Source organism: Podarcis muralis, chromosome 3 (assembly GCF_964188315.1).
Source record: "Podarcis muralis chromosome 3, rPodMur119.hap1.1, whole genome shotgun sequence".
In the NCBI taxonomy this organism is placed as follows: Eukaryota; Metazoa; Chordata; class Lepidosauria; order Squamata; family Lacertidae; genus Podarcis; species Podarcis muralis.
In genome coordinates this window covers 18,327,699-19,448,303 of record NC_135657.1, presented here as the reverse complement: position 1 = coordinate 19,448,303, position 1,120,605 = coordinate 18,327,699, and the positions used below count along the sequence as shown (strand labels likewise).

The 1,120,605-nt window shown below is 46.1% G+C and overlaps 18 protein-coding genes, 2 long non-coding RNA genes and 2 pseudogenes across 48 annotated transcripts; 8 read left to right on the top strand and 14 right to left on the bottom strand.

The window, feature by feature from the left end:
* Positions 1-55,148: 55,148 nt before the first annotated feature.
* Positions 55,149-73,344, bottom strand: SLC22A7 (solute carrier family 22 member 7). Its single transcript, XM_028721721.2, has 10 exons — positions 72,958-73,344; positions 69,895-69,998; positions 68,971-69,125; positions 66,163-66,331; positions 61,231-61,354; positions 59,238-59,353; positions 58,914-59,128; positions 57,722-57,830; positions 56,393-56,599; positions 55,149-55,244 (listed from the first exon to the last, which is right to left on the bottom strand). The coding sequence occupies exons 1-10, from the start codon at positions 73,333-73,335 to the stop codon at positions 55,175-55,177; spliced, it is 1,647 nt and encodes a 548-aa protein (XP_028577554.2). The 5' UTR covers positions 73,336-73,344; the 3' UTR covers positions 55,149-55,174.
* Positions 73,345-75,423: 2,079 nt separating this feature from the next.
* LOC114593421 (solute carrier family 22 member 7-like) lies at positions 75,424-90,139 on the bottom strand. Its single transcript, XM_077925519.1, has 10 exons — positions 89,159-90,139; positions 88,516-88,619; positions 84,770-84,924; positions 83,730-83,898; positions 82,962-83,085; positions 81,272-81,378; positions 79,938-80,152; positions 79,115-79,223; positions 78,141-78,347; positions 75,424-75,884 (listed from the first exon to the last, which is right to left on the bottom strand). Exons 1-10 carry the CDS (start codon positions 89,534-89,536, stop codon positions 75,683-75,685), a joined length of 1,770 nt encoding a protein of 589 aa, XP_077781645.1. The 5' UTR covers positions 89,537-90,139; the 3' UTR covers positions 75,424-75,682.
* Positions 90,140-100,255: 10,116 nt separating this feature from the next.
* Positions 100,256-213,923, bottom strand: TTBK1 (tau tubulin kinase 1). Of its 4 annotated transcripts, none has more exons than XM_028724859.2 (15): positions 213,654-213,922; positions 196,368-196,529; positions 176,776-176,923; positions 174,974-175,047; positions 166,567-166,707; positions 164,449-164,553; positions 154,116-154,181; positions 148,821-148,913; positions 148,586-148,711; positions 146,842-146,996; positions 144,936-145,155; positions 141,625-141,800; positions 137,794-138,352; positions 110,520-112,150; positions 100,256-109,326 (listed from the first exon to the last, which is right to left on the bottom strand). In XM_028724859.2, the coding sequence occupies exons 2-15, from the start codon at positions 196,473-196,475 to the stop codon at positions 108,930-108,932; spliced, it is 3,999 nt and encodes a 1,332-aa protein (XP_028580692.2). In that variant the 5' UTR covers positions 196,476-196,529; positions 213,654-213,922; the 3' UTR covers positions 100,256-108,929. The 4 variants fall into 4 exon arrangements, with proteins under 4 accessions (XP_028580692.2, XP_028580693.2, XP_077781644.1 ...); XM_028724860.2 differs by lacking the exon at positions 213,654-213,922 and adding an exon at positions 212,635-213,161; XM_077925518.1 differs by lacking the exon at positions 166,567-166,707 and having other exon boundaries at positions 213,654-213,923.
* A 4,161-nt stretch (positions 213,924-218,084) lies between these two features.
* LOC114594765 (cullin-9-like) lies at positions 218,085-284,700 on the bottom strand. 3 transcript variants are annotated; one of them, XM_028724863.2, is made up of 41 exons: positions 284,541-284,700; positions 269,354-269,962; positions 260,350-260,504; positions 259,474-260,004; positions 254,679-254,817; positions 253,278-253,468; positions 252,374-252,749; positions 251,976-252,168; positions 250,608-250,815; positions 249,645-249,838; positions 247,746-247,954; positions 246,126-246,363; positions 244,875-244,980; positions 243,398-243,625; positions 242,942-243,032; positions 242,685-242,856; positions 242,254-242,359; positions 241,525-241,620; positions 240,691-240,866; positions 240,050-240,183; positions 239,776-239,961; positions 239,398-239,513; positions 238,714-238,896; positions 238,187-238,344; positions 236,583-236,823; positions 236,278-236,452; positions 235,725-235,870; positions 233,223-233,331; positions 231,588-231,784; positions 231,229-231,500; positions 229,013-229,376; positions 227,970-228,110; positions 225,482-225,646; positions 225,211-225,374; positions 224,475-224,568; positions 223,896-223,970; positions 223,405-223,515; positions 222,486-222,603; positions 221,459-221,592; positions 221,243-221,334; positions 218,085-219,739 (listed from the first exon to the last, which is right to left on the bottom strand). In XM_028724863.2, exons 2-41 carry the CDS (start codon positions 269,946-269,948, stop codon positions 219,532-219,534), a joined length of 7,587 nt encoding a protein of 2,528 aa, XP_028580696.2. In that variant the 5' UTR covers positions 269,949-269,962; positions 284,541-284,700; the 3' UTR covers positions 218,085-219,531. The 3 variants fall into 3 exon arrangements, with proteins under 3 accessions (XP_028580696.2, XP_077781642.1, XP_077781643.1); XM_077925516.1 differs by lacking the exon at positions 284,541-284,700 and adding an exon at positions 283,857-284,185; XM_077925517.1 differs by lacking the exon at positions 284,541-284,700 and adding an exon at positions 283,666-283,790.
* A 6,904-nt stretch (positions 284,701-291,604) lies between these two features.
* Positions 291,605-365,566, bottom strand: SRF (serum response factor). 2 transcript variants are annotated; one of them, XM_028724864.2, is made up of 8 exons: positions 364,815-365,566; positions 345,707-345,973; positions 319,256-319,517; positions 318,566-318,748; positions 304,216-304,326; positions 299,697-299,888; positions 298,508-298,584; positions 291,605-296,525 (listed from the first exon to the last, which is right to left on the bottom strand). In XM_028724864.2, exons 1-8 carry the CDS (start codon positions 365,394-365,396, stop codon positions 296,430-296,432), a joined length of 1,770 nt encoding a protein of 589 aa, XP_028580697.2. In that variant the 5' UTR covers positions 365,397-365,566; the 3' UTR covers positions 291,605-296,429. The 2 variants fall into 2 exon arrangements, with proteins under 2 accessions (XP_028580697.2, XP_028580698.2); XM_028724865.2 differs by lacking the exon at positions 318,566-318,748 and having other exon boundaries at positions 364,815-365,558.
* Positions 365,567-365,747: 181 nt separating this feature from the next.
* On the top strand, positions 365,748-367,536 carry LOC144327211 (uncharacterized). Its single transcript, XR_013392126.1, has 2 exons — positions 365,748-366,450; positions 366,571-367,536. It is a non-coding gene; the product is annotated as an uncharacterized LOC144327211 (long non-coding RNA).
* Positions 367,537-383,248: 15,712 nt separating this feature from the next.
* Positions 383,249-485,635, bottom strand: PTK7 (protein tyrosine kinase 7 (inactive)). Its single transcript, XM_028724866.2, has 20 exons — positions 485,418-485,635; positions 414,352-414,645; positions 410,277-410,379; positions 409,451-409,641; positions 407,985-408,135; positions 407,077-407,207; positions 405,312-405,581; positions 404,371-404,504; positions 401,642-401,777; positions 400,807-400,926; positions 400,401-400,550; positions 398,359-398,509; positions 395,871-395,998; positions 394,511-394,714; positions 391,117-391,272; positions 390,253-390,485; positions 388,659-388,739; positions 386,958-387,109; positions 386,674-386,852; positions 383,249-385,707 (listed from the first exon to the last, which is right to left on the bottom strand). The coding sequence occupies exons 1-20, from the start codon at positions 485,461-485,463 to the stop codon at positions 385,547-385,549; spliced, it is 3,171 nt and encodes a 1,056-aa protein (XP_028580699.2). The 5' UTR covers positions 485,464-485,635; the 3' UTR covers positions 383,249-385,546.
* A 5,720-nt stretch (positions 485,636-491,355) lies between these two features.
* LOC114594769 (heme-binding protein 1-like) lies at positions 491,356-504,690 on the bottom strand. Of its 4 annotated transcripts, XM_077925515.1 has the most exons (7): positions 504,564-504,663; positions 501,923-502,114; positions 500,676-500,839; positions 498,488-498,573; positions 493,592-493,733; positions 493,267-493,450; positions 491,356-492,716 (listed from the first exon to the last, which is right to left on the bottom strand). In XM_077925515.1, exons 3-7 carry the CDS (start codon positions 500,821-500,823, stop codon positions 492,542-492,544), a joined length of 735 nt encoding a protein of 244 aa, XP_077781641.1. In that variant the 5' UTR covers positions 500,824-500,839; positions 501,923-502,114; positions 504,564-504,663; the 3' UTR covers positions 491,356-492,541. The 4 variants fall into 4 exon arrangements, with proteins under 4 accessions (XP_077781641.1, XP_028580701.1, XP_077781640.1 ...); XM_028724868.2 differs by lacking the exon at positions 501,923-502,114 and having other exon boundaries at positions 504,564-504,690; XM_077925514.1 differs by lacking the exons at positions 501,923-502,114; positions 504,564-504,663 and having other exon boundaries at positions 500,676-501,054.
* A 2,428-nt stretch (positions 504,691-507,118) lies between these two features.
* On the bottom strand, positions 507,119-575,414 carry KLC4 (kinesin light chain 4). 7 transcript variants are annotated; one of them, XM_028724872.2, is made up of 16 exons: positions 575,267-575,414; positions 548,950-549,223; positions 546,814-547,044; positions 546,428-546,506; positions 545,463-545,688; positions 544,503-544,590; positions 543,993-544,094; positions 543,368-543,541; positions 543,159-543,258; positions 542,501-542,553; positions 535,863-535,930; positions 533,912-534,020; positions 530,832-530,990; positions 510,444-510,568; positions 509,122-509,179; positions 507,119-508,297 (listed from the first exon to the last, which is right to left on the bottom strand). In XM_028724872.2, exons 2-16 carry the CDS (start codon positions 549,202-549,204, stop codon positions 508,208-508,210), a joined length of 1,917 nt encoding a protein of 638 aa, XP_028580705.1. In that variant the 5' UTR covers positions 549,205-549,223; positions 575,267-575,414; the 3' UTR covers positions 507,119-508,207. The 7 variants fall into 7 exon arrangements, with proteins under 7 accessions (XP_028580705.1, XP_028580709.1, XP_028580707.1 ...); XM_028724876.2 differs by having other exon boundaries at positions 530,859-530,990; XM_028724874.2 differs by lacking the exon at positions 575,267-575,414 and adding an exon at positions 558,194-558,325.
* Positions 575,415-578,099: 2,685 nt separating this feature from the next.
* On the top strand, positions 578,100-587,327 carry MRPL2 (mitochondrial ribosomal protein L2). Its single transcript, XM_028724881.2, has 8 exons — positions 578,100-578,237; positions 580,186-580,275; positions 581,340-581,505; positions 583,454-583,595; positions 583,721-583,836; positions 584,874-584,984; positions 585,858-585,931; positions 587,035-587,327. Exons 2-8 carry the CDS (start codon positions 580,207-580,209, stop codon positions 587,245-587,247), a joined length of 891 nt encoding a protein of 296 aa, XP_028580714.2. The 5' UTR covers positions 578,100-578,237; positions 580,186-580,206; the 3' UTR covers positions 587,248-587,327.
* Positions 587,328-589,718: 2,391 nt separating this feature from the next.
* LOC114594773 (cullin-9-like) lies at positions 589,719-623,267 on the top strand. 5 transcript variants are annotated; one of them, XM_028724887.2, is made up of 30 exons: positions 589,719-589,825; positions 593,069-593,653; positions 595,743-595,897; positions 597,357-597,869; positions 598,575-598,710; positions 601,063-601,247; positions 602,498-602,855; positions 603,442-603,643; positions 604,490-604,697; positions 605,110-605,303; positions 606,205-606,413; positions 607,539-607,764; positions 608,547-608,652; positions 608,981-609,208; positions 611,138-611,228; positions 611,326-611,497; positions 613,514-613,619; positions 614,952-615,047; positions 615,138-615,313; positions 615,830-615,963; positions 616,059-616,244; positions 616,507-616,622; positions 617,124-617,306; positions 617,670-617,827; positions 618,256-618,496; positions 618,627-618,801; positions 619,209-619,354; positions 620,138-620,243; positions 620,591-620,787; positions 620,874-623,267. In XM_028724887.2, exons 1-30 carry the CDS (start codon positions 589,732-589,734, stop codon positions 621,156-621,158), a joined length of 5,967 nt encoding a protein of 1,988 aa, XP_028580720.2. In that variant the 5' UTR covers positions 589,719-589,731; the 3' UTR covers positions 621,159-623,267. The 5 variants fall into 5 exon arrangements, with proteins under 5 accessions (XP_028580720.2, XP_077781636.1, XP_077781638.1 ...); XM_077925510.1 differs by having other exon boundaries at positions 589,825-589,921; XM_077925512.1 differs by lacking the exon at positions 589,719-589,825 and adding an exon at positions 589,838-589,896.
* A 1,295-nt stretch (positions 623,268-624,562) lies between these two features.
* LOC114594774 (phosphofurin acidic cluster sorting protein 2-like) lies at positions 624,563-814,248 on the bottom strand. Of its 3 annotated transcripts, none has more exons than XM_028724888.2 (25): positions 813,943-814,248; positions 687,498-687,585; positions 661,012-661,101; positions 659,029-659,154; positions 657,495-657,654; positions 656,599-656,690; positions 655,915-655,995; positions 654,195-654,254; positions 649,276-649,427; positions 645,342-645,435; positions 644,633-644,704; positions 642,826-642,953; positions 642,030-642,162; positions 641,311-641,415; positions 640,014-640,120; positions 638,395-638,549; positions 638,022-638,132; positions 637,229-637,331; positions 636,746-636,817; positions 632,563-632,605; positions 631,318-631,360; positions 629,903-630,044; positions 629,547-629,770; positions 628,570-628,683; positions 624,563-626,758 (listed from the first exon to the last, which is right to left on the bottom strand). In XM_028724888.2, the coding sequence occupies exons 1-25, from the start codon at positions 814,146-814,148 to the stop codon at positions 626,643-626,645; spliced, it is 2,817 nt and encodes a 938-aa protein (XP_028580721.2). In that variant the 5' UTR covers positions 814,149-814,248; the 3' UTR covers positions 624,563-626,642. The 3 variants fall into 3 exon arrangements, with proteins under 3 accessions (XP_028580721.2, XP_028580722.2, XP_028580723.2); XM_028724889.2 differs by lacking the exon at positions 636,746-636,817 and adding an exon at positions 633,292-633,324; XM_028724890.2 differs by lacking the exon at positions 636,746-636,817 and having other exon boundaries at positions 813,943-814,247.
* On the bottom strand, positions 658,316-658,415 carry LOC114595081 (U6 spliceosomal RNA; annotated as a pseudogene).
* LOC144327210 (uncharacterized) lies at positions 693,327-694,405 on the top strand. Its single transcript, XR_013392125.1, has 2 exons — positions 693,327-694,267; positions 694,299-694,405. It is a non-coding gene; the product is annotated as an uncharacterized LOC144327210 (long non-coding RNA).
* A 15,816-nt stretch (positions 814,249-830,064) lies between the features above and the next one.
* On the top strand, positions 830,065-834,430 carry LOC144327209 (uncharacterized). Its single transcript, XM_077925508.1, has one exon. The coding sequence runs from the start codon at positions 831,322-831,324 to the stop codon at positions 832,918-832,920; it is 1,599 nt and encodes a 532-aa protein (XP_077781634.1). The 5' UTR covers positions 830,065-831,321; the 3' UTR covers positions 832,921-834,430.
* A 10,425-nt stretch (positions 834,431-844,855) lies between these two features.
* On the top strand, positions 844,856-863,823 carry LOC114593422 (transmembrane protein 121 pseudogene; annotated as a pseudogene). Its single transcript, XR_013392124.1, has 2 exons — positions 844,856-846,004; positions 861,791-863,823. The product of XR_013392124.1 is annotated as a transmembrane protein 121 pseudogene (transcript).
* Positions 863,824-897,353: 33,530 nt separating this feature from the next.
* Positions 897,354-934,177, bottom strand: RRP36 (ribosomal RNA processing 36). The gene is made up of 8 exons (XM_028724899.2): positions 933,899-934,177; positions 929,565-930,052; positions 910,350-910,488; positions 902,650-902,716; positions 902,108-902,212; positions 901,890-901,964; positions 901,599-901,716; positions 897,354-900,661 (listed from the first exon to the last, which is right to left on the bottom strand). The coding sequence occupies exons 2-8, from the start codon at positions 930,007-930,009 to the stop codon at positions 900,522-900,524; spliced, it is 1,089 nt and encodes a 362-aa protein (XP_028580732.2). The 5' UTR covers positions 930,010-930,052; positions 933,899-934,177; the 3' UTR covers positions 897,354-900,521.
* A 177-nt stretch (positions 934,178-934,354) lies between these two features.
* LOC114594775 (uncharacterized) lies at positions 934,355-967,774 on the bottom strand. Its single transcript, XM_028724891.2, has 9 exons — positions 967,348-967,774; positions 958,260-958,426; positions 948,707-948,870; positions 947,665-947,770; positions 945,382-945,634; positions 944,310-944,419; positions 941,431-941,578; positions 936,501-937,471; positions 934,355-934,811 (listed from the first exon to the last, which is right to left on the bottom strand). Exons 1-9 carry the CDS (start codon positions 967,458-967,460, stop codon positions 934,780-934,782), a joined length of 2,064 nt encoding a protein of 687 aa, XP_028580724.2. The 5' UTR covers positions 967,461-967,774; the 3' UTR covers positions 934,355-934,779.
* A 17,602-nt stretch (positions 967,775-985,376) lies between these two features.
* On the bottom strand, positions 985,377-1,031,675 carry KLHDC3 (kelch domain containing 3). Of its 4 annotated transcripts, XM_028724895.2 has the most exons (12): positions 1,031,145-1,031,283; positions 1,029,418-1,029,519; positions 1,018,745-1,018,998; positions 1,015,701-1,015,877; positions 1,012,091-1,012,206; positions 1,009,589-1,009,660; positions 1,009,177-1,009,390; positions 1,008,516-1,008,602; positions 1,004,849-1,004,957; positions 987,561-987,634; positions 987,242-987,320; positions 985,377-986,387 (listed from the first exon to the last, which is right to left on the bottom strand). In XM_028724895.2, the coding sequence occupies exons 3-12, from the start codon at positions 1,018,896-1,018,898 to the stop codon at positions 986,321-986,323; spliced, it is 1,149 nt and encodes a 382-aa protein (XP_028580728.1). In that variant the 5' UTR covers positions 1,018,899-1,018,998; positions 1,029,418-1,029,519; positions 1,031,145-1,031,283; the 3' UTR covers positions 985,377-986,320. The 4 variants fall into 4 exon arrangements, with proteins under 4 accessions (XP_028580728.1, XP_028580729.1, XP_028580727.1 ...); XM_028724896.2 differs by lacking the exons at positions 1,029,418-1,029,519; positions 1,031,145-1,031,283 and adding an exon at positions 1,031,572-1,031,675; XM_028724894.2 differs by lacking the exon at positions 1,029,418-1,029,519 and having other exon boundaries at positions 1,031,145-1,031,301.
* Positions 1,031,676-1,032,994: 1,319 nt separating this feature from the next.
* MEA1 (male-enhanced antigen 1) lies at positions 1,032,995-1,038,147 on the top strand. 2 transcript variants are annotated; one of them, XM_028724901.2, is made up of 5 exons: positions 1,032,995-1,033,174; positions 1,033,706-1,033,744; positions 1,035,039-1,035,319; positions 1,035,442-1,035,538; positions 1,037,449-1,038,147. In XM_028724901.2, exons 3-5 carry the CDS (start codon positions 1,035,050-1,035,052, stop codon positions 1,037,610-1,037,612), a joined length of 531 nt encoding a protein of 176 aa, XP_028580734.2. In that variant the 5' UTR covers positions 1,032,995-1,033,174; positions 1,033,706-1,033,744; positions 1,035,039-1,035,049; the 3' UTR covers positions 1,037,613-1,038,147. The 2 variants fall into 2 exon arrangements, with proteins under 2 accessions (XP_028580734.2, XP_028580735.2); XM_028724902.2 differs by lacking the exon at positions 1,033,706-1,033,744.
* PPP2R5D (protein phosphatase 2 regulatory subunit B'delta) lies at positions 1,038,028-1,093,039 on the bottom strand. 3 transcript variants are annotated; one of them, XM_028724892.2, is made up of 16 exons: positions 1,092,893-1,093,039; positions 1,088,380-1,088,502; positions 1,073,244-1,073,439; positions 1,068,654-1,068,853; positions 1,067,722-1,067,832; positions 1,064,832-1,064,924; positions 1,063,454-1,063,584; positions 1,062,754-1,062,813; positions 1,061,117-1,061,225; positions 1,059,318-1,059,371; positions 1,055,020-1,055,190; positions 1,053,881-1,054,008; positions 1,052,190-1,052,291; positions 1,048,213-1,048,285; positions 1,045,246-1,045,362; positions 1,038,028-1,042,332 (listed from the first exon to the last, which is right to left on the bottom strand). In XM_028724892.2, exons 1-16 carry the CDS (start codon positions 1,092,917-1,092,919, stop codon positions 1,042,195-1,042,197), a joined length of 1,833 nt encoding a protein of 610 aa, XP_028580725.1. In that variant the 5' UTR covers positions 1,092,920-1,093,039; the 3' UTR covers positions 1,038,028-1,042,194. The 3 variants fall into 3 exon arrangements, with proteins under 3 accessions (XP_028580725.1, XP_077781630.1, XP_077781631.1); XM_077925504.1 differs by lacking the exon at positions 1,092,893-1,093,039 and adding an exon at positions 1,088,636-1,088,656; XM_077925505.1 differs by lacking the exons at positions 1,045,246-1,045,362; positions 1,092,893-1,093,039 and adding an exon at positions 1,088,636-1,088,704.
* Positions 1,093,040-1,102,748: 9,709 nt separating this feature from the next.
* PEX6 (peroxisomal biogenesis factor 6) lies at positions 1,102,749-1,119,956 on the top strand. The gene is made up of 17 exons (XM_028724905.2): positions 1,102,749-1,103,708; positions 1,105,508-1,105,671; positions 1,106,877-1,106,960; positions 1,107,453-1,107,555; positions 1,108,049-1,108,185; positions 1,108,825-1,108,936; positions 1,109,954-1,110,162; positions 1,110,464-1,110,656; positions 1,111,394-1,111,470; positions 1,112,373-1,112,505; positions 1,113,890-1,114,095; positions 1,114,179-1,114,240; positions 1,114,348-1,114,456; positions 1,115,991-1,116,107; positions 1,117,024-1,117,101; positions 1,118,285-1,118,424; positions 1,119,451-1,119,956. The coding sequence occupies exons 1-17, from the start codon at positions 1,102,809-1,102,811 to the stop codon at positions 1,119,582-1,119,584; spliced, it is 2,958 nt and encodes a 985-aa protein (XP_028580738.2). The 5' UTR covers positions 1,102,749-1,102,808; the 3' UTR covers positions 1,119,585-1,119,956.
* The last annotated feature ends 649 nt before the right edge of the window (positions 1,119,957-1,120,605 follow it).

Genomic DNA, 1,120,605 nt, shown 5'->3' with positions numbered 1-1,120,605 from the left:
ACTTTTTCGTAGCGCGGAGGAAGACAAAACGTGCGAGTGACACAACGACCGAGGGGCTCCGCTGATTGGTGGCTTCGTACCTGCAATGCGTCACTCGGGCATGCACAGTCTGAGCTGTGGAGCGAGGCGCCCCCTGCGAAGGAGTCAGACTGTGGGAACTGGGGTTATGGGCGGGAAAGGGCGGGCGCGTCCCTAGGAAGAGGCTGGAGCCGCTCAGAGTCTTGAGGGAAGCCGGTGCTGGCGCTGCTGAGCGCCCGAGCGCCGGGATGCGTGTGTATGTGCGCCTCCTGTATATGGAAAGTTCTTGGGCTGAGAGGGAAAAGCTGGATAAGCCTTCTTGGAGAGAGAGATGTCAGCAGGGCTGTGTGGAAAGAGCCATGGCTGCGAGGGGGGTGCAAACAACCTCCTCGGAATAATAATAATAAAGAATGAAAAAGCAAAAGGCGTTTCCGAGCCGGATCAACTTCTGCAGGGGCGCAAAAGGAGTCGCCTGCTGCAAACCTACAACCCGCCCAGCTCCCTTAAGCACGCTTGCAAGCTCGGTGACCTCCCTTCACCGTGGGGCTTAACATGCATGGGCAATGGGGGCTATAAGAGTGGCAGGGGGACTGGTGCAAGAAAGGACGCAGGGTGGAGACCACCGCGGATAGGAAAGCAAACTTTTAACTTGGGACTGGGGAGGAAACCCGGACAAATCGCTGAGGACTGGAATGCTGGAGCGAGTTTTTAATTTGCCTTGGTTCTTGGAAACAACAGAAAAGGCGCTGATGGGGGGGCGGGAGTTTGCGGGGCGATTCGCCCCCTATGCTACTGCAGATCAGCTTTCCTTCAGAGCGGGGAAGCGCCTTCCTGACACCGGCTGATTCCCAGGATATCGGCTAGATTCCTAGGATATCGGCTGTTTTCCAAGGAGACTCATGTATTCTTTGCATTGCTATTTGAAGCTCGGGGTATGTTGCTGCTGCTGCTGCAATTGCAGTGTGTAGCGGACGTGTGCGATGTGGCGGCTCACGTGCTTTTGAGCAATGCGAAGGGACAGAGGGAGCCAGTTTGATGCAACGGGGGTAGGAAACTAAGCACGACCGCCCAGCGTACAGGGGTGTGTGTAAAGTGGGTGGCAACGCAGCTCTTGGCAGAATCGCGAGGGTTAATATACAGGGACATGGGCTGGGTGGGTGACTCGGCTCTAGACCATCAGGTGCCTTCCCTTAATCGAGAGGTGGCGAGGGGTGTTGTGCAGCAGGGAAGGGAAGGGAACCAGAGTAATATTCTGTTTCTCCTTGCCCTTTCTGCTTAGAGGCAATTCAGTGCACGGTTTCCCAGCCTAACATGATGGTGAAAAGCAGCTGGAAAATCGGTACCGCCGATCCATCTCTTCGGTTTGGGTTTATGGAACCCCAGGAAAGTCAGGGGTGTAGGAATGAAGGGGTTGTGACTTTTTGTAGGAATGCGCAGAGTTTAATGGCGCATGGGCAAGAGTTGAGGCATATATATGGGACGAAGGTTAAACCTGATGTTATCTGCATTCAGGGGAAAATGGCTTTGGAAAGCTGCCTTTTAAAATACCAAGATTCCTTGTGTGTAAGACAGGAGAGGTGTTGGCATGTTTTATTCGAGACACATCAAATTATATTGCTGTCAGGACCCAGGGTGATATATCTGAGTATTATAACCTGGCAGCCTTTAAGGAAACACTAGTGTGTTTTCTAATGTTTATAATTCTTGTAATTCTGCGGCTCTTTAGGCATTATTCTTAGAAATGTGAAGCAAGTAAAAAGAATTAGCCCACAAAAGTTTGTCACGATAAATTGGTCAGTCATTAAGCTGCCATGGGACACTGCTATTCCTCTGGAAACTGAAAAAAAACATTTTTTTAAATGGCAAAAACTTTCCTCTTTGCCCAGGTCTTTGGCCATTAAATTATCTATGGCTTGTTAAAGGTATGGGGCAGTATGTATATAAAAGAAATTAATAATAATAATAATAATAATAATAATAATAATAATAATAATAATAATATAGTGTCCCTTTGGCTGAAAAACTTTGTTTAAGGTATCTGAACGTACTACAAAACCTATTAAAGTCTATTCCAGGGATGGGGAACTCCAGACCTAAAGGTCTGAATGTGGCCCCCAAAGCTTTCTGTCTGGCCCTTGGGACTCTGCCCAAGCCACACCCCTCACTGACCTTGCTCTAGGCCCTCTAGTGATTTCACTTGCCTAGAATGTAACAGCGACAGTCTATTTTGCTTGCCAGGATGGAGAGTGATATGTATCTTTCCACATCCACCAATGATATGTCACCCTTGGAAAGGTTGCCCATGAAGGGATTGTGGGCCTGGGCTGGAAAAAGTTCCTTCACTCCTGGCTTCCCCTATAAAAACTGAATCCATGGCTCTGAATGCAGTACAAATTATGGGTCTAACTGTACACTGTGGACCACAATTAAAGTTGCCCCCTATTCTTAAGGACCAAAATATGAATTTAACTTACAAAGGCATGCTCTAACTTTTTTATGGGAGCAGCCAGGCAGACCATTGGGCTTTAGTGGAAACATGGTGAAGATATCTCACTGATTAGATGCCATGGATACATTTGGCAAACATCTATAGCAGGTAGACATGCAAAATAAATAAGGGGGGCTAAAGGTGTAGAGCAGTGCTTCTCAAACTATCTGATGTGTGGGACCAGCAGTTCCACACACCCCGCAATGTGTCAGGGGCCACATTTGAAAATCACAACCTGGGCTATGGTGTCTCCAGGGACTGGCAGCCACTGGTCTGCGGGCCACTGCTTTGAATAGCACTGGTGTCGATAGTGATATTGTGGAAACATGGTATTATTTCATTTCCCACATGAACAATAACTCACAACATCTGTCACCACCATCAATGCATGGCCCCTTATTGGAAGCAGCCGTTGGGCAGATAAAGGGAAATTATGGATGTGGACTGAATCTGAATTGTACCATATTGTTTGATGCTTTTTTTTCTTTGGTCTAGCAAAGAAAAAGGGGGGGAAACCCACAATTTCTTACATATATATCAAACACCTGAATCCATGACCTATCAAGCAAAGTAAAAAGTATGCTTTTCTACAGAAACAAACACACGTATGGAGTAAAAAAATTGACTTGGCTTCAAGCATTGTCAATACAGTATGAAAGTATGCCAGGTTATTAATGTATCATGCAAATATTGAATTAATACTTGTATTGTCAACTAAGTTCCATGGGTGCTTGCTTTTTCTGTAGCACAGATAAATTATTCTGCCAGTAATTATTAACCTTCCATTCTGGAAAGTTATGGATACTTGACCCTTCAAACAAGCGATCTTGCTTAGTGTCCTTACAACTGTAACTTCACAATCCTCTAAAACTATAAATTCTGTAATCCAAAAGGCAGATAAGCTGAACAGCAGAATAACCTGAAGCATTCCAGTGCTTTGTGCAGTCCACTTGAAAAGCGACAGATAGCATGTCAAAGAAACAATATCAATTGTTATAGTAGCCAGTTAGTATTCAGGCTTGGTTAGTAAGTACGAATCGGAAAACTGGAGACTCAATTTAGATCAGACCACCTTTGTAAAGGGGTCTTTTCATTGTGCTGGGATTTTATGCATTGATAAGAATATTTATAAACCAACTTTGCCATGTTCAGTAATTGCAATAGGTCTGCTCTGAGTCAAAAATAGTAAACTACCACCCATAATGACACTACACCCTAAATCTTCTAATAAGTGCTCCTAGCACCTTCGTATAAACCTTCCTTAAGGGGCACTGAACAACACAACTGCCAAGGGATGAGCACATAATCCCTTAAAGTCATTCTCTGAACTCAACTCCTTCAGTAGGAGTGGAACCACTGTAAAATAGTGCCACCAACTCCCAGCCCACAAAGACAGTTCGCAGATGATACCACAGACAACAGCCTTGAAAACTGCTGTGAGTTGAAGCAAGAACAATAGGATCACACTTCCCTGTCCCGCTCCCGAAGAAGGGAATCAAGGCTACCTCTTGGTTCCCATATTGCGCTGAGCCCAGACGAAATCGGGGCAAGTTTCTTCCATGATGTCAGGATCCACCTGCCTCATTTGAAGATGCATTAATTCCCCCCCCCGGACCCACTTGGGCATCACATTGATTCCAATTTTAGCATTTGATTTTCTGCAAAAAATTAATAAATCTGGATGTGGGGGTGGACCTTCTGATGCCAACGACATTATATAGAAGCATGCACAAACAGCACCAGCAGCACAATGAATGCATGCTTGGAAGCAAAGATGTCTCCCAGTTTGGTGTTTTGTTTTTCAGATCTGTTTCCCCTATGCATAATTAATTGCACAGACTAGTAGTATTATGGGATGTCGGGTTATAGATTGTCAACATGCTGCCCTGCTGTTGAAAGAATTGCACTGGCTGCCAGTTAGCTACTGGGCTAAGTTTAAGGTGCTGGTTTTGGGACCAGGATACCTGAAAGATTGTCACACTCCTATACCCAGTTGATTACCCTGCAGTGAGGGCCTCTGTAAATGCCATCTTATCAGGAAGTGCATTCTGGACAATGTAGGAAACAGGCCTTTCTAATGTTGTGACACCTACACTTTGGAACCCCTTCCCTTTCAATATCAGGCAGGCACCATCTCTGTAGTCTCTTTGGCACCTGCTGAAAACCTTCCTCTTTCAGGAAAGGTTTTAAGCTGAGATCTTTCCCAGTCTGTTTCTGTACTGGAATTTTTTTTTTTTTAATGTTTTATCACTTTCTGTTGGCTGCCCTGGGTTCTTTGGGGAGAAACGTTGGGTTATAAATATAAATAATTTAGTAAATGGTTATCTGGTCCACACCAGCGATCATTTCGGTTACAGAATGTTGGGAGTTGGCCAACGCGTATTAAATAATCTTCAACAAGGTCTCCAAATTAACAAGGTGAAGAACTGAAAGAACTGGTTTCTTGTGTGCTAAACACAGCCTGAACCAAATACGTGGTAAGAGGATTGCCCATAATCCTTTTTTAGACCCCAAGAAATGCAGTCAGGTTTCCTCATGGAATTCCATCTGCACTTGACTTGTTTAAGGGTTAGGATCCAGAACTTTCCCATTGCAGAGTCTCCTTTCTAAGGACTGCACCTTCATCTGGCAAATTTCATTTGCTTTGATGCATTGTGGACTTTGTGAACTTTCAGAATCAATCTGTTGAACAGTACTGACCAGACAACCAAAAAGGGGACTCCTTGATTTTGATCTGGGAACCAAAAGACCGGCCTCCTATTATCAGTTGCCACATTGTGCTTTAGAAGAGGTTTTTGCCCTATTAGAGTTCTGAAGTTAGTTGTAGCCCATGTCTCATGTCTCATACACAGTGGATTGTTTTGGCTGGGCTGAGAAAAAAATACAGACAATTTTCAGATGACAGGTGGATCTTGATGGGTGGAAATTCAGGCAATAACATTCTACACAAATGATGCAATAGTGGAAAGTTCATCACCTCAAAAAACTCACTTAAAGGCTTTTTGAAAATCCAGTATAGGTCATTTAACTTTAAAAAGGTAAAGATAAAGGGACCCCTGACCATTAGGTCCAGTCGTGACCGACTCTGGGGTTGCGGCGCTCATCTCGCTTTATTGGCCGAGGGAGCCGACGTACAGCTTCCGGGTCATGTGGCCAGCATGACTAAGCCGCTTCTGGCAAACCAGAGCAGCGCATGGAAACACCATTTACCTTCCCTCCGGAGTGGTACCTATTTATCTACTTGCACTTTGACGTGCTTTTGAACTGCTAGGTTGGCAGGAGCAGGGACCGAGCAACGGGAGCTCACCCCGTTGCAGGGATTTGAACCACCGACCTTCTGATCAGCAAATCCTAGGCTCTGTGGTTTAACCCACAGCGCCACCTGCATCCCTTTAACTTTAGTTGTATGTATTTACTGTCAGTGTTTCCAGAATTTCGTTTTCTCTTACTCTATTTGAACTGGATGCTTATTTTATCATACTGGACCTAAAAGAGCGCTTAAAGAGATTCAGGACCAATTCTGCTCATGCAGAGAGTTGGGGCAGGGGCATAGTCTGGGATGCTTACGCTTCCTCTGTAGTTGCAGAGTCCCCATATCATTTCTTTCTCCAACTTGTAGACTGCCTTTGCAACACATCAATGTGATTTCAGGGCTGTTTCCAGCAATGCACAAAATACAGTAACCAAAGGGCCACATCCGTCTCTGATCAACCCTCCAAGGGCCACATGCTGGCGGAGGGCAGGGTCGGAGGCAGAAGCAGGCAGAGCGATGCATGCAAATTTCATGGACTGCAAGAAGATCAAACCTATCCATTCTGAAGGAAATCAGCCCTGAGTGCTCACTGGAAGGACAGATCCTGAAGCTGAGGTTCCAGTACTTTGGCCACCTCATGAGAAGAGTCAGACACGACTAAACGACTAAGCAACAACAACAACAACAGTAGCCTAGTTTCTCCATTCATCCAGACAAGCAAGAGGCATTGACCAGAGGCCAAGGACTCATTCCAGCAAGGCAAATCACTCAGGGTGCAAAGATGGGCTAGTGAGAGTGGTGTGGCCTAGGCAGTATTCCAAGGGTCAGATAGAGAGGGCCATATTTGCCCCCCAAACCTGAGGTTCCCCACTCCTAGCATAACAGTTATTAAGAACAACCCGGTTAAGAAAAACAAGTGCTAGTGCAACAGCATGGGAACACTAACACCCAAAAGTGGCTGCTAACATTCTCAAACAAAAGCATCCTGTATGTTTGACAAAGTTCTCCACTTCAGCATCATTCTAAACCAGCCTTCCTCAATCTGGTGTCTTTCAGTTGTTTTGGACTCCAGTTCCCATCAGCCCCAGCCGGCATGGGCATTGATCAGGCATGATGGAAGTCGTAGTCTAGAAGCATTAAGGGAGGCACCGCTGCCCTAAACCTGCGCTGACATCATGCTGAATCACGCCAGAGCCCTCTCTGAGTCTAGAGGTCATGTCAGCTCTTAATATCAAATGCAATACGAGTAAACGACAGAGGGATATAAATTCAGATCCATACTCACAGCCCCATTATCTCTGTGACAAGTGTACGGCCATGCACAGTGCTTCCTGAAGCAGCAGACAGCAGTGGACATTCTCTTCTATCATTCTTACCCATGCTTCAAGAGTTTCGTTATTATTGTGGTTTTGTGACAAATCCGTTCCTTAAAGCCCCAGTGGTTACGGAAAATGAAACAGAATATAGATCTGCAGCGTTTCCTAAAGGCCCAAATCAGCATGCAGATAAACACAGACCTTTGATCAATCTTTTTTCCCCGTGGCATGTTTTGGACTAGCAGATATTCCGTAGCCACCTGACAATCTAAAACTGGCATGGGAGACCCCTTTTTTTTTTTCCTGGGCAGCAGATCTTTATTTCCCCGTATCCCTGTGGGCCAACAGGGGCATGGGATCACCCACTTGTCAGTCATCTGACTTCACGTAATAACACCTGGTGACTGACAGGTGAGCGGTTCCCAATCGCCTGTCAAAGTTGCCCCACAGGGATGAGTGCAGATGATTGCAGAACAGGACTCAACCCACCATGCATCGGTTGAAAGGTGGGCTGTTAAATCTTGTTTTCTGAAGAGTGGAACTGTGCCCTAGAGCTCCCTTGGGGAACTGGCAGAAGGAGCCAAACCAGCAGATTCTAAGCTCATTTTTACCGTGCAGTCAGTGTCCTGCAGGCTGACTCTCTCACAACCCTGTTGCATATGCCAAAATGGTCACATTTATTTGGCGATCACTCGTAGCCGGGTAAGATTGTCTTCCATAAACACGGTTTTAACAATGAGTCCATAAGTGACTGTGGAGGCCAATTCTGGATCCACACGTCCTTCCACAGTGGGGACATAGGTTTCCGGGTGGGAGATGATGACAGTGTGGATTTGCCAAGTGTGCCTTCCTCCTAGCACGTTTCTCCCTTGCGTCCTGAGTTCCAGTGTCTTCTCTTGGGGCTTCCCCAGCTAGTTCCTCCCAGCACTCCTCTGCATCCAGCTAGTCCAGGATATCCTTCTAGGTATTGCCAGGCTTTTACACAGGAACCTAGGAAGTGCCTTTTTCCAATGGTCCATCTAGTTCATTACTGTCTCTACACTGACTGACGGGCTCTGCATAGTTTCAGGAAAGAGTCTCTCCCCAGGCCTGTTTGCAGATCCGGAAACTAAACCTGGGACCTTCTGAATGCAAGGCTCTACCACTCAGCCAGCCTGTAGAGAACGTTTCTAACGGGCCGAAGAACCCTAATTTTGTGCCTTTCACCAGAAGCCTGCAGAAATGAGAAAAAGAGCAGAGCTTAAGGTAGGTTTCTAAAGGGCCAGCCAACCTTGAAGACAGGGCGAAAAGGAAGGCAAAATATTTATCTAGTAGTGCTATACACGCAAACGAGCCGAACAATGTGAAAGAACCCCTCATTTAAAGCGGTATGCATGAACAGCCACTTAATACTTCATTCCAGTTCAGAGCATATGCAAATGAACGTCCCGCAAGGTGGGAGGGATTGCCGCCGTCATTATCTATGCATGAAAGCTGGGGATTGAGGGCCTTCAGCTTTTAAAATAAATGAGTTGCATGCCTAAAAAATGACAAGAGCGCTCTAGAATGACCATCCTCCCAAAAAAGAATAACGCTGTGTTAATCACTTGCAATTAGCCTCTGCAGATGACACACGTCCTTCAGTGAAAGCCCACTGGTCAGAGACTGCTGTGGAGGTCCAATGCCATATGGCAGTTTTATCAGTAGTAATGATACAAATAATAATAATAATAATATTTATTTATATCCCGCCCTCCCCAGCCAAAGCTGGGCTCAGAGCGGCTAACAACACTAAAAAGAACACAATTTACATAAAATCACAATTTACATAAAATCACAATTGAAATACATTCTAAAATCAATTCATTCTAAAATCAATTCAAAATCAATTCAAAATCAATTCAAAATCAAATTAATGGCTTGAGTGCTATGGGGATTACTGAAGGAGGGGGTCAGACTACGCCTTGGCCAAAGGCCTGGTGGAACAGCTCTGTCTTGCAGGCCCTGTGGAAAGATGTCAAGTCCCGCAGGGCCCTTGTCTCTTGTGACAGAGCGTTCCACCAGATCGGGGCCACGGACGAAAAAGCCCTGGCTCTGGTTGAGGCCAGCCTAACCTCCCTGTGGCCCAGGATCTCCAAGATGTTTTTATTTGAAGACTGTAAGGTCCTCCATGGGACATACCAGGAGAGGCGGTCCTGTAGGTACGAGGGTCCTAGGCCGTATAGGGCTTTAAAGGTATGTATGGTATGTGGTCTATCGGACTCTTTCCTACTCTGGTGTGACCACAGAATGGATATTAGAAGTTGTATTTCTTGCTACTTCCTGCAGTATAAAGAATGCCGACACCCATGTCATGCCCCTCCAACCTTTCTCCAATGAAAATCGGGACGTCCTATTCAATAACAGCAACAACAAATTTTATATTTATACCCCACCCATCTGACCAGGTTACCCCAGCCACTCTGGGCGGTTTCCAACGTATATAAAAACATAATGAAACATTAGGCATTAAAAAGCTTCAATATACAGGGCTGCCTTCAGATGTCTTCTAAAGGTTGTATAGTTACTTATCTCCTTGGCTCGGGGATCGCATAACTTTATACCCTCCAACATTTATCCGATGAAAATATGGACGTCTAAATAAAAAAACAGGGCATTCCAGGATCAAATCAGAAACCGGGGCGGCTTTTGTAAATCCAGGACTGTACCTGGAAAATAAGCCTGCCTTGGAGGGTCTGCCATGGGCTCCTTTTGGGGAGTCCACGTCCCTCCCCTACCACTGTACCCCAGGAAATTCAGTTACATCTAGTTGCGCTGACTTTACCATTCTCCTCATTACCATTAGATCATTCTTCACCAACCTGTTGCCCTTCAGCTTTTTTCAGACTACAATTCCCATGAGCCTCAGCCAGCTAGATGGGAGTTGTAGTCCGAAGCAGTTAGAGGGCACCAGGTTGATGTGTAGATAATGCAGGATGTGGCTGCTACACTGGTGAGTGGAGCAGCGTAATGGCGCCATGGGCCACTGGTGCTGAAAGTGCTGTACTGTACTGGCTGACTGAACTTCTGGGCCCAATTCAGGACATTACTCTAAACGGCTTGGGAACCATGTAGCAAAAAGAGTATCTTCCCCAATACCAGCTACCTTGGCCTCTAAGATTGACAAGGGAGGCTCTGTTGGTGGTGCTACCTGGCTGGTGCTGACCCCCCTGACAGTGCCTTCTTAGGGGCAGCTCCCCATTCATAGAATGCCTTCCCTTACGAATATGTCTCGCTCATTTATTAACACTTTAAAGGGTCTTTGAAAACACCCCTGCTTACCCTGGCAATTGATGGCTGAAAGATAACTGTTCTTGACAACCTTGAGATCATTAGCTGTGACGGGCTGTGAATGTTCTTTGACGTTCTTTATGTTTTTAACTGCTTTTAGATGTTTTAAATCTGTTTTTATTGTATTGTTTTACTACTTCGTTGTTGGCTGCCCTGGGCTCTATTGAGAGGAAAGGGGAGGGTGGAAAATTAAGAAATGAAAATGAACTACTAACGGACTGAAAGCAGCGATGCTCCAAAAATTGGCTGAATCTTGCATTGCCTAGGAATCAAATGGTGTGGCCAGGATACACATAATTCTGAGATAATCTGAGGCATTTTGGATGTATAAAACATAATTTATTTTTTTAAAAAAGAAAATGCACGTCAGATCCCTTCTCAAGACATCTGCTACGTTGTCCCTCTTGAGGTCTCCTATGAGGAGCCTGCTGATCTAGAAATACACCTGAGACGTATTACAGCCATGCCATCTGGCAGTTCTGTGTGTTTGCATCAACTGCTATTTCCCAGTACCAAACCAACATTGCATACAGTGCTTGCTTTACATGGAAAGGGCCACAGGTTAGAGGGTAGAGCATCTTCGGATGCAGAAGGTCCCAGGTACAGTCCCTGGCATCTCCAGGTGAAGCTGGGAGAGAACCCTGCCTGAAATCCTGGATACTCACTGCCAGTCAATGTAGACAATACTAAACTAGATGGTCTACTCTACAGTAAGACAGCTACTTATGTTTCTGCCTATGTTGCATTGCCAAATCCTCATACCCATTCCTTCTTTTATTATTGACATGAGCCAACAGTGTGACGCGGCAGCTAAAAAAGCCAATGCAATTCTGGGCTGCATCAATAGGAGTATAGCATCTAGGTCAAGGGAAGTAATAGTGCCACTGTATTCTGCTCTGGTCAGACCTCACCTGGAGTACTGTGTCCAGTTCTGGGCACCACAGTTCAAGAAGGACACTGACAAACTGGAATGTGTCCAGAGGAGGGCAACCAAAATGGTCAAAGGCCTGGAAACGATGCCTTATGAGGAACGGCTAAGGGAGCTGGGCATGTTTAGCCTGGAGAAGAGGAGGTTAAGGGGTGATATGATAGCCATGTTCAAATATATAAAAGGATGTCACATAGAGGAGGGAGAAAGGTTGTTTTCTGCTGCTCCAGAGAAGCGGACACGGAGCAATGGATCCAAACTACAAGAAAGAAGATTCCACCTAAACATTAGGAAGAACTTCCTGACAGTAAGAGCTGTTCGACAGTGGAATTTGCTGCCAAGGAGTGTGGTGGAGTCTCCTTCTTTGGAGGTCTTTAATCAGAGGCTTGACAACCATATGTCAGGAGTGCTCTGATGGTGTTTCCTGCTTGGGTTGGACTTGATGGCCCTTGTGGTCTATTCCAACTCTATGATTCTATGATTTACTGCTTATTCAGTTTATTTCTTCACCATTCAGCTGCATCACAGACAGACAGACAGACAGAGTTGGAAAGGGACCACAGCGGTCATCTAGCTCAACCCCCAGCAGTGCAGGAATCTTCCACCCAACTTGGGACTTGAACCCGTGACCTTGAGATTGAGAGTCTCATCCTCTACCAACTGAACACCTGATTCATCTAAGGAGATGAGCCCGAATAAACAAGGCTTCCACATGTCTGTGGAAGTGCTGGATCATAAATATACTACATACATAAAGCATAGAAAGGAGGCCAGGTCATACTTGTAGACCAGCAGTGTCTACTGTGACTAGCAGGATCTCTCTAGAGTCTAGGCAGCGAGTCCGTCACATCATATGCTGCATAATCTTTTTAATTGGAGTTGACAAGGGCCCAGCCTAGGTCTTTCATGCATGCCCTGCTTGCCCTTGATTTATGTGAACATCCAAATGTGTACTTTCATGGTGCTAGTCATCAAGGTGTGCATCCACATTCTGGTGCTACTGGTTCCATGACTGGCCCTACCATTAAAGGGAGTGAAGTGGTGCTGTGGTCTAAACCACTGAGTCTCTTGGGCTTGCCAATCAGAAGGTCGGTGGTTCGAATCCCCACGACGGGGTCAGCTGGCACCAAAAATCCAACAGGCCACCCTTCCTCCAAGGATAATACATGCTTCAGGTTATGTGGAGGAACAGTGCTTGGCTCAAAGTCACCCAGGGAGCTTTGTGGCTGTGAGGGGAATTGGATCTGTGCCTCCTCAGTCCTGGTCTGACTCTCTAAACAACTATACTACACAGGAGGGGCACTATATAAGCATGTTTGCCAAGTGTGTTCTATAAGCTGGGTGCCACAGCAGAGGAGGCTGTGCCTCTGTGTGGTGGGGGCACCTGCAGAAAACCTCAGCTAATTATCTCATTACTCAGGCAACTTTCCTTGCTGGTCTAAACCACTGAGCCTCTTGGGTTTGCCGATTAGAGGATCAGAGGTTTGAATCCCCTCGACGGGGTGAGCTCCCATTGTTCGGTCCCTGCTCCTGCCAACCTAGCAGTTTGAAAGCACATCAAACTGCAAGGAGATAAATAGGTACCACTGCGACGGGAAGGTAAACTGTTTCCGTGCACTCTGGTTTCCGTCACGGTGTCCCGTTGCACCAGAAGCAGTTTAGTCCTGCTGACCACATGACCCGGAAAGCTGACTGTGGATAAACACCGGCTCCCTCAGCTTGAAAGCGAGATGAGCGCCGCAACCCCATAGTCGCCTTTGACTGGACTTAACCGCCCAGGGGTCCTTTACCTTTACCTTTTTACCGTTAAAGCGAGTGAGGCAGCCGCCTCAAGCGGCTGATTTTGGATTTCACAAAAGGGTAGCAAGTTGTTGTTTCCCTCCACCTCACTTACTGCCATTGTGATTTTCCTGCTAAGGTGTGGGATTTTCTGCCTTAGGTGCCAACATAATTTGGCCTCTTGTGGGTGTCTTCCCAATACAATCATACCTTGGGTTACAAACGCTGCAGGTTGCACGTTTTCGGGTTGCGGACCGCGCCAAACCCAGAAGTACTGGAACGGGTTACTTCTGGGTTTCGGTGCTCGCACATGCGCAGAACCACAAAATGATGTCACACACATGCGCAGAAGCACCGAATCGCATCATGCGCAGACGCGGCACTTCGGGCTGCGAACGCTGCGGGTTGTGAACATGCCTCCCACACGGATCACGTTCGCAACCCGAGGTATGACTGTAAACACTTGTAAAAATTGCAGCTAGTATTGGATTGCGGCAACGGCTTTGCTTGAACTTTACGTACCAGTAAGTGCGTATTTTGAGCCTGAAACCTGAAGGTCCTTCTTTTAAGCCTCTTCACACAAAAGCAGTTCTCCCTCCGCCCCCAAAGCCTGGCTCCTAATGCAATACAGCACTCACAGCCAGATGTCATTATGCATTGCCTCATTTGACCCAACTTACACTGCATCCCAATCCTGCATTTTTACTTGCTCGCATCTTTCCTGCAAAAATCCAGGCCAAGTTTTATTTCCCCCACCGCCAGTGGCAGTACTCCCTTTTTAGCTCACAGGCTCTTGTCCAATTAATTACAGAGTCCCTTTCATCATGGGGAATGTGTGCCTTTAGTCCTATGCATGCATCTTCGGCACTCTTGCATGATTTGTACAGAACCGAAAAAGGTTTTGTTTTGTTTTTTTATTTTTATTTTTAAAATGGAGTCACCTCCAACGTCCTTCAAATATCTGAAGCCCAGAGGGCCAGTGGGATTTTCATTTAGATAGGAAACAACAGATAAAGCTTCTCTTCCAGAGGACAGAGATCATGCATTTTTAAAATGGCATTGCAAATTTGCCAACCGCCTTCCTCTCACTTTGAAATGGGTTCTGAATTTGCCCTTCCTTCAGCTCAGTTTCCTTAAAGGTTCCTCAAGAATGTTGTGCCACAACGGAATTAGAAAGCCTTTGTGAGACAACAGTATTCTAAAGCAGCGTAAAAAGGTAAATGTAAAGGACCCCTGACAATCAAGTCCAGTGACAAACGACTCTGGGGTTGCGGCGCTCATCTCGTTTTACTGGCCGAGGGAGCCGATGTTTGTCCACAGACAGTTTTTCTGAGTCATGTGGCCAGCATGATTAAGCCGCTTCTGGCGAAACCAGAGCAGCGCACGGAAACGCTGTTTACCTTCCCGCTGGAGCGGTATCTATTTATCTACTTGCACTGGTGTGCTTTCGAACTGCTAGGTTGGCAGGAGCTGGGACAGAGCAACAGGAGCTCACCCCGTCGCGGGGATTCGAACCACCAACCTTCCGATCAGCAAGCCCAAGGCTCAGTGGTTTACACCACAGCGCCATCCGCGTCCCTAAAAGCAGCATACCACCCAATTTTTAAAAAGCCTGACAGCTGACCAAATCAAGAGATTCTGAACACAGGGATCAAAACACACCTAAAAATTATAAATAAATAAAAGTCCTTGCCAGTTTCTGGAAACTTGCTAGCAAGCTTGTATGACAGGTCTCCCTTGGCAGGCAGTTCCAGCAAGGAGATTTAGAACAGGCATGGTGTAAATGTGCCCTTATTTTCCTGTTTGCAAGGAAGAATGCTTGGTGGTAAAATCACCGCTCACTATTCAACACAATTTTGTTTAGACCTGCATTGTGTTTGTGCTCTGATTTGCTCCTTTGCTCAATTTTGCTGCTGTTTATTACATTGCTGGTGTTCAGTAGTATTTCATAATTTTATGGTTTACTGCTACTTCTTGTTGCCTCCCCTGGGAGTCCCGTTTGAGATGTGAGATGGAAGGATAGGGTTGTCTCCAACTAAGTTATCCTCTGAGTCAGTGGTTTTTATTATTATTAAAAAAATGTTTAGGGATACTCTTATTTTCCTACTCATATTGAAATACTGCCCCTCAATGAGGCCAAACTTAGATTCCCAAAATGTTTAGGGATATCCTTACCCCTGCTCCCCCCGCACTGAAAAAAGCACTTCTCAGAGTAAATCCATGGAATTTAATGGGCCTAAGTTACCAAAAGTCATTAATTTCAGTAGGACTACTTTGAGCAATAATAATAATAATAATAATAATAATAATAATAATAATAATAATAATAATAATTTATTTATTTATACCCCACCCATCTGGCTGGGCTTCCCCAGCCACTCTGGGCAGCTTCCAACCAAATATTAAAATACAGTATTACATCAAACATTAAAAGCTTCCCTAAACAGGGCTGCCTTCAGGTGTCTTCTGAAAGTCTGGTAGTTGTTGTTCTCTTTGATATCTGGTGGGAGGGCGTTCCACAGTGCGGGTGCCACTACCAAGAAAGCCCTCTGCCTGGTTCCCTGTAAGTTGGCTTCTTGCAGTGAGGGAACCGTCAGAAGGCCCTCGGCGCTGGACCTCAGTGTCCAGGTAGAACGATGGGGGTGGAGAAGCTCCTTCAGATATACTGGACCGAGGCCATTTAGGGCTTTAAAGGTCAGCATCAACACTTTGAATTGTGCTGGGAAACGTACTGGGACTAATATTGGATGCAGCCCATGTGTGGTGTGCCTCGAAAACTCTAAAAAGTACTTTAAAGTAGTCGACATACAGTAATAATGCCGTTTCCAGAATTTTGACCTCTGGTGGCTTTTCTAAGGTAAAGAATCGGGTGAAAACAAATGTCATTTCTTGCTCACGAGTTTTCCTAGATGTGAAAGCAAGGAGGGCCTCTGGAATCACTTATGCAAAAAATGACACGGGGGGGGGGGGGAGACGTAATCTCTTATTAATTATGCATGGCTGCACATTCTCTTGATTGTAGAAATTATCAGCAGAATATCTAATGCAATGTAAGATTTATCCGCAGAAGAGTTGATTAAATGTGAAATTGATTAAAAATTCAGACATCTTATATATATATATATATATATATATATATATATATATATATATATATATTTGCTTTCGTAGATTTTCACGGGTATAGGTATGCAGGTTTTGGTGTCCTCGGGTGTCTTCCCGTGTAAAAGTTGGGGTGTCTAGGCGACGTTTCGACGAGGTCTCACTCGTCATCTTCATCAGCTGGAAGGTTTCCTCCCCGTAGAGGTGAGATATTTGCTTTCGTAGATTTTCACGGGTATAGGTATGCAGGTTTTGGTGTCCTCGGGTGTCTTCCCGTGTAAAAGTTGGGGTGTCTAGGCGACGTTTCGACGAGGTCTCAAGATGACGAGTGAGACCTCGTCGAAACGTCGCCTAGACACCCCAACTTTTACACGGGAAGACACCCGAGGACACCAAAACCTGCATACCTATACCCGTGAAAATCTACGAAAGCAAATATCTCACCTCTACGGGGAGGAAACCTTCCAGCTGATGAAGATGACGAGTGAGACCTCGTCGAAACGTCGCCTAGACACCCCAACTTTTACACGGGAAGACACCCGAGGACACCAAAACCTGCATATATATATATATATATATATATATATATATATATATATATATAAACTTGTGCACATTTGTACTTCACAGGGTAAGGGGAAAGTCAGTTGTTCCAGTTCTGGGTTCTGAATTATGTGGTTGCAAAATGTTAGGGGTTCAAGTGTGTTAGATTTTAAAGCTCCAATCCAGGTATGTACACTTACCTGGGACTAAGTCCCATTGAACTTGATGGGAATTACTTCTGAGATGACTTGTAGAGCCCGGTGCTTTAGTGATTGGTCCAGGACCAGGACCTGGGTGACCAGGGTTCAAAATCTAACTCAGTTATCAAGCTCAGTGGGCCAGTCACTGCCACTCAGCTTAACCTACCTCCCTGGGGTGTCGTAAGAATAAATGGGGAGTTGGAGAGTCATATATACCACCTTGAAATCCTTAGATGAAAGGTGGGATATAAATGTAATACTGACACACAAAATGTTTTCAATTGCACTGTAGAGGCATTTTCGGGGGTGGGGGCTAAGCTGGTTCAATTGCACTCTTTGATTTTATACCCTTTTGTATATAATTTTTATTAAATTTTCTGTTTTACAATTTAAAATACTCACTTTTACATCCTTAAAAACACTGTTGAATTTATCTTAATGCTGCCAACATTTTCAGCTATACACAATTATTTCCCATATATTCAATAAACGTTTTCCAGTCTTCTCTATGTTCTTCTTGTTCTCTTATTCTATATGTTAAATCTGCAAGCTGGGCATATTCTGTAAGCTTAAGTTGCCATTCTTGTTTGGTTGGGACCTCGCTCATTTTCCATTTTTTGGCTAACAAAACACGGTGCACAGTAGTAGCATACATAAATAACCTTTTTGACACCTGGGAACTTCAGTCTGAATTGTTGTTGTTGTTGTTGTTTAGTCGTTTAGTCGTGTCCGACTCTTCGTGACCCCATGGACCAGAGCACGCCAGGCACTCCTGTCTTCCACCGCCTCCCGCAGTTTGGTCAGGCTGATGTTTGTAGCTTCGAGAACACTATCCAACCATCTCATCCTCTGTCGTCCCCTTCTCCTTGTGCCCTCCATCTTTCCCAACATCAGGGTCTTTTCCAGGGAGTCTTCTCTTCTCATGAGGTGGCCAAAGTATTGGAGCCTCAACTTCACGATCTGTCCTTCCAGTGAGCACTCAGGTCTGATTTCCTTAAGAATGGATGTGTTTGATCTTCTTGCAGTCCATGGGACTCTCAAGAGTCTCCTCCAGCACCATAATTCAAAAGCATCAATTCTTCGGCGATCAGCCTTCTTTATGGTCCAGCTCTCACTTCCATACATCACTACTGGGAAAACCATGGCTTTAACTATACGGACCTTTGTTGGTAAGGTGATGTCTCTGCTTTTTAAGATGTTGTCTAGATTTGCCATCGCCTTTCTCCCAAGGAGCAGGCGTCTTTTAATTTCGTGACTGCTGTCACCATCTGCAGTGATCATGGAGCCCAAGAAAATAAAATCTCTCACTGCCTCCATTTCTTCCCCTTCTATTTGCCAGGAGGTGATGGGACCAGTGGCCATGATCTTCGTTTTTTTGATGTTGAGCTTCAGACCATATTTTGCGCTCTCCTCTTTCACCCTCATTAAAAGGTTCTTTAATTCCTCCTCACTTTCTGCCATCAAGGTGGTGTCATCTGCATATCTGAGGTTGTTGATATTTCTTCCGGCGATCTTAATTCCGGCCTTGGATTCATCCAGCCCAGCCTTTCGCATGATGAATTCTGCATATAAGTTAAATAAGCAGGGGGACAATATACAGCCTTGTCGTACTCCTTTCCCAATTTTGAACCAATCAGTTGTTCCATATCCAGTTCTAACTGTAGCTTCTTGTCCCACATAGAGATTTCTCAGGAGACAGATGAGGTGATCAGGCACTCCCATTTCTTTAAGAACTTGCCATAGTTTGCTGTGGTCGACACAGTCAAAGGCTTTTGCATAGTCAATGAAGCAGAAGTAGATGTCTTTCTGGAACTCTCTAGCTTTCTCCATAATCCAGCGCATGTTTGCAATTTGGTCTCTGGTTCCTCTGCCTCTTCTAAATCCAGCTTGCACTTCTGGGAGTTCTCGGTCCACATACTGCTTAAGCCTGCCTTGTAGAATTTTAAGCATAACCTTGCTAGCGTGTGAAATGAGTGCAATTGTGCGGTAGTTGGAGCATTCTTTGGCACTTCCCTTCTTTGGGATTGGGATGTAGACTGATCTTCTCCAATCCTCTGGCCACTGCTGAGTTTTCCAAATTTGCTGGCATATTGAGTGTAGCACCTTAACAGCATCATCTTTTAAAATTTTAAATAATTCAGCTGGAATATCATCACTTCCACTGGCCTTGTTATTAGCGATGCTTTCTAAGGCCCATTTGACTTCACTTTCCAGGATGTCTGGCTCAAGGTCAGCAACCACACTACCTGGGGGATACGAGACATCAATTTCTTTCTGGTATAGTTCCTCTGTGTATTCTTGCCACCTCTTCTTGATGTCTTCTGCTTCTGTTAGGTCCTTTCCACTTTTGTCTTTTATTATGGAAATCTTTGTACAAAATGTTCCTTTCATATCTCCAATTTTCTTGAACAGATCTCTGGTTCTTCCCATTCTATTGTTTTCCTCTATTTCTTTGCATTGCTCGTTTAAGAAGGCCTTCTTGTCTCTCCTTGCTATTTTTTGGAAATCTGCATTCAATTTCCTGTATCTTTCACTATCTCCCTCACATTTTGCTTGCCTTCTCTCCCCCGCTATTTGTAAGGCCTCGTTGGACAGCCACTTTGCTTTCTTGCATTTCCTTTTCATTGGGATGGTTTTAGTTGCTGCCTCTTGTATAATGTTACGAGCCTCCATCCATAGTTCTTCAGGCACTCTGTCCACCAAATCTAAATCCTTAAACCTGTTCCTCACTTCCACTGTGTATTCATAAGGGATTTGACTTAGATTGTATCTTACCGGCCCAGTGGTTTTTCCTACTTTCTTCAGTTTAAGCTTGAATTTTGCTATAAGAAGCTGATGATCTGAGCCACAGTCAGCTCCAGGTCTTGTTTTTGCTGACTGTATAGAGCTTCTCCATCTTTGGCTGCAGAGAATATAATCAATCTGATTTCGGTGCTGCCCATCTGGTGATGTCCATGTGTAGAGTCGTCTCTTGTGTTGTTGGAAAAGCGTGTTTGTGATGACCAGCTTGTTCTCTTGACAGAACTCTATTAGCCTTTGCCCTGCTTCGTTTTGATCTCCAAGGCCAAACTTGCCAGTTGTTCCTTTTATCTCTTGACTCCCTACTTTAGCATTCCAATCCCCTATTATGAGCAGAACATCCTTCTTTGGTGTCACTTCTATAATGTCTTGTAAGTCTTCATAGAATTGGTCAATTTCAGTTTCTTCAGCACCAGTAGTTGGTGCATAAACTTGGATTACTGTGATGTTAAAAGGTCTGCCTTGGATTCGTATTGAGATCATTCTATCATTTTTGAGATTGCATCCCAGTACAGCTTTTGCCACTCTTTTGTTGACTATGAGGGCCACTCCATTTCTTTTACGGGTTTCTTGTCCACAGTAGTAGATATGATAGTCATCCGAACTGAATTCGCCCATTCCCGTCCATTTTAGTTCACTGATGCCCAAGATGTCAATATTTATTCTTGCCATCTCATTTTTGACCACATCCAACTTACCCAGGTTCATGGTTCTTACATTCCAGGTTCCTATGCAATATTTTTCTTTACAGCATTGGACTTTCCTTTCGCTTCCATGCATATCCGCAACTGAGCGTCCTTTCGGCTTTGGCCCAGCCGCTTCATCAGCTCTGGATCTACTTGTACTTGTCCTCCGCTCTTCCCCAGTAGCATGTTGGACACCTTCCGACCTGAGGGGCTCATCTTCCAGCGTCATAACTTTTATATGCCTGTTGTCTTTGTCCATGGAGTTTTCTTGGCAGGGATACTGGAGTGGCTTGCCAGTTCCTGCTCCAGGTGGATCACGTTTGGTCAAAACTCTCCACTATGACCTGTCCATCTTGGGTGGCCCTGCACGGCATAGCTCATAGCTTCTCTGAGTTATTCAAGCCCCTTCGCCACGGCAAGGCAGTGATCCATGAAGGGGCAGTCTGAATTATCCCCAACAAAAAGGACTCTGTTTACAGATAGGTAGCCGTGTTGGTCTGCCATAGTCAAAAAAAAAAAAAAAAAAAAAAATTCCTTCCAGTAGCACCTTAAAGACCAACTAAGTTAGTTCTTGGTATGAGCTTTCGTGTGCATGCACACTTCTTCAGATACACTGAAACAGAAGTTGCCAGATCCTTCTATATAGTGAGAAGGTGGGGAGGGGTATTACTCAGAAGGGTGGTGGGAATGGGTGATTGGCAGATAGCTGTGATGAGCCTGTTGACGACTCTTAACGACTGCAATAGGTCTTACAGGAAAAAGCAAGGGGTGAGAAGGTGAAAAATGGCTTTGTCATGTATAATGAGATAAGAATCCAATGTCTTTGTTCAGACCAGGTCTCTCCATGGTTTTAAGTTTGGTAATGAGTTGCAATTCAGCAGCTTCTCTTTCCAGTCTATTTCTGAAATTCCTTTGTAGTAAAACAGCTACTTTGAGATCTTGTATAGAATGTCCTGGGAGATTGAAGTGTTCTCCTACTGGTTTCTCTGTCTTGTGATTCTTGATGTCAGATTTATGTCCGTTTATTCTTAAAAGGACTCTGTGTTTTTTGGGGAAAGTACTTTTAAACTTTTTTTCCCAATTCATTATGAATCATTTCCCAATACTCTTTTACCCTTTCACATGTCCATACTCTTTGATTTTATACTTAAAATGGTTCCCTGTATTTATGTGTTGATGAGTCCAGTCTAGGAAAGCAGAAGGCTGAAGATGTGGAGGTTGAATCTCCATTTCCCTCTGCCGAATATCTGATCTGCAAAATGGTAATCTTTTGAAAGGACTCCTGGCTTTGTTTCCATCCTCTGCCAGGCAACTACAGCCTCCAATCAGTGTGAGCTATTTCCATCAAGGAGATGCTCTGACCTAGAGCGGTGGAATAACTGGCCCTGAACTTTGCAGAGAGATATTTCTTGGGCTTCCTTTTTGGCCACAAGCAAGAAGAATGACAGAGATGTGGCGGGAAGTCTCCTGTGCAGCGGACCCACAGATTACAGCAGCCCACACCTTCAAGTTCAGCTTCCACAGAGAAATCTGTATTTCGGAGTGACATTATGAAACTCTGCCATCACTGATGAACATCAATTTTGCAATGGCAACGATGGCTTGCCCCAAGACAGGACGAGCTGAGTTCAAGGAGGACCATTTAAAGGGACCAATTTAAAGATGCCTGATATTAAAGTCTTTGTTTAGATACTCCCATGTGGCTAGCAATTATTTTCTTTACTAAAGCGTGTTGTAATTTTTATTCTTTCCCCAACAAACTACATCACTGGTAGGCTAGATACAAAAGGTTGGACATGGCACCATGGATAGAATGAGGTTCTGGTGACACTGTAGGTCATATAGTCCCATCTGAGATCCTAAACCCTGCTTAAGAAAGTCAGGGTGGGGGAGAAATTTGGTTCTGTTTGCATTTAAAGGCAGACTCGCTTAGTTTGCTCTCCCCGAACCAAAAAGCAACCATCCTTTGAAATGCATTGTTCCCTGAATTTTGTCATGCAGTTCTCCAGCCAAGCAATGGTTTTTTTAAAAAATTGCACATGCTACTATAAAGAGCGCATAAAAATGCCTATATTCACGAAACCAACATACAAAAACGCATTATATTAGGGAAAAGTTCCTTTGTAAAAATGTGCACATCATGCAAAGATATGCAGAAAGCCTCCAAAGTTTCTTCTTGCAAAAGGAAGGAAGTGTAAAAAGGCTTCACTGACCTAGGAATGGCCAAATCTGTCAACTGCTGTTTCCTGGGCCCTAGCTCAGAGTGTTGTTAGCATATTCAATAATCCAGCCTGGTCAAAGTTGCCTCAATCTCCATTATCAAAATAATAATAGTCGGGTGTGGATGTTCTTGATTGTTCAATACCTTCCAAGATTTCTCCGATGAAAACAGGGATGTCGTTGTTGTTGTTGTTGTTGTTGTTGTTGTTGTTGTTGTTGTTATATTTATACCCCGCCCATCTGACTGGATTGCCCCAGCCACTCTGGGCAGCTTCCAACACATATACACATAATAAAACATGAAGCATTTAAAAACTTCCCTATACAGGGCTGCCTTCAGGTGCCTTCTAAAAGTTGTATATTGACTTATCTCCTTGGCTCGGGGTTCGCATAACTCCATACCCTCCAACATTTCTCCGATGAAAATCGGGATAAAGTGGGACATTCCAGGATCAAATCAGAAACCAGGACAGCTTCTGTAAATCCAGGCCTGTCCCTGGAAAACAGGGACACTTGGAGGGTCTGTTGTTCTGCAGCCTTCCCCCCAGATCCTTCAAACGGACCTTGTGGACCACAGCCTGAGATTTTCTGCCTTTGCAGAAGATCATTAGCCAAAGCCTCAAGAGTGGTTTTGGTGTAGTTCCAGTGCTGAAAGCAAGGGGAACACTATAACCAGGATAAAGTGGGTTAATAATCTGGGTATGTGTGTTAATGTACAACATGAATATGGACTAATGTTTGCCGTGCTGCTTCTTAGTAAGCTGGGCCAAGAGCTTTTCAGGAACTCTGTGATTCTGTAACGCAGCCTTTGCGAATCTGGGGTGCTCTAGCCAATTTGGGCAACAACTCGGTGCTCTGGAGGGGGGAAGCTGATGCAATTTGCAGTCCTGGGGACCTCAGGCTGGCAAAGGCTGCTGCCCTGACCACCTCTGCTCTTCCCTGCTTAACAACACAGAGGCAGACCACTCGAGCTCTTCTCACTGAGGCAGGATTTGCTGCGTAATTTCAGCTCGCAGACACTTTCACCGATGCTTTAATTAAGGACGGCGGTGCCATTCAAGCCCACGGACGCGTTTCTGCTCTGAGAGATTTGGAGCACCCAAACGACAGCTGAGGGGGGGTGTGCTTGCAGTTGACAGTGCTGCTGCCAGTTCAGAGGAGATCACTAAAAATAATGGCCTGACCACCTTCTGAAAGATAGATCTGTAGGATCACCTATATACAGTGGTACCTCGGGTTAAGTACTTAAATCGTTCCAGAGGTCCGTTCTTAACCTGAAACTGTTCTTAACCTGAAGCACCACTTTAGCTAATGGGGCTTCCTGCTGCCACCGCACTGCCAGAGCAAGATTTCTGTTCTCACCCTGAAGCAAAGTTCTTAACCTGAAACACTATTTCCGGGTTAGCGGAGTCTGTAACCTGAAGCGTATGTAACCTGAAGCATATGTAACCCGAGGTACCACTGTATGTATATATATGTACGTACACACACATAAATATACTTGTGTGTTTGTGCATGTGTGTAAGAGAGAGAGATTTGTTGCTCCAAAGACTAAGATCTCAGAGTTGGCAGAGGGCAGTGAGGGGGGGAGCACTGCTGCTGCTGCTGCTGCTGCTTCTGCAGTGTATTTAAGCCTAATTGCTGGACAGGAAAGACAAGCAGATCTGAGAGGTGGATTAGGAGAGCATTCTGATGAGGGTGATGTCTTCACTAACTCGGTGGTGCAATGCAGTAAGCTGGGTGGGAAAAAGACACTCTTTCTGGATTTAAGCTGCAAAGAACGAGGGCTGTCAGAAATAGCTGCGTGCCAATGCCGAGAGAACGAGGGCTGGCAGAGGAAACTTTGCCCGGTAGAAATAGCTTTTCTTACCCCCGCCAACCCCCTCCACCCGCAGGGTAATGCTTGCTGTTGCGGTTTGATCGATCATTGCTGTTCATTGTGACGACGTTTCAGTTTCCTTTTACATCCCATGCAAAGCAGGTTTTTCAAATCAAACGGACATGGGGGGGGGTGAGAGCCCACCAGGTTTATTTTCTGTTCAGCATACCACTGCAGAGAATAATATTCCCTTTTACTGAGGTCTTCTCTTCTTCCTCTTCTTCTTATTCTTCTATGACTGGCAGCACCGTGGCAGATCCCATTTCAAGCCTTCGGGAGGCGAGGTGTTTTTGTTTTGCTTAATGCAATATATATCCCAAGGTGTGGATTATTCAATGGCTCTGGAGCTTCACTTCTGACTGCATGACATCATTCCGAATACTAATGAGAAACGGTGGTTTCTCCCCAAACAAAGCATTCTTTGTCCGTGCCCTAATTCTTTGCTTGCTTATAAATGCCTTTCTCCACACACACCCTCCACCACCACCACCCCAGTGGAGAAGACAACTATTTTTTCTTTTTCATTTAGTAGAATTCCCCTTCCCCCTCTACATCAGAAGGAAGGGGGGGGGCGAATGCCCAGTAATAGTACACTTTTTTTTAATGTTCCGTGTTCTGCATAAACATTCACTCACCTTCACTGGTGCACTACAGAGCTGTGGCTCTGTCGAAGGTGCCTTGCAGAGAAACCAAGGTTAGAAGCACAAAGGTCATGCTTCGGACTCGGTGGCAGAGCCAAAAAGTAGACGTCGGGTTTTCAACCTTTTCGTCGTTTGCCTGGTTGCAGAGTAGAGAACATAGGAGACAACTCCTAGGGGCCGGGGAGGCTTCGCACCCCCCCCCAATAAAATATGTGAGGGAGCCCCCCCCCAATGGATTGGCATTGCCATTCAAATGTTATGCATGTACCGCATCGTGCGATTGATTATTCACGGAGGGGTTTACCTGCTCTCCTCCAATATTTTATGCAAGTTGGCACCCCCATTGGTGGGCAAGTGGCTGAGCCCCCCCCCCAGTACTGAGGGGGCTGACATCCCTCACCACCTCCAGCCACCCCCCACACACCTCAGTAGCTGGACAGGGGTTGGGACGAAGCAAGGGCGAAGATCGCCCTCCATGTGTCCCGCCCCTGCCCTCAATGTGGGAGGCAAGATGGCGCCCCTGACTTGGACAGCTCAGCCCTTCAGACAGAGGAAAGATTGCCTGTTTAATAAGCGGCCTGCCCTCTGTAAGCACCCTACCTGTACCCACGGTACCTACTGAGAGCCAGTGTGGTGTAGTGGTTAAGAGCGGTGGACTCGTAATCTGGTGAACCGGGTTCGCTTCCCCACTCCTCCACATGCAGCTGCTGGGTGACCTTGGGCCAGTCACACTTCTCTGAAGTCTCTCAGCCCCACTCACCTCACAGAGTGTTTGTTGTGGGGGAGGAAGGGAAAGGAGAATGTTAGCTGCTTTGAGACTCCTTCAGCTAGTGTTAAAGCGGGATATCAAATCCAAACTCTTTTACTGGACATGGGGGGCATGTGGTGACATTTCGTTTGGGGAAGTCCAAATGTCGAGCCAACTCAGCCGACCCGAATTCTACCAGCCTTGACTGGTGATGCTGAAAAATCGGGCTGCGACTGATTGAAGGTCATCCTGACAAGGAAGAGGACAGCTGTTCATAGAGCACATCATTAATATCGCTCATAGGCTTTTTGGAACGTTGCCCTGCTTAGGGAAACCGGAGAGACCTGCAGAAGGATCAAGGGCAAAACCTAGAGGACAAACAAGTGTTGCAGAAGAAGCCTCTTGAAACTTGGCCCTCAGTTTTGAGCATTGTTCTGTTAACACGGGCTGTCCTTTAACCACAGGGAAAGCACATCTTGCTCAGGTACACTGCAGTCCTCTTGCTTTGTCGGAAATGGTATAGATAACTGCATTAAGAGAGAGAGTGTGTGTGTGTGTTGAATCCACAAGTAGCTCCTTAGGATGGAGCAAAAGGTTTGTTGCGCCATGGCAACGCACCACATCTCCTGGCTGGGAGTTTTAGTCCAAAAGGCATCTGGAGGGCACAAGGTTGGCAAAGCCTGTCTGACCAGGTTCCTGTGAAGATCACAATTATATAACGCAAGTGGGGTACGTTGAACACTCGAAAGCACAATACTAATGCTAAGGATTGCTATACAGTGGTACCTTGGGTTAAGTACTTAATTCATTCCGGAGGTCCATTCTTAACCTGAAACTGTTCTTAACCTGAAGCACCACTTTAGCTAATGGGGCCTCCCGCTGCTGCCGCACCGCCAGAGCACGATTTCTGTTCTCATCCTGAAGCAAAGTTCTTAACCCGAGGTACTATTTCTGGGCTAGCGGTGTCTATAACCTGAAGCGTATGTAACCCTAAGCGTATGTAACCCGAGGTACCACTGTACTACTTTTAAGAAATCTTGTCAGGTGTAAAGGTAAAGGGACTCCTGAACATTAGGTCCAGTTGTGGCCGACTCTGGGGTTGCGGCGCTCATTTCGCTTTATTGGCCAAGGGAGCCGGCATACAGCTTCCAGGTCATGTTGCCAGCATGACTAAGCCGCTTCTGGTGAACCAAAGCAGCGCACGGAAATGCCGTTTACCTACCCGCGGTACCTATTTACCTACTTGCACCTTGACGTGCTTTCGAACTGCTAGGTTGGTAGGAGCCGGGACCGAGCAACAGGAGCTCACCCCGTCGCAGGGATTCGAACCGCCGAGCTTCTGATCGCCAAGTCCTAGGCTCTGTGGTTTAACCCACAGCACCACCCGCGTCCCCTTGTCAGGTGCAGGTCAGCAATAAAGCAGTAAATCAACCGAGGAGAGTGAAGTTAACTATTTACTTAAGGAAACAAACCACAACTCAGGCCTAGTGGTCTCAGCAATTCTTTCCAGGAGATCTTCTTGTTAAGTTGTGGGCGAACATAGCAGACGACACAGCGAGTTCTTTATTTGTAAGCTCCAGAGCAGTTCTTTATTTGTAAGCTGGACAGAACTGAACAGCAAACAGCTCAGCCGGCCTGCTTTTATAGGCAGCCGGCTGTCAACAATGTAGCAACAACAACCCAGGGTTTCCCGCCTAAAATAACTGACGTGGACCTGAGTGAAAACTACATGCACAATACTCCTGGTGGCCAGGGTGAGAACTTCAATACATAACCCTTCTGCCAATGAAGCTTTCCTCCACTCTCTAGAGAGCCAGTGTGGTGTAGTGGTTAAGAGCAGTAGACTCCTAATCTGGTGAACCGGGTTCGCGTCTCCGCTCCTCCACTTGCAGCTGCTGGGTGACCTTGGGCTAGTCACACTTCTCTGAAGTCTCTCAGCCCCACTCACCTCACAGAGTGTTTGTTGTGGGGGAGGAAGGGAAAGGAGAATGCTAGCCGCTTTGAGACTCCTTCAGCTAGTGTTAAAGCGGGATATCAAATCCAAACTCTTCTTCTAAGGCTCCTCCCTGGTTCCTTCATCTGCTTGCCTCTTGTTGCTCCACGCTCCTCATTCCTCTTTGTGTTCTGGGAGAAGTAGGAGGGAGAATAGCAGGAGGTGGAGATTCCCTGTCTTCTTTGGCAGTCTGCGTACAAACATCCTCTTGACTCCCCTCCTCTCTACCCTCTTCCCGCTCAATAAACCCTGTTGCCTTTTCAGCTTCTGACACTTCCTCTTGCCAGTCTGCTCCCTCTTCCCCTCTGACCAATCGTCAATGTCCCACCACCCACTTCCTGGCTCTGAGTCTTCTTCCTTGGGGGTTCCCCCCCCCCAGCTCTCACCTCCCACCACTCTTCTGCATCCAGCCAGTCCGTGACACCACGTTGCAAGAAAAGTCTCGCCACTTGGTACATAATGAGGACAAATCATCATAGGTGTGCAATAAAAACGACATCTGGGAGAGAGCTCAGCAGGCCTATATTAAATTCCAGAGCAGATGGAGTCAGAATGGCTTCCCATTACCGTGCAGAACCTCGTATTCCTTTCAATGTGTTGCAGAATGCACTGCGTGCATTCGTGTTTGTGTCAATTTTATATTTGAAAACTCAAAGTGAGTGAAGAAATATGGAATATGCAGAAATGGCAAAACTTACCGGAAGAATAAGAAATCAAGATAACAAACTTTTTATATATATAAAAGAACGGAAATGGTTTATTGAATATTTATAGATAAATTGTAAACAGATAAGAACATTGGCAGGATTTATTGTAATAACCTGCAGTTTCATAAGAGTATATGTTTAAAGAAGATGAATAAATGAGCAAATTAAGTTAATTTGGATATGCAGAAGATATTAAAAAACAAATTTAAGGAATCGCGGAAAGAAGGGGAAGGGAGTCATACCTTGAAATGTCGATTGTAAAATTAGTGAAATGTATAAACTTGAAAATTATAAATAAAAAATTTAAAGTGAGTGAAGAAAAAATAAAAATGTGGAGCTTTACCAAGAGGAGTGAATAATAATAATAATAATAATAATAATAATAATAATAATATAGTTTAAACCCCAGCCATTGGGCTGGGTTGCCCCAAATACTCTAGGCTGCTTCCAATGTATATAACAACATCATAAAACATCAAACATTAAAAACCTCCCAATACAGGGCTTCCTTTAGATGTCTTCTAAAAGTTGCATAGTTGTTTACTTCGTTGACATCTGATGGGAGGGCGTTCCACAGGGCGGGTGCCACTACCAAGAAGGCCCTCTGCCTGGTTCCCTGTGACCTCACTTCTTGCAGGGAGGGAACCACCAGAAGTCCCTCGGAGCTGGACCTCAGTGTCCGGGCTGAACGATGGGGGTGGAGACGCTCCTTCAGGTATACAGGGCTGAGGCAAGAGCTCAAGGATAACTTAGGAAAAGTAGGATGACTTTGAAGAATGAGGGGATAAAAAAAATGCTTGCTGCCATCAGCCTGCCTCCAAAGGAGCTGTAACTTGGAGGCAGAGCACATATATTTGGGGAAACAGATGGCCCGCAGTTCGATCCCTGACATTTTAGCAGGACTGAGAACTCTGCCTGTGAGACCCTGGGGAGTCCCTGTCAGTCGCAGCAGACAATACTGGCTGAGGTGAGTGGACCAACTAGGTAAATGGCAGCCTTGCATGTTCAACTAGCTGGCCTTAATGAATATTGATGATGACTATGCAATTATTTATTCCTTCAGTAAATTACAAGGGAAGAGGAGGAAAACAAACAAAAGCACATCCAGGCAAGTATCGGAGAAGCAAGGTTCAGGGCGCCCTTTCAGCAAAAGAAAGGAGAAAATTAGCCAGCAAAACAAAATGCAGAAAGGGCGCCCTGAACAATAATTATAAGCATAATTATTGAACGGCAAGATCCATTATGGAAGGACAATGGTTAAAATGTGCACCTATGCGTACTTATGTCAAGAGGAGACATAAGAGGAGAGGATAATTATCTTCAAATATCACAAGGGCTCCCACATGGAAGATGGAGCAAGCTTGTTTTCTCCTGCTCTGGAGGGTAGGACTCAAACCAATGGAGTCAAGTTACAAGAAAGGAGATTCTGACTAAACAACAACACCCCCAGATGAAGATTCAGCATCTCTTTGAATGCCAGTCGCACACAGCATGAGTAGAGCTTAAGGGATGGCCTTGAAGCTCTGAGCAGACCTTGCTGGGAAATCTAAAATATCTGGACCTGGTCAGGAGATTCTGGCACTTACTGGAGACAAGACAAAGTATGCAAGTTGCATTTAAACACATGCACACAACCTCTGCTAATGATCACAGCATAACATTATCCTACGGTAATAGACAAGAGGCCAGCCACCTATTACAGATGTGCAAGAATCCTGTACAAATTGTCACGTGCTGAAAAGCTGTCACTCAGAAAACGAAAGGTATTGTAATGACAAAAGAAGCAGGCGTGATTTGTACTTGACGCAAATTTCACATCCGATCTGTTCAGCAGCATTTTACCGTTGTTGTTGGCACCTGTCAGTCTTGGGAGGAGTGTGCCTTGGGGAAGGAAGTCAAATCATGGGAGAGTTGCAGACTTAGAAACACATTAGGAAGGGGGATGTTCTGTGGTTTCCTAATAGCTGCATTGATTAAGCTGGCAGGTCACCTGGTCAGATTCTTCCCCACTATGGTGACATGTGCTGTATTTCTGAGATAGGTCATAAGACTCTTATGGTACAGCATAAGGCTCTTCCTCTCAGGGTTATGGGTCCAGGCCCACATCTGGAAAACGTTTCCCGCATTGCAGAAAGTTGGGCTAGATGACCCTTGTGCTCCCTTCTGATGCTTCAGTTCTATGCAGAGACATCACTTTGCCAACAAAGGCCTGTATAGCTAAAGCTATGGTTTTCCCAGTAGTGATGTATGGAAGTGAGAGCTGGACCATAAAGAAGGCTGATCGCCGAAGAATTGATGCTTTTGAATTACAGTGGTACCTCGCGTTACATACTGTCAGGGGTTCAGGGAGAGAGGCACAGATGAGGGAGGAGACTGAGAGCGAGGGGGAAGAATCCCGGAATGAGGAGGAGGAGGATGACAATGACTTGAGGGTTTCCATGAGTCTTTCAAGTGAATCGGAGGATTCCCAAAAGGGGGCGCCCCTGGTCAGGCCAAGGGGAGCCACAGGGGGGACTCGTCAGGAGCAGGGGAGCAGCAGGGAAATCCCGAGTGGGAGTGGGAGATCGGGGCCGGCTTCCCCGCCGGAACGGAGTGAAGAGGGTGGAGTTCCCAGTGTGACAGACGAAGCAGAGCAGGAAGCAGAGAGGGGAAGGAGATCGGGGCAAGACGTCCTGCCGGAAGGGGCGGAGAGTAGTACAGAGAGTAGTGTAGCTGTCAAGAGGAAGGTCAGAGGTAGCGAACGCGCGCCAAGTTCAAATGTGGAGGCGCGCGGAAATGCGGAGAGCCCGGAGGAGGAGCCTGGTCCGAAAGCACGGAGGAGGGGGGAGCAGGCGTCTGGGGACTCAGCGTCAGGGGAAAGCAGGAGGGAAGGAACCCAGGGGGGCAGAAAGACCCTGCGGAAAAGGAAGGACAGGAAGAGGTGGACCAGCAGAAGCCTCTTAAACTGGTGTGGAGGCGGGACTGATTCAGAGGGGACTTCAGCGGTCTAAGCGTAACAGACGTTGGGCTGCGCGCCTCGGCTGTGGAACAAACAATGTACTTCAATAAAGACTTTTGTAAATAAAGTGGACTTGGCGTTGGTCTCTTGTGAGCTGGGACCTGAGGCGGCCCTGACACATACGTTTCAGGTTACATACGCTTCAGGTTACAGACTCCGCTAACCCAGAAATAGTACCTTGGGTTAAGAACTTTGCTTCAGGATGAGAACAGAAATCGTGCTCCGGTGGTGTGGCGGCAGCAGGAGGCCCCATTAGCTAAAGTGGTGCTTCAGGTTAAGAACAGACTTCTGGAATTAATTAAGTACTTAACCCGAGGTACCACTGTATAGTGCTGGAGGAGACTCTTGAAGTTCCCATGGACTGCAAGAAGATAAAACCTTTCCATTCTGAAGGAAATCAGCCCTGAGTGCTCACTGAAAGGACAGATCCTGAAGCTGAGGCTCCAAATTTTGGCCACCTCATGAGAAGAGAAGACTCCCTGGGAAAGACCCTGATGTTGGGAAAGATGGAGGGCACAAGGAGAAGGGGACGACAGAGGACGAGATGGTTGGACAGTGTTCTCGAAGCTACAAACATGAGTCTGACCAAACTGCGGGAGGCGGTGGAAGACAGGAGTGCCTGGCGTGCTCTGGTCCAGGGGGTCACGAAGAGTCAGACATGACTAAACGACTAAACAACAACAACAATCTATGCATATATAAACTGGCATATGTAAAGTATGCCAATCATTTACCCTATCTTTTTTATGATGCTTCGAATGATGATGCTATGTGCATCAAAGTCCCTGCCAGCATCCAGCAGCTGCACACCATCCATTCTTCACACCGCGAAGAAGCCTCCTGTGAATTCTCCAAGCAGTTTTTGTTTGTATGTTTGTTTGTTTGTTTGTTTTCCAGCCATCACCCTAAGTCTAAAACAACTTGCAATAACAAAAGCAAGGTGGGTCCTACACACACACACACACACACACACACACACTTCAAGGGTCAAATGCCAGGCCACAGAGGTGTGTCTAATGCATTATTCTCTGCAAGCTTTGCAGTGACTGTGCCAGCTGCACCTCTGTGGAGAGGGAGTGTCACAGCTTGGGGGCCGCCACAGAGAAGGCCCTCTGCTCAGCCAGCACCCCTTTGTGAGGGCTCCCTCTGCCAACCCCAGCATCCAGAGGGTCGGTAGGGATGGAGATAGAATCACAGAATTGCAGACTTGGAAGGAACCATGCGGGTCACGTAGTCCAACCCCTTGCGATGTAGGAATCTTTCGCCCAATGTGAAACTCGAACCCATGACCCTGAGATTAAGAGTCTCATGCTCTACCAAGTGCTAATTTTGTATATTATTTTCACCGATGGATGCATTTTATTTATTTTAACCTAGTATAACCATTGTTGCGTACTTTGCTTATCATTATTATATTTGGAGAAGTGAACATTTCATAGGATGTCTGTTTCGTGTGTTGTTTTGGAAGGTGTGAAATTGGGGGGGGGGTGCCTTTAAATGAGAACGGAATCAAATCCCCGCCCCCATCCTTAGTTTCTTGGACTCCCAGGCCACTTTTCTTTGTGTTCTGCCTCCTAGAGAGAAAGCGGCCATTCTCTATGCTGGACCATGGTACATTGTAAAAGAATAGAGAGCACCCTCCTCTGGCTATATTCTTACAAACAATATTTCCTCAGTTGTGAATTGTGAAGTCCTTGCATATTGCAAGGATGAGGTTCCCACTTTGTATCCTGGGCACGACACTTGTATCTCCAAATCTCTCCCTGATTCGTTAATTATAAGGCTGCCACAATTTCCTTCGCCTTCACTTACCAGCAAATTGGGGGGGTTGAATCCAGACTTAGTCATGCTTGGAGCAGATCTGTGGGAGTGAGTCCCATCGATTTCAGTGGGCCTTCTCCAAGTATGGATCAAATCTGGATCAAAGCCCCTGATTCCACAGTGGGGACATAGGTTTCCGGGCGGGAGTTGATTACGGTGTGGATTTGCCAAGCGTGCCTTCCTCTTAGCGCATTTCTCCCTTGTGTCCTGAGTTCGAGTGTCTTCAACACTGTTCTCCAACTGGAGCGCTCGCAGGCCAGTGTTTCCCAGTTGTCAGTGTTTATACTACATTTTTTAAGATTTGCCTTGAGACAGTCTTTAAACCTCTTTTGTTGACCACCAGCATTACGCTTTCCATTTTTAAGTTTGGAATAGAATAGTTGTTTTGGAAGACGATAATCAGGCATCCGCACAACATGACTAGCCTGTAGCCTGTAATTTCACAAAGTGGCTGGGGCAACTGAGCCAGAAGGGCGGGGTATAAATATTATTATTATTATTATTATTATTATTATTATTATTATTATTATTATTATTATTCACTTTGTGATTCTTAGTTCTAGGATTATGAGAGAGCCTGAAAAATGTCTGCCTATCTACTTTCTCCAACCGATGCCTAAACCTAATTCGACCCTAAACGTTACCCATTCTGCTGAAATTTAGTCTAGTGCCCTGGCTGTTGTTTCCTCCCCTTCTCGTCACATGTATGTGGCCCTAGGATGCTTGAGGGCAAGAAGAGGGCAAGGAGATGAAGGGAAAGCACAGCAGCATATCATTGACGGAAGGCCATGAGTTTCATGTGACAGACCGTGCCAAAATGAATTTGGAGAGGAAGCAAGGCAAGAAGGAGTGTGGCATTATGTCTATTCACGCTCTCTAAATTAATGGGCATGAAGGCAAATGAAAGACCCACTTTATCAGCTTGAACAACAGCCAGCATTGGCTATTCTACAAAGATTATTTGTGCTAATCATCTTATCTATTTTGGAAAGTGTTTTGTATGGTCTCTAGGCATTTGGATAACAAAACAAAATCAGCTGTACTTGGATATACTTCGACGCCATTTTGATTCAAGATGGTGGACTGAATCTTTCACAACCGCACTCATTGTTAGTCACTGATTTCAAAATTGCACTGATTTTTTATGGATTCACTGAAATGCCAGTGAAATTACGCACATTGGCATCACTCCTGAGATAAGTGAACCTTAGCAATTTCACAAAAGCGAAGTTTCATCCTATCTTCCTAACTCTAGATGTCCTCTGCATTCCCCACAAAACTTCTCTGGAGAGTAGAGGTAGTCAAATGTCAGTTTCTCTCTCTCAGTTTCTCATCTGAAATTCAATTCTCCACATTTCTTCATCAGTTTGCGAATTTTTTAAGTTCCCATGAAAACTTATCAGCATTATATTTCACATTTCTCTAATGTACGCATTCTGGAGCACAATATTTGGCTGGAGAACTGCATCACAAATTTCAGAGAACTGTGAAATTCAAAGGACAGCTGACCTGAGTGCAACAGGACTCAAAGAATCATAGGAGAGGAGAATTGAAAGGGGACGCCCACGGTCATCTAGTCCAACCCCCTGCAATGAATGAATCTCAACTATAGCATCCATGACAGGTGGCCATCTAGCCACTCCTTAAAAACCTCCAAGGAAGGAGCATCTACAGTGGTACCTCGAGTTAAGAACTTAATTCATTCTGGAGGGCCGTTCTTAACCTGAAACTGTTCTTAACCTGAGGTACCACGTTAGCTAATGGGGCCTCCCGCTGCTGCCACACAATTTCTGTTCTCATCCTGAGGTAAAGTTCTTAACCCGAGGTACTATTTCTGGGTTAGTGGAGTCTGTAACCTGAAGGGTCTGTAACCTGAAGTGTCTGTAACCCGAGGTACCACTGTACCACCTTCCAAGGGAGTCCATTACACTATTGAACAGCTTTCCCCAGTTGTGAGGCCTAGCAGTTTATATTCAGAGGTGAACTGACTCCAACAGTGCTGGACACTGCCATCATCAACAAAGAGTTCTTTCTATGCAGAAATGAAAGATGGCCTTTTTGTCCTTTGCGCACGGGCAAAGGAACGACCTCTCTCCTGGTGTAATTATCTGTGCTGCCATTGAAAGCTGATTGTGGGATGTTGCTAAACTGCAGTGAAGGGGTCTGGTGTTCAAGCTTCATCTGTGGACACTTCTGTGCGCCATTTGTCCTTGGGATTTGCTAGCATTTTCTGTCACCCAGGAGAGACCTTGAAACCACTGGGCCCAGTGAATCATTCCTCCACACCCAACAGAAGAAGTTAAAGAAGAATGACATCGAGGGATGTCTTGTCCTTCCGAGTGCCTCTTTAGGCTCCTACTTTTGTCTGAATTTGTGGAACAGCAAATTAGCTGTCACCAAGTTGCTAAATTTAAAGTGTTTGCTTCAGCTCCGAGGGTTGTTCTCTGCCCCTGCGTTCGTTTCGCTTTGTAATCCAGCCTTTTTAATCACATTGTGTGATAAGATGAAAATTACAGGCAGCCACTCAGGACCCGCTGAGAGCTCTGACTCACCCTAAAATTATTACAGCTTTAGGACCTGCCTTTGCTGCTGGCCTTAATCCTCCTTCTTAATTTTCTTATTGTTGCTTATATGGGTAATAATAATAAAATGGGCATCATTATAGCGGTAGGACTCTGCCACTATAGTTAAGGCTGAGTAGTCCATTTTTTAGTTTAACTACTCTTGTGTGTGTGTGTGTTTTTTTAAGAGACATGATTTCAGGACTTTTGTGATGATTAGGCAGGAAATGCAATGACTGGTTATGCATCCCCATTGAGTAAGTCCCATTGAGTTCAGTGGGGCCACTTTAGATAAACGTGTACAAACTGAGACTGCAGCCCTGGAAACTAGGGATGAGGGCCTGTGGCCCTCCCTATGCTCCTGGACTACAGCTCCCATCATTCCTGACCATTGGCCATGTTGGCTGGGAATTATGGAAGTTGGAGTCCAGCAACATCTGGAGCTTCACACAGGTTACCAACTCCTGCTTGAACACACTTATTGGAGATAAGTCTCACTGCATACAGTGGAACTGTGAGTTGTGCAAAAGAAGAGAAACCCTAAAGCCCCATTATCTAAACCCCAGGTTGGGTTGCCCAAGGACATGGTCTACAGAGAAGCTGGCTTCAGGCGCCAGGCCCCTTGGCAGACCAACTCTGCATTACAAAGATGTTTGCAGATGTGTCATGAAGGTTGGCGACATCAACCCCATCAAGTCCTGTATCCACAGCAGTTACCAGAGGAGAAATGATTTCTGGGAGGAGTGCAGAGAGAAGAAGTGCCATCGTGCATCCGCAGCAGCAGAACCAGACACCTTCATCTGCCCCAGCTGCAACAAAACATGTCTCTTCCATGTTAGAGTAAAGGTGCCCTGTGGTATAGGGCCAAAAACAACAACAGAGGTTCCCCAATTAAAGGGAACAAAGAGACAGAAAAATACAAGCTGAGGCCAGCGAGTAAAGGTAAAGGGACCCCTGACCATTAGGTCCAGTCACGGGCGACTCTGGGGTTGCGGCGCTCATCTCGCTTTATTGGCCGAGGGAGCCGGCGTACAGCTTCTGGGTCATGTGGCCAGCATGACTAAGCCACTTCTGGCGAACCAGAGCAGCGCACAAAAACACCGTTTACCTTCCCGCCGGAGCGGTACCTATTTATCTACTTGCACTTTGACGTGCTTTCGAACTGCTAGGTTGGCAGGAGCTGGGAGCAAGCAACAGGAGCTCACCCCGTCACGGGGATTTGAACCGCCGACCTTCCAATCAGCAAGTCCTAGGCTCTGTGGTTTAACCCACAGCGCCACCCATGCAAATGCCATCATGTAAACAACGATCCAGTTCCCCAAACACTACAGCACATGTAGGCAATAAAGCAACTCTCCAAGCAATACAGGATGAGATCTCCTGTACTGAACCTCATTCCATACTCCTTCAGACATCAATTGGCAAATATGCATGGATGGCTGCTGTTAACCCCTTATTGCCTTGTGTGTGTGTGTATGTTTTCCTTTCTAAATTATTTGTATTGTCTGGAGAATTGCTTTAGTATCTAAATGTGCTGCATTGTTTGGTGAGCGAGGCTGTTGTTTACACAGCGGCCTTTGCTTTTAATGACTCCTTGGCCTCAGCTGTCCTTTTTTCCTTTTTGTATATGTTTAGATCAATGTCACTTTTAATTAGGTTCCCGTGGTTTGCTTGCTCTGTGGTACAGAACATGCTTTGCACGCACAACGTCTCAGGCTCAAACTCTGGTATCCCCAGGTATGGCTGAGATCCCCAAGAGCTGCTGCCAGCCAGGGATGGACTAAATGGACAGGTAAGCCTGCATTCCATTGGGAGGAAGAGCAGGCTACAAATGTACATACAGTCGTGCCTTGGAAGTTGAACGGAATCTGTTCCAGAAGTCCATTCGACTTCCAAAACGTTCAAAAACCAAAACACGGCTCCTGCAGCCAATCAGAAGCCCCGTCGGACGTTCGGGTTCCAAAAATAGGTCGCAAACCGGAACAGTCACTTCTGGGTATGTGACGTTCGGGAGCCAAAACGTTTGACTCACAAGGCGTTCGAAAACCAAGGTGCGACTGCAATAGATGAAAAATGACAAACCGCACCTAATAAAAATGAGTGGCTTATCATCCACTTGGAAAACGGTCTGTTCAAATGAAAGGCACACCTCATCCTTTCTGTGTAGTCCTCTCCCCTCATTGCTGAGGGTCTTGAGCAAAGATGTACACACATATTGTTTTTCAGGATCCTGGCCCTCTCCATCCAGCCCCTTAAGATACCCTTTGGGTGAACGAGAGAGTAAGTAAATGCGGGGAAAGCAGCTAATTTTTTTATTATTTTTTATTAGTCTCCATTTCTTCCAAATACATAGACGGACTCATTTGCAGGGCCTCAGCTGCCAGCCATGATCTATCCATCTCTGTAGATGACTAGCCAGCCAGATAATGAGATCCTCTCTGCTGAAATGAACTCTCGGCTATTCAATTTGTCCGGCTTTTGACTCATGAATTCTGTGCTGCTAGTTTCAGAGACAGCAACAAAGCACCACCGGGGCTGATTTGCTAATGAGCAAAATTATTTTATTACTATATATAGGTGGGGGTGGGAGGGGAAGGGAGAGAGAGAAAGAGAAAAAAATATAAAGAGAGAGATTTGTGCACCACTATGCTTGTTTCAATATAAAATATTGAGGGAAGTTTCGATGAAAATTTTTCTCTGGAGTCATTTGGGGTTGATACCTTTCTCCCTTTAGACACCCCTCTTTTCCCAGGGATGAGGAATCTGCATACCTTCCAAGTGCTCTGGAAAAAAGGGACACCCCGTTTTTCTGCACAAGATATCGGCGGCCATTTTGAGTCCCATGCTCTCGCACAATCTCATTGTGCTGTCACCCCCCCCAAAAAAAAAGCATGGGGGGGGGAGCAAGGCATGGGTCACATGACTCACCCAGGAGTCACTTATCCTGATTTTGTGCGGGGGGGGGGGGAATTGGACGGTATGAATCCGTATCCCTTCCAATGTCCTGGTCCATCTAGTTCAGTACAGTGGTACCTCGGGTTACATAGGCTTCAGGTTACATACGCTTCAGGTTACAGACTCCGCTAACCCAGAAATAGTAGCTCGGGTTAAGAACTTTGCTTCAGGATGAGAACAGAAATTGTGCTCCAGCGGCGCGGCCCCATTAGCTAAAGTGGTACCTCAGGTTAAGAACAGTTTCAGGTTAAGAACGGTCCTCCGGAATGAATTAAGTTCTTAACCCGAGGTACCACTGTATAGCATACCCTCCAAGTGTCCTGATTTTCCAGGGACAGCCCTGGAATTAAAAAAAGCCATCCTGGGCTTCTGATTTGATCCCGGAATGCCCGTATTTCCTCTGCCAGTGCCGCCACTACCAAGTTTGGGGAGGAGAATGAGCCGGCGCTTGTCCCAAGCGATGGCGGCTACAGCTGTAGCAGCTCTGAGGGAGCACCCTATTGCCTCTCTGTAGCCTCGCCATGGCCGCCGCTGCTGACCTCCTCCCTTGGGCAGGCTGTTAGAGAGCTGGCGAGGAGGAGGAGAGACTGTGGCTTCTGAGTCCCAGTCCTGAGTTTTGCGCTAGCTCTGAGGGGCAGGCAGAGGGCAGAACCGCCTTGGGCAGCAAGAAAGGAGAGTTTTTATTTTTAAAAAATGCTTTGTGCACCCGCATCTAATATTCCCCTTTCTAAATTTTATTTACGGGTGTGTATTTTCCTTTTTGCAAACCCAAAGAAGACGAAGACAAAGACGAAGAAGAAGAAGAAGAAGAAGAAGAAGAAGAAGAAGAAGAAGAAGAAGAAGAAGAAGAAGAAGAAATAATATCAGGATGAATGGGTGTGCTGTGCCCCTTGGTGTTGTGGGGGTGGCACTCACCCTTCTTCTGACAGGAAATGCTCTGCGGCAGGGGTCCAAAAATGGGGGTGCTATGTATTGAAGTTTTCACCCTAGTCACCTAGTATTGTGTATATAGTTTTCACTCAGGTCCAAGTAAGTTAATTTAGGCGGGAAAACCTGGGGTGGTGTTGTTACAATGTTGACAGCCGGCTGCCTATAAAAGCAGGCAGGCTGAGCAGTTCAGTTCAGTTCAGTTCAGTTCCAGCTTCCTTATAAAGAACTGCTTGGAGAAATCTCTGTGTCGTCTACTGTGTCCACACACTGCTTAATGGGGGGGGGTGAGGAAGGTCAGTTGCGGGGAATGAAAAATGTCCCTATTTTCATCTGAGGGATATTGGAGGGTATGGTACAGTTACCCTGGCTGGCGGAGGCCCTCCACAATTTCAGACAGTGTCTCCTGCCAACCTAGCAGTTCGAAAGCACGTCAAAGTGCAAGTAGATAAATAGGTACCGCTCCGGCGGGAAGGTAAACGGTGTTTCCGTGCGCTGCTCTGGTTCGCCAGAAGCGGCTTAGTCATGCTGGCCACATGACCCGGAAGCTGTATGCCGGCTCCCTCGGCCAGTAAAGCGAGATGAGTGCCGCAACCCCAGAGTCGGCCACGACTGGACCTAACGATCAGGGGTCCCTTTACCTTCTTTCATCTGCACCCCAGGAACTGAACCTGGGGTCTTTCACAAGTGAAGCAGATGCTGTCCCATTGACCTACGGCCCTTCCCCTAAGTTCTGTCCCCCTTCTGCTCTTCACTTACAGCAACACACCTGGCCGTTCTCTGTCTCCTTCTTGTGGAAAACTTGCCTTCCCTTCCATTTCTCCTTCACGGAACACCTTTCTCCGGTTCCATTTCCAGGTAATTTATCTACATCAGCAGCCCTCGCAAGCAGAAACTTCTGCTCAACGGGTCTCCCTTGGTGGATTGGGGCACACATTATTAGCTACAAAGTTCGCTGGCTAATTCCCTCTAGCATCCTCAAAAAGAAAACAAACGCTGCGCAACTCCTAATTAAGATGCTCGCCAGCAAATTGGGTGTTTTGAGCTGAGCGCATAAAAAGAAAACAGGCCCGGAACTCCGCAAGCTGCTCCTTCTCCGTGCGTAGCCATTTGCAGCCTGCCTTCAGGCTTCCTTTTGAGGTATCGCCGTGTTAAAAATATTCTCCCTGAAGGTATCATCCTCGCCACAGTGCCGCAGATGTCACTGACTTAGCACTTTCCGGAGTATCTATTAAAAGTAATGCCATTAATTACTCAACGTCGTCGCGGCAATGCTTTCCAGAGGTTGCAAATGGCTTCTTATTTGCAGCTCAGTGTTCACACCGCCTGCTGGGCAAAAAAGGATGGGGACGCACCAAGGCTTTCCAGCAGCTATTTAGTGAAACTTTGCAGTAGAAAGCAGCCTGAAGTTTGGCAGTCCTGAGCACGGGAGGTGTGTGTGTGTGAATTGCAGGGCAAGTCCTCTACTGACACATGGATATGCCTTCATCTTTAAGGCAGATTTTTAACCCCGTTCCAACTCTACAATTCTATGATTCTAAGTAGGACATGAATGCAAATTTTACATTTAAAGGGCTATTACAGTGGTACCTTGGTTCTCAGACTTAATCCGTTCCAGAACTCCGTTCCAAAACCAAAGCGTTCCAAAACCAAGGTGCGCTTTCCCATAGAAAGGAATGCACAACAAATTAATCCATTCCAGACTTTTAAAAACAACCACTAAAACAGCAATTTAGCATGAATTTTACTATCTGACGAGACCACTGATCCATAGAATGTAAGCAATAATCAATGTACTGTACTATAAAATAAATAAGACAGTATTGTAGATGATAAAAATTAAAATTATTTTCCCCCCTTACCTGCACTGATGATAGTCATTGTTTGGGTGGGGGGCTTTTATCCATTTCCACAGTCACACAATCAATCAATCAATCAGTAGCTGAACTGGGTTCCACACAGTCACAAAAACAAATTAACCAAAAGAGCCTAAAAAACAAAAACGCAAAATAAATAGCAAAGACAAAAGCGCCAAACTTAGTCCTTTCTGGAAGTCCGTTCGACTTCCGAAATGTTTGAAAACCAAGGCACAGCTTCTGATTGGTGCAGGTGCCACGGAAACAATAGCCGACAGCTGCATCAGATGTTCGTCTTCCGAAAAATGTTCGAAAACCAGAACACATACTTCTGGGTTTTTGGCATTTGAGAACCAAGGCGTTTGAGAACCAAGGTACCACTGTACTATAGTCCTCAGCCAAATCCTCAACCTCCCTCACGAGGAAATTGTACTGTTTGATGCTTTGAGAGTATAATGCTGCAACCTGCAGGATATGAAGCAATAATATTGTCTGAAAGGAGTGCCTCTTTTGCAGAGCCTTAGGTAGGTGATCTTGCGCCTCTGGCAGAACCGTCCAGATTGCGCCCCCTAGCCACGGACAAATTAGCTCTTCTTTCTGCCTCTCCTCCAACCCCCCCCCCTTCTACCCATTCAATTCACCTATTTAAAACCATTTATTATGTGGCAATAATCAATATTTATATTTATGGACATATTTTTAGCCGATTTTGTGCCCCCCCCCCACCTGCGCCCCTAGTGGGGGCCCACCTTACCATCCCCTACTACAGCCCTGGAAGCTTCCCCCTCCCCCCTGAACCCAGAGAAATTGGGATCTTTTGCTGTTTTCAATGGCAAAAGAAAACAGCAAAAGATCCCAGTTTCTCTGGGTTCAGGGGGGAAAGCTTCCAGGTGGGTCCTATTCTGTGCACTTTGAAACATCTGCTTAAGAAAAGAGAGAATCACATTTCTACACCAGTAAGGAAGTTGGCTCGATTTGCATAATATATGCAAGTCACAGATTCCACTTTCTATTGCTAGAATAGACAGTGGAATCTGTGACTTGCATATAGTGTGCAAATCGAGCCAATTCCCACTATACACCTTATTTTGCATAATTTGTTCTGTGCTTTGAATTCTGCAGCCAAGGACATCACCCATGGCTGTTCAACACTCCCGCAGAAATGCAGCACAAGCACAAAACAATTGGTCTCCGTTTCAAATTGTTGATATTTGTATTCTTTGTCATTTTCAGGACATCACACCAAGCAGCCCCGAAAAGGTGACTCATCATCACCGGCGTTAAAAATAAAGTTTTCCATTTTTCAAAAGATCTGCAAGAAGGACATTTGCATCAGCCGTGGAAATAAGGCAAGAGAGGTATACATTTAATATTAGCAAGGTTATGGCGATCTTTGATTTCTGCAATATTTAATCAATCCAGCTTTCGGTTTAATCAACTGAAAATCTTTGGAGCGACTGAAAAAGCTACTGCAATTTATCGGGTGACTGATATTTTTTTAAAAAAACAACAACAAACAAAGACCGGAAGTGTGTCTATTAGGTTTAATAGGAATGGAAATCAAAATGGGAGACCCAAATCTGTTCATGTATGCTACAGTTTTCCCAAAGATGGAAAACACAAGACATAACAACCATTCAGGAGTGGCAGGTGAAATCGACAGAATACGCAGAACTTGCCAAATTGTCAGGGAGGATCTGGGACCAGGAAGACCAAAGATACCAAAATAATTGGAGTAAATTTATTGAATACTTAAAGGAGAATTGTAAAGAAGTCAAGACACTAGCAGGATTGACATAATACCTTCAATGTATAATAGTCCTATTGTGAGAATGAAGTGCGCGATAGAAAGGGGTTAAATATACCAATTGCAGGGAGGGAGGCAGAGTCAAAGGGAATGTATGGCATTAATATGGTTTGTTGGAAAAGAATATGTAAGGAAAACAATAAAAAATTACTTGAAAAAACAACAACAACAACCTGAAGATGGTGCCATCTTCAAAAAGGTACTCTCCCATCTCTCTTGTATAGGGGAGAAGCAGAAACAACAAAATGGTGCCATTCAGAACATTCCTGTTCAGGAAGCAAGTCAGCAATGCCCCTGCCCAATTCTTTTATCTGCTCCATTCCTCCTGCAACTGCCAGCAGAGACGGATTTAGGTGAGCACAACAGGCTCACCTGCACTGGGCACCAAACAGAGAGTGCCCTGCAGGGGGCGCCACAGCAATGACTTAGAATGGAAGGTGAGAGGCAGAGAGGGTGCCAAATTCTGACGTCGCACAGGGCACTGCTGAAATTTGAAAGCCCAAAGTCCACCACTGTTGCTGGACAGCATTGCATACTGACAATGCTTAGTCCTCACCAACCTGTTTTAGTACAGTGGTACCTCGGGTTAAGAACTTACCGTATTTTTCGCTCTATAAGATGCACCAGACCACAAGACGCACCTAGTTTTTGGAGGAAGAAAACAAGAAAAAAAAAATATTCTGAATCTCAGAAGCCAGAACAGCAAGAGGGATCACTGCGCAGTGAAAGCAGCAATCCCTCTTGCTGTTCTGGCTTCTGTGATAGCTGCACAGCCTGCATTCGCTCCATAAGACACACACACATTCCCCCTTACTTTTTAGGAGGGGAAAAGTGAGTCTTATAGAGCAAAAAAATATGGTAATTTGTTCCAGAGGTCCTTTCTTAACCTGAAACTGTTCTTAACCTGAAGCACCACTTTAGCTAATGGGGCCTTCCACTGCCGCCATGCCGCCGTGCTGTTCTCATCCTGAAGCAAAGTTCTTAACCTGAGGTATTATTTCTGGGTTAGCGGAATCTGTAACCTGAAGCGTATGTAACCTGAAGCGTATGTAACCCAAGGTACCACTGTACTTGCCTTTCCTTCAGGGCTTTCCTCCTATGGTTTTTGTTTGAAGTCAGGCAGAGTCTTTCTGCAAGCCTTGGGTCTCCCACTCCCTCTTGCCCACAGATGTGCAGTTTGTCACGGCTAAAAAATTGGCCGCAGTTTCTTTAATGCTAAAAGAACTAAGTCAGCATGAGTCAGCGGCCTACAATGACTCATGCAACCTTTCACCAAATTGTACCTGTATATATAGAGTGGTCAATGTTAGTGTTGGGTGTGGGTTGGATGGTAGAAAGCTGGTTGCGTTTGGTGTGTGTAAAAGCTGTTGGTTGTGGTTGGAGAAGAAGACTTTTAAGAATAAAAGCAGCATTCTGCAAAGTACTCTTTCTTCAGGACTCTGTGCCAACTAGGGTCTGAGGAGGCGGCAAAGGAGGTCAGAACCTTTTTCTTTTACACCGACACAGTTTTGGCTAAACATGGATCATCACTGAGAACGAGTTTGTTCTTAATATACAGGATGCCTCTTCCAACATGCTGCTGTCTGATATCCCTCCAAGCACAGATTCTGGCATCTGTCTGTCTCAGGAGACAACAGAGGAGTGAGCCTTCAGGGGGTGAAGTCAAACCGTTTGAGAGTTATCCAGTCAAGTTAGCAAAAATGTCCAAAACTAAAGAAAGCAAGTGTTGGAAATGCAAAATAACAGAAGGGACATTTTTCCATATGTGGTGGGATTGTAAAATTATAAAGAAATATTGGGAAACGATCTATAATGAAATGAAGAAGGTGTTCAAAATAACTTGTTAAAAAACCACAAGCTTTTCTACTAGGCATTACAGGAGTGGACTGACCAAAATCACAAAATAATTTATTTATGTACGCAACTACGGCTGCAAGGACATTACTAGCACAACATTGGAAAGAAGAAGGTGTCCCAACTAAATAAGATTGGCAAGTTAAATTAATGGAATATGCAGAAATGGCAAAACTGAAATTAAGAGGCAGAGATGACAATGAACTTAAGGAAGAATGGAAGATGTTTATTGCATATATACAGAAGCATTGTAAAGAGGTTAATACATTAGCAGGGTTTTAAAAGTACTTGTAATTTTACAATGAATGGATAATAGGTGATTTAAATATGTTACAAATTTAAAAATGGACATGCAGTATATTGATAAATAATGTAACCTGGGAAGGGATTAGAGGGAAGTCCATTTGTTTTGTTTTTGTTTTGTTGTTGTTTTGTATTTTTTTTTAATTTTTGTTATTTTTGGAAAATCAATAAAATGTTATTAAGAAACAAATAAACTGTTGGAGAGTTACAGCGCCTGCTGTGGCACTAGAGGCTACTACAGGAGAAACATGTTTTGTTGCACTTGAGGCAGATGAAGGTGTCCGGTTTTGCTGCTGCAGATGCACCATGGCATTTCTTCTCTCTGCTCTCCTCCTCTGGTCACTGCTGTGGATGCACGACCTGATTGTCTGTCTCCAGGCCCTGCAGTCATCTGCAAGGAGTTGTCCCCCCCCCCCCCCGCGGGGTTGATGTTGCCAGCCTTCGTGTCACGTTTGCAGACAGCTTTGTAATGCAGAGTTAGTCTGCCAACGGGCCTGGTGCCTGAAGCCAGCACATCCAAAGCACACACATGCCTCAAACATTGGGGGGGGGGGGGAATTCTTGCAGCTTCAGAGCAACTGCTTTCACTCGTATGCAAATGTAAATCAATGAGTTGTGTTCCTATGCAGACTTACCTGGAGGTAAGTCCTAGCGAATACAACAGGTCTTGATTTTGAGCAAACGTTTGTAGGACTTCACTGTAAAATTCCCTATGCATGGCAAAGCAGCAGCAGAAGACAGAGGAACAGACAGAAGGAGGGGACCCCTGGATCTTGGTAAACCACAGAGCCTAGGGCTTGCCGATCAGAAGGTCGGCGGTTCGAATCCCTGTGACGGGGTGAGCTTCCATTGTTCGGTCCCTGCTCCTGCCAACCTAGCAGTTCGAAAGCACGTCAAAGTGCAAGTAGATAAATAGGTACCGCTCCGGTGGGAAGGTAAACGGCGTTTCCATGCACTGCTCTGGTTTCACCAGAAGCGGCTTAGTCATGCTGGCCACACGACCTGGAAAAACTGTCTGCGGACATACGTCAGCTCCCTCAGCCTTTAAGGTGAGATGAGCACCACAACTCCAGAGTCATTTGTGACTGGATTTAACTGTCAAGGGTCCTTTACCTTTATATGTCTCACTACCCCTCTTTGATTCTTTGAGTGCTTCTTTATACAACTCCCGTTTAAAACAAATCTGCAGCTATCCAAGTGCATTTCAGATCCTCCAGGCTAGTCAAGCAAATAACAAATCAGATTTATTTGTTTTTTTAAGGGAACAATCCAAGCCATTTATTAATCTAAAGAATCATCTGAGTTGGAGGTTTTTAGATTTGTTTTCCAGATTTGGCTCCGATGGTGTTTGCTTGGCACACAGACCATGATCCTTGCCATTTGCTGACGGTCCTCATTATTATTTACTGTTTGTTATTGCTGCAGCATCTAAAGGCTACGAACAGCCATTTATCTGTGATATAACCAGGTGTCAGCTTAAATGTGAGCGTGTATCTGGAGGAGCAGAAACATTTATTGTTGCCTATAAATAAAATTTACTGCATGATTCTCACTGTAGATGAGGACACAATCTTCTTCTTCTTCTGAATATAGCAGGCCAACATCCTTCACTAACTTCCATGCACCATAATAATAAAAATAGGCACCAGAATGAAGCCCACCTGCCTCTTAATATGATACATGATGCATGAAACCACCTACTATCAAATCAGACAATTGGTCACACCCACACAATATATTTCAGGAACCAAAGGATCCTGGGAATTGTAGTTTGTTAAGGGTGCTGGGGGTTGCAGCCATGTCAGAGGGTAAACTACATATCCCAGGATCCTTTGGGGGAAATTCATGTGAGCTTCAAATATGACTTGTATCCAAGCGGCCCATTAATGTCTACTGTGGACACTTATAATTCAGAGACACTTCCTTCCTTGGCTGTCTGGGAACTGCATGTGTTGGAAGGGTGGTGAATACTAGTGATAGGGCAGAACCAGAGGGCCAGCCCATGACATTTTGCTGCTGAAGCAGAGCAACAAAGGACATCTCCTTCCAAGCCAAGGTGGTCAAGGACAGGCAAGAAAACCACATTAGCACCTCCCTCCTTCCCTGGGAGCAGAGGCACAATTACTGTAAGTTACCGTATTTTTCGCCCTATAGGACACACTTTTCCCCCTCCAAAAATGAAGGGGAAATGTGTGTGCGTCCTATGGGGCGAATGCATGCTTTCGCTGAAGCCTGGAGAGCAAGAGGGGTCGGTGCTCACCGACCCCTCTCGCTCTCCAGGCATCAGGAAGCTATCCGCAAGCCTTGGGAGCCCGTGGGAGTTCTTGCCGGGCTCCCAAGGCTTGCGGACAGCAGCCTGCAGCCCGAAACCCAGGGAGCGCACCCCGGGCTTCGGGCAGATATCCCCAAGCCTAGGGAGCCCAGCAATAGTTCCCGCCGGGCTTCCAAGGCTTGCGGATAGCAGCTTGTTCTGGGGGCTGGGGTCGGGGAAAACTCGGGCTTCCCCCGCCCCAGCCCCACACCTGGGGGGGATTTTCTTTATCCCCCCCCCCAAAAAAAACTAAGTGCGCCCTATGGGCTGGTGTGCCCTATAGGGCGAAAAATACAGTAAATAGTGGCAAATAAGACAACCCTTTCTTGACAAGTGCTTCTCTGCCTAATGGTAGGGCCGGTCTGAAAAGGATAAAAGAGATTGTTTTAGATCAGGGCTGGAGAACTTCAGGCCCAATGCCTCTCTGTGTGGTCTTCAGTAATCTCCCCAGGCCTCGCCCCTCGCTGGTCCTGCTTTGAACGCCGAGTGTTCTTGCTTTTCTGAAAAGTGACCTCGAACTTATATTTTATTCTGTGAACCGCCTTGAGATAGAACCCAGGTTCCCTGAGGGTCATCTAGCCCAAACCCCTGTGGTGAAAAATATAAATTTAAATAAATAAATAACTCTTGTCATGTGCCCTGTTTACCTGGAAGGACGATAGAAAAGGGTGTGTTTTGTGTGTAGAAACAAGCCTACTGTAAAAAAAAAAAAAGGTAAAATTTGCATTTGTTGGTATGCCCATTTTTGCCTCTGGCTCCACCCATTCCTGGCATGTGGCCCTCAGAAGCTTTGCCCGGAAGGAAATGTGGCCCCTAGGCTGGAAAAAAGTTCCCTGCTCCTGTTTCAAACAGTGTCCCGATAGACACTTAGGCAAATAGGCAAATATGTACCATAATCTGGGATGTTGCAGTCCCTGTTTGTACCATTGATGCTGCTGGTCCCTGATGGACAAAGGCAAGACCAGCCTGGTCCCTGAGCACCCTGGGATGCTGCCCCGGTGTTATGTACTAAGCTTGGATCCTAGAACAGTAGGCAGGTAGGATCCTAGAATGCAACAACCTGATTGGCCTGCAGGAGCAGCCCAATCAAGCCCCAGGGGGCAGTGAATCAGCCTATTAGGCTGGTAGGATCCTATAATGCAACCGCCGATTGGCCTACAGGAGTAGCCCAATCAGGGAAGCAGAATCAGCCAATCACACAGGACCCATTGTGTAAATAATGTATATAAAGCCAGAGGTTTTGGGGGGGGGGGGGAATGGATTCACTGTTTTTAGGAGCTGCGATAAAGAGCATGAAATCGCTACACGACTCAAGAGTATATTTCACCCGAAATCTCAACTGCAATGCAAGTGGGAGGAGAAAGCTCCAAAATGACATTGTCGTCCTACGTCTACGGAACAGTAACCTGAGCTGACAAAAACACAAGGGCGGCAAAAACCAATTCCATTGCACTCGCTTTGCATTAGGCCTGGGAAAGAGCTGGAGATTCGAGGAGGAATCCCAAGAGGAGGAGAAGGAAGAGGCAGATGGGAGGAGATGGAGGAATAGCACAAGGCGGCCATCAGCTGCAGGAAGGCGCTGTGTGCATTTAAAGGCTCCAGGCTTTTCCCCTCTTCTTGTTTTCGGAAAAAGTGCCTTCATGTTGTATGCCTGGAGTGCATGGATAATCAGTTAATGGATATTGCACTGGGAAAATCTCCCTGTATTAAAGGATTATGAGGCTGGTGTGTGACCACTGCAACATTATCCTCGGGGGGGGGGGGCTCCTACAGCATCTCTCTCCTGCTTAATGGCATTCATACTTCACAAATGGACTTCATTTTCCATAAAATATATCATGCTCTCCAACTTTAATAGATACAACTCCAGTTTTTTCTCTCTCTCTGTCTCCCAGTTGCTCTTGGGGGGGGGGGGGCTTAATACCAGATCTAAGCTATCACAAAGTATGTATAATTAGTCATGGCTTGTCTGCTGAGACAGGATCAGTAGGTGCTACCATGGGGAGGGGAAGGAGATGCACCTTCAGTGCGGCACAGAGTTCGCTTCAAAAATAAATGAATGAATGAAATGGTTCGTTCAAATGTAGGTGGCTGCTTCCCTCTGCTGTACAGCGTCGGTAAAGCTCAGAATCAAAACAGGATCTGCACAATTGCAAGGTTTGCTTTGCACTTCCAAGCAAATGCATAGCCACGGGGCTACGCTTTCCACATAGATCAGAGCCAGATTTAGGGAGGTGTGGGCTGTTCCCCCACACGGGGCATCGAGCCGAGGGGGCGCAAGATGATGATGATGATAACTATATTTATATGAATCCCTACTGAGAAGATCTAGAGGACGCGGATGGCGCTGTGGGTTAAACCACAGAGCCTAGGTCTTGTTGATCAGAAGGTCGGCGGTTTGAATCCCCGCAACGGGGTGAGCTCCTGTTGCTCGGTCCCTGCTCCTGCCAACCTAGCAGTTCAAAAGCAAGTCAAAGTGCAAGTAGATAAATAGGTACTGCTCCGGCGGGAAGGTAAACGGCATTTCCGTGCGCTGCTCTGGTTCTCCAGAAGCGGCTTAGTCATGCTGGCCACATGACCCAGAAGCTGTACGCCGGCTCCCTTGGCCAATAAAGCGAGATGAGCGCCGCAACCCCAGTCAGACACGACTGGACCTAATGGTCAGGGGTCCCTTTACCATTTATATTTTTACTGAGAAGTTCTATCAAAATACAACTATACCAAAAGGAATTACTGTGAAAATAAGATTTGGTGGGGTGGGGCATAAATTTTGTCCTTTCTTAGGGCGCCATATTGCCAAAGTCCTCCCCTGTGTACATGCACAGATAATTGCCACTAGCTTAATATTACCAGGCATGATAGATGCATTGTGAAAGCACACAAACTAAAATGTTCAATTCATGGAAAGCCACAGTATTGTAGCGGACTATCGACATACAGCTCTCCAGCATGCATCTTTATGGTCCAGTGCAGCAAGAGCAGCTTAACTCAAATTTTATAGCTCCTAAGTGCCTTTATTTGCAAGGAAGTCACCACACATCACCTCTGATCATCCATTATATTTGCCTATGTGTGTGTGGCCTCGTCTTTAGAGAGGAACAATGTTTTGGGGAAGGCACACAGACATTTCCATATGCCCATCCATATTCTTTGGTTCCACACAGACCATGCTTCCTTCCTTCACATTTAAGGAGGTGTGTGCAGTTTTGCTAGTAATGGAACAGATTTCCTGAGAATTAATCTCACTGGTATCAGTGAGTCAGATGTATCTCCAAGCATGCTTAAGATGTATCATTGGTTAATCCTCCCCACATCACACACACTTATCTTCTCTTAAAGTGCCACACGGTATCATACCACAAGCGATCAAAGTGATAATAGATGTCAGGGAACTGGAGTCGGGAGCAGGTCAGCAATAAAACACCCGGTGTCAATGAAGCCAACTCTTTATTCCAAGAAACCAAAACAGCACAGGCCTAGCAAGCACAGCAACTCTTCCCAGTTGCTCTAAGGAGGCAGTTGTGAGGACTGAAGGTCCCTGCCTTCCCCCTGCTCTCTATGATTCCTTCCCCAGCAACCTGAGGCTTCTTCATCTTGTCTGTCTTTGGTCTGCCCTCTTCATTCCTCTTTATGTTCTGGAAGACCAGTGGGAAGGAGATCTGGTCACAGCAGGAAAGGAAGATACCAGCTTCTTCACTGTCCTGCCTCCCCGCTCTCCAGCCTCTCCGCTCCAGCCTCTGAGTCCGGACTGCTCTCTGTCTCAGCCTCTTCCTGCTCACTAAACACTGTTGCCTCTTAGCTTCTGACATCTCCTCCTCCCAGTCTGCTCCCTCTTCTCCCTCTGGCTCATCCCACCACCAACCCCCTGGCTCTGAGACTTCTTTCCCTGGGGGTTCCCTTGGGGGGTTCCCCTGCTGGCGCTTTCCACCACTCCTCTGCGTCCAGCAGTATTATTATTACTTTTATATCCCACTTTTCCTTCAAGGACTTCAAGGTAACGCACAGAAGTCTCCCTCTCTGCATTTTATCCTCACAACATACTGTGAGGTAGGTTAGGTTCAGTTTCAGAGGCAGGGCTAAAACACACATTCCCTTAGTACAGATATTTCTGAGTTGCCTGTCACTTTCTTAAATAGTACACAAACCAAAATACAGCCACGCCTCTCTGAATTTTGCAATGCAACTCTCCAGGCAAGTATACAAAATGTGCATATATATACCGGTATACACACACACACACACACACACACACACACACACACACACACACACGGATGGTGTGAATAAATATACACATGTTGTTGAAAATAGTGTACCAAGTGCATTGTGTCAGAGGAAGGGATTTTTTTGTTTTTTGTTTTGCAAAAGTGCATATATTGGACAAAACTGCATGCAAAAATATGCTAAAATGCTGATGCACTTCCTGAATTTTCATGTTCCACAAGCTGATGTGGAAATGTGGAGAGCTGAACTTAAAATTAGAAATATGAGAACATGTTCACCCACTGCTACTCCAAAGTAAGTGTGTAAAAAGGTTGCAGCCCAAGTCCCCACGTTTGGGACACTCAAGGCAATTGCTCTGTTGCCCGTCATTTTATTCCCTCCTCCTCCAAAATATTACTTTCTGCAAAGCATTTGGACATTCTATGAAGAAGCATTTCCCCTTCTGATGAAAGAGGAAGAAATGGTCTGGGATGCACCACCTTTCTTCCCACATTAGAAAAAGGTTGGTTTTGTAATAATCGCCCCTTGGCATTCGTTCTCAGTTTAATTTAAAGGAAAGGAGATGGAAATGGAACTCAGGGGCGGGTAGAAACTCCTGGATGAATGGCTTCCCTTAAGTAATCTGTGCTATTACATTAACTTTTCATTGAATGATATATGGTCCAAGGCTAATTGTATTAATTCACAGCAAGGCATTGCAGCAGAACGAAGGCCCTCTGTGCTGCATAAACAGAGCAGAGAGGGCCTGTTACAGATCAATATAATCCTAAAATATTGATTTGCTCTCCTTTTCTCAGAGCGGTGTCCTTGAGAGGAGGTAGGGGAGGTCAAGGCGCTTTCTGCAAGGTCATTTCCCTTTAAGGAGAGAGGGAAATGAGAACACAGGGCAAACTCTGAATATTTCAGTTTGAGGCTTCAGGATAATTTAATTTTAAAAAATTCAAGACTGGAAAGAAACTCAAAAATCGTGCTGTACAATTGAATTAAAAAAACAACAACCCTACTAAATCATAACAATGTTCCAGTCAGTCAACCATATTCCCCTCTCTGCTCTCATTTTGAAAAGATATCTAGCCATATTCTGAATATTAAAAATAATTGTTTTGATACAATGCTATACTATACTATACTATACTATACTATACTATACTATACTATACTATACTATACTGAAACATTTAAATGTTTCTTTGATTGTCCTTGAATCTTCCTGCCACACTTGCCATCCTCTTCTGCCACACTGGTGTGGAGCATCAAATCCTTTTGAGAACCACTGCTGTACACAATGAGCAAGAAATGTTAAATCTAAAGCTGAGAAGTCATTTCCCCCTAAGAAAACGTCCAAGGTTTTTCCATTTCTCAACCCTCCTAGCAAAGAAGGTCACTTTGCAGTTTTTCTGAATAGTTCACATTCACACCCACACACACCCTGGAACAAGGTTAGGTTCAGGATGCAATTTTCAATTGCTGCCGAAAACACAACAGCAAACCCTGAAGAAATAAGAAGGAAGCCACAGATGCTACTAATGGTGAGCCCCAGTGGTGAAAGCGTCCCCCTTTCCTCTGCCTGCTGACAGGGTGGGGAATTTTGAGAGGCTGCTAGCATGTAGCTCTGGTAAAATCATGGAAGTAGTTACCCAGTTTGGGAAATAGCTTGAGGTAAAAGGTAAAGGACTCCTGGACGGTTAAGTCCAGTCAAAGGTGACTGGGATTGCGGCGCTCATCTCGCTTTCAGGCCGAGAGAGCTGGCGTTTGTCCACAGGCAGGTTTCCAGATCATGTGGCCAGCATGACTCAACCGCTTCTGGCACAACGGACACTGCGACAAAGCCAGACCGCACAGAAACACCGTTTACCTTCCCACCTCAGCGATACCTATTTATCTACTTGCACTGGTATGCTTTCTAACTGCTAGGTTGGCAGGAGCTGGGACAGAGCAACGGGAGCTCACCCTGTTGTGGGGATTTGAACCGCCAACCTTCTGATCAGTAAGCCCAAGAGGCTCAGACAGGTGACTGGATCTAGAGTATATCCTGGCATATGGCTAGATTGTGGTGTTTTGGGGTTTGGGGGGATGACATGAACCACCCTGAGATCTATGGATGAAGGGTGGTATACAAATTTAATAAATAATCGCCTGGTGAGATCCAAGCTATACTGAAGCCCACATCTTTGCAACAACTTACCCCTTTCTTTCAGGCCAAAGCCACAGCAGATGCTGACCTCTCATTCTTGGCAGGCTGGTTAGGAAGGGCAGGATTACTTGCAAAATATGTGCATTTGAGCCACATTTCTATACAGTGGTACCTCGGGTTACAGACACTTCGGGTTACAGACTCCACTAACCCGGAAGTAGTACCTCAGGTTAATAACTTTACCTCAGGATGAGAACAGAAATCGTGTGGCGGCAGCAGGAGGCCCCATTAGCTAAAGTGGTGCCTCAGGTTAAGAACAGTTTCAGGTTAAGAACGGACCTCCAGAACGAATTAAGTTCTTAACCCAAGGTACCACTGTACTGTTCAGGTGAGGCTTCTGTTGTGTTTCCAGTCATGATGTTTGATGTGTGTGGCAATTAAGAAAGAAGAGAACTGACCTGGGAGGGGGTGGTTGCTTCCTGCCTTTGGTGCCCTTTGCTGTTCAAGGAAATTTTGGGCTATGCCCTTTTTGTTGTGCAAATGGCAAAACCAGCAATGGTCTGTTAGGGAATGTCCTCCTGAGCCCTGCTTGTAACTGCCAGCACTCTAGTCGAGCCACGAATGAATTAAACAGCCGAGAGCAAGACCTGGAAATCCGCCACTCACCTCCACGCTGAGGAACAACACCAAAGCGGATTGCACCCTTCAGTTTTATTGCATTCGAAAATCTAAGCCTGCACACCATGTTGCCCTTGATAATCTCTTCTGCAATCCCCAAGTCCCCCATTGCTAGCTGCATCAACCCCTCAGCAGGTCACTTCTGTAACGACTGCAGAGGCACGATTTCAGACACCTTCCCACACAGGTGTTTCTCCCTTTCTGAGCTACAGGGAAACAAAAAAGAAAAAGATCGGTGCTGTTTGCTGAGAAGTGGAGGCTGGAGCATTAGCACAAATGCAGCAGGGTCTCCCACCAGTTAGTTTCCACAAACCCTCCAAGTGTCCCTATTTCCCAGGGAGGGACAGTCCTGGGTTTACAGAAGCCGTCCTGGTTTCTGATGCGATCTCAGAATGTCTTGTTTTTCCTTAGGATGCCTCTATTTTCATCAGGGAAATGTTGGAGGGTATAGAGTTATGCGATCCCCAAGCCAAGGAGATAAGTAAATATACAACCTTTAGAAGACATCTGAAGGCATAGAGAGGTTTTTAAATGGGTAATGTTTTATTATGTTTTTATATGTGTTGGAAGTCGCTCAGAGTGGCTGGGGAACCTGGTCAGATGGGAGGGGTATAAATAATAAAATTATTGTTATTACAGTGGTACCTCGGTTTTCAAATGCTTCTGTAGTCAAACGTTTCGGAACTCCAATGCCGAAAACCCGGAAGTTAATGCCTCGGTTTTTTAACGTGCCTCAGAAGTTGAACAGGAAACGTGGCTTCTGTTTTGAGTTTTCCATATTAAGGCTTCCGTTTTCAGTTTTTGAACGTTTCGGAACACGAACGGACTTCCAGAATGAAATACGTTTAAAAATCCAGGTACCACTGTATTATTATTGAATAGGTAAAGGTAAAGGTACCCCTGCCCGTACGGGCCAGTCGTGTCCGACTCTAGGGTTGTGCGCCCATCTCACTTAAGAGGCCGGGGTGCCAGCGCTGTCCGGAGACACTTCCGAGTCATGTGGCCAGCGTGACGAAGCTGCTCTGGTGAGCCAGAGCCGCACACGGAAACGCCGTTTACCTTCCCGCTATAAAGCAGTACCTATTTATCTACTTGCACTTAGGGGTGCTTTCGAACTGCTAGGTGGGCAGGAGCTGGGACCGAAAGACGGGAGCTCACTCCGCCGCAGGGATTCGAACCGCCGACCATGCGATCAGCAAGTCCTAGGCACTGAGGTTTTACTCACAGCGCCACCCGCTGTGGGTAAAACCAATAGGGTGTCCCTATTTTCATCAGAGAAATGCTGGAGAGTGTATTTTCAGCCAGTCCCTCACCACCACCACTTCCTGCCTCTCTGCCTCTCCCCGGCTCTCACCTTCGCTTTTCAACATCCTCTACAGTCTCCGGCAGCTCCGTGTTTAACGTCTCAGGGAGGAAGAAGGCTGCTGAGCCGCAGAGCACGGCCATGATGCAGTAGATCACTTGGGGCAGAAGCTTCCATAGGCTGTCCAGCATGAAGACGAGAGGAGCCACCGAGCCACCCAGGCGTGCCATGAAGGCGCAGTACCCTTGCCCATTCTGCCTGGAAGCAAAGCGGAGAGGTATTCCATAAGGCTTGAGTCCTGCAAAGAGAGGCTGGGCATGGGATGTCTTGGGCGGACGATTCCATTCTCAGCTTATCGGTCGGGAAAGTGGTAGCTGGGATGTCTAAGGACAACTGGAGGAGACCTTTGGCAAAATGGTGCCCAGGGCTCCTTGGGAGGCTGCTGGCTCTTCTTGGAGCTGGAGCCCAGAATGGGAATCCAGGTGGGTCGGAAAGGGGAACGCATGTTATGGTGGATCTCTCCCCTGCCCCCAGAACCCAACCTGGTTCTCCCATGCATTCGTTTGCTTGGTTGTATGTCTCTTTGGGTTGCTCTGGGCAAGAGAAAGCAGCTAACAAATTCCATTACAAATAATAATAATATTAATAATAAGGGCTGAGGTGACTTGTAAATGCCTAAACCTTGCTAGCTTAGTGCCCTATTGAAAATAGAACTGCTGATATCATAATGGCATAATACCGTATTGGCCCAAATATAAGCTGCACCTGCAAATAAGCCACACCTTTAAAATTTGGCGGCTTGGGGGAGGCTTGGGAGCCCGGGGCTTCGGGGGGTGGGGGGAGCCGCGCCACTTTGCCAGGAGCGTAAGGTCACAAATATAAGCCACACTTTAACTTTTCACAGTTGGAATTTGGGGGGAAAGTATGGCTTATATTCAGACCGATATGGTACCTGTTTAATTTTAATTTTTAATTTTCTTAGTTTTCCAAATTTTAACAAATAAAACCAAATTATTTAAATGTTTTATATATATATATATAATTTGGTTTCCCGCTCCTGTTGCAAAAATCTGTCCAATTCTTCCTGATGTGGCTGCTTCATAACAGCATAATACAAATCTATGGTCTGACCACACTTGGAATATTGTGTAACACTCTGGTCCTTTCAACTCACTCACCGCACTGGCTAGCCCCGAATAAATCAATTGGACATTGCAGCTATAAATTTTGGTAAATCGTTTGAGAAAAGCCAATGATTGGACTGTATTTATTTGGGGTTTGCACCACCTGAAAGATGGAGGGGCATGCATAAGAAGGTCACGGCCATGCACAGGCTTCCAGCGGAGTTATTTGTGAGCTCAGACGGGAGCTCCTCCTTACCTGAGGACAGTGGGGTAGAGTTCCGAGGAATACAAGAAGACGGTGGTGAAAGCAGCTTCAGAGAATCCTTTGCCTATGATGGCAACCACAGAACGCAAAATCCCCAGTGCTGGGAGGAGAAGCAGTTGGAAAAGGTGAAAGGAGCTACTACAAAGAAAACATTTGCATGTACAACAGGAAAAATCAGTGCTAACAATCCTGAGCATGTTGCCATGCCGTCGCAAGCACCTCCCGCAACGTTGTAATGGATCCTGAAAAGCCGCTGCTTTGTTGATGTCCCTGATGGCACAGCTGCGCTAGCAACTCTCACCTGGCCTCAATACCCATCATCTGGTCAGGAGGATGCAAGGGCTGAATTCAGTACTCCTACTGTCACGGGTGGCACTGTGGTCTAAACCACAGAGTCTAGGGCTTGCTGATCAGAAGGTCAGTGGTTCGAATCCCCGCGACACGGTGAGCTCCCATTGTTTGCTCCCAGCTTTTACCCACCTAGCAGTTGGGTCAAAGTGCAAATAAATAAATAGGTATCACTCCAGCGGGAAGGTAAGCGGCATTTCCATGCACTGCTCTGGTTCGCCAGAAGCAGCTTAGTCATGCTGGCCGCATGACATGGAAGCTGTACGCCGTCTCCCTTGGCCAGTAAAGCGAGATGAGCGCTGCAACCCCAGAGTCGCTCATGACTGGACCTAATGGTCCCTTTACCTTTACCCTCGAGAAAGATGCCAAAGCTGGCCGTGCCATCCATGAGCTAGGAGTGGCAAATGAAAGCCAATCCAGTACAGATTGTCCCATGGACAGCTCGGAGGGGTGAGGGTTGGAGTTTCATCCCGTAACGCACCCTTTTTGCATGCTCAGAATTTGATTTAGTGAAGCGATCTGGTTGCAACGTAGAGACTTCATTTGCTAGGCTTTCCCACCGCTTCCCCATGTAACTGCAAACACAACTTGGCCACCTGGCAATGGCAGGATAGCAACTCGGGGCCAGCCCTATCGGTAGGCAGAGTGAGGCAGCTGCCTAGGTGTCCTGAGAAGCAAGGGGGGCAGCTTCCTAGCCATTCTTTCTGAGTCCCCTCAGAAGGACAGGGAAGCTGTGGCATGGTCATTTGCATCCATTTTCTTGGCTTGAAGAACGTTTTAAAAGGAAAACAACAACAACAACAAGAGGGAATAAGAATAAAGCAAAGCTACTTACACCTTGGGACGGCAATGTTGACTCCTATGCACAACCCGGCTAGGATGAGGGACCAGGCCTGGCTCGGCTTCCGTCCAAATCGATTCACCACGAGGTACACGATGAGTTTGGCAGGGATCTCAATGGCCCCAAAGACAAACTGCGTCATGTACATGCTCAGGCCAAAGCCACTGATGTTCAAGCTCATGCCGTAGTAGGAAAAGGCCACCCCAAACCTGAAGGGCAGGCAGATAAAGAGGTGGGCAGAGGAACCCCAGACTCAGGCCCAGAGAGGACATTAACCCACGGGTGAGGTGAGGAGGAAGCGAGAAAGAGGTGTCTCACCACACGGCCCCCATGCAAAAGGAGATTTTCCTCAGCATCGGTGTTCGGAAGATGCTCACGTAAGAATAATTCCCTCCTAGCTTCTGCTCTACCACAGCTGCTGTCTTGCTCAGCATCTGAAGAAGGGAAGCTGAGGTCAGTTCAGGAGTGGAGGGCTTCCTCGTGGTAGACCATTTGGTCCACTGTCTCCCATCCTGGCTCCACCAGGCTGTTAGGCTTGAAAAAAAGCTTTCCATTGTCACCAATGGGGTTCCCCCCAAGCAGTGGGGGCTTTCTGGGGCTGTTGTAGCACATGGGGTGCCCCATAACACCCTCAGAAAAACCACCCCTTGTGTCAATTAGGCATGAAGAAATCTTCCACTGACACGATTTTTAAAAAAAACCAGAATTCATTATTGGCTTGCATGAGCAGCAGCAGACAACTCAGTGGGTAATTGTCTCTCATTCTCCCTCCACTAGTAAACCCTCTTGCAACAGGAGAAAGTGAAAACAGAAACAAAACTGGGTCAGAAAGCCCCCCCCCCCATATATATATATGAATATGAGAGAGCATGCAAATGTCAGATATTATTCATATTCTTCAGGTCTTTGGCTCGAACCATTTCTGTAGCAGGATTTTCAATTTTTAAACAGGTTTTAATTGCTCGGGGTTTGTTTTATTTATAATGGTTTACCCCCATCTTTCTACCCACAAAGGCACCTTCCCACAAGGCAGCTCATAATATGTACATCCTTAAAAACCAACGGAGTCTGCATTGATAGGATAAGGTACGAATGTAAGAAAACGTCATTCAGTCTTGTAGGATAAAAATTTACAAATGGATCCTAATGCATCAAAAAAGGGAGGGAGGAGGCACCCTGAGAAGGAGGGTGAAGGTGAAAATGTTGGGTGCAAAGCAAGGCTGAACAACTTTGTAGCAACCCTACGATATCTGGTTTTCAACATCGCGATAAATCGCTAGCTAAACATTATGATATACTGATATTATCATGATGGCTGAAATAAGGATGGTGCTATGCAGAGGCCTGGGCTGGCTTCACGGTTTTTCCTGCATCGTGATTTTCGCATAGTGCACTCACGCACATACATCATGATTTGCGATATCCGAAAAACAGACACTGGGCAGGCAGCCCTCACCGCTGTTCCATGTTGCAGTCTGTGGCATTTTCCATGGTAGTAGCACTTGGTGGTACAGTGGTACCTCGGGTTACAGACGCTTCAGGTTACAGACTCCACTAACCCAGAAATAGTACCTCAGGTTAAGAACTTTGCTTCAGGATGAGAACAGAAATTGCGCGGCGGCAGCGGGAGGCCCCATTAGCTAAATTGGTACCTCAGGTTAAGAACAGTTTCAGGTTAAGAACGGACCTCCAAAACAAATTAAGGTCTTAACCCGAGATACCACTGTATGGGTGGGTGGGTGTTTTCCAATCATGTCTCTTCATTATTAGTTCCTAATGACCCTAAGGTAAAGGTAAAGGGACCCCTGACCATTTGGTCCAGTCGTGACCGGCTCTGGGGTTGCAGCGCTCATGTCACTTTATTGGCCGAGGGAGCCGGTGTACAGTTTCCAGGTCATGTGGCCAGCATGACTAAGCTGCTTCTGGCGAACCAGAGCAGTGCACGGAAACGCCGTTTACCTTCCCGCCAGAGCAGTACCTATTTATCTACTTGCACTTTGATGTGCTTTCGAACTGCTAGGTTGGCAGGAGCAGGGACTGAGCAACGGGAGCTCAACCCGTTGCGGGGATTCGAACCGCCGACCTTCTGATCAGCAAGTCCTAGGCCCTGTGGTTTAACCCACAGCGCCACCCACATCCCCCTAATGCCCCTACTCAGTATTATTTTTCTAGAAAAGGGGGTTCTGGAACTCTTCCTAAACACCTCCCTTGTTCTCTTAGAATGGCAATGGCACCCACCTGAGAGCGGCCGGGACTGAGTTCCGGTGAGTTCCGGATGAAAAAATAAAATAAAAGCCCTGCCCCATCTCACCTCAAGGTTTATCTTGGCAGCAAACTCTTTTCGTCCATTCATTTTGGCACAAGCCTGCAAATGCTTGCGAGCTTCCTTCAGCTTCCCTTTGGCCAGCAACCACCTGGCAGATTCTGGGAGCCACCTGTTAAAAGAGAAAATAATCAGGTTGTCTGATACATTGCTCACATCCTCCAGCTTATTTTGAAAAGGCCACGTCGCGCAATACATTGGAAGCAGTATAATTCCACTTTAAACGGTCACGGCTTCCCCCAAAGAATCCTGGGAACGATAGATTGTTAAGTGTGTTGAGAGTTGTTAGGAGACCAATATTTCCCTTCACAGAGCTACAGTTCCCAGAGTTCCTTGGGAAAGGGGTAAAGGTAAAGGGTAAAGGGACCCCTGACCATTAGGTCCAGTTGTGGCCGACTCTGGGGTTGCAGCGCTCATCTCGCTTTATTGGCCGAGGGAGCTGGCGTACAGCTTCCGGGTCATGTGGCCAGGATGACTAAGCCGCTTCTGGCGAACCAGAACAGCGCACGGAAACGCCGTTTACCTTCCCGCCGGAGTGGTACCTATTTATCTACTTGCACTTTGACATGCCTTCGAACTGCTAGGTTGGCAGGAGCAGGGACCGAGCAACAGGAGCTCATTTGGGAAAGGGGATCAGTTGTTAAACCACTATGCGAATTGTAGCTCTGTGAAGGGAGTAAGGTTCTGCTTAGGGTTAGCCGATTTATTAGTCTTATTATTATTACCACTGATTTATTAGAATCCTAGAATAGTAGAGTTGGAAGGGACCCCAAGCCATCTAGCCTGCAGTGCAGAAATCTCAGCTAAAGCATCCATGACAGATGACCACCTCACCTCTGCTTAAAAACCTCCAAGGAAGGAAGCTCAGAGGGAGCTGTTCCATTAACCGTCTTCTGCCAACTGCCATCTCAAGGTAATTTACACATAATTAAAATGCTTAAGAACACACAAAAAATCAAATACATTTAAAAGCAAGTCTAAAACCTTAACAAGTGGACACACGTGGAAAAGACCCGTTTATCCAGCTGGGGAAGCCTGTCAGAACAAAAAAAAAATCTTCAATTGCTTCTGGAAAGTGCAGGTAATGGGCACCTGTGGTATCTTGACAGGAATGCTATTCCACAGGGATCTGCTGGGTTTATCAGGCATAAGGTGGTCTCTCAAGTAACATTTTCCTCAGCTGCATAGGGCCTTATACGTTAGTACCAACACCTTGAACGTGAGGCCTAGGGCACCTCCGTTAGTCCAAGATTATAACTTCCTAAGGGCATGTAAGACAGATTTGTTCCACCTGGCCTTTGGCTTGGAATCAACTTGATCCCCTCCCCCTCTTTCCTTTCTCCTTCTGTGATGGAACTCCTATTTGGGGACTTCCTTGGCTTTTTTCTGGCCCACGTAGGACCAGTCTGGATAGTTGGCCTTGGTGAAGATTTGACGTTTTCATCCCCAAAAAGTTTTTTATTTGAGTTTCTACTGAAATGAGGCTGCATTTTAATGTTGTATTTTAATCTTGTTTTTAAGGTAAAGGTAAAGGTACCCCTGCCCGTACGGGCCAGTCTTGACAGACTCTAGGGTTGTGCGCCCATCTCACTCTATAGGCCAGGGGCCAGCGCTGTCCGGAGACACTTCCGGGTCACGTGGCCAGCGTGACATCGCTGCTCTGGCGAGCCAGAGCCGCACACGGAAACGCCGTTTACCTTCCCGCTAGTAAGCGGTCCCTATTTATCTACTTGCACCCGAAGGTGCTTTCAAACTGCTAGGTTGGCAGGCGCTGGGACCGAACGACAGGAGCGCACCCCGCCACGGGGATTCGAACCGCCGACCTTTCGATCGGCAAGTCCTAGGCGCTGAGGCTTTAACCCACAGCGCCACCCGCGTCCCCCAATCTTGTTTTTAAATTGTATTATAATCAATTTATAACTGATGTAAGCCGCCCTGAGCCCAGTATTGGCTGGGGAGGGCGGGGTATCAATAAAAATTATTATTATTATTATTATTATTATTATTATTATTATTATTATTATTAAGGATGCTTTTCACTAAAAAAAAAAAGAGGGGGGAGTAAGCCACACACTTCGGCATATAATGTGTGGTTTGCACTTGAAAGCTCCCAGAATCTTGTGCGTCCAAAACATGTAAGCAGCATGAGGAGGTATGATAATTGTTAGTTTCTCAGTTCTAGGAGTGGGGAGGTGGGATTCTGAAACAGACCATCTCACTGCCTGTCACCCAGGTTCTAGCTCAGCCTGAACATTCAGCTCTTGGCGAAGGATCAACTTGGTGAACTATTACTTATACAAGATGCCAATGCGTGTGGATTCAGCATTTGGCTCCAGGTGTCTGATGGTTCATTTCATTTATATCAAACGTGCTGGACACAGATTAACATAGATTGACACCCTTCTATTAATGTGTACTGGATGCAAAGTGCACGAGTCAAAGAGGCGAGACCCCTTGATGTCCTCTTAGGCACTGGCTGCATGAATACCAAACATTTAAAACAAATTACTGCCCCAAAGTATCCTGGGGACCATAGTTCACCCTTAACAGAGCTGCAATCCCAAACACCTTAGCAAACTACAGTTAACAGAATCCTTTGCAGGGGTGCTATAAAATGTATGTTGTGCATGCATCCACTGTTACCTTACGTAATTCTGGTGGGAAAGTTAATTAAAAATCATGAGCATTAACACGCTATCCAGTTCTTCACAAATGAGATGGTTAAACTTGTCTCTTCTGCTTTCTGCTTTTGCCAATCCCAAGTTCAGTTCACGTCATTTCTGTATAAAATCCACACACTGTACACAAAAATCACATATTTCCTTAGGCATGTCTTCTAATATATTCACATTTTCTACCCAGTTTTGCATAACACACATTTTGACAAGCGATTTCCCCCCAAAGATAATTATGATTTTGTGTGTACACACTTTCCCCTAGTATAAGTATATGTGCACTTTTGGGGTGCGTGTGAAGAATTGGATGTCGCCTTGTACGCCTCCTTCCGGCAACTCCTGCAGCCCAGGCTGGTGCCAAACAGATTGCTCTGCTTTCCTTTGGACCACACCAGCGAGGCCAAGAGGGGAGTTTTGTTGTCTGGGCAGCCCAGGACCTCTATACACACTGCCCAGGCTTGCGCCCCAAAGAGGTCACTTCAGTGCTGCTAACGCAGCCGTTTGACTTCAAAAGGCACACTCCATTTTGTCTCAAGGCAGACAGATGCCAACAACAACAGGTTGAGTTGTTAATAGGAAACCAGGCTTTCCTGGTTTGCTGAAGCTTCTTACGCCAAAGGAGGAATAAAGTGGGAGTAGTCAGGCAACACACACCAGCCAATGCCTCATTCCTGATAAACCATGAATGATGTTCAGTTAGATGACCCCTTGAGGCCTCTCCCAGTTCCCCAATTCCATGATCCTATTGCTATCCAGATGGCTTATCCAAACTGACCATTCCTCCACTCTTTCCAGGCATGCAGCGGCAGAGGAAGCCGCTCAGGCGCCTGGGGCGGTGTGCCCAGGGGTAGGGCAAGCCGCCCATAGGGGCGGGATGCACCGCAGGGCCCCCGGAGTCTGCCTGCCTCCTCCCACTCAGCCGCCCTACAGCTGGGGGGGAGGCAGTGGGCGGACCGTTTGGGCAGCGCAGAGCCTGCATGCGCCCAAGCCACCGTGTCTTTCCCAGGAGAGACACATGGCTTGGATGCGCTGCAAGCCCCGCAGTGAGTGCTGCTGGGCATTTTGTCACCCTCCTCAGTGGTGACATCCAGGGCGACCCACACCCACCGCACCCCCCTTCCTCCACCCCTACAGGCATGGTCCACAATACAGTGGACACTCAGGTTGCAAATGTGATCAGTGCGGGATGCACGTTCGCAACCCATAGTGTTTGCAACCTGCAGCTGCGCGTCTGCGCATGTGTGGGTTGCGATTTGGAGCTTCTGCGCATGCGCAAAGTGTGAGTTAGTGCTTCTGTGGATGCGCGGTTGCTGAAACCCGGAAGTAACCCATTCTGGTACTTCCGGGTTTCAGCAGTCCGTAACCTGAAAAAACGCAACCTGAAGCATCTGTAACCTGAGGTGTGACTGTATAAATCTCCATGTCTGAGCTCCTTTGTTTTTGCTTTCCTCTGGAGCTTTCTCCACTAAAACCCTCTCTTTAAAGCTCATTCGGAGCAAACGTCAATCTGCAGAAAAGCCAAATTGGTGTTTGCTCTGCTTCAGCTTTAGAACGTGGGTTTTTGTGGGGAATGCTTGGGACAAAAAAAAGGGGGCGACCTGTTTGGGCAAGGAGCATTAAAGCACAGATCTCTGCCTGGAAAGAGAATAGCGAAAGGCAGGTCTGGATAAGGCCAGCCTGTAGAGCAACAAAAGTGGGACAAAAAATAACCCAGAGCACTTATGGTATGAAAAGTTACAGGAGATCAGCCATAAGCTATGGGACAGGCTTCTTCAACCTCGGCTCTCCAGATGTATTGAGACTACAATTCCCATCATCCCTGACCACTGGTCCTGCTAGCTAGGGATCATGGGAGTTGTAGGCCAAAAACATCTGGAGGGCCGAGGTTGAGGAAGCCTGCTATGGGATATGCACTGAATGGAATGGATGCTGTGGGCCTGCCCCAAGACTTTTGCAGGCTCAAATAGTACTGAGCACAAATCATAATGAATGCACAATAATAATAAAAAGATGTCTGGAGGAGCCCACAAGCCCAGAGCAGGTTGCAAATTAAAACAAACTCATATAAATCATACAAGTGCTAAAAGCAAAGCAGAAAGTTGCAACCAGCCAACTGAACAAAGCATCTATAGTAGCCCTGAAGTCAACCGGTGTGCCTAGCTAGGTTGCCAGCTGGTTCTGTGAAGAAGATGCCCTTGAGGAAAGGCAGGACCACAAGCCATCATGCAGGGTTAGTTTCACCCACCACACAGAGACCAGGCCCACTGCACATGGCAAAGTAGCAGCAAAGAGCAGCCAACGCCAGTCTCGCACCAGGTAAGCGATCAGAGCGAGAAGCATATTCCCCAGGCTCCAGAAGATGCTGGTTATGATCCCAGAAACGGTGCGGTGCTGAATGTCTACCCATTCCATGCCTGGAACATAGAAATGGAGTTTAGCACACAAACAGACACACACAAACACACTTGATTGTGAGAGCCCAAACAGAACAGACCCATTGTTTGCAAGCCTTCATCTAACCATCACCCATGTTTGGAGTCAAGCTGCAATGCTCAGTAAAAGAGGCCCAGTCAGCTGCAGTGTCTTTGCTTTCTGGTGGAGACTGGCTTTTGCACCGCTTCTAAGCTAGCCTCTTTTTAAGGACTTGAACCTTGTGGTGCACATAGCAGCTGCAAGGACAGCTCTGCTGGTGCCCGCTACATGTGCAGTGTCGATCTGTAATACAAGGGAGAGCTGAATACAATATAGACCAAATGGGACAGAGGTGCCTAATTTGCAAAGTGCCCCCCACTTACAAGTATGACTGGCTCCAGTACTCTTTCCATTTCAGCCCCATTTATCTCTCCAGGCGTTTTGTGATTTTAAGGTTGGTGACTGTTTATTTTGGACAAAAGAAATACATTTTCACAATGGTTCAATTTTACATTTTCAGGAAGTGAGATGTCTCTATGAAGGGAACAATTAGGTAGAGATAGATGATAGATAGCTAGATAGATGATAGATAGATAGATAGATAGATAGATAGATAGATAGATAGATGATAGATATAGACAGATAGATGACAGATAGATGATAGATAGATGATAGATAGATGATATAGATAGATGATAGATAGAGATGATAGATAGATGATAGATGATAGATAGATTAGATAGATAGATAGATAGATAGATAGATAGATGATAGATAGATAGATGATAGATAGATAGATGATAGATAGATGATAGATATAGACAGATAGATGAGAGATAGATGATAGATAGATGATAGATAGATGATATAGATGATAGATAGATAGATAGATAGATAGATGATAGATAGATGATAGATAGATAGAGATAGATAGATGATAGATGATAGATGATAGATAGATAGATAGATGATAGATAGATGATAGATGATAGATAGATTAGATAGATAGATAGATAGATAGATAGATAGATAGATATGATAGATGATAGATAGATGATAGATAGATAGATAGATAGATGATAGATAGATAGATAGATAGATAGATAGATAGATAGATAGATAGATAGATGATAGATAGATAGATAGATAGATATAGATAGATGATAGATAGATATAGGTGCAGATCTACTATGAAACTAATGAAGCTTAAGTTTCAGGGCCCATAATCCTGGAGGGGCACCAGACATGACTTTAGTCCACATCGCTTAACAAATTTGGGTCTAGTAGACCCAATTTGAGTTGTGCAACTGAACTGATTGATTGTTATATACATTTCAACAAGTTTGAGAGTCAGTAGCACAGATGTTGTAACAGTTGTAAAGGTGTGGCGATCTGTTATGCAACAACCATATCGGAGAAGATACCTGTGGATACCCAGACCTCGTTGGTTGTTAAGGGGACCCCATAACAGTTCAAGTTTCAAAAATGTAGGTCCACCACTCACTCACTCACTCTGCATATACACTGAGGTCCACCAACTGGAAGCAGGCAGAATATAGTGGCTGAGGGGGCAGACACAGGATCAAGGAATACGTTTCCTCTGGCCCAGAATGTTGTTTTCATTGGCAGTAGAACTGAGTCCTTTTACCCCGACCTCACAACTGGCAGAGGCAGATTTAGGGGAGTGCAACTGGTTTGGTAGCACTGGGCGCAGAACCTTGGGGGTTCTGCAGGGGGCGCTGCAAGTAAACTGGAAGGTGAGGAGTGGGCCCCCCGGATTTTGGCATCACACAAGGCACCGCTGAAATTTGAGACCCCAAAGTCCACCACAGTGCTACCCCACCTCAGCCAAGCTTAGGGTCAGGCAGGACCTGAGTCTTAATGTGTCTCCTGAAACTACATATGGTGATTCAGCATGTCCTTGTTCAACTTATTTTTTCAAAGGTGGTTCAATATATGTGCTGTTGCACCACAGGGAAAGGGGAGAGGGTATCAAAGTCCTCTCCCTTGCCTCCTTTGTTCAGGCCCCTACTTTTCCAGATCATGAGGACTGCAACCTTTTTTGCTTTTGCTTTTTGCTACAGAAAAAGTAGAGATTCCTAACACACCCAGTTCTGTGCTAGAAGCCAGAATTACAAGCTTACAAGGTGAAATCATGGGCGTTTGGGATATACCGTATTTTTCACTCCATAAGACTCACCTGACCATGATGCACCTAGTTTTTAGAGGAGGAAAGGGAAAAAGCCCCAGTTTTTTGAGGATCAGATCAAAGTTGTTGAGCTTACATTGCAGGGGGGCGGGATCCTGTTTTTATGGGGTTCAACTCACAGTTCTGCAGCTTCTTTAGGAATATGATAATCTAACCAGCCAGTCACATGTGGCTGGGGAAAGAAACAGCCTCCATCTGCAGAACATTCAACAATGGAGGCCTGGGCAAGGGGGCTGGGCCGGAAAGGGAGCCAGTGATCGACCACACATTTGCTCCATAAGACGCACAGACATTTCCCCTTACTTTTTAGGGGGGGGGGAGTGTGTCTTATGGAGCGAAAAATACGGTACTTGATTCCTGCACATATCTTCCACAAAGGTTCCCAGCTCTACGGCTACAGCTTCTCAGCCTTGAAACTCTTGTTGTGCTTACCCAGAGGCACGACGATGAGAGAGAGGCCACAGATAGACATTCCTGTCAGGGTCCTCATGACCGCCAGCATACTGTATGTAACAGACGCAGAACTCACCATCCCACAAATCAGGGTGCACATGTAAGACACCAGGAGCATGGTCTTCCGGCCGAACCTGCCACAACACCACAGAGAAAAAATGTTAACTACACGGCAAAGGAGACCGTTGCGAGCTCGGGTTCCTGCCATGTGCCACAAGAGTACTTGGCTTGCTTTCCTGATAGCCTGTAGAGTCATTGCTACTCAGTGTGGAAAATACAGAGGAGCTGTTGTTCTTATTTTGTATCATTTAAGGTTCTAGAATTCCCTTCCTTTGCAAAGGAGCCCAGGGCAACAAACGACAAAGCGATACAAATTACTAAATAAAATAAAAAACGTATTTGAAACGTTTAAAGACAAGAAGATCTTCATCATTTGAAGGGATAACTCATCTAGTAGAGCATCAGACTATTGATCTCAGGGTCGTGGGTTTGAGCCCCATATTGGGCAAAAGATTCCTGCATTGCAAGGGGTTGGACTAGATGACCCCCGTGGTCCCCTCCAACTCTACACTTCTATGATTTAATAATTGAGTGGTTTGGTTGAGAATAAAGACTCCTTCCTAAATTCCTAGTATGCCAACCCTGCCCTATCTCACTTATGGGAAGTTCTGTAGACCAGAACTTCCCTCACCTGATGCTATCCAGATGTTTGATGGACTACAAGTCCCATCATCCCTGGCTATTGGTCATGCTGGCTGGGACTGATGGGATTTGAAGTCCAAATATCTGGAAGGCATCCTGTTAGGGAAGACTGCCATAAAGTGTGGCAATCAAATTGGGCAGATAAAGGTGTTTGTTATGTGAACAAAAGGTTTCAATAAGGAAGAAGCGTGAGAAAATTACCTGTCTGACAGGTAGCCAAAGATCAGCGCTCCAAGCATGACGCCAATGAAGAAGAAGGTTGCTGTTGCGTGGTTCAGCTCCTTTTGCTCACAGACCAGGTCCCACTGGAACAAAGGACCCAGAGAAGCATTTAGAATACCTTGTAGGCAGCTTGACTCAGGGTTGCCACCATTTTCCCCCAGGAGGACTCCTGTGTGCCTTAAATACACAGGCAAGGATTTTGGAACATAAACACAGGGTTGATTTCAAATAGATCTGCTTTATTAATCAAAACTGCAGCAATTCCCCTAACTACATTAGGTACAGTATGGAAGAGCGATATTGAATTGCCTATACCAGGTGTGTGGAATCTTTGGCCCTCCAGGTGTGGCTGAACTACAACTCCCATCAACCCCTGCAAGCCAGGCCAATGGGATGGGATGTGGGGAAAACAGCCTATTAAATCTATGTGCTGTATAGGGACGTTTTTAATGTTTGATGTTTTAATGTGTTTTTATATTCTGTTGGAAGCTGCCAAGAGTACTAAGATAATGGCTTATTATTATTATTATTATTATTATTATTATTATTATTATTATTATTATTATTTAGTAGCAATCAGGGGAAACTCTTTTACCTCTTTAGATTTTGAGTTCAGACACATATAGCTTCCCACTGAGGCTTTTGAATGATGCATTCTGAACACCGCAATAAAGGTGCAGGTTCAATCTATCAAGCTGATTCAAATCAGGACTTTCCCAATTAAATAATATCTACCAAATAAGCTAGAGCTATGACTACCCAGGTGTCAACTGCATGTACTTCATTCTTAAATATAAATTCAATTTTGAACATTTTAAATATGTGAGTACCTTTCTTTAGGGATGCTTTTGAATGGCAGCTAAAGGTTACATAATATAGGCTACAACCAGGCTACTTCCCTGGAAGTAAGCACTAATGAACTCAATGGGACTTACTCCACGAGTAAGGGCCCAGTTGGCCAGGATTACATCATTGAGAACGTTCCTTTGTTTTCTTTGTTATTCTTTCCCTCAAACTTCCTAATGAACTGCCAGGATTAACTGCCAGGATAGAAATATATAATAAAAAATAATAAAAATTGTCCAGCTTATGTGCGTCTCTTAGTTGGTCTCTAAGGTGCTATTGGACAATTTTTATATATTTTGACTGCATCAGACCAACACGGCTACCTACCTGACTCTAGATGCCAAGATAGAAGTTTGTCATCTAATGATCAAACATTAACGCTCAAACAGCTTCAAGGGTCAGCTGAGGTGTTCCGGGGTGACATAGCACCAAGTTAATGTGCTGAGAAATGTGGATGTCGGTAATTCCCACTGCCCCACCACCACTCCCAGGGGCACAGGCGGTGGCGTGGCAACCGCCTCCTGCTCCTCAGGCCCTCAGGCCGCTGGGCAGCACCAGCAGCGGGCTGTCGTTGTCAGGCAGGAGGAGGCACCCCGGACCCTCGCAAGCGAGCACTGGGTTCTGGCGGTCTGGCCAGCCGCACTGCGTCCACATCGGCGGCATCTTCTGTGGGCAGCGGCTCCCGGGGCTACGAGGTGGTCCGCGAGTTGGGCCCCGAGTTCTAAATTCTAGGAAAGGGAGGGGGCGGCGGAGGGATCTTTGCCCCACGGCGCCAGATATGCTTAAGACGGCCCTGCAAGTGTGGCAGGAAGATTCAAGGACAATCAGTACAGTGGTACCTCTGGATGCGAACGGGATCCGTTCCGGAGCTGCGTTCACATCCTGAGTAGAATGTAATATGCGACTGTGCATCTGCACGTGCGTGGGTCACGTTTTGCTGCTTCCGCGCATGCGCGTGACGTCATTTTGAGCGTCTGTGCATGCGCGAGTGGCAAAACCCAGAAGTAACGCGCTCCGTTACTTCGCCGCGGAACGTAATTTGAAAATGCTCAAGCTGAAGCACATTTAACCCGAGGTATGACTGTATTATATTTTGGGAAACAGCCACATACTGCGTTATTTTTTACTTTTTGGATGCCCCACAATCATATTATAAAGTAGGTAAAGGTAAAGGTAAAGGTACCCCTGCCCGTACGGGCCAGTCTTGCCAGACTCTAGGGTTGTGCACCCATCTCACTTAAGAGGCCAGGGGCCAGCGCTGTCCGGAGACACTTCCGGGTCACGTGGCCAGCGTGACATCGCTGCTCTGGCAAGCCAGAGCCGCACACGGAAACGCCGTTTACCTTCCCGCCAGTAAGCGGTCCCTATTTATCTACTTGCACCCCAGGGGTGCTTTCGAGCTGCTAGGTTGGCAGGCGCTGGGACTGAGCAGCGGGAGCGCACCCCGCCGTGGGGATTCGAACCGCCAACCTTTCGATCGGCAAGCCCTAGGTGCTGAGGCTTTTACCCACAGCGCCACCCACGTCCCATATTATAAAGTAGTTGTGTTCTATGTTACAAAAGAAGCACTGCTGCAAGTTTCCTTTCATATTCCAATGTATTTCTTATCAATAAATAAAACTGCTGTGGCGCGACCAAATTTTTATTCTGAAAGTGTGACCCGGGGGGAAGTCTGAGAACCACTGCTTTAGTGAGTGAGGAGGACTTGTTCTTATTGATATTTTACTGGATGAGCATTTTTGTATTGATCACAGTGTTACATTTCCCCGTGGTTTTAAATTGCTTTTATTTGTTAGGATTTAGTCACTTTGATTTCTTTTATTATGTATAAAGCAACTGATAAAGGAAATAAATAATGATCATGGTGATAAATAGAAAACAAATAATCCCCTCAGAAACATACGCTCACTGCCCAGAGCACTCTCAAAGTGGCAGAGAAAGGGAGAGTAACAACTGTAATGTATTTATTTATTGCATTTATTTATTGCATTTTTCTCCGGAGAGCTCAAGGTGGTCTTCATGGTTCTTCTGTCCCTCACAAGAACCCTATGAAGTAGATTAGACTGAGACCAGGCAATAATGAGCCTTATGCCCAAGTACATATTTCTCTGTCCTCAATTCCAAAAGAGCCCATTCTTTTGCACTTGTTTGCACTTTCAGAAGGTCCCCAAACGTACACGAAGATGCTAGGCTTACCTGGGTAGCTATGGTGGAAGTGAACTGGGACCGGTTATAAACCCACCCATTCTGGCAGCTCTGTACAGATGTGGCATTGGTCGACTTTTGGGAGGAGTTGAGCAGGAGGTGGAACTGAGGCTCCGAGAACATCTCACAGGAGCTGAAGGCTTCTTCTGAATCCCTTGGGATGCTGATGAGCAGCACCTCTGCCTCAGTGAGGTTGGCAAAGCGGTCCTGATGCAGGATGGCGCAGCGATGAGCCGGGGTGGCTGCCAGGAAGTTGTGCAGGAGGAAATGCAGAGGGAGGAAGAGCCTCGGGAGGCAGAGCAGGAGCAAAGTGAGGATCTGGAATTTGCCAAAGCCCCCAGCCTCGCACAAGAGGTCTTCGAAATTCATCTTTGCCAAGGCCCTCGCTTGCTCGTAGGGGTCAAGGTGCCGCAGGAGGGATCCCCTACAACTCTTCTGCTCCACAAGAGCAGGAAGCCATGACTTTTCATGCCGTCGTCCGTGTGGACTTTGAGATGTCGATCGTGCATCTGGCCCTCACCGGTAGGGGCTGAGCCAAGAGACCTTTCGCTTGAGCTAAAGGACCTTTCGCTTTCTCTGTCCCAGGGAAATGGCGAGGGCAGTGCCATGGGGCAGGAGAATGTTTAACGCAACAACTTTTAGCAGTTGACGAGTAACCGTTAGTGCTGCTGCAAGGAAGCAGGCTAGAAATTAAATATATTATGGTTATCCACCACTTCTTGCCCCCAAAGTTAAACTTTAGTCAATGCATATCAGCAACTGTTCAGGCCAGAATCACAGCCCACAGACCTTCTCCTGCCAATAAAGCTTTTCTTCTGGAAGATTGCACCTAAAATGATTAGTTTCTGCCCCAAATGACCTAACCTGGGCATGCAGGCAAGGTCAAAAAAGCCTAGATGGGGACTAATATGCTCCATAGGTTTTATTGCCCTGCCCCATGGATTATGACTTAATTTTGCTTGGGGTTGTCTTCCGGGGCAAGGGGGAATATGCAGCCTTGAAACAAGCGACAAGCCCAGTCTGCAGGCTGAAGCCCCCCAAAATTGCACAGCCATTTTACAGAACTAGTTGCAGATGGCTGCTCCGACTGCTGCAGAAATAAAGGGCTGTTTTGCCCCCGAACCTATACTCCTGCTTCAGATCCTTGCCCAAGTGCAAGGTTGCCAACTTCCCAGCTGACCACTGCACCTGTGCTTCTAGCAGCATCTTGCAGAAGATGGTGATAGCATTTATATCCATACCAGAGATTTCTGTAGATAAAAAGGCTGCAGAATGCATAGGGAAAGGCTGGGTTAATTCTTTTCCTGGTGATTTGGAAATTCTGCATGTGTGTTTTTCAAGCACTTTCCCTCCAGGGTTGCTGGAGCTGACTTCTGTGACTGTGTCTCGGGCTGCAGGAATTAGCAGGTGAGAATGTTTGGTCTTTATTGCCATGAAAAGCTTTTCTAGCTGAACAATAAATCAGTGTTAAGTATACTGGAGCAGGCCAGGCTGTTTGGCTTTCTACTAGGTGGCTAGCAACAGCTCTGGTCAGCTGGCACCAAAAATCCAACAGGCCACCCTTCCTCCAAGGATAATACATGCTTCAGGTTACGTGGAGGGACAGTGCTTGGTTCAAAGTCACCCAGGGAGCTTTGTGGCTGTGAGGGGAATTAGATCTGTGTCTCCTCAGTCCTGGTCTGACTCTCTAAACAACGATACTACACAGGAGGGGCACTATATAAGCATGTTTGACAAGTGTGTTCTATAAGCTGGGTGCCACAGCAGAGGAGGCTGTGCCTCTGTGTGGTGGGGGCACCTGCAGAAAACCTCAGCTAATGATCTCATTACTCAGGCAGCTTTCCTTGCCGGGCTGGCACTGTGGTATAAACCACTGAGCCTCTTGGGCTTGCCAATCAGAAGATCGGTGGTTCGAATCCCCACGATGGGGTGAGCTCCCATTGCTCGGTCCCAGCTCCTGCCAACCTAGCAGTTCGAAAGCACGCCAAAAAGTGCAAGTAGATAAATAGGTACCGCTCCGGCGGGAAGGTAAAAAGCATTTCCATGTGCTGCTCTGGTTTTGGTGTTCCGTTGCACCAGAAGCGGCTTAGTCATGCTGGCCTCATGACCCGGAAAAAACTGTCTGCGGACAAACACTGCCTCCCTTGGCCTTTAAAGCGAGATGAGCGCCGCAACCCCAGAGTCATCTGCGACTGGACTTAACTGTCAGGGGTCCTTTACCTTTACCTTTTTTTTAGGCTAAGACTAGCACTTTTAATTGCGATAAATGGAAAGTGAACTTCTTTCAATATGATTTTTTAAAAATAGCACTAACACATAATATTTACATCTATCTGGACCACGAAAAACAGCCAAAGCTCCCAAAAGAGGTAAACCTACAAATCTCGTAAGTTATGGCAGAGTCGCAACAACCAAGCATAGTGAAAAGGGCAGCAAATGAGGAGGAAGACTTGGGAGTCAGTGCTTCTAAATTTATTGGGGCTTTTACCCTCTTCCTGTTCACAAACACACACACAATCACACCTGTCTAGCAGGCACAATATATCCCAAACGCTTTATTTCATCACACATGTCGGCAAATAGGGTAAGTGTATCAGATTCGGCCCTCTCTGAAAGCTGAAAACAAACTAAAATGCCATACGGTGGCATTTAACTTCACGACAGTGTTATCCTCTTATTGGCTTTCAGCTCCAATTAGCACCCAGTTCCCATTATATCAGACTTTTTCCGAGCATCCAGCAGCGTCCATTCCGTTGGCCAGCAACGTCTGATTACAGTGTTGTTTCCCGTTGCACTCAATGCTGGCTTCCTGTTGCTGAGAGAGGGGAGCATCTGTGCCAGTTTGACTCATCAGCCCAAGAGGGATTGCTCCATCCATGCCTTGTCCGTGTACTTGGGTTCCCAATGCCTTTTTGTTTCTGAAGACAAGCGAGAGAGATGATGGAATAAAGCTCTGCTCTGGTCCCTGAGGTCTGAAGGCACTAAGATCTCACAAGTACGCCTCTGTCTCTTTAGCCTCCCGCACAGATTTGTCGTGCTTGCTCACTTATGGCAGAGGGGATACCTGAATATTCGACATCAAATGTGAATTAGGTATTCTGATTAGGAAATAACTTATGGACGTATTAATGGCTAGGGGCTGCTGCCCCTGCTAACTGCCTGCCAAGCTCTTTCCTCCCACCTCCCTTTGCACCTCAACAACTCCATCACCTGTCCCCACATGGCTATCCAGAGGCTATATATTTTTCACTAATGAGGCTCTGCAGTCATGAAGACCCTCTCTCTGGTCACCCCCTGTCTTGCCTTGGATGAAGGCGCGCCTGGCAGAGAGACTCTCAAAATGACCTTAATACAGGTTAGTAGAAGGACAAGCATTCTTCAAGATACCAGGTTTGGTTCCAGAGTGGGGGGGAGTTTTTAATGGTGAGCACCAGTACTTTGAATTGCGTTCAGAAATGTACTTGGGCTGCATGAATACCATGCATTTAAAGAACAGTCCCCCTGCCCCCCCCCCCAAGAATCCCGGGAGATGTATTCAGGTAGGTAGCCGTGTTGGTCTGACGCAGTCGAAATACAGTGGTACCTTGGGTTAAGTCCTTAATTCGTTCCAGAGGTCCATTCTTAACCTGAAACTTTTCTTAACCTGAAGCACCACTTTAGCTAATGGGGCCTCCTGTTGCTGCCGCGCCGCTGGAGCACGATTTCTGTTCTCACCCTGAAGCAAAGTTCTGGACTCACAGCTGTCCATGGAGGCGCAGGTTAACTCTGTGTCCAGGGCAGCTGTCTACCAGCTCCACCTGGTACGCAGGCTAAGACCCTACCTGCCCGCGAACTGTCTCGCCAGAGTGGTGCATGCTCTAGTTATCTCACGCTTGGACTACTGCAACGTGCTCTACGTGGGGCTACCTTTGAAGGTGACCCGGAAACTGCAATTAATCCAGAATGCGGCAGCTAGACTGGTGACTGGGAGTGGCCGCCGGGACCACATAACACCGGTTCTGAGAGATCTGCATTGGCTCCCAGTACGTTTCCGAGCACGATTCAAAGTGTTGGTGCTGACCTTTAAAGCCCTAAACGGCCTCGGTCCTGTATACCTGAAGGAGCGTCTCCACCCCCATCGTTCAGCCCGGACACTGAGGTCCAGCGCCGAGGGCCTTCTGGCGGTTCCCTCATTGCGAGAAGTGAGGCTACAGGGAACCAGACAGAGGGCCTTCTCGGTAGTGGCGCCCGCCCTGTGGAACGCCCTCCCATCAGATGTCAAAGAGATAAATAATTACCTGACATTCAGAAGACATCTTAAGGCAGCCCTGTTCAGGGAAGTTTTTAATATGTAACGCTGTACTGTTTTTAACACTGATTGGGAGCCGCCCAGAGTGGCTGGGGAAACTCAGCCAGATGGGCGGGGTATAAATAATAAATTATTATTATTATTAACCAGAGGTACTATTTCTGGGTTAGCGGAGTCTGTAACCTGAAGCGTATGTAACCCGAGGTACCACTGTATATAAAAAAAAAAGTCCACTAGCACCTTAGAGACCAACTAAGTTTGTTCTTGGTATAAGCTTTCGTGTGCTTGCACAGTTCTTCAGATACGGGAGCTGGGATACTGGGAGCTGTAGTTTATCTTGCACACAGCTCTAATTTACAGGACTATAAACTACAGTTCCCAGGATTTTTTGAGCAAGGAAATGCGCTTTAAGTATACGGCATAGATGCAGCCTAGATCTACACCAGATGGCCTGATCACTGAGCTTTGCTTGCACAAAGCTTCATTGGAGGTTATAGTCCAATCTATGTTGAGTATTTGTTCTGATTTGTTTGTCTGCAACAATGAGCATCCACCCCGACTTGCTTCTACTGTGTTTATATGTCTTCCCATTAATCTTTCTTTCATCCCACCTTTTCCAGTGCGCTACTTTCCAAATCGCAAAAAGGCCACTGCTGTTGTTTTGAAGTTAACTTGTTGTGCTAAAATGGCAAAGGACTTTAATCCAGTGTCATGGTGCAAGTCTAAATATTTGACATGCACCGGAATCCCTCCCTCAAAATATTGACAGTCTGGAGGAACCAGTTGGAGGGGGGGGAGGGAGAAACCAGCTGATATCTGATTGCTTCCCTTTTCAGCGTGGAAAGCTTTATTCAAGTGATGTGCCTTGTGTGTCAACGTCACTCACCTGCCATCTTCCACATCTTCGATTGTCTCTGGCAACTGGATGTTGGTTGTCTCTGTTAGCAGAAAGGCCACCGTCCCAGACACCAGTGCCACCACACTGAATATCAAGGGAGGAAGGTATCTCCAGGTGTCATCTAGCAGCATGATGAGAGGAGCTATGGAGCTGGCCAACCGTGCTATGAATGAACAGCAGCCAACACCACTCTGCCTGCAAAGGTAATGCAAAACAATTTCGATTGGAGATAAATCCATCAAACTGTTACACGCCATCCCAATCTCTGAGCAGTGAGAGGTTCAAGGGGTTCCAGGCACTTTCCCAGAGTTTGGTTTCCTTGGAATGATGGTCAGTGGAGACTGTGATGTCTTTAGGAGAGCCAGTGTGGTGTAGTGGTTAAGAGCGGTAGTCACGTAATCTGGGTAACCGGGTTCGCGTCTCCGCTCCTCCACATGCAGCTGCTGGGTGACCTTGGGCCAGTCACACTTCTTTGAAGTCTCTCAGCCCCACTCACCTCACAGAGTGTTTGTTGTGGGGGAGGAAGGGAAAGGAGATTGTTAGCCGCTTTGAGACTCCTGAAGGGGAGTGAAAGGCGGGATATCAAATCCAAACTCTTCTTCTTCTTCTTCTATATGGCTTTATTTGCACATATGTACAACCTGAGCCTAAGATGGAGGGGCTGACAGCATTCACACCCCAACAGATCTTGCTTCTCCTTTGGTAACAGCCTTGGATTCCAGCACAAATCTAGCATGGGTCTGTGTTTCGTTCTTTTGAAATTCAACACAACGTAATTAATGTTTGAATGGTGTAAAAATGCAACACTGACTTGAATGGTTATAGTATTAGAAATGCAGGAATGGGAGAGATAGAAAATGAACCATGGAAAGAGAAGAAGGGAAGTCACTGGATATCAATAAGCTTGTAAAAAGCAACAACAACCACCCCCAGTGGGTCTGATTGGAGCCCAAGCCACTTACCTGACCACCGTTGGGAAAAGTTCAGCTGTGTAGAGGAAGACGGTGGTGAAAGAGGCTTCGGAGAAACCCTTGCCCAAGATGGCCACTGCCGATCGGAGATGCCCATGCTCTGAGGGAGGAAGAAACAGGAGGCATGAAGATTTAAGGGCATACTGGAAATGTAGGTTTATGCAACACTCTGATGCTCTGGCAACAGATCCACCTTTAAGTAAATAAAAGACTTTTCGTAGCTAGGGAAATGTACCAAAAGGTGTAGGATAAGGGTAAATGGATGGGAAGATTAATAATAATAATAATAATAATAATAATAATAATAATAATAATAATAATAATAATAATAATAATAATTTATTATTTGTATCCTGCCCATCTGGCTGGGTTTCCCCAGCCACTCTGGGCGGCTCCCAATCGAATATCAAAAACACGATACAGCATTAAACATTAAAAACTTCCCTAAACAGGGCTGCCTTCAGATGTCTTTTAAAAGTAGGATAGTTGCTTATTTCCTTGACATTTGGTGGGAGGGCGTTCCACAGGGCGGGTGCCACTACCAAGAAGGCCCTCTGCCTGGTTCCCTGTATCCTCACTTCTCGCAGTGAGGGAACCGCCAGAAGGCCCTCGGCGCTGGATCTCAGTGTTAAACCGGGATGAATGTGCAAAAAAAAGAGTACAACCTCTGCATAGTCTTTGTGCAAAGAAATCAAGGATGGCTCCTCAACGTCTTCTGGAGGAGCCCCGGGAGGCAAGTGATGCTGCTGCAGCTCACATAATGACTAGGAGGATGCTCAGTGATGCTGCAGAACCGGCCAGATGAGCCTCTCACCTGCAGGGATGGCTGCATTCAGAGCAATCATGCCTCCCGTTCCAATCAGAGTCCATGCCTGACAATGCCTGCGGCCGATGCGGTCCAAGACAACATACACACTGACTTTGGCAGGGATCTCAATGGCCCCAAAGATAAAATGTGTCACGTACGGATCCAAGCTGAAACCGCTGATGTTTAGACTGATGCCGTAATAGGTGAACGCCACACCAAACCTGCAAGGAAAACAGAGACGACTTAGGTTCAGCAGCTAGGAATATCAGGATCAGCCCTTGCAAGCCAAAGTTGACAGGTGGATGGGCAATCGCGGGATGCCTTTACGGCCTCCCGTGATTGATGGGTGTCCTGCCCACCAGTCCAAATCTTGCTCAGTTTGAGTGTGTGAATGAACTCCCTGCAGGACTCAGCAGGGTCACTCTCCCTCGCATCAGTCAATGTGTGAGAGCAGAGGAGAGGGAGAGACCCTGATTAGTGCTGGGCTCAGGTACACAGAGTTCCGTTGTGCATCTGTCCATTGCTAAGCAGGACTGCTCTCACTACACATGATGTGTAGAGAGAGCTATCCTATCTAGTGCTGGGTTATTGCTTTGGGCAATGCCCCAAACACCAAAACAAATAAGTCGAGTGCAGCAGTTCGGAGCCCAATTTCCCCTAATTTATCAGATTTATGCGACTTTATGGGGAGGGGAAGGGCTGGAATTGATGTTGTTTGAGGGTAATACTACCTGGGCTACGCAAATGAAATGGAATTGCAAACAGTGGAAAATGCACGCAATAAACTCCAGTCCAAAACTTGTTAGTTTCTCCAGGCTCACTGCTCAGGTGTGTGTGTGTGTGTGTGTTTGTGTTTGTGTTTGTGTTTGTGTGTGCAGGGGAAAGACCAGTTCCATTGGGGCTGTAAAGTTCCAGAGGGTCAGGATTGCACACAGCCACCAACTATGTCAACAGTCATTTGGAATTACTCATTCCCAGTTGAGGTAGCGTTACAAAGTGAGATGGCATCTGAAGGAACCGTGCTCCATTTGTGGTGGGAGTTTCATAAATCACCGCAAACTAGCATTTGGAAAATATAGGTTGACACCGGAGAAAGCACAGCAATACGATGGCTTGCATTCCTCCTTTGATGTAAAATATTGCACACTCGCCCAAGGAAGACAATAAACATCTAATCTGACTTAAAAAAACAAACCAACATAGGAAAGCCTGTCTAAAGATAATGTTACTCTGTAGCTTAATTCCCACCACAATTAACTGCAACGCCTTCCAAGAAAGAAAACTGGCTCCATCTCTTTCAAAGTCGGGAAATAAGCGCAGTCATCTGTTTATGTTCATACCATACGACAACAGAACACAAGGTGGTCTTCCTCAACTTAGGAGTCTTCACCAGGTGCCAGTAGAAATAGGTCCTTGACTCCTCCATGGTCAGTGTCCTCCGCAGGACCTACATTCACCGCAAAGGAAGAGGGAAAATGGCCCCTCAGTGCTGTTTTGCAAAGGCTAGATCCCATCATGACCTCAGAGAGGGACTCATTCTCCTAGGATGGAGGCAGGGGGTTGGACTAGACCCTTTGGGTCCCTTCCAACTCTACAATTCTATGATTCTATGATGATGTAGCCAAGATGATACCATCTGTGCACATGAGGGAGATTGTCAGTATGCTTCAGAGAACCCCCAAAGCCTACAGAAGCATGAAAAATACATTTTGAGGGAGGGATCCCAAACTGAGCCATATTACGGAGTTTTGAGCATTTGGTGGGTACAGAAGGCTGGCTGTGGGAGCTTAGGAAGACTCCTTACACTGAGTCAGGTCATTGGTCCACCTAGGTGGTGGAAGGGTCAAGTTGTTGTTGGTTGAACCTGTTTATATGATTTTGTAATTTGGTGTGTCGCTTTTCACTCTTTGTTTTTATGACTTGGTTCCCAGCTCTAGGACTGGAAACACTCAATGAAGAGCGGACTATAAATACAGTGGTACCTCGGGTTAAGTACTTAATTCGTTCTGGAGGTCCATACTCAACCTGAAACTGTTCTTAACCTGAAGCACCACTTTAGCTAATGGGGCCTCCCGCTGCCGCTGCGCCGCCACTGTGCGATTTCTGTTCTCATCCTGAAGCAAAGTTCTTAACCTGAAGCACTATTTCTGGGTTAGCGGAGTCTGTAACATGAAGCGTATGTAACCCGAGGTATGACTGTACTGTGTATAAATATATACGAATTGATTAGTATCGCCTACACAAGCAGCCTTCAGCTCTCCAGGGTCTCAGCCCGACCTGGAGAGGTTGGGGATTGAACCTGGAGCCTTGTTGCATGGTAGGCAAGTGCTCTACCACTGAGCCACCTGCTAGAGGGCAAGCGTGGAAGGCAGGAAGGAGCGTCTCCACCCCCATCATTCAGCCTGGACACTGAGGTCCAGCACCGAGGGCCTTCTAGTGGTTCCCTCATTGCGAGGTGAGGCTACAGGGAACCAGGCAGAGAGCCTTCTCGGTAGTGGCGCCTGCCCTGTGGAACGCCCTCCCAGCAGATGTCAAGGAAATAAGCAGCTCTCTTATTTTTAAAAGACATCTGAAGGCAGCACTGCTTAGGGAAGTTTTTAATATTTAATGGTGTATTGTTTTTAACACTCGATTGGGAATCCCCCAGAGTGGCTGGGGAAACTCAGCCAGATGGGCGGGGTATAAATAATAAATTGTTGTTATTATTATAAATATATACAAATTGATTAGTATCATCTACACAAGCAGGCTTCAGCTCTCCAGGGTCTCAGCCCTACCTGGAGAGGTCGGGGATTGAACCGGGAGCCTTGTTGCTTGGTAGGCAAGTGCTCTACCACTGAGCCACCTATGGGAGGGCAAGCATGGAAGACAGGAAAAGAGAGATAATGGAGTACTAGATTGGCTGGCTTGTTGGAACCCTGAGCAGGAACCCTCCACACCACATCATTTTGTTGCGGGTCTTACTCGTTGTGGTTGTTTTCTAGAGGTCCATCACTGCACCTGAGGTGCTGCAAGAACCCTTGCACTCACGTCTGGGGTTATCTTGGAGTCAAACTCTTTCTTGCCATTGACTTTGGCACATCTGGAAAGATAGCCATGCGCTGCCTCCACCTCCTTCTTTGTCAAGAGCCACCGGGCAGATTCTGGGAGCCACCTGGCAAGGGACAAGCAAGGCATTTTGTAGATCAAGTGGGGTTGCTGCATCTGGGATTGCTGCAGATGAGGAAAACATCATCTCTATGCACACACTCCTGCCCCTGTGAGCTCCTGCGGGCAGTCAAGGCAAGATAGGGTGAGTGGCATTGACACTTTGATTCTCAAAGTTACCGGGAAGAAGAGGTAAAGAGTACAAGAAAGAAGAACCTAGGGAAGTTGGAGAAAGGGCACAGCTGACAAGATGTGGTTGGGTGTGAAGGAAACCTTTCGAAGTCCTTGGTGAATATTAGGGTTTGGAGGATGAAGTATAGGTGGGTTCCCATGAGGCAAGATGCAGTGTTAACAGCAAGAACCTTAATTGAACTACATAACTGAGAAACAGGGGCAAAGCAACTGCTTATATACATTCCTGAAAGCCTGGGCCACTCCCACTCCCAACGTGATTGGCTGCCTAAACTTCCAAGCTGCGAATCACGACTAAGAGTTCAAGGGCCAATGCCAGGGGCCCAAATCCTGAATGTTCTGTGACTGGACATCCTGTATCGAATCAGAACACAGGAGCTCTGAATCCTTAGTCCAGACTCAAGCTCAGGCAAACACAGACCACTGGATACATAACAGAGGAGTTCCACAGTCACTCACCACCAAATGACGATGCTGAGGAGGCAGGGAGAGGTGACAGCCAACAGGAGCCAACGCCACGTCCGAATCAGGTAGGCCACAAGCGCCAAAAGCATGTACCCAAGAGACCAGGAAATGCCGCTGATAGTGCCGCAGAAGGTGCGATGCTTGACGTCAGTCCATTCTACAGCTGGAAGTTAATATACAGCAGCAGCTCTCAACGTTTGGACTCAGTTCATATTCAACACAATCACAGTCAACCCCATAAACTCTAGCTGCAATGACTCAGCAGCCGAAGCTGCAATCCCTGCTCAACATTAGGACGGGGCAAGAGGGGCAAAGCCACCCTACTCCCTCTCTATGATCAAAGACCTTTCCATATTAATCCGTGGAGGGATAGTCCCTTTTTGCCACCCACGGGATGCTATCCTGATCAGATGAAAAAGAAGAAGAGTTTGGATTTCATATCCCACTTTATCACTACCCAAAGGAGTCTCAAAGCGGCTAACAATCTCCTTTCCTTTCCTCCCCCACAACAAACACTCTGTGAGGTGAGTGAGGCTGAGAGACTTCAGAGAAGTGTGACTGGCCCAAGGTCACCCAGCAGCTGCATGTGGAGGAGCGGAGACGCGAACCCAGTTCACCAGATTACGAGTCCACAGCTCCTAACCACTACACCACACTGGCTCTCCACTGCAACAGATTGCAGAGGGTGGGGACAGAAGTTTGCTGCAGCTAGTAATCTTCACAAAAGCAAGACAGCCATAAAGCGACCATTCTACGAGTGGTTTGACCATTGATCCCTCTTCCGAGGGAACTCTAGCTCTGTGAGGGGAACAGGGCTTTCCTAGCAACTCTCAGCAAAAGCTACATATCCCAGGATTCTGTAGGAGAAGCTACAGCTGTTTCAAATGCCGTGGTACTTGCTTTAAACGTAAGGTTTAGATGGGGCCAGAGAGAAAGAGGGTGCCCACGATCACTATTCCAATCTGCAGTGCCAACATGCGGAGGCATCCGGCCTGAAATGGAAAGAAATCACCTCTCATCTCGGAACCTCTCACCTAATATCAAGGAGATGATGGACACGCCTGTGAGTCCCATCCCACAGAGCGACCGCATGATGATGAACATCAGGTAAGTCTCTGAAAACGCAGCCAGGGCCCCGAAGAGCATCGTGGAAAGGAAAGACAGCAGAAGCATCCTCCTCCGGCCAAACCTAGGAAGCCAAAAGTAAACCAGCAGCACCTGTTTTCGTTCCAGTCAGAATGCCAGAAGAATTGCCTTGCCAGGTAAGGCCGCAGCCTGCACATCTCTCCAATGTCATGCACAGCATCTAAGCTTGCCTTCGCCTAGCACAGGGGTTGACAGCCTTCCTAGGCCCATGGATACCTTTGCGTTTCTGGGGAAGTGGCACGAGTGCTTCCCCTTCTTGCTTACCTCCCCTTCTTGAAATGAGCTCACCCCCCACCCAGAAAGACAGGGGGAGAAATGACCAGGGCCATCATTTGCTAGAGGGATTTCCTTATATGTGTTGAGAACATAAGGGGCAAAAGAAGCCAATGCTTCCTTGCTGTCTTTTGAACATTAATATCTCACCCGCTCCATCCTTCTCAATACAAGCTAACAGTGACTTCTTGTGGCTAAATGAGTGCATCGCAAGTCATCCGAAATGGCAGTTTCCATATGACACAGTATTTGTGTGTGTGTGTGTGTGTGTGTGTGTGTGTGTGTGTGGAGAGAGAGAGAGACTTCATTAAAATCACTCCAATATATGATTACAGTTGCGAGATTGTTATATGCACAAAGATGGAAAGCTACAGCCCGACCTACTATAAAGGAATGGCTGATAAAACTATTGGACTTGCCAGAGATGGCAAAGTTGACGTGTCCAGTTAGAGAAAAATCAATACTGACATTTGTTCAAGACTGGAAACTTCTTATGGACTTTTTGCATGAAAGAGAAAATGAACTTGTAATATTTGGATTTGAAGATTGAAAAAATACTGGTTTATAGAAGATAGAATGGTTGGGTGTTAATGAGTTAATACTATGTTTTGCTGCAGGACACAGAACCGGAAGTCTTTTCATCTTTCTTTATTCTTTTCTCTCTTTTTCCTTTCTTCGCTTTTCCTTTCTTCCTTTATTTCTTTTTAAATTTGTAATATATATTTTTTTGCTGCCTCTGTTCTTTTTTAGACTATGTATATTTCAGAATATTATATGTGTATTTCAGAATATTATAGAAATATGGGTATTAATTTTTGTATATATTTGGACAAGTGAAGAAAGAAAGAAAGAAAGAAAGAAAGAAAGAAAGAAAGAAAGAAAGAAAGAAAGAAAGAAAGAAAGAAATGGTTTATCTCACAAAGAACCAGGAAGATTTCCCCCAGTTTGCCGTAGCTGGTAAACTTTGTTTAAAAAGTCATAATAAATAACAAGATGAAATACAAAAAAATAATAATTGAAAGATGATCCAAAAAGAACTCCCTTAAGAGAATCAAGTCTTTTTGTCTTAAGACAGTCTTCAAAAGAATCTCCCTGCCCCCCATTTTTTAAAAAATAACTCCAGTAGCACCTTAAAGACCAACTAAGTATAAGCTTTCTAGGTATGAGCTTTCGTGTGTATACACACTTCTTCAGATACTCTGAAGCAGAGGCCGCTACAACATATTCCTAGAGTGGCTTCAGAACCAATCCCTCTCCCCAGGGACTCTGGGAATTATATCTCTGTGAGGGGAAGAGGGATCCTAACAACCCTCTCGGCACCCTTAACAAACTACATTTCCCAGGATTCTTTGGGGGAAGAGCGGGAACAACTATTGCTGGAAGACAAATGTACAATGTCATGCATGCCGCAGTTTTTGTTACCTTTTTCATGTTGGTCCCGCTGCTGTTTCTTGATAGAGAGGATTTGAGCTTTTCAAAACAGTACAAAAAAACCTACAAAACCCATAGATAAAGATGATGGCGAGAGGAGGGTGCCTCAATGCCTCCTTTGTACATGATTACATAAGAAGAGTCTTGTCTGAGGTCTATCTTGCCCACTCCTGTTGCCCACAGGGCTCATCCCACAAACAGGCTCTGAGCACAGGAGTCTTCTCAGATCGTTTCTACACTTTAATCCTGGCTGCAGGATCAAATGATCATGGCTAGCAGCCATTAACACCACTTTCAATTCTCTGAAGAAATAGGAGATGGTACTAGGGCTTTTTCCTCAGCCAGAACTCACTAGAATTCAGTTCCGGCACCTCTCAAGTGGGCGCCATTGGCATTATAAGAGAACGAGGGAGGCGTTCATGGAGAGTTCCTGCACCTCTGGAAAAAATAGCATTATTAATGGCCTCTAGTCAGCTTTAGCTCTTTTATTCAGTGCACGCTGCGCACTGAACTGCAGCAACAATCAATGTGCATTGATTTTTAGCACAGTAATATATATATATCTCCAACATGCATTGATTTCTACTTCCTGTCCGCCCCCTCCTGTCTCCCTTTAATACGATGGTCAAGACCTAATCAAGGGGTTCTAAGGCTCCATCCAGCACCAGTGAAAGTGTGCAAATGAGTTTTCCAGAGTTCCACTCCTGGTCTGACTCCACAGATTATGCTGGAAGATCATAGTCTTCTTTCTTCATGGAGCAAGGGCAGAGGCATTCTCATTAATATTTTTTTTCAAAATGGCACTTTGCTTTCTCAGAGTCGGTCCTTCTTGGTGGAAAGTTGGACCGGAGTCATACCTTGGTCCAGCAATTGTGGTAGTATCTGGAGCCAGCCTGGGTAGGGACATCCCCTGACCCACTGAGAGAGCTCATTAACATAGCCCTGGGCACAAACTTCAAAAAAACCGAAAGGAGAGATCTGGCTTAACTCCGTGAGGTGAGACAACCAGGGGAAACCTTTCTTTTGGAGGAGCGAACCTGAGTTGTTAGCATGTTTGTAATGGAAGAAATGGGATTAAGTGAAAGAAAGATCAATTTTGAGTGGGATTGGCGTAGGAAATGAATTAGGAGGGGGAAGAAACTGAGTGGGAAATAGATCTGCAAAGAGACAGTATTTTATTTAGATGTATGGCAGAGGTGTTCAGGGGCTGATTGCATCAAAAGAAGTGGAGATCTGAACAGCACTCAGGGGCACCATGATGTCTTCCCCGCCATACATCCCAGTGCCCACCAAGTTTTCTTCCAATTGAGGTGGGTTTAGGATTATTCCCGTGGAGGGTTGATAGGAAAAGGTTGTCTGTTTCGGGGGGTGGGGTGAGGAGGGAAGGAGTTATCCAAGGTTGTACAGTTTGAAAATTCATATACGTCTTTGTAATTAAAGATTTATCTACCTAAGACTTGGCAGTGAGACAGGTGAGGCAGAGATGGGCAAAAAGTGGGTCAGAGATGTACTGGCAGCTCTCAGAGCACTTGCAGCAGATCAGCAAATATCCTCATTTGTTTAAGAATAGCAACAATAAATAATCTCCACACACCCCTGGGCAAAAACCCCACACATCTAAGTTAGGCTCCAAGTTGAAGAAAGCTTTGAGTGAAAACCAGAAGTTGATTTTTGTGTGGGAAAGGACTGTGGTCCTTCAGGGCTGATACTGAAAACAAAATATTGGGTTGAGCATGTGCCCAGAGGCAACATATTCCTCGATTCCAATAATTATGCTGCTTTTTACCCTGACCCACCCCAACAAACCACCTGGCTGTTGTTGGTGGACTTCGAGATAATAATAATAATAATAATAAAGAACCACAGTAGATCCCACACGCCAGAAGCCTGTCTGCCCATGCACCAAAGACCAAAAGTAAACTCTACTCACCTGTCAGACAAGTAGCCAAAAAGTACAGACCCCAAAGTAACACCAATGAAGAAGAAGGTAGCAATTGCCTGGTTCATGCCTTTCTTCTCACACACCAGATCCCACTGGAAGGAAGTATCATGGATTGTAATTAAGGGGACCCAGATTCAAAACAGGAATAGCTGGGCAGAAGAGGGGATTTCAGCTGGAGTAGTTTGCATGAGAAGCCAACCAAGCCCAAAGAGTGCTCTCTAATGGTTCCTCATAAACAACTTGGATGATAAACAACTTGGATGACAAAACAAATTGGGGGGGGGGTGTTCATCCAATTTGCAGATGGCACCAAACTGGGAGGGGTGGTTAATGCTGCAGAGGGCAGAATCAGGATTCAAGATGACTTTAACAGATTGGAGAACAGGGCCCAAGCTAACAAAATGTCAGGTTTTACTAGCTGCACAAATTTAAAATGGAGGACACCTGGCTGACATGTGAAAAGGGGGTCTTAGTAAACCACAAGCTTAACACAAGTCAACAGTGTGATGCAGCAGCAGCAAAAAAAAAAAAAAAAAAAAAAAGCTAATGCTATTCCAGGCTGCATCACAGGGGCTCGTCCTCTTTCTCACCCGGATCCTTTCATTGCAATAGAAGTACATCAAAAGCTTACCTCAGTGGCCGTGGTTGATGCATATTGTGAGGAATCGTAGACCCAGCCATGCTGGCAGCTCAGGATTGATGAGGCGTTGTCCAGCTCCCAGGAAGAATTTGCCAGCAACTGAAACTGTGGCCTAGAAAACATCTTGCAGGGGCTCAGTGTCCCGTCAGGCTCTCTTGGGAGGCCAATGGAGAAGACCTCATCCTGGCTGAGATTGGAAGTGCCAGCAAAGGCTGGAAGCGCACAGTGGTGAGATGGAGAGGCAGAGATGAAATTGTGGAGCAGGAAGTGCATGGGGATCATCAGTCTGGGAATGCAAAGCATCAAGAAGACCAGGATCTGGTATCTCCCAAAGCCATCCACCTCCCGGAGGACATCCTCAAACATCATCGTGCTAGGGAGGGAGGTTTGGTACAGAGCAAACGCCTGTGCACTGTACAAACAGACCGAGCGACTGGGGAGAAGCTCCAGCCATTTAGCAATTAAGTACCTTAGCGAAGCAAGTTTAACATGGCAGTTTCACAGAAAAACAAGTGGCCTTACAAGACCGAACCCTATCAAGTCATGTGGTTCAGGAGAGACAATCCCTTAATGGCGAGCTCACAAGAGCGGTATTGTATTCTTTTCAGCTTCTTGGAGGAAAATATAGAGCCCAAGGCAGACAGAAGCAAGAAATCTAACCTCTTGAACTGATAAGCAGCTCTTGAAATAACTGGATCCAGCCTAGATTCCTGGTTGTGGAGTTAATGTAGTACCAGTAAGAACTATTATAAGTGCTTACGCACCAACACTGGATGCCGATGAAGAGGTTAAAGAAAATTTTTACTCTCAGCTGGATACCGTCCTATCAGAGACAAAAGAGGTTTAAAGACTTTCTCAAGGCAAATCTTTAAAAAAATGTAGTATAAACACCAACAACTGGGAAACACTGGCCTGCAAGCACTCCAATTGGAGAACAGCCTTTACCAAAGGTTACATGGGCTTTGAAGACACTTGAACTCAGGACGCAAGGGAGAAATGTGCTAAGAGGAAGGCACGCTTGGCAAATCCACAGCATGATCAACTCCCGCCTGAAAACCAATGTCGTGTGGATCCAGAATTGGCCTCCACAGTCACTTACAGACTCATTGTTAAAATCGTGTTTATGGAAGACAATCTTACTTGGCTGTGAGTGATCGCCCAAGAAGAAACAGTAAGAGAGCAAAAGTGTTCAGATGGCATGGGCATGGGCAGCTGTTGTTGTTGTTGTTGTTGTTACTAGTTCGTAAAGGTAAAGGTACCCCTGACGGTTACATCCAGTCACAGACGATTCTGGGGTTGTGGCGCTCATAGAATCATAGAGTTGGAATAGACCACAAGGGCCATCGAGTCCAACCCCCTGCCAAGCAGGAAACACCATCAGAGCACTTCTGACATATGGTTGTCAAGCCTCTGCTTAAAGACCTCCAAAGAAGGAGACTCCACCACACTCCTTGGCAGCAAATTCCACTGTCGAACAGCTCTTACTGTCAGGAAGTTCTTCCTAATGTTTAGGTGGAATCTTCTTTCTTGTAGTTTGGATCCATTGCTCCGTGTCCGCTTCTCTGGAGCAGCAGAAAACAACCTTTCTCCCTCCTCTATGTGACATCCTTTTATATATTTGAACATGGCTATCATATCACCCCTTAACCTCCTCTTCTCCAGGCTAAACATGCCCAGCTCCCTTAGCCGTTCCTCATAAGGCATCGTTTCCAGGCCTTTGACCATTTTGGTTGCCCTCCTCTGGACACGTTCCAGTTTGTCAGTGTCCTTCTTGAACTGTGGTGCCCAGAACTGGACACAGTACTCCAGGTGAGGTCTGACCAGAGCAGAATACAGTGGCACTATTACTTCCCTTGATCTAGATGCTATACTCCTATTGATGCAGCCCAGAATTGCATTGGCTTTTTTAGCTGCCGCGTCACACTGTCATCTCGCTCTATAGGCCGAGGGAGCCAGCGTTTGTCCACAGACAGCTTCTGGATCATGTGGATTAAGCAGTCTATATGTGTGTGTTTTTCCTAATTAAATAAAAGCCAGCCTTCTCTCAGAGACAAACATTGTTAATGTGAAAGAAGGAACTGCAACAAAGTGTTGTTGAGTCATTCCCTGTTTCTTTTCCCCAACCAGAGTTCCACCCACTCCATCATATCCCTGCAGTTTTCCTCCTCGCCTCCCAATAGTCAGTCAGCACCCCATGTTCTCACTGGTATTTCCACCCACTTTTAAAAATAAAAAACCCCATGGGCATACCTCAGAGTCTGCCAGGTTTCCTTGCTTGTGCCCTAGTGGGTTTTGCTACATAAGGACATGTATGGAAAGTTTGAAGCTGGCATTAGTATATACTAGAACGGATGAAGCATCGTTAGCCTATTTAAAATACCGGTACTGTACAGGAAAAAGCAGGGAATGAACTCTAGTCTCTTCATATAGAGAGACCCTTCTGCATCTCATCACCCAGAATTGATTCATGCTTGCCATCAGGGACCAGGAGAGTGGCTGTTTGCAAACCTTTTTTTATTATTTTTAATTCATTTCTTGTACCCCAGCCACTCTGGGCAGCTTCCAACGAAATATAAAGAAGCACAACGAAATCTCAATCATTAAAAGCTTCCCGAAACAGGTCAGCCATATTTAGGTGTCTACCTTATTTAAAGCATTCTTCTCTTTAGAATCTGGTGAATGTATTAGAAACGTAAACTATGTTATAAATCAGCCTGGAGAATAGATGATCATACGTCCATATCATTGGGAGTTATCCTTCCACCAACAGGCTAAAACTTTCTTATTCAGAAAACTAAGGCATAGTCAAAGCTGAGCACTGGACTATTGCCAGGGCAAACGGTAATACTGGTTCGAAATGTGTTTCAATGTATTTTAACTATTTGTTAATTTATTAACAAAGTTATTAACAAATACTTAATTTATTAATTTATTAATTTATCAATTAATTTATTACTATTTGTTATTTAACTGGTTTGTTTTATTATTCTGAATTTTATAACAAAGTTGTAAGCCACCTTGGACCCGAGTTTGGGAGAAAAGCAGGATATAAATGCATTTAATAATAATAACTTTCAAGTTACCTTCGGTGTCGAAAATGGGACTGCCTGTAGGGATGGTGGGGGAATCCAGTTTGATTCATATTTAATGGATGGTATTGTTCAGAGTAGACCCATCAAAATGAAGGAACATGACAAAGTTAGGTCCATTGATTTCAATGGGGTCTACTCTGAGTAAAGCTTACCTGAATACCACCCAATCGGAATCTCTCTATTTCACACCTTCCGAAACAACACACTAACCCAAATGTCTCACCATCCATCAAAACTCACTTGAGGGGTCTTGAGGGGTTGTAGACCCCACAAGGAAGATATACAGCCCAACAGCTCAATGAGTTGTTGTAACTTAGCCCCCTCTACAGTGACTGCTTTGAGATTTTCTACAATCAAGCAATATATAAATTTTATGGGGGGAAATAAGTATATAAGTGGCACAGGTGGCAGATTTTCTATCCTGAGGGAAGCGTCTTGAGACTAACGTTCCAGTGACTTTGAACCCAGGACTAGCAGTTCAGATCTTTTGAGGAGTGACGAATCAAAGCAAATCACACTTGAGGCAATTTGTTCCTCCAAAAAGTCTGCACTAGTGAATGCTGAAGGTCCAGCTGTTCACTAGTGCCAGAACTTCCCCTCTTCAAGTGCCTCAGAACCTCACCCATATTAGCTATTTCAAACTGAAACTGGACCACCTAAATCTCAGGCACATACTTCTGACAGGTGAAGAACCAGCTATTCATTCAACTGGGCCTGTCACACATCGGTAATGGTACGCCCTCCTGAATTAAATCTCGCCATGTGACCTGCAGATAATTTCGTTGAAGTTCCCCCCCCCCCCAGCAACATTTCTTGCAGCGTTTCCCCCGACTTGGAGTCCAGAATTGGCGGAAATGTGAAATTTCACATCAGTGCCACGAGCATGGCTAACTCGAGCATGATGGGCGCATGACTCCCGCATGTGCTACTAGAAGCAGCAGCAGTTGGCAAGTCTAGTGTGTGGCTTTGATGCATTCCTGGAATGAAACAATTCAGTCAATCGGATTTTCTCACTGAGACATCATTTTCCCATTGGTTATTTGTTCAGGGCTAGTGATAAATGACCTTCAAACCAACCTCTGGGCTGTAGCCAGTGCTTTCTTTTCTTTTCTTTCTTTCAGCCGGAGCACAGTTCCTGCACCTCTGAGGTGGGTGCCATTGCAGGCCACTCCTCCTCCTGCCTGCTTCTTGGCTTTATGTACTTCTGAGAAGCCCAAAACGAACATTTCAAGTCAAAACGGAAGCTGGCCAGCCTGTGCAAGTCTACATATTTATTTATTAGATCTATGACTCCACCTAGCTGCTCTTAGCCTTGATTGGTCAAGCTATGGGGCGGGGCCCATTTGTACTTCCTTTTATTCAAACCCTCTCCCATGTAGCCGCGGTGGGCTTTAAGCCTTCCAGCCAGGCCTCTACCTGTGATGGCCAGGGATTCGGACTCGGATGCTGAACCTGAGGGATCCCAGCCTGCACAGGACTCCCCGCCTCCAGAACCAGCTGAGCCGGGGCTGGGGCATGAGCCTGAAGGGTCCTCACCTGTGCTGGATCCTCAGGTGCAGGCACCAGCTGAGTCTGCTCTGGCTCCTGAAGTGATGGAGGACCCATTGCCTGCAGGTGGTCCACTCTCAGCCCCGTCAGGAGAAGCTGAGGTTGCCTCTGGGTCCGGTAACCCTCCAGCCTCTCCTGAGCTATAGAGGCTCAGGGCAGAGAGGTGGAGGGAACTAAGTTCCCGCAGGAGGAGTGCTCGCCTCCAGGCCAGGAGAGGCGAGTCACTGGAGGATCGGGGCCGCCCTATGCCTCGGGGCAGATAAAAGCTGGCCAGCCCCACTCCCAGGTTGTGGGAGCAACATTCTTGGTTGCTAGTTCCTGCCTGAACCATGTCCTGCTTTCCTGCCTGAACTCCTGACCCGCCCTGGCTCCCTGCTTGCATGCCTGTTCCTGACTTCACCTGACTCCCTGCCCTGCACCCAGCTTCAGCTACTACAGACTGCCTCCACGTTGCACTTCTGACCACTGACCAGACTTGGACCTCGACCGGACTTGGACCTCGCGTGGTTAAGAGCAATAGGCTCATAATCTGGGGAACCGGGTTCATGTCTCCGCTCCTCCACATGCAGCTGCTGGGTGACCTTGGGCCAGTCACACTTCTCTGAAGTCTCTCAGCCCCACTCACCTCACAGAGTGTTTGTTGTGGGGGAGGAAGAGAAAGGAGAATGTTAGCCGCTTTGAGACTCCCTAGGGTAGTGATAAAGCGGGATATCAAATCCAAACTCCTCAAACTCCTCCTCCTCCTCTCAGGTAGCCCATGGGACCAGCACACTACCGTTGCACACATGTGCATTTGTGCAAGGGCCCTTCTGAGATGTCCTAGCCATCTGCCTGAATCTTAGAGATCTGACACCTTCATTTTACACCTGTATAGTGCTGCAACCCCACAGTCGCCTTTGACTGGACTTAACCATCCAGGGGTCCTTTACCTTTATTTACACTTGTAAAATGAAGGTGTCAGATGCATCTTTATGGGGAGGGCATTCTTAGGACCACTTAGGAGATACCCTCTCCCAGGCCAGAACCCCCTGAGCTTCTGAGGGTGGAGAAGGTCTGTAGGGAAGGAGGCGGTCTTTCAAGTATTTGGGGCGTGAGTCATTTAGGCACCTTCAGCTGGGCCTGGAAACGAACTGTTAACCTGAGAGTAAATTCCATTGGACTACATTGGACTTGCTTCTGAGTGGATAGCTCAGTTGGCTAGAGCATGGTGCCGATAACGCCAAGGTTGCAGGTTTGATCCCCATATGGGACAGCTGCATATTCTTGCATTGCAGGGGCTGGACTAGATGATCCTCAGGGTCCCTTCCAATTCTACATTCTATGATTGCACTGCAAGGGATTAATAGTTGTTGCAAGGCTCTGGAAGAAATTTCTTTGATAGGTGCGGAAATGTAGCCTCCCTTTTACACTCACTTAAGCAATGCAAATGCATCTTATTATATTTTGGAAGTGCAATGATATAGTTCAGGGTTTTCTTTTCAGCTAGATGCTTTTGGTTTTAGACATATTTGGGCACTGTGTTGGGTTTTTAGAATATTTTTATGCCGCGTCAGTTCCCTTGAACATTGGATACAGTGGGCTATAAAGATCCATGCATAATTTTCTTCCTCTTTCTGAAGCCCGACTAGAGAACATGAGGAATGTGTGGCTGGTGGTGGTAGCAAGAGTCCAGATGGCTGGTAGCAAGAACCCCAGCCATGACGCCATCTTTCCACACTCCCATTCCGCTGCAGCAGTTCATTGGCTGCTGGTCACCATGAGGGTGTAGCCTCTTGGGCGAAACGATGCCCTGCCAGGTATCTTCTGCTGGACAGGAGATGCAAGAACGTTGGAGGACCTTTTTCAGCACTGACTGCAGACTGTGTTGGGTGGGGCCAGAGGCAAAGGTGGGCAGGGCAATGAATGCAAACATCACCTTTGTACATACAGTAGGCTAGCTTCTATTACACCCACACAACCTTCTCTATCCTATATCCAGGCATGATCAGAGTACCAGTATATCTGAAGGAGCGTCTCCACCCCATCGTTCTACCCGGACACCGAGGTCCAGCGCCGAGGGCCTTCTGGCAGTTCCCTCACTGCGAGAAGCCAAGTTACAGGGAACCAGGCAGAGGGCCTTCTCGGTAGTGGCACCCGCCCTGTGGACATCCCACCAGATGTCAAAGAGAACAACAACTACCAGACTTTTAGAAGACATCTGAAGGCAGTCCTGTTTAGGGAAGCTTCTAATGTTTGATGCATTGCTGTATTTTAATATTTTGTTGGAAGCTGCCCAGAGTGGCTGGGGAAGCCCAGCCAGATGGGCAGGGTATAAATAATATGTTGTTGTTGTTGTTCAGCCAGACAAACACACTCAAGGCCAGAGAGAGGTTAGGGGTTGTTCCCTGGGGATGCAGTCCCTCCCTCCCAGAGATACAAGATGGCTGCTCTCAGCAGCAAATAACACATTCGCCATCATGTCTACTTTGGCCCCAAAGAGTCAAGAGTTTGCCCATCATACCCACCCCCTCCAATTAGAGCCAGTGATTGGGTTTGTCCATGTTTTCAGCTGCTGTATCTTCCTTGTCCTCTGAAGAGAGCAGAACAGCTGGTCTCCCATCCAGACAACTCTGTGAAGGTAGGTCTCATTGTTATCTCCTGGGCCTTCAACCCTCTGAGCCCTACAACCCTTTACCAGAACTGATGCCCAAATGTGCTTTGTTCTGATAGACAGCACAAGGGATCGCACTGACCCCACTTCCAGCACTTCTGTGGTGCAACCTTGAGAAAGTACCGGAAGTGACTCCCGTCTGCCATTTTGACGGCCTTCGCTTGTTGGCTGTTCATTAAGCAAACAGGGAAATACACATCAGCAAAAAGGTAGGCGAGCTTTTTAATGGCACGACCCAGAGTTCCCTTGGAAGAACAAAGCCACTAGGACTGCCGGTTCTCATACAAACAAGACATCCCCTCGTATTTGTTTGTTTGTTTTATTTTAAAGTCATCATCTGGAGTTATGAAAATGCCAGGTGGATCTGTACACAGATTATAGCTTCTCTGTGATTGCATGCCAGGCTTTGGTGGCTGAGAAATGTGCCATGCAGTTTAAATCAGGTTTTTGTTTTTATTTCCTTGTTTGCAATTGTACATTCTAGTTGCAATGTGTAAAACATTCTAGAGCTGCTTTCCTAAAAGAATGTGAAGGAGATATGCCGAGAGGGGCTTTTTCGTTTTGTTTTGTTTTACTTTGGAGCCTGGCCATGTTTTAAGTACATGATACCAGACGACGGAAGTCCTGTATCCAGACCAGAAGAGCCTGCTTGGTGGAGTGGGAGACGGTCTTAACACACAGCTGCTCCTTGACAGGACTCTGGCCGTTTAGAAAGCAAGCCTGAGCATCCATTACCAATGCAAAGATACCTGCATTACAGTTGCAGTTTCAGTCCAAAGAAATAGCCACACAAGTTACATTGCACAGCACAGTGCCCTTTACATGTTACATACATATCACATCCTGCTCTTGCATCTTTCGGAAGGGATGATTCATGCCATCTTTCGCCTCTTGGCTGACAATTCAAGGTGGAGCGTCTTGCAGCTGCTCAAGAGCTGAGCCTGGCCTGTGTGGATTGGCAAAGGTGCACCCATGCTCCAATTGAACATCTAATTTTCAAAAAGCACAGAATCTCCCAGGAAGCACTTTATGGTCCCTGTCGATCCCTCCCCTCCCCTCCCACCTCCCCCCCTGTTTGCACGAAATCTGCCACCTAGATCAGCAAGTTCTTCCCAGCCCTGGCGACTGAGGGGAGTGTGATCTCTCGGACGAAGGTTTTGTGTCTCGAAGTGCATAGTAGAATCACAAACACAGCAACGTTAGTGCAAGTGCGGGAATGAGTTTGCTTCGCATTAGTTGATCAAAAAAACCCCTTTCCTCATATTTACAGCTTCCTCTGCGCATTATATAAGAACAATCTTTCGATACGTTTCCAGGGCCCAGCTTAGAAGTTACAGTAAATGGTGGCTCCACTCCCAGCTCTGCCGCCATAATTTCCTGGTCAACCTTCCCACGGGTCATGATGACATCACACCATTCTGTTGCCCCTCCCACCCACCACGCTATTGGTGGGAGGGAGACATGATGTCACAATGCACACAGGGGCGGGGGCAGGGGACGAGATGAGGTTATACATTAGTGTGAAATCAACTTTGACCTCCCCAGATTGCCATCCTGCTCAGCCTGAATCATCTGCCTTGTAAACACCCCAAGTTCACAGCCTGCCAACGGAGGAGGATAAAATCGGAGGGGGAGCAATATACTGCCTGAAACAATGTTAGACCATTTGCATTTAAATTCATATTCAGTCCTACGCTACTTTTTCCTGCCAAAAGGGAAGAGCTCTGGAATCAGTGGCGTAGCGTGGGTTGTCAGCACCCGGGGCAAGGCAAGTAATTTGCGCCCCCTAACCCGTGGATTTTAGTAGGGGCAGAGAGCTGCGAGTGCGCGTGCGCCGCCCCCCCAGATGTTGCGCCCAGTGCGGCCGCCCCCCCCTGCACCCCCCACACTACGCCACTGTATGGAAGTGCCAAAATCTTGCACAGATCCAGAACCTCATAGGCAGATGAGAGTCTGAGACAAAAGTAGACAGAGCAGCAGATACATTTTTTTTTTTACCTTTATATGGAAGGCTAGTTTTTGCACACCCCTATTTCCCCCATCCACATTTGCAAGAGGCATGATCAGAGTTCAGGGGCACATTCCAGCTAGGCAAAAATACTCAAGAAAGGTGTATGTAGCAGGGCCACCGAGGGCCGAGTCTTGGAGAGAAAGGGAATGGCTGGAGAATGTGTGGCATGGGGAAGGTCTCAGGATCCAGAGAGGCCCAGAGGGCCACGTTTGACCCCAGGTTCACCCACCAGGTAGCCAACATTGTGCTGGGACTGCAACCCCACCTGCCCCAGCCAGCATGGCCAATGGTGAGGAATTATGGGAGTTGGAAGTCCAGCAACTTTGCAGAGGCACCATGTTGGCTACCCCTAGTTCAAGTAGAGACACCACACGGACTCGCTTAGAAACATTGGAAGCACAGAGTCTGACCCCTGCTCCATCTCATTCAGGATAGTCTACCCTGACCAGCAGCAGCTCTCTAGGGTTTCATACTGGGAGTCTCTCCCAGTCCTACCTGGCGATGCTAGGGATTGAACCTGAGACCTTCTGCATGCAAAGCAGATGTTCTGCTACTGGGCTAGAGCCCAAGGGGTGGAGAGACAAATGGGTAGATAGCACAGTTGTCTTGCCTCCACAAACCAGCAAGAAGACCCTTGACAGCTTCCAGCAGAGGGTGTTGGTTTTGTCACTCCACGTTTCCCGCTCCTTCTCACAGATTCATCCTCATGCGCCTTCTTAATCTGTTTTGCTCAATCTAATCTTGCAACAAAGCTTGGTGTCTTCCCATCCCGTCCCATTTTCAATAATTTGCTCTGGTTGCTTCTGGAACTTGTTTCTCACTTCCTCTTAGAGGCTAAGTTACGTGTGACACAGACATCCTGGTGTGGTGTGTTTTTTATATATATAAATGAAAGAGGTGGGGGGGAGCTACACATTTGATTGCACCCACAGTGCTGGTGGAGGAGATGCTTAACACTTTCCTGGTGCGCTGTTTTTTTGCAAGCAAAGTCCCCACAAGTTGTTTCCTAACCCAAAGGGAGAGAAACCTAGGTCCCCGTGAAGTTTTAATGGCAGAAACGGCCCACAGGGGAAAAGCTGTGCCCCACCGTCAGGTCTGCAATCAAATTCCAAGCCTGGAATTTTTTGTTGGTTTTCGAAAGGACAAGGGGCAGGAAATCCAGCACAGATCTCCTGGCATCATGTGCAGGTTGGCCCTTAAAAGCTCTGTTTTCTTTTTAAAACTCTGTATAGCAGTTCCTTCCAGCTTATGCTGTTCAGAACCACATCATACACTTAGAAGCACATCCAATGCACTTTTAAAGCACACGGCTTCACCCAAAGAATTATGGGAATTGTAGTATGTTAAGGGTTCTGGGACGCGGGACGCGGGTGGCGCTGTGGGTTAAAGCCTCAGCGCCTAGGACTTGCCGATCGAAAGGTCGGCGGTTTGAATCCCCGTGGCGGGGTGCGCTCCCGTCATTCGGTCCCAGCGCCTGCCAACCTAGCAGTTCGAAAGCACCTTCGGGTGCAAGTAGATAAATAGGGACCGCTTACTAGCGGGAAGGTAAACGGCGTTCCGTGTGCTGCGCTGGCCCGCCAGATGCAGCTTGTCACGCTGGCCACGTGACCCGGAAGTGTCTCCGGACAGCGCTGGCTCCCGGCCTATAGAGTGAGATGAGCGCACAACCCTAGAGTCTGTCAAGACTGGCCCGTACGGGCAGGGGTACCTTTACCTTTACCTAAGGGTTCTGGGACTCTGTAGCTGTGCCAGAGGGAGACCACAATTCCCAGAATATTTTTTTGGGTGGGTGGGTGGGTGGGAAATAGAGTCATGTGCTTCAAATGTATGGTGTGCATCAGTTAGTAATCATTTGCCATCCCTTCTTTGGCTTCTTTCCCACTTCCTTATGTTTTCCTACCCTATGAAGTCCATTCATTTTAAATGGTGAACCCCGTCGTCATTTTGGATGCTTTACAAATTAGAGATGATGATGACAAACACTGGGCAGAGTTATATGGATACCACCAAAGAGACTGCTACACTCCTGGTGCTGCTGAGATGGCACTAGGACAGGGAGGTTGCCTATGCAAAGCAGCCTTTGCCAACCTGGTGCCCTCCAGGAGTTTTGGACTACATTTCCCATCAGCAGCGTTTCCTGGGGCTGGTGGAAATTGTAGTCCAAGGCTTCCGGAGGACACTCTCGAAAACAGAATTCCACCCCTCTCAAATGAGAGGGAAGCCCCCAGATTTGTATGTCTCAAAACGAAATCTGTGCCAAAGGATTTCCTGCCAACTCCCAGCCCTGCTGGCAATCTGTGCAAGCGTTCCCCACTCCCCAAAGCTATCCCTCCTATATACTAGAATACACTCACTTCTTCCCTCTAATTGGTCGTGACTGCGGTGAAGATATGCATCAAGAGAAGGTAGGTGCCCCCTCCCTCCCCCCGGTCACTCGGATGTGCTAGGTAAACAGCATGTAGGAAAAATGGGACGGTGGGGGAGATGTAGTTCTATAAAGGGTGCTGCAGCGGCAATCTTGCCTCTGTGCCTCCACTGCTCCTGGGTCCTTGGGGCAGGGCCTTTTTAGTGGTGGCCTCATACTTGCAGAATTCCCTCTCTAGGGAATTCTGATTGGCCCACTCTCTTCTGACCTTTGAGTGTCCCCAAAGGACTTTCCTTTTTCGCTGAGCTTTTTTCTAGACCTTACTGCTGAGCCCCTTTATGTTGTTGATCTGATTTTGCTTCCATTGTGTTTGTTCAGTTGTTTCATTTTTAACGCTTTAATGAAACGCCACCTTGTGAGTGAGGACTCCCTCCCCCAATAGGGGGTGGTCATATATTCATTAAACCAGCAAACAAATGAACAAAAAACAATGTATAAGAGAGCACTGCTAACTTGTGAGGAGAGCAGTGTTGAGTCAATAGCAGGCACATTTAGTAAACCAACCCTAATAAATATTCCGGTTTCCTTTCTGGTATGACTCTGTATACCATTTGCTAGAAATCGCAAGAAAGGAGTGTGCTGCTGTCACACTCAGGTCCTACTTGCGAGCCTTGCCTAGGCCCCAGGTTGGCCACTGTGAGAACAGGATCACAGCAGGTCTCTCGATATGTTTTTATATTAGCTGTTTATCATAAGAGTAATAGAGTATAGCATCAGGAAGGGGGCCAGAAATGCAGGTCAATTATGTTCAACATAAAACACATATTGCTGCCCCTAACTTGTGCCGTTGCACCAGAAGCGCAGAACCTATAGCAAGACTGAGTGTGCTTTCTGCCACGATGCTCAAAGAACCATTTATCCGATTGACCAGGCTACGAGATTGACACAAGCTATGAGACTGGGCAAAAAGACTTGTATCGGGTGTGTTCACCAGTTAAAGTCAAAATGCCCAAAAGGCGATGGGGGCCATGTAATAAGAAAGTCTTGGGGAGGACACAAAATGAGTGGGCTTCATGATAGGGGGGGATAATGAAGCACATGCATCAAAACAGTCTCTACTCCTAGGAAGAAGAATGACCGACGTCCTCTTTTGAACCTGCGTTTAGGCTTGCTTTTAATCAAACATGAATATACATAGTATGCAGTCGCTGACTAGCATCCAAGAGACGACATATTTGCCACGGCATTTTGGAGAGCTTTCATAGAGAAGCTATTTAGAACCCTGGAACAAATCCTATTAGACCAGGGACAATCCACAGCTTCCTCTGCCGTAACAGATGACTATCAGTGCTACTCCCTTTGGCTTCCTTCTCAAGAAAACAAACTGTGTCTCCATTTCCAAATTTGGCTCAATGAGGGCCCTGTTCTTTAATGCATGTTCATTCAGGGCGTACTGATGCACAACCCCAAGGAAAAGCAGCTAAACCCCTTGTACCAATAATCCCTTAACCCTTCGTGGTATTGATAGGGTCCTCTCTTTTTTGCTACGGTAGGCATGGATGGCGTGTACCCATTTCTTTACCCAATACTGATGCTCTTTGGATGGCAGACGAAAGCTGTCTTGCTTTCCAACCTTGCTAAATATATACATACTGATATTTGAAATATTGCATTTCAGAGTGAAGAGCGGTACAACAATAGGCCTGCTCATCTCATATTGCCTGATAAAATTACATGGGACCACGCTCTTGTACAAAAGAAGACAGAGATTATCAGATTATCAGCCTTGTGGGAAGGAGAGACAGAGGAGTCTCACTGGAGTTGGAAAAGGAGCAAAAGTTGCGTGCGGATTGCCCACATACACATGCCTCCTTGCCACCCAAACCTGGAAGCCAAAAGTGCTGTTTTGGTTCCAGCCAGGCCCTTCAAAATGATGCCAATTTCAACTCTGACCCTTGACACAAAAGCAGAAAAGGGAAACGAAGTAAAGTGAGGGGCGGGTGGGGTGGAAATTGCATTGCCAAGCTAGTGGGGGGGGGGCTGAGAAATACCAGTAATGGCATACTCCCTTTGGGGGCTAAGAAAAATAAATGCAGAGTTTGATGTGAAGCAGCGGGTGTGAAGAGGAATGCCATAAAACAGGCTGGAAAAGAATTTGAATCATGAGATAACCTTTGGCTGACGACAGTTACATTTTGTGGGATAGTCAAAGGTCTCTAAAGTGCTTTGCAAATCTCAACAAAGGAATAAAATATTGTGATGAATTTTCACCATTTGTTGAGAGCCAAAGGAACTCCTGTTCTAAGGGCTGCTTCATATATAATGCTACAGGCAATCTTTCCCAGTCCCAAACAGATGACCAAATAAGATTCCCAGTTTATGCAGAAGCATCCCATATAATCCCAGGGCAACAGAGCAGTCTAGACATCTTTGGATTCAAATTGGTGCCGCTCAACTGATACGGTCCTGATGGTTTAAGGCAGGGTTACGTGTTCTACAATCCTGCACAAACACACCAAAAATCCAGAGAATCTGGTATTGGGCACCAAATGTAGCATCCTATGGTTTTTGAAAAGCTTCTGGTCCAAGCATGTGAGCAACGTCTAATATGATCTTCAAAGCCAGAGAGCTCTGAAAGATTTGCAGTGGTCAAGAGGTGGGGCTTCAGTGCCTTAACCATTCCTAGGGTTAATAGAGGCAGAATGATGTGCGCAAAATAAGCCAAAACTTGCAAACGTGCTTAAGTTGCATAATTTATACAGGTCGCAGAATTCGGCTTTTATTGGCAGCTTAGAAGACACTCAGCCCTGCTCAGTGTAGATGCAGAAGAGATAGATGCACTCATTTCATCACAAGGGTATGTGTATAATCAAAGGAAACTTGCCGCATGGATGAAATTCCAAGGATTTGTTCTACAAGTTAGTGGGATCTTCAGAATCAAAAGACTGAACGGACCTATGCAGACACTGGCATGCAGTGAGTTAGGCATCTTGGATGCCTTGCAAGGCTTCTGACTTGCATTTACAGGCTGAGGCTTAAGCTGCAGGCTATGTGAAGTTCTGCAAACCCGTGCCGTTGGTTCCCAGCTATCACGCCTGGCTATTGCAGAGAAATAGACCACTGTGTGCATTTCAAGTATCCACACATCCATGCCTCCATGCCTATCCCTCTTGGTCTCCACATTCCTTTCTTCACCCTATTTCCCTTTGACCACGAGGGACATAGCCAGGTTATTTCTCCATCTAGCCTAGCACTGTGACTGGCAGTGGGCCTCCAGGGTCTCAGGGATAGGTCTTTGCTATCTCCTGCTACCTGATCTTCTCGACTACAGATGCCAAGGGTTTAAGCTGGGGCATTCTGCATGCAAGATATGTACTGTACCACTGGTCTCCAGTGTGTGGGACACTCCTGTCAGCCCACAGCTCTGCCCTGACACTGGCCCAGAGCTTGCCCTCATGTCAGACGTGAGAGCAGTAATGATGGCACAGTCTCTGGGGTGCCCTTTGGAACTTGCCTCGGTCTGAAGACCCCAGAGCATCAGATGTTGTGTGAAAACAGGTCAAAAAGTCAAGAAAAACACCGTTCAAGAGCAGACTCTCCTAAGCAATGGAAGGGGAAAGAGGAAAGGTGGAAAACGACGAGTCAGCTGATGGTAGTCCAGAAAAGCCGATGGACAAAATGAATCAGGAGGACACATATGCTGGGGAAGACATGAACTTGACATGAGCCAACAGTGTGACGCGGCAGCTAAAAAAGCCAATGCAATTCTGGGCCTCATCAATAGGAGTATAGCATCTAGATCAAGGGAAGTAATAGTGCCACTGTATTCTGCTCTGGTCAGACCTCACCTGGAGTACTGTGTCCAGTTCTGGGCACCACAGTTCAAGAAGGACACTGACAAACTGGAACGTGTCCAGAGGAGGGCAACCAAAATGGTCAAAGGCCTGGAAACGATGCCTTATGAGGAACGGCTAAGGGAGCTGGGCATGTTTAGCCTGGAGAAGAGGAGGTTAAGGGGTGATATGATAGCCATGTTCAAATATATAAAAGGATGTCACATAGAGGAGGGAGAAAGGCTGTTTTCTGCTGCTCCAGAGAAGCGGACACGGAGCAATGGATCCAAACTACAAGAAAGAAGATTCCACCTAAACATTAGGAAGAACTTCCTGACAGTAAGAGCTGTTCGACAGTGGAATTTGCTGCCAAGGAGTGTGGTGGAGTCTCCTTCTTTGGAGGTCTTTAAGCAGAGGCTTGACAACCATATGTCAGGAGTGCTCTGATGGTGTTTCCTGCTTGGCAGGGGGTTGGACTCGATGGCCCTTGTGGTCTCTTCCAACTCTATGATTCTATGATTCTATTCTATGATTCTAAGAGCAGGATCAAGTGGAAATAGGACAGAAACTTCAGGGAGCTCATCAAGGGAGAAACTTGCCCCAATGGAAATGCATGATGTGGTTTGCTTGAGGGAGGAGAGAGGAGGATGTGAAGTCTGGACAAGGACAGAACAAAGCACAAGGCAGGGCTGAGAAAAAAGGTGTCAGAAAAACGCGGGCAGGGGCTATTGTTTTGATTTTGGTTTAATTCTTTACTTGTGTTTTATCTTGTATTTCATTCTGTGAATCGTCCTGGGATCTCTTGATGAAGGGTGGTATATAAATTCAGTGAATAAATAATAAACAAACAAACAAACAAACAAAGGGCATCCAACTCAGAATAGAGAGCCATGATGAACGACCTGCCCCAAATGAATGGCACAGAGACTCAAATCCCTCCGTTCCGGGTTATTGTTCAAAAACAATGCACACTGCAGGTCTCACTGGGCTTGACCTACTAAAGGGCAGCAAAATGAACCAGGTTATTTCAGGAGGATTTAGAAGGAATTGATGTCCGAATGCTGTGACAATACTGTGTGTGTGTGTGTGTGTGTGTGTGTGTGTGTGTGTGTGTGTGTGTGCTTGCCACAACATGGCGGTGGTGGTTGTGGGACACCATTTGGCGCTCTCCAGTAGGCAGCAAGAAGTCTTGGGCTGGCATTGACAACAAAACAATTCTAAAATGACAGAACCTGCGCTTAGTTTGATTCTCTCCCCCCCCCCCCTTCTTCTGTATTTCTTTCTGAATGCTCAGTCCTGGGAAGAAGGAAGCCTTTGCAAGAAGGGGTCCACTGCAGACCAGTTCGCTCGGCTGTTTCAAACACAGCGGCTACATGGAACAGCCACCATTAATTCAATGTCACTTGATGGTACCTGCAGCTCTGTAGTGAATTCTCTGGGACATACTGAGCCTTCAGCTCCTGACCTCTTGGCAGTTGGCATGTGCTCCAAAAGGGATATATAGGGAACCGCTGTCTCAACCTACCTCCACAGAACTGCCTGCCATGCCAAAATAGCTATCCACGTGGGAGAAGGAGTTGCCCTTCTCACAGCGATGGGAGGATGGTCAACATGGGATGAGGAGGGCAGGGAGAGTGCATGCTTTAAAGATAGGTGCTTATTTTTGCCAGTGTTGAAACAGAAAACTTCAAAATTGTACCTGAAAGATGCATGGGAAGCTACTGATACTGGAGAACCTGTAACAGGAAGGAAGGAGGGGATCTCATGCACACTAGAGAGTCCTGAAACCACAGAATGGGTAGTGGTAGTAGTGGGGACTGCATGAAAACATGGGAGATAAACCCCGGGAAAATGTGGCTTTTGCTCTCAAAACCCCTCTGCATCCCCAGTACTCCAAGATACATGCCGCAACTCTCCAAGCTGCGCAAGCCCAATCGGGGCTGTTGGGTTACCTTTGCTAAGACCACATCTATAGTCCCAAATACGTTTGTCTTTATGGCTCCCGTCCTTTCCCTAGAATTCAGATGCAGACCTGAGGCCTCTCCCAGGACCACAAATCCCATGGTTCTTTGAATGACAGTCATAGCATCAGACTGTTGCATGCCCTTGGTTTCCCTCTGCTGGACAAACTGGCAAAGGGATGACAGCGCTTTTATCTGTGAACAAATTCCATCTCCTTAATAAGGTATATACTTTTTTAAAAAAGACAGCCACCAACCCTCCAGTGGCGTGTTGACATGCATGGGCAATCTTGACAAAATAGCTGCCAAAGATTTGCCTCTGACCACTGAGTCCCCGATCCCTACTGGGTAAAGGAACAACGGGGACACATCTCCCAGATAAAGTATAGCACCAGGAATCTTCTTCTCCCGAAGTCAGCTTACGAAATTTAGCTCAGCAAGCATCTGCCCAAATAGGTAAGTGAGCAGGCCAGGCTCCCTTTGCTCTTCATACACCCTTGCCTATTAGTTGCAGAGGTAAAGGATAACTGGGACCTAACACCCGATTAATTCCTCAGCTCAGGCCTTCCATTTCATGCAGTCTGAAGGCCAGGGATGAAGAACCTGTGGCCCTCCATATGTTGTTGGGACTCCAGCTCCCATCAGCCTCAGCCAGCATGGCCAGTGGTTGGGGATGAGTCGAGTTGGAGTTCAGCAACATCTGGAGGGCCTCTGGTTTCCCACCTCATCCCAAAGCTGTTGCCACATGGCTAGGCTCCTTTCGCTTTCTCAAGGTTTTTTGGGCAAATTGCAGGATGTTATTGGCTGGTTGTTTTGTGCTCCTGTCCTACATCCCCAAAAGCTGGGCCCTTAGAGGCAAGCTGCTATAGAGAATGCCCCTTCCCTAACCCCACTGGCAAACGAAATCATCTCCCACGTGGGAGAGCAAGGTGAGAAGGATGCTGCGAAACTGACCTCCCCAAACGATACTGTTTGTCAAGATACTGTTTTGTCAGCAAGCACCAACCCCGAAAACCAGCTGTCACACGGACCAAGCAGTAGGTACTGTAGTTAAGGTCTCACAGCTGTGCTTCAGAAGCAAGCAGATACCGCCAGTATCGGGCATTTGGGGATAAGAAGCCTATTTCAAAAATAAATAAATCTGTGGCCGCCTGCATGTCCAGCACGGAGACAAAGTCCCAGAGCAAGAGGCAGTGACCGATTCATAGATTCCTTGCGTTTGAATTCGGAGGAAACCCTGCGCGCTGGAACCATGCGATGGCCACAGATCATACTTCAGGGCTAAGAGGTTGTTTTGTCTTTACCATTTCTGCCAAGAAAGAGACCAGCTAATGGGTCTCTGGGAAGCCTTTGCCCACAATACAACCTCCCGGTGGACAGGAAACTTACAGGTGCATCGCTTGAACAAATCAGGACTAAGGTCCCTCCCCTTCACAAGACACTGGAGCAGCTGCATGCTTGTAGGGGGGGAGGAGCTACCCCTGCCTTAACATGCTCATCGTTTCGCCAGCAACGAGCTCCTCAGGCCGGCCAACAGAGAGGCCCTATATATGCCGGAAGCAACACGCAGCCCCTCTCCTTCTGGCTAGCAGTTACAGTCATACATTCCCCTTGCTCGACACTGCAGGCAAGGCAGCCACCGAGGAGTCTGGTTGTGACTTTTGTTCCATCAGTGCTCGGGGTCAAAATACTACGGGAGAGTGGACAGGCAGCACGGCCGGAGCTGCCCCGAAGACGGCCCGGGGGTGGCAGGGTGGGGTGGCGAAGGGCAGGGCAGTAGGGCGGTGAGGGAGGCAAGGGCATTGGGTTGACCTGACCATTTAGAAGTTCACACCAAGACTCTTCTTCCAGGTGAGGCGCAGCCCTTTCAGCTCTCCTCTGATTTTGGCCGGTGCGTTATAAAAAAAAGCCGCCTCCCCCTACCCAAGTGTCAGGGCTCCGCGAAGGAGACGGTGGTATTGCTAACCAAGAAAGGGGGGTGTGGGAGGAAAAGACGGCGTGAGAGGAAGGAGAGTCAGGCACAGGGGCAGGCTGCCTGAGTCGCTGCTTGGTGGCTGGGCAATAGCAAGCAAGCATGAGCTGGCCGGGGAGGCCCCAGCCAGGTTAAAGAGCTGGATTGAGACAGCATGAGCTTGAGGGTTAAGTGAAGCACTGAAGTCGAGCTAGCTGCTATATGCTTGTATTTCCGACACGGTGTAAGGCTGTGCTGCGGCGTCTTGAGTGTATAGCATACGCAGAGGTTTCTCCAGCCTGGCGAGATGGTAGGTCGGTTGGTCAAAAATGGTTTGGCAGCAGCAGATCATTATCTAGCAGTAGCCTTGCCTTCCTGGGATACTTGCCTTCCTTTGGTTGCTGGAATTTGAGTTTGGGCTTTCCCTCTCGGTCCTTTCCGGGTTGCACTGGGGGACGCCGGGGCGTCTCCCAGCAGCCCACCTGCCTGAGCTCTGGAGGGAGCCCTGGAAGAAGGTTGCACCCACGGAGGGAACGTGGTACCTGACCTATGTTGGCGGGAGGGCGATGAGCTTTCTTTTCTGGACAGTGATTGGCTCTTGGGGGAAGCACTGAGGTTTCGCGGGGGGAGGCTGGGACTCCAAGGTGGGGGGCGGGGGGTTTTCCTCGGACTGCTCCGCAAGGGAGGTACGGTGGGAGTCGGCGTTGCTTTCGCCCGGGAGTCGCCGGATGGTCTTTGCCCCTGAAGCCTGCAGGAGGAGAGCAAAGGGAAAGAGGAGGTGGGGAGAAAACAAAGAGAATTTAATGGCAAAGCTAACGCTACTGGCTACATCAAACTTGTGGCAGGAGAGGGGCAGCCAGGCAGTCCACATACACAGTCACACAGCTATATAAAAAGCCCTGATTCATATATTTTGCCAGGGTTAGTACTACAGGAGACGAAGCCTGTCCCCCTACCTGTCAGGGACTGGCTGGATGAGGAGGAATGGTGGCAGGCACCAGCTGAGGAACCCTCCCTCCAAGACAAACCCCAGAGGAGGAAGGCTCAGAGCCCAGGGATTGGTGGTGGGACACCAAGGAGAGGTCAGAGGGAGAGGATTGTAAGGAAGGCCTGGATGCTGAAGGGGCAACAGGGTTTAGTGAGCAGGAAGAGCCTGTGACAGGGAGCAGTTCAGACTCCGAGGCTGAAGCAGAAGAGGGGGATTAGAGATAGCTGAAGAATCCAGGGAGCCTTTAACCTCACTTCTTGCAGTGAGGGAACCACCAGAAGGCCCTTGGAGCCAGATCTCAGTGTCCAGGCTGAAGTCTTACTGAGGGAAGAAGGTTGAAGGTCAGGGGATGCTGTGGGAGGGGGGGTGGAGTTACTGTGTAAGTGGGATGGGGGGAAATCCAGCAGGTGAAGCGATATCTTAGCATCATAATACAAATGGTCTTAAAGAGAAGAGACAAATCACAGTCCTGTGGGTGGACAAAAGGAAGAGCTGAGGAGCTGATTAGAGAAGTTAAGGTAAAAGGTAAAGGGACCCCTGCCTGTACGGGCCAGTCTTGACAGCCTCTAGGGTTGTGCGCCCATCTCACTTAAGAGGCCAGGGGCCAGCGCTGTCCAGAGACACTTCCGGGTCACATGGCCAGCGTGACAAAGCTGCATCTGGCAAGCCAGCGCAGCACACGGAAACGCCGTTTACCTTCCCGCCAGAGCGGTCCCTATTTATCTACTTGCACCCGGGGGTGCTTTCAAACTGCTAGGTTGGCAGGCGCTGGGACCAAGCAACGGGAGCGCACCCCGCCGCGGGGATTCGAACCGCCGACCTTTCGATCGGCAAGCCCTAGGCGCTGAGGCTTTTACCCACAGCGCCCCCCGCGTCCCTATTAGAGAAGTTAGCTGACTGAAATAGTGAGCACTTGGCTTCAGAAGGAACTAGGGTCTCTCATACAGACTCACCTGTTGGTCACAGCTTTGTCACCTGGGCTGCTACTCAGTGCTGGCGGCAGAAGAGTTGAGGGGCTCCCGGATTTCAGTTCTATCACAGGCGGCTTTGCAGGCACAATGGGGCGAGGGATTCTGCTCTTTGTGCTCAAGCCTCTCTCTTCCATCTTAACCAGGGAATATTTCTCCTGACTCCCCGTCTTCCTCGGGGTGAAATCGTCTGAGTCGTGGGTGTCCTCCTCGGAGCCAGTGGCCGAGAGTGTTTCTGAAGCTCGCCGCCTCTCGTCGCTGGAGGACGCAGAGGATGACGCACCTGAAGCTAACCTGAGCAGACGGTTCTGCCTCCTCTCCATCACCAGGCGAGCCAAATCCTGCTGCTTCAGCCTCTTGTACAGCCGCTCTTTGCCAGAGTGCGAGGCCGAAAGGTCTGAGCCAGTGTCCTCTTCGGACAGCAAAACGGGGATCCGGCTTCTGTACCTGACGCTGAGGGGCTTTCTGGGGCTCTCTTTCGGAACATCTGGAGGGAGTTCCATTTTCTTAAAGGATTCCATTGCAAGAGTGTTATTTTCAAGGCCAGGCTCTTCTGTATCCATCTTATCAGCTTCTTCTAAATCTGATTCAGGGGCAAACTTGCCTTTATGTTCCAGGTCATCCTCTTCCATTTTACTAACACCATTGAGGAGCACAGCCTGCTCCCCTACAATTTCAGAGGTGGTTTCGATGTGATTCACCGAGAGAGCACAGCTTTCCATCTCTCCCCCTTCCAGAGCCGAGTTCACGCTCCCGTTTTCTACAAGTGCCTGATTTTCCCCCATCTCTTCCTCGATGATGATCTCTTCATACTGCCCTGGAGTAGGGTATTCCTCATGCCTCATCAGCTGACCACCAGAAGACATGATGTTCAGATGGGTCTTTTCTGCGATGTGAACAAACGTGCGCTCAACTTTGGTGAAAGGGGACGAGGTGGTGGCCACAGTAACAGGAGGCTTTGGTTCTGACTTCAGGATGGAGGACAAGGTCCCTGGTTCCGATACATCAAGCTGGCTTCCCATTGGCTGCGGTTTCTCACTCTGTGGAGTCAATGCAGCGAGAGTGCCGAGATCGGCATCAGGAGCCAAGTCTGCGTTCACGGGAGACTTCTTGATGTCACCGGGCGAAAAGAGAACCAATGTTTTGGAGCCTTCTTCAAGTTCCAAGTCTCCTTCTGCTGCTGAGGCTCGGCCCTTGGACTCCTTTTGGTCATCAGCCAAGAGGGTGGATGGGGCACCTTCCTGACTGTGCTCAGTACTTTTCTGGCTCACGTCACTGCTTGAGTCGCTGTGCAGATCAAGCTCTTCTCCTAAGTCACCCGCTTCGTCATCATCTTCTTCTTCTTCTTCCTCCTCCTCCTCCTCCTCTTCTTCTTCTTCCTCCTCTTCCTCCTCCTCCTCCTTCTCATATCTGTCATTTGCCATTTCTAGATGGGCCGCCGGTGGTTTGCAAGGGGCAGTTAAGACAACATTTGAGAAATCCACCTTCTTTATATGCTGGAGAATTCTGGACCTTTCCCTGTTTTCTGACACATCCCTTTTAAAGTCTTGATAAGGCAAACTTAAAGGCACCACCTTGGGGAGACCATTCATTTCAAAAGGCTTCAGTGTGAACACCTGGAGCAAGACAAGGAAGAAGGAGAAAACAGTTATCCCGAGAACACTAAATGGAAAATGTATTTGGGGCATCCGCACCAAACATTCAAAGTAGATTTAAAGCACACGGCTTCCACCAAACAATCTTGTGGTTCACACCCAGCAGAGCTACAATTCCCAGTGCCCACATCAAGCGACAGTTCCCAGAATTATTTTGGGGAAAGTCATGTGCTTTAAATGTATTATGGACTCAGACCATGTCTGATTCATGAAAAATTGGTTAGAACTGGAGAAGGCTCGAGACAGAACCTAAAAATACTAAAAGTTGCCTTTGAGGATAGTTTCTGGACAAAGACATTACATTACCGCATGGTATTAAACTCGGTCCTTAGGGCCCGAGAGTGTCTTCTGGGATGTCTGATCAACAGTTCGTGGAATTCCCCCTTCATTCTTTTTCAGTGCTTCATCATTAATATCCAGGCATGATACTAGTAGGAAAGGAAAGGAAGGAAAGGCCACTGCTTCCCACTCATCTCAGGTCACTGCTGCTAAAGACAAGCAAGAGGCAGGGCCTCCCCTACACCTCCTGCTAGTGTGATGTCTGATGAACACTCCAGACAGGTAACAATGCAAAAGCTCATTATACAGTTAATGCATCAGGTAGTCTCACCAAGCAATCAAACTGGAGGAGGTACAACATCATCACCAGCAATATCACTTTGAAAGAATAAGATATAAAAGAGTAAACTGGAACACATCCGATGGCTCACAGCCATTCACAATAGCATGGAAAGAGTGTTGCTATAAACATATGTGTGTGTGTGTGTGTGTGTGTGTGTGTGTGCGTGCGTGTGTGTGTGTACCTAGATCTTGATATATCTGATCCATATACCTGACGGAGTGTCTCCACCCATATCACTCAGCATGACCCTGAGGTCCAGCTCCAAGGGCCTTCTGGCAGTTCCCACATTGTGAGAAGTGAAGTTACAGGTAACCAGGCAGAGGGCCTTCTCAGTAGGTGTTCCTGTGGGACACCCTCCCATCAGATGTCAAGGAGACAATAAACTTTATGACTTTTAGAAGAAATCTGAAGGCAACCCTGTATAGGAAAGTGTTTAATGTTTGATGTTTTATTATGTTGTTATATCCGTTAGTTGCCACCCACAGTGGTTGGGGCAACCCAGTCAGATGGGCGGGGGGGAAATAATATTTTTTTTGTTAGTATTATTATTATATCTACAGTGGTACCTTGGTTCTCAAATGGCTTGGCTCCTGAATAAATCAGCTCCCAAATGCCGCAAACCTGGAAGTAAGTGTTCCGGTTTGCGAACTTTTTTTAGAAGCTGAATGTCCGATGCGGCTTCCGCGGCTTCCGATTGAGTGCAGGAAGCTTCTGCAGCCAATTGGAAGCCGCGCCTTGGTTTTTGAACAGTTCCAGGAGTCGAACGAACCCCGGAACGGATAAAGTTCGATAACCAAGGTACCACTGTATAGAACTTGATATGCTTAATTAGGCAGTGCACTGCCCTTCGGGAGAGGAAGACAGGAAGGAGCAGGGACTAATCCCATTTTTTCCTTTGAAAACATTAAAAAAAGATTAAATAATAATAGATCCACAGTTGGGCCACCTTACTCGCAAAAAAAAAAAGTTTTGGAAGGGCCATTGTCAAATATTTTCCAGGGGCGCCTGAGATTCTCTAACAATTTGGAAGGAGCCTGGGATTTATTCATTTATAATTATCAGAAAATTCTTAGGGTGGTGTTGATGCTGGATTTCCTAGCCATACTGCACGGCCCACCTGCGCCTGAGATTCCGTCAAGGATGTGGAGTGCAGGGAGAGTGAAATGCCTTTGTGCGCTGTTACCATGGAGTCCCACAAAAAGAGATGGGGAATAGAAATAAGAAAGCAGGGGCGGGATGAGACCAAAAAAAAGGGGGGGGGAGATGGTGTTGCAGAGGAGCGGGTGCCGTGAGAACAAGAGGGGGCATTAGTGGAGATAAGACTCCAGGAGCTGAAGGTTCAACCCGGGTGTGGAAGCTGTGGCTGAGGCACTCGCTGTCTTCTTGTTCCACCAGGACTGCTGGCCAGAAGAAAGAAGGACAAGAAATTCCAGGTGGTGTATCTACATGACAGATCATAATCCACCTGTCCCAGGAAATTACTAATACAGTCATACCTCGGGTTGAAGTAGCTTCAGGTTGAGCGTTTTCAGGTTGCGCTCCGCAGCGACCCGGAAGTAACAGAATGCATTACTTCCGGGTTTCGTAACTTGCGCATGCGCAGATGCTCAAAATGATGTCGCGTGCATGCGCAGAAGCGGCGAATCGCAACCTGCACACATACAGACGTGGGTTGCGTTCGCTTCGGGATGCGAACGGGGCTCCGGAACGGATCCCATTCGCATCCAGAGGTACCACTGTACTAGACGCTTAGGTCTATGCCATGGGTGTCTACTTTGCACTGCTTCTAAATTTACCTGCTGTTATTTATTTATTTTGTGGTCCCCACCCTGCTCTCAGCTCTCACCTGCGGCTCCTAAAAGCTGTCAGTGTGCGACAGCCGCCACATCGCAGAAACGGCTTCAACAGGCCAGCTAAACCAGGTGAAGGTAAACTGATGGAGCTTAAAACTTTGGCGAGTTAGGGACTTCCCTGCATGCAAAGACAGGCTCTGGAGGACTGAGCGGACGACACCAACAGCGGGCCCAACAGTCAAGAAGGACACCACGTTCTTTTCTAGGCCCTTGTGTCCCTCCTAATGGCTCACAGAGGCAGCAGCTGTGCCAAGAAGATGGAAAACTACCATGGATTAACCAGGCAGCAGCGAGCAAGAGGAGTTTTAAAAGTGTGGGGAGTGGGTGAGGTTGTCTTACCATGACACCTCCTTCTCAGAGAAAGCCAGAGGATAGTTTTTCATTTCGGGATTAGCAACCCCAGTGGGAGAAAGGGGTTAAAACCAGGGGAAGAGACATTCCTAGACTTCCTAGAACAGTGTTTCCCAAAGTGGGCAATATCGCCCCCTTGGGGGGGGGGGAAGCTGGAATGATCCAGGGGGGCAGTAGTAGCCTGGGGTGCAATGGGGGGGGGCGTTGAGTAAAAATAAGGGGGCGGTGGAAGTATAAAGAAAGAGAAGGAAATTTTGAAAAACCTTCATATTTAATCTGTTGTGTAATGACGCTTACTACCAGTTTGGGCGCCATTGCAGGACAGAAATGCCTCCCCAGGATTCAGCGTTTGTGCTGGAAGCAAAGGGTTTTCCAGGGCTTGGGTGAACCTTTTTTGACTTCACCCAGGAAATGGGTCGCAGCTTGCCTATTTGGCCAATGGCAGGCAAGCTGTGGCACCAGCCCTGCCCCTGGGGTCGATCGGACTGAGCCGGCAGGTAGATTTCGGGGGAGGGGGGGCTGAGTAATTATTATTTTTAGGGGGAGCAGTAAGTTTGGGAATCTCTGTCCTAGACTGTACACAGCACAGCAGCCAAAACCTTTAAACCCAGCATGACAACAGCTGTAACGAGCAGAACAGAGCTCTGTCGCTGGTGGTTCAGAGGCTAGGTGTTAAGTTGTGGGTGAACATATCAGACGACACAGTGATTCTTCAAACAGCTCTTGTTTATTCACAGACCAGAACAGAACTGAACTGAACTGAAGGGTTCAGCCAGCCTGCTTATATAGAGCTCCACTAGAACGCAACAGTAACCATTTTCTGGAACTATCCAATCACTGAACGTCACTTTCGATCCCTTATTTGCATATGTGGACCTGAACTATCTACAGTATCCCCCTGCTGGCCGAGGGTGAGAACTTCAGTACATAACACTAGGAGTGCCTTTTATCAGCTGCAAATGGTTTGACAGCTACGGCCATTCGTGGGCCGACAAAGCCTTGCCATGGTAGTTCATGAATTGGTTACTCCAAGACTGAGTTACTGCAATGTGCTCTGGGTGGGGCTTCCCTTGCGCTTGATCCGGAAGCTGCAGTTAGTGCAGAATGCTGCCGCATGATTGCTGACAGGAGCGAGGCCTTGCCAGCATATAACATCTGTGCTGAGAGAACTGCGCTGGTTGCTCATTTGCCACTAGGCCAAGTTCAAGGTGTGAAAATTACTGTCTAAAGCCCTTAACTGCATTCAATCGCTTTGATCGGCAGAATTGGTGGTACTACAGGTGCCACATACCTGTTCCACATTTGTAAGAACATAATCAAATTGTGTGGCAGCACCTACACTTTGGAACTCCCTGCCTATTGATACCAAGCAGGTGTCTTCAGTGTGTGCTTTTTGGTGCCTGCTAAAAAACATTTGAGTTTACACAAACTTACCCAGATGCTGATTGGGTTGTTGTTTATTGGGTTGTTTTTTTGTTTTTATCACGCATTTTGTGTTTTTATACTGTGATTTCTATGTTGTACCCCGAGACCTGTGGGTATAGGTGGTATACAAATTAATAATAATAAATAGAAAGGGGATGTGAATTGTAACCTGTTTCAGTATTCTAACTTTTTCTATGTTTTTAAACGATGCTTGTGATTTTTTTCCTTGATAATTTCCTTGTTTTATCTTTTCGTACAATGCTTTGAAGCCCTCCCCCGCCATACAATCAAGCGGTGTGTAAATTTTATGAAATAAATAATGTAGTTAAACTATGAAAGTCGCTCCCACAGGGCCAGTGATGCCCACCAACCTAGATGTCCCGAAAAGAGTATCAGACAAATTCATTGACAGCTACTAGCAACGATGGTTATGTTCTGCTTCCACAGTTAGAGGCAGTCATGTTTCTGAACACCAGTTGCTGCAAACTTTAGGAAGGGGAGAGATGGCCTTGTGCTCGAATCCGGCTTGTGGGTTTCCCACAGGCACCTGGTTGGCCACTGTGAGAACAGGTTGCTGGACTAGATGGGCCACTGGCCTGATCCAGCAGGGTCTTCTTATGTCCTTAACCGCAAGACCACTGACTTCACTTTTTAAAGCCTTTCTTCTAGCAAGAAGACCCAAATGTGGCCTGACAGTCCTCTCTATCCAGCCTTCGGGGATTTCTCCCAGCCGTGTTTAAGCCTGGACCTGCTTTGCCCTAAAATAGCTTAGGTGCTTTTACCTGGCGGGAGCTGTAAGAATGACTCTTTTGCAGCTGGGATGTACCGTATTTTTCGCTCCATAAGACGCACCTGACCATAAGACGTGCCTAGTTTTTAGACGGGGAATGCAAGGAAAAATCTTTCTTTAAAGGGAGCACTGAGCAGAGCCTGTATGCATCCCAGGCTCTGCTCAGCGGTCCCTTTCACGAGCCATGTGGAGCGTGTGTGCGGCGCTTGCAGGCTTTTCCCTGAGGAGGGAACAGGGCAGCCCGTTACTGACAGGCTGCCCTTCTCCTTCCTCGGGGAAAAGCCCCCAAGAGCCACACACACACTCCACGCGGCTCTTTAAAGGGAGCGCTGAGCAGAGCCTCCCGCCTGCATTCGCTCCATAAGACACACATTTCCCCTTACTTTTTAGGAGAGAAAAAGTGTGTCTTATAGAGCGAAAAATACGGTGCATTGTAACAAAGTTAAGAGTCACATCCATTGCTCTTCCCACTTTTTCCAGTGGCGGATCTTGGGGTCTCAAATTTCAGTCTGATGCCCAAAATCTGCCGCTGCCCTGCCTCTTGTGTTCCATTCTAAATCACAGCACCCCCGAGGCTCCGCCCCAAGTGCGACCAAAACAGTTGCGCTCCTCTAAATCCGCCTCTGCTTTTGCCTCTGGGTCCACCCACCATTAGTATGCAGAAAGGTTGCTCACAAGGGAATGAAACCCCTAGGATGAAAAAGGTGCTCCACCAGTTATCTAGAGTCAGATTAAGCTGCTTATATGGGGTCAGCTGTTTTGCTGATCGAGCCCAGAATTGTCTATTTTGAGTTGCAGCAGCTGTCCAGAGTCTCAGATAGATGAAACCATGAGCATGGGGATTGATTAGTGGAACTGCTGAAGGAATGACCAGCCAAGAGAGAGCAGTGTCTCCTGCACCTGGGGCGTTCCTCTTGCACTCATGGGAGTACGTTTGTCCAGCAAGGATGATCTCTCGCCCCGCCCCACCCCACCTCAAATAGCACAGCGCTTGTTATTTGTCTAGCCCTATGAGTCAAACCCTTTTATTCCTCTGGCCAATTTTTTAAGCCACTCCAGAACACCGGATTATACTTTGTGAGCCGATAGTTCCAAGGAAGTTGGTGTGGGTGCAGATGAGTGTCTTGGGAGAAACTATACCCTATGGTGTCAACTTTCCCATATGAGTTGTGCCCTCAGCTGTAGTGAGTGACATCACCAGTCAACCTGAGGCAGCAGGCACACTAAATCTTGCTACCACCCTTGGTCTCAACAGGCTGGCATGCTCAGAGCTTGCTGTAATCTTCTCCACACTGCAGTAGGGGCTACCACTGGAGCTCTCCTGTCTGAACACACAGGGAGAATAAATTTCCAGCCACTGCACAGAACTCTCCTCGGTTCCTAGAACAGGAATGGGGAAGCTGTTTTCTTCTCCATCTGTGCTATGAGGAAGATCAAGTTGTTGACTACATCCCAGCTGGGGTGGGGAGATGAACCATTTTCCATGCTCCTCCCTGTCCAATGGATCACTAGGGAGGTCTGGAAGGGAAAGGAAAGGGTGGGATGTGTGTGTGTGTGATAGAATCACAATATAGAGTCCAGAGGAACTCCAGAGAAACTCTACTCTGCTGTCCAGACAGCAGGACTCATCAAGCATAGCAAGGGATTTCCTACCCGCAGTTGAAGTCAGAGGTTAACTCTGTCTTCCCTCAAGAGGAGGGGATATCCCAGAAGTGAAATACTTTGCCCTGGTTACGTATTGGGGGGGGGGGGAGTGCACATATACTGGCACTGCCCAATGGCAGAGTTCTTGAATATGGATCTGAAAGTTGCATAAGAACAACAAAAGTATTTTTTTCCCCCAGTGAAGGTCAAACTCAAAGAAAAACAACCATCACAAAGTTCTGCCTTTGATTCTTTAATAAGGTTTTGGTAGTATACAAGCTTTTTTCCGATTGTCTGGATACATGGATTTAAAAAAGGCACAAAATCCATTGCACAGCTTCGGTTTAGTTTTTTGTTTCTTTTCCTTTTTTTAGATGAAGTTGCTTGTTAACTGTGATTTCAAGTGTAGGATCTTACAGTACTCTGCAGCATTTACAGCGTGTTCTACATACCAGTAATTCAGTGCATGCTTTTATACATGAGACAGAATTAAAATTCTCTCTCGCCTTTAGCCTCTCTATATACACAAATAATACAGTGCTTTTATTGTGAAAAAAGCTTCAATATTTTTTTATTCTTCTTGCATGCTTGGTGCGCCCGGGAGAATAGTGCAAGCATATTATACAATGTTATTGCAGTACAAAAGGGTGAAGGGTGGGGTGGGGATTTGGGAGTGTTACCTTAGGATCTTGCGGGGAATACACGCAAAGAATAAAAAGGCTCAGGGAAAACAAAACTTTTGAGCCCCTTCAGGCAGCTTGGTCCTTCCAGGCTAATTCCTGCTCTCCCTCAATTCAAGGTAAAACATGCCACTCTCCCAGGGAGAAGGGCCTCCATGCCTTCCTCAGCTGACGCCATGGCAAGGGCTCCTGCTTAATATATGTATGTCCTTCTGCAGTGACTCCAAGACAATCTGGTACCTGAGGTTTTCAAGGGGCTTTCTAAACATTAAGAATCAGCTGCCCGTGCAAAAAAACAAAACAAAATAAAATGCTCAAGATATCCAAACTAACGTTTTGGAAAAACAATTCAGGATGCACCTGTGCTCTAAGACAAGAGGCAAAGGTAACGCAGTTGGCTGTAGGATCACACACTCTCTTTTCAGAGTGATTTTCCCCATTCTGACTTAATTCTGTTTAGGGTATACACTGACATAAACTCCCGTGCTGGGGGTTTTCCTCTAAGGACGAAGAGCACGATCCCACAGCCTGTTGCTGATCTCTCAAATGTTGCTCAAGAGATCAGCTCCTTTGCGTGTCTGGCCCTTTAAAGTGATGAAGAGTGCAATTCTACGCGCACTGACTTGGGAGTGAGCCAAAGTGAATTTAACGGCACTCACATCTGACTAAACTTGGGTGTCCATGTTGCCTAAACAGAACAGAAACAAAATAAATCCGACTCTGCATCCTTTTATTAAAATCTCACTACCAACTGAAGAGTAGCAGCAAGCCTGCAGTTTTAGGAGATAAGGCGAAGGAAGGATATGCTGGTCCCTGAGGATTTTTATTATTAATTATTATAACTGCGCATCTGGAAGCTGGAAGGCCTGAGAAACAGAAAACAAGCATCTGAAACTGGAAGAGGCCTTAGCCCTGAGAAATGCAGCTGGCAAACCAACAATTAAGAATCCAGCTTTCTCTGGAATAGATTTGTTTTTAAGTCAGGGCCTTAGCATATCCTGGAAGCAGCATAATCCTTTGCCAGCAGAATAGGATGTTTAGAGGGGACTTGGAGACTTGGGTTTTGAAGCTCCTGGGAACCATGGACCTTGTATGATTCCTGCCTTTTGAAATATGAAAGGCACAGTGTCTTCCAGAAGAAACTGCACAGTGGAGCGACAGTAATTCCCTTCCCACAACCTCAGCAGTCTACACTTTAGTGCTACAGCAGATGCATGACTTTCTAATACTTTGCTATCAGATGCTAGTTAACCCTTCACTGGCTCTTGTAGGCCGAGGGCAGGTGCCTCCCTGTCCTGGTTCAGCACTGCATGTGCTGCAAAATCAAGAAAGCAGGATGTGAACCCACCAGAAGGCACCTACTTTCCCATTACTCCCTGCTGAAGACACCCACTGCTCTGCAGATTACACAAGCCCATGCTGGCTATCCATGGCTATCCCTTTCACATTATATAGGCCAATGAAGCACTAGCAAAGGCTACAATGTGGATTGCATGGATCAGAAGTGCTGAAACTAAGCCCAGCTGGGTTTGCCCTTATTGGATCATTTGTTGCTCTATTTTATTGGTGGGGAGGACAGTAAAGCAGATATGGAAGGGAGAAAATTTCACTAACAATTGTTCTTGTCTTTCCCTAACAAATAAGAGGGCACAGAAAAATCATCTGGGAAATATTAATTTCTCCCTGGTGCATTGAGAATGCTGAAGGTGACCTTGACCTTGCCTTTCTCAGGAAGGACCAAAGGGAAGGGGCAAGTAAGTGTCCCATGAGCATCCTTCTTATTCCATTGGTAACATGCGAGCAGCTTTTGCAATGTGGGTACATTTCACGTTGGCAGATCACCTGTCTGCACTTGCAATGATGTGTTGATAAGGAAGCTCTGTGATTTCTTATAAAGAAAGATATAATTAAGCCAGGTGCACTGAGGTGACAGGACCCAACAGAAAAACACATCACGTCATAAAAAATGGGGAAAAAATTCCGAAGCGCAAGTTTGTATCCGAATGTTAAGTTGCATGCAAGGTGAATGCAAAATGGAGGTCAACTTTCAACCCCCAGGTTACATGGTTTAGCAGCTTGTTTTAAAAAAAGTACATTCAATAGAAGATCATTTTCTCAATGGTTTGAGTAGTACAAAGAAGGACTTTCAATACATCAAATGGAGAATTAGAAACATTTCCTATAAATGTCATCTTTGTGCTGTTTCGTGGAACTGCTGATGCAGATCTAAATGTTATAGTGACCCAGAAAGTGATTAAATGGTAAGAGTCTAACAAGGTAAGAGTCTAACAAGGAAAGGAGCTAGAACAATTGACCGATTGCTTACCTTACTAGGCAACATTACACAAAACACACACCCTACCAGATTCATACTGTTGTGGGGAAAGACAACACCCAATAAATCACAATTCACAGTGCCACGCAGCTTCAACCAAGCGCTCTTGTACAGAAAGATAGCTGAAAGGGCATAGGGTGCGAGTGGTGCAAGATAATGCAGGGACAAAACTATGATGGCCTAAGTCTTCCAAAGTCTAGTCCATTTGACCCGATGCTAAATCAGATGAGAAGCTGCACTGCAACCTCAACAGCTCAGAGGACCAGGCTTGAGGGTTCCAACCCCAGTGGAAGTATACAATTTGTGCCCTTCTTCCAGCACTGGAATATGATGGTAGCATCAACAGCTGCACAGGTGCTTAACCCCTGGCACACAGGGGCAGAGCCAGCAGACAGCACTCTACATTGCCTGCTAAGAAAATGTGAACATCCCAGCAGCCCCTTCGTCATTAGCACAGCTCTAGGGTTGGGTGACGGGGGTGGATTTTGTTGGTGGTGTGTCTTTTCTAGTAAGGAGAAGTGGGACAGAGGGATGGTGATTGTGATCTAGGGACTACACATATGGTACCACTTTGCTGCTTCAGGAAAACTGCCAAAGTGATTTTTCATCTATCTGACTGAACTACTTTCTTTGCAACACTAAATTCAAAAACGGGGCTTGCATACTAAGACACTGCCTTCCCAGCACCCAAAAAGCTTGCCACATACCATTGTAAGACATATCAGGATGACAACTGCTGTTTGTGGGCCTTGGACACAGTGCATCCGCGTCCAGTCAAAAAAACAGAAGATCCAGTAGTTAAAACAACAATAACAATGGGGCAAATATGAGAAAGGGGAACGCACTATTTGGTTTTTAATATGGCCTTCATTTCCATAACCTGCCAGTGTCCACCTGTAGCTCACATCATAAAGAAGGAGCTGGTTAAACAGAAGGCAGCCAATTTGGAGAGGAAGAGGAAAGGGAAACCACCCATGTTCTCAAGCAGAGGAAAACTGCACCAGAGCACTCCTGTTGCATAACCACAAAGATCAGGAGAGAAACCATGGTGGGCAATATATGGACTGAGGCACAAAAACATGTCACTTCAAGCAGCAGGCTGGGGTGCCAGGTTTATTCGTAGGTATATGTGCTAATCTGCTGCTTGAAATGATGAAAAGCTGGGACACTTACTTGCCAGTAAAACCTCCCTGTGTGTAAAAACACAAGTCAGCCCAATGGCAGGTTGGCAAGCCTATTCACAAGTAACATTACTCATGGGTTGGTGAGGAAGCCTGACTTAGAATAGGGGACATTGCTCAGTGTGTTATCTACCCAAAAACTGGGATGGTGGGGTTGCGGGGGATGCAGAAAACTTACTACATTGGTGAAGTACGAATTTTGCTGCAACAAAACACGGAAGCATCACACATCACACATGCATCGCACACCTGGCCCCCTTCACCTTGGGGCAACCTGGTGTCTCTGTTCACAACCAACCCATATGAATGAATATTAGCAATTCTGTCCTCTCCCCCTGAAACCACCTTATTCAAATATTATTCACACACTAATGTGCTGAACAAGCAATAATGGCACATGGAGGAAGCACCATCAAAACTCACGAGAGAGGAATGAAGTAGCACAGACTGTGGTGCCTACTTCAGACACCTGCACAAAAAGATACATCATTGGGAAGCTCAGACTATTTCATGTCAAAGGAGCAAAAATGAAAGATATTTCACAGAATCTTTGATACTGGATTCACAGTAATGGATCTATGGTGTAGTTTAACACACACATAAAACAGAGATCCCGACCTTCTTTGGATATTAATGAACCCTGGATGCTTTTTCTCTCTCGTCCAGCCGGAATAGCATCCCCAGGTCCTGCATACACTCCAATTGCATTCTTCTTTCTTACATCTTCTCTAGAGCATCAAATTCACTCTCATTACACAGCTTATCACAAACTGGAATATAGCAGCATTGGGACTGTTGAATCAAATTGTCCTTTCCTTCCATTAGAGGTGGAGGAATTTCAACAGCAGAACAAGGATTTTATTATTATTATTATGGAGTAGCTATGTTAAATATATAAATAAATAAATACTATGCATATATATACAAGTGTGTACATGTTTTTGTAAAGCACTTCAGAACATTTGGGATGAAAGATGCCATAAAAAGCTAATATTTCATCATATATACATCATATGGAGGAACTGCCTGCCTGTTGCCTTGCAAGCCACTCCCAAACCATAGGCTGAGTTGCTGCAGAGTCATGGAATGTTCACAAACATTCCAATTTGTAAGAGGAAAGTGCCATTCAAAGTATGCTGACTATCAGAGCCACTGCTCTGAAGGAAACCAAAGGTTTGCCTGGGAATAGAAACTAAGGGAATGCCAGCAAGAAACTGGATTTGTGTGCTACTGAGAGGAAGGGGATGAAGAGGCAAACAGGGCTGATAAACTGAGTGCAAAGGCCGCTAGAAATAGGCTAGTTGGAGGATGGGGCAGCAATAATGAAACATATGGTATTGAGAAGCAGATGGAAGAAAGGGCAGAGACTGCAGGAAAATGAGGTAAAATAGTGTGCTAGGTGGAAAACCTTGTAAAAGGCCTACTGGCAAATGGAACTGTTGTTATAGGGAAGACAACAGAGGGGCAAGGGACTAAATAAGGAGCTGAGGGACAAGAAAACCAAGAAGGTAGTGGTGGTAATTTATTGTATCAAGTCAAAACAGAGCTGAGGTCTCCCTCTCATATGAAACTTTCACGCAAAACATAACTCAAATTTTATGAGCAACTCCTGTGTTTATTGCTCTTTGCAGTTTTTGAGAAATAAACAATCCAATAGTGCCCACTGATCTGTGTGGATGAAAAGATTTTGGTCTTTATGAAGCACAGAGCAAAAACAATCCAAAAAGCTTTGCCCTGTATATTCTCATAATCTAGAGACCTTTGAAACAAAACTGAACACTCACCAAGTCTCTGGTCCTCAACACATTACTCTGTTGGTGAGACATTGCTGGTGCAAAGCCCATTAATTGCAAATCAAGTTTGTGTCAGTGAGGTATTTTGAACTTCAAGCTGCTTGGCAGGAAGAAGCTATTATTTTGCAGCTCAGGCTCTGATGCAATGGATGCTGTATAAGCAAAACTGTGATCACTAGAGCTGGGTTTCTCCTGCAGGATCAGCCTGAAGAGAAAATGTTGTACTAAAAATATGAGTACAGGAAGCTTTCCATTAACTAGCTTCCTCAAAACATAAATTTCATTGCCACTGTAAAGAATGCTATTTCTGATGAGAGATTAGGAGAATTGGAACATGACTCTGTGTTTACTTAGAAGCAAGTTTAATGCGTTTTATTGTAAAGGTAATGTGCATAGGACTGCAGGCTTAGAAAAGCAAGGTCTATAATTTCCATGTGTGCACACGCACAAACATATCAAGTTGAAAATGAACCCCCGGAATCAAAGGGATACTAAATTCTCAAAACTGGAGGATCAAAACCTCTTATTATTCTGTTCCATAGGCTCTTATCTAATCCCTTAGAATGGCAAGAAATACTTCAAAAAATAAAACTAAGTAGAAATGGCATGGCTAAAAACACACACAAACATACATAATGATATTTTGAAAGCAGAGAGAACTGTTGTGCGGAATTAAGATAAAATCTGGAGGAAACCAAAGAAAATTCTGCTGGCGAGAAAGTAAAATTAACAGAAGAATTTATCTCAAGTTAAGACCAGTACTTGGCTATGCATATAAATGATACTGAGGCAGCCTTAAGTTTAGACTTTCTTCTCTTAGAAAACGGAGTGTTTGAGAATGTGAGTGTGTCTGATATATGTACTGCTCTGAATTTCTTATCATTTCCTAAGTTTTTGTTGTTCGGTTTTTTTCCATTCTAAAATCTGAGAGAGGTATGTAGTTTGGAATTTGTCTGGTAGCCCAGAAATGCTCCTGTACATCTGAAAGATTCAGCAGTTTTCTCCTGGGACTCCCCCCCCCCCCCTTAAAAACACACACACTATAAATAATCAACTTGAAAACAGTCCCATTATTTTTGTTTAGTCTGACATCACCACTTATGGCGAGCACCACTGCAGAAAATGGCAGGAAGGAATGCTGCTGGGAAGACTGCAGCCAAGTCTCTAGCTGAAAGGGTATACCATTATCAAGTTCTAAATGGTTAAAAGGGGCTGTGCAGGAAGTGTGTCAAAAAGCACAAATCTTTCTGCTTTGAAAAGAAAACTCACATATTGATAAGCTTGCTATCAATCGCAATAAATGCTTTTAGAATGCACCACTCATTTGCAGCTGAATTATCACTATACTGAAGAGCAGACCTTTGAACCTAGCTGAAAATCTCGTATCTGCTCCCCCCTTCACCTGGCCTTTGCTTAAAATCATGACCCTGGTTGGCTTGCATTTGAGTTACTTTGACAAAAGCACTTAGTCCATTCCCTCAGGGCCAAGGAACATGAAAGGCTCCTGTGCGGCAATTAAAACCCAGGCAGGCTATAGAGGCAATCTATTGAGCCCCCTGTTGTTGTTTTTTTACTCTAGATGAGAGTTCCATCACACTGGACAGTTTTGCAGAATCTGCTCTTTTGATGAGTAGGAGAGCACAGCAAAAAGCACAGCAATAAACAAATGTTTTTTAAAAAAATAATGTTTAAGCCAGTTGGGATTTGGAGGCCCAATTCCAGTGTGTTGACCATTCCAAGCTGGCATCTCTGTGGGGCAAGCCTTAATTATCTTTAAAACACCCCCATAATAATAAAAAAAAACCATGCTATTAAGCCCCAAGAAGCTCTATAGCACAAAACCAACTACTACACCAGAACCTTCAGTATTCTGGTTCTTCAACCTTGGACCAAGTTTCTTTAAGTCTTATGTTTTGTTCTTCGGTGAATCTGCTCTAAGCACCTCAGCATCACTCAGCTCCTACACTGTTCAAGAGACCTGGATCTAGCTGGTTCATGGTATCCCAGTTTAGGTCAGGATGATATCCAGTTAATGCTAAACAAAACTTTCGCTTAGGACAAAGGGAGATTTTATCAAGTCTAACTGTGCACATCAAAGAGGTTCACACCTTGCAGTGGGGTAGGCAGGGTGGTTGGAGGCTAACTGACAATTTTAAGTCACATTTGAGATTTAAAGACACCTCTTCTCTGGCTCTGAATAATCTAACCTAACCAGCTAAAAGCAAGGGGTGGCTCTCGCAACCAAAATCTTGCTTTTTCATACTGCCCGAATAGATTTTGGCTGATGAGACTTTGTCTTCTCCACCAAGAGAAGCTGGATGATTGAAATAAAAATGAGTATTTTTGTCACTTTTCAAGTTAAAAACAATTAGAATTGGTTTAAGTTGGTCAGTTCCTTCTTATACACTAGCTTGAAATCTGTTTCTCCTCAGAAATGCACAAAGCCAGGCCAGAGGCAAGAAGCTAGCCTCCTTGTTTCTGAAGCCAGGAAGCCTTTATAGCAATCAATAGATGGGTTAAGATAAAAATTGTTGCTATACTGTCATGCCTGGCAGATAGAGTTGGAAAAGAATAAGTGCAGGCGGATCTACGCAGAGTTAAGTGACAAAAATAGTCACAGAGTGAAGACAAAACCACAGGGGTGCAAGGGCTGCAGTCTGTATGCCTCTCACAAGCTGCAATAAAAGTACTGTGATTTTGGCTGTCAGGGTGATTTGCAAATATGTCAGTGTACATCCCTCTCAGCTCCTGAGCTCTTGACCCAAACTTCTCATGCGTGTTCACCTGAATCAAGGGCTGAGTGAAATCTGAGGGGAAGCACAAATCACAGATCAAGAATTTGGTACAGATTTTATCTGACTGGGAAGACAGCTCTCTCTGATACCTGCAGTGCCCCTCCCCTGTCTCCTGTCTGTTTGCTGAGACAGCCCTACGCTCGTCACCCCACTGCTGGAGGCCACCGCCACAGAGCCCTGATACTGTAAACCTCTTAATGCGTTACATGTCCATACTATTTGTATTCTCATCTTGAGTCGTGACGCAGCCTCGGGCCCAGCAAGCTGGAGAATGAGAGAGGTGGGTGTTCTGAGTCTCTGTGTTTTGTTTCTCTCGCAGGGGACTTGGAAGTTTACAGTACCTTTGAGGCCAAAGTTGTCTGGGATTCAGTATTGCATTAAATGGTGACACACTGGGCAGGTGGGCTCTATTATTGCATTACAAAGGCTGCTGCTTCCCCCGGTACAGGCTATGTTTTGTGTGTGAAGCGGGCCCACACCTGCTGGAGCTGGGATCTGGAAATGCGGAGGACAGAAGGCATGAGTCTGTGGTTTCCTGCTGTGAGGGGCATGTGCCTGCGGTGGGGCATGCGCACGGGGCTGCTCTCCGCCGAACGGCTGCGCTGTATGAAAGTGCCGCCAAGGTGAGGGTACTGTTCTGTCTCCAGGGTTGAGGAGGAGAAAACGGAGGACGCCAGTCTTCTGAGGGGGCTGTACCTCGGGAGGGAGTGCTGAGAATGCCTGTCCTCCTCCAACTGCAAAAGACCAAGAAGAGTGGAGGAAAAGGTGTCAGGCAAAGACTTGACTCGCCCCTGGCTTGTGCTGCGCATGCTGTAGAAATCTTCACTGGCGGGCAGCAAACCCTCTGGCTTTGCAGGGCTTTAATTACAGCCTCGGGGTTCACCCTTACTAGGCTAACACCACATTGTTACTTGGAGAGGCCTTTTACGTGCAAGCCACCAGTCCTGATTTAAAGCTTTTAATGGGCTACATCTTCAAAACATCATACGATGTCGGGGCAGGAGTTACAGTTATGCCCTACCTTTAAACCTTCACAGAAGGGGAGCAGGCCTGAACTTCCATTAAGGTTAGGAAATGAAACCTCCCTTCCTCACCTTTCTGTCACTCCCTCTCTCAACGTTCCCTCCCGCCAACTCAGAGATTGGTTAATTGGCAGTTTGGATACGTTTTAGTGTATTGCACTTGTTACAGCATGGAGTGATCTAATTAAGCATTTTTAAATGAAGTGTTAATGAAGGGTAATACAGACATCTTGCAACAGCGAAATGCAGTCTTTCAACCTATCAAATAGGCTGCTTCAAGGTTTTCCTAATTCATCTTGATTGGCAACTCCACACCTACATGCTGTGAGCTTCACAGCAGTGGGCACAGCAAGAGCTAAAGGGGCCCCTGTCTAGCATGCATACACAACAAACCTGCTGCAAGTTTTACTGGTGCCTTGGAAGGTCAAGAAAAGGGAGTTGGGTGTCACCCCTGAAGGGACCTGCCCACCATACCTTTCTTTCCTCACTTATTAGGCAATTTATTCCTCCTCTTCACTCTCCTTTACGCAAATGCTCACACAAACATACATATATTGTAGAAATCCCCAACTTACTCATTTCCCTTCCCTATCTCCTACCCACAGATGGGCCAAGTAGATCAATATGAGGACAAACTGAACATTCAGGAAAAACACAACATACAATAATGTTGTGCTACTGCATTGCTTGAAATCAGCAATTGTGAATTAGCTATTTGTGATAACCCTCGTCTTCAATTCCATCAATGGGAAGGAAAGAAACTTGCAAACTGCATAGTGCATAGGCAATTAGATGGGTTTTCTGCAGTGTGCTGTGCTCAAAGACTCATCCCCTTGCTTTGGCCAATGAATCAAGTGCTCTTCTTCTCCCATCTGCTCACAGCCACACAGCTGTACAGAATTCACAAGACTGAATTTGTTTTGGGAGGAAGATTAGCCAGATCTAACTGCTTTCTGGAGGAACGGTTGGCCCAGTTTTCCCTTTAAAAAATCTCTCCAAAGACTTTGCGGCCTCCCTTCAGGAATCTTGTACTAGTGCCCTGCTATTCCTAGAGTAGATTTTTGCTATAAGCCAACTTAAATTCAATACCTTCCACCCTCAATAAACAAATAACTGTTGCTCCTCTTTACTTTATCATTACAAGCCACCCCTTACTCTTCTTTTCCACAAGGCAAATGTCCCTACTGTCTGCAACATTTGTCACCAAAAACTTTATACAATCTTTATACAAACTTTATACATTGAGGTGGTCAATGACTAAATTGACTATGATTAAGCATCATACCTTCCTCAAAACTTTGCCCCAAAATATTAATCCTCACTGCATCACTAAATAGTCTCTGTTTTATTGAATGGTGTCTACCCATATAGATTGCTTTGCTCAGAACACCTGTGGTTTCAAACAAAAAAATGCATCACATCAAAAAGTTACAAGAAATTTGAATCTTGAGCAGTAAGAGACCCCCTTGCAGGGGGAACAAGTGATGCCTTTTAAGTGCAAGAGTCTTGTCATACTGACTAATATTAATATTCTCAGAGAGGCCACAACTTGACTACGTTGCTTTGGAAAGAATATTGAGCAACATACAGTATAGGTTCAAGAGAACATTGTCCATTCTTTTCATATTTTCCCAATATGGCTGTTCTGTTATTTACTTTGGAATGCCACATTTCTGAGACTTGGAGAGGAGAGAAAGAAAGAGAGGTGAAGTCCTGGCAAGATGAACACAAAGACATCTTGGTCTCACAGGAGAAGCCGCTTCAAAGGGAATGACTTCTCAACTTAGACGGCTGAAACAATGTCAGAATGAGCTTGTGGTGTGTTTAAAATCTGGAGGGGGTGTGGGCTATGATGGAGAGGACTGGGGTGCAATTGTGGCTAAAGGAAGTGGTCAAAATAGTTAGCGGGCACAAAACAAGGTGCCCAAGGAAACCACCAGTAGAGAAGACAAGGGGATGAGGAAAAATGGAGCCAAGGAAAAAAGAGGGCATTGGGGTAAAAAATGTACATAGGGCCTATGGGGCATAAGAACATCTTGCTGGATGGCCAATCTAGTCCAGCATTCTGTTCTCACAGGTGCCTTTAGGAAATCAGCAAAGCAGAACTTGAGCACAAGAGCCTCTCCCCTTCTGTAGTTTCCAGCAACTGGTATTTGGAAGTATTGCTGCCTCCATCTGTGGAGGTAGAGCACAGCCATCAAGGCTAGTAGCCATTGATAGCCCACTACTCTATGAATTTACAAGAAGGGCTGTGTTTGCACTAATAATAGAAATGAACTGGCCCAAGAAGAGAGATCTGGAGAGTTGAGGAATGTGGGCCAGCAGCAAGGGGAACACAGTGCTACTTGCCTGGAACTGAAACATTCGGCACTTTCAGACTGTTGCTTTTTCCTGGTGGGATTCAGTCACATACCAGTGAATTCGGGTTGCACAATTATAGCTGACTGGGAGGTTTTGCGCATCAAACCAGCTTTCTCCAAAACACTGGTTTTTTTGTGGTAAGGAAGATAAACTGGAAAGTGTAGGACCACACTTGCTTTGATGCAATGTCACCTAACCTCCCAACAAACAAATCATAATGAACGCTCATTAAAGAGTCAACTTTGTCTAACTCATTGCAAAGGAATCAGGACAAATGCTCAACAAATAGATCATTGGGAATTGCTCACTGGCAGGGTTGGCACACTTTTTTAAAAAGAGCTGCACAGAAAGGAAATCCTGCCAGTCGTAGCTGAAGCCGTCCCTGTAGCATTGTGACTTGGCAACCCTCGGCAGGCAACAAGGACTTAGAGGCAGGGCTGGATTTCACATATTGTCCTGAACTAACACAGGCAGCTAATTTGTTGGCTCTGGCGTCTAGTAAATAATTGCATCAGCTGCCTTCAAACCATTGGGTGCCACTAATCTTCATGTTGCAACAGCCAGGCAGGATGGCAAGTCACAGAAAAGGAGTTCTGTAGACTGCAAGCTGACTAAGGAGACCTCATATTATATTTCACTATGAAAGATAGGAAGATTGTAGCCTTCCAAGATCTTATTATGAGATGGTCCCTCCCTAACCTAACTGCCACCACAGGGGCTTTTGAGGGACCATATTGTCCTGAGGTGAGAGGATAAGCAATTATAACTTGTTCTTTCTTTCCCATTTATTGTAATTTTTAGAAACTGGTGCTTATTGTTGTAACTATACTGTAATTTGTGAGGCCTGCCTGAAAAAAAAATAACATAAATTTGCAGAAACTGATTGAACCCATGCTTCTATTCATATTTACTTTCTTCCCCTCCCCCCACCACACCCATTTTCAGGAAGAAAAATATATGCTTCCCCAGTACTTTCCTTTGATGTGACAAAAAGTTCACGAATATGTTATATAGCCTACGTATCTTTAAAAAGTTTCAATAAAAATACTCTGGATGGGGGGAAGCACAATATAAATGCCTTAAATAAATTAAGTTCAGACTGCCTTTTGATTTTTGAACATTTGGTACTTATAACCCTAAACAGGACAAACATCCTCAGGCCAATAACTCAATAGAGAAGTTGTACACTGTTCATCACTAAAAGACTAATAATCAGACACTGACTTTTCCTACATTTTGACCTGATTTTTATCATGACTGAATTTTAGTAGAGATTGGGAATTATAGGAAAGCTGTACCCTAAACACAGCAGAACTCATTTTGAATCAGCATGCTTAGGATCTTGTTGTTGGCACCCATCTGACTTGAGAGACAATGGAGTGCACCTCCAAGGGTGAAGCCAAACCACTGCATTAGCAGCACCAAAGTGACCTCCCCAGGGTGCAACCCTGGGCAGTGTGTATGGAGATCCTGGGCTGCCCAGACAACAAGACCCTCTTCTTGGTCTCGCTGATGTGGTCCAAAGAAAAGTAGAACAATACGTCTGGCACCAGCTTGGCTGCAGGAGTTGCTAGAAGGAGGCGTACAAGACGCCATCCAACCATCTGATGTGATGGGTTTATCCCTTAGCCTTTTCTTCTCCTGAAGATATCCCACAAGCTTGTATTGCTGCTTGTTTATGCTATAAACAAGATTAATTCTGAAATTTTAAGAGAGGCAGACTTATGCGGGTGTCTATATGGATGCACAGCTAGCTATAAACATACTGCATAGTGCCAACATCTTACACAGGCAATTAACTGTGTGATTAAAATGGTCTACAATAAATAAAAAGTACTAGAGGGCACTTGGAAGTCCTGTAGACCACTAGCAAACATCCATCTCCGTAAGACAATGGCATGGTTTGCAGGTAATACAAAGCCATGCATGGTTTGTTTAACTTAGCATTGATTTTGTTTACACATCCAAAGCCACCCCAGCCAACTAATCAGAGTATGAAACCATGGTTCTAAGTTGGCTTAAGAATCTCAGCTTGCTTCAAGCGTGGCTTCTTGTTATATCCGTATGCCAGCTTAATTCTGATTTGTGTTGGCACCTGCCCCCAGTCAGTTGCCCAGCTACAGAGCATGAAGGAAGAACAGTTAGAAAATGAAACCAACTTTAGGTTAAAAAAAAGCTGTTGTTAATTTGCTCATCTGTGAAACTAAACCTGGCTTGTTCAAAAACCGTGGTTAAAACATACCATGTCTTAGCTTTACATGTGAAAGCCAGTGGGTTTGCAACGATTCTTTGGATGAAAGCATGGATGAAACATCCCCCCCTGATCTATTGCAAAAGTTTGAACACTGATAGAGAGATTCAAACTTATCCAGCATCTGAATACCCCCATGGATTATACCAAGGTAAATCCAGATAAAGGGCAGCCAGTCACCCAAACATCTAAAAATGTGCTGAAACCTGGATTTGCCACATCACACTGCCATCATGGGATTATGTGGGTACTTCATGAAGACAGAGGTGCCTCTAACTCCACCATAACTTTCTGGTACTGCTGCTGCGGGCCTGCAATTATTTATTTGTGGAGTTCTCTTCTCCCTTTGCAGTAAACATCTCCTGAAGGGTGTTCACTGTTCATTGCCTCTGGTCTCATCTTGCAGTAGTATCTGGATCCAAGTCCTGCACTGAGCCAAGAGAGACTATATCTGGCAGAAGCAGGAATATTCATCAACTGACTACACATGGGTAGAATGAAGTTTAATCTGGTGTACACTCCTAAGGATCAAAGCTTTCATGACCTCCTACAGTAACTCAGGCTTCAAAGGCCAGGTAAAAGAGGTGTGTCTTCAGCATATGACAAAAGTAATACAGTGAAGGTGCCAGATCCAGTTCCGTGGGGAGGGAATTCCACAGTTTAGGGAATTGTGTCCTCACCTCCAGGCCACCACACCCAAGGGTGGCGATGCAACTAACAAGAGGGCCTCCTCTGCTGATCTTAACACCCAAGGCACTCTGTAGGAAAGGAGCTCTCTTTCAGATATTTGGGACCGAAGTCATTTAGGGATTTGGGCACTAATTTAAGCACCCTGCCTTGTGCCTACAAGTGAACTGGCAATCAGTACAGCTGCTTTAGATCAGGAGTTAATTCTAAATGGGAACCCAAGCCAATAATCTGACTGCTGCACTTTGGACCAGTTGAAATTGCCAGTGTGTCTTTAAGAGCACCCCACAAAGAGTGTGCTACAATAATCCAATCTGGAAGTTACCGGAACATAGAGTACAGTGCCCAAGTCATTTCTGTCCCAAAGGGGTCACAGCTGGAAATAGGCAGTCCTAGCCACTTCAGTGCCAAGGTTGGATCCAGGAGTATCTACAAGTTGCAGAACTGCAACCCCATCCAGAACAGGCCACCTCCCCACCTTTTCAACATGACTCAGAACCCTGTTAACACCTCTGTCTTACCAGGATTCAGCTTCAATTTATTGGCCTACATCAAATCCATTACTGCTTCCAAACACTGGTCTAACACTTGAACCGCATCATCTGATTCAGAGGGAATGGAGAAGATGGAGCTATGCATCATCTGCACGTTGATGGCACCTTTCTCCAAATCTCCTGAAGACATCTCACAGCAGCTTCAAAAGGTATTAAATAGCATGGGGGGGGGGGGGGCAAGATGTAACCCTGCAGGATGCCACAGAACTCCCATGGTGCCATAGCTACTTTCTCAAAATGGCTCCACTGTAATGCAGTGTTTCCCAACCCCAGTCTGGAGAGCTCTCTACAAGGATATCATGGCCAAAGATTTTAAAAGCCATAGGGAGGTCAAGGAGAATGAGCAGAGTGACATTCACCCCAATTGTCTCCCAACAAATGTAACCAAGCAGGGCAACCAAAGCAGTTTCAGTGCCATGACGAGACCTGGAACCGGACTGAAATGTGACCAAAAAATCAGTTTCCTTCAAGCTTGCCTGAAACTAGGCTGTCGTCATCTTCTCGAACACCTTGCCCCCAAAGGGGATATTTGCCACAAAAAAGACATTATTTTTTTAAAAAAGTTCTTATATTCCTTACCAAAGCTGAATATTTCCCTCTCATGGTCTCTCCCCCTTAAAATCCTACCTTTTTAAAAGTCATTTAAAAGGTACTTGCAAATTGGTGACATTAATAATAATACTAGGAAGATGCAAGGGAAAAATAGGGAATGTTTGGCTGCCACAAAATCAGTATTTCAGCATTTTTCAAAGAATAATTGAAACCACTGAAAAGGGAAATCTGGCCAGTAGCTTAAAAGCATTGTGTTCTTGTGATCCAGTGGCTGGAACTAGCAAACAAGTCTTCATTGTATTTGTTAATTAAAAGATCTGTAGACCACTCTTTAACAAAATTGATCCCTGGGCAGTTTAATTAATTAAAGGGACAGAATTGACTTTAAAAAGCAACATAGGAATGCCTCATGACATATTTAGAGACACTATTTTCTCACAGAGGATAAGCCTTTGCTCATCATCTATATGACGGGATTAAAGGATTTTAGGAACTCACAAGAATCCTATGTAACCGGTCTAGTTCATGTTATTGGTATCAAATTACAGAGGAACATCTCTCAAAATCACAAGCCTGAAGCAGCTAGAACTTTCTTTAGTGAGATCTACAGTGAGCAAGATTCAAGTCTCAAAATGCCTGTGTGTGTGTGTGTGTGTGTGTGTGTGTGTGTGTGTACACCCAGGATAGTCAAAATGTTGCACAAATAGCATCTTCTCAACTTTAGTCCTGCCTATTATTGGCTTCCTTTGTCCTGCACCATAATGAAGATTCAAGTGCAGGATTTCTTTCCTTTGGACACTTTCAGAATACAAGCAGCCTTTTCTTTTCTCCGTTCAACCACTGCCCCAATATCCACACATTTGTTCCCCTCAAGATCTATGTATTAAGAGTTATTTGTGTAACTTCACAACACATTAATTCAATTATTAATGTTTAGAGCTCTAGTTTTGTTTTTTGTTTTTTTTACACAGCTATGAACTTAAGCAATGAGTTAGAAAACATAGATTATTCAACCAAATGCAGAAATGGCTTGATTCATGGAACAACCTAGCTATTGGATAAATAATATTTTAAGGAAACAGCTAGAAAGGTGTAATTGGGAACAAAGGAAACACAAGCAGGTATATTTGGGAGCCTGGTGAAGAAGTATGGCATTTTAGTTCATTTCAGCAGGATAACTGGGAGTCATTTACCATGTTCGTCTCTCTGGTGTCTACTAGATAACATTTTCCCTATAACGCTTAGCATTTATATAGCACTTTAGAGTGCTAAAAGTGCTTTGCGTACATTATTTTAGTAATAACTCATTTTCTTTAGCTTACCCAAAGGTGCTATAGGAAGTTCCTTTAACTTTCTATCACTTTATGGCATAAACATTCTGAATGGCAGTAATATTTGGGGGAAACTCCAGCACTGAAAGAAAACTGAATTGCTATTTCTCCCCCACATTTAACCTAACAAAAGTTATTATGATAACCTACTATGTTTCTTCCCCTGATGAACCTGGACATGGATCATGAATAGAAGAAGACACAGTTGCTGGACATGGGCACTGACCTAGCTGAGGAAGGGACAGCCAGGAAGGACTGGCATGGTCCAGTAACACTAGATGCCCAATCTCTGGGGAGGAAACAGCTAGAGGAGAAACCAAGCCTCCAGACTCACAGCCAGCAACCTTCCCCACACCCAAGCTGCCAGCAAGAGGCTGCTGAAGATCTGCCCCAGGGATCATGTTTACAGAGCCCCACTTACCATTTGTTTTCAACTATAGTACTACCTGCCCAGAAAAGCATTAAAGTGCACCCTCCAATTCTAATACCATGAAATGATGGAACGAATTCCCACCCATATATCTTAGCCACTTAGCTGAAACTGTTTTCAGTGAGCTCTGCTGTGGCCCAGCAAAATCCTTACAAATCTGCCTCATCCTACAGCCGAGCTGAACAAGCTGTGTCCATGGGCTAAGAGCATCCCGCAGCTTCACTCAATGTGGCCTCCAACATACAGCACCCTCTGTACTCTCATACCCCCCCCCCAGCACTTCTCATATCTTCACCCTGTCCCTGTTCAAGCTGCCACCAAGAGGTGGAAGTGAAAAGACACAGGTAAGCAGTCAGTATGGAGCACATGTGAGCTTGGACCACCAACCACAGAGTGCAGTTACTAGAGTAGTGTTGCTTCCTCTGGAATGACACTCTAGGCACTACACACTGTGGTTTGGACTTCAAACTCACATGTGCACATGTCTGCCTGCCTACCTATGTCTCTTCTCTTCACAGCACAGAAAGGAATGGAAACACAGAACGAGGAGCACAGGGGTGGAAGTGGGGGATTTCAGAGGGGCAGAAAGGGCATACAGGAACCTAATGGGAAATCCACTGAACATCTATGTTTTGACACTTTTTTGCATCGAGGAGGGTTCATGTCATCCCACTTTCAACGGTGGTCTTAACTGATGATGATGATAATTTATTACGGTCGGAGACCAGCGTAATGGCCTTAATTAAATATTCTTGATGCTGGTGCCATAATAATACTTATATTGAAAACATACCTCTGGAATCTGGTAGAGCAGAGTAAGAATCAGACTTGCATTCTCTGTGACAGATTGGGGGTGGGGACGTTTTCCTAGAGGCAACAACTTTATACAATCGAAATGGGAACTAAAGCAAAAAAAGGATGAACGGTGCTTATTTTGAATGTCTTACCTGTCTCTCAGGACCAGTAGGCTCAGATTCTCGTCTCCGCTGTCGGATAGCTGGTGCTGAATATAAGGGGGACTGTGTGGGGCTTCCTGGTTGCTGTTCATGTTTGCTGTCAGAGACTGATTGACAATGCCCTTCATGTCTGTGGGAACTGTCCTCCTCAGCCACAGGCTGCATACCCCGGGTTCTCCCATCATGAATTTTCGGCCTCACTGCCAATTCTGCCCCCAGTCGCCTTCTCTCGTCACCCTCTTCAATAGGCCTCAGCTCCTCGGGCTCTTCATCTGTTGTTCCAGATGTGCTTGGTTCAGCACCAGGGTGGAAGTCCTTCAGTTCTGTTTCCTTATCAATTATAACCCACTCTTTGCTGTCAAAGTCCTCCTCCTCAGCCAGGGGTACCGATCGGAAAGCATTGCTGAGGGCTTCATGCTCCACAGAAGCAGACACATCCATCCTGCCACTTGCTTGCCTGTCTACCTGTCCGGTGTCAATGGACAGCATCTGTGCTGGCTGGGAAGAGCATACAAGCCGTGAAGGAGAACAGGGCAAATCCACTCGTGACCTGAAAATAAGACAAAAAGCCTAAGGGGCAGCAATAATAATAATAATAGTAATAATAATAATAATAATAATAATAATAATAATACCCCACCCATCTGGGCAGCTTACAGTACAAATAAAAACATAGTAAAACGTCAAACATTAAAAACTTCCCAATTCAGGGCTGCCTTCAGGTGTCTTCTAAAAGTTGTGTAGTTCTTTATCTCCTTGACATCTGATAGGAGGGCGTTCCACAGGGAGGGTGTCACTGCCCAGAAGGCCCTCTGCCTGGTTCCCTGTAACTTCACTTCTCGCAGTGAGGGAACCACCTGAAGGCCCTCAGAGGAGGACCTCAGTTCCAGGCTGAGCGATGGAGGTAGAGACCTCCTTCAGGTATTGTGGGCTGAGGCCGTTTAGGGCTTTAAAGCACCAACACTCTGAATTCCGCTAGAATTCAGCTCAAGATTTAAGACTAAAGGTTTACTGAAGTGTAATATTGATACGCACAAGTTCTTGTGCAATAAAGACACTATATAATTTTTAATAGCAAATCATCTGAATGCACCTTTCACGAATCACATGGCAAGATCTGCTATTTACCAAGTATTCAAGGTCTCCTAAAAACTGAAGTCCCATTGCTTTGCATATTTCCACATGTTCCTCTCCTTCCGAAATATCTGCAGAATGCTCCGCGCAAAATCTTCACTCCTGGGTCTTGTTACAGACCTGGGAGGATTTTAGCTGCTAGTACCCAAATACAACTGCCCCTGTCCTGCTACAGATACTCCCCAGTAAAGGGGCATCACACTACTAGCTGAATGCAGGACTGAAATTGAACAAGAGGCTCACCTGAGCTTAGTTCCAGAAACTACATGTTGTCCCAGATCACGGTCCTGAATTTTTAAAAAAGTGAGTGGTTCATTCTGAACATACATAAACGGAAGTTTAAGGTATGTGAACATATTGCTTCCCATCCCTACAAACAGCTTTGCACAACAAGGCAGCTACTTGCTTTTCTTGCCCATGTTTTCATATAATCGCCTAAAAGCAGAACTTTCAGACAACCAAAAGAAACCTTGTGTGATGTTTGAACATTGATTGTGTAAGTGTATATCTAAAGACAATGGATAAAACGAGCACCCTTAGATGTACAGCTGGATAAGTGTTTAATGGCTATCGTATTTGTATTTATTTAAAAACCAATAAAGATTGTTTTAAAATTTAATAATCTTGTGTTAATCTCATGAACTACTTTTTCATTCTGTTAAAACCTATCATTGAAAGTTCTCAAACTTCACTCAGAACCAATTGTATTAATATTTTGAAAGTGAAAAAAGTAAGTGCAAAATGATGACTTCGTCGAGTTCATAACCTTTTTATAAATCTACAATCTGGATTTGAGTTATCCCTGCTGTGACTGCATACCGTGCAGTAAATATTATGCTGTATTTTATCAGTAATTATCAAGCCTTTCCAGGAGAAAGAGTTGCCCAAAACAGATCCACCAACAGGGGAAATAGATGGCACGCTAGTGATAAAACTAAAAGTAACCCCAGAGCCTAAATAAAATAATGGAAAATTCCCCTATCCTCTTATTAACTGATTGTAACCATATTACATGTCCTCTTGGTTTCTAGAATCCTCATCCGAACTGGATTTCTAGACCTCTCTGATATTGGGAAAGCTCTCATTACTCTTAAGGCAGAACATATTTAAACACCAATAATATGGTTATTTTTCTTGAATAAAAATGAATTGTGCTGCCCTTTTCCATTAGTATCTGAATACAGCAGAGTGTTCCTGAGATGTTGTGCCATCATAAGTCACCTTCACCATAAAACAGCAGAATAATCTTTAGCATGCAATAAACAATTCTATTAGGAAAGTATTACAGCGGATACTACCCACAATGGGTAAGCTCTGTAAATCCAAGCATTCATTCATTTTGGATGAAAGGGATCCAAAATGGTGCTTGGAAATGGGAACTCATTGTCTTTCACAAACAAACTTTCCGTTATTTTAAATAAAACCCTATTAAGCTTAAACTGTAAAGACTTCAGACATCTCCTAAAACCTCAGTTTTCTACCCAGGCCTATCTGGATCCTTGAAAGTTTTATCCTGTTCAGTTGCTGACTTGATGTTTTAAATGATAGGTTTTTAATGATGTTCTGTGTAATAAAGACACTATATAATGTGTAACAGCAAATCTCCAGAGAGGTTTTTGGCGCCAACTTTTGCACTGGAAGAAAAGCATCTGGTGACTGTGTTTTTCTGCTAGTGCTTTTCAGGACTAGCAACAAAAGGCTAGGATTTATTTCTTGTGAAAGGAAAGGATTCTTCCAGTTTCTCTCACATAGAAATAAACATTATTTCACACAGAGAAGAAACTTTCTAGAACCCTCTTGAACTAATCAGGAATAGGAAAGATCTCTACACATCAGATCAATACTTTCTGTACTAAGAAATAAAAATGACATTTAATGTACTGTATTTTTCGCTCTATAGGACGCACTTTTCCCCCTTCAAAAATGAAGGGGAAATGTGTGTGCGTCCTATGGAGCGAAGAAGCCATAGCCCCGCGACCCTCTCCCAGCTGGCAGGAGCTGCTATAGCCGCGCATCACCTCTCCAACCGGGAGAGCGCGCGTGGAGCTAAAGAAGCCCTCCGCGGCCCTCTCCCGGCTGGAGAGGTGACGCGCGGCTGTGGCAGGAGCCTCTATAGCCGCGCGTCACCTCTCCAGCCGGACAGCGCGCGGGGGGCTAATGAAGCCGTAGCCCCGCGACCCTCTCCCAGCTGGAGAGGTGATGGGCGACTATGGCAGCAGCCTCTCCGCTGCGCGCCTTTCCGCTTCTCCCCAACCTGCTCTTTGGGGCTGGTGGTGGGCTTCCCCCCGCCAGCCCCAAGGAGCAGGTCGAAAGGAACCTGTAGCCTGGAGAGGAGAGGGGTCGGTGCGCACCGACCCCTCTCCAGGCTTCCAAGGTAGCCGCCTGAAGGCAACTTGTTTTAGAGGGGGAAACAAAAGGGGGAAATTCTCCCCCTCTCTGCGCAACGCCTCCTGCCGCTTTGCTGAAGGGGCGCTGGGCAGAGAGGGGGAGATTTTTTTTTTCTTGTTTTCCCCCCTCTAAAACAAGGTGTGTCCTATTGTCCGGTGTGTCCTATGGTGTGAAAAATACAGTACTTATTTGTATTTTACTTGTATTTTGATTTTATAAATTTCTGTAAAAAATGTTCAGTGGTATATAAATTTTCTAAATAAGTAAATAATAAAAAGTCCATGTGGACAATAAACAAACCTTCGCTCGTGCTGATCTCCTTTCCCATCAGCAGTGGAGAGGCGCTCAGACTCAGGGCTGTTCACACGACGGTATCTCAGAGAACGCCCTTGAGTAGTAGGGGAATCTGGTGCAGCTCGCACTGGGGAGCTTGGGCACACACCACTTTTCTGATCTTCTTCTGCCAAACATTGTGTCTGCAAAAGATAGCAAACCCCCAAAACAACATTACAGATCCAGCTAAGGCACTGTAGTGAACGTGATGCCAATCTCAGAAGCATCATTTGGAAGACTCAGGGCAATACAATCATGTTTATACTGTCTTGACTGCCCCTTTTTTTATGAAGAGTAGTCACAATTCAAAGGAATTATGAAGCTGACACTGAGCACCAAGGCAGAATTGGAAGTTTATGATGGATTCTTCCTAACTTTAGCCCTGTTCAAATATTCACAAAATATTCATGGTGGTGGAACAGGAACATGACAATCCCCAGCACCCTCTTTGTGCACAATGCAGAGAATGACTAGATTAGAGGGCACATGCTCTCACATGTCTCAGAGCTGGTTCATATGTTATTTTCCTTAGGTTCCTCTTGCATTGTCTATTCAAGTAAACGGCATAAGAGAAGGCAGTCATGAAGGATTGCAGCAGTTACTTCCACTTTCCAATGCAGGCTGCTCAGAGGTAATAACTGTGATCTACCAGGAGTATCTCCTTTGACATTATGATCCCCGTGTGAGTACATACAGCAAAATTAAGTGGCAACTTTAGTTCAGCATTTTGTTGATGGTATCTCTTCTGTGGGCCGCCATCTTTTGATTTACAGGAAGAAAAGCAGCACCCAGAAAGCTGGATTCCAAGTAGGTAGAGCAGTATTCGTAATTAGAGCTTTATTAGATAAAATACCAGTGTCTCTCAAGCTCCTGTATCATTGATTTTTACCAAAACCCAACGCACTTCACTCATTAATTTCAAATCTTTTCACAGCTGCAAAACTCATGAAGGCAATAAATAGATAAATGAAAGGAATCTGAGTGAAACTGGAAGGCTAATGGACAGGGAGGACAATGTAAATAAATATTTGTTGTAACATGGTGTCCTTAATCATGGTTGAAAGCATAGGTATAAATCTGGCCTATGTACCTATTTTTGATATGGAAATGTCTCAAAGAAATGCCAAGAAATATGATGTTTACATGTCAGGCAAGAAGAACCACTTCCTTTGGATGAATCTACAAATTCAAAATGTGGTGCTCTGCTTCTTGCAAAAAGCCTTTAAAAGGCCTCTACAATACAACAATTCTATCATTCACTTTTCTTTTCTTTTTAAATAGTAAATTTTATTAGTATTTTCCACACAACAAAAAAACCCCAAAAATAACAATACACAAAACACAAAAACAAGCATATAAAAAACAAATTCAAATCTTACAATTTAATAATATGAACACTAAAAAGGAAAACAAACATTGACTTCCACCAATCCCACAGCACCTCCTTTACCTCTCATTGTATCTTCATGTTTTCCTTATCATCTCTATCCTAACATCTAGATATATATCACTCTTTCTTATCCTTTCACTTCACAAGGTTATTCCAGACTCAGCCAGATTTCTGTCCTCGAACCTTGGCTTTTAAGGTATTCATTTAGGCACTCCCATTCTTTTTTCACTTCACTTTTTTGTTTTTGCCTTATATCTGTCAATTTGGCTAATTCTAAATATTCTGAAAGCTTACATAACCATTCTCCCCTAGTGGGTAACTGATTCCTTTTCCAATACTTAGCCACCAGGATTCTTGCTGCAGACATCGCGTATAAGAAAAATGTAGTTTTGTCTTTTGGAATATCGTCATTTAAAATTCCTAAAAGGAATGCCTCTGGCCTTTTACTATATGATATTCTTAGTATTTTCTTTATTTCTTCGTTGATCATGCTCCAAAATTTCCCAATTTCGGGGCATGTCCACCACATATAGTAGAAGGTTCCTTTTTGTTTCTTACATCTCCAGCACTTATTATTATAGGTTTTATTCATTTTTGCCAGCCTTTTTGGTGCCAGGTACCACCTATGATGCATTTTCATATAGTTCTCTCTTATTAGGTAACATGCCGTGAAATTTATATTTTTTTGTCCATAGTCTTTCCCATTCATTATATTCAATTGAGTGGCCCAGATCTTGTTCCTATTTTTTAATTGTGTCACCTTTTCCCCCTTTTCTATTTTCCCATTTTGTAACAATTTATATATTTTTGAGAGAGTCTGTTGGTTGTTGTATAAGATTTCCTTCTTCCATACCGAGATTTATTTATTAAACCCCTTAAGTTTATTATCCTTCTCAAATATTGTTTTTAATTGGAAATATTCTAACCAATTCACCCCCCTCTCTTTTAATTCTTCAAACTTCTTTACTGTCAGGCAATCCTTTATCTCTTCTACGAGTTCCCTATATGTTAGCCAACTGTCTTTCATATTATTTCTATGCATGGCTGATGACTCTATAGGTGACAGCCACCAGGGAGTTTTGGCTGTTACTATTGTTTTCTTTCTTTCCCAAACTTCAAATAGAGCCTTTCTCACCAAATGATTAGTAAAGCCTCTATGTGCTTTTATTTTATCATGACCCAGGTAGCCATGCCACCCAAAAACTTTGTCCCAGCCCTCCAGGTCTAGGATGTCTGTAACATCCGATCTTTCAGCCACGTCATGCATGCGGCCTCAAAATACAGCTTGAGGTCTGGGACCGCAAACCCGCCCCTTTCTCTAGGCTCCATCAATACTTTGAACCTTATTCTTGGCTTCTTACTCTGCCAAATAAAATTGGAAATATCCCTTTGCCAGCCTTTAAAACATTTTGTCCCAATAATTATTGGGATCGTCTGGAAAAGAAAGAGCATTTTTGGGAGAATTGACATTTTTATCAAGGATATCCTACCCCATAAAAACAACTTCAATTTTTCTCCATTTATTTAAATATCCTTCTATTTCCTTCCAGATCTTCACATAATTATCTTTGTACAAATTGGTATTTTTATTTGTAATCCAGATCCCCAAATACTTAGCTTTCGTGGTGATTTTAAGGCCTGTTACCCTTTCCAATTTTTCCTCTTCCTTTATCCCCATATTTTTCGTTAATAATTTAGATTTTTCTTTATTTAACTTGAAGCCCGATACTCCTCCGTACTCAGTCAGTTTCTGTAAGGCTCTTTTATCATTCTCTTTTCATTTGCAATGCTATATTTGTGACTGTGAATAACGTGAAGTTCTCAGTTCTTAACAGAAACCAGCAGGAAAAAGAAACAGTGCCCATTCAAAAGGATCAAAGGACTTTACTTTGCTGATGCTGATCCTGAGCTTGTTGCGGTTCACGTCCGTCTCTTCCCAAACCTCTCCTTCATTGAAGGCAGTGTTTGGAGCCTGGCCTAAGCTTTCCACTGGCCGGCCAGGCAAGATTGGGGGAGCATTTTCCTGGTCGCTCAGGTGCTCGCCTTGCAAAACATCCTCCGTGTTCTCACGAAGTAAATCTCCAGGAACTGGAGTAACATTAACCACACTAAAGGGGAGACAAGCAACAGCATCAGCTGAAAAGGTCCTGATAGCGCAGTCAGCTTTCTGTTTTTTATTATTATTATTATCACCATCACCATCACTTTGATTTATATACTGTCCTTTATCAAAAGATCTCAGAATACAACATTAAAAACATATTTTAAAGGTAAAGGTAAAGGTACCCCTGCCCGTACGGGCCAGTCTTGACAGACTCTAGGGTTGTGCGCCCATCTCACTCTATAGGCCGGGAGCCAGCGCTGTCCGCAGACACTTCCGGGTCACGTGGCCAGCGTGACAAGCTGCATCTGGCGAGCCAGCGCAGCACACGGAACACCGTTTACCTTCCCGCTAGTAAGCGGTCCCTATTTATCTACTTGCACCTGGGGGTGCTTTCGAACTGCTAGGTTGGCAGGCGCTGGGACCAAGCGTCAGGAGCACACCCCGCCGCAGGGATTCGAACCGCCGACCTTTCGATCGGCAAGCCCTAGGCGCTGAGGCTTTAACCCACAGCGCCACCCGCGTCCCAAAAACATATTTTACAGAGCATAATAAAAACATAAAACAAAGCATTAGTAATAAATATAATAATAATCATAAATAATCATAATAACAGCCCCCCCCTTTAACAGGCCATAGATTATTTAATGGATGAAGGCCTGGGTAAAGAGGAATGTTTTTGCCTGGTGCCTAAAGTCATGTAATGATGATGCCAGGTGAGCATCTCTGGGGAGAGCATTTCACAGATGAGGAGCGACCACAAAAAAGGCCCGTTCTCATGTTGGCACCCGCCAAACCTCTCGGGGAGGGGGAACATAGAGAAGGGCTTGGATGTCAAGCACAGGGTCCAGGTCAGTTCGTATGGGGAGCAGTGATCCTTAAGGTATTGAGGTCCTAAGCCTTGTAATGTCACACAAGCTCCCAAATTGTGTAGGCCTGAATGTGCCTTCTACAGCCCATTTGAAAAAGTGCTTTCTTCTTACAGAAGGGCATGAACAGTGCTGAAGAATGGAGGTGGCAAGAGCCCAAGGTTTGGCCTGGAAGGCAGGTGGGGTTTTCCCTAGCTAGGCTTTCTCCATCTGCCTTCTTTTACTGGCTTCAGAAACAGTATACAGTGGTACCTCGGGTTAAGAACTTAATTAGTTCTGGAGGTCCATTCTTAACCTGAAGCAAAGTTCTTAACCTGAGGTACTATTTCTGGGTTAGCGGAGTCTGTAACCTGAAGTGTCTGTAACCTGAAGCATCTGTAACCCGAGGTACCACTGTAGTACTGAGGCAGTGCCACAAAGACCCCACCAGAGAGCAACCACTATCCTGGATGAGGTACTATCACACTGAGCATGTTGCAACAGTCTACCTTTATGGGATACAGCAACCTAGGCAGAACATGATGTCACCAAATGCCACAGGAGTGCATGTACTCGAAATCTCCTCATCTAGTGGCTATATTGTGATGTGGGAGGAGACAGTCCAAGATCACACTGTTTAAATGAATGGATTACATGATATTCACGTACATTCATGACATTATCAGAACTGTAACCAAAATCTATCTTCTGGGAATTCTTGCCATTGTAAAACGAACAGTATATAGGATATATATTAAAAAATAATGTCCCTGAAGAATGACTGATTCCTCTTGTAAGATTCTGCAAATATTGACAACACCAAGGGCTGTGAATGTGTCACTCACCCAAACATAGCTGCTGTCTGCCTTGTGTTCTGCTGAGGTGGAGTAGAGGTGCTTGTAGATAATAAAATATCCGTACCGGCTTTTTCCCAGTCAAAGGCCTCGTTCTCAGTAATACCTCTTTCTTTCATGCTGTTTTCAAACACGGTCATGATGAGCTAGAAGAAAAGCAAATTATAATAAGGTTCATATGTTCATCCACAGTCAGAAAGAACAGGGACATAGAAAGCAACCTTATACTAGACTTTTTCTTCAACTAGTCCAGTACTGTCTACTCTGACGGGCAGCAGAAATCTAGGGGTTCGGATCCTTTTACCTGACGTTGTCAGGGACTGAACTTGAGATGGAGCATTCTGTACGTAGAACAGGTGTTCTACCACTGAGCTATGGCCTCTCCTCAAATAATCTTTTAAAAGAATTTCCCTATGCGTTTTCCGATTTTCATCTGGTGTAGAACAATATATAACAACTGTCAGGGGTAACCGTCTTATGTAACTTTCACCAAATACTGTCAACCCTGGTTAAAGCAAGCCATCTCAGGGCACGTCTGAGAGGAAACATCTCCTGCTTAAAGGTTCTGCATTTGTACTACTGTGAGCCAAGCAGACAATGCAGCTTGCACCGACATCCCTAAGATTCTTATCTTAAGCTTGGATTGCAGGGTGCTCTGAATGGAGAAAATCAACAAGAGAGGAAGGGAGGCGTGCTCCCAGTCACAAAGAATCCCCAAGTGACAACAACAGCAAAGCCTAATTGCATACTTGGTAAGTATACAATTGGGCATAATCTGTGGTAAGTATACAATTGGGCATAATCTGTGGTATTATTTGCTGCTTATAATAAAATCTACAACAACTTGCAAATGTCCCATGTGTTCTGTTATCTAGCTGCTGCACAGTCGCTGCACAATGGGAGGTCAGTCCACTAATCCATATAATAGTGCCTTAGTCATGAGTATGAAAAATAATCTTAGAGTAATTTCAGAATCTGATTTCAGATCACAGGGACCAGCTATAGCAGGGAACTCAATCCATTTCAGCATTTGAATATCCTGGGAGAAAGCCCTTTAAGCCATTGGCTAATGTGCGCAAGCATTTTCTTTTCTATACATCATAGACGGGGGTGGATGGGACATTTGGCCCTCCAGATGTCGCTGAACTACAGCTCCAATCAGTCCCAGAAAGCACGGGGCAATGGTTACAATGCTGAGCTATAGTTGATCAACTTCTGGAGGGCCAAAAGTTCCCCACACCTATGATAGATAGTGAAAAACAGTCTAGATATATCGGTGTAAGAATTCATTTGTTACCATCAAAGGTGTTGCACACACAACTCATAAAATATACCGTAAGTCATTCTATTAATCCATTTGTACATTCCTCAAATCATGTTTTAGCAAACGAACTGGATTTGAATCATCCTAATTAGCTGTTTGTGGGGATGGCTGGATACCATCTTGAAAAGTATTATCGTAGGACTTAATACTCCTTTGAAACAAAACAAATGGATATAATCTACAGTTTCGGAATAACTGCAATCTTGGGAAGGGACAAATATGCTGCTTCCATTTTGATCATATTTTGAAGGCATGGGAAATTGTCAATGGACAATTAGGGATCTCCAAAGCATTCCAACTAGCTCTTCCCACACAAACAACATTCCCAACACATTTGGGAAATACCATTTTATTGGTTTAAATATGAAAAGGACACACCTCTCTGTTATTATAGGTCTCAGAGGTTTTTACCTGATAATCTGGTTTAGTAAAGTAATCCAGATTTGCAATGTGATCCAGAAAAAGGTGGAACTCGGAAGGCATATGTTTTAGCAGCATTCGATGTTCGTATTTCTCTTTAATCATACCAACTTGCTCCTGCAAAGAAAAAATACCATCACACAACATTACACTACATGAAACTTCAGGCAGATAAAATGACCAAGAAAATGGAGGGCCTTATTCAGTCACTGACTGAGTTCTCTACCTTATCTTTTATCTTGCGCCACGGAAGCTGACCAACTGCAAACTCCACCAGCATGTAAAAAAGGGACCACAGGTCATCATGTCGACCCATCTCCTGGAGAAAAATGAAAGTACAAAAATCAAGCTGCTGATAGTGTCTTCAACAGAGCAGGTGACTGCTGCCCTATGATCCAGTTGATGACAAATCCACTGAACATACAATTAAGAGCAGGCTCACAGAATGTAATGAAAATGATGTATAGGTGGTATTTAACACCGGTGAAACTGGCCAAAATGTATAGGATGAGGAACAAACTATGTTGGAAGTGTGGAGAGAAAGACTGAGATTTTTATCATACAGTATGTGGTGGGAATGTGATAAAGTAAAAGTATTTTGGGAATTGGTCTACAATGAACTAAAAAAGATCTTTAGATATACCTTCCCAAAAAAACCTGAGGCTTTTTTGCTGGGTTTGATGGGAGAAGAAATTTTAACTATAGACCAAAGACTATTTATGTATGCCAGAACAGGAACAAGAACTTTATTAGCCCAAAGATGGAAATTGCAGGAACTACCAATGATTGAGGCGTGGCAGACAAAGATTATGGACTTTGCGGAACTGGCCAAGCTGACAGGCAGGATCCGGAACCAAGACGACCAAAAGTTTCAAAGAGATTGGAGTAAATTTATTGGGTATATGAATAATTATTGTAAAAATGTGAAGACACTAGTGGGATTGATAAAAATTCTGCAACAAAGAAACTGTAACTCTCAAAACTTTATAGACCATTGAGACAGAGTTGATCATAAGGATATAAAGGTCTGAAGTAGAGGATATAAAGTACAACACAAAGATTTGAAAATTAAAAACCGGTTGAAGGGATGGAGGGAAGTCACGAGCTCAGTAGAGCAAAGAATTTATTTGTTTTGTTATTGGTATGCTGAAATATTGTGTTAAAAAAGAAATTAATAAAAAATAATATTAAAAAAAAGAGCAGGCTCTCACAAGGTTAAAGATCTAGAGAACCTTCTGTCTCTGAGGAACTTTTTCTACATTGCGTTGTCTGTTGAGGAATTCCTGTATATCAATCATGGAACCTCTTTACAAGAGGCTTCAGCAAAATTTGAATTACAGAGGCCCAAAGAGGTTGAGGCCAAAGAGGGTTGTTGTTGTTTTTTTTGAAGGCCACATGATATGACTAAAATTGGGAAGAGTTGAAGGGTGAGATTTATGGATTTCATTAAGTCCTCTCTACCTATTTCCACATTGCCTTGTAGTTTAGCATGTGGTCTACCTGCAGGCTGGACCCAATCGTTTGCCCTAAAAGACACCAAAAGCTGTATGCTACAGGAAAGGATTAGTAGATGACAAACTGTCAGAAATTGTGGAGGTGGATTGACCAGTAAAATATTTTTCTAGGTATGCATCTCCCATGTGCTCTAATATTTTTGACACTTACTATGTATTAGCATGCCATTAGCATGCTAGGTGCATGCCTTAGCATGATCCTAGCATGCTAATGTCACATGCAAAGAGGCCAACAACCATGGTAAGTGTTTTTAAACATGGTGTGTATGGAATGCTTACAATGGGGGTGGGAATACCAGGTCCTGTACCCAAATCTGTCCCTCCGTCCTCTCTATCTGGCCCAGGGGGCTTTCCCCCAGGCCACACCTCTTGCGTCACACACAGATGGCTCAGAAATGTCCTAAAACTCCAATAATGACTTTTATAGAACAGAGTATATGAGTGTGTAGAAACTAGCCTACAATACAAAGTTAACTTTTACATTTATTGAACTGCCCACTATTGTCTGTGGTCTAATCCATCACTGGCATGTGGCCCCTAGAAGGCTGCATAGAAAGGACTGAAGCCCTCAGGCTGAATAAGTCCATTCACCCCTGGACCATAGCAGCCGTCATTTCAAAAATAAACTAAAAGCAATTTAATCTTGTTCAATGACAAATTTTGGAAGTCTTTGGCCACAGAGAAAAGATCTTGCAAGGTTGGATGCAGTCTATGGGCTAACTATCCCTTCTGAGCAGCAATCACTATGAAGGTGAACTCTATACTATCTTTAGTGCCGTACTGTATATTACCCTGTGAACCTTAGAGTTAAAAGGCATTTTAGAAATATAATGCAGACTAAAGCACCACTAATAATAACAATGTTCTGTATTTCTGAATCTCTCTTCCCCTGTTCCACAAACAGGTGATGTCACAATGTCAGAACTACTTCTTATAACATAGATTCAGACACATTGCTTGAAACAATTGTCTTCCTTCAGGATTTTCCACTTCATAGATGAAGGATGACTTCCTCTCCTCATGCCCATCAAAAGATAAAGTATAAATTGGGGGCATTGCAGAGCAACTAAGATATTATTGCTCTGAGCAAAAGGGAAGATGAAATTGCTGAGCAGAGATGTGAACATCATTTCACTCTGTGCAGAAGTACGGTCTTTAGTACGAAATATCATCTCTTTTACATCTTTCAGTGGGTAGCTTATTGAGTGCAAATGTAGCACAGTGACTAAAAGCTTGCTACAGCCATGAATGCACTAGGTGACCCCAGGGCAAGCTATTCTATCTCAGTCTGCATTCTCCCCTTCTGCAATGTGGGGATAATCTGAAATACCCCAAACATTCAAAAAGCACTATAAAATGTTGACAATTCTTGGCAGAGCTTAACAAACTAGATAATGCTATTGTAGATAGAACCTGAGAGTAAGAAGGATTTTCTTTCAGACAAAGAGTCATTAAAAAATTAGGAAGTGTGAAATGGATGGCTCGGGCAAACAATTTTGGGTGGTATGAAAAAGCAGCATTTTTATAGTATTGTATACTACTGTTTTTTTTACTGCTAGGGGGAGGTGCCGGTGATTTTTTCTGCCACAAGTGCTAAACTAACTTGGCTGGCCTTGGGTACCATGCACCTTGATTTGGGGGGAGGGCAGGGTTGTTGTTGTTTAGTCGTTGAGTCGTGTCCGACTCTTCGTGACCCCATGGACCAGAGCATGCCAGGCACTCCTGTCTTCCACTGCCTCCCACAGTTTGGTCAAACTCATGCTGGTAGCTTCGATAACACTATCCAACCATCTTGTCCTGTGTCGTCCCCTTCTTCTTGTGCCCTCAATCTTTACCAACATTAGGGTCTTTTCCAGGGAGTCTTCTCTTCTTATGAGGTGGCCAAAGTATTGGCGCCTCAGCTTCACAATCTGTCCTTCCAGTGAGCACTCAGGGCTGATTTCCTTCAGAATGGATGCGTGTGATCTTCTTGCAGTCCATGGGACTCTCAAGAGTCTCCTCCAACACCATAATTCAAAAGCATCAATTCCCTGTGGGCAGGGTACCATTTGCTATTCTGTCTCAGCTACAACAGCTAACAAATGATACTGACCTGGTATTTAACTATATTCCACAGAGGAATCAGCAATACTACTACTATTTCAAACGATGTATGATAAATCTATGCACAGCCATAAGACAGTGATCGCTAATAGCTCAGATGACTTTTAAATACTGATCACAGCGAAGCACTGTTTTATCATTATAACACCCGGCAAGGATAGCTATAACTGCTACTATGTTCCAAACATCCGAGAACCAAGTGCTGGGAACAAATGCCAGGGGAAAGCTGAGGCCCTCCTGCCCTTCCTGTGAGCATCTAGAGAGGCATCTAGCTGGCTACTGATGAAAACAGAGTTCTGGCTTAGATGGACTTTTGGTGTGATCTAGCAGGCCAGTGTTTATACTAGGAAATCACAAGCAGGCAATTTGCATGGACAAGAGCAGAGGTTTCATAAGGGTATACTTTCTTGGAATTTCAACATTAGACACTGTATTTTGCCCACCAAGTCTGAAAAACAGTTTGTGGTGCCCCTACATAAGACCATGCTATATTCATAAAACCCTTTGCTTGTGTGTACTCAGTCCAAAAAGGTTTATCCATTAATAATAATAATAATAATAATAATAATAATAATAATAAAATTTATTATTTATACCCTGCATATCTGGCTGGGTTTCCCCAGCCACTCTGGGCAGCTTACAACAAAATATTAAAATGCATTAGTCTGTCAAATATTAAAGCTTCTCTAAACAGGACTGCCTTCAGATGCCTTCTAAAAGTCTGATAGTTGTTGTTCTCTTGGATATCTGGTGGGAGGGCGTTCTACAGGGCGGGTGCCACTACCAAGAAGGCCCTCTGCCTGGTTCCCTGTAACTTGGCTTCTCACAGTGAGGGAATTGCCAGAAGGTCCTCAGAACTGGACCTCAGTGTCCGGGCAGAACAATGGGGATGGAGACGCTCCTTCAGGTATACTGGACCGAGGCCGTTTAGGGCTTTAAAGGTCAGCACCAACACTGAATTGTGCTCGGAAACGTACTGGGAGCCAATGTAGGTCTTTCAAGACCGGTGTTATGTGGTCTCGGCAGCCACTCCCAGTTACCAGTCTAGCTGCCGCATTCTGGATTAGTTGTAGTTTCTGGGTCACTTTCAAAGGTAGCCCCACATAGAGCACATTGCAGTAGTCCTAGTGAGAGATAACCAAGGCATGCACCACTCTGGCGAGACAGTCTGCAGGCAGATAGGGTCTCAGCCTGCGTACCAGATGGAGCTGGTAAACAGCTGCCCTGGACACAGAATTGACCTGCGCCTCCATGGACAGCTGCGAGTCCAAAATGACTCCCAGGCTGCGCACCTGGTCCTTCAGGGGCACAGTTACCCCATTCAGGACCAGGGAGTCCTCCACACCTGCCTGTCTCCTGTCCCCCAAAAACAGTACTTCTGTCTTGTCAGGATTCAACCTCAATCTGTTAGCCACCATCCATCCTCCAACTGCCTCCAGACACTCACACAGGACCTTCACCGCCTTCACTGGCTCTGATTTGAAAGAGAGGTAGAGCTGGGTATCATCCGCATATTGATGAACACCCAGCCTAAACCCCCTGATGATCTCTCTCAGCAGCAGCATGTAGATGTTGAAATGTATGGGGGAGAGGACAGAACCCTGAGGCACCCCACAAGTGAGAGCCCAAGGGTCTGAACACTCATCCCCCCACCACCACTTTCTGAACACGGCCCAGAAGGAAGGAGCGGAACTACTGTATAACAGTGCCCCCAGCTCCCAGCCCCTCTAGGCAGTCCAGAAGGATGTTATGGTTGATGGTATCAACAGCCGCTGAGATATAGCACACATAGTAGTGCTAGGAGTTTGCAGACACCTTGTCTTCCAAAATGGCTCCAGCTTTTGCACTACCTGGCAGAATACTGAACAGGGCATTCTCCCACCTCCCCAAAAGGAAATACTCACTCTGTTTTTATGAGCGTTCACTGAAGCATAGCGGACCGTTCCCCGGAAACCAGCAACATTACGAGGCTAATGGGAAAGATAATGAAAAATTAAACTTAAACATCAAACTTAAGAATTAGCAGAGCTGTTAATGTTTTATTTATCACTCAGGGCCATAAACCACTTTAATTACATTTGTTAACTTGAACTGATGCCCTAGGTAGGCATTTTGGTTAGGCATTAAAAGTTGCTCCTTGAATAAACCCCTCAGGAACAGTTAAAACATGACAGTGGAAAAGCCACTTGTACTTCACAGTGCTTACAAGAGATCTAATTACAGTTTGTTTGTTTGTTTGTTTGTTTGTTTGTTTGTTTGTTTGAAAAAAAATTCTGCTAAGGATAAGCCCTCCTTAAAAGAGAATACTTCCACCTTGAGTGGACAGAGCCCAGCTTCATCTCTGTAGAAAACCAAAAACCAACGGTTTGAAGTCAATTAAACTTCAGAGCAAGTGAGAAGTCCAAAATGGTTTCTGTGATCCTTTAAGTGACTACAGAAAATGATCATGACAGCCTCATCTTCCCTTTAAAAAAACCCATTATTATAGTTGCATAACACAGGATGCTTCTGTCAACTGTTCCAATTAATTACCTTAATTCACACTGGCTTGGTTCACACATAACAATAAGCCATGGTTTAGTAAACTATTACTTATTAAACAATGGTTTGTTTCATCATCAACTGTACCCAGCAGATCTGAAGCAATGGCTTGTTGGCTTATTTAAATAATACTAAACCTTGGTTTATTCTAACTGTGGCTTGGCATAATGTGCAAACAAGACATCCTTATTGAGTTATAAAAATATTTATATATCGCCATGTCATAAAAATATATCAAACCATATAAAAGTTTAAAATATACATCTATTAACCGATTGTGGAAGGATGCATTCTTCATTACCTGATTGGCCTGGCAGAATAGAAAAGTTTTAAGCAGGCATTTAAAAAGTTGGCACAGAACCATGGTTCTTAACCACGGTTTGTTTGGCCATCTCACCCCATACCCTCAACTAAAAATAAAACATGAGGCAAGAGCAACTATAAAACATGGTAAAGCTATGGAGAAAAAAGCCTTGGTTTGTTTGATCATCTGTGGGATAATTCATAGTTAACTTACAGTTTGTTAAACAAACCTTGGCTTATAGTTACATTTGAACCAGGTCATTGTCAGGATCCTGCTGGTTGCCCATAAGCACTGGTTCCCCACTGCATTGACTCATATCCCAGCTGTTATAAACTCCATTGTAATTCCTCACCAAACTAGGAGATTAGGGGTTCTGAATAGCCTATTTGAAATAGTAACCTTCCCCTTCCCACCATTAAGCACTATCACAAAAAGTCTTTTCTAGATAAATAAATTTCATAATTCAGGCTCAACTACTAAGCAAACTAAGCAAAAAAGGAAGTATTTTGTCCCCATTGGGGTTGAGAACAAAGAAGCATGTGCTAAGGAAAGAACAAGACAGATATTTTGTCATAACAGTTGAACCATCCCTTGCTGTTATGGTTAGGATTCCACCACTAAAAAAGCTTGGATTTCATGCTGTCTGCTTCAGAATGAAGTAATCTTAATGGCTATAAACAGGAATTGTCATATTCTGTTCTCCCATAAGTAGGAAGAGTCAAGTACAACAATGGGGGAGGCTGCCGTTAAGTTCCAAGTAATCCCCGTCCAGGACAGTCCTGAGCCACTGCAATCTCAGAAAGACCCAGCACTTCAGCCCTATTGAGGTGTTCTCATCCCATATGTAATTCAGAAAAATGGGGGTGACAGTTCTGCCACCACCCTCTCACCCTCTGTGAGCTGAAAGGAAGCAGGGAGGCTTTTCTGCCATAGTAGGTTCCTCGTGCAAGTTAGAACCCGTGTTTGTTCCAGGATTCTGAATATTTTCAGGGAGCCTACAAGAACAGAACAGGCTCCCTGCTGCATGTGTTTGGTGGTTAACTTATGGAGGGTGACAAAGACAGCAATGGTGGTGGTGGAGTTAGCACATGTGGCCCACACAGAGACATACAATTCTCATTGTATGGGAGATCAGAACACCTGAATAGGACTTTTTTTGAACTCAGAATGCAGAAGACTCTTGGCCTGTACATCAAGAGTTGAGACATGTCCCAGTCCTGAAAAGCAAAAGAGTATATACCATCAAAAGCCAAAGCAAAAACAAAAGGAGAACTCAGAACTCTAATAATAATTAAAAGAAGCAAGCACAAAATAAAGGGGGGTGGGGGGAAACCAAGAAGCATCATGATGGCTCACTCACAACTCATGGCTGAGATGGTTACAAGCAGCGGATGGGAAGCCAACGCATCAAACACAGTCTCAAAAAAGGAGCCCAAAAGAACTGTAAAACAAAGAGAAACCCAAAGAAAACCATGACAATAAAAATGCAAAATGGAGAGAAATAAAAACAGAAATGAATCTGAAATCAGGTCAACAATTTCACCATTATTATTATTATTATTATTATTATTATTATTATTAAATTATTATTATTTCCCTTCTCTTGCAGCACATGCCTTGGCTTCACTGCTTAAATTATCTAAAGCTGGTCACTTTGCAGATACTTTATGCTGGGTGGTACACAGGGGCTTAGACTTTGGAGCTTGATCTTTGTGAGGTAGTACAGAACCTTCTGTCTTCAGGCAGAAAGAGCTGCAGTAAAAGCCACATAATCTCCCCGACTCACATGCTCATTGACACTTTCTCAGCCTGAATTTATTGGCATCATTTCTTATTTCTGCCCTGTTGATTTTCGCCATTGTGTCTTGACTGTTACTGCCTATGTCTCTGTCTGAATTGGGTATGGCTAAGTCTGTATTCTCAGGGACCACTCTATTCCACCCCCTTAACAGCCCCTATTTATCTAGAACAGCCCTTATTTCCTGCTACCTGTCCCTGTCAACTCACCATCCCAATCTGTATTTGGGGAAGACTGGAGGCGCCTTTTAAAATAGAATTAAGAGTGCATTACTAGAGTTGCCATTCTTTAGAATTCAACACCCACACAGCCACACACCCCACAGTATCTAAAAGGCAAAGACAGCAGCAATAGCTCAAGGGAGGTCACAATGGAATCCTTACTGGCAGTGTGAGTTTTCCAGCTTTGCAACTTACAAGGCGGATGTATAGATGAGCGAATTACACAGTGGTTTAGCCATCAGAATTGTTCTTCCCTCCCCCATGCTTTAAGGCAGGTGCCCATACCTATCTTATTTCTACATGTGCTCACAGGCACATTAACCCATTTGGCCTTTATTTTGTAAAAACCTGATCTGGGAAATTGGGGGGTGGGGTGGGGACTTGGTGACATAAAGGATTCAGACAATCATGCCATACTTAGTCAAGTATGCTGCAAATTCACAGAACTATTGTTCCCAGAGTTTAAACCTGGCTATTAGAAACTAAGTTTGAACTGGCTACAGTGATGCCAGAGCCATTTCAAAAGCAGCCTCACCACTTTATAAATTTATCATTCTTCATCCAGAAGGTTTGAAGAGGAAGCACCATTCTGATTTTCAAATAATGTGATCAGTGGATTCTCTCTCAATTGCAGAAATATAAAATGCCAATTTACCACTTCCCCTTTATCTCCTAAAAAAAACTCTCAAGATAGCAAATGTTGTTGACTATGCTTGAGTTGTATCTATTCCGTCTTAAATGCAATTATCTCTACTGAGAGACTTAACATTTGTACCATTTTGTTTTAAACATAATATCTTAGGACCAGTTAACTAACACATCTGCTTCAGAAACCAGTGCAGGGTGGGCTAAAGTAAATGAACACATACAGAGTTCTAATATAGAGAGTAAGGACAGCTTTCTAAAATATACAATAGTGTGTGTGAAATAGGATGGTGCCCTTGATGTGATAATTAGCAGTATTACAAGTACATAAAAGTGTCCCTGTTTTCATCTGTGAAGCATCAACACTATGCTGTTCCTCAGGGAACTGAAAATATATTTCCCACAACAACTGACTTTCACACAAGTGGTCAAGTACCATAATAAAGTTGGTGACATTTTGCAGTTCGGTTTTCATCACTTCATGAGCTCAAGCGTAATGGGGTCATAACAAAATAAATCTGAGAGAAAGGTGTAAACACAGCGTGTAGCATCTATCTTAAACTCTTGAAACCTTTTGTTTCCATTTGTATCACAGTATGGGCAACTTCTCTGCCACATCTTTATTAGCCTTTGGTCAGGCTGCCGGCATCAGAAACAATGCACTAGCACTGGCCATTCTGGTTGCAGACAATGAGCATTTAAGCATGGAAATCACAATGTGTTGCCATTTATATTCCTGAGTTATTCATGCAATATTGTTAATAGTATGCAACAATGCACTGACGTCTAACCTAAGTCACTCAGCTATGCTCCAATCAGATGAAGCACTCACAAGGCTATTTTATTAAAACAGTTCTGCTCCAATATATATTTCAAAATGTAGCAATAGTTGCACCGAGATTAGAAAATGCCTGTATCAGCAACTACATTTTTAAGTATTTGCACTGATGTGCCAATTTTAGATGGAACCTGGTCATGTAACAATTAAAAACATAATCTTCTTTAATTAGGGTTTTGGTTTCTGCTGCTTTCAACTTTCAAACCTGATCAAGCATTCTCTTTCCTAATATTCTGCCTCAGCCATACAGATACACACGGACACAAAACTGCACTTACAAATACATACAATATCCCCAGTCAAGCATTGCAAACTACTGCAGTGCGGTCTGAATCACGAGGAGACAGAGCTCTAATCAATGGTCTAGGGCTGACTCAGCAGAAGCAGCAGCATGCAAAACACAGCAGCGCATTGCCAATTCATGCAAACAGGAGAAGCTTGCCATGACAAAAATGCTGCTTTCCCCTTGCCATTCCATGAAAGATAAAGCAGCAGAGATGTATTCAGCAGAGAGCTTCAAGGGGGTGGGAGAGTTGTGCTAATAATAGAAGTGCGGGTCAGTTTTCAAACAGAGAACCAGGGTTTGCATTGTGAGAAAAGCATTATGAATTAAAGGCTACTGAACTGCTGGCAACAGTAAAACTAATTCCTATACTCAGGCATCTGGTTGACAACATGAATTCAGAATGAAAGCCTAGTCCTAGTATGGTAGAGCACGTTGCTAAACTTATGCATGATGACAAATATTTAGAAGCATTTTCACATCACTACTTAACATGGTAAACTTTGTTTGAATGGATAACATCTGTAAAACAGATAAAATAGGCAGATTTTGCTGAACCACAATTTCATGCTACCCTAAATATAAGCAGAATAACATTACAGCAAACCAATACATTACAACTATAAGAGGGCTGTTTCTTTTGAATTAATTCTTTGTGTTTATCTGGAATTGCAGCCCTGAACCCATTGCTACAGAACCAGAAACCTCATTGTCCATTTTCTTCAAAGGAAAAAAAGTAGAATAGTTGGGAGGCGGTCCATTAAAGGCAACTGAAAGAACCATTATTACAGATAAATAAGCCTTTTTATTTACTCATGCTCTAATCTAGTTGAAGGGCAAGCCATAAAATATTGCAAAAATTGCCCTCCCTAAAGTTTCAGCTCTTCTGATTTATACCTCAATCATGGAATTTGCTGCCAAGGAGTGTGGTGGAGTCTCCTTCTTTGGAGGTCTTTAAGCAGAGGCTTGACAACCATATGTCAGGAGTGCTCTGATGGTGTTTCCTGCTTGGCAGGGGGTTGGACTCGATGGCCCTTGTGGTCTCTTCCAACTCTATGATTCTATGATTCTATGTAAAGGAAGCATGGCTTTACAGGCTACATGACTGGCATTTAAAACCTGCAACTTGTTTAAGTACCCTCTGTCTTAAGTAATTGGTTATGGACAATGAACAATGTGACTATTACAGTAAGGGGGGGGGGAAGTAGTCATATCTCGGGTTGAAGTAGCTTCGGGTTAAGCATTTTTGGGTTGCGCTCCACAGCGACCCAGAAGTAACAGAGTGTGTTACTTCTGGGTTTCGCCGCTCACGCATGCGCAGACGCTCAAAATGACGTCACGCGCATGCGTGGAAGTGGCAAATCGCCACCCCCGCGTGCACAGACGCGGGGTGCATTCGCTTCAGGATGCGAACGGGGCTCCAGAACGGATCCCGTTCACATCCAGAGGTGCCACTGTATTTGATCCCCTGCTAAATTTGCCCATTTGCCCTCTGACAAAGAAATGACCAGTCCATAATTTTAATGGTAGGTTTACTGTAGCTGTGAGAGACAGAATAACGACAGGAAAAACCCCAGAAACCCAGAAGACAAAAGTCCGAGATTGATGTGCATTATAATGAGTGAAATAAGTATTTGATCCCTTTGCAAAAGATGACTTAGTACTTGGTGGCAAAACCCTTGTTGGCAATTACAGATGTCAGACGTTTCTTGTAGGTGGCCACCAGGTTTACACACATCTCAGGAGGTATTTTGCCCCACTCCTCTTTGCAGAGCCTCTCCAAGTCAGTAAGATTTGGAGGCTGATGTGTAGCTACTTGAACCTTCAGCTCCCTCCACAGATTTTCGATGGGATTAAGGTCTGGAGACTGGCTAGGCCACTCCAGGACCTTATGAACTGGTCATTTCTTCGTCAGAGGGAAAACGGGCAAATTTAGCAGGGGATCAAATACTTTCCCCCCTCACTGTAACTACTTAAAAGGAGAAGAAACACTGTGGCATTTTGCTAACTGCAACCTTCATCAAATGTGCAAAGTAGACTCCAATGGTGGCATGCAAGTGGGCTGAGGCACACTTGGCGGACAAACCATTAGCAAATTACATTACAAATATATAGCAATGCCCTGCACAGAAGCTGGACTTCCATTATACTTTCCTTTCAAACCCACAATCTACCTGTCCACTTTCCAGCAGGACAACTAAGAAGGCAAATGAGAGCTTGACCATTATTTGGATTAGTCAGGGTGGGGCTCACCCATTCAGCAGCCAACTATTCAAACTGATGCTATAGAAGAAAGAGTACTAACTGGGTGTTCTGCTCTGCACTCTGGTATCTACCAAGTAGGATGACATGCTTTGTGTCAGAGGAGCACTGACTACCTGGGAATCTGTTGATGCAGCCTAGAATAGCAGTGACTGAAAGCAGAGCGCCCGGCGCTTCGGGGACACATCCGCAGCCTAGGCAGCCCTGCGGGAGGTCCCGCATGGATGTCTAGGCTGCGGATAGCAGCCTGCTTCCCGGAGCGTCGGATGCCCTGAAAGCAGAGCGCCCGGCGCTTCGGGAACACCTCCACAGCCTAAGCAGCCCTGTGGGAGTTCCCCGCAGGGCTCCCCACGCTGCGGATAGCAGCCTGCCGCCCGGCGGGCAGGCGGGGCGCCCTGAAGCAGAGCGCCCAGCGCGCCGGACAGACATCCGCAGCGTGGGGAGCCCTGCAGGAGTTCCCCGCAGGGCTCCCCACGTTGCGGATAGCAGCCTGCCGCCCGGCGGGCGGGGCGCCCTGAAGCAGAGCGCCCCTCACGCCGGGCAGACATCGGCCAGCCCCACAAGCTCAGGGGACAGCAGGGAGGCGCAGCGCCGCTATCCTGCTGTTCCTCCACCTGGTTCGGTTTCCCCGACCTGCTTTTGGGGGGGAAATAAAGGGGGGGATTTCCTTTATTTCCCCCCAAAAAAACTAGGTGCGTCCTATGGGACGGAGCATCCTATGGGACGAAAAATACGGTACCTAGGTCTTCTTTTCCCCCCTTTTGAAGAAGGGGCAACATTTGCCTGCCTCTCGTCTGCAGGGACCTTACCTATTCTTCAGGAATTCTCAAAGATTACAGACAAAGACTCACAAGCTCCTTTAGTACCCTTGGGTGCAGCTCATCAGGCCCTGGAGATTTGAATCCACTCTAAGTACCTAGGTGTACCCTAAACCACCATTTTTCCTATCTTGTGCTGCAGCTCCCTCCTTGCATCACTTATTATGTTATCACCAGGTTGGGCACTGCTTCTCTTTTGGGTAAAGAGAGATAGAAAGCAAGCAAGCGTTGAGCAGTTCCACCTTCTCTCTGTCACCCAATAGCATTTCTCCATTAAGAAGGACTTGTTTGTCCTTCCTCCTGCTTCAAACACAGCCAAAGAAACCTTTATTATTAATTTTAACCTCTTTTTCAAGCCTGAACTCATTCTGAGCTTTGCCTGCCTGACCTTCTTCCTGTTGGATACTCTTGTATACTCTTCCTTCGTGATTTCCCTTTTTTCCCATTTCTTACATGTGCCCTTCTTAAATCTCAGCTCATCTGTAAGCTCCTTATGCAGCAATCAGAAGTTGGGAAGCTTGCATAAATCTATGGCTGATAGCAGCTGAGTCATGAAATGAAGATGTCAGGTTTTTAAAAAGGACAAGGGCGGAGGAGAACAGGAATTAGACTGCTTGAGTCCTTAAGGCCTTATAGGATCCAGGAGGAGAGTGCTGGGTGGGTGGAAGATTCATGAAATGCCGTTTAAAAAAAATAACCCTTTAACCCTGTATTGCATAGTGGGAGAAGGATGAGAAAGAAACAAGTTCTGTGCAAGCAAGCCTCAAAATAGCTCTATGAAGCTTCTTTTCCAGGCTACTTAGAGCACAGAAGAGCAGCACTCCTGGTTAGGTGTTGGGGATGCGCTGCAACATTTGTTGCAGGCTGCACTTATTTGCCTTATTATAATCCACATTTCATACATGGCATCCTTTTATTAATACCTTAGTATTATGAACTATGATGCAATCAATGGATATCAGTCTCCATACTTTATTTTAATATTTATTCATTTACCCACTGATCTGCTGGCAATGTTAATCTCTCTGAGGTAATCAGAGAGCATGCAGACACAAGACAGCCTAGAGTCAGAAACAAAACATCTTAAACACCGGGAAAACTGTAGACCACATGGAGTGAGATAGGAGAGTGCTGCTTCTTACATGCTTCTGATAGACTTCAAATTATCTCTAGCAGAGGATCAGCTTACGATTACGATTACGATATCTTTATTGTCATTGTCCCTTGCGGAACAATGAAATTGAAAAACTACATAAAACTACATAAAAACTACATAAAACTACATAAAAACTACATAAAAACTACATAAAAACTACATAAAACATTTAAAAACCCCTAAAAACTCTAAAACCCCATTTTAAAATACACTATACTACAGAGACCCCTTATGCTGCGTTTAGAACCAGAATTGCATTAGCGTAGAAACTGTTTCTCAGACGGCTAGTCCTGGCCTTTATAACCCTATACCTTCTTCCAGAAGGCAGAAGCTGAAAGAGATCATTTCCGGGGTGCGTACTATCATGTGCTATCTCTGCCGCCTTCTTATGGCACCTGGCAGCATACATTTGATCTAAGGTGGGAAGAGTGCACCCAATTATTCTCTCTGCAGTCTTTACAACCCTGGATAGCATTGTTTTTTCCCTGGCCGTGCAGCTCCCAAACCACACACACAGACCATAAGTTAGTACGCTCTCCACAGTGCAATGGTAAAATGCCATCAACAGGTCCTTTGAGAGATTGTTTTTCCAGAGGATTCTCAGAAAATATAACCTCTGCTGTGCTCTCTTCACCAGGTTTTATTGAGAAAAACATTGCCCTACTCCCAACTCTGAACATACAGAGCTCCTTCATGTTCACAAAAGGCCCCTGCAAGGAAGCACCTTGCAGGCAAGAAACATCATTATGTGCCTCAGAGCACCAGTGACAGAGGATGCTGATTCGCCTCTACATACCTGCTGATAATGCTGAAACCATAAAGAAGGAAGGTGGGAAAGGCCACAGGATGAAAACAGTTTGTTTGTTTGTTTGTTTGTTTGTTTGTTTGTTTGTTTGTTTTAAAAGAGAACACCTCAAAATGATGGAGATAATCAGTTCCAAAATAACACCCCCCAACTTTCCAACTTCCCACACCAGACATGTTTAAAAAATGGGAGCTTCAGGAAAAGTAAACTAATGAAACAATGTGAACTTCTTAAAACAACACTTCTCCTTCCTTTGGTTTTGAGCCAAGACACTGAGCAACAGGCACATGTATACCTTACAGCGAAGGGTGGGTAATAAATGAAAATAATAATAATAATAATAATAATAATAATAATAATAATAATAATAATAGAAAAACCATGTTTTCAAAAGAAATACAGTCTCTCTGTTACAACAGGGAGAACCTGATAAGTTCAGTTTCTATCCCATCAAGTGTACCTGCCCAACCAGCATCAACAGTATTGTGAGAATGAATTAACATAATCAGGATTTGTTTGAAATATTTATAATTCCCCATAGAAATGAAAAAAAAAGCATCACTTACAGGCCGGACTTCACCGTTGGTATTGGTATACTGTCGAGCCAGACCAAAATCTAACATATAACATTTTCTGTAGGTTGAGGGGAGGCGTCCCATGGCAAAGTTGGACTAGAGAAAAACAGAAGGATAAGAAGAGTTGGGGAAGATATGCATTTTTCACATGTAATAAGAGAGATCATACCAGTTATTAATATAATTGTGCTTAAAGTTATCAGCCACTTGATACAAGGGCATTTGCAGCTACTAATCAACCCTGTTTTCTAGCTTAAGATTGCTTCAATAATTGCAGCTCATCCAAAATGCTGTAGCTTCCCCTGGCTTACATCCTCTGAAAACCAGTTTCATTTTCATCTTACCTTTAGACAGTGTTTGCAGTAATCCATATGCTCAGCACGAAAAAATACTTCTAATTGTTAAACACTTGCCTAGTAAAGTTTTTCCTTTATCAAAACGAAGAAAAAATAACACAACATGACCTAAATTGCTTTGAAGATGAAGCCAAGATGGACCAAGGCCTCCCACTCAACCCACATGAATTGAAATTTACTTAGCACACTCAGTCGGAATTCCCCGGGCTGTGCAGCGCCATGATTGTGTTGCTGTGGCAATTGTGTTGGCATGGCAATTGTGGCGGTGGGTGCTCAACAACTTTAGGTGGGTTTTCAGCAAGTTCCACCACCAATTGTTGCTGCCTTCTGGACCTCTCATGGAGGAGGTACATGAAGAAGGGCCCTCAGATGATTGCAGGACTCAGGTTGGTTCATATGGGGAAAGGAGGTCATTGAGGTATTGCAGTCCTGCGCCATTTAAGGCTTTATAGGTCAAAACCAGACCTTTCTTAGTATTATTATTACAACTACTACTATATTACTATTGTCCTGTATTAAATTTGTATACTGCCCTTCATACAAAGCTCCCAGGGTGGTTCACAACAGAAAAATATAAAATGAGAAAACAAAATACAGAATAAAACAAAAACATAAACAAACCAATGACACCCCCCCCCCAACACATTTAAAAAGCCATAGGTTGTTAATCAGCCAAATAGCTGGTTGAAGAGAAATATTTTTGCCTGGCGTCTAAAGATATGTGATGAGCGTACCAGGCAAACCTGCCTGGGGAAAGCATTCCACAAATGGGAAGCTACCATAGAAAAGGCCTGTTATTGTGTTGCTACCCTCCAGACCTCTCATGGAGGAGGTACACAAATAAGGGCCTCAGAGGATGATCACATGGTACAGGTTGGTTCATATGGGGAGAGACTGTCCTTGGGATATCATGGTCCTGAGCCATTTTAGGGCTTTATAGGTCAAAACTACTTGGCAGCCAGTACAGTTGGGCCAAGTTCAGTGTAATATGCTCAAACCATCTTGCCATGGTGAGCAAGCTGGCTGCCAAATTCTGTACCAGCTGAAGTTTCCAGACCACCTTCAGTTTCTTTTTAAAATAGGAGGGATACAAGTTTTAAATATAAATTTAAATAAATGCCAACTGCTTTGAGACAGGGTAATGTATCGCTAGGACTGGATCAACGTGGTCTCAGTGTAGAACTGACACTTGGGTTTTATCTCTGCTATCTGGGAAACCCTCTGGCATACTGATACATTAAACCCACAACAGTTTACCCCCAGTTTAAAAGAATCCTAAGAACCATAGTTTAGGGAGGGAATTATCTGCAAGAGAGTCCTGGACAGCCTCATACAATTACTGTTCCTGGTATTCTTTGGGAAGAAATAATTCTTAAACCAATTAATGAAATCTGTAATGAAACTCCTAACCTTCTCACATTGCATCTTTCTGTACACTATTTGCAAAGTGCAAATTATCAAAGTCTATTAAGCTGGCCATGCATGTGACTGAGGCATGGACCTTGCTATTCACAAGTTATACGCACTGGATGGCTGCCAACCTGCCCAAATCAAGCCTCATATCGTAAAAGGAAGGAATCAAACACCCCTGAGGAACAGCACTGTATCAACTGGATGGCTGCCATTTTTTTTCTCAATTACAGGGATAACTATGCTCACTTAATAGTAAAGTTCTTAGATAAAATAACAGCATCAACAACAGGAAATGCAAACTCTGTAAGTAGGGAAAACAAGGTCATCACAAGCTACTCACAGGCTTGATGTCTCGGTGCAAAAATCCCACTGAATGAATGGCTTCTATAGATTCTAGAATCTGTTTGCCTAATCGGAGGGTTGTGCTCAGTGTAAAAGTTCCCCGCGGCTGGCTTCTTCTGAGGTCTGCAAGATTCCGGCCCTGAAAGAGGTGTATACTGGTTTTATAGCACTAATTTTCCAGCATCAGTTACAACACAGTAGCTTAATACAATCCACGGCAAAAATGGGGGGGAAATATCCTCTCTGTTCAGGCTTGGCATTTTTTAGTAGCCCAGATTATTGTGCATTCCGTCTGGAAAAGTGGACTCCACAACTAGGCATGCTGTGATCAGATTCGCTGCTGCTTTTTCTCTCTATCAAAGCTCAATGGAAACTTGGTGTGGGGAGGAATTGGATCAGGATGGTGGAATTGGGTGGACACTCCCTCTACTTCTGCACTACCTCCACTGTTTTCTTGATTGAAATCACACTTTAAAATCTGCTGTTTGCTCATGGGAGTGAGAATATATAGATAGATGCCTTTTTTAAAAATGCAAGAGATCTTGTCCCTAGCTCTCTCACATCAAACATCTGTCTAAGTTTGGCTTTAGGAAAGTTCCCCAAAATGCTTTGCCAAGGGCACATGAAAACCAAGGCTAGCAAATAAAGGGAGCTTGAAAATGGGATTAGACTAATTAGTGGAGGATAAGGTCATCAATGGCTACTTGTCAGGGCGGCTACATATAACGCTGAATATCACAGACAGAATTCCTCCAAATACCACTTGCCAGGGAACATGAACTAGAGAGTGATGCTGCACTCATGCCTTGTTTGTGGGCTTCCCAAGAGCTTCTTGCTGGCCATTGTGCAAACAGAATGCTGGACTAGATGGGATTCAGCAGGGCTCTTCTTTCTTTTAAATACCATATTTTTTGCTCTATAAGACTCACTTTTTCCCTCCTAAAAAGTAAGGGGAAATGTGTGTGCGTCTTATGGAGCGAATGCAGGCTGCGCAGCTATCCCAGAAGCCAGAATAGCAAGAGGGATTGCTGCTTTCACTGCGCAGCGATCCCTCTTGCTGTTCTGGCTTCTGAGATTCAGAATATATTTTTTTCTTGTTTTCCCCCTCCAAAAACTAGATGCGTCTTGTGGTCTGGTGCGTCTTATAGAGCAAAAAATACTGTCTTTTATTTGATTTTACTTAGCTAATAGTAACAAATTAAACTGAGTGTGCAGCACTATTTCCAGATAATCAGAGAAAAGCTTTGTTACCTCAAACTGAGCAACAGTCCTACCACCGCACAATGAAGTCCAACCCAAAACATCTCTCCAGAGGAGCCCAGGTGTTGGTTGGTTGAGTCAATCAATCAATCATGTTCTTTATGTGGAGCATAAGTAATAAAGCAATGCCAGCTTCAACAAAAACTATCTTTGCCTATCATTAAATTTCACTGTGCTTCAACCTATTTTGATAGGTTTTCCATTACAGCAAGCAACCATATTTGTTGGTACTACTTCACCTGTTCTTCCCCACTTTTTAGCAATTGTTAATGTGGCTGCAAGAAACAAGATGACCAAGAGACCCTTATGCAAAACATATTGCCCTGTTCCTTTCCAAGATGGGTAAGGGAGAGTGTGTTGGATTGGGTTGATGTATTTGACCAGTTCTTAATCCCATTTTGTGCAAAACTAGTTCCCAACCCCTTTTTAATTGCAGCACAAGTCCCCCACATATGAAAGACATTGCCCGTCACCCTACATTCTGACCAACACATGGGCTGCAGGAGTTCAAGATCCTGTTCAGGATGTGGGGAATCAGGTACCAGGTATCTGGTGGAATGGAACTCCACAACCCAGCTTTCAAAGTCTCTTGATTTGACTCTACCCTAACTCTCTTTGCCCCCACTTCTTCTATCTCCTTTCTGAATACTGTCACATCTGGATTTATGGGCAACTTTCCCCCCTTCCATTCATCTTTAATCAGTACCATATTTGTGCTGTCAGTTACCCTTTCCTTAGTCATGGAGATTCTAACAAGCACGTATTTGACTCATATTTTCCCATGATGGGTCTCTCCCCATCACTGTCTTTCATGCTCAAATATGGACAGAATCTAACCATCGAAAATGATTCTGTTTGCCAGCAGGAAAGTTTTCCATCCAGAAATCTCCTTACTTAGCTATTACTTTTCATCTACATAACCATGCACCACCTAGTCACTAACTGATCACATGTTTCAAGCTGGAATCTTAAATTGGAAAAAACGCAACACACTTTTTTTCCAGAAGTCATAACATTAAACAAATAAGGCAATTCATAATGAATCTTCCAAACACACAGAATCTGGCAACAGTGATTTCTCCTCACTTGAACTCTCCATAAAAATGTCTGGATGCACTCTACAATCAAAACTAATCCCAGAAACAGAATCATCTTTCCGATTTGATACTCATACTTGGAACAGACTCAGTTGTAAAAGCTCTTCTTAAAATTTCAATGCTTAGCATAAGATGTCTGACTGTAAAGAGATACTCTGCATCTATATTCATGCTTAAATTTACTGATACTCATTCCTCATAAAGCCTCAGCAGGCAGAAAAACGGTTGAGAATCTTTCTGCAAACATACATACAACCTGGGGAAAAAGTATTTCCCATATGAGGAAAAGTTACAATTGCCCGGGGGGGGGGGGGGGCTTTTTAGTTTAGAAGAAAAGATAAGAAAGGTATGACAGAAGTGTATAAAATTATGGATGGTGCAGATAAAATTAACAGGTCTTTCTCCATCTTCCTTCATACTAGAACCCGGGGTCATCTTATAAAGCTGAAGAACAGACAAAAAAAAGTGCCGCTTCAACGGGGCAGTTACATTATGCAATTCAGTGGGAATGTCCTCCAACTTAAACAGGTTTAAAAGGGGATTAGACAAATCCATGGAGGATAAAGTTCTGAATAACTACTAGTCATGCTGACAGTCTACTTCTGCTTGAATCAAGGGTACAATGCCTCTGAATCTCAGTCACAAGGGAGCATCAGTGCTATTGTGCTGTTGAGCTCTTATCCTGCTAGTGGTTTACCCGCTGTACTTAATTGTTTGCCTGAGATGTTGTGAGCTACTTTGGGCACAATTTTGTGGAAAGGTGGCATACAAATAAACAGATGATGGTGATGATGAAATAAGCTACTAGCTCAGATAGGCTATTGATTTGATCCAGTTGTGTTCTTCGTATATTCTTCTTTGCTCTCTATGAATTAATTTAAATTTTTTGTCTTAAAGACTTATCTTTTTAAATTAAATAGTGTCACCACTAGCTTGAACACCTCTGCACTAGTTCACACACGTAGGTACTTTACTAAATCACTTAACTACTGAAAACTTCATAAATCCATGAACTGTATCTATTGAAGAGCACTTGAGTTTGAAAGGATATGAAACTTTGGTCTGGCTGCAGAAGAAGACTGAATATTATCTGACCGTATATCTTGATATCTGAATGGTAAGGCCCATTCCATCTGGCTCACAAGGATCCAGCAGCAGTTGCTGAAGAAAACGGTTGGAGATCCATCTGAGAGAGTCGTTTACGACCTGATTCCCTGGTTCTCTGCCTGACCCATTACCCCTTGCCTGCAAGAGTTTCAGTCTTATTTAAGGGTTGCTGCTGTTGCCTGACTGTTACAAAGGCAATTCAATTTTTTCCATAGCTGAAATAAGTTGGGATATACTCTGCAAGTTCCCAAAAGACAATCGTGTGAAATTAGAATATCAATATGCTATTTTCACATCATCCTGGAAATGGGCTAGCTACCTATTAATGTAAACCTGTAATGGAACAGAGTTACATTTACAGAAAGAATGAATCATACCATCTCCTTAATAACTCCTTTCCTGCTCTACTTGAGTAACTCTTATGATTCTTGTAATCATAAACCAACATTCCTCTCATTCTTTTGCAGTTTACTAGCCTTGTGAAGCTTGTAATTTTTGTATATATCTCCATCTCACTGCATTGTTCAGCAGGGTCTGTTAGGGGTAATTTGAAAAGGCTTGGAGCATTATTTACCATGCTGAAGGATTGGTGGAGACCTGTATTGTCATACTGAATAGGGAAAAGCAAATAAACTCTAAAAAAAACCCATACATGTGCTCAGGAATTTCTTGCACTGAAAAGCAATAGGATGGTGTCAGAGCTGCCTCCAGGTCCCAGCTCACAGAGGACCAACGCTAGCCGGTAGTAATGTACAAAAGTCTTTATTGAAGTACAGTTTCCATTTTCAAGCCGCAGCGCGCAGCTCTACGTCTTAGAAGCTAGACCGGCGAAGCTCCATCTGAGTCTCCACCCCCTGTACACCAGTTTAAGACTCTAACCTTACTCCACCTCTTCCGTCTCTCCTTTCTCCTCTGGGTCCTTCTGCCCCCCGGGGTCCCCTCCTTTCTGGACTCTTCTGACGCTGACGCTGACCCCCCTGACTCCTCTCCCTCCTTTCGGCGGGCTTTAGGACCTGGCTCCCTATCCGGGCTACCAACTGCGCCGCCCTCCTGTACATTTGAACTTGGCGCGCGCGCCCAGCCTCCAACTTTCCTCTTGACCGTTTCCTCGCTCTCCGATGGAGGCGTGGCCAATCCTGACTCATCTCCTCCCGCTGGCGGTGAGCCGCCTGATCCCGATACCTGGGACTCCTCCCCCCTACTGCGCTCTGGTGGGGAAGCTGGTCCTGATTTCCAACTGCTGCTCTCTGAGTCCCCTCTGGCCCCTTCTCCCTGGGGTGTCCCCCTAGGCACCCCCCTTGCTCTGACCATGGGAGCCCCTTTCTGTGAATCTTCCGATTCGCTGGAAAGACTCAGAGACCTCGGGCCGCTGTCATCGCTAACATTTCCTTCGGATTCCTCCCCCTCGCTCTCTATTTCCTCCCTTTCCTGTGCCTCTGCTCCTGAGCCCCTGACAGATGGTTTTATCAGTGCTCTCATAATTATTATTATTATTATGGATATCTCCAAACTGGGTGAATGGGCACTAAAGGGCCCCTTTAAACATCCCTTTTATTGTGCATTTATGATGATTTGTGCTCACGAAGGCAGCGATCATACATGATCCCTTTTTCCATACTATCTGCACCAGGAAATGTTTTGAGGTAGTCATACTGCTCCATTACCAATCAGTTTATATCTTGCAATTCCTGCTAAAATCCTGTAACTTTTCAAACCGCAAACGTTCTGGAGTTCTTAGTCCTACTGTTGTTATGCTATAGCCCCACAACACAACAATAATATGGTAGTACTGGGGTGGCATCACAGAACAACTAATCAAGCAGAGTAAATCCACTACCTGAATCTTCATTGGATGATTCCAATATGAAGATTCAGGATAGACAAAATTAAGTACTTCTTCACACAGTGGCTTAGTGAAACTATTTAAATTGGTCGCACAATTTGTAGTGGTGGCCAACAACTTGGAAGGCTTTGAATGATTAGAAACATTTGTGGAGAATAAGGCTATCAACTACTAGCTGCAATATCTATGCGCTGTTAGTTATGTCTATTTGATTGGTCTGTTTGATTGGTTGTGCAAGAAGCAAACAACAGTAAGCTTAAATTCTTGTGAAGCTGAACTGAATGCACTGTCTTATTCACTTGTGGATTATGAATGGTTGTTACAATTGTGTAAAGACATGAGAATTCCTGTAAAGTGTCCAATCCAGGTTTATCAGGACAACAAAGCATGTTTGGCTTTGCTGACTTCTGAAGGTTGTAAGCAAAGTACGAAGCACTTGCAATTGAAGCTGCAACATGCATGGGAATGTGTTCAGAAAGGACTCGTAACGGTGTCCTACATGCCAGGTAATGAAATTCCTGCTGATTTATTGTCCAAGGTTGTTCCGAAGGATCAACACTGTACCTATGTACAGAAACTGGGTTTGTACTGAGATTGTACTGACACACTGCCCAGTGGTGTTCACAGAAAGGGGGAGGATGTTAGTTTCTGTTTTGCCACTGTGCAGCTGCTTACAGTCACAGGACTCTGTTTACATTCCAGAGCCATTCCAGGCTGTTGGAAGTCTCATGGGAGACGGGAGACGGATGTGACGTTAGTGGTTTCCTGTTCCTTTGTTTCTTTGTTTCAGTTGCTCTCTGTCTTTCACAGAGAGAGGATGTATATTTCTTTGCTGTCTGCGTAGTAAGAAATAAAGCATAGCGATGTAGCCATAAATCTCATCACTTCCCTGTGCTGGAAACTCTGCTGAACGGGAATGTGCCCGAGGCCTCATCAAAGGCTCAGGTCATTAATTATCATCGGAGGCGATTCCGAAGGACTCGGCCAGAGGAAAATGAGCTTTATCAGCTTGGCCGAGCAGAGATCCCGACATGTACTACATTCACTGCTGGAATCACAAGTGCTAGGAATCAATAGTGTGCAGAGCACTGTGGCACTCAGGTCCAGTTTGTAGGCTTCCTACAGGCATCTGGTTGGCCACTGTGAGAACAGGATGCTGGGCTAGATGGACCTTTGGCCTGATCCAGCAGTGCTCTTCTTATGCTCTTAAAGCATCAGCTCCCATTAGAAACAGCCATGGCCCAGACCAACCAGACCATGAGTTAGCCAACTGAGGCAACCATCTCAGACAAAAGAATCTGCGTGTCCTTTAAAAATCAGGATGTTTTCAGTAATTCTTCACTCTCCCATTCTCTCCCACTCCTTAACCAGGGGTAAAATGCCATTTGGATTTCCTGCCTCAGGCGCCAATGTATCTTAGGCCAGCCGTGGCCATGATGTTGTGAGAGCCCTGTGTTCAGTTCTGGCTGATACTTCAGCTCAGAAGGGATTTGGAGGAGAGCAACAATTAAGCTAAAATGTGTAGAAATAAAGCCATTTGAGTAAAAGATAATAGAAGTGAAAAAGGAATGAAGATGTCACCAGTCAGATCTAAAAATAAAGTCTTTTTTACTCAGGAGTTCTTATTACAAAAACCCAGCAGAGCTTTTCATCATATTAAGAGATGGCCTCAGGCTTCATCCCATCTTTCTCAAAAACACCTTCCTCACATCACAGAAAATTTAAAACCAGTCTCTGAAACATGCTATTAACTTGCTAAAGCACTGTAATCAAAAGAAGATTAAGGGAGCAGAATCAAAATTCCAAAATGAGCCAGCATTCGTACATCGTCACATTTCATATACCACTGAAACTCTCATTTTCAAGTCACAACCACAAAACATCTTTAGAAGTGCAACATAAAACCTTTGCTCTGTCACAAAGGTTTTATGGTATGTTGTATTATTTATTTATGTGGGGTGGGAGGGGGAAGAGTGCAGTCCTCACTCCATCCCTAATTCAAAAAACAAACGGATGCAAATAACGGTAGAAAGCTATTACAGTGGTACCTCGGGTTAAGTACTTAATTCGTTCCGGAGGTCCGTTCTTAACCTGAAACTGTTCTGAACCTGAAGCACCACTTTAGCTAATGGGGCCTCCTGCTGCCGATGCGCCACTAGAGAACGATTTCTGTTCTCATCCTGAAGCAACGTTCTTAACCCGAGGTACTATTTCTCGGTTAGCGGAGTCTCTAACCTGAAGCGTATGTAACCTAAAGCGTATGTAATCCGAGGTACCACTGTATCTGTGGTTGCTCCTGAACCCATAACCCACCTGGCACATATAAAAGACCAGGAAAGGGACCCAACTCTTCCTTTTGCACCAAAATGTGATTCATTTTCATCACTACAAAGGCCCTCCCAAAGTGAGTGCAAGTGTGCACTTCCCCCAAATTTTAGAGGACTTTGGGGATGGGGTGGGGTTTACTTACAATCAAGTGTAAGAGACAAGTGTAAGAGTCCTGCCACTTCAGACTATCAGCAGATATCAGTGTGATTTTTTTTTAAAAAAACCAATCCCTCCTCTCCCTCATGTCCTCTGGGGAGGCACTTGGAAGCAGTATGAGAGACTGAACACTTCTCAGTGTCTCCAAGACTGGGACAAAGTGAAATGCTGACTCCTCCCCCAAGTATGTCAGAGTAGGGAGATATTTCTCTCTCTTACCCAGCACAAAATAACTGCCCCCTCTGAATTCCCTGGAATGTGCTCTAGAAAACGGAGAGATTTCTCACTTTGTGCTTTTCCTAATGACCACATTTGTCCACAAAATACCTAGTCAACAGTGTGGTGACCTACTAACTACATCTGTGGAACACTGGGGTAACAGAATACAGTCATACCTCGGGATAAATATGCTTCAGGTTTAGTGTGTTCGGGTTGCGCTGCTCGCGCAATCGCAGATGGTCAAAATGACGTCATGTGCATGCATGGAAGCAGCGAAATGTGACCTGCGCATGCACAGATGCACTGTCGCGTCCTACGTTATGTTCAGGATGCAAACAGGGCTCCGGAACGGATCCCGTTCACATCCCGAGGTACCACTGTACCAAACAACTCACCTGAAGCTGCATGACAACATAGTTGAACTTTTCATTCCTTCCGCAGCCAATAAATCTGCAAACGTGATCTTTCCCTGCAAAGAGTAAAGACAGTAAATTTGTACCAGTGTATTTACATGAGTAAAAACAAGGAGTACAAGATATTTCTATAAGCAAGTCATACTTACATAAAATTTTGCTCATGCCCTATTTACAGTCGACTGTACATTCCAAGTCCAGTAAAACTAAGACTGTACTACTATATAGACTTAGTTGGCAATAAGTCCCCATAAACATAGTGGAACATATTTCTGAGAAGTATGGGCTGCATGTAGAAATGTTGTGTATTGCTTATCTAATTTAATGCAAACACTCAAGAATCACATTTCCTCCACTTGTTAAAAGTAACTGCTATGAAATGCACTGTAAAAAAGAAACAGTTGTGGTCGTGGGGGGGGGGGTGCCCCAATAATAACATTAAAAACTAACCATATAGGAGTAAATCCCCTTTAAAATGAATTATAACTAAGAACTCATTTTTAACTTGCACTTTTAAACTTGCTTTATATGTTTGAAAAAATTATTTCAAACATGCAGCTGCATCACCAAATAATTTACATCCCAACATGTTGAAGGGGTAAATGAGGAACTATACCAGATCACCCACTGAAACTGGCTAGCTGTAAGGTCAGGGCAGAGAAAAAAAGATATATCAAGTTCCCCTATGCACAACACCTGACTAACTCACGAAATTCATTAGCACACCCCGTAATGATAGCCAGTGTCTTTGATAGCTTTAAAAAAAAGGTTTAGCCAAATCCATTGCCTATTAATGGCTATTACCATCACCACAAAATTGAGCATCCATATTTGGAAGTTTAATCTTGCATGGGTGTTTATCTCAGAGAACTAGATGCTAAGGACACACACAAGGAACGGCTATCTTCATTATGCCCTGCTTGCAAGCTTCTTTTCTGGTTGCTCTCAGAAGCAAAATGTTGGATCATTGTCTAACCCAGCAGAACAATCTGTATATCTGTGAGACTTGAAACACTCTTTCTATGAGGGCTGCAGCAACAGGAAATATTTAAAAAGAAATCCCAATCCACACAGTAAAAGAAATATGAGCTACTCAGAAAGTTCAGTTCTCCTCTCAGATCATTAGAGCTGTCCTTGGTGCTATCAGCTGCTCCTCTACTTCTGTGAATATTCCTAGCACAGTAACGCTGGTTATATTTTACATAGTGGCAAAGTTCACTGCCCAAGTCTTTAGGACTGTCAGAGTAGCCTTTAATTCTTGTGCTACTGCCACTTTGCACTAATTCTATAGCATGTAAGGTACACTTAGGACTCTGAAATGGCAACATCATGTTCTGGTTGACACCAAGTCTGCTGCTGCAACCTAAGACGGCAGATTAAACAGGAAGTATGTACAATTCTTTTGGAGGGTAGGGAAGGAGATATTTACACTTAAACTGGTTTAAATGGTCAACCCCTCTCCCCAGGAAACCCAGGGGAATGTAGTTCTAAGGCTGAAGCTAGGAATCTTGAAACAGAGGATTCTTAGTATTCTCACCAAACTACAACTTAGAGAATTCTTATTTGGGACAGTGGGGAGTCATGACAGCTCAAGTGGCATTAAACTGGTGAAAGGTGGAAATGACTTTAAAGAGAAACACAAAGTGCTATGCACTAATATTATGTGTTTAGGGGTTCTTGGGTGGTGGTGGCTGTTTTGCCAGTAAGCACAACAAAAGAATGGAGAAAGTGGACAGGATATGAAAACACAAGCTCTAGAAACTTACATTTCCAGAACAACTTACCTTGTAGCTTTTTTAAGACAGCCACCTCCATCTTGAGAACTTGCTTTGGCTGCTGCGCTGACTCCACCTTCAGGGCCACATTCTCACGGGTCAAAAGATCCATTGCCTCATAAATCTCTCCAAAGCCACCACCACCAATCTTCTTCAGCTAAACGGGAGGAGAAACATTATCATGCTTGGCAGAGTGGGTTTTCCCCTGACTAAGAAGAATAAAATTTGATTTGGTCATAATACTGAAAGCCAAACCACACAACTAAATGACTTCACAAATGCAAGAAAGCAGCCAAAATGGTTCTGCTCTGAAAAATAAAGCGAGGTAAAAATAGGACGCAACATATATATTCCTACCCAACAGATATCTGAATCATGTCCTTGTTTGAGCAAGGTGAAAGTTACCTTAGTTCATGGGATAGACAGCCTGGTTTTGTTTGACAAGGAGAGGCTGAGCAACATCTCTCTTATTGTTGCAATGCATCTCATAAATTTGAATCAGAATGTATTTGCAAACTTCCCAAAAGCAAACGTGGGCTGACTTTGCCATATCAAAAATGCATGAAGGTAAATTCTGAACTGCCCTGAGACTTGCGGATACAGGGTGGTATATAAATTCTATTATTATTAGTAGTAGTAGTAGTAGTAGTAGTAGTAGTAGTAGTATGCACTGGCTCCAAAATATGGTTTATTTCCTACTTTTCCCCACTTGCTACAAGATGATCAGCGCGCCCCAAGGTTCTGGGTGCCGGCAAGGTCTCCGCTAGCCGTGGGAGAGCTGCGTCTCCCACGGCTAGCAGATAGCTTCCTGAAGCCTGGAGAGTGAGAGGGGTCAGTGTGCACTGACCCCCCTCGCTCTCCAGGCTTCAGCGAAAGCCTGCATTTGCCCCATAGGACACACACACATTTCCCCTTCATTTTTGGATGGGAAAAAGTGCGTCCTATAGGGCGAAAAATACGGTATATGCAACGTGAGGAAAGCTGAGCTATGGAACTCCTTGCCGCAAGGAAAATGTCATGGCAAACAATTTAGCAATATCCAAGCATAGGTTAGCTATCAGTAGAAAGTGCCAGTAATTGTCAGCTTGTTACACCAAACCCTTCCTCTCCAGCTATTTTGTGGCCTACATTGGCCTCTGTAATTTTAGCCATCTCAAGTGGGTCCTGGGAGTAAAATGTTTGGAAACTACTGCTCTAGATGGCTATACCTTCCAACTAATCACACGCTTTTTACAAGGAACTGACAAATTAATATAGAGCAGAATTACAAATGTGGGACTGCACTGATTTCTAACAAAGAGATATAACATTCTTGGAAATAAGATTTGGAGCTTCTACAAATATGCAATGGCATGATACTGTGTGCAATATGATTACAGTGGTCCCTCGCAAGACGAAATTAATCCGTTCCGCGAGTCTCTTCGTCTTGCAGTTTTTTCGTCTTGTGAAGCACGGCCATTAGTGGCTTAGCGGCTATTAGCGGCTTAGCGGCTATTAACGGCTTAGCGGCTTTAAGAAAAAGGAAACAAACTCACAAGAACTCGCAAGACGTTTCGTCTTGCGAAGCAAGCCCATAGGGAAATTCGTCTTGTGGAATGACTCAAAAAACGGAAAACCCTTTCGTCTAGCGAGTTTTTCGTCTTGCGAGGCATTCATCTTGCGGGGCACCACTGTAATATTATAGAACACTGCTTGATGACTGAGAACAAGTATTCTGACCGCTAGTATCCAACCTCAGTTCAACATCCTGATGCTGAACCACACAACCCATATTCTCAAAGTACCTTAAGAAATGCATGCCCTGCACACCTTTGCTCCTAATTAGATGAGGCAAGGCGGTCCTGATTAATATTCCAGCTCTGTTACTAAAACATAATGCAGGATTTCTCAGCAGCCGTTCCCAGCTCTATAGGGTTGATGAGGATAAGTCCGATGAGCCCAACACTGCCAGTCTTCAGAAGTGTTATAAACCAGCCTTTGCCAGTTAAATGGCCCCACAGAGTTTTTGGACCTCAACTCCCAACAATCCCAGCCAACACAGCTGGGCACCCAGCTGGTGAAGGCTGCTGTAAACCAATCCTTTTCTCAAAGGTCTGTTATGAACATTCTTATGAACACATTTACTTTTTCTCCATGCTTTTCAGACAAGGTCTGCTCTTTAAAGCTCTGTGTGCAAGAGCTCCTTTTTTTTCTTTTCCTCTGAAGCTTTCCCAGTGAAAACCTGATCTTTAGAGCTGAATCAGAGCAAATAGCAATCAGCAACCAGAATAGCAATTTGTTACACTTCAGCTTTAAAGAGTGAGTTTTCATGGGGGAAACTCCGAGGGGGGGAAAAGAGCAATTGGGCACGGAACTTGATAGAGCAGACCTTGCCTGGAAAGAGTAGGGCAAAAGTTGGATAAGAGTGGATAAGCCCTGAAACAGCTTCTGGAAACATTTATCTGGTGGATTTCATGTATGGGCTTTTGAAGCATCCATGGGTTGTTTTAATGTTGCATTTTACTGTTCTGCCATTTATTATATGCCATTCTGAGCTCTTGGGTAGCTGTGGTAAAAATAATTAAAATACCGAAATACTCCCAACAGTTCGTAGATCCTTGCATCATTGCATCATCTGAGCTGAATGCAAGTTAATCCTAGTTCAGGACAGAATGTTTCTCTATTGCTAGCTTAGTCTGACAATCCTTAAGAAAGGGCACTGCAAAGAAAATTGTTCATGGCATGATTGCACAATTTTTCTCTTAGGGAATGAGCGGAATTCAGGAGGCTGAATTATATCACAGCAACCAATCCTAAGGTGTGTTTTTTCTGGACCTCAGGTGCCTGTGGGCACCACAGCACCCTCAGACACCCCCTTGGCACCAACACACACCCATTCAATTAAACAAAACAAAACAAAACAAAACAAAAAAGGTTATTTGGCAAGGGGGTTGTCTGTTGTGGCGGGTGGAAGGTGTTGCCTGCTTTCTTTCTTTTGTTGGTGGATTTTTATTTTTATTTTCCTTTTGTTTAGGGATGTGATGCTTTGCCTGCTGGCGAATCTATTATAGTTTTGTGGGGGGTTTTACTGTGAAATGGATATGTTGTGATGCCCATTTCCAAATATGCTCCCCAGGACTAAAAAGGCTGGGGAAACATGCTCTGGTCTGTTTTTTAATTTTTATTTAAAATAGGAACAATCTTGAGTTCATAATCAGAAATGGTTTAATGAGTTAAAACAAGAGCCACAAACCTTTTCAGATCAGCGGCGATGGGGTATGGCAGAACACAAAATTAGAGAGAGTACAGTTATTGCTGCTTCACCCACTCCCCTTCAGTTGTCAAAAAATACATGATAGCCACCAACCCACAGCCCATGGGCACCAGATAGCAATTACTTTCAGCCACAAGCTCATATGACAATTGAACTCTTCACTATAGACTTTCAAACTGGAACTGGATAACAATAGCACCAATTAACAAGCCATTATTTCACACCAATTAATGTATGATATGAAAATGCCCCCTCTTCCCTATTACAGCAATATAGGAGAACCAAATAGCTTTTGAAAACAAATAAGCATGCCTTTAACTCCCAACCACACAGATTAAAAATTGTCCTCAATAATTAAAATTGGTTTTTACTTGATCAATGAATACAGCCAAGCACTTTTAAGCCCAGCCGATTTCAATAGGAAAATTTAACCCTTGCTCAGCTCTCTTCTCACAAAAGTCAATGGGGCTTGGATATGTTCGCTTTTGACTGGATCCTACCAAAAAAAGGGAAAGATAGCACTTGGGGCTACAATCCTGTGCACCTTTACCTGAGAGTAGGTTCCACTGAATAAAGTGGGACTTAATTCTGAGTAAACGTAAATAGGACTGGACTCTAATCTTGGTCTGTCAAACCAAGTATTTCATTCTCTGTTTTTCTTATATATCCCATGATTTCTCTTCTGTATAGTATCCCTGAATTATTCTTCCATATAATATTATTTTTATCCTGTTTCATTTAAAACTAGTTCATATAAAAAATGGAGATTTTCATAAAGGAGCTGTCCACCACCTCAAACTAGAAGTGCATTTCATACAACAACCACCTGAAAGTGTGGTGTCAAATCCCAGTGAAGAGATGGATAACACAGGGGCCACTTTCCTATACGCAGGTCAATTGCAATTCAGGATAAAGTGCTGAGCTCAACTCTTTTCAGTAAGGTAAAAATGAAATATACACCTTGTCTCCCCGACAGCCTTACACTGGTTATTGCCGCCTCAAAATAAAATATGTGCCTACTTCTGCAGCACCCTCAAGCTCTTTTCAACACGCACAAAAGGGGATGGGGGTATAAATAACAGAAGGACACAGAGGAAAGGTGTTTTATGGGCAGTGGCTGAACCCACCTGAAACTCTGCTTTGCTCTGTAAAATCTTTTAGGGAAAAGCAAGGTCTACTTTGAGGCTCTTTGTATGATTCAGTTTTCTACTGGGGTGGGCTGGGGGGTCTTCTTCCAATTACAATCACTTCTTATTACCAGGATAATCTTGACATCAACCGATTGAGAGGATATCATAAACTCATAAATTTGAACAAATGTATTTATGGAAACAAGCACCTATCTTAACACTGTGGAACTGATCAAAGACCCTGCTCAGTAGTTACGTTTTACCAGGGGGAAACTTTGAGAAGTGATCATGGCGGGGGTGGGAGGGGAGCAAAGCTAACTACTCAGTATGACCTGCTAGCAGCTTCTCTCTCCAGACTCTTCCTTTCTCCATTGGGTTGGAAACTATGTGGCCAAAGTGCTTAGACCTTGGGTGAGTAATCCACAGGCCTAACTTTACGCAAGTGTGGGGAGCCAAGAGGGAGAAAAGGATCTTCCCCACTCTCAGCATGCAGTCTCTGACAGATTAGCACCAAGGAAATGTGACACACCACAGAAAAAGTTCCCCAATCCTGGGCTACTCGTTACCTGTGGGCTGCCAATTGCAACCCCTGATATTAACTGGATTAAGACCCTGATGTTGGGAAAGATTGAGGGCACAAGAAGAAGGGGATGACAGAGGATGAGATGGTTGGACAGTGTTCTTGAAGCTACCAGCATGAGTTTGACCAAACTGCAGAAGGCAGTGGAAGACAGGAGTGCCTGGCGTGCTCTGGTCCATGGGGTCACGAAGAGTCGGACACGACTAAACGACTAAACAACAACAAGTGGCTACGGTACATTTTATCTAAGGGAGTTGTTTGTTTTGAAGTCCAAAGGAGTTCAAAGACAAACTCTACAAGCTTATAATTAAAAGCCAGAAATTCAAAACTATTCTTCTTATTCTCTTCTGTCCATAGTTTAGGAAACTTAAATAAAGCTATCCACTATGAATGAGCCACACTGAACAGTTTGAAAGGCAATGGTTTGCATTCACCACTGGGCAGCTAAGCATCAAAGATGACTTGGAATCCTTGTATGCTCATTGCACATCACAATGTACTACATTGCCTTCTTAATCCACGCTATGTAGGTATATTCATCAACTCCTAAAAGTTAGGAACATTTTTATTTGAAGTTGAACATAAGGTGGGCTGCAAAGAAGAAAGGAAATAACTGGAGCACACTTAAAAGTGCTGTCCTGATTATTTCCTTTGAAGTTGAGTAACCTGACATGATAGGTCACCCATCCACCTGTCAAAGCAGCCCATGGTGGGAGGTAGGGGCACTTGGGAACCAGCCAAATCCTATTTCCCCCATTCCTGTCTGGTTAAGCAGAGAGGAGAGTCAGGGGAAGCAGTAATTTTGCCATAGAGGTCCCACCCCATTAGCTGGCCCAGAAATGGCAAATGTGTGTGTGGGGGGGGGGAGATTCCCAGTACTGTATTGTGGCACAAAACAATTATCATGTCCTATAGCAAGACCCTTATGACTAATAACCTGCTCAATGTAAAGGCTTCCTTGTAACTGAAGCCAAGGGGCTTTGAAAGAGGCCCTGCTAGAAAGCCACATATAATGAGGTGGGGAAAGGAGAGGAACAAGGCTCTTTGGTGACTTCCAACTGCCAGGAATCTCAGATTATGCCTGAGTAGAAGTAAGCACCTTTTTACTAACACTCTCCCTTCACCCCACACCCTTCCACACCCTGCTCCTATAGCACTGGCAGGTTTCCATTCACAATCCTCCATTAGCTATCCTAGACTTCCTTGAGACTGCCTTTTGGCTCATGAACAGTGTTTTGCTTAACCTTATTTCACCTTTTATCTAGGGCTCCATCACAAAGCATCTGTTAGTGTAACTTCATGAATACCAAAGCCAGTGTACTATGAACTGCTGACAACCTTGTTCAGCAAGGGCAAATATAAATAAAAGGAGTGTGGATCTGAATGGTGTCTATCACAGTGAATCTGGCTGGCAAAAAGAAGTGACCAAGCAGACTTGAAGAACTATTGATCACTGAACCACCTCCCCCCACAACAAAAATCTGCACAACTCTGTGGCAGGATTTCTGCCAAGTATTCTGTCTTGTAAAGCAATTTATACTGACCAAATACTTAACCAGTTCCATGGCTGGGAAGATATGCAAGGATAGAGGTTTCCACAGGGTGTGTCAACTCTAAATTGTGGAAGAAAAGCCTTTCAGCCAACTCTAATCAAACCAGCATAGCCAACATTGTACTTAATTACAAGACATGACACAAACCATTTAGACAATTGAAGACTACAATCAGTGGTGGTGTCACTTTGCAGTCTCAGAGATAGATGTATGGTGTTTTATAGGCCAGAACAATGCCCCACTAAAGCATTGTCTCTGTTTCCTGAGCCGGAAGTCTTCTGAATTACAAAAATAGTGACACAAATGACAAATGTTGTAAGCTACCTGCAGCTTGCTGATATAACCACTGAGGCTCAAACTTCACATTACAAGGAATTCATAGCTGCCACCAACAGAAGCAGCCTAGCAGATCGTTAATCACAATTATTATTTGTGGATTTACAAACTGCATTTCAACTCGCCTGAATCCTGAAACTGGAGAACTATACAGGAAAATGTCATATATTCCTACTGCCTCCTTCAAGGAGGAAGGCACCAACCCCTCCACGCAAAGATGGGTTTACTCCCTGGACTCACCCAGCCAACTCCTCTTGGCTAGTTCAAATTAACTATGTTTGGCAGGTGTCAAAGGAGCATGCTGTGGGCCAAACCACTACAATCATCTTGTCCATGTCCTCAAGCTTCATCAACTGAAACCAATCCCACGAGATGTTCTGTCAAACACTTCACTTGGCTCTGCAATAATAGTAGCATTCAACTAAAGATAGAGATAGATGATTTTATCCTCAGAATACCTGGGAAACTTGTCACAACAGGCCTCTAAGTTGTCCCAAAACTCTATTCCCAAGGACAACCACACAGAATAGCTCTGCTGGCAGGCTACTCCAGATGGAGGTGGCAAAGTAAGTCTTCTTTGTCACCTTTACCATATTGCAATAGGCATAGCTATTGTGTCCAATCAGTTTCAAATTGAGTCTTACACCACTTGTGCTCTAGACTTCGTCCAACTTGTTTTATAGCTTGGAGCTCCCTGAAAAACTGAGGAGCTCTCCAGACAGTGTCAGAAAGAGCACTTGGAAGCAATCATGTTGACAGCCCAGCACATCTCACCATTCCATAGCAAGAACAATGCCTTGACAGGATTGCTCTGGCTTCTGGAAAATCCTTCAAAGCTTTCAGGAATCCCTTGACATTTTTAAGTCACCAGGGGTGGATTATCCTAATAGGTTCCACCACGGAGGGTTCATCAGACCTTTGTGATGAACAAGGTCATCTTGTGTGCCATACATAGAAAGGCTGCCATCATAAAACTCAAGGCTGGGAGCTGTGTAACATAGTAGCTACAAGACTTGCAGTCTCGGGTTCAAATGTTGCCTTTGCCTTGAACTCATTGGGTAGCCTTCAGGAAGCCACTAACAACACACCATCTGCAACACAGGGACAATCTTGCTGGCCTACCTTGCAGAATTGTTCTAATAATTATTGAGATATGTGAATGTAAATGAAGCACTGTGAATATTCTACTGCACTATAAAAATTCCAGATAGTATGAATATTAAAATCTCTCTTAGGATGCAGGGAGGTGCTGCAAAGCAATTCAAAGCATATATTAACACTCCCTCACTGCAAGACAAAAACATGTGAGATATCACAAGACTAAGCAATGGAGAGGACAACGTGTCTGGACATGGTCTCTGCTTCCAAAGAAACAGCATTTAGTTTAGTGGTACCACTTATGTCAGCAGTGAGGTAATCCCAGCTGAGGTGGTTAATGCTGATGTGAACGCACCATGTCTGTTGACAAAGTACCAAGACTGCTATTGGCACAATATGGAGAAACTGCTAGCAACATGTTCATCCTCATATTTGCACTGGATGATCTAGCTGGGTATCAGGACATCAGTTCAAACTACATGATAGCAAATGTTCCACAGTGCATTTCATGTCTTACTCTTGTTGACTAGGAAAATTCCCAGTCGGATGGCATATAGCCCAATGCCATACAAGTTCACTCAAAAATAATTCCCATTGAATTCAATGGCAGTTACTTCCACAATTACTCCATTGTATTTCTGCTCTAATCTTTGAGGCAAGAAAAACTGTTCTTCCTGTGCTCTGAATTACATCTTTACATTACATATTTATCTCTCTCTTTTTTGAGCTAAAAGATCCACAAGGCAGCTAACAACGTTTTAAAATGAAGCACATATTAAAAACAAAGCATATACACAAATCAACCAAGAATCAGATATCAAATCAATTAAGCAGCAGTAAACAGAAATCAAAGACTAGCAGAAAGAAAGAAAGAAAAACCCCAGTAGAACAGCCAGAGAAGGAAACCCACTCAAGAGAGCTCTAAATGTCACCCTCCATGAACAATGTAGCTTTCACTCTGCAATGAAAACAAAGAGAGGGAGCAGAATGAACTCTCTCCAGGAGGCAGTTTCAAAGGCATGGTAGAAAAGGCCCAATCCCTAAACACCTCCTCTAAAACACTTCAAAAACAGCAAGGGGGGATTTCTGGGGAAGATCTTAATGTCTGGGTCTGTTCATAGGAAGTATAATGTTTTACAAAAATAGCTCACAGCACATTACTGGTGCAGGATTCACTCTGGAAATCTTGAATGTCTTGGAAACACTGGGCTTGGCCAGAACCCATCATCCAAGGTATTCATAGCTTCCTACATTCCTACTGATCATAGCTCCCATTATCCTTGAACACTGGCCATACTGGTGAAGACTGGTTGGAGCTGTAGTCAAACAATATCTGAAGGGCCACAGATTACCCCACTGATATATAAAAGACCATATGTCACGAGTTCCAAAAATCTCAACTTTCATTTTTTAAAAGTATATAACATGAAAGTGTAGGGACCGACTCTAATAACATCTCAAAACAAAGGAAGGCATTGAAAAGCCAGGGATCAGGCTTCCGTAGTTTTTATGACTCTTCACCCTTCTGCTCTAGCTAACTGAAATTACACAAAATGTATGCAAGGTTACATAATCTGACTCTTCATTTCAACAGAATTTGATGCAGAACTACACTACACTTTGGTATAGCATACTTTTGACTGTATGCTCTGAAGAGAAGTTTTAAAGAAATTATATGCTAGAATGAGTAGCAGAAATGCAAACCATGCCCAGGCAATCATGGGGTAGTCCAGTTAACTGGTATTGGCACGGAGGCAGGGGGATACAATGGAAAAAGAAAAGCCTAGTCAATCTCAGTATAGCAGACCACGTAAAACAATTGCATTCTCAGCCACAATGGCAGAACTGCAGTAGAATTAAACAAGTGCAGCAAGGCCTGAGTTCAATTTCAAAACAATGTCAATTTCAAGCAAGCAAGGTGGCGTAGATGTTTAGTACGCATCTTAATGACCACAGTTTTAATTTTAAAAACAAATGATGGATTGCTTTGCTTTCTAAAAATAGGCTCAAGCACAACTATGATATAAAAAGATCAATGAAAACACTGCAAAACATTAAGTGGATGAAAATTCAGGGAATATTGCCATAGAACCATCATGCAGAGAAATCAATGAAAGCAGAAAAGAGGACAGCAGAAAAAGCTGACAGGATAAACTTCAGGATCCCTGCATGGTATATAAGGTAGCTAAAAGTTATAGCTTCAGCAAACCCATGGAAGGTGGCATCAGGTGGCCCCTTAACTAAGTATCAATTTCAAAATAAGACACGTGTCACATGATGCTGGGATGCAATGTATGATTCCTAATCATTACACAGATTATTTTTTTCAGTTGCCACCAACATATTTAGAGAGGAATTGGGGCACCTGCTCTGAATTTTGAACCAGCAATAGGTGGCATACACCAAGCTGAAACAGGATGAGCTCACCTCCAGTATTTCTTCTGGGTGTTAGGAGTACAAGTCTGCTTCACACATTACATTTTCTGTGTGTACACCTACAAGAATAAAACTTTATACATACACGCAACAAGTAAACCAGGCTAACCTGTGACCCTCCCAATGACATTAGACTATACCTCCCATCATCCCTGGCAGTTGACACTGGCAGCTGGGGCTGATAGGGGTTGAAGTCCAACATCTGGAGGACCAGAGGTAAGCCACATTTGATGGGAACTGTGAATATAACGCAGAGACATTTGAAAGCACATGTCTGAAGCAGGTCTATCTGCCACAGAACTGGGATTGATCGCTGGTCGCTGCGGTGTGTAAAAACCCAGCTTTGTGGCTGTGTGATGTGTGACCTAAGAAAGGCTGTGAAGGGCTGCTGTACATCTTGTTTACAGGGGATATGATAGACAATTAGAGAAGCGCATCTAAGATCAAACAAGGGATTGTCAAATCTGAAAGTTAGTAAATAATCATGTTTTCTAATATTTTATAATGGAATAATCTGAATTTGTGGCAGCACAAGAACCACTTGCTGGGGGGGGGGGAGGCTACTAGACTTGAAGTCTGAAAGTATTTTCTAGAGGGGAAATTAAATACATCAGAACAAAGTATTTTCTAATAATTGCTGAGGGTGTTCTCGCTTTAAATTCAGTAGCAAAAATGTTTTGTCTTTATTTTAAAAAAACAGTAAGGTGTGCTATTCTCCATCCTTCTTTTTTGAAATTACTAGTCTCTACTGTCAGCAATCTGAACATCAAATGCTTAGAAAGTGACTAGAAATTGAACTGTCACCCTGTTAAATGAGAAGAACTAACATCTCCATTTATCAAAAGTACTGACAGCATGCAATATCTAGGGGAAAGCGTGATAGATATATTAAACTGATATAAAAATTGTGACTGTATAAGGAATGGTCCCAGTATAAGGAAAGTATAAGGAATGGTCCCAGCCAGAGCCCATTATTATGAAAATGGCACAATCAGCAAAGTGTTTGGGGCCATGTCTGCAAAACTACTGATTTGGGGTCCAAGCATCCTGTTTAAGTGCTTCTGGTAACGCATGAAACTATTTAACCCATGCTAGTCTCTGCAAGGCCATGTTGCTAAATATTTGTGTGGTCCACATGGCTCGCTTCCAACAGTAAATATGGAAAATTATCAAAGAAAAATGTACTGATGAGGAAAAATGACATGACTTCTCAAGTGAAGTTCCTGTTCTTCTGGAAAAGCATCGCAGCACTTATGCAGCAAGGTGCTATGTGGAAAATCTCTTAGAAACTACAGCTGTTCACAAATCAATTCTCAAATTTTTCCACCCTATCCATCTGCAGAGAAATTGAGAAGTGTTTGACAGTGGAATGGTCTCCCTCAGGAGGTTGTGGATTCTCCTTCTTGGAGGTTTTTAAGCAGAGGTTAGATGGCCAATTGTCATAGATGCTTTAGCTGAGATTCCTACATTGCAGGTGGTTGGACTAGATGACCCTTGGGGTCCCTTCGAATTCTACGATTCTATGATTTCACCAAATTTATCCAGCCGTTTTTCAGGGATTAGGCTCACCATTAGCAGCTGCAAATACTCTGTGTGCTGCTTGTGGCTGGAGTTTCTGTCTTGCAAGTAGCAGCAACAGCAATTATATTAGCAGCCTGGCCACATTTTTTTTCTCCGCAATGCCTTGAACCTAGGACCATTCTAGTTTGGGGGTATGTGTGGCAGTCACCACCAAAAATGGTCTCTCTTAGCCTAACCTATCTCAAATGGCTAGTGTGAGGATAAAAGAGTGGCAGGGGGAGGTCATAAGCATTGCCCTGAGATTCTTGGAAGGCAGGAAAAAATGGAGCCAGGAAAGATTCCTTATGCAGTCTTCGTGCTACAATCCCAGAGGAAGGAGGAAATAAGGATCCCAAAAGGGAATGAGTGAGGTGCTCTCCATTGACTTACCACAGTAGTGAATGAGTGTGTGCATATAGCAAAGTATGAAGTACCATTGTAAGTTTTAGCAGTGCTATTATCAGCTTTAAACATTTCACCAAAAAACCCTGTGGACTTCCTTCTCAGAAGAATGGTGGGAGCACTGCTTAATTTCTGGGGGACAGAGAAAGAAGCAAGGGCTCAGGTCTGTGTGTAAGTTCTACTCCTTCATGCCAAGTGGGTAGCGAAAGGCTGCTTTTACTGTATATTAATTCATAGCCATTTATTTAAAGTATGGGCATGGCCCCAGTTGGAAGGTGGTGGTTCTAGATTGGCATGCTTAGTGAAGGAGGGCTGGGCCTATTTAATGTATGCTGCTTTGAGTTACATTGTAAGGAACGCGACTAACAAATATAATCAATCAATCAATCAATCCCTGTGAGAATTGTTCTCTACTTAAACCCAGTGCAGTGTCCAGTGTAATTCAGTTTATTAACAAAAATGTTTGGCAAATATAGCTATAAACAACAGTACTAATTTAAAACTCTTTTAGTCTTTAATTCTTTATTGTGCGGTGTGCTTAACATATCCCATTTGGGCACACACTATTCTTTTATTCCCCAACTGTACATCATTAGGGTACTTCTGAAATATTTTTGGTGACATCCTTCCTTCCCTCAGGCTATCCTTCTCTTCTGGACTATCAATCATCAGTTCAAGCAAAAGCACCTGCTCAGCAACCATCTGGTACAGTTGCTGCTGCTTCATTTTAATTATTTCTTCCTGGCTGCCCTAGGGATTCATACGTTGAACATAAATGGGCCTGCCTCAGAACACATTTGTCCAAAAGTGAAGCTGGGTGACTTCAGGCAAACTTCTTATTATTGTCATGTTAACTAATGTCATCTGGAGTTCAGCTGAAACAGCCATTAACAAGGCCCAAATTGCAGATATTGTGTGCAGATATGTGAACCTATAGACGGATAACTCCTAAAAATGTGGAAGCAATGCTCACTAACCTTTCCCCTGCCTGCTATTGTTAGGAAACAAACTGCCAACCACTGCCTTTCTCCTTAAGAGCAAACCAATTCATATTGTCCCCTCCAGAAGTATACTTTTCATCTTTCAAAATGCCATCTTGTTACAGTTACATTAGTTTGGGATCAACACCCCCTGCTCCCAAGTCATCTGCAGGAATTCTACAACATTCCTGCAGATTTGGGCTTTCCACTCATTTGATGACCTTAACTAGAATAACTGGGCAAATAAACAAGTTGTTTGGAACAGCAGTAATTGTTAGGTGACCTGGAACTCCCTCACAGAGCAGTACATGTATAATGTCATATATCCCTCCCACTTCAATACACTGATCAAAACTCATCTTCATTGTGAAGCCTTTGGCAAGTGCCTGGAGCATTGCAAGCTTCAAAGGACATTGGAAACCTGATCTCTTCTGATGGCTGCAGTGCTCTGTCTACCTTCCCATTCAGGTACTGCTCAAAATGTTAATTCCCAATGGGTTTCCTCTCGCCCTTTTCATCAGGAAAGTCAAGGGAAGCCCAGTTCAAGGCAACTGGATCACCTTGTAACTAAAGATCGCAAAAGGCTTCCAATTTGTGGTCAGGACAATTTAAAAAGGGCTAATCTAAGTTTACTGCTGAGCAGAAATCGCACTCAGGTGGGAGAGAGAAAGAGAGTGAGGAATACGGATATCCTTTCCTCTATCCTAAATGCCATCAACTCCTTGGTAATTGTGTAATCAGTTTTCATAAAAATGACCATTCCCAAATTCAGACCTTTGGTGTGATCTAGCAGGAATGTTATTATGTTCTTAAGGGAGCTATATGAGCTGGCTCTAAAGCCAAACACATCTCCTTGACACTGAATTAAACAACAATTAAGACATAACACCAGTCTTCTTTTCACTGGCTTAAAGTCACAGTTTGGGTCGAAATCAGGAGTATCAACTTACTCATTGATTTTTTATCAACTACTCACACTGAACAGGGATTTGATCAGGGAGAGATGGAGATAAGACTTAAACAGAAATAAGTGTGAAGCAGCAGCAAAAAAAGCTAATACTATTCTAGGCTGCATCAACTGAAGTATAGTGTCCAGATCAAAGGAAGTAATAGTACCGCTCTATTCTGCCTTGGTCAGACCACACCTGCAATGCTGTGTCCAATTCTGGGCACTACAATTTAGAAAGGATGCTGACAAGCTGGAATGTGTGCAGAGGAGGGCAGCTAAGACGATCAAGAGTCTAGAGGCCAAGCCTTATGAGGAATGATTGAAGGAGCTGGGTATGTTTAAACTGGGAAAGAGGAGACTGAGAGGAGATATGATAGCCATCTTCAAATATCTCAAGGGCTGTCACATGGAAGACGGAGCAAGCTTGTTTTCTCCTGCTCTGGAGGGTAGGACTTGAACCAGTGGCTTCAAGTTACAAGAAAGGAGATTCCGACTAAACATCAGGAAAAGCATTCTGACAGTACGAGCTGTTCAGCAGTGGAACAGACTTCCTCAGAAGGTTGAGGACTCTCCTTCCTTGGAGGTTTTAAAGCAGAGGTTGGGTGGCCATCTGTCATGGATGCTTTAGCTGAGACTCCTGCATTGCAGGGGGTTGGACTAGATGACCTTTGGGGAATCCCTTCCAACTCTATGATTCTACGTTCCATTTCAAAAGATATTGGCAGCCAGGGTGGCATGTCCCATTTTGCTATTTGAGGAGAAACGGGAAATGCAGCCTTCCTCCTGCTGCTGCCACCATACCTGTTCCTGTCGTCACCCAATCTACAGCCACCACATACCTTGCGACATCTGCCGCAGGTGGAGAAGCAACATCACCATTGGTACACTGTACTGTAATACGATGCTTATCTTAATTTCCCTCCAGAAAAAAATATTAATTGCTAAAAAAAATACATAAAATTATTCATCATTATACACTTATCTATCCAGCTATACAAATGCTGGACTGGGATTAGTGTTAAGAGAAAATGATTTTATTTATGAAATACAATCTTACATCAGTAGGCTGGAGTTGAAAAAAACTGCTTCGGGACATTCAGAACCATCCATGGCTGAACATCTCCAGAGCAAAATCAGATCAGATTCACTGGCCAGACTGAATATGAAAAACACACCTACTGTACACTGGCACACTAAAACCAGGTTTGGACAGAGTATGTGGGGAAATAGGAGTCTAGCAAGCTGAAATGAGTCAATTCTGAAATCCTCATTTTTTTCTAGTTTGTGGCTGCCTAATAAACCACAACTTCTCTCACTTCAAACAAAATCCACAAACGGGAGAGGGAAGGGTGGCTTAAGTTTGTACTGCAGGTACCCAAAGAGCCTCATTCATACCTATTCTGCTAGAATTTTTGCTGTAATGGGCAAACAAGGAAATTAAACAAGGGTATATTAAAGCAATTTGAAGAATTACTCCTTAACATAAACTGGTATATGGCACTTTCACGTGTAACCAAAGAAATAGAAATCTATCACACTGACACAGAGTAAATACAAAACATACAGTGAAATCTAGGGATCCCTTTGACACAACCAATCAGCTGCACTTTGCAATAAATATCCCTGTAATTAAGCTAAAACCAACACCCCAAGCCCAATTCATGTTTGCATACAAGCTCAAAAGATTTTAATGGAAAAGCACAGTATTTTAACTTAACTCAGAACTATGCAGATTATATAGATTTTTTGAAGGACAAGTCCCCTGAGACAACATGATAAGGGAAAGGGAAGAGAAAGAGAGATCAGGATGTGCAAAGATTGATAAAACCTTCATTTAAGAATTTTTCATTTAAGCATTTTGAAAAGCTAGCATCCTTTTGAGTGCAAGAAACAGCAAGAATCTTAATTTTGGCATATTCAGCCTTTACCTACAAAAATAATATGCTTAATTCAGTGTGCCACTGAACAGTTGAATACAACAGAAGCTGATATTGCTGGCAGCGGGCCAGACACTTCAGAACCCAGCAAGCATGAAAGCCACATTAGCAGTTGACCTCCTCAGCTGCAGTTCACGTATTCTGAAGGAACACAAACAGTGTGGAAGGAAAGCAAAAAACAGCTCCCAATTACCCTGTTGCAGACAAATCCAAAAAAGTGCAAAATACCTGCACCTCACTGAGATGCTGCACATTTATTAGCTGAGAGAGCAGAGGCTTGCTGCATTAGTTGCTAGACAGAAATAGGACAAGAAGCAGTGCACCAAGCAGAAACCTGGCAGCAACATTACATTTGGGACATGGTGAAGTCACTACCCGCACCATCTATCACTCTGTCAGCTCTCCTGTAAGATTTGGTGAAAAGCATAATGAATGAATGAATGGTAAGGTGGTGTTGCTTCCTGTCTCAAAGGTAACAGCTAGCTCTATTTTCTCAAGATAAACCAGTTGCAAACATGCTCTCTTATGGTGTTGACTGGGAGAAAAGGGCCTGACAGCTCACAAAATGGGTGGTACAGCAAATCTCTTAACTGGATGAATATTAAGTGAATGGATGAATGCAGCCCTAACGGATATGAATGGCAAAGGGATGAGGGGAGGGCAAACAAGGAATCACCCATTCCTTCTTCCTTGAAGGCAGTTCATGTCATTTCTTTCTGCTGTTGCTGTTTGCAGCCCTGTACCTCACACAGCATCCAGTCTAGCAGTTTGAACTTGTCTTAGCAGTATCTGGAAAGGGCCTCCTTACATGAGTTAAACCACAGAGCCTAGGGCTTGCCAATCAGAAGGTTGGCGGTTCGAATCCCCGTGACGGGGTGAGCTCCCATTGCTCGGTCCCTGCTCCTGCCAACCTAGCAGTTCAAAAGCACATCAAAATGCAAGTAGATAAATAGGTACCACTCCAGCGGGAAGGTAAACACCCTTTCTATGTGCTGCTCTGGTTCACCAGAAGCGGCTTAGTCATGCTGGCCACATGACCCGGAAGCTGTACGCCGGTTCCCTCAGCCAATAAAGTGATATGAGCGCCGCAACCCCAGAGTCGGCCACGACTGGACCTAATGGTCAGGGGTCCCTTTACCTTTACCTCACACAGCATCCAGTCTAGCAGTTTGAACTTGTCTTAGCAGTATCCAGAAAGGGCCTCCTTACATGAAGCAATTCAGAGGAAAAAGACAACCCACTTCACAGCCATAGTAACAAGACACTTTTCCTCAGAGTCCAATTTCCCCTAACAATCAGAAGGGCAGACACAGGGAAATTCAGCTTGGACACACAGACCTAAGGTAGTCACCCACTGTTCCACAAGGAACATTAGGAAGGCCCTGGATGCAAAAGCTTATAAAGAAGTGCCAATTTGAATAATTACATCATCATCAAATTAGAGAAAGTAATAACTGCTGTTATTCCATACTGTACTAATAACAAACTCAATTTCCCAAGTGCCAATTGTTATGTAGCTAAAATGGCATTCCAACACAAGAGGGAATGTCAACAGGCTGAGGACAGCTCCAAGGTTTACAGAACTACGAAAAAACTTTGAGTGGGGGGCAGAACCAAGCAAGGAAGACTTGGAATCATCCCAAAGAAGATCAAGCATATTCAGTGGCTACAACATGATAGCTGGGGTGGGGTGGGGGAACGGATTGGAAAACTGAGGGTGGGGGAGTGGAATGGAGTATCCTGGGAAAGGGCCTAGCTGGCATCCTGAACAGGAGTACTCTGCACTGCAACATTTTATTGCAGGACCCGCTTGTAAAATAAGTAAAACAAACAATACATTTTAAAAACTTTGACAGCACTTACGATTATCCAGCTGCTATTATACTAATTATGGCCCCACAGGTAGAGATTAAATAGAAAGGAGCTATCGGGTTGCTGAGCAGCCACCTAGAATCAATCTCTGCATGGGCACTCTCTCTTCGTTTCTCATTCTGATGGCATTATTAAAGAAGTACATACCGTATTGGCCTGAATATAAGCCGCACCCGCAAATATGCCACACTTTAAAAAAATTGGTGGCTTAGGGGAGGCTTGGGAGCAGTGGGCAGACTGGACGCTGTTGCCCCGTGCTGCTTCCTGGGGGTGGGGTGGGGGGCTGTGCTGCTTTGTTGGTGGCGTAAGGTCACAAATATAAGCCACACTTTAACTTTTCATGATCAGAATTTGGGGAAAAGGACAGCTTATATTCGGGCCAATACAGTATAATCGGTCTGAGGAAACATGATGGTAGAAAATGGAATTCACTGTTTCTTAAGATATGCCAGGTCTAGGCAATTATTATTATTTATTCTACTACCACTATTATATATACTACCACTACTACTGTTTATTCAACTTATATACTGCCCTTTGGCAAAAGATCCCAGGGCGGTGTACAACATTAAGAACACATTTTACAGAGCATCAATAATGAAAATGTAATAAAAAGCATAATGACATATAGCATAATAATGAAATAATCATAATGATCCCAGCCAGCCAGCTTTAACAGGCCATAGATTATTTAATGACTAAAGGCCTGGATAAAGAGAAATGTTTATATGTTAAAAATCAATACTGTGAAATCTGCCTAAAAGACAACAGGGAACAAGTACTGGAGGCTGGAGCAGTGATGCAATACTCTCCAGTTGACCTGCCTCCCACACCTCTCTCAGCACAAGAGAAGTCACCATGTTCTTCATCAGCTGCAGCTTCCTTAAATCAGGCATGCAGAACCTTCTGCCTTCTGGAGGTTGTTGGACTGCAAGTCCCATCAGCCCCAGCCATCATGGCCAATGATCAGGGATGTGGGGAGTTGTAGTCCCAACATCATTTGAAGAGGGCCTGGTGAATTCATTACAATGAGCCACTGGTGAATGGTAAGTTCATTACAATTTAGATCTTTCTTTCTTTCTTTCTTTCTTTCTTTCTTTCTTTCTTTCTTTCTTATAAAACCCTCCACTAAAACCAAGTACAGTCATCCCTCATGTTATGTTTGCTTCATGTTACGTTTTTTCAGGTTGCGTCCAGCGGCGACCCGGAAGTACCTGAAAGAGTTACTTCTGGGTTTCACTGCTTGCGCATGCGCAGTAGCGCTAAACCGCGCCACGCACCTGTGCAGATACGGCGCTTCAGGTTGTGGGCTTTTCATGTTGCAAACGGGCTTCCGTAACGGATCCCGTTCGCAACCAGAGGTACCACTGTATTCACAAGCTCCTAGAGGCATCAGAGCAGCTAATCAAAAAGAGCAGGATTCAGATAACTGGAAGAGACCCATGTAAAAGGGTAGTTTGAGAAGAAGACATTCCATCATGGCTAGAAGAGATGCAGAGAGAGGGAAATACTCACCACTTTCCAACGGTCCTTCACCACGTAGTTGGCCGGCAGAATGTCGACCTGCTCCCCTCCCCCACTCATGTTTGGTTCGTCCTTGATAGCAGCTGCTAGGCACTGCATTTGCCAGCCAGAGAATATTTTAGTAGCAGCTCCCAATTTAAACGAGCCATTTATCTGAGGAAGAAAAGGGAAAACACATACACACGAAAGGGGAGAGAGGAGAAACATAACAGAATTAATGCAGGTCAACACAGGTAGATCGTGCTGGTGAAACAACCCCCGTTTAGACCCAGTGAGAGGAAGTAGCACTAGGAAAGGTGGCAAACTCACCTCGGGGTCAGAGCGCAGCTTGCAATAAGCCTTGCTGGCGCAAGCAATTGCCCTCTTTACAAAATCCTCAGCGGTCTTCATGCACAAAATTAGCAGAAGCGACCATGCTGTGAGTCAGCAGCACAAACTTAAAAGTGGTGAGTAGTGAAAAGTTACTGGCTTACACCATGCAGGGTGCTTTGGGGGAGAGGGTGGGGAATTGAAAGCCAGCAACTCAAAGACAGGCCGAAGCCAACTTCTTGGATATTGTCTGAGTACCACAACGGTGACAGCAACACCGTAAGAGCTAAATCTGTTCCAAGAACATAAATGATCTCACTGAACTAAACAGATGACTTTCTCTTGAAACAGCCGCCTTTAGCACTCAGCTGACCAAGGACTGCCAGGTACCGCACACAGCAAGATCCAAGGTGTGCTCTTTAGAGTGTGAGCTTTAAGAACGGCTACCTCCATAAGACAGCCAAGCAGAGAAAAGAATATGTTCAGAACTGCTTCAGCCCTCGGTATATCAGTCTTCTTTTGACTAAGAGGCCCTATCAACAGTTATGTAAAATACAGAAGATTTCAACCCTGGTCCTCACCATGCTTATTAATTTGGATGGGTCTCGCTTCAAAGAATGCAAACTTAGGGTTCGTCCTTGTTTCTGTTGCCTTTCCTGTTGTTGGCTATGGACAGTTTGTACTCGTTTATCCTTGTCTATTCCCCGCAACTGGGCTTGATCACGTGTAACACATATTTCAAGGTTTTATTTGCTATGCTATACTGTACATGATTTTTAAACTGCTCTTTTAAAACACTGGCTGGGGGCCAATAAACTGAAACTTATACCTGATAAAATGAAAGCACTGTGCATGGTTGCTTCCTCAGACCCGGAAGGGGAGATTCAACCTGCTTTGATCAGGGTTGCACTCCCCTTGAAAGATCTGGTTCACACCTTGATCCAACTCTGTTGCTTGAAAAGTGCGAGCTTTCAGCTTCGGGCGTTTCTACCAGCTTAAGCTGGTATGTCAGTTGGAATCCTCTTCTGGACAGGAAAAGTCTGGCAGCATTTATCAATAAATGGTAACGTTTGTGTAGACTACTTTAATGTGTTGTATGTGGGGCTTCCCTTGAAGACAGTTCAGAAGCTGCAATTAGTTCAAAAAATAGCAGCCGGGATTTTGACTAGAACTTGCTGGGAACATCTTCCACCAGTTCTAATAAATATACACTCAAGGAGCCAGTTTGTATCTTTAAAGAGCTTCACAGCTTGGAAACCCAATTCTTAAGGGTCAGTTGCATATCAACTGTCCAAGCACCAACACCTTCCACTTTGAGGCCCTTCTCAGAATGGCTCCACATCAGAAATTAAGCAGGCAGTGCCTTCTCATCTATGGTACCTCAACTGTGGAACTCACTCCTCATGGAGGTTTATCTGGCACCCACTTTATTGTTTTTTAGGCATCAGGCTAATCCATGTTAATACTTGCAGGCATTTTAATGGGTTACATTTTGAAATAGCATTTGGAGGATGCTATATTTTAATGCACAGTTTTAACTGTTATTTTAATTTATGTATTGGTTTATTGTATTTTTTATTATTCTTTTGTTTTAAATTACATACCTGTCCAATTCGTCTGTGATAAATATTATGAAGGGTGGTATACACTTTTCACGCAGCACTCTTGACATGTGCGCATATACGTATACCTACATATATACATATATATATATATGCTTTCGTAGATTTTCACGGGTACAGGAATGCAGGTTTTGGTGTCCTCGGGTGTCTTCCCGTGTAAAAGTTGGGGTGTCTAGGCGACGTTTCGACGAGGTCTCACTCGTCATCTTCAGGCTGGTGCTTTCGGCTTCTTGTTACTGGAACAGAGCAGGATCTCAGTGTTTGAGTTCCTATAAATACTGTTGAGGAGGTGTGGTGTATAGCCTCCAATGTTCTGGGCCGAGAGGAAGTTCCCAGGCTAGTGTGCCTTTTCTTCTTTTGTTCCTTAATTGCTTGAGGGATATCTTGAGTGATTTCTTGAGTGATATCCTGAGTACCACTTAGGTGGGTCATTAGGTGTGGATTAGTTGCTAAAGCCTTTGTGTCTTGACCTCTTGAACTTTGTGAAGAGTTTTTCTGAGAAGATGGCTGTACTGCATTTAGTTGTGCTCTGGCTTGGCTTCGTGTATAGGGGCGAGCTGTGGTTTTGTGGCCTGTGCCAGCCAGATCTGTGTAGGGATTGCAGGGGGGTGCAGCATCCGGAGGTGCCACCATGGTTTGGCTACTGGATGGTGTCTGTAATTTATCTGTGGAGAGGGTCTGGGTTTGGGTATGGTGTGGTTGATTGGTGATGGCGTTCTGTGTGCCTCTGGATCTGGTGTCAGTTTTTGTGGGGAGGGCTAATTTCCAGATGTCTGGCAAGCGGGATGTGTCGTCACGCTTGTTCATGTTGTGAGGGTGTTTCTCTATCTCGATGGCTTCCATGATTATTCTCTTGTGGTGATGTTCCATGTTAGAGAGCAATTTGGAATCTGCAAAATTAATTTCGTGTCCTGTTTCTTTCATGTGTTGGAAAAGAGAGGAAGTTTTTTCTTCTTTTTTGACGGCATTCTTGTGTTCTGCGATACGTGCATTTATTCGTCTGTTTGTTTGTCCAATGTACGTGGCTGGGCAGACTTTGCAGGGTATTTCATAGACCCCTTGGTTTTCCAACTGGATTTTATCCTTGGGGTTCCTGAGGATATTGGCTATCTTTTGGTTGGCGCAAAAGGCTGTTTTGATATTGTGTTTATGGAGGATTTTGCTAATTTTGTCTGTAGTGCCCTTGATATAAGGAAGGAGGGCCATGCCATTGTTTTCTTCTGTGTCTTGGTTTTTGGGGGGTGTTTCTTTTTGGATTAGCTTCGTAACCCTGTTTTGCTGGTATCCATTGGCAATTAACACATTTGAGAGATTCTGTAACTCAGTTGTCAAGTGGTCTTTGTCAGCCAGGCGTTTGGTTCTGGAGATGAGAGTCTTGGCTACGGAGCCAAGACTCTCATCTCCAGAACCAAACGCCTGGCTGACAAAGACCACTTGACAACTGAGTTACAGAATCTCTCAAATGTGTTAATTGCCAATGGATACCAGCAAAACAGGGTTACGAAGCTAATCCAAAAAGAAACACCCCCCAAAAACCAAGACACAGAAGAAAACAATGGCATGGCCCTCCTTCCTTATATCAAGGGCACTACAGACAAAATTAGCAAAATCCTCCATAAACACAATATCAAAACAGCCTTTTGCGCCAACCAAAAGATAGCCAATATCCTCAGGAACCCCAAGGATAAAATCCAGTTGGAAAACCAAGGGGTCTATGAAATACCCTGCAAAGTCTGCCCAGCCACGTACATTGGACAAACAAACAGACGAATAAATGCACGTATCGCAGAACACAAGAATGCCGTCAAAAAAGAAGAAAAAACTTCCTCTCTTTTCCAACACATGAAAGAAACAGGACACGAAATTAATTTTGCAGATTCCAAATTGCTCTCTAACATGGAACATCACCACAAGAGAATAATCATGGAAGCCATCGAGATAGAGAAACACCCTCACAACATGAACAAGCGTGACGACACATCCCGCTTGCCAGACATCTGGAAATTAGCCCTCCCCACAAAAACTGACACCAGATCCAGAGGCACACAGAACGCCATCACCAATCAACCACACCATACCCAAACCCAGACCCTCTCCACAGATAAATTACAGACACCATCCAGTAGCCAAACCATGGTGGCACCTCCGGATGCTGCACCCCCCTGCAATCCCTACACAGATCTGGCTGGCACAGGCCACAAAACCACAGCTCGCCCCTATACACGAAGCCAAGCCAGAGCACAACTAAATGCAGTACAGCCATCTTCTCAGAAAAACTCTTCACAAAGTTCAAGAGGTCAAGACACAAAGGCTTTAGCAACTAATCCACACCTAATGACCCACCTAAGTGGTACTCAGGATATCACTCAAGAAATCACTCAAGATATCCCTCAAGCAATTAAGGAACAAAAGAAGAAAAGGCACACTAGCCTGGGAACTTCCTCTCGGCCCAGAACATTGGAGGCTATACACCACACCTCCTCAACAGTATTTATAGGAACTCAAACACTGAGATCCTGCTCTGTTCCAGTAACAAGAAGCCGAAAGCACCAGCCTGAAGATGACGAGTGAGACCTCGTCGAAACGTCGCCTAGACACCCCAACTTTTACACGGGAAGACACCCGAGGACACCAAAACCTGCATATATATATATATATATATATATATATACATATACATATACGCAGGTTTTGGTGTCCTCGGGTGTCTTCCCGTGTAAAAGTTGGGGTGTCTAGGCGACGTTTCGACGAGGTCTCACTCGTCATCTTCAGGCTGGTGCTTTCGGCTTCTTGTTACTGGAACAGAGCCAGTACATATACATATACATATACACACACACACACACACACACACATACATATATATGTGTGTGTGTATACGCACACACAGACACATATGCCCAAACAGCTTCTAAGCAGTTTACAGCTATAAATCAATGATGAAATACATTACACTACTTATATAAAATAACACAATCTCCCTACAAAACGTTATGTAAGCAAACTAACCCTCAAGAAGTGAAGGTTCCTCATTACAAAAACATTTTCTGAATCCTCAAGGGAGCTAGTGAGCAATTAGAGAGAAATTATTTTTTATTTTTCTGTAAGTAGAGCACAGCAGCTCTGTGCTCCATTTAAGTCTTTCTAAAGCCTTCAAAAATTCTACTTCTCTAGTATTGGTTCTTTGATAATTTTCTAAATTGGATGGGAAGAAAGACATTAATCCTGAAAAAGCAATCCAACTAGCCCTACAACTGGGCAGCTTCCCACACAGATTTTCCTTGGAAAGCATGGAGATTTGTGCAGCAGTTGTAATAGGTAGAGGTCAGATTCCATTAATAAAGCTGGCTTTATTAAAGTGAGACCTGGCCATAGGTATTCATGTTTTAGTAACCTCCATTTCAGACTACTGTAACATGCTTGACGTGGGTCTAATTTAAAAAGAGTTCAGAAAATTAGCTGGTGTAAAATTATAGCTAGGCCAAACGTCTGGAGTGCCAAAAGTTTAGCCCAAGTTTTGGAGGGTTCTTGGGTTTTTTTTGGGGGGGGGGGTAAAAGTACTTCTCCCTTTTTGTATTTTATGAGTGAGTGTTAATAAAACTTAATGGAGTACTTTAGCTCTAGCTAGTGGTCACCATAGTTCCCCCACAGATTGGGAGTGGGGTGGGCAGAGGAAATAGTGGTTGCCAGTCGACTGCAGCAAGGGAACTACAGTAAATTCCCCCATTAGAGTCACATGCTCCACCTTCAACGATAAGCAGAAATCCCCCACTGCAGAAATTTTTGGCCTATAAAAGGAGGCATTTTGCTGCCATCAGACTGTTGGCAGAGTTATGGTTCAGATCATATTACTCTGGTTCTGTTAATCTACACTGGCTGTCTATTTGGTTCAATGGCCACTAGGCACATAGATTTCTCGAGTAGTGGCACCAATTCTATGGAATATACAAACACACAAATAAAAAGTAAAAACAACATAAAGAATTAAAATAACGGTTCATCAGCTGTTACAATGCTTTTCTTAACAGTCTGCATAAGCTTAGCAGTACCGAAAAGTTTTCAGCAAACATTTAAAGGTCAATAAAGAAGATGCTTGCTGGATCTCTATCAAAGGACAACTCCACAGGGCTGGGCCAATAACTCTAAAGGGTTCGGCTTTGTGTTGATGTCAATAAGCCTCAACAACTAAGGGGACAACCAGTGACATTCCTAAAGGTGATCATTCCTGTAGCATCACTCCTGCAGATGATGTGGGCTAGAAGAGTTCAGGTGGTCCCTAAAGGACCCTGAACTTAAGTTGTTGAGGTTTTAAGTTGTTTATTATAAACTTATTTTATGTGTATATATGCATATCTTACTTTTACTCCAATTTATTCATTATTAAGTATATTGACAGTTATGTTTGATTTTAAAATAATAACTTTTAAAAATGAAATAAACTGTCCCTTTTCTTTGGATCATTCAAACTCGAGAAACAACATCATACAGGAAGCTATTTAGCAAACTTTGAACAGTATCTCACATCTTTTAGGACAGCCTTCCCTAACCCAGCTCCAGGTATTTTGGAGTACAATTCTTCCAAGACCCAAGCTAGCACAGCCAATAATCAAGGATGATGGGAGTTGTGGTCCAAAACAACTGGAGGGCACAGGGATATGGGACTGTCAGTAAAAGTTCCTGGGGACTTATTGAGTCCTCTGGAGTCTACAGCACAGCTTCTGCCAATCTAACTGAATTTCACACAATTTAATCATTTTCAGGGCAGGAAGCCAATGCCCTTCAAGGTAAAGATGCTGACTTGCCAGCAGCTGCTACTATATGGCACAGCATAACAAGAACTCTGCTAGATCAGATCAATGCCCCATCTAGTCCAGCATGCTGTTCTCACAGTGACCAACCAGATGCCTGTGGGGAACACGCAAACAGGACCTGAAAAAAACAGCACTCTGCTTGCCTGTGGTTCCTAGGAACTGGTATTCAGCGGCATACTGTCTCTGACAGCATCAGCCATTGCTCAGTTTATTTTCTATTTGTAACACATAATGACAAATATTGACGCCAGTATAGTCCAAGTGTGAAGTCAAGATAAACCCCACGTTCTTTATAATTTCCCCCCTCCTTGTTCTCCTTCCCTATACTGCTTTTTCTGCATTCTTGTAAATATCCCAGCTATGTCAAAGGCTTGGGTGTTTATTCGCCTAACTTACCATTTCAAGAATTCCAGCACCTGTCTGACATTTCAAGTGCTAAGCTTGCAAAATATTCTCTCTTCATTCAATTTCATTCAGGGAATTAAGCAAGCAAACATTGGCAAGAGAACTTGAATAATGGGTCCCCTTTTGCTGCCTCCTTGTCACCCTTACTAAATACCAGTTGCCTGGGAGATACTCTAGCAGCGATACACATTTTGTGTGTGTAGTGTGCACTAAGAACTGGACTTCTGCTTCTTTTGCTGGTGTGCCTTTCTGAACTGAAATAATGCCTAAAATAATTTATCTACAAAGCATCAACTCATAGATTATATCCAGCCAGATGTAGACAAGAGCACTTAAGTGTTAGTGTGGAATACCTTGCTTTGAAGTTAGCCTTGCAAGAAAGCTCATGCAATTGCTATCTATCAATAGCAGTTGCCTCTTTCTGAACAAAGTTGAAAAACCATACATAATAGAAGTAATTAGCTTTAAAATAAGCAACTGGCTAGAACAGGCAGCAGGGAAGAAGCTGGGGTTCTAAAAAGCCTCTAGGAGAGAATTGTTTTCAGAACAGTACTGAAATCAGCTGATTTATCCCTACATGGGAGACAGCTAAACAAATGCAGGTTACAACCCTGTATTAAACAATTAGCAGGGTTCTCTCAAGGAACAGTAGAATGGAGATCCAGTTTTGGAACATTATAGATCATAATGCAATTAAGAAGGGTCTTTTATTTTCCCTATTATAGCTTTAGCAATTTTGGAACGTCTGTTAGAATAAAAAGCTTTAAATACGGAATCTGTGGTGTTCAACATGCCTTTCCTATGTTAAATCTCTCACTTTGAGTCTGCTGCAGCATTTGCCCAAACACAGCCAAAATATAAAAAATAATATCCAAAATCTCTTCAGAATGCTCTATTGCCTCCAATCAGCAGAACAAAGCTATGGAAGTCTGGCTCTCACCATCTTACTAAAGGTCCTGGAAAACACTTAAGTGTTTTATGCACAATTCTGAAGAACTGCAATATCCCAGTTTATTTCAGGATACATCCTCACCTCAGGAAGCCTAAGAATTAGAACAATCAATGTTTATTCAAATTGTTGGAAATCATGACCACCCCACAGATTCATCACCAGTATTTGCCCACCCAAAATAAATAACTTACTTTTACTTAAACTGGTTTATGTGAGCCAAGGAAAGGTTGTTAAGGAGCTATGGGGGTGGGGGAGGGGAACATACCTGATCCAGCTATCTGGAGAGTAGGATGAGAATTCCCAACAATATGAGTTGATTTTAAAAGAGTATTGGTCCCTTCACAAAGCAAGAAGAGTAGAAAGAGCAGAAAATTGTATACAGATTTTAAGCCAAGATTCTTGCTTTTGTGCATTTCCAAAATGCAGAGAGATGCTTTCTTTTCTTGGAAGGAGTACAAAGAGAAATGGCAATAGAGGGAACAACTGTATAAAGTAACGACCCGAGTAGTGTTTTTGCAAATGAGGAATATTTTATTATTACACGTATATCCTGACACTACGCTATACAAAATTTTAGTAGTCCTCTGCCACACAAATCTTACTCAAGTCCCCTGCATAGTAGGTTAGGCCAAGAATATGACTACATCAGGGTCACCCACTAAGCCTTATGGCCAAGCAGAGATTTGAGGCTAGGTCTCCTGAGTGCAAGATCCACCACACTGGATCTCAGTGGCAAGGTTTAGTGTGAACATGCAAGCACGTGGGTTCCCAGAGAGATCATGGCCACTTTGCTCCTCTCTAGTTTTGCTGCTGTATCATGCTGAGTAAAGTCATAGTTTGCCTTAGCATGGCATCTGAACCTAGCTCATGGTTCAACTCTCTCCAGACTAATGATCAGCTTGTTGCTTGTCCAAGGAGCTAAACCATAAGCCCAGATGACATGCTAAGCCAAACCAAACCACAGTTTAGCTCAGAGTGATGCAACAGCAAAACAATGAGAGGAGTGAAACCGCAAACCCTTCTTCCAGAACCTGCATGCATTCACCATAAGCCATGACTTTTGATATGTGGACCGGGTCAGAATATTACAGGCAAAGCACATTTAGAAATTCCCATTCTCAACCTATACTATTTTTTTCTGTACAAAAGCAATTAGCAGACTTGTGCGGTATTTTTAAAAAGCCTCAAAGACAAAAGTAATGAGCATGATGCAAGAGTAAAGCAGACAGCAAAACATTTAATAATGACATGGTGTTTTAAAAGTTGTCAGGTTCTGCAGAAACCACAGATTGATTAATTTTATGTCACTGAAGCAGAGGAACAGCAGCAAGCTAAGAATGAGTCCTTATTTCTATTTTTATCTTCAAATATTTATTTTCATGTGGCAAGATCCTGGGTTAGGTGACAGCTAGAGTCCCCACCTCTGCTGTGGCCTCCTCTCCTCTGGAATGTCTGCTTCTCATCGGACTGCCCAGGAAAGAATCCCCCTTAGAAATTCTTTACTGATACTTCACAGGATCTGGAAAAATCAAATGTAAGGATGACACATCTAAGGAATATTCAGTCCCTAGTAAGCTGGAAATTTGCATGCCATTCAGTTCAGACTAACCACCACCATTGACTGTGAGATGCGAAATATCTTTTTCTTTTTTTCTTTTTTGCTATCTTTTCCATCTCAGTATATTCCTTTGGTGCGTGGATGAATTCCAGGTCTATCTCAGAAACACTGTCTAGTTGGGGCTTTTTACATGCTTGCTACCCCCCAGGTTGTACTCATCTACCAGACATTTATAGGATGCAGTCTGGGATGATTTCAGCTGCAGTTCCCCCAAAACTCATTTGACTGTCTGTTCTATTGTCAGGACACAGGGCTACTACCTGTTCAAAATTTTAATGGATTGCTTGTATTTTGAGAGCTCTGCCCACATATTTGGAAGCTGAGTTGCCCATATAATCAAAAGAAGCAAAAACTCAAAGGGCAACCTAAATGTTATCTAGTAAAGTCCTTGCACATGGTACTGCCTTAAAGCAGGCATCATTCAACATTTATCTGGTGTATCTTTGTCTATTGGGTTGTTGATCGATCTCCCTCTGCTTGCTCTGCATACCAAACCAGAACACCTTTAGTTAGACACCGCATTAGGAGACAAAAGTAGTATAGCGATTGCACCATGGAAATGCCAGCTGAAACTAAATAAACCAGTACTAACAAGGAATGAATGACCTAGTATTCATGAACTGCAGCAGATTCAAATGACCACTTTTAGAGCTTATTTTCAATCTGTGCCTAGAGCTGTCAATCTGTGGATTATTTTTTTTAAATGCCTGCTGGAGGGGGAGGTCCATAGACAGACCAGGACAAGTTCAGTGGTCGGGAATAGAGCCTGGAGGGTTTTGGTGGGTAAGATCAGGATGTGGGAGACAGTTGAAAACAATTCTCCTCTGCTTCAAAATATCAAGTTCATATGATTGGTACAAAGAGCCAGGCGTTGAGGCCAGAAGCATAAAAAGATGTAACAGTTTAGCAGTGCACCTTCCAAACAGATAAATTTCTGGGCTGTGTTAAAAATACTGTAACCACAGGAAGAAACTACTATGATATATTATTTCCACTCTTTATCTGTAAAGTAAGGAGGAATTCTCATCCAACACAGGACATTCATTTGTAGATAACCTGGTTAATGTTTTAAACACACTCTTTTTTATTTAGCATGAAAATCAATGGTGATTTTTTTAATGTAAAAGAAGAAAATTCCACAAAGCACTGCTGCTGCAGATTTAGGGCCAGTCCAGTTCAACTAACCTGTAGTGAAAGCCAGGATAAGGACTCCTACTAGCGCAACAGGGTTTTCTCCCCCTCTGCTAACCTGTGCGTCCCCCAAACTTACTCTGGAGAGTCAGAAGAACCCCCAGAACAGGACATAGGCGAGATTATTCCATCAAGCAAGTAGAAATGTTTGTGCTGACAGAACAATCTTCTAAAATCTATGCTGAATTCTACCCTGTCATGAGTCCCTGGAGGGAATAGTCAGACACGGAGGGGGAATAGGAGGACCTCAGAGAATTGGAGCTGAAGGACCCTGGAGAACTTCATAGTGGAAGGAGGAAAGTAGAACCGGGACCTCAAGAAGTGTCTGATCCCAGAAAGGGACCTAGAAGCTTAGGGAATCTGGAACCAGGGTAGGGACCAAGCAAGTTGTTAGAAAAACGTAATACTCCTATGACATTGCACACTGCAACTTTAACACATCCTCTTGTCAGTGAGGAGCCTCCCACTTCTAAGGAGACAACTGAGAGTACGTTTTGGTGCTTCCATCAACATGGAGTCACCAGAGCAAACAAATCTCATGGAGCCTAACTCACTCAAGAGGGTTCATTTGCTTGCCCAGTCTTGGACCCCAGCCACTTGCCACACAAATAGCTGTGCCTACCCCACACTTCAAAAGGAAGGTGCTTGTTGAAGCAACATCTTAGCTTGCATTCAGGCATGTATCTGAACCTCTTATGAACCGGCTGAACCTTGTAACCTGTAGTGTGCCTATCTGATTGAGCATTAAAGCCTTTGGCAAAACAAGAGCTGAGAGTTAGAGTGCTTTGTCTGGCAGTGAGGACCAGGACAAACCCTCAGAAGACAACAGCAAAAGTTTAACTAAAAAAGTGAAAATTTTAACAAACTGAGCTAAATTGGGTGGTGGAAAAGTAAACACTTTTCTCTCCCCTAACAATAATGCAGATTTCAAGCCTTGCATCTCAGGAAATAAAGAGAGAGCCAAGAATTTATAATAGGAACAAATTGGACTTCTTCAAAATCCTGCCTTATAGGAAGTTCAAAGAAGACCAACCAGGTGGCCTGTTTGCCTGCTCAGCCAGGTGCTATCCCTTGATGGGGAACTTCAAGAAACCTCCTCTCCCTTCTTACGGTTCTTTATCTTTTAACCAGACTTTGACCAAACAACCCTTCAAACAGAGAAGCAACTGAAATTACAGGACTGTCATCTTTAAAATAGGACTTATATTCACATTAATTGGGTACCATTTTTCATTCCCGCCCCCCCTGAAATAACAAAAACAGTGCTTTTGGGAAGATAGGAATAGTAGCGCAAGGAATTTTCTTATGGTTCAATATAAGATTATCTAACTATTTTTAACATACTTGATTGCAATAGTGCTGTGGATCACCTGACTTTAAAGCAGTGCAAAATATTTGAGTATAAGAGTACAACAAAAACGCTGACACTTTTGGCATATTAGGAACCACCAACATTTTCACTTTTTGGAATTAATTATCTTCACCTCCAAATAAAAAATAAAATTAAAAATTTCCTTACCCATGTGCAGAAAAAAAAGGTTTTACTTACACCTCAAAAAAAGTATAAAACTTCCTGAAATATCTCAGTCTTCAACGCTAGAAGGTCTGATGCATAACTCCCACCTAGTACATGCGATGAAATTATACACATCCCTGAAAAGAGTATATCTCTATTCTGGTTTCCCAAGTGAATACTATTTAAAAATATAAAAAAGGCATTTAAAAGCTTTGGACAAGTGACTCACCGAAAAGCCGCCATCAATCAGCAGCATCAGAAATACAGGAAGAAGTGCAAGCACACTGACTGCAGTGGCCACAAAATGTATGAGCACTTAAAATAGCATTTTAAAAGTATTTCACAACTACTGTCTACGAATAGCCACATCTGGCATATCGGCTGCAACTGGCGGGGGGGGGAGCACTCTTAGTCACTGAGAATACCTCTCCCTCAAGTGATCATGATGGATCCAAGAGTACTCCCAAGCTATTCATCTGCACCTTCAGGTAGAGTGCAACCTGTTAATCTCCTGAATTTGGAAACCACTCACACACAGAGCTTGTGTTACTAGGATTCAGCTTCAATTTACTGGCCCTCATGTAGCCCTTACCAACTCCAGACATTAGTCCAGGATTTGCGCACTTTCTCCTAAGTCAAATGTTACAGAAAAGTAGAGTCAAGTGTCATCAGCATACTGGTGACACCTAGGTCCAAATCTGCTAATGACCACTCCCACTGGCTTCAAATAGATGTTAAAAAGCACTGGGAACAATATAGTATCCGAAGTGACGTCACAGTATGTCTTCCCTGCAGACTGATCACTAGGGTAATCACTCAGCAAAACTAAAGTCTAATCTACTTCCACATCCTGTTATCGCAGTAGTCAATCAATTGTCTATGAGAAGCTTGCAAGCAGAACACGAGCACAACAGCAATCTCTCCACTAGAGAGTCTCAGCAACTGGTATTCAAAGACATACTTCCTCCAACAGTGGAGATAGAAGATGGCCTTATCCTGCATGAAGTTGTCTAATCCTCTTTTAAAGCTATCCAACTGATGGCAATCAGATCTTGTGAGAGCTAATTCTGCTGTTTAACCATGTGCTGTCTGAAGAAGTACTTCCTTATGCCTATCCTAAATCTTCCGGCATTCAGCTTACTGGGGTGGTCTGGGTTCTAGCACAATCAGAGAGAGAAACATTTCTCTAGCCTTTACACCATGTATATCTGAAGGAGCGTCTCCACCCCCATCGTTCTACCCGGACACTGAGGTCCAGCACCGAGGGCCTTCTGGCGGTTCCCTCACTGCGAGAAGCCAAGTTACAGGGAACCAGGCAGAGGGCCTTCTCGGTAGTGGCGCCTTCCCTGTGGAACACCCTCCCACCAGATGTCAAAGTGAACAACAACTACCAGGCTTTTAGAAGACATCTGAAGGCAGCCCTGTTTTGGGAAGCTTTTAATGTTTGATGTATTATAGTATTTTAATATTCTTTTGGAAGCCGCCCAGAGTGGGTGGGGAAGCCCAGCCAGATGGGCAGGGTATAAATAATAAATTAGTAGTAGTAGTAGTAGTAGTAGTAGTAGTAGTAGTAGTATAATCTTATGCACCTCTGTCATAGTCCCTCTAAATGTGGTTACCTTTCCTCATAGGAGAACTGGTCCACCCTCTTGATTGCCCCTTTTTCAAGCTCTACAATATTCTTTTGATGGGTGGTGACCAGAATTGTACAAAATATTCAAAGTATGGATGCACCAGAGTTGTAGAATGGTACTATGATATTGGTAGCTTTATTTTCAATTCCTTTCCTGATTTTTCAAACATGGAATTCATGCTTTTCACAGCTGCTGCCCACCGGCTCAACATTCTTAGTGAGATATCCACCACGACCCCCAAGGTCTACTTCCCAGTCAATGCCAGTTCAGACCTCTTCAGCATATGTGAAATTAGGATGTTTTGCCCCAATGTGCATCACTTTACACTTGCTTACATTGAATCACATTTTAATGTTAAGTCACCCAGATTGAAGAGATCCTTTCTGAACTCCTTGCAAGTCCTCTTCTTTTTAACCACTCTGAACAATTTGGTATCATCAGCAAACTTGGCTATCTCACTGCTCACCCAATCTTTTATGAAACAGTACCAATCCTTGGGGATTACCACTTCTTACATCCCTTCATTTATCCCTACTCTCTGCTTCATATTCCTAAACCAGTGCCTGCTAAGCTTGTTCAAGAGTCGTTGGCAAAGTGCTTTATCAAAAGCTTTTGAAAGTCCAAGTACACAAAGTTGACTGGTCACCTCTATAAGCTTATTGACACTCTCAAAGAACTTTAAAAGGGTAATTGAGACAGAACTTGTCCTTGCAGACGTTATGCTGGTTCTGCTTCAGTAAGACTTGTTCTTCTATACGCTTGGTAATTCTTTTGTTAATAATGCTTTCCAGTAGTTTTCCCAAAACAGGCATTAGGCTAGCTGGCCTACAATCCATTTTTTAAAACTGTTGTTACAGTAGCCATTTTTCAGTCCTTAGATATATAGGCTGCTCTTAGGAACAAGTTACATATTTTTATTAGAAGATCAGCAATTTCACATTTGAGTTCTTTAATAACTCTCAGGTCCAGACCTGGTGATTTGTGATACCCAAAATAAGAATTCAAATGCCCCAATGTCTTAAGACTGTCAGTGGCTAGAAGTGATCAGAATGGCAAGAAAATACAGTATCCTAGGTTGCTAAAATTTCCTTGATCAATCAGGTCTGACATTAAAAAATACAGGGCTAGATGGACCATGGGTATGACAAGTGATATTCTTAGTCACCAGATAACTAGGTTATGTCATGAGATATCTGGATCCAACAACAAAGGCCAACATTTAACCCAGAATGTCTAGTGGGAAAGTATGAACTTCAAAGCTCAGGAAGTGGCTACAATATGTACTGATATAATCTCATTTGGCATACCATGTGGTGTCCTATTTGGAAGATGTGACAAATGAGAAAGCATTGAAATGAGAGCTATAAGAATAACAACCTTAGAAAGCTTGCCATTATATAACAAACTAGATTATCATATGAAAGAAGTGAGGCATTTGATCTACTGGAGGACAAGAAGTGTAATGGTTTAAAGTACAAAACTGATCCAGAATGGGGGGGGGGGACCTTAATATTTTCAAGAGCAAGAGCTCAATCCAAAAGGATGAAGAAGCTGTTAATTCTCCATCCTTAAGATTTTGTTCCCCAAAAAAACAAATGTTTGTTTTCTTCATGACTATTGCAAGTTTGACATGCAATAGTAAGAATAACCAAAAATATTATAACTTGGGAAAATTCATTCCCCATGCTATTCTTATTGCCTAGTGTTACAGGCTACACACCTTCTCCCACTTAGTCTTCAAAGCACTGTCACCCCAGCCAACTACCTGGTCACCTGAGATTACTGCCTGACTTTCACAGAGCTTTTGTGCTGTTAGCATACCATAGGGAATCTTAATTCAAACTGAGCTTCTCCATTCTGCTCAAGCTCAGCCAATTTTGTCACCTTCTCTCAAACCAGTCTGTGCATCTTTTGCCATACCCTTTCTTTCTTACGTTTGGACTTTTCTGCCCTTGCATTGCCATTTAACACTCCCACCTCCATTTTCACCATCAAACCTCAACCTTTTATCAAGCCCTGCCTGCCTAATGTAACCCTCCAAACTATTTTTTCATAAAATTTATATGCTTCACTGTAAAAAAAAAAAGTTAGCAAAAAGATAGAACAAGAAAATCAAGAAAAAAATCACAACAATACTTTAAAACATACAAAAAATTACAACACTAAAACAGATTAAAATTCTCATCAACTTTCAAATCACCTGGGTAGGCTTAGAGAGCAGTTCATTCCTGTTCACAGGTCTTCTTGCACAAGTCAAAGGTTACCAACTCACGACCCTCTTTAACATGCGCCTCTTTACCTCAGTCATAGTGCAGTTGGTTTTTTGAACTCAATGCTAATCATGCCTGGGAAACCCAAGAGTATGTCTTCCTGAAGTAAATGGGCCTTACTTCCAAGTATGTAGGCTCAGCACTGCGCCCTCAAGACTTAATGGTCTTATGGGGGTACACGCACCCTGTTTGACAGTTATGCGTGTCTGAGGATTTCAAGTCAGTCCTCCTGAGGTGGGCCTGGGCTTTGGCCTCGCAAGTCCTGCCCTGACGGCCCCGCCACCCGCTGTAGTGGAACATGTACCCTGCTCCCATGGGCCCACAGGAAACCGAAGCTCGCCGTGGCCAGCTCCCTCCACGCCCATATTAACCAGCATCTCAAAAAAATGAAAATGAAATGCCCAACTGCTGTCCCCAAGGACAGTCCCTCAGCCCAGTGCAGCCGCTCCCACGAGGAAGCTCGACGCCAACCCCCAACCCCGCCTCACACTCCGCCCCGCCCCCGCGCGCCTCGCAAGGTAGGCGCGCGAGGCCCTCGAAGCCCCGCCCCCTCCTCACCCCTCCGCCTGCACTGCAGCTCGTTCAAACTCGGCCGCCCGTTGCCCTGCCCAACGCCCACAGGGGTGGGCTCCTCCTGATCGCCACTGGCCGGACGCCCCGTCAATCCCCACTGGCCCCCTTCACCTCGAGGGCATCCTGGGAGCTCGAAAGGCGGTGTGTGTGTCCCCCTCTCTCTCCCCCCTCAGAGGAAGAACTACAACTCCCACAATGCACCGCCGGGCCACACTTGAGCTTGTGAGGGGGTTCGGGCTGGGCCGTGTCACCCCCCCCCCACAAACACACTAGGACACCCCACCTTCTCCCCCCCCCCCCCGCAAACTGGTCCGGTTATAGGGCGGAGCGGGGGCGCCCTCCCTCGCCTCAGCCCGCCCCTCCCTCGCGCGCTCACCTGGTCCCTGCCGCAGCCGTTGGTGAGGGCGGCGCATCCCCCCCTCCCCGCCCGCTGCTCTCCGTCAGTCAGTCAGTGCGGCAGCGCCGTCTGCGCGCGGCTCCCTGCCCTGCGCGGGACCGCCTGAGGCTGCTCCTGTTCCTGTGGGAGGGGGTCGCCCGGGGAGCATCGTCGTCCCCCCTCCCGCACCGGCCTCGGGATGGGTCCGCGGCGGCGGCGGCGCTGGTGGCGGGGATTCGCCCACAATGCACCGCGCGCCTCAGCATCAGCATCAGCCTGACATCAGCTCCAGCCTCCGCAGCGCCGCCCCGCCCCGCCCTGCCGGCTTGCACCGGGACTTCAGGTGCTGGCGGCGGAGGGGAGAGGGGGCATGCCGCCGCCACCCCACCCACCCACCCACCCCTCCGCCTTGCTGTCCTGGCCGCCGCCACAGATGATGAGGCTGCAAGCTCCCTCTGCCAGCCTTAGTGCAGAAGGCCGGCCATGCCTCAGCCTTGTTCTCCTTGCAGCGGGAGTCTCCTCCCTGCGCTTCCAAGTTCTCCTAGAGATAATGCTGCAATAGCCCGGTGGCGCTGACATGGGGTGGCGTGACACCGCCGGGCACCTCGCAGCACTTCGCCAGCCTGACCCTAGACGTTTTGCTGCTGGAGGAAGCTTCGGAGCACACGAGTCCTGTGCTGTCTGCTCATTGAAGGGTGGTATATACAATTAATTAATTAATTAAGCAAACAACGTAGATCATCATAGGAAATGGAAAAGTTATTCCATTTTGGCTTGAATGCTGAGGAAGATAAGGTGATCCCTGGTTCCCCAGGCATGTCCGTAGCTGAAAGTGAAATTTCTGTTGTGCAGTACTGTACCGTTAGAATCAAAAACTGTAGAGCTGGAACGGACTATGAGGGTCATCTAGTCCAACTCCCTGCAACGCAGGAATCTTTTGCCCAACGTGGGGCTCGAACCCACAACCCTGATTGAGCTATTTGGTGCTGCACGTATGTCATGTATGTGATATTTAGATTGCCTTTTTGCTAAATGCAGTCAAAGCAATGTGGAAAAACATTAAAATGTACTATGAAATAGCAGCAATAAATACTGGAAAAGCAGAACAAATTAAAAGCATTTGAAAAGTACAGGAAACTAGTTTTATGGTTTGTGCCTGCATGTAAATAATGAAGGGCATGATGGACCTCCCTGGGAAGTTGATTCCAAAGCTGCATTGCCACTATGGAGAATGACCTAATTTGGGTTCTTCAAGGGATTTCACTTCTATAGGGAGTGCACTGCACTCTGACAAATCTTAAAGCGAGGTTCATAGGGAGGGGACCATGGAAGGGAGGGAGCTATGTTACTGTGTATTAATAAAAATGAATCATATTCATCTCCCACCCTGGGACCCGTGAGAAACTGCCATATCAGGAAAAATAAGTTTTGTTTCCTGTAGAGGAAACAAAGTCCTAAATTATATGAAGAAAGCAAAGTGCCCCTGAGCATGTACTAATGAGAAATATGTTCCAGAACTATGAGGTACGACATATGGCTTTACAAACTTCTCAATATTGTTTTACAACTAATGTAGCAGGGTACATTTTCTCTTGGCTTATGCTAATTAGAAAGTGCTAACTGCAATAATAATAATAATAATTGCAAATGACGTATTGTGGCTGTCCTGTTTGCTCTCTTCACTTATTTCACAAACCCCAAGACATTTCTTATCATCCTCCCCTTTTCTACTTGCCTTGGTCTGCTTGCTAACTTGAGGCTTCCCTTTGCTCTTCTCTCCATCCACTCAAGTTGGAACTCAATTAGATTACTACATAATACCAGCAGGTGCTGCAACTCTCCCAACAATTTGACTTCACCCCTCCCCCGAGACAGACGGATGCCAACAATTTAAAAATGCTGAAACCAGCAAAATAGCATAGTATCTATGCTGGCTGTTAGAAACAATTTTAAGCTCCGAGAGGTAGTAGGAGCCTTTGGACTTTGCCGATCACCCTTCCCCAACACTTCATAATATCATGCCTCACCAAACAGCACCCTTAGCATGAAAATGAGAGATGATCCTTACCTCCTGAAACCAGTGCAGGTGTGAAACACTTATGAGCTTGTCTACTCTTCCACTTGTCCCATGCCAGGAAAGCACGGACCCAAGCAGTGCTTGCATTTGACCAACTGCTTTCCCTGGAAAACCCACTCTTTAGGGTTAAATCGGAACAAACAGCAAACAGCAGAAAACCCAATTCCAGTTTGCTCCAATTCAGCACTAAACTGTGGGTTTTCCCAGCTGAAAACAGCAGGGCAAACAGAAGCGTGGATAAGCCCTTAGAGAAAGATGTATTCTCCCTTCAGAGCCTCTCCCCACATCCCTTGCAGAGCACATAATCAAAATTCTGTGTGTGTAGCCATCCCTTCACTCATCTGAAATTTACAAGTATGTTCAGTTTATAAACTAATTCGAAGATGCATTGTCTCCTTTTGTTGAGATAGAGATGACGTACGAGTTAAATGTTCCAAGTGGTTCAATTTTCATTTCATAGCAACTCTCAATTGGAAATTTGGTTATCCAATATAATCATGAATCCCAAATCTGTAACTTAAAAGGGTCGGAAGCAACTGAAACAGGGACCTCTTCAAAAACCTGTCAGGTGGACTAGCAAAAAGGAGCAGAACTACTATGTTGCTCTTTTGCTCCAATCTGTATAGTGCTCTCCAGCAACTCTCCACTGTCTTCTATTTTGTTCAAGCCTTTCCAGATTAGTTTCGACCACAAAGTAACTATGCTTGAATTATGTTTCAAACTTGGCTGCTATCTTAGAATCATAGAATCATAGAGTTGGAATAGACCACAAGGGCCATCGAGTCCAACCCCCTGCCAAGCAGGAAACACCATCAGAGCACTCCTGACATATGGTTGTCAAGCCTCTGCTTAAAGACCTCCAAAGAAGGAGACTCCACCACACTCCTTGGCAGCAAATTCCACTGTCAAACAGCTCTTACTGTCACGAAGTTCTTCCTAATGTTTAGGTGGAATCTTCTTTCTTGTAGTTTGGATCCATTGCTCCGTGTCCACTTCTCTGGAGCAGCAGAAAACAACCTTTCTCCCTCCTCTATATGACATATTCTCAGGATGGGATCTATCAGTCAGTCACTTCTGTTGCTGTAATTAGGGAATATGTGCAAAATTGCACCAACTGCTTGCAAGGTCTGTGTCTCAAGTCTCTCTTGCCGCCACCCCCGCCCCCGCCATGTCTGATTTTTGTTCAGGGTTAGGATGCCAGTTGTGGTGGGCCTTTTGAAACAGTCCAAAGCCATGGGCCTCCGGCATGACTCATCCACTCTTCATTTCTCCAAAGAATGTGTGTATGTGCATTGGCAGGTAGAAAGCCAAGGCTGCATTCAGGAGCAAAGAAATAGAGCAGTAGTGAATTGTGGCGGTGGTGGATCTCTCTCCAAACTTGGATTTCTCTGCACATTTTGATCTCTCTTAACCTCTAAGACCAGGTTACTGTACTTAGTACAGTGGTACCTTGGGTTACATACGCTTCAGGTTACATATGCTTCAGGTTACAGACCTCGCTAACCCAGAAATAGTACCTCGGGTTAAGAAGTTTGCTTCAGGATGAGAACAGAAATCGTGCTCCAGCGACGCAGAGGCAGCAGGAGGCGCCATTAGCTAAAGTGGTGCTTCAGGTTAAGAACAGTTTCAGGTTAAGAACGGACCTCTGGAATGAATTAAGTACTTAACCCAAGGTACCACTGTAGTAATAGTTTATGATGCACCAGCACCTCTTAACTTTGTGTATATAGTGTATCTGGGTCATCTTGTGATCTTGAGGCAATAAAATACTTTACACGGGAGTGTGGGCAAGGGCCAACTCTGGAAAGGCAGACAATTGGAAAAGGAGAAGACTATGATGCTCTGCTGGACACTTCTACTGGTCACATTGGTATAGGTGTGATATCAAAACACTATCAACGTCACACTTTGATACTCATCCCTCTGCAGCCCAGTATTTATTGGTATTCCTTTATATTCACCCTATACATATAACTTTTCTGGTTTATTTTGAAAGCTTGTTTCTCCCATCATTCATACTTCAAATCCACATAGAGCTAAATTTCATAGAGGCAGATATTTGTACCCCTGCATTGCTTTGCCATGGACAGGCCCTTAGGAACTGAACATTAGTACACCAGTCACAGAGACAGGGGAATAGATAGGGTGATGAGTGAGGCTGGTGCCAAGGTTAATTAATTCTGGAACTATGGGGCACGGAAAAGCAAGAAGCAAACACTGCATTAAAAAAACCAAAAACCTTGTACTAAAAAACCCACTCACGTGACTGAGACTACTGCACAAATGTTATGCACAGCTTTTGTAGTTACATGGCTGAGACTAATTGACAAATGTTTGGAGTTTTGATTTAAACAAAAACAAAAACACCCTTGATGTTACCAATAAGACATAGGGATTCTCCTGCAGCAGCACTGCATTTCTCCTAGCCTCTATTTTAGCTATAAGCAACAGGAATTGGGAAAGTGTGGGAAGCAGGATAGAGAACCACACTAAAAAGATGGTAATAAAAGAAAAAAACTGTTTATTACATAAACAGGTGGTGTATAATCTTGTTGTTTCAGGATTCTTTTTGATTTTCAAGAAAAGATAAAGCATAATAATCTGAACAATTTCAGCTTCTTCATATATATATATGTGTGTATATATATATATTTATTATATATATATGAACCCTCTGAACCTCTACATCCTGCAGAATTCCTATCTGAAGGAAGAGAAGACGATTCCAATGACAAAGGAACAAAACAAAAAAAAAAAAACCCCACAGAAAACTGACCTCTCAACGAAAGAGGTACACTCAAAACCATGTCCATTCAAGAGTGCTGGCAACCCACAAAACTACCTGTCAGACTCAGAGCAGGGCACTTGAGATCTACTTCAAAAAAATTCTTTAACTATTTCACCAGCTCTCATCTTCAAACACACCCAATGACCTAAATTACCTTCTCTCTAGTTAGAACATTCCTCCCTGGTCACTCAATCCAGCAGAGAGCTTTTCGCTGCAAAGGAGTGAAAAACTCCGCCCCTAGTTTTTAGACGTGTGCTAGAACAGAAATGAGAATCGCCTTGGCAGACAGAGGCCCTTAAGAAATATTTTGTGCGTCCATGTGTGGTGGGTGCACATTCCACGTCTTTACCCCACAGGGAACATCACTACTGAGAACCAAAAGCCACCGGGCTAAAAAGCTGGCACTCAAGGCTGTGTCACTACGATTCCTGGGCCATTCGCCATTGTCAGGCTAGATTATGAAATCAAGTAGGTTTTGCCAAGGCTGGATTCCTGGGTGATAGCAGCAGGTGTGGAAATAAGATATAGGAAGTACAGGCAAGAGTGGTGTGTAACTTTTCACACGGACATAAATGGCATGTGGTGTGCCCTGAATCTCTCAAGGTTGAAGCCTGTAATGGGACGTGATAATGGCTGGACCTGTTGCTAGATTGGTACTTGGTTTCATTCCCCAAGGAAGAGCATGGAAAAAAAGCTCACAGATGACAAAGAACACACCCTCCCCGCCACCGCTTGTGCCAAGAGCTGATGAAGTTCCTATGTAACTGGGCACAGCAGCCCTGCATGTTGTACCAAGAGAGTCACAACCAGCCGTCTCAAAGAGGAAAGCACCCTTTTGTTGTAAACTACCATCCAAACTCCCGCCTGACCGAAATCTAGTTCTCCTTGCTGTCCTTGGACTATGACAGATGCAGAGCAGAGAGTGCAGCCGGGACGAGGCTGTCTGAGTGACAGGCAATGTTTTACTCCAGGATTCTCTGGTGTGAATTTGGGGTGCCAGGAGGCCAACTCTACTAATAAGCGTCGTCAAAAAAGAAAGAATCCCTCTCCAGATTCTCCGATTCATCATCGTAAGAAATATTGTCATCATCGAGATCTTCGTCATCATACTCCTCCTGCCACTCGGGGACGTATTCTTCATCTTCATCCTCCTCGTCATCCTCTTCCTCTTTGCCACCATCATCTGTGTCGGCTGAATCGGATGCCTCATTGAAAACAAGCCTAGGCAGAAACAAACCCTTGTAGTCAGTGCACCTTGCACATTTTTAGCCAACAACCACGAGAAACGCTATAAACACAACAAAAGATTGGCTAAGACCGAACAGAACTCATCTACTGTTAGGAGTTTCAGGGAAACGTGATTGGACTTCTGAACATCTGGCAATCCTGGGTTTGGACTGCTACCACCGTTCCAGCAAGAACTGGGTAAATTGTGTATTTATATCACTGTAAATGCTGCTTCTGCTTTGTTTTTATCTGCACCTTGTATTCTTTGTTCACAACTGCATTTCTTGGTTTTAATTTACATTCTTGTACCCCACCCTGGTATCGTACTTTGAAGGAGCGTGGGTTTAAAGTATTGTAATTTTTTAAAAATACATACAATATTACAACTGCTAATACCTCAGAGGATGGCATATTCAGAGCCTTAACTTGCTCACAAGAGCCCCTCACCTGGTCCATCAGGCCACAGGTTAAGAGTAGCCCAAATGACCTGTCTAGCTCACTGTGCAAAAAGAAAATTAAAGTGTGCAGGGAGAAAAGGGCGCTTCCAAGAAGGAGAGCAGCTCAGTGTCTGGGTTGCTGGATGGTGACGTGTTAAATTGTTCAGTCTGCTGTATGCTCAGATTAGGCAGTAACTCTAGATATGTTGTACCTCACTAAGAATGCAAAACTCACATTTTGTCTACAATATATAACCTGTTATTAGAATGGGAAACAAAAGACGAGCTAGTTAAAGCTTCAGTGACACACTGGGCAATAAATACAGGACACAACATAGATTTTAACCTCTGGGAGAAACTATGGAAAAGCGACTTGAAATTGACAGCATGTGATTCTTTGAAAGAGAATTATTTGAAAATGATCCAAAGATGGTATCTAACTCCGAGCAGGCTTGCTAAGAATTACAAGACAGAATCAGATAAGTGCTGGAAGTGTAAAGAGGTGGAGGGAATGTTCTTTCATATGTGGTGGACATGTAAAAAGGTAAAAGAGTATTGGGAAATGATTTATAATGAACTCGGGGGGATGTTTAAAATTACCTTCTCCCCAAAACCAGAGTCCTTTCTGCTGGGGATAACTCAGACTAAAATCCCCAGGTGTCAGAAAAGGTGATTTATGTATGTAACAACAGCGGCCTGTGTTATTTTCACCCAAAAAATGGAAGGTGAGGTCCCAACTAAAGAAGATGGGCAACTTAAGTTGAAAATGCTGACAGCATTAAGATGAATTCAACAGACTAAATAATTTTTGATGGATGTAATAGTGGAAAACCGATTGGAACAGTTACTGTAAAATATGCAGGGATGTAAGATATGCAAAATGAACCATGGAAGGAGAAGAAGGGAAGTCACCGGATATGTTAAAGTATGTAAAATGTTTATCTGAAATTGTAAAACAGAAAATTTAATAAAATTGAGAGAGGGGGAGAGAGAGGGAAAGGGAGAGAATGCAAAGCCCACCATCTAGTACTACTGCCCATGTCACCCCTGCAAAACTCACTCTTTATAAGTAGGCGTAGCATTAGGCACATTGGATAACTTCATCTCCCTCTGTTCAGAGCCTTGTCGGGTTTGGAATCCCACACGGAAGTCCTGTCAGGATATAATGAAAGGTCAGAAAATGTCACTGGCAGCCGAAACAAACTGCACCACAGCATTTTCCATTCTGCTACACTGCTGGACAGAACACATTCCTAGTCAAGTTAATGGTTGTTACCTGTGTGGCATGCTGCAGAATTGCTAGGAGTCGTTCTTGGATCCTGCGCACCAGCTCTAGACCTGTATTAAAATGCTCGGCTTTCAGCAGCCGAATTGAAGAGGCAAGATCCTGGCACTGCAGCAACATCTCTTCTGAAATACAAGGATCAAAACAACGTGAGCCTTCGGGCTGCAGGCTGAGTAGTAGCAACTGAAAGGGTAGACCTGACTCAGCTAATCCATCCTACAAAGTTGCAGGCAGCTAGAGAAGTTTCATTCGGCCTCACTTGAATTTCAGATCAGAAGAGGAATGGTGAAAATATAGGTGGAGATTCCTTTTTGTTCCAGTTTTTCTGGTTTGGATACTGAGCACTTATCCATATGCGTACAGAAAGGAACTCAAACTGTGTTGGTTTTTTAACAGTATTTGTCCACTCCTCTCATATTGTGCCTGTTATAGGGTAAAACTAGAGGGGGGTTTAGTGGGGAAAGGGACTGATGAAGGAATGGGGCAGGAGTCACTATGCCTACAACCTAGCCCCACATCCAGACAAGGATATGACACACCTACTTGAATACAGTGCACTGGGGCACAAGGCCACAGCTGGCACCTCTGAACACAGAGGAAAGGAGGAAGAGACACATATTGTTCTGGCCCCAAGCACTTCTTTTAACTACTTTTCATTGATACATTACTTAATTAATGCTTATCAGACTGATGGGGGTGTGTGAATTAAATACAGAGCAAAAGTCTGGGCAAGCCCAAGTGTCATGACAGAACTAACAGCGTGGACTGTGTGTTATTGCAAGAGAATTATAGCTTTGATTTTATTTTTTAAAATTACATAAGCTTTTAGTCATATTTAGAAGAATCATAGAGTGAAAGTAAGGCATCTGGATGAGAGCTACCCAGGTGGTTGCAAATGAGGAAATGCTCTCTTGCCTTTCCTGATAATCTAGCCTCCAATCTAGCATTCTTTGAACCTGCATTTAAAGCCTATAGCAGCCATCATCTTGCGAACACAGTCCTATTCACTTCTACTCACCCAAAAGGATTTGCAGAGCATTGGTGTGCAGCTCCAGGTTCTCTGATTGTTGCTCCATGATGTCAATCTTTTCAGTGTCCTGGTTATAGTAGCTGTACACACAGGAGTAAGCCAGCACCTGAGAGAGAGCACAAAACACCACATTTACATACATATTACAGGCAGCTGGTTTTCTCCCTCCACTTTCCAGGCACAGCTTCCTAATGGAGAGCCGCTTTTCCTGCTCTGTGCTATTTCTGGCATAGTTATGGCTGAAATGGAGCCTCCATTTCTGGGCACATGTCTAGAACAGCATAGGCAACTCAGAAGAGAAAACAATCTGGAGCTAGCAAGATCGTAAATCAAAGCAAGAACTAAACCTTTATCTGCACAAGGACCTTTGTTGTAAGCCAGGACAGATTCCAAGAGCCTCTGGGAGACATCTGAAATACGCCTTCTGCACTGTAAGAATCAGTGCAGCTATAGTGTTAGCATATTAAATACTGCATGGCTTCAAGAAGAAAATATTTGTCTCAAATGGACGCACAGACCATCATTTTTACTAGCCTTGCTGGCCAAGCCGAAAACTAGACTCACCAGATGCCACCAGAATTTCCCAAAGGAAGAGTGGGGATAGCATGCGGTGTTGGGCTGCCAGCACCTTTGGACAGCAGCCCTTATTTCCACCTACCACCCTGAATAATAAATCTTCTAAGACTCTGCTGCGCTCAGGCACTCGCCTCTCCTATTCCTCCAAAATACAGTCCTTCCATTGATCTGAATGTTGTGGATCCTCTTAGGGGTTGTATTTTCTTAATGAGTTTAAACTGTATTGCAGAAAGAGGACGAAGGAACTGCAGCAGAAGAAAGTCAGAAAGAAGAGCGGCAGACATGCATCCATGTGCGTCCCTCCTCCTCTTTCTCAGATTAATGCACTTACTTTCCGCGCTTGTTCCAGCATTTTGCAGGTGTCAACGACAAACGTCAAGGACCGAATCTGTGGCACATCACTGACAGTGGAAACCCTATTTCGCAAGTTCATGGCAAATTCCTGCAATGAAAAGGAAGAGTCTCAGCAATCCTGTCTATTCAGGAAGAACCCCTCTTATCTGCAGACATGAGCCCAGTCTTCCTCTCAAGGCACTGATTTACAACCAAACTATTACGGCCACCAATCCTATTTCTTCAGAGGAAGCAATCTTTTGGACTAGAGATGTTAGATTTGGCAAGCTGGCCAAGTGTTACTATTCCAGACAGGCAGACACAAATTCTGTGTGACAGAAGCCCAAGTGGTTTTCATGGCCAATTTCTACCACTAATACTAGAACCAGCTGCCTATGAAGTATTTTTGGATGGTAAAACTTGATGAAGAGCAGACACCGGGGCTGGATTATGTTCCTTGTCCCCGAAGTACAGGGGAGCGATCCTCACCCTTGCTTGATGATGGAAAGTACACCTCTCATTATAGTCTTGGAAACGCTTTTCCTGTCGAGCTGCTTTGCTCACCTGAGGGAGGGAAGCAGGAAATAAGTTACCTGGAGTTATTATTATTTATTACATTTCTAAATTACCCTTCATCAAGAGGATCACAGGGCTGTTTACAATATAACACAAATACACAACGTAGTAACAAAACAAGACCCCTCAACAGTTTAAAAGGCAGGTTGTTTGATTAGCCAAAGGCCTGGGAGGAATATTTCTGCCTGACACCTAAATAATTGTAATGAAGGCGCCAGGTGAGCCTCCCTGTGGGGAGCCTTCCACAAACAGGGAGCCACCAATGAAAAGTCCCATTCTCGTGTTGCCGCCCTCCGGACTTCTCATGGAGGAGGCACACAAAGAAGGGCCTCACATGATGATCACAGGGTCCGGGTCGGTTTGAAAGGAGACAAGGCGGTTCTTAATGTTGGATTTTAAATTGTTGTAACCTTACGGTGAAGGGCAAGTGATGAATTTAAACAAATAAATAACACAGCACCAGACACAAAGTATGCCCTGTACTAAACTCACCATAGCGGAACAATTGTAATAGTCCTTGTGGGTTGGTTTCCAAGGTTTCAGGCAGCGCCAGCAAAATCCATGGTTACATTTGGCACAAGTCATACTGCGTAGAACAGAAATAATTCTGGTTAGTTCAAGCATAAGGAGTGGCCAGAAAATTAATTCCTGATGGCCAGATCAGGCCTTCTTCTTGGCCTGCCTTCCCTTCCGTGGCTGCACTGGGATTGCTGTGCGGGGGTAAGTAAGCTTGGCTGTGAATCCTGGAAGACCTACTTCCAGCCTTGCAGACCTTTCCCACATGGCCTGGGAGGGCAGGCCCATGACTGACTCCAGCTACAAAAGTTGAGGCTGCTTAACAGACTCTTGGACTGGGTTATTGTTTAGGGCATTTTGGTGTGTGCGGGGTTGCTACTTTTCTGTATCTTTATTTCATTTATACCTTCCCCATACGATTTATGTGGAAATTGTTCTGTTTGGTTGTGTATTTTTTGATGTTTTATTTATTCTTTGTGACTATTTTTGTTCTCGCAATTATGTGGGGGGTTTTTTCATGTTAAAACCACGCTCAAGGCAGCTTACAGCTATGGAAAGGTACCATACAAATAAAAGTATGCATGTTATATACAACTAAGGCGGCATCAGACAAGAAGCCAAAGAAAATTTGGGGACACCTCCCATGCAATCCAAGTTTGTATCATTCTTCTGCCTTCTAACTAAATAAGCTGATAAACAAAAAGGCACTCACTGCAGACAGCCCTCATTTTTCTCTATTTGAGCTTGGCAGCTTGGGCAGCGCTTGGAGATGAGTTTGGCTAGGTGCTTGCTTTGGGCTTCCACGGTCATTCCTTCATAAAACCCACCGTCATCCATCCACTGGGACATATGGCTGCAGCTGGCGGGATAGTGAGCCTGCAAGGAATTACAGAGCCCGAGCTGACTTGGGAGGACAAAAAACCCAGAATAAAAGTCCTGTGAGGAGACAGGTTCACCTCCTCCATGGTTCATCTCAGCCTTACCTCTGGGAAATTGCAGTTGAAGCAGGAGATCCAAGAGCACTTTGAGCAGGCTTCTCCACAGCCAAGACCTTCCTTGCAGAGGATCTGATCGCAACCTTGGGGGTTGGTACACCAGGTCAGGTTCGAGCAGCATTCAACATAACCCCTCAGGAGTGCTTTCTCATACTGCAGAAAAGAAACACACAAGTGGCAGTTCTGGAGATCTTGTGCAATTATCAGTTAAAAAAAGGTAAAGGGACCCCTGACTATTAGGTCCAGTCGTGGACGACTCTGGGGTTGCGGCACTCATCTCGCTTTATTGGCCGAGGGAGCCGGCGTACAGCTTCCGGGTCATGTGGCCAGCATGACTAAGCCACTTCTGGCGAGCCAGAGCAGCACACAGAAATGCCGTTTACCTTCCCGCCGGAGCGGTGCCTATTTATCTACTTGCACTTTGATGGGCTTTCGAACTGCTAGGTTGGCAGGAGCAGGGACCAAGCAAAGGGAGCTCACCCCGTCAAAGGGATTCAAACTGCCGACCTTCTAATCAGCAAGTCCTAGGCTCTGTGGTTTAACCCACAGCGCCACGGTGATTAATCTTGTGCCAGATTTAGAGCAACTTTCTGGGAGGGACTATGAACTGCTGACCAAAAAAATACAAAGTGATCTTCAACAATAGTTTTTCCTCAGACTTTCAAAGGATAAGGGATAATCGCCACCTTTAAAAAGAATGTGTTACCTAGGTTTCTCAGTTTAATCATAATAGTCCAATTGCTATAGGAGGCGTTAGTGTCATGGCAAAAGTATTAATTAATATTAGGCAGAACAATAAGCCGCCCAGAATATCTACTATGGTCTTACAGAAAGGCTAACTCTTCTGAATTTTACAATGTACTATTATGCTTCTTAGCTAAACACTGTAGGAAGCTTGGTCGTCTTCTGAAGAAGATAAACTTTGGTTAAAAACTGAGCAGAAGTTTATGCAGTTAAAGTAATTGACATTATCCTAATGTGATCACAGGCTTCAACTTGTTATTAAAGAGCAGGAAGGTGTCACTCTTAGGATTTCTTGAACTGTATCTCCAGTTTCAACAAAAATATTCTATACCCCGAAGGACAGCTGAGGTGAAGGCCACCAAAGAACACTATTTTTTTACTTCCTTCAGAAGATTGCTTCTGTCTAGCATAATTCGAAGATTTTAGTTTGAGATGTGTATTGGCCAATAAATCCTGAAGATACAAGATGTTCTATCAACCTGCGTTAATCAGGTATATGAGTACAAAAACTTAAATGTGATCTCCTTAACTTATCATAGGATTATGTGTATTCTAAAACTCCATGATCACATAATGCAAGTCCAAAAATAGATTCTGGACTGGGTATGCTGAAAATCTCAGCTTTAGTGTTTTTTTCAAAATGTTTCAAGCACTTAAAGGGCTTGAGAGTGCGGAGGGCTCCACAATGCCTAGTGACCTAGCAGAACTGTGCTCAGCACAATATCCAGTGATCAGGAGGTAGGGTTTCCAAGCATCCCTCCTGATGAGCACAATCAGAATAATACAGTACAAGCAAATATGGCAATCTGCAGAATTTGTTTTTTAAAAAATCAGATTCAAGTATTCTTAGAGCACACACACACAAAATTAATGATGCAGAAGTCGGATGCAACCCTATTCATGAACCTGAAGGAAGTGAAACACAACTTATCCCAGTTCCCTACTAAAGTGGAACCAGGCATTCACTAAGTCAGTCCATGAGTCCTGTAAAATAGAACCTCGAGTTGCGGACGTAATCTGTCCCGGAGGCACGTCCGCAACTTGAAGCATTCGCATCCAGAAGTGCTGTGTCTGCGCACGTGCGCAGCACAATTTAGCACTTCTGCGCATGTGTGAGCGGCGAACCCAGAAATAACCCATTCTGGCACTTCCAGGTTGCCGTGGGACGCAACTTGAAAAGACGTAACCTGAAGCGGACGCAACATGAGGTATGACTGTACACAGGATCTAACAAACAGGTGCCTGCAGGGCAGACAGCTCAAAACGTCTCAAGCAAATGAGATACAGTGGTACCTTGGGTTACATACGCTTCAGGTTACATACGCTTCAGTTTACAGACTCCACTAACCCAGAAATAGTACCTCGGGTTAAGAACTTTGCTTCAGGATGAGGACAGAAATTGTGCTCTGGAGGCACGGCGGCAGCAGGAGGCCCCATAGGCTAAAGTGGTGCTTCAGGTTAAGAACGGACCTCTGGAACGAATTAAGTACTTAACCTGAGGTACCACTGTATTCTACAAGATGGACAACAGAGAAATCTTAGCAAGCAATGTGCTGAATAATGGGAGAGTTAGCATACCTGGAATTAAATGGATTAACGGCTTGACCTATTACTCAGATCCCAGGCTATAGGACACAACAGGTGTTCTCTCATAAGGAAAAGATGAAGCTCTCGCCTAGTGTGTAGAAGGTTTCGATAGACTGAGTTTGTGCGTCAGAACCCCTGTGCCTACCTTGGCAATGACCTCCTTGGAGGAAATAATAGAGCGGATAAAGGCAGTAGTCGGCTGCGCAGGGCAGTCAGAGATGGGACATGTACAATTCAGAATCAGGTTCTGTTCAATCCGAGTTGTCAAGTATTCATTCCAGCAGGACTAATTGAAGAAGAAAAAATGAGAGGGAAGAAAACATGGGATCTAGAGATCTGCAGTGTTAACAACACAGGCAGCAGTGCCCCAAGTCGCCCACAAGGGGGAGTGTTTTGGAAATTTACACCACAACCGAAAGGAATACAGTGGTGCCATGGTTCTCAAACGCCTTGGTTCTCAAACGCCGAAAACCCGGAATTAAGTGTTCCGGTTTCTGAATGTTTTTCGGAAGCCGAACATCCGATGCGGCTGTTGGCTATTTTTTCTGGGGCACCTGCACCAATCAGAAGCTGTGCCTTTGTTTTCGAACATTTCGGAAGTCAAACAGACTTCTGGAATGGATTAAGTTTGGTGCTTTTGTTTTTGCTATTTAGTTTCTGTTTTTGTGGCTTTTTCAGTTAATTTGTTTTTGTGACTGTATGGAACCCAGTTCAGCTACTGATTGATTGAATGACTGGGTGACTGTGGAAATGAATAAAAGCCCCCCATTCAAATGATGACTATCATCAGTGCAGGTAAGAGAAAAACATATTTCAATTTTTATCATCTACAATACTATTATTTATTTTATAGTGCAGTACATTGATTATTGCTTTCATTCTATGGATCAATGGTCTCGTCAGATAGCAAAATTCATGTTAAATCACTGTTTTAGGGGTTGTTTTTAAAAGCCTGGAGTGGATTAATCTGTTTTGCATTATTTTCTATGGGAAAGCGTGCCTTGGTTTTGGAACGGACCTCCGGAATGGATTAAGTTTGAGAACCAAGGTACCTCTGTAATGGGACAAGGATGGGACACCCAATGTCAAAAAGCAACAATATTCTATCGGGGAGCTGAATTAAGACAAGAATGGCAAGAGTGAAAGCAGATACCTGCCGTCAGGACAGTAAGGGAAGCCGAACCTCACCTTGCAGCAGTAGTGCATGCAGCAGAGAACAGGTGGGTTGTCATCTTGACTCAGCAGATTCACGCAGACTGGACAGTGAGTGACAGGGCTCGAGGGCTCCTGGGGGTTTCGCACTTGCATCCCTGAGGAGAACAGGAGCACCTCTGGATCCTCTGTGTAGCGCTGAATCAGAACATCCACGTTCCATTTACAGTGTATAAGCAGGTGCTGGGCTACATCTGCCGTCACGCTCAGGGTATCTGAGACCCTCTGCACCGTCTGGTTCATCAGCACCTCAACTTCGTCTTGGCTCATGGTGCGCCCCATGGGTAGCAGAACTGTCTCCATAAGAACCTGTTCTGTGCCGAGGCCAAAGGCATCCAACCTGAAGGCAAGAATAGCCTTATCACAACAAGTAGTACGACTCATAGGGACGCAGGTGGCACTGTGGGTTAAACCACAGAGTCTAGGACTTGCCGATCAGAAGGTCGGCAGTTCGAATCCCCGCGACGGGGTGAGCTTCTGTTGCTCGGTCCCTGCTCCTGCCCACCTAGCAGTTCGAAAGCACCTCAAAGTGCAAGTAGATAAATAGGTACCGCTCCAGCGGGAAGGTAAACGGCATTTCCGTGCGCTGCTCTGGTTCGCCAGAAGTGGCTTAGTCATGCTGGCCACATGACCCGGAAGCTGTACGCCAGCTCCCTCGGCCAATAAAGCGAGATGAGCGCCGCAACCCCAGAGTCGGCCACAACTGGACCTAATGGTCAGGGGTCCCCTTACCTTTACCTTTAGTACGACTCATGCAACACATTGGCGACACAATAATTACCAAAATAATTACACATTCTTTATCAATCTTCTGAGACAAATACAAAACCTTATGCAAAGCCACAGAGACCTGCAAACTACCCAACCTAAGATGAACTTATAATGTCTGATTTCAATAGATTTTTCAAATGCTTAACTCAGTCTTTTGTTTTCTTTATCTTTTTAGGTAAGTTCATGAAGATACCAACAAACAACAAGTAGGCAGGCAGGCTCCTACATCCCTGCTATGTGACATGTTAAAACGAAACATCTGGAGAGAGGGAATTAACACCAACAAAGGAGGAATGGCAGATGAAATTGTTGGGAATATGTCAAATCAGCAAATTTAACTAATGAAGTAAGAGATCGGGAAGATCCGAGTATTTAAGGAAGAGTGGGAAATGTTTGCAGAGTATGTGTAGGGAAGTTTTTAAGGTTTGATGTTTTATCGTGTTTTTAAATATTCTGTTGGGAGATGCCCAGAGTGGCTTGGGAAGCCCAGCCAGATGGGTGGGGTATAAATAATAAATTATTATTATATTATTCAGTGCTTTTTTCCTGGGGGGACACAGGAGTACGCATACCCCTAAACATTTTGTGAATCTCTGTACTTTTGACCATTTACTGTATTTATTTCCCTCGATATGAACTGTAAAATGGTGATTTTCTTGAGTCAAAATGAGAGTACCCCTAAACATTTTTTAAAGAAAAAAAGCACTGATATTATTATGAAGAATAATGTTAAACAGGTTAAAACGTTAGCAGGGTTGGAGTAAATCCAACAGTTTAAAGTATATAAAGATATGATGAGGAGGGAGAAGAACAAAACTTATGGAGAAATCAGAATATGCAGTCATATAATGGGTAACTATATAGAACCACAAAAGGATGGGGAAGGGAAGTCGATGATCATGACTGTATCAGTAAATTGAATGGAATATGGAAAATGAATTGGCTCCCAGTACGTTTTCGAGCACAATTCAAAGTGTTGGTGCTGACCTTTAAAGCCCTAAACGGCCTCGGTCCAGTATACCTGAAGGACCGTCTCCACCCCCATCGTTCAGCCCGGACACTGAGATCCAGCACCGAGGGCCTTCTGGCGGTTCCATCATTGTGAGAAATGAGGTTACAGGGAACCAGACAGAGGGCCTTCTCGGTAGTGGCGCCCGTCCTGTGGAACGCCCTCCCTTCAGATGTGAAGGGAATAAGCAGCTATCTTATCTTTAAAAGACATCTGAAGGCAGCCTTGTTTAGGGAAGTTTTTAATATTTAATGCTATATTGTTTTTAACACTCAATTGGAAGCCGCCCAGAGTGGCTGGGGAAACACAGCCAGATGGGCGGGGTATAAATAATAAAAAACTATTATTATTATTATTATTATTATTATTGAAAAAAGTATTAATTTAAAAACAAAACTAAAAAGCACGTTACCTGAAAGGCAATTTGTTGCCAAGGTCTGTCCCAGAAGAAGCCTTGGCCTTTTGGCAATCGGTGCTCTGGAAGATGAGCTGAGCTTGGCCCCGGTGAGGTGTGGTGGGCTCAGCACAGATGTACTCCAGCAGCTGCGGGTTCTCTTCCTGGCGCAGGATGTAGCCCTGGCTCAGCAAGTGCAGGATGCAGGACAGGACATCCGTGCTACTGCAGCAGAAACTCAAGAACTTCAGAGCTGAGCCAGACTCCCATTTCTGGCAGGCATCGATCACCTGGGAGAGGCAAGAGGAATGAGTTAGTCCCTGCGCTTCACCTACCAGTCGGACTGCGCTGCAAGGCCCCGTCCCTGCGTTCCATACCTTGAACACCAGGTTGTCAATGTGTATCTCTTTCTCTTCTTTCAAGATCTGGATAAGGAGGCAGCAGATGATGTTCCTCTTCCTCTCCAGAGCGCTGCCCTCGTTCTCTTCCACATTCAAGTAGGTCTGCTTGGGCAACAGCCACAGGCGCTGGCCGGACATTTGACTCAGCGTCCCTTCGTTCAGCCTCAAGACATCTATATAATAATAATAATAATTTATTATTTATACCCCGCCTATCTGGCTGGGTTTCCCCAGCCACTCTGGGCGGCTTCCAACAAAATATTAAAGGTACAATAAAAGAATAGGGGGCTTCAATTCACGGCACAGGTTTCCCCTCTTGCAATACCTAACCGGAAGAGCTCTCTTTGAGTACAAGTTATAGATTAAGTTAGGAGGTGAGCAATGTCACATCTGAGATCTTTCAAGAACTCCTGGAGATTATGTTAAAGGTAAAGGTAAAGGTACCCCTGCCTGTACGGGCCAGTCTTGACAGACTCTAGGGTTGTGCGCTCATCTCACTCTATAGGCCGGGAGCCAGCGCTGTCCGCAGACACTTCCGGGTCACATGGCCAGCGTGACAAGCTGCATCTGGCGAGCCAGCGCAGCACACGGAACGCCGTTTACCTTCCCGCTAGTAAGCGGTCCCTATTTATCTACTTGCACCCGGGGGTGCTTTCGAACTGCTAGGTTGGCAGGCGCTGGGACCGAGCAGCGGGAGCGCACCCCGCCATGGGGATTCGAACCGCCGACCATGCGATCGGCAAGTCCTAGGCGCTGAGGTTTTACCCACAGCGCCACCCGCGTCCCCTCACAATAAAAAGAATAGGGGGCTTCAATTCACGGCACAGGTTTCTCCTCTTGCGATGCCTAACCGGAAGAGCTCTCCTCATCTGCACCATCCGACATGGCAAACTTAAGTGCTGCATGGCAGGAGGCGGAAGTCAAAATCCCACCCACACTGCTAGGCTAGCTTCCCAAGGGAATCAAGGTCCTTTCCTTCCAGGGTGGATTTGATTTAAATCAAATCAATTTAAAGCATGATTTAAATCACGATTTAAATCTCTTTTTTTACAGAAAGACTCATTCTTGCTGGTATAATCTTAATGTTTACAACCAGAGGAAGGTTTCATTTTTGCAAGAATAAATTTTCAGAGTAGTTTTTACAGTTATATCAAAATTTACTGATTTAGTTATACCGTTAGAAATACACTGACAGATAATTATGAGATTATTGTGAGGTTTAGTAAGTTAACTGTTTATATTTGGACTTTTCTGCGGTACTTTATTGGAAGGAGAAAAATAATCATTTCCTTAATAACAATTTAAACAATTTATTTAACTAAAACAATAACATTGCAGCATACGTATCCATGTTTGTTAACTGATGTGGTTAAATGATTTAAAAAACAACACCACCTTAGATTGAGTTTTAGCACACATGAAAAACTTAAAACAAATCCTTATTTCCTGATGAATAGCCTTTGGACTACAATGCAACTTAAATAGAAAACAATCTTTAGAAATATTTTTCCTTCAAAGGCATTTTACTTTTAAAATCCGATTTAAATAAAAAATTTTATTTTTAAAATTTTTATCCACCCTGTTTCCTCCTCCTCTGAAGCCCATACTTACTCTGACTCTGGGTCAGGATCCCATTCTCATTTGTTAGAGGTTTCAGTGCATGATGCAGGAGGACGGGGGAAAGATCCGTGGCTTGTAACAGTGTGTCCACCGAAACCTCCTGGGAAAATTAAGGGGGGGGGGTGTATGGAAATGAAGGTGAGTACACAGAGGAAAATGGACAAGCAAAGAAATACTGGGGCATCTAGACTTTTGGCCCCAGAGTTCTTGCAAGGAATACTGCAAATGCAATAAAAGAAAAACCACTTTTTAGGGTGGAACCCTTATGTCTGTGGAGAAGCTTCCAAGGCCCACATGCTAATGAAGGTGGGTCTAGAGGCAAAAGTAGGCAGAACAATCAGTGTACATTTTACCTTTGAACAGTAAGCTACTTTCTACACATTATAGTTCTGGGAAATGATATACAGTGGTACCTTGGTTCTCAAACGCTTTGGTTCTCAAACTCTGAAAACCTGGAAGTGTTCCAGTTTTCGAACGTTTTTCGGAAGCCAAACATCCAATGCAGCTGTCGGCTATAGTTTCTGAGGCACTTGCACCATCAGAAGCTGCGCCTTGGTTTTTGAACATTTCAGGAGTCAAACGGATTAAGTTTGGCGCTTTTGCTATTTATTTTGCGTTTTTGTTTTTGAGGCTTTTTCGGTTAATTTTTGTTTGTGACTGTGTGAAACCCAGTTCAGCTACTGATTGATTGACTGTGTGACAGCGGAAATGGATAAAAGCCTCCCATCCAAACAACGACTATCATCAGTGCAGGTAAGAAAAAGAATTAATTTTAATTTTTATCATCTACATGTCTTATTTATTTTATAGTACAGTACATTGATTATTGCTTTCATTTTATGGATCAATGTTCTCATTAGATACTAAAATTCATGTTAAATTGCTGTTTTAGGGGTTGTTTTTAAACGTCTGGAACGGATTAATTCATTTTGCATTACTTTCCATGGGAATGCGTGCCTTGGTTTTGGAACACTTTGGTTTTGGAATGGACTTCCAGAACAGATTAAGTTTGAGAACTAAGGTACCACTGTACAATGAACTGGGGGAAAATGTTGAAAATATAATTTCCTAAGAAACCAGAAGCTTATATTTTAGGTATTATAGGACCAGAGATTCCAAAGGATCAGACGAAACTATTTATGTACACAACCACGGCTGTGCGTATTCTGCTAGCCCAAAAATGGAAAGATGGTACAACGCCGATCAAAGATGAGTGGCAGGCAAAATTGATGAACTATGCTGAGATGGCAAAACTTTTGGGAAGAATTAGAAACCAGGAAGAGGAGGTCTTTAAATAAAGAATGGGGAAAGTTTGTAACTTATTTGAAAAGCTATTGTAAACAATTACATACACTGGTAGGATTGACAGAAAACTTGTAGTAAAAATTTGAACTATGGATTGACAAAGGATTTATAAAAATGGAGTAATGAAAGAAATGCAGAGAGGAAAATTATTACATTAAGAACCACAACGAGGTGGGGTGAGTCGAAAGGGATTATATGCTTATACATTTAATTCACTTGTTTATGTAAAATAGAAAATGCAAAAATGAAACTTATATGTAAAAGAAGAAGAATGGATTCCAGCCACGCACAAAAACATTTGGGACCACTGAGGGGAGTGTGGCCTCGGGAAACGTTCTGAGGAGTAGACAGCTGTATTTGGCCCCTGGGTTTCAGGGTCCCCTGCCTTAGGCCATCATGCTGGTCTGTTTGCGGAGCTCCCAGGGAAGAAGAAGAAGAAGAGCTCACAGGCAAAGAGATGCCCAGTACACTGAAGGAAGACTCAGCCCAGGTTGCCCCATGATTGCAGCACCATTGCAAAGCATAGAGTAATGTTTCCAAGCCAAAAAATGGCAGTGCTGAGACTCTGGGGTGAAGGATTCTTGGCTGTCTGTCTCAGAATATGTAACCTTAAGCTCTCACCAATTCTGTAGATCTTAATATTTTCACTGAATTCGGGCAACAACTGCCTGCAGCCGCTGCAGTCACCTACAGCCTCTATCAGATAAGCTATCTGGCTGAACACAGGCTGGTGAACACCCTCCACCTTGGTAGCTCAGTCGGTAGAGACACTTAATCTCAGGGTCGTGGGTTTGAGTCCCATGCTGGGCAAAAGATTCCTGCATTGCAGGGGGTTGGACTAGATGACCCTTGAGGTTCTTCCAGCTCTACAATTCTATAATCTAGTGCCATTGATCTAATTCCACCCCAAACTTCCTACCATCCCCACTCTAGTCATGCACAAAAGATCCTGGCTCTATGACAAAAGGTAGGTTAAATGGATCTGCAGAGTAAGCTCCCGAAAGAGCACATCCAGCATTTGCTTAACAGGGGCTGGGTCCCAGGGAGGATCCTTAGGATCTGCGAGGATCAGTTCCCATCCTGCAGGACTTTCAACTCTGCTATGCAAAATTCAGAGGGTGACTGCTTCTAAGCCACAGAAGATGCCCTGCTAATGGCAAGCAAGTGGGGATGAAGGGAGTCTCAGACCTGGGCGGTGTTGAAGCAGAGGAGGATGTACATCTGCAGGGTGGAGACGTGCAGGAGGCAGCCCTGGTACTCCAGCTCCGCGTGGCCCAGCCACGTCCACTGCAAACGCCGCGGCTTGGTGTGCTCCAGCCCAAAGCGGCTCTGACCTGGGAAGACAAGGGCAAAGGTCAGGGAGAAATACAGCGGCAAGACGGGCAACACTCTCTCTGCCTCTCTGCTATCACAATACTGGGGTTGGAGAAGCATGAACAAAACACAAATCTTGTGGGGGTTTTTAAATTGTCTCATCCCACGTTCCATATATTAGCCAGATTTCTCAAAGATTATGAACCCCTTAACGCTGCCTCTCTGAAAGGATGGTTTAAAGACTCACAGCTCCCCGTGAAGGTTTGTATAATTTCTTTATAGAAAGTTTGATGGTTCTCATTTCCAAGTTCAGAGTCTTGGGTAAAAGTGGGGTCCACCTGCCCCCCAAAACTCAGCCTGAGAGAGGCAGGGATGCCTGCAAGGAAGGAGCTGCTCGCGTTGGGGTCAAGAACAGCCTGGCACTCACTCTGGGTGTAGAAGTCAGCAAACTTGCTCAGGTGCTGACTGAGGGATTCTGGGAAGAACCTGGCAGGATCCTCCAGGTAGCAGAACAAGGAGATGGTCCAGCAGCGTGGAGACAGCGCCAGCACCTTCACCTCGGCCTCTTCCTCCCGAGAGAACAGCTGCTGCGCCTCCACCATCTGGGGAAATACAGGAGGTTTGTGGCGGACAGTGGGGGCTCCCCAGGCAGTGTCAGCGGAGGAAGAAAAGGCCTTGGGGGCAGAGGACCTCCTGCATGGTCCAGAGGGCTGGGGCTCCTTCGCCTCTCACCTCTCCTTCCTCCATCTCCTCCTCCGCCTCCCAGTTCCCGTCCTGGTCGAGTTCCAGCAGGTGCTTGTCAAGCTGCTCCAGCTGGAAGAGGTGGAACTGCTGCTGCTGCTCCTCCAGCTCACTCAGGTTCTTCAGCATCTGCTGGGGGAAGCGGTTGGGGAAGCAGAGCCCAATGTGCTCCACCACCGCACACTCCAGCCACGTCTTGCCCTGCGACAGGAGCCGGTCTCCCAGGTAGTACCTGCGCAAGCAGAGAGGGCAGACCCATCAGCCCAGACCCCCCTCGCCCCTCCTGCAGGGCAGGCCAGCCCCACGTACAAGAGACCCACAGAAGGAAGGAACCTAGCAGCTGAACTGGCGCTCTCCATTCCTTCTTCCCTACGGAAGTGCCAGGAACAGGCTGCACCACTTCCTGCCCAACGCCTGTGCCGTCTCCCAGAACAACGTGATAAGCAGCTCCTTGGGAATATGGGAAGCTGCCTTGGACTGAGCCAGGTCCCTTGGTCCCTCCACTGACTGGCAGTGGCTCCAGGGCTTCAGGGAGGAATACAGTGGTGCCCCGCAAGACGAACGCCTCGCAAGACGGAAAACCCGCTAGACGAAAGGGTTTTCCGTTTTGGAGACGCTTCGCAAAACGAATTTCCCTATGGGCTTCCTTCGCAAGACGAAAGCCCAGAGGGAAATCTCCGGGACAGCGGGGAAGCGCAGCGCGTCTTCCCCACTGTCCTCGGACCTCCTCCGAAGCCTGGCGGGGGCCGGAGAGACCTCCTCCCGCCGCCAGGCTTCGGAAGGCTGCTCCGAAGCCTGGCGGGGGGGGCGGAGAGGTTTTTTAAAAACCCCGGGACAGCGGAGGACTTCTCCGCTGTCCGGGGCGATTTAAAAATGCTGGCGGGCGGCAGCGAAGGCTTCGCTGCTGCCTGCCAGCATTTTAAAATCGCCCCGGACAGCAGAGAAGTCCCCCGCTGTCCCGAGGTTTTTTAAAATGCTGGCATCTTCCCCTTTCCTCCCGGACCCCTTTTGAAGCAAGGGGCGGCAACGCGGAGAAGCGATCTTCTCCCCTCCGCCCCTTGCTTCAAAAGAGGGGACAGAGGGGAAGGCGCGCGTCTTCCCCTTTCTCCCCAGACCCCTTTTGAAGAAAGGGGCGGCAACGCGGAGAAGCGATCTTCTCCCCTCCGCCCCTTGCTTCAAAAGAGGGGACAGAGGGGAAGGCGTGCCTTCCCCTCTGTCCCCGGAGATTGCGGGGCAGGCAACGGGGAGAAGCAATCTTCTCCCCGCTGCCCCTTGCTTTAAAACAGGTCCGGGGACAGAGGGGAAGGCACGCGGCGCTTCCCCTCTGTCCCCGACGGTCTCCTTAGGAACGCATTGATTGATTTTCAATGCATTCCTATGGGAAACCGTGCTTCGCAAGACGAAAAACTCGCAAGACGACAAAACTTGCGGAACGAATTAATTTCGTCTTGCGAGGCACCACTGTATCTCCCTCCTTCCTGGAGACTGAACCCAAGACCTTCTGCATTTACGGCAGCTGCTCCCCCCCCCCCCCAGCTCTGGCCCTCCCCTCCCCACTACGATTCCGCCTATCTGCCCCATGAAGGCCTCCTCACCGGTAGAAGTGCTCGAAGGTGTTGGCCAACTCCAGGCCTGCCAGGAAGAGGACGGGCTCCAGGCTCTGCTGCAGGCGCCGCAAAGTCTCCACGTTGCCAGAGTCCGCCCAGCTCTCCTGGATCCACCGGTCAATGTAGCGGGCAAACTGCTCACTCACCTGTTGGCCACAGAGCAAGAGGCGCCAGTTGAAGCCGGGAGAAGCAGCAGGTGGAGCTTCCATGAAGGGAGAGGGGGGCGAGGGGGGCGGAGGGGATTCCTCCCGCCAAAGCAGCAGCAACACCTCCAGGGAAGGGGATGGACAAGTCATCTGGGGAAGATCCCAGAAGGGGAGGCTGGCTGCTCTCTGATCAGGCCAGGGGAGCCAAGCAGGCTCTGAGATGAGGCCACGTTTGACGTCCCTGGAAGTGCAAGGGGCAAGGCCAGGCTGCCTGCAGAGCCGGGGGGGGGGGGTGTCAGAGGGATAGTTCTTGCAAATGAGCTCCCCCGTGACTAGGCCGTGCCCCCCCACCCTTCCGCCCTTACTCACGTGCATGGCTGTCAGGAAGGAGAGCTGCAGCAGACCCCCAGAGAAGCCGTGGCACAGGGCCAGCATGAAGGACATCTGCTGCCCAAAGAGCTCCTCCATGGCGGTGCGGAGGCGCAGGTAGGTGTTGCAGTAGCGCTCCACAAAGTCCGGGGCCTGCCAGGAGGACTCCAGGAACAGCTTCACCTGGGCAGAGGGACGGCAGGAGCACAACAGGGTCAGAACAACCCACACACCCTTCTCTGGCTCCCTGGGGCCTGCCTGGAAGTCTTCCTGCTGGCAGGGATGCCTGTCCTGGGTAGCGCTAAACACCCTTTATCTCATCTTTTGATTGGCTGTCAGTCGTCAGGGAAGTCTGGGCATGTGACTAGAACTGGGGCAGAAGTGTCAAAATAAGAACGAGGCTCCCACCTAATTTAGCAGCACCACGTAGAGCTTGGAGCCAGGAAACCCCCTTTCCTGGGAGAGTCTGGTCCACACCCCGTCCTGTCCTGCAGCCTCAGCTCTCCCCAAGGCTGCCTTCCCAGTAACTCCTGAATAGGCAGGGAAGCAGCTGCATGCAGACATAGATATACAGAGATGTAGACGTGCCCAGCAAGACATCTGTTTGCAGCAATGGAGAGTCACTAAGCCGCATCTCCCCCTGCTTGGCGCCCCCATTCACGCCTGGTCCTCTGCGCCCCATACCTGCTGCTGGACCACCCCTTTCCAGCACTGGGTGATGCCAGTGGTGCTGCTGGGCTTCTTCACGGCTGCCTTGACAGTCCCAGAGCTCGACTCTTTGTTCTTCCCGTTCTTCCCGTCTGCAAAGTGGGGGATGTGCGGCGTTATTCATGGGGACCGGAGCACCCAGGCACCCACTTCTGACTATACAGGACCTTGCGGGCTCTCCTCCCTCCCCAGTTCTTCCACCAACGCCACCCCCCTTGCAGCCCCGGACGCGACAGACACTCTTGCTCCTGCCAGAGGCTCCCCTGCGGTGACCTTCCCACCTTCAATTGGGAAAGGGGACCTGCCCCTCCTGGGCTGCCCATCTGCCCAAGCAGGGAGTGGGGAGACACTCACTGGATTTCACGGGGGGCTTGAGCTCCTCGGGCTCAGGGCTGCTGGAGTCCACGTGCACCAGCAGGTGGCTCAGGCGCCGGACGCGAGAGTTGAAGATGGCCGCCCGGCTTTTGGCGCTCCGGGAAGCCTCCAGGTTCTCCAGGTATTGGCTCAGGAGCCAGGAAAGGGGGCTGATGCCGCTGGGATCTGGAGGGCAGGAAAGAGTCAACACGGAGGGCTGCTGGGAGGGAGGGTGTGGCTCCTGAGGACTTGTGCCAGGAAGGAGATGCCATACCTGGAGTGGTGATGCTCTGCACCAAAGGGCTGATCAGAGCCTCCCAGCAGGTCTTGCCCAGGGCCTGGGCAGCTTCGTCGTCGGGAAGGAAGCGGTCGGCAAAGACCTGCTCGTGGCGCAAGGCACTGTTCAACCTGAAAGGGCAAAGGGGTGGAGGGTCAGCTGCTGACTTGGGCGACGCTTGGAGGCCTTTGGAGGTCAGGGACAAATGGGCTGAGAAGCAATGCCTGCACAGGGTGCGGGACAAAGCAGGGCAGGAGCTTGAACAACGTGAAACCTAGCCAGATGGGTGGGGTATAAATAATAAAATTATTATTATTATTATTATTATTATTATTACTGAGATGAAAGTGGGGAAGAGCAGGGTGGATATCTTCCGACAGGGTTTCCCAAACTTGGGTCTCCAGCTGTTTTTGGACTACAACTCCCATCATCCCTAGCTAGCAGGACGTATGATCAGGGCCGATGGGAATTGTAGTCCATCAACAGTTGGAGACCCAAGTTTGGGAAACCCTGTCTTGGGCTAAGCGTGGGAAGGGCTGGGAATGTGGACCCCCTCCCAGCGCAAGAGGGAGACCCCTCCCTGCCCCGCAGGACACCCCTGCCCCTCCCCACCTGCGGCCCCAGGGAAAGGGCAAGACCTGTTGAAGAGCTGCAGCAGCTGCATCCGGTCTTCCGAGATTTCCTGGCACCAGGTGTGCGCCTTGGTGGTGTAGAAGAGGTACGTGCGCCGGCACAGCTGCTCCTTGAAGATGGGCCAGAAGGTGGGCTTGGGGCCCAGCACCTCGATGCCACGCACACGAGTGTCAATGCCCCCCTGAGAACGACATGGACTTCTCCAATAAGGCAATGTGTATAAAGAAGCAACTCGCTGTTTCCATATGATCAAAATTTGCCCCACCCACACTCATGAACATATTTCTCCAAGTTATGGTATAATAATAAGAGAGCCATATTCCACCCATTTAACACAGAAGAGTACTGTGTTTTACACTATTTTATGTAGTAGCTGCTCTTTGTCTTTTGAAAGATAGCCATGCTCTTCTGCATATGAGATGATCTGTAAAGGAGCTGCAAAATGTTTGTGCGAACGAAAAAAGTTCCCAAAAACCGTGCAGCATCCATGAAAAACTATCAGAATGTGACCAAGCTACAAAGTGTTAAGCTGTTTATTTGTCACTTGTCGTCTCACAATCTATACCCTCTGCACTCGCATTAACAACATTCCACAATGTCATTACGGCAACGACAAATCTATTCCTCCTTGAGAAGCGCTGCATTTTCTCAGGTACGGATCGCAATCCTTCCAAGGCTTGGAAAATGCAATACTCCAGAAACACCAATGCTATTTTGAGAGAAGGTGTGTGGATGGGCGAGCTTGGGAATTCAAAATAAATGCCCTATTAATGTGCGGAAACTAATTGTGCAGGATGTCTTCTATCAAAGCTCCTCTCCGTTCCACTGTACATCCCTACCTGCTGACAACGCTTGATTTTGATTTGTATGATGGGCCAGAAGCGGGCCATGTTCTCCAGAAGAACCACCCTGCTGGCTGATGGCAGGACATTCAGCTGTAAGGAAAAGAGCCAGAGTCTCACCTTGAGCTAGAAGTGCTAATGCAGTTAACAATCCACCCCCCTGCCCCTGTGCACACCCTTCTTCTCTGTGTTCCCCCCGTTGATGTAAAGAACCAGAGCCCTTCTCACTACAACTATAGAGAATGTAAAACCAAACAATTCACACCACAGCAAAGGTACATAGGCAGCTTTTAGGGAAATCAGGAAGCTGCTCCATAGGACAGAAATGGGAAGAGAAATTTAAAGAGACTATCCTCTCAATAGATATTAAGTCTTCTGCGATGGAGAAAACCTCATTCATTTTTCTGCATTATCAACAAGGCAAGCTAAATCTTTCCCTGCTCATTGATGTAATTTCTAATATACCCTTAAAAATAGCTGGGGATGGGAAGAAGGGTAGAATAGCCACTAGGAAATAAGGAAAGGCAGGTAGGCAAGAGGCAGGTCCGGTAGAAATAGGAAATCTCCAATAGGTAATCACTCCAGTGTCAGGCAATTCAACACAGATACATGCTCTATGTCAAATATTGATAATTTGGGCCCAGATTGCAGCAATATGGTGAGCCCTTCTGACCTGAAGTTCATGGCCAGAGCAGTACAGATTTACAGAAAGATTGCAGCACTCACAGTAATGAGCTCGGTAGTGATATTGGAAGAGTTCTCTCCTCCCATGACCACGATCCGGGCTGGCATGTAGCTGGAGTCCTCACTGGCCACTAACAGAGTCATCTGCCTACACCAGGAGAGAAAAGAAACAAGCGTGCAAGCTAAACCCCGGGCGGAATCCCAGCACCCTCCACAAAGCTGGTGGGGTCATCTACCCTGAAAGCCAAAAGCGTTTCACAATATACCTGGCATGAAAAATATCCAGAGTTTTCACCTCTGTTCTCCGAGAATTGCTCGTAAAGAAAACCAAGCAGCCAGGTGAGCTTCTCCCTAAAACCTTAGAGGTGCCAACTGCACCAACGCAGTCAAGCCCACCCTTACTTTGCTGCCTAGCAAATCCCCCAACCCAACCTGTGCAAAGAGATTCCTCAGTGAACCCCACCAGGACCCACCTGACCACCACTCCACGATGCATGTAAACATTGATGTAGTGGGAGCCAGTGCTGCCATTGGATTCCCAGTATGTCTTTGGGTTCCTATCCGTCAGCTTGCTGGCTCGGTGGGGGTTTGAGGAGACTTCCACCCTCTCCCAACACTTGTCTTCCTTCACTTCCACATTGGAACCTAGACCAAAAAGCAAAGTTGAATTGGATCAGGCATCACACCGATGCAGCCGCCGCTTGCTTCCTTGCCCAAATGAGTCGCTCACCCTGGCAAAGGTTGCGCAGGAACACGTCAAAGAAAGGGATGTTGATAGGCTGGTGGCTCCTCCTGTGCTCCTCTATCTGACCCAGAACCATCTGTCAGAGCAAGGGGGGCAGAGGAACAAACAGAGGCATTCTTAGTAGAGCTCAAGGCATGATCAGAACCAAGTATCTGGCTTTTGATCCCTTCAATTTCAGTAGCCCAAAATGCTGAAGAGAGCCTTGAAATTCACCAAGCATCTTTTTAGGGGAGCTCCACCATTTGCAGCAAGTCAAATGTATTATGGGGGATGAAGAAGAGAACAGAGCCCCAGAGCTTCAGAAGAGGACCACTAATCTCAGGCTGACCTCCTCTGGTTTACCAGACATAACTGGCCAGGTTGCTGACACCCCATGCCCTCCCTCCAGTTACCTGGCCAGCCACCCCAAGCCTCATTACCCCACCCTGGTCTCAGAGTCACCTGGATGCAGCCAGCCAGGATGCTGGTGGTCATCTTCTTGTAAAGGCTGGCATATTTCTCACAGTCGGTCACCAGGTCACGCAGCTCCGTCACTAGCAGCAGATTGGAGTTGTACCTGTCCATCGCTTTGGTGAGCGCCTCCTTTGTGCCCACGCGACTCATCACCACGGCACAGTCTTTGTTTGTGGTGGCCAGGCGATGCAGGAAGCGAATGAACTCCTGCACAACCTACAGACGAGAAGACAGCAATGGCAAGATGGTGGAGCACAGGGCTGGGTTCTGCAACCAGCTTCTTCAAGAACATTCTGGACAGCTCTGAAGAAGCCACAGCCATCCTCTGCATCTCCATTCCCTTATTTAAGCTGCCTCCTGATATATTCCCCAGGTGGGCTAAGGCTTCTTCTCCAAATGTCCCCCTTTGGGAAAACGCTGTCAGACCAGAAGTCAACGGACAGCTTCAAATGCATCTACATGCTTGTGGCTTTCTGGCTCCGCTGAACTCTGGCACAGCTTCAATTCTGTAAACTCTGGCTTTCAGTTTAGTGAAGGAAGATGGTGCCGCAGTTAGTCCTATTCAATCTATGGACAAACTTTGATCTGTGTGCAAGACCACACAGAAGCACACGAAGACTCACCTGGAGCATTGTTTCCTGCTTCTGGAAGGGAGGTGTGAGGTGATTACAAGAATGGATTCTAAGTTCTATAGAAAAGGGATGGAGAGCTTGTAGCCTCCGGATGTTGCTGGACTCCCATCAGCCCCAAGCCAGCATGACTGGAGTTGTAGTCCTTGGGAGGTCACAGGTTCCTCATTCCTGCTCTAGGACCTTCCTCGTGGGGGTTTCCTTGTATTTTTGTTCAACAGGCATGTCTGGTCTTTTGGGTTAGCCCCACCAAATCAGCTACTCGCTTTCATTTAACTAAGTTTTTATATTCCTTGAATTTGCCATGGCAAGTTGACAGTCTAGCAGCCTTACTTACACACAAACTCAGATAGGTTTCAAGCCACAAAACAGATATTTATTATTTTAAGTCCATTCTGACCACACATGCCTAGCAAAGAAAGGCAAAGGAAGCCCAGCTTTTTGTAAAGCTCCCCCATATGGTTGCTTAAAGTGACCTGGAGAGCAACTGTTTAAAAGGATGGACTGAAATAATGATTGACAATTGATGTGCAACTGGATTGGTTTATTTATCCGTATGCACATTTGCCAGTCCCAGAACACCCATCCCTGGTGACTCAGTTGCCCCGGCTGCAGAGTTGAAGCCATGAGTTTTGCCAACACACTTCTAAGTTTGAAATGTGAGGTTCTAGCAGGACAAAAACAATGCTTTTCGTCGACTAAATTTGGTTAGGGATTTGCAACTCGGTATGCAATACAGATGCTCAATATTATTCTTCATCTTGGACGATCTTCAAATGACTTCCACCGCACCAGCCCCTCTTTCTTTCAAGCCATATACCAATTGAGTCCCTCACCTCCCGGTCATTGCTGTTGGCACTCAGAGAGGACAGGCAGGGCTCAATGCACTCATGCCAGGGCAGTGCATCCTCTTGGGTACTGTCCAAAAACTTATTCAAAATCCTGCAACAAACAGAAAACAGTTAAGAGGGAAAACAGCAAGTTCTGCCTTGACTTGGACCCAAGTGCAACAGGGCTGCCCCTGCAGCTCAAGAGTCCATTCTAATAATGTCTCTCTTTCTAAAGCAGGACAAGTCTTCTTTTCCCTTTGCTTTTAAGATGTGTGGAAACCTTATAGAACGGAGACTCCTCTACAAGTCAAGCTCACTACAACTCCTTCAAGAAATGCCACCCCCGTCATAGCACATGATTGCCTTGAGAACTCCCCAAAACTGTTTGGTAACAGCCACAGCAACCCACCAAGCTTTCTCCCTCATGATTCTGATCATAAAAGCCACCTCTCAACACCAGTATCCTCTGCTTAGTTCCTTCACATGCGGTCTGAAGGACTACAGCTTCCCTACATTGTCTCTGCTGGAGAACCTCCCCGTTTGCGGAGTCCTAAATCCCCGGATTCCAAGTTTTAAGAAGTTCTACAGGTTTCCACATCTAACAGAAGATGAAAATCTATAAATGTAGGCTGCTTAGCCAACAACTCCCCAAGTCTGACAACCTCCCATGCCCTATGCCAAGTTTAAGACGCTGCAGAAAACACCAGACAATCACATTGTTTGTTGGTCTGTTCCCAGAAAGGTAAGATGCCCCAATTTAGGTAACCACTACTCAAGGGACAGGGACGCGGGTGGCGTTGTGGTCTAAACCACAGAGCCTAGGACTTGCCGATCAGAAGGTCAGCGGTTCAAATCCCCGTAACAGGGTGAGCTCCCGTTGCTCAGTCCCTGCTCCTGCCAACCTAGCAGTTCGAAAGCACGTCAAAGTGCAAGTAGATAAATAGGTACTGCTCCGGTGGGAAGGTAAACGGTGTTTCCGTGTGCAGCTCTGGTTCGCCAGAAGCAGCTGTACGCCGGCTCCCTCGGCCAATAAAGCGAGATGAGCACCACAACCCTAGAGTCGGCCACAACTGGACCTAATGGTCAGGGGTCCCTTTACCTTTACTCAAGGGACATTGGTCTCCCTGCATCCAATTTGCCTTAACACTCTTCTGAACCATCCCTCTCCACGCTATGACAATGACATGCACGAGTCCCCCCACCATTTTTGCAGCCTCTGACCCAGGCACAGCCGCGCTACCATCTTTTCCAGCTCACCTCAGCATGCCCATCTGCACAGTCTTCTCAGCTCCCAGCTGTTCAAGGGTTTTCATCAACATCAAGAAGTGCTCACGGTCTGGCAAAAGCTCGGTTCCATTGCCCTCGGGGCAGACACCCTCATCACAAAGGCAGCGTTCCAGGGCTAGCACCACCTCCTTGGAGAAGTTGGTCTCCTGGAGGTTTTTCAGCAGGGTGGGGACATCCATGTCCTTCAGCTCAAAGGAGGTCTCAGACTCTGGGGAGGGAGAAAAGGAGAGATGAGGATAGGATCCCTGTGAGTTAAAATGGCACTCTCCCGAAATGAGTCGTGGAAGAATCTTAGTTGGTGATCGTGCCTTGTTGAGTACGATTAGAAAAGCCACATGAGGAATTGCTGGAGCCAAGGTGGTTTTAAGCCTCACGTCTTTCACTCTCCTAGAGGGAGAAAAGAGTATCACACTCTCTGCAAGCATTTCAGCTTGCTGGATGGAGTGATCCCTCCTCCCACGCCATACACTGGTCTTGCAGTCCTCCCCCAAGCCAACTTGGGGCACAGGGAGGGGCGGGAAGCCCAGTTGAGCAAGCAAAAATCCTTCTGAAGAGCTTTCACTGATGGGGCTCATTAGGTGAATCCCGTCCAGTGGTATCAGCAGCGGGGGGGGCGGGCGCAGAGTGATAACTGCACTACTATTATGAACCCCGCCCATTAGAGGGAGGCAGATCTTATTCAGAATTACTTGAACCAGTTTCATCTTTCGATAAGGTGTCCGTCCGTCCCCAAAAATGAGTCTATATATAAACAACTTCCCTGGCTCCAAAAAAGAAATATGAGATACTGGCACTGTGTGTTGGTTGAAAACGAAACAAGAATTAATCACAGCATTGGTTTTGCTTTCAGCTGCAGGTTGAGATGAAGTAAAAATGTTGGCTTTGATTATGAATCTACCTGCGCAGCCAATCACTGATGAATTGATCACTTTCTGTAATTTTTGGTTTGGGATTACTGAAAGGTATTAAATTTTAGTCATACACAGAGGAGACACATGGAAATTAGCAACCCAAGTCCACTGATTTCAATAGTTCTGCTCTGATTATGACCAACTTTAGATATTGGCCTATATGCATTTGTTGTTTACCCTGTCTATGGGTCCCCTTCTCAGCAGAAGCCCTGTGCTTGCAATATGGTGTTTCCCCCTCATTCCTTCCACTGTGCAGCCCCTGAATTGGCTCGGGATGTGTGTGAGATCCCCCAGAACAGCACATGAGGCATGAGAGACGGTGGATTGTTCCGTCTGGCAAGCTGAAATAGCATGATTGTCTCAACGTGACATTGAATTCTTCCCTGTCTACTCCCTCAGACACTTCATAGTGACGATCAGTTGAAGAGAGAAAAAAACTAATTACAACTTTGAGCCAAGCTTGTCTAATATTGTATTGACATTCATATATTGTTACTAACAAATTTTATGAAACAACACATTTTTAGAAATGGATTCTTCCCCGTGGAAAAATAAAGCACTGGGAAGATTTCTGTCCCAACATTCAGTGAAACTAAACCTTCTGCACTTGTGCACTTCGATACTTAAACTGCAGAGGGGGACTAAGGATCAGAAACTGCAGGTCTAGTGCCATGCGTACCTGCATTCTCCTGGCTCAGCGGCAACTTATGTTCAGCCAGACTCTTCAGCACTATCCGAGCCAGGATCTCGTTGGAGCTCTGGCCAGCTCGGCAGCAGCTCTGCAGGATGGCGTGGAGGTCAGAGTTTCCTAGCTGCTCCGCCAGCCCCTTGTGATGGTTGATCAGCATGTTCAGCACCAAGAGTCCATTCTGCACTGCTGATGAAGCTCTGGGGAAAGGAGAAACAAGCAGAGGGTGACTGCCTGACCCAACTGGCATTACCTTACAAGACTATATAAACAGGACTGTACAAGAGCAGCAACGATCGGCTCCAGAGAAGCTAGGAATTCAGACAACAGCAAATAAGGCGTCTGTCAGACTGGTTGATCGACATCCAATGTCCTTTTAAATGTGTTGTGCGAGGGGAGGTTATTGGTTTGTTTTTCTTATTTTTTCTATATATTTTGTGGCTTTTATACTGTGAACCACCATGAGATCTGTTGATGAAGGGCAGCGGTGGAGCAAGCCAATCGGGCGCCTAGGGCGGTGTGCGTGCTCTGCGCCCCGGGGTGGGGCCAGCTGCCTGCAGGGCTGGGCCAGCCAGGGCAGGATGCTCCACGGGGCCTCCAAGAAGTCTGCTTGCCTCCTCCCACTCAGCCGACCTACAGCTGAGGAGGAGGAGGCAGGCGGACCATTTGAGGCAGCGTGGAGCCTGCGGGCACACTGCAGGCCCCGCGGTGAGTGCCGCCCGGCAATTTGTCACCCCCCTCATTTTGTCACCTGGGGCGGCTCGCTCCCACCGTACCCCCTTCCTCCGCCCCTGATGAAGGGTGGTATACAAATAAATTAATAATAATAATAATAATAATAATTGTCAGTGGACTGCCATCGGAACAGGGGAGGGAGGCAGGGGACCACTGGCATACAGAGAGCCACCGAAACTCCTGAGGAGCAGTTCCTCTTCCAGCGGTGGGAGAAGCAGCACCTCCATTGGAGAAGAGAGGGAAGGGGCCAGCCAAGCGAGGAAAGGGCTCGAGGATGTTGCGGAGAGCCCCAGCGCCTCACCTAGCCAGGCTGGCCAGGAGGGACAAACGCCACTTCCATCGCCCAGCTTGCGCAGATGGGTGAAACGAAAGGAGGGGAGGAGGAGGCTTGGGGTGCCGAAGTTCTTATGTTGGGGGAGAAGCCGGAAGGGGCCACTCCCGGATTCTGCAAGTGACTGAGACAGACATGAACTTGGTAGATCTGCACTGAAATAAATAAATAAATGAAGCCTGTAAAAGCCAGGTCAGAGTCCTGCCTGGTTACTCATGAGCAACCACCACCAGCATCTGACAATAATAATAAGCTGAGTGCAAGATGGAGGAAAGGACATTGAGATATGTCCTGATTTTCCCGGACATTTCAGTGATTTGCGCCCAGACACTGTTACCGATGGCTGAATCCTGGCGATGTCCAGGAAATTCCAGACGTATGTCAACCATATATTAAGAACATGGCATTCTAATCCAACTCCTCCAAAAGAATTCCTTCACTCCCAAAGCTCTATAGCAGAGTTTCCAGCTGTTTTTGGACAACAGCTTCCATCATCCCTAGCTAGCAGGACTGGTGGTCAGGGATGATGGGAACTGTAATCCAAAAGCAGCTGGAGACCCAAGTTTGGGAAACTCTGCTCTATAGAAACAAGGGCAGCAACCTCAGCCAGCCTCACCTCCTGCCATCTTACGTAACAGCCAACCAAGGTGAGGGTGGCTCTGATTGGCTCATCTGCTGCTGGTCTCCCTGCCTTCTGCCCCACCAGCTGTTACTGATCAAGGGGACTCTGAATATTATCTCCACACACTGGGCTATCCTTAGCCTCAATTAAGTTTAACCGGTTAACCTATCAGTATCTTGCCAAGGATCCCCTTTCAGCTTACCCAGGTGTGCCCAACATCTTCTCAATAGCTGTACAGATGACACAGAGCAAGTTATCCGAATCCTTCCCGGAAGCAGAACCAATGCTAGCAAAGATCTCCCGCATCATCTGGGCATCTGAGTGGTTCAGAGGGTTAGCCTTCCCACCGCTGCCCAGAAGCTCACAATTCCCAGCACCCACCAGGACTTTCAGGGCCTAGAAGGGCATAAAGTAGGAACGGAATCAAGACTGCAAATGTTAAAAGCCCTTCCCAACAATAGCAACCCCCACCCTTTCCATTGTAATTCGGTTTTTTGAATAGTGGCCAATTCTCATAAGTGCAACGACTCCTGAACAATTCTAGAAAACCTTCCTTGGCATTTTCTTGTCACTGGTCAATATGCTTCCCTGACCCATTTGCCACATGCTAGGGGACAGGCTTTTCATTCTTCCTGGCCCTCCTGTTCACACATGTTACACTTTCTACAAACAGATGAAACTGACCTATGCAGTCACCAAATATGATGGAGTACATGTAAACTTCTAGGCAAAAGTGGTATCTGTGTAAAAATCCACCTTTTCTGAAGCAGGTGCGCTATCCATGCAATTTATTATGCGCCATTAACTCCCAAAAGCACATTAGTTATCCTATTATCAATTATTATCAGGTATCCACTATTCAGAGTCCATCGCTCTGAACATGAGGAAGAGGCTAATACATTTTTCAAGTGTCTGACAGTACCTTAAAAAGGCAAACGAAAAACAAAACAACTATAGCATAAGCTCTCATGTTAGCCTTCTAAGGTGCCACAAAGCTGCTGGCTGCTTTTGCTGCAATAGACTAACACTATTGCTGCACTGGAAATATGTTGTTTTTTAAAATCCGTCATGCCAATCCCTCATTCCATTTGCTTATAGGATAAGATGCCCACTTCCCCCAATTCCATACCCCATCAGGCAACCGCCCCCCCCCCATTCCACTTACTGCTAAGCCAGCCTGCTGGACCAAGGCTGATGCGGGATATTCCTGCATGCAGCCCAACACGGCACGCACGCCGCCTTCCGTGGCAAAGAGAACTCTCCAATCGTACTTTGCCATGAATACATAAAGCAGGCGCAGTGCCATCACCACCAGCAGCTTCTCCTTCACTTGGTTGCTCAGCAGCTCCACCAGCATCTTCACCATTTTCTCTCTGAGGACAACAAGAAGGCCCCTGTTATACCCTACAGGTGTCTGGTCACTCACAGCTGGGCCAGCGTACGCTCTGACACGAGTCTCTCCTGAGGAGAAGCTGGAGTCCAGGGAAAGAGCTGTCCCAAATTCAGAAGAACGCACATGTAAAAAACTAAGCTTGCTTTGGAACAGGACACCCAATTCATTTTGCACTTTATTCGGATTTATAAGCCGCATTATCTAAGGCCTGGGATAACTAAAACATGCTCTTGTTGTTTTTTCTTCTTTAAAGAACATACATCATGTGAAACCATGGTTTAGTGTTACGCATGTGTCAGGCTCCCACCCCTCTCCCTGCCTTCCTGATTTCTTGGTGTGCAACAAACCATTGCTTGGTATTATATCGAAGATAGGCAAAGTGTTGTATACTCAAAATGCAGTGTCCCCGTCCCCCCATTGTTAGCCCCAAAATGGAAAACGAGCGAGGTCCCAACCGAAGAATGGCAACTTAAGCTGACAGAGTATGCACATCTTTCAGACTTAACATGTAGAATAAGAGAACAAGAAGAACATACGTTTAAAGGAGATTGGAAAACATTTATTGAATATGTGGGAAATTAATTGTGTACCGCTGAAAACGCTGGCAGCATTAAGATAAATTCAGCAGTGCAAATATGTTTTGACGGATGCAATAATGGAATACTGAATGATATAGTTTTTATAAAATATGCACGGATTTATGATATGTAAAATGAACCATGGAAAGAGAAGGGAAATCAATGATGTCTTAAGGAGGTAAAATGAGTATTTTAAATTGTAAAACAGAGAATTTAATAAAAATATATTTAAAAAACAAAATGCAGTGGGCTCAGATGGAATAGCACACTGGTTTGCTATAAACCATGAAGTCGAGAAAGAATCAGTGTACATGAAAGGAGAAGAGAAGGGATGGAGGATGTGTGTACCCAAGGATCACCCATTTAACATGTGAATCAGCCCCAAGGAGCAATAATCCATAATTTACTTATTAAAAGAAAAAGAAAAAAAGACCGATTTTACCGAAGATCATTCAGCTAACATCCTGTTCGTATTTCCCCCCTGAGGCATCTTCTCCTGCAAAGCAGTGGAACTGAAAGTGGCCCTCTTACTGCTATTGCCTCGGGTGGGAAGGGGACTGACCTGACTGAAGGGCCACTGTCCACTTTGATGACTTGTCTCTCTTGACCAGGTTCATCCTCCAAGATCTTAGTGATGAATCTGAGTCCAGCCATCTGCAGCGCAACCTCAGAACTAGATTTCTGGATTATATCCACAACATCTGTTAGCTTCTCCAGTGAGTTCCTCTTCCCTGTCACCTTGAGGCTGCAGAAAGCTGACCAGGATCAAAACACCGATCAGTACAAGCCGCCACTCAGTTTCAAACACTCTAGAAACACCATGACCCCCCTTTACTTTCCATTCTAGCTTCCCTCAGCCCACAACCAGTCTCTCTGGGATTAAAAAAAAACCCAAAACTACCCCCCTCAGTTACTTCACCCCAAATGAACGAAGGTGGGGATGCTGTCTGGCACACTTACTCTTGGCCTTTTCATCCAATGTGTCCGGAAATGAAAGGCCTTCCACTTTGAGGAGCTCGTTAATCAGCTGTGTGTCAGTCTTCTCTGCCGCTGATGGAGCTGGAGAAGGCACTTCAGCCGAGAGCGACTCCTTCTTTGGCATTTTGGACGCCATGCCTTCAGAAAGGCCGCCACAATCCAGGGGCGTAACATCCGCGTTTTGGCAGTTCTGCTCTGTCCCTCCTTTGCTGAAGGAATACTTGAGATAGATGTGAGAGCTATGCAGGTCACTGCAGGTACACCCCTGGCAGTACTTGCTCAGGAGCTGCAGCACCTTCTTAGCCAACTCTACCGACACCGACAGCTGGATCAGGCCCTCTTCATCTAGCTCCGACACCTTGAAATAAAAAGAGACAGTTACAAGTACCGTGGACACTTGGGTTGCGAACGTGATCCATGCGGGATGCACGTTCACAACCCGCAGCGTCCACAACCCGCAGAGGCATGTCTGCGTACGCATGGGTTGCGATTCGGCACTTCTGTGCATGTGCAAAGCACGATTTAGCGCTTCTGTGCATGCACGACCACCGAAACCTGGAAATAACCCATTCTGGGTTTCAGCGGTACGTAACATGAAAAAACACAACCTGAAGCATCTGTAAGCCAAGGTATGACTGTATGTTGACTCCCATGTAAATACTGTGCTTCTCAAGTCCAGTCACAGCCACTGGAAGCAGAAGGTCCAGGGGCCACCCCTCCAAGAGACCCAGCCGCAGAAGAACTGCGAGGACATAGCTTGCGGGCTGACAGGCCACACTTCTGATACAATTATCTGGTAAGTGGGAAGGGGACGTTCCAGTGTCCTCCTCCCAGGAGCATTGCATGCTTCTCCTCTTTCTTCTCATGCCTGATTCATTCTGCTTACCACCTCTTCGTGATTTTGCTGGATGAACTGGACCACTTCCTGCTGCTCCTGCTGTTCTAGCTTCTTAATGAAGAAGAGGAGCTCCCACCATTCAGCCCGGCTCAGTGTGCCAGAGTTCTCATTCATCCGATCCGTCAGGTATGGTAGAGAGTACAGTCCTCCGAGTGGCTTGCAGTAGAAGGTCTTAGTAACTGCATGCAGAGAAAGAAAGCAAACTCTCCTAGGCCCTCTCCTGATATACATGAAAACTCAGGTCCAAGTTAAACAAGCGGCTTGGCTACTGCTTGTGCCCACAGCTCCATCCAATGTTGTTCCCAAGGCAGGGAATAAGGTACCACAGTGGATGAAGAGAGTTGATGGTGAAAAGGGCAATAGCAGATGTAAAGCTCAAGAGAGGAAAGGGAGGTTTAAGTATATGGCGAGTCTACATGCAACGTGGATCACACAATAAAAGGATTTCTGTGCTGCATCGCTTCAGACCACGCAAGAGGGGTCACATATATGAATGCTTCTTTCTTTCTTCTCCATATGCATAAAAACCTAGCGTGACAGAATACACGGTAGCCTAGAAACAGGTGTGCACGTTTTCTGTATGCAAGAAGTGTCAATGATACATTGGTGGACCAGCTTTATGAAATGATCTGTTGTTTCCATTGACCAGGCCACAGTTACATAAAGAAAGGTGGAGAAGTAATAGACTGGAGATTTTCATCCAATCTTATCAGGTATAGCAGCCAGTGTCACTATTTAGTTTTATACAAATGTGCAAGCAGGAATTGTCATAAGGTACCACCCAGATGCCAAGCTTGGTTAAATGTTATAGCTCTGTCCAACAATTCTTACCTCGGTGGCTAATGGACTACCTATTGTGACACAGCTGAGGAAACCTGACTTTAAGGTTACCCATGCTAATGTCACCTTTAAAACGTGCAACAAGGAATGGTTGATTGGGTTCTTACCGTGAAAAGTGGGGGACGGGGGGACGGGACAGGAGGCAAGGAGGGGGGAAAAGTCTTAGAGAGACAGGGAGAGAATTGGAGACAGCAGGGGAAGAAAAAGAACAACCTGAAGGAAAAACCTCACAAATGGCTACAGGACAGGGCAGAGGAGAGACAAGGGATGTCTGCTAAGCTAGACAGGAAAACAAAACTGTAGCACTCCTGGAAGAGGAGGAGGAGATATGTAAATTTAGTCAAGAAAATATTCTGAATTATTCCATAATAAATCATTTTTGCAGCCAGACATAAGAAAGCAAAGCATGCAACACAATTCTTCTTCTTTAGTGATCATTACTAAAAGGAATATATCTAAAAAGTAGAAAGAAAACAAAACAAGGAATAAAGGTGACACCCATAATAATGCATATATGTTTACAAATGCATACAGTGCGTCTAATCTCACCTGTGTGTAGCTGCAGGTTCTCTGTTATACTGGAGACCTTTTCTTGGGCAGCCTCCTCTTCAGGCTGCTCCCCGGAGCCTGTAATCTCTATCATATGCCAGTGCACCCAGTAGGTGCGGCCCGTGGACTGCCACAAAACCTGTGAGGATGAACAGAACTTCAGGGTTAGAACTAACTTCCGGCCCAAATCTTCTGTGCTGCGTAATGGGAGCTCTGAGATGCAGAACAAAAAAGCTGGCAAAAGGTGCATACATTATGCAGCAAGTTTAAAGATGTAGGGAACAGGGGGTAGTTATTATTTCGCAGTAATCTCAATGATCAACACAATCCTTGATCATGTTATAGGAATCAAGTTGTGACCCGTTTTTTTGCATCGCATATAATTTCGTTTGGCAGAATTGGACCGTTCTAGGGCTGGCACACCAGTTAACTGGCTGGTCAAATATTGTCAACTGGCCAGACAATTCTCTGCAGTCAAATGTTCCAAGAATTTCATTGTTTAGGTGGTAGAACACCTTCCTTATTTAATTAAGCTCTTGTCTGTTGAGCTAGGGCAGGAGTGAGGGTTGCTTCCCCCTAGTCCTGCAGAAAACCTAGTACAGTAGTGGAGCTAAGCTTAACAGAATCTGCAAGGCAGATCAAAGGCCCACCAAGTTCAGCATTCTATTTCCCACAGAGACCTCCAAAAAGAGTACATTGAGGGCATGGAGGCTGAAAGGGAGATTCAAGAGCAGGCTCCTTAACCTTGTGCTTGAGCTACATGGTTCAAAACTAATACCAATTCCCTCTCCCGACACCCTCCTTGACCATTAAAGTCCAGGAAAGAGAGGATGGGGAGAAGAAGTGACTCAAACATAAAGAGGGGAGCAAAGTGCAAGTAGATAAATAGGTACTGCTCCGGCGGGAAGGTAAACGGCATTTCCGTGTGCTGCTCTGGTTCGCCAGAAGCGGCTTAGTCATGCTGGCCACATGACCTGGAAGCTGTATGCCGGCTCCCTCGGCCAATAAAGCGAGATGAGCGCCACAACCCCAGAGTCGGCCACGACTGGACCTAATGGTCAGGGGTCGCTTTACCTTTACCCCTTGAAGAATTATTTGCAGAATAATACTGCAGAAATATATTGGGGAGGAGAGGAGACAACTATCACAACTGGACTGAAGACACAAACATATGAAGAAAAAATATAGCCTGAACACAGAACAACACTATGTTAAGTCTTAGAAGCACCAAGCACAGTATAGTGATTAAGATCAATAGAAGAGATGGATGAGCTGAAGACCAAAGCTCAACAAGCTTGCCTTAGATCCAACCACAGAAGCCCCCCCCCCCTTTTTTTTGCAAAAGTCTTGGGCAACTGCCAGCTACAGCCAACTCCTTCTTCATTCAAGTTGTGACCTTAGCATCTTACAAATACCAGGCCTCTCAGCTGCCACAGCCTAAATTGCCTAGATGCTTCGCCCATGATTTTCTGCTAAAAGCGGTGACTTGTTTTGCATATCATCTGGCAAACTTTCTCACCAGACATGTTGAGTTAATACGGAATGTATCATCTTGCTTCTGTAGCAAAATAATGAGCAACATAACTGAAGGAACATCATGCGGACAATTCAGTCCTCTGCTGTATCCTCGCGCCCACATACAGTATTCTGCACACGGAATTCCCTGGCCAACACCCCTTCCACTCCCCAACCTCCTTTTCCCTATTATGCACATGCATCCAGTCAGAAACGCTTTTAGCTCAGTTGGTAGAGCATGATATTCTTAATATTGGGGACTTTATTCTTATGAATATACCAGCAACATTTCAGATTTGACATCAGCCTGGATGCGGCCGTTGTGTGGGTGTATTATCTAATAAAATAACACAAAACTTCAAAATCAGAAAGTATCCAGTGTTTGGGTGAAGGACAGAGTATCCTTGGTTATACCTAAATGTAGACTATTACACAAGTAAACAGCTCTATAATTTTTATTCCAATCACCATCAAAACAACTGTGCAAGAGGTATCGGCATTGTTCCAGTGTTAGAGGCTGGGTTGCAGATATCTGAGGCCTGAATCTGCCATATATACTAGATTCAGGCCTCAAATATCAGCAGCACTGCCTCGTTCCTTACAGAGCCTCTTGGGTGCCCCCTAAGCTGTGGGACACCCTCTCGACCTACATTATACAGCTTCTGGAGGATGCTGATAATGTACCTCTTTGCCATGGCTTTTGACACTTAAGGTGTATATTTTTAGGACCAACCTTCTTTTCATGAGGGACGCAGGTGGCGCTGTGGTCTAAACCACAGAGCCTAGGGCTTGCCAATCAGAAGGTCGGCGGTTCGAATCCCCGCAACAGGGTGAGCTCCCGTTGTTCGGTTCCTGCTCCTGCCAACCTAGCAGTTCGAAAGCACGTCAAAGTGCAAGTAGATAAATAGGTACCGCTCCGGCGGGAAGGTAAACACCATTTCCTTTCGCTGCTCTGGTTTTGCCTGAAGCGACTTAGCCATGCTGGCCACATGACCCAGAAAAACTGTCTGCGGACAAATGTCGGCTCCCTCAGTCAGTAAAGTGAGATGAGCGCCACAACCCTAGAGTTGTCCGTGACTGGACTTAACTGTCAGGGGTCCTTTACCTTTATGAATATAAATTGCTTTGAACTGTTTTTATTGTTGTGTTTTAATGCTGCGGCAGACCCTGGGACCTTGGCGTGAATATTGGTAATAAATAAATGGAAGAAGAAGAAGAAGAAGAAGAAGAAGAAGAAGAAGAAGAAGAAGAAGAAGAAGAAGAAGAAGAAGTTGTGACAAACATAGGTTCCTTATAGGGAAAACATCCTCAACAAGAGCAAAACTCAGTTCTAAATCTTTCCCACTACTCTAGATGATCTTAAGAGTGGAGGGTGTAATTTCAGCTCTCATTCTCCCTCTGGATACTCAACACTGAGGCAATATCTACAATTTTTGTGTCTGTGCATAAACTCTTTAATGAATACTTGTTCAAACTATCCAATATTATTGCAACATCATTATTTTCTGGCCTTGGCAAAGTTCACGCTGCAAAGCAAACTGCTACTGAAAAAATTATTTCCTTGGCTCCGTGCTCCAGCTTACCTCCACCATATCCCTATAATGTAAACATATTTTCAATTTCTAGAAGGCAGTTACAGAATAAATCTCTTTCCATCTATTCATCACTTGCTACATTTTAAACAAGAACCTTCACATTTCTTTTATACTGCGCTATGAGCAAAAAAGCTCTTCCCTGGCTGTTTTTCAACTCCTTTAATAATAAAACTTAGGAAAAGTTAAGACAGCTAACGGGTACATTTAACTCACTGGATATCAGACTGAACAACAGTTTCTTATACTACTCCCCTTGCTGTCATTTGTACCCAACTCTGGAAGATTTATAATTGTTTATTCCTGTGGTCAGTGCTAGGAATTTCATGCACCCTCACTAATTAAGTGTAAAGTACATGATATTCAGATATCTTCATCAGGTGATTTCATGGTTACTAAGGCTCTTAAGTATGTAATACATAACCCTTTACCTAGCCTAAGCTTTTCTTTTCTCTCTCTCTCTCTCTTTCCCCTTCTCTCTCTCTCTTTTAAAGTGGTCTCAGGGCTGGAAAAATCCCCAGTGCTACTCATACTAGGTTTCTGAAATTTTGATCCAACCCTCTGAAGCTCAGGTGTTTAAATCTGAGACGATGAAGCATACTGAAACTGGCTTCATGAATATGATTTAGTATTTCAGTCTTGCAGGGTAAGTGGCTTCAACCCTACACTATGCGTATTCCAGCCATAAACTGGAATTTAAACCAGTATACATTAACCAGACAAGAAATCATTCCTAAAGGCCATCTGAGGACATAGGCTAGACTGAACAAACAATGAGGACAATAAGAAGCTATACTACTGAAATCAGGGAAAGGGTGACCAATATTTAACTATAACTTCAGAGATACATAGCCAGGCACATGAAAAGGGTAATTTGGCCAGACACACAAACAATAAAATACAATCTGACTTGTAAAGGTAAAGGTACCCCTGCCCGTACGGGCCAGTCTTGCCAGACTCTAGGGTTGTGCGCTCAGCTCACTCTATAGGCCGGGAGCCAGCGCTGTCCGCAGACACTTCCGGGTCATGTGGCCAGCGTGATAAGCTGCATCTGGCGAGCCAGCGCAGCACACGGAACGCCGTTTACCTTCCCGCTGGTAAGCGGTCCCTATTTATCTACTTGCACCCGGGGGTGCTTTCGAACTGCTAGGTGGGCAGGCGCTGGGACTGAACGACGGGAGTGCATCCCGCCGCGGGGATTCGAACCGCCGACCATGCAATCGGCAAGTCCTAGGCACTGAGGTTTTACCCACAGCGCCACCCGCGTCCCTGCAATCTGACTTGTACAAACCGGCAAAAATCGGATACAGAATAAGCATAGCAGAATAGCAGTTAACAAGCAGAGCAACAAACCCCACGAATCAACATTACAACTTTAATCATGGGAAGGGCATATTTCACACAGGTAGGGGGCTGCAAAACAGTTGGCCTGAAGTTTCTGACCTGCAGCCATCCTGCCATGAAGAGAAAATGAACATAAAACAAGGTACTAAGGTAGTACACCCCCCCCCCCAATTCCATGATTAAACCTATGAAAGATGCAGCAGTTCTAAATGCCACTTAACCAGTCCACCAAAAGGAACAACCCCTGAATCCTGTGAGGAACAACACTGCATGTTCCACCCCTCCACCCCCCAATTCTTTCCCCTGCTCTGCTCCATCCTTCCTTCTTTCTCCAAACCACATACCTGTACAGGGGGCATCCCACTATTGCTTTGGCGAAATTCGCCCTCGTCTCCGATATTGATCTCCTCGTAGTCTTCCAGCATGCGCACGGTCATCCCCGGCTTCAGGTTCTCCTGCACATACTCTACATAGCTGCTACGGTTGGAGAAATCTGACAAAGTCAAAAACCCCTGCCCTTGCTTTTTCCGTGGCGACGGCTTTGGGGTGACCAGAGGGACCTGGACAGCAGTACAAGTGGAACCCTTGGGCTGGAAGATGGAGCGGACGACTCGAGGCTGTGTCTCCCTGAGGGAAAGCTCCCTTTCCTGGCTGCGGTCCCAACCCATGACCCGCACCAGCTCCGAAATGAGGTTCGCCATGGCCATGCTGAAGTCAAACTCCCGTTGCACCCGACTCTTTTCCCCAAAGTTTGCGCTGGGGGCTGCGCAGTCTTGGCGTTCCCCTCCCAGTTCTGTGGTGCTGTTAAGCTTGTCCATGAGGGAGGTGACACACAAATAGCGCTTCACCAGAGAAAACAGCAGCTTCCCTGGAATCTGAAAGAGATGCAATGTATCAGGCCAACAGCTAGAAAATTATGCTCTCCCCTAGCTCGCTGTTGAGCTAGACCCTCAATCATCCTGTATTATATCTCCATTTCCAATTAATTTTCTGCCCCTGTGAGTTCCGGCTTTCTCCAAACCCACTGCCCTCCACCTCCACACTAGGTAAGTCCCTGTATTATCCCAGCCAACTAACATCCTTGATCTCGGTCTTTGGGTCATGCCACTCTTATCTCATCTGCTTCTCAGACATGCACTCAAATCCTTGCATTCTCAACCATCTGTCTTCACAAGGGAACCCTTCCTGACCATATCAGAATCAGCCAGATCAGCAGGTACCTGAGGGAGATGGATGCCTTCAAAGGACATGCAGTGCTCTTCGGAAGATGTCGTCTCTGCAAACAGCTCCAAGAGAGTATAGCGGCTGTCAAAATCCATATGCTGCTCAATGCCATCCTGCTGGCTCAGGGACAAGAGAACATACGCTCGGCTTCCTGAAACCAAAACAGACATACTCAGTGCTGCTCCTCATATTCTGCCAGTGAGAGGAGATCTTCGCAAAACAGTGGTGCTTCTCCAGCACTATACATCTGTTCTGGATTATCACATTTAATGCGGCTCCGAGATGTACACTAGAAATGTATCTTGACCCACAGGTAAGTCAAACACACAGGTAACAAATGCATAAATGTGGTAGGTGAAAAGGCTTTTCAAGGCAGACAAGTTCTACTTTAGCAGAATGAGCGTTTTTCCATTAGATGCAGCCGTTCAAGACAGCTGGCATTCCCAGTCCCTCTCAAAATCACAAAATGTAAAAACAAAACATGGTTAAGACTACTGCCTCTCTTCTGGTTACTGAACCTCTCAAATACACTACAGTACTCTCATGTCTTCAACCTTTATTTTCATCACCATGGGAGCCTAAACTTAGTTTTTCCCTATAAATTAAAGTTGGAATAGTAAGAAGGAGCCAGCTGATCACTTCAGATAGTCTCACTAATTCCTCCCACCCTTATCCCATAGGCTTCAATGAAAGTTAATGCTAATGTTCTCTGTCTTAACCAGAATCTGAATACAGAATTTGAAGCTGGTTTATACATTCCGGTTAGCACTGGCTATTATTAGGAAGAACAGGAAAAGAGCTTGGGAATGTACATTAGAGAAATTATTATCCTGTTTCCCGCTGGAAGTTTTGCAGTAAGCTCCTAAAGCCAAAATTGTATATAGTCAGAACACATTGGGTGCAATAGCAGATGGGATTGCCAAAGTCTCTCCCCCCCAAACATCTGTCCCCCCCCCTTTTTTACCCCTGGGAAGGTAAACTGTGTTTCCATGCACTGCTCTGGTTTGCCAGAAGCGGCTTAGTCATGCTGGCCACACGACCCGGAAGCTGTACGCCGGCTCCCTCAGCCAGTAAAGCGAGATGAGAGCCGCAAGTTGCCCGCAACCCCAGAGTCGTCCGCGACTGGACCTAACGGTCGGGGTCCCTTTACCTTTACACATTAGTGACAAGTAACTACCACATCAGTGACAAGTAACTACCACTAGACTCACTCAAACTTTGCTTATTAACGATATGACAAGAAGCCAGAGCATTCTTCCTCCTCCTTTTCCCACTCTGATCCTACATTTTTCACTACAAATTCAGCTCTTGCCTAGACTCTTGTCTTCGGAGATGACAACAAAATTGAAAATTAGTGGAAACTCTGAGTGTTCAAAAGTCCAGGGTATGATAACTAAGAAGCATAGGACATTTTAGGAAGTTCAGTCACACAGTTTCTGAAGACAGCATGTCCTCAGAGATTAAGGGGAAATGTTTATGGTTAAGAAAGTGGGGGTCTGAGGAACAAGAACAATAAACTCCATCTAATGCAATGTCTCATTTTATACCGAGAATGTTTTTGCAAAATTGTATAATACAAAATGCAGACAACATAAAACACAGCTTAAGGGCTTTTCTTTACATTATCTTCCTGGGAATCCAGAAAGGGCCTCAGTTGCTCTCAAATATAATGGGCACTATTTCTTGGTTATTTGTTTTGTTTTTGTCTAGTATGCAGTTTGTCTGGTATGGCAGGTTTACCACAATACATATCTATCAGAATGAGTTTGTGTGATGTGGTGGCAGGAATAAGAAACTGTCTCCAAAATGTTTGCCATTGCATATACAAGGATGAAAGCCAGAAGGTTATTTTAAAAAGAGAGACAGAGGAAGTCTGGAAATGCTCTGAGTGGTACTTAGATATGTAGCCGGGTTGTGAGAAGCTCAACACGTAGGAGCAGAAGCAAAGATCAAAAAGGCCTGTGCAGTTTAAGGAATTGTATTCCTGGGCTTTTTGTTACACAGTCAGGGGCAGGCATTAGTCAGTGGTAGGAGTAAGCATTCAGGTTGCATGATGGCACCTGGTAAGTTATTACTGGGTAAAGTAACATTTGGTTTTCATCTAGCTTTGTAGGCAGTGTAAGTCCTTTCCAACTAATATATAAAATTTAGAAATATTGGCTTTAGCATTCTTTCAACCACTCTTGTTTAAGGTTCTTACCATAAATAACCCTGCCCACTTCCTAATCTTTGTGTTTTAAAAAGTTTACATTAAGCAGCTGTGAGATTCTGGCTTAATGCATCATGAGCTTAAGTGCAAGATTAATCTCTGTGTAGGAAAAACATGCATTCTGGAACATTATGAAGGGCAGTGCTAATGTCTTTTCCACCAAAGGATCACAGATTAAGCATCTGATATCCTATCAGTAAAACCATAATTTCCAAGAACTGCCCCACATTACATTTTTCAGTGCAAATTTAATCTCAGTACATAGGAAAAGGAAGCGTAGTAAGTGGGGGTCAAGAGTTTTAGAACTGAGTTCTGTTCTCTAACAGCAAGTTGGTCATCTCTCTGTGCCTCCATTTCTTCCTGTTGTTAAAAAAGATTATACTTGCTAATACAACAGAGATGTATAATCAACAACAACCATTCTTGCTAATGGTCTGCCAGAATTTAGTTTCTCCCTTCTTTTCACTACACAGACAAGGATGAATTGGAAAATGAGCATGTTTTGAATTTCTTTTACTCTCTCTCTTAATTACTCAAGCCAACAAATATTCAATGGAAGTTTAAGATTTGGGGTGGTAGGACTCACTGTCTCCAGGTTTCTGAAATAGCTGAAAAGCAAATTCAGGCAAAGCTTGTAATGTGAACTGAGCATAAGAGAACAACTCCAAAAAACGGATGACTAATTGTCAACGCCTGTTCCTGAGAAGCATGAAAGAAACGAAACATTCACAAAGGCTCCAAATAAATAATTATCACAATTTGTGTCATAAGGGAAGCAGGAGAACCCTAAAACCAATTTAGTTATTACATACAAGGTCAGCTTTATCCTGACACACTACAACTTACTTTGCAGAAGCTTGAAAAGAAAGCTGCCAAGTTTGTCTCTAGCCCTTCTAACTTAATTACCGAAACACACTGGGAATCACAGCCAAACTTTGCAAGTCTAGATAGAGCCACATCATGTAGCAGCACCAACTCAATTGCAGATACAGCCAGGTTGCTGTGTTCAGAAAGTTTAAACTGGTGTAATCCATGCCTATTTAACATTTACATGGGGCAGAGGATACATGATTAGCATGCACAAGGTACCAGGCACACACTCTGATGGCTCAAGAAGCAAAACTGCGTTAAGACCTCTGCTTGAGGCTCTAGGCAGCAGCTAGTTGACTCTACTGAACGTTGTCTTCTGGTCTGTCTCAATATAAAACAGCTTCTTATATGCTTCCATGCAACTTTTTATTATTTGCTACCTTTATAGGGCCCCTTCATGGATCACTGCCTTGCCGTGGCGAAGGGGCTTGAAGAACTCAGAGAAGCTATGAACTACGCCGAGCAGGGCACACAAGATGAACAAGTCATAGTGGAGAGTTTTGACCAAACGTGATCCACCTGGAGGAGGAACCGGCAAGCCACTCCAGTATCCTTGCCAAGAAAACTCCATGGACAAAGACAACAGGCATATAAAAGTTATGACGCTGGAAGATGAGCCCCTCAGGTCGGAAGGCGTCCAACATGCTACTGGGGAAGAGCGGAGGGCAAGTACAAGTAGATCCAGAGCTGATGAAGCGGCTGGGCCAAAGCCGAAAGGACGCTCAGTTGCGGATATGCCTGGAAGCGAAAGGAAAGTCCAATGCTGTAAAGAAAAATATTGCATAGGAACCTGGAATGTAAGAACCATGAACCTGGGTAAGTTGGAGGTGGTCAAAAATGAGATGGCAAGAATAAATATTGACATCCTGGGCATCAGTGAACTAAAATGGACGGGAATGGGCGAATTCAGTTCGGATGACCATCACATCTACTACTGTGGGCAAGAAACCCGTAAAAGAAATGGAGTGGCCCTCATAGTCAACAAAAGAGTGGCGAAAGCTGTACTGGGATGCAATCTCAAAAATGATAGAATGATCTCGATACGAATCCAAGGCAGACCTTTTAACATCACAGTAATCCAAGTTTATGCCCCAACTACTGGTGCTGAAGAAACTGAAATTGACCAGTTCTATGAAGACTTACAACACCTTATAGAAGTGACACCAAAGAAGGATGTTCTTCTCATTATAGGGGACTGGAATGCTAAAGTAGGGAATCAAGAGATAAAAGGAACAACTGGCAAGTTTGGCCTTGGAGATCAAAACGAAGCAGGGCAAAGGCTAATAGAGTTCTGTCAAGAGAACAAGCTGGTCATCACAAACACGCTTTTCCAACAACACAAGAGACGACTCTACACATGGACATCACCAGATGGGCAGCATCGAAATCAGATTGATTATATTCTCTGCAGCCAAAGATGGAGAAGCTCTATACAGTCAGCAAAAACAAGACCTGGAGCTGACTGTGGCTCAGATCACCAGCTTCTTATAGCAAAATTCAAGCTTAAACTGAAGAAAGTAGGAAAAACCACTGGGCCGGTAAGATACAATCTAAGTCAAATCCCTTATGAATACACAGTGGAAGTGACGAACAGGTTTAAGGATTTAGATTTGGTGGACAGAGTGCCTGAAGAACTATGGATGGAGGCTCGTAACATTGTACAGGAGGCAGCAACGAAAACCATCCCAACGAAAAGGAAATGCAAGAAAGCAAAGTGGCTGTCCAACGAGGCCTTACAAATAGCGGAGGAGAGAAGGCAAGCAAAATGTGAGGGAGATAGTGAAAGATACAGGAAATTGAATGCAGATTTCCAAAGAACAGCAAGGAGAGACAAGAAGGCCTTCTTAAATGAGCAATGCAAACAAATAGAAGAAAACAACAGAATGGGAAGAACCAGAGATCTGTTCAAGAAAATTGGAGATATGAAAGGAACATTTCGTACAAAGATTACCATAATAAAAGACAAAAGTGGTAAGGACCTAACAGAAGCAGAAGACATCAAGAAGAGGTGGCAAGAATACACAGAGGAACTATACCAGAAAGAAATGGATGCCTCGTACACCCCAGGTAGTATGGTTGCTGACCTTGAGCCAGACATCCTGGAAAGTGAAGTCAAATGGGCCTTAGAAAGCACTGCAAATAACAAGGCCAGTGGAAGTGATGGTATTCCAGCTGAACTATTTAAAATTTTAAAAGATGATGCTGTTAAGGTACTACACTCAATATGCCAGCAAATTTGGAAAACTCAGCAGTGGCCAGAAGATTGGAGAAGATCAGTTTACATCCCAATCCCAAAGAAGGGCAGTGCCAAAGAATGCTCCAACTACCGCACAATTGCACTCATTTCACACGCTAGCAAGGTTATGCTTAAAATTCTACAAGGAAGGCTCAAGCAGTATGTGGATCGAGAACTCCCAGAAGTGCAAGCTGGATTTAGAAGAGGCAGAGGAACCAGAGACCAAATTGCAAACATGCGCTGGATTATGGAGAAAGCTAGAGAGTTCCAGAAAGACATCTACTTCTGCTTCATTGACTATGCAAAAGCCTTTGACTGTGTTGACCACAGCAAACTATGGCAAGTTCTTAAAGAAATGGGAGTGCCTGATCACCTCATCTGTCTCCTGAGAAATCTCTATGTGGGACAAGAAGCTACAGTTAGAACTGGATATGGAACAACTGATTGGTTCAAAATTGGGAAAGGAGTACGACAAGGCTGTATTTTGTCTCCCTGCTTATTTAATTTATATGCAGAATACATCATGCGAAAGGCTGGGCTGGATGAATCCCAAGCTGGAATTAAGATTGCCGGAAGAAATATCAACAACCTCAGATATGCAGATGACACAACCTTGATGGCAGAAAGTGAGGAGGAATTAAAGAACCTTTTAATGAGGGTGAAAGAGGAGAGCGCAAAATATGGTCTGAAGCTCAACATCAAAAAAACGAAGATCATGGCCACTGGTCCCATCACCTCCTGGCAAATAGAAGGGGAAGAAATGGAGGCAGTGAGAGATTTTACTTTCTTGGGCTCCATGATCACTGCAGATGGTGACAGCAGCCACGAAATTAAAAGACGCCTGCTTCTTGGGAGAAGGGCAATGACAGGCCTAGACAGCATCTTGAGAAGTAGAGATGTCACCTTGCCAACAAAGGTCCGTATAGTTAAAGCCATGGTCTTCCCAGTAGTGATGTATGGCAGTGAGAGCTGGACCATAAAGAAGGCTGATCGCCGAAGAATTGATGCTTTTGAATTATGGTGCTGGAGAAGACTCTTGAGAGTCCCATGGACGGCAAGAAGATCAAATGCATCCATTCTTAAGGAAATCAGACCTGAGTGCTCACTGGAAGGACAGATCGTGAAGCTGAGGCTCCAGTACTTTGGCCACCTCATGAGAAGAGAAGACTCCCTGGAGAAGACACTGATGCTGGGAAAGATGGAGGGCACAAGGAGAAGGGGGCGACAGAGGACGAGATGGTTGGATAGTGTTTTCGAGGTTACCAGCATGAGTTTGACCAAACTGCGGGAGGTAGTGGAGGACAGAGGTGCCTGGCGTGCTCTGGTCCATGGGGTCACGAAGAGTCGGACACGACTAAACGACTAAACAACAACAAACCTTTATAGGGGTCAGCCTGTATTTGCTGGGGCGGAGAATTCAAATGGAAAACTAAAGTTCTGAGATGGAAAACTGAAGTTGTTATTTTTCTAATGCCACACAGCAAGTCCAAGGCTGAGGTGGAATTTTAACTCCAATCTCCTGGATCAAAGTCTAACTCTCTCTTCACCTGCCCATGGCCACTCTCAGAAACTCAGCTGAAGTCAACAGCATTCACCTGGTTTGTTAATCAAAGAAACAAGAGGAAGGCCTGCATTTTAATGTTATTTATTCTTCTTCTCTAGAGAAGACTGCTATTTTGTGCTTGTTCTCAATTACTGTCCTAATGGGTTTTTCAATGTCTCATTACTCCAGTTAACTGATACAAACTATTTAACGCAATGCAGCTTGGTTGCTCAGTTTGGCTATGCTTTGAAGTCCCTAAGTCAGGACTTCAGAGCACCTTGCACGGAGCTTTTTGCCTTTGTTTTCGGAGCAGTTTTAATGCAAACTGGACCAGGAAGGGGTTTTGCATTGAAAACCCCTCTGAAACAAGAGACCTGCTTTGATACAGCTGCTATAAAAAAGTTTTACTGTTGTTGTTTTTTCAATCTTCCAGCTCCTTGCTGCCTGCAGCCTGCTTTGAAGTCCCAGCTTTGGAGCTCGACAGCACCAAATCAGCTGATGTCACTGTGGTGTCAGGAGATTGACCGGTGGGTAGGCCCATCCACTTGTTAAATTTTTAGCACACAAGGTCAATCCCAATGTGGATTTGGCCCATGGAGGCAAAAAGATTCCCCATTCCTGCTGTGTAACATGCTTACTATCCATCATTAAGATCAGGATACTGGATAAAGATTTTAATCATTTTACAACTATAAAAATCCACATCACAGAATTGTAGAGTTGGGAGGTAACCAACCCTTTGCAATGCAGGAACCACAAATGACCTGACAAATGACCACGAAAAAGAGGTTGTTGTTTTTTTTAAAAAAATCCCCACACCCTGAGGCTGAGACCCAGCATCAGAAAGCATTTCCTGGTCTAAACGCAGGGGCAATCCTCCATGGGGTGAATTTTTAAATGTTTGCACATGAACTTGAACTGTCTCCCAAAGAAGACACCGAACTTTTGTTTGCTTGAAGTGGGACCAAACTTGACTAACTTCAGTCCAGTGAGCTGAATTAAAAATAAGAATATTAATTATAATGATGTTTCACTTCATGGGTAAGAGAAATATCCCCATGACTCACAATGAAGTCTGTATCCAAAGCTGCCATTCCACACTTAAGATTTCCACCTGTACAATGGAATTTCCCCTTCTCTCCTCTGCAGCCCATCCCATGCCCCCTCCTCATGTGGATTTTGAGGGCACGGGGAGAGCAGAGGAAGGGGAAGTCCTGTTGTGTGAGCGGACCTCCATTTAAACAGCTAATGGATACAGTCCTGTCTAGTCTAGTAAGAAACATTACAGTAGCAGGGAACTACAGACTGAATACTTAAAACATCAAGGTTAAAAGTATCCTAGAAATAATTAAAAATCAAGATAGCCAAGGTCTCAAGGCAAGCTATATCCCTTTTCCTTTCCTCTAGAGAACTCCAAGGAAAAAGATAAACCATGCTTAGTGTGAGAATGTGACAGATGAACATTGCTGCAGCAATGAGGAAAGACTCAGGGGAAACCTATTTGTCTAAATTCAAGAAATACAGGATAACCCTATTAAAACCCACAGAGAAAAGTCTGAGAGGTCTGACTAAACGTAGTTCCAGCAAGGGAGCTGTAATTATTCACTTAGCCCTGGAATCATCATCAAATATAAAATGAAAGTTTCTTTAGAAGTTCTTAAGAACTTGGTTCTCCCAAGACAACTAGAAAACCACACTTTATCTGTCTTGCAATCTAACACCATGAGGAACACAGAAAGCCTCGGCAATTTAAAATGCTACGTAAAAGAACAGTGATTGCAGTGTCTCTGGAGCAGGTTCAGACTTACCAAACTTTGACTGTGCTTGGAATCAAAACTCTACTCAGCCCTAATGAACAAGACCACATTTTCAGATGCAAGGTTGCTTCTTCTTATCTGAATAACAATACCACCATCAAATGCAAGAGGCAGAAGCCTTGAGCAGATTCAGCCACCCAATCCCACCAGGTACTCCATCCACATGAATCATTATCATTTTCCAGTTTCTCAAAGCATTCTAGGGACTATCAACAGAGAATTCCTGCATTGCAGGGGGCTGGACTAGATGTCCCTTGAGGTCCCTTCCAACTCTAAAATTCTAAGCCTGGAGGTCACCCTAGGATTTCAGACCGGGAAATCTCACCTGCATCATGGGAAGCCAGGGCCCTCAGCATCTTCCCAGCACTTCGGCGAATCTGCTTCTCCTCATTACACAGCATCTTCATCAGCAGATCCAGAGCACCTGTCTCTTTGAAGACACCCGTCAACGAGCCAATACTGGCATAGGCACTGAGCACATGGATGGTGTTTAGGATGGAGGACTCTGGGCCTGTAGTCCTGGCCATTTGCCGAGCAGCCCGCTGCACCAGGTTCCTGACATCAGCCTTCATCTCAAGCAGCGAGGCCTCATCCAGAGTGACGTCAGATGGGTATGTGCTAGGTGCTTTTTCCTCCTTTACCCGCTGCCCCTCAGGTTTCCTCTTGCCCAGCAGAGTGGGGCAGTTGGCATAAACCTCCTCTGCCGACATCCACATCAGAATATTCTCCGTTTTGCTCTCGGAGGAAGCAGCATTGGCGCTGTTTCCTAGGCTGTCATCCAAGCTAAGGATGCTCCAGCGAATCAAGTATTCGGTGTGGCCATCGTGGCCACGGCGCTGCCGGATTAGCTCCTCGGGATAGGCCTGCAGTTTGGGCCCAAGATGCACCAGCAGATTTCCATTTCTCCTCTCGCCCACCATGATGGAAGATATATCTGTGAACAGCGAAGGGAAGAGGTTAGGCTCCCGAGAGATAGCCAGGCTAGGTGCCCCATAGTGCCATAACTAGAGGCACCAAATGGTTTTAAGTAAAAAAGTTGGTCTGGTGCAAAATGCATAACATCAAATATGACTCCTTGTACCTGTGGGGACCCCGTCATAAACTCCATGCCAGACAGACTTCTCAGTGTCATTGACTTCTCCCATACAAGTGAATGACACTTAATACACATTTAGAAACATTGTGCTCCAAGCCAAGGGTTCCTATCCTTGTTCACTGAAAAGCTAACATGACCCTGAAGGACTCCTGATGTATCATGCATTATTACATTGCAAGCATGCAGGCAGCGAACATGGTTTTCATTCAGTGTTCAAAACTAGTCAGGTGCCAGGTGCGTTTTGTGACTGGTGCAGGTCCAATTGTGACCACACGGAGATTTCTGGGTGCTAGGTTGGTGACTGGGAAAAGCAAAATATCACTTAGAGAAGGACCTGGACTATTTTATTTGAAGCTTGAATTCTGGATTGTTTTATCGGATGTTGTAATGTGTTGTAAACCACTTTGAGATTTGTTCTCTTCTAATAGGAGGGAACTATATGCTGTGGGACGCGGGTGGCACTGTGGGCAAAAGCCTCAGCGCCTAGGGCTTGCCTCAGCGCCTAGGGCTTGCCGATCGAAAGGTCGGCAGTTCGAATCCCCGCGGCGGGGTGCGCTCCCGTTGTTCGGTCCCAGCACCTGCCAACCTAGCAGTTCGAAAGCACTCCCAGGTGCAAGTAGATAAATAGGGACCGCTTTCTAGCGGGAAGGTAAACGCCGTTTCTGTGTGCGGCTCTGGCTCGCCAGAGCAGCGATGTCACGCTGGCCATGTGACCCGGAAGTGTCTCCGGACAGCGCTGGCCCCCGGCCTCTTGAGTGAGATGGGCGCACAACCCTAGAGTCTGTCAAGACTGGCCCGTACGGGCAGGGGTACCTTTACCTTTACCTTTATATGCTGTGAATCAGGCAGCCAAGGACTATACTATAGATGCTTCACTTTTATTAAGAGCCTCCGCTGCTAGAATTAACAAGAAAACACTCTTCTCCACAAGAAAACACATTTGCTAATAAACATGGGCCACCTAAAATTCAGTGAGAGTTGCTGTGGTTTTTAAAGTAAAACCAGGAAACTCGTTTATAGAAACAAAAGATGAGCAGATGTCAGATCTAAAAAGAGGAGATCTGAGCAATCTTCACACTAGGAAAATCTTCTCTCCAGTCCATGAAAAACAGCATCCCTGTTCTTTATCTGACAGGATCAAGGTGAACTATTTATTTATTTATAAAATTTGTATACTGCCCACCTAAAGACCACAGGGTGGTTGGTTCACAACATAAAATCATGCACAATACTTTATTTCTTAAAATGTATAAGCTGCTTGACTTAAAGAACACCTCAATGCAGTTTATAAAAAGATAAAACAATAAAACCGATTTCTGAAGAGCTTCATTCTCCTTGCCCAAGCTCTTGTGCCTCCCCTGCTCTCCCTCACCAAAGCCCCCACCATGCAGCAATTAGAAACTTCCAATCCTGGTTTATAGTTTCATCCAGAGGTGGATCCTCTTCTGTATGTGGGCACACATTGCGATCTCTTAAGAAGAAATGGGAGGCAGCCCTCTCTGAAATTCCATCTTATACTTTTGTTGCGCAGAGCAAAAGGAAAAGCACAAACCACTCTCCCCCCAAAGTCTCTTCTTTCTCACAGTTCAAATAAAACTGAGCAGAACTAGAGCTTTGCAAAGGTCAGAAAAATGTGTGTGTTCCTTTCTCTAATCCTCTTAGATGGAGGAGGAGAAAAATCATATCTACACTTCAGTGTTAAACAATCATTCCTTCCCCTTGGGGAACCATAGATGGGGGAGTTTTCTAGCAGAATTCTTAGTTCTCTCAAAAACTACAATTTCCAGAACTCATTGTGGGAAGTCATGACAATAGATCGCCTTCACTCATCCTTCCTAAAGCCACACATTGCAAGCAGAGGCAGGACAAGAAAAAAGCATTATTACTTTTTACAGCATGTTCAAGTCATCTGTGATCTGTTACCCACTGATGGGAGACGGGACAGTCTAGCTCCTACTGGTAAGAACAGAGACTTAGTCATGCATGCCTTACATGCAACTTCTCCTCCTTGTGAGCCATGCTTTGCAATCTGTCAGCTGTACTGCATACTCAAGTGCTGACAGCAATGGAAGAGAGACAGACTTTGCACAGTGAAAAGAAATCAGCGGTCCTGCAACTAGGAACAAAAAGAGAAAGCAGCTGCACAGTTTAAAAGTAACTGTCTTCCAAGCACAATGACAACTTTCATTCTGGGCTAGACATTATTGCTACCAGCACCCCCAGCCCTGGATCCTCCAATATCCAACAACTAAAGAGCAAACCTGCCTCCTTCAATAATGCCTTCAATGATTCCACTTTCCATCATGCACTGCATATTTCCTTCTGGTGTTTGTATTTCTCTCTCTCTCTCTCACTTAACATGACCTTGCGGACGTCGTCCGACCAGTATTTTCTTACATCTGCTAAGCTAACACCAATTAATAATACTTCTGTGCTGGAGGCTTGGCAGACTTCTTGTCATCTGGAACAGCCTGGCTCCAAGACTGCGCTTCCATCACTCAGCATTCCACCCATGCCGCATCATCAGTGGGTTCCACTCAGTGCCAACCTCTTACTGAAACCAGCATGGAACTTATTCCTGGACTAAAAGTAATACTGTACCAAACGTCTTCTAGCCAAATTTAAACAACTGATCAGAATACATTGCTCTATGGGGCAACTCTGCTGGACTTTGCCAGGTTTGGAAAGGAGACCTTGGGATTCAAACTGACCAGCACCAGCCCCCACTAAAAACAATCTCTGCCTGCCTTCAAGAGATGCCCCTTCACTGGTAATGGTCTTCAGCACAGCTCTCCAAGATAAACAAGACTTCATCCCCTTTATGATGGAAACGCTGTGGGAATTACAGTCCTTTCCTTTCTTGCATGGTGGCCTGAAATACAGCGCAAAAAATACAGGAAAATGTTTTTTATACTATCTCTCTCAGGAATTGAAGCCCGGCTCATCCTTAGCTGTGTTATCACTGGAAAGTGACACAAACCTAGTTTGTGGACCTAGTGGTGTTCTTGTTGACAGCAGTGCAACGGATGCACTCATTCCAAACAGAATTATTTTACTTCTGAATTTGCTCACACTCTATTTCCAAGCAAGTCTGCCAGGGCTCACATTTCAAAACATTTTTTTAAAATCCTCAATTTCACAGGACTGCAAATTAGTCTATCAACACATTTAAAGCAGCAGAACTTCCCTAAATCCATGTGTCACAAGAACATTAGTTTTCTCCCATCAGTTTCAAGAAACCAGTAGGTACAACAAACCGCTTGCATCAACCAAATCATCACACAATGAGAAACACTCACATGTGCTTTATGAGCCTGCCTCCTGTCATGTGAACTTTGGTGCTAAGGTTGTAAGATTAGACAGTTTCAAATGCAAAGGACAAGCTGGAAGCTGCGGCGCTAAGGTGACATGTTTTGAAATATCCCTGCACTAACTGGTAACATGACCAAAAAAAAAAGAAACTGACTTTGAATATGAACTGGAAAGAAGAAGAAAAGCCCAATATTTGCTTCTAAGAGTTAATGAACCATGACTTTCTTACATTTCATTTTTTATTTCTTATTTTATTTAAACTAGATAAAGGGAGGAAATATTACATCTCTGCAATACAGACTATAAGACAAAGTCTCTCACCATAGAGGGGCTAGAAAACAATAAACATTCAAATGCGAAATTTATCAGTCCAGAGATGTATAAACAATATGAATGTACTTACAGGGGTTTAAGAGGGGACATAATAACCAGATATAATACTAACCAAAACCTTTGGGAAAACCTCCGTGACGGTTGACAATGTTTCTAATTATTGTCATTTTATACATTTAAATCTTTGGGTTTTTTAATGTGCTGGTTTTGAAACAAACCACACAGATGGGACGTATAGAAACTGAAGCAAATACCATGTAGCTAAAATCATTGGGTAAAATCCTACTGTGTCCATCCACCAGCAAAATGGGCACCAATGGCAAAAACAACTCTCCCTCACCCCTTCACCTGCCCCTAAAATCTGCTCCCAAATGCTGAAGGACCCTCTGAAGAAGATTGGGGTGAGAGGAAATATGTTCACAAGACTCTGGCTATTGTCCAATGACAATAGTTTAAATGGGAAGTACAATACTGCCATTTGATTGTTTGTGGAAGCGTTTGGCTTTGTCATTATAAAAAGATAGTATGTATTTTCAAATTTGGTAACATTTGAAATTATATTTCCTTCTTGTGAGGTGTAGAACATTTTTTAATTGTTTTATACCCCACCCAAGATAACATTTAACACTTTTCCTCCCATAGATTAACCTATCTTTTTCTTAATCTTGATTTTCCAGCTCCTGTAAATGATTCTAACCATAAAAATGAAGTGTTCTGTTAGGAATCTGAGATAAGACACATATACAATGGAAGTGTGGATTTAGATCATGCTCACAGTAAAAGTCGCTATATCTTTTACTGCTGCATAAGTAACAGACACAGCAAACAGTGCTGGAGAAAGTTATACACAGAACAGGAAGTTTTAGCCTGCAGGTTTTTCAGCTACAGATATATATAGATACAGAACATCTCTGTTGCTCTAATTCCAAGGCTTCAACCGCAGTAGAATAGGCCCACACCTTACGCAGGGGTCATGTTCTGGGGATTGCTCCTAAAGCCAAAATCACATAGTCAAAACACACTGGGTTCATTGATGGGTGGGGCTGCCAAAGTCCTTTGTGCCCCCTTTCCGCCCTCTTTTTTTAAAAAAATGGCCAAATATGTAAATGCGCACAAGTTAAATGTGTGTAAGTTGCGGGCTTACTGTACTAAGGCCAACTAAAACTAGCTGACATACATTAATCACCGTGATATAGCTACAGCTCAGAGCCATTACCACAGCAACTGGCTCATTTGGCCTTGCACCTGTGATAACCTCGCCCATCAGGTGATTTATAATCAAGCTATTCCAACATTTTCTTCTTTCCATTACTTTGTATCTTGCCGACATAGGCTTGCGCATCCATTTGCAATGTCCCATAAATGTTACAACGGAAGAAGTCTTTCCCTCTGCTTTTATTTCCGTTCAGACCATTACTTAATAATCAACGGAAAAAGGTAAAAGGCGGATCTACACGGATCCTCGTGAATTCATATGATTTTTTCATTCAAATTAAATAAAACCACCATGATACTGTAGACCATGTCTTACTCTGTAGAAAGCATCAAAAAAATCACGCATCCACTGTTTCGGGGGGGTGCAGGGGCGCAAAAACATGGTTAAAAAACACGGATCCTCATGGATCCTCATGATTTTTGCACTAGATCAGCCCAAACTCACTTTCAAATTACAAATAATGTCCAGGGGCACAACACCCACCACAGAAATCACGCATCCACGGCTTCCTGGCGAAACCGTGGCCCAAAAACGTGGTTTTCAAGAACGGATCTTCATGGATCCACACGCTTTCTGCATCGGGCCAACCCAAACTCACCGTCAAATCACATATCATAGTAAGGGGCACAGCCTACAACACAAAAAACTCGGATCCACACCTGCCTGGCCACGCCCTGGCCCAAAAACGTGGTTCCGAAGCACGGATCCTCATGAATCCTTATGATTTTTGCACTAGATCAGCCCAAACTCACCGTCAAATCACACATCATGTCCAGGGGCACAGCTTACACCACAAAAAACTCGGATCCACGGCTTCCTGGCCATTCCATGGCCCAAAAACGTGGTTCCAAAGCACGGATCCTCATGGATCCTCACGCTTTTTGCATTGGGCCAACCCAAACTCACCGTCAAATCACACATCATTCCCAGGGGCACAGCCTGCACCACAAAAAACTCGGATCCACGGCTTCCTGGCCACTTCATGGCCCAAAAACGTGGTTCCGAAGCACGGATCCTCATGGATCCTCACGCTTTTTGCATTGGGCCAACCCAAACTCACCGTCAAATCACACATCATGTCCAGGGGCACAGCTTACACCACAAAAAACTCGGATCCACGGCTTCCTGGCCACTTCATGGCCCAAAAACGTGGTTCCGAAGCACGGATCCTCATGGATCCTCACGCTTTTTGCATTGGGCCACCCCAAACACACTGTCAAATCACACATCATAGCCAGGAGCACAGCTTACACCACAAAAAACTCGGATCCACGGCTTCCTGGCCACTCCATGGCCCAAAAACATGGTTTTGAAACACGGATCCTCACGGATCCTCACGCTTTTTGCATTGGGCCAACCCAAATTCACTGTCAAATCACACATCATGTCCAGGGGCACAGCCTGCACCACAGAAAACTCAGATCCACGGTCATCTGGCAACGGCATGGCCCAAAAACGTGGTTTTGAAGGTCGGATCCGCACGGATCCTAACGCTTTTTGCATTGGGCCAACCCAAACTCACTGTCAAATCACTCATCATGTCCAGGGGCACAGCTTACACCACAAAAAACTCGGATCCACGGCTTCCTGGCCACTCCATGGCCCAGAAACGTGGTTTTGAAGTACGGATCCTCATGGATCCTCACGCTTTTTGCATTGGGCCACCCCAGATTCACTGTCAAATCACACATCATGTCCAGGGGCACAGCCTACACAACAAAAAACTCGGATCCACGGTTATCTGGCAACGCCATGGACCAAAAACGTGGTTTCGAAGCACGGATCCTCATGGATCCTCATTATTTTTGCACTAGATCAGCCCAAAGTCACCATCAGATCAAACATCATGGCCAGGGGCACAGCATCCACCACAAAAATCACGTATCCACGGCTTCCTGGCCATACCGTGGCCCAAAAACGTGGTTTTGAACGTCGGATCCTCACGGATCCTAACGCTTTTTGCATTGGGCCACCCCAAATTCACTGTCAAATCACACATCATGTCCAGGGGCACAGCACCCACCACAAAAATCATGGATCCATGGCTTCCTGGCCATACCATGGCCCAAAAACGTGGTTTTGAAGGTCGGATCTGCACGGATCCTAACGCTTTTTGCATTAGGGTACCCCAAATTCACTGTCATATCAAACATCATGTCCAGGAGCACAACCTGCACCACAGAAAACTCAGATCCACGGTTATCTGGCAACGGCATGGCCCAAAGACGTGGTTTTGAAGCACGGATCCTCATGGATCCTCACGCTTTTTGCATTGGGCCACCCCAAATTCACTGTCATATCACACATCATGTCCAGGGGCACAGCCTACACAACAAAAAACTCGGATCCACGGTTATCTGGCAACGCCATGGACCAAAAACGTGGTTTCGAAGCACGGATCCTCATGGATCCTCATTATTTTTGCACTAGATCAGCCCAAAGTCACCATCAGATCAAACATCATGGCCAGGGGCACAGCATCCACCACAAAAATCACGTATCCACGGCTTCCTGGCCATACCGTGGCCCAAAAACGTGGTTTTGAAGGTCGGATCCTCACGGATCCTAACGCTTTTTGCATTAGGGCACCCCAAATTCACTGTCATATCAAACATCATGTCCAGGGGCACAGTCTGCACCACAGAAAACTCAGATCCACGGTTATCTGGCAACGGCATGGCCCAAAGACGTGGTTTTGAAGCACGGATCCTCATGGATCCTCACGCTTTTCGCATTGGGCCAACCCAAACTCACCGTCAGATCACACGTCATAGCCAGGGGCACAGCCTGCACCACAAAAATCACGGATCCACGGCTTCCTGGTCATACCATGGCCCAAAAACGTGGTTTTGAAGAATGGATCCTCATGGATCCTCATGATTTTTGTATTGGGCCAACCCAAACTCACTGTCAAATCACACAACATGTCCAGGGGCACAGCCTGCACCACAGAAAACTGAGATCCGTGGCTTCCTGGCAACACCATGGACCAAAAACGTGGTTTTGAAGCACGGATCCTCATGGATCCTCACGCTTTTTGCACTAGATCAGCCCGAATTCACCGTCAAATCACACATCATGGCCAGGGGCACAGCCTGCACCACAAAAAACTGAGATCCGTGGCTTCCTGGCAACACCATGGACCAAAAACGTGGTTTTGAAGCACGGATCCTCATGGATCCTCACGCTTTTTGCACTAGATCAGCCCGAATTCACCGTCAAATCACACATCATGGCCAGGGGCACAGCCTGCACCACAAAAAACTGAGATCCATGGCTTCCCGGCCACACCATGGCCCAAAAACGTGGTTTTGAAGCACGGATCCTAACGGATCCTCACGGATCCTCACACTTTTTGCATTGGGCCACCCCAAACCCACTGTCAAATCACACATCATGTCCAGGGGCACAGCCTGCACCACAGAAAACTCAGATCCACGGCTTCCTGGCCACTCCATGGCCCAGAAACGTGGTTTTGAAGCACGGATCCTCATGGATCCTCACGCTTTTTACATTGGGCCAACCAAAACTCACTGTCAAATCACACATCATGTCCTGGGGCACAGCCTGCACCACAAAAAAACTCGGATCCACAGCTTCCTGGCCACTCCATGGCTCAAAAACATGGTTTTGAAGGACGGATCCTCATGGATCATCACACTTTTTGCGTTGGGGAACCCCAAATTCACCCTTTATTCACATATCTTGTACATAACCACAGATCTGACCACAAACATCATGGATCTACTGCTTCATGGCCCTGGCCAGATGCTACCCTGGATATATTGGCCAATTTTTAGGTGGGTGTGCTAGGATGGAGGAAACGGAGTCGGCTGAATCTCTATCCTTTAAGGATGGGCGTCCAATGGCTGGGCCAGAATAATTTCAGTTTGGTTTGCCAGCTACCAGCTCTTCATGGGGCGCAATAGTCACCTGTAGCTGCCATCAGGAGTCCTGGTGTGATCCTGGATGCTTCTGTCTCTATGGAGGCATTGGTCACAAATGTAGCCAAACTGGAATTTTTGAATCTATGTCAGGTTAGGCAATTGGCACTGTACCTGTCCCTTTCCAACCTAGCCATGGTGATCCATGCAGTAGTCACCTGCATACAATGGTACCTTGCAAGACGAATGCCTCGCAAGACGGAAAACCCGGAAGACGAAAGGGTTTTTCTTTTTTTGAGCTGCTTCGCAAGACGATTTTCCCTATGGGCTTGCTTCGCAAGACGGAAACGTCTTGCAAGTTTGTTTCCTTTTTCTTAACACCGTTAATACAGTTGCGACTTGACTTCGAGGAGCAACTCATAGCACGCGGTGTGGTAGCCTTTTTTGAGGTTTTTGAAGACTTTGGTGATTTTTGAAGCTTTCCCAAAACTTTTCCGACACCGTGCTTCGCAAGACGAAAAAAATCGCAAGACGACAAAACTCGCGGAACGAATTAATTTCGTCTTGCGAGGCACCACTGTACTAGACTACTTTAACTTGCTGTACACCTGAGCTGCGGAGTGCAGGGTATAAATGTGATAGAGAGAGAGAGAGAGAGTGAGAGAGAGAGAGAGAGATGCAGGGCTACCCTTGAGACTGCTCCAGAAACTCCAAATGGTCTAAAATGCAGGTGCATGAGTTCTTACTTGGACTTTGTGGAGAGCCCACATTCAGTTGGTTGTTCATCAGCTGGATTGGCTCCAGGTGGAGTATCAAATCAGGTTCAATGTTTTGGTGCTAATCTTTAAAGCCCTAAACAGTCTGTGACCTTTCTTATCTGTGGGAATTATCTTCCAATACACCCCCATGAGTGTGACGCTCATCTAACAGCAACCTACTGGTGGTCCCTGGCCCAAAACATATCCAGCTGTCCTCAACCAGAGCCAGAGCCATTTTGGTGGAACACTTTGTCTAATGAGACCAGGGCTCAGTGCAATCTATCTCAGTTCTCTCACTTGTCATGGTGAGTGGGCTTGCACATTCCTATGACCCTTGTGAGCGAAGCCGTTGGGAATCTCGTACTCCCAGCAGGGTCACCCAAGGTGGTAAGGTCAAAGAAAATTAAATATGCTCAGAGTCCTGTAGTGATTTCATGCTCTGTATTGCAGCTTGTAAAACAGTGACTGAATTTCCCCCCAAACCTCAGGCTTTTATATACATTATTTACACAATGAGTCCCGTCTGACTGGCTGATTCTGCTTCCCTCCTGGAGCCTGATTGGTCTTTTCCTGCAAGCCAATCAGTTCTTGCATTCTAGGATCCTACTTGCCTATTGTTCTAGGATCCAAGCTTAGTACATAACAGGGAAGGAGCTAGACAAAGAATGATCCAAGAAGTCCTCAATGGCAGAACAGGCGGGTGATAACAAACAGTGTGTTACAACGGCTGTGAAGGCAGATGAAGGCTGCAGCAGATAGGATCCACCAGTTCGTCGTGACTACTCATGCCATCAGAACAGAGCCCTACTGCGAAGACTGTGCGTTGGTCAGTGTGCACTGATCTACACACATAAAACAAATTCACGCACAGGCATCTTCCAAAAACCCAACCCAACCCCCCCAAACCCTCCCCCCATGGCGATCACTAAATGGCTACGGGGGCAGGAATGTGAAGCCCCTAGTCATGAACCGACACATGGGCGTTCAGTCGTTCTGACTCAAGGAATGAGGCAGTTGAGCAGCTCAGCAGCTGTATCCATGACTGAGCAGCCCTTTTTAGGATCCACTATGCTCACCCTGAAAAGGGGAAGGGGCTGGAAACAGTGCCCTAAACATAGTATGCCTCCCTTTTTCCCTGACTGGATTACCACGCCCAGGTGGAATCTCTTTTCCCATAGTTTGAATCCATTATTCTGCATCCTAGTCTCTAGAACAGCAAAAACAAGCTTGCTCCCTCTTCAACATGACATCCCTTCAAATATTTAAACATGGCTATCATGTCACTCCTTAATCTTCTCTTCTCTAGATTAAACAAATCCAGCTCCCTAAGTCTCTCCTCATAGGGCTTGGATTCCAGACCTTTTACATTTTGGTCACTGTCAGGGAACTGACATCAGAGACACGGGAGAAGGAGAGGGTCTCAGATTCTGCAGGTGAAGGTCCCAGCACAAGTGGGAGACTCAGCTTGGTGGAAGGGGAAGGAAATACGCGTGACACCAAGAGTCCAGGAGAGCAATGGGAAGAGGAGGTGGAAGGGCTCCGGGATTCTTCCCTGGAAGTCAGTGAAGAGAGCCCAGGCACTCCGCTACCCACGCCCACCCTGCGCAGGAGACTCCCGCGCAATGAGAGGCGGAGACGATTAGGTGTCAAACAGCTTTTATGCTGGCAGAGGTTTAAGAAACGCCCACAGACAGATTCTGCCAGTGACTGAGGCAGTCAAGCGGAGATGGGCTGTGCAGTCCGAAGGGTTTAACCAGGCAACCAAGCACCCAAACAGGGTCGGCTTACGCACAAGTAACTCCAAACCACTACACCTGCCCATCTGGCTGGGTTTCCCCAGCCACTCTGGGTGGCTTCCAAAAAAAATATGAAATAAAAATACATTAAAAAGTCACACATTAAAAACGTCCCTAAACAGGGCTGCCGTCAGATGTCTTCTAAATGTCAGATCTCTTTGACATCTAATGGGAGGACATTCCACAGGGCGGGTGCCACTACCAAGAAGGCCCTCTGCCTGGTTCCTTGTCGCTTTGCTTCTCACAGTGAGGGAACCACCAAAAGGCCCTTGGTGCTGGACATCAGTGTCCGGGCAGAACAATGGGCGTGGAGATGCTCCAAAAAGCATGAGGATCCATGAGGATCCGTTCTTCAAAACCATGTTTTTGGGCTATGGAGTTGCCAGGAAGCCGTGGATCCGAGTTTTTTGTGGTGCAGGGTGTGCCCCTGGCCATGATGTGTGATTTGACGATGAGTTTGGCCTGGCCCAATGCGAAAAGCGTAAGGATCCATGAGGATCCGTGCTTCAAAACCACGTTTTTGGGCCATGGCGTTGCCAGGAAGCAGTGGATCTGAGTTTTCTGTGGTGCAGGCAGTGCCCCTCGACATGATGTGTGATTTGACAGTGAGTTTGGGTTGGCCCAATGCAAAAAGCGTGAGGATCCATGAGGATCCGTGCTTCAAAACCACGTTTTTGGGCCTTGGAGTGGCCAGGAAGCCGTGGATCTGAGTTTTTTGTGGTGCAGGCTGTGCCCCTGGACATGATGTTTGATCTGATGATGACTTTCGGCTGATCTTGTGCAAAAATCATGAGGATCCATTAGGATCTGTGCTTCGGAACCACGTTTTTGGGCCACAGTATGGCAAGGCAGGAGTGGATCCGAGTTTTCTGTGGTGTAGGCTGTGCCCCTGGCTATGATGTGTGATTTGACAGTGAGTTTGGGGTGGCCCAATGCAAAAAGTGTGAGGATCCATGAGGATCCGTTCTTGAAAACCACGTTTTTGGGCCATGGTGTGGCCAAGAAGCCGTGGATCCGTGATTTCTGTGGTGGATGCTGTGCCCCTGGACATGATGTGTAATTTGACAGTGAGTTTGGGCTGATCTAGTGCAAAAATCATGAGGATTCATGAGGATCCGTGTTTTTTAACCATGTTTTTGCGCCATTGCGGCACCACGAAACAGTGGATGCGTGATTTTTTTGGTTCCTCCTACAGACTAAGATGTGGTCTACAGTAGCATGGTGTTTTTATTTTGTTTCAATATAAAAATCATATGAATTCATGAGGATCCGTGCCTCGGATCCATGTTTTTGTGGTGCTGTAGCGCGGCAAAGTGTTGGATCCACGTTTTTTATAGTCCAGTTTGTAGGCGTGCCTTCTAGGTGTGATTTGACACTGCATTTGTTGGAATTAATTTTAAAAAAGTGGAGGATCCATGAGGATCCGTCTAGATCCGCCTTTTATGCAGACCCATAATCAACTTTTAATCAAATAGAGTAACTTAATCTTGGAGTAACAGTCTTTGAGAAAGTTCTAGCCAGCACGAACATGGAAAATTATTTTGCTTGTCTAGCACCAAGTGTATTTCAAATTAACACTGGAATCCTGAGGGATGAATTCTAGGTGTTACTTCATCAGATGTATGAGTCAGAACCTATTCTCTGGCACCTAAGGAATATACTCTTAGTAATACATCTGATGAAGCAGACTCTTGCCTATGAAAATTCATGCAACAATGACCTGTTACTCCATAAAGTGCAGTGCTGGGAGAGATTCTGTTGCAGCACCGTTGCATCGGCTTAAATCGAGGCAATTTTAAAGCAGTAATGTAAATTGCTGTAAAAATACTGATTTAAAGTTTCCCACTCAGCATTTCCTATCACAGTCCACACTGATAGCATGTTATGACATTTAAATCACATTCATGCACAATAAGCAAAGCCTTTATACTATCTAAAAACATTTTATCTGTCACACCGTACACATCAAAGGATACTAAGGCAATTTATCTGTGGGTGAAACACCCCAAACTATCCAGCACATAATGGAAAGAAGAGATTCTCCATATGACGAAAAACCACACACCCATTTGGTCAAGAATAAGTCAGAAATGCTACTAATGAGCCACTCATTAACAAGAGCCATAATGCTTGCTCTCAGAAGTCAAGCACTTTCCTCCTTTTGGGCGGAAGAAGCCTCAAACTCATTTCAGGAGAGGTCCCCCGAACCAAGTTCTATGTGAGAAAAGTACAATTTGCTCACTGAAACGTCACTTCGACCCACATTTCCCAGCCGTACAGGCCCTTCGGACTGGAAGTCGGGACGTTTTAATTGCACTCGGATTTCTTCTTGGAGCAGCAGTTCGCGAGCCGGCGCGTGAGATACAGATGCGTGTGTGTGTGTGTGTGTGTGTGTGTGTGTGAAATACGTTATTGGGATCGGTTCCCTCCTACCTATACATGGGGCGGTCCGATTTCAATCAATGCATCCGACGGAGGAGGGTCGTCCTGTTGTTTCTCTCCTCCCCCCGACCCCCTTTCATATAAGGTACAGTGGTACCTCAGGTTACGTACTTAATTCGTTCCGGAGGTCCGTTCTTAACCTGAAACTGTTCTTAACCTGAAGCACCACTTTAGCTAATGGGGCCTCCCGCTGCCGCCGCGCGATTTCTGTTCTCATCCTGAAGCAAAGTTCTTAACCTGAAGAACTATTTCTGGGTTAGCGGAGTCTGTAACCTGAAGTGTATGTAACCTGAGGTACCACTGTACAGGCTTTGTCGCCCGTTTAATCCACACGGCCGCTCTTGAGCTTTCGGACACGCGCTCCCTTTCGGCCGCCTCCATTCAGAGGAATCCCCGCAAGTTCCCCTCACGAGTCGCTCGACTGAAGCCCCTGTGGGCAAGCCGGGCTCCCTCCCCACCAGGGAGGCGGCGGTGCGGAAGCGAAAGAGAAAGGAGCACAAAGAAACGGAGCGGCGGGATGAAGCTCCCCGCCCAGAAGGGCCGAGGGGCGACACAACGTGGTGCTGGGGAAGCGCCCCGGCTCGCCTGACGCTGAGGGCCCCTAAGCCGAGACCACCCCAGAATGGGCCTGCTGAGGGGAATGAGCCCCGTCCGGCGCCCAGGGAGTCCCGTTACCTGCCCAGCCAAGCACCGAGGGCGACGCCGCCACCGCCGCCGCCGCTCCTCCTCCTCCTCCGCCGCCGCCTCCTCGCCCGGCCACTCCAGCAGCTCCACAAGTTCCGGGTCACCAGGGCGCATGCGCCGGAAGTCGCGCGTGCGTAAGCCCTTTCCCTTCAGCTTTAACGCCGCCGCCGGCTCCTCTAGTCTACGGGGCCCTGCGAGGGACAGTTCGGACGCCGCGAAGTCGCGCGCCGCTGTGTATGTTTTGTCGCTATATGGAGTGCCGAGTGAATGGCAGCTGCAAGCAAAAAAGCGTTCTAAGTGTGTTTTTAAAGTGCAATGTACAACGTGGCACTAGGTGGCGATGGCGAGCCTTATGGAAAATTCAGTGTCTCTGTGTGTCTTTTAAAAAAACGCTTTAATAATAAGTATTTTCAGAACTTTTTAAATATGTCTGTAGATTCCACCTGAGCCGTCACTGCTTAGCTGGCGAGCCCGCCTGCAGCTGAGCCCATTCTCACTCCTTTAGTTATTTAATCTAGCATTTGCACCTGCCGGATAACAAGCCCCATTGAGTACACCGGTACTTGCTGCTGAACAAATGTGCATTATCAAAACAAAACAAATTCCTTCCAGTAGCACCTTAAAGACCAACTAAGTTAGTTCTTGGTATGAGCTTTCGTGTGCATGCACACTTCTTCAGATACACATAATGTGCATTATATTACTATTGTTGTTGTTGTTGTTGTTATTTAAATGTGTTTAGTCTCTTTATCTTGCGCAGGGCAGCCCAAATCGACTTGCAGCCAAAGAAACAAACAAACAAACAAACAGCACCCACACAGAGCACACAAATAGATACATAAAAACCAAGGGGGGGGGGGAAGAAATTCATTAAAAAATAAATTGGTCGGATGCCAATCCTGGATGGGTTGCACATCTCCTGAACATAGCTGTCAACTTTTCCCTTTTCTTGTGAGGAATCCTATTCGGAATAAGGGAATTTCCCCTTTAAGAAAGGGAAACGTTGACAGCTATGCTCCTGAAGGAGCAGATTCGCAGTCTGGAGGTGCTATTGGATCCAACTCTCCCTGGAGGCTCAGGCGGTCTCAGGAGCTACGTGTGTCTTTTATCAGCTGCGGATGGTTAACAGCTGCAGCCATTTCCAGACCAGGAAAGCCACAGCAGGTCATGCGTTTTACTTTTGTGTGTTTTTATTAAATTTCTATACCGCCCTTCATCTGTAAATCTCAGGGTGGCGCACAGCACAAAAATACAAGATTAAAAACACAAAATGTATGTAATAAATCCAAAGAGATTTTTCTGCCCTTAAGATACAGAGTCTGCGTGCAACTCCTCAGCAAGCTGGTGGTCTGTGTTGACCCACCAGTGAGAGATCTCCCAAGCCCTTTTCTCCCTAGCTCTACATAGACTGCTTGTATTTAATAACATAAAATGAAGCTATTGGATCAGCCCAATGGCCCATCTAGTTTCAGCATCTTGCTCTCACAGTGGCTGACCCAATGCCTGTGGGAAGCCTGCAAACTGGAGATGAGCACAGCAGCACTCTGCCTACCTGTGCCTCCTAGCAACGGGTATTAGCTCTATATTGATTAGAATGGAAGTCACTATCAGGTTCATGCAAGCTTTATTTGCTCAACTTTAAGTGCTTTCATTAGATTGTGTAGACCAACTTGGCCAGAACAAGGCTAAAGCGCAAACTCGGTTCATTTAATTTTGTTGGGATTTCAAATGACATGAAGGATTGTGTATTTGCCACCTGTGCTAATCATTAGCGTCTTTATTCTAAGCATTTACAGAGTATCCTTTCCCTATGACTACAAACAACTTTTTGATTGATTGATATTTGGAGAGTGAAGAACCCTCTGGAGAGAGAGGGAACTTTTTTCTCTGAAGGAAAAATGACATGGACAAGGATCGACCAAATCTGGGTAACTAGTAGCATGGCTCCAAAGATAAAAAAAGCAGAAATCTGCCCAAAGACTTGCTCCGACCATAATGCTGTGAAGATGGAGATGAAATTAACAACAACTGGAACCTTCAGATGGAGGATGAACGACGCCCTATTCAGAGATGAAGAGATTTATAAGAAGGCCCAAAAAACTTTGAAAGACTATTTTGAGATAAATTTTAGAACAGATGTGCAGAAAAGAATAATATGGGACGCAAGTAAGGCCGTGATGCGAGGTTTCCTGATACAACAAAACTCTATAAAGAGGAAAAAGCAGAATGAGAGGAAAGAAAAACTTTTGGAAAAGATAAAAGAAGGTGAGAAGAAATTGAGGTCTAAACCAAAGTCTCATGAGATTTTGAGAGAAATAAAGTATTACCAGACGCAATATATGGAACTGATGAATCAAGAGATAGAATGGAAAATAAAGCAAATGAGACAAAGAACATTTGAATCGGCAGATAAATGTGGGAAACTTCTGTCATGGCAACTGAAAAAGAGACAAAAACTGAACACTGTGACAAGTTTGGAAATGGATGGAAAAATTATTCATAAACCAAATGAGATAAGCAACTGTTTCCAAAGCTTTTTTAGGAAATTATATACACAGGGGCCAATTGATGAGTGGGAAATAGAAGAATTTATTAAGAAGTATGGATTACCAAAGATCTCAGATCAAAGCAAAATGATTCTGAATGAGAAAATATCAGAGCAAGAAATAGAGGGCGCCATTCAGAATATGCAGTTGGGAAAATCTCCAGGACCAGATGGCCTAACGGCTAGATACTATAAGGCATTGAAGGAATGGATAATACAACCACTGAAGGAGGTCTGCAATGAAATTTTGGAAGGGAAAAAGGCACCTGAATCGTGGAAAGAAGCTTTCATCTCACTTATACCGAAAACAGAGACTGAAAAGAACCAGGTTAAAAACTACCGCCCTATATCATTACTTAATGTGGATTACAAAATTTTTGCAGACATTTTAGCAAAAAGATTAAAAAGGGTACTGATTGAGGAGATTCATAAGGACCAAACAGGCTTTCTCCCAGGGAGACATATGTCAGACAATGTCAGGAACATTATAGACATTTTGGAACTGCTGGAAGTGAACATTAACAGAAAGGCGGTGCTGATCTTTGTGGACGCGGAGAAAGCCTTTGATAACATTTGTTGGACCTTTATGAAGAAGAATCTCCAAGGTATGGGGGTAGGCCAAGGTTTTGAAAACGGTATAGGTGCTATATATTCTAAGCAAAAAGCAAAGTTGATTGTGAACAATGTGGTTACGGAAGAAATACCTATAGAAAAAGGTACACGACAAGGGTGCCCAATATCTCCCTTGCTTTTTATAACAGTCCTGGAGGTCTTGTTAAACATGATTAGAGGGGACCAATTGGTTAAAGGGATTCAGGTCGGAGCCAGAAATTACAAACTAAGGGCATTCGCAGATGACCTTGTATTGACTTTACAACAGCCAGATACTAGTACTAAAAGAGTATTAGAACTAATTGAGATATTTGGTCAAGTAGCAGGATTCAAATTGAATAAGCAAAAAACTAAAGTGTTGGAGAAAAACCTAACATTGGCAGAAAAAGAGAAGTTTCAAAGTGAAACAGGTTTAGTAATAACAAAAAAGGTGAAGTACCTGGGAGTGAATCTGACTTCTAAAAATGTGAATTTGTTTAAAGACAACTATGACAAATGTTGGACAGAGGTGAAAAAAGATCTAGAAATATGGTCGAGGTTGAAACTTTCCTTGTTAGGCCGAATTGCTGTTATTAAGATGAATGTATTGCCTAGAATGTTGTTTTTATTCCAGACACTCCAGATCCTGGATAAAATGGACTGTTTCAAGAAGTGGCAAAAAGACATATCAAAATTTGTCTGGCAGGGCAAAAAGCCCAGAATAAACTTTAAGATTTTAACTGATGCAAAAGATAGAGGGGGGTTTGCCCTGCCGGACCTGAGACTTTACTATGAATCGGCAGCGTTCTGCTGGTTGAAACAATGGCTGCTTCTTGAGAACACAGACATTCTGGATCTGGAAGGGTACGATAACAGATTTGGCTGGCATGCTTATATATGGTATGACAAGGTAAAAATGCATAAAGGTTTTAAAAACCATATTGTTAGGAAAGCACTATACAATGTTTGGATAAGATATAAAGATTTACTGGAAAGTAAAACTCCCAGGTGGCTATCACCAATGGAGGCTAAAGAGACAAAAAAACTTAATATGGAGTCTAAATGGCCAAAATATTGTGAAATTTTAGAGCAAGATGGTGAAAGGGTCAAATTACAGAGTTATGATAAATTAAGGTCTAAAGTACGAGATTGGTTGCACTACCTTCAGATAAATGAGGTATTTAAACAAGACAGGAAAATAGGTTTTCAGAAGGAGAGGTCGAAATTAGAAACAGAACTGTTAGAACCCAATACTAAGAACTTGTCAAGAATGTATAATTTGCTGCTGAAATGGAATACACAAGATGAAACAGTAAAATCGGTTATGATCAAATGGGCACAAGATATAGGTCATGACATTATGTTTGATGACTGGGAAAGGTTATGGAACACTGGTGTGAGATTTACGGCTTGTAATGCTTTAAGAGAAAACATAATGAAAATGATCTATAGATGGTATATGACCCCAGTCAAACTTGCAAAAATTTACCATTTGCCCAATAATAAATGTTGGAAATGTAATGAGACTGAGGGTACTTTCTATCACCTTTGGTGGACCTGCCCGAAGATTAAAGCCTACTGGGAAATGATCTATAATGAAATTAAAAAGGTCCTTAAATGGACATTTTCCAAAAAACCAGAGGCTTTTCTCCTGGGCATGGTGGGCCAATTGGTGCCAAGGAAGGACAGAACGTTCTTTATGTATGCTACCACAGCAGCAAGAATCCTTCTGGCAAAGTATTGGAAGACGCAGCAGCTACCTACTCTGGAAGAATGGCAAGCGAAGGTGATTGACTACATGGGAATGGCAGAGATGACCGGCAGAATCCGAGACCAGGGGAGTGAGACAGTGGAAGAAGACTGGAAGAAATTTAAAATATATCTTAAAAACTGTTGTAATATTGAGGAGTGCTGAGATGCTATGGTGTTAAGAAACGGAGAATTGCAGCTGTATATCATAAATTTAAGGGAATTACAATGAAGATGAATTAATTAATTAAATGGAGGGTTGCTGATACAAGGGAAAAATAAGGATGCAGAAAAAGGGAGGTATGGGGAAGTCCGGGAAACAAGGTGAAGGAAAATGAGTTTATGAAACTATACATGTTTATTTGTGTGTATGTTTTGTTTTGTTTTGTTTTGTTGTTTGTGTATAATACATGTTTGGAAAATTAATAAAAATTATTTAAAAAAAAACAAACAACTTTTTGAATATATAAAGGTAAAGGGACCCCTGACCATTAGGTCCAGTTGTGACCGACTCTGGGGTTGCGACGCTCATTTCGCTTTATTGGCCAAGGGAGCTGGCATACAGCTTCCGCGTCATGTGGCCAGCATGACTAAGCCGTTTCTTAAGCTCTAAACATGGGCACTTGAATCCTGCTTTTTAAAATAATAATAAAAAGCAAATATTATAGAAAAAAAGCAGGGGAAACACATTATTTCTTCTGGCTTTATATCCTCCTGTTTTGACAAAAAAAACCTCAAAGGATTAAACTTTGCCATTTTACTGTCTATAAACTACTTTGGCACAGACAAGCTACATACAGTTGGTGACTACCCTACATACTGTCGTCGTCCCCCAAGATGGAGCCTGTATACCACCTGAGGCCATGATTTTGTGAAAGTGTGACGCAAAGACAACAAACAGAACCTGCCAAAGCGATTTCCCCAACCTAGCTCATTGTTAACCAACCCTGAGAGGATTTTCTTGGAAAGAAGCCCGCTTTAACTCCAGGGACTTACCTACATGCAAAGACTTGGGCTTCACTACAGTGGCAGGGAATTAGTTGCCCTCCAGTGTTGCTGGATAGTAACCTTAAATTTCTAGCATTTGCAAAGTCTAGCAATAAATACCATCAAGCCTATCCAGACACAAGGCTCAAGTTACATTTATTTTAAAAGTCTTCCTGAATTTATCCTTCTCTTTAGATGATGGCTTGTGCCTATTTAATTGCTTTGTGCAGTTTAGTTAGGTTTTATTATGACATTGAATCTGTTGTTTTTGTTGTTTAGTCGTTTAGTCATGTCCGACTCTTCGTGACCCTATGGACCAGAGCATGCCAGGCACTCCTGTCCTCCACTGCCTCCCGCAGTTTGGTCAGACTCATGTTTGTAGCTTCAAGAACACTGTCCAACCATCTCGTCCTCTGTTGTCCCCTTCTCCTTGTGCCCTCCATCTTTCCCAACATCAGGGTCTTTTCCAGGGAGTCTTGTCTTCTCATGAGGTGGCCAAAGTATTGGAGCCTCAGCTTCAGGATCTGTCCCTCCAGTGAGCACTCAGGGCTGATTTCCTTAAGAATGGATAGGTTGGATCTTCTTGCAGACCATGGGACTCTCAAGTACACCACTTCAAAATTTATTTATTTTACTGTGCAAGCAGCTCATACATTTTTTAAAGAAATGAAAAAGGGCAGGCCCTAGAATCTGTGAGCAAGAGCAAACTTCAGTTCATTAGGGATGAGGAGAGCCCGTGGGGAAAACATGCTGAGAAGGGCAAAACACCACCCCTCCACCCAATTATAATAATTTTATTATTTTATTATTTGTACCCCAGCCACTCTCGGCAAATTACCTGACAAACACTCCCACCTCCCTGTTTGCATCACAACAAGAGACACAATTTTGGGGACCTGAATTTGCTAGTGATAACATGCAGTTTGGCTCTTCTTCAGAGAATCAAATTCCCTCTCCCCACTTCACCCTGCAATAAATTATGACGGACAAGACCCCTTCATATATATCTCCACCAGTTCCAAGATGCATATGATCTCTGTCCAATGCAGAAAGGGCTAGGAGTGTTGCTGGTGATGTTGGGGGCTCTCTTCATTTTTGGCTTGTGAATATCCCAGAACTTTGTGAGCATCCCCCATTTTGTTTCCCGTTTCTGAATCCCTGAGGCAACACTGAGGACACAAAGTCTGTGCACAAAATGATACATTTATTGAAAGAGTATTTTTTTTTAATACAAAAGAAAGCTCTGTACATAGTACTGCGATTACAGTCACATCCTTCCAGAAACACAACCCTGGAAATTAACCCCACACGCACAGCCACTCACGCACACACACGCATACGCGCACACACACAAAACCCCAAAACAATCTGTAAAGTGTGAACTAGAAAGGTCACCACACAATAAATGCCATTTCATCCCTGATAAGTGTTCTTACAAGTCAACACTTTAAATTACATGCAACATTAGCGTTTAACCTGCAGGTGCTTTTCGTAGCCAACAAAACTTCCTAAAATAGGGGTGGGGGTGGGGAACTGACTACAGATTAAATGGAACAAGATCCTCAGCACTTGAAATCGGGCAGGGGTGGGATGGGGGTTTCTGGAAGAATTTTTGTTGGGGGGGTGGGAACCTACATCCAATCAGTTTGGTTTCTGATCCTATTTAGCAGGCATCTTTTGAGTCAGCAACATTAGAGAAAAACGGCTTTGCCGATGTTCCTCTACCCAAACATATCCATAATCATTCACCACAAACTCCCTCTTGATACAAATATATTCTTCATACATACCCCCTTTACTCTTACCAATTCCTAAGTGTGGGGGTTTTTTGGGGGGTCACCTGTGGCTGGACTCCCAATTCTCATCACCTCCAGCCAGCATGGCCAATTGTCAAGCATGATAGGAGTTGTAGTCTAGCAACTACTACAGGACCAGAGATTTCCCACCCCACCCATTAGTGGGAGAGTACAATTAACAATTTACCAACATCCCACCATGTGCAACTGCCTGGAGGCCAGTAATTTGTTATTATTGGCCATGTTAAGCACCCTTTACCACTCCCCCTCTTACTCTCAACTCCTGACCAAATACAAAAGGCTAGTAAAATTCTCATCACTTGGCAGGTCTACACAGGCCACCAGCTTGCCAAGGAGTTACATGCAGATAAAAAAATGAGCTATTTTTACCCATTACATCAGATTCCCTTGAACTCCCTGCGCTTCACCAGAATGGCTGGACCAAATTCTCATAAGGAGCTCTTAATTACTGGAAGTGGGTTACTTTTTCCCCCTGAATGCATTTGTGGCATCCATGTCTTTTAAGGATAAAATATTTTAACCATGGAAGGAGTGTTCTACTCAGAGCTTAATAGAAGAATGTAGTGCATGTCTCTAGGGCGAGGCTGGAAGTTGGAAGCACACCAGGACATTGGAATTCAAGGGTCAGTCTTGCCCAGGGCAAGAGAACCAAAGGATGGTTTCCTGGACTCATGACACCCCAAAGTGGAAAATGGGAGACTTAAAAGAATAAGGTACCTTGGGCTCCTCTTTAGGACCTCATCTTCCAGTACAGAAACATGGTTTCCCCTCCAGTTACTAGAGTCCATTAAATGCACATTGGCTGAAGGCTAATCAACACATGCACCAAAAACAAACAAGTATTGTATCTTAAAAGACTGGACTCAAGCCCACTCAGGTTGGCAGGTGCATAGAAGAGAAAAATCAAGGTGCTAGCTGAATGGCAGTAAGATGCAAAAATTGAACTCAATGATACTTAAGATGTTAACTAGATGTGCTAGATAGGCAAATCTTTAACCTTTTTTACCGGGGAAATAATGAAGTCATCTCACCAATGACCAACAATCTGGTACTATAAAAGGTTAAAGAGGTGCTCGCTTAATATAGTACCGTATTTTTTGCTCTATAAGACTCACTTTTTCCCTCCTAAAAAGTAAGGGGAAATGTGTGTGCGTCTTATGGAGCGAATGCAGGCTGCGCAGCTATCACAGAAGCCAGAACAGCAAGAGGGATCGCTGCTTTCACTGTGCAGCGATCCCTCTTGCTGTTCTGGCTTCTGAGATTCAGAATATTTTTTTTCTTGTTTTCCTCCTCCAAAAACTAGGTGCGTCTTGTGGTCTGGTGCGTCTTATAGAGCGAAAAATACGGTAATTAATATCTAGCTGTCACTTACAATTTTCACTTTTATAAAGCCAACTAAATTTTGGTTTCGCACACCTGACAAAATGGGCCTGAGTCCAAGAAACCTTGTGCTGTAGTAAATCTGTTGGTCTCTTGCAGCAAAAACAATCAAGAGTCTTGTGGCACCCTCAAAGACTGACTTGAAGAGAGGTGGTAGAACAAACTCTATTCCTTACGCTGCAGTAGGGGGGATACAATTTTTGAATGCTTTCTGACATTTACAATACTAGCACACCAGGGAAGAAATTGTGCTAATTCTGTGTTTTGAGTGGAGACTTTGTTTCTTAAGGGAGTATTGAGAAATGTGAGGCAACCCCTTGCAGCCAGATGTTACACAGTCCATTTTACCAAAAGACATAAGCGGGTGTGAGTGAGCTGAGCTTAATTTCCACAGCATGGTCAACTCCATTATTATTATTATTATTATTATTATTAATAATAATAAAATTTGTATACCGCCCTTCATCTGTAGATTTCAAAGGAAGCAAAGTTGGGAAAGGGGAAAATAAACCTTAAAAAGAAAGTCTCCCTTCCTCCACTGTCAGGACCTTCCCATCAAGCTTGACCCAAGTGCTTGAGGCAGGAGACCAGCTTAAACGCTAATGTTCATGGAAGAAATTTCATAAAGGTGACAATACAAATTTAAAAGGCCCCTTTCCTCCTCCCCACCCCATGGCCCTTTCTCCCCCACCCACCCGCTCCCCAAGTACAAACCCCATGAAAACTGTACAGGAGCCAGACTTTAATTCCTTTGAGAATTACATAAATACTGAGTTTAACATTTAGAAAAATAAAGTCCTTTCCCGCCCCCCCGAAGGCTTCTTTTGTCTTTTTTAGTTTAAAAAAAAGGTTACAGCAGCTGCTTCCTTTCTCTAAAAGTCTGCAGCCTCCTTGCTCCAAGGTAGGCCTGTGTGTGTGTGTGTGTGTGTGTGTGTGTGTGGAAGGGGGATGAATAATTCCTTTCCTGCGCCACTTCCGGATTGGTTAAAAGGAAGTGCATGATTGTGTGGCAAGAAAACTATCCAATGGCAGACTGCTTTCCCCAATGGGATAGCTTCATCACATGCACACCCCTCCCATTGGTAGCACAATGCCCTTCCTGGTCTCCCTTGCGGCTATTCCCTTTTTGTTTTTTTGCATTTGCTGACCCCGAACCACGGATCTACACGATAAGGAATTTTCTAAAGCACAAAGACCTGGTGGCGGCTGTCACCTTACTCATCCGGCGCTGCCTTTCTCCTGCAGGGGAGGTGCGTTCCCACCACTCTTGAGTCCTACCCAGTCCCAACTGAGGACGGCAGACTCGGAAGCAGCAGATGCAGAAGCGCTTTCAAGGGGACGAATCATCTTGTTTTCGGGGCTACCTGGCCAGGGTTGGGGTGGGAGGTCTCAAATTGTGGGCACAACAGTCTTGGGAAGGCCTGTGGAGTTCAAACTTACAAAAATATAGCTTTCCCTCTGCTTCTGACACTGTTCCTTTACACCCTTCTCCCCGATTACTTAGAAAAAGGACGGCGGCTCATCTCATCGACCTTCTCAAGAGGAGCAGCCTCTGCAAAAACAAACAAAGCTCGCCCGAGAGGATGCATCCGTCGCAACGATGGGGCTTAAGGGTTGCTGGGTAGGACCCAAGGAAGTGGGCAGGGCGGTGTTTAAAAGTGCCCTGTCTGGCAGTGAAATGTGTCCACTGCCCGCTCACACACCCCCGGGGCACGTACTCCTAAAGCTGGTGGGTTCTCACCAACCAAACACGAGCTTCAAGGGAAGGAAGGGTTCCAGGGTTGCCGCCAATGTGCTCTTGCCTCTCCTCATCCACCCACAACAGAGCCTAAGGAGAAGGAGGGCACTGGCGGGAGCGACCCCTCTTTGCAAGCCAAGCGTAAGAGGCAAGGGTCGCTGTGCAGAGGCCAGGCCACAACGCATCACTGATTTGCTTGAAGGCACATTGCTGCAAGCCAGCTGGACAACCTGAACCTGGGGTGATGGGGGTGGGGGGTGAGGGGGAGAGAGAGAGAGAGATGACCCTTTGCTCCAGCATAGGTTAAAAGTGAAAATAAAATGACAGCAGAAACAAGAGACTCTCTTTTGGATGACGATGGCTTCAGGCCCTTCTGCGTTCCAGCTTATCTCCCTGCCACAGTCTTGGCTGCTCAGGCTGGAGACTGTGAGCTGAGGAAGTTCGTGGACATGCTGCGGAGAGGGGGAGAAGGAACTCCCGCTCTGGTGATGACGACAGAAGGAGGGTTGTTTTTTCCCTATATATTATATACACATGGCAGAGTAAAGTTCCCCCACCCATGAGAGACACGTTTCTTTGGCTGGAGTGAGGAGGGGAAAAACAAAACCAAACAAACACACACACACACACACACAAATAAAAGCACTGTATATGCAGCGTCCAAAGGTAACAAAGCAAACCGCCCGCCCCCGCCCTCCCCTTACAGCCCAGGCTCAGCTCCCTGCCGCTGGCCTCAACAGCCACTTTAATATGTGTTTTGAGTGTGTGTGTGTGTGTGTGTGTGTGTGTGTGTGTGTATTTGTGCGTGTGTGTGTCGGTGTGAAGTGTTGAGAGAAAAGGAAAGAAAACGTGAAAAAGGCAACAATAAATAAGTGACAGAGTCCATAGAAAAATAGGGACCGCAGAGATCCTGGTGCAGTTTTGGGGAGCGCCGCAGGTCCTCAAGCCACGCACAGGCCTCAAAAACTGGAGGCAGCCACTGCAGATTTGGGTGCCAGGGACACACCTTCTCCTCTGTCTCTCTCCTTCCGCCCCCCAGGTTCCCCCTCCCGCCCCCCGCCCTCCAGAGTTGCTCAGTCACTCTTGGAGCTATGCGACGTGTCCAAGTTGACCACTTGTAGCTCTGTCAAGTTGGTGCTGCTGCTGGACTGCTGCCCGATTACCGCCATCTGCGGAGACAAGAGAACGAAGGAGAACTGTTAGGCAAAGGAGTGCTTGCCTTCAAACAGCACATGCTTATTTTACTTATCTCGATCCTACATTTATATACCACCCCTCCCTCTCCCAAGGAATCCAAGGCAGTTAAAAAAAAATATTAATACTAAAAACGATTAAGTCATATAAAATACAGTGGTGCCTCGCAAGACGAAATTAATTCGTTCCGCGAGTTTTGTCGTCTTGCGATTTTTTTCGTCTTGCGAAGCATGGTGTCGGGAAAGTTTTGGAAAAGCTTCAAAAATCACCAAAAACCTCAAAAAAGGCTACCACACCGCGTTCTATGAGTTGCTCCTCGAAGTCAAGTCGCAACTGTATTAACGGTGTTAAGAAAAAGGAAACAAACTTGCAAGATGTTTCCGTCTTGCGAAGCAAGCCCATAGGGAAAATCGTCTTGCGAAGCAGCTCAAAAAACAAAAAACCCTTTCGTCTTGCGGGTTTTCCGTCTTGCGAGGCATTCGTCTTGCGAGGTACCACTGTACAAAGTTGGTTGCAGGCTGTGATTGTGAATTTGTCTTAAGAGTGTAAGAATGAGGCGTGCCTTCATCTAGAAAAGAAGATTTGGAGCGCAGGTTTCAGAAGACCGGGATACACTGGCTTAGGAAATGCATTTGTGTGATGGCCTCAACTGTTACAGGAAAGACTGGTTGTCTGATGCAATCACATGAAACACACCATTTGCTTCTAATTTCACATGGTTCTCTCAATATTTCACCATATGGAGGTACACATATTAAAGTGGTCAGAGAGGAATATACTTGGATTTGTTTTACTTAAAGGTGGTGTTTTCTTGTATGAACAGGATTCAGAGCTGGTTCAGACTATCAAATCTCAAAGCCCCTTCTCTTTAGCGTGGGCTGAAATTACACCAGAAAGCGTCTAACTAACCATAGTTTCCTGTTCTGTCCAAACCAGGAAACAATGGTAACCAGCTGCAGAACAAGTCAGGATATTAGACCATTTTGAAATTGGTTTAAGATCCTGATTTCTTCCAATGCTAGTAACCATAGTTTCACAGTTTGGATGAAACGAAAAGCTAAGTTAATTAGGGATTTCCTAATTTAATCATAGCTTGATGACAAAGGATAAGCGAAAGGACTACAAAGCTTGTGTGTGTCTCAGGATAATAGTAAGTCAAGATACGATCCCGCAAATATGATGCACTCATCAAAACATGAAGAAAAAACAATCAATATGATCAAGGGGATGAAACAACTACCCTATGGGGAAAAGTTACATAATTTGGGGCTTTTTACTTTTAGGAAAAAAGGCAAGTAATGAGGGATATGACAGATGATGTATGCTGAGAAAAATGTAGGAAGATAAGCTTATATCCCACTCCCAGAATATTATAACTCAGGGCCATGCAATGAAGCTTAATGTTGGAAGATTGAGGACAGAGAAAAGAAAGAACTTACACAGCACATAGTTTAACTGTGGTTTGTAGCTGCCAAACACTCCAAGAGCAGTAAGCCTAGAACAAACCTTGGTTTTCTCTTTCTTTATTTGGAGTGAGATAAATCACAAACCCAGGCCTGACTGTAACACTTAGCTCCTGGCAGTGTAGCAGCAGGAGTGGGGAGTGAAGCAGCTGTGATTGTCTAATTGTTGTGTTAGCACGCTTGCCTTTTCACACTAAGCCATAGTTTGGCTTAGTGTTATGTGCGAACCGGGCCATTGTCTGCTTCCATCCCTAGGAGTCTTGAAGCTTGAATGAAACAACAGGGAAATGCAACAAAATGGGATCGCTGAAATTCAGTACACAAGGCAGACCTGGTAGCTGTGTATCTTGCTATATGTTCAACAGGGTGCAAAGAAAATTACAGCCAGCCTTACAGCACAATCCCATTTCCTCAGAAGTTCAATCCCTTAAGGTTCAGTAGGACTGCAGTCCCAGTCTGGGGGAAGTTTAAGTCTACTTAAATGGGGAACCTACCTGGTGAAGCTGGACAGCTGAGACTGGGATTTGAACTGTTCCTGATGGTGCTGTCAGGAACACCTGAGGGACTCCACCTGCCAAAGAAAAAAATCACAAGTGTGCCATTAGCCGCTATCCAAAACTAACAGCGCCAACAGCACCACCTTCAAATGATCCAGAACAATTCAGGTGTAATCATAGTGGCATAAACGAAAATAAAGCTAGAAACAAAACGAGCCATTTCAAAGAGTGCAAGCAATGTTCTGTTGAACAAAAGCTGTCCTAAACATGCTTTATAAAAGCAGTGATCACCAAATCTCCTGCTGAAATGCAGGATGGAGGCTCACCGAAATAGAAATGTGTTTATATTTCGATAAAGCTTAAAGTATTAAAATATATAAAGCAGCTCCACTGGTCTGTTGTTGGCAACCCTACTTACTAACAAGCAGCTCTGACAAGTCTCCAGCAGAGGTCTTTCTTACAAACTGGTACCTGAGTTCCCTACAGATAACTACAAATCAGGGACCTTCTGCAAAACATGCACTCTGCCACTGAGCTATGCATCAAAGACATGCAGCTGCTCCTTTTCACCCTTCTCAAATCTTCCTCTCTGGAATTATCCTCATATCTCTTTCCAAACCCAAGTGTAACTTACCCTGAGCAGGTGTAACTTAAATAATCACACATTCTTTCCTGCATATTCCCTTGACTCCACTTTCTTCCCCTTCCTCTGGTTCAAATTTTAGATTGTAAGCTCCTCAGGGCAGAGTGCTGTGCTCTTCTACTCGGTAAAACACCATGCACGTTACTGGTGCTATCTATCTATCTATCTATCTATCTATCTATCTATCTATCTATTCTGCCATGTGTTAGGTTCCTCAGAACATAATAATCTATGTTCTGAGGAACCCAACACATGGCAGACTGAAGATCGTTCACTCTTTCAGAAACACCATTGTGCATCAGGGAAGATGGATTTCATCATGAGCTGAGCAAGACACAACAGCTCAGCCCCACACCCTTCAGACGATTTTGGGGAGAGCTGTCGTTCTAACCTAATCGCGTACACCAAGCAACACCTGCTCCTGTACTAGATTGACGCATTTTATTTCGAGAATATTCCGCAAGCTGCTTTGAGAGCCCTTTGAAGCTACAGAAGTGCGATATGAGGATTCTACGTAAAGGAAAAGCCCGCCTCCAGTCTTACCCTGATCCTGGACCTGGCCGTGTGAAACCTGCATTGCAGATGGTGCCTGGGAGAAGGCATTGAGAACTGCAAGGCCACCATCTGTCAGGCCTGACGTAGGCGCGTACATCACTGCGTGAGGACTGGGGTACATCATATGGCCGCCTACAGTGGTTGGCACGGACGAAGTCATGATCGTAGCTGGCAGGGTCACTGGCAAAAGAAAGGAGGGGCAAGGCACAATTGTTCATGTTCGGAATAACGGCGGCCAGAATTTTAGTAACAAGAAATTGGAATAACACAACAATACCCAACACGGAAGATTGGCAAATCCTAATGGTAGAATACCTGCAGCTAGCGAAAGCGACAGGAAGAGTAAGAGGCCAATCAAAACAAAAAGTCTATAAGGATTGGGGAATCGAATATTTAGAAAACTATGGAATAAAAGGAAACATCTTGGCAGAATTAGACTGATCCCTGAATTGTATAAATATAAGTTCGTAGGGAGGTAATAAGAAATAATCTAAGAGATATGTAAATGTGTGGTATAAAGTAATGGACAAAGTACAGTGAGATTAATTGGAAGCCATGTATAAATTTCTTCTCTGTAAGTTTTTTAATTGTGTTCAGTATCAGGAGTATATATGATGACAATTATATTAATCTTTTTGTACCTTATAGTGTGGTGGTTTGTTTGATTTTTCTGTTATTTGTTTCTTTGATTGTATGTTTGTTTACTTGTATGTATGTCTGTTTTCTCATAAATGTATTTATTTTAAATTAATAAAGATATATTTTTTAAAAATAAAAAATAGATGGCACCACACCCACAATGCCTCAGTCCCCCATGCTGCATCAGATTCAGTCCGTTATCTTGCTTGTTTTTAAGATGCAGAACCAGTGAGGATTTTTGCATGTAGCCATCAAGCAATTGCTTGAAAACCTCACAGTGGTATTCCTGGGTCCATCACCAGCTCATTGCATACATTTGCTTTACACAGGATTATGCTGACATAGGAAGCGCAATTCTTTCAGGGCTTCCCAACATCTGCCAGAAAACAGATGTCATGGCTGGCATGTGGGGGGACAGGGGTTATGCACATGAGTACATGTCAGCGCCAAGACAACCGGAATACACCGGTGAGAATAAAATGAACTTCTCTGCACATGCAAGTCTCCTTCTCTTCGAGCTGGCTGCTGGAAAATCCAGCCAGCTCTCAAATTTTGCAAAAACAATAATAACCACACTTTGTTAAAGGTAAAGGTAAAGGGACCCCTGACCATTAGGTCCAGTCGTGACCGACTCTGGGGTTGCGGAGCTCATCTCGCTTTATTGGCCAAAGGAGCCGGCGTACAGCTTCCAGGTCATGTGGCCAGCACAACTAAGCCGCTTCTGGCGAACCAGAGCAGCACACGGAAACGCCGTTTACCTTCCCGCCGGAGCGGTACCTATTTATCTACTTGCACTTTGATGTGCTTTTGAACTGCTAGGTTGGCAGGAGCAGGGACCGAGCAATGGGAGCTCACCCCGTCGTGGGGATTCGAACCGCCGACCTTCTGATCGGCAAGTCCTAGGCTCTGTGGTTTAACCCACAGCGCCACCCGCATCCCTATTTATTATGCTTTGTTAGGGGTATGTTGAAGTTTACACCTAAAGACAAACAAGGAATGTGTGAGACACACATAGAGATGTGATGGCCTTGAAAACACGTGGAAAGATTGGAGGGAGCTGTCCCCTCTCATTTTTCAAGGGTCCTCCACCCCACCTTTTTTTTATCTCCTTTTTTGGGAGGGAGGGCTCCAATTTTTCTGGTTTGTTTTCATATCTTCATGTGACATGCAGGGGTCCTCATCAGGAAATTGAGACTGCTTGCAACTCTCTGTAGACAGTACTGTCAGTGGCAAACCCCACTTTGCTACCAGGCAATGTACAAAATAGCCCTGAAAAAGGAATTGGGCTGGTTTGGAAATAGCCGCGATAGAACTCCTTTGAATAGAAAGTTGGTGTGTGTGTGTACAGTCGTACCTTGTTTTGCGACCGGGATCCGTTCCGGAGCCCTGGACGCTAGATGAAAAGGACCCAGGACAAAGTGCAGGTGCTTCTGCGCATGCGCGAAGCGCGATTTAGAGCTTCTGCGCATACAGCAAACCCGGAAGTGACCCATTCCATGACGTTTGACAAAATGGACGCTCGACGAGCCAGACTCAAAATGAGGCACCACTGTGTGTGTGTGTGTATACAGTGGTACCTCTGGTTGCGAACGGGATATGTTCCGGAGCCCCGTTCACATCATGAGCAGAACGCAACCCGCATCTGCGCGTCGTGCTTCTGCTCATGATATAACAAGAGGTATGACACTGTGTGTGTGTGTGTGTGTGTGTGTGTGTGTGTGTGTGTACACACACACACACATACATATATACCGGTGTGTGTGTGTGTGTGTGTGTGTGTGTGTGTGTGTGTGTATATATATATATATATATGCAGGTTTTGGTGTCCTCGGGTGTCTTCCCGTGTAAAAGTTGGGGTGTCTAGGCGACGTTTCGACGAGGTCTCACTCGTCATCTTCAGGCTGGTGCTTTCGGCTTCTTGTTACTGGAACAGAGCAGGATCTCAGTGTTTGAGTTCCTATAAATACTGTTGAAGGTGTGGTGTATAGCCTCTAATGTTCTACGAAAGCAAATATATATATATATATATATATATATATATATATATATATATGCATGCATATATGCAAGCAAACACCCACTAGATGGCACTAAAGTAACACTATATTAGAACAAATACTTTCCTCTAAGTTTCTCAGGCATTCTCCTACCCAGCCTATCAGCACTGACTAGACAAGGGTCTGCTGAACTCGAAGGAGACAGTGACCTTGTAAGCAATGATATACTTTTGCGCAGAGCAGTGCTTGGGACAAGAATGATCTTTAAAAGAAGCTCCGATTGCAGGGAGCTGCGCAAGCAAAGGGGGGAGGGGAGCTCAGGTGCCTCTGTAACAGCACTCAATAAGCCCAGGCAGGGCACACAGACTGCAAATCTACACAACCGCAAGTCAGAACCAGCAGGTTCAATTGAAAGGATGTAGGTGTGGGTGAAAGGAAAGCCTTGCAAGGCCTAGAACAAGCATGGGGCAGATTTATCCTGCCACCTCATTTCATCCAGGCCACATGGGTAGCTGGAAGACTCCATGTTTGGGTAACAGACTTTGCTAGGTGTGGGGAGAGAGAGAAAACCATTAGGGTCACAGTCAAAACAAAAAAAATTCCTTCCAGTAGCACCTTAAAGACCAACTAAGTTAGTTCTTGGTATGAGCTTTCGTGTGCATGCACACTTCTTCAGATACACATGTGTGTATCTGAAGAAGTGTGCATGCACACGAAAGCTCATACCAAGAACTAACTTAGTTGGTCTTTAAGGTGCTACTGGAAGGAATTTTTTTTGTTTTGACTATGGCAGACCAACACGGCTACCCATCTGTAATTAGGGTCACAGTTCTTCAAGCTTGGGTCCTCCTTGCGCATTGCTTGACTACAACCCCCAGCATCCCCTGCCAGCTCAGCTGCCGGTCATGGATGATGGGAGTTGTAGTCCAATGACATTCAGGGAAGCAAGGCTGAAGAAAGCCGCTTTGGGCATCAACCCCTTCCCTGCTCAGCCTCTGCCCTGGATAAAAAGGTAAAGGTAAAGGTACCCCTGACCATTAGGTCCAGTCGTAACCGACTCTGGGGTTGCGGAGCTCATCTCACTCTGTGGGCCGAGGGAGCTGGTGTTTGTCCGCAGACAGCTTCCAGGTCATGTGGCCAGCATGACTAAGCCGCTTCTGGTGAACCAGAGCAGCGCACGGAAACGCCGTTTACCCTCCCGCCGGAGCGGTACCTATTTATCTACTTGCACTTTGACGTGCTTTCGAACTGCTAGGTTGGCAGGAGCTGGGACCAAGCAACAGGAGCTCACCCCGTCGCAGGGATTCGAACCGCCGACCTTCTGATCAGCAAGTCCTAGTCTCTGTGGTTTAACCCACAGCGCCACCCGCGTCCCCTATAAAAAAAGGTAGGGTTGCCATATTTTGAAGAGCAAAAAGGGGGACACATTTGCCGACTTCTGCTTCTAACTATAGATCACAACGACGACTCTCATTTTACATACCCATGAAAAAGAGGACATGTCCTGGGAAAAGAGGACATATGGCAACCCTAAAAGGCCTAGGTCTAGGTCTAGGTTGGGCGGGGCGGGGGTCCTTAGGCAGTGGAGCCCAATAGCACGTGCTCTCCCCCACTGGTCTCTCCTGATTGGCTGGGCACCGTGGCTGGGAGGTGTTTCAAACAACAGCAATCCACTGATAGGAGAGACAGAGGTCAGCTGACTGGTGACCACAGGAGCCAGCAACCAAGGGATGGAAGCCCAAGGGTACTAAGGCAGGACGGCCACACGTTGTTGTGGTTGTCTTCCGTGAGTCAATGGTCCTGGTAGAAATGGAAGTTCCCCATTCCCTACCCAGAGTTATGTGGCAGCAAGAGATTTGGTGGCTGCTTACCTGTCCCGCTGGAAGAGGTCTGGGTGAGGTCAGTACTGCTGTCAGTTGTGGGAGACGTCTGCTGATGCACCTGGATGGCTTGCACGGGAACCTGCTGAGCCACAGCTCCACCTAGGAAGCAAGACGGGGACCGTTTAACTCCTAAACTCGACTTAGCGCCATTCAGCCCATCGACAAAGTTCACCTTTCCAGAGCTAACAAGGCAACATATAAATTACAGCAACTTCTTTTTAAACTGCTTGGTTTTGTGCTCCATCGTTGTTGTTGTTTTTTGAAAGGGTGCTGGTTTTGACCTTTAAAGCCCTATGCAGCCTAGGACCCACGTACCTATGGGACCACCTCTCCTGGTATGCCCTGCAGAGGACCTAAGGTCCACAAATGACAACATTTTGGAGGTCCCAGGTCGCAAGGTGGGTAGATTGGTCTCAACTAGGGCCAGGGCCTTTTCAGTACTGGCCCCGACTTGGTGGAACGCTCTGTCACAAGAGACTAGGGCCCTGAGGGACTTGACATCTTTCCACAGGGCCTGCAAGACAGAGCTGTTCTGCCTGGCCTTTGGTTTGGACTCAGTCTGACCCTTATGTTTTCCCTCCCCTTATGGTCTTGATCTATCAGCTACTTTTAAAATGAGGCTGCATTTTAAATTGCATTTTAAATTGGTTTTCCCCCTTTTCCCCCTCCCCCCTTATGTTTTTACTGTGATTTTATTGGTGCTAGCCGTCCTGAGCCCGGCTCTGGCTGGGGAGGGTGGGGTATAAATAAAATTTATTATTTTTATTATTATTTTTACTACTACTACTACTACTACTATCCATTTTACTCAACTTGGTACAAATTTATTTATTATGTGGCAATGGAAAAGCATGGTTAAAGGCTACCAGCAAGCTGCAGGGATCTACAGAATGATATTTTTGTTCTACAGATGAAGTGGTTTGACTTATCAAAGCAAATGCTTTTAAGTTTTTTTCTTTATGTAGGCTCCTGTGTGGGGAGAGGATATGTCTATTGTTATTCTGAAAATGGAGAATAAAATGGGTGCTAATGTGTTGTTGTTGTTGTTTTTAAGAAAGGCTATCCAATTAACAGAGCCACTGGCCCAAAATTCATAAAATCATAAGAGTTGGAAGGGACCCCAAGGGTCATCTAGTCCAACCCCCTTGCAATGCAGGAATCTCAACTAAAGCATCCATGACAGATGACCATCCAACCTCTGCTTAAAAACCTCCAAGGAAGGAGAGTCTACCACCTCTCATGGGAGTCCGTTCCACTGCTGAACAGTTCCTACTGTCAGAAAGTTTTTTCCAAATATTTAGTTAGAATCTCCTTTCTTGTAACTTGAAGGCAATGCCTTGAGTCCTACCCTCCAGAGCAAGAGAAAACAAGCATGCTCCCTGTTCCATATGAAAGGAATTGCAAAAAAGTTCACTCCATCCTAGGTAAATTAAGATTTCAGAAAGCTCTGTAAATTTCTGTCTTTTAATATTTAATAAAACACACGCATATACAAAACTGGTCCTAAAATTTTAGTGTAAAACAAACAAGAAATATAGAGAGGTATAATAATAATAATAATAATAATAATAATAATAATAATAATAATAATGTGTCTGATTCTATTCCCACTGCAAAAAAAGATGCCTAGACATTGTGGTGACTGTAACCTAGGTTTAACGTGCCATTTGGCAATTAATAATAATAATTTTATTATCTGTACCCCACCCATCTGACAGGGTTGCCCCAGCCACTCTGGGCAGCTTCCAACAAATATGAAAGCATAATAAAGCATCAAGCACTAAAAACTTCCCTTTACAGGGCTGCCTTCAGATGTCGTCTAAAGTCGTATAGTTATTTATCTCCTTGACATCTGATGGGAGGGTGCCACTACCGAGAAGGCCCACTTTCCTGGTTCCCTGTAACTTCACTTCTCGTAGTGAGAGAACTGCCAGAAGGCTCTCGGAGCTGGACCTCAGTGTCAGGGCCTTATATATTAACTTATACATCTGAGTTTCTAACCCTGTTCGAAAGTAAATGAGCAAGGCGAGAAGTTCCTAAGCGAACTGCAGCTACAAAGATGCGCCGACAACTAACACACCCTCCCACAAGGGATTTCAAGATGAGGCCGTGCTTGCTCACTCATGAAACTCTCTCGCCCTACAGGTCTGCTGCCGACAGACACACACACTGTGCTCTGGGTAAGCGCGTCTGATCACACCTGGATGCCTGGTTCTCAGCAACAAGACTGCGTCCTGCCCCTTTGTTTCCAGCTCTCCTCCACACCTGGGTACCAGACTTCCAGCCCCATCCCGCCATCTGCTCCTTCTGGCCAAACCATGCCAAATTCTGATGGGGCTGAGGGACCCATGATACAGCTGGGAAAGTCACTGCGAGACAGGTGTGAAGACATCCATGAACACTTTGTTCCGTAGCAACCGATTTCAAAAGCTACACTATGTTTGGCCATGGAGGTTCCATTGAACTACCGTATTTTTCGCTCTATAAGACGCACCGTTTCCCCTTCAAAAATTAAGGGGAAATGTGCGTGCGTCTTATGGAGCGAATGCAGGCTCCTTGGCTTCAGCGATAGCAACGCAAAGTCTCCGAAGCGCAGAGGGAGAGCTCCCCCCGCGCTCCAGAGGCTTTACGTTGCTTTGGCTGAAGCCGCCTGAAGACTCCGGAGCGCAGCGCAAACTCCCGCTGCGCTCTGGGGGCTTCAGGCAGCTATCCACAAGCCTTCAGAGCGCAGCAGGAGTTCCCGCTGTGCTCCAAAGGCTTGCGGATAGCTGCCTGAAGCCCCCAGAGCGCAGCAGGAGAGCTGCGCAGCGCCCCTTCAGTGAAGCGGGAGAAGAAATGGAAGGGGCTCCGTTTCTCCTGCCGCTTCGCTGAAGGGGCGCTGAGCAGAGAGGGGGAGAATTTTTTTCCCTGTTCTCCCCCTCCTATGGTCCGGTGCATCCTATAGAGCGAAAAATACGGTATGTTGGTTGAGAGCCACAAATTTGCTGAAGCCCCTTTAAAAACCGCTCGAGCAACTGGCCATTAGTATACATTATGGCTCTGAAGTTCATTTTACATTGTCAGGACGCAGGACTGTGTGTATTTTGCACAAATGTTTTTTTGGGGGGAGGGGAAATATTCTCCCCCCCCCTCCACACCACATACACACAGAATCTTGCAACCTGCATACATTCATGCAGTTTAATAATATTTGGATATGCATGTGCATTCTGCACAATTTATTATTCTGCTGTTGTAGGGGAAAAGATAGCAATCTCCAGGGTTGATTCAAAATCCTGTTCAACTGCAGCCCTAGTCCTTCCCCAGTTCCTCCCCCCATCCCCCATTTCATCAAGGCTGATGCATTTCCAGCCCTCTTCTTGCAACCTTGAGTGCTAAAATATTTAAGATGAAAAGCTGAAATTCCCAGGACAGTGAATACTTATTTTCTGCGCCTGCATGCCATGACTGCAGCAGAAAGGAATACAAACAGCCCTGCTGGGAAACCTATTATATGCAATTCCTTTGCTCAGAACAAGAACATAAAAAGAGGTGTCGGAACTGAATATTTTTAACTTAAGATTTCAATTCTAAGCATTTTAAATTTAAGAACTAGCGCCAGGATCAAGATAGCTCATTGAGGGACATATACTTTTTTAACAATTTATGCCAACTTAATGATGCCATGGGGACGCGGGTGGTGCTGTGGATTAAACCACAGAGCCTAGGACTTGCCGATCAGAAGGTCGGCGGTTCGAATCCCCGCGACAGGGTGAGCTCCCGTTGTTGTCCCAGCTCCTGCCAACCTAGCAGTTCAAAAGCACGTGAAAGTGCAAGTAGATAAATAGGTACCGCTCCGGTGGGCTGCTTTGGTTCGCCAGAAGCGGCTTAGTCATGCTGGCCACATGACCTGGAAGCTGTACGCCGGCTCCCTCGGCCAATAAAGCGAGATGAGCACCGCAACCCCAGAATCGGCCACGACTGGACCTAATGGTCAGGGGTCCCTTTACCTTTAATGATGCCATGACCTACAGCAATTAGTCACAGGAGAAGTCCAGACTGGCACACGCCAAGGCATTGGACACCCCCCCCCACACACACACACTTTCCTTCTGAAGAGAAGGGTGGACCAGTGATTCACACATTTGGGGTCCCAAGCAATGGGACTAGGCAAGCAAGCAGCGCACTCCTGAGAGTAAGCTGGGTCTGTTAGACCCTGAGCATCTGGCAGCAGCTCCTTGGAGACAAAGGTGAGCTCTACCCAGCCGGTCCAGGCCCACGTGCCTCCCTGGTTGCTGCAGAAACAGCAGTATCAGGAGGCGGGGAAGGGGATATTCAGAAACAACTACTCATCCCTCTCATGCATCAAAGCTCAGCACTTCCATCCCATTCCTCTTCACCCTACCAAGAATCTTCCATGGGGCTCATGACACACAGGCCGCATGCAATAAACACGAAGCAGTTAGGATAGCTCAGTTTGCAGAGCATGGGACTCTGAACCTCAGGGTCTTGGGTTCGAGCCCCACACGGGGCAAAAAGATTCCTGCATTGCAGAGAGTTGGATCAGTGTTTCCCAACCTTGGGCCTACAGCTGTTTTTGAACTACAATTCCCATCACCTCTGACCACTGGTCTTGCTAGCTAGGGATGATGGGAGTTGTAGTCCAAAAACAGCTGGAGGGCCAAGGTTGGGAAACACTGGACTAGATGACCCCCTGCGATCCCTTTTCAACTCTGTGATTCTATTATTTCTATGAAGAAAGCACTCAGATCATCTTTGCCCTGGATTAAAGCAACACCTTGTGTTGTATTGGGGGGGGGGGGGTCACATACAAAGAACTGTCATCCTGTTTGTGCAAGGACTTCCGCTGCAGCCCCTCTCCCCACCATGTGCCCTCCGAATCTGTTCTGGGGGCTCCCCTACCCCTCTGCAGTGGATCTGTAGGGGTCGCAGGGAGGAGAGAAGGAGGAGGGAAAGTTTGACAGCACAAACAGAAGTCCTTGTGCAAGCGGGACTACTTCCTAGGTCAGGGAGGCAGGAATGTCTGAAAAGACAGACACACAAGCAATCCATGTTGAACAGTGAGAGGGGGCACAGAGCAGGTTTCTACTCATACAATGATCTGCTGCGTTCCAGCTTGTCTTATTTCCCCATCGGCACTCCCACCCCACGCGGTATACAGGATGTTTATATCTTAAGAAATATTTATGCATACTGCCCTAACCAAGAAGATTCTGCTGATCTACACAGCAACTTGAAACTCTTGTGCACACAAACAGAGCAGCGGGAGGCCAAGGGGAAAAGGCGACCGGTCCAAAATTTATAGAAAAAGCATTCAGCTGGCTATTGTCATTTCAGCATGACCTGTGTGGACATTTGCTCTTTTCAACCGGGCACATTGGGCAGGACATACAGGTCTATGTCTTCCACCGTTCAGCTTTGAGGACTTCATGATGCCTCCACGTGTGTGTGTGTGTGTGTGTGTGTGTGTGTTTTCAACCTATTTTAAGCCAAGTCTTCCATCCAGCTCCAGTCTTCCTATGCCAGCACTACCCAATCGGCAAGTAGCCTCCAGAGACAGCAGTACTGCTTTCAACGGAAAGGTGAAAGGTAGTAAACTGTTCTATCTGATCCTCTCTCCCATTTCTTTATTTTATTTTTTTAAAAAAACAGAAAATCTTAAGGAGGCTTCCTACGAGATGTCAGAGCACACAAAAGGAGCGTTTATAGGACCGCATATCACCAAAAGAGCTGGAAGTCGGGGGTGAGCAATCTTTTCGAGGTTGGGGGCTGCATTTCGCTAGGGAGAGGGGGGAACGCGGCATGGATGCAGTGTGTCCACTGTGACTGTTGGGGCAAAGCAAAAAGTGGACAGGGCACCCCTTCTTTCTCCCACCGTTCATTCATTCTCTCTCTCTTCTTGCTTGGGAGAAGGGTAAAATGAAGGCTGCAACATGCCTGCCACAAGTTGCCCGCCAGAGCTGCAAGAGGTTGTTTCCCCGCCCACACTATTCTGTATAGAAATAAGGACTTGCTTTTGCACTGGCACTTGGCTTCAAAGTCGCAGGCTGACTTCATACTCAACGGTCCACGGCCTGAACCGAAAGGAGACTGGGGGGGTGGGGTGGCGGGGAGAAACATGCAAAGGGTTTTGTCAAGCACAGAGCAACTTCACAGGAAACGATTACACAACCAAGAATCAGACGGCAGTTCCATGGAAGGTGTTGCAATGCAAACTGGAGTTCCCACGGGCCAAAGAGAAAGCAAGTTTCCAAGCGGTGTGACCTCACCCCAGCCGACTGCATAAATCGCATCAGCAAGAGCCAAATTTCATACGCCATTATTCTGCCCAATCGCCAGGTTCTTCCCTTGTGGTCTTCTCCAGATTAGCCTAATCCGATTAATTACACCACTTTGAAGATATAACCGGCTCGGCGGTGTTCTCCTTTTCCCAGTTCAATCTATTACAGCGGCTAAGTTATCGGTCCCCAGGGCGCACTACTGCGAGCGAGCAAAACGCTCTGCGCCTCCAACCACAACTGCAACCTCGTTTCACGGCAGAAACAAGCCGACCCCTTTCCACACGACAGCTCCAACCACATAGGAAAGCAGGCCGTGCTGCCATGTGGTGGGCCGAGCATCGACACATATTTTCTGCAAACGCAGTAGCAGTTGGCCCAGTGTGTCTGTGGAGGCTACAGACTGCATACCCTCCAAGTGTGTCCCTATTTTCCAGGGACAGTGCTGGAAAATCAGTGCTTCTGATTTGATCCTGGAATGTCTCTTATTTCCCCCACAAGTGATGCCACAGCCAAGCTCAAGGAGGCCAGCGCTTGTCCTGAAAAGGGGCAGCAGTGGCAAGGGAGCACCCGTTGCCTCTCCTCCCTTGGGCAGCTTGTAGTGGCTGCTGGAGAGGGGGCAAGGAGGAGGCGATGCCGCCACAGAGGCCCCCTCTTGCCTGACACATTGGGTCTGAGGTGCAGACAGAGCGCAGGGCAGGAAAAAAGGAGCCTTGCTAAAAAAAAATAAAAATGGTTTGTGCATCTGCTTCTAACGTTGCCCCTTTCTAAAATTTATTTATTGATTGGTAGGTTTACAAAAAGAAAAGTATACATCCATAAACCTACCAAAGAATAAAATAAAACCTTTCATTATACCCATACATTCAACGACTTCCCTCCTTCCCCTTCCAACGTTCTTTCAATTATCCCACAATTCCTGCATATTCTTGCGTATCCATCTGAATTAGCCCCGCCCCCCATTTTTACATGCCATTTAAATATGTTGCACTGTTGAATTTACCTTAGTACTTGCCGGCGTTTTCAATTATTCCCCACATTCTCAACACAAAATTTCAACCCCTCTTTAAAGACCTGTTCTTCTTGCTTTCTTATTCTACTTGCTAGACCTGCTAACTCTGCATATTCTACCATCTTAAATTGCCAGCCCTCCTTACCAGGGACCTCACTCACCCTCCATTTGGGGGCTAACAAAATCCAAGCCGCTGTTGTCACATACATTACTAAGTTTTTTTCCTGAGGGATTAAGGGGTTTTCTCAGGACTGTGGAGAGCATTTGTGCTGTGTCTCATTGGTACAGTGGTGGCAGCACTCGCCCTTCCTCTTGATAGGACTGAGTTTTCCAAATGTTGTGTCGCGACATGTTAAGTGTGCCGGCTGCAGTGTGTAGGTGCGTCACGCAAACGCTCCTCATGCTCCGCCGGGGGCTGGGAAAGGGTGGCTTTAACCTCCGGTTTGCTAGTCAAACTGAATTATCATGTTGCGAAATGATGCATATCTAAAAAGTGTGTCACCAACATGAAAGTTTGGAAAGCTCGGGGGTGGGGTGGGTTAAGGAGGCCTCCTAGATGCTGCAGCAGTACAGCTCCCATCATTTTCAACTTCTGAGCTGAAAAGCAGGGCCAAAATTGTAAACTCTCCTCCGTTCAGTCAGCCTGAACACAGTATAAGCCCTGAGACACTTTTTCTGAAGAGCAGGACTCTGTCTGCAGTCATTTCCAAGCCAAAATCAGAGGCAGGAACCTGTCATCTTGATGTTTAGGCAGCTACAGAAGCCTTTTTTGTGTAAGAAAGTTTGATCTGGTGATTTGATGGAATATTAATCATACAGCAACAGAAACAGTGTTATTGTTTTCATATTTTATCTCGTTTTGTCTTATGGCACACCACTTCAATAGCTTCTTGGCTGTGGCAAGGTTTACAAATCTGTAACAACCGCCACAGCAAAAATACCTCTGCTGGTTTAGGGACAAGGTGAATCGGGGTCGCCTAACATCTCTCAGGCAGTTCTCAGAGTGGGTTAACAATCAACGTGACTTTGCAAGGAACTCTGGAAATGGTAGCTCTATGAGGAGAACAGAGGTTTCCTGAGAAACCCTTAAACTGCATTTCCCAGGATTCTTTGGGGGAAGCCATGACTGTTTAAAGTGATGCAGTACTGGTTTAACTATATACAATGCAGACAAGGCCCGGCCTGCCTTATTCCCTGTTCTTATTCCCTGTTCGGCTTTGCTTGTGCCCAGAGGCCTCCACTTGTGCTAATGCTAAACAGGAGTGCCCTCTAAAGGCAGCCGAAGATACTTTTGCTTTTCCCTCAGCAGATATAGATTTCCCCTCTCCGCTGGCTAAGCACTCTCTTCAAATGGCAGAAGACAAGCCCGACTGCAGGCTTCCCAGGTTCCTGGCTGGCTCCTGGCGAATCTCCTTCCCTTGTCCCACAGATATAGTAAGATAAATAAATACATCTGAGAAAGGCAAGATAGAAGCAAATACAAATCAGGGACAAGCTGGGATTCCAAATTAAGCAACAGGGCACCCCAACTCTTACAGGCAAAAGCTAACCTGTGATGCATTGCAACAGGGGGACGATCATGCGCTGCCCTGGAATACCTGAAGCTGCCTTATGTTCACTGACGTATTCAATAAACACACGAGATGTAACCGGCTGTGTTCATAGATAATTAAGGTATACTATTCATTGTATCAAATTGTAAATTTCAACAGAAGTGACTCATAAAGTTCAACAAACGAACAAAGCAGAAGACCCAGTGGATCAGATCATTTTCTAGTGAGTTCATGCGTAAGGTCCATCCGTGTAATGGTTTCTATTCCACCTGTCTGTTCATAAGGTCCAAGCAATCCACATGAAAGGTTGTTACAGTTCCACAAAATCCTTTCACAGAGTCTAGACAAGGATTTCCGGAGAATATTGGCCTTGTTTCGCCGTCCTGGGCTTCACCAGTAGTTAAAGCACTAAGTAATGCAAATAAATATGTTCACTGACAGTCTTTGGCTGATTAATATCCTACTGCCTTTTAAATGCATCTGTGGGAAGGGGGTGTTACTGTTTTGTTGTTTTGGTTTAATTATTTACTTGCATTTTCTTCTGTAGGACCACCCTGACATCTTTTGATGAATGGCGGCATATACATTTAACAAATGATAATAATTTTAATAATTTTAATAATTTTAATAATAATAATAATAATAATAATAATAATAATAATAACAACAACAACAGCTCAGTATTGTCCACACAGGCAGGCAGCAGCTCTCCTGGGTTTCAAACATTACCAGCCCTACCCAGAGATGCTGGGGATTGAACCCAGGACCTTCTGGGTTCTGCATGCAAAGCAGATGCTCTTCTCACTGAGCTACGGACCTTCCTCTATAACGGGCCTCTAATGGTGGGACTACTGAGACCACCAGTCAAACCAGTGGCACCAGTCAATGGTGGCAGACACCAACCACAAATCAGCATTTTCACACCCAAGACGCAGCAAAAGGAAAGGAAGGAAACCTACCCCATCCTTCCAGCCTCCCAGTTCTCATGCTTGGTAAGAACGTTAGAAAAGCCCTCGCTGGATGAAACCAAAGGTCTATCCGGTCCAGCATTCTGTTCTCTCGGTGGCCAGCCACATAAGCATGATATGAATGCAATAGCCCTCTCCCGCTCATAGAAGGGACCCCGTGGGTCATCTAGTCCAACCCACTGCAATGCAGGAATGTTCTCAGCAACTGTCTTTGACAGCCATCGTGACTCGCTGATCCTCCATGAGTATGCACAGCCAAGAACTATATCCCACCTCCCCAAATCACTAGCAGTGCATGCGTGTTATTGTTAGGGTTCATTCCTCCTCAAAAAGGCACACAGAGAAGGAAATCAATTAGTGCCCAACCATTACTTTCATGGGACGTGGGTGGCGCTGTTGGTTAAACCACAGAGCCTAGGACTTGCCAATCAGAAGGTCGGCGGTTCGAATCCCCGCGACGGGGTGAGCTCCCGTTGCTCGGTCCCTGCTCCTGCCCACCTAGCCGTTCGAAAGCACGTCAAAGTGCAAGTAGATAAATAGGTACCGCTCCGGCGGGAAGGTAAATGGCGTTTCCGTGTGCTGCTCTGGTTCGCCAGAAGCGGCTTAGTCATGCTGGCCACATGACCCGGAAGCTGTACGCCGGCTCCCTTGGCCAGTAAAGCGAGATGAGCGCCGCAACCCCAGAGTCGGTCACGACTGGACCTAATGGTCAGGGGTCCCTTTACCTTTATTACTTTCATGCATTTTAAAACAGCCATACAGATTGAAAACACCCACATAACAAAAAACAGGGCTTTTTTTTGCAGAAGGAACTCGCAGGAACTCATTTCCAGCACCTCTCAGGTGTGTGCCATTATTAAAGAACAACAGAGGTGATCATGGTGAGCTCCAGCACCTATATTTCTAGAAAAATAGCACTGACAAGGACCTTTCTCTACTAACAGGGAGGACAGCAGATATGCACAACAGCTCAGGAAATAATTCTTCCACCTGCCTGCAGTTGCAGTCAGGGCTGTTGTGGGTTCCTGGGATGTTCCAGAAAAATGAGGTCCCTGGATCCTCATTCTAAATATCACCAAAGATTTCTAAATGTTTCCTAAAATCCCAGCTGCTTTAGTGAGCACACACACACACACACAACACAGAGGGTTTTATCCAAGGTGATGATTAGTGACAGGTTCCATCAGCTCAAAGATGTCTGCTTGTGCAACAGAACTTTCCCCACCTCTCAGCCCCACAACACCCACCCACCCCCCGCCCTAAATATGCTGTTGGCTTCAAGCTGCAAGAAACAGATTCCAACTAAACATCAGGAAGAACTTTCTGACAGTAAGAGCTATTCAGCAGTGGAATGGTCTCCCTCAGGAAGTTATGGACTCTCCTTCCTTGGAGGTTTTTAAACAGAGGTTGGATGGCCATCTGTCATGGATGCTTTAGTTGAGATTCCTGCATTGCTGGGGGTTGGACTAGATGATCCCTGAGGTCCTTTTCCAATTCTATGATTCTGGGGATTCATCCAAACCTCTAGCGTGTAATACAAATTTTAAGGTATTATATGTATAATAAATGTTTATAAATGTACTAAGCAAACACGTACATAAATATATAAACCACATGTCTGAAACCCATAGGAAAAGTCCTAAGGCCATTTTTACTATTTCAGTCACCTCAAATATTTCTCTACAACAGGGGTTTAGCAACCTTTTTCAGCCGTGAGCTGGTCCACCGTCCCTCAGACCGTGTGGTGGGCCGGACTATGCCCCACAAATAACCCAGAGATGCATTTTAAATAAAAGGACACATTCTACTCATGTAAAAACACCAGGCAGGCCCCACAAATAACCCAGAGATGCATTTTAAATAAAAGGACACATTCTACTCATGTAAAAACACCAGGCAGGCCCCACAAATAACCCAGAGATGCATTTTAAATAAAAGGACACATTCTACTCATGTAAAAACACCAGGCAGGCCCCACAAATAACCCAGAGATGCATTTTAAATAAAAGGACACATTCTACTCATGTAAAAACACCAGGCAGGCCCCACAAATAACCCAGAGATGCATTTTAAATAAAAGGACACATTCTACAGGTTGTACAATGACAATAATGGTATTATTATTATTATTATTACTCATGTAAAAACACGCTGATTCCCGGACCGTCCGTGGGCTGGGTTGAGAAGGTGATTGAGCTGTATCCGGCCCCCGGGCCTTAGGTTGCCTATCCCTGCTCTACAAGGTTGAAGGAAATGCAGAAACCTCCCTATTGTCTCTGTACTCACAAATCCTGCCTTAAGGACGCATTTAAGGTGTGAATAGCGTGAGCCTGTGACCTGGCTCAGGAATTAAGTATTATCATTACAAAAGGATGGCCAGACTCCCCAGGTAATCCAGTCAAGTGAACATTAACAGGTAACCTGGCAGACAGGATAAAAACAATGCACTCAGATTTCTGTTGTAGACCACCTTTTCTGTGATGTAGGTATGATGTATCTGGGGTGTGGTCTTGGACTCCAGGGTGGGCAATTTAAAATGTCTATATAAGAGTGGGCACACCTTTGTTCTGGGTCCTCCTCCTCTCTCCTGCATGTGGAGGAGCACCCTGTTGCAACAGTTAATAAAGATCAGGCTTACTAGCTGCTTTGCTTCTCAATATTCTCTGGCTGGCCTCTGTTATTTTCTCCTACCAATGGAGAACCTACAAAGGACTCTATAAAGGCTCTTGTGTACCCCATAAGGGAATAAGGGCAGATTTTGTTTACAACAAGCGCAATTTGGGAAGGGTGCTGGCTGCTCATGGTGGGGTGGGGAGGAGTTCTGTTGCGGAAGCAGGAATCCTTGCACTGATGGAACACTTTAGTTGGAATCATCCCAAGCAAGCCTTATGAGGAGCGTTTGAAGGAGCTGGGAATGTTTAGCCTGGAAAAGAGGAGACTGAGAGGAGATATGATAGCCATCTTCAGATCTCAATACACTGCTCAGTATACTGTTCATGCAAAGTGATCTGAAAGATCCTTTTAATATGTCCTTAAAGCTTCCCCCACCACATATATGCGTACTCCTCACCACTAACCCAGCAAACGTTGCTTGAGGAAAGTTGGATGTTCTGCAGCAGAATTCCAGCATATGATTTTAGGCTTTTAAGGAACCCAAGCCCTTTGTAAGGATAAGACAAGAGCTGGCCAGCCCGAGAGCATTACAACAGTTTTACTGCTAATGGCTTGTTGCATCAAGACTGAAGTGCTGTTTATTATTCCTACAGCTGCACCGGCCTCAAGGACGTCCAAATGAGTTCCAGCACGATTCCAGCAAGGCGGCCTCCCGGCTCCCCGTCTTCCCCCAGACAATTTTGCAGGATCCAAACTTCCAGTGAAGATGCTACTTTCCATCACAGCAACTGCCACAGGTCCTCTTCCCCGCTAAGTATTCACCATTTTCCATTTCACCAATCACAGCCAAGGTCAGCGGGGCCAGAAGCCCCTCCCTCCACTGGAATTGTCTACCTCCTCCCGTGTTGCCACGGAGACATCTCTCCCCTTGCCCCACCCTGCCACTAATCAACTGCATAATGAAACAGTGCAAAGAAGAGTCTGTGCCACCACAGCAGAGGCAGCGAGCTCTACACGCCCCTAAAAGTGGAAACTTTGACAACAGAGAAACGTACCAAGAGATAACCATGCTTCAGGAGGCAGGAGATTTCATACATCAGGTGGGGGACCAACACGTCGGGCAAGCACACATGCTCCCCCATCATCAGCTTTGCTTTCCTGATAATCATACTAGCGGAAGTAGAGTGCCCACATTCAAACAGGGAAGGCACAGCTAGCAAGGTGCCCCTGATCTTTGCTGGACTACAGCTCCCATCATCCCTGATTATTGGCCACGCCGGCTGGGACTGATGGGATTTGTAGTCCAAATAAACGTCCAAAGGAGGACGCGATGGGTACCTTTGAAACAGGGCCTCCTACACACAACCTGACTTTTGTGTCCAAACAGTTTGAATTAATTAGCTTTGAGAACATTGGAGCCTTGAGAACATTGGCTCAGAAGGCAATCAATAAACTGTAATAAAAATAACAACAGCAACCAAAGAAGCTGAATGCTGGGAGGTTTGGGACAGATAAAGGAAGCACTTCCCGTGTCAAATAGCTCCAGTTCTAGAATTGCCTGCCATAAGAGATGGCTGCCAACTTGGACGGCTTTTAAAGGGGATTAGCAAATTCATGGTGGGTAAGACTATCAATGGCGCCCAGTCACGGTAGCTGTGTGCTACCCCACCAAGATCAGAGGTACCACGCCTCTGAATACCACCAGCCACTAGGGGGGAACAGCTGCATCAAGGAGGCCGTCGCCTTCACAATCCTGCTTTCGGGTGGGCTTTCTGCTGGCATATGGACTAGACGAGCCTTCAGCCTGCTCCCGCTGGACCTATATGTTTTGAGGCGCGGGAGGAGAGGCTTCCCTGAAAGCGTGCACCCTCCACCCACCTCCCACCAGCAAGGGGAGAAGTGAGCGCTGCTGACCTGTCAGGGACACAAACTGCCCTCCGGCGGAGGCTGGAAATCGGAAGACTGTCTGCTGTGCCTGCTGCACCTGTCCAGGTGTGGCTGCAGCGGCCGCCTGGCCCTGCTGGCTGCAGAGGGCAAGGGAGTGCGGCTGCAACTGAGTGAGAGGAATGGTAGGGGTCCCGGGAGGGAGTGGAGCACCTGCCGGAAGGAGGGAGAAAAAAATAAAGCCTTCTTTAAAAAAAAAACAGGGGCCGGCTCGCTTTTTAAAATTTTAATTTAAATTTTTAGCTTAGGCTGAGTTTCCTCCCGGTTATTATTATCTGTTATCACAGGCCCTTGCTGGGAGGAAGAGGAGGGAAGGCTCCACATCCCAGCTCCGAACCCTACAATTCTCACAACCAGGTGTGCCACACAAAAAAGAGGAACAGTCATGGCAGAGGTCCTTGAGAAGCTCTCCTCTTCCCCACAGGAGCCACGGGGTGGCGAATTTGCAGCCACGGAATTTCACAGGCTTCCAGGCTTCACCTCGCAGCTAGGCCTCAAAGCCACACTCTCCCTTCTGAACCAATCACATTCTAGAGAGCACAGCGCCAGCATTCCTATTCCAGCCTCTCCGGAGCAAAAGAGGGAGGTTGAGGCTAAAAACCGGAGGGTTCCACAGGGAAAAAGCAGGAAAGTGCCTCAGTCGGCAAGAGGGAAACTGACCTGACATGAGGGTGAAGCCGGTGGGTATCTGCATTAGCCCTCCGGAGGCCACTGCACTGGTTCCCGTGGTTTTCAGCACCGTCCCGTTGGCACTGGTTACTGTGTTGGGGCTGACACTGGCAGAGACTGGCGATAGGTAGTTGGTGATGGGGAACGAGGGGCCGCTGCTGACCTGCATGGAGGTGGAGGTGGTGGGCGCCGTCTGGATGGTCGACGTCGTCCCTGGCAGGTTGGTGACGGTGAATGCAGGCTTCAGCGAGTCCTGCAAGAGAAGGGCAACTCACGTTCAGAACAGGCGCAACGCCAGGAAAATCAGAATTGCCGCAACCAACCTCCGTGTGAACCCTGCTGCTCCAGCCATACAAACTGCCCAGTGCCGAACGTGGCAGAGAACAGTCCCCGGGGCTGAATGTTTTCGTCGAAACATTCAGCTCTGTTCTAATTTACGTGGAGCCACCTTTGGGCTGCTGGAAGGAAGGAGGGAAGGATGCGGGGTGTTTGTTTTGATCTGCGACACGAGCCAGAAATCTGCAGCCAAGGAAGAGGCCAGTTGAGTATTTCTGCTAAGCGATGAATCTCTCTCTCTCTCTCTCTCTCTCTCTCTCTCTCTCTCTCTCTCTCTCTCTCTGACACACAAACACACAAATGCACACACACCCCAGCACAAAGCCCAAAAATTGGATCCACTGAGACAGAAATGTCCAGTGGACATCAAACTGAGATCAAACTTCTCATTTTTCTACCCAAGCCCTCCTCTCTGCATAAGCCTGATCATTGTGTTATCAGCCATCCTGTTGAAAAGGCCTTTCTTTATCTTTTTTTAAACAAAAATTAATTCATTTTTCTTTTTCATTCATTGCATACATCTCAAATTCTTAACATTACTATATATTCCTCCCTCCCTCCCCTGCAAGACTTCCCCCAACTTGCGCTTCTAGTTTGTTTCTATTTTCACCCACTTTGCTATCTCTCAACAGAAAAAGTTATTAATAACATAACATCAAACCTAAAAACAAAAAAATAAAAGCGAATACACCATCCTATTTCACTATCTTCTAAACATTTTTTGATGCTGATACAGTGGTACCTCAGGTTAAGTACTTAATTCGTTCCAGAGGTCCCTACTTAACCTGAAACTGTTCTTACCTGAAGCACCACTTTAGCTAATGGGGCCTCCTGCTGCTGCTGCCACGCCGCCGGAGCCCGATTTCTGTTCTCACCCCGAAGCAAAGTTCTTAACCTGAAGCACTATTTCTGGGTTAGCGGAGTCTGTAACCTGAAGCGTATGTAACCCGAGCTACCACTGTAATGTGAATGTTTATTTAAATGGCCTTTCTTTATCTTTGACACACAGCTATTCCTTTGCTCCCCACATTCAACCTGCAGCCACTGTCATGCCGCTTCTCCCATCACAGCACTGCAAAAAAGCAGCCCTCCTTCTCCTTCCCCTTGACAAAAGGTTTGGTCCATGCCCTGGCCATCTCTCGTTGAGACTACTGCAGCCCTTCTCCACGCTGGTCTGCCGTCCTCTCACCTTGGTCCTGTTGCATCAGTCTAGCGCTCATCTGCTGCCAAAGTCCCTCACAGTTCCGATTACATGCTTCTCCCTCTTCAACCTCCAACAGTATCCGCTTCCAGCCCAAGTTTGTCAGCCCTCTACAGAGTTGACTCCTCTTTACAATTTCTGATACCCCACTGCCTCTGAATTTCGCTCCTCCAGCCTCTTAACACCTGAGAGGACTCTAGTCCTTCTGCCCTGCCGCCCCAGATGCTTGAAATTGCCTCCCAGAACAGCCAGCACACCACCTTTCTTACTCCCCTCAAATCTTGGAAGCATAAGCACATGCAAGAGAAACCTTTGTTTTCCTGTTTGCCATTGGCTGCACTTCCGTTCTTTTCCTGTTGTGTCCCAATCCGTGTTAAGCTCCCCACCCACCTGCAATTGTAAGCTCCTCACGGCAGGGAGACAGACACGTCTGATGGTGATACATATTTATCTACCGCTAGGAGCCGGGCCTTTCCTGTCAAAGCGCCAGCCCTATGGGAACACAGCCAGGCTCAAAACACAACTTGGTTCCGGGCACTAGGCCAAATCCTGGTTCTTACATAGGAACGTAGGAAAAGTGAGTCAGACGACTGGTCCATCGAGCTCAGGACTGACTGGCACTTGCTCTCTAGAGTTCCAGACGGGAGAAGTTCCCAGTCCGTAGATGCTAAAGGATTGTACCTGGGACCTTCTGTAAACAAAACAGGTGCTCTACCGCTATTTTAAAGTGGAGCTGAACTTGTGGAGGCTCACCCATGTTAATGCTCGACTCTGGTTTTTGTGGAAGAAAACTATCAGTGGTACAATGAGAGCTGTCTCTCAGGGCTGAAGTCCTGGACCTCGTAGAATAAGGAAACCCCAAATAGCCACCCAGAAGGTAACACACAATGGAAAAAGCAGCAAACAGGCTCAGTGTCAGTGCCTGGGCTGCTACCTCAGAGCATCCTCTCTTTCCTTTTATTTTTAAGAACATACAGTGGTACCTCGGGTTAAGTACTTAATTCGTTCCAGAGGTCTGTTCTTAACCCGAAACTGTTCTTAACTTGAAGCACCACTTTAGCTAATGGGGCCTCCCGCTGCCGCCGCGCCAACGGAGCATGATTTCTGTTCTCATCCTGAAGCAAAGTTCTTAACCCGAGGTAATATTTCTGGGTTAGCGGAGTCTGTAACCTGAAGCGTATGTAACCTGAAGCATATGTAACCCGAGATACCACTGTATTATATTGGGGGGGCAGCCAGCCAACGGGTATTTACATAGCTGCAGATGCTCATTGCCTGATTTTCCATCTTTCAAAGCATGTTGCCGTCTTATGCCACAAAATGGTCTCCTACTCCCAAGAAAACATGCTTAGCTGAAGTAAAATTATTTGACTCCCGTATCAGCGGAATAGCAGCAGCGCGTAGGGAGAATCACTGCATCTCACTGTTCCACGTCTTGAGCAAACGGCAAACATTTGGTGATACGTGAGATCTTACTACTCCCTGGGAGACTCTAGCCATTGAGAACCTTAGCCTTCTTGCATCCACATTCTGGCTTGGATTCTTGGTCATGCTAAAATGTGACAGAATGCTGGGAACTGGGTTTGTTTGTTTTTAATTTAAAAGAGAGAGAGAAATACGTATATAAAGTTCTTGACCTTTAAAGACTGCTTAACTGGAATGGTGGAAACTAACCCTTGGGAGTGATCTGCTCTTGGTCCCTGCAGGTCAGCCTGGGAAAGGGTTAATGGGTTTTGTGTGATGTCTGTGCTCTGCCCACCCCATGCAGATTGGCGGGTCTGGAGCTCCCATGTGCTCCTCCAGGCTCCTGACCTGACACTCTGCCAAAATCAAGGAATTCACAGCTCGACTAACATCTAAAAAAGGAAAGGCAGCCCATTTTGGACAGAGGCAGCCAATCCAGATCACCCTTCCCTGCTGCATGGAGGGAGTGTGGAGGAGAGGGGGGGGGGAGGAAGGGGAGAGAAGAGGTGGGGAGGGCTGCCCAGCAGACGCCAGCCCCCAATTCCTTTCCAGTCCTGGCACCGAGATCTGTGTAGATGGAATTAGGATGAGCATGTGATAATGGTACATAGCCCGGCAAATTAACTTTCCATTATCTCAGCTGCAACCTCCTTTCCACTAGAGAAGGGGGAGAGCTGTTACTCACCCCCCACCCCCCAAAAATGCCACCCACCACAAGAGGGAGGGCAATTGCCTGCCACGGGGGAAAGGGCAGGAGCAGGTCGCTATTCTGCACAAACACACTTAACGCTGTGCTTATTTGGGGGGGGGGGGTGAAGTGGGGGCTACATGAACAAGTGGCCTAAATTTCTCATAGATCAAGTCTACAAAAACTAGGGGGGAGCAGCAACCCCGCGGCATCAGTTCTCTGAATAACTATGGTTTCATTTACAATATTTTTATGCCCACCCTTCCTTCAAGAGCTTGGGGCTCTGTACAATGGGTACCCCCCCCTTTTTATCTTCACAACAACCCTGAGAGGTAGGCTATGCCCGGAAGAGCCACTGGCCCAAGCTTACCAAGTGTGCTTCAACACCGAGAAAGGATTTTAAAAAAAATCATTTTTATTAAATTTTCCACTTTAACAATCCAATCAAATCACATTAAATATTCCAGATTATGCATATACGTATCAAATAATCCGAATATTCTGACAAATTATAATTTTTTAAATAGGCCTTCCCATGCTTCCAGGTTTGGAGGGATTTGAATTCAGTTTTCCCTGGTCTTAGTCCAACACTCTGAACCACTAGCTTTTAAATCCATTGGCTGGGAAGCCAATGGGTCTCTGAGTCACCGGCCAATCATGCAAAGACTGGCCTCTCATATGGGTTTGGCAGATGACACCATGGCCGACTTGCTATGTGCTGCAGCAGTGGGGCACCTATGGTTCCCCAGATGCTGTGGGACTCAAGCTCCCACCAGCCCCAGCCACTGTGGCCAATGGTCAAGAGATGACACGAGGTTGTAGCCCTAACAAGATCTGGAGGGCCACAGGCGATGCAGGCAGACACCATCTCCAACCAACAGGATAGGGAAGCTTACAAACATGGCGGTTATGGTCTGAGGGTACATGAAGCTACCACTTTGCTAAAGCTAAGCAGGTCTGGATCTGGTCTGTGCCTGGATGGGAGACCACATGGGAACCACATGGGTTTCCTAGACAGAAGAAAGATGGGATATGAATGTATGTCTGTCCTCTGTCACTCACTTTCAAGAACAGATATTGCTAACAAATGAGTGTAAGTGGCATAGTAACTAACTAACGAACTTTATTTATTTTCTATAGGCTTATTTGCAAGGCTGGAAGAGGCTTTATTTTAATGCTTGTCCATGGGTATGTTTACATGATGTCTGGAGCATCCTCTTGACAACCTAGTATGTGCAAAGTTGCTATAACCCATCACAGCAGGTCGCTGGCCTCACCAGTTCAGGCAAATCTGCATCCTTCCCCATCCACCCCTCCTGGCAAAACATAGGAATATTGGAAACTTCCTTACACAGAGTCAGGCCAGTTGTCCACCTAGCTCAATATTGTCTGAGTTCCTGGAAAGCAGCTGCCAGTCAGTGTAGACAAGAACGTCTCCCAGCCCTACTGGAGATGCTGGGAGATTAATCAAGGGACCTTCTGTCTCTGATGCTCTGCCCCTGAGTTACAGAGGTAATAAGATAACCATCCATGGTGCATAATGACTAAAGGGCTACTGGACACATTACACAGTTAAGAGCGGGTGCTGAATTCATTTCTTCCCCCAGGGTGGATGACGGGTGTTAGGGCCAGCACAGTGGTACTGTACTGTACTGACAACTCCTGGACCCCACAGTTGTGGCCACAGAAAGAATGTACCTCAGGTTACAGACACTTCAGGTTACAGACTCCACTAACCCAGAAATAGTACCTCGGGTTAAGAACTTTGCTTCAGGACGAGAACAGAAATCGCACGGCGGCACCAGGAGGCCCCATTAACTAAAGTGGTGCTTCAGGTTAAGAACAGTTTCAGGTTAAGAACGGACCTCCAGAACGAATTAAGTACTTAACCCGAGGTACTACTGTACAACTGTTTGCAGAGCATTTCCATGGCAAACATGGAAAAGAAAACATGTACACACACACAATTGTCAGGTGTTTGAAGCAAGACTTTCGTGAGACTCTTAATGGCATGGTGTGCTTCCTTTGCACGCTGAAGGTTGCATGGGCAGGCCACATCATAGAATTAAGATGCTCTCCCACACAGACCTCAAGCTGTAATCACAGACAGTGATTTGGGGAGAGAGCTAAACCATGGACTTGGTTCTGTGCACCCAGCACTACCGCAGAATGGCTGGGGAAGAGCAGGAGAGCTGCAATCTCCTCTCTGAAAGATTGCACGGTTGCTTGTCCACGCTAAGCTTAGCATTTTGGTGCAAATGAGGACATTGTTTCTGCTTTACCCAAAAGGGCCTTTAACTAATTAACTCGTTTGTGCAAAATACATCAGATGTCTTACCTCTGTGGTGTGGTGGTTTAGAGCATCAGACTAGGACCTGGGAGACAAGGGTTTGAATCCCTACTCGGCCGTGAAGCTCACTGGGTGACCAGTCACTGCCTCTCGGCTTACTATAGGGTCGTTCCAGGGATTAAATGAAAGGGGGGGCAACCCTGTATATCACCCAGAGGTCCTTTGAGAAAAGGTGGCATAAAAATGCAATGCATAAGCACTGTATTCAAAGTCAGTTGGCTACGATGGCGTTTGGTTGAAAACCTGCTTTTGTGCAAGCTCCTCTCACTTTTTTACTTTAACCTTTCTGGATGAGGCAGGCAGGCTGGGACACTGGGGAGAAGTGATGTGGGGGGAGGGAGAAAACAGCTGTGAGCATGTTCAAATGGAACCTTATTGTGGACTCGCTGCCGCTCATGCAAGGAAGTTTTGAGAAGTGCCCGCATGTTGTTATGCTCAAAATTCAGTCACGTATTATTTCCCCATTTAATTCAGATCTACCTTTTCCATGGAACTCAAAACAAACAAACACGCACATAGAAAATCTGGGTTAAGCTGGGTGTGTGCAAGTGTGGAAGTGACTGCAAAAAAGGGTGACTGGACAGAACATAAGAAGATCCTGCTGGATCAGGCCAGTCACCCATCTTGCCCAACATCCTGTTCTCACCAGATGAATATGAAGAAGAAGAAGAAGAAGAAGAAGAAGAAGAAGAAGAAGAAGAAGAAGAAGAAGAAGAGGAGGAGGAGGAGTTTGGACTTGATATCCCACCTTTCACTACCCTTTAAGGAGTCTCAAAGCGGCTAACATTCTCCTTTCCCTTCCTCCCCCCCAACAAACACTCTGTGAGGTGAGTGGGGCTGAGAGACTTCAGAGAAGTGCAACTGGCCCAAGGTCACCCAGCAGCTGCATGTGGAGGAGCGGAGATGCGAACCCGGTTCACCAGATTACGAGTCCACCGCTCTTAACCACTACACCACACTGTGGAAAACCCACAAAAAGGGCAAGTGCGCAACAGCATTCTCCTCTCTTGTGGTTTCTAGCAACCGGTAGCCAGAAGCATTTCTGCTTCCAGCTGTGGAGGCAAGAGCACAGCGGCCATCATGGCTATAATCTATCCGACAGCCTTTTCCAGGAAGCTGTCCAAAAGATTTTTGATCTGGAGGCTCTGAGTGGGCAAGTGCTCTGTATTTCCCCCCTTCTCACCCCATGTATATTTCTACTCATCTCTTGTCGTTTCTTCTCCCATTCTCCTTTCACACTTAAACAGCAGCTTCTTTTCCCCAAACCCCTTTTAAAGGCATCCAAAGTTGGTGGGTCATCACTACATCTTGTGGGAAGGAATGTCACATACTCTGTGAAGGAGTTATCTTCTTTTACCTGTCCAGGTTTGTTGGATGGCCCCAGGTTCTGGTACAGTCATACCTCGGGTTACAGCCGCTTCAGGTTGTGTCTTTTCAGGTTGTGGACCGCCGAAACCCGGAAGTACCAGAACGGGTTACTTCCAGGTTTCGGCAGTTGTGCATGCGCAGAAGCGCTAAATTGCGCTTTGTGCATGCACAGAAGTGGGTTGCGAACGCTGCGGGTTGCGAACGTGCATCCCGCACGGATTACATTTGCAACCCAAGCATCCACTGTACTATAAGAGAGAGAAAAAAATCTCTTTCTCCATTTTTTCTGCACCAAACACCTCTATCATGTCCCTTCACCCTTTCCCCACCCCCAGTGTCCATTTTGTATTGTTTTGGTTTTAAATGAACCGACAGTATTTAACTGCGGGGTTTCCTCCCCACTCACCCCCAGGGTTTTCTTTGTACATAGCCTTGAGACAACTGTGTAAAAGAAGGCAATTAGTAAATTAACAATCATAATAAAAAAATTAAATGGATGGAGAACTCTACGCTGCCTTAAAAACAATGGAGAAAAAGAAAGATATAAATGTAGTGAATAAACAAAAATGAGCCCATTTTATGCAGAGAGGTTTAATAGAGAAACATCATCGTTTTATAAAATGCACATCAAAAATGCCAAATACAAGTACAAGCTGCATGAACGCTGCAACTTCTCTATATGAAGCTGCAGGTTATAATGTGGGACACAGGAAAACCGCCTTACAACAACAGATCCAAGGTTTCCCAAATGCGGCTCTCCAGCTGTTTCTGGACTACAGTTCCCATCACCCCTGACCACTGGTCCTGCTAGCTAGGGATGATGGGAATTGTAGTCCAAAACAGCTGGTGGACCAAGTTTGGGAAAGCCTGAATTACGATTGTGGAAGCATCCTGGAGGGATTGGTCTGAGTGGGAGGACTGAGATGAGAATGTGGAACTGAGTCGGGACACTCACTTGCCTGCAAAACGAGGAACCACGTGGAAAGCTAAGGATGTTGGGGGAACAGGACTGGCAGTAAAACAGACCTGCCAATCAAGTATAACTAAGGGATGCTTTAAGCATCGCAACCCTTGAAGCTGGTGAGGAGCGCTTACCCATGTAACTGCTGTGAAACTTTTAAATGGCTCTTACAGCACACATTGACTCTCAGGGGCACATTGGGGCCTCAACAGAGTTTAGATGGCGCATGCATATATGAACCAGGGCATGAGAGTTAAGAGACTTCAAAAGTTGCACCAGCAACGCGGAGCACCAGGCGCTTCCTGGCACCCTCCGCAGGGCAGCTGCATTAGATCAGATACCATTTGATGCAGCTTTAGAGGGTGCCGCTGTGACTGGGTTAGCCCCAGAGAGAAAGAAAAAACCACCCACATGTCTCAGCATGAAGTTCCACTGCTGATGCCCCCGCGATTGAGTGAGAGGACATCAAAGGAAGAGGTGCAAACAAAATGCTCAAGAGGGAAGCTAGGGGTGGGAGAGCACCCTTGTCTGAAACCCCTGGAGAGGTGCTGCCAGCCAGTGCAGGCAATACTGAACTGCATGGACAAACAGCCTGACTCCTCTGACTCCTAAAGCACGCTTACTAACCAGCGGCTGTTTTAACGCCCTCTGCTTGTGAACATTTCCTTCCGAACCATTCGGCAGTCCGCACAAGCGTGCCATGCACCTTTAGGGAAAAGATTTGGTAGTTCCCAACATGCCAAAACGTGACAACAGGTTGCACAGGTTGAGAAAAGGGGAGAATTGGATAAGGCAGGATAGCAGCGAGGCGGCAGGCTGGCACAAGACCGCGCCCCGCAGCCTTAGGGGAATCGGCCCCTCTCTCACACCTGCCACGGGACATTCCAGCCCCTTGCTCCAACGGAGCGGCCCCACAGCTGTTCCGTTTGTCAGGGGACGAGTGCCACGTGAAGAGACCCAGACAACTACTAGCAGCCTCGCGTGCTTAGGAGGGGGGTCAGCGGGGCAGGCAAAGGCATAGCAACCGAGGACACCACCTCACAACACCACAGGACAACGCAAAAGAGGCCTAGCCCTCCCTGAGAAGGAGCCACCTCACAGCCTCAGCGCTATTACTGCACATGAGGATAGCGCCGTTGGGATGTGGAGGTCCAGGGCTGAGACTTATAGAACACCTCGTAAGTAATGGTAAGTAATGTCTCACCCTGAAACCCCGCAGGATGAAGACCCAGCTTCTCGTTGGCTGTGCCAATTAGATATGTTCAAGTCACTACCAAGCCCTAATCAGTTAAAGGCCTCTGACCGGAAAGGGCCCTTAATACTGCCTGTGCAGCACAGAAGCACAACACCACAAACCGCTGGGCGAATTAAGGGGTTCCGGGTACAGTAGGAACCAGGCCAGGACATTGTTCATAAACACCCCTAAATGCCTGACATAATAGTCCAACCACCTCTGGTTGGCCCTAAGTTCCTTACTAGGGCTGGACTATACAGTGGTACCTCAGGTTACAGACGCTTCAGGTTACAGACTCTGCTAACCCAGAAATATTACCTCGGGTTAAGAACTTTGCTTCAGGATGAGAACAGAAATCGCATGGCGGCAGCGGGAGGCCCCATTAGCTAAAGTGGTACCTCAGGTTAAGAACAGTTTCAGGTTAAGAACGGACATCCAGAACGAATTAAGTTCTTAACCTAAGGTACCACTGTACAGTCTATCAATATATCATCCAAAACCCGTTTCTGGTCCATATTGTGAGATTGGTTTCATACATTTTGACCTGGCAATATATTGCAAATCATGAGGGGTGTGTGTGTGTGTGTGTGTGTGTGTGTGTGTGTGTGTGTGATGCAAAAATCACAATGTGGGGGAAACCATGACGCCAGCCAATGCCTCCACATAGCTCCATCCTTATTTCAGACATTGCGATATATCAGTCTATCGCAATGTTTAGCTGGTGATATATCATGATGTTGAAAACCAGGTATCAGCCAGCCCTATTCTCTACCTCTGAACTAAGTTGTTCGGGAACATGTCTGTCCTAGTATTGGGGAACAAAACTAAGTCTGCACAGTTTAACAGACACACTAAATTCCCTTACACGCTGAGAGTAAATAAATGTTAAAGGTCCTCAGAGGTACACCGCTTCTGATCATCACCATCCCTTCCATGTCCGATGTTCAGGCTGTGAGTGCTGACACTTGTGTAGCCAAAATAGCACCATTCACACCCAAGATGGAGTCATCAGCTGGCTTGAGGAAATCCCAAGGTTTTCATTAATACAAAGAAGCATTTAGACGAAACTATTAGTTATTAAATTTGTTGCTTTATCTTGCCCAGGGCAACCCAAAGCGACTTACAACCGAAAGACCACTGAGTGCCAGTCGCTAGGAGGCAACAGAGGGAAGTGGGTCTGTATTTAAGGCTGGAGTGAGATACATGTTGTTGGAATTCAACTCCCCTCAGTCCCCACCAAGAGAGGGCCAAGAGGCAGGGACAAGGGGAGTTATAGTCTAGCAACATAGCCACAGGTTCCCCACTTCTAATCTAAGGTCCAGTCTAGACTTGCAATAGGAATAGGCAATAGCATGGCCTCTATCACTTCGGACCCCAGGGGGTGGACGCCACTTTTAAACCCTTTGCCATGTAGAAAGTTCCCTGCCAAAAGAAAACTAGAAAACAGCACAGAATGGAGAAAGTCAGCCCTCTCTCTTGACCAGCCTTTCTTGGATCCTGAGAGAGACTGGTACTAAAACGCCCATCATCCATGGCCATTGGCTAAACTGGCTGAGGATGATGGGAGCTGAAGTCCAACACAACATCTGGAGGGGCCACAAGTTTAGGCACTCTGCATCTAGCCTCTGAAGTTCCCCCAACCGCAGGTAAAGAGGGCTCCACACATGCCTTGGCCTTACTTAACTTGTGTAAGGAGGGCAAGAAAACAAAAAAGAGACTAAAATGAATGTTGTTCCTAGCAGACCGTCTGCAAGTATCTAGCAGGCACCCGCAGCTTCTGCAGCATCAGCTGCCAAGTCAGGCTGGGGAGAAATTTGCACTTGGGAGATCTTTCAGCAGAGTTCCAAGTTTGCAGTCCAACCCCAAATTCAAACCTAAGGCTGCTGCTCCTTAACCGTTACTAGACAGACCTCAAAGACTTTGCAAGGCGTGTGCTGAACACTCCAACGGAGACCATTTGCAGGAGCCTCTGTAATTGACAAATCCAGCTGGTTTAAGCTTCCGCTGTTTAGCACCCTGCTGTTCTTTGGATGCAGTTCTCAGCTCCTTTAAACACCACCACTGTTATTTCATTTCATTTATTCCTTTATTACAGGCATAGGCAAACTTGGCCCTCCAGATGTTTTGGGACTACAACTCCCATCATCCCTAGCTAACAGGACCAGTGGCCAGGGATGATTGGTGCTGTAGTCCCAAAACATCTGGAGGGCCAAGTTTGCCTATACCCGCTTTATTACATTCTACCTTACACTTCCACCCAGCAGCTCAGGGTGACACACTTGCGAGGTTCTCTCGTTTTGTTGTCACAGCACCTCTGTTAGGTAGGACAGGCTGAGAAAATTGAAAATGGACATTCTAAGGTCACCCCATGTAAGCTTTTTTTTATAGCTACATAGGGATCTGAAGCTGGTTCCGCCTGATTTGGGGCTCACACTTAATCCACCATATTTTATTTAACCATGCTGCACCCGTTTAAGCTTGCATGTAACAGATATACTAATCCCACCAACCCCCACAAGTACAGTTCAGAATGGGCCTTTCCCAGTCTTAGATCCCTAGATGTTGTTGGGACTACAATCCCCATCATCCTCAGCCAGCAAGCCCAATGGTCAGATATGACGAGACTTTCAGTCTAACATCATTTGGGGACCCAAGGATATGGTAGACTAGTTTATAGCTTCTGGAACTAAACAGGCGATGCTAAATCATTTGTTCATCCAGAAGAACATGCTGGAGGAGTGGGGAATAAAAAGGGTCTATTTAATTTAAGAGCAGGAGATGCGAGTGAGCGAGAGGCACTTGGGATGCTAATGGAAATGAGCCAGGCTTGCTGAACGAGACCTGAAGAGCTTAGGAGAAACTGTACTCACAGTTCTTGCTGGGGGATAACGCAGGGTTAGAACAAAGGTTTCAGACTTGCTATACAAGATCATCAATTACCAGGGATTTAAACACCGTGCACAGGCAATGTGAATTCTGTGCCATGCCTGATAAATCATGCAAACCAAGCAGCTTTGCATGATCTCTCACACCGTCAATATTTTTTTCTGGTTTTGCCAACAACAGGAGGGGGCAAGAACAGCAAAGATCCACCCCAATTCACTGAAAATCTTATACAGCCACCTTTCTAGTTTTTCAAACACATCCACAGAAATTGCTAACATGATTAAGAAAGTATTATCTTTGTAGTCACAGGGACTAGAAATTTTTTTAAAAATAAAATGGATTTCTCCGCACTAACCATTCTGCCCCTGTCATAAGAGCAGCCAGCTTTCCAGCTCTTCTAAGCAGATTAAGTCAAACCCTGGGATAGTTCAATTGATAGACGCTTAACCTCAGAGTTGTGTGTTCAAGTCCAACATTGAGGAAAAAGATTCCTGCATTGCAGGGGGTTGGAATAGATGACCCTTGGGTATCCCTTCCAACTCTACAATTATATACAAATAAATGCTACAATTCTATGATTCTAAGTGCTGAGCGGTATTACCCTGTAGGGCAGCCTTTGTCAGCCTTGGGTCCCCAAGATATTGCTGGACTACAACTCCCATCATCCCGAATCACTGGACCGGCTAGGTAGGGATGATGGGAGTTGTAGTCCAACAACACCTGGGACTACGTATCTGGGATCAAAGGCGGAGGAAGTAATACTTCTGAATGTCAGTCGCTGGGAACCACGGGGCGAAGAGAATGCTGTTGGAGTTCGGGTCCTGTTTGCCACAGGCATCTGGCTGGCCGCTGTGAGAACAGGATGCTGGGCTAAGATGGACCACTGGCCAAATCAGCAGGCTATTCTGATGCTCTTATCATATTGCCTAAAACTCTGAAGAGCCCCAGCCAGTGTGAATCATAGACCAAGGTGTCAAAAGTTGGGGAAGGCAACCTATCCACTTCTCCAAACTTTGCAGTGCAGTTCTCCCGTTTTCTTTAAAAGGGAAACCAGGAACCAAAACTTATTTTACTGAATTTTGAGGGAACTCCGATAGCAGTGGCCACAAACTGATTCTAATACAGTGGTACCTCAGGTTAAGAACTTAATTCGTTCTAGAGGTCCATTCTTAACCTGAAACTGTTCTTAACCTGAAGCACCACTTTAGCTAATGGGGCCTCCTGCTGCCGCCGTGCCGCCGGAGCCCGATTTCTGTTCTCATCCTGAATCAAAGTTCTTAACCCGAGGTACTATTTCTGGGTTAGCGGAGTCTGTAACCTGAAGCATCTGTAACCCAAGGTACCACTGCAGTTGGGTTTTGTTGCTGTGCAGCCAGCTGGCTATCCCCCATCACTGTTTGTTTTCAAGAAGGAGAGAAATCCAATGGAATAGGATTTAACAGGCCTTCCCTCTCTGATACCCTATATCAGATATCCCCAACCTTCGGCCCTCCAGATGTTTTGCACTACAATTCCCATTCATCCCTGAGCACTGGTCCTGTTAGCTAGGGATCATGGGAGTTGTTGGCCAAAACATATGGAGGACCGCAGGTTGGGGTGCCTGCCCTATATCTTAAGATTGCTCCTCTAAGCAAACAGCAATTTTGAATAAGGAAATTAGGAAGCATCACACATGATGCTTGCACATGGATCTTCTCTGCACATGCTGAAGAGCATGCATATATATATTCTCCCCACCACCACCACCAAAAAGAGAGACAAAAGATTCAGTGATCTGCTCACAGCTTTCATCAAACTTCCTACACAGAAGCAGGGATGTTGCTAGGTATTTCACAGACACATGGCACAAATTTGCATGGGCTAATTCATATGCGCATTTCGATCTCTGAGCTTGTGAGGACTGTGAGGGGTCAGAGGTCTCCCACACGCAGCACCGTGCTTTGCGTGGCCAGCGAGCCAGGCAAACTAAAATGAAAATAAAATCCAGTTTAAGCAGAAAACACGGGGGGAAAGGGCAAGGATCTGGTGGAGCCCCCCTGGACCACCCCCAAAAGAACGGCACCACAAAGAAGCAACTTCTGTATTAAGAAAATGGTAGCATCCCTTACATCGGGGAGGAAAATGTGAACAGAACTCATAGCAGCAGGATTCTTTGTGGATGACTGACTGGGGGGGAAAGTAACATTAATTCCTCTCCTGCTCTCAGCAGGAAAGCTAAAGCTGTTAGCATTTCATAAGAAGTGAAATGGGGCTGGTGTGGGTGTAATCATCTGAGCATCTGCTGCCATAGAATCAGAAACTGGGACTGGGGTTTCTAGGGCTGAGGGGTTTTCTTCTCTCAAATGAGTACATTTCAGTAGCCTGTGACTCGCCCTCTGACCACATCTACCAGAACCCAGTTCCAGCACTCCTGCTGCTGACACTGTCGCAGCCTGGACAACTGCAGGATAAACAGCCAAGGCTGGCCAGGATTTAGTAGAAGTCTGGAAGGCCTTCATTCTGCTGTGCAACAAACCCTACCATCCCCTTTTACCATAAAGCCTGGTGGCATATACAGTTGTCTGACGCTGTATTGTTTTTAATATTTGGTTGGAAGCCACCCAGAGTGGCTGGGGAAACCCAGCCAGATGGGCAGGGTATAAATAATAATTATATTATTATAGTATCAAGGCAGAAAGCTTCTGCTTTATAAACACACCAGGATTCTAGTCCTCATTACAGTGGTACCTCTGGATGCGAACGGGACCCATTCCGGAGCCCCGTTCGCATCCTGAGCAGAACGCAGCCTGCGTCTGCGCATGTCACGATTCACCGCTTCTACACATGCACGTGACGTCATTTTGAGTGTCTGCGCACGCGCGAGTGGCAAAACCTGAAGTAACGTGTTCCGTTACTTCCAGGTCGCCGCGGAGCCAGTGGCGTAGCATGGGGGGTGCAGGGGGGGCCGGCCGCACCGGGCGCAACATCTGGGGTTAGGGCAAATCCATGTGTTAGGGGGCGCAAATCCACGGGTTAGGGGGCGCAAATTACTTGCCTTGCCCCGGGTGTTGACAACCCACGCTACGCCGCTGCGCGGAGCGCAACCCAAAAACGCTCAACCTGAAGCAACTTCAACCTGAGGTATGACTGTATTGTGGAGATTTTTTTCCCCAAAGGATATGAAGCATATCGTAAGAACTCATGACTAGAAAATGATCTCTGGGAGCCTTTTTCAGGATCTGAGCTCCTTGTAACCCCTTTTCCAACTACAATGTTCCTCAAGTTCCAGCCTTACTCCTCCAGTCTGCTAATGTTTAACTCATATTCCAAAGACTCCCACATTGCCTGCACATCAACACTCCAAGCTTAGTTTTCCCTGCTCCTCCTGCCCTCCTTAGCTATCTTCCTACCTCCATCGCCATAGGCAACATTTCTCTGAATTGCTGGGATTTCACAAGTGGGGAGAATGATGTTTCCCTCAGGCCCTGCTCGTGGGCCACCCAGAATGGGCCTGATCCAGCAGGGTTCATCCTAGGTTCTTTGTCAACAAATTTCACATTTCTGCAAAAATCCAAGTTTGATATTTCGGAAAGCAATAAGGAAAAATCATGACGATAGTTGAGCACTCGGTTATTACCCAGACCTCAGAAGGATGCACACCGTCTGACTTCAGATGCATGATACAAAAAAAAGCTTTTATTTATTGTGGAATCTGAAAAATGGACACAACATTTTAAATGTACAAAGAGGCAAAGCTGCTCGTGAGGATTCTGAAGCTGTTTGGCAGCCATTTACTAATTGTATGATAAACGAATTCAACTGAAAAAGTCCACCCTGCAGAATTACTTATTTATGTGGAACTAACTGTAACACACACACACCCCATTTTAATTTTAAATATATTTTAGATTTTTTGACGGATTATGATTCATATGTTCTTATATATTGGGGCAGATAAATTGAGCTAAACGAGCCTCTTCTGCGGTGGTTCCCCGTTTGTGGAATGATCTCCCCAGGGGGACTAGCCTGGCACCTTCGTTATTAAATATTTTGCTCTATGTGCTATTGGAAAACTTATAATAATGAAGGCTGCAGTGGTCTGTTCCTTCTCTGTCCCTAGTACAGTGGTACCTCGGGTTACAGATGCTTCAGGTTACAGATGCTTCAGGTTACAGACTCTGCTAACCCAGAAATATTACCTCGGGTTAAGAACTTTGCTTCAGGATAAGAACAGAAATCGGGCTCCGGCGGCACGGCGGCAGCAGGAGGCCCCATTAGCTAAAGTGGTGCTTCAGGTTAAGAACAGTTTCAGGTTAATAATGGGCCTCCGGAACGAATTAAGTTCTTAACCCGATGTACCACTGTACAGAAATGCAGCAGGCCACCACAAGGAGAGCAGAGCTTCCCAAAACTCCTCCGTCGCAGGCTGGTAAACATCTGTGCAGGCTAGTAACTTTTGTAGGCTTATTTGCAAGGCTGATGTAAGTACATGATTGCTACAGTAGATCTGAGCAGTATATCTTTGGGAACTTTCTGGATAGTTTCCCACTTTCTCCCACCATTACCCATACTTTCACTGGTATGGTGTGAATGCTTAGTTATAAGGATTTCAGAGATTGTAAAGGTCCTCTTACCATTTCCTACCCATGGCTCTCTCCAGAATATATCTCAAACCCTCCGTTTCATTTGACCTAGGATGAGGTTGCAGCTAGAGCATAAGCATCCTTTGCACACTTCGTTTTAAATCTAGAGCCTAGATTTAAAACAATGTATGCAGTAATACACAGCAGGTGCTTATAACCCCAGCCTCAGGTCAAACAGAACTGGGGTTTCAAGCTCAACCCCCTCTTCAATTTCCACTTTTCTTTTTCTCCACCTTCCAGCAGACGCTGCCCGTTGCCAAGCTGCTGTCTCCAGTTGCTATGTTATTTTGTGTGCCAGAATGTGAGTGGCAAAAAATGTTTCCATGGCAAGTTGTGCACCATCACCCAATAGGTGGATTTTGGGAAGGAGGCAGAACCCAGGTGAGCTGGTTGAATGGATGCAGTGAGATAAAGTAAGATATACTGGAACACGGGTATCGCTCACAGTTTCAAGCTATTATGTCCTGGAGTATGTCGCGGGTGGCGCTGTGGATTAAACCACAGAGCCTAGGACTTGCCGATCAGAAGGTTGGTGGTTTGAATCCCCGCAACGGGGTGAGCTCCCATTGCTCAGTCCCTGCTCCTACCAACCTAGCAGTTCGAAAGCACGTCAAAGTGCAAGTAGATAAATAGGTACCGCTCTGGCGGGAAGGTAAACGGCGTTTCCGTGCACTGCTCTAGTTCACCAGAAGCGGCTTAGTCATGCTGGCCACACGACCTGAAAGCTGTACGCCGGCTCCCTCGGCCAATAAAGCGAGATGAGCGCCGCAACCCCAGAGTTGGCCGCGACTGGACCTAATGGTCAGGGGTCCCTTTACGTTTGCCTATGTTTCCCGACAACACAAAAAGGGGACATCTAACATGCATCTATAGACAAGTGGACACAGAAAATATGCAAATAGCTAGCGATTCGCCTTCCTGAGTAAACCTTCCAACCTTATTTCTGTTTACTTGTTCCTTGGCAGGCCCATCATCTATTTTAGGGGTGAAGGACCTCGGGAGCATCATCTTAAAGGTGGCCCTCCATGGGGAATATAGGGACTGAAGTCCCAAAAAAGATGATGAAGCTGTTTATGTATGTAACAGGATAGGATTCTTTATGCACAAAAATGGAAAGAAGAAGTTCCCACCAAAGAAGACTGGATACTTAAAGTGAAAGACTATGTGGAATCAGCAAAGCTAACAGCTAAAATAAGAGAACCTAATGATGCTTGTATTTTGTCGAAGAATGCAAGGCTTTCTTGGACTATTTAAAGAAATATGATAGCAAGAGGAATTTTTGCAAGCGGGATTTGAACTATGAGCAACAGAATGAGAGATTATTGTATGATGGTTATGGTATAAGAGAGTGAAGGTAGGATGCAGCAAGGAAGGGAAATAAAAAAATACCATGGAAAATGGGATGGGGAGTTGACAAAACGAAAGGGAAAATATATATCATGTATTGGAAAGTGCATGTGATTTTTTTGAAAATTTAATTAAATACAAATGGGGGGGGCAACAGATGTGGCCCTCCAGACCTCTCTATCTGACCCTTGGAACTCTCCCCAGCCACATCTCCCACTAACCCTGCAATGCACCCTCCTTGTGGCCACACTGGAAGGTTAAGCAGAAAGGAATGTGGCTCTCTTGGGATGAGGAAGTGCCCACTCTGATCTGTCTGGTTCTCCTTCGAACCCACAACAGCAACAAAAGGGCTGCAGCGCAGCGACAGAGCACACGTGAGGTTGCCAGTTCAAATCCCACCACCTCAAGTTAAAAGCTCCACTGGTAACAGGAAAGAGCACAGACGAACTCTGTTCCAAAAACTAAAAACCCATTCAGTCCGAAGACTTGTAGCCGGTCAACAGCCACACACACACACAAACAAGCTCTCCAAAGAGCACAAGTACAGGAATTGGCTCCTTATGTAACGGGCAGAGAAGGAATAAAAGCTTCCTCAAATCCCTCTTCCTTTCTCCAAAAGGTCAAGAGCAGCAATAAGGCACATAGTTCTAGCCTCTGCAGTCAGTCTTCTAAAACGCGGGTGGGAAAGTGAGGGTGTGGGTACATTATTTTCTGCATGTATAAGTTTTAGTGGGGTTTCCCCCCACCCTCCAATTGTAAAGGCAAAGATTATGACCTAATCTGAAATACACCTCCACTGCTGACCTGTGCTAATTGGAAAACCCCAATGCCCCCAAGCACAAATCTAGGAACTGGGGATATCTCCATCTCTCAGGTGGCAACTCGCGGATGGCAGGATGCCTCCAAGTACCAGTTGCTGGGGACAGTGAGCCCTCATGCCCTACATGTGAGCTTCCCATAGGCATTGAAGGTAACCAACGTGAGAACAACATGGTGGACTGATCAGCTTTTGTTCTGACCAGCAAGTTTCCATCTAACGTCCTTATGATCCCCATAAAACAAACACACCACAAGCCAGCTTGGTGAAGGGCAAAGGTGTCTCTCTAGGTTAGGGTTTCCCAAACTTGGGTCTCCAGCTGTTTTTGAACTACAACTCCCATCATCTGTAGCTAGCAGGAACAGAGATCAGGGATGATGGGAATCGTAGTCAAACAACAACAACAAAAACAAAAACACACACAGTTGGAGACCCAAGTTTAGGAAACCCCGCTCTATGGCAACACTAGGGAAGCCGTTCAAGCAATGCTGGTTTTCACAAGAGGAGTATTTTGCTTCATACAGTTGCCCGCTGCGCTCTCTATTGCGCCGGGGGTCGGATTTGTGACCCGAGGAAGCTATTACAGAAGCTTCATTTCCTGTATCTTCCAAAATATGCAAAAAGGAAATAAATGAGAGCCAGGGATTTTCTCAAGGTTGGAAATGGACTACAGCTCAGTGGGAGAGAGCACATGCTTTTTCACGCAGAGGGCCGCAGGTTCAAAACCCGGCATCTCCAGTTCAAAACCCGGCATCTCCAGTTAAAAGGGTTGGACGGGAGGTGATGGGAAAGACCTCCGCTCCAATCTGTGGAGAGCTTCTGCCAATTGAGAACATGCAACAGTTACCCGAGGGATAGCTCAGTCGGTAGAGAATGAAACTCTTAATCTCAGGGTCATGGGTTCGAGCCTCACACTGGGCAAAAGAGTCCTGCATTGCAGGGGGTTGGACTAGATGACCCTCGGGATCCCTACCAACTCTACAATTCTGTGAAATGGAACAATGGCACCTGCAGTGAAGAAGATCAGAAGGCAGCAGATGACGGGAAAGGCCTCTGCCAGAGACCTTGCAGGGTAGCTGCTGACCAGAGCAATCAAAGATGCGGAAGAGATAAAACCGTCTGACCTGGCCTAGGCAGTCTCCTATGTGGCAGGACATCTGCCTTGCATGCAGAAGGTTCAAACCCTGGCACCTCCAGAGAGGGATGGGAAAGGCCTGCCTGAAACCCTGGAGAGCCATTGACAATGCTGAGCTAGCTGCACCGACAGCCTGACTCAGTAGTAGAAGGCAGCTAGCTCCCTATGTGGTGGAAGGGGCTTCCAAAATCCTGGTGGCAAAGAGGGAGAGAGCCAGCAAATCTGTGGCTGAATCCTAGCTTCAACTCATCAGGTAGACTCAAGCAAACACTCTCTTCTCAGCCTGAACCTTTTCATCTGCACTTGGGGGTGGGGTGGGGACAGCAACAATGCCACTGACATTACAGGATTGTTGTGAGGTTCAGAGGACTGTTGACTTGGTCAGACCACACCTGGAGCCCTGTGTCCAGGAGGATACTGACATGCTGGAACAAGCGCAGAGGAAGGCTGCCAAGCTTTATGAGGAACGGTTGAGAGAGTTGGGAATGTTCGGCAGCAAGAATACTATTGGCACAAAAATGGAAGCAAGAAGAATTACCGACGAAAGAAAAATGGTGGATGAAATTGATGGACTATGCAGAATTGGATAAATTAACTGGAAGGATTCGAAACCTGCGGGACCAGAGATTCTTAGAAGACTGGAATAAATACACGAACTATTTGAAAAGTAATAGTAATGAACAGATTACGCTAGTAGGACTGCAAGAAGTTTTGTAAAGAGAACTATTTGAAATATTGCAAGAAAGACTATGAGGAGAACTATTAGTTGATGATAATTAAAAGTAATAGATATATTAAGAAATGCAGAATAAGTGATAAAGAACAGAAAATCACCAGAGGTGTTGATGGAAGTCTAAAACAATGTATAAGATAAGAAGTTAAGTTATGTGATTGTTGGAAATGAGATGTTAAAAAAACTAATAAATATATATCGAGAGAGAAAGAGAGTTGGGAATGTTTAGCATGGGAAAGAGGAAACATGAAGAGATACGATAGCTATCTTCAAATATCTAAAGGGCTGTCAAATGGAAGATGGAGCAAACATGTTTTCTCCTTCGCAGCGTAGGACTCGAACCAGTGGCTTCAAGTTACAAGAAAGGAGATTCCGACTAAACATCAGGAAGAACTTTCAGACAGTAAGAGCTGTTTGACTGTGGAACAGTCTCCCTCGGGAGTTGTGGACTCTCCATCATTGGAGGTTTTTAAGCCGAGATTCGATCTGTCGTGGATGCTTTAGTTGAGATTCCTGCACTGTGGGGGGTTGGACTAAAAGACCCTGACGTCCCTTTTCCAATTCTACAACTCTGTACAGTGGTGCCTCGCAAGACGAAATTAATTCGTTCCGCAATTCTCTTCGTCTTGCGGTTTTTTCGTCTTGCGATGCACGGTTTCCCATAGGAATGCATTGAAAATCAATTAATGCGTTCCTAGGGAAACCACCTTCAGACCAGGTCCGGGGACAGTCTGTCCCCGGACCTCTTCTGAAGGCTGGGGGGGGGGGGGGGACAAGGGCTTTTCTTCCCACCCCCAGCATTTTAAAAAACCCTGGGACAGCGGAGGACTTCTCCGCTGTGCGGGGCTATCTTAAAATGCTGGCGAGCGGCATTTTAAAATCGCTCCGGACAGCGGAGGACTTCTCCGCTGTCCGGGGCGATTTAAAAGCCCCTGGGAAGGCAGGCAGGGGGGACAAAGACTTTCGCCCCCTGCCCGCCTTCAGAAGGTGTTCCCGCCCCCCGCCCCACTTCGGAACAGCTTTCCGAAGTGGGGCGGATGGGGCAGGTGTCCCGCCCCCCCCGCCCCACTTCGGAACAGTTTTCCGAAGTGGGGCGGCGGGGCCAGGTGTTCCCGCCCCCCCTCCCCACTTCGGAACAGCTTTCCGAAGTGGGGCGGCGGGGCCAGGTGTCCCCGCCCCCCCGCCCCACTTCGGAACAGCTTTCCGAAGTGGGGCGGCGGGGCCAGGTGTCCCCGCCCCCCCGCCCCACTTCGGAACAGCTTTCCGAAGTGGGGCGGCGGGGCCGGGTGTTCCCGCCCCACTTCGGAACAGCTTTCCGAAGTGGGGCGGCGGGGCCGGGTGTTCCCGCCCCCCCCCCACTTCGGAACAGTTTTCCGAAGTGGGGCGGCGGGGCCAGGTGTTCCCGCCCCCCCTCCCCACTTCGGAACAGCTTTCCGAAGTGGGGCGGCGGGGCCAGGTGTCCCCGCCCCCCCCCGCCCCACTTCGGAACAGCTTTCCGAAGTGGGGCGGCGGGGCCGGGTGTTCCCGCCCCACTTCGGAACAGCTTTCCGAAGTGGGGCGGCGGGGCCGGGTGTTCCCGCCCCACTTCGGAACAGCTTTCCGAAGTGGGGCGGCGGGGCCGGGTGTTACCGCCCCCCCCCCACTTCGGAACAGCTTTCCGAAGTGGGGCGGCGGGGGCGGGTGTCCCCGCCTGCCCGCCCCACTTCGGAACAGCTTTCCGAAGTGGGGCGGCGGGGGCAGGTGTTCCCCCGAGCGCTTCTAAAGGCGGGCGGCTGGGAGGGAATCCCTTGGCCCCCCGCTGGACTTCCCGAAGCTCTTTTGAAGTCCGGCGGGGGTCCAAGGGATTCCTTCCCAGCCGCCCACGTTTAAAAGCACTCCGGGGAAAGCAGCGCACTTCGCTGCTTTGCCCGGAATGCTTTTAAATGCGGGCGGCTGGGGGGGAATCCCTTGGCCCCCCGCTGGACTTCCCGAAGCTCTTTTGAAGTCCCGCGGGGGTCCAAGGGATTCCTTCCCAGCGGATCTCTCTGCCAGCAGCGGCAGCTCTGCCGCTGCTGGCGGAGACTTGCCGGCATCCCGAAGCCTGTGCGCAGCGCGCCCAGGCTTCGCGGATCTCTCTGCCAGCAGCGGCAGCTCTGCCGCTGCTGGCGGAGACTTGCCGGCATCCCGAAGCCTGTGCGCAGCGCGCCCAGGCTTCGCGGATCTCTCTGCCAGCAGCGGCAGCTCTGCCGCTGCTGGCGGAGACTTGCCGGCATCCCGAAGCCTGTGCGCAGCGCGCCCAGGCTTCGCGGATCTCTCTGCCAGCAGCGGCAGCTCTGCCGCTGCTGGCGGAGACTTGCCGGCATCCCGAAGCCTGTGCGCAGCGCGCCCAGGCTTCGCGGATCTCTCTGCCAGCAGCGGCAGCTCTGCCGCTGCTGGCGGAGACTTGCCGGCATCCCGAAGCCTGTGCGCAGCGCGCCCAGGCTTCGCGGATCTCTCTGCCAGCAGCGGCAGCTCTGCCGCTGCTGGCGGAGACTTGCCGGCATCCCGAAGCCTGTGCGCAGCGCGCCCAGGCTTCGCGGATCTCTCTGCCAGCAGCGGCAGCTCTGCGGCTGCTGGCGGAGACTTGCCGGCATCCCGAAGCCTGTGCGCAGCGCGCCCAGGCTTCGCGGATCTCTCTGCCAGCAGCGGCAGCTCTGCCGCTGCTGGCGGAGACTTGCCGGCATGCCGAAGCCTGTGCGCAGCGCGCCCAGGCTTCGCGGATCTCTCTGCCAGCAGCGGCAGCTCTGCCGCTGCTGGCGGAGACTTGCCGGCATGCCGAAGCCTGCGCGCAGCGCGCCCAGGCTTCGCGGATCTCTCCTGCCTTCAAAAGCCGTCCGGGATAGCAGGAAGCGCTTCCCTGCTATCCCGGACTGCTTTTAAAATGCTGGCCCTGGGGAGCAAAGCCTTTTGGCCCCCGCCAGCCTTCCTGGACCTCTTCTGAAGGCCGGAGGGGGGGGGAAAGGCTTTGCTCCCCACCGCTAGCATTTAAAAGAGGTCCCCGGAGATTTCCCTATGGGCTTTCGTCTTGCGAAGCAAGCCCATAGGGGAATTCGTCTTGCGAGGCAAATCGCGGACGAAAAAACCTTTCGTCTAGCGAGTTTTTTGTCTTGCGAGGCATTCGTCTTGCGGGGCACTACTGTATTTTGTGAGATGCATGTATGTGCATGAAGAACTCTGGTGCCTCGAGAAGGTGCTATATAAAAGCAGAGTAAAGTCATACAGATAGCAAGCCCAAGACCTTTTAAGCTTCCTGGGAGAAGGGGAGCAATTGTCCCACGTTATCAGGGCTGTCGGCTCCCTTTACTGATACGATAGCTGCTGAGAAGCGAGCTGTGAGTTAAGCCAGCAGAGGAGCTGGTTGGAGACAGAGAGAGGGAGAGGGAGAGAAGGAATAGTCTGTTCAGCCAAGTGCTTCAATTCCCCGTGTCCTCCCTGCCCCCTTCCAAAACAGCACCAAAGCAAGAGACAGCTGCAGCTTATAAGGAATGTGAGGGGCCCAGCCAGGGACTCCGGGGAAGGAAACCGGGCCTTATATGGCCACGGAGGCAGAATCAAATTTTTATCAATGAGCGCGAGCAGAGAGACGCCCAAGGAGAGATAACCGAAAAGCAGGACTCCTTGGCGAGGGGCACGGGGTGGCCGGGGGGGGGAGGGAGGCAAGCAGCACCTGTCGCTCTGCACCCCCTCAACCCACCCCACGGTCCCATCCAGGACCGTGCTGCCGAGGGCAAGGCGAGGCTCAGCCCTGCTTCCACTTCGGCAGAGCTCCAGCAGAGTTGACAGGGCACAACTACTCAAGTCCCAGGGAAGGAGGGAGGAGGAGGAGGTAAGGGAGAGACAACTGAACGCTAGGAGTCACACTATATAGGAATCTTTACAGCCAAAAGGAGGCTCGGGTCCATAGACTTGTCCCCTGCCAACACCACAGATCACCGAAGCCAGAATAATAATACTACTAATAATAATAATACGGAGGGGTCTGATTCTCTTAAGTCTTATTCCATAGGAGTAGCTCCCCTATAGGGGGAGGCGCTGCAGAGTTTGGGACTCTTTAGTTTAGAGAAAAGGCAAGTAAAGAGGTGTCACGGTGGAAGCTTATGAAATTATGCATGGCATGGTGGCAGAGGATACAGGAATAGTTTTCTCCCTCTCTTGCAACAAGGGGACTGGTGGGCATCTATCGAAGCTGAACGTTGCAAGGTTTTAAAAAGTACTTCTTTGTGCAGCAAGTGGTTGAACTATGGAACTCACTCCCACAGGAAGCAGGGATGCCCACCAACTTGGATGGCCTAATAATAATAATAATTTATTTCTATGATGCCTATCTGACTGAGTTGCGCCAGCTACTCCTGGAGGCTCCCAACAGAGTATTAAAAACACGATAAAACATAAAACATAAAAAACTTCCCTAACCAGGGCTGCCTTCGGATGTTTTCTAAAAGTCAGATAGTCGTTTATTTCCTTGACCTCTGACAGGAGAGCGTTCCACAGGGAGGGTGCTGAGAAGGCCCTCTGCCTGGTTCCCTATAGCTTCACTACTTGCAATGAGGGAACTGCTAGAAGGCCCCCAGAGCTGGACCTCAGTTTCCGGGATGGACAAGGTGGGTGGAGATGCTCCTTCAGGTCAAAGAGGACCGGACCAATTCATGGAGGATAAAGGCTATCTGCTGCTACTAGCGACAATGGCCGCGCACTGCCTCTGAAGTCAGCAGCAAAATGCCTCTGAATGCCAGGTACTGGGAATTGCAGATTGTTGCTGGTGCCCATGTCCTGCTTTTGCAGGCTTCCCACTGGCACCTGGGCGGCCAGAAGAGGATGCTGAACTGGATGGGCCACTGGCCTGATCTAGCAGGTTCTCAAATCATTCACACATGCAGGGGTGAGTGGCTCTTTCCATGTGGGAGGCTTGAACCTCTGCCGGACGGGCAGAGTCTCTTGCTACTTGAGTCGGCACCCCATGTGATTCGGAACCCTGGAAGATCCAAGGTTCTAAAAGGAGCATGGAGGCCAATTGATGAGAACATCAGGCTTCCTTCCTGCAGATGCTAGGTCACCCTCAACACAAGTTCATCTCCACTCTTCCTCTCCCACACATGCACAATAGACCCACCCAACAAGCCTGAAATCTGCCCACCTGTGCTCTGTAGTCCTCCCAGGTAAACCTTCTCCAAGGTAGAAGGCAAGGTTGCAAGTACAAGGTTCTTCCCGCCCCAGAGACCTGTAGGAATAATTCCCCCCTCCTCCAAGCCCTCCACAGCACGAAAAAGGGTGGGTGTCTATACCTTTGTTTCTCCACTGCTATCTGACTCGGACACCTGATAAGTGAGGTCCGTCTCCTCAAAGCCCGTAGCGCTCATGCGCTGATCAGTGGTTGGGTCTGACCGAGGAGGAGAGTCAGGAGAGTTCAAGCATGTCTGGATCAGCGCTTTCCCCGTCTCGCTGGTGATCATGGGCTGCAGCTTCCGCGTGGCGAACGTGTAGACGTGGCCCGTCTCGCTGGCTACGAGCAGCAACACCTGAGTGCCCGTTAAGGTGGAGAGTTCGTAGGCCTGCGGGGTAGAGAGGAAAAGGAGAGGGTCAAGAACGAGGCGTGGACCTTCACAAGGCCCTGGTTCCCACAGAGAGGGAGCCCAACCTCTCGCGAGAGGATGTCGCTTGGTTTTAGCGGTATTCACAAATAGGGAAAGGCCAGCTTTATACATGTGGTATATTATCGGAGTCCACCTTCTAGAAGATTTGCCAAATGCCCACATCGAGATCCAACGCAGTTCTGCACAAGTTGCTACCTTCGCAATGCTTCTCTAGCCATGATGGTTCTGCTCTCCAGCTATAGTCAAGAGCATGGGTAGGCAAACTAAGGCCCGGGGGCAGGATCTGGTCCAATCGCCTTCTAAATCCGGCCCATGGATGGTCCGGGAATCAGCATGAGTAGGATGTGTCCTTTTATTTAAAATGCATCTCTGGGTTATTTGTGGGGCATATGTTCATCCCCCCCCCCCAAAAAAATATAGTCCGGCCCCCCACAAGGTCTGAGGGATAGTGGACCGGACCGCTGCAGAAAAAGTTTGCTGTCCCCTGGTTAAGAGGAAGCAATGCTTCTGAATACCGGCTGCTGGAAACCACACAAGGGGAGAGGGCTCTTGCGCCTCAAATCCTGCTTGCTGGTTTCCCCACTGTGAGAACAGGGTTCTGGACCAGATGGGCCCCTGGCCCGATCCAACAGGGATCCTTTTCTCATGTTCTTGCTCTTTGGAACAGTTTTCCAAAATGTTTCCAGGGGACGCATGTACTAAACACCTTTCACCCCAGTAGCAAAAGGGGTAAAGAGACTGGCTTGCTTTGTGAGCACCTACCCTCTGCCATCATCAAGAAGACACCAAGACAGCATTATCTGTGGGCATCCTTCCTTCACGTCCAATCAAAGCCCTGGGTGTAGATGTGTTAGTATTTTTGCTGCCTGTCAATGACCAAGGCTGTGCGTACTCCGCAACTGCATTAAGAGAAGGTTCGCAGCACAGTGTTAGAGCACCTGCTTTGCATGCAGAAGATCCCAGTTTCAAATCCCTGGAATCTCCAGGTGGGGCTGGGACAGATGCTTTTGTGGAAATCTGGAGCGCTGACTTCCAGAGACAATAAATGGATCAATATTCTGACTCCATAGAAGGAAGCTTGCTACACTTGAGCGCAGAACCTTGCTCTGGGTTCCAGCGAATTTTCATTTAAAACAAAATATAATTGTAGAGCTGAAAGGGACCCTAAGGATTCTCTAGTCTAGTCCAACCCCCCACAATTCTCCCCACATGGGGATTGAACCTGAAACCTTGGCACTGTTGGCACCACATCCTAACCAGCTGAGCTATCCAGAAGTTGGGTTGAGGAGTTATGCTTGAAAGGGACTGGAAACAGAAAATCGAGCATTGTTCGAAGCCAGACATGACCATAAACAACTTCTAGCAACTATCGGCTGCTGCAAAATGTGATGCTGGACTAAAACAGCTCAGGAATGGTCAAACCATAGGACTTTGGAGGGAAGACGTCCACTTTGCTTTTCACTAGAAGAATCCTGAAGCTCACTAACCAGACCCAAATGCAAAACAGCAGCCTGGAGACACAGCCCGGTGCAAACTGGGGGTGTTTTGAGCCAAATACCTAACGAAAGAGCCCTGCTGAATCAGGCCTAAGTAGTCTAGCATCCTCCCCCCTGACCCCTTTCTAGTCTTCTTTCTCAGCTACAAAGCCTGAAATACGAAGACAGCATCAAATTCACTCTGTAACAAGGGAGGGAGGGGGACAAGAAAGCTTAAAAATAGAGAGCACATCCTGTCAAAAGTCAAGAGTGATGACTGCCCCATCTGATAGAAAGGTTATAGAGGAGAAGGTGAGTGAGGAGTCAGTCCTATGACACCAAACGACAACGATAATGTCCAGGGCTCCTGCAGCAGGACTCTACAGCCAAAACCGAAAGCTTTCCATTTTACCAAGGGCACATCCACACCATACGTTTAAAGCAGTGTGATACCACTTTAAACCGTCATGGCTTCCCCCAAAGTATCCTGGGAGATGTAGTTTGTTAAGGGTGCCAAGAGTTGCTGGGAGACCCGCATTCCCCTCCAAGAGCTACAATTCCGAGATTTTCCTGTGAAGGAGGATTGGCTGTTAAAACCACTAGGGCAACTGTAGCTCTGTGAGGGGAATGGGGTTCTCCTCACGACTCTCAGCACCCTTAACCACCGACAGCTCCCAGAATCCTTTGGGAGAAGAAGCCCTGACTGTTTAAAACAACATCATACGTATGGTGCGAATGCGGCCAAGGGAAGCACAAACTCATTCCCCCCCCCCCACTTGCAACGAGCCAGGCGCCTTTTATCAGGCGTCTGCTAAATGTGTCGCTCTTCTTTATCTGCGGCACTCATTGCTCTTCCCGCCAGCACCACGCCGGCTTCACAAACATGGCAAATTGGGGCCGAGCTAGCTCCTCCAAGGCCTAGCCGGCTGGCCTGCCTCCCTCATTAATAAGTCCTTCAAAACACAAAGGCCAGCTCTCTTACCAAGAACAACTTGGGGGGTGAGAGTGGGAGCCTACTTTGGCAAACAGCCACCCAGCAAGCACGGCAAACATGGGAATGTTGGAAGCCAGCTTCAAATTAGAAGGTCGGGCTACTTTTCCATCTAGCCTACTCTGACTGGCAGCGGCTCTCCCAAGGTCTCAGGCAGAGGCCTTTCCCATCACCCGAAATCTGAACCAGAGTCCAAGTCCAACAAACTCTCCACTTGAAACTCTTGCACCTCTCGTGCTACAACAGCAACAAGAATGTTAATCGCTAGAAACCGGAAGGGGGATAGGACACCAACAAAGGAAGAATGGCAAACTAAATTGTACCAGTATTTGGAATTAGCAAGCAATGCAGAGGCAATTAGGAACCAACCAAACCAAAAATTCCAAACGGAGTGGGAATGTGTAAAAGATTATCAGGGAAAACATTGTTCTCAAATAAAATCCCTGATACGTTCCGAGTAAATTTTGCAAAGTAAAGATCAGATAGGTAAGATATATCAGGTATGTCCAACAGGTCGATTGCGATCTACAGGTAGATCCCTGGGAGGTTTTGGTAGAATCCCAAAGGGATCCCTGGGTCCCTTTCCACTGGTAAATTAGAATCTGGCCCGGCCCCCCTCGCCCTGCCTCCATTGTCACATGATCTGCAGAACGGAAGCCCGGGAGTTTACTGAGTGAGGCTGTTAGTAGTTTCCGCAGCGATCTGTTGGTGAGTGGCTGTTCCCCTTTCTCCCTAAAAGAAGCTGAACAACTTTGACCAGACCCCCTAAAAAAAGGGCAGTTTTTAATTCTGGGAGTAGATCGCAGTCTCTTGGGAGTTGGCCACCCCTGAGATATATTATGTATTAGAAAGGCAATAAGGAAAAACAACATAGTTGAAAAGCGAAAGACAACAGAAGCTGAGGTGGTGGGAAGTCACTTGTGTAGAAATATTGTTATTGTTTGATTTTTTTTATATGTGTACAATATATGTTAAAGAGTGAACGGAATATGTAGACGAATAACCAATTTAAAACTCCATAAAAAGCAATTTTTAAAAAGAAGCAGCTTTTGCACCTCTCCAACCAGAAGACTAAACAAGCAACTACTCTACTGGCTTGTCCATCACTTCGTTTTATGTTTTCTGTATACCTCCTTCCAAGAAACCTCTTTTCAGAGTTTTGATTCAAGTCCCACTTTTGCCATAATATGTGGTCTCGAGTGAGGCACTCCGAACCAGCCCTGCCACTTCACCTGAACTCTTTGAGTTCTGAAGAGGGTGAATGAGAACCATAAACGCCTTTTTTTGCAAATTAAAATGGCAGTACCAAAGATTTGTTAACGTTTTGCAACTGCACTCTATCTTTTTGTAATAAAATGTTAAGCAAAATAGTTCATTTAAATATACCTGATTGTAGCTGAGATGCACTATTTCTTCAGACAAGGCAAAATTAAGTATGCTCAAATTCCAAGGTAGAAGCTTCTCATGCCTCTGCTGCTTATATAGGAACACGGTGCAAGTCAAATCTGATACAATCAACAGGAGTTGCTTACCGCCTTCTGTAGGTGGGTCAACTGCACTCAAGAGCACTTTCTTCTTCCTCTTAAACACAGCCACATCACTAACCAAGCAAGCCGGCAGCTAGAAACCTGGAGGCAGCTTGCTCAAGCATGGCAATTACATTTGGATAGCAGGAGTGGGGAGAACCAATCTTTAAACTGGGGATAATTCAACCAGAGATTCAGGGGGGCAACATTAAATATGCAAGTAGAGAGGTACTGTATAAGGATCATGAAGAACACTTTCCCCCAAACTATTTATGTCAGCCATAGTCAACCCGGATGTTGATGTTGTTGGACTTCCAACCTCCATCAGCTCCAGCCAGCATGGCTAAAGGATTATGGGAACTGTAGTCCAAAACATGTGAAGGACATCAAGCTGATTCGAGTGAAGAGATAGGCCTATGAGCACACACTTTGCTCATTTTCACACACAAGTTTTTCCAAGTTGTTACCTTCTCTGAATAGTCCCATTTATTAATCCTGAAGATGCCCTTCTTTACCCTGGGCCGTTCAACAATTAAGGCATTTTTGCAGGACCCACCTCTTCTGCTTTGGTTAATCTAAACTCTGCTGCTTTTGCTTGGAATTGTATTACTTGTTTCTGTAATTGCACATAAAATGTTTACTTATTTTTGATTGCATTGCTGTTTACAAACAAGCAAACCCGTTAGCGGACAGTTTGAAAATCTAAGGGAATTTCTACATCAAGAACTTCAGATGGATTTGTTCAAACTTTACAACTGTTGTTTGTGCCTCGTTTCTTGTTTCTACAGTGGCTAAATATGTCTCATCCAAAGTTATGGGAGAATTCAATAGTAACTTTGTGGAAGAGCCTATTCCCGACACCCCTAGTTTAAAATGCTCAGGTACCAGGTGCCGGCAAAGCCCTCTGTCGCTGCCAGTCAGAGTAGACAATACTGAGCTAGCTGGAACAATGGCCTGGTTCAGCAAAATGCACTTCCATATGTTCAATGATGTTATATTGCGCCATAATCCAGTATACATTTTAAATATAATGAAGGCATTGTGGTATTATAAACACTGTATTTTCGTAGACTGCCTAGTGGGTTTCTTACCATCAAGCAGTACACAAATTCTGATTAAAAAGGAAGAGTGAAGGGCAGTTAACTGCAGCATTTGTTGACTGGGGCCAAACACTCTGGGTGTGCAGAAGCACAAATGAAGGGTGTGGGCTTGGGGAGTTTCAAGGCCCAGACAAAGAGGCCCAGAGGGGTGCCTTTGGACCTGGACCCAAGGTTCCCCATCACTAATCGGCTGAGAGCCATAATCATAGGGTGATATTCAACTAAGAGAAGACCCACTAAAATTAATGGACCTAACTTAGTCATGTTCATTAGTTTCAGTTGCTCCAGGCATAGCTTAATACAGGCTTCCTTAGCCTTGGCCCTCCAGATGTTTTTGGCCTACAACTCCCATGATCCCTAGCTAGCAGGACCAGTGGTCAGGGATGATGGGAATTGTAGTCTCAAAACATCTGCAGGGCCGAGGTTGAGGAAACCTGGTTTAATACCACCCAAAGCATATAGCAGTGCCTCTTGCCTGACAGTCCCAGTTTTGAAGCTCTGATGTTAAGAAAGCCCAAACAAAGCATGGGCAAAGCCTTCCTTGTTTTTAATCTTATGTACAATGCTTTGCCAAAATCAGGTGCCTTGTCCTTTTTTACTGAATATGGTATAAGTTCCTCTGCTATGCTAACTCAATTGAACAGCCCACTACACCACCTGTACAACAGACAAGCATGTGGAGAGGTTTTACTGAGAACTAAATTGACCCACCTTCTTCTCATATCTGACAACTGAATGAGGCATTGTATTTTCAGCAGTTTCTTGGGTTTTTTTACCCCTCCTCTGTATCTGTGTTTTATTTTTCTACTTTCACATTCCTTTTTCTTTGCCATATCCATTATTTTTACTGTATTCTGTATGTGTTTATGTCAATAAAGTTTGATTTTTTAATGAAAAAATAGGTGTCTTTTTCGTAGGCACATGATAACAACATTCTCAGCTTATCAGAATACAGACTGTAACTAACAAATACCTTATTTACAATTTCCTAACAAGTTAAGATAATGGGAGGATTTCCAAGGCAGGTAACTGCTCAAGGGAACCGGCGCATAGTTACGAGTTTAGACTCCTGGAAACACAGACTGGTACTAGATTGTGATCGCTTGTGAGCAAACATGTTCTAGTTATTAAAAGGTTCTTATTTGTTACTTCCTTCCTCTAGGAAACAAACTGAACGAGTGGCAAGCCTGACTGAAATAAGCAAAGACCCACAGAGAAGCAAGTTCAATTAAAATGAAGGGTCTCACAAAGGGCACAGTTAGCAAAACTTTAAATTCAATCAGGCTAAAACCCAACAATTTAACACAAGAATCTCCATGTGGTGGGATTTAAATCCAAACACCTTGGTTTAATTGTGTGTGTGTGTGTGTGTGTGTGTGTGTGTGTGTGTGTGTGTAAAACATTTTGCTATATTATAAGGGGGGGGGGTCAACTATACATAAATTTCTGCTTTTGCCAATTATCCTGGTACTGCAGACAAAGTATATTTGCATCAAAGTACCTGCAGCATCTTTTCTGACCTTTCCAGGCAGCCAAAGCCACACTCAGTAAAACTCCAAAGACCCAAGCATCTTTCAAATGTGCTGCAAGGCCTTGTTCGTTAAGTGGGCTTTCATAATGATCAATGTCAATCTGGAGGAGATGGGGAGTTGTAACATTTTTAAGGGTTTTCTTTCGACTTCAGTTCCCTTTTCTTCAACTGGGCATTCAGTTCCAATCCCACAGCCCACTCTGGAGAACGGGAATTCCCTTGCAGCCCATACTATCGCAGAGTTTGAACTGAACTAGGCCCCAGGAGCCCAGCTGTCACAACAGAGGCTTTTGCAGGGAGACTCTGGCGGCTGAGGAGCAGGACCCTCCCCAATTCCTCCCCAACTCCCAAACCAGATAGCAATCGGGACCACACAACTTATCCCTCAGATAATTTCTTCCTCCATCCAAATCCCTTCCCCTGCCAGTTCCAGTAACCTAGCATACACAGGAGTAAACTAAAAAGTCAGCCTAGGTTTTTTAGGGTGGGCAGATGCCAAAAAGGACAGGCAGAAAAGGAAATTTCATGACACAGCTTTTAAAAGGACAAGAACTCTGACCTGATACTTTAATTGATTTTAAGAACTCTGTCCATTTCTGCATCCAGCGACTATTATGCACATATTTTAACATTTCCTCTCATTGCACCTAATTCTTTTTCCTAATATTTTCTAAAGCTTGCACTGTTTATACCAGCCTTCCCCAACCTAGTGCCTCTAGATATTGCTGGACTATAATTCCCATCACTCCACTGGCTAGGGCTGATGGGAATTGCAGTTCCATATCTTAAGGGAGCTGGGGAGAGCTGTTTTACACATTCCCCTGGCCTCTGCCTTTCTTACATGCTTCTACAGGCCCCTAGCCCAGGATCTGGCTTCTAATCCGCAGGCCTAACACTGTAGGAGCGCCACTCCTCCAGAGGTTTGGGATTCTTTTTTCCCTAAATCTACTGTATTGCCATGTTTATAAATATCGTGCGCACACCCCGGTCCCAGTCTCAACATTCTGCGTACTTGGCACTGGAGAGTTCTCCTTCAGGAAGGCTCTCAGAAAACAATCAACCCAGCACATTGGCACAAGGTGTGGCACCAGTGTGGCCCTCCAAAAACACTGTTCCCGAAAACAAGACCTCCCATGAATTCTTGCTACCCAGGGTAAAGCAGAAAGATGTGTCATCTTGCTCAGCTACGGATTTGGCTTATCCAGACAGAACACAACCAGCCTCTCTCTCTCTCTCTCTCTCTCTCTCTCTCTCTCTCTCTCTGTGTGTGTGTGTGTGTGTGTGTGTACACACACACATAGTTTTCGGGAAAATTCACCTTCTACAAAAGAAGGAGGCTCTAGCCTAGAAGCCACAGTCTTATCTTGCAACCCCCACCCCTAAAAATGTCAGAGGACTGCTTCTGATTACACAGCAGGGAGGGAAAGGTACTTCGCACATGCTCAGAAGCATGGTCAGCTTTCCTTCACTTGTGAAAGAAGTTCCAATTAGTATCCAATTAGACAACGGTTTTCTACCTGCTGCATATGCCAGTCTCCTCCATACAGTCTGCACTGGTTAGCTTGTGATTCGCTACCTTATCAAACCCACTCAATGCCAGCTACCTGCACTAGGGGGCAAGAAATCTCACTTCGGAGAACCCTTAAGAAAGGCAAACCACGCTCTGTCTTCTGTTATCGTGCTTGGGCAGTTTGCAAGCAAGAGTCAAAGCTCACTGCTTTTTTCCCCTCCCATCACCACCAAAATCAGACACAGCACCAAACCGGACCCAACCATAATCTCCTATGAGGACCACAACAGCTTTGCTCTCCATCCAAGTCACTTGCTTCAGGGGGCTTTGTTCATCCCTGGGCCAACACAATGACAGGAGGAGGAACTTACTCAGGGGAAACGGCACTGCAATTGACAGCTGAGCACAGGCCATCAGTCAGCAAGAGGAAGCGGAGTCAGTAGAGCTTTCGGAACGTCAGCCAAAGTCATCACCAAGCAATATGCCACAGCCTGACCTCTCTTAGATACCACGCCGACCTCCCGGGCGGACTTGCCTCCTCGCAGGTGCCCTTTACCCCCACCACCACTGACAAGGTCAGAGAGCAGAAAAGCAGCAGATCGGGGAGTTAATTGTCAAATCCCGCAGCTAAGGCTCTCCTCCGGCCATTGCACAGCTTGGGTCTGACAACAGGAGGAGAGCAATGCTGGAAGAGGAAAAAGGTCCAGCCAGTCTCATTAGAGCTCAGTTGGTCACAGTGCGGTGCTGACAGCACCAAAGTTGCGGGTTCGATCCCCAGAAGGAACAGTGGCATATTCCTGTATTGCAGGGGCTTAGACTAGATCAGCCTTTCTCAACCTGTGGGTCCCCAGATGTTGTTGAGCTACAACTCCCATCACCCCTAGCTAGCAAGGCCAGAGCTCAGGGATGATGGAAGTTGTAGTCCAACAACATCTGGGGACCCACAGGATGAGAACCGCTGGACTAGATGATCCTCAGGGTCCCATTCAACTCTATGATTCTCTGATTCTTAGTCCAGGAAGCTGTAGGCAGGTAGGTGCCTTGTGGAGTCTCAAGGAAAACAGCCCTTCCCAGCAAGTTGTGTTCACAAGTACGGCAATGAGGTTCTTTTTGTCTCTCATGCCTACCATTAGCTGTTCACAGAGCTATCCTTTATCAACGATCCCCTGAGTGGTGGGGAACATAAAGGTAAAGGGACCCCAGATGATTAGGTCCAGTCGTGACCAACTCATGTGGCCAGCATGACTAAGCAACTTCTGGCGAAGCAGAGCAGCGCATGGAAACGCCGTTTACCTTTCCGCCGGAGTGGTACCTATTGATCTACTTGCACTTTGACGTGCTTTTGAACTGCTAGGTTGGCAGGAGCAGAGACCAAGCAACAGGAGCTCACCCGGTCACGGGGATTCGAAATGCCGACCTTCTGATCGGCAAGTCCTAGGCTCTGTGGTTTAACCCACAGCGCCACCCGCATCCCTTTTGGTGGGGAACATGCAGCCCTCCAAATGCTATTGGGACTCCAAACTCCTGCCAGTCCCAAGCAGCGTGGCCAATGGTGGGAGTTACTGTGCGTTGTTCTGGTCGCCTCGCCTCAGGATATCGAAAAGGGACCAAAATGATCCAAGGGGGTGTGGAGCGACTCTGATTTAAAGAAAGATTCAGAGTTTGGGATGCTTTTAGTTCAGAGAAAGAGGCGGCATGGCAGAAGTTTTTAAAACTATGCACAGCACAGAGGTAGAGGAGACTTTCTCCCTCTCTTAACACTAGAACTTCTGGACCTTCTGCTGGAAGATTCCGGATGGACGAAATGAAGTATTTATTTGCACAGGAGAGAGGGAAGCTATGGAATTTGCTCCCACGGAGGGAGCGATGGTCACCAACTTGGATGGCTTTTAAAGAGGATTAGACAAGTTCATGAAGGACAAAGGCAATCCATGGTTACTCGCCATGATGGCTATGATCTGCCTCCATGGTTGGAAGCAGTAATGCTTCTGAATATCAGTTACTAGAAACCACAGGAGGCAAGAGTGTTCTTGTGCTCTGTCCTGCTTGTGGGTTTCCTAGAGGCCACGAGGAGAAGAGGATGCAGGAGCGTCTTATTTGGTCCAGCCAAATATGAAATGGGTCAAAGTTCCCCACCCCCATTCTAATTAACTTACAGCGGCCCTTGCCTACATGGTGCCCTCCAGATGTCTTGGACTGCATCTCCCATCAGCCTTGGCCAGCGCACATATGCTAGCTGGGAATGATAGGAGTTATAGTTCAAAACATCTGGAGGGCAGCAGGTTGGCAAGGGTTGGCCTCCAGCAGTAAATGCAGACCAACGCACATCCATGCATCCCACCAAATTCAAGGCTGTATTTGCTCACGTCTCTCTTGCTCCAGAGCACCAAGGCTAAAATGCAAGAACAGTTTGTCTCCTAAAGAGCAAAACAAACTGGGTGTTCAAGAGAGAATGCAACACTGGGAAATGCAGGTTCTTTGTTTTTTGCCCAAAGAACAGAGTAAATCACATATTCTGTCCAGCAAAGGGTAACTGCAGCTAACACTTTGCTTAAGTGGCAACTTCGGGAAGTATACATATAACACCACTTGACCCCCAACTGAACCATTTCAGCAGCCTCAAGATCTCTATGAGGATTTTACCAAAATTCAACTACCCTATCAAAGAATAAAATGGGACAAGGAGCATTGAAATGCGTCAGAAGACTGGCTTTCAAACCTGCATCCCGGTGACAAACGCATAACAATGCAAAATATATACTAAGAAGTCCCCAAGCATGGGGAAAGCAAGATGTGCTCAGCAGTTGAAGCCTCTAATTTCATTATCATTGTCACCGCTTCTCTGCAAACAGCTTAATAGACAAAGCGCTGGAGACAACGAATGCCTTGAGCTACAGAAAACCAGCAGAGTTAGCTGCAGATCCTGGCAGAATAATTCCATAAAGAAAAGGGGGAGGGCGAGTGCCTTAAATGCTTTTGCGCACTGCTTGCTGAACTGACCTCTACAGCAGCAACACTCCAGGTGACAGAAAGCCACAACCAGAGCAGGGACAAGCCAAGGAATGCCTGGAGGACAGCAGGTTAGTATCAGGCGAGATCTACCTGGCTGCACAACTAGGCTACTTCACACTGAGCAGCCACTCCAAGTTCTCCTGAAATGATGGCCCAAGGTGTTGTAAACAAAATCCCATATAGTCACTTCTAAGAGGTTTATTTTTTTTAAGAGCAAAGTGCACATGTGTGCATGCACATTCACAATCCCGCAAACTCAATGCAACTCCGTTGTCTAAACAAAAGGCAGTTGCTTGGTGCATATTCTGCAATGCACAGAAGCAACCCTGCAGCAGCCAAGATGGGCAAGAAGAGTCCTTGGGAATCTGAAATTTTAAGACGCTGATTTATGTTCTGCCCTAACCGTCTAGGGGTTATGGCTATGCCTGGGCCCAGGCCCTCAGAGCATTACTTGCGAGTGACGTTTCAGTTGCAGCAAGGCAATGCTCTTATAAATAGACAAAATAAACAAACATAGAACAACAAACAAAGTTAAGTAATGATGCTGACAAGGATGCAGGTTCTGCTCATCTCTCTCACTTGTCAAAGCCCCCTTTGGCCATCCCTTTGAAACGTCAGGCTTTGTTGGGAAACAAGTCCTGAAAGAGAGATCAGCAGAATCCAGTTGCCATGTTTTTCACCCCACCCCCTCTGCTGTTCCTGGGCACACAGCAGATCTAGGAGTTTGAATCAAGCCCCTGGTGGGGAGGACTACAGCTCAGGGCCTTGCCTTTGCATGCGGGTCACAGGTTCGATCCCTGATTTCTCCAGATAGGACTCAGGGGGTCCCGTTTGAAAGAGGTGCTGCCGGCCAGTGCAGGCGATGCAGAGGTAGACGAAACCATGATCTGACTCTAGGCAGACCTTCACACACAGAGCTGGATTGCAGCTTCCCGACTCCCCTTGAATTCTTGTTTGGCCAGACTGCTGGCAAAGTACTGCAGAGAGCGGCAGAGTGCTTCAGTCCGCTCCATGGCCATGGCCACAACCAGAGAGCAGGACAGCTGAGGGAGGGAACAGAGCCTTTCTTCAACTTTGTCCCAATGGCAAACAGCTGCTCCAGGCTTCATTTCACAGCAGCGACTCAGGGGGAAGGCAAGACCAGCTGTTGGAGAGCTTCTCAAATGGCAGCGGCGTGTGCAGAGGGCCCGCAACCACACAACACATTTGGCCCAAGGGTGCTGGCCTAAATTCTGCCATTTACTCGGGAGAGGAGAGCAGAGGAGATGATGAAAGCCAGTGGCTGGAGGGCCATGTGTTAGATGAGAAAGAACAAACCGAAGCTCGGTGCAGACAAGATGTGGCGTGCGGCATTTGGGACATTCTGCTGCCCATCTTGGAAGAGTCAGGTCTACAGCTTTCAGGGGTGGTCAGATCCAAAGCTCAGGGGATTCTGTGCTACAAAGCTGGTTTCACTGGCTTCAAAATGGATGCAACAGATGCACCCCCTTTCTTGGAAAGAAAACACCATGCCACAATTAGCCCTACGTCAGTAACATCCAGATTCAGACTACTACAGGGATGAGGAACTTGTGGATATCATTGACTCCAATTCCCTGGTCAGAAACCAGGGATAGAACTGGAAGTCCACCTCTGGACTACCTTCATGTGCTACAATGAAGCTGCCTCCAACGATTGTTCCAAAACTTTCACGGGAGCTGAACACAGCAGTCAGATTATAAACAAGGATTCACTGGTCTGGTTCAGACATATTTCAATTTAATAAGCCAAGGTATTCATGTGCCTGAAGCCAGTGATCCCTTCCACTGTACGTGACTCAGATTTTCCAAGTTAGTCCATCATATTGGGAAACTACAATTACCAGGTTCAGAACAAACCAAGATCCTAAACCAACTACAAACCATGGGTCAAGATTCTGGTTTGCTGCAATTGAGGAAGCTCTGGAGTCGAGCTGCAGAGCACCTGCCTGGCGTGCAGAAGGTCACAGGTTCAACCATCAGCATCTCCAGGTAGAGCCGAGGGTGTTACCTGCCTGAAACCCTGGAGAGTCAGGGTATAGACAATACCGAGCTAGATGGACCATTGGTGTGACTCCATGTATAAGGTCGCTTCCTCTGTTCCTGTAACTGTAGTTTCCCAGCTCAGGTATAATTAATTCACCTGGCAAGCCTTCAATCACGGCGAGTGGAGAAGGAACGGGGGCGGCAGGTGCTGGCAGAAAGCTCAAGCGTAACTCAAGTTAAGTCAAGGAATACCTGAACTGAATCATGGTAATGAACCCACATTAAAAGATCTATGTACTGGCTTTGGCCTGTAACAACATGGGGTCAGAGTATCTGAATGACCAACTGTTCCTGGCGACTTAGGTCTTCACACAAGACACTCCTGGGATTAAACCTTGTCTGTGATGCTGCCCCATTTCTTGAACACCCCCCACCGACATGTTTACGCAGCATCTCCGCTGTTAGCATTTAGGAACCCAGCAAAATCTGTTTAAATCTTAGCTTTTTAAAAAGAAGATAAAATGGTTTGCTAGTTTTATCTTACTGGTGTTCTACTTTTTGTGTGTGATTTTTTTTGCCATTTAAAATTAATTTTAGTACTGTTTTGAGTTGCAAGCTGCCTTGGAAAACACAGAGTGGTATTCAACTATGTTTTACTCTGAGTACACTCACTGAAAATTCATGGGCATGGCTTAGCTAGGGCCATTAATTTTAACAGGTCTACTCTGAGAAAAACAGCTGAATACCACCCATGTGGTGGGAAAGTAGAGGCAGAAATGCTTTAGGCATTACTCTGTCAATCATAGTAGCTGAATGGAGCCCTCTAGGTTCAGATTATCAATGGGGGGCAGGGGGGGGGCTGCTGCTAGGGTGTGCCTGGATGACCACTGGTGGAGGAGGTGGGACAGGTTGCTGGATGAGATTAAGTCTTGATCTGATGCAGCATGAGTCTTATGCTCAGAAACTACAATTATACGAGAGAGAGAGAGAGAGAGAGAGAGAGAGAGAGAGAGAGAGAGAGAGAAGAGAAAGGAGCTGTAGCAATCGCTTACAGATTTCAGGCAAAAAGATACCACTCCCTTTTGGGGATTTGTCACTGTTTCCTAATCATTGCTCATCAGGAGACATTCACCATTAAGTTGGGGCATAGAAGCCAAGCTGCAAAACACACCAGTTTCCAAACTTATCAACTTCCAAACAACTTTAAGGATGATGGCTTCAAGATGCTTCAGAAAATCTGTGAGCCACCTTCCTGGGCTACAGTTTGCTAACGTAAAGTTATTGCTGGAGCATAGCTTCCAATGGCCATGCTGACTGGGGCTGGTAGGAGCTGGAGGTGAACATCTGGAAAGCCACAAGTTCCACATCCGTGGTTTAAAATAAGAGATGGTAGAGTTTACTTTTCACTCTTTCCACTGAACCAACTCCTCTACCAAGCCCAATGGTCAGGGTTTATGGGAGTTTTAGCCAAACAGCATTGTTCCACCCCCCTTAAAAGGCAGGGAAGGGAACAATTGTCATTCTCTTTGAGCAACTGCTTGAGTGGTTTAGGAAGAGTTGCACTTGCACATGATGTTTCTATGGGTGTGTACCCTTTGCCTTTAAAAAAAATTATATTTTGCAGCTCAGGTAAAGATGTCTAATACTTGGGACGGGGCTCTAGGAGTGGGAACACGTTCAAAACACTTAAAACACATGCAGAATGTTGGGACTTTCCTATATATACTGTGGAGTTGTTGATCAAAAATAAAGCAAGCTGCGATTTTATTTTATGCAGTTATATCTGGGCTTTTCTTCCACAATGAAACCTGAGGTGGTCACCATGGAGCTCCCATCCAGACCTGCATAGCTTCTGGAAGGGGGCTGAATGATGCGTTCTCAAACCACGCCTTCATCTGTAATCCTAAATAAATTAGTGGATTCTAGAAACTCTCAGTAGAGAGCAAATGGCACACTGCCCCACTACCCTGAATCAGCCTCTACCTGCCTGCCCTTTTACTACCAGTCCAGTGGATGCTGCTGCATGTGAGCTAGCCCACAAGTCTATCCTCAGCCAACCCCCACCTCAGCCTCAGCAACCCCCTTTTCCCCTTGACATCTGGTGGGAGGGTGCCACTACCAAGAAGGCCCTCTGCCTGGTTCCCTGTAACTTCACTTCTTGCAGTGAAGGAACCACCAGAAGACCCTCGGAGGTGGACCTCAGTGTCCAGGCTGAACAATGCAGGTGGGGACGCTCATTCAGGTATACAGGGCCGAGGCTGTTTAGGACTTTAAAGGTCAGCACCAACACTTTGGATTGTGCTGGGAGCCAATGTAGATCTGGTGTTATATGGTCCCAGCGGCCACTCCCAGTCACCAGTCTGGCGGCCATAGGGGAGGAGAACAGGGGCAAATGTAGAATGACTTGGCTGCATCCCTGACTCTAGCTCCACCTACTGCTGGCCTTCCTGTCATACCCTATGAGGTTCAAATGGCACAGCAACCACTGTGAACAGTGCATACATGAGCCCTTGGTGCACGCTGCATCCTTTTCTTCGGCCTGCCCAGCAAGTTTGTAGCAAACAAGCCTATGACTCACCTGAGGAAAATAAGCATCTCCCCAGGCAAAAAAGTTATAGCACCATAAGCCAATACAGTCATACCTCGGGTTACAGACACTTCAGGTTGTGTTTTTTCAGGTTACGGACTGCCGAAACCTGGAAGTACCGGAACGGGTTACTTCCAGGTTTCGGCGGCAGCGCATGTGCAGAAGCGCAGAACTGCAACCCCTGCGGGTTGCGAATGTGCATCCCGCACGGATCATGCTCGCAACCCAAGCGTCCACTGTATATGTAAGGACATAGCTAAAATGGGGTAAATTAATGATTTCTGTGTGTTGACAAAGATGGAGGAACAGAAGGAGTGAGAGAATATTAACTGGTATGGAAAGTTCTGCACCACTGTGTTTTTAAAAGTCTGGTATTGACACCTCAAGCATCGTAATACCTCCCTGAAAAAGAGCGGGCGATGTTGATGGTTTTAACACAACCAAGAGTCTCAGGGTTACCTTAAAGACCAGTAACTGAATTGTGACATAAGCTTATGGCACAATACAGCTGCCAAAGCTTCATACAGGCCACAATTTGGACTGCTACAGGTTGTCTGGACTGCTTAAATCCTAGTCCGGCAACCAAGATTTGAAGAGCTCAGCTAGATCTGTCCAAAGGCCCATGGCTAGTCCAGCATCCTGTTTCTCACAGCAGCCGGCCGGACGCCTGTGGGGAAGCCTGCAAGCAAGACATTGGCGCAACAGCACTCTCCCCACCTGTGATTCTCAGCAAATGGTATTCAAAGGCATGTTGCTTCTGACAATGGAGGCAAAACACAAGGCAGTGTGGCTAGTTGCGTTAACTTCCATGAGCTTGTCTAAATCTCTTTTAAAGCCATCCAAGTTGGTGTCCATCACTACACCCTTGTGGGAGAGAATTTCATAGTTCAACTTTCTTTTGCTCGCCCATTCAGTTTTAACTGAGTGGCCCCAGGATCTAGTATTGCAAGATGCATGCATACTTTTATAAAACTCTATGGCCCTATCCTTATCTGCCTCTTCCTAAACCAAAGTTGTTTGCGATTGCTCTTGCAGCATCCTATACAAATTCAGATAAAACACTGCAGTGAACGGGGAGAACTGTGCCATCCTCAAGGGAACAAGAAGAAAATGATTCTGCTAACCTAAAACCCAGATTTAAAAGCAAAGGGAATAATTCAACATCGGGCTGTTCCAGTCCCATCTGCGCAACCATTTCAGCTTACCAGATGGCATGATCCCTCTCTGCTACCCCACACATTGTCCTGGAGATTATTCCGACCCCAAACCCAGCCAATTTCAGGGACACATAGGGGCAGGGATAGCCCCACTGCACAAACGGGAGTCCCTGTGTAGGGCTTCTGTTGACAGGGTTTGTTAGATGAATCTTAACCATAGTAGCTAACAAATCATTTTTTAAGCTTGAGATGTAGCTCAGTAGGTAGAGTATGAGACTCAATTTTAGGGTCTACATGACCCTCAAGGTCCCCTCCAACAGCATTAAAAGTTATTAGAATCATAAATAACTTTTAATGCTGTTCCTAAACAGGAAGAAAGTTTAAAAAACACACATTAAGGGGCAAGCCTGTCTCAAGAAGGAGCCCTAACATTTAAAAGTAAAGGTACCCCTGCCCGTACGGGCCAGTCGTGTCTGACTCTAGGGTTGTGCGCCCATCTCACTTAAGAGGCCGGGGGCCAGCGCTGTCCGGAGACACTTCCGGGTCACGTGGCCAGCGTGACGAAGCTGCTCTGGCGAGCCAGCACCAGCGCAGCACACGGAAACACCGTTTACCTTCCCGCTATAAAGCGGTACCTATTTATCTACTTGCACTTAGGGGTGCTTTCGAACTGCTAGGTGGGCAGGAGCTGGGACCGAAAGACGGGAGCTCACCCCACCACGGGGATTTGAACCGCCAACCATGCGATCGGCAAGCCCTAGGCGCTGAGGACTTACCCACAGCGCCACCCGCGTCCCTAAATCAAGCTTTAAATCAGGGATGGAGAACCGATAGTCTCTGACCCCTGACAATGGGCTGGGATCGATGGAAATCAAAGTCCATCCTCATCTGGAAGACCACAAGTTCCTTATCCCTGAGTCAAGCCTGATTCACCCACAGCACAAACCTATGTGGGTCTACTTGGCTGTATGTCTCTCTGTAGTTAATGGGGGCTTACTCTCTAGTAACCATGTTTAGGATTGCAGACTCAGTTCCCAACAGAGGCTCAACTCTGTACACAGTGGGGAGCGATCCCTATTTAATTCTATAGGACTTTCTTCTGAGTAGACAAGCACAGGATGGCACTGTGATTCTTGCCCTCAAAACTAGAGGGATCAGCAGAGGAATCCCACCAGGGGACTGGCTGGAGTTTTGTTTAGTTCCAGGCTCTGGGTCAGCCTGTCAGTTGCACCCACTGCTACTTTACAGGGAAGCAAACACCCAGCACACCCAAACTAACACGTGCATGTTGAAAGCCCAGCCCCACTGAACTCAATGGGGCTTCTTCTGCACGAGGTAAGTAAGGGACAGGGGTCTCCAAGTTTACCTACTGATTTGCAGGCTCGTGAGGGGGGTGGGGAATCCCCTGTTGCAAAACACAGGCGCACCTTTCTCCCCCGAGGATGCTGCAACGGATTTGCCCCGACCTCTCACCCGAACGCAACCCGGGCTGGGAAAACATCCCAGGTGACCCCTCCGCTGCATTCCCCCCTTTCCGCGATGCATTTCGAAGTGAAGGGCTCGCGCAACGACCGGGGGGGCGGCGGGAGGCCTTCCTGGAGCTGAATCCGGGCCAGAGCGGGGCGTGCCTTTCCGGTGCCGGGGCTGGCTGGCTAGGCCCATGGCTGGCTCCCCTTCCGGTGTCAATTGCCCAAGACCCAGCCAGCCCGGAGCTGCTCTCTCCAAAGCCGACGGTTGCATTGACTCGGGGCGCTCCGACGGAGCACGTGCAGCTGAGACAACGGTGCTTCCGAGCATGTCAAGAGCTCCATCCCCTTTCTACAGGCAGAGGAGCAGCACAGGACCCCTATTATCCAGAAATAACCCCCCTTACACGCGATCTGCCCTCCCCCCCCCGCCCCGGTTACCTTCTTCATGATGCCCGTCTTCCTCTTGCTGAACGTGGTGTATCTCCGCAGCTTGTTGTCGATGAATTCCATCTTGATCTTGACGCGGCCGCGGGTCTTCTTGCCCGGCTTGGCGCCGCTGACGGCGCCGCTCGCCCCGCCGTAGCCCCCCGCCGCTGCAGCCGCCGCAGCCGCCGCCACGGCCGCCGCCTCGGGCCCCCCCACCACCACCCCGAGCTCCATGTCGCCCAAAGTCCGCTTCACGCCGCGCCGGTCGCCCACCAGCTCCTCCTCCTCGCCAGACTCCGAGTTGCCTTCGCTGTCGCTCGCCGCCGCCGCCACGGCCGCCCCTAAGTCCCGGTCGCGCTCGAAGCGACCCGCGGCTGCCCCAGGGCCGCTCGGAGGGCCCGTCCCGTTGCCCGGGCCGCCGCGCACTCCCGCAGAAGCCGCCGCCGCCGAAGAAGAAGAAGCAGCGCCGCCGCCGCCGCCGTTCGCCCCGCGGGACAGCCCCGCGCCCGGCCGGCCCGAGGACGTCCTCGCCATGCCCATGACCGAGCTCCGGGGCAGGGCGGCAGCGCCGTTCCCGGCCCCGCTGGGTAACATGGTGCCGCCGCCGCCGCCTCCCCTCAGCGCCAGTGTGGGACGGACGGGTCGGGTCAGGCCGGCGCTGCCATGGGCCCCGGAGCCGGCAGGCTGGGCCCGGCCCCCTCCGCGCTCTCGCTCTGCCCTGCCGCCGCCGCCGCCTTCGCCCGCCTCGCGAGCCTCTCGCTCACGCTCCACGCAGGACCCGCGCCGGCCCGGGGAGCCCCCTCGCTCCCTCCGCCTCCTCCTCCTTCCTCGCCGCCACCGCCTCCTCCTCCTCCTGCCGCGCTGCCTTTCCCCCCATATAAAGCGATACAATGTTGCCTTTTATGGCGAGGGCGCTCCTTATATGGTGCGAGCCGGCGCTTTGCATCTATTGGCCGACCCCTCAGCGGCGGCCGCGCGCCGTTGGCTGGCGGGGGCCGGGCTCGCCTCGCCGTTGGACGGGGCGGGAGAGGGCTCGTTTGCATACATTCCAAAAGAGCTGCGTTCGCCGAGACGTCACTCGGAGGCGCAGCTCTTAAAGGGAAAGCTGGGCGGCGCTACTCCCGAGCAAAGAGGAGGCGGGGCAGCAGCAGCAGCAGCCGCTGCCTGGGAGGGAGGGAGGCGAGGAAGGAGAGCGTGGATTGAGCAAGAGAGACAAGGAGCCGGGGGCGGACGGGAGGCAATATCCCCGGGGGCTCAGCAGCTGAGAGACTGCTGTATCAAGGGGGGGGGGAGGAGAAGCCCTGCGTGTTTACTCGCGAGTAAGCCCACCGAGTTTCATGTTCTTTTTTTTACTCACAAGTAGGTCTTGGAGGCTAGATCGGCACGTGCACCGACGGGCGGGGATGTGCCATGACATATAGTATGTATATGAAATGAAATGATCGCAAATCTCTTTTCTTTCTTTCTTTCTTTCTTTCTTTCCCCTCTACCTAAGGAGATCCAACTAAGTGAGGGGGCGCATGGGACTGAGAAGCAGCTCCTCGCCAAGGGCTCAGTCGGAGCCACCAAATTTCGGCTGTCAAATTTGTCCAGATACACCTTCCCTCTCCCCCCCCCCGCGCCGTTTCTCGCTCCTCCTGGATTTGAGGTAGAACGTGCCTGCCGCTGGAGGCTCATCAGATGGTTTGAGGGTAGCCCTCTAGTTCACACTCCCAATATATGGGGTTGGACTGGAGAAACTCCAGACAGGGGTGGGATGGGTTAGCAGGCCTGCTGCTCACCACACAAAAATTTCCCTGGGAAGAGTGGGATTGTTGCATCGGATCATTTATGTCCAAGCTACTCTTCACACCGCCTTCCGAAGTTTCTCTCCAAATGAGAAGTATTCAAAGTTGAGAATCTCTGCACTGCCAAGCGGCAGAAGACGAGAGAAAAGTTTGGAACAGCGAAAGCAAGAAGCAGTGGCCAACAACAGCATCTAGCCCTTATTACAAACAAAACAAAACAAGAGTATCATACAGTGGTTTATGATATAATATCAGCAAGAGAAAGCAAGGTTTAAAGAATAGGCACAGGAGTGGATCCCATATAGATGCAGAGCTGAGTTTGCTTCCTGGCTGCAGCTAAAAATGGAGATAATTAGTGACTGGAGGCCTATCAGTCCTACATACTTAAGGAATCACTGTTCAAGTGAGTTCTGTCCCTGGGGATTAGAGTTGTGCAAGGATGTTAATCATCCCAGTGTTCTTAGGTAAAGAAGAATGGTTAAGCTTCCTACCTTTGCAATATAGGCATGTCCCCCCTCTTTACTCTCCATCAAACTTAGAGTCTTTTTAGAGTTGACACCTTGCAACTTTGGGCAGTCTAGCCATTCACCACAGGAAAAAATGTGGAGGACTTAAAGAGGCTTATTCTGATGATAAGGCTACTTAATAGCTACTCTTACAATATTAATCACAGGGTAGGAAGCATACTCCCAAATGCAGCATTATTTATAATCTCAGCAAAGATAGTCTGTTCAACCCACTGTATTATCTAAATAGATAATGCTCAGAAATATTTGATTTATACCCTGGTGCTTTTGCTTTGAATTGCTTTATCTACTTTTATAATTGCATACAAAGCGTTTTACTTTTTCAATTGTATGATTAAATTGCTGTAACTCACCCTGGAACCTTAGGGAGAAATGACGAATAATAAATCATATAAATAAAAGACGTATCAATTCACATTATCTACGATGCATCGTTCATACTAATTTTTTGGGATTTCATTTCTTAGAAATAACTGAGAGTGAATACATAGAAAGATATAAATAATACACCAGTCATCGATATAACTTGTCTTATGATGTGTCTTTTATTTAAGAATATAAATCACTATAAGCTTCTTTTTTGGGAAAATTTTAGGAGATTATGTGGCCTAGTTGTTGACTGGTATTTAAATGGCTTATAACACTAAGCCATGGTTTGTTTTAACCACTGTTTGTTCCACAAATCACAAGTCATCCTGCAAAAGGGCATACAAATCGTGGTTCGTTACTCCAAAGCTTGGTTTGTTTTTCAGCTACTCTTGCCTTTGCCGCTGCAACTTACCATCACTTCTACTAACTCTGGGGGCATTAACCTTTTAAGGCTATGGTTACCAGACATCCCCGTTTCCTGGGGACAGTCCCCGGATTTACAAATCTGTCCCCGGACAAAATCCATCCCTGGAACGTCCCTGGATTTCATTTAATGTCCCCGGATTTGTATTTTAAGTGTTGTAGATTTATTAGTAGGGAATGTTGCGTGATTGCTTTAACGGCACAAGACACATCATATGGAGACTCCCAGTGAGGCAAAATTAAAATTGAAATACTTTATTGTCACTTGTATACAGTGAGATTACACGATCACCCCCCCCCCCCCTCAGCTCTCTTAAGTCTTAATTCCCCTTGTTTACTGGTGCACACCCACCAAACCCGAAAGTCAGTTGCCCTGTTGTTATCTTTTCATTCAGCAGCCTAACAGCCCATGGATAGAAGCTGTTCTTTACCCTGTTGGTGCGACTAATCATGCTTCTTTATCTTTTGCCTGAAGGCAGGAGATCAAGAAAGTGCCGGCCAGGCCGTGAATCATCCCTGAGAATTTTCCTCACTCTCCTGAGGCAACGTTCTTCCGCTATTTCATCCAGTGGATTCATGAGACAGCCCATAATATCTTGTGCTGTATTCCCCACCCTCTGTAGGCACTTCCTATCAGATGATGTCAAACCAGTGTACCACACCGTGATGCAGTATGAAAGGACACTTTCTATTGTTGACCGGTAGAAGGAGATCATAAGATGTTGATTGACATTGTTCTTCCGCAAGACTCTGAGGAGATGGAGTCTCTGTTGGGCTTTCTTAACCACCTGGGTTGTATTTATTTTCCAAGTAAAGTCTTCAGTGAGATAAACTCCTAGGAATTCAAAGGAAGAGACTCTCTTCACACAGCCCTCCCTGATGTACAGCGGGGCTAGTTCTCCTCTCTTCCTCCGAAAGTCCAACACCATCTCCTTTGTCTTGCTGATATGAAGGTGCAAGTTGTTCCATAGGCACCATGTAGATATTTTTTGGACCTCCCCTCTATACGCTGATTCGTATCCACCTGTTATTAAACCCATTATGGTGGTGTCATCTGCAGACTTAATAATTGCAATAGACAGGTCAGATGATACACAATCGTATGTATACAATGAATACAGGTAAGGACTTAGCACACATCCCTGTGGTGTGCCAGTGCTGATTTTTAAGGAATTAGATGTTACACGTCCAATCCTCACTGTTTGTGTCCGATCTATCAGAAAGTCTTTAATCTAGTCACAGATGGTAGGGAAAAATGGCGGGCACCACAGCAGCGAGCAGCTCATGAAGCCAGCCAGAGCCAACTGCACTACCAGGCTGGCTCCGGGCTATTGAGACTGCCGCTGCCACTGACGAGGGGGAACCGGGGACGCCTGGCGTGTCAACTGGGGGAACTGCTGACCCTCCTCCCGCGACCCAAATCGAGACGGGAGCAGGAGAACCCGGCTGACTGCCCAGCGGTGCTCCGGGGCCAGGAAAACCCCAGAGCCGACGCAGGAAGAAGGAGGAGAGCAGCTGCTGCCGCTGAGAAGAAGAGGTAGGGGAGCCCCGGGAGGGCAAGGACACATGGCTGAGCCCAGGCCCAACCCGGGCCTACTCCACAACGGCTAGCACTCCAAGAGAGCAGGCCGGGGCCCAGAGGAAGGCCACGCGACGGAGGAGACCACAGAAAAGAAGTTATTCTTATTTTTTAAAAAACAACATTTTTTTGTGCAACATTTCAGAGTGTTGGTGCTGACCTTTAAAACCCTAATGGGCCTCAGCTTAGTATACCTGAAGGAGCGTCTCCACCCCCGTCACTCAGCCTGGACGCTGAGGTCCACCTCCAAGGGTCTTCTGGTTCCCTCACTGCAATAAGCGAAGTTACAAGGAAGGAACCAGGCGGAGGGCCTTCTCGGTAGTGGCACCCACCCTGTGGAACACCCTCCCTTCAGATGTCAAGGAAATAAACAAATATCTGTCTTTTAGAAGACATCTGAAGGCATCCTTGTTTAGAAAAGGTTTTAAGGATTGATGTTTTTATTATGGTTTTAGTTATGTTGTAAGCCGCCCAGAGTGGCTGGGGAAACCCAGCCAGATGGGCGGGGTATAAATAAAGTTGTTGTTGTTGTTGTTGTTGTTGTTGTTGTCGTCGTCGTCATCACCATCACCACCAAGGGGGGGGGGTTCTGCCAAGGACATCCCTGCTTATATGTTTCATCTTATTTTTATTTTTTTAAAATCCTCTCATGTGTCTCAAGGTGATTTACAACCATACAAAACAATTAAAATAATAAGGGTAGGCTTTAAAAAATGGAAATAAAAACCTAAGGCACAGATCTAAAATATCCCCCCACACAAACACATCCAGCTGGAAAAAATTGTTGAAACAAGCTGGTCTCCATCCTCGCCACACAACTGCCAATGGCATGTGTGGGAGGCAGAGTGAACAAATGAATAGGCTTCTGGAAAAGGCAGAATTTATAGAATTATAGTCATCAAAGTTCAACAGACAATATAATGTTTCTGGTCAGAGCACAGAATATGAGTAGCTGGTTGGCAGGTGCAAAAATAAAATAAAATTGAGCATACCTGTGGGAAATGCAGTTCTAATTTGAAGATCTGTTAAATTCACTTAAAAATTTAAAAAGTTCCAGTCTATTAGGCCTTTGGGGAGGGAAGCAGCAAGTACAGCAGTAAACGACAACTGTGGTGTTATTTATCTTGTTCTGGAAAAAGGAGCCTCCTTCCCTTGGCTCTGGAAGCAGCGAGCTCAGACTTTGATTTACTGGCTTATCTGGCCTACGACCCAATCTATGCTTGCAAGCCTGAATTTTACAACACTTGCAGCTATTTGGGGTTGGGTTGTAGACATGAGATTCTGCACACACTTTCTACAGGGCGGGACCGCGGAAAAGGTAATTAACAGAATTATCAAATGTACGGGGGGTGGGGTGGAAGGAAGTAGTAACATCAGCTTTTAACACTGCAAAATATTAAATATACTTCCCCTGAAAACTAGGTGGGTTTTTTCAGAGGATTGGTTCTGCATTTGCCTTGGGGCTTTTCTGAGAGTTCGTTACTGGGGCGTAAAAGTCAGGGCCATTGGCTCATGGCACCCAAAATATTGCATTCAGAGGTTGAATACCTCATCATAGGATGTATTGTATCTTGTGAGAGGGGTTTGATGTGGCTAAAAATCAGCATTTGTAACTGTGGCTTTGGGATTTTAGCCCAGCTACCCCTGTTCCGTGGAACAGCATTCCAGTCAAGATATGACAGGCGCCGACTATCTGAACTTCCCGAGAAAACATCAAAGACATTTATGGTTTGACAAGCATTCCCAGCAGGATGAGTAGGTCTCTCCAATGGATGTCTACAGTGCTTTTTTCCTTTAAAAAAATGTTTAGGGGTACTCTCATTTTGACTCAAGAAAACCACCATTTTATAGTTCGAATTGGGAAAAATAAATAAAAGTACAAAATCCACGAAATGTTTAGGGGTATGTGTACCCCTGCGTCCCCCCCAGAAAAAAAGCACTGGGTATCTACTCTCTGCTGCCCTTAAATTTATCTGCTGCAAATTTCCATGCTGTTTTTAACTGGGTTTTGGGAGGGTTTGGTCTTTTTAGCAGTTTTTGTATTTTGTACATTGCCTTCAGACGTGTTTGTAGAAGGCAATGCTTAAAGAAAGAAAGTATAATTTAGAACCGTTGGAGTTTTTAGTGGGGTTGGAATAACACCTTGTAGTTTAATGGTGAATTTTGGATATAATGGAGAGGTAAAAGATTTGGATTATTATAAAAGATGCGGGAGGAAATGGTTAACAATAGGACCCACAAAGGGGAGGAGGGGAATCCAGGAGATTCCATGGAATCTTGTCTTTATATTGTATGTTGGATTTGTGATTGTAGAATTGTAATTTTAAAAAATAAAAAAATTATTTTTTAAAAAAATAAAGTAAATTTGGGACCATTACTTGTTACATGACAGTGACCACTTATGCATAACCAAATAAATGCATCACCCCCAAAAAGTTTGATTTGCACAAAATTTGCATGGAGCGATTTATAGATCAGTGGGTGCAATACATCACCATCATAGGGAAGGCTGTGATCAGGTAATCTGTGAGCCTACTTTGGCTGCTGCCCAGGTGCTACCTGTTGTTGGGAAAAAGGAGCAGGTTCGTAGCTTGGGGGTACACCTGGATCCTTTGCTGTCGCTCGAGGCTCAGGTGGCCTCAGTGGCCCAGAGTGACTTCCAACAGCTTCGGCTGGTGGCCCAGCTATGCCCCTATCTGGACAGGGGTAGCCTAACTACTGTTGCTCTGGTAACCTCAAGGTTAGATTACTGCAATGTGTTATACGTAGGGCTGCCTCTGAGGACGGTTCAGAAACTTCAGCTAGTGCAGAATTCAGCAACCAGGTTCCTCACCAGAACAATACGGTTTGAGCATATTACACCGATCCTGGTCCAGCTGCACTGGCGACCAGTTAGTTTCCTGGTCCAGTTCCAAGTGCTGGTTTTGACCTGTAAAGCCTTAAACGGCTCACGACCACAATACCTCAAGGACCGCCTCTTTCCATATGAACCTACCCGGACCCAGAGATCATCTTCTGAGGCCCTTCTTTGTGTGCCCCCTCCTTGAGAGGTCCAGAGGGTGGCACCATGAGAACGGGCCTTCTCTGCAGTGGCTCCCCATCTGTGGAATGCTCTCCCCAGGGAAGTTCGCCTGGTGCCTTCATTATACACCTTTAGTCTCCAGGCAAAAACGTTCCTTTTTAGCCAGGCCTTTGATTGATTTGACTGACATCCTTTGCCCTTTTAAAATGTGGGGTTTGGGGAGTGGGGTTGGATTACTGGGTTGTTTTTATTTTGATTATTTATTTTGTGGTTTTATATTTTGATTTTTTTCTGTGAACCACCCTGAGACCTCCGGGTATAGGGCAGTATATAAATTCAATAAATCATAATAACGTCAAGGTCTCTCCTGCTCCTCCTTCTTAGTGAGCTTTGGCCCAGTATACCTGAAGGAGCGTCTCCACCCCCATCGTTCTACCCAGACACTGAAGTCCAGCGCCGAGGGCCTTCTGGCGGTTCCCTCACTGCGAGAAGCCAAGTTACAGGGAACCAGGCAGAGGGCCTTCTCGGTAGTGGCGCCTGCCCTGTGGAACGCCCTCCCACCAGATGTTTAAAGAGAAAAACACCTACCTGACATTTAGATGACATCTGAAGGCAGCCCTGTTCAGGGAAGTTTTTAATGTGTGACATTTTGATGTATTTTTAATCTTTGTTGGAAACTGCCCAGAGTGGCTGGGGAAACCCAGCCAGATAGGCGGGGTACAAATAATATTTATTATTATTATTATTATTATTATTATTATTATTATTATTATTATTATTCTTTAACCTGGACTTAAGCCGTGCTGACACTAGGGGGCTTAGAACATGGTGAGGTCACCCCCACCCCACCTCCGCTGCACTTTGAGCCACATTTACATGGTCTTGTTCAAATAAGGGAGGGACACAGATCTGTCTTCACCCAATGCACATCACTTGTTTGGTTCCCCCACTCCTACAACTGCCACCCAAACTCCTTTTCATGCAGCAAGTTACCTGTGCCTGCATGCATCCTTGTACCTTTTGCCCTGCATCTGGTTCTGCAGGTGAGAAAAAAACACATCAAGCAGCCACATTTGTCAATAAACCACAGGACCAATATGGACTGTGGCTAACAGGTGGAGGTGGCTTCAGACACCAGTGGAGGGGGGAATGCAATGGAAACAGAGTAGGTGGCAACGTGAACATCTCTGTAGACTAAACAGTCCTTCAAGTAGAGGACTACCTCCTGAAGAACAGGGCAAATGGCTAATCTTTGTTACATGCAACTGGTTGCACGCAAACCGAGATGATTCAGGGTCATAAAATCATTAAAGGTTTATTTGTGGTACATGTCTACTTTTTGTCATTGCCAAGAATGCGTCGCTACATGGAAGCATTCACAGGTCTCTTCGGAAATAGGCACATGGTAACTCCTGTCTAAACCACAGAGCCTAGGGCTGGCTGATCAGAAGGTCGGCGGTTCGAGTCCCCGCGACGGGGTGAGCTCCCGTTGCTCAGTCCCTGCTCCTGCCAACCTAGCTGTTCGAAAGCACGTCAAAGTGCAAGGAGATAAATAGGTACCGTTCCAGTGGGAAGGTAAAAAGTGTTTCTGTGTGCTGCTCTGGTTTGCCAGAAGCGACTTAGTCATGCTGGCCACATGACCTGGAAGCTGTCTGTGGACAAACGCCAGCTCCCTTGTCCAGTAAAGCAAGATGAGCACACAACCCCAGTCGTCCGCGACTGGACCTAACGGTCAGGGGTCCCTTTACCTTTAACTCCTGCATTGGTCATCATCTCTTTTTTTTAACATGGTTATTACTTTGTAAGAACACAACAGTTTCAAACACTGAATCAGGAATTGCCTGATTTCCCAGGCTGATAGAAGCAAACTCAAATCTGGGAGATGTATGGTGCTTCCAGTCTGTTGCGGTTTTCAGGTAGGAGTCAATCACATACCGGCAAAATCAGGTCGCAAAATTACCGTTGATTTGGCACCCTTGTACAGCAAACCAGCTACTCCCCTAAAATCAGGTTGGGGTGTGTTTTTTTGCGATAAGGAAAGTGGCAGGAAAATGCACTGGGAAGTGTGGGATAACAATGGATTGGCGCCACATTGTATAACTTCCCCGCAAACACATTAGAATGAATGCTCAGTAAAATAGCCGGCATCATCTACAAACTTTGAGCAAACAAATCAGGAGATATGCTTTATAAAAGGTCACATGAAAGTGACTGTCTATTCATACGTATATGTGACACCTCTGCTGATGAAAGACTGGAAGAATTGTAAGGGGGGGGGGAGGAACTGTAAGGAAGTAGGACTGGGTGAATATCAATTACGCAACATTTTTGGACTGTGACTTGGCTGACAATTGCTGTAAGTGGTTAAAAGGACTTTATAAGAAACTTTATATAGAAACTGGAGAAATATTTAGATCACTAGGAGGACGTTAGAAAGAGTCATATTGCACTGTCTGAGTGACTAAAAGTTAAAGGATGGACTTGGGAGGGAAAGTTCTATTCAGCAGAGGGTAAAAACCTGTCCTATTTTTCTAGAAAAAAAGGTGCCGGAATTTACCATGAACACTCTTTCTCCTATAATGGCTCACCTGAGAGGTGCCGGAACTGAGTTCCTGTGAGTTCCGCCTGGAAAAAAGAGGTCCTGGTAAAAACTATTTTAGAGTGCATACATTAAACAGTTTGAATAATTGTGGTTGCAGATAATTGTCAGATAGGGAGGCGGGAGTTTCTTTTTTCTGTTCTTTTAGATTATATGCTATAAATGTGATAAAGGTTTTTTCCCCCAGTTACAGTGGTACTTCGGGTTAAGTACTTAATTCGTTCCGGAGGTCCGTTCTTAACCTGAAGCACCACTTTAGCTAATGGGGCCTCCCGCTGCTGCCGCGCCGCCGGAGCACGATTTCTGTTCTCATCCCGAAGCAAAGTTTTTAACCCGAGGTACTATTTCTGGGTTAGTGGAGTCTGTAACCTGAAGCGTATGTAACCCGAGGTACCACTGTATTTCCTTTTTCTTTATTGCTATTCTTTTTGGATATATTGCTTTTTATTAGCTTCTTATAAATGTGTTTGGATTTTACTGCTTAATATGTTAAAAACCTTCAATAAACACACACACTCACACATATATGCAACACCTCAACGAAAACACCTGCACTGGTTTCCCATAAGATACCCTGATGTTTTATGATATGTCAGCATAGAAATATTTATGTAAGTACGTAAATTACATATAATGTTGTCAGAAAAACTGGTTGTTGGCACTTTAAGCCATGTATTCAACCATCTAAAGGCACTGCCAAAGCAAAGTAAGGTGGTACCTGGTGCGGAAAATTTCTTGTCAACCTGCCCCCCCGCCCCCTTTTTTTTCCCTTTAATTGTCTGCAAAAATGGTTTGACTTTATTTCATATTTTTTGAGGGGAGCCAAGAGTTCTGGAGCTTTTTTGGGGAAGCCAAAGTTGTTGAGCATTTTTTGGGGAGATCATGTGCCTTGCGGCGAGGTGTCTGCTGCCCTATGGCTGAGGGCCTAACCAACAGCGTCTCTCACAGACGTTGAGTGCCACACAGTGTTTTGTCACCCCCCTCGGAGGCGACACCAGGGGCGGGCCACAGCCACCTTGCTCCGCCCCTGTGTAAAGAGAACACAGCATCACAGGAGAGGTTCCGTTCTACGGCCAACCGGAGCCAATTCATTTCCCTAAAAGTTGGCCTGGCCTTGAAATGGCCCCCTAGCCTGGAATCGCAGCCTTTTCCAGTTCACAAGTGAATTTTGTGCATGAATCTCATGAGTTTTCAAGATCCGGTTCCCACAGCAACTGTCAAGAGCGCCACAGAATCTGTCACTATGCAGGAGACTAAATTTATTTCGCAATATTGTTTCCTGCTGCCTTCTGTGGCTCTGCTGCCATGGAAATGCGGGCAGGACAGGCCTCTGCCGGAAGAGATGTCCTTGGCAAGGAACAATGAAAGTGTGGATCTCGCTTCTCTCCTCCAGAAGGCTAACCTGCAAACAGGAGGGCTGGGCATTCAAGCACGGAGAGCCAGTGTGGTGTGGAGAGCCAGTGTGGTGTAGTGGTTAAGAGCGGTAGTCTCGTAATCTGGGGAACCGGGTTCGCGTCTCCGCTCCTCCACATGCAACTGCTGGGTGACCTTGGGCCAGTCACACTTCTTTGAAGTCTCTCAGCCCCACTCACCTCACAGAGTGTTTGTTGTGGGGGAGGAAGGGAAAGGAGATTGTTAGCCGCTTTGAGACTCCTTAAAGGGAGTGAAAGGCGGGATATCAAATCCAAACTCTTCTTCTTCACAATGGATCTGTTTTTGATTTTCCACAGAATCAGAATGAGTGGCACCTTTCAACCGGGTGACTTCAAAGCAGTCTCCGAAGTTCTAGAGTCTCCTCCCTGGACCAGTTTAGAACTTACCTGCATCTTTGGAAAAGCCACTTGGAGCAGCTTCTATAGGCCCCTCTAGGCAACCCTGTTTCTTGAGTATTCATCCTGATTTGCTTTCACAACATTTACGCTGGGGTTAGATCATATCTGGTTTTTATTGAGCATCTGATCTGGGCAGTTGTACAATAAAGAGCATTTGCTCTTGATTTGCTTGAAGGGTGTTACAGTGGTACCTTGGTTCTCAAACTCAATCTGTTCCAGAAGTCCGTTCCAAAACCAAAGCGTTCCAAATTCAAGGCACGCTTTCCCATAGAAAGTAACGCAAAACAAATTAATCAGTTCCAGACTTTTAAAAGCAACCCTTAAAACAGCAATTTAACATGGATTTTTACCATCTGATGAGACCATTTATCCAAAATATGAAAGCAATAATCAATGTAAAGGTCTGACCGTTAGATCCAGTCTCGGACGACTCTGGGGTTGCGGCGCTCATCTCACTTTATTGGCCGAGGGAGCCAGCGTACAGCTTCTGGGTCATGTGGCCAGCATGACTAAGACGCTTCTGGCGAACCAGAGCAACACACAGAAATGCTGTTTACCTTCCTGCCGGAGCGGTACCTATTTATCTACTTGCACTTTGATGTGCTTTCGAACTGCTAGGTTGACAGGAGCAGGGACCAAACAATGGGAGCTCACCCCGTCGTGGGGATTTGAACCGCTGACCTTTTGATCGGCAAGCCCTAGGCTCTGTGGTTTAGACCACAGTGCCACCAGCGTCCCAATAATAATCATCAATGTAGCGTACTATAAAATAAATAAGACAGTACTGTAGATGATAAAAAATAAAATTAATTTTTTTTTCTTACGTGCACTGATGATAGTTGTTGTTTGGATGAGGGGCTTTTATCCATTTCCAGTCACATAACCAACCAACCAACCAACCAACCAACCAACCAACCAACCAGTAGCTGAACTGGGTTCCACACGGTCACAAAAACAAATTAACTGAAAAAGCCTCAAAAACAAAACCAAAAATAATTAGCAAAAACAAAAGCGCCAAACTTAATCCGTTCCGGAAGTCCATTTGACTTCCGAAATGTTTGAAAACCAAGGCGCAGCTTCTGATTGGTGCAGGTGCCCTGGAAACAATAGCTGACAGCCGCATTAGACGTTCGGCTTCCAAAAAACATTTGAAAACCAGAACAGTTCCTGGTTTTCAGCGTTTGAGAACCAAGGTACCACAGTAATACATCTTCCCATTAGTTAACCCAACCATGCACCATGTTATACACCTTTATTTTGTCTCTCGCCCCCGATATAGACACCTCACGGGGGAGCTGCTCCAACCCCAACTTAGTTGCCCGTTTCTGCAACTTCCTCAGCTCTAGCGTACCTTTTTTGAAGTGTGGCAATCAGAACTGTACATGCACAATTCCAAGTGTGGTCGCACCATAGATCTGCATAACTGCACTACGTTGTTTGCAGTTTTTCATTCCTTTCCTAAGGACGCCTAACACTGAATTTGCCTTTTGCACAGCTGCTGCACACTTAAGTCAACTTCTTCATCAAGCTATATCCACGGAAAACCCCAAGGTCTCACTCTTGATCAGTCTCTGCAAGCCCAGATTCCAGAAGCGTGAGTGAGAAACTGGATTTATTTACATTTCTGCTCCACATCACACTTGCATACACTGAACTCCATTTGCAGTTTTAATGCCCATTCATTTAGTTTGGACATACAGTAGTACCTCAGGTTAAGTACTTAATTTGTTCCGGAGGTCCGTTCTTAACCTGAAACTGTTCTTAGCCTGAAGCACCACTTTAGCTAACGGGGCCTCCTGCTGCTGCCGCGCCGCTGGAGCACGATTTCTGTTCTCATCCTGAAGCAAAGTTCTTAACCCGACGTACTATTTCTGGGTTAGCCGAGTCTGTAACCTGAAGCATATGTAACCCGAGGTACCACTGTACTTCTTTGGAACTCCTCACAAGGGTTGCCATGTGCCCTCTTTTTCCAGGACATGTCCTCTTTTTCAGGGGTACAATTTCTGTCTGGGTTGATTTTTTTTTAATTTGCCAAAATGTCTCTGGCTATACTTTCTGGATGAGACATAGACATAACTGGTGGTCGTAGACTTGCTTCCCTCTTCTCTTCTCTTCTCCTGGCGCCCTCAGCAATATATTACAGCTTCTATAGCCTACATATAGTACAAGTATTTAATTTGGTGTCAGCCACAAACCTTGCCAATACCAATCCTTCAGGGGGACAACCCCCCCTCTCTTCTTACACTCCTCCATGCTGGAGAGTCACTGACAACACTAGGAACTTCCTAGTGCACTCCCCTCCCCAAGAGTTGGCACCAAAACAAAGCGGCCGCAGAGACCACATAACACCGGTCTTGAAATACCTACATTGGCTCCCAGTACGTTTCTGAGAACAATTCAAAGTGCTGGTGCTGACCTTTAAAGCCCTAAACAGCCTCGGTCCAGTATACCTGAAGGAGCGTCTCCACCCCCATCATTCAGCCCAGACAGGGAGGTCCAGCGCCGAGGGCCTTCGGGCAGTTCCCTCACTGCAAGAAGCAAAGTTACAGGGAACCAGGTCGTGGTACCCGCCCAGTGGAATGCCCTCCCATCAGATGTCCAGGAAATAAACAACTATCCAACTTTTAGAAGACATCTGAAGGCAGCCCTGTTTAGGGAAGTTTTTAATGTCTGATGTTTTATTGTATTCTTAATATTTTGTTGGAAGCCGCCCAGAGTGGCTGGTGAAACCCAGCCAGATGGACAGGGTATAAATAATAAATGATGATGATGCAACTCTTGTGTATTTGCACCATTCCAAAAAAGATCTATACCTTTAGATAGGGCTCCTTGTGTCTCATACGCACATGAGAAAAATCACATCCCTGGTAGATCCCATATCTAGCACATTTTTCCTTTAAGACATTTTGATTGACATTTTGATCATACTGGCTAAAGGTAGTGGTGGGGCTGGCTGTTTTCTCCTGTTGTTGTTTCTCAAAGTATTTTTAAAATACCGTATTTTTTGCTCTATAAGATTCACTTTTTCCCTCCTAAAAAGTAAGGGGAAATGTGTGTGTGTCTTACGGAGCGAATGCAGGCTGCGCAGCTATCCCAGAAGCCAGAACAGCGAGAGGGATTGTTGCTTTCACTGCACAGCGATCCCTCTTGCTGTTCTGGCTTCTGAGATTCAGAATATTTTTTTTCTTGTTTTCCTCCTCCAAAAACTAGGTGCGTCTTGTGGTCTGGTGTGTCTTATAGAGCGAAAAATACGGTACCTTGCAGAGCAAAAGGAAGACAGCCTTCCCAAGCCAGTTTACATAACAATAAAACTAATAAAACTAATAATAATGATGATATCAGATATGACGCCATAATATAAAACAGTCCTTAAAAACACACACCACTCAAAAGTCCAGCCAATCTATAAAAAATGTCATTTAAATAGCAGTAAAATAGCCACTAATAATCTGAAACTAGCTCAAATTTTCCCAACTAAAAGGCATTTCGGCTAAAAGAAGATTGGAAACAAACAGGTCTCCAAAGCTCACCGTAAAGCCAGAGCAGATTAAGAAAACGACGTATCCTTCTCAAGAAATCACACAGATGGGGAGATCAGCAAATTGTAATACCTTATACAACTGGACCTTCAGACTATCACAGCTTTGGGGTGGGATTCAACGGAATATCTGCAAAATCGGGTTGTGCAACTGACTGAGAGGTCTTGTGCAACAACAACCCCCCCCCCGCAAAAAATCAGACTTTTGGGGGAAAGGAAAGGGATGTCAGATAGAAAGTGACAGTTAACGCTTGCTTTGATAAAGTGTCACCTAGCCTCTCTGTAAACAGGTCTGAACATTACCTAGTTTGCCTGCAAAGAAATCAAGATAAATTCTCAATTATAAGCTGTCCTAGATAACTTCCCTAGACTAGGTGTTCTCCTACAACACAGTACCCTCCAGTGGTGATTGGAGGAATGGCACCCAAAAGGTAAGACTCTCAGTGAAAATAGTTATCTCTGGGCTTGCTTATATGAATCAGAGGTCAAATAAAGCTACGTAGAAAATAACTGAAATGCAGCATTTTAAAAAAGAAAAGAAAAGAAATTTTCTGGGTTTTCTCTTCTCCCAGCGCAACACTGCAAATTGAAGAAAAATCGCCTGGAAGAAGGTAAAACTATTAAGCGCAGCATCCTAAGAACCTCAGCAGTTTCTTACTTGTTTTTTAAAAGTTTCTGCCCTCATGGGGCTCCTCCAGACAACTTGTTAATTTAGGTCATCCTGATTTGCTTATAATACAAACTTACGGTATTATAGTTGCTTTTATTGTATACTTATTCATACCCTTTCCCCCCTGACAGAACTCAGGACGGCTTACAGATAAAAACAAGAGCTGCTAAAAACATAGAAAAAAATAATTAAAAAGCAATTAAACACTGAAAGAATTAAATCTATCTATCTATCTACAGTGGTACCTCGGGTTAAGAACTTAATTCGTTCCGGAGGTCCGTTCTTAACCTGAAACTGTTCTTAACCTGAAGCACCACTTTAGCTAATGGGGTCTCCTGCTGCTGCCGTGCGATTTGTTCTTATCCTGAACCCGAGGTACTATTTCTGGGTTAGCCTGGGTAACCTGAGGTACCACTGTATCATTATCTCTCTATTAAAACCATATAAACAATTACATGCTTGTTACATTATATGCTTGTGGGGTGGTTGAAAGGTCTTCCCACTAGTCATTCATCCATCCAAAATATTTTGATGCATTTTTCCTAACAACTTTCCAAACCTCAAAAATTCAGCGTTGTCGTTGTTTTGTGTTCTTGCTGCAAGAGGGCAAAGGCTGGGGACTTCATCGGCCATTTCTGCCGGCACTAGGTGATTGACATCCATCAAAGTCCCTTGCACAGCCCCTTCCAAATGCCTGGGCAATCAGTCCTGTGCTCAGTTTTTCCCTAAATATAGCAGGGCCTTCTCTGCTGGCGTCTTTTGAGTCTCTGGATTTCCCTTCTTAAGTTAGCTCCATCTGTGCTTCCTCTCTCCCCATGGATTTCAGAAGAAAGTTAAGGCTTTTGTTGCCGTTGTCAGAAATCTGGGATTAGAGGAATTAAACTGAAGCTGCTATGAGGAATTTGTAACGACATATTTTTAAAAGGGTTTAAAATTGGTGCTGTGTGTACTTTTAGCCCAAACGTTACCAGAACAGGAATAACATCGGAGTTCTCTTGGAGTGGATTGAATAAATCTTGTCATGCACCCATCAAAGTCCGCTGCCTGAGGTAAAGTGTGTGGCTGCTCGAGACACGGTCTTCTTGGTAGCTGCACCTCGTTATATGTGAAAGACAGTCTGGTGTGGCAATTTGGCTAGGACTGGGAAGATCCAGGTTCAAATCCCGTGCCCCCAGCCATGAAGCTCACTGGGCGACCTTGGGACAGCCACTGTCTTTCAGTGACGTCATGCACGCCACACTGTGAGGAGCCAGGGGACAGAGACCACCCCCCCCCCCAATATTGAGGGGGCCAGCCACTTCAAAAAATACATTGGGGGTGGCAAAACTGCCTCAGCCTTGGCCCCTAGGAGCTGGTGTGCCTGCTAGCTTTGTATGTGGTTTTTAAAAGAAAGAAAAAAATCTATACAATACCAATGATGATTTATTATTACCGTATTTTTCGCTCTATAAGACGCACCAGACCACAAGACGCACCTAGTTTTGGGAGGAGGAAAACAAGAAAAAAAATATCCTGAATCTCAGAAGCCAGAACAGCAAGAGGGATCGCTGCGCAGTGAAAACAGCAATCCCTCTTGCTGTTCTGGCTTCTGGGATAGCTGCGCAGCCTGCATTCGCTCCATAAGACATGCACACATTTCCCCTTACTTTTTAGGAGGGAAAAAGTGAGTCTTATAGAGCAAAATATACGGTAATTAAATTTGTATACCACCCTTCAAACGCAGATCTCACGGTGGTTTACAACATAAGGAACGAGATATTTCCATGGTACTATTATCTTCATGGGTCCATGCTAACTATTGACAGAAAAGGGTAGAGCTGATTTATTCAGACGACGCGGATCCCAAACATGGAACCACGCAGCTGAATGGAAGTTTCTAGAGCAATAATGGTAGCCTCAATTGATTATGTAGGTTAGTCTGTGTTTTGGGGAGAGGTGGAGATAAGAGGGGAGAGGTGGTTCTGCCTTGCGGGAGAGGATTTGATAAAACTTTTTACGGCTCGCCCAACCACATCTAGAGGGGAAAGGCACTTTGCATATGCACAATCTGTACTAATGCGTTCAGTTCTTCATTCGAAAATGTCCAGGGAATGAAATGAATTGCTCTAAAAATATGCTTTATTGGTAACATGCTTTGACGTTAGACGAGAGAAAAGAACTTCATTTCTGATTCCTGAATTTTAAAACTAATCTCTTTGTGTACTGTCGTCAAGAGAAGGCTGCGCAGTGATATATATCTCTTAGAAGCTGCGAAAGGCAACGTTCTCCCTCCTGATCGTCTGCAGATAAACCTGAGCGAATAGAACAGTAAGGGATCCCGAGGGCCATCTAGTCCAACCCCTTGCAATCGCTGCTAAAGAATCCCCAACAAATGGCAATCCAACCAGTTTAAAAACCTCTAAGGAGAACCCACCGCCTCCCGAGGGAGTCTGTCCCACTATCTAACCGTTCTTACCGTCAGAAAGTTCTTCTTGATGTTCCGTCAGAATCTCTTTTCTTCCATCTTGGAAGAGTCAGACCAAATTGGCCACCTGGCTTAGTATTGCCTACCGGAAGCTGTTCTCTAAGGTTTCAGGTAAGTGACTCTCCCAGGCCTCCCTGCATATGCCAGAGATCAACCCTAGGGCCTTTCGCACGCAAAGGAAATGCTCTAGCACTGAATTATGGCCCTTGCCTGATAGAGACAACACTTTAATTTCCACTAACAAACAGATTTGGCAACTAAAGGTATGTTGCAGATGCGGAGAACGGTGCTGTTTGCGTCTTGCCAAATACACACTGATTCCTGGTCACTTTGTGCAAGCTGAGAGTTTCCACCCAACCAGATTTCCTTGGAGCCTCAAATAAAATATAACTTTATTCTTGACAGCAGGATCCACCTAGGGCGGGGGGGGGGGGGGAGGAAGCAGAGAAAAGCAATACAGGACTGGTCTTTTGGGTTTTTTTTAAAAAGTGAGGGACTCTTTATTGAGAGCAGCATATTATTTGTTTTTAAAAAAGAACACCTGTTGGCTGTTCTACCCCTCCGCTTAAGCAAACTGAAACTTAAAAAAAATGACTCTAGGCTGCAATTCCAGTAATAATATATATAAAAAAATTACTAAGGCTGAGAGGTGTCAACTTTTAAAAAAAAAACAACGTAAGAAAGAAAGGAAAACAAACATTGCCCCAAATAATCATATAAAAAGGCGGCATTGGATAGTCAGGAAAGCTAGTGAGAAATCTCCTTCATATGCCAGGCACTTAAGTGTTCTTTGCTCTGTTTTTTTGGATACGCAGGGAGGTGCCAGAAGGCCTGACAAGATGGACGACACGAGGAGAAGAGAGGTGGAAGGACTGCTTAATAAATATACAGGTTCCTCGCCGGAAGTAAGAAAAGAACTGCGTGTGACGGGCAATGAAGGGGGGGTCCTCCTTTCCAGTGTGGGTGGGACACCAGATTCTGTGCAAGGGGGAAGGGGGTAACCTCCCAAGAAAATGGCGGGGATAATATGGCCACACAAAAAGGCTGCTAGACCCTGTTCAGATAAGGCGTACAGCCCAGGGAGTGGAGCTGGGGTTGGTTGCCTTCCAAAGCCTCCTAGGTCAGCTCAACTGATATGGCAGAAGGTTGGGGAAGGAGGTGTTCGAAAATGACCGGTGCACAGGGTTGGGAGTTCCTGCTGCTGAAGCCATTGCACTGAGAAATATAAATCAAGGCAGCAAGAAATGCCAAACCCAGAAGGTGGACCTGGGCAGGCGCTGGGACACGGTTTTGCTGTAAATACAAAAGCCGACAGCCTCCCCCTGGGCGTTGCTCAGGGCTTACTTTAGACTTCTTCCCAGTGCTCCCCCACAAAAAAACCCCTGGTGGGCTGCACAGCAGCACAGAAAAAGCCCCCAGCATGCTGCACGCTACCCCCCCCCCCCAATGTTAAGACACTTTCTAGCTCCTGGAAGGAACCTGGCTGTGCTTTTCACTAAAAGGATTCCCCAAAGGGGTTTTGTTCAAGGGGAGGGAGAAAAGGATAGATGTCCCGAGACAGAGGAATCACCACAGAGACTCTCTTTTTTGTGACTGGCCCGCGGTAGCTCCCAGATTCCCCTTCATCTCTGGGACGTCGCTGTTTCCAACTAGCCCTGCGGATTATCGGAGGTAGAACCCGGAGGAGCGCAGTCTGGTTGGGCGCAAGGGAACAGGGGTGGGTGGGCCTTGTAGGAAAAAAGAGGCCTCGAGGTCTTCGGGACCGCTGTGTCTGTGACCCTCCGCGTGGGGGCTGCGTGTAAAAATCCCGTGGTCCCTTTGGGTTTCAACTCTTAGGTCCCGGTTTGAGGAGTCTGTAACAGTCAAAATGCCAAAAGCCAGGCTGCCGCTGTGTCCCAACCCCGGCTAGAGGAGGGCGGGCAGCACCTCCCTGCTCAGGCCTTGCTTTCGGACGGGCTCTCTCCCAGCATGTTGGCGATCTCGCTGAAAGACGGGCGGTCCTTCGGGCTGGGAGCCCAGCAGCGCTGCATCACCTTGTAGAGCTTAGAGGGGCAGCCCTCTGGGTGGGGAAGCTTCATCTTCCCAGACTGTAAACCTAAAGAGAGAAAAAGAGGAGGCTGAGGACACAGGGGACGGCTGGCCCAGCTCTTAGCAACGAGCACACACTACTGGAACTCAGCACTGAGACTCTTGTAAAGGTTACAGTAATTTCACAGAACTACAGAGTGGTGCGTACACTGGTTATCTCCCGCTTGGACCACCGCAATGCTCTCTACGTGGGGCTACCCGGAAACTACAATTAATCCAGAATGCGGCAGCCAGACTGGTGACTGGGAGCGAACGCCAAGACCACTTAACACCGGTCCTAAAAGGCCTACATTGACTCCCAGTACGTTTCTGAGCACAATTCAAAGTGTTGGTGCTGACCTTTAAAGCCTTAAACAGCCTCGGCCCAGTATACCTGAAGGAGCGTCTCCATCCCCATCATTCTGCCCGGACACTGAGGTCCAGCGCCAAAGGCCTTCTGGCAGTTCCCCTCACTGTGAGAAGTGAGGTCACAGGGAACCAGGCAGAGGGCCTTCTCGGTAGTGGCGCCCGCCCTGTGTAACACCCTCCCTTCAGGTCTCCAGGAAATAAACAACTGCAATGGTACCTCGGGTTAAGAACTTAATTCGTTCTGGAGGTCCGTTCTTAACCTGAAACTGTTCTTAACCTGAGGTACCACTTTAGCTAATGGGGCCTCCCGTTGCTGCCACGTGATTTCTGTTCTTATCCTGTAGCAAAGTTCTTAACCCGAGGTACTATTTCTGGGTTAGAGGAGTCTGAAGCATCTGTAACCTGAGGTACCACTGTATCTGACTTTTAGAAGACACCTGAAGGCAGCCCTGTTTAGGGAAGCTTTTAATGTCTGATGTTTTATCGTGTTTTTAATATTCTGTTGAGAGCCGCCCAGAGTGACTGGGGAAACCCAGCCAGATGGGCGGGCTATAGATGATGATGATGATGATGATGATGATGATGATTAAGCCCGGGGAATAGGCACCAGTGGGGACGTACGTACCTGACAGCACCTCTTCATCCGCCAGCTTGGAATGGGGCATATCCCCCAGGGTGAATATTTCCCACATGACGACCCCAAAGGACCAGACGTCAGACTTGGTGGAGAACTCGTCCTCCAAGACGGCTTCAGGCGGCATCCAGCGGAGAGGGATCCTGGCTTGGTGGTAGTGATAGTACTCGCTGCTCGTAAGGAAGCAAAAGGACAGGTCAGTTCTCTGGCCCCTAAAAAACCCCAGGTGTGCCGCGTTCAGACCGGCCAAGCGAGGTGCAGCAGTCTCTCTTTACCTGCTGTAAACATCCTTGCTGAGGCTCAGGCTGGACACCTTCACCTGCCTTTGTGCGCTGACAAGGCAGTTCCGAGCTGCCAGGTCTTTGTGCACGAATCTGCTGTTGGACATGTGCTCCATCCCCAGGGCCACCTGGCAGCAGAAGGACACCTGTTTGGGAAAAGACCAGCGCCGTAAAAATGTAATCAAGTCACCTGGAATGCTTTATGCCAGAGGTTTTCAACCTTTTTGGGCCCACGGCACCCTTGACCAACTGCAGTGGTACCTCGGGTTAAGAACTTAATTCATTCTGGAGGCCCGTTCTTAACCTGAAACTGTTCTTAATCTGAAGCACCACTTTAGCTAATGGGGCCTCCCGCTGCTGCCGCGCGATTTCTGTTCTCATCCTGAAGCAAAGTTCTTAACCCGAGGTACTATTTCTGGGTTAGTGGAGTCTGTAACCTGAAGTGTCTGTAACCCAAGGTACCACTGTACATTCTTTCTGTGGCCACAACTGTGGGGTTCAGGAGTTGTCCAGTTCTGCCGCCCCTTGCCTGCAGCCTCTCCCCCTTTTTCGAACCCCCTCCCTCGGGGAGTGTTCCCTCAGCCTCCTCTCCTCTTCGCTCTCCTTGGGAGTCCTCTGGGCAGCCGCAGCTGCTGCCCCTGGTCTCTGAGCTGCCAGAGAGAGGGGTGCCTCCTCACACTGCCCCACATAGAGGCCTGGGGAGCACCCCCTGGCCAGCCCCAGAGGCATCATTCGCCTGTGGAGCTTGTAGCCAGGGCTGCTGCAACGAACAGCTGTGCAAGCCTTTGGGAGGAAGAGAGGTGAGAGGGCATCAGAGAAGGGAGGGAAGGAAGGAGTGGCAGAGGCCAGCGGTGCATATGGCACCCCTGGCCATCATTCAAGGCACCCCAGGGTGCCACAGCACACAAGTTGAAAGCCACTGCTTTATTTGGCACAAAAATGGAAGCAAGAAGAATTACCAACGAAAGAAGAATGGCAAATGAAATTAATGGACTATGCAGAATTAGATAAATTAACAGGAAGGATTCGAAACCTGCGGGACCAGAGATTCTTAGAAGACTGGAGTAAATATTTGAACAATTTGAAAAGCAATTGTAATAAGCAGATTACGCTAGTAGGACTGCAAGGAGTTCTGTAAGGAGGATTATATGAAATATTGCAAGGAAGATTATGAAGAGAATTATTAGTTTAATGATAATTAAAAGTATTAGAGAAATTCAGAAATGCAGAATAAGTGATAAAGAAGGGAAAATCTTCAGAGGCTGTTGACAGAAGTCTAAAACATTGTATAAGAAAAGAAGTTATGTTAAATGACTGTTGGAAATGATATGTTAAAAAATTAATAAAAATGTATATTAACAAAACACTGCTTTATGTGTTTTCTCATTGTACTGTAATGCTCTTATCTGTTTTTTTTTATAATGGTAGATTCTATTGTTGTAACCCACCCTGGGACCTTGCAGTGAAGGGCAATTGAGTAATTTCATTAATAAAATACACCTGGATTGGAAGGGGGATTTAAGGTTGTAGCCTATATGTCATGTCAAGCATTCAGACCAATACCACTGAATTATATCACAGTTGGCCCCCTGGAAACAGGCTGCGCCTTGTTCCCTCCTCCCTTGGCTGTTGGCTTATTCACATGCTGAAGCATAAAACTGCCTAAGGGAAATTGGTGCAAAGTTCCCACTTCACCTTCTGCTTGGTGCTGATGGGCTGCGGCTTGAGCTTCTCATCTTTAGTCCTGGAAATCCGGAGGAACTGCTTCAGATCTCCCTGCCAGGAAAGAAAAGGAAGTTGCTGTTTTCAGAACTGCACGCACAAAGCACCGAAAGGCAGGAAGGACAATGACAGGGATGGCCTCATCTGCCCAGGCAAAAGTGGCGGCGTCTTCTCTGATGCTACCAGGAGAGCACAAAACCAACAGTGTGTGTGAGTGAGAGAGATTCCTTCCGTGTGGCTGCAACTATCTCTGCTTCGCATGCAGGCCCCAGGTGTCAGCACCTGGCATCTCAAGGTAGGGCAGGAGCAGTCCTTTGCCAAAAAACCCAGAGAGATGATGCCAGTCCATGGAGATAGTGCTAAGATAAGATGGATCAATGGTCTGGGCTCGGGATAAAATAGTGTCCCATGTTTCTACATTCATATATAATCTGGAATACCCCCTACGAACCCAAATATTATCTTCCATTAACATCATGGTATTCCTCCTCCTCCTCATCTCATTTGCTTTGCAATCATTTATCTCACTGCTATCTTCTTCTGCTTCAGGAAACTTTTAGAAGTGGGTGAATGATTATATATACATTCCCTTCACTTACAAAGTAATATTGCCCTGTATAGAATCCAGATTCCCTTGTCACTCCATCCATTTCGGAGACTGAAATCTATGCAGTCACCTCCAATGCAAGCGGCTGGCGTTTCTACATAAGCTGCTGGCGTTTGCCCCCAAACTAGAAAGCAGTTAAGAGCCACCAAATGTTCATCTGCCTCTCAAAGAGTTGTCTAACAAGCAGGCATGTCCCGCTTTATCCAAGACCTTCAATTGTCAGCGGTACCCTAGGAGCATCCCACTGTTTTCATTGTGGCAATTCCCCTAGTCAATGGGCCTTTTAGCATCAGTCAAAGTATAATCTATTTATTTCAATTATAAAGGTAAAGGGACCCCTGACCATTAGGTCCAGTCGTGGTCGACTCTGGGGTTGCGGCGCTCATCCCGCTTTATTGGCCAAGGGAGCCAGCGTACAACTTCTGGGTCATGTGGCCAGCATGACTAAGCCGCTTCTGGCGAACCAGAGCAGCGCACGGAAACGCCGTTTACCTTCCCGCCGGAGCGGTACCTATTTATCTACTTGCGCTTTGACGTGCTTTCGAACTGCTAGGTTGGCAGGAGCAGGGATCGAGCAATGGGAGCTCACCCCGCCGCGGGGATTCGAACCGCCGACCTTCTGATCGGCAAGTCCTAGGCTCTGTAGTTTAACCCACAGCGCCACCCGCGTCCCTGAATTTTCAATTATACCACAAAGGAAATCAAGGCGTTTTACGTGGTTCACCTCCTGCAAGGCAGGTCGGACTTAAAAGAGACTGTGATTGGCTCCACATCACCCAACCAGCTTCGTGGCTGAACGGGCATTTGAACCCTGGTCTCCTAAGGCCTTATAACCACCACACCATGCTGGGCCTCAGTAAAACGCCTTTTGTAGGAGAGAGATGTTGGCCCGATTTGAAGGCCAGACTGCCTGCCAAAAAGGCCGTACAGAGATTTGACAGTCCCAGAGGGGCTTCTTACCAGATCCACATATTCCAGAACCATATAGTGAGGCTCAGCTTCCCGGCAAAGGCCCAGCAACCGCACCACATTGCTGTGGTTCAGCTTGCCAAACATCTCAAACTCTCGCCTGAAGTCCAGCTGCAGCTGCTCATCCCTCGTTTGAAGGCTCTTGACCAAAACAAGCACTTCGGTTTCGTTGTCCTCGATGCCTTTGGCCTTGGCCAGGAAGACTTCTCCAAACTCACCCTTCCCTGGAAGAAGAGGACAACCTTTGCTGCTGTTCTCGTGGCAAGCGGGGAGATAAACCAACACAATGTACCGCACAAGACCTCCGTATGTCCTGCACGGAATACCGTTGACCTGTTTATCCATGGTCCCAAATAGCTACATGATACTTTACACCTATAGCGTGCGGTGCTAGTTAAGTGACGGAAAGCAAATGTCGGGTGGTCAAACTCTAGGGGGAAAAGGTTGAGGTCACCAGCAAGCAAATGCAAAGCAGGATTGTTTGTCGGAATCTGCGTTCGACAGAGTGACTCTTCCGGAATCGCCCTCCGACGATAATTAATGACCTGAGCCTCTGATAAGGCTCCAGGCACATCCCCCATTCAGCAGAGTTTCCAGCACAGGGAAGAGATGAGAAGTTTGGGCTACATTGCTAGATTTTATTACTAAGCTACGCAGACAGAAAAGAAATACATCCTCTCTCTGTGAAAGCAGAGAGAAACTGATCAACAAAGGAACAGGAAACCAGTAACGTCACATCCATCTCCTGTCTGACTTCCAACAGCCTGGAATGTGTGGAATGCAAAACAGAGTCTTGTGACTCCACACACTGCACAGAGGCAAACAGAAACTAACATTGTTGCTATGCAGCATTACCTAAGGTAGTGATTGTCTGCAAGTTAGTGCGGGGAAAGTGCATCTTGTCGCTGGCGCTGTGCCTCTTGCTGACCGCGGAGCCGCTGCCAAGATTGGTCAGGGCCACTTCTTCCTGAATCTCAGCGGTGGTCTGGCCATTCTGCAGCAGAGTGCCCCCTGGAAAGAGAAACGGGTTTGTCAAAAAGGACTGCTTTTAAGAATTGGAACGCTTGCTGGGGATCGCAAACTCCGTGCTAACGAGCCTCCGGAAACAAAAGCATTGATTGCAAAGTGCATGCAAGGTGCATTTCAGGGGAGCCCAGTTCCCAGCAAACCATAAAAGGAGGCCAGTCGCTGTTCTGCTGTGCGACTGCTAATTGCAACCGAAGAGTTCTGAGCAGCTGAAACACTGTGGGGTGAATGCAGGGGGGAATGAGAAGGCAAAAACTTCTCCATGGATTCCCAAGGGCAGGGGTGAGGAACCTTCAGCCCACAAGCCAAATCTGGCACTGGCTTGGGTCCCTATTTAGCCCTTAAAGCACCCCCAACCTGTCCCACACCTGATGTCATAGGTGACATCAGATGTAAGGCAGCAGGGATGTAGCTGTGCAACCGAGTTCCCCATGGGGAAACTCAAGTCATGCAGCTGATCCCCACAGAAAGCAGCTTTGCCAAGCATAGGGCTGGCAAACTGTGTTTCCCAAGCACCCGACAATCACATGGCTGCCAGGCATCTAAAGTGCTGACCTTTAAAGCCCTAAACAGCCTCGGCCCAGTATACCTGAAGGAGCGTCTCCACCCCCATCATTCAGCCCGGACACTGAGGTCCAGCGCCGAAGGCCTTCTGGCGGTTCCCTCCCTGTGAGAAGTGAGGTTACACGGAAGCAGAGGGCCTTCTTGGTAGTGGCACCCGCCCTGTGGAACGCCCTCCCATCAGATGTCAAGGAAATAAATAACTATCTGACTTTAGAAGACATCTGAAGGCAGCCCTGTTTAGGGAAGTTTTTAATGTTTGATGTTTTTACTGTTATTATTGATAGTCTGTTAGGAGCTGCCCAGAGTGCCTGGGGAAACCTAGCCAGATGGGCAGAGTATTTTTATTTTTATGATTATGATTATTATGATTATTGAAGCACTGTGCAAGGGACTTGGGCAGGTGTGTTGCTCCACTCACCTATCAGACGCATTCCACAAGACAGATCATTATCTGAGTCATACACCCCCCCAAAAAAACTTTGTTTTTGGAGCAAGGACCCAACGCAACCACCCTTCTAGAATTTGGGGTCTATTTCAAGGCAGAACAGTCCATTTTCCCTACAAAGCAGCTTGCCTTGGTCGCTAGAGGGCGATGCTGCCACAGAATTCAGAGGAGCCTGCTAAGTGCACAGAACTGGCTGCCTTTCAGCTCCTGCAATTTGATTAGCCCCTCTTGCTGTTTGGCCTATCGCTCGAGGCTCCTGCTGGATACCCCTCATGGTTATTTCATAACCCTCCAGTAGTCGAGATCAGAACTCATCACAGCCCCTCAGCAGTCAAAGCAGCAGGCAGGTCCCGCTGTCGGCAGTGACGGATTAATAAGAGTATTCTGGGCAGCTCCTGCATTCTCAAGAGGAGCCCGGCAGATGAAGTTTGCCTTGCACAGAAAGGTAAACATCTCAAAAGGCAGGAGACAGCAATTTAGAAAGAGGCAGGCATTCCCCTCCCTGCACAGCTACATTATTTCCTGCAGGTTATTATCAGCGTTGGGAGGGAAAGTTACAAAACCCCACTAAAATTGGCACCAAAGTAATTTAAAATCATGCGCTCTCTAAATAAAGCAAATTTATAGAAGTTCCTTCCAATCTTTTAAAAGTGTTTTGCTAAGTTTCTTTCCACAAAAGTGACAGAATACCATCTGCAAACCTGGTCACCTTCTCCCTGCCCATCCCTGTCTCCAAATAACTTATTAACAAGGTAAGAAGCACACATCAAGCTCCCCTCCATTGTGGGACTGTCAGTTTATTCCTGTTCTTTGTTTCTTTAGTAAGTTATTCATCCCTAAGAGACCCTGCCCTTTTATCCCGTAAGTTTACTTAGGAGCCTTCAGTGAGGAGCATTTTGAAAGCCCGAATGTGCGACCAGATCACCTCTACCCACACGCTTGTTGACACTCTCAAAGAACTCTGAACCAGCTTTGCAGGACCCAATACTTCTTCAGCAAGACTTCTATATTCTGTATCATTCCACCTTTAATACCACTTTCTCCCAATATATGGTACCAGGGACAGATGCTAAATTGACTGCCTGTAATTTCCCAGATCCCCATTAAAAAACAAACCCAACAACAAATAGTGTTACCTACTTTCCAGGCAGATTTTGAGTACAAGTTACAGATTAAGTTAGGAGGTGAGCAATGCCACATCTGAGATCTTTCAAGAACTCCTGGAGATTATGTTAGTCTTTGGCTATAATCCCTAGACTGGCCTTCCCAGTCCTCTGTCCTCCAGGTGTTTTGCACTAAAACTCCCATAATCTCCAACTGCTGGCTGGCGCTGGCTGGGAATTGTGGTGGCCAACATCCTTCGGACCATCCCAAGTGAGGGAAGGTTCTGTCACAGTGTGATACCAGCTCCACCTGGTACGCAGGCTGAGACCCTACCTGCCCGCGGACTGTCTCACCAGAGTGGTGCATGCTCTAGTTATCTCCCGCTTGGACTACTGCAATGCGCTCTACGTGGGGCCACCTTTGAAGGTGACTCGGAAACTGCAATTAATGCAGAATGTGGCAGCTAGACTGGTGACTGGGAGTGGCCGCTGGGACCACATAACACCGGTCCTGAGAGATCTGCATTGGCTCCAGTACGTTTCCAAGCACAATTCAAAGAGTTGGTGTTGACCTTTAAAGCCCTAAACGGCCTCGACCCAGTATACCTGAAGGAGCATCTCCACCCTCATCATTCAATCCGGACACTGAGGTCCAGCTCCGAGGGCCTTCTGGTGGTTCCCTCATTGCGAGAAGTGAGGTTACAGGGAACCAGACAGAGGGCCTTCTCGGCAGTGGCGCCTGCCCTGTGGAACGCCCTCCCATCCAGATGTCAAGGAAATAAGCAGCTATCTTATTTTTAAAAGACATCTGAAGGCAGCCCTGTTTAGGGAAGTTTTTAATATTTAATGCTGTATTGTTTTTAACACTTGATTGGGAGCCGCCCAGAGTGGCTGGGGAAACTCAGCCAGATGGGCGGGGTATAAATAATAAATTATTATTATATATCAACTTGGACAGTTCTTTGGGCTACCTTCCTGAAAAGGAACCATTGCAGGCCCAAGCATCTGTCCACAATGAAGGCGAATAATTCATTCATCTTCTGAACCAGGAAGCCTAAGCTGAACGCAGGTTTCCCCATTCCTGGCCGGGATTCAAGTTCCAACATCTTACCGTTCAAGCACTCCATCTCTGGCTCCTCCCCCTCCGGCTGCTTCTTCAGCCTGTTCGCCTTCCTCCTCTTCTTGCAGTAAAACATGAGGCCCAGGACAATGATGATGTACGCCACCGCAGCTCCAACCGACAGCCCGATGGTCTGGATCATCTTGTAGGGAGTGTGGCTGCTTGGTGCACCCTCCCTTTCTGTCACCGGTTTGTCTGGAAGCAAGAAGGAGGGCATGACATGAAACAGAGGCCTGCGATGCTGCTTCCACATCACAGCGGCCACATCTGGTCACCACATGCCACAGTACATACCGCAACCAAGCATGCTCTTGGCTTTTCTTTGCAATGTACAGAATTAGCCCGACAACCTTACTCAGGACAGCTGTGCCAGCATGTGCTGCCTCTTGAGCAGGGTGAACGGTTCTTTTCAGATGTTGTTAGAACCAGTCTGCGTAGGGTATTTTGTGTCCAACGGTGGCTACCACCTAGTGATGCTGTTAAGTGTCATAGTATGCAGACAGGAGAATATTCTGCCCTTCTCCTCCTTTTCAACCACAAGTATGAAGAATATGTCTTGCCAAAAAACAGAGTCACTTTTTTGCACCCCAAACACATTTGCCTGACCACTCTGAAATGGACACTTATTTCATAAAATGTGTATGTTGCTTGTCTGTAAAAAAAACCCTCAGAGCAAGTTGCAAAGAGAATAAAACAATAACATGAATTTTTTAAAAAGCTTCTAAAACATTCAATAAAAACTGAAATCATTGGCTTAGGAATTTATATAAGTTAAGTGATGTTTAACATGTACAATTTTGAACTGAAAAGATATAAGGATGTTAATGAACTAAGTTAGGCTTATAAGAATTAGGATTTGGAAAGCCGTTGTAAGGATATGCATGGAAATTCAACCAAGGGGAAGCGAGGGAGTCACTTAAAAATGTTAATAACAATGTTCAATAAGGTTAAGATTTATGTTTGTTTGTGTGTTTTGTTTGTTTATAATTTTGTGAAAATTAATAAAACAAAACAAAAATAACTGAAATCAATGAAATTTTTTAAAAACCATATTACTGCCAGTCAATCAATCAATCAATCAATCAATCAATCAAGATCCTTTATTAGGCATAGACATTTAAAGCCTATGTCAACATTCCACACACATATATAAATGGGTAGGCTTGCCTAAAGAAAGATGTTTTCAGCAGCCGCAGAGAAGATTACAGTGAAAGGATCTTCCCAAGGTCGACAGGCACTACAAGATTGATTTCTTACAAAAGTGCAATGAGTAGTATGTGGCGCGCCTTTAACAGTGCCAGTTCTGCAGAGTGCAGTGGCTGAGCGGGCATATTATGTGAACATCCCTTACCCACGACATGGAGGAAAGCTTCGTGGTGCTTGATGTTGCAGCTGTTTCCGGCGATGCACGTGTACTTGCCGGAATCCTCACTGGTGACGTCATAGATTACCAGAGAGTTGTTAGACATAATTTGGACCCTGCAAAAGGAAGCGGACGAGAAGGGGGGGGGCAGTAAGTAGAACCGCCCTACGTAGCTCCAGAGCACGGTTCTGTGCAAACAGAATACACCTGCACCACAGAATGGCATCTTTGGGGAAGCAGCTCTAGTGAACCCAAAGCCAACCACCTACTACAGTGGTACCTCGGGTTAAGTACTTAATTCGTTCCGGCAGTCCGTACTTAACCTGAAACTGTTCTTAACCTGAAGCACCACTTTAGCTAATGGGGCCTCGTGCTGCCGCCGCACCACTGGAGCACGATTTCTGTTCTCATCCTGAAGCAAAGTTCTTAACCTGAGGTACTATTTCTGGGTTAGCGGAGTCTGTAATCTGAAGCGTATGTAACCCGAGGTATCACTGTACTAACATTACTACGTGTTCTTGTTGTTGTTATAGTAGCAATAATAATAATAATAATAATAATAATAATAATAATAATAATAATACAGTCGTACCTTGATTTTTGAACAGCTTAGTTCTTGAATGTTTTGGCTCCCGAATGCCGCAAAACGGGAAGTGACTGTTCCGGTTTGCGAACTATTTTTGGAAGCCGAACATCCAACTAGGCTTCTGTGGCTTCTGATTGGCTGCAGGAAACTTCTGCAGCCAATCAGAAGCCGTGCTTTGGTTTCTGAACGTTTTGGAAGTCAAACGGACTTCCGGAACAGATTCCGTTCGACTTCCAAGGTACGACTGTTATTTGGTTTATATACTGCCCTTTTCCCGAAGATCCCAGGGCAGTCATAACATCAAAAACATAATTGACATAGAATAATAATAATAATAATAATATCAGAGAAGAAAATCATAATGACAGTCCACTCATACTGCAAAGGCCTGGGTAAAGAAGAATGTTCTTACCAGGCGCCTAAAGACATACAATCATAGGATTGTAGAGTTGGAAGGGAACCCCAAGGGTGATCGAGTTCATCCGCCTGCAATACAAGAATCTTTTGCCCAACACGGGGCTCGAACCCACAACCCCGAGATTAAGAGTCCTGTGCTCTACCAACTGAGCTATCCCAGGCGTTGCCCACCCAAGGAGGCTGCAAAAAAGAGCCAGTGGAGGGGTATCACTGGTTGGATGGGGGGAATGTAGCCTGGGGAGTGACAAGGGCCAAATTTGAGCCCGGGGTTTCCAACAGATCAAGTCCACTGGTGCCCCCTGACCTTCACCTCCTGCCCTACAAAGCTTTAAGCCAAAGCCTTTCCTCACTCTGCTACCAGCGATCCTTTTGAGCAGGAGTGTGCTTCCACTCTGGGTGCTTCCACCTACCTTCCACTGCAACAGTGCTGTACTGCTTTGAGGCACGCTCTTGTTAAGCGTCTGCCTGGCTTTTTAATCAACCCTAAACGCTGGTTCTTGCCGCATGCCCTTCAGAGCAAAAGGGATGATCCCTTAATTGCCTGCCTATTGTGTTCGCTTCGGCTGTGCGGGAACCGGAGAGAGCTGCGCCATGGGCTAGGGAGTGCCATGCTCTTCCCACGCACATATATACCAAAGGAGAAGGTTGTGGAGAAGTGCAGCCAGAGGACTCAAGAGGCCTGGAGGTGACCCCTGTCTTGCAGAAGAGAGCCTCCCTCTCCGTAAAAACACAGCAGGCAAGAGACTTGGTGAAGCGTCAAGACACAGGCTTCTAATGCGGTTTAGTACGGCAACACGGTTGGGTCAACTAAGCTGCAGCTACTGCAAAAATGCTTCTTTTTACCTGCAGAACTTGAAATTCAAGTCGACAAGGCCCTGCTATAAAGCAACGGGTGAATGCAAGAGGCTCGTTGCAGGAGGCGACGGAGGAACAAGTTAAGGGCTGCATACAACTAAATCATACTCTGCAGCCAGGGTGGTGCAGCGGTTAAGAGGCCTGGACCAGGACCTGGGAGACCAGAGTTCAAATCCCCACTCGGGCATGAAGTTTGCTGGGTGATCCTGGGCCAGTCCCTTAATTCTCAAGCCTAACCCATCTCGCAGGGTTGTTGCTGTTGTGAGGATATAATGGGGGGACGTATGGTCACCACCTAGAGCTTCTTGGGATAAAGCCAGGATATAAAGAAAGAGCAGACTCGGTGAAATCAACAGACACGAATAACTTGGACATCCATTGGGTTGAATCCAACGCTAAGCACCAGGACTCCCCTGCATTCTCCTCTCCCCATGTGCCCCCCAAAAGAAAAGCCTCTGCAGCAGATCTTGGGGCACTTCAGAAGGGAGAAGTTCCTTCATCCAAGTGGAAGTCTGTTGTGTGAGCAGGACAGAAGCACTGGGGGTGCAACTTAGTGGGTGAAAGGAGGCCTTTCCCCAATAGGGGTATTGAGAACTTTTTGGAGGGACAGACCATTACCTGGGCCCGAATTTGTCGACTTCCAGAATCCTGTCCTTCCCTTTCCACTGGATTTGTGGCGCCGGGTCGCCTTCCGCTTGGCACTGGAACATGGCTGTGTGTCCCGGGTAGACGGTTGTGTCTTGTGGCTTCAGCTTAAAGCTTATGAAAACTAAAAATAAGGAAGAAACTTCACATTGTTTGGCAGCTGTTTTTCATATCATTGTACGAGTTTTGGTACATTAGGGTTCACCACTTTTTTCTTTCCCAGAAGAAAAGGCAGGACTGAAAGGTGCAGGTGCAGACATTACGTTTGGGAGCATGTTGGAAATCGATATGGATGGCAACCATCAATTCTGAGAGCCACTCTCCCCAGAAGTCTCAGTATCCCACTGACGACTAAGCCACTTATTTAAACGTCTATATACTGCTTTCCCAGTTGTTGAAAAAGGCTGTGCTATTTGGGGGGGGGGGGGGTTTGCGCACGTGTGCGCTATGATTCGCGATATATTGCCAGGTCAAAAATTATGAAACCAACATCATGATATGGACTTCAAACCAGTTTGGGATGATATATTACCCAGCCCTTCTACAGTGGCAAAAATCACCCAGCCCTACTACAGTGGTCCAAAAATGGAAAGAAGTTCCGACGAAAGAACGGCTACAAAAACATATGGAATACGCAGAAATGGCGAAACTTACCAGGAAAAAAAAAAATCAAGACAACTTTTTATAAAAAGCTATACAACCTTTTCCAAAACTTTTCATAAAGAATGGAATTCGTTTATTGAATATTCACAAAGAAACTGTAAACAGATAAGAACATTGGCTCCCGAATGCCTTGGGAGTCAAATGTTCTGGATCCCGAAAACTAAAAGTGATTGTTCTGGTTTTTGAACTTTCTTTTGGAAGCCGAATGTCCGACAGGGCTACTGCAGCTTCCAACTGACTGGAAGCTCCTGCAGCCAATCAGAAGCCACGCTTTGGTTTCTGAACATTTCGGAAGTCAAACGGACTTCCGGAATGGATTCTGTTCGGCTTCCGAGGTACAACTGTACTGTAATAACCTGCAGTTTTATAAGAGTATACATTTAAAGTAGATGGAATAAATGATTAAATTAAGTTAATATGGAATATGGAGAAAATATAAAAAAATAAATTTAAGGAACCGCAAAAAGAGGGGGTAGGAAGTCAAGTTTTGCAATGTTAAAATGGTAGCAAAATTATTGAAATGTATAAAATTGAAAATCATTAAAAAAAAAACCTGTGACACCACCCAATACCTCCACATAGTTCCATCCATATTTCTGATATTACGATTTATCAGTACATCGCAATATCTAGCTGGTGATATATCAAAATGTTGAAAACCAAATACAGTGGTACCTAAGGTTAAGTACTTAATTCGTTCTGGAGGTCCGTTCTTAACCTGAAACTGTTCTTAACCTGAAGCACCACTTTAGCTAATGGGGCCTCCTGCTGCCGCTGAGCCGCCGGAACATGATTTCTGTTCTCATCCTGAAGCAAAGTTCTTAACCTGAAGCACTATTTCTGGGTTAGCGGAGTCTGTAACCTGAAGCGTATATAACCTGAAGCATATGTAACCTGAGGTACCACTGTATTGCCCAGCCTTAGTCTGTGTCTGTCTGTCTGTCTGTCTGTCTGTCTGTCTCTCTCTCTCTCTCTCTCACACACACACACACACAAAACAGCATTACAAGGCTCACAGAAGCACAGAATTGTAGAGTTGGAAGGGACCGCAAGGGTCCTCTATTCCAACCCCTGCAATGAAGGAATCTTTACCCCAATGTGGGGCTCGAACCCACAACCCCGAGATCAAGAGTTTGATGCTCTACTGACTGAGCTATCAGGTGGGCAGTGTGTCTAGAGCCATGAACAGGAGCCCACCTCTTTGGTGGTGTTGACCCAAATGTCAACATTTTACCAAGAGTGACTACTGACCACCCCACAGGCCTCCTCAGAAAATCAGGCTGGCGGATCTCGGACTTCTTAAGTCGCCAAGCACTGCTTAAAAAGACAATCCTCTTCTACCCAATGCTTACCTGCCACTGTGAGCTGGACGGTCGCTCTGATCTCTCCCTGAGGGCCGTTGGAAGCAATGCAAGTATACTTTCCGGCGTCGCTCCTCGTCACTTTACGAAAGCTCATGTTTCCAGCATTCTGACTGACCCGGGCTGGCAGGCTGCTCCCGTCTGGGTAAAGGAGTAGAGAGATCATTCAGGAGCAGATCGCAAGTAGCCGACTAGGACCTACCATGTCCTGGCAAAGGATTAGCTTTGCGGAGATGGGAAACTATTGTCAACAAAGGACAATGAATATTTTAGAAACCCAATGCAAAGCTCCTGCGCTTCTCCGCAAAGCAAAAGGCGAACACTCAGAGACATTTTTTTTTGCAGTAAGGCCTGTCGATACAAAGCCCATTGCACATTCTGAACATTTCCTCCTCACCGCTTTTAATCCACTGGATTGCAGGCTTTTCCCGGCCTGTGGCTGAGCAGGAGACGGTGACCTCTTTATCAAACTCGACACACTGCTGAGGCTGAGGGGTAGGGGTGAACTTCAGCTTCTCTGAAATTAAAATGCCCGGGTAAGAAGACGTGAGCACAGTAATCAAACACAAAACAATGAGTCCTTAGGTCTCCTTACAAGACAGTTTAGCGCTTGTGGGTGGCACAGACTCAGGCAAGGCCAAGCGCGGCCCTGAAAAGGCTCTGATTCTCAAGGCATCGTCAGGAGCAGGAGACGCACGCTGACCGATTGATTCATAGTCAGAAGGGATTCCCAGGGGTCATTTAGCAATGAAGGAATCCACCTGATTCAAAACACCCACCCACCCCACTCACACACGAAAACAAAGATCACCACAGCCAATCACAAACAAACAACCACACCCTAAGCCAACCCCAACCTCTCTCACCACCAAAGGAACACAAGTGAACAGCAGAGAACCGGCACGAGCGACGCTGACACCAAACCCTACATACATTAAGCATAATAGAAACATTGCCACCCGACCCCACCCCCACCTATCTCCCCCCCCTCCACCCCCTTTTTTTTCTTCCCCTAATGTCTCAACAAATGAAACGGATTTGTAAAAATGTTACATGGGAAAAATACGAGAGACATTACACATACATCTGTAAAACAAGAAAATCCTTAATAAAAAGAGGGGGGAAAGCAATGAAGGAATCCCAGCTGAATTGTGAGCACATGCGTTTGTTTCGTGTAGCGCATGCATACAGAAAACGAGAAGAGTTCCCCCCCCCCAACAGGAGTCACATACCCAGGACGTGCACCCGAGCCTGCTCCTCAATGCTCCCGGCTGGTGTGCTGCTCACACACTTGAACACTGTCCCGTCGTACACTTCCACGTTGTTAATCCGCAGCGTCCCATTCTCGGCAATTTCAAAGCGGGAATCCTGCCGGATGTGAAGAAATGTATGATGAGCGCAAAGGCCTTTTAAGGTCCCCAAGCCAAAAGAAACAATTCCAGGGGGTGGTTTTTGTGCAGGCTACTTCTTCCGTTTCCACTGCCGGAGACTACACCTGGACCTTTATTTTTTACCCTTATGCCTTTTCAGAGCCCCAAAGGTTCACTTTGATCGGCAGAATTGGCGCTTTTACAGGCGCAACATAATACTGCACCGCATCTGTAAGAACTGGATTGTTTAGTGTGGCAGCATCAACACTTTGGAACTACCTGCCTATTGATATCAGGCAAGCGCCTTCCCTGCATTCTTTTTGATGCCTGCTAATGACATTCAATAATAAATTATTGGGAAGTTCTAAATGTCTCATTTTTCCTTTTTTTTAACACATTCTGTTGCAAACCACCCAGAGTGGCTGGGGCAACGCAGTCAGATGGGTAGGGTACAAGTCATAAACTATTACAAATTATTGTTCTTATTCAGACAAGCCTACCCAGACATTTAGAAAGTGTGTATGAGTTTTAATTTGTTTTAGTTGTTTTAACTTTCCGTACGTTTGAAATCACGGCTGTAAATTGCTCTGTGATAATTTCACCATTTTATGTTTTCTGTAAGCTGTTTTTAACGGTACCCCCAACTACAATCAAGCAATAAATAAATTGATGATATAAATAAATCATCAGCAAGTTAGGGCATCCCTGATTTGCCTCGGAAAAGAATAGCAAAGAACCACAAAATAAAAATTGGAAGAGGTCCCCCCCCCAATTTTTTAAAAATTCTGTTTCTTAAAAGGTGTAACTAGGAAAGTGAAAAGTCTGTTTCGTAGGCAGCAGAACTGGCTCTGGCACCAGCCCCAAAGCCCCACGGCAGAATTCAAAAGAACCTCAAGTGCCCCCTTTTTCTACCTGGCACAGTCAAGTCTCCACCACCGACGAGGTTCTAGCTGGCTCTTGTCTGCAACAGCCAGAACAGGGCCCTGTTTCTAGAAGCATCTCGCAGGGGAAAGGGGGGACTGAAAAAGGATACTGCAAATGAAAGCCTCTTTAGTTCTGTGTCAGATGCTTGAGCCCATCTCCCTTTTGTTGTATTTTTTTTTTTATGAAAAGGATTTAATTGCATAATAGGATTAAGCCAGTTGGAACCTGATATACATACATACGCACATATATAGACAGCCACGGGACACAGTCAGCTGTTGAACTGCAAGACCACACAACGAGGATTTAAATGAGCATGTGTGTGTGAGAGAGAGAGAGACAGAGAGAGGGGGAGGAGGGAGAGAGGGAGAAGGAAAATGGTGGCTCTGACCGGAGGCCACATGGCCGTGTTTAATTGGGTTGGTTCGCTGTGCTGTAATAGGTGGGGGGGCCCTCTCTTGAGGGCACCAATGCGCCCCTTCTTGAAACACACACTGTATTCAGTACGCAGGCATGTATAAAGGTAAAGGGTAAAGGGGCCCCTGACCCTAAGGTCCAGTCGTGGCTGACTATGGGGTTACGGCACTCATCTCGCTTTATTGGCCGAGGGAGCCGGCGTACAGCTTCCGAGTCATGTGGCCAGCATGACTAAGCCGCTTCTGGAGAACCAGAGCAGCACACGGAAACGCCGTTTACCTTCCTGCCGGAGTGGTACCTATTTATATACTTGCACTTTGACGTGCTTTCGAACTGCTAGGTGGGCAGGAGCTGGGACCGAGCAACGGGAGCTCACCCCGTCGCGCTGACCTTCTGATCAGCAAGCCCTAGGCTCTGTGGTTTATCCCACAGCACCACCCGCATCCCCACCGGCATGTATACTCACATACAAACATCCCTAGACACAGGCATAGTATCTCTGACACCCAGCTGCTGGGAATCACAGGTGGGCAGAGTGCTGTTGTGCTCATGTCTGTTTTCAGGCTTCCTGCATGAAGCTGGTCAGCCAGAAAGCTGCACTAGATTATTATTATTATTTATTGAATTTATATACTGCCCTGTACCCAGTGGTCTCCGATGGGGCCACTTGGATAGGGCCACTTGCATGATTCATCAGGTTCGTCTTCTGCAGCACAATTGAGAATCCTCTACTCCTGTCCCCGAAACAGTAAAAGAGAACTGGGTAGGGGCAGGGAGAGGATGCACTGCTTAAACTTGTAGGGATGTGGGTGGCACTGTGGTCTAAACCACTGAGCCTCTTCGGCTTGCTGATCAGAAGGTTGGTGGTTCGAATCCCCGTGACCGGGTGAGCTCCTGTTGCTCTGTCAACCTAGCAGTTCAAAAGCATGCCAGTGCAAGTAGATAAATAGGTACCGCTGTGGAGGAAAGGTAAACAGCATTTCCGTGCACTCTGGCTTCCATCACAGTGTTCTGTTGCAGCAGAAGCAGTTTAGTCATGCTGGCCACATGACCATGAAAGCTGTCTGCAGACAAACGCCGGCTCCCTTGGCCTGAAAAGCAAGATGAGCGCCGCAACCCCATAGTCGCCTTTGGACTCAACTGTCCAGGGGTACTTTACCTTTTACTGCTTAAACTGTAATCAAAGAGCAATAAAGGAGACACAGCCGCAAAATTGAGGAGCCAGTTCCACAAAGCCCCTCCGTGCTCACCTCTGAAATGGGGATGGCATTGCGAAACCAGCTGACTGTGGGCTTCAGAGACGCTTTGCTGAGACAGTGGAGGTATCCTGGCTTGCCCTCTTCTAGCTGGCTGTCCTTGGGCTTCTCCACCCATTTTGGCATAGCTGGAGGCAGGAGAGAAAAGCAGACACTCGTCATAGCTGACTCCAGAGCAGGAAAAATGGTAAGATCATCCCATGCCATCTTAAGCACAAGAGGCAGAATAACTTGCCCAAGAGTTGTGGCAGTAATTCAATGACCGTGGCAAGGAAGCCATCGTTGACCTGCTGAAAGGATCTAGGGAAGAGATGGGAAACCTTTTCCAACCAGAGGGCCACATGCCCTCATGGGCAACCTTCTAGGGGCCGCACATCAGTGGTGGGAGGGGGCCTGAGGTAAAAGTGGGTGAGGCGACGGATTATTACTTGCACCTGGGTACACCAAAAGCCTGAGGTTTCCACACACACCAGCAGCACATACACCTCTCCGTACATCATGGTCCCTTCCAACTCTATGATTCTATGAATTCATAGAACTCTATGATTCGATCACAGTTCAAGGGCAGTTTCCAGCCAGGAAAAAGAACTCTGGGGAGGGAGCAGAGCAGAGCCATTGAGGGAAAGAGCCTGGAGCTGGGACTGGGAAGAGTGCTGAGGGCCGTATAGAGAGGACTGGAGGGCCATATTCAGTCCCCAGACCTGAGCTTCCCCACCGTTGATCGTGTGAAAACCACAGTTCAGGCCTGAACTCCAGTGCAGGGCCAATCCAGTCCCAAGAACCAAGGAGTAGCTGGTTTTTGTCCACCAAACTCTCAACCCAGAACCAGAACTGGACCCTCCCTTTCCTTTCCTCCCAATCCCACACCACCCATGACTCTCTCCCACACAGTGCTCCTTCCGCGCTCTCAGTATCTGCAAAAGGAGTCTGCTTACTAGCTACTGTGATGGTCAGGTTCTGCTTCTTCTCTCCAGCCTTGTTCACCGCATGACAGGTGTACACTCCAGAGTCCTTTTCTACAACGCTAGTGAAGACGAGGTCCTCGGCTTCTTGGCGCACCCTGCCAGTCGCAGGGAGCGGGGCGCCGTTTCTCTCCCACCAGATACGTGGTTCTGGGACTCCCCGAGGCGCTATGCAGGACACCCGCTGCTCTTTGTTGGCGATGAACGTCTTTGGGCCAAACAGGTAGGTGAAATCTTCAATTTCTGAGGAGAAATGCAGGTGCTGAACTTAGAAGGCAGCAGTGTCAGATTGGGGAGAGCTGGGGGTGGACCATACCACCCACAAATACGTATCCTCATATTTGGGAGTAGTAGTAGTAGTAGTAGTAATAATAATAATAATAATAATGTTTTATTAATTTCAAAAAAATGGAAGATACAAAAACAGAATCCCAACTTACCCCCCGCCTCCAGGATGGATCAATCTAGTTAAGTTTGCTCAAGTCCAATCCGTGATTTTGGCGGTTACCGTTCTTCAGGGTTATCAGCCAAGTTTTTTATAAAAGGATGCCGTATTTCCACAAAAATCATCTACATCATTTGTGTAATTCAGTTCATGTAATCTCTGTGTTAATTTTTCTTTTACGGCAACTGACCATATTCTTATTCGCTATTACAGTCGTACCTTGGAAGTCGAACAGCCTAGTTCTCAAACGTCGCAAACCCGGAAGCGACTGTTCCAGTTTTCAACTGTTCTTTTGGATGCCAAAACGTCCGACGGGGCTTCCGATTGGCTGCAGGAGCTTCCTGCAGCCAATCAGAAGCCGTGCTTCGGTTTTTCGAACATTTTGGAAGTCAAACAGACTTCTGGAACGGATTCCGTTCGACTTCCAAGGCACGACTGTAGTTGTATTTTTCAGGAAGGTGAACTCAAAGGGACTTGCAAAAAAGTGAACCGTATAGAGAAGTGTATAAATGATTGTATGGAAGGTCTAAAATGCTCCAATGTATGTAATAAAGAGCAGATTCAACCGAACCTTGTCCCACTGACAGATAAGGAAGTGATTAGAGGTGAGGGGGAAATCAGTGTTATATTGCCGCATGTGGACCACTCAGGTCTTGGGGAAAGGGGTACAGGAGGCCAAGTTCAGTCAGCTCTGCCCTACCCAGAACTATGTCAAGGACCAGACCCTTCAGACCAAAGCCTTGGAAGCTAGGGGAATATCCTAATAACCCCTAAAAATAGTGTGGTTCCTGGTATCAACCATATTGGACCCTGCTATCAGCAGGGGAAGCCCCACTGCTGTTGCCACTGTCAGGTTGTTGCCTGGTTAGCGCTGACCCACAATAGGGTCTTCTTGGCGAGGCAGTTCTCCATGGGTGGAATTCCCTCATTGTTCCCCCCAACACCATTTTATTAAAAGTGCAATAGAGAAAGAAAGAAAGAAAGAAAGAAAGAAAGAAAGAAAGAAAGAAATTACTATTAAATCTCAGGCAGCATTTGACAAATGAAAGACTCTGTCTCCCTGGCAACACTGAAATTAATAGCAGTGGAATTCTTATGGGCCTGTCTTCAAATGTTTTTAATTATTTTAAGAGGCTTTCAACTGTTTTAAATGTGCTTTTATTTTATTTGTAATTGCATTTTGTTTTAACACCGTGTTTTGTTTTGTTTTTGCTACCCAGCCCTCTTTTGGGCAAACAGAAATGTAACAATGAATTCAGTAAGCAAGAAATCTTTTGGAGGTGCTCGTCATACCTGCCAGCTGCAGTGTTGCCTCCAAAACAACAGCCTTCCCCCTCTGTCCGCGACCAACACATTTATAGACTCCTGCACTGCGTGGTTTCACCTGAGGTATCAGCAAAGAGCCGTTGGAGAACAGCACTGTCCTTTGGGAACAGGGAGAGAAGACGACTGGCGTCAATGACATTTTAGCAGAAGAGGTGCTTACAGGCAAAGGCAGGCTTGCCTCTGTGCAAAAACACGCCTCCTATTTTTAGATAAATATTTTATACTGAAATTTCCATCATGACAGACATTATAAGTCAAAACCACAAGGCTACCAAAGCAGAAAAGGGCACAGAATGAATACAGGATCATGAATGTTTCATCATAAAAAAGCATACAGTGGTACCTCGGGTTAAGTACTTAATTCGTTCCGGAGGTCCGTTCTTAACCTGAAACTGTTCTTAACCTGAAGCACCACTTTAGCTAATGGGGCCTCCTGCTGCTGCCGCACCGCCGGAGCACGATTTCTGTTCTCATCCTGAAGCAAAGTTCTTAACCCGAGGTACTATTTCTGGGTTAGCGGAGTCTGTAACCTGAAGCGTATGTAACCTGAAACGTATGGAACCTGAGGTACCACTGTATAAGACATAATAATTATTGTGAATGGGAAGGATCGGTGCATCTTTAGACCTAGCCATAGCTGACCATATTTTCAGGTGGGCTTTCTGTAAGTTGCAGTTGTGTCTTGAATAAAAGGATACCAACGAAAAATAAAGCAGCCCTGTGTGCTTAAGCCTAATTACTGTATGAAGGGATTGATACCATAGAGTAAGCCATCCTGCCAGGATTTAGCTATGTCCACTTCCCTTACGCTGGGAGGAAATGGGAAATATATATTTCACATGAGCAGCGCCCACCAGAATGTTTTCTGTCCTTACCTGGACTTATTGGAAACAGGGGTGTCGTCTTCGAATAGCCATTCCTGGGTGGGAGGTGGCACAGCTTGGAACTTGCAGTGGAACATGGCCTCCTCATTCCTATTGACAATCTGGTTCTCAGGAACAATCACGGGGCGGGGAAAGCTTTCATCTGGCATGAGGAAAAGGGGAACATGAGAAAGTGATGGTTTATCGCATAAGACCCTAGGCCTAGGACCCTTGTACCTACGGGACCGCCTCTCCCGGTATGCCCCACGGAGAGCCTCAAGGTCCATAAATAGCAACACCCTAGTGGTCCCGGGCCCTAAGGAACTTAGATTAGCTTCAACCAGAGCCAGGTCCTTTTCAACATTGGCTCCGGCCTGGTGGAACGCTCTGTCTCATGAGACCAGGGCCCTGCAGGATCTGATTTCTTTCCACAGGGCCTGTAAGACAGAGTTGTTCCGCCTGGCCTTTGGCTTGGAATCAGTTTGATTCCCTCCCCCTCTTTCTTTTTCCTTTTTCCTCCTGTGATGAGGCTGCATTTTAATATTTTAATGTTTCAATATTTTAATGTTGTATTTTAATCTTGTTTTTAAGTTGTATTCATTCAACTTGTTTTTATTATTGCTTGTTAGCCGCCCTGAGCCCGGCCTTGGCTGGAGAGGGCGGGGTATAAATTATTATTATTATTATTATTATTATTATTATTATTATTATTATTATTATCTGTATCTGGTCCACAATGGCCCATCAGATGCCTTGAGGAAGCCCAGGAAATAAGCACAGCACTTCTTGATCCCCAGCAACTAGTACCCAAAGACATATTGCCTCTGACCCCGAAATAATATATAGCCACCATGACTAGCGGCCACCGACAGCCTTGTGCTTCACTATTACACCTTGTGGCAGTGAACTGCCCGGTGTCAGGGGTGGGTGCCAGGAGCATTAACAACTCACACGGTAATCCGAAGTGTTTGTAACCTGAGGTATTTGTAACCCGAGGTACCACTGTAGTTTCCTTCCTTTGGTAATCCTCACAGAACTCTAGCCCAATGGTTGCCATTAATTTGATTTTGAATTGATTTTAGAATGAATTGATTTTAGAATGCTGTGTTACTTTTATTGTTAGCCACTCTGAGCCCGACTTCCGCTAGGGAGGGCAGGATGTAAATTATTATTATTATTATTATTATTATTATTATTAATAATAATAATAATAATAATAATAAAAATAAAAAGGGAAAGAGGCTCAAGAGAATGAGGATGGGGGCTTTTATATCTGCAGGCACACCGCTGCCTAGAACGCAACATCCAAGCAGGTCCACCACCGTGATGCAAGATTCTTCTCTAGAGCTGTCTGCAGAGGCTCCTGTGGTTATCTCTTGGATGCAGTCCTTGGGCAACTACATCCCTGGGCTTACCCTGTGTCCAACAAAAGGCCATCACTCGAGACCTTTCCCACAATGAGAAAAACACCCACTTGCCTATGATGTTGAGAGTGAAGTTGTTGCTGCTGCACACCGAGGCCATGGCGTTCCGAGCACAGCAGAAATAGACCCCGTTGTCATCCGGGCTGGCGCTCTTGAGGGTCAACGTCCGTTCCTTGTTGCTGACGGAATAGTTGGTTCGGTCGTCTTCAATCTGGGTCCCATCCCGGAACCACTGGCTCGTCGGGCTGGGAAGACACAGGCAATTTGATTACAGCCAACAGGGAAATCATCAAAACTCTCTGAATCATTTTCAAATTCCCACAGCATATTCAGGCATCAGCAAGAGGGATGAAAATCTACCTTCTCTCTGAATTCAGATGTGTTCTATTAAACTCTTCTTAGCACTTAAAAGTTTCTTGAAGAACGAACCAGACTGAAATACCCGTGAATATATGAGAGGATAATATCTGGGATACAGCAATGTCTGAGCACCTCAGACATTGCAGGAGGGCACTTAAAGGCATAACGAATAGAGATACTTTCCAATAAACAAAGGCCCCTTTCTTTAACTATGTTAATGACCCAAATCAGGACCTTGTTATCCCAACCGCTCAATATTCTCAATGGAGAGGCTACGTTTAAGTAATATATTTGAATGTTGAATGTGTACATGCATGTCTAGAGACCATGGATAAAACAAACACCATTGCAAGTACTGCTGGATAAGTGTTTGATATCTAGTGCATTTGTTTAAAAACCAATTAACAAATTCTTTAAAGAAAAGTTTAATGGAGGAAGGAGTTTCCAAGGGCGTCTTTTCTGGGGTGGGAATGCAGGAGAGGTAGCCGGCAGAAGATCATTCACACTGGCGACTCCTTACCGAGGGTGCCCGTCGATATGGCATCGCAACGTTACTGGAGCAGAACTCTGTATATCTTCCACTCTGGCCGGGTTCTTCAAAACAACTCCCCCTGTTTCGATCCCTGATGAAAAGAGGGCGGGGAGAGAAAACAAAACAAAGGTCACTTTCAGGCCTCTGTGCTTTGGAAATGGAAGCATCCGTATACCTGACACCAGGTGTCAAAGGGTCACTACAGGAATGCAAGACGGCTTCCACCTTTGCATGATGGCACTTACTCTGCCCTGGGGAAAACCCCCACTGAGATGTATATTGGCAATGCAAACCATTTATCAGTCCTGCCTATACAGTAAATATGCTTCGGGTTGAGCATTTTCGAATTGCACTCCATGGCGACCCGGAAGTAACGGAATGCGTTATTTCTGGGTTTCGCCACTCACGCATGCGCAGACGCTCAAAATGCCGTCACGTGCATGCACGGAAGCGACGATTTGCGACCCACATACACGCAGGTTGAGTTTGCTTCAGGATGCGAATGGGGCTCCGGAACAGATCCTGTTAGCATCCAGAAGTACCGCTGTATATTATTATTATTATTATTATTATTATTATTATTATTATCACCATCATCACCATCATCACTATCATCACTATCACCACCACCACATCAGGTACTTTTATATTAACACATAAACTTTAGGAAGCCTTAGAGTGGCAGCCTCAGGTGAAAAAACTAGTAAGATACAGCCTCTGTTCAATTTGTGCTTGGAGATAGCTATACAAAAAGTAGCGAGCTCTCATGGTGCAGCCAGCTCTGCACCTGCTCGAGCCCTGGGGTACTGAGAACAGGAGGCCAGGTAATAACTAGCAGAAGAAGTGTTGTGGCACCTATGGTTTGAGACTCAACAAAAACGGCAGGTGGAAAATTTCAGTTTCCATATGGAAGGCTTCTATTCTATGTGGCTGGCAAATTCCCCCAGTCAAAGAATTAGGTACGTATGGGTCAAAAGGAGGGGTGGGGGCCCTGCAGCTCTCCAGGTGTTCCTGGACTACAACTCCCATGAGTTCTGGCTACTGGCCTTGCTGGCTGGGGCTAGTGGGCGTTGGAGTCCCAACCAACACCTGGAGAGACACAGGTTCCCTACCTCTAGTCCAGGGGTCTGCAACCTTTAAGACAAAAAGAGCCACTTGGACCCGTTTCCGAAGGAAAAAAAAACTGGGAGCTGCAAAACCATTGCGACATTTAAAACAAATATATCTCCGGAGCCGCGATCTGACAGCGGGAAGGTGACGTCGGGACGGTGCGTGACTAACACACACACCGCCCCCATGCGACATCACAGCCAGTACAGCGCCCGCCACAGTGGGGAGTGTCGGGGCGCACAATGCGCCTCCTCCCCTCGCTAGTATCCGCCCTGGAGCCGCGGCAAAGGTGTAAAAGAGCCACATGCGGCTCTGGAGCCGCGGGTTGCAGACCCCTGCTCTAGTCAAAAGTGATTGATATTTCAAGGAGCAGCCCTGCCACAGTGGAAGATGGAGCGAAGTCTAGGCTCTCTTGTCAAATGCCTGTATTTACAAATGCTTCAGTCATATGTAGTACTTGTTGTTTTGGTGCCTCACAAAAGTCCTGGGACGTTTCCAAAGCAGCGCCTGAAATTTGCCAGGCGCATTTTTCACCTGTCCATCAGTGAAGACGCCCAGGTTGCCAGGATGACACCTGAAGTCTCCACCATCTGGAGATGCATGCCTGGGGACCCTTGGATTTGACTGTTTTCACCCACTGGCAACGGATCCTGCAGAATTCTATCCTTTATATTTTATCTGCACAGTCAGAATGAATTTCAGGAACCAAAAAATCATATTGAAAAATACGACTTTCGAGCCGTCTGGCTCAAAAAATGGCAAGGAGGTATTTCAATTTGTTGACTGTAACCCTGGTCTAATGAGCCATTTGTTGCCTGGCTTATATATCTTGAGTTTCTAATGCTGTTCCAAAGTTAGACCTGCGATACGTCCGGATTTTCCTGGAAATTAACAGGATTTCAAAAGTGCAGTTGACATCCGGGGGGGAGGAGGCGTTTCTGAAAGGCGGCGCTTTGTCCTGGCTCAACAACTGGCTCAGCAACTTTCAGGGTGTCCTGGTTTTTTACTTTTTGAAATATGGCAACCCTATCCAGAGTGGTCTTTCTACAATTACATTGCAGCAGGTGAGAGCTATTGTATATGTTATCTGATCACACTGAAGAGCACAGCTGGGCCACTAATGAGGATGTCACATTCCTGCGGCTCTGCGGGCAGAATTCATGGCAGGATGGAGAGAGAGAGAGAGAGAGAGAGAGAGAGAGAGAGAGAGAGAGGCAAACATTGAAATGTGCCAGGCAGAGGATTTACACCTGAGGTGCTAAACCTGAACCGGCAGGCTAAACCAGACATTCTCTCCATTGCTTACATCTGTCTCCTTGCAAATCCCTCCTGACTCCTTTTGCGTTGGCCTCACTATGAACCAAGAATGACATTTGTAGTAGGCTTCAGTACAGCCTGGCTCTAAGAGCTGACTCAGCCTAGGTGATGGCCAATGGGACTAAGCTACTGTAAGAGTAGCAGTAAAGAGTTGCAGTAAAGCTCTGCAACTGCTTTCTGGAACAATCACTTGCCTCAGGGAAAAATATGCAGCTGCAGCTCACAGGAAGGTTATGCATTTAATCTTCATCCCACCTTTTTGCAGTGGGGCTGATGGCAGAACATGCACAGGGTTGAGAGGCAGCCTCTGATCAGAGACAGACCTGCTTGGCTCCAGGCTTCGGGCCAAGATAGTAGCTGCACACTTTCCTTGCAGTTTTTTGCCTACCGGGAGGGGAGAACAGCAGTGTCTCCAAAGCCCCTTTTCTTTGCTGCCTGCTGAGCGCATTATTGTACCGGCGTGATTGAGAGAATACATATGTGTGCGCAAGGAAAGAGAGTCTGAGCGTACCCAGCGTGCCTGCGATCTGGGTGAAAGGAACAGCAGGTGCGTGTTTTAAGGTACACATTTGTATGTGTCGCAAAATTGGCTATTTTAAGGTCCTGGCTTTTTGAGTAACAGTTCACACAAAAGTGGACATTCCTGATAACCTAACAACGATGTGGAACCCAGGGTAAAAAAAAATAAAAGCGTCTTACGACGTTATGTCAAATTGTTGTGCAGGCTCTCTCTAGAAAGTAGCCTGAGGTGTTTTTCTAGGTCGTTCAGCCACCAACTCTTATTCTCTATTATACTACAGTGGTACCTCGGGTTAAGTACTTAATTCGTTCCGGAGGTCCGTTCTTAACCTGAAACTGTTCTTAATCTGAAGCACCACTTTAGCTAATGGGGCCTCCTGCTGCTGCCGCACGATTTCTGTTCTCATCCTGAAGCAAAGTTCTTAACCTGAGGTAATATTAACCCGAGGTACCACTGTATTTGTTTTTCTACTCTTCAGCCCAAAGGTTCCTAATGTGGTACATAACAATACAGTCGTACCTTGGTTCTCGAACACACTCTGTACCGGAAGTCAGTTCGACTTCCGAAAACGTTCGAAAACCAAGGCGCGGCTTCCGATTGGCTGCAGGAGCTTCCTGCACTCAATTGGAAGCTGCAGAAATTGCGTTGGACGTTCAGCTTCCAAAAAACGTTCACAAACTAGAACACTCACTTTCTGGTTTGCGGCATTCGGGAGCCAAAACGTTTGACTTGCAAGGCATTTGGCTTCCAAGGTACGACTGTATATTGAAATATACAAATCCATACCAACCTCACAAAACCAACTTCTTGTCTGTGTATATAGTTTAGACTAGATATAAAGTTGGTGTGTATGAAAAACCTTTGGAGGGGGGCGGGTTTGGTTCCCACTGTTGATTTTTTTAAAAAAGTGATTGTATATTTGTATACAAGTAGTTTGGAGGCTACTCTTTTAGTTTGTTGCCATAATTATTTTTTAACACTTTTGGGAAGGCTTCTCTCTGAAAGGTAGCACATACATATTCCAAATACAATCAATCGTTCGTGCCAGTTTGGATTCAATAATGCTGGTGCCGAAACCAACCAACCAAGCCCAGTTTGTAACCAATGTGTGCTTACACTTTATGTTAAAAGATGCATTTGTGGTCCGAGCTTCTTCTCCAGTCACTACGTTCCTGGCCACACACTGGAAGTTCCCGCCATCTTGATGCCGGTCGACAGATGTGAACTGAAGGCTGCTCCCTTCCTTGAAGCGGCGCTCGGTGTCCTGGACGGGGACGCCATTCTGCAGCCACTCAAACTCTGTGTCTCTTGGGTCCTCCACTTCGCAGCGCAAAATGGCGCTGCGGCCATGGAAAGCATCCTGGGAGTACGGCTCCTTCGTGAAGGATATCTTAGCTTGAGTCCCAACAGCTGGGGAAAAAACAAAGGAGGAAGAAGATAAGACCTCAAGCCGTGGAAGTTTTTTTGGGAGGAGATAGAGGAAAACGATATGCATCCCTAAATTATAGTAAGTCTAACGTATTCGGCTGCGTTGGAAGAATCCCAGCAGCCATTGAAAAAGATCAACTAAATTTCTAATTCTTGGGATTGTGGAGATCATTAAAAATTCCACTGACACTTATTATAATTCTATAATAAGTAGTAGAAGAAGAAGAGTTTGGATTTGATATCCCGCTTTATCATTACCCGAAGGAATCTCCAAGCGGCTAACTATCTCCTTTCCCTTCCTCCCCCACAACAAACACTCTGTGAGGTGAGTGGGGCTGAGAGACTTCAAAGAAGTGTGACTAGCCCAAGATCACCCAGCAGCTGCATGTGGAGGAGCGGGGAATCGAACCCAGTTCACCAGATTACGAGTCCACCACTCTTAAACACTACACCACACTGGCTCTCTAAGATGTATCCGGGGCAAGAGTGTGCTGTTGCCACAGGCAGAAGACCAGAACCCTCAAAAAGTCTGATGCACACCCAACACGCTGTTCTCAAGTTTGAGTTGTGAAGCTCTTTCGAAAATGGCAGACTCTAGTCTACTGCTATGGCCTGACTGTAAGCTGCATGAGTCTTTTCCTCCCGATGACACAAACGCAAACTCCTAGCGGCTTTCCACTAGTAAGTTACCAAAAAGTTTTTAGACCTTCAAAATATGGTGGAAGAGCATGCTTCTAGCCCTGAAATAATGCTGCTTCCCACATGATTAGGTAATATACTCTCCAACGATGGCATTTACACAAGGAAAGTGGTCTTGCAAGAAAGAGCCCATCTAGAACATGTAAACAGAGCTGGAGCTTCAAGAAAGGACGAGCGTCAACATTAAACTCCTCTCCAATCCATGCCACCTAGCTGTCTCGGTGTGGAGCACATTGCTGTAATGTGAAACCCACACAAAGGCATTCTATCCTAACTTGTAAATTCAGAATGGAATAATTTTATGTGGAAAGAAGAGTTTTATTGTTAAATATATACCTTAACAAGGCCCTGAAGTGCTTATGAGATGGGCACCACCTGGACACCAAAACTGAGATTTGCCAGACCTAACAGCAGGAGCTTTATTGCCTTAAGCTATAAAGACTAAGGCGCCATAGCTGGACTGTAAATGACTCTTACGTTTTACGGATCACAAAATCAGAGTAGGGCCTCCCAGAATCCTCAGTTCACACATGCGGGAAATGTTTACAAGGATCCGAAAGCTTGTTCAGATGACCCTGAGCAGTGAACCACAACTCCATTTTCCCAAGATTATTTCAAAATTAATAACATGGGTTTTTCAGAAAATTTCAAACTGGATTCTACCCCCCACCCACCCCCCGGACATACTAAATTAACTGGGATCAAATTCAGCAGGTTTGAATATGTGCTTTTGGTTTTAATTTACCGTGCTCACACACCCAAACACACACACACTGTTCAAAAAAGAAGAAAGTCTTTGTGTGCATGCGCACACACATTTTTGAAATAAATATTTTAAATGCATGCTTCCTAGGGATAATCACCTAGGGGGAAGAAATAAGTTAATTACAACTTAGAAACTGCCCAGTTTAACTGGTATAATAGCTAATCCTTGGGTGAGCAATTAGCATTACAAAAAAGAAAAAAGAAGGGGGGGGGGAGTATTTTCAGAAATGGAAAATATTCTGTGTTTACTCCCAGCAAGGTATTATCTGATGGAGGTAAGGAGAGGCCTTGCTGTCAACCTTACCAAATTTGTGTCCCAAAGATCAAAAGCAGAAAGCAAAGCAGCTACAGCTTAAAATTAGGGTTGTACGAATGCTTCTCAAGGCTTCGAAATTCAAAAGGCTATATTTGATGAGGTCCAAGAAAAAGGAGGGGCATCGCTATAGGAAGCAGGAGGAGATGGTAGCATTTGCCATTTTTTAATGTTTGTGTGAATATCCCAAGCGTTCCCTGTTGCTTGAGCAGCACATGAAAGGATTCTGCCTCCTATAAGATTGCACAAAAGTATTTTTTTTAAAAAAAAGGTTTGAAAGATGACCAAAATCATGGTGGGTATGGGAAAATGTTGTTTCACTGTTCACTACTGATGTCACAGGTCTAAGAAGACATCATAGCAAACGGAGGTCCAATGCTGAGGGCCTTCTGGCGGTTCCTTCACTGCGAGAAGCCAAGTTACAGGGAACCAGGCAGAGGGCCTTCTCGGTAGTGGCACCTGCCCTGTGGAACGCCCTCCCACCAGATGTCGAAGAGAACCACCACCACCAGACTTTTAGAAGACATCTGAAGGCAGCCCTGTTTAGGGAAGCTTTTGGTGTTTGATGAATTACTGTATTTTAATATTTTGTTGGAAGCCGCCCAGATGGGCGGGATATAAATAAAAATTATAATTATAATTATCGTCGTCGTCATCATCATCATCATCGAAGCAATATTGGTAGTGATGGAGAGACACATTTTCCCAGCAACAACATTTTGAGTGTTTGTGGGGAAAATGCTACTCCATGACTGTGTCTGTGCTAACTTAAGGGAAAGGTGTGTGATTTATTTATTTTTTTAATCCTTCTGCAAGAAACTGAAAATGGCAGGGTAGGGAATTGTTAGCCTCCGTTGCATTAAAGTGTGTTTCAGCCATCCTTTGAACTTGGAAAAAATGGATCAAGAGGCTAGACCTGTGGGTTGTAAAAGGAAGGAGGGAAAAAATGGCTAAGAAGTGCCATTCTACAGCTGCCTGAAATATCCCCCAGTAACCCTTGCCTGGTCTTGAAGCTGCTAGCTCTGCAAATTCCAAAGCTTTGCTCCAACTGGGGTTCATCATTTTGCGGCTACCTGGAATGGTCTAACCTGAAGCTCACGTGTTTCAAAATTTTCAAAGGAGGGTCGCAGAAGCGAGGGAAGGGGCGACATTTCCACACATAAATGTCCTTTGAAGAAAGCTTACTGAAAGCCGGTGCTTTGATCTGGCCAATAAACAGATATAAAACGGGAATGGGCATAGCCCATGGGCTCTTTCCTTCAGATGCTGCAGTAAAAATCTGTACTGGAAGCCTGTAGGGGAGTTCCACCTAGCAGATGTTTCCAAGGCAAATAAAAGCTGAAGGCTTTCTTTGTACCCTTCCGCAGATAGGCAAGATGCAGGTCACAAGCCCTGAACAGGCACCCAGGCAGGTAAACGGACACATCTCCGCTTTCAGGACAAATCTAAGGCACACAATCTACCTAGGTTTGTTGTCCTGGGAATTTTGTTTTAAGTGATCAGGCGCTTTACTTTTTACGTAGGACAGGTGGGTGGGCCTCCAGATGTTGTTGGACCTCTGGGGACATGCTCAGGAACAATGGGAATTGTAGTCCACCAACATCTGGAGAATCATCTATTTGCTGCATGAAGAAGTGGTTTCTATTATCTATTATCCTGAATCTTCCAACACTCAGCTTCATTATACCTGTATACCTGAAGGAGCGTCTCCACCCCCATCGTTCAGCCCGGACACTGAGATCCAGCGCCGAGGGCCTTCTGGCGGTTCCCCCATTGCGAGAATCATAGAATCATAGAGTTGGAATAGACCACAAGGGACATCGAGTCCAACCCCCTGCCAAACAGGAAACACCATCAGAGCACTCCTGACATATGGTTGTCAAGCCTCTGCTTAAAGACCTCCAAAGAAGGAGACTCCACCACACTCTTTGGCAGCAAATTCCACTGTTGAACAGCTCTTACTGTCAGGAAGTTCTTCCTAATGTTTAGGTGGAATCTTCTTTCTTGTAGTTTGGATCCATTGCTCCGTGTCCGCTTCTCTGGAGCAGCAGAAAACAACCTTTCTCCCTCCTCTATATGACATCCTTTTATATATTTGAACATGGCTATCATATCACCCAGGGACGCGGGTGGCGCTGCGGGTAAAAGCCTCAGCGCCTAGGGCTTGCCGATCGAAAGGCCGGCGGTTCGAATCCCCGAGGCGGGGTGCGCTCCCGTTGCTCGGTCCCAGCGCCTGCCAACCTAGCAGTTCGAAAGCACCCCCGGGTGCAAGTAGATAAATAGGGACCGCTTACTGGTGGGAAGGTAAACGGCGTTTCCGTGTGTGCGGCTCTGGCTCGCCAGAGCAGCGATGTCACGCTGGCCACGTGACCCGGAAATGTCTCCGGACAGCGCTGGCCCTCGGCCTCTTGAGTGAGATGGGCGCACAACCCTAGAGTCTGTCAAGACTGGCCCGTACGGGCAGGGGTACCTTTACCTTTACCTTTATCATATCACCCCTTAACCTCCTCTTCTCCAGGCTAAACATGCCCAGCTCCCTTAGCCGTTCCTCATAAGGCATCATTTCCAGGCCTTTGACCATTTTGGTTGCCCTCCTCTGGACACGTTCCAGTTTGTCAGTGTCCTTCTTGAACTGTGGTGCCCAGAACTGGACACAGTACTCCAGGTGAGGTCTGACCAGAGCAGAATACAGTGGCACTATAGAAGTGAGGCTACAGGGAACCAGGCACAGGGCCTTCTTGGTAGTGGCACCCGCCCTGTGGAACGGCCTCCCACCAGATGTCAAAGAGAAAAACAACTACCACACTTTTAGAAGACATCTGAAGGCAGCCCTGTTCAGGGAAGTTTTTAATATTTAATGCTGTATTGTTCTTAACACTTAATTGGAAGCCGCCCAGAGTGGCTGGGGTAACTCAGCCCGATGGGCGGGGTATGTATGTATAGATAGATAGATAGATAGATAGATAGATAGATAGATAGATAGATGATAGATAGATAGATAGATAGATAGATAGATAGATAGTGTTCTGGGGGAATGGTGACTTTTCTCTACCTGCTTTCTCTATTCATTGCATAATTTTATAAACTTCTATCGTGTCACCTCTTACATGTCCTTCCTCTAAGTTTGTTTCCCAAACTTGGGTCTCCAGCTGTTTTTTAGACTGCAGTTTTGTAGTCCAAAAAAAACCACCTGGAGACCCAAGTTTGGGAAACCCTCCTCTAAGCTAAAAGGTCCCAAAGTTGATGTGACAATGAGTAACTTGCATGCAGCCTCAATCTCCCCTCTTCCCAGAGCAGGCCAGGCCTGACTTCCGAGACCTGCCAGCAATGCGAATTGAGGCTTCACATCCATGAGCAACAGTTCATCATTTCAATCTTTTCCTGTGTGTCCCTATTCTGAGAGCGTCCGCAAACATGTTAACTTGAGTTATGCAGAAACTCAGCATCAGATTTCTGAGTTTACACCCCTATGCCCTACCGAGATGCAAGAACTAACTTGATAATTGCTTTTATAATCATACTAGCGCTAATACCTACAGTCAGTGAGTTTGCGTGACGGTAGCACCAGCGGAATTAAATTTAACCAGTTGTTACTTGGTGATGCAAATGGGGTCTTAGTCAGCAGAACAGCCCGAGGTGCTGTGAGCGGCCTATGTTGTGTTGTGCTCGCTCTCCCTCTCTCTCTCCAGGAAGGAAGGAAGGAGAGTTTCAGCAGCATCAATGAGTAACTGCAGCTGGAATGGAGCAATGGAAAAGGATCAATGAATGGCAGGAAGCAGAGGTTGAATGGTTCCTACCTCACCCAACAACCAACTGGGACTTCTGGGTCACGCCGCTGACAGAGAGCAAGTTGGGTCACGTGGCCGGTCCTGAGGACACATGCCCACTGACAACACCACGGTGGGAATTGGTCCGCCGTGAGTGAACCTAGCAGCAGAATCAGGCTAGCTTCCTACCTAGGAGATTTCACAATTAGCGCTCTGAAGCCAGCGCCTACAAATAGCTGCACATTTTTGCGCTCCTCAGGTTACAAGCTGGCCATAGAGAGGCAAACAAAGAGTAATTCAACAGTTGCTGCTCTCCATCTGATGCCGTCCCCAGGAATGAGCTCTCCCGTGGAACAAGGCCAAGGCTGCTTGGTATTTCAGGGTCAGTCTGATACGAGACAGATGCTAAGAGGCTTATGCATATATTTTTTTTAAAAGTGTCATTTTTACTGAGGAAAACTGCAAACAAAATGCTGCCATCGTTCTGCAGCTTTCTTTATTTATTTACTTGTAATGTTCATCGCCCACTCTTCATAGCCAAAGCAATCCCAGGGCGTGTGATTATATTTGCAACCAATGCAAAATATATATTAAGCCAAAAGCAGCCAAATGAAAAAACAACCCCCAGGACTTACAACAATTCAGCAAAGAGGCTTCATAGATCGCTAGCAGATCCGTTTATGAACACCAAGGATCTGAAGTTCTAAAGGATTTCACATGGGGCCTTCTGCCACTGAACTACGAAGCTTTCACAGCAATCATCCACTCAAAATCATATTGTATATATGTGTGTGGCAGTTGCGTACAGTCATACCTCATGTTACGTTTGCTTCAGGTTGAGCGTTTTCAGGTTGCGTCCCACGGTAACCCAGAAGTACCAGAAAGGGTTACTTCTGGGTTTCGCCACTCACGCATGCGCAGACATGGGTTGCGTTCTGCTCATGTTGCGAACGGGCCTCCGGAACGGATCCCGTTCGCAACCAGAGGTACCACCGTACTTTGATGCTGATGTGAAAAATATACCCCTTGTGAAAAACATACCCCTTTTTGACTCAGCCATGGTTGAATGTCATCACCTTGTACTGAAATGACGCCACTACTTGGACAATTAATTTACTTGAGAAATTCCACCGATGACTGCAACCTTGTCATTAGCTTCTCTGGTCTTCATATTCCTTTGCATGCTGGTTATATATGACCAAATTCCCTTCAACAATACCCCTGCTGTTATCAGAGCTGCTACTCTGCAATTAAAATATTTGTTCTGTTCTGTTAAGACTTCTGTGCTTATTCCCCCTTTCCCCACAGACCACATAATAAATGTCCAGGTAATAAAGACTATTATAGGTCCAGTCATTCTGTGACGTAACCCATATTCCTGCAAACTGCACTGCAGGTTTCCCCATCGTCCCAACGCACAGTTTTATATCTCTAGTTATCCAGCAACAGATGTTAGTATAATCATGGCTCCCCTCTACATGAACTGAATTCAGGAGCCTCTAAGTTTTGTTTATATCTCCCAAGACACAGGGTCAGTATATTCCCCAGTACAGATGAAAAATGGAAGCAAAAATTGCATTATTTTAGTCAGTGTCACCAGGTGTAAGCTCTTCTAGGTTTGTTTATTATTTCTCCCATGACTTACACTTAGCTTTTTAAATTCTGAGGTGTCTGTTCACACACACACACACACACACAGAGAGAGAGAGAGAGCGAGAGAGAGAGAGAGAGAGAGAGAGCGAGGGGGGAGTGTTTTAAGTCCCAATGCATTCCAACAGAAGGCTTTCAAAGATGTTTAATTTCCACAACTGCTGGGTCTTGGGGAAGGGCCAGAGTTCAGCAGAACAGCCACTACCTTGCATACAAAAGGCCAATCCCTCTCATTTCCAGGTAGGGCTGCCTGACTAAAACCTGGGACAGCCACTACCCATGAGTGTAGACACACTGAGACAGCTGAACCAATGGTTCCTTAAGTTCAAGTGATCTTAAGGTAAGCAGCTGTCAGGGACGGGTAGGCAAAGAGGAGTGGTGGGAGGCACCAGCTGGGGAACCCCCAAGGGAAATCCTAGAGGAAGAAGGCTCAGAGCCAGGGGATGGGTGGTGGGACACCGAGGAGAGGTCAGAGGGAGAGGATTAGGAGGAAGGCCTGGTTGCTGAAGGGGCAACAGGGTTTAGTGAGCGGGAGGAACCTGTGACAGGGAGAAGTTCAAACACCGAGGCTGAAGCAGAGGAGGGGGACTGAGAGACTGCTGAAGAACTAGGGGAGTCTCCCTCTCCTGCTGCAACAAGTTCCCCTCCCTGCTGGTCTCAAAGAACATGCAGGATAAGGAGGAGGGCAGAACAGAGGCCAGAGGTGGGCAAGTGCAGTTTGAGACTGCTTGGGAAACATCAAGGAGAGGAGGGGCCTTAGAAAGGGTTGAAGGCAGGGACCTTCAGTCCCGGTAACTGCTCCATAGGGGCAAGACCAGGGCTCAGCAAACCTTTTAAGCAGGAGGCCAGTCCACTGTCCCTCAGACCTTGTGGGGGGCAGACTACATTTTTTTTGGGGGGGGGGGATGAACAAATTCCTATGCCCCACAAATAACCTAGAGATGCATTTTAAATAAAAGGACACATTCTACTCATGTAAAAACACACTGATTCCCGGACCGTCCGCGGGCCGGATTTAGAAGGCGACTGAGCCGGATCCGGCCCCTGGGCCTTAGTTTGCCTACCCATGGGCAAGATCAGGGGTCAGCAAACTTTTTCTGCATGGGACCAGTCCACTGTCCCTCAGACCTTGTGGTCTGACTATATTTTGAAAAATATATATGAACGAATTCCTATGCCCCACAAATAACCCAGAGATGCATTTTAAATAAAAGCACACATTCTACTCATGTAAAAAACACCGGGCAGACCCCACAAATAACACAGAAATGCATTTTAAATAAAAGGACACATTCTACTCATGTAAAAACACACTGATTCCTGGACTGTCTGCGGGCCGGATTTAGAAGGCGATTGGGCCGGATCCGGCCCCCCCGGCCTTAATTTGCCTACCCATGCGCAAGACCTTCTGGGATGTGTTGCTGAGTTGTATATCATTGGATAGTTACCTTCACTGACAAGGGAACCCTGCGTCTTTCATGCTGACCTGAGTCTGACTCCAGCTCCGACAGCAGCTTATCGAAAGCAAGGCTTACACTCCCATGTGGTAAAGGGCTTGGTGAAACCTAAATGGTATTTCGATAACTGCACATCACCGCAAGGGCACACATTAGGCCAGATCCCCAAGGCCACAACTGAAACCAGTTGTGACCAGCTCCCCTTTTCATCCCTCACTTTGTCTTTTTCCCACTCTCTTCCATTCCATCTGCCTTATACTTTCCAACACAACACCCCCCCGCCGCCTACAGACACCCGCAAGAGCGTCTAACCTTGGTGCTGGGATCTTTGCAACAACATCCACAGGCGCATTACAATTTAGATGGCGAAAAGAAATCGACAAATCTGGCATGTGACGCCCAAATAGCCAGGTGCCAGGCAGATACTCATCAGGTGTTCTGTATCTCTGCATTGCTGCTAATGCTTCCTTTACAATGCTGGTCACACTTTCATTTTTGAAACACTAGGGAACCTGAGTTCAGCTGCAGTGAGCTAACATGTACCAGTCTCAGAGTGCTCTTGCCATTAATTCATCAGGAAAGGACGCAGGCATACGCCATAGGTCACTTCCCAAGCTAACCTGATCAGCTCTACAGTCAGAAGAAAACGTATGTTCAGAAGTGAACATATGCAGAAATCCAGAAAAAACAAAACTGGATGGTACTTGTTGAAATTTGGTCACATAAACATTCACTCAATTTAGCTGAACCGTTAGATGTGTTGAAAGGAGGTTCACCTTGTTTTCAAGCCAAGCCTAATGAAAGCTGCATATAATAATAATCTCTAGTCTCTCCTTAAAGAGAGCAGTTTAAAATATCTCAAAAGGTCTGGATGATAGGTACCGCTGCGGCGGGAAGGTAAACGGAGTTTCTGTGCGCTCTGGTTTCCGCCACGGTGTTCCGTTGCGGTTTAGTCATGCTGGCCACATGACCCAGAAAGCTGTCTGTGGACAAACGCCGGCTCCCTCAGCCTGAAAGCGAGATGAGCGCTGCAACCCCATAGTCGCCTTGGACTGGACTTAACCGTCCAGGGGTCCTTTACCTTTTACAAGGGACACAGGGGAACTTACTTCCAAGTACATGCATAGGATTTCACTGATACCTTTTTCTTTAATAGGGAGGAAAGGAAGAGAGGCACCCAGGGATAGGTGTTTAGTGGGCATCAAATCTGGGCAGCCAGAAGACCCTGTAGCCCTAGTCCTTGCCAGAAGAAGGATTTCCCAGCATCAATCCAAGTCACTGTTGTGGGAGAACTGGAGCAAGACAAGATGACCCATGCATTTTATGGGAACCTCCGGCAAGGAATAATCTTAATACAAGCTCTCCAGACAATGAACAAGCCAAGCCGCATGCCAGCCCCCGCCCTTTCACCTTCCACTCCCCACCCTCAAATCCCAGATTGCTAGTCAGCGTTCCTTGAGATTAATCCCCGCCCCCATCTAAAGACAGGTCTAATTCTCGCATCCTGGTGAGAGAGGAATGCCAGAGGCCGTTTCCACCATCAGCTGCCGCACACCCATAATAATGACTTACAAGGATGCCCTGTTTATCCATCAATTCACGGCAGCTGCTGCCTACACAACAAAGGCCGACTAAGTATCTCAAGGCTACACGGCAAAGGGAAACACATGTTCCTATATTAAGATGCATAAGTGAAATTAGCAATGCTGCATATCAATTTCACTGCAAATTTCAACACACCAAATGTTTGCCATCTAATACACTAAGACAGATTAAAAATAAAGGGCGATAAACATGATAGGGGTACTACATGTGTTTCTTCATGCGCTCCCAAGATACTGTCAATAAAGCACATTGACTCTACTATTTAACCATGCAGGCATCTTATTATCAGTTTTCTCTCATATGTAGCTTACATTAAAATAGCTTAGCATATGCTTCCCATGTATATTTCATATCTCTTTTAATCAAGACTTCTGTGTTATATTTTATTACTTTTTAACCACGAAGGCATCCCAACAGATTAGTTTGTGCCTTCTCTTGTATGCAACACACATTACATTAAAATAGCTTAGCATATGCTTTCCATGTATATTTCACCTCTCTTTTAATCAACGCTTGTATATTATATGTTATTATTTCTATTTAACCATGCAGGTCTCTTGTTTGTGTCTTCTCTCATATGTGACGTGCGCATTACATTAAAATAGCTTAGCATACATTTCATCCTCTCTTTCAATCAACACTTGTACATTCTTCTATTAGACACTATCATGGAAGGGGCATATCGAGGCTGCGAAAGTCAAAGCGCAGAAAGCTTGTGGGACACGAATGAAATTCTATTTTACGGTGGGTGGCCATTTACTAGAACCCGTGTTGAAAATCTTTGCTAGTAAAGTGGTTTCCCAGATGCTCCATGGAGTAGCAATATGGGGCACGGATCCAAATGCTAACATTCTTCTATTATAAATGTGTGTGTTTTATCTGTCTGTCTGTCTATCTATCATCTATCTATCTGCTGGATTTTCTGGGCAAGACTCCATTCGCATAAAAGATAAATTTAAAAGTGTTGTGGGTACTTTTCACATTCAACATCTACAAAGGAGAGAAACTGTCCAAGATATTCTGCAATTTCAAAACGAGATAAGAGAGCACAAGTTAAAATTAGTTTCAACTTTAAAATCACGGAAAGGGCTGGGAAAGAATAAGGTCTGAAAGCAAGATGTGCACAGCTCTCGCTTGACTTTTTCTCATCAGCAAATCGCCATGGGAACATATTTTCAAGCTCAACTTCACAATAACTGTTCTTTTTAAATCAACCTTAGTGATGTTTATTAGCAACACAGAAAGTTCACTGGGAGCCAGAAATAATGCTCACCAATACTATACTATCTCAAGTTTCGTTTGAGAACACTGCGATTCCTCTCAGGCTCATCAGCAATGAGAAGATAAGCAAAGGCAGATAAGTCTCTAAAAGACAGCTTGTCCGTTTCTACCAAACTTCCTTCTGCCATGTGCAGCTTTGCAGAATAGAGTGCTGAGCTATTATCTCATTTCCAGGAACAACAAGACCCATCAGGCCCTGGCCATAAAACTGAGCTTCATCCAAGAACATGGCTCTGAATCTTCTGCAGATGCACACAGCCCTCTTGCTAAAGAAGATAAAAGCCCTGTGGCATCAGTCCTAAGGGCCACCAAGTTCAGCATCTTGTTCTTCAAGAGACCAACCAGATGCAAGCAAGACCTGACCATAAGGACCTCTTTCCCTGCTTGTGGTTCGCAGCAGCTGGCATTCAACTTCACAGAAAGAGTTTGCCAAAGGAAGTTTGAAAGCCATTGATCTACAGCAAAGGAAAGAGAAAACAAATTCCGTAATGCTTTGCAGGGAAGCGTATGAGTTGCAGAGGCAGCACCTCAAGCGGTAACTTCCAAGGAGATCTGCAAGGACAGAAGGTTCCCATGACAAACACACAAGACCATCAGCGAGCCACACAGGGAATATCGCTTAAATATCCTTTTTTAGGCTTCACAGAACATTTTCTGGCGACGTTGTCGGCTGGAGCAGCAGAAGAGGGGCGGTGAGGCAGACTTCTAAAGGCCGCAGCCTTTGCACAGCCCTTTCTCTGCTTGTTGGAAGCAAGGGAAAGGCGGTTGCGAGCGCTCATTTCCTGCCCTGCGACAAATTACACCAAGTTCAGCAAGACAGAACGCCGCTTGTGTTCACCCTGCTTACATAAGCAGTGAAGTGTGCAACCTTCTAAAATAAGCAGTTTTCTTCCTCGCCCCATCTCTGAACGAAACCATTGCCCCTTGTATGCCGTTCCTTGGGGCAGGGGGCGGTTTGCTCAGTCCCGTCACCTCAAGAGAAATCCATCTAATGCATGGATATCACACATACGAGAGAGATTGGTACAGAGAGCTGACCAGGCACTAACCCTGAAACTGCATGGCAACAAGAATAAATCGGGGGGGGGGGGGTGTTAAACGCACCACTCCAGCATTTTGTGAGATTGCAGACTTGGATTTAGATCGCAGGTTAGGAAAAAGACGAGGGAACTCGAGCTGTGTTCATATCTTTTTTTAAAATATTTTATTAAGGGTTTTCTTGTTTTACAGAAGTAAGTGTAATGCCTCGTATTTTTTTCCCATGTAACATTTTTACAAATCCGTTTCATTTGTTGAGGCATTAGGGGGAGAAGAAAAAAGAAAAGAGGGGGTGGAGGGAGGGAAGATGGATGGAGGTGGGGTTGGGTGACGATGTTTCTATCATGCTTAATGTATGTAGAGTTTGGTGTCAGCGTTGCTTGTGTTGTTCACTTGTGTTCCTTTGGTGGTGAGAGAGGTTGGGGTTGGCCTAGGGTGTGATTGTTTGTTTGTGATTGGCTGTGGTGATCTTTGTTTTTGTGTGTGAGTGAGGTGGGTGGGTGTTTTGGATCAGGTTAGCCATATTGATTTGTATGCTGTTGGTGGATTATTGTCATTGTCTTGTTGGGCTGTGTATGTGATAAAGGGGAGCCATACCGGGGTGAAGCTGTTCAGGTTGCGTCCTGCGGCGACCCGGAAGTACCGGAAAGCATTACTTCTGGGTTTCGCCGCCCGCGCATGTGCGCAAAATGACGTCATGCACATGCACAGAAGTGGCAGATCGCGACCTGCGCATATGCAGATGTGGATTGCATTCTGCTCATGTTGCAAACGAGCCTCCAAACAAGAAGTACCACTGTAACTCACAAGGTGTCAGTGAAATTAACTAAGACCTTTGGGTATATGAATTCAGTAAATAAACAAAAGTAATAACAACTCTTTATTCACACAAACTGAACAGCCCAGGACTAGTGATTACGGCAACTCTTCCTGGCAGGTCTTGCCCCAAGGAGGCAGTCGTGAGGACAGCTCTCCAAGTCTCCCCTGGTTCCTTCCCAAGCAATCTGAGGCTGCTCCTTCATATTGCCTGTCTTTGCTCCGCCCTGTTCATTCCTCTCCATGTTCTGGGGACCAGGGGACAGGGGAGCTGGTTGAGCAGGAGACCCCCTGGCTTCTTCAGCAGCCTGCCAGATCTCTGCCTCTCGGCTCCCTTCCTCCCCAGCCTCCATTTCTGCCTCTGGTTCTGGACTGTCCTCTTCTTCCTGCTCACTAAACCCCTGTTGTCTCTTCAGCTTCCAACACCTCCCCCCACAATCTGCTCCCTCTTCTCCCTCTGACCACTCACCGCAATCCTACCACCAATCCATTGGTTATGGGCCTTCTTCCTTTGGGGATTCCCTTGGGGGGGTTCCCCAGCTGGCGCCTCCCACCATTCATCTACATCCAGCCAGTCCAATGACATCTACATTACTTAGAGGCTAACAGGGGCCATTCTTGGTGCATGTTTTGTGAAAGGCATTGCGTTCGGAGATTTATCTGTCTATTTTCTTAAAGTTTACATACTGTTTGTTGAAAACAAACAAACCCCAGTGTGGTTTACTTATCTGTGGAAACATCCATTTAAAACGTTCCAAAAGTAATTTTGAAAAGTGGTAAGTTAAAAAACAGATTAAAAATACATGTTAACATTCCACGTAACTGGATAGTCTTGCCTTAAAACACACACACACACACACACACACACACACAAATATATATATATATATATATATGAAAGCAAATACATATATATATATACATATATATATATGGCAACAGTGAAGGTACCTGCCTGATGTCAACAGTCAGGAAGTTCCAAAGTGTGGGCACTACCACACTTAAATATCAATTTCTCCCCAGTTAGAAATTTCTTACGAATTTATAAGAATCTCGAATCTCACTAGTTCAGCTTGCAAAACTGACCTGGGAAATTAAGAGTGTGGCTGAAAGTCTTACAATTAATAATAATAATAATAATAATAATAATTACTATTGCTTGAATTTATTTACCACCCTATACCCCGGAGACTCAGGGTGGTTCATTAAATAAAATCAAGATATAAAGCCACAAAATACCCAATAAAAATAACAACCCAATAGCCCCCCCCAAAAAAAACCCCACATTTTAAAAGGGCATGGGATGTAAATCAGATCAACCAAAGGCCTGGTTAAAAAGGAACACTTTTGCCTGCCGCCTAAAGGTGTGTGATGAAGGCACCAGGCAAACTTCCCTGGGGAGAGCATTCCAACAGATGGGGAGCCACTGCAGAGAAGGCCCGTTCTCGTGTTGCCACCCTCTGGACCTCTTGAGGAGGGGACACACAAAGAAGGGCCTCAGAAGATGATCTCAGATCTTACATTTGTGTGTTTCTAAACTACAGGGCAAACTTGAAAGCTGTTCTGGTTTCAGCCGAAAGGATCACACATACAAAACGGTGATTTGCATTGATTAGAGGAGTGAATAGGAAGTCCAGCTCCATTGTACTTTGTGACCAAAAATAGAGGCCAGCCGCTACAGTGCCGTCAGCAGCAACTGCTAAAGAAGGCCTACTTGAAGTGTGAGACGGTCTGCATTTTATTCTTTCTCCCAAGCACAGCTGGCACGGAGACTCGGCACTTCAGTTTTGGCACGGACGTTCCTATACAAACCCATTAAAACTAAAAAGCAAACCGTAATAAATAAATAAACAGTTGTGATTTGAGTGCTTTTGCCCTAAGAAGTACTTAAAATAAATTGAATAAAATAACTTTGAAGTTTTCCACAGCGGCTGCGCATCGTGATTACCTTAGTAGTCAAATAACCGTGTGCAAAAAATATCATTTCGCCTTCATGTCCTCTCTCTCTTCCTTTTGAAGAACACTGGTTTTACTGGAGTGCAAAGCTTTCTGATTGTTCCAGTAGGCAACTTTTTAATTAAGGCGAGTAGGTGAGGTGAGGTGCGTTTGCGAGGGAAGGGGGAATTAACAAGCTGCATTTGTTTACAGAGTGGCAAAACTAAGATTGGAAAGCCTAGCGCTCTCCCCGCAAATGCGGAAAGCTACACACCCAACTTCAGAACATGTTGAAAACAGCATGTGTATCTCTACTGAAGGTAAGGAGATTGCGGAAGGAATTCAACACAGCGCTAAGGAGATCGTTGCTTATGGTTTGTTTGGCGGGAAACAAATCACAAACCTGGATTCAGAGACAGTGCTAAGCCAAACCATGCCTTGATTCTTGGCGGTGCGGCAGGGGCAAAGCAAAGCACCTACAACTTTAGCCCCATGCACCAGTAGAAGAAGAAAAAGAAGAAGAGGGGGATTTGATATCCCGCTTTATCACTACCCTAGGGAGTCTCAAAGCAGCTAACATTCTCCTTTCCCTTCCTCCCCCACAACAAACACTCTGTGAGGTGAGTGAGTCTGAGAGACTTCAGGGAAGTGTGACTGGTCCAAGGTCACCCAGCAGCTGCGTGTGGAGGAGCGGGGAAGCGAACCCGGTTCACCAGATTACGAGTCTGTCGCTCTTAACCACTACACCACGCTGGCTCTCAGCCCATTCACCTCCAAACCATAGGGTAGTTTAACTATGGTTTAAAGTGATGTGCAAACTAGGCCACTGAAACTTGTTAATTAAAACAAGGTAAAATATGTTGTTATGAATGCATTGTTTAAAAGAGAAGCCGCAAACGTGTCACTATATGAACTGCCATAATGATAAAACTGATCCAGGCTTAGTAATCACATACAGCAGGGGTAGGCAACCTAAGGCCCAGGGGTCAGATGCGGCCCAATCGCCTTCTCAATACGGCCCGCGGACGGTCTGGGAATCAGCATGTTTTTCATGAGTAGAATGTGTCCTTTTATTTAAAATGCACCTCTGGGTTATTTGTGGGGCATATGGTCTGAGGGACAGTGGACCGGCCCCCTGCTGAAAAAGGTTGCTGACCCCTGATATACAGTGTTCGAAACTCCCATTGTTCTAGGCACATTTTGCAACAGGGGATTTCATTAACACGGGCAGGTTCTGAGCTCTGGGTGCAGTACTGCATCTAAATTTTCAGATTAAAACTGCAGAGTGGAAGGAAAGGAGGACCCTTTTCTGCCTTCCTACTTCCAATTACTCTCTGAAGACTAGAGAAGAGACCCTCTTAAGAAGATTAGGGAGGTAGGCAGAGGACGGACTAGACCATGTGGAAAATGAACATAATATTTTAGCTGCAGTTCATTCATTTTCAGCTTTGCATTCTTGTTATTAAAAAAGCACACCTAGACATTCCGTTGTTGCGCCCATAACCTAGGTTTAATGTGCCATTTAACTGCAGCTTTCATATCTCAGTTTCAGGTCACATATTATTGCCACATACATAATCCAATCAACGTCAAATGCATTTCGACTTAACTAATCTCTTCCAATGGTTTCTGTCATATTCAAATGAGCCTAGGTTCATGGGGACAGAATATTAAACATTGTATGTGGATTTGAAGTACCACATTATTATTATTATTTTCTATCCTGCAGTGATTTAATTAGTTGATTTCATAAGAACTGGGAGTTGGGAAAGCCACAACCTGGTTGAACCACGAGATTTCCCAGAGAATCTGTTCTGCTGAAAATAAAAACACAGTTGAGCAGCGTACATATTAAAAGTTTAGCTGCAAATGGCTCCCCCAAAACACCCCAGGGCAGCAATTGTCTGGTCTGAAGACTTACTCTGGGCACAGAAGCATGGCTGTCTTTTGGTTAAGGGACACACCAAACCAATTTACAAAATATGCTGGGGTTCATTTGCTTCATTTGAATCTGTGTTTAATCTAACAAGATCAAAAGCGGCCTCTTCACAAGGATGAAAATTACATCTGCCGACTGCTTCTATGCATTCTATGCGAGGACACGAACCACAAAGTATTCCCAATTTTCAGCATTATAGCAATTTTGGGTTGCTAGCAATAACAAGTCAAAACGAACCACGTACCAGGATTCTGCAATATTCACTTTAAGATGGAAGTATTTAAAATTGTGAATAATTTCAGCATTCAGTTCTCAGGGCTAGAGCAAAATGCAACTTTAGTTCTAATTCGTGAAAGGCTTAGCTTTTAGCAAATTTACAGTTGGGATTTTCAAAACTTAAGGTTATGAAAAATAAATATATAAACCTCAAGAAGCGTGCAAATCCAGCATTTTTGTCCCACTCTGGCAGCATGAAGAACCCCGGTGTGGGACTGCAGCCAGGGTGACAAGGGCATTCCACAGCCATGACTATGCACTGAACAAAGCCAATTTAAACAAACACTTCGACTCCTAGCCAGCTCCCTGCTAGAGCAACCTACTCCAGTGTATTCTGGCCCCTACATGTGCAAGCCTCTGTTCTAGGGGCTGCTCCACTTCAACAGAGCGCCTGCTGCAAAGGCCATGGGAATCTCTGCAATGTGTTGGTTGTTTCTTTCTTTTTGTCTCAGAATTGTTAACTTCAAAACTGGGCCGATCAAGCGTTGATCTTTCAGCATTTAAACTGCTAGCTCTGGGTTGTTTTTTTACCTGCCTTGTGGTTTATCAGGCCTAAGGACATTCATGCATTAGATTCCCCCCCCCCCTCAAAGCTAATTTCCCCAACTCCAAGGTAGAACGAAAGAAGAGATTCTCAAAGAGGTCGAAGATGCCTCTCGCTTTCTGGAAACCAGAGCGTAAGCTGCGGTGTATGTGTGTGTGTGTTACATTTCCCTACACAAACCTTCCTGGCCACTAAGGGTTTTTTGGGAGGGGCAGGCAGGGCGGTAAATAAAAACCCTTTTATTCAGGAAACCCCCTTGTAATCTAGACAGAGGACATACTATTGAGTGCACTCACTTTTACTGTTCCAGTTGCGTTATTCTAAATTGAATTTCTGTACCATCTGACTTACTCAAAATCTGGGGTCCCCAACTGTGATGCGTGAACTTCACTAATGGGGATGCCTGCATTAAACATCCATATTTATTTTTAGTTACATTTTATTGCTTCTTTTATTTCTCATAGTACCGTGTGACCATTTTAATTCAATCCCAGTTCTAGCCAGTTATGTTCAGCCTGCTGCCTTCCATGTACTCCCATCCCTATTCACAGATGGTGTAGGGACGTGGGTGGTGCTGTGGTCTTAAACCACCGAGCCTCTTGGGCTTGCCGCTCAGAAGGTCAGCGGTTTGAATCCCCACAATAGAGTGAGCTCCCGTTGCTCTGTCCCAGCTCCTGCCAAACTAGCAGTTCAAAAGCACGCCAGTGCAAGTAGATAAATAGGTACCGCTCAGGCAGGAAGGTAAATGGCGTTTCCGTGCGCTCTGGTTTCCTTCACAGTGTCCTGTTGCGCCAAAAGCAGTTTAGTCCTGCTAGCCACATGACCCTTGGCCTGAAAGCGAGATGAGTGCCACAACCCCATATCACCTTTGACTGGACTTAACCGTCCAGGGGTCCTTTACCTCATAGGTGCTGCAGGAAACCTGGATGTCAAAACTGCCAGCTTTCCACCATGCTTAATCAAAACTTCCTCAAGCCTCCCAGATGATGTCCACTCCATTCTTATACCACCCATTCTAATAGCCCCCCCTTTCTTAAAGAGAGTATGTCCAGCTGCTATCTCTGATATTTTGAATTGCTATGAGTTCGCATTGAATTTTATTGATTGTTTGATTAATTTGTTTGGATTTTTGTTTTGTTACTTGACTAATAATAATAATAATTTTATTATTTATACCCCACCCATCTGGCTGGGTTTTCCCCAGCCACTCTGAGCGGCTTACAGCGCATAATTCTAAAAGTCAGGTTGTTGTGTACCACTTAACTATAATACTCTCTTGGTGCCTCAAAAACATACAATGCAAAAAATAAAAATTAGTTAAAATTATAAAAAGGAAACATCAATTAAAATGCCTGCTGGAAGGCGGGGGAGGGGAGTCTTCAGTAGCGGCTGACCTCAACTGAAAAGGAGTTCCATAAAATTGGTTCCACAATACTAAATACACAGCTAACAGCATTAACCGCAACTAGAACAGTACCAAATATTTTAATTAGTTTCAGACTCTCACAACATCCTCTGCAAGTTATTGCGGGCAAGAGACAAAGAGAGGGAAGAATGAAGATGAAATACAAGAAAAAAAGCACTTGTGGAACATTAAAAACTAACCCATTTAATATGGTGCCATTTAATATCCCTGAGGATAACAACTTAATGTATCTGATGATGCAAACCGCTGTTCACAAAATCTTATTCCATAATAAAGCTGGGCTCCTCGTTGTTTATGCTGTAACAGACTAACATAGCTACCCCTCTGGAAAATGAAATACAGTACAAAGACACTTAATTAATATCAAGCATATAGGCTGGTCTAGTGAGCCAAGGAACTCAGCGGTATTCGTTCTCAGGTGTGTGACTTTTCCAGAGTGACTCAACTAGTGACCCTTAGTTTGAATAAGAGTCACAGTTTGCTTTACATGTTCTGGACTATTCTGTGATCAGAACATTACAGGTACTTCCAACTTAAACACATTGAAAATGATGCCTAAATATCAACCTGTAAGTCAGTCTGTCTCTCTCCTTAGTTGAGTGTAGATTACTAAGGTTAACAGAGTTTATCCATTTGGTTGACAGAACACCATCTTCTGTGATATTAGCAAACCCCTGAACTGTTGCGGCAAAGTCTTCTCGTGGCAGGAAGGCCAAGGTGGTAGAGCTCAAATTGGGCTGTGACCAAATAGCTCACATCTTGAAGCAATTGGGGGGGGGGGGGGGAGAGAGAGAATTGTCTCGGCAACTTCCTTGCAGACATAGCTGGAGAATGCAGCCTTGACCACAAAAGACAGTCCACCTAAACACCCCCGCTGTCTTCACAGCGACCTCTCTTATCTATAACGTTTCTTACGAGGAGGCAGCCCAGAATGATGCAGTGCTGAGCGAAAGAATCCACTGGTATATGAAATATTAGCGCTGAACTAATACTATACTGGTATTAGTGTGGGAACTTCATCTACCGGGGTTCCAAGCTGTCTCTGGAGTAGGACTGGCAGGGAATGAAAGACTTTTGAAAAAGCACTTCACAGCTTCAGAATTAAACACTTCAGGAATGGAATTTGTAACTCCAAAAACCACACATTTGCATCTATGCCCTCTATCTTGAAGGCTCCGGAATGCACAAATTATGACTAAACATATACTAATATTTCTATTAGCATTGGGGGGGGGGGGAGATGAAAATGTTGCTTATCCGTGGCCAGCGAGAAGCTTGCCAAATAAAGCAGATTAATTCCAGATGTTGCTTAGGCTTGGGACACATGTCCGTGGGTGGTGAACCAGTGGTGGAGACAGGCCTAGAGGCAGGCAGAACAGAGGGAAGACTTCTCTTCCAGGTGTATTGCTGTTAACGCAAACACGATGTCACCGCTGCAAGGAAGCTGCAATTCGCCTCGCTCATTTCTGAGACTGAACAGGGCCACTTGCATAACTTGAACCTCTGTGTTTTCACCATGCAATGCACTCTAGGAACGATAAACAGGCCAGTTTTGGGTGGCCGACAAGGAAGAGGAAGGAAAGCCGCACTTAAGAATTGTACAGTGGTACCTCGGGTTACAGACGTTTCAGGTTACAGACTCCGCTAACCCAGAAATAGTACCTTGGGTTAAGAACTTTGCTTCAAGATGAGAACAGAAATCGTGCGGCGGCAGCGGGAGGCCCCATTAGCTAAAGCGGTACCTCAGGTTAAGAACAGTTTCAGGTTAAGAACGGACCTCCAGAACGAATTAAGTTCTTAACCCGAGGTACCACTGTACTGGAGAATACTAATTCCTTTCACCAAGAATTGGTTCTGCAAAAGAAGAAACAATTTGTTCTTCTTGATTTAAAAAGAATTGCACAGGAGAGAAATAATGTCAGTTGCGGCTTATTCTTCCCTCACTGCAGCTGTGTACCTGAAGGAGCATCTACATCCCCATTGCTCAGCTTGGACACTGGGGTCCAGTTTTGAAGGACTTCTGGTGGTTCCCTCACTACAAGAAGTGAAGTTACAGGGAACCAGGCAAAGGGACTTCTCGGTAGTGGCGCCCTCCCTGTGGAATGCCCTCCCGTCGGATGTCAAGGAGATAAACAACTTCACAACTTGCTGTAGACATCTAAAGGCCGCCCTGCCTCCAGAAGTTTTTAATATCTGGTGTTTCATTGTTAAATTCTGGTAGAAGCTGCCCAGAGTAACTGGGGCAACCCAGCCAGATGGGCAGGGTACAAATTATAACCATCATCATCATCATTGTAGATGTGGTTCTCTAGGCCTCAGAACTCTCCTCAAGCCACGCCCCCCCCAAAGGCCACAACCTTTGCTAACCTGTTTTGCTCTCCAAATGTTTCCGCCTGCCCAGAAAGCATCATTGAACACTGATAATGCCACTTGCTTGCTTGCCTGGACAGAGGATAGAGAGGTGCCTGTGAGTTGTGTGTAGAAACCAGCCTACTGCAGAAAGTAAAATGTGCATTTGCAATCCTGTCATATAGGCAGGGTACAAATATTCAGCTTATTATTACCTTCTTTTGCCTCTGGCCACACCTGCCACTGGCATCTTCCCTTGGAAATCCCATGAGGTAATATGGCCCTTTGGTCAAAATAGGCTCCTCATCCCATCTTTGGCTTACAGGTACTTTGCTGGAAAGCGAGCGGAATTGGGCGATTTTAAAGCACTGACTTCACATCTCATGTAAAGCAAATAAAAATTACAGGCAATCTTACAGAAAGGCTGCCAAAATCTTATTTACAACCCTGATAAAACAACAACAAATACAGGATATTATTCAGTTGTTGTTTTCCAAACTGTTTAGTGCATTGTTATTTTATTTTAACTTCTTGAATGTCTTAAACCACGGGTGCCCAATTTTTTTCCAAAGAGGGCAGATTTGATGAAGTGAACAAGCGTGAGGGACAACCAAAATTGTTGACCTTTTTTAAGGATTGAAGTTGTTGGGCTTTTTTTTTAGAATTTTACCACAGGGGTCAGATTAAACTGACTGGCAGACTGGATTAGGCCCTGAAACGGACTTTGAGCACGCCTGTCTTAAACTATTGTTGCTACTTTTCTTAGTGATAATTTTATTGTTTTATCTTGTTTGTAAACTGCTTTGAGGTTTTTTGTTTTGGGGTTTTTTTACAATCAAGTGGTGTATAAATTTTTTGAAATAGAAATAAACAAACATGCAAAGCCGTCTGCTTTCTCAATAGGCTCTGGTTGCGCAATGTGTACCTTTTAAAAAGCTTTCTATCCAAGTTTTGGGTTTCATGGGATTGGGAGAAAGAAGAAGGCTTCCGCTTGTTAGTGGACACTATTGTAGTAAGCAGAGTTGTAGTAAGAAGTAAGCGAGACCAGTGAACGTAAGAGCAAAAAGGATTTCCCAAGAATTAGAAGTCTCATACACCATATCAAATGCTCAATGTCCAATATCAACACATGTACGTATACTATAGCTTTAATGAAGCATAGGTACCAACAATTCACCCAAATCATCGACGACTCCCAACCAGTCTTTTTATCCGCAAGGATTAATCATATACAAATATGTGTCATCGCGATAATAAAGCAACTGTTAATCACACTAATAATATCCCCAGGTGTGCCCTTGTAAGGAGACACAATAGACCCAAGAATGTTTTTGTTCATGGAGTATTACTCTAGTAATCCATTCAAGTTCAAAACAGAAAGAATAAGTCACCTGGCAAACTTTCAAATAAGAATATCGCCCAAGAGGCAATGAAAAAAAAATCTGAAAACCATTTTTTATACCACAAATATTCCTGGCTTCTTGTTGTTTCGTCCCACTTTGTTGTGCTGTAGTGCAAGAATGCCCCTTCAGATTTCAACAGTGTGATAACATTGGGGAAACATCAAAGAACTGGAATGATGTATGGAAGACCCAGTATAAATCCACCACTATCACACTACAGTTTTATCAATGATATGTTGCAGAATACACTCGTGGAAAAAACCCAAAGTTAATATGCTTTCATTACACAATGCATTTTATTTTTTTACATCAACACTGTAATTGCATTTTCAAGAGCTAGTCGCATTAGTCTTTTTTTGCAGCAAAAACCACCGAAGAATATTGTGGTGCCTTACTAATAATATAGTAATAATTACATTACGTATCTCTAACGTCATTCTATATATATATATATATATATATTTAATCTTTAAGCTGCCACAGGACTCTCTGCAACAGTTAAATTGTTCCGAAACTTTCCAAAGATGTTGCGAAACGATTTGTAGTCATCCCCCAAATCTCTGAAACTTACAAGAAATTCAGAGTTTGTTTGACTCAGCACTGAATGCTTGCCAGCTGTAATTTAGCAATGTAGACTATTGTGCTCCTGGAGGAAGTGCACAACTCCTGAACTGGGAAGTCTGTAAGGGAGAGACCTGGCCCGGGAGGGTGTAATTATCCAGCTCTCCCCAGAACCTACACAAAAAGAGCATTATAACTCTCTCTCTCTTTCTCTTTTTTTTAAAGCCTCTGCTTTTGCTTTTATTAGTGCATGGGGAAACTGCCCAAAGCGTGCAAGCATTTGGTCAGTTTTCAGACTGAAGTGGAATGCAATTCAGCCAATGCTTCAAGTCTTTCCTCTGCCTGATCTCATCGCGAACCCCACTCTTATTCAGAAGGAAGTTTAAAGGTTGGTTCTCGGCTCCCCAGAGGCAGTGCATGATCTGGAGCCGTTTCAATTGTTGGTGCATCATTCCAAAATGAAGAAATTGTGGTGTGACGTGCTAGGAAGTGGGTACTGCTGCACTGTAGAACAGAGCAGCGCAGAATGAGTACAATTCCTTCCCCAATCCTAAAATTCATGGGATTTCTCATCTTAAAGAAATCTGCAGAACTGATATCACTAACTCATTGATGAAGTGGCCTAGAGGTAAGCTAGAATTCGCACTTCACACTGCTGGTACAGTTTCCCTAATTATAAAATTTTAGACCTCCAAGGGAGGAGAGTTCACAACCTCCAGAGGGAGACTGTTCCACTGTCACGAAAATTCTTGCTGATGTTTAGTCGGATTCTCCTTTCTTGTAACTTGAATCCACTGGTTTGGGTCCTACCCTACAAAGCAGGAGAAAACAAGCTTGCTCCCTTTCCTATGTGACAGCCCTTTAGATATCTGAATATGGCTATCATATCTCCTTTCAGTCTCCTTTTTTCCACGCTAAACATACCCAGCTCCATCAGCTGCTCCTGAGAAGGCTTGGTTTCCAGACCTTTTATCATCTTGGTCGCCCTCCTCTGCACACGTTCTACCTTGTCAACATCCTTCTTAAAATGTGGCACCCAGAACTGGACACGGTATTCCAGGTGTGGTCTGACCAAGGCAGAATAGAGTGGTACAGAATAGAGTGGTTTTGGGGGGGGAAATGGTTGGATGTCACAATGGGCTGGTAGGTATCAGCGTGATGCTTTCAAAATTGTAAGTAAAATACCGGAATGAGGAGGCTTGGAACAACCAAAACTCACACTATTTTATTTATTGTGTTGTATTTACGTCCCACAGTCTTTCCATCATGGAAATCAAAGTGGTGGAATAGGTTGTAGGGACCTTCTGCTTGGAACAGCATTGCTCCTATTTGCAAGTATCTCTAGCTTATTTTTTTTTAAAATATTTTTATTCATTTTACAATACAAAAGTATAAAAACACATAACAAAAATTTTCACAAATACATTTTTTCTGGGCTTCCCTCAGCTCATCTGCAAATCCTCCGTTTTAATCCTTCTTCCGCATTTCTTAATTTAATATTGCCTTTTATTAAAAAACCTCCTCCCTCTTATTCCCTTTTTTACAGTATTTCTAATATTTTTTCACAGAGCCTCTTGCAAACCTACAAACGTTATTTGTTCATCGCATATACTTTTCAAATAATCTACAAATTTACTCCAGTCTTCAATGAATCTGTGGTCTCGTAGGCTTCGGATCCTTCCTGTTAATTTGTCAAGTTCTGCGTATTCCATTAACTTCATTCTCCATTCTTCCATCGACGGTAGTTCTTCTTGTTTCCATTTTTGGGCTATCTCTAGCTTAATCTGACAGGTTTTGCTTGTTTGCAACCAAACGTAATGCTAACAGGTCATTCGAGTGTACAAAGACGAAAACGTCACCTCTCCTAACCGGAAAGGAGAGCTTTGGTCTCAATTTTAATAATGAGTAAAAACGAAATAAAATGAACTGTCACTTAAAATATTTATTTTAGCAAAGAGGCAAGAAAACTGTGTTGCCACTACAACGCCTTGCCTTCCAGAGAAATCAGATCTAACAGAACCAAAAAGCCCAAAAGAAGAATTTCAGTATTATGCGTTTCTTACAGTGAATGGTGGCTCATTTAAAGCATTTTCAGAATGAAATAGAGATCACAGTACACCTGGAAAAACGAGGAAAGCCAAGGAAATACTATGCCTTTCTGCAGTGTTCCTGCTGCCCCCAAACAGCAGCTTCAATAGTCTTAGTGCTCCATTACCTCAGATGTACTTATGCTGGAAATGCTTATGTCATTCCCTAGAAAGGAGTATTGGGTAATAACCTTCCATTTTAATAATTTGGTCAATTCATTTATAGACATTTGGGAATAAGCTCTAGGCTGGAGTTAACATTAATGGTTCCTTGCTAGGAAAATACAGGCCAGCCAAGCAGAGGTTTCACCGCTTGCCACAAACAACTGGAAACTAAGAATGGCTCATGATTGAAAATAGAGCCAGAAATATCTCCCAAAACATTTGCACATAAAGTGATTTCATATGCTCCAGTTAACCATACAGCAATTAATTACAGTGGCATCCCGTCACAGCGAAGTAGCCAAAGTCTAGCTATGAAAATCATTTATTTTGCCACCCCAGGAGTGCCTGTTAACTTCATCCTGTCCATCGCCATTTGAGGTGGGGCTTTAAATGTTCAATACAGAGAGGGCAAGCAATGTGAACGATAGATCCTCAGGATGTTGGATGCAGATACATTGCACACCATTCCATATGGTGGAGACATGTTCTCTGTGCAACAAAACTCAAGCTTTAATGGAAAGCTTCACGCAAGGACACAGATCGGCCTATCGAAATCACTCTATTTTATAGCTGCAGCACCTATTGATTTCAGTTGTTAGGCAAACAATCCCTGAAGACATATCCTGTTAAGTGTTAAAACCTTTCCCAAACCAGGACTGAAACCCACTCCAGGTGCAGCAAATGCAATCCCCGCTCGAAGAAGAAGAAGGAGAAGAAGAAGAAGAAGAAGAAGAAGAAGAAGAAGAAGAGGAGGAGGAGGAGTTTGGATTTGATATCCCGCTTTATCACTACGCGAAGGAGTCTCAAAACGGCTAACATTCTCCTTTCCCTTCCTCCCCCACAACAAACACTCTGTGAGGTGAGTGGGGCTGAGAGACTTCAGAGAAGTGTGACTAGCCCAAGGTCACCCAGCAGCTGCATGTGGAGGAGCGGAGACGCGAACCCGGTTCCCCAGATTACGAGACTACCGCTCTTAACCACTACACCACACTGGCTCTCGTGGTGGAACTGCTGAGAGCACACTCTAAGGCTGCCAATTGTTCCTTTGCAGCTGCTGTTTGGCTTGCCCTCTACCTGACACGATATGATGGCAGGTGGGCTTGGCTGGGGTGGGGTGGGGGAATGGCCTTGGGGGGCTAGGGTTCCCCCATCTCTAGATTAAAGTGTTGGCCCCCACAAACACATAGACACCCACACCCACACCCTGAAACACTTTTCTTTCCCTTGCAAGTGGAACTGCAATGTTTCTCCCACATCCTGATTTAAATCTGGCAAGGCATGCTTTGAGGACCAGATCTGGACCATCTGGAAGCTGAATGTGGGGAGGCTCATGACAAGAAAAATAAAACACTTCTTCCCACAGCACTTGGTTAAACGATGAAATTTGCTCCCGTAAGATGTACTGATCCGACACCAACCCTGGATAGCTTTAAAATAGGATTGGACCAATCGATAGAGGACAAGGCCACTGGTATGCCCTGCAGAGGAACTTAAGGTCCACAAATGACAACACTTTGGAGGTCTCAAGTCACAAGGTGGTTAGATTGGTCTCAACTAGGGCCAGGGCCTTTTCAGTACTGGCCCCGACGTGGTGGAACGCTCTGTCACAAGAGACTAGGGCCCTGAGGGACTTGACATCTTTGCACAGGGCCTGCAAGACAGAGCTGTTCTGCCTGGCCTTTGGTTTGGACTCAGTCTGACCCTTATGTTTTCCCTCCCCTTACGGTTTTGATCCATGGGCTACTTTTAAAATGAGGCTGCATTTTAAATTGCATTTTAACTTGTATTTTAAATTATTGCTCCCCCCCCCCTTATGTTTTTATTGTAAATTTACTGGTGTTAGCCGCCCTGAGCCCGGCTCTGGCCGGGGAGGGCGGGGTATAAATAATTTTTTATTTTTTTATTATTATTTATTATTAGTCATGGTGATTATGTTCTACCTTCACTGTCAGAGGCATACACAGAATACCAGCTTGCTGGGATCACAAGTGGGGAGAGTGCTTTTGGACTCGGGTCCCGCTTGCGGGCTTCTCATAAGCATCTGATTAGTCACTGTGAGAACAAGATGCTGGATTCCATGTTAGAAACTCACTTAAGCTAGGCGCCAAACGGCTCCTTAAATCAAGGTTACAGTCGTCAAAACAGAATGTCTAGTCGCCATTTTTTGAACGCTGGACGGACTGTGATTGATTCTCGGTTAAACACCTGGGTAGCTTTTCTTCAATGGTCACACGGACCATTCATGACGCAGGAATATTCGTGACGTAGGAATATTCTTCACGACTGTGAGCAGGGCAGTGGGGTGGGGTGAGTGAAGGCAAGCTACAACAATTAACTATAAGATGGTTCACTGCTCCTGCTCAGGCTGCACAGAAAAAGGCATTTTGGTTCCTGAAATTCATTCTGATTGTGCAGATCAAATATAACTGGATCGAATTCTACAGGATGTGGTATTAAGTGTGTGAAAACAGTCAAGATCCAATGACCCCCCAGGCATTCAACCTTCAGATGATGGGAGATGTCAGGAACCATCCTGGTACCCAGACATCTTCACTTTATAAAGGTAAAGGTACCCCTGCCCGTACGGGCCAGTCTTGCCAGACTCTAGGGTTGTGCGCTCATCTCACTCTATAGGCCGGGAGCCAGTGCTGTCCGCAGACACTTTCCGGGTCACGTGGCCAGCGTGACATCGCTGCTCTGGCAAGCCAGCGCAGCACACGGAACACCGTTTACCTTCCCGCTAGTAAGCAGTCCCTATTTATCTACTTGCACCCGAAGGTGCTTTCGAACTGCTAGGTTGGCAGGCGCTGGGACCGAACGACAGGAGCGCACCCCGCCGCAGGGATTCGAACTGCCAACCTTTCGATCGGCAAGTCCTAGGCTTTAACCCACAGCGCCACCTGCGTCCCTTCACTTTATAGCCAGGTGTAAAACGTGCCTTGTGCCTGGCAAATTTCAAACGCTGGATGGATTAGACAGGCCTTTGCTCTGATGTAGCACATATTCTTAGGAGTCACAAGTTGACCATTCACCTCACTCTAAAACCCTACCATTCTTTGCCTTTTGTTTTTATTTAGCATTTTTGTATATGGAAAAACAGTAGCAGTTAAGTCCTCAGCCACTCACAAAGCTTTCTATTTTGCCAAAAGACACTGCAGCAAAAATTAAGTTCCTGAACACGGCGTAGCTGTTGCTTGCAATTTGTGTCATAAGGGCTCTTTCTTTCCAGGAAAGAAAGCAGCCATTGGAAGCAGCAAGTTCTTATGATTTACTAAGGAAGGCCCCGGTTTACCAGTTTCCAGAAAACACAGCTCTGTTTAGGTTTTCCAACATCCATATGCAGCTAAATACAAGTAAGTTGCTTTCAGAGCCTGGTGAGAACAATGTGTTTTTGGGTGCCTCTTAATAGCACGTTAATGCCCTTTGTTTCTAAGATCTCAGTTGTGATATAGTTTACATCTCAAAGATGGCTTGGTGGGCTTCGGAAAAGAATTTCCAGATGTTGAATTTGATTAGAGCAGGTCAGCTGTATATACAGAAAACCTTCCCTGTGTTTAAAGTATTTCCATATGCCTGGATGTTTAGAACATTTTATTGAAAGCTTAAATAGTTCTTGGGGGCTTTGTAAACTAGAGCCCCTCACACAGACTGTGTACTTGGGAAGAAAACACATTAAGCTTTGATTCCTTCTGCTGCTGTTGGAATAGTGGCTGAAATTTGTGTCTGATGGAATCAGGGTAATTTATATATATAAAAAAGTGAGTGATTACAATGCAATGGTGTGTATTGTTAGATTTAGCATCTGGGATTCATACCGTCTACTCATCTAAGGTTGTACCAGGTTGATGTCCCTTTTAAAGCCAAATTACAAATTGCTTAAACTGCATTAGTTACAGAAGACCAGCACAGTAGGCAAACTTTCCGCCGTATGACTTGGCCTAACTCAGACCATCAGAGTTCATCCTTTGCACCCACCTGTAAACTATTTACGGTAAGTCAACAGTTTAAAACATCAGTAAAACTGCAGTCGGTAGATGACTGGGCATCAGATCCGCCAACCCGGGGTGCTACTTGGGATCCTTCTACTCCTCCCTCCCTCCCTCCCTTAATCCCTTCTGCTTCCCTTGGTTCTGGGTTCGAAACAGTTCAATCAGCAGCAGCCCAAAATGTCCTGCGTGGCTAATCCTCTGTGATATCAGGGCAGCGACAGCTGTTGTTGTTGTTGTATACCACCCTATACCCACAGGTCTCAGGGCGGTTACAACATAAAAACACAAAAAACTTAATAAAATTTCAAACAGAAAATCCTCTGTGATATCAGGGCAGTTCATCCAACACAATGACAGAAACCTTACCACCACCAAATCTCCTGAGGCATTACAAAATAGATTTAATTTGATAATTATTCATTGCTCGGAGGTTGTGGGTTTTTGTTTTTCATTTTATTAAATTGGTAAGTGTTCGAACAAATGGCTGAAAGGGGAACCCCGATTCCCATTGACAGAAGAGTGCTGGGTTTGACGCAGCCATCCGGGAGGGCGTTTGCTTCTGTTAATTTCGTTCACACAGGCTTCACAAAGGGAGAGAACCAGGCTTTGGGCCAGATATGCAAGAACTGTTCAATTAAGCTGCTGTATATCCTGCCACATTCATGCCCTCGCATTATTGTCCTGCTGCCGCCCTCGCAAGCAGCGAAACGGCAAAATCTTGCCTAGTGAACGAGGTTGCCAAACCTCTGCTCTTTGTCAGCTGGCTGGAGAGCAGGAAAAAAAAGCCGGGCTGAGGGAGGGGAGGCAGAGGCTAGTGCCAGCACAAATCACCTATTCATGGTCAATCAAGCCATGTGTTTCTTGGCTCTGCTCAGGAGAGCATTATGAACTTGCTTCTATTAATTCTAATTTTCAGTGTGGTGCATCTTGGAGCAGCACATGGCTGCGAGGCTTATTTCCCCATATGATTAAGAATATAAAACTTTATGTAGTTCTGCTACTCAAACCTGCATAACCGCATGTGTTTTGAAAAGAGAAAAAGGATTTCGAAACGCCGCTTAAAGAGTATGCCAGAAGGCTTTCTATACCTATGTAAGCTCTTTCCTGCCGTACAAATGAGATTAGCATTTGATTGCCTAGCAGAGTAACAGCTCAGCCACTTGTGATGTAGACCTGTTCTAATACTTGTAGGGCGGACGTAACCTAACATACAATCCTATGTACGTTTATGTTGTTACTATGTCAGAAACTGCCTGTTATGGTACAGAAACAACAACACCAAAAACATAGCACACATGTGACGTGTAGTTTGGAGTCAACTGTTTTGAGCAATCCGCTTGTACACTTGGTTGCACATTTACCAACTCATCCTGACTCAAGCCAGAAAGCCTGAACTCCCCCAAATGAGCATTTATTGGCACCAGTAATCTCACATTATGGGACGCGGGTGGCGCTGTGGGTAAAAGCCTCAGTGCCTAGGGCTTGCCGATCGAAAGGTCGGCGGTTCGAATCCCTGCGGCGGGGTGCGCTCCCGTTGTTCGGTCCCAGCGCCTGCCAACCTAGCAGTTCGAAAGCACCTCCGGGTGCAAGTAGATAAATAGGGACCGCTTACTAGCGGGAAGGTAAACGGCGTTTCCGTGTGCTGCGCTGGTGCAGGCTCGCCAGATGCAGCTTTGTCACGCTGGCCACGTGACCCGGAAGTGTCTGCGGACAGCGCTGGCCCCCAGCCTCTTAAGTGAGATGGGCGCACAACCCCAGAGTCTGTCAAGACTGGCCTGTACGGGCAGGGGTACCTTTACCTTTTACCTTAATCTCACATTGGCACCAGTAATCTCACATTAAGGAGGAGAGAAGACTGTAGTCACTTTGCTCCTCTCCGGTCATTCTGTTGCTGGGTTGCACCATGGGCGTGGCTTCCTGTGCCATCTAAACCCAGCCTTATGGTTTTCCTATCCTGGAGAAACCTTGGCTATACCTTGTGGTTTGTCTGGAGAGTGCTAAACTGAGAGCCCAGGTTTGGACAACACCCTAAGCCTTCCTTTCGCCTGAGGATCAATTAGGTCTTTTCTCAAGATGTGCCAGGATCAAGAACATTTTCTTATCTGTGCAGGTCCACAAAAGACAGGTGGAAAGAGAGCAACACCTACCATATTAAACAACAGCACACCACGGGGCCACCTGTTAATTTTCTGTTTACTGTGTACTTCCTCACCAGCATTATAAATTCGCCAGGCACATTTTGCACCTGTATATCAACCTCTTGCAACCAAGTGAAGATGCCCAGGTTGTCAGGATGACACCTGAAGTCTCCACCATCTGGAGGTGCATGCCTGGGGATCCTTGGAACTTGAGTGTTTTCACACACGAACAAAACATCCTTTAGAGTTCTGTCTTTGATTCTCCTTTAGAATTCCAGCTGTGATTCTTTACCTGCACAATCAGAATGAATTTCAGGAACAAACATTGAAAAATACAACTTTAGAGCCATCAGGCCCCAAAATGGCAACTGGACATTCAATTTTAGCGACTGTAACCCTGGTTGAAGGAGCCATTTGGCACCTAGGTTATATATCTGAACTGAATCCATCTGATTCATACGACACCAGGTGTGGGACAGGGAAAACCATGGCTGCCATGGAATCAGTGGGAGCCCAGGAACCTACTCCTGATTGTTCCTTTGCAATGGGGAGCTTGCATTTGGCATTGTTGAAACACGCTGCTGAATGCAAGCCCTGCTGGGATTGGTTCCACTCAGGAGCTCTTAATCAAGAGTTCCCAAGTGGAGTCAGTCTCTGCCAAATCAATTTAATTAAAGCAGCACCAAATGGAAGTACCACTGCCTAGGAAGATTCAGGAGCACACAGCTTACAGTGCAATCTTAATTGCTCCTTTGCAAGTGGGCTTCCATTCAGCACTATTCAAATTCAGTCCTGCTGCTTTTCAGATCCACCTGACATGATGGCAGGTGATTGACAGATGAACATATGCACCCACCTGGCAGAAGATGGACACTTTTTTGATCTGGCCTGCAGGACTCAAGCGGTTTCCCATCCCTGCTTTACCGTTACATCCCTTATTTTGGAATTTGTATGCAACATGACGCCTGAGACTAGGCAGTCTACTAATGTGCAGTACTTGTTGCCAGATAGCATAAAACTAATCCCCTAACCGGGTGGCGCTGTGGGTAAAAGCCTCAGTGCCTAGGGCTTGCCGATCGAAAGGTCGGCGGTTCGAATCCCCGCGGCGGGGTGCGCTCCCGTTGTTCGGTCCCAGCGCCTGCCAACCTAGCAGTTCGAAAGCACTCCCGGGTGCAAGTAGATAAATAGGGACCGCTTACTAGCGGGAAGGTAAACGGCGTTTCTGTGTGCGGCTCTGGCTTGCCAGAGCAGCGATGTCACGCTGGCCACGTGACCCGGAAGTGTCTCCGGACAGCGCTGGCCCCCGGCCTCTTGAGTGAGATGGGCGCACAACCCTAGAGTCTGTCAAGACTGGCCCGTACGGGCAGGGGTACCTTTACCTTTACCTTTAATCCCCTAACCAAGTTGCTATAGGGCTGTTGTTGTTGTTGTTGTTGTTTTAATGTAAGTTTGGAGCACAAAGTAATATAAATAAATAAAAAATAATTTTTTATTTATGCCCTGCCCTCCCCGGCCAGGGCCGGGCTCAGGGCGGCTAACACCAAATATGAATTAAAATAAAACGTAATAGAAAACAACAACAAATTAATTAATTAAAATACGGCTTAAAATACAGCCTCGTTTTAGTAGTAGCCCATAAATCAAGACCATAAAGGGAGGAAACATCAGATATTCACCCGAGCCAGCTATCCACGCTGGTCCTACATGGGCCAGCAAAAAAGCCAAGGGAAAACTTATATACCAAATCCCATATAAGGCGTCAGAGTGAGTCTAAGGTGGAACAGCTCCGTCTTGTAGGCCCTGTGGAAAGATGTAAAATCCCGCAGGGCCCTAGTCTCTTGTGACAGAGAGTTCCACCACCTCGGGGCCAGTGCTGAAAAAGCCCTGGCCCTAGTTGAAACCAATCTAACCTCCTTGAGGTTTGGGACCTCCAAAGTGTTGTTATTTATGGACCTCAAGGTCCTCTGCGAGGCATACCAGGAGAGGCCCCTGAAAACAAAGAGGGTTAGACATACTTCAGAGCAGATCTGAAATCTCTTCAATAATAAAATGAGGAAATAACAGCAGTATTTGGAAACATATGCAATGGGGGAAATGCAGTGCACTCTTAATAACTGAGGTCATCGGGATTTAAGTGTATTTAACTATGCAGTGGATTGTAGCCAGTGTTGGATAATACATATACAAAAATTAAGGCTATGACAATATGAAAGATTTTTGAGAAGCTTACATCTATTCCCTCAAGCCTTTAGTCTTTCAACACACTTGCAGATCACAGGGAAATTTAAGAATCTGCAATCCCCCCCCCCATTAATCATAATGAAAAAAATGGTATACTTTCAACTCCATTTCAATTTTTGGGGTGAAATGCAATTTGCCTTATTCCCGCTATATATCGTATACACATATCTGGCATTCAGAATCATTTCCCAGCTTTACTTAATACACAATTTAAAACTGGGGCAAGCCTAGCCTCAAATTCCAAAGGTAGCTCCTCCTTTTCCATACTCTTAAAGAAAGGAGTCTAAGGGAATGCTGCTATGGAGAACTCAATTCCATTTCAAATGCTTTTCACGGTTCACATTGTACTTTGCATTGCGTAAGGGGCATGCTAAGAAAGATATTAGCCATCTGGAATTTCTAATCAGCCACTACAGGTTTTTCTTAAAGGCAGCATATAAAGGGATTACAGTGTAAATTGATCACTTGAGAAAGTGTTGAAGCAACCGTCACAATAGCATACATGAGAATAAACTGGCCAAGGGAACATTCCTACAAGAATTTCCTCAATACCATGCCCAGCGTGTGAGCTCCGTTGTATGTTCCTCCATCACAATGCGCAGGCTGTAAGTGTGGCTCAGCTTCCAACTGCAGCATAGTTTAGAATTTTTCTTTTTAAAAAAATAAATGCACAGAGCTGCAAAGTGAAAACGGAGTTTCAAATGCTTCAGAGAAAAAACTTCACTCTTTTCCCACTTCAATTGCTTTCAAGGCACCTTGGAAACCTTGTTCCCTTTCATGCTGCCTAAAAATCTCAAGAGGAACCCACTTCAAACCAAACAATTTCTGTCTCTTGCAACTTCTTGTTTTAACTAGAGACAAGCTGAGCCAAAAGGAGACCGTGCTTTTATCACAAGGAATAGTTCTTCAAAAAGGCACAAAATATTCTTCGCCGGGGGGGGGGGGGGGCTATAGTTTTCCCCCTCCTAATATCTCCTGATAAAAAGCCTCTTAAAACACAAGGAGAACACAAACTAATTTTGTTTCCCACTATTCAAATCTGCTGATTTAATCATGTCCCAAATACTCTTTCTGGCTTTGTTATTCCCTCATTTTACCACTTTTCTAAGCATAATTTTCTAGTAACCTACTTCCAGCAGATACAAAAGAAATATGAAGACAACAAATTCACTTAGATGTAACCAAATTTCCTAGAAAGTGCCTAGTGTCCAAGGGTTGAGAAGCTAACCAGTAAACTTAATCCTAGCTATGGAGGCTAATAAATGCAACTGCTTTTGCATCATCAGGGCACCCACTTATTTCCAAGCGAGTTGCAAAGTCAGAGATCTCCTGTAGTTAATTCCTCCAAACTGATGGAATTCACTTGACCATGTTGACTACTGCCCTTCTCCTGCAGCACATCAGTGTTATAAGAATTTTAAGGTCATATATTAAAAAATTAAATGTTCATAACCGTATATATAAACCACATATCTGAGGCCCGACAGATTAGGTCCTGAACAAATTGACCTCAAATATTTCTCTGCAAGGTCGAAGTGGGAAACCTCCCCATTGTCTCTTTCCTCACAAATCCTGTCTTAAGGGCACATTCAAGATATGAACAGGCTGTGAGCCTGTGACCTAGATTCAGGAATTAAGTAGTTATAATAACAAAAGAGTGGCCAAAACCCAGATATTGCAATCAGGTAACTTGCCAGACAGGAGATAAAACACACACTCAGATTTCTGTTGTAGACCGCCTTTTCTGTGATGTAGGTATGATGTATCTGGAGGGTGGTCTTGGACTCCAGAGCGGGCAATTTAAAATGTCTATATAAGGGCGGGCAAACCTTTGTTCTGGGTCCTCCTCCTCTCTCCTGCATGTGGGGGAGCACCCTGTTGCAACAGTTAATAAAGATCAGGCTTACTAGCTGCTTTGCTTCTCAGTATTCTCTGGCTGGCGTCTGTTATTTTCTCTTACCGACAGAGAACCTACAAAAGGACTCTATATGGGCTCTTGGGTACCCCATAAGGGAAAAGGAGCAGGTTTTTTTACTTCTATCATCAGCAATATTGACATCTACGCTTGCGAAGTTTCAGGGTTGATGTGCACAACCACTTCTTCACATATATTCCCCACCTGTACCCAACATGTTTTTTGTCTATATGTTTACAGCAGTCAAAGAAACCTGGTTGAAAGCAAAACTACTTCTCCTCTTTCTCAATAACAACTGTCAATAGCAACTTCCCAGGTAAAGCAAAGCTCTGGAAAGGACTGAGTGCAGTAACAGTTTATGTTCAGTGTCCTTTGCACTGAAATTTCTCTTTACTTCTGCTCTCTGCTGAACTAGGAGCCCACGTGTTTTGCTTAAGGCACAGGATAGATCCTGACAGCAGCAGCCCTTTGTATTTTAAAAATGGGGAGCAATCAGTGCTTGTCTCAGAATTCTAGGTGCGCAACTTGCTCAGCCTACAATCTCCATCCTTATTGTTACAACAAGCAACCTAATTTTTGTACTTTTTAAGAAGTTTTCCTCATTAGCTCACCTCATTAGCCCAGCTTCTGACTTTATGTACGATCTTGCCTGATGAAAAGTTCTGAAGAACTTGAAAACTTGCCATTAATTTCTGACATTTGGGTTGGTCCCAATAACGATATTGCCCATTTTGGAGGATGCTCCCCCCCCCCCCCGTGGCTGCCTTTGGCTGCTGAGTGAATCTATTTTACCACAACTTTCATTATTCCTGAGGCAGAATGTCTGCCCAAGGAACTGGGGGCAGAACGGTGTTACCCAAAAATACATCTAGGCTACATTTTAAGCCCCAACAGCTGACTGCACACCTTGATCATGGGACCCTGGGAACTAACAGAGTTCCACCTCGCTCTATCAAGCCCTTCAAACTGAACCACGTCTCTTAGCAAAAAGTCCCTGCTAGACTGAACTGCTGATCTCCTTCACATTAGCTGCAGCCTCGGGAACCAGAACGCTTGCCTGTCAGAAAAACCCGACTTGCATCCAGCCCACCAGCTCAAAAATTCGGGAACCTGGTGTTTCGACCGTGGCATCAGAAGGGACATTTCTGAACCACCCCAGGAAGTTTTACAGGAAACCCCTGTCAAAAAAACACCAGATGATCTACAGGAAATCTCCAGCTGTGCTGTGCAGGATTTGCAGTGATTAAACATGCCTGAAGGGAAGGGGCGAGCATTTAAAACTGGAAAAGAATTGCAGAAGATTCCTTAAATTTATGCACCATTTTTACCCAGGCAAAAAAAAGCTGCCGTTTTTTCTTCTTAACTCGACAAAGTTCAATGAGAGGAAAAAGTTTACTCCTAAGCCTGGGGAGGGGGAAGCCAGTTAGAGGGTCTGATTCATTCAAGGTACGTTTTTGCACTGGGAGAGGTTGTCAAAGTAGACTGACACAACCACAGTTTTGCAGCAGCAACATCCCAATCTATTATTTAACGTCTTCCTCTTACCATAAGCTGTTTTACTGAAGACAGCAGGAGGATTACAGCCAATGCAATAAAACTGTGCCCGGCTACCTCCAAAACATGAAATTCCTGGGGGTATGGAAACATTATTTCCTATAAAGACAGCAGCAATTAAGGCAACACACAGCGGTGGAATCAAAATGTTCCTCTGTGCTGCCCAACATTCTGGCTAGTCCAGCAGATGAGCAGACTAGAAAGAAAGAAAGAAAGAAAGAAAGAAAGAAAGAAAGAAAGAAAGAAAGAAAGAAAGAAAGAAAGTAAAAAGGTGCACATGGAAACTATGGAGTCTCCTGCCAGGGCCCGTGTTAAACATTTGATCGCTAACAAACCTGGATATGATGAAGTTGGCACCTACCCAGAACGCTGAATTCACACCGTTCATGTGCATGAAATCGCAGAGGTTTATCATCTGCTTGGCAGATAAAGGTCCCGTTTGGATTCTCCATTTCTGTGTTTGGGAGAATACAATATGGTTCTGGCAGATCTACAGGCAGATTTGAACTCAGGCCAGCCAAGTCTGAGGCTACAGTTATCCGAGGAAACTTTGTGTTGCTGAAAATGAGGCCCTGGCTTTCCTAAGGGGGCCTCCTATTTGGGGGACTCCTACGCATGTTGTTTTTCTCTTGTGCTAAATTAAAAGTGCAACTGCATTTATCTGCACAACAGTGTTAAGAAGCCCAGATATATAAACTTAATCACCAAATGGCACCTTAAAGCTGGGCTACAGTTGCCACAACGGAACAGCCCATGAACCACTCAGATTTCCATGTGTTTGTGCAGAACCAGCGCCAGTCTTAAAATGTGCCTGGCATCTGGGGGATTTTGAATACTGTTGCATGATAACTATTCAATTCAGTTCAGTTCTCTGGCTATTATTTCCCCCTTTATTACATGTATATACAGGCAATGTCCAAATGACACATGACTGCGCACTTCACGGCAACCTGGAAGTGGCCGGAAAACAGGGGAGAGCGGGCTTATGTGCAATCTGCCATTGCGCATTATAACCCAGAACATAGCCCACGTGCAAATTGGGGGTTTACCTGTACCACCTTTTCCTCTCAGGAGCTAGAAGTGGCGCAAATGATTATTTCCTCCTCATTTTATCTTCACAAGAACCCTGGGAGTTTGGATTTGATATCCCGCTTTATCACTACCCTTTAAGGAGTCTCAAAGCGGCTAACATTCTCCTTTCCCTTCCTCCCCCACAACAAACACTCTGTGAGGTGAGTGGGGCTGAGAGACTTCAGAGAAGTGTGACTGGCCCAAGGTCACCCAGCAGCTGCATGTGGAGGAGCGGAGACGCGAACCCGGTTCCCCAGATTACAAGTCTACCGCTCTTAACCACTACACCACACTGACTCTCTAGGAGGTAGGGCTAGGCTGAGAGACAGTGACCAGCCCAAGAAAGATTCACAGCTGAGTTGGGATTTGAAACCTGGTCTTCCAAGTCATCTGCTCTTGCTATTGTTGGCTTCCACGCGTCCCAGGAGACAAATGGAGGGGTGGCACCTTTGGGGGTGAAGTCAAACTTGTTGGGTCTTCTCTACAGCCTGCTGTGGCTGTAGAGACCGATAGCGGAGAGACATGTTTTCTTGCAGCTGGAGGAGATGAAGGCATCCGGTTGTGCCGCTGCAGATGCCAGCATTCCTCCTCTGGTCACTGCTGCAGCGACACGACCTGACTGCCTTCTCCGGGCACCGCAGTTGTCTGCTAGGTATACGGCAAGGTCTTTGTAATGCAGATTTGGTCTGCTCTAAAAGAGCCAGAAACACGTCCATATTCACTTTAAGTAGATTCTTAATAGTTCTAAAAACATTGCACAGGAGTGGTTGGCCTGGCATTACAGATCGGGGACATTTGTCTGAACACTTCTCTCCCCCCCCCCCCCCATGTTTAAATGCACTGGTCAGGATTAACCCAATAGAAGTATTGTTTTCAAAGGTGCTCCCTTCTTCTGTTCTCAGATTTCCCCCCAATTTTAGAACCTGCAGTTTTCCCAAACAATATTTGCTGCACTGGCAAACGGAATTGGACGTTAAGGAATGTGAAGTAGTGTTGTCCCCCCGCCCCCATAAATCACATTCCTCCCTCTCATCTTGCATTCCTTTCTTTCCTCATCTTGGAAGCTCAATGAATAGACAACTGAAAATACAGTTGGACGGTGCTAGCAGAGGCCACTATCATGTGAGAAAATCCCACTTCATGTTTGTGCTCAGCAGACAGCTGTACAAGGAGCAGGAGACAGACGCACTAGAAAGAGTCCATTTAGACCGCTTTATCAGTAAACACAAAGCCAGTTCTATCAAGATGAGTGCAATACTTCAGGAATGAACTACACCATGCCCATACACTCAAGAAGCGTTTCCTTTGAAGTGCAGAGATAAAAAATCCCCCCCTCAAAGAACGCCAGAACATCCAAGGAAACGTCATTCAAGCATCCATGAATTTTGTTCTGTTTCTATCTTCTCACCCTTCCAAGGAGCTCAGAGAGGGCTCTAGGATCACAACGGACCTGCAAGGAAGGTCAGCCTGAAAGGTAGCGACTTGCCCAAGGGCATCCGATTAAGATTCAGCGCTAAGGGCAGTTTCACTGTTTATGCAGCAACAGCATTTGCCACACGGCAAGCACATTGAGTGCAAACAAGTAGACTTTTAAGTAGCTGAATACACGATCGCTGGTGCCCAATCCAGTGCATATGTCAAAATTTTAAGGTAATATTGTAAGTACATTCAACATCAGAAAGGTTAAATACATCAGGAAATGATGGGAAGTCCACTTTATTTTATATTAGTAAGAAGATAAGACAAAAGAGACGGTATAAGTTTGAACTAATTTATTTCTGTACATTTATATATGATTACTTATACAAGATTGTTTTCTTTTTGATTGTTTATGTTATCTATGTTATCTATGAATTTTAATAAAGTATAAAAAAGAGGGGGGAAAGGAATAAATAGGATATATTTAACTAAGTTAGAAAAGAAATAAAATACACTACACAATCGGCCAAAGCACTGAAAATTACCATAATAATCAGAACCACCCTGTGGAACAGGGACGCGGGTGGCGCTGTGGGTTAAACCACAAAGCCTAGGACTTGCCGATCAGAAGGTTGGCGGTTCGAATCCCCGCGACAGGGTGAGCTCCCGTTGCTCGGTCCCTGCTCCTGCCAACCTAGCAGTTCGAAAGCACCTCAAAGTGCAAGTAGGTAAATAGGTACCGCTCCGGTGGGAAGGTAAACAGCGTTTCCGTGTGCTGCTCTGGTTCGCCAGAAGCGGCTTAGTCATGCTGGCCACATGACCCGGAAGCTGTATGCCGGCTCCCTCGGCCAATAAAGCGAGATGAGCGCCGCAACCCCAGAGTCGGTCACGACTGGACCTAATGGTCAGGGGTCCCTTTACCTTTACCCTGTGGAGCAGCTAATCACTATTAAAACGGATCACCTTAAAAAACAACTTCAGAAAAGTGTGAACTAGTGGGATTTTTATTTACGGTCGCAAACAAATAAAAACTCACAAAAGTGTTTTTTAAAAATATCAAATCTAAAGAAGCACCAGATGACCAAACCAGGAATCTCATGATACCCATCATACACACAATTTTAAAAACAGATATTTATTCCTGCTGCTACACAATTCCTGAGCTATTTCCCTCTTAAAGAAACTTATAGACAGATGATACACAAATCCAAACTGTACTAAACTAACTAAATTGGTTTAGAAATGCTTAATTGAAACAGGATGGTTTATGTGCTCAGAACAGGAAGTCATGATCTCATGACTTGTGTTCTTAGCAAGAAATTAAAAAAAAGGAATCGAGAAGTTACAAATCTTAAAGATTAGCATGGCAAAATGTTGTGTTGGTTGGGCCAAGTTACAGCTCTGTCTTCCAGAAGCTTTAAACTTTAAAAAAAGTTTTCAAAAGCAGCAGAGGGAGTCAGACTTTAAACCTAGTCCTGAAATATAAACACCAGTTCTATTTTCCACAGTTCCACAGTTCCAAAGTTTTGTCCTTTGTCCTTCATTCCACCATTTTGTCTCTTCACAAAATCTCAGAATTATAGAGTTGGAAAGGACCAATCCGATCATCTAGTCAAATCCCCTGCAATGAAGGAAGCTTTTTGCCCAACAAGGGGATTTAACCTACCACCCTAAGATTGATAGTCTCATGCTCTACCCAGTTATCAATCACTGGCTACCTACCCCTCCCCCAAATGCCAGGTGTTAAGGAACCAAATAAAAGTCAGTATTTGTAGTCTATCTGTAGGACAGAAAATATATTCCTTCCTAAACAGGTTGGGGTTTGCATGGGTCCATTTGTACAACCCTGCCAATCATTTACAGAGCACTTCCAATATCTGGCATGCTTTGAAATATTGATTACTTTGATGTATCCAGCTGTCTTACAAAGCAGATCCATCAATGTTCTCCGTCACCAGAGAGCTTTCTTTGAATCTATTCCACATTAAAACAAACAAACACCAAATCCCCACAGCGTTCCTGTAAAATACATCCTTAGCTTGCCTCAGAGCCAAGATTTCAAGCATTGTCCGGAAAGACTTGAACTTTTAATGCAACCACCCTGTTGATGGGATACAGAGGAGTCTTCTACCCAGCAAACTTTCGTAGCAAAACTGAATGCTTCAATATCAAGGGCAATCTAAATATTAAAACAGCCGTGTTTTTGCAAGGAGCCAAATAAAAACAAACCCTTGAGGGAAAGGAAGGCCTGCTCCTCCAAATCCATCTTCCCCAAATAGCAACAATTAGGTAAATTTGGGTGCCAGACGATGGCTTGGCTTATCAACTATTTATGAGAATGCAGCAAGCAGAGAGGGAGCACAACTGTGGATGTGCCCTGTATTATATAAATGTGCATCCAAAGCCACAGAAATGGTGACCCAACTCCAGACGAGCTGCCCGGTTTGCCCACATTCATGGATTATTCATCGTCCTAGTCTATGCCTAAATATTGTTTTCATTTCCTCCCCGCTAAAAATGGCTAAAAGCCATTTGCACACTGGAAAAGAGCAATCTAAGCGCTTCATTGATTTTTCAAAAAAAAAAGTGCTTTATAAACTGGGGGAGGTATAATGTGTGCGGTAACAACTGACAGGAGCAAACTATGAGAGGAGCCAGTTAAAATGGAGTTGCAGCTTCTTCTCCTATTAACATTCCTTGCCAATGGCTGCTCCCCTCTTTTATGCATCATCAACTCATTTGGTCAGAGAATCTGGAAGAGTTTCTGTAGGACAGTTCTCCACGCTATCCTGCTGTGTCAGTGAGTTGAGGAACCGTCTTCTCTTGGGAAGGGGGGAATCTCAGCAAAAACAGGGATGTACACAACAACCTTAATTAACAAACTATTTGCATTCGCTGCTCTTTTCTTGCTCTGTTTCCTGACCCTTGCTACATCATTCAAGAGGCGAATCTTGAGGCTGCCGGCTTTTATCTGGATCAGTGCCTAAGTGTAAAAGTTAGCAGTGGTTAAGTCCCATAGAAAGAAAGGGACTTGCCTCACCAATCTTCCATTCTCACTGCATAACTAACACTCCTCAATGAAGCCTCTGATTCTTCCTGCTCTGTGCAGTGGTACCTTGGTTTAAGTACAAGCTTAGTTTGTGAACAACATGGATTAAGAACGCTGCAAACCCGGAAGTAGGTGTTTTGGTTTGTGAACTTTGCCTTGGAATAAGAACACTTTTCGCTTCCTGTTGAGTGTGTTCCATTTGTAAAGTGAGTCCCCTGCTGCTATGGGAAAGCACGCCTTGGTTTAAGAACGCTTTGGTTTGAGGACGGACTTCCAGAATGGATTAAGTTCGTAAACCAAGGTACCACTGTGTTGTCAACTGGTGTCACGGTCTGGTTCGTGGGTGATCGAAGTCCCGGCAGGGGACGTCGGGTCCGGGGACAAGATGGCGGGATGGGAGCAGGAACTGGAGTCCAGAAGCCAGCAGTCAGAAAGCCAAGAGCCTGAGGGTCAGAGAGCTGGGGGTTAAGAAGCCAAGGGGTCACAAAGTCAGGGGTCTGAGGATCAAGAAGCAAGGCAGGGAATGTGTTGCTGTGGCAAAGAGCCAAAGGGAAAATGCTGACCTTATATCCCTTCCCAGCTCTTGCCACCAGGTGCTGTGAGTTACCAATCGGCCTCACCTGTGTGGCCACACCTTGCCTCTTCAGAACAAACTTAGGAAGGCCCCAGTCCTATTGGTCACTGGGCCTGGCTCCTGCACGCACACCTGACAACTGGCCTTGATGTTCCAAGTCTTGCAGTGGAACACAGACTGACCAAGTGCTTGTTTTAAAATGCTGTTCTTCACTGTGCTGAGGGGCAGGTGGGGCTCGTCAACCTGGGAAGGTAGCCCATCTAGGAGAAGGAAAAGTTCCACTGTGCTGCAGGATATCCTCAGGAGAAGAAAACGCTAAGGAGTACATCCAAAGTGGAGTCCCTAAGATGTTTGAAAGGCACCTTGTACGCCTCCTTCCGGCAACTCCTGCAGCCAAGCTGATGCCAAACGTATTGCTCTGCTTTCCTTTGGACCACATCAGTGAGGCTTGAAGAGAGGGTATTGTTGTCTGTGCAGCCCAGGACCTCCATACACACTGCCCAGGCTTGTGCCCCAGGGAGGTCACTTGCGTGCTGCTAAAGCAGCGGTTTGACATCACCCTGGAGGTGCACTCCATTGTCTCTTGAGACAGAAGGATGCCAACAACGTCACTGTGCTTTTTCAAAACGTTTGGAGGAAGGGAGAGCATGCAAGGAGAGCGGAAGACAGCTATATATTTTGCATGCTTTATTAGTTTAAGTATGGAAGTGAGAGCTGGACCATAAAGAAGGCTGATCACCGAAGAATTGATGCTTTTGAATTATGGTACTGGAGGAGACTCTTGAGAGAGTCCCATGGACTGCAAGAAGATCAAACCTATCCATTCTTAAGGAAGGACACTGGAAGGACAGATCATGAAGCTGAGGCTCCAGTACTTTGGCCACCTCATGAGAAGAGAAGACTCCCTGGAAAAGACCCTGATGTTGGGAAAGATGGAGGGCACAAGGAGAAGGAGACGACAGAGGACGAGATGGTTGGACAGTGTACTCAAAGCTACCAGCATGAGTCTGACCAAACTGCGGGAGGCAGTGGAGGACAGAAGTGCCTGGCGTGCTCTGGTCCATGGGGTCACGAAGAGTCAGACACGACTAAACGACTAAACAACAACAACAAATTAGTTTAACATATGCTCTACACACACTGACCCAGTTCACATATAACACTAAACCAAACCATGGCTTCACACGAACTTGTGGGCTCCCAGTGATCAGATCACACCCACTTTGCTCCTCTTCTGGTCTTATTGCATTATGTGGCTGAGTGTGTATCAACGAAACACACCGTGGTTTGTTATTGGTTTCTAGCTTGTGGTTTGCTTGGCATATTCCACACACGTCCTGTGAAACCAGAGAGCTCTAATTCTCCGAGAGGGCAGAAAGATCACACAACACAAAACCAGTGGCCAAGTATGCTAACACGTAAGAAGCTATGTTGCACCTGGAACCTTTCACCTTATGCGGTCCCACCAAATACTGTCAACACACACGCACCAGGACAAGACTCTCTGTGGACCTTCCAGTGACTGAAGATCATCCCTCCATTCATTCAATAAAGTACCTGTCCATCTTGGATAGCAACTGTTCAGATATTTTTGGCAAAGTGTGTGTGAGTGTGAGTGTGTAAACATAGCTCAGCACTCACAATCAGTGCTCTGAATAGTACCATCTGCTGGCCTTGGAGCAAAGAAAAAGGCTTAACTTTTGGAGAGCAATGTTTTCATGTTTGGACGGCAAATTGGTAATTTCCAGAATAAGAAATTATTCCCAAATCGCTAATCCAGATGCAATTTTCAGACAAAACAGGTAACCCTTTCTGCAACACTGCAGAGACTCCTGGGATGTCCTTTAAGGCTGAGAGGGTGTCTGCCAAGCAGTGTTGGAACCTCCCATTGTTCTAGGTGCATTTTGCGACAGGGAATTTCATTAGCGCGAGCAGTTTCTGAGCTCTGGGCGCAGTACACAGTACTGCGCCTAAAATTTCAGATTAAAACTGTGGAGTGGAAGAAAAGGCAGAGCTTTTTCTGCCTCCCCACGTCCTGTTACTGACCAGAGGTCAGCAAACTTTATCAGCAGTGGGCCAGTCCACTGTCCCTCAGACCTTGTGGGGGGCCAGACTATGTTTCGAAGGGGGGGAAATGAACGAATTCCTATGCCCCACAAATACCCCAGAGATGCATTTTAAACAAAAGCACACATTCTACTCATATAAAAACACCAGGCAGGCACCACAAATAACCCAGAGATGCATTTTAAATAAAAGGACACATTCTACTCATGTAAAAACACACTGATTTCTGGACCGTCCGTGGGCCGGATTCAGAAGGCAACTGGGCCGGATCCAGCCCCGGGGCCTTAGTTTGCCTACCCATCTCTGAAGACTGGAGAAGAGACCCTCTTAAGAATATTAGGTGGGTGGGCAGGGGAAGGACTGGACCATGTGAAAAATGAACATAATTATTTTAGCTGCAGTTCATTCATTTTCAGCTTTGCATTCTTGCTATTAAAAAAGCGTGCCTAGGCATTCAGTTGTTGCGCCCATAACCTAGGTTTTAAGGTGCCATTTAGATCTTAGATTTCATATCTGAGTTTCTAACACTGCTGCCAAGTGAGAAAGATTCCTGCATCGCCCAGCCTCTCCATTATTGCTTGCTGTCCCAAGTTGGACAGGGAACAGCACATAACGCCCATGCTAAGTGGCTTCCCCTCCAGCACAATGTGAGGCACACCAGAGAGTTCTACAATACAGAGGCCACTGGGGCACTCTCTTACTTTTCACTTGGGTAGTTCTTCAACCTTGGGGGCTTGGGCACCAAAGCCAAAACAAACCATGGTGACAATCCTAGCAAAGAGGTGAGGTGTGTGGACCCAGAGGTGGTTAGATTAAGCAGAGAGCATTCAAGCTGCTATACCCTGGTGGAAGAATTTGGTGCAACAGCCAAAACATCTACGCTGAACTTGCAACGAATACTTTCTCAAGAGGCATATTGTTGCTGGAGAAGCCACACAGAGGACTCTGATTTAATTTTCGCTTGTGAATGTATGCTTCATTATCTCCCAGTTCAATTCCCAAATTTTGCTAAGAGGCATGGGACTATTTCATCAGCAGTTTTACAGAAACCGGTATTTCTTCCAACATTTAGATTCACTGAAATTTGTGCTACAGTGGAAGTTCAGCAGCATTTTATTTACGTGTCATGCAGATCGCAGATGCAATTACCAGCCTTCTGAAAACAGGGCTTGGGTCTTTATGTATAATTACTTTGAAGAAAGTCACTTTCCCCAAGCCTTTGGATTGGTGTGGGCTGTAATTTCATGTGCAATGCATTCAAAAGAAACGAGACCTATGCTTACATAGGTGGCGTTAAACATTTTGGTTGTGCTTTTTTTAAAGAAAATTCTATGTTTTGTGCTAGAAGCTACTGGCACACCTTTTTGAGGATAACTTAGTTCAATAGGTTTATTAAAGCAAAATATTAAAACTGCAACGAAACTGGAATGTTTGCAAAGACCACCACTGAAAGGGCTGAGAGGAATCTCAAACTCACCCAACGTTTGAAATGAAAGACAAAGAAGAGTGCAGAAAGAGCAGATTAAAAAGGTGTATCAGGCCCCAAATACAGTGGTACCTCGGGTTAAATACTTACTTCATTCCAGAGGTCCGTTCTTAACCTGAAACTGTTCTTAACCTGAAGCACCACTTTAGCTAATGGGGCCTCCTGCTGCCGCTGTGCCACCAGAGCACAATTTCTGTTCTCATCCTGAATCAAAGTTCTTAACCCGAGGTACTATTTCTGGGTTAGCGGCGTATGTAACCTGAAGCGTATGTAACCCGAGGTACCACTGTACATAATATGAGAACAAGGTTGCAGGATTTCTGATCCTGGTACCTATGGTCATTAAGCTCTAGTCACTAACTGTATGTAACTGACTAGCTCCACTCTAGTTTCCATTTCACGGCTGCGCTGCTAAGGTGTAATACTGAGAGCCCACTTTTGAGATGGACAAAAGACATTTTACCACATCAGACACTGAAGCTATGGGATAGCTCAGCCAGTAGAGCATGTGACTCTGAATCTCAGGGGCATGGGCTCAAGTCCCCCACTGGGCAAAAGATTCCTGCATTGAAGGGTGTTCACTTTCCAACTCTACAATTTTATGATCTATGAGCTACAAGTGTAATCTTCTATTTGTTCCACAACCACAATCCTCATTCAAGAATGGAGGGTTATTATAAATTCAAGATACATCTCTCTTGATTTACACGGTTTGCATTCTGATTTTACTAAAACTAAAGGTGTAGTTTTATCTGCCTTTATTGTGTAGACCAGAAATTCTGTCGTCCACACCTGCATATCCAAAGCAACCTAGAAAATGCCTATGGGGTAAACAGACTATTAATGGTATCCATACATCAAATATACATTTCTCTTTAACCTGTTTTCTCTTCTGCTGATCCCAAACATCAGATTCCATGCAATTCAAGTTTTCAGTGATATGACATTATGCTTATGTCTGAACAGAAATTAAATGGCTGCAGAGTCTGCTCTTATTTTTGTGCTTACCATTTAAAGGGACCTTAAATATTTATTATTTAAGCGTCTCATTAATCTGGGAGACGGTGTACTCTTAAAGCAGCAACCTGGGAAACAACTTGTTAAATATAGTTTTGAGTAAAACAGTTGACAGAGATAGCCCAGCACTAGGTGACAAAATTGTGGTGGCAAGTACACTTTAACAAGAAGTCTTTTTTTAAAAAAAAGGAAAAGGAAATTAAGTTCCCATGCAGAATTGCTTATTTAAAATTAATTAATTAAGTTTTCCTTAAAAATCTCTTAGAAATTTGCTGCTCATCGTGCATGAGAAAGTACTTAACACGTATGTGAGTGTGTGTGTGTGTGTGTGTGTGTGTGTATGAGCTCTCAAATCAGTACAATATATTCATTTGTTTTTAAAAGACCATTACCAACATGTCTGGTATTAAAACTCAATTATTTTCCACACAAGGGAAATCACTGTTCAGGAATACTTTTGCGTTCTTGTACATTTCCACTGAATAAGTTCTTAAGAGGCACAGTGACTAAAAGGCATTAATTTGAACCCCAGAATAACTTTTAAATTAAAGTGCATATGCTTCTTAATGCAAGATAATGAATTTGTTAACAAAAAACACACATCTGCGAAAACTGGTTTGGAGGAATAAACGTGTACAAAATCTATCCCCATTACCAATACTTTTCTAACAAAAGAACTCTACAAAAATTATTTCAATATAATCTGTCCTTATATCGGTCAGTTTAATCCTTAACTGGACTTTGGGCTACTGAATCATCAACAAGCAAAATATACCAGGAGCAACTAGGAGTTGTGTTCAAGATTTTTAATTCCAATGAAATGAGGAATGCAGTGGTAAATGTATCAGGTAACACACATTCAGAGAAAATTTTTATATAGTGGGTCCTTGACTCAAGGACCACTCAATTCATCCACATTTGGAATATCAGCAAAAACAATTACACTAAGCATAAAATAAAGCCAACTAGGAGTAATGAAAGCTACTTCCATTTTTAAAAACACATCCAGAGAGTTTTTACAGGGCAATCCTATACATGACTCTTCAGAAACAAGTACCATTGAGTTTGAGAAGTGTGTATGGAATTGCACTCCGAATAATAGCTTCATTTTTATTGTTCTTTAACAATGATTTCCATTTAATATAAAATTATCTGAGGCTATAACTCCTGCAAGGGACGCGGGTGGCGCTGTGGGTTAAACCACAGAGCCTAGGGCAGGGGTTTGCAACCCACGGCTCCGGAGCCGCATGTGGCTCTTTTACACCTTTGCTGCGGCTCCGGGGCGGATACTAGCGAGGGGAGGAGGCGCATTGTGTGCCCCGACACTCCCCACTGTGGCGGGCGCTGTACTGGCTGTGACGTCCCATGGGGGCGGTGCGTGCGTTAGTCACGCACCGTCCCGACGTCACCTTCCCGGTTTTGCGGCTCCCAGATTTTTTTTCTTCGGAAACGGGTCCAAGTGGCTCTTTTTGTCTTAAAGGTTGCAGACCCCTGGCCTAGGGCTTGCCGATCAGAAGGTCAGCGGTTCGAATCCCCGCGATGGGGTGAGCTCCCGTTGCTCGGTCCCAGCTCCTGCCAACCTAGCAGTTCGAAAGCACGTCAAAGTGCAAGTAGATAAATAGGTACCGCTCTGGCGGGAAGGTAAACGGCGTTTCCGTGTGCTGCTCTGGTTCGCCAGAAGCTGCTTAGTCATGCTGGCCACACGACCCGGAAGCTGTACGCCGGCTCCCTCGGCCAATAAAGCGAGATGAGCGCCGCAACCCCAGAGTCGGCCACGACTGGACCTAATGGCCAGGGGTCCCTTTACTTTTACCTACAACTCCTGTTAATTCTTGAAGGGTCTCACAAATCCCAATACCTTATGTAGTTTCCTCTCAATATAGTTGGGCATTTATTATGTATATTGATAACTGCTGAACATGGGCTGGACCACAATATGGAGCTAACTTCGTGGCAACAGTGGCTGAGAAATACACATAAGCCTAGCGGGGTCACCAATTTGGTATTTTCTGGATACCGTTGGAATACAGCTCCCCTCAGCCTTAGACAACAAGGCCAACTGACAGAAATTATAGCCATTGTAGTCCAACAACACCTGAGGGCTCCATGTTGGCTACATCTACTCTAGTCAGACTACTCATTTCTCTTTTAAATTCATTGCCCTCAGAAAACTATGGAGCTGACCGAAGACCAAGTGGGATAGGAAGTATAATAAATCTAATAAATAAATGGCAGGATTAGGGGGTCATAATCATGTTGAGAGGACAACCAGGGCTGAGTTACAATTGGGAGTTGACAAAAACCGAACACACAAACCAGGGAGCAGGAAGAGAGAAGGGGGACTGGGCCCAGATAATATGGTTTTGTTTTTTGTTTGTACATGTTGTTTACCAAGTCTTTCATATAATCCAAATGCAGTCTAGCACAGAAGCCCGGAAAATACCTGCAAAGAGGCATTCATTTTGAATGAGAGCTAAAAACTTCCAAGTACTGCTGCCTGTGGATGTGAAATTAAGACTCACGGGCAGCTTTCTTCCTTGGTCAGCAATAGATTCTGCCCCTCCGAGGAAAGTAATGTTTGCTAAGGAGGTCAAAACCACCACTTTTCTTTAATGCCAGGAACCTGGAAGCCGTAACAGCTCTGCTGACTTGCCATCTTTCCAACAGCGATTGTCCCACAAGGATCCCGTCGGCACAGACCCTGCACAGCTTGTTCTGCAAGGAACACACCTTCCCCGGGCTTCTTCCAAAGGAGTCAGACTGCAGTTTAAGCAGATAGCCAAGCCAAATATCTTGACACATGCACAAGGTCAAAGGCTGTGTATCTCAGGCTTTGGAAAGTTCAACAAGACAGCCAGACATTCTCCTCAATTAAACTTTAACCAACAACAAAAAAATCAACATGAAAGGTCTGGAGAGTTTTAAAATAAACAAACAAAGGTCACACATTCCTGTCCTGAAAATGATTAAAATGTATGTGTTCAAAATATACTTATGCAAACGATGGCTTACAGCTTAGCCTTGCATCACTTAGCTGCAATGTTTTGTGCTTTAGGACAAGAACGGAAAGAGATCAAGAAAGCAGGGAGAGGTATGAATCAGAGGGTAAGAACATAGAAAAGCCTACTGGATCTGGCCAGTGGTCCATTAAGTCCACCATCCTCTTCTTAAGGGAGGACTGTGGAAAGAAAACCTGGAAACAGGACCTATGCACAAGAGCACCCCTCCCCTACTGCTGCTAAGGGTGAGGTCCTACAAATGAAGCAGACCCAGAGGGGTGTGGGGATCCAAGCAAATGGAGAGACAGAGAAAGGCTTGTGCTTCTGCTTATTCCACACACACACTGCTTCAGACAATTGTCCCTCCCAGTCTTCAGGCTGAAGGAGAGTGGCTGGGAGGAGACATTCCACAAGACAACAAATGGTCCCCGTTTGAAAAGCAATAAACAGCTGCTAAGAGAGGAGGGTTGGGTGGTAGACAGAAGCTATGGAACAAAGGAGAGAGAGAGAGAGAGAGAGAGAGAGAGAGAGAGAGAGAGAGAGAGCGCCTGCTATTTTCTCCTCCAGGCAAGAAAGACAGGAAGAAGATCAGGAGAAGATCCACCAGGAGAAGATCATGGAACCTGATAAATGTCTGGAATGCTAAGTTGGAAGTCATTTTTCAGTACGCTGGCAGCGCTTGTGCTGCAAACAAAGTGCCCTGACTCATATCTGTTTAATATTGCCAGTGAATAGCTCTACTCAGGAACCAATGGTCTTGGTGTAGCACTCTGGTCTTGCTTCTGGGGCTCTTCTCCTAGGGATGTATTGTTTGGCCATGATGAGAAGAGGATACTGGTCAAGATGGGTCACTGGCCTGGTCCTGCAGGCTGATGCCCTCCTATATCCTGCCAATGTTGCACTGAGGCTTCCCAATGCTCTGGGATGCATGGTCATCAACACTAAAGTAGGAGAAACTGAGTGTTTTGCTGCTGTGGTGGCTGCTATATAGAGATAATTGAATGCATCGTGCTGCATATTTTGGGCTCGCAGGTTCCTTACATCACAGAAAGTGATGCACCGAATACAAAACGCAGCAACTCCGATGGGCTCACTCCAACGTATTAGCCTTCTTACTAGGCTAAGGCTTTTTAATTGGATTTGTGCTCTTGATAGTAGCTTATGGGCTGAACTACTTAGATTTTAGCTGGATCTGTTCCGCATAAAGGGAAGAAAACGTCTCAAGTGTCTCTCCATCTCAAACACAAACTTCTATCTGCAAACTAGAAGCGAAGGAACAATCACAACACATGAAGCCAAGGAGCAAAGCTAGAGCAATCTTCATGTGCCCAGTAACTTATTAACTATGCCAACCAAATTTTTACAAAAGCCATGTAAGCTTTTGTGTTCTCCATAATTCTTCATCAGGCAAGGTGGAGAATGCAGGCTGAATACAGTCCCTTCCAGGTGCTGCAAATACCCTGAAATTCTACAAGCCTTGAATTCTGGGATGAAGTAGCAATGGACTTATTCAGCCTGTGATTTCCATTTTGGAACAGTCTTCATGCCGACCTCACGACCACAGCAGCCTAATTTTCGCATTTTGTTTCCTTGTGCAACATTTTGCATAATGAACAGGACTCTTCATCCTGCGAAACGTTACACAAAGCAGGGGATGTGGGGAAGGAGGATAAATTAAAAATCAAAAAGGGGGGAATAGGCTGCTGTGGTTGTGAGGTCAGCTTGTAGACTCAGAGACTTGAAAGCTTACCACACTTCTGTGATATTTTGGTTGGTCCTAATAAAGGCATTACTCAGCTGTGAATTTTGAAATTCTCTTACAGAGCAACAGTTGCTTTTTTTAAAAATTAATTATGGTTTACCATGAACTATGAATGGGACCATTGTTTAATTGAAAAGAGAGAGAGAGAGAAAGCACTGAAAACCATCAATATCTAAGGCATGGTGAAATTTAATGCATCTAGCTATTTCCCAGATACGGGGGGGGGGGGATGTCAACTGTGAAACTGCCCAGTTTGAATGGCAGGGCAGCCATTCATTATTTTACTAATTAAACGACACATTTTTGGAAATAGAATTTTCCATGGAAAAACAAAGTCCGCTTTCTACTATAGCTTGAGTGAGAAAATTCCATCTCTCACAGTAAGTGACCTGGCTTCATCACTTCTGAAACATCTTATATTTTGTATTAGAAACTAAGATATATAAGATAGGCACCAAATGGCTCCCTAAACAAGGGTTACAACCACCAAAACGGAATGCCTGGTTGCTATTTTGGGGCCAGACGGATCTAAAGTCGTATCTTTCAGTACGACTTTTTTGGTTCCTGAAATTCATTCTGATTGTGCAGATAAAAAATAACAGATAGATACGTTGCTAGTGTGTGAAAGCAGTCAAGATCCAAGGATCCCCAGGCATGCATCTCCAGATGATGGAGACATCAGGCGTCATCGTGGTGTTTGGGCATCTTCACTTGGTCACAAAGAGGCCGACAGCCAGGTGCAAAATGTGCCTGGCGAATTTCGAACGCTGCTTATAACATTAGTGAAAGAAGGCATGGGGAACCTGTGACTCTCCATTAGTTCTTGGGATTACACCTCCCTTAACCCCAACCACTGCATCCCACTCTTGGATGGAGTGGGATGGAATGAAGGAATACATGAAAAAATATGGTTCCGGAACTGGAATATTAATAATGTGTAAAATGTGCAGGGGTAAGCAAGGAAATAATAAAAGAATCAATTGAATAATTATTAAACTACAACAACACAACAAGATGGAAGAAATAAAAAAAATATTGAGACCACACATGGGTGAAGGGGAGTGGGGGGTATAGGGGGATTTATAAAAACTTCTAATATAATATTTCTAGTTGCGTTGCATTTATATACAGTGGTACCTCGCAAGACGAATGCCTCGCAAGACGAAAAACTCGGAAGACGAAAGGGTTTTTGTTTTTTTGAGTTGCTTCGCAAGACGATTTTCTCTAAGGGCTTGCTTTGCAAGACGAAAACGTCTTGCAAGTTTGTTTCCTTTTTCTTAAAACCGTTAATACAGTTGCGACTTGACTTCGATGAGCAACTCATAGCACACGGTGTGGTAGCCTTTTTTGAGGTTTTTGAAGACTTTGGTGATTTTTGAAGCTTTTCCAAAACTTTTCCGAAACCGTGCTTCGCAAGACGAAAAAACTCGCGGAACGAATTAATTTCGTCTTGCAAGGCACCACTGTATAGCAAAGGGAAGTCTATAGCAATTAGGTACATTTTAATCTAGTCAACTATGTAATAGGCTTATGTTACAAAACGAATATGGATTTTGAATCTGATGTTTGTAATTCTTTTTCGGTTTTGGAATAAAGTTTTTTAAAAAAAAAACCCAACCACTGGCAATGCAGGTTGCGGCAGACGCAAGCTGTTTTTGAACAATAACAGGAAAGCCAAAGGTTCCCCATCTAGGAGTTAAACGATTCTAGCCGTACGTCCCCTACACACGAAGACAAAATGGAATTTCTCTCAAAATACCTCCGACGGCATCCGCTTCCACAGAGAGCCCTGTGTAACAGAACCTGTCCACAACTATACGGACACACACATATTCATAATTAATTAAAGTTTTAAAACTCCAGTTTCATAGCCAATGTGAAATAGTCTGCATTCCAGTACCAAGAACTAGCTTTCAAGCATCCAGGGATGTGAATAAGTTTACTTACCAGCTATTGAGTCGCCTGTTTACTTATGCCACCCTATACCTGATAAGCCTGGGCTTTGATCTTGGGAATCTGAGCGGCAAGTCAGCAGAGAAGCAGGAAACTCACCCAAGTCCCTTAGTTACCTAAGGATATGCTCCTTTCATGTCACTTTAAAGAAAAGGTGCTGGTGGTTCAAGTTATAGGAAGTTCTAGTGTTCCTGTCCATCCATCCCCCCCAAAAAGCAACAAGTGTTCTTGCTGCATATATTCTCACATTTCTGTAACAGAAAGGACTAATTTGTTGTAAAAGAAATTAAAAGAAAAGGCGTTGTTTTCAAATGCATACTCTGAGAAAAAGCTTCTGCCCGGACACTGAGGTCCAGCTCCGAGGGCCTTCTGGCAGTTCCCTCGCTGCAAGAAGCCAAGTTACAGGGAACCAGGCAGAGGGCCTTCTCAGTAGTGGCGCCCGCCCTGTGGAACGCCCTCCCACCACATGTCAGAGAGAAAAACAACTACCAGACTTTTAGAAGACATCTGAAGGCAGCCCTGTTCAGGGAAGTTTTTAATATGTGACATTTTAGTGTATTTTTCATCTTTGTTGGAAGCCGCCCAGAGTGGCTGGGGAAACCCAGCCAGATGGGCAGGGTACAAATAATAAATTATTATTATTATTACTACTTTGGAAAGTGTGATAAAACAGAACTGCACCCCAGCCCAAAGGAGCATTTACTGAGTTATAGGAGCCTATACAATATGGAATATGGAAAATGTACAGAATTACCAACTGCAACAAAAATATTTCGTGGACAACACAGACACAGGTGGCTTAATAGTTTACTACCAGATTCACTACTCGCAATTTACTACCAGATAATTTACTTAAAAGTAAGCCCTATCTAAATGGATGGGATTTACTTCTATGTAGCCTGATCTAGAATGTGCAAATTTAATAAATGGAACGGGTTACTTCTGGATTTTGCCGCTTGCGCATGCGCAGACACTCAAAATGACATCACGCACATGCGCAGAAGTGGTGAATCGCGACCCGCACGTGCAGACGCGGGTTGCATTCTGCTCATGTTGTGAACGGGGCTCCGGAATGGATCCCGTTTGCAACCAGAGGCACCACTGAACTTTCCTTATTTGAAGTAAGCTACAGCAATGCATATGCAAGAAGGACAGTGGTACCTCTGGTTGCGAACAGGATCCGTTCCGTAGGCCCGTTCGCAACCTGAAAGGAATGCAACCCACGTCTGCGCGTGTCGCGATTTGCCGCTTCTGCGTATGCGCGTGATGTCATTTTGCGCGTCTGCACATGCATGAGCGGTGAAACCCAGAAGTAATCCTTTCCGGTACTTCCAGGTCGCCGCGGGATGCAACCTGAAAACGCTCAACCTGATGCAAACGTAACATGAGGTATGACTGTACTGAAAAATGGACAGAGTGTGTCTGGTTTATGATGCAATCCTTCTTATACTCAAAAGTAGCCCCAATGAGTTCACTGGGATTACTTCAAGCAGACATTGGATTGCAGCCTTAATTCTCTTTGGCACTTTAAAAGTTTAAGTTCTTTTGATTGTTCACTACATAAACTTGTAGAAATGACTTGTACAGGGCCAATGCCGCTGAAATGCAACCCTTAGCAATATTTGTATAAATGTTTAATGCTCATTTGCATACCAGAAGAGACTGGCGGCAATAAAAAGTGTTTCCAGAACAGAGGGTCACCTCTATACTTAAAAACTGCAGACTTTGCATTCAGCCGTGCCCAGGGCCAAAATAAATACCAGGCACTAAGCACATCCAGCATACTATGTTGATGCTGCCTAGGAATCTGAGATATTTACATGACCCCTTCATGTAAACCGAAAGCATTTCTGTAGCCCTATCAACCTAGGAAGCTGCCCTATAAAGGAAAACCAAGACCAAACATGGCCTACTCCAATTGACAACCATCTCAGATAGGTCTCATGCGAACAGCAAACTTGCTCGGGGCCAAAGCAAAATAACAAGTTGTGGTTTTTTTTCAACGTGCAATTTTTATTTTCCTTGCAGCGGGAAGCATGAATCTGTACAGGATCATGGCTCCTATGTTATTCTTCAAGTTAGCTGCTGCATATGATAACTGAACTTCAGCGGTAAAGGGTCTTGCTTACACCTGCTGACTTGAGATCCATTGATTCCCCCACCCCATAGGCTATATGGGTTTCAACCGTTTATTCCAGCTAGTATTTATTGCAAGTTGTTTCTTGGCTGATCGGAAGGTGCAGACTTTTCTGAATGCATTATCTCTGCACCTGTCACTACTAATATATCATTTATGCAGCACCAAAAGCATACTTAGCTGCTGCTATAAAGGACGCAGTGGTGTGTGGTGAATTTTGTTTTGTAGGGGAACAGATAGGGCCAGAGGTAAATGAATATGAGAAAAGCAAAAATGTAACTTAAGAGAAGGATCTGAAATATTTTCCTTGAAGCTTGCATTTGTTTTATTATGGATTGTTTCGTCTGATGTTTGAATGGTGTTGTAAACTGATTTGGGATTGGTTCTTTAAAATATAAAGCAGAAATGAAATAAAATTATTATTTTTATTATTAATACATTTTCATTGGGGGGGAATAGTGCCTAGACATTCTGTTGTGGTGACCATAACCTAGGTTTAAGGTGCCATTTGTCAATTACCTTATACAGTCGTACCTGTCAGGAGCGTAGCCTACACTCAAGTAGGAATTACATACATCAAAACAGACAACAATCCCATGACTGCAATCAATGAGCAGGAATTCTAACAGTACCTTGGTTGCCAAACGTCTTGGAACTTGTACGTTTCGGTTTCCAAACAATCAAAAGCCAGAAGTGAGTGTTCTGGTTTTCGAACGATTTTCGGAAGCCGAACGTCTTGCGCAGCTTCCGACTGGCTGTAGGACGCTCCTGCAGCCAACTGGAAGCCGTGCCTTGGTTTTCGAATGGTTCCGTTCAACTCCTGGAACGCATTCTGTTCGAGAACCAAGGTACGACGGCGCATCTGAATCTCTTAACTCTGCTAGGCACGAGTGTTCACGAATACAAGGAAGGTGTCTTCAAGAAGCAACCTACGCTACGAAGTACACTGCAAACTACTCTCCTCGCTGGAAAGGAACACAGAGCCTGTTCCTCTACATTTCAACCCTGTCTTGAGCAGCAGTGACTCTTGGGAGTAGTCCAACTCCCCTGAAGGGAACCTGCTGTTCTCACATCAGTTCACCGTCTTGTCGGCCAAGAGACTCCAGAGATGTGCACCTGCCAAACAATGTTATTGCAATTGATTTGGTGCTTTCAGCACTTCAGAAAGGGCTACCTTATTGCGTTTTAGGAAGCAGGTGGCATATGCTAACACAATGGCCTTGAGATGTTCTATTAATCGAGGGCTAAATACAACTGGGGCACGAAAGGGAGCAAGGCTTGGTCCTGTCACAAGCCATATCCTTGGAGTCTGTCTCTTTGATTTCGATGCACAACTTGCAGCCGCCAGACCGATTTCTTGGCTTGTGAATTCTTCCAGCCTCGCTGCACAGGAAAAGTGCTCCAAGTACGACTTGTCAGGATGACAGAAATGGAATGATTGCCTCTCAAAAATGAGAGGCGCTGTGATGGTAGAACGTCGTTTCACTTGGCCTAGGAATACAGAATTCTTGGCTCTTACATGTCCAAGGACTGACGTTCTGCAACCCCATGGCAAACTCCATCTAAAACCAGCTGCTCTAAGCCATGGCATGGCTTTTACACTTTGCTTAATACGCCTGAAGTCCTAGCATTCTTAGCTGTCAAATCTCGGGAAGTAGGACAAGCACGATGTAGGTAGTCCACGAACATTTCTGCCTTTGCTTCAAAGAGAGATAAGCTAAGCCAAGGAGCAGCGAGGTTGCAAAGGTTAGTAACTCTTCCCAAAATCATCATCATCATTTGTGATAGAGTAGGAGAAGCTTTGTGGCCACCTTGCAAGAGCTGAATCACAGACTCTCCCTATTTATCATGAACTACTCATCACTAATTGATGCTACCAACATTTGGGACATACTAGATTGATGTGTGACTGGAAGAGAATTGGTGCAATTATCCATTGCAAGCTAAGGCCTTCTCCCATTTGCACTTTTCCACCTGAAATTGTGTTGCTGTGGTTGTTTTAAAAAAATCTCCTGGTTCAGATTACTTTTGAACACCTAAAAGACAAAAATGACAAACAGCTTCAATGAAAAGTGTGTGTGTGTGTGTGTGAAAGCAGTAGGTCAGCTTCATGTTTTTCCACCACCTGCCATTCCGCATGTGAAGTCCCTCACAGCCTCTGCAAGCTATCTTATCTGCATGTCTTCCTCTCCTTCAACTGTAGTCTACTAGCAGTCACACTCCATCAAACTACAACAAACAGAAGGTGGGGGGAGGGGGCTCGGTTATCAGCCCTGCTGATAGACCTACTCCATTTGGATCCTCCCCGTCAAACTATTTCCATTCAAGCTGGGAATTGTGAGAACCACCAGGTAACTGAGCTTGTTTTCCTCATCCCTCCTCACCCCCTTTTCCTTTTGTGTTGTGCCTTTTAGGTTACAAAACAAGCACGAAAACAAAAGGACTTCTCCCCATGAATCAGTAATCTAGCACTAGAGACAGGCTATCGCCTCTCCGATCGAAATGCTCAAGGAGATATTGAGAAGGCAAATGAAACTGAGGAATCAACTGGAAAAGGAGGCATTGTAGTAACGGAATGTTTCAATGAACTCCGACGATGCCTCTTGCTCGGTCTAGATACAGGACAGAGAAGGGTGTGTGACTGTGTGCAGAAAAAAGCCCAGTGTAGTATTCGTTGCCCCGCCCACTTTTGCCTCCGGCCCTGCTATTGCCATGTGGCCCTTGGAAAGTTGCCCAGAATGGGAATGCGGCTTTTGGGCTGACCTAGGAATTAAAACAAGGAGTTCCTGGGCAGATTCCTAGGGTAGATTAAGGTTGTTCCTTAGAAGGGAATGTCATCCCCTGGGATTCAGTTTACCCAAGAACTACCCTAACCAGATTTCAGCAATTACTGAGTCAGAAGGATTAGTGAATGACTAGCGGGGTGGAAAGCATCATTGTTTAGCCAGGAGAGAAGGATCTGGCTATCTACCTGGAAAGAGTAACTTAAACCACAAACCTGAGGTGCGGAAGTTATGTATTAACAAGGTTATTGTCCATCCTGTTCAATGGGAATCAAGTGAAACTAACTGATCCAACCCAACAGCTTTCTGCCTAGAGTAATATAATCTATTGGGGGAGGGGGTCAAAAGGGGGGGGGTGCATATAAAAAGAATTTTAATTTATGACATAAAGCCTTCTTGCAAATAGCCTGCATGGAGAACTTTGAGGTGTCAAGGAGATAAAGAACTGCACCACTTTTAGAAGACGTCTGAAGGCAGCCCTGTATCGGGAAGTTTTTAGTGTTTGACATCTTGTTAGGCTTTTATATGTGTTGGAAGCCACCCAGAATAACTTACACCCAGATGGGCGGGTGTACTAGTAGCACAGTGGAACCTCGGGTTACATACGCTTCAGGTTACAGACTTCGCTAACCCAAAAATATTACCTTGGGTTAAGAACTTTGCTTCAGGATGAGAACAGAAATCGTGCTCCGGCGGCGGAGAAGCAGCGGGAGGCCCCATTAGCTATAGTGGTACCTCAAGTTAAGAACAGTTTCAGGTTAAGAATGGACCTCCGGAACGAATTAAGTACTTAATCTGAGGTAGCACTGTAGTAGCAGTAGTAATAACAATAATAATAATGATTATGGTGATGATGTTTTAAGTCATATTCTCTGCTCATTTAAGTGAGCAAAGAGTGACTGCAGGGGGAACAACACGTTGTTCCTTTTAGGTAAATCTTATTTTCTCAAGACTCCGCTTAGACCTACTGACAATCACTCTGCTAATTAGCAGAAACAAAAGGTGCATTTGTGCAAACTGCTTCTTAACTAGCCTGGTCCCTCCCCCCCCCCCCCTCAGATAACAAGCAGTGCCCAAACCCAGCTTTTTAAAATGCGGAAAGGAACAGAGCTGCAGCTCTGAATTATCGGTTCTTAGGGCACAAAAGGCCCTTCCCACAGACACATCCAGCATTGCTAAAGTGCAGCCTTGTGGTATAAACAGAGCTGAAAGCGACAAACATTTCATTAAGCCGAGCGGACGAGAATGCACATTCCAGTCAAGACGCTTTGCGAAAACAGGAGAGCTTTCAAAAGTGTTCATTAGGGTGCCAAAGAAAACACAGCACTCTGCAAGAGTGTGTGGGGAAAGAGCCATTTGTGAATACCGGCAACCTACAAGCCGCCTGAAATCAGGGTGGAAGCCTTGCCCTGCCCAATAACTACTGGCAGGTATGACAGACTCCCATTGCCCCACGGCCAAAAAGAGTCTGGGGGGCTGGGGGAGAAGAAACTGGGACTGTTAGCAAGAGGCAAAGAGAAGTTCCTACCCTCTGGCATCTAACAATAGAGGCACGCAACCTTACTTATGTAATCTGGCGTAAAAGCACCGCCCTCCTATGGGTTAAGTGCCCACAAGGTAACTACTCTCAAAATGCACTTAAGAGTCATGTTTCCAGCATTCCTTTCCCTCCTGTGGTTACGCAGAGAGTAACAGGATGAATGAGAGGGCCAGAGGGAAAGCATGAGAATGGGCTGCAGTGAGGTAAGACTGCAAGGAGGCAAAACCTGGAAGGGGGGGGGGGAGCAGCAGCAGTCTGGCAAAACTGTTCTCTTTTCTTTTTAAGATCCCAGTCCAGTCGGCAGCTTGTTGATCCTAGAACCCTAAAACCGTAAAGTGGGAAGGGATCCCAAGGCTCATCTAGTGCAGGGATGTCCAACAGGTTGATCCGTCGATCGCAGGCTCCTTTTCCTTGCCCCGTCCTCCATTCGTGCATGATCGCTAGAACGGAAGATGCAGTTTTCACTGTGAGTCTGTTTTCTTCTTCTTAATAATAATAATTTATTATTTGTACCCCACCCATCTGGCTGGGTTTCCCCAGCCACTCTGGGTGGCTTCCACAGAGACCAAAAATACACTAAAATGTCACACATTAAAAACTTCCCTGAACAGGGCTGCCTTAAGATGTCTTCTGAATGTCAGGTAGTTGTTTATCGCTTCGACATCTGATGGGAGGGCGTTCCACAGGGCAGGCGCCACTACCGAGAAGGCCCTCTGCCTGCTTCCCTGTAGCTTTGCTTCTCGCAATGAGGGAACCGCCAAAAGGCCCTCGGTGCTGGACCTCAGCGTCCGGGCAGAACAATGGGGGTGGAGACGCTCCTTAGTGATCTTTTGGTAAGCGACTTTCCTCCTTTCCTTCCCATTTTTAGAACCCCCCCCCCCCAAAAAAAAAAACCCTGGACCTTTCCTCTCTAAATAAAAGCTCAACAACTTTGACCCGAACCCCTCAAAAAAAGGGGTAGATCACTGCCAGTTTTTTATTTGCAGTCTCTTGGGAGTTGGACGTCCCTGATCTAGTACAATGCAGGAATCCTGCCCACAGCCGTCCCTGGGTGGGCTTGAACCGCCAACCTTCTAATTAACAGCCAGACGCATGGACTCGTCGTGCCACTAGGGGCAACAGCTGTGAAATTAGAAAGGCATTCTATAGAGAATTCTGCTGAGTAGCCCACACTTTGTGGTGTCTGGAAAGCATTCCCCGAAATGGCAAAAAGTGATTGGTTTAGAGCCCACTGTGTATATTGCAGCAGCCATTCTGCTAACAGGAGCCCCCAATCTTTGAGAAGAGTCAAATCCAAGGGGTAGTAGCTTGGGCCAGCAGAATCCTTGCAGGGTATGCATCTATCATATACTGTCTTGCACTGTCAAGCTTGCACAGGAATGCCAACACTTCCCCTTCAGGCATAGCAAATCCTGCAAAATCACACCCCATGGTCATTGGCTTTAATGGACGCTGAAAAACCAGCTGACAAAAATGCCCAATGAAAATACATTGTTAGCAACCAAGTGCCACACATTTCCCGAATAGACTCCATGTATACACATCCCCTAGCAGCCAAGGCTGTGTATGCACACACCCCAGTTCTCATACCCATAGCAGCACCAGTCAGCCTTTTAGATGGAGAGATTAAGTTCCGCTTCTTCTTTCCTGTCCCAGACAAGCAAGTGGCTCAAGCCGTCCGGTTGTGCTTTCCCAAAATATTCAAAGCTTAGATTTTGATTAGCATTCCATGCAAGGGGAATTTTTGTTTGTGGCTCAGCCACTAAAAACATGGCTTTATATACTTTTAATGACTAAAGATGGTGCACTGATTATGCAACCTGAGGGCATATAAAAAAAATAAGAGCTTGCTGGGTCAGGCCAGTAGCCTATCTAGTCCACATTCCCATTCTTATAATAGCCAGCCAGATAACTAGCAGAACCTGAGGACAACAGCACACTCCCTCCCCACTTGTGATTCCCACCCATTGGCATTTAGAGGTATACAGCATCTGACAATGGAGGCAAAACATATTAAATGTGACTAGTAGCCACCAAAAACGTATCTGCCTTATCTTCTCCTAAAGCCATCTGAGTTGGTAGGCGTATATACGGACTCTTGTTTTCCAGTGCAAAGGGAAAAAAGGAAAACCAGGAGACCATTAGGAGAGTTCTCTGCACAACCACAGGCCCAAAAGTAAGTAGCTGAAAGGGTTTTTGTTTTTTAAGAACATCTGGTTTATTAAAATCGACCTTTCTGCTTTTGCCTCCATTTATTTAACTGGGGTGCTAACTTTCAAGGCCAATGGTACTTTGATCACTCGAGCAGGCAGAATGTGGAGCGAAGTGGGAGTGGAGGCAAAAGTGAAGGGGGTGCCTGGATTGTAGCAGAAACAGAGATAGCAGTAAAACAGGAACAAAACAGCAATGGGACCCAAAATTTGCTTTTTACACTTTTGCAGATAAAAAATAACAAGGGTGGTAATGTCCATTCAACAATATTGGCGCATAAAAAACCATGCATGCATTTTCTGGAGAAGTATTCCTCCTCCCCACCCTTTGCAATTTACAGAACGAGAGTGGCTTTAAAGTAAGGAACTATGCAGAATCTAACATCGGGGAGGAGCACTTCCTAATAGCTTTGATTCCCTGCTCCCAGGCTTCATGTCCTTCTGTACCCAAGAAAGCAAGCTAAACGGAATGAGAACTACTTGGATGAGACCTGGAGAAACGGGTTATCATCTGCTTTGAATCAAAATTGTTTCGCTGATGCCCCGCTGCCAATGCAGTCTAAACCAATACAGCGGTACCCCAGGTTAAGAACTTAATTCATTCCGGAAGTCCATTCTTAACCTGAAACTGTTCTTAACCTGAAGCACCACTTTAGCTAATGGGGCCTCCTGCTGCCGCCGCACCGTTGGAGCACAATTTCTGTTCTCATCCTGAAGCAAAGTTCTTAACCCGAGGTAATATTTCTGGGTTAGCGGAGTCTGTAACCTGAAGTGTATGTAACCTGAAGTGTATGTAACCCGAGGTACCACTGTACATCCATTCACATGTAACTCTAGGGGTAGTAAACATGGACCCCTCCAAATATCGTGGACCACAACTCCCATTATATCTGACTAACCTATGAAGGATGATGAATGCCCTGCTTCCATGCCTGAAGGCAGTTTATGCTTCTGAATACCAGTTTCAGGAAACCACAGGAGGGAAGAGTGCTCTTGTGCTCAGGCCCTGCTTGGGCAGGCATGGCCAAACTTGGCCCTCCAGCTGTTTTGGGACTACAATTCCCATCATCCCTGACCACTGGTCCTATTAGCTAGGGATGGTGGGAGTTGTAGTCCCAAAACAGCTGGAGGGCTAAGTTTGGCCATGCCTGTGCTTGGAGGTTTCTCACAGGGTTGGCCACTGTGAGAACAGGATGCTACACTAAGATGGGCTATTGGTTGTTCCTAGCTTCAATGGCCATGCTGGCTGGAGCTGATGGGATTTGTAGTCCAAAACGTCTGAAGGGCACCACAATGGCTGTTGGGTCCCTGGACATAACTCCCTTGCATGTTTCACTTTAAATACTTTGGGGTTTTGTTTTTGTTTTAAGAAGCAGAGCAGGATCTGAGGACACTTTGAGACATCCCACACCTCCTCCTCCATCAGCAAGCCACACAAAGAACTGCAAGGAAGGGTTTGTCGTCAAGATAGTGTGAAAAGGGGGAGGATTAGATCTCTCATTCAGCTCAAAGTATGACCTTTATCAGAGACATCTGCAGGGCTACTCCTAATATAGTTGCTTCTTTGAGAGGGCAGAGCATTCAAAACTCACACTTGCTGAATGCCTCACAGGTGGGCAAACAATAGCTTTATTTGCTTGTAATAAGATCCACACTCAGCCATGCTCAGGGGCAATCGATACCCGAGAGCTGTACTAGCTCTTTGAACTTCATGAAGGAGACAAATTTTTAACATCTTGTACATTATTCTTGTATGGACTCCTTTTCATGGGCCATATTTGCTACCTACGGATTGTAAGCATCATGTACGTGGCATCTAGCACACTGTACACAGCAGATTTTAAAACAATTCACTTGCTGAAAAGGTGAGGATATTGCCTGGGTATGAGCTTGCATTTTTCTGGACCGCAGATCCCATTTCTGTGAAAAGCACTGGAAGTGGAAGCTAAAATGTTTGGTCTGGCATTAACGCATGAATCAGCAGTGAAGGCTGTGCTTGGACACCTTTTCTGTTCTTTACAGTAACACAGAAAGCATGGGGGGGGGGGGACTGGGACCTAAAAGAGGTGAAAAATCCACAAAGTTATGTATTGTAGCCCAAGGTTTGTTAATTACTACATAACAAAGTTCAAATGAAACATGGGAATTTTTCCAGACTTCATACCTAGGTGAACAAAGCAATGCTAGGCAAGGAATGCGGTATTCTGCTACTGACTAGGCACACAAGCCAGGCCTCAGCTCTGCATCCCCCTGCAGATGTTACCTCCGGTGTTAAGGGTAGCATAAGGGCTGCTTTTACAACTTAACAGCTACCTTACTTCAAAGGGTTCTTCCATTCCATCCAGCAAACCCACATTGCTGCCCTGTAATTTCAACTAATCACACCAGCTTCATTTTCATGCATTTCCACCCTCCTTTCATGGGTTATTCTTGTACTTGTGCCTACTTGCCCTTGGCATCTATTTTGAGGAACGGCTTAATATTTAAGCACTTCAGAAATGTAATGCGTTCAGCCGCACGGTGCATTTTCGGCATCTACTGGAAATAATGTAAATATCAAGTCCTAAAGCGGCAACCCAGACGCAGTCGGCGGCTGTTAACATTTTCCCGTTTAAAGGTTTAGAAAGATGGAGCACACCCGTCAGGGAAGTTAGGGAGTGCTGCAGGCGTCCTGTATTTTACAAGAAATAACTGGGCTTTTGTGATCCGTTTCAGATGTATTGTACTTGCATTCAACTAGATTAGGGTTTCCCATACTTAGGTCTCCAGTTGTTTTTGGACTACAACTCCCATCATCCCTAGTTAGCAGGACCAGCGGTCAGGGATGATGGGAACTGTAGTCCAACAACAGCTGGAGACCCATGTTTGGGAAACCCTGAACTAGATGCTCTCCTCTGCTATATATGGAGAAAATAGATGGACACTTTTCTAGCCTATCAGGCCCTTGGGCTGGATTCAGACGAATATTCAGACATTCATGTGACTGAACTCAGAAGAAGGTCACATTTGTTTTCAAGAAAGTTTACTCCAGGTAGGTGTGCATAGCCTGCAGCCTAAGTTGGATGATCTCGGGTCCTCCTGGAATCCATGATACAAGCTGGTTATCCCTCATAGAATCCCTCATAGAATCGTAAGAGTTGGAAGGGACCACAAGGGTCATCTAGCCCAACCCCCTACAACATGGGGGTTCAAAACTCTTAATGATTGGGAATTGTTGATATTTGGGTTGTAACCAACTTCTGCCTGCCACAATAGGACTTCCTTTCCCCCATTTGCTCCAGAGAGGCAAATGATAATAATAAGACTGGGGATGCAGAGAGAGGAGAGGGAAGTCATTGTGCTATCGGGATACCTCTGCTGGATGCAACCCTTAGGAATTCAAGAGCCCTCTGCCATCAGAAATATAAGAATCCCAAAAAGTGTGATGAATGAGACTATGAATAGGAAATCAAAGTTCTCAACATTTCTGCCTACAGGTTCTTCCCACCCAATATTCCAAGTGCAACTTCAGTGCTCCAGAAAATCTTCAATGTGGGGTTCCGCAGGGCTGAATCCTACCCCCTACGTTGTTTAACATTTATATGAAACAACTGGGTGGGACTATCGGGAGGTTTGGAGTATGTTGTCAAGAGTATGCTGATGACACTCAGCTCTATTTCTCCTTTACATCTACAGGTGAGGCAGTCGAAGTGCTGGACCAGTGTCTTGCCTCGGTTAACAGACTGGACGAGAGCCAACAAATTGAAGCTCAATCCAGATACGACTGAGGCACTGTTAGTGGGTGGTTCCCTAGACCAGATGGGTGGGAGATTGCCTGCTCTTGATGGGGTTACACTTCCTCTGAAGGAGCAGGTTCGTAGCTTGGGGGTACTCCTGGATCCTTTGCTGTCGCGTGAAGCTCAGGTGGCCTCAGTGGCCCAGAGTGGCTTCCATCAGCTTTGGCTGGTGGCCCAGCTATGCCCCTATCTGGACAGGAATAGCCTAACTACTGTTGCCTATGCTCTGTTAACCTCAAGGTTAGATTACTGCAATGTGTTATACGTAGGGCTGCCTCTGAAGACAGTTCAGAAACTTCAGCTAGTGCAGAATTCAGCAGCCAGGTTGCTCACTGGAGCAAGGCGGTCTGAGCATATTACACCGATCCTGGTCCAGCTGCACTGGTTACCAATTAGTTTCCAGGTCCAATTCAAAGTGCTGGTTTTGACCTATAAATCCTTAAACAGCTCATGACCGTAATACATCAAGGACCGCCTCTTTCCATATGAACATACATGGACCCTGAGATCATCTCCGGAGGTCCGGAGGGTGGCACCACGAGAACGGGCCTTCTTTGCAGTGGCTCCCCGTCTGTGGAATGCTTTCCCCAGGGAAATTCGCCTGGTACCTTCATTATACACCTTTGGGCGCAAGGCAAAATTTTTCCTTTTTAACCAGATTTGATTGACATCCTGTGCCCTTTTAAAATGTGGGGGTTTGGGGGGGCGGACATTGGATTGTTGTTTTTATTTTGATTGTGTATTTCGTGTTTTTATTTTGTGAACCGCCCTGAAACCTCTGGGTATAAGGTGGTATATAAATTCAATAAATAATAAATAATGATCTAAGAAAGAGGGCAATTCTTCCTCAATTCCAAAATAGCCTACAGATGACCTTGCAGTAGAGCGGTTTTTGGGGATGCACAGAGGGGGAAGGGTAGAAACTGGAAGTCCCGTTGTGCAAGCATATTTCCATTGTGCCAGAAGGCTGACATAAGTAGGTGCCACTTTGTATATATAGATATATTGAGATTAATTTTAAATTCAGAATGAGATTTTCCACCATTTTAGGTACAATATCCTGAAACTTGAATATTGCACATGCACAAGATATGGAACTTCTAACACAACAGCCAGCATGGTATTTTGCATCATAAGAGTACTCTGGGAACCATCTATGAAAAGCATTAATTGAACAATACTGATAAAAAAGCTGGAAAATACTTTGCACTGTGAAAATTCTACATTTTTTACCACCTCAAATGTACCAACTTCATGCAACTCTCCCTTGTGTGGCAGCACAACATATGAGAAAGCATTTCTATCGTTCTTTGGAAGGAAAATGTGACTGATAAAAACAGTAATAGGTTATCTTGTCTTATTTTGCACGCACTATACCAACTAATTCATCATCACGTGAAGCAGAAAGGTAGGGCTCCATTAGATTATCCTCTCCAAGATCTAAATTGCTGCAAGAACTTTCTCTGACTTGTAATATCAAAGAACTGCAACGGGACGTTGCCTCTGCAGTTGCACAACATGCCAAATATTGATTCAACATACCTTTCTGCTTGTGCAAGTTATATACGGGTTCAATCCCTAACATAGAGAGACTTCACCCATAATCAGGTTCATGACCTGATGTCAACACTAGGAAGCAGTCATTGAATTTATCAGCCAAGTATGTGGGAGAGGCAAGTGCTTCTCTAATAAAAATTGTCCTGAAGAGTTTGTTGACGACTGAATTAAAGTAATCAATTCTCTGCTGTAACGAGGTTCAACAGCTAGGTCTGCAAAGCAGTTACTGGAACTTTTAATATTCAAGGGCATTTGTTCTTGCAAGCATAGTAACATGAAAACTTCTGTGTTGTCTCCATTAGTCTGAGAAGCAGACAGTCGATAAATTCAGGATGCATTCCCCAAATCTGCAGTGCCACCCAAATCCAACAGATTCATTCTGAAGTTTGAGCCCTACAGCTTTTGTCCTGGCGATCAGGCTGAAGCTTATCAGAATGGCCCCAGTAGTTTCAAACTCTCATTAATGGAGGCGGCTGCAAACCAGAGTTCTGCAAAGCTCCGGGATCCTGCGGACGTCTTACCGAGGTTTAAAGCAGTCCAACAAAGGGCGCAACCTCCTGCAATTCCCCCTCGTTGTGACCAATCTGTGAAGAAACTAAACCAACTATCTTCCTACAAATGCCCTTCCTTGCGCTCATGAAGAAGCCAAACAACTTAGGTCGCAGACGGGACAGGAATGTAATTTTAAGCTCCTCTGAAGACGCCAACTAGCGCCTGCTTCCCAAAAAGAAGAACCATTGGGGAGGAAATAAAAAGTATTGGCGTGTGTTCCACTCGTTACTCCAGCCAGCCAAAGCTCTCCCAACCCCTCTCTCCCCGCTCCTTGGAGCAGTTTTCAAACCAGCACGTTAGAGGCAGCCAGGAGGAGGGAGGAGGAGGAGGAGAGACGTTGCCTGGCTCCCTGCTCGGGCAAGATCCCGCTGTTCAGTCTGAATGGCACCGAGCAATTGCTGGGCTCGCGTCTAATGAGGGAGGGAAGGAGGGGGAAACGCGCCCTGTTGCGGCGGGTGCAAAACCAAGGAGACGGGCCGAGGGATGGGAAGCGCTTTGGGGGGACCAAGAGGGGCTTTGAATGGCTGAAGAGCGAGAGAGAGAAAGCGCGCGGCCGCTTCGCAGCTCCCCTTCCGACGCCTCACGGGCGGACACAAAGAAGCCCCGCGCGGAAAGGCAGGCGCCCGCTCGCCCTCCCTTCCACACACACCCGCGAGCGGCACGGCGCGCACTTTCTGGCACGCGTTCTTCGGGGAAGACGCGCGGCTCGCCTCTCCACACAAACACACACGCACACCAGTGTCCAAGGCAATGCGTAAAAGCGCAAAATGGGAAGGAAGGAAGGAGCCCCGCGCGGGGTAGCCGGGCGATGCATCCTCCCGGCCTCCGAGGCGGGCGGAGAAGGGCTCCCTCCCTCTCTCTCTCCCCACACCCTACCCCACCCACTCACCGAGAAGCAGGAGGAGCCGGAGCCCCCGCGCCATCTCCCCAGCCATCTCGCGCTCGCCTCGGCGTCCCCCTTCTGCTGCGCCCCGCTGGCCACCTCCGGCCCTCGCTCGCTCGCTCTCACTCCATGCCGCTCGCAGGAAAAGAGCAGCTCAGGCTGCGGCGGGACTCTCTTCGCCCAGGCCGGCCCAGCCGCCCAACCCAGCCCCGCTCCGCCCCTCGCACACCCGGGACAAGGAGGAGCTTCCGGCCCCGGGAGGAGCAATGCCGCTCCCTGCAAGGCAGGCCGGAACCCACCGACCCTCCCACCCCACCGCGCTCCCCTCCCAACGTTACCTGCCCGGCTGCCCAGCGACCCCTGCCGGGCTTGGAGGCGCTTTTCTCGGGCAGGGAGGCCCGAGGCGCGCGCTCACCTCTCGGCGCTCCGAAGGTGTCTCAGGTTCTCTCGCGCCGACTTTGAGAAGCAGCTCCCTGCCCCGTGTTTGTCTTTCCCCATTCCAGATACCTGGAAGCCACAAAGAGGAGGTGTTCGTGGGTGACTTGGTGCCTTGGTCAACACAGAACTGGTTTTTGGACACCAACGTGATAAATACAGGGTTTGACGATGGGTCCCAAATCTTTCCTGTGGCTGATCTTCAAACTACAGTGGTACCTCGGGTTACATAGGCTTCAGGTTACATACGCTTCAGGTTACAGACTCTGCTAACCCAGAAATAGTGCTTCAGGTTAAGAACTTTGCTTCAGGATAAGAACAGAAATCGTGCTCTGGCGGCAGCAGGAGGCCCCATTAGCTAAAGTGGTGCTTCAGGTTAAGAACAGTTTCAGGTTAAGAACGGACCTCCGGAACGAATGAAGTACTTAACCCGAGGTACCACTGTATTATTATTAAATTTGTAGACCGCCCTTCACATATAAAAGCTTCCGGGGCGCCAATTCTGTCTCCTCTTTTCCCGCTAAAGATACCCAGCTCCTTCAAACGTTCCTCATAAGGCTTTGCTTGGGCAGATTCCAACTAAAGTGTTTAATCAATGCAAAGATTTCTGCTTCCACAACAGAACTCCCCCCCCCCCCATGAACAGCCAGCACCCTACCCAAATTGCGCTAGAGGGTTCGGTGAATCCCCAGAATCACAGAATTGTAGCGTTGGAAGGGACCCTAAGGGTCATCTAGTCCAACCCCCTGCAATGCAGGAATCTCAGTGTGGCTGATTCTCAGTGGCTAGATTCTGCCTCTGCTTGGCTCAGTTTGGCTCTGCATAGCAGTTGGTGGGAATCACAAGTGGTGATAGGGCTGCTGTTCTGCTCAGGTCTTGGTTTTGGGCTTCCCAAAGGCATCTTGTGTGAGAACAGGATGCTGAAATAGATGTGCCAATGGCCCAAGGCAGCAGGCTCATCTTATGTTTTAAGGTTCTTATACTCATCCCAACTTTTCACCCCCAAGAGATGAGCAACACAATTCTTCCAAGGAATAATTCTCCCAAGGAAACAGACCAAGGAACCTCCAGTGTACTGTATATTTGAAGCAGTCTGGTTAAGACCTTGAAAAGCGCAGAGTCTGGCTACAGTCTGTAAGCAGGGATGAATGAAAGTAGCTTCTTTGGAGGAGGAAACCACAAGCCCTTGGGGAAGTAATAAATAAGTTGGTTCCTCTCAGTCTTCCTGACAAGTTGCTTACCAGATGTCTTGACTCAAACCATGACAATAGTCTCTCTGGTCAATGGGCTTTTTATTTTAGGCAATCAAGGGTTCCTAAGTAAGTAAAACTGGGAAGTTCAAAATTGGTTAAGTTGGTTATCTGCTGCTGGAGAACTTCTCAACCACTTGGAAAGTTTTTGCATATGCTCTTGAAAATCTCAGGTTTCACAGTATATATATTTTTGGTCTATGTATATATTTCCCCCCTGCTTATTACCTGTGAGTATCTATAAATGGCTTCTACATCCTACCCTCACACTTAAATTATTGTTGCATTCATATCACACCTGTATGGGTGGATTTTAGCCTGCGAGGAACATGACATTGCAGTCTCCTGGCCTGAGGATACTTTACAGGGGTCTGCTAAAACCATTAAAGAAACTAGTCTCCAGGCTCTGAGAAGTTTTCCTCTCTCTGATCACTGGCAGAGAAGATCAAAGGGCTGAGTCCTATTCCATTTCTTTATTGTCTCAAGCTGGGAACAGCAGGGCGGGTGACAACCCTATTTCCTTTCCAGGCTAGCAACTAGGGATGAGGCTGTAAAGATTATAACCTTTGTTCATGTTCTCACAAGATGCTTACTGTGTGGTAAATGGCCTTTGTTACCTCAGGGAGTTTTGCATGCTGTTCAATTGCAGGATAAAGAGCCATTTACTCCCAAGAATTTGCAAACTGTGGCATTTCTTCTCTTTCTCTTATAAAGTACATATGAAAATACTTTGGAGTTTAAGGAATGCTATCCTCACTGAAGGCTACCCATAATACCAGGATAAAGCTGTTCATTTGAACACTCCCACCTGGTAGCTATCATTGCTATTCACTTCTGAATATTAAGGAGAAAATGTGTGAGCTAATACTTTGATTGAATTATAAGCCTCTATGTAGAATGTGTTTGTGTGTGCATGATTAATTTTACTCCCAAATAAACTAGCAGGTAGTTATGTTTACCCTTTCTTACCCAAGCTGAAGGGAAATATATAAAATATCTTAAATGATAGTTTTGAACACACATACACACACACATCACAATTGGGTTGCTTGTAAAATAGTACAAAAGCAGCCAGACTTGTTTTAGCACAGGTGAGTTCTGCACTCCTTAGGCGTCATCGGATTCTTTGGACCAGTGGGCACATTTTGAACTATGAGGCTTGCGGGCGCCAGTCACAAAATGGCTGCCATGGCACATAGCATAATATAAGCTGGCTGCTGGGAGGGGGCGTGGCATAACACGCAATTAGACCATATAGTCATTGAGCCTGGAGCTGGAGAAGACAAGCTTGCCCAATTTGCATGTGGCAGCACTTTAGATAGTTGAATATGGCTACAACTCCTGTCACCACTAGCCATATTGGACTCCAACAGCCACCTGCAGAGTCCGGGGTTAGCCACCCTGCCCTAGACAAAGAACACAAAGAAGCTTGTTTGCAAAGGTGGTGGCTTTGGCAAATAATTCACTTTGCAAGTCTGTGTCTAGCCTTCATATTCTTACATGATGCTGTTTTTCAGGCAGAAACAGACAGTAGGTGCCTCTTCCTTCGGTTGTGATGTTATCTCATACTGAAGGGGGGGGCCATTCCTAAGGTGGAATTAGGGTAAATACCTCACAACTTGAATTCCTGACTCCTTTGTCCTTCCAGGACCAGAACACAGCAATTTAGAATCTCACACTAATACGTTGCCAACCCAGGAAATTCCTGTTAAGCCCCTTCACGTCATAAAGAATGCTGGCTTTAAAAGGTATCCCTAATACAAACCAATAAACCTTAAAAGATGACTACTTTGTGGACTGAGATAGCAGGGTTGCTGGGTTTGTTTGTTTTTCTTGGGCGTTTTTCTAGCTGCACATCAGAGAGCATTTTCATAAGAAGACAGAAGGTTGTGAGGTTCCCTTGGCAGTAGGGGGAACACAGAAATCATTATGTGTATCAGTATTTCCACAGAACAAAGGGGCGCTTTTTAATGTCAGAAATATTAATTTAATGGAAGGGGTGCCCAAACCAAGCGGGGAAATTCAATTGAACGAGGGTAGGGGAATAATGGATTTCTCTTGGATATGTATTAATGTACTAAGGTGGTTAGGAGGAGAGAAGTATTTTAATGGCTATGAATATCTCCACCACCTGCTCTCCTAGCTTTCTTAATATGGATTGTAAGGGAAAGTGAACCAACTTGAGCATAATGCATTACAGTGGGATTCTATGAAGCCCCATTGAATTCAGCAGGGGGTACTACCAACTAGGTAAGACAGCAGACAAAAGGAGGAGAAATGTTTGTGGCCTGGAGTTGGAGAGATGGAAGTTCATATATTAATTCAATATAATCAGTGATATATTTGGACTACTGCAGACTTTTAAGTCAGGCTTCCACCAGCACTGCAGGATAACTTTATTTTAAATGTTTTGATCCTGCACTGCCACTTGCCAGATAGCCATTTGGGGAGAAGTGGTGCTGCCATTCATTTCATTTTCTAGGCTACTAAAGTATTGGTTTATTCCACTGAGTTGTATGGAATATAACTGCGTAGTCTGTGGCCTCACCTGTAGCCTCAGCTACAAACCAACACGAGACCAAAGCAAGGCCCTACATCTTTTTGGCCTAATTTTTCTAGGATAGGTGCAGCATTTCCATTCTTCTGGGGTTTCTCCCAGCCTGCAGGATTTCACAGTAACGACTGCCAAAGACCTCAAAGTCTCAGGCCCCTAGGATGCAGGCAGGACTCTTTATATTCTACAAATCTACGCAAAATATAGAAGTTGGCACTCAATACAAAATTCAGCATCCCAAGAAGCTTAGTTTTTGCTTCGTATTGGGTTGAACAAGTTTCTAGTCTTGGCTGCAAAAATACGACACGGGAAGGTGCAATGCAGTGCCTCACAAGTCAGAGGGGGGATTCAGCTTAGCTCTCAAGAGAATTTTCATTACCTTGAAACTTCCCAGAACCAGCAAATTATGCAAAATAGATGCACATTTGCTTTATCTGCATAACAAACAGATTACAGAATTCACCTTTTCTTGACACAGAACTTTGATGTTTTGTGTTTGCTTTAAATAAAACAAGCCCTATGGCTACACCATCCAGGCCCATTGGTTTTAAAATGTGGAATTAATCCATACAATTCTTGTTCAATTCTTAAAACCAGATTGCCTTATTGCTTCTGTCAGGTGCCTGGACTACTGATCTCCTGTAAAGTTTTATCTTCATATATCAAGATGACAAATACATTTAATGCCTCTGCCTTTGCTGCATCATGTGTTCCTAGGCTTATAACAATTCAGTATGTGTCTCACAATGTCTTTGGTAGCTGTCGTTTCTAATGTGTTTAAAATACCTTGCTTTTTACTATTTGTGCACGTCTTTGTGTTACTGTTAGATCTTTGATTCATCATCATTTCAACAAAAGCCTACTGTTAGACAAGAGCAGCCTCTGGAGGAAATGAAATTATGTTAAAAAAACTGACTTACCACTGCAAAAAAGTGGCTTAATCTTCATGTTTTCAAACTTCTAAAACAATTATTTAAAAGGTGCGATCGTTGTCAATGTTAAGAAGAAGCAATCAAACACCAACCTACAAAATCTGCTTCTTCCACACAAAGGCAACAACATGATACTTCACAAATTACTCCTGAGTATTACCACTGCTGCACAGTATTGAAGTTAGCTCTGCTAAGGTGATAGCCATGGATAGCCATTCACTCTTTTTTCTTCTTCTTCTCCTCAACCCAATTAACTTAAAAGGTTACGCTTCCAATGTCAAGGTTATGGCTTCCAAATTATAAGGCAATGCACACCCTTCACTACTGAAAAAAGAAAAAATGCATTTACAGATGCGCAGCTGAGTGGGAATTTATATTGGTAAGTGGCTATTATATACTGGCCACAGAACATAACTAACAGAAGAATGTCATCGTATCCAATTTTCCTTGAAGAGGGAAAGACTTCCAATTTCTCATGGTCAGATCTGATCTCTAATGCAGATGTATTCCCCATTCTGAGTTGTGGAGAGGCACGGTGGTTATTTAGTGCCTTCCCTGATCACAGCAGTTAAAGAAGACAGCATGGTGATAGCCTGCTCCTTTGTATCAAAATGACCTACCTGATTCTGAGCAAGCAGCTGTCTTGCATGTCACCTGGATACTCTCTGGGTGTCAGGGTTTTGTGTTGTTTCTGGATCTTCCATCTGAATGGTGACCCCCCACCGGTTACTGGAGTCGAATGCCACAAAAGTCAGTAAAATGAGATACACAGAGAGGGTTGGGCTAGATTTTATTTCAGGTTTGCTTTGTGCTACCAGCCTTCTTTGGGAGAGCACAGCAGCATTCATGAGTGTGATACCAACCAGTCAATGCACAACGCAACACACAGCGACAAAAATGCTGTCAGCAACAACTTAACACGTACTCTGTGGCCTGCTCAGCTCGCACCAAGCCTGCCTGATCGAGAAACTGGCTCATAGGCAGGAGGTAGCCAGTGGGTGGCATTTATCTCTCTATGTGCTCTTGGGAAAACAGGAGGACTTATAGGCCAGAGATCTCTGCTTCTCAGATCTCCCTTTGAGCCTTAGCCCTTTGGCGGGGATTTCCCATTTGCTCCTGGACAGGTGTTCACATTATTCCAGTCAAGGAAGTCTACAGCTACCTCATCCCAAACTGTGGGAACGGCTCTTCTGCTGTTGGATAACAAAGCTGACTAGCAGCTTCTCGTGCGCATGGCTAAAAGGGATACTCCGAGGCATCAGAAGTGAAATCCTCCTTCTACAAGTAACTTAGTCATAACCTGTGCCCCAGTACACCAGCATTTGCCAGTTACGGGCACGGCTGTAGGCAGTGGTGTTCCGGCCTGCTCTCGCTAGATTAGTTTCAGGATTGATACCTAACCCTTGGAATGTGAGCTGTGGGTTGCACAACCGCTACAATCCCTGATACAATCCCCGAGGAGGGGGAAGGGCCATGGCTCTGTGGTAGCGCAACTGCTTTGCATTCAGAAGGTCCCAGGTTCAATCCCGGGCATCTCCAGGTGGGACCGGGAATGTTTCCCTACCTGAACACCTGAGAAGCCACTGCCGGTCAGCGATGACAATACTGAACTAGATGGACCAATGATCTGACTCAGCGTAAGGCAGCTTCCTGTGCTCCTAATGCGCCTTCATCCAAATGTGGCACGGCTGCACTCAGGGCCCACTGAAGCAGACACCCCTTGTTCCTTCCAACGCCAGCTCCATCGACAGCACCACAGCACCCCCTGCAGGAGTAGGGTGGAAACCGTCTCTGGGAGATCTGTACTAGTATCTCCTTGGTTCGCGCAGGGGGGGGAAGGAGCACTTCATCTATTCTACAGTGAGTCAGGATGTGCATTCCTCTCCTTCAAAACTGCCATCTAAACCGGATCCAGTCACAGAGGGTGGATTGTAATCTTGTCAGGGATTCAAGGTGCTCTCAGTCTGCTCGCCGGATAAACCAGATCTCATTGCGGCGGTTAGGGACGCCAGGGTTCTGGTACGCAGCCACCAAGTAGGTTTCGCGGAGCACATTGTCTGTGGAGCCCAGCAACTCCCAGAGAAGGTGAATCTCCCGCAGGATTGTTTCTTCTGTGGTGGTCCCATAAAACACCCTTTACACAAGGTGAACAACAAAACAATTGCCCATAAAGATCTAGTGCTGTGACTGTTTCTCTGCTCACCCGTCCCTCTATCCTTCACTACGTCTTGGAGGGTGGGGGAATTGGAGAGAGCCAGCTTTCTTTCCCGTCTCCATAACAGGATCTCACTTAGCCACTTTCTTCCCTGCCATGCATTCCCTTTCTCCCAGCTAGGATAAGAAAAAACAAAAAAAAATTCCTTCCAGTAGCACCTTAAAGACCAACTAAGTTAGTTCTTGGTATGAGCTTTCGTGTGCATGCACACTTGAGTGTATCTGAAGAAGTGTGCATGCACACGAAAGCTCATACCAAGAACTAACTTAGTTGGTCTTTAAGGTGCTACTGGAAGGAATTTTTTTTGTTTTGACTATGGCAGACCAACACGGCTACCCATCTGCAACTAGGATAAGAAAGCTTCCTTCCTTCCTTCCTTCCTTCCTTCCTTCCTTCCTTCCTTCCTTCCTTCCTTCCGAGACCTGTGGCACATAAAACATATTCCTAGCATGCATGAGTCAGGGCCCACCTGGCGATAACCCGAAGTGGTGCTCTCTCTTGTATCTGGATGTCGGGGTCCAAGGGGAGAGGGGGGTTAGGTTGAAATTCTTCCGGGAGGTAATAGGCAGTGATGACTTCTTGAAGCAATTCCGTGCCCTCCTTGTTCAGGTGGATCTCGTTGATCACTGGCACTGTCATCCCCAACTGGCGACCTAGATAAAAACACACGTAAAGACACCAGAGAGTGAAAGAGGAGGATCTGCAGAAACCCAGCTCTGGCCTTTCCAGTTCCAGCGGGTCTAGCTGCTGCAGGCTTCCATGTCCCTGCCATGATGACACTTGCTTCCACATACCTAGGGAGTTCTCCTTGCAGATGTACCGTATTAGTTTCATGAAACCCATAGAGATGCTTTGCTCATATTTGGGTTCTCCTCTGGTAATGCATGCCCATTTCCCAGCTGGGTACAGTCGTTCCTCGTAGGCTATCTCCTCACACTGAACCAAGAAGGAAAAAGAATTAGTGAGAGCTAGGCATTCAAACAACACAGGATGGGAATTACGTACTGAAAAAGCGTTGGCACTGGAGGGAAGGGAAGAGTAACTCACACTCCGTCCTGTGCAAATGAAGTGTTGCGTCTCCACTGCCAAATATTAACTAAATTTATATTCCACTTTTCCTCCGGAAAGCTCAAGGCAGCAGACATTGTTCGCTCCACTTTCTGTTTAGCCTAACAACCACCCTGTGAGGTAGGTTAGGCCCAAAGTGAGGTTGTTGGCAGAGTGAGACTTTGAACCAGGTCTCCCCAGCTTCAGTTCAGTATTCTACACCACTCTGGTTCTTTGCATGGAATAACCAAACAGAAAGGCTGATAGCATAGGCCAGAGACATCTCAATATTGTTAGGCAAAAACTGGCAGTTACAAAGAGAATAGAGATTTCTCCTTTGTGACAGGTTGTAACATCTTCCAAGTTGTTTTTTTAAAAAAGAATCAGCTGCATTAAAGCACACTCAACACGGCATAAGGTATTAGGATGCTTTTCACTAGGGTAATCATTATTGCTTCTCTAAACCACTACAGATAATTGGGAAATTCTTCAAAATATATTTGCCAGGATAATAAACGGATTATAACAATGTCCTATCTACAGAATATACTTTAATAAAAGGCGTCACTGTTTTAGCTAATTGTTCCTGAATTACTAAAAGCATTAACCTGGAGCTCCACAGCATTGAAAAGTTGCTTAAATAGTTATTTCGTCAGTTATCACTAGGGTAGGTTTATTATCCCGGCTGTTACACTAAGACGCAAAGCTCATCCTTTTCTCTTATGAACATTGTAAAAACAGAGCTCGTAGCCACAAGTATAACCCTGCCCTAAAGGGTGCAATCTACCCAGGCAAGCTAAACAAAAATTACTAATGACACAGAAATGAATGATTAATTATTAATGTAAGGGGTTTTTTTAAAAGCAGGAGCCGGTAAGTCTGTATGTTTATATTATAGGAGTCAAGTTAGCTAGCTCAACGGAAAGTGAGACGGGAGGAAACTCATCAATGCAGGTGGGAAAGAAAGAAAACAACAAGTGTACATCCAACTCCTTTCGGTGCAGAAAAAATATAGAAAGCAACACAATGCCTTCAGCAGTCCCAGGAACTATCCTGCACATCTTTGGAGCAACAGCTGTATAGACACAATGCAATGTTTCAGAAGACAAAATATCCAACTTTTCTAAGGCATGCATGCAGTTTTGGGTTGGAACAGGACAGAGGGGGGATGAAGTGACTCTTCCATAAAGCATTTGCATGGAATTATTATTGCTAACGAGAAATGAAGAAGAAAACTACAAAGAAAACCCTTCAGAGACTTTACTTCATGAAGTAATTGCAGAGACAGTAGCACAATTTAACATAGCAGTAGTATAATTGCATTAAAGCTGATAAATACCACTTTTATTGCCCTTACTTATGGCCATATAAACTCAGTTCAGATGTAATGACAAACCACGATTTGATGCTGGTTTGGGATCTTGGAATGAGGCAAATGTTGGTCTGTGAAATGACAGTTTTTTGCATTTGGATGAAAACAGGAAACTATGGTTTGACACAAATCAGAAGCTTCTGCTTTTAACCTCACCTTGCGTATGAAGGAATGAGAGAACCAAGAGAGAACACCTACTCATTCTCATAATAATTATTATTGGTTTGTTATTACATCTGAATTGAGTCAAAAGGAATACTGGAAAATATATTTGAAGGATCTAGGTTACTTGAGGGAGCTCGAGGCCACATTCCCACCTCTGAGTGCCTGAAAGTCAAGCTGCACTTCAGGAAATGGATGCAGTTTTCTCACTAAAACTGAAAGCTGACCTTGCTTTCTGACTCCATACAAATACAGGTCCAAGGAATCAAACAAAAGACAAGGAAGTGCTTGTAGATTGACAAATATAGACTTACTGCTCCTTCAACAACCAAGGGAAAACAGAAACTACTTTAAAGTAATTTTCGCTCACATGATATTAAAAATAACAGAAGACCAGGTGGACTGAATTCAATATAGACATCTGTATTGAAGAATCCCACGGTTGTGCATGCTTTTGATCCTGTTAGTACTGATATGCAGAGGATGAGCTAACGTTATGACAACAGGAAGATAATACTAGCGAGATGCCCATCACTGCAATTGGCAGTGGTGGGTGAACAAAAAAGAGGGAGTGTTTGGGAAGGGCACTGTGTGAGGGGTAGGCCAGGAGCGGCTAACCTTTCTCAGCTTGAGAAACTCTCTCTGATGGCCACATGCCAGCGCACAGGCACACACGCTTGCAACTCAGCAGAAGAGTAACTTACACAGGCAGGCTGATGCACACACATTCAGGCAGAAGCATATACTCAGCAGAAAGGTGGGCAGGTAATTAAGTACCCATTTCCAAGGAACTTGCCCAAAGGCAGCAACCACCACCATGACCATGGGCATTTTCTTCACCCATTTCTTCCTTGCAGCGGAGAAGTTATCTGCTATGGTGCTTCTTGCACCTTCGTGCCAATGCCCAACAAAAAGCTATGTCTCCAACAATAATGTCGCGATTTTGGGGTTGGGAGAAGTAAGCTGTATGCGAGATCCTTCTGAGCCCTGGATCCAGCAAGTGTTCAAATATAAACCCTGTGTTGAGGTTATAGTCTGGTGACTGGCTGTTAAGGGAAACAAAGGAAAGGGGCTCTGTGCGAGATGGCAAGAGGGTGAGGCCCCTCCAGCAGCTCCTTACCAGGACAAAGCTAGAGTTTGGAGTTGAGAGTGAAGTGATGCCACCCAAAAAGAAAAAAAAGAGAGAGTGAAGTGATGCAACCTAGAGGGAAAGCAGCCAGCTGGAGAGACGAGCCAGAGCAATGCTTGAGAGCATGTTTGATTTCTGTTTGGATCCAAGGGGAGAAACAAGAGCCTTTTACAGTGTTAATGCTGTGAACTGTGCTATCATAGGCTCAGGCTGTATATAAGAGTAAATAAACCATGTATCATAAAAACACCAAAGTCTCCGCTGTGCCTCATTTGAAAAGGAGGCATGAACCCTGGGTAAGCACCTGGAACCCTGGGAACTTGGCGCACTAATTTTCTAGAGCCGGCAAAGTGCTCTGTTTGCATTCTGTTGTTCTGTGCTTTGGCTGCACTTGAGAATGATAGTTAGAGATCTGTATCTCTTCATCAGACACTGGCTGTGTACACGCTATAAAGCGCATTCAAAACGTATAATTTCCCCTGTAGTTTAACCTAGTTTTTACAATTCCCAGCCACCCTTAAGAAACTACGGTGCCAAGAATTGTTTGAGGGAAAGAATGTGATTTGAATGTGCTTCAAAGGTGTAGTGTACAAACAGCCATTGGTGCAAAACTACAGGAAGCTTCTGTTGACCTACTTATGCTAATCACTGTGCCATCACCAGCTGTGATGCGTTCAGCAGAAATCAAGTTATTGTTCCTCTTTGCAGCCTGCCAAGGACATCGCAGGCAGTTTTCAACTAGCACTATTAATAGTGCACCTGGATGCTGAAACATGCAGTCAGGAAGGGATGTTTTTGGGGTGTTTTTACAAGCCCTGGTTCACAGGAAATTACCAAAAAGTATCTGAAGACACTTGGGGAAGCACAACAAAGGCAAACAACAACTGAAACTTTTTAAAAGGCGGGGGGTAATTTTGGGTGGTGGTGGTTTAAGTCACCACTGATTTGCTGCCAAAGTGTCAGGAGGTCCCAGTGAGCCATCCCAAATTCTGTGGTAGCCACCACTGCTATACAGTATGACTGCATCTTACACCCATTTAACCTGCATGATTTCAACCATATGCGGTTGAAGACAGGCCTGCTTGGGGTTATCCAGCTCATAAAAAGCTTTTAAACTCTCTGCCTTGCTTGGGAGGAAAGGCCTGGTCAGAGCACCAGCTCTGGGATGCTTGCTTGAGATGTTGTGGGGCCAGCTGAGTGGCCGTGAGAACTCGCACGAGCATCCCTAGTCTCCCAGAGCCCATGCCTTGAGTGAGACTTGCCCAGCAAACACAGCAAAGAGCTTAAAAACTCTTTCCGTAGTGGGTCCACTTGGGTTACCCAGCGTGAAGAGCTTGTAAGGTCTCTGCCTTGCTTTCTGGGCAAGGCCAGCTCAGCATATGGCTCTGGGAATACAGGGCATTCTTTCTCATTCCCCATAACCCACTAGCCATGGGAGCAGGGTTGGTTCCAAGGGATGGGTATATGTGGTTTCTGTTTATACACAGATCCTTTAGAAGCAACCCACCTGCGTAAGATTTGATTGTACCATATGCACTTACTTATGAACAAATCAACTGAACTCAATGAGGCCTGCTACTGAGTAGAGAAGTATAGAATTCCAGGAGGGCAGATTTTGTACAAGTTTAAGGATGGCAAAAACTTGCATTGGAGTGCTGGGAGAGTCACAGATAATAATAATAATAATAATAATAATAATAATAATAATAATAATAATAATAATAATAATAATATATTTATTATTTATACCCCGTCCACCTGGCTGGGCTTCCCCAGCCACTCTGGGCGGCTTCCAAAAAATATTATAATACTGTAATACACCAAACAGATGCTATTCTGAAGAATGTTGGAGGGGAGAGGGACATGTTACATGACTTATATGCTCTTTTCTCCACAATATACCACAAAGCTATGTCAGCCAGGTATATACACATACATTATTTTATTTACAAACAAGTTTGTATATGTGAGAGTGCTCACCTTCTCATGCTGTGACAAAGTAGCGTAGGGCACAGGCTCTCGAGTCTGGTTATGGCGCGCCATTTGCATTATTGGACCTGCCATCTCTAGCAAAACAGAGTCAAGTAGTGGGGGATTCACTTTAAGACTGAAAAATATCTTTAGAAGTTAAAAAAAAAAATCTGTAGAAACCTACACTTTTAAAACAAGCAACTCTCATTAGTACCTATAAGGTACACTATAGATCTAAACACATAAAAAGGAGACATAACAGCATGGAGAGCCACCAGTAATCTAGCTCCCTACTTTCTAGCCAAGGAGGCCTCTCCCTTCTCCAGCTGCCACTACAGGACTATTCAAGAACCATATTCTCCTACAGGGAGGAGAGAGAGGTTGATTTTTTTTAAAAAAACCATCTGCTTCTTGCAGCTTGTCTTGGTTGTTGTATTATATAGTTTCGACTGATGCTGGTTGTTTTAACTTGTGGTATCCAATGCACTTGTTCTGTTCACACAAGGTTTTTTGTTTGTGCAACGGAACTCCTGCCCTTCTTCTCCCCGCACCTTCCTCAAATCATCTCCAGAAGGATGGAGGAAATCCCAGAACAGATTTAGGGAGCATGTGTGGAGAAAATCGGGTCTGAAGGGCCCTCCAACCAGTGGCGGAGGAAGGGGGTGCGATAGGTGCAGGCCGCCCCGGGTGTCATCACTGAGGGGGGTGACAAAATGCCGGGCAACACTCACCGCAGCGCCTGCAGCGCACCTGATCCACACATCTCTCCTGGGAGAGAAGCAATGGCTTGGGTGCGCACAGGCTGCACCCTGCCCAAACGGTCCACCAGCTGCCTCCCCCCCAGCTGTAGGGCGGCTGAGTGGGAGGAGGCAGGCAGACTCCAGAGGCCCCACGGTGCACCCCACCCCTGGGTGCACCGCCCAGACGCCCAAGCAGCTTCCTCTGCCACTGCCTCCAACCCTCAGGGTGTTGGGGGTGGGGGTCTGCAAGGGAGAGGAGAGGAAAACACTATTGCACGAGTGGAAGTTTGTTGCACTAGTAGAACAACAGCACTGGAGACAACCCACAATTTCTGGGGAGAGCCCATGTACACATACAATCTTTTAAGGACAAGGAGAACCCTAGCTTTTTAGCTTAGCGGGGAAACTGGATTTGCACAATGCTGAGTGGCTGGCCCTTGTGTCAATCATGGAGCCATCTGTTGCTACTCCTTCCTAGAGTCAGGCTGTGCACAGCACTGATTGGTTCACTTGTCTGTGTCACAAAGCACCCTCCCGGCCTCTGCTGCAGCACATTTCAAAATTTAAATAAATTCTTTTAAAAGCCTTTTTTAAAAGCACCAAACAAAGCATTAGAGCAGATAAGCATGACAGCTGTTTGGGACCTGCCCACACCACTTTACTGTGTGCTTGCAATTGTTGGGGTTCCCATTTAAATTGCATAGCCCATTAAAACACTACCAATCTCAATGCTTTTCCTCTGTAAATTTGGGTTTACCTGATATGGGGATAATCCATTAAAATTGGGAGAAATTGGGCTCCAAATCACCTCACTTAGGGATGCAGGCTATTTGTTCTGCTCTTTTGGGGTGGGTGGATCAGTCATCACCTTCTGCTATTCACCTTTTCAAGGCTTTCATTTTTTTCCAGCTGTGCTCCTATTTTTCTGGCATGCTCCTGAGTGCGCGAACAAAAACCAAAAAACTGCAAAAGTGTGTGATGAGACTATATAATTGCCTGGCTTTTGCTCACTTCCTTGATTTTTTTTTTAAGGTGCACTCACAACTATCTGCAAGTATGCTCTTACTTGTCAAAACAAAAGCAATAAATTAGAAGTCGGGAACAAACAGAAAAGGGAATGCCTACTAGTATGAACAGGATAGGCTGAAAGGGCTCCTTACATACAAATTCAAATACATGTGGCTATGAACTAATCAGGTCTAATTCAAATGACGGGGGGGGGGGGAGTGGTTTAACAGCTAAATAAAGCTCAAATGTGGACAAGCCCTTGGTGTGTGTGCATGCATGCTAGAAAACAAAAAATGAAATGTGGGAACAGTTTTGAGCTAGAGGCTGTGCATGTGAAGGCAGACGTTCAAAGGCAAGTAGAAGCAGACCTCACATTGCAGATTAAAAATCTACTTCCTCCTCTCTTTGGAGGTGCAGCCTAAAATTGCGACTGGAATGCAAATTCATACCTTGGGGGAGAGACACTTGGTGAGTGCTGGCTACTGTCTCCCAATGAGAAAACAGCCTGTTCTGTTCCTCCCCATCCATTGGTTCATCCTCTTCATCAGGGACCTCATCATCCAGTTCATTCAGTTCTTCAAGTGTAATACGAGCCATAGTAACACTGTAGCTCCTGCAGAAAATGCAACAGAAAATTTTATATCTTGAGCAGTTTGAGTAATGATACCACTGCATCTACAGGGGAAGTGCTATTGGCACAGGATACCATTTTCCTGAGTGCTGTTAAGACATTTCCCTTCGCCACAAAGGTTTGGGGCAACATAAAGGTAAAGGTACCCCTGACCATTAGGTCCAGTCGTGGCCGACTCTGGGGTTGCGGTGCTCATCTCGCTTTATTGGCCGAAGAAGCCGGCATACAGCTTCTGGGTCATGTGGCCAGCATGACTAAGCCACTTCTGGCGAACCAGAGCAGCACACGGAAACGCCATTTACCTTCCCGCCACAGCGGTACCTATTTATCTACTTGCACTTTGACATGCTTTCAAACTGCTAGCTTGGCGGGAGCTGGGACCGAGCAACGGGAGCTCACCCCGTCACGGGGATTTGAACCGCCAACCTTCTGATCGGCAAGTCCTAGGCTCTGTGGTTTAACCCACAGCGCCACCCGCAGGCAACATAGGGTTGTATTAAATGAAGTTGTCCTGCCCATCTTTCCACTGACATGCAAATTTATTTATTGGACAGGTTTAAAAAAACAAAACAAAATGGGAGCAGTGTGGGGCAAGGGGAGGGAAGTCACAAAAATATGATTTCCCATGTGTGGCCAGTTTTCAGACATACTGATTTCGGAAGTGTTCACATGCATGTAAGTTACATATGAACTTAAGCTGTCTACTCAGGAGTAATTACCATTAATTCCATGAGAATTACTCAGATATTATCAAATTGCAGCCTTTCATTCTCTTATTGAATAGAAAAAGTATTTAAGATTCAATGACCAAAGAAGCCCCCAATATTCAATATGTGAATAACTTATTTATATACGGCTATCATTCATCTATGTAGATGGTTTATCTTTGAAATACCTTAAATTTCTTTCTGTGATAAATAATAATACTAATTTTATTATTTATACCCCAGCCACTCTAGACAGCTCCCAACAAAATATTAAAAACACAACAAAACATCAACCATTACGAACTTCCCTGGAGAGGGTTGCCTTCAGATGTCTTCTAAAAGTTGTGTAGTTCCTTACTTCACATCTGATGGGAGAGTGTTCCACAGGGAGGGCGCCACTTCCGAGAAGGCCCTCTGCCTAGTTCCCTGTAACTTCACTTCTTGCAGTGAGGGAACTGCCAGAAGATCCTCAGTGCTGGACCTCTGTGTCCGGGCTGAATGATGGGGGTGGAGATGCTCCTTCAGGTATACAGGCCAAGGCTGTTTATGGCTTCACATGGAGCAATCATATCCATGTTTAGTTTGGAATGTTCTGCTGACTGCTGTTCATACTCCCAGGTAAGCAAAGGATTTCAACCTTAATGATCCTTAATTTCTTTACATATAAACATGCAAGCAGCTTCCTAAAGTAGTATTTCATGGGTCTACTCAAGGAACAAGGCATTAATATGTATACAGTGCATAAAAATTTCCCATCATTCCATGTCTATTTTACTTGTATGTAGTAAACAATGATAAAAATTTTGAAACTGCTTGGCTAGACTATTATTGCATTCAGCCATTGCTACTAGTTAATTTATGAAATGGAAAATGAGGTAAAAAAATAATTAGCCGTTTTGGTTTCAAGCCAGTTTCCTAGTGGAGTTTGTATGTACAGTATGTGCTACAGACATACATAAATGAAATATATTTATATTTTCCTTGAATAACTCATCTCATAAACAGTAGATGTTATCTGTCATTCACATTGGGTTGCATCAGAACAAGGTTATTTGCACTTAGGTACCATTAAAAAATAAATGTTAAAAGTTAGACATCACTTAAATTCTCATTACTTCAATAGGACTCAAATACAACTACTCTGGCTCCAACCCGTTGTTAGGAATTCTTTAGCATTTATAACTGTACACTTCTCCAAATTATTTTGAAACTTCTACAGCTAATGCCACCTCATCATAAACCATATTTTAAAAACAAATTGTTACTGTGTCATCACAGATTTATTATTATTTTGTGATCACAGTATCCTAACCACACCCAGTCAAAGCAAGGATCCTTGAGGAACCTCCCTTTAGAATTTACTACAGTATTATACCTATTTATTTTAATTCAAATTCTGACCAAGAAAAGGTTATCCTTTTTCTGCTTTGACCCTTAGGATAAGGTTTTCTCCACTTTACTCTGAGCTCCTAATTGGTTAGGTATAGCTTCATTGGAAAAGTTATCTTGCCTTAATGGTCTGTATAAAACAGTAAGTCAAGATCCACCTTCTGCCCACTCCTGTCTTGAGAGTCAGACAACAGTGCACCATTGAAAGAAATGGGGCAGAGTCACAGTATAGGAAGGTTTTAGGCAGAAATACAACTGACACCATATTTTCCCTGCTTTCCATCATCTTCATCATCGATAGGAAGACTCAGGAGATGCAACTTTCATTTGCAATCTAGCAATGCAGTGATGGGGAAAACACCTGTTGAATTTCCATCAAAAGGGCAGACTGTTCTGTCAAGACAGGGGGAATGGATGGGTGCAGGGTCACAAAGCCTGAGGTGCAAGTAGGTGGGTTGTACTGATTGGAATATGGAGCATAAAAAGATGATGGGGGTTGGGAAGACATGCAAGAGAGCTTCTCTTGGGCAACAGCTGGAGTCTATGCAGGTGTATATGTTGGGGACACAGTGTTTTCTTTTCTTTTAAAATATTTTTAAAATTCATATTACGTTGAGACACTATGCAGCAAAAGCCATTATACATCTAATATCCTTGCTTTGCATGCAAAAAAAACAACACAATCCCAAATAAAATAAGGAAAAAATAAAACCAACAAGGAAATGACCTACAAACAGGAGGGACAGAGTAACAAAAGCACTATAATACCATGAATGAATGAAAGGAAAAGCACTGTCATTTACTTTGGTGTTCCAGAAACACATAAAAGGCCGACCTCTCAATCAATTTGTTTCCTTAGAATCATAAAATTGCATAGTTGGAAGGGACAAGCGTCATCTAGTCCAACCCCTTTATTTAGTAGTGCATTTCTCTCCTTTTTGTAGTGTGTTTTCTAGCAGTTTTTAAAAACCCTCTCTGTGTTATTGCATTGCTGATTACCTTTCTTATTATCATTCTATTTTTTTATATCCCGCCTTCCCCCCCCCCCCGACTCAAGGCAGCTTACAGATAGAATCAGCTAAAAAAGAAAAGCAGGGGGAAGAAACTAAAAAGCAACCCCTCACTAAAAAGCAATTGAATACTAATAACAACGCCACGGTACACTCGCATTCGCAATTTCCTTCACTCCGTGCACCCGTGTTTCGAAGACGGGAGCGTCTGAACAATTTAAGTAAGCCAGCGAAGGAGTGAATAATAATAATATAGGAACGAAGGCATGAGGCGAAAGAAGCCGCTACTGAGGGGCTCCAGGTGAGACCCGGGGGCGGGGGCTGCTCTCCCTCGAGTCACAGGTAACAGGAGCCCAGGCGGGCCTCCCAGGTAACGGTGAGGGGACGAAGGGCGGAGGCAACCGCCACCCTCAGGGACAGCAGCCAGACGGTGGGAGGGGGAGAACCTCACCCTCAAACTCCGCCCCCGCCCGAACCGCCAATCCCCTTCTGGGGAAGAAGCGCGCGCAGCTTCCAAGCCAGGAATAGAGGAGGGGGTCTCGGGCCCACTCCCCTATTGGGTTGGGTAAAGGGAGAAGGAAAAGGGGGCGAAGCCCTTACCTGTCACTTCCTGCGTTCTCCGGCCGACCCCGGAAGCGATTCCTGCCCGCCGAATGAAAAAGAGGCGGGAGGCCGAGCGCGAGCCGAGAACGCTGTGTGGGGCGGGGGTAGGAGGAAGGGAAGGGCAATGGGGCGGGGCTTCGGGTGACGTCACCGAGTCGGCTTTCCCACCAACTCCTCCTCCTTCTCCTCCCAACCGCACAACTTCCAAGGGGAAAGGTCTTAGGAAATCCAACCGGGATTTCCGGTTTCCCTTTGCAGCGGGTGGAAGGCGGGGCAATGTTCGTGCGGGGCAAAGGCGGAGGAATCATAGAATGGTTAGGAGAGGGGACCCCCAAAGGTCCTCTAGTCCAACCCCTTGCAAGAAGCAGCGGAACGGTTGTTTAAATGATGCGTGTGTTTTTTTAATTTGTTTTTTAAGTCAGGTGCGGGAACGTGGGGAAGCCGAGTCGAACCATTGGCCCGTGGGCATTTCAGTCTTGTCGAAAGGCGCGGACGCGGTTAGGGGCTCGACAAGGCTTTCAAGCGACGATTCCTCCCAGCCCCGCCTGGAGATGCAGGGATCGAAGCCGAGACCTTCTGCACGCAGCACAAGTGCTTTACTAGTGAACCACGCAGGGTTCCCAGGTGTATTTGCAGTTATTTGAAGTAAGCGCCGCATCCGTCTCGGAAAGCGGCACAAATGACACCAGTCAATGGAGGATGTTTCCCACGTGCAACTGACACGCGTCCCGTCCGGCTCCTGTGTTCGTTTTCCAGTGCTCCGCGACGAGTAGCACATTAGGTTGAGATACAGCGAGAACGGCATTGCCTACTGATTTTCTACCTGTTGTCCACACCTTGAAAGCCGCAGTGCTGCATTTAGGTGCGCCCTCCTTTTGCCCTACCTACTATGAAAGCACATTTCTCCATGAAAAAATAATCATGATGTGGTATCTACTTCCACAACTTTTGGTTACAAGATAAATGCAGGCATTCGGTGGGTACCATTACAGAGCTACAGCAGTTGGGAAGGCTACACCTGTACATTGTCTACCATACGGGAAAGCCCCTTTTAAAGGCTAAAAGAAACATAGAATTGTGGAGTTGGGAGGAGTTCCAAGAACCATTTAGTCCAACCCTCGTTGTTGTTTTTTGGTGGAGTGGGGGGAGTGCAGAATCATTTATCACTCAGCAGGACTACACCTCAATGCATGAAGAGTGTGTTTTGCGATTGTCTTAGGCTCAGCCTTTTGTGCCTCCAGTTCAAAAGAGTGCTTGTGCAGTTATGGAATGCTTTCTCCAACCTTGCCATTGGTTCCACCAAGTCATTTTTGTTTTCCTAGGCATTAAGGCAATACCAGTTATTTCATATTGTGCTGATAGGTCTGTTTCCAATATGTTTTAAGTCATATCATTGTACCTTTTGGTCGACTTCTTTAAGTAGAGAGTAATGCATAAATTTTATAAGCATAAATCTACTGCATGCTACTGGTGGGTCAGAACCTTGCCCCCCCCCCCAACCCCATGGACCAAGTTGAGCCAAGTTGCCCACCTGCCAATCATTTTATATTACCATAGCATCAGGTGATCCGTTTTTGCTTGCGTGGTTTGAAATTAAACTGTGTGAGTTCAATTGTCTGCTGGCGCTTCAAAGCGCCATGTATGGCATTATGCAAGCACCAATACTAGGCTGATTTATTTATTTTTTTAACATTTATGTACACCCCTTAATTAAAAGACCACAGTGCTTTCAAAGAGGCATGTATGGCTCTGTATAAGCATCAACTATAAGCTGCATTGGGATGCGGGTGGCGCTGTAGGTTAAACCACAGAGCCTAGGGCTTGCCGATCAGAAGGCTGGCAGTTCGAATCCCCGCAACGGGGTGAGCTCCCGTTGCTCGGTCCCAGCTCCTGCCAACCTAGCAGTTCGAAAGCACGTCAAAGTGCAAGTAGATAAATAGGTACCACTCTGGTGGGAAGGTATACGGCGTTTCCGTGCGCTGCTATGGTTCGCCAGAAGCGGCTTAGTCATGCTGGCCACATGACCTGGAAGTTGTATGCCAGCTTCCTCACTCAGTAAAGCGAGATGAGCGCTGCAACCCCCGAGTCGGCCACGACTGGACCTAATGGTCAGGGGTCCCTTTACCTTTACCTATAAGCTGCATTAGATTCCATACAAGCCCTGGGCTTTGCAGGTGCGGCTGATCAGTAGTGCCTCCAAACCCCCTTTTGAGCTAGCCATGTCTTCACTTGTCCCATACCTGACATCAGATGTCAGGCAGGTGGGTGTGACTTGCTTCAAAATGGCTTTGCAGGCCTGGTTTCCCCATCCATCCTAGAGAGTTGCTGCCAGCCCTGTGCCAAGATGAACTAAAGGGGCGAGGTGATGCTCGTTTAACACCCCACCCCGCCCCTGGTAACATTTCTGTCCCTGTACAACAATGCATGCTCATTTCTGAGAGACAGCTGCTCTCTCCCTAGTTTCATTGCCACTGTCGTCACGCGTGGCAGATGTAAAACCCAAGGCGGAAGTGTTTCGACAGCAAGATCTGCTCTGGAGACGCTTGGCAAAATGGCTTCTGTGATCGTTTTTAATTATTAAATTAAAACAACAACAATCGGAAGTAAATCACGGGTAGTAACACAGGGCTAGTGGCAGGTTCTCCCTGCGGTTATTTTCATTGCTCTGCACTACAGTGGCTCATGCTAAGGCAGACACAGGCGATGCCAGAGGCTAGAGTGGGAACAAGACTTGTGGAGTGTATACATACTGAATCTCTGTGAAGTCGATGCCTGTCTCTTTGTGTCCTTTTAAGTAAGCGGGCCGAGTGTGTGTATGGACTAGATGGATGGGTGGGTGGGTGATAGAGAGAGAGAGAGAGAGGAGGTGATTCCAGCCCTGCCCACTGCTGTCATGAGGCCCACAAGAGACCTGAATAAATGCAGCCCTCGAGGGAGCAAAGAGGTTTCCCACCTCTGCTTTGGTTAGGCAAAGTTAATCCCCCACAAAATTGGCTAACTAGCCATCGTATTTCCATGTCCCTTCCTGTCTGCTGCTGCAGTACAATCCCCAGACACAAGAATACTCATTTGGCAAGAGCCTAGCCCTAGAAGGCTGCCGGCGGGTGGGTGATGTGGGGAGATACATTGTGCAAAAATAGATGGTACTGGGGACTATCGGGGTCAGGCACCGAAGGAATGAGCAAGCCAGCTTGAGAGCATGGACGAGAGAGCTTCTCTCAGCAATGCTATCTGGTGGAAAGGATGCACACTAAGGAAGAGGCTGAGACTCTGTGCCCAAAGTTCAGCAAGGCAGCGGGTCAAGGAAGAGATACTGGAACTCGATTCTGTGCAATCGGTAAAACACAGCTTGCAAACGTGGGGGTGGATGCATTCACCAAAGCTGCTATTCCACAGCTGGTGAAGGAGGGAGCTCCCCTTTCCGGTCTGGCAATGGTCCCTTGTGGGTTAGTGTCCAATGACAGGACACGCTTCTCTTCCACTGTAGTGATATCAACACGAGAGGCAATAATGAGGATTCTAACATGTGAGGACGTTACAGATGAAGTATCCAAAACAGCAATCAGCTTGAGATGGAAGTATCGGTATGGTGAAGCAGTCAACATTTGAGACGGGGTGCGGCAATCAATAACGTGGTAGGTTCAGTTAGAGGTGACCAAGGAGGTGTGAGAAGGGAGATCCACACTGCTTGCACTGAGGCCTCTGCTCTCAGCCCGAAGACCCTGGGAATCCTAAAAAAAATAATAAACCCAGATTCACTTACATATTCCAATCTTGTATTCATTACGACCAAGAGCTTGTGTTAAAGCATGAAAAGTAACCAGCAAGTGTTCAGATTTCTCTCAATACAGCACGGCATGTTAGCCCTGAGAGATGCAATCTGCACCACTTCTGTTGCCGAAGTGATAATTAAGGCACCCCACAGTGATGATTCAGAAGTTAAGAGGGGAAAATCCTTGCCTCACACTTGATTTCCAGCTTACCCAGGGGAACTTCTCAAATGCTACAGCAGCAAATATTTCAGACACATGCACGCTTCCAGATCTGTGACCTGGCTTGCATGTAATGCTAAGCCAAACCATGGCTTGACATGAACATGTGAGCGTGTCGACTCCCAGAGAGAAGAATGCTCCCACTTTGCTCCTCCTCCAGTCTTGCTGCTGTGAGGACAAAGCATGAGCTCAGGTTCGGATGATGCACTAAACCAAGCCATGGTCTACTTCTCAGCAGCAGCATGGCCAAAAGAGCAAAGTGGCCTAGATCTGCTCCATGGGAGCTTGCATGACTGATGAGCCGAAGTTTGGAATAGAATTAGGTGCGAACTGAACCACTATGTTTCTTCCTGCACTTAATCCAGACTATATCCCTTCCAGTGGTGATACCCAATACCCACGGGGAACTTACAAATTCTGACAGGTTATACTTTTCACCTTAGCTGATCTAACTCTCTTTCCCTGCACCTGAATATATTTTTTTGTCCATTTGCAGTGACAGAAGGAGTGAAAATAACCTGCAGCTAATGCTGTTTTGGGAACATAGCAAATGGTACTCTCACCTGGAAGGAATCCTCACTGGATTTATTCAGGTAGTTCAGTGATGCTGCCCGTTTCATGCTAAAAAGAAAGAAAGAAAAAGATGTTTCCATAGCACTGGCTCCAGGCATGCTCTTTTCATTGATCTGGGAATATTTTGGGCAAGAAAGCTTGACTAAACTTTTTCCACTCTATGTCAGAGAATATCACTTTGCCACATATCAAATTAGATATCAGTGTCCTCAACATGCTGATGATACCCAGTTCTTTGTAACAACTGACTCAGGAGATGCTGTGCAAGCCCTAGCCCAGTGCCTGGACTCAGCAGTGGGCTGGATGAGTGCCAAAAACTGAGTCTGAACTCTTCCAAGGTGGAGGCACTATGGGTGAGCGGTTCCTGAGTCTGCTAAACTGGAAAGGCTCCTACTTTGGGTGGGGTCAGTCAACTCTGGAAAAGCTAGGTTTGGAGTTTGGGGGGGCACTCCTGGATCAATCTCTATCAATAAAGGCTCAAAGTGACCTCCGTAGCTAGAGGTGCCCTTTACCAACTTCCTTTCTCAGGTGAAAGGAAGTTTGGAGAAGATACTTTTCTCATGCGACATAAAGTGTCTTTCATCAAGGGTAATGCAAGGTGGTAAAGGTAAAGGGACCCCTGACCATTAGGTCCTGTCGTGACCGACTCTGGGGTTGCAGCGCTCATATCACTTTATTGGCCGAGGGAGCCGGCGTACAGCTTCCGGGTCATGCGGCCAGCATGACTAAGCCGATTCTGGCAAACCAGAGCAGCGTAAAGAAACGCCGTTTACCTTCCCACCGGAGCAGTACCTATTTATCTACTTGCACTTTGACGTGCTTTCAAACTGCTAGGTTGGCGGGAGCTGGGACCGAGCAACGGGAGCTCACCCTGTCACAGGGATTTGAACCGCCAACCTTTTGATCGGCAAGTCCTAGGCTCTGTGGCTTAACCCACAGTGCCACCCACGTCCCATGTAAGGTGGTACAGACAATAAAAATGACTGGAGGTGGTTCAGATGAACATTTCCAAGCCTGGGACAAAGTCTCAGCCTTGCATGCTCCCTCCTCATGCACAGTGATTCTCCTTCTCCTCTCCTGAGGCAATCCACAGTTTACCATTCAATCCTAACCAGCAAACTATGGTACAGCCTTTTTTTTTTTTAAAGGTCTTTAAGAAAGCAGGGTGCAGGTCTAGAGATGGCAGCTAGCTAGATACAACAGCCACAGCAAGTTTATCTTACCGCGGATTTTTGTTTCCTGCTCTGAGAGCCTTTTACAAAAAAAGGCACAGTACAAATGCTTTAAGCAAACAAATATGCAAGCCTCTTACTTGGTGTTCCTTGGCTCCAGCGGGCCATTCCCCTGCAGTTTCTTGACCAGCATTTCACTGCTTCTCCTGATCACATCCCGAATCTTCCCTAGAGAACCGCTGCGTCGAAGGGCACCAGTGCCATCCTGGACAGGAAGACAACAAATGGCAATCATTGGTGAGATGGTGTGTGAACAGTGACTCATCCAGAGAGCAGAAGGAAACGGCTCCATGCGATTTGGAGTCAGAACCTAAAGGCAACCTGTTAGTACAGAGGTAGAGGATCTCTCCCTTTTACTGTCTGGCAACAATAACTGCCAGTATCAAATGGGCTGGTGGCCTACACCAAAACAAGCCTATGTAAATGCACATCAGATTTGGAGGTATTATATACAGTGGAACCTTGGTTCTTAAAGGGCTTAGTTGACAAACAAATCGGCTCTGGAATGCTGAAAACCCGGAAGTAAGTGTTCCGGTTTTCGAACATTTTTCAGAAGTCGAACGTCCAACGTGGCTTCTGCTTGAGCGTAGGAAGCTCCTGCAGCCAATCGGAAGCCGCGCCTTGTTTTTCGAACGGTTTCGGGAGTCGAACAGACTTCCAGAACAGATTAAGTTCGAGAACCAAGGTACATTGTAAAGCAGAGGTAAAGCACTCTAATTCCATTCAGCTCCAGCCAGCACAGACCATAGTCAGGGTTGACAGGAGTAACAGGGCCACACATTTCCCATCTCTGATTTGAAGAAAAGTGTGGTAGAGGTTTTCTGGGACTGTACCAACTTCAGGTTGCAATTGGGGGCTGCACATGTGAACACTTCCCCGTGAAAGGGGAGAAAACTAGTAAAAGATTTGGCCTGTTCTTTCCCTTCACATCCTATTCTATGTTTCCATCCGCTGGGGGATAAATTGATTTCCCCACCAGCAGCCTGTACAGCACAGTCCAAAAAAAGCTGGGTGTGTAAAACTGAACTTCACTTGCATACTGAAGAATACACTCTTTTTAAGAGAGTTCCTTCTTCTCAACAGACAAACGCATCATTTGCACACAACAGAGGCTGGCATATGCTCTCGCTGCCATGAATCCACGCCTAGATAAACACAAACAATGGGCATGGCCCACATATAGGCCTGGGAACAAACGGAAAAGCAGTGTGTGTCTTGTGCGTGAGTGAGACACATTTATTGAAGTTATGGCTGAGTTGCAAAAATTAACATGGGCATTGTTTGCCGTGACCACCCAGCTATCGCAGCATCACTAAGTCCTCACAGCCATGCATATCCTGTTGTAAATAAAATATGCCCTTTTCCCTTATGGGGTATCCAAGAGCCCATATAGAGTCCTTACATAGGTTCCCTATTGGTAGGAGAAAATAACAGAGGCCAACCAGAGAATATTGAGAAGCAAAGCAGCTAGTAAGCTTGATCTTTATTGATCTGTTGCAACAGGGTACTCCCTCACACGCAGGAGAGGAGGAGGACCCAGAAAGATGGTGTGCAGGACCTTATAAAGACTTTTGAAATTCCCATTCTCTAGATCAAGACCACCCCCAGAAACATTATGCATACATCACAGAAGGGGTGTAACCTAAGACCACCCCTCAGATACATCCCACCTACATCACAGGAATTTACCGTATTTTTTGCACCATAACACTCACTTTTTTCCTCCTAGAAAGTAAGGGGAAATGTCTGTGCGTGTTATGGAGGAAATGCCTACGGATGGCATGCCTACGGATTTTCCTCCTCTAAAAACTATGTGCGTGTTATGGTCGGGTGCGTGTTATAGAGTGAAAAATACGGTAAATGTTGTTTTTCTCCTGTCACAGTTTATCTCCTGTCTGGCAAGTTACTTGATTGGATTTCCCGGGGAGCCTGGCCATTCTTTTGTAGTGGTAAAATACTTATTTCCTGGGCCAGGTCACAGGCTCACACCTTATTCAAACAGACATATCCTTGAGACAGGATTTGTGAGGAAAGAGACAATGGGGAGGCTTTTCCAGTTTAACCTTGCAGAGAAAGGATTTGGTCAGTTTAGGAATCAAAATGGTTCCAGGTTGGTCTTCCTGTGTTGATCTATGTATGTGCAGTTATGAACATTACCATATATCTAAGACCATAAAATTCCTATCACAATCCGCTGTGTGAGCAAGAAATTACGCCCACCGCTGCTCTCAATTTCTCTCATGCAAAACAGATTCAGTGATGGGAACGGTCACCAAAATAAATGTTACCTAGAAGGCCTTATTCTGGAATGGTATGTTACTTAAAACAGAATTGTTGTTACGGCTGTTATGATTTACTACCTGCCCTTCAGCCTAACCCGTCCCGGGGCAGGTTACAATTAAAACACAACATTACTATTAAAACACAGTATTACATACACACACAATCACCATATAGACCACATCTCTAATGTGAGCACTTTGTGCCAGGAACGATGGTTACTCAGAACATCCACACATGTAGAAAAAGGAGCACACACATACACAGAGAGAGGATTTCAAAGACATTGGAGTATAGTAAAGTTTAGATTGTCACATGCTCAGAAGCTACAGTCCTCCTATGCAGCTAGAACTACGAAGCCACACTCTTGAAGACGTTGTCATGCAGGAAATAGGTGTGCGTTGCACCCTGAAGGAAGACTATCAGAAGAGGCATGCTGGAGCACACTAACGGTCTATCTAGTCTGTTTTCCATAAAGGCTAGCCAAATGTTTCCGCGAGGCAGGACACTGTGATTTATTACCATGGGGGGGGGGGGGAGGGCAAGAGACTGCTGCCTGCCATTTTCCTTTTACCCTATGGGCAATCAGCACTGTCAGAAATCACACCACCAAGTCATACTTGCTGCATGCAAAGATCCAGGCAAACATCTCTACATTTTCACTCCTGTGTGAGTCAAGTTTACTTTTCTCTTCGGTGAAAGTTTGTGACTCACTGGAATCCAAACTTCAAACCAGATACCCTGGTTCAGCAAGAAGCTGCAGGATATGAATAGCCTTGATCTAGATCACTGGTGTAGCCATGTGGCTGGAAGATTCAAGGACGAAGAAACATTTGAACTTTTCAGTCTAGTATAGTGTAGTACAGTATAGTATCCTTTTATTTATTTGCTTGGTTTGCAGAATACGGATAGACATCTTTTCAAAGTCAAGCACTGCTAGTTGTTTCTGTTTGTATTACTTATCAGTAAAAAAAATAAAATGGTGTGGCACAAGCAATTTTTTAATTCTGAATGTGTACCCCCGATAAAAAAGTTTGAGAACCACAGATCTAGATCTATTAGTCATGGATATATATATATATTTCCAAAGGTCTCCTGCCTCTTAATAGTCCCTATTCCGAACCTAGTTTCTCTATCCCAAATTAACCCTTGTACCAGTCCTGATTTTCATGTGTTTGTGTCCTTGATTTGCCTGCATATAGTGGTAACTAGAAAATATGTCCATTGTTTGCCAGCTGCCTTGCATGAAAGCAGAATTAATTAGATCTCTTAATGAAGGAGGTTGGGGAGGGGCCAGCATTCTAACCTCATTTTAATGCAAGAGCCTAAATATCAAGCTTGCTTGATGGGGGAGGGAGGGAAGAATTGTAGTTCTTCCCCGCTACCCCCCCCCCCCCAAGCTCACAATCCGCAGCTCTGGGAACAAAGCCTATGGGAAATGGTACTAAGAGCTTTCTATGTTTAGCCTAGAGGAGAGACAGTTAAGGAGTGACATGATAGCTGTCTCCAAACATCTGAAGATAGGTCATGCAGAAGATGGAGCAGGCTTGTTCTCCGTTGCCCAGAGGGCAGGACTGTAACTGGAGGTGAAAAGTGGATTTCAGCTGAACAGCAGGTGAAAATTCCTAATGGCCTTTTCAACTCCATGACTCCATGACCACCGTCTGCTTCCTCAGTGGTGGCAATGCTGCCACCTGAAATGGGCGACTTGGGAGCCGTTTACACTTTTCACCAGGTCCCTGACAGCACCGCACAAGGGGGCAGTGGGAAATTACAAAGATAGCTCTGAGCCGCCTGGCGCACAATCTTCCCAGTGATGGGCACCTGTCAGGGCTCGAGGAGAGGTAATTCAAGGAGAGTTCTTGTGTAGGAAGTGGCTGTTACACAATATGGTCAAACCACTGTATTGTTGCAACTTAGGGCCCCGACGTAGGGACGCGGGTGGCGCTGTGGCTTAAACCACAGAGCCTAGGACTTGCCGATCAGAAGGTCGGTGGTTCAAATCCCCGCGACGGAGTGAGCTCCCGTTGCTCGGTCCCTGCTCCTGCCAACCTAGCAGTTCAAAAGCATGTCAAAGTGCAAGTAGATAAATAGATACCGCTCCGGCGGGAAGGTAAATGGCATTTCCGTGCGCTGCTCTGGTTCGCCGGAAGCGGCTTAGTCATGCTGGCCACATGACCCGGAAGCTGTACGCCGGTTCCCTCGGCCAATAAAGCGAGATGAGTGCCGCAACCCCAGAGTCGGTCACGACTGGACCTAATGGTCAGGGGTCCCTTTACCTTTACCTTTACCTAGGGCCCCGACGTAATTTAAGAATACTGACCCAAGATGTGCAGAAATAGTTTGCGGTTGCCCTAAGACAGAGGTTGCCAACACAGTGCCCACGAGCGGCAGGACATCATGTGGCATCTGCAAAAGGCCCCAGTAAATATCCCCGCAAAAATCCACAATGCACTGTTCCTGCTCAGTTCTTGTTTGGACTGCTTCGTCTCCTACAATGAATGTGCCCCCTTAAACATGCCTATGTTACAAGATTGGACATCAACCCTCCCTTCCGTTCTAAACACAGGAGAAGTGCAAAAAACGTCTGTTATCAAGTATTGACTGATGCAAGTGCTTTTTTCCCATTGATGGTGAGGGGGAAGATGCCTGCAAAATTTGGTGTACCTGTCTCGGCTCTTCACGTGTGGCAGCCATTTTGTGTTATGCCGCAACCACCATTTTGTGTCTTATCACAAACGCACCTGCATGGCAGCCATTTTGCGGAATCTCATTTTTGTTAGGTGTTTTTATTTTTGCATTTTTATGCCGTGAACCGTCCTGAGATCTTCGGATGAAGGGAAGTATACAAATTTAACAAACAGAATAAAAAGAAACTGGTTCTCGCAGCACTTTCTCAAATTACCAAACATGTCCAATTGCCCCAAAAGTTTGGCAACCCCCGGCCTAAGTTCTGCTGCAGGTATGGCATGGAAGAGATGCATGAAGATGCCCTAGCTCAGGGATGGGAATCTTCAGATGCTTCTGAACACCATCCTTGGCCATGCTGGCTGGGACTGATGGGAGTTGACTCAAACAGCATTTTGAGGGCCACACATTTTACAACCCTGCTGTAGGTTATAGGGAAGTTCTACAGCAGAGTTTATGCCACAGAATGTTTTTTTCCTGGCTATGGACACCTGCTAGGCTGCACTGCAGATTCTCTGGAAGGCTGGATCTTTCGTTGAGGTCTTTGCCAACTATGTAACTTAAGTGTTGTGGGGACATCAACACCTATAAATGCCAAAGAATGTGTTTGTGGGCTGGGTCAGGACTTGATACCACTCATGGGAACTTTTTTGTGAGTAGTAACACACATACACAGCAGGCTATACAGTGGTACCTCGCAAGACGAACGCCTCGCAAGACGGAAAACCCGCTAGACGAAAGGGTTTTCCGTCGCGGAGGCGCTTCGCAAAACGAATTTCCCTATGGGCTTGCTTCGCAAGACGACAGCCCATAGGGAAATCTCCGGGACAGCGGGGAAGCGCAGCGCGTCTTCCCCGCTGTCCTCGGACCTCCTCCGAAGGCTGGCGGCGGGGCGGGGACTGCTCCTGCCGCCGCCGGGCTTCGGAACGATGCCCCGATGCCGGTCGGCAGGCGGGAACGCCTCCCACTGCCGCCCGCCATCAGGACCATGCCCCGATACCGGGCGGCGGGGACGGGGCGGGGCATGGTCACCGCCGCCGGCGTTTAAAAGCACTCTGGGGAAAGCAGTGAAACGCGCTGCTTTCCCCGAGCATCGGGAAGTCCGGCGGGGGTCCTTGGGATTCCCTCCCAGCCCCCGCCTTTAAAAGCACTCTGGGGAAAGCAGCGAAGCGCGCTGCTTTCCCCGAGCATCGGGAAGTCCGGCGGGGGTCCTTGGGATTCCCTCCCAGCCCCCACCTTTAAAAGCACTCCGGGGAAAGCAGCAAAGCGCGGCGCGCTTTGTTGCTTTCCCCGGAGTGCTTTTAAACGCGGGCGGCTGGGAGGGAATCCCTTGGACCCTCGCCGGACTTCAAAAGAGCTGCGGGAAGTCCGGGGGGGGTCCAAGGGATTCCCTCCCAGCCCCCACCTTTAAAAGCACTCCGGGGAAAGCAGCAAAGCGCGGCGCTTTGTTGCTTTCCCCGGAGTGCTTTTAAACGCGGGCGGCTGGGAGGGAATCCCTTGGACCCTCGCCGGACTTCAAAAGAGCTGCGGGAAGTCCGGCGGGGGTCCAAGGGATTCCCTCACTGCCGCCCACCTTTAGAAGCGCTCGGGGAAAGCAGCGCGCTTCGCTGCTTTCCCCAGAGTCCTTTTAAACGCGGGCGGCTGGGAGGGAATCCCTTGGACCCTCGCCGGACTTCAAAAGAGCTGCGGGAAGTCCGGGGGGTCCAAGGGATTCCCTCCCAGCCCCCGCCTTTAAAAGCACTCCGGGGAAAGCAGCAAAGCGCGGCACGCTTTGTTGCTTTCCCCGGAGTGCTTTTAAACGCGGGCGGCTGGGAGGGAATCCCTTGGACCCTCGCCGGACTTCAAAAGAGCTGCGGGAAGTCCGGGGGGGGGGTCCAAGGGATTCCCTCCCAGCCCCCACCTTTAAAAGCACTCCGGGGAAAGCAGCAAAGCGCGGCGCTTTGTTGCTTTCCCCGGAGTGCTTTTAAACGCGGGCGGCTGGGAGGGAATCCCTTGGACCCTCGCCGGACTTCAAAAGAGCTGCGGGAAGTCCGGCGGGGGTCCAAGGGATTCCCTCACTGCCGCCCACCTTTAGAAGCGCTCGGGGAAAGCAGCGCGCTTCGCTGCTTTCCCCAGAGTCCTTTTAAACGCGGGCGGCTGGGAGGGAATCCCTTGGACCCTCGCCGGACTTCAAAAGAGCTGCGGGAAGTCCGGGGGGGGGGTCCAAGGGATTCCCTCCCAGCCCCCGCCTTTAAAAGCACTCCGGGGAAAGCAGCAAAGCGCGGCACGCTTTGTTGCTTTCCCCGGAGTGCTTTTAAACGCGGGCGGCTGGGAGGGAATCCCTTGGACCCTCGCCGGACTTCAAAAGAGCTGCGGGAAGTCCGGCGGGGGTCCAAGGGATTCCCTCACTGCCGCCCACCTTTAGAAGCGCTCGGGGAAAGCAGCGCGCTTCGCTGCTTTCCCCAGAGTCCTTTTAAACGCAGGCGGCAGTGAGGGAATCCCTTGGACCCCCGCCGGACTTCCCGCAGCTCTTTTGAAGTCCTGTGGGGGGGAGAAGGGCTTTTCTTCCTACCGCCAGCCTTCAGAACAGCCTTCTGAAGGCTGGCGGTGGGAAGAAAAGCCCTTGTCCCCCCCACCCAGCCTTCAGAAGAGGTCGGGGGACAGACTGTCCCCAGACCTGGTCTGAAGGCGGTTTCCCTAGGAACGCATTAATTGATTTTCAATGCATTCCTATGGGAAACCGTGCTTCGCAAGACGAAAAACTCGCAAGAAGAAAAAACTCTTGGAACGAATTAATTTCGTCTTGCGAGGCACCACTGTAGTTGGGATAGATGTTGGAAAGTCTGGAAACAAATGGGAGTAGGTGCTGGAGTTGTGAAAAATCAGGTGTCTTGGTCAGATCCTTACCTTCAGAAGGCCGTGATCTACCAACCCCCCATTCCTCACTCATGTACTTTTCAACTAAATAGATCTGTTTGGAGTCCAGTTTATAGGACTAACTCTCTGTGGAATATTCCCACAGATTTGGGCACTCCCACTGGCTTTATTGACCACAGCCATTCACCCAGTAACTCCCAGGCTCCCCCTCCAATTGTTTCAGAAGGGGAAGACCCCTGCTATAGAGAGGGCAAAGGAAGCTCAGGAAAGATGCAACCAGTTTCTTGACCGGCAATGCCACAGCAAACAAATCTTTCTTTTCATTGTCATTGTAGCTGTACAAAAGAGGGTGAATGGGCCCCATGATTGTACAAGATGAGGTTTTGTTTTTTTCTCTAAGTATGCTCCATGACCATTACTTGTAAATTCCTGGAGTTTTATAACATTTCATGTGGGGCTCAGTTTTGTCCTAATTATTTGGAATTGGTTTCAGTCTTCTGCAGCTGTGTTTGGCCTTGTGAATACCCATGTATATACATCAGATGCTGGGGGAAACCAGGAGAAGCAAAATGATACATAGGCTGGCACAGCTGACATTTCATTAAGGAAGGGGGCTGGAGGGTCTTGACGCCAGTTTTACCCTGCTCAAGGGAACTCTAGCACAATTCTCATGTGACATAGGAAGCATGGACCGTTCATCGGCACATATAAGGATTTACACACAAGAGCTGATCTTTTCCAGCTTTGTAGCCCAAGAGATGTCAGGTGTTTGTTTGTTTTTGCTCACAAGAGTTCCATCTGGCTTTTACATGCAAACCTCTTAAGTACTCGGATTAGAAGCACATAATTTCATTAAATCCTTCCGCAATGTTTGAGCTAGCTGCCATTGTAGCTCACGTTGGCATGTTGATTTTTGTCTCTGCTTTACTGAACTAACAGTTGTATGCCTCTCAACTCAGAAGTGAGATCCACTGGGTTCAAGTGGCTTATACCCAGGTAGCACGCACAGGAACTCTACTGAAAGCTGCAATCCTATGTTCACTTACTTAGGAGCAAGTCCCATTGAAGTCAATGGCATTTTACTTCTGAGTAGAAGTAGGATTACACTGTGAGGCTACGGAAAAATTCATAGAATCATAGAGTTGGAATAGACCACAAGGGCCATCGAGTCCAACCCCCTGCCAAGCAGGAAACACCATCAGAGCACTCCTGACATATGGTTGTCAAACCTCTGCTTAAAGACCTCCAAAGACGGAGACTCCACCACACTCCTTGGCAGCAAATTCCACTGTCGAACAGCTCTTACTGTCAGGAAGTTCTTCCTAAGGTTTAGGTGGAATCTTCTTTCTTGTAGTTTGGATCCATTGCTCCGTGTCCGCTTCTCTGGAGCAGCAGAAAACAGCCTTTCTCCCTCCTCTATGTGACATCCTTTTATATATTTGAACATGGCTATCATATCACCCCTTAACCTCCTCTTCTCCAGGCTAAACATGCCCAGCTCCCTTAGCCGTTCCTCATAAGGCATCGTTATGCCTTATGAGGCATAACAATGCCTTATGAGGAACGGCTAAGGGATTGGCCAGTTTTATTATATATTATTTGTATCCACGTAGCAGGTGGCTTCAAAAGATGATTAGACAAATTCATGGAGGATAAATCTATCAATGGCTACTAGACGCAACAGCTATGATCTGCCTCCACAGCTGGAGGCAGTAATCCTTTTGAATACCCATTGCTGGGGGGAAAGAGGGAGAGAGAGTGCCCTTGTGCTTATTCCTGCTTGTAGGTTTCCCACAGGAATCTGACTAGCTGCTGAGAAACCAGGATGCTAGGCTAGATGGGCCATTGGCCTGAATCAAAAGGATGCTCCAGATTTCCTCCTAGGTACCATATGGGTTAAACCACAGAGCCTAGGACTTGCCGATCAGAAGGTTGGCGGTTCGAATCCCCGTGACGGAGTGAGCTTCCGTTGCTCGGTCCCTGCTCCTGCCAACCTAGCAGTTCAAAAGCACGTCAAAGTGCAAGTAGATAAATAGGTACCGCTCCGCCGGGAAGGTATACGGCGTTTCCGTATGCTGCTCTGGTTCGCCAGAAGCGGCTTAGTCATGCTGGCCACATGACCCGGAAGCTGTACGCCAGCTCCCTCGGCCAATAAAGCGAGATGTGCGCCGCAACCCCAAAGTCGGCCACGACTGGACCTAATGGTCAGGGGTCCCTTTACCTTTACCATATGGGTCACCTTATGAGTTGAGCTAAGGGGACCATTTCCATGGGATGACAAGCCAGCCACATGTTGGCATCAAACAGGAATATGTATTAAGCAGAGAATAGAGAATTTGGATTCATCTGTAAAGGGACAGAATTGAAAGCAGCACAGGAACTTCAGAGCTTCCCACAACCGCAGGTATGTTTAAGCAAAGGTCACACAGGGATCATCCACACTTACCTTTTGCCTCACATTTTCTAGGCCCAGGCCCACACTATAAAGCTCATGGTCAGAGTCCATTTTTTTGTTTTTGCCCTGGCACTTTTACCATGAAAACCCGCTCTTTATCGCCAAAATGGAACAAACGGCAATTCAGGTTTTCCGTGGATTGTTGTTTGCTCCGATTCAGTGGTAAAGAGCATGCATTCGCAGGGAAAGCACCAGGGCAAAACACATACATATAGACACACACATGGAGACGGTGTTTTAAAACACAGACCTGTGCCTAGAAACACAGCACAAAAGGAAGTCTGGGTGAGCCCAAAATCTCAGTGCTGTTCTAACATAATATAACTGCATTCCTAAAGAATTGTTAACTGCAACTTACTTGCCTTAGACTTAATTAAAAACAAAAACAAACCCGAGCTCTTCTTATGCCCTTATGATGCCAGCTGCTTTTAAAGGTCAACATTATCAGCCTCTGGTTAACTGGAATGCCAGATATAAACATAGTAAATAAAATCAAGAATGCTTGTTCTTTAGGCAGTGGCAGTGGGGGCTGCACACCCCCAAGATTTTCCCACCATTTCACCTAACAAAATGCAAAAAATTCTACATCCTACCCCCAAATTTAATGTTTTTGATAGGATATCTCACATATGATGCTTCTCCCATCAATACAACTCCATGGTAGGAAAAACTTTCCTGGTTGAATCCTACCATCAACCTAGGTAAAGGTAAAGGTACCCCTGCCCGTACGGGCCAGTCGTGTCCGACTCTGGGGTTGTGCGCCCATCTCACTCAAGAGGCCGGGGGCCAGCGCTGTCCGAGGACACTTCCGGGTCACGTGGCCAGCATGACGAAGCTGCTCTGGCGAGCCAGCGCAGCACACGGAAACGCCGTTTAACTTCCCGCTAGTAAGCGGTTCCTATTTATCTACTTGCACCCAGGGGTGCTTTCGAACTGCTAGGTTGGCAGGTGCTGGGACCGAACGACGGGAGCGCACCCCGCCGCAGGGATTCAAACTGACGATCGGCAAGTCCTAGGCGCTGAGGTTTTACCCACAGCGCCACCCGCGTCCCTACCATCAACCTAAGGTCAAGCAAATATATAATCTTACTTCTTTACCCTTTACCCAGTAAAACAAGAAATGTTTTACTGATGAGCTGATCCAACCTTGTATTCTCATTATGAACATTATTAAAAATGCAACTAATATATCCCAGTGCTCCTAAGGGAGGAAGACTCATTCTTTTTCCCCTTGGTGGGCGAAGCGTTTGGGTAGCTGAAAACATTTGAGCAGTTTTGCTTTGTTTTATACTCCCCAAATATTTTTACTTTCTTGCAGTGCTGGTGTACAGTTATGCCTGGGAAGCTACAAGGACAGGCTGGGTAAGCTTGGAGGCAGAGAGAGAGAGACAAGATAATGTTGGAAAGTGGGAATGAATTCAGGTCCACTGCTGAACTGCACGCATGCTGCTGTCCTGCAGCAACGATTCATATTTTATTATTCCTATAAATGCCTGATGCAGCATTTTCCCTTAGAGGTGTAGATTCTCAGACCCACTGAACCTCAGACTGTATGGGTAAGCAATAATCCTGAACAAAAAACACACAACAGGTCTTCTTAAAGCTTCTGTTTCCCCCTTCTGTTTGACAGAGTGACTTTATACACGGTGGCTACTGCACAGGGAATAGCAAATCCTTTCCCCTTACTTGCTCCATAATAATAGTCAGTCAGTCAGTCAGTCAGTCACACACACACACACACACACGCTTCATTCATACTTTACACACGTACCTAAGGCCAGTTTGCTGCCTGCTTTCCACAACAGAGCATTTGCAGCATGTAGAAGCCTATAAAGATTTGCCCTCGGAGGAAAGAGACAGCAATTCTCTTAAAAGAGTAAGAAGAGCGGCGGCATGGTGAAAAGAGTCACGGAGAAGAAGGGGATCAGGTCCTTCTGCCTTTAATTGGAGGTAAATCAGTTCACAACATTAAAGGAAAGCACCAAGTATGCGCCAAAGGCAGAAAGTAGAACACACTTTTAGCACCCCCGGCTAGTGCTATTTTATTTTTATTTTTTGAAAAGGCTTGTGGACAGCCCCAGTGCAAGGCAAAATGCAGAGCTGGGCAGAGAGCTGATGGAGGCTCCGTCGCTCTAAGGGGAGGCCCTGGAAGCAGCTTCCCAGGACTGGGCTCCAGAGGCATCTTCACAGCATCCTGGGACAGACTTCACCTCCCCACTCGGTGCAGGGCAGAACCACAACCAGGTGTAAAAGAAGCATCAATAGGTTCTTAGCAACTGCCTCTGGATGGGTTGGTTACACCTCTCCCTACCGGCTCCCTTTATGGGGAGGCAAGAGCTGCCATGCCCCAGACGTGCATTAAGCTGCCTTTTCAGAAGCAGACAGGCAAAAAAGCAAAAAAGTTCCGCTGTGGCTGCAAAGGACTTCCCAAACGGAGCCCCAAGAGGCATTTAGGCCCAAGAGCCTTCAAACTGTCCTGCCACACAGTTCCAGCCGAGAGCATCCTTTCCAGGGCAGGCACTCCCTTGACCTGCATCCTGCCTCCAGCAGCTCCAGAAATAACAGAACAGGGCAATAATGGCATACTCTTAGGATTCAGTTCCAGCACTCTATGGTTATGGGCTGCTGGAGCAAAAAGGGTGCATACGTCTTGCCTAACACCTAGCCCTAATTCTAATTTATAAACGTTATCTAGTCGCCGTCTTCTTTTAAAGCCAGCTATACTCACGAGAACACCAAATCACATCAAAAACAGCCACAAAAGCTATGCATGGGTAGGAGAGCTGAAGGAAAAAAATTCCCTCACACCTGCATGCCTTGGAGGAGGATCAAAGCGCCTGACTCCCCTTCAGAAACATAAAGGAGTTATACGTCCAGCACCAGTACTAGTGGTGAATTAACTGTCTCCCTTAGAAACCAGAGCCCAGAAAATTCCAGCGCCCAGATTTCCCTTCAGGCATCGCTAGACCCTCTGCACCAGGGGTGGAGAACTTCAGCCTGTGGGCCAAATACGGCCTGCCAGGCTCTCCCACTTGGCCAATCGGCTTCCCCCTCAAGTTCTACTCCCCGCCTCCTCCACAGCCCCATTTCCACTGCTTCTCAGATGCTTGCTGCGGATTGGTTGAGCAGCACAAGGGGGAGGGAGATCACGGGGAAGTTAGGTTTCAATCAACCACCTCCCCGCAACCCTCCTCTGTGTGAAACAGCTGAGAAGCGGGGGAACCAGGCCCACCGAGCTGGCAACGTAAAAGGGAGCTTGCTCTTTTCCTGCAACACTCGCCGGCTTGGCTTCTTCACTGTGCGCTGAGAAAGGGGGTCCTATTCTCAGCGAAGAAGCGCAGCAGGATGAAGATACAGCAACGTCCTCCTGCGTTGTCAACTCAGCCCTGCCTGTTTGACTACAAGAGGGCAGGCAGGGGAAGTGGGTGGATGGAGGGAGGAGAAGGGAAACAGAACCAGGATAGTGTCTGGAAGTGAGTGAATACGCTAAGTGTGTGGAAATGCGTGGAAATGCATGAATGCTCTGTGTGTGTGTGTGTGTGTGTGTGTGTGTGTGTGTGTGTGTGTGTGTGTCCTTGCTCTGTCCAATTTGGATTTGGCCCTGACCAATACTGGCCATGATGTAAAATGGGTCAAAAAATAAATGCTCTGCATGCAAGTGGACTTCTCTCCAACACTTCCCCAGACTTTACTTTCTACTCAACAAATCCCTTCCGGTATTCTCTCCAACAACGTGCCCTTTTTCACAGTCTACATTTAAATCCACCTCATTAAAAAAGAAAAAATAAATTCCGGCAACAAACTGCAAGTCCCGCCATACGCTCCAGTTCCCAAGGGAACTTTTTCTCCCTCTCCTCCTCCTTACCCTCAGCTCCCTACAAAGCTACACCCTCGTGCATTCAATGGCATGGCTGCCACCAAGGCTGAAATCTTACGTACCTGGGAATAAGTGCCAATGAGCACAGTAAGATGCGTTTCCATATAAACATGTAGGACTGCACGTCTCTCCCACACTTCCATTGTACACTTCCATGCCCCAACCAGAAATTCCCTTCCCCATCCCATAAAATATTCCCCAATGCCCCATTGCAATGGGACGACCTACTGTCACCTTAAAACTGAGGCCTTCTATTTCTGCCTGCCTCTGCTCCTCGCTGTCTTGCATGCAAGAGCCTTAGATCTCGGCCTTCTTATACAAGGATGTGTAAGTTCCAACCCTCTCTCCCACTTGCCTAGCCAGGCTTCTAAAATAAGTAGCAGCTACAATTGCTACGAACACACCCATTTGGTGTGGGTTTCAGGGTGGATTTTGTGTGTGTGTTTGTTTGTGTGTGACATTTGGCTGGGACCTTGCGATCTCCAGTGTTAAACCACAGCAAGGTTAAAACTTTTACATTCATGACAATAAATAAAAGAGATGCAAATATGCAGTCCCGTTTCGCCACCCCCGCCGCACAACAAGAGGAGCAGCAACGAAGCAGAGGCAGTTGAGTCACCCTTGTCTGCGATTATCCCTCCTGTTGCGAAAAAAAGGAACTGTGTGAGGAAATGTTCCTGGGTTCAGAGTCCTAGAGAGGCTGTTTCTTCTGAAATGCAGGCGTCTTGTAGTGCTAGACTGGCAGGGGAAGTCCAGACCAAAAGTCTAATCAGGGGGGCCAGTACTGGATAGGCCATGAAAACGCTATCCATGACGGTTGCAGCCCCTCTAGCCTACCCTCCTCCAATGTCTCCATGCCATACAGGAGACGGGCTATGCCCAGCTCATTTAAAACAAGGTCCTCTTTAGGAAGTCACATCTCACGCTTCTGCCTCTCACACTTTTGCCCTGGCATGTCCGCCAGTATTTTTATTTTCAATACAATGTGCCCCATTTCTCTTTCTTTACCCTGCAAGAATAGGCTAAGAGGATCCATCAGCAAGGAGAATGGACACAAGCCTGAAGCTTCTTCCATCTCCATCTGGACAGGCCCAATCCCTATGAGAAGGTGGCTGCAAGGCCTTTACCTGCGGCATACAAATGCCATTTAGGCATCCTGGACATGACCAGATGAACAGGAAAGGAAAACAGAGCACGGAACAAGGATGGGGGTTATTGGACTACAACTCCCATCATCCCTAACCCCTGGCCATGAAGGCTGGGGAACCCAACAACACCAGGAGGGCCACACACTCCTCATCCCTGGCAAAGAGTACAATTCGCCCATCTCCCTAACTTTCCCTGCCATCCGAAGCTAGGGGTGAGAAACAGACATATCCCAATGTCTACCCATCTGCTCTGGCTTCAAGGGGAGGGGGAAGGAGGCAGAGAGAAGGGCAAGGCGGGGTGGGAAGAGAGCTAAAATGGGAAGCAGAAAAATCTGAGTTATGCTAGAAGGAGAGGGATGGTGGGAGACGATGGAAGGAAGCCAGGAGGCGGAGTAGGGCAGAGAGATGGGCAGCAAGGACCTCTTCAGACTGCAGAAGACCTTCGTCGAGGGCCCCCGTTAAGACACAGGAAAGAGAACGGAGGAAGGTCACAAGGAGTTCTGCCAAAGTCCTGCACTGGCGGAGGGGAAGGGGTGGGGCAAAATGGCGGATTCGTGGAGCTTCTTCCTGCTCTCTCTTGCCGGTTGACATGGTAGCGGTAGAACCAGGGTGCAGCCAGCTGGACGTTCCTCTGCGGGTGCTGTTCCACTCCTCGGTGCCTGCCGGGTTGGGGTTGGGGACTGCCATGGAGTCCTTGCCAAGGAGAGCAGGAACGGTGGAAGGAGGGGAGGGGTGGCTTGGAGGAAGAAAGCCAGAAGGGGCGGCACACAAACATCCGGGCGATTGTGGTGAAGGGGTAGGATGGGGTTTGTGTGTGTGGTGGTGGGGAGGAAGGAGTCTCAGGAGGCATTTAAGCCTAGTGCACAGAGAGGAGAAAGACAAAATTTTACAAGGCCATAGTGAGGATGCACAACAACCCCAAACGAAAAGGAGGGAAGGGAGATACAAGCCAATGGTACAAGCATGGGGAGCAAACGACTGCAGGTCGGTGGGGTGGGGAGAAAATCACACAGCTGCCCTTTATAATCCTCACAGAACTCTAGCCCAGTGGTTGCCATTAATTTGATTTGAACTGATTTTATAATGAATTGATTTCAGAATGCTGTATTATTTTACTGTTGTTAGCCGCTCTGAACCCGGCTTTGGCTGGGGAGGGCGGGATATAAATAAAATTTTATTTTTATTTTTATTATTGGTGGGTGAGGGGCAAGGAATTTCCTCGGGCAACATGCGATTGGCTAAAGGGTGCTTCGAAATATTCACGGCATAGGGCTTTGCTTAGTCATGGGACCTCGGGGCAGTAACCAGACCCTTTGCCAATCCTGCCATCCTCTGAATGTTTTGGACAACAACACCCATCAGCCAGGGGCTGATCAGTATTGTAGTCCAAAACATTCAGAGGACGCCAGGGTTGGAGAAGACTGCCTAGTGCAAGGAAGAAACACTAGATTGCAGCTGCATAAATGAAGTCTCCCTCAGTTATTCTAACATCTCTTGCTATTACTAGTCTAATATGGAGGGGTGGGAGGGTTTAGAGGGGAAAGGAAAGGAGGGGGAGTGGCAAATATGAAAGGACATATTCTGTTTCTCAAAGAAAATGCTGCTCCTTTGCTCCTTTCCAGAATCCATCTCCTTGACCCCGTGAGCTAAATGGATCGGGTTCCATTTAACATAATGCTAAGTGGATCATCCTGAGAATTCTGGGAAGCAGTCTACATGCTCGGCTCATGAGAGATGGTGGGCAGGCTAGCAAGGCCTCACATTTGGCCAACATAAACAGAGCGCATAATTTCAGTGAGAACGTTTTAGGAGGCAACTGGTGGCAGTGGGAACCCTGTCTTCCAGAATCCAGAATCCAAGGAAGCTCAGTTCTCACCAGAATACAGTTTGAACTGAAAAGAAGAATGGCAGTAGCAGGGCTTAGTGCCTTATCTCAGTCAGTTGTTTTTAAGATTCTAGGGAATTTGGGCAGCTGCAAGTTTCAGCCCTTTTCTGGAGTGGCTCCTTAGGCTCTCCATCGATAGCTCTGCCTCCATTCAGCTGGAGAAGGAAGTTCTATCTGATCCATGTCACTGTCAACCCTTTAAGGCTCAAGCAAGCTGATCCACCATCTTGAACATCTAAAGCAGGGTCTCCCAAACTTGGGTCTCCAGTTGTTTTCGGACTGCAGTTCCCATCATCCCTGAACACAGGTCCTGCTAGGGGTGATGGAAGTTGTAGTCTAAGAACAGCTGGAGACCCATGTTTGGAAAACCCCGATCTAATGAAACATGCAATGAGAGAGGGAAGGGTTTGTAGCATAAGGGTGTGGCCTCTGCAGCAAGAAGAGCATTCAAGAATATAGAAATACTACTGCAATGCAGGCTCACACCACAGAGGAAACCAGCACCTGAATTACCGGCTCTTCCTCAGGGATGAAGCCCACCCTAAGCCCTGGAGATAGCTATATAAAAGATGGGGAGGGGGACAGGCAGTCCTTTTCCCCAGGAGGTGGAATAGACCGGAACAGCCTTCCTCAAGCTGATGCCCTCCAGAAGTTGGTGGACTGCAGTCCCTGTCATCCCCAACGTTTAGCCACGCAGGCTGAGGCTGATGCGAGTTGGGAGTCTGACAACTTCTGGGGGGCACCAGGTTGGGGAAGCCAGCCTCAGAACAAAGGGTAGCCCCAGTCATAGCTTGCAAGGGACACTAGCCTAAGAATGAAGACAAACGCAACATTTGAAGAGCGGAAGGAAGTGGTTTGAAAGCGCCCTTTCCAGACTAAATACAAAACGTACCACTGAAAAACTGGCGCCCAAGTTGTGGAGGAACTGGTCCTCGTGACTTTCTATTTATTTATTTATTTAATTTATATACCACCTTCATCTTCTAATGTTCTCAGAAATCATCCACCCACCTCTCCCTACAATTCCTGGAAAGGTTTTGGAACTCTTTTTCAAAATATTGGTTTGTGGATTTTCTGGTTAAATGAATAATAAATGTATATGGCAGGGTGGGTGGGGAGAGAGGAAGATGAGAACTTTTGCTAATTCTTCCTTCAACTTGCAACTCCCTATATTTCCTGAAAATCTGCGATGGAATCTCCGGACCAAAATGGTGCTGGAGGATACAGGGCTAAGGGGGAATTGGCAAACAATTAACCCCCCCCACCCAGTCCAGTGGAAGCCTCCACCGGATTGCAAGACCGGATTGCATTTGATGAGGTGGTAGGCTCTCCCTTTGAATGACGTCTGAGAAGAGGGGAAGGCTGATCAGGTGATTGTTCAGCTAGCTAGACTGTACGTCCACAATGCAAGCTGCAAATCACAAAGCTAGAATCGCATGGTGGGCGGAGGGGAAGGGGGCCTGTGACTGCTCTTAAAATACCACGTCAGTCTTCATTCCAAGAGGGAAGTGTCATCCTCTGAAAAAGTAAAGAACGAGGACTTAAGCCTTTTAGGATTAGGGAGTTCTATACACTCCTTTCCCCCAAGTTTCTATGGGGTCCTCGCATTCTCTTACAGTTTTTGTTCATGTACTGCCTTTTAGGTACAATCCACAATCAAGATTGCAAGACACCTTGGCGCTGATTGGCTGTCATGGCAATGTGCCTGCGATAGATGGGGGATGGAGAGGCGCATGCAAGCAAGCGAGCAGCTGCAGAGAGGATGGAGAGTTAGTGAGCAATGGAAAGAGTGCAAGTTAAATGTAACCAAAGCATTAAAACAATGGGTCGGTAAGTCCCTCCTCATCCTTTATCTAGTTCAAAGTCCTTGCTGCTAGCTGTATCTTATGGAGAACCCCAAAGGAACAAACATGCTTAAAGGCTGCATTGAGGCAAGCTACGCATCCTCACACACCTTCCCCAACTCGGAGTGGGTACGAAACACACTTCTCCCCAAGCCGAGGAGAGACAACAGGTCTAAGAACCAGTCTTCGAGACCCAAAACCAAAACCAGGCAGAGTAAAGATGCTTTTCGTGAAGGCTCATATTCTTCCACCAAATCTCACTTGTTACATGGACATAGTAATGTTGCCACTAGCTGAAATCTCTTAGGATCCTGCTACTCGCCAGAGACGATGTCCCACCAGTCCACCCAGCCCCAAGCACTCTGTTAGGAAACAGGCTGCATATAGGAAGAAGCTAAATCCTCTCATTGATAAAAGACCAATCCAGGGGTCAACAAAGGAGGAGGAGGGCAGAGAAGGAGGTTACCTGCTCTAACTCATACAGTGGTACCTCAGGTTACATACGCTTCAGGTTACATACTCCGCTAACCCAGAAATAGTGCTTCAGGTTAAGAACTTTGCTTCAGGATAAGAACAGAAATCGGGCTCCGGCGGCGCGGCGGCAGCAGGAGGCCCCATTAGCTAAAGTGGTGCTTCAGGTTAAGAACAGTTTCAGGTTAAGTACAGACCTCCGGAACGAATTAAGTACTTAACCAGAGGTACCACTGTACTCGCCTATAGAAAATGCAGTTGTGGTGTGTTTGTGGCCTCTTGAAACTTTGAGGTAGATATGCCTTTGAGTCTTCACACATTCATTCCAGTGCCTCTTGGCATGTCCTTCAGATGCTGAACACACACACACACACACACACACACACACACACACACACACAAAACACACATACGTATACACACATACACACCCTACCCCATAAACATCCATTTTCCTGGATGGTGGCAGCCCTAGAACCCTAACCGAAACAAAGCCCTTTACGCTCTTCGCTCCGAGAGCGAAGTTATCTCCTAGGAAGCGAAACAACCTTCTTTCCCTCCCCGTCCCTTGTCCCTGCAACAGATCAGGGGAGAGCAGCACCGTAGGATGTTAGTAGAGGAGATCAAAGCACCTACGATCAGTGGCTTCTGCTCTTTCTTCCGCCCACCCCCCCACCTAAAAAAACTGGGGGACGGGAGATACTAAGTTCCGAGTCGAGTGGGGAGAACTAAGATGGGAAGAGCTCCCTTCCTGAGTCTGGCTACCCGGCAATTAAGAGGAGCGGGCAGGGAGCATGCAAGAGGATGGATGGAGGTGGGCATGCCACGACAGGCCATCAGCTCCCCGAGACGGCAGGGGCAGCAATTGGCGGACAAAAAATAAACAACAGCTCTGGGTAGAGTTTGCTGCCCTCTGCCTCTCTCGGCTGGGCTAGGCGGGTCTTGATGGTGGACTTGTACTTACCCCGTTCCATTCCACGCCCATACTCACTTCCTCGCTACCATCTGTGGCGCTCTCATACTTGACGCTGCCCCCCAGGCTGTCTCGGCTCCTCCGCCTCTCGGAGCCGTCGCCCTCTTTCAGAATCTCTACCACCCTGGTCTGGTTAATGGGGTCAATGCCCTGCAAGGGGACAAGCACAAAACAAAGAGACAAGGAGGGTTGGGGGTGGGCAAGGGAAGCGCAGAGCCCCTCAAACGTTTCCTAGAGATGTACAACACTTCCTTGCTTCCTGGCCGTTAACACGCCAAAAGGTCATGTGTGTTAATTTTTTTTCTGGTGGCATTTTTGGGTGGAGACAGGAAGGTGTTCAGGAAGGGGAAAGACTATAGAGCTGCCCTTTCGCTTCCTGGATCCCACCATTATACGCATGCCAAGTTCTGCACCAAGACACTGGCCACATTTGCAGAATCAGATCTTAGCTTCCTAAGCCAAAATATGCCCCTTTATTCCCACTTCGCTCCTCCCTTCGCGTGAGTGAGCAACCCAACTTTTCAGCTAACATCTGAACTAGGAAGCGATGGTTAATGGCTTCAACACAAGTTGGGGTATTAATTTAACTTTAATTATGGCTTCATATTCTGGCTTGTTTGGAAGCCACTAATCATGAGTGGTCTTCAACTAAACTATCCTGTCAGTGCAAGGATTACTGCTACCACTGCAGGATGCTACCACTGCAGGATTCTTCTCTCCTCTGCATCTTCTCCTTCTGGTGCACCATGCATCCCACCCACAATCTGCTCCAGAGTACTGGGGGAACCCCTAGAACAGATTGAGGGCATTTAAAGAGATGCAGGGGAAGGAGATGGGTAAAGTTCTATTGCACAAGCAGAAATCCTTGCAGCTTTTGAGCTATCTACTTAGTGCTATGCTGAATACAACCCCATCTCCCACCTCAGTTTAGATGTACAGTCATACCACGGGTTACAGACGCTTCAGGTTGCTTTTTTTTGGGTTACGGACGCGCCAAAACCTGGATGTACCGGAATGGGTTACTTCCAGGTTTCAGCAGTCACGCATGCACAGAAGCGCTAAATCGTTCTTTGCGCATGCGCAGAAGCGCCAAATCGCAACCCATGCGTGCGCAGACACGGCACTGTGGGTTGCGAACGTGCCTCCCGCACGGATCATATTTGCAACCCGAGCATCCATTGTACTGGGAAGCTATAGCTGACTAAGGTTTCCTAGCTTGCTCGTTGGTTTGTGTGAAGGGAGGGGAAGAGGAGGAACAGAGGAGGAGCAAAGGTGACTTCATGCGCCTTCTGTATATCTTGACTTTCTAGGAACATACAAAAACAGTCCTCCTGGATCAGACCAAAGCTCACGAGATCGCCTACATGGCGCTTGCAGGCACCCATGTGCCGCACAGGGTTTCTCGGGTGCCCTCAAAGTCTGCTCCCCAGTCCTTCCACTCGTTGAAATTCTACTGCAGCTAATAGAATATGTACCCACGACTGTTGCTCTGGTTTGCATATGTGCCTGGGGGCCCAAAATGTTAGGTGACCCTGAAGTCCAATCCTATCTCCTATACCAAACAGATATCCCTGGAAAACCCACAAGCAGGAGAAGAGGGAAACAGCTTTCTTCTACTGTTTCCCCCAGGAAGCTAAGCTGAGATTTGGTTTTGTGAACATGGCTGTTGCACGGCTTGTATGGATTACATACACATTTTTAATATATGCATATATTTGCCCAACACACATCTTCCCCCCCCCCAACTTTTGTTATTCGGGGGTGGGGCACGGAGCAATGGGACAGTAACAAAACCCTCTTCCTCCATCACTACATAAACTTCACCAGACATTGCCCACACTTCCATAGCCATAACGCAAGCATAGGCTAACTTTGGCCCTCCAGATGCTTGGGCCTACAATTCCCATCATCCCTAGCTAACAGGACCAATGGTCAGGGATAATGGGAATTGTTGTCCCAAACATCTGGAGGGCTGGAGTTTGCCTATGCCTGCCATAACGGCTAAAAAACTTGCCTTAAAAAAAAATGAAGCCCAATGTTCTCCAGATGCTGAATTCCACAGTCATCTAAATGATCCAGTTGTGAAATACACTGAGCTCAGCTCAGCTCCTGGGAACCAAAGGACTAGGACATCAGGATGAGACCATCAAGAACATCCAAAGTAAACCGGGGTAAAAATAAACATACATACAAGGAGTGTTCCTGAAACTCTTCCATTTCATGCCTTCGAGCAACTATATGGCCTGGGCACAATTCTATATAAATTCATTGCAGTCCAACCAGCTGGACAGATCTACAATAATGATCTAAAGCTCATTTTCTGATTAAGCAGAACTTTTCCAAAGGAGTCATCTTGACAGGCAATCAATGCATTTATGCAATCAAATCTTGGACTGAGATATGAATGAGCTCTGTGCACCCGCACACAGCTGTTCTACTCCTTCGTCAAGTCAGGATGCCACAGTTAGCTTCCCATTACGTCCAAACTGGGAACTATGGCTAATGGCTTCCCAACAAGCCAACGTTGTAAAGCCATGAACCGTAGCTTCGTGTTCTGGCTTGGTTTTGGAAGCCATTGATCATAGTTTCCTGTACAGACATAAAGGGAAATTATGGATAATTACAATTACCCGATTTGCTTTCCTGTAAGGAAGCAAAGCAGCTGCTTACAATTGCATGAAGATCATTCATACTGCGGCTTAATAAGACAAGATTTTATTGCCTGAACCCAGAGAATGTCAAGTAAATTATTTCAGCCAGATTCTATAGCCTGCTGCGATTTCTTTTGCTGATGAAGTGGAAGGATCCTGAAAAATAAACATATCGAGCTGCAACTTTCTAGCAAAAGCCACACTGACAAACAACTGGCCACACCATATCAATCAACACCAGCAGGGAACTTTATAAGGCCATTTTACATATTTGAATGCAGCCAGTGGTTTAGGCTCCACCGTATAAGCCTTAAATTGCCTGGCAAATCTAAAAATCAGATGAAACACTCAACTTTTGCTTTCTTCTCCCTAGAGTTCCCCTTACACAAGAAGTTGTTCGTGGGGTGGTGTTGGCCTTACCTGTCTCCGGGATCGCACTGCACACTCTTCCAGCGTTTCCGCAGCCTCCAGCTTGCCCTGACGCCTGTACAGTGCGCCCAGGTTCCGCAGAGTGGTGTTCACTGTGGGGCTAAGGTGAAAGTGAAACACTGAAGCCAGCAGTCCTAGCTTACCATGGCAATACCTTGAACACTGAGCCGCCCTTTTCTACACACCTCCCCACTTCCCATGACACTGAGATTGCTTAGCTGAATGGTTTCTACCCAGCAATTACGCAGAAAAATGCTGCACAAGGAAAGAGGTACTTGCCCCTTGCTAAAAAGGTAAAGGTAAAGGTACCCCTGCCCGTACGGGCCAGTCTTGACAGACTCTGGGGTTGTGCGCCCATCTCACTCAAGAGGCCGGGGGCCAGCGCTGTCCGGAGACACTTCCAGGTCACGTGGCCAGCGTGACAAGCTGCATCTGGCGAGCCAGAGCCGCACACGGAAACGCCGTTTACCTTCCCGCCAGTAAGCGGTCCCTATTTATCTACTTGCGCCCGGGGGTGCTTTTGAACTGCTAGGTTGGCAGGCACTGGGACCGAGCAACGGGAGCGCACCCCGCCGCGGGGATTCGAACCGCCGACCTTTCGATCGGCAAGCCCTAGGCGCTGAGGCTTTTACCCACAGCGCCACCCGCGTCCCCTTTGCCCCTTGCTATTAGGCCCTAAATGGGCATATTCATGTTAGTAGCAGAAGTTGAAAGCTAAAAATAAATAAAATGGGTGGGATCCGAAACTACAGGAGGCTTTTGGATCCAGTGGATACTTCTGCTAAAGGAAAAGAAGTGACTTTTGCTGATTTGCTCTTTCTGCTGTATCCCCCACCCCAATGCGACTTTCCATCCTGTTCTGAAGGGTCCCCCAAACTCTCTGGAGCCAATTTTCAAGGAAGGAGGTGCTCTGAAGGCGGGGGGGGGGGGGGAGAGAACTGGAAAATAATAACCTCCCATTAGTAAAGCCACCCACTGGATCAAAAACTGTTACAGGAGCACTTGGGCAACAATTCCATTCAACCCTTTGAGTCGCAGAAGGAAAGGGGGGTTTTCACTGGTGGTACCAGTGTTGTGGAAAACTCTTCCCGATAAAATATTAAGCCCCATTAGTATTGTCGTACCACCGGCTCCTCTCTAAACAAGGGATCTGCTGTTTCAACTGCTGTTTTATTGTTGTATTGTTTTAATGGACCTGTACATTTTCATTGGGGATTAATACACACCGTATTTTTCGCTCTATAGGACGCACCGGACCATAGGATGCACCAGACCATAGGAGGGGGAGAACAGGGGGGGGGAATTTCTTGTTCTCCCCCTCTAAAATAAGGTGCGTTCTGTGCGTTCAAGGTGCGTTCACCCGAAGCCTCCGGAGGCTTTGGGTTCCTTTCGACCTGCTCTTTGGGGCTGGTGGTGGGGGGAAGCACTGCTTTCCCCCACCGCCAGCCTCAAAACCAGGTCGGGGAGCAGCGCAGAGGCGCCGCCGTCTTCCCGCTGTCCCCCGAGCTTGTGGGGCTGGTGGTGGGGGGAAGCGTTGCAGCCTTCCCGCCACCTTCGTACAGCCTTCGTAGCCTCCGCTGCCCTGCGGAGGCTTTGCGCAGCTAACCCCAAGCTAGAACAGCGAGATGGAGCACTGTGCAGTGCTCCTTCTCCCTGTTCTGGCTTTGGGCTTAGCCACGCAGCCTGCACTCGCTCTATAAGACGCGCACACATTTCCCCTTAAATTTTTTTTGGGGGGGAAGTGCGTCCTATAGAGCGAAAAATACAGTAGTATTTAACATTTCAATGAAATTGTTCTATTGTGCTCTTCAGTTATGTGTGTTTATTTATCTATAATTAAGCTTAATACTTTTAAATCACTTAGAAGCCACCTTGGCAAGTAAGTGACATATTAACTAATAACTGAAATAACAGTGATAAAGAAATCCTGAAAGCAACTTACCTGCTGACCTTGCATGCCTTGTACCAGCCACCATACTCTGCATATGCAATGTTTTCTCTGTGCTTGCTCTGGAAAGAGGAATTGGGGAATGAGGAGGAGAGAGAAAAGAGAAGACTTTGTTAGAATAGTCAAAGCATCAGTGCACAAAAGACCATGGCTGGTTTGTTTGCCTCTGGTTGCTTGCCTAGCAGGGATAAAAAGATATAAGCTTGTTTGGTCCCAGTTACCTTGCCGCAGTCACGAAATTAAAAGACACCTGCTTCTTGGGAGAAAAGCAATGACAAACCTAGACAGCATCTTAAAAAGCAGAGACGTCACCTTGCCAACAAAGGTCCGTATAGTTAAAGACATGGTTTTCCCAGGAGTGATGTATGGAAGTGAGAGCTGGACCATCAAGAAGGCTGATCGCCAAAGAATTGATGCTTTTGAATTATGGTGCTGGAGGAGACTCTTGAGAGTCCCATGGACTGCAAGAAGATCAAACCGATCCATTCTAAAGGAAATCAGCCCTGAGTGCTCACTGGAAGGACAGATCCTTGAAGCTGAGGCTCCAATACTTTGGCCACATGAGAAGAGAAGACTCCCTGGAAAAGACCCTGATGTTGGGAAAGATGGAGGGCACAAGGAGAAGGGGACAACAGAGGACGAGATGGTTGGACAGTGTTCTCAAAGCTACCAGCATGAGTTTGACCAAACTGTGGGAGGCAAAGGAAGACAGGAGTGCCTGGCATGCTCTGGTCCATGGGGTCACGAAGAGTCAGACACGACTAAACGACTAAACAACAACAACCTTGCCGCCATGTCGGCTCCAATATTGGTATGCTTTGAGACTACATACATATAGACCACGACCATTTAGAACAGGTGTGAAGAACCTTTGGCCTGCCTGGACTACAACTCTCATCAGCCCCAGCAACGCTGCCCAGTGGCCAGGGATGATGGGAATTGTTGTTCAGCAACATTTTGAAGGGCCAAAGGTTCTGCACTTCTGGATTTAGAATGACCCCACTGTCCCCTAAAAACCGGAGAATGAGGTAACAGATTCTGGGAAGACTCAAGTATGTGATTAAGGCAACTCGGCAAAGATACCAAAGGCAGCTTTGATCATTAAAAAAACAATTAGTGAGCTTGCTGGTCTATTACAGGCTTAAGCTAAGTAGCACAGGTCTTGCTACATTTTTTAAAAAAGGGGAGATGGCTGCCCCCAACTTATGCATAGAAAAACATATTGTTAAGCAAATATCTGTTTCAGCCAAAAGAGATGAAATGGTGACGCAATGCCTGGGACTTTGGAGTTCCCAGGTCTGCAAACAAGGACACAAGCCTAAGTACATAAAGATGCAGTCACAGTAAAAGGTAGTGTAAGAGGAGATCTTGTAAGAGCTTAATAAAAGTTAATTCCTTTAACAAGCGACTAAAATCCTTATTAAGCAGAAGAGCCAGTCTCACATTTCTCTTCAAATACCTGAAGGGGGCAAAGACTTGTTATCTGCTGCCCCAGAAGGCAGGGCTAGCTAGATCGATGGGCTGAAAGTTACAGGAGGGGGAGATTCGGATTCGACATTAAGAGACGCTTCTTGAAGGTAAGTACAGTTCCAATTACGTGTGTGTGTGTGCCCTCTCCCTTTCAGATGGATATTCCAGTTTCTGAATTTCCTGGAGTAAGGGATTCGGCTAGGCCAGGCCTGAACGACTGTCTCTAACTAACAGTTCCTCAAAGCGTAGCTTGAATGTGTGGCCAGAAACTGAAAGCCACTTTGTCTGGTCCGCTCCCTCTCCCAGGAACAAAATTCCTGTCTTCTAACAACTTCCCACCGGAACTGTGCCCAACCGTTTTATTTATTTTTTAACCACTTTTCTGGGGGAGTCAGCCAAGGAACAGTAGGCCGATTCAGGCATTAGGTTCCCTAGGCTTAGAAAAACTTCCTGTTGTTTAAAAAAAGAAGAAGTTATTTTTAAATCACTTTGGAGGAGGATTTGTTCCCCCAGAAAATTCCCTGGCAGGCCTGCTATCTGGGGGATTCCTAGACGGTCATGCCTCAGGCTAATGCCGACAAGGGTTTAAGCGCTGAATTTGTGGGGGGAAGTAGGTTAATGCATGCCAGGGCTCGATTCCAGCAAGGCTGGGTGATCCTGCTTCGAGCACGGTGTTACCCGGCCAAAGCGAGAGGACTTGGTAGTCCTCAGTAGGGCTATTCAAAATGTGGGCTCTTCATTACGGAGACAAACAGGATGCCCAGAACAGGGTTTTAATTGTGCTGCGTTTCACCCAAGTCTAAAAATCACAATTAGGTTGCTATGGGGAGCTGCATTACTGCCATAGCAAAGGGTGAGGACTCTGCTTCTGACCACCTGAAGAAGGTACTCAATTCAGACCTTTTGGCCCTCCAATGACGTTCTGAAGATGGCAGTCTGGGGTAGCAGGAGACCATCAATGGCTATTAACCTCTAACACAAGGTTTTCCATATAAACTGTGCTGGATCTCTCAGGCACCTCTGATCTACTGCAATCACAGTAGCTCCGATGGACACCAGAGCCCCACATAGCTGCATCGTTCTGTACAAAGAACTGGCAGACTTAGCAGCCAAGAACGGTCCATTAGGGCATTTTGTAGGTAAGGATCGCAAGAGGCATTGTCACAGGTTGTGGGGTCAGGGGTCGGAGGAAGCAGTTTGGCTGAAAACCTCTGCCCAGCAAGAAGAGTTCCAAACCTATAAGCTTACCCATACAAAGCTGAGAGTCACCCCCATCCATTTAACGGAGCTTACAGTACAGCCTAAGTGTCTTAATTTGCATTGAAAACCTTTGAGATGGCACAGAGATATCTCTTTGTAAAAAGCACCATCTTTCTGCCCCATAGAATTCTGTTCCCTTTCGGAACAGGAAGCTTTTGTTTTAAAGGGCAATATGAATTTAGTTGTTCCTACCCAGGGGCTGCCCCACAAATGGGAAATCTGTGACCCTCCAATATTGTTGGACTACAATTCCCATCATCCTTGACCACTGGCCATGGCGCCTTAGATGGATGAGAGCAGGCGTTCAATAACATCTTGATGGCCAGAGTTTCCCACCCCACCTTAGCCTGTTCCTTAGGGGCGTTCCCTTAGTAGTACAATGAAGATGGTCTATCTATTCCCACCTCCCAGGGTCAGTATGTACAACATGCACTGCGAAAAGGTGCCCCAAGTCCATCCACAGGAAGATGGCCATGGCTGCCGTTCTATGCACATTCACTCGGGAGCAAATCCCACTGTGTTCGAGGAAGCCTGCTTTGAGAAAATATTTATGTATGGATGAAGATATGTTACGTGGATAAAAATATGACAAAAGAAAAGTGGGGAAAAAAGGAATGCTCTAGCAAGATGGGTTTAATGCTTTTTAATAGCATGGCAAAGAAACCGAGAATGCCAGTAGGAGATGACATCATGGAGAATGGAAACCGAGTACATTACTGAAGAGGAGCTGCTTAGTCCAACAACAACATATGATCTCACTCCTCTGCATTGGTTGCAAAAATCCTCTGTTTTGCCATTCTGGAAAGCTCCAGTTCACTTCTGCATTCAAAGAAAAGCTCATTTAGCTTAGCTGCTAAGATAAAAGTTCTTAGCTGGGAAGTCCCCAGGTCACTGACTGTCCCCAAGTCAGCCACTGACTTACTCTTGACTGTCCCGTCTCAATCTGCTTCTCTCCCCCCCCCCCCGCCCCCCGCCTGCTTTGGGGATATTGTGTTGACCTACCCAGAAAGGTTGGTGATTACTGTGATGGCATGTATAACTTTAAACATATATGGGCTGGGAGACACTTCTGAAATACACAGTATTATTCAGAAAGTTTTCCCTAGAAAGCAACATGATTGTTGGTACCTGTTTAGATATACGGATGTTTTAAAGAGCCATAGCTCTGTGGCAGAAGATCTGCTTTGCATGCAGAAGGTCTCAAGTCCAATCCCCAACATCTCTAAGTAAGGCTGCGAGTGTCCCCTGTATGCAACCCTGCAGGACCAAGGGTCTGATTCTGTATAAGGCAGCTTCCTATGTTCCCACAAACTACAGAACCTTTAGACATCTCCCTTTGCTGTCCGTTTCAGCAAAGCCTGACCCACTTGGTGTCTTCCAATTCTCACTCTTTTTAAGAAGCAATGAGTTTGCTACTTACAGACCTCTAATTGTAATGCCGAGTACTGCAATGTGCGGAGAGGTGTGCTTGCAAACACACAGGGCCACATGGCGGGCACGTACCAGGAAGTCTCTATCAGTCACAGTTCACATGGGTGTCCACAATCAGCTTTATTGTATTTACACTTTTCATTCCTACTTGGGGACAGACCCCAGCTCAGTGACAAGAGCATATCCTTTGCCTGCAGAAGGCTCCACATTCACTGCTGGAACCTCTAGTAAAAAGGATCAAGTAGCAGGTGATGGGAAAGACCTCAGGGATGGAGCACTTGATTCACCTGCAGAAGGCCCAGGTTTCAATTGCTGACATCTCCAGTTACAGATAGGTAGCCGTGTTGGTCTGTGTGTATCTGAAGAAGTGTGCATGCACACGAAAGCTCATACCAAGAACTAACTTAGTTGGTCTTTAAGGTGCTACTGGAAGGAATTTTTTTTGACATCTCCAGGTCGGGCTTGGAAGATTCCCTGTCTGAATCCCTGGAGAGACAATACAGAGCTAGATGCACCCAATGTCTGACCCAGAATAAGGCAGCATCCTATGATCCTATGAGATGGTGGAGAGCCATTGCCCATCAGACTAGAAAACAGATGAACCAATAGGAAGCTCCCTAGTCACAAGAATGCTTCAAGTGTGAACTGGGCCTTAGTGACTAGCTTAACTAGATGCTTTAAGGAACTGGGAAGGGAAATGGTCTGAGCCTTATTGCTCCACCTTTTCCCAGCTGCTTCCAGCTCAATGTGCTGGAGTGAAACTCTGCTAGAGGAGGCCAAAGTAGTGAAAGGGCAGTCCACTGAAGGAAGACCATGCAGGAAAGAGTCAGGTGGGATTGGAGTACCACGGCTCCAGGTTAGGGAACAAAACTTGCCCCGCTCATTTGCTTCCTGTCTGGAACTGAAGAATGCATGAAATATTTAAATCATGTTCACAAGTACTCTACAGGGAGGTGTTGCATCGCAGTGTTTTTTCAAGCATCTGATGAGAAACAGAGAAGGTTGGTAGAAACAAAATTACATTGGATTAAAAGGATCGGCAGACAGATGGCTGATAGGGCAATGAAGAGGACCTAAATCAGTTTCCTTAGCTTCTTGATAAAGATCCTGGTTGGCAGAAGAGGGAGTTTTGCCTCAAGAACTATGTATGAAGTCTCTCATTTAACCAGCTGACTCATTTGGGCCCATGATCCAGGTGAAATCCAATTAAAAGACGTCCAGCTGGTTTTTTTCCAGAGGAAAATTTGTTTCATGTGGCTCTTTATTTCAGCCATTTCCTGACATGAGATCATATCATAGCAGGCTCAGATTTTGTTAGCCAACAATATTCAAGGCAGCACATAAACACACAGTTTTCTGACTTGACTCCGAGATCATCCAGCAAAGATTCTTCAGCGAAGAAAGGCTGGCCCGGAACCTGAGAAACAAGCACCCATCTCACTCATTCTAAACCATCTATTCCACAGGAGGGCATTCGGCAAGCCTGGTAGCGATAAGAGTGCCAATGCCCTACTTATTTTTTGTTGTGACATGGCCCATGTTCAAGGGAAACAGCCTGAGACATTAAAGCAGGCACCAGCCATCAGGTCAGGTTTGTAAAAATGGGAGAGAAATTGAGAAAAGGAAAACCAGGTGGGTTCTGCTCAACTGAATTCCAGCATGGAAAGTGTGCTGGAGCTTTAATATTCCTGCTTGTGAAGTTCTGTGCTGTGTTCAGCACCTTAGCCCAGAATGTTTCAGAAGCATGTGAAGTCTTTGCAATTTATCTGTTTCCAAAGGAGCCGTGAGCCATTGCTCACTGCACCATGGGCTGGAACATGTCTCCTAAGTATCTTGGGCTTGCTGTAGCTCTAATAGGCAGGGGTTTCCCCACACATCCTGGTTTCTAAGACTGGGAAATCTAAAACAGAAGGTGATGGTGCAGAAGACTATAGCGTCTTCCTATTACCCTTCTCTTAAGCCTCGGGGCTGAAGGAGCAACTTTTTCCTGATCAGTCAACTGAGCTTTCCAAATGACCGAATTCTGAGGCTTGAGATTTATTTTTCTAAAAACATTCTGGTTCTGCAGTCTGTGGCCCAGAAACCTGCTGAACTCCCTTCATCTTCCACTCTCCAGTTCGTCCTAAGGAGTGCACTATAACAAAGAGAAAACATGCAAGGCACAGGAAAAACAGGGCAATCAATTTCAACTCCTGCCCCAGAAAGTTTCTATGCAGTCTGAGTAGCAACCCCTTGTTCCTACTGCCCCCCATGACACACTAACACTCTACAACCCAACAAAACACTGCTGCACTAAGAGCCCTCCTCTGCATAGTCAGCGGGTTTGGCACCATCAGAGATCCACTCTAAGGCAAAGAGAGGATGCTGCCATTTCTGGAGCTCTTCCCAGTGCAGGACAGGTGAACAAGAAAAACTCAGGTGTGCGCTGTGTGCCTGCTCTCACCCACCAGAATAAATGTTCTCGCACTCACCTTGCTCATCTCCTCTCTTTCTTCCGCATGCATCCATATCGGCTTGTGCTCGTCTGCAGGATAAAATACAAAATGGGTTAAAACAAAGCAAAACAAAGCAAAACACCCTGTTGGTATTTCAAAACGAATGCTATTTTTTCCCATGGTACAGTCGAGAAAGGAAGAAGCTTAAACTTTTGGATCAGTTTGCTTATTTTCTTTGGAGGAAATGGTTTTTGTCAGCCAGGCCATGAAAATAAATAGGTAATGCAAGAGTACTGTTGGAGAAGGGGATATGCACCTACGATCTAGCCTACACCAGTGTTGTTGGGGGGGGGGGGAGCACAAGGGCGGCTGCCCTGGGCACAAACTTGTTAGGGGCGCAAAACTTCAATACAGCTGTGCACTTCCGGCGCTGGGCTCCTTTGAAAATGGTTTCTCACTATGAACCAGGAAGTGACCTCTTCCAAACAACGGAATGACTCTTTTCTTATCTCCGCGGCTGCGATTTCCTGGATGACACGGACGCCGTTTGGCAGTTGAATGCACATGCATACTCCTTCCCTCCCACAGTTTGGTCCTGGGCACAGGCAACCCACGATACCCCACTGGCCTGCACACCCCCACCAAGCTGCTCCTATAAATCCCGGCCGCCCTCCTCGCTCTTTGTTGTCCGTACCATCCACAGAGCCAAATTCCTTCACATGGGCCCGGGTGAGGATCTCCTTGTAGAGGACCTCTGCTTCCTTATATTTGCCTTGTTTCAGGTAACAGGAGGCCTGGGACAGAGGACAGGAATGACAATCTTAAAAATCCAGCACAGGCAGCCACCGATCGTCTATGCGTGATACCCACCCCCACCCCTTTTTCACCACCCAGTGGACTCACCAAATTGTTCTTTGTTTTGGCCACATTTGGGTCGTCGGGCCCCAGGCGCGACTCGTAGATCTCCAGCGCCCGGCAGTAGTAATATTCTACCTCTTCATACTTCCCCTGATTCTGGCATAGCAAAGCCAAGTTATTTAACTGTTTGGCCACATCCGGATGATCTTTGCCTAGAACCTGAAAAGGAGGCAAACAAACAGAAAAAGCTAGTTAGGAAGAAAAGAAGCAAATCTGGGAATATGGCAGGATCCTTTTACTTTTTTGGGGGGGAGTGGCCCATGGAAAGTCATTTGGAGCTTCAGCTCTGGCAGAAATAGCTCCTTCTGCTTCGTATCTGACACCTGCCTCTCCCTAGGCATTGTTCTGGATCCACGCATTGCATGCAGAAGGTGCCAGTTTCAATCCCTGGCATCTCCAGGTAGGGCAGGGAAAGATGCCTGCATGAAACTCTGGAGAGCTGCTGCCGGCCAGTGCAGACAATACTACGCTAGACAGACCATTCTAGACTGACTCAGGAAACTTCTTATCTAACACACATGCTCCCCTTTCATGGGTAGCATTGGAAAGGGTTGCAAAAGGGTTGTCTTGACACCCTGGCCCTTTCTTCTCCAGAGGGGAGGGAATTTACCTTTTCCCGGATTTCCAATGCTCGCTTGCATAATGGTTCTGCCTCCTTGTATTTCCCCCTTTTGCCGTAGAGAACAGCCAAGTTATTCAGGGTTGCTGCAACCTGTAGAGAAACATAAGCATACCTAACATTAGAGCCAAGAAAGAAAGAAAGAAAGAAAGAAAGGGAAAGAAAGAAAGAAAGAAAGACCTATCAAGCAAGATTCCTTTAAGCACCACTACTTTGCAACCATCCATGGCAAAGATGGTCCAAGATTTTTACAGCAGAATGGCCTACTTCAGGGACTAACTCGCTCACCTTACCTGTCTGAACTCCTTGTTCAGCTTTTGCAGCAAAAAGAACCCCCCCTTTGAGTCATCTAGCCCTGACTTTGTCACCAAACCCTTCCGAAGGGTCAGCCGACCATGTAACGTGACACTCCTGCAAGTCCCTTTGGTCACATGACTGGCTTACAGCTCCCCACTGCCCAGAACTTCCTTCTCATCAAAGTCCAGGGAAATGGCTACTTACTGCAGGGTGGTCCTTGCCAAGCGTCTTTTCCCTGATGGACAGTGCATCGTTCAGAAGGTGAGCTGCCTCCTTGTATTTGTTCTGATCCCTGCAGCACAAAGTGAGGCACATATTGAGCAATACTGGAGGGACAGAGATTGTATCACACAAGACCCAGGGAGGTCCTTCCTCCTTCGACACACAACTTTCCACAGTTAAATTCAAAGCACTGAGTTTCACTGTCCCAGACAACTGTTCCGTAGTCACACAAGAGGAAAACCCAAGAAAGCCCTGTTCCTTCCAAAGTGAGTGAGTGTCTGCCGGAGTTGATAAGGTTCATTACTGAGTTATTCGAAGCTCGAAAGATCGCTCTCCTTCCCAGGCTGAGAGAAAAATGGTGGAAACAGGATATTTATTGGGACAGTGCGATTGTTGCAGCTGCTGTTAAAGTTGCAAAACAATGAAGCACGGGGTGGTGCAATGGAGAACTTCTGAAACAACAATGGGATACTAGCTTTGTCCAAGGCATGATGGAGAACAGAAACAACAGGGAAAAGATAGACATAACATTTTACAAGGACAGGAAGAAACATCACAGACAGAATAATTGCCATACACAGGAAGGTCAAGGATATAGTTTGAATGCTTCACCTGTAAGTTTATAAATCATTTAATGTGTCAATACAAATGGAAGTCGTTAAAATGGCAGTTGTTGTATAAGGGACTGTTATTTTGACTGGTGTGTAATTGAAATTAGTAAGATTTTGGAATGCAGAAATAAAGTAAATCATCAAACCATCAATCCTAGCATGTGGGGGCCCACCTAAATTATATAATTTGGCATCTGAATGATTGGTATTAATAATTGTATTATAATTTGGCATTGTTATAATGAGGCTATTATTGGATTATTGTAATTGAAAACTAATAAAAATTATTATTAAAAAAAGTGAGTGTCCGCCATTCCCCTCCTCCTCTCACCTGTATACTAAGGCCAAGATGTTGAGCATAGTGGCCACGTCAGGGTGGTCGTGGCCCGAAGTCTTCTCCAAGTCCTCCAGTGCCTGCTTGCAGAGGGGAACAGCCACTTCGTAGCGTCCCTGGGAAGCGTACTGGATCACCAGGTTGTGGAGTGTGCGCAGGCGTGCTGGGATCTCGTAGCCGCCTTGCTGGGCGGCTGCCGCTGCACTACTGTGCGGATGAGGCACTGCAAACATAAGAGCGCATTAATCGAGGATAGAGGAGGCAGCTCGCAATGCCATGGGGGCTATGGCCCGTTCCTACTGGCTAGCACTCCGTCTCAAACCAGACACAACAGCCGCTGGAAGATAGGTCCAAAAAGGCAGCTTTATGACTCTTCCTTTCATCCGTCCTCTGCACACAGTTACCCCAGTTACCGCTTTGATCTGCAGAACCAGCACTTTGATAAGTGCCACATGATGCTTGTTCTGCACTTGCAAGGAATTATACACCCAGGAACTCCCCGCCCATTGATATTAGACAGGCACCTTTGCCATACTGTCTGCAAAAAACCTCTTCGCTTAGGCAGCAGTTCTCATCCTGTGGATCCCCAGATGTTGTTGGACTACAACTCCCATCATCCCTGAGCTCTGGCCTTGCTAGCTAGGGGTGATGGGAGTTGTAGTTCAACAACATCTGGGGACCCACAGGTTGAGACAGGCTGGCTTAGGGCAAGCATACCCAGACACATGGAATTTTGACATGTGTTTTAACATGTGATTTTATTCTATTATGCGTATTTTTTAAAAAAACAAACAAACTGCTGACTTTACTTGCATTTTGAAAGCTTGTTTTTAAAGACCTTATCTTAATGTAAATTTTATATCGTCTTATGCAAACTGCTTAATGGTTTTGATGAGGAAGTGGTATGCAAATCCTGCTGGTTAAATAAATGAATAATAAAATAAGGAAGGAATGCAACCTACACCCTTGGCCCTGGTCCTCTTCCTCATTTGGAAACAGGTCATCCAAGGAATCTTTTGTGGAATCGCCTTCTTTCTCCTCCTGAAACATTGATGAGGGGGGGGGGAGAAACAAAGAAAAAGGGGGAAAGGAGAGCATGAGTGCTTAATATTTCGCTTAAGTAGAACCAAGCCCATTCAAAGGTTCTCTTCCCCAACAAGAGAAGACCAACCCAGTTACTGTAGCTGGGGTGAGCTGTGTCTATCTCATCCACCCAGACAAACTCAAATTGCTAGATGCTCTATCAGGACCTCTTGGAAAGACCATCACTACTAGACTTTCAAGCAGAAAGAGCTCCATGTCAAGACACAGGCATCTTCCCCCACTCCAAAATGTTCTGGGTGCTCACCGATGGGGACACATCCTCATCGTATTTCTTCAGCTGGTTCATGAACTCCAGGTGCTTCTTCTCCTCCTCGAGCTGCGCCACCGTTTGCTCGCTGCGCTGCAGCTTCTGCTGGGTGTTTGCCAACTCGTCCCGCAGCCACTGGTTCTCCTGGCACAGGCGGCGCACCTGGGCCCGCAGCTTCTGCTTCTCGGATTCCACTGCGTTCAGGTGGTTTGACAAAGCCATCATCACCTGGCCCAAGGGAAGCAAGAAGAGACGAGTTCGCTGCTGCCTAACGCAGAGGTGGGAAAACCTTTCTCGACCCTGAAGGGCTGGGCTTCCTTCGGGGTAACCTTGGGGTGGTGGGGGCAGGGGGCACATTAACAGTGGTAGGCGGAGCCACAGGCAAAAGTGGGTGGAGCAATGAATGTAAATGTTACTTTTGTACAGCATGCTGGTTTCTAAACACACCCACCAACACATATCCCCCTCTCTTGCTTGGCTGGGAGGGAAGAGAGTCATTATCAGAGCTCAGGGACATATTCTAGCCAGGCAAAAACATATGGCCATGAGCAGTTCAGAGGACCAGCTAAAGAGGCCTGCGCATGTAGGCCCCTCACAGGCCTGAGTCTCCACACCCCTGGCCTAAACGCAAGAATAGTGCCCCTTGCGAGGTCCATCTTCAATGGCAGTTTCCATGTTGCTCTAGCCAAAAACCTCTTAGCTGGCCTAAGGTTCCCCGTCTCAGTAAAAAGAGAAAACTACTACAGGAGATTCCAAGGTCTGCAGGAAGTATAAGTCAGATGACCACGTAGCCCAAGTCCTTGCCTCAGACTAAAATATGCAATGCTTGGGTTCAACAAGTTGGGATGATCATCTGACATGGAAGCTTTGAGGTTCCTGCATACAAGGATTGGACTAGTTCTATGATTCGATGAAGTTGTGGTCTTGGGGGGGGGGAATATGGCCCCTTAAGGAGTGCCATAAGGGCCCCACAGCTGCCTCCATAAGTCACCTCTGGGCTGCCAAGGAAAAGCAAGGCTGCGGTTAATGAGTAAGAGGAATGGGAGTGGGGGAGACACAAAGTTGGAACCATATTCAAGACAACCACACCAGGCAGGCCACACCAGCTGCTTGCCCAGCTGTATTCTGGAGTCTTCCAAGATAACACAGAGGGTTGTGGAACAGGGGAGGACTTGAAGTCCAGCAAAATGTGGAGGGCCTGATCACCTCTTTGGGTCCCTTATTTGTCAAGGAGGAAGGGATGGGCAGTGCAGCTGGACAGAGGGCCCAGGACAGAGGAACAACAATTCCTAATCTCCATTTCCCGTCATTCATGCAGATTAGCTGAGTACCAGATTTGCATCTCCAAGGGCTGTGCTAAAACTGTTATGATTTTGCATCTATAGAAGCTGATCCTTTGACTTTCATGTGCTGGTGCACATACATGTTTAATGAATGAGTAATAAAAATCTGAATAAATGTATACTCGGCTTATTTTGCAAAAGTTACCACTTTTGCTAAATCATGGGGAGGGGAAAGGATCAACTTTAAGGCACCTGAGCAAGGAGCAGAAATCCAGCCAAACACACACACCTGCCCTGCAAAGTCAAGATTTCAGCAACTTCATCAGAATTTTACACAAAGTTTCAAGCCTATCCTGACAACCAGAAGGCTAGAAACTTGCATTTTTTTAAAAAGAAAAGCTACAAAAGCTTATAGATGTTGAATTCTACGCCCAAAGCTGCAATTATCCTGTATAAGAGTGGCAGAGTCCTGCCTACACCCAAACATGTTTGGCAAGCGTGATTTCACAGAGCCAGCCAAGGCAATATACAGTACTTGACAACCTTTTTAAACAATGATTTCCCATACAGTCGTACCTTGGAAGTTGAACGGAATCCATTCTGGAAGTCCGTTCGACTTCCAAAACATTTGGAAACCAAAGTGCAGCTTCCGATTGGCTGCAGGAAGCTTCCAAAAGCTTCGGCTTCCAAAAATAGTTCTCAAACCAGAACAGTCACTTCCAGGTTTGCGGCATTCGGGAACCAAAACATTCGAGAACTAAGCTGTTTGAAAACCAAGGTACGACTGTATTTCACTTACTTTGACGGACTCATATGCCACTCCAAGACACCCCAATGGGCTGCCCCTTACCTGAGCCTCTCCAAGTCCCAGCTCAATCATCTCCACTGACTTGCGCAGCAGGTTGGCCTTCTCGTGCACTAGGTTGGCTTCCTCGTCCTTCTTCAGACACTTGATGGTCTCTAGCAGGCTGTGCAAGATCGAGTTGTGCTCATTCTTCAGGGCTTCCAGCCCCTGCATCACTAGTTTGGTGTTGGAGATGATCTCCTCTTGGCTGAGCTTGTCCATCTTCTCCTCTCTGGGATATACCATCGTGGACATAGTCATGCGCAGCTACGATCCCCACCTACGGAAGGAAAGGGCAAGGTTGCTCACTTGGACAGGTCAGGTCCTGAAACGTTTAAAGCAACAGCTGCACACAGCTGATCCCATAGAGAGAGAGGACTTATTCTCACTTAGCCTTATCACCTGGAGAGAGAGAGACAGACAGACAGAGAAGGCAATTCCCACAACACCTCGCGGCTCTGTGTCCTTGCATAAAGAGGAACACAGCATGTCATTGGTAGGCGCAACTTGGGTAAGGTTGATGGCGACGTCAAAGCTGCTACCGCCCCCACACCCTTGGGAATAAAGAAAGCTGATTTAGCTGCCATTTAAGAGCACGGGAGGAAGAGCAGAGAGCACACCTCCAGCCCCAGAGGTCACATAAATCCAGCACGGAACGGGATGAAACAGGGACACATAGATTACAGTATGGCCACCGAAAGACAATGAGAAATTAAGTTGCTATTTCTTTCTCCTCACAACAGAAAGCCTCAATGGCTCAGGAAATACAAGTGTATCTTGCAGAGAACTAGGAGGACAAAATGTTTTGACGGTCTGGTTCCGGACTCAACTCTATGGAGGAAAATGACGGGGATTCGCACTCTCAGAACTGAGGAGGGTTCTGGAGTAAGTGGGGGGGAAAGGAAGAGAAGGTGCTGTACAATTGCTGAGCTCCTCCAAGCACGTTGACAAGTCAAGCCTTCCTAATTTCCGATCTGAGACTCTGGGAAGAGGCTCTGTCTCCCACCCACAACCCTTCATTTGCATTTCCATGGCTGAGTTTTCCCAAACGGCACTGTACAAACGCTAGCCATTGCTGAACGTCCGAGGATTAGGGTTTGTGGGGCTTGGCAGAGAGGCGAGAAGAAAGAAGGAGCCGCCAATGCGTTCTTGAAACCTGCAGAGGGGCTGAAACGAACGAGCCGGAAACACAACAGCTTTGACAGTGAGAAAGCTGGCAGCCCTCACTAACGCGTACATACACATTTGCCATCCGGCAGTGCAAAGCTAAGCAAAAGTTTGCCTAGGAAAATAAGGAAGAGAGAGATGCAGATTATACAGAGGCAACATTCCTCCCCAGCCATACGGACACTTTCCCTGTTTTGTGTTGTTGAAAAGAAGACGCCAAGATCCGGTTCCTGCTCCTTTGCAGAGCAGTTACCTGGGCTCAAATCCTGACTCAAAAAGATGTGCAGCAGCAATCCGATCTGCTCCACCTACTGAGCCAGCCAGCCGGCTGGCCGGCAGGTCTCCTTACTCCACGGACCCAGAGGCTTCCACAGGAAGGGTGCTTACCTCATCAGAGCAGCTGTTGCCGGTGGCAGCGCTTGCTGCAGAGACAAGAGACTGGGAACCTGGGCTTGTGTGACCCTCCTTGGCAGGAGGCCAGGCTCTTACGCTACCCAGACAAGGCGGAGTAAGGGGGGGAGAGGAGAGAGGGAGGAGGCTATCTGCAGATCTGCCTTTGTTCTCAGTCTGGTCCCACCTCTCTCTCTCTCTGGGTGTGGGTGTTCTCTCCCCGGGATCTTTGCTAGGCAACTGTCCCGCCTCCCTGCGTTTGCCCAGAAAGTCCCACTAAGAGAAACCACCCAGCGCCAGGGCAATGGGTGTCTCTCTCCCAGCACAGCTGCCCTTGATCCCTGCTCCCAAGGTGGGAAAAGGTCTGTCCCTCAAACCTAGGTCTCCTTGCAGCCGTACAGAAAGAACAAAGAAGGAAGGGAAGGGGGGAAAGGAAGGAGTGGCGAGAGCCCTAGTTTGCTTTTCCAAGTCAGAAAGGGGGACTGAGAGCGAGGGAAGGATGCTCAGGTTGCTACAGGGGGAGAAAAGCAGGGCAGGTTCCACCAGCAGGGTGTGTAGTTTTTGCTGGAAGGGGAAAGGGCAAAGAAGAGAAAACCTTTTTGTGTTTTGGTGGGGAGTCTAAGCACCTGGCATATTTTTGTAAACCACTTTGAGATTTTGGTTTTGGTTTTTATTTATTTAAATGACCAATGTTCTATTTTTAATAATAATAATAATAATAATAATAATAATAATAATAATAATAATTTATTTATACCCCGCCCTCCCCGGCCAGATCCGGGCTCAGGGCGGCTAATGCCAATAAAATAAAATAACAGTAAAAACATAATGGGGAAAGGAGAGGGAGGAAAAAAACCAAATTTAAAATACAAGCTAAAATGCAATTTAAATAAAATAAATAAAAGGGGAAGAATGCAGTTTTCACACCTTAGTTGTAACAGGTGGGTGTGGATGTTGTTGGCATTTCGGTGCTATTTAAGCGGTAAGTTGTGTGGAGCATATCATAAACAGCTAATAAAAACAACTGTAAAGAGTACATTATCCTCAAGGCCTGCCCCAAATAAGAAGCCCCCCCCCCTTCCGAATTCAGAGCTACTGCACCTTCAGCTCCACACATTTAAGCTTAATATAGTCCCCTAAAAAAAAAAAAGATTTTTAATTTCAAGTAATAAAGCATACCCATGCAAGGAAAAGAGAGCTTAGTAGTTGTACTGAAAAGAAAGAAAAACAGCAGTTGAGGGTTGTAGTTTTAGACTTTCCAAGAAAGGCAATCAAATGAAAGTGTCTTTCCAGAAGGTTCCATGAGTAGATAGAGGGTGAAAACTATGTGTGATTGTCTTAACAAAGTCAATAAAGGGCTACTAAGTTGTACAGTATAAGAAGTGTGAGTCTCTCCCCCCCCCCAACTCTTATTATTATTCCTTTTGTGAAATGGTTAATATGTTCATAAGCAAGATGTCCCATGCTTGGGAAACCCAGGCTTCAAAAATATTTGCATTTAAAGTTTTCCCATTTTTTGCAATCACTAATCTAGCATAGTCCCTTACTTTTAGGATACTGAGAAGCTATTGGAGCGAGGAAAGCTTTCTAAACACAGTTCGCAATCCTGTCAGCACAAAGCATTTTTGTTTAGCACAATCTAGTCACATGAATGTTTAAAGAGGCAAACTCTGCAGCTTAACTGAGTTGTGCTTTATTACATAAAAGGTAAAGGTAAAGGGACCCCTGACCATTAGGTCCAGTCGTGACCGACTCTGGGGTTGCAGCGCTCATCTCACTTTATTGGCCGAGGGAGCTGGTGTGCAGCTTCCGGGTCATGTGGCCAGCATGACTAAGCTGCTTCTGGCGAACCAGAGCAGTGCACGGAAACACCGTTTACCTTCCCACCGGAGCGGTACCTATTTATCTACTTGCACTTTGACGTGCTTTTGAACTGCTAGGTTGGCAGGAGCAGGGACCGAGCAACGGGAGCTCACCCCGTCGCAGGGATTCGAACCGCCGACCTTCTGATCGGCAAGCCCTAGGCTCCGTGGTTTAACCCACAGCGCCACCCAGTGCTTTATTACATAGATCATAGAAATTATAGTATTATAGAGTCCAACCCCCTGCAATGCTGAAATCTTTTGCGCAACGTGGGCTCAAACCCACAACCCTGAAATTAAGAGTCCCATGCTCTACAGAGCTATCTCACATCTGCAAACGTCTAGAACTTTTCCACATGTCCAAGACAAAGAGAGGGGCTCCCCAGCATACTTAACTATGAATATATCTAGGCAAAAGTGCATGTGTATGTGTACTTTAAACTTGTACTTCGTCTCCATAAACAGAGCCAAAAGGGATCACAAAATAATTCACAAAACTAACAGGTAAAACAAAAATGCGTAACCAAAGAGAAGAAAAAAATACAACTAGAGTAAATTGAAATACCATCGGGTAATCACACAGAATGCCTGTCTATGTTAAAAGACATCTAACTTTCCTTCGAAAAAACTGGAAGGCCTGGCCTGGGCAGGCTATTTTAGGGAGGATGTTCCAGAATTGTTGGGGCCACCACCAAGGAGGCTCGGCTGTGTGCCTTTGCTATTTCCACCTCTTGCACAGATGGGATAGATGAGTAGACAGGAGCAGGAAGGTGTGCAAGAGAAGACAGACAGCATTAAGAGAAGGAAATACAAAAGAAAAAGTACAAATGCTACAGGACTCTACAGAAGAACGTGTAATGGAAAGAGAAGATTCCATCCTCGCCCTCTTACTGCAACAGACTAGGCCCTCTTCATATGTCACACTAAATAATAGTTAAAATTAAACTATGGTTTAAAGCGACCAAGAGACACGCTGGTGCATACTGCTCAAAAGTTACTGCATTGTTCCTCCCCTGGCGAGGAAACAAACTAAGAGTGTTGGTTCACATGTAATGCAAAGTCAGCCTCTGGTTTGTTTCCTCCCCAGGCACGATAAATGGTTAGCAGGGGGAGGAGAGACTGGGAACTGCTAAGCAGTGTACCCTAGCGCACTGTTGGTCACGTTAAGTCATAGTTTAATTTTAACAATGTTTTAATACAATGCCTAAACCAAGCATGGTGCTGGAGGAGACTCCTGAGAGTCCCATGGACTGCAAGAAGAGCAAACCTCTCCATTCTGAAGGAAATCAGCCCTGAGTGCTCACTGGAAGGACAGATCGTGAAGCTGAGGCTCCAATACTTTGGCCACCTCATGAGAAGAGAAGACTCCCTGGAAAAGACCCTGATGTTGGGAAAGATGGAGGGCACAAGGAGAAGGGGACAACAGAGGACGAGATGGTTGGACAGTGTTCTCGAAGCTACCAGCATGAGTTTGACCAAACTGCGGGAGGCAGTGGAAGACAGGAGTGCCTGGCATGCTCTGGTCCATGGGGTCACGAAGAGTCAGACACGACTAAACAACAACAACAACAACAGATATGTCTTTGACCTGATCCAGCACGTTTTTAAACCAATTGGTCCTTTATCTTCTCCTTCAGGTTCCTGCATTCCACAGAAGTTACTGTATTTTTCCATGTACAGTGTTACCTCAGGTTACATACACTTGAGGTTACAGACTCTGCTAACCCAGAAATGGTACCTCGGGTTAAGAACTTTGCTTCAGGATGAGAACAGAAATCGTACTCTTGCTGCAGCAGCAGCAGGAGGCCCCATTAGCAGTGTCTGCCCGGACACTGAGGTCCAGCGCCGAGGGCCTTCTGGCAGTTTCCTCACTGAGAGAAGCCAAGTTACAGGGAACCAGGCAGAGGGCCTTCTTGGTAGTGGCACCCGCCCTGTGGGACGCCCTTCCACCAGATGTCAAAGAGAAAAATAACTATCAAACTTTTAGAAGATATCTGAAGGCAGCCCTGTTTAGGGAAGCTTTTAATGTTTAATATGTTATTGTATTTTAGTGTTTTGTTGGAAGCCGCCCAGAGTGGCTGGGGAAAAGCAGACAGATGGGCGGGGTATAAATAATTTTTTATTATTATTATTATTATTATTATTATTATTATTATTATTATTATTATTATTGTTATTATGTGGTGCTTCAAGTTAAGAACAGTTTCAGGTTAAGAACAGACCTCCGGAACAAAATAAGTACTTAACCTGAGGTACCACTGTATAAGACGCCCCCTATTTGGGGGGACTCAAAATTGAGAAAAAGCACTATGCACTATCTGTGTGTAAGATGACCCCTTATTTTAAACTTCAAAAATTTAGGAAAAAATATAGTCTTATACACGGGAAAATACGGTATTTTTCTTGAGTCTGGGGTACAGCAGCGAGGTCATTCCCACAGCACTGAATAAGCGATAAGTGGCACAGGACTAAAACACAGACACTATATGCAGCTTTGTTATCCATGAAAACCTTTCAATGAAAATATTTTTTTAAAGTGGCACAGAACTACCTAAACACCCTTTAATTGGATCCCTGGATCCAACTGAACTCACTTTGGTTACCAACTTTGTATCAAAAACACTCGCCCACAGGGAGAACAAACCAGGAAATTTGACGCTTCTATAACAACTTCTGTTTTCTTCTCATCTTGGTTGTTTGCCAAAGTTACAAAAATAAATACTTTGGGGGTGGGGAGTACCAGAATAGCAGGCAGATGGTCACCCTCCCCTATCCAAATGGGCTTGTCGCAGCAATACTGTGGCCATTTAGTCATGCCTACTAAATCCTCACGCATCTCCGGTTTGAATAAGCTCATCAATACTTACTTCTAGCAAAGACAACAGATGAGTTCCTACAAAGCTCTGAGCCCTGAGGCTACCAAAGCTGGGATTTGACTCATCATAGCTGTAAGGTGTGGGATGGGAAAGGTTTGCCCAAAGCAGCTATAGCAGTTCTTCTAAACTAGACACTCCATAAAACTCCTGGGTTCTCTGATCTCTGTGCTTCCAGATATAAATTGGCTGGGAAGGCAAGTCAAGGTAATTATGGGGGAAATGGTAAGTTGTACACTGGGAATCTAGTGACCTACTCAAAGTTCTTCAATGAATCTTTCTTTCTTTTACTATATGGAAGGGAGAAGCATTTCACGTAGACAAGCTAAGAGGCAGAGGGTGTGTGTTTGAAGTTGGAGGGGGGGGGAACCCACCATGATATCCCATGAACAAAACACTTCTAAGATCAGCACCACAGTCTTAAACGTACAACTGCCTCCAACTCATTTGCCTGGCTCACAAAATAGGGGGGCAGGAATTGCTAAAAGGGGGCAGCAAAGATATCTCAGGACTCCCCCCTGAATTTTCCACTTTGGTGAAACCAACAACTGCTAAAACTCTGTCCTGTAGGAGATTGTGTCTTACAAGGCTGAGCACCCAACCAGGGAGGCTTCCTGTTGCTTCTCTGCATGATTCACTGCTCTGGATATAAAAATCGCTCTGAAAATGCTTTTTTAAAAGTGTTTTAAAAAATACATTAGGGGACGCAGGTGGCACTTTGGTTTAAACAACAGAGCCTAGGGCTTGCTGATCAGAAGGCTGGCGGTTCGAATCCCCGCAACAGGGTGAGCTCCTGTTGTTCGGTCCCAGCATCTGCCCCCCTAGCAGTTCGAAAGCACGTCAAAGTGCAAGTAGATAAAAAGGTACCACTCTGGCGGGAAGGTAAACAGCATTTCCATGAACTGCTCTGGTTCGCCAGAAGCGGCTTAGTCATGTTGGCCACATGACCCAGAAGATGTCTGCAGACAAATGCCGGCTCCCTCGGCCTATAGAGCGAGATGAGACAAATGCCGGCTCCCTCGGCCTATAGAGCGAGATGAGCACGCAACCCCTGAGTCATCCGTGACTGGACCTAACGGTCAAGGGTACCTTTACCTTTAAAAGTACATTAAATTTTCTATAAGGCTCACCATCGCCATCTAGTGTCACATTGTTTATTGCACTTAAAACACACTTAAAACATTTTATTTGCAGCTGCAGAGCTGAGTCCTGATATAATGCTTATGACACATTTCCTAATGCACCAGGAGAGCAGTCCATTGGGAACAGGCAACATGAAACATTCCTAATTCACAACCTGTCCAGAAATCAACCCACACAATCAGGCTGGTCATAACAGGGAAAACCCACGAGCCCTTGACCACAAGTGGCTTGGAAATAGTTCATTCAGCAGCCATTTCCCTCACTAGAAGATGGGAGTCTTTCACCTTTCCCCAGAACTACAGCTTACAACAGGGATGGGGAACTTGTGACCCTCCAGATGTTGCAGAATTGCAACTCCCACTATCCTAGGCCACTTGTCATGCTGGCTGGGGCTGATGGGAACAGGAGTTCAACAACATCTGAAGGGCCAATGGCTCCGCACCTCTGCTTTTGAGAGCTAGAATTCCTGCACTGCGGTGGGTTGAGCTAGATGAGCTTAATGGTCCCTTCCAACTCTATCATTCAAGATTCAAGTATAGATGGTGGGGGGATAGGGGAAAATATTAGATTGTGCCCACATTTCTTTAAACAGCTACTGTTTCTAAGACAGGGTCAGCAAACTTTTTCAGCTGGGGGCCGGACTAATTTTTTTTTGGGTGGGGGGAATGAACGAATTCCTATGCCCCACAAATAACCCAGAGATGCATTTTAAATAAAAGGGCACATTCGCTGATTCCCGGACTGTCTGCAAGACGGATTTAGAAGGCGATTGGGCTGGATCCGGCCCCCGGGCCTTAGTTTGCCCACCCATGTTCTAAGACCTATGGATTTCAACTTTGTACCAGGAATATGGTTAACTTCTGCAAAATCCACACGTGCTCCTCCATTCTTGTCTCTGATACATTAGGATCTTGCTTACTAAGGGATGAGACAATAAATATGTCAGCCTTCTAGGTACAGCTGCTATAAAATAGTAGTTATCAAGGCACTTTTCATGTGCAACATGCTTTGCCATTTTTATGTATGCCCATCTCACAATTCTGCAGGGGAGCTCGCTATTACTCCCATTTTATGTATGGGGAAGTGAGGCTGAGAAACAGCGACTCGCCCAAGGCCATGCAAAGTCTGAAGAAGATTGGCATCTGAACCCAGGAGCTTCCAGACTGAAATCAGACCCACCATCTATTGCAGCACACTGGACTTCAGGCTCTGTAAGATGACTAGCGTGCACTAATCCTGTACCTTACTCTGTATTCCCAGAGGCTGATGCAGAAGTGCCGAGTCCCACTGCACCAGATAATCGAGTTTTATCTTCCAAGAAGATGCAGCAAGTTTAACCAAGGCGGCAGCAATAAACAGACAAATACTTTAAGAGAGGAGGGAGAATGGCCTTGGTTGATGTGCCTCCCTAGCGCACCGCGAAATCCCCAACACTGGTAGGCCACATCTATAATTCACACTGAAAACCAGGCTTTGCCTTCCACCTATTAGCTCAGAGTTGTTGCTCTGCAGGAGCTTCACGCCAGCTGCTGCCCTCTGCTTTGTCTTGCGATGCAGCCAGCAACCCCACCCTGCTGCTGAAATAATTCAGAGTTCCCTTTAATCCAATCCATCCCGACACAACCCATGGGTCCTTGTTAAACACGGACTCCAGCTTCCTGCTCTACCAATCAGTCTCGTCCAGAGGGGCTCCATCTGAATACAAATAAACAAAACGAGCTTGCCGATTTGCCAGTAAGAACGGACAGCACTCCGATCTTTGTCCTTCAGCTCCCGAAAGTGGAACCCCCACCCAAACCCAACAGAGCAACTTACACTGCGAAGAAGCCGGTTTCCACAGAAGCCTCCTCGGGCCAAGTGATGCTACAGAAACTGCACGGCGTTAGTTATTAGCAGATCACACGGAGAGAGACGGCAGCATTTGATGCTCTGAGTTCCCTCTCCACCAGAGGCAGAGTTACTATGCAGTTTGGTGGTGACCCACCCACTGCAGCAGCAGCAGCAGAAGATACAGCCAGACTGCCGAGAGAGCAAATGCTCTCCTGCAAGCACAGAAAGATTCACATTCGAGGCATTGGTCCATAGGAAGTGACGGAAATACAAAGGAACACAATCAGCACCCTTGCAGGCTGCCCATCCTGCAGCCAAAGCAAGCAAGCTCTTCAATACGCCCCACCCTGACTTCTTCTCAGCAACCAGTAAGCTGCAGGCTTACTGTACAGTGGTACCTCGGGTTACAGATGCTTCGGGTTACAGATGCTTCAGGTTACAGACGCTTCAGGTTACAGACTCCGCCAACCCAGAAATAGTACCTCGGGTTAAGAACTTTGCTTCAGGATGAGAACAGAAATCGCGCAGCAGCGGCACGGCAGCAGTGGGAGGCCCCATTAGCTAAAGTGATACCTCAGGTTAAGAACTTTACCTCAGGATGAGAACAGAAATCACGCGGCAGCGGGAGGCCCCATTAGCTAAAGTGGTACCTCAGGTTAAGAACAGTTTCAGGTTAAGAATGGACCTCCAGAACGAATTAAGTTCTTAACCTGAGGTACCACTGTATTGCCATTATGTTGGGCTACTGTTCAGAGCTCCTTGGAGGAACGATGGGATTCTGAGCATGGTGTGAGAGCACATGATGCAGCCACCCTGCTGAAGCTAAAGCAGTTCTTCCTACTAAGGGTTCAGGATCACAGCCTTACTAAACTAAGCAGTCAGACTATCCCAATTCTGAACACATTTTCCTGGAAGTAAGCGCTGCTAATTTCAATGCAACTTACAGATGGAAGGGTCATAGCTGTACCTAACTACTCCATACCTGCAGCAAAACAAACCTACAAACAAGAGCGGCTTCTGCTAAGTATCTAAAACATAATGGGTGGCCTTCCTAATATCCAGGGAACAGCTTGTCTTCATTTGAACCTTCCTGCACATATTGGTCTTCAAAAAACATAGGTCCAGATTTAGAAAATTATGGGCCACCAAGGTTAACAAAAAGAAATAAGGCCTGTTATAGAGACCGCACCCCTGACTTGGAAGCATTTGTCCAGGATAATCCGTTAAAGGCTCATTCTTGATGGCCTTTGGTGGAAGACTAGATCAAGATTTGAGGAAATTCTCTCTAGTTCTACTAATGATAAAGGTAAAGGGGCCCCTGACCATTAGGTCCAGTCATGGACGACTCTGGGGTTTTGGCGCTCATCTCGTTTTATTGGCCGAGGGAGCCGGCGTACAGCTTCCAGGTCATGTGGCCAGCATGACTAAGCTGCTTCTGGAGAACCAGAGCAGCGCACGGAAACGCCGTTTACCTTCCCGCCGCAGTGGTACCTATTTATCTACTTGCACTTTGACGTGCTTTCAAACTGCTAGGTTGGCAGGAGCAGGGACCGAGCAATGGGAGCTCACCCCGTCGCAGGGATTTGAACTGCCGACCTTCTAATCGGCAAGCCCTAGGCTCTGTGGTTTAACCCACAGCGCCACCCACGTCCCTACTGATATTATAGCCATATATATATTTAAGACACTGTTAGGTGCCCTGCGGTAGGGTTGGGGAGAATCCTTGCACCCTGTTTTAGAATTATACTAAATTATACTATATTTATCATCCCTGACTACTAGCCATACTGGCATGAGTAAATGGGAGTTGTGATCCAACTACATCTGGAAGACACCACGTTGGCTACTCCTACTTTACTCAGTAATGCCCCTAGACCTCTCACTGCCCATCCTCCTGTCTCTACATTGCTACTGCCCTCGTATTAAACAAATTGAGACCTTTTCCCTTACCCCATTTCTCCCTCCTTTGGGGAAGGGCTGTAGCTTAGTGAGTGAGTGAGTTCTCTGCATGCAGAAAGTCTTGGGTTCAATCCCCAGCCTCCCCAGGTAGGGCTGGGAAGGGCTTCTGTCTGAAACCCTGGAGAGCTGCTGGCAGTCAGTGTAGACAGTTCTGAGCTAGATGGGTAAAGGTAAAGGTGAGCTAGATAGACCAATGGTATGACTCAATATAAAGGAAGCTTCCTATTGTTATAAGGAAAAAACTGCTTCTTTTCCCTTATGGGGTATCCAAGAGGCCCTACAGAGTCCTTAAGTAGGTTCCCTATCGGAAGGAGAAAATAACAGAGGTCAACCAGAGAATACTGAGAAGCAAAGCAGCTTAATAAGTCTGATCTTTATTAAACTGTTGCAGCAGGGTCCCCCACTCACCCCATGCAGTGAGGGAGGAGAGGAACCCCAAACAATGGTGTGCAAGCCCTTATATAGACTTTTGAAATTGCCCATCCTGTAGCTCAAGACCACCCCCCCAAAGCATCATACAGTGGCACCTCAGGTTGCATACACTTCAGGTTACATACTCCGCTAACCCAGAAATAGTGCTTCAGGTTAAGAACTTTGCTTCAGGATGAGAACAGAAATCGTGCTCCGGCGGCACGGCAGCAGCAGGAGGCCCCATTAGCTAAAGTGGTGCTTCAGGTTAAGAACGGACCTCTGGAACAAATTAAGTACTTAACCTGAGGTACCACCGTACAAACATCACAGAAGGAGGTATCTCCAAGAGAAATACATGACAGGGGGCAGTCTACCACAGAAATCCTCTTTGTCAGGATACCTGACAGTGGTCACTGATTACTCCACCTAGGCAGCCTGCCCAGTCCTTTTGAGATGCTAAATACTTAGTTCCTGAATCCAGGTCACGGGCTCACCCTATTCATACACAAATATGCCCTTAAGACAGAATTTGAGCAAAGAGGCAATGGGGAGGCTTTCCCATTTTCTTCCTCACTGAAGAGAATATTTGAGGTCAATGGAAGAGTCAAAATGGTTTCAGGATTGCTCTCCTGTACTATTTCAGACATGTGGTTTATATACTTATGCCCATGTTTGCCTTGTAAATTTATGGACATAAGATTTATATACAGTGGTACCTCGCAAGACGAATGCCTCGCAAGACAAAAAACTCGCTAGACGAAAGGGTTTTTTGTTTTTTGAGCTGCTTCGCAAGACGGTTTTCCCTATGGGCTTGCTTCGCAAGACGGAAACGTCTTGCAAGTTTGTTTCCTTTTTCTTAACACCGTTAATACAGTTGCGACTTGACTTCGAGGAGCAACTCACAGAACACGGTGTGGTAGCCTTTTTTGAGGTTTTTAAAGACTTTGGTGATTTTTGAAGCTTTTCCAAAACTTTCCCGACACCATGCTTCGCAAGACGAAAAAAATCGCAAGACGACAAAACTCGCGGAACGAATTAATTTCGTCTTGCGAGGCACCACTGTATATGAGACCTTAGAATTCCTATCACACTATGTTCCTAAATTATGAGTCAAAATAGAAAAGTATACCGTGAAACACCAGACCCATCTTTTAATGGCATGTCAAGACACACAACCCTTGTCAACTGCTACCCTCCAACATGCCAGTCTTCAAAGGGAAGACAGGCATGCCAGCCTCCCTAATATATATTTACCCCATTTGAGTTAACAGGAAAGCCAAAATGTTAAAACAGGTACTGGGGCTGGGCTGGGCTTTGCCCCAAGTGCAAGATAAGCACTTACCATAAAACTCAAGTACAAGGCAGCCTTGTCTCTTGCTTTATATCAAGAGAGAAGAAAAACAAGGCTTTTCACTCCACGGCTAGGTAAATATTAACTCTGCTCTCCCATTCCAAGGTGGTTTAATTATAGCCGCACCCAACGGAGATCTGTGGTCGCTTACAGCCATTGGGACTCTGTAAAGCCGCACGGAAGACGTCAAGGGATATTAAATGTTAAACAGGGCGGCTTGCTGAGTGAAATGAAAATCGGCATGCAGGAGGAAAGAGCGAATAGAGGAAGCACTTCATACAGCTTGAACAGAACTATACTTGTCTAATAACAACGTAAGGAGAGCCCGGCGGATCAGGCCCATGGCCTATCTTGTCCAGCATCCTGTTCTCACCCCCCCCCTTCCCTTTCCCCTATGAAAATAATACAGTAGTTTCATTTTAATTATTGTATATACCCTGGCTCCTACTTTTCAGTCAACATTCACTCAAGAGGCTTCTAACAACTAAGGCCTATCACATGACCCCAGGGGGAAGGGAGACTGGGAGAAAGAGGAGAAAGATGGAGCGTGTTTGGGACAAATCTCACTTCAGGTTTCTTTGTTTCCTGCATTGAGTGTGTCCCACTTGCCTTGCCATGCCTTGTTTGATTTGTTTATTCATCCATTTTAAAATATCCTGGACACTCAAAATCAGGAGTTTGATGACTGCAGAGAGAAGGAGAGTGTTCTGCTCCCTCACCCCAACACACACTTTACTGGTTTTGGGTGTCATGCTAAACCAGAGTTTAGTGTGACAAGAATGAACCAATTAACCTTGGGCTTCTGCACAACGTCTTGGGCTCTAGGCATCCTGCCCCATTAAGAAAAGGCCGTCTGGAGCTACTGCTCATAACATGAACTTGGCTTAGTACCCACAATTGTCCAGGGGCAAAGTTTTATTTAAAAGAGATTTTTCTCTCTCCAAATATCTCATTCCTTTCTGAACTTTTAAAACACTCTAAAGTCAAGTATTACATTTCTTTCAGAGCATAAACAAGTGGCAAAAGGCTAATACTATCACAGTATGATCATTTCAGCGCCATTCCTCCCAAAGCCTCACCTGGATCTACCAATTTACTCTCTTGATAACAGCTAAAAGCTGGTACTGTTTCCTATAAGGTAAAGGTAAAGGGACCCCTGACCATTAGGTCCAATCGTGGACAACTCTGGGGTTGCAGCGCTCGCTTTATTGGCCGAGGGAGCCAGCGTACAGCTTCCGGGTCATGTGGCCAGCATGACTAAGCCGCTTCTGCCGAACCAGAGCAGTGCACGGAAACGCTGTTTACCTTCCCACCGCAGCGGTACCCATTTACCTACTTGCACTTTGACGTGCTTTCAAACTGCTAGTTGGCAGGAGCAGGGACCGAGCAATGGGAGCTCACCCTGTCGCGGGGATTCGAACCGCCAACCTTCTGATCGGCAAGTCCTAGGCTCCATGGTTTAACCCACAGCGCCACCCGCATCCCTACTGTTTCCTATTGCACACAGCTATTTCCCCCCACAGTGATTTATTCCCATGGTCAGTGTTTGCACACTTCATACACAATTCTATCCAAACAGCAAATGTGGGGAAGGGGAGAAAAAAGGGGCTTAAGGCTGAAACTGGAGTCCAACAACATCTGGAGGGCCACAGGCTCCTCATTCTTGCAGTACAGTGTCCATCCGTGAGACTCAAAAGACCAGTTGAGTGGTATTTACTCCATTAATGTGACAGCGTCCACACCCTGGGGAATGACTTCTAACTAGCTGGCTGAACCAGCTGTAATGGGTGTAAACTGCCAGTGAGTTGGGGACTTCTCCTACATGTCAAGACAAGACTCCAGCAGATTGACTGGATGAGACCAATACGGGTCCAACAGTCAAGAAGGAGGTTTCTGCACGTGCTGTAGAGGGAAGTGAGAGGCAGAAGGGGCTCATCAAGATGGGAAGGTAGCCCATCTAGGAGAAGGAAAACTCTGATCCTAAACCTCCACTATCTTGCAGGATATATTCAAGAGAAGAAAAGGCTAAGGAGTAAATGCCTACACAAATCTGGAGTGGAGTCCCTAAGACCATGGGTAGGCAAACTAAGGCCTGGGGACCAGATCCCGCCCAATAGCCTTCTAAATCCGGCCTGCAAACGGTCCGGGAATCAGCGTGTTTTCACATGAGTAGAATGTGTGCTTTTATTTAAAATGCATCTCTGGGTTATTTGTGGGGCAAAGGAATTTGTTCATTTTTTTCACCCAAAATATAGTCTGGCTCCCCACAAGGTCTGAGGGACAGTGGACTGGCCCCCTGCTGAAAAAGTTTGCTGACCCCTGTGGCTAAGAGGGTTGGATGGCGCCTTGCATGACTTCTTTGAGCAACTCCTGCAACCAAGCTGATGCCAAATGTATTGCTCTGCTTTCCTTTGGACCATATCATTTTGCAGGAGGGACTTTGTCCCAGATTTATCTTGTGAACAGACCTGATGAAGGGTGGTATATAGATCTCATAAAATAATAATAATCAGTGAGGCCAAGTGGGGAGTCTTGATGTTTATGCAGCCCAGGACCTCCATTCACACTGTCCAGACTTGCACCCCAGAGAGGTCACTTCGGTGCTGCTAACACAGCATTTTGACTTCACCCCCAGAGTTGACCTCCATTGTTTCTCAAGACAGATGCCAACAACATTTACTCTTTGAACAAGAGACACATCCAGGTTTAAAATCCTTGGCTTCTCATACCCATGGTTGTTTCAAGACAATCTCATATGAACTCTGGTCTTAGGATGCAAGCAATCTACTTAGGCCACTTCACAAATACTGATTTCTCCCCCCTTCCCACTATGAAGTACTGCTCCTATGTCAACAGATAGCACCAGCAAAAATCCGTCTGCTTCCACTCTCAAGATCCCTCTTGACACAGTCTATGAGGAGAGTTCGAAACAGGGGCAGCTGTGTTCAGACCAATGCTGTGAATCCCCCAGAGGTACAAAGGGCTAATTTGTTGTTAGTGTCTGAGTTGAACATTTTCCACACATCAATACCCATGCTGACAGTGCAGATCTCACAGGCCCAGATGCAGATAATATGCCTCCACTCCATACAGAATAACAGTGGTACTGTTTTACATCAAACCTCTCCATTCTTAAGGAAATCAGCCCTGAGTGCTCACTGGAAGGACAGATCGTGAATACTTTGGCCACCTCATGAGAAGAGAAGACTCCCTGGAAAAGATTGAGGGCACAAGGAGAAGGGGACGACAGAGGACGAGATGGTTGGACAGTGTTTTCGAAGCTACCAGCATGAGTTTGACCAATCTGCGGGAGGCAGTGGAAGACAGGAGTGCCTGGCGTGCTCTGGTCCATGGGGTCACGAAGAGTCGGACATGACTAAACGACTAAACAACAACAACTGTTTTAGGTAGGAATTGGCATGAACATGCTACTATCACAGAGTAAACCTACATCAAATTAGAGTGGTACCTCAGGTTACATACGCTTCAGGTTACATACGCTTCAGGATACAGACTCCGCTAACCCAGACATAGTGCTTCAGGTTAAGAACTTTGCTTCAGGATGAGAACAGAAATTGTGCTCCGGCGGCGCAGCTGCAGCAGGAGGCCCCATTAGCTAAAGTGGTGCTTCAGGTTAAGAACAGTTGCAGGTTAAGAACAGACCTTTGGAACAAATTAAGTACTTAACCCGAGGTACCACTGTATACCTGGTAAAACATTCAAGTCTGTTTACAGCAAAGCAATCTATACAACTGATACACACTCACACATCCAAAAAACCCCCACACCAGGCACATGTCCTTTAACAGTGGTATTCTTCTGGTGTAATTTTATTTAAGCAAGCACAAATACACAGACAGAGCCGAAAGGGAAGGATATACCAGAGGATTCTTGCATGACAATCTGCAGGAGTCTGCAGCAATTTGAAATAGCCAGCAATACATGAAGTGGGGGCAGCTTTTCAGCTGCAATGAGGACAACCCTACTGTGGCATGCCCCCATTCAGTTGCCTACCGCGCGCTAGTTAAGGTAACAGGATATTGCTGTACAAGATGCAGAGATCCACAGTTTTAAAAGGCAAAGCACAGCAGCTGGATTGGCAAGCAACACAAAGGAACAACAAACAAGGAAGAACCAAGAGATATAATTAATTGGAAGAGCAGCAGCCCAGGTCTAATACACGCTTGCAGCAGCTAGCGAAATGTTATGGAAGGCAGTACACAATAGTCACCATGGAGCAGCATCTTTTCTGGTGGCCGCCTATGGAAGGCAGAGCAACAACATGCTGCTTGTCTATGGCCAGCAGCGCCCTGTGATTATGTCAGTGGCCATGTTGGGTGCTGCTGGCCAGCAAAACAAACAAAGCAGCAACAGGATGATCGGTGCATTTCTTCCTCCACACACACATTTTTTAAAAAAAGTCCCTCAGCCAGCTGCTGCCACAAAACTGGCAGGCAGGAAAGCAATAGGTGAGCTCTGTGATTTCCCCACCCCACCCCTATGCACACATTATTTTTAAACTAGCTGTTTGCCTACTGCTCCATGTGGCTGGCCAGCAGCAAAATAAAACAAATTAAGATTGTAGGAGGCAGTGAGAGATTTTACTTTCTTGGGCTCCATGATCACTGCAGATGGTGACAGCAGCCACGAAATTAAAAGACGCCTGCTTCTTGGGAGAAAAGCAATAACAAACCTAGACAGCATCTTAAAAAGCAGAGACATTCCCTTGCCAACAAAGGTCCGTATAGGAAAAGCTATGGTTTCCCCAGTAGTGATGTATGGAAGTCAGAGCTGGACCATAAAGAAGGCTGATCGCTGAAGAATTGATGTTTTTGAATTATGGTGTTGGAGGAGACTCTTGAGAGTCCCAGGGACTGCAAGAAGATCAAACCTATCCATTCTGAAGGAAATCAGCCCTGAGTGGTCACTGGAAGGACACATCCTGAAGCTGAGGCTCCAATACTTTGGGCACCTCATGAAAAGAGAAGACTCCCTGGAAAAGACCCTGATGTTGGGAAAGATGGAGGGCACAAGGAGAAGGGAATGACCGAGGACGAGATGGTTGGACAGTGTTCTCGAAGCTACCAGCATGAGTTTGACCAAACTGCGGGAGGCAGTGGAAGACAGGAGTGCCTGGCGTGCTCTGGTCCATGGGGTCACGAAGAGTCGGACACGACTAAACGACTAAACAACAACTTCACACAATGCACACTTTCCAAAAACTACTCCATAGCTAGAGCAGCTGCCTATTGTTGCTCCATGAGACCAGTGGGAAGGTAAAGCAAAGAGGACGCAAATGGCCTCAGCGCTTCTCTCTCCCTGCCTTTCAATAAGCCCTTCCATGGGCAGTAAAGCAAAAAGAAGACAAATGGGTACAACCATACTTAGTTTCCCCCTTTTCAAAAAGTCCAAGGGCTGATGGGAGTTGTAGTTCATCTGGAGAGCACCGGGCTGGCAAAGGGTGAGCTAGTGTCCATGGAAAGATTTTTCTCTGTAGAGTGTTACCGTACTTTATTTTGTTCTCTCCCCTTTCTAAGATCACTTCTCCTTCGGTCTCCTTTTGTACCTCGCCTAGCAACTGCCCAAGCCTCCTTAGGAAGGTCGGCTTTTGCAAACATGAATTTACAGCAGTCTGATTGCTTTGTACTTGTGCAACCATTTAAGCAGCAGACTAGAGAGTGCTTCCAATGATGAAGCTGCCACTATATATGAAAGCACTTTCCCAAACTCCCCACAGCTGAATCATCCCTTTTCCCCACTGAATTAAATGTTAGCACTCCACTCTTCCAGCCAACAGGGCTCATGTTTGGCGTGTGGAAGACTTGAAATTGGGTACTGTTGCCTAGCACATCTGTAAGGATTTCTAAAATTGGAAATATAAAACGCAATCCTGTGTCTGCATACAGAAGTAAGCCTCACTGAGTTACTCCCAGGTAACCGCATACAGAACTGCAGCTTATGGAACTGTCTCTCCTTCCTCAACTTCGGGAAGAACTAGAGATTCTAGTTTTTATCACTTTTTAATTATTATTTAATTATTATTAATTATTATGTGGGAATATTAATAATAATTGAGGCTCCAATACTTTGGCCACATCATGAGAAGAGAAGACTCCCTGGAAAAAACCCTGATGCTGGGAAAGATGGAGGGCACAAGGAGAAGGGGACGACAGAGGACAAGATGGTTGGATGGTGTTCTCGAAGGTACCAGCATGAGTCTGACCAAACTGTGGGAGGCAGTGGAAGACAGAAGTGCCTGGGGTGCTCTGGTCCATGGGGACACGAAGAGTCAGACACGACTAAACAACAACAGCAACATTCTTTTGGGAGCTGCCCAGAGTGGCTGGGGAAACCCAGCCAAATGGGCAGGGTACAAATAATAAATTATAATTATATTATTATTATTATTGTACAACTTCAGCACCACTAATCTCTGCATTCTCCGCACTCCGAAAGACAGCGTTTTCCTGAACCTTCATTCAGCACCAAACTACTTGCACTTTAATCCTCTTAATTACCGTATTTTTCGCTCTATAACACGCACCTGACCATAACACGCACATCGTTTTTAAGAGGAGGAAAACAAGGGGAAAAACATTCTGAATGAAACAGTGGATGTATCATTTTTGTGCTTCATGCTGTGGCCACAGACATGTGATCTGATGGTGAATTTGGGGTGACCCAATGCAAAGATCCTGAGAATCCCTGTGGATCCATGCTTTGTAACCACATTTTTGCACCATTGCAGCCCCAGGCAACAGTGGGTGCATGCTTTTTTTGGTGCAGGCTGTAGCCATGGACATGCTATGTGATCTGATGGTGAATTTGGGGTGACCCAATGCAAAGATCCTGAGGATCCATGTGGATCCATGCTTTGTAACCACGTTTTTGCACCATTGCAGCCCCAGGCAACAGTGGGTGCGTGATTTTTTGGGTGCAGGCTGTAGCCATGGACATGCTATGTGATCTGATGGTGAATTTGGGGTGACCCAATGCAAAGATCCTGAGAATCCCTGTGGATCCATGCTTTGTAACCACATTTTTGCACCATTGCAGCCCCAGGCAACAGTGGGTGCGTGCTTTTTTTGGTGCAGGCTGTAGCCATGGACATGCTATGTGATCTGATGGTGAATTTGGGGTGACCCAATGCAAAGATCCTGAGGATCCATGTGGATCCATGCTTTTTAACCACGTTTTGCACCATTGCAGCCCCAGGCAACAGTGGGTGCGTGATTTTTTTGGTGCAGGCTGTAGCCATGGACATGCTGTGATCTGATGGTGAATTTGGGGTGACCCAATGCAAAGATCCTGAGGATCCATGTGGATCCATGCTTTTTAACCACGTTTTGTACCATTGCAGCCCCAGGCAACAATGGGTGCGTGATTTTGGGGGGGCAGGCTGTAGCCATGGACATGCTATGTGATCTGATGGTGAATTTGGGGTGACCCAGTGCAAAGATCCTGAGGATCCATGTTGATCTATGCTTTGTAACCACATTTTAAGTGGGGAGCGAAGGAAAAAGAAAGAAGGGACATGAGAGGGGTGTGCAGAGAAGCAGCTGGCTAAGAATGCTGGAGAGGGATTTAACGGGTGGGAGGAAAGAAAGGCAAAAGTTCCCCCCCAAGCCAGCCATCTCTCTCTCTCTCTCTCTCTCTCTCTCTCTCTCTCTCCCCCCCTCTCCCTCCCCCTCTCCCTCCCTCCCCCCTCTCTCTCCCTCCCCCCCTCTCTCTCCCTCTCCCTCCCCCCCTCTCCCTCTCCCTCCCCCACTCTCTCTCCCTCTCCCCCAGCAGCACCGGAGCACAGAGAGGAATTAGAAAGAACGACACTCTGCTTGCCTGGAGGGGAGGGGCTTTCCCTGCTCTTTGTTCTGTTTCAGCAATCACAGCAACGAAACAGAGGAGGGTGGGCAGTAAGACCCTGAGGCAGAATGCAGGAAAGCAGTCACGGAGAAGGGAAACCTGAAACTCTTTTCAGGTTTCCCTTCTCCGTGACTCGCGATTTGACTTTTGCTTGATTTTTTGGCTCCAGGGACCACACATTCGCTCTATAACACGCACAGACATTTCCCCTTCCTTTTTAGGAGAAAAAATCTGCGTGTTATAGAGGGAAAAATACGGTACATGCCATTGTACCTGGTATGTGCTCAAGACAATTTAGCCATGGATAATCTTAGTATATAGCCCTATCATTGCTTCTTAATATAGGAAGATTAAGACCCGGACAAATTAATTGCTCTCAAACAAGACAGGATAGTTTATTCAGGGGGAAAGATTCTGAGGCAATGACCAGTCATCTAGTCAGAGAAAGGAGAGGGTTATTTCTGAAGGTCATTTCTGAAGGAGGGAACACAAGCAAGTTACTCTAGGGCTGGAGATCTAAAAGGAAAATGGGCTCCATGTCATAGTCAAGGGCTGTGGAGGGATTGTACTCAAGCCAAGGGAAGACCAGCTTGGCCCCATCTATTTTTTAGAAAAGGAACAACTGCAAAGTGCTTTCCAGTTATGACAGGGTGGAAGGCAGGAAAGGCAACAGCTGGTGGAGCCAGAGACACTGAAGGGTACAAAACTAGAATCCATTGGCTGTGCCCATCTTCCTCTTGCTAAGATCAACAAAAGCAACATTGACACTAAGGGAGAAGCTGGTTGCCTGTGCTACCCCTGGACTGCTTAGAACAGTGATGGCCAAACTTGGTCCTCCAGCTGTTTTGGGACTACCACTCCCATCATTCCTAGCTAACAGGACCAATGGTCAGGGATGATGGGAAATGTAGTCCCCAAACAGCTGGAGGGTCAAGTTTGGCCATCACTGGCTTAGAAGAAAGAAGTCAGCCAAGTTGGGACTGACTGAAGGCAGACTGAAATTGGCATGCTAGCCTCCACTGGGGCTTGCTTTCCCTTCCTTGCAAGAAAGGGCATCCAGCTCCCACTGCCAGTTGTCCCTGGGACTACAGAACCGGGGGTAAAGGACACTCTGGTCCCATCCAGCAGCCAAGGAACAAGCAAAAACACCAGCAAGGGGGAGATCAGCTGGGCCTGAACCAAATACAAATACCCATACATAGCTTACGACTTCATTCTGGCCTTGAAGAACTAATCTCTACCATTTTCTTACACTCCTCTTTTCTTGTGCATCTTGTTTCTTTCAGTTAGTGAGTCTGGTGAGGGCCTGTTTCTTATGCCTTTGTGAGCTGCTTTGGGGACAATTATCTGAAGAGCAAGAATGGGAAGAATGTAAGGAATAACCTAACCCTTCCCAATGGGATATTCAGTGTGATGAGCACTGGTTAATTTTGCTTTTACTGTAAATCAGAGGTTACTTATAGACATACTTTTAACTACTAGTAGATGGCAGTTAGAAACACAGGAGTATTCCTTGTCTGAGGTTGGAGTTTAAAAGTTTGTCCTGTGTCAGGCAAGGTTGAAGGCTGCTGTCCAATTGATTAAAACAAGCCTATATTGAACATGTCTTGATTCGTTGTCCAAACCATTTAGCGTTACTGTCCAAGAAAAGTTAGTTGAGAATGTTTTCGAATAGATCACATGAAAGTAGAAATTCAAACTGACAGCGGATCTATGATTAAGTCATAGCCAGTGTCATTTCACTGTGCTCAAAGTGCTTCTTTTTTTAAAAAAATAATTTTTTATTAATTTTCAACACAAATATACAATCTTATACAATCTTATCCAAATTTTCACAAATTTAACTCTGTTTAGACTTCCTTCAGCTTCTCTGACAATCATCCGTATTTACCTCTCAATTACGCATTTCTTCTGTTTTTTTATTGCCATTAGTCTTCCCTCCCACTATCTATTTCTTTTTGACAATGTATCTCAACTTTCACAGTGCTTCTTTAAACCCCACTAGCGTTGTTTGCACATCACATATACTTTCCAGATAATCAACAAATTTTCCCCAGTCCTCGATGAACTTTTGGTCTCGAAGATATCTAATTTTCCCAGTTAGTTTGTCCAATTCTGCATAGTCTGTCAATTTCATTCTCCATGTGCTCAAAGTGCTTCATGTTCTTTCTTTCTTTTTTTTACACAGGGTGTTCTGAACACACAAATTCTCCAACCTACTGTTTTAATCTGAGATAAAAGAATAGAACTATCCTAAATAGGATAGTTTGGTATGTGTGCTGGAAGAACTGCATCAAGGTAAGTATTTCAATCACTATAACAATAATATTTTTAGATGTGTACAAGGTGTCTAAGAATTGTCTAGCAACTTCTGCTACATTAAACCTTTGTCTGAGAAACACGAACATACAATTCATAATGTATTGCTAACATGTGCTTATGAAGTTTACTCCAAGACAGATCATTGACCCAGCTAGACAACTACCATCCATGCTAAGGCTGCCATCCTAAGCCATTCTTAGGTCTAACTTCAGGCTAAACACACATAGCATTGTGCTGCTCTGCTACTGATCCTCTCTCCAAAAACTACAAACCAAGGAATACAGGCAACCACCTTGCTATCTTTCCTATTGCTAAGTGAAATGTGAAATGTTTTCCCTGTGTGCTTTTGCAATACCAGGTTTCTGGGTTTTTTTAAATTAAACACACACACACAGAAAAAGACATGATACCAAAATAATAAATACACTTTAAAAAGGAGGGGGAAATGCATACGCCAGCAGTGCAAAGGCTTAACAAGACCTGATGTCCATGTTATAACATCTGTCAGTAACAAAGGCAAAAAGAGGCCAACAAACTGCAAAATATCCAGATGTTAATATACCACCCCATAAGTGAACAAAAGTGTTAAGGGTTTTTTTTTTGTATTAGGGCAAAATGTCATGTCTTTTGAAGCCATTCACCAACTGTTAAATGGCTTCAGATGAACATCATTTAGGGACAATTCATATTCTGCAATACTAGAGCTTGTTTAAAATTGGGCTCCTTCATCTATATCTGTACTCCCTGAAGCAACCTTTTAAAAATATTGTTAAGTTACCAAAGCACAAACAAGACATTGATTTTGCCATCAAATGGTACATTTATCAGTTAATCAGTAAATATAACCAACAAGCACTATCCTTTCAGAAAATAAGTTCAGCCTGCCAAACGGTTCTCCCCGTCTTTCCTAGCCAAGTATCATCTTCAGATTAGAAGTTTATAACAACAGAGGCAGTGCTTTTTTTTCTAGGGGGACGTAGGGGAACACATACCCCTAAACATTTTGTGACTCTTTGTACTTTTGTCCATTTACTGTATTTATTTTTCCCGGTTTGAACTATAAAATAGTGATTTTCTTGAGTCAAAATGAGAGTATGCCTAAACATTATTTTTACAAAAAAAAGCACTGAATAGAGGCACCAACACAAAACACTTAATCTTTAGGAGAAGCATGAGCCAGGTTATCAACTGGCCACAGTGTGAGACTCTTAATTCATGTGGCCCTTTGGCAAAACTGATCGTGATTCATGTTCAATATATCTATCTGCAGAAACTCAAAATACACTACAAAGCTGTGGTAGATGGATGTTCCCAGTGCAGATCCAGTGCACCTAATAATTTAGAGAAAAGACTCATTCGAGTAAAGCAATGCCAACTTTTTCACTCAGACACGCAACACATGTAACTAGGTACATCTAACTCTGCCTAGAATTGCAGCAGTAACTCAGGTCACATTTTGCTTCAGCCGTAAAATTCAGGGAGCTGTAGTTTGTTGAGGGTGCCGGGAACTGCAGCTCTGCGAGGGGTAAACAAGTTTCCAGGATTGTTTGGGGAAAGCCATATGCTATAAATGTGCTTGGATGTATGTTGCGGGTGTGACCTCAGTCCTTTGCAAAAGAAATGCCTGAAGTCGCATCAAATAATCCATTAAATTCCCTGTTGCAGCAGGCCACAGCCGAACGGTGAGATAGCATCATGATTATAAATAGCAGGTCAGTGCCACATACACAGCAGACCTTGAAACTAAGAACAAGCATGCCAGCTCCTCCCAGAGTTTCCCAGAGCTGGTTTCAGAGTTCAAAACAGCATCAGACATCTGAATGATTAACAAGAGGATGACAGGAACCCAGAAGCCTATTTAGGTGGGAGTTGAGGAAAAAGCACAAGGCAACAGAGAGCCCAGACAGCCCTAAATTCTTTGTAAAAACGGGACAGGAATTGGAAAGTGGTAGGACCATTACAGAATGTTGCATCAGAGGACTTTTAACCACATCCCAGCTAAGCAAAACATGCCACATGTATTAAATAGTTCTCTGGCATTAAAAAAGAAGGAAGGAAAATGGGTAAGGAAGACTCTTGTGAGAATGAAACATCCTTGCTCCACGGTTCCTAAAGAAAGGCAGAACTCGGTAGCGGCTGCTCCCAAATCAAGAATCTCAAACCCATCATCAGTTAAGGCAGCTGCCACTCTTAATTGCATAATCCTAAACATGTTTATGGGAAGTAAGACCTTCTGACTTTAGTGTGACGTACGACTGCAGCCAAGTAAGTCAGATTTTATGCAAACAAATCCACGCTGATAGGGGCAGCTTTGAATCAGAGGAGGAGATAACACCACAACGGAGAATAAACGTCCGCAATATAAGAAATAAGCCTTGTAAGGCATCACTGTGGCTCCCAAAGCAAACATGGTATCTGCCCCAGCAGCTGCATTGAACCAATTTTCCTGGTCAGGTTAGGAAGCAACTTGTGATCAGTGAAGACTAAGCCCAAATAGGAGACTGAGATAGAAGGAAAAGCTTTTTCCTCTGGCAGCCTACACAACACAACTGCTGTCAGTAAAGGAGTGGCAGGAATCCTGGGCATCTGCCCTTCTATTAGCCTGGAGCAGAGTCTTTTGCTTTGCCAGCGCAGCAGAGAGCCACAGCCCTACAGAAGCCAAAAACAAACAAACGCAACAACCCTTTGCAAGTGAGTCAGGCATGAGCCATTGGCAAAGAGGGGAAGAGAGAACCCGGCAGACACAGCTTGGAAATCGGGGCTGAAGCAGTGACAGGGCTCGATCCCAGCAACCGTGTTGCGCGGCCGGCACTCAACCTTGGAACACAGGGACAGACAGCAGTGCTCCTGAGCATGTGCAGAGTTTGATCGCCTTGTCCCTAAGGCTGGTGGGTAGGGGAGAAGGTGAAAGCGGGGGCTCCCAGATCAGAGACTGTTGATTCCAGGCAGTCTCTCCTCTTGGCATTTCCCTCCCCCTTGCAAGCAGTCGCTGGCCCACCCGCCAGCAGGCAGACCACCCCTCTGAGGCCTACCCCCCAGGGTGGTCCTGCCACAACAAAAACACTCTTGCCAGAGATTGGAGGGGGGCATATCCATTATGGAAACCAATCGCCGTATTCCGAAAAGGCAGAAAGAAAGGCAACCAAAGCTCCTACCTGCTGCTTTTTCAGGGACAGCCTCGTAGGATGGATGGCTAGCCACGCATGCGCAAATGGCTCGCGCTATCACTTCCTCGCCGCCGGTGTCGCCCCCCTCCCCCTCCAACGAGGCGGCGCCGGCGGCCGTTCCCGACTGGAAGGAAAAACAAACCTCCTTCTAAGCTCCTCCCAATCCTGCCGCGGCCCCTTTAAATCCAACATGGCGCAGGACGCGCTTAGGGAGATCCTCCCTATCTCTACGGGCGCGGGGAGGGGGCAGGGCGTTTTCGGTCAGGTGACCGCGACGAACTTAACCCGTCAAGCCTCGCCCGTTGAGTTTCCTTCGCAGAAACGAGGGAAAGGAGTCCTGCCCCGTGTCTTCCATTCAGACGTTCGCTTCGTTGCTTTGCCCCTTATTTCCAAGGCCTTTCCAAATCCCTTCACTTTTTATTTTTTATTAAGTTTTTTATTTATGCTTTTCAAATTTATACATTTCCTTAGATTCACAATCAATATTTCAAAATTTGACTTCCTTCCCCTCTTTTCTGCAGTTCCTAAAATTTATTTTTAATAACTTCTGCATATCCAAATTCATTTAACTTGCTCATTTATTTATCTACTGTAAATATATACTCTTATAAAACTGCAGGCTATTACATTAGTCCTGCCAATGTTTTTATCTGTTTACAATTTATCTGTAAATATTCAATAAACCATTTCCATTCTTTTATAAAAAAATAATTGTTATCTTGATTTCTTATTCTTGCGGTAAGTTTCACCATTTCTGCAAATTCCATAAGTTTTTGTATCCATTCTTCCTTTCCTGGGACTTTTGCTTCTTTCCACTTTGGGGCAAGTAACATTCTTGCTGCTTTAGTAACATACATAAATAAATTTCTATACAATTTAGGTAGTTCTGTCCCCATAATTACCATAATTTCTTTTAAGAAATGAAAAATGTTATTTATTTATTTATAATATTATTATGATTTATAATGATTTATTTTCAAGAATGCAAAGCAAGGATGAAAGGAAAATGAAATAAACCACCACAGCAAGAGGAGCTGGTGAATAAGCAATAAGCGTTCTCACAGTTTTCCAAAATTATCTCCCCTGAATGAAAACGGCGCTCTACCCCTTCACTATATTGATAATCATATAGTTTTATTATTTTAATAGTATTTTTTTAAATGACAATAACGTACTACTCTTGCACGTATATACTGTGTTTCCTCTAAGAAGCTTGAGGAGGTGTGTGTGGTTCTTTCCCTCTTAGCTTACCCTCACAACAGCCAGGTGAGGTAGGCCAGGCAGAGAGAGAGAGAGAGAGAGAGAATGGATATACAGTACTCTAATGGAGATGCAAAAAATTGGATCACTATAAAAGATGCAGAGGGAAAGGACTAACAATAAGACCCACAAAGGGGAGGAGGGAAGTCCAGGAGATTCTTTGGAATCTTGTTTTTATATAGTATGTTGTTGTGTGAATGTAAATTTTAATATGGAAAATCAAATAAATTTAGAAAAGAGAGAGAGTGTGTGCTTCATGGCTGTGGGGTGGCAGTGGGGCTTGAACCTGGGCCTCCTTAGCCCTAACCTGGCATGCTAACAACTACACCACGCAGTCTCTACAGGATCAGCCCTCAATACCTTGCCAATCACCCTGAAAAGCTGCTTCTTGGGCTTGTCAGTTTCATCCCAAGCCTCCAAATCTTTTTGAGGTAGCAGCATTCATCAAGTGAATGCTTTCCTTGCACAGAGCTGGGTAAAAGTTTCGCCTGCCGAGTTTCTGCCTGCCTGTCCAGCAGCTGTCCAGCAGGAGCTCAGCTGCCTGTGCAACTTTGGCAATCCAAGTCTCCTACATGAAAAATGAAGCAAGAGACATTATTCAGAGCCTAGCCAAAGCAATGACAAACCTAGACAGCATCTTAAAAAGCAGAGACATCACCTTGCCAACAAAGGTCCGTATAGTTAAAGCTATGGTTTTCCCAGTAGTGATGTATGGAAGTGAGAGCTGGACCATAAAGAAGGCTGATTGCCGAAGAATTGATGCTTTTGAATTATGGTGCTGGAGGAGACTCTTGAGAGTCCCATGGACTGCAAGAAGATCAAACTGATCCATTCTTAAGGAAATCAGCCCTGAGTGCTCACTGGAAGGACAGATCCTGAAGCTGAGGCTCCAATACTTTGGCCACCTCATGAGAAGACTCCCTGGAAAAGACCCTGATGTTGGGAAAGATGGAGGGCACAAGGAGAAGGGGATGACAGAGGACGAGATGGTTGGACAGTGTTCTCGAAGCTACCAGCATGAGTTTGACCAAACTGCGGGAGGCAGTGGAAGACAGTAGTGCCTGGCGTGCTCTGGTCCATGGGGTCACAAAGAGTCGGACACGACTAAATGACTAAACAACAACAACAACAGCTTTTCATTGGGTTTCTAGAGCGGTTGAGGTGTTACCTTTATTTACATTGGTACCTCGGGTTAAGTACTTAATTCGTTCCAGAGGTCCATTCTTAACCTGAAACTTTAGCTAATGGGGCCTCCTGCTGCCGCCGCGCCGCCGGAGCACGATTTCTGTTCTCATCCTGAAGCAAAGTTCTTAACCTGAAGCACTATTTCTGGGTTAGCGGAGCATGTAACCTGAAGCGTATGTAACCTGAGGTACCACTGTACTATTATTATTATTATTTGCAAAATAATATGTGTGAAACAAGGATTTCTGAGTCCTGTCCGCAGCAGTATTAAAGCAGTACCAAAGTGGCCCTCCAGATGTTGTTGGACTACAACTCCCAACCTCCTTCACGCGGAACCTGCAGCCCAACCAGCACCCTGGGGGACCCCGTTCTCCCCCATCCCTTTTATGGACTCTCGACCCCTCTTACGTCAAAGCAAAACTGGAGCTCCGCCCAGGAGTGGCGCGCGCATGCTCCGTGGGCTCCGGAAGGCAGAATGGAGGCACAGGACTAGTGGCGTGGGACCTAATTCCGGGTGAGTGGAGGCGGCCTCAATGTCTCCTCATTCCCGGTGTCGCATTGAGCATGGCCATAATGCCTGCCTGAAAAACATTTCCGTTCCGGGGTTGGATATTGTTTCCTGGAAAGCCTTGTTAGTTAGACCCCTGCAGCTGCCGGAGACGTTTCTCTGCAAAAGCCCTCCTCCAGCTGCAATATACCGTGCAGGGTTTTCTTGGAAGTAAGGGCTGCTGAAACCAGACTCCGATCCTGGGTTCGGATCGGAGTCCAGTGGTGCAACCTCTATACGTACCTACTCGGAGGTAGGACCCGTTAAACTCAACGGGTCTTACGACCAGACAAGTGGGCGGAGAGGACTGCCGCCTAGGTGCGTTTCTTGCAGTTAAGGCTGCTGTCCTGTGCCCTTGAACTTCGTGAAATTTACATCTGTGTAAGCTGGGTGTCATGTTGCACAAGAGACTGCAGTTGCTGCAAATATTCTGCCCTGCAACAACCCTTCATTCTAACCCCTTGGGTGTGGGTGGGGTATTACTTGTGGTATTCACATAAATTTTACTCAGAGTACTCCCACTTAAACTAGTGGACCTAACTTAGCATGCTCATTAACTTCAGTGGGAGGGATGGCTCAGTCAGTAGAGCAGGAGACTCTTTAATATCTAGACTCTGAGAAAAAACTTGGCTGAATTGCTACCCTGCGCACCTCAGAAAAGCTGTTTGAGGTTTTTTCCTTTAATTATCAGGCACAACAATTAGAGGGGAATAATAAAGCGGGTGACGCTGTGGTCTAAGCCACTGAGCCTAGGGCTTGCCGATTGGAAGGTTGGTGGTTCGAATCCCCACGAGGGGGTGAGCTCCCGTTGCTCGGTCCCTGCTCCTGCCAACCTAGCAGTTTGAAAGCATGTCAAAGTGCAAGTAGATAAATAGGTACCGCCCCGGCGGGAAGGTAAATGGTGTTTCCGTGCGCTGCTCTGGTTTCGCCAGAAACGGCTTAGTCATGCTGGCCACATGACCCGGAAAAACTGTCTGCGGACAAAGTCAGCTCCCTCGGCTGGTAAAGCAAGATGAGCGCCGCAACCCCAGAGTCGTTCGCCACTGGACTTAACTGTCAGGGGTCCTTTACCTTTAATAAAGACTTGTGATGGTCCCCTCTCCCCCAGATGAGGCAATCATTGCTCCTGCTCCTGAGCTGTCCTAGAATCTGTTTGCTAACAGTGTTACTCAGAAGTAACCATTGAGTTCAGTGAGGGTTACTCAAGTGGGTGTAGGATTGCAGCCTAAGAATGGGAATGCAAGCACTGTTCCCATCGCCACCGATAAATTTTCTTGTGATTCACAGCATACTCTGCATGTGGATTTCATCCTGTTTTATACATTGAGGTGCTTTCCTTAGAGAGACACCTCACAAGTTGTCTTACAACTCCAGGATAATGTTTTGGAATAAGATGGTTCCAAGATTCTCCCCAGTTCCAGTTATCTATGTTTTGGTGGCATAATGTGTAGAGCAAGCATAGGGAACCTGTGGCCTCTAGACATTGGACTACAACTCCCATCATCCCTGCTGGCTGGGGAGATAGAATTGGGAGTTCAACACCATCTGAATGGCCACAGGTTCCCCATCCTTGGAGTAGTGTCAATTAGTACCTGGGAAAGCTGGGTTTAGATCCTGAATCACTAGGTGACCTTGGGCCAATCACCACCTCTCCCCGTAACATCTCTTATGGGCTTGTGAGAATCAAATGGAACAAACCCCATGTATGTCACTGTAAGCTTCTTGGAGAATGGTTTGGATTTAATTTTTTTTATGGAACAAATAAAATCATAAATGGTTGTTTTCAGCTTTCCCCCTGGAAGTAGTGGCACTTATCCCAGCAAAGCTTTTTGTCTGTTTTGTGCTAATGGTTTTTATTGCTTACATCACTTCACACGTATCAGTAAACTAATAATCTGTTCTTCCCCATCTTCAGCAGGAACAGGTGTTACTGATAATGGCTGTATCTAGCTTGATTCGGAGCTTTGGGTCCCTGCTGTTGTCCTCAAGCCCTCGTCTCTCCCAGGTACAGCACCCACGTTGATCAGTTTCTTACCTTTTTCCACTGTGGGTTTATTATTGCATGCACTGTGTATATAGAATGTCCTCTCTCTGGATAGAATTTTGCTGTGGACCTTGCAGCGCAATTAAACTTGCTTATTTTCCTGACACCAAGGCCTTAAATTGTTTGGAATTCCCAGGGCTCAGCCTAGAAACCAATTCCGTTTTAGTTGTTGCTGTTTGTTTTAGGATTTGACCAAATGACGCATGCAGATATAATAAGGAAAAATTCTTATGAGCATTTGTTTTCTGCTCTCTTGAGTAATAACAACCAACACCCCTCTCCCCCAAAAAATCTGAAAGTAGGGAGAACAGTGTTTGGCTTGGAGGTTGTGACATCTAATACAGGATTCAGTCCCAGCCCCTTCCACTGTAGACTGTTAAGCACCACAAACTTTTCAAGTGTTTTTGACCCTGTGTTTTGCAACAACTGCTGCGTTTTTAACGCATTGCAGTGGAATAATTTTTTCAGATCTTTTACATTGTAATGCATTATATTACTATGATTTTTAAAAAGGGTCTGATGTGGTATAAGGCAGTTCCTTCTGTTCCTAATTAAATTAAGGCTTGCTTTCAGAACCAAAAAATAAATAAAAATTCAGATCTTTGCTGATAAGATTGTCACTGCATTTTAAGGCCGCATTTCCAAAGCACAATAGACAGTGAAGGATTGCAAGATTATGGCCTAGGTTACCAACCTGTTTTAAGACCATGGGCACATTCAGACAGAAAATGGACACAGAACAAGCTTTAAAAGCGCATAGAGCTAAAAGTGGGGGTGGGGGGGGGAGTGCGACTCTTCCAGCTTCCTCCTTCAGCTCTATGTACTTTACAAAGGAGGAAAAGATAGTCATTCTCATCACCTCATGAGCAAGGGGGGCAGTGATAGTGGAGGACAAAGATGTTTTCTGGGTGCTAATGGAAGACTATGCTGCAGACTTCTGCCATAGATCTAATTCAAACACACCCTGAACATAGGAATTAGGGTAGAAAATTCAGTTCATGATGCTTGATTTCCGCCTTTCCTAGATACCTGTGCCTCCCAAGCCTACCTGCCTTGCTGGCCTTGTCCATGCATATCGTGAAATCAGCACCTCTGCTGTTCTATCTACCTCCGATCCACTGTGGAAATGCAGGATCAAGTATACCACAAAGCCCATCGGCATGAAAAAGACAGGAGGGCGAGACCACACAGGTATGTCTGCAGCCCCTCACAGCTGGATTGCGCTCAAGTGAGCAAAGGCAACCTCCTCTGTCAGGAGAGACCAAGTAGGGAAAAAAGCCAAGTCTTCTGATGCCATTCTCCTATGGCAAGGGAATTTCTTTTTAAAAAACAACACAGTTTTTATTTTAAATCTTTAGACTACATTAAGGCAGGTGTGGGCAACCTTTCTTCTGTTGAGGGCCATATTCTCTTGAGGACAACTTGTTAGGGGCCAAATATTGGCAGCAAGATGGGAATGTGCTAACTAAGGCTTTGTGAAGGAGGTAGGAGGGCTCTAGGACCTTGCCAGAGCCCTGACGCCTCTTCCCAAAACCAGGCGCATCATTGGGAAGGCAGTGGAAGTCCAACAATGACTCTGAGAATGAGTTGCTGGATTAGATGGGCTATTGGCCTGATCCAGCAGGTTCTTTTTATGTTCTTGGGACTACTTTTTAACTGAAGGTGCTGAGGATCAAGCCTTGGAACTTCTAGACACAAAGCTTGGGCACTGCCACTGAACTGTGACCCACCTCAAAGAAAATGGTGGATGCCAAGCTCCAGTTAGGAGGAGATGCGTTCTTCCGATCATTATACTTAGCATTTGTATTGTGCGTTTCGACTGTTCAAAGGACTTCACATAAAGTAATTCTTACAACCCCCCAGTAGGCCAGTGTAGCATTATCCAGGGTAGTTATCTCCATGTTACACATGGGCGACTGGAACTGGAACAAAGGGGACAATAGTTTTCTTAAAGCCACTGATTGAACTCATGGGTGAGGTGAGAATTTCCAGATCATAGCTGTACCAGGGCTCTCTAATATTTTTATTTTGGGGATTCATTGACTCAAATACGAAATGCTCGAGTCAACTATCAAAATATTAATGAAGCAACTTTACAATTAGGACTCTTAGCTAAACATATTGTATTGTTCCCAATTAAATATGAATAACAATCTGGGCATCTTTTGGTTTCTGTTTCTAATCCTCAAGTTAATTCCTGCTTCCCCCTGCCCCACCAAGTGTGTATCAACCACCATGAAGACTGGAAGCTTGCTTTTTGAAACCGGGAAGCATTTAGTCCTGTTTCAGGTTTTACCTTTAAAAGGTAAAGGTACCCCTGCCCGTACGGGCCAGTCGTGTCCAACTCTAGGGTTGTGCGCTCATCTCGCTCAAGAGGCCGGGAGCCAGCGCTGTCCGAAGACACTTCCAGGTCACGTGGCCAGCGTGACAAAGCTGCTCTGGCGAGCCAGCACCAGTGCCGCACACGGAAACGCTGTTTACCTTCCCGCTATAAAGCAGTCCCTATTTATCTACTTGCACTTAGGGGTGCTTTCGAACTGCTAGGTGGGCAGGAGCTGGGACCGAACAACGGGAGCTCACCCCGCCGTGGGGATTCGAACCGCCAACCTTGCGATCAGCAAGTCCTAGGCACTGAGGTTTTACCCACAGCGCCACCCGCGTCCTGTTTTACCTTTAGGTAAAGGTAAAGGTACCCCTGCCCGTATGGGCCAGTCTTGCCAGACTCTAGGGTTGTGCGCTCATCTCACTCTATAGGCCGGGAGCCAGTGCTGTCCGCAGACACTTCCGGGTCACGTGGCCAGCGTGACATCGCTGCTCTGGCAGGCCAGCGCAGCACACGGAACACCGTTTACCTTCCCGCTAGTAAGCGGTCCCTATTTATCTACTTGCACCCGAAGGTGCTTTCGAACTGCTAGGTTGGCAGGTGCTGGGACCGAACGACAGGAGCGCACCCCGCCGCAGGGATTCGAACCGCCGACCTTTCGATCGGCAAGTCCTAGGCGCTGAGGCTTTAACCCACAGCTAATTTCTGACCGCTTTCATAGAAGTAGGGTGGTGGTTGGGAAGCTTGGTCCAGTATTTTTATCTATTAATTTGACTGCAATGTGTGATGCTGAATGAGCTCCGTGTCCGTCACAAGGTCGTATCCGGGTGCATAGAATTGGAGGCGGGCATAAGCAGCGCTACCGCATGATTGATTTCCGAAGGCTGAACTATGAAGCTGGACAGGAGCCTGGTTTCTTTGAGGAGAAAGTGGTTCAGGTGCGGTACGACCCATGCAGGTGAGTAGCAGACACATGGTCTGAAGACTGTGGTGGTTTTTTCCCCTTTTTGATACTTGGGAATGAGGCTGACAGCTTAGGCTGACCATGCCCTCTTGGTATCTCTTTGTTATTGCCCACGGCAGATCTGCAGACATAGCTCTCGTGGCTGGAGGGAAGAGGAGACGGTGGATCATTGCGACAGAAAACATGCAGGCTGGTGACATCCTCAAAACTTCAGGACAAATTGGCAGGATGGCAGGTAAATCTGGAGGACGGTGTCCTGTTCTGGGTGCCACATTTTATTAAGGACATTGACCAGCTGGGTAACGCAGGTGGCGAGGGCTCTGAAAAAACCAAGGCCCACGAATAGTTCTTAGGCCCACAAATAGTTCTTAAGGGCTGACTAGGTATAGCCTGGAGAAGAGAAGCTTTCAGAGGAGAGAGGGTAGCTCTCTTCAAGTATTTGAAGGGCTGTCTTGCAGAAGACGGGAGCAGGCTCAATCTCTGTTGTTGCAGAGCATAGGGCTGGAACGAATGTGTGGAAATTGCAGGGTAGCAGATTTCCTAACAGCAAGAACAGTTTTGACAGTGGAACATGAAGTGGCTCCGTCTGCACCATACATTTAAAGCAGTATCATGACTCTTTAAAGGGTTACCGCTTCCCCCAAAGAATCCTGGGAACTGTAGTTTGTTGAGGGTGCCTAAAGTTATTAGGACACCCACCTTTTCCTCCCCGCACAATATCAATAACTGCATTGATTTTTAACACTATTTTTATTGCTGCTTTTATTTCTTATAGTTGAATTTGATGTAATGCAAACAGTAATGCACTAAAATGCAATAAGAGATGGAAACAGCAATGATACAGTTAAAACACATACAGCATCTATGCATAGCACATCACAATTGCTACAGTGGATGTCAAAAGCATTTAAGTGGTCCACCAAGACCACCAGCAACTTTCAAGTGATCCATGGGGGGGGGGGGAAAATATTGAGGAACCACTACTTAAATGTACAGTGAAGCATTAGCACCCGAAGCTCTGTTCTCACTCCCACCCTTACATTGGATGGCCCTGTGTCCATAACAGGGCCTTTTCAGTGGTGGCACCAACATTGTGCATGACATTCCTTGTGCTTGTCCATCTGCTGAAGGAGGACAGACTGAGGCCGCACACTGGACTCACCCCTCGAGTTCTGTATGCTGCTTGGGCCTTAGTTCTGCTTGGAGTTGTTGTGCCTTGGCTGTTTTCGGTGTGAATATGGTGGTGGGATTTATTTATTTATTGTCTTTCAGTGTCGGCTAACGAAGGGGATGCCTATCCAGTTGGAGCTCTGCCAGTAGGGACCCTGATCAACAATTTAGAGAGCCATCCCGGGAAAGGAGCCCAGTATATTCGAGCAGCAGGTCAGCACCAGATCAAGGCCAGAAACAACTTTGAGGGAGGTGGTCGAGTCAAGACAGTTGCCTCCTTTTCCTTCCTTCCTTTTCAACTAAAGGAGAAGGTTAAATCTGTTGGAACAAATGGAGTCTGTGTCCCAAAATAATCTTACCCTGCCTCCTTCCACACACACTCCCTCTTTTTTGGAGAAGCTTCCCCTTTTTATTCTTATTTAAGGATTTATAAACTGCTTCACAACAAAATGTTTCTAATGCGGTGCACAACACCAAGTATGTACCCCCCCCCCAACATATATAGTAAATCTTTGGGGGAAGTCTCCATTCATTCAGTGTTGTGGGCCCCAGCCTGTGGTACTACCTCCCGACTGAACCTTTCTGAACTTCAGGCACACAACAGAAAAGACTTTCTTATTCCAGTAGGCATTCTAAGCTTTATGATCAGGCATCCCCAAACTCTGCCCTCCTGCTGTTTTTTTGGGACTACAATTCCCATCATCCCTGACCACTGGTCCTGTTAGCTAGGGATGATGGGAGTTGTAGTCCCAAAACAGCTGGAGGGCCGAGTTTGGGGATGCCTGCTTTATGATGAACTTCTTACTGTTTTATTCTCTGTATGTTGTTGTTGTTGTTGTTGTTGTTGTTGTTGTTGTTGTTGTTGTTGTTGTTGTTGTATACTGCTTAGAAATGCTAATAATATATAAATGCCTTGAATTAAAAAAAAAAAAAGTGACCCACACTGCTTTGTGGGAGATCAGGATCTGGCCAGCAGTTTGTAAAGAAGCTTATGGGGAATTCGCTTCCTTGCTGCTTCCAGTAAATGTGAGCTGGGCTGAGTCAAAGCAGACTGAAGCCCTGCTGATGCCTTGTTCTTGCTTCCAGGGACCTGTGGCGTGATACTAAGGAAGGTGAACGAAACGGTCATCATCCAGTTGCCTTCCAAGAGGCAAATGCAGGTAAACAATTTGGGTATATATGCCGCCACATGGCAGATGGCATCTGCTCGCTGAGCCATCCATATGGCAGCCTTCTTCAGCCTGGTGCCCACCAGGTGTTTTGGACTACAGTTCCTATCAGATCCAGCTGGCGTTGCCAGTGGTCAAAAGGGAGTTGTAGTCCAAGAAAATACGGAGGCCACCAGGTTGTATTGTTTGGGCCTTCTGTGCTGAACCAAGTTGTCAATAATAATAATAATAATATTTTTTTATTTATACCCCACTCTTCCCAGTTCGGAAAACCGGGCTCAGGGCGGCTAGCAACAAATTTAAAACACTTAAACACTTAAAACAAAAAACAGCATAAAATACAGTATAAAACAATAAATTCAGAATTCAAAAATCAATTTAGGGGGGAAATCCATCCAATAAACATTAGATGATCACCAGGGCTAGCTGGCTAAATTAGTCCTATTTGGGCCAGTGAGGAGACCAGGGGAGAATTAGCTGTGGGATCCCAGAGCGGGTAATCTTCATAAAAAGGGGAAGGGGAGGGAAGGAAGGAAGGGGAATAAAGATCAGGCTAAGTTCAAATTGAAAGCCAGGTGGAATAGCTCTGTCTTACAGGCCCTGAGGAAGGATGTTAAATCCAGAAAGATCCAGCAACATGTAAAAATCAAGGGTATAATGACGCGTGAAGCTTCTAACGTTATCATTGCTCAGTCTACATTTTCCCACATAGGGGAAGCAGGCATATGAGGCTGAGCACAGAGTCATAGAATCATAGAATTGGAAGAGACCACAAGGGCCATCGGGTCCAACCCACTGCCAAGCAGGAAACACCATCAGAGCACTCCTGACATATGGTTGTCAAGCCTCTGCTTAAAGACCTCCAAAGGAGGAGACTCCACCACACTCCTTGGCAGCAAATTCCACTGTCAAACAGCTCTTACTGTCAGGAAGTTCTTCCTAATGTTTAGGTGGAATCCAGAAAGATCCAGCAACATGTAAAAATCAAGGGTATAATGAGTCTTGCAGGTTTTGTACGAGTTAGGCAATGTGTCTACTGAGATTCTTCACCCCTGGTTTATATTCCTGCTCTATAACCTTTCCCACTCTTACAGGTGATGGAGACCTGCATGGCAACAGTGGGCCGAGTTTCCAACGTTGACCACAACAAGCGGATCATTGGGAAGGCTGGTCGGAACCGGTGGTTAGGGAAGCGGCCCAAGAGTGGGCTGTGGCATCGCAAAGGGGGATGGGCGGGGCGCAAGATCAGGCCCCTCCCACCCATGAAGAGCTATGTCAATATCCCATCAGCGTCTGCAAATGTTTGATGCCTGTCAGTGATTCTGTAGGATTCTGTCAATAAAGGCTATCCTCTCTGACATGTAAACTCAGCTAAGGTTGCAGAGTACATCCCTTGTTGTTGTTGTTGTTGTTGTTGTTGCTGTTGTTTGTTAATTTATTTACCGCTTATATGTCAAAATGGCCTCTAGGCAGTTATTATTATTTATCAGATTTATATACACAAGATGTCAGGGCAGTTCACAAGATGATGATGATAATAATAATAATTTATTTATACCCCACCCATCTGGCTGGGTTTCCCCAGCTGCTCTGGACGGCTTCCAACAGAATATTAAAATACAAAACCTATCAAACATTAAAAGCTTCCCTAAACAAGGCTGCCTTCAGATGTCTTCTAAAAGTCTGGTAGTTATTTTTCTCTTTGACATCTGGTGGGAGGGCGTTCCACAGGGCGGGTGTCACTACCTAGAAGGCCCTCTGCCTGGTTCCCTGTAACTTGGCTTCTCGCAGCGAGGGAACCGCCAGAAGGCCCTCGGCACTGGACCTCAGTGTCCAGGCAGAACGATGGGGGTGGAGACGCTCCTTCGGGTATACTGGACCAAGGCTGTTTAGGGCTTTAAAGGCCAGCAGCAACACTTTGAACTGTGCTTGGAAACGTACTGGGAGCCAGTGTAAGTCTTTCAAGACCGGTGTTATATGGTCTTGGCGGCTGCTCCCAGTCACCAGTCTAGCTGCCGCATTCTGGATTAGTTGTAGTTTCCGGGTCACCTTCAAAGGTAGTCCCACATAGAGCACATTGCAGTAGTCCAAGTGAGAGATAACCAGAGCATGCACCACTCTGGATACACAGTCTGCGGGCAGGTAGGGTCTCAGCCTGCGTACCAGATGGAGCTGATAAATAGCTGCCCTGGACATAGAATTGACCTGTGCCTCCATGGACAGCTGTGAGTCCACAATGACTCACAGGCTGCGTACCTGGTCCTTCAGGGGCACAGTTACCCCATTCAGGTCCAGGGAGTCCTCCACACCCGCCCGCCTCCTGTCCCCCCAAAACAGTACTTCTGTCTTGTCAGGATTCAACCTCAATCTAACAACATGTTTTGGGGGTTTTTGTACCCTGCCCATTTGACTGGGTTCCCCCAGCCACTCTGGGGCAACCCAGCATATATAAAAACACAATAAAACGTTTAAAACTTTAAGAGGATCTGAATCCTTTAAACATTAAAACATAAAAAACGAGATAAAGCACCAATAAATAGTTAAAACGAAAACAACATAATAACACCCACTCACGTACATTTAAAAGGCTATAGAAAGTTAGGCAACCCGAGGCCTGGTTGAAGAGGAACATTTTTGCCTGGCGCCTAAGGATCTATAATAAAGATGCGAGATGAACCTTCCTAGGGAGAGCGTTCCACGAACAGGGAGCCACTCCAGAAAAGGCCCGCTCTCCTGTTGCCACTTTCCGGACTTCACATGGAGGAGTCACACAAAGAAGGGCCTCAGATGATGTTTTATATAGGAAGAGGTGGTGCTTGAGGTATTGTGGTCCTGAGCCGTTTATGTTGTTAAGTCATTTAGTCATGTCTGCCTCTTCGTGACCCCATGGACCAGAGCATGCCAGGCACTCCTGTCTTCCACTGCCTCCCGCAGTTTGGTCAAACTCATGCTGGTAGCTTCGAGAACACTGTCCAACCATCTCGTCCTCTGTCATCCCCTTCCCCTTGTGCCCTCCATCTTTCCCAACATCAGGGTCTTTTCCAGGGGGTCTTCTCTTCTCATGAGGTGGCCAAAGTATTGGAGCCTCAGCTTCACGATCAGTCCTTCCAGTGAGCACTCAGGGCTGATTTCCTTCAGAATGGAGGCAACCCTAATACGGTTGACACACCTCAGGTGAGGCATGATGATGACATCTTTTACTAAGGTAAAATATTTTTATTGCCCATCCCAGGGATGGGGACCCACTGAAGATACATGTGTGTTCACAAGCATCCACATGTTTGCACACTCATACAAAAATAATTATTTATCCAACTGATTTATAAACCCAGATGCTTTAGAAAGCTCGTGTGGGTTTCAATTCTGTTTTAAGTCCATTGTATTGCGGGGCTTTTGACCAAACTGCAGGAGGCAGTGGAAGACAGGAGTGCCTGGCATGCTCTGGTCCATGGGGTCACGAAGAGGCGGACACGACTAAACGACTAAACAAAACAAAATTGCAGGGCTTTAAACTTCCTGGGTTTTTAAAAAAAATAATATGGTGGTATTGTTTTTTTTAAAGTAATATTATTGTTTTCTTTTTCGGCCAACCAGCTTTTGAGAAGTTCGCCTCCCTCTTGCAATTAGGAGGCATATAAATTTAATGAAGCAAACAATTAAAGAATATAAGCAAAAGGGGGGAAATGCATAAATAATACGCTTTAATCCAACAAAGCCAAAAAACAACAACAACAAAGCAATAAAGGAAGGGAGGAATAAAAAGAGATATTTTGTTCCATCTGTTCTTTGCAATGAGACGCTCCGCGAAAGTAACAAGTTTGCCTCGCGACGGCAGCCGTAGCGCGTCAGTGGGAAGGCGGGACACGCGCAGGAAAGGCGGAAGAGGTGAGGCAGCTGCTAGGCTGGATAAAATAAGGGAGGCTGCCGACAAGGCTCGCCCGCCCGAAGGGTTGCGGGTAGTTGTTGCTGCTGTTGTTTTGCGTATGTGTGTTCATGTTGTGAGGGCTTTTTTTTTTTGGGGGGGGGGGGAGGGTTGCCAGTGAGGTTGGCCTATAATCTCGAGGCTTCCGGCAGGATCGAACCGGCAGCTGTCGAGCGTCCGAGGCTCGCGCGCCTCCTGCGTTCCATGGGGACCCCGCCCCCTGCCGTCGCTTCAGGAGACCCCGTGGGAACGGGGCAGCTTTGGCGACAGGTGGCCGAGCCCGATCTGCAGCTGCAGCGCAGCGCAGCATTATCACATATATATGATTGTTGTTGTTGTTTAGTCCTGTCCGACTCTTCATGACCCCATGGACCAGAGCACGCCAGGCACTTCTGTCTTCCACTGCCTCCCGCAGTTTGGTCAAACTCATGCTGGTAGCTTCGAGAACACTGTCCAACCATCCCGTCCTCTGTCCTCCCCTTCTCCTTGTGCCCTCCATCTTTCCCAACATCAGGGTCTTTTCCAGGGAGTCTTCTCTTCTCATGAGGTGGCCAAAGTATTGGAGTCTCAGCTTCAGGATCTGTCCTTCCAGTGAGCACTCAGGGCTGATTTCCTTCAGAATGGATAGGTTTGATCTTCTTGCAGTCCATGGGACTCTCAAGAGTCTCCTCCAGCACCATAATTCAAAAGCATCAATTCTTCGGCAGTCAGCCTTCTTTATGGTCCAGCTCTCACTTCCATACTTCACTACCGGGAAAACCATAACTATATGGACCTTTGTTGGCAAGGTGATATCTGTGCTTTTTAAGATGCTTTCTAGATTTGGTATATGATAACGTGTGTGTGTGTGTAGTGCAGTTTCATTTTATCATTTACCTTATCAGTATTTTGTTTATTTATTAAATCTATAGATACACACATAGTCCGAACCCCGCCGTAAGCTGTGCAGCCGGCCCAAAAATAAATGTAAATATCAAAAGGAGCCCAATTCATTGGATACAACATTTGTGGGACTGTGCGCAGGCTCAAGCCATGATAGATTTGGACGTCTTTATGGTGCTGCCCTTTCTCTCTCTGCGGCAAACACAGCTGCTCCTCTGGATGGTATCCTAACAGTACTTTTTGAGTGCTTTTTAACTGGAAGCTGATCTCAACTGAAAAATGTTTGGGTAGGATATGCTAGATGGGATAGATTGGCAAGATCCCACACTGGCATGTGTGAGCTAGCACATTTGCGCAGCCCTACGGCAGCCGTGGTTTTCAAACATATTTTGGGGGGAGGGTGTCCCTGGTATTCCTCAAGAAGGACGTCTTTAACAGGTTTGGTAAAGGATGCCCATCCCACAGACCTTGAACTGTGATATGAAGCTGCAAAGAGGATTCTTCTTTAATAAAGAAAGATGTGGTCTTCATAACTCCTTAAATAAAAATGTAGTTTAGGTGCATAATCTTTCATAGACTACAGTATTCCAGTTAGTGTTAAGATGCTGAAATGAATAGAACAAAAAAATTAAGGCAGTTTTTAACCTTAGCTAGCTGTTGTGCATCATTTATAATTGCAACCATTATTTGCCTGCGTCTTGCATAGATCCAAACTAACCTGTCTTCAAAACAGACAAAAACTGCTTGTAGCATTAATGAATCATTAAAATAACACCTCCGAAAGCAACAGTAGTATGGAACCTTTTATCTTGACCTATACACCACAAAATTGTGTGCAGGCTTTCAGGTTCATTAGATTTCTTTTTCAGGCCGGATGTTAATTAAGAGAGAATATTAAAAGATGCTGCCTAACAAGATGACAGAAGCCCCATGTGTGGTTTGTAATAGTCTTCCGATGGAGTGTAGAAGTTGTAGACCGAATTAGATTAGCTTGTGCTATATCTCCACCTGTACAACAAGATCACTGAAATGAAATAGTAACAGGCAGTCTCCCTTTGAAAATATATAAGCGAGCAAGTTATTCACATCTGTCTCTAGGACAAATACTTGTCCAAGATAGGTTGCTTATAAGTGAGGAAGTAGATATAAGAGTAGAAGCACGGAATAATTTGAGGGAGAACACATGCTTAAATTCCAGTGTAGCATTAGGTCACACCTCATTAGATTACAACAGCTTTCACTTTTGTGCTGTGTTGACAGTGAATCACTTTTTGCCCAGCTTCATCTATGGTCATGATGTCTGTACTGAACTAAAGTTTCTCTATAGAGAAGTATACTTCAGTTGGATTTCCATTAGGAGACAATAAAGTTCTATAGGTCTTCTTGAAACCCGTTGACTTGTCCATATTCCAGAATGCTATCTTTAGAAACAAATAATTAGTGCAAACTTTTATAGACGCCTAAGTTAGACTTGGAGCATGTTCACTGTCAGGCTTCCTGACATTCACAAAATATGTTGACCCTGGTTCTTTGAAGGGGCAGCCCAAGTTGGCATGAGTGGATATAAGAACATAAAAATAGCCCAATTGGATCAGGCGAGTGACTCATCTCATCCATCATTTTGTTCTCACAATGGCCAACCAGAGGCCTCTGGGAAGCCCAAAGCAGGATCTTGGCACAACAGCACTCTCCCCATGTGTGATTGTCAGCAACTAGCATTCAGAAGCGTACTGTGTCTGACAGTGTAGTAGAACCTACTACTAGTAGTTATCATTGATACTTATATCCTCCATAAATTTGTCTTAATTCTCTTTTTCACCCATCCCAGTTGGTACCCATTTCTCCCTTTGGCCACAGTGAATTCCATAGTTTGAATATTATTATTATTATTATTATTATTATTTGTACCCCACCATTGCTGGCTGGAGCCGGGCTCAGATAACATCATATAAATAGCACAGTATACATAAAAACAGGCATCAATTAATTAAAATACATCTTAAAATTAACTCAGACAAAATATGCACTGTGTGAAGAAGTTCTTTTCTTTTGTCTGTCTTGAATCTTCCCATGTTCAGCTTCATTGCATGGTCCAGAGTTTTAGTATTCTGAGATCCAGTAGGAAGGGAGGTAACTCCAACAAGGATCTCAGCTACTTGCCGAGTTTGAGGAATGTGTCATCTTCCTGGGGTAGTATTTTCTAATGGCACACTGAACATGCCGTAGTTGTGTCTCAAAGCAATGTCCCTGTATTTTGGGCTATCTCACTCAACGTTTCTATAGTGTTTCCAGAGGACGTGACCTGCTTCTCTCTGTACTGGCAGGTGCTTTCCCTGTCATGGTGATTGAGAGGCAAAATGGGAATGTGTTAGTGCATCTCGGACCCAAGATTCAGAGCTATCCTGAGGAGTTAATCCGGCAGCGCCGTGGTCACAATGGGCACGTTGAATACCTGATTCGCTGGAACCTGGAAAATGGTACAGGAAGTAGGCCTGGCACCTGTTCAGCAGAGAGCAGCATGGAGAATTTCCTGATGTGGATGTCGGCAGATGATGCCTATGCCAACTGCCCAACACTCTTAGGCAAGAGGACACCCAAGGAAGAGAGTTCACGCAGAATATTCCCTCCCGATGTCACGTTGGATGAACCATCTCTTTCGGAGATGAAGGCCGATGTCCGGAACTTAGTGCAGCGGGCTGCTTGGCAAATGGCCAGCCCCACAGTCCCTCAGTCCTCCATCCTGAACACCATTCAAGTGCTCAGTGCTTATGCCAGTATTGGCTCATTGATGGGGGTCTTCAAGGAAACGGGTGCCCTCAGTCTGCTGATGAAGATGCTGTGTAACGAGGAGGAGCAGATCCGTCGCAGCGCAGGCAAGATCCTGAGGGCTCTGGCTTCTCACGATGCAGGTGAGACTCAGAAGATTTGTTCTTTCTTAGGGACTAACTCCAGCTATGATGCAATTCCTGTCTTAAGGACCACACTAGCCCTTTGTATTTAATACGCAGGGTTTTTAAAAATGCAAGTAGCATCAGGTGGTATGTGTGTACTGATAATTATCAAGATTGCAGCATGCATGAGCAGATATTTAATCCTTTCCTCCTGTGCAGCAGTCCTGAAGGAAAGTCCTCCTCTCAAGTTGGTGTTTGCAGACTCTTATTGGTGTCAAGGGTGGGATGGGGGAAAGGTTTCTCCTAATGGAAATACTAATTTTAGAGGAGGGATATTCCTCAGTCCTTATAAGGGACGCAGGTGGCGCTGTGGGTTAAACCACAGAGCCTAGGACTTGCCGATCAGAAGGTCGGTGGTTCGAATCCCCACAATGGCGTGAGCTCCCGTTGCTCGGTCCCAGCTCCTGCCAACCTAGCAGTTCGAAAGCATGTCAAAGTGCAAGTAGATAAATAGGTACCACTCCAGCGGGAAGGTAAACGGCATTTCCGTGAGCTGCTCTGGTTCGCCAGAAGCGGCTTAGTCGTGCTGGCCACATGACCCGGAAGCTGTACGCCGGCTCCCTCGGCCAATAAAGTGAGATGAGCGCTGCAACCCCAGAGTCGGTCACGACTGGACCTAATGGTCAGGGGTCCCTTTACCTTTACCTTTATTCCTCAGTCCACAGAAGGACTGTAAGGTAAAGGTAAAGGTACCCCTGCCTGTACGGGCCAGTCTTGACAGACTCTAGGGTTGTGCGCCCATCTCACTCTAGAGGCCGGGGGCCAGCGCTGTCCGGAGACACTTCCGGGTCACGTGGCCAGCGTGACAAGCTGCATCTGGCGAGCCAGAGCCGCACACGGAAACGCCGTTTACCTTCCCGCTTGTAAGCGGTCCCTATTTATCTACTTGCACCCGGGGGTGCTTTCGAACTGCTAGGTTGGCAGGCGCTGGGACCGAGCAACAGGAGCGCACCCCGCCGCGGGGATTCGAACCGCCGACCTTTCGATCGGCAAGCCCTAGGCGCTGAGGCTTTTACCCACAGCGCCACCCGCGTCCCACTGTAAGTTGCATTAAATGACAGTGCCTAGCCAATGCTATCCTCATCCCCCTACTGATGTAAACAGACACTATCCCACCCCCCTTAATATCCTATGAAAATTATTTCTTGTTCGGCCTTGGTTAATACTTCTAATAAATGGTTGAATTACCAAAAAATTATAGGGTGACTGTCAGTTATGATTCCCAAAGCCATATTAGGGCACTGGCTTTATTTTAAATGATGAGGAGTCTGTTTGCATTTGATGAATGCACCTCACTGTAGCAAAAAGGGACACCCCAGACATTTTCTTGCCTGGATCCTAGTATGCACATTTCTGCCTCGAGCATGAAGAGCTGCCCTGTGTGGGCAGAAGCATTTTGCCAGTCCCACTACGCCATACTTTGGCTTAGGGTAAGCTGTGAACCAGGCCATTAACTGCTTCCTTGTAGCTTTTTGACTTACTTTTTGGCAAGAATTAATCCCCTGAGCCTCATTCTGTAAGCTGCTACCTGGAATTGCCTCATTTTATGTGTTCTATTGGGACGCAGGTGGCGCTGTGGGTTAAACCACAGAGCCTAGGACTTGCTGAACAGAAGGTCGGCGGTTCGAATCCCAGTGATGGGGTGAGCTCCTGTTGCTCGGTCCCAGCTCCTGCCAACCTAGCAGTTCGAAAGCACGTCAAAGTGCAAGTAGATAAATAGGTACCACTCCGGCGGGAAGGTAAATGGCATTTCCATGCACTGCTCTGGTTTGCCAGAAGCGGCTTAGTCATGCTGGCCACATGACCCAGAAGCTGTATGCCGGCTCCCTCGGCCAATAAAGCGAGATGAGTGCCGCAACCCCAGAGTCGGCCACGACTGGACCTAATGGTCAGGGGTCCCTTTACCTTTACCTTTATGTGTTCTATTGCGTATGTCTCTGTGAAAGAACCGGCTCCCATCTTACTGTGGAGATGGGAGTTCTGTGAGCAAGAAGATGCTTTAGTACATATGCAAAGGAAGCGCCATATTAGTTATCTCTGGTTTCAGGAAGCCGAGCCTATGTCCTCTTGTCCCTGAGCCGGCAGGATGGCATTGAACAACACATGGACTTCGACAGCCGCTACACCCTCCTCGAGCTGTTTGCAGAAACAACATCCTCAGAAGAGCACTGCATGTCCTTTGAGGGGATCCCCCTTCCACAGGTATTAACTGACCTAGATGGGGCTGCTACCAGTTCAGGTCTGGAGGTATATTCAAGGAGTGTGTGGGCAAGATAATTGTGAAGTGACTTGGAGAGAGGTCCAGCGCCGAGGGCCTTCTGGCAGTTCCCTCGCTGCGAGAAGCCAAGTTACAGGGAACCAGGCAGAGGGCCTTCTCGGTAGTGGTACCTGCCCTGTGGAATGCCCTCCCACCAGATGTCAAAGAGAAAAATAACTACCAAACTTTTAGAAGACATCTGAAGGCAGCCCTGTTTAGGGAAGCTTTTATTGTTTAATAGGTTATTGTATTTTAGTGTTCTATTGGAAGCCGCCCAGAGTGGCTGGGGAAACCCAACCAGTTGGGCGGGGTATAAATTATTATTATTATTACAGTGGTACCTCGCAAGACGAACGCCTCGCAAGACGGAAAACCCGCTAGACGAAAGGGTTTTCCGTTTTGGAGGCGCTTCGCAAAACGAATTTCCCTATGGGCTTGCTTCGCAAGACGACATCCCATAGGGAAATCTCCGGGACAGCGGGGAAGCGAAGCGCGTCTTCCCCGCTGTCCTCGGACCTCCTCCGAAGCCTGGCGGCGGGGCGGGGACACCTCCTCTCGCCGTCGCCAGGCTTCGGAACGATGCCCCAATGCCGGGCGGCGGGGCGGGAACGCCTCCCCCCGCCTCCGGCATCGGAACGAAGTCCTGGACCTCTTCTGAAGGCAGGCGGGGGCAAAAGTCTTTGTCCCCCCTGCCTGCCTTCCCAGGGGCTTTTAAATCGCCCCGGACAGCGGAGAAGTCCTCCGCTGTCCCAGGCGATTTTAAAATGCCGCCCGCCAGCATTTTAAGATCGCCCCGGACAGCGGAGACGTCCTCCGCTGTCCCGGGGTTTTTTAAAATGCTGGGGGTGGGAAGAAAGGCCCTTGTCCCCCCCCCCAGCCTTCAGAAGAGGTCGGGGGACAGACTGTCCCTGGACCTGGTCTGAAGGCGGTTTCCCTAGGAACGCATTAATTGATTTTCAATGCATTCCTATGGGAAACCGTGCATCGCAAGACGAAAAACTCGCAAGACGAAGAGACTTGCGGAACGAATTAATTTCGTCTTGCGAGGCACCACTGTATTAGTTTATTTATTGAAGGCAGGGGGACAAGTGCACGGATATCCCCCCATTACTTTATTTATATCCTCTCTATTTGCACGTTCAAGGTGCCTCACAAAATCAGCCTTGCAAAAAGCATCACCAACCCTGAATATGTTTTGGACTGAAGTTCCGAGCCGTCACAGCCAGTGGTCAGGGCTGATGAGAGTTAAAAGTCCAAAATAGTATGGGAAAGGCTGATTTAAATTGAGGCACTTTAAATAATGGTCTCAATCAGCAAGGAAGAAAAGGCCGCTTTAAATAATGGATGTGAATCAAGTTTACATGGCTATTTCTTCATAGTTTTTCATTTTCTACCCTGCTCCAGATTCCAGGGAAGCTGCTGTTTTCTCTGGTGAAGCGCTACCTATGTGCCACCTCCCTCGTGGACAAACGCCATAGCGCCACAGACCCGGGAGGGGAGCATGCAGCCTCTGAGCCCTTCAGTGCGTGCTCCGGGGACAGCAAAAGGCTGCAGCGTGAGTTTGACTTCAGCATGGCCATGTCCAGCCTTGTTTCAGAGCTGGTGCAGGCCATGGGCTGGGATCGCGGCTGGCAGCTCCGGACTCTCAGCAGGAAGCCGCCCTGGGCAGCTCAGTCTATCTTCCAGTCCCAGGCTCCCAGTGGCGCCACCGTCCCGCCAGCCACTCAGGTCCCCCAGAAGGAGACCAGCACTTTCAAACTGCGCTCAGCCTTCCCCAGTCGCAACAGCTATGTGGAGTACGTGCAGGAGAAGCTGGTGCGGGGCATGCGCGTGCGCATGTTGGAAGACTATGAGAAAGTCTGTGCGGGAGACGAAGGCGAGTTCCTCCAGAGCAATGACGGCACGCCACCCATCCAGGTATTGCTGAGTTTGGGGGCAAAGCTGGGAGAGGGGAACATCCTGGCTTCTGGGACCCAGCCTTTCTCAACCTGTGGGTCCCCATCACCCCTAGCTAGCAAGGCCAGAGCTCAGGGATGATGGGAGTTGTAGTCCAACAACATCTGGGGACCCACAGGTTGAGAACCACTGCCGTAAGCTATGGAATTTTGATGTTTGGGGGTCTTGTTGGGTTTCTGAAGCTATTCTGGCCTTGGTGGCATAAGCAGCAGAATCACCACTGTGTCAAGAGGAGGGTTTTGGTCTGACTGATGAGCCTCTCTGTTGTTCAACACTGAGGTCCAGCTCTGAGGGTCTTCTGGCAGTTCCCTCATTGTGAGATGTGAGGTTACAGGGAACCAGGCAGAGGGCCTTCTTGGTGGTGGTGGTGCCCACCCTGTGGAACGCCCTCCCGTCAGATGTCAAGGAAATAAGCTGACTATTTCAGAAGACATCTGAAAACAGACCTGTATCAGGAAGTTTTTAATGTGTGATGTTTCACTGTGGTTTTAAAATTTGTTGTAAGCCGCCCAGAGTGGCTTGGGCAACCCTTTCAGATGGGTGGCATATAAATAATAAATCATTATGGCTGCTGAATAGTATAAGGGGCAAGGTCAAATGTCCTTGCTTGCAAGACAAGCAGGCTGAGTCTTCTTCTTTTTTATGTTGGCCCCTGTTTGTTTCCAGGTTTACTGGGAGTCTCTGGGCCGCACATACTGGGTGCATTGGCACATGGTTGAGATCATTGCTTCCTCGGGGCATGCAGATGAGAAAGCCCAAGAAAAGTTAACCAGCCTTACAGCTTCTCTGAGACGGGACACAGGTAAGGCAGTACTGGGATGTTATAATAAATAATAGAAATATTTTTTTTTTGTTTATATCCCGGTTCAAAAACCAGGCTCAGGGCGGCTAACAACAAATTTTAAAGACTTGGTTGTAAAAGCAGCATAAAATACAGTATAAAAACATGAATAACAATAAAATTCAAAGTTCAGAAATCAATTTAGGGGAAATCCATCTAATAAGCATAATTAGATAATCACCAGGGCTAGCTGGCTGAATTAGTCCTACTTGGGCCAGGGAAGAGACCAGGGGAGAATTAGCTGCGGGGTCTCAGAGCGGGTAATCTTCATAAAAGGGGAGAGGGAGGGAAGAGAAGGGAAATAAAAGATCAGGCTGAATTCAAATTAAAGGCCAGGTGGAATAGCTCTGTCTTACAGGCCTGACGGAAGGAGGTTAAATCCTGCAGGGCCCTAGTCTCATGGGACAGAGCATTCCACCAGGTCAGAGCCATCACTGAAAAGGCCCTGGCCCTGGTGGAGGCCCTGGTCTGACTTCCTTAGGGCTCGGGACCTGTAAACTATGGTTATTCATGGACCTTAAGGTCCTCTGTGGGGCATATCAGGAGAGGTGGTCCCGTAAATAAGAGGGCCCTAAGCCTCAAAGGGCTTATTGTTCACCTGATCATTCATGGTTCTAATCTCTGTCTTTGAGCTGTGTTCTTGCTGCTTACACTTTCTCTGTAGGCTGGCTTCAGTCTGTTCTTTCTCTGCCTCGCTTGAGTCCTGAATAGGTGAAATGGACTGTTGAAAGGATATTCCTCTCTCCCCTTCTCCATTATCAAAGCTCAGCAATAAGAGCACATGCTTTGCTATGAGGAACTGGCTGTATGCTGAGAAACGAGGTTGGAGGCTGACTTAGGAGAAGGGATCAGCGATCTAGCTTAGCCTGCAACAACCAGGAGGCGAGAGGCAAAGGCAGGAGACGCTGCAGGATTGGAGAGCGAAGAATTGGTGCTGGAGGAAGGAGAGAGAGGTCCGGCTGGTATAGAGTCAAGGGCTTCCACACCTCCTCCTGCTGCCCCCACCTCTCCTGCTCCACTGTCTCCCTGGACCAGGAGAGGGATGAAATGGGAGGAGCAGAGGCAGGTTACACCCGGGGCGTAGTCTCTGCTTCTTTGTGTGCAGCTCGGGTGGGGAAGATACATAAATGGAGGTTGAGGGGTGGTGCCTCTCTGTCATGGCAACTGCCTCATCGGCTGCACGTCTAGGAGCAGCTGAGAGGCGTTGGACTGATGGACATGCCTTTTCCTAACTTGTAGGTGTACTTTTGGCAATGAAGAGTTAAATCCTCCCTCTCGGCATTCCTTGCCTGACAGCACCGGCTCCAGGTTCAATCCCTGGCATTTCCAGTTAAAAGGGTCGGCTAGTAGGCGATCATCATCATTTTATTTGTATGCTGCCTATCCATAGTTAAAAACAATGCTCAAGGCGGCTTATAACATGGCAAGATTTACATAATTGCAAAAGTCATAAACAATAAATAAACCACATAAAAAAAAAAAGAAGAACCAAATGGAAAACAATTTCCACATAAATCAAAATCTAAAACTAAGAATACAGCATTAATATCACAGTTTAAAATGATATAGGTAAAAAATAACAGAAATTAAAAAAACAAAGGCAAAAGCTTCCCACCGGCCTTCTTGGATTTTCCCATTCCTCGGCCATCCTGGAGCAGCTCTGTCAGTCAGGAGTCAGGAATGCTGAGGAAGATGAACCAACAGCCTGGCTTGTTACAAAGCAGCTTCCCATGTTCCTTCCTGCGTATGACATCAGAGATTATTTCGCTGGCTTTGAATTCATTGAAGCCTTGGACTCAAAGCTCATCTCACCCCTGAGCTCAGTGCATGGCCTCAGGACAGTCGCTAGGCCTAAGCCTGTACTATGGAGATGAAAATACTGGCTTAGCTTGCACAAACATTTATTTTATTACGTTAATTTATTAAATCTATACCCCGCCCTTGCTCTCAAAGGAGCCCAAAGACTGCACTTGAAGGGTCATTATATAACAATAAATTCAGTTGGTTTCCCATTTTTGCGTTACATTTCCTTTCCTTCCCCTTTGACCTGTCCATTAGCAGAGCCATCCTATATCTGCTTACCTGGGAGTAAGCCCTATTTAACTCAGCAGGACCTACTTCTGTGTAGACGAATCTGTAGGAGTGTGTTATAGTGTTAGAGGTTAAAGTTGCTTTGTGGGGGGAAATGGCTGCTTCTTCCACCTGGACCAGTTTGCTCTGCAAGGGGATTTTTGCTTTGAGGACAGCATTTAAAACGACGCTCTCTTGAGAAGCCATAAAACACCCCTCTGTTATTTTGTGCTCACCTGCAAGCTAACCAGGCAACGTACCGTAAACCGCTTCGGGGCCTGTACTTGGCGCCATACCTGACGGATCATATGAAGGAGAAGTCTGAGACTCTGAGCCGGGCTGAATGGTGGGAGCTCCTCTTCTTCGTTAAGAAGCTGGAACAGCAGGAGCAGCAGGAAGTGGTCCAGCTCATCCAGCAGAACGAGAAGGTTAAGAGCTGGGAAGAACCAGTAGTGGGAGATTCATTTAAGGTAGGAATGAGCCGGTGCCTCTCTTGTTTCTGTTGGTACTCCCTGTTCCAGAATGAGAAGGTTCGGAGTCTGGAGATGTAAGATGTCAGAAGGAACAATGTATCATGTATGGTGGGGATGTGAGAAAATCAAAAAGTTCTGGGGTGGTATTCATGAAGAATTAAAAAAGATGTTTAAAACAACATTTGATTAATAATAATAATAATAATAATAATAATAATAATAATAATAATAAATTATTTATACCCCACCCTTCCCGGTTCAAAAAACCAGGCTCAGGGCAGCTAACAACAAATTTTAAACACTTAATTGTAAAAGCAACATAAAATACAGTACAAAAACATGAATAATAATAAAATTCAAAGTACAGAAATCAGTTTAGGGGAAATCCATCTAATAAGCATTAGATAATCCCCAGGGCTAGCTGGCTGAATTGGTCCTACTTGGGCCAGCGAGGAGGCCAGGGGAGAATTAGCTGTGGGCTCTCAGAGCGGGTGATCTTCATAAAAGGGGAGGGGGAGGGAAGAGAAGGGAAATAAAAGATCATGCTGAATTCAAATTAAAGGCCAGGCGGAATAGCTCATTCTTACAGGCCCGACAGAAGGAGGTTAAGTCCTGAAGGGCCCTAGTCTCCTGGGACAGAGCATTCCACCAGGTCGGAGCCATCACTGAAAAGGTCCTGGCACTGGTGGCGGATAGTCTGACTTCCTTAGGGCCTAGGACCCCTAAACTATGGTTATTCATGGACCTTAAGGTCCTCTGTGGGGCATACCAGGAGAGGCGGTCCCATAAATACGAGGGCCCTAAGCCACAAAGGGCTTTAAGGTCAAAACCAGCACCTTGAACCTGAGCCTATACTCCACTGGGAGCCAGTGCAACTGGTAAAGCACTGGGTGAATATGCTCCCATTGCAGGGACCCCGTCAGGAGCCTCGCTGCAGCATTCTGCACCTGCTGGAGTTTGTGGGACACTTTCAAGGGCAGCCCCACGTAGAGCGAATTACAGTAGTCAAGCCTGGAGGTGCCCGTCGGATTGCTGTGGTCAGATCGGGGCAGGAAAGGAACAGCATTTCTTCTAGGTGTAGTGACAAAAGACATCCTCAATAATAATAAAAAGAGTTCTTATACATGACAGCTGCCGCCAGGATTCTAGTTGCAAAAAACTGGAAGGGGTCTCTGTACATCAAATCTTTCTCTCTGTATTTCAAGCTGCCAGAGCTAGACGAAGAAGGCCTGATCCCGCTGTCTGTCTCCATAGAGCTAGCTCAGAAAGTGCTGCAGTTCCTGAGCAGGCGCTGCCAGGGCAATGCCCAACGTGACCTGCGCAGCTCCCACGTCTATCTCAAGTATTCCTCCAGCGAAGGAGGGACAGAGCAGGATGGACAAAAAGTGGACCTGGCCCCTGCGAAGTGTGGCAGCCTTTCCAAAGCCATGGGGTCCAGAAAGACAGAGGAGGACTCGCTTCCAGCTCCATCCGCGGAAGAGAAAACAGACACCCAGCTGGTTCATGAGCTCCTCAGAGTGGAAGGACTTTCTTACCCAGACACGCTGGATGAGAAAACCAAAGGTAAGTAACTGGCAGACACTGGGACTTAATTTTGCGTTCAAGAGACTTCGCCTTGGACTAAACTAGATGTAACATCAGGAGCCACCAAAAACGAGAGAATTGTATCAAGTCCCCCTCGCCCTCTATAACGTTTGTGTAGCTGAGCTTGTCCCATCACAACATTTTGTATTTCCCCCATTCATTGGCTGAGGAGGGCAGAAAAGCGGAACATAGCAGCACAAGGGAATTTTTTTATCGGGCTTCTGGAGAGAGGCCTACTTTTTCCCGCAGCAGCAACCTTGTGTTTCTTGTCAGGTCTAGCTCGGTCTTTCTTATGTGTGTGTCTGTGAACCAGTGGGGAGGCGGTGTGCAAGACTCATTTGCCCAACGTGGGGCTTGAACCCTCAACCCCGAGAACACGATCAAGTTTCTGGTTTGATAATAGCCTGGGTAGCTTCTTGTCGGGGAAAAAGGAATGCCAGGGAAAGCCTCTAGGGACAAAAAGGTTTTGTGTGCTGTGGGTGCCAAGGAGGAGGAGCAAGCAGGTGCGAGGATGCTGAGATGAAACTGACTGAAGGACCGTTGTGCTGATAGATCTGTTGATCAGCTTTCTGCAGTGTGAAGCTGGTCGGGAAGAAGAGCACCATCGAGCAGCTCTCCGATGCCTTGGAGATGATCCAGAAGCCCAGCTGTGACGCTGAGCAGCAGATGGCTGGTCTCAGATTCGCCATCAGCATCTTGGAGGAGGAGCTTGAGCGGGAGAGGCAAGAGAGACATGTCGTCAGGATGGAGTGTGAGCTCTCCAGAAGGTCAGTTCTTGTCTCCTCATTCTTTCTTCTTTAATGTCCACTGCTTACCACAGGCTCTGAGCATAGGAAGGAAGCTGATTCAGGACATTCTTCCATCTAGCTCAGTAACACCAGGGTCGAGGCCCGTTTTTGATGGTCCTCAGTACCATTTGACACCCCACCCCAGCAGGGTTAGAAACTCAGATATATAGGCCCTACCGGAGAAGAATGGCAAACCAAGCTGATGGATTATGCCAAGATGGCAAAACAGACTGGAAAACTCAAAAACCAAAAGGACAAAATCTTTATGGAAGAATTGGAAAAATTTATAAATTACTTAGGAGACCATTCGAAATAAATTAAAAAATTGTCCAGTAGCACCTTAGAGACCAACTAAGTTTGTTCTGGGTACAAGCTTTCGTGTGCATGCACACTTCTTCAGATACACATTTTTTATTTATTTCGACTGCGTCAGACCAACACAGCTACCTACCTGAATTTAGGAGACCATTGTAAGCAGATGGAAACAAAGGCAGGATTTTCTCATGTGTAGTGTAAACATTACCGTGGATAATATGGTTTGATATAAATTCCTCCTGAAATAATGACGGAGATAGGAACACCTCACTAGGAGGGGGATTCCGCAACTGGGGAACCACCACTGAAAAGGCCCTGTCATGGGTCAGTACCACCTGGACAGCACCTCTCCCTCCCAGAGTTGGCATCACCAATTTATTGACAAGTTATTTTCTGTTCAGTAGCAAGAAGTATTTGCCTTGCCTGGTTCTGTGTGCTTGGGGCCTGGTCTCCAGCCGTCTGTTGAGGGGCCAGGCTCCTGCGGTGACTTGCCCCTTCTGCTGCCCACAGGGAGAAAACGGGGAGGCTGCTGGTGGAGCTGCTGAGTCATCGAGTGGAGGAGAAGCTGGTGATGGTGTTGGCACTACAGATGCTGTGCCGGTTCATGGCCAAGTATGACTGGCGGGTCCTCTTTGCCCTCGGAGGGGGGCTGCGCTCCGTGCTACAGTGCATGCAGAAGCACTCCACGTCTGCATCGGTGCAGCAGGCTGGCTTAGCGGTACGTTTCCTGTCGTATGCTGTATGGTTTGGGTGCAATGTAATTTCACGAATGTGCACTGCAGTGGTTTCCAGTTGCTGGTCTGCAGCACGTGCCCTTCGATTGCCCAGTACATTCCGTTTCTGGGCACCATGCAGATCATGTGACTCAGGTGGGAGTGCAGCCCAGAAGTTGTGTGTCCCATTTTGCGCTGGGACATGTTTTGGAGGGTATCATGGCACCATTCACATAACACAACCAACCACAGAGATATTAACGGTTTCAAAAATGTGTGTGTGTGGGGGGGAGGAAATCCATGACTTTTTGAAAAATGAGATCGCTAATTGGAAACCACTGGTCTACTGAATTTACAGTTCGCCATTCCTCTCTCTGCTTTATTCCTTGCCATTCAGCCGCTGTCTTTGTCCCCCAGGCATTGAAGATACTGTTGGGAGCTGGGAACTGTGAGCTACCAGGAGGCTGTGAGAAGCACTACCCTCTGAAACCCTCAGATGCCCGGGCAATACAAGAGCTCTTCACCGGCGTTGGTCCTGCTTCCAGCAAAGTCCCTGGCAATTTGCTCTGCGCCATCCCTGCTGCGATCGAGAAGATGCTGAACACACCTGGGTGAGGTTCAAGGGGAAACTGGGCGAGGCAAAGGAGCGTTCGTATCTGACGCTTTCAAATTATAAGGAGGAGGGAAATTTATAGAAGGATAATGAGAAACGGAAGAGAGAGGAGATATAATTTTAAAACTTCAGTAAAAATTGTATGAATACCATACTTTTCCGTGTATAAGACTAGATTGTTTTCTTTTAAAATTATGCTAAAATGGGGGTCGTCTTATACATGGATAGTGCATAGGGTGGACGTTTGATTGGTTGCTGCCTTGGCTGTCATCGGCTATTGAGTGTGTTATTGGTTGCTGCCTCAATGGCTGTTGTTGATTGGCTGACACTGCGGCAATTGAGGGGGTGATTGACAGCTTCTGCCAGTGAGGGGACAGATGAGAGGCGGATTTTTGGACGCAAGCGGGTGATTTTCGGCAATCCCCCCTAAAACAAGCTAAACAACCCTGGGCAATCCTCTGCAAAAAAGCCATCTCCCCCCATTTTCTTAAATTTGAGTCTCCCAAAATAGGGGGCTTCTTATACATGGGGGCGTCTTATACATGGAAAAGTATGGTATTTATCTTTACTCTGAGGCTAAGAAGAGCCCAGACCAAGGGGATCTTTCGTTTCTATTGAGATTTTGGAGGGAAGGTTCACTTCATCTTCCTTGAATATGAGGCTCCTAGCTTTCCGGGGCTGGAAAATCCTGTATGAGCCTGAGTTCTATTCTGCCTCATGGAATTATAGACTTGAAAGGGACCTTTTGAAGGTAATTTAGCCCAATCCTCTGCTGATGCAGCAAACCCACTATGACACCCCCTCTGTGCAGCCTCTGCTGAAGACCCTCTAAAGAAGGAGAGACCCCACTTCCTTCCCCCAGCCTCTCAATGCAGGTTCCCTTTGCCGTCTTCCCCCAGGGCCTCGGCAGCAGTTCGGAATGGGTTTCTGGTGCTCAACCGATTGATCGACTACCACAAGGGCCTGGCGGAGCAGCTGGAAAACGGTGACCTCCACGCAGTCCTGCAGAGCTGCTGCCAAGCCGGCCAGAGCTCCAACGAGACGCTGGCTCGGATAGTGCTCAGCCGCTTGGCTGGACGTAAGCTGCCCCTGAGCCAGGAGAACGCAGGTATGACGTGGCTGAGGCTTGCAGGGTGGATCTTGGCTGGAGGGTGAACGCTCTCCATTAGCAGCAGTATCTCTGTGTTCTCCTTCCTTGTGGGCCTGAAGACATTTGGGCCAAGAGGGCGCTGCCTCTCCTCTCTGTGGCACAGGACATTTCTTCCTTCTGGCTTTGTCACGTACAGATGCTACCACGCTGCCTTAAGTTTTCATTTTTCAGTAATGTTATTTGTGGCTTAGGGCCCTCGTATTTACGGGACCACCTCTCCTGGTATGCCCCGCAGAGGACCTTAAGGTCCATGAATAATCATAGTTTAGAAGTCCCAGGCGCTAAGGAAGTCAGGTTATCCTCCACCAGGGCCAGGGCAGTCCTACTAACGTAATCTGTTTATTACAATTGCTTTTCAGGTAGTTCAAATATTTACTCCAGTCTTCTAAGAATCTCTGGTCCCGCAGGTTTCAAATCCTTCCTGTTAATTTATCTAATTCTGCATAGTCCACCCCAGACACATACTTGAAGGTGTATTATGCGATAAACCAGCATCGCTTGTGCCCTGGAGGCGGGAGTTCTTTTAAACAAATTAAAAAGTAAAAATGGGTTGTATCCAAAGTAGTGCTGTGTGAGCATTTCGTCAGCACAAGGATTTCTGTTTGCACAAGAGAACATTCCCCTCTTCTTCCCCATGAAGCCTGCCCCCTATCTGTGTTAGGGGTTCCCACAACCCTCTGGGGCAGATTTGGAGAGGGTGCACTGGGTGGAAATCCTTGCACTGACAGGATGTTGAATTACCACCCTTTGGTTCCAGGAGTTAATAAGCTTTCTGAAAAGATAAAAACAAAACAACTTCAGGGCAAGGGAGTGGCGCCCTCCCTGTGGAACACCACCTCCAGATGTCAAGGAGATAAAGAATTACACAACTTTTAGAAGACATCTGAAGGCAGCCCTGTATCAGGAGGTTTTTAACGCTTGGTGTTTTTATTATGGTTTTAGTTATGCTGTAAGCTGCCCAGAATGGCTGGGAAAACCCAGCCAGATGGGCAGGGTATGAATAAAATTGTTATTGTTGTTGTTATTCAAGAGCAAAGTTCTAAGCTCTGCCCTTCAAAATGTCTTCTCTCCCCAACCAACCAGTCTCTGCAGCCTCCTTTGACCTGAAGGATATCGATGTTCCCAAACTGCTGAGCAGTCTGCACACCAGCAGTGTTTGCAAGGAGATGGTGATGGCCCTGGAGGGCTGCATTTGTGGCCAGGGTGCCTTCCCCATGGGAAACAGCTGTGAGCTTCTGGCAGACGTGCTTCTGCTCAAAGACTTGGTGCCACTGGGATCTGAGAGGGACGTACTGCTGGGAACATTAAGGTATGGCTCATGTAGTTCGATGCCGGCTTGCCATGTTGGCCCAAGAGAGTTGTGCTCACCCCAAAGGCTGGGAGCCCATCATACCTCTCTCGCCTTGTAAATGGGGCAGAGTCGGAGCTTTGCAAAAGCAAACGCAGACTTGGGGGAAATGGATGAGAAGTGTACCAGTCCTTCGCAACCATTTGGAAACAAACAAACAACAAAAGCCCAGCCAATCAGTATGTTTAGTCGAGCTCTCCAATCATTTTGTGACTTTTATAGGCACTGGACATTATTTTAATTTAATGTTTTAATGTTGTATTTTAATCTTGTTTTTAAATTGTATTCATTCAACTTGTTTTTATTATTGCTTGTTAGCCACCCTGAGCCCGGCCTTGGCTGGGGAGGGCGGGGTATAAATAAATTTTATTATTATTATTATTATTATTATTATTATTATTATTATTATTATTTCAATGGGGAATGCAGACACCAGGATAAATCAACAAAGCACGTTAACTGCTTTAAAAACCCGACACTTTCTCAGCCAGGGGGAAATGTGCCGCGATGCCAAGCTGTGCATATGAAGGAGACTAATAATATAAAGGAAACCAGAAGCATGAAAGAAAGTAGATAATGCTTTTGGGTGGTTGCAAGGCAGTTTGCTGTTGCATCGCAAGATTATTGTTGGCAGGGTCTTGCGTTGTAGTCTGGAGCGATCACTTCGGAGCAGCTCAGTTGTTGCTTTTAACGTGTCTCTTTTCAGAACTTTCCCTCCTCCTCTTCTTTCTTCTTTTCTCCAGGCTTTTGAACAAGTTCCTGGACAGTTCCTGGGAAGACTCAGTGCCCTGGCATAAGTGCATTGAGTCTTGCTTGTCTTCCATGAGTGCTCACTTAAATGATCAAGAGGTAGGGAGGAAGAATCGGTGGGGAGGGAGGTGGAAGGAAGAACTACCCGGGATCTTGGAGCATGTTCTGTGATCCAGTCTCATACGTTGCAGACGTTCAATTTGTTGGACGGATGACGATTATTTAAACGGAACTTTCCCACTAAAAGTAAAAAGTCCACTTAGTGCCTTCTTTTCCTAAGCTTTTTTGTGAACGGTGATTTTTTAAAAGAAAAAAGTGATCTCAGCATTTTTATGCAAACTGCTTACTTGTGGTTGTGTTTACTTTTTTTTAAAAAATACTGTTATAAATTCCTGATGTGCTTTTATATTCTCCCCTTTGCCTGCAGGTTGTCCAGGAGTCCATTGATTTCCTTCATCACTTGGCAACCCTGGACAGAGACTGTGCTGTTTCCATGTGCTGCCTGCGTACCAAGGAAGCCTTGGCCAAAGTCGTGGAGAAGCATGGCTCCGGTCTCCCACGGGTGACGGAACTGGGGGACCTCGTGAGCAAGTGCGAGAAGTACGCCGGCCTGTATAAGAAGATGACCGCCAGCATCCTGGCTGGCTGCATCCAGGTAAATCCCGGTACCTTTTGTGGGGGAATCTAGCTTGGGAGTGCAGGCCAGGTAGAACAGAGTCGCTTGCAGATTCGGTGCTGCGTTGAGCATTGGCTGCAACTGCCTGGAGGAAAACCATGCAAATGAACTGGGGAAAGAGGAAGAAATGTCATGGCAGCTTTGCCTTGCTTATGGCCATTGCTGTCCTGGTCTTCTTCGGGAGGGAAGGGCAGGATAAAAATTCCATAAGGAAGGAAGGAGTCATCCTCCCCAAACAGCTTCTGAGTCCCAGGCTTCTTCCAGCTCGGTAGAGCATGAGACTCTCGATCTCGGGGTTGTGGGTTTGAGCCCCATGTTGGGCAAAAGATTCCTGCATTGCATGTGATTGGACTAGATAATGCTTGTGGTACCTTCCTAGTCTACAATTCTATGTTTCTATTAATAATAATAATAATAATAATAATAATAATAATAATAATTTAATTTAATTTAATTTATGAATCACTTCCTACGACCATCCTGTTGGAAAACGCCCTGGGGTGCCCCTACAGCCCCCTGTAACGTTATCATATGAGAGTCCAGGAGGTGAAATAGTTAAACAAATTACCCAATCAGAACCCAGGGGGTGGAGTCAGAGGGACTATAAAACCAGCTCTGGGAGGGGCGAAAGTAGAGTTTGTTCGGAGTTGGGTGGTTGGTTGGAGGAGGAGTGAATTGGGATAGAGTCTGAGGGTAGGTTGAGTTAGTGTAGCGAAATAAGCTGAGTCAGGAACAGTTAGGGGCTAGGCAGACAAGTAAATATCTGAGAGGTGGTTTAGTGAGTGAGAGCAGGTAGCGGAAGTTATAGGTCTGGATAGGCACCCCATGATTGTAATGGATTGATACCGTTTATGAAACCACATGCTTGTTAAACTGCAATAAATAAACAGAGGTTTGTGTTCCAATTTAACTCTGACTGGACTCAGTATTGTACCAGGTAGGGCCTGGGTGGTGGCAGCGAGAAATAAAGTGGTGGCACAGGGATCAATAGACGGTGAAACGTCCGGGGACCCTGTGTGATCGCCACACCCCCAAACTCTGAGCGTCCTCCGGTATGCGCAGCCCTGGAAAAGGCATCTCCCTTTTTCTCCAGTGCGCTTCAGCAACATATATCAAATGATATCTGCACACTAATCTTCTGGCATAACAGCAAGAAGCGTGAGACATTGTAGAGCTAATCTATGTATTTATTTACACACTATGTACAGACATAGGATTCATGGCGTCCTTTCTCTCCAGCTCTGAGAGAAGTAACAGACAGAAGTAAAAGCAAAAGTACCAATAGTACATACAGCGGAAGAGATAAGACTGTCTTCCGTTCCCATGCTCTTCCCAGACAGGCATGTGATTCACACCAATCTCACCTGCAGCATCGCAGGCGTGAAATACTAACACATCCAACCTCTGCTTAAAAGCCCTCAAGGAAAGAGAGTCCACCACCTCTCATGGGAATCTGTTCCACTGCCGAACAGCGCTTCCTGTCGGAAAGGTCTTCCTGATCCTTAGTCGGAATCTCCTTTCTTGTGACTTGAAGCCACTGGTTGGAATCCTACCCTCCGAAGCAGGAGAAAACAAGCTTGCTCCATCTTCCATGTGACAGCCCTTGAGATATTTGAAGATGGCTATCATATCTCCTGTCACTTTTCCAGGTTTAAACATACCCAGCTCCTTCGACCATTCTTCATAAGGCTTGGTTTCCAAACCCTTTGTTATCTTGGTCACCTTCCTCTGCACACTTTTCAGCTTCTCAATATCTTTCTTATTCTGGTCCTAAGCTGCATAGGGAGTTGTGCACCAGTACCTGCACACCTTGAGCTTCCATAAAGCTAGTTCTGCCTTCTTATTGTCCTTTAATACATTGGTGTCTCTTCTCCTCTTTATCCTTTCTCCCCGCTCCCAAATGCACAGGTGGTTCTGGGTCAAATAGAAGAACACAGGCAGACTCACCAGCCCATCAACATCCCATTCTTTGATGTGTTCTTGCACAGTCTTTGCCAAGGTGAGTGTCCTTTTAGCCTTCAGAGCTGTCGATGTCTCATTCCTTTTACGGCTCTGGCCGTTTGTACCAAGCCCAGGGTCATTTCTTCTTTGCTCAGGCTGCAGCACGGAGGTCAAAGACGACAAGTGTTGGGAGAGGGTGGAAGTCTCCTCCAACCCTCAGCAAGCCAGCAAGCTGACGGATGGGAACCCCAAGACCTACTGGGAGTCTAATGGCAACAGCACCTCCCACCATATCAACATCTATATGCATCGTGGGGTCATAATCCGGTGAGTATACAAAAGCAGGGATAGTTGTAATAGTTGAGGGTGGAAAGAAGAAGAAGAAGAAGAAGAAGAAGAAGAAGAAGAAGAAGAAGAAGAAGAAGAAGAAGAAGAAGAAGAAGAAGAAGTAGTTATTATTTATACCCCACCCATCTGGCTGCGTTTTCCCCAGCCACTCTGGGTGGCTCCCTACAGAATATTAATGTTAACAACAACAACAACAACAAATAAAGCGATCAAACATTAAAAACTTCCCTAAGGTTAGCACTAACACTTTGAATTGTGCTCGGAAACGTACTGGGAGCCAATGTAGGTCTTTCAGGACCGGTGTTATATGGTCTCGGCGGCTGCTCCCAGTCACCAGTCTAGCTGCCGCATTCTGGATTAATTGCTGTTTCCGGGTCACCTTCAAAGGTAGCCCCATGCAGAGCGCATTGCAGTAGTCTAAGGGGTGGCATTTCTGCCAGTTTGCTCAAAGAAGTCTGTATAAGAAAAATAATAATAATCCCCATTGGAAATGTCCAGCTGGATTTTCTCATTTATTCTGTGGGTGTTTTGTAAGACACTCAGTAATAGGTCGGTAAAAGGGCTGCCTCTTCCCATATAAACCACCCCAGACTCTGCTTTCATCATCTGAGGACCTTCTTCATGTGAAGTCTGAAGGGCGGCAACACGAGAACAGGCCTTTTCTGCAGTGGCTCTTTGTGGAAGGCTCTCCCCAGGGGGATTCGCCTGGCCCCTTCCTTACATACCTTTAGACGCCAGGCAGAAACATTTCTCTTCAAACCAGGCCTTTGGCTGATTAATATTTCTTGGCCTTTTAAATGTGTGTAGTGCATTTCCGATCACAATTCAAAGTGTTGGTGCTGACCTTTAAAGCCCTAAACGGCCTCGGTCCTGTATACCTGAAGGAGCGTCTCCACCCCCATCATTCTGCCTGGACACTGAGATCCAGCACTGAGGGCCTTCTGGCGGTTCCCTTGCTGCGAGAAGTGAGGTTACAGGGAACCAGGCAGAGGGCCTTCTCGGTAGTGGCGCCTGCCCTGTGGAACACCCTCCCAGCAGATGTCAAGGCAATAAACAACTATTTTACTTTTAAAAGACAACAACAAAAGAAGGCAGCCCTGTTTAGGGAAGTTTTTAATGTCTGATGCTGTATTGTTTTTAATATTCGGTTGGAAGCCGCCCCAAGTGGCTGGGGAAACCCAGCCAGATTGGCGGGGTATAAATAATAAATAGTTGTTGTTGTTGTTGTTGTTCTAACTGTTTATTTGTTGCTTTAACCCTGTATCTTGCGAACTCCCCTGAGATCTTGTGATCTCTTGCAGCGTATCAATCTAATAAACAAAAACCAAAATATGTCTGTCATAATTTTATGTTTAATTCTTGGCTTTCCTCCCTGCCAGATGAATTTAGAAATATCCTTCTTCCACTCCTTGAAGCAGCCTGCATTATTTACAGTTGGTATTGATTGGAATAAAAACAGCATCCTGGGCAATAGATTTATTTTGATAGCTGAGATTCTGCCAAGCAGGGAGAGCTTCATTCTCTCCCAAATCACCAGCTCGTTTATTAATCTCTTGCCACAGTTTAACATAGTCATTTTCAAATGAGTTGAGATTTCTTGCTGTGAGCCAGAGGCAGCATTAAGATAAACTCAAGAGTGTAAATAAGTTTTGATGGAAGTAACAATGGAATACTGAATGGTTTAGTTTATATAAGAATATGCAGGGATTTATGCTGTGCAAAATGGAAAGAGAAGAAGGGAAGTCATTGATATTTTAAGGTTGTCTAAATGAATATTCTAAATGGTAAAACAGAAAAATTTAGTACAGATAAATAAAATAAGATGGCTGGATGCCAGGCACAGAGAGCCAAGTTTCTTGTTGAGCCAGGAATGTGTGAATATGTTGGTTCTCGTGGATCGAGGCAGACGTGCTCTCCTGCCTTCTTTGAAAAGGTCCCAGGCCCTCAATAGGGAGCTGGTTTTTGCTTTGAAACCCCTGATCTCTTCCTGCACAGGCAGATGTCTCTGTTGGTGACCAGCGAGGATTCCAGCTACATGCCAGCTCGTATTATGGTCATGGGAGGGGAGAGCGCAGCCAGTGTCAGCATCAAGCTCAATACGGTCAGTTCTTCAGCCTGAAAGGTGTTTCCGTGGCTAGAGACTCGAGAGCATCAAGCTCTTCCCTGTGCCACAGTAGGGTTCCTGTCTCTGAGACACACACCACACGAGACAAGGTTTTGCCTTTGTTTTTTGTCCCCCCCCCCAAAAAAAAAATTATTCATTTTATAACACAACAACACAAACAGAAAAACAAACAATACAAACAAATTCTTGTCTTATCCTTATTTTTTCTAAACATTGTTAGGTGAGTTTCCCCAAGTCCCCCCTATCTGATTTTCATTTTACCTCATCTTTAGCAGTTTACATATATCATAATTTCTAACCATTTTTTTAATCACACTTACTTTTACCATAAAAATCTTCACATTTTATCCCTTACAAGTAATACTATTTTAAAACGCACCATCTTCTACTTCTAACCCTACAGCCTATATCCACTTCCAAAGCTATTCTAAGATTTAAACATTAACATATTTTTTTCAAATACTCTTTAAACTTCTCCCAATCTTCTTCCACCGTCTCTTCTCTCTGGTCAAGGTTTTGCCTTTGTTGGCACAGCTTCAAGGGGAAAGGACTGTAGGCTAAGTAGTGGAGAATGCGTGCCTTGGCTTCAGAAGGCTAGTCTCTGGTTCAAAGGAGGAGTCATCAGGCGATAGGAAAAACCTTTGACTGAGAGCTGCTGCCAGTCGGAGTGGACCAGGCGCTGGGGACATTTACTCCTCCAGGGGTTGCTGAACAGCAGCTCCCATCAGCCCCAGCAAGCATCCCTCCAGTTATCATGGATGGTGGAAGTTGTGCTTCAAAGCAGCATCTCGAGGACGTTTAAAATTTCATTTCATTTCATTTTTAATTAGCATTCTACCTTTCTGTATCACAAGCTGCAGAAACAAGAAACATGCAACGAAGACCACGCCCCTTAAAACAATCTGACCACAAAAAAAGTCATGATAAGAAACACACAGCTTTAGAACTTACACAATAAAATTCAACACCAGCAAATAATAATTAAAACAGAAATTCACTCTTGATAGTTGCAATAAATAATTCCTGAACCATCATCAATAAAAGTAACAGCATAAAATTGCACAATACATTAAAAAAAACAGATAAAAAGATCAAATTGAGAATCAAAGACACGCAACTTACAGAATTATTGTGTTAAGTACGCCCACACAAACACATGCAGAGGCAATTGACACCAACAAGCCTGTGGGAGGGAAGAAGAGAGCAGGGGAATTAGGCAAAGACAACATTAAAGGCCTCCCTACTCCTTTTCTGAGGCATCTTCAGAATGACAAATCTAAGCCGCATCTTCTCCTTTTCTGCCCAAAGGTGACTGTCCCGCCATCGGCCAGCAGAGTGATCCTTCTGGAGAACATGAACTGCTTCTGGCCCATCATACAGATCAAGATCAAGCGCTGCCAGCAGGTAGGTCTGAGCACCTTTTGCCGTGTTTTCGTGGGCCCTCCCCACGGGTGCTGCCTTTGATTTCACTGGAAAGATTTGTGTCATTCTCAGGGGGGCATTGACACTCGCGTGCGTGGCATCGAGGTGCTGGGTCCCAAGCCCACCTTCTGGCCCATCTTCAAGGAGCAGCTGTGCCGGCGCACATACCTCTTCTACACCACCAAGGCGCACACCTGGTGCCAGGAAATCTCGGAAGACCGGATGCAGCTGCTGCAGCTCTTCAACAGGTCTTGCCCTTTCCCTGGGGCCGCAGGTGGGGAGGGGCAGGGGTGTCCTGCGGGGCAGGGAGGGGTCTCCCTCTTGCGCTGGGAGGGGGTCCACATTCCCAGCCCTTCCCACACTTACCCCAAGACAGGGTTTCCCAAACTTGGGTCTCCAACTGTTGATGGACTACAATTCCCATCGGCCCTGATCATACGTCCTGCTAGCTAGGGATGATGGGAATTGTAGTCCAAAAACAGCTGGAGACCCAAGTTTGGGAAACCCTGTCGGAAGATATCCATCCTGCTCTTCCCCACTTTCATCTCAGTAATAATAATAATAATAATAATAATAATAATAATAATAATTTTATTATTTATACCCCACGCATCTGGCTAGGTTTCATGTTGTTCAAGCTCCCGCCCTGCTTTGTCCCGCACCCTGTGCAGGCATTGCTTCTCAGCCCATTTGTCCCTGACCTCCAAAGGCCTCCAAGCGTCGCCCAAGTCAGCAGCTGACCCTCCACCCCTTTGCCCTTTCAGGTTGAACAGTGCCTTGCGCCACGAGCAGGTCTTTGCCGACCGCTTCCTTCCCGACGACGAAGCTGCCCAGGCCCTGGGCAAGACCTGCTGGGAGGCTCTGATCAGCCCTTTGGTGCAGAGCATCACCACTCCAGGTATGGCATCTCCTTCCTGGCACAAGTCCTCAGGAGCCACACCCTCCCTCCCCTCTCCCAGCAGCCCTCCGTCTTGACTCTTTCCTGCCCTGCAGATCCCAGCGGCATCAGCCCCCTTTCCTGGCTCCTGAGCCAATACCTGGAGAACCTGGAGGCTTCCCGGAGCGCCAAAAGCCGGGCGGCCATCTTCAACTCTCGCGTCCGGCGCCTGAGCCACCTGCTGGTGCACGTGGACTCCAGCAGCCCTGAGCCTGAGGAGCTCAAGCCCCCCGTGAAATCCAGTGAGTGTCTCCCCACTCCCTGCTTGGGCAGATGGGCAGCCCAGGAGGGGCAGGTCCCCTTTCCGAATTGAAGGTAGGAAGGTCACCGCAGGGGAGCCTCTGGCAGGAGCAAGAGTGTCTGTCGTGTCTGGGGCTGCAAGGGGGGTGGCGCTGGTGGAAGAACTGGGGAGGGAGGAGAGCCCTCAAGGTCCTGTATAGTCAGAAGTGGGTGCCTGGGTGCTCCGGTCCCCGTGAATAACGCCGCACAACCCCCACTTTGCAGACGGGAAGAACGGGAAGAACAAAGAGTCGAGCTCTGGGACTGTCAAGGCAGCCGTGAAGAAGCCCAGCAGCACCACTGGCATCACCCAGTGCTGGAAAGGGGTGGTCCAGCAGCAGGTATGGGGCGCAGAGGACCAGGCGCGAATGGGGGCGCCAAGCAGGGGGAGATGCGGCTTAGCGACTCTCCATTGCTGCAAACAGATGCCTTGCTGGCCACGTCTATATCTCTGTATATCTATGTCTGCATGCAGCTGCTTCCCTGCCTATTCAGGAGTTACTGGGAAGGCAGCCTTGGGGAGAGCTGCGGCTGCAGGACAGGTCGGGGTGTGGACCAGACTCTCCCAGGAAAGGGGGTTTCCTGGCTCCAAGCTCTACGTGCTGCTGCTAAATTAGGTGGGAGCCTCGTTCTGATTTTGAAACTTCTGCCCCAGTTCCAGTCACATGCCCAGACTTTCCTGACGACTGATAGCCAATCAAAAGATGAGATAAAGGGTGTTTAGCGCTACCCAGGACAGGCATCCCTGCCAGCAGGAAGACTTCCAGGCAGGCCCCAGGGAGCCAGAGAAGGGTGTGTGGGTTGTTCTGACCCTGTTGTGCTCCTGCCGTCCCTCTGCCCAGGTGAAGCTGTTCCTGGAGTCCTCCTGGCAGGCCCCGGACTTTGTGGAGCGCTACTGCAACACCTACCTGCGCCTCCGCACCGCCATGGAGGAGCTCTTTGGGCAGCAGATGTCCTTCATGCTGGCCCTGTGCCACGGCTTCTCTGGGGGTCTGCTGCAGCTCTCCTTCCTGACAGCCATGCACGTGAGTAAGGGCGGAAGGGTGGGGGGCACAGCCTAGTCACGGGGGAGCTCCTTTGCAAGAACTGTCCCTCTGACACCCCCCTGGCTCTGCAGGCAGCCTGGCCTTGCCCCTTGCAGTTCCAGGGACGTCAAACGTGGCCTCATCTCAGAGCCTGCTTGGCTCCCCTGGCCTGATCAGAGAGCAGCCAGCCTCCCCTTCTGGGATCTTCCCCAGATGCCTTGTCCATCCCCTTCCCTGGAGGTGTTGCTGCTGCTTTGGCGGGAGGAATCCCCTCCGCCCCCCTCGCCCCCCTCTCCCTTCATGGAAGCTCCACCTGCTGCTTCTCCCGGCTTCAACTGGTGCCTCTTGCTCTGTGGCCAACAGGTGAGTGAGCAGTTTGCCCGCTACATCGACCGGTGGATCCAGGAGAGCTGGGCGGACTCTGGCAACGTGGAGACTTTGCGGCGCCTGCAGCAGAGCCTGGAGCCCGTCCTCTTCCTGGCAGGCCTGGAGTTGGCCAACACCTTCGAGCACTTCTACCGGTGAGGAGGCCTTTGTGGGGCAGATAGGCGGAATCGTAGTGGGGAGGGGAGGGCCAGAGCTGGGGGGAGGGGAGCAGCTGCTGTACAGGCAGAAGGTCTTGGGTTCAGTCTCCAGGAAGGAGGGAGATATTCCTGCCTGAAGCCCTGGAGCCACTGCCAGTCAGTGGAGGGTCCAAGGGACCTGGCTCAGTCCAAGGCAGCTTCCCATATTCCCAAGGAGCTGCTTATCACATCGTTCTGGGAGACGGCACAGGCGTTGGGCAGGAAGTGGGGCAGCCTGTTCCTGGCACTTCCGTAGGGAAGAAGGAATGGAGAGCGCCGGTTCAGCTGCTGGGTTCCTTCCTTCCTTCTGTGGGTCTCTTGTACGTGGGGCTGGCCTGCCCTGACTGGAGTGCCCAGTGTTTGGTCTGACCTCTCTGCTTGCGCAGGTGCTACCTGGGAGACCGGCTCCTGTCGCAGGGCAAGACGTGGCTGGAGTGTGCGGTGGTGGAGCACATTGGGCTCTGCTTCCCCAACCGCTTCCCCCAGCAGATGCTGAAGAACCTGAGTGAGCTGGAGGAGCAGCAGCAGCAGTTCCACCTCTTCCAGCTGGAGCAGCTTGACAAGCACCTGCTGGAACTTGACCAGGATGGGAACTGGGAGGCGGAGGAGGAGATGGAGGAAGGAGAGGTGAGGGACAAAGGAGCCCCAGCCCTCTGGACCACGCAGGAGGTCCTCTGCCCCCAAGGCCTTTTCCTCCTCCGCTGACACTGCCTGGGGAGCCCCCACTGTCCGCCACAAACCTCCTGTATTCCCCCAGATGGTGGAGGCGCAGCAGCTGTTCTCTCGGGAGGAAGAGGCCGAGGTGAAGGTGCTGGCGCTGTCTCCGCGCTGCTGGACCATCTCCTCGTTCTGCTACCTGGAGGATCCTGCCCGGTTCTTCCCAGAATCCCTCAGTCAGCACCTGAGCAAGTTTGCTGACTTCTACACCCAGAGTGAGTGCCAGGCTGTTCTTGACCCCAACGCGAGCAGCTCCTTCCCTGCAGGCCTCCCTGCCTCCCTCAGGCTGAGTTTTGGGGGGCAGGTGGACCCCACTTTTACCCAGGACTCTGAACTTGGAAATGAGAACCATCAAACTATCTATAAAGAAATTATACAAACCTTCACGGGGAGCTGTGAGTCTTTAACCCATCCTTTCAGAGAGGCAGCGTTAAGAGGTTCATAATCTTTGAGAAATCTGGCTAATATATGGAACGTGGGATGAGACAATTAAAAAACCCCCACAAGATTTGTGTTTTGTTCATGCTTCTCCAACCCCAGTATTGTGATAGCAGAGAGGCAGAGAGAGTGTTGCCCGTCTTGCCGCTGTATTTCTCCCTGACCTTTGCCCTTGTCTTCCCAGGTCAGAGCCGCTTTGGGCTGGAGCACACCAAGCCGCGGCGTTTGCAGTGGACGTGGCTGGGCCACGCGGAGCTGGAGTACCAGGGCTGCCTCCTGCACGTCTCCACCCTGCAGATGTACATCCTCCTCTGCTTCAACACCGCCCAGGTCTGAGACTCCCTTCATCCCCACTTGCTTGCCATCAGCAGGGCACCTTCCGTGACTCATAGGATGGCCAGTGTTTGCGTAAAACATGGGTTGCCAATGTGATGCCTGCTAGCACAGGTGTGCTCAAGAGAGGCCTTCCTCTGCTCCTCCACTCACTGAAGTTTAGTTTGAGAGAAGCAATCTGTTGTCACCAACATCACTGGTTTAGGGGTGTGCTTGGTTGCAAGGGTGTGTGTGTGTTGCCCATGACACATCCTCCAGTTTGCAGATCCACCCACAGGTCCTGAAATGTTGGCGACCCTGCCTTGAAACAGCCCCACTGCCTGAATTTTGCACAGTAGAGATTGAAAGCCCTACCTGATCCCCAGGCTTGGCTTAGCACCAAGCACAGTTCCTGTTTAACTAACTCCAGATGTGCTCTGTTGGACAATGCTTAGCTTGCCTTCTATCTGCTTCAGAAGTTGCAAACCTTCTCATGGTTACCCCCACATCCTGTGATTGCTGCTGTGGCATAAACTAGCAGTTAGCAGTTCAGCGACTCCTGCTGTGTTGATTTGAGCATGCACCCTACAAATTTCCTATTTCCTGCGAGTGGCTGGGGCAACGCAGCCAAATAAGCAGGGTATAAATAATAAAATTATTGTTATTTTATATTTGCAAATCCCCTCCCAATTCTTGAAGGAGGCACTAACTCAACCTGCTTCCATCACCATGACAGGTGTTCAAGAATTCCTCTGAGGCTGTCTTTGCTTACCTCCGTTTTCTTTTCCCTTTTGGCCCTAGGAGGTTTCTGTGGAAAGGCTCTTTCAAGCCACAGGTCTCTCCCCTGAGCTCCTCGATTGTGCGCTGAAACCTCTGACGACGAATGGGATCTTGACCCAGAGCCAGGGTAAATATGGAGATGGGATCTTGAGTTTTCCCAGTGAGGTGGGTGGGATCCTGACTTCCAGCTACTTCCATGGAGCACTTGCTTTGCCCAAATCCTTTCGAAAACTACAGCCAAGGAGAGTTTCCCAAGCTAGGCCTCAAAAAGAGCCGGCTATGCTGGAAATCTGAGAAGTTCTGCCAGTCTGAAGTCCTTACGTCAGGGGTAGACAACTTAGTGCCTTCTAGGTGTTCTGCACTACAGTTCTCACCAGCCCCTGCCAGCCTGGCTAAGGGATGACAGGAGTTGTAGTTCCCAACAGCTGGAAGGTGCAATCTTGGCTATGCCTACCCTATGTCTTTTGGCTCCAGGTATCTTGAGGCTGAGTGAGGGGACACTGGCCCAAGCGCCCAGCCAGCGCCTGTGGCTGTTGCCCAAGCAGACCTACTTCGATGTGGAAGAGAACAAGGGCAGGGCTCTGGAGAAGAAGAGGAACACCACCTGCTGCCTCCTTCTCGAGATCCTGAAAGAGGAGAGAGAGCTGCACATCGACAGCCTGGTGTTCAGGGTACGAAATGCAGGGGTCTGGCCTTGCAGCGCAGTCCAGCTGGTAGCCAATACCAGAGACTAACCCACTTTTTCTGCCTCTCCCAGGTGATAGATGCCTGCCAGAAACGGAAGCCGGGCTCAGTCCCAAAGTTCTCCCGCTTCTGCTGCAGCAGCGCTGACGTCCTGTCCTGCGTGCTCCACCTGCTAAACCAGGGCTCCATCCAGCGCCGGGAAGACCACCCACATCTCTTGCAGTGCGTCTCCACGGAGCCCCCCGCCCTGCCGGCACCAAGGAACCAGCCTCAAGTAGTCTTCCAGACCGTTGAGATAAAAAAAGCACCCACTGCACCCTGCCCAGAAAAGAGACAGGCGTTCTCTACATTTAGGTAGAACTGGCTGCTAGCCTGCCAACACAGCTGCCCAGAATGCTGCCTTCCTGTGTTTTCAAGGCAACGGCGAGGAGGGCGACGGGTGTTTTTGCTCCACGGCGGACTCTGACTCCTCCTAATAGATTGCAAGCTGCCTTTTCAGCAACGAGCAAAGTGAGCTTCAGTAACGTTATGGGCTGCGGTGGGCAGAGCTGGCTCCCTCCTGCAAGGAGAAAGTAGAAAAGTTGCCGCAAGCAGCTGCTTCCAGAAGGTGGATGTTTTTTATTTGAGCCAAGGGGCTGCCACTGCCTGGCTGCCGGCCTGCCGTAAGCCTCCCGGGCTAGCAGCCGGCCTGTTATTCGGTGCAATAGGATGCAACAAAGACTGGTTGGTAAGCAACCACAGCCTTTCCTGAATGTCCAGAATCGCTTGGGGTTGTATAACCCAGGCAACTCGGGAAGCATCTTCTCCAGATTGTATACTTGCCTTATTTCTCCCAGTGTCAAACTGCCATGCCAACACAGCCTGATGGAAGGATTGCTTCCTTCCCCCTCGCTGGGAATGTGATCTTTTGATTAATGTCTCTGGCCTTAGGGAGCATCGCCCATCCTTGCATGTTCGTTTGGCTGCTGGACAAAGCTAGCACCTCACTGAGCTGATACTCAGGCCACTTTTGGTCCATTTTTCTTTTTTGTAATCCTCAAATCCAGGGCTAGCCAACATGGTGTCCTCTAGATGATGGGACTACCCACTCCTGACAGCTGCAGCCAAGATAGCAAGTGGTCCAGGATCTTCAGGAGTTGTAGTCCATCGTCATCTAAAGTGCCTCCTGTTGGCTACATGTGCTCTGATTTCTTTAAGACACCCTTTCAGTCCATAAGACAGGACATCCGGCCTAGCCTTTGTGTAGGAATCTAGTGCTGGTGTATTTATTTTTATTTATTTTTTATTTTTAGTGTATTTTGTGTTCTCGTTTTATATTTTTGTGTTGTGAACTGCCCTGGGATCTTTGGACGAAGGGTGGTATGCAAATGTAATAAATAATCACAAAAATGATTGAGCCGCTCGCATTCTAGCCTAACAGTGAGTGCCACTGGGCAGAGGCTGAAGAGTGAACGGCCAGCACCTTTCCCTTTGCAATGGATGAGTCAGCCTTTGATGGGTGCTGAAGCCCTTGCCCATGGCCAGATCTGGCCTGGGGTGGTCACTGCGAACCACGGTGCAGTAAATTAGCTGCTAGGGCCAGCTGTTTAATTTTAAAACGAGACCTAGAAGTTTGTACTCTCAGATGTAGCTTGTGAGCAAGTTCGTTTACATAACAAGTACACACAATTTGTGTAGTAGCTATAATGTCCACATCCCCAGTAGGTAATATGTGTATTTGTAGAGGTCTATAGGGACCTATAGCTGTCACTGAAGGAAGGGATGGTTGGAGACACCCAGTTTTTATACATTACACATTGATATGGCTTGTGGGGATGGGCCATGTGGCCTTTGACCTTCTGTTAAGACTCCAGCCTTCCTCAGCTCCAGCCAGCATGACCAGGGGTCAGAAATAAACAGGATCTGTCATCTTCCCAAAATCAGGTGCGTGAGGTGCTGGGCTTTGGGAACGCGACATGATGGCCAGGACAGGGTTCCAGAGTCCTCACACCTCCTCCCCAAAGTCTAGTTAGCACTTTCCCAGCTTTGGCAAGGAGGTGGGAGGACTCTAGGATCCGGCCAGAGCTTCATGCCTCCATCCCAAAGCGCAGTACCTTGCTTACCTAATTTTTGGGAAGCCAGTGTGAGGACTGGGGGCTCATATTTTCACCTTGCTCCCCCCACTGCTCTCCCACACATCAGGGCAGTGTGCAGCCCACAGTTTCTGTGTCAAAGTACTCTTGGCGGCCCACTTGTTATGAAAAATTGGACTGCCCTGTTGGAGGGTCAAAAATGAGGCGTAAGACATCTCACTCACTGGTACTTCTGCATATTGTTTTACCTCCCATGATTTCTGTTGCCTCGTTCAATGCAATGGCCAGCTGCTTTGTCATTTCATTCCTTTCTGAAGAAGTCCAAAACCTGCAATCCCATTAACTGCTGAAGTCCAAATAATAATAGTAACAATAAAACAAATTGGTTAAGAATCCATGGCCTGGTTTCCTTGCACTATCATGGGTCCAGCGGTATAACGTTAGCATGAACCAAGTTACTGTCTTTATTGCAAGCAACTGAATTCAGGCGGTGTGTTGTTTGGTAGAAATGTGATCGGGTGCCTGGGTTAATGGACTTCAGCTTGCAACAAGGGAGGAAGGCGGTGGCACTCAGCACCTGAAAGGCAGTCTGAGCCTGGCCATCTCATAGGTGGCCACACCGTAGCTGTCTTGCCTTCATGCAGCTGGACTCCTTAACCAGTTAAGCACAAGCAACTTTGCACAAGTGTTTCAGCCATCTTTACACACCCATTCTCTCCACCCACCCTTTTTAAAAAAAATACCCTCCCATTGCCAAAGATTTCAGCAGATTACTACAGGATGTGGAACAAAGAAGTACCGGTTCTTTAGACAAGGGAAAACTAACTATCACAAAAGGCTTTATACTCTCAGGCCTGAACTTCTTTGGAAAGCAAATTTTCAACTGTTTAGGGACGGGTGGAACTGTGGAAGCCAATGCAGAGGCTTCTGGAGCTGGCTTGCACCCACACTGCGCCTTTTCTCCCCAAGATCAGCATGCTGGTAGACAGTGTCTAACTGTGCATGCTGGGGTCAGGTTTAACAGGAGGCAGGAGGGGCTGCCAATAGTAAAAGATGGACATTTATCCAAAGACTTAGAGTGCCTCTCCTCTCGGAAGTATGCATGTGTGGCATGCTTTTGTTTCTAACCTGGTAACAGATAAGTCTGAGATGCCGGAAAGTGGTTTTCATTGCTGGCCCGCTACCTTTGACACCGAAAGATCAATCCGTTATGAAGATCTGAACAGGGAAACATTTGGAGATATGGGTGACAAAGTGCACGATGGTTGGAACCCAGATAGCTTTTAAATAAGAGAGACAAGTAGGAAGAGTCTAGGAACAAGTCACCAACTTCTGACGTGCTGCAGAAGCTAGCCATAATTTCTGCTGCATAACATTCACACATCAGGGATCCCTGTTTAGACCCTGCATTTGAGAGCTAAAAAGCTGCCCTGGCCTCATGCAAGGAGCTTGCAGTAGCCTGGTGCCTTTGCATTAACTTTTTCTCAAAACCGGCAAGCTCTACAACCGCTTTTGAAGCCCCCCTCGCGGTTTGCCACATGCATGGCAGTGGGAGAAGCCAGTGTTTTCAAAAACTGCAAGCCCAGGTTCCCCTTTTGCTCACAGAATTAGTCGCCATAGTTCTTTGACCTTTTACAAAACAAGCCAAAAATCCCAAGCCGACTCACAAATTGACCCGAAGCCTCGTCAGTCACAATGGTACCAGCATTAATTTATTAAAATTAATCCAGAAAGCAACCTTACATTAAGTTTAACAAAAATAGAATCTTGTAAAAAATGGGGTTAACCCACCATCCCTGCTCTCCTAACCTCGAGCAGCTGCGTCCGACGAGCAGGCGCAATACCACAGTTTAGGTCTCTTGAGTTCGGTAGGATACACTTTCAAGGCAGGGGAAGGTTGGTTTGGCAGTTCTAGTGACACAAGGAGCTCCAGGAAGGCAGGGAGGCCTGGGCCTTGGAGTCCACTTGGTTTTTGAGAAAAGGAGAGAGAAGGGAAGGGGTTGGGGGGGGGGCGCTGGCGGATCTCGTCAGGGAAGAGGAGGGCAAAGAGGCACAAATAGCTGCCACGGGAAGGCTAGGCTCAGGACACCTTTGCTGCAGTTACTGGCTCTCTCGTTCTGGTGCTCGTGTTGGATTTTAGGATGTGTTCGTGTAGATATCTGTGTCTGTGTGTCAGTCATTTTTAAAAGGAACTTGTTCCTCCTTGTACATCCTGTTCTGGAAGAGACCTGCCTCGCGAAGCTGCAACTCGGCCCGGCTTGCGGAGCTCAGGAGAGCGCTGCAGTGAGTGCAGTGGCCATCAATGGAGTGCACGGCACGTAAGCTGGCGCTCCATTGCAAGACAGCGCCTTGGCCAGAAAGCCTTCCCGGGGGCACAGGCCGCAGGGGCCTCTGGCCTGCCCTCCCTCAGCTGTGCGAGCAATGGCTCCCCCTCTTGCTTCACCTACCTAGCAGGGCCCAGCAATCAAAGCACACACTGTTTCACCACAGCTGCAGTACATCCCGCAAGAAGAGGGCCTTGCCCTGCCGCAACTCTCTTTTTCTCTCACCCTGCTTTCTCTGTACTTCCCCCCGCCCCCCACAAATAAAAGCCGGAACAGATCGGTTGGTGATGAAGCCCCTCGGCTTCCCCCTCCAGCCCCATACAAGCTGTGCTGCTTTAGCAAGGCCCTTTCCCCCTTCCTATTCCATTGGAATGGCACTCATTTGAGTTTCTCCCGCCTTTTGCCCTGGAGGTCGGCTTACTGTGCTTTAAAGTGGCAAAGAACCAGCCCTTCTAGGATTCAGTCCCTTTGCTCTGCTGCACCAGAGCAATCCCGCCATCTGTGGATCTGTATCGGGTCCCAGAGGCAAGCGCTGCCCTGGGCTCGGGCACTCCTGTGCCACCTCCCCCCTGACAAATGGGGGGAAGCAAACAATAGCATAGCAACTCCAGTTTTTTGTCTTGCAAACGTCTTGAACTACACAAAGCAGCTTGTACCCGGACCAGCTGCCTGCTGCAGAAATGCGTTGCTCCTGCCTTTCCTTTTTGCCATCCCTGTACCACTTGCTTTCTATACTCCCGCCTGGGCATCTCATCAGGGCATGAGAAGCTGAGCAGTGCCAGGCCCACTCCAAGCAGGAGGGGCCAAGTATTTTTTAGGAGAGACGGGGAAAGCTACTTGGTGTTAAAAGATGGCAAGGTACCCAAGATCCCAGGAGCCCTCTGTGCACTGGGGGCGGGCACTGCAGAGTGGCACTTGTGGGCAGAGGTCCAGCTTGCCCAGAATGCAATGGGGTGAGCCTGGCTGAGCAAACCCCCTTTCTTGCCCGTGGCAAGGCCTGGGAGGGAACAGAGCCCCAGCTGGTTGGGGAGCTGTGCAAGTCCCCCCCTGGCCTCTTTCATTCCTGGAACAAGGAAGACTGGCCCAACGGCCAAGTCTTCAAGTGTTCAGGCTGAGAAAGCTCTGTGAATGCGTGCAGGTGTGTGTGTGCCTTCCTTCCGTTTCCTAGGACCAAGTTCACGTTAAAAACTAAAACAAAAACAAAAAAAAAAACCTCATGGGTGAGACGTAAAGCAAATCGGGATGCTCCTTGCACAGAACAAATGGAGCCAAAGAGAGCCCTGGCCGGATCAGGGCTCCAGCCCTGGGCCATCAGGCAGTCCAGTCCAGTCCACTCAGTCATCTTCGGCAGAAGCAAGGAGCTGGATTGTCCCTCCTCTGTTCAGCACGGCAGAACCCAAGTCCTCCCCCAGGCTGTTGCCTCGGGCTGCTTCCTTTCCTTTATCCTCACGCGCTCTTTGTGTAGCCGAAGATGCCGATGGGGAAATGCTTGACGTGTGTCGGCCACTGCGCGGCCAGCTGGAAAAACTTCACATCGTTCCACTCGATGCCGTCAATACAAACTGCAGGAGAAGCAAAAGAGAGGAAGAGCATTCAGGCCGGGAGCAGTGAAGGTGTGGAAGCAAGCGTTCAGAAGAGAAGTTGAACTGGGGCTTCCAGGGAAGAGCGAGAGATGAAGAAGAAGAAGAAGAAGAAGAAGAAGAAAAAGAAGAAGAAGAAGAAGAAGAAGAAGAGGAGGAGGAGGAGGAGGAGGAGTTTGGATTTGATATCCCGCTTTATCACTACCCGAAGTAGTCTCAAAGGGGCTAGCATTCTCCTTTCCCTTCCTCCCCCACAACAAACACTCTGTGAGGTGAGTGGGGCTGAGAGACTTCAGAAAAGTGTGACTGGCCCAAGGTCACCCAGCAGCTGCATGTGGAGGAGCGGGGAAGCGAACCCGGTTCACCAGATTACGAGCCCACTGCTGCTAACCACTATATCACACTGGCTCTTGTATGCTGGTGGTGAAGGAGGAAATGCCATTCAAGTTAAGCCCAGAGGTTGCTAACTTAGGGCTTGCAGACACCACGGTGTATAACAGACTGGTGGAGAATTCAGGCAATAATCCTGAATTGTGCCCGCATTCTCCACTAACCTTCTTCTAAGAACTTTCACCCTGGTGCCCCTGGAGGTCTTTTTCTGTGCCCCCAGGATGATCCATTAAGCCCCAGATTCCCACCTTCTACTTAAAAAGAGAGTAAGAAGTGTTTTTAGGATGTGCAATAGGAAGCCAAATGCACACACCATTCTGCCTATTGTTCGTGAGAAATTTGCTTGCTCTTTCAACGTTGTACTTGTGCCTCCCTGCTGCCCTTGGAAAAGTCTTGCACATGTCTAGGTGTGTGAGAGAGGAAGAGATGCACATGTGGTCTGCATGTGAGAGAGACGGAGCATATGCATGTGTGGTCTGAAAAGTAGAGGTATGTGTGTGAGAGAGACGCAAAGAAGTATGAGCGAATGTGTGGTCTGTGAGAGAGAGGGAGAAATGAGTGAGTGTGGACTGTTGGTGTGGTGAGGATGAGTGTGGTATGACCTTCTTGGTAGTGGCGCCCTCCCTGTGGAACGCCCTCCCCTCAGATGTCAAGGTGATGAGCAGCTATATAACTTTTAGAAGACATCTGAAGGCAGTACTGTATAGGGAAGCTTTTTAATGTGTTTTTAAGTACAGTGGTACTTCGGTTTGTGAACATAACCCGTTCCGGAAGTCCGTTCTTAAACCAAAACTGTTCTTAAACTGAGGCACGCTTTGCCTAATGAGACCTCCTGCCACCGGTGCCCTTCCACCATTCGGATTCCGTTCTTAGACTGAAGTAAAGTTCGCAAACCAGGACACTGCTTCTGGTTTTGTGGAGTTCGTAAATAGGGCTGTTCTTAAACCGAGATACCACTGTACGTTGGAAGCCACCAAGAGTGAACCCAGTCAGATGAGAGGGGTACAAATAATAAATTATTACTATTATTAGCCACCTAGTAGATTTTCCCTGGTACTGGGGGAATACTCCCCTTTGATTAAAACATCAACAGCATCTGTGTGTGAAACCATTATTGTGTGATCTCCACAATCAGTACCAGGTTGGTAGGTGAGGGCTGGAAGTAACAATGACTGCACTCTCTTCTCTCTCTCGTTCTGTCATATGCCACACACCTCACAGCAGCCATTTTGTGACTGGTGCCCACAGCACTTCCTCAACATTCAAAATGTGCCTGCTGGTCCAAATAAGTTTGCAAACACCCTGTTGTAGAGCGCTGGTGGAGCCACAAGGCGAACCGAGCTCTGGTTAGGGCTATTCAGAAAAGGACAACAACTCAGCCGCCATAGAAAAGGCCCACTCACCACGGAGCATGGTGTTTTGGTGCTTGGCTGTGCAGATCAGGCGTGTGATCCCCTCAATTACTTGACTCTTCGGTTCCAAGTCCTTCTCTTTGTTTTTCTTAGTCAGGAACATGACTACCAAAAGATAACCATTCGAGATTCAACAGATGTCCACACAGTGAAATCCAACGTTGAGCAAGCACTGGAGGAGTTTCATGCCCCTTTCCACAGCGCATGCAAAGAGTCTGCCCATGAGGACTAGATGCACAGTTCCCAAACTTTTCCCCCTGCCCCACAGACCACTTGAAAATTGCTGAGGGTTTTGCCAGCCCACTCACCAATTTTTTGGCCTGAGGCGGCAGTTATGATGCGTTATGATTCTCAATTGTGTTTTCACTGCTTCTTTTCTTTCTTACACATTGCATTTCATTGTATTACATTTTGAATTCCGTGAAATTTGAACTGTTAATAAAATGAAGTGCAATGTAAGAAGTAAGAAAAGCAATTACACACAATGCAATTAAAATGTAATACAGTGGTACCTTGGGTTAAGAACTTAATTCGTTCTGGAGGTCCGTTCTTAACCTGAAACTGTTCTTAACCTGAGGTACCACTTTAACTAATGGGGCCTCCTGCTGCTGCCCCGCTGCTGCCGCACGATTTCTGTTCTCATTCTGAAGCAAAGTTCTTAACCCGAGGTACTATTTCTGGGTTAGTGGAGTCTGTAACCTGAAGCGTCTGTAACCCGAGGTACCACTGTATGCATTGTGTGGAACATTCTGTTTCCCGTCTTCAACCACAAATCTATTGGCACGTCTTGGCCCACCCAAATAGGATCGCTGGTAATTCAGGGACCACTGTTTGGACTAGAAGGAAACTGTTTGGGCCAGTATGAAACTAATCAATGTCAATAGTAAAATAATAGCAACAAATAAACCAGCAGGCTGATCTGGTGTAGGCAGACAACAAAGAACTGTGATGCTTCTGGGGAAGATTACCTTTCTTATTCTTCTCCTTAGTGACCACAGTCATGGCCATGGTGTTGGGGGCGGTCAGCTCCCCAGGGCCAGGGATGCGGCTGACCTGCAGGGAGCGGAAATTGCTCTTCAGGGTGTTTTTGATGCCCGTCTCCCGCTTCTCGGCCTCTTTCCTCTTCTCTGGACCCTGCGCTGTCCAGTAATCGACTTGCAGGCCCATCACCTCCACGCCAGGACTCAGGTTGCTGGGAGGAAGAAACAGAAGCTGCAACCAAAATGAACCCTGAGCCAAGCCAGGCGAACAGCATGGCACAGCTCAGGCCGGACTGTACCACTCCAGGTTCTGAGGGGGACAGAGGTGGAAGCGCACCACTTACCCAGCTCCCGAGAGCCCGCTGCTGACCGATGGGGAGGGCGGAGGGGTACCCACCACCTCCTTGGTATAGGGGACGCTTCCGCCAGATGGAGATGACGAGCTGAGCAGCGAAGTGGTGCAGATGGTCACATCGTCAGAATCAACTGAGGAAAGGGGGGAAATGGCCATATTATACCAGGGAGATGGTGGCTGATTTCAGTACCCTGGTGGCATTTAAACATCCATCCAATTCAGGGTGCTTCCAGATGACCTGTTTCTTGAGGACAAAGTTTGGGGGAAGCTTAGACGATTGTCTTAGATGTTTACTACGGCATCGATCCAGTATATCTGAAGGAGCGTCTCGACCCCCATCATTCTACCCGGACACTGAGGTCCAACACCAAGGGCCTTCTGGCGGTTCCCTCGCTGAGAGAAGCCAAGTTACAGGGAACCAGGCAGAGGGCCTTCTTGGTAGTGGCACCTGCCCTGTGGAACGCCCTCCCACCAGATGTCAAAGAGATAAACAACTACCAGACTTTTAGAAGACATCTGAAGGCAGCCCTGTTTAGGGAAGCTTTTAATGTTTGATGCATTACTGTATTTTAATATTTTGTTGGAAGCCGCCCAGAGTGGCTGGGTATAAATAATAAACTTTATTATTATTATTATTATTATTATTATTATTATTATTATTATTATTATTATTTGTTCTGCTTTGTCTGCAGGAAGGTTAGGTGATGTTGCATCAATCAAATGCCGCTCCACCCTTCCCAGTGCCTTCCCCCATCATTCGTCTTCTTGCAAAAAAGTCTCGATTCTGCAGGGATGTGTTTCTATTGCACAATAACAACCTTACAGCCTGCACAATCTTAATTTTCTGATCTGTGACTGAATCCCGCCTGGAAATAGTGACACCTGGAAGCGCCCTCATTCATTGTGTGTTTTACATCTTTTATATAATCTGCTCTCCCAAAGCTGGGATTTACAGCCTTGCACCAAAAACACCTTGGGGAGCTTACTGTTGCTAGACACAGCTTAGCCTAGTCAATAATAATAATAATAATAATAATAATAATAATAATAATAATAATTGTACCCTGCCCATCTGACTGGGTTGCCCCATCCACTCTGGGCAGCTTCCAACAGATAGAAGACAATAAAACACCAAACATTAAAAGATCCAGTTATTACATAAGACCATAAGAGCCAATGGTCTATCTAGTCTAGCATCCTGTTCTCACAGTGGCCACCCAGATGCCCATGGGGCACCCATAAGCGATATATGACCACAAGAGTCCTCTCCCCTCCTGCAGTTTCCAGAGCCCACCAGCAAACTGGAGGAGGATCATCCTTGCAAGATGCAGGCAAGGTGGGAGACCAGAGCCAGGCTGTCTTGGCCATAGCCTCCGGGCGCCTGGCTCAGTGCCTTTTTCTCACCTGAGGTGTTGAAGGACTGCTCCACAAGGCCCACCTTCACCACCTGCCAAGGAACAAGGAGAAAAGCCTCAGTCAGTACCCAAAGACTTGCTGAGAGCCAACTTTCCACGCCAAGGAGCAGCTAACACAGCCTTTGTCATGCTGGCAGGGGATGATGGGAGTTGTAGTCCCAAATGTCTGGGAGGTGCCAGATTGGCAAAGGCTGAACCAACACCTCACATGACAGTGACTGTGGCCTCCTGCCAAACTACCTCGGACAGAAGATCACCAGGTTGATGGACCATATGGAATTGATAGAAAGGACTGACAGAATCCGAGACCAGGGAGAAGAGACGGTGAAAGAAGATTGGGAAAAAGTTTAAAATTTATTTAGAGAAATATTGTAAAATTAATGAGTGTTAGAAAAATGTTGGAATGAAATTACATGGCTTTAGTAGAAACGTTATAAGGAGTTAAGTTCAAATAAGTTTTAGGGTTTTAATGGTAAGATAAGGTTAAAATAAATCAAGACAATTAAATGACAGAAAACAGTGAAAGATGGAAAGAATTTGCTGAAATAATTAATAACTACAATACAAAAAAGGGAGGTGTGAGGAGGTCGATGAAACAAGTTAATGAAAGACAAAGATATGGAAATATTGGATGTGTTTTTAATTGTTTTTGCTTTTGTTTTTGTTTTGATGTATTGTGTCTTTTGGTTTTTTTTATGTATTGTAATGTATTGATTTGTATTGTTTACTTTTTCTCTGTTTTTACTTCTTTCTGTAATCTTTAAACTTTGAATAAATATTATTTAAAAAAACAACAAAAAAAAAACTACCTCCTTCCTTGCAGACCACCTTGGGAAAGGTGAAAGGAAGAAGAAGAAGAAGAAGAAGAGGAGGAGGAGGAGGAGGAGGAGGAGGAGTTTGGATTTGATATCCCGCCTTTCACTCCCTTTAAGGAGTCTCAAAGCGGCTAACATTCTCCTTTCCCTTCCTCCCCCACAACAAACACTCTGTGAGGTGAGTGGGGCTGAGAGACTTCAGAGAAGTGTGACTAGCCCAAGGTCACCCAGCAGCTGCATGTGGAGGAGCGGGGAATCGAACCCGGTTCACCAGATTACGAGTCCACCGCTCCTAACCACTACACCACACTGGCTCTCCTAACATTAACTTGCAAGACAAGTTATATGGGTGCTGCCAAGAAGAAGGGCAATGGCTTTTCTGAGTGCTCTAGCGGCCCCCCAACAACAACAGCACTCACCCCGACAAACGGCACAAACTTCTGGCAGGAATCCTCGTCAGGGCTGTGAAATGGAGCAGAGGCAATTAAAAGCTGCAACCCCGCCCCCCCTCCTGGAAAGAATCCTTGGCCTGGAAAGGCAACTGTGGAGAAGGGGGTAGCTCATGCAGCCAGCAGGACCTCCCATCATCCTTTGCTCACCATCCTCCTGAGCTGGAGAGGGACAGGCCCCCCGCCCCACCCCGAGGTGATGCTTCATCCAGACTATTTTGTCCCTGTCCTTGTTGACGTGTCTCGTCAGTGCACAGCCTCCCCCCGCCCGCCCCCCCAGCCAGCAAAGAGTTATAAACAAGCAGCCGTTCTGAGAGAGCCAAAGCGATGTTGTCTCATCTTTGGGATGGGACGGGGGGCGAGGGAAGCAAGACAGACTCCTCTGCCTTACGCAGCAAAGCAACCCCACCCCCGGCCACCCCAAATGCTGAGCACAGGACCACACGGCATAGGGAAGGTTGCAGGAGGGAAGGAGGAAGACGAGGAGCACAGGGACAGATGCGCTTAAGAGGCTCAGGAGGAGGGGGTGGCTTTCCTTCCCTCCCCAACATGCAACCAGGAACAGGCAGCAGCCCTTGTCTCACACAAGACGGGGGTCGGGAGAAAGGAGTCAGGAGGCAACTCTGTTCCTGGACAAAGAGGAGACGGACAGACACCGGGGAAGAAGGGCAACACTGCAGCAAGCCACAGTTCCAATACCTGATATAAAAATCAAAATAGAGGCTTCTTTTCCTTGAATGCCAAAACAAACAAGAAACAAAAAAGACCAAGAAGAGGGAGAGGCGTAAAGAACTGCTGGAACGTAAGCGGTCACTAAGATGACGGGCGCCGGGAGGTGACACAGACACACACACAGAAGTGGTGTCCGTCTGAATGGCGGCTTTGGGGAGGAGAGGGGTCCAGAACTCTTGAGCAGCAGGGGGAGAAGCTTCTTCTGGCTGAATCTAAGCAGCCAGGTTCTGAGCTTGTGAACCGAGTCAGAAGTAGGGGAAGGGGGATGTCTCCCTGAAGACACACCTGTTCACCCTGGCCTTGGGACACCTGCGATGCTTGTGTTTTGGTTGCCCAGCCTATGTATAGGATCATAGAACTGCAGAGTGCGAAGGGACCTAGTCCGACCCCCTGCAAAGCAGGAATCTCCACCAGATCAGACATGGCGGGTGATGGAGACAAAGGAATGCAACCGTTGGGCTAGAAAATGGCCCCCACCCCCTGGGTTTATGGCTTGCCCTTCGCTGGTATCAGTACAGATAAGGGGTGGCCTATACAACTGCGCAACAGGAAACAAACCCAATAGTAAACAAACAGCTATCCCTGTGATTGCCATCTGTTTCGATTGTTTTTAATGCTCCACTTGGCAGCCACACTGAGGCCTGCTGGTGATTAAATGAATTTAACCATAATCATCATAAAAATGTAGGCATTGTCATTTGGCTCCAGATCTTTTTTCGGGAGGGGGGACTGGGACATCACCTCTTTACCCTGGCTTTTCAGGTGCATGCTCTTAGGACCCACCTTTCTGTATGATTGTAAGTTGTTTTGAAGTGTTTTTCACATGTTTTAATACTGCTAACCCACCCTAGGATCGTAGGATGGAGGGTGGGTAATTTCATGATCATCATCACCACCCTCTCCCCCCCCCCCATTAAAGACCCACAGCCTTCTGACCCCAGCCCATTTGCCTGCGCCCTCATCTCTCTGGGTCCAAACTGCACAGTGACCCCCAAAGAAGAGGGAGGCTCTTGCTTAGTTAGAGGGAAGGGTGGGGTGGGTCTCCTGCAGAAGGGCCAAAAAGAGAAAAGAGGTGGTGGAGGGAAGACAGCTACATAAAGAGAAAGGAAGGCAAAACTTGTTTGGCCAGCCCAAAACATCTGCAGAGCATCAGACTGGGAAAGACTGTCCTCTTACCTGCCAGCGAACCATCTTTATTTACAGAATCATTCCATTTCATCCAGTAGCCTAAACTGGATTGGGATGGTTCTGTAAAACCTGGCACTGGTGAATTGGACTACTGCCTGGGCACCAGACTGGCAGAGGCTGCTGTCAGTACACATAATGTCTTACAGCACTAGAGGGGTTCTGCCTCTCTTCCATCCTTGGCCCCTTGCTGAGGCACAGGCAGATACTGAGCTGGGGCCACTCCTGGCGCCAGGCCTGGCAGGCACTGTTGGGTTTTGTTGGGAGCTGCCCAGAGAGGCTGGGGCAACCCAGCCAGATGGGCGGCATATAAATAACAAAATTATTATTATTATTATTATTATTATTATTATTATTATTATTATTATTATTGGGTTTGTTTGGGTTTATTATGACACAGTCTTACTCAGATGCCCTGGCAGACCTGCACTCTCCCATGTAGATGACAACAGCATGCCCAGAGTCCTCTCCACCTGATCTTGGGATTTAGCAGGCTGATGCTGGAGCTGATGCCACAGTTTTCACACTTTTGAAGAGCATTTTCCACATCTAACACACATGGCTTCTGGAACACCCCAACCCCTGCCACCCAAATTAATTGCCCTAAAGCTGCTACACTTTGCAGTGGGTTCCAGAATAAGTACTCTGCTCGATGCCAGCATTGCCCAACCTTGGATCCCCAGATGTTGCTGGACTCTGATTCCCATCAGCTCCAGCCAGCATGGCCAACAGTCAGGGATGATGGGAGTTGGAGTCTAACTACAGGCTGGGGAAGGTGGATCTACCCTCTAACTGGGACCCTGGCTGAGGCTGATGGCATTTGAAGTCCTACAACGATGGAGGTTACCAGCTTGGCGAAGGACTGAAAACTACATGTAGGCTAGTTGCCAGTGGAATAGTAAACCATCTATTTCAGAGGTAAGGAACCTGCGGCCTTTCTGATGTTGCTGGACCACAACTCACATTGCCTGGGACTGATGGGAATATGACACAGCTGCAAGGCCATTGGGCCCAGAGCTTTCAGGTCACCATGGATGAACTCTTCTTAAGTCGACCACTGCAGACTCTTCCCCGCCCTGCCCCAACACAAAGCAACCTCTCTCCCCAGCCTTGGTTTTCCGACAGCGGCATTGAGTTGCACAACCACAAGCTTGCGCTAACTATGTGAAGCGCCTGGGCACATTGTGCGGCAGCCCGTGGCAAGCTAGCTGCACACATGCGCTGCTGTGACGCATCGTTACACCTCCGGCATCCGCCGCTGCAGATGTCTGAAAAGGAACGTCAAAAGCCAAACCCTGCACAAAGCGAAGCTCTGCAGTCTGCACACAAAATACTGTGCCAAATTCTGCACGTGGTGGTCGCTGCAGTTGGCCACCCTTGCTGTAGGGCCTGTTCTGATGCCAAGAATGTGATCGCATTGAGGAAGCAGACCAAACAACTAATGAAGCGTAATGAAGTGAAAATGGTCCAGTACAAATCTACCACTAATGCACTATTATTGCATCAATGACATGTTGCCCACGCCTACAAAAAAACCCAGCTCCATGAGCTTCATTGCCCATATTTTGCCAAGTCCAAGGTCTAACTTAAAGGTAAAGGTAAAGGGGGCCCTGGCCATTAGGTCCAGTCGTGGCTGACTCTGGGGTTGTGGCGCTCATCTCGCTTTATTGGCCGAGGGAGCCGGCGGCCAGCATGACTAAGCCGCTTCTGGCGAACCAGAAAAGCACACGGAAACGCCGTTTACCTTCCCACCGGAGCGGTACCTATTTATCTCCTTGCACTTTGACGTGCTTTCAAACTGCTAGGTTGGCAGGAGCTGGGAAAGAGCAACGGGAGCTCATCCCATCGCGGGGATTTGAACCGCCAACCTTCTGATCGGCAAGTCCTAGGCTCTGTGGTTTAACCCACAGCGCCACCCGCATCCAAGGTCTAACTTAGTGGCAAGTAAAACTACTGTAAGTGGCGAGTTGGAGGTGGAGATGCAGTGCTCAGAAGCCAATGCCCATTTTGCTTCCACTTGAAGGCAATGCTCCAAGACTCTGAAATGAGTTTGAAGGACACCCCACCACCACCCCTGGTTTGAAGGATATGAGGTTCCCCTGTGCCCAAAACTCACAGGCTTCCATGCCTGGCTGGGGCATGGTGACACCCATCCCAGGACATGTCCCGGCCCAAAGCAGAGCCCCTAACCCTGCAGAAGCTCCCGCGGGGAGTGCAGCAAGCCAGCCGTACGTACTGTGTGCCAGTCCCCGATGGCTGTAGGGGCAAGCAGAGAACAGCAGGGCTTGAAGTACCCCACACACCTGAACTGCGGGGGGAGGAAGCACAGAAACAGAACTTGCAATTCCCCAAAACCACTGACCGGGCCTGCCTTTCTCCTGGCACCTGGGAGAAGGTGTTCTTCTCTGCCCCATGACAGAAGAGCTGCCTGTTCCTTCTGCTCTCAACCCTACTGGGCTTCAGGAGCAGGTTCAGAGACACTGGAGCTATCCAGGAGCCAGGGAAAAGCTGACAACAAAGAGTGGGACTCTCTACATAGCTTCTGCACCACTGCCCAACCCAGCACACTATCCCTTGGGAATCCAGGGAAGCAGTCATGGCCCATGATAGGACCCCATGTGGTGTAGAAGGTGGGTCTAAGTAGCTCCTTCATTTGCCCATAGTGTGTGTGTGTGTGTGTGTGTGTGTGTGTGTGTATGAAAGGAAGATGGCCTCTTACCTCTTCTGCTTGTAGGTCAACATGGCCTCGGAAATGGGCAACTGGTGGGACACATTGGCGCCAGTGATGAACTGGACGACCCGACCAGGGACATCCACTGTGTCTGGAAGGAGGCGAGTGGAAGAGTTAGACGAGGCAGAACATCCTTAAGGAACAAGCCCCCTGCCCCATCCCACCCGGTCCCACCCTGCTCCTCCCCAGCTGGAGACAGGCCTGCTTTGTCCTATATTGAAAGATTTTTGGCAGAAGGTAACTGAAACTATCAACAGAACTGTACGAAACAACCTGACATTTACAGAGCAAAACATCCTCTTGAATTATATACCCAGCACATGGAACCTTACAAAAGGTGGACTCGCCGTGCCCTTACCACAGCAATAGGACTGAAAAATAAAAATGCGGCTCCCTTCTACGATTGGATTGAAGAAATATACAAACTCGCAACATATGAACAACTTGCATATAAACGCAGACTTGCCATGGACAAATTCCATGATATTTGGAATCCATTCTTACAAATACTGTTATAAGTTAAGATCTGGTGAAGTACAAGAACAACTTTGTAAAATATGCAGTTTTGGGTTTCCCCCCTTTATTTCCCCTTCTACACGGGTTCTATTTCTCTTTCTCTCTCTGTTATCTACGTCTCACATATAATTATGTACTTTTTGGATTTTCAATAAAGATGTTGCCTTTAAAAAGTCCTGCTTGGGGAAACCCAGCCAGATGGGCAGGGTACAAATAATAAATTATTATTATTATTATTATTATTATTATTATTATTATTACTTACCTGAACTAGGGGGCTCGAGTCTGCTAAACAGCTCTCTCCAGGCTGCATCCAGGAACAAGGTGCTGTACCTGTTGTCCACAGAGCCAAGGTACTTGGCCACGGGGTGAGAGCCTGCCAACGACACAGAGGAAAAGGAAGCATTTTAATAAATAAATAAATACCTACGACGCTGGAGAAGGCAAGTAGAGCAAAGCTTGCACCGCCTTAGGAAGGGCAAAATCCTGTTTCGCCTGGTTTGCCTCCACTATTTCCAGCCCATCTTTTTCTTTTTCCAGTTGGAGAGGCCGAAGGGATGTTCCCATATCAACCAGGGCAGAAATCCTAGCAGGGAAGACACAGGGGCCTTCCAGGACAGCCATGGCAAAGCTCTTACCCAACGGCACCACGAGGAAACGGAGATAGTTGAGCCAGTCCGGGGTCTTGCCGGCTAGCTGCTCCACAAAGAAGCGCAGGACGATGCTCAGGTAGCTCTGGTCCCCTGCGACGGCCACTTTCACTGGGGGAGGCATGTGGGAATTACAGTTACAGCTGCCGGAGGAAGAGAGAGGCTGAGAGATTCACAAAGAAGCAGCCCCCCCGGAAAGAGCACAGCCAAACTACTGACCCCACCCCCTGGCGCCTCACTACTCCACTGCCATCACAAAGCCTAGAATCTACCAGCCTTTGGACAAAACCAGGAGCAGTTCCATGCGAGTGGGAAGGAGGGGGGAGAGAGAAAGAGAAGAAAGGGGGGGTGGCAGAAAGAGGAAGAAAGAGGAAGGGAGGGAGAAGGGGTGGCCGAGAGACAAACACTGGTGCCCTGCCCAGTCTTGTCTCGGTCTCTGCTCACTACCTGGAATGAATGACTAACATCCTGACCTAATAGCTGCAGAAAACATCAGCACACTAATCCTTGTATTTACCAGAAAAGCTTATATTATTGCAGGAACCAGACTCCACACAGACACCGACATCTCTTTCAAGGTGCATTTCTTATCCAGAAACTACAGAGATAAAGATGCAGTCTTCCCAAAACCAAGGCTTCATCCTCTTTACTTCAAACCAGTACACACACAGTTCAAAGGACTTCTGAACTACGTTACTCAGGAAACTCCCTCTCCACAAACTATAAACTCCATATTTTCAATGACTGGCCAGCTCACAGCTTCAAGGGGACCCCCTCTTTGCTCCTCAAGGACCTCAAGGATCAATCCTACAGTTTGCTGGACCACGGTGAGTGAAGCTGTCCCCTTGCCAAGCACAGGGGTCTGAAGAGAAGAGCTTAGCACTTGCAGAAGGCTCAAGTCTCTGTTCTGTGCCTTTGAGTTCCGTTTTCTTCAAGATCAGGTTTTTCTGCACTTACTTTCCAGGCTTTGGGGGGTCATCAGACCCTCTCTTTACAGATTTCAAGGTGTGGGTGTCTAATGCTTGCTGCCCACACATGGATGCTCGGGTTGCGAACGTGATCCGTGCAGGAATCACTTTCGCAACCCACAGCACCGTGTGCGCACACGTGCAGGTTGCGAACCGGCGCTTCTGCACATGCACAAAGAGCGATTTAGCGCTTGTGCGCATGCGCAACCGCCGAAACCCAAAAGTAACCCGTTCCGGTACTTCCAGGTTTTGGCGTGTCCGTAACCTGAAAAAACGCAACCTGAAGCGTCTGTAACCCGAGGTATGACTGTATTCTTGTTTTATTTCCGTGTAGCAAACCAATTTTTCCCTACATCCTGGCATGACACGTTCTTTCTAAGGGTTAAAGGCACACAGGCATTTTTCATGAACGCAGGTACTAACTCAACACAGAAGATTCCAATCCTCCTAGAGACCTGCATGTTGAGTTCATGCGTGTGGTGCGCAAGCCTGAGGGTTCAGGCGCACACCACTTAGCAACTTGGGTGGCTGCAACCCCTGCATACATGAACCCCCAAAGTCCTTTCTTCGGGGTCCACCTGAAAAACCAACATGGGGCCCTCAGACCCTGGTTTGTTGCTGCCCGCCGGCAATACTCACTATCTCTGGATGCGAGAGACGATGGTGTTGAAAGCGGCCTGCACATCCGCCATGGAGCAGGTGGAGACAATGGGCTGCTTGTGCTCTTGCAGCTGGTCGCACAGATACTGCCGAGAGGAAACCAGAAATAGGAGGCAGGAATGGGATGAAGAAGAAATGCAAACACTTTGCAAAAATAACTTGCTGGGGAGGTACCAGAGCCCTTCCCCGAATCCAGGAGTCGCCAACATGGTGCCCTCTAGAATGTTGAATTTCAAGCTATTGCCCCCAGTCGGCATGGCCAATGGTCAGGGATGATGGGATTTTTCAGTCCAGCAAGATCTAGAGGAGCCACAGGTTGGTTTCATTTATTTGTTGGCTTGATTTGAGAATCATTAGCATTTCTAAGGTTCCCCATTCTGGCTTTAGACCCAGGTTACTTGAAGGAGTATCTGTGCTCATATGAACCTGCCTGAGCCTGGAGAGGCTTTTACCCACACTTTAAAAATCCGCTCTGGAAACAAACATGTAGCCACTGAAGCTTCCTGGTTGGCAGTGCTTCCAGCTGAGGGTTTTTAATTTTGTAAGAGGGTGGTTCAAATATTGCAAATGGGTCATTGGCAACAGTTGTGTTTTTTAATTATTTAACAGTGGGGTTTTCTTGGAAAATTAAATTTGAGAAGGGATAGGGAGCTGACATCTTGATGCCAATTATACTGCAGGGATGCAGCATTTTTATTATTATTTTTTGCATGCATGAGGAGTGTTCATCCCACAATAAATACCCATCTGGAAGCACTCAAGAGAGCTCAGGGCCTCTGCTCCAGATCACTTGGGCTTGGGGTGTTTCTCCCAGCTTGTTCATGTGAACTAAGCCTCTTCTTTACTCTCAAGCTGGGGAGTTTCCTTGAGCCGGAGCCTACAGCAGCATTTGCAAAGCTCTGGCTCAATGTCCAAATAATAATAATAGAGGGTGACATTTTATGGGGGAGCTGAAAACCCACTGAAAAGGGCTGTGGCTCAGGGGTAGAACACCTGCCTTTGCCTAGAAGAGGGTCCTGGTTCAATCCCTGGTATCTCCAGGTAGGGCTGGGAGAACCCCCTGCCTGGAACCCCAAAGAGCTGCTTCCAGCATGCATATTACTGGACTCCGACTCCCATCATTCCTGACCACTGGCCCTGCTGACTGGGGCTAATGGGAGATGGAGTCCAACAAGCACCCAAAGGGCATCCAGCTGGGAAAGGCTGGCTTTAGAGGCATGCAAGATGCAGGAAGATGGTACCAAGGCTTCCCTGCCCATCCCCAGGGCTCCCTTACCTGGCCTTGCCACTCGGCTATGTTCACCAGGATGATGCTCTCGGGCAGCTGCTCATCCGAGACCAGGATCTGGTTGAGCTGGTCATACACAGACTTTCGGGGCACCTGCAATAGCACAACAGAGGAGCATTCACAGACTGGCACGAACCCACAGCCACCCTTGGGCTGGCTATGCAAAGACCTAGAGGATGGCAAAGGCAGGTAAGACCTCGTGGCCCCAGCGGTGGCTGGTTTCCATTGGGACTGGTAGGGCCGAAGCCGAGGAGACTACCAGCAGGTGGCGCCACAGCCAATGATAAACAGAATCACTTCCTAACTGGTTGTTAAGGAGGATGGGATAGTTTCCCTTTCCCCCTGGACCAACCTTCACTGCTTGGCCCATTTCTGATGCCAGGAGCTGCCAATTCTTTTCATCTCAGAGCTCCACCAACCCACCCCATCATTATTATTATTATTATTATTATTATTATTATTATTATTATTATTATATTTTTTAATCGACATTTCCCCACAATACAGTAAAATTGCAGTTACAAAAGATACATAAAACGGAAGACGAAAAGAAAGGGACAACAGAAAGAAAGGGAGGAAAGAAAAAGGATGGAAGGAAAGAAAACCCCTCAACCCACCGCTTCCAAGCGATTGACTGACCTCCCTCCCGGGGGGGGGGGGAACCCTTCCTCCCCCTACAAGCCCCTCCCCCCACCCGACTGCCTGACCTGGGTGCCCTGCCGTGAGTCTGGGGAGCTCTCGCTGTCCAGGCTGCTGGTCCGATCGCCCTGGCCCTTGGAGTTCTGCCTGTCCTTGACGGACATGCTGCGTGGCCGCCACAACTGCTTGTTCTCAGCTTTGCTGAAAGGCAAAAGTCTGGTTTGTCAAAGTGATACGGAGGAAGCTGGACCTGGCGGGTGGCAAAAAGAGAAGCCTGCCAGGCGACTGAGCGGCTGCCACTAGCTGCAGCGGGAAAGTCAGCGGCGGAAGTGACAAGCCCAGGCTCAGAGAGACCCCACTGGGTCCCAGACATTTCCGGGGTGTGTGTGACTTTCACATGGATTCAGAGAGCAGGGAAGAGCCACCATGCCTCCAAAGATCACCTCTCCCCGCTTTCAGTATCTACATGCCAAACCTAGGACTGGAAGGATCTCCAGGGGAGACATTCTTGGTGGGTGCCTGTCAAATCAACTAAGTTACAATTCATTGCATTTTAGCTCTTTCCAGCTGCTTCCACACAAGGTGTTTTAACTCAGAATTGCCATGCTTTGTTCATTCACTTTTTCCCGAGTATCCAGACTGTGCCATTATCAAGCCGCTACTCTTGTAGTGTCCCCTCCACCAGGCCCTGCTCCTCTTCCATGCCCATTCAGAGCACTGCGACCACAGCCGGTTTGCGGTCGCCTGAGCACTTCAGTCACGCCGCCTGGATTTGCCAGCATGCGACAGAATCCCACCCGCAAAACAGCGACAGGCTAGCAGCCGCTGTTCCGCCACCAGCCACAAGAGAGAGGACTTCTTTACCTGGGAGAAACAGTGGCTGGGAACTCTGGCTTGCTGCTGCTGCTAAGCTGGGTCAGCCTGTCCACGCTGCTCTCCTTCAGGACTGTCTCGCCAGGTCCTCCTGGGCAGGATTCATCAGCCTCCAGCTCCTGAGGGGATGCACAGAAAGTCTTTCTTCTTTCACTCTTTGGTAACATCAAACAGCTAGTATACCAAGCCAGCCGCTTCCCCTGCCTGACTGACAGGAGAAAGCCAGCTTCTCTTCCCCTGGGCAGGTATCCTTGGGCAAAATGTGCAGAGCCAGCCCTGGAAAAGAGCTCTGTTCCCACCCTCTGCCCCCCAAGTCGCAGATCAGCTTCAGCTAGAAACTGGATATTTGGTGTCCCTGCCACTCGGCCGGCAGAGATACGGCAAGCATCCTTGCTTCTGACTTCCAAGAGCAACTTGAAAACCCTCTTATGCCTGCGCAGCTGTACAAGCTTTCGTGATCAGCTGCTCATGTTAACGATTATTTTGTATTGCTTTTATGTTGCTTTATGTTTCAGCATCCCTGTGAGAATTTTTGTAAACCTCACTTTTTCTATGTGTTTCACGTTTCATCTTTATGACTGCTGTTGTAATAAATAATCCTTCATAAAAATTATTGCACTATTCTTCATTAAATTACACTGGGGAACAATTTTTTTTTTCATTTTCTGTGGCATGAGATTTTTCAACTGTTCTTATATGTTCTTTCAATGCTGATTTCAAATCTGAAATCAATTTTTGTGTACATGCTATAGTTATCTTTCAATTACCGACTTTTGCCGATACAGTGGTACCTCAGGTTAAGAACTTAATTTGTTCCAGAGGTCCGTTCTTAACCTGAAACTGTTCTTAACCTGAAGCGCCACTTTAGCTAATGGGGCCTCCTGCTGCTGCCGCGCCGCCGGAGCACAATTTCTGTTCTCATCCTGAAGCAAAGTTCTTAACCCGAAGTACTATTTCTGGGTTGGCGGAGTCTGTAACCTGAAGCGTCTGTAACCTGAAGCATATGTAACCCAAGGTACCACTGTATGTCATATTTACACTGGGGATACGTGGACACTGACACGTTGATCTACCCTAACCACATGGTAATTATTGTTTTGCAAACTTAATTTTTATTTTTATAGTTTTGTAACCTAAATATTTGTGTTTTTCAGATCGGACCGTGGCTTCTTCAAGTAGACAAAAATGTGTAAACAAGCCTCATGCCTTTTGTTATGGATGTGGCTGCTACGCACTTCCTTGTCAAAGACGCAATATAACAGCATTTGTGAGGCGTGCCTGTAAAAGCTATTTTGAAATTCCCCTGGGCGACCAAGACAAGAAATGGGCTCTGCATATTGTTTGTCACAATTGTGAGGAAATGCTTAGAGACTTGACAAAAGGAAAACGGAAGAGTATGCCTTTTGGGGTTCCCATGGTTTGGCAAGAACCAAAGGATCACACAAGTGACTGCTATTTTTTGTTTCCCAGTGGTATCTACAAGCCGTTGTTATTCAGGTACTTGGTAAAGCCTTTCTGTTGTCCAGGCAGGAAGCTGACCATTTTGAGATCCACACAGATGATCCAGTTGTGCTCCTCACCAGGTTCACTTCCTTCATCTTCATTCAGAAGAGACAAACCCCTTAAAAACTGGAATTGGGAGTTCCTCAGAGTGCGGGATAGGTCTAATTGCTGAAGGAATACTGGGATAGGTCACAGAATGTCTATATTTCTTGCCAATACCCTTCAAAATAGCATAACAAAACGAGCAAAGCCTTGCCCGGAGAGGGCTGGTAATCACTCATCACGCTGGACTCACCATAGCCGCTGTTTCCATGACACCCTCGTCTTGGGCGCGAGGGACACCCACTTTCCGCTTCTCTGCTTCTCCCTGGGCGAACGGGGACAGGCGAGGAGGCAGTGGGGAGAGGAGTGAGAATAAAAGTTGGAATAAGTTAGTAGATAGGACCTCTGATTCAAGCATCTCCAAGAAGAGAGCGGAAGCAGGTCGGTGCTGAGCACAGGGAAAACAAAACCCTTCCAAAACACACTTTGCTTGGTTTAGGCGCCCCAGGAGAGAAGCAACATGGCGGCGGAGGTCAGGGGGCAGGGAAGCCCAATCCCCAGCACTGCAGGGACCAGGGTGCCCCCAGCGGCTGAGCCAGTAAGTCCAGTTAACCCACCTCTCCTATACTGTGAAAAGAAGCAGCTTATCCAGGAAAAGACAGGGGGTGGGGTGGGGGAAAGGAGGAAGAAATGTAACAGGGATTGCTCTCGACAGCAGGCCGGTTCTGGAACAGTGGCGGGGGGAGCCTGAGGCTTTCCAGATGTTGTTGGACTACAACTCCCATTACCCGTGCAAGCTGGGGCTGATGGGAGCTGGAGTCCGGTAAATATCAGGTGGGCCACAGGTTCCCCACTGCTGTTCTGCGGGGGGCAGGCCCAGGCAGGCAGGCTGCTAGCAGGGGGAAAGAGGAGGAGGAGGAGGAAGATGAGGAGGAGGAGGAGGAGGAGGAGGAGTAACTCACAGGGCTGCCCGACTCTCGCTCCTGCCCCTTTTGGCCGTGCAGACTGCTGATCTCAGTCTGGGAACCAGAGTGAGAGACGCCCTCAAAGAAGCGCCTGCAGGAGAAACAGACGGACAGACAGACGGACAGACAGACAGACAGAGAGACAGACGGACAGACAGAGAGAAAGAGAAATGAGGGAGAAGTGAAGTCACCATCACCCGCCCCGCCCCCTGGGCTCAAACCCCTCCCCAGCCTCTGCCCCCAGGAAGCACCGCAAGCAAAAAAACCCGTCACCAGAGCCCTGGCCTGGCCTGACATGGACACACAAAGACAGTTGCGGGGGGTGGGTGGAGGGAGGTGGTGGGGCCCGTTGAGCAGCGTGAAAGCAAGTCTTCACCTTCGAGGCAGAGAAAGGACACCGCAAGAGCAGAGCACACCCGTTTCCAGGCAGAAAAAGTCATGTCCTCCCCGTTCCACTAAACTGGGAAGCTGCTATAGGCCAGTTCAGGCCACTGGTCCATCTACTGGCTACACCCAGGGGTGGGGAACTTCAGGCCCTCAGGCTTCTTCATCTGGCCCAGGCCACACACCCTCTGCAACACCACCACCTTTCGCTTCACCATCCTTGCTTTGTGCTCTCGAGTGGTTTTTGCCAGGCTGGAATTTGCCCAAAATTTACATTTGCACGTGGCATGCAGCTCTTGAAAAGTTGCCCAGAAGGCAACGCCTCCGTCGGGTTGCAAAAGATATGCTAACCCTGGTCTGCCTTGACTTGCAGAGGTTCTCTGGAGTTTCAGGCAGGAGTCTCTCCCAGCCTACCCTTGGAGATACCAGGGAATGAACCTGGGACCTTCTGCATTCAAAGCACGTGTCCTGCCAATGAGCCACAGCACTTTGCTGAGCAAGAAACTGCAGACATTGCAATATGATGAGGTTGCTAAGAAGCCCCAGAGAGAGAGGCAAAGGCAAGTGGTTCAAGCTCTGGCCTGGATTTTAACCCACGCTGCAAGTTCTATACCAAGGGCCTGCCTGAGTGCTGTACAGACCTCTGCTGGGGTGTCAGCAGAGGGGATGGGAATGACTTAGGCTGTGTCTGACTTCAGACGCCTGACACAGCTTCAACAGCTCCCCCTACCTTGTCAGGCTGTTCCTGGTGCATCAGAGCTGCAGCTCTAGACAGTACAGACAAACGTAATGACTGAGAACCTCAAATGTAGGTGAAGATGCTGGGAGAGTTACAAGTGCCTCCAGCTGAGCAGCCAAAAAGCTTTTGTTAAACAGGAAGAGAGTGGTTTCCCTTGCTCTTCTCTGGTCACCAGTGAGCTGCAAAGCATTTAGCAAGCACATGTAGCAACCAAGTAGGCTTGTAACCTTTGCAAGGACAACCATCATATGTCCCAAGGTGACCTCTGTGCCTAATGTGCTCCTCTGACTTTTCACTGGCCATGCATCAAGGTCACTATGTAAGAGGCCACTCCTAGCAGCCACTCCCTCACTACGGAGTTTCCGCGTTCTGGGAGGTTGCATAAAGCCACATTCTCATCCTTTGCAATGAGCAGGACCTTTTCCTGCTGGGTCTGATGTCTGGAGATCAGCAGGGATAGCAATATTTCAGAAGTCAAACACCTCACCTAATCCAGCATCCTGTTTCACAGAGAAACAAGTTAAGTATAACTGGTTTAATTCACAATGAAATGGGAATGCCTGTGTGCACTGGTGGAAGGGTTTAACTGGAAGATTCCTCTGAAGCTAAATTCAGAGCAAAAAGGCTCTCTGTGCTGCCTTGATGGGCTGATAATTAACTGTTATTGTTCTCAGGCTGGAGTTTTAACCTTAGATCACATGAGAGGTACTGAATTGCAAATTCGCCATTTTGGAAGGGTGTTGGCTGAAGTCTTTGTTCCCAGACTCTGTAGGGATGTAAAAGACTCCCAAGGAGCTGCGTACCCTAAGGAAGGATGCAGTCTGGAATACAGGCTGTGAGGAGATACAGACCCCTGTTTCCTTCCTCACTGCTTTTATATCTTTTTCGGTGGTATGAAGTAAGAGGAACCCCCTTTTTGCGCCGCTCAGTGCTTTCGGCTGGAGACCTCCTCTCCAGTTTTTTTCGGGGGGTTAGCGTCACCTTCACGCCCCCTCCCTCTCGTTTTTCCACAATGGGTGTGCTCCACTGAAGCAGAGCACTTTCCCCGACCTGCTCCTCAAGTGCACCACGCCGGAAGTCGTTTTTGAATAATATCTAATGGGTCTGGGCAATGCTTCAGTTCCAAAAGGAGTCAGTTTTTATGCATCCAGCTGCTTCAAGCTGTGCAACATTAATATCTGCAATAAGGCCAACCAGACACTTCCTAGAAGCTTTACAAGCGCCCCCCCCCCAACCCTGCAACTGACTACATAATTGGAGGTACCAATTTGCAATTAGGATCAACCACTGGGTTAACGTATCCTTTGTGAATTTGTCCCATCCCCATCCCTTGAAAACCATCAAAGCCAGTGGTGAGGAACCAACGGCTCCCCCAGATGTTGCTGGACTCAATCAGCTTTCAATCAGCATGGCCCACAATTGAGGATGCTGAGAGCTGGACTCCTGAAACATCTGGCAGGCCATGGGTTCGCCATCCCTGTCCTCAACTGGTGCCCATCACCACATTTTGCAACTACAGAGGCCAGTAGTCTTGAAGCCACTGCCAAATCCATTACCTTTACTGAAACCTACCATCCCCGTTCTTCAAACCCATGTACACTTTTCAAAACCTCTGTCCCAGCGTTGGGGACCCTGTGGCTCTCCAGATGTAGTAAAATTGCTACTCCCGTCATGTTTGACCGCTGGCCATGCTGCCTGGGGCAACTGGGAATCAGGAGTCCAGGCACAGGCTCCCCAGTCCTGCTTTATCATCTCCATCTCCCAAGAGTGTTTTTTTTCTGAACCCCAAAGTTCCAGAAGTTTTGATCTTTATCTGCCAGGGGAGCTGCTCCTGCCCTGATCATTTGGTTGTGCTTTTCTGCACCCTTTCCTCAGCTCTATGATGAGAAAGGGGATCTGCAGGATCGTAAGAGAATATGAAATACCAATATGTATGTTCTGTCTTTCCACATTGCTCCATCCTTGCCCCAGAAGAACAAGCCATTTAAACACAGCTGCTAAGTGAGGTGGCCGGGCCTATCTCCTCTACCAGGCTCTGAGATGCAATTGTTTCCCCCCCCCCCATCTCCCGCCCTGCCCCTCTTCCAAGCGCACACGCGAAAGGGCTGCTTCTGAAGCAGGGATGGACGTGATGGTAAGCCCTCCCCTCCCTCGGGCAGTGCAGCCTCTCGGAGGAGGGGCTCTCCTGCTCCATCAATCCACGCCGGTCTCTGGTGGGGCTTACGCAGGGCTCTCTATCAGCCTGTCAAATCCAAGGTCAGCCTCAAGTTATCAGCATCTATCACCCAGCTACTTTATAGTCCCAAACCTCCCTCTTTCCCCCTCAGAAAATGAATCAAAAGTGCAGGAGCTGTGCCTCATAAGTCACACCCTGCCGCTGGGACACCGTCAAGGAGCCTGGCTTCACGGTGGGAAAGGAAACCAAGGCTGCGAACATTTAAAGTGTATTTAAAGCACATTCTAACCTGCCCAAATGGCCTGTTTTTTACACCGTGAGCTGCCCTGAGATCTCTGGGTGAAGGGTGGCGTTACGCATTTAATCAAGAAATAGATAATAAATGCCCTGCACAGAGTGACAATCCATAGCAACTCCTAAGAGTTCCCAGGATTCCTGAAGTGTTTTAAATGCAGGGTGTGCATGCAGCTGAACCGTCTTGTTTTTCCGGCACGGCGTCTGCCTGGGGGATTGCGTCTCCTTTGGGGAAGGAGGAAATGGCCTCCAGGGCACAGGGGAAGACCTTGCAACCCTACAAGTCGCCCGTTGGTACGAGGCCTGAGCTTCTTGCCTCACCTCCTGTCGGCTCTTACCTCAGGGTGGGCTTTGGAGTGCTGTGGACGCTTTCGTTATCCTCTATCTCGGGGCCGCTGTCACTGTTGTTGCATTCCTCGAGGCTGTCGTAGAGCAGACCCAGGTCCTCTTCCACCTCCTGCGTCTGATCCACTGGGTCAGAATCCAGAACCTGCAGAACCCAAAACACACAGTGGGGTGTGGGTATACTCTCACGTTCACCACAAGACCATTTTGAAAATGAATTTCACCACTTGTAACCCCGTCTTTCCAAGACCAAAAATTAAAAAATGAAGTCACCAAGTGTTGTAATCCATTCAGAAAAGGTTGAAAATTACAGATTTTCTAGCATACTCTATTTATTATATTTGTAGCATGAAATATAGGAAAGTTTCTTATTTCTTTTTTTTAAAAAAACCCTGCATGTGACAAATTTTAAGGCACATGGAATCCTTTTTTGTGTTACACAGCTAGGCAGGGAGGCAAAATACGCCCCAACTACTGGAGGGGGGGGCACCTCTTAGCTGGAGCTATTTCCAAGACATATTCTTCATTAAATTGTCCCTACAGATTCTCGAACTGGTCTTTACATCTGGATGTGACACTTCTCTGTGCAACTGATCTGCCCCGTTATGCTATGGTAGTTCTGTTGTTTTTGCATTTGTAACCTGTGTTATGCGCTATGCAACAAAATTTAAAAGCCAACAGTGACATTTAAAAATATTAAAGCACTCTGATATCACTTTAACAGTCAGGGATTCCCCAAAGGAATATTGAGAATTGTTGTTTGTCAAGGGTGCTGACCCCATAGAACTACAGTTCCCAGCACCCTTAAAAAAAACAGTTGTTGGAATTTAGGGGGGAGAGACCTGACTGCTAAAGCGGTATAAAAGTGCGTCAAATGTGTGGTGTGGATGTGACTGTTGCTTTCCTCAATCTCTTTTATCGGGGTGTGTGGAACCTTAGGTCTCAGGCATGAATGAAGTGCTCTAGGCCTCTCTATCTGGCGCTTGGGGTCACATTTCCTTCATAGGACCTCCCCCCCTCCAATAAACCCTGGCCCTTCCCCACAGTCTCATCAGGAGGTTTTTGCCTAACTGGGAATGTGTCTTTGAACTCAGAGGATGCCTCCTTGCTTGCCTGGCAGGAAGAGGAAGAGATGTGGGTCTTGTGGGTGTGGATGTGAAAACCTCTGATTTCTGAGTGGATGGAATATGTGGCCTATTGTGCCAAGGTTAGAGCCATCGCCTGTATTCTGCCAATGACTCTGTCTGGCCACACTCACTGCTGGCCCCCAAAAGCTTCCTTATAAGTTTGCGTGGCCCTTGGAGTGAAAGCCGCTCCCCACCAGGGGCGTAGGAAGGGGGTGCGGGGTGTGTGGGGCACCCCGGGTGTCATCCTGAAGGGGGGTGACATTCAGCATGGCCCCCCTACCCGTGACGACTCCAAGCCTGGTGAGCAGCAAAGCTGCGGCTCTCCTCCTTCCTTGCTGTAGGGGAGGATGGTGGCGCTGCATCAAGATCCGCCCCCGAGGAGGATTGTGTAGTCGCACCAATCGGCCCTGTGGGTGGATTGCCCCGCCCCCGTGGGCAGATTGCCCCACCCCCAGGTGCAAGGCAATGTGTGCCGCTCTGGGTGCTGGAGACCCAGTTCTGCCCCTGCTCCCCACCAGTCTGACACCAACAAAGGGGTGCTGGGGATTCATCTTCCATCCTCTAATTTGAAAGGCACACTTGCCCAACTCATGAAAGTAATCCTCTTTATAGGTCTTCTGGGCTGTGGCAATTTATATTTGTTATAAGCTGTCTTATCCACGTTTGTTTTCTGTTATTTGCTTTTCCATTCGCAATGCATATACTTGTGCTTCAATAAAAAAAAAGTCTTTTCAAAAAAATCCAATTACCAGATTCTGTGCCAGGCATCAGATTCCACACGAAATTATCCACACTGGGAGTTTTGAGAAGACAAACAGCTCTGTGTATAGCTACAGAAACAATTGATTCTCCAAGTCACTTCCACACCGCCCCCCCTTTGAACAAGCTTTTTTACTCCCCAGGCAGCTTTATTTTTTTTTTTACTCCCTTCTGAAACACCTTTATTTACCTTTCTAAGGCAGAAGTGCATCATGTAAAACACACACACACAACAAAAACACAACAACAACACCAGTTGGTCATTGTTAAGACTATTTAACTTTAAAAGTGAGTTTGCTTTCTTCTTCCACCCTCCCTGCTCCTTTTCCCTTTAGTGCTGTGTCTTTTTTAGATGGTCAGCCTGCTAGTCAGGAGTGTCTCATTTCAAATGATTTATTGTAAGCTGCTCTGGGAGACTTTTTGGGCTGAAGAGCAGGGTGCAAATATCCTGGATGAAACAAATAAATAGTTCAAGCTCGAACCAGGCCACAGGGGGGAAATTAAGAGAAGTAGAAAGCACATGCCTGCAGCATCATGGTCTGCCCAGGTTTCTAAAGCCAGTGGAGTTTGGAGTGCACTCTGCAACACCAGGCAAAAATCAAACAATAATCTATTGAATTTCCGGGGACGGGGGGGGGGGGGGAATCCCCTTTTGCTCCCCTGCAGTATCAAAATGCACACACTCTGACCACAGAAAGAGCTTTTTTCAGCTGTTTGGTACCAGACAACATCACCCACCAATCTCCCCTTTCTCTCTAGTTGTGGCCATAGCAAATACTTCTCATCAATCTCATGCAATCAAACGGATGAAACGTGGTGAGGGTGTGTGTGTGCTGCGCCCCCTCTGCCCGTCCGAACATTATCTGCTCAGACCTGCTTGGAAACCCTTAATGATGACATTTTGGTGACCTGAAGCCAGCCGATTAACCAAGGCCGAAAGGATAAATAAATAATACTGTAAAGGGGCAATATATCTGCAGGATTTTTAATTTCATCCCCCCCCCACCCGCCCCTTTTGTTCATAGAAGATGGCATTAAAACAGCATGTTAATGGCATTTGAGGATATTACTAATGATGAAAGCTGTGAATGCTAAGTAAGGACGGATTGAAATGGTTTTTGTTTTGTTTTTTGTTTAAGGGGATCTAGCAAGGTTGAGGGGGGGGGGGAGCAAGCATTTGGATGCTGCCAGAGTGGGAGGAGGAAGCAGAGTTAACCTACTTCTCATGCACCAAGCATGGGGGTTCTGATCTTCCTTGCCCTAGTGTAAATCCCATCTGTACTTCAGCTATGAATATACAAAGTGGATTTATACTGGGTTAATGGCCCACCTAGTCCAGGATTATCTCCTGCAGCCTTTGCCAACCTGAACTCCCAGATGTTCTCAACTACAACTCCCAGTGCTGGCTGGGGCTGGCGGGAGTTGCCATCCAAAACATTGGGAGGGCACCAGGTTGCCAAAGGCCGGTCTGCTGTGCAATGCAGAGGTCCTTCCAGAAGAAGCCACCCCAAACTTGGCTGCCAGAGATTCTTTTCTACTGCTGGCGCTGGAAGACTGCACCTTCTGTACTCAAAGCATGCGATCTGCCGTCAGGCTGCGGAGAAGGGAAGAAGGCCATTCTCTCGCCTCTGCAAGAAACCAGCTGCCCTTGGTATACCTGAAGGAACGTCTCCACCTTCATCGTTCAGCCCCGGACACTGAGGTCAAGTGCCAAGGACCTTCTGGCGGTCCCCTCACTGTGAGAAGTGAGGTTATAGGGAACCAGGAAGAGGGCCTTCTTGGTGGTGGCACCTTCCCTGTGGAACGCCCTCCCATGAGATGTCAAGGAAATAAACAACTATCTGACTTTTAGAAGACATCTGAAGGCAGCCCTGTTTAGGGAATTTTTTTTAATGTTTGATGTTTTATCGTGTTTTTAATATTCTGTTGGAAGCTGCCCAGAATGGCTGGGGGAACCCAGCCAGATGGGCAGAGTATAAATAACAAATTATTATTATTATTCTTCACCCTCCACAGTCTCCTGGCAGTGGCCATTCATCTGTCTGCAGCAAGGGTTAAATTAGGCGAACAGGGTAGTCTGTGTCAGGTCTGCTGGGAGACCACCCCATGCAGTTCCTCCTTTCCCATTCCAGCCATAGGCGTTGTCCTTCCCCCAACTTAACGCACTATCGACTCACCGGGAAATAATTAAAAAATCCAATTCAAACTTGGAAACGGAGGGAGAGAGGGAGAGCCCGAGTGTCTTCGTGGCTCACAAGGAGACCCTCCCCGGAGCCTGAAGAAAGACGTCAGTGAGGGCAGGGGAATCTCCGAAGATACCGGAGGTGCAGCGGGACTTTGTTTACTCTGTTCAGCCTCCCCGCTTAACAGCTGATGCGTGTGGTGGCGCAGAAGCAGCCGCCTTCCCGTGCATCGTCCCAGCCAGTCCCGGAGGACCAATTCTAGTTGTGGCTATTTGGGGATGCAGTGTTTTTGGCAGGGGTTGAAGAGAGAGCGGCAGAGAGGGCGTTTAAAGGGTGTTTTATAGAGGATGCTCCCCACACGATTTCACTTATGTGCGCAGGGCCCCCGGAATGTGTAAGGGGGGGGGGAATGTCTGCAGTTCTCCACACCTACTTACAGGCATGAAGTCAACCGTAGACAATGAAGCTGTCTAATACCGAGTCAGACAATGGGACCATCTAGCTGAGCAGCACCTGCACTGGTCGGCAGCTGCTCTCCCAGGTTTCAGACAGGGAGTCTTTGCCAGGGTCATCTCCTCCCTGGAGATGATGGGGACCTTCTGCGCTCTAAGCAAATGTTCCACCCCTGAGCTAGCTAAGCCTTCCTCAGCAGGGTCCTGCTCACAGGGTGCCAGCTGCCCAAGAGACAGGTGTTGTGTTGCTCCTGCAAACAGGAACCTATGTCGGGGGGGGGGGGGCAAACAGGAACCTATGTGGGGGGGAGGAGAGGAAAGGAAGAGGAGGGCAGAAGAGAGAAAGCCGGCTGGCCACACGCCTGACAGGGACAGACTCACAGCTTCTTACCTCGTCCGTCACTTTAAACCTCTTCAGCAAGGCAACAAATTTCTGCTTGAAGTTTGGTTGCTAAAATGAGAAGGAAGTTGGGGATGGGGGTAAACATTTCAATCACAGTGCTAGAGGCTTCTCACTTCCCACCTACCCTGGCTACAGAAACATGCCTCGCTGGTTTTTAAAAAGTTTTCCTGAAGGCAAAACCCACTAGCCAAAATAATAATGATAGGGATGAAAACCCTAAGCAGGCCCAGCTCCAGGTATTGTTGGGCAGGCTGCCCCCTCGGCACCAACCACCCCCTGCCCAGTACAGTGGTACCTCGGGTTAAGTACTTAATTCGTTCCGGAGGTCCGTTCTTAACCTGAAACTGTTCTTAACCTGAAGCACCACTTTAGCTAATGGGGCCTCCTGCTGCTGCGCCGCCGGAGCACAATTTCTGTTCTCATCCTGAAGCAAAGTTCTTAACCTGAAGCACTATTTCTTGGTTAGCGGAGTCTGTAAGCTGAAGCGTATGTAACCTGAAGCGTATGCAACCCGAGGTACCACTGTACTTATCACCGCCACCTCCACTCAGGGCTCTTGCCATGGGTGCTGACAGCACCCCAATCCCCACAGCAGCTTATGGGCCAGTTCTCTTGCACTGCCTATTATCAACACTACCTTTCCTCCAGCCTCCCATTGGAAGCCAGGGACACTGGAAGTTGTTTTATACTGAGTCAGACCACTGGGTCCATCTAGGTCAGTTTTGTCTGCACTGAGCAGTAGCATCGACTCTCCAGATTTCGGACAGGGGTCTCTCTGCACCTTACCTGGAGATGCCAGGGATTAAACATAGCACCTTCTGCATGAAAAGAAGATGCTCTACCGCTGAACTACGGCCAACGACAAGAACACAACGTACAACTGCTTAATAAATCATCTGAGCACTGAACAGAACGTGGGAGCAGCCATGGTCTTTGCTCAGAGGACTTGGAATCTGCGAGGCCAGAATACAGGCTTTGGGTGGGAAAATGTCAAGACCCATTACTGCCCCAGCCCTGACAGAGCTGCCACTCCGCTGACAAGCAGCCCTTTCAGCCACATCTAAAAGCAAATCAATGTGGCAGCTGACTCGTGTGCCCCTAAGTGCTGCGCGTAAGCAGGCGCACGAGAAGCCTGCCATGTAGACGGCCATTTGGATGGAGGGATGTGGAGGTCAGGAATCAACAGTGGATGGGGGTTTGCATGCATGGATGGCTTGAAGGTGCCGGGTTGCTGAAAAGCAGCTGCCACACAAAGGCATGTGCTAAGAGCATGGGTGGGGAATCTGTGGCCTTCCAGATATTGTGGGACTCCATCTCCCATTCAGCCCCAGCCAGCATGGCCAACGCTTAGGGATGATGGGAACTGTAGTCCAACAATAACCAGAGGGCATCAGCGGAGAAGACTGTTATATGGGATCAATGAGTTACGCAGCTTGTCTATTACGCAGATTAAGCACATTTGTTTATTTTGCACAATTTACTCGGCTCCTGCTAATTTGGGGGGAAATAACCGGAGATGAACTTCATACCAACAAGTTCAACTTCTGGTCAACCAGACTCTAGCCTGAGCGCTATCCTCTATGGCGCCATGTGCTGGGGAGGATCGGAGAGCCTCCCGCATCTAGTCTGTTGTGCTGGGAATAAAATAAAATAAAAACTCCGACCCCCACAAACTCCCCTTTGGAAAAGCAAGGAAGGTTGTCTTTACTCTGGTCATCGATGTGGTTCTGATCATTTTCCGCCTGGCTTTCTTCGGCTTCCTCACTTCATCCTCTTCATCATATAAATCCTGAGAAGCGAGAGATGGCAGCACAGAATCAGAAGAATGTGAAGTTCCACCCCTCTCCACGTGGCCCTCAGAGATGCACCAGGCAGCTCCCCTCACTGGCCTTATTTTGCACTGGGCAGAATGTGTCCCTGAACTTGATAAAGACTCTGGCTGGTCTGAATGGAGGACAGAGAGGGGTGAGAGTAGAAACTAGCCTGCTGTAGAAAGGCGAATTTGTTGCCCATACCTGCCACGTGGCCCTTGAAAAGTTGCCCAGAAGGGACTGTGGCCCTCAGGATGGAAATACCATTTTCAGGCTGAGCAAGACCACTGTACGTAACTGATGGCAATACGGGTGAGCTGCTAAAACAGCAGCATAACTTGGAAGGCAACATGGGGAGAACAGCAGAAGTCAATGTGCTGCCTTCGTTGCTGGGACTCCAACTCCCATCAGCCCCAACCAGCACAGCCAATGGTTAGGGATGGTGGGAGTTCTAGTCCAGCAACACCTGAGAGGCACCACATTGGCTACCGCTGTCATAGAGGGAAGGTGAGACCCGAATAGACAGACAGACAGACAGACAGACAGACAGACAGACAGCAGGTTGGTTGGTCGGTAGCTACCTGGCCTTGCACGGCATCATCGCTGGCTTCCTGCTCAGAGGAAAAGCTGTCATCCTCTTCTTCAGAGTAGTTGTCAATATCTGGAGAGCGATCTGGAAAGGGAAAAGGCAGAGACCATGGCCAAACTGCACTGAGCCAGCAAGGGGAAAGGAAGGGAGTCTGGGGGAAAGAGGAAAACATGGAACGGAGCCACTGAGTTTGCCATTAAGGCCTAGGAATCTGTCACTGATGGCAGGGAGCCACTGTAAGGATTCTGGAAGAGGTGTGGCACAAGCAGAGTGAAAGAATAGAGGGCATGTTTAGGAAACAAAGCTATTCTGGATGGATGTAGGAAAAGACGTATCACAGGACAGAAAGTCAGTGAAGGCACAGATGAGAGTTGGATGAAAATCTGACCAAAACAGTTTTTAGGTACTAGGCTCAGAGAAGCTTTAGGTTTAAGGAATACATTACTATGTTTGCGATAACTTTTAACAAAAACAAACAAACCCTGAAGCTTTTCTTTTAGGGAGAGTTAGCTAATGGAATTAATGGATTATGCCAAAATGGCAAGATTAATGGGTGTAATAAGAAACCAAGAAGAAGAAATTATTAAAGATTGGGGAAATTTTGTGGTATATTTGAAAAACTCATGTATACAAATAAGCTCATTAGCAGGACTAACGTAAAACTAGCAGTTAGATTATTATGAGAAACTAAAAAATAACTTAAAAGATAGAGTAATGTGGAAAATGCAGCATGAAAATTAAAATTTAAAAGAAACCACAAAAGTGGGGTGGGGGGAGTCAAATACATGCGATTTGTGTTTTTGTCATTTGCATGTCTGTAAATTTCTTTTGAAAAACCGAAAAATAAAATTTATAAATAAAATAAAATAAAAATAAATAACACATTACCAGCTTTGATTTTGGGGCCAGAGGGGACGTTTCCATCCTCGTGATCAATGGGCTGGCTAGAGAGAGAGTAGATGCTGATTTCGGCCACTCGGATGCTCACATCCTTGATGTTGCTGTGGAGGCCCAGGAGCTGCCCTCCATCTGTCGGGTGCTGCATGACCTGAATAAGGGATCAATGATACTCAGCACACAGGAGGAAGCCTCTGGAGCAGGCCAGTGACCTGCCGTAGGGAGGCAGAATAACATGTATTTGGGCTCCGTGTAGAGAAATGTGTTATACATTGGGCTGCCTTTGAAGATGGCATGGAAACTGCAGTTGATGCAGAATTCAACAAGCAGAATGTTGATCACAGCAGGACTGTCTGAACAAAGAACACCACTTTTGGCATGACTGTGCTGGATACGAATTAGTTTCCAATTAGTTTCCAGCCTTAATTCAAAATGCTAGTTTCCGCCTATAACGCCTTATGCAGATTAGAAACTCAGGGCCTTAAAAGATATCACTTCTCCCCACAGGAACTAGCCTGGACCCTGGACCTGGTCGGTACAGCATGAGACTCTTAATCTTAATGGGTTTGAGCCCCATGTTGGACAAAATATTCCTGAACTACATTGGGTCGGACTAGAAGAATCCTGTGGTCCTTTCCAACTCTACAATTTATGATCATTATCTTGAGACCCTCCTTAGTATGGTCCCTCCATGCTCAGAAGTTGGTGACACGAGATTGGGCCTTTCTAGTGGTGGCCCTTAGATGTGGAATGCTCTCCTCAGGAAGGCACACCCAGCACACCCCACCCATCCCATTTTTTTATTTTTTTAAAAAAATATGGAACGCTTCACGAATTTGCGTGTCATCCTTGCACAGGGGCCATGCTAATCTTCTCTGTATATTTTAGTATATGTGCTGCCGAAGCGAGCACCCCACCCATCCCATTTATATTTATATTTATATTTATATTTAGGCGCCAGGCAAAGACTTTTCACTTTACCCAGGCTTTCAACTCTTATTTTGAAGGGTGAAACTGTGCCCTCTTTTAGTGGGGTGGGACCTGTAAGCTCTACCTTTTTTCTATACAGCTGTGCTTTTAGGGTTTTTTATTGGAAATTCCTAATTGACTTTAAGGTAACTCGCTTTGGTTCCCTCCGTGAAAACAGCGACTGGCAAATTCAATGAATAACATCAGCATAAGCAAGCAAGCAACTCCCACCATCCCTTGCCATTGACTTTGTTTGCTGGGGCTGATGAGAACTGCGGCACAGCAACATCTGGGCCTTCATGTGGAAGAGGAGCTCCATATACAGGACCTACCTAGAGGAGGGGCTGCAATTCTACTCCCTTGCACAGGAGGAGGCTTCTGGGACAGACCAGTCCCCTCCCACGTACAAGAAAGCACAACCTGCAAAGATCTTGAGAAGGTGCCCTGGAGCCTCTCCTGCCTCCCATCAGCTCTGGCACCACCAAGAGCCCATTGCTCAGAGATGGTTAAAGGCATGGGACGCCCACATAACTGCCCACCTTGCTGCTTCCCTTACCTCAGCCATGTTGATGATGCCCACTGCCAGGGTCTTGTAGCCCAAAATAGTGCGGTTCTTGTACCTCTTTCTGCGCTGGAGCATGATTTGGAGCTTGTTGCCATCACGTTTCAGGAAGTGTGGGTACTGCAGGGAGAGGAGGAGACAGATTCAGATAATATGCTGTTTTTGAGATGTCAGTTCGGTGTAGTGGTTAGGGCAGAGGTCGACAACCTAAGGCCCATGGGCCGGTTCTGGCCCATGAGCTTCCTGGAACCGGCCCACGGCCGTTTCGTGGATCGGTGTGGGGATTCCATGTTCTCTCCCCCCCCCCCCGCAGCACCATTTTTTTCTCACCGTGGGGACCGACTTCCGGGTCGGAAGAGCGCTGATATAGTGTGCGCGCATGTGTACACGCTATTTCTGGCGCACTTCTGGAACGGAGGAGTGCCCGTGCGCACACGCTATTTCCAGCACTCTTCTGACCCGGAAGAGTGCCAGAAATAGCTTGAGTGCACCCACTGGTGTGCACGCTCCGGCCTACTAAGAGGTCTACTGGGGAGTGGACTGGACCAGCCTCAAAAAATGTGGCCAACCCCTGGATTAGGGTGAAGAAGAAGATGATGAATTACACTTATTAGCCACTTTTTCTTCCATTTGCAAGAAGTAAATGCAAAGCGACTTATGGTATAATAGAAAAAAAATTAAACCAACATAAAACGAAAACAAAACAAAAGCTAAAACATTAACACACGCAGAAGAGGGTCTAACACATCCCACCCACTGAAGAGATCACATCATCTAAAACTCTTCAAGCGAAAGGTCATAAGCCCGGCTGAAAAGAAACGTTTTTTGGCCTGGCACCTAAAAGTAGTCAGTTATGGTACCAGGCATGCCTTCCTATGGAGAGCATTCCATAAGTAGGCTAGTGCTAGGGTTCAAATTCCCCACTAAGCCATGCAGCTCATCGGATGGCCTTGGTCTGGTCACAGTCTCTCAGCCACCCTCACCGAGTTGTTACAAGGATAAAATATAAAAAGGAAGATCCACATACACCATCTTGAGCTCCCTGAAGGGCAGGTGGGATATAAATGTAGTAGGAGTAGGAGTAGTAAGTAAATAATAAATAAGAACCCAGCAGAGAACTCAAAAAGAAACAAGCTTGATCTCTCAAATGCTCTCCATGTTTTCTTCCATGCATCTCCTCAACACTGGGGAAACCCAGTCAGATGGACGGGGTATAAATAAAATATTATTATTGTTATTATTATTATTATTATTATTGTTATTATTATACCATGGCTAGCAGTTCACTCAGCCTAGCCCATCCTTGCCCATTCTGGTGTCGCTCCAGATGCTCACTAGATCTTATCTCCCATTATCCCTGACTCTAGGAAGAAGAGGAGTTTGGATTTGATATCCCGCTTTATCACTACCCTAAGGAGTCTCAAAGCGGCTAACAATCTCCTTTCCCCTCTTCCCCCACAACAAACACTCTGTGAGGTGAGTGAGGCTGAGAGACTTCAGAGAAGTGTGACTAGCCAAGGTCACCCAGCAGCTGCATGTGGAGGAGCGGAGACGCGAACCTGGTTCACCAGATTACGAGTCCACCGCTCTTAACCACTACACCACACTGGCTCCCATACTCTAGGCCATGCTGGGGGACAACAGGTTGGGGCAGGCAGACTCTCATGAATGGCTGATATGAAAGGAGCCTTTGGCTGCCATCCTAAACACATTTGCTAGGAAGCAAGCCCCACTGAACACAGCAGAACTGACTTCCGGGGGGTAAACATGTCCAGGGCTGCTGTCAGAATAGTAATCATACCCTACGCGTGCAAGAGAAAGCCTCTTCAACAGAATCTCAAGGAAACTCCTAAAGCTCTTTCCTGTCTGTTCCCAAATGCACGGTCCGTTCAGAAAGCCAGAGATGCAGGGAAAAGATTTTAATCATCCTGCCCTTGGGACGGTTCTCTGCTATCTGGTGAGCAAAGTTCAAATTACCTGCAACGAAAATGTCAGTTCCAGGTCAGTCTCCATCAGGCCTCCAGGGGGCAGAACATATTCATTGGATCTCAGGACTCTCTTTGAACCCTGCAACAAGACCCGGATTGAAGTGTTAAGAGTCAATTATCGCATCACAACCTCAGCTGGCCTGTGTAAGGGAGGAGAAACACAACGCCAAGAATTTGATGACACAAGGTGAAGCAACAGAGCAGTCTGTATTAAGCAGAAGAAGAGTTCCAGAGATCTGAGCCTTCAAGAAAAGGAAATGGGGAATGTCGGGGCAAGGGGTGGCGCCATGTCACTGAAAAGCAACTAGGTACAAGTGCTTTAAGAAGACTTTCTCCTAATAAATGAACACAGCAAGCAAAATTCACTGTGAATGAGTTCACACAGGATGACCCAGGGAGCCACAGAAGGGTTGCGTTGAGCTTTACCTATATATTTCAATATATCTTGCATTTATGTCATGCTTTTTAAAAATAACAAATACATATATACAAGCAAATTAGGGACGCCGGTGGCGCTGTGGGTTAAACCACAGAGCCTAGGACTTGCCGATCAGAAGGTCGGCAGTTCGAATCCCCGCAACAGGGTGAGCTCCCATTGCTCGGTCCCTGCTCCTGCCAACCTAGCAGTTCGAAAGCACGTCAAAGTGCAAGTAAATAAATAGGTACCGCTCTGGCGGGAAGGTAAACAGCGTTATCGTGTGCTGCTCTGCTTCTCCAGAAGCAGCTTAGTCATGCTGGCCACATGACCCAGAAGCTGTCTGTGGACAAACGCCGGCTCCCTCGGCTTCCAGAGCGAGATGAGTGCACAACCCCAGAGTCGGTCACGACTGGACCTAATGGTCAGGGGTCCCTTTACCTTTTATATACAAGCAAAGACAGGCAAGTCTTTTTCACCACCCAATTCTCCCACAGCACACCACCTGACAAGTCCTTCCATTCAGCCGACCACAAATTGTGGTAGACCAGGGCATGGTCAACTAGCCCTTCTTGCAACCAATTATTTCAACACACTCCTGGTAGTCTTACTGAGTTTTAAACGAGGCACGTTGAAAGGTTTGTCAGCTGTTTGGCTTGTGAGGAAGGGGGGGAATGTCAAGAGTTGTAGGAAATGAAGAGAGCTCCCACACTTTAATGTCACAAGTATTCTTTTGGATTTTGGATGCAACGACATCGGTTGGCCAGCCTTTCTCAAGCTGGTGCCCTCCATAAGTTTTGGCCTATAACACCCATCAGTCCTGGCTGATGATGGGAGTTTTAATCCAAAACATACGAAGAGTGCTAGGTTGAGGAAGACTGCTGTAAGCAATATGATGGCTGAATGCATGAAGTCCAAAACTGCAAAGGACTCATTACTCTGGGGTTTCATCTTTGCTACTGTGTTTGAACAAGTGCAAAAGGTCACTCTGACGGGCAGCAGTTCTCCAGGTAGAGTCCTTTCCTAACTCTATTACCCAAGATCCTTTCAGCTGAAGGTGAGCCTTGGGATCTACTGCACAGAGGATCATGTGCTCTGCTATGAATGGACAGAAAAGCAGAGCGTGGTGCTGTCAGAATAATTCTTATGCTCATAGGTAAAGGTAAAGGTAAAGGGACCCCTGACCATTAGGTCCAGTCGTGACCGACTCTGGGGTTGCGGCGCTCATCTCACTTTACTGGCCGAGGGAGCTGGTGTACAGCTTCTGGGTCATGTGGCCAGCATGACTAAGCCGCTTCTGACGAACCAGAGCAGCGCACGGAAACGCCGTTTACCTTCCCGCCGCAGTGGTACCTATTTATCTACTTGCACTTTGAGGTGCTTTCGAACTTCTAGGTTGGCAGGAGCAGGGACCGAGCAACGGGAGCTCACCCTGTCGCTGGGATTCGAACCGCCAACTTTCTGATCGGCAAGCCCTAGGCTCTGTGGTTTAACCCACAGCGCCACCTGCGCCCCGATTTTATGCTCGTACCTATGCTTAAAAACAAACTTTCCCAGGTGTTTAAGGTTGAAGTATGCCTCCAGTTCTCATCCGGAAAAAGCAAGCACAACTTATCAAGCCCCAGCTTGGCATTCCTGAACCGAGGCTGCCCCAACTGCAGAGTCGCTTAGATCCTCCACCTCAGCAGCCAAGCCACTGCTAAGAAAGCACTTGCCTATTTCCCTGCTCAAATGAGCCGGGGGGATTTTCTCCATGCTGCAGGGAGGGTCGCTCCACTGCCAGTGAGAAGTTCAGAGAAAGAGCAGAGCAGAGCCAAATTATCCACCCACCTCGCCTTATTAAGCCGCGCGGAATTAACTTGGCTCGGGGGCAAACATTACACAGATCTGTCTGAGTGGAGAGATTCCACTTCCAGCAGGATTAACCTGGCTCACCTTGGGAGGGGAAAAGGAAACGGATTAGCCGGCGGAGAGTTGCGGCAGCTCTCCCACTTTGCCCACCAGGACTCCCAAGGCGTTATGCTGGTAATGCCCTTTTAATTAGTTTTAAAATAATATTAATCCACCAAGCATTATCGAAGAAGGCATTCTGGTGCCTTAGGAGCTCAAAGGCACTCAATGTGCGAGGGAAAAAAGTAGCCTTTGCTGGATACTATAATCCTCTGGGGTTAAGTCTACAAGGTGAGCCACAATAAGGAAGACAAGGGGGCAGGCGGCCAGTTGGAACTGGTGGGGCGCAAGGCAGGAGGTCAACAGTAGGTGGAGCTAATGCCACACACGCAGAGTCAACAGGGTCTGGTTTTGACAACCATCCGCCTCCCTGCTGAGTTTTACAAAAGCTACACCGATTAAGGAGAGGAAGGAAGCTGGCAAGTGGTGTCATCCACTGGACTGGTTATAAGCAAGATGACCGACTGGGGTGGAGGTGCCCAAAGGTAGACTGAGGCTGGGGAAGAGCCCCACTCACCCTTATGAACCACCTCAGCTTGGTGTATGCTGTAGGCCAAAGCCCTAGGCATCACAAACAAAAGGATTTACTTCCGAGTAGCCCTGCTTAACATTGCACTGCTCGCTCTAGGATTCTTTGGACAGGGGTGAGGAACCTGTGTCTCTCCATCAATGCATTCATTCGAAACTGTGCTTTGCAGGGTTCATCGTCCTTCATCTGGGTCTGTCTGGTGGAACCCTACATCAGGGATGGGGAACCTGTGGTCCTCCAGACATTGCTTGATTACAGCTCCCACTGTCCCTGACCACTGAGCACTGTCTAGCGCAGGAAGGAGGGGAGCTCAACATCTAGAGGGCCTCTGGTTTGACAAGAGCAGGGGCTAATCTGAGAAAAGCCTCCCACAAACATTTTGGTGTGGTTCCCTAGACCAGATGGGTAGGAGATGGGCTTGATGCTCTTGATGGGGCTACACTTCCTCTGAAGGAGCAGGTTCGTAGCTTGGGGGTACTCCTGGATTCTTTGCTGTCACGCGAGGCTCAGGTGGCCTCAGTGGCCCGGAGTGGCTTCCATCAGCTTCGGGTGGTGGCCCAGCTACGCCCCTATCTGGACAGGGATAGCCTAACTACTGTTGTCTATGTTCTGGTAACCTCAAGGTTAGATTACTGCAATGCGTTATACGTAGGGCTGCCTCTGAAGACGGTTCAGAAACTTCAGATAGTGCAGAATTCAGCCACCAGGTTGCTCAGGGATTTTTGGGGGGGTTGGTTATTGGGTTATTTTTATTCTGATTATGTATTTTGTGGTTTTATATTTTGATTTTATTTTGTGAACTGCCCTGAGACCTCCGGGTATAGGGTGGTATATAAATTCAAACAACAACAACAACAACAACTTAAGAAACTGGATGGTTCATGCAGGAGAAAATGGTTGTTCATCTAATTTGGTGCCAAGACATAGAGCGCTTTATAGGTCAAAATAAGCCTAATAAATTATGTCTGGAAACAAACTGGCAGCCAGTAAAGAAACAAGAGATGTCTCATGTATAATGCACTGCAGTAACCAGAGCTGGACATTAGCAGGGCATCAGTAACAGTCACAAGGCTCTCTCTTTGTAGGAAATGTCACAACTGGTTCACAGACTTAAGCAGGTGAAAGGTGCTTTGTGCCACACGGATAGAATCATAGAATTGGAAGGTACCCTGGGGGTCATCTAGTCCAACCCTCTGCAATGCAGAAATCTCAACTAAAGCATCCATGACAGATTGCCATCCAACCTTTGCTTAGAAACCTCCAAGGAAGGAGAGTCCGCAACCTCACAAGGGAGACCATTCCACTGTCGAACGGCTCTTACTGTTAGAAAGTTTTTCCTGATGTTTAGTTGGAATCTCGTTTCTTGTCAAGGATCATTCAGGCCACCAAATTAAGGCCCCAATCTAACAGTACTCAACAGTGACAAATGTGATCCTTAAGGGGAACTGCAACCCCATCCAAAACAGATTGAACACCACCCTATTAATCTAGTGAGGCAGTTACTGCTAGTGCCACCATTTTGTATAGATTTAATTAGCTGTTATTCAGCCTATTACCAATTCCAGAGGTGTTCAGCACTTGAAACAGGGCAGGGGTGAGGAACCTTTGTCCCTCAGATGTTGCTGAACCACAATTTCCTTCAGGTCTAGCAAGCTTGGTGAACTGTCAGGGATTATAGGAGTTGTAGTTCAGTCACATCTGGGGGGCGGCAAAGGTTTCCCACACCTGAAACAGTCACACACAGTATTTCTACTTCTACCATTTTGCTCTGAAACAAACTCCCAGGCCTAAATAATGCCCTACTCTCTTTAAAGGCCAATTGTCCCTGGCTTCTCCAAACTCTCAGAAAGTTGACATAATTTGCCTTGTCAAAGGGCACGACCCTGAGCAGGTCAGAATTTATGGTAAAACCATGGACCAAATGCCTCTGGTAGATGCTCTGCATAATCCAGATGAAAGACGAGCCAGAAGGAATGGACGAGATATAACTCCTGACACTCACAACAGGGCTAATTTGAGATGGACTTGAATGAACCTAAAACAGGCATAGCATGTGACCAATGTCAAAAATAGTTGCTTGGGTGGGGGATAAAATCATTGGAGAGAAGTGTTTTGGGAGGAAGGAAGCTCCACAAGAAGGAAGATATTATTTGCTGCTTCAGGGCCTCCCCTGCTGTGCTCTCACATGACTTGTAAATAAAAGCAAATGTGGCCCATTGGCTGAAGTGTAAATTAAGGCCTAGAAGGGGAGCGTTCAAAGCCCAACCCAATTAATAACTTGCTGGGAGGCCTCAAGGAAGCCGCCACATTTCCGTGCCAATTCTCCATTTGCATAAAGGGAACGATAACCTACTTCAAAGGTTGCTTTGAGACAGAATTAAACAAGGTAGTGAATGCTACAGATTGACTTAGTCCTTCCTCATACGGTGTGGATATCAAGTTTCAAATTCTGCCTTCAGGAATAGCATTTCATGCAGTACACTTCTGGGTGTGGCTATGTGCAGCGCCACTTCTGAGTGGTATTTACTTCCATGATTCCGTCTCAACTGGCAATAATAATGACATAATTACTGGTGTCAAGAGAAGGAGCGTAAGCCTGGCTGCCTTGTGAGATCATTGTCAAACACTTTCCAGTGTTCCCCAAAATATACTTGGTTGGGAACAGGGAGAGGGTCTGTTCAGCAACTGTGCCCAGAACATTGATTTTTTTTTTCCTGAGGCAAATTCATCTCATCCCATCTCTAACAGTCTTCCATAAGACAATCAAAGCCTTCCTTTTTCAGGAAAGTTTTTGGGCTGTAAATGGTTATTCTCTTTCTGAACTGGTGTAATTACTGTGGTTACATTATTATTGGTGGTTGTGGTATCTTTCATCTACCCTTGCTGTTTAGTTCTAAGACACTGCTGACACAACTTGTATTTTCTACCTCAGCTACTAGACTGCTGACCGTGGTCCTGAATCAGCACCTTGGTCCTTATTCACAGGTCTGGCCTTGTCTTGCCATCTGTTCCAGAACCCCAGGACAACTGATCTCCTCAGTTGGGCCATCACCTTCTCTTGGTGGTGGATATCACCATGGATCAGGAGACATAAGTGCAAGGTCCCTCCAGCTAAAAGCAACTACACACATTCGTGTGCATATGGCTGAAAACACAATGGTTGGGTTCCAAAGCATATGTGTGATACAGGTAGACACAGCAGGCAACTTCTTACTGATTGCTGCTCTCTCCAGCATTTACACAGAAACTTCCACTTATCCAACAGATGAAATAGCTCTTGGTAGTATTCACTACATGGCCCACCCTGATACTGTCCACAGGCTACAGAGTGCAAGATCCTGATCTAGTCCAGCCTTCCCTGACATGTGTCCTCCAAAAGTTTTGGACGAAAGCTTTCATCTGCCCCAGCCAGTGCTGGCTGAGGCTGATGGGAACTGAAGTCTAAAACATCTGGAAGGCACCAAGTTGAGGAACGCTGCTCTAGAATCCCCAGGGCTTAACTTCTCTTTCTCAAAAAGGCAGAGAGATCGCTCTCTTCTAGCACTGCTCTATTGTTGATAGATTTGTTAGACAAACCCCTTCTTTTCATTCAGTTTGGTTTCAAGGGAAGTGGGGAGTGACTGTAAGCCTGGAGGTAACAGGAAAAAAGGGAGAACGGAGAAAACGGAACCAAGAGTCAAAATGCACCAGGCACTACTGGTTCAGCACTGCAAGTCACTGTGTAGGGAACAGGTGGAAGAAGCCACCAACCCAGCTGGTTACTTGCAAGCAGCCTGACCAGCACTCACCTTGCACAGGCTGCAGATGGGGAAAAATGGGAATGGTGAGATGTTGCAAGCTTTCAAGATGGGTCCTTCCCAATGCCCTGAGCTCCCACATGCCTGCGTCCTTCTTCATAGCTAGTCCAGGGGTGGCACCGCTTGCTGGGTTCCTCCTCCTTAGCCTCAGTGGGGCAAAACTACAACTAGTCGGCTCTCTCAACTAGCTCTGGCTCCACCTACTGTTGGCCCCTCCTGCTTTCCATCCTACTACCCACAATGGCCACCAGCTACCACTGGAGAAGGGGCATGGGAGCAGCCTGGAGAAAAGAGAGGTTGCCTGCTAAAGGAAGGGAAGGCAGGAGAAGAAGGCAATCTGGAGGAGATAAGAACTAGTGGGGGTAAGGAAGTTGGGATATCTCCTTCCCAATTTAAACAAAGTTAGAAGCATAGCAGAAAGCAAGTATGGAGTGACTGAATGGTACATTAACTGCTTCATCCTCTTAGCAGATCTTACCTGCAGGCAGTTGTTAAAAATGAAGCAGGAAAACTGTTAAAAATTATTTTGCCTCCTTTGGTTTGTGTTGACTGCACTCTACATTCGGGGCGGTGGGGGGTGGGGGGAGAAATGAACATTAATTTAAGTGAAGTGCCCCATTATGCTGTGGTTGGAATAAGCCTCTAATGTTCCTGTCACAGATCTAGGGGTCCTTGGTAAGTAACTACTTCTATTTTTACCGTGGCACCCCCAGGGAGGAGCACTAATTCGGTCTCGGAAGGCAATTAGTCACCCTAGCTGTTGCAATGGTGCCAATCACACCACAGCAAACCAGCTGCCACCATGTGACGTATTATTTATTCCCTTAGTGAAAGTTTGAGGAGGGGGAAAGCACAACTGAAAGAACCTCTATGGAGATATTTATGCCTTCATTCTTCAACTTCTAAACTTCTGGCTTTTCACTTCATCTCGGCTTCGCTCCTGAAAATCTGTCTATGCCACTTATTCCAAAATCCATAGATCAAAACACCAGAGGCACAAACCTGCCGTATTGAAACTCTGAGTAGGGTTGGGCCAGAGCAGATCAGGTACAATACTGTTAAAAAAAAAAAAAACCTAAGTAGAAAAAACACTATTTTATGGACTATAAAATGAAGGATTGAAATGCTATAATTCTAATATTCTTCCTCAGCTGCTACTGCAGGACAGTTACATGGGCACATGCTTCAAGATTGAATTTCCAGCTGGAAATGCAAACAAAAGGAGGGGACCTTTTACCATCAGTGGTGGGAGTGTCATAAGGTTAAAAACTTCTGGGAGGATATATACAATGAGTTAAAAAAGTTACTAGGTTACACCTTTGTTAAAAAACCAGAAGCCTTCCTACTTAATATTATGGGGAAAGACATTAGGAAAAAAGATCATAAAATCTTCCAGTATGCGGTTACCGCAGCCAGAATCGTGATTGCACAGAGATGGAAACAGGAGGCAGTTCCAACGACAGCAGAATGGAGGGCAAAATTAACAGAATATGCCGAGTTAGACAAACTAACAGGGAAAATAAGATATTTAAAAGACCAATTGTTTATTGAAGACTGGGGAAAGTTCGTGGGTTATCTGGAAAATAAATGTTCTGTAAACACAACATTAGTGGGTTTTAAAGAGGCTTTGTGAATGATCAATAAGTATTGTTAAATGAAAATAGTGTACAAAGGAGGTACGAATGGCAATATAAAAATGGAATGTGTTACAAAGACTTAAACGCGAATGAATGTCAACACCGCTGAAGGAAGTTCAAAATGTATAAGAAATGACAAACTTCGAATATACTGTATATATAACTGAATTTAATAAAGTTTTTTAAAATGCAAAAAAAAAAAAAAGATTGAATTTCCAGCAGTAAAGCACTTTAGAAGGGAAAAACTTACTCCAATTCCAGTATAGAGGCATCACTTTACAGCCCAGGAGTCAATCTGGAAATCAGAACTGAAGACTTATTCAGATGGACTATGAGATGTATTTTTTTTAATTTCTATTTTACTGTTGAGGTCACATTCCTTGGGGGAAATATATTGGAGGTGGCATGAGGGAGGTGGGCAGAGCCCCCCCCCATGTGTGTCTGCTTTCCCCTCTTCCTCCATCCCCATCCATTTTGGGTCCCATCCTGCTTCCCCCCTTCAATTAACACAGGTCAGAATGTATCCATTGGGTGCTGACCTGCCACCTTCCCCAGACAGGACTGACGTGCCTTGTTATATGCTGCTTCCGTCTAAGACTTGCTAAGAGTTCTGTATCCACCCAGTTTCCACAGGAATGAGATATACCGCTTTACTGCCTGTACCCTGATCTGCAATCAAACATTCTCTAATAAAACCATTGCTTTCTCCTGCTTCCCACCCTCCTTTTCCCTCTCCATTCAGACCCCCCACAGCTCACTGCAAGACTTATTTCTACCCAAGCTCACTGTGTGGTACAGTTGGTTTTCAACTTATGCAAATTTAACCTGCAAACGTTCAGCTTCACGCACATGGCAGACATTTTAAAAGGGGTGGAAAGGGCGCAGGGATTTGGTGAAAATGACTTTGCCAATCCCACGCACTGTCGGGGACTGGCTGGATGAGGAAGAGTGGAGGGCATTGAGTGCCCAAGAGCCCCCCAGGGAGGACAGGGAAAAAGACGACCCTGGATCGTGGTGATGGGGCACCGGGGAGCAGCCTGGGGAAGGGACAAGTTGGGCTAGGGGGGTGTCAGAAGGAGGAGGCCCTTGCAGGACAGGGCCAGAGGCTGAGAGTCGCAGTGTGAGCACAGACTCAGGTAGAGAGGAGTCAGAGGTTGCCCTTGCTACCCAGAGTCAGTCCTGCCGGCTCTCCTCTCCCTCTGATACCCAGCTCCCAGCGTTGCTGAGCAAGGAGCCAGGCAGACCCAGAGGAAGAGCCCTGTCTGCTAGGGAGGGATCCAGAGTTAGAGGTCAGAGGGGAAGGGAAGGGCCAGGGGTCAGTTTCAGTAACATCTCCAGCTGGATTAAGATGAACCAGAGGAACTCTGCTGTGTTGTCACTTCCTGTGAATAAAAGCTAACTGCATTTCGCTCCTCACATTCTTTCCTGTCACCGTAGGTGACTTGTGCTCGCCTGACAGCTCCTTGACACCAATGGGTTTTTACTATACAGTCGTACCTTAGATCCCAAATGCCCTGGAACTTGGACGCTTTGGCTCCCGAACGCCACAAACCCGGAAGTGATTGCTCCGGTTTGTGAATGTTCTTTTGGAACCTGATCCAAAGGTCAGGGTTTCAGTGGCTTCTGATCAGATGCAGGAGCTTCCTGAAGCCAATCAGAAGCCGCAATTTGGTTTCCGACCGTTTTGGAAGTCGAATGGATTCTGTTCGACTTCCAAGGTATGACTGTAAGCGACTTTGGCCTTAGGCGCAATCCCCAAATGTAACCCCCATGTAAGTTGTGGGCTTGCTGAAGTTTTGTCATATGCAACCTGCAGTCCACAAGTTAGACACACCCAGGCTAAATTAAGATAACTCTTTTGTAACTATCAGAACCATCTGTTCTGCAGAATTGCATCCAGCCATTTGACCTGCTCCTCCAGTTGACCTCTTGAGAATTCATCCTCATTTGCTTGCCAGGGAGGTTACATGCCAATGAACATTCATTCTGATTTGCTTGGGTGAGGGTTATACATCTTCCTGTTAATCAGACGTTTATCCCTGTCACTCTCCTAATTGCAAAAAGTCAGGGGTTTTATAGGGGGGAGGGAGTGGATTTGTTGTGCCAGAGTGCTCTAATCCACTTTAATTGCTCAAATATAAATTTCCGGTATGCGAATGAATCCTGTCCTACACAATAATGGCAATCTGGAGGGGACTAGAGAGATCACTTGCTGGGAGTGAGACTGTCTGTCAGAATGAACACTTCACTTCAATGGGGAGGCAGAAACAGCTTGTCCCGGGAAGCCATTTGATGTAAAGTGTAGATCTAAGAGTTGAAGGTGGAACCACCATGGCTGCGTTGATGCACCCCTAACGGTAATGCATTTTTGAAAAAGACTCTTTAAAGAACAAAGGGAACGCTGGAGAACCACCTTCCCGACAGGAATCGAAAGTATCTGGGATGTTTTCAGAAGCTCTTGACTACCAGAAAGAAAACTAACTGGCATTCTTTGAAGATCTTTGAAGTGCAGTTATCTACCATCCTGTTCTCCAATTTATGGAGCCCTCTCGATTCACAGTTAAATATGTCTTTACATAACTTACTTAACCCACATTAATATAACTCTGGATACAAATACTTCTCCCATCAACAGAGACACAAGGACATCTAGAGCAGTGTTTCCCAACCACTGTTCCGCGGCACACTAGTGTGCCGCGAGATGTTGCCTGGTGTGCCGTGGGGAAAATTCGAAAGATTTTTTTTTTTTTGTAAAAGTCAAATTAGGTCCTAATCTATCCCTCGAGCGCCTCTTGTCCGTTATTGTGACGCATGAAGCGTGTTCCCACCCACTCCCCGCCCTCCCTTGCTTCTCTCTCTCTCTCTGTGGCGTTCTCCGCCGCTTCCTGCTGGGCATGCGCAGCTCGCCTCGCGCTTCCATTCCGGCCCCTCCTTCCCCCGACTACCCCGCCGCTCCGTTCCTTTCTCTTTCTCGCGTGTCAGAGAGCGGCGGCGCGAGCGCGGCGGTTCCCTCAGGGCTGACGGAGGGCTCGAGGAGGAGGCAGGATGTGGAGGCGGAGAAAGCGGCGGCGGCCACCCCCCCACCTCCGGCTCGAGGCCCGCGTAGAAAGCTGAGGGGGAGAGATAGATAGAGGTGGGCGGCGGCGGTGGCGACCACGACCAACCGCCACAGTAGTTGTAGCGGTGGCGACGGCGAGCAGGGACTCCCGCTCTCTCTCCTTCATGTCTCTCTCTCTCTCTCTCCCCCGGGCCCGTCCGTTGAGTCTCCCGCGCGCCTTGGCTACAAGATGAGCATCAAGATCCCGCCGGGTCTGACTGAGCTGCTGCAGGGCTACACGGTGGAGGTGCTGCGGCACCGGCCGCCAGACCTGCTGGCCTTCGCCGCCGAGTACTTCGCCAAGCCGCGCTCTCCTTCCTGCCTCGCTTTGCTGCCTCCTCCCCCCCACCCCCAAAGCTTGGAGGTTCCCCGGCGCCGACCCGCAGGTTTGACCCCCTTCTCACACCTGTTCGCGCTCCTTGCACGGAATGGGGTGGATGGGGAGGAACAGGGCTCGCCGCTGCCTCCGCTCGCCCTCCCCCCCTCCGCCGGCGGTCCCGCGATTCTTGGCTTTTTGGCGGTTGGCACAGAAGGAAGGCAAGGGGGAGGGGGGAAAATTGAATCTTACACTTTCGTGCGTCCCTCCCGGCGTGACGCTGCACGCTGACGTCACGGGGCTGTAATGGTGGTGTGCCTCGAGATTTTTTTCATAAAACAAGTGTGCCTTTGCCCAAAAAAGGTTGGGAAACACTGATCTAGAGAACAAGAACCAGTATCTCAAACAGTAGGGATGTGTGGACCTGTCGGTTTCTTCTTTTACCAACCTTAAATTCCATTCTCCACATTTCTGCAGCAACTTGCATTTATAATATTATATTATATTATATTATATTATATTATATTATATTATATTATATTATTCATGAAATTTGCCAGCATTTTACTGGGACATTCTACTAACAAGCAGATTTTTGTATGTAATTTCCCCTACTATACACATTTCTTCCTATAATGCATTTGTATGTTATTTCCACTAATATATGGATTTTTATGCACACTTTACCATAGCGATGTTTGTGTATACTTCAATTGCCTGGAAAACTGCATTGCAAAATTCGGAAAACAGCAAATTTTGAAGGAAGGCATGCATATCATTTTGGAAGGCATGGATTTGGCAGGTTCACCTTTAAATGTGAACTAAATGGAATTTCTCCCTCATCCCTATCAACCATAGAATCTTAAGAGTTGGAAGGGACCCCAAGGGTCATCTAGTCCAACCCCCTGCAATGCAGGAATCTCAGCTAAAGCATGCAGGACAGATGGCCATCCAACTTCTGCTTAAAAACCTCCAAGGAAGGAGAGTCTGCAACCTCCTGAGGAAGTCTGTTCCACTGCTGAACAGCTTGTATTGTCAGAATTCTTTTCCTGATGTTTCGTTGGAATCTCCTTTCTTGCAACTTGAAGCCAAACATGCTCCCTCCTCCATATGACAGCCCTTAAAATATTTGAAGATGGCTATCACAGCTCCTCTCTGTCTCCTCTTTCCCAGGCTAAACGATTCTCATAAGGCTTAGTTTCCAGACCCTTGATAATCTTGGTTGTCCTCCTCTGCACACGTTCCAGCTTGTCAACATCCTTCTTAAATTGTGGTGCCCAGAATTGGACACAGTATTCCAAGTGTGGTCTGACTAAGGCTGAATAGAGTGCTACTATTACTTCCCTTGATCTATACTTCTGTTGATGCAGCCTAGAATAGCATTAGCTTTTTTTGCTGCTGCATCACACTGTTGACTCATGTTAAGCTTCTGGTCCACCAAGACCCCTAGATCCTTTTCACACTGCTAGTAAGCCAGGTGTTCCCCATCCTGTATTTGTGCATCTGGTTCTTCTTGCCTAAGTGCAGAACCTTACATTTGTCCCTATTGAAATTCATTTTGTTAGCTTGCTCCCAGTTTTCTAATACGTTAAGATCCTTTTGAATTCCGATTCTGCCTTCTGTGACATTAGTTACCCCTCCCAGTTTGGTGTCATCTGCAAATGACAGTGGCTGCCAAAATTTATAGTAATACAGAGCTGTGGCCCTCCAGAGGTTGCTGCTCGACTTCGGTCAGTCCCAGCAATGACAACCAATGTTCAGGGATAACGGAAACTGTAGTTCAGCAAAACCACAATAGGATCCACCAAAATGTTTCTGCTTATGTTGAGAATGAAATTTTCTTAGCCTGTTGCAGGGGCCCTGCTCCAAACATAGCTGGAAGCCCAAACACCTGATTTCAAAGCTCCTAAGATCCACAGGTCATGAGCCAAGATAAAGAACTATCGTAGAATTGTAGGGAACATGAGGGTCATCTAGTCCAACCTCTTGCAATGCAGGAATCCTTTGCTCAATGTGGGGTTCGACCCATGACCCCGAGATTAAGAGTCTCATGCTCTACCTACTGAGCTATGGGTCATTTCCAGTGCTGTGGTAGATACAGGCTGACCTGAAAGGAAGAGGTGTCGGTGGTGAAGCTATGGAATGCCTCCTTCGTTTGGGCTGAAGTGCACATCCATTTACCGAATATATGAATCTCTTTTCATAAATTGGCCCAAAATTTGGGAACTAAATGTTTCTGCATTGTTTCAATTACATGACATGGTCATCTCAGCTTTCTCAAAAGCGACTTTGGTAGCACTGAATGGCTTGTTGTGTTAATTTCTTGCCCTTATTTTTATTCCCTCTCTGTTCTTTGGGTGTTATTATCCCACCCTCTTAACAGCTGGTTGTGACACCTAAATAATCACCCACAAATTGAGTTAACAAGTTGTTTTTGTTCCTCTGCCTCTGTAATTATTCATGCCGGGAAGCATTTTGTGCTGTGGAAATCAAATGCAAATAGGAAATGAGCCTGGACTGGCCTCAGCTTCTGCCTCCCTGTATTTCTATCTCCTCCCTGACAGGAAGCAGGAGAGGAACACAGCAGCTCTCCAAACTCCAGTTTTACTCATTAGGTCCGTATAGTTAAAGCTATAGTTTTCCCAGTAGTGATGTATGGAGAGCTGGACCATAAAGAAGGCTGATCGCCGAAGAATTGATGCTTTTGAATTATGGTGCTGGAGGAGACTCTTGAGAGTCCCATGGACTGCAAGAAGATCAAACCGATCCATTCTGAAGGAAATCAGCCCTGAGTGCTCACGGGAAGGACAGATCGTGAAGCTGAGGCTCCAATACTTTGGCCACCTCATGAGAAGAGAAGACTCCCTGGAAAAGACCCTGATGTTGGGAAAGATGGAGGGCACAAGGAGAAGGGAACGACAGAGGACGAGATGGTTGGATAGTGTTCTCGAAGCTACCAACATGAGTCTGATCAAACTGCGGGAGGCAGTGGAAGACAGGAGTGCCTGGCGTGCTCTGGTCCATGGGGTCACAAAGAGTCGGACACGACTAAACGACTAAACAACAACAACCCCAGCGCCACCAGGAGGTTCCCTACACTCTCCTGAACTCTTACAACAGGAATTGGAAAGTATTTTCAGTTCAAGGGCCACTTTCCATTCTGGGCAATCTTTTGAGGGCTGTGTGCTAGTGATGGGCAACTGACAACCAATGTCGATTTCATTTTCGTACAGTGGACTGGTTTCTACACACACTAACACCCCCTTTTCTCTACATCCGGCAAGCAAGAGGCACCATCAATGACACATTCAAGGCAGGCAAAAACACTCAGGAGTGCAAAGCATGGTCAGCGGGGTGTGTGGCCTGGGGAGAGTTTTGAGGGCCACATAGAGCGCTTGGAGGGCCACATGTAGCCTCACAGCTTGAAATTAAGGCAAGAGTCTTAATAGCACAAGGATGGAAGAATGAGGAAATCCCGACAAAAGAACAGAGGCAAGAGAAATTGATGCATTATACGGAATTAGCAAAATTGACACACAAATGGCGAGACAAGGACAACTATGACTTTAAAGAAGAATGGGAACTCTTTACAAACTACTTAAAAAAACAACAAAATGAATTGGACTCCTTGGCAGGTTTTGAATAAATATACACAAATTTACTGACTGTCAACATAATAGACAGATAATTTAAGGATCTTTACAATTTTATATTATGCAGAGAATAACATGTGCTGAAAAATCAGAGAGAGGAGCTGAGGGAAGTCTTGGGGGGGAGGGAGGGTTTTTCCTGGGGGGGAGGGAGGGGGAAAAATTGGGGTGTGTGTGTGAAGATGATATGCTTTGATAATTTGTTATGTTGAAATTCTTAATAAAAATTATTTTTTAAAAAGAAAGAAATTCCCCATCCCTGTCTTCCGAGCATCAAGAGAGCAGAATGCTTCTGCTCCAACCCAGAGCCAGAGATTGAGAACCTGTGGCCATTCAGATGCTGTTGGGCTCAGCCTCGGTCAGTATGGTCAATGGTCAGGCGTGATGGGAAGCCCCATCCAATAATATCTGGAAGGCCACAGGTTTCCCATTCCTGCCATAGGCCGTGACTACTTCAGACTCCTTGCTGTTTCATCCTTCCACTCAGCTCCCACCAATTCTCAAAGTGGGATGGGGGATAAGGAAGTGGGGTGGCTCCATTTCAAACTAGGCGCAATTCAGCCCATGGTCCATCCACCATCCTCATCACAATGCCATCGTCATCTTCTACCCTTGACCAGGACAGAGCTGTTGGTGGAACTGGGAGAGACAGCTGTCAGGCACTCCTATAAAAGGTCCGCCTTTCCGCAAAGGCTGGAGGATGAGGAAACTGTTGATCCAAGGGCTTGCTAGGGTGGGGCAAATCTTGTGTGTTTTCCCCCAGCCTACCTCTCCACATTTCTGCATCAGTTTGTAGATTTCAATTAGCCAGCATTTTTGCCACTTGGAGAGCCTTTTTTGGCTGAACCAATTGGAGCACAAATGCTCCAAATAAACAGTGTTCAGCCGAACACACTTACAACCCCCTTCATGCTCAACATGAGATGGTTAGGATGGAGCAGGCAGGCACATGCTTGCCACTGCCCAGTTTAAACCCTCCTGTGTTACTCTGAATGCCCGAACAGGGAGTGCAGCAAAAGAGAAGCTGTGGGATTGCAGGGTGGGATTAGGCCTAGAGACACCCAGATTTAAAGATCCCCATCTAGCCTTTACCTCAGCCATAAAGCTCACAGAGTGACCTGGGATCAGTTGCCACCTTCGCAGAGTTATTGTGGGAATAAAATACCGGTAGGTGGTGGTGAGGAGAAGCGCATACCCCACACCCTCAGCTCCTTTCGGAAAGGGCAAATGATGAGTCACATCAGTTGAGGCCTCTGCTTGCCAGTCTCTCCATGGCATCCCTGCCACCAACCTAGGTACCAGAATATTTTGAACACAAACAGCCCCCTCCCTGACTCTGTGACCATCCCCTGAGGCCGTTCTTCGTGTGCCTCCTCCACGAGAGGTCTGGAGGGCAGCAACATGAGAACGGGGCCTTTTCTGCAGTGGCTCCATTTGTGAAATGCTCCCCCCAGGGAGGTTCACCTGGCGCCTTCATTATACATCTTCAAGCGCCAGGCGAAAACGTTCCTCTTTAACCAGGTCTTTGTCTGATTAATATTCCCTGGCCTTTTAAATGTAGTTGTGGGAGGGGGTTTATTGTTTTGTTTTAACTATATTGTGCTTTTGTTTCGTATTTTTATCTTGTGAACGGCCCTGAGATCTTCGGATGAAGGGCGGGATATAAATTTACCGTATTTTTTGCTCTATAACACGCACCTGACCATAACACGCACGTAGTTTTTAGAGGAGGAAAACAAGGAAAAAAATATTCTAAACGAAACAGTGGATGTATGATTTTTGTGGTTCATGCTGTGGCCACAGACATGTGATCTGACAGTGAGTTTAGAGTAGTCCAATGCAAAAATCCTGAGGATCCATGTGGATCCATGCTTTGTAACTGCGTTTTTGCACCACTGCGGCCCCAGGCAACACTGGGTGTGTGATTTTTTTGGTACAAGATGTAGCCATGGACATGCTATGTGATCTGATGGTGAATTTGGGGTGACCCAGTGCAAAAATTCTGATGATCCATTTGGATCCATGCTTTGTAACCACATTTTAAGTGGGGAGGGAAGGAAAAGCACTCAAGGGACAAGGAGCATGCGTGGGGTGGGTGGAGAAAGATGCTGCTAATAATAATGAAGAGGGGTATAAGGGGAGAAGGCTCCTCTCCTCTCCCGCTTTGCTCCTTTAAAGCAAGCAGGCTCTCTGTCCCTCTCTCCTCCCCACTCAGCGGCTCTTCTCCCGCTTTGCTGTTTCAAAGCGAGCCACGGAGGAGGGAAGGAAGGGGAACCATGGATCCTCTGCTCACAACTGCAGCAGATCCCCCCGCCATCCGTAGGCATTCCCTCCATAACACGCACAGACATTTCCCCTTACTTTCTAGGAGGAAAAAAGTGAGTGTTATGATGCAAAAAATACGGTAATTAATAAAAAATAAAATAAAGAGGTATGGACATTTGTGCCATATTGCAGGATTTTCAGGATGGCAGCCACGCAAACCCCAGCCATCATTGCACTGCAGGCCACAGCAACATGATTAAGCCGGCATGGGGGGGGGGATTGCTGTCAACCAGATGCCCCCATTTGTATTGCTAACAGACTCCCTTCTCTCAGGACTGGACACTTCCAGCCTAGCCAGTGTTTTGAATGGCAAAAGGCCTCCACAATGCATTCTCAAAGCCATTTCCATTCTGCGGCTGTGTGTCCCAGATACTAAAAAGTCTTGAGAAATGTTCCCCCATGGGGCATATGTTTTCTTGTTTTCTGAACATGTTTCTGGTTGGTTTCAAAGAAATCCCTCCAGTCATTTGAGACACAAGCACAAACAAAACGGTATGGGAAAGGGGAAAAAACCATTCCTCTTTACTGCATTAAAAAGCCGCTGCAATCCAGGGTGCAAAAGCGATGCAAGTAAACTCTAATAAGAGCCATACGATTTGCAAGTCCTGAAAAATTAGATGCGAACTATGAAAGAGGAGTGTAATGAGGTCTGCAGAGTTGCTTAAGAAATCCATTAATTTTTAATGGAATAAAAACCCAAGCCATGATAAGTCTTCATGTTCACGCTGGCATCTCTCCCATCTGCTCTAACAATGGCATTTGCTGTCACAGGCGTCTGACGGTGGCAGCATTCAAACTTTACAATGGAAAAATACTACACTGATGGCAAGAGTAGAGTACATAGTTAGTATCACAGCTGCTGCAGACATTAGCTAAATTGTTTTAAAACATTAGAATTTAAGCCGGCAGATAAACGGCCTTCTTAGCACTCAGTTCAGATATAGTCCCACATTCAGCGCCTCTGACTCTCAGAACCTATTTTTGCCACCCACTCCCATTTTCAGCACGAACAAAGCCCTGACACACTCGGTTCTTGTTATCGCCGGAAAATTCTGAGTACAGTGGTACCTCAGGTTACATACGCTTCAGGTTACATACACTTCAGGTTACAGACTCCGCTAACCCAGAAATAGTACCTTGGGTTAAGAACTTTGCTTCAGGATGAGAACAGAAATCGTGCTCCAGCGGCGTGGCAGCAGCGGGAGGCCCCATTAGCTAAAGTGGTGCTTCAGGTTAAGAACAGTTTCTGGTTAAGAACAGACCTCCGGAACGAATTAAGTACTTAACCCGAGGTACCACTGTAGAGTCGTACCTCTGGATGCGAACGGGATCCGTTCCGGAGCCCCGCTCGCATCCTGAGCAGAACGCAACCCACGCCTGCGGGTTGCGATTCGCTGCTTCTGCGCATGCGCGTGACGTCATTTTGAGCGTCTGCGCATGCTTGAGCGGCAAAACCTGGAAGTAACCCGTTCTGTTACTTCTGGGTCGCCACGGAACGCAACCTGAAAACGCTCAAAGTGAAGCTACTTTAACCTGAGGTATGACTGTATACAGACGTGCAGAAAAACCACACCTCCAGGGGCTACAACCGGAACCCGCATAACCACCTCAAGCATTTTCTCATTCTGTTACTAAGAACCTGCAGCCTGTGGATCCTACAGATGCAACCGCAGAAGGGAACAGCAGGCACAGGAAGAAAGTCTCACCCTTCTTTTGGAGTAGTCCAAATCTGGAACAGTTCATACTGGGCCTGTTGTCAACATCCACGTATCCCACCCACCCCAACAGAAGACACAGCTTGGTGGTTGGATTTCCTATCATCACCATTTAAATTTCCCACAGTGCAAAGACTCCAACATCTCCAGCTAGGACTGGGAGAGACCCTTGCCTTGAGAGCTGATGTCAGTCAACGCAGACCAGGGTTGGCAACACGATGCCCTCCATTTGGGACTACAGCTGCCAGCATCCCTGGCTATTCACCACGCTGACTGCAGCTGATGGGATTTGAAGACCAAAACATCTGGAGGCCACAAGGCATGCTGGCTACCCTGGTGTAGACAATATTAAACTAAGGGGACCAAGGGGCTGACTTAGTAGAAGCCAATATCTCATGGGTCTATGGCATACATAGGGCAGGGCATTATGACTGTGGGGTAAAGAAACCAGGGGTGTGGGCAGCCCACCTCAACACTTCAGCCAGCCTCAGAAATCCTCCAGGATTTCACTCACCTTTCAGCCAGGGGTTGGCCCTTTAAGGATTCACATGTGGGTATAATAAGTGTGTGTCTGTGGTTTCTCTTTTGGGCCCCCAAAAGGTTGACAAACTCTGACGGACACCAATACAAACCTGTCAGGTTGTTAAAATCTGCCTTGGACGCCATGCTTGCGTGCCCGCCTGTCAGACTGATTTGGCTGGCGGGTGCAAGAGACAGGGCCTTTTCTGTGCTGTCCCCTAGGGGGTATAATTGTCTCCCCGTGGAGGTGCTTATGGCCTCAATGTTGCTTGTGTGCTTTGGACCGTTTTTGCTTAAAGGTTGCTCTCTTAGAATTGTTTGTTTGTTTTGCTTTATAGATTTATATACCACATATAAAGAGTCGTATATAAGCTGTTGGTGGTTTACACTGATATAAACTGTTTTAACTGACTTGGCTTAAGGATTGTTAATATCGTTGCCATTGCATGTTATATTCTTTGCTGAGGTGCAAATCGGAGCCTTGAGAAGAGAACATACTAAGGCTGCCATATTTCAAAAATCCGGACACAAGCGTTTTGCGAAAAGAAAGAAAAATTGACAATTTTTAAAGCTATATTTAAGGAAAATCAGCAAAAGACACAGCTGCCATGGGCTGCCATGTCCAGATTTCCCCTGACATTTTACCAATTTCTGCCTGGACACTGCTTCTGACTACTTCTGCGCATGCACGCACGGCAAAACCCAGTAAAATACTTCCGGGTTTGCCGTGCATGCATCCTGAAGTTTACGTAACCAGAGGACTGTCTCGCCAGAGTGGTGCATGCTCTATCTCCCGCTTGGACTACTGCAATGTGCTCTACATGGGGCTACCTTTGAAGGTGACCTGGAAACTACAACTAATTCAGAATGCGGCAGCTAGACCAGTGACTGGGGAAGGCCGCCAAGACCACATAACACCGTCTTAAAAGACCTACATTGGCTCCCAGTACGTTTCCGAGTACAATTCAAAGTGTTGGTATTGATCTTTAAAGCCCTAAACGGCCTTGGCCCAGTATACCTGAAGGTGCGTCTCCATCCCCATCATTCTACCCGGACGCTGAGGTCCAGAGCCGAAGGCCTTCTGGCGGTTCCCTCATTGCGAGAAGCAAAGCTACAGGGAACCAGGCAAAGGGCCTTCTCGGTAGTGGCGCCCGCCCTGTGGAACGCCCTCCCATCAGATGTCAAAGGGGTAAACAACTACCTGACACTCAGAAGACATCTGAAGGCAGCCCTGTTCAGGGAAATTTTTAATGTGTGACATTTTAGTGTATTTTTGGTCTTTGTTGGAAGCTGCCTAGAGTGGCTGGGGAAACCAGATGGGTGGGGTACAAATAAATTATTATTATTATTATTATTATTATTATTATTATTATTATTATTATTATTATTATTACAGCATGCACCACTCTGGTGAGACAGTCTGCGGGCAGGTAGGGTCTCAGCCTGCGTACCAGGTGGAGCTGGTAGACAGCTGCCCCGGACACAGAATTGACCTGTGCCTCCATGTACATCTGTGAATCCAAAATGACTCCCAGGCTGTGCACCTGGTCCTTTAGGGGAACAGTTATCCCATTCAGGACAGGGAGTCCTCCACCCCCGCCCCCCTGCCCCCCCAAACAGTACTTCTGCCTTGTCAGGATTCAACCTCAATCTGTTAGCCACCATCCATCCTCCAACCACCTCCAAACTACAGCTCCCAATGCTGGTCAGGGTTGCTGGGAGTTGTAGGTCAACAACATCTGGAGGGCCACAAGTTCCCAAGTTCTGCCCTAGAGAATGGTCTAATTTAGCCTGTATGATAAAAACAAACAAACCTTGTAGTTGGTAAAGAAAGCTAAAAACTCTGAAACTGCCAAGCCTGATGATTCTTTGCAGCCAGCGGCCACCCAATTTTCTGCAGAAAAATAAAGCACTAGAAAATTTTCTGCCTCATATCACGGCTGAATTTGACTTAATAAACATGGTTGTTCCTACAAACCTCCACCACAACCTGCCATATTAGAGTTTCGCTAGTTTTCTTTGAGGCTGGGCCTTATGCACAACACATATATTTCTAAGCATGGCTATGAAACATCTCCATCCAATGCGGGGCGTGTGGATGTCACATGGCCAGCTGTTCTCTGCGCACCATGCCTCCCTGTGGCTCCCATTCGGACATGCCATTCGGACAACCCTCGATATGCATGTGAAGACCAGGCCCCGGGGCGACTTTAAAACACACACCAGCTTCGGCTACTAATCCCGGATTTAAATCCTAATGACTGCAGTGCACAGAAACGCCTGGGCAGGACGCAAAGCTCTCGCCGGCCCTTCGCCCCAGCCTGCTGTCGGGAGCATCAGCGGCTTTACGAAACAGCTGACAAGAGCACAAGAAGGGTACAGCCAGGAAGCTGGGAGAGGGAGGGGGTGGCGAGGCCTTTATTTCCATCAAAGGAATTTATGCACCCATCTTGCTCTGCTCCGCTTGCTGCAGAATGAGGGAGAAGGTCAGCGGATCAGGGAGCTGACATTCGGCCGGCACCTTCGCTGCTCTAGATGCCCACTGGAAACTTTTCCGTTTCAGAAAGCCTATTGAGTTAGCTAACATTTGTTTCCAACATTTTATTGATTTTATTGTGATTTTAATTACGGTTTTATGTATATTTGGTGTACAGTGGACGCACGGGTTGTGAATGTGATCCGTGCGGGATGCATGTTCGCAACCTGCAGCGGTGTGTCTGTGCACACGCGGGTTGCAATTCGGAGTGTCTGCGCATGTGCAGAGGACGATTTAGCGCTTCTGTGCATGCGCGATCGCCGAAACCTGGAAGTAACCCGTTCCAGTACTTCCGGGTTTCAGCAGTCTGCAACCCAAAAACCACAACCTGAAGCGTCTGTAACCCATGGTATGACTGTATACACACACATAAACATGCACTTATACATTGCTTAGAGAATTTATTTTCTGAGCAAGTGGTTTACAAAATAAATACGTAAGCAAGCAATTAAATAACCCTTGACTAGAGAAGGAGGACAGAGTCTTGCTGCGTACTGAGGTAAAGATCCAAATATGTCTGCTCAGCAATACAGAATCATAGGACCATAGAGTTGGCAGGGACCATAAGGATCATCTAGTTCCAATCTTTTGTGCCCAACATGGGGCTTGAACCCATAACCATGAGATTATCAACCTCATGCTCTAATGACTGAGTTCTCCCACTTTCTTCTTTCAATACAACCATCCTTCTCTTGACGCATTCACTAGAAAGGGAACAGTTGAAGTCTGGGAAGACTTGGGGACAGGGGTCGGGAGATAATGCCTTTTAGAACAAACCACAAGTTCTCTTCAACTTGAAAGGATTTGACAACAGGCGTGCAAGAAAGGGAGGGAGCTGCAGCTCAGTGGGTGACACTGGGGTGGAGTGGGGAGGATTGTGTGGAAGGAGATACAATGTCCTGAGAACCTGGGGAGCTCCTGCCAGTCAGAGCTGACAACACTAGGCTCAATGGACAATGAGTGGTTCCGGTATAAGGCAGATTTTCCAAAAAGCTCTTCTGTGGCAGGGGCGGGCAGATTTCAGGCTTGCAGGATCTACTCTTGTGTTTTTCTAAAACCTGGAGATCCAACAACTGGGGCCTGGTACAAAAGCCAAACATTTTAAATTTAAATAGCAGGATGCTGCTCGCACAGGGCTGAGCTCACTGGGCTTCTGCAGAAAAAGGGAGCAACCATGCCTGGTTAGCTCGTTTCCTTCATTTCAGCAGTCTACGTTGAAGGGGATGGGAGCGATTATTTCGTTGGGAACATTAAAGAGATCTTTGCTGATCTTTTGCACAATGCCCAGAAATCTAGCAGTAGACCGAGACCCACCTTCTGCCCACCCACCTACCCACCCAGCTCTAAAGGGCTGTTTCCCCCAAAACGGCTATTGCAATAACTATCTACTACCTGAGCACAAATTATTATTAGAGAGATCCAGCAGATTTCCCCCTCCTTCCTACGAACAATGCATGCATTTTAGATGGGGAGGGCAAAGGAGAGATCTGTTAATGACAGCACCATCACATGCCCTGATTGTCCTCAACTTTAGCCAAACAGTGCCCAATATAGTCTTCTAAAAACAAGAGCTAAGGAGCTGTCAGAGAAGGAGAAGGGGCCACTCTGCCGCCCCCTGTACCCCAAGCACCGCTAGAAATTCTAGCCACAAATTTCGCTTTGTCACCAAGCGCGCACTCGACAGGGAGCTTTAGACAACTGTGGCTCCCTGGATTTTGCCTATATCAGCTGTCCCTTAGTGCCCTTCAGATGCTGTTGGGGTGACAACTCCCCTCACTATTGGCTACGCCGGCTGGGTCCGATGAGAGTTGTCATCCAGCAACACCTAAAGGGTAGTTGGCTGGGGAAGGCTGGTCTGTTATGACATGTGTCTGCTTAAATACATGTTGGCTCATTCAAACATTTCAGTTTTAAGCACATATGCAAGTACATGTCTCAAAACTATAAGATGCAGAGCAGGCTCATCTTTTTACTTCCGGCGCCCCATTTAGCAAAGTTCTTATTCAATACCTTCTGCAGAATGATGATGATTACTGTATTTTAATATTGTGTTGGAAGCTGGCCAGAGTGGCTGGGGAAACCCAGCCAGATGGGCGGGGTATAAATAATAAATGATGATGATGATGATGATGATGATGTATTACTTATACCCCCACCCATCTGACTGCACCTAACTATGGAACTCCTTGCCTATTGACATGAGGCAGGCGCTGAACTTTTTCTGCCGCCTGCACAAAGCACTTTCGTTTAGGAAAGCCTACAGAGGCATGTACAAGTTACAGGCCCTTTATTTCTTTTTAGCTACTGTTAATTTAAATCATTCCTGAACATTTTCAAATACCTGTGTTAATTGTTTCTACTGATAATTTTAACATGTTTCTTAAAAATTCAAAAGTTTTCTTACAATCATAGAATCATAGAGTTGGAAGAGACCACAAGGGCCATCGAGTCCAACCCCCTGCCAAGCAGGAAACACCATCAGAGCACTCCTGACATATGGTTGTCAAGCAGTACATAAAATTTGTTAAATAAAGACTTGAACAAAAATTCTCCTCCTCCTCCTCCTTTCTATCCCATTGTGTGTTAAGTGTTTGAAGGCTACGAAATAGCTGCTGCATTCTAGCGCTGCGGGGTAGCTCCCCTTTCAGCGCGGTGCAGAGACTGTACCCATATATCCTTGTAATGCAAGTCATATATTTCTTTACTCCTAGAAGGTTATGAGCCCCAAAGGACAAGAACAGCACATTCAAAATCCCCAGGTGGAAGGGATCCAAGAAAAGCAGAAAACACAGAAGGCTGAAGCGCCCCTGACAGCATTTCCAAAGTTCAAAATGCAAGGCCTCCCATGCGATAGGCAAATATTTCATTAAAAACGGCAGTTTGTCTCATTTACGAGATGGCTTCTTCGCTCTACGAGGCGGTCCCTTGGTCCAGCATTTGAGGCAGGCCCAAGATAGGGAGATTTGTGCTCTGCGGGTGCCTACCCCGGAGCAACGAGGCCACAATCCCAGCGATTCCTAGCAAGACGGCCTGATGGGGATCGGTTTCCTGGTGTAGAACTCTACTCTGAGTTTTGAGACAGAAATGGGTCGCATGAATCTGCATAATTCTGTTGGCGCGCTTAATTCCATTCATCTGATTGTTCAATTTATGTATTTTTGGCAAATCTTTGTTTGATGGATGCTAGGAAAAGAAAGCTGTGGGGTTTTTTTTCCCCCAGCTGAGGGGTCTGGAAATCAACAAGATACAGCCATACCAGGGAGGACAGACCACAAACCCAGATCCAAACAGACCCTAGGCTTCCATTTAACTCCTAGAACATAGGGAGCTGGGGGAAAGATGGAAAACCTGTCGATCCAGCTGTTCCCAGACTCTAACCCCAATCATCCCTTACCATTGACCATGCTGGCTGGCACAAATGGGAGTTGAAGTCTCACAACAGCTGGAAGGCCGCAGGCTCCCTATCCTTGACTTAGAGGGTGCAAAAGGCTGCCCCCACTTTCTGAGTTTCCATGTCCGAGATAATAGCCCTCCCCCCTCCCTCGCCTTAAGGTGAACGAGATGAGCTATTTTCTCGAAATAAAAAGAATGAAGCAACAGCAGAGCAATTTAGGGAAGTCCACAAGCTCGTAAACAAAGTTTTGCACAAAGGAGGATGCTTTGCCCTTCTGGGCCCTTCCTAAACAATCTCGCCATTCTATAGCAACCTGCCGGCTCCAACACATTTATCACACTCGCTGTTTCCTAGAAGTCAAAGGCCAATGTACAGAGACATGGAGGGTGGTGCCCTTCCTCCATCTCTATTTTTAAAAAAAGTCTTGCAGAAAACAAGCAACAAGTAGCCCCCATGTAAAGGCCAGGGGCTAGATGTCTGGCACAATGGATAGAAGCAACAGCTTGAAGATGGAGAGGAGGTAGGAGCGAGATGGCAAAGAGAGGCACCTGTCGCATAACCAGAGATACCTGAGGACACGAGACCAGCGGCTTACCTGGATCTTCACAGCAATGAGCACAGAGCTGAGCTCCTTGTCCAGTTCCCTCAGCACGGTCAGCTTCTTCAGGCGGAGACTGCACAGCCTGTAAGACAGAGAGAATGGGACACATTCAGGCACCACCATCCCAGGGCCCCTGCCGCATGGTACGAGGCGCTTTGGAGACAGCCTGGAAGGTCGGCAGGCCACTGCTGCTCCCGCAGCTGCCTGCCCGGTGGAGGAAGAGGGCGAAGCCGTGCGCCGCCACGGAGAAAGCGGATCGGAAAAAGAGGAAAGGAGGGAAATTAACAGAGCCAAAGCAGGATTAAGGGGGATTATGCGCCGACAGGAAGTTGCAGGGCATGTGGAGCAGAGATCCCTGCACAGCAGGAGCCACGGCCAGCTCTTCGCTCAGACATCTCAGCTAACCCTGCCGTTGCTTGGATAGAAACGACCCGGTTCAAAGCAACCCTGCCCTCAACTTCACATAACCAAAAATAAAATAAAATAAATTCACACTGCTTATTTACAAGTCGCATTTTAAGCACGTGATGCAAAAAAGCAACTGCTCTTTACGATGGATTATCAGTGCTCCAATCCGACGCTAGAGACACAGGAGCTGAGTGATAAGCTGGCAGCCCAAGCTGGCAAGCAAGTCCACGAATCTCTTAGATTGTTTGTCCAATCATGCTGGCTCCCCCAAGTTTCGTCCTGCCTCGGATTTGCAAGCATCCCTTGGCCCAATTCTCCCTGATCCACCTGCACTGTGTGAATTGGGGAGAGTAGAGGGAAATGCCAACCCCCCTCCTGCGCATCATGATTTATTTTTAAAACGAATAAACAAAAATACATGTACATCAGATTGTAGGCATTCAAGATGAGGGGAAGAAAGAAAACCAATACAGGTTGCAGAAATGAAGACTGGGTGCATTAAGTATAAAATATGACCCATCATCTCTCTCTGGTTTTTCAGAACATAAGAGGAGCTGTGCTGGATCAGGCCAACAGACCATCTAGTCTAGCATCCTGTTCTCATGGTGGCCAACCAGATGCCCGTAGGAAAAGCACATGCACAACAACACTCTCCCCTCCTGCGCTTTTCCACGGGGTCTACTAGCTGTAGCCCACCAGAGAAAGAAAACTGCTCCTAATACCATCAGGAAGAGAAGATCCAGATTATCTACGAATTCCACATACTTGCTTAATGTGCCAGGACCAGTTTCATTATACCGGCAGTTTCGTAATATTGAGATGGCACTAGGAGCAGCTGCAGTGGAAAGGGGAGTATACCAGGATCGATACAGCACACAGCACCTGGGCAGCACTAAACATCACCATTGTAAAAAGCAGATGGAAGAATTCCACTGCCCGCATCTGCACCACCAGCATCCCTTTTGCTGGCATCAGTACGGGGACAGGAGTGGTCCAGATGTAGCAGTGCATTAACTCCAGATGGGTAGATTTAAGTGACATGGGGCAACTGTCCTATGCAATGCACCTCGAAAGTTGAGGTAGAGCCATGTGTGAATTTTGGTACTGCACAGCTAGGGTGGAAAATAACACCTGTCACCATAATATTCAGCATCTTCAACTATTATTATTATTATTATTATTATTATTATTATTATTATTATTATTATTTCTAGCCCTTTAATCTGCAGAGTTCTCAAGAACTGTAGTAGTCCAAGAGTCCTTCAGCAACAGAAAGCAAAGACCAATTTCTGGATCATTTTTCCCACCAACCCAGTAGAGAACCAAGACTATATACCCAAGAGTCATTTTACTTGGCAGGCATCTGTAGAAATTCTGGCCTCTCTCAATTTAATATAATTGGTTACTTTCTCCACAAACGCACACACAAACACACAACATCCCACATCTTAACCGTGTTTTTAACATCTGGCACTTTAGAGTCCTTCCAAAGTCGTGCCAAAAAATATTTCGGCAGCTGCTATTAGATACTGAACCTTCTTTTTAAAAACAAACAAGCATATGCTCGAAGATTTCCCGATAGCCATAGCCAATAATACTCATCAAGGCAGGTTTGTAAACATGTGAGCCTCAGATTCCAGAGGGGTGTGTGAGTCAGATTTCCGCAGTCTGTGGCAGGAGAAGGGAACCTCTTTTCTATCTGAGGATGCATGCTGGCCAGAGACTGTAGTGGGTGGGATCACTCTATTCTCTCTCTTTCTCTTTCTCTTTCCACCCTCCACTTTCCTTGCTACTGAGTGGGGTGCCAAAGAAAAGACAAACCCCCCTTGCCAGAGGTCTGAATTGATCAGACCTTTTATAGTTCTTCAAGAGTGTCAATTAGCACATCACCTTGCCAACAAAGGTCCATATAGTTAAAGCTCTGGTTTTCCCAGTAATGATGTATGGAAGTGAGAGCTGGACCATAAAGAAGGCTGATCGCCGAAAAATTGATGCTTTTGAATTATGGTGCTGGAGGAGACTCTGGAGAGTCCCATGGACTGCAAGAAGAACAAACCTATCTATTCTTAAGGAAATCAGCTCTGAGCACTCACTGGAAGGTCAGATCCTGAAGCTGAGGCTTCAGTACTTTGGCCACCTCATGAGAAGAGAAGACTCCCTTGTTGGGGAAGATGGAGGGCACAAGGAGAAGGGGACAACAGAGGACGAGATGGTTGGACAGTGTTCTCAAAGCTGCCAACATGAGTTTGACCAAACTGCAGGAGGCAGTGGAAGACAGGAGCGCCTGGCATGCTCTGGTCCATGGGGTCATGAAGAGTCGGACATGACTAAACGACTAAACAACAACATGGAGTGATCTGCCAGACACGACATACTTGGATTTTCGGGGGGGGGGGGGGACTTTGATAAAGTCCAGTTCAAGGTGGGGATGATAAGGGACACAATGTGGGGTAGGTGCATAAGGGGATGCTGGGAGCAGGCTGGCATGGACCCCCATGTCTACCATTCATGGATACAGCACTCACATTTAGGCACACTAATGAAGACATTGGAGGAGGTCTGCAAGTATGTACAAAATACATCATCACAAAAGTCAGGTCTCCTTTGCATAGAGTTTAGCTCACCTTGGCAAATAATTTCTAATTCCTGATGCTGGGGTAAAAATAAACCGTCTTTCTGGGGTTGGTTGACACTGGCAAGTTTATCAGCTTTCCACTATCAACTGGGGCTGGCAGAAAGGTGGAGAGAGGAAGATGTACGAAGCAAGTGAAAGGAGAATGCAAAACTTCATTGAATAAGAGGAAATTGCTTTCCAAAACTACGTGAAGCAAGACTGCACACAATGATGTGCCCGTTAGGAGAAATGAACACCAAAATGCTGCTGAATTTTCATGAGGACTTGTTTTTTTAAACACTTACAAACTGATGTGGAAATGTGGGAAACGGAACTTAGGATTTGAAAAGGGAGAAACTGAGAGAACGCCAAGTTGACCGATTCGCCCATCCCTACATTTCACACACTGGTCAGATTTGGGTGGTCATCTGTCAGCTTAATGATGAATGACATTTGTGCTCTTTACATGCTAACACTTTGCTCCTCCATTCACAACAGTCAGCTGTTAACCATTTCCCAGCCTGGACAAAACGGGAAACTATAATTAATGGAAGGCTTCCTGGCTTGCATGCTGGCTGGTTTGTGCAATTGGAAAACTGTAGCAGTCTCTCTCTCTCTCTCTCTCTCTCTCTCTCTCTCTCTCTCTCTCTCTCTCTGTGTGTGTGTGTGTGTGTGTGTTTGGTGGGGGGTCTTGCCTCCTTCTTATCTCAGCTTATTAACTTTAGATATCTGCAGCTGCCATGGTATATTCTGAACTAGGGATAACCTGCTATAGACAATTGTGGTTTGCAAGAAGACCATTAAACTGAAAAACAAATGCCCTCTTGGCTTTTAAGTCAATGGAAGAGAAGCTATTGTAGAATAAATGAAAGAAAACACTCAGAAGGTAGAGCTGAGCATCCTGCTATGTATACTATTGGGGGCAGCGGATAATGAATCTTGATATTGGAAATGGAGTGTCACAAGTATGGATCTACTTTGACCTGTGACCTACGCATGTCTGGGGGCTTGGCCCTGTTTCACCAAATTGGGGATCATCCTAAGTGGGTGGCGTTCACCATGAGCACCCACTTCTTTGCTTGTCTTTATTGTTCTACTTCGGGGGTGGGGGACCTCAGGCCTGGGGGCCAAATGTGGCCCCCAAAACCTCTCTACCTGGCCCTTTGGACTTTCCCCATGGCCACCCCCACTCCCCAAGGCACAGCTCCTCTCTCCAAGTCACAGTCTCCAAGTCTCTCTCATTCAATGCCTTTTTGTGGCTAGAATGAATTTTTGATCTATAATAATGGCTTTTGTTTGCCTGGATATAGAGGACTGTGTGTAAGAAACCTCTAACGTTTACAAGGCTAGAATGCAGTCCGCTGCACTGAGATTTAAGAGCCATATTTGTTGCTCCACCCACTTTTGTCTCCAGCCCTGTCCACCACTGATACTCTGCCCCCAAAAGATGAAAACGGTTCGCCACCCCTGCTCTCTATAAACTTGAAAGCATTGAAGGTCATTTAAACCCCATCTACTCACAAGCAAGGAACCTCCCTCCCGCTGCAGCCCACTCCCAAACATGATCACATGGGAAGAAGTCTTGCTCGGTTCCAGGAGAGCAAACGCAGGACTGCAGGTAGATTCAGCTTCTGCAATCGCAGGGATTAAAAGGGCTTGAATAAGAAAGCAAAATCATTTTAAGATGAAAACATGGAGTCTCTCCATTCACTCCCAGCGTCGCTGAAGATGACAGACTGTCATAAAGAGAATGCCTGAAATCTCAAATGAGTTGAGTAAGCCATTAAGTAGAGATCTAGTGTGCATTCTTAGCCCACATCTATTAGAAAGCTTAGCGTTAAACTCACATATCCAAGAATCCATATGAAAAATTGTGTGTGTTTAGATGGCATATAATCATCAATGGAAAAGAAGCCATACTGGCTGACATCTCCTTCTCCCTCCCTCCCCTGTGGGGGGATTTTCTAGTGCCTTTTACAGACTAAGGCCTTATCTGCATTATACATTTAAAGCAGTATCAAACCACTTTAAGTAGTCATTGCTTCCCCAAAGAATCCTGGGAACTGTAGTTGATTAAGGGGGCTTGGGAGTTGTTAGGAGACCCCTATTCCCCCTGTACAGCAACAATTCCCAGAGTTCCCTGGGAAGGACAGATTGTTAAACCACTGCCCCCGGGGGAGCCATGCTTCCATCATTTTCTGGTCCGATAGGTTTTCTCTTTTAGACATGGCAGTTGCTTTGCATTATGCCACGCCCCCCACTGCAGCCATTTTGTGACTGGCACCCACAGCACGGCCAAAAAGTTCCAAATGTGCTCCTTGGCCCCAAAGGACTAACCAGTTCTGGTGTATTGTATCTGTTCCTGGAGAGCTGTGTGATGGAGCCAGAGCAGAATGGCAACTACAGCAGATGTAAGGCACCAAAAGCTTTTTTCTACAACAACCACACTTTTACAGCTCCCTAAGCCTTCGCCCTCCAGTTAAGAAGTCTATATTTACAATGGGGTTTTCATCAGTCCTATAGATACTTTTAAGGGTTTACGATATGCACTCCCTTTATGGTTCTTTAGTCAGTCCGCAAACAACGACAAGCCCCTCCACACAAGCCAATTAGGAGAATGCATCTTTTGGGACACTCTAGCAAAATGCTTTACGCCAATCCTCTTATTGCTACTGAGCACTAGCTTTCGCTGATCTTCAGCTCACTATAATAAACCAGCCCTGAGACTAGCCACAGGCCCCTAAAGGGAAAGTCTGGGTCCCAAGAGGGCACCGGTATTCACAGATCTCTAAACATTCCGTTATCACTTTGTGGGTGGATATTGGACTTTTTGTCAGACCGCCCCCAGAGGGTTCGGTTGGGCCCTTATACCTCTAGTATGCTTAAGACTAACACAGGAACACCACAGGGATGCGTACTCAGTCCGCTCCTTTATATTCTCTACACGTACGATTGTGTCGCTGCTCACCCTAGTAATAGGGTTGTCAAATTTGCAGATGACACAACCGTGATTGGGCTCATCTCTGAAAGGGAGGGTGAAACGGACTATAGAGATGAGGTGGAGCGGCTGACAGAGTGGTCCAGAGCTAACAACTTGCTCATAAATACAAGGAAGACAAAGGAGCTTGTGGTGGACTTCAGGAGACAGAAGAGCAATGTCCAGCCACTTTTGATTGATGGGGTCTGTGTGGAGAGGGTAACAACGTTCAGATTTTTGGGCATTGAATTACAAGAGGATCTGTCCTGGAGTGTCAACACAAGGGGGCTTTTGAAGAAGGCGCAGCAGAGACTGTACTTTTTGAGAATTCTAAGGAAAAACCATCTTCCGCAGAATCTGCTGCTTGCCTTCTATCACTGTGCCATTGAGAGCGTGCTCACTTATGGCTTATGTGTGTGGTACGGAAGCTGTACTACCCAGGACAGGATGGGGTTGTGCAGAGTTCTTAAGGCAGCAGAGAGCATTGTTGGCTGCCCACTCTCCACCTTAGAGCAGATTTATGCCACAAGGTGCCATAGGAAGGCACTGGACATAGTAAAAGATCCATCGCATCCTGGTCACTGTCTCTTCGAGCTCCTGCCGTCGGGACGGAGATACAGGGCGATGAAGACAAGAACAAGCCGTCTTAAGAACAGCTTCTTCTCCAGAGCGATCTCGGCCCTGAATGGGAAGCCTGGACTTTGAAAGTCATCTAATCTTCCTTGCTGTATTATACTGTATTGTTTTAATTAGTGTTTTTATAGTGTTTTTATAGTGTTTTATAGTGTTTTTATAGTGTTTTGATTTTGTGTGGAGTGCCCTACCTGGGTGGATGGAGCAGCCAAGTAATTTCGTTGTCCCCGAGAGGGGGCAATGACAATAAAGATATTATTATTATTATTATTATTATTATTATTATTATTATTATTATTATTATTATTATTATTATTATTATACGCAGTTATATACGCACATACTAATTCCCAAACCTCCACCAGCTCCTTCCCCTGCCGCATCAGGATCTATAGGGAAAGACGGGAGGAGCCCAGAGGAGTTGTCCTCTTGCTGGTTGCAGCTACGGAGGGAATGATCCAACAGTCAACAACTGCTCTCTTCTTTCCTCTTTTCTGGGGATCTGCTCCAACAGGACACTTTTCGCAAAGGAGCTGCTTTTCAGAACGGTGCCAAGGTTCAGACCCTTCTGACCCCTATTGCCACCTTCATCTAAAAAGCCACGTTCCTTAATTCTGGATGAACGGAGGTGGGTCGCACTGGCGGAGGAAGAGGGGTGTGTGGGGAGCACACCGCCCCCGGCACCACAATCCCGGTGGGGTGCCATCGCGGCTGCCCCCCTGCCCGCTGGGTGCCACGCCCCCAGTATACGCACCTCGCCCCTGCAGGCAGCGTGCCATGGCCCCGGGACGCATGCCCGCCACACCCCCGCTTGCTCTCCGCCCCCGGTGCTGGAGCATGAAGCTCCGCCACTGGTGGGTTGCTCTTTTATGGCAAAGGAAATGCACTCTTGACCATAGGCTCCTCCAGACAGCCTCTTTATTGAGCATTCACTTCGATTTATTCATGGCACAGTTACACAGCGATGAAGCATTCGTCCTGATTTGCTTGTGGGTGTTTACACATTTTTCTGTCCATCGTCCATTCATTCCATGCTCTACAATGCATTTCTTTTTTAAAGCATGCTTTGGTCCCATATTGAAGCAGGATCTACAGGCTTTGCGCCTGCAACAATATCACTGTGTAAGCCTGAATTTCCTGATAAGCGCTCAAATCCCTCCCACAAAATACAGACAGTCTGGAGGTGTCCCAAGTTCCAACATAAAGGTAAAGGTAAAGGTAAAGGGACCCCTGACCATTAGGTCCAGTCGTGCCGACTCTGGGGTTGCGGCCCTCATCTCGCTTTATTGGCCGAGGGAGCCGGCATACAGCTTCCGGGTCATGTGGCCAGCATGACTAAGCCACTTCTGGCGAACCACAGCAGCGCACGGAAACGCCGTTTACCTTCCCTCCGGAGCTGTACCTATTTATCTACTTGCACTTTGACATGCTTTCGAACTGCTAGGTTGGCAGGAGCAGGGACCGAGCAACGGGAGCTCACCCCGTCGCGGGGATTCGAACCGCCGACCTTCTGATTGGCAAGTCCTAGGCTCTGTGGTTTAACCCACAGCGCCACCTGCGTCCAAGTTCCAACATACTCCCTTACTATTTCCCATGCTCCAGGATCAAGCCAAGGCTAGGAGAGGGTAAACAAACAAGTGGAGATGGTGTGGAGGAAGAGTGGAAGGAGCATCCGAGAATGACAGCGAGGCCCTTGCAGGGGTGTGGGTCTCAAGAGGCATCCAATCGAGCGAATCCCTGATCCTGGTTCTAGTCAAATGCTTTGGTGGAAGATTATGAGTGGTACCCAATGTTAGTTATAACCAGAGCAGATCCGTCAAAATCACTGGACTTAAGTAATTCGAAAACACCCATTGAAACTGGACTTAACTAAAGGTCTGTCAATTTCAATTTGTCAAGTCTTGGTATGATTCTTTTTTGGGGTGGCTAACCTCTGGCCCTCCAGATGTTGATGGTCTACAGCGCCCATCATCCCTAACAACTGGCAATACCAGCTGGAGCTAATGAGAATCCAACAGCATTTGGTAAACTTAAGACAAATATTATTTATTTATAGAATTTATATACGGCCCTATACCCGGAGGTCTCAGGGCAGCTCACAGAACAAAATCAAAATATAAAACCACAATATAGAGAACAAAAATAAAAACAACAAATATTATCCAACAAAATATTTGCCAGGACAAGGGTGTGGAAAGAGAAACTACCTACCTCACCCAAATAGACTTGTTACTGAGGCAAAAAATATCATGCACTATCCCTCATATGTTTTGATTTTCAGTTCAGTTTCCAACATAATGAGACCCCCCCCCCCGTTTGTTGCTTCTAAGGAGATTTCATCAAGTTTTTTACTCCTTTGATACCCCATCCATTTGTTCTCGTACCCGTGAGCAACTATAACACAAATTTATCTTTAAAAAAAAATCCTGATTAAAATGCAGTAAAATATAGGCCAACTTCTGTTAATGCTTCCATTTATCCTAATCTATCCAAGTCATTTAAATCAAGATTTTAAAAATGTTGGCTCGTTGTATTCATATCATAAGCAGCCAGCAGCATTTTGCTTTCATACATAAAATTATCAGGGGAAACACATTTTAATTTTAATGGCAAGCTTTATAAAATGCAGCTCGGTGCCTTACGTGCAGCACTACTTTTTCTAAAATAACTGTTTCTTAAAATCATAATTTTCATATTTGATTTTTAATAGGGCAATCAACACTGAGTTAATCATCAAACCTGTTACCAGGAGTGTTCTTTGACAAATCCCTATCCATTGGAAAAAGTAATATATACAGACATAAAAACCAAAACTTATAGCACAATCCTATGCATGTCGAGCAGCCCTTCCAGACGTGCTTTTTGTTGTGCATTCATGATGATTTGCAATCATAATGCTATCGGGGCAGTTACACACATTGAGCTTTCAATCCTACTTGTACCTGCAGAATGTTTGGGTGGGCAGACAACTTCATTTCCACGATCAGTATGTGCCCTACAGCCTCCTGCTTACATCCTGCAACTTTTAACACTACAAATGTTCCAGGGTTTGTTTGTCACCCCCGCTGTTGCTGCACTATAGCACAAGAGTGCCCCAACATCCTTGCATTGCAGCAGTAATGCAATGATGTTGGGGAAGCACTGCAGAATAAATCCACCACTAACACACTGTTATTCCGTCAATGGCATGTTGTAGAATACATGTGCAAGAAAACATCTGTCCGGGGGTGGGGCGTTAATGTCAGCACAGGTTCGTTCTACCACATTCTTGTAATTTGGCAGTCGTGTGAAAAAGGCCCTGAAAGCACAGCGGGAACGGGCTGTGAATCAACAGCCCCTTAAGAACATTCTTTAAAAGCCAGCAGCCCTTACTTACAAATTGCTCACACACCTCCCAACTTCCCAGCAATCTATCCTAGACTGTGTGCCCACCATACATTTAAAGCACGTGACTTCCCCCAAAGAATCCTGGGAAGGATAGTTTGTTAACGGTGCTGATAACTGTAGCTCTGGTGAGGTATAAACTACAGTTCCCAGGATTCTTTGTGGGGAACTGTGTCCTTCAAATATATGGTGTGTATGCGGCCCTGTACTGTGACATAAACAATTGCCAAAATTCCAAGAGAGTTAACTCTGGCATTTAAGCAAATCTGCAACAATTTCTTCCTTTCAATAATTTATTGTGCTTCCAAGAGCCAGGTTTTTAAATCAGCAGACTGCCTGAGGAGGGAATTGTAGTAATGGAAGAGGGAAAATAAGAGATGAGATGAGCCTCAAAGCTCCTTTCTGAAAGTTCTGTTCAGCTCATCCCTAGCTTCTAAGAATCCACTAAGAAACCACCAGGCACAGACCATATTAAGCATTTTTAATTCTCTTTATAGCTATAAGTGCCTAGCAATGTTTTTTTAAAAGAATAGCAAAAGCTGGGGTTCTTAAAATGCAGAATTTGATACCAAAGGCTGGCTTTGGTACAGCAGTCTTGGGGATAAGTAAAACAAAGAAGGTTCTAACTAGAGATGGGGAGAATTGTGTTTAGGTATCAGCCCAAAGGCTGAAAGTGGGCAACAGTACATCAAGCCTATAAAATAGTTCTTTTATAGCTTTTACAGTCAATTAAAATGCATCTAAAACCTGCACACCACACAAATGGCAGCTCAAATAAAACGATTTTACGACACATTGAAATAACGCAAAGTTGTGCTGCGCAGGCGCTGCTAACAGAAAACTCCGAGGTAATAGGATGTATCATAATGGGACATCTAGGAGACAACAGTGGGACCAGCCTTCCTAAGCCAAACACATAAAGCTTTACAGCAGGGATGAGGGAGATGCGGCCCTGCAGATGCTGTGGGACTCCAAATCCCATCAGTCACTGTCAGTATGGCCAACGTTGAAGGATGCTAAGATGTAGCCCATCAACACCTGGAGAGTCATAGGTTCCCCATCCCTGGGTTTTTACTGGGTTGCAAGCCAACATATTGATTTGCAACCAGAAAAAGAAGCCAGTGCAGACATGGGAGCAGGAATACCATGTGCTCCTGCTGATCCGCCCCCATCAGGAGGCACGTTCGTATGCTCAATACATGCTCAAGCTTCCAGATATAATAGTGAGAGCCCCGTGAAATGCACATCGCACTACCTTTAGCTTTGAGGCTATGAATGCAAAACAGGCGTGATGACCTGGGACTCTGGCTCAGACTCGGAACCAGAGGAGTCTCAGTCTGCACCGGATCCTTTGCCTCAGGCATCATCTGTACCAAGTCTGGGGCCTGATCCTGAACGGTCCCAGTCTGCACAGGTTCCCCAGCAACAAACACCAGCTGGGCCGAGTCAGGGGCCTGAGCCTGCCCTGGCTCCAGATGCGGGGATTACCTCATTGCCTTCAGCTGCGCCATCACTTACAGCTGCTCCACTACCGGTTTGGTCAGGGGAGGCTGAGGCGGCCCCTGGGTCTAGTAACCCACCGATGTCTCCCGAGCTGCAGAGACTCAGGTCTGAGAGAAGGAGAGACCTGAGTACTCGCAGGAGGAGTGCTCGCCTTCGGGCAAAACAGGGAGGTGAGTCGCCAGGGGATCAGGACCGGCCGTTACCCCGACAAAAATAAAAGGTTGTCAGACCTCGCCCCAGGTTGTGGGAGCAACATTGATGTATGCCAGATCCTGCCTGAGATCCTGTACCTGTCCTTGCCTGGTTTCCTGCCTCGTGTCCTGCCTTGGCCCTGTCGGACTGACTCCTAGCGGAACCTTCGGATTCTGGACCGGACCTGGACCACGGTTCTCGGGTTACCCCAGGGGCAAGCACAGCAAGTTACACATATGCACTTTTCTAAGAGGCAAAGAAGTTACTTGTGGATGAGGAGCAGAAATAAATTGGGTGCGGTGCTCATTTGCACCACTTTGCAAGGATACAAAATATGCACCTTCTCACACTTTGGGCTATCTAGTCCACCCCACTGAAAGCATGCATGGTGAATAGAGACCAGCACTCCAATCTAGACCTGTTTCTGCCCCAAAAAATGAGATTTGTGTTCAGAAGCTGCTTCCGCACACCAATATTCATAGAGCTCCGCTAGACATTGTGACCAATGGTGTGGGTGGGCATTTAACAATGTCTGATTTTTATTATCAAAAGAGCAAGAGTGGGAGAGATCAAGATCACGATTGTACCATGTGAGGAGCGGGGTTATAGCCTTGGCCATCATGATACAGAGTCAAGGAAAAATCCCACCTCCCATAGAACTGCGATTCACTGCAAGAAGGAAGCTTCCATTGGAGAGCCACTGGAAGCTTCCTTTCTGAAGCTGGGGGGAGATTTTCATCAGGACCACCAATTGCGGAGGGGAGGGTTAAGTCCCTCACTGCACTGTGTTGACTTGATCCATACGCCTCCCACAAAAACTAAGCTCGTTAAAATACATACACATATTGAATGTATCATCGAGTTTGGTCCTTAACTGGACCCCAACAAGAAAATGGAAGGATAGGGTGATAAGCATTGAAGGAAAGCAGGGAGGATTTATGCTTTCTTTGGACCTCTCTTCCTACCTGCACTAATTTTTGCGCCCCCCCCCCCCCGGCCCACACATAAAAGTTAAAAAGCAATGTTTAAAGTCAAAAGAATAGCATATTCAACCTTCTTTTGATTTCAAATACAGCTTTTCAGCATGGACTCCCTATTGGCTTACGTCTTCTTTTCATCAGTGACAAAAAGGGGGTGGGAGATTCGTTTCTCTGTTAATTCCTTCAATCTTGCTGTTAATAAGTCTTGTTCAGGGATGCTTGGGGGGAAGAAGAAAGTTCAAAGCCAACAAAGGATAAGGGAAGAAGAAACGCAGAGTCTTGGAGGCAGAGAGGCTCTGCTCTTGGTGGAAAGGGGGCGGGGGGAGATTTCCCCTCAAAAGGAGTCAGAGCAAAATACACAAAAAACGATTCTCTGCATCCCCCTTCCCCAGTTTATTATTAGATCAACATTTTTTAACCATGTCCCATTCTTTGCCATGTTTTCCTCTATGCTTGTGCGTGTTGTTATTGCATTCATTCTATGTTTATTATATAAAATGCCTCAAAGTGGCTTAAAGCTATAAAAGCACATATACTACAATATCTAAAATACACCATACATCAAAAAGATATGAAGTCATCATGGACGAAACGTGCTCATCCTGCAACAGCATAAAAGGGACAAGTTCTACCCTGTCCTTCTACAAGATGAGCACCAAGACAAGCTAGGGTATCATGACAACACAATATGACCCCAGTTGTGAGCCATATTCCTGAGTGAACAGCAACATCTTCACTTGGTGCCTAAAAGTTCATATAGATAGATAGATAGATAGATAGATAGATAGATAGAGACACAAACAGACATATACTTGCTGGTGTGGTGCAGCACTACAGAGTTGGCCTCCCAGTATTAGCATTGCGGTCGTTTACCAGCATGTGGGGCAGGAGGGCAGCAGGGACATTGCGCCAGTGTGGGAGCGCTGTGTTAGAATTCCTGCTCCAAGATTGCAGTCATGGAATTTTTGTCTTTCACATGACGGTGTATGTTTTGACTCCACAGAGTGGGATGTGACAGAGACAGGATGTTTGTGTTACTGTGTTCTGTGACATGGGACTATTGTCCTTTGTTCTTTTTTCTCTTTGCTGTCTGATGCTAGAAAGAGAGGGAGCCATGTTGCAGTGCTCCGTGTGCGTTTATATGTAAATAAAGTAGATTAGCCAAAATGCTGAGTTGCTGAGGTCTGTTACGCAAGCTGCGAAGCCTCTGTGGATCCCTGAGTGTGCCGATGTCTGTTGGCATCGGTTGCTGTGATGTTCGGGCTGAAGAAAGCTTATGAAACCCCAGAAAGATCGACCAGGAGGGAGAGAACATGCCAATTGGGCATGTGTCTCTGCCAGGGTCCTACTCGAGTGTAAGCTGAACTCCTGACACGCTGATGAGAGTGTCAGATCGGGGAGACAACGCTGCCATGCTCTGCCCTGCCCCCACACCATCTCAGCAAGTGAATCTGGTGTCCCAGCACCAACCCACTAGCTACTCCTTTCTAGGTGTGTAATTCACACTCACACCTGATAACCAAGGACGACACTTCAAGCATCTGACAAAGTAGACTCTAGCCCACAGAATTTGGGATGAAGCAGTTTGTTTCCTGTCTACGTCAATTGTGGGTGCATTCATTCAAAGATCCACTTTGTCGTGTTTGTGTACTAACCTGTGAACATTTTTTTTTAAAATGTGCCTAAGAATTTGCATTTATTTATCTCAAAGTACTCATTCCCCCTATTTGTCTTAATGCGTGATTTCTTTTCCTTACATATTTTGATAGTTTGGTTTTTTCCTGAGCCAAGCACTGTATTGCGAACTGCAGAAAAGGGCAAAATCTGGCAAGTTATCAGGCTCTCATTCATGTGTTAGTCTGGGAATTCGGTGTGAATGGGGTTGGTTTGCTTCCAAATGCGGATGAGAAAAAATGCTTTTCTATCCCTACAATACAGTGGTGCCTCGCAAGACGAAATTAATTCGTTCCGCGAGTTTTGTCGTCTTGCGATTTTTTTCGTCTTGCGAAGCACGGTTTCGGGAAAGTTTTGGAAAAGCTTCAAAAATCACCAAAGTCTTTAAAAACCTCAAAAAAGGCTACCACACCACGTTCTTTGAGTTGCTCCTCGAAGTCAAGTCGCAACTGTATTAACGGTGTTAAGAAAAAGGAAACAAACTTGTAAAACGTTTCCGTCTTGCGAAGCAAGCCCATAGGGAAAATCGTCTTGCGAAGCAACTCAAAAAACAAAAAACCCTTTCGTCTAGCGAGTTTTTTGTCTTGCGAGGCATTCGTCTTGCGAGGTACCACTGTAAAGCTTATGTCATAATGCATGTGCTGGTCTTCAAAGGTGTCCCTAGGCTCTGGTTTTATCCAAGCAAGATAAGCCACATGCCACACTTCTCGTAACACCAATCTTTCTGATGGCCCGGGCAAGCCTGCTCCACCTGCCAATCACTCTAGCCAATCCCTCTAACCCTTTCCACGGCTTCTGCCACCTAGGCCGGGCTTCGCAAAGAGTTCATTTTTGGTCTGATGAACAGGATAATCCACACCTCTAGCCTGCAATGTCCTCAAGGTGGCAGCAGTTTACTGGCTTCGGCCACTCTTTAGGTAAGGAACAGCGGAAAGAAATGACTGCCTAGACCACTCAGGAATGTGAAAATCTCTGAAAACAGGAGGACATATTCTCTCTCTCTCCCCACCCTAAAAAAAGGGGTTATTGGTAACAAGCTGAGCACACAGATCTGTCCAAGCAGCATTTGTGCAGCTACCACAAAGCCGTAGAATAGGAGAAATTCATCCGATTCTACCAAATCGCTTCTTCCACAGCAAAGGCAGATGCTGGAAATAGTCCGACACAGACAGAGGAAACACTGGCGAAGGCTGAGCTAAGCTGGCATCAGTTCACTGTTCTGCTCACAGCGATCCTGCTGCTCTCTCTCTCTCTCTCTCTCTCTCTCTCTCATTGCCATGCTCATTACGGTGTCCCTGCAGGATGCCTGCTTCCTGCAATTGGAGCTAACAGCAATCCACTGCCAGACTTACTTCCCTGGGGCTAAGAGAGGACTGGAAGCTGCTCCTAAGCCCTGAAGCAGCGGTAGGTTTCTTGGAGGAGAGAGAGGACGAACAAAATCTGGGGTGGTGGACGGTGGGGCTTGCACAGCAGTTATATCATCGTCCATGCCAGTCCGTTTGGCAATTGCAAGCTCGATCCCGTAAAGTGAATGTCACCCATTCCTCGCTGCTAAGCTTGAATCCCCCCCTCCATGGAAATAACCTAAAGGCCCAAAAGAAGCACAAGACAGAGACGGGCTGAGCCTCCCAGCATCCCTCTGAGCTCAGCTGAAGCAGCCACAGCTTCGCTTGCAAGCCGAGCAAGCCCTTCCTCTCGGATGCCAGTCCCTCTGCCTCACAAGCATCTCTGAGCAAGACTTACCCCCGGCAACACTGAAGGAATGGCAGGCAGCGGGAGGGGGCTTCGGCAAACACGTCAAATGTCAGCACTGAATTAAGCACTGCCAAAAAAGAAAATGAGCCAATGTGCTGTTGATAAAGTACCACAACACTTTGAAAAACAGGTTTTTTTTAACCCCTTCCCCTTTATTACTGGGGGGGGGGGGGTCAGCCATGATCAGTGTTACCTGTCTGAGCAAATGTGTTTCTTCTTCTCTGGCAACGTAGTTTGCCCAAACCAGTAAACTGTGGTTTGCCCCAATGAGAAAAGGGGGGGGGGGAATAGTTACATGTGGGAAAGTGGATGCGCCCAGAGTCATTCTCATCTGTTAACAGAAATTTGGAGGAAGTGGGTTTGTTGCCCAAGATCTTCCATATATGTGTGTGTGTGTACACACACACACACACACACACACACACACACACACACACACCTTTATTGAACATATTTCACAAATTTATACAACAATCTACTATGTTATAGTTTGTATCCCATCCCATACTAGAAAAAAGAAAATTTAAAAATACAAAAAAGTAAAACATAAAAGGACCTAAAATAGCCTTCCAATTGTTCTCAAAGAAACTAGATCATACTTGTTATATCTTACATAGTATCATGTTATCATATTAATTCCTGAAATAATATAAAAGAAACAAAACAGGACAAAGATTGAATAGAAACATTTGTTTTAAATTATCTATACACTGCAAGACTCATTCAAGATCTGCTAGGGGTTTTTTGCTATTACAGTAATTCTTCAGGTATTCCTTAAATATAATCCATTCTTGGTTTACTTTTTGTGTTGAGTATCCTCTTACCCTCCCTGTCATTTTTGCCATTTGCAGATATTCTAGCAGTTTAGCTTGTAATTTAACTTTCCCAAGATCTCTGTGCACCCCAAATTTGCCGGTACAGTGTATGACTGAATAGCGGAAGTCTGGAAGCATCCCTTATTTCCTTTATATTTTTCCAGCCTTTTTAAGGTGTTGTCCCCACCCTTTCTATGCTGTTTCAGAGCAACTAGAAGGAAAATTTTATTTTGCATAATTAAAAACTAAAATCCTAGCTGCATGTCTCTCTCTCCCCGCCTGCTCCTCCAGCTGATAGTAACAAAGAACCTCAAAGGGTTCCCAGGAAAGCCATTTGAAAACCGTGATGTTAAGTAATCAGAGTTAAGACTGACAATCATAATCCTGATTTAGTTTGACACATTTGGAATATGGTGTCACCTGATTAGCAAGATAAAAGGTTTCAAGTCAAAGATAGCCTGCCCATGAGAGGATTATTATATCTCAAGTTATCTAACCCAAGTTAAAAATATAAACCAAAATTGGTGCGGAAATGCAGAACAGAGCCATGGAACGCTTAAGCCGCCCAACTCAGAATGTTTTTTATTTTAAAAAACTGTGATGCGGGGACTCTCAAATCAGGTCCTTTTTCCTCACTGAAGGCACTCAAAGGGCTCTTCTAGCCGAGAGTCAAAAGTGGTGCTTTACAAGGACATTAGCATTTTGATAAGTAATGTAGACAAAGCACACTTGGGTATTTGGACATTATTAGTTACTTTATAGCCTGGATTTCTTACAGCATGAACAATAGCCAGTTAATAATTCATGTCAATGTGCAACGTGCAGTCTATAAAAGCATCTTCAATATAATCTTATCTTAGAATAGAGGATCAGCAACCAGCAGCCTACAGGATGAATCCTGCCCCCTGAGGAGTACTGCCTCTCTCGTCAAAGTGCAAACTCTCTATCCCATTCTCCTTCTTGGCCATATGCCCTGCTTTATAGGGGACAGTTCCTCTAGCCAAAGCCAAGTCTGAGCCAAGCCTAGTTTAAACCTAAGAAGGAAGAACCTCAAATACTTAGAAAGAACCTGTACATTGGACTGAGCAAGGCCAGTGCCTTCCCCACTATAGTGAAATGCCCCATATTTCTACTTAATTTTTAGTAACTGTTTCTACATTTGTATCTATACACATAAAATAGCACATGCAACTTTTAAGCAAATTGCAAATCCTCTTTTTGGGTGCTGCATAAGTTGAGCATCCCCCCCGCCCCTGCCAAATGTAGGTATGGTCCAAGGTGTCAATTTTTATTTCCATTATAAAGTTCAGTCCTCCACACTTCTGCATTGGTCTGTGAATTCAGACTTTGTGAAAATTCATAGCATTTTGTTGCGGATTTCTCCTCCTATAAACAACTACCTGACATTTAGAAGACATCAGGGAAGTTTTTAATGTGTGACATTTTGATGTATTTTTAATCTTTGTTGGAAGCCGCCCAGAGTGACTGGGGAAACCCAGTCAGATTGGTGGGGTACAAATAATAAATTATTATTAGTATTAGTATTATTATATGCACATTTATGCAATGCAATTTGCCCTGGAATAATGTGTCTTCATACGTTCGCTTTTAAGCGCACTTTACTCTAGTACATTCCTTGGCTGGAGAACCGGCGATGCAAAATTTGAAGTGAGAATTTCAAAGGGTGGCTGGGTTTTGGTTCGGCTTCAAACTGAATCGAATGTCTCCCACTTCCCTACCCCATGCCACTGGAAATGCTCCAAGAGATTGGACCAAGTGAGAGATAAGGTAAAGTAAAGGGACCCCTGACCATTAGGTTCAGTCGTGGCCGACTCTGGGGTTGCGGCGCTCATCTTGCTTTACTGGCCGAGGGAGCCAGAGTACAGCTTCCAGGTCATGTGGCCAGGATGACTAAGCCGCTTCTGGCGAACCAGAGCAGCACACGGAAACGCCGTTTATCTTCCCGCCGGAGCGGTACCTATTTATCTACTTGCACTTTGATGTGCTTTCGAACTGCTAGGTTGGCAGGAGCAGGGATGATGGGAGTTGTAGTCTAACAACACACAGAGAGAAAGAAGAAACAGAATCAAGAGAGAAAAGTGGGTGACCACCATCTTTGGCTCTGGAACTGGGCAGATTACATCCCACACCTAAGAGAAGGCAGCTTTCCACACCCCTAGTCTAGATGAATTAACCTTCCTCCCACCCCCCACAACAGGCACCCTCCATGAGTTTTGTTTAATGCTTATTAAAACTAACTAGGCTATTGGCTATTGGCTATCACCACCTCATGTGGCGGTGAATTCCATAATTACATGTTTTGTGAAGAATTCTTTTGTCTGCCACGAACTTAGTGTCAATCAATTTTACTGGGAGACCTCTAGTTCCAGAGTTACAAGAAAGAAAAACGGGGGGGGGGGGGAGAGAGAGAGAAAGGACAAAAGACCTCTCTATCAACTAACACGACACAGTGCATAATGCTATAAATGTCTTCCACGTGCCCTACTTAAATCTTTTTTGGGGGAGTAAGTAAATGATGCATCCTGCTGTTTTAAGTAAAACAGCTTGCAAAACACACACAAAAATCTTTTACGACAGCTATCCATATGTTGGAGGGAAGACTATGAGCATAAAGTAGCTATTTGATGAGAGACTGACTTTTGTAGCAAAGCCTAGTAGTGGAGGATCAGAGGCATTTATTTTTTTTAAAAAAGAATTTATATCCCACCCATCCTGCCGAACAAGCTCAGGGGACAGCAAACATATCAGTGATGCAATTCAATTAAACATAAATAAAAACACTCAGGATAAGATGTAGGCTGTACTAGGTAATCCCAGCATTTCCTGGGACATTTTTAGAACAAAGCAGCTCCGCTGGATCAGGCCAATGGCCCATCTAGTCCAGCACCCTGCTATCACAGTAGCCAACCAGATCACAGAATCACAGAACTGTAGAGTTGGAAGGGACATCTAGTCCGACCCTCTGCAATGCAGGAATATGCAGCTGTCCCAAACGAGGATCGAACCTGCAACCTTGGCATTATTAACACCACGTGGTATCCAGCAACTGGCATTCAGAAGCATTGCTGCCTCCAAAGCCACTTCCGCTCTGCAGAGGAGGTGGGGTTGCGGGCTTCACGAGCCCAGCCTCTGCGCGATTGGGGGAATTTCCGGCCGCATCACCCCCTGGCCAGCCAATCGGCTGGCTCTGGGGGCGTGGCCTGCCCTATTTAAGGCAGGTGAAGCCGGGGATTTCTCTCTTTTGCCACTTACCAGCTGTTCCTGTTTCCCACCCTCCCACCCTATAAGGGTTTTCATTCCTTGACCTTGCTATGGACCTTGGTTGGTCGCTGCTGAGGGGCCTGGTAGGAATTTTTCCACTTGGCAATATGGCACCAGCCACTTGGTTTTCGCCTACCTCATAGCAAATTGTCACAACTTTCTTGGTATTGGCGGTTAGGCACTGGTATTGTTCTGTAGTTGGAAGAGGGAAGGAAGCGCCATCACCTGCCCTGCATATTGTAGGGTAGTCCGATAAAGGATTCCGGGGGGCGTGGCCCTGTCCGAAGCCTATGGAGGTGAGGGCCTAAGGCACCCCCTGAGCAGTGACCCTGGGGGAGTTCCTAGTTGATGTGCATCAGCAGGACTCCCCCTACTGGTGGTTAACCCTTTTCGGACCTCAAGCGGACGGGCTGAAGCCGGATATAGTCAGTTAGGACCAATGCCTAAGCCAATATCGCTCATCACCTGTAACCAATAAAGTTGTGGCCTTATTTAGCCCATTAACCTTAATAATAATAATAATAATAATAATAATAATAATAATAATAATAATTTATTATTTATACCCCGCCCATTATTAGAACAATAATTGTGTCATGTGTCTTTATTTCCACTGGGGAGGGGGGACTCGCCACGCAACAGTGGAGGCAGAACATAGCCATCATGGCTAGTAGCCATTGTCAACCTTACTCTCCTCTTTCTTTCTTTCTTTCTTTCTTTCTTTCTTTCTTTCTTTCTAGGAGCTGCTGGAGGAAAGTCAAATATTTTATGATCTGTGCACCCTTAAGGAATACCTGTATGGAACAGACCTGAGATAATCCTTTCGTTTGGTCAATTATACTTTGAAAAGGATGCTCTCATTTGCTTCTCAAACTGATGGTGGGAAAAGCTTCCTTTGGTGAAGTCTGAAGGACACTGGTTTCAAAAGTAGATCAACTAAGGTCATCCATCACCTAACCGACTATAGCAGACCAAGGTGGCTTCTAGGCCTTCTTTCAGCTGTGATATGCAGCAAGTTAGGAAGTTTCATTCTTATGCACTTGAGAGTGAAGGTCAAATTTGCACGCTGTGAAATTCAAACATGGAAAACGGTTCTGTGTAGGACTTGACATGCTGCTCAATAGGGTCAATCAACGCACATTTTCAAAACATCCCCCAACCGCCTGAACTGAGCGCACACATTGTAAAACTATCTGCACGATTTGCCGCACCTGAGGGTCAAAAGGCAGGTTGCCTGTTAATTCCTACCACAGAAGTGTTTTATGGAGAGCAATTTTTAAAAGTGTGCAGAATCCCTAGCGGGTTCATCAAGTGGGCTGCCTGACAAGCTTTGGAAATTAGGATATACTAAACTGCATGACTGGCCTTTCTCGGTTTTTGTGCAATCAAATAATAATTGTACCGTTTGTGCCGCCTGTACAGTATCATTTGTAACGTTTAATAAATACGATACATTCATACACCTCTAATTACCGGAGAGCTGAGGGAAGAAATGAGATGTAGCCACCTTGAAAATAAATCCAATACTTGGTCAGCTCCAAGTTAATAAGAGCGCTTGGTATTTAAATAAAAAGATTAAAAGCTGTGGAATAAACAACGGAGAGGGTGACTAATAAAGTTCTTTAAAACACCATTAATACAGCTTTATATTTTCGCCTCGTTAGTTCCTCTTGCACAAGGAAAGGTTAGAACAAAAACCCTCTGCTACTGACATGTGTGCCACATTACCAGTTTGCTAGTAGGGAAAGGAAAAAATTCCAGCGCAATCCTAACCATGCCTACTCAGAAGCAAGACTGCCGCCATAGTATTTGAAGTCAAGCAAAGTCTCACAGTAAGATATTTAAGGATTTCAGCCTGAGATCATGTTTTCCTTTTCCTGGAGCAGCTAAGTCATATCCCCCACCACCACCCGCAACTCATACTGGACTTCATTTGCATCCGAGCCAAAAAATCCCTGCACACATATGGCTCTTAAAAATAATGCCAGATGGTGATCTTGGAGAAATACATGAGTAAGAATGGAATCCTGGCATTCGGATGCCCCTAAAGCTTACTTGCTCCCCAAAGAGAGCTCTGGAAGCACCAGAGTCTAGAAAGATTGACACTCGTTCTCAGAAACATGTTTCTAAAAGCGCTCAACCTAGTGAAACGGATAGCGTCTTCGGTTCAAGTCTCCGTTTCACCAAGGACCAAAATACAGTGGTGCCTCGCAAGACGAAATTAATCCGTTCCGCGAGTCTCTTCGTCTTGCGGTTTTTTCGTCTTGCAAAGCACGGCTATTAGCGGCTTAGCGGCTATTAATGGCTTAGCAGCTTGGCGGCTATTAACGGCTTAGCGGATTTAAGAAAAAGGAAACAAACTCGCAAGAACTTGCAAAACGTTTCGTCTTGCGAAGCAAGCCCATAGGGAAATTCGTCTTGCGGAACGACTCAAAAAACGGAAAACCCTTTCGTCTAGCGAGTTTTTCATCTTGCGAGGCATTCATCTTGCGGGGCACCACTGTAGTGACTCGGGGTTAGCCCCGTATTTTGCTAAGCAGGGGTGTCAAAGTGTCAAACACAGCCAGATAAAAATGGGTGGTGGGTGCCAAAAAGCCCAAGGTGGAAGCGAGGTCTTTAATTCCCCCACCTGCCCATCCCACCCCCACAAGTGGGTGAAAGGTTTGTTGACCAGATATGACCAGCTTGGGAGATTTACAGTGGTACTTCGGGTTACATACGCTTCAGGTTACATACACTTCAGGTTACAGACTCCGCTCACCCAGAAATAGTGCTTCAGGTTAAGAACTTTGCTTCAGGATGAGAACAGAAATTGTGCTCCGGCGGCGCAGCAGCAGCGGGAGGCCCCATTAGCTAAAGTGGTGCTTCAGGTTAAGAATAGTTTCAGGTTAAGAACGGACCTCTGGAACGAATTAAGTACTTAACCCGAGGTACCACTGTTGTTTAAATATACCAGCAGAAGGACCAGTGGCTGCATTTCTGTTCATGATAGGTGCAAGCATAATCCACAGATTATGTCAAAGGAAAATCAAAAGCAATTTATGCTTAAATGAATCTTGGAGAAGGAAAGAAATCTAAGAAGCAGCACATGCAGAGGGGGAGAGGAAAAAAAGATGCAATGATTATAGGGGAAAATAAAGTATAAAACAATTTGATTTTCCTTTGATATTATCTGAAGATTATGCTTATACCTTTCGTAAATTGAAACGCGTTTGCTGGTTTTTCTGCTGATGAATTTTAAATGAAGTCTCCAAACTGGTCAAATGTGGTCACAACTCCCTCGCACACTGGGGGAACTTAAAGACCTCGCTTTCACAAGGAATTTAAAAAGTATGCTTCGTACCCAAGAAAATTATTCCATACATATTGCCACAGTACCTTCCTATGCTTCCTTAGGATAAAACTTGCGTTTTGTCTTGTATTTTATTCTGCGAACTGCCTTGAGATCCTTTGATGAAGGAAAGTATATAAATTTAATAAATAATAAATAAATAAGATCCATAGCTCAGTGACAGAATATATGCTTTGTATGCATAAGATCCCAGCTTCAATCCCTAGCAAGTCCAGATATTATTAATATTATTATCATTATCATATTTTTTTTATACCCCACCTTTTTCCCTAACGGGACTCAAGGCTGCTTACAGATTAAAAACAAGACCCACTAAAAGCAGGGGGGGAAGCATCATTAAAAAGCAATTAAACATTGACAAAATTAAAACTATATACATTTATAATATCTATTAAAACCATACAAATAATAACAATAAAAACAGCATGACACCAGCCCCCTCATTTAAAGCAGTTTCCCAAAACCTGTTGAAACAACAAAATCTTCATCTGCTGGTGGAAGGACAGCAAGAGGGAGCCAATCTAGCTTCTTTGGAAAGTAAGTTCTAAAGTCTGGGAGCTACCACCAAGAAGGCTCTCTCCCACTTCCCTACCAAGCATGCCTGTGAGGATGGTGGGACCGAGAGGAAGGCCTTTCCCGAAGATCTCAAAACCCAGGCAGGTTCATATGAGGAAACACAGTCTTTCAGATAGTTTGCACCTAAGCAGTGTACAGCTAGGTCATAACCTGCACTTTGATTTGTGTCCAGAAACAGACAGGTAGCTGGTTGGGCTGTTGTTGCAGAGATGGCTGGGAGAAACCACTGCCAGAAATCTTGGGGAGCCTCTGCCAGTCAGTGCAGACAGTACTGAGCTAAATGCACTAATGGTCTTATCCAGTACAGTGGTGCCTTAGGTTACATACGCTTCAGGTTACATACGCTTCAGGTTATAGACTCCGCTAACCCAGAAATAGTACCTCAAGTTAAGAACTTTGCTTCAGGATGAGAACAGAAATCGTGCTCCAGCGGTGCGGCAGCAACGGGAGGCCCCATTAGCTAAAGTGGTGCTTCAGGTTAAGAACAGTTTCAGGTTAAGAACAGACCCCCGGAACGAATTAAGTACTTAACCCAAGGTACCACTGTATATGGCATATTCCTATGCATGTGTACTCAGAGGTCAGTCCAAATGAAGTCAGTGGAAAGTACCGTATTTTTTGCTCTATAAGACTCACTTTTTCCCTCCTAAAAAGTAAGGGGAAATGTGTGTCCATCTTATGGAGCGAATGCAGGCTGCACAGCTATCCCAGAAGCCAGAACAGCAAGAGGGATTGCTGCTTTCGCTGCGTAGTGATCCCTCTTGCTGTTCTGGCTTCTGAGATTCAGAATTTTTTTTTTCTTGTTTTCCTCCTCCAAAAACTAGGTGCGTCTTGTGGTCTGGTGCGTCTTATAGAGCAAAAAATACGGTAACTTGCAGGCAAGTGTGTACAGAATAGCTGCCTTGACTTACCAATGTTTAGGAAAATCATTGCACAAATACTAATAAGCAGTGGTGTTGTTTACATAGTGCCATGTCTGTGAGACATCACTTTCAAGGAACAAGTCTGACAGGTTCCTATCTCAAGGGGTTTACAATCTACGAAGATATACACAAGGGAAACAGGAAGGGGAGGTAACGCAGAGGCAGGAGCAAACAGGAAAGCAATATGAAATTATGTTAGCTATAAGTTATTGCCACTGGAGCAGCCTTCTAGACTTGTGCCCTCTAGAAGTTGTTGTACTTCAACACCCATCAGGCCAGGCCAACATGGCCAATGGTCAGGAATAAAGGGAGTTGTAGTCCAAAACACCTAGAGCAGGTGGAGATGACTGGCACAATCTGAGACCAGGGAGAAGAGTCGGTGAAAGAAGATTGGAGGAAATTTAAAATCTATTTACAGAAATATTGCAAAATGTATGAATGCTGATGACATTGAAATGAAATGAAGGGGTTTTAGTAACAAGATAGATAAAAATGAGAAATTATAAATTTGGAATATAATATAAGTAAGGATAAAGTAATAGGATATGAATTTGCTGAACCAACTGTTAAAAAGGGATACAAAAAAGGGAGGCGTGAGGAAGTCGGGAAAATAAGTTATCAAAGATAAGAAATTAGAAAAGAGTGATTTGTGTTTTACCTTGTTGGTGTGTGTGTGTGTTTTTTTTCTTTCCCCTTGTTAGGTTGAATGCTTGTATTTTTGTATTGTGACGTTTTATATCCCCTCTATGTTTATATTGTTTTTGTGAATGTTTTTCCCCCCCAATTGTTAAACTTAATAAAATATTATTTAAAAAAACAAAACAAAACACCTAGGGCAGGGTTTCCAGATGTTTTGGGACTAAAACTCCCATCATCCCTAGTTAGCAGGACCAGTGGTCAGGGATGATGGGAATTGTAGTCCAAAACAGTTGGAGACCCAAGTTTGGGAAACCCTGATCTAGAGGGTACCATTCTGGGGAAGCCTGGACTATAGGACTGTTCCAAATACTTCCTGGAAAATACAAGTTTTGAGGAAGGATTTGAAGAAAGAGAGGTGGTCACAAAGAGGCGTTTCGGGAATATGGGGCAGGAAACACAAAGTAATTTCAGGGAGACAGAGTTATTTGGATAGCTAAGGGATGAGCCAAGATCACAAGAAATGATGTGTTAAAAGGGGAGAGGTACAGAGGGCAAAGCCATGAAGGGTTTTGAAAGTCAGGATCACAAGCTTGTGCAGGATCCCAGAGCAGATAGAAAGAAGAAGAAGAAGGAGAAGAAGAAGGGGAGGAGTTTGGATTTGATATCCCGCTTTATCACTACCCGAAGGAGTCTCAAAGCGGCTAACATTCTCCTTTCCCTTCCTCCCCCACAACAAACACTCTGTGAGGTGAGTGGGGCTGAGAGACTTCAGAGAAGTGTGACTAGCCCTAGGTCACCCAGCAGCTGCATGTGGAGGAGCGGAGACGCGAACCCGGTTCCCCAGATTACCAATCTACTGCTCTTAACCACTACACCACACTGGCTACAGTAGGAATTTAAGAAAGGGCATCACATGGTCAGAGGAACAAGAGAAGTGAAGTATTTTGGCAGCAGAATGATGGAGAGGAATACAGGAAGAATATAGGATGCTGCCTTACGCTGAAGCAGACTGTTGGTCCATATAGCTCAGTATGGCAGCAGCTCTCCAAGATTTCAGGTAGGGAGTCTCTGCTAGCCCTACCTGAAGATGCCAGGGATGGAACCTGGAACCTTCTACATGCAAAACATGCGCTGAGCTATGGTGCATTCTCACTAATCTTAACTACAACCTTATGAGGCAGGCAAATATCCATGAATTACTGATTGTGGGAGGGGACCAAGGCTGAGAGGAGAGCTGTGATGGTTTTGCCTCTGAGCAGCCAGAGCATTTATGACTGATGTGCCATTTGAATCAGGAACATTCAGGCATGCACCTCATCCTCAACACCACTATGCTCCATCAACTCTGCCAATCTTGTTTTATTCTTCATCTTCTTTTGTTAAGTAGCATTTCTTCTCATTTCAAATACCCAGGGAATGCTGTGCAATTCCCATAAAACGTGCCACTATGTGCGTGGCTGTTTTTCTGTTTTCACATGGGCACCCAACACAATTATGTTGTCTGGGCCAATCAAAGCCAATGGAGAAACGTAGTTCTATTAGCTGCACAGAGCTGACTTCATCTTATCTGGATTAGCACTACAGCTACTATTTTCTACCTTCATTCTCTCCTTCCACTCTCTTCATTGTTATTTTACTATTACAAATCCATACTCGATAGCATAATTCTGCTAGGCTTTATATCTTTTAAGAAAAGAATCCTAGATATAATCTTAATTGTGGGAAATGGTTTTAAGTCTTACTAAAGCAGATAGCTCTGCCATCCCTTTTAAAGGAAAGTTTACAAACTGTATAAATTCCAAGTCTGCACATGCATTGCATTTTAGCTTGAGCTGCTGTATTATAAGCTAAATGTAACATTTATTTCTGGTGCCCAGTGGAGAGATGGCACTGCCCAACCTTTCCTAGCCATGGTTCAGAAATCAGGGTGGTAAGACTCTGCATCTTCACCAGGCTTAGTAGCTGGAACCGCACATCAAATTGATGCTGGCAAATAACAGAGACAAAAAAAAATTGCATCCTCTCTTTACAGGGAAGGAACAGCAATCTGCATAAAAATAGCAGAACTTTTATCAATGAGGAAAGGTATATTAGTGCAGTGGAATGGCAGGGGTCAGCAAATTTTTTCAGCAGGGGGCCGGTCCAGTGTCCCTCAGACCTTGTGGGGGGCCAGACCATATTTTGAAGAAAAAAATGAACGAATTCCTATGCCCCACAAATAACCCAGAGATGCATTTTAAATAAAAGCACACATTCTACTCATGTAAAAACATGCTGATTCCCAAAATGTCTGCGGGCCGGATTTAGAAGGCGATTGGGCGGGATCCGGCCCCCGGGCCTTAGTTTGCCTACCCATGGGCTAGAACATTATATTACACTAGTATAATGTGGAGCCCTCCAGCTGTTGCAGACTACATTTCCCACCATCCTTTACTGTGTGCCACGATGGCTTGGGCTAGGGGGGGTTGTAGTCCGTAACATCTGATGGGCTCCAGCTTGCCTACGTCTCCATTAGAGTGACAGACAAGAGCCTGGTCACATTCACTTTAAACCACAGTTAAGCTTAACTATGGTTTAAAGGAGAATGTATCACTTGCTGGTGCATGGGGGCTAAAATCATGGCTACTTGGCTCCTCCCCTGCTTCTGGGATAGACAGACAGGACAGACAGACAGACAGACAGACAGACAGACAGACAGACAGACAGACAGAACCTACGGGTACCTACTGAGAAGATCCATAAAAAAGCAATTCCAAATGGAATTATTGTGAAAAAAGGAAATGGGGAGGGGGATTTTGACCTTACTCGGGGCATCATTTCCCCAAACTCTGCCCCTGATGGGGAGATGGAGGAGACAGGTAATTTTCTGAAGCAACAGATAGGCAATGAAAGTGAGCAAGTGAGTTAAAACCTTAGCAAATCCAGTCCCTCAAGCTTGTAAGCCTAAGTGCAGGAGGATGTGTACTTTATACATGCCGTATAACTCAGCCTCTCTGCGTTCCCTTGGAGGAGAGGCTTTAAATTTTAAGAGCAGGGGAAACAGCCCTGCAAACAATCCCACGCAGCTTACTGAAATAGGTCCCACCCTCATCCCGTCATCCTGTAAGATCGCATTTGGCCATCAATTGCATCATATTCCCAATTTAAAACTATAAAGCCCCTTTATAAGTTGCTGGAATAAAAACTGACAGCCTCAATTGTCATCTTCATTCATAAGGCCTCCCTCGGGTGTCTCTTAAAATCCAGGAGCACTGTTTTTGCTTCTCAGTTTGATAATCTATGCATTTCCTGTTTCATTCTAGTTTTCCCTGAATACTTATTTTTATCTGCAGTTAAGTCCTGGAGTCAGAAGCCCAGAGTTAATTCTGTACTGCATTTAGCGAGGCTCCATGGCAGGCCTTCTCTTTACTGTCAGCAAAGCATACACCTGGGAAGAAATTTGCTTCCTTTACTGCAGGGGCAGATGAACTTCAGGCTTGTGAGATCTGCTTTGGCTGTGTACATACATTTAACGCACAGGACTTCCCCCAAAGAAACCTGGGAACTACAGTTTGCTAAGGGTGCTCAGACGTGGGTGGCGCTGTGGGTTAAACCACAGAGCCTAGGACTTGCCGATCAGAAGGTTGGCGGTTCAAATCCCCGTGACGGAGTGAGCTCCCGTTGCTCGGTCCCTGGTCCTGCCAACCTAGCAGTTCTAAAGCACGTCAAAGTGGAAGTAGATAAATAGGTACCGCTCCCCATATTCCTTCATCTCAGCAGAACGATTTATATGGGGAGTAGGGTTTTGTTGTTGTTTCTATCATTAAGCAATTGGGAGTCAGAATCCTTGCTGAAATTACTCAGAGATCTACCAGAAGATGCCAATCTACCTTCTGCCCAAGTGAGAATAGTTGCACTCAGGTCTAACTTGTGGGTTTCCCGTGGATATCTGGTTGATCACTGTAGAATGCTGCAATTAACTCTCAGCCAGGTCCAGCAGCGCTTGTTCATATGCTCACTCCTTATGTTTTATTTCATAGACCAAGAACTGGAATGTTGATGATCTTGGGGGAGAAAAGAAAGGCTGAATGAAAGCTCTCCCCTTCTCTCCTAGAACAGCGGTTCCCAAACCTTGTTTCCACTGACAGCTTGAAAATTGCTGAGAGTCTTGGAAGACCACTTAACGATTTTTTGTGCCTTTGGTAGCAATTGTAATGCGCTGTGCTACATACTGCAGTGTTTCCCAACCACTGTTCCGCGGCACACTAGTGTGCCGCGAGATGTTGCCTGGTGTGCCGTGGGGAAAATTCGAAAGATTTTTTTTTTTTTGTAAAAGTCAAATTAGGTCCTAATGTATCCCTCGAGCGCCTCTTGTCCATTATTGTGACGCATGAAGCGTGTTCCCGCCCACTCCCCGCCCTCCCTTGCTTCTCTCTCTCTCTCTGTGGCGCTCTCCGCCGCTTCCTGCTGGGCATGCGCAGCTCGCCTCGTGCTTCCATTCCGGCCCCTCCTTCCCCCGACTACCCCGCCGCTCCGTTCCTTTCTCTTTCTCGCGTGTCAGAGAGCGGCGGCGCGAGCGCGGCGGTTCCCTCAGGGCTGACGGAGGGCTCGAGGAGGAGGAGGCAGGACGTGGAGGCGGAGAAAGCGGCGGCGGCCACCCCCCACCTCCGGCTCGAGGCCCGCGTAGAAAGCTGAGGGGGAGAGATAGATAGATAGAGGTGGGCGGCGGCGGCGACCACGACCAACCGCCACAGTAGTTGTAGCGGTGGCGACGGCGAGCAGGGACTCCCGCTCTCTCTCCGTCGTGTCTCTCTCTCTCTCTCTCTCCCGGGCCCGTCCGTTGAGTCTCCCGCGCGCCTCGGCTACAAGATGAGCATCGAGATCCCGCCGGGTCTGACTGAGCTGCTGCAGGGCTACACGGTGGAGGTGCTGCGGCACCGGCTGCCGGACCTGCTGGCCTTCGCTGCCGAGTACTTCGCCAAGCCGCGCTCTCCTTCCTGCCTCGCTTTGCTTCCTCCTCCCCCCCACCCCCAAAGCTTGGAGGTTCCCCGGCGCCGACCCGCAGGTTTGACCCCCTTCTCACACCTGTTCGCGCTCCTTGCACGGAATGGGGCGGATGGGGAGGAACGGGGCTCGCCGCTGCCTCTGCTCGCCCTCCCCCCCTCCGCCGGCGGTCCCGCGATTCTTGGCTTTTTGGCGGTTGGCACAGAAGGAAGGCAAGGGGGAGGGAAAAAAATTGAATCTTACACTTTCGTGCGTCCCTCCTGGCGTGACGCTGCGCGCTGACGTCACGGGGCTGTAATGGTGGTGTGCCTCGAGATTTTTTTCATGAAACAAGTGTGCCTTTGCCCAAAAAAGGTTGGGAAACACTGACATACTGTATGATTTTAAATAGTGTTCTTACACCACGGTCCAACTGACGGAAGCTCGTGGCCTGCAGATCTCTGTCTGGGAACCCCCATTCCAGAGAACCCCAGCTATGTCATCTGCTTTTCCTAGAAAAGGTCATTGGTTCAATCCCCTGACTCTCCAGGCACATCTGGGAAAGACTCTCTGCTGGAAAACCTGGAGAGCCCCTGGAAAACCTGGAGGCAACCCTGAGTTAGATGGCACAGCAGCCTGACTCAATATAAAGCAGATTTCTAAGTTCCTAGAAGGGCTGCTAATCAACCAGCATCCCTAGAGAGGCAAAGCTTGTCACATTCTCCAGCCATGACTGAGACCGGCCAGCATCCTAAGCAGCTGTTCCAATTCCACACTCATTCATCACCCGACACCCATTGTTTTGTCACAGGTTCACGCCTGCAGACACGGGAGGAAAAACCCAGCCTTAACTGCCTTGTTCCTTCCACCGATCTAATCCTTCAGGACCTAAATTCCAAGCCTTTAGGTCTGTTCAACACTGCTCTAGTCAGGTAGAAGACCTGCTGAGCCCTGCGGGCTTGAGCAAAGGAGCCGGAGACGAATCTTCATTATTGACAGTGATTCATAGCGATATAAATCACTTAGGCAGACTATGGCCAGAGGGTTACTATAAGAAGAGCAATCTGGGGGCGGGAGAGAGAAGGGGCAGAGGAGATAGAAGAGAACAGTGTGTGTGTGTGTGTGTGTGTGTGTGTGTGTGTGTGTCCACACACACACACACACACACACACAGCCCTACGCCAGAAGCAGAGAAAAAAGATGTAATTTTTGTAATTTAGCTCAGGAAAAAGCTGGTTGGGAAACATCATGTGCTGCAACTGGCTGAGTTTGCATGTAACAATATGCCAGACTTTCCAGTTGATAGCTTATCATGGCTTAGTGTGAATGATCAGCATGCTGGTGTGCACTGCTTGATCGTTCTCAGCTATCTGCCTGGACAGCTCAGTTGGTTACAGTGTGGTACTAATATTGCCAAAATTCCAGGTTTGATCCCCGTATGGGACAGGACAGCTGCATATTCCTGTATTGCAGGGGGTTCGACTAGACGATCCTAGACCCCTTCCAACTCTACGATTCTATGATCATTCCCACTTTGCTCCTCCCTGGAAAATGTGGATTAAAGTAGCACATTTGTTTTTTAATGTGGGACAGCACTCAAAAATGGCACCCAAACCGGCAATACGAATGGTACAGTTCTCTCTTAGCAATTTAGGATTGTACCATCTCATCCATCCCACATACACCAACGTCACAATAGTACCTCTTCTTCACCTGCATCAAGGGAATGAAAAGCGCAGAGCACCCCTCCTTTCCCTGCACAGAGGCTTCTAGAATTTAGCAAAACCCTCCACTTTTAACTGAACTCTCCCTCCCACTCCTTACTGCTTTTACTTTTATAATGCGTGATTCAGCCCAATTCTTCCTGACTCCCAGGGAAGTCTGTTTCCACCAAGAGAACAGAATACTGTAAGATGACTACACTGGTAGCAATTGACACCTTTAATGTGGTTTAATGAGCATCTTTCAATGGAGACAATGTCAAAATAGACCCTGTAATGTTAGATGTCTTATCCAGTGAGATTTGTCTATACTTATTGCCACAAGCAGATTCTGGCCACAAGACAGAGAAGCAATTATTAGTCCAGGATGCAGCCTTGAGGTCCTTGTCAAGCAAGGATTCCTTCAGCTAAGAAGTCTTGCAGGGCAATGCTACTAGAATTGGAAAAGCAGTTATTGGTGCCCCTTTGGTGAATCTATGTTGCTGAAGAGAACTGTGTTAGTTGCAGTTATTACTGTCATTAGCTTTATGGCTGTTCTGGGATATTAATTGGCCTGTAGGTGTGTTTTATGTTCATTAAATTTTCTGGATGTATTTTAAATGGTTAATTATTGAGTAACAGCAATTATTAAACTGATAATTTGTAGTGCTGTAAATGGTATTATTTTAATTATGGGATTATGGGCATTGTATTATTGTCTTTGGACTGTTCTGTTATAGACCGTTTTGAGCATAAATCCGTAGAATATGTGGTACACAAATAAACCAGTAACAGTAACAAATGCGCTGCATTATATGCCAGCAATTATTGTGTTGGCTTATTTAACAAAATTTACCCTGCTTTTCAAGAAAATAATTCTGGTTTACAAAATAGGCAGCGCCATAAAATAAATCAGTCCAACAGAATTTTAAAGCCATTTAAAACATCCATTTCATTTCAAAACACTGCTGAAATGCCAACATACATTAACAACCCAGCACATTTTGGATCTTGCCAAAAGCAGGATGGCTGTGTTGGACTACAATTACCATCATCCCTGACAATTGGCTGTTGACTGGGGCTGATGGGAGCTGGGAATCTAAGCAACACTTGCAATGCCCCTCCTATAAGCCCATTCCTTTTTCAAGTTTTGGGGTGTGTGTGTATGCATGTTTTAAAGTTAATACAGCTTTTATAAAACTCTTAGAGAAGCCAACCATTGAGACCTAGTTGTATTTTTAAAACACAAGGACAGAAAGGTGTGGATGGCAGCTGGAGAAACAGAAACTACCGTATAAGACTCACTTTTTCCCTCCTAAAAAGTAAGGGGAAATGTGTGTGCGTCTTATGGAGCGAATGCAGGCTGCACAGCTATCCCAGAAGCCAGAACAGCAAGAGGGATTGCTGCTTTCACTGTGCAGCAATCCCTCTTGCTGTTCTGGCTTCTGAGATTCAGATTTTCCCCCTTGTTTTCCTCCTCCAAAAACTAGGTGCGTCTTGTGGTCTGGTGCGTCTTATAGAGCGAAAAATACGGTAGATGCCCACATCTCCAATTCACATCCACACCATAATTAAAATCACTCTTATACCACTTTAGACCCGTGGAGAATCCTGGGGACTGTAGTTTGTTAAGGGTGCTAGAAATTGCACTTATGGTAGATCAACACCTCTAACAAACTACAGTTCCCAGGATTCACTGGGGGGGGGGGGAGAGATGACTGTTAAAATGGTGTAAGAGCGCTTTAAATGTATGGCATAGACTTGACTTCCATTTCTTCAGTTCACAAGTGCACAGATGACATGGGGAAGAAACCCAACGGACTTGACAGCGGTAAACCGTGATGACCTGGAATTCTTTGCAACCGGAAGAGAGGAGGTTGCTGTCTTGTTTGTCAAATTAACAACAGCAGCAAAAAATCAATAGGGCCAACCTTGTGACAACACACAGGTTGTGCCTCAAAAGTAGGCTTCCAAACACAATCCTCCAAGGGGCAGAGGCACCAGCAAGTCTGCAAAGGTGGTACAGCTGCAGCAACCGCAAGAAATGCACGCTTGCCGCTGAAGCCTGCGCGCCAAAGAGTCCACGGGGAGAAGCTGAATTATTTATTGCAGAGGTCTTACAGCTTCACTTGTCAGAAGCGCTTCATGTCACCGAGGTCTGTCCCTTCCGTTCAGGAAGCGTCTCTGGCAGCCTAGACGAGATGAGGCAGCTCTCTCCGGGGAGAGAAAGAGGCCTATAGAGCAAGAGCCCGTTCAGAAATTGAAGATGGCACCCTCCCTGCTGGGAGCTTCTTCCAGGTGAAGTGCTGCAGATTATCGCTGCCTGAGCAGCCTTCCTGGCCAGGCCTGATGAGCAAATTGAGTTGACTCAGCCTTTATCAGGCATAATGGAACCATTTCGCATCAAGCGTCAGCGTAACGCGAACGCACAAAAGCCCATAACACTGGCAGGCCTTTCCAGTGGTAAAGTTTTACACGTAACGTTGCTATTTCTGCACTTATCTTGTTAGGCACCTAAGCACTCAAGGGCAAAATCACCTGCGATCATTTCCTTTCTCTCAACATCTCCCAACGCACAAGCACACAAACATGGAAAGATCCAAGGCATCAAATGCCAATATAATGCCACTGTGGCTGTGGGCGGATTTAATTAGGAGAACAAGCCATTCCCATCCTCTGCAAATCTTGAGGTCAGTTCTCAGGTAAGTACAAGAAACACCTTGAATCTCAATTTGCTAGGAATTGGGATTCTGTTGGACTACAACTCCCATCATCCCTGATCATTGGCTACGGTAAGCAGGGCTAATAGGAGTTGGAATCTAACAACATATGGAAGGCCACAGGTTCCCCATTTTTGTACCAGGGTAACAGTAAATGGGTGGCACTGTGGGTTAAACCACAGAGCCTAGGGCTCACCGATCAGAAGGTCGCAACAGGGTGAGCTCCCGTTGCTCGGTCCCTGCTCCTGCCAACCTAGCAGTTCGAAAGCACGTCAAAGTGCAAGTAGATAAATTCCAGCTCCGGCGGGAAGGGAAACGGCGTTTCCGTGCGCTGCTCTGGTTCGCCAGAAGCGGCTTAATCATGCTGGCCACATGACCCGGAAGCTGTACAATGGCTCCCTCGGCCAATAAAGCGAGATGAGCACCACAACCCCAGAGTCGGTCACGACTGGACCTAACGGTCAGGGGTCCCTTTACCTTTACCTAACGGTAAATAGACAAATGCTAATGTCTCTCTAGCTTTGACCAGCAACTGATGGAACTTGGAAATAGGAAAGGGTTGGGGTGGAGATGAACCAAAAACCCAGATGAACCAAGGAAAAGGCAGGCCTCAAGTTGATACTTAAATATAGTGATTTATTATATTAACATTGCCCTCTTCGCTGAAATGTGCTGTGCAAAGAACCTGCATGTGTATGGTATACCAGTGAGAACAACAACTCACTAAAGAACAAACTTTCAAAAAGGTTTTAACCAGCATAAAGATGCATAAAGAGTCTTTGCCCCTGAGATCTACTGTGCAAAACCCCATTTCAACCAATTTTTGCACAGCACATTACTACTTTTAAGGATGAGTAGCTCTTGAGGAACTCCATCTACAAATTCTACAAAACCGTCAGCAGCCGAGTTTTTGGCACCCTTTGCACCGATGCATAAAGAGCTACTAGAGTAAATGAGTGGGAAAAGATCTACACAAAACCCTCTCATTTCAGTCCAATCTCAGCGGGTACTTTATAGCCAAGATGGCTGTGCAGACATCCATCTTAGTGATCGGGAGAAAGGGAGCAGAATAATGCCATCAGCGCACACAGTGCTATTACAGAGGAACAAATGTAGCAAATTGCTTGAGAGTGCCTCATAATGCAGATGGGTCAATGCGAGGGGCTTGTGGTGGTTATGTGGACTAGGCAGTCGCTAGCTGCTAGCACAACTCAGCTAATGTTGTGCAGAGCAGCACCAAACAGAGGAATGCTTGAAGAGGGATCGTTCCATCTCACGTTCGACCTCTCGTAAGTGAAAAACAGCGATGGCAGAGAAGACATTATCAGTCTTGGGAAATCCATAAAGCTTGGCTTAAGATCAAATGAGGGTCAATTAAAGACATTGTGGATTATTTATAGTGCCTTATTTGAATTAATCTTGGTCTTTTTCCAAGGCAGTGCAGCCCATTGAGACAAAGCTGTTCATTTATGCTTCCATGCACTGATGGCACACCTACACAGGCTATTTGGGGGTATTCAATGTGCAGGGAGAGCCAGGTCTCAGTCCGTGCTAACTCCTTGTCTGAATGACTGATGTTAAGTGGGAAGAAGAGACATAAGGCAGTAGAATCAGCAGAGCATACATAATACTTTCCATAAAAATACAGTGTCAGTGTGAGATTCTCATGTGCTACAGCATTGCTTGAGAACCCATGACCCACCAGGTGGCATTAGACTCCAATTCTCATCAGTACAAGCCAGTGGTCAAGAATGATGGGAACTGTAGTCCAATACACCCCTGCACTAGAAGGGCAATCTCTTCGGCTCCAATATTTACCCCAGGACAGACCCCTGAAAACATACCATTCCAGGGGTCCCATTGGCAAAATGGCACCTTTGAAGTCTTCCCCTGGTGCTCACAAAGCCTCCAACGGGGTCCACACACACTACCCTTGGTGGTGAAGTGGTGAGAGTGGTTACCCTTTTCTCAGGGCTGAATAAGGGAAGTAGAAGAGCAGACCTCTTTTCCAACTCCTCTTTTAGCTCTGTGTATTTTACAAGGCTCAGATTAATTCTACTGGCTCCAACTTTTACCCAGATCCCCTGGAAACGTGAAGTTGTAGGTGTACACTTTCTGTCTCTTGATGTGGCATTTGGCATCTGGGGAAGGGAGAAATGACCAGAAGGGATGGTGCCCATGGCACTCAATCAAAACTCCCAAAGTGCCCACAGGGTTAAAAAGGCAGATTACCCCTGCACTGAGACAGGTATTTGCTGCAGGTAACTACAGACCTGGTTTAAGGTAGCTGGGGAGGGAGGGAGGGAGGGAGGGAGGGAGGGAGGGAGGGAGGGAGTGTTTCCTAAAAGCAACACTCTTGTTTTCACAAAACCAGAAAGTCTTCTGCACAGTATTCAAAATCCAGCCGTAAAACAAATGAGTTACATTAGGCGTTAAGCCTCCAAGCACGTTCATCTGCCAGGGACTAGATACGCATCCAATAATCTAAAAACACATTGGTTTCCCTGATTTCTTGATTTGGACTTCCTGCTTAATTGCATTTTAATTGACATGCTGTTTTTATGGGCTTGTTGCATTGCACATTTTTAATTGTGGATGTTTAATGCTTTTGATGAAATTTGTTTTATTGTGTATTTTAAATATGTGTGTTTTTGTTTATTTGCAAACCACATGGAAGCCATCTTGGCAATGCAGCCAGTACATAATTAACATAGTATAAATAGTAATCATAGTAATCCTAATTATAATAGAATAGTAATACTATCCTCCACACAGCTATGGTATTAATTTTAGTTTGCACGTTTGCTGCACTTACTGGCTAATGGTGTTACAGTGGAAAGCCAAACCACAGAATAGCAGACTCCTGGGAGTTCAAGAGTGGCTTCTCCTCCTCCTCCTCCTCCTCCTCCTCCTCCTCCTCCTCCTCTTTTTGACATTGGGCATAATGTTTGGGGATGGTGTGGTAACATGCTAGTAGTATTGGGGACCCATGGAAAGGCTTGTTCCTCCTCTCTTGTTCCATCAACAGTAGTGGAAAGTAATGCTATCACTCTATTCTGCCTTAGTCAGACCACACTTGGAATACTGGGCACCACAATTTAAGAAGGATATTGACAAGCTGGAACGTGTGCAGAGGAGGGCAACCAAAATTATCAAGGGTCTGGAAACTAAGCCTTATGAGGAACAGTTGAAGGAGCTGGGTAGGTTTAGCCTGGAAAAGAGGAGACTGAGAGGAGATATGATAGCCATCTTCAAATATCTTAAGGGCTGTCACATGGAGGGAGCATGCTTGTTTTCTCCTGCTCTGGAGGGTAGGACTCAAAACAATGGCTTCAAGTTGCAAGAAAGGAGATTCTGACTAAACATCCGGAAAAACTTTCTGACAGTAAGAGCTGTTCAACGGTGGAACAGTAGTTGGTCAAGGGAGCCGTGGTCTCAAAATGGTTGAAAACCTCTGCATTAAGGAGATCCTGTCACTAAGGAGAGAGGACAATTTTGGCCCTCTGAAGCCTATGCTGCCCATTGCCAAAATACACACACCAGCCAAAATGATGCTGCAAGGTCTGTCTCTCTCTCTCAATCTTTCTCTCTCTCTCTCTCTCTCAAGAAAAAAGAATTAAAAATGCGCAAAGTTAAGGGTTGCAAAATCACGTCCTCAAAACTCAAGCTGTCTGAATCTCAGGAAAGCTCAGAATGTAGGGCTGGCAGGACGTCAGCTGGATCAGAAGGAAGACAAACGCATACAAAAAATACGAGTGTGCTTTTTGGACCACAGCTTGTTTGTCCAGCCCATGAATGAAGAGGAGAAACTACAAAACAAAATGACAAATGCTAAATGACTTTTTTTTTTTAAGTCTCCCAATTCCAGACAGCACGTGGTTTTTCAGTCATATTAAGCTTGAAGAGGCTGGACCAAGTCCTTTCACGTTTACGGCAAAACAATTCCAGAAGCGGTGCAAAATGTCCACCAGCTACGTATATGGTAATCAGCACATTAATTACCAAAGACTAAAATATGCAGGTTAGATGAAGCCTTCAGGCTCGCTATATATCTCCCATTCGGCCCTCGGCGTTCAGCAAGTTCCACAACCACATTTAGCAGAGGGAGGAGAGGAGGACATTCCACTGTGGCTTGGCAACGATGGGGAGATTTTTGTTTTTATTTTGTTGTTTTTTTGCTACTTGGATCCTGAAAGCCAAGAAGCCACTAATCAGAAAACTAGCTAAAGGCTTGCTAAGTTCTGGCAGGCTGGGAGTATACCAGTGCCACCTTCCCCAGCTTCTCTCCCCTCACTCCCCATCTTTTCATCCATCAGCGATGCTGTTGCCTCAGACAGAGCAAGAGGCAAGTCTTTTTGTTCCAATAGCAGTTGGTGGCTCTCTTTCCTCTGACCAATGGGTGGGGTCCAGAGTCTCATTTCCCAAGGCAGATGGCAGTTGGAGCCATGCATTCTCCCCTGCGAGGAAGAAGAAAGTGTGTTCCCTGCAGCTGCATCTTCTTTAGCCGATGGATGGAGCCAGGTTGGTCTTCCTGGGATGCTCCTTCTGGGAGGCAAGGGAGACATACCACCAATCACCCTTGGTCTCCTGGCCTATGGAGAGGCCACCGTGCACTGCCCATTCAGCTCTGCAGCCCCAGGACAACGCCAGCTTATTCCTGAGGGCAGCACTTTGCTCTTCCTCATAGGAATGAATGAATAAAAGTCACTCACTTTAAGGCGAGGGGAGGCAAAAGCTGTATGCATGGATACTACCAGAGTGAAGAGTCAGATTTGTCATGGTAATTTATAGAGTACTAGCTATGGGATGCTCTCCCTTGAGAAGCTCATTTGTCTTCCCCGGCTACTTTCAGAAAACTGGAAAACACACTTTTCCTGCCAAACATTTAGAAAGGGACCTTTCACTGTTAATTTAGCTGTTTTTATTAGTTTTGCACTTGCTGACATCCTTTTAATTAGACCCGATGGTGTTTGCGTTGTTGTTGTCATTACGTACACCACCTTGTGAATCTATGTTGAAAGATCGGTTTGCAAATGCAATGAATAAATTCTGGGAAACTGAAGAGTCAGGGCTACATTTTGCAAGGTTCCTGACAGCAGGGAAGATTATTTTGCGAGGATTAAACAGTGTCAATAATAATAATTTTTAAAAAGACACAATCCATAACCGAGCAAGTATTAGAAATCACCCCAGAACTGGCTCTACTAAACATCTTCCAAGCCAATAATGCCCACTTACAACACAAAGAACTCATAACCCACCTACTCTCAGCAGCCAGAAACATCATAACCAGACACTGGAGAGACCTGTGAGAAGTAAGCATGGACCAATGGTACCAAATAGTATGGGAAACAGCCTTATTAGAAAAATTGACCAATAAACTGAAACTGACATGGCAGTGGCGTAGCGTGGGGGGTGCAGGGGGGGCCTCCAGAGTCGCCGAAGAGCCTCGGGCGCAGGCTGTAGCAGAGCCACATGTCTCGCGGAACCGATGAGCTGGCAGCGGCTCTCAGCGCTCGCCGCGGTCCCCGCACATCAGGGCCGCGGAGGGCGCGCCAGGCAGCCCCTCCTCACAGCCCCGCCGCCGCCGCTGCTGCTGCTGCAGCTGCTGGGCCATGTTGCATTTTCCTCGCCTCTCTGCCCTCCTCCTCCTCCGGGCAAGCGGTGTCGTTTGGGCGGCAGCGCCAGCGGCAACTCGCCTCAGATCACCTGACACGGACCTGCCGCCGCCGCCGTGGCTACCTTACCGTAAATACCCCGGCCCAGACAGCAGCAAGAAGAAGCTGGCAGCGGCGGCAGGTTAGGGGTTAGGGGGCGCAAATTACTTGCCTTGCCCCAGGTTAGGGGGCGCAAATTAGTTGCCTTGCCCCGGGTGCTGACAACCCACGCTACGCCGCTGTGACATGGGGACAAATAGAAGAAGACGACTTCACCCCAGTATAGCTCCCCTTTATCACATACACAGCCCAACAAGGCAACGACAAGAATGCACCAACAGCATGCAAATCAATATGGCCAACCTGATTCAAAAACACGCACTCACACATGAAAACAAAATTCACCACAGCCAATCACAAACGAACAATCACACCCTAGGCCAACCCCAACCTCTCTCACCACCAAATGAACACAAGCGAATAGCAGAGAGAACCTGCATAAGCGACGCCGATACAAAACCCCACACATATATTAATTAAAATAGAAACATCGCCACGCGACCCCACCCCATTCACCATGGCCCCCCCATCTCTTCCCCCATTTTCTTCCTAATGTAAAAGTAATGTCTCAGCAAGTGAAACTGACCTGTAGAAAATGTAACTTGAAAAAAAGAGACATTACACATACTTTTGTAAACCAAGTACTGTAATCTTTAATAAAAAATACGTAAAAAAGAGAGAGAGAGAGACAATCCGATGGAACCCACCGTTATTCAGCCTCTCTTCACGCAAACACAATTTCTGACTGTCGGTAGCTACCGTGACTACAACCAAGAAACTGGTTCTGTTTCTTGTAATGTGTAGGAGCTTAAGACGAAAGACCTTTCTTCCCTCAGCCCCATTTGTAAGCAGGGCACAGGCAGTTTTAGATCCGATATGGAAACCACAGAAATGGTTAAGTAATCTCAAAAAAGCACGCCTCTGAAAGGATGGGGTTATTCTCCAGAAAACCATTCATGGCAGATGTATCGTGGCACAAAAATTGCAAGATTAAAAGCAAATCAATATAAACTAGTTTTCAAACTGCATACGGTGTTGGTGGAGAAAAGCTTGCGTTCAAATCAATTGCAAATCCAATTTTAGTTAAAACCAGCGAAGTCGCCCAATTAGACTCATTCCAAACAGGCGAAATCTTTAAGGAGCTCCTTACAACTCTGGAGGGCTTGCAATTCTTTTAGAAAAAAATATTCGAGCCAAGCACGCAGTCTACGTTTGATTCTAGATGCCAGTATCCCTACTAGAAGAAGGTTGCTGTGAGATGTTGACAGCACTGTAGAAGGTCATACAAGTATAAGGTCAGCTCTGATCATCCTTTTCATTGCACATTCTTGATTCTTTGTGCTCATGATGCTATCAGGGCAGTGGTCGATACTGTTCTGCACTAGCAAAAGTTTTGGAGTGGGCATACTACTTCATTCCCCACCAGGGCACATCCTGTTACTTCCTGCTGAAATCCGGTAACTTTTTGTGCCTCAAATATTCAAGGGTTCATTTTGGTCCCACTTTGGTAGCGCTATACCCCCTCCGGACAGCAATAATGTGATAAGTGTGAGGGAAGCATTGCAGAACAACTGATAAAGCAGACTCAACCCACCCCTGACACACTGTCATTGTGTTAATAACATGTTGCAGAACACATCAGTCCGGACGGGCCGAAAAAGAAGAAAAGGAAGTTGAGATGAGAAGGTGGGGAGGGAGGGAATCACAGAAATGTAGAGTTGGAAGGGACCATGAAGACCATCTAATGCAACCCCTTGCAGTGCAGGAATCTTTCACCCAATGTGTAGCTTGAACCCATGATTCTGAACTTAAGAGTGCCTACAAAAGAGAGTAACCTGACAGCATTTTTATCACCATCCCCAAGGATTCACCCAGACCAGGCATGTCCAAAGTTCACTTCAGGGGCCTAAGCTCAACAACTTCAATCCTAAAAAAAGGTCAACAACTTTGGTCGGCCTTCACGCAGGTTCACTTCATCAAATTTGGCCCTCTTTGAAAAAAGTTTGGGCACCCCTGACCTAGACCTAGGAAATCAGGGTGTCACCAAAACAGCTGGAGAAGCAGAAAGTAGCGAAGAGAGCCAGTGTGGTGTAGAGGTTTGAGTGTTGGGCTGGGTTTGGGATAAAATCCTCACTCAGCCATGAAGCTCACTGAACAGCACAGTTACAGATAGGTAGCCGTGTTGGTCTGCCATAGTCAAAACAAAACAAAATAAATTTTTCCTTCCAGTAGCACCTTAAAGACCAACTAAGTTAGTTCTTCGTATGAGCTTTCGTGTGCTTGCACACTTCTTCAGATACGGTCAGGGACTGGGAGGCTGTGGCCTTCTCACGTTGCTGGACTACAACCCTCGTCAACCCTGGAGAGCCTTTGCCAGTCGGCATAGACCGGCCTTCCACAAACTGTTGTCCTCTCAATGTTTGGGACTGAAGCACAGCAAAACACAAAACGATGAATTGGGTACCACAACTCCCATCTACCTGAGGCAGCCCAGCCAGTGGTCAGGAACTGTGGTCTAGCAACTTCTGCAGCCACATATTCCTCATCCCTGACATTGGTGAACATGGGAACTTATCTTATACAGGACCAGTACTATCTACTACACTAGTCTTCCTCAACATGGAAGATGTTCTAGACCAGTGTTTCCCAACCTTTTTTGGGCAAAGGCACACTTGTTTCATGAAAAAAATCTCGAGGCACACCACCATTACAGCCCCGTGACGTCAGCGCGCAGCGTCACGCCGGGAGGGACGCACGAAAGTGTAAGTTTCAATTTTTCCCCCTCCCCCTTGCCTTCCTTCTGTGCCAACCGCCAAAAAGCCAAGAAAAAAGCCAAGACTTTAGGGCAGCAGGTCGACACGGAAGAAGCTCCTACCTAAGGACAGGTGCGACGGCCGTGTCCTCTTCTGCCACACTTGGCAGCCCTGCCTCACGGTCGTGACTCCCACCCTGATTTCTCCCCGCAGGTCGAGCGGCACAGGCAGCCCAATGTGTCCAGCCCAGACACAAGCCCCGCTTCCCCACTCTAGATCCTGAATGCGACCAAGTGCTCTGGACTCCCAAGCAGGGTGGGAAAGAGGACTCGCATCTGGTAGCCTCCGGGCTCCTCGCCTGCTCGAGGGATGGCATTGCAGGCAAGCTGCCGGCCGTCGCCATCGCCGCCCCCTCATGCGAGTGGACCTGCCCGGAGTGGTGGGCCGGGGGAGGCTCGCACTCTGTGGGGATGTGGCCCGCACGCGCGGCCCCGCTTCCTCCTGCCCAGGGCTGAGCTCCTTACCCGCGATCTCGGTCTCGCACACGCGGATCCCACTTATTCTGAAGCTCGCGCCACTAGCCGGGGCTCTCACACCGTGCCAGGGCGAGGCGGCGCGGCCCACTGACGTCATCGCAGTCGCCGCCGCCCTCGACTTCCCTGTTCCCTCCCCTCCCTCGGGTCGCCGTGGTTACCGAGGACTGCAAGCTGCTCGGGCGAGCGTGGGGCATTAAGTGGGAGAAGGAAAATTAAAATTAAAACTCGCCTGAAGGCCGCCTCTCCGGATATCTTTCGAATTTTTTAATTTTTCCCGCGGCACACCAGGCAACGTCTCGCGGCACACTAGTGTGCCGCGGAACACCGGTTGGGAAACACTGTTCTAGACCACAACTTGAACCAACTCTGAGCATTGGTCATGCTGAGGCCAAGGAAGTTTTTTCCACACTTCGGAAAAACTGAAGGGCTGGGTTATTATTTTTCAAATCTAGGCTTCATCAACAGAAGTATAGTGCCCAGATCAAGGGAAGTAGTAGTACCACCACTCTATTCTGCCTCGGTCAGAAGCCACATGGAGGACTGTATCCAGTTCTGAGCACCACAGTTTAAGGAGAATAGTGACAAGCTGGAACGTGCGCAGAGAAGGGAGACCAAGATGATAAAGGCTCTGGAAACCAAGCCTTATGAGGAACAGTGGAGGAAGTTGGGTATGCTTAGCCTCAAGTAGAGAAGACTGGGGACGTGGGTGGCATTGTGGGTTAAACCACAGAGCCTAGGACTTGCCAATCAGAAGGTCGGCAGTTCAAATCCCCACGACAGGGTGAGCTCCTGTTGCTCGGTCCCTGCTCCTGCCAACCTAGCAGTTCAAAAGCACATCAAAGTGCAAATAGATAAATAGGTACCGCTCTGGCGGGAAGGTAAACGGTGTTTCCGTGTGCTGCTCTGGTTCACCAGAAGCGGCTTTGTCATGCTGGCCACATGACCCGGAAGCTGTACGTCGGCTCCCTCAGCCAATAAAGTGAGATGAGGGCTGCAACCCCAGAGTCGGCCAGGGGTCCCTTTACCTTTAGAGAAGACTGAGAAGTGATATGATAGCTATCTACAAATTTTTAAAGGGCTGTTACGTGGATAATGGAGCTTGTTTTCTGCTGCTTCAGAGGATAGGACCTGAACCAATGGAGTCAAATTACAAAAAAAAGAAGATTCCAGCTAAATATTAGGGAGAAATTTCCGAAGGTTGGAGCTGTTCAACGGTGGAACAGACTCCCCTGTAAGGTGGGGGACCTTTCATTGGAGGTTTTAAAGCAGAGGTTGGATGGCCATTAGTGAGGGCGTCTTTAGCTGTGATTCTTGCATTGCAAAGGATTGGACCTGATGACTCTGTGTCCCTTCCAGCTCTACAATTCTATGATTCGAAGCAGTAGGCCCCACGTCCCACTATTTCCGAACAGAACTCTGATATCAGACAGAGGTTGCATTCTTCACTAGATACTACACAACGAATTCTTTACAAGCAACTGTGCATTCTGGGTGTGAGCACAATGCTAGCTATTCATCAGGAATGATAATCTTTTTCATCAAATCACTCTCAGTCCTACTCTGACCCTCTCGGCTACGGTTTCATTATAGACTTCAGCTATAGCGCAAAAAAGAAATTCACTTTTAAACCTTTCCTATTTAATCTCCGCTCCTGCAATCTTTCTCCACAGCGGGGACCTGTCTCACTAGCAGGGCAAAACCAACCTTTACCTGACCTCATAAAGCCTGCAATTCCAACCCTCAGCCACCCCCCTGCCACAAGGCGATGATCTGGGAGTTTCTGCCACATAGTTAAAGTGAAATTTATCTTTGAAGGAAAACCATGGTTTAAGCTTATCTGACATTTCAGGAGGGGGAAACAGACTTAATCCAATAGCACGCCAGAGCTTGCATTAGAATTTGAGAGAACGATAAAGAAGATTAATGCCTCAAGGCACAAGGGACTGGGGGGCACACACAAACACACACACACACACACAGAGAGAGAGAGAGAGAGAGAGAGAGAGAGAGAGAGAGAGAGACTGACTATTGGTGATATCCAGTGTTGATCACTTTCATTTATTCCAATGGGCCTGCTCCAAATATAACTACTTCACTCTTTGGCATGGGCGTGAAAGTTGTTAACATCCAGGTGTGTAGGGGTGCAAACTTGAATAAAATATGGGGGGGCAGGTCAGTTGAGAGACTTCGGGGCTTGCTCAGCTGGAGGAGGGGGAGGCTGAACAGTTCAGCAAAACCCCAATGTTCCTCTCGCTCACACGTGAGTCTGAGAGGCACTGGGGCTCGCTCATTGTGTAGGGCTGGGTTATAAATTCCAGGCATCGTGATATATCAGCACATCACGGTATTTAGTTGCTGATATATCATGCTGTTGAGAACCAGGTATCACCCAGCCCTACACATGATGCGGTGCATGCACACCATTTGAATGGCAATGTCCATCAATGGGGGGGGGGACTGCCCCCTGCAAATATTTTATTGGAGGGGCTGAAGACCCCTTGGCCCCTAGGAGTCGGCTCCTATGCAGGTGAGGCTGGACTCCCAGCTCCCACCAGCCCCAGCCATGTTGAGAATTTCCATTCCACCTTAAGGAGCAGACATGGGATTGTTACATGTCACATGTCTGTTTACATTCCAGCACAGTATGCTGGGAACTTCCGTTTGTGTATAGCTTTTGCTTTTCTCTGTCTTTCTGAGAAGACAGAGAGAGAGAGACGACATGTTTCTTTGTCCTGATTTATGATTAATAAATCCGTAGTTGTGGTATGCTTCCACAAGCCTCACGCCTATTCTGTGTGTGCAGTTTGCTCTGCTGATATAGTGTGCCCTGGCTTTGAAGCCTGGGTCGCTGATTTATGTCGGAGCAGAGGCTGATGGGTCTTCACAGCGGGACGGCTGGAAGGAGACAACCCAGCTGGGGCTAGCCAGCTGGCCTTTTGACCCTCTGCATGCCGACAAGCCACTACAGTATAGCCAACAATCAGGGATGATGGGAGTTGTCCAGCAACATCTTGGAGTGTGCCATTGCACTCTGGGGAGGGTACCGCTGTGCTCTCAGGAGAGGACCACTGTGGTCTGGTCCTTCTCTCAGGCTTACAGTAGACATCTGGTTGTGAGAGCAGGGTGCTAGATGAGATGGGCCCCTGGCCTGATCCAGCAGACCCTTCTTATGGAGGGCAAAATGTTCCACATCCCTGGGTCATATTCTGAATATACCTACTGAAATTAATGGACTTGAGTTACTTAAGTCCACTGGCTTCAATGGGTCTATTTCAAGTTCAGCTTAGCCGGATGCAACCCACTTCTTCCCAGTAAGCATCCAACAAAATCTAGCGTCACCAATTTGCGCACTAAAGTGTAACCTTCTCTCTCTCTCTCTTGAGATATTATAGTGATTTTTAAAAAATGTCTATTTCTCCATCCTCCCACATATAAATGTTTAAGGTACATGTGGAAGTAGGGGAGAGTGAGAGAGAAGAGACAATGATGGCATTTGAACACAATGCTAAATCATGGTTAAACGCTCCATGAGCGAGCTTTACCTCCTCCCAGGCTCACACATTCTTCCCTTCCTCTTGCCACCTCCTGCACAGAGGAGGAGTTTTAGTTATTTGAAGTATTTCTTGACCGCCCTTCATAACAAGAAATCCAGAAAAGTAAAACCAACTCGCACAGCACTGTAACCTACTCGGCACCACTTTAGGACACTTTTATTTGCCTTTTAAAATATACTTTTTATTATGTCTCAGATTTTATGAAGTTCCGATTGTTAAACAAACCCTATTGTTTTAATATCAATCGACACCTCCTGGGATCTAGGTTTCGGATGGCAACACAGTTTAGAAATGCTCACAACCGATGTATGAATTCAATTTGCCAAAAAATAAAAATGAAAACAAATAAACATAACAAAATACGGCAAGGCAAGAGGCAAATAAAACACTGAAAAACCTAGAGGAGCGGAACCCGATAGTAGAAAGATGCAGTCTGATGTAGCTAAATCCAACAGGCCATTTTCCTGCATGAGAGAGAAAGACGTACCTATCTATGTATGTACACAGAACTCGCATTTCAAAGTGCCTACAACCTTTAGAAGAATGGAAGCTGCAGCCGGCAAGGCGGCTTGTTTGTATTTGGGTTGGCCAGAATGTGCACGCGTACATCTATACAAACTCAATTTGCTCCCAAATTGAAAATGAAAATTAATGGCCCTTCGTTTTAATGTGAACACTGTGGTCTCTCGGTGCTTTTGCTTACTCAATTGTAAAACTGATTTAAACACAAAAGGTGTTATAGGCCAGTTCTGCGCAGCGTGGAGGCAAGTTGTTAAAACCTTCTCTGGCACAGGTAGTGGAATTAAAACGGGAGCTATTTCACAAAAGCAAAGCCCCGTGGGTTTGAATAGCTTCCGAAATCAATCCGATGTGTGCTAGAACACAAACGCTCTGGCTGGAGTTCAAACAAGACTAATGGAACCGTGAGGCGTGGAGATTGGCTACCTCTCCTGAACAGGGAAGGAAAGCGGTGTAGAGGAGGAAGTACAGGTGTAAAGGACTCCAAGGACTGTCTAGAACAGGGGTCAGCAAGGTTTACCTTGCCTGGGCCGGTTCACTCCAGTGGAGATCCCCCCATGGGCCTGGATCGTGTGTGTGTGATTTCTGGCGTCTGCATCTGCGCAGATGCGATTTCTGGCGCCATGGAAGTAGGTCCCCGTGCCGTGCCAGTTTAGCACGGTGCGCGGGGACTCGCCAAGCGGGCGGTTTGGTTCGGTTTGGGGGCAGCTCATGGGCCGGTTAAACGACCTCCGTGGCCGCTTGTGGCCCAGGGGCCTTAGGTTGCCTAGAAGCTGGGACATACAGACCGGTGGGAATATGTTTCCTAACTATGGCTGCATCTTCAAGATCACTTAATCTACGGAACCGCCTCTCCTGGTATGCCCCTCAGAGGACCTTTAAAGTCCATGAATATTCATAGTTTAGAGGTCCCGGGCCCTAAGGAAGTCAGACTACCCTCCACCAGGGCCTTTTCAGTGATGGCTCCAACCTGGTGGAATGCTCTGTCCCATGAGACTAGGGCCCTTCAGGATTTAACCTCCTTCCATCGGGCCTGTAAGACAGAGCTATTCCACCTGGCCTTTAATTTGAATTCAGCCTTCTCTTCCCTCCCCCTCCCCTTTTATGAAGATCACCCACTCTGAGACCCCACAGCTAATTCTCCCCTGACCTCCTCGCTGGCCCAAGTTGGACCAATTCAGCCAGCTAGCCCTGGGGATTATCTAATTTATTTTTGAATTTTATTGTTATTCATGTTTTTATACTGTATTTTATGCTGCTTTTATAATTAAGTGTTTTAAATTTGTTGTTAGCCGCCCTGAGCCTGGTTTTCGAACCGGGAAGGGCAGGGTATAAATAAAAATTTATTATTATTTATTATTAATGCAGGCTAATGACCCCATAATCCCCCTTCAACTGGCTTTCTTCAAGCTCATTCCCTTCAGCTGCTTTGGACACCAACTCCCATCAGCCCCATTCAGCATGGCCAATGGTCAGGATTTATGGGAGTTGCCCTCCAGTTGTTGCTGGACTACATCAGCTCGGGGAAGCATTAAGCCAATCTCTCTTACAGTCAGGGTACCAAACTGTGAAAGGACTGGCAAAAGAGGGGGCGTGTTTATTCATTACAGTGCAGACATGGGCAAAGTGAAAAGCATCTTCTACCTCTGTCACGGACTGTTTGGACACAGAAGAGTGGTGGGAGGAACCAGCTGGGGAACCACGAAGGGAAGAAGGCTCAGAGCCCAGGGAGTGGTAGTGAGACGACAATGAGTAGTCAAAGGGAGAAGAGGGAGAAGACTGGGAGGAGGAAGAGTCAGAAGCTGAACAGGTAACAGGACTTAGTGAGCTGGGAGAGACTGTGACAGAGAGTAGTCCAGATTCAGAGGCAGAAGCTGAAGCAGGAGAGTGGGAGGAGGGAAGCCAAGAGGCAGAGATGAGTCAGGCTGGTGAAAAATCATGGATGCTTCCCCTTCCTGTTGAAACAAGCTCCCCTCTCTCCCCGACTCCCAGAACCAGAAGATGGGTGAAATGGGCAGAGGAGAAGTTGGCTGCACTCAGGCATAGTCTCCAGTGGATCGGAAAAAGCCCTGGAGTGGAGAGGACTTAGAGTAGGCATAGGCAAACTAGGCCCTCCAGATGTTTTTTGGCCTACAACTCCCATGATCCCTAGCTAACAGGACCAGTGGTCAGGGATGATAGGAATTGTAGTCCCAAAACATCTGGAGGGCCGAGTTTGCCTATGCCTGACTTAGAGGGATGTGGAGAGGCGGGGACTTTTGGTCTCTGCAACTGATGCATGGGTAAGACCTACCAGAGATGAGCGGCTGTGCTCTTTAGGCCTGATACTCAGCCAAGCGAAGATCATGTTTTTGCTAATAAAGAGTTAACTCCAACTTCAAATGGTGTGATTTACTGCTGACTTGCTCTTTGACAACATCTGGGGAAGGGCCCTGGTTCTCTAGTGAAGCATTTTTTTCACAGGAATTCTCAGGTTCAGTCCCCATTATTTGAGGGAGCACAGCTGAGGAAGACATCTGCATTTGACCTCAGAGAGCTGCTGCGGGTTAGAGTTGACAATACTGGGTTAGATGGGCCAATGGTCTAAGCATAAGGCAGCTCCGCATGCTTATATGTGCATCCACGATCAAGAGGGGAGAACAGGGGAAGGTGGAAACTACAGATGAACTAACCCAGCTGACCCAGATGGGCTCTGGCATAAAGGATCTTGTATATACTTGTAGAATAAAACCGGCTAAGAATCACTAATATGGGGAGCAAAAACAAAGCACCCTTGGTTTTAAATCTGCCACAGGCATCTGCTGTTTTTCACAGAGGGAAATGTCCTGTGCTCTTGCCTCTTGTAGCTGTGTATTCATTTTGAGGTAAGACTATTCCAACACAATGTCCCTGCATATTTCTTCCTCCATCCTTCCTCTCCCAATTTCTGAGCTTAAAAGTCATTCAATTAGTGCCAGAAACAGACACACAGGCTTGTTCTTGCCTTGCCTCAAAACAGCGTCCGCTATTGTCCCCAACAGTTTGGTGACAGCCTGCGCCAGGATCTCCCTCCCCCTGCTCAGCTGCCCTAACCCCATTCAGGATGGCTGCAGCTCCTTTCACTGGGGGCCTGAAAAGCATTGCAGACATATTGCCAGCAAACCAAGAAATGGGTCCCAGTTTCAGAGGAGGAGGCAGCAAGCATATGCACACTCACACCAGAGTTTCCCTATGAACAGAAGCTGGGAGTCACAACCCAGACAGATGCAATGGTGCGGTGATGTGTAGCCCTTTGCCACCAATCTGCCGAATTTACATTCAAAGCAGCTGTAACTTCCACAAACAAATGGACAGTGGATTTGCCGGGGGTGCCCTAACCTTCATCAAATCCCCTCTCTTTCTCCACCGCCACCCTCTGCATGCCAGCTTTGCTGACAGGAAGATGCAGTTCCCCGACCTACTTTACCCAGAGGAAGCTATAGCACCTGAATTCCAACAAGCTTCTCTATATTCCTGAGAACAAGAGCTTAACATGAGTCAGACTGGGTTGGGCAGCGGTACAACTAGTGTTGCTGCCATTCCAAAACGCTGCTACCTTACAAGCGATGCTCGGCGTACGCGTCAAGAATACCAAAACTCCAATTCTGGTACTCACAGCAGTGGAAGAGATGATTCATTATTGATTCAAAGAATTCCGATGGGTATCGACCGCCATGTAGAACCGGTGATTTCAACCAACCTGGATCTCAACTAAGTATACATAAAAAAGCACACCACTTTCCATTCGAAACTTTCCTCACCAGGCGGGAATTGCATTTGAAGTTTATGAGCGCAAGTTTATCGTTTCCAAGGCTGTGCTGCAAGAAGTTCAAACACGCCAGGCACCAAATACCTGTTACTTGTTTTATTTATTATTTGCTTCAAATTATCCCCATATGTCTCCCCGTTACCTAATTTTGGGGATCGGAGAGCTGACAAGAGTAAAGATGTGAATCACGTATCATCATTAGTATAATTAAAACAGCCAGCAATTGTTAAGGCCCCTCTCTAGTGCTGATTTAACTGCAGCAGGGCTTAAGTCCTGGAGTGTGTTTGTGCATAAATGAGTATGGGGGTTGGGGGGGGGAAGAAGGGGGTATTATGAGTATGCAAATACCTGGACAATCCCACCAGACTGCATTTGGAGGTCACAGTGGCCTCCAAATCCCAGCCCCTGATTTGTGCTGCCCAACTTGATAAACGTAAGACAACTCAACATCAGGTTTTAGAGAAGCCAGCTCGCCAAGCTTAAATGGGAGGTTGTTTTATTGCGGCAGAAGAGAGATTTCTTTGCATCTCGTTATGGAAAGAGAGGGGAGTGGGGAAGAAAAGAGCAACACTGGAAGAGTAGAAAAAGCTTCTAAGCTACATACACATTGCTGGTCTGGCTTGATTTGGACAGCTTTAAAAGCCTTGTTTATTCAAGCTGCAAAGCAACACTGCATAGCTTTGAAACTCAGGGGTATCCATTAAAGAGAATGGACAGCCTTGCTTAGTAACCAACGCAGAGCTCCTTTATAAATTGCTTTTACCAGCACTAATATTAATCTCCATGCCAGCAAGAGAAGCATTTACCTTGTAGTATCTAAACAGTGGAATGGATGTTATTTGCTCCCGGAACATACATTTGGTGAGCCATGCGTCTGAAGCAGGGGTAGGATTCTGAGCAAACCCATCCTGTGTGGGCCACTTTTACACATGGGCAGTGTTTGAAATTCCCATTGTTCTAGGTGCATTTTGTGACAGGGAATTTCATTTAGCACAAGCAGCTTCTGAACTCTGGCCTCAGTACATAGTACTGTGCCTAAGATTTCAGATTAAAACTGCAGAGTGGAAGGAAAGGAGGACCCTTTTCTGCTTCCCCACTTCCAGCTACTCTCTGAAGACTGGAGAAGATACCCTCTTAAGAATATTAGGGGGGTGGGCAAGGGAAGGACTAGACCATGTGAAAAATGGACATAATATTTTAGCTGCAGTTCATTCATTTTAAAAAAGTGCGCCTAGACATTCCTTTGTTGTGCCCATAACCCACCGGTAGGTTTAAGGTGCCATTTAGCTCCTAGCTTTCATATCTCAGTTTCTAACACTGCATGTGGGTGGAACTGCCCACCTGTCAATCACCTGACATTCCCATTCCAAGTGACCCAAAGGAAAGAATAGGCCGTATGCTTCTGATTCTTTCCTCCCCCTCCCCCCCTTTGCAGCTGGGCACAAGCTGGGCTACAAATGAAGGTCCATGCCAAAATAGGGTTTGCAGGCACCATTGCTCAGTCCTCAGCAGAGGCTGAATTTGAAATTCCCAACAGCGTGTAAAAGTTTACCTTGTGCCTAGAAGCCAACAACAAAGGAATCGCCAAGGAACGCTTTGAGGAACGGAATTCTAGAGGAGGGGTGCAACAGCAGAGAAGGTCCCAACTTTAAACTACACCTTCCTCAATACAAGGAGAGGAACCCTGAAAAACGCCTTCAGATAAGACATGAGTGAGTGAGAAAGCTCATACAGAAGGAAGCGGTCCTTCAGCAGTGGCGTAGCGTGGGTTGTCAGCACCCGGGGCAAGGCAAGTAATTTGCGCCCCCTAACCCGTGGATTTGCGCCCCCTAACCGGTGGATTTGCCCTAACCCCAGATGTTGCGCCCGGTGCGGCCGGCCCCCCCTGCACCCCCCATGCTACGCCACTGCCTTCAGATAGTCTGAGCCCATGCCATTTTAAGAGGTTTCGCATGCCGAAATGCCCACTGCTACTAGGAAGTCAGAATCTCTGTGGACTTTTTGTCATTTGGCTTTGTGTGCATCTCCAGGATTCTTCTCCAATGAGCACACACCACACAAACCCACATGCCTGGAACTAGTTATGTTTCGCAGATTAATTTTTGAACAACAAAACTGCTGATGAGCAGAATTCAGCACCCAGGCATCTGGGACAATATGTTTGCAGTCTCCAGTTACCTTCAAGTGGGCGCTTTGCCCATTTTTAAGCCAAGACCGCCAAGCGACCACTTAATTTATCCGAGTGCAAAATGCACCAACACGGCATGCATATCTGAAAAGGAAATGGGGCAAAGTCCATTCCCAAAGGCATTTTAAATAATGCAGTTCGTGTTTACAATAGTCTAGGGTGATGTTGCAGTACACAGCCAAGCTGAAATATTTCAAAACTCTTGAGGCATGGATGGATCAAGTGGCAAGGTAGCACTGGAGTGAGTTTTCTGTCCTTTGGGGGAAGTTTGTCGGGGGATGAAGAGGATGTATAATCAGAATGCTTTGACAGGCCACACAAGCATCTCACATCCAGACTTAAACAAAATTTTCATGCGCAGCACATAGAACACATTGTTAGCACTTAAAGAGATGTTAAATAGTAGGAAAAGAAGACTCTCTAGAGTGATCTGAAAAGCAGCATGAGAACAGCAAAACGGGAGAGCTGTCAATTATTTCCTAATTTTAAATGAAAAACAGAAGATTGTGAGGAACACGGATGGCTAAAAGCAGTCCTTTACCAACTCTGATCACAAATACCCAATCTAACCCATAGCCAGGAGCCATCTTATTTGGCTGGAGACAGGAGATGGCAATCCTAACTATTCAGGCTCACTTACTAAATCACAACATTGTTAACATAGGGGGGTGGGGTAGCACTGATACTGTGGCTACAGTTTTAAACCTTGGGGACAATCATCTCTGTGCATCAACTCAATGCAGTTTAAATCTTGCTCTGCTTAATGTGAAACTCCACGAGGAAACAGGTGGCAGTCAAGACTGAGATGGAGCAAGCCAAAAGCCCTAATCTCCGGGACAAATCTCAGACAAACAAGGGTTGTGATATGCAGCAATGGAGATGCCATCAGGAAGCTGAAAGAGGGACGCTTTTGTTTAGAATTGCATTTGATGCCAGAAAAGCTACAGAGCTAGAAGCCTGTTCCTTGGCTTCTTTGGAAACTTACAGTGCCCAGACCCAAATAGCCAGGCAAGCAGGCAGGCCAAAGTATCTGAAATTTAAGATCAGGGTCATCAGCACTGAAGAGTTTCATGAGCTGGATGCTCTGGTGTCCCTTTGAGTGGACTCATAACACAGTGCGAGGTTCTGCTGGACAGGGAAGCAAACTGCTTTTGTGGAAGTATTCTATCTCATCAAAGGCTGAAATTACCTGGCTGCTACTCAGTGTCAAAGAGGCAGGTGCTGGAGAAAATACCTGAGATCAGAGGGTGGGGAAAACTCCCACAAGTGATTTGCTGGGTATTTTCAGGACCCACGAAACTCCAGATTATGTGCTTTACCTGCCTGAAAACACAAGATCCCCATAATCCAAAACTGGATTAGTGCCTGGTGCCAAATGAGGGGTGGCTAATGGCTCCTTACTGTGCTAGGAAGCATTGATTCACAGTGACGGGGGCTGGGGAAATCCTAGCTGTTAAAACTGCGGGAGAACGGATTTAGCAGGTACAGATTCCAAGGCATCAATGAGAGGAGAGTGAAAGTGCACAGGTTGGTGAGGCTATTTCACCAGCTGATCCCCATCAGACAGGCAGTGAACTGTGAGAGGAAACCTGTTTTAATATAAGCCTATGGGATTTGCTGACCTTTTAACTCCCTTCCTTGCAGGGGACAGCTAACACAAACGTTCCCAGCATTTTAATTACAGGAAGGCACTGACAAAAGGTTCAAAGTTAATTCCTTCTGACAGGTAAGTAACAGTTCAGCTTCACGGGGCTTTCCTGACAGGTATTTGTCTTTTCTGTATTTCTGCAATAGTCAGAACGCTGATCTAGATAGATTTCCAACATGTGATGGTAACAGTCAGCTGTCTGGGGGGGAAATAAATGTATGGCAGGAGTAGCTCTGTCAGCCTGGACACCTGTGAGCAGTTCTGCTCCTGGATCAGATCAGGTAGACAGGTGTTTCCAGAGAACGGCTGCTCTTTGCTGAGGCCAAGACACCCCCAACTGCCAATACCATATCTTCTTATTGCAGTCAGTCTTCCTCATGGTGACTGAAAAGCACCAGAATTTGTGGAAGTGGCTTCGGGTGTTCTAAAGAATCTGAAAGTTTAAGGTAGCCGATACGGTGTTAAGCCCAGAACAATTTGTGCTTTGTGTTTAAAAGTAACTCAGTAGGTTCCCCACCACTACCGGTTTGACATATTATTGTAAAAATGTCTGCTTAGGCCATGAGTGGGGAACCTTTGGCCCTCCAGATGTTGTTGAAGTGCAAGTCCCTTCAGTCTCAGCCAGCACAGCCAACAATCAGGATTATGGGACTTGTAGTCCAGCAATAATTGGAGGACCAAAAGGTTCCCTGTCCCTTGTTTCAAGAGGTGTGAAATTACGAGGAATGACAAAATCACCATCATCATGCTGTTCCAACCACTTTAGGCTTAATGGAGAAGAAAAAATAGCCACAACAATTTGATACAGTGGTTTTAATTTATGGCTATTTTTTAAAATCTATTTTTATAATGGTCATGCCTCACAGGTTGTCTATCCCTGTTCTAGAAGAGCATGGGTGCACCTTGTCCCTAGCACATGTGCTTAAGAGCCAGGGGACCAAGGTCCACTGGAAGCTGCACTCCCTGCCATGCAGGAAGAGCACTGTGGCAGAAGAAAGACCAGCCAGGCCCCATCCACCGGCCCTTCTTCCCAGAGAGAACTATTGCCTCCAACCACCAAATACCCAGGACTACGGAACCAAAGGGAAGCATGCCCTGACCCCATCCATCAGTGAGTGGGATGGGTGTGTGTGTGTTTTGATTCCTGTATTGTTACAAACTGTTGTAAATCACCTTGAGAATCGGTTGATTGAAAAGTGGAGTATAATCGTTAAGAATAAACGAGGTAGCCTGCCATTTCAAACACTGCCACTAATGAAGGATATTTCAGGCTGCTGAAAGCATATTGCAGGACAATTATGTTCTTCTTTGCCCAAAAGACAATTGCAGATTAAGTCAATATAGCTAGTGGAGCAGAGCCTTCAGCAAAATATAATTTGGATGAGGACATTGATCCTTTGTAGGAGGAACAGGGGAGTAGCAAGTTATGTCCCTGCTTTCGTCTGTGTGACGTTGGAAGGTGTGCAAGAGACACCTTGCGGATCTCTCTCTCATACACATGCACACACTATAGACACCTACAGGTGGTCCCTCTTTTGCAAGAGGGATTTGTTCACATACTGGAACATTAGGTTTGCACAATGAAAGTGGATTAAAGCACTCCATTGCAACTAATCTACTTTTTGAAAAAATGTGGTTTTTACAGTTAGGAGAGCAAATGGGAAAACACATGAAAAAGTGCATTGCAACAATCGATTGATAGGAAGGCGTACAACCTCCCCACAAACAACTCAGAGGGAATGGTCATTAATGAACAGGCATTGGACAAACTTTGTATAAGCTCTGCGCAAGCGAATTGGGATGTATATTCAATAAACGGGTCATCTGGTGGAGCCTCATGTCCCTCCCAAGGTGCACCTCTTTCCTTGGATATCAATGGGGTACAACTGCCATGTTGTCTCCTCTCCAACCACCAACCATCTCAGCCCTGTATCAAGCTTAAAGGCTTGGCTGGCAGCCTTCAAGAGAGAAAGTAGGAGGGACAGGGGAGAGGTGTGCCTACTGAATAGGGAGGGAGCACCTCAACAATGCCCAAGCCAATTGGACCATCACAAGATCAGACTGTGAAAGGAAATGTGCATTTGTGGGTCCAGATGGGGACTGGGGGGGGGGTGGGAGAGAGAATGAGACACAGACTTGCTAATATGGATATTGCTCAAGGAAGAAAGAAGTGCACCAAATTTGCCTCTGTCTCCCAGCTTACACTGAAGGGCCTATAAAATTGATGATTCAGCATCCGTGTTGCTCTGCTCTCCAGATGTTTGAACACATGAGTCAACTCCTTGAGCATCACAAAAGGCTTTTAGATCATCTTAATTAAGCTGCATCTCCAGGTACAAGGACACATTGGGTGTTTTCTTGCCTATGAGGACAACCAGATTCAGCTTTCATCCAAAACAAAAACACATAGAAAGGAGAGGCTGCTTGCGCGATAGTTCTTCTCTGCAATGACTCCCCCTCTTCATTCGCTTTTTATGGATAATCCATCTTGCTGACAAATAGTTGTGTTCCAACATTCTTTGTATCGCCCTTTCATATTTTTATTCCCCAGAAAGTGATTTGTGATTTCGTTTATTTTTTACAATATAACACAGTTAAAGTCCCAGCTTGTCCAGTGTTGGACAGGCAATGTACTAGACTAGTACAGATGAAGGCAGAAGGCAGATTGGGGTCTCCTGGTAGATCGCTGGCTGATTTGCAGAAGACTGGCAAGAGTTTCTGACTCCAAATTGTTCCAACAATAGCAATAGCACAATGACTTTCTGCGCTTAAATCAGGCTGTTGAATGAAGAAAGATAACCAGGAGTGGACTTTTGGGTGAAAGGGCCGTGATTTTGGTTCAGTTCTGCTACTGAAAGCTAATTCTTAGGCTCAGAAGGTGCTCACGCCCTCCAGTTCTAACTGTATGTCTTTTGTACCCAGCTCTGGTTGGTAGATTTTGGAGTTCCAATCAAAAGTAGATTCCACAAGCCTGAAGCCTGCCTGCTCCTGGTATAAGGACTTTTAGGGGCTACTGTGTTTTTAATTAAAGTTTCTTCCTTGCAGCTTCTGCCCTTTTTATCACTTCCTGTGAGGAATTGCCCTTTAGCCAATTGCTGTTCACCACAGGAAAGGGGAGACTTTAATTAATGGTCTCCTTTATCTCTCTCCCCCCGCCCTTTCTGTCTTTTAGGACTATTTTGCTATAAAAGAAAAATAAATAATGAAACCATTATTCCACTGCAGGGAACAGAACTTGACTAATTAGGAGACAATTCATCACTAATTTGCCAGCTACAATGAACATGCATTTAAGAAAAAGAGGCAGAGGCTGAAAGGAGGACATTTAATCAACACTGCAAGGGACCACTGCTGAATGAGACTAACTTGTGAGCTTACATTATAGAAGGGTCTAGAGCAGGGGTTGGCAAGGTTTACCTTGCCTGGGCCAGTTCACTTCAGCGGAGATCCCTCCGTGGGCCGGATCATGCATGCGCCTGAACGCATGCACCAGCGATTTCTGGCGTCTGCACAGATGCAATTTCCGGTGCCACAGAAGTGAGTCCCCGTGCCACACCAGTTTAGCGCAGCGTGCGGGGACTCACTGAGTGGGCGGCTTGGTTCAGGGGTGGCTTGTGGGCCAGTTAAACGACCCCCGTGGGCCGCTTGTGGCCCATGGGCCTTAGGTTGCCTACCCCTGGTCTACAGCACAGAGTCCATTGCCCTCCATCTCCTCTGGTGCACACAAACACAGGTCAGAGAGACAGCATGGAAGAAAGGGGGAAAAATTGATGGCTGGGTGGATGGGACAGAGGGCAGATTGTTATGTGTGGGAAGAGGGCGGTGTTAGAAATTAGTCAGGCGCAAGGCACGTTTTGCAACTGGGGCAGGATCAATTGCAACCACGTGGAGATCTCTGGATGCCAGGTTAGTGACTGACATCTCTATCTGATTGGACCCTTCTGTTTTCTTAAGCAGGTAAGCAGAAGAGCTTATTTATTGCATTTAATCCCACTTTTTTCCTCCAAGGAGCACACGGTTCACCCCTGTCCTCAGTTAATACCACAACTCTGTGAGGTAGGTTAACAGGCTGTGACTGGCTCAAGGTCACCCAGTGAGCATCATGACTGAGTAGAGATTTGAGTCCTGATCTCTCAGCTCCTAGTGCGACACTCTAACCACTACACCACTCTGGCTTCCTAGAGTACTTCTGCTATGGGGCCACTCTAGGAATTGAGTAGGTAAATAAATCTGGGAAAAGGAAAATGTCACTTAGAGAAGGATCTGAAATATTTTCCCTGAAGCTTGAATTTGTTTTATTCTGTATTGCTTTAATGTGTTGTAAACCACTTTGAGATTTTTTCATTAAAATATAAAGCAGTACAGAAATGAATTATTATTATTATTATTATTATTATTATTATTATTATTATTATTATTATTATTATTAAACCCCATGGGGGGAGGGGAAATAGTGCCTACACATTTTGTTGTGGCAACCACAACCTAGGTTCAATGTGCCATTTAACATAGGGTTTCCCAAACTTGGGTCTCCAGCTGTTTTTGGACTACAATTCCCATCATCCCTCACCACTAGTCCTGGTAGCTAGGGAATTCTAATCCAACAACAGTTGGAGACTCAGGTTTGGGAAACTCTGATTTAGCACGTTATATATCATATATATATATATATATATATATATATATATGGGACACGGGTGGCGCTGTGGGTTAAACCACAGAGCCTAGGGCTTGCCGATCAGAAGGTTGGCGGTTCGAATCCCCGTGGCGGGGTGAGCTCCCGTTGCTCGGTCCCTGCTCCTGCCAACCTATCAGTTCGAAAGCACAAAGTGCAAGTAGATAAATAGCTACCACTCCAGCGGGAAGGTAAACGGCTGCTCTGGTTCGCCAGAAGCGGCTAGTCATGCTGGCCACATGACCTGGAAGCTGTACGCCAGCTCCCTCGGCCAATAAAGCGAGATGAGCGGCGCAACCCCAGAGTCGGTCACGACTGGACCTAATGGTCAGGGGTCCCTTTACCTTTACCTTTATATCTAACATTGGAAGAGAGAAAGAATTAACGGATGATGGGTGAAGGGGGAGAGAGACACCTTTTTTGCTTCGGCCTCACCCACAGCCAGACGTATGGGGGCCCCACCATGTTCCCTGGACCCTGATAAGGTTGCCCACTCCCGCCATGAGCGGCAAGGGTGCTGATAGCTAAAATCTTAAGTGCCGGGTGGAATCACCGCTTTCATTAGGTTTCAAAACCGGCTGCAGAAAAGCAATGCCTCAGCAGTGCTAAAGGTCCCCAATGTGGAAGTCACCAGAGAGAACAGGCTGAATCCTGTTGTCCATCTGCTTCACGGGTGCTTCTTGAGATCCTTCTGTTCTACCAGATTTCCAGACAAAAGGAACTTTGCATTGCAACTGTTTGGAACTTAAAAATAAAAAAACCCCACCACCACAACACACGTTTCTCCTCTTTCTTTGGTTTAATCCTTGCCAAACCGAGCCAGCGAACTGATTGTCTCTCAGCTCAATGCTTCTCCTGAAGAATAAAAAGCTACGTACCACCTGAAGAGCCTCCAGTCCGTTGAAAGTGGAGCAGCCGGTCTCCTTGGCAACGCAGGGACTCACAACAAACAGCCCCACTTTCCAACAAACACAAGAGCATCTTACAGATTGTGCCAGCTTCAAAGCCACTGCACAGGCTCCCTTTTCTTTCTGAAAAAAGGACAATAGATGCCCCGACAGTACTTAGATTCCACTGGAAACCGTCAAACTCCTAGCCAAATGTCAAGGCTTCTGAATGCGAGAGACCAACTTAAAAATCACGAAACCCAAGCCAACCTAGGGAAGGAAACAAAGACCTTGACACACTCTGAACAAAATCTGGGACACTCCTTGGCTTCCCACACCCAACAAACAAATCTTTAAAACTCAATCATGCTCTCACTCTCACTCTTCCTTACAGGCTATTAGAGGGGGGAAATCTTATTTCCATTGTTATATGTGCCTGGAGGTGGCACTTAAAAGCATTAATGTACACAAGATAAAACATAGAACCGAATTAAAAAATGCAGCAGAGAATTTACACAAGCAATGAAGGAGGAGGGGGGAAAGCTAGGAAGCAGAAGGGGGGGGGGGAATTATCCAAAAAACTACCAGGGTAATTTCCTTCCCCGTAAGACGTTATCATGGTAGATGAGCATCTTCTCTAGTTAGTGGGAAATTGCTATTAAGCCCAGCCATTATGGAAACGAGAACTGAATGTAATGAAATGGCCACCCAGTTCAATCCACTGCGGGGAGGTAGGCGGAGGGGGCAAGATGCTCCAAAAACCAATTATACACATCACAAACTCAAAAGGTGCTCCAGATCGCACTGCTTCAAGCAGAGCACAGGTGTGCACAAAGTAAAGTTCCAGCTTGCGCCCCAGAGATTCCCTTTAATTAAGTCTGGGGCTAAACTGGGAGAAGAGGCAGCTGCAGAAGCTTGTTCTACCCTTTTCCTCCATGGTCCCCTTCATGTGTTTTCCCCATTACCTCCCCATATGTAGCATGTTGGGAAAGGGGCAGGTAAAGAAGAATCCGGAGGGGGAGAAGGCACAGAGGCTTTGTCCCCGAGTTTAGCAGCAGATTTAAAGGGAGAAGCGGAATTGCTCAGATTGCAGACTGGCAGCCCTGCCACAAGGGCTGTTATACATTAAGAAGTTCCAACTTCCTCAAAGAAGTTGGCCAACTTGCAAGCTGAACTATGTACTGCCTAGACACGGTCTCCCATAAACTATAGAATTGTTAAGTAAGCACATATATCTATATATATAAGTAAGTACATATTAGGTAAAGGTACCCTTGACCATTAGGTCCAGTTGCGGACGACTCTGGGGTTGCACGCTCATCTCGCTCTATAAGCTGAGGGAGCCGGCGTTTGTCCGCAGACAGTTCTGGGTCATGTGGCCAGCAGGACTAAACTGCTTCTGGTGAACCAGAGCACGCACGGAAACGCCCTTTACCTTTCTGTCTATTTATCTACTTTCATTTTGGCGTGCTTTCGAACTGCTAGGTGGGCAGGAGCTGGGACCGAATAACAGGAGCTCACCCCATCGCAGGGATTCGAACTGCCGGCCTTCTGATCGGCAAGCCCTAGGCTCTGTGGTTTAGACCACAGCGCCACCCGCATCCCAAGTACATATTAATCATATCAATTCCTGCATTGCAGGGGGTTGAACTAGATGACTCTTGGGGTCCCTTCCAACTCTACAATTCTATGATTCTATATCTATATCTATTTTTTTATTTTATAATATATATAGGAAATACCTTACAAAAGGGAGAAAACAAGCTTATTGTTAAAACCTGTTAAAAACAGCAATTTAAAACATTCCAAAAAAAGCAAAATCAGCAATACTGTAAAATAAAAGTTCTAAGTGGGGCGAAATGCTGCCAACACATTGCCCCACAGTTGAAAGAATTGCACTGGCTGCCAATTAGGTACCAGGTTAAGCTCAATGTGTGCTGGTTGTGGTGTGTAAAGCCTCATACAACGTGGGACAAGGATACTTGAAAGATAGTCTCGTCCCTTACATGCCCAATCCAACATTATGCACTGCAGGTGAGGGTCTCCTGACACCATCTTATCAGGAGCACCATTCTGAACAACGAGGGAATCAGGTCTTTATCGTGTTGTGGCATCTTCCCTTTGAAATTCCCTCTCCATAAACATTAGGTAAGAGCGAACTCCGTTGCCTTTTTGGCTCATACCAATGACCTTCCTCTTTAACTAGTCTTTAAAGTTATTTCCCAGTCGTCATCTGCATTTGGAATCGTTTTAAATATTTTTTTTATTTATGATTTTCAATTTTATACATTTCAATAATTTTACAATCATTTTAACATTTTGAAACTTGGCTTTCTTCCCCCTCTTTCTGAGGTTCCTTAAACTTTTTATTTTATTTTCTGCTTATTCCAAATTAACTTAACTTAATCACTTATTTATCTACTTTAAATGCATACTCTTATAAAAACTGCAGGTTATTACAATAATCCTGCCAATGTTCTTATCTGTTTATTCAACAAACCATTCCCATTCTATTATCAAAATTTTGTTATCTTGATTTATTATTTTTCCGGTAAGTTTCTGCATCATTTTTAAGATGCTTCATCGCTTGCAGTTTGCCACCCTGGGCTCCTTTGGAGAGGAAGGGCGGGATATAAATTTGAGAAATAAATAAATTACAGAACGGATAGCGGTGAAAGCAACGAAGCAGAGCTGTAGGGCATGCAACTGTAGCTAAAGTCACTAACCTGTGGGAGGGAAAACTAAAAATTATACCAGGGCGGGGAGAGAGGTTCCAGCCTAATTTACAGAATGAAATAAAACCTTTCATTGCCTGCCATTGTATAATCTGTTTAAGATTCAAAGTCTCGCCCACCCAAACCAGGCCCGTATTTTCACCAGAGTTTCCCATTCCAGCAGTGTTGCAACGTCTCTATAGCCCTTACAAAGACATCAGCAATCAGCCCCAAATAAATTTGAATTTTAAACCCTTGAAAGTGCCAGGCTGACTTTCGTTGACATATTTTGCATCTGCAACACATATTTCCTCTTGCTACTGTCTTCACAATCACCCTAGAAAGATGGCTAGTCGCCATCTTGCAGCCTGCTTTACCTCAGGAGGCTTCACTGCTGGACAGAGATTTGAGCTAGGCCCAAGTCCACCCCTCTCCACTTTAGCCACACTGGTTCTCACATCTTTATCTGCGGGAACTTAAGACACAAGGCATCCTTTAGAAACCTGACGCGTACAGTTGCAGGTATTGATCAAAATGCCCATGGAGCATTTATAAATATCACCAAGCCCTTGGCATAAGTGACAGGGTGTAGCGAAGAGCTCTGTAATCAAACCCGACACTGCCTGAATATCTATTTCTTACAGGGTGGTGTTTTTTTATATATAATCTGCCAACTTTCAATGTCATTGAATGTGTTTCTGTTCTTGCATTATCAGGAAGGCACTAGCAAAACCGCTCCCAATCTGCCTTCTCTGTGTCATCCATCACGTTAAACGCCAGTGTCTTCCCACATTAGCTTCTTCACTAATGTGAACTATTCCATTCCTGTCAGCCTCTTCGCAACACACTTATTTGGGCCTTCAAAAACCCCACAACCCTCCAATTCGGTAGTTGGGAGTCAAGGCAGTCGGAGGAGACCAAAGAAGGGCAAAGAAAGTGATTCATAGCGGTGTTTAACTTGTGTTATTTGTTTCCAGCCTTTTCGCACGACGGCCAAATATCACATTTCTTCTGAGACTGAAGCCTAGTAATGAGGTACATTAAGTGGTCTACAAAGATGTCCACATCTTTTCCCTGAACTGTTTAGTCTGGAATGAACGATAAGCAATTGAACGTTTCTCTCACAGGTCCATCACTTTACATTTATCCATACTAAGTGAATGTTATCCTTTGCCTTGCAGTCCATTCACACAGCACAATAAGCACCTTTCAGCATTTTCACCCCTCCTTTAGATTCCAAATAGTTGTTTTAGTCAGTTCCTCCCAGTCCCACCATCAGGGATGTAGAGGTAAATCCTGTAATGTAGGTGCTCTTCATTACAGCCTTCAACAGCCAGGACATTTCTAAGATTATATATATGCCCTTTTGACCAATGCAGACATTTTGGCTTCAGTACTAAGGCCATGTTGAAACAACACATTTAAAGCCCTTTGAACAGCCATGGCCACCACCCCCACACTAACACACCCCAAAAATGTGGGAGCTATAGTTTGTTAAGGGCGCTGAGGGTTGTTACTAGATCCCTATTCACTTTCTTGAACTATGGTTCCCAGAGTGGTTTAACAACCAATGCCTCTTAACAGGGAACTCTGGGAATTGTAGATCTGGGAGGAGTTGCAGCAGTCTCATGAAATGAGCAGCCCTCCCAAACTGTACCAGTTGGGGCTGATGGGAGTTATAGCCCCATCATCTGGAGGGCACCAAGTTGGAGAAGGCTATGGGGGGGGGGGGGAGAGAGACAGACAGACAGACAGACAGAGGGAGACAGGGAGAAGTTACCTGTATCATGGGCACAGACAAAGGGCTTGAAGCTTATAGAGCATGTGTTCTTTCTACAGTTGGCAGTACAAGAAGCTAGACTGAAAACGACAACATAGCTATTACACATTCCCACAAGATTGCCTTAAGATCACTAAATCAGTTCTCAGCTACAGGGCTCAATATCCTCAAAGCTGCCACCTTTTTAGGCCTGCTTTCTCGCCTTGAAAATAATGCTTCCATTGCTAATGAATGTGGGGATAAGTTTGCAAGCATGCAGATAACGTAGATGCAAGCAAAAAGCTTTCCCCAGCAGCCTGGGGAGTGAAGATCCAGGGCTCGGCTCAGTCCCTTTCCTACATCTCCTACTCTTTCGTCTCCTCAACCCGCAAAGCCATGCCACATACTGTTCCTTCCTTCCTCCCTCTCTTACAAAAGCTTCCAAGTTCCTTCAAAACCTGGCTCTAGGCATCAAGAGTAAGCTGTGAAAAATTAAGCAAATATGTGCGAATGTGATATTGCATACCATATTCCTAACAGTAAAACCCTAGGTTTTCTTGGCATCAAGTGTATATATTACACACAGACATGAGGCACACAGCCCAAGCTATTTTTTTTTCAATGGAAAAGAACGATGAGATATTTTAAACACACCCTTCTAGTCCCTATGGACTGGAAACAGCATCTTACTGGTCATGTAGTAGCTGGCCATGAACTCCACCCTGTTCTTCATGTATGTCAAAGAAGGGCCATGCCAGAGGTTTGCACAGGTTTAGCATTCCTTTCTGACCCCACTCCCAGCAACTCATTTTTTTCTTCCGCTCCAATTCATTCAGATTGAGCTATGCTATGGGAAAACACGATTGCCGCCAAGATATTAATACATCAGCATGTCACAGGAGAGTCTAAAAAGAGGCAGACACACAGCGATGAAATCCAATCCAGATGACCCACACAAAATTAAAACTCAAACCAAATGGAAACAACAGCAGAAGGACCTCCAGTCACCCAGCCTTAGAAGATCTTTCGAATAAAATTAAGCCTAGCGCCAAAACAAAGGAAGAGTGGGTGTCTGTAAAAGGGCTATTCAGTGGCTGACTTCTGATTCTGCAGAAGTCAGAATCAGAATTCAAAATGACCTTAACAGATTGGAGAACTGGGCCCAGCCTATCAAAATGAATTTCAACAGGGACAAACGTAAAGCTTTGCATTTAGGAAGGAACCAAATGCACAAATATAAGATGTGGGACACCTGGCTTACTAGCCGTACATGTGAAAAGGATCTTGGGGTCTTGGTGGACCACAAGCTTGACATAAGTCAACTGTGTGATGCAGCGGCAAAAAAAGCTAACACTATTCTAGGCTGCATCAACAGAAGTATAGTGTCCAGATGAAGGGAAATAACAGTACCACGGTATTCTGCCTTGGTCAGACCACACCTGGAATACTGCGTCCAATTCTGGGCACCACAATTTAAGAAGGATGTTGACAAGCTGTGTGCAGAGGTGGGCAACCAAAATGATCAAGGGTCTGGAAACCAAGCCTTACGAGGAACGGTTGAAGGAGCTGGGTCTTTTTTAGCCTGGAAAAGACGAGACCGAGAGGAGGTATGATAGCCATCTTCAAGTATCTCAAGGGCTGTCAAATGGAAGAGGGAAAAAGCTTGTTTTCTCTTGCCCTGGCTTCAAGTTACAAGAAAGGAGATTCCAACTAAGGAGATTCCAACATCAGGAAAAACTTTCTGGCAGTAAGAACTGTTCAACAGTGGGATGGTTTCCCTCAGGAGGTGGTGGACTCTTCTTCCTTAGAAGTTTTTAAGCAGAGGTTGAGTGGTCATCTGTCATGGATGTTTTAGTTGAGATTCCTACACTGCAGGGAGTTGGACTAGATGACCCTTGTGACCCCTTCCAACCCTACAACTCTGTATGATTTTATCATTCTATGAAAGTGGGGGCACCTGGAAAAGGGCCAAGGACAGGGATAGGGAATGTGTGGAGTTGAACAACGTGTCGAGGGCCCCAGATTCCCAAGTCCTGGTTACAGGAATGGAAGAAGAGCCTGCTGGATCAGGCCAGCAGCCCAACGTACTCCAACATCCTGTTCTCAGAGTGGCCAAGCAGATGAGCACAGGAGCAATCTCCCCTCCTGCAGTTTCCAGTGCTGTAATGGATCTAGGATGATAACCTCAGTAAACAGCTCAGCTCATATGGGAGGAGAAGGTCTTTCTGATACAAAGCCCTAAATTGCCTACCATCAGGTTAAGTCAACACTAGCGCTTGGAACTGTGCCCAGAAGCAGAGATAACTGCTAAACAAACCAGACTGGATTTAGAATTCAGCCATGGGGGCAGGGGCTTCCTAGCAGCAGAATCAGGCCATATCCTAAATGAGAACAGCCACTGCCATACCCAATTCTAGACAGATCAGCTTTGCTTTCAGCCTTTTTGATGGTGCTTCATAAACAAGGTTGCCACATACAGATCCCGAAGGAGCTCCTGGACCTTTATTGCCAACAGAAAATATCACCAAATGTAGCGCGCTCTCTCTCTCTCTCTCTCTCTCTCTCTCTCTCTTTCTCTCTCTCTCTCTCTGTGTGTGTGTGTGTGTGTGTGTGTGCGCGCGCGTGTGTGTGGACAAACATCAGCTTCCTCGGCCAGTAAAGCAAGATGAGGGGTCCTTTACCTTTATCTTTTTAGACACATGTACTCCACCTTGAGTTTCTTGGAAGAAGGGCAAGATATAAAACATTCTAAAAAGAAGGAAGTCACATCCTTGATATTTCTTTGGCCCTATTAACCATTTCAAAGAAACCACCACACAGATACAGTTCCATTAAATCAGAGAGACTGGGTGGAAACAGCACTCTTCCCCAACGCAACACTGGAGCACAACTTCCCTTTTCTACGCATGGCACAATTTCTCCGTGGAACCCTGCCAAGGCTTTAGAAAAAACAAATATCACCACTGCAAGCCTTTTGACATCTGTCACCGCTTCTCCTTTCGCACTGGAAACATATGCTCCTGCCAGAGCCTGGGTAAAAAGCTGATGCCTCAGTAGTTATTTCTAGTTGACAACACGCGCCGTCAAAGCAATCGCTCACAGTCTCTGGAGTTCAGTGTGGCCCCCTGCAAACCAGCATGGCCTCTCCGTCAGGGTGGAGCTCCTATTCTGACAGTTCCATCGCAGGGTTCTCTCTCTGTGACACCTCCCCTTTTGGGGCTTGGCTTTGCATTTAACATTAGAGGCAGGTTAGCGTTCCTGCTTCAAGAAACCAGCTTGTGGAGGGATTCAGGAAAAATATACCCCCTGCCAAAAAAAGAAAAAGAAAAGAAACCAACAGCCCACCACCACAGACAGAAGAGGGGATGAATGCCAGCGGAGAGCATTTATTCTACCTAACTTGTCCCTCCAGTATAGGGAGCCCAGGCAGATGACCCAGCTGTGCCAATTCAGGCAGAAGATGGCTTAATAGGAACCTAGATTCCTGGGTAAGGAGATCTCTTAAGTCACCTAGCCCAGCTCTTTGCCAACGGGGAAAACAAGAACAGCAAAACAAAAATACTCAATATGCTTCTGTACTCTGAACAGCGCAGTGGCTCAGCCTCCAGGCTGTGTGTGTGTGTGAGTGAGAGAGAGTAGTAGTCGCCTGCAGAATAAAAAGAAAATAACTCCAAATGGATCTAACAATTACAGCACTACAAGTGGACTTGGGGTAATTGGGGGGGGCAGGGATATTATTCGCCAAAGCAGTGGAGCTCTTCTTGCCGTTTTTGTACAGCCTTAGCTGCAAAGACACAAAAAGTGCAGTGTATCCACAACTCTGACCCTTGGCACCCTTCTGAAGTCCAACAATCTTCTGTGAAGGATGCACAGCAGACTGCAGGAAAGGCCCTTCCCCACAGGCAGTGGTTGTTAGGTTTGAGATCAGCAGCAGCGACAAGGAGCTGGACAAGCCAGTCGCAGCTCCCTGAACAGCAAAGCTGGGTGCAGGATTGACAGGTGAGATCCAAATGATCTGGAGCAGATAGGGGAGAAGGCACAAATGTAAGGTGTGACTCCAGTGTGGTGTAGTGGTTAAAAGCGACAAGACTCGTAATCTGGTGAACCGGGTTCGCGTCTCTGCTCCTCCACATGCAGCTGCTGGGTGACCTTGGGCTAGTCATACTTCTTTGAAGTCTCTCAGCCCCACACACCTCACAGAGTGTTTGTTGTGGGGGAGGAAGGGAAAAGGAGATTGTTAGCTGCTTTGAGACTCCTGAAGGGGAGTGAAAGGCGGGATATCAAATCCAAACTCTTCTTCTTCTTCTTCCATTTGGAAGCCTGTTCTGGCCTCCTCGCCTCAAAAATAATACTGTCGAGTTGGAAAAGATTCAGGAAAGGGCAACCAAAATGACTGAGGGGACAGGGGGACTCCAAAAAAGGCTGCAGTGCTTGGATTATTTTAGTTTAGAGAAGAGGCAACACGATCAAAGTTTATAAAAATTGTACATGGCATGGAGAAACTGGATAGAGAAAAGTTTCTCTCTCTCCCTCTCTCTCAGAACTTATGGACCTCCAATGAAGCTGAATTCGAGAGAGATTAAAGAAAGTGCTTCATTATACCAGCACGCAGTTCAATTACAGAACTCACTCCCACAGGAGGCTGGGATGACCACCAATTTAGGTGGCTTTAGAAGAGGATTAGACAGATTCCTGGTGAAGGAGGCTCTCAATGGCTATTAGCCGTAATGGCTATAATCTGCCTCCACAGCTGGAGGCCGCAATACTTCTGAACACCAGCTGCTGGAGACCACAGGAAGGCTGAGTGCTCTTGTGCTCCATTCCAGCTTGAAAGGTCTCCACAGGCATCTGGTTGGCAGTGGAGAGACCAAGATGCTGGACTTAGATGGGCCATTGGCCTGAGCAAGATAAGACTGGATAGAATTATGAACATTATTTGGACTGATTTGTGTTGGTTTCTGCTTTCCTTCACTGTGCAGCGAAAGGGCTTGTCACGAGACAGGTGTTTACATTCCACAGTCTGTACTGTTGGAGTTTCTCATGGGAAAGGGAGACTGGATGTGACGTACACTGGTTTCCTGTTTTTCACTGTGTGATTCTCTCCAAGCTGTCGAGGAGAGAGGATGCATTATCTGCTCCGGCAGAGGCAAGATGTCTTTCTGTAATATACCAGCTTTGAACTGTAAATAAAGCAATATAGAGTATGTAGTACGTACTCCTCATCCTTCCGCTGGGCACGGAACTCTGCTTTACACCAACACGTGGTTATGGGCCCAGAAGTCGAATCGGAGTGCCGGCAAAGGATCGGAATGCAGAGGGACAGATCGGATCGGAATCTGCTCTGCGCGTAAACATGATTGATGAGGTATGTGCTACTGCTCCGGGCAGCCTGCCAGCTTCTAGTTAATGGCTTTATGGCTGGACTTTGATCTTTTAAAGCCGTTTTGCCGGGAATACGCAAAAGGCTCCCAGGCTCAAGTTACTATGCTGGGGAAATCGAAAGTAACTTTTAAGTGCGCCTTTGGAATAAGGCAGCTGCAGCAGTGACGCAGCAAGATTTAAAGCAGCATATATAACGCTGAAGGCTAATGCCAGAGTCATGATGGCCCTTCAGGATGCTTGTAGGATTCCTAAGCTCAACAAGAAAAATTATGCGGACTGGGTTTTGTATGCAGAGGCAGTTCTGCGGAAAGAGGGTTTGTTTGAGGTGATTACAGAAACCCCCCCAGCTCCAGTTACAGATGCATGGAAAGCTAAGGATTCCAAAGCACGGGGAACACTTACATTGATAGTATCCCCAGAAGAGCTCTGTCTATTGCGTGATAAGACCTCAGCCAGAGAGATTTGGGACTCTTTGAGAGAGGCTCACTTAAGGACAGAAGCTGGATCTACTATGTTTTACTTCAACAAGCTGCATAATATGGCTCTTGCAGAAGGTGGAGATGTGCGTTTACATCTGATGGAGATGCAAAATCTGAGACATGAGCTGCAACAGAGAGGACTCAACTTTCCAGAGGCTGTGTATTCTTTCATGATACTACAATCTTTGGGTTCAGGTTGGGAGTCTGTTGCAACCCAGATTGCTGTGCAGCCAACAGCTCAGCTGACAGTGGACTTTGTTACTGCCGTGGTTTTAAATGAAGCAGATCGCCGGGGTGCTAGCTGCATGGGCAAGGGGGAGTCTTCACAGACGTCATCCCATAGTGCAGTGGAACCACCAGATGGCGCCAAAGCTTTGAAGGCAGTGAAATGCTACTCATGTGGACGTCTAGGCCATATGAAGAGGGAATGCAGATATCCCAAGGCCAAGACAGAGCAGCGCAGCGAAAGCTCATCGCGTGGAAAAGGCCGAGGCAAAGGCAAAGGTCCGGTGTCCAGGACAACGCAGCACAAAGCTATGGTTTCACGCTTCACTCCAAAGGTTGCAGAGGTCCAGAAGACGTCTAGATCTTTCTTCGTTGTTGATTCGGCGGCGACCCACCACATGTGCAACGATAAGAGACTGTTTGTGTCTTTTACACCGCAGGAAGGTGCGATTCACCAGGCGGATGACCACACTATTCCCAGTAAAGGCTACGGAACTGTTGTTCTTCACAGTTTGGACTTATCGATACAGAATGTCCTATACGTGCCAGACGCCAAACATAATCTTCTCAGCGTTGGACAGCTGAATGAGCGGAACATTGACGTGTCCTTCAAGAACAAGAAGTGCATCATCACAAAGAAAAATGACTATGAATTGCATGCTGAATATGTTGATCGTTTGTTTGTTTTGTATTATGATGATGTTGTGCAGGATGACACTTGTTGTATTGCAGGTTCTAACAAAAGTTTGCATGCAGGATGTATTCATGATTTTCATCGAAAATTTGGTCATTTGCATTTTGAGGCAGTATCTAAAATGCCTGCCTTGGTTGAAGGTATGACTATTAAACCCTGCAGGTACCACATGAAGTGCAAAGCATGCGCAGCAAACAAGGTGAAAATGGCTGCGAAAGGTAAGGTGTCTAGTAGGCAAGCTACGGAACCATACCAGATTGTTCATGCTGATTTGGTTGGACCACTATCGCCCTCTTTGGGTGGAAATAGGTACTTCATGGTTCTCATTGACGCATTTTCGAGGTATATTTTTGTGTACAATCTCAAGCAGAAATCAGAGGCTTTTCCTAGGTTCAAGGAATTCTGTGCTTGGTTGGAAAATGTGCATGGTAAGAAGATAAAGACTCTTTTCACTGATCGCGGGGGAGAATTCACTTCTCAGCAGTTTGAAGCTTTTCTGACTGAGAAAGGAATTCAACACGATTTGTCTAGTCCTCGCTCGCCATGGCAGAATGGACTTGCGGAACGGGCAAATCAAACATTGCTTCAAGGGTTAAAAACCTTGCTGCATGATGCCAATCTTCCAGAGAGTTATTGGGCCGAATCTCTCTCGTGTTTTGTTTACAGTTACAATCGCAGGTTATCTTCAGCGATTGGTTGTACCCCCTATGAGAAGATGTTTGGCAAGAAGCCATACATCAAACACATGAAAATTTTTGGTTCTGACATGTGGATTCACTCACCACAAAACTCCAAGTTAGACAAGCGTGGATTGCATGGTATCTTTCTAGGTTATCAGAAAGGGTCTTACAGAATAATGATGACTGACTCTAAGACAATTAAGCTCACGAGAAGTGTTGAGTACAATGCAAAGTGGGGGGAGAATGTGGGAATTTTCCAATGACGGTGATGAGACTGAGGATAGTCAAAAGCAACCACAACAACCCACTGATGATGGTTCTGAGTCTGAATCTGAAACTGAATCGGGTGATTCAGAGGATTTCAAGAGTGCGAAAGCCTCTATGCGACCCTCTGAAAGCTCTGATCAAGAATTGGAAGAACCATTGTTCACAATAGGTCGTTTTTCTCCTAAGAAGGAAGAGGAGAGTGTTGAAGACTTAAGGCTAATTCGTAGGTCACAGAGAGCCACAAAAGGCAAACCTCCAAAGAGATTTGCTGATGAATTTGCTACGATAGCAGTAACAGCTGTTAAAAGCTCCAAGAAGGTATTTGAACCTTCAAGTTTCCAAGAAATCCAGGGTTTGGATTCAAAGGAAGCTGAGCCATGGTTAAATGCCATGAAGGCTGAGCTTGATTCCTTGGAAAGGAACAAAACATGGGAGCTAGTTCCAGTAGTTCCAGGAATGAAACTGCTTGGAAGCAAATGGGTCTTCAAAGCGAAGACTGATCAAAATGGCAAGATAGTCAGACACAAAGCCAGATTGGTAGCCAGAGGTTTTGCACAGGTACCAGGTGAAGACTATCACGAGATCTACTCACCCACAGTGAGGTATGAAAGCATTAGGCTTATGCTCAAGCTAGCTGCAGAGGAAAATCTACACATTAGTCACCATGATATTAATACAGCTTTTCTGTACGGATCTCTGGATGAATCACTTTATATGCTTCCACCTGATGGCGTACAGGTAAAACAGGGATTTGTTTGTGCTCTGAAGAAATCCCTTTATGGTCTTAAACAAAGTGCACGGTGTTGGCACACAAAACTCACTGAAGTATTGTTTTCTCTAGGTTTTCAGCAAGGGAAAGCTGATCCATGTGTATTTGTCAAAGAAGAGGGGCAAAAGAAACTGTACTGTTTGTTTTATGTTGATGATTTATTATTCTTTTGGAAAGATGTCGCAATGTACAATAACGCCCTAGCTCAACTGAAAGAGCACTTTGACATGAAAGATCTTGGTGAGGTAAACAACTACCTATCTCTGGAAATAGAGAGAGATCAAGATGGTAACATTCTAGTACACCAGTCACGGAAAATTGCTGATGTGTTAAGCAAACTAAACCTGATGGATGCTAACCCTGTAGACACACCGATGACAACAGGTTATCAGGTAGATGACACTGAAGAAGCATTTTCTGACACTACACTGTACAGAAGTGTGCTAGGCAAGCTAAACTTCATTGCCAGATGTTCAAGACCAGACATTGCTGTTAGCTGTAATTTGCTAAGCAGACAAGTCAACAATCCTAGTGTCAAGGATTGGAAAGCTCTGAAACGCATAGCGCGGTATTTGAAAGGCACTATGCATTACAGACTGAGATTTAACAATCAGAAGTCTGGTGGTCTTGAGATATTTGCAGATGCAAGTTTTGGAAGTGACACTGCAGACAGGAAAAGTACGTCTGGAGTTTGCTACATGTACAATCAGGGTCTGTTTGATTGGTCATGCAAGAAGCAAACAACAGTTAGCTTAAGTACTTGTGAAGCAGAACTGAATGCACTGTCTTATTCACTTAAGGATTGTGAATGGTTGATACAATTATGCAAAGATATGAAAATTCCTGTCAAATGTCCAATCCAGGTTTACCAGGACAACAAAGCATGTTTGGCTTTGCTGAAGTCTGAAGGTTGTAAGCAAAGCACGAAGCACTTGCAATTAAAGTTGCAGCATGCTAGGGAATGTATTCAGAAGGGACTCGTAACGGTGTCCTATATGCCAGGTAATGAAATTCCTGCTGATGTATTGTCCAAGATTGTATCAAGGGATCAACACTGTACCTATGTGCAGAAGTTGGGTTTGTACTGACATTGTACGAACACGCTGCCCAGTGATGTTCACAGAAAGGGGGAGGATGTTGGTTTCTGCTTTCCTTCACTGTGCAGCGAAAGGGCTTGTCACGAGACAGGTGTTTACATTCCACAGTCTGTACTGTTGGAGTTTCTCACGGGAAAGGGAGACTGGATGTGACGTACACTGGTTTCCTGTTTTTCACTGTGTGATTCTCTCCAAGCTGTCGAGGAGAGAGGATGCATTATCTGCTCCGGCAGAGGCAAGATGTCTTTCTGTAATATACCAGCTTTGAACTGTAAATAAAGCAATATAGAGTATGTAGTACGTACTCCTCATCCTTCCGCTGGGCACGGAACTCTGCTTTACACCAACAATTTGTGGATATTAACGCAGTAGCAAGAAGATGATCGGAATCCCCTTTCGGAACTTGAAATATGGGTCCCCTCAACAAAAATTTAAAATTCGGTTTTGTAATTCGGAATTTATGTGATGTGATTTGATTTGATTTGATTTGATTGGTCGGTTAATAAAAATTATTTTAAGAAATAATAATAGATGGGCCATTGGCCTGATCCAGCAGGTTCCTATGAAGGGAGGGGGAGAGGAAGTGCCGCTGAGCAGGCAGACGCCCTCTTGCAAGTGGGACAACTTTGCTTGTCTGAGTTCATAAATCTCTTCCCTGCCACACAACACACGGGACACCTGGGTCATCTCAAAAAGTACAGAGGGTAGGGCTGTGTGCCCTCGAAGGAAGAGGGCGGCTGCAGAAAAAGAGATGGTAAGTGGGATGAATGAGCACAGCCCCACAAAGGTCTCTCAGGGGTGGGCAGGGGGTTGTGGACAGGCAATTCCCCCTCCCGGTTCTGTCTCTCAGCAAGTGTCTTATCCAAAGTTGATTTCAGAAAGCATGAAGGAAGATTCATTGCTGCTTTCTCCATATTTGTCAGTTCCGTCTAGTTGCCCTAGTTACCAGATCCATGGTATCTAAGGCAACCGGGCTTCATAGGACAAGGACGACACAATAATAAGCTTTAAAATACATGTAACAATTTCATGCCGGGCAGAATAATGGTCAAGTGGGAATATTTGTACATGTCCTGAGTCGCTCCGGAGCAATGACGGAATATTGTATTGCATACCCACACAATTACAGCTCGGAAGGAAGCAGAGGACACTGTGCAAGGCAGCAGAGAGTCTGTCCCAACCTCTGTGGTCTGATTTTTCAGGCCACAGCACCAGCAGCAAGCCCAACTCACAGAACCTTAAACTTAGCAGTTAGTTTTGCCAAGGAGTCAACAGGCTCCCAGGGATGGGAGGGAAGCTGCTCCCCAGAAGGAACCTGAGGTCTTACAGTTTCCTATGAATCTTTTTATTTAGTACATCCACATCCCACATTTCCTTCAAACAGCTCAAGGTGGCACTCATGCCTCTCTCCCTCTCCATTTTATCCTCACAACAAACCTGTGAGGTTGGGTCAGGCTGAGAGACTGTGGCTGACCCGTCAACCCAAGGTCACCCAGGGAGCTTCACAGCTGAGTGGGGATCTGAACCCTGGTCTCCTAGGTTCTGGTATGGCGCTCTAACCACTACGCCACAATATTTTCTTCCAAGCAAAAGAGGACTCATTGCGTCAGCTGTGACCGAGACGCCTCCAAACTCACATGGGAAACTACTGGTCCATCTAGCTCAATAATGTCTACACTGACTGCCAGAGGCTTTCCAGTATTCCAGGCAAATGTTTCTCCCAGTCCTACCTGGGAGATATTGGGGAAGGAACCTGGGATGTTCCGCATGCCAGGCAAATGCCCCATCCCTGAGTTACAGCCATGCATTCTAGAAAAATCAACTGCTGGCACAGCTTTCTGCCTCTGCTTAGCAGAAGAACACACCATCCCTTGCGACCTGCTCTTCCCTGTGAAAGGATCCCCAAAGTAGCTTAACGTAATGCAAACACAATAGCAAAGAGCAAACAATATAGAACATTATCTGAGAGTGACAATGCTATCATAAACCTACAGGCTTTCCATTCAGTGTTTAAGAAAGAGGCTCCAGCTCGGCTGAAAATAAATACTAAATTCATAAACAGTATATCAATTAAGAAGCGGGTAGTAAAACAACCTGTGTTTCAGCCAAAGGAAGGCACACTCTTAGCCCCATTGCCAGCAGGCAACATACTTAAAAGCATCCGAATGTATTGCCGCAGGTTCTGTATGCAAAGGACCTTGGCATCCGATTCTCAACATCTCTAGTTGGAGAGGTGATTGTGTTCCGCTGTTGGAGAAGAACAGCGACATGGGCAGGAAATGCTTAAATAGCCACTGCAAGTCAGGGTTGACAGTTGGGCTGTTTTAAAGTCGGGCTGCATATTCTGAACTTGTCTCCTAGATAAGTAGCATCAGCACCTGAAAACTAACAGGCAGCCTACCTGAAACAAAAGACAAGCAATGGCTGTCCTCTCAATACCACCTCCACCTAAATATGCTGTGGATTTGTGTAGCCCCTTGCGGGGGAGAGGATTCCCCTTGTTTCCTACTAGCAATTCCAATCAGTGATTCTCCCCAGGTCTGAGCCCTCACTCCACGCTACCTGAAATATTTGGGGGTGAGGGGAAGAGAAGACAGCAAAGATTATCTCCAAAGGAGATAATTGCCCTCCAAGAAAACCGCATGCCAGCTACCATGGCAATTCAGCATTTCTAAATTCACATGAGAATAGAATAGAAACTCGTAGCTCTGGTGTATATGCACATATATCCTCGAAACGAATCAATTAAGTACTCCTCCTAAGTAGAAAAAAACCTGCTTTACCTGCAAGGGAAGGAAACGGCAAAAAACTCTCATTTTTAAAAAGCAGCAAGTACAGCAAAGCTACCAGCCAAAAAGCCAACCACACTAACACACTACTCCACACACAGGGCATGTTTGGACAGAATGCTAAACCACAGTTTAGAGCTACAGGGACAAACCATAGGCTCATGCACTCCCCCCTCTGCATTCACCTCCACCACAATCACAAACAGAAGTACAGAAGCATTCGCTTATTTCAACTAACCACACCTTGTCATTTTATCTGAATCGGGAATTGGACTCGTTTATAAACTATGGTTTGTTTGTTTATTTACAGGATTAATTTGCCCGCCCTTCACCACAATGTCCCAGGGCAGGCTACCACAAAGAGAAAATACAATTTCAAAACAGGTAAAAATTGCTACAATTTTAAAACACATAAAACCATCCCAAAATGGAGTGGAGCAAAATAAATTCAGCAAAGGAGGCGAACAAGCAAGAAACCACAGCCTGATTTTGGGTTGTTTGCACAAATCATAGATTAGGCAAACCACAGCTTGCCCCTGTTCAGACAAACTAAGATTAGTTGAAAATAAAAGATGCTTCAAAACTCCTCCTTGTGTGGTAACACCAGAGACAAATTGGGAAGGGGGGAAATATATAGCTCCAGACTCATTTACGGAACACTACATCATGGTTTACAGCTTCCGTCCGAAAATGACTACAGAGTAATGTCGTGGCTCTGTGTAAAGAGCCAAACTAGAAGCATGACAGCTTGTAGTCCATTAACTTGTGCAACTATACTCCATCACTGACCCCTCCTGAGAAAATCAGGATACTAAAAAAAGAAGTAAGCTAGGTAGTTCCATTAAGGCACTCTGTTCCAATTCAGCATCTGATACCCCAGGTCCAGTGCTACTCTCATTCTGAAAGCTTCCAAAACAGGAACACAGCTAGTATTTTAAATTAAGAGAGGAAAAGAAAGAAAATAATTTAAAGCATGCAGGGGTGGTCAGGGGATCACACAAGGTGAGTTGTTCTTTATCAACATCTAAAAAATTTAAAAGGTACGCATTTTGGCAAAAGTAAAAGCAAGCCACTTGTTTCTTGTTTTAAGCTACCTTCAAAAGCTAAAAAGTTCAATCGGTTCCTTAGTTTTAAGGTCCGTAACAGGAACAGGGAAGACCTCACGCAGTGCTACTGTCACAAAGCAAAAACTTCACAGAACACCATTCAAAGGACTCCCACTGAAATGCAGCTTTCTATTGAAGGCATGACATAATTTTCTATAATATTTTTCTACGTGTAGTATCTCAGAGTAAACTGAAAAGTAGGAAATGAACATCATACAAAGTATTTTATGTATTATCTTGACCGTTTCTCGTTTAATGAACTGTTCTCGTCCTATTTTGTTGTGATTTGCCGATAAGCTAATCGTGTCCATGAAGCTCAATGGGTCTACTCTGAGTAAAACTATCATGCATATTCTTGAACTTTGTTCTTTTTTTTTTTAAGGTACATTTTGAATCACTATACTTTCCCACAACTCTACTTCTGCACATACAATTTAAAAATGAAATGATGGTTCCTTGGGCTGTCATAATCTGGGAGCTTTAATACCATGGGGACACTATGACAGCTGTTTATTTAGACCCCACTTTTCCTCCAAGGAGCTCAAGGTAGCACACATGGTCCCTCCCCGACCTCACGTCATCCTCACAACAACCTTCTCACGTAGGTTAGGCTGAGAGATAGCGACAGGCCCAAGGTCACCCAGGGACCTTCACGGCCGCGTGATTTGAACCCTGGTCTCCCCTCTCTTGAGGAAGAGCCCAAGCTCAGTGGCAGAGCATCTGCCTTGCATACAAAAGGTCCCAGGTTCAATCCCTGGCCTCTCCAGGTGGGGCTGGACCACTGGTCTTCAACTGATGGATGAGTGGGGACCCACTAGTGAGTCATAGCCTGATCCAAAGTGGGTTGCAACAGAAGCGCTACCACCATGCAAATACCTAGAATCATAGAATCATAGAGTTGGAATAGACCACAAGGGCCATCGAGTCCAACCCCCTGCCAAGCAGGAAACACCATCAGAGCACTCCTGACATATGGTTGTCAAACCTCTGCTTAAAGACCTCCAAAGACGGAGACTCCACCACACTCCTTGGCAGCAAATTCCACTGTCGAACAGCTCTTACTGTCAGGAAGTTCTTCCTAATGTTTAGGTGGAATCTTCTTTCTTGTAGTTTGGATCCATTGCTCCGTGTCCGCTTCTCTGGAGCAGCAGAAAACAACCTTTCTCCCTCCTCTATATGACATCCTTTTATATATTTGAACATGGCTATCATATCACCCCTTAACCTCCTCTTCTCCAGGCTAAACATGCCCAGCTCCCTTAACCGTTCCTCATAAGCCATCGTTTCCAGGCCTTTGACCATTTTGGTTGCCCTCCTCTGGACACGTTCCAGTTTGTCAGTGTCCTTCTTGAACTGTGGTGCCCAGAACTGGACACAGTACTCCAGGTGAGGTATGACCAGAGCAGAATACAGTGGCACTATTACTTCCCTTGATCTAGATGCAAAAAGAAAAAGGAAACGGGTCTCCAAATGCATGTTTGGGTTAAAAGTGGGTCCTGAGTCTGAAATGGTTTCCAGAAGACACCTGGTGTAGACAATACTGAACTAGAAGGACTCACGTGGTATAAGGAAACGAAGAATGTTTGACATTGGAGTTGCGACAGTATGGGGAAATCTCACATTTGTTTCAAGACCACATGTCATTCTACTCACCCCGTTTTTACATACTACCTTTTTTCTGGAGCAGTATGATTTCAGGGTCTAGAATCAAAGTGACCCGACAAGATAAAGGGATTTAATTACAGATAACAGAGTTACTTTCTCGTGCGGAAATTACAGTGCTGAATGAGACTTCAGCTTTATCAATATTTACAAATTAGGTCATACTTTATCACACAGGCTGAGAGAACACAGTGTGCCCAAATCTTTAACTCATTTTGAATAACTTATTCACACTGAAAAGCCAAAGGATGATTAAGAAAATTAAGATACTAGTGTCTTTCGATGGAGTCGCTTTTTAATGCATTAATGGAATCTCAGTCCTTCTTAATAGATACTTGGAAAAAATTTGGGGAGAGTTTTGCAAGGGTAGCCAATGAGGTGCCCTAATAGTTGGTGTGCTCCAAAGCGATCATGGCGAAAAGATCAAATCTGGAAATATTCAATCCAAGGATGTGCTGATTGGGGAGGATGTGAGTTAGCGAAGGCCAGATTAATCTAAGACTTTCAAAGGAGGGAGCAGTAGTGAGGAAACTTCTTGAAGGCAATATTGCCTTCCTTTCTTGCCTATATTTGGAGTGGCCCAACTCTGAAAGCAGTGCCTATTAGAAAAGAGAGAGATGCTTGGCTGAGCATCATCCTATACATGACAGATGCTGCACAACATTTCATGGATTCCCTCTGTCCTGTCCCATCCTCATTTTTAAAAAAGGGATCACAGAGGAGAATTCTACAGCCTCAATAAATGAGATCAGAATGTATCTTAGTTACCGTATTTTTCGCTCCATAAGACACACTTTTTTCCTCTTAAAATCTCAGGGGAAATGTCTGTGTGTCTTATGGAGCGAATGTGTGGTCCCTGGGGCTGGGGGGGGTGACCCGGGCTTCCCCCGCCAGCCCCGACCTGCTCTTTGGGGCTGGTGGGGGGGGAAAGCCGGGCTTCCCCAACCGCCAGCCCCACAAGCTCGGGGAGCAGCGGGAAGGCTGCTCCTTTCGCTGAAGCCTTTCCTTTCGCCTCTTCTTTCACTGGAGTCAGGAGAGTCCTGCTCTCCTGACTTCAGTGAAAGGAACCCGAAGCCTCCGGAAGGCAGCAGAAACTCCCGCTGCACTCCGGAGGCTTTGGGTTGCCTTCACTGAAGGTGAAGGCAATGTGGGAGAGGGAGAGGTGTGTATCACCCCTTCAGTGAAGCGGGAGGAGAAATGGAAGGGGCTCCGTTTCTCCTGCCGCTTCGCTGAAGGAGCGCTGCGCAAAGAGGGGGAGAATCTTTTTTTCTAGTTCTCCCCCTCTAAAACAAGGTGCGTCCTAGGGTCGGGTGCGTCCTATAGAGCGAAAAATACGGTATGTAATGGGGAAATGTGATAGTTCAGTGGTAGAGCATCTGATCTGCATACAGAAGGTCCCCAGTTCAATCCCAGGCATCTCCAGGTGTGACTGGGAGAGACCTGAGCCTTACAGCTGCTGCCATATCAGTGCAGACAACACTGAGCTATATAAACCAATAGTCTGATTCCATATAAGGCAGCTTCCTATGTTCCCATTGCATAAACATTTTTTGGTATTTCAGGAAACTTTTCATTATTATTATTATTATTATTATTATTATTATTATTATTTTGCAGTTCTGATAAAAAGTGCTGGTTGAAACCTGCCAGCGCCTCAGCAGGAACCTTTGATGCAACCTCTGCATCAGAGAGGAGAGAGACCTGTCAGCGCAATCAAATCTGATTTTGCAGGACTTTCTAAGATCCTGGGTATGTTCAGTGTTTGCTGAATACAGAGACGGACTCCATTGATGCTCTGCTTAATAAGCAAGTGTTTTCCTCGTGTTCTCTTTTATGAGTAGAGAACGCTCAGCTTGCAGAAAGATAAATCCATCCGTTGCATATCCATGGAGCTGCCTCCTTTCCCAGAGGAGTACTTTGCACATGGAATTTTGGGTCATGTTGGGGACCAAACAGAGAGTGGCAGTGTTTGCAGTAAACCGGAAAATCTAGTTTAGCAAGGAAAAACAATATGCTGTGTGATCACTCCCACATCGTTGCTCCCTTGTGGAAGCAGCATAAAACCAATAAGGAAGCCATGGTTTCCTGTTATGTCAGAACCAAGAACTATGGTTTGCTGGTCCCTAACAAGTTCCAATTAGCAAGCCAAAAACAAACCATGACTTAAAGTTGACTAAAGATCATGACTTGTTAGGGAGCAAGAAATCACGATCCCCAATATGGATGGAATGAGAAGTCAAAGCTTCCTGGCTTGTTTAACCATTTATACCAAGGGAGTAGCAAAGCATATGCAATTGGGTAGCATGCAGTAGCATGTGACTCATTCATACTAAATCACACTAAGGTCTACTTTTAAAGGCCTTATAAAGGGAAGGGAGGGAAAGATTTTCAGAATCACACAGCAGTAAAATGTCCAATCAAGGGCAGCATTCTAAATTGGTTAACTGTGGTGGTAACTTGTCTCAGAAATATTTATTTGTTGCAGGATTTGGTGCAGATGAGTAATAATTATATTGCAATATGATCAATTAAAATAGCAATCAGTGCACTCTCTCCTCCCCTTCCGTACCCGACTTTAATACAAGATTTCCAGTCTGCTCTGACACATAAAGCAGGAAACTGAAGTTTGAGTGCTCCTTACACATTACAACGGTTTGCCATCCTAATTTGCAAAGCTGATTTCAACCAAGGTTTGTTGAACTGAGAATGTGATCTCTGAACCAGTTTGGTGAAGCGCTTCAAGAATTATTTAACCCAAAGACTGGAAAACTGCATTTTGCTTCTAGTTAAATCAGGGGCACAGTTCTGGTGTTTCAGCGATCAATAAGAACTATAATCTTAAAACCAGCCATCCTTGGGACGATACCCAACTTTCCCCTACTGAGTACAGCTTGTGGATCTTAGATTAGTCTTTTCATTCAACTACAACTTTTCTCTTTCACCACTGTTTTTAAAACAGCCTTGAAAAATTTGAGCCCAATCATCCTGACTTCTGAATTCAGGATTTGCACACGTTTGTTCCCATAAAACTCCGAGCCAAGCCCTAAAGTCTGCATCAAAAATAGATAAAAGGAATCAAGCTACTCTTTGGTTTGCATAATTTGACATTTCTGGGGTGGAAAAGGGGAAGGGAAGAGAGAGAAATGAACGGGGATTAGGCATTCAAGCCTCACACCACTCCTTACCTAGTTAGTACTTCTCTGGTTTATGACTTTCAAGTGACACCGATCATGCATTCCCGACAGCTTCATTATCCTCATTATTCTAAAGGTGGCCAGTTCTACACCTGATAATATACCTGATGGAGATCCTATGGATACATGGAATGTACTCAGCCCAGACCATTTTGAAGCCCTGGGGCCACATTCCCTTCTGGGCAACTTTCTGGGGGCCACAGGCCAGTAAGGTGCAAGGGGCACAAACAAGACTGGGTGGGACAGAATATGCAAATGTTACCTTTGTGCAATAGGCTATACACAACTCAAATACCCCTTTCCACCCTCTATTCAGGCAAGCAAGAGTTCTTGTCACAGTTCAAGGACACATTCCCTCCAGGCAAGAACACTAAAGGAGGGTGATGAAGCAGAGTTGCCTGGGGGAAGGAGGTGTGGCCTGGGGAGAGTGCCAAGGGCCAAATAGAGAGGCTTGGAGGGCCATCCCCTGGCCTAGAAAAAGCTGTCACACCTGGTGACTTCCAATCCATACAGAAACCGCCAGAGTTTCAGTGCTCAATTCCCCTAAATGCAATTTGCACTCTTTGAATGTACGTCCAGCTGGTATTCCCAGACAGCAGTGGATCCCATACATCGACCTGGTTCACGACCCATTGCCTTACAGACACAACCGCACAGCAGGACAAAGGAAGCTGAAGATCCCCAAGTGAGAAAGGAGTGGGAAAACTACCCTCCCAAAATGCTGACTTCCATCCAACTTACCCACATAGCAAGCTCTCTGAAGATGCCCAGAGTGGCTGAGGAAACCCAGTCAGATGGGCAGGGTACAAATAAAATAATAATTTTATCTACTGTACAAGTAGTGGCAGTGCAAGGCAGACTCTAGAATGTATTTCCTCAGTAGGGCTGGGCTGAGGCCACAGGGTTGTTTGGGATCAGACCTGGGTGCAAATCTCTGCTCACTCACAGGCTCCCTGAAAATCTCTTTGTACACTAGGGAGGTGTATACGTGTACAAAAAACACATTAAGTGTTCACCTTCATTGTTTGTCATGAAAAGTACATACATGACAAACACCTATTCGAAAACACATCTATTAGACAGGTAAGGTCTCCAGAGAGCCAGAACTGGCTGTAGGTTCCCTGCTGAGTACGCACTTAGTGGCGGAGTTTAATTGCTGTTTAATATCTGAATCATCCCGGAGGGGCCTTGACCAAATCACTCCCTCTCCTACCCCCACTACTGATCTGTAATTTAGCAATACTAATAGGAAACTTCCAGTACTGGAGAGAAAAGAATCTTAGAAAAGTAAAGGCAACATGAGCCTACAACAGGAAGTTTTGCTAATGAATGAGACGGAATCTCTGGCCTATGGGCCAAATCTAGCCTGCCACAGGTAAGGTCTCCAGAGAGCCAGTGTGGTGTAGTGGTTAAGAGCGGTAGTCTCCTAATCTGGGGAACCGGGTTCGCGTCTCCGCTCCTCCACTTGCAGCTGCTGGGTGACCTTGGGCCAGTCACGCTTCTTTGAAGTCTCTCAGCCCCACTCACCTCACAGAGTGTTTGTTGTGGGGGAGGAAGGGAAAGGAGATTGTTAGCCGCTTTGAGACTCCTTAAAGGGAGTGAAAGGCAGGATATCAAATCCAAACTCTTCTTCTTCTTCTTCTTCTTCTTCTTCTTCTTCTTCTTCTTCTTCTTCTTCTTCTGCCTAAGCCACGCCCCCATTCAACTCCTCCCCCTTCTCATATCGACCCCATCTCGGGTCATCACAGCAGCTGTGGTCACTTGTGAGTGGTTGAAATGATGGGGTGATCTGGGGCCGCAAAGGGACGGGGCCAAACTGGTGATTCAGGAACAGATTGCTCTCTTTTTGCACTGCCAGCTAAGCGCTCGGCCTTGCTGTGCACCAAGAAAGGGTTTCTCATTTTCAGAAAGACAAGCTGAGAAGGGGGAACGTCTTTCTTTCTAGGCAAGAGTGTGCAGGATGGTGCACTTTGGTCCCACCCACCGCCAGCATGCAGCCTCCAACCAGTTTCCACAAAGAGAATGTGGCCGTCACATCACTGCACATCCATGGAAATACCAGCTTCTCCTAAACAGCCTATTTTATCACCAACAAACACAATTTGACTGAGACCGAGCTACTCTTGTTGCTCCTAGGGTTTCCCACAATGCGAATTTCGTGCTGAAGGAAAGAGGGAAAGGAAAAACAAACCGCACTTATCACTTGCAGGCAAGCAAGAAGTTATACGCAGTGCCACATTTGGAAAGGATTATTAATCCAGCTGCTTCTGCTCTGGGGGAGAAAATAAGTTATGCCAAATAACAGAACTACCCATGCTGCTTTTCCAGTCCTGCACTGGGCTTTAGTGTGTTAGGAAGAGCAGTGTGTGTGTGTGTGCGTACACATGTGGTGTTTGTGTGTAAGCATCTGACTTTTGTGAGGCTGCAATGTAACCTACTGATCAACGGCAGACCCTCCAAGTGCCCCTATTTTCCAGGAACAGTCCCGGATTCACAGAAGCAGTCCTGGTTTCTGATTTGATTCCAGAATGTCCCACTTTTCCTTAGGACATCCCTATTTTCATCAGGGAAATGTTGAAAGGTATGGTAGGATGTCCTTATTTTCATTGGAGAGTATGGAGTTATGAGACTGCTGAGCCAAGGAGATAAGTAACTATACAACCTTTAGAAGACATCTGAAGGCAGCCCTGTATAGGGAAGTTTTTCAAATGTTTATTGTTTTATTATGTTTTTATATATGTTGGAAGCTGCCTAGAGTGGCTGGGGCAACCCAGTCAGATGGGAGGGGTATAGCAACTACAGTGGTACCTCGGGTTAAGTACCGTATTTTTCGCACCATAGGACGCACTTTTTCCCTCCTAAAAAGCAAGGGAAAATGTGTGTGCGTCCTATGGAGCGAATGCAGGCTTTCGCTGAAGCCTGGAGAGTGAGAGGGGTCGGTGCGCACGGACCCCTCTCGCTCTCCAGGCTTCAGGAAGCTATCCGCTAGCCGTGGGAGACCCAGTTAGCGGAGACCTTGCCGGCACCCAGAAGCTTGGGGCGCGCTGAGCTCTGCACGCCCCAAGCTTCGGGATTAGCACTCCGCTAGCCGTGTCTAGGCTGCGGATAGCAGCCTGCTTCCCCGAGCGTCGGGCACCCTGAAAGCAGAGCGCCCGGCGCTTCGGGAACACACCCGCAGCGTGGAGAGCCTTGCAGGAGTTCCCCGCAAGGCTCCCCACGCTGCGGATAGCAGCCTGCTTCCCGGAGCGTCGGGCGCCCTGAAAGCAGAGCGCCCGCGCTTCGGGAACACACCCGCAGCGTGGAGAGCCTTGCAGGAGTTCCCCGCAAGGCTCCCCACGCTGCGGATAGCAGCCTGCTTCCCGGAGCGTCGGGCGCCCTGAAAGCAGAGCGCCCGCGCTTCGGGAACACACCCGCAGCGTGGAGAGCCTTGCAGGAGTTCCCCGCAAGGCTCCCCACGCTGCGGATAGCAGCCTGCTTCCCGGAGCGTCGGGCACCCTGAAAGCAGAGCGCCCGCGCTTCGGGAACACACCCGCAGCGTGGAGAGCCTTGCAGGAGTTCCCCGCAAGGCTCCCCACGCTGCGGATAGCAGCCTGCTTCCCGGAGCGTCGGGCGCCCTGAAAGCAGAGCGCCCGCGCTTCGGGAACACACCCGCAGCGTGGAGAGCCTTGCAGGAGTTCCCCGCAAGGCTCCCCACGCTGCGGATAGCAGCCTGCTTCCCGGAGCGTCGGGCGCCCTGAAAGCAGAGCGCCCGTGCTTCGGGAACACACCCGCAGCGTGGAGAGCCTTGCAGGAGTTCCCCGCAAGGCTCCCCACGCTGCGGATAGCAGCCTGCTTCCCGGAGCGTCGGGCGCCCTGAAAGCAGAGCGCCCGCGCTTCGGGAACACACCCGCAGCGTGGAGAGCCTTGCAGGAGTTCCCCGCAAGGCTCCCCACGCTGCGGATAGCAGCCTGCTTCCCGGAGCGTCGGGCGCCCTGAAAGCAGAGCGCCCGCGCTTCGGGAACACACCCACAGCGTGGAGCGCCTTGCAGGAGTTCCCTGCAAGGCTCCCCACGCTGCGGATAGCAGCCTGCCGCCCGGCGCAAGGGGCGCCCTGAAGCAGAGCGCCCCTCGCACCAGGCATACATCCGCAGCGTGGAGAGCCCTGCAGCAGTTCCCCGCAAGGCTCCCCAAGCTGCGGACAGCAGCCTGCTTCCCGGAGCGTCGGGCGCCCTGAAATCAGAGCGCCCGGCGCTTCGGGAACACATCCGCTACGTGGAGAGCCGTGCAGGAGTTCCCCGCAAGGCTCCCCACACTGCGGATAGCAGCCTGCCGCCAGGCGCGAGGGGCGCCCTGAAGTAGAGCGCCCCTCGCGCCAGGCATACATCCGCAGCGTGGGGAGCCCTGCAGCAGTTCCCCGCAAGGCTCCCCAAGCTGCGGATAGCAGCCTGCCGCCCGGCGGGTGGGGTGCCCTGAAGCAGAGCGCCCCACGCCCTAGGCAGACATCAGCCAGCCCCACAAGCTCGGGGGACAGCAGGGAGGCGCAGCGCCACTATCCCGCTGTTCCTCGACCTGGTTCGGTTTCCCTGACCTGCTTTTGGGGGGGAAATAAAGGGAAATTTTTTTTCCTTTATTTCTCCCCCAAAAAACTAGGTGCGTCCTATGGTCCGGTGCGTCCAATCGTGCGAAAAATACGGTACTTATTTCGTTCTAGAGGTCCGTTCTTAACCTGAAGCACTACTTTAGCTAATGGGGCCTCCTTCTGCTGCTGCGCTGCCGGAGCACGATTTCTGTTCTCATCCTGAAGCAAAGTTCTTAACCTGAAGCACTATTTCTGGGTTAGCGGAGTCTGTAACCTGAAGCGTCTGTAACCTGAAGCGTCTGTAAACCGAAGTACCACTGTAATTATCATCATCATCATCATCGAATAGGATGTCCCTATTTTCATCAGAGAAATGTTTGAGGTAAAGGTCACAAATGTTTGAGGTAAAGGTCCACCCACTTTTGCTTCTGGACCCACCCACCACAGTCCAAAGTTTGCACAGAAGATGCAAACAGAAAAGGGCCTCTGAACATGAAGTCAAGTGCTCAGACATGTTTCTTGCAGAAGGCAATCCTCAGGGTGTGAATGCCAATCACACATTTTGAGAAAGAAAGTAGGACACCAGGATCAGAAGTTATGAGGAGGGAAGAGCTTGGGTGTTTAATTTTTCAAATCATTTTATTCATCCCACTGTATCAGGAAGAGGAGAAGCCCCACCTCTCTCCCTCACACACAGAGAGAAAAGTGCTGATAGTCTGCTACTACTAGCTAAGCAAATGCAAGCTTCATTGTCATTCCAATCACTCCTCCCAGCCTCTCCCAAATTCTGACCAATCCATCCACAGGCCTTGCCAGAACTGTAGGAGAGATCTGAAAATGCTACGCCAAGGTGCCCTTGCTCAGCCAGCCAATCTTCCCAATTTGCATTACAAGTCCAGGGCTTCCCTTGCAGTCACCTTACAGGCCAGAGGGCTCAAAATAGCACGTATTCAAGGTTCACAAGCAATTCAGGGCCATTCTGTTCAAAGCAGCACATGGTGGCAGAGTCTATTTGGACATCAGGAAAGACTTCCAAGGATACAGCATGCCTAAGGAGGACACCGCAAGGATTTGGAAGCTAAGAACTGCCCTGCAAAATGTCACTGATGCCTGAAGCTAAGGTTACACTGGGCAAGGATCTGCAAGCTGTAGGACCTAATTTTAGGGTTCTGCTATTGCGCTCATGTTGTGCTTGTAGGCTTCCCAGAGGCATCTGGTTGGGCACTGTGGAAACAGGATGCGGGACTAGACAGAGCTTTGGGTCTGATCTCCTTATGTTCTGAAGTTTGGGAATCTATCCTCAGCCAACGTTTTTGATATACACAGGTCTGCCCTTGTGCATGAGAACACTTTTTTTAAAAAGGTAGAAAGAGCCTTGAATATTTTCCATTGTACAAGTGCAATATTATGTTTGCTCTGCACTTGCAAGTAATCGATTCTTCAGCATGGCAGCACCTGCTCTCTACAAGCCTAACAATATTATGCAGGAGCTTTTGCTGTAGTTTGCAGTGCCTGCTTTAAAAAAAACCCTTTGTTTAGGCAAGCCTGCCCAGGCATGTATGCTAGGTTTTGAAATGGTTTTAAAGTTTGGTTTTATCAGCATTTTCAAATGGCTCTTTTATATTGTTTCATGCAAACCACTTAAGGTTTTTGTTAAGTGGTATATCAATCTTGTTAAACAAAAATTACCAAGCAGTAGTAATCTTGCAAGGCTGCAGCTTGCCTACTGCACAGAGAAAGGAAGTTTCAGAAATGACTCGCACCAAGTCAAATTGTTCAAACAGGCTCTCTGCAACAAGCTTGTGTCTCCACCATAACTGGATTTTAAAATAACACTTTGTGCATGCTTTCTTATTTACTTTGTGTTAGTTGCTGTTTCTTAGCACCTGCCTGAGCTGCCTTTCACACACAAGCATGATTTCAGGAAAGCTGATTTTCCGCAACACAACCACATGCAGCCGGGAATGGCATGTCAACGTAGCAACCACATGGGTCTTTTTCCTACGAGAAACAGTTGGAAGACCTGGGCAGGCTGTCGTCAAAACTTTGAAAGGCTGTCAGACAGAAAACAGAGCAGACTTACTCCTGTTGTCCCAGTTGCCAAGACTGAAACTGGAAGGTAGGAATTGCAGGAGAGCAGCCTCTGGCTAAACATGAGGAATTCTCTCCCAGGGACAGTGTGCTGGTCACGAACTTGGATAACTTTGCAATTTTAGGCGAACGTGTGGTGTAGTGGTTAAGAGCGGTGGACTTGTAATCTGGTGAACCAGGTTCGATTCCCCGCTCCTCCACACGCAGCTGCTGGGTGACCTTGGGTCAATCACACTTCTCTGAAGTCTCTCAGCCTCACTCACTTCACAGAGTGTTTGTTGGGGCTGAGTGTTGGGGGTGAGTGGGGCTGAGAGACTTCAAAGAAGTGTGACTGGGCCAAGGTCACCCAGCAGCTGCATGTGGAGGAGCGGAGACGCGAACCCGTGGTCCCCCAGATTACGAGATGAAGGGTATGGTTTTCATTAAAAATAAAACTGGATTTATTTTGTTTCTGTTCATGAATAGCATGGTTTAAAAGGAAATATGAATACAACACTTACAAATCTACAGGCAGATCCCTTAAAAAAACCAGAAGCCTTGACTGCTTTTCTCTGTGAAAAGAACGAACTTCAGAAAAAAACAGGGCTGTCAGCTTTGGGGTTCAAAAGTGCTGACAATGTGGACAGGGGGCAGAGACTGGTCACAACTACAGTGGTGCCTCGCAAGACGAAATTAATTCGTTCCGCGAGTTTTGTCGTCTTGCGATTTTTTTCGTCTTGCGAAGCACGGTGTCGGAAAAGTTTTGGAAAAGCTTCAAAAATCACCAAAGTCTTCAAAAACCTCAAAAAATGCTACCACACCGCGTGCTATGAGTTGCTCCTCGAAGTCAAGTCGCAACTGTATTAACGGTTTTAAGAAAAAGGAAACAAACTTGCAAGACGTTTCCGTCTTGCGAAGCAAGCCCATAGGGAAAATCGTCTTGCGAAGCAACTCAAAAAACCAAAAACCCTTTCGTCTTTCGAAGTTTACCGTCTTGCGAGGCATTCGTCTTGCGAGGTACCACTGTATTAAAAGGCTGCCTCCACCACCAGATTATCATGGCACTCTTCCACCCACCCCCCACTTGCCCCAGGATACAGAGCCTGTGGGGAGAAGCTATAGAGGAGCCACACGTATATGCCCCTGCGGCAGGGGCGCAGGTAGTGCTGTGGTCTAAACCACTGATCCTCTTGGCCTTCCGATCAGCAATTCGAATCCACGTGACAGGGTGAGTTCCCGTTGCTCTGTCCCAGCTTCTGCCAACCTAGAAGTTCTAAAGCACACCAGTGCAAGTAGATAAATAGGTGGCAGGAAGGTAAACGGCATTTCTGTGCACTCCTGTACTCATTACAGTCCTCCATGCACCAGTAGCGGTTTAGTCCTCCTGGCCTCATGATCCAGAAAGCTATCTGTGGACAAATGCCAGCTCCCTCGGTCTGAAAAGCGAAATGAGCTCCGTATCCCGCGGTCACATTTGACTGGACTTAACCGTCCAGGGGTCCTTTACCTTTACCATAGCCCCCGTGGCCTCACACGCAGCAGTGTACAGCATGGAGCATTGGAACAGACACCAACAACTTGGCACCCTAATATGCACGATGGGCCAGATGCACAGTTGAAGCATGTGCACTCTGTGGTGATAATGAGGCTGGCTTTTATTCAGACAAATGCCATCAATCAGGCCAAATTTCTGGCTTTTACAAGGGGGGTGGGGAGAGAACCTGGCAACTGGCCCTAGAGATTTAATAAATTAGCTGAGGCAGTTTCTTTTCAGTCAGTTAGCAAACCCAAGGGGATCTGACTTTTGATATCAAACGCTATATATTACACAAGCAAGTGAAACCTGTAATAAAATATGCCGTGGAGTGTTCCTATTCTGCCATGTCTTCTTCCTTGATATTCCATTTTTATGCTTGCTGCTGCCGCCAGCATCTCACTGGGCTGTTTGGGAGAGACCTCCCAAGGTTTGTTTGTTTGTTTCTTGGTGCAGTGACACAGCTCACCACATGGCACAATGGTCAGCAGGAAGCGCATTTCCTCCCCAGACATTTTTAGAGATTTCCATCCGGACATGCCTTCCAATTGCAGTATTCCGGATATGTCCGGGAAATTCCGGACATATGGCAACCCTAACAAACCCAAGCTAAACTGTGGCTTGGTTCAAAGACGGTCTCAACTGAATCAGGGTGTGGACCAGACTAAGCGAAATGTTCCATCACCAGGAGAATAGTTGTTGAACACAGATGAAATTGTCCCATTCAGTGTAGACGGCATAAACATAAATCCATATAGGGGGCCATGGAGTCATGCATGCCATCCCAGGATACAATGCCCCCATCCCTACCTGCTTAGTCCTTTCCTAGGATGACTAGATGAATATGGCACCAGCCTGCGTTTCCTTGAAGGTGAGTAAAAGCATCCATCCAATTTTGAATGCCATTTTGTCAAGCATTCTTGGTCAGGCAGCATATTCCACACACAATGCAGGCAGCTAGCCCCTTTTGTCTGCTCAACAGAGAAAGGTCAAGAATGGGAAAGATGGCTGCCCAGTACCCTGCCTCCTACCTAGGGTTAAATTCTCCTGTTCAAGCATAAACAGGAGGGAGCTAATGTCTGGAAGTAAACAGGGCTAATGTCTGGAATGCATAAAACCTAAGCAGACAAGATTTCCATCCATTTTCAGACATACACACGCCGAACAAATTAAATTTGCATGATTTGCAAGCCTCTACTTTTGAATGAATTGTTTCAGTGCAGTGTTGCAGGATGCAACTTCAGAAAGCCCAAACCGTCAAAATTAATATATACGTCAGATGCATCCCCCGGGTGCAGGTCTGGGACAGCAAACTGATGAAAGGGTTGAGGCAGAGATCCCCACCCACACTCCCACTTGACAAGGAAGCTTATCCCGGAGAGTGAGAGTGGGGGGAGACACTTGTCAACATTAACACGATTCCCTGCCAGAGGTAGGCAGCTTTTTCGACTTCTCTGGCTCGCACTAAATTAACTCCCTTGAGTAACTGCTTTCAAACCCCTCTTCCCATCTGTGCTCTCCAGGAAGCGATCGATCGCATATTTGTCAACTCCTCATAGGGCACCGCTGCCCACCCCTCTCCGGTCTTCCCATTTCTCACCCCTTTCTGGTTCTGTGAAAAGAGACAATTAAGATTTGAGGAAATCAAGGGCTTGGTTCCCTGCCCCACCTTGCAGGAGCCAGATAGGCACATTCTGGAAGTTCAGAAAATCTTGCAAAAGATCAGAATGAGAAAAGGATAATTAAAAAAACAAGGCCAAGAAGCAGCACAAGGCAGAAAACCACCTGGCAGGGATTAGTGCACCTTCCCCAGGCCCCTGTGGATCTCACAGCAGACATTTGCATTCAAGGGCTGGCTTTTCACCTCCTTGAAACCGGCCCCTTATCACCACTTTGGCATGCTCCTCACAACAAAGATAAGCACTTTATTCTAACGCTATATGCTGGGGAAGCTTGCAAACCTCTCACTTATTTCCAACTTCGTGACCCTCCAAGCACTAAGAGGACCCACTGGGTGACCTTCACCTTTTGTCTGCGAGAAAAAGCCTCCCAGGGCCTCCGGTACACAGCCATATGCCTCCAAGGCTAATGATTTTTCTCCAGAGGTTCTGGCTGCTGTGTGTGCGTAACACACCGGCATGGTAATTATCTCAGGTCCCACTGGTGGAAGCAGCTAGCGACTGAGCGCACAATTACGAACATCAAGGGATGTGGATGAGCGAAGAGATTCGGGGTCTGGGAGCCTCGTGCACCAAATGGGCTGTTTCACCTCCCTGTAGGTAGCAAAAGCCATCAGCTCTACACAAAACTAAAATAAAATGTAAGCCTACGAAAATTCAATCAGAGTACAGAACTGGTGACTGCACAGAATAACTATAGCCAATAGAACAGCTTTGGGCAGTTCAGAAGACAAGGGGCTCCGCGAAATAACATGTTTCTTCAGCGTTCTTCTTGATTTGCTTGAAAACAACTTACGCAGAGATTAGATTATGTCTGGTCTTTACAGAGCATTCGTTCTGATTTTGTTTACAAGGCAGTTATACAACAACGAGCACTCATTCTGGTTCTCTCCATTAATCACTCATTCATTCCACACTTCCCAGTTCATTTCTCCATAACTTTCTAAACTGCGAAAAGTCTGCTGTGGCTTTTTAATGGGATTTCTTGACCTACAGTGTCAGAGCACTTTAATCCACTTTGACTGCACAAACCTAAAGTTCTGGATCCCTCCCACAAAATGCTGGCAGGCCGGAGGCACGGAAGGACTCAACCCTTAACCATTTGCAACTGGCATTTCTCAAAACTACCAGACCTTTGGTGAACACACGGGATGACACTGCCAAACAGGAATAAGCAGGAATAAGCAGAACAGATCTGTAAGAGAATATACCACTTGTTATCACCTACAGTTCCCAGCTAAAAACACTCCAATCTATTATGAATGACTTACAACAGAATCGAACAACAATTCTATTCCCCTTTGGTCTTGAGTTATAACCCTGTCCTTGCTTCCACACACACCCCTAACCCAAATGTGAACTTAGATACTGAACTTTGATTGAGCAGACTTGGCCATTAACAAACTAGGTGGCTAGGAACAGACCTATCAATTTCTCATTGAAAAAGGGAGAATACTGGCTACATCACAAGGTTCTTGAAAAGGAGGCATTAGCATCTGCGGCATCAACTGTAATTTATTCACACCATTATATTGCCATGAAATTCGGCACTGAGCCAACATGGGAAACATATATACCAAAAGAAAGGTCCACATTTCATCCAGCATGAAAGATGCTCAGGATGGCCCTGGAGCAGCTTCACAAATCTCAGGAAAAGGTGCAGTAAAGATCACAGACTTACTACAAAAGCAAGTCCAACATCAGCAGAGATGCATAAGCCTCAGACACAGGTTAAAGATCTAGTATTTCCAGAAGGCAAAAGAAGACGACAAGACTCCGAACCTGAAGGGCTGTACCCAACGCAGTTGTTCAACTTGCGCGACAGACTCCCTCTGGTGAAACAGAGCTTTCGCCTCCTCTCCTATGCAGCCTCCTGCACACCCTCAAAAACTGTTCCAGAGGATTTGGGGACCCTCTAAAACAGCTTTTGGGGCTCACCAGAGAGGAGAGGAACTGGAAGCCCCGCCACACAAGTGAACCTCCATGAACACAGCACTGGTTGCCACCCAAGGTCTTTACATACCCAATCGTTTCAGGTCATACAATTGTAGAGTTGGAAAGGACCCCAAGGGCCACTGAGTCCGCCCCCCTGCAATGCAGGAATCTCAGCTAAAGCATCCAACTTCTGCTTAAGTACCTCCAAGGAAGGAGCATCCACAACCTCCCAAGGGAGACCCAAGGTCGCCAATATGCACACAGTATTAATTACTGGGACGCGGGTGGCGCTGTGGGTTAAATCATAGAGCCTAGGGCTTGCCAATCAGAAGGTCAGCGGTTCGAATCCCCACGATGGGGTGAGCTCCCGTTGCTCGGTCCCTGCTCCTGCCAACCTAGCAGTTCGAAAGCACGTCAAAGTGCAAGTAGATAAAAAGGTACCGCTCTGGCGGGAAGGTAAACGGCATTTCCTTGCGCTGCTCTGGTTCGCCAGAAGCGGCTTAGTCATGCTGGCCAGATGACCCGGAAGCTGTACGCCGGCTCCCTCGGCCAAAAAAGCGAGATGAGCGGCGCAACCCCAGTGTCAGTCACGACTGGACCTAATGGTCAGGGTTCCCTTTACCTTTACCAATTACTATCAAGGGGAAATTCACTTTTACAAAATTGGGGCTGGGGGAAAACAGGCACCAGAAAATAGAAGGAAAAGAAAAAGGGTGAGTCTCATGCTGGCGCCAAAAGAAACTTAAGAAGAGGCCTGCAGGATCAGGCCAAAGGCCCACCTAGCCCAGAATCCTGCTGTCTCAGTGGCCAAGCCCAAAAGCAGGACTTGAGCACAACAGCCACTCTCTCCAGTTTTATTCTGACAGAATGTAAGTCACATGGATGCTAGGATCAAGCACTCCAAAGTTTCATTTAAAATCTTCCTTGGAGGCAAAGGTAAGAGGCACAGGTCAAATCTGTGTCCAGGGCAGCTGTTTACCAGCTCCATCTGGTACGTAGGCTGAGACCCTATCTGCCTGCAGACTGTCTCACCAGAGTGGTACATGCTCTGGTTATCTCCCGCTTGGACTACTGCAATGCACTCTACGTGGGGCTACCTTTGAAGGTGACTCGGAAACTACAACTAATCCAGAATGCGGCAGCTAGACTGGTGACTGGGGGCGGCCGCCGAGACCATATAACACCGGTCTTGAAGGACCTACATTGGCTCCCAGTACGTTTCCGAGCACAATTCAAAGTGTTGGTGCTGACCTTTAAAGCCCTAAACGGCCTCAGTCCAGTATACCTGAAGGAGCGTCTCCACCCCCCATCATTCTGCCCGGATGCTGAGGTCCAGCGCCGAGGGCCTTCTGGCGGTTCCCTCATTGCGAGAAGCAAAGCTACAGGGAACCAGGCAGAGGGCCTTCTCGGTAGTGGCGCCCGCCCTGTGGAACGCCCTTCCAGCAGATGTCAAAGCGATAAACAACTACCTGACATTCAGAAGACATCTTAAGGCAGCCCTGTTCAGGGAAGTTTTTAACGTGTGATATTTTACTGTATTTGTGGTTTTTATGGAAGCCGCCCAGAGTGGCTGGGGAGGCCCAGCCAGATGGGCGGGGTATAAATAATAAATTATTATTATTATTATTATTATTATTATTATTATTATTATTATTATTATTATTAGTGCTCCTGAAAAAAGGTGTTAAATCCAACTGCTTTGGGCTCTTCATTTCTGTTTTGCTGCAATAATCTTCTCCTTCACAGCCTATGGAATATTCTTCCCCCATCACAGCCTATCCCCCCACCCAATCATCTTCCAGTTTTACAAGGGCGCAGCTCCAAGAAATATTCAGCTCCTACTTGTAGTTTCAAAATGGCTTTGTTCTGAATCTTATCACCCCACATGCTTTACCTTTAGAGGGGTTAATTGCCCCTCAATCTGCTTTACATGAAAAGGGAGATTGAGCAAAATAATTGACTTGGCAGTGATTTGTGTGACTCAACAAACAAGTTGCCCTTTCGCTGGTACAGACCACTGCATTGAAGGGCTCGAAATGTGTTTTGTCAGCTGGGAAGTGCAGGCCTACTGTGCTGTGGCAGGAGATGCAAAGTGACTCAGCTATTGTTTCCACCTGCAACAGGGAGATGTGCTAATGAGCTAACATGAAAACAGCACAAGTGTTTGCAACTGTAAGGTACCACTTAACAGCTCTCTCCAAAGCGAAGGACAAAGGACTTGAAGGTTGCCAACTGGTGCTCAAGCAACCTGTGTTCTTTCACAAAATGCTCTCCCAAAAACTAAAGGGGGGGGGGGGAGGAAGCATTCAAACGAAAAGATGTTAAAATTCTTAGGGCAGAACAGTCAACATGTCCTCATTTATTTTTGTGTTAATTTTTAAAAAAAATCAGAATACAAAAAGGAGCATCGCTCTCAGAAAAGTTATGGAAAATAATGTCATCATGTCCTACGTTATGGTGTATGCTAAATAATTTCAACTACTACAACTATTGGGACGCGGGTGGCGCTGTGGGTAAAACCTCAGTGCCTAAAGCTTGCCGATCGCATGGTCGGCAGTTCGAATCCCCGCGGCGGGGTGAGTTTTAGGGCAGCAGCTGAAGAAGGAACAAAAAGGGTTTTCTTGTGTGAGTTTCTTGTGGCTGTTTAGCTGCTCTCTCTGGGCAAAGGTCAGAGGGGGCAGGGCTTCTGTTGAGAGGACCACTGTAGTCACCCCCAACGACACGTTCTCAAGATGGAGGGTGAGGGAACAGCTGCAGTCGCCTGTGGTTCCTGCGCAATGTTTGCCATCTTGCCAAAGGTTGCAGGCAGCTTTACCTGCAGCAATTGCATGTTGATTGCCCTCTTAAAAGACAAAGTCCAGCAACTGGAGGAACGTGTAGCTACGCTCCAAAGAATTAGAGACCTGGAACTCTTCTTGGAAGCAACAGAGCACACCGTCTCCACCAAGGAAGAGACAGGGGACTCCCCTGAGAAGGTGGCTAGTTCACCAACACAGGAGCCAGATATATGGAGAAACGTGACTCAAAGAAGTAGGAGGCCCAGGGATCGCTCTGATTGTTTAGAAATACGCAATCGCTTTGAGGTCCTTTCCCCTACCATGGAAGACGAAGAGCAGACTCCATTTGAGGATCTCTCCCTCATTACAGTCGATCAGGTATATGAAGACGAGCAGCAAAGGCAGTCCTCAGGGAATGTCCAGGCGACCTTGGAACGGACAGCTCACAGAAGAACCCCGACCAGACCTAAGAGGAGGCGTGTGGTGGTGATAGGGGATTCCCTACTGAGGGGAACAGAAGCAGTGATCTGTGGGCCTGACAAGATGTCTCGGGAAGTGTGCTGTCTCCCCGGGGCTAAGATCCAAGATGTAACTGAACGACTGCAAGGAATCATAAAACCCACTGACAAATACCCCTTCCTCTTGGTTCATGTGGGAACCAATGACACTGCAAGCAATAGCCTCCAGAAGATCAAAAGAGATTACGAGGCTCTGGGCAGGAAATTGAAGCAATTAAATGCACAAATTGTCATCTCATCTGTCCTCCCAGTTGAACGACGTGGCCCAGGGAGAGAGGGAAAAATAGTGGAAGTGAACAACTGGCTTCGCAAATGGTGCAAACAGGAACGGTTTGGATTCTTAGATCACGGACTACAGTTTCTTGAAGATGGACTTCTGGCAAGCGATGGGCTGCACCTCACAACGGTTGGGAGGAATGTTTTTGCAAAAAATCTCAGAAACCTCATCAGGAGGGCTTTAAACTGACTAATGTGGGGGAGGGAGACAGTGCTCCTGAAGGTAGGAGTCTATCAATTGATGAAGATGATCATCCAAATGTCATAGACCGAATGGAGCAAAGAGCATGCAGACCTAGTGGTGGGAGGAAAAAATCCTTAAATAAGAGACACGGGGGAATGATTAATGGACTTCAATGTCTGTACACTAATGCGCAAAGCATGGGAAATAAACAAGATGAGCTTGAGCTCCTGGTACAGCAAACTAAATATGACATAATAGGAATCACTGAAACCTGGTGGGATAAATCCCACGATTGGAATGTAATAATGGAGGGATACAATCTATTTCAAAGAAACAGACCAGACAAGAAAGGAGGAGGAGTGGCGTTATATGTCAGGGATGTGTATACCTGTGAAGAGATCCAAGATTTAGAACCTCAAAGCCAAAGTGAGAGCATTTGGGTGAAAATTAAGGGAGAGAAGAATAACAGTGACCTCATTGTGGGAGTTTACTATAGATCCCCAAGCCAAACGGAGGACATAGATGATGCCTTCCTGGAACAGATGGCCAAGCATGCAAAAGGAAGGGAGATAGTAGTAATGGGGGACTTCAATTACCCGGATATTTGTTGGATGTCAAACTCAGCCAAGAGCATAAGGTCAAACAGATTCCTCACTGCCCTTGCAGACAACTTCATTGTCCAGAAAGTGGGAGAAGCAACAAGAGGAACAGCCATTTTAGATCTGGTCCTAACCAATGTTGATGACCTGGTTAGTGGGGTAGAAGTGGAAGGATCATTAGGCGCGAGTGATCATGCTCTTCTGAAGTTTACTATACAGCGGAAAGGAGCAGCCAAGCATACTAGGACTCAATTTCTCGACTTTAAGAAAGCCGACTTCATAAAGCTTAGGGAAGTGCTGGGTGAGATCCCATGGACAGTAATACTAAAAGGAAAGGGAGTTCAAGATGGCTGGGAGTTTGTTAAGAGGGAGATAGTAAAAGCACAACTTCAGGCAATACCAATGAGACGGAAACATGGAAGGTGCCTAAAGAAGCCAGGGTGGCTATCTAAAGAACTTTTAACTGAGTTAAGATTAAAAAAGGATGTGTACAAAAAATGGAAAAGGGGGGAAACCACCAAAGAGGAATTCAAACAAATAGCCAGCACGTGTAGACACAAAGTCAGAAAAGCTAAAGCACAAAATGAACTCAGGCTTGCTAGAGAGGTTAAAAGCAACAAAAAAGGCTTTTATGGGTATGTTCGTAGCAAAAGGAAGAACAAAGAAACCGTGGGGTCACTCAGAGGAGAAGATGGTGAAATGCAAACAGGGGACACAGAAAGGGCTGAACTCCTCAATGCTTTCTTTGCCTCAGTCTTCTCCGATAAAGAAAACAATGCCCGACCTGAAGAATTTGGAGCAAATGATTCAGCAGAGGAAACACAACCCAGAATAACTAAGGAGATAGTACAAGAATACTTGGCTAGTCTAGATGTATTCAAGTCTCCAGGGCCAGATGAACTGCATCCAAGAGTATTAAAAGAACTGGCAGATGTGATTTCAGAACCACTGGCAGTCATCTTTGAGAATTCCTGGAGAACAGGCGAAGTCCCCGCAGACTGGAGGAGGGCAAATGTTGTCCCTATTTTCAAAAAGGGGAAAAGAGAGGACCCAAATAATTACCGCCCAGTCAGTCTGACATCAATACCAGGGAAGATTCTGGAGCAGATCATTAAGCAAACAGTCTGTGAGCACCTAGAAAGGAATGCTGTGATCACCAATAGTCAGCATGGATTTCTGAAAAATAAGTCATGTCAGACTAACCTGATCTCGTTTTTTGACAGAATTACAAGCCTGGTAGATGAAGGGAACACAGTGGATGTAGTCTACCTTGATTTCAGCAAGGCATTTGACAAGGTGCCCCATGATATTCTTGTAAAGAAGCTGGTAAAATGCGGTCTTGACTATGCTACCACTCAGTGGATTTGTAACTGGCTGACTGACCGAACCCAAAGGGTGCTCATCAATGGTTCCTCTTCATCCTGGAGAAGAGTGACTAGTGGGGTGCCACAGGGTTCTGTCTTGGGCCCGGTCTTATTCAACATCTTTATCAACGACTTGGATGATGGACTCAAGGGCATCCTGATCAAATTTGCAGATGACACCAAACTGGGAGGGGTGACTAACACCCCAGAGGACAGGATCACACTTCAAAACGACCTTGACAGATTAGAGAACTGGGCCAAAACAAACAAGATGAATTTTAACAGGGAGAAATGTAAAGTATTGCACTTGGGCAAAAAAAGTGAGAGGCACAAATACAAGATGGGGGACACCTGGCTTGAGAGCAGTACATGTGAAAAGGATCTAGGAGTCTTGGTTGACCACAAACTTGACATGAGCCAACAATGTGACGCGGCAGCTAAAAAAGCCAATGCAATTCTGGGCCTCATCAATAGGAGTATAGCATCTAGATCAAGGGAAGTAATAGTGCCACTGTATTCTGCTCTGGTCAGACCTCACCTGGAGTACTGTGTCCAGTTCTGGGCACCACAGTTCAAGAAGGACACTGACAAACTCGAACGTGTCCAGAGGAGGGCAACCAAAATGGTCAAAGGCCTGGAAACGATGCCTTATGAGGAACGGCTAAGGGAGCTGGGCATGTTTAGCCTGGAGAAGAGGAGGTTACGGGGTGATATGATAGCCATGTACAAATATATAAAAGGATGTCACATAGAGGAGGGAGAAAGGCTGTTTTCTGCTGCTCCAGAGAAGCGGACACGGAGCAATGGATCCAAACTACAAGAAAGAACATTCCACCTAAACATTAGGAAGAACTTCCTGACAGTAAGAGCTGTTCGACAGTGGAATTTGCTGCCAAGGAGTGTGGTGGAGTCTCCTTCTTTGGAGGTCTTTAAGCAGAGGCTTGACAACCATATGTCAGGAGTGCTCTGATGGTGTTTCCTGCTTGGCAGGGGGTTGGACTCGATGGCCCCTGTGGTCTCTTCCAACTCTATGATTCTATGATTCTATGATTCTATGATTCTATGAGCTCCCGTCTTTCGGTCCCAGCTCCTGCCCACCTAGCAGTTCGAAAGCACCCTTAAGTGCAAGTAGATAAATAGGTACCGCTTTATAGCAGGAAGGTAAACGGCGTTTCCATGTGCTGCGCTGGTGCTGGCTCACCAGTGCAGCTTCGTCACGCTGGCCACGTGACCCAGAAGTGTCTCCGGACAGCGCTGGCTCCCGGCCTCTTAAGTGAGATGGGTGCACAACCCTAGAGTCGGACACGACTGGCCCGTACGGGCAGAGGTACCTTTACCTTTACCTTTACCTTTACTACAACAAATAATTCCCCATATGTGGTGGACATGTAAGGTAGTAAAAGAATTATGGGAGATGATATATAATGAAATGAAAAAAAATGTTTAAAATAACCTTTTCTTTTTTAAAAAAGCAGCTTTTCTGATCCGAAATTCCAACGGATCAGAAAAGACTTTTTATGTATACAAACACTGCTGCTCGGATGTTATTAGCCCAGAGATGGAAAGAAGATCAAGTCTCTACCAGAGAAGAATAGCAGATTAAGTTGATGGACTGTGCCAAACTGGCAAAAATGACCGGAAGAATCAGAAACCAAGAAGACCAAAATTTCAATAAGGAATGGGGAAAATAAATAATTTACCTTAATACCCATTGTAAACAATTAAAATTATTAGGAGAATTGGAACAACACTTGTAGTTTAATGCTGAATTTTGGGTATAATGGAGATTTAAAATGGACTAATAGATAAGATGCAGGCGGAAAAGGTCAATATAAGGACCCACAAAGGGGAGGAGGGAAGTTCAGGAGATTCTTCAGAATTCTCTTTTTGTGTTGATTGTTTGATAATTGTAAATTGTTAAAACCTGAAAAACTATCTATCTATCTAATCTATCTATCTATCTATCTTATTTTAAAAACACAAATATTTCCCCATCACATTTAAGAGTTTTACTGACTTATCTGCAGAACTGGACACAGGAGCATAATTAAGCAACTGGTATCCAGTTCTCAAAGCACCTTACATTGCCTTCTCTAAATAGACCAAGCCAGGGGTATGCAACATGATACCCTCTAGATGCTGTAGACTACTACTCCCATCAGCCCCAGCCAGGATGGTCAACAGTCAGGAGTTATGGGAGTTGTAGTCAAAAACACCTGCAACTGCATTTTGGTTGCTTCAGCCCGTGCCTATGACTTGGACTGGAATCATGGAAGATCTGTGTAGAGCTTAATCTAGGGCTGCACCACTGATTTGCCACAGAGGCACCTGAGCTTTCTGCTAGGCAAACATTCAACAGGAGCATCTTTCTTCACAGACAGGGAACAAGGCACATGCCCAATTTTTCTGCAGCAACATTTTTAAGAGGCCACCAGGGGCCCACACCCAGCAAAATTAACTAAAGGAAAAAGAAGCTTATAATAGAAAGTGTTATGCAAACATGAGGTATAGCTAACAGCTTCATCTATAATTAAGGTAATCAACCAAGCTGACTGTTTTTTTGCAATCAGAAGCTTGTTAGAAATCAATCTTTGGTACAACTGATTTAACACACAAATCTTCCTTTCAACTGCCAGGATGCCAGACTCTGAAAAGGTGCTTCTCAATTTCTAGTTTTAGACAAGCCTCTGACAGCTTTGCCTATACTTGTATGCAAATACCGGCAGCTGAAAATCAGCTAGCACAGTGAGAGCAAACATCTTTTACTCAAAGAGTGGTCTGAGTTGGAAGGGACCCTGATGATCAACCCCCCTGCAGTGCAGGAGTATGTAACTGTCCCTTATGGGGATTGAACCTACGACCTTGGCGTTATCAGCACCACACTCTAACCAACTGAGCTATCCAGCAAACTGAAGACATTGTGCTGATGGAACTAACAACATAGAGCTACAGTGAATTTCCTCCCTAATGAAGCATAATAAGAGTGGCCCCATCTAAGGATTTAGACAGCTATGGAACACAGATGCCTAATAAATGAATAACAATGTGCAAATGAACCTTAAAGTAAGGATGGGGAGCCACAGGAAGAGAGGGTGATCTTGTGCTCAGGTTCTGCTTCTAGGATTTCCACAGGCAGCTGTGGTTGGCCACTATGAGAATTGGGCGCTGGCACAGATGGGCCATTGGCCTGTGTCAGGAACTGGAGTGAGGTGTAGGTCAGCAATAAAAAAAAATGGTGCCCATGAAGGTAACTCTATATTCAAAGAAACCAAAACAGTGTAGACCTACTGATCATAGCAACTCTTCCCAGTAGGACTTGCCTCAATGAAGCAGTTGTGAGGCCTTAAAGTTCCCACCTTCCCACAGCTCTTTAAGTCTCCTCCTTTCGCAGTTCCTTCCCAAGCAATCTGAGACTCTGACACCATGCCTGTTTTTGCTCCATCCTCTTCATACCTCTTCTGGTTCTGGGAGACCAGAGGGGAGGGGAGTTGGTCACAGCTTGTCATCTCTGCCTCTTGGCCCTCCTCCTCTCCAGCCTCCGCTTCTGCCTCTGATTCTGGACTGCTATCTGCCCCAGCTTCTTCCTGCTCACTAAACCCTGTTGCCTCTTCATCTTCTGACACCTCCTCCTTCCAGTCCGCTCCCTCTTCTCCCTCTGACCACACATCATCATCCCACCACCTATCCCCGGGCACTGAGCCTTCTTCCCATGGGGGTTTCCTTGGGGGCTCCCCACCTGGTGCCTCCCCTCCCTTCACTCCAGCCAGTCCATGACGACCTGACCCAGCAAGCTCTCCTTATATTCTTAGTGATAACCAACAACTTGGAAGGCTTTAAAAGAAGACTAGACAAACTCATGGAGGATAAGGCTATCAATGTCTATTAGCCACAAGGGCTATGTGGTGCTTCCACAGTGTGCCCTGAATACTGGATACAGGTGGGAAGAGTTGCTTTTGTGCTTAGGCTCCGCTTGTAGTCTTGTCATGGAGATCCGGTTGGCCATGGTGAAAAAAAGCGCTGGACTAAATGGGTGTTTGGCCTGATTCAGCAGTCAAGCTCTTATGTTCTTATGACTAATGGCCATGGTGAGGATGGGAGCTATAGCCCCAAATATCAGGCAGGGGGAGCACTGGTTTTGGGGGGGGGGGAACTGCTACAGAGTAAGCTGCCAGGCTGCAAGCCCAAAAGGTGCCCCACTGTATTTGAAGCTGAGAAAGATAAGGGAACTGCAGGAAAGTCAGGAGCGAAACTATCGTGGAAAACAGATGTGATTACAGAGTAAAATATAGTCAAGACGGTTTTACAGAACACAGCGCAATCCAGTAATCATTTCGGAGACACCTTTTAGCCCAATTTATACTCCATCAGAAACGAAGACAACCAAAAAAAAAAATCTATTACCAAAAAGGCAATTGATTCTATGAAGAACGATGACCTCACCTCAGCACTGCCAGTCTGGAGTTACAAGCCAGAGTAATAGTTTCAAAATGGCCCATAAAAATCACACTCTGGAAATCAATCAACACTCCCAGATAGCGTTCTGGGCCACCTGGCTCAAGACCGATGTTCTGATAAAAATCTAGAGCGACAGTTTTGTTAGAATAAAGAGCCACAAGAGGCGAGAAATCATTCGAGTATCTTATTTGGCACACAGGTTATGTGCTTCATCCAACTGAACTAAACCTCTTTTTCCGGGAACACCTGTTAGGTTTGTCACCTTCCTTGAAAAAGCTCCCTCAAGCTGCTGAGCTACAAGGCCCCATCTGCACAATACATTAAAGGCAGTATCATACCACTTGAAATAGCCATGACTTCTCCTGAAGAATCCTGGGAACTGGAGTCTGCTAAGGGTGCTGAGCATATTTGTTAGGAGACCCCTATTCTCCTCAAAGAACTACACTTCCCAGAGTTCCCTGGAAAGAGGGATTAACTGTTCATTGGTTGGCATATCTGTCTGTCTCAACAGACAATGGAGGGGTGCACAAAACCACTCAGATAACTGCAGCTCTGTGGCAGGAAAGGTGTCTCTCAGCCCCCTTAACAAACTGCACTTCCCAGGATTTTGGGATGGAAAGCCAGGAAAGCTTAAAATGGTATGATACCATAGTGCAGATGGGGTCACAAGAAAGATGGCAGGTGAAGATTCTGCCACCCCACTAAGCCCCATGCCAGGAAAAGCTTCGCCTGCTAAACCTGAGTGTTATGTCACGTTGCCGCTACAAGGTGCAGCTGGAAAAAAGATGGCAACCCCCGGCCATTCGCGCTGCAAAAACATAATGCTTCGATGAGCAATTTGTTAATATCAGGCTGGTGCCTTTTGACAAAGTAATGGGGGAGGGACATATTGCCAACAAAGGGGAAATGGCTGCACAAGGCCCGGCAAACATATGTTGATGAAGAAAATTCACTTCTGCAAATCTTTTAAAGGAAATAACAAACTAGTGAAGGCCGCATACAACATACTATTAGAATGGGAGACGAAAGATGAAGAGGTAAAATCAGTTATGATTAAATGGGCACAAGATGTAGGTCACAACATTTTGATGGAAGATTGGGTTAAATTATGGAAAACTGACTTAAAATTTACAGATTGTTCCCTATTGAAGGAGAATTACATGAAGATGATGTACAGATGGTACACAACACCAGTGCAGTTAGGGAAAATGTACAAAACTAGTTCAAATATATGTTGGAAGTGTAAGGAAAAGGAGGGAACATTTTATCATATGTGGTGGGATTGTAAGGTAATTAAAAAATTTTGGGAAATGATATACACCGAATTGAAGAAAATGTTCCATTTAACATTTGTTTAAAAACCAGAGGCATTCTTGTTGAGGATTGTAGGGAAAGACCTGCCAAAAAAGTTGAAAAACATCTTCATGTATGCAACAACGGCCACGAGAGTTCTGGTAGCACAAGAATGGAAGACTGAAGAAACCCCAACTAAAGAATCATGGCAAGAAAAATTGATGGACTATGCAGAACTGGCAAAATTGACATATAAGCTACAGGACAAGGATAACTGTGACTTTAAGGATGAATGGGAACCTTTTACAAAGTATTTGAAGATGCAACAAAGCAAACTGGACTCCTTGGCAGGTTTTGAATAAACATTCACAATTTTTTTTACTGATAATAATCAGCTAAACAGTTTGAGGATCTGTACAACTTTGTAACATGCAGAAAACAGCATTATTAGAAAAACCAAAGACTGGAACTGAGGGAAGTCGGGGTGGGGGGTGGGGTTCTGTGTGGGAGGGGGAGGGAGGAAAATGGGGGGGGGGGAATAAGGATGATATGTTTTTGGATAATATGCCTTGTTATAATTTTGAATTAAAAAAAATTTAAAAAAGGAAATAAACAGAACAGGAGCTTTATTGCTTAACAGAACAGTGATCCTTGTGTCCTGGAATACTGTTTAGACTGACAACATAATCTTATACAGGTGCATGCCCACTCAGAAGTTAAGTCCCACCAAGTTCAATGTGGTTTTCACCCAGGTATTTGGGTCTATTGCATTGTACGGGACTGCAGCCTTTATGAAGACATTCAGCTGGAAGTATTGTCAAATGGTGTTAACTCTCTTTTTTGGAAATGAGTGTGTGTTCATTCATTGTTTTGAAACTTTGTGATTTAATTATCTGCTACTTTAAAATGTCAGCCCCACACACCCACGCGCATACAGAGCCAGGCACTCCCAAGCCTCTGAAACAGAAGCAGAAACTGAGTTAAATTCAAATTAATTCCATAGCAGCAAACTCTTCAAAATCATGCACCTAGTATATGCCAGCAAATGCCACTTCAATTCTCTATCTGGCATATGCAATGAAAGAGCTTTGCTTCTAAGAAGAGGGTGAGTATCCAGACCCCTCTTTATTAGAATTTACTAGTAAGGCAACCAAATACAGGTCGTAGCCAAATCCCTCTTTATTCAATGACACTTTGTTCCAAGTTAGGTGTGCCTAGTCCCACTGAGGTAAGCATGTATAGCAGGTGTGGGGGAACTTAAGATCCTCTAACTCCCATTAGCCCAAGCCAATATAGCCAATGGTCAGAGATGAGGGCATCTGTGGTCTAGATAGACAGCCACAGGTTAGCCATCCCTGCTGAACAAGATGGTGTTAGAAGCCCAATCCCTATGGTCCTCTGTCAATACAACTTCCAGCTTTGCACAACAGAATAATGCGCATTTAAGCCAATGCACATTTAAGTCATCTAAGTTAAGCGGCAACATAGCTACATCCCTACTTCGAAAACCTATAATTAAAAGATGCTTCTGGTCAGCCGCTCTAATTCCATTCTAATATCGTAAAACCTCAGCAACATATATAGCAGCTTTGTATTTGACAACTCAGCCTGGTTGCCATAGGCAATTGGGAGCTTCATGAAGACGAGTGTGTGCAATACCATGCAAGCAAGTGAGCAGGCTAATGGAACGGGGACAGATTGCGCTCTCCGCCTCCTTCGCCAGCCCTCTAGATTTCCAAGCTAGCCATGAATGAAGGCCCCATTAATATTTGGAGTGGTGGAAACTCCTGGAAGACTAGTAACCTTTGTAGGCTTCATTACTGGGCTGACTTGCATTTTGCTCAAACGTCCAAAAGAGCCTTCAGAAAAGAAGAAACTGAAGAGGGATCATGATACAAACCATTTGTCTCTGCAATCGTTCTGGATCAGTGTTTAAGGGCCAGAGAGCACTATCAGTTCAACCTCTGATTTGTTCCTAGCTGTGAATGGGAGATTGAAAAGTGCTGAAGGGGAGCCAGAAAACCCTTGGCAAGGTCAGGCAGGGGCTCTCAAGCCACCTCTCCTCTTTGCATCTTGAAAGCGAGAGATGGTCTCATCTCTGACAACAGACCTCTGCAAATTGGCTTGGCAGAGATCATTGCCCCTGGCAAGGCAGGATGCCCAGAAACAATTGCAAGGAACTTGGAGGGAAGGAGGGTGTCCCATTAGAATGCGCTGAGAATTGGAACAGGTTTTGACCTATAAAGCCTTAAACGGCTCAGGATCGCAAGACCTCAAGGACCGCCTCTTTCCATAGGCACCTATCCAGAGCCTGACATCATCTTCTGAGGTCCTTCTTTGTGTGCCTGCTCCTTGAGAGATCTGGAGGGTGGCAACACAAGAACAGGCCTTCTCTGCAGTGGCTCCCCGTCTGTGAAATGCTCTCCCCAAGGAAGTTCGCCTGGCGCCTTCATTATACACCTTTAGGCACCAGGCAAAAACATTCCTTTTTTAACCAGGCCTTTGGTTGATCCGATTTACATCCTATGCCCTTTTAAAATGTGGGGTTTTTTTGCGGGGTGGGGCTATTGGGTTGTTGTTTTTATGTTGGTTATGAACTTTGTGGTTTTATATTTTGATTTTATTCTGTGAACCGTCCTGAGACCTCTGGGTATAGGGCGGGATATAAATTAAATTAAACTAAATAAATAAAGCAGTACAAGAGATTGGTGTGGCTTCAGTCCGCTCCAGAGTTCAGCAAGATGGGGGGGACCCCCCCCACTTCATTTCTCTCCCACCCCCCAGTTCTCTGACACAGGGAGAGGAAGGAGCAGTCAGAATGTGTGGACCCCAGTGTGGTGGTGGACTTAACATTTTGACCATCAAGAGCTGCAGGGCAGGCAGGGAATCAACAGGTGCATCTCCCCCTGACATTAGATTCCAGTGAGATTCCAGTGAGCCAGTGTGGTGTAGTGGTTAAGAGCAGTAGTCTCGTAATCTGGGGAACCGGGTTCGCGTCTCCTCTCCTCCACATGCAGCTGCTGGGTGACCTTGGGCTAGTCACGCTTCTCTGAAGTCTCTCAGCCCCACTCACCTCACAGAGTGTTTGTTGTGGGGGAGGAAGGGAAAAGGAGAATGTTAGCCGCTTTGAGGCTCCTGAAGGGGAGTGAAAGGTGGGATATCAAATCCAAATTCTTCTTCTTCTTCTTCTAGATTCAGTGATAATGCAGTCACACCTGTAGAGTTTCTGCCTAAAGATACAGTGCATCTGCCAAGAAGAGCGGTAGCAATGCCATGCAATGTTCAACAGTTCCATGGATGAGTGCAGTGTCCTAAATGATTCAAGGCAAGTAATATAGTTGCCAGCTGACTTGAAAATAAAGCCAGCCTGGTCTGCTCCTGTACCTTTAATGACTTCTAGATCTTCAGAAATCAGCAGACGACGTTTTTGCAGCACATATATTGCTATCTATTGCATTTGTCAGTAATTCTATACAAAAGAAAAAGCCCAAAGCAACGAGACAAACATTGCCAGGCAATGGTGTTTAAGAGTGGCTTGAAGCACAGAAATAAAAGCATAGCTACAATGGCCGATTGAAAATCTGGCAACCCACAGTCAGCAAGGAAAGGTGGCCTCACAGATTCTTTGGCTGTGCAGCCAAGACACCAATTCCAGGAATTATTTGAATCAAGATTTCAGAGTTCTGCGTCAAGCTTCAAGAAACCTCCCCTACCAGACACTGAAAGCTGCAGAGATACAAGGTGCAAATGTTTTAAAACAAATATTCACAATTTTTCATCAAATTAATTAAAAACAGTATTGTAAGAGGGGCCTGGTGCCCTCCAAGTGTTGCTGGACTCCAATTCCCATCAGCCCCAGCCAGCATGGCCCACATTCAGGGATGATGGAAGTCATAGTTCAGTAACACCCAGAGAGCCACAGATCCCCCCAGCCCTGTTGTAAGGTCTAGGGAAGGTACCAGAAGTGGTTTTTAGCAAGGGATCATAATGGAGAGAACCGACAAAGAAAGCCAAACAGCAAGCTGAGATGAAGCGGCAGCTTGGGGAAAAGAGTCAATCTAGGAATGAAGTGTTAACCTCCAGAGTTCAGGCTAAACAAGAATAGTCAGGAGTCAGCAAGTAGCCTAGGATACAGCCCATTATATGTTGAGAACCCAAGTACAGCAGGCATCCAGCTAGAAAAGGTTGGCTGGTGTGGAGTCTAAGATCACCACCTTGCAACGGGTTAAAGGTAGGGCGATTAAGCCTTGCATTCTGCATTCATCTGTGGCTAGCCAGGCACTCAGCAATGAGAGCAGCCCAGGGATAGCCAAGCTGGTGCCCTCCAAATGATGCCAGCCTAAAACTTTCATCATCCCTGACTATTAGCCCAATTAGCTGGGGCTGATGTAGTCCCAACAACTTCCGGGGGACATTGGCTTCCTCTACAGTAGAGTGTGTCCCTATGGTCCTCATCCCAAGCACCTGGTAATAAATGGTACTATATACAAAGGTCCCTTCTTAGCTAGCACGGCTCATAATCTGGATCCCATTACCTCCACCGCCAGCATCATTTTGATTGCCTCATCTAAAAGGTGGTGTCTTATAAAGCCATGAGCCATGGCACATCAAAGGGCACATCCATATTCACCGATCGAGAGCTACTGAAGGTACACAATTGAGAGCCCAGAATTTAAGTGGCAGTTCGAGCTCAACGGTTCCAGTTTGATGTAGCTACTAGGAACAGCAGCTCACTCTGCCCTCTTGCCTTTATATCCAAGATTCCAGTAGCTGATTTCCAATTTAAGCAGCCAAGGTGCTTTGCAACATATCAGTATTGAAGCTCTTCCAAGAAATAGTGTTTTCTCGCACTGCACTCACTCTTCCACCTCCCGGAATCCCCCAACTCCGAGAGCTTAATTTTGCAGCCATTAATTAAGGCTGTCATGTACTTTTATGGGAGGCGTTATAGCAACTCTGTAATTAAAGATGGAGAAAATGAATCCTCTTTCTTTCTTTCAAAAAACTAGCACAAACTTTCAGCAATTTTCAAAGTTTTTGTGAAGGGGTTACTACCCAAGTTTATTGCACACGGCGCAAATTAGATTACCCATCAATTTCACCAATTGCTTTTACGATCTCAATTTCATTTTTGAATTCAGAGCTGTAGATTTGTTATTTCTCACCTCTCCAGGCAGTTAACTCCATAAAACATTAAAACAGCAGAAGGGGGAGGTTTCATTGCCAACATGCCACAGAATGCCCACTAGCACAGCTGCTCTTGGGCACTCGAGCATCGCAGCATTTCTTGAAAAGCTCAGTCCCCAAACAAGATGCACCAACCACACATTATGCTCCATAGAGTGGCAAAGCACATGCAACATTGATCGCGCCTCCTTATTCTCTGGCAATACATGGGCAGAGGTACCATCTCAAGGTTCAGAGTAATGATGCCCTGAGATCCCCTAAGGCACTGCATGCCACAGTTGGAGAACCGTGGAGGCATCATAAGATCGCAAGAGGCCTGCTGACCCAGCTGCCAACCAGAAGCACACAGCAGGGCACAACTTATTTATTTATCTTTAATTCTATTTATCTTTAAGCTCACTGGAAGGACAGATCCTGAAGCTGAGGCTCCAATACTTTGGCCACCTCATGAGAAGAGAAGACTCCCTGGAAAAGACCCTGATGTTGGGAAAGATGGAGGGCACAAGGAGAAGGGGACGACAGAGGACGAGATGGTTGGACAGTGTTCTTGAAGCTACCAGCATGAGTTTGACCAAATTATGGGAGGCAGTGGAAGACAGGAGTGCCTGGCGTGCGCTGGTCCATGGGGTCATGAAGAGTCAGACACGACTAAACAACTAAACAACAACAATTCTGCAGTGGCCGGTGTGCAGCACTGGGTGACATCACAGATCTCCATCATACCACTTTTCCTCCAGGAGGGCAAGAGGAGAGCTAGTTAATGCCAAACAGATCTGGACAAGGTCGTTCTGTATCCAACAGAGATTCCAGCCTTCCTTTTGATTTCTGTCAGATCCATCCAGCACCAGCATTTTCAGACTCTCCCACAACCGTGTCACGCAGGGGATCCAATGGCCACTTCTAATTGGACTTGACTTTGGGAAGCAACCTGCTGAGACGCACAGATGTAGCCACAGACAGGGGTCGATAGCCCTTCCTCCCAGGCACAGCTTGCTCACTTTCCCTGCCTCTTCTGTTGCAGTTCTGTAATCATTTCTAGAAGCCTCGAGACACCAAGCATTGCCTACCATTTTTCACACTTTTCATATTTAGCCTGCTTCAAATTACATCTGTCCAAACCCAGTATTTGGGGCATACATCAGCCAGATAGCCTCTCATTAATGTTCCTCTCCCTCTTCTACAAATTAGATTTGGGCAGCAAATTAAAAAGCTAGACTTACTTGGCAGCTTTAATATTAAGGCTGAAGTTAAAGAATTTCTCTAGTGCAATTGGATTTCGAGCATGCATCTAGCCTGCAATCCTAAATCCACTTAGCCTCTCGGCTTTTGAGATGTGGAGCAGGAGCTCTTTTTTAAGAATGAGGGCGACACTGCCATCTGGGGAAACCTTCCACGGGCCACATGACAGTGGTAGTCAAAGCCAGAGGCAAAAAGCAGGTAAAGCAACGAATGGTGTAGCCTACTTTATACAGACAACCCTTTCTAGCCTCCATCTGGTCAAGCGAGAGCTCAGACACCTTCCAGCTAGGCAAAAAAAAAAAAAACACAAGGAGGGTATGATTCATAGAATTGTAGAGTTGGAAGGGACCATGAGGGTCATCTAGTCCAACCCCCTGCAATGCAGGAATCTCAACTGAAGCACCCACAACAGGTGGCCAACCAACCTCTGCTTAAAAACCTCCAAGGAAGGAGAGCCCACCCAATTCTGAGGGAGACGGTTCCACAGAAAGTTTTCTGTATGCTTAGTTGGAATTTCCTTTCTTGTGTACCTTGAAGCCATTGGTTCAAGACCTACCCTCCAGAGCCGGAGAAAACAAGCTTGCTCCATCTTCCATGTGACAGGCTTTGAGATATTTGAAGGTAGTTATCATATCTCCTCTCAGTCTCATCTTTTCCAGGCAAAATATACCCAGCTCCATCAAACATTCCTCATAAGGCTTGGTTTCCAGATCCTTGACCATCCTGGTTGCCCTCCTCTGCACATGAAGTAGGCTTGGTGAGGGATGTGGCCTGGGGAGAATTCTGAGAGAGTAATAGAGAGGCCTAGAGGGCCAAGTTGGGCCTAAGGCAGCAAGCTTGGTTCTTTACCATAAGCCTTCACCCTGGTAGGAACAGGAAAGGGTGGGGAGCCTTCCCTAACCACTCAGCCTCAAAAAGGGCAGGGAGCTTTTCTCCCTGTGCCAAGCCAGTCCTCTGAGGGTGGAGAAACCATTCCCTATTCACCTCACATGGCTGCCTGGAGGCAAGGGCCCCTCTCCAACTGGAGGCATGGCAGAACGAGTAATTCTTCTTGGCTAGAGCTGTGAGGGCTTAGATTTCCGTGGCTGGGATATGTGATTAATACACAAGCCAGAGAGACACATCCCTGGAGTGGATGATCTAACTGACCTTTTCCAAATCGGGTGCCTCCCAGTTCTTCAGGGCCTTTGGTGAGTGTTTGCAAAATGGGAGTCGTGGAGTGCACTGTGCGAGGCAGTCGAATCCTGCCTTTCCAGCAGCTGCATCAGACCAAGCTCATTCAAAGCTCAAGACCCAAACAATGACAAGGTGTAATGAATTTCGTCAAACAAGGATAAGCGTAAAAAGCATCCTAAGGACTGCTTGATCTCTAACTCCCAGCCTGATCACAGAGATCATCCACAGGAGCACCGCCAGTTGTCCCCTGTGTTACAGAGGCCTGACTGGCCTCATCTAGGCATCAACATTTAGTGCTGCCAGTCCCATGCTGTGGTCCACCCTTCCAGGGGAGATTCGTCAGGAATGCTCCCTTACTAAGTTTCAGGGGGGTTCTTTTTTTATGCCCATAGGCCTAGCCAGCAAAGTTCACATTCAAAAAGGGTCTTCCCCTTCCCCGGGGAAATGCTGTCTTCTTAAGGACAAGGGGTTCAACATGTAAACATCTCAGTGCCGCACAAGGTTACTGTGGTCCTGCAGGCAGAAAGGAGGCGGAAAATGATTATGCAAGCACAGAGGGATATGGAAATATTGCAAGCACAGCCACCTTGCAAAACCCTAGATTCAATCACCACACATGTAGTAACAGCAACAACAACTTTCTTATTTATACCCCTGGGTTGCATTACGGCAACGTCACCACATAAATTAAGACTCACAGAAGCTTGAGGCATTCACTCTTAACTGGCATGGGCAGTCAACATGGTCTGGAATTTTTTCTAAGAAGTATGGTGCAAGTGACTTAGAACAGAAACAGAAGTCAAGAGTCAAGCTCTCTCCAGGAATTATCGCCCCAAGAGGGAACACCGATAGAGGGGGGATGCAGTTTTACTTCTGCCCCCTTCACATGTTCATAGTATGAGTCCTGTTTTTCCAGGGTTCCAGCTAAGAAGCAGAGCCTCCATGGATGCACAAGGCTCCCCGCTGAAGAGGTTCACTGTACGCATGTAGAGGGACTGGAGGAGTCACGTGGGGCCAGGGTTAAACATGTGCCCCCACTGCCCTGCTCTAATACCTGTGTTCCCTCTTCAGGCAATAATGCCCAAGGAGGACTTCAGAAACCTGATCTTCCAAACATTCTAGAACTGCAAGTGGTTAGAGCTTCAGCGACTCTGTAGCAAGGAAACTTGCTGACACGTATTTCAGTATCTTATTTTTCTGGATGCATCCTTCCAATAACAGCTCCTCTATATTGGTTGGCTTCACGCAGCATGACATGCCAAACTACGGCTTAGCACAAACATGCAAGTGTGCAGCTCCAGGAAAAGGGATCGCAGCCCTTTGCTCCACGCTGCCTGATTTTCTGCTGTACTGAGTTATGGTAAGCCATGGTGTGGCTTAACGTGTCATCTGAACCCAAGCTTATGGTTTAGCTGTCCCGGACAAACCACAACCCATAAACCACAGGACAATCCCTGGCTACAGCTAAACCACAAGCCTGGTTTTCGATGGCACATTAAGGCAAACCATTGCTTAGCTCAGTGAAGCAGGATGACCATGGAGGAGCCGAGCACGCACAATCTCCTCTCCTGCACATTCACACAAAGCCATGGACTGGCTTGGGGTGGTCTGCAAACCAGGCCGTTGCTGCACAAATTTTAGGATCATCCATAAAATATCAGGGTTGGTGCTTGTTTGGGGCTAAGTGGTGCTTTTATACCAGCTGTCCAAAAATTACTTCTAGTCCTATTAATGTTTTGGTCAAAAGACAACATGCACGCAAGCGACTAATGCTATGACGAAAGGGGGTCAAAAGAGTTTGACAGCACAATCCCAACAAATGTGCCACAAGCTTGTTTTACTCAGAAGTAAGCCCCACTGAGTTCAATCAGACTTATTCTCAAATTAAGTGTGTGTAGGACTTAAGCCTTCATCTCCAGGATTTCTGCAAACGACTTAGGAGCAGACACTGGCACCCTTCCCATACGCATCCTGCACAATGAGAGGCATTGCCCAGGGTGCAAGCCCGAGCCGTTAGAGAGAAACAGCATGCATATGCAAGTGGATGAATCACATTGAGCAACATGTGTGAGTCCAGCAAACAATCAAACTATTTCTCAGTGATCCTATTTGTCATTGATGGTGGTAGGAGCATTTCCCTCTCAACTGGATACGGATCAGCTGTGCTATGATGTCAAATTACTGGGAAGTGAGAAAGAGACCACAGTAAGCCAAAAGGCGAAAACCTTTCTAGCATTACAGTACTGTTTGTCCTAGAAATGACTTGGGGTGAGCTGCAGGGTTGTGATCAAAACTATACTGTCAGAAACAGCCCAATGCATCTTTGGAATTTCTGTTCTATCTGGCTGCTCCTGCTTCTGGCAGGGGCCCTCCTATTTAAATCCCCTATACCTTTTTCTGCAATAAATCTGCACCTGGCTTCAAGCACACCATATTCCAGATTGCACAGGTCCATTTCAAAACTCTGGGGATTAAACAGAAGAGGTTGCTTCATTTCTTTGAAGAACAATTTACATAAGTTTAGGGACGCGGGTGGCGCTGTGGGTAAAAGCCTCAGCGCCTAGGGCTTGCCGATCAAAAGGTCGGCGGTTCGAATCCCCGCGGTGGGGTGCGCTCCCGTTGCTCGGTCCCAGCGCCTGCCAACCTAGCAGTTCGAAAGCACCCCTGGGGTGCAAGTAGATAAATAGGGACCGCTTACTGGCGGGAAGGTAAACGGCGTTTCCGTGTGCTGCGCTGGCTCGCCAGATGCAGCTTGTCACGCTGGCCACGTGACCCGGAAGTGTCTCCGGACAGCGCTGGCCCCCGGCCTCTTAAGTGAGATGGGCGCACAACCCTAGAGTCGGACACGACTGGCCCGTACGGGCAGGGGTACCTTTACCTTTACATAAGTTTAGATCTTGCAGCCATCCACCCCCCACCCGCCTGTTTCTGAATAAAAGGTTCTTAATGCCTTTAACAAGAATAAAGAGCTCAATGAGAGAATAGAATCAAGTTAATGTAATCCCCCTCATATCTTAAATGGGATAACTTTATCCTCAACATTCCCTCCCACCCAAATACATTGTTAAAAGGTCCCACGGGTTTAACTTCTACTTCTTCAAACATCTCAGCTGGCTTCCACTTACGGTCATGTTACTTTCCTTCAGGTTTCTGTCCTTCACCTCTCTATTTTCTTTTTAAGGAATTTATTGCTTATAACGCAACTACCCAAGGGCAAATCAGAATGGTGGTTTAGAGAGACCATACTGAGTTGGACTTGGGACAGCTGCACTGCAGGCAATGCATTGCTCAAAAAACCAGGCTGAAGGAACGCAGAATGATTTGGGGTGGCTGCACAATGTGGTACCCAGTGTGGTGCCCATGGGCACCAAGGCACCAGATGCCCACGGGAAACACACAGGCAAGAACCTGAGCGCTACAGCACTCTCCCTTCCTCTGGTTTCCAGGAACTGGTATTCAGAAACATTACTGCTCAGACCATGAAGGCAGAGCATAGCCATCACTGCTAGTAGCCCCAAGCAGCTTCTCCCCTGTAAATTTTATAGCCATCCAAGCTGGTGGCCATCAATGCCTCTTGTGGGAGCAAGTGCCATAGTTTAACTATGTGCTGTGTGAAAAAGGACTTCCTTTTATCCGCCCTGAATCTTCCAACATTCAGCTTCATAATAAGATGCCCCCATGAATTCTAGTGTTATGAGAGAGGGAGAAAAACTCTTTTCTGCCCACTTTCTCCTTCCATAATTTCATAAACTTCTATCATGTCACCTTGTACTATTTCACTAAACTGGAAGGTCCCAAATGCTGCAATCTTTCTTCATACAGGAGTTGTTCCATCTTCTTGATCAGTTTGGTGGCCCTTTTGTGAACCTTTCTAAACCACCAAAGGACTGTTTTTGTTTTTATTTAAAGGGTTTTGCTGCTCCTTAACCCACAGTGCAAACCTGAACATTTGGTATGTGCTTGAATCCCTCCCACAAAATACTGACCGTCTGGAGGGCACCTGAATCACCATCAGTTCATCCTAGCTATATAATGCCCATGGTAAACAGGAAGACCATATTCTTACCCTAAATAATAGTTACTCTTCATATTTGCTTTCTGCAATGCTAGAAACCCTATCCCACGCAGTCTGACAATCTGTCATCAGTTAACTAGATCACAATAGATTCATAAAGGTTCCCCCATCTCAGAATACCTTTTTTTTTGCTTCAAGTGACACTCCAATCACTTTGATCCTCAACTGACTTGTTACTTGGAGAAAATGTGCTTAAATTTAAGATCCAATTTAATTATTGTATAAAATTAATGTGAGTTTGCCTGTATCAGCTTCATTGTCTGTATCCTTGACAAGATGACAAGCACAAGGGTGGGATTCTAATCTACATGAGCAACCACAAGGCAATGGTAACTCCTCCAGATTTCATTAATGATGGTCATAAGAGTCCATGTGACATTAGATGTGGATAGTATTAAAATAGATAGAATAGCCCTAGATCGCCTGGCTTCAATCATATAGCAGTTCACAGGATCTTGAAAAGTCATTCAACTCAGCATCTGTTCCTATTGAGAAGTCAGTGTTGTAGCAAGTCCTTCAGTTTTACCAAAATAAGTTGAGCTTGAGCACCACCAAAAATAGTGTAGATGGACAACAGTTTGGTTGGTTTTCATCTTCTGCTGCCTTAAACAGGCCTCTCATTATCAGGGAATCTGAGGTCCTTCAGATGCCCCTCAGCTCCAGTCAAGCAGCATTCTTCCCATCTGAAATTAGCAACTGGTGTTCTGCCTCTGACAGTGGAGGTAGAACCTGACGCCATCATGGCTAGTAGCCACCGATAACCTTGTCCTCCATGAAAGATCTTTTAAAGCCACCCAAGTAGGTAGCCATCACTAACTCTTGGGGGAGGAAATTCCATGGGACCTGAGAACCGTGGAGTCAGCCAAAAGCCATCTGTTTCCTAGGCTTCAGGATGGAGCCACTCCTTAGAGATCTACAACAGGGGTGGCTAACCTGTGACTCTCCAAGTTGAAGCTGCTGAACTACAACTGCCATTACCCTTGGCTAGAGCTGATGGGAGTTTTAGTTCTGAAACATCCTGGAGTGTTGCAAGTTAGCCACCCCTGCACTACAAACAGTGCTGAGCCTGCTGGCCATATCCCCTTCTTCCATCCCACCCAACCCTTTGAAGCCTTCAGGTGAACCTGACCTCCTGAAGGATATATCAGGTCCCTAGTCCAATCCTCAATGAAAAAAAATCCCATTCTTCAGTTTGCACATGGTACTTGGAACACAGAAGTCCAGGAAGCATGACAGAGTTCCATGGTGGGGCTCAGCAATACAGGAATTCCAACAACGCCCCCTCCTCCCCACTTTGATCCAGGGTCAAGAATGTTCTCTCAACAAAGAGGGCTTTCCTTCTCAAAATGGAGGGCAGCCCACATAATAATCAAGTGCCACCTCAAAGCCACCCCCTGCCCCTATTACGTAGGCCAGAAGAAAATACTAAGCAAAGAAAATGGGAGTATTTTTCTTCTTCAAATATGCCTGCTTTTGAAGGATCAGAGCAACCTAGGCAGCTCTCCTTCCTGTTGCTAAGAGAGACAGGTGTTTAGGTACTGCAGCAACCTTCATAACCAGAAGATTCTCTCACTGCTGACAGGCTCTGCAATCTGCAATGTAATATAGTATGGACAGCCATAGTTCCCCACCCCCCAAAAAATAAAGCATGGCACAGTATCTCCTTCCACATTCAGCTAAAGGTGTAAACAAGACGCCCCAATTAAAAGGGTCCAGGCATTCTGACATCTATTGTTCTGCAAAGGAATACTAGAATATTTTCAACATCAGAATCTGTTCTATTTCCCACTAAAGCACTCTTTGCCAACCAGGCACCCTTTAGATGTTCTGAACTCCCACTCCCATCAGCTGCAGCCCACACAGCCGTAGCTGAGGCTGATGGAGGTTGTAGTCCGAAACATCTGGAGGGTGCCAGATGGGTAAAAGCTGTGCTAAACTTTCTTTACCCCAACTCCAGGTTCTCATATGTGGGGGACTTCAAAGCAGCTAGTCCAATCAGATTCTGTCCTCACATAACCCCCAGCTGGTTCTCCTCTTCATTAATGTCACCTTCCCATGATTTTTGTTAGACCACAAAGATATTTCCTGCCCACATTCATCTCAAGAGGATTTCTGGCCGGATAAGAGAAGTATATGAGAATCAATGCCCTTCCAATGTAGATCTCTCCTATTTTGAGATCCCCTGCACTTGTTTCAAACAAGGATCTAAGAATAAAACTGCTGGAGAGGGGGACAGATGGGCTGAAGTGAAGAAAGGAAGGGGGGCTATGTGTGTGCATGCTTGCATAGAATCAGAGTTGTAAGATATCTCAAAGGTCCTCTAGTCTGACCATCTTCAGATGGGGGAAATTCACCACTACAGCATACCTGAGAGGGAAGGACATTCAGCCTCTTCTTGAAAGAGAGTAGACCACCTTCAGAGGCAACTTGCTCCACAGCTCACCTGAGTCTAAATATTTCTTTTTCTTTTCATCTGAACCCATTGATTCAGATCCTACCTGCTGGAGTGACAGAAATTAAATTTGTTCCATCATCTGTGAGACAGTGCTTCACATTTTTGAAGATGGTTATTATCATCATCTCTCTAATTGCCTCTTTTCCAGACTAAATATGCCCAACTCATTCAACCTTTCATCACAGGACTTGGTTCACCCAGACACTTTGTCAGACTTCTCTGGACACGTTCCAGTTCTTAGATATCCTTAAATTGTAGTGCCTCCAGGTGAGATCTAACATAAGCAGAACAGAGTGGTATCATTACTTATTGTGATCTGGACACTATGCAGCTGTTGACACAACCTTGAATGGCATTAGCCTTTCTAGATGCCACATCACACTGCTCACATTTGCTGAGCTTGTAGTTTACTAAAACCCCTACGTCCTTTTCACATGTACTGCTGTCAAGCCAGATGTCATCCACTCTGTATTTAAGCATTCAATTCCTCCCACCTAAACACAGAACTTGACATTTATCCTGGTTGAGAAATTTGTTAGTTCTATAACAATAATAATTTTATTATTTATACCCCTCCATCTGGCTGGGTTTCACCAGCCACTCTAGGCGGCTTACAGCATATCTAAAAACTCCATCCTGTCAAGATCTTGGGTACTATTTTTGTATTCAAAGGCATTAGCTATACTACCCAGCTAGCTTGGTGTCACCTGCCAAGTTGATTAGTGATCCCACCACTCCTTCATCCTTCATAAAAGACATTAAACAACACTGGGCCCAGGACAGAACCCCACAGCTCCCTCACATGCCATTTTTCTCCAGATTGACAAGTGTCCATCAACAAGCTGCAAACCAATCTAACAGGAGAACCTCCCAGACCACATTCTACCAGCTTGCCAAGAAGTATATCATGGGGGACCTTTGTTGAAAGCCTTGTTTGTCTGTTTCAGCAATACATGGATCCTTGGGTGCGCCTCACCCGGCAATTTAACACAGCTGAGTCCAACAGATGCCTTTTGTCTCTGCTTTAGGACTGGAGAAAGAGAGAGAGATTGTGCTTTCTCTGAAAAGTGACACTTCCTACTCTTCCATGGTATTCTTTTCCTCCTGTTCCTAAGCAACCTGAAGTGTTCCAATATATCAGTATCTCAAACATCACAGCTTGTGCTCATTCCAAGCACCAGCATGGCACCTGTGAAAATAAAAATTAGAGATTTGACCACAGAAAATTGGCCAGAAATAGCCCCACAATGCAAGTGCCAAAGATCCCCATGCCAACTAACATAAAAGGAAACTGTTCCTGCATGGGGTTCTGAGCCACTTTCTGTTTTGTCAGTCAACAACAAAGGACACATCTAGAAAAGGTTAGGAACTTGGACACGAACCTGGCAGTAAAGAATGCCCTCAATCTTCTCATCAACAGACCAGTTCCTATTCCTATCACAACTAAAGAACATCTTAACACAGAGCAGAGGGCACCAAAACTTAGCTCCCTCTGCCTAAGTTCATCATCACATATTCATCTGCAAGGACAATTCTGAACCTGTAGAGCAGAAGCAAGAGCTGTTAGCAAATGCTGCTAATGGGAACAGCCATCTCCACCAACTACAGCATAATTTGCCATGATTCTCCCCAGCATAAAGCAACCATGTTCACTCTTAAAAATCTGGGGACGTTCAGATGTGCACCTTCCAGATCTGTTAATACAAGTGTATAGACATATACACATCAAGGCTGAGCAATAATGCACAAGATTCAAGTACTCTTCAGATATTGCATGCATGCATTTATGAAAGGCAACCAACAACCCTTCATGAATCTCCTGCAAAACTTGAGCCAAGTTTGTTTTCATAAACAGCATCATAGTTTTACAAGATGCCTGGAAAGCAGGTGTGGTAAACCTCTGGCTCTCCAGATGTTGCTGAATTACAACTCCCATCATCCCTGACCATTGACCATGCTCATCTGAGATTGTGAGAGCTGTGGTCCAAAATTTATGGAGGGCACCAGCTTGGGACAGGCTGCTTTGCAGCCCTGCGTACAGCAAAAGAGGTACCTGCTTTGTTAAAGCCCAACAAACTTTGCACAGCAGGACACATTAAAGCCCAACAAACTTTGCACAGCAGGACACATTGACTGAAAAGCACAAATGATGAGCTGTATAAACAATACAAACTGCTAATAGAAGCAAGATTCCAAGTCATGATTTGTCTGCATGGAGACAGTTCCCATCAGTTGCCATGGAATGTGACAGAGCCTGTGGATACACAAAGCTTTTCAAAAGCAGCTTGCTTTGGTAGCATACCCTCTTCTGTACAGCATTTGCATAAATACTTGTTTACCAGTTTGAGAGGTTAATCTTCCTTCCCTGTCCTCCCCCAAATTAATCTCAGCAAACTAGCTCAGGGAATCAATTAGTAAGTGCTACGAGCTGTGGCCCTCCACAAGTTAAACTACATCTCCCCTGTTTCCTGACTACTGGCAACACTGGTTGAGGCTGGTGGGAGTTGGAGTCCATCCCCATATTGGACATCTGCATATTCCTGCATTGCATGAGCTTGGACTAGATGATCATCAGGGTCCCTTCCAACCTACAATTCTATGATTCTAATATCTGAAGGGTCACAGGCTTAGCTACCCCTGCTTTAGTCAGCACCATTTGTAACCCCCAAAGACACTTCTAACAAGGGCCAAGTAAGCTGAAGGAAGAGGGAAACCCCTGTTCTTCATGACACTGATGGCAGAATGAGGTACACAGCCAGGATAAACACACAAGTCTTCTTTTCCAATAGGATGAGCATGGGTGTGGGTTTCTCCCTTTCAACCAGGAGCTTCTTGTCCTGGCCTTTTGTTGAAACAGCCTCTGACCTTCTTATGATATATGTGATGGCCAGCATGGCAAGTGAGTTTATTGCAATGCACATGCAGCCATACAGCTCTCCACTCTAACCGAAACTTAAGTACGGTGGTACCTCGGGTTAAGTACTTAATTCGTTCCGGAAGTCCGTTCTTAACCTGAAGCACCACTTTAGCTAATGGGGCCTCCTGTGCCGCCGCACCGTTGGAGCCCGATTTCTGTTCTTATCCTGAAGCAAAGTTCTTAACCTGAAGCACTATTTCTGGGTTAGCAGAGTGTGTAACCTGAAGCGTATGTAACCCAAGGTACCACTGTATTCCAAAAAACTATTTTATTTGTCTATATCAGAAATAAGGAACCAGTGGCCCTTCAGTTGTTGTTGGATTCCAAGTCCCAGACTTGGAGGACATATTTTCCATCCCTTGGTGTAACAGTTGTCCTGGAGCAGTTACAGCAAATTGCTTATTGACCACAATTTAACTGACAGGCACAGGAAGACTAAAATGGATACAGCATCTAAGAGCATGATCTGTCTTCTCAGAAGTTGAGTCCCCATTGAGTTCGGTGGGGCTCACTCGATAATAAATGGCTCTAGGATTGAAACCTAAAGCCATTGATTTCAATGTGAATAATAGGTGCACCTAACTATACATCAGGTCAGTATGAAGGCTGCCTGCCCAAACAATCCCAAATACCTAACCATGTACATCAGACACTTTTTATCCATCCTACCAACAGAACACCCAAGTAGCATTATTATTTTTTTAAAAAAGTCATCTGCCCCACCCGCTGCCCTTGACAGTAACAGTTCATCACCACCAGACCAATCTTCATTTCAACAAGGCGCAAAGAGGTGAGAACAAGCACTGATGAGTAAGTGGAGAAAACAAATAGAAGAAGCTGGGTGAAAGTAATTGAACAGATGGATGTTATGTAGTGGTATCACACACACACCCCATCATCATTATTACCAGTGTTAATTAGCAGTGTGCAGATTTCTGGGACAAGAGCTGCCACTGCTGCCTTGCTAAAAAGTTAACTAGCGAAAGCCAGCACAAAGTACACAACACAAAGTGAAGCAGAGGAGTAAGTAATTGTGTGAGTAAGGCCTCAGTGATTCCCTCACACCCCTCTCTCCTATTCAAACCTTTCATCTTGTACATCCCTTTGCAGCCACCAACTTACACTTGTCAAGCCCAGAGTCCAATTCTCCCACCCCCACCCCCCAAAAAATTATACATCCACACTAGTCATGTTTTACTACTGGCAATTATGGGCTAAATATCCCCACTCAGGTGGTACACCTGTTGTTCAATCCCTCTTTATGAACAGATGTCTATCATATCCATCACGGAAGGCAGCAAACCCCAAACTATCCTCCAGATGACACATTTTTTAAAAAAACAACCAACTTGGGATAATGCCTTTTTCCTAGATGAGTGAAAACCCACCCCACTCATCCCTGCACAAACTTCCTGAAGAACCTCAAAAGATCTGACCGGAATCTCAGCTTCTCCCTGCGACCCAAGATACTCTTGGCTATGTGTATAGATGCATACCTCTGTGCATATGTGTGTGTGTGTGTGTGTGTGTGTGTGTACACACAATAAAAAAAAAAACTGTGTTCACTCTCCCATACACAAACCCTTGTTCCACAAATGTACACCTTCCTTTTTCGGGGGGGGGGGGGGAGAGAAACCTGCACATTACCCCTAATGTCCACACCAGCCTTTGCACATCACAAAGGCACGCACCTCCAACACCCCAGCCTAACTCGGCCCACCCAAGCCAAGCCAAGCCCCCAGACCCTTAAAAATAAGAATAAAAAAACCCCACCCCACGGAAAGCCCCACCCCATCCGCCCCACCCTGCCGGCAGACACCCCGTTATGTCGCCTCCGCGTCCCCGCCCCCCTCCACATTCCGCTGTGTGAACCCCACAAACACGCGCGCGCCCAGGGTCAGCCTCCCCTCCCGCCAACCGCCTCGCCCCCCACCCCGCCCCGGCGTGGGGAGCTCCGTCCAGCGACCGCCCACCTCACCTGGGCACGCAGCTGGGCGCCGAGCGGTCGATCTCCCAGGTGGCGAAGAGGTTCATAGGGACCGGGACCGGCCCGAGACCCCCGGAGACCCCCGACACCGCCCCGCACGGACCCGGAGCGGGCACGGCCGAGCCGGCAACCGCCGCCGCCGCCCCGGGCCCGGACCCCAGAGAGCCCGCTGCTCCCGCTGCCGTCGCCGCCGCCATCGCGCCGCTACCCTGGGTGCGCTGGGAGGGGAGAGAAGGCGGGCCGGCGGTCGGGGGGCGGCCGGGACCCTCGGCCCAGCCCCGACCTCCGCCTCACAGCGCGGGCGGAGTGGGGCGTGGCCTCGCGCGCGCCGGGCCAATCGCGAGAGGCGCGCGGGCGGGGCGGGGCCCGCCTCGGCCTCGGACCAACCAACGCGGGGAGGAGCGGCCGGCTCTGGGCCGCCGACCAATCGGAGGCGCGGGAGGCAGGCTTTTGAAAGGAGGAAAGGCTTGGCTGGGCGTGGCCTCGGGGGATGGAGAGACTGGAGAAAGGGGTGGGGCGAAGCCGGACCCTCGAAGGACCAGAGAAGAGCTGAGTGACGCGGGGCTCGCCCAATAACGAAATACAATGCATAGCCACGGTGGCTGTTTGGCCAATGACTCCACTGGTTCACCTCGGTGTTCTGTCGGCAAACCCCACATTCCACTGCCATATGCCGTTGCCCCTTCAGCCAGCGGATCTTCAGTATAGGATTCCTCCTTCAAACATGTAAAGCTTCGTTATGTGACCAATTTGGTTCAGTCCAGAAATCTCAGGTGCACATCTGCTTCTGAATCCATGGCTGTCAGGTTGATAGCGGCAGCGGTGCATTCCCACATCTCATTTTACAGTACCTGTGCAATCTGGCATTTAACACCAATTTATACGTATATATTTTTCTGGTTTTATATATGTATATTACTGGTTTCCCCAGTAGTGATGTATAGAAGTGAGAGCTGGACCATAAAGAAGGTTGATCACCAAATAATTGATGCTTTTGAATTATGGTGCTGGAGGAGACTCTTGAGAGTCCCATGGACTGCAAGAAGATCAAACCTCTCTATTCTGAAGGAAATCAGCCCTGAGTGCTCACTGGAAGGACAGATCCTGAAGCTGAGGCTCCAATACTTTGGCCACCTCATGAGAAGAGAAGACTCTCTGGAAAAGACCCTGATGTTGGGAAAGATGGAGGGCACAAGGAGAAGGGGACGGCAGAGGACAAGATGGTTGGACAGTGTTCTCGAAGCTACCAGCATGAGTTTGACCAAACTGGGAGGCAGTGGAAGACAGGAGTGCCTGGCGTGCTCTGGTCCATGGGGTCACGAAGAGTCGGACACGACTAAACAACAAAATACATATATATTTGGCCCAATCTCTTGGTTACGCCTTCTTTTTTTTCTTCCAACGCTTCCAACAAGCAAGAGTGCTCTCTGCCCTTGCAATTCTCAGCAACAGTGTAAGTACCCAGCCATGCAACTCAGTCACTGAACCCGAAAATAATTGTTAGCTGTATTCATATGACGGTGACAGAAGCAACTTCAGTTTCTAATTGTATTTTGACACACCTGTCTTTCCAGTTTCATGAAAATTCTTACCCCAAGATAGAGTTTTCTTTTTATTTTATTGTATTTTGAGGTAAGAAGCAGTGAAAGGAGTAACTTACATGAAAATGATGTTACTTTATTGGCTCATCTCCAAGGAATCCTCCCATCTGATTGAATTACCATATATGTGAGGCTGCTATTTGAAGCACATTCACACTGAAAAAAAGTGAGGATTGCTGGTGAAGCTTAGGATACTTACTGTACTTCCAGGACAAATCACAAGTATTTTCATAATATGCCTGGGTGTTTTTTTTCTGCCTCTAAGACCAACTATGACTCTCTGTGATGGGATGCTATGTTGGAGTGACTGGGCATGAGTATAAATCACCCCATGGATGAGCTAATCACAGATGCATGGTCAGCCAAGCCAGTTGCTATAGTAATGGTCCAGTGCCCCAACTATATCTGTGATTAATGGGTATCAGCTCAGTAGTTCGTAAGCATGCAGTTTGTCTGTCTGTCTGTTAGTCAGTTAATCAGTGTTATTTGCAGTGTTATGTCTTGATTAATGAATTTATTTAGAGCAACTTTGTACTTGTATGTTCATATCTCTACAAAAGCCTACAAGCTGTATATACCTACATCCAAAACTGTTTTATTGAGCCTTATCTTCTGCAACAGTAAACTCTCTGAACTTTTCTCTGCTTCTGTGTGGTGCCTAGTACTGAGAGCAATTTCCATTGCCTGTGTGGATTCCCAACTTGCTCCGCTGGGGTACACACATCGGTGTGGTAGGGAACAACCCCCAAAAGAAAAGTACTGCTTACCTCTTTTTCCTTTGTACACATGGAGCTGAAATGCAAATTTATTCAGTTTTAAAATATATTTTCAAATTAAAACTGGTTTGTGAGGGGGGAAACGAATCATCTCATCAAAAGAAGCGGGTTATTTTTGGATCAGGGTTGATGTTGCAAGTGCAAAACCAGCACAAAGAGCACACTGCATGCACAATAAACTGTAGCATGTGCAAAACCCAAGTCTGTTGAGGTAAGTGGGTATGAATGTGTTATAAAATATGTGTATTTCACAATATGTATATAGTGGGGTACCTCGGGTTAAGTACTTAATTCGTTCCGGAGGTCCGTTCTTAACCTGAAACTGTTCTTAACCTGAAGCACCACTTTAGCTAAGGGGGCCTCCTGCTACCGCCACGCCGCCGGAGCACGATTTTTGTTCTCATCCTGAAGCAAAGTTCTTAACCTGAAGCACTATTTCTGGGCTAGCGGAGTCTGTAACCTGAAGCGTATATAACCTGAGATACCACTGTATTTGTAGAAAGAAGATCAATACATTTTAACGAAAAATTTATTTTTTGGATGCAGAATTTACTAAAAGAATGGATTATAAAGATCACATGGGGAATTGTTTTAAATCTATTTTTCCTTTTAACTGGTTTTCAACTTTTAATTATTTTATTGCCTGGTTTAGTTTTTACATTGTTGTAAAGTACTGTGATTTTTTATGATACAGCGGTATATACATATTTTTATAAAGGATAATAATAATAATAATTCTATGGTTGAGATAGGACTGGGGCCAGATTCAGCACCAGCATTGACAGGGCTACACTGGCTTTCAGAGAGTTTTCCAACACAAAACACGATCCTAGTATCTTCTTTCAAAAAAATACTTCACATTTCCAGGTGTGCTTGCCTTTGGAAGAAAATATTACAGCTACTGCTGGTGGTCCATCTATTCTCTACAGAAGGGACAACTCCAAGCTACATTAGAAAAGAACTCAGCAGTGTTTTCACTCTCCTTGGGTTTATGGAGTTCACAAAGCTTTCCTAAGAGCTGATAGACTCCGTAAGACATGCTCTTCAAATTTCGTGATGCCCGGGGCTCGTCTAAGCAGAACTCCCGACCTCTAGTAAAATCTATTCAGGGCTCATAAAACATATGATTGCCAATGGGATACGTCTACACTTTATAGACCTTCCTTCCTTCTGGAAAAGCAAGAACAGTGCTCAGGCAGCTGATTAGCAGCAGAATCTCAAGGAACGCTCTCAGCACGGTTCATGCAGATTCTGTTATCTGCACACGTTGGCATTGTAGACGATTGTTTACTGAAAATATTGGGCAGAACAGAAGTATCCAGAAATAGTCAACTGAAAAAGTGTGATAAAGATCTGGACTTCCCGTCACCTGAAATCTAATAAGGAAGATCAGCACTGTTTACACTGTATTCCCATATACACACAAGAGTTTATTTTTGTTATTATTTGTAGATGAGTAGCCATGGGAGTCTTGTACAACCTTAAAAACGAACAAATGTATTCCGGCATAAGCTTTCGTGGACTACATTCCGCTTCATCAGATATGTAAAGCGTTATCCTGAGTTACCTGGCATCAGTGCTGGATTTACATATAAGCTAAACAAGCTACAGCTTAGCCCCCCCCCCCCCCAAAAAACAAAATTAAAGGAAAAAAACTGGATGTACATTTGCGAAATAGAAGATTAAGTTCAATAATTACTTTGATAAAATACATGTTTTGTTGTGTGCAAATGGCTTTAGATACCTATTACCTTCATAAATTACTATATAGCATATAAGGTAAAGGTAAAGGTACACCTGCCCGTACGGGCCAGTCTTGACAGACTCGGGGGTTGTGCGCCCATCTCACTTAAGAGGCCAGGGGCCAGCGCTGTCCGGAGACACTTCCGGGTCACGTGGCCAGCGTGACAAAGCTGCATCTGGCAAGCCAGCGCAGCACACGGAAACGCCGTTTACCTTCCCACCAGTAAGCGGTCCCTATTTATCTACTTGCACCCGGGGGTGCTTTCAAACTGCTAGGTTGGCAGGCGCTGGGACCGAGCAGCGGGAGCGCACCCCGCCGCGGGGATTCAAACCGCCGACCTTTCGATCGGCAAGCCCTAGGCGCTGAGGCTTTTACCCACAACGCCACCCGCGTCCCGTGCTAGATTTACATATAAGCTAAACAAGCTACAGCTTAGGGGCCCCCCCAAAAAAAAATTAAAGGAAAAAACCTGGATGTACATTTGCGAAATAGAAGATTAAGTTCAATAATTACTTTGATAAAATACATATTTTGTTGTGTGCAAATGGCTTTAGATACCTATAAATTACCATATAGCATATATTCAACACAAAAAACAGTGACAATTTGTAGTTGACAAAGGACAGCTGGACATATAAAGGGCCCCATCAAGCCTAAATCTGGCCCTGCCTGGCATGGTGTTATGGGTGCATGTGGGGTGGAAATAGTGAGGTCAGAGGGAAAGGAAATGCAGAAAATGCAATGATGGACATAATTACGTAATCAGTGGTCCTTCATAAAGCAGTTGTTGATAACGCAAACATCCTAGCATTGCTGGATTGTTCTCAGTAACTTCTTTTTGTGTGTGTGACTGACCACCTCTAATTATGCAGTTACGCTGTACTTTCTATATTCCATTTCTCTCTGACCTAAGCTGAGGAAATAGCTCAGTTGGTTAGAGCACAATGCTGACAATGCCAAGGTTGCATGTTTGATCCCTGTATGGTACAGCTGCATAGTTGCATTGCTGGGGCTTGGACTATATGATCCTCAGGGTCCCTTCCAACTCTATGATTCTCACTGTTAACAAATCCCCACAAACCATTGAGCTATACATGCTTGTAATGCAGGATAATACTTCATGAATCTGATGAAGTGGACTATAGTCCAGGGAAGCTGATGCCACAATAACTCATAGAATCATAGAATCATAGAGTTGGAAGAGACCACAAGGGCCATCGAGTCCAACCCCCTGCCAAGCAGGAAACAAACTCCTCCGCTGCCTTATTATTATTATTATTATTATTATTATTATTATTATTATTATTAAACACCATTAGAATATAGCACCAGAGTTAATAGGTTAATGTTGTTGTTTAGTCGTTTAGTCGTGTCTGACTCTTTGTGACCCCATGAACCAGAGCACGCCAGGCACTCCTGTCTTCCACTGCCTCCTGCAGTTTGGTCAAACTCATGCTGGTAGCTTTGAGAACACTATCCAACCATCTCATCCTCTGTCGTCCCCTTCTCCTTGTGCCCTCAATCTTTCCCAGCATCAGGATCTTTTCCAGGGAGTCTAACTTCTCATGATGTGGCCAAAGTATTGGAGCCTCAGCTTCAGGATCTGTCCTTCCAGTGAGCACTCAGGGTTGATTTCCTTAAGAATGGAGAGGTTTGTTCTTCTTGCAGTCCATGGGACTCTCCAGAGTCTCCTCCAGCACCATAATTCAAAAGCATCAATTATTTGGCGATCAGCCTTCTTTATGGTCCAGTTCTCACTTCCATACATCACAACTGGGAAAACCATAGCTTTAACTATATGGACTTTTGTCAGCAAGGTGGTATCTCTGCTTTTTAAGATGCTGTCTAGGTTTGTCATCACTTTTCTCCCAAGAAGCAGGCATCTTTTGATTTCGTGACTGCTGTCACCTAACAGGTTAAAGCAAACCACTAAAACCCATTGAACACCATTAGTGGGTAAAAGTTTGACAGCTGTTGATTTACATGAATGTTCCTTGATAGTTGGGAATTATTCCTCTCCAGTCTTTGAAATGCATTAGCGGATAGAGCTGGTTGAAGTTGGTAGCCTCCAGCTTCAAGAGAACAAGCCGAGAAACCATTTGGAGCCAAGTTAGTACGCTTAAATTCTGAGAGAATCAGGAGTACAGAGAGTTTTGGGGTTGTGAACTGGCTGGCAGTGAAGCACCCTGACAGTTGGAATATGATGCCAAAGTGTGGACTTGCTGCCTGCTGTAGGGGCGTACATTTGCTTCTAATATTCTGTGGTTGTTCAGCTGTAAATAAAGCAAACATTACAGCTACATCTCCAGTGCCCTTGGAAAGTAGGTCTTGTCAGCACTTAAGGAAGCGGAGAGCACTCAGCGCCATGTGTATATTTACTTTAGTTTTCCAAGGGCCAAAATAGATGAAATGGCAGAAAATCCACAGTCACAGCTCCTGATATTTTAATAAAGAGCAAACACAGCCATTTATTAAGGCAACTCTGACAAGGAAAATGGTGTAAGTGGAAGGATTTTTTAAAAACTTCCAAAAATGACTTCATTGCAATTCTAAATAGGACCTCTCACCACTGCATCTATGGGCATAGCCAGGATTTATGGGGGGGGCAGGCTTCATGTTGGGGGGGGGGAGAACCTGTTAATGAAGTATCTTTATTGATTTACTTTATTTGGGGGTGCAGCTGCCCCCTGTCCCCTCCCCTTGGCTACACCCGTGGCTGCATCTGCCTTTTAAGAAAATCACAGGAGTTCTTGGTGGCTCCATTACCAAGGCCCTCAGTGGAAAAACAACATCCAAAAGGTGAAAGATTCATTATGTAAAATCGTCCCATGTTTGCTTAATTTGAGCCCATAAGTTCCACAGGTAAGGTTTCCGTAAATGTTGTCCACACTACTTTTCATATGGCGCGGCATGAGTACATGATTTTAAAAACTAATTAAGGAAGAATTTATCGATAATGCTAGATCAATGGGAGTGAGAGGAAAGCATGAGTAAGCTCTGCCTTGTTGGCAGCCCTGTATAGGAGCAGGGCAGATAGATTTCTATACAGAAGGCATTTATGAGTCACCCATAGCAGGCAAGGTGTTATGTACTGAGTTGAATAGGATCCAAAATGCAGCAGTCTGATTGGTCCTAGAACAATAGGATCCAAAATGCAGCAGTCTGATTGGTCCCAGAACAATAGGATTCAGAATGCAGCAGTCTGATTGGTCCTAGAACAATGCAGCAGTATGATTGGTCTCCAGGAGCCACCCAATCCAGCTCCAGATGGAAGTGAATCCACAACCTGATTGGCCTACAGGAGAATTCCGGAATTAGCCAATCACGTGCTGCCTATTGTGTAAATAATCGCTTCTTGGCCTTTTGGCTAAGATCAAGTGTACTATGAGCTGAATAAAGAGCATGAAATCCACACTCAACTCTGAGTATATTTCACAAGGGTTGACATGTCGTGGTGCATGGGAGCATGGGAGTGTATCTGAGGATGAAGTGGATGGTGCTAACTTGGTGCTATAATTGATTATATTTATAAATGGCCTGAGACCCCAATATATGAAAGCACTTCTTCCATATCAAGGTGCCTATGCTTTAAGATAGGGAGGTGAGTGTCTTGCCAAATTGAAGGTGGTTCTTTTAATGAGATTCCGAAGCAATACAAACACAAGTGAATGAGAAGATTAAATATTTTATTCTAAACAGCAAGCATTGACGGGGTGAGCTCCTGTTGCTCTGTCCCAGATCCTGCCAACCTAGCAGTTCGAAAGCACACCAGTGCAAGTAGATAAATAGGTACTGCTGCTGTGGGAAGGCAAACGGCATTTCCGTGCACTCTGGTTTCTGTCACGGTGTCCCTTTGTGCCAGAAGCGGTTTAGTCATGCTGGCCACATGACCCGGAAAGCTGTCTGTGGACAAATGCCAGCTCCCTTGGTCTGAAAGTGAGATGAGTGCCGCAACCCAATAGTCTCCTTTGACTGGACTTAACCATCCAGGAGTCCTTTAGCTTTTACCTTTATATACGTTACCAAGCAAGCACTTCGATCTGCCACTGGAAAGCCCTCAAGAAGTGACGAAGCGAACCCCAGGTAGCCCCAGTTTGCACAGCCCTGTGGTCAATCAGTCCATGCACGAGCTTCTCTGAACTATGCCCCCCAAACCACCCAATTTATAGTTAACTTGTTAGCCTACATGCCTTGCCCGACTAGCTAGTGCCGATTATTAATTAGCTGGCCCCCTCTTCCAATACTGCACATTCCTCCAAACAATGTCTAACATCAAATAAGGTCAGAAGGTACCCTGCACTATCCCTTCCTTCCAACAAATTAAAGGCTGTTCTCCGCTATCAAAGAGCAGAACAAGAGATAGAGAGGGGAAGTGAACAGAGGCAGGAAGAAATGACCATGCTAGATCACTCAAAGTACAAATACCTTCCGGAAAAGATTGCCCATACAGTAAGATCTGCTGGGTTGTTCCCCACCCAGAATGTGGTGTGGAGGCCTGGGGAAGGGCCTTTTCAGTGGTGGCTCCTTGCAAGTGGACCTCTCTCTCTACATAGGTGCATCTGATTCCATCTCTTTAACCAAATGGGTGGTTAATATGCACAGTTTTTGGGCGGGCATTTGGAGGAGAGACCTGATTAGACATAGGATCAGCTGCAGCTGCTTCTACTAGCAATTGATAGTAAATTGATTGAAAGTAGCAGGCTGCTCACAGGGGTGTGCAGAAGGCAGATCTGTTCCTCCTTCAGGAGTGGGGGAACCTTTGGGACATATTTGTTCATTGCCTTTTGCGATTAGAGATTTTAATAGGGCTCCTGTTCTTTCATGATTTTCTAGCTTAACTGATTTTGTGATAAAACAAAAAAAATTCCTTCCAGTAGCACCTTAAAGACCAACTAAGTTAGTTCTTGGTATGAGCTTTCGTGTGCATGTACACTTCTTCAGATACATGCCTCTAGCTACCATCCCAAACATACCAAACAGTCCATTGTATATAGCCAGGCACTACGTTACAGCCATATCTGTTCCAATTCTACAGACAGAGACTCTCACCTAAGAGATCTACAGCAAACCTTTTTAGAACTAAAATACCCAGCAGATGAAGTTAGACAACAGATCAACAGAGCCAGACTGATACCCAGAGAGAACTTGCTGCAAGACAGACCCAAAAAAGAAAATAACAGAACACCTCTAGTCATCACATACAGCTCCCAAGTTAAAACAGTACAACGCATCATCAGAGATCTACAACCTCTCCTGGACAATGACAGTTCTCTTTCTCAAGCTCTGGGAGGAAGACCTTTCATTGCCTACAGACAGCCACCCAATCTTAAACAAATCCTAACCCACAATAATACTACAACCAGACTTAACACGGACACTGGCACCAGAGCCTGCAATAAACCCAGATGCCAACTTTGCTGCCACATACACCCGGACAACACCATTACTGGCCCCAACAACATCACACATACCATCTCGGGACTATTTAATTGCTCATCGTCTAACATTGTGTATGCCATCAAATGCCAACAGTGTCCTTCAGCTCTCTATATTGGACAAACAGCCCAAACCTTACGCCAAAGAATAAACGGACATAAATCTGACATCAAGAATCACAAGACAGAGAAACCAGTAGGAGAACACTTCAATCTCCCAGGACATTCTATACAAGATCTCAAAGTAGCTGTTTTACTACAAAGGAATTTCAGAAATGGACTGGAAAGAGAAGCTGCTGAATTGCAACTCATTACCAAACTTAAAACCATGGAGAGACCTGGTCTGAACAAAGACATTGGATTCTTATCTCATTATACATGACAAAGCCATTTTTCACCTTCTCACCCCTTGCTTTTTCCTGTAAGACCTATTGCAGTCGTTAAGAGTCGTCAACAGGCTCATCACAGCTATCTGCCAATCACCCATTCCCACCACCCTTCTGAGTAATACCCCTCCCCACCTTCTCACTATATAGAAGGATCTGGCAACTTCTGTTTCAGTGTATCTGAAGAAGTGTGCATGCACACGAAAGCTCATACCAAGAACTAACTTATTTGGTCTTTAAGGTGCTACTGGAAGGAATTTTTTTTGTTTTGACTATGGCAGACCAACACGGCTACCTATTTGTAACTGATTTTGTGATGTTATGGTTTCGCTGGGGTGAGTGATGTTTTTACGTTGTTGCTGTAACTGCTATTAATTAGCTGTTGTGATATTTTTTCGTGCTCCTTAAGTTTTGTTATGCTTTATATGTTGTGTTGCTGTAGTCTCCTTGGTAAGGTTTACCCTTAAAAGGGGCTTATAAATATTTATAGTCTATATAGAATGCATTCCCCCAAGAGGCCTGCCTGGCGTCAGCATTAAAATCACAGAATCGCAGACTTGTAGATTAAGAGCCTTATGCTCTACCGACTGAGCCAACCAACATCCTTTCAGAGCCAGATTAAGACATGCCTCTTCTCCCAGTCATTTGAGGGAATACGATTGTCATGCTAATTGCTGTGTTTCTCCTGTTATTTTGTGTGTGTGGAGGGGAAGCAGTATTGTTGATTTATTGTTAAGTTTGATGGATTTTGGTCTGGATACCTATCAAGATCTTTGGGTGGCATATATTGACTGATGTGTTTAAACAGAGATGGTTGCAGTGGTGGTTATTGTATTGCTGACGTGAGCTGATGGGTATTAATGCCCCCTTTTCTTTCTTTTTTGTTAAATTTGCTATAATAATTACAGGTGGTATGCCACCCCAATTAAATTGGGGCACATAAATGCTAAATTTATTCACAATGTGCTGGAAGGGCTCTGGCCAAATTGGTACACTATTTCATATGATGTTGGAAGTAGTGCAATCCTTTTGGCTCAGGATCTTTCAAGAAATCACAGCTATTCTCAATCAAATTGTCTACCCAGGCCCAGGTTTTGGCTCCCATTTCAAGAGGCTATGCTTGGACTCTTGCAAAAGGACTTAATCCGTTTCCTTTTCCCTGCAGCTGCAAGAGTGGAGATAGTCCAACATAGGAAATATGCCACACCATTTACTATACAAGGCTGGCAGAGGGAGTGCAATGTCACCTTAGCTGAAAAAACTAACCCAATAGCATTGTGCCCTATGTGGTGAAAGCACATATCTGAGAACATGTGTCAACCTTTCTTATGGTATACGACAGATCAGAAAGGGACAATTCAAACTCCAAGTCCTTTTAGATCGTTCTCGCTGGACCTCCTACCTAGACATTTGTTATTCTAAAAGCGGCAACCAAAGTATGTTGAGAAGCCTTCCCTAAAATCTGTGTCTATGGCCTCTGAATATATTTGTTGCAACCTTTCTTTGCGGTACATGCAGGGCAGTTGTCTTGGTTTTGGTTATATATTGTTCACATGTGTTGCATTGCTTCTATTCTTTCTATGGAAAAAAGGAGTAATATTTTTTAAAAAATGCTGAAAGAAAGAAAGAGTGAGAGAGAGAGCTTGATGGATTTTTTTCAAAAAGTTTATCCCTTCTGGTTTTTGTTTTTGTTTTTATCCCTTCTGATTTTAAAAAAATAATTAACTACCTTTGTGAAGGACGAAAAAGAGCAGGTCACATGGAATTCTCTCTCTCCCCCTCTCTGGGCCTTTCTAGATTGGTGGGTGGGGTTTTTTGTGGGAAGATTATCAACACAATAAGAATGCATTAGTGATGCATTTATTTTATTTTATTTTAAATAATATTTATTACTTTTCCAACAATTTAAACACTACAAAAAAACAACAACAATACAATACAATACAAAAACACTACATAACACTAACACATTAAACTAACAAAACAAAACAAAAACAATTTAAAACACATCAAACAATTTCAATATCTTATCTTTCATTCACTTATTTCCACGACCTCCTCACACCTCCCTTTTTGTATTCCATTATTGATGCATCTATACTGGACCATCCACACATCATTCTGTTTTATTAGCACAATAAAAGGAGCACACACCCCAAAACCCCACAACCTCAAACATTTGTGGTATTAAAGGTTACAGGATTTTAGCAGGAAGTTACGGGGTATGCACCGGTTGCAGCAGGATGTCCACCATGAAATTATAGCAGGTGCAAACAGCAGGGAAGGAGGGGTTGTATATACTACCCCATTACTATCATGAGCACAAATAATCATGCATGCTCTCTGAAGGGTCCTCTCTCTCAAGAGGAATTCCACACAGAGAGACATCGTGTGCCGGGGGGAAAGTCCTGTTGCGTATTGCCACCAGCTGTAACTCTGGAAGCCAAAGTATAGTTGTACCTTGGTTCTCGAACTGAATCCATTCTGGAAGTCCGATGTTCGAAAACCAAGGCGCAGCTTCCGATTGGCTGCAGGAGCTTCCTGCACTCAATTGGAAGCTGTGGAAGCCGCGGCGGACTTTCGGGTTCCAAAGGCCGTTCGCAAACTGGAACGCTCACTTCCAGATTTGTGGCGTTCAGGAGCCAAAACGTTTGAGTCACAATGCGTTCAAAAACCAAAGTACAACTGTACTCTGAAAGGGCATCATCAGTAACAACTGGACCTGAAATTTCCGGATACAGTGGTACCTCGGGTTAAGTACTTAATTCGTTCCGGAGGTCCGTTCTTAACCTGAAACTGTTTTTAACCTGAAGCACCACTTTAGCTAATGGGGCCTCCTGCTGCCGCTGCACCGCCAACTGCACGATTTCTGTTCTCATCCTGAAGCAAAGTTCTTAACCCGAGGTAATATTTCTGGGTTAGCAGAGTCTGTAACCTGAAGCGTATGTAATCCGAGATACCACTGTATATCAATTCAGGTCTACTTCAATGCAGGCAATACTTTAGAGATTTCAGTGGCGTGTGGTGAAATTTTTCATAGGGGAACAGTTAGCACCAGAGGTGCTGGTTTGTGAGGGCAACTGTGGGGTGCGACATTGCACACGTGATGTTGTAACATCCCCGCATTGCATGCGTGAGCTTCGCACTTCCCTCTCTTAGCTGGACAGAAGCTTCCTGGGCTTTGGGAAGGAGACGCCAGGCCTCTGACAGGAAGGCGCTGGGAGGGCTCTTGGACTCCATCAAAACATCGCACCTCCCTCCATCAGCCAAGCAGAAGCTTCCCGGGCTTTAGAAAGGAGGTGCTAGGTTTTAATAATACAGTACTTTAATTTACCGGGAACATTTAGGGAACTAGCCTAGTCCCCCTAGTCCACTGACCGCACGCCACTGAGAGATTTCCCAGCGGGATTTTATCAACATGATGCACATTCTGTGCTCACGCTTGTAGAACATAGAGAGCGGAGTTTTCTCCCGAAAGCAGCACTCACACTTTTTATACTCTCAGCCCTCTCTAGCGTGCCTTGTCAGTCGTCTGAAATGATTTATGATGAGCCGGCATATTTGCCCTGAACAGATCTCTGAACAGAAAGATTGTGTTTGCGAAGGCTGAGGCATGCCAGTCCACAAGGAGTTCCCGTTCTATGTGCCACTCAAAAACATGCACAGGCATGAGACTCCCAACGCTTCTAACCTCAGTGCCAGAAACATCTTAACTTTGTGTTTTCTATTTGTCTCAGCACCTCCAGCAGGGAATGCCTGATGGGCTCTGTGACTAATAAGCAGATAATTCTACTCCTCATCAGAGACACAAGCGTAGAAGCATCTTGCCTGATTCCTCTTATCTGCGAAGGCGGCTTTCAGGATCTGAGGTACCCACAGCGAGAGGGAAAAGAGGCATCTATTTGTGAGGCTGGATGCAAAATGGAGTGTCTGTTGCATTCTCTGGAGCTGTGATGCTTCAAAATAAGCAGAAGGCTTTTCAAAAATAAAAGGCCCTCAAAGCAGCTCCACCAATTACTTGGCCCACCGTGGTTTATTGAAAACAATGGAATTAAATGCACATTGTGGCAATGGTACAAGGCATGGAATGAGAGGAAAAGGGAGCCTTTCCCTTCTCATTGTGGACCATGCAAGCTTAACCATGTGGATGCCCTAACCGTGGTTTTAAGATTGGAGAAAGTTTAAGTAGTGGCTAAAATTACATTGCCTTATGCCAAAAACCTAAGGGAAACAAAAGTCCTTGGGACTACATTACTCATCACACAGATATTTTGAGAATTACACAGAAATTCTTTCCTTCTCTAGAGCATCCAAATATGATTTTTCAAGCAAACAACTGCAGGGGATTTCCTCCTCCTCTCCCCATGGATTTCTTTGTGGCAGCTTTCCCCAACTTGGTGCTATCTCCAGGTATTGTTAGACCACATCTCCCATCACATTGTCTAGAGATGAAGGGAGTTGGAGTCCACATTTGGGAAGGCTGATTTACGGTATGTTGTTCTCTGGCTAAAGAGGAGATTCCGATCCACAAGGCCCAGGAGAGAAAATCAACTGTGCCCTGAAGAGAAGGCCAGGCTAGGGAGCTCATACTACGGATCCTGAAGAGATCCCTACGCCAGGGGCCCATGGTAATTCAGCTGGGGGAGTTCACCCCCTAACTTCCAGCTTAAAATACGCCCTCATCTAAGGGGAAGGCAAGAGAGGAGGAATCTAGGCTTGGAAGGTCATGCCGTCGGACTCTGAAGTCACCACATACTCACCCCAAATTCCGTATTGGCCCGAATATAAGCCGCACCTTTAAAATTCAAGAGGAAAAAAGAAAAAAAGACAATACCCAAATATAAGCTATTCCATTAAAATTCTGCAGGCACTCACACCCATTCCGTTGTACCATATGTCTGTTTCAGCAGCAATACCGTAAAAGCCCATTTTTGTAAGGTTGCGAATTTAAGATGTACTTTAACTTTTCAGTCGGAATTTAGGGGGGGAAAGCGAGCCTTATATTCAGACCAATACGGTAATTATGCTGTTTTTATCTTTTGCTCTGTATTCTTTTGTCTATTGATACTCCCCCCCCCTTTCCTTCTTTCACATTTTAAATGGTTAACTGCCTTGAGTGCAGAGTTTCAGCACTAAGTATATATGATTCAACTGGGAGATGGTGTCTTGCCCCTAAACTCAAGTCCAAATCCATAATCAGCTGTAGATTCTAGGGCTGTGGTTTCCAACGTGGGGCATACGCCCCACAGGGGGTGCAATTTGATTTTTAAGAGGGGCAATTCAAGAAAGCCACTTCCGGGCTTGCCCCAGGAGGTGGGGTTGCGGGCATCACGCCCTCCCCACGTGAGCGGGGGCTGGGTTCAGCCCCCGCGAGAACAGGGGAATCCCGATCGTCCACGCCTCCCAGCCAGCCAATCGGCTGGCTGGGGGGGCGTGGCTTGCCCTATTTAGGGCCGGAGCGGAGGGGGCTCGCCCTCTCTTCTCCGGCTAGCCCCCACGTTTTAGGTGATCCAGCTGATCGCGTCGGAAATCCACTCGTCCTATTGCTGCCTCGTGGAGCTGCATCGGCAGAAGCGCTTCGGAGCGCTCCTTCCCCCACCACAGGAGAACCCTCTAAGCAGCAATTAGCCTTGGCGGAGTGGCTACCGCGGCTTTCCTTTTTATTTTTTGAGCTGAAATCACTGGCGGAGAGTCCTTTTCTTCCCTATCTGCTTGCGTGCTCCATCGCACAGCAAGCCAAAAAGAGCTGAAATCGCCGGGGTCTTCCGGGGGAAGGGGCTTATGCTCGTAGAGCTCCGGCAGCCGTAGAAAGGATCGCTCGTCACGGCGGAAGCCCTCCTCAGCAGCGTCGGCTATTCACGTTGGGGCTAGTTCAGCGCGTCTGTGGTTGCTTCAGGGTCGCCGCTGCAGCGGGGAACGCTTCCGCCTCTATCACCACGTGTCCGCTCCGCTTCAGCTGCCGCCGGCCAGCTGATTGATTCTTCGAGCAGACTCCCTCCTGCGGTTACCCTCGGCGCAGTTTTCTCCCTCCGCAATTTCCTCCATTTCTCCGGCTCCGTCGCGACTCCCGGGAAAGGGTTTTCACCGGCCGGATCAGGTTGTATCTGCTTCAATTTACTAGAGGCTTAGCTGCTGTTCTTAGGAGGGGGGTCCGTTGCCTATTATAGGGGTATTTCCCCGCTGTTCTGGGTGCTCCTTCTCACTGCGCGTTTCGCTTTGGGGGCGGTTGTTTTTCTCTTTGGGGTTGCTGGCTCTCGCTGCTCAGGGCTACAACTGGGGGAATTTACGCCGTCGCTAGGCAACGGGATAGCTTTGCGGCCGCCATTTTGGGTGACCACGTGGCCCTTTGGCGGCGGCCATTTTGGGAGAGGCAAGCCACGTGGGAAATAAGCGTCCTTTTTGTGTAATAGCTAATCCGAAGTAGGCAAGGCTTTGGGAGCAGGGCTGGCGTGATAGCTCCATTGCTTTAGAGCAACGGTCGGTTATTATTGAACAACAGGAATTACGTTGTCTGTCTTACCACGTTTAAAAGGAAAATTTAATTAAGCGACAGTACTATGTAAAGTGCTTAAATTGAGAAGACAATTTATTCGAGGTAACACCAGCAAAGCAGACGTTGGGTTGCGTGTAGTTCATATAGATCCCGCGCATATAATTTATCAGAGCAGTTTAATAAAGGCCCTAGCGTTCTCTGGTGCTTACTCATTTGGTCTATAATTGATTGACTGTTTGAATTAAAATAAGTAATTTAGGGTGCTATAATTAGTTTTACTAGAGCGTCTAGTCGCATTGCAAGCGCTTTCTCTGCATTCACAACTTATTGACATTATCAGGCGGAGTTACCCTTCAGTGGGGACCAAGCAAGGTGCTGCATAAAGCAATTTAGCCAGAGCTGCTTTACTGCTTATTACTTTGAATTACCTTGTTGATATTCTTTACCTCGCTTTATTTTACTTTGTTGCTGCTGCATTTAAATACATTCTAATTTGGTTAGAGGTAAATTTGATTTAAGGAGCAATAGGAAATAAATAAATAAATAAATAAATAATAGTTAAGTAAATAACCACCCTCAATCGAACCCACTCTGCTGACTGCTGATTCTGGCCTTTAAACCTTAGTTTGATTTACTTCCTGCCTTCAAAGCAGGACTGCTTTGTTTTCATTTTGGACATTAGAGCACATTGGGACAGTCCCTGCTTTCTGACTGTAGCGACCCCCCTTGCCTTTTAGAAAACATTGCAACACACTATACAATTAATACTCAAATTACAGGGTTGTACAGGTGCACGTAATATTGAACTGGTTCGGGTGTATTAATTATCTTCCCTTGAAGTCTTGCCAGTGCAGACAGTGCTGAACTACGCGCATTAGCTGAGCTAAAGGGCCGGTGTTTCATTGATCAAGGTAAGCAACAGTCTAGATCACATCATGTCTGGTCAAGGTAACCAGGTAAATTCCACTGCATCTGGGGGGCCTCATGGGAATCAGGAGGATCCACAACCCTTTGTAATCCCAAGTAACCCTCAAGCCTTGGCAGAGTTTTTCAATGCTTTCCAGGATTTCTATAGGAACAGGTCTTCTGGACAAGTGGCAGCAGCACCGCCAGCACCAGTGGCAGGGGCACCATTGGCACCAGGGCTACCGCCAGCAGCACCAATGGCAGCGGCACCAGCGGTGGCAGTATCGGTGCCAGGGGTATCGAGAGCGTTCACGCAGGACTTCATTCCGGATACACAGCCCAACGAGGTGCAGCTTCCCGGCACTTCGGCGGTCTCGGTGGCAGCTCTGAAGGCGGCCAAGGAGTCAACACCTCGGCCCAAAAGGAATGCCCGGGCACAGTCGGCCGCCCCGGCCAAGGCAAAAGGGGCCCCGAGGGGGGGCAAAAAGGGTAAGGCTTGTGTTCATTGTCCTGGGGCGGCTAATCTGCAAAAGGATCCGGGTGTTCCGAGTCTCTTTCAGAACCCGCCACCGCAGGCGGCAGCAGGCGAAGATGCATCGAGTTCTTCTACCGACGAAGAAGCCCCAGTGCCACAAGCAGCACAGGCGACCACCGTGCCGGATCAAGCCATACCCGAGGCCCAGTCAGGGAAGAGGAAGGAGAAGAGAAAACACACCTCAAAGAAAAGTAAGAAGAGTAGGCATTCGGATTCAGAGGAGGATTCAGGTACCTCTTCTTCTTCCGATTCGGATAGCGATGTTCCCAGGGAGGAGTACTGGGGTCACGGGGAGGATTGTGTGGGTCTTCCTTTATGGGTACATGAGAGAAGGGCCAATTCCTATAGAAAATCATTTAATGGGACCCTTGAGTGGAAGAACGGCGCCTTAGTACAGGATGTTAAAACGTCCACTAATCTGTCTACGGACTTTATCGTAGGCGCTCATCTATCTCAAAAAAAGAGGAATAAGATCCTCAACGGGGAGTATATAGATATATTTAGATTGCTACCTCCAGCAAAGATTATGGGTAGAGGGGAAAAGAGGCGCCACCAGGGTAGACGCAAGTACAGGACACCTAGAGCAGAACGTACTTTTGACAACTGGATGGACGGGTTCCAGGTGTTCATGGGCGTCGTCAGCGCGGCTTATCCGAAGCGCGTGATGCATTTGATTGCGTACCAGGCTCATGTTAGGAGGGCGCGGGATTTAGCAGGAGATATTGCTGCCATTAATTATGATGAAGACTTCCGCAGAAATGCGTCGCTGTTGTCATCCACCCGCTGGGATCTGAGGGACCAAAACTATTGGTCAGAGCATGTGGGTCCCTTCGTTGAGAAGAAGCCTCAGGAGTCCTCAAAACCTTGGAAGACCGCTGGGAAGCAGAGGCGACTGTGTTGGGAGTACAACAAGGGGGTTTGTGCACGGGCTGTTTGTAAGTACAGCCACGAGTGCGATAAGTGTCTTGGTAACCACCCAGCCACTGCCTGCGTTAAAGGGAGGCAGCCCTTTCGGGGTGGGAGAGGTGCCTACAACCAGGGACCTAGAGGTGGCCACGGAGCACCATTTGGACCCCAGGGAAACAGGCAGTAATCTTAGTCTGGGTCTGGCCTGGTCCCCCATCAAGTTGACCCCCTTAAAAAACCTTTTAGACCATTACCCCAACAGGACTGCAGCAGTGTATTTATGGGAGGGTTTCAGTACCGGTTTTAGGATCCCAGTTGCCTTTCCCCCCAATTCAGGAGATCCTCCAAACCAAAAATCGGTGAGGGAGATGCCCGAGGTTGCCCAAAAGAAAATTAGTAAGGAAATCAAAGCAGGAAGGGTGGCCGGCCCTTTCCTAGTCCCTCCAATTGAAGGCCTCCATATATCCCCGTTAGGCATAGTCCCCAAAAAAGCGCCCGGTGAGTATCGCATGATCCACAACCTCTCCTACCCAAAGGGGGGGTCCGTCAACGATGCGATACCACAGGAACTCTGCACAGTTAGATATGCCACTTTTGACCAAGCGGTACAGCTCATACGCAAGTTCGGTAAGGGGGCGCTGCTGGCAAAATGTGACATTGAGTCGGCCTTTAGACTCTTGCCAGTTCATCCGGAAGATTTCCGGTGGCTTGGCTTCAAATTCGAGGGGGCGTATTTTGTAGACAAGGCAATGCCCATGGGCTGCTCGGTGGCCTGTGCAGCCTTTGAGGCATTCAGCACCTTCCTAGACTGGGCGCTTCGCTTTAGAACCGGTGCCGAGGGCGTGTCGCACTACCTGGACGACTTTATCCTCGTGGCCAATAGCAGCCTTAAGTGCTCAGAGCTCCTTGAAGCCTTCATGTCATTGGCAGGGGAACTGGGGGTTCCTCTAGCCGCCGACAAAACTGAGGGTCCGGCTACGACAATGGTTTACTTAGGTATCGAGCTGGACACTGTCGCTCAGACCTCAAAGCTTCCCAGGGAAAAACTCATCGCGCTGGGCGACCTGATTCGGCAGCTGCTCCCCCTAAGAAAAGTTACACTCAGGCAAATCCAGTCACTGTTAGGTCATTTAAATTTTGCTTGCCGCGTGGTTTCCCCTGGCCGCCCATTCTGCGGCCGCCTCGCGAAATTGTCAGCAGGGCTGCGCTCCCCTCACCATAGGGTACGGCTATCCAAGGAAGTGAAGTCTGACCTGGAAGTCTGGTTGAGGTTCCTGCAGAGCTACAACGGCATTTCCCTGTGGCAGGACAACCTGTCGCTGCAGGTTGACTTCCAAGTCCATTCAGATGCTTCGGGCTCTCTGGGGTTTGGTGTTTACTTTAGGGGCCAATGGTGTGCTCAGCGCTGGCCCGCCGACTGGCAAGGGGGACCCATTACTAGAGACTTAACCTTCCTGGAGTTTTTCCCGATAGTAGTGGCGGTGCACCTGTGGCCGGAAACCTTTAGTAACCATAGGGTGTGCTTCCACACCGACAATCAGGCCGTGGTGGCTGTACTTTCCAGGCAGGTCGCACGGTCACCAAGGGTAGGCGTCCTCCTGCGTTCCTTCGTCCTCCGGTGCTTAGAGCTCAACATCCACTTCTCAGCAAAATTTGTGCCTGGCGTAAATAATGACATCGCGGACGCCCTATCTCGCTTTCAGATGGACCGCTTCCGATCGTTGGCACCGGATGCAGAGCTCCTGCCGCAGCCGTTCCCGGAACATCTTTGGAGTCTCATGGACCAGAGGCATGGGGACCAGAGGCCTGGGAGCCGGAAGTGATTCAGGGAGTATTGGCCTCTTTGGCACCTTCCACTCTGAGATCGTATAAGAAGGCTTGGTCAGATTTCTTAAACTTCCGCCGCAAAACCCGAGCCATCAAGAGCAATGCCCCTCCCGTCAAGCCAGAGGTGCTATCTTACCTAGTTTACCTAAGACGCTTGGGCCGCGCCCCTAGAACCCTTAACCTTCAAGCCGCAGCAATTTCATTCTTTTCCAAGGCGGTATTTTCCACTGACCCTTGTGACGATTTTGTTATACGAAGGACGTTAGAGGGTTGGCGCAGGCTACAGCCTCCAAACTGCGATACAAGAAGGCCGATATCATTCGACATCCTTTCCCAAATCCATAAAAAATTGCGTGCAGTATGCTGGTCTAAGTACGAGGCCCGCCTATTTTCAGCGGCGTATTCCATCGCCTTTTTTGGAGCTCTGCGCGTGGGTGAGGTAGTTTGTGAAGCGGGTTGCCACGGTTCCTCCCGGGGCTTGCTTTTAAGTGATGTTACCCTGTCACGGGAGGATCTGGTAATACGAATACGCAGCTCCAAAACAGACCAGCACGGGAGGGGGGCTCTGGTTCAGCTGATGGCCACTGGCAGGCCTGGCCCATGTCCAGTAAAAGACACGAGGCGCTTCTTATCCCTGAGGGTCAGCTCGGCAGGGCCTCTATTGATTCACGCAGATGGTTTACCTTTGACGCGTCACCAGTTCACGCGGGTTATGCGCTTAGCGCTAGCAGCATGCGGCATCCCTGCAGCAGATTTTGCAGCACACTCCTTCAGGATTGGAGCGGCCACCACGGCAATGCACCTGGGTCTTACAACAGAAAGGATTAGGGACTTGGGTCGCTGGAAGTCTGATGCGTACAAACGTTATCTGAGAAAGAATCTGTGATGGTGGTTGACCTTGGCCTTTTTCTCTCAATTTCCCACAGGTGACATGGGGGTGCGCGTCTGGATTATCGGGCACAGTATTGTGCATTGGGCCAGGGTCCGCGCCATTAATTCCGGTCTTGGGCCGCGCCTGGGCTTTCCACCTGATATCACCATTTCCTGGGTCTCCCGGAGGGGAATGCGCTGGGCCAAGTTGCTGCCCGTGGTTAAGGCCAGAGCTGCAGTGGAGGGCCCCCCAGACGCTTTATTGATACAATTGGGGGGAAACGACCTAGCCTACAGGAAGGCAGTTGACTTGCAGTGGCACATTTTTAGCGACTTCGAGGAGTTGAAGGCCGCTTACCCGAATGTCACAATTATTTGGGCCTCACTGATGGAGAGGCGGATTTGGAGAGACTGCAGGTGCCCGATAGCTATTAATAGGGCTAGGAAAGCCTTGGATCGGGCGGTGGTGCGTAGAGTGGCAGCCCTGGGTGGGATGGTGATTGGCCACCCGGGCATTCGTTTCAACCTTGAGGCCCTCTACCGGTATGATGGCGTGCATCTTTCGGATGCTGGTAATGATGTCTGGCTTAGGGATATTGCAAAGGGGTTAATGGAGTGGATTCAGGCATGAGAGTATTGGCGGCGAGCGGCTGCTCGGTGGCGGTAGGCATTGGTAAGATGGGGTTAAGAGGATGTGTGTGGGGGGGAGGAACGCCATCACCTCCCCCAATGAACGAAGGGTGGTCCGTTAAAGGACTCCGGGGGGGGCGTGGCCCTGTCCGAAGCCTATGGAGGTGAGGGCCAAAGGCACGCCCCAGAGCGGTGACCCGGGGGAGCTCTTAGCCGACGTGCCTCAGCGGGAGACTCCCCCGATTAGTGTTAACCCTTCCCCGTGTCTCCAGCAAATGGGCTGGAGCCGGATAGTCGATAGGACCAATGCCTAAGCCAATGCCTCTCATTCCTGAATTCAATAAAGTTGTGGCCTAATTCGCCCAATTAACCTTAATTATGGTGTCTCGTGTGTTTATTTATCTTGGTGGGGGGCGGGAACTCGCCACGCAAAGCCACTTCCGGGCTTGCCCCAGGAGGTGGGGTTGCGGGCATCACGCCCTCCCCACGTGAGCGGGGGCTGGGTTCAGCCCCCGCGAGAACAGGGGAATCCCGATCGTCCACGCCTCCCAGCCAGCCAATCGGCTGGCTGGGGGGGCGTGGCTTGCCCTATTTAGGGCCAGAGCGGAGGGGGCTCGCCCTCTCTTCTCCGGCTAGCCCCCACGTTTTCCCACCCTCCCTCCCTTTAGTTGGGGTTCTTAGGTAGGTCTGACTTTGCTATGGACTTCGGTCTGTCGCCGCAAGGGGCATGGTAGGAATTTTTCCCAATTGGTCATTTACAGCCTTTTGGTTTTTCGCCTACCTCGTAGCAACTCGTCACAACTCTTCGACATTGGCGGTAGGCATTGGTAAGATGGGGTTAAGAGGATGTGTGGGGGGGGGAGGAACGCCATCACCTCCCCCAATGAACGAAGGGTGGTCCGTTAAAGGACTCCGGGGGGGGGGGGCGTGGCCCTGTCCGAAGCCTATGGAGGTGAGGGCCAAAGGCACGCCCCAGAGCGGTGACCCGGGGGAGCTCTTAGCCGACGTGCCTCAGCGGGAGACTCCCCCGATTAGTGTTAACCCTTCCCCGTGTCTCCAGCAAATGGGCTGGAGCCGGATAGTCGATAGGACCAATGCCTAAGCCAATGCCTCTCATTCCTGAATTCAATAAAGTTGTGGCCTAATTCGCCCAATTAACCTTAATTATGGTGTCTCGTGTGTTTATTTATCTTGGTGGGGGGCGGGAACTCGCGACGCAATGAATTATTAATTGTGAATGGCCTTTTAGGCTTCCTCCATGTGAATAGGAGTTCACTTTTTGAATAATGTAATAAGAATTATATGTCAAGGGGGGGGCATCAGGATTTTAGAGATGCTTAGGTGGGGCATTGCAAAAAGAAAAAGAAAAGTTTGGGAAACACTGTTCTAGGGTGAGCAGGTGGCCAACATTTTTACTCTTGGCAGCCAATTTTAGCTGCTCCTTGTGGAAGAGAGAACAAGCAAACCTGCATTTGCCAAGATTCTCTCTCCTCTGCAGCTATTACAGGTATGGAGCAGGAGTCCTGCTCTCCTTTGTTCCTTGGGCAACTAGACATCTCAAACATAGGAATAAAAAGCATGTGGCTTTTGTATGTGGATTTCACACCTCCCTCAATACAACCGAAAGCACCCGTGGAGAGAAGCTCCAAGGTTTCAGCAATACCTGCAAAAAAAGAAAGAACTGGTTGAACTTGTTGCAGATCTTCATCATCCTGTAATTCAGAGGTGGGAAACCTCAAGCCAGAAAGACAAATGGAATTCTCCAAGGCTCCCTGTCTGACGATTGGGACCCTCCTCACAACACTGCCCCTTTCCAAATTATTTCTATTCATTTTCCAAATGATTACAAAGCAAACCAGATTAATTTAATTTAATGCAGTTTCTTAAAAACAGGTCTCCCGCTCCGGTTCCAAGCATGTGATCACCATCATTTCCTCGCATAGCTGCATCATTTCGTATTTAGAGTCCTGTTGACATCCTTCACTGCCCCTTTCCAGGACACATCCTGGATTCTACCCCAGCTGATCATTATACGAACTGATAATTGGTGCTTGAGTTTGCATTCCACCTCTTCCCTCCTTGTCCTTTTCCCTCATGTGTTTTGTTTTTTTTAGATTGTAAGCCTATGGGCAAGGACTGTCATGTTTTAATTGAACAGCAGGGTAAAGGTAAAGGGACCCCTGACCGTTAGGTCCAGTCGTGGCTGACTCTGGGGTTGTGGCGCTCATCTTGCTTTACTGGCTGAGGGAGCCGGTGTACAGCTTCCGGGTCATGCGGCTAGCATGACTAAGCCTCTTCTGGCAAACAAGAGCGTATGGAAACGCCGTTTACCTTCCCGCTGGAGCGGTTCCTATTTATCTACTTGCACTTTGACGTGCTTTCGAACTGCTAGGTTGGCAGAAGCAGGGACCGAGCAACGGGAGCTCACCTCGTCGCGGGGATTCGAACCGCCGACCTTCCGATCGGCAAGTCCTAGGCTCTGTGGCTTAACCCACAGTGCCACCTGCATCCAAATAAATAAAGCAAATAAAAACAACCCACCTCACAAGTTCTGCTTAATACCTTCCTGGAGTTTTTGCCTGGCTGGAACATGTCAAGGTCCGAAAATGCTTCTTGATTCACAGAGAGGGGTACATGTGTGCAGAAACTAGCCTAATGAACAAAGAAAAAATGTGTGGTTCTTGCTCCTGACCCTGCAGACTACTGGCAGGTGGCCCCTTCCGGTTGCCCAGATGAGAATGCAGCCTTTGCTCTGGAAAAGGTTCCTCACCCCATGCTCTAAGCCATATTTTCCCTCTAGCAAGTGAAGCAGAAACAGACATTCATAAAGACACTCCTGACATTCCTGAAACAGAATACATGCGATGTTACCACTAGGGTATGGTTTTACTAAATAAACAGTCTACTTAGTACTTTTTGTTTAGAGCTTTTAAAATCTACCCCACAGTCCCTTTTTTTTTTTGCCCCATCTGGCAGAAGCACGCCCACGGCATCAAGTCAGTGGACTAAAGGCCCACAGGGAAGGCAAGAAGCCATGGAAATGCTGCAGATTATTCTGTAAGGGGTACTCAACAGATGCAGCGCAACCGGGAAGCTGGGAGCGAATCCTGTGGCCTGTAACATCTGCTGTCTGCACAAAAAACACACCCCCTGCTCATCCAGAGAAATGTTGGATCAGCAGCTTCTCTGTAGAGACTCAGTGACACCCAGTGGCTGCTTTGGTTGAAGCTCTCTGTATTTATATCTGACACCCTCAATTATATTGGATAAGAACATGGCAGAGAGAAGCTCTCCTGCTGGTGAGATCAGGCTCAGCCTCACCATTAGCTACAGAAACAACTCCCAACCTGATTCCCCCTCCATTATACAACTCCCACTAGCCATAGCCAGCATGGTCCACGGTCAGGGATGATGGGAACTGTAGTCCAACAAACATCTAGAACTCCGGGTTGGGTTTAAGTCTCAGCTGGAGTGATAGCGGCTGCCTCAGCTTGCTGTTTTCAGGTGCCGTTAAAGGTTACTTCATATATTATGACGTTGTTGCTCTTTAATCACAGGGAGGCGGGAAAGTATCGGAATGATCTGCCCAATGGCTTTGGCTAGCCTTGGCTGGTGTTGCCCGTGGCAACCCATTTGACTTTGTAGGCCCAGGCATAGTAAGCAAATAGTTCCCCCGGGAAAGGGCAGGCCCAATACATTTTGGCACCTGAGGCAAACCACAAAATGGTCCCCCCCCCCCAATCAGGGAAGAAGGGGCGAGTGAAGATTTACTTCAGGAACAAGGAAGGAAAACAGGTCTACATTGGGAACGGGGGTGGGTGGGCGCATCAAATCAACCTTGCCCAATGGTTGAGATTTAAATCAAAAGCTGTTGTGTTGGAGGGGAAGGGGTCCGCTTTGAATCACGCCTGATGGGTGCAGAGCCTAGGAATCCCCAGAGGGCAGCCCCTACCTAAGGGTGGGAGAAGACCAGCTGCACCTCCTATCCGCCAAGGAGCTATGATAGAGGTGACTTGGGGGGCTGCCCCCCAAATCCAGCCTCTGCAGCCTCTCCAGCTACAAATCCAGCCTCTGAGCATGCCACAGCTTTTGCTGCTGTCGTGCCACTAGCGACAGAAGCAGGCGATGCATTCCTTGAAGACTGCTTCTGCTGCCCCTGTGGATCCTGCCGCCTGAGGCGGTCAGTCACCTCGCCTTGTCTCATCGTAGGCCGGTCCTGCCTGGGCAGCTGCTGGCTCCCTAGCACCCAAGCAAGGGCCACGGGTATACTGATGCCTGTCCTACCCTGCAGTGCTGGGTAGCTGGGTGGGCTTAGGACCAACCCATCATTTTCATTTCCCACAACACTACAAAGAACATTCTTCTCCTTGATACTAGGAGACTAGGAGATGTTATGAGACAAGCACAGATTTACTGCAACACAAGCAGCTGTCAAAGATGAAGGCTAGCTGGATAGGAGACACAAAACAAACTTTATAGCACACACAACTCTGCTCTCTGGCATTTTCCAGTACCTATCACTGAGGTGACCACCTCACACATGATGTAACTATATCCCTTCCACTGATTCTCTCCTGTCAAGGCCTTCTGCCCTGGCATTCATGCCATCTCCACAAATGCAGGTTTGGGAGCAGGCATTTACTGAGGTCACATCGAGTTCTGTCCATATTCTCATCCTTTCTATGCCAAGATAAAGCTAAAATAGTTAACTAATCTGCATTAAGTGGTTTTAAGAGTATGATCTTATGGAGTGCCTTCAAGTGCAGCGGCAATTCCAATCTGTACAAGTGATTGTGGGACCATAATCCATTAGTAATGCCAAGTACCTCTTTTGAAAACTAGACGGATCCAGCCAGTTTCTGAACCTGAAAAAGCATAATCAAGTGAAGTTCTGAATGTGCAGACCATGTTTTGTCGTTCTATCTTATTGTTCTAGGGAAATATTAAGTTTCACAGGGGGTACACAAGTCAGTGAGCCGAGTGAAAAGAAGTGAGCAGGCTGTGCTCATATTCAAACTTTAAATGAAAAACCCTATCTACATAGAATCATAGAATTGGAAGAGACCACAAGGGCCATCGAGTCCAACCCCCTGCCAAGCAGGAAACACCATCAGAGCACTCCTGACATATGTTGTCAAGCCTCTGCTTAAAGACCTCCAAAGACGGAGACTCCACCACACTCATGCATGCATGCCAACATTCATGGCTGCCTTGAAGGTCAAGGGACATGTCTCATTGCCACTAACAAATAACTGAGCAATCAGCGCTCAGCCAACAGATGAGGTTTTGTGAACAACCACCTAGTCATTTTAGTGAAACACAAAGGAACAATCACGGTGTTGTTCAAGAGAGCACAGTTAGTTGACTTATCCCACCTGCCCAATCTGTCTGATGTCGGCAGCATATATGTGTCTGCAGTAGTTTCAGCAACTCAATTTTATACCACTAATGGGAACATAGTTAAGGTTTGGAGGCTTAATTATCATCTGGAACCACAGTAACAGCTGAGAGCTCGACTGAAGTCATGAAACAGGCGAGTGCATTGGAATGAAGAAACTCAGGCACCACTAGGTGTGAGTCAGGATGCAGGGAAGCACAATCACACATCCCTGAAGGAAACTGCCCAAAGCTGCTTTTCACACTGGCCAGTTTATGCCTGACAGAAACCTCAAATCAGCCCTCAGTGCTTAACCAGAAGTAAATTCTCCCTCTACAGCTAAGAATAATCCTCGGGTAGTGCCACATTCTCTCTGTGTTCTTTCCCGCATCCGATTGTCGGTGCCAGATTGTTTCTGTGGAAGAAAAAAATCTCTCCGAACTGCTGTTTCCGTTTCTGATTGCCTTCTCCGCCTGCTGTTGATGCCACACTGGCTGTTCACAAAGGGAATCCCTTGAGACCTAACTCTTGGTGACTGAATGTGCCCACGCTTAATCCTTTCACAAACCTGTCACTCACTGCTGGATTATCCATGCCCAAGGGAAATCCTTTCAAAGGCCCTGCCTGTTGCTTGATTGCCTTCAAGGAAAACCCTATCAAACTTCCCGCCTGGTACCAGGCTGGGCCCCAAAGAAGCCCTCTCAAACCTGAAATTGGGCATCCTGCTGCCAAAAGAGAAAATCCACTGCTTATCTTGTTTAGCACTGACCTCTCACTGGAGGCTTAAGCCTGTACAAAAAGAAGTGTTGGGGTGAGTTTTGAGACTGACCTCTTTGGGATTCTGCAACCTGCATTAATTATGTAAACAATAGCAGATCAGTCTCTCAGAATGCTATGATTCTGCATACTGTAATACCAATTTATTTGCTTCTGCAGTGTGATCACAGATACACACAGCCCTGTAGAATACTATGTAAACCAGGGGCAAGCAGAAGGCAGATTTCTAGATTATTTGCAAGGGTTTTTGACTCCTGCATATTTAACAACGGCAAAAACAAAACAACTTCCTTTGTCTCCAAATTGGGCCGCTTTGAATTCCTGGTTCATAGTAACCCAGGTGTAAATATGTACTTAAACATGCTGTTCATTCTCCAGTGTATGGCATATGGGGCACACAAACTAATTGGTTTCACCCCCTAAACCACCATTTTGCATCTAGCTCCAGCAGAGCATCAGGTTCTAGTAAAAGTCAACAACTGTAGATCCTGCAAGTCTCGAAGTTGCGTATGCCTGCAGCTTCTGCTTCTGTAAGATCCAAGAAGACTTGAGATTGATGTCCTGGGGAACTCTGGAACTGTTAACCTAGCAAGGACACAGGGAGTTGTCTGTTTGGTAAAGCTTTTACTAGGCTGGTCAATGCATCACAATAACTAGCAACTTGTGTTGACTTCACATCATTACCATAGCCTGTGAGCCAGGCATTTACATGTCTATAGTTGCATGTACAAGAACTTGCTTACCACTAAGAATTTGGGAAACTGAAGCAGCCATTAGTTGTACTAGATCCGTCTATTTTATTTATGCAAATGTGCTCACTCTACATGGCACTTCAGAGTGCATGAAGAAGGAAGCATAGGAAAGAGGGAAGAAGAAGTGCTCCAAGTATCTTAAGAGTCTAATACTTTCTCCACATTTGAGCATTATTTAGCTGTTAATCTGCTGTTCCCCCATTCAAATTAATAGCTCACATCTGTATGTGTATGAATTTGTATACGAAGAGTACCTTTGATCTTTCTTGTTCGTACGGGTGGTTTGTTCCTGCCTTCAAAATTGTTGCTTCTATCAAGGAAGTGCTGTCAAGGAATGTGCACAAGTAGCTGCACCAGCACCTTAGGTTTTTCTTGCCCAGGAAGTGTGCAAAAGCACATGGTCAGGCAATTGTAAATTCTCAGCAGTTTTCTTGTTTTGTGCAAATCTGAGGGACCACAATTTTAAAAAAAAGTCTGTATATCTCTGGATCAGAAGTGTGCTGGAAAAAGGAAATGAAAATGATTGTAAATTCTCCATGCACACACTTTTCAGATTGCTGCTCAATATCTGGTGTACTGTAGAAGTTTTTTTATGTAGTTTGCTAATGCAGTTTTCTGGTTTTGTGCAAATCTGAGGAATCAAAGGAAAAACTTACATCACTCACAGTATCTCCCAGGAAATAAAAAATGAATTCCAACTTGCCTGAAGCCATTTTACAGAATTTTCCAAAAGACCCACAGAAACAGTTTCTTAATTACAAAATAATGTTTGTGTATCAGAGACCTAATGTTTTAACTTTGCTACCTTATTTTTGCAACCCGAATATATTGCTTATGTCATTTCAGTTTTCTGTAACAGGGGAGTTTTGATACTGAAACGGCACTGTTTTATTTAGCTTTGGATTACATTGTTGGCATTCCTTTGATTTCCTTGTTTGTTTTTGCATTTAATTTTTGAGATGAAAGAAAAAAGCTGAATAGGGAGTTTAAGAAAATTAAAGGAACCCATGTAATAGTTTCACTCTGGAACAGAATTATATATTTGGACCACTGGTGCCTTCTAGTTAGTCTGCAACACGATCTGGCAGCGCTCACATCCTGTTAATAGCCATTCTATGCCTGTGTGTGCTCGTGCTGCTTTATACCAAGTCAAACCGTTGCTCTATCTAGCTCAGTATTGTCTACACTGACTGGCAGCAGTCCTCCCGGGTTTCAGATAATTAGTCTTTCCCAGCCCCGCCTGGAGATGACGGGGATCAAACCTGCGACCTTTGGCATGCTCTGCCAGTTAATGTCCCTTCCCTGCACCAGGGGCTAAGTGTACTTTTGTACCCAGGGCGGCGTGCATTCCGCAACAGCAGAGTCCGGTCAAGGGAGACGGGAGTTGGGGCACCTTTTGCGGCTTTGTTGTTTGCATACGAAGCGAGTTTTCTGGCTGCAAAGTGTTCAGTAAGCAGCCGGTGAAATGTCACAAGCCAGTAACACAGGGACCCTGCATAGTGCGTTGGGGTTCCTTTGTGCTCCTCCTAGCGATTAGCAGGTTCAGAAATGTGAGAAACGCATCCCTTTAATTCGCCTAATTTACACTGCTTTCAGAATTCAGCCGGGGAAGAATTCCAATTCGCTCGGTGCAGAATCGGCGGGGATTAAGCGCGCTGTGTACGTTTGTGTGAATGAGGCTGGGAGTGCAAAGCTCCGTCTCTGCGCGAGAAAGGACCGCTATAATGGATAGGGGAGCACCGGAGGGCATGCACGCGCGCACCATCTATGGCCGCCCTGCCCTGCCTTGTGCTCTGACTTCTTTTGCAAGCGCGATCTGCAAAAACGAGCGTACGCGGCAGCACCACACCTCCGGGGGGGTGGCCCGTTAGTCTCCCCCCACTTTCCAGAACGGCCTCACAGCGAGGCAAGCCCTCGATTAGCACGGATTAATCACTCCCCCGCTCTTTCTCCTCCTCTCCCTCCCCCAGGCGGGAGTGGCCATTCAGCCAACCTGCCGCCTGACTAACTCACTTTAATTCACTGCCTGCTCTCGCTCGCCTCCAAATCGATACAGAGGCTCGCTTGATCCCAGCCGCGCTCGCAGCCGGAGCTGAGCACACTTGGCGCTTGCCAGACTGCAGCAGCGGCAGCAGCGACCGCGCGGCTCTCCCAGCGTTTGCCCGGGACTTTTTTTCCTCCACCTCCCCTTTCTATTTTAAAGGAAAGCATTCGCGATCCACCGAGGCGGAGAGAAGGCGAAAGCCGACCGGCAGCCCCAGCCTGCACAAGCCGAGCAAAGTCCCGCTTCCCTAGGAGAGGGGTGGGTCGGGGGTGCTTGCATTTTACGCACACACACACACACGCACCCTCCAGGCAACTGGGTGGCAGAATCGCTCTCCTCTTCCTGGACTTGGAAACCTCGAGCTGCCTCCGGTCTGAGGGATCCGCTTTTTGACCTTCGCAGAGAGAGAGAGAGAGAGAGAGAGAGGCTGCCCGGGGTTGCATCGCGGGGGATGCCGTTGCGGGGCTCGGGGCCTGCAGGGCTCCGGGCCGAGGGTTGCTCGTCCCTTATGCCGGCGAGGAAGCTGCTGTCGGGGGAAGGAGCGCGGCGGAGAGGCAGGGCGAGCCCAGCGGCGCAGCGCGCTCCGGGGATCGGGCTGCGCTAAAGCGGCCGGGCGGGCGCGGGACCCCGGGAGCTGGAGGAGCAGCAGCAGGCGGAGGAGGGACAACTTGGGTCTCCGAGCCACGGCGATGGCCACGGCGGCGCCCTCTGGCAGGAGTCCGCCTGTGGAGTTGCCGTGATGTTTGGCGGGGCTGCCGGGAGAGGCGGGCGGCGGCGGCACAGCGGCGGCCGGGATCCGGTTCCCGGAGTGTGAGCGGCGGAGCTCGCTGGGAATCCACGCGCGGAACTTGCCGGGCGTTCATTGGCTCCGGGAGGTTGCTGTTCTCCCACGCATCTCGCGCTCCAACCCGGCGGATCGGCGGACCGGATCGGATCGGGCTTCTTCAGGGAACCATCCCCTCCTGTGTCCCAGGGCTTCCAAGAACGGCACTAGGTAAAATAATAATAATAATAATAATAATAATAATAGTAATAGTAACAATTCTTCAGACAAGGTCCTTATTAAATGAGATTTGTTTTTCTTTTTCTAAAAAAGAAAAGCTCTCGGATTTATTTGGAAAGTGCCCAGAAGCTTTGCTCAGGCAGGCAGGCAGACTGACAAATCAAATCCCCGATACTGTACTGCGGTGATGGGTTCATTGTGAACCGTATGGTGGAAGTCTGGATATTGGGCATATATGGCATTCACACGTGATTGCTAGTAACTCCAGAGTCCAGGCGATTTTTGTGACCGTGTGAAACTCAAGATACTTCTGAGTGTTGGCAGGCACGGGAATGTGATTTTCAGCTTTCAGCTGTGAAAGGGGGAGGAACTCTGTGTGTATGTCCTCCCCCTTTGACAAAATTAAATTAGGATTGTCCATAGCCACCAGATTTTGAATATTAAATCTCTATTTGGAATCAAATGATATGTGACTTGGGAATTCTGTGGTTTAACTTTTTTTTTTAAAGAAGCAGACAGAGGATGGATGGGTATCTAGTGTGGATTGCCCCTGCTCCACAACTGAAAGGGCATAGAGCCCCCATTAGGTCTATTTCAGAGACCAGAGCAAGATTGGTTCTCCCACCTTATGTTGGCTTTTCAAAACATAAAGACCCAGGAGTTCCAGTGCACCGAATTCACACATAGTTTGACCCTAATATTACTATCTAGGCAGGCAGCTTCCTTTCTTTCTCTTCCTCTGTTTCTCTCACTCAAACACATGTGTAACACATGATAAGCTGTGCAGGGAAGGGTAGGCTGTGTCGGAATGTAGGAAACCACCTTGTACAGAGCAAGACCATTGGCCAGTATTGTCTACACTGACTGGCAGCAGCTGTCCAGGATTTCAGACCTGGGTCTCTTCCCTGGAAATGTTGGGGATTAAACCCAAAACCTTCTGCATGCAAAGCAGATGCTCTATCACTGAGCCTCCTTATGATGGTTTTTGGCTGCTTATGGAGGAATTGAGAAGGCAAAGTTGCCTTGCCTCTCATTCACTTGACCGCTTGAGCTTGTGGCCAGCAGGGTTCTCCGTCTACATTATGAATTCCTCCTTGTCAAACTGGACAGGGGACCATTTCCATGCCATGTGCTGGGCTGATCTCCCTTTCCACGCTTCCTTCACAGCTGCTCAAAACCCTGCAATTGTGATCAAAGTCCTACGTTCAGCAAGGGACAAAGGGTGCAAAGAATTGAGTGAAAGCGTTCCAGCGAGAGAGGAGTGCATGGACAGACAGACAGACAGACACTTCCAGCTTTTGAAAGCGGTTGTGGTTCGGTGAATGGAAGGGTGCAGAACCTCCTTTCCGGCTTTTAGGATGTAGCTGCTTTGTCTCCATTAGATGACCTTTGAACTTTGCCATTTGCCCCCAGGTTAGATCAAATACCTCTGGCTTGGAGAAAGAAGCCCTTTAACCAGGCCAACGTACAAGGCGGGAAGACCAGAGGCGTGTCAACGCACGAGAATGGGGGAAGAGGCTCTTAGATAAAGACAAAGAGAAATGTAGTATGTTTGGCTTGAGACATTGCTGCTGTGTTGAAACCTTCTCAGGGGCCATCTCCTTGAAATTGCTAAAGCTTCACCATCCGTGACCCTGCTTGCAATTGTGAAAAGCTCTTCCCAAACAGGTGTGTCTCGTGTCGAACTCACTCAGTTATTGGGGCTGTGTGTCTTGTCACTGGATAGACACATACCACTCTGGGGAACGGAGAGGTGTCTCTTCCAGGGCTGCATGATAAGCTGCTAAGTGGGGACCCAGCCCATAATTTTCTGAGCACCTCCCTAAGGGAGAACACCTATCCTATCCCATGGGTAGGCCAACTAAGGCCTGAGGGCCGGATCTGGCCCAATCGCCTTCTAAATCTGGCCCGTGGACGGTCCAGGAATCAGCATGTTTTTACATGAGCAGAATGTGTGCTTTTATTTAAAATGCATCTCTGGGTTATTTGTGGGGCATAGGAATTCGTTGATTCCCTCCCCCTCCCTTCAAAATATAGTCTGGCTCCCTACAAGGTCTGAGGGACAGTGGACCGGCCCCCTGCTGAAAAAGTTTGCTGACTGCTGACCTATCCTAAGGGAAGGAGAGGAGAAGCTACAGTGTCTTCAAATAGGTCAATTTCAGGTGGGGGTTTAGCAGGAGGTGTGTCTGAAGGACAGGTGCAGCAGTGCCTTAATGGTGAACTCTGATTTCCCAAGAGTTGCCCTAGCCTAGAGCCTTCTATTTGCCATGGGAATCAGCTACCCAAGGGTGAGTTTCCTCTACCCACTCAGGTGTATTGCCAAGTGGGATTCATCTTGCAGTTAGGGCCATCGCTGAGTGAACGGTGGTTAATTAATTAATTAATTTGTAGCGTTCGTACCCCACTCGTCAGCCAAAAGAGGGCTCCCGGGGTGGCTTATATACAATAAATTAAAACAAGAGAGTCCCTTGCCCTGAGGGCTTGCAGTCTTAAAAAGAAAACATGACTCATAAGGGGAAAGGGAAGGGGAAGGAAGTTGGGGGAAATTGCCAGTCCTTAAAAACAGTCCTTATAAAAACAGTGAGTTCAGGGGTAGGAGGTGACGGATGAAGCTGGTCTTGATGGAATGAGCCCTATTTCCTGTCTCTCCTGCTGAGACCAGCTGATGGAATGGCAAGGTTGCTGCTAGGGAGGTAGGAAGCTCAATTTGTGATGGAGTTGGTTGCGTGAGTCGGAGCCAACATAGTCAGTGTCTCTCGTTTCCCACATGGGGAGGCACCTGCCAGGTAAGAACAAGGTTATCAGGAGTGGGGGATTGCAATTAAAATACTCCTCTGAGCAGCATCTGTTGAAGGAAACCCATTTGGCCATCCCTGTAGGGATGGAGAAACAGTGGCTCTTACATTGTCAGACTGGATGATATCCATGGGTCCAGTGTTAGAAACTCGGATATATAAGCTAGGTGGCAAATGGCTCCTTGAAGCAGGGCTACAGTCGCCAAAATGGAATGTCTTGTTGCCATTTCAGGGCCAGGCGGCTCAAAAGTCGTATTTTTCAATATGGCTTTTTGGTTCCTGAATCCATTCTGACGGTTCAGATAAAATATCACAGATAAATTCTATAGGATGTGTTGTCGGTGTGTGAAAACAGGCAAGATCCAAGGATCCCCAGGCATGCGCCTCCAGATGGTGGAGACTTCAGGTGTCATCCTGGCGCCCGGGGAATCTTCACCTGGTCACAGGTTGCCGATTGCCATGTGCAAAATGCGCCTGGCAAATTTCAAACACTGGTCCCTTCCAAACCTGTGATCCTGTGCATATGAGAATTGAATCTATAAGAGGAAACCAGCCAGACCAGTTCCTTTTGCTAGCCGGCCAGTTAAGTCCTGCCATTTACATTAGAAAGAGGCTGCCCTGTTGCCATAGAGACAAATAGGGGTAACCCTCCTCACCTGGTTGGAAGGGACATCACCTCTTAACGTAGAAGAACAATTGCCGAATGTTGTGCGCTGAGTTTGGCTGGTGCTGGAAGCTGGAAGCTGGAGACACAGTCACATCTGCTCTGGGGTAGACCAAAAGCTGTGACTTCAGGCTTCTTTGAAGACCTAAAGGGGGAGCCGGATCTGTTCGGGTGCGAATGCTTTGAACCCCTCCATTCCCTGCTCAGGTTCTATATACAGTGGTACCTTGGTTCCCGAACGACTTAGTCAATGAACAAATCGGCTCCCAAACGCCGCAAACCCGGAAGTAAGTGTTCCAGTTTGTGAACGTTTTTCAGAAGCCAAATGTCTGTTTAGGCTGTTGGCATTGTTTCCGGGGCCAATCAGAAGCCATGCCTTGGTTTGCGAACGTTTTGGAAGTTGAACGGACTTCCAGAATGGATTGAGTTCGAGAACCTAGGTACCACTGTATGTGTAAATACAGTGGTACCTCGCAAGACAAATGCCTCGCAAGACAAAAAACTCACTAGACGAAAGGGTTTTTTGTTTTTTGAGCTGCTTCGCAAGACGATTTTCCCTATGGGCTTGCTTCGCAAGACGGAAACATCTTGCAAGTTTGTTTCCTTTTTCTTAACACCGTTAATACAGTTGCAACTTGACTTCGAGGAGCAACTCATAGAACGCGGTGTGGTAGCCTTTTTTGAGGTTTTTAAAGACTTTGGTGATTTTTGAAGCTTTTCCAAAACTTTCCCGACACCGTGCTTCGCAAGACGAAAAAAATCGCAAGACGACAAAACTCACGGAACGAATTAATTTCGTCTTGCGAGGCACCACTGTAAAAGCATATATCCCAAAGACACCACAGTTTCCACTGACCTTCAGTCCAAGCAAGCTGAACCCTGGGTCAGCGTGGGCATCCTCAGAGACTCTCGCCATTTAGAGACTTGGATACACACAACAATATGTTGCTAGGCTGCATTTCCCACCGTTACTGACCATTGGCCATGGCTGATGGGTGTTGGGGTCCAATAACATTGGGGGAGGGGAGATAGGTTCCCCATCCCCATTCTGCTGCCCAGAAAGGACTGGAAATTTGCTTCCAGATTACTTATCCCGTGGTAGATGTACTCTTGAATTGTTTTCTAAAAGTCTCAACCTGTGCACGTTAACCCAAATAATTTTGCTAATAAAAGTGGTTGCTTCTTACTTGCCCTGAGCAAACCGCACATTAATAGGGATCAACTCTAAAGGTCGGGCTGTGGTTTCAAATGTGAAAAAAGACCCCAAAATAGAAGTCACGTTAAAAGTATCAATTGAGTTTCCCTCCCTGTTCGTTGCCCGTAATAAAATCTTCCCCTCGCTTCCCACCCCCGTTCATTAAGTGTGAGTGATGCCTCTTTAATAAATTAGGACAGGCTACTTGATTCGCTGTCATATGGCAGTATGAAGGCATGAAGTGAGTGGCAGCAACTCAGATTCATCAGTGACAAGCAATACGTGATGGGTGTGTGTTTGAAATGGGGTGGCATATTGCCCCCCCCCTGCATTTCCAGCCCATGAGAAGCAGTGCATCTTGGGATGTAGTGGTGTCCCACACATTCTTAACCTAACAAGTATGAAAAATATACCTGCTACATACAACACAGAGATATAAAAAGGACATATAAAAACCTGTGCGGTGTGTATTGCATTAGCCAAATGACGGCCATTTTGGGCACAACTTCTCAATTTACCTGCTTATCTTTCCTTAACCTAGACAGCATCTTAAAAAGCAAAGACATCACCTTGCCAACAAAGGTCCGTATAGTTAAAGCTATGGTTTTCCCAGTAGTGATGTATGGAAGTGAGAGCTGGACCATAAAGAAGGCTGATCGCCAAAGAATTGATGCTTTTGAATTATGGTGCTGGAGGAGACTCTGGAGAGTCCCATGGACTGCAAGAAGATCAAACCTCTCCATTCTGAAGGAAATCAGCCCTGAGTGCTCACTGGAAGGACAGGTTGTGAAGCTGAGGCTCCAATACTTTGGCCACCTCATGAGAAGAGAAGACTCCCTGGAAAAGACCCTGATGTTGGGAAAGATGGAGGGTACTAGGAGAAAGGGACGACAGAGGACGAGATGGTTGGACAGTGTACTCGAAGCTACCAGCATGAGTTTGACCAAACTGCGGGAGGCGGTGGAAGACAGGAGTGCCTGGAGTGCTCTGGTCCTTTGGGTCACGAAGCGTTGGACACGACTAAACGACTAAACAACAACAATCTTTCCTTAGGGCTCGGCATAGGAGCCAACTCTTAGGGGCTGTGGGGGCTTCGGCCCCCGCAATAAAATATTTGAGGGGGCTGGGCTCCCACAAAGTTAGTGGGCATTCAAATGGTGTGTGTGCACCGCGTCATGTGATTGATTATGTGGGGCAGGGCTTACCTGGGCCCCCACAATATTTTGGCACCCCTGAGACTTGGGAACCTTTGTGCCCCTTCCAGTGTTGCTGAGCTACAGCTCCCATCAGCTTTAGCAAGTGTAGCCAGTGGGCAGGGATGATGGGATTGTGGTTCAGCAACATGGTTGGGGAGGTTCATCACACCTGCCTTAGGTTGAGCAATGCAGACAATCCGATATTGGACTCAAAGCACTTAAAATACATGATGCTCTGTATCTTAGATCAAGCTGCTCCGTCCTGTCTGACAGCCGCCCAGATAAGTTCCTGGAGTCTGAAGACTGATGGCTCCAATCAGATTTGTTTATCTCAGAAGCCAGGAGTGAGGAACCTTTTTTTTATCTGGAGGGACGCATTCCCTAGTGGTCAGCCTTGCATGCCAGCAGTTGGCAGGGTGGGACAGAGCTAAAAGCAGGTGTGCAAATAATTGTGACTCTCACCTCTCGTACAGTAGGCGACATTCCATCCGTGTAAAAATTCAGAGTTTCCCACACCTACTCTAATCTTTCCGTCAAACATGCAGGCAGGCGAGAAGGATTATCACATATTCCAGTCAGGCAGAAGCACGCGAGGAGGGCACCAAGCAAAGACCAGGGAGGTTGTGTGACCTACTTAAAGTCTCAAGGGTCTAATAAAGAGGCTTGCAGCACCACATTTGACTCCCAGGCTTAAGATTCCTCACCCCTGGCAGAAAACACTTTTTGCAAAATTGTAAAGGTTAACCCAAAAGCTTCTTGAATTTCTAAATCACATGATTTCGTCACGCTGTTTCCACCTCTATCAGCAGAGGCTGTTTCTTTCTCTCTGTAATGCAGCCTAATTCTTGCTAGCTGTAACTTTTTCCTCCTTGCCAAAGACCCTTTCCTTACGACACACTTCGCTCTTTAGGCACCGCGTGCGTTGGGTCAGCGGTGGGCAGACTTCATGCTCGCAGGGTCTACTTTGTTTACTAGACCCTCAAAATCCAAAGCACACAATTAAAGAATTTGGATTCGGGGTATTTTGGTCCGAGTTGCAGAACTGAATGGAGCTTACTGTCTTCCCTACACTGTTGCTTACTCCAAGGTCTCTTCATCTCAGCAATATAACTAGGATGTGGGGAAAGGAATCGTTTGTTGTTGTTGCCATGGTTAAAATATTAAAAAATTAAAAACAGTGAATGATACCCAATGTAGAGTAGACACATTGGCACCAGTGACCATAACTCCATTTATTTCAATGGTTCTGCTCCGAATAGGATAGCCTTGGTTATCACTCGACCAGCCCCATTCCTGATGTTTTCCTACACGCCTTGAATATTTTTCCCTTCTTTTAGGAACATTCCTGGGTTTTTTGTTTGGGAATTCATAAATTCATGCTTGATTGTGCAGTGTCTTCTTAGGATATTCTTTAGGAGAGGAGAGGTTGGAAACTGGATTAAATAAGTAGGTGGTGCATCGGTGTCGCCTCTGTTTCACTCCTGTTTTTGTCGATCATCTGTCTTTACCTGCCTGCAGCAAGTGAAGGCAGCTACCATTAGCCCTGTATTGATTAGTCTATACCTGTCCTCCTGTGTTGCGGTCCAACTAGGGCTAGGTCTGGGCACGAGAAGCATATTGGCTCAACTAGATGAGAGCCTAGAGCCTGTGACAGCTATTTTATTGCTTGCTACTTAATGTTGTGGCACTACTTAATACGTTGCTCTTAAAAACCAGTTAAACCTGGAAGAGGCATAAATTCTGCACAGAGCGATCTATACTAATATTGCTCTTCGTTAGGGCTCCTGGCAACTTTATCAATGGATATATATATATATATATACAAGCGGCAGGGAGGATCAAACACAGCAAAGAGGGGAGACCAAGCAAAGGGAACATGCACACAAGCTTGCACGTTTCTGCACACACACACACACCCGCACAAAAGTGCTGCGTGTGGTGGAAAAATATCTCATTTCAAGCAGCCTGAAAGTGTTCTGGTCTCTGCCTTCCATGCCTCATTTGGGATTTTTTTCTCCGCAGATCTGTTATCTGCATTGATTCCGACTCCTGATTGTTTGCCGTGTTATTTTCTGCTCTTGTCTCTAATCTTCGTGGTTTCTTTTGTTGCATTTTGCTTGTCTTCGCTGGAACTTGCATCTCTCCACATCTGCAGTCGTGAATGCCATTAGCTGTCTTCTCAAGGAGATCACTGAACGAATCCCTGATTCCCCTTTCAAAACCATCCTCGCAGTTGCTGCCCTTTGTAACTTAAGAGTCTTCAGAGCTTGCACAGCGTAGCAACTAACAACCTGATCCTATTGTTTGCTCGGGATTGAATCTCACCCTCTTTCATAGAGCTTACTCCCAAATAACTGAGCATGGATTCGTACTGCACAAGACTGTTCAAATCTCACCTCTGCTGTGAGCTCAGAAGGTGGTCTTAAGCTACGCATTATCTCTGGGCCACAGCGTTACTCCCCCACACTTTTAAAATGAGGATAATAATATTCACCTGAATTGCAGTATGGATTAATGAGATGCAAAGTGTTTTGATTGCTGTCCAAATGGTAAGTCCAATACCTATGTATCTTTTTGAAAGCTGCTATTATTGTTGTTTATTAAATTTATTGCCTCCCCTTCACCAGCAGGACCCAGAGCGGGTTACAACAATTGAAAATTCAGAATTAAAAACAATTAGAAACACATTGCATGTACAAGAATGTGAAAATCCGCCTCACCGTTGAAGTGTTTATTTATAATGTCTCAAAACTGTTTCCCCCGTGTTGCTCAAATGCAGTGCTAAGAAATTGACAGTGAAAACCACATCAAAATAATCTTATAAATACAGTTTATACCCTGGTAACCAGAAAGGAATGTCGCTATCCACTTCTATAACTATAGGCCTAAACAGGGACAGAAGACAAAGTGAATCACTTTTAAACCTCTCCCTCTAAAATAAATGGGACTTGTTAAAAATATTTCAATTTATCTGTATCACATTCCTAATTTGTACCTAGATCCAGAGGCTTGGGTAGATAAAATCTTTCACTGATTAATCTTCTTACACTGGTGAGGTTGTATCAGAGTACACCCGCTGCAATTAACAAAGCCAAGTCAGTCATGCCCAGTGTTCCAATCAAGAGAAGTAATAGTACCACTCTATTCATCCTTAAGGGACGCGGGTGGCGCTGTGGGTTAAACCACAGAGCCTAGGACTTGCCGGTCAGAAGGTTGGCGGTTTGAATCCCCTTGATGGGGTGAGCTCCCGTTGCTCGGTCCCTGCTCCTGCCAACCTAGCAGTTCGAAAGCACGTCAAAGTGCAAGTAGATAAATAGGTACTGCTCCTGCGGGAAGGTAAACGGTGTTTCTGTGCGCTGCTCTGGTTCTCCAGAAGCGGCTTAGTCATGCTGGCCACATGACCCGGAAGCTGTACGCCGGCTCCCTCTGCCAATAAAGCGAGATGAGTGCCGCAACCCCAGAGTTGGCCACGACTGGACCTAATGGTCAGGGGTCCCTTTACCTTTACCTTTATTCATCCTTGGTCAGACCACACCTGGAGTGTTGTGTCCAGTTCCAGGTGCCACAGATTCAGAACAATATTGACAAGCAGGAACATGTGCAGAGGAAGGCGACCAAGATGATCAGAGGTCTGGGAACCATGCCTGATGAGGAATGGTTGAAGGAGCTGGGTATATTTAGTCTGGAAAAGAGGAGGCTGAGAGGAGATATGATAGCCATCTTCAAATATTAGAAGGGCTGTGACATGAAAGATGGAGCAAGCCTGCTCTCTCCTGCTCTGGAGGGTAGGACTCGAACCAACGGCTTCAACTTACAAGAAAGGAGATTCCGACTAACCATGAGGAAGAACTTTCTGACAGTAAGAGCTGTTTGGCAGTGCAACGGACTCCCTTGGGGTGGTTGTTGACGCTCCTTCCTTGAGGTTTTTAAGCAGAGCTTGGATGGCCATCTGTCACGGATGCTTTAGTTGGGATTCCTGCATTAGAGGGGGTTGCTAGATGACCCTTGGAGGTCCCTCCAAACTTTACTACCCTTGGGAAGTCTAGCATTAGATACATGGACGCGGGTGGCGCTCTGGTCTAAACCACTGAGCCTCTTGGGCTTGCTGATCAGAAGGTCGGCGGTTCGAATCTCCACAACAGGGGGAGCTCCCATTGCTCGGTCCCAGCTCCTACCAAGCTAGCAGTTCAACAGCACACCAGTGCAAATAGATAAATAGGTACCATTGTGGTGGGAAGGTAAACAGCGTTATCATGCGCTCTAGTTTCTGTCACAGTGTTCTGTTGTGCCAAAAGTGGTTTAGTCCTGCTGGCCACATGACCCGGAAAGTTGTCTGCGGACAAACGCCGGCTCCCTCGGCCTAAAAGTGAGATGAGCGCCACAACCCCATAAAGTGGTACCTCGGGTTAAGAACTTAATTCATTCCGGAGGTCCGTTCTTAATCTGAAACTGTTCTTAACCTGAGGTACCACTTTAGCTAATGGGGCCTCCCACTGCTGCCACGCTGCCGGAGCAGGATTTCTGTTCTCATCCTGAAGCAAAGTTCTTAACCCGAGGTACTATTTCTAGGTTAGCGGAATCTGTAACCTGAAGCGTCTGTAACCCGAGGTACCACTGTAGTCACTTTTGACTGGACTTAACCGTCCAGGGGTCCTTTACCTTACCTTAACCTTTTAGATACACACGGTATTTAAGCCTTCATGAGGTTTCCTTAATCACAGCGACCCTTACTTTAGGTTGGACAAACCCGATTCTGTGCTATAGTGAGCCTCCCAGAACCGCTGGAATAGAGATGGTCAGTTTTTGACCTGATTATTGGTGGTGTGGCTACATCCCAGAACCCAGAGGCTGGGGTCAGTTCATAGGAACATAGGAAAGGAGGTTTGCTGTATACAAAGTCAGATTTTTCTAAAAAAACAACAAGGTGTCTAGAAATTTTCTAAATAAATTATGAGTTGGAATGCACCCCAAGTGTTGTCTAGTGCAACCCCCTGCAATGCATACAAACCCTCCTCAATCACACCTCCTCTCCATGGGCCCACACCCCTTACTGACACTGCCTGTGTTCCTATGGAAGACCCAGTAAGGTCTCGTATTGGAAGACACAAGATTTTCCCACTCTGGAAGAATGGCAGATGCAAGTGATAGACTACATGGAATTGGCAGAATGACTGGCAGAATCCGAGACCTGGGAGAAGAGACAGTGGAAGAGGACTGGAAGAAATCTAAAGACTATTTACAAAAACATTGTAAAATAATTGAATGTTAAAATGACGCAGGATATGAAGACAAGACGGCATTAGTGACAAAGTTGAAAGGAATATGCAAAAATATTGTATAAGAAACAAGGGTGAAAAAGTTAGAATAACGTTATGTCAGAATTAAATGAAACGATATTAAGGGAAAAATATGGTGACATAATAGCTGAAATGTATAATATTCAATGAGATCTGAAAGAGGGTAAGATATTGCTGAATGTGATTGTGTAAAAGAGAACACAGAAAAGGGGGATGTGAGGTCAGGAAAGAGGGTTATGAAAGTAACAATCTAAAACCAGGATTTTTTTGTCTTTCTTCTTTTTTCTTTTTTAGCTGTATGTATTTTCTTCTGTATTTTCTATGTTTGTTAAATCTGTTTATTTGTTTAAAACTTTAATAAATATCTTTTTTTTTTTAAAAAAAAAAGGAAGACCCAGTAAGGTCTACTCTGACTGGCAGCTGCTATCAGAGTATTCAAAGAGGAGCTTTTCCCAGCCCTGCCCGGAGGCAGCACCTGGAATCGAATCTGGGGCCTAGCTGAGCTACAGCTCCCATCAGCCTTAGCAAGCGTAGCCAGTGGGCAGGGATGATGGGAATTGTGGTTCAGCAACATGGTTGGGGAGGTTCATCACACCTGCCTTAGGTTGAGCAATACAGACAGCCTGATATTGGATTCAAAGCACTTAAAATACATGATGCTCTGTATCTTAGATCAAGCTGCTCCGTCCTGCCTGACAGCCGCCCAGATAAGTTCCTGGAGTCTGAAGACTGATGGCTCCAATCAGATTTGTTTGTCTCAGAAGCCAGGAGTGAGGAACCTTTTTTTAATCTGGAGGGACACATTCCCTAGTGGTCAGCCTTGCATGCCAGCAGTTGGCAGGGTGGGACAGAGCTAAAAGTAGGTGTGCAAATAGTTGTGACTCTCACCTCGTACAGTAGGCGGCATTCCATCCGTGTAAAAATTCAGAGTTTCCCACACCTACTCTAATCTTTCCATCAAACATACAGGCAGGCAGGCAAGAGGGCAGGCCGCACCTGGAATCGAATCTGGGGCCTTCTGCAGACAAGGCAGTTGCTCTGCCACTGAGCTACCACCCCTCACCTAAAGTTTATATATATATATCTATATCTATATCTATATATATATAGATATAGATATAGATATAGCTATATAGATATACACACACATACACACACACACACACACACACACACACACACACCGACCGTACTTTTCGCTCTATAACACGCACCCGACCATAACACACACATAGTTTTTAGAGAAGGAAAACAAGAAAAAAAATATTCTAAACAAAACAGTGGATGTATGATTTTTGTGGTTCAGACATGTGATCTGACGGTGACTTTGGGGTAGCCCAATGCAAAAATCCTGAGGATCCATGTGGATCCATGCTTTGTAACCACGTTTTAAGTGGGGAGGGAAGGAAAAGCACTCAAGGGACAAGGAGCACGCATGGGGTGTGTGGAGAAGGATGCTGCTAATAATGCAGAAGAGGGGTATAAGAGGAGAAGGCTCCTCTCCTCTCCCCCTTTGCTCCTTTAAAGCAAGCAGGCTCTCTGTCCCTCTCTCCTCCCCACTCAGCGTCTTTTCTCCCGCTTTGCTGTTTCAAAGCGAGCCACGGAGGAGGGAAGGAAGGGGAGCCATGGATCCTCTGCTCAGGACTGCAGCAGATCTCCCCGCCACCCGTAGGCATTCGCTCCATAACACGCACAGACATTTCCCCTTACTTTCTAGGAGGAAAAAAGTGAGTGTTATGGTGCAAAAAATACGGTATATTCACACACACACACACACACACACACACACACACACACACACACGGTACATATATATATTGTCTTAAGTGATAGACACTCCTTCCTCCCCAGCTTGTTCTCCCTCTCGGCATCTCCTTCCCTCCCTTCTCAGATGCTCCCCAGCGCCAGGAAGCCTTAGCCTCCCCCCCCTCCTGCTGACGCCTCTCTGGCCCAGGGGGTCTCTTTGCTCAGCGGGAGCATTACAGGCCTTGGAATTTTAAAGGCAACCTTAGCAGCCGGCTTAATCAGCCTTGCTATTCCAAGCCCTACCCACACCGTGCGTGCAAGAGGCTGAGGCACAGAAAATATAATGAAAACATAATGCCTGTGGTGGTTGTGGGAATGCGGGCTTAACTTGATCGCCTCCAGTGCATCTGCATTTCAAAAGCCATTCCGCTCAATAAGGAGGCAGGCCCCACATTTCAGCGGCGCACGACTGGAATGATTTCATGCGCAGAGCAAGCCATTATGTTGTTTTCTCTCCTCCCAAATGCTAACCAGCTTCGGTTTGCAGGAGCATTTTTCAGACTTTACTTTCCTGGAGCCGTTTCTCATCTAGATATCTGCTAAACAACCCCTGTAGAATACCAGTGCGTTGCAAAGGATTCTGGGATCTAGAACAGGGGTCTGCAACCTTTAAGACAAAAAGAGCCACTTGGACCCATTTCCGAAGAAAAAAAAACTGGGAGCCACAAAACTTGTCATGATAAAAATAACTTTTTTGTCACTTTTTTATTATTTCTTTGTTTGACCCCTCAGAATTACTCCTCCACATAGAAATAAACGCTAAATTAAAAGTTACCTTTTTGTGTGTGTGTGTTCTTCACCCCCCTTCAAAACAGTGACCAGCGTACATGCCCCCTTTCAATGCAGTGACCAGCGTACATGCCCCTTACAATGTAGCAGGCGGGCGGGAAGGTGACGTTGGGACGGTGCGTGACTAACGCACGCACCGCCCCCCATGCGACGTCACAGCCAGTACAGTGCCCGCCACAGTGGGGAGTGTCGGGGCGCACAATGCGCCTCCTCCCCTTGCTAGTATCCGCCCCGGAGCCGCGGCAAAGGTGTAAAAGAGCCACATGCGGCTCCGGAGCCGCGGGTTGCTGACCCCGATCTAGAATCTAGAGCAGGGCCTTTCATCCTGAGGGCTGCATTTCCTTCTGCGGGTGGGGAACCTCAGGCTCTGGAGCCAAGTGCGGCCCTCCAGGACCTTTTAACTGGCCCTCAGAAATCTCTCTAGGCCACACCCCTCCTGGGCACCCCAAGTGTTTTGCCTGGCTGGAATGTGGCCTCAAACTCCCATAATGCCTCTTGCTTGTCTAGATGGAGGATAAGGAAGGAGGTACAGAAACTTTCCTGTCCCCACAGCACAAAGGAAAAATTCACATTCATTCTTTCACCTGCCACTGGCCTGTGGCCCTCAGAACATTGCCCAGAAGGTTATATGGCCCTTGGGTTGGGAAAAATTTCCTTACTATTGAAATTTCCCAATAGTACTTAGTGCAGGCAACTCCCCACACATGTGTGACTGCACACATGCGCAGCACTGGGAGGTAAATAATTCAGACCTGGGAATGGTGGGAGAGAGCTGGAAAGTCCTTGTGGCTCAAGAGGAGACCTCCCAGAGGACGTCAGCGAGCCAAAATTTCAGAAATTTAAAAAGCTTCAAAAACTCAACAACTTATGGGCTCTAAAATTGCATGTGGGATCTCTCGCTGTTGCTGTGCTGTTCTACTTGACAGCTGTTTGGCAGGAAGCTGCCTTGTAGCGGGCTCAGGCGCACTGTTCCCTGCCCTTTCTGGTGATCTGGAGGCAAAGGTACTGTATAAAAGGGGGGGGAACCCCAAGTGTTTAGAGGTTGTCCCCCACTTAAGTTCATTTTGCTTATGCGCACGGGGGCCTGGAACGCAAGTTGCTTGTAATCCAAAATATTTTCTTTGCCCTGTCGGGACTGTCAGCTCCTAGAAAATCAATATATATATTTGGCACATTTTCTTTTTTTTTTAATAAGAAGAGAGAAGCTTAGTACTTACGTAACCCTTTCCCCCAAAGTGTTCAAAGTACAGTACCAGTATCCCAAAATGTTATAGATTTTTTTTAAAAAGATATTTATTAAAGTTTCAAAATGTTACAAAAATAAGAAAAAAAGAAGAAAAAAGAAAATACAAAGTACAGAAAAATAAAAACAGTTAAAAACAAATCAACCTTTCCATATCTTGTCTTTCGTTTGCTTGTTTCCCTGACCTCCTCACACCTCCCTTTTTTGTATTCCAGTTCAAATAGTTAATTCAGCAAACCCTTTCCCTCTTTGTTTTTATCTTATTCCTTTATCTTAATATATTATAACTTTAGATTATCACCTGTTACCAATCCATTTTTACATATTCCTTTATAACATTGCTGCTAAAAACCACTTAACTTCATTCCGACATCATTCTAACATTCATTGATTTTGCAGTATTTCTGTAAATAGTCTTTAAATTTCTTCCAATCTTCTTCCACCGACTCTTCTCCCTGGTCTCGGATTCTGCCGGTCATTTCCGCCCAAAATGTTACAGATTCTGGCTTGGAAAGCACTTTCATTCAGGTACATTCAGGACAGCTTGAATGAAACACCCCTGTTCCGTTTCCAGGGCTAGAGTACGATAGCCATACGATCCCCATGGGAACTAAGAGGAGATTGATTTGCTTTGTGCAGCTGAGGGGCTCTTTGGTGCAGAGATACAGAAGGCTTGACATCCATATTGAAAGCTGCATAATGCACAGTACGTCAGGGATGGGCAGAGTGCATGGCCGTGATGACTCAGGAGCCCTTAAAATGTTTTGACTAATGTTTGCATCTTCTTTGCAGGATGGTGCCTCCCCCACCCATTAACAAGCCCCACGTCTGCCTCTCCACCACCCTCATCATGAGCAGCATGGTCCTGATGGACGCCTACCTGGTGGAGCAGAACCAGGGCTCCCGGAAACTGGGCATTTGCATCATGGTCTCTGTCGGGGACATCTGCTTCCTGGTTGTGCTCAGGTATGTGGCTGTCTGGGTCGGGGCCGAGGTGAGGACCGCCAAGCGAGGCTACGCCATGATCCTCTGGTTCCTGTACGTCTTCGTGCTGGAGATCAAGGTCTACTTCATCTACCAGAACTACAAGGCAGACCGTAAAAGCTTGGACCTCATGGCGCGCAAGGCTCTGACCCTGTTGCTCTCCATCTGCATCCCGGCCCTGTACGTTCTGTTGGTGGCCACAGAGCACATGGAATACGTCAGGACGTTCAAGAAGAAGGAGGACCTCCGCAACCGGCTCTTCTGGGTCATTGTGGACATGTTGGACGTGCTAGACATCCAGGCCAACCTTTGGGAGCCCCAGAAGAAAGGGCTGCCCATCTGGGCTGAAGGCCTGATGTTCTTCTACTGCTACATCCTACTCTTGGTCCTGCCTTGCGTCTCGCTGTGCGAAATCAGCATGCAAGGGATCAGCATCGTGCCTCACCGCATGATGCTCTACCCGATGCTGAGCATGCTCACCATCAACATCGCCACCATCTTCATCAGGGGCAGCAACATGGTGTTTTTCAGGGACATCCGGGTCTCCGGCATCTTCATGGGCAAGAACGTGCTGGCCATCGCCCTCAAGGTCTGCATGTTCGCGCAGTACAGGAAGCACCTGCGCCACGCGCCGGCAGGATCTGGCGCCGCCGCGGCAGACCCCCAGCACAACACCATGGCCCAGACGCAGCCTGCCATACACCTGCTGAAACCCCAAAACCAGACTCCCTGTCCCGAAGGGCTGGCCCAGGAGAACACATGACACGCCGGGCATCTCCCCACACCAGGCGGCAATTAACACCTGTCTGTGGTCACTAGGGTCACCTGCAAAGATGAACAATGCCGGCTGGGCCCTGCAGAGCCAGTGCTGGTCCCTCCAGAAAGTCTGCAAGAGACCTCTTCTCTCCCTTGCACAGGCCGTGTCCTGGAATTGCCCGGGGCTGAGGTGGGGTCACTTCTAGAGTGGCGCAGAACGGATCCCAACCCTGACACCAAGGTGCAAGCTAGCAGGGACTGGAGAGTGGCAGCCTTGGGGACGATAAGATCTGCTCAATGGATAGCGGGCAGCAGCAAGCAATTCAACTCCCTCCTTTTGCCTTTCGTGTACTCATTCATATCTGTCACCCAAGTTGCTTTGGAACGTAGCCAGTTGGATTGCCTGGGGGCAGGCCTTGAGGAAACTGGTAAAATGCCTTTTCCGCATCTGTTTGACATATACAACGCTGGTGACCTACCTTTCTGGTATGGGCCAAAGGCACTTGGTCTACTACCTGCCTGCTCACATTCCTTGGGAGTGCCTGGGGCGGGGAGGACATTTTTGGGCAGCGTTTCCCCAAACTGAATCCTTCCAGATGTTTTGGGCCACGACTCCCGTCAGCCTCAGTCACCGCAGCTCATGGGAATTGTAGTACAAAACATCTGGAGAGGCAACAGGTTGAGAAAGTCTAGCATAGGGTTTCCATCGACAATTGTCCTCCCCCAGTGGAAACATGCTGGATCATGGCCATTTATTTTCTTTCTTTCCCCAAATGAAAACGTTTTCAATAAAACAAAAGGCCAAACCCTGAGATTTTGTACTCTCTCTCTCTCTCTCTCTCTCTCTCTCTCTCTCTCTCTCTCTCTCTCTTTTGCCAGCCTTCTTTTTTCCCCCAGCAGTTTGGAAAATATTTGGGTCTGGTGTTCTCCAGGAGGGCGAGAAAGACAAAAACAAGTTTTGACTGCAGGAATCAAACTAAGGACTAAGGGGCACGCAATAGCTTCCAAATTTGTCACCCCAGGGATTGTGTTACTGCTCTGTTCTGAATCCTTTTAAAACGAAACTAAACAAAACCCTCACCTAATGCGTGGTTTGAAATTATTGTTTGAAAATTCTATGTTCATCCACCCAGGGACTGGGGCAGAAAATTTATTCTTATTGAATCAAGGAGCAGGTGCAGGCTTTTCTTTTCAAACAATATTCTAAGCCTGACAATGTTCTTGTAACTTGATAGAGACAGCTGTGGATATGGCTGATCTCGTGAGAATGAAAAAAGACAGAACAAACGAGGTGGTTCCTTCTATTTTTTTCAGCTGCGGGAGTGTTCAGGGTTTGGGGGTTTTTTTCTTAAAAAAAATATATGCACCGTTTGATTATATTTCAAGTTTAATTTATTATTTTTCATCCATCTTCCAGTTCTGTGGCTTGCAGCCAGATGCTGTACATGTTTACTTGTGAGGCAATGCTGATCAAGTTCCAAGGGGTTTACTCGCAAGTAAGCATCTGATTGGCCATTGTGACAACAGGGTGCTGGACTAGATGGGTCTTTAGCCAGAGCCAGCAGACTCTCCTTACGTTGGACTTATGTTGGAATCCAGCTCCCAGCAGTCCAAGGTCAACACATCTAATGGCTGGGGATGATGGGAGTTAGAATCCATCAACATCTAAAGGGCCACAGTTTCCCCAACCCTAAGCATAGCTGAATAATAATAATAATAATAATTATACCCTGCCCTCCCCGGCCAGAGCCAGGCTCAGGGCGGCTAACACCAATAAAATAAAATCACAGTAAAAACATAATAGGGGGGAAAGAGAGGGAGGGGGGGACCAATTTAAAATACAGCCTCATTTTAAAATAGCTGATAAATCAAGACCATAAGGGGAGGGAAACATAAGGGTCAGAGCGAGTCCAAACCAAAGGCCAGGCGGAACAGCTCTGTCTTGCAGGCCCTCCGGAAAGATGTCAAGTCCCGCAGAGCGTTCCACCACGTCGGGGCCAGTGCTGAAAAGGCCCTGGCCCTAGTTGAAACCAAGCTAACCTCCTTAAGGCTTGGGACCACCAAAGTGTTGTTATTTGTGGACCTTAAGGTCCTCTGCAGGGCATACCAGGAGAGGCGGTCCCATAGGTATATGGGTCCTAGGCCGCATAGGGCTTTAAAGGTCAAAACTAGCACCTTTGCATCCTGCCCAATGAATACATCCATGTAAATCAAAACCATTAAACCAACAACTGGTTTTTGTTTCCATATGCTTGCAACACAAATCTGGCGACATCAGACAACAGCAGCCAACAAACGCTTTCACCTTGGGCGGCCATAGGGACTGCCATTCCCCTTACATGCTCTGTTCCCTCGTCTTGTCTCTGACTCAAGTGATTGAACCAATAACTTGTATTCTTAATTTTGTCTGAACCTCCAAATTCGAAAGGCGTTGGAGATACAGGAAGCTGGGCAAGCCCCTCTAAAGGAGCAGGTTATCTTATCTTTGCTAATTGAAGTCAGCAGGGATTCCTAAACTTGGTTTATCTTCTAGCCACAGGTCTGGTCTTGAGCAAATGCTCCCTGTTCTCACATTCAGGCTATCAGCTTGGATTATGAGAGACTAAATCTCAAAAATAAAAATGAAATGAAATGAAAGAGTGGGTGAACCAAAACATCACGCAGGACTATATCTTTCTCTTCTCTTTTTCTCATGATATTTCCTCTGCAGATTAGTGGCTTATCTTTAGAAGAGTAAGCGCAATTATTTTGAAATGGTAACAGTGTCTTGGTAGAATCATTTAAGTTGCCGTTAGAAATGTGGAGATTTGCATTACGCATAGCTGTCAACGTTTCCCTTTTTTTAAGGGAAATTCCCTTATTCCGAATAGGATTCCTCACAAGAAAAGAGAAAAGTTGACAGCTATGGCATTATGGTTGGCAGGCATGTGTTTTGCAGCCGGATCCTATGCATGGTTCTCCAAAAAGCAACTACCACTGAATTCAATGGAGTTTCCTCCTATATAAAGTACGTAGAAGGTCGCAGTCTTAGAAATAGGTAGTGAGGCGTCAGGAAGGTTTGGAACCTAGGAAGTATAATCACTGGAATATAGCAGATTTCTGCCCTCCTTTTTAAAATTAGTTTTGTTTTATTTTTGCATAATTTTTTAATTAAAGCTTTTTTATTGCACAATATATATATATATATATATATATATATATATATATATATATACACCCCCTAATCTTATATGAAAACAAAAGCATAAAAAAGAGAGAGGCGAGCATGGATGGGGAAGAAAAGGAATAAAGAAAAGAAAAAGGCCTTCCAATTGTCTCTCTGTCAGATAAAAAGGATTATTCAAAACATTTGCTCCACCATAATATCCCAGTTTTATTATTTATAAAACAATTCTCATAAAGTAAATCGAGCGGCAAACCTTTTCCAGCATGAGGGCCGCAATCCCTTCCAGGCAGTCTTCTGAGGGCCACATGCCTGTGGTGGGTGGAGCCAGGGGCACAAGTGGGCGGGGCAACACATGCAAATGTCACCTCTGTGCAGTAGCCTATTTTCTGCACATGCTCATAACCCACCAAGAGGCCTTGTCAGAGATCAAGGCCACATTCCAGCCCAGGAAGAGTACTCAAGAAGGGGGGAAAGCAGGCCCAGCAGAGGGGAGGGGGCCAAGGGCTAGACAGAGAAGCCTGGGGTGGAGCTAAATTTGGCCCTGGGTTCTCCAACAACACAATGATCGCTTTTCAATACGTCTTACAAGGAGTCAGGTTTAGGAAGTGCAGGATAAGATGCCTGCTTTGGCATCAAGTGGTATATTGATTATTAATTAATCTTGAAAGACCTACACTGGCTCCCAGTACATTTCCGAGCACAATTCAAAGTGTTGGTGCTGACCTTTAAAGCCCTAAACGTCCTCGGTCCTACATACCTGAAGAAGCGTCTCCACCCCATCGTTCTACCCAGACACTGAGGTCCAGCACCGAGGGCCTTCTGGCGGTTCCCTCACTGCGAGAAGCCAAGTTACAGGGAACCAGGCAGAGGGCCTTCTCGGTAGTGGCACCCGCCCTGTAGAATACCCTCCCTTCAGATGTCAAAGAGAAAAACAACTACCAGACTTTTAGAAGACATCTGAAGGCAGCCCTGTTTAGGGAAGCTTTTAACATTTGATACATTACTGTATTTTAATATTTTGTTGGAAGCCGTCCAGAGTGGCTGGGGAAGTCAGGTGGGTGGGGTATAAATAATAAATTATTATTATTATTATTTATTAATAGTATTGACAACTTAGAACCAATAGTCCTGCTGCAGTCCAACATCTTGACACCATTCCATGCGTATCCATAAGTCCATACATGGGGTCCAGATGTTTTACTTCTTGTTGGTTCCTTCCTGTGAAAGGTGGTATTCTTACGTGCTGCCTGTTCTTTCAGACTCTCGGTCCAATGTCAATTTTCCATCACCATCAGCCCTCGTTTTGGAGATAAACCTTGAAAGCGTGTGCTTAAAAGTGCATCCTAAACGCCTCCGAAAACAGAAAGCAATTAAAGGAGAACATCAAACGTCTGCAGTGTTTGTGCAGTCAGATGTCATGGCTTCAGAACCAAATTAATGGTTTGGAGGGTATGACTCATGCCTCGGAATAATTAGCTGTATGCCAGGGCATTGAAATACCTGCTGCTGGACCCTGCCTGGGAATTCTGAAAGCCTCTGGAGAGATGGAAAAGCCCAGCGGAAAGAGAGGCGAGCCTTGAAAGGGGCGACGCAACCCTTCTGCGCGGAAAGCATTCCAGAAACCTTCCCTAAACCTGATGCATTTTGCATATAAAAATGTCACTTTTAAAAATCGGGGCAATCTTCTTTCCAGATTTGCTACACAAGATATTCTCTCCTTGAGAGAAGGCGTGTGCTTTTTTAAAAAAAATAATCTGTCTTCTAAATTTGAAATGCATCGCACGTAGCAAATGAAGACCTGATGCTGCCATATATAAAACCAAGCCGTTTGTCCATCTATCGCAACACTCTCTAGTTTGGGGATGGAGGAGATTTTTGCTCAGTCTGTGTATTTTAAAGTTGAAGTGACCTAGTTCACGCCTCCCAGACTAATACGCAGATTTGGATTATAATTACCTTTCAGATTTTGCACTTCTCTGGATTTTTCAATACAGCTCTCAGCTCAAAAAGGTACCCAAATGCATTGAAAATCATATTTTAAGTCATTCAGCCATCCCCTATCTGCCTATGTCTTTGCAACCGTTCTAGCAGGTGGCATTAGCAGTCTTTGGTTAAGTGTGTGGAACTTAACAGTGAGGAGGACAGGGACAAAACTAGACCCAAGCCACATTTACACCATTCATTTAAAGCACAATGAATCTAAACAGGCATGGTTTCCCCTCAGGAATCCTGGGAGCTGTAGTTTGTTAGGGGCGCTGGGAATTGCGGTACGCTGGTTTGACATCAACTGACAGGAAGTGCCTACAGAGGGTGGTGAATACAGCACTAGATATTATGGGCTGTCCCATGAATCCACTGGATGACATTGCAGAAGAACGTTGCCTCAGGAGAGTGAGGAAAATTCTCAGGGATGATTCACAGCCTGGCCGGCACTTTCTTGATCTCCTGCCCTCAGGCAAAAGATAAAGAAGCATGATTAGTCACACCAACAGGGTAAAGAACAGCTTCTATCCGTGGGCTGTTAGGCTGCTGAATGAAAAGATAACAACAGGGCAACCGACTTTCGGGTTTGGTGGGTGTGCGTCAGTAAACAAGGGGAATTAAGCCTAAGAGAGCTGAGTGGGGGGGGGGGGGTGCTCGTGTAATCTCACTGTATACAAGTTGTACAAGTGACAATAAAGAATTTCAATTTCAAATTGGGAGTTATAGGGACAGAACTACCTAAATTGTATAGGAATTTATTTATGTATGCTACTACAGCAGCAAGAATGCTCTTCTCCCCAAAATGGAAAGAAGCAGAAGTCCCAGCAAAGGGAGAACGGGTACAAAAACTTATGGAATATGCAGAAACGGCCAAACTTACCGGAAGAAGTAAGAAATCAAGATAACAAACTTTTTATAAAGGAATGGAAATGGTTTATTGAATATTTACAGATAAATTGCAAACAGATAAAAGCATTGGCAGGATTATTGTAATAACCTGCAGTTTCACAAGAGTATATATTTAAAGTAGATAATTAAACGAGTGAATTAAATGAATTTGGATATGCAGAAGATGTTAAGAAATGAATTTAAGGAACCGCAGAAAGCAGGACATCAAACTTTGAAATGTTAAAATGATTGTAAAATTAATGAAATGTATAAACTTGAAAAGTATAAATAATTTATTTATATTTTAAAGAGAATTGTTAGCAGACCCCTGTTAGCTTCACAGAGCTACAATTTCCAGAGTTCCCTGTGAAGAGGAATTCCCTGTTAAACCACTCTGGAAATTGCTGCTCTGGGAGGGGAATAGGGGTCTCCTAACAACTCTCAGCCATGACTATTTGGAGTGGAACCATAGTGCTTTAAATGTATGTTGCGAATGTGGATTTAGTTTGGCTGGCTCTGGCTCCCCCTACTGTTGACCTCCCTACCTTCCACCCTATCAGGCCTCATGGACTCTACTCTGCATTTCATCTGTTATGTACTGAGCTTTCACACAGGTATGTGGCAAGAACACTGTTGTCAGGAGGTTCTGCACCACTGGGGCCATCTGCTCCTGATGGGCAGGCCCTCAGGGAGAGGTCCTTTCCAGCTCTGCTATGTAACGTTCTTTCTTAACTGAAGACTGGGCCTGCGGTCGTACGAAACACATGTTCTGCCACATAATCTATGGACCATGGGTTGGGTGGAGTTTCATACATGGTGCTTTCCTGGTGGGCTTTCTGAAGGTGTCTGGTTGGTCACAGTGAGAACATCATGCTGGGCTTGATGCCAACCAGATGAGCGGTAGACCTTCCCTAGTTCAGCTCCTCCAGAGACTAGCATAGTGGTTGCTGCCAAACTGAACGCAGTATTTGGCACAAGAGTGTTAATAGCCACTCCTGCACTGTCAGGAATTCTGTCCTCCCGCCAGCAGGGCTGGGAGTGGGACCCCCACCGCTCCATCTAATGAGCTTGCCTGCCTGAGCTAGCTGGTCTGGTAAACACAGAAACTTTAATCAATTCTCTTGTAAATGAACTTCCCTCCGCAGTAATATTTACATTTGCAAGCAAACACTTTTCGCCGTTCAGATTCATTAAGTGTACCATCCCGGCCGGCTGGGGACTCGCATCTTTTCCAAACTTTTCCCACGTTATCACCGAAGACAAAACACTTTTTTTAAAAAAAGAAGAAGAAGAGAGGAAGCCATTTTATATACCGTATTTTTTGCTCTATAAGACTCACTTTTTCCCTCCTAAAAAGTAAGGGGAAATGTGTGTGCCTCTCATGGAGCAAATGCAGGCTGCGCAGCTATCCCAGAAGCCAGAACAGCAAGAGGGATTGCTGCTTTCACTGCACAGTGATCCCTCTTGCTGTTCTGGCTTCTGAGATTCAGAATATATTTTTTTATTGTTTTCCTCCTCCAAAAACTAGGTGCGTCTTGTGGTCTGGTGCATCTTATAGAGCAAAAAATACGATAATAACTTATTTGTCCCTGCAGCCCAATAGAGCCTACTCTGATTGGCAGCAGCTCTCCAGGGTCTCGCAGCTGGAGAATGCAATAACCTACCAGAAAGAGAGCGGGGGGGGGGGGGGGTTTGGCTGTCTTGGAAAGAAGAAGCTGAGCCATGTATCAATAGTTCCTTGAACACCTAGATAGACACAGGTATGGGTCGTAGTCAGCGTCAGAGCATCCACTAGCTTGAAGAAAGGTGTCAGGGTCAAATCCCAGCATCTCCAGGTAGGGCATGGATGAGACCTCGGCCTCAAACCCTGGAGACCTACTGCCAGTCAGAACAGACAAGACTGAGTTTCATGGACCAATGTTCTGATTCAGTACATGGCAGCTTCCTAGTTGTTGCTTTTGAGCACAGCTACCGCTGTCAAAATGCTTCAAGATCTACACTTGCTTCCTCTTCTCTCTCGCTCTCCCAAGATAACTTCACAGGCTTATCTGCTGCCACACTGTTCATCCTACCTTCATTGGACTTTTCCAGATGATTTGTTAATAGCACATCAAATTCATAGCTATTGCCCATAATGGCTTCTCTCTCAAGGAAGCACTTGTTTTGCGGCATCATATTTCCTCGGGGGTATAATATAGCGAACGCTGCGGGGGAAATACAGTTCATTATTCTCAACTGGTGGGGTTGTGATAGGGAGTGTTGGCTGGGGTGTAATTGTCACAGGTGAGAGTCGTAGCCATAGATTGGTTACTAGTCCTCATGAAACCGCTGATTAATAAGCAGGCGGGGTAACATGGAATGGAGGAGATGGTGATTTAGTACAGTGGTGTCTCAGGTTACATACGCTTCAGGTTACAGACTCCGCTAACCCTGAAATAGTGCTTCAGGTTAAGGACTTTCTTCAGGATGAGAACAGAAATCATGCTTTGGCAACGCGGCGGCAGCAGGAGGCCCCATTAGCTAAAGTGGTGCTTCAGGTTAAGAGCAGTTTCAGGTTAAGTACAGACCTCCGGAACGAATTAAGTACTTAACCTGAGGTACCACTGTATACTGGAACCAAATCATCTGGGTCTTTGAAGAGGATAACTAGCACCTAGGATTGTGCCTGGGAGCCAGGATAACAGCCGTCATGGGAGAGACGCATATACATACAATCTGGCTCCAGCCATCGCCTTAATTGCTGTATGTTCTGAACTGTTCTCAACGGCAGCTCCACACAGAGAGCATTGTAGTAATCTAGCCTTGATGTAACCAGGACACATTTTACCATGGCCAGAGCTGACCACATTAGGAGCAGAGATAGCTCATGTGCCAGTTTTAGCCAGACAAAGGTACTTGACCTCGTTATAATTTGATTCCCCTTATCTCGACTGCTGTCTACTTGATGGCTGGACCCCGATGATGGGGTCCATTCCCACATCAAGCTATATATAAGATGTTGCAGCCATCAAGTGATGAGTGTGCATTCACAAACAATCCCTTGATGATGGGGCCACGGAATGTGCAAGTTGAGTCCACTGGAAAGTGTTGTGGTTGGCAAAAGGAAAATTCTGCCTGCTGCAGCTGATTCACACATGCAAATCACCAGCTGATATTCCATCTCTCAGAGGCTTAACATACCTGTGTGAATTAGCCCAAATAGGCAGCCAGAGGGAGATGCCCGTTCACTGAAGCTTTGATTAAATGTGTATGAGACTCACATCATCAAAAGCAACCTTAATGCCAATATGGGAGCCCAACCTTCAATAAGGTCGAAATCCTTGGGTTTAAGCCAGCATCAGTGCAGCTGAGGACAATGGAACTAAAACAGCTTATATGCAAGCCCTGACGCAGCTCGAGAGAGCTGTGGATCAAGCTGTTCATAAAGTAATCAGCACGCTCAAGTTAAATCGATAGCTGATACATGCCAAACCCCATTGTGGGAGCTGTGGCTCTGTGCAGAGAACAGGGGTCTCCTAGCTACTCTCGGTGCCCTTGACAAGGGACAGTTCCTCGCATTCTTTGGGATGGCCATTTAAAGCGGTATAATACTTCTTTAAATGCAGAGTGCAGATGGGGAAGAACAAGATGCTCTCCGCCTTCCCCTCTCCATGAGTCAGGACCGACCCAAGACATTTTGGCACCTGTAAAGGTAAAGGGACCCCTGACTGTTAGGTCCAGTCGTGGCCGACTCTGGGGTTGCGGCGCTCATCTCACTTTACTGGCCGAGGGAGCCGGCGTACAGCTTCCGGGTCATGTGGCCAGCATGACTAAGCTGCTTCTGGCGAACCAGAGCAGCGCACGGAAACGCCGTTTACCTTCCCGCCAGAGCGGTACCTATTGATCTACTTGCACTTTGACGTGCTTTCGAATTGCTCGGTTGGCAGAAGCAGGGACCGAGCAACGGGAGCTCACCCTGTCATGGGGTTTCGAACCACCAACCTTCTGATCGGCAAGCCCTAGGCTCTGTGGTTTAACCCACAGCACCACCCGCGTCCCTGTTTTGGCACCTGAGGCGAACTGCAAAATGGTGCTCCCTTCACCAGGGAAGAAGGGGTGGAGGAACAAGGAACGAAGGAGAAAATCAGATCAAACCTACTTGCTGGTTGAAGTGGGAATTCAAGGACATCACGCTGGAGGGTGGATCGACTCGCTCTGAATCAAGTGCAGAGCCCAGGAAACTCCAGAGGGCAGCCCCTGCCATTTCCTCCCAGGGTGGGAGGAGACCAGCAGAGCCTCCTATTTGCCAAGAGGCTAGTGTAGAGGCAGCATTGGGGGGGGGGGCCTGCTGAGGAGGCGACAGATCCGGCCTCCAAGGAGCACACTGCAACCATCGCTACCACTGCTGCTGCAGCAGAGGGTGAGGCATTCCTGGGAGGCTGGATTTGCTGCTCCCATGGATTCTTCTGGCCAAAGCAGTCGCCACACCTTGCCTCATGTGTGGGCCGGCACTGCCATAAGTACAAATGGACCAAACTGGCAGCTGAAAATTACTCGGAACACCAGCCACAGGATAGTATCCTCCACCACACCTGAGAGCAGCAGACTATCTTCACATCGCAAGCCATATGGCACACTTGGCTCTCTGACACCCCCCACTTCCAGCATCTGTCTAATGGTAGAGCCGGCCTTGAATGTTCTTTACCTAAGATGAGGCACGGTGTCACAGGAAGGGTTGCAAGCTTTAATTGATAGATTCCTTAAGTTAAGGCCTCATCTGAATAATTGGTGTGGGGAAAACCTTCCATAAATTTCTGCGCAAGTTAAGGGCTGTGCTTGTTTGTTTGCCTTGATTCTGGTGCCTTTCAGTGACAGGGAGGGGAAATATTAAAGGTGGCTGTTTCTCCTCACAGCAAGCGGTAGCTTTTGTTAATTAAATTGTATGTTGCCTGGCGCCTCATTCAGTACTGCAAAAAAGGCAGTATTTGGCAATGTGCACATTTTATTAAAATTTAATGGACAAATTAATCAAGCGATCAGTTCAAAGACAGATGATTAAAAATCCGTTAAATCGGCTGACAGCCCTGTTCCCCCGTCCTTTCCTAGGAGAGCTTTGGTCCCATCCATACGCGGAACAAAAACCAGTCATAATATTGGATTAGCTGTCATCGCTTCTCTCAAGGAACCTCCTGGGAGCTGTAGTTTTGTGAGAGTGCTGAGAATTTTCCGTTAGTGTTTCCCAGTCAACACACTGAATGGATTTGCAGGATGTCAGTGGTGGGAGAACTGGGCAAATCGTGCTTCCGTTTCTGTTATGGATGGATGCAAGTAGTCCATCTTATGCTGACACCTGCTAATAATCTATTGCAGAACTGCACCACCTACAACCATAAGAAGAGATCTTCTGGCCCATCTGTTCCAGCATCCTCTTTCTACAATGCCCAATGGAAAGCCCACCAGTGGGGGCTGATTGCAAGAGCCCTCGCTCCATTTGTGATTCCCAACAACTGGTATTCAGAAGCACGACTGCTTCTGGCTGTAGAGACAGATCACAGCCATCATAACTAGCAGCCATTGGTAGCCCTACTACCCTCCATGCCATCCAAGTTGCTTACCAACTCTATATCCTGCAGGAGTGGACGTCGTTGTTTAATTATGTGCTGTGTGAAGAAGTACTTTCTCTGGTCTGCCCCGAATTCTCCAATGCCAGGGGCAGGAGCCAGGAGCAGGTTAGTAGTAACTGAAGTTAACGCTTTATTGAAAGAAACAAAACAGCTCAGCCCTAGTGAGCACAGCAACTTCCCAGCAGGTCTTGCCCCAACGAGGCAGTAGTGAGGACTGAAGGTCCCTGCCTTCTTTAGTCTCCTTCCTAAGCAATCTGAGGCTCCTTTGTCTTGCTTGTCTTGCTTGTCTTTGCTCCACCCTCTTCATACCTCTTTGGGTTCTGGGAGACCAGGGAGGAGGGGAGCTGGTTGCCGCAGGAGGGGGAGACCCCCTGGCTTCTTCATCAGCCTGACTCACTGCTGCCTCTTGACCCCCCTCTTCTCCAGCCTCTGCTTCTGCCTCCGATTGTGGACTTCTCTCTGCCACAGACTCTTCCTGCTCACTAAACCCTCTTGCCTCTCCAGCTTCCGACCTCTCCTCCTCCCAGTCTTCTCCCTCTGACCATTCATTGTCACCTGACTACTACTCTCTAGGCTCTGAGCCTTCTTCCCGGGGGGTTCCCCAGCTGCTGCCTCCCACCACTCCTCTGCATCCAGCCAATCCATGACATCCACCACCTTTGGATGGCCCCGGGTTCTAGTATCACAACAGGGGGAGAAAAAATTATCTTCAAATCATGCATAATTTTATACACCTCTATCATGGCTCTTCTTATGCTTGTGTTTTTCAGTACTAAAAAGCCCCAAAAGTTTACTTCCTGAGCCCCACAAATTGTTCCTCCTTATAGATCTAAATCTGTGCTTTACCCGCCCCCTTCTTCCACCATGCAGTCTCTGTTTCCCCAGTCGAGAACCACATACTCCCAGGGCAGACTTCAACCTTCCCAGATCTACTCAGTTTGTTGTTTGCCTTTTACTAGGACCCTGAGTCCCACTAACCAGAGCCAAGTGCAAAAATAGTGGTGGGTACTGGTTTGGGACAAACATATTATTAGAAGGTGTGCCTCTGAGCATACGCTCAGCCCAGGAATTTGTTTCAGTACCAAAACTGAGCTTGCAGTCCCCTCACACAAAAAGCCATGCCTAGTTTCCCCCTCTAGCTTTCTTTACTAGAGACAGTTTGTATTTTCTGGTCTCTCCCTTTTAAACTGCTGCCTTTCCGGGTGCTTGGTTAAAAGTCTTATTGTGAATGTCATTCATTGGCATTTAGTTAGGGTGTCTAGGGCAGGGGTTGGCAAGGTTCACCTTGCCTGGGCTGGTTCACTCCAGCGGAGATCCCTCCATGGACCAGATCACACGCGTGGCTGCGATTTCCGGCACCTGCATCTGCACAGACACGATTTCTGGCATCTGCACAGACTCGATTTTCAGCATCTGAGCAGAAGCAGATGCGATTTCCGGCACGGCAGAAGTGAGTCCCCATGCTGCGCTGCACCAGTTTAGTGCAGCGGGCAGGGACTCGCCGAGTGGGCGGCTTGGTTCGGGGGTGGCTCTTGGGCCAGTTAAATGACCCCCGTGGGCCGCTTGTGGCCCATGGGCCTTAGGCTGCCTACCCCTGGTCTAGGGTCTCCATTTCTAAGTGAGGGACATATGCATCTTTTCTCATGTAAATGTAAACACAGGACTCAGATTTGCAGGGGTCACTGACAGAGCATCTCCTCTGCATGCAGAAGCTCCCGGGTTCTTCCATCCCTAGCAGCATCTCCAGGTCATGCTGGGAACACCCCCTGTTCGAAATCCTGATGACCCGCTGCCAGTCAGTGTAGGCAATACTAAGCTAGATGGACCATTGGTCCAGCTCAGGATAAGGCAGGTTCCTATCTGCACACAGCACTGTACGATGCTCATCCTTCCATTTCACACTGCAGCTGCAGCTGCAGGCGTATGTTTGCAATCTCTCGTAGGCATTTCCAGGCTTTTCAAAAGCATAACTTTAACCAAAAGAACAAACTCTCACCCACCTGGCTTTTAAATCTGTGGAGGGCAGCTGATGGCAGAGCAAATGAACAGAGAGCATTCAGCAAAGCACAGATAGTGAGACTCGGTTTGGGCGCTGGGCTGCTTCTAAGTGTGTGTGTGTGCATCTATTTTTGTCTGCAAAACATTGGGAGGTGGAGAAGCTCTGCTCTCCATCTACTCAGTATCTTTTTCTGGATTATCTTTCCTCTCTTCTCTCTCTGCGTCTGCTGCCTCCCAGCCGCCTTTTTGCCACTGGAACTGCACCAGCTCTTTTGAAACCCCTCTGCGGCCACCTCCATAATTGGCTCTTTTCCAGGGAACAGGGCGAGAAGCTGCCTGCGTCCACGAGTCAGCCGACAAGGGAAAGGATTTATGGAGTGCTCTCCCTCCTGCATGGCCTGGGTTAATGCATGGTGCTAAATTACTGCAGACACTCGGTGCTCCCGGTTCCCTTTAATGACTGTCTGCGCACAGGCGTGGCAGCGATTGCGCCAAGTAGCATAAGCCCCTCCATCAATAGACGGTTCCCAGGCTCTGCGGAGCCCTGGCCTAGTCACCAGGCAGCTGCCTAACCCAGTTCCCTATCCCTTGAGAACAGGCCTTCAATCAGCATGCAGCACACACAGGGGAGGTGCAAATTTAACCATGCAAATTTAGCCAGCTAATAAGTCTTGCCATTTTAATTCTGGAGCTAAGGAAGGCTGGGTCTGGTTAATACCCATATCCTAGGTTATGGCAGGAAGAGTTGGCTGCAAATTTAACAATGTCCTGAAGGCAGCTGATTTTGGATAGCGTGGCTGTCAGGAGCAGGTCAGCAGTAAGACACCCAGTGTCAGAGAAGTTAACTCTTTAAGAAACCAAAACAGTGCAGGCCTAGTGATCACAGCAAATCTTCCCAGTAGGTCTTCCCCAAAGAGGCAATTGCAAGGACTGAAGGGCTTTGCCTTCCCATCGCTCTTTAAGACTCTTCCCTCCCGAGTTCTTCCCCAGCAACTTGAGACTCCTTCTCTTGTCTCTCTTTCCTCGGCCCTCTTCGTTTATGTTCTGGAAGACCAAGCTTGAGAGCTTATCTTGTTTGATGGAGGCACCGTGCCACATTGAGCCTTCTGCTTGTCTGAATGTTGCACCTTCGGTCTGCTTATTGGTCTTAAAATGCATCCATGCCGATTCTTGTGATCTGAAGGCAATCTCAACACCTGTCTTTTCTTTGCCTGCCAAAGTCATTCCTGTCCCATGAATGTAGCCCTTTGGGGCTGAGGGATGGGGAGCCAGTGGCCCTCCAGGTGTCGATGGACTCTGTTGTAAACATCCTATCACAACTGCAACTCACAGCAGAACTCCAACCATCACGACCAAGGGGCAAGGGCCATGGAAGCTGTAGTTTAGCATCACCTGGACAGCCAATGCCTTCCCCAGCCCTGTTTTTAGCAGCTCAAGAGAAGGAATCAAAATTCCATAGCAGCAGCCCAATCATTGCTGGAGAGAAGGCAAGAGAGGGTGAAGATTCTGGTGAAATTGGGCATTCCTGCAAGTGTCTAAGTGCATTCCTCTTCAGACATTACAGCACAGATGTCTGAAAAGCTGAAATGCATGTCCAGGCAGAGACAGACAATTGTTCTTTCAGAGGTCCAAAGGCCATGTGAAAGAGGCTTAATCCAGTAGATTCTTCTTATTTTATTATGAGACAACAGCTCCCAAATCAGCAAGTCCTCAGCCTCTGCCATCGAGAAGACTGAAAGGGCGGAGACACCACAGAGAATGGTTGATGACTGGCAAGAAGAAGAAGAAAAAGAAGAAGAAGAGGAGGAGTTTGGATTTGATATCCCACTTTATCACTACCCGAAAGAGTCTCAAAGCGGCTAACATTCTCCTTTCCCTTCCTCCCCCACAACAAACACTCTGTGAGGTGAGTGAGGCTGAGAGACTTCAGAGAAGTGTGACTGGCCCAAGGTCACCCAGCAGCTGCATGTGGAGGAGCGGGGAAGCGAACCCAGTTCACCAGATTACGAGTCCACCACTCTTAACCACTACACCACGCTGAGATGACTTCCTCAGACACAGAGCTGCTTCTTGTGACTGTGTCTAGACAGATAAGTCCGAGATACAGCTGTGCCTTAGGGCAAACACAAAGCACTTGTCTCCTGCCTGGGAAACCCTTTTGGGGCAGTGTCCTTGGCAGCCACAGATGTTCTAATCCTCGAGCGCCGCCTTAACTGAGCCGCTTGCACTTAAAACATCACACACAATGACCCCAGGGTGGGTTGACTGCGGTTTGATGAACTTTGCTAGTAGTATACACCGGCCTGCCTTGATAGCAGTTGACCTTTTGGGCATTGCAGCTTCTTTGCAAGATTCTAGGATTAGCAGTGGTTGCTTCAAACATTCTTCTCTTTAATAAAAAGATCAGAGAGAGAGAGAGAGAGAGAGAGAGAGAGAGAGAGAGAGGCAGAAGAGAGAAAAAAACACACCCACTCATTGCAAGGGCCATTGTCTGCAGTCTCAGATGCGTCTTGAGGCGCCATGCACGCCTCAGCTGCCTTGTCTCCCACCCCCAAGAGCTAATCAACACCACTTCTGGAGCTAAGGAAGCAAATTAAGCGTGCTAAATCAGGACTGCTAATTTGCAAGGTTTCTTGCCGGAGGCTGCAAAGGAAGGGTCAAGAGTAGCCAAGAAAGAGTGTCGCATGTTCTGTCAGAACACCCACAAATTCTCACGCTGATTCTGCAGGAGCCGGTTCGCACGAAGGCAATTCCAGGAATGAATTACCATACATGGAGGGGGGGGGCGGCATCAGGCCCCCACAAATCCCAACCCCACCTGAACGTTCGGCATCACAAAGATGCTAACAGACTGAGCTGAGACCCGGCGAGTGGCCAGTTCAAAGCTCACCTTTGGGAGGAAGTCTTAGTGCCCTTCCAGACTGGTGTGTTTTTTCTTATGCCGGTGTATTTTGCAACATGTTGTTGATGCAGTAGCAGCGCATCAGTGGCGGTTTTACAATGGGTTGCCGCCCACACGTCGCTCTGCTTTATTAGGTGTTAAGGCAAGATTGCCACCTGGTGAGGCATTCTTGCTCTGTAGTGCAACAAAGAGGGTCAAAAGCCCCTCACCAGGTCATTTGCTGTATGAAACGTTTCAGAATTTCAACAGGCAGATGTGGGATATGAGCCGATCGGAACGATGCAATAGGGCTGCCCTAAAACAGTTGCAGGCACAAACAGCATTGAAAACGGAATTGGGACTGTTCTTTCATATGTGGTGGACCTGTAAAAAGGTAAAAGAGTATTGGGAAATAATTCATAATGAATTGAAAAAAATGTTTAAAAGTACTTTAAAAAAAGAAATACAGAGTCCTTTTTGTTGGGGATGATTCAGATGGAAATCCCCAGGTGTCAGAAAAGGTTATTTATGTATGCCACTACTGTGGCCTGTGTTTTGTTAGCCCCAAAATGGAAAACGAGCGAGGTCCCAACTAAAGAAGAATGGCAGCTTAAACTGATGGAATATGTGCAGCTTGCGGACCTAACATAGAATAAGAGAACAGGAACAACACACATTTAAAGAAGACTGGAAAATGTTTCTTGAATATATGGGGGGTGGGGGAATTGTGTACACTTGAAAACGTTGGCAGCATTAAGATCAATTCAACAGTGTAAATGAGTTTTGATGGATGTAATAATGGAATACTGAATGGTTTAGTTTTTGTAAAATATGCAGGGATTTATGATATGCAAAATGAACCATGGAAAGAGAAGAAGGGAAGTCATTGACATTTTAAGGTTGTTTAAATGAATATTTTAAAGTGTAAAGCAGAGAATCAAATAAAAATTATATATAAAAAATAACATGAAAATGAAAAATGAAAATCGGGACCCCTTGATGCGTTTAAAGCACACAGTCTGCCCCAAAGAATCCTGGAAACCAGAATTCACCCATCACAGCGCTACAATTCCCAGCACCTTGGAGGAGCCTGCAGGATCAGGCCAATGGCCCATTTAGGGCAGCACCCTGAAGTTAGCAAGATGCAGTTCCCAGGATTCTTTCAGAGTAAATCGTGCTTTAAATGTATTCTGTGCAAGCAGCCCAAGACCCTGAAATTCAGATCACGGAGCCCTGGCTTCAATGGCTCCCTGCCTATTATCCGCAAGCCGCTGGATTAGCTGCCCTGTGTGCCTGCATCAGAAACAGGGAAAGTCCAGCGGGGCTGGCATGGGGGTCAATATGGTAGCGGGACACAGCCGTAGGGAGCTCAGTTGCATCTGCCTCACACAGGATACTTTTCTAGCTATCGCAATGCAAACTTCTGTTTTGTTCCGGGAAAGCGAAGTGGTCCCCTAGGACCTCTGCAGTAATGCCATGCTAGAAGCCCCAGGTCTGCTGTAGGCTGTGCGGTGGCTCATCCAAGATGAGAGAACAGCGACTCACAATTGCCTGGAACAGAACCTTGATTAAATAGGAATGAGAATTCAAGTAGATCCACTTCTGCTGAAGTACACAGATAGGCGAGAGCCTCAAGGACTCTTTTGTTCCCTTGAAAAAACAAATAAATCTGTATGTATATCCACGCATCTACCTACTGCTCATTCTGTATGAATAGTTGGACTTTCCCCCTCTTTGCAGAAAATCCAGGCTCACAGAACGGCACCCTCTGGGACCCGGCTGGTGTTATCTTGTATGGCTTCCCAAGCAAACATGCCTGCACAACAGTATTTCCTTTGAAGCTGAACTGCCTGGAATAGGATGCTCTGTAAGCCCGACTGCAGTTCAAAGCTCATGCTGAAGCCCAGGGGCTTATCCCACATGACCAAAAACTTGCCTCCGCTGTGCCATGAGTACATGACATGCTGCAGCTGGCTGGGCAATGAAGCGGTTGGTTGACTGCTCTGTGGCACAGCCAGACTGATTGCAGGTGATGAAAATTAGCCCGCTCATGTGGACGAGATCAGACAAGCGCTTTGCCATGTGGCAGCGTAGTTTTCGACTATGCTAACTGAGCTGTGAAATGTCCCTTCAAAGCGACATGGTTACATGCTCCTGCTATTGTATTGGCTGCCCCCAACCCTGATGTGAAACGACGCCTTCGGGTGCTGCGAGTCCCTTCCAGGGTAGTTGCTCTCTCTTCCTCAATGACCATGGCCTGCTTTCCATGCGCTGTGGCCACAGCTAAACCATACACACATGCTAGCATCCAATGTATTTCCCCAGTGTTATGTACTGAAGTTCTCACCCTGGGCCAGTAGGGGGATACTGTAGATAGTTTTTACTCAGGTCCACATATGCAAATAAGGGAACGAAAGTGACGTTCAGTGATTGGATAGTTACAGAAAGTTGTTACAGTTACGTTGTACTGGAGCTCTATATAAGCAGGCTGACTGATCCCTTCAGTTCAGTTCTGTTCTGGCCTATGAATAAACAAGAGCTGTTTGAAGAATCGCTGTGTCGTCTGATATGTTCACCCGCAACTTAACACCCAGCACGTTTAATATGCTCTTATCCCACACATCAGCTCATACACAGGCAGCGCCAACAAATGCCAGCCTGTAAGGCTTTTCTGCCAGCATGCAACAAGGGGAGGGCATATGGCAAGGGCACGGAAATCACGCCCATGGGGGAATACTGTTTCTACTGCATGAGAACTAGGCTCAAAATTCCAGCCTCTCCCATCCCCAGCTCACAGCTCTGAAAAGTGCCCATCACTTGGTGGAGCATCTGTCTAGCATGCAGAAGACCTCAAGTTCAATCCCACCACCACCACCACCCAGCGATGGGTTGGTTGGACACAGAAGAAGAAAAAGAGTTTGGATTTGATATCCCGCTTTATCACTACCCAAAGGAGTCTCAAAGCGGCTAACAATCTCCTTTCCTTTCCTCCCCCACAACAAACACTCTGTGAGGTGAGTGAGGCTGAGAGACTTCAGAGAAGTGTGACTAGCCCAAGGTCACCCAGCAGCTGCATGTGGAGGAGCGGGGAAGCGAACCTGGTTCACCAGATTACGAGACTGCTGCTCTTAACCACTACACCACACTGGCTCTCTACACCACACTGTTGGGAGTCACGAGCTGGGGGAACCCCAAAGGAAGGCGGCTTAGAGCCTGGGGATTGGCGGTGGGACGATGACGAGCGATCAGAGGAAGAAAATTGGGAGAAGGTGGTGTTGGAAGTTGCCTTGTAGATTTTCAAGGAGATATTGACTGAGACCTTTCATGGACATCATAGGTGGCATTGCCCATTGCTGCCATTTTTGTGATTCCCACCCTAGAGACTATGATTCGAGAAAGGCAGCTAAGCAGCGGCAGAGCTCTTCTGCAAGCACCCTGCCTGCTGCAACCAAGAAAACGCCCTGTAATCTCTTTTGAGCAACTGTCCCTTAACCTCTGGCCTTAAGCCAAGTCTTCTGGATTTAGTGTTCTCTATAGAGACTAGAAAATATTTTCTATCACTCAACACATCCATAATTCAGATCACTGGCACCGTCGCTATGCCAGCCATTAACTCAAGTCTCCAGCAAGATTATTGTTCTTCTTTTTTTACAAACCCTGAAGGGGGGGGGAGGGCCAAAGCTTGGAAATACAGCTTGCAGTGCTCTTCCTGTGTGATTTCCTGGTGAATAAGCTATGTTCATTTGCTCATCAATTTACTTAAATTTACTTTTCAGATTGTCTGTCTGTTAGCATTCGAAGCCAAGGTGCAAAGGACAGTCTGCACCTTTATTCATTTCTGCGTTTGCAGATTTAAAATTGCCCCTTTTGAACACAGGATAAGAGTCAGTCCACCTAGCCAGTACTGCTTGCACTGACTGGCAGCAGCTCTCCAGGGTTTCAGGCAGGGGACATTCCAAGCTCTGCCCGGAAATGCCGGGAATTGAAGCTAGGATTGTCTGCATGCAAAGCAGATGCTCTGTCACTGAGCTGCAGAACATCCCCCGTTGCCTGGTCTTTAAGGCCAAGCCGGGAAGAAAGTTCTTCCATCTCTAAAATCAGGCTGGCTGAAAACCAAACAAATGCCAGTCACATTCCTGGCTGCAGCCCAAACTCAAAAGGCAGGCAGAAAAGTGTAACTCATTTCTCCATCTCAGCCAGAAGACAGATGCAAACAACCTGTCCTTATTGCTAGGTCTGTTTTGAGTACTGAACCCAGAGTTCCTGTGCCTCTTTTCCCCAACATTAATTTCCCCTTCTTTGCTGGTTCATCATATTTGGACACAGGGCTGCAGCATCTGAGCACAACTTCTGTGTGAGACTGAGCCCCCGTTCCAATGCCACAGAGACATCACCTTTCAAAATGTTTCTCCAAGGTTGTACAGATTCAGCGGTGTGTTGCAACATGACAAGATCAACTGGCAACACCCCTGCTTATTTTATTGATCACGTTCAGTCTTTTCAGGTGGATTCTAGCATTTTGATTCAGACTGTAGTTGTAGCTGTTTAATAGCTCTCTGTTTCCATGTAATGCTGGACCACGTTTTAAAATTAACTACGGTTTTATGTGAAGAGAATTCCAGCAGTGTAGCTCTCTTCCATACTAGAGACTAGAACAGTAAAGAATGTGTGTGTTTCAAGTTTCTAGCCCTTTGGACAGGGCTATATGCAGCCACAATATCTTAAAGGCCAGTAGGTTTTTATTGGTTTGCTGTTTATGGTTTGTTTCTTTGTTTGTTTGTTTGTGAGAATAAAGCATGGGTTCACACTTAACATGTAGCCAGCCTCTGACTTGTTTCTGCCCCACTATCAGGTCGAAATCAGAAGTGCAGCAGAAGCGAAGTGGGGAATTTTGAGGCGCATGCTGCTCGTTCATGATAAACCATTTGTTGTTGTTTAGTCATTGAGTCGTGTCCGCCTCTTCGTGACCCCATGGACCAGAGCACGCCAGGCACTCCTGTCTTCCACTGCCTCCCGCAGTTTGGTCAAACTCATGCTGGTAGCTTCGAGAACACTATCCAACCATCTCGTCCTCTGTCGTCCCCTTCTCCTTGTGCCCTCAATCTTTCCCAACATCAGGGTCTTTTCCAGGGAGTCTTCTCTTCTCATGAGGTGGCCAAAGTATTGGAGCCTCAGCTTCAGGATCTGTCCTTCCAGTGAGCAGTTAACTTTAACTATGTATGATGAGGCAACTCATAACACACACAACCAACCAATAAAAATTGGGAATCTGCCCCTAGTTTCCCTTTCCTGCTGATATCCCAGGACTTCCTAGCTGCCCATAACTCCTGGACCACAACCTCTTTAGTTACGGGTTTCCATGGAGATGCAAGCTGGCCTGCGAGAGTGCCGGGTCTTTTTTATACAGCCATCTGTTCCGAGATGATGGAGATCTCTGCCTTCTCCTAACTGAATCTGACCTGCATCAGAAGCAGCAGTGTAGTAGCACGGGTGACACGGGGTCTTGGAGGAATCCCCCTCCATTAGCTGCCAACGCACAGGGAGGGCGTTCATCATCACTCACAACGAGAGAGCTGGGAAGGAGTGCCAGAAACGGCAGCAGCAGGTGCAAAGGGCCCAGCCACACGAGACTCATTCATCTTGCCAATTAGCTGGCCCCCCCTCAACACAAACACACACTAACACACTCTCGCACGCACACAAATTCCCGGTTCCTGAGCAGAATGCAAAGCATCGCCCTCGCCTTCCCAGGGCAGCTACTCATTAAACACTGACAAAGCAACGGGAAAGCTGATTAGCTAATGAGGAATCCCATCCCTGCTAATCACAGCCCTGTCAATCAACACTCCCAGGGACCAGCCTAGCCCTGCAATTGCTGCCAAGGTTGCTTTCTTTTCCAAGGGTGGGGGGAGAAAGCAACAGCAAACCGGTCCCTTCAGTTTACAGCGGGGAAGGCGACCCCCCCCCCACTCCACCCCCTGCGCACCGTGTGTGTACACAATGTCTGTGTTTGGTTAATAATTAGTTAATGAAATTGCTGTTTATTAATCACCCCAGCTGGTGCATTTGCAAATGAAGGAGGACAAGTCTTTCGGGAAGGGAAACGCAAAAGGAGCTTTCCTGCAGGAGACGCAAACAGTCTGGGCCTGAGAAAGTTTTGGGGCGTGGAGGAACCAGAGAAAGCCTGTAGCCTAGACACAGGCTGCTGCCTGTTCTGTTCTGCCTTTGGGGAAATGACCCCCAAACTTTCTCAGACTCCTGTCCCCTTGGTTCTGTAAGCTCACACACACACCAGTGCCCCTTACCCTATTTGTTGTTGTTTAGTCGTTTAGTCCTGTCCGACTCTTCGTGACCCCATGGACCAGAGCATGTCAGGCACTCCTGTCTTCCACTGCCTCCCGCAGTTTGGTCAGACTCATGCTGGTAGCTTCGAGAACACTATCCAACCATCTCGTCCTCTGTCGTCCCCTTCTCCTTGTGCCCTCCATCTTTCCCAACATCAGGGCCTTTTCCAGGGAGTCTTCTCTTCTCATGAGGTGGCCTGAGTACTGGAGCCTCAGCTTCACGATCTGTCCTTCCAGTGAGCACTCAGGGCTGATTTCCTTAAGAATGGATAGGTTTGATCTTCTTGCAGTCCATGGGACTCTCAAGAGTCTCCTCCAGCACCAGAATTCAAAAGCATCAATTCTTCGGCGATCAGCCTTCTTTAGAGAGTTACTATGATGTTAACCCGCACTAGAAATTGAGACAGCAAGGACCCCCTCCTAAACCAGTGGGAGGAGTGTGGCATAATGATTAAAGAATGTAGCACTAAGACCTGGGAGGGCAGAGTTCGAATCCCCGCTCCACCATGAAGACTCACCTTGGGCCAGTCAGCATCTCTTAGCCAGACCTGCCTCACAGAGTTGTTGTGAGGATGCAATGGAAAGGAGAGGAGAACCACGGACACCACCTTGAGATCCTTGGAAGATAAAGGTGGCATATAAATATCATAAATGAATAAACAAACCGAGGTTGAACACTTTTCAGTTTAGTTAATAATTCAAAATTATTAACTAATTAACATAATTCAAAAGCATCAATTCCCTTATCCTATAGAAAGCAATATTCAGAACTGCGGTTTGCACGACCCACTAAGGAAGATAACAGCACAGTAAAAACAGTAACGATGAATGGCACATAGATTCGGAATCCAATTTAAACGACTCAGTTTAATTAATTCAGCGAAAAGGATGAACTTGATCCAGCGATAGCAGCTTTCCAAACACTGATAGTCATTTACACTTCCGGCATCCTCCTGCAGCTCCCTTGCCTCTTAACACCCCCTAAGGAATCTCCCACACAGGGAACGGTGGGTACAGCCTGCTTTGGAAACCACTGCTTGAGGCCAAAGCGAGAATAAGGTGGCTTCAGTGGTGTCTGGTATGCATTGGGGCCTGGTGGCATGGAGGCCAACAGTAGGGGGAGCCAGAGCCAAAGGCAGGCAGAACCGGCGAATTCTATTTTTGTCCCCATTCTCTTCCATGTCGAGTTCTAGGAGGGCAACAGTTGGCAGGCACTGGCACCCCTGAACTGGGCAGAAGTCAGAAAGCAGGCAGGTGAGGGCAGGCTGAGGACCCAATGAGGTAGGTGGTCACAGAACTCAGGGCCGACGTAATTCTGGGCTACAAATAGCCATGCGTCCAGCGTTTACAATGCACCACGTAGCACTTTCAAATTCCAGAAATGTGGGGTGCTAAAAACTTGTAACATGACTCGGGAATTCACAATGCATTTTGGTTAAATTGATGTAATTCAGTTGTGATTGTTAAGTAAAATGTGTGTAAAATTGTGAGAAATCATTACAAAGAATTGCCAAGTACCTGCAGCACAGTTATTATCAGTGTTTTTTTGGGGTACTCAAGAGTACGCACTACCAACACCTTTTTCTCTAGAAGAAAAGCACTGATGATGATGATGATTAATATAGCATTACCTGACATTTCCAGAGAGTAAAATGAAAATTCTTTGTTTTCCCAAAAGCAGCTTATGTGCTTCTTTATCGAACGTAGACTTACCAAGCTAAACGTTGCCTGATCCACCCCCCCAAAAATAGCAGATTTGAAATTCTCACACCCCAAAACATGCTTTCAAGGCCGTTCACTGAAGAGAAAATCAAGTTTCATCCTCTAAAATGGCACACTCTAAAAGGCCTCTCTTCCTTATGGCCAGACAGATGTTGCCACTGGATGTGGCTCTTTCGCGACATAAATAAATCAAGACCTGTGGCAAGACCTCGAAACGGGTTGACGCAACCAAGCGGTGATGAAAGCCAACCGTGTCTTGGCGGAATTTCAAACGGAATCTGTCATGAGCGGAAAACCGGGCCTCCTCGGCTCCACGTAGGGACTCGCAGGTTCGGCGCAGCAACATGAACTGTCACGGAACGGTGTTGGAACACAGTTATGCCTTGGCAAGCAGATGAGCCACCTCAACGCTTTCGCTATGCACTTGGAGCTCTCTGTCATCCCTCTGCAGGGCCTGTGGAAAGAACAGGTGGAAGAAAGCTACCTCTTCGGGGAGTTCTTGCATCCTTAACTCTTACCAGCTGGGTTCTTAACAAACTGGTGGAGCAGAGCCAAAGCAGTGTTTTGCAATTGTGCTCTCAATCTCTCTCTCTCTCTCTCTCTCTCTCTCTCTCTCTCTCTCTCTCTCGGGGCGTTATCATGAATCTTACAGCAAGAGCAGCTTTTTTCTAAAAAATGCATTGTCTCTCAAGCCACGGTTATGAAAGAGCTTCCATTTAAATTAAGAACAACTACATCCAAGGCCTTTGTTTGCATCATGAGAGAGCAAGAAATAACTTTAACGCTCAATAACTAAGCGGGAGGCAAGTCTGAAGAGGCCTCACTTTACTTTTGAAATCAAAAGTTGTGATTTCATACACTACCTTCATCTCTTTCAGAAACATTGCAAAATCCCAGAATTTCTGGTACAGGATTATGTGAATGGAATTACAGGGTATGAGTGACAAAAGAACGAAACAGGCTTCCGAATTAGCTGACCATTTCTTTGGTATCAGCAAAAATGCCAATTTTCAAATACTGGAGGAAAAGAACTCCCATTTCTTTGCCTGAGTTCGGGATAGAGTAGTACTGAATAGGTTTGCATAGTATAACCTAAAATAGTGTAGTATAACTTACAACAAGATGTATTGAGAACAAATTTGTTGAAAAATTGGGAAATTTCCTTTTCTTTTGGAATGAAAAATGTGGGTTTGTGAGACCATATTCATTAGCCATGACCGTTAATTAAATAGGACTAACACTGGGTACAACCCATAGTTTCTTACGTAACCATACACATACCACCATCTGTTTATATCAGTTATTTTAGATATAAAGGTAAATATAGTCTACTTCGTTTTTACTTTACATTTAGAGCTCCACAGTGTTTTTTTCTAGGCTTGTCCATGGCTGCTGGTGGCTAAAGTGAAGTAGACAATAGATAATATTGAGCTACGTTGTGGCAGGAGTACTAAAGGGAAAATAAAAATAAATAATAGATCAGAGCAAAGCTATGGAATAAACTGAAAAGACCCCCCCTACCTTAAAAATAGTGCATTTGATATGGTTTTTAATGCTTAATTCACCCACTGTGATAATAAGACTACTTGCTGTACATTTTGGGGAAATGTCTGTTGAATCTGTTTGTAAGACCATTCTTTATGATGTTTTTCTTTTTTCTTTAATCAACTTTTAAGCACACAACTTATAAACGATATGCATTGCCCATAACTTTGCATAGCTACTCATACAAATTGGGGAATGTCTCCCATCTCATCATAGACTTAACACCCTTTCCACAATAGCATAATACTTTGGAATTTTAATGGACTTTGTAATTCAATTTTTATACTGATAAAAAGCCCACCCTTTCTCCTGATATTCCCAAATCCCTTTTTGGTCTAGTTGTTAAACTCCATTTATGTAACACTTTCACACGCTTACCCCTATCCCTGCAGCATAGTTGTTAACTGAATCACATTCAGCTGTTTCCATAATTTCCCGATTATACTTAATCTATTGAAGCCCGCACCTGCGTTGGATTTGAAATTGGTTTTTACATGCACATGAAGTTGTATTGTTTTTACATATGGAATACGGCTAGAATTGCTGGGGTTTTTATTGTGAAAATCGCTTTGAGGTGTTTTGTAGGAAGCGAGCCATAAAATGCAATTAAGTAAGCCAACTCTGCTATTCGACAATTCTACAATTCTATGGGTAACTGTAAGGAGACAGCTAAGCTCCCCCTGGGATTGCAGAGTTTCAGGAAAGCACACTGTGACTTCTGCCATTGCCCAGAGGACTGAGGGCCATTCGGAATCTGTACTGTCTGGCTTCCAGGAGCAACACACTGTGGGAAGGGGAAGCCAACATGGCCCCATGTGTCATGGACTGGTTGGAGGCCGAGGAGTGGAGGAACCCCCAAGACAAGATGGTTCAGAGCCCAGGGAGTGGTTGTGGGATGGAAATGAGTTGTCAGAGGGAGGAGAAGGGAGCAGAATGAGAGGAGGAGGAGCCAGAAGCTGAGATTATAATACGTTATACGTAGGGCTGCCTCTGAAGACGGTTCGGAAACTTCAGCTAGTGCAGAATTCAGCAGCCAGGTTGCTCACTGGAGCAAGGCGGTCTGAGCATATTACACTGATCCTGGTCCGGCTGCACTGGCTACCAATTGGTTTCCGGGCCCAATTCAAAGGGCTGGTTTTGACCTATAAATCCTTAAACAGCTCACGACTGCAATACCTCAAGGACCGCCTCTTTCCATATGAACCTACCTGGACCTTGAGACCATCTTCTGAGGCCCTTCTTCGTGTGCCTCCTTGAGATCTGGAGGGTGGCAACATGAGAATGGGGCCTTCTCTGCAGTGGCTCCCCATCTGTGGAGTGCTCTCTCCAGGGAAGTTCACCTGGCACCTTCATTATATACCTTTTGAAGCCAGGCAAAAATGTTCCTTTTTAACCAGGCCTTTGGTTGATCTGATTTTAAAATGTGGTTTCTTAAAATGTGTTTTTTTGGGGGGGGGGGGGCTTTTGGCTTGTTTTTATTTTGATTATGTATTTTGTGGTTTTATATTTTTGCTTTTATTCTGTGAACTGCCCCGAGACCTCCGGGTATATGGCGGTATATATTTTCAATAAATAAAATAAAAATAAAAATAAAAAAGCTGGCAGGGTTTGGAGAGCAGGAAGAGCTGTGGCAGAGAGAGGTCCAGAAAAAGAGGGGAGCCAAGAGGCAAAGATCAGGAAGGCTGATGAAGAAGCCGGGGGGCTCCCCCTCCTGCTGTGTCCAGCTCCCCTCCCTCCTGGTCTCCCAGAACCCAAAAAGGTATGAACAAGGAGGAGCAAAGACAGACAAGGCGCATAAGTCTCAGGTTGCAAGGGAAGGACCTGAAGGAAGAGGAGACTTAGAGAACTGTAGGAAGGTGGGAATCTCCAGTCCTCACAACTGTCTAATTGGGGCAAGACCAGCTGAGAAGAGTTGCTGCACTCACTAGACCTGAGCTGTTTTGTTTCTTTGAATAGTTAACTTCACTGACGCCTTGTGAGTTATTGCTGACTGCTCCTGACACAACCAGGGCCTTCTCAGTGATGGCTCTGACCTGGTGGAATGCTCTGTCCCATGAGACCAGGGCCCTGCAGGATTTAACCTCCTTCCTCAGGGCCTGTAAGACAGAGCTATTCCGCCTGGCTTTCAATCTGAATTTAGCCTGATCTTTTATTCCCCTTCCTTCCTTCTCTTCCCCTCCCCCTTTTATGAAGATTACCCGCTCTGGGATCCCACAGCTAATTCTCCCCTGGCCTCCTTGCTGGCCCAAATAGGACTAATTTAGCCAGCTAGCTCTGGTGATCATCTAATGCTTATTGGATGGATTTCCCCCTAAATTGATTTTAGAACTTTGAAATTATTGTTATTCACGCTTTTATTCTGTTTTTTGTTGTATCACAATTAAGTGTTTTGAATTTGTTGTTAGCTGCCCTGAGCCCGGTTTTCTGAAACTGGGAAGGGCGGGGTATAAATTAAAAAATATTAAGGGACGCGGGTGGCGCTGTGGGTAAAAGCCTCAGCGCCTAGGGCTTGCCGATTGAAAGGTCGGCGGTTCGAATCCCCGCTGCGGGGTGCGCTCTCGTTGTTCGGTCCCAGCGCCTGCCAACCTAGCAGTTCGAAAGCACCCCCGGGTGCAAGTAGATAAATAGGGACCGCTTACTAGCGGGAAGGTAAACGGCGTTTCCGTGTGCGGCTCTGGCTTGCCAGAGTAGCTTGTCACGCTAGCCACGTGACCCGGAAGTGTCTCCGGACAGCGCTGGCCCCCGGCCTCTTGAGATGGGCGCACAACCCTAGAGTCTGTCAAGACTGGCCCGTACGGGCAGGGGTACCTTTACCTTTTTATTATCCATGGGCCAGAGGAGGAATTGCTGCAAGGAGCTTGCTTCTCCTCTCTTTGAGGAACACTCAAGCCCCGTTTGTGTCTGTGCAAGTGGAGAAAAGACAGGACCACAATGGCGAGACGAGGTTTCTGAAAGAGCTGGAGGGTCCTGAAGATCTAAACCCAACTTGCAGGGTGCCTTTTGCAAAGAAATGAGCAAACCTTGCTTCTCCTCTGGGACTGTTGCCTGTGGGAGATCCCGCTGAAGCCAAGAGTTCAACTCCAATATATTGAGTTGGCATGAAGTACAAGAGGCACTGCCAGACTTGGAAAGAATGGCAAGACTATTATGGGGACTGTCAGAGCTCGGCCAGAACAGAGTCAAGCTTGAGTCCCTGCATATAATTCACTATTACTGCCCTCTTCCATGCAAAACACAGCAGGTAGTGATGTAGCGCATCTCTCTCTTCCCAACCGCCCCATTTCCCCCCAGGCAGAGGGCTGGTTACTTCTCATTGCTTTTTACGATTCCCAATAGCTATTTTAATCTTTTATGATTTCCACTAATTTGAGAAAGTAGCTTTCTTCCCCGTATTTGGGTCATCCATTTCCACGAGTACGTACCGAGACAACTCGCATTACTTCAGTACACTCTGCCCACTATATAAAATTCCTCATTAACTTTGTAAATATATTCAGAAAGGGAATTTTGCGGCGGGGGGTTGGAAATGGAAATGAACTGACCTTTCATCTCTGCTTTCCTTATAAGGGCACATTTAGGACTGCTTTTGTGTGTGTGCAGATTGAGAATACCAGCGGCTTTAGGTAACTTGTTCCTGTAAGTCCATAGGAATGAGGGGTCTTCAACCTGTACTAATTCTCAAGGTACCAGGGTATATGGCCGCCGAGACCATATAACACTGGTCCTGAAAGACCTACATTGGCTCCCAGTACGTTTCTGAGCACAATTTAAAGCCCTAAACGACCTCGGCCCAGTATACCTGAAGGAACGTCTCCACCCCCAACATTCTGCCCGGACACTGAGATCCAGCTCTGAGGGCCTTCTGGCGGTTCTGTGGAACGCCCTCCCATCAGATGTCAAGGAAATAAACAATTATCTGACTTTTAGAAGACATCTGAAGGCAGCCCTGTTTTGTTGTCGTTTAGTCGTGTCTGACTCTTCGTGACCCCATGGACCAGAACACACCAGGCACTCCTGTCTTCCACTCCCTCCTGCAGTTTGGTCAGACTCATGCTGGTAGCTTCGAGAACACTGTCCAACCATCTCGTCCTCTGTCGTCCCCTTCTCCTTGTGCCCTGTTTAGGGAAGTTTTTAATGTTTGATGTTTTGTCGTGTTTTTAATATTCTGTTGGGAGTCGCCCAGAGTGGCTGGGGAATAATACATACATACATACATACATACATACATACATACATGCATACCAGCCTGTGAAGTCCCCAAATGATTGGTATAGGGACCTGTGCTTTTTAACTTGACTTGGGGGGCAAGTTGTCCTGGTTTTCTTCCTATCCTCCTCTGTTGCAAAGGTGCAGACACACAAAAGCATTGCCAGTTACACAGGTACTTGGTGCCTAACTAAACTGAAAAGCGTTCAACCTCAGTTTGTTTATTCATTTATGACATTTATATGCCACCTTTATCGTCCAAGGATCTCAAGGTGGTGTCCGTGGTTCTCCTCCCCTCCCCACTGCATCCTCACAACAACCCTATGAGGCAGGTCAGGCTAAGAGATGCTTCATGGCTGAGCGGGGATTCGAACTCTGCTCTCCCAGGTCCTAGTGCAACATTCTTTAACCATTACACCACACTCCTCTCACTGGTTTAGGAGGGGTCCTTGCCGTCTCAATTTCTAGTGCGGGTTAACATCACAGTAACTCTCTAAAGAAGGCTGGTTGCCGAAGAATTGATGCTTTTGAATTATGGTGTTGGAGGAGACTCTTGAGAGTCCCGTGGACTGCAAGAAGATCAAACCTATCCATTCTTAAGGAAATCAGCCCCGAGTGCTCACTGGAAGGTCAGATCCTGAAGCTGAGGCTCCAATACTGTGGCCACCTCATGAGAAGAGAAGACTCCCCGGAAAAGACCCTGATGTTGGGAAAGATGGAGGGCACAAGGAGAAGGGGACGACAGAGGACGAGATGGTTGGACTGTGTTGTCGAAGCTACCAGCATGAGTTTGACCAAACTGCAGGAGGCAGTGGAAGACAGGAGTGCCTGGCGTGCTCTGGTCCATGGGGTCACGAAGAGTCGGGCATGACTAAATGACTAAACAACAACTCCTCTCTGGCACACAATGCAGAACACACCTCAGGAAGAATGCATGGTTCCGATTTACAGAAGGCAGAATGATTGACAGGGAGGGCTACCAGGGTCCTCCCCCTCATTATAAACCTTATCTTGCTTTTCCCCTTCTCTCCCGTGGCTTCTGACAGAGAAAAAAATGGGGAGAGAGAAGAGTAAAAGAATCCACTGCCCTACTGAAGCCATTTCTGTGGGAAAGAGAGGCTGGAGACAGGAGTAGGACCTAAGCGGTGGAAATGAGCAGAAGTATCTAGGAAGCCTCTCAGCCAGTGGAAAATCTATTGATGACTGTGGACGACAAGAGAAAGACTAGGCCATGGCTTTGGAGGGCTCAGAATCTTGCCCCACTTTGCCTAATAGAGGAGCCGCCACCATCCATAAATCATCTTAAGAATTAGGGATGAGCTGTAGGGTGGCCAAGTTTGCTGAAGATACTAAATTGTTCAGTGTCATTAAAACAAAAAGACATGGCAAAGGTCTCCAAACCAGCAAATGTAAAATAATGAATGTGGGCACAAAAGAATCTTAATTTCACAGGGTCTCAAGTGGCAGTGACCGACCAGTAATGAAACCTTGGGGTTGTAGTGAATGCTCAGTGAAGATGGTTGGCCCAGTGGGCAGCCGCTGTGAAAAAAGCAAATTCCATGCCTGGGAACATTAATAAAGGATTTTTAAAAGAAACTTATGATATCATACTGTCTTAATACAAAACTGTAATACACCTGCATTCGGAGTACTGTGTACAGTCATTTTTTTATTTTTTATTTTAATTTCTGGTAGCCTCACGAGGACATTGTAAAAGGTCCAGAACGGGCAATCAGAATGATCAAGGGGAAGTTGCAAGTCTCCTAGGAAGAAAGGTTACAGCATTTGGAGCTTTTCAGAGAAAAGGCAAGGAAGAAGGGATGTGATAGAAGTTTATAAAATTATGCATGGCATGGAGAAAATATTTTCTCCCTCTCTCATAACACTAGAACTCGTGGACACCCAATGAAGCGAAATGCTGGAAGATTAGGAAAGAGAAAAGAATCTACTTCTTCATGCAGTGCATAAACTAGACCTGAAGGAGCGTCTCCACTCCCATCGTTCTGCCCAGACACTGAGGTCCAGCACCGAGGGCCTTCTGACAGTTCCCTCACTGCGAGAAGTGAGGTTACAGGGAATCAGGCAAAGGGCCTTCTCGGTAGTGGCACCTGCCCTGTGGAACGCCCTAGCATCAGATGTCAAGGAAATAAACAACTATCTGACTTTAGAACACATCTGAAGGCAGCCCTGTTTAGGGAAGTTTTTAATGTTTTATATTCTGTTGGGAGTCACCCAGAGTGGCTGGGAAAACCCAGCCAGATGGGCGGAATAATAATAATAATAATAATAATAATAATAATAATAATCATCATCATCATCATCATCTATGGAACTCACTCTTGCAGGAGGCAGTAACGGCCACCAAAGTTGGATGACTTTAAGAAAGGATTAGACAAATTCAAGGAAGACAAGGCTGTTGAGGGTGACTAGCCCCAATAAAATATAGCAATCTCCACTGCCAGAGGCAGTTACTGGGAACTGAAGATGGGAAGAGTGTTGCAGTGCTCATGCAGACCTCTGAAAGAACTAAACCAGTCATCCCAACCTTCTGCCCTCCAGATGTTTTGGACTACAGCTCCCATCATCCTTGACCCCTTGCCCTGTTAGCTAGGGATCATGGGAGTTGTAGGCCAAACCATCTGGAGGGCCGAAGGTTAGGGGTGATTGAACTAGATGGTTCAGCCGGCTCCCCTTACATTTTCTCAGTCAGTCGGAATGAGGGCTCTTCAACCTGTGCTAATTTGCAGGGAACCAAGTCAGCAGGATGCTAGCCTAGCGCACGGTAAACTTTACTACTGGAAAAGAACCAGGCGAAGCTGTTGCCCAAGCAAGCGAGATCCGCACTTAACATGCCTCAGGTGTTCCAGCTCAAGGAATGTAATTCACACCGGGAAGAGGGAAGCTAATGCGAGGAAAAGGTCAGGCGCTTGATCACGGCACCAAAACACTCCTGCAATATAGCGAAGCCTTTATTTTGCTGGAGAGGATTAATCAATCTCTTAAGAGGGCAGATGTCTTACCTGACCCTTTGGAAGGGCATTCCAATCCCGTCTCACTTCAGAGGGCAACTGGGTTCCACCTGAGACCCACGTGGTTCTGCTCCCCACAGGCGAGAAAGAAGATGAGCAATCCTCTCAGCTTCCTCCAGAATCCCAAATGCTCATTTGCTTCCCAAGCGCAAGAGACCATGTCTCTTTTCCCTGGCACTACTTTCTAGGGCTTTGAGCCGTGAGTCCATTTCTCTTTCTCTCTGTGTATCCTCCAGGTTGTTTTCTGGGAATCTAGGACCCCTTCCCTTTTCAAGCTGCAGCCCTGCTCTGTTCATTGACAGTGTGTACAGCGCAGGTTTACAGCATGTCAGCCAACACAACACTGTTTACGTCAATACATCCGCGCACATAAAGCGAGGAATATAAACCTTAAGATAAACTGCACTGCATTTCTTCCTCTTCCCATCATCACTGCAAGCGATCAGAATCAATAACACCATGAAGAGGAGTTGCTGCACTTTGCCAGTGTTATTTGCCTATTAAAAGACTCGGCGGTAATGAGTATTGCATTGCTAATTATTTAAAATTGGTTCCATAAACAAGCTTCACAAGTGCAACTGTGCTTCTCGGCAACTTTGCCGTTGCCCTAAAAACCTGGGTAAAAAGCAGCAGAGTTGGTGCAATGCACGTGGTTTTAAGAGCATGTACAATGATGCCAAGGGACACGGGTGGCGCTGTGGGTAAAAGCCTCAGCACCTAGGACTTGCCGATCGAAAGGTCGGCGGTTCGAATCCCCGCGGCGGGGTGAGCTCCCGTTGTTCGGTCCCAGCGCCTGCCAACCTAGCAGTTCGAAAGCACCCCCGGGTGCAAGTAGATAAATAGGGACCGCTTACTAGCGGGAAGGTAAACGGCGTTTCCGTGTGCGGCTCTGGCTCGCCAGATGCAGCTTTGTCACTCTGGCCACGTGACCCGGAAGTGTCTCCGGACAGCGCTGGCCCCCTGCCTCTTGAGTGAGATGGGCGCACAACCCTAGAGTCTGTCAAGACTGGCCCATACGGGCAGGGGTACCTTTACCTTTACCTTACAATGATGCCATAAATGTAATGCTAAAGTTCTTTTCTTTGCTGTGACTGTATTGTATAATAGAAATTTATTTTAAAAAGCCTTTTTATTATTATTTGTTAAATTTCTGTACCACCTTTCATCCGAGGATCACAGGGGGGTTTACAATTAAAAACACAAAAATGCATAACATAGTAATAAGACAAATCCACCCACCCACCACCCACTTTAAAAGGTCATAGATTGTTTAATTAACCAAAGGCCAGGCCGGCACCAGGTAAGCCTTCCTGGGGAAAGCATTCTAAAAATGGGCAGCCACTGCAGAAAAGACCAATTCTTGTGTTGCTGCCTTCCGGACCTCTCATGGAGGAGGCACACAAAAAAGGGCCTCAGATAATGATTGCAGGGTCTGGGTCAATTCATATGGAGAGAGGAAGTCAGGCCAGGGCTGGTGTTATATGCTCAAACCGCCTTGCTCTGGTGAGCAACCTGGCTGCTGAATTCTGCACCAGCTGAAGTTTCTGAACCATCTTCAGAGGCAGTCCCATGTACAACACATTGCAGTAATCTTGGCTGATTGATGAGGCCAGAGATTAATTCCTTTCTGTTCTGCAGTGCCAGGGAAACTGGCAACCGGAACAGAATTTTCTTTCTGGCGGGGGAACAGGAGGATCAAATTCACTGAAGCTGCTCCTTCTCGGGCCAATGGATAGAGACAGGCTTGTTCTCTCCTTCCCATGTTGTTCTTTCTTGAAGTCTCTCAATTTCTTGGTTCCCGGGTTGGTGGCAGAGGCCAGTGTCCTCCTCAGTCCCAGGGCAAGAGATTTTACAGGTCTCTTTGGATTCTGTGACCGCACTGGGAAAGTATACCATTGGATACCAGCTATGGAATTCAACTTCTTGCTAGAAAAATCAATAAATCCCAGCTTTCATTATAATAATAATTTATTATTTATACCCCACCCATCTGGCTGGGTTTCCCCAGCCACTCTGGGCGGCTTCCAACGGAATATTAAAATACAATAACCTATTAAACATTAAAAGCTTCCCTAAACAGGGCTGCCTTCAGATGTCTTCTAAAAATCTGGTAGTTGTTTTTCTCTTTGACATCTGGTGGGAGGGTGTTCCACAGGGCGGGTGCCACTACCGAGAAGGCCCTCTGCCTGGTTCCCTGTAACTTGGTTTCTCTCAGTGAGGGAACCGCCAGAAGGCCCTCGGCGCTGGACCTCAGTGCTGGGCAGAATGATGGGGGTGGAGACGCTCCTTCAGGTATACTGGACCGAGGCAGTTTAGGGCTTTCATTAAACCCCCCCCCCCCCCAACTTCTAAGTCGCAAAGGATGGAGCGAAGAGTATTGGGGCAAAGACTGATAAATTCACAGAAGACACATTCAGAGACAATATGCCACTGAACAACAATTGCTGGAGAGCAAGAGCAGGATGAGAAATGCATGCCCTGCTTGAGGGTTCCCTAGAAGTAGAATGCTGCACTGGATAGACCTTCTCATCTCACGCCAGCAGGGCTGCTGCTCTCAGGTGCTAAACCAGAGGGCTATAAGATGGATTTTTAGTAGGAAGGTTTTGAGATGCCCAGCATACCTCTTTGCTCCCTGCACCTCTGGATGAGAAGATTAAAGTAAGTTTTTTTTTAAAAAAGCAGTCTAATTTCATATAAAGGTAGCATCAAACAGCAGCTGCAAAATGTACAGAGACACAGATGCAAAGTGCTAAATTTGAGAAGCGTGCTCCTTATGTCATAGCACAGCCCCTGCAAAATTCTACTGTCCATCCATAAAAAGTGACTTTTTCTCCCCACTTCCAAGAATACAGAGCAGTTGTAGTTGGCTCAGAAGCAGAGAGAGAGAGAGAGAGAGAGAGAGAGAGAAGGGCAAGAACTAAAGGTCTGACAAGATTTGGAACGCAAGATAAAAACCGGAAAGTGATCTGCTTATCTGGAATGAAGCCACGATGGCAATTATTACTAGCTGAAAATATCAGGCCGTACTGAGAGAAACAGAGAAAAGAGGCGGGGGTGGGGGGCAATAGCAAATTAGGCGGAAATGGTGAGAAAATGTCTTTGCCCTAGGAAAATATGAAGTCCTGCAAATAAAATCTCACTTGATGCTCAAAAAGGAAGAAGTTTGATTTTATAAAATTAGTAACTTTACTTCAAAAATTTGTTCAGTGAAATGTTGCTATAAAACACCTTACCAGTTAGTAATCCAAAGCAGGTCTGTCAAAATGACATACACACTCATTGCCACCAGTAATGAGACGGCAATTATGTTTCTTTGTACAGAATCTCTAGAAACTGCCCAGATTTCAGTTCAATGTTAGAAGCATGCACATTCACAGCAAAACAAACAAACAAACAAACAAACAAACAAACAACAACCCAATTCTGGTTGTTTTGGTAGAATTTGAGAGTAAACAATTAAATGACTGAAATTGCAGATGGGCTAGTGCAGATCGTACACAAATTGGTGATTTTGTTGGTGCCCAGACATCTTAACACACTTGGTATTCTGATTCCAATTATTAAAATGATTTAATTTTATCTGAGTAAGTTGATGAAAGAGGTTTCTAGTAATATGGAGAGGTGGCCATTACTTAAAATTTAGCATTTGGGGGTAAGGTTAATAAATGAAAGATGAATATATTGCCACAGGTAATATATGTACTTTGTGGTATTTCATTATATAGTCCCCAAGCATATCTTCGGAAATTTATTGGGCTAATTGGGAACTTGATTTGGGATAATTCTCCACCACATTTTTTACTTAAAGAGACTTCAACTGTCAGCATTTGAAGATGGTTTTAATTTTTCAGATACGGAAAATATTATGGAAGATTCTGGCCTGCGTAATACCAGCACATGAAGCTAAGGCACGCTGCTTTCTGGGAAACTCTCTTAAGCTTCCACAGCAATCTGCAAAGAAAACAGCTGGGAATACAACCAAGCAGCACTAATAAGTAGCAAGAGAAGCAGGTGGATGGAAAATGGGGAGCCTCCAAGTCTGCACAGGCTGTGTAGTGGAAGAAACAAGGAGTGGGGAGTCCTGGGAAATATGTTTTGGGGGGGGAGGTGCTCCTTGACTTTGTGCCAAGCATGAGGCTTGCCCCTGGAAGGAGGGAGAGAACTTTTTGCAATAATTTTGCAAATAATTTGCAATAATTTGCAATCCATTTCCCATTGAAGGCGGCGAACGCTTCTCAGGCTGGGAATGTCACCAATTAATTTTGCTCAAATTCTCGCTTGTTCAGAGGACTGGAATGCCCCTAGCATTAGGGGCAGAGAAAACTTGGGATTGTTGACCTCGCTGGCCAGAGTCGATAGTTGATTTGCAGCAGGAGATTTGCACCTGTAAAATGGCGTGTCACAAATATAGCCAGATATTACACATCCTTCCTAAAAGGCAGCCTCCTTTTGTCCTTGGCGGCATTCCTTTTCCTCTTCTTGCTCAGGAAGCCCTCCAGCTTCCCACTCCTCTTCAGCTCTTTGTACTTCTCAGCCAGTTCCAATTTCCGCTTATCAGCTGCAAAGCACAAAAGGGAAAGTGGCCTTAACTCAAGCCAGCCATGTTCATAATGTCACTAGCAATTCCCATCCCTAACTCAAGCCTCCTCTTCCACTCCCAGTCCTCTCCCATCTTTCAATTAGAGTCCCGTGATTTTTTTAAAAAAAGAATCCACATTGATGACTGCACACCCCCTCAGTAAAAGTCACCACCCAATCCCTTTGATTTGCATTATTCCCCAGTGCGACTGGTAACCAGATCCAATGAACACAGCAGGTGAGAACACCATTCAAAGTGGCAGTGGCAGCGCTGACCATCTCCAATATGCAAACCAAGCAGAGGAGAGGAACATGACAGACTGTCTTTATAGAATGTAAATAGGGTCAGGGCAAGACTATCAGGTGCTCAAGGTCACACAGAATTTGGGTCAAACCAGGATAAACCCAGTAGCGCAGCTACGACTCTGATCAGTTTGTTTAACTGACTCCCATTGAGCCCTGTCTTAAAAGGATTTCTTCCTTCTGTTCAAGAGTCACACCACTGCAGACACCGCTGTGAACCAATTTATAGACATCAGCACAGTGGCATAGCGTGGGTTGCCAGGGCCCAGGGCTGTGTGGGATGGGTGGGAGGCTGGGAAACAGACAGTGTACGTGTGCTCATTCAACTGCCTAGCAGTGCCCCTGTCACCCAGGAGATCGCAGCCACAGAGATAAGAAGAGTTGTTCCATTGCATGGAGAGGTCGCTTCCTGGTTCGCAGGGAGAAACCGTTTTCAACAGAGCCTAGCAGCTGTATTGAGGCAGCACCGGGTGTTGACATTTTGCGCCCAAGCCAATCGCCCCTGTGCCCCCCGCCAGCTACGCCACTGCATCAGCAACAGGTCCCCTATTTGACAGCCTGATGGAAAGTCAAGGCTCGAACCGTGCATCTTCTGTTGACAGGCCAACACTTACACTTCTTTAGATAGAAGGGCTTCTTTCCTTGCTGGGCTAGCTCCCTCTGCTGCCTCTTCAAGGCCAGCTCCTTTTCTCTCTCCTTCTGCTGCTTCCTCTGTGTCTCCTCCTGCTGAGTCTAAGAAGCAAAGGTGGGCAAGTTGCAAACATGCCACGGCTGGCCAGCGTCAACCTTTCTCCTCTCCCCAATCTCATGGGCCTCACTGGAGCTTTCCGCTGAATGGCGGCTCCAGGCTTTGGGCCTCCAAAGGAAACCCGAGCTGCTCCTAATTCCCCACGGCCCCAACTCACCATTTGCTTGAGGAGCTGCTGCAACTTGGCTTGCCGCTCCACATTTCGGCTTTTCTTCAGGTGCTTCTGAACTACCTGCAGGGGGGAAAGAGGGGAGTGCGCTGAAAGGGAAGTCGCCTTTCAACCCAGGACTCTTGAGGTAAAAAACTGAGGTAAAAAAACAGGCTTTTCCTCCTTCTAGGCAGGTTGCACTCGACGTGAGTAGCTGCAGCCATTACCTCTTTCTCCTTCTTCCTGATGTCGTTCAAGAAGCCGTACGTCTTTTCAAAGATTTCTGGCTTATACTCCCCAGAGAGGTCATCAAAGCGAGGATCTCGAGGTACCTGGGGAGGAGGAAAGAGGAGCGAGCACTAAAATTTGAACATTGCCAAAAAGTGGTGTCTTTCTTCTTCTTCTCATCACTACTCTGTCTTTCAGGAGCAAGCCGGATCTGTATCACTCCTGTCACACTCGGTGGCCCTTGCCTCATGCAGCACTGCACTGAGCACTGCTTACTAAGTCAACAGTCTCCTCAGCCGTCATGCGAACTCCTTTATATTCATCCTCTCCCAAGTAATTTTCATTCATCCCCTCCAAGTAATTTTCAGTTGTGTTACTCAAATATTTTTCTTTTCTTTTCTGTTTATTTCTGTCCATGGACACAAGGCTATTTTCTTCCCTTTTTTATTAATTTGCAAATTTAACAAAGAAAATGAAAAAATGAAAACCAGAAAGGGCGAGGGGAAATGAAATAAAATTAAAGAGAAAAAAAGCAACTCACTTTCTTTTTAACAGGCACAACTCGTCTTAGATAGGGGACTGGCTTCTTGGCTGAAATTTCCAGAGGTCTGTGGGAGAGATAGAGAGTACATACTTAGGAAAGCGAAGCCTGGGGGTATTTCCTATCCCTGGGTGGGTTGATTCTCAGAACCATCTCTCAAGACGCGAAACTCAAACGCTGCGCCAGTGTTTTGCTTGTTTTCCCTCCGCACTGTTGACCACTAGAAACTTTTGGAAACTAAGAGACTGCTATATGCAAGGAACTGAAAGCCACTTGGAAAGCAAAGTGTGTTATGTAATATGACAAGAGAAGAGATTAAAGGGAAAAGTACATTAACGCAGGACTGGATTCAATCTTCTGAATTTTGGAACAAGATGTATTACTACCAGAAGAGTTTATAATAGATATTAAGGCTAACTACATGATGTATGTGTTTCCTTATATTTATTGCTATGTATATATTACGTGCTGTCAACAGATTATAAAAGTTTAGTTGATAAATAGTCTGGCCTTTAACCAATTATTGATTAATCATTACATTTAAATACTAGAGCCTTAGTATAGATGCCTTTTTGAGATATTGAAGGTAATGCAAGGTATCATCTGTTTACTGAATTGAAAGTTACCACTCACAGTTAGAAAGAAAAGGGCTCTTTAACATTACCTTCCCTCCATTCCACAGGGGAAAACATAACTTCAAAGAACAAGAGTGCCCTGAATTTTCATCCCCAATAATTTAAAACCCCCTTTTTTAAATCAAGAGAGTACAGTGGATGCTCAGGTTGTGAACATGATCCGTGCGGGAGGCACGTTTGCAACCCGCACCCCATGCGTCTGTGCACATGCAGGTTGCGATTGGGTGCTTCCGCGCATGTGCAAAGCACAATTTAGTGCCTCTGCATATGCACAAGTGCCAAAACCCGGAAGTAACCACCCCGGTACTTCCGGGTTCAGAGTGGTGCGCAACCTGAAATCACGCAAGCCGAAGTGTCTGTAACCTGAGGTATGACTGTACTCCTAAACACAACAGCATAATCCTATATCCTACTGCGTACAATGGACCTTACTTCCAAGTATATTTGCTAAGGATTGTAGTGTAGAGCTTTAGTTAACTACTCTACCAACGAAAGCATCACGTCCTGTTTACAGAAAATTGTGACATGCATATTATTAGTGAGCAGTGTTAGAAACTTACTAGGTGCCAAATGGCACCTTTGAAGTACTTTACAGACGTCACAACAGAATGTCTATTGGACTAGATGACCCTCAGAGTCCCTTCCAACACTACAATTCCATGATTCTCTGATCTCAACTACATTGCTTGACCATAGCTCGCTCTTACAACAATTCACTTGAAAGGAGAAACAAACACAGGGGAAATGGAAACGGAATCAACCAGGGTTCGAAATTAGCAGGGTGCCAGGCGCATTTTGAGCCTGAAGATTCTCCATTTGCGAGCACCTCAAAAAGTCTGGGTGCCATTTTTTGCTCCTGGCTGTCAGTCAAGGATTACTGAACTGTATGTGATTTGAAGCCTTGAAGTATACGTTAAGGAAAGAGTAGATGGTTTGGAAATACCAATATTTTATTGTATCCACCAAATTAAGCATGTATTAACAATTTATGCTAAAAACGTGTCACTTATGTGAATTGCTATTAATTGCTGCTTATCAAAATAATAAATAAAAAGTGTTGCCGACCTCCCCCCCACCCGGTAGGGACTAGACATTCTGTTTTGGCGCCCACAACCCAGGTCCCAGAAGTCATTTCTGGCTGGGAGTGGCCGCCGGGACCATATAACACCGGTTCTGAGAGACCTGCATTGGCTCCCAGTACGTTTCCGAGCACGATTCAAAGTGTTGGTGCTGACCTTTAAAGCCCTAAATGGCCTCGGTCCTGTATACCTGAAGGAGCGTCTCCACCCCCATCGTTCAGCCCGGACACTGAGATCCAGCGCCGAGGGCCTTCTGGCGGTTCCCTCATTGCGAGAAGTGAGGCTACAGGGAACCAGACAGAGGGCCTTCTCGGTAGTGGCGCCCGCCCTGTGGAACGCCCTCCCATTAGATGTCAAAGAGATAAATAATTACCTGATATTCAGAAGACATCTTAAGGCAGCCCTGTTCAGGGAAGTTTTTAATATGTAACGCTGTACTGTTTTTAACACTGATTGGGAGCCGCCCAGAGTGGCTGGGGAAACTCAGCCAGATGGGCGGGGTATAAATAATAAATTATTATTATTATATTATTTGGCTCCTAGCTTTCCTATTCTAGTTTCTAACACTGGAATTAACTATGGGCCAAGGCAGAGGTTTTCAAACTGTGGTCTGCGAGTTCCATTTGGGTGGCCTGTGGAGAGGCTGCAGCACAGTTAAATATCTCTGTACTCAGCCCTGAACTTCCTTTCCTTGATGTGATGATGGAGGACTAAGATGACCAGCAAGGAGTCCATGATTCGCACAACAGCACAAGACGTGCAGCTTTTGTTGCGCATGAGTCAGCTGACTCAACGGAGCTCTCAGTCGCCAACCTAGCACTCAGTCCACGCAGTTGCAATTGGACGCTCAACGGTAGCAAAATGGCGCCCAGGGAATTTTAAACACTGTCGGTGAGGTGCCTGTAGTTGTTATTTCAAATAACTATCACACACAGAATTTCAAAGGGGAAAACAGGCCTCAGAGGAAAGCTAAGAGACCAATTTCCCTTTCAAGCTTGAAGGAAGGCTCTTCAAATGCACATCCATTGAGCCAAATTCTATCCTCCAAATAGTCACAGGAATATAGAAGCTGTCTTGTACACAGTCAGCACATTTCCCCATCTATCTCAGTGTTATGTACACGGACTGGCGGGATGCGGGTGGCGCTGTGGTCTAAACTACCGAGCCTCTTGGGCTTGCTGATCAGAAGGTCGGCGATTCGAATTCCCATGACAGAGTGAGCTCCCGTTGCTCTGTCCCAGCTTCTGCCAACTAGCAGATCGAAAGCATGCCAGTGAAAGTAGATAAATAGGTATCACTGTGGCGGGAAGGTGAACTGCATTTCTGTGTGATCTGGCTTCCATCAGAAGCGGTTTAGTCTTGCTGGCCACATGACCCAGAAAGCTGTCTGTGGACAAACGCCAGCTCCCTTGGCCTGAAAGCGAGATGAGGGCTACAACCCCATGGTTGCCTTTGACTGGACTTAACCATCCAGGGGTCTTTTGATTTTATTTTATTATACCTTACACTGACTGGCAGCAGCTCTCCAGAGTCTCAGCCTGACCTGGGGATGCTAGGGACTGAACCCAAGCATGCATTCTATCACCAAGAGCTATGGTCGCTGTATCCGGTCCCTCCCCAGCTGAAGGACTTGCAGACTAGCTTCTCTTCAGCTCCACACCTGGCTGACTGGTTGAGGGATAGCACTTGAATCTTGCTCTCTGCCACCAACATTCCCTGGCAACAAAAAGGGAAGGCACCCAGACTGCTGCCAGCCACTTCTGTTTGGGGAGGGGAGCTTGAAACAAGGGGTCATTTCAACCCCCATTCCCCCCCCCTGCAAGCGCAGGCAGGCACCCTCTCACGCCCGCCATCCACACACCCACTGGGTCCGCACTCCCATGCAGAATGGGAGGATGTAAAGACGGAAAGCGAAGAAAACATTTAGATTCCGCTGGCATGGGTGGATTCCGATGCGAATGATTGTATTGCTGTGATTGCAATCTGTATGGCAAATTAATTATATAATCAGTGGGTAAAAGAGGGGAAAGCGCTAATTAAAAAAAAAAAGCAGCTTCCCAGGCTGTGTGCATCTAATTAAGTGCTCTTATCATTCCGTCCCCTTTTCACCTGCATTCATTGCCTTTTAAGAGGGCGTCTTTTTCTTCAGAATTGCAGGGCACAAACCGCAAGTCATTATGTGTATGCTACTCTGAATAAAGGTCGGGGAGCAAAGTTTCAGACAAAATAATATAATCTCTAATGAGATTTTGCTTTTCTGATGTTCAAAGTCAAGATTTTGGTTTGAAATGGTGGTCCCTAGCCTTTATCGGTATATCACAGGGTTCTGCTACCAGCTGTATAAGATGCAAGTTTTCATCCCAAGACCCAAAGTCAGATAAATTTGGATGGAAATATTTTTTGATTGATGGAATGACACTGACATCTCTCTGGAAGTGGACCCACCCCAAGCTACTTTTGGATGTTCATAATCTCTCTAGTATCCAGAACTGCTTTTTATCATCAGCTCCGGCAGATTATTTATTCCTGATCAATGGCTCTGGCTTAAAACCAGGGGTGGGAAGGCTTTGCCCCCACCCCATATCATTGGATTCCAACTCCCATCAGCCCCATCCTGTGTGGACAATAGACTGGAATGATGGGAGCTGTGGTTCAATAACGCCTGGAATGCCACCCATTTCTCATCCCTGGCTCTGGAAACCATCGTTCAATTTGTAATCTCTAGGCTGAGCTACTGCAATATGCTCTATCTGGGGCTTCTGCTAGAGTATTCAAAAGCTGTTCTTCATGCAAAACCCAGCAGCCCATTAATTAACGTCAAGGAACACTCGGGATTATGCAACGCTGTATCTGCTTCAACCACCAATTGGCTTCCATGCCCTTTCCAAAAATGCTGACATTACGCTTTCAAGTCCTAAACAACTTGGGCTCAGGGAAAGCACGAGAGGTTGTCTCTCAGTAAAAATCAGCAAAGGAGACCCTCCTCTGACAACAGCCCCACTTAGAAAAGGTCAAGGACCAGGGCTTTCTCAGTCGTTGCTTCTGTTTTATGGGATACAATGACCGAAAGGTGCCCAGATTTATTACAATTTGCAAAGTTTTGGTTTTTTAAATCCTCTTTCACCTGTAGCTTGATGTAAAATAAGTTTTAATATTGTTGTGTTCTTAAACTTTATATCCATGAATAACCACAGCTATTGTTCAAGTGGTAAGAAGAAAGAACTAAGCACCACTCATATTTACTAAGCCTACAACTTACATACATTTAACTTGTACGCATTCAGCTTTATGCGTGAGACAAAAAGTAAAATGAAGGGGGCAGGATTCCAGGAAAAATGACACCCCCCCAACCTGCCGTTGAACCAAACGTGTTTTGATGACATGCAATTTGGGCTTTGGGCGCGATCCCGAGAACGTAACCCCAGCGTCAGTTGCAGGCTTACTGTACGTTAGAACTGTTTTGGCTCCAGCTGCACCTGAGCACTTCAGTGGAAAGGCAGGCTATAAAAAGCAGTAAATACTGGAATAAACTTATGCAAAGCAGGAGTTCGGAAAAGGTCTCCACTTTAGCAATAAACGGTTCCAGCACCCCGTTCCCTACCTCTCTCCAACCTGCTGGATTACCACCTTCAAAGCATTTTCAACCCACACCGCCCAATTATTCAGAAGACAAAAGCAGGTGATGAACCTGGAATATTCTCTCCACAATGGATTGGTCCAGTAAAGTCAACATATCACTTATTTGGTGCCTTTTACTCCCTGGACTGACGTGGCGCCATCGCTATGCCAACATAAATTTTAATGAGCCGCCGTAGAAATCCTTTGAAAATATGACACCCAGACCCTCTTCGGCAGTGACATTAACCAAGTCACACTCCTGTTGTGCTTCGCAACCGCTAGCCTTCAGACGCGGCAGAAAAAGCAGCGCATCACGGGAAACAGACGGCTCTCTATGAAACAGCCTTTTTCAGAGGGATACACCAAATTCCCTCAGGAGAAGTGCAAACTGATAAAATTATGAGGAGTGGAGAAAACGAGTAAGCTAATCTTCTGCACCAACAGCCCATGAACGGCTCGATGAAGTTAATTATATTTTTATTAGCTAGCTGAAAAGACAGCACCCTTACCAGAGTTGTGACAGTACTGTGGAGTTTCGCAGGCAGAGCTGCCAGTTCCTGATCCAGATGCGGCACCTATTGCTTTAACAGCCCCGGGGCAGCAAAACATTATTTTAGGGTGGTGTCCCAGCTGCCCCACTGCAACATTTCTCCTCCAGGTTTTAAGTAGCAATGGGATTCTGCTTTCTGCAGCAGGCAGATGGGCAACATTTAGGCTCATACCCAACAAAGTTGTCCTGTAAGCACAAGGAGTTCAACCTGTGCTTCTTCTCATCTCCCTATGTACACACCCCAAATCTGTTCTAGGGTTCCCCCCAACCCTAGAGAGCAGATTTGGGGGTGGGCAGAGGAATCCCATTGTGCAGGCAGCAGTCCTTGCACTAATAGGACGACTTAGTCAGATACAAGCCAGAGAATGGACCGCAGCAGCGGGGCAGGAGCTGTCATTCCAGACACAATGTGGGAATTCACAAACCAGCCAGGCTCCTGCAGACACCTCTCACTTTTCACTTCCCTAATATACTGGTTTCCAATGAGCATGCGGAAGATTTTATAAAGCTTGCTCACTTTTTAAAAAATATTGCGGTGTTATGTTGCTTGCTTCTGAATCCAATTTCATTCAAGAATGCACCACTGAACAGGATAGAATTTGGGGAGCATTCCCTTCAAGTCGAGAGGGTTCCTTTCAAAGACACACACACAAACACCTAGCTGATTTGATTCCAGCTGCACTGGGGCTTTTGTAGAAAGGCTCTCTCTCAAAAGGCTTTGGAGAGATAAAAATAGAAATAAGCAACCCATAATAGAAGAGGCATTTCGAAAGGCTTATATAGCATTGTCTGGAAAGCCAGTGAGAGCTTCAGGTAAAAGGTGAAGTAACAGCACAAGATATTAACAGAGGGTGGGGAGGGGAGAGAGAAGAGAAGCAGAGAAAGTTGGAAACAGATGAGAGAGAACTGATGAAGGAAAGAGCAGGTGTCTCTTGGAAGGGACACTTACGGCGAGTGAAACCTGGCTTCAGGATGATGAACAAAGAGTAATGACACACAGCAAAATGGAGAGAACTGCAGGGAGGTGTCCGAGTAGGGAATACAGTGACGATTTGCATCCGTGTCTGCTTTAATGTTTAAATTACTCATCACATTGATGGCATTTTACAGAATACAGTGGTACCTCGGGTTAAGTACTTAATTCGTTCCGGAGGTCCGTTCTTAACCTGAAACTGTTCTTAACCTGAAGCACCACTTTAGCTAATGGGGCCTCCTGCTGCCGCCGCGCCGCCGGAGCACGATTTCTGTTCTCATCCTGAAGCAAAGTCCTTAACCCGAGGTAATATTTCTGGGTTAGCGGAGTCTGTAACCTGAAGCGTATGTAACCTGAGGAACCACTGTACACCGAAGTGTGAGAGACTGGGAACACTAACGGGGGCCAAAGAGTCCCATAAAGGGCTCCCAGAGAGGCTTAGGAAGAAGGAAGTAAATTAACCCCAGCAAGGTTATAAAAATGCATTGAGAGCAAGGTAGCAGCTCCAGTGGTGCAGACCATAAAGCAGACAATTAAGGCTGTTAGTTCTTCAGGTAAGTCCATGCTACCTAGAAAACCACCCACCCTCCCAGAGGGAGCCCTCTGGTTAAACTCCAATTCCTTCTTCCCAGGATGAATGCATTCTGCTCCAATAGCTCTCCAGAGGCAGCTAAGAAATCTCTACGCCCTTCACCAAGCAGAAAAGGGCTTACTGCAGGAGCCCGTGCGCAAGTTCGGTAATTGCTACCTTGAGAGCTCACTCTCGAGTAAGGAAGCGCAGGTTTGCAGACTTCACCTGAGCCCAGGGGAATGCAGTTCTCCTCACAACAGGGAAACGCATTTACCCGTGCTTGTTTGGACGCTGCCTCTTCTCTGGTTTTGTGACATTTACTGCCCTTTTGCCAGTAGTCATCTGCTGATAAGCCTTGGTCCCAACTCGATTTCTCAACTGCAGCAGCTCCTCAAAAGACACCGAAGACCATTCTGGGGGAAAGAAAAAAACGAGACACCCCCAAACAAATGTCAGTCTTTGGATTATTCAAACTCATCCCCACCTGCCCGCCCAACCTGCTTCATGTTGAATGCTACTGTCTTTTTTTGCATTCAGATTGCAAGGGCAGCTGCAGGTAAACACCTTGCGATTCATGCAAGTGCCACCACAAAAACCCCGCACACCCACCCAGTGCTCAATCTCACAGCCCCTTCAAAGACACACTAAACTGCCCTGCCAATGGTGCTATCCCCATGTGGCTGGGCTAAGTATTCAGGGCCTATCATGGGGACCTTTTTAACCCAAACAGCATCCCACCAGGGACACAGACCAATGGGAAGAGGCCTCAACAGCAGTATGGGACAGCACTATTGGAAGCTTCTCCCTGGGAGTGTCTGAAGGAATCCCATCTGTACTGGAGTTGTGTGGAAGGACTACAAACTTGGCATCCTACGTTAAGTAGCCACACACTGTGCTAGACCTGCAGAATTATGACACAGACCGGGTCACAGCTCTATCTGTGAAATTAGGATCCAAACAAATAAAAACAAAATGGTCACTCAACTAATGGTTTCAGAGTTTGGTGCACACAAGCCAAAACTGCCAACTAATATACAAATTAGCTGATTTTTAACATCTTCCATTCACATGTTAAAGAGGGCAGAAGGTTGAAAGTTTGTGTGCATTCTAACTTCCTTTAGTATTTCTGAAAAATGACCAGAGTAGTAATTCTAGATTCACGACTTAGAATTAAGAGCACTTTCACATCAGAGGTGTAAATCAGTCTCGGCTTGTATCTTCGGCCTTTTAATGAATTTTTTTTTAAATCAGCTGTTCTCGGAGCTCAAGTGCAGCTTCAAAATTGAACTCTTCCACCTTGCATTCACATGTAACACACAGAATGAGAGATGCTTAGCATTGATTAGGAAATAGACTAGAAATGCCCACTCTCTCCCCCACTGCCCAAAAATAAGGAATTCGGAATACATTCAGAGCTGCTTGCAGGTCCGTTATACGACAAGTACTTGACTCTCCGCTTGTCTTAGAAAGGAACACTTCTGAAGTCAAGCCATTCCTATAGCACAAATCTTTCCTTAGGCTTTCTCTCTCTCAAGGGGCTTCTCAGTCCTGGTTGCTGACACTGCTAAAGAGCTTTCTGCATTACAGACACTGCCCTAAGGATTAAGGGAAAGCCCTTCCAGCTCCCATCTCTTTTATGACCTGGGGACAGAACACAACTGTTTGCGCATGGCACATTTCATCAACATGTTGCGGCAGGCAGTCGCATTTTACAAAGGTTCCAAAAGACATGATGTTGATTGATATATCATACACAGTGCAGATTAAATATAAATAAGTAAAACCCAATTTCTAGCACAAAGTGCTTGCAATTTAAATTTTGACGGCTGAGGTGACATCAGAGGAAGGGGGGAAAATAGGAGATGAAAGCATAGCAGGGAGTGATTTTATCTTCCTAAATACATAAAAATGTAAGGCTGTCGTTGGGCAGCCCCCATTGGAGGAATTGTAGTGCCTCATAACAATTTGGATTTGCATGGAGTCCTCATGGGGGGTGGTAGGAAGGGGGCGTTATTGGTTTGTTCTCGTTTTTATTATGTATTTTGTGTTTTTTATCTCGTCTTTTTATGTTGTGAACCACCCTGAGGCCTATGGATGAAGGGCAGTATGCAAATGTAATAATGATGAGAAGCAAAAGAGAAGGCAGGTTGTACAACAGCATGGGGACAAGAAAGGAGAATCACTGAGAGGGGAGGAGTGGTTTTAAAGCAACACCAGACGCTTGAGTAAAGAAGAAATGGTGGGAACAGAGAGGAAAATGGCAGCTTTTTAAAAAAATGGCGGAGGTTTGAGGAAACTTTTACGATCATTTGAGTACATCAGGAAAGGAGGAATACTGAAAAGGAACATTTGGTTGATTTAAACTTCCATTCCTCGGCTAGCTTATGCGAGATAAAGGATGTGCAACCTATGACTCCATAGTATTTCCCCACAATCCTGGTACCTCCACTCCTGGTACCATGCGTTGTCTTCTACATGAAGTTCCAGAGTCATTGTAGTATTTAAGAACAGAGTCTTTATTAAGAAGCAACATCCGTCAACAGAACCCTACCGTGCTCTAACTGAAGAAGCTAACTGACAGCCTTGCTCTTTAAATTCTGTTTATTTTAAAGAGACAGCAGAATGGATCCGCATCGGGGTTTGTGTGCAAGCGAGAGGGGGAGGCGTGGAAATGGGGTGGCGTGCAAGGGAGAGTTGAGGTAAGTAAGCAGACGGGGGGGGGGGGGAAGGATGAGAGAAAGGAGAGAGCAGAAGGCATGGGAACGAGGTTGAAACTGAAGGCAGGGGCATGAAAGGGTTTGATGAATAGGACGTGAGGTGATGCTGGCTTCATAATTCGGCATAAAGTGAAAAGGATGCTTAGTAGTTGCAATGTGTGGGAGGAAGAAGATGCAGGTGGTTACCATGGAGGAGTTTTGTGTGCAAAGGAGGTTGCACAAAAGAAGGATGAGGAGGCATGGACATGGAGGGTCGGTGAAAACAGGGATGCAAAGCTGGACTAACAAACAGAAGAGAGAAATGGCACGAGAAATGGGGCTGGGAAGGTGAAAAGCAAGCTTAGTCCTTCCACGGGGTGTTACAGGGAAGCTCCAGGAGGTTAATGGGGAGGAATGGCAGGGGAGGTTGGCAAGTGGAGCAAACTAGTAGGAACATAAAAAGGTAAAGGTAAAGGACCCCCCCCCTGACAGTTAAGTCCAGTCATGAACGACTCTGGAGTTGCGGCGCTCATCTCGCTTTACTGGCCGAGGGAGCTGGCGTTTGTCCACAGACAGTTTTTCCGGGTCATGTGGCCAGCTGGTGAAACCAGAGCAGCGCACGGAAATGCCATTCACCTTCCCACCAGAGTGGTACCTATTTATCTAATTGCACTTTGACGTGCTTTCGAACTGCTAGGTTGGCAGGAGCAGAGACCGAGCAACGGGAGTTCACCCCATCGCGGGGATTCGAACCGCCGACCTTCCGATCGGCAAGCCCTAGGCTCAGTGGTTTAGACCAGTGTTTCCCAACCGGTGTTCCGCGGCACACCAGTGTGCCGTGAGACCTTGCCTGGTGTGCCGTGGGAGGGAGGCGGGAGAGGCGGGGCGGCGGCGGCATCTCCTGCTGGATGCAAATCCAAACATGGCGGGCGCCTCCCTCGCTCCTTTGTAGGCGGACCATCGAGAGAGAAAGAAAAGGAGGCGAAAGAGCGAGAGAAGGCGCCTGCGCGGAAAGAGGAGCGAGCAGTGCGCCTGCGCGCCGCGGCGCCCGAGATCGCTTCTCCCCACCGCCCCTTGCTTCAAAAGAGGTCCGGGGACAGCGGGAAGCGCTTCGCGCTGCCCCCGGACCTCGTTTGAAGCAAGGCTTTGCGGGGAAAAGCGATCTCCCCGCAGCCCCTTGCTTCAAAAGAGGTCCGGGGGCAGCGGGAAGCGCAGCGCTTCTTCCCCACTGCCCCCGGACCTCTTTTGAAGCAAGGGGCTGCGGGGAGATCGCTTCTCCCGGTGCTCCGAAGCGGGGCGGGGGGGCGGGAACACCTGCCCCAGCCGCCCCGCTTCGGAACGCTGCTCTGAAGCGGGGCAGGGGGGCGGGAACACCCGCCCCAGCCGCCCCGCTTCGGAACGCTGCTCCGAAGCGGGGCGGGGGGGCGGGAACCTCGCACCCCGCCGCCGGGCATCGGAACGATGCCCCGATGCCGGGCGGTGGGGCGGGAACCTCGCACCCCGCCGCCGGGCATCGGAACGAGGTCCTGGACCTCTTCTGAAGGCAGGCGGGGGCAAAAGTCTTTGCTCCCCCCGCCTGCCTTCCCGGGACAGCGGAGACTTCTCCGCTGCCCCGGGCGATCTTAAAATGCTGGCGGGTGGGAGCGAAGCGTTCGCTGCCGACCCCCAGCATTTTAAAATCTCCTCGGGGCAGCGGAGACTTCGCTCCCGCCCGCCAGCATTTTAAAATTGCCCCGGGACAGCAGGGGCTTTTAAAATGCTGGCGGTCGGCAGCAAAGCCCTCCTGTCCCCGGAGCTTGTGGGGCGGGAGGTGGGAAGAAGGGCTTTTCTTCCCACCGCCAGCCTTCAGAACAGCCTTCTGAAGGCTGGCAGTGGGAAGAAAAGCCCTTGTCCCCCCCCCCCCAGCATTCAGAAGAGGTCGGGGGACAGACTGTCCCCGGACCTGGTCTGAAGGCGGTTTCCCTAGGAACGCATTAATTGATTTTCAATGCATTCCTATGGGAAACCGTGCATCGCAAGACGAAAAACTCGCAAGACGAAGAGACTTGCGGAACGAATTAATTTCGTCTTGCGAGGCACCACTGTACTTTTTATATAGTCAATATAGGCACAGAGTTAAATTTTTTAACATTTTCTAATGGTGGTGTGCCTTGAGATTTTTTTCATGAAACAAGTGTGCCTTTGCCCAAAAAAGGTTGGGAAACACTGGTTTAGACCACAGCGCCAACCCGTGTCCCTTGTAGGAACATAGTCTGCCTTAAACCAGCTGTCTGTCTAGCTCAATATGATTTACTCTGGTTGACAGCAGCTCTCTAGGATCTCAGAAAGAAGTCTTCAACCTCTGCTATTAGGTGGAAGTGTCTGGGATTGAACCTGAGATCTTCTGAAAGAACAGGAGGTTCCTATCACTGAGATATGGTCCGCCTTTAAAGCTGGTTTGGCCACCTCCAGGCACAATTGCAGCATCTTGGACCCCTCATGCGTCCTGCCCAAGGGCAGAGTGGGATTCAAACCCACACCTCCAGGCAGAGACTGTATCCTTATTGCAGAGCTATAGACAACCCAACCATCCTGACCATAGCGATCAACCTTCCCTTTTTTTGCGGGAAATTCCCTTAGTCCAGCGCCATTTCCTGCTGCTATCCTGGATTGTTAGATATCCCATAGACTGTCCCCGGGACAGGTGAGGCTGCTGATCCCTTATTTTCAAATCCGAAAGTTGACAGTACCATTTTGCACAGGTAAAGTTGTGTGTACTTTGTGATTACGTGGAAGGTTCAATGGAAATGGTAAAATTTGAGGAGGGATTTTAAGGAGAAAAGAATTTGACTGATGGCTACATTTTAAATCAGGGCCTACACCAGTGTTTCCCAACCTTTTTTGGGCAAAGGCACACTTGTTTCATGAAAAAAATCTCGAGGCACACCACCATGCCAGATGGGGAAAGGTCACTTTTTACTTATGTAAAAAAAAATAAAAAAATAGTAACAGCATAGAAGGTAATGGTTAGGCTAGCATCCCTCTTCCAAATATGCTAGGTTTTTATGTGCAGGGACTGTTCTACATGGGAAAGCATTCAGCACTGTCATTCTCCCATCTGCCATCTGAATTGGTACTATTCTGGGTCAACTTACTCTGCTGCATGTGTAGATGAAAATGGCACCAAGTGTGGGGGAGGGGGCAGAACAGGTTTCAGATACAGGATATTAAGCATACACGTACTTCAGATTGAACTGGTTGCTTGCTTTGCAAGTTTTCATTTCCCAAATGACTGCCTTGGCAAGCGCAATACCTACCAGGCTCAACGCCGGTCTCGCGCTGCCGCTTCCCGCGCTCTCAAGGACCCGGGAGGAGGAAGGCGTGAAGGGAATCCCGAAGGCGCGAAAACCTCGCGCATGCGCAGGCCTTCCGCCTGCGACAGCCCAGTAGGCCGGCCGAAGCGAGCGGCGATGGGATGTGGGAGGGAGCTCGCTCACCGCCCCGCGTGTGCCTATGTGGGGCACGTTACAGCCCCGTGACGTCAGCGCCACGCAGGCAGCCAGGCAGGCAGACGGCGAGAGCCCCGCGCTGGGCGGCCTCTCCTCGCCGCCGCCGCCCTGCCTCTCGCCGCCCGACTCGCCCGCCTCCCTCCAGGCAACATCTCGCGGCACACCAGGCAACGTCTCGCGGCACACTAGTGTGCCGCGGAACACCGGTTGGGAAACACTGGCCTACACCATCTTTTCTCGCTTTGTCTACATTCTAACATTCAGGCATTTTCCCGTCACAACGCTTTACTGACATCACCTCTCTCTCTCTCTCTCTGTTCTGGCATGCCAAACATGTAATCCCTCAATTAGTCATTCCTTATGGCAAAAGTCTAGAACTGTAATAGTTTTTCGCCCCTGATGAGCTCTGGACAGACCCGCAAAGAGACTGCAACCTCAAAAGCCTCTGCAAACGCAGGCCAAATGATGCGTTCCACCTCAGACATCAACACACGATTTGTCATATTGGATCAAACCACTGGCCCATCAAATCAGCTACCCTGCCCTGGGCAAGAACCAGCACCTTCTACTCCAAAATACAAGGGGTCAGGGAAGGAGGGAAGGAGGGAAGGAAAGGAGAGGAGAGAGGGGAAACCTTTAACAATATGGGCCAGTCACTGTATACATATCCCTTCTTGACACACAGTTAACGGACGGAAAAGCAGGACTGAACCAACATGATCTAAGCTCCATTGCCAAACAAAATGTTAAATCTGTATTTTTTAACGTGACTAGAGCTACAATAAATTCCACAGGTCAGCTGCTTATTTCATCCCAAAAAACTCCACTTTTCATACCTTGTTCTAAATTTATCAGCCAACCTCAATGAAATGCTCCTGTCAGGGAACTGCCATCAGTGCCGGAGGGAGAGAGCGAGCTCCAGAGGGATCCCAGAGAGCGTCCCGGGATTGGGAGAGGCAGCCCATCTTCTGGGGAAGGGAATCAGCTTAGCTCCAGTGGAGAAGGGGGGCAGATGGGGGAATCTGAGAGGGGGTCACATGACTCCTTGCCGGGGACCAGCAGGGGGAGGAAGGGTCCTCCGCTGCCTACGCCCTCCTTGCGCAGAAGGCTTCCGCGCAGGGAAGGTAGGAGGAGACTGGGCATGAAAGAACTTCTTTGCTGGAAGAAGTTTAAGAAACGCCCACTGACAGATTCTGCCAGCGATTGAGACAGCCACGGGTGAGTGGCTGTCCGGACAGGAAGGGTTCACTTAGGCAACCCAGCCAGGTGTGGGCACCGGCTTACGCACGAGCAACCCCTAGAACCATTACAGCTCCCTTAGTTTCTGCTCTCTCCCCCCCACACTTTCCCAGTTATTCACCTGGAGTTTTCGCAAACACCAATTACAGAAAGTACTGCGGAAGCCAGTGACAAAATAAAAGAGCCTGCTGTTTAAAACGCAATCACTTTAACAAGGTTGTTTCAGATACATAAAGGCCTACAAATTGGTTTGGGTCCTTTCATACCTAGACAGCCAAAGGCAAAGTATGACAACCGCAAAAGGAGCAACAATTATGAACTGTACGAAGCTCACTTTGTTGAGCAGTAAGAGTTAAAATGAATGAAGAGGTGTTCCAGGTGCTCTTCATTTTTAAAAATTCTTTTGTGGAAGAAAGACGGAAGAACCCTAGCTGTACGAGGATACAGCACCTTGCGCATATACGGAAACAGAGAAGTCAACATGAAAAAAGCCACCATCCTACATTATGTGTTGGACCCAATTGCAAAATCTTTCTAATTGCATTTACTTACCAACAAAGGTCCGCATAGTTAAAGCCATGGTTTTCCCAGTAGTGATGTATGGAATTGAGAGCTGGACCATAAAGAAGGCTGATCGCCGAAGAATTGATGCTTTTGAATTATGGTGCTGGAGAAGACTCTTGAGAGTCCCATGGACTGCAAGAAGATCAAACCGATCCATTCTTAAGGAAATCAGCCGAGTGCTCACTGGAAGGGCAGATCCTGAAGCTGAGGCTCCAGTACTTTGGCCACCTCATGAGAAGAGAAGACTCCCTGGAGAAGACACTGATGCTGGGAAAGATGGAGGGCACAAGGAGAAGGGGGCGACAGAGGACAAGATGGTTGGATAGTGTTTTCGAGGTTACCAGCATGAGTTTGACCAAACTGCGGGAGGTAGTGGAGGACAGGAGTGCCTGGCGTGCTCTGGTCCATGGGGTCACAAAGAGTCGGACACGACTAAACAACAACAACTTATAGTTGCAGGGCAACTCACAAGAAGGAATAAAAATGCATGCATTTTTTATATTCTTATTTGTAGCTCATTTCTCCCCAAAAGAGATGAGGAAAGGATACGTATTTTTATTCTCACGCCGACTCTAGATGAAATATAGCCAGGAACAGCTAGGGTGGTGGGTAGATTGAGGCTTGAACTGGAGTAGCATATAGTCGTACCTTGGTTGTCAAACTTAATCTGTTCTGGGAGTCTGTTCGACTCCTGGAACCGTTCAAAAACCAAGGTGCAGCTTCCGATTGGCTGCAGGGGCTTCCTGCACTCAATCGGGAGCCACGGAGAACGTTCAGCTTCCAAAAAACATTTGCAAACAGCAACACTAATTTCTGGGTTTGCAGCATTCGGGAGCTGATTTGTTTGGGAGCCAAGCCGTTCGACAACCAAGGTACCACTGTAGTTCCAAACTTCTGCTCCGTCATGTAAGTATCTTTGTTTGGAAGCTGGACCAGTCAATCTTCTTCATCCTACCTTAACCAACGAGATTATTTCAAGGCTAGACACTAGGCTGCTTACCCCACAGACTTGCCTCCTTTAAGGAAGAATGAGAGAGAAATGTAATAGATACACATGGAGGTTTGGCGGGGGGGATGACTTGATCCTTAGCAAGTTGGTGCACCTATTTTTTCAACAGAATGTTGTCCATGCTTTGTTAAGACATGTTTTGATAAAGTGAGTCAACGTGGTTTTCCATAGTACCATGTAGACTTTTGGCCACTGCGCAAAGATTGAGAAGTTGTACATGAAACAGGAAGTTTTAACATGAATGACGACAGTGGTAAAAATGAGAACTCTGCTCCAAAATGTTTGGATAAATGGGCATGCTTATGAAACGCTGAAAAAGGTACCCTGTTGTGCACTATGCCGCCATCATTTTCCATCTCCTTATCTGAAAATGCTTCAAATGGTAGAACGCTTATATGCATGCTTTGAAGTAGCTTCCTTTAATGTTTGTGCCTACCTTGATGTGGTAGCCATTCCTTGCCTCTTCCCTGAAAAGAGAGGAAATGGGCTGACTTGATTTATTATAGAACATTTCTGAAAGGATTATGGATTTGCCGTTAACACTCCAGCTAATTCACTCAAAATATGTGTGGGGTGACTTAACAGCCATGTAACGACTGTGATGTGAAATAAGCGCCAGCCTTGCTATTGTTGGCATCTGTCTGTCTCAGGAGACTATGGAGGTGTGCATGTTTGGGGGTCAAACCGTTGGAGAGTTACAGTGCCTGATAGTAGAGACTTGATATGGGAGAGACATGTTTTGTTGCAGCTGGGGCAGATGAAGGCATCCGCTTCTGCTGCTGCAAATGTGCCAAGGCATCTTTTCTCTGCATTCCTCCCAGCAGTCCTTTCTCCTGGGCTCACTGCTGTGGACGCATGACCTGTCCGTCTGCCTCCAGGCACTATGGTTACCTGCAAGGGATTTCCACACAGCAGGGTTGATGCTGCAAGCCTTCGTTTCTCGTTTGCAGACATCTTTGCTCATAGGAACTAAGCAAACTAGGTGAGCAGTACAGTAAATGATAATGTTGGCAGATCCAGAACCACACACAATGGTAAGAAGAATCTAATGCTCGAAAGTTAACAGATGCTAAATTATCTGTGACAGTTCTTGGGGGGTGGGAATTAGAGATCTACAGCGGTCTGGTCAATAAAACAGTGTTTCCCAACCGGTGTTCCGCGGCACACTACTGTGCCGTCAGACATTGGCTGGTGTGCCGTGGGAGGGAGGCGGGCGAGTCGGGCGGTGAGAGGCGGCGGCGGCGAGGATCCGCGTCGAGCCGAGTGGCGGCTCCGCGGTGGTGGTGCCGAGTGGCGGGGCAGCGCGTGCAAAAGGGAGGAGCGCGAGAGAGCGGAGGAGGAGGAGGCCGGCATGTCCGGGCAGCAGCAGCAACAACAACAGCAGCAGCAACTCCCGGCGACGGCTCCTCAAGCCCCGCCGCCGCCCCCTCCTCCGCCCGCTATCGCCGCCACCACCACAACAGCCGCCGCCGCCTCAGTTGCCGCCGTCCCTCAGTCCCTCGCTCTGCTGCCTCCTCCCACCCCCAAAGCTTGGAGGTTCCCCGGCAAGGGGGAGGGAAAAAACTTTCACTTTCGTGCGTCCCTCCCGGCGTGACGCTGCGCGCTGACGTCACGGGGCGGGGCTTTAATGGTGGTGTGCCGTGAGATTTTTTTTCAGTAAACAGGTGTGCCGTTGCCCAAAAAAGTTTGGGAAACACTGCAATAAAACTCTCTTTGATAGAAGTCAAAAAAAGACAAAGAATTGTACGAATGCACAAGACAGGGAATGAAAAATAAAAATGGAAAACCTATGCCATTATACAAATAAATGGCACATTCCTCAGGCTGATCTCCGGTTCAATTCTCTCTGTTTAAAACTAATTAAAGGGAGAAAGACAAATGACGACAGGCATGTGGGAAGAGATTAGAGGTGTTTAGCTTAGCTTTTCCTTCCCATAGATGGGAAGGAAAAGAGGGCAAGTCAAGTACTCTGATTAAACATCAAAATATTAAGAAATGTTCAGAGAAAACAAAATGGAAAATTAAAACTTGAAACCACCCCATACAGGTTACACAACGTACCATAAAATATTCCCCAGAAAAGTTGTTCTTCTGCCCCTGCGGTAGCCCTGATCACAGTCACCCCCCCAAGTCAGCTACCCACAATATGAAGCAAGCACTACCAAATGAACAGCCCCTCTTCATCACCACCACCTGCTGCCTTATTTTTGAAGACAGGGGCACCCAGAGAGGCACCTTTGATGCAGGTCTTTGCAAACAGGCAGATTGCTATGGGGAACACCCAGGTCCCAAGACTTTTTAAAGGGATTAGTACTGGCACTCTTAACTGTACCTGAAATATTTCTGACTCAGCTGGTGCCATTGCAGAAGTCGTCCAACATGCACATCTTAGAAATACTTCTGAAGTCTAAAACCAATCACAAGGCTCGAGCCAGCCCTGCATTCAACAGAGGTCAGAATCTGATAGATATATTAAGAAATTGAGAGCCTGTGTGGTGCAACAGTTAAGAGTGTTGGGACTAGGGCCTGGGAGACGAGGGTTCAAATCCCCACTAGGCCATGAAGCTCACTGAATGACCTTGGGCTAGTCACTGTCTCTCAGCCTAATGTACCTCACAGGGTTGCCGTGTGGATGAAATGGGAGAACCTCAAGGTCTTTGGCGGAAAGGCAGTACAGTGGTACCTCGGGTTAAGTACTTAATTCATTCCGGAGGTCCGTTCTTAACCTGAAACTGTTCTTAACCTGAAGCACCACTTTAGCTAATGGGCCTCCTGCTGCTGCCACACCACCGGAGCACGATTTCTGTTCTCATCCTGAAGCAAAGTTCTTAACCTGAAGCACTATATTCTGGGTTAGCGGAGTCTGTAACCTGAAGTGTCTGTAACCTGAAGCGTATGTAACCTGAGGTACCACTGTATAGAAATGTTAAGAAGTAAATAAAATAAATAAAACCCATTTTAAATGTTGACAGGAATGCCACGTGTCATGCTTCCGGAAAGAAGATGTTCATCTGACTGGCAAGGTTCGGACGGAACCTGGGAGAAACAACTGCACAACAATGTGCTGTTTTCTCCATGCAGTTTCCTGCTTTTTAAAAAAGCATGAAGTCCACTACATAAGATATGCAGCGCAAGCGTTTTCACTTATCCACGAATCAGGAAGTCTATAGGCACCACTTTTTCTCAGACAGAAGCCATGTTTGAAGCAGCCCCCGGGCTCAAAGGAAAGGGCACCAGTCTCTGTGTATTCTCAGGCTGACCTGCTCCAGCAATTTCTAATGCATAGCACAGTTTTGTGGAAGCTATTAGCTTGCAGTCAGCTGTGACTTATTTTCTATTTAATGCATTGTATATCAAAAGAATGTAAACCACCTCGTCTGCTTCATGCTTTTATTCTCCCTTTTTTCCATTTCCTCCTTATCAGAGGCTTTCTCCCATTCTATTTGCGGTACATCTTCGTCCTCCTCTGCTTCACCCGCTCCTCCTTCTTTCTGATCTTTACTTTGCTCTCTTGCTTCATGCATCCGCCTTTGATCCCGCAAGTTGCCAATACCGGCTTTCCTCAGGTTGGTATCTTGCAGTGGGTTTGGACTGCTCTACAGCCCCGATCAGCCCCAGTGGCTAGGGCTGATGGGAGGTGTAATCTAAAACAGCTGGAGGATACCAGGTTGGGGTCAGCTGCCATAGACCCTCAAAGCTCTTCTCACTCATCAGTCATTGATCTCTTTCCTTTCATGGTTCAAGGTCTTCCCCTAGCATTGAACACAGCGGCCGGCTTTTGAGATGACACACACAGTGCCCATGTAGAAGAACTGAGTGAATCACAACTGTCCAGAGCCTTTGAAGGGCAAGACAAGATGCCTAAGAAGGAGCTGTCGGGAAGTGGCAGTTTTCTTGACACATGCTATTCCTCCCCACCCAATATGATCAGAACATTACAAGTTGAAGGCTCAGTTCAAGCTTCCTCCCTGCTCACTGGTAAAAGGGAAAAGGACAAGATGACTATTTGAAGCAACAACAAAAAAGGAAGCAACTGGAGTGGAGTATCTTGCTTAATCACTTCAAATTCTGACCTTCGCTAAAGGTTGTTTGACGTGTAATACAGATTTGATAAATGCAACCGCCCATCAGTAAAATAAGAGGTTCATGCAGTGAATATAAGGAGGGTCTTCCTGAATCAAACCAAAGGTCTATCCAGACCATCATTCAGTTGAATGAGAAGCCCATAAACAGGATGAGGGGGAAACAGGAGTTTCCCATTGGTAGTCTCCAGCAACTGGCATTCAGTGGTGTACTGATTTGCTTCTATGTTATCATTTAATGTGTTATGTTATGTTATTAGAATCAGAGAATTGGAGAGTTGAAAGGGAACCGAAGGGTCATTGCAGCCCAACTCCTTGCAATGGAAGAATATCAACTAAAGCATCCATGACTGATGGCCATTTAACCTTTGCTCAAAAACCTCCATGAAGGAGAGTCTACCCTTTCCTGAGGAATTCTGTTCCACTGTCAAACAGCTCTTACTACTGTCAGAATGTTCTTCCTATTGTTTAGTCAGAATCTCATTTCTTGTCATTTGAGTCCATTAGTTCACGTCCTACCCTCTGGAGCAGTAGAAAATGAGCTTGTTCCATCTTCCATGTGATAGCCCTTTAGATCTTTGAAGATGGCTATCAAAGCAACTTTCAGTCTCCGTTCCTCCAGGCTAAACATACCCAGCTCTCTCCACTGTTCCTCATAAGGCTTGGTTTCCAGGCCCTTTTAGCATCTCAGTCACTCTGATCTGCTCACATTCCAGCTTGTCAATAGCCTTCTTAAACTGTGGCGCCCAGAACTGAACATAGTACTCCAGGTGGGATCTGACCAAGGCAGAATAGAGCAGTACTATTAGGTCCCTTGATCTGGACACTATACTTCTGTTAATGCAGCCTAGAATAGCATTCACTTTTTTGCTGCTGCTGCTGCATCACACACTGTTGACACATGTCCTTTATTTAAAGGCTTGATATACCACTTAAACATCAAAACTTCCAAGCAGTTTACATAAAATATAAATTAAAAACACCAATAAATTCGTGTGTTAAAAATAAGTTGACCTAATTTTTACCAAAATTTAGGTAAAGGCTTCTTCATTTTTAATCAAAAATTAAAAATGTATAACACTGCAAGTTATATAGCCATCATGACTATTATTTATTATGTTTCTTACCTGCCCTTTACCACAAGGTCCGTTGACCGCTTACAATAAATAAAAGCACAATAAAATTAAAACTACTGTAGAAACAAAAGCTCATAATTTCAAAACAGAAATTTAATACAACTCTGGTAACCACGGGCAACAGTATCCTTCATGAAGTTCATCTAATTCCGTTTTAAAGTGATCCAAGCTGGAGGCCATCACAGCATATTGTAAATTCCATAGTTTGAGGGTAGAAGGTCAGCCTGCTCTTTGATGCAAGAAAGGCCACGACCACAAATATCAAAACCAGGTTCTACCCAAGGGTAATGGGAAAGCCCAACACAGCACAGATTGAATGCCATACATGTTCAGCCAGAGCGAAAGTCAGGCTCACCAGCTGGGACTGCCTGAAATACAGGTACGGAAATCTGAAGTGCCAAACTGTCTAGCAATGTAATACAGTGGTACCTCGGGTTAAGAACTTAATTCGTTCTTGAGGTCCGTTCTTAACCTGAAACTGTTCTTAACCTAATGGGACCTCCTGCTGCTGCCGCCACACGATTTCTGTTCTCATCCTGAAGCAAAGTTCTGAACCCGAGGTACTATTTCTGGGTTAGTGGAGTCTGTAACCTGAAGCGTCTGTAACCTGAAGCATCTGTAACCCGAGGTACCACTGTATTGCTTAACATATTAAGGCTGGAATCCCAAGGATATGTTATTATTAGTGACTAAGTCCTATTCAAGTCAATAGGCCTGCTTACATGCTCCCACTGTACGACTGCATAGCTAATAAAACCCAAGGATATTAAGGTATTTAACTGCTTTAACTACATGGATAAACACGAAAGGCACTTTGCTAAATAGCAAAAAAGATGTACCAACTCTTGCGTAATTTGGAGGAAGTAAATTTGTCTAATGGCAACATTTGCCAATGGAAATCTACTTTTCTCCAGAAAAGCCCATTAAAATTTGATTATTCAAACCAGGGCTTTTAGCTCATTAGCATATTTTTTTAAGTGTTAATTTAAACAATCTACCCCACTTATTGCCTGCAAAGTTCTGAGCAGAAAACACTAGATACTGTCTGCCGAGTTCCGAAGAATGTGCTGTGTCAATTCCATTTCATTCACATTTGCAAAAGTTTCCCCATAGAAGCTGGGATAAAGGCGGGGAACCACGTCCCATTCAGATTCAGCTCAAACCATGGCTGAGTAGCTTTCCGAAGCTTGTCTCAGTTGGCAGCTCCGTCTATTCCTCCTCACTGAAGTCTCTTTTTTGCAAATCACTGTGCTGAGTTCACTCCCGATAATTCATTTTTATTTGTATTATTAAGTCTCATCCCACGCCTTTCCCTCTCTTCCTCTCATCACCGGCATTTGCCTAATATAGACTGAAATCTCTCGGAAGTACCAGGCAGTATTAAAGCACTACATAACCACCATAAAATAAAACTGTGATAAAAACCTCCAGATTCTCTTTATAGCCCTCATGATAATGGAGGCCTTTCCTTGGGCTTTGAATTCTGGGAATGTGTGTGTGTTTTAAAAAATGCAGGCAACCCAAATTCAAAACACTACTGCATATGTCATAATTCCGCTGTCTTTTCTGTCTCTTTGCAATGCTTTCAACATATTTATGACTCTTGGTTCTCTCCTTCTACAACTATCCTTCATCCAAACAGCAACCCGTTGTCATACAAGCCAACTGTGTGCGACTAGGATGCTACAAGAAAGACAAGGAAACAGCGGGCTGGACACCTCAGCTGCCAGTCCATGCTTTTTATGGACCACCAAACCAGTCAAAATGCCAAGGAGACTGCTCTCATAAAGAGGACCACAGCCAGGTTCTCCCATCTCTGCCAACACAGGTTGATAGCCAACGTTACTCATGATCAAGACTTCTGGAACTACGTGAAATTTCATTGCTTCACTTCTATAGCTCCATTACCATCAACGGTCCAAAGTTCTCCTCCCACCCCTGACATACACAACCGCGCCATTTCTCCTTTCTGTGTGCCCTGAATGCCTCAGGGTGTCTTTCCTCAGGAAAACCACCTTATCCCTCCTTATTTAAATAAATAAATAAAGAGTCCCTCCCGAAACAAAGCCGAAACAATCAACCTAAATGTGCATTCTTCCATGTTCCCCTTCACCCATTATCTCCCCACAACACACACATATGATGCCCCCAGTTTTAGAAACTCAAATACAAAGGCTAGGCCCCAAATGGCCCCTTAAACCTGGGTTGCGGTTGCCACAAGAGAATGTCTGTTCGCCAAGGGATTGGACTAGATGACCCTCGGGGTCCCTTCCAACGCTGCAATTCTTCAATTCTAGAATTCTATTATCTCAACTGCATTGTTTGCGTGCAGGTTGCTGTTACAACAATTCACTTGTCCCAGTAGGCAAGGAGAAACACGCACAAGGGAAATGGGATTAGTTATGGACTAAGGCTGTTTTTAAACTGTGGTTGCCAACCTGGCACCCAGAAATCTCCTCATAAGTCACACCTCGACCCATGCCAGTAGCAAAACGCGCCTGGCGCCTGGCTAATTTCTAACACTGGCTGCCCCTCAACATAAAATTTAGATTTTAAGAGGACTTGTGTGTGCGCGCAAGCTACCACACACCCACTGATGGTGCTATGTAAATTAAATAAACTAACCACACCAGAATGCCCAAGAAGTAGCCTCTGTCTCTGCTATATGGCCAACAAACTACATCTGTTTTTGGCTGCCTGTTCATAAAAGATTAGAGAAACAAAACTGGCTTTGCACATAAACCTTTCTTCATCCATCTTCCCACTTTTTTCCTGACCTGCATTTGATATTAAATTATATGCATTTAAAATTAATTTGTTCCCAATGATTTATTCCCGGCAAAAGAATAGCTGTATGTGGCTGTGTTTTGTGCCACCACCTAGCTACCTATTATTTGTATGCCAATTGATTATGTTCTCACCACCTTCTGTTTTCATATTTGAATTTCATTAGTGCTCTTTGCTCCCTCTTCTAGATTCATTTATTATGCTAAATGAGACCTAATCCGCGTCCCTGGTGAACTCATTAGACACTTTCCCAATTAACCACGCTGCTATTTATAATTGTGCTTTGTTTGTGGTACATCAGCCATTTTTTAATTCATGTAAAAGCATCACTCTCAGTGTTGCCAATTCTCAACATTTTTCAAATTAAGATTCTTGAGATAACTGCATTTTCTCCCAGGCAGCAACTCTGTACCCATTTACTTCTGAGTAGACGTGTACTGGACTGCACTGTCAGAGATATGGTCCTTGGAAGCACATCAGTATAAAAACAATCTGTTTTAATTTGAATAAATTTCTAGCCTTCAGAAGATTAATATAACAATGGTTGTCTGACTTTAGAAGAGAAGGTAAGACAACACCTACCACTACCAAATATAATTTAAATATGTTTAAGGTGCACAATTCTCAGTCGGTTCCATGATTTAGGAAGGAAGGAAGACAAGATTCTGATAGCTTGGATTTCACAACTTTCTGTGGCTTTGGAAGATATAATCAGTCTCAATTCTTAAGAGCAAATCTTGTTTTTCTGCATTGAAACAAGAATTCCAAAGCTAACTTAAAAGGCTGCCTTAGGAAATCTCACTCAATGATTTTATAAATATCATATCACATTGCTTATTGCATTTAGGAAGCATATTTTCAAAACAGAAAAACATGTTTTGAGTGGCTCATTTGTTCTTTATTAGTGCTTCCGGCTGCTTCTTGCTGACAGTTCCACAATGCCCTTATAAGCTCTTTCTGTGGAGTAGACCAAACCGTAATTTTGGCTGAAGGCTTGAGCATACATTTAGAACTCTAGAGTACAGTCAATTCTCAACAGATATGACAAAGAGAGGAAATCTACAGAATTACCACGAGGCAAACTTGGCTTTCAAGTAGTAACTAAACTGATTTATTACAAAGATCAGTTGCTTACTGCAGCAGTCAACATGACTCACAAAAAATGCTCATTTTCAGTACCAACGTTTGTTTCCTAATCCTCTTTTACTCCTTGAGCTCCCTCTTTTTTGAATTTGCTACACTTGCACCAACTCTTGGGGAGGGCAACAATGCACATTACATATTTCAGGTTTGAAACTAGTGGCAAACAATTTTAGAACCATTGCAGAGATCAAACAAGGAACAAATTAGCACTGTCATAACGTAATATTTTGAACTTTCAAAAAATCCACAACGTTCTTTGAGCTTCTTTAATCTGCTGTCAGGACAGCGTAAAGGAAAACAGATCACCCAAACCTGAACTCAGCTGGTGAGGCCAACAAAGGAGCTTTTTAGGAGACTACTCCCCTTCCTCCATGCGAAAATACAAAACATCCAACCAGAAGACTAACCTGCATTACAAAGTGTTCTCATTAGACAACCGAGGCAATGGCACCGTTGACAGGGTGCAAACAGTGAGCTGCTATAGGGCAGCAGACAAGTGTGTCGTTTCCAGCAAGCAATTCTTACCTTGGTGAACGTAGACAAGCCACTGTTTCTCCAGCCTGTGTTCCCCCATCCTCAAGACTTCAACAGGGGGGATAACACAGCTTTGTTTTAGGGCTGGGCGATATCTGGTTTTCAATATCGTGATATACCATCAGCTAAACATCTCAACTTATCGATATATCACGATATCCGATAGTAACTCCTATTGACGAGCCCTCACACACATTGTGATTCACGATATACTGCCAGGTCAAATATTATGAAACAGATATCATGATGTGACCTTCAAACTGGTTTTGGACAATATATTGATATATCACCCAGCCCTACTTTGCCTGATCGGCTATTGTGAGGAGTAGCTATCATTGTTTTTAGTGGTTTGACTACCATGTGGCAATTATGCAGCCCTTGAAAACGACAGGCAATTCCATATTTCAACACAACTTTTTGGATTGCAATAACATGTTTCCACTAAATAGGATGAAAGAGATTATTCAACCGACAGCCCCAACTTCTTTGGTATCTGAGCAACAGAATATACATTCATGCAGCGTATGACACAGAAAGGCACACTCTCCGTTATTTTCCTGCTTTCAGAGGCAGCACGAAGCATGAGACACACCTGACGATAAGGCAATTATGTAGGACGGTTAGGTGATAAAGAGAGCAGTGTCAAGGAGCGCATCTGAATGGTGGCTATAATGCATATTAATAGTTACACGCCCACATCTAAGGCGGTTAATTAGAAGCAGAAGCCACCAGAGAAAGAAAAGCTCAAAACGGCTGATAGGTGACACAAAGATGCACTATTTATTGAATTTTTCCAAGCATCAACGTTTACCTTTTGTTAAATCAGTCTTTGAAGAAGGCTGGCTTGTTGTTTCTTCAGGGCCTTTGTTACTGCTTTCTGAGGCATCGCTGCCAGTTTCGTCGTCGTCATCGTCGTCGTCTTCACTCTCTGTATAATCGCTGTCATCACTCTCACTCTCTGCTCTCTCATATTCACTGTCATCCGACTCCTCCTCGTCTTCAGATTCCTGGCCAGGAGAATTCACTTCAGGCAAGAGCTTTGGTCTTTTGGCATCTTCGGGACTCCCCGCGGTGCTGCCTCCCATACTGCTCAAGCCTTGCAGAGGTCGCTTCTGAGCCAACAGTTTTGGATTTAGGATGTTGATCGGCCTGCTGTCCTCGGACGCCTGTAATGCTGGATTCCTGCTGTCCTTACCAGAGGGGGAACTCTTCTTTCTGGCATTGCCCCCACCTTTATTCCCACGCAGCTGCTTCATAAGGCTTTTGGTTTTGGGGTGCTTCCAAGTCACTAGACTCAAGCTGAAAGAGAAACTACTGTTAGCTCTCCACCTTATCACAGTTTAAGTTGCCACAGAAACTGCAACTAACCATTTGTTGGCAAGCAGGCCAACTTGTGCGCAGTTCAGGGCAAGAAACAGCTGCACCAAAAGCTAATTTACAAAGCTGGAGGCTTGTCTTATTCTCTGAGTTGGGGGACAGACTATGACACTGTGTGTATATGGGGCAGGCTCATGAGGTTGATCTATATATTTTGCTACAACCCCACAACAGAATTGTAGTGCTTAGATTCTTACAGAAAAGAAATACAGAGCTGTGTTTTCCTGTTTATATTGTGATGCCCTAATGAACTGGCAGTAAAAGCATCTAGCTACTCATTAGGCCTCTAAATGGATGCTGCCTTCTGTTTGGTGCTTTACAAAGTTGGGTGCCTATATCTGCTCTAAAGAGATGACCCACTAAAATGATTATATTCCTTGGAAAGAAATGCAATGTAATAGAAACTACCATTAGAGGCTTTGAGGTAAATTCCTGATGTTCTCAAAATTCTGCACAGGAAAAGCCTTTGATAATGCAACATACTAGGTTTAATCCTAAAACATTCTGCTGGGTCTGACCCAGGACTTACAATGCAGTCCTATACATATTTATTTGGACATTATTCTGACTAACTTCAATGGGTGATTGGGTTTAGAATTTCAGTACAACATATGGCCATGGAAAAAGAGTAATCAAGTGTCTTTGGCACTTCATTGACAGCAAATAGCAAAAAGCAACAGAAGAACATCTGGCACCTTAAAGACTAACATTTTTGGCAAACATTTTTGAGACCTGGACCTCATAACTTTTTGCAGCAACTAGCATAGTTACTCAGTTGGTTCCTTTGCAGCAGAGATGGAGAACCTTTGACCCTCCAGATGTTCTTTGACTACAGCTCCCATCATCCCTGCTCACTGGTCATTCTGGTTGCAATCCAACATCATTTGGAGTGCCATAGGTTCCCCATCCCTGTTTTATATCTTTTATCTCAGCTCTACCTGACCCAAGTGGGGAGGGGAAACTCAGTCTATGTCAGGGGTCAGCAACCTTTTCCAGCCGTGGGTCGGTCCACTGTCCCTCAGACCATGTGGTGGGCCGGACTATATGGGGGGGGGGGGAATGAACAAATTCCTATGCCCCACAAATAACCCAGAGATGCATTTTTAATAAAAGGACACATTCTACTCATGTAAAAACATAGTGATTCCCGGACCGTCCGTGGGCCGAATTTAGAAGACGATTGGTCTGCATCTGGCCCACAGGCCTTAGGTTGCCTACCCCTGGTCTATGTGCTTGCTTCCCAAATGGCTGGTGCTGGGGGAGGAAACAAATCCAGCCTAATCCCATGATCCATTTACACATTTAGTTACGCAGTATTTTTCCCTCTGTTATCTCCTGCCACTCCTCTGTCCTGGAACCTACATGATTTTAATATGGTCTCCCCTCTAGGCACTGACCAGGCCCAGAACTGCTTGGCTTTAGCAAGGTGATGGCCTCATGTGTCTTTACACCGTACTCCAAAACTTGACTCATAACTAACTGCATGCAGGACCAGGTAGCCTTTTTTCTGTTAAAGTTTATTTTCCAGAGGTCTTGTGTTTGGTAGAGATCTTAGGGAAGCTGAGGAAGAGCATTTGCTCTGCACCTGTTTCCCACCATGCCCATATTCAGAAGTCCTTAAAAGCGTATCACGGGGTGGTCCCACAGCAACTAAATTCTAGTAGACAAATTCACAGTAGACAGTTACATGACTATGTATTCCATATTTGGAAATGGCATTTAGTACTAATGTTTATCAGAAGCCGGCAGCAAAGCAATGAAGCAAAGGTGTCATCTCCATCCTGCACCAGACCCTGGACCTGATGGATTTTGGTCTGATCCAAAAAGGCAACTCTCATATTCTTTGTTGCTTACTCATCGCATTCCACACAGCTAGGATGTGGGGTGTTTTATGAGACAGAAATGTGGCACACAGAAGCAAGAGACCCTTTTAAATTGCTTATGAAAGCGTGGGTTGGAGTAGAACTCCGAGGAGGGCAATAAAGGATGCCCCTTCTTCAAGTCACAAAGACACTGGATCAAATATACAATGTTTTGAGGGTACAAGATAGAGAGATGCCCTAGGGTCGCCACTTTCAGAAAATGGGTTTTGTAACTTTACTACCAGACAGAAATCAAAAGGTAAGCTTTATAGCCAATAGCAATTAACAGTTAAACTGTATTGCTAACCTGTTATGCGGCTAATAAAGGAACAGAGCTAGAGCCTGTAAGAAAGCGCCAAATCTAATGTACACGGTGTCGTCTTTGGATTTTTAGCAAGCGTACCGTTTCAGATCTTCCACTCAATCAAAATGCAGAGGTCAGGGCTGGAGGTGCCATTCGGGGTGGTGTGAAAATGCAGCCCCCTTCCCCATGCGGTGCAAATGACTTAAGGGGACCAATAACTGAAATAAATCTAAAGGGGAGACAGAGCTGGGTGCCATGAGCCCATCAATGACAGCAAACCTCAGAACTCTAGATGACCTCCCACTTAGTGGTTTAATGTAGCTTGAAAAACAGTTTAAGGGTGAAGTGAGATATATGCCATTAATGTTCCTTCTGCAATAAGTTATAGATCCATGTAAGGGAACCTATTCTGTGAAGCGCATGGTAAGAAAACCACAGCTGGATTGGATGGTCTAATGCAAGGGTGTGCGGGGTGGTTATTGTTTTATTGCTCCTTTTTTAAACTATTATTTGTGTTTTTATATTGTGAACCGTCCTGAGATCTTTTGATGAAGGGCAGTATATAAATCAAACAAACGATGAATAAATAACTACTAGTAGATCTCTGGGTGACTTGCAGTAGATCACAAAGGATCTACTAGTACTTGATGCAAATCCTAACAATACCTTCCTTCCCCCACACCACCCCGGTGAAACAAATTAAGTGCTGATAGGAGGCTGGGGAAAGAGAACGAAGGCTGGATTTTGCGTGGAAGGAATATCAGCTTATTTCTGGCACTCAAAACAAATTCCAGGATTGAGAAGCACTCAGAGTTGTCCTGATCATTACTTCTAAGTGTACAAACATCACACTTTCTAGGCACATGTTCTGCACATGGCTCCAGCAGACAGACCTCAGGGTTCTGGAAACAAGAAAGTGGATCCCAAGGATAAAGCCCTCCCACTTGCAATCTAATTACATCAACTGCCCTCAGGTAAGCCAGGAGGAGTAATCTTCCCGTTGTCCACTCTCTGGCCCCAACAGAGATAGACTGCCTCTGCCCCTGGAGGTTCCATTTAGCTTTGATAGCCCTTCTCACCTGCCTGTCACAAAAAAGCAAGGGCATTTTCTGGGGCCGCCCCACAGCTCCAGAACCCATTTCCGACTAGTGACCTGGTTAACTTGGGACCAACAGGCCCCTTGGGAAACCTTTGGAAACCCACCGGCCCCATCGGCCTTTCCTATCACGGCGTTTCCATTCTGTTATTTCCACCGTGTTGTTGTTTATCGTTACACTCTGTTGCTCGTTGTTTTTGGGCCGGGTGTTTTTGTTTTATTACCGCTGGGGGGGGGTGTTTAACATTCGCAATAAACTGCTTGCAACTGGGGCACTGTATTTCATCGCGAGGGTTTTCAGCTCTGAAAAAGGCAACCTATTACAATCTCTAAATCGGTAGAACAGACTCTTAATCCCTAGGTCGTGGGTTCGAGCCCCACGTTGGGCAAAATAAATAAATAAATAAATCCCTGCAGTGGCAAGGGGCTGGACTAGATGACCTTCGTGCGGCCCCTTCCCAACTCTCTGAAACGGGGGGGAATATATAGTATATGAATGAACCGACCTGCAGTCCTGTTGGGCACGTGGCAGGCAAGGGGCTTTCCTCCACCGCTTCCCCCCTCCTCCTTGAGCTTACAAGGCCCCAACTAAACCCCGCTCTCTGGTCACCGGTCCTTCCCGTCTCGCACACTGCCTCGGGGGTGCGGCGTTGCGGGGTCAGGACTCGGGGAGGCTGGAAGGGGAGGACGGGCCGCAAACCCGGAAGAGGAAGGTCGCACGAGCAGCAGCCGCCGGGCCGGAGCTCCACCTGCCGCTGACGCGCCGCCTCCGCTCCACGCCCCCCGCCCCCGCTAGAGCCCCGCTTGCAGGCCGCGGCCCCGCAGCGCTTTCCCGTATCCTGGCAACGGGAGAGGACAGCGTCACAAAGGGCGGGACGCGCATGCGCGCGGGAAGGCTCGGGCCAGGGCCCGCCTCCCCTGTGGCGTCACGAATAAACCAACGAGAGAACAAAAGGCCCAGGGGAGTTTTTTTTTCTTTTATTGTTGATGAGCGCGCTGCAGCGCCCCTTAGAGGGCAATCGCGTTCCTTGCGTCGCCATAGCTTGTCCTCCACTGTCCACATCAGAAGGTGGTTGAGCCCCACTGGCAGTGTGCCTGGTCATTTTCTTATGTGGTCTCATGCCTCAGGCCAATCCCATTCTCCACAGACCCGCCAATTTTTCCTGTTTTCCAGGATTTTCAGGAGCCGTCCTAGGTTTCTGAGTTGATCCCAGAATGTCCCGCTTCTCCTTAGGACGCCCCTATTTTCATTGCAGAAATATTGGGAGCGTATTAGGACATCCCCATTTCACTGGAGAAATGTTGAAGGATAGGTCTCCACCGCCAGGTTATCTGCCAACACGGGCTCTCATTTCTAAAGTCAGTCTTGGGGGCAACCAGGGCACGTTCAGCAGAACATGGCCTCCTCTGGAAAGACACCTGCAAGAAGGAAGGATGCAGGAGTTAAGAGAGAAGAAACGCTGTGGTGCACCCGCAGCAGCACAACTGGACACCTTCATCTGCCCCAGCTGCAACAAAACATCTCTCTCCTGTATCGGTCTCTACAGCCACAGCAGGCACTGTAACTCCAACGGTTTAACCCCCAAACATGCACTCCTTCATTGTCCCCTAAGATAGACGGGTGCCAAGAACATCAAGGCTGACGCTTTTTCGCATCATAGTCATTACAGCTTTCCAACATGTTGACTTCACCCCCAAAGGTGCATGTGCCCCACCACTGTGTCCGGAGATGGCAACAACAAGAAGGAGGGACATTGTTCAAATTAGATGGGGTGGAAGCTCGTTTGCCCTTTATTTTCATATATGGGAACTCTGGCCTGCTGCAATTCCCACTTGTTGGCTGTGCTAGCTAGGAGTGATGGAGCCAACCCTGCTGCAGCTACTGTGTTTAGGAAGCTGTAGCAGGCATGATTTGGCTATAAATTGGAGGCACGGGAGTCAAGGGCTGTGGCTTGTAAATAAGTAAGAACAGAAGAGCCTTGTTGCTGGATCTGACCAAAGGCCCGGCATCTAGCCCAGAATCCTGTTTTCGGAGTGGCCTGCGTTGTGGTGTTCCCTCCCAGCAATTCATCACACGGACAACCTCTTGGTTATGGACTGATATATATATTATTTTGAAGCTGATGATTTGTAAATTTTGGATGACATTCTAACCACTAATAATAATACATTTACTACATTTATTAGCTACGAGTTGCGGCTGTATTTGAGCAGATTATTCTGTATGGCAAAGTGGGGTTGTGAAAGCAAGGCCTGGCTGTAACAACACTCTTGTTACCTGCCTCTTTCCAGCAACTGGTATTATCTATTTATTTCAATTTATTACTTATTCAAAGGCATGCTGTTCACTCGAGGTAGAACATAGCCATTGTGGCTAGTAGCCTTATCCTCCTTGAAAGTGGCAAATCCTCTTTTAAAGGCAGTCAGTCATGGGTTGCAGGTCATCATCCCAGGGTTGTATAAATATCTTTAGATATATACCCTGTTTTAAGGCCACTCCAGGCATTATGGAGGTCCTACTTCCAGCATGAAGACAGCACTGCCCATTTTTATTCCAGCCAGGAAAGCTCTCCATAAATCCTTCATCTCAGTATGGATTCATATGGGCCAAGCATGCAGTAGCTGCTATAAAGTTTATGGAGAGATGGTTGTAAACCTCAGGCAGGCAGCACTTCTCAGTGGTTTGCGGCATTGTAATTTTGGTCTTGCCATATGACTGGATACTGAAAATTTCACATGTTGAATGCCACCACGATGAAAACTTTTAAAGCAGCAGCCATGTAGTTTATTATTCTGCCCTGCATCAAACCTGAGTTGAGGTGAATTCAGGATTGTACTGACCTCAGTTACTTTATTTCAGAGATGCAGAACATACAGTCCTTCAAACTGGTAAAGACAGATTCTTGGGGTGCACGATTTAACCCAATAACTGGTCTTTATTAAGATGTCCCTGGACTCTAGCTCCCATGAGCCCCAGCCAGCTTGGTGAATGGTCAGGGACGATGGGAGGTGTAGTACAGGAACATCTGGAGGGGCATGGGTTCTGCACCCCTGCGTTATTGGTTCTTTATAAACTGTAACATTATGTTGAAGAAGGGCAAGCAGTACCTTGCTGAAATACAGTATGGAATCTCCCATCCCACTGGGAGTCAGGCACGTGGGTACTGGGTGATGCAGAGGAAGAATGCAAGAAGAGGCACTGGTCAAGGCAAGGAGTTACGTCTGTTTGAGGAGCATGGGTTAAGGAAGCCCGTGGCTCAGCGTTTAATGCGTGAAAACTGCTTTCTGGTCCAAGCTCAGAAGTGAGCGGGTTTAAGTGGTTAGGGTCTAGGAAGCTGTTTAAGATGCTGGCGATGACATCTTCATCCACAGAGAGATCCTCAGGGAAATCTAGAGCTCCGTTAGTCCCCAAACCCTGCCTTGGTATCATGTGAGTGTCCTCAGCAGACTGTCTGGGCCACAAGGAAATGCCGGGAGACTTCTGAGGTGCTTGCTTTGCGTATTGAGAGAAGATTTCAGCCAGGGAGTGGATTTGTCCCGCCAGCATGCTGATGGCCCATCTGTCAGTGTCAGGGCTTGTACCCGTTGTTGGGAACATGCCTATGGATGGCCCTCCTTCAAATAACAGAGAAATGTCTACAGGTTGGCTGCTGTCAGGGGAAAGTGCATTCCCAGGGGAGCAGAGGACATAAGGGTTCATGGAGGGCAGCCTGTTGGCATTGTCTAGGCTGGAGAGACTTTTGGGCCCACCTGCCGGAAAGAATGGAAGTCCCGTTTCTTGAGGCGGCTGCAGGGTGCCTGCCTCAGCCCTCATATTAGGGAGAGGGATGTTGGTTGGAAACAGAGTCTGGAGGGCAGAAGGAAGCATCTTTTCTTCGCATGCCTCAAGCAGCTGAGAGGGGTTGTACTCATGTGCCCCATCCATGGCTGCCACTGGTTCTTGAGGGAAGAAACTGGCTTCGTTCAGCTCTGTCGTCTGCTGCTGCATTTCTCCAGAATTGCACTGAAGATTTGGGATAGCTGGGGAAACAGCTCCACGCTGTGGGTCTTGGTTCCGGAGATAGAGGGCTTCTTCCTCCCTATGCAAGGATACAAAAAGTGTGCATTGAAACAAGCGCCGGATGCCATCATACCAACAGGAAGGTTACTGACACAGGCACTCAAACCAGATTTGGTCCTCTCATGCCACTGTGTAGCATAATCAAAGTATTGTGAGAGCACAAGGGAATGACAAGCATGAGGGCATTTGCATCGAGGGTTCAGGAATGCCTTTGAGGCTAGAATTTGCAAATACATTGGTACCTCGGGTTAAGAACTTAATTCATTCTGGAGGTCCGTTCTTAACCTGAAACTGTTCTTAACCTGTTCTTAACCACTTTGGCTAATAGGGCCTCCCGCTGCTGCTGCTGCACGATTTCTGTTCTCATCCTTGTCAGGAGTTCAGCCTACACTCGAGTAGAACCCTGGCAGAGACACATGCCTAACTGGCATGTTCCCTCCCTCCTGGTCGATTGTTCAGGAGCTTCATAAGCTTTCTTCTGCCTGAACATCACAGCGACCGGTGCCTACCGACACCAGCACACTTAGGGATCCGCAGAGTTTGCGTATCATGCGTGCGACAGGCCTCAGCAACTCAGCATTTTGGCTAATCTACTTTATTTACACATAAACACACACGGAGCACTGCAACATGGCTCCCTCTTTAGCATCAGACAGCAAAAGGGGGGAAAAACAAAGGACAATAGTCCCACGTCACGGAACACAGTAACACAAACATCCTGTCTCCGTCACTTCCCACTCTGTGGAGTCAAAACATATACCGTCATGTGAAAGACAACAACACCATGACTGCAAGCATGGATCAGGAATTCTAACAATCCTGAAGCAAAGTTCTTAACCTGAGGTACTATTTCTGGGTTAGCAGAGTCTGTAACCTGAAGCGTCTGTAACCCGAGGTACCACTGTATTGCTAACGTACGTAGTACAGAAAGCAGAAGGCGTCATTTGCAACACCAATGTACGTTGGAGCCAATTCAGATTTGCAGACATAGGAAATTGGGGAAGGGGGAGATGAAGAGTTAAACAAGAACCAGAGATGTTCCTTTTTCCTAGCGCAGGGGTCTGCAACCCGCGGCTCCGGAGCCGCATGTGGCTCTTTTACACCTTTGCCGCGGCTCCGGGGCGGATACTAGCGAGGGGAGGAGGCGCATTGTGCGCCCTGACACTCCCCACTGTGGCGGGCACTGTACTGGCTGTGACGTCACATGGGGGCGGTGCGTGCGTTAGTCACGCACCATCCCGACGTCACCTTCCCGCCCGCCTGCTACATTGTAAGGGGCATGTACGCTGGTCACTGCATTGAAAGGGGGCATGTACGCTGGTCACTGTTTTGAAGGGGGGTGAAGAACACACACCAAAAAAAAAAGGTAACTTGTTAATTTAACGTTTATTTTTATGAGGAGGAGTAATTCTGAGGGGTCAAACAAAGAAATAATTTTAAAAAGTGACAAAAAAGTTATTTTTATAATGACGAGTTTTGCGGCTCCCAGTTTTTTTTCTTCGGAAACGGGTCCAAGTGGCTCTTTTTGTCTTAAAGGTTGCAGACCCCTGTCCTAGCTCTTTCTATCAAGGCTGCCTCCAGACCTTTGGGGGGGGCGGTGATTTAAGTGCATACAGAAAATTTAGGTTTGTACAATTAAAATGCTCTGCTGCCCTAGCGCAGCGAATTCACTTTGAAAAAGGAAAAAAGAGAGGGTTTTTTGTAGTTAGGAAAGTGACACGGAAATGCACTGAAAAGTGGAAGATGAATGAATGATTCACAGGAAGATATATAAACACCCCGCAAGCAAGCCAGGATGAATGCTCAATAAAGCCTAGATCTAACCAAACCTCTGCATAAGCTTTGTGCAAGAAAATCAGGATAAATGCTCAATAAGCAGGTTGTCTGGAGGAGCACTTTTTTGATCTTTTGTTGTATGCTACAAGTGGAAATGCAGTCGACTTTTCAAACTGCTATCCTTGCTGCTGCAACTGCTTTTCCTTTCTGTGTACATCCAGCTATATTCTGTCCATTGCATTCCGTAAGCGCAGGGAAGGGAAAGCACAAGTTGCCTTAACAGCAATTAAAAAAAACACCCCAAAGACATTATTTCAGCAATCTTTTTAAAAGTCAAATGTTGTAAAATGTTCTAAAGCGCCATTGCCCAATTATTTTCAAGAAAACCTCCTTAAAACTAGGGCATGTATCCAACTACTAAGTAATATCAGAACGAATCCATTCAAATCCATGGATGTAACTTTAGTCAAACCCATTAATTACAAGGGGTCTAACCTGTTGTGAGTCAGTTGAGTACAACCCTGTGTTATGGCAAAGAAGACATAAACTGTGCTACTGTTCTGAGATCTTTTTTCCAAGCTAGATTATGAGAAAAGTCGGAAGAGCCGTGGGGAGAAGAGGACGGCAATGATTGGGTCCCCATCTCACGGTTTTATGTGGAGCTATGCTTGAGGTTGCTTTGGAGGCTGCAACTGGTGCACAGGACAGCAGCGAGGCTGCTTGTGTAGACAAACTACTGCCAGCATATATATATCACCTTCCTTGTGGGATTTGCACTGACTTCCAAGCTGCTACTCAGTGAAATTCAAGGTGTTGGTGCTAACATATAAGGTCTATACAGGACCGGGTTACTAGAGAAACTTCATAATCTCTTATATACCCAGTAAAGGTAAAGGTAAAGGTACCCCTGCCCGTACGGGCCAGTCTTGACAGACTCTAGGGTTGTGCGCCCATCTCACTCAAGAGGCCGGGAGCCAGCGCTGTCCGCAGACACTTCCGGGTCACATGGCCAGCGTGACAAAGCTGCATCTGGCGAGCCAGCGCAGCACACGGAAACGCCGTTTACCTTCCCGCCAGTAAGCGGTCCCTATTTATCTACTTGCACCCAGGGGTGCTTTCGAACTGCTAGGTTGGCAGGCGCTGGGACCGAGCAACGGGAGCGCACCCCACCGCGGGGATTCGAACCACCGACCTTTCGATCGGCAAGCCCTGGCGCTGAGGCTTTTACCCACAGCGCCACCTGCATCCCACTATATATACCCAGTAGGTCACTACAATCTGTGGGAGAGCTTTTCCTGCAAGTTCCAAAGATCTCAGAAGCCCCTCTCCAAAGTAACTTGGAGCAGGGCTTTTAGTGTGACTGCCCCAGTTCTGTGGAATAGCATTCCTGTTGAAATATGGCAGGCAGCCACCATCTGTGCTTTCTGGAAATGAAGGAAGACATTTTTGTTCCAAGCAGCTTTCCCAGCTAGATGAATGGGTGTTGGCTGTGTCTATTTTGTTTTAGTTTAGTTTTAAATGTATCTGCTGTTTTAAATGTGTTTATTATACATCACATTGAGACAATGATGTAGAATGCAAATAATAATAATTCACAGAACCATAGAATTGTAGAGTTGGAAGGGACCTCAAGGGCCATCTAGTCTGACCCCCTGCAATGCAGGAATCTCAGCTAAAGCATCCATGAAAGATGGCCACCCAACCTCTGCTTATAAACATCCAAAGAAGGAAAGTCTGGAACCTCCCAAGGGAGTCAGTTCCACTGCCGGATAATTTAGAATGAAGGAATCACCTTAGTTTGGAATTGCCCTCAAATATTACCGGGACACAGGTGGCGCTATGGTCTAAACCACAGAGCCTAGAGCTTGCCGATCAGAAGGTCGGTGGTTCGAATCCCCTTGATGGGGTGAGCTCCCGTTGCTCTGTCCCAGCTCCTGCCAACCTAGCAGTTCGAAAGCACGTCAAAGTGCAAGTAGATAAATAGGTACCACTCTGGTGGGAAGGTAAACGGCATTTCCGTGTGCTGCTCTGGTTTGCCAGAAGCGGCTTAGTCATGCTGGCCACATGACCTGGAAGCTGTACGCCGGCGCCCTCGGCCAATAAAGCGAGATGAGCACCGCAACCCCAGAATCAGCCACGACTGGACCCAATGGTCAGGGGTCCCTTTACCTTTACTATTACCTATGCAGGGAATGTCTTTACCTGAGGATGTGGTTGGTGCAAGTGATTAGCTCTCCTCCCTTTCCATTCTCCCTTATTGCAAGAACACGCACCCAAATCCAGCTCAGGTCCTTGCAGAGAAGACGGACTACCATGTGCCGAATGTGTCTCCCAGAATCATGCACTGAAACTGCAAAAATAAGAAAGGGTTATTCATTTAAACATAGGCGCATAGAACACCTGATAACTGGAAGAACAGCAGTCAACCGAGCTGAAATTACGTTGTGCCACTGCTCTATATTGACAAGTTTGCAAAGCAGTTATGCCAACATAATCCTGAGTCCCAAAGGCCAGCTCGAACAATTAAGTCAGCTGTGGGGAACCTCTGGTTCGTGGACCCAATAAGAATATAAGAAGAGCTCTGCTGGATCAGGGCAGTGGCCCATCAAGTCCAACATCCTGTTCTCATAGTGGTCAACCATATGACTAGGAAAACTACAAGCAGGACAACAGCACCCTCCCCTGCATTTCCCAGTAATCAGTATTCAGAAGCATTCTGTGTCCAACAGTGGAGATAGAATCATACAGCCATCAGGATTAGCAAACGATTGGTAGCCTTATTTTCTATGACTTTATCTAATCCTCTTTTAAAGCCATTCAAATCTGGCAGAGGCTGGACGGCTACCTATCACAGGTACAATGTCACATGAGATTTGCTGCCAGTATCGAGACTACCTGACCCTTGTAGTCTCTTAAAACTAAGGTGGCTAGTTGCATAACAACCCTCTTCTACAAAAGTATTGAACATGCAGGCACCCTGTACTCTTTCCCCACCTCTTCTCTAACCACCCTACTCCAAATTCCATTAGTGCAGTGGACGCTCGGGTTGCGAAAGTGATCCGTGCGGGATGCACGTTCGCAACCCGCAGCGGCACATCTGCGCACATGCAGGTTGCGATTTGGCATGTCTGTGCATGTGCAAAGCATGATTTAAGCACTTCTGTGCATGTGCGTTAGAAAGCACTGCAAATAACAAGGCCAGTGGAAGTGATGATATTCCAGCTGAATTACTTAAAATTTTAAAAGATGATGCTGTTAAGGTGCTACACTCAATATGCCAGCAAATTTGGAAAACTCAGCAGTGGCCAGAAGATTGGAGAAGATCAGTCTACATCCCAATCCCAAAGAAGGGCAGTGCCAAAGAATGCTCCAACTACCGCACAATTGCACTCATTTCACACGCTAGCAAGGTTATGCTTAAAATTCTACAAGGAAGGCTCAAGCAGTATGTGGATCGAGAACTCCCAGAAGTGCAAGCTGGATTTAGAAGAGGCAGAGGAACCAGAGACCAAATTGCAAACATGCGCTGGATTATGGAGAAAGCTAGAGAGTTCCAGAAAGACATCTACTTCTGCTTCATTGACTATGCAAAAGCCTTTGACTGTGTCGACCACAGCAAACTATGGCAAGTTCTTAAAGAAATGGGAGTGCCTGATCACCTCATCTGTCTCATGAGAAATCTCTATGTGGGACAAGAAGCTACAGTTAGAACTGGATATGGAACAACTGATTGGTTCAAAATTGGGAAAGGAGTACGACAAGGCTGTATTTTGTCTCCCTGCTTATTTAATTTATATGCAGAATACATCATGCGAAAGGCTGGGCTGGATGAATCCCAAGCTGGAATTAAGATTGCCGGAAGAAATATCAACAACCTCAGATATGCAGATGACACAACCTTGATGGCAGAAAGTGAGGAGGAATTAAAGAACCTTTTGATGAGGGTGAAAGAGGAGAGCGCAAAATATGGTCTGAAGCTCAATATCAAAAAAACGAAGATCATGGCCACTGGGCCCATCACCTCCTGGCAAATAGAAGGGGAAGAAATGGAGGCAGTGAGAGATTTTACTTTCTTGGGCTCCATGATCACTGCAGATGGTGACAGCAGCCACGAAATTAAAAGACGCCTGCTTCTTGGGAGAAGGGCAATGACAGGCCTAGACAGCATCTTGAGAAGTAGAGATGTCACCTTGCCAACAAAGGTCCGTATAGTTAAAGCCATGGTTTTCCCAGTAGTGATGTATGGAAGTGAGAGCTGGACCATAAAGAAGGCTGATCGCCGAAGAATTGATGCTTTTGAATTATGGTGCTGGAGAAGACTCTTGAGAGTCCCGTGGACGGCAAGAAGATCAAATGCATCCATTCTTAAGGAAATCAGACCTGAGTGCTCACTGGAAGGACAGATCGTGAAGCTGAGGCTCCAGTACTTTGGCCACCTCATGAGAAGAGAAGACTCCCTGGAGAAGACACTGATGCTGGGAAAGATGGAGGGCACAAGGAGAAGGGGGCGACAGAGGAAGAGATGGTTGGATAGTGTTTTCGAGGTTACCAGCATGAGTTCGACCAAACTGCGGGAGGTAGTGGAGGACAGAGGTGCCTGGCGTGCTCTGGTCCATGAGGTCACGAAGAGTCGGACACGACTAAACGACTAAACAACAACAAGTGCATGTGCGACCGCCCAAACCCGGAAGTAACCCGTTCTGGTACTTCTGGGTTTCGGCAGTCTGCAACCCGAAAAAACGCAACCTGAAGCATCTGTAACCCGAGGTATGACTGTATATGTCTATAATCTATACAACACCCTGCAAGTTAGGCCAGCTGTTTCACCAAATCATAGATGAGAGCTGAGTCTAAAAAAACAGTGGCCAGCTTGTTTAATGCTATTCGGTGAGAGCACTCCAATGGTGCAAGCCTATGGATGTTTACTTAGAAGTAGACCCCAATGTTTTCAGTAGGGTTTACTTCCATAGGGATGTGCGTAGGAATGCTCCCATGATTCTCTGAGTGATGCCATGACTGTTAAAGAGGTGTGGATGTTGCTTCTATCTTCCTAGTCATTCCGTCTCAGGCGCAACACTCACTCAGAGTCCTGTGAATCTCTACAGCTCTTCCAGTATCTTCAGGATGCAGGAGATGGTACCAAGACTGTCCAACCAGCTCTTCCTTTCGATAACCAAGATGGTAAATAACACTTGAGGGGGAGAAAACAGGGAAGAGTTTAATCAATATGAAATATACTCGGAGTTGAGTGTGGATTTCATGCTCTTTATTCAGCTCATAGTAGCGAGGAATGAATGTTCTCCCCAAATATCTGCTTTATATACATTATTTACACAATGGGCCGCATGTGATTGGCTAATTCCAGGATTCTCCTATAGGCCAATCAGGTTGCGGATTCCACCTGGAGCTGGATTGGGTGGCTTCTGCAGACCAATCATACTGCTGCATTGTTCTAGGACCAATCAGACTGCTGCATTCTGAATCCTATTGTTCTAGGACCAATCAGACTGCTGCATTTTGGAACCTATTCAACTCAGTACACAACACAATACTATGGTATCTCCATCATTAAGAGGGAAAGAAAGCACAACAGGCAACAGCAGAACTTTTGTGGCAAGCAAACACCACTGCCTAGAATAGGATTGCCAACTTATTTGTTTACTGGCCTCTGCTCCTGTGCTTATAAGTGTATTCTGCCTACGCCCAGCCACCAAAAGCTCTAGCAGCAGTTGATTTCCATTAAAATCTTCACCTGCTAATGATTGCAAATCAAAACACAGGAACAGAGGGCAGGTTTTCTTTTCTGGTCATTTGGCAACTCATTTCATTTGTAGAATGCTGTCGCTGTGAGATGCATCTCTCTCCATCACTACTGACTTTCAGGAACAATTGAAAAACATTTCCTTTACCCCGGTGTTTGATGCCTGGAAACTGCTGCTCTTGGCAACCCTGAAATCAATGGCTGATAGAATGTTTTAAACTGGTCGTATAATGCTTCAAAAAATGTTTTGTTTGTTTTTAAAATTGATGTGCTTGCCACCCTGGGTTCCTTTGGCTTCGGGAGGGAGGGCAGGATATAAATTGAATAAATTATATCATAAATAATATCCATACTGGCCCTACTAAGCTGCTCAAATAGTGGATTTTTCTTACTTGTCAGTCATCTCCATGATCTTCATATCCAGTGTGTGCTGGCTCTGGAATGAGGAGTCCTTGGAAGCCCCATCTACATCTTCTGACAGGTGTGTGACAGGAGTACAGAAGGCAACAAAGGTCAAGGCAGGAGAGGAGGAGGTCGACTGCGGGTTGAGCATGAGGAATCTGCCACGCACAGCCATCAAACGGTTCCTTCCATACCTCACCCGAAAGGCTCTCAAAGTGCGCATTTCAGTGATGAACTCAATTTCTGCAGCAATTAAAATATAAATAAATCAGGATGCTCAAAGCTCAGAGGCAGATTGAGGTTTGTGAGGGCTGATACTAGGCAGGAATTTGGAGGCGCTCCTCCGATTCCTTTCTGCAATAAGTACACCAACACAAAACACAAACTCTGTGTAACCCGATTTTAAATCCAGCTCTGTGGTCTAATACAGGGATGGGTGATCTGTGGCTATAGATGCTCCTGGACTACAACTCCCATCATCCTTTGCTATTGGTCTTGTTAGTTAGGGGTGATGGGAACTCTAGTCCATCAACATCTGGAAGGTCCCACATTCACTCTCCCTAGTCTGACAAGATGAAAGAAAATGACTTGTCACCCAATACCATGTGGTTTGAGAAGATGCATTTTACTCCCAGGTTGCAGTTAGAGCTAAGAACATCTAAAGCAAGAGGAACATGGGTGGCGCTGTGGTCTAAACCACTGAGCCTAGGGCTTGCCGATCGGAAGGTCGGCGGTTCGAATCCCCGTGACGGCATGAGCTCCTGTTGCTTGGTCCCTGCTCCTGCCCACCTAGCAGTTCGAAAGCACATCAAAGTGCAAGTAGATAAATAGGCACCACTCCAGCGGGAAGGTAAACGGCGTTTCTGTGCGCTGCTCTGGTTTGCCAGAAGCAGCTTAGTCATGCTGGCCACATGACCCGGAAAAACTGTCTGCAGACAAACACCGGCTCCCTCGGTCAGTAAAGTGAGATGAGCGCCGCAACCCCAGAGTCGTCCGCAACTGGACTTAATGGTCAGGGGTCCCTTTACCTTTACCTTTAAAGCAAGAGTAGACAACCTGTGGCACAGCAGATATTGATGGACTACAACTCCCATCGTCTCTGACATACTGGCTGGGGCTGATGGGAACTGGAGTCCAGGAACATCTGAAGTGCTTCCCCAGCCCCTGTCCTAAAGGAATAATTTTTCTTGTTTTAACTTTCCAAGTATGCAAGTAATTCGCTGATGCCTTTCTCTGAGTGCCCCAGAAGTGAGGTGGGTCGTGGAGACCAGCTGTGACTGACTGTTTATAGAACTTCCTCCTCAGCAAGTCTTCACTGGAACCTTCTTTTGTTATTTTTCAGATTCCAGGTTAAGCTTTGGTGTTGTTCACCCAGAGTTTTTAGATGTGCTGGCTGATTTGAATTGATCTCAGTATTCTGTTGTTCTATTGTGGCTTTAATGGATGTTTGTTTTTATTGTATTTGTGTGCGACTCTAAACGACCCTGAAATCAATTGATAAAAGGTGGAATATATTTCTTTTTCTAGACAAGAAACAAAGAACAAAAAAAGAAAGGAAACTTTGCTTTTCACATTAAAGGAATATATGAAATCGGACGCTGATGTTTATTTCTGCAGCATACCATGCTAACCAGCTGAGATGATGCAGTGTCACATAAATATTAATTACTGCATTTTTCGCTCTATAGGACGCACTGGACCATAGGACGCACCGGACCATAGGAGGGGGAGAACAGGAAAAAAAATTCTCACCCCCTCTGCTCAGCGCCCCTTCAGTGAAGCGGCAGGAGAAACGGAGCTCCTTTCCATTTCTCCTCCCACTTCGCTGAAGGGGTGCTGTGCAGAGAGGTAAAACTGTGCAGCACCTCTCCAGCGAAGCGAAGCCTGGAGAGCAAGAGGGATCGGTGTACACCGACCCCTCTCACTCTCCAGGCTTCAGGCGGCTATCCACAAGCCTTTGGAGTGCAGCGGGAACTCCTGCTGCGATCCGAAGGCTTGCGGATAGCTGCCTGAAGCCCCCGGAGCGCAGCAGGAGTTTCCCTTGCGCTCCGGGGGCTTCAGGCGGCTTCAGTGAAAGCAACGCGAAGCCTCCAGAACGTGGGGGGAGCTATCCCTCTGCGCTTTGGAGGCTTCGCGTTGCTATCGCTGAAGCCAAGGAGCCTACATTCGCTCCATAGGACGCACAAACATTTCCCCTTCATTTTTGGAGGGGGGAAATGCGTCCTATAGAGCGAGAAATACGGTATCCCCCAGCTGCAAAGATCTGTCCTTACCAGTGCCTGGATGCTGCTGGGCAAAACTGAGCTTCTCCTGGACAATCCCGCTTGCTGGGCTGTTCAAGAGGTCAAAGATGGAGTCAGTGTGGGCTAAGAGTTCCACCTGCAAAAAGAGTATGAGAAATCATAGCAGCCAATGAATGACGACAGGCAACTTGTTTAGCACGTAGCTGTGTGCCACGATATTTTTAAAGTGAAACCTTGAGGACTATCAACTTTGGAAGGAGAAGTGTGACCTTAAGTATTCTAACAAAAGCTTTAGGAGTTGTAAGCGCAATTGCCTTTTTTGACCTACTTGCACACCGTAGCATTTCATGCCACAGACATTTCCCATTGCAAACGTTAGCATGTTTTGCAGGTTGACAAATCTCAGCCCCAATCCTTCTTGCCTCCAGTTGAAAGGATCGTAGTGAAAAAGGTTTGGGGAAAAACTCAAATTAGATCTTGGAGAGAGATAGCTAGCTGAATTCGACAACAGTACTGCATTAGATTAGACCAGGCATAGGAGGAGACTCTTGAGAGTCCCATGGACTGCAAGAAGATCAAACCTATCCATTCTTAAGGAAATCAGCCCTGAGTGCTCACTAGAAGGACAGATCCTGAAGCTGAGGCTCCAATACTCTGGCCGTCTCATGAGAAGAGAAGACTCCCTGGAAAAGACCCTGATGTTGGGAAAGATGGAGGGCACAAGGAGAAGGGGACGACAGAGGACGAGATGGTTGGACAGTGTTCTCGAAGCTACCAGCATGAGTTTGACCAAACTGCGGGAGGCAGTGGAAGACAGGAGTGTCTGGCGTGCTCTGGTCCATGGGTCACGAAGAGTCGGACAGGACTAAACGACCAAACAACAACAAGGCAAACTCGACCCTCCAGATGTTTTGGGACTACAACTCCCATCATCCCTAGCTAACAGGACCAGTGGTCAGGGATGATGGGAGTTGTAGCCCCAAAACATCTGGAGGGTTGAGTTTGCCTATGCCTGGATTAGATCAAGCAAGGCAAGCTTGGCTTCCTCCCACCTGCAATAGCCTGGACTTACCACAGAAAATCCAAGGAAGTGGGACACATTCTCAGAGACGTGAGCCAGTTTGCCATTTGCATTGAAAGCCAGGATGAACCCCGGGAGGGAAAGCAGCAGTTCTGGGTCTTTCAGTGCAGCAGAAGTTGTGAGATTAGAGGCTAGTCCCATCACTTCATGTAAATCTGAGAAAATAAAAAGATAGATTAATTGGTTCTGTGGATCCACAGAACGCAGCTTCCCATTCATTGGCTAAAGGCTTCCTGCATGTCACCTTCCAGCTCCACGGTCCTATGATTCCAACTTTCCAGCCCCTGCGTCAGACGAGAGAGCGAGAGAGCCCTGATTTGTGCATAAAGAGGTCACAATCTGTTTGCAGTGTGTTATGCACAGGCTTTCTAGCTTCTCTAGCTAATGGGGCCTCCCGCTGGTGCGATTTCTGTTCTCATCCTGAGGTAAAGTTATTAACCCAAGGTACTACTTCCGGGTTAGCGGAGTCTGTAACCTGAAGTGTTTGTAACCTGAGGTGTTTGTAACCCGAGGTACCACTGTACATGGAAGATTCCAATTTGTAGTGCCACAAAGAGGAAAGGGCAGACTCAGCCCTACCATTAGGCAGTATGAGGTGACTGCCTCAGGCAGCAACCACCTCAGGCAGCAGCAACCCCCTGGTTGTTCGTCTTACAGCCCCATGGCCATTTTGCTCTCTTGGAGGATGGGAGCTGTATATGCTGGACAACATGCATTCTTCCCACCCCACAAACAACCAGCCTGTTGCCTCAGGAGTTGTGGAGGACTATATCCTACCACCAGCGTCAAAATTATCCAACTGCCTGACCAAATTGGTTTTTGTATACTAATGGTTTAGTCATGCTGGCCACATGACCCAGAAAGCTGTCTGTGGACAAATGCCAGCTCCCTCGGCCTGAAAGCGAGATGAGCATCACAACCCCATCGTCGCCTTAGACTGGACTTAACCATCCAGGGGTCCTTTACCTTTCTTCCTCATGTCCTTTGCATCAGGCAGCAAAATATTTTGAGTTAGCCTTGTGGAAGGGACAGACTTACAGCCCTGTTAACGCGTTCAAAAGAACACGCAAGGGCTTACACTATACGATGCATCTTTGTATGTTCTTTTCACTATTGTGAAATATCGTCTCACCCCTTATATACCCGACTGAGCTATACAGGTGAGCAACTCTGAGCAACTCTGCAGGTGAGGGCTTACTGCCAATGCCATCTTATCAGGAGGTCCATTTTGCACAATGTAGGAACGCGCTTACAAGCCCCCCGTCAGACATTCCTGTTGAATGTGGGGAGTTTGGGGATAGGCGTAACCCAGGCAGACAGAGATGCTGGGGAGGGGGGTTACATGTGTGTGCCTGTTCCCCCTCCCCAGTTTACGCCCTCATGTGTGCGTTCTGTTGAACATACGGATAGGGATTTCGTCCGTTCTTCTTCCATCAGCTCAGTAGCATTAGGCAGGACCGTCGTGTGGGTAAGATTCCCCTAAAGTAAAGCATTGTGGTTCAACTCCAGATTTTTAATTAAAGTACTATTAAAGATTCAGGAGTAAAGTGATGGATGTAATGGGGCATTGCATTAAAATTAAAAGAACAGGGTATTTTCTAACTAAACCTAGACTGGTTTAATATTTAAGTTGCATAGAAGAACATAGCTCCATCGGTAAGAGCATGACATTCGCAGAGTCATGGATTTGAGCCTGACATTGGGCAAAAGATTTCTGCATTGCAGGGGGTTGGACTAGAACAGGCTTCCTCAACCTCAGCCCTCCAGATGTTTTTGGCCTACAACTCCCATGATCCCTAGCTAGCAGGACAAGTGGTCAGGGATGATGGGAACTGTAGTCTCAAAACATCTGGAGGGCCGAGGTTGAGGAAGCCCGGACTAGAATATCCTTGTAGTCCCTTCCAATTCTACAATTCTGAGCTAAGCCTAGGTTCCATTTGTAGGCCAGGACAGAGCCCCAGCCCCATTTTTCTTGCAGGTATATTCTGGACGTGCCATTGATGCAATAACAGTGCATTGGTAGCAGATTTATAATGGACTGTCTACACACCATTCCGTTTTGTTAGTTGTTCTGTGATGCTTCCCCAGTGTGTATTTATTTATTTAAAGTACTTATATCGTGCTTTCCCCCAAGTTGGGGTTCAAGGCAGTTTACAAACTTTAAAAAAACTATAAAATACAAAGGAATAAAAACAAACTAAAAACAGTAATTAAAATACATCAAAACACATTTAAAGCCAACAATTTTAAAAACAATTTTGCCAGTGTTATCACTCTATAGTAATCCAAAGCAGCACTTTTGCACTATAGTGGAAGAAAGGCAGGACACCTCCCCCTCCCCCGCGCCACAAACATCTAGTATAAAAAGTTACAGGGTTTCAGCAGGAAGAAGAGTTTGGATTTGATATCCCGCTTTATCACTACCCGAAGGAGTCTCAAAGCAGCTAACATTCTCCTTTCCCTTCCTCCCCCACAACAAACACTCTGTGAGGTGAGTGAGGCTGAGAGACTTCAGAGAAGTGTGACTAGCCCAAGGTCACCCAGCAGCTGCATGTGGAGGAGCGGGGAATTGAACCCGGTTCACCAGATTACGAGTCCACCGCTCTTAACCACTACACCACACTGGCTCTCACACAGGAAGTAGTGGGACATACACCAGTTTGAAACAAAGCAGTATGTCCACCCAAAAAAAAGTTTGCAGGCATGAACAGTACTTAAGATGGGATTGAATATAACCAGCCCAATACCATCTTGAGCACAGATAATAACAAATGCACAATAAAAAGGATGTCTGGAGTCACAGAGTTTGTCTGGGTCATTGTAGACCCAGAGCTACTTCCAAAACCATGCTATTTTTTAATGTTGCATCTCCAGGAGGTGGCTGGCGGGGGCGTTGGAGGAAGAGGGATCTAATCAAACAAGGTTATGACTGTATCAAATTTCTCAAGTACATACTGATTGCAATACTTAGCACACAGCCGGTCCTGGAAATTATTTTAAAATGTTTAAGCTGAAGAGGAGGAGTATAGAGCTTACTGTGTGCGTATATCTCCCCCTGTGTTTAATCCACACTTATGGGCAGAAAGGGGGCAATTCACCTGAGCATCTATCTCTCTTTTTTGCATTTTAAAATGTGTGCTCCCACACTTTTTTTTAAATTTCAGACCATTATGCAATTTCTCGAATAAGGCTAAAAAGTAGAAGGAAGATAAGTACATGTGAAAAGCGGAGGAAGGAGGGGGAAACCCCTACGGTGATAAAATGGCACCAAGTGGAAAGGCAGCAGTTTTCAAAATCAATGTTGAAATTTACGCTAAAAGGCTTTTTAATGTAAGTGCTACGGCATGACTACTTTAATAATTAAAAAGGTGGGAATGTGCAAATTAGGTAAAAGGCACAAATGGCGCAAGAGTGGAAAAGTACATGCGAAGGTATGCTGAAGCATTGAGGCATCGCAATGAGCTCACTTGCTCACTCCATACAGTATACCATTGCCCATGTCAAAACCACACCTCTTAGGTGAGCTACACCTGTGGAGGTTGTGCCACTGTTGCTAAATGGTGCTGAATGCAGAATGCCTTGACTTAGATGCATAGGCCATATGTTGTTGTTTTTTGTTGTTGTTGCAGTTGTTTCCCCCTTTTTTCCTGTCAGAGTCCAGCAGCAACCTCTCCACATCAGAGGCTGCAGACTCTGTAGCCAAGAAGCCAGACCAAGTGTAGGGTACTCTGATTGTGCAGCTGATTGAGAGCATGAAATGACAGGCCGAAGGACGAAAGCACCCCCAGAAGAACCTCCTGTATCTGTAAGGCCAGAGTACAGAACCTCACAGGCACCTACCCCAGGGCTTTAGGCATCAGATGCCTCCTCTAAGATCTCACCAGTCCAGCAGCACAGGAAGTGCACCAAGTGTGAGGATAGGGAATAGAGGAGAAGTGCAAGTCTCCAGGGCAGAGTGCTGTCCCTTTAAGAATGTCAGGTTAGTTAGTCACAATGGGGTGGAGCCCTGAGAGCAAAAGCATTAAAAGGTTCCATGTGCTCTCAACTATTTTTGGAGCAAGCTGTTCACTTGGAGCTCTCCGTGGTCCTGAGATTTCTGACCGGTCTTGCCTCCTTCTCCATGGATTCTGGTATCAGGCCAGGATGAGAATCATCCCAGACGCTCCAAAGTTGCTATCCAGCACAGGAAAGATGCTCACTTTTGCACCGATGGAAATTTCTCTCCTGTGCCAAATTGCAATTTTGAGGAAGAGGATTTTCACTTAGATCATGGTGTGAGATGCACAGCACACTGAGTTTTCTGGTGGGGGGGGGGAGATACACATACCTTTAACTATGTATTTTACACAGGAATTGAGGAATTCAGTTTCTGTGAATCCTGAAGGAAAATGACCTGCCCTCAGATGTGAGAACAATTAGCCTTTCGATTTCACAACGCTCTGAAATTTGTGATAGGTCTCAGCACAAACAAACTTACTAAAATGTGTCTTAAATGCATATTTTATGACCAAGCCATCTTTAGGCATGTGTGCACTGAGATAAAATACACATATGTATTTAAACAGGAATTTTTGTATGGATTATTAAAAAGAAATTTTGTAGAGTAATGCAGAAATGAGGTGGAAGTGACTCATGCAGAACACATTAAGTGTGAATGCATGCAAAGCTGCCATGGACCTGAAATAGACTGATCCATCCATCCCTCGTTAGTGTCACATGCAGTTTGATGAGCAATATTGACACAGGAGCTTACTGCTTAGGGGGGGAGAGTGGCTTGGGCCAATGCAGAGGAAGAAATCTGGCTCAACGCATTCCTTTGTGTTAGGCTTCAGGCTGTCAGTATTTTGCAGGAGAGATGCATGTGCACGCTGCAAAATTTACTTTTGTGTAATTAATTTAGATTAAAGTGCTCTGTCACCTTTTCAGAAAATTAATAGTTTTTTGTGATTAGGAAAGTGATGGGGAAACGCACTGAAAAATAGGGAATGAACGTAAGATTAATGGGAAGACATAAAAACACCTAGTAAGCACACTAGAATTAATGCAGGATGAATGTCCAGTGCCATATAACCCCCCTGCATACAAATCAGAATGAACACTCAGAAAACACTGGATGTGGTCTAACCTCCGCGTAAGCTTTGTGCAAGCGAATCAGAATGAAGGCTGAGAAAAGTCACCTGGAGCAGCCCTTAGAAACAGGCAACAGGAGGGTATTTGGCTGCAGATTTTTTTATCGATGGTTTAATAAGATGGGGGTGGGGTGGGGTTAGAAAGGAGGGGATCTTTGGTGGGGAAGTGTTAAGAAAGGTCCAGTGTTTAAATATCTGCAGCCTGGCTCTTAGGTTTTCCTGGAGCAAGGAATTCAGTGCTCCCCCCTCCTCAATCATTCCCCTTTCTACACTCTCCTCTAACCGGTGTGGAAATTTAAATTGTGAGCCTTCTGAAAGGGAAGGCATTTCTGTACACTCCCGTTGCTCACCCTGAACGGTAGCACAAGACAGACTACCATTTTAACAGAGCAAGCCTACACATGTTTACTCAGGAGAAAATCCTACTATATTCAGTGGAGTTTACTACCAGGGACGCAGGTGGCGCTGTGGGTTAAACCACAGAGCCTAGGACTTGCCGATCAGAAGGTCGGCGGTTCGAATCCCCGCAACGGGGTGAGCTCCCGTTGCTTGGTCCCTGATCCTGCCAACCTAGCAGTTCGAAAGCACGTCAAAATGCAAATAGATAAATAGGTACCACTCCGGCGGGAAGGTAAACGGCGTTTCCGTGCGCTGCTCTGGTTCGCCAGAAGCGGCTTAGTCATGCTGGCCACATGACCCGGAAGCTGTCTGCGGACAAACGCCAGCTCCCTCGGCCAATAAAGCGAGATGAGCGCCACAACCCCAGAGTTGGCTACGACTGGACCCTAATGGTCAGTGGTACCTTTACCTTTACCTTAAGAGCATACAAGATTGCAGCCAAAGGCTGTGTATATGTTTTTAATTAAAAACACTCCCCGCCAAAGAATCCTAGGAACTGTAGTATGTTTAGGGTGTGAGAATTATAGCTCTGTGATGGTTAAACCACAGCTCCCAGGGTTCTGGGGTGAGAAACACACTTCAAATGTTTGGTGTGTACACACCAACATATAACAACAGAATTCTCTACTTGCCTACTCAGAAGTAAGCCCCACTGAGTTCTCAGAGACTTACTCCCAAGTAGGTAAGTGTAGGATTTCAGTCAGAATAACTCAGATTACATTCCCTCAGCACTTGCTTTCCAGCTCGCTACTTAGTCAGTTTCACTAATCAAGGCTATCACAGCAAATTCCTCTCTCCGCAGAAATCCGTCTCCGTGAGGTTGATTTAGGTCTTTGCTGTTTTCTGCCAAGTGAGCTCCTCCTTCTATGTTATAGATTAGAAGGGAACAACATCTTTCAGGCAATACATTGTGCAGAACAGAACATGCCCGTCTTGGAACATAATTATGGAAGAACAATATCAAGGTCATTGCAGCTTCTTTCCCTTTATCGTGTGATCTAATGGCACTGCAAAAAATAAACCAAAAAAAGTTTTTTGGTGTGTGTTTTTTGTAAAAAAAATGCAGCTAAAGGGCATGTTAGCTCTTGCACTGATCCTCTCAGGGACAATTCAAAAAGAAAAAGGGAAGACAGGAAAATGTCTTCAGGTAAAATACACCTTAGAGGAGACCATGATGGATAAAGTGTTCCCATTCATAAAGCCAGCTGCTTGCTCACTGTATGCTAACTCTTTGCTACCTCTCCTATATCTCCTTTAAATAGAAATAAGGGTGCAATTAGACATGATAAGGAAGATCCACAACCAGAATTTCCTAGAGTTCAGTCACCACCCCACTGGTAGTGGTGGAGGGTCAGGTTGGGGCCATGGCGTTTGCAGGGGTGGCTACTTAACCCTTTCCCCTTATACCATTTTCCTGATGAAAACTGCAGTTTCCCCTGTGAAGGGGAAACAAGAGAAAATGTACCACTGCAGAATGCATGTACGAACATTTCCAGTCTGAATCCACGGTGGTGGTGTTTATTGTTAACTGATAATAGGGGAAACCAGCTTTTCTGTGCTTTAAGATTATTGTTGCCATTTATTGCTTTATACCCTTTAGTTTTATTAATACAGGAGCAGCTGGTATGGAGGGGTCTGGTGTCCTGTTACAGTCCTTGCCGCTTCCATGAATGGTGCAGGGGTAAAGGTAGGTGGCGCTCCATAGATGCACTGACAGAGCCAATCAGGTGCATCCACCAATGAGCTTAGGGAATTCCTGACCTCACCACCATCCTGTCCAATCAGGTGCATCCACCAATGAGATTAGGGAGTCCTGACCTCACCACCACCCTATCCAATCAGGTGCATCCACCAATGAGATTAGGGAGTCCTGACCTCACCACCACCCTGTCCTGCCCCATCTTGGTAAGTGTGAGCAATTCCCATGCCCACCCCAGACCCTCCTGTATTAACGGAGCAACTGTTTCAAATGTCTTCTCGTTCTCTGCTCAGATCCCAATCTGATAGAGCATTCTTCAACGTCAACTTCATTGGACTGGTCATGTTGTTCGGATGCCTGATTATCATCTTCCAAAGCAACTACTCTATTCCGAACTTAAAAATGGAAAGCAAAATACCGGTGGACAACAAAAGAGGTTTAAAGACGCTCTCAAGGCAAGTCTAAAAAAAATGTAATATAAGCACTGACCACTGGGAAACACTGGCCTGCGAGAGCTCCAGTTGGAGACCAGCCTTTACCCAAGGTGTCATGGAAGCACGAACTCAGGGTGAAAAGGAGAAACAAGCTAAGAGGAAGGCACACTTGGCAAACCTTCATTGTGATCTACTTCCACCTGGAAATCTATGTCCCCACTGTGGAAGGACGTGTGGATCCAGAATTGGCCTCCACAGTCACTTACGGACTCACTGTTAAGACCGTGTTCATGGAAGACAATCTTGCTCGGCTACGAGTGATCGCCAAAGAAGAAGAGAGTTCTAAATATTTTCATAAAAGGAAGTTATAAGCCACCCCTGTGAGCAGATGCAAGCAAACAGATGTGAAAACGCCACAGGGAGTTATCTTTGGCATGGTGAACATTGGATAAGACACATGAGGAAGATCGGCACCATCCATTCAAAGCACATGCAACACACATTTAATGCATGTGGCTTCCCTCAAATAATCCTGGAACTGTAGTTCGTAATGGGTTCTGGGAATTGTAGCTCTGTGAGGGGAAAGTGAGGGGAAAGTTCTAGGCCGCTAGGGAGGATTCGTGTGTTTGAAATAGGTGCTGAATGTGCTTTAAATTGTGTCATATATAACTCAGTCTACTCATCTTCTGGAATAGCTTTTGAATGGGAGGCTGCCTGCCGACTCATTACTTACAGACCTGTGATTTCCTAAAATTATTCAATCCAATAGTCACTTCTCCTCACCCTACCCTAAATCAAGGTATCATGTCCTCACCACCTTCGTTGCTGTTTTTCAGAATGCATCTTGATAAAGTAAGGTTGGTGAGAGGGAGGTCAGCACTGTGACTGCTCGCCACATGTGCAAACATTTTACAGCAGGAATGGGCTACCAACTTGTTGTGCTCCAGATGTCACTGAACCACATCTCCCACCATCCCTTACCACTGGCGGTGCTGACTGGGGCTGATGGGAGTCCCAACAACATCTGGGCAGCTACAATTCCCCACCCTTGCTGCAGAAAGAGAATGTGTGTCCCTCTCTAGCAACTGTCCAAGCTTCCTTAGGGAGGCCTACATCACACTGGAGAAACTTCGCCACATTAGACTTCCTGTTTGCCGCGGCCATCGGAAAAGAAGTGCGGAATAGCCCTTAGGGGAATTCCGAGCAGTGTGGGGGTTTTTAGAGGTTTCGCGTGGTGGACATGTGAGAAAATGAAACAGTTTTGGGAACAGATTTATAACGAATTGAAAAAGATATTTAAATAGACTTTCCTGAAAAAGCCGGAAGCTTTCTTGCTAGGCTTGATGGGAGAGGAAATAGAAAAAGGTTATTTATGTATGCTATGACTGCTGCCAGAACTTTGTTAGCCCCAAAATGGAAAGTACCAGAATTACCAACAATAGAGGAGTGGCAGACGAAGATGGTTGATTATGCGGAACTAGCAAAACTGACCTGTAGAATCCGAAATCTGGAGGAAGCAAAATTCCAAAAAGATTGGAGTAAATTTACGGAGTACATAAATAATAACTGTAGAAATCTGAAGACTCTGGCAGGACTGAAATAAATCTTACGATGTGGGTAGGATTGGATACAACAAGAAACTGTGGAAAAGTAACTGACATAAGAAAACCTGTTGAAGGGAGGGAAGGAAGTCAGTGCTCAGCAGAGTGCGGGGAAAGAATGTGGGTAAATGATTGTTGAATTTTACTGTATTTTGTTTGTTTGTATTAAATGAAACACCAATAAAAGGCATTTTTTAAAAAAGAGAAACTTCACCACATTCTGAGGACATATAAAGTCAGCATTAATCGAAACAGTCATCGCAAGAGAGGCTTAATATTCACCTGAGGGGAAAAGCTGCGTCTCTCGTATGTAGAAGCAGACAAGAGCCATGGTATGAAGGTATGAGAGGCGCTCCTTCTCTTCCTCCAAGATGGGCAGAAGGGAGCGCAGATTCTGCAGCTCAGCGTTGATCTGATCCCGGCGAGCCTTGGAAGCACCTTTAGTTGACCTGATGACCAAGAGTTGCAAGAGATGAGACAACTTGGCAGTTTACTCAGCACGGCCCCACAAAGTTCCTACAACACTCCCAACATATGAGACAGTTTGATTCACATGACCGCCCCCAATTTTCACGCAATAAAGAGGTCTTGTGAAACTGTAGCTCCAATATAAGACTGCAAGTTGATTCTGCCCCCACCCTGAAACATACAGAGGCCATGAATTCGCCACAGTTCATGAGGAAGAGGGGTTGACTGTTGAAGCACTCTGAGAATTGTAGCTCTGTGAGAGGAATAGAAGAAGAAGAAGAAGAAGAAGAAGAAGAAGAAGAAGAAGAAGAAGAAGAAGAAGAAGAAGAAGAAGAATAGTAGTAGTAGTAGTAGTAGTAGTAGTTTGGATTTGATATCCCACTTTATCACTACCCGAAGGAGTCTCAAAGCGGCTAACATTCTCCTTTCCCTTCCTCCCCCACAACAAACACTCTGTGAGGTGAGTGGGGCCGAGAGACTTCAAGAAGTGTGACTGGCCCAAGGTCACCCAGCAGCTGCATGTGGAGGAGCGGGGAATCGAACCCGGTTCACCAGATTACGAGCCCACTGCTCTTAACCACTACACCACATTGGCTCATAGGGGTCTCCTAGCACACTTAACCAAACTACAGTTCCCAGGCTGCTTTAAATGTATAGTGCAGATGGGATCCTAATCTCCACTGCCATTTTGATTTAGTTAAATAAAAAAAATCACCTCAGTTTTACATGGGTGATATACTTTATGCATAGGGATAGACATCTGACAACTTGGGTTCTCCTCACTTTCCCATTTTTCCAATCTCAAATTCAGTTCTTCACATTTCTGCAGCAATGTATGATCCCCCCCCCCTCATAAGAATTCACCAGCATTTTTGTGTATTTGGCAGTTTGCCCCCGTGCAATGCATTTTTGTCTGTTATTTTCCCCAAGGCAATGCATTTTTACACATACACACAGTTTATGCATTTTCATACACGTTGGTTGAAGAGCTGCCCTGCAACTTTTAGAGAAGTGTGAAATTTGAAGAAGAGCTGTGTTTCCATCTGAGCACTGGATTGAGAACAAATTAGGTAGCTTCTCGTTCATTTAAAAGCTAATGGAATCGAATTCATTGTAGATCTCTCCTTGTAAGTGCATCCCATGTGGTGCAAGCGGGAATAATCCATTTTAGGAGAAAAGCTTCAGAACTAAGCAAGTTCCCGCTCATACAACCAGTGTTTCACTATATGATGCCACGAATCGTTCCCCACTGGAAACAACAAATGAGGTAAAATATTATTATGACAACTTTGCCTTTTAAAATTTAGAAGGCAAAGTTGTCAGAAGAATGTTTTACCTCACTTAAGGGGACAAAGAGAATCATTCCTCGCACAGGACCATTTCACAGTGGTGCGAACAGCAACTATTCCAGATGGGTTTATAACTTAAGGCTCAGTGAACGGCACAGTAGGAGACTTTTTCTGAAAATGAAAACTCTCCCCGATGTATATGATTTCTCACTGAAGAGACAATTTCACCAGCATTCAGAGACATAATGGGCCCAAAGCGACTGTGCTAAACTGTTCAAGAGAGACCATTTCAGGCCTGTGTGATTCAGGCTTAATTTTCCCTGACATGGTAAATCTCAGTCTTGGATGTTCCACTTCATACTTCAGGTGGACTGAATGCTCCTCTATCAAAAAACCCCCCAACATCCCAAAATCCATCCATAAAGGAAGCCAGGTGCCAGAGAGAAGGATTCTATCCCAGCTTCCTTCTTGACATGCTACTTTTCTACGTGCAGGGCATTTTTCTGAATGGAGATGTGTTCAGCTGTGCGAGCTTTCACTGAGATCCAGCTCCAAAGGCCTTCTGGTGGTTACCTCAGTATAAAAAGTGAGGTTACAGGGAACCAGGCAGAGGGCCTTCTCTGTAGCGGCACCTGCCCTGTGGAACACCCTCCCATCAGATGTCAAGGAAATAGACAACTATCTGACTTTTAGAAGACATCCGAAGGGAAGTTTTTAATTTTTTTTAATGTCTTACTGTGTTTCAAGTTGTCGGAAGCCGCCCAGAAGGGCAGGGACAACCAAGTCAGATGGGTGGCGTTTATTATTATTATTATTATTATTATTATTATTATTATTATTATTATTCCAATCTGAAGTGATACAGCTCCAGCCTTTCAACTAAGATCAAGTGTGAAGAGATACAGGTTACCCCAGGTTTAACAGTTTGGTAGCAACCAGGCCTCAGAGGCAACTGTTAGACTGAGGGGAAATCACTCATATTTTGCCAAGCAGTTGGTTTGCACAGGGTTACATAGGACTTTCCAAAAGACAGGGACAGCCTGAGACCTTTTGCTTCCTGAGGCAAAGAACAAGATGGCAGCCCCTCACATTCCATGTACGGAATCTCAACGGCTGTTGAATCTTATTTCAACAATGGCGATGGGACAGCATCTTCCTACACAGCCTGAGGGGCAACAAGCTAGCTAGCCGCTGTATTTCACTGCCACTTCTCACCCCTCAGTATCTGCCACCTGAGGCAACGGCCTCAGTCTGCCTAAAGGCAGGGCCGGCCCTAGCAAAAGACAAAGGTGCATACTGGATAAAAAATATTGGAGGATGTCAAGTGTCCACATCAGTGCCTTATATTCCCCTCAGCCCCTGGCAACTAGTATGACACCTTATCACATGGCTGGGCCTTATCCATCCATGTGGGGAATCGCTTTCAAATGTTAAGCCCCTCTGTGGAGCTACCACCACACAAAGGGGTTTTTGGGCACCCATTTCATATCAGGAAGGTGAGGAGGGTGCTAACTTTTAGATCATTCCTTAGGTTGGGCATCTAGAATTCTGCTCATCGATGATGAATTCTTTGGATGGCCTTGAGCAAGCCATTTTCTGTCAGCTTCAGTGCCTTCTGAGTATAAAACAGGAATATTAATAATCATTCTGTGCTGTAAGGTATGAATTATAGGGTGTTTTTCTTAATGCTCTGCACACTTAACAGTGGCAGAGAAAAATTGCATTAGTCACAGTTCTGACTTAACAGCACAACCCACTGCAGGTTTACTCAAAGGTAAGTCTCAGTGCCTTCAGTGGTGTCGATCCCATGTTGTTGTGGCTGCCATCCCAAATGCTATGACAGAGGCTCTTACGTGCAGGAAAGAGAGAAAGCTTTGTTCAAGGCTTACAGAAATACAGGTCAGGCTACAGGTACAGATTGCTACAAACAGAGTCCAAGAACAGCATCAGGAATCTGAGGAAATATCTGTGGAGATGTCTCAACGAATGGTCATGCTTCTCCTGCCAGCGATACTCCCTCTGTGAGCCTGGTGTGCTTGAAGGAATATGCTTCTCCAAGGGGCACAGTCTGCTCCCAACAGCAGAGGTGGTCCTGAGTTCCTGATGGCAGGATGGAGGCTGAGTTCCCTTGACTCCTCCTCCATCAGTTGACTTAGGTGGAGCAATGGATGCAATTTTTACCTTTGTAGAGTAGATTAGTTTCTGCAGAGACCTGCACACCTTTCTGTGTCCTCCAGCTAGACAAAGGAATGGTGGAAGGCACCATCTGGGGGTTCCCCAAGGGAAGGAGGCTCAGAGCCCAGAGACTGGTGGTGGGACAACGTTGAGAGGGAGAAGACTGGGAAGAGGAGTTGGAAGCTGAAGAGGTAACAGGACTTGGTGAGCTGGGAGAGTCTGTGGCAGAGAGAAGTTCAGAATCAGAGGCGGAAGCTGAAGAACTGGATGTGGGAGGCCAAGAGTGTCACGGCTAAAAATTGGCCGCTGCTTCTTTAATGCTAAAAGAACTAAGTCAGCATGAGTCAGCGGCCTACAATGACTCATGCAACCTTTCACCAAATGGTACCTGTATATATAGAGTGGTCAGTGTTAGTGTGTGGTGTGGGTTGGTTGGTTGGTTGGATGGTAGAAAGCTGGTTGCGTTTGGTGTGTGTAAAAGCTGTCGCTCGTGGTTGGAGAAGAAGACTTTTTAAGAATAAAAGCAGCAATACTCTGCAAGAATACTCTTTCTCAAAGACTCTTTTGTGCCAACTAAGGTCTGAGGACTAGGCAAAGGAGTAAAAAGGAGGTCAGAACCTTTTCCTTTTCAAAACACTGACAAAGAGGCAGAGATGAGTCAGAATAGTGAAGAAGCATGGGTGTCTCCCCCTTCTGCTGCGATGAGATCCCCTCCCCTCGATCTCCCAGAACCAGAAGAGGCATGAAACAGGCAGAGCAGTGAAAGGCTGCAAGCAGGCGCAGTCTCTGATTGCTTGGAAATAACGTATGAGAGGAGGAAACTTAGATGGCTGTGGGAAGGCAAGGACCTTCAGTCTCAGCAACTGTTTCATGGAGGGCAAGACGGAGATGAGTTGCTGTGCTCATTAGGCCTGACACCCCACCATGTTTGTGACACTTGTTGTTTTTTTGCTAGCAAAGAGTTAACTCCAACCTGCTGGATGTGATTTACTGCTGGCTCGCTTCTGACAGCAAGCAAGAGGCATTATCAGAGTTCAAGGACACATTCCAGCCAGGCAAAAACACCCCAGGAGGGTGCAAAGCAGGGCTGGTGCAGGGTTTGGCCTGTGGAGATGGTGTGTGGCTAAAGATGGAAAGACCCAAGTGCCAGAAAGAGAGCTTTGCAGGGCCACATTTGGCCCCTGGGCCTGCAGTTCCCCATGCCTGGCTAAGGAATGGAATGTAGCAGCCTGGATTTCTGCTCAACCTGAAGTTGGTGCAGAACAGCAACCATATTAAGCAGGGGAACAGATGCAAATGGGGGCAGAAGGACTCCTGTTTTTTCACAGTTGTGCAAAAGAAGGGATTTGAGTATGTGCAGTTTTCATGGAGGGAAGAGTAAAGGAGTAGTCTGTGACTATGAAATCAGGGATCTGTGGTCCTCCAGATGTTGACTGCGCTTCCCGCAGGCAGGTTGGCCAATGGGCACATCTGGAGGGTCACAGGTACTTCCCCATCCCAGACCAAAGATTCTACCCTCCTTTGTGTCTGACCATCCACAATTCATCCAGAGACAGAAAGCATCTTTTGACTAGGACCATGCTTGGGTTTTGCTTTTTTAAAGAAAGCATTTACTTTTTAGCTGGCTAAACCCTGTTTTCTTTTGTTTGTTTTGCATTACTTCTCTCTCTCTTTCTCTCCTTTTCTTTTCTTTTTGCAAAGGAGCCCCAGGGAGAGCTTAGAAAAAGGGTAATCAATAAAGAAACAGCAGCATTAGAGATCAGGAGGGAGAAAAGAGCAGATGGATTCGGGGGGAATTCTGTGCTGCTGAAAGTGGACCATTCAGCATAGAAATTCAATATGCACTTCAGTTATTGTATGTGATGGTTCCCATGACAACCGCCGCGCAGCCATGCGAGGCATTCAGCTGTGCAAAGGGGCTGGAAGCTGGCAGACAGGCGTCAGCACTCCCATCTCTTGGAGCTGGGAACTTTAAAGAACTGGTGGTGCAGAGTAGACTCATCTCCCCAGGGGCCAGTGCTAAAAAAAAAGGGGATAAGCTGCCTTATATCAAGTTGGACTATAGGCCCACCTAGCTCAGTATTGTGTTTCCCCCAACCAGGTGCCCCTCAGATGCTGCTGGACTACAACTCCCATCAGCCCCTGCCAGCATGACCAATGGTTAAGAAGGATGGTAGCTGTAGTCCAAAACACCTGGAGGGCACGAGGTTGGCGGGAGGCTAGTCTATGCAGACAGACAGTGGCTCTCCAGAGCTTCAGAAAGATGCCAGGGATTGGACCTGGACAGGTACTGTGAGCTATAGAGCCACTGAGCTATGGCCCTTCCGTGACCACTGTGTTTAAACCAAAGTATAGTACTACCTCTGGTTACGAACTTAATTCGTTCTGGAGGTCCGTTCTTAAGCTGAAACCGTTCCTATCCTGAGGCACGCTTTTGCTAATGGGACCTCCTGCTGCACGAGACACGTGATTCCGTTCGCATCCTGGGGCAAAGTTCGCAACCTACTTCCGGGTTAATGGAGCTCATAACCTGAACCGTTCATAACCAGAGGTACCACTGTACTGATTTGCTCCACCGAAGTTAATCCAAGCACTTTCCTGGCTTTAAACAGTTTGTTTTGATTGTAAGCTTGAGGGCAGGGACGTGTGCACTTTGGTGTACATGTAGCCCCAGCACACTTGACTTTCTTTGTTTTTTGTTTTATAAATAACCAGTAGAAGAATAACCGTGAACTCTCCTTATTCTGCCCAGCTAATCAACTTCCTTCTCCTAAGGGTATTTGTCCTGGTGGTCACTAGGGGACTACGCAGCCTCGTCTATCTGATGTAGAAATGTGTCCTATGGGGCAACACTTATAGCACAATCCTAAGCATATTGATTCAGAAGTAAATCCCACTGAATTCAGTGGGCCTTACTCCCCAGTTGCAACAGTTAGGATTGCAGATTTCAATTAATACTGGGCACTGAGGAAAGGAGAGAGGCGTTTTTGCTGGTAACGCCCAAAAATTATTCTTGGATCTTCAGGTTTTGTGGAAGAAAAGGCTCTCAGTGGCTAATAATGATTGTATTACATATGCTGTACAGCACAATAATATAACATACACTCACACACAACTTAAATAGCCTTGGGAGAATGTGTATATAACATGCATGTATTTGATCGTGCATCCGTATCTGTGAATCATTGTTCACACACATACAGACACATTTTTACTTGAATGTTGGTGGGGGAGGAATTTTAAAGATTTGAGAACTGAATAACAGGTAAATAAGCAGGTTATAAGAGGCTCAAGTGTGACATGGATCTCTCTAGGCTACATTCACACTATACATTAAAACACTACGATACTGCTTTAAACTTTCATGGCATCCCCCAAAGAATTCTGGGAGCTGTAGTTTGTTTAAGGCTGCTGAGGGTAATAGGAGACTCCCTATTTCCCTCACAGAGCTACAACTCCCAGAGTTCTCTGTGAAAAGAAATAGATTGTTAACGCACTCTGAGAACTATAGCTCTGTGAAGGGAATAGGGTTCTCTTAACCAGTGCTTTTTTTTCTGAGGGGACGCATACCCCTAAACATTTTGTGATTCTAAGTTTGGCCTCATTGAGGGACAGTATTTCAATACGAGTAGGAAAATGAGAGTACCCCAAAACATTATTTTTTGGGGGGAAAGCACTGCTCTTAACAACACTTAGCACCCTAAACAAGCTGCAGCTCCCAGAATCCTTTGAGGGAAGCCATAGCTGTTTAAAGCAGGCACCATAGTGTTTTAAATGCATGGCATGAATATAGCCGAACGAGGTCCACATCATACTTGAGCTTCTCCCCTAGAAGACTCTCCAACAGATGTTCATCCAGCCAGTCCTTCAAGGAAGAGGATTTCATGCCTCCCACTTTACAATTCTGCTGGAAATGCTTTCATGTGCAACCTGGAGATAGATAGGACCCGCAGCTTCCGTCTGGAGTCTGGCCATGTAAACATTTGCAGCCTCAATGATTCATCGGTTAGTGGGACCAGGACAGCCTCTGCCAGTTGACGGTGCTGCCACAGGTGACAGGTCTGGTTTGGCATTGGCTGAACCACTCCGATTTGCTCTCTGCTCTGCTGCTGGCATCTAGCATTGAGCACATCTCCTGTCCCAGCAGAGGAAGCAAGTGCTTTGCAGATGCTTCGGAACAGCTGTGCTGCTAACCCTAAAATATTGTCAGGAACTAATGGTGTTTACTCACTGAGCGTCAGCTGCTGGCTACAGAAAGAACACCAGCAACACTCCAGCCACAGAAAGCCTTAGCGCAGGGATGGGGAACCTGTGGCTCTCCAGGTCTTGTTGGACTCCAACTCCCATCAGCCAGCATGGCCAATTGTCAGTGGGAGTTGGAGTCCGGCAACAACTGGAAGGTTGCAGAGGTTCCATATCCCTGCCATAACAGATGCATACCTTCCAGCATCCGAGTGGTCCCAACTGGGACGCTTGTTTTTGGTGCTCCTGCAGGAGCCAGCTGACTTGTGCAAGACCAAAATAACAAGCAGCTTTTGGTCCAGTGCTTGGCACAAGGCAGCTGACTAGTGCCAGAGCTCCAGACCCAAAAATGGGACATTCCGGGATCCAATCAGAAGCTGGGAATGGTTTCTGTAATCCCCACTTAAATTGGGAACAGCTGAGCAGTAGGCAGATGGGATGCTGGTTTGAAACGAAGAGACTCTTACAGTGCAATCCTATGTATACAGTGGTACCTCTGGTTGTGAACGGGATCCGTTCTGGACGCCCGTTCGCAACATGAAAAGCCAGCAACCTGAAGCGCCGTACGATCTGGTGGTTGTGCGCATGCGCATGCGCAAGCAGCGAAACCCGGAAGTAACCCTTTCTGGTACTTCAGGGTCGCCGTGGGATGCAACCTGAAAAAAACGTATCATGAAGCAAACGTAACATGAGGTATGACTGTATTTACTTGGAAGTTGCTCCACGTCCCCCTGACTCCCTCCTTTGGCAATCTGCACAGAATTTTTGCTTAATGGTTGCCATTAATTTGATTTTAATTAATTTTTATAATGAAATGTTTTTAGAATGTTGTATTATTTTATTGTTGTTAGCTGCCCTGAACCCGGCTTTGGCTGGGGAGGGCAGGATATAAATAAAATTATTTATTATTGTTGTTGTTGTTGTTGTTGTTGTTGTTGTTGTTGTTGTTGTTGTTGTTAAGTCTGCAGAGCTGTGTGCCTCAGATGATTAGTTTAAGTAGTTTAATTTATTAAATTTGGACACAAAGCAGAAAAACCGGTAGTTCTAAAGGGGGACAGAAACATTATTTTTAGATGGTGTACGCATGTATAGGAGGATTTTTGCACCAGGAAAATTGACTGGAGGCAGTTGGTTCTTCGCCCGCCCTGCCCGCAATGTAGACTCAGGTAGGGAAAGAGAGCAGGATAGTCTCTAACCTGAATGGCTTTGTGGTCCTGATCTCCCGCCTGGAGACTGATGCAGTTGGACATCTCGAGATGCAGCTCTCTGTCCTGATTGGCTTGCGGCAGTTTTCACACAAGATGGTCATCGTTCTGGAAAGCGATGGAAACACTGAGAGGAGGGAGGGAGTCTTGGGGTTGTGTCCAATGCCATGCTAAGTCATAGTTCTGTCAGGTAAAGGATTATCACTAGTGCGGTACTTTCACCTGGCCACAGCCCAGTCCAAACTGGTACCATCCTAGCTCCTTTTTTTTTTTTTTTAAAGTGGGAAGTTCAATAATAGGGTTCTTGTATAACATCTAGTTTGGTGCTGAGCTCATGTGAACACGAAAACAAAATGGACTACTGTGGATATTGTTAGATTTTGATATTGGTAAAGGTAAAGGGACCCCTGACCATTAGGTCCAGTTGCGGACGACTCTGGGGTTGCACGCTCATCTCGCTCTATAGGCCGAGGGAGCCGGCATTTGTCTGCAGACAGCTTCCAAGTCATGTGGCCAGCATGACTAAGCCGCTTCTGGCGAACCAGAGCAGCGCACGGAAACGCCATTTACCTTCTCGCCGGAGCGGTACCTAGTTATCTACTTGCACTTTGACATGCTTTCAAACTGCTAGGTTGGCAGGAGCAGGGACAGAGCAACGGGAGCTGACCTTTTGATCGGCAAGTCCTAGGCTCTGTGGTTTAACCCACAGCGCCACCCGCATCCCTTTGATATTGGTAGAGCCTGTGTAAACAAAAGTGAAGCTTTCGTTATGCCATTGAGAATTGTCATTGGGGGCTGCGACGGGGAGGAAAGCATTGAGCTACATGCAACAGCCCTGATAAAAATCCACCGCTGTTTTGGTAACAACAACAACCTGCTTAATGCCAGAGCATCAAGTGGTTTACAAAATATTTAAAAACCAGTTTAAAATATGCAATAAAACAACCCCATCAAAATATATGGACATACAAATAGCAAATTTAAATGGGTGTCTGTAAAAGCGCAGACTCCTTCTGAAGATCGTTCCTCATGTAGCCAAAATGGCGCTGTTTGGGCACAAGGGAGAAAGGCTTTAAGGCTTTGCAGGAGTACAAAGAGAACCTTAAGGGGGGGGGTGAGACTTTTAAACAAGCAGCAGGAGGCAGAGAATCTCCCACAGCCCAATGACGACTGAGCGTGCTTAGTGCCAATGGAACACTGTTTGTTGGGGGAAAGGAATGGGAAATTGTGGCAGGAGGAGTAATGGAGTATCCTGGGAAAGGGCATGGCTGACTGGCTGGAGCCAAGGACAGTTCACACTGCAAAGTTTGGCAGTAGGCCAAGTTAATTTTTTTATTTTTTGAATTTATATGCTGCCCTATACCTGGAGGTCTCAGGGCGGTTCACAGACAAGACCAACATAAAAACCACAATGTATATAATCAAAATAAAAACAGCAACCCAATAACAGACACCCCCCCTCAAAAAAGAGCCACATTTTAAAAAGGGCATAGGATGTCAATCAGATCAACCAAAGGCCTGGTTAAAAAGGAACTATTTGTTTTATTTATTGGATTTATATATGTTGCTAACTATAAAAAGCAAAACACAAACCAGAGATGTATCTTCAGATGATGTGTTTAGCATTGTGTTCTACTTTGGCTCTTAGTTATTTATTATATCGGGATTTAATATATTTACCATTAATATGTTATGAGAACGCTGGCTTACTAAGACTACATCTGTACTGAGCAGTGTCTTTGGTCACATCCACACAAATCATTTAAATTACATTTAAAGCACCCGGCTTTCCCCAAAGAATTCTGGGAACAGAAGTTTACCCTTAAGGGATACAGTTCCCAGCACTCCTAATAAACTACAGTTCCCAGAATCCTTGGAGGGAAGCCATGTTCTTTAAATGTATGCTGTGGTTTTTCTGCCTCTTTTATGAATTGGAAACGAACTTTCTACCCTGACCTCTATCTGTGTTGGAGCATGACACCAGCATTAAAATTTCACTACCCAGCATCAAATTTTCAGTAGCCAGCATCAATCTTTTAGAGGCTGGCACTGTATAGGAATTGGAATAGGACTGCCAAAACTCTATAGGAACCAGCTTCAAAAGTTTTTGATGCATATAATTTCCCCACCCCGATCATGCTTGCTGCCCAAAGTCTTGCATCAGGAGAAAAACTGCCCTACTTCAAAGACAAAGGGACACTTTAGAGACTGAAACAATGGAAGTTGAGCAGTACATTCAGGAGGTCAGGGGAAGAGGGTTTTTTAAAATGAGGAATACATCCGGAAATCTATTCCTAGAACGCTCCGACACATCCAAGAAGCTAATTTGTAAAAAGGGCTCAGCTGCAGAATTCAGTGCCAGAGGTCAACATGTAAACAGAATATAAAGAGACCCTTGAGCATGCACCGAGTGCCTTTCCTACGCTGCCGAACAACCACAGCCAGCCCTTAAGTATCTGGGATTAGAGGCAAGGGCTTCTGAGGGCAGAGAGATTAACATGCAGACAGACTTCAGTCTCTGCATCTTTGAATTAAAAAATGAAGGCTGTGTACACACCATGCATTTAAAGCATATAGCTCCCCCAAGCCCCAGGAACTATAGTTGACCCACCACAGACCTATGATGAGAAGCACCCTTAACAAACTACAGGTCGCAGAATTATTATTTTTTTGGGGGGGGGGTCATGTGCTTTAAATGTACAGCACGTACGCAGCCTGGGGCTGTGTACTATAACTTTGAAGCACATTTGAATTCCTGTTTCCCCCTCAAATGATTCTGGACACTTGTTTAGACCTCACAACTCCCCGCAACCCTTAACAAACTACGGCTTGCAGAGTTCCTTGGAAGGGCGGGTGGGAATGCGCTTCAAATGTGCTTCAAAGGTACAGAAAGGCACACAGCTTACATGTGAACAAATCACACAGAACTAGAGCAAGGATGAGGAACCAGAGGCCTTCTAGATGTTGCGGGCGGACTACAACTCCCATCAGCTCCAGCAAGCATAGGCCCCAATGGTCATGCATGATGGGAGTTGGAGTCCAAAAACACCTGTTGTTATTATTATTATCTGGAGAGCCAAAACTGATCCTGCAATGGTCCCAGCCTCTTTCCTGGTGCAGATGGAAAAAAACTAAGCCAGCGCAACCTGACCCTTTCATGCATCTGGATCACAAGAGCCAGGGGGCAACTGGATCCGAAGTTAGCTGCATCAATGCGCCCTGTGCTTCAATGTCTCTGCTGTCCACTGGGTGGTACTGCTGGTAATGAATTGATAGGGAGCTGTTCAGGGTCACAAGCCAGGCTTATTGCTTGGCACTGACTGGGCTAGAATTAGGGCGACTCAGCTGAATGCAAGCGCTAAGCCCCAGGCGGCTGCAAGACAGCTGGATCTGCCACCTCCTTATGGTTGCAAACTAGTAATAATAATAATAATAATGACATACAAGATCTGGTCAGATCTGGCCCAACCATCCCCTAAAAGGACTTCTTACCTCTTTCCTCTCTCTGTCTGGGTCTGAACTTGCTGACCCCTTGTTCTCAAGAACGCCTTCCTTTTGTAGTCACCCCCTTCTGGGGAGGGGGGGGGGAGAGAGGGGCCGTCAGGCCAAACGGGGGATAAAATTACCTCTTGTGACGCAATTCTAAACATCTCTGCGCTATTTTTAGAAAGCAGGCTTCTAAAAATAGCCTGACCACCACCCCACAGCCTGCTTGTTGTAATCTGATAGGGGAAGCAATAAAGGGAGTCTCTGGCTCTTTAAAGCCGGCTTGTCATCTCAGCAGGGAATTGGGGTTACGGGTGGGGGTGGGGGGGTCACTCCCAGTGGAGGAGGATTATCCTCACTTTGAGTCACAGTGATGTCGCTGATGAAGGGGATGCGGTGATGCCCTTAAGAGCTGCTAGCTATATGGGATTCTCCAAGCAGAAAACTAAACGATTCACGAGCAAGCGCAATAACAAAACTTAGCAATTGCAACATGTTATAAAAAGCGTTTCACGTATGTTATCTCTGTCCTCCTTACAAGCAATCCTGCAAGGTAGGCGAATATTACTGTCCTCATAGATTGCAGGGAACTGAAGCTGAGCACATATAAGCGAATGTACTGCGATGGACCCACGGCTTCTCCTAGCTAGACTACCAGGCTCAGAAAATCCTGCTAGTGGCCCTGAGGGCGAGAGAGATCAATGAGTTGCCCAAGGCCTCTGAGTGAGTTTGTGGCAGAGGCAAGATCTTCATCCGAAGACCACAGCTAAATGCTGTGACTTCCATGGTCAGCTAGTGGTGCAGCTTTGTTAAATCCAAAGGCGAATTTATTTGTCCAAGTTGCAGCCCCAGTGCAACTTACTTTTTAGGGTGTGCCCTCTCTGCATCATCAGCCGAATCCTGAATTAAACAGATGCTCTGCTGGCTACAATGGATCATATTGTCTCCTCTCCAAAGACTTGATTTGATCATCTGACCGTCTAGACAAGTGCCCTCATATTAATTGGGATGCAAAGGAGTTGGAGTGCAGCTCTGGGATAGCTTAGTTGGTAGAGCATGAGACTCTTAATCTCAGGGTTATGGGTTTGAGACCCACCTTGGGCAAGAGATTCCTGCATTGCAGGGGGTTGGACTAGATGACCCGGTGTTGTCCCTTCCAACTCTACAATTCTATGATTCTATGTTTCACGAAGATATGGGGTGGTGGGCAGATGGGCCTTGGGTCCAATCCAACAGAGCTCCTGTTCTTCATTACTGATTGGATGACACTTAACCAAGCACTTGAGGGCCAGTCCATGCTTTTCGGGACTCATAGCAAAAATATACACGGAAAGCCAGAGCAAGTTCCCAAAACTATGGACTCAGCTATACAGCTGCAAATAGAACATTTTAAATGTGTTTTAAGTGCATTATACAAATGTGACAGTACATGGTGATGGTGAGCTAATGGGAAATTCAATATATATTTTAAAACTTTTTTAAAACAGCATTTTCACAGCGTTTTTTATATATGTCTAGATCCATCCCATTTTATGCACAAAACAGAACATCCCAATGGAACCGCCCACGGCAGGTACAAATTAAGAATAACCATGTAGTTAAAAAGGTAAAGGGATCCCTGACCATAAGGTCCAGTCGTGGCCGACTCTGGGGTTGCGGCGCTCATCTCGCTTTACTGGCCAAGGGAGCCGGCGTACAGCTTCCGGGTCATGTGGCCAGCATGATTAAGCCACTTCTGGTGAACCAGAGCAGCGCACGGAAATGTCGTTTACCTTCCCACTGGAGCGGTACCTATTTATCTACTTGCACTTTGATGTGCTTTTGAACTGCTAGGTTGACAGGAGCAGGGACCGAGCAACGGGAGCTCACCCCGTCGCGGGGATTCGAACAGCTGACCTTCTGATCGGCAAGTCCTGGGCTCTGTGGTTTAACCCACAGCGCCACCATAGGGTCTCAAGACTGGCCATCTGAGGGAGGCTGCCTCGCCTTACCTAATGTTAAGGCTGGCCCTGCAACATCCCTGGCAATTGTGAATGATGTGCGTATACCTAACTGGCTGGGTTTCCCTGAATCACACGGGAAGGAGCAATAAAGAGCAGTTTCTGTTGGCATGATTATTTTGAGGCAGCCTTTCCCTACCTAGTGCTTTCTAGATATTTTGCACTCCAGTCCCCATCATTCCTGACCATTGGCCATGCTGGCTGTGGCCAATGGACATCAGTTTGGGAAAGTCTGTTGTGGGGGAACTGTATCTTACACAATTCAGAGCACATATTACATTCCCCCACTTTGTTTCCCTTTGCTTTTTAGCCTAAGGTTCAGATTTCGTTTGCCATGCCTTTCATCAGGGATGTTGCTGGTTTTCCGTCTCAAAGAGATGTTCACACTTGGCTCAGGTCCAGCTTGTTGTGTTTAGAGTAGAAATCAGCGGGGGGAAATCCCTGTCTCTTTCGATAAAAACAAAAAACTTGGAGCAAGTGTGCGCGCACTTCATCCCTTTATCCCAAATGTTCCTATTGGGATTTGCAGTCTGGCATGGTTTATTTAAGAGTGATCAGCAATACTGACTGTAGCGTTCTGTGCTGGAATTGTAAGTCCTGCAGGAAACCTTGCTGAAGCCTGTGATTACAAGACCCTGGAACAAAGCCTGAGTAACAGCATGTTCTGCAGACTGAGAAAGATCTCACTTTGCTTCTGGCATCACACAGGGCCATGATGATCTGTAGCGCAGCAACATCCAAGCATCCACCCACTAGTTATGCTTGGGGCTGCACTTAACAAAACATCTGGGCTAGGAGAACCCCAATTTCTGCAACCAAGAAACAGAGCTGTGCAAATTGTGCAAAGAAGCTTGTGCATGTTGCATGCGCCACGCCGGTTCTATCAATGGTATAGAGGTTATAGCAGGGGTCGGCAAGGTTTACCTCGCCTGAGCCGGTTCACTCCTGTGGAGAGTCCTCTGTGGGCTGGATTGCTAATGTGCACGCGCGCCCACGATTTCTGCATCTGCACAGACGCGATTTCCGGTGTCTGCGTAGACACAATTTCTGGCGCCATGGAAGCAAGTCCTCGCATTGTGCTGCGCCAGTTTAGCGCAGCACACGGGGACTAGTCGAGCGGGCGGCTCAGTTCGGGGGTGGCTCGTGGGCCGGTTAAACGACCCCTGTGAGCAGGCCCAGACAGAGGGGGGGGGCCATATGGGCCACTTGGCCCAGGCCTCTGATTCAGCATTATTTATATACTTACTTATTTATAAGACCTCAGTTATCCCTAGGGTAAAAAAAAGGGGGGCACATTATCTACCTGGCCCGGGCCTCTGCCTGGTTCTGCAAGGCCCTGCCTGTGGACGACTTCTGGCCCATGGGCCTTAGGTTGCCTACTCCTGGTTTAGAGTGTCAGACTAGGGCCTGGGAGACCAGGATTCGAATCCCCACTCAACCTTGAAGCTCACTGGATGACCTTGGGCCAGTCACTGTCTCTCAGCCTAACCTACCTCACAGGCTTGTTGTGAGATTAAACAAGGAGGTGAAGAACCACGTGGGCTATAAAAGGCGGGATATAAATGCAATAAATAAATTTCAGATACCTATGAACCTTTTGGCAGGTGAATTCAGGCTTCATATAGGTGTTGGTGACAGGCATTTATTTATTTATTTATTTATTTTGCAAGGTTTTCTGTTATTTCTCCTTGACAAGGCTCCTAACTCAGGGCCTCAGTAGGGTTTCTTTTATTCTAAGGGGAGAGAAAGAGATGTAACACCTGGGTTGTCCTGAAGGAGACTGTGCATAGTTCGAAGTGTAAGTTAATTCCCCGATTCCATATTCGATTCCCTGGGTTCCAATATGCGTCTGCATCATTGAGACCGTGAAGATTTAGATCCCTTTTCTGCCAGAACATTAAAAAAAGAAAAGAAAAAAGCAGGCAGTGTATTCAGCCATTAGATTCCATAAGGCAAGAAGCAGCGACGGGAATCTCTTTAATACAAAAATTAGGGTTACAAACAGAAGGTGCTTGAAATGTTGCTTGTGCAGGCTGTCTGCTGTAACAAAAATGACCTCGTCTCCTCCATCGTGATCCATCTCACGGGTGTGCTCCAGAGAAAGCTTAAAGGATTTTGTATGCTTCCCTTCCCATTATTGCCATTACTGACATGAAGCTGCAGGGGGACTGCACGGGGCATTTAATCAAACCCCATGCCCAGAATCCCACAAATTTAAATTGGAGATCAGCAACTAGGAATCCCCGAGCCAAATCTGTCCTTCTCCAATTCTACAGTTGTAGAGCTAGAAAAAGGTCAGAAGAGGGCTGCCCAAAGGATAAAGGGGAAGGAGAGGCTCCCCTTTGAAGGAATGTTGCAGTGTTTGGGACTTAATGGTTCAGGGGGGAAAGGCACATAAGAGGGAACATGCTGGAAATTTATAAAAATTAGGCATTGCACGAAGCAAGTGAATAAATGCAAGTTTTACTTCTCTCGTAAAAGCAGAAGTCGTGGACATCCAATGGATGTTGGGAGAGCCACAGCAGACAAGATACTTCTTCATGCAGGACAGAGTTAAACTATGGAACTCACCTACACAGGAGGCAGTGCGGCCACCTGCTTGGATGGTTTTAAAAGAGGATTAGACAAATTGGTGGCGGAGAAGACTATCCATGGCCACTAGGCACAATGGCTCTGCTCTGCCTCCACGGCTGGAGATGGTAACACCAGACCCTCCAATAGGAATGTCCTTTTCCATAATAATATTAAGAAGAATTTTATTATTTATACCCCACCCATTTGACTGGGTTGCCACTGTAGGTGACTTCCAGGACATAGAAAAACATAACAAAACTCCATACCCTCCAACATTTCTCCAATGAAAATAGGGACGTTCTAAGGGAAAGCAGGACATTCCGGGATCAAATCAGAAACTGGGACAGCTTCTCTAAATCAGAGATGTCCCTGGAAAAAAAGGACACTTGGAGGATCTGAAAGTTGCGTTGGGCTGCTCAGTGTTGGGAGATGGGTGTGATGGTACATGTAGTCTTCTCCAACCTTGGGGGCACCCTGCCTGGCAGTAAAGATTGAGGAAAAGGAGCAGCAACAGCAGTTGGCAACAATGGCAGGGAGGGGAAACCAGGGACAGTGTCTTCGGACACCTGGAGCCAACTCTGCACTTGGACATTATGGAGTGTATATGGATCTCTCTCGCTTTTGCACTGGACTGGGGAGCAGGGGTGTTTGTGTACTGGATGCTGCTGATTGCTTCTCAGTATAAACTCTCGTTTCCCCTCTAAGCAAACTCGGCAGAAGACTAGGAAAATGAGGAGACTGGAGAGAAATGAATCAAGAAGATTGTAAGAGGTTAATTTGCAGGGAAATGAAGGTTAATGCTTCTGGAAGGTGAGAGAGAAAATATCTGACAAATGGGCTGCATCCCTTTGGCGTAGCAGTTTGGAAAAGACTGGAACAGCGTTGAAATAGCATAACTAACAGCATAGCAGCCAAGGCAGAAGCAAAAAAGGAAAAGGAAAAAAAGGCAATTGCCAGACATATAATAGGGGTTACCTTGAACCTGCGTGGTAGTCTAGCAGCTCTCATTAAAACAGAAGGCAAAACATTTGCCAAGGCACATCGTCACATTTCTCCCGCAGTCCCTGATCAACAAAAAGATCCACTTCTACAAATAGCATCACATAAACAGCTTTCTTATCACATGAGCAAAGAAAATGAATTGCTGTCGTGCTCATTTGAAGATAGTTTAGCACACATCTTTAAGAGATGTTCAGTACAGGGCTGAGGTGGGGGTGGGGAGCTTGCATGCCTGCCTACCCTCCAACAGCACATAGCCCAAAATGCTTGTAACACCCATAACTAGGGAAATTGCCTAAGTTTCCCCATTTTGACACACTGCTGGGCCTCTATAGCATCTTCCCCAGCAGAAAAATTATAGTGTAGAGAGAGGAGAGAGAGCGAGACTGGTCTCTTTTTTCATGGTAGCTGGAAAACGAGTGGCCAGTGAAATTTAGCTGGCACTCTCGTAGGTTCAGAACAAAGCACCTCTACACCAAATGCAGAATTAAGGACAGCCTCTTGTGCACTTAGGTAAAGGGACCCCTGACCGTTAGGTCCAGTCATGGCCGACTCTGGGGTTGCGGCACTCATCTCGCTTTATTGGCTGAGGGAACCGGCGTACAGCTTCCGGGTCATGTGGCCAGCATGACTAAGCCGCTTCTGGCAAACCAGAGCAGCGCACGGAAATGCCGTTTACCTTCCCGCTGCAGCGGTACCTATTTATCTACTTGCACTTTGACGTGCTTTCGAACTGCTAGGTTGGCAGGAGCTGGGACCGAACAAAAGGGATCTCACCCCATTGCGGGGATTCAAACCACTGACCTTCTGATCGGCAAGCCCTAGGCTCTGTGGTTTAACCCACAGCGCCACCCGCGTCCCTTCTTGTGCACTTAGGTGGCTGTTTAAAAGAGGGTTAGACAAATCTGTGGAAACTGGCAATTAGGCATTCATGTCTAAGAATGAAATCTCTGTGTTCAGAAAGCATCTCTTTCCAACAAAGATGCTGGAAGGAAAACAATGGGATGGCTAATGCTCGTGTCTGGCATGTAAGCTTCCTAGAGGCATCTATCTGCCTGTGCAGAAATGGAACAAATGAGACTTGGAACTATTTCTTGCAAGTGGGTGGAGTGCTCCTGATGAAAGTTACAGCCAGCCATGTCCTCTTCTGGGAAAATCCATTCCAGCCAATTCCCTTCTCCCATTCATTCGTATTAAGTGTTCTGTGGCCACTGTACACATTCATTTCTCATCGGGCTGTTTGTACAGAAACAGAAAACAAAAACTCAACCCCATGATTTACACAAGAATCTGCACCTGGAGAAAGAACAAGCTCACTATTAGTATATCAGAAGCTGGTGGTCTGATTGAGCAAAGTACAGTGGTACCTCGGGTTAAGTACTTAATTCGTTCCGGAGGTCCGTTCTTAACCTGAAACTGTTCTTAACCTGAAGCACCACTTTAGCTAATGGGGCCTCCTGCTGCCGCCGCGCCGCCGGAGCGCGATTTCTGTTCTCATCCTGAAGCAAAGTTCTTAACCTGAAGTAATATTTCTGGGTTAGCGAAGTCTGTAACCTGAAGCGTATGTAACCCGAGGTACCACTGTATGTCTTCTGCTATGGATGGCGACTGGCTGTGGTTGCACACCGATAAGGGAAATGTAATTAGATGTATTCTCTTTTTTATAATTAATGCACACAAACATGCATGCCCTGCGGCTAGACCCTGACATTTCAACCTGGGCTGAGTCTTGCACCAGATTGCACCAGCAAAGCGGATTCTCTCCTCCTTTCCCTTTTTAAAAATGCAATTTCTTTCTGTCCCACTCAGTCTGGAGCCCAGCCCAGAGTACTGTGGCTTTGCATCTTAATAGAACAATACTTCTTGTCGAACTCTCAGTCCTGAATCAATTATCCACCTAGGAGAGATGTGAGACTCTGTGCAGGTTGGGGAAATGTAATGACAAGGCTCAGATGCACACAGGAGAGCTGTGAAGAACACGTGTTGAGAACCTAATTAATTTTCAGCAAAGAGATTTTTAAATCGCACAGACTGGCGGGGGGTGGGGGGGTGACTGCTAAGGATAATCCAATAAAAATGGGCACAAAGTTCCCTGCTTGTTAGGAGCCGGTAGGGAGGTGTAGCTCTGCAGCACATCTGTCAATCAGGTCCAGCTGAAAAGGATACAGGTTGAAGCTATCCCCGTTGTAGTGCTAAATCTTTCCCAGTAACTCTCGCATCCTGACTGAACAGGACCTATGCCAGCAGTCAGCCAGCAGGATTTAAACTGGTAGAACTTAGCCTGGTGTAAATCCCGCCCCCCCCCAAAAAAGGGTTAGGGATGGGGCAAAGAAAGACATCCGTTACAAACCGTTTGGCTCAGCCACATGACCTGGCAAAAGTTACACCAGCAAAAAGAGTTTGGATTTGATATCCTGCTTTATCACTACCCGAAGGAGTCTCAAAGCGGTCTTTCCCTTCCTCTCCCACAACAAACTCTCTGTGAGGTGAGTGAGGCTGAGAGACTTCAGAGAAGTGTGAGTAGCCCAAGGTCACCCAGCAGCTGCATGTGGAGGAGCGGGGATCGAACCCGGTTCCCCAGATTACAAGTCCGCCGCTCTTAACCACTACACCACACTGGCTGATGATGATGCTAAGTCAAAGTCTACTTGGATGGCTTGTTTTCTCTTTGCCAGGCTCAGTCTGGCTCCTGAATGGAGTATGGAACAGGAGGAACTTACACCAACTTAACTTAAACTGGTTTTCCTCAGGATTGTTCTGTAAGTCTCTGCCTACCTCTGAGGCTGGAGACAGGAGGGTGGTGGATTTGAGAAGATGAAAGGATGCTGCTAATGGTATGTATGCCCATCCCAATTTTGCCTCTGGGAAGTGGATTTTGCTGGGGTTTTTTGTATTCTTTCAAAAATATGCAAAACCATGAATAGCACACAAAATGTGTCTAAACACTATAGGAAGGAGTGGCGACCTCATACTTCATTGAGGTTAAAATGGCTACTGGCCATGATGGCAATATAGCGCTTTCAGGATGGGAGGCAGTGTGACTGATAGGGTAGCTAGGAGAAAACACGCAAGAGCGCACTGTTGCAGTCAGGTCTTTCTTGCTTGCAGTATTCGCAGAAGTACAGCAGTTGTTGTTTAGTCGTTTAGTCGTGTCCGACTCTTCATGACCCCATGGACCAGAGCACGCCAGGCACCTCTGTCCTCCACTACCTCCCGCAGTTTGGTCAAACTCATGCTGGTAACCTCGAAAACACTATCCAACCATCCTCTGTCGCCCCCTTCTCCTTGTGCCCTCCATCTTTCCCAGCATCAGTGTCTTCTCCAGGGAGTCTTCTCTTCTCATGAGGTGGCCAAAGTACTGGAGCCTCAGCTTCACAATCTGTCCTTCCAGTGAGCACTCAGGGCTGATTTCCTTAAGAATGGATGCGTTTGATCTTCTTGCAGGCCATGGGACTCTCAAGAGTCTTCTCCAGCACCATAATTCAAAAGCATCAATTCTTCGGCGATCAGCCTTCTTTATGGTCCAGCTCTCACTTCCATACATCACTACTGGGAAAACCATGGCTTTAACTATACGGACCTTTGTTGGCAAGGTGACGTCTCTACTTTTAAAGATGCTGTCTAAGTTTGTCATTGCTTTTCTCCCAAGAAGCAGGCGTCTTTTAATTTCGTGGCTGCTGTCACCATCTGCAGTGATCATGGAGCCCAAGAAAGTAAAATCTCTCATTGCCTCCATTTCTTCCCCTTCTATTTGCCAGGAGGTGATGGGACCAGTGGCCATGATCTTCGTACAGCAGTACCTCGGGTTAAGAACTTAATTCGTTCTGGAGGTCCGTTCTTAACCTGAAACTGTTCTTAACCTGAAGCACCACTTTAGCTAATAGGGCCTCCTGCTGCGCCGCCGGAGCACAATTTCTGTTCTCACCCTGAAGCAAAGTTCTTAACCCGAGGTACTATTTCTGGGTTAGCGGAGTCTGTAACCTGAAGCGTATGTAACCCGAGGTACCACTGTATCAGAGAGGCCTTTGATCCGTTTCAGTAGGGCTCTCTCCATGTGCCTCCAAAACTGCTGCTTTTCCAGCCTAAAAGACATTTAAAAGTTTTGTAGCAGATTCTTGGCTGTGAGCTGGTATGCTACATTTAAAACTCTGGTACTCACCATTTGTGCTGCGGTTCCATGAAGATGTGTTTTGCTGCATTGGATTGTGTTTGGTTTGGTTTTTTTGGGGGATGGGGGTGGGGAAGGTAGCTGATCTCCGTAAAAAAACAACAACCACAACAGATTGCAAAAGGCAAGAGGTAGATTCTGCAGCAGAAATAATTCCTGTAACAGAGGGACATGCCCCCCAGATGACTCAAGTCATCTAACTTCGGAAAGCTAAAGCCTGATTCATATTGTTCCCTTAATGAAGGACTAGGTGCAACCAGTCCAGCTGCCACTGCTTGCACTGACCACTGAAAAAGGCATCAATAGCCAAGACAGGTGAGAGAGTCTGGGGCCAGTATGAACTCTGGTTGCTTTTCTTGGGAGTGTCCCTTAAGTGTTGCTGCCAACACCCCTTCTCTTGTAGAGTGGAAGAAACCACGTGCCTTTGCCAGCAATCAAGATATGCAACAGAGAAGAACAGATTGGGAACAGAAGAACAGCCCTGCAGGATCAGGCCCAAGGCCTATTTAGCTCGGTACCACATTTCCCAAAGCATAAATTTATCAGCCCTTTCCTGCCCTTGCTTCCCGGTGACTGGAATCCAGAGCCATGCTGCCTCTGATGCTGGAGGTTGTATGCAGCTATTCCGATAGTCTCATATCCTTCATGAATTTGTCTAAGTGCTTTTCTACGCTGCTGGCCATCACCAGAGTTTGTGACAGCAAATTCTCTGAGCAATGTGAAGTATTTCCTTTTGTTCGCCCGGAATCTCCCACCATTCGGAGCTTCCTCGGATGGCCCAGCGTTCCTAGTATTACGAGAAAATTAAAAACCTCTCCATATCCATGTTTTTGACTCTGAGCATGATTTTAAACAGCTCTATGGTGCCCCTCCTTACTTGCCTCAATCACCCAAATGAAAAAGCGTGAAATTTCTGGCACTTGTGCCTTCCTCCTGGGGAGAAATCAAGAGAGCCTTGTCACAGATTCGGTCTATGTACCTACAGCACAAATGTTTGCTTTATACTAGATTACTTGCCATGGCTTTCCCCAAAGAATTCTCAGAAGTGTAGCTTGAGGAGGCTACTCAGAATTCTGTTATATCTCTGTTCATCCCTCCCCAAACTAGAGTTCCCAGGGGTCTTTGCAGAGAGGGAATGACCACAAACAATTGAAACATAAAGTATAGATACAGCTGTAACAACAGACCATGAGATTAAAAGCCACAAATCAGAAAATAAGACTCAGGGTCATGCTATCAAAACCTTTAGGGAAATTCAACTACCATATATAAAGCCTTTCTTGTCTTGGAGAAACAGGCTGTTCACAAGCACCACCTTCATTACCAAGTAGCATTAATTTCTCACGCAACAGGGAATCATGGTGGAAGTCAGATTTTCTCAGTTTAAAAATTATTTAAATCATAATTGACACAGAGAAGTACACAATTAATCAAATTGTAAAAAGGTAGCCAGTGTTTAAACACTACCTTCCATTTTTAACCCAAATAAGTAACTGAAGTTTTGAGACTAGGATGAAGCCTGACTATTTTTTAGCAACTGCATTTAGAAGCAGGGTATATATCACACCCACAGACAGTTCATCGCAGTTACTAGGGAGGAAATCAAAGATAAGGCTTCTGTGGTGCTGTAATTGAACTAGAGACATTCTGTTTGTTCTCTATAAAACTAACTGAACTATTTGCCAGTGACTAATTTGTGCTATTTTAACTCAAGGCTATGATTTTGGGATTTGTAGATGAGTTTGCCACAGGAGTAGCAAGGTCTGATCTACCATCTCAGAAGGAATATCTCAGAAGAGATAGTTAAACATGTAAGTGTGCCTAGTACAGTGTTTCCCAACCTTTTTTGGGCAAAGGCACACTTGTTTCATGAAAAAAATCTCGAGGCACACCACCATTAGAAAATGTTTAAAAAATTAACTCTGTGCCTATATTGACTATATATAAACTTTTACTTATGTAAAAAAAAATAAAAAATAGTAACAGCATAGAAGGTAATGGTTAGGCCCTCTTCCAAATATGCTGGGTTTTTATTTGCATGTGTCAGGGGTTCAGGAGCAGAGGCAAGGGCAAGGGAGGAAACAGAGAGCGAAGGGGAGGAGGCAGAAGAAAGGATGAGCGATGACGACGACCCGAGATCTCCGAGTCTCTCCAGTGAGTCGGAGGATTCACAGAAAGGAGCACCAGTGGCCAAGGCAAGGGGGGAGTTTAGGGGGGCACCCCAGGGAGATAGAGCCAGAGGGGAATCAGAGGAGAGCAGTTGGAGATCGGGTCCAGCGTCACCGCCAGAGAGCAGGGAAGAGGAAAGGAGCCAGGGGGCAAGCGCTGGCAGCTCACAGCAGGAGGGAGGGCACGAGTCAGGGGTGGCCACACCTCCATCTGGGAGCGAAGAAACGGTTAGACGGAAGGTGGAAGGTTGGGCGCGCGCGCCAAGTTCAAATGCACAGGAAGGAGGCGCAGTAGGCAGCCCGGAAAGAGAGCCGGGTCCTAAAGCCCGGCGCAAGGAGACAGGAGAGTCCGGGGGGTCAGCGTCCGAAGAATCCCGGAAGGAAGAGACCCAGGGGGGCAGAGGGACCCAGAGAAGAACAGTCAGGCGGAAAAGGTGGAGCAGGGCTAGGGTATTAAGTTGGTGTACGAGGGGCGGAGATTCAGACGGAGCTTCGCCGATCTAGCTACTAGACGTAGGGTTGCACGCAGCAGCTTGAGAATGGAAACTGTAACTCAATAAAGACTTTTACTTAATGACCGTTGGCTAGCGTGATCCTCTGTGAGCTAGGATCTTGAAGCAACCCTGACAGCATGTGTAGATGAAAATGGCACCAAGTGTGGGGGAGGGGGCAGAACAGGTTTCAGATACAGGATATTAAGCATACACGTACTTCAGATTGAACTGGTTGCTTGCTTTGCAAGTTTTCATTTCCCAAATGACTGCCTTGGCAAGCGCAATACCTACCAGGCTCAAGGGCGGTCTCGCGCTGCCGCTTCCCGCGCTCTCAAGGACCCGGGAGGAGGAAGGCGTGAAGGGAATCCCGAAGGCGCGAAAACCTCGCGCATGCGCAGGCCTTCCGCCTGCGACAGCCCAGTAGGCCGGCCGAAGCGAGCGGCGATGGGATGTGGGAGGGAGCTCGCTCGCCGCCCCGCATGTGCCTATGTGGGGCACGTTACAGCCCCGTGATGTCAGCGCCACGCAGGCAGCCAGGCAGGCAGACGGCGAGAGCCCCGCGCTGGGCGGCCTCTCCTCGCCGCCGCCGCCCCGCCTCTCGCCGCCCGACTCGCCCGCCTCCCTCCCACGGCACACCAGGCAACGTCTCGCGGCACACTAGTGTGCCGCGGAACACCGGTTGGGAAACACTGGCCTAGTAAGCCAATACAATTAACTGCAAACTGTAGATCAGTCTTCCTCCTAGAAAGAACTGCAAACGCTCTTCACAAATTGGGTGAAGTAGACAAGGACTGATTCAGAAAACAATTACAAATAAGTAAATGTTGTGTGGCAAGCATTCTGCAGTTATTTGATCAAAGTCCATCAAAGAATAAAATCCATGTGGCAGAAAAAACAATAGAAGGCAAGCAAAAAAAAAAAAAAAAAAAAAAGAGCAAGCTGGAACTTGGACGAGTTTTGGTTTTTGTTATCTGGGCTGTGATAAACTGAAAATCCGACAAGCACTTTTCACACTTGGTCAGTGGCAGCTGAACAAAGGAACTGCATTATTTTTAAGCATGGGAAGGTGATATAAGAGTGCTTTATAGAATGCCTGGTTCTGTGATGGCTTATTCACACATCAAGTGATGAACATACCTTATGTGAACCAGCCCTATATATCATGATGAAAAACATGGAGGAACAAAGATATGTGTGCACCTGAACCCCTTGGCTACTGTTTTTGTTTTGGTCCCATTTGTTCCATCCAGTGTTCCTGCAATGTGGTTAATGTGCTCATCACACGTGTGTACACACACACAAACACACAATCTTCTCATCATAGTTGTGAATATCCATATACACCCACCTAATATTAAGGCATTCTCCATTACACCAGGGTTTTCTAGAAGCACTGTGGGTTAAGAGGACAACTGCTGCCTTGCATCACAGATAAGCCCACAGAGTCCAATGCTTGGCTGGGAATGCAATGCATAAATTAAGCAGGGTCAAAGCTACTGCATGTACCCTCTCTTCTTCCATACTTTTTCCAGTCCATGGGGTCCTGCTAGCATTTTAGGATGTCAACCTCTTCACGGACGTAGAAGAAAACAAAGCAGGTCATATGTTTGAGTAATAAAAGTAATAAGAAAGCAAAAGGGATGAGCTTCTGATCTCCCCACCCAAAATTGTGTAATTTTGATACTGGGTTAAACAGGTCAATGGAACATTTGAGACAGGCAGCTTTGAGGCACCAGGGTGGTCTTGGCTGGCTGAAAGCCTCGTTTAATAAGGGTGACGACGAAGCCCAATTTTATCTTAAATAATATGGAGCATTTATATAGCACTTTAGAATATATGAAACACTTCACTTATCCTTACGACATCTCCGTAAGGCAGGCAAGTAATACTCCTGAATTTCAGGTGGGGGCTGAAGCTGAGAAGTTTGCTTAAGGTCATCCAGCAGGTCCTGGTCAAAGGAAGATTTGAACAGATGGCTTCCCAGTGCATGCCATTAGCCACAAAGTGAGACCAGTTCTCTGATTTCAGGCTCAGTTTGCGATCTCCGGGCCCTGTGCCCCCAGTTCTTTGCATGGGTCCATCACTCACCCTCCAGCCATACAAAAAGCACTGACACACAAGGCTACCAAAGTTTAGCTTCCCCGCCCCCCGTCTTTATAAATTCAGAGGTGCTGCTTGTACACATGAAACTGGGCAGCAGCGTTTCAGATCTTGCATTGACCCCTCCTGCAACAGGCACAGAAAAGTCTCTGTTCTACTCAGTCCTATGAGATGTTGGATGGCCACTCCTTGCCTAGGCGGGCAGAGTTGTCATCATTTCCCCCTCCTCTTCCAAGCAAAGAGTCTGACCTCACAGAAGTCCACACTACTGTAAAGGCAGCGAGTGCTTGATTATCTCATATATATATATATATATATATGTGTGTGTGTGTGTGTGTGTGGAGTTCCCCTGGATGCCCAATGGAGAAGGGCAAACCCAGTCCAATTTCAAAATATGTAAGACCAGGCATGCTTTTCTGCGCTCACAGCAGAGCAGAGAAAATGGCTTAAGACAGGGCACCTGGTTCAGCCCTTGGGTTAATGGTGAGGGCCAGGCACTCAAAATGGCTAGGGATGTAGAGAAGTTGGGTCTTGGTAAGTCCTTGCTTGGTTTGCCTTTGATCCTAGACTTATGCGAAGCACATGCTGGCCTTACACCACTTAGTCCTGAGATTGAGTTTCTTTTGTTCCTATTATTCAAGTTGTACTACCGCCATAGAGAAATGTAAGCTGTAGTGTCCAGCAGCAGGAGCAGGAGCGCACCCGCACTGCTTCTCTGTAGAGCGCACTGTCCAATTCTGCATGCATGCTGCCTTTAAGGCGAGGTCTCGCAAAGTTGCAGCTGGAGAGGTGTGGCAGCAGGATGGGCAAGTAGAGCCCTCCTAGCGCTGGGCTACAAAGAAATCTCTTATGTGGAGGTGAAGCAGTGCCCCTTTCCTGAATAGGCTAAACATTCATGCACAGTGAAGGAGACGGTAGATGATGTCTGCAAGGCGGGGGGCCGAGGGCAGCTGGGAGGGGGAACAGGAGACTGGATTATCCATGAGAGGAGAAGATGGGTCGGCTGATGTTGCTGTTTGTCGTCATTGCTGCAAGCTCCCACCTGCAGAGACAATGGGCTAGAATTAAACACAGGTACAATAAAACACAGATCCTGAAGCTGAGGCTCCAATACTTTGGCCACCTCATGAGAAGAGAAGACTCCCTGGAAAAGACCCTGATGTTGGGAAAGATGGAGGGCACAAGGAGAAGGGGACGACAGAGGATGAGATGGTTGGACAGTGTTCTTGAAGCTACCAGCATGAGTTTGACCAAACTGCGGGAGGCAGTGGAAGACAGGAGTGCCTAAAGTGCTCTGGTCCAGGGGGTCACGAAGAATCAGACACGACTAAACAACAACAATCAAGATGTTTCAGCTACTAAACATGGTGGTTGGATGGTGCCGTGTACGCCTCCTTCCGGCAACTCCTGCAGCCAAGCTGGTGCCAAATGTATTGCTCTGCTTTCCTTTGGACCACACCAGTAAGGCCAAGAGGGGGTCTTGTTGTCTGGGCAGCCTAGGATCTCCCATACACACTGCCCAGGCTTGCGCCCCAGGGAGGTCACTTTGGTGCTGCTAATGCAGCAGTTTGACTTCACCCCTGGAGGCGCACTCCATTGTCTTTCAAGACAGACAGATGCCATCAACAACGACAAACATGAAATGGGAAGATTGGGGGAAGAGAAATCAATGGCACAGTGTGTGCTTTATGTGCCGAAAGTCCTAGGTTTGAACCCTGGCATCTCCAATTAAAAAGATCATGTAGCAGGTGATGGGAAATACTTCTAATGGTACCAGTCGGACAATATTGGGTAGAGGGGGAAATAGTCTGCCCTGGTAAAATGCTATCTCTTGTATAGTATAGAACAAGTGGTTTAGATATATTGAACATCCCTGCATGGGGATAGGTAACTTACCTGATGTCATGAGGGAGACAGGACTGGTCAAGGTTATACTGTATCACTGCCAGTTTACAGAGTGTTTTTAAGCTGGGACCTGAAGAAAAAGAAGCATACAGTATGATGATAAAACTGCCCTTCTTGGAAGCAGCCCATGAGAAACATAAAAAGTAAGCCAAATTAACTGCACTAGGCAGCTCCCTCAATGGGACAAGGAGACAGTACAGCTATTACAGCTACTTTGACCAGGCTTTTTAATGTAAAGAAAACACACCAGGAGATTCAACCTAGGGGAAGCGGTTACTAAAGGCAACATAAGGAGGAAATGTTCACATACTGAAGTCTAAGATGTACAGGTCCGAGTGATCCATCAGGTCAAATTCATCTCCCATGCCTTCCTCTGGGGATGGGCTGTGGAAAACAAAGAGAACCCCATCAATCACTGCAATTCACTTCAAATTAAGGCTGTGTTTCAGATTCTTCCAGAGTTCTGAACTATTCCACAGGGCCTCCCTGAATTCAGTGTTACCTAACAAAGTGCAGCTGCTGATAGCAAAGGCTCTCTTTAATAACCTCTGTGTTTACTGCTGGCCAAGCCAACGCTGTTTGTTTTCAGTTCCTACTCCCTTTACTGCCTTATGTCTAATGCTGCCATCTATTCCTTTAACCTTCAAGATTATTTCCTTTACCTCTGCCCTATCCTCTGCAATTCAAAAGGATTTTATCGTAGATGTGTCAGGATGGAAATAGTCTCTTTGCAACAAAGTCTTCCCTTCCCCACTTTGCTATTCCTGCATTAGCAATGAGACTGTGATATGTATTTATTTCAGTCTATGAAATTTATTTGAAACACGTATACCTTGCACTTCTACGTACCCTGGCAGCTTACAAAAATGAAAAACAACACTGGATTCTATCCCTACAACTTCCTTGCAGTAGTTTCCTCTCTCTCTCTCCCTCCCCCCCCATGCCTCTGCCCAATAGATACAAACTCCCCACTCTGTGTTACTCTGCATCAGTGGTTCCTTAAATGTCCCTTGCACAAATTGCTGAGAGTCTTGGAGGACCTCTTAATGACTTCTCTGCCTTTTGTAGCCATTGTAATGCACTGTGCCAGATGCTGTATGATTTTTAATAGTATTTTTACAGACACATTGCAGGCTACCTTAATGAAGCTCACGAACTGCTCATTGTCTGCAGACCATAGATTGGGAACCCCAACTCTACATTAGCTTTGCAATTCCCTCCCATCTTATATGAACTCCATTCAAAGACACACTAGACTCCCTCGGTTCTCCTCTCAGCACTGCCGTTCAGAATCCCATCATCAAGGCAACAGGTTTGCCTTAATCACTTTGCTTAGTACCAGGAATAATCGTGGCAGCAAATCTCTGCATACTGCGCGCTAAACCTCTATGTGGACACAAAGAAATACCCCAGATGAGGATGGAAATGTAGCAGATCTGTCAGCCGTGGTTTAAGAAAGGAGAAACCTGAGCATGTTAGAAAGGGGATACTTTGGGGCATGGGCTTGACCTGTTTGTACAAGCTTCTGCCCAGTTGCTTCATTTGCTCCAGCCTCTCTTCTTCCCTAGCAAACAAACAAGGCTCCTTGCTCTGCCCTCGCAACAGCCAGGGCAGGATGTTCCTGCACCATCTGGAAATTTCATTATCGCAGAAGGTCACAGAGACCCCTAGCAGGCAGCCAGCTTGGGAGCAGTGGGGGAGGAATCAGATTTAGGTTGTGTATTTGATCACTCCACAACACCAGTGACGTCTGAGTTCTTCTCTAAAGTTGAAAGGATTCTTTCTTGCTGGAGGTGTGGGTTTTTTAACCCACCAAATCAACTCGAATAACAGATACAGGGGTTGGCAGACTCTTAAACAGAATAACAGGCAAGCGACTGGGAGAGAAGCAGATTCCTTGCAAAAAATAAACAAACATAAGTCAGTCTCTCCCTTTGCTGCCTTACACTAAGGGAGGCTCCAGCCTGTCAGTATTTTGTGGAAGGGATTCAAGTGCATCCTTGGAAAGTTAGGTTTGGACAATTAAAGCGGATTAAAGCACTCTGCTGTCTTAGCACAGAAAATCCATTTTTAAATAGAGATAATTTCGACAGTGACAAGGAAGTGCATTGAAAAGTGTGGAAAGAATGAGTGATTAATGGGGAGATGCGTAAACACCCCACAAGCAAATCAGGATGAATGCTCACTGTTGTATATCCAACATGTAAACTAAATCTAAATTCTCAATGAAGACTGAACATAATCTAGTCTCCACGTAAACCTTTTGCAAGGAAATCTTTTGTAAACCACTTTGAGGTTGTTGTTTTTTTACAATCAAACAGTGTATAAATGTTATTAAATAAATAAATAAATAAATAAGGTAGGTAGGTAGGTAGGTGAATAAATTGGTGGAATGGAAGAGCCATAAAATCAGAGGACGGAAACAGTCAGAGTGGATTATAACTATGCTTCATCTGCCTATAGGTACATCATCGATATTACATAACTGTGTAAATGACTGCTTTGTGAAGACCTCACTCAAATCACCAATATTTGGAGATAAATAAGAGGTTTCATCTTTCTGCCTCATACAGCTACCATTTTATGCACTAATGGCCGACTCATTCTCCAAAAGCAAATTCTTATGTAGCTAATCTGGCACCGTTCACAAACTAACGGGGGGGGGGGGGGATATCAGCAAGTGCAGGAATACCTAAATGTTGTTATTCCTGCGGAATACCCTCCCATCAGATGTTAAGGAGATAAATAACTATACAACTTTTAGAAGGCAGCCTTGTTTTAGAAGTTTTTTAACGTGCATTGGAAGCCAAGGTGGCTGGGGAAACCAAGCCAGATATGTGGGGTATAAATAATAAAATTACTACTACTACATTTGAGAGGAAGAAAAACCTCTAAGCGGGAGCTCCTCCCCCGAATCAGCTAATAAGAATTTTCAGTGACCACAGGACACTGACTGTCGGGTGGAAAAAAATATATATATATTAAAAAAAAATCAGTGGTGGTGGTGGGAAAGAGAATGGAATATCCTGTAAGCTGGCACAGCTGGCTAGAATCCTGCACAGAAGAATTACTCACAGCAACATTTTGTTGAAGGCCCCACTTGTAGCTCTGAGTGTTCCTGCCATCTATTCACAATCTTCTCTTGAATCTCTGCTTCCAATCTAATGGCCTGGCATTTATTGATTAAAATACTTTTTCTGCCTGGCCCCAGTGAAATAACACAAATCCCTATCTCTTTATAGAGTTTTCTACGTGCTTAATCACTTGGCTTCTCTGCTTCCCCTCAGCCTGTCAACTAAAAAAAAAAATCACTTTAGGTATGGAACCAAAATATGAAACCATTCTTAATCATCAGAATATCTGACCTTCTGCCATGGTTTTTCACACTTGGTCTTGAAGGGTTTGCTTTGGCAAAATGACAGCACCCTGAGAACAGCGGCATAAACTCAGCTTTCCCCAGATACGTAACAGCCTTCTCAAGTGATTGCTAGATTAGAGTCCTGTAAAGGATGTGAGTAATTCTAAAGTTCCTTGGTACTACATTTTACTGACTATGCAACTGCATTAAATTTCATCTACATTTGAATTTTTCATTCATCATGTTAGTGCCAATATATCCTTTTAGTTATGGGTTGCAGATGCCCGTCGTCTTAGTATCTACAGCCAGGATGGCCAACTAGCAGTGGTTGGTCTCCTGAAACAATTTTATCAAATTCAAATCAAGTTGTGGTGAAAAGAAGCAGCATTCTGCATTTTCATTCACAAAGAAAATAAATATTTTCAACTTGTGTATATGTGGGTGAGAGGAAGCAAGTGTCTTCACACATCTCTCTTTGGATTTTTAGAAATGGATATGCCCGAGCATGCATGTGCTCCAACTCATAGAGCACTTACTTCCAATTCCTTTTTATTTTATGTATTTAAAATATTTTTAGCCTACATCTCCTTTGTGCTCAGAATGATTAAAAACAACATTAGTACAATCAACATCGTGCAGTAAAATATACTTCTAGCCTTTGTACCTCTATGTCTACTATATATTTTGGAAAGTGGTTAATCTGTCCGTCCGTTTTCTATGGATTTGGGCACCTCTGAAGATATCATTGCCAAACAGTTTCTAAGATGGAGGAACCAGTTTTTGTCTACATTTGGATAGATACCATCAGACACCACTTTGAACCAAGATGGCGGACCAAACCATTCCACACTGCACTGATTTGGACACTTCTGAAGATACTGTCACCCAATTTGGCATGAAAGTTTCCGAGACTGAGGAGCATGTTTTGGTCTATGTTTGGAAACTGTCAAATACCATTTTGAATTAAGATGCTGAATCAACCTGTTCCAAACTGCTGCAGGGGGAACTTTTGCCAGCATGCTACTCAAAGGGAACGTGTTGAGGAAGCAAACATCAGGGGCAGGTGTGAGGCTGAGAACCCAAGGATAGAAGAGGAGACCTAACCCCAGGATGAATGGGGGGGGGGGAGAGAGAAGAGGAGAGAAGAACCAGCAACCAACAATGTGTTGGGCCAAGACCAGGGGTCAGTTGGTAGTTCACCATTGGTTATTGCACCCATGAAGATAGGAGTTGGTTGATGCAGGAATCAGTTTGTAGGGGGTGGTGGTGAATGAGGAGAGTCCAGCTCAGACAAGTGCTGGTGGAAGCAGCAGTGATAGCAGCTGGATAAGTGCCAGCCATTGAGTGGTAGGAGGGGGCGTTGTTGTCAGTGGCAGGAAGAATGGCTAGGGCATGAACTACACTGAGGGGCAATGACACAAAGGAGTGGGCAAGCAGCTGAGCATGTGCAGCAGCAGTGCAGGTGCAACCATGTCAAGGGTGAAATCCTGTTGGCTGAAGGGGTCTGCGCCACCAACTTGTTCCCCATGAGGAACACACTAGTGAAACAGTACTCAACAGGACTGAACCCTCTGGCCAGTTTGGTTGGTATTGGGGGGGGGGGGGCTGGAGATCAGGGACCTGTGCACAGCCCTAGAAACTACCACATTATATTCTATTAGGTAAAGGTAAAGGTACCCCTGCCCGTATGGGCCAGTCTTGACAGACTCTAGGGTTGTGCGCCCATCTCACTCAAGAGGCCAGGGGCCAGCGCTGTCCGGAGACACTTCCGGGTCACGTGGCCAGCGTGACATCGCTGCTCTGGCGAGCCAGAGCTGCACACAGAAACGCCGTTTACCTTCACGCTAGTAAGCGGTCCCTATTTATCTACTTGCACCCGGGAGTGCTTTCGAACTGCTAGGTTGGCAGGTGCTGGGACCGAACAACGGGAGCGCACCCCGCCGCGGGGATTCGAACCGCCGACCTTTCGATCGGCAAGCCCTAGGCGCTGAGGCTTTTACCCACAGCGCCACCCGCGTCCCTAATATATTCTATTATCAATTTATAAATTGGTTCCTTAGAATTCCTGAGCAACGCTGGTTATTTTCCACCAGTAGTGAATAAGAACAGAAAATATGGTTATCCTTGACCTATTGTTTCTATAGAATCATTCCATTCAACACTGGGTCTAGTACAGAGCCTTGAATATGTCACTGGTGGGTTTTAACAAGATAAACAGCATGCTATTCATTTTTACTCTTTAGTTCCCTTTCTTCCTGACAGCTTTTAAATATAAAACAACACTCTGGTGTCCAATCCATTACTACCTTGGCTTCTTCAGCAACCAGCAGATATTTTAGTTCCTATTTATATAGTGCTTAATAGATATATTCAAGTAAATTCAATAAAGCTAGGACAGAGGATTCATGTTTTATGTTCTTTGGGACCCACAGGAATCATTCTTAAAAGAACAAGGTCCTGTTACCTGTCCATCAAAAAACTATTAGCTAAATCATGGAAGAGTACAATGAAGGAGCAGTGTGTGTTGTGGTGTGTGTGTGTGTGTGTGTGTGTGTGTGTGTGTGTATCTATCTATCTATCTATCTATCTATGGAACGCAAATCAAAGTCACAGAAATATGATCAAGAAAACTACCAGTTGAATGCCAGAGTAAGGGTCTCACGTTGGCTTAAGATACACAAAGCCAGGAAATGAGAAGATAATGCTGATGCCGTAACAGACATGCTCTGTCACCAGTAATGATGTTGCACAATGTCTCAAACTGTGCTTCCCTATAACTTGCCCTCCATGTACCCACACTTGGTCCTAGTCTTTCAGGTACAAATCCAGGTGGGGGAAATGAAGTGTCTGGGACCAGTAAAGATGCTCCACATTGTCCTGGTCCTGTATTGCTTTATGAAGTGTCTGGACCTTATTGTATTTCTACAATAATCCTCCTGTGAGTTGCTCCATGCCTGTTGTTTAACTGCATGAGGAGGACATGGGGCCCTCTTCTAGTGCCCTTCATCATCCTTACGCTGGCTAACCCCAAAGGAGGTCTTTGTGCGGCAGTATAACAAGACTGAATAACCTGGGAGTTCAAATACCTTATTCTGGATTTGGAACTGCAATATGATGACAGAGATAAAAATACTCATTCAGAACCTTTTTGAGATTTTCTTCAGCAGGCTTGCCACAAGACATCTGGGACTGCTTTGGAACCTGAGATGCTAGGCAGGGATAAAACAGGCTGGGTGGTATGGTGCTGCAGTTGAAAACAAGTGGTAAGTAGAAGGATTAAGCAGCCTCTTCCAGAACACCACTTCTTTTCTTCAAATTGTACCTTCCCAACAATGTTATTAACAAACAAGGATGGGTGAACTCAATGGAAATCTTTAAGGTCTTACTAGACCCCCCCCCCCCAATTCACTTCAATACGAATAGGCTCCTGGTAGCATGCAAAATATATATATATATATGAAAAGACACTGGAGAGAGATGAAACACCACAGGACGGCATAATTCTTGAGGATGCAGTATGAAGTTGGTTCAGCTTTGCACAAATGTTTCAAACACCACCTAGGGTCCACACAGCCATTCCATTACCACAGGAGGGTTAAGACAGATGCATAACAACATGTTATACTTCAAAATCAAATCTAATTACCGTAAGCTACAATTTCATTCACAAGCTAACAATTTTAGGTCTCAGATTAGAGACATGTGTTAATGGGATATTCTCACTTTTCTGCCAGAAAATGGAAGAACAGTTGGCACTATTAATTTTTGCCCTGACAAAAGCGCACATAAGGGCAAAGATATTCTTCCAATAGCTTCAACCTTAGCAGGGACAGCACCTGTTGTAGAGCAGCGCTGTCTATCTGAGCTCACGATAAAGCTCTTTCAAGCACCACAGCTTTGCAGTTTCCCAGCCAGGATAATCTAACCTTAGTTCACATCCACGTCAGGAAACCCTAATGCACTCCTTATCTTTGTGAGGGAGAAAAAAGCAGTGTCTACTGCATTACAGACAAGTCTTAAGGGCTAAAAGACGTCAGAGTTCAAGGCCAAAATGATTATAGAAGAATAAGGCCAGACATGGGGGTGAATGGCTCCCATGAAGGGATAACCTGGGGCACCTACTACTCTGTTATCAGCCAGGCACTGGGGCCAGTCAAGCTGGTGGGTCAGCTTGACAGTTTCACACTGGATGATCTGAGCATCGGTTTGTGCTCCCTTAACAACTTCCTATACACTTTACTCAGCTGAACTTAGGTAGGAGGAGTATCAGCAAGAACCGGCAATAACATCTCTTAACGGAACTCTCTAGACAGTAAATGCAAGGCCAACGAATTAATTTGAATTCAAATCAAATTGTCAGCCACCACTGAATATCCTACACGCAAAAAGTACATGCAACACTCCTAGGCCTCTAGAAATTTGGAAACGGAGAGCTTAAGAGCATCCAATCACATTCAGAATTCCTTCGGGAAGGATCAAATAAGCAGTATTACAGTTCTTCTAGCAACCTCCATCCATCAACACTATGCTGTACATTTGCAATACAAGTGCTTTTTGCTGAAGTCCTACCAAGCGCTGATTAGTATTACATATGGTACAGAACAAATGAAATGGGGAACTTCAGTCACAAGACATCACACATAGTAATCTCACCGTTTAGGAAGTAAATAAGTATGATGCGGTACCTATTTATCTACTTGCACTGGCATGCTTTCAAACTGCTAGGTTGGGGGAAGCTGGGACGGAGCAACGGGAGCTCACTCCATTGCAGGGATTTGAACCGCCGACTTTCTGACTGGCAAGCCCAAGAGGCTCAGTAGACTAGACCCGCGTATTTTTAAAAAACAAACAAATTTTTTTTGCTTATGTTGTTAGCTCATGTTTGGTTAATTTTATCAAAATTACCCTCACCCTATTCTATTTTGTTAGTGTGAAGCTGTGGACTCTCTTCTTCTTTGGGCAAGAGGAGCTGCAGAGGGCCAGCTCCTCCAGGATAGGATCTATTTTAAGAGTTGATTAGCTAAACATTCAACATCCAGCTATGAAGTTTGTATATATGTCTGAATCAAAGTACACATCTGCTAACATGTTTGTGTTTGGTCACTGTAATTATTTTTACACTTAAGCTTTACAATCTGTGTTTCCTGCCTTTCCATTTCCCTCTTATCTTACTGCCAACATATTTTTCTCTCTCTCTCTTTCCACCCATGTGTATGGCTACACAAGACAGAATTCCATGCACCAGACAAAGTGGACTCTGGTCCACAAAAGCTTGTGCCCTAATAAATTTGCTAGTCTTTAAGATGCCACAAGACTCTCTGTTGTTTTTGCTGAACAGACTAAAATAACTACCCCTCAGGAAATGGGATAGATATTTATTTAACAGAGCCTGCAGCAGATCTGAGGACACTGATTTGTGGTCTGCAGATAAACTGTTGAGATTTCCTCACTATATGCTATACCAACAGAAAACACCACAGAAACATCTGAAAATGGAAAAGTAATTTCTCACCACAGAACTGAAGATGAGATGAGAGCAGAACAATTTCCAACTGTGTACATTTATCCCACTATTATCTCCAGTAAGTGGCTTTTGTACTGCTTATGCAAAACACTTCTGACCAGAAAGAACAGCAGAACAGAAGAAATGTGTGGGTACAGTGTGGCAAACTTATCACTCTCACCTCTTTTAAAAGCTTATGTCTATCTTCAGCAGAAGACTGCAAACTAAATGTGAAATACAGGCTATGCAAAAAGCAGGGAGGCAAGGGCTCCTGTGGGTCTGAATAACAGACAGATAAGATTTAGCTCTCCCTATTTGATGCCTCCTGTTCCATTTTTCCAATGGATCCAGAGATTTGCTGGCTGTTATTTTTCCACTTATGTTCTCTCTAATCCTTGCCCTGTTCTGAAATTTTATCTCTTCTCTCCCCCCACCCCCACTTCCTGGTGACCTGTCACCTTCAGGACAATACAAGATGCAGGAACCTCTTCATTTACAACAACTTCCTGGAAAAACGTCTTATCAAGCCAGCCAGCTCCAGAGCATACCTGATAGCTACTCAGAGGAAGTGAACCAAGCTCCCTCTCCACCCCAACCCCCCTCTCTGGCCTTCTTATCCTCTCCCGACACTATAAACAGTGTCTTATCAAACCAGCAAAAGATGTGGGAAACTGTAACGTGCAATAAAAGTTGTCCATCCCCCGTCCCCCCAAATCTGGACACAAAATAGGCACTTCAAATGCACTTTTATTGTGACACTCCAACAGTGAAGAATGAAGGTGGGAAAACCACACTGAAGAAGCTATTGGAACTGTTATTTCATTGCTTTAATATGCTCATAATAACATGTTACCCTTTCACTTAAAATGATACAAATCTAGCAACATAATTTTGAGAAAAAGTGACTTTTCTAATGTTTTGAAATGGTACATACTATTATGATAGACAATAACACTCATTGTTTAAAAATATTGGACCATTCTCTTTATTTAAAGGTATTATACTTAATAGGGGACGCGGGTGGCGCTGTGGGTTAAAGCCTCAGCACCTAGGACTTGCCGATCGAAAGGTCGGTGGTTCGAATCCCCGCGGCGGGGTGCGCTCCCGTTGCTCGGTCCCAGCGCCTGCCAACCTAGCAGTTCGAAAGCACCCCCGGGTGCAAGTAGATAAATAGGGACCGCTTACTAGCGGGAAGGTAAACGGCGTTCCGTGTGCTGCGCTGGCTCGCCAGAGCAGCGATGTCACGCTGGCCACGTGACCCGGAAATGTCTCCGGACAGCGCTGGCCCCCGGCCTCTTGAGTGAGATGGGCGCACAACCCTAGAGTCTGTCAAGACTGGCCCGTACGGGCAGGGGTACCTTTACCTTTACCTATTATACTTAATATAAAATATGTACATGCAGGGTACACATATCCTTCTCTTTTCTGCAGACCCAAATTTATAATAATAAAAAGTAGCGCTATCATTATTTTGTTCAGTAGTGTAAAAGAAATGCTGGAAGTTCCCCACATCTTTCCGATATCAAAAGTGACTTCTGTACTATCCTTAGTTCCCCTAGCTCACAGGCTGGGTGTAAGGAAGAAGCATGTGAAGACAAGTAAAACGTTTTTAGATCAAATGACCTAATTAATTATCATTATTAAACATATTTACAGGCAGTCTTGTAGGGTTAGAAACCCTCCCAAGGTAGGTTGCAACAATCAATATACAATATAATTAGCAGTAAGATTCAAGAATAATAAAACTGTAATACACAAAGCTAGGAACAGACAATAATAATAATAATTTTATTATTTATACCCCGCCCATCTGGCTGGGCTTCTCCAGCCACTTTGGGCGGCTTCCAAAAATATTAAAATAATGTAATACATCAAACATTAAAAGCTTCCCTAAAAACAAGGACCAGCAATAACACTAAAAACATACCCTCCCTGGTAAATAAATAACGATAACTTTTAACAAATTTTAGAATCCAAGAAATAGTCAAGGTACGAAGGGGGGGCATAATGCAGCCCCACTGGCAAGCATTCCACAAGTGAGGCCACTGCCAAAAAACCGTTCTCTTTCCTTCCTTCATTTGTTAGACGCTTTATTTTGCCCAGGGCAACCCAAAGCAACTTAAAACCAAGCTTCCCTGAGTCTACCAAACTCAGAATACTGGATCAAGCCAAAGGCCTGTTTAGGCATCTTGTACTCACAGTGGTCAACGAGATACCTATGGGAAGCCTGCAAGCAGGACCTGAGTGCAGCAGCACACGCCCCACTTCTGTTTGCCAGCAACCAATGTACAAAAGCATGCTCCTTCCATCCATGCAGGTAGAACTTAATTATCACGGTTAGTCGCACTGATAGCCCTATTTTCCATGACTCTGACTAATTCTTTTTTAAAGCCATCTAAGCTGGTGTTGATCACTATCTACTGGAAGCAAATTCCATAGTTGTTATGTGCTGTGTGAAGAAGTACTTTGTCTGTCCTGAGTTTTCCAACATTCAGCTTCACTGTGTGGCCCTGTGTTCTAGTATCCATAATGGAAATAGGTGTGCAGGGCTTCGGATGATGATCAGTGTGCAGGCTGAGATATGTGAAGGTAGTCCTGCAAGTAACTTCATTCAACCACTTACGAGGAACTAGACCGAGGAATCTGAAACTCACGAGGTGAAATACAGCCCCACCAGGCCTCTGTGTCTGATCCTTGGGACTTTCTCGGGCCATGCCTCCTCCCCAGCCCTGCTCAGCTTCCTCCTCAAGTACTTTGTGCCTTGCTGGAATGTGTGCTTCAGTTCTGAAAAGGTCACTTGCTTGCCTGGATGGGGAGAGGTGTATGTGGGTGCAGAAATTAACTTTTGTGGGGCTGGAGTGCAGCCTACTGTGCAAAGCTAAGTGTCACATTCATTGCCACATCCAATTTTGCCTTTGGCCATGCCCACTACTGGCATACGCCCACCAAATGTTGCCTATGAGGGGATGCAGCCCTCAGACTTTAAATTGGGCTTGAAACGGCATTGGCAACCACTGCATCAGCACAGGATCCGATTGCCTAGCCTCAACATCCAGCTGGCTGCGTTCCGTACTAGATGAAGTTTCCAAATCATTAAAGGCAGCCCCACATGGAGGGGCTACTCCAGACATCTGATTAATATTGTGCTACACTAGAGTTCACTCTCAGTGAGTGACTGACTGTGTCAGGCATGGCTAACATATGGCCCTCGAAATGCTGCTGAACTACAACTCCCATTATGTCTCACTACTGGCCATGCTGGCTCCGGCAGGTGGGAGCTGGGAGTCCCAACAACATCTGACATTCCACAAGTTATCCACCTCTGCTGCAGGGCAAGACAATTTATGGATGTTATCAGAGACTGACACAACTTGACTGGATGGTTTGTGACACAGATGACACTTTGATCGTAAGTGTGCATCTCTGTGTGACAGAGGGAGAGCGAGCGAGAAAGATACCGTATTTTTCGCTCTATAACACGCAGATTTTTTCTCCTAAAAAGGAAGGGGAAATGTCTGTGCGTGTTATGCAGCGAATGTGTGGTCCCTGGAGCCGAAAAATGAGGCAAAAATCAAACCGCGCTTCAGGGAGAAGGGAGCTCCGTGAGAGAGGAAGTGGTGGCTTTCCTGCATTCTGCCTCAGGGTCTTACTGCCCACCCTGCTCTGTTTCGTTACTGTGTTTGCTCAAACGGAACAAAGAGCAGGGAAAGCCCCTCCCCTCCAGGCAAGTAGAGGGGAGAGCAGAGCGTCCCTCGTTCTATCCTCTCCCTGCTCCGGAGGGAACAATGTTTGTGAAGGGAAGAGAGATTACAGGTTCGGCTTAAAATTCTGATTTGACTTCCTGCTTTTTGTTTTTGGAGACACACAGCATTCAAATATGCTTTCTTCCATTTAAAAGGATGAAATCCTTAAACAGTGTTTTGCCTGTAAATTCATGCGATCTGGAAGATTACAGTGTCTGTACCTCTTAAGGGATGGCAAAGCTTAGGTTTCGCTGCTAAATAGTTCTTAATGCAGTTAAAATGCTTTCTTCTGTCATGCTGGTGGGAGGGAGAGGGAGAGAGAGAGAGCGCAGGCTGGCTGGCTTGTGTGGGTGGGTGGGGGGAAACTTTTGCCTTCCTTTCCTCACGTTATAGCCCTCTCCTGCATTCTTAGCCTTCTGTGTTTTTCCTTCCCTCCCCACTTAAAATGTGGTTACAAAGCATGGATCCACATGGATCCTCAGGATCTTTGCATTGGGTCACCCCAAATTCACCATCAGAGCACACAGCATGTCCATGGCTACAGCCTGCCCCCCCAAAATCACACACCCATTGTTGCCTGGGGCTGCAATGGTGCAAAAACGTGGTTACAAAGCATGGATCCACATGGATCCTCAGGATCTTTGCATTGGGTCAGCCAAAATTCACCATCAGAGCACATAGCATGTCCATGGCTACAGCCTGCCCCCCCAAAATCACACACCCATTGTTGCCTGGGGCTGCAATGGTGCAAAAACGTGGTTACAAAGCATGGATCCACATGGATCCTCAGGATCTTTGCATTGGGTCAGCCAAAATTCACCATCAGAGCACATAGCATGTCCATGGCTACAGCCTGTCCCCCCCCCCAAAAAAAAATCATGCACCCACTGTTGCCTGGGGCTGCAATGGTGCAAAAACGTGGTTACAAAGCATGGATCCACATGGATCCTCAGGATCTTTGCATTGGGTCAGCCAAAATTCACCATCAGAGCACATAGCATGTCCATGGCTACAGCCTGTCCCCCCCCAAAAAAATCATGCACCCACTGTTGCCTGGGGCTGCAATGGTGCAAAAACGTGGTTACAAAGCATGGGTCCACATGGATCCTCAGGATCTTTGCATTGGGTCAGCCAAAATTCACCATCAGAGCACATAGCATGTCCATGGCTACAGCCTGTCCCCCCCCAAAAAAATCATGCACCCACTGTTGCCTGGGGCTGCAATGGTGCAAAAACGTGGTTAAAAAGTATGGGTCCACATGGATCCTCAGGATCTTTGCATTGGGTCAGCCAAAATTCACCATCAGAGCACATAGCATGTCCATGGCTACAGCCTGCCCCCCCAAAAAAATCACGCACCCACTGTTGCCTGGGGCTGCAATGGTGCAAAAACGTGGTTACAAAGCATGGATCCACAGGGATTCTCAGGATTTTTGCATTGGGTCACCCCAAATTCACCATCAGATCACATGTCTGTGGCCACAGCATGAAGCACAAAAATGATACGTCCACTGTTTCATTCAGAATATTTTTTCCCTTGTTTTCCTCCTCTAAAAACGATGTGCGTGTTATGGTCAGGTGCGTGTTATAGAGCGAAAAATACGGTAGATATGGTGCAATAGCTGGGAGATTGTGCTTCAGGGGGAGGTGTTTGACTTTATGACCTTCTGGTTCTTCCCAATCTCATGAGTTAATGGGGCTGTCTAAATAACATATCAGATAAGTCTTACTGGATCAGATCAATAGCTCACTCCATCATCTGAGATATCCTGCCTTCAAGACGGAAAGTATAGTTTGCTATACGGGAAGGAAACCGCCAGCCCAAGGCAATGATATGGAAAATTGGTTTGTCATTGTTGGTCTCAAGTTTCTGATATTCTCAATTTTGATGTACGTCTTCAACCTGGCGATGCCTAACAAAGTGGATATTCCTGGCCTCTGAAGCTTTTACCCTTACGAATCCAGTCAGGCTACTGAGCCCTGTCATAACAACATTAATGAGATGCTTATGAAAAAAATAGGTTATGTTATTATTGACACTCACTGCAAAGGAAGTTTAAATTATATTTACAGCCTCTTACATGGGAGGCTGGCAGAGTCTTCTCATGCAAAAATCTGATCATATTAACACTTCAGTAGTGGTAGAAGTATTGCACCTTCAGATACTCCCAAACCATTCATCAAACACTCGTCTGAGCCTCTTGCTCTGCTCTTCTTTTTCTTTAAGACAGACCAGTAGGCAAGACAGTATTTTGTCCTGAAGTTATGTCTGTTGGTGGTTAAAGCTGTTTAGGGGTTTCTTGAGAACACTCATTTTAGTTTCAGGAGCACCCTAATCTCATCCTGCCTGTCTTTAAACATTGCAAGTTTATTAGTATAGAAGGAGTCACAGTGGAAAGAGCTTAGTAGGTTGTGCTTTGAAACTTTCCAAGTAAAACAGGTGAGAAAATAAATTAATTTCTAATAAACAGTTACTTTGTCTATATTTATAGATTTGTATACTTAACATATGGTTACCATCAAGAAAAAGCTCAGATGCCAAAGGTTCTGCCACACTCGCGTACTTCCTGGCTCATAGCAGCTGGTAAGTATCTAGATCACTTCTAGCCAACTTGTATCTTGCTGAGGTCACTGCCAATGTTTGACAACTCAACCCAGCATCTTTCCTAGTTAGTAGACCCTTTAGCTAAATTCAGCTTTGAAGACAGAGGTAATTCTATCACTCATTTAGCTGTCACTGTCACAGACAAGTCCCAAGTTGCTTCCTGGTTTTACATGCCTTTCTGCATTGTTTATGGTGCCCCAAATGTACATTTGTTTCCTCATCTGCAAAGCACTGCCCCACACCTTTGCCTTCCAAGCAGTAGTATTTTGTTTCTGAGAAAAATGTAATTTTCCTGTAGAGAAATGAACACAGCTGTGTGAATGTCAGCAACTGGCTGTTGTTGGCGATGTGAAGAGCAATGAGTGGTGCTGTATAAGGAAACTGCTGCTGTGACGCATGAGATTTTCCTCCCTATCTTGCCTCCCCTGTACAATGATTCCATCAGGGCACAACCATTGAACAAAAGTCCAGGGCACCAGACCAAACTGGCAGGTGGGCTCCCAAAAACATGGGGGTGACTTACCACATTTTGAAGTGTACTACACAGCTCCAGCTTATTAGGGCCCCCACTGCATGGCCCTTAAGTCCAGAGTCCAAAATTACCTAATTGTGCTACTGCCCCTGCATGAAACCCAAAGTGGGATCAACACCCCCCTCCCCCCAAAAATCAGCAGACATCCGCAGCATAACCCACTGAGATCTCTCTGATTAGGTTCAATTGATAGGCATAAGGGCAGGGAAGTAAAAGTTGAATGGGGAAAATAGGGAAGGGGCACACAAAACCTTTTAGCATCATTACAAAGCACCAATAGACTCACAGGAGCAGTTAATTAAGAGATTACAACAATAAAAATGACATTTTAAGGAGCTGGTTGTCACTGTCAGGGGAAAGCAAATGCATTTTGTTCTCTTGAATTTGTAGTTAATGCATGTGTTACTTTAAACCACACAAAGCCACTGTTTTGTCAAGCAATCTAGCCAGCACTTGTTTGTAAGCTTCTATGTCTAAGTTAACTCTGCCACAAAGCTTAAGCCATTTTGTTTGCTGTTCTCTCCAGACAATATGTCTGTGGTTTTTCTCTCTCATCACTATTCAGCCTGTAAAGAGCTCTTGCATGCATAAAGCCTTTGAACTCCAGAAACTGCAAAGTCATTATAGCAATCTAATTCACCCAAGTTGCAAAGTCTGCTAACAGTCACTATTCTTGCTAAATGTTGCTGCATTTTTCTGAAGCAAGGACTAACATGGAACTCCAGGAAATGGGAGGAGATATCCTTTTTGGTTCTTTATGACATTATGATTTCTCCCCCCCCCCCTGCTTTTGTGAAACTGAACATGATACATGGAAAAAGGAGGAAAACTAACAGCATAATTTTCATATTTTACGGTATGTTTAATGTACAGTTTTTTAAAAACCTTCCTTGTCTCATGAATTTTTGTTACAAAGTAGGGCGTTAAATAATTCTATGTTGCAGATGGGGAACCAAATATAAGACAGCGTGACTTGTATGAGATTACTCAGACTGCTAGGGCTGACTACTCAGACTGCTAAGGTGTAATTTGAACTTTTATTTACCAAGTCCATTACTCTCTGCACTGAACTTAATGGTTCACAATGCTAGATACAATATAAAATTTTAAACCACATCATGCAACCTACAAATTGGGTGAAAATTCTACAAGAGTTCATAACTACTGTACTCTCCAACTGGGAAAGGAGGAACTGAGAAGCAAAATAAAAAATATAAAAAATCACAAAATGGCAGTAGGCAGCTTTGGAATAGCAGAAGGAAACTCTGGCCTGCATACCTAGTTAGGCCTACTAGGCCTCTGATTTTGGCCTGCAAAGCCATTCTGGGCAAACCACACACCCTTGTCAGTCACCTAACATATGGCATCGGGCACATAGATCTGCTATCTCTGATCAAAACATTAAGTGTTAAGATTGGAGACAAGTGATCTCTTATATTCAGTGTTAGTGCTAAGCACCAAAGCGCTAAAACTGGAAATAAGCTTATCTCCAATTTTAGCACTGTGGTGCTTAGCACTATTACCAGAGATTTAAAAAATTGTTTTTTTAAATAGCAGGGAGCATTTCTCTTATCTCCAATCTTACAGCATTGGATTTTGGACTACAACTCCCAGTCTTTATGCCCAATGGTCAGGGATGATGTAAGTTGGCTTAAGAAATTGGCCTACAGGAGAGACTCGAGGGCTCCGAAGCAATCTCGTACACTAGAAATAGACTGAACAGAGCCTGTGGAATGATCGATGGTGTGATTGTGGTAAGGCTTGCTTTTGGTTCTTTGTCATTGCTTAAGAACTGAACAGTGAATTTTCAAATCCAAAGTCAAGACACCAAGAAAGCCAATCTGATATACCACTCACCTTGTGCCTCCAAAGAGGATGATCTTGTCCCCTACTCTACAACAGCACTGCCTGCGGCGAGGACATGGCCCTTTCCCTTTGGGATCAATTTTCTTCCAGGTAAAAGAAACTGGAGAAAACACATACATCATGAAAGCTGAATATTTCAAGCAATCCTGGTAAAGACAAGCCACATGAACAAGCTCTAGTTCTAAGAAGTTTACAAATTTAACACATAGAAACAAACCTGCTTTTCAGCAGAAACACTTGAGGTTTTTTGCTTGCAAGTGAAAAAGATGCTCAGGTTTCAAATATCACAGTCTTTTCTTCATGAAAATGTTTGTTTGCACTCTTGATATTTTATTACCAATGGAGCAGGGATCTTCTGGTTAAACAGAAAAACCTGGGACAGCTCCCTGAAATGCCTGCTAAGGCTATATATTCCTTCTCACCAATAATCACAAACATGAAATGTATGCAAAGCTGTATGTTTCATTGTATAAGCTGAACATTTCCAGCAGTTAACGAGGAGGATACAGATTTCATACCCTCAAGTCATCCAGGACTGTGTGAAGCAAGAAGATGCTACATTACACCACAACTCCTTAAATAAAGGGAACTCTTCCAAATTCTCTTGGAAGACTAAGGATATTATAGTTCAAAGCATTCAGCTGTTCCGGTTTGCACTTCACTTAAAAAACCCCCGAATATTTATTGCATAAGGACCCTTGAAAAAGCAATTGCTTTAGAGGGCAAATGAGAAGAAGGTGACAACCGTAGAACTCAGAATTAAGAAACCACGCAGCATCTTCTGAAAACATTCTGCAGATTGAACTATGCATTAACTTTCTTTTTGAAGAGTACATGTGGGTGCACTGCCATCTATTGGTTAACTGCATGAAGTACAGAAGCCATAACCACTGAGACATCCCCACAGAGATGCCTGCTACCCTCTCTCCTTTATAGAGAGTGGAGATTGGCAGGTTAGTTGTATGAATATAATAAAGGCAGGACGTAGTTATTCTCTGGAGCATACACTGACAAACCTCCTCCATGAGCATCATACTAAGGTGTGGTGGGATAACTGGAACTGTGTGGCAGTAAACTGAGGACATACATAAGCATCACTTCACATCATTTAAGGTGGGGCCTTGCAATCCCCAGGCTGGTGTCTGGATGCATGAGTGGGCAGGCGGAGACCCAACAGGCTGAAGCTAAATACTAATACTCCTGTGCACAAGTGATTCCCAGGAACTAGAGCGCATACCTGTTTTGGATGGGGTTGCATTCCTTCTGAGGGAACAGGTACATATTCTGGGAGTTCTCCTTGATCCATCTTTGTCACTGGAGGCAAAAATGACCTCAGTGGCTAGGAGTGCCTTTTGCTATCCTTGACTGTTCCTGGACTAGGATAGCCTTGCCTAAACAATTTTGGATCAGGTTTTCTGAAAGAACGCCTTCTCCCACACAGGCCTGCCCATTCATGAAAATATTCAGAGGCGGCCATATTCATTTCATGGCAGCTTTGAGGAGGGCCCCTGCTCTGTAGAACGAGCTCCCTACTCATGTAGTATACACCTACTACAGTGAACTTCCACCCGCTGTTAAAACACATCCACTTGCTCAAGCTTTCTCCAGCCTCTGCCATCAGCTGAACAATTCCTAGGTACTGTAACTGCCATGTTCTTTTTACTGGATCATTTTTATTGTATATTGAATTATTTAATTGTATGCTGCCTTGTTATTAGTGTAATGCAGGGGTCTGCAACCCGTGGCTCCGGAGCCGCATGTGGCTCTTTTACACCTTTGCCACGGCTCCAGGGCGGATACTAGCGAGGGGAGGAGGCGCATTGTGCGCCCCGACACTCCCCACTGTGGCGGGCGCTGTACTGGCTGTGACATCGCATGGGGGCGGTGTGTGCGTTAGTCACGCACCGTCCCGACGTCACCTTCCCGCCCGCTGTCAGATCGGAGGGCAGCGGCGCGCATGCTTTAAATGTCGCAATGGTTTTGCGGCTCCCAGGTTTTTTTTCTTCGGAAACGGGTCCAAGTGGCTCTTTTTGTCTTAAAGGTTGCAGACCCCTGGTGTAATGAGACACAGTAAATAAATATTTTAAACCAATGGCATACCTACATATAATTAATGTAAGGAATTCACTTCCACAAGCTGCAGTGATCAGACAATGGATGTGTTCCAGCCAGCCATGCCTTCTTCCAAGGTACTCCCATCCTACAGCCCCTAGTTTTTCATGCTCAGTCCTCACTGAGTTGGTGGGTGTTTTTTCCTCCTCTTAGTCCCCCCCCCCCCCGCCTGCCGATTTCCCCCTACTTCTACAGACCCTGTGTTTCCTTGGGCATGCCGCTTACTTACTGGCAGAGCCCACAGCAATAACATTCAATCAATCCATCCAAGCTGAGCAGGGGTAGTGGCAGCACCCTTAGCTTGGAGCTTACAGGTCAATGGCGGCATGGTAAAAGCCAAAGTGAAGGTGGCAGACAGGGGCTGAAACAGCTAGCCGGAACAATCTGAAGTGGTCTCAGCTGCTTTTCAGAAAAGAGAATTTGTGGGCTCTTTGGATGTATGTGCAGAATACAAGGGTAATTTAAAATTCTTTTCTCATTCATTTTTAAACTCGGCCCCCTGAGGTTGAAAAGCAATCTTATGAACTAAAGCAGAGCTTAGCGAGTCTCTGGCTAAGCAGGGATTTGAAGCTAGATCTGCTAGGACTATCCAGTACTTTAGTCTGTAAAATCTCACTGGAGGGTTGCCATTCTTTCTAGTGCTGAAGAAAAGGGTGCCCAAGAGGTTTCTGCACCATTATGGAGGCCTCTGCTATATCCTGCCCTTTCAGCAAACATGACCATGCACAGGAAGGTGGTAGTGGTCATGGCGATGTGTGCACATGTGCATGTGTGTGTCCAGTTCCTGAGAAGCTTGGCCAGGGAGCATCAGCCCACTAGAGAAAGCAGCTGGCCATAAAACATCATCTTGAAGAAGCTACACTCTTCTGAATCTCTTATTTGAGAACTCATTAGCAGTGAGCCATATCAGTACCACACAGCCACATTACCAACAGAGAGATGCAAATAAAAGGGCAGAGGGGTTGAAGCTCCTAATGGATATACTCATTCATCAAAGGCATGATCCAAAAGTCTACTGTGCAGTACTGAACAGTCAACCCCTGGCCTCCACAATCCCAAACAGGTACTGGTATTGCTGTTACTGTTGGCAGAGACAGCAACAGTTCATAGACAAAAGCTGCAGGGTCAGGGAGACTCACTCCAGGCTCAGATTAAGGATCCAGTATTTGTTGCATTACCCGGGTCCCATGTGGTACCCTGGAGATGTGCCTGGAGCTTTATGGAGTGTGGGTGTTTAGCTTTCCCTTCCTCATGTGTACAATGTTGCCATTAGTGCATTGAACTCCAAATCAATATAGCAATTACCACTTCAGCTAATACTGTTAACTGGGTCCAAGACCTCACCACTCCTTACTGATGGAATCTCTATGTGTTTGGGAACATACGCTACATGCATCTGTTGAAGATATACATCCTAAAAAACATATGGGAGCATCTGGGGCATGGAGGAAATGTGATTAATGCATAGCTGTAGCCCTGATCACAGCAGAGATTCTTGGAGGTTCCTGTAATACCAGTAATAAGAAGGAATGTCAATTAAAAATACCTGGATCAAATTTCCAGAGATCGTGAAAGTGTCTGTTTAGACGTGCATTGTAGCCACCAAATATATACAACTCTCCATTGTAGCCAACTGTAGGGAATAGAGAAATTACATGTCAGGATGCGTAAAACAAAGCTCAGTTTTATATCAGTTACAACTGAAAAGTTTTTGTGCTATTCTCCTATGAACACCAGTTGTTAGGAATCACAAGTGATGAGAATGCTGTTGCACTCAAGTTCTGTTTATGATTTTCCCATAAGCAACCTGGGTAGTCAGTATAGGAACAGGATGCTGGACAAGATAGGCCTTTGGTCTGATCCACCAGGACTCGTGTGTTATTGCATGCCACATTCAGAGCTAAGGTTGTCCATTTACATTAGATTTAGAACCATTTCATATTGGAGGAAGGAGGGAGGTAAGCAACTGACTCCAAATTCTTGTTCTCTGTTTTTCCATCTTGTCCAAAATTGATAATGGGCACCTCTCCCAATGGGAGATGCACAAGAGTGATTTAGATGCTGATTCCCTGTTCATTGTTGCTTTCTAAAAACAACAAAGGCCACTACTTGATCTTTGGAAGACTTGTGCCTGATTGGCCAACTACAACTTTCTCTTTAATCTTAATTAGACTTCTCACGCTCGATGGAGTGTAATGATGACTTACATGCTGAGTGGCTCCTTCTGCCTTCAGGAAGGAGGGGAGTGGGAGGCGAGTCCAGCCAAGAGTTTGTGTCTGTGTCAAATACTTTGATTCGGTTACAGTAGATCTCATTGTTGGAGTGGAATGGCCCAAAGCGGTCTGCTCTTCCCCCAAACACATACATCTTTGTCCCAATTATTGTGGCTGAGTGAAAGTCTCTCCATCGAGCTGGTGTGCCCTGAAACAAGAGACTCCTGTTAAGTAAGTCAAAGGGAAATGGAAGTTACTTTAGGAGTAAAAGATATGAAAGGGGATGTAGGTGAAAGGGGATTTTGGGTGCTCAAAATTCTGTTGACTACAAACTAAAGCAGACAAAAGCTAAACGGCAAACAGGGTCACATGCAGGACCCAAAGACACACTAACACCAATACTGACCTTTGTACAGATCAGACTCCAAATCATGTTGCTGCTATCCAATTTGTGGATGTCATTTGAAAAGCAATCAGCCTGAAAAAAAGAGAAATTATTAAACTAGTGGGGATGCTGGAAACATTCTAAAGGCCCTTGGTTATTTTGCTCTCTAGAGATAAAAACAGAGTTTAATTCTTCAGCATTTCCCTGTGGAGCTGGAATATATTAAGGGAACTGAAATAGGTGGCTCAGAAAACAAAGCAGCTGTTCAGACTGACTCACATCAGTGCACACTATCCAAACAACACATTGAATATACATATGCCACTCCAGTTTATATACAGAAAAAAAGAAGTAATGTGAGAGATTAAAACCATGATTTACAGTACACTGGTTCTGAATGTCTGGTGTGAGATGGCAAAGGCTGCCCTTTGCCCTTCTTTCAAGTAAGTGCTAAACATCAGTAGCTCTCATTAACCTCAGCTGGAGTTGTTAAAGAGTCACTAAGTCAGACCAGACAAGCCTTAAGCTAAATGTTCTGAGAGGAATGCATAATTAGCAACAACCTGTAAAAGATACTAGGATTGCTGGGTTTGCCAAAGTTTTGTAACACTTGGACCTACCATGGAGAGAGATAAAATCTTTGGAGTTGCTGGTGAGTCCCTTAAATCCCATCACCATATTTTTGTTTGTTTCAGTACCCTGCCACACAGACTTTAATTAATGCTGCAAATCCACTGAAAACAAACTCATTTGCCATAAGATCTAGTCCAGGCTTCCTCAACCTCAGCCCTCCAGATGTTTTGAGACTACAATTCCCATCATCCCTGACCACTGGTCCTGCTAGCTAGGGATCATGGGAGTTGTAGGCCAAAAACATCTGGAGGGCCGAGGTTGAAGAAGCCTGATCTAGTCACTGAAAAAGCCAGTGAGATCCAGCTGCTTGTGTACTGCAAACAGGTTTAATCTCTGCTCAGCCACAAATCAATGGATGGCTTTTGGACACCATCTGTTCCAAATAACTCAGTCACCACCAGAAAACAGAGGTGGTCTATTATCTATTTTACAGTAATTGCAAGAATAAGCAGGAAGGGAAAACATTCTGCACATCTTACAAGCACAATTATGATTGTCTTAGGAACTTGTGGGATCTCTCTCTAGTGATGGTGAAGACAGCACTAGAAAGTCATCTAGAAAGACAACGCTTAGAAAGTCTAAGTCTGTTTCCAAGCATAAATTAACATCTGCTCATACTTCTGATGCAACATATCTCTTAGAAAGTTTGAAATTTTTAGTCATCCAATAGGTCAAGGACTTGAACTAGACTCCCTTTGGACTGTTTCTGTGCATACCATTATTATTATTATTAATTGAGTTTATACACCGCCCTATACCCAGAGGTCTCAGGGCGGTTCACAGAACAAATTAACATCTATTCATAAATGAGCATCTATTCATCCTTCTGATGCAATCCAACTTTTAAGAGGTTTGACAATTTGATCTAAGATGTTTGTTTACAGCCCTTCATATTAATAACCCAGGACAGCATTCAGAACTGCAACCTGTCATAAAAAGAAAGAGGAAAATACAAATGTAGTGGCTTGACAACAAAGGCAATAATGCCTGAAAAGTCAATAGTCTAAATTGAGTTTTGCTTTTTACTTACCAATCAACAGTACAGCAGCTTGCTCTCTAATTCAAAGTGCACAATTCAAAGTGCTGGTGTTGACCTTTAAAGCCCTAAACGGCCTCGGTCCAGTATACCTGAAGGAGCGTCTCCACCCCCATCGTTCTGCCCGGACGCTGAGGTCCAATGCCGAGGGCCTTCTGGCGGTTCCCTCATTGCGAGAAGCAAAGCTACAGGGAACCAGGCAGAGGGCCTTCTCGGTAGTGGTGCCCGCCCTGTGGAACGCCCTCCCATCAGATGTCAAAGCGATAAATAACTACCTGACATTCAGAAGACATCTTAAGGCAGCCCTGTTCAGGGAAGTTTTTAATCTGTGATATTTTACTGTATCTTTGGTTTTTATGGAAGCCACCCAGAGTGGCTGGGGAAACCCAGCCAGATGGGCGGGGTACAAATAATAAATTATTGTTGTTGTTGTTGTTGTTGTTGTTATTATTATTATTATTAGAGGCAAGGAGCACAGAGATGCATAAGCAGCAAGCAGACTTTGACTCTAAATACATCTAGCCCTTTAAACCTAGGTGTAGACTAAGGCTACAGTCTAATACTCTTGGGAGTAAATCCTACTGAATAAATATGCACAGGACATGGCCTCATGCTTGGAGTTCATCAGCTACAATGAAAGTTTGGTATTATTATCAGGATGTGACAGTATGGGGTTACAATAGAGAACATTTCAGTGATCTTTAAATATAATTGTTGGTAAAGGAAAGAAAGAGGAAAAAAAGGGAAGTGGGAGCAGAGGGACCACTCAGAATTCTCTTTGAATAACTTGATTTGGAAGCACCATTTCTCATGCAGACCTGAACACAAATAGCAGAGATCATAGGATAACTTACCAGTTGTTCATATCCCCCAAAGATATACATGCTCTTTCCCAAGACGCAAGCCGAATGTCCATCTCGTGCTCCCGGAACCATTCCAGAAACTTTTGGTGTGAACCATTTGTGCGTGCCTAATACGTTAAAAACAAAAAAAAACAGAGAGATGAGCCATTTCCAGCAGACACAGAATGTCACGTTCAGGAATTAATGAAAAAGGCATGGCCCTTGGGGAAAAATCCTAAACAAACACATATCTCTCCTTTTAAGGAAGGAACCACTTCTCTTCCACACAGGACAGTGGAACAGCAGCTGCCTCTCTAGAAGCTATCTTGTAGTTCCTGAAAAACTATGTAAAGCCACCACTCACATTCTGTGAGATTTCACTATTATCCTACTGTGTATTACAAAGTAAGAAACAGTTGCAATATTTTGGGAAGCAATTAAACTGTAGGAGAGTATTTTTCAGTACCTGAAAAATATTTTTAATGCAAGGCTGCCTGGTTATCTGTAAAGTTAAAGCAAGCACCTGTCTCAGAAGTCCATAAAAAGAAGCACAGATAATCCTCGGAGAAGCAAGAGATTGCCTAACCACAGTTGGCAGTCAGCTTCAGTGCTTATTCCAGGAAGCAGAATAGAGCGGCCTGTTCATAATCCTCTAGCACCCAAGAATCTCTCACAACCTGGCTTCCATCCACAGCCACCCACCTAGATTAACTGGATAAGTATTCCAGCCCAACACAAGGTCAATGTAAACTCTGTGGAGATTATTAGCACAAAGGGAAAGTGAGCCTTGCTCCTAGTGGGATGTGTGCCATGCTTGGATTTCTAAATCCAGTCATGTGCTACCCCTAGAGACCTCGGCCAAGAGCTACATATGAAACTAGAGACTGGAGCAGGCTGTGACATCTAATACAGATAGCATTTGCAAGCCAACAAAGGATAATGCCTTGCAGAATAGCTTCAGGGCTTTGTCTAGCCTGAAGTGACTCATGCAAGAGGGTTTCCACCTTTTCCCATGAGAGGGGAAGGATTAGTAGACTTGCTTTCCAGGGATGGTAGGAAATTGCACAAGCAAGTGCATCCAAGGCTGCCTAGGACTCTGGACAGCAACAGTCCCTTGCAGCTTTTTCCACCACTCCTCAAACAAAAATCAGTTTGGCAGCTGTGTGATGCCCCTATGTACAACGGAATTCTATGGATATCTAGTTTTGCTCCCTCGAATGAACTCCAAGATACCGAGAAAGCAAATTTGTTAAGAGAATTAGCTAGACCTGACTTCCGGGTTGGCGCCATCGCCGAATGGCGGACTCCCTCCGAGCTCCGGAGGGAGCCTGCTCGGCAGGGGCTGGGTCCTACCGCACCGGCGATGCGGGGACCCTTAAAAACCACGGCCACGGAGGCCGTGGACATGGAGACTCGGCTGGCACCGCTAGCGCCCTCCCGACTCGTGAAGGAGCCTTTTTAAAGGCTACGGATCGGGTGCCGGGGAGAAGCGTGGTGCTTTGAGTCCTTCGCTATCCCTGCCGAGCGAAGCCGCATGCCATCCGGCGGAGAGCGCTGACTTCTTCCATTGAGAATTCGGACTTTCAACAACAACCCGTGAGTAATTTGGAAACCGGGTTTAAAAGGAGAAAAAAAAGAATTTTTTTTTCGGATTTGATACGATCGGGGGGGGGGATCCAAAAAGGAAGTCAGTCCCCCTCCCTATTGTAAACCTTCCAAAACAAGGACTGGGAAACCAAGGTCCAAAAAGAATTGTATTAAACTAAGAATTCCACAATGGGAAACTACAAGAACTGTGCTGGAGGAAGAATTGAGGGAGAAGGAAAACGTAACCCCCCCCCCCCGGGAACCGGGGTGATTAAGGAGGGAGCCTGGCGAAAAGCGAAGGAGATTTTGACAGCTGTCAAAGTAGCTGTCAAAGTCGGAAATACAAAGAGGACTTTATTATGAGGACTTTGCTGGTTAATTTTGTTACAAATTTTTTACAATCCGTTAAAACTTGGATACAAAATGGCGAAAACATGGATAACAATCAGACTTTTGGACTAGAGAAAACAAAGTTACAACAATCCCCCTAGAGGAGTTTCGGGACATTACAAAGAAGGTCGTGAGTGGAAAAATACCATCGGAATTTTACAGGACTAGTTATCTTCTGGGAAAGCTGCAATATTGTGTCTACAGGGTGTTCAGCTAAAAGAGACAATAGAACTTTCTATTGAAGAGGGACTGAACGCAAGTTTTTGTTCCTGAATAACAATAATCCCTGCAGACTTACTAAATTTCTGAACAAGAACGTTTTAGCAGCAGAACAAGAGGAAACTAGCAGCAGAACAAGAGGAAACAAGCAGAACAAGAGGAAACTGGACTACAACTTGGAAAGAACAATGGGGGGAGGCCTATTAAAGATTTGAAGCTAAATGATTTAAAAATAACTTTAAGAATAATTATAAAAAGAAAAGCCAGCAAGGAGTTGGGGGAAAAATGGGATTTATGGATTTTAACAACTCCAGGTAGACAATATGGATTGGTGATCAGAGGGAAATTAAACCGGGGACAGCGGGGGGAGAACTAGAATCCAAAGGCTTGTCAACTTTTTTCTGAATTGGTTCTTTTCATCTACTATACCTTTTATTTTCTTATTTCTTATATTTCTATCGGGTGGGGTGTTTTTATCATTAAAAAAAAAGGGGAAATTGTGGAATGGAAATGGGGTGGGCCTTGGGGAGAGAACTTTTGTCTTTCAATATGAGGATTGTATAAATTTAAATTTAAATTTGAATAATGGTTTAAACAAATTAAGTCTTAATTAGAACTGAGAACTTGTGGAGCCAACAATATGAAAGGGGAATATGGTAGGGGTGGGGGAAGGGGGGAGTCCCGGAAAGTAGATGTATGAAAATAAGGCTTTGAACGTACTTTAATCTTTACTTTCTGTACTTTTGAAAATTTTAATAAATATTATTTTTTTTTAAAAAAAAAAGAGAATTAGCTAGACCTGGAAAGACAGCCCAAGAACCGATAGCCCATCTCTCATTGCATGGAGAGTTTTGTAAGATATTGGTTCTCTCATTATTTCCTTCTGACTAGTTTCCTTCTTTCCTGTTGAACACTTTCCTCTTTCAACAAACCTTTTATGTGAAGAGTTCTGATCAGTATCTGAACTGATCTGCAACTTACACATGCAACTGTTTTAGCTGGTTTTATATATGCAATTGTTTTGCATATGGCTTCTATTGTATTGAAAATTCACTTCAAAATGCTTCATAGGAAGTGGCTAATAAATGAAATAAAAATATGCCAACACCTTCCCTTGAGGCAGCATACCCTTTTCCTGCTACTGTACGCAGTCCCCCTGCATTGTGTGGTGTGTGGTGCCCACAGTAGTGAGAGCATAATATCCATGAAGCACCAGTCATGAAGACTGTACAGTGGGTCTCCAACAATTCCCACGTTCTTTGAAAATATTAATCACGTTTTTATAAAAGTTATAATCAACAAGATTAAGTACTTTCACACCTGCTGTTCCCAGTTTAAACCTGGAGACAAACTGCAACTTTTTAGAATATACACTTTCAGCAGCATGTGACAGCCAGGGATATGGGGAGCAGCGAACAACACTTACTGACATCAAAGGCGTATAGGACATTGCAGGCTCCCTCAGTGTCATTGCGGCCTCCCCAAATGTAGATGGTGTCCTCAATAAGCACTGCAGAGTGTCCATATCTCATGTATGGAACTTCCCTCACATGGTCCCTGCTGTTTGTCCACACTGGTGGTAGTTTGGTCCAGCGCAGAGAGACTAAAAGGAAAAAGCCCACAGTGTTACTTGACTGGCTTGCTCTTATGCATCAGGCTGCTATGCACAGATACTAACTGACAAACAATTCAATTGCTTGGATTAACAAGTCATAATTGTTGGAGGAAATCCAATGCTGTCATGCAGTACTCTCTCTCTCTCTCTCGTGTGTGCGCGCGCATTAAGATAGCAAAACATTACTTTACTCAGGGAAAATAAAAAGGGAAGAGAGAACAATGAAAAGATGCAAAAAAGGTTATACCACTAAGAGAATGTGAAAAATGTTCACCTAGTAATAATAATAACAATAATAATTTATTACTTATACCCCACCCATCTGGCTGGGTTTCCCAAGCCATTCTGGGCAGCTTCCAACAAAATATTAAAATACAATAGTCCTTGGCCATTAAAAGCTTCCCTAAACAGGGCTGCCTTCAGATGTCTTCTAAAAGTCTGGTAGTTGTTTTTTCCTTTGACATTTGATGGGAGGGCATTCCACAGGGCGGGCGCCATTACTTAGAAGGCCCTTTGCCTGGTTCCCTGTAACTAGGCTTCTCGCAGCGAGGGAACCGCCAGAAGGCCCTCGGCGCTAGACCTCAGTGTCCGGGCAGAACGATGGGAGTGTACTGGACTGAGGCTGTTTTGGGGCTTTAAAGGTCAGCACCAAAACTTTGAACAATCCGTTGCACATGTGTTACACTATATAGATCCTGGTGCCAGATAAAGCATACCTGATGAAAATAGTATTTTCAACCATTGTTCCATTAGAAAAAGACATATATTCTAGAGTTCTAAAAGAATTAACACACACGAGTACAAAGCAGAGAAAATTAAGTGCTTTGAAGGCCCATTTAGGGTAATGGCTAAACATTGTTAAAAGCACACAGTGTAAAAGCTTAAAATAGGGAAATGGGTAGCTGAATGCAGATTAGAATAATGTAAGACAGCGCACACTAGAAAAAGTAAAAATATTCAACTCTTATTAATCATTTAAAAACAGCAGTAATCAACTAATGTACAATTCTATTATCTATTTTCACAACAATGTTCTTCGGAACATTGGGCTAAGACAATTGTGGAAGGCTAATGTGCTTCATTGCTGAGTATTTGAGCTTGGGTCTCTCATAACTGAATCTGCTACTCTGTCCTGTTGAAACTTACTCTGCCCTACCAGACTCCTGTTTGCTTCCCCTCTTCTGACTCTCCACTGGAATCTGCATATTACACATATGACAATGAAAATCTGTAATTAGCTCCATAAAGCTCCGTGCCATAGTGTACTAATGCTGCCAAGAGATTCCCCAGTTTAAACAAATAAAACTGTATTTTAAAAAAACCACACCTTCCAATTAAGGTTAGTAAAATCAGGTATTTATATAGCTCAGCAGCATCTAGGTCATACTGTGCCATTCCTCTTTAAGCACCCAAGTTTGCCACTAACTGATGAGGCTTGTCCATGCATCATCAAGTGGATCATTAACAGGCTTTTGCACCTTCCCCAAAGAGCTTGGGGTTGGTCAGTTGTAAATGTGACATCTGGGTGAACCAACCTGTTGCAACAGAGTAGAACACAAGCTTGTTTTCTTAACCTGAATTATGAACAGGTTGCATTTCGATCATTTCTACTTGATGCTTACCATACATTATATATCAACTGGCTAGTGTCAGACTGCTGTATTATTTTCACATGGTAACAGAAGTAAAAAAAAAATCAATTTAATAACAGAGTGAAAGATGTATTCATGTCACACAGCACTGAAAACTAAAATATGGTGATGGTTGCTCCATGAATTATATGATCAAAAATGTTTTCAGTTATGAAAGCTATCTATAGTTTCTTGCTAAATAATCAATAAGGGAAACTTTGACCATCTTGTAGTTTCAGCAGATATGTACTCCAGTTCAGAATGGTAGTTATAGGGAAAGCCCTTACAATTTAAGATGCCATATTTATAGTGTTATTGAAGCTCTACCACTTATTCCAGTGTTCACTGTATAAAGAAAACAAAGCACTGAATACTTGGATAGCTTGTTTTTGGAAAGGGATGTTGATCTAGCAAGAAAAAAATAAAATAAATGAAGTTCTGTTAGCCATCAGAAAAATAAATCTAATTTAAAAAGTAATTGCCTTTGCTTTTGTGGCTGCAAATGTGTGGAACTCTTTTTTCCTAGGACACACAATTGATGGTTTTTATAACCTTTGATTTTCTGCAAATATGTTTGGTTCTTAATACAGTATAACTTCTGGCTTAAACAAGTAAATAATATTCCATTTCTTTCCACAGCAGCAAATCATTTCCCAACCAATGACTCATTTTTAAGGATTATTCCTTCTCCAAGGCAACCTAAAGGTTATCAAAATATCTTGGAAAGGGAAATCATAAATCAGGGAGTTTCTCCTCCCTTAGCACTTCCTACAATGAAGCTTTGCTCCAACATTTGTTACCCAAACTTGTTCTGATGATATACTAAAGGTCACTTCATACACAATACTTTTCCTAGACAGCAAGTAGCTCCCAAAGAGGTGAAATTTCAGCAAGATGCATACCTGTATTTTTTTATATAAAACTATATGCATTGATTTGTTTACTGCTGTATATTATTATTGCAATCTTATACTTTAATGTATTGTAATTCTAAGTTTTAACCTCTTGTTCATGGCTCTGATATTTTTTATAATGAATGTTGATATATAAATGATAAATGATAAACAACAATAAATATAATGTTCATATTGTGTGAAGTGGCTGATTCCCATGCTCCTTAAGGACAATTCCTGCTTTTAAAGATCTCAAAGATCTCAAAATCACAACATTCAATCGTATGAAAGTGCTAGTTATTCAGGTCCTTTGCAGCCACACTCATTTTACCTGCATTGAATACATGAACGTCGATCTGTCGCAGTGTCTCATAGTCTTCCCCAGAACAGTAACCGCCAAAAGAGTAGACTTTGTGTCCAACAGCCACAGCAGCGTGGTTTACTCTCCGGGGCCCACCTTCTAAATGCACTGTCCACCGTAACATTCCCTTTTGCAAGTGCTCAGTCCCTCCAAGAAGGGGGTTGGGGCATCAGAGTTTCATGCCAACAGGGCTACCAACCATGTTGGTATGTAGCCACAGAGCTCTGAAAAAGACAACAAATTTACAAATCTTCAAAATGCAACTGATTATGCCCACTGTAAAATGAATATGAGTCTTCCTCTATGCAACAGCTTTCCCACTGGACACGGTTTTAACTGCCTCTTTGAATATTGCTTTACATTGTTCCTCTTGGGTGGGAGAAAGCAATTAGTTTTTTCTTGTTAGCCTGCTACATATCTAAGATAGGGAATAGTATTTATTGAATCAGAAAAGGTGAAATATGTAATCATCCAAAAAATGGCAAAACAGGAGTGTTAACTATGTCTCAGCAGTTCAGGAGGGCAGCAAGAATAAGCATTTCCCTCTAGTCATCATTTCTCAATGCATACTCAACAACAGTAATGGTAAAGAGAAAAGATGTTCCCATCAGGTTGTACAGCAATTATTTGTTCTAACAGAAGACAAAGAGAATGTTCATGGCAAATTGATCGCAACAAATGAATTTACAATTCAAGTCTTTTTTCTCTATGTGGGGCAGTTCCCAGTCAAGTCACTACAATGGCCCATCTTATATTTGTGCATCTGATTATTCCCAAATATAGAACCTTACATTTGTCCATATTGAAATTAATTTTGCTAGTTTTGGCCCAGTTCTCCAATCTGTAAAAGTAATATTGAATCCTGATTCTATCTTCTATCTTCTCCCAATTTGGTAACAGTTACAGGTTTGATGAGCATCCCCTCTATTTCTTCATACAAGTAATTTATAAAGATGTTGAAAAGCACTGGGCCCAGGACAGAACCCTGCTGTACCCCACTTATTTAATTCCTAACCAAAGAGAGTTCTAGAACCTGGCATCATCCAATGACATTGAAAGATTCAAAACAGACAAAAGGAAGTGCAGTTTCACACCGCACATAGTTAAACTATGAAATAGGCTACCACAAGATGTAGTGATGGCCAGCACTTGGACGGCTTTAAAATGGAGTTAGAAAAATTCATGGAGGATATAGTTAACAAAAGCTACAAGTTATGATGGTTGTGTGCTAATTCCAGTATTGGAGGCGGCATGCCGTTGAATACCAGTAAACACAAATGGGGAGACTGCTGTTGCATACACGTCTTGCTTGAGGACTTCCCAGAAGTATTGGGTTGGTCACTGTGAGAAAAGAATGGTAGACTAGATGTGCCTTTGATCCGATCCAGCAAGGCTCTTATGTAATAGGAGTCCAGGCAATATATATATAGTTTTACTTGAAGGGTAAAGATCCTCTTTAATGATTTAGAGCTTTGTGTCTGGCTTTTCATCACACACAAGCAAGAAAAAAGCAGGCTGCTTATTAAAGAAGCATTTTCAAAAGTCAATCCCTTGGAGAAAATCAGTGGTTAGAGATTTAAACCCACACACGTCTCTCCAGCTATGCGTCCAAAATAGAAGGAAAATCAAGACCTGTCTTCTGCTGTGTGATGACTGTAGTGGGAGTTCTTGAAACCTTGTCAAAAGACTTCGTGAAGTTGGAATCTTACAGTACTTAGAGAGGTGTTTGAACTATGTAGGAGTTTTAAAACCAAGGAACAGAATATTCTCTACTTGTTTAACTGTTCATCTCCTGTCTGTGGCAACAAACTCAGCACCAGTCCAGTCAACTGGAAATATCCATAGGAAAACGAAATGTTTTCTTTAAGCAGAGGGCTTGCAATGAAGGCCAATAAAGCAACTGTGAAATGAGTGTGAGTGTGACTACCTTATATATTTTTTCTGGTACTTAGGAATGCTCACTGTAGACTTGATAGCATGATTTGGAGCAATGCTGTTATTGTTAAGAGGTTACTTTCTGATAGGTTAAGTGATTGTGACTGATTGCAACTGGAGGTAGGACAGAAGGAAACCTAAGGCAGTGATATTTGGATAAGGCTCCAGATATTTTCCAACTCTCAACAGCACCAGCCAGAATGGTCATTAGTCAGGGGCTATGAGAGTTGCGGTAAACTGTTTTAAACTACATGTTAAATTGTTGTAATCTACCCAGGGACCTTAGGGTATAGGACAGGTAATAAATGAAAATAATAATGGGTGGGATTCAGCTAATGAATCCCATCAATAGAAGGCCTGCAAAAGAACTTCCTCTTGTGCAACAGGACTTCCCCCCAACATGCCCCCCAAAATTGGCTCAAGGAGGTAGGGAGAGCCCTTGGAACAATGCCTGGGGAGAGGAGAGGGGGGACTGTTCTGTCTGTCAATCCCAAATGCTTCCCTTATAAAACAATCACCTTAGCACAACACTGAATTCCTCCCAATAGTCCAGCAAGATCTGGAGGGTCATAGGTTCCCCACTCCTGCTCCAGGGTAAGTAGGAACCTATCCATTTAGATTAAACTGAAGTTAGCATCTTGAATCTCAGCCAGAAGACAAAGGAACCGAATGCAAGTGATGGCACAACCTCAAACCTAGTATTCATTTTATTCAATATTTTAAATTGGTTAAAAATCTGCTTATATTCAAGGGAAAACTCTTTTAAGATGAGTATGTGGCATATCACTTTAGCCCAGATACAAATATTAACAAAAATTATCCTAGCATATGTTAGAAATGCCAAAAACAAGAGAGCTGATTCCCACCCCCATATGTGGTGGAAATGTGATTTGTCATAAAAAACTGCTAGAATAAAATTTAACATTGTATTAAAAAGACCTTAGATGATAAAATTCCTCTCCATCCAGGTTTTTTTAAAACTGAATTATGCAGAAAGCGGGGGGCATCAGAACTTAACAAATTTGTTTCTTTCATGTTAGCCACACCAATAATATTTTTGGTAAGACATGGGATCAGTTAACACACTATCCAGTAAAGAAAGTGTGGAGAAACTTTGGGAATTTGCTGCTATGGCCAAACTAACCCATTATCTCAGATTTACATGAAAAGCCAAAAATATGATAGCAGTCAGATAGTTTTGTTGACTATAGAAACAATAAACAATTGTGGCCATATGTATCAGTTTGTACTGTACTAAGAATGATACAAATAATGTTAATATAAATTATTGCTTTTTGTGCCTTCGGCAAAAAATAAATAAATGAAAAAATGATAAAGGTAGCACTGTACACAAGTTATCAATATTTTAAAAACAGTCTTGACCAGTGAATGGATGCGTCAGAAATCTACAACCAGGAAAGGAACACACCACCACCAAACCCTGCCCCAAACTCATACATATAGTATACTGGAAAGTATAAGAAGACAAATCCTTGTCCCAAAGAGCTTACAATGAAAAATCTACTAAGAGGGAGACAACTGAGAAAGGGAGAGGGCAACTGAGGCAAGGTAAACAGAGGAAGATTATGTACTAAGGTATAGCTCCAAAAAGAGCAGAAACACCAGTCCTAAAAGAAACAGACAAAAGTTAGCTCTATAAGTAAAGCAGTTTTAAATTTTAAGAAATACATGAGTCAAAATCTCTTTTATGTTCCAGAACAAATGAGCCCAGCAAGAAGCAAACAAAATCTTCACTCATCTTCACACACTCTCTTCCCCCAAACACCAAAGCAATCTTGCACCCACTATTTCTCAAGTGCACGCAAAGGACGTGTCCCTACCATGCTGTTGTCTCAGTCCTTGAGAATATGTAACCTGAAAAGCTGTGTTTCCAGCTACGTGGTTTAGTAGCACTTAAAAATAGATCCAGTCAGCTTGAGGCCGGCCATATAGACTGTTCTATTTCAGGCACATCCCAACTCACTGTTACATCCAGCAGAATAACAATCCAGCAACTTTTCTCACTCCTGACATTTATGCACTCCATTGGCTATTCATTCCAAGACAGCAGGAAATGAAAGCCAGTGTCAACACAGGCATGGTTAGTGGCCTTTCATAATGAGGAGCAGCAATGCTGACACTTGCCTAATTGCTAGGGAGACTGAGTTACTCATGCTGCTGCTAAAATAAGACAAGAAATTTGCAAATTTCTAAGATCTCCAGGACACACAACTTGAGAAACAGTCGGAAACCCAGGGATCATTCTCATGTCACTGCTTTCAGATTGAGGATGCCTTCTGAAAGTCACTGGTATGCCGCCGCATGTTCTCAAATGTGAAAGAACAATAATTTTGTCCATGTACAGCAAAAATCTCAGAGCAGTCAGTCTCTCAAAGAGTGATCCAGCATCTTAAAGTTTAAACAAGGGCAATATGGACTGTACACAGTCAAATTAATTGCTGCAAAAGCAAACTTCTAGAATCTAGTTTGCCCTTATTCACTTTTGGGAGACAGAATAGTACATAAGGGACAAGAACCACCATGGAATAGCACCCAGAAGACAAATGAGACATACAAAGTAGTAGAATGTGTCCACAGATGTGAAGCCACTTCATGGTTAGTTTCTCAAAGTAAAACACAATAGAAGTTTCCTATCAATAGCATAATAACAGGGTAAGGTATGGCATGCCAGAAAAATGCAGAGCAACCAGAAGCCTAAGAAGGGCTTGCTGAAAACAGATTTTCCCAAGGCTGAATGTACTAATCAAGCTCATTCCATGTCTCAAGTAGTGAGCCATTTCCTATTTTTAATGGAAATGGAAATTGCAGAGAGGATAAAGGGACCCCTGACCATTAGGTCCAGTTGTGGCCGACTCTGGGATTGCGGCGCTCATCTCACTTTATTGGCCGAGGGAGCCGGCGTACAGCTTCAGGTCATGTGGCCAGCATGACTAAGCTGCTTCTGGCGAACCAGAGCAGCGCACGGAAACGCCGTTTACCTTCCCACCGGAGCGGTACCTATTTATCTACGGTACTTGCACTTTGATGTGCTTTTGAACTGCTAGGTTGGCAGGAGCAGGGACCGAGCAATGGGAGCTCACCCCGTTGCAGGGATTTGAACTGCTGACCTTATGACTGGCAAGCCCTAGGCTCTGTGGTTTAACCCACAGCGCCACCCGCATCCCTTGCAGAGAGGATATTGCACTGTTAAACCACTGAACTGCCAGAGCCAAACCCAAGTTATTTCTAGCAAAACCTTTACACATATCATATAGAGGTTGGGGCGACAGCTGAGCTGCTGTCATGTAGCCTCAGCTGTAACTACTGAACCTGCTACCCTTGTAAGCCCCTAAACCTCATTCTCTCTTTGCTATTGGCCAAGGAGCAACAGATTTCCTTATGTTTGACAACACACTGCAGGTGTTTTAATCCTTTCTGATTCAGTACCTCCTTTTCAGCAAGACTGAAGTGACATGCCACAAGAAAGGGATACTGTCCATACCCATTAGTAGGAATACCAACTGTGAAAAGACTGACATAGAAAAGGTCATACATCTGATCACTTATGTAAGCTGACTTAATAAGATACAGTCCACGCTAAAATCAAAAGGAACCGACCTCCACAGCAAGCTACATTTACACACCGCCCACACCAAGTCTACCCAGTCCCAACCACTTTCCACCTCATGAATTTAATCTAGCTTCCCATCTCAAGCAGCACCTGCCAGTCAAGTGCTCATCCTCCTCCTCAGCTGAGCACCCGCAGGTGCCTTGGAACCTTGGATTTTTTTCTCTCTCTTTTCCTTGGCCTCCTTCCGTTATGCTGTACTGCCATTCTGACATCAGAGATAAGCAAACACTATAGAATTTCAAAAATTTCCAGATTAACATCCAGACTTGATTGCTGCAATACAGTATGTTGTACATGTGGTTGTCCTTGATTATTATTTTTTTGAAATTTCAATTGTTTCAGAATATACCGTAACAGCTAGATTACTGACTAATATTGGCCATTCAGAAGAACTCATCAGCTTAAAAATATCTTCACCGGCTTCCAGTTTGTTTCCAGGTACAATTCAACGTATTGTAGTGATTTTGACCTATAATGACCTATTCAGCTTGGCATCAAGTTATCTGAAGGGCTGTCTACTCCTACACAGACCTGCTCACTCATTAAGACCTGTGACAGAATCTGTGTGTCAACTTTAAAAGTGAGGTAGGTGACTACTAGAGATAGGGGTTTTCATTGGTAGTGCCCTAAGTGTGGAATGCTCTCCTTCCAGTGCCACTTTATTGGCACGTACAAAATTTGGACATCAGGTGAAGGCAACAATACTTCCAGATCTTTGGAGATCATTTTGGTTTTGCTGTTCCTTGCAGTCTTAGCTATTATTTTTACTACTGGTGTGAGTTTTAATTGGCTTCTGATGTCAACGGCTGGATTTTAATTTTTTTGTATTATATTGTAAATTACTGTATTAGATACTTCAGCTGAGATGTGACAGAGCTCATTTAGACACACAAAAGATGCCTTCTCCATAGACTACAGAGATTAACCTCCCACTCCATGACATTATGCTGATTTATAGATCCCTCCTATTAAATTACTAATCAGAAGACCACAATGTCAAGATTCCACCCCCCAAACCCCAAGAGACCCAATTTGACAGTCATTCGATTCCTCAAGGAAAGATCCCGGGAATCTTAGAGGGATGTGTGTTAGATGCACGTCTCCAGGAGAAACTTGCTATAAACAGAAGTCATGAAGCAAGCCAGAAATTCCATAAACACCATTAGTCATCTGAACAGCAGAGAGAAGAAACTGCTATATTCAAACAGAAGGGCAGCTCTTGTTTGCCAATGACAGAAGCACCTGTTCAATCTCAACACACCCTTTACCTTTTCAACTTGCTCCCACCCCATCGCTACCACCAAGATCTTGCAACATAGAAAAAATCAGCCAGGTTATAGGGTTGCATAGACTTCAAGCAATAACCTGAGTAAGGGGGAGCCACAGGAAAGGTTCAGACTCCAGGCATAGAAGGTTGTGGACAAAGAAACAAAGCCTGAGTATTTTGGACTTTTCTAATGCGGGGAGCGGGGGGAATGAACTGTGGCCCTCCAGCTGTTGTTGGACTTCCAACAATTAGCCCCAGCCACCATGGGCAATGGTAAGAGATTGTGGGAGGTGGAATCTAGCAACATCTGGAAGGCCAGAGGTTCTTCACTCCTGCTCTAAAGAGAGTTTCCATGAAAAATTATCTATGGAAATTCTGTTCTAGTTATCCTGGAAGAAACCCAAACACATTAACTATCACAGAGACTTCAAAACCTTTTTATCACAATGTAATGAATTTATTTTTATCTAGCTAACTAGCTTAGAAAAATATGCCTTGAGGTGATAATGGGTTGGATGATTGCCAGTTAACTGAGGGTGAATCCTGATAAAAAACAGGCACTGCTAGTAGGTGGTATTTGTGATGTCCCCAGATTTGCTCTGGAAGATTGGGGGGGACCCCCAAAACAGACTTAGGGAGTGTGCAGGGAAAGGAGGAGAATGTTCTCCTTAGTGTTAAGCTGAATACAACTCTACGTTTCAGTCCACACAATTTGCCTATACTGTACACATTTCAGAAGTAGCTCTCACCCAACTTTATGCAAAAGAGAACGACAACAATTTCCTTAAGGGGCTTGTTTTACAAATTCAGTTCCCTGTCTGCATCTTTCCAAAAATTTCTTCTTCCATTTTATTGCAGCTAACTCCTGCATATGCACACATGAAAAACAACAGAACAGCATAGAAATTATTTAACAAATCAATACTCTTACAATATTCTTCAATCCTGCCAAGATTCTAACATGCTATTTACGGTATGTACAAGGTCTCTTTATGGGCAAGAAAGCTAACTGACTGAATGTAATCAGTAAACCTGCCAAGTAGAATCATAATAAGCACAAGGGAAAGTATGTAATGCTCTGCACATTATCAGAAATACAGTGGAACCTTGGGTTGCAAACGTGATCCATGCGGGAGGCACGTTCACAACCCGCAGCACCGCATCTGCGCACATGCAATGCAATTTGTGCTTCTGCACATGTGCAAAGTGTGATTTAGCGCTTCTGCGCATGCATGAGCACCGAAACCTGGAAGTAACCTGTTCCGGTACTTCAGGGTGCGGCACTGTCGATAACCTGAAAACGCGCAACCCACAGCGTTCGCAACTCGAGGTATGACTGTACTTTATTAAGGTACTGTGTGAAACTCTGTGTGTTCATTGATTTGTGTTACATGTAGAAGTGACAAATTCTGATTGGCAGGGGCGACTGCCTACCATGTCGACAAGGGGCAGAATAAAGGTGTGCATTTATCACATAACAAGTGTACAATACTGAATCCCCAAAACCTTTTAATGTAGATAATAGATAATAATCTATACAAAAGTAGCAAATTAAAATAGTCTTGTTTGGCTGAAAGCTCAACAGCTGACATATCAAAACAAACATGTGATACAGGAACATGTGATTTTATAGAGTGCTTGAAAAATAGTGAGAAAGACATCTTAGAATCCATTCTGACAGCAATAGCAACTTCAGGATAAATAAATAAGGGCTTACCAAACAACCTAAATGAGGGAATATGCAGCTTGTAAAGCTACTTAATTTGCACGGTCTTGGAAAGGGCAAGCAACCCGACACTTTGCCTTCTAGCTTAAACAAGGCACACAGCTGCACCTTCTGAGATTAGACAACTGCTCAAAAAGTGAAGTCAGCCTAAATACCCAGAACTAACCATTTTAAAATCAAGCTATAGACAAAATGATGACAGACCCAAATTAGTGATGCCGTTCTTAGTGAAGCAGAATGGTTCTGCAGTCAAAATATAAAGACAAAATATTTGAAACCTAGCTGCATGCCCACTTCAATGAAAACAGCACTAATATTGTCAATGTTTCAGTTACCATCAAAGTTGCATTATTACATATTTGGACTGAAGCAGCTGCAACTTCTACAGGATACAGAAGCTCTGAACAAAGCTCTAAATGTGAAATCACGGATCCTTTGTATGGTAATTTTAACTTGGAAAAAAGAAAATGTGAACACTTCTAACTTTTCCAAAAGTATGTGGGTCTAGCTTGTCATTAAGGATACATTATTTTCATTTGCCTATAATTACAGCACTCAAATGTGATTCCTTAAAGCACTCTGGTGGTTAATGTCAAAAGGTGGGTTTTTTTTTCTTCCATCAAAAACCCATCACATAAATTCACTGTAGCGCTGCAAAGTATGAACAACCAGATACTAATGTGCTTTAATCAACATCTACGCTAAATAGAAACAAACTAAATACAGCAAACTGACACAGCATGAAATTAAAGTGAATTCTAAGTTGCAGTGCAGAAAGAGTCTTAATGGTGCTACTGAACTCAAGAGCTAAATTGGGTTTAGTTATTAAAATCTTTAATTACTACTATTACTTCAATGTTGCACATTCTCTTTTTCATAAAAAAGATCAAAGTACTCCCCCACTCTGCCTTTAGCCACTCTATGGAGTGCCTGCCCTGTGGAACACCCTCCCATCAGATGTCAAGGAGATAAATAACTATACAACTTTTAGAAGACATCTGAAGGCAGCCCTGTATAAGGAAGTTTTTAATGTTTGATGCTTTAGCACGCCACCCATCTGGGGCATTATTATGTCACCCATCTGGGACAACTCAGTCATATGGGCAGGGTACGAATAATAAATTATTGAGCTTGGCAGGGTGGTTAAAGTATGTGATGTGTAACTAATACATGCTAAAATCCTGATCTCATATCTTTTTTCTCCTGTTACTGAGTAACTTGTTTCAAATTGTGGTTAGGACCACAGCCTAAGTGATTTTGAGTACAGTCATACCTCATGTTACGTTTGCTTCATGTTACGTTTTTTCAGGTTGCCCGGAAGTACCGGAAAGGGTTATTTCCGGATTTTGCCAAATTGTGCTGCGCACCTGTGGTGCTTCAGGTTGTGGGCTTTTCATGTTACGAACGTGCCTCCAGAACAGATCCTATTCACAACCAGAGGTACCACTGTATGTGCTTCTCAGCTATCAGCCAAAAGGGCATAAGCATATTGGTATAACTTATCCATGTTAGCATGAGTATGCACCATGCTAAGTCGCACTGGGAGTAGAAGCAACTAGGAAAAGCTAAGGTGAGTAGTAGATGACTAGTTTTATGTGCATATGTGGCACATGAGGCTTGTTTACAAAGGAATGAACAGGTTTAAAAGACCCAGGAACCATTGTTTTTGAGTTGCGTGCAGGACTAAAATTTGAGTTTATTATGGATAAGCTATTATAAGAAAAAGTATCACACCCAGACAACAGGATCTTGCTTATCTGGCAGATTTGAAAAGTAATCTGGCCTCAACTGGGAACAAACAGAATTGATTCACACATGCTTGTTTACCACTTAGTTTTTCTAAACTTTATAACAAGCCACTGTGTGCACCAATTCTGTTGTTTTGATGTGATATGAAAGTCCTATTTGAGGGGCTGTATCTGTGGTGGTTAATTCACACATCCAATGTATACTTGAAGCTGCAGTCACCAAATGATGAACATGCATGTTTAAGCAAGTCTGTGGCTTCCAGGGATATAGACAATAAGAAAACCTGTAACATGCTGGCCCTTGAATTTTAGTTGCCATCCCCAGGATTTGCTGACCTGAATTTTGTCCTGCTCAATGTACAATGTATCTGGATGCTTTAGACATGACAGGTGGAATATTTTCTCCATTCTTCTGAGAATGTTGATGGGAGTTCTAATCTACATTAGAATTAAGAGTTATTCCAGTGTTTCTTGTGACTAAAGAAGAAAACAATGGGCTTCTTAAATATATAAAAGTACCAAGAGTTGTGTTAAGTGTAGCAGAAAGAGGGGAAAAAACCACCATTTCCAGCACATATCAATAGGTAAAATAGAGGTTCCAGTCAGTCAAAACACTGTGTCCATAGATGACTACTGACCCAGGGTGCCAGAATTATTCCAGATTAAGCCTTTGGTTTATCCCTTTATTTCCAACTAAGTACTGTATAGCAACAGCATTTTACTAAATTCATCCTTCCACGCCCCACTTTCTCTTGTGTTAACCATTATCTGTTCTATACTGTTCTATATTGGGGACACTGTCAATTTTGCCCATGCATCTCAGTTCCATGTACAGTGGTACCTCGGGTTACATACACATCAGGTTACATATGCTTCAGGTTACAGACTCCGCTAACCCAGAAACAGTACCTCGGGTTAAGAACTTTGCTTCAGGATGAGAACAGAAATCGCACGGTGGTGGTGCGGCAGCAGCGGGAGGCCCCATTAGCTAAAGTGGTGCTTCAGGTTAAGAACAGTTTCAGGTTAAGAACGGACCTCCCGAACGAATTGAGTACTTAACCCGAGGTACCACTGTACACTGATGGTGCTGCATTATACAATAATAATAACGCAGAATAACGCCCCAACGAAGAAAGGAAAAAGCAGAAAACCAAACTCCATAAAACTTTAGGGATAACAGGCATTTATTATATGATTTTTCTCAGATACCATCCTAATGAACACTATAGAACCACCCATCTCCCCAAAAAAGAACTAGCACCCCAGTGCAGAAAAAACACATGCCTAGAAAATACTGCAAAATGCAACTTTGCACACTGTCCAGGGAAGGAGAGGGCTGCCCTGCTTTAAGACTGCCACAGGCATTTATTTAGGAACACTGGCACTACCCAAGGGTGCGTTAAACGGCATCCTTGGTCAGATCAATGTGTTTTTTTTTGGAGGGGGAGGGGCAGCAAACGGCAAACCGTTTAAAAGCTATTGTCGTATTTTGACTGCCGGGGGGGGGGGGGGTTTGCAGAGGAAGGAGGACAGGCCTTTTGCAGGATCTTCTGTCTCATGCGCCAAAACAACTTGGCATGGCTTGAGGACTTTGCACTCTTGACACCCGGGGGGGGGGGGGGGAGAGAGAGAGAAGCGCGCGCGTGCGCGTGCATGTGTTGAGGGCGGCGGGGTATGAAATCTGCCGCTCCGCCTCAGGCAGCAAAACGACTCGGGTCGGCCCTGGCAGACACATTGACCCCCGACAGAATAAACAAATGCACCAAGCTCCTCTCAAGCCCCTGGGCTCCCCGGCGCTCACAATGCGAGCCCAACCTGTCACACCCCTCAGCCGCGTCTCTCTCTCTATGTATTTTCTCTCTCCCTGCAGGGACTCTATAACCGACGAGTCCATCATAACAACCCCCGTGCCCCACCCCCAACCTTGACAGACGCATCCCGGCTCTCGGATCCCGGCCGCCCCAACGGTCAGCGCCGCCAACGCCGCGCGCCCGCGGCAGAACCGCCCCCCGGCCCTCCTCCACAGAGGCTCCCTCCACGCCCCGGCGCCTCAGCTGCATTACCTGCCCCCCACGGGCGGGGAGAGGGACGCGGGGCCGGCCCGCGGCCCCGAAGGGTCGCGCGAATCCGGCGCTCGTTAACGGCCCGGTCAAGCCTCGAGCTTTCTCCTCCGGCGCCTCAGCCGCTCCTTCCTTCCCTCCCTCCCACCCACAGGCCCAGCTTCGGCGCACAACGGCTGAGGATGACGCGCCACGCCCACCGAGGGGAGTCTGGGAAATGTAGTCTTGGGAGGGCCCGCAGATATAGCGAGATATAGTGTTCTTCTTCTGCACCCCGTCACCCTGGACCCCAGCACGCCGGTTTCAAAAAAATGGCCACGAAGTGGGGACGGGCAGCGTCTTCACATACCCACGCCTGCAAAGGGGGTTTTAAGAAGCCCCTTGGCGCTGTAGCTCTTTCCACCACAGCTTCGCGCTGGATGAAGGTTACCTTATTTACATAACGGGTCCAGATCACTTGATACGGATTTAGTAAAGCGATTCTGTGCACACGCGGCGGGTGCAGGTAATTTTGGACTCTGGACTGAATGGCCTTAGGTTGGTTGGTTGGTTGGTAGGTGGGTGGTGCGTGCTGCAGAAGCCAGGCTCCAGAAATAAGCCCGGAGGGAGAAAAGGAACCTGGGAGAACTGGCAGAGAAAGAAGATTTAACTACGGCTGCGTATGCACCATTTAAAGCACACTCCCCGCCCCCCAGAAGAACCCTGGGAACTGTAGTTAAAGGTGCTGGGAATTGTAGCTCTGTGGGGGGTAACTGTAGTTATTTATTTCAAGTATCCCCGTCTTTCAGGATACAAACCCTTCCAACGTGTCTTACAGGCAACATTGAATTACAGGCAACATTGAATTACATTTTAACAAAGCAACTCACAATAAACACCAGTAGGTAGGAATTCACCTGGATCCTTCCTATAGTAGGGCACTTGGTGGTCGGGTTGCCACCTTTGGTCGGGCAAAATATGGGACAGGTCAAGCAAAATATGGGAGAAGTCCCATATTTTTCCTTGAAGAAAGGAACAATCCCTTATGATAAAGGACAGGTGGCAACCCTACTTGGTGACTTTATGCCTATATGGTATGCAGTGCCATTGAACACATACCCCTTACATCTTCTACCCTGACCTTCAAATTTCCGCATATAAAAATAGGAACAATGTTCCTGTACCCCTCCCACAGAGGATGACCGGCAGCTCCGTCCCTCGCTCTATTATTATTATTATTTGCATTTGTTAGGCGTTTTATCTTGCCCAAGGCAACTCAGAGCGACTTGCAACCCAAAAAATCTAGCCAGCTTGCATTGCATGAAGTGCAATAATAAAAGGTATGTCACAAAACTGGTGAGCGAATTCCTTGCCCGGGGTGTCCGTGCGGGTGGGAGCGCCTTTAAGCTACAACCTCTAACCTCAAAAGAGATTTGACTTCTAGAGCCCCAGAGGTTGCTGGAAGTCGGGCAGTTTTAGTGCACGTGCATGCGCTGCTGGAAAGGCATTTCCGTAATTCTCCACCGTGCAAAAGAGAAACATCTTTCTTTCTTTTTTGCCACCACCAGCAGCAGCAACAAAAAGCCTCCGCGTGGTGATAAAAAGGATAAAAGCTGGCCTGGTGACGAAGAAGTGGTTTGGACATACGGTTTTACCGAACTGCTAACTTATATGCATTTGGGGTGCCCATCACCGTAACTTGAGACCCGGCCCCGCAATCCCGATCCCCAGCGAGTGCCTTTTGTTGCACGAGCCTTATGCTTTCCCGAAGCGCAAGGCGGCAGCTATTGGCCAGTCCTTCCAACGTGCTTTGTGACCGTATCAAACACAGCCGCTCGTCGACTTCAGAACTGCCAGGGGCCAACGGAGAGGCGAGGGCTGGTGGGGTAGACCTGTATCCCTCGCCCAAGATGGGGAGCAGGTTGCCATAGTTACGGCTCCTCCCGCCGCGCACGGCTATGACGTCATTCCCGGTGGCCCTGTGCGCCTTGTCCTTTCCGGAGGCTGAGCGGCTGGGATCGGCCTCCGATCGGGAAGGCGGAACTCCCTTCTGGGTGAAGGCAGGGGGGTCTTGTTGCTCTGGGTGGCGGGCGCGGCTGTGGTTTGCTGGGCGTCAGGCAGCGATGGAGGGCAATAGGCGAAACGGCGAGAGCAGGCGGTGTTGGAAATGGAGGTCTTTGTGGTGGGGGCGAGGACAGCAGGGCTCAGCATTTATAGGGCGTTTTGAAGGGTCCATAACGACGGGCACCCTTCTGAAACCCGGAAAGACACGTTTTTGTCCATCCTCCCGGTGGGGTGGGTAGGGGGGAGCCAGAACCTGGGCTGCCTTAAGGCTAGTTTGTTTATTTTCCAGAGGGGTAGCCATGTTACTCTGTAGCAGCAAAAGCGAAAAGGCATCTTGAAGGCAAGTAACTTTACGGAGGTGCGAGTCAGAGCCATGACTCCACCTCAAAGGAAAGGGGGAGCCAGGATTGTTGCCGATTCAGTGAATAATCACCATGCTTTTATATTGCATGCGTCTAAGCTTGACGTAATAGAACACTTGTTCTATACAGTAATTGTAAGTTATTGTATTATTATTTTAGAAATACTTTGGAGAACTGAGTCGCTGTTAGGGGTTCTAGGTGAGTTTGGTCTAAACTGCATTGTTTTAAAGTGCTTTCTTAAAGTCTTCCATGGGAGTAGCAGTCACTGGGTTATATAGAAGATAATGGAGCGGGCCTAAACCTAACTCTTTGTTTCCTAACCCACATTACAGCTTATTAATTTGTCCCATAGAAGGCAATATGAGATACTGAGATGAATAGCTACCTCTGGTTAATGGGTTATGAAACTGGGCCCTCAACTGATGTGGGTGAGAGGCAAATGGGATATAGGACTTGGGAGCTAATTAACGCTGAAGAAGTTTCCTTGTTTAGGGGAAGGATGGGAAATCCACAGCCCTCCCAAGTGTTGTTGAACTACCAGCTTCCATAATCTCTGACCATTGGTCATGCTGGCTGGGGCTGATATGAGTGGGAGTGCCAACATCTGGAGGGCTTTAGGTTTTCCATCTCTGGCTTAGGGAAACAGTGACATATGCAGGTTTGACACTGGCCATGGCTATTGAGCTTTGCTGTAACTGGACAAACTAGAATTGAGCCACATAAAAACACTCAGCCCTGTTCAGGGAAGTTTTTAACATGTGATATTTTATTGTATTTTTGGTTTTTATGGAAGCCGCCCAGAGTGGCTGGGGAGGCCCAGCCAGATGGGCGGGGTATAAATAATAAATTATTATTATATTATTATTATCAACACTTTCCTGTGTATTGCAGGAAAAACTAAAGCAGTGATGATAAAGTTGTATTTCTGGGAAGCTACTGATAAGTTTCCGTAGAATCCGGGGGTTCCCAGAAAGGCAACCTGAAACCCATCACATTACATAGCTCAGCTGGTTAGAGCGTGGTGCTGATAACACCAAGGTTGCAGGTTCAAGCTCCATATGGGACAGCTGCATATTCCTGCATTGCAATGGGGTTGGACTAGATGATCCTCAGGGTCCCAACTCTATGATTCTGTGGCATAATGCTTTAGTGCAGGCATAGGCAAACTCGGCCCTCCAGATGTTTTGCGCCTACAAGTCCCATCACCCCTGACCACCGGTCCTGCTAGCTAGGGAGTTGAAGGCCAAAAACATCTGGAGAGCCAAGTTTGCCTGTGCCTGCTTTAGTGTATAGTATGTAATGTGAAATGTGATGATGGCTCTAAAGTTGACTATAATGGACTTTCTTAGGTAGGTCTGTTCTGCCTTACGAATGCTTATTGCTCTTACCTTCCTGCAATCTCTTTGTAGGATATGCTTCTTTCTCAGTCATTTCATACAACTTTAAACAATAGTATTGTTGCGGAGATTTAAGTTCCATGTTTTCCCTTCAGATCCTTAGTGCATGGCCTTGGAGCCAGTGGTTACACAGATAATGGGTCCAGAGAGGATCTGTCCAAATGAGCACGAAGAGCTGGGGCTGCAAGAGACACCTGATGGAACCCCTGAACCTGCTGGGGAGTGGAGTAGTGAAGAACCTGAAGAGGAGGAGGAAGATGGTAGTAATGGCTACTTGTACCAGCCACTGAATCAAGATCCAGATCAGGGACTAGCAGCAGCTGAAGAAACAGAACCCAGCACAGAGCCAACGCCCGATATCAATGAGCGACTTCAGGTAGCACAGTTTTGTTTCAAGTATGCGTCCTGGGGTTCCTCAAGGTGGGGCCACAGATTCTTGCATGTGCATGCCTTTGTGCTGTGCTTAATGCTTGTAATGGCTTTATGCACTGCATGCAGGCAATGAGACTGCATCTGCCTGACCCACCTGTGGACAGCGATGAGGAGGAGGGATCTGCAGCTCAAAACTCTCGCAGCTCTATCCCTATGGATCCAGGTAACATAATATTGAAGCAGCTTTATTTATTTTAGTCTTTAGAGTCTCCCGAGAGAATTGCCAGCCTTAGAACTAGGGTGTCTGTAAGTCCTGCCACATTATTTTTTCCATTCTGCCTTTTTTAAAGCTTGTGATTATCTAGTTTGTTATATTCTCTAGGTCCCTAACCTGTCCCATAACTTCTAAATCACATTTCTATCCTGCCATTCCTACATAGAATTGTAGAGTTGGAAAGGTCTTCTAATCTAACCCCCTGCAATGCAGGAATCACAAATAAAGAATCCCTGACAGATGGCCATCTGACCTCCGCTTAAAAACTTCCATTGAAAGAGACCACCACCTGCCAAGGAAGTTGGTTCCACTGTTGAACAGCTCTTACAGTCTTGAAGTTATTTCTGTATAGTTGGAATCTCCTTTCTTGTACCTTGAATCCATTGGCTCAGGTCCTACCTTCTAGAACAGCAGAAAACAAGCATGCTCCCTCCTCCATGTGACAGCCCTTCAGATATCTGAAGATGGCTACCGTATCACCTCTCAGTCTTCGCTTTTCCAGATTAAGCATACCCAACCCTTAACTCCTTCTTAAACTCTGGTGCCCAGAACTGGACACATTACTCCCAAGTGGGATCTGACCAAGGCACAATAGAGTGGTCCTGTTACTTCCCTTGATCTGGACACTATACTTCTGTTGATGCAACCTAGAATAGTGTTAGCTTTTTTTTTTGCTGCTGCATCACGCTGTTGACTCACAGTAAGCTTGTGATCTACTAGGACCCCTAGATCCTTTTCACATGCACTGCTGTGTCAAGCCAGGTGCCGCTGATCCTGTATTTGCACATCTGATTATTCCTAAGTGTAGAACCTTACATACATCCATACTGAAATTCATTTTGCTAGTTCCTATTGAACTGTTTTTCATGATTTTTGGTCCTGTTCTCCAATCAGTTAAGATCCTCTTGAATCCCGATTCTGTCTTCTGAGGCATTACATGCTCTTCTCAGTTTGGTGTCATGTACAGCTTTGATGAGCTTCTCCTCTATTCCTTCATCAAAGTCATTTATAAAGATGTTGAACAACACCAGGCCCTGGACAGAACCTTGCAGCACACCACTTACCCCTTTTTTTCCAGGATGACAAGGAACCATTGGTGAGCACCCTCTGGCCTTGGTCAGCCAACCAGCTACAAATCCACCTAACAATAGCATCATGTAGCCCACATAAAGTGCAAGGTAGCAGAGGGGTTATTTCACCTGTGTTCATGACCCCTTTTTATGATTAAGTGCTATATAAAGGCCACACATAACTACCCTCTCAACCTAGTCTACTTTACAAGGCTATTGGGTCTAAATTTGGCTTCTCCTTGCTCAAGTCCAAACACACAGTGTCCTCTAGCTTTCATGGCATTTCTCTCTCCATTCTTGCCATTCAGTTTTAGCACTTGTCTGATACTAGTGCATAGCTGTCAACGCTTCCCTTTTTTAAAGGGAAATTCCCTTATTCCGAATAGGATTCCTCGCAAGAAAAGGGAAAAGTTGACAGCTATGTACTAGCGTCTTATTGGCTGCACAGTTTTGCCTGGTAACTCTGTGGGTTGGCCAATTGCTATGGTGGTCTCTCTTGTTCATGAGATTTGTGGGGCAGCAATCATTTTTGGCTATCCAGTCCCTAGTTCAAGCTTACCATGGGCCCATAAATGCATCCCTCACTCCCCCTCCCCCAAGTAAACCTGAGCCTTCATCCTGGGTTGCTTGCTACCTTGGATGAGCTGCCCTTTATCTATTCACAGACTGAGTACTGCATGAATATGGAAATCCTTGGAAAGGAATTGTGTTGAGTCTTGGGGGTGTGGTGTTGGCGGCTGGTTTCCTTTTGTGCTGCCCCTCTCATCCCTCGGCTGTCTTTGACTCTAGAACACGTGGAGCTGGTGAAAAGGACTATGGCTGGAATCAAGCTCCCCACGCTTGGAATCCCTGCGTGGGCCAATGAAATCTCGGATGACCAGTGGCAGGATATGGTGCAGCGAACCCTGCAAGCCCGCCAGAGCCAGAGCAGCCCCAAGCCAGAATGGAAGTGAAGGCCGGCTCTTCTGCATCCTTGCCTCTAGCCGAAAGAGCTACACAGAAGTGCTGCACTTTAAACCATTGTCTCTGAACTGCTTGGGTTAGATATTTATCTTTCACCAGCATTGAAACTCTGTGTTCACCTTGTCGCATTGAAAATATGGCCTAATTCATAAGGGTTTTTTTTTGTTTTTCTAACGCCCAGTCATAGCTACTTGAGTGGTGGTGCTAGTGATATCAGGCTGTTTTCCTAAGCTTGGGAGAGGGAGAAGTCTCTAGGAGAAATGACCATCTCATGAAATCGCCTTTCGACATGCATGATTCTAGCCCTGCTGTTTACTCTCTCCCCCACCAGCCCCCCACCCCCCCTTTTCCAAGTGACACACGGGCTAAAGAGCTAAACATGGCCATGAGGTGGAGTCCAGCGTGTCATCTTTTCAAGAGATCCATTTTATTTAGTTCTGTACATACAGGGACATCTGTACAAAATCCAACACTGTCATACTATGTAATACTCTACTGAAAATAAAGTACACCATATGTACATAATGAACTGTAAAGCGGCTTAATACTTGTGTCCAGAGAGTGAATGCATCACTTAAGTTTTGCTTGCGCCCCCCCTCCCTTTGAGAAGGGGCTATGTAAGAAGTGAAAGAGGCAGCTCCAACCCTGTCCATGTAAAAAGTAGGGAAAGTATACAAGCAAAGTGGGAGAAACACAAGGGAATGTTTTTTTAAAAGTAGAGCTGGATTAAAGTGAATAGTGACCTGAAGCCGTGTGCTTGAGGTGCTCGTTTTGGCTGGAGGCGTTAGCTCTTTCGCCCCCTTTCTCACACAGCTTCTCCCATCCCCGTGAAGATACATAGGACACTGGAATGAATTGGCAGCAAACTAAACTTTAATGTTAGGTACCAAACACAAGTTCCCTGACCCCAAACAAAGATTAGACAGAGGCTATATTTACATCTAAGTCATACAGCACATGATGCTCAATTGCAGCCCTGCTCCACCATTGCAGAACTCCAGCAGGCAGAGAAGGGCTGTGTTGTGTATGGGGCTAGGTGGGGGAATGTGCCCTATAGTTCTCGTCTGCAGAGCCCAGCCTTGGGTGGGGGTGGGGGGCACAAATTGACTGAATTGTACTTTGCTTTAGAAGAGTTCCAAGTCAATATCGTCCCTCCAGCAGCTACACCTGAAGCCCAGTGGCTACTCAGTTCATTCTGGTTCCTATTCAATTCTACCACTGAAAAGACAGGCAAATATATTTAATCAAAACTCCCCCTTCCCTTTTGTGTCATGGTTTTCCGCTTCCCTCTTGCTGCTTCAGTTGGCACATGGCAAGAGGTTTAAGCAGATCTCACTCAAAGAAGGGCTTTAGTGTTCAGAGAAACTGTTCACCAGTCAGCCAGAGCATCTTCAACGGGTATTGAAAATATTTTGGCAGCAGACAGTAGAGGAGCTGTGATTGATTGATGGGCTGGATGTCAGAGTACTAATAGCCTGTGCCTCACCTTCCTTTCCAAACTAATTGGCAAATTCAGGAAAGCAACGGTGCAGATCAGTTACCAGTACAGGAAAGTGGGTACCTTCAGTGAGATGCAGGCAGATCTATGAAAGTGGGTTTTAGGAAACTTGGAACAAAATTAATCTGGGTACAGAAGAAATAGGGAGAAACACAACGGAAGTGAAGTAGGTGTGTAGATAATGCAATACAGCGTATGAAGATTTAAAGTGTGATGTAGACTGGAGAAAGAGGCTTGCAGTCTGAACCTCCTGCACCCCACAGTTGCCTCACTGCTTTCAATGGGATTTACTTACTTTCAATGGGGTGTACTTGGACTTACAGCCTTAAATTAATTGTAGAAGACTGGAACCTAGAATCTGAGGTGGGGAAACGCAAGTCAGAATTCATAAAACAGAAGGTTGACGCGGAATTGATTAGGAATGAGGGTCCTCCCCTTTTGTGACCTTGCATGATTCTGAAATTCAATCAGCAATCTGTAAACAATGGCAGCATATGAAGCTAATTCAAGTTTAATAAGGAGTTGGTCAGGAAACTACCTAGCTACCTAAAATGAGTTCAAGGCTTCAGGGCATATAGATCGTAGAGTACTAAAGGAAGTCACTAGTTTACTTGCAGAAGCACTAATTGGAAAAACCCTGGAGAATGGTTGTGAGGCATCACAGGACTGGAGACAAGCAAATGTTGCTCCACTTTGCAAAAAGAAATATCTAGGAAATCATAGACTGGTCAGTCTGACTATGATACTAGAACAAATTATGTATATATACAATTTTGATAGCAATTAGTTGAAGTCATAATGGATTTGTCAAGAATCTCAGACTTTTTTGATCAGGTCGTTAGCTTGGAGTGTGGGAATGCTCTGGATGTAATTTATTACAGCTAAGCATTTGGCAAAGTCTTTTTAACATTTGTGTTGGTGAACTGGTTAAATATAGGCTAGATGAGAAGTAATAGTTCCATTTTACTCTACACTAGTCAGACCACATCTGGAGTAATGCGTCCAGTTCTGGGTGCCCCAACTTTGAGGGAGACCACTTAATGGTTTTTCTCTGCCTGTTGTAACCTGCTGTGCTTGATGCTGTATGGTTTTTACTTGTATTTTTATTGCTTCTTTTATTTCTCATACTGTACTACAATTTGAATTGTATAGAATTCTATGGAATTCAAATTGTATCTGTTCTTCAAACACATTTCCTGGACCACCGGTGGTCCATGGAACCCCTGATATAGACAACTGGATTTAGCGGAGGCCAACAAACATGGTCAACTCTAGAAAACAAGTCTCATAGGGATACATTAAAGTAACAGGGGATGTTACACCTGCAGAAGAGAAGACTGAAGGCGGACATGCTAGCGCTTGAAATACCTGAAAAGCTATCACAAAGAAGGCAACCATTTGTCCTTTTCTGCCCCGAGAGGGGAGGGCAAGAGTAGCTCTTATGGCCTTAAAGTACAGGAGGATATATTTTGGAACCAATTACCTAGAGGCATGGAAGGCTGTAACTTACAGGAACTCCACAAGGGGATATTGGATGGCCACCTCTAGAACACTTATAGCTCTGGATTGCTTGCACTGAGCAGATTTGAGTCAGTGGCTCACAAGCAAAAACCTATAGTTTACGGGAAATGGGGTAATCCTCTCTGGCCTTTGCTATCTCTTCTCCAAGACTTTCCAAGATGAGGCCAAAGGAACTAGAACGGCTGAAATGAACTTGAGCACACTGAGGCTTAGTCCCCCCCCCCCCCCAGCAAACGAAGTGCTGATCCCTATTAAGAAAACAGCAACAGGTGTTTCCTGGCTTGTGCAGTCAAGTCCCCTCCCACCCTTGTTCCCAATATGAAAAATGCTTTCAAAGCTGTTTGTGTGCTGTGAACTTAGGTCAGGAAGTAATTTGTCCAGCGTTCTCCCAAGCTTAGAAACCCAACAGTGGAGAAAGGGAGGTTGGAGCAAGTAGGAGAATCTGCTGGAAAGCGTCAAATCTCGCTCCAGTTCTAGCTGAAACTGCAGAGAGGAAAGCCAACCAGTTCGTAAGGGGGGCTCTTGTGCGGTAAATGTGCAGATCAATCACTAGTCTGTATTTGGGACGGACAATCCAAATGATCGAGCAGCAAAAAGCACAGGCCAGACCTGGAACTATGTAAGGCTGCCATTGTGCTGCAATTGGGGGGGGGGGGGGGGAGAGTGCAAATAGAACAAATTGTAAATTTCCCTGACTCGCACTCCATTTGCATTCATGATCTCTTTCTTACACTGACACACACACACACACACACACACACACACACACACACACACACTATGATTACATCCTTGCACAGAACCCAACAAAAAAGCCAGCGACCCTTATTCATATAGATCAGATCAAATCAAATCAAATCGGTACTCTCTAATTAGCCATTTATTCCGGGGTGGGAGGGAGCAAAACTATGTTCCTAAATCTAGCTTGGTCCCCAAGGAACAAGCCTGCCTTGATCCCTAGGAAGCAGACTGAAGCGAGCAGCTCTGCCAGTTTCACATAATATGTTGCGTTCTTCAGACCATATCATTGTGTGGGTGTAGATAAAAAAAGGGGGGGTATAAACAATTGCTAGGGGGCTGTAGTGAATTATTACTGTAGCACCAGCCTTTGACCATCTGGTGCCTTCCAGATGTTCTGGACTACCTGATGGGATTTGTGGTCCACAACATCTGCAGGGCGCCAGCTTGGGCTAAGGCTGCTGGAAGTTTGCGGCTGAATTCTCGATGCTTTGGTCCTGGGACTGTAGTAGATTGATTGGGGGGGGAGGGGGGAAACAGGAGGAGGAGCAGGGATGACCCTTGTGTGGAATGACCCCCTCGTGGATGGGGCTAGGCTCCCTTTCACACGTGCACACAAAAAACAGCTTTGTAAAGAGGCGAAAGCAGGAGGGAGTGACAGTGTCGTGGGGGATATGAGGTACAATGTAAAATCAAATCTAACCTGAAAGAATGAGAATGGAGCGGAGGACAGGCACAGCTCACCATGTTCATTCCCTAGTTATACATTAGAACAAAGTGCATTTCTGTGTTCCCTCCAGGGGCTCCCTAGCCCGTCAGAGCGCCTCCTGGCTCGAGGTGAGGAATTCTTCCGCTCTCTTGTGCGCTTCCAGGGCCTTTATGGTGTAGACGTCCTGGGGAAGCTCCGATTTCCGACGCAGCAAAACCTTCTCCTTCTTTATGTCTTTCAGCATCTAGGCACAAGATCCCGCAAGAAGTTAGCAGAGGCTGCTTCTGGGAGCGGTGCAACTCCTCCTGGCCTAGCCCTCCTCTCTGGGGGCTGGGTCTACTACCATCTTTGCCAACCGGGCAACCTCCGGCCCACTTGGACTACAACTTCCATCAGCCCCAGCCGGCCGGAGGGTGACAGGCTGGCAAAGCCCGGCCTACTTTATAGAGTTTACTGGAGGTCAGTGCCAAGCTGACCCTAGCCATGGAGTCAGTCCTAGGGTTTGTGTGCCCTCTTGATGCTGCCTACTGAAGCACCCGGGCCTAGCCTGAAATAAATAATGGACAAAGAAAAGAAAACCAGCGCAAAAATGCCTGTTTGACTAAGTTTCTAGGCCTTTCTATGTGACCCATGGGCATAGCTGTCAACCTTCCCTTTTTTGCAGGAAATTCCCTTATTTCAGCGCCGCTTCCCGCTGCTATCCCGGATTGTTAGATATCCCGCAGACTGTCCCCGGGACAGGTGAGGCTGCTGAACCCTTATTTTCAAATCTGAAAGTTGACAGCTATGCCCATGGGGCTCTCCTTAAGCTGCACCTCTCACCAGCCCTGCTTTGACCCCTACTCTTAAGTGTTTTTGCCTGGAAGACGCGAGGACAGAGGTGGGTATATGATCGGGTGTGGAAACCAGCCTGCTGTACGAAGGTGAAATTTGCGTTCACTGCTCCGCCCAGTTTTGCCTCTAGCCCCGCCCACCGATGGCGTGTGGGCGCCAGGAGGCTGCCCAGAAGGGAATGTGGCACTCTGGCTGAAAAGGGTTCCCCAAGCGGTGCTATGCAGCCTTTGCGCTTTCTTGCAAAGCATCACCCACCAAGCAATTCCAGCAATGCATGATGTCAAGCTCACACACCGCAGACAGCAGCGATGCCACAGGCAGGAATGAGGAACTAACAAAACTGCACACAAAGCTGGCAAGTTAAGAAAGCGAGCCAAGCCACAGGCTACAGATCAACAGAGAGAGAGAGGGAGAGCGGGCAAATCATAAACAGAATTCAGCATGGAGAAGACAGTCTAGAAGACATCCTATTTTGCAGATGGGAGACACACAGAGAGGCCGAGAAGCAAACATAAAGGCTAACTGGTGAATCTTAGATTTCTTCATCAGGTAGAACTACAGCCTGCTGTTTCTTTATCTTTTCTGCTTAATAGGCCTGTCTCACAAAGTGGGAAGATGGAGGATCGGAAATAAGCGCTCCAGTGCTCCCACTCACTAACGTATGAGCAAAGGCATTTAACCTGATCGTAAGCATGTTTACTTGGACAAAACGGGATTCTGTGCCTGGCATTTGCCATCATAACGCAGCTCTGCATATTGAGCTGTATACTTTCTGCCCGGTTGCATTCCCTTCTAACAGCCACAGGGCTGGCAGGGGTGGGGTGGGCATGTTGGGCTGGCAATGGATGGGACTTCTGTATTCTCCCAAAGGAGCACAGATGTGCAAGCTCTTCCCAATGCTTCCGTGTGGGAATTTGCACGGGGAGCAAAGGTAAGCAGAATGGGAGCTGGGGGAACAAGGCTGGTGTAGCTGGGGCGAGGAATACAGGGGAACTGGCAATCTTTAGGGGCAGAGCAAGTATGCCAGGAGGGAAGCAGCAATCACTAATGGGAGGATCCTGGTAGACGCCCAATCATGGCGGCCCTGACCACATGGCCATGGCTGATCTGCAGTGCCCTGTGTAGGCACCACTATCCCCCATAGTTCAAGGTGTGACACTGTGAGGAGGGATGAATATTCTGGCTGAAACAGAAAGCATGTGACTTGGCCAACACAACATGCCAAAGGATGGTTTAGCTGCTCCCTTCCTGCCTTCCCCTCTGCTCCACTGAGTTTGTCAATTCATGCAAAAACGACTAAGCAAGTCTGTTTGGTTTTGTGCAACTGTGCAGTTCTCAATTTCTTCTTTCTTTCTTTCTTTCTTTCTTTCTTTCTTTCTTTCTTTCTTTCTTTCAGAAAGGACATTGGAAACAAGCAAAAGACACACTTTGGGGTGGGGGGGGCGTGAGCAGGAAATAACACTTGCATGGCAGACAGTTCTGAGGGCATGGGACAGCCGCTTGCTGAGAGACGCAAGGTTTGGCTTGCACTTCAGCGGTGGTTTAATGAAGAAATGGTCGGATCCTTTGTGAACTAACCACCATGCAAACATTTCCAGAGAGGCAGCCGTGTTGGGTCTCTTGTAGCAAAAGCAATCGAGTCTTGTGGGACCTTAACAGACTTGCGACGGCACAAGCTTTACTCATGCTCACTTCGTCAGCTGCATGAAGCGAAACCTTAGTCAGAAGGTATGTGTTGGGGAAACTGGCATGGTGGGATCGAAATGAGACCCCCAAAAAATACAGTCCGTGACAATTAAGTGTTTAAATCTATATTAAACAAGCACAGCGTTTAGCAGACTGGTGTCAACTGCAGAGATAGGAACCTCTGGCAAGGAAACCACGACTGTTTCTTGGGACTGGCTCCTTACAAGGTGTTAGCTCAGCAATTGCCACAGACCTCCCACCACAAATCTGTTAAGTCTTTAAGGTGCCACAAGACTCTGGCGATGGGTTTGACGTCATGCAAGTCCCAGCTGCCGCAAGCTGCAAGTGTGCAAAGGCCCTCCAATCTGGCCCTCCAATCTAAATGAGCCCAAGACAACTGAGAGCCAGGCATGAAGTCCCCGCCCAGCCTCCCCTCCACTGCCCTCTCTCACGGAGAAAGAGCGGAAGGTAGCCTGAAGGCCTACAGCCTGCCTCTGGAGGTGGGTGGTGAGGTCTCTTATTAGGGAGAAGAGGCTGCTTGCTGGCGAGGAGTTCTGCTGGTCACCAAGAACCCCTTCTGCTTTTCACATTACAGAAAAGGAATCCTGACCCACTGGAGGATATAGAGATGAGTCACCTGCACAGCCTCCGTTTCCATCGTTTTCTTCAGTAGCTGTATGTCCTCTGCAGTGGGGGTCTCCGTCTCCATGCAATAAACAGGAGGCAAGGGTGGGGGGGCGCAATACATGGGGTACTGCAAGAACACAGCACATAGAAAAATGGGAACGCAAGCTCAGCAACTCAAGTACTGAAACGCCGAATGTTTAAACACATATATATGTAGGTTAAGTGTGATAAAGCACTGGAGGGGGAAAAAAACCCTTTGCAGCTCGCGCTCTCCCTGCTTGTGAAAATGGCACAAGGGATTAGAAAAGGTTAAAACTTTTCTCCCGGTTCCCTGCAGCTTCCATGCGGGATTTCTCCCCCCTTTTCTGAATTTTGTTTTGTCAAAATGGCATTGGTGTCACAAACTCCAATTAGAGCGGATTATAAAATTCAGTATGTCCAAGGTTACTGAGGGGGTCTAAATGACCCCAAAGTGGTGAAAACTCTGGTTTTTAACATCACCACAGCCACTTTGCATTAAGGTAAGAGTTGCCAACCATTATTATTATCATCATTATTTGGTGGTGTTGTTCCTATCTTCAGGAAGCTTTGGCTTAAAGGGGGGAAGAGCAGAGGCGCATGAGGCCCTACTGGAATTAATACTGAGGATTTACTACAGATCCTAGATGCAAGGGAACAAAATGCATTCTACTGAGCGAGACACCCAGCTCTGTACTGCCTGCACAGACTGGCTGCAGCTCTCCAGAGTTTCAAGCAAGAGATTCCTGGCAATGCAGAGGACTTGAACCCAGGGCCTTCTGCATGCAAAGCAGATGCTCCAACCACTGAGCGATGGAGAGCCCTTCCACTATGGGGATCAGACCAATGCCATGATTCAGTGTAAGACAGCATCCTCTGTTCCTACAAGAGCAGTGCTAAAAATAATATTTCATTTAAAATTTCGTATTTGTTTTTTAAAAATGGGAGTTGGAGGGGGAAAAGGGGTGGATTCCACTACAAAGTCCTGACAGCAGAAGCCCTCACAAGGACTTGCGGATGTGCAACAGGGCCTTTTCCCTCTCTCCCTACCCCCAAACTGGCTTGGGGGGGTTGACAAGAGCCCAAGAAGAGTCCATCTGCAGGAGGGGAGGTTTGTTTCATCTGGAAGCTGAAATGCTTGTTCTGAGGGAATGTGTGACACCGAATTCCTAAGGCAGAACGTATCAATTTGGCTTCCCGACCTGATTTGTAAAGTGTCACGCTTTTTAAAACCGCAGGGCTTTAAAACTGAGAAGCACACAGATGAGCACTGAGCACTTTGAATCTTTCCTAAATCACACTCCTTCTGACACAGATGGCTTATATAAAGCAGGAGCCAGGAACCTGTGACCCCTCCAGATCTGGCGAGACTCCAGATCCCATCAGCCCCAGCCAACAACGTACAAGGATGACGAGAGTGGGGAGTCCCACAATATCTGGAGGGCCACAGGTTCTCCCAGGGCCCTGCAACAGAGTATTTCCTGGCCTGGCCTCACTGATGGTGAGAAGAAAGAGCCCTCTTTTATGTTACTCTAGTTTCAAGGGAGCCACTCGCAGATATAAGGAGCTTCCGCTGAGTAACATGCAAAAGGGCACAGGAGAGTACCTGCAGGCTGTGCTGTTCCCTAATTATGTTTTCTTGATGCTAACCACTTCTGTTTCCAAAGGTCACTGCTCCAGGGAAGGGCCGTAGCTTGGGGGCAGCGGACAAGTTTTCCGTGCAAAGGTCGTTTACGTAATAAAAGATCCTGCTTGTTTGCTAAGATCAATGGCAGAGGCCGTCACGGAATCCTCACAAGAACAGTCAACTGGGCTGGTGAGCAAAAGGGAAAGGGCCTTCTTGGTGGTGGCCTCACAGTTGTGGAACTCCACTACTGTAGAACTACTGAAGGCCCCTTTCGGCATCATCCTTCAAACGTGACTCATCTGCCTTTCCGTAACAAAGTGCTTTTACACCACTGATTCCCAAGACTTTGTGCTTCCTTACGTTTCTGGAATCCTATGTTTAGTATTCAAAATGGGCATCAATTGCATCTGTGGGGGCTGTGCCCTAAAAGGCAGCAAATAAATGCTATAAATAAAGCAATGGTCCCAGGTTGAATTACTCGCCTTTGCAAGTAGGGGTGCAAAATGCTCTTGGCCTGAAACTCTAGAGAGCTACTTCCAGTCAGCCTAGACCAGGGTTGTCAACCTGGTCCCTACTGCCCACTAGTGGGCATTTCAGGATTCTAGGTGGGCGGTAGGGGGTTCTACGGCACAAGCTGAATCCTCCTTCTATCGGGAACTGGTGGGCAGTAAGGAAATTTTACCATCAAGAAAGATGCATTGGTGGGCGGTAGGTATAAAAAGGTTGACTACCCCTGGCCTAGACAATACTGAGCTGGATGACAGTTGGCTCAGTATAAGGTCCCATGTTTGTTCTAGAGATACCAAAACTTACCAAGCTATGAAGCAGGCATTTAGTAACCATATTTGAAATGAGCAAACAGAGGTGACAGGAGCTGATTAAATACCTGGATGTTACTTTGCCAGGAAGTGAGAGAGAATTAAACTGTGTGTTTTAGCAAATACCTCGTGGAGACATATCTACCGTGCTCAACAAAGGAACCATTGGTCTTGTTATTTATAATCTCTTATCTTCTGCATCTGACAAGAATTGCCATTTTACAGACAAGGAACTGAAGCCAACAGCAACTCGACTATGGCCATGCAGAAATTTAAAACCACAGTGCAGGGACAGCCAACCTGGTGCGCCCTTCAGATTTTGCTGGGTTCCAATTTCCGTCGGCATGTGCAACAACATCTGGAGGGACACAGATTCCCTGTCCTAGGCATAGTTCAATGCTTATTCACTGGAGCAAACACATAGAGTTTATCGTTAAGGTAACAAGTTTGTGGTTTGGTAACCTAAGAAAGTACACTACCAAAATATCTTTCCTCTGTTGCTAACAACTATTACCTGAGGATTTTGGCGGGCCAGCTCCTCAATCTTGTGCCACATCTCTTCTCGTTCCTTCAACCTGAACCGCCCTCTGAAGACGAAAAGGAATTTATTTTAGGGTGGGTGTTATTTTTTTTATTTAGACATTGAACCTGCACCCTCCCTCTAGTTAGACTTTTAACCTGCGCCCTCCCTCTAGAGCTCTGGTCAAGTTATGCCATTCTTCAAAACCCAATCAAATGCTCCACATTAAACAGATATATTAAGTAATTAACTGCCTTCCACACATATCAATGTACAAAAAACATTAAAATAACTAAGCAGTTAAAAATACAGCAAACAACAGCAGGTGTGTGTGTGTGTGTGTGTGTGTGTGTGTGTGTGTGTGTGTATGAAAAGTAGACACCCATGGCACCCATTCATCCAGATGGGAAAGCCAATGGGACAAAAATGTCTTCAGTTGGTTTTGGAAACTGCAGACAGCCTGCCTGCTATATCTCAACAGGAATGCTATTCCACAAAAACAAGGGCAGCTCCACTGAAAGCTTTCCTCTTGTTCCGAGTTACTGTGTACTGGGCTTCCGTTATCTTTGGAACTTGCACGAGGCTTCCTGCAGGCTGTCTACCAAGTGGATTCAAATGTAAACACATCTACCCTGCTCTTTCCTTTTTTAAAAATTAAGATGGCTGAGGAATCGCTCAAGCCGCACCTCAAAGAGACAAGTTCGTTCCCAGCTGATCCTTTCACCTCAGATTACTGAGGGACCGCAGTCACCCCGATTTGTCCCTATCTCCAAGAGTAAGAGTCCTCTTAGTTCATGCCCTTTTCATAAAGGAGGCACAAATCCCTCATCTGTGATCTTCCCCTCTTTCTTAATCTTATTTGTGGCACAACCCCAAGGAGCCCACCCCCTCCCCAAGGCTTTGTAGTACCTCATAGGTCAAGTTCTCCTTTGCACAGAACCGAGAGCTTTGCAGGACTGGGAATGCCAAGTACAGTTAAACTCTTAAGTCAGGCAGTTTTGCTGGGGGCAAAGAGTACCTAATAGGCTCAACCCTGTGCATGTTCAACTTGCTCTGAAAAGCCTCTGCTTCGAAAAACTGGTTGCTGGGGGTCACAAATGGGTCCTGTTTGCAGGCTTCCCGTAGGCCAGCGTAAGAACAGAAAGCTGGACCAGATACATCACTGGTGTGATTCAGCAGGGCTCTCCTTGGGTCCTTACAGTGGATATAAATATTTAAGGTAGCCACATGACTCTTCCTTGGTTGCTTTTAGTTTAGAAGCCCTGTTGGATTCAGTGGAGTTTATTCCCAAGAAAGCATCCACAGGACTGCAGCTCAGCCTTCTCAATGGGGACAGAGTGGGGATGGAGAGTTGCGAACAATGGGATGGCATTCGGTGGTGGCTTTGCACTACAGTGGTACCTCAGGTTAAGAACTTAATTCGCTCTGGAAGTCCATTCTTAACCTGAAACTGTTCTTAACCTGAGGTACCACTTTAGCTAATGGGGCCTCCTGCTGCCGTCGCCACGCCATTTCTGTTCTCATCCTGAAGCAAAGTTCTGAACCTGAGGTACTATTTCTGGGTTAGCGGAGTCTGTAACCTGAAGCGTCTGTAACCCGAGGTACCACTGTATTGTAAAGCGCTTCTGCAGCGTAAGGCAGAACACCCAATTTCTGCCAATCCTCCCTGCCCATTGACAGCCCCAAACACCTTCCAGAAGAGCTGCTACCGAGGGTTGTGGAACCTTGCAGAACTACAAGAGCCTACGGGGCAGAGGGATTGCAGGTGGTGGCCAACAGTGGCAACTGAGTGCCCTACCTTATGGGATTTCCACTAGCACAATGCCACAGCTGGGTAGTTTAGCTAAGGTTCCTGCTGGGCTTAGGAAGCACAGTGTTATGGTAACCCCCGTTCCTTCGAGAAGATTAGACCCAGAAAGTATCTGCTCCGCCCAGTAACCAACAGGGTGTCTCTGGGCTCCATCTTATCGCTTGTGCTTTCTAACATCTTACACTGTGAGAAGTCACGGCTGCGGTGTCCCCAGTATGTGGCTGGCAGGCTCCTCTGTCTCTTGTTTGAATCCCTACTAATCCCAAGGAAGCCTGTGAAGTCTCAAACAGGTGTCTAGAGGTGGTTTAGAGGGGGCTGAGGGCAAGCAAGCTGAAAGGAATCCAGATACGACAGAGGTATTGCGAGTGCGGAAAACAGCCAAAACTTGAAAGAGGTATCCAACCACTCCTGGATGGAATGGCGCTTTCCCCTGAAGGATAAAGCTCACAGCTTGTAAGTTCTTTTGGACTACCTGTGGAAGTGCCGTCGGCGAGGCTACTGCAATGCATTCCACGTGGGGCAGCCTTTCAGAAAGATTCAGAAACTTCAAGCGGCTCAGAATGAGGCCACTCAGATGTTGGTAAGGGCCAAGGGGGTCAGATTACGCAGCTCCAATATTGCATCAGTTGCTCTGGTCCCTGGTGAATTTCTTTTGCTACTGATATCCCATAGGGCTGCAATGGGGCCACCTGAATAAACCTGTTTGCGCTTTAAAATCAGCCCTGAGCCGACTGGTTAAGATCTAATAGGCTAGCAGGAATAATAAACAGGGTGTTCTGGCAGTGGTCCCTCCCCCCTTTGAGGAATTCCTTTCTGCCTGATTTGCCTGTGGCTCTTAAAACTCCCATTTCTTTCAGGTAGCTTTTTCTTAAATGTTCTTTAGGTGTTGCTCATCTACCATCGTTTTCAAGGTGTTTTATGTGTACACCAGTGCTGTACCCCCCATGGAAGCTGCTTGTGCCGTAGCTTCCATAGACCACACCTGGCAAAAAGCTCAAAGAAGGCACCAGCTCACGTCTGGTCAGCTGCAAACCAGGTTTTATTCCAGAAACACAGATTTACAGTGGTACCTTGGGTTACAGATGCTTCAGGTTACAGACTCCGCTAACCCAGAAATAGTACCTTGGGTTATGAACTTTGCTTCAGGTTAAGACTGGACCTCCAGAACGAAGTAAGTTCTTAACCCGAGGTACCACTGTACTGTCTCTGCTTTCACCTCTGGTGAACCACATTCCCGCCATCCCTGAGTCTTTCTGCAGACTCATAGAGGGCTGCCTCAGTATAGTCCTTTCTTCAGTGTCCCAAGTCTCCCTTTTCCAGTCCCGTCTCCTCGGAGGTAAGTCCCAATCCCCAGGGACAGGCAGTTCCTCCCAGAGCTGAGGCTCTTCCCCAAAGAGGGGTATTCTGCCTCAATGCCCTTGCCAGGGTTAAATCCAGGGCCCTATGCCTCCCCAGGAAGCAGTGGGGCTAGATCAGCACAGGCTGTTAGTATTCCCTTCTCTGACTTAGGAGAACAGCATGAAGAGGACTTCCAAAAAGGAATTACAGCCTGCATTCTCCCAACCTCTGTAGAGACACATTATTTAAGCATCCAACTAGCCCAGTCTCCCAATCGTGATGTGCTTCAGGTCCCATCAGCCCCAGCCAACATAGGCAATGGTCAAGGATGATGGGAGACTGTTCTCCAGCAGTATTGGGTCCTTTGCCCATTCCTCTAAGTGAGGTAAGGGAAATAACCCCCTGAACGGTTAAGTCCAGTCAAAGGCGACTATGGGGTTGCAACGCTCATCTCGCTTTTCAGGCCAAGGGAGCCAGCGTTTGTCCACAGCCATCTTTCCGGGTCATGTGGCCAGCAGGACTAAGCCACTTCTGGTGCAACAGAACACTGTGACGAAAGCCAGAGTGCACGAAAACACTGTTTGCCTTCCTGCCACAGCAGCACCTATTTATCTACTTGCCATGCTTCCGAACTGCTAGGTTGACAGGAGCTGGGACAGAGAAACGGGAGTTCACCCCGTCGCGGGGATTCAAACCGCCGACCTTCTGATCGGCAAGCCCAAGAGGCTCAAGTGGTTTAGACTTGGTAGCTGCTGTCAAGTGGGATGGCCCCACTAGTCGCAGGGTTAGCTGCGGGCAGAGTTTCCCAGCCACCAGTACTCACTTCTGCTTCTCTGCCTTGTACTGCTGTGTGCAGTCGTCAAACAGCTTCTGGTTCATCTCCATGAACAGCTTCAGTGCATTGTAGATCAACCCATGGATTGTCCTTAAAAAAAGGGGGGGGAGAATGAATTAGAAGGTGGGGAAACTGCCCTTGCACAGAAGAGATTTAATGGACCAGGACAGTAAACTTCCAATACCTGATATAAAAAGGAAGGACAGCTTCAAATGCCAGGACACACCCGTTTATTCCCCCCACTACCCCTAAGAAGACCGACAGAAATCTGTAAGTCAGGGTGGGGAACCTGTAGAACTCCAGAGGATATTGGAGCCCAACTCTCATCAGTCCCGGCCAGCATGGCAAAAGGAGTGATGGGGGCTGGAGTCCAACGGATCCCCCATCCCAGTTATAAATTGTTGTCATGGTTGAGAGACAATGGAGTGTGCCTCCAGGGGTGAAGTCAAACCACTTCATTAGCAGCACCCAAGTGACCTCCCTGGGGTGCAAGCCTGGGCAGTGTATATGGAGGCCAATGTGGCACAGTGGTGAGATTACTGGACGAGGACCTGGGAGACCAGGGTTCGAATCCCCACTCAGGAGTTGCTGGAAGGAGGCGTGCAAGGCACCATCCAATCATCCTAGGGACTCCACTCCAGATTTGTGCAGGGTTAATTCCTTAAGGCCTTTTCTTCTTCCGAAGAAATCCCATAAGGCAGTGGAGGTTTAGGATCAAGAGTATTTCTTCTAGATGGGCTCCCTTCCCTGGTTGAAGAGCCCCATGTGCCTCTCACTTCCTTCTACAGCACATGACCGTTGGACCAACTATTGGTCTCGCCTGCTCAATCCGCCAGAGCTTGTCTTTGCATGAAGAGGAAATCCCTAACTCACCAAGGGTTGAGTGTCAGGAGCTCGTCCTACACTCGAGTAGGACCCTGGTAGAGACACATGACCGACTGGCATGTTCTCCCTCTCCTGATCATTCGTCCGGGAGCTTCAAAAGCTTTCTTCAGCCCAAACATCACAGCAACCGATGCCAACAGACACTGGCACACTTAGGGATCCGCAGAGTGTTCGCACTTTGCGTAACAGACCTCAGCAACTCAGCATTTTGGCTAATCTACTTTATTTACATATAAACACACACGGAGCACTGCAACATGGCTCCCTCTCTCTCTAGCATCAGACAGCAAAGAGAAAGGACAAAGGACAATAGTCCCACTTCACGGAACATAGTAACACAAACATCCTGTCTCCGTCACTTCCCACTCTGTGGAGTCAAAACATACACCGTCATGTGAAAGACAACAATCCCATGACTGCAATCATGGAGCAGGAATTCTAACATTTGAGACCCATCGGCTACCCTCACTTGGTTGAGCTGGCCAGTCAAAGCCGTTTCCCAGAATACGGCCATTACTGCATGCTGACAGGTGAGAGCTGAGTGCAGCGTGGGGACCAAAGGCGGACAAACCACATAAAACTCCCAGTTACAAATGATCTGATAAAAAGAACAGACTCAAGGGGAGGCAACCTATTCCATGCATATTGCTAGCAATCATCGTCATCAGAGCCCTTTCCTTTCTCCCTCTGCCAAACTTTGCATGAGTGGCAACAACAGGCCGTGGTAGAAGAGCAAGGCGAAGCTCTCTCAGTTGTACTTCCACTCATGCCCAGCGCACTCAGAAACGACCTACTTGTTCCAATGACTTTTGGAATTCTTGTAGAGTGCAGGGAACATGATGGGGAGAATTTTGGCTGCATTGTCACTGATCAAGCTCATGATGTATTCATTGTTCCAATAGTACAACGCCCTCTCGGCCACCTGTACAAATAAAGCAAAACATAACTTCTGAAACAAGAGAGACCTTTTAAAGGGGGAAGCAGGTAATGCAATATGAAGGTGAATTAACAGAAACCTAGTGCCCTTATCACAAGCAGAAACCAATTCATTCTATTATCTGCTGTGCAAGCTACATCTGGAGTACAGTGGCCTGTTCTGGACACCACATTTTAAGGAGGACATTGACAAACCGGAACACGTTCAGTTGAGGGCAATCAGCCCAATGAAGGATAGCTGAAAAAGTTGGGTGTGTTTAGCAGGATCGAGAGGAGATTAAGGCAAGGCATAATAACAGCCTTCCACTATCTGAAGGACTGCCATGCAGAGGAAAGAGCAACAAATTCATTATCTGTTGCTCAAGAAATCAGGACTGGAATGTGTGGAAATAATTTCAGCTAACTTTTTGGGGGAACTTCCTAACGGTAAACACAGTGAGATCATCTGAAGTGGGCCACTACACTGATGAGGAAAGTGTACTTTCCAATTGTGCTAACTATAAAAACGTTCACTGAATAATTGCTCATCCTATGCATCAACATTGGGACGCGGGTGGCGCTGTGCGTAAAAGCCTCAGCGCCTAGGGCTTGCCGATCGAAACGGTTGGCGGTTCGAATCCCCGCGGGGGGGTGCGCTCCCGCTGCTCGGTCCCAGAGCCTGCCAACCTAGCAGTTCGAAAGCACCCCCGGGTGCAAGTAGATAAATAGGGACCGCTTACTAGCGAGAAGGTAAACAGCGTTTCCGTGTGCGGCTCTGGCTCGTCAGAGCAGCGATGTCACGCTGTCCATGTGACCCGGAAGTGTCTCCGGACAGCGCTGGCTCCCGGCCTCTAGAGTGAGATGGGCGCACAACCCTAGAGTCTGTCAAGACTGGCCCGTACGGGCAGGGGTACCTTTACCTTTACCTATGCATCAACATGCTTCAGACTTTCAACGTTTCACTCTGCATTTGAACAGAGACTAAAGCTGTTGCCAGCATGCTGAGTTTCAAACCTACCTGGAAGTGTGGGCTGGAGACACACTTGGCCAGTTGCCTGAACAGGGGTTCCATAACCTTCACAAACTCCGAGGGTTCAATGACATCTAATATTTCTTCCAGCTCATTCAGGAACATCACTTCCTTGGGACTGTGTGTTTTTGGCCAAAACTTCAGCAAGCCCATAATCACCTGAACAGATGAAGAAATGAGATTTTTATGAGGGTTAGAGAAACAAGCAGGAACATTTGTTGGTGATAGCAACAAGAATTTTAAGTCTGGAAGAAATTCTTTTTGCCAATAGTGAAATCCGGAGGCCAAAAGATAGCAACTTATCCAGGACCTTTATCCTCCAAGCTTGTTTTTTAAAAATGTGCTTAATTAGTCAAAAGGCACAAGATATAGTGTTGATTTACTTAATGTGACATAATTAGTGCACATACAGATTTTTGAGAAATGTTTGATTTCTGTTGAAAGTTATTAATCATCAACACAAGGTGAAGAAGGGGAAGAGAGAGGAGGGCACAAGTTTTTTATCTGCCTATCTGTATAACTCCAAACCATTGTTTAGTGTTGCATCTGAGCATATCCTGCATCTTACACTGCATTCCAAGAGGAATCCACAACATGGGGAGCATTTCAGAAGGAGGTATGCTTGTTTCAACGCAAAGCTAGAAATCTCTAGCTGCTTCTGTGATGTTCAGCCCTGTAAGCTTCAATTAGTTTCATGAATCAACTATGGTTTTAGTTGTTTATAAATGAGAAGGCAAGGAGTGAAATTTGACCAGAAATCCTAGTGAGATTAATCTAACCAGTAAGAATTTGGGACATATGTTGTTTTGTTTAAAGAATGCTTTAATTCTGGTGTGTGTCTGTCACAGGAAATGGCAAACATTCCATAGGACCTTCTCTTCTGGCAGCTTTTGCTTATTGCACTGAAAATTTGCACACTTTTCTTAAAGTATCTCAAAAAATGCAGCTTGTATTAAGGTTTTAGAAACCTATAGGTTTCAGAAACTGATTAAATAATAAATCAGTTAAAAGGGAGGTGGTTGTTTACCTAAACATTCTGCAGCTGGTTTACACCCTCAGTGCTTGTCTATGAATGCTTATATTGCAGTCATCCTCTTGACTGCTTGGAAGAGAGATCTGCCTTAATTTTTAATCGGGCCCAGAAATTAATATTGCTGCAGAATAGTGTGTGAAGCAAACGTAATAATGCGAAGTCAGTCACATATTTATCACTGCAATGTTAAACAAGGTCTGCGTTACACAAACGTGCTCCTCCCCTAACCCAATTTCAGTCGCTCTACTTATGACTTAACACCAATTTCATAGAACCTGGAACAACAGACAAATCAAGTAATCTAAAGACAATCTGCTGCACTCATTACACTTGTCAGCAGCGCTAACTGAAGTATCTTTTTACCTAAGCTTCTATGCTTTCGAAGAACGTGCCAAGAATACTTTGCAGCGGCCCAGCCTGATTTTTTCCAGGGCGTCAGTGCAATCAAAGTTCAAACCACAGATCAAAGAAGGCAACAATGCTGTTTCAGGAAGGACGGCAGCGTGTCCTAAGTCACAAGGATCCAAAGGGCTTCTGGGAAGTGAATTGCCAGGCATGGCAAAAAGACCAGCCAAAGAGTAGCTTGCCTATTCTAGCTTTCCTGATTTGTGTCAACATATCATAACCAGAAGTAATTCTAATGGGAGCGCAATGGATCTTTCACAATTCAAATGAGAAGTATGAGGAATGACTTAGCCCCCCACATTTTTCTGAAGGGTCCCTACATGAGAGTCACAGCCACCTACTCATCTAAGTTTATGCAGCCTTATATGGTATAACTATACAATAGTAATACTAAGCACTGCAACAATCAATGCAGATCTTTTCAGCTAGAAAATGTGCCCTTCTTTCATAGTGACTTTAGCTGTGTTTTCCTTAAAGTTCTATTGTACTTTGCAGAACTTGCACCCCATTCTTTCGAAACAGAAGCGCCTTGTGTTTTCAGTGTTCCTAAATGCTTAGCTTTTGGAGCACACAGAACAAGATCTTCTTCGGCGTTCTTCCCAATGCGCTTCTCCAGAGTGACCCTAGGAGTCAATATTCAGGGGCTGACTCTCCTCTCCTCACTCTGATTGGCTCCCGTCAGCAAAAAAAAGGGTGAAAGGGCTTCTTCTTAGTGGCTAAAAAGCTCCCCTTTCATGCTGATTGATGGCTGTAGGATGCTGGTGACAGGGATGGCCGCTGCAGAAATAGTAACATGTCTCCAACTCCCATTGACACCACACCATTACACCTCTGTTCAGTGTAAGTCAACTTCCCTATGCTTTTTATGTTCACAGGGCAAACTACTTTTAAGCCATTCGTGTTGATGGTGAGATAAGCTTGCATTGTTTTGCCACCGTCATAAACTCTACAATACAATACAATAGGTCAACAGTGCAGAAGCGGTTTGATCTTTGAAAAACCCAACTTAACTCCTTATTTACAGAATTTACACACCGGACTTTCTTTTCTGCCGCATGAACAGCCCTCAAGAGTATTTACAACCATACAAACGACACAATAAAAACCAGTAACGTGAAAGAAGTGAACCATGATTCAAAAAAATATAAACAAATCACCCAGCACTCTCAAAAAATAATCAAAAACAAAATTTGAAAAATCAAATCGGGGTCACTAAACAGTATTCGCAACCCTCCAGAACAAAAGAATGCCTCCTCGGATATTGTACCCTGAGTCCATTTATGGTTTAAATAAGATCCATCACCCGCACTCTGAAATGGGCTTAGAATCTAACTGCATACATAGATGCATAATCTTATTTATATGCCGGTTTTCCAGTTTAAACCACGCTCAAGGCAGCTTACAACATGCAAAAAACACGTAACAAAAAGTAGTCATAAACAGTAAATAAAATATTAAAAGATGAACAACCGAACTGAACAATTTCCACGCAAATCACAAGGATCTAAAATGAAGATACAAAAGACCAATAGCAAATAACCCCCTGCCACAAGCAAGCAAGCAAACAAACAAACAAACAAACAAACAAACAAACCCAAACAACACCCCAGCCACAAAGAGTGAGCAGCGTCTAGGGCACCACCAAGATCTGCAATATAATGCAGAGTGCTGCCGTTCAAAGCCCCAGCCAGCAAGGTCTGCCTTTTCTAGGCTACTCCATTCCATCACACCTCCCTCCCCTCCCCCCCTTTATTTTCCCTCTCCCATTAAAGTCTGTGCTCAAGCAAACGCTGGGTTTTCCCCAAGCCTGCTGGCGATTCTCTTTTGTGTAAGCGTGGTCTCCTTTTGGCTAGGTAAGGAAAGGCACTCAGAGAATGAGTCCGCTATTAGTATACAGAAATCTCCGAAGGCCGTATGTGCACCATGCATTTAAAGCGTTGTCGTATGTCATTCGTCATGGTTTCCCCCTAAAGAATCTTGGAAAGTGTCATTTGGTTACAGGTGCTGAGAGCTCATAGGTTGACCCCTATTCCCCTTACGGAGCTACAATCCCAGGAGTGGTTTAACAATCAATCCCTCTTGGCAGGGAATTCTGGGAATTGTAGTGCTGTGGGGGGAATAGGGGTCACCTAAGAACTCTCAGCACTCTTAATTGTAAAGACGGAGCACCCTATATGCATTACAATACTGTGACACCAGATGGCGCTGTGGTGTCCCGCCTTTCACCAACGGGATTTCCCTGTATGACATTTACAACGCATTTAACTGAATCACTTTTTTGAGCCTAGGGCTTGCCAATCAGAAGGTTGGAGGTTCGAATCCCCGCGACGGGGTGAGCTCCTGTTCCTTGGTCCCTGGGCTCCTGCCAACCTAGCAGTTCGAAAGCACGTCAAAGTGCAAGTAGATAAATAGGTACCGCTCTGGCGGGAAGGTAAACGGCGTTTCCGTGCGCTGCTCTGGTTCGCCAGAAGCGGCTTAGTCATGCTGGCCACTTGACCCGGAAGCTGTACGCCGGCTCCCTCGGCCAGTAAAGCGAGATGAGCACAACAACCCCAGAGTTGTCCACGACTGGACCTAATGGTCAGGAGTCCCTTTACCTTTTAAATCCACCCATTGTCTCAGAAGCCCTTTTCCCCTCCAGAGATTACTGTCTCCTAACATCTCTCAGCACACTTAACGAACTATAGTTCCCAGGATTCTTTGGGGGAAGAAGTCATGACTGCTTAAGGTGGTATGGTGCTGCTTTAAACATACAGTGCAGAGAGGGCCTAACAGCAGCAGTGGGAGGTTTCCATACGAAGTTTCCAAATATTCTTCCAAGGCAGCCCCACCCAGAGGGAGCACTTACCGGTTCGGTCAGGCTGCTGTCTTTCTCCAAGAACTGCACCACACAGTATGCCAGCTGCAAGGAAGAGCACAGTACAGTCAGAACTCCAGGCACTATGGAAACGGCAGAGGCAGGCAGAACTTGTGTGGTATCTGAAAGTATTTATAACCAGCCTTCCAATGAGATGGCGCAGATGCAAGTCAGCTGCATCCAAGCCCACAAATCCAATGCTGCAAGCCTGCGCACAATTACACAAGGGTTCAGTTCCCTAGAACTTGGTGAGATTTACAGTGGTATCTCGGGTTAAGTACTTAATTTGTTCCGGAGGTCCGTACTTAACCTGAAACTGCTCTTAACCTGAAGCACCACTTTAGCTAATGGGGCCTCCTGCTGCCGCCGCGCCGCCGGAGCACCATTTCTGTTCTCATCCTGAAGCAAAGTTCTTAACCTGAAGCACTATTTCTGGGTTAGCGGAGTCTGTAACCTGAAGTGTATGTAAACTGAAGTGTATGTAACCCAAGGTACCACTGTATTTCCGCGCCAAGAGAAAGTCGTCAGATCACACCACTTCCATGTTTGTACATCAACTGAAAATAGGCGCCTTGAACAGCTTTAGAAGGGGATTAGAGTCCCAGAGTATGGTTTGGAGCAGGAATGGGGAACAGGATCCAGCCAGAACCCCTAAACCCCACCCTGCCAGCTGAAAGGGGGCAGCCACCTTGGAAGACCATTGACAATGAGCCCCCTTTGGTATCAGTATGCAGAGATGAAATTTGGAACGGAAGCACCCCTTCAGAGACCTCACTCTCAGGGAACTCCCCATGTGCAAAGGAACGATCAGGAGCTCACTTTAAGCTCCCGATTAATCCTCTGTAGCTGTGTCCTCACCTGCCCCACACCTCATGTCAGGTGCATGGGAGAGTTGAGTGTGATTGGGGGGTGGGGAACGGCCTGCGGACAAGAGGTTCCATGCCTCTTGTCCGCCACCCACGAAACGAATCTGCCCCTGCAGCTTGATGGCGGTAGAAACCGTCTCTTATGCCTTGTTACACTGCCGTTTCTACGGGGATATATGCTCGGTATTTATTACCCCTGCTATGCAAAAATCTCCAAATGAATCCGAACTTCAATGTCTAAAATCCCTGGTAGAGGACAAGGATCCTGAGATCACGTTAAGGGTAGCCAAATTCTGTGTGATTGCCATAAAACGTAGAGAACAAACTGTGCTAGCTTAATTATTAAGGCCTTAAATGATAATTTTAGGTTATACGTTAGTGACTATGTTTTAATTTATATATTTTTAAACTGTTGCTATATCTGTACTGTCCCTGTTATACCTAATTGCAAGTTCAAATGTATCCCTATCGTGTTTTATGACTTCCTTGATATTGTATGTGGGCTGGAACTGGTCTGTGACCGAAATAATAAAATTCATACATGTCTGCCGCCTTGCAGAAGCTAAGCAGACCAGTGTTTGGTCACTAACTGTATAGAAGACCACAAGTACGTGCCGCTGTGGGTTCCGTGATGGAAGAAAGGCCGGATACGATTGTATTTTAAAATATATATATTTTAAAATACTACAAATTGACAGGTTTATCACTATGATTGATATGTCTGTATGCCAACCCCAGGTTCAGAGACAGAAAATCTCTCAATACCAGCTGCTGGGGAACCCAAGTAGAGAGAGTGCTGCTATTGAACAGGACGCTGGATTAGATGGGCCTTTGACGTCATCCAGCAGGGCACCTCTTAGGGTCTTAAACCTGCCTGTCATTTTACGGCGAGCACAACACACGTTGACTGAACGTGCTTCTTACCTGGGGGTGGTAGACGCTCAGAGATTTCACTTTGTGCAACGGCAGCAAGACCCGGATGAGGAACATCTTGTGCTCTTCCTTCAGGGGCAAAGCAAATCCATTGATTATACTGAGGAGAAGGGAGAGAATAGTAAACATCCAAGACTCGCACTGTCTGTGCATGTTTGTATGCGCACAGAGCAGTTCCCAGCCCCCCGCCTTGCTGCTGCGCCTCACTGTCAGGATATCCTGCAGGAAACATCTGCAATGCTCTCAGGGACCCAGCTCCAGGGTTCATATCATGCTTTCTTGAAAGACTCTGAGCAGAAATGTGTGTGTAAATTTCACTTGATGGCCTAGCTAGCAATCACCTATTGAGGTTGAATCCTGGTAAGACAGAAGTACTGTCTCGGGGGGACAGGCAGGTGTGGGGGACTCCCTGGTCCTGAATAGGGTAACTGTGCTGCTAAAAGACCAGGTGAGCAGCCTGCGGGTCATTTTGGACTGACAGCTGTCCATAGAAGCACAGGTTAATTTTGTGTCCAAGGTGGCTGTCTACCAGCCCCATCTGGTATACTGAAACCCTACCTGCTGTGCATTGTCTCACCAGAGTGGTACATGTCCTGGTTATCTTCCACTTGGACTATTGCAACATGCTCTACGTGGGGCTACCTTTGAAGGTGACTCGGAAACTACAGCTAATCCAGAATGCGGCAGCTAGACTGGAAGCCGCTGCCAGGACCATATAACACCGGTCCAAAAGGATCCATATTGGCTTCTAGCACATTTCCGAGCACAATTCAAAGTGCTGGTGCTGACCTTTAAAGCCCTAAACGGCCTCGGTCCAGTATACCTGAAGGAGTGTCTCTACCCACACCATCCAGCCCAGACACTGCGTTTCACCTCTGAGGGCCTTCTGGCAGTTCCCCCCCCCCCCCTGCAAGAAGTGAAGTTATAGGGAACCAGGCAGAGGGCCTCCTCAGTAGTGGCACCCGCCCTGTGGTAAAAGGTAAAGGACCCCTGGAGGATTAAGTCCAGCCAAAGGCGACTATAGGGTTGCAGTGCTCATCTCGCTTTTCAGGCCGAGGGAACTGGCATTTGTCCACAGACAGCTTTCCGGGTCACGTGGCCAGCATGCCTAAACCGCTTCTGGCGCAACGGAACACTGTGACAGGAGCCAGAGCGCATAGAAATGCTGTTTACCTTCCTGCTGCAGTGGTACCTATTTATCTACTTGCACTGGTGTGCTTTTGAACTGCTAGGTTGGCAGGAGCTGGGACAGAGCAACGGGAGCTCACCCTGTTGTGGGGATTCGAACCGCCAACCTTCCCATCGGCATGCCCAAGAGGCTCAGCGGTTTAGACCACAGCACCACCCGCGTCCCTTCCACCCTGTGGAACACCCTCCCATCAGATGTCAAGGAGATAATTAACCATATGACTTTTTAGAAAACTTCCGAAGGCAGCCCTGCATAGGGAAGCTTTTAATGGCTGATGTTTTATTGTGTTTTTAATATTTTGTTGGGAGCTGCCCAGAGTGGCTGGTTAACCCCATCAGATGAGCGGCATATAAATAATAAAAATATTATTATTGTTCCTGCCAAGGAGCCCCCCTACAGAACAGGGAGGGAATAATAAGGAGAAAGGTGTACCCCTTACCTCCCTAATATCTCTAGCAGTTCTGCAATTCCGTTATGGTGTTCTGTTTCATAGATAAACCTGAGTAGAGAGAAGCAAGTGTCAAGCAGAAAACACAGGCTGGCTTCACGAGGACAGAGGCTTGGCAAGCGCTCTCCACCCCCAAAATCAAAATGTTCCACATTCTGTCCCTGGAGGGGAGCAAGAAATCTGTAGCCATAAGCAGCACATCTGCATAGATTTAGTCGCTGTGTTCTTTCTGCTTTCTAAAGTGGGGAAGGCAAATAGGCCTGGCTGTTTCTGGACAAGGAATTCCAACAACTGGGGGAAAGCATGGCGCAAACAGGGTGTGGCAAATAGGAGCGATAGGGAAGGAGAGGCCTTGCAATGGGCCCTGAGATGCTTGCCCTGATCTTGCCATCAGGTACCATAACACCTAAACTTCCCTGCAGCCCTGTGAATCAGAAACTCCCCAGCCAGCATGGCCAATGATTGAGGATGCTGGGAGGGGTCATCTGACAACATCTGGAGGTTTGCAGGTTCCCTGCTCCTGTTCTCGGTCACTCACAGGTCTTCTATCTATTTATCTAATCATTGTTGGAGTTAAGAGGACTACATGAAACTCCAAGGAAATGCAGTGCAACTGCTCAAATTAGGATTGAATTCTCCACACACACAAACATTCGCAATAGATTAAATATTGCTGGTAACCAGTATTTACCTGTAAAATATGTTGTTGATCTGCCGCCTTATATACGCTCGGAGGCCCAAGAATTTCCCATAAATCCTATGCAAAATAGTCTTCAGAAAGTCCCGCTCTCTGGGATCTTCACTGTCAAACAGGTCCAGCAGCTGTGGATGGAGGATTTAATCACTCTCTTGTGGACTCGAATCCAGCACTAACAGATTCTCCCTACCCCACCTTCTGCTGGCGCAAAGGAGGGGCACTGGTGCTTCGTCCATGCTTTTCCCTTAATTTCAGCAACTATTTGCAGTGAAATAGCTGCTGGAACAAAAGGGAAGGGGGCTTCTTTTGCTGCCTGCTAGTGCTTTGAAGTCTTGACTTTGGGATTTCAAAGCACTAAATGCCCTAATGTCATTTGTGATGCCAGCTGACTGCTCTGCCCCACACTATCAAATTTTGCAGATCTGGCAGGTCCTGATAAGGATCCAACCCGTGAAGCTGGAATGATTCTCTGCCCTCAGGCTCAAGGAGATCAAACTCATACTCAGAGAGTAACTCCGCTGAAACAAATGGGCATTAAGTCACGCTTCTTCATTTCAACAGATCTACCCCAAATATGACTTATACAGAGGCACCACTACAGAGAAGGCTCTCTCCAGTATTGCCATATATGATACCTCATGTAATGGTGGAATATGGAGAAGAGCATCTGTTAACACATAGGTAATATAGCAAAAGGTGATCACATAATATAACATTTTGTGGGTGGGTGGGTGTGGTGGGTGTGGATATATATCCCACAATCAAGTATTTGTTCGCTATGCATTTAGACACCTCCAAAGGTATCACAACCAAATTTGATGCGATGGTTGATGAAATCAGGCAGCAGGGTTTTTTTGTTTACACTTGGATGCAATTGGATGCCATTTTGAATCAAGATGGCAGACTGAGAGTGGAAATCAACATAGAATTAAAGTCAGTGTTCCATCAGTGCAAGAATTATCTCCTCCCCCAACCCTGCAGAGCAGATTTCTGGGGGAGGGCACAGGGTGTGTATATCCATGTGTCTGTGTGTGCAGGGGAGGTAAGTTCCACTGCACAAACATAAATCCTTGTGGTAACGGAACGAGTGAACTGGGTACCAACCATATCTCTTTGTTCCATTTCCCCCCTGACCCATGAGACTGGATCCTTACCAATTTTCTGTTTTTATTACACTGTTCTGCTTCTAGTATAGGTTCCCTCAACCTGGGGAGAGATTGCCCAGCCAACTGGCTCCCTCCCCAAGGTCACCTGTCGGCCCCACCTCTTCTCTATCCTGTCCTGACCGGCCCCCATGCCATTTTTAAATATTAAGCAGTTGAGAAATCCTTTGAAATAAATGCCAAGTTAGGAGGAAGCTGCAGTTACTTACTGACAATACAAACTTCTGGTCAATATATTTCTTGGCTATGTTTGGTTGGAAGTCTGGGGACTCCAGGAACCTCAGAAAGAATTCATAAACCAGCTAAGAAGGGAGGGGGGAAAAACAGGAAAAGGATTATTTGTAAGTATAAGACTGGTTATTTGTATTGCGTACCTGCTGCAAATACAGGGATGCAGAAGTTGTGCCCCTCCAGCCAGTTAAACCACAAAAAATGGTCAAACCTATTTGAAGAACAGTTAAAGCCCACTGACAACAATAAAAATTAAACAGATTATCCATTGGGTTTGGGTGTGGCCTCGTGCCTGGCAGTTAACAGACTGTATCGGAAACTGAAAATAATTTCCAGAATGGAAAGAGGAATGCTTTCTTTTCTTTTTTTTAAAGAATTGAATGGCTTTAGCTTGACAGTCTTTCTAAATGATAAAGGAGATGACAGAATGGGAGACAGGACAGAATGGGAAAAGATTCTTGCGAAAGCTAAATAAAAAGAAAGGAAGTATGTAATATCAGAGAGATGCGAGAGCAGATTGGCACAGGAAAGAGGAGCCAAAATGATGTCTCTAGAGGAAGCTTTTATCTTTATTTTCCCTGCCAGCGGGAGAACAGTCATGTCACAGGACCTCTGAGAAAGAAGACTGCAGAAATGCAGACAATTCATCTCAGCAGGAGCCTAATTCAGTGATTAAAGACCTACATTATTATGCTGGTTGGAGAGGCCCTTCCACAGCAATACAAAGGGACCAGCAGTGGGACCCATGCAGGTTTATTTGGAAGCAAATGTGCTCCTGGGATAGCTCAGTTGGTAGAAGATGAGACTCTTATTAATCTCAGGGTTGTTGTTGGGCAAAATTGCAGGGGGGGGTGGACTAAATGACCCTCATGGTCCCTTCCAACTCTATAATTCTGTTTCTAGTCTCATCAACATACTGCATAGGAGCTTAAGAAGTTGCCGTATGCTAAACCTTGGTCCTTCGAGCCCAGCACCAACTTGTTGTTGAAGAAAGCATATAGTATTCTGTTAGAATGGGAAAAGAAAAACGAGGAGATCAAATCAGTTATGATTAAATGGGCACAAGATATAGGACATAATATACAATTTGAGGACTGGGAAAAGCTGTGGAAGGTAGACTTGAAATTTACAGACTGTTCTCTTTTGAAAGAAAATTATATGAAAATGATGTATAGATGGTATATCACACCAGTAAAAATGGCAAAAATGTACAAAACCAGGTCAAATACATGTTGGAAATTTAAAGAAAAAGAAGGTACTTTGTATCATATGTGGTGGGAATGTAGAGAAGTTAAAAAAATTTGGGAGATGATATATAACAAATTGAAAAAAATGTTCAAAATGACATTTGTAAAAAAACCAGAAGCATATTTGTTAGGGATTTTAGGACAAGACCTGCAAAGAAAAACAAAGAACTTATTTATTTATGCTACAACAGCGGCAAGGGTCTTGTTAGCACAAGGATGGAAGAATGAGGAAATCCCAACGAAAGAACAATGGCAAGAAAAATGGATGAGCTATGCGGAGTTGGCAAAGTTAACATATAAACTACGTGAGAAAGACAACCGTGACTTCACGGAAGAATGGGAACTTTTTACAAACTATTTAAAAAGACAACAAAATGATTTGAACTCCTTGGCAGGTTTTGAATAAACATCCACAAATTTATTAGTAGAACATATGACAGATAAGGCAATGCTATGTACAATTTTACAACATGCAGAGAATAGCATGTATAAACAAATCAGAGAGGGGAGCTGAGGGAAGTCTTTGGAGGGTGGGAGAGGGAGGGAGGGGGAAAAGGGGGGGTTTAATTGGTTATATTGATTTATAATTTGATTTGTTAAATTTGTTCAATAAAAATATTTATAAAAAAAGAAAAGAAGAAGTTGCCTTATGCTAAACCTTGGTCCATTGAGCCCAGCACCAGCTGGCGGCTGCTCTCCAGAGTTTCAGGCGAGAGTCTTCCACAGACTTATTTGCAGCTGCTGGGGGTTAAGCCTAGGACCTTTTGCATGCAAAGCATTGCTCCAGCACTGAGCTACAGCCCTTCTCCCTAGCAAAAGCCAAGGTGACTGGGGCATCTCAGAGGCAGTAACCTCCATGGGCCCCACCTCCTAGCCACAAAATGTTTAAACAGCGATGTCCGGTGGAGGAAAACCACTTGGAACTTCTGTCTGGGGGGGGGGGGGAATCAGCATGCTCTCTCCTGTTCCCTCTTTCAGATCCTAGGAGCTTATGCCAAGAAGCTGCTCATTTCACATATAAGCTAGTCACTGGTTCTCCATCCACCCGAGAAAGAGACCAAGTAGGGCAGGGTGTAAATGAATATGATGCAGCAACTGTGCTGAGGGCAGAGGTGAGTAGCTGTAATCTGTCCTGCATAGGAGACCGACTAGGAACTCTGCTAGAAGCCTTGAGTTCCATCATGTACGAAAAGCAAGATTTAAATTATGATTATTCACTTTTTTCCTTTTTTACAAATGGAACTCAAGCAGATCCACATAATAAGTGAGCGACACATACATTAAAACAAGCATAAAAACGAAATTGAAAAATCTAAAACTCGCTCACATTTTTAAAAGACAGGACTAAAGCAACCCACCCACTGAAGGAGGCTGCATATAATTACAAGTCAAAGGCCTGGGCAGAAGGGGGGGAAGGATTTTGTCTAGCACCTCAAGGTAAATTTATGATGGTGCCAGGTGTGCCTCCCTGGGAAGAGCATTCCACAAGAGGGGAGCCACCACTGGAAAGGCCATTTCTTGTGTTGCTATGCTCTGACCTTCCATGGAGGGTAGCGCAAGGGGAAGGGACTCAGATGATGATTATAGGGTCCGGATGCGACCAAATTTTATATAGTATTACCTGGAGGTGTGGCCAAGCAGCTTCTAGCGTAGGTTCATCTTCCTCAGGGTCAAATTCTGCTCCCGTAGGATTGGACGACGGGGGAAGCGTACGGAAGAGATTTACTGAAAACTGAAGATGCAATAAGGGAGTTGAGAAGTTTGGCAAAGTTGAGAAGTTATTGCTGTTATTGTTTATTAATAAACAAAAATTAATAATTTACAATATTAAAAAACACAATATATAACATAGTTAACAAACAAAACAATACCCCCCCACACACCAAGTTCAAGCAGTCTGAAGCTTGTTTAATTAGCCAAAGTTCTGGGAGAAGAGAAATGTTTTTGCCAGGTGCCTAAAGATATGTAGTGAAGATAAGACACAGGACTATGATGTGGAAAATGCCTTCAAAGTCAGACTGTGGGAAGTCAAAAAAATTAAGATTACAATTTGGAAGATAACTGGACTTTTTTAATTTTAGTTTTTTATTTTTATTGGATTTGACTTGACTTGATATGTTAATTAGATGTTCTTGTTGGAAAATTAATAAACGCTTTAAAAAAAAGCTATGTAGTGAAGGCGCCAGGCAAGCCTCCCTGGGGAGAGCATTCCACAAACAGGGAGCCACAGCAAAAAAGGCCTGTTCATATGTTCAGGGCCTCTCATGGAGGAGGCACACAAAGAAGAAGGGCCCCAGATGATGATCACAAGTTTAACGCAGTGCCGCTTTATTAGGAGGGCCACGCACCCAACACATTTTGTATAACACCCATCGAAATGACGAGCTTTGTACAGAATCCCACTCTGCATCCCGTGCACATTTTGGTACCCACAACCTCTCACACTATTAACCCCTTTCAGCCTGGAAGTACAGAACACGCATTTCTTGACTTTGGAGTGTTTAAGAGATGTCGCCGCCCGAAGCACCACCCAGCCATAAGCTCGGCCCTTACCATGATAACAGCTTCGGGGTAAATGGCCTCTGTGACAACATCCCGGTTGTGTGTGATGTATTCCACCATCTCGTTGAGGCCCGCTCGCTTCACCTCTTTGAACTTCAAGTCACTGAGTGGGTCAGAGACAAAGTCGAAGAGGACGCAGCATTGCCGCAGCTTCTGTATGAAGAGCTCTTCCCGTTCGTGAGGAGGTGCATCTGAGGAGAGAGAGGGCAAAAAAGGGGAGTCCTCTTCTTCCACTGCAGCTCATCAGCTGAGCCTAAGGACCAAGGAAGAGCCTGGCAGATGGCAAAAGACCTGCCTACTTCAGCATCCTATTCTCACGGTAGCCAATCGGATGCTTACATGAAACCCACAAGCGGGACCCGAGTGCAAAAGCAGCGCCCTCATTGGTGAATGCTAGAAACTGGCATTCTGAGGCACGCTGGCTTCAACAGTGGAGATGGAACAAGTGTCATTGTGGCTAGTAGTCGCTGATAGCCTTAAAAGTAAAGGGTAAAGGGACCCCTGACTATTAGGTCCAGTTGTGACCGACTCTGGGGTTGTGGCGCTCATCTCACTTTAATGGCCGAGGGAGCTTCCGGGTCATGTGGCCAGCATGACTAAGCCGCTTCTGGCGAACAAGAGCAGCGCATAGAAACACAGTTTACCTTCCCGCCACAGCGGTACCTATTTATCTACTTGCACTTTGACGTGCTTTCGAACTGCTAGGTGGGCAGGAGCAGGGACCGAGCAACGGGAGCTCACCCCGTTGCAGGGATTCAAACCGCCGACCTTCTGATCGGCAAGTCCTAGGCTCTGTGGTTTAACCCACAGCGCCACCCGCATCCCTGCTGATAGCCTTACCCGCCATTAATTTGTCTAATTCTGCAGGAGCGGCTTCCACACCGTGCTGTGTGTGAAGAAGTACTTGGAGCACCTGACATCAAAATGGGATGGATTGCTATCCTTTCTCTTGCCTCTCTTCGCATTCCTTTATGTTCCTTCTGCTCTGCACATGCTCACTGAGAGAGACTGGAGTAAGTAAAATAATGAGCAGCCGCTCCAAGTTTTCAATGCACCTTTGCTATGAACCACTGGGGGACCTCAAGCAACCTGCTCCGTCCCCCAACCCCTTCCAATCCTGTAATATGGTATTACGATGACAATGACCAACCTCGCAAGGCTGTTGTAACAACTACAGAGGTAACATGCGTAAAGTACTTTGGATATTTCTACACACACACACCCCGCTAACATAAGAAGTGTTCTGTTGGATCAGACCAAAGATTTACCTCCCGTAGTCTAAAATACTGTTTTCAACAGCAACCAGCCAAGGGGCCATCTTTGCCATTCCACTCCCTGCGCCTTGAGCAGTCTTCCCTCCTTCCATCTCCTTCAAATCCTCCCTCCACTTAACCAAGGAATCAAAGCTTTCTTTTATTACATTTGAGATGCAGCAGAGTATCTAATTCAGGTCTTTTAATTCCTCCAAATATTTTGGGTACACGATCTTGTGATCCTTCCATGAAGTGCAATCCCATGACACACCATTTGTAATGTAGCGCAATGTCCTGGAACGTAGTGAGAGAGATCTGCACAGTGTGGAGAGGCAAAAAAAAGCACCCCAAAGTGTTTGAAGCAAGAAGGGCAGTAGAGAGGCAATGCTAAATTAAACCTGCCCAATTCACGCTGGAGGGGACGCGGGTGGCGCTGTGGGTAAAAGCCTCAGCGCCTAGGGCTTGCCAATCGAAAGGTTCGAATCCCCGTGGCGGGGTGCGCTCCCGCTGCTCGGTCCCAGCGCCTGCCAACCTAGCAGTTCGAAAGCACCCCCGGGTGCAAGTAGATAAATAGGGACCGCTTACTGGCGGGAAGGTAAACGGCGTTTCCGTGTGCTGTGCTGGCTTGCCAGATGCAGCTTGTCACGCTGGCCACGTGACCCGGAAGTGTCTCCGGACAGCGCTGGCCCCCGGCCTCTTGAGTGAGATGGGCGCACAACCCTAGAGTCTGTCAAGACTGGCCCGTACGGGCAGGGGTACCTTTACCTTTACCTAATTCACGCTGGAAGATGTCAAATTATGAAGCTTTGGGGAAACCCACCTTCCATAGATGGATTACTTCAGATTTCCTTAAAGCTTGAATTTGTTTTACTCTGTAAAACCCCCTCCTCTGGCAATCGTCATTCTGCACAGAATTTTGCTTGATGGTTGCCATTAATTTGATTTTAATTTGATTTAATTAATTTTATAATGAATGTTTTTAGAATGTCGGACTATTTTGATTGTTGTTAGCCACCCTGAGCCCAGCTTCGGCTGGGGAGGGCGGGATATAAATAAAATTTATTATTATTATTATTATTATTATTATTATTATTATTATTATTATTATTGTATTGTTTTATTTGATGCTTTAATGTGTTGCAAGCTGCTTTAAAATATAAAGCAATATAGGTATGAAATGAATAATCATCATCATCAACTTCACCAGGGGATAATGGAACCCAGACATTCCATTGTGGCAACCATAACCTTTAAGGTGCCATTTGGCAATTAGATTATATACCTGGGTTTCTAACACTGTGTGAAGGCAACACAAATATACCAGATACGCCCAGGTTTGCCAAAATCCAGTATCTGTGTCCTTCACGCTCTCCACTCTCTGACTTCTCAATATGCAAAGCTACTTCCTTTCCATGACTTGATTCCAAGTAGGAGAGCTGGGCTTCCTTGCTGCTGAATCTGCAACGTGATGGCAGAATCTCCTGGCTCTTCCCCTCACCTGAAGGGAGAATAACTGCGGTGGTGTTCCTTAGCATTGTCATGCAGCGTGATGCCTTCCCCAGACTCAGGAGTTGCTTTCCTTTCAGCACTGCAGCTGCTTAAACCAGCATGACTCACAGCTGAATCAGTCCTGTTTCTACCTGTAGAAACCTTCCCAGGTGTCATGCAGGCTAACTAGCTGCTGCCGGGTAGGCATAAGGAGATTTTGACTAACAGCAGAAAGGGTACGGGCTGTTCTGAAAGTCCCGGAACGTGGTGGACTCCCTTCTTTGGGTAAGTATTTCTATAGAATGGCTTTCTGCCCATATGGATGCCAAGCAGCAACAGAATCACACTACTGCTGTTGTAAGCATGTTCACTGTGAAATATGGTAGCCTAACTTAAAAGAGTGTCTCTGTAGGACACCGTGGGTTGATGGAGGAATTAAAGTATAACTAGGTCTGTTAGCAACACGGGTGGCACTGTGGTCTAAACCACTGAGCCTAGCGCTTGCCAATCGCAAGGTCAGTGGTTCAAATCCCTGCAACGGGGTGAGCTCCCATTGCTCGGTCCTGGCTCCTGCCAACCTAGCAGTTCGAAAGCATGTCAAAGTGCAAGTAGATAAATAGGTACCGCTCTGGCGGGAAGGTAAATGGTGTTTCCGTGCGCTGCTCCGGTTTCACCAGCTTAGTCATGCTGGCCACATGACCCGGAAAAACTCTACGGACAAACGTCAGCTTCCTTGGCCAGTAAAGCAAGATGAGTGTGGCAACCCCAGAGTCGTTTGAGACTGGAATTAACTGTCAGGGGTCCTTTACCTTTTTTAGGTCTGTTATGGAATCAAACCGAATTGTGTCAAAGCCATCCTTTTTTTCCCTTTTCCTTTTTTAACCTCCCATAGCCTTCAATCTTCCTGTTACCTTTCCAGCTAAAGTATATGGCCAGATGTTCATCTTCCACCTGGATAATGTTAATCCTAGACCAGTTTACCACCACTTACTTTTCAGCTGCTGCCAAAAATAGAACTAAGTCCTTGTAGATACATTGGTGTTTTAAATTATCAAATATGGGCAAGAACACAAGTTGAGTAATGCACTGTTGCTTACAACCTGGACTCTCCTCTGCTGGAGGTTCTTAGCCAGAGACTGGGTGGCCCATCCCTGACAGGGGCGCTATAGCAGGATTCCTGGGACTAGATCAGAGTTCTTCAACCTTGGGCCCTTAAAATAACAAATAACAATAATTTATACCGCGCCCATCTGGCTGAGTTTCCCCAGCCACTCTGGACGGCTAGTGCAATGGGTGAGCCTCACCCTGGGAAAACCTCCTTCATGATCAAGGTGTCTCCCCCGCCAGGTAAGTAAGTAAGTACTTCTGCTGCAGCCAGCTTAGCCAACAACATATGGGGACGCAAGGTTAAAAAAATGCTGGACCAGATGATTTCCTGAGGTCCCTTCCAATTCGGTGATTTAAAGGCGACTCAACTCCTTCTCGGGACATGGGTGGCGCTGTGGGTTAAACCACAGAGCCTACGGCTTGCCGATCAGAAGGTCGGCAGTTCGAATCCCCATGACGGGGTGAGATCCTGTTGCTCGGTCCCTGCTCCTGCCAACCTAGCAGTTCGAAAGCACGTCAAAGTGCAAGTAGATAAATAGGTAACGCTCCAGTGGGAAGGTAAACGGTGTTTCCGTGCGCTGCTCTGGTTCGCTTAGTCATACTGGCCACATGACCTGGAAGCTGTACGCCAGCTCCCTCAGCCAGTGAAGCCAGATGAGCGCCGCAACCCCAGAGTCGTCCGCAAGCGGACCTAATGGTCAGGGGTCCCTTTACCTTTACAACTCCTTCTCACCTTTAAGGGCAGGGAGCTTCTGGAGTTCCCGGTTTTTGCTTAAGTTGAAGCGGGAGGAGCTCTGCCGCCGCTCCTTCTTTACAATCTGGGGTCCCCCTGAATACTTGATCTTATTCAGCTGGGTTGGTGGGGGGGTGCTGTTGCTGGGTCGCTTATTCGAGGTCTGCTGCTGCTGCTGTTGTTGCTGCTGCTGGACCTGAAGAGAGGAGGAGGCACACAGACAAAAAACGTTAAGAGCTAACTTGACATCAACGCGCCTATAAGTAGTAAGTGGTTTGCTGTAATAAAAGAGTCGGTGGGCTGTGTTGGTTAGAGCGTCAGATGCGATCTTGGGAGACCAGGGTTCAAGTCACCACTTGTCCATCAAGTCCGAGGGATGACCTCGGGACAGTCACTACCTCTCAGCCTAGTCTACCTCACAGGGTTGTCACGAGAAAGAACAGGAACCGTGATAATTGTGTATGCCGCCTTGAGCGACTTGGGAGGATAGGTGGGGTAAGAAATGTAAAAATAAAAATAAGAGAATAACGAAACTATGCGCCCAAGTTTATATTACTTCAATTATTATTATTTTTTAAAAGTTTATCCAATTAAGTTTTAGTTAAGAGCAGGCCTAGTGACATTAATAAACCAAAATCACTTGTGTTCATTTATTTCACTAGGTCTGCTTGGATTAAAAAAATTTGTTGGATACAACTCTTGGTGCGATCTGTAAAACAACAATTATATCCTATTGGAAGGACCCACTGTAAACACAGTATCTAAGAATCACTGTCAAATATTGTCACATTTGATTATCTCTCGTCAATGATGTGGCTTATCCCTGTTACAGTTCATTCCGTTGTACGGTACCTGTAAACTGCTACTTACGACTTATGATAAGCATTTAACATATTCGTATACCACCCTAGGTAACACTTTATCCCAGCATAGTTTTCAATGTAATTTTAAACAAAGCAGTAATATAAAACAAACCAGTTAAGAGCAATAAAACAAACAACATATTCAGCACAACCCAAAAAATAAAACAGCTAGGGAAACAGCAATCAAAAGCGTCCAGCTTCTATTCAATGAAAACCATTAAAATGCTTGGGGGGGATGTCTTAACTTGATGCCTAAACAGTAATAAAGTGGAATCCAGGCAACTCCCATCGACCTCAGTCTGCATGGGCAATGGTGAAGATGCTGAGAGCTGGGGGGGGGGCACAGGTTCCCCATACCTGCCCTACAGAAACCTATGGGCAGTTCAAATGTAATGCCAAACCATGATCTCAATGAGCAGTGAGAAGCCATGTTATTCATGTGGTTCCTCCTCCCCCTTCACATGTGTCAATTCGCTCCCTTCAATCCTGCCTTGAGGAATCACAGTATCAGGGAATTGTAAAGTTGAAAGAGACCCCCCAGGGGCATCTAGTCCAGCCCCCTGAAATGCAGGAATCTCAACTAAAGCATCCGTGACAGATGGCCACCGAATCATATCCTTCAGACTCTATATCAAATTCCATGATTCTATCTCCTCTCGGTGGTTTTATAATAAAGTCATACCTCATGTTACACCTGCTTCATATTACGTTCTTTCAGGTTACGTCACGCGGTGACCCGGAAGTACTGGAAAGGGTTACTTCCGGGTTTCACCGCTCGCGCATGCGCAGAAGCACAAAATGATTTCACGCGCATGCGCAGAAGCGGCGAATCGCAACCCGCGCGTGTGCAGACGTGTCACTGCGGGTTGCATTCTTTTCATGTTGCGAACGGGCCTCTGGAACGGGTCCCATTAGCAACCAGAGGTACCACTGTACTGCTCAAACAAAACCCGAAACCTGTGGCTTGCACTCATCCTGCAAACCTAAACCACCTCTTGGAGGTGAACCTAAGGCTTGGGATGTACTCTTTAGCCCCACAATGCTTCCCCCAAAAAACTACCTCCTAGAAGAAAAGAAACCTGGAACGCATCATGCTAGCTTGACTTTCCTTTATTTCTTTTGAAGACTCCTAGGGCACACATACAAACAAAATGTAGGTTTTTTTCGTGTTCCTGCAAGACCTTTTAGAAACTGTTCCAGCCATTGATTATCTCACCATTATTTCACAGTGAGGTCCGTAAGGCGTAGCTGTTAAAATGGAAAAGAAACCCTATACATTTTTAACACAGGGCCCTATTTTTCCATTTGCCTGGGCTCTCTCCTTTAAGAGGCTCCGTTGCCGTTTACATTGATTCCCCCCCCCCCCTTTTCTTTTACCGTAACACATTCATTCATTAAATCAGGGGTGCAGAACTCTCAGGTCTGGAGGGCCAACTCTGGAGCTCCAGAACTCTCTCTGTGGCTTTCAGGACTCTGCCTAGGCTACATGCCTCTTCTCAGACCACACATCTCACCAGCCCTATGTCACCAGCCTCCATGAGTGCTTTTGCCTGCCTGTAACCTGCTCTTGAACTGTGATAATGACTCTTGCTCACCTGGATGGAGAGACAGGTGTGTGGGTACCGAAAACTCTTGACTTCTGCATGGCTGAAATGTGGTCTACGGTGGTACCTCAGGTTAAGAACTTAATTCGTTCTGGAGGTCCGTTCTTAACCTGAAACTGTTCTTAACCTAAGGTACCACTTTAGCTAATGGGGCCTCCCGTTGCCGCCGCACGATTTCTGTTCTCATCCTGAAGCAAAATCCTTAACCTGAGGTACTATTTCTGGGTTAGCGGAGTCTGTAACCTGAAGCGTCTGTAACCCAAAGCACCACTGTACTGTACAAAAGGTTAAGATTCACAGCTCTGCCCACGTTTTGCCTCTGGTCAATGTTAGAAACTCAAGATATATAAGCTAATCACCACTGAATGGCACCTTAAACCTAGGTTGCAGTCACCACAACGGAATGTCTAGGCCAGGGTTAGAAACTGGGATAGAAAAGCTAGGAGCCAAATGGCTTCTGGGACCTGGGTTGTGAGCGCCATTGTGGGGGACACAAGACTTTATTTATTATTTTGATAAGCATGTTTACAATAGCAATATTGGTACCATACTTCAGTTTTCAAAACACTCGTAAATCCAAACTCTTCTTAATTGTTAAATTCTTTAACATATTGTCTCTCCTTAACATATACTTTGAGGCTTCAAAGCACACACATTGAGTGTCAGCCAGGCACAAAAAATTGCACCCAGACTTTTTGAGGTGCTCGCAAACAGAGAATCTTTAGGCGCAAAATGCACCTGGCGCCCTGCTAATTTCGAACCCTGGTCTAGGCACCTTTTTTGCAATTTAATTTATTATTGCTATTCATTTCTATACAGCTTTATTTTTTTAAGAAAAAAATACCAAAGCTGTTTACAGCACATTAAAACACAAAATAAAATCCAGAATAAAGCAAGTTCAAGCTTCAAGGAATATATTTCAGATCCTTCTCTAAGTGACATTTTGCTTTCCCCATATTTATTTACCTACTTAATTCATATAGCTGCCCCATAGCAGAAGGACTTTAGGAAACCAGAGTGGTATAGCGCTTAGAGCAGGCACCCCCAAACTCGGTCCTCCAGATGTTTTGGGACTACAATTCCCATCATCCCTGACCACTGGTCCTGCTAGCTAGGGATCATGGGAGTTGTAGTCCCAAAACATCTGGAGGGCTGAGTTTGCGGGTGCCTGGCTTAGAGTGTCGGACTAGGAGCTGGGAGATCGGGGCTCAAATCCCCAGGGAAGCTCACTGGCTGACCTTGGGCCAGTCACAGCCTCTTAACCTACCTCACAGGGTCGTTGTAAGGATTATCTGAGGAGGGGGTGAGCCATGTACTCCTTAGAGGAAAAGGTGGGATAAAAATGCAATAAATAAGCTCTTCTGCTTACTTTCTTAAGAAAACAGGAGGGGCCAGCCAGATGGAGGTGTCTGTTGCCAACCTGACATTCAGAGACCTCCACATGGTCACAACTGGACCTGTGCCAGTCGCAAAATGCACTAATACTGCCCCTCTGGCCATGCCCATCACGGGCATATGACCCATGGGAATGCAAACTGCCCCCCCCCCCAAGACTGAAAAGGGTTCCCCAGCTCCACATTAAATGAAAAATGTTTTTAAAAATAAAAATAAAAAATGCAGGCAAGGCTGACACCCTCACAAAATCCCAAAAAGACCAGTGCCTGCCCTTCACTAAGGACTAGCTCACACATGCATGTTCACTGCTCCTTATCTACAGCAGAAGCCGCCACTTGATGCACATGTGAATGAGCCATCACAGATCAAATGCCTGCCTCCAGGCAGAACTGCCGTATCATCCAATGTCAGTTCAGAACCACGGCACTTCCAAATGGAGACAGCTTGCTCATTCTGCTGAGAGCCACCGAGCTTAGGAGGCGGGGGGACTAGTGCCATGCGTGACTCAGCCCTGGGTGTGTTTGAATTCATGCTTGCTTCTCGTTAATAAGTGCCCTGTTATCTTAAGAGGATAATTTCACATTTGCAGAGGGTGGGTCACCTCAACAGTATAATGAAGTGGATGAAGCAGCAGGCCGATCGCAGAAGAGTTTTGCGGGGAAAATGTCAAACCTTTCTCCGTTTGCTCCGAGCACAGCCACCTGGCAGAACTCTGGGTGCAAATCCGAAAGAAGACAAAATCTAGGCAAGGCTTTCTCATACAAAACAGGCTGAAATGGTGGACTGGTGGGTTGCGAATACTGCATTGTGAATGCAGTAGCCAGACCCCTGGGCTTGAGCTGAACATCTGGCCAAACTACATGACACCAAATTGCAAAATCTGGACTCCACGATTCTTTGCATCTTACCGTAACCTCACTAACAAAAGGCCTGAAATGCAAAGTCCTTTGCTGCCTTTGCTGTGTTAAGATCTCTCCTTCCCACCCCACCTTTTGGGCCTTCATCCGCTGTGCTTTTCGAAACCTGCTTTTATCTCCTTGAGCCGAACTCTCCTTGGGTTTACTCTCCCAAAGAGCTAATTAGGAGTCTCTCCATGCTGATCCGCCCCAAAGCCAGTGAGAGGAAAGCAACAAAAGGATTGGTAAGCTAGTCACAGTGCAGGATTTCAACAGAGAGCTTCCCCCCAGCTTTGAAATTGCCTTCCTCCTGAGGTTCCAATGCCCAAGGCAGAGTAACATTGGGAAGAGGATTTAAGAAGCGAGCAAAGTATAGATTTGCAGCATAATAATGAATGGAGACGTTAACAATGAGGCTGGGAAGGAGGAGCTGGAGGGGAGGGAGAGTCCATCGTCCAGACATCAACGCAGCGGTGATCCAATGGATCAGAGTTGTTTGCTGAGGACAAGGCCTGGGCTGATCAAGTGCTGCAAGAAACAGATAGGCTCAAAGATACTGGTCATTCTTGACCATGATCAAGTTAACACGCTTTAGAAGAGCTTGCACCGCACGACCAAATGCGTTTCTGGAACAATGGTGATTCACTGTGCTCTGGAATGTAAAGTATTGTGGCAATATGCACCCTTTGGGAGGAAGGGAGCACTACGAATTGAATGAATGAATTTTATACGGCTATAGCTGCACACTTTATTATTTTGTGCAAGCAATGATGCAATTGCCTTTGTACTCAGCGAGATTTTAATTTTTAAAAGGCTACACGAAACTAGAGGAGGAATGGCTGTGTGTGTGTGTGTACGCACACACACACACACACGCGCACATACACACACACACACACACACACACACACGCAGCCCTCTCTCTCCAGAGCCCTGGCAAATGTGAAAGCAGGAGGAGATTAAACTGGAGCTGGTATAAACAAATATATCAAAGGGGAGGGGAGGATTCTGCAGGACACCTAGAAACAGGAGAGACAGGGAGAGAGAGAGAGGAAAAAATAACTCAAAGTGAAGCAGAACCCCATTCCTAAATGCTGCCCTCGTTTCACCAACACAGGCTAAGTTAGCAAGGCTGGCAGAACTTCCCCCTGGATTCACTCCAAGTTCGTTTCTCGCCTCCCAAATCCAACCCTTAGCAGGTTAATTCAAAACGTTTCAAAAATGGCATTTTTAAAAAAGGCTCAAAGAACAGGAAGCTCTCCTTACAGGTTTGTGTAGCCCCTCTTTCACCTCAATGGGGGAGGAGGAAAAGCATTTTTAAGGTCTATGTGGTGTGGGGAGGGGAGAGAGAAAGGCTGTGGATGGCAGCTATAGGAAATGGGGGAGGCAGTCCCTGGACCAGGGGGGGAAAAGAGTACTGTGGGAAGCAAACTGGACCAAAGAATGCTCTCCAAAAGACATTTGGAAATGGATGGCCCTTTTCCTGCTGCCCAGCCCTCGCTCCCCACTTCTCTTGCAAGGGCCATGGGGCGCCTTGCCAGCCCCCACCCCACCCCCGCTGCCTGCTGAATATTAACAGGATCTCACCACAGCCAGTTCATTATAAGTCTGAAGAGGCCCTGTGCCACTTTTCAGCTCATCCTTCCCCAGAATCTTGAATAGAGTATATTAAAAAAAAGAGGGGGAGAGAGAGAGAGGTTGTATCAGCCTGTCAGTTGGGAGTGTTTTTTAAAGAAAAGAAGAATACACGCGCAAACGAACCTCAACAAAACCTCCACAAATTATAATGACTAATATGAGCCCCCCTGGAAGATTTCTGGTTGAGAAGCACCTGGCGACAGCAGAATAAGCAGAAACAGCCTCTTATTGTTTTGCCCAGAGGAGATCGGAAGATTTAAAAGGCAACAAGCAGCCTTATTGGAAGTTCCTGCAACTGAATTGCTGTGCTTTCGTCAGAAACGTGCTTGCACAGAGTTTGCTGGCTTAAAAAACAAGCACACTGTCCCGCCCAATTTTTGAGGACAAGAAGAAATAAAAGGGAGTCTCTCTCTCTCTCTCTCTGGACTTAAATTATATGTGATGCTTGCTGCTGCATATTTTTTTTAAGCCACTAATAGCAGGCAACAAGGAGGGATGATTTTCATCAGGACCTTTCCTTCCCTGCCGAAATTTCCCATAAAAATCGCCTCCCACGGCTGCTACCATCAGCATGGAAGGAAACATGGTTTTTTGGCACCAGTGGAACGTAAGAAGACTCCCCACTGGAAAAGACCAATGGACCAGCTCAGGCATCCCCAGCCTTCGGCCCTCCAGATGTTCTGGACTACAATTCCCATCATCCCTGACCACTGGTCCTGTTAGCTAGGGATCATGGGAGCTGGAGGTAAAAACATCTGGAGGGCCGCAGGTTGAGCTGCCTGGCCCAGCTGGTCCAATGACCTGTTCTCTCAGAGGCCAACCAGATGGCTATGCGAAGTCCGAAAGCAGGACCTTGGCACAACAACACTCTCTCCCCACTTGCAATTCCCACAACTAGCATTCAAAGAAGCATTGCCTTCCAAAAGTGGGGACAGAACCTGGTCATGGGGGCTAGTAGCCATTGAGAAGCCCTATCCTCCATGAATGGGAGCTTCCCTCTTGCGGTTAATAGCAGCCAGAGGGGGAGAAGGCGGCCAAGAAGAAAGGTTTAACCTCTTCCCACGCACTGTTGTTCTGATGAAAATTCCCATCTCTGCCAAGCGGCTGCTTTTTTAAAATAAAGAGGGAGCAGCGAGTGCCGAATTTAGCATCACATCCAGTTTCGGCCTTCTGTTCCAACTCTGAAAATGACAAAGCAATAAACACTTGAAACTCAAAAAGAGTTCGAAATATCTCTTTTTAGGATTTCTTTCTCACGTTACAATTTAGCATCCCAAGGTAAGTTGTCAGAAGGAAGCAGTTGGGGTTGGCGAAGGTATCCCTGCATTGCAGGGGGTTGAGCTAGATGGCCTTTGGGGTCCCTTCCAATTCTATGATTCTATGAAAAGTAGCTATAGTAGAATTGCAGGATAAGAAGACTGGGCCATTAGCAGCAGAACCTTAGGATCTCCTGCCCTTTTTGTCAGGGTCTTATAAGTGAACAGGTTTGCATAATCCTTCATTCTTCTTTATGTGGGAAGGAACCGCTGTAGCCATTCCTATTCCTGGCTAGTGGGATGGAAGAACCACAGCTTTTTAACAGAAAGCTAGAGCTAAGGTGCAAAATCTTTTGCTTGACATCTTAGATTGCAGAAGCGATCAAATACCTGAATGATCCCTGCTTCCATATAAAAACCAGCACACATGTAAAAACGGCACTGTGGACAACTACAAGGCTTGACCATTCAGTAAAGTTGGGTATCTCTTCTCTTTTAATTTACCTACATATTTATAATCCACACTTTTATATATGTAAAAAATCAAGACAATAGTACAATGCATGAAAATAAAATCAGCATAAAAACATTAATAAATACTGATTGGCTAAAAAAGAGAATTCATGTTGCAAAGGCCTGTCTAAACAGAAGAAATCTGGATGGAAGGGTGGTTCCTGCCAAACCTCTACTGGCAGTGAGTTCCACAGGACAGGGCCTGCCACGCTTAAGGCTCAGTCCCTTTTCACACTTTACATCTAAACAAAATCTCTCATTTCTGAGGTCCCAGCATTGCAAGGCTTGGGTCTTGAAATTGCCTTTGCCATGTTGATGTTTGCTCTTTCAATGTTCTCTCTCACACCCCTCTCCCTTGCTTGGGTCTTCATCCACCGTTCTTTTTTAGACCTGCTTTTAAAATGTGTGTGTTCTTGTTTCTACTGTGTGAGATTCTCTTCTGCTGTGCTTGCCCTGGAAATGAATAGAGAGCTTTCCTAGTGCTGATCCACTCAAAAGCCACTAAAAGGAAACCAACAAAGGATCTGGGCAACATAGCATGTCTAGGCTGGAATCCATCTCCCTGACCTGCTAGCATCTTGAAAGCACAGGAGCTGCTCTGTTTCGTTTTACTGAAAGGCAGGGAGCATCCAAGCATTTAGAGCAATGCGGTTCAGCAACGGGCACCTCCGGGCTGTAGCTCAGCCAATGAGCATCTGCTCTGGATGAGCAAGGCTCCAGGTCTAATCCCCAGCATCTCCAGGTAAGGGCTGTGAAAGATTCCCGGAAAGATGCTGCCAGCCAGCTAGATGGACCAATGGTCTGACTTGGCATTGAGGCAGCATCCTAAGCAGCCTTGATTCCCTCTGCTTTGTCATTTCCAGGAATGACTCTTAAGTCTGCTCACTGTTCCTTCAACCTGCTCGTGCTCTTTCTGAAGCCGGAAGAACAAGCAGCTGCAATGCAATAACCCCTCCGTGTGCTCTGAGCAACAACTGTGCTTCAGACTAAGGGGCAGGTTTCATGTCCTCAAGCATCAGGGCCACACTGCAAGGCACCTGCTACTGCATGGGTGACTTTTAAGAGGACTAGGCAAATTGACGGAGGGTAAGGCTATTAGAGGGACGCGGGTGGCGCTGTGGGTTAAGCCACAGAGCCTAGGACTTGCCGATCAGAAGGTCGGTGGTTCGAATCCCCGCGATGGGGTGAGCTCCCGTTGCTCGGTAATTTTATTAGTGTTGCTGGAAAATGAACTTTGTGGGCTTCTCTATCACCACCTCTTCTTCTCTCTTTGCAAACTGGAGCAGCTCATTTCTAATTGTTCCTTCCGGCATCTTTATTAGGGCTGCCAGTTCTCTGCCCTGCAGTGCTGGAGGAAACTTCCCAAAATCACATTGGTGTCTAGCTGCGAGGAGCTCTCCAAGATGTCAGGCAAATATCCTTCGCACATCACCTGCTACATGAGCCTCTTTTTTTTTAAGCTGGGGATGCTAGGGATTGAACCCGAGGCCGTCTGGACTCAAAGCATGAGCTCTACCCGCAGAGCTATGGTCCATCCACAGTACATGTCAGAACAAACAGAGCTTGATATGATGTTGAGCTTGCAAGTGGGGAGAACTTCCTCTGCTAAAGCAAAGCTCCAAGAAGGGCAGTGGGTGTGATGCAATGCATCAGAAACACAGAACATGGTACTGGATTCAGGATTAACATGGTACTGCTTATTCTGCTCCCACTAAAACTCAGTATTCATAAAAAGGAGCGGGCAAGCTTCCTGTTCTTGTGGCTGGAAAGGCATGCTTGAAAGTGTGTGGTTAATGCCTCCTGAAATCTCAGCAGCCGGAGAACGGATAAACAAAGACTTCCTAAGTTTGGTTGGCTAGGTGGGGGGAGAAAAACAGGAGTCCAGTGCCTTCTTTTTTGTCCATCCCCACTTCCTAACTAGAAAAACCAGGATAAATTAAGTAACACGGAAATGGGGAATAAATTAAACAAGGGAAATTATGCAAGTGTGCTCATTTTTGCCCTAGCATATGGACACTGCAGAACTGAACTTTTGTCGATGCAGAATTTTAATTTGATTTGTTTGAGCAAAGAGTAAACACGGCCCTGCCCTGCACACTGGAAGCAACTACAAGCTAAAGGCCGCTGCTGCAATAATTAGTTTCAATGAGAGAACGTATCAGCTTGCACGCATGATGATTTTCACACCTCAAATACCTAAATTTATCCTTTGCATGGGGAGTAACTGAAAGACAAATTATTTTGGAGGAGAGAGCTGGAAACCTGCAATCAGTTTTGCCTAAGGAAGACATGCCCCGTCAGCCTGTGTAAGCAATAAGTCTGTACTTGCAGGAGATAATGGGTGTGGCTTCCATTTGTACGACTAGTGTTGTACCTTTGGCAGCGGCAGATCTGACATAGGAGAGGAATTGCAAGGAACATCTTAATGCACATCAGGAATGGAGCAGGGCAGGATTGTTCAGTAGCAACACCAGTCCAGACCTCAGAGAGATTCTGGCAAACGAACCATACCAGAATGCTGGTTGTGCATCAGAGGGCATCCGATAAAGAACCAACTCATGACTAAATGTGCATTGCATGAGTTTGGATATGCATGGGTGCAACGGCTGCCATTGAAAGGAGTTGCAGATTTACACCTACAAGGCTGGCTTTGAATTGCATGTAGGGCACAGGCCCTTTTCTCTACTTTAAGCGGGCTTTGATTAGGTCAATAGTTTCAGAGGGCTGTTGTTTCCGCTCTGCTCTGCGACCAGAATTCCATCAAGAAGGCATCAAAAAGCAATGCAGACTGAAAATGTGCCCTGCCCTCTATAGGAGCGAGACAACGGAGTTCTTGGTTTGTGTCCAGATCTCTGCACATTAAAAGCCTGCACACAGACATTATATTTCAGCATCTGATTGCTCTGGTAACTGCCGGGTTCACCTCTATGTAGATGCACACCCATTAGAAGGAACTAAAGATCATTCTTTGCTAGGGCGTGACTGCTGCCCAGCTCCAACACAGCAGGAATAGAGGACAGCTTCTGAGCTTCTCCGACCCATTTGCTATTCTAATTATTTTCAGCCCAAAGAACATCTTGCTAATTGATGCAAGCTGCTGAACAGTTTGCAGGTTTTCTTCCATGCCTTCCCCAATGCGAAGGAAGAACGGGATAAATCCCAAATACGGAAAAATAGGGATTCCTGACCCACATGACTTTGCCATGAGCTTTAGTGCTAGGCCCCTAAACAGTTAAGTTAGGGCAACCTAGGAAATCTGGAATATTTTTCCCCAGCCCTACTCAAGAGGGCAAAAGCTGACACCCCCAATTCTTTCATGCCAACTGCTGGGGCATAGCAACAGCTTCTCAGCCGAAATTAACGGAAAGCCTCAAGTTAGTTTTACACTTGCTTCCAGGATGCTCACAATTGCTTAGCACATTCTTAGGTGTCACACACTCACAACTATGCTTTCAGAAACTGCATCGGCATTGCTTTTTTAGGCTGTGTGAAAACTAGAGCTGTTGTTTCATTGAATAGTAATAGCCATGCTAGCGCAACAGAACATTATTTACTGATAGTTTGAAAGAACTCCAGCCATCGTCATTAGCAACTTTTAATCAATGCCACAAGGGTAGCTGTATTCTGGTGCAACAAAAAATATGACAAGAGTGCCTGGTGGCATCTAAAAAGAGTATGGCTGCAATCCTAACCATGTCTACTCAGAAGTAAATCTCAATTAATTCAATGGGGCTTACTCCCAGATAAGTGGGGCCTGTATGATAGCCTAAAATATTTTCAGCAGCCTGACCTCACTTTCTCATTTTATTCCCTCTGTCTTCGGCCACATTCACACCATACATTTAAAGAACTTTAGACTGTCATGGCTTCCGTCCAAAAACTGTGGGAGCTGTAGTTTGTTTAGGGCAGGCTTCCTCAACCTCGGCCCTCCAGATGTTTTTGGCCTACAATTTCCATGAGCCCTAGCTAGCAGGACCAGTGGTCGGGGATGATGGGAATTGTAGTCTCAAAACATCTGGAGGGTGAGGAAGCCTGGATTAGGGTGTTGAGAGTTATTAGGAGGCCCCTATTCCCTCACAGGGCTACAATTCTCAAGAGTTCCCTGTGGGGAGGTATTAACTGCTAAACCACTCTGGGAATTGTAGCTCCTGAAATGGAATAGGGCTCTCCCAACAACTCTCAAGCACCCTTAAAAAACTGCAGTTCCCATAATTCTTGGGAGACAGCCGTGACTGTTCAAAGTGGTATCACAGAACTTCGAATGTATGCTGTGAATATGGCCTTGATGCCCACAAATATACATATCTGTGAATAAGCGTTCCTACATTATATGAAAGGGGCTCTTGTCCCTGAACGTTAGGACTTACAGTAAATCTTCAAGACAACAATACAAGAAAAGAGGCATTTCCCGGTGCTTGCTTAGTCCCTTTCTTCACCCTACTCTACCTCAAGCCAATAAAAGAAGTCTGTTTCTGCAACCAGAGATGATGATTATTATTAAATTTGTATACCATCCTTCATCTGTAGATCTCAACATAAAAACACAAGATAAAAAACACAAAAAGCATAATAGCAACAAGAACAGGAACAAACCAATAACCCCATCTGCCCACCCCAAGTTGAATCTTACTTCAACACTAATTATTATAATTAATAATAATAATACCCCACCCATCTGGCTGGGTTTCCCCAGCCACTCTGGGTGACTTCCAACAAAATATTAAAAATACAGTAAAACATCAGACATTAAAAACTTCCCTAAACAGGGCTGCCTTCAGATGTCTTCTAAAATTATGGGACAGCATCTTCCACTACATCTGAGAGCAACCAGCTACCTTTGGGGAAAGCAATAACCCTGTCCTCACTGCCATTAGGAGATGGAAAGCTTTCCACAATACATTGTTTGGTTTAATCCAAAGAAAGGGGACTTGTGGACTCCCGACTCCTAACCAGAATGGCCAAGGTCACAGATGATGGCAGCTAGAAGTCCAACTACTTCTGGAGAGCCACAGTTTCTCCCACCACCACCACCACCAACCCGGGTGTGATCAATAATATTATCAAAGGGATCTAACCTTGAAAAGCTAATGTTTAGGACTCCTGTGATTCAAAATGGGAAGGAGAGGTCTACCACCAACACATTCAAGTAGGAAAATGGGAATCTTCCATTGACTCAGGAAATGCTAGCCTGACTCCTCCCTGGGTCATGTCGTGGGAAACCCCCAAGATATCTGCTGACCAACACAGTGGATGGTGTTCCTCTTCCTACTTGGGACACAATGAGCAAATATACACCAGGTGGAATTCCCAATTGTGTTCACATATTTTAGTACACTACTAGAATTTATTATTCTAGAGTTGCCCCGACTTATTAAAAGCTATTGATTGGAGGATATATCTTTGGAGCACTCTCGACTTCAGGCACAAAAAAACTTATTCCAAACTCACAGCTGATGAAAAATAATTTCAAGTCCTAGGCCTCCATTTTTAAAAGCTATTATCAGATCCTGCAGACCTTTCCAATTCCTAGATGACAGCATCAAGAGTTTAAGAACCCAAGCAACAAAGCAGCTGGAATTTTCCCAGCCCTATCTTCAAATGACCATTAAATGGACCTTTGATTCTTATTCCAAAATAAGACCACCTCATGTTTTCTAAGGCTGAGGTGTCAGTGCTAAATGGAAGCAGACCCCAAGGAGGGGGAACCTTATCTACCAGAACCTCATCAAGAAGCCTCAACGAAGGATTAACTCTAAGAGAACTTCACTACCACACAGGCATCCTCATCTTTGACAATACACACATTGTACCATGGGAAGAAGAACCCTTGTGCTTCGAATCCTGCAGCACTGCTGTCCCTTTAACCCAAACTTCACCAATCTGGTGTCCTCCGGATGTTTTGGACTACAACTCCCATCAGCCCCAACCAGAATGGTCAATGTCAGGGATGATGGGAGGTGTAGTTCAAAAACACCTGCAGCCCCAAAAAATGTTTCAGTCTAAATAGAGAAACAGATATTTTTGTTCTAACCTTTCTCCTTTTTTTCTATTTACAATACTGCCACTTATTTGAATTTCAAGGAGGGGAAAAAAAAGCAAAATCTTCTTTTAGATTTTGAAAACAAGTCCGCAACCTGTACGCTTTTCTACCACAGTCAATTCCATGAATGCCATCAATTAAGCTAAACATCCTTCACTTGAATTTCTCTGCCATTAATTCTGTGCACCAAAATAGTATTCTGGTAATCTCCATCTACCCTAGACACACACACTTGACTAGTCTTCTGTTTGGTTCCTTTCCCACAAGGTTTAGTTCTCACCCTTTATCGCTCTTAATTAAAAAAAACCAAACCCATAAAATAGGTTCTGCCTATTTTTCATCTAAAACGACCGTATTTTATAATTAAATAAGAGGGTAGGTAAAAGAACTCAGGAAATAATCACAAATTACCAAAACCTGATAGATGGATTATATTCAACACTTATACAAAATTTATAATTGTCCGAACTGTTTTATGTATATGATTTTGTTGCAATCCGCAAAACAACCACATAAGGTGCAGTATATCATTATTATAATCACCATGTTTCAGATGAGGAAATGGAATCTGCTGAGGCTGTGTGGCTTGAATAGAAGTAATTTCAGGAGTTCCAACACCAACGGTAGATTTGAATTTTATAGTTCAGACACTTAATTATTATGTTACATGCTAAACCACCACATACTGCAACCTCTCACATGCTTTTTCGGCTTGCGTAGAGATTTAATTTCTACTGGTGGTTTCCATTCTTCCTTTACCAATCCCCTTCTCCCTCTCTGATCTCACAATAACCTATCAGCACAGGGGCTGATAGGAACACGGATGGAAGTTGCAGTCCCAAATATCTGGTGGTCCCCGTGTCGGGGAAGTCTCCTCTAAGCCAACCAGTCTGCAACATACATCATGCAAAAGACGACTTCAGCATCCTACCTCTTCTGAATTCTCCGTGCCTCCATCTTTGCCAGTGCCACTGCTGCCACCACCACCACCACCGCTGCTGCTGCCACTGCTGCTACTGGCTTTCGTAGTGCTTTTAGTAGACTTTGGAGGCTCCTAAGGAGGAAAAAGAACAGGAAAAAAGCACTTTCAGATGCACTCTTTTACCAACAGCTTAACAAAGTTCATGGATCCTGCAAGGCTAGCCAACAGAAAAAGAGGACACCATCCCATAAATAGGCTCCTATACCATGGTCTCCATGTCGGTGCCTAAGAGACACAAACTTCCTGGCGCAAGAGAAAGGTCTGTGTATGGAAACACACTGATCATCATCCAAGTGCTTCTGCTAGAACGATCAATTCTCTTCCCTTTAAAAAGGGCACCTGACTCTCTTGAAGTCCCACCCACTGGTGGGGGGCAGCTGCCTGTTTTGCAGCCTGTTGCTCTCTCTGCCTTAGCCAGAGCAGCCGAGTCTCTGCTCCTGCCATCCTCCATGGGAAAGGGCTTATCTGCCAACAGCAAGCAAATGCTAGTAAACTGCTATTTAGAAAGCAGTTTGCAATGCAGGCAGAGAACAAAGACTGGAGGACAAACTGAAAAGAGGTTCTCAAGCTGCGGGGAGGGAGCTCCATTCAACTGGTGTGTGGACAGTCAACCAAATCTGTATTCGGCCTATTTTTCCCACCCTAACACAGACAGAAGCCGTACTGACCAAGGCAGAATTCAATGGGGCTCTCTCTCAGGCAAGTGTGTACAGGCTACAATCTAAAGGAACTTCATCACAGGTAAGGAAAATACATTTACAAGTTATATTAAAACATATTTCGCAAGGGAATTTGACCTGCGCCAAGGCATATGTGATGGGCTGCTGCGGAAAATGACGCTTTAGTGAGCCTGTGCAGCATAGTGGTTAAGAGTACTGGACAAGGACTAGGCCAGGGTTCAAATCCTCACTCAGCTATGAAGCTTGCTGGGTGACTTTGAGCCAGCCATTCACTCTCAGACTAGTCTATGGTGCAGGGTTGCTTTGAGGATAAAATGGGGAGCAGAACGGGCTTGTCTGAGGAAAGGTGGGATAGAAATAATAACAAATAGTATCCATGCTGCAGGACCACTTTTGTTTTGTGCTGTGAAATGCATGTGTTTGATAACCATATTGTGAAGAGAGTCTGTGTTGTGCCTTTAGGTCCATATCTGCTGCTCAAATAAAAGGTGGGAGAGATCATCAGGGGATTTGGACTGAGTGTTCCTCAGTATGTGAATGATACCTCTCATTTAATCGGAACCAGGGGCTACTTGGAAACTACAATTAATCCCAAATGCAGTTGCTAGACTGGTGACTGGGAGCAGCCATCAGGGTCATAGAACACTGGTCCTAAAAGATCTACATTGGCTCCCTGTATGTTTCCAAGCACAAATCAAAGTGCCGGTGTTGACCTTTAAAGCCCTAACAGCTTCAGCCCTGTATACCTAAAAGAGTGTCTCTACCCCCATTATTCGTCTCAGACACTGAAGTCCAGCTCCAAGGGCATTCTGGCCCTTCCCTCATTGCGAGAAGTGATGTTACAAGGAACCAGGCAGAGGGCCTTCACAGTTCCGCCTTGAGGAACGCCCTCCAGTCAGATGTCAAACAGATAAACAACTACATGACTTTTCATAGACATCTGAAGGCAGCCCTGTTTTAAGAAGCTTTTAATGTTTGATGTGAGGTCCGTCCCCCCCCCCCCATATTTTGCTGGAAGCCGCCCAGAGTGGCCAGGGTAACCCAGTCAGATGGGTGGGGTACAGTGTTAGAAACTAAGATATGAAGCTAGGAGCTAAATGGTAACTTAAATCTAGGTTATGGGCACACCAACGTAATGTCTAGGCACACTTTTTAAATAACAAGAATACAAAGCTGAAAAGGAATGAACTGCAGCTAAAATATTATGTTCATTTTTTGCAAGGTCCAGTCCTTCCCCTGCCCACCCCCCTAATATTCTTAAGAGGGTCTCTTCTCCAGTCTTCGGAGAGTAACTGGAAGTGGGGAGGCAGAAAAAAGGTCCTCCTTTCCTTCCACTCTGCAGTTTTAATATGAAATTTTAGGCACAGTGCTGCACCCAGAGCTCAGAAATTGCTTGTGCTAATGAAATTCCCTGTCGCAAAATGCGCCTAAAACAACGGGAGTTTCGAACACTGGTGGGGTATAAGAAAATTATTATTATTATTATTATTATTATTATTATTATTATTATTATTATTATTTACATGTTCCTGCTTCATGAAGGTGAACACTGGTACACAGGAACAGGTCTTGTTCTAAGTTCAAAGCCATCTAAAGCCTGGCAGCTGTTTTTCAGGGTTTAGATAGAAGTCTTTCTTGGCCCTACTGAGAGCTTCTGGAAACTGAACATGCAGCCTTCCCTATGCAATGCATGTCCACTTCCACTAGCAGGAATGTTGCACTCATGAACCTTTAGCTCAGCATGCCAACATACCCCACTTTGCATACTTCCTCTCTGCAACTGAGCCACACATTTGTGCCACATGCCTATGTTGGACAGAGGCGCCATGCCTACATTGCATGTTACATGGATACGCACATTACTTCTAGGGTGCTAAGTCTTTCGGACTCTGCTCCGAATCCTAGACTCTGCACGTTTGTTTGTGTTCTGCATACTTCTGCAGTGTACAGCAGTTCACAGGAGTTCTGTCTTCTATCCCCTTAAAGTTATGCACAAATGCCTGGCCAATGTCTGCACAGGATTCTCTGTGCACTCCCACTTAGCACCCACAGCCCCACCAGGTGCTTACACTACCTATACAGCCTCCTCTGCATTTGCACATAGTGCACACCTGAACTCTGTGCCCCGCACAAAATAACACAATCAAACCTTTTTTTCAAGATTCTTCCTCTTTACATGCAGATGCATCCTTCCTAAATATCATAGCAGCAGTGCCTTTCTACATAGGCCTTGAATTTGCCCCACTTCCACTCCTGCCGCTTGCCTAAATCTGCATTTGCCCCAGTGCCACTTAAGTGTGGTTGCGATGCACTGCGAAAGGCAACAATGACTGTGTACTCTTTTCCCATAACTTTGTGCTTGAAACACAAGGGTCCGATTTAAAGGGAGCAATCTGTCCTTAGGCCTCCCCCTGCTGCATGGCAAGACAAGTGTGAGGCCTATTGTGCTTGTCTGACCTCCGAATGCAACACACAAACACGGGCATCGCGAACACGCCTGCACAGGGAGCCCCCGAACCGGAAGCGATGGACGCGAAGGAAGCATACAAAGAAGCGCAGCGCATCCTCCGCTATCGGTGCGCGCACACTGCATTCTAGGACGCTCAGGCCCAGATCCGTGTTGGGTCCCCCCCCCCCCGCAACTGCCACGGAGACCGTCACTACTAGATTCCCTCTTTCTCCGCAAGCAAGCACTCAACCCAACCCAACCCCCTCCCCCCCCCGTCCGTGCCATGCAACGGCGCTTGCCTATGCACCATGCTGCGATCGCCTCTTCTCCTCCCTCCCTCGCCTTACTCTCGGCCCCTGCATTTCCCCTTCCACCCCGTCTAGGATGCAACGGCCTCTTGCCCGTCAGGACCCTTGTGTTACGCCGCCGACACCCTCCTCAGCCCGCCTCTCCCCAGGTGCAAGGCTCCTGCACGAGTGCGGACATTTTCTCCCCCCGTGTGGGTGCTTGCCTGCCTGCGCGTGTGCGCGCCTAACTCAGGGGGCCCGTGCTCAGAGGCAGTTAACAACAAACGGGCTGTGCATTGTCTGACCAGGGCGTCTTTTCCTGCAATTAGATTTAAAAGACATATGTATTTGTGTGTATGCTTAACCCACGGATAATAACAAATATGCTGTGCATTGTCTGGCCCGTGCGTCCTCCCTCCACCCTAAATATATATGCATTAGATGTAGATACAGAAATAAAGATACATATGTGCTTGTGTATGCTTAACCCAGGGGGCCCGTGCTTAAGAGTGTAGTAACAAATATGATGTGCGTTGCCCGGTCAGTACCTTTCCTATATATAATATATGTGAATCAGATATTGATATAAAGATGTGTGTGTGCGCGCGGGCGCTTGCTTAACCCAAGAGGCCCGTGCTCAGGGGTAGTAACAAATATGTGGTGCATTGTGTGGCCAGTGCGCCCTTTCCTACATAGGATATACATACGTGTGTGTGTGTTGCAAACCTAGACCTGCAGGTGTGTGTGCACTGATTTGCTAGTCCTGGATGTGTGTGTGTGTTGCACAGGCACACGGATCCTGCGTCGAAGCCCCGGGCTGCTGCAAGTGCAGCTGCTTCCTGCCCGCGTCCTCGGCCCCCTCGGCGCGCGGGGCGGCTCCACTCCCGGCGGAGGCCCCGAGCTCGGATGCCGCCAGGCCCCGGGAAAGGCTTTGGCGCCCGGGCGCTCCCGCCCACCCCACCGCCCCGGCCCTGGGGCGGGGTGGCGCCAGAGAGAGATGGGGGGGTGGGCCGGCCCCGGGGCGCCTCCGCCCCCCGCTCGCTCACCTTCTCTTTCTTCAGCTTGTAGGGCATCCCGGACCTCGAAAGCGCTCGCTCGGCCTCTCCCGCCGCCGCCGGCCCGGCCTCCTCTCGTCGCCCTCCCTCGGTTTCTCCTCGCCGCCGCCGCCGCCTCCTCCTCCCTCCTCTGCGCTGGGTTGGGTGAGCCCCCGATTGGACCTGCTCGGCCCAACCTGCCTGGCAACCGCTTCGCTGCCTTCGCTTCATTGGCCGCCGGCCGCCGCGCCGATTTTTGCCATTGGCCGGCCGGTTTGAAGGGCAGCTGGGGAGGGCGGGAGGAGGCCGCTGCCGGTTTTGCAAAAAGGCGCCGCCGCGGTTGTAGGGGAAGCGGGTGGGATTGGAGGAGGAGGAGGAGGGCGAGGGGGCTTCTCTGCCGCCGGCTGCTCGGGGTGAGGGCGGGGGGCTGCCGGATTATGGATATAGGTCACCATGGCTGCTTCGAATAAGTTGGAAGGGGTGTGGGTGCCGCGACTGGGCGCCCTTTTGTGAAATAAGGGACCGACTGGGGGAGTGCAGCGTGCAGGCCTTTCTTTCTGTGTGTGTCTCTTTTCTGTGTCATTGTCAAGGAGAAACGCCGATGGAGAAGGCAACCCCACGAAGTGAAAGGTTGCCGTGAATGAAGCTGCTCCCAAAGAATGGCAACTGCATTGCAGTTATAATTCTTTGCACATGCACACACACACACACACTTAAAAAGTGCCAGCCATTATTAATGTTTCGGTCGCTGCTCCTTCAAGTACGAGGTTCTGCTATTATATGAAGCGGCAAAAAATTTAAAAAAATAAAATTCAACAATAGGAGGAACCGTAAAACAGATTTTAAAATAATAATAACAATTGAAGACTGTTCTAGGAAAATGGGGGTTATACAGCCCAACTCCTAATCAAGATCCACAATCGGTCAGAGAAAATAAAATTGAGAGAGGACCGGAACAATAATTCAGGACCTATTTAAAATTTCAGAACCACATGAGAGAGTTTTAAGTGCTGCTTAACATTCCTGTTGAAACTGATGGGGCTTAAGTTAGCTTAGGTTTGGCTGCTTTGTGCCCAACTTTGTCAGGAAAGAATGAAAGTGAAAACAAAAAGGCTGAAAACCTAAACACAACGGACTAGAAGTGAGTTGGGTACAGTATTTAGCTCTGAGCTCCTTGGAGAAAAGAGAATATAAACTGTAACAATCAAGAATACTTAAGATCCACAATCCACTATCCTAATGCAGTTAAAGACATTTCCAGTGGATCCAGATAGGAATGCAAACGTGGGTGCCCCAACAAAGCAAGGCTGCAATCCAATTGCCGCTTAACCTGGGAGTAAGTCCCACTAAAAACAATGTGACTTGCTTCTGAGGGGAGACAGAAAGACTTGCACTGTATTGTCTGATCAATATCTAGGACAGGGCAATAAAAAAATATTCATCTAAAAAAAATTGAACCATTTTCCAGGAAAATATTCTGAAATATGTAGTGACAACATAACAAACTTTAAAACTCCCAGTAACCTTAAAATAGTATGTACAAACTGCAGCAAGTTGCCCAGTACAATAATAAAACATAATATAATCAGAAGAAAACAGCACCACTGTTTTAGCAGCTCAGTTAAAAGCATTCCATAAAAGCAGCAATGAACAAGTGTGTCTTCAAGCAAGGACTGCTTAAAAACCTGTAGAGCGTTGGCACAGCTTTGCTACAAAAAATGGCTTATGGGCCTGGAGCTTTTTGGGGGGGGGGGGGGATATTATCCAAGGAGGAACATGGTAAGAGTTTTATAAAATGATGGAGAAAGTGAATAAACTTATTCCTCCATCCCTGTGAAAATAGAGTAAAATGTGCAGCCTAGGTGCAAGCTGTACTGAATTCAGTGGGGTATGGTAACATCTTAAAATGTGCATAGGTGCATTGCTAATTTCAGGAATTTTAAAAATGACTTATTTGTACAATGCTTAATTAATTGAGGGAATTAATTGCCGACAGATGCGATGATATACACTAGCATAGATGGCTTTATTTAGAATTAGATGAATCAATGTTCATAAGTTTATCAATGGCTACTAGTCACGAGAGGTGCATAGAAGTTTCCTAGAAGCAACCTAAGGAGCAATTACCGGTAGCTTCATCATACCCAACTTAAGAGCTTCGCAGGGATGTTTGAATGGGTCCTGTCAAAATGCCTTTAGATGGGCCTCAAACCAGGACTCTTCAGCATACTTACCAGGAAGAAAATATGGCATTTACTTTTCTATAAATATGCTTAAAACTGGATGTAGGTCTGACCCAGCAAACCAACTATCCTATGGAGCACAAGTTCCATTCAGGTGGTCCACAGAAATATTGTGGAAGAGTTTAGGGTATCTGCACTTGGTTTATTTGTTCCTGATAGTGGAAATTTAGGCCATTTTGACACAGGCTAGATTTATAAAATAGGGCACCAAAGCCCTGGTTTAGGATCTGTGATTTTTATAACAGTACCAATTTCCCCCATGAAATCTACCAGTTAAAGGCAACCTTCTCAGTGCCCCAGCCTGGGGCTGTGATTTTCACAATATAGTGATAGTATTGACAATAATGTTAGTGCTGAAGGGGGGGGGGAGTTTGGTAAGTGGTCAGCCGAGACCCCCCAACAATTTTGAATTATCTGTGTAGGAAAGGGATTTAAGAACTGCTGGTTTAGTTCTCAAGCTCTCAAACTGAAAGGAGGGAGGACATAAAGCTTTTATTGTACTTCATACCAATCTGCTAGCCGGATTTCAACCAAACAAAATGACAATTCTTGATAAGGTGTTTTTAAACAAAACCCCCCCCCCACAAAAAAACCCTAAATGTTTAGATTATTTTTGAAGAGATACATAAACAAGCAGAGCAATATAAAACAAACATCAGCAATCATACTGCAGTAAGGATACAAAATAAACACTGGGTGATCATCAGCAAACTCTTATATCAGAACTAAAATGAAGAGATCAGGAGATCATTATCAGGACTTTCAATAAAGAAAATGTGTTTCTCATTTTTTGCTTTAGTTTTTTTGTTCTCTAACCCAAAGACCAACGGTGCCTTGGAACTGGATCAAGCCAGATAGATTTCTGGGAATCAGTTGGAAGGTTTAGACCACTTCGTTAGACCACATAGGTCATAAATGGGTACCATGTACCATCAAACAGGCCCTTTTTATTTCATTCCCCTTAGCTGTCTGTCTGTTGCATTCAGCCAGTTTTTCTCCCACTGCCAGATTCCAGGCCTTTGCCACCAATTGATAATAAGGTATGATAACGCAAATGTATCACAATCTCTAAGCACGCAGCCCTTAATAAATAAATAAATAAATAAGGATTGAAGGTCTTGTAAATGGCTTTCTGCGTTGTTTCAAGGAATATGGACATGCATGTGAGACTAGGGTCCATCAGAATAAGTTGCTTATCTATTCAAGGAAAGAAAATACAAACAGAAACCTATGGGCAAGACTGGCCATAGTAAAGCAGTTGCCAGAACTGACAATCTGTACCTCCTGTCTGGCTCTTTTCCCAGCAGTTGTGAACTCCATTGGGAAGGTGCTCTCTGTGCTCTGAACTCTTCGTGCCCTTGAAGTCAAAGGAGGAGGGAATTAAAGTACAGTAGGACCAGCAGGCTCCTGTCCGTGGCTGGGGAAACCCAGCCAGAAGGGTGGGGTATAAATCAAAACCATCATCGTTATTATTTGTTGTTATTAATCTGTTGCAGCCTCAGTCCTCATCTGCAGCTGCCTGTCCTACACCTGCAGTGCTGTCTGACTCTTCTTCCTCTCTCTCACTCAAGCCGGTTGCTTGTTCAGCATCCAACCATTCTGCCCTACCCGTCATCCTCTGACCTGTCTTAGTGCTCCACAACCACTACCTTGGTTCCGAGCCTTCCGCTGCTGCTGCTGCTGCTGCTGCTGCTGCTGAAGAAGAAGAGTTTGGATTTAATATCCCATTTTATCAGTACCCTTAGGAGTCTCAAAGCGGCTAACATTCTCCTTTCCCTTCCTCCCCCACAACAAACACTCTGTAAGGTGAGTGAGACTGAGAGACTTCAAAGAAGTGTGACTAGCCCAAGGTCACCCAGCAGCTGCATGTGGAGGAGCGGAGACGCAAACCTGGTTCACCAGATTATGAGACTGCTGCTCTTAACCACTACACCACACTGGCTCCCAGTGATGAGGCTTCTCTGGTTCTCCCAACACCCCTAGAGCCCATTTTGAGGGGTGCAGGGGGAAGAGAGGAGGAAAAGCCCTATTGTGCAAGTGGAAGTCCTGCATGGCTTCCATTGATGAGGGAATCCTACCCTTTGGTTCTAGTAGATATTTAAATGAGGTTTTAGATAGGGGGATTCATCCTGATGTGTCATCCCAGGACGGTGTCTGTGTCATAAAGTAGTCACGTTTATTTGCTAAAAACTCGTGGTCAACACAAAAATATGGGCATAATCAACCAGAGAGAGACATATAAGTACAGGTGATCCCCAGCACCTGTTTTACCCCATTTTGTAAGCTACATTTTAGTCTGATCTGATTGGTTAAGAAACTTTAAATATGTTACTGTATGTATATCAATCAACTAGTGTACCTGAAGGAGCTACCCCTCCCCCATAGTTTGGCCTGGACACTGAGGTCCCGCTCAGTGGCCTTCTGGCAGTTCCCTCACAGTGAGAACTGAAGTTACAGAGAACTAAGCAGAGAGCCTTCTCAGCAGTTGCACCCACCCTGTGGAACGCCCTCCCATCAGATGTCAAAGAGATAAAACAATTATATGACTTTTCGCAGACATCTGAAGGCAACCCTGTTTTGAGAAGCTTTTAATTTTGTTGTGCCCTTTCATATTTTGTTGGAAGTCACCCAGAGTGGCTGGAGCAACCTGGTCAGATGGGTGGGTTACAATAAATACCTACTGTATCTTCATTTCCTACTGACCAATAAAGAAACAAGAATCTCTTTAAAAAAACTATCCCAAGAGGATTACATAGGGAACAATACAACACACAGTGAACAGTATCTTCCACCTCTCCCCGGCCACCCATGTCCAAACCATGATTTTCAGATATTGCATTATATTTCCCCCTCTAAATATCCTGTGATATAGGGTTAGGATCTCAAAGCAGAAAATACTTTCCTCGTTACGCCAACATAAAACTTTAAAAAACTGTAAATTGATCATATCAGACTGAACAAAATAATAAAACGTTTCAGAAAAGGGCAACTAAAATAACCAGGAAGTGGAGCAATTTGTCTTATGAGGAAAGGTTGCAGCATTTGGAACTTTTTTCTTTTTTTTGGTTTAGAGTAAGAGGTGGCATAACAGAAGTTTATACAATTTTGCACGGCATGGAAAAAGTAGACAAAGAAAAGCTTCTCTCTCATAACACTAGGATTTATGGACATCCAATGAAGCTAAGGGACGCGGGTGGCGCTGTGGGTAAATCCTCAGCGCCTAGGACTTGCCGATCGCATGGTCGGCGGTTCGAATCCCCGCGGCGGAGTGCGCTCCCGTCGTTCGGTCCCAGCGCCTGCCAACCTAGCAGTTCGAAAGCACCCCCGGGTGCAAGCAGATAAATAGGGACCGCTTACCAGCGGGAAGGTGACAGCGCTGGCTATAGAGTGAGATGAGCGCACAACCCTAGAGTCTGTCAAGACTGGCCCGTACGGGCAGGGGTAACTTTACCTTTACCTTTTAATGAAGCTAAATGTGGGAAAATTCAGGACAAATAAATTCTTCTTCATGGATCACCGAGTTAAAACTTTAACTTTAAAAGACATCTGAAGGCAGCTCTGTTTAGGGAAATATTTAATATTTAATGCTGTATTGTTTTAAACACTCGATTGGAAGCCACCCAGAGTGCCTGGGGAAACTTAGCCAGATGGGCGGGGTATAAATAAATTATTATTATTATTATTACAGTGGTACCTCAGGTTAAGTACTTAATTCGTTCCGGAGGTCCGTACTTAACCGGAAACTGTTCTTAACCTGAAGCACCACTTTAGCTAATGGGGCCTCCTGCTGCTGCCGTGCCGCCAGAGCACGATTTCTGTTCTCATCCTGAAGCAAAGTTCTTAACCTGAAGCACTATTTCTGGGTTAGCGGAGTATGTAACCTGAAGCGTATGTAACCTGAAGTGTATGTAACCTGAGGTACCACTGTATAATGAGTGAAGCAGTGACAGCCGCCAACTTGGGTGATTTAAAAAAATAAGGATCGGACAAATTCATGGCGGAGAAGACTATCAATGTCTACTGTTAATGATGGTTGTGCTTTATCTCCACAGTTAAGATGCAGCAATGCTTCTGAATACCAGTTGCTGGAAACTGCAGGAGCAGAGAGTGCTTTTGTGCTTGGGTCCTGCTTGTGTGAGAACAGGATGCTGGACCTAGCAGGGCTCTTATAAAATGAAAAAGGCCCTACTCTTTATTTTGAGCTACAGGAGTAGCTCAATAAGCATAAAGGAGTAGCCTTATAAGCATAAAGAACCAGCCTGTGCTTCACTTTGTCAGCCCAGTTCTATTGGAAATTTGCTCCAAGTTGGGGTTGTTGTTTTCTTTCTCTTTCTTTTTCCCCTTTTAAGTATTTAAACCAGTACAAATGGAAAAACAACATGAACTCTGGACAATACTGAAGAAAAGCCAACCTAAAATCTTACCATGGAAATAAGGACTGCCGCGTGGTAGGTTCCATAATGACCTCAATTAGACATTTTGGATAGTTTCCAGTTTCACAATATTTGACCAACCCCCACTGGCAGACCGTTAGACATCTGCTCTTTTATTTTTGTCCTGCTCTGTTTTGTGAAGATTTCCACCTCCTTTATTTCCTTCAATTTGGCATCACTACGTATTCTAGCTTTCCTTCCCCTTCCAATTTAAAATAATGATGTTTGGGAAGCAAAGTGGCAAATGTTGCTTCTTGCCAAGACTTGACATGACGTACTGAGCAATAATAGATGGAGCACTGAAGGGAATGGATACACAGAGCAATGTAGACAGCTCAGCAGGCCACAGAATACCTTAACTGAGTGTAAATGGCTTTGGCTGCTGTCCACAGCCCTTCCAAAAATACTTGCACCTGAATGGCCTTATTTCCTTGGATGGATCCTCAGCTTTAGCCTCCGGCATTCTAATAAGAAATGGTGTCAACCTTTTGTTCAGTTTGCCTGGGGCTGGGATGGGGAACCTCTGGCCCTCCAGATGCTGTTGAACTACAACTCCCATCATCCCTGTCCATTGGCTATGTTAACTTGCAATGATGAAATATGGATTTCAACAGTATCTGGAAGGTTGCTGATTCTGTCCCCCTCCCAGCACAGAGAAGGAATGCAGTGGGGAAAGCAAAACAATGTACATGTTACAGTAGGAAGAAAGAAGGAAGTGCTTGAACATGGGAAAATCTGAAGCAAGGGAGGTAGCAATTGATTTGTTCCCTGCACATCCTTTGAGGACCTTAAGGCAGCATACACTTCTCTCATTTTATTCTTAAAGCAACCCTCTGAGGCAGGTTAAGCAGAGAGATGGTGATTCAACCCAGATTTTTGCAGTTTGGGGCGAGGCTTAGTTACACAACACAATGGTTTTGTCATAATTATTCATACTTCCCACTGTCTCAAGGACTAAGACGTTCCAGGACAACCTTACAGAATAATGTCTATTGTTGGGAAAGGGCGTACAGGAAACCTGTGGCATTTAAAAAAACCAAAAACAACAACAACCCTATATATTTATTTACAATTGCCTAGGTTGATCAGGTGGGCAGCAAGTAGGGACACAGGTGGGCTCTACTAATTCTAAAGCAGCATCAGTCCACAGAAGAAACAGCAGCTCCCCTGGAGCTCTCTTTGGCCAGATTCAAACTGCACATATACCGGTATTTTCCTTTTTAGTCCTGGATATACAAGTACATGAGGCTTCAGTTACATTCAGCACCTGGTTTTAGATATTCATGATGGTTCAATGATGAGCACAAAGGGCAATTATTGGCTTTTATGGTTGCAGTCCTATGGAAACTTACATGCTTGTATGTCTCATTGAAATATGGGGCTTACCGCTGAGAAATTATGTACAGGATCAGGCCGCATTGCAAAATACAATAAAAGCATTCAGTTCTGATTCCATAAACAATTCACCGGTATTCTCTGCCATTAACAGCAGCATTTCACAGGGATTCAGGTTTGATTCAACTATTTTTGATTCCACTATTGCTAGGAGTTTTAGTTTGCCTATCCCCAGCTCAGCTCTTTAAATAACTGCAGGAAACTCTTACAGTGTTGTTGTGGGAAAAACATTTGGAGAAGGAGGTGTTTTGGAGTGTGTGGCATACCGGACTAAGGTAAGTTTAGTCCATTATCATTTAAAACAGGATCAAGTTAAGCATATATAGCAATATTTATAAATTAAAAATAAAACTCTGGAAAGAAGATGCCAAGTGCTGCTCCCCACTGTAAATTTGTTGTTGTTGTTTAGTCGTGTCCGACTCTTCGTGACCCCATGGACCAGAGCACACCAGTCTTCCACTGCCTCCCGCAGTTTGGTCAAACTCATGCTGGTAGCTTCAAGAACACTGTCCAACCATCTCTTCCTCTGTCGTCCCCTTCTCCTTGTGCCCTCCATCTTTCCCAGCATCAGGGTCTTTTCCAGGGAGTCTTCTCTTCTCATGAGGTGGCCAAAGTACTGGAGCCTCAGCTTCAGGACCTGTCCTTCCAGTGAGCACTCAGGGCTGATTTCCTTATGAATGGATCAGTTTGATCTTCTTGCAGTCCATGGGACTCTCAAGAGTCTCCTCCAGCACCACAATTCAATTCTTCGGCGATCAGCCTTCTTTATGGTCCAGCTCTCACTTCCATACATCACTACTGGGAAAATCATGGCTTTAACTATACGGACCTTTGTTGGCAAGGTGATTGCCACAGGCATCTATCTCTAATAGCCTTAGGTAAAGGTAAAGGTACCCCTGCCCATACGGGCCAGTCTTGGCAGACTCTAGGGTTGTGCGCTCATCTCACTCTATAGGCCGGGAGCCAGTGCTGTCCGCAGACACTTCCGGGCTGATTTCCTTAAGAATGGAGAGGTTTGATCTTCTTGCAGTCCATGGGACTCTCAAGAGTCTCCTCCAGCACCATAATTCAAAAGCATCAGTTCTTTGGCGATCAGCCTTCTTTATGGTCCATACACCAATCTATAAATACCAGTCTAGCGCTACTGAAAAGCCATCAACTTAACAAAAAACCTTAAACAAGAATTTGCTCTTGTTGCATAAAATGCACTTTTCTTTTCCACACTGAGTGAAGGGGTGACCCTTTTAATTCCAAGGGCCACATTCTTGGATGAGCAACTTCCTGAAGGCTGCACACCAGTGGTGAGCAAGACCAGAGGCAAAAGTGGGCAGATCAATGGATGGGGTTTTTCCCTTTCTACAAGGGGCCACGTCCCAAGCACACAAGTGTCAGGTTTCTACCTGCCCTCTCTGCCCATCCAAGCAAGCAAACAGAAATTGGCATGGTTCAAGGACGCCTTCCAAACAGCCAAAGCCACTTAAGGGTCTAGAGCAGGGCCTGTGGCTTAGGAAGAGGACACGACCTAGGAAGAACCCTGAGGACCCCTAAACCCCTTTTATTTACATGGTGGCTGTGCTCTGCCTCCACGGTCGGGAGGCAGAAATGCTTCTGAGCGACAGCTGCTGGAAACCGCGGAAAGGGGAGAGCGCTCTTGTGCGTCCGCCGTGAGCCCACCCCTGCCAGCGGCGCCACTCTACCCGCTCGTATCTCTAGTTATCCGCACGTCTACTTTCTCATTGGGCGTTTTCTAAACTAGGACCGGAAGTGCCCGCGAAGGGGCGTTTCTTCCTGCGCCTCTCTCTCTCTCTCTGTGGTCCTCCCGGGAAGCTTCCCCCTCGCCGCTCTGAGGGTCTCTCTATGGCGGCGGCGGTGCTGCGCAGCCTGGGCGACGCCGTCCCGCAGGACCTGCCCGCGGCCGCGGGGCTGCTGGTGGCCCCGGCCGACGGGCAATGGGCCTCGGTGGCGGCGGCGGCCTCGGCGGGAGGTCCTCTGGTGTTGGCCGTCCGCCCGGCGGGGTCTGAGGCGCAGCCGGTGCTGCTGTGCGCGGCGCTGCTGGAGGCCGAGGCGGCCTCGGAGCCGGAGCTGTGGCTGGGCCGGGCCTTCCTGAGGCAGCTGGGCCTGGCGGCGGGGAGCCGCGTGCGGGTCTGGCCCGTGAGGAGGCCGCCGTTGCTAGGCTGGGTGTTGCTAGGGGCGGCGGGGGCGGGGCGGGCTCCGCGACCCGCCGCCGCCTCGGGCTCCAGCGTCCTGGTGCGGCGCGGGGAGACGCTGCCGGGCTCGGGGCTGCTGGTGCTGGAGGCCCGGCCGGCCCTGCAAGGGCTGCTGGGCGCCGGCACCCGCTTGGCCGTGACTGAACTGAGGGGCGGCGGCGGCGGGGAGAGCCGGGAGCGGAGCGGGGAGCCGCCGCCGCTGGTGTCTGCGTGGGCGCACGGCGGGGAGCGGCTGGTGAAGGCGGAGCGGGGCCACGCAGCCCTGTGGGGAGGCGAGGCCGGCGAGACCCTGTGGGTGACCCGCGGCGGCCTGCGCAGCCTGGGCCTTTTCCACGGGGAGTGGGTGTCCGTGTCGAGGCCGGAAGGCGGCTCCCGCCACTTGGCCACCGTGCGAGCCCTCGACCCCCGGTGGTACTTCTCCCTCGCCGAGGACAGGCGACGCCGAGCCGCCGAGGAGGACGCCTTTCCGCACGAGAGGGCGCTGCTCCCCGCCACCTTGGCCTTCAACCTGTCCTGCGACCCTCTGGAAGGCGCGCTCCTTAAAATCCAGGTGGGTGGCACCTGTGCGGAGTGAGGCGCCCAGCTGGGAAAACAGGTGCTGAGCGTGGGAAGTTGCCTCGCACCATGTAGGGCAGCTTTCAAACTAGCACGGTTCTTCCTGCTGGGACTGGGAAGAAGAGAAGAAGAGGAGTTTGGATTTGATATCCGGCCTTTCACTCCCCTTCAGGAGTCTCAAAGCGGCTAACAATCTCCTTTTCCTCCCCCCCCCCCAATAAACACTCCGTGAGGTGAGTGAGGCTGAGAGACTTCAGAGAAGTATGACTAGCCCAAGGTCACCCAGCAGGTGGGTGCGACTCCCAGATGTTTCAGCAGGCAAAACTAAGGGCTACAGACTTTTTACCAAATGAATGCCCACCTCACACATCTGGGAACTGAATGCAAGACCTCCTGTTTGGAGGGAGAATAATGCCCGTAAATCTGGCCAATGCCACCCCCGCAAGGGTAAAGTTATCTTATCCCCTTTGGTGTGGCTTGTTTGGTATGTGGAAATTGGACTAGTAGCAGGATGGGGCTTGTCTGCAATAGAGTTGTGGTTATATAAGGAAAAAGTGTGGCTGCGTACCTTTGTGTCAAATGCCATAGAGCAAGAAGAGGTAGTTGCCACATCAGGATTACAGCAGTAGTGTAGGTCTATAGCATCTGTGAAGAGTCTTTAGTTATCTGTGGAACCTAGCCTATATTGTAAAAGATGTGCTTAGCAGAAAGACTCCTTAATGCATAGCATGCTAACTTTTAAGCTAGTTAGGGCTCAGTAGGGTCTTAGCTTCAATACTGGGGTGGGTTGAGGGAAGCTGCAGGTCTTTGCTATAGCACTGTTGTTAACAGCAATGAGGATTAAAAGTGAAAGGCAAGATCATGAGTTTGTCATGACAGCATGCAAAGATTGTTGTGAAGATGTTGTGGTGGACTTTGATTCTACAGTTAGAGATGAACTGAGAGTCTCTAAAGTGGAAGTTTGGGAACTTCTGAAGTGCAGCATGGGGAGGATCTCTATCTGTATACAATTTTAAAAATCTTGTGTGATTATGCCAGTGTATAGACCCAATGGTAACAGGCGTGTGACTGCTTGGGTAAAGTTAGTTCTGTATTCAGGATTGCATAACAATCGCTCATCTTTATCTCCTTTCCACTTTTATGAACTTCATTGAGCTTTATCTTGCATTTAGAGATGGTGTTTCCCCTTCAGATACGTCATTCCTTTCTTACTTGATTTATACATTGAAAATTTCACCCTTAACTCCAGGCTGGAATGCTTTTGGAAAAACTACCACCCCCTAGTTGTATATTCAGAATTACCAACAGAGATTGGAGCTCCTGTTCCATACACATATGTACTGAATGAATGAAAACATCTGCCACTGAGTTAGTCAAAGAAGCAATCTTGCTGTGTGGCACCTTAAAAAATTAACAAACTTATTGTGGCATAAGCTTTCCTAGACTGGAGTAAACTAATCACATGTATTAAGAATTATCAGGAAACTGGCAGGTATGGATACTCATATTTGTAAGGCAGAGGGTGAAAATGTAGGCAGTGAAGTTAGCGGGGAATGAAATGGAACAATTACAGACTGTAACAATGATGTTAAAGCGGGAATAATGAAATTAAAAGGTTTAAAACACCTTTGTGACTGGAAAATTGGGTTTTCTCTAACCTATTATGGGATGGGAAAAATTAGGCCTGGTACTCAAAGGTTACTGTAGTTAAAAAAGATTGTTCTGTCCTAATCTCCTAGTTGTTAATTTTGTGTAGTGGAATTAAAATGGAATAGGGTTGTTTGTCCTCCGTAGAGATATGGGGAAGCTGCTGGTGCGCAGGAGTTAAAAGGAAGTCGGTCCTTGCTATCTGTGCCACCCTTTGCCAAGGAGCTACACATAGAGATTGTGTCCTCACCAGCCTACAGCATCACAGGAGTATATGACCAAATTCTCTACCAACACTTTCAAACTCCCAGGTTAGCGTTTCAGTAAAGACAATAACTTAACCTCTGCATCCCTCTTTATGAGATCAAGGGATAATCTCATCACTGTGCTTCTTATTTACTGCATGAGCACACAATTAGCAGGACATGGGCTTGTTGCTCATGTGCCACATTTGAGAAGCTTGCTTAGGCATTTTAAACATTACAAGTGGACAAGTAAAGTATTGATTCTGGAAATATTTAGAATATCTGTCTTAAATCAGTGAAATATATTGGTTGTGCTAGCTGAGAGAACTCTTAAAAACGTTTGCAGTAGCATCTTAAGCCTGTCTTTGTGGGGTCTGTATGCCAAGTACATTTCACAGTAATTTCACAGAATCATAGAATTGTAGAGTTGGAAGGGATCCTGAGGGTCATCTAGTCCAACCCCCTCAACTTTCCTCTCTTATTCAGTGGCCAGTGGTGCTAATCACAGCTGAGAGTTGTGGTCCAAGATCTGGACTGAAAGCTGGTTAATGCAAAGTAACTCATAGAACATATTTCCAGTGAAAATTAAGCAAGCTCAGAACCTGATCTCTTTTAAACATGCTTTATAGACACACTCTTTAAAGGAATGGCCTTGGGAGAATGAAATGTGATGTTGGACCAAATTATCAGCTATTTTTTCAATGTTAATTGTAGTTTTATTTATTCATTGAATCTAATGAGATTTTATAGTTTTACCGTAATATTTTACTGATTGGTTTTTTTTAATGTGAATTGGTTTGTAAGACAATTGTCCTAAAAAGCAGTATAGATGTCTTTATAAACAAAAATAATGTAAGTAACAAATACCATGTTAAGGTTACAGTCCCCCACTATGTTTCATTCCCCCTCACTTTTTCTGTATGCTTTGTAACAAATTGATTTAAATATGATTTTAACAGGCAAGTTATATATTACTGCATTTGTGCAGAAAGGTTTCTCCTTCTGGTGATTCCTTTTTCACACCAAATGCTGGCGGTACAGTGAAGAGGCCTCTGTTGTTGAGGCCTACAAGTTCATTCAGCACTTTCTGTTCATGACAAAAATTGAAATTGCTAGTTAGACCACATATCTGTCTGCCGCAGGGTATTAAACACTTGAAATATTTCTGATGGCCTCCCTTGCTTCTTTTCGGACTATTGCATTGTCACACAGATTTTTCTCCCTTCCTTTAGTTTGATAACACATGTATCACCATGACTGTTTTGTTGCAGGCTAGTCCAGGAGGAAGATATTCTGTGTATTCCAACAGTCGGGCATCCTGAGTTCTTAGAAGGAAATTCAGATAAGTTCTTTAGGTATGTTTTCCATTTTGTTAAAGCTAACTGATCTGTCATTTTGCAGTTATCAGTCTGCTTACTAAAAAATCTGATTGAAGTAGCCTCTATTGGTTTGGGTTAAATGCCTAGAGAGAGCTATCCTGGAAAATCAGAAGCTTGTTTACCCTGGATTGATGGTACCATTATTATAGTCTTGCAGATTGTGGCTTTATACCTAAGGAAGTCCTGTGATGTTAGGGGCTGTTCTTTAATTTCAGAAAATGGTAAATGCTGGTGTTTTTGGAGAAAAATAGCAATTGAGGAAAAAATCCATAGAACTACCTAAAGCTTGTGCTTTTGCAAAGTATATTTTTACATATAAATACTCCAGTTATTTTCTATTGATTCCTCATTTAACCAATGCATTTGGTGCTGGAATTTTAGCCTGTTTGCTCTTCAGACAGGGCGGGGTATAAATAAAATTTATTATTATTATTATTATTATTATTATTATTATTATTATTCATTCAGATGGCCAGACCTCTACTTCAAGGTAAAAAAGATAGTAGCAGCAGACGAAAAAGAGCAGAGCCTGGGGTACCTGGCCGACACTCAGAACACGTCTTTATTTCTGGTAAGGTTTAAAAAGTGTTTTAGGTAAATAGCATATTCTAGTGCTGACATCAGAGCTCTTGAGTATAATAAATATAAAAGTATAAATAATGGTTAGGGCATTGCATACAAAATTCAGAGAGAGATGTAATGTTGAAGTGGAACACATTTATCCCAACTTTTTAACACCTGTTTTCCTTAGCTGCAAAACAGGAAAAAAATATTTCTCTTCTATTAAAATGTGGTAGGACTTCCAGGGACCTGATCAGTCATTTAAACAGCTACCTTTGCTCTAAAGCAGTGATGGCCAAACTTGGCCTTCCAGCTGTTTTTGGGACTACAATTCCCACAATTCCCACAATCCCTGACCATTGGTCCTGTTAACTAGGGATGATGGGAGTTGTAGTCCCAAACAGCTGGAGGTCCAAGTTTGGCCATCACTGCTCTAAAGGGTATTTGAGTGATTTAAGAAGACATACTCATATCAGGTAATTATCATTTCCCGTTTTTTGTAGGTTGGTTCAACAAACAGCGCTGTCCCATCTTTCCCGTCTCAAAATGCTGATGGGTTTTGGAATAGTTTATCTCCTGCTGGACTCTGCAACATAGTGAAACAGCTTTGTGATATTCTTGGGCCACACTTACACAGTAGGTAAGTCAGCTGACTCGACCTAATTCTACCACATAATACATTGCTGCAGATAGCTTTGGGGGCTGGGTCTGTGCTGCATGTGGCTGTTGCCATTTACTGATAGATTTTGGGAATTCAGTATTATTACTTTGGTTATGGGGTGGTAGGATTTTTCTGGTTCTGAACCATGCCACATTTAAGTGGTGTTCATTCAAGGTGCTCCTGTGACAGTGGATCCTGAAATCAATTTCTCATTGAACCTTTGGGACCTCACATTGTGAGTTTATAACAACAACAACAACAATTCTTTTTACAACAACAACAACAACAACAACAGATAATTATTTTTATTATTTATACCCCACCCAACTAGCTGGGTTTCCCCAGCCACTCTGGGCAGCTTACAGCATATATTAAAACATAATAAAGCATCAGACATTAAAAACTTCCTGATACAAGGCTGCCTTCAGATGTCTTCTAAAAGTTATATAGTTCTTTATCTTCGTGACATCTGGAGGGTGTTCCACAGGGAGGGTGCCACTACTGAGAAGGCCCTCTGCCCGGTTCCCCGTTTGGTTATGTGGTTGTGCTGCAGACTCCCTCTTTTGCTTTCTTCTTTTGTAATACTAATTAATGAAGTTGCTGGTTTTTGTGTTCTAGGGGGACTCTACTAAATGGAGCTGGAAGCATTCTTCTTTCAGGACCCAGTGGTGTGGGGAAACTGACAGCTGTCAGAGCTGCCTGTAGCCGCCTCAATCTCCATTTGTTCAAGGTAGTTTGTCTGAGCCTTCCATTTGATTTTTTATGTCATTTAACATCTGGAAAATGGCCTTGAAATAATACAGTGCTACTTACAAATAGCAATGTTCTCTTTTTGCTTTTGTGACCCCCAAATTGCCACTCGGGCACAGTGGAGAAAAGTGGTTTCTCCATAGAGAACTTCTGGCATTGCATATTCCTTCTTCACCCTACATCTGTCCTCTTTCCCTCTTAGCTGAGGGTGAATTGTATTTGTCTCTTGCCCCTTCCAATTTGGGCATCTTACCTGAATGCAGAGTGCCTCTGCTGGTGGGAGTGCTTACAAGGAATAATAGGGGTTTTATAATTTCCTTATAAAGGATACTTCTTTCTAAATGCATGCATCTCTGAAATAAGAGGCAGTTTTGGACTTCTGGGTCTTCTCTCAAAACTCCCACCTTCAGAGGATCAGGACATGTTTATCCACCAATTGATGACACCGCACTGTAGCTCTGTGCTGCTTCCACTGCTTTTTCTTCCCTATGAAGGCATTTTTTAAATCAAGTATTCCATTTGTTTGAAATCTTGCTTTAGCATAGGGAAAACAACAGGACACTGTTTCTATAGCCTTAAAAAATTAAAATTAGCCCTATCTGTAATATTGTTCTTCAACTGCTGGGTTGTATCAGTTGAGAGGCCACCAAATTGTATTTGTCTTTAATTTTCGTGAAAGTTCTATACCAATCATAAGAAAGCAACAATCTGAAAGTGGTAAGATGGGAGGAAGCCTGATACAGCTTTTCTTTCCCATATAGGATAGTCTGCACTTGCTAAAATTCTCCCATCCTCACACCTGTTAAAGATGTCTACAGGAAAATGGTGGGCATGTACAGTTGTAAAAGAGGTTATTGTATGGTTGTAGGTTAAAAATGTGTCCAAGGAATAAACTAGTCTAGATCAGCAGAATCTGCAGCCATTTTCCCTGCATGTATTCTTCAGATATTTTTGCAATGCAGTCCTCAACATATCTTTGTCCCCTGGCTTCCTGTAGGTGGATTGTGTTAGTTTGTGTGGTGACACCAGTGGATCCACAGAAGCAAAACTGCATGCTGCGTTCTCACAGGCTGAGGTCTATAGCCCTTGTGTCCTGCTAATGAAAGATATAGAGCTGCTGGGAAGAGATCGTGATGGACTTGGGGAGGACTCCCGAGTAATTCTTGCATTACGGCACCTTCTCCTGGACAGAGAGGCAAGTACTAGGTATGGATCGTCACACAAGGATTTTCTGGTGTTTTGTTTCTGAAGGATGGCTATCACTATGGTGTGCCTGATTCTACAACCTAGCAGTCAATTGAGTAGTTCTTCTCTGGCTGTGTGATATTGAAATTTTGGATCACTGCTCTAAAAAACACACGGTGTGTTATCAATATAGAGTGGGGCCTTCTTTATATTCTAACTGCGATTTTCACATAAGCACTTAAGAAGAGCCCTGCTGGATCCAGCATTGTGTTCTCAACCCTGACTGAAGTATTCATGGCTCATCTGTGTATTTTCTCACTAGTTATCCTGTCCTGGTAGTAGGAACAACGACCAGGCTTGGGAATGTCCCTACAGACTTGCAGACGGCTTTCCTTCATGACCTGAAAATCGAAGCACCGTCTGAGGAGCAGAGGAAGGCCATTCTAAGCATGCTGACAGAGGGCTTGCCTTTGGGAAAAGAAGTGAGCCTGACTAAGCTAGCCCGGCAAAGCGCGGTGAGTTGCATCCCAAACGGCAGGACAGCCTAGTCAATGTTACAAGGGGAGCTTAGTTGCCACAGTGTGTGATTCCTTCTTGTGCTGAAGGATCACCTTGCAGTAGGAAAGAACAACCAGGCCATTGGTCCCTTTTAGCCTAGTGTTGTCTGGCAGCAGCTCTCCATGGTTCCAGACCAGGGCCTCTCCCTGCCCTAGCTAGAGACATTGAGGATTAAACCTAGGACCTTCTTATGCAAAGCCAATGCTCTGCCACTGAGCTGCAGCCCTTCCCAGGAATTGCTTCTTTTTTATGCAAGCAGCATGACCCAAATAGGAATACAGAGTGCTGGATCTCACTACTTTAGGCCCCAAGTCAGAATCCCTGGAAAAGACTTAGTAAATCTACAGTATGTAAACTGTGAATGTGGTCAAGCTCATGTAGCTATTGGAGTTGAGTTGAGTTCTCGCCTATGGATAGCCAGTATTACACAAATATAGGTATCTTGGTTGCCTTCGCTAGGAGGGCTTGGAAGCCCTTGCAAACCAATAGAAACCAGCCTGCAGTAGCATTCTCCATTACTTCAGTGGTGTACTCACATAGCTTGAGGGAATGGGTGCAGGAGGATTTCCCCAGATTTTTCTGTATAGAGAAGTATACCTCTTCATCCTTATCCTTAAGGGGTCTTATTTCAGAATGCTTTCTCTGCTTGCCTTGGGAATTGCTCCACTACTAGCATCTTGTTCCATGTTTGCAGGGCTTCGTTCTGGGAGACTTCTGCACTTTGCTTTCCCACAGCAGCCGTGCAGCCTGTGCAAGGATCCAGAATTCAAGGTACTGGAGGAGACTTTTTGGTGATTTGTAAGCCTTCAAGTGATCACTGCAAATGTTTTATACACTTTGGAAGATGAGATTTAGGTTTCCTAACTGTGGATGGGATAAGGGAGGCATGCCAGTTTGTGATCTTCAAGACCTGAGGTGCCAGGAGTCAGGAGGGAATAGCACAAGGAGCAAGTACAAAGAGTCTACCCGCTCCAGTTTGCGTGTTTCCATGGGGTGGTGGCTTAGTAAAATGACTGAAAAGAATTGTATTTGGAAGCTTACTGTGGCAGCATTTGATAGAGCCCCAATGACTCTTAAGACTTTTTGGTGAAAGTATGTTGGGATAGAGAATCCCCACCCCCACAGGAACCTTTTATCTTTCTGTTTTGCACTGTTCCTCTTCCCTGCTTCCAACCATAGTTCCTTCGCCTACTGCCTCTTTGGAGCAATTTCTCAGCTTAAATAGGGCAACTTCATTCCTTTTCACTATACTATCCCTGATGGTATCGGAGCCAGTCAGATTGGGCTGCAAGGCAATGTCAGTGAAGGGGAAATGAAGCTACTTTGCTCTCGCTCTTAAGGCCTGATTGAGCCTTAGTCATCAAAGCTCATCTGAGAGCAATATAGTGTAGAGCGATAACATCCTGCTCAGATGCGCATTTGACTTTGTGCCTGACTTCTCAGTGATTATTTCATTTCTGCAGTACAGCAGAACCTGATTGTCAGGGCTCTCAAACACCTTTGTGGCGCAGCTGGTTGGTGTGCCCTGCAAATGATCAAAATTGAGGGCACCTGTCTTTGGCACATCAGCACCCAGCTCAGCCCTGTAATTTGGAGACCTGTGGTCCAATTAACTTTTTATTATTATCAAGATTGCAGAAAACAGTTTGCTGTTTCTGTTTCCACTTTGCCAGCTTCCTGGGGGGACTGAGTGAGGAGGAAGAGCATGATTTTTGTGCTGCAGGCTTCCCTCTTCTAGCAGAAGATTTTGGTGTTGCACTGGATAAGCTGCATGATGCTCATTCGCAAGCAATAGGAGCTCCAAAGGTACGACTAATAAGAAGCTTGATTTTAAAAAACCCCACAAACCACCCTCTGAGATCTCATGCAACTCTCTGCTACCATTAAGTGGAGAATGTCATCATCGCCTCTTGCTCCAATGACTAAACCATACTAACTAGATAGCTCAGTGCTTATGCAATCTTTCAGAAATTTTATTCATAAAATTTTAGTCATAATCACAATTGAGGGTGTACATTAGTTTAAAATCAATAGAATATCCAGTCATAAATGTTAAAAACATAATAAAGAAGTAGGGAGGGAGCAACACTTATCAAAGCTTAGACAAAATAATTTAGTAGTAATCTGTAAATTTTCCAGTGTAAAAACCCCCAAACTTTTCTCCTTTCACTAACAATTGCAGGGCCAAATAGAACTGCCCCCCAGTAGGAAATTCCAGAGAGATGGTGTCTAAAATGTTGATGTCCTTGGGAAGGAAGAACAAAATAAAATATTTATTACCACTATTATTAGTACTATTAACTGGGAAAAGCTGTGTAATCATGCAGATCTTACTATATTAAAATACAGGAATCTTCTGCTTCCTTTTCGGACAGGGGTTGTGGAACACATTAATTGATACTCAGCCTTAGACCACTTTAAGGCTCAAGGAAATCTACATAATCCCGTTTTAACATTCTGATATTGTTGGAGCTAATGAATGGGCAACATAAATGAGTCTTGCAAGCCCTCATAACAGAGAAAATCTAATTGTACCACACTGGAAAGGCAGCTCTCTGCCAACAATTGCACTGTGGACTTGGGACCTTACTGTGTTTTTGATCTTTGAACATGCAACAGTTTGAACATAGACAACAGCTTCCAGATATAGACAAGGACATTTGGTCCATGTACACTGAAATCTATTTTTTGTGATTGAGTCTGTTGTAAAGTAGTGAATAACCAGATTTTTATGTCTGGAGCAACTTTATGAGCCAGAAAGTGTTTGAAAAATTCCAATCAGAACTGTAAGCCCCCCTCTTCCTCGTCATCCTTTACCTATGATTTGGTGTTATATAAATGAATTAATAATGCATTGTCAATACATGAAATAAGCAGCAGGGCTTCACCTTTTGATATTAAGGTGTAAGTGGGTATGTAAGGGAGAAGAGCTACTAAAGGTAGCTAAAGTGCGGTTAAGGGTGCAACTGGATGATTCCAGATGAGACCAGTCTTCACTTGTCCCTTGGAGCAGGAGGAGGATGCTGTGAGAGCGGTGGCAGTCGCTGGATGGGGCAGAGGGGAGTGTTGTGGTCTCAAGGGGTTTATGGGACTGTGTCTCAAGAGCACCGTAAGAAAAAAGTGCAAGTCTTGGTTTACGAAATAGGGTTGTAGACTTGCCAAGAGTTGCAAGGTTGTCCTGTCGCTGCAGATACCTTCTGTCTTCTGGCAAGATGTTGGTGGGCTCCAGGAAGTGAAGAAGGAGATCTTGGACACCATTCAGCTTCCTCTGGAACACCCAGAGCTACTATCTTTAGGTCTTCACCGCTCTGGCCTTCTGCTCTATGGCCCTCCTGGAACAGGGAAAACGTTGCTAGCAAAAGCTGTGGCAACTGAATGCACCATGACTTTTCTCAGGTGGGCATTGTGTCAGAAAGGGATAAGGGGAGCCTTGGGGCGCAGAGCTCAGGATAACCAGCCCTGTCTTTTCTCTTTCCCAGTGTGAAGGGCCCGGAGCTCATCAACATGTACGTTGGGCAGAGTGAAGAGAATGTGCGTGAAGGTTAGTGTGGAGCTCCAACGTGGAGCAGAGGAATGCATTTTGTATGCTGCTGGCTTTAGCGTGACTCCGCAAGATGCACATTAATTTATTTCCCTCTCTCTCATCAGTGTTTGCAAGAGCCAGGGCAGCTGCTCCCTGCATTATCTTTTTTGATGAACTTGATTCCTTGGCACCCAATCGTGGGCGAAGTGGAGACTCCGGTGGTGTAATGGACCGGTGAGTGCCACTTGTCAGCTGCTGTTAAGGAATGCTGAAGCGTAAGCATCCTGCTGTGGCAAACTCCGTGCAAACTCTTGATTTTCTTTATCCATGCTTGGTATAATGATCCAGGCAGGCCGGAAGTATCTGCATGTGTTCCATAAAAACTGGACTCCCACTGTCAAATGTATAAACACTAAAAAGGCTGGGGTGCCCCACTCCCTGATGGCACACAGGTTGTCTTTGGTCCCTGAACCTTAGCTTTGATGAGCCTATTTTTTTCTGCACCGGGGCTTAGTTCTAGAACATAGAAAGAGTGAAAATAAATTTTATCGAAAATCTTAATATCCCACCTTTCTATGTGGGATATTCAAGGCAGCTGCTAATGTTAATGCAGCAATCTTTTTGTATTTTGATGTAATAGAACAAAAAGCAAATCCTGCAACCAAGGTTAACTTCAACAAAATCTCTCTCTCTCTCTCTCTCTCTCTCTATATATATATATATATAAAGCACTAGCAAAATATGACTGCAGCTCTGGATCCCAGCTAAAAACTGCCTTCACAGGCATACCAACTGCCCTGGGTATTTGATGCCTAATACCTGCCTAGGCATTTGGTGCTTCAAAGCTTGCACTAGCTGCCCTTATGCTATCGGGCCAAGTTTTTATATTGATATGGAAGGCCCTCAACAACTGGTGTCCAGGATACCATGAGCACCACCTGATTCCTTCTATCCCTGCCCAGTCTGTCCCCATGACTTAGATGCATGGCTCATACCTGCCAGGTGCCCAGGTGCCCATTTCTGTCAAAACTCACTCCCGGCTGAGATCAGATAGATTTCCTCCCAGCTGAACTTCTGGCAATTGGTGTAGACCTTTTTTATATCCGCTTGCATTTAAGTTTCCTTATTTTTAATGGTTAATTTAAACTGATTTTATCTTTTTATATCTTTTGCAACCTTACTGTACACCACTTATACGGTGTTAAGCAGTATATAACACAAAATGATAAAAATCTCCAGTTTGGCTCTAGCACTAACCAAATGTTGGTTTGTTCTGTCACGTGAAGCAGAATAGAACTCAGTCATTGAACAAGAAGAATACGGCAATGGTCAGATGAGAAATTTGTAGAGCAGGGTGAATCTTTAAGATTCTTAGAATTGATGTCTGCCTCTTGTGAGAAGCAGGACCTTACAGTTCTAGAGAGATATAGGAAGATACTGGATTTTGCCAATCTTCCAAGACATGATGCTCTTTCTGTGAGAAGAAAAGTTCTATATTTGATTCTTACTTCACTCTGCAAAGGTAGTGACTTGCTTGTACATCCCCTTTGCCCTACCTTGTCTGTTAAGAACTGTTTCATTTAAGGCAAGTAGTTTTTCTCTCAGTGGTGCATAGCAACTAGTACAGTAATACTTTTGAGCTTAGCTTGGTCATACCTATCTGAACCAGTGCTTTGTGTATGTACTGTTTGGAGTAATGAGTTGACTTGCTCAATGGCTGCAGTAGGATTTGTGGCATTTAAAAATGTTTTCTTTTCCCCCTTGGTAGAGTGGTCTCTCAGCTACTAGCAGAACTTGATGGACTTCATTCTTCTCGAGACGTCTTCGTTATTGGAGCTACAAACAGACCTGATCTTCTAGATTCAGCATTGCTCCGGCCAGGCAGGTATGATTCTCACTATTATTGGCTTTACTTACACACACACAGCACATGTATATACGTGGCACTTTACAAAGAACAGGTATAACAGATCCCTGGCTCTTAAAATCTAAAATATAGACAGGGAAGCAAAAGATGTGATTACTTCATTTGTATGAACCGTGGCTTAGTTACAGTAGAGACAAGGACAAAGTTAGATTAGTGTAGTATCCTAACTCCCCACTCCCTCACTTGTTCCATGTATTTTAAAGCAAGTTAAGTTGTAAAGCACTAAGAGAGGTTGCCTGACCCTTCTGTTCTGTTTGTGTTGCATTTTTGGCAGACAAATCCTTTGTCCAAAGTGAGGTCTTGAAGTGCTTTCCTGTGAAAAATAACAATTTGTTGCTTCTTCCTTGCCTATTTGGTGCTGGATGCATTCATTTGCTCTAATGTAGCGCAATAGTTTTCAAAGGTTTCCCCCTGTAGACCACTTGAAAATTGCTGGAGGTCTTGGCAGACAACTTAATAAAATTTGCTAACATTTTAAAGTACCAACATCACTCTAAAAACAGGTGGAAATCATGGGACACAGCAGGGTACCAAAAAGGGCCCCTTTAACTTCTATGGAAAATGAATAAGACCTCCCCTGTGGGCCCTAGGCAAGAGCCCTAGTCAAAATAGCCCCCATCTTCATTGTAGAAGGTATCAGTTATGTACAGAGCCAAGTGCAGGCTTTCTTGAAGTTTGCACTTTTTTCTTCTTTTCTTTGCACGCTGTGAGCAGAGATACTTGGAGAATGTCTGCTGTACTGAATTAAAAGCTCCACAGCCTAACAATAGAAGTGTGTTCTCAGATCTTCTTGGGGTTGTGTGTGTTTTCTGAATAGCATGTATGTATGTTGAACAACTGCACTTTGTCTCTTTATTGTCTGTTTCCCTGGCAGATTTGATAAATTGGTCTATGTGGGTATAAATGAAGACCGAGACTCTCAGCTGCAAGTACTAAATGCTATCACCAGAAAGTGAGTGCCTGCCATAAAATAAAAGTAGCGACAAAGGGAAAGCCCTGTGGTTCCTAATATTTCATGGCCTCAGTATTCCTTGTATATAGCTGTTCTTTCCACAGGGGAAGAGAAGTCTGTGCAAAGTGGTACCTCCACTCCTACAAGCAGCTAAGTACAACTGCAACTTGCTGCTTTGCATTCAGAAGATCTTTCACATCATGGGCTGCAAGATTGTGAACAGGTGCTGTCCTTGTGCAGTCCCTTCTGCTCTTGAGCATGAGGCTTATTTGATTGCTTCCCGTTTTAAGCAAACCAATTTACTGTAACAAATGCATGAAGGATAAGGCTATGTTCTACCCGTACTGTTGGAAGCATCATGCCTCTGCATTCCAGTTGCTGGGAATTAAAAGATGCTGTGTTTAGGTCCTGCTCTGTGGGCTTTCCATAGGCATCTCGGTGGCCATTGTGAGAATGGGATGGGCCTTTGGCTTGATCCGGAAGGGTTGTCTTATACTCTTTATGGAGTGGTGAAACAGCAGAACTGCAGTATAGGTTAAAACTGGATAACAGCCTCGGCTGATTTGGGCTTGATAGCTTAGCCCACTGCATCAGCATCTCCTTTTGCTGCTTTTGTTAAAAGAAAAGTAGAGCAGATCACCTTGCGCTATGAAGTGTCTGATCTTAGAAAGCTGTGAATATTAAATTGGCTGCGAATCTTCCCAAGAGATGTGTGTGCTCTGAATGATAGGCGGACACATTATTGTGAGACTGATAATTCTCATTTGGTGTTTGCCACATGAGGCCTGGAGAGCTCAGTTGGCCAGAGCATGGTGCTAATAATGCCAAGGTTGCAGGTTTGATCCCTGTTTGGGACAGCTGCATGTTCCTGAATTGCAGGGAGTCCCAAACTTGGCTGTCTAGTTGTTTTTGGACTACATTTCCCATTATCCCTGACCACTGGTCTTAGCTAGGGATGATGGGAATTGTAGTCCAAAAACAGCTAGAGATCCGAGTTTGGGAAACCCTGAACTAGATGATCCTCGGGGTGCCTTCCAACTCTACAATTCCATGATTCTATGATCACACTCATTTGAACCTGGGATTTTGGGTTATTCCTTTCTGTCCACAGCTCTCAGACGGGCTGCAGTCTAACAACAATCTTTCTTTGATACTAAGCCTTGGATATATTCTTCCTTGGTAGGTTTAAGCTGGATCCTTCCGTCAGTCTCCTTGGTATCCTTGACAAGTGTCCCGTACAGCTAACGGGAGCAGACATATATGCACTCTGCTCAGATGCCATGATGTCTGCTATCAAAAGAAAAGTGGCGTGGATAGAGGAAGGTAAGGAACCGGCATAGTTCAGCTAGATTCAAATCTAGTAAGAAAAATGCACAGCAGGCAGTTAAGACAGGATGATGGACAGGTTCTGGAAAGAGAAAAATGTTCTTCGTGGGCCATTGTTTCTTTGAAGCTAATTCAGTGAACAAGATAACTGAACTCTTTACTGTGTCTCCATCCATCTCCAGTGATGGGACAGAAAGGCAGAATACAAATATTTTAAATAAACATTTGATCAAGTGTTTGGCAAAACTATTACTGCTTTACGTCCTTCTGTTTGGACTTGCATATCAATAAGCAAAGATCAGTTCTAAATAGTGGAGTAGAAAATCGGATTGGTCTCAAGTCTCCAAATGAATGCCTCTGAGACACTTGGCAGACAGGGGTGTGTGCAATTGAGAGGAATTAGCAGGCATTAACTGGAAGGGTAAAATATTCCTTTGTTCTTGGGCTTCTTTTATGGGAATGATATATAGAAAATCTCCTTTTTACAGGCTGTAGTGTAATTTCAGACCTGAGGGTGGAATATATTATTTCCCCTGTGATGCGTCTCTCAGAATTTTCTGTATTGCTGCTACCTGTGCCACCCTTGGATCTGTTCTTGAGGCATTCTTTGGAAAATAGGTTGAGTTACTTGTGGGGGTCTAATTGTGCTATCTAGATTGGACTGAACTGACTTTGCATGAGGTGGGAACCTGTTAAACGCATATCTATGAGGGACTGGCATAAGTGGGTCTTGATTCAGCTGTTAGGATTCTGTCATTTGGTAAAACGTTGTGGAAATGAGATGTTGTCCAGTGCAAAGAATCAGTGCACTGTGAAAACTCTTAGGGAGAGTTTTGCAATTTGGAGCACTATTCATAGTTGTCCGAGTTTCTCTCTGCACTTGAAAGACTTGTAGAAGTTTTTGCATCTTTCCACTGCTCCCCACCCCATTTTGCATACCCAGGAACAGTTTGTGGGTGTGCAGCATCTGACGTGTCTAAAATGAATAACTTTTTTGGCAACCATTTTGCTCTTTTTCTCCAGGGCTAGACACAGAGACTTCAGACCTAACTCTAACCATGGAGGACTTTGTACAAGCTGCAACAAGGCTGCAGCCGTCTGTTTCCGAACCAGAACTGCTTAGATACAAACTAATCCAGCAGAGATTTGCTGCTTGATTAAGGATCCAGCAGGACCAGAAAGAAAGAGATACATATGGTTGGAACTGTATAATTCCATGGAATCTGGAAGAAATTTTTGATGTGTTGTTGTCGGTTCTGCTGGAGAAGTGAAAACAGTGGATTCCAATGGCCAGGTGAGTGAGAAAAACTGAAAATGGGATCTAGGCATGGAACTGAGACTATTGGCTGCTTAGCTGGGTAAGAACTCTCTCAAGCTAATCCTCAGGAGTTCTCAGCACCCTTGTGAAGTTCAGGTTTCTTGAACACCCAGTGGAAAACCTTTGGATGCTAATATTTGGGTGGTGGTGGTGGTGGTGCAGTGGCTGTGTCTAAGAATGGATAAATAAAAATCCTGTTTCTTTGCCAGAATGACGTAAATGCTCTTTAGTGCCTTTTATGAACTAAGATTTTCGGAGGGAGAAAGAGAAAACCACCAAAGCAGAGCAGAGCTCGCCTTCCTTCCTGTAGGGCACTCTGATGCTTAATGCAATCACATATTTAATTAAGTGTTTTGTAGAACTGGTCTTGTTCCCATGCTGGCTCCTTCACCATTTTGCCAAGTTTACGTAATCCTCCAATATAATATAATCTCATTGGTGTTTACAATTGTAGCAATAAGGTAAAATATTCCCATTTTTTATTGTTGAGGGGGAGAAGAGAGACTGATACCTTTGTACTCTTTGGCTTGCTGGACTTAACCTACCACTTCTGCATTTGCCAGGGGAAGGGATTCAGATCCCCTTTTTCCAGCTATGGAGCAAGGCAGCTCAGGCTGGCAGCCTAAAGTCTTGTGTAAAACTGCAGCAAAGTGTCCACAAACTTTTATTGCATGCCACAAGAACTCAAAAAAGCAGCTTTTATCATTCTTTTGAATTTCTTTGTCTGGCTGCTCATGTGATTAAACAGGAAATTGCATTCTGAACTAAACAAAGATTTCCAGACAGTTTCCCCCACATACAACACACTGTAATCAGTCATCCAGCCCTGAGGTTACCACTGTTTGTATCATTGCTGGCAA

What these genes read in the sequence shown, in the direction of transcription:
- LOC114594769 (XM_077925513.1), bottom strand. Translation starts at nt 500,823, where the DNA reads ATGGCTCGTATTACACTTGAAGAACTGAATGAACTGGATGATGAGGTC. An exon ending in CTTTGTCACAGCATGAGAAG is followed by an intron (nt 493,734 to 498,487) that starts GTGAGCACTCTC and finishes TTCTTGGTTCAG; the next exon opens with TGTGAGGAGATAGCCTACGA. An exon ending in CCACTTCGGGTTATCGCCAG is followed by an intron (nt 492,717 to 493,266) that starts GTGGGCCCTGAC and finishes CCTTGTGTAAAG; the next exon opens with GGTGTTTTATGGGACCACCA.
- TTBK1 (XM_028724859.2), bottom strand. Translation starts at nt 196,475, where the DNA reads ATGCAGTGCCTAGCAGCTGCTATCAAGGACGAACCAAACATGAGTGGG. An exon ending in CCAACGGTGAAGTCCGGCCT is followed by an intron (nt 154,182 to 164,448) that starts GTAAGTGATGCT and finishes CTTTCCCATTAG; the next exon opens with CCTCGTAATGTTGCTGGTTT. An exon ending in TCAGGATCAGCATCAGCAAA is followed by an intron (nt 141,801 to 144,935) that starts GTAAAGTCCTTT and finishes TATCTTTTGCAG; the next exon opens with ACACAATGTTTGGCAGAAGA.
- SLC22A7 (XM_028721721.2), bottom strand. Translation starts at nt 73,335, where the DNA reads ATGAATTTCGAAGACCTCTTGTGCGAGGCTGGGGGCTTTGGCAAATTC. An exon ending in TCTCATCGTCGTGCCTCTGG is followed by an intron (nt 66,332 to 68,970) that starts GTAAGCACAACA and finishes TCTATGTTCCAG; the next exon opens with GCATGGAATGGGTAGACATT. An exon ending in GAGGATGTTGAAAAGCGAAG is followed by an intron (nt 55,245 to 56,392) that starts GTGAGAGCCGGG and finishes GTTTCCCTGTAG; the next exon opens with CTCAGAAAGGGAGAAACACC.
- PEX6 (XM_028724905.2), top strand. Translation starts at nt 1,102,809, where the DNA reads ATGGCGGCGGCGGTGCTGCGCAGCCTGGGCGACGCCGTCCCGCAGGAC. An exon ending in GGGCCACACTTACACAGTAG is followed by an intron (nt 1,108,186 to 1,108,824) that starts GTAAGTCAGCTG and finishes TTTGTGTTCTAG; the next exon opens with GGGGACTCTACTAAATGGAG. An exon ending in TCAATCTCCATTTGTTCAAG is followed by an intron (nt 1,108,937 to 1,109,953) that starts GTAGTTTGTCTG and finishes GGCTTCCTGTAG; the next exon opens with GTGGATTGTGTTAGTTTGTG.
- LOC114594775 (XM_028724891.2), bottom strand. Translation starts at nt 967,460, where the DNA reads ATGACCATCTTGTGTGAAAACTGCCGCAAGCCAATCAGGACAGAGAGC. An exon ending in GACGCAGCTTTTCCCCTCAG is followed by an intron (nt 948,871 to 958,259) that starts GTGAATATTAAG and finishes TTATTTTCTCAG; the next exon opens with ATTTACATGAAGTGATGGGA. An exon ending in TGCACCAACCACATCCTCAG is followed by an intron (nt 937,472 to 941,430) that starts GTAAAGACATTC and finishes ATCCTTGCATAG; the next exon opens with GGAGGAAGAAGCCCTCTATC.
- PTK7 (XM_028724866.2), bottom strand. Translation starts at nt 485,463, where the DNA reads ATGGCTGGGGAGATGGCGCGGGGGCTCCGGCTCCTCCTGCTTCTCG. An exon ending in CCGGCTCCTCCTGCTTCTCG is followed by an intron (nt 414,646 to 485,417) that starts GTGAGTGGGTGG and finishes TTTTTTCCCCAG; the next exon opens with CTGTTGGGACTCAAGCTAAG. An exon ending in AGAGATGGAGTGCTTGAACG is followed by an intron (nt 391,273 to 394,510) that starts GTAAGATGTTGG and finishes TTCTCTTTCCAG; the next exon opens with GGGGCACTCTGCTGCAGAAT.
- RRP36 (XM_028724899.2), bottom strand. Translation starts at nt 930,009, where the DNA reads ATGAAGCAGCTGCGTGGGAATAAAGGTGGGGGCAATGCCAGAAAGAAG. An exon ending in AGCAGCTCCTCAAGCAAATG is followed by an intron (nt 901,717 to 901,889) that starts GTGAGTTGGGGC and finishes TTTGCTTCTTAG; the next exon opens with ACTCAGCAGGAGGAGACACA. An exon ending in GCCCTTCTATCTAAAGAAGT is followed by an intron (nt 900,662 to 901,598) that starts GTAAGTGTTGGC and finishes TGTGCTTTGCAG; the next exon opens with CTGATAAGCGGAAATTGGAA.
- LOC114594765 (XM_028724863.2), bottom strand. Translation starts at nt 269,948, where the DNA reads ATGGTGGGCGAGAGGAGAAATGGAAATCTGCTGGTGCATCTTGGGCCC. An exon ending in TCCAGCAGGCTGGCTTAGCA is followed by an intron (nt 249,839 to 250,607) that starts GTAAGTGGAATG and finishes ATGCCCTTCTAG; the next exon opens with GCCCTGAAAGTCCTGGTGGG. An exon ending in GCAGAGCATCACCACTCCAG is followed by an intron (nt 239,962 to 240,049) that starts GTATGGCATCTC and finishes CCTGCCCTCCAG; the next exon opens with ATCCCAGCGGCATCAGCCCC.
- MRPL2 (XM_028724881.2), top strand. Translation starts at nt 580,207, where the DNA reads ATGGCTGTATCTAGCTTGATTCGGAGCTTTGGGTCCCTGCTGTTGTCC. An exon ending in ACAAATTGGCAGGATGGCAG is followed by an intron (nt 583,837 to 584,873) that starts GTAAATCTGGAG and finishes ATTGTCTTTCAG; the next exon opens with TGTCGGCTAACGAAGGGGAT. An exon ending in CTTCCAAGAGGCAAATGCAG is followed by an intron (nt 585,932 to 587,034) that starts GTAAACAATTTG and finishes CCACTCTTACAG; the next exon opens with GTGATGGAGACCTGCATGGC.
- SRF (XM_028724864.2), bottom strand. Translation starts at nt 365,396, where the DNA reads ATGTTACCCAGCGGGGCCGGGAACGGCGCTGCCGCCCTGCCCCGGAGC. An exon ending in GCAGTTTGTGTCCCTGACAG is followed by an intron (nt 304,327 to 318,565) that starts GTCAGCAGCGCT and finishes CTTGCTTCCTAG; the next exon opens with GTGGAGCTGTGGCTCAGCAG. An exon ending in GACCTCTTCCAGCGGGACAG is followed by an intron (nt 299,889 to 304,215) that starts GTAAGCAGCCAC and finishes TTCTTTTGCCAG; the next exon opens with TGACCCTGCCAGCTACGATC.
- LOC114594774 (XM_028724888.2), bottom strand. Translation starts at nt 814,148, where the DNA reads ATGGCGGCGGCGACGGCAGCGGGAGCAGCGGGCTCTCTGGGGTCCGGG. An exon ending in TGGCCCCAAAATCAAAGCTG is followed by an intron (nt 656,691 to 657,494) that starts GTAATGTGTTAT and finishes TTCCCTTTCCAG; the next exon opens with ATCGCTCTCCAGATATTGAC. An exon ending in GGTTTAAAGTGACGGACGAG is followed by an intron (nt 649,428 to 654,194) that starts GTAAGAAGCTGT and finishes TGGGTTCTGCAG; the next exon opens with GTTCTGGATTCTGACCCAGT.
- PPP2R5D (XM_028724892.2), bottom strand. Translation starts at nt 1,092,919, where the DNA reads ATGCCCTACAAGCTGAAGAAAGAGAAG. An exon ending in ACCCCGAAGCTGTTATCATG is followed by an intron (nt 1,067,833 to 1,068,653) that starts GTAAGGGCCGAG and finishes TTGCATCTTCAG; the next exon opens with TTTTCAGTAAATCTCTTCCG. An exon ending in TACAAGGCAGAGAAGCAGAA is followed by an intron (nt 1,048,286 to 1,052,189) that starts GTGAGTACTGGT and finishes TTTCGTCTTCAG; the next exon opens with AGGGCGGTTCAGGTTGAAGG.
- LOC114593421 (XM_077925519.1), bottom strand. Translation starts at nt 89,536, where the DNA reads ATGATGTTTGAGGATGTCCTCCGGGAGGTGGATGGCTTTGGGAGATAC. An exon ending in CTCAGCATCGTCATTTGGTG is followed by an intron (nt 83,086 to 83,729) that starts GTGAGTGACTGT and finishes GTCCCTTGCCAG; the next exon opens with GTGGCTCCCAGAATCTGCCC. An exon ending in TTGTGTTCTGTTGTCGTATG is followed by an intron (nt 80,153 to 81,271) that starts GTATGAACATAA and finishes TTTTCCTTGCAG; the next exon opens with GTTTGGTGTGGCGTTCACCT.
- KLC4 (XM_028724872.2), bottom strand. Translation starts at nt 549,204, where the DNA reads ATGACTATGTCCACGATGGTATATCCCAGAGAGGAGAAGATGGACAAG. An exon ending in TGGGACTTGGAGAGGCTCAG is followed by an intron (nt 547,045 to 548,949) that starts GTAAGGGGCAGC and finishes CCCTTGGGCCAG; the next exon opens with GTGATGATGGCTTTGTCAAA. An exon ending in TTGGCAAGGACCACCCTGCA is followed by an intron (nt 544,095 to 544,502) that starts GTAAGTAGCCAT and finishes GTTTCTCTACAG; the next exon opens with GTTGCAGCAACCCTGAATAA.
- LOC144327209 (XM_077925508.1), top strand. Translation starts at nt 831,322, where the DNA reads ATGTCTGGTCAAGGTAACCAGGTAAATTCCACTGCATCTGGGGGGCCT.
- LOC114594773 (XM_028724887.2), top strand. Translation starts at nt 589,732, where the DNA reads ATGAGACGCTCCGCGAAAGTAACAAGTTTGCCTCGCGACGGCAGCCGT. An exon ending in AGGGGATCCCCCTTCCACAG is followed by an intron (nt 595,898 to 597,356) that starts GTATTAACTGAC and finishes ACCCTGCTCCAG; the next exon opens with ATTCCAGGGAAGCTGCTGTT. An exon ending in CATCGTGGGGTCATAATCCG is followed by an intron (nt 611,498 to 613,513) that starts GTGAGTATACAA and finishes CTTCCTGCACAG; the next exon opens with GCAGATGTCTCTGTTGGTGA.
- MEA1 (XM_028724902.2), top strand. Translation starts at nt 1,035,050, where the DNA reads ATGGCCTTGGAGCCAGTGGTTACACAGATAATGGGTCCAGAGAGGATC. An exon ending in ATATCAATGAGCGACTTCAG is followed by an intron (nt 1,035,320 to 1,035,441) that starts GTAGCACAGTTT and finishes CACTGCATGCAG; the next exon opens with GCAATGAGACTGCATCTGCC. An exon ending in CTCTATCCCTATGGATCCAG is followed by an intron (nt 1,035,539 to 1,037,448) that starts GTAACATAATAT and finishes CTTTGACTCTAG; the next exon opens with AACACGTGGAGCTGGTGAAA.
- KLHDC3 (XM_028724896.2), bottom strand. Translation starts at nt 1,018,898, where the DNA reads ATGTTACGGTGGACAGTGCATTTAGAAGGTGGGCCCCGGAGAGTAAAC. An exon ending in CCTATACGCCTTTGATGTCA is followed by an intron (nt 1,012,207 to 1,015,700) that starts GTAAGTGTTGTT and finishes TTAACGTATTAG; the next exon opens with GCACGCACAAATGGTTCACA. An exon ending in TTGGGGGATATGAACAACTG is followed by an intron (nt 1,009,661 to 1,012,090) that starts GTAAGTTATCCT and finishes TCTTTTTTTCAG; the next exon opens with GCTGATTGCTTTTCAAATGA.